We start from the raw sequence: 1,153,433 nt of genomic DNA on the forward strand, positions 1-1,153,433 counted from the left end.
AGCTCCGTGCGGTCCCTTTCCGCCTGAATTCCCAAAACCTGGAATTTCTCCGTTATGATTCGTGCCTGCTGTTCGACCACGACATTCAGTCTTAGCTGTTCATTTTCCACGTGCCCGGTATGTTGCTCCACAACACTGACCGCTTTCCCTATCTCTGTGGCTATTTCTTTACACGATGTAGTATGAAATTCCTTCAGATTATTCACAACATTATTTTCAAGTTTCTCAAATCGTTTCTGATTCGCCTCCAATAGCTTTTGTGTCTGTTGATAAGCCTCTATCGTAGATTCATAAATCTCGTCGATCTTGCCTGATTGCCCCATGATATTTTGTAAGAGCGCCCCCATGTCTACTCTCATACTATTAAACTGGTTATTGATGGGTTCATTACCTTCCTTCTCTATACTTGATTTATTCTAATTGCTATTTAGATCCTCCATGTCTTGTACTTGGTGACAATCTGGATTGACACGACTTTTTACTGCTTCCGTTTGTTCGACTGAGTTCAGCATCGTGTTTTCCATGTATTCTACGGGCCCATCATTCGCTTTCATTCTTTGCTACTGTCGTCCTGATTATCCCGACTATTTTTTACACGGCTCCGCGTATCCGTAGTTTTATAGTTCAAGAAAAAAAATCGACATAATACAAAAATAACATACGCGTCCCCTAATCACGAGAGCAAACGATTATGTGACTGAATAAGAATGCAAATTGGACGTGGCCGGCACTTAATTTCGTCACAAGAAAACTAATTACATATTAACAAATCCCACAATTCCCAAAAAAAAGAAAACACATATTAAATACAATAAACAACAACCAACACCCTTTACAACTTCGAAAGAAATACTCTCTCTCAAGCAACACAGAAGTTGTCTGAGCGCTGTGAAAAAAAATTGCATATATTAATACACTTTTAAATCTAACTTAATCTTTCAGAAGTTCGCAAGTCTAGCGCATCCTAGGCCAGGGTCGGCCATATGTAACGTATTACTATCTTTACGACGTTTCTCATCGAGCCATATACGTTATCTCGCATTTCTAGCTGCTTCTCTCACACAAATAATGATAAAAATTCAGAAATTCAGGGGCGCCACCAGCCCAAGCCCTTGCTAACCATTATAAAAACGGAGATGGAAAATTATTAGTTTAATTACTTTAATAATTTAATTACAAGTATGCCGATTTCTTTAAGAAGCCAGATAAATAGCACTCCATGTCGTGCATGAAGCAACTTGATTAATTCAGGATTGGAAATCGGAGTAAGTGGGTAAGATCAACACCACAGAATTTATCTTTCACGTAGATTATTTATTGTATCTAAGTATTAGGTTACACATCCTAACTACACATAACTGGAGCCTGACTAGAAATATTTAAGAATTACGTGAGAATGTAACAGAGCACAATTTAACTACAGCAAGAAGAAACACAGGAAACGGGGGTGGGAGACAATGATACTATCATCTCCTTTGCGTTAATACCATAAGTGAGATTCGCATTACGATTCTATGCATGCACTATTCTTGACAGAGGTTTAACCAGTGCACGAGGTTGTGCGATAATTATTCAACATACTGACTGCGTCTGCTGCTTGCAAACGGCCGAACTAGAGCACGTGGTGCATTCCGAATCAAACTGTTGTGCTGCTTTGTAGATAGCGCACTAAAGAACAGATATTCTTGCAGAAATTATAGCTCATTAAACAAGCAAACTGTTAAAATTTAGCCTATTGCGGTGCCGTCGTGGATCAGACGGGTTACTGATTACCAAACACGTGGCACAAAATCGACACACAAAGACAAAAGCAACTTCCATACAATATAAGATTAAAAATCATTAAAAATCATACTCGTTCCGACACAGTATTACACCCACGTTCGGTTGAAGTGACCCTAACCAGCTTTTCCTAATCAGATTTACCTTTTGAAATTCTACTTCATCGTTGTTCAAAATGAACAAAGTAACTTCCACACTTTTAACTAAAACACCCAAAACACGCCTACTTAAAGCAATATAATTATGGCACATTCGGAAAAATAACTCGCTTCACACGCTTCAGTTAAGCTGAAGTTCTTAAGTATTTCAACACCTGAAACCCCCTTAAAGAGCTACAATCCGTACCCACCAAGCGGTCTCCGAAGAGTGCCGCTTTGTCTTTCGAGATTACCTATCTCCCTGTGCTTTACCTAGCTCCCCGTGCAGCGGAAGCTATCAGAAGGGTAGCGCTCCGTCACCAACTTCACACACAAAAACAGCCTTCGACACAGCCTTCGACAAAGATGGGTAAACCTCTCTGTTCAGATACTGGAAACCTATGTTGGTCATCCTGTGGTCTCATTCGAACGAGAAGCAAAATCGTCTATTCCCAGCAGACGATGACCAACTCTGTGTTTGCCACAAAACAAAACCGAAACCCCACATTAAAACACACATATAATATTCAATAGGCCTTATTTGAGTGCTCAGTCTTTCTGGAAGAGTTCATGAATTGAGCTAAAATCAGGTAGTAATGTTTTACCGAATTCGACAAGCGTCTTATGAAACGACTTCACAGAGACGTTTCAAAGGTTTCTTGGGGCATGGCAGCCCATTCTTCACGGAGTGCTGCACTCAGGAGAGATATCGATGTCGGTCGGTGAGGCCTGGTACGAAGTCGGCGTTCCAAAACATTCCAAAGGTGTTCTATAGGATTCAGGTCAGGACTCTGCGCAGGCAAGCCCATTACAGGGATTTTATTGTCGTGTAACTACTCCGCCACAGGCCGTGCATTATGAACAGGGGCTCGACCGTGTTGTAAGATGCAATCGCCGTCCCTGAATTGCTCTTCAATAGTGGGGAGCAAGAAGGTGCTTAAAACATCAATGTAGGCCTGTGCTGTGACAGTGCCACGCAAAACAACAAGGGGTGCAAGCCCTTTCCGTGAAAAACACGACCACACCATAACAACACCGCCTCCAAATTTTACTGTTGGCACTACCCACGTTGGCAAATGATGTTCAATGGGCATTCACCATACCCACACCCTGCCAACGGATCGCCACATTGTGTACCGTGATTCGTCGCTCCACACAACGTTTTTCCACTGTGCAATCGTCCAATGTTTACTCTCCTTACACCAAGCGAGGCGTCTTTTTGGCATTTACCGGCATGATGTGCGGCTTATGAGCTCGACCATGAAATCCATGTTTTCTCACCTACCACCTAACTGTCATAGTACTTGCAGTGGATCCTGATGCAGTTTGAATTCCTGTGTGATGGTCTGGATAGATGTCTGTCTATTACACGTTACGACCCTCTTCAACTACCGGCAGTACCTGTCAGTCAACAGACGAGATCGGCCTGTACGCTTTTGTACTATAAGTGTCCCTTGACATTTCCACTTCACTATCATATCGGAAACAGTGGATCTAGGAATGTTTATGAGTGTGAAAATCTCGCGTACAGACGTATGACACAAGTGACACCCAATCACCTGACCACATTCGAAGTCCTTGAGTTTCGCGGAGTGCCCTATTCTGCTCTCTCATGATGTCTAATGACTATTGAGGTCGCTGATATGGAGTACCTGGCAGTAGGTGGCAGCAAAATGCACCCAATATGAGAAACGTATGTTTTTTGGGGGTGTCTGGATACATTTGATCGCGTAGTGTATGGGGCGATTCCGTGACGATTGAGAATGGTGAATGTATCAATCTGAGGTAAGGGACCCCGCTCCAGAAACGACCGTGTCGAAAGGTATAAGCGAAAATCTACACATGTTTCGCCTTAGCCTTGTGCAGCACTCAAACTAAGGGCACCAAATTCTGAACCCTGATCATGCCGTACAGAATTCCCCATGAATGAGCAACAATACCCTCAGATAATTTCTCCTTTGATGAACTAGTAACGACGCATGTACATCGACGTCAGAGGGACCGAAAATCTTAAGTTTATGGTACAGTAATAATGAATTTCATTTACTTGCACAGTTTCACAAGCTCTACATTTACAATAGTTGTTCAAAATGATGTCCCCTGACTCAGTGAAAGCATAGCATCGTCGCACAAAGTTCTGTCGTACCTGTCGTAAAACACATCTGTCTTGTGAACACAGTCACAGGCAGCAAGAATTCTTGCCAGGAGATCCTATTCAGTCTCGACAGGCGCCTTCTTCACAAGACTTTTCACTTGGCCTCACAAGAAGAAACCAAGGGGGGTGAGATCAGGTGAACGTGCTGATCACGAAGCAGGACCTCCTCTGCCTGTCTAGGTTTCAGGGGATGTCCGATCCCCGTGTTCAGGAACCCTCAGTTCAAAGTGAGGGGGGAGGGGGGGGGGGCTCCATCATGTTAAATCCGCAACCGTTGACGAATAACAAGTGGGCCAGGAACTGCCTACTCTTCAGTGTTAGCAATAACAGTACCGGTACACGTATTGTACTGTTGGAGGCATCAGGACATTTTCGCTTATATCTTTCGGCTCGGACGTTTCTGGACCGGAGTCCCTGACCTCAGATTGATACATTTATCATTCTCCATCATCCACGGCAGTCTGTGACATCATCCAGGAATCACCCTGGACAACAAGAACGGGAAGGGTCCCAGCACACTTACCTGGGCACACCTGAAGTTACGTGTATAATTGTCGACAACTTTCCATCCAAGATAACATGCTGCCTCCTCCCTACCAAAAGGTCCACAATGCAGCCAGAAATTTCGCTTGATACCCCATATAATCGTACTTTCATAATAGGCGTAGATGTAGTATGGGGTCAAATGCCTTTCGGAAAAGGAGAGACACTGCCTCTACCTGATTGCCTTGCTCTACAACTTTAAGTATTTCATGTGAGAAAAATGCGAGTTAGGTTTCACATGATCGTTGTTTTCGGAACCGAAGCTGTTTGGCGTGGAGGAGGTCAATGTGTATGAGTTACCTCATTATGTTTAAGCTAAAACTATGTAATGAGATTCTACAGCAAATGGATGTCAAGTATCTTGGACGGTAGTTTTGTATATTACTTTTGCCACCCTTTTTGTAGAGGAGTGTAACTTGTCCTGTCTTCCAATTATGTGGCACAGTTTTTCCGTTGTAGCATCTATGGTAGGTTATATGTTAAAAGAGAGGCTCACTCAGCCACAAATTCAGTATAGAATCTAACAGAGATTCCACCAGGCTCTGAAACTTTAATCAGTTTTAACGATTTCAGCTGTTTCTCAACACTACTGAAACCTGTATCTATTTCACTTATCTTTTCAGTGGTATGGGAATTAAACTGGGCTGCACTTCTGGCTTTTTCTTTTCAAAGGAACATTTGAAAACGCAATTATATATTTTTTGTTTTAGCTTCAATACCCTCAAATCAATTCATGTCTCATCCACGGGACACTAACAACCTTTATGTACGACCGGAATTTATTCGGGTTTCGTGAAAGATCTGTCGAAGAATTTCTTCTGCAGTAGTCATTGAAGGGTTCACGCATTGCTCTCTTGACAGCCAAATGCATTTCACTAAGTGTCTCTATGTTTACAGCTCCCTGCTTTCTTTTACACCTATTACGCTGGAGTCTGTTTCTTTAAAAGTTTCTCTACTGGGACTGTATACCAAGGACGATCCCTCCCACCATGAACTGTTCTAGTAGGTACCCATCTGTCCGGTGCATAGTAGACTCTTCTTTTAAACTTGGCCCATAGTTCCTCTACATGCTTCTACGCTGGGCTAAAAGTTTCAGCTTCTTCACTGAGATATGACACTACTGCTTCTTTATCTATTTTAGAGAACATGTAAATCTTTCTACTTATTTTAACTGCCTTTTGTACTTTGATAGTCATTGTTGCTACAACTTCTACGCTGGGCTAAAAGTTTCAGCTTCTTCACTGAGATATGACACTACTGCTTCTTTATCTATTTTAGAGAACATGTAAATCTTTCTACTTATTTTAACTGCCTTTTGTACTTTGATAGTCATTGTTGCTACAACTGCCTCACTATCATTGATACCAATTTCGATGTCGACATCCTCAGAGAGGTAAACTCTGTTTGTTGCCAATACATCTAATACACACATCAAAAAAAGTTTTGCATCATCTCGGTTCCAAGAGTTCCCAAACCTGTACAGAAAATTGGAATAGAGACCAACATAAACATCATTTCCACCCTTTTTACTGCTCATGAAAACCGCACATTGCATTTTGTACCACCATACAACGAGACATTCAGTGATGGTGGTCCAGACTGCTGTATATACCGATTCCTGTAATAACCAGTAGCACATTCTCTTGCATTGACGCATGCCTCTATTCGTCATGGCAAACTATTCACAAGTTCATCAAGGCGCTGTTGATCCAGATTGTCCCACTCCTCAACGGCGATTCGGCGTAATTCCCTCAGTCGGTTGTTGGGTCACGTCATCCATAAACAGCTCTTTTCAATCTATCCCAGGCATGTTCGATAGGGTTCATGTCTGGAGAACATACTGGCCACTCTAGTCGAGCTATGGCGCTATCCTGAAGGAAGTCATTCACAAGATGTGCACGATGGGGGCGCGAATTGTCGTCCATGAAGACGAGTGCCTCGCCAATATGCTGCCGATATGGTTGCATTATCGGTTGGAGGATGGCATTCACATATCGAACAGCCATTACGGCGCCTTGCATGACCACCTGTGGCATACATCGGCCCGATATAATGCCACCCCAAAACAGCAGGGAACCCCAACCTTGCTTCACTCGCTGGACAGTGTGTTTAATGCGTTCAGCCTGACCTGGTTGCCTCCAAACATGTCTCCGACAATTATCTGGTTGAAAGGATATGCGACACTCATCGGTGAAGCGAACTTATGCCAATTATGAGTGGTCCATTCGGCATATTGTTGGGTCCATCTGTACCATGATGCATGGTGTCGTGGTTTGCAAAGATGGACCTCGCCATGGACATCAGGAGTGAAGTTGCACATCATGCAGCCTATTGCGAACAGGTTGAGTCGTTACACAACGTCCTGTGGCTACACGAAAAGCATTATTCAACATGGTGGCGTTGCTGTCAGGGTTCCTTCGAGCCATAATCCATAGGTAACGGTCATCCACTGCAGTAGTAGCTCTTGGGCGGCCTGAGCGAGGCATGTCATCGACAGTTGCTGTCTCTCTGTATCTCCTCCATGTCCGAACAACATCACTTTGGTTCACTCTGAGACACCTGGACACTTCATTTGTTGGGAGACCTTCCTGGCACAAAGTAACAATACCGACAAGATCGAACCGCGGTATTGACCATCTAGGCATAGTTGAACTACAGATACCACGAGCCATGTACCTCCTTCCTGGTGTAATGACTGGAACTGATCAGCTGTCGGACCACCCTCCATCTAATAGGCGCTGCTCATGCATGGTTGTTTACACCTTTGGGCGGGTTTAGTGACATCTCTGAACAGTCAAAGGGACTGTGTCTGTGATACAATATCCACAGTCGATCTTCAGGAGTTCTGGGAACTGCGGTGATGCAAAACTTCTTTTGATGTGCACATTTACATCATGAATGGGATTCTGAACCACCTCTTCTAGATAGTTTTCAGTGTATTTCACAGGATCTGTTGTCATGTTCACCAGTAACAAAACTGTGACAGTCCAAATTGATTGTCAGATGAACTTACACTGATATAACCATTTATACAACAGCTGTTTTTATCTGGATTGGCTGGAGAGTCGCCTAATTTAAATAAACCTTGTGAGCGTCCAACACACAATCAGCTCCCTGGGTGGACATTCCATTTCGGAAATCGTTGGGGAATTCAATGTTCAGAGATCTACAGTGTCAACAGTGTACCAAGAATACTAAATTTTAGGCATTACCTCTCACCAAGGACAATGCAGTGGCCAATGGCCTTCCCTTAACCACCGAGTGCAGCTGTGATTGCATCGTGTTGTCAGTGCTAACAGACAAGAAACACTGTGTGAAATAACTACAGAAATCAATGTGTGACGTACAATGAACGTATCCATTAGGACAGTGCAGCTAAATCTGGCGTTAATGGGCTACGGCAGCAGACGACCGACACAAGCGCCTTTGCGAATAGCATGATGTCGCCTGAGACATGTCGTAAAAACTCAGTATATCACAGTACACAGGGGTATTGACAGGATCAGTGAAAGATTATGCGAAGATGACAGGAACGGTAGAATAGTGGTACCTAGAATTTCGAATCGGACCTACCTGGCACACATTAGTATTGGGACAAGACCTCTTCTACATCACTCTCCATTGTTGTCAGATGGATCCAAGATAGTGGTGATGACGTCACCCAAGATAGAGGTGTGTAGACCTGGCAACAACCCATGACATCCTCGAAGATGGCGGTCATGACGTCATTCAAGAAGGCGAATTTGGTGGGAAGTTTGAATTTTGATGGGAAGATAGGTCAATTGGGCTACCTCCCCTAACCTAACCACCTCCCCCACAAAATGGCAGGAAGTTCAAATTACATCAGGATAATGCAGCCTCTGCTAACGTAAGAAAAATGGCGGGAAAGAAAGGGCAGTTGGGCTACCTTCACTAACCTAAGTCTCCCAACCGCCACCTCATCCTAGGAAACAGCTGGGACAGGACTCAGCTTGTGCTGGGCTGCTGGAGAGAGGAAGGAGTGTATTTTATTTATTTTTGGAACAATTTACTTAGGGATGGATTTTGAAAGATAGTATATTTATCACAGTGATACACAACGCACATTCTGAGATGCTTGGGGTCATGCCACAAAGCCTACAGACATGCAAACCGACACATAAATAATGCAATACATTTATATTCAGAGAGCCAAACAACTCGTAAATTGTCATAATAATAATACATCGGAAAGACTCTGCAAACATTGTCAACTGTCGAAATCATGCAAGAGCCATTATTTAAACAATTTGAGGCACTACCACCATCCAGTGTGTTCGCCATGAGGTTCAGAGTCCAACTGACCTAGTACACAGTACCACCACCAGAGAGCGTTATCGTCCATTCTGTGATGTAACCCAAGACGGTGGGGGAAAATGGCGGGAAATGGTGTTGTTACCACGAGGTCTGAGCCTAGTACACCATAGGGTGATGTTGTCTGTTCCAAGACTTAACCCAAGATGACTGCCTGGAGGGGAAAATGACTCAGCCTGTGCTGGTCTGTTGGAGAGAAGGAGTGCACTTTTTTTATTATGGAACAATTTATTTAGGGATGGATTTTGCAAGATCGTATATTTATCACACTGCTACAAAGCGCACACTATGACATGCTTGGGGTCACACCACACAGCCCACGGACCTGTAAACTACTCCTAAATAACGCTCTGAAGACACACAAATAACTCCTAAATCACCCAAAATAATTTCAGTACAGACATGCAAAGTCCTCCTAAATAATGTAGTACACTGATGTGAAGACACAAAACCAACTAGTAAACTGTCCAAATAGCGCATAGCACAGCCTACAGACCTGCTCGCAAAACAATGCAACAGACACGCAAACAATGTGCGCATGCACTGCCGACTGCCCCCCTCTCCACTGGACTGCACAAGAGACTACCGCACATGCTCCCAGAAGTCGAGATGCACCAGCAGCTGTCAAACCATGCACAGGTGCCTGCACAATGAGGTGGCGACATCCCTTTCATACTTGACACCTGAGAAATTCCTCTCAAAGTACGTGATCATCTAGGCACCGTTGCTGACACGACCAGACGGGAGCGAAGACTTATTTGCAGAGCACAGACGCTCCAAGGGCGCGAGCCACCAATGTATGCAAGCCAGTGCGAGCCATCAACCTCACGCCACTGTCAACGGCATGTGAAAGTTTATCGAGAGTTATACTGACGTCACATGTCTATCTAAATAAGTGACATGTGATTCTCTGGACAGCGTGTGTGTGTTCGTGCTGCCGACATCATTCCCCTCTGGGGTCCATCGAAGACCTATTTGCGGAGCGACTCATCCTCGCAAACGCTGTAGAAAACTGTTCCACCACTCGCGTTTCCTAATGGAATTTGTGTTACGCGAGTACTCAAGTCGCAGATCGTGCTATAGAAAAACTGTTTCAATGATCCTGACATGTGTGTGATGTGCATACTGACCTCACAGATCGTGCTCTAGAAAAACTGGCTTATTGGCCAAGTATTATACTTAGTAGTGGTAGAGGATGCGTGATAGGTTCACCCTGAGCATCAGGCTTATTAAGTATGTGTTTGTGTTCTGACTTGTGCAATGGATACTGTGATAGCAAAGGGAAGAGTATGTCAAGTCATAAGAATGGCACCGATATTTTTATTTCCAGTCCCACAGCCCTCAGCATGGTGTATTTCCAATACTTTGGTCATTGTCGAATGTCATTCAACTGAAACGGATATCCTAACATTTAATTGTAAGGATAACAATCAAATATATATGTGACCGATTTCGTAGGATGATTCCGTCTATGTGTGGCCTGTGGTGAGAATGATTCACATTTCCAGTTAACAGCAGGAGCCGTCCGAATGCAAAGGTTTGTTGGAATGGAGGAATGTAGCTGAGTTAACTGTGTCGTCCTCTAGACGGCACAATAGCGAACTAATACTTAGTATGTGTTGTGGAACTTTCGTGATCGCATGGAAATTTGAGAAGATTGAATAGGGATGTGTGTTTGCGCTGGACCGTTATTCCCTCCCATTTAGATTCTTCGATTGGCTGCTTGTGCACATTTAGCGCCTTTATTTAGTTGAGAGAACATGGATTGTGGTGTGTGTATCTAGCAGGTGAAAATTTCGCGTCTTTATTTAGTTGGGGGTACGTCGATTGTGGTGTGTGCATCTATCAGGTGATAGACATGTTAAAACGTCCCCTTAGAAATATTATGAATGACAGTGCTGGAAAAACTCTTACGTTATTTGATACAGAAACAGCTGAGTAATACTAAACGTACTGAGACTGTTTTCTCTTTGCGTATTCTGATCATCACTAAATTGACACACAATATTTTTAGCGCAACGCAATCTGACTTTCAATAATCCCTACAAAAGGATGACACTGATTAACAATAACCACTACCTTTCATGAATCACTTACCTCACAAAAAAAAACTTCGTTACTCGAACTACTGCAATACAACGAACGCCAATACTGCCAGCTAAATAAAAGATTCTAACTACTGAAGGCACTAACTACTGATAGGCATAGTTAGCAAATGAAATATTTTGATAGAGAACAAACAATGTATTTACCTTAACAGCGTTCAAAAGACATAATAAATATATATAATTTTGTGACATCCAATTAAACAAATTTCCTTTTGCTGACAGACACATGTCCAGATCGTACGCTCAAAACTCTGGCATCTCTCTCCCCACATCCACCACTGCTGTCGGCTCACCTCCAGAACTGCCCAACGCTACGCACTGCTCACATCCAACCGTCCAACACTACACAAGCGAACATTCCAACAATAATTCCTACCAGCCACAGAATGCACACAGCGCAGTCAGCGATTTTCATACTCTACGTGGCGTTACCAACATAAAACCCTAAACAGCCTACTTACAACATTTGCCGGTTCTCTAGACATGAGAAATACCTTAGTTGTGTTTGTAAATTATTGGGATGATTTGGAATCTGTTACATCAACAACATAGGTATTCCCGAGTGGAACTATCATTATCCTCTATTTGTTTCGAGTTCTCACGTAAAGGTATTCACAGATGGGACAAGTTTCTAGTTACTTAGTGGTATAGAGCACTCTCCACCTCGCTAAAGTTTGGGGTTTGTAGAGAAATAATTTCCAGTCTATATCTTGGGAATTATGTCTCGCGAACGATCGGTAGGATGCTGCCGTGTGCTTGATATCGAGAAGTACCGCAAAAATGGTATAATATTATGGCAAACCATGTGAAAATACATGTGTTCTTATAATCCCCGAGTCTGGGGATGGGTGTAGAAAAGTGAGCAAGCAAACAGGTCCGCATCAGAAACAGTAACGCGTCTGTGGCGAGGGGAAACGAGCCCAAATTTGTAGAACAGTTCTGAGAATGACTTCGGACCGCTGAGGACGCTCTGGTCACCTGTTGGTGGTGGATGACCGACGATCTCGCATAGAAATATCTAGTGCTGTGGGGACTATATACGGTGCTGTCTGTCTTTGCGGTATATATACGAATGATGTAAAAGGGATCATTTTGTATGGCACAGGATAGCAAATGATTGTTTACTACATCGACACGGTATGCAGTGATATATTTCTGGGTTGGAGATAGGTTTCATGCTATAATATTCAAGCTCCTGTCATTAATGGGAGACCAGTGTAATTGAGTTAGAGTCTTCCCATCTTTGACGATATGTAGGTGCACATTGCAGTTTTTAATTGTCGGTGCAATATGGCGATCTGTGTAAAATAGTTTTTTCTGCCGCTGAAAGTCTCATCTGCAGAAAGAAAGAAAAGGTGGACAGAGCTTCCACACCAGCTGCATCAGTAATTTGGAGGATAAATTCGATAAGAGCCAATCATAATGCTTGATTCATTCACATGGCATCCTTTGTGCTGGGATATAGGAGTCTCTACGTAGCGGTGAGAACGTTTGCGTATGTTGAAAGCAGGAAGGGTAACATGTGATGGACGGGGTGCTACGTTAGGACCTTGAGGAAGAATGCATTTGAGGTTATTCTGAGCTATTTTTGTAAACATGTTCTGTTAGGGAAAGAATTTCTGTGCATACAAGTTGAGACATCAAGAAAGCGAGCATTAACTATTTCTTGGATACTACACAATTTCTGAGAGGTCGTCTCCGTTGTTAATTTACATAACCATGTGATATCAGTATAAGATTGTGAACCTTGTTAGATGTGCTTGCGGTGGTTTGTAGCTACATGCAGCGATGCGTCAGTATGTGCATCATGCATGTCACTAGAGGTTCAATGGTATTTCTAGAGCACGATCTGTGACGTCAGTATATGCATCACACACATGTCACGAGCAGTGGAACAGTTTTTCTACAGTATGATCTGCGACTTGAATAAGTGTGTAACACATTTTTCGTTAGAAATCGCGAATGTTGGAACAGTTTTCTATAGCATTTGTGAGGGTGAGTCGCTCTGCAGTTCTGCAGAGGGGGATGACGTCGGCAGCAGTGAACACACATGTGCATGACCCGGAGGATGATATGGCACTTACTTAGTCAGACATCTGACGTCAGTATAACTCTTGAAGAACTTTCATTTGCTGTCAGCAGTGGTGTGAGGGTGATGGCTCGTGCACTCCTGTGTCCGGCGGTGGCTCTCGCTCTTGGAGCTTCTGCACTCTGCAGATATGTCTTTGCTCCCATCCGGTTGCGTCAGCAATGGTGCCTCGCTGATCATGTGTTTTGAGAGGAATTTCTCAGGTGTCAAGTATGAAAGGAATGTCGCCACCTCATGCTTGTGTGTACCTGTGCGTGGTTAGACACCTGCTGGTGCATCTCGACTTCTGGGAGCATCTGCGGTAGTCTCCAGTGCAGTCCACTGGAGAGAGGGGTGGTGGGCAGTGCATGCACATGTTGTTTGCATGTCTGTTGCAGTATTTTGCAAGCAGGTCTGTAGGCTGTGCTATGTGGAATTTGGACGGTTTACCAGTTGGTTTCATGTCTGCACATCACTGTACTGCATTATTTAGGAGGACTTTGCATGTCTGTCCTGAAATTATTTCAGTGATTTAGGAGTTATTTGCGTGTTCTAGGAGTAGTTTACAGGTCTGTGGGCTGTGTGGTGTGACCCCAACAATGTCAGAGTGTGTGTTTTGTATTAGTATGATAAATATACTATCTTGGAAAATCCATCCCTAAATAAATTGTTCCAAAATAAAAAAAAACTACATGCCTTCCTCTCTCGAACATCCAGTGCAGACTGAGTCATTTTCCCCTCCAGACAGTCATCCTGGTTTATGTCACGGAACAGACGACAGCGCCCTCTGGTGACAGTATGATGTACTAGGTTCAAACCTTGTGGCGACCACACTGTTTCCCACCATTTCCCCCGATCGTCTTGGGTTACATCACGGAATGGACGACAGCACTCTCTGGTGGTGGTACTGTGTACTAGGTCAGTTGGACTCTGGACCTCATGGTGAACATATTGGACGGTGGTAGTGCCTCAAATTGTTTAAATAAATACTGGTGCATGATTTCAACAGTTGATGATTAGCAAGCAAGTATGCAGAGTCTTTCCGATGTGTTATTATTATGACAATTTACGAGTTGTTTGGATCTCTGGACATAAATGTATTGCATTATTTAGAAGTGATTTGTATGTCTGTAGCCTGTTTGGCATGATCCCAAGCATGTCAGAATGTGTGTTCTGTATCACTGTGATTAATATACTATCTTTCAAAATCCATCTCCAAATAAATTGTTCCAAAATAAATAAAGTACACTCCTTCCTCTCTCCAGAAGCCCAGCTCAAGCTGAGTCCTCTCCCTGCCATTTCCTAGGACAAGGTGACAGTCGGGTGACTTGGGTTAGTGGAGGTATCCAAACTGCCCTTTCGTTCCCGCCATTTTTCTTACATTAGTAGAGGCTGCATTATCCTAATGGAATTTGAACTTCCTGCCATTTTCTGGGGAAGGGTGTTAGGTTAGTGGAGGTAGCCCAATTGACCTATCTTCTCACCAAAATTAAAACTTCCTTTCAAAATCCGCCATCTTGAATGACATCATGACCGTCATCTTGGGTGACGTCATGCGATGTTGCCAATTCTACATGCCGCTATCTTGGATGACGTGATCCCTGCCATCTTGGATGCACATATACTCCCAAAGGGAAATTCGGAAGTCGGCTTGTATATGTAAAGAAACGTTCAAATTACTCTGATGTTTTACTTACTAAGCTTCCATAGAGCTGTTAATCACGATTTTGATGTGCCATATGGGGAAAAGGTCCAATCCAACATGTTGAAACTTACCCTGAAATTTTTCGCACAGGAAGAATACACCAAAACAAATGCAAGTATTTTTTTAACTGTTAAAGTTATTAATTTTTGCCCCACAAAAAACCTCTTATAAAAGCCATTTGTGTAGCACTAGCGCACGTGTCGACGAATGAGTGATCACAGCCGTGACAAAGAGGGTGTAGCGCCACGTCCAAAGTGCACACACATCAATTTTAAGCACTTGAACCATACTAAAAAGTCTCAAATCATGAATTTTTTGAATAGCTTTCAGGTCATATCGACAGATGAACTGTAGTAGACGCCATTTTTACACAAGTGGATATAAAAGGAAAGAAAATCAATGCATTGTATGATGTTGCATCACAGACGACTTCCGTCAATCCAGAATCTAATTTGTTCACATTAAATATTTTATAACTATTCCTGCAGCATAGTTCTTATGATAACTTTTGAATAATGTTTACTTTGATAACAATGCAACAGCTCCTTGTTTATTCGCCGTTGCCAGCCGCGGTGGTCTCGCGGTTAAGGCGTTCAGTCCGGAACCGCGTGACTGCTACGGTCGCAGGTTCGAATCCTGCCTTGGGCATGGATGTGTGTGATGTCCTTAGGTTAGTTAGATTTAAGTAGTTCTAAGTTCTAGGGGACTGATGACCACAGAAGTTAAGTCCCATGGTGCTCAGAGCCATTTCATTCGCTGTTGTAGTCACAAAAATGCAAAGTGTCTATTGGACGACGAAAACAAACAGTTTCCTTACACAAGAGACACCTCATAAAGGAAAAATTAATGAATTCTGGCATTTCACAGAAATTACTAGTTTTATTTAGACAGAACTACACTACTGGCCATGAAAATTGCTACACAAGGAAGAAATGCAGATGATAAACAGGTATTCATTGGACAAATATATTATACTAGAATTGACATGTGATTACATTTTCAGCAATTTGGGTGCACAGATCCTGAGCAATCAGTACCCAGAATAACCACCTCTGGCCGTAATAACGGTCTTGATATGCCTGGGCATTGAGTCAAACAGAGCTTGGATGGTGTGTACAGGTACAGCTGCCCACGCAGCTTCAACACGATACCACAGTTCATCAAGAGTAGTGACTGGCGTATTGTGACGAGCCAGTTGCTCGGCCACCATTGACCAGACGTTTTCAGTTGGTGAGAGATCTGGAGAATGTGCTGGCCAGGGCAGCAGTCGAACATTTTCTATATCCAGAAAGGCCCGTACAGGACCTGCAAAATGCGGTCGTGCATTATCCTGCTGAAATGTAGGGTTACACAGGGATCGAATGAAGGGTAGAGCCACGGGCGTAACACATCTGAAATGTAACGTCCAGCGTTCAATGTGCCGTCAGTGCGAAAAAGAGGTGACTGAGACGTGCAACCAATGGCACCCCATGCCGTCACGATAGGTGATACGCCAGTATGGCGATGGCGAATACACGCTTCCAGTGTGCGCTCACCGCGATGTCGCCAAACACGGATGCTGTAAACAGAACCTGGATTCATCCGAAAAAATGACGTTTTGCCATACGTGCACCCAGATTCGTCGTTGAGTACACCATCAGAGGCGCTCCTGTCCGTGACGCAGCGTCAAGGGAAACGGCAGCCATGGTCTCCGAGCTGATAGTCCATGCTGCCGCAAACGTCGTCGAACTGTTCGTGCAGATGGTTGCTGTATTGCAAACGTCCCCATCTGTTGACTCAGGGATCGAGACGTGGCTACACGATCCGTTACAGCCATGCGGATAAGATGCTTGTCGTCTCGACTGCTAGTGATACGATGCCGTTGGGATCCAGCAACGCGTCCCGTATTACCCTCCTGAATCCACCGATTCCGTATTCTGCTAACAGTAATTGGATCTCGACCAAAGCGAGCAGCAATGCCGCGATACGATAAACCGCAATCCTTGATGGGCTACAATCCGACCTTTATCAAAGTCGGAAACGTGATGGTACACATTTCTCCTCCTTACACGAGTCATCACAACAACGTTTCATCAGGCAACACCGGTCAACTGCTGTTTGTGTATGAGAGATCGGTTGGAAACTTACCTCATGTCAGCATGTTATAGGTGTCGCCACCGGCGCCAACCTCGTGTGAATGCTCTGAAAAGCTAATAATTTGCATATGATAGCATCTTCTTCCTGTCGGTTAAATTTCGCGTCTGTAGCACGTCATCTTCGTGGTGTAGCAATTATAATGGCCAATAGTGTAGAATGGAGTAAGAAATGATAGTGGTCGTTGTTCTGCATATTGTGCTGCATACCAGGTATACTTGATGAAGTTCGTAAAACGTGATGATGCAAATTGACGATGCAGGAATGAATGAAGTTTAACAGTGATCCGCTTATAAACCTGAAATGACAAAGAGCTATCGGAAATTATATTTTCCTACTATTTTCTGCACTGTTGAATTACTTTTACTGATAGGCTGAACCACACTGTTAGTTCCGGATGAATTTCGTATTATATTAATAGTCCTTTCGTTGTCCTCCTAAAGAGGTGTCGTTTTGTCCAGGCCATGAGTCCAACAAAAGCAATGGATTATTTTCTGCAGATGGTAAGAAGACGTAACAATGAAAATTGTTCTCTCCTATATTTGCAGATTTTGCTACATTGATTACATTACTTTTGCAGGTTCCTGTTGATGTTCCTGAAGACATCGATAAAGCTGTGGAGCAATAATCCACTGATAAGAATCACTGGCATTGTTGTATTCGATTATGTCATAGCATTCATTAGCTGCAACATTTGTCTCCGTATGTTTTTCGCTTGAAATGATCAACTGCGTTTTGCACTAAACCTGACTGACTGGCTTGATATACAGCTTTTATGGGACCACAAGAAGCTTCGTCGTAACGTCAGCTGCAAATTTCTCTACAGTACAGCCTGTTAATGACATGTCAACCCGTTTGCTTGAGGTAAACTTTGAAATTTTTCAACCTCCTTTTCTGTATCATTTCCTGAGTTTGTTTAATCAGGTTGAAGAAGCCAAGGTATCAATAATGTTCACCTCCCTTGGAATGGAGAGCTCCCAGTCTCGTAGATTTCCCTCTATAATGGTGATCTGACTCTCATGAGCAGTTCTAAATTTTTCGAAAAGTTTCCCTTTTTTACTTTCGCTTGTTTAATTTTTGCGCACGTTTCGTACTTCGTGCAAACCTTTCTTCTTTTATACAATTCATATTTAGATTTTACGAAACGAAACCGGCTTTGCACACTGGTTGTGCGTTTTCTCCCTAGGTCGTTTCATCAAAAAATTTACAGCCTTTTCTTTCTGACTGAAAGCTAATACTGTACGTTTTCTTCGGGCTTGGAAGATATTCTGTTTCTATTGTGGACTTTAATTAGTACAACAATCATCGCCGGCCTGTGTGGCCGTGCGGTTCTAGGCGCTTCAGTCTGGAACCGTGTGGCCGCTACGGTCGCAGGTTCGAATCCTGCCTCGGGCATGGATGTGTGTGATGTCCTTAGGTTAGTTAGGTTTAAGTAGTTCTAAGTTCTAGGGGACTGATGACCACAGATGTTAAGTACCATAGTACTCAGAGCCATTTGAACCATTACAATCATCGTTCGAACCGCAGTGCAGGGAATCGTCCGAGTTGTTTCTTATTTCTTGTTATGTTTGCACGATATCGTTAGAATGAATGTCCAAGAAATCAACTAATAAGTAACACATTAGAATGAATGTCCAAGAAATCAACTAATTAGTAACATATGCGTAGCTTTTCAGGAGAAGTAGGTGATTTCGATTGTATACCACGTTCATCGTTTTTCATCTTTTCAAGTGAAAATATTAATTTTATTCCACAGAAACAGATTTTGCATGTCAGGATTTGGCTGAGGTGGAAGTGGGGTCTAAAAAAGAACAAGTGTTAATTTTTCAACTCCGGTCGGCAAACTGCCTCCCGTTTATTGAGAAAACATTTACTGATTGACCTAGCCAGGGTACATTATGTGAGTTTAGCGGCCCTAAGGCGCAAACAGATTGAGCCGGGGCTCGAAAAGTGCACGGAGGCAACCGGCCAATGCGTCTGATCTCGTCGGGGGCCTGTCAGTAAAAGAGAGCGATCCACACGCCTCGTCCGCGCAGCTCGGCGCGGTGGGCGCTCACATGTGATCTCCTGGACCTTTCTGATTGGCTGCTGTAGGAGCTCTGCCTAGGCAAGCGACGCTTCCCTAAGCGTCTCCCCGTCAGCAGAAAGGCTGTTTGTTTGTAGAGCACGTGAACAAGCCGTGGGATAGTGGCACATACTGGAAAAATCTGATGTGTCGCCAACCCACGGCCTTATGAAGATCCATTGCCATCCATAGCTCACGCATTTAAAAAAAAAATTCCCTTTTATTGAAAATAAAGGACTCCAGTACTCAATCTGTCAGCACCTGTACATCTCCTTCCCCTTTCGCGGGAGCGGTGTTTTATGGTGAAAATTAGTTGTTGCTCGTTGATAAAAGAAAACAATTTGCTCCCTTGGTCAGGTGTGCTAATATTTGCAAAAATGGGGGTGGGGTGGATCTAAGTTTTACAAAAACATCTATGTATACTGGAGTCCCTTTTTTTTTTAAAAAAAAAACGATATTATACAGGAAGATTGTTGTGAGTTTGGTGATCAAAATCATAAAACATTTAGAGACATTGATTTTATCACACATAATTCAATGCGATAATTTCCCATAATCATTACTGTATCAGAATGCAAATATTAGCACAAAAAGTTAAAAGTATGTCAAACGTTTCATAACATTGGAATGAAGTATTACAGATTCTGTTAATCATATATACTTGCAACGTTAAACTTGGTGTAGCAGAAGTGTACATGCTGGCTGAACTGAATCAGCGCTGATCTTTTGCAGGTTACAGGTGCCTCTAGAAATGTGTAATTGTTTTGTGTTGTTTGGCAAACGTTAAACTCGTTGCTGCATAGTGGAATCAGTTTCAGAATATAAACTAAAATATGAAGGTAGTAATTGTAACAAATTAGTTAATTCCACAAAATAAAAATATTTAATTGACAAACATAGTTAACATAAACAGAATATGAAGATAGTAAATAATTAGATAAAACACTGAAATTCTCAAACTGAGAGGTAGTTTCTATGGTCAATAGCTTCAAAATAATAATTAAATACTTATGGAAACAACCTAAAAAATTGCTTCATATACAGATAATAGAAAGGTAAAACATGTTCATAATGTAACATAAAAGGCATTTGTTTCTGTGTAGGGACACTGATTGCAGTTGGTTAAACACAATAGAGTTAAAGTTCTAACTGTTGATGGTATATCTTCCACATATAATATAGACAATCATTGAAAAATAAACAGAGTGAGAATCTTTGGGTCAGATGCAGTGCTGTGATGGGGTGGTCCATCTGCCACTGGTGGAGAGCGAGGCAGCACAGGGCGCCGCGCAGCGTTGGATACACTGTCGTTCCCTCAGGTGGGGACGGCGGCAAGGAGGGACATGGTGGCAGCTGTTTATTGTGTACTGAAACACTCCCCCAGGGATTGTATCAGTAAAGTTTGCAGGGGTGGGCTTCAGTAGCAAATAAACTAAGGTTTCCTACATTCAGTAGTCATCTCTAGTATCTTTACCCAAAATATTAGACCCCAAAAGATAATTACACTACTCCCTGATAACAATGCTAGAACAGTAGCTATATTTCCCAACAGTTTACATGATTAGATACATTGATACATGATAACAATAGTAGTAAATGAACATTAGACAATACAAACTTTATTTCAGTTAAAGAGTGTATTTCACTATGGTAGACCATGCCTGACATTACTCTTGTCGAAATTCACCCTCGGGCTGTGCCTCAGGGACAGTTGGGTGTGTTGACTTATGTGTTTACAATATCCTTTCTTATACAGGCACCAGAGAACGGCTCCTGCGACAGTCAGGGTTGGAACAGTCAGGGCACTAGGCAGAGTAACCGTATACAATTGTTTCTGTGTCCGCCAGGCAGCTATGTGAGCAAATGCTCGATCCAGGGCGATTTGGCCCGTTTCGTGAGCTAGTAATTCGTCGATTGACTGCAGTAATCGAGCATCGGACTCGTTGGGTAGCCTGGGTACACTATCAGGTGATGGTAGTACCACTGGTACCTCAGGTAAATAAAGTAAAAGCGGTCCGAGGCTCAAACTTTTCACTTGTGTTAGGTGTGCTGACAGTTTGACAGTAGGTGTTATTAAATCACAGGTGAACATGTTGAACAGTAATCCACTGTTTTCTAGTGCGAAACGATACGTCTGAGACACTAAAACATGGTCATAGCATATTAAAGCAATTGTAGACGTTTGAGGTACAAAATATAATAAACTTTCCCCTACTGGTTTAAACCAAGGCTCACGCAAGGTCGATAGCATACGAGGACGGGGGGGGGGGGGGGGGGTTGTTTCCTCTAAAAACAAGGCCACCTCACAGTCCTTAGTTCCAGTATGAAGGGATAAGTTTGAACACATATAGTAATTAGTGTGAAGGCACTGATCTGATGGAGGTCAGTCAGCTGCATGACAGAATGTCTTTGGCGATCTCTGCTAATAGCTAAGATATCATTAGTTTGCCAAGTAACTTGTTTTCATAGGGCAATCCAAGTAACCGGAAAGGTGTGTAATCGGTAGCATTCAAACTAGCAGTTGGCGCATGTGATGGTTAGAGAAATCTGTGCGCACAGTCCTTGAGAAGTTCGCACAAGATGTACTGTAGATGCCGCATAATAATGGGTTAGCGAAGATTCCCAAACGGGGTAAAGCATTTACATTGGCGATGCCAGATGAAACGAAACATTAGCCAGAGTTTGCAGGAACATTTCTGCAGTCATTAACGTAGGGCTAAGCTTATGCTGTAGTCCTAGCAGAGTAATAGTATGGAAGGTGTTAATATGTAACTGAATGACATGGGTGTTGTGTAGTAAGATCTGTAGCGCTCTCGTTATCTCCAAAGTGTAGGTCACATTAGTTATGGTATGATGTAAAAACTCAAGGTCCTGTTGGATAACATTCCTGAATGTTTCGTACCGGTGTACTAGGTCAGTTTCCAAGACACGAATTTGCATAGTAGCAGCTAATAAACTGTCTTCAATATGGGTGAGGCGTAATTGCTGGTGGACCAGTTCGTCTCGATTTTGGTTAGTAGTAAAAGTTACTTGGCTAAGGTTTTGGTCCCAGCGGTTAGCGTCAGCATGGTCGGGGGTACCAAAGATAGTTTTGAGTATCGCACCTCTGGCATTGAACCAGGCTCTCTTAACCTGAGTTAGGGGCACAGTGTCGAAGATGCTTCGTAGTTGTTCTTGAGTGTTTAGCAGTGCTTGTTTTAAATCCCACAGAGTGTGTAAGGTGGAAGTCTGCCCTGATTGTTCAAGTAAAGCTTCAAAGGCCAATAGGCGATTGATAAGTTGTAAAGCTAGCTCTTCTTCCTTAATGGAGGTTAGTTGTATATCGGCACGTATTACCGCTTGATGGGGGGTATGTAGCAAGTTGTTCAAAAGTTCAAACATGATACCTGACGATGACGGATGATTACTAAAGGGTGGGAGACTGACAGCTCCAGTCAAAAGAATCAATAAAGCACAGCATCTCATGGGGTAATGTCTGGTCGCTATTCTCCTGGTAGTTATTCAACAACTCCAATAGATTATGAGTGACACCGCCGAAGTGGCCAATGAAAGGATAGAGTGTAGTAGTGTCCTGCATTCAGAAGAGAGAGAAGGCGTGAGAATATCTCTATGCGACTGTATTTAGTAATGACGACAAAATATATCACAGCAGTGCGTAATAATGTTTGGTTAATATTTACCGTGCAACGGAGTCGGAGAGTAGTATGTTCCGATGAGGCGGATGCAACTTCACTGTGTAACGTCCCCTTAGAAAAATTAATGAATTACTGTGCTGATAAACCTCTTACATTATTTTCTTTTCAAACAGCTGAGTAGAACTGAACGTACTCAGACATTTCTCACTTTACTTATTCTGATCATCACTAAATTGACACACAAAATTTTTAGCGCAACGCAATCTGACTTTTAATAATCCCTACAAAAATTTTTAAAAAAATAGCCTACTTAATAGTCCCCATACTCCCCACAAAAAAAAATTTTACAAATAGTTTTGGGCAGTGGCCAATACAGATTTGAAAAAATTTTTCATAATTACAATAACAAAGAAATCAAATGCACACACTTATTGATACAATGTTGGTCAAAAGCTAAAATTTTCTCACAGTCCATAAAGACAGTCCTGATCATTCATCACAGTAAAATTGCAATGTTTTTTTTCCAAAGTCTGAGCAGTAAAAGAAAATGCACATGGAAGTAGTGGAGTTCCATGCTGTCTTGAAGAAGTAGTGTTGTCCTTCCAACGGAAAGACAGTGCTGACTCTTGACATGCAGACAGGTAATGGGCCACAACAGAGCAAACCCACAGCAGAGTCAGTCGAAGTTTTGAAGAATATTGGTAGGTAGGTCATCAAAGAGCAGACCCACTGTAGTCCTGGTAGAGATTACGGTCTTGGTGGGCCACCACAGGTGCAGACCCACTGCAGTCCTTGTAGAAATAATGGTATTGGTGAGTCATCAAAGGTGTAGACCCACTGTACCCCTTGTAGAGATGGCTAGCAGTCATCCGTTGCGACTGTGCACGTGCACAGTCACCATCGAAGAGTCTTGTTGACAATATAGCAAGTCCATGAACCACCACTTGTGCACTCACAAAGTTTTTCGAGTTGTCCTTAGAACCAGCAATGCTGTTAACCAGTCCCTTGCTGAATTATTAACACATGTGCAAACACTAAAACTCCACTTTTTTTTCTCGCATATTCTGCGTATACTGTGACCAACAGAAATGTGTGCAGTGAAATGAATGCTTACAAGTAACTTAATTTGATGAACTGTTGTCAATTACAATTTTAAATTTACTACATGAGAATACAATTACAAAGGTACAAAATACATCATTAAAGACATAATAATACAGATAACATTTGTAGTAATATAGGCTTGACAAAAGAATAGAGATAAACAGTGTTACAGGAATTATGACATAAGTAAATATATAAAATAATGAGAATAGTTTTCGAAACATTAATTTCACATATGAGCATTGAAACAGAACAGAATAAATAATGTCTAAACATCTCTACAAAGTAAATAACATATTATCAGAAAACTTCTACAACGTGAATCTTATTAACTAAACACAAAGATGGAAGAAGACATATACACAAGAGTACACAAACACATAGCAGAATAACACAGGAGGAAAGGACAGGGTTTGTTTTCAGTGTAACATTTGGTACTGCAGTCCAACCCAAAACTTCATTCCATAGATCTTTTGTCTTATTTCAACATTTGTTTCCACCAAAAAAATCCTATCCAAGCATTCTTTCTGTATTTATATGTTCACATATTTCTTACCTCATTATTTATTTTCCATTATCTTACCTCATCATTTATTTCCAAGAAAATCCTACCTAAACCTGTTGTCCCTAAACCCTACTTTTTTGTTCATATCCTCTTTCAAAAATACTTTTTTTGGCCAAACCATTTTCTTATAGCTTCTCAGTGCATTTCTTCCAATTCATCATAGTTAGTTTCTTATATAGTCTACCCCTCTCTTAAGGTAACTTAAATCTACTGAGCTCAGATATATATACCAAGGGACGAGGCAATGCAGCAGCACATAACAAATCAACACAAACAGCAACGACAAAAAATGGAAATTGGCAAAGCAAGCAGCAGTATATATAAATTAGCAAAGCAATTGCAATATTACAACTAATATGAGGCAATGAGCAGCAACAAGAAAAATAAATCAGTAGTAAAACTAGCTTAATACACTGTAAAATTCAGTAGAACTATGCCTGGCAAAAAGCAGCAGCAAATGCAATAACTTATATCTAAACATGACAAAGTTCAAGCAGAAATAATATTACAGGAAAGATGGCCATGTCAAATACCTATGTCACATCTTAACACTAGAGTGATGCATCACCTTAACTTAACACTACTAAAAAGTTACCAGTCATTGACAAAAATTATGTATGCAATTCCTGTGAGGGGAAATGTCTTTTTGTGCTCCCTCGTTTTTTTTTGAAGTAGATCATAAATTTATTATTTACTGGATCTGTAGGCATAAAATATCTATATTAGTACATCTATTAAATTTTATTGTAACCAATGCTGCAGTGCAGCTAGAAACTAGATATTAAACAAAATAGGCAAATGTATATATAAAGCAACATATGAAACGTCATTAACTAGGCAAATGGCGTCTCGCAAGGCAAAAAAAAATCTCTCAACTAGAAAGACAATAGATGTAAAATGTTTCTCATCATTTCATTAGGCATTTTAGTAAATATCATAAATTAAGAGCTCCACAGAGTAATCATATGTTTTCAAGTTTGAGCGTGTCGTATTTGCGATGCTTTCGACAAGGAAATGTCAATAGCGAGGATAATGGCCCCTTTTTTTCTCCACCTAATGGCTTTCTTTTGTCAGACGACTATCTCTCAGCTGGACGCCCAAAACTCATTACGTCAAGATCACTTACCTTTCTTACCGAAATATTTACGACAGCAGTTTCCGCTACAGTGACAGTATCATAAAAATTTCACAGGTCGCGAATTTGCGTTACAAATGTGTAGAAACAAAATCCTATAAATATAACAGTGCCCAAAAAATTTTCGTCGGCATTGTGATACATTCACGCATTTACACACATTCCATAACTCTTAAAGTACTATTCTTGGTTTCCAACAACCTTTTTCACAAGTCAGAGTCCCTAACCACTACTCATTATTCCTTACCTTATTACACATATACATATTCGTCGACACTTCTTCAATATTTCATCATAATAAATACGTAGCATAATCAAATTCCTCATATAGCATCAGCTTATTGATCATAAACATACCTCAACAGCATAATACACATTGTCGTCATAATAATAACACCTCAGTCAAATCTCAGAATCGTCGTAGCTTTCTCCAATAATTTCAAAACTTAAAAATAATTCTCTGCTCATTTCAATAGTGTCATCTACCTCAAATGTACTTTAAAAATCATGATCCCATACCAAATACATCATTCAAAACTCTCATAGTATCACAATGGTTCCGAGAAATATATGAACAGTTCACAAAGTACATACAAAATACAATTTCATAAGTGTGAATTTATCCAACTATGTAATTAAGTAAACATCGGTCACTCATGTAGTAAAATAAATGTTTGTCTCTCTCAGTTAAATGATCAGATAGCTGTGTAATTTATGTGTTAGAGAAATATGGTACCGATGTGTAAAGTTGTATAAGCAAATACCATATTAGCTAGGGCTCCTTGTTCTTGCCAAACACATGGTACACAAAGTAAGCGTGTACACCCCCCTAAGGATTTATCATGGACTGCTATATATATATTATGACTTTTGAACACCATTAAGTGTTGGGCAGCTGGATGTGAACAGCGCATAGCGTTGCGCAGTTGGAGGTGAGCCGCCAGCAGTGGTGGATGTGGGGAGAGAGATGGCGGAATTTTGAGAGCGGACGATCTGGACGTGTGTCCATCAGAAAGACTAAATTTGTAATATTGGATATCATGGACTTATATATATAATGACTTTTGAACACTATTAAGGTAAATACATTGTTTGTCTTTTATCAAAATCTTTCATTTGTTAACTATGCCTATCAGTAGTTAGTGATTTCAGTAGTTAGAATCTTTTATTTAGCTGGCAGTATTGGTGCTCGCTGTATTGCAGTAGTTTGAGCGACGAAGATTTTTGTGAGGTAAGTGATTGACGAAAGGTATAGGTTATTGTCAGTCAGGGCCATTCTTTTTTTGGGATTATTAAAAGTCAGATTGCGTTGCGCTAAAAATATTGTGTGTCAATTTAGTGATGATCAGAATAAGTAAAGTCAGCGATCACGTGTAGAAGACTGACACGACAATTTCTCAATCTGACTGAGTGAATTAGTCAGCTTCTTTTTCTTTACTTTAGTCACTGTAGGTCCTGGCATAGTTGGTACACTACTAGGCGATGGATTAGGCAAAACTGTCGGAATATAAGATGCTTTTCCATAAAAGGGTTTCAGACGATCAAAATGAACTATCACTAACCGATCTGGCAACTGGATTTCAGCATTTACTGGAGAGGTTAACCGAATGATAGGGTATGGTCCTTCATATTGAGGTGCAAACTTCTTTGTTCTTCCTCGTCTTACTGTTGGGTTATGCAACAAGATTAAATCTCCAGGCTTGTAAAGGGGCATTACTGCATTCTCATTACTCCGCTGTAATTGTTTTTTGGTGGCTTTGGCATTATTGGCTTGAACTTGTTTCCAAAGTGACTTGAAACGGCGAGCTAACCTCTTGACTTCAGTTACGTCCACACCTGGGGGCAATTTGTCCAATTCAAAAGGTGAGTTCATAGGTTTGCCAAAAACTATCTCATAAGGACTATAGCCTGTTGACTCATGGACACGGCTATTATAGCCTGAAGCGACTATATTGATATAACGGTCCCAATCTGAATGCGTTCTGTTTACATAGTAACTTAACATTTTCTTAATTGTCCCGTGGACACGCTCCAGGCGGCCATTTGCCTTTGGATGAAAGGGGGTGGTTCTCCATTTTTTGATTCCTAGAAGCTTGCACACTTGAACGAATAAAGCTGACATAAAGTTCGTCCCTTGGTCTGTTAGAACAGCGTCAGGTCTGCCGAAAGGCAAAACTAAGTGATTGACAAATTCTCTAGCAACTGTCTCTGCTGTCATATCAGCGAGAGGTACCAAAACAAGGTACCGAGAAAAGTGGTCCATAATGGACAGGATATATTTATTGTTTTGATTGCTTTGTGGAAAAGGACCGACGATATCAAGGGCAATATTCTGGAATGTTCTCGTCGCCTCTGGAAGGCTTTGTAAAGGTATTTTGGTCCTAGGAGGGGGTGCTCTTTGAGCACAAGGTAAACAATTTTGAATATACTTTTGAACATCTTTCTTTCTGTTTTTCCACCAATACTGTGCAGCTATCCTTGCATTTGTTGCTCTTCGCCCATTATGGCATGCTTGCAAACTATCATGACATTGAGCTATTATTCTGGACTGCAATTCCATAGTAATTACAACTCTATTACCACCTGGAGTCTTTCGATATAAAATACCATCTTCAGTAATGAAATCTACACTGGTGACATACCTATGACATTCAACATCTCGGCTTTGCGCCTCTTTCAGTTCCTCAATCAAAACATCATTTGTTTGAACTACCCTTACTTTACGACTCAGGGAGTCAGCATTAGAATGCAATCTACCAGGTTTATGCTTAACCTCGTAGTCATATTCGGCAAGTTTTAAAGCCCATCTAGTTAAACGACTGCTAGGATTTTTCAGATTCAACATCCAAGTTAATGCCGCGTGATCTGTTATTACGGTGAACTTTCTACCATACAAATAACATTTAAAATAGTTTAGCCCGAACATAAGCGCAAGCAATTCCTTTTCAGTAGTACTATAATATATTTCAGCCTGATTCATCTGGTGGGAGGCATACCCAACAGGTCTTTCCTCTCCGTTATATTCTTGGCTAAGGCCTGCACCCAGAGCAAAATCTGAGGCATCGGTTGCAAGAATAAAAGGTTTTTCAAAATCTGGATAGACTAACAGAGGTGAGCTTGTTAGTACTTCTTTAATCTTCTTTACAGCTACTTCACATTCTTCTGACCACTCGAAAACTGCACCTTTTTTCAACAACTTGGTTAATGGCTTAGCTATGGTGGCATAATCTTTCACAAACCGGCGATAGTAATTATATAGGCCAAGCAGTGACTGTAACTCTTTTACATTGGTTGGGGTGGGAAAATCCCTCACAGCCTCAGTCAAGCGAGGATCTGGTTTGACACCTTCAGCACTAACGACATGTCCCAAGTATTGGACTTGTGACTGTGCAAATGAACATTTTTCTATCTTCAGACTTAAATGGGCACTCTGCAAACGTGACAAAACACACCTCAACATTTCTGCATGTTCTTCAATAGTTCTAGAAAATACAATAATATCGTCTAAATAAACTAAACATGTGGTGGGCTTTAAACCGCGTAACAATAAATCAGCAAATCTTTGAAAGGTTGCAGGAACATTCCTGAGACCAAATGGCATGCGTAAAAACTCATACAAACCCAAAGGCACAATAAAGGCGGTTTAAGGTCTGTCCTTGGGAGCTATAGGAATCTGATGATACCCTGATCGCATATCTAAAGTGGTGAAAAACTTGCAGTTTCCTAATTGATCTAGGGTTTCGTCAATACGAGGCAAAGGATAAGTATCAGGTGTTGTTACTTTACTCACCGCTCTCATATCAACACAGAGCCTATAACTCTTCTCGCCATTGATTGATTTCTTACGAACCAGAACGATTGGGGACGACCAGGGGCTGGCAGAGGGTTGAATAATCCCTGCTGCTGAACTGTGTCTTCCACTATTGGTTGTAAATGATAAGGGATCCTATATGCCTTTTGAGATATAGGTCTAGCATCCCCGGTGGGAATCTCGTGCTGTATGTCAGTAGCAGGCAAATATTGCCTTTCCTCAAACAACCACGCAAATTCTTCCAATATGGGCCATATTAACCTCTGCTCTGCTTTACTCAAATGCTCTAACTTTTCATTAAATTGATTTTGCTAAGAGGCTATCAGGGTACGCACACTTCTAATAGGGAACTGCTTCCTATTTTGACTCTTACCTTCATTTACCACTGAAAAATCATATTCTCCTATTTCCTGACCACTTGCTAAAACTGTTCCACGTGGAATCCCTATTTTTCTCAAACCAAAATTATCGACACATACTGGTACACAAAACTTCTTTCCTTTTCTATCTACAGCACATAAACCTCTCTTCACATGAACTTGTAACCTGTCCAACACATCGTTTTGACGGAGCGGATCCATCAAAACGATTGAACTAGTAGGCAATGGAGCTTTGATATCAATCCATAGAACCTTGCCTGTCCCACTCTCAATGGTAACTGGGCGTAACGATTTAATGGGCCATGTACGTGGTTCTGTCGGATCCTGTGAGAGTGGCCGTCCCTCACAGTTTCCTCGCGCGCTTTCGGTCCGAACGCCGCCGAAAAAGTGAGTTTCCTCAGCAAATCGGGCGGTGTGCGTCCTATAATCGATTACCCCTTGGTACTCATTGAGGAAATCATTGCCTAGAATGATATCAAAGTCCCTCCTACGTTTCCGTACAACATCCATATTAAAACCATATGTTTTTTTACTTAACTGAAAACTAACGAAAGATGACCTGGCAGGAATGATCAGTCCCTCACCCAATCCAGCAATGTGATAGCGGGGCGGTTTCAACCTCCGCTTATCGTGATAGGGGACAAACAGCACGCTAATTTGTGCTCCCGTATCTACTAACACTCTAATTGTTCTACCCCTGAGTTTACCCTCTAGCAAAACATTTGCCACCTCATCTTTCTGCTGTTTTTTATACACCGGTTTCATTACTTTTATCGGGGGCAAGGGACGGTTGGTAACTACCCCCTTGCCTGTTTGTCTGTGGAACATTTTGCTGCCTTTGTCTGGTTACATTGTTTTGGGGGCATGTGGAATTAGTATGCCCGATCTTGTGACATCTGCCACAGCACGGTGCACGGCAGCGCGCGGCAGTATGATTAAACTTCCCGCAGCACTGACATTTTGCATCATTAAGAAACACACGCCGCGACTCGTTACTTCGCGGTGGGTTAGAAACAAATCTCCCTGCTTCCTCACGTAGCAGTGCAATTCGCACAGCTTCGTGCAATATAGTAGGGGAAGCCATTTTCACTTCTGTCCCGGTTTGCGGGTTAATTCCTCGAGTGAAATCGTCTATAACCCTTGCTTTTGCTTCCTCTATTAAAACTTCATTACGGGCCTGGCAGTTGCTAAGCACATAAGTGCGACACGATACCGTGCGGATTCGATCAGCAAATACTTCTAAATCTTCATTGGTTTTCTGTCGTAAGGTAGACAGCAAATCCCGATAATAACTGAGACCTCTCTTATCGGAATAGCACTCTGCTAATCCTTTAGCCAAGCCTTCAAAAGTGATAGCATCTAGCAGAGCATCGACTGACTCAACATATGTTCTAGCGTCTCCTGCTAGTTTCAGCTTCAGCACACTCAAAAGGAAACTATCAGGCCAGCCACAAGTCCTACCTACATCTTTGACACACTGCAAAAATGTCGTTACATTTTCGTTAGTTTTACCCGCGAAATCCGGAATGAAATTTACGGCAGGGAAACTGCCAACAAGAGTGGACATAGGCGCAACTGGGCTAACTGTAGAGGCGCCTGCAGCTGCTTGTTCAATTGTGACTTTTTTGTTGCTTTCCGCCGCAAGCGCATTGCACTGCTCTTGCAATTCAGTCTTTTGCACGGTTAACTGTCTTATCTGTTCTTCTAACATAGTGACAGGGTCTGCGCTAGGAATTTCGGCAGCAGCTCCTGCTTGCTTATTTGAACGGGTGTCAGGCATGTTTACAAAATGTCTTCACAAACAACTCAAGGAATTGCTACAAAGATAGCGAGGCCAGGCTACTGCAATTGCTCGCGACTTACACTACTTCATTATGCTGGAGGCGGCGACGTTGGCGGCGGCGGCAAAGGCGGCGTAGGCAGACAAAGCAGCAGCCGGGCGTTGACTGCAGGCTGCGCAGCGACGCTACAGCGGCGGTGAGAAGTGCTGCCCCGGCAGCATCTGATGCAGTGGCATCCGGCTGACTGCGGCTCGGCTGGCGGCGTGATGGTCAATGCGAGGCGATGTCGCTGGATCGCGTGCGTTAATGCTGAAATAAAACGGCCCACCAGGGCCGACGCAACGGCAACAGGGACAGCTGCATGTAATAATACAGTGTCGTATCGGTACTTCCAGCACCACAAGAAATTAATTTACTGCATGGCCCCCAGATCAAAGAAAATGTCCCGGCATCTAGCTGTAATTTCAATACTTGTTAGACTGTATGGCGGGTCAGATCCCACTCCTGACACCATTTGTGCATGTCAGGATGTGGCTGAGGTGGAAGTGGAGTCTAAAAAAGAACAAGTGTTAATTTTTCAACTCCGGTCGGCAAACTGCCTCCCGTTTATTGAGAAAACATTTACTGATTGACCTAGCCAGGGTACATTATGTGAGTTTAGCGGCCCTAAGGCGCAAACAGATTGAGCCGGGGCTCCAAAAGTGCACGGAGGCAACCGGCCAATGCGTCTGATCTCGTCGGGGGCCTGTCAGTAAAAGAGAGCGATCCACACGCCTCGTCCGCGCAGCTCGGCGTGGTGAGCGCTCACATGTGATCTCCTGGACCTTTCTGATTGGCTGCTGTAGGAGCTCTGCCTAGGCAAGCGACGCTTCCCTAAGCATCTCCCCGTCAGCAGAAAGGCTGTTTGTTTGTAGAGCACGTGAACAAGCCGTAGGATAGCGGCACATACAGCTCACGCATTTAAAAAAAAAATTTCCCTTTTCTTTTATTGAAAATAAAGGACTCCCGTACTCAATCTGTCAGCACCTGTACAAGATGCTATTAGGAAGCATATACCAAGAAATCATAAAGAAAATTAATTAGGTAACTGATAATTATTATGGGTATTAAATGAGCTGCAGATTCGATGGAATAATAGCTGTGAACATTTGTGCCAGAGAAACTGTCAACGAAAACTGAAATTCGCGTTACAAGTTACGATCGTGTTGCGCCATGTTATCTGTTTATCGATGTGCCAAGAACATGAGCAGGTAAAATTTTGACATGTTGTTTCTCTCGGTGTATTTTTCCTATACAAAAAAATTTCAGGGCAGGTTTCGACATGTCGGAATGGACTGGTCTCTTTTTAGATATTTTGTAGAGGGACCTGTCCTCAGTACCTGTCTAGTGGCACTTCATGCGACGGCCCCTGGTGCCCGAGAAATTCGATGGTGAATTTTTATGCTTCACGTGAGTAGCGTAGCGCAGGGGCACGGTTACAACGCTGCCGGCACCGATTCACATCCCGTTTCTTTCTTTTCTTCAGTTTCATCGAACACATTGTCATTGAAATAAATAAAGTACATGTCACGGGAAACTAAAATGCTCATTTTTGCTCTAGTAATTTCATTAATAAATGAATCCTTACACCACACTTTCTTCAAATGTGTATCCAGTTTGCGGTTCGTAGCTAAAATCTAAAAATTTAGACAGTTCCAAAGAGTTCTCAACGATGAACGAAGTATTAGCAGCTGCAGAATGACTCTTTATACCGATGCAAGTACTGATCCACAATTTTGTCCTAGATTATGTAATTAATACTGATCAAAACAGCTGCCAGTACCAATCGACATTCAATAGATCCTTTGAGGTACAAGGAGTGAAAAGCAATTTGAACGGGATTAGTCATTCCTTCAAAGCACGGTATAACTCCGCCAGGAAAGAAATAGCCTTACGTTTTCTTACGTAGGCAAGAATCATCTGGAAAATTTGGTCGGAATGTAAATAAAAAACAAGAGTTGACGGGTTGATACATAAATTAAAAAAGATGCAATTGTGACCCGCACTAAATCAGGGAAGTTCACGAAAGTGCTGCTCGAATAGTTTTTAAAATCTTCTGACATTCTTCCATACGTGAGACAAGGAACATTTCTTTACATTATTTACTTGTGGGAAGGGCGTGCTGATGTCACTTACGAGCAAATTGTTGTAGGCGACAGGCAAGCCTTCACCTGCACAGTAGAAATTACTCCACACAAATGAACTCCACTTTGCGAAATCTGTTATGCTTATCTTTATAAGCAGGTCAAAATTTTCACCCAAAACTCAAAATGTTCCAGCCTTACTAAGGACTAACAGAGAAATCGCTTCAGGAGAATATTTCATAAAAATACGTTCTATAATTCTAAATCAAGTAAAGCTTAAGATTCCACTGAAATGAAAAGTAATGATCGCGTCGAAGTTGAGCGAAGGAATTTTTGTGCCGTCATTTTTAGTGGACACGCGTACAGCTGCAGCCCTAGGCACGGCGAAGCTGAAATCGTTATAGGTACAGAAAGCTGGCTGAAGCCAGAGATAAATTCTGCCGAAATTTTTACGAAGGCACAGAGGGTGTTTAGAAAGGATATATTGCATGCAACCGGTGGTGACGTGTTTGTCGCTGTTAGTAGTAGTTTATCCTGTAGTGAAGTAGAAGTAGATAGTTCCTGTGAATTATTATCGGTGGAGGTTACACTCAACAACCGAGCTAGGTTAATAGTTGGCTCCTTTTACCGACCTCCCGACTCAACAGCATTAGTGGAAGAACAACTGAGAGAAAATTTGGAATACATTTCGCATAAATTTTCTCAGCATGTATAGTCTTAGGTGGAGATTTCAATTTACCGAAAATTACCTCGAGCAATTAAACAGAGAACCGACTCGTGGAGATAACATCTTGGACCTACTGATAACAAACAGACCCGAACTTTTCGACTCTATAAGTACAGAAAAGGGAATCAGTGATCATAAGGCCGTTGCAGCATCCCTGAATATGGAAGTTAATAGGAATTTAAGAAAAGGGAGGAAGGTTTATCTGTTTAGCAAGGGTAATAGAAGGCAGATTTCAGACTACCTAACAGATCAAAACGAAAATTTCTGTTCCGGCACTGACAATGTTGAGTGTTTATGGAAAAAGTTCAAAGCAATCGTAAAATGCGTTTTAGACAGGTACGTGCCGAGTAAAACTGTGAGGGACGGGAAAAACCCACCGTGGTTCAACAATAAAGTTAGGAAACTACTGCGAAAGCAAAGAGAGCTTCACTGCAAATTTAAACGCAGCCAAAACCTCTCAGACAAACATAAGCTAAACGATGTCAAAGTTAGCCTAAGGAGGGCTATGCGTGAAGCGTTCAGTGAATTCGAAAGTAAAACTCTATGTACCGACTTGACAGAAAATCGTAGGAAGTTCTGGTCTTACGTTAAATCAGTAATTGGCTCGAAACAGCATATCCAGACACTCCGGGATAATGATGGCATTGAAACAGAGGATGACACGCGTAAAGCTGAAATACTAAACACCTTTTTCCAAAGCTGTTTCACAGAGGAAGGCCGCACTGCAGTTCCTTCTTTAAATCCTCGCACAAACGAAAAAATGGCTGACATCGAAATAAGTGTCCAAGGAATAGAAAAGCAACTGGAATCACTCAACAGAGGAAAGTCCACTGAACCTGACGGGATACCAATTCGATTCTACACAGAATACGCGAAAGAACTTCCCCCCCCCCCCATGCCCTCCCCCCCTTCTAACAGCCGTGTACCGCAAGTCTCTAGAGAAACGGAAGGTTCCAAATGATTGGAAAAGAGCACAGGAAGTCCCAGTCTTCAAGAAGGGTCGTCGAGCAGATGCGCAAAACTATAGACCTATATCTCTGACGTCGATCTGTTGTAGAATTTTAGAACATGTTTTTTGCTCGCGTATCATGTCGTTCTTGGAAACCCAGAATCTACTCTGTAGGAATCAACATGGATTCCGGAAACAGCGATCGTGTGAGACGCAACTCGCTTTATTTGTTCATGAGACCCAGAAAATATTAGATACAGGCTCCCAGGTAGATGCTAGTTTCCTTGACTTCCGGAAGGTGTTCGATACAGTTCCGCACTGTCGCCTGATAAGCAAAGTAAGAGCCTACGGAATATCAGACCAGCTGTGTGGTTGGATTGAAGAGCTTTTAGCAAACAGACCACAGCATGTTGTTATCAATGGAGAGACGTCTACAGACGTTGAGGTAACCTCTGGCGTGCCACAGGGGAGTGTTAGGGGACCATTGCTTTTCACAATATATATAAATGACCTAGTAGATAGTGTCGGAAGTTCCATGCGGCTTTTCGCGGATGATGCTGTAGTATACAGAGAAGTTGCAGCATTAGAAAATTGTAGCAAAATGCAGGAAGATCTGCAGCGGATAGGCACTTGGTGCAGGGAGTGGCAACTGACCCTTAACAAAGACAAATCTAATTTATTGCGAATACATAGAAAGAAGGATATTTTATTGTATGATTATATGATAGCGGAACAAACACTGGTAGCATTTACTTCTGTAAAATATCTGGGAGTATACGTGCGGAACGATTTGAAGTGGAATGATCACATAAAATTAATTGTTGGTAAGGCGGGTACCAGGTTGAGATTCTTTGGGAGAGTCCTTAGAAAATGTAGTCTATTAACAAAGGAGGTGGCTTACAAAACACTCGTTCGACCTATACTTGAGTATTGCTCATCAGTGTGGGATCCGTACCAGATCGGGTTGACGGAGGAGATAGAGAAGATCCAAAGGAGAGCGGCGCGTTTCGTCACAGGGTTATTTGGTAACCGGGATAGCGTTACGGAGATGTTTAGCAAACTCAAGTGGCAGACTCTGCAAGAGAGGCGCTCTGCATCGCGGTGTAGCTTGCTCGCCATGTTTCGAGAGGGTGCGTTTCTGGATGAGGTATCGAATATATTGCGTCCCCCTACTCATACCTCCCGAGGAGATCACGAATGTAAAATTAGAGAGATTCGAGCGCGCACGGAGGCTTTCAGACAGTCGTTCTTCCCGCGAAGCATACGCGACTGGAACAGAAAAGGGAGGTAATGACAGTGGCACGTAAAGTGCCCTCCGCCACACACCGTTGGGTGGCTTGCGGAGTATAAATGTAGATGTAGATGTAGGCTCCAGGGAGCTATTCCCAGGGCATTGGAGATGCAAGAAGCATAGAGATGACGCAATGTGGGTTGAGGTACCGGTGACAGATGTTAGATTCGGTACCATTCCCGTGAGAAAGACCGCCTGCATGATGCTGCTGCTCTGTGATTGGCTGTGGTGCTCGGAGGTAGGGCGCCAAAACGTTAAACTTTAGTTGCTATTATTAATTAAACCTGTCATCCAAATTACTTCATTTTTTAAAAATAAACATCTCTCAACAGCCAGCTATCAATCAGTCATTTCAAAATTATTAAAATCAACGTATTACTAAAACAAAAGACTGACGATATTACTGCCGATGCACTTCGATGGCGTTCGGTTAACGCCAGCTGGCTTGGCGCGCGAAGTGTCTCGGGCAGTCCGGCTCTCCAGTTCTGACCGTTCCAGTAGACAGACATTTTGTCTGTTATAGCAGTATTTGTTTCATGCAATTTTATTTACTACAGTTCCGACCGTCGCTAGGTACAGACATGTTGTCTGTAATAGTAGTATTTGATTCACGTAATTTTATTCTCCAGTTATGACGGTTCCAGTAGCCAGACATGTTGTCTGTGGCAGGATGTATTTCATGTTATTTTAGCCAGATATAATGACTGTGGAAAGATATGTTCAACACGTTGTGATCAAGAATAGTTTCTCGTGTCTATATCAATAAATACGCGAGTGGCATCCCAAATGAGTTATAGTTTATTCGTAGCAGGAGTTCCTTGCGAAGTTAATTTCAGCCTCAAGAAAAGGAATCCACGGCCTACGTGCTGTTTTCTGCGCTGGGGACATCATCATGATGAAGACACCAGGTTAGTTAAGTGTACAAGAACTTATGTATTCCACACAGGGCAGTGGAAACAACTAGGCACCTCACGTGTACTGCATGCACAGTACAAATGTGCTCAGTGACACGTCATCTGCATAATGCAGAGGAGGTAAAGACGGATGAAAGTATTAACATTATCTCACTTTATTCCTTTTTCTTGCCGTAGAGTCACAAAAAACCTGTGCTGTGATGCCCTGTCCTTCGTCGCCTGTGTCCCAATATGCGCCTGGCCAGACACTTTTGTGCGTCTGCACTGCTGTGTACTATGTGCTGTCGTCGTTTAGTTTAGAAAAATCAGTACGAGGACTGCCTTTCTTGGGTTTATTTTTGCCCCTGCCGCCTGTTCGAAGTTCTGCAGAGTTTCTCGTACCCTGTTAAGGTCTTCCTTCTCGCATGCAAAGAATTCTACGTCATCTTCTTACACTTTGCATTTTATGGTCGTGCCACGCAGCGTGATTCCACTGATGCTGCTGTGTATCTGGCGCAGTTTTAGGCCCAGTGCAATGGCAAATAGAGTCATAGAGAGCGAGCATACCAGCACAGAATGGCAGCGCGACAGAATGTGTTTTTGAATGTCTCGAGCCGCTCTTTCTGTCTAAATTTAACACTGTAGTGGTGCTTGGTTGGTGAAGTTACCCAGTGTTATCTCACTGTGCCTTGCTAAGTATCACATCGGTGCTTGAGTCTCTTTCCGCCCTGTTCCGACGCTTTGCGCATCAGCAGTTGCATGGGGGCTTAATTAAATAAATTTGATTGAAAATGATTTATGTAGCTGTATGTCCGATTACGTAAGTCTCGTAATCGGTTGGCCCTGACTAGTATTTTTACGCTATCTGACTGCAACAAACAATGTAAGAAAATTTTCGTAAACACAGTTAATTAATTAAGTCCCCAGCAACTATAAAACCTACAAAATCCAAGCACAAATGTAACTGTTCTGTATGTGGGAGTGTGACTCAACGTCCACATCTGGCACGGTTCTTTCCAACAAGACAAGAATTTTTAAATACCAACTATACTGACGCGACAAAAGAAATTTAGAAAAACTATAATTACGCAAGAAAACCAAAATTCACTCTAATACAAGAACACAAGCCAGATGCTTTGTTGACTGAACCTGTAGTGACGCATTATTTCAGACACACAATCAATAAAAGAACATTGTATTTTTTTTACCTTCATATATATTGACGAAATGCACACAATAACATCTGCTATCTCTCCCATCAAATAACTGCATAAAACATGGATCAACACTCTTTACTACAACATCTTACTCCAACTTCACGACAACCACGAGCTCTTAACACACATTGTCTTCAACGAGCTCTCAACAGGCACTGACTGCTATGAACTCTCAACAACCACTGTCTGCTACGAACTCTAAACACGCACTGACCTCCACGAGCTCTGTACTAGCACTGACTGCCATGAACTCTCAACAAGCACTGCCTGCTACGAACTCCCAACAAGCACTGTGGAGGCGGCTTAATAGTACTCTTTGGCGCACTCTCTGGCGCAGTGGCACAGTGTAGCCACCTTTCATATGCCCCTCCTCCACAGGCCAGAATTTGATGGTATTTTTGCCAGCATTGGTGGTGAAAATACCACCAAATTCGTCCACAAAAATACAGACAAAAATAAAAGATAATATTAATACCTAAATATCACATAATTAGTTAAAAATTTTGGCTTTGCACTGACCTTTTACTAACCTAATATATGAAATACAGTAAGCAATACAACTTCTTTTCATACATGTGACTTTACATAATAGTTTACACAATATACAAAAAATCAGTTTATACAAATGTTCACATAAAATGCTTTCAATGATTAGTTTATACAAACAAAAAAAAAAAAAAGACACTAACAGGTGACATCTTTTCAGTAGAAGCAGTTCATCAGTTGCACCCAGTAAAGTTTAGCAGGTACACCCAGCAACAAGTCACATTAGTTCAGTAGAAGCAGTTCATCAGTGGCACCCAGCAATGTTGAGTTGGTGCAGACAGCAACAAGTGACATCATTTCAGTAGGAGCAGTCCATCAGTTGCACCCAGCAATGTTGAGAGCAGGTGCAGACACCAACAAGTGACACAATTTCAGTAAAAACAGTCCATCAGTTGCGCCCAGCAACGTTGAGCAGGTGCAGACAGCAACAAGTGACATTATTTCAGTAGAAGCAGTCCATCAATGGCACCCAGCAATGTTGAGTTGGTGCCGACAGCAACCAGTGACTTCATTTCAGTAAAAACAGTTCATCAGTTGCACCCAGCAATGTTGAGTAGGTGCAGACAGCAACAAGTGACACCATTTCAGTAGAAGCAGTCCATCAGTTGCACCCAGCAATGTTGAGCAGGTGCAGACACCAACAAGTGACATCATTTCAGTAGAAGCAGTTCATAAGTAACATCATTTCAGTAGAAGCAGTCAATCAGTTGCACCCAGCAATGTTGAGCAGGTGCAAACACCAACAAGTGACAACATTTCAGTAAAAACAGTTCATCAGTTGCACCCACAGTTCATCAGTTGCACCCAGCAATGTTGAGCGCAGGTGCAGACACCAAAAAGTCACATTTCTCAGCAGAAGCAGTTCCACAAAATTCACTAACACTGATCACACTGTTCATCAGAGTTTATGAGCAGAAATTAAACATGTCCTAGTGGCACCAATCATGTAGAAAAGGTACAGGTAACAGTCCATGATTTTTTTTTTTACAATCACTGATCACACAGTTCATCAGCAGAAATTAAACACGACCAAATGTCACACATCATGTTGAAAAAGTGCAGGTAACAGTTCAGAATATTTATCTTCACTAATTAGACAGTTCAGGCATGAACAATAGTTTGAATGCACATACAAATGCTTTTACAGTAACATACAAATCATAACAAACACACAAATGATATCAGATAATTGTCCTATTAACTATTACAATACTCAAATACCAGTAAACCTATAATATTTATGGGTGTCAGTGCAAGCCACTACCAACAAATAAAATAATATTTAGGAGATAGGTGGGTAGGATTAGGAAAGGAAAACACACAAAACACACTCACTCATCTCTCATCCACATTAAGTACTACTGTGTAACTGAATAGTGTTAATTGTGTAAATGAAATTCTGTCTAAATCTGATGTTCATCATGTATATCAAGTAGTACTGGCAGCAATGTATAATAGTCAATAATAGTTAGGTCAACGTCATAGTCATCATGTCAAGACCAATGTTTGCGAAGCCAGATCAAATGTACTGTTGTTGAACAACTGTCAGTGAGCCAAGATATGCAAATACTTCCTCCCTTCAAAAAAGATATATACTGCTTAGTGATTTAACAAAGTGTGTGTATAGACTATCTTCCTTCTACTTTAATGTTCTAGTCTGGTATTTTCATCCTCTTTGTTCCATAAGACCAACCAAAAAAAAAAAAAAAAAAAAAAATATGCTCCTCACTTACTTTACCTCTTATACACCAAAACTCCAATAATCATCAGCTTCACACAATCTCAATACGTCACTAATACTTCTTCAATACGTCGATACATATAACTCTTATCATCAATATCATTTATCTTACCTCTTGTCCACAAAAACTCCAATAATCATCTACTTCACATACTCTCAATACCTCAATAATACGTCGATAAATATAAACCTCAGCACCAATATCATTTCACTTCAATAACAACTCTTTCCTCTAGTCAGTCTCCTCGAACAAGAACAGATAGAATCCTAATGCAACTTCAATTCAGCATCCCATACAATCCGAAGACACAGTGTCCACACACAACCTCTGTATAATCCATCTGACCCAAATTTTCTACTCATTATAAATTATAAGATACATTTTGGTTCCTTGTCCATCATTAAATAAAAGAAATGCATACCTGACCTCTAACAGACTTAGTTCGAATAACTCTCAGTAATTAAGTACGATTACGGAGTGTGAATAATCATAATGTTTCACAGTGTGTACACCACTTCAAGAATCATAGCAGAAGCAAACATGTGGAGTATTTTTGTGTCAAGTGTCACTTCCTATTTCAATTGCTCACGAAATGCAGTGTAATAACTGTCAATGGTCTAAACCTAGTTTCGGTCTGTCATGCCGTTAGCTTCCTTCCTATTAGCATAAAGTTATACAGCTTTCATAAAACCTCAGCTCATGTGACTTCTATGAAGTTTCTTGTACTAATGTCGTTCGTCGAATTATAGCAGTTCATTTTCTTATCTCAAAAATATAAGGCACTGAGCGTAAGCAAAACAAGCAATAGCGAGTAAATATACCAGTAGAGAACAGAATGTCAACAAGTGGATGCAGCACAATTCCTACAACGAGGCTCTGCCAAGCGAACAATCTATAATTAATACAGTAGTGTGACCTAAACTCTATGTTTATACACAGTATATCAGCATTTCTATATACCAAATTAAAGAGTAGTTATGGCAACAAAACAGAAATGTGTAAATATGCAATCCATACGCATAGCAGTAAACATGTCATTAGCATCATATCAGCATAAGCAAATAAATGTTCATATGTAATCTTAATAAGTAAACATGAAGGCGCAAGCAGATAAATCACAAAGTATAACTTACATACCTAACCACATCAGCACAATAAATCAGGTTACAATTATAATTTAAATAAATAAGCACAGCAGGCACATAATTAAAAAATATGACATCAGTGAAATAGCAGTGCAGCCAAGCGATGCATAATATATACAAGTCACAACCCAGTTCATTAATAATCATTGTCAAATTCAGTTAACGTACGCAAGCGCGTCGCTTCACACGTAAATTCATAGAACATGAAATTTAGCACAAAGTATGATTCACGTAATCGCAAGCAGCAAATTACGTCTAAAGTACGTACCTAAGTGAATTAATGTTACCTGAAAAATAAACTCAATTAATAGTTACCTTTTTTTTTTTTTTTTTAGTTAATTAGTTTCTTCTTCGAAATTACATTCTTCCTGAAAATTTCTCGATAGCAAGTCGTCTTAACGTCGGAGACACACAGAATCTACCTGAAGTTCTTAAATATTTTATACAACCGTATCCTGAAAAATACTGAGTGTTAATAACAGAATTCATCAAGTCACTATAGCTTTATACTGAATTTAGTCGGAGAAATTAGACTGTGTGTTTGTTTACGGCTGTCAGTGCATTCGCACTGAGCGCTCGATCAGCTGTAGGCGCGTGACGTAGGAAGCTATTGTTCGCGGTCAACGACCGCCTTGTGCGGCGCGCAGACTTCACTGTTGCTTTGAGTATGTGCCGCCGCCAAAACACAGCGCGGTATCCTTGTACTCTCCGCATGTTTACATCTAGCTGTTAGTTTCTCACAAGTATGTCATTCCACAAAAATTTTAACATTTGATATATGATGTATTCCTTTAGAGCGTCGTGATTTAAGAGTTTCTACTTCAACAGTGTTATCATGAATAATTTTACGAATTCTATATGGACCGTTATAAAGCAGAAAAAATTTGCGACATAAGCCTTTTCCTTTGTGAGACAAACGGTGGGACTTAATTAACACTTTTTGACCAACTGACAAGATTTTTAAACGACCAGGACGCTTAGCTGATTTCTCTCTTCTAGCAGCCGCAGATGCAATATTTCGCAGAGCCAGGTTGACAACTTCAGAATGACGCAGTTTCCGGGTAGGTGGAAAAGGAACGAATTCAGATATGCGATTTGTCGGTGCTTTGTTTTTTAATATCAATAGAGGCGGTAAAGAAGTTGAGTCATTAGGAAGTTCATTCAGAATGTTTTGAAAAATATGAAGATACTGATCCCAAGTTCTGTGATTCTGATGACAATAAAGACGGCACAATTTATTGATTTCCTTCATCCATCTCTCTGAAGCATTAGATTGAGGGTGAAAAAGTGAAATGAAAATTGGTTTGATTTTACGACGCTGTAGAGTACGAAGCCAAATTTTAGAACGAAACTGTGATCCATTATCTGATATAACCTTATCAACGTGACCGACTTCTTTAAGAAAATGTTTGATAAAAGCGTTAGATACTGAACGAGCTGTTGCTTTGCGTAAAGGTGTAAAACACACATATTTTGATGTCAGTTCCACTGCTACGAAAATGTACGCAAAACCATTAGTAGAACGAACCACTGGACCGAACAAATCGACTGCAGCCATCTCCTTTAATTTCGCTGGAATGACAGGAAACAACGGTGCTCTGTGAGAAATCGTTGGAGGCTTAGCCATTTGACATAATTTGCATTTGGCAAGAACAGATCGAATACGTTTTTCCATATTACCGAAGTAACAATTTTCTCGTAATTTATGAAAGCATTTTCGGGGACCAAAGTGTGCATAACTGAAATGCGTATACCAAATCAATTTATTGACCCACTCATCAGGAATACACACTAACCAAACAAAGTTGTCGAGCGATTTTCGTGTAAAAAGAATGTCATTGCGAACTGAATAGCATCTAATTTCTCTGGATCAGGAAGAATACCTTCTGTAGCAATAATGTGACCGAGAAATTTCACCTGAGAACGACCAAATTCAGATTTTTTTAAGTTCACTGTAATGCCAACTCTTGCAAAATACGTAATAATGAATCCAAAATTTTGTTGTGCTCACTTCAAGAACGTTTAGCGATAAGAATGTCGTCAACATAAGAAGTAATGTTGTCACGAAGATAAACAGGTAACATTTCGTTTAAACTACGAATGAATGCTGCAATAGGTACAGTAAGTCCAATCGGTAATTTCCAAAGTCACTTTTGGGTAAAACAGTCATATCCGGTTATTGTTCACTTACTGTCTAGATAGATTGATAGTCGAAGAGTTGTTTTGACAGATGCAAAGAATAGTAAAAGAGTAGGCAGCGGTACAGAAAACTAAAAGAGAAATAGCACCACTACAGCTCGGGGCCCTATGCTCGCTACGGCACATATTCACTTTAGAGTAGTGAATCCCCTGAGGACATTAATAACGGCACATAATTTCTAGTTTGTGACTTAATGGCAACTTTGGCGGAAGTGCATACATAAATTGATCTAGCCATGAACATGGATGTATGTCATTCTTAGAATTGCGGAAGATCTTAAATTTCCGGACAGTCAAAAAGTGTTTATAGTCAAAGTTTTCACCTCGTGGCGACAAAGACCTGCCGCGTCTGTCCCAGTCCGAATGTCGATTATTGTAAAGTTCGCGCGCCTGGCGCTCTCTTGTTGCATCCCGTAAATGAAACAAATTATTTTCTTCAAACCCCTCTGCTACCTGTGATTCTAAATTTCTTCTGCTATCCTTTCCTACAATTTCACCTTCGATCTGCTTGACTTGCTTCCGTAATGCCTCAAATTCCCTTTTCACGCGTTCATTAAATTTTCCCTGATTCTCAACATGCTTATTTATGTTCTGATACTCTTCGGTTTCTGCAAATGGTAATGGGGCTGTATCATCCGAATCTCTGTCCCCATGTAAACTAAGATTTGTCAATTTATCTGAAATTTCCTCAACTCTTTCCGATAAGTCACTTATTTTTTTCTTTCTGTTTGTTTACATCTTCCGTAAGTGTCGCGACTCGGGTTTCAGTATTGACACATTTGGTAGTTAACTGTTCATATTGTCGTGTTAGATTATTTATTCTGTCATTTGGTACGGATTCCTCGATTCTTTCAAATATTTCTTCCTTGTCTTGTGCACGTTGTAAATTTAACTCTGAAAATTTCTGTACTATCACGCGATCTCTTTCTTCCTGTTCTCTATCCTGTTCCCTTTGTCTGATTTCTACTGCAATTAATCTATTATTGTGAGAATTCAGAATCGGTTGTACTTCTTCCCTGATTTCTTTCTTTAATTCATCTTTCATATTTTTGAAACATGTCCCTATTCGTGAATCTATCCGTGTTTCCAAAGTTCCCATCTCTGTTTTAAATTCAGATCCTAACCGAGTTTCCATTGTTCCTATCTCTGTTTTAAATTCAGATCGAAACTGCTCCATTATTCCCCTATCTGTTTTTATTTCAGATCCCAAAGTTTCCATTCGTGTTTCCATTGTCCCCATTTGTGTTTTAATTGTTCCCATCTGTGATCCCAGTGAGTCTAACTTTGTTCCCATATCAGTTTTTAATTCAGATTGAAAATTTAATATTACACTCATCAACTGCTCCATATTAAATTGTTCAGAATTCTTTTCGCCCCTAACATCTCCCGCAAAACTAACTTCCTTCTGCATGGCTGTAAAGCTATCTGTGTTCGATACTATTCCAAAATCTTCTATCGTTACTCTCGTATTCTGTGAATTTTCTGATTGAGAAAAATTTCGAAATGGTTCTGGACTATTTTCCCGACTTATTACATTGTTTTCCACTTCATTATCCACCATACTGTTTTCCTCTGTTGGCGAGTTCGCCATGTCAACAGTTTCGTTATTCTCACTATTCATCATTTTTGCCTTTTTCATAGATCGCGTAATCATTTACAAAATACACAAAAAATTCGTCACTGTTCGAAAATCACACACAATGACTCCTTATCTCCAACAGTACTATTCACACTAGATGTTTCCCTCAAACACGATTAACGAACAATTGAAATAATTGCACAAAATTGTCAAACGCGTATATAAGGCAATAAAAATTAAATTTTGAAAAATACCATTAAAAGAATGCCAATTACCAAATCTACACATGCAAAATAGACTACAATTAATAAACTACAAATCACTACAACAATACTACAGTCTACAATTTTCACAATCAGAAGAATCCAAGGGACGATCCTGGCAGGGTCGCCACGTGCATGGGGGCTTAATTAAATAAATTTGATTGAAAATGATTTATGTAGCTGTATGTCCGATTACGTAAGTCTCGTAATCGGTTGGCCCTGACTAGTATTTTTACGCTATCTGACTGCAACAAACAATGTAAGAAAATTTTCGTAAACACAGTTAATTAATTAAGTCCCCAGCAACTATAAAACCTACAAAATCCAAGCACAAATGTAACTGTTCTGTATGTGGGAGTGTGACTCAACGTCCACATCTGGCACGGTTCTTTCCAACAAGACAAGAATTTTTAAATACCAACTATACTGACGCGACAAAAGAAATTTAGAAAAACTATAATTACGCAAGAAAACCAAAATTCACTCTAATACAAGAACACAAGCCAGATGCTTTGTTGACTGAACCTGTAGTGACGCATTATTTCAGACACACAATCAATAAAAGAACATTGTATTTTTTTTTTACCTTCATATATATTGACGAAATGCACACAATAACATCTGCTATCTCTCCCATCAAATAACTGCATAAAACATGGATCAACACTCTTTACTACAACATCTTACTCCAACTTCACGACAACCACGAGCTCTTAACACACATTGTCTTCAACGAGCTCTCAACAGGCACTGACTGCTATGAACTCTCAACAACCACTGTCTGCTACGAACTCTAAACACGCACTGACCTCCACGAGCTCTGTACTAGCACTGACTGCCATGAACTCTCAACAAGCACTGCCTGCTACGAACTCCCAACAAGCACTGTGGAGGCGGCTTAATAGTACTCTTTGGCGCACTCTCTGGCGCAGTGGCACAGTGTAGCCACCTTTCACAGTATGACGTGTTGACATGACGTTTGGCGCACCAGCCCAGCAGTAACTTACTCTGTTCCGAGCAACCCTGGGAGAGCTTCAACAAAATTTAAAGCCTCCACAAGAAAACTGTTCTGCTGCGCAACACTGCGTGTTACACATACGTGTTCCAGTCACTATGCTGGTGTTAACATAGTAACTCAACATTTTAGGGGTGGTCCTGTGAACTCGTTATGTTCTTCCATTACTTTGTGGATGGAACAGGCCTATCCGTTACTTCCAGATACAAAGAACGTGACAACTGCTTTATCAAGTTTGATACAAAATTCGTGTCCTGAGCCGTAACTAAGATATCAGGTACACCACAGTTAAATATTCAGCTGTTAACCAAAGTCTGTGCTACTATGCTAGTCTGCTGAGTAGGAATTGCCACCATTGCTAAGAACCTTGAAAAAATGATCTATAATTGACAGTACGTATTTATTTCCAGTGGATGTCCTGTCAGTGGTAATAAAATATCGAACCCAACGCTTCGAAAGGGTTTCAATGAGTCTGGTAGTCTTTGCAAAGCGATTTTTTGGTCCTAAGATCAGCTCTTTGTGTGCAGGGTATGCAGTCCTTAAGATGTTACTCGACATCACTTTCCCTTGTTTGCCTCCAGAACCTTTCCGCTACTTGTCTGTCCACTTTTTGGTGTCCTCTGTCACCTGACAGCACATGGTCATGCACTTGGTGCAACACTTTGTCCTTGATCGCTGCGCTCAGTCCGCATTTCGTCGTTCTGCAGGGCAAGCTCTCATGCGCAATCTGAATCTCTGTCGACCCCTTGTGCTCTCTGTCACTCCGATACACTTCTATCTAGCGCGTTCAGCACTGCTACCTTGCTACTCAATGTGTCTGCATTTTTGTACCTCTTACCTGGTTTATCGATCACCTCATAATTCAATTCGCTGAGTTTGAGTACCCTTCTCGTTAACCTACTTGATGGATCTTTCAGCCCAAACAGCCATTTTATTAATATGTGGGCTGCGACGACCTTAAACGTCAGTCCATATAAATAATAACGAAAGTATGCTATTTCATATATCGCCACCAGCATTACCTTTTCTGTACTGAATTAGTTACGCTCTGCTTTGTTTAGTTGCATTAGCATGCACTGCTGGATGATTCTGCCCACTGATGTCTACGCTAAGCGTCAGATGTGCAGATCGCACATTGCTAAGTACGTCTTTCAAGTGTTTCACATGCTGCGCCGTTGTTGTTGTGGTCTTCAGTTCGAATACTGGTTGATGCAGCTCTCCATGCTAATCCATTCTGTGTGAGCCTCTTCATCTCCAAATAACTGCTGCAACCTACATCCTTCTCAATTTGCTTATTGTATTCATCTCTTCGTCTCCCTCTACGAATTTAACCCCCACACTTCGATCCAATGCTAAATTTGTGATCCCTTGGTGTCTCAGAAAGTGTTTTTGCACTGCATTATTTTCGGCTGTTTAAATGTTTTGAGTGTATTTGCAGAGTGTTATACATGCATTATGTTTTGACACTTTTACTCGTAGTGAACGTGTCTGTGCATCAGTGTACTGCATTATTTTGTGAACATGTCTGCAGGCTGTGCAGTATGTTATTTCGACAGTTTATAATTAGTGAGAGTGTTTGCAGAGTGTTATACATGCATTATTTTGACAATTTACGAGTTGTTTGCGTGTCTGTACATCAGTGTACTGCATTATTTCGGTAATTTGCGAGCATTTGGAGATCTGTGGACTATGTATTGTAACCCCAAGGATATCAGGGCGAGTGTTTTGTATCAGCATAATAAATAAACAATGTAAAATCCATCTCTAAATAAATTGTTCCAACTTCCCACTGAAAATAAATAAATTACACTCCTTCCTCTCCAGCAGCTGGACACAGACTGCATCCTTTTCCTGCCAGTTCCTAGGAAGAAGTGGTGGTTCGATGAATAGGTTAGTGGATGTAGCCCAAGTGACTTTTCTCCCTGCCATTTTTCCCACAAAAATTTTCCCGCCATTTTCTTGGGGACTGAAGGGCTGAGGGGAGGGGGGGTAGGTGAGAGGAGGGTTTAGGTTAGTGGAAGTAGCTCAATCGACCTATTTTCCCGCCAACATTTGAACTTCCCGCCATGACGTCATTTCACTGTTGCCACATCTATCTCCGCCATTATGGATCCGCCATCTCGAGTAAATGTGCCAACAATGCAGGGTCCTTCATACAGTTCATATTTGTCACTTTTCTCCTAATTTTACTAGCCAGAATTTTATGATCCTTGTTACATTTTATTGCAACATGATCGACTTGGGCCTGTACTTAAGTCAAGACAGCACTTAACTGTTCATCTAGCTGTTTTCTGCCTTCAGAAACTTGCTTAATACGGTTAGTCAGTTCACCGTTTACTGTTACAGTATCCTTCTTACATTCGTGTTCTGCGTAGCAAAATTGTCCTTTCTCACTTTCGTTAGGCTGCAATATCTCATTTTTTACAGAATCACTTAAACCTGAAATCTGTGATCTATTTCCTCCTGAATTTCCTCTTAAAAATTTGTCAGTTTATTATCAAACTGTGCTGACTGTTTTACAAACCCCTGCTTAATTTCACAGACTAATCCACTTATTTTACTATCCATTTCATTATCCATTCCACTTATTTTATTATTAATACCTCCCATCTGTTTCATAATGTCTTGGAACATGGCTGCAATGCAAAGATTCTGGCTCTACTTTCACGTCAGTTGCAGTAAATGGTACTAATTTAACATTAGGACCAGGTGTCTGTTCCCGACTTATTTCTTGAACAGGAGTACTTATATTTTTCTCTTCAACTTCAAGACATGACACCCTTTTCATTTTCTTCACAAGACCGGATGCCACCATAACATTAGTTTCCACCGTGTTTTGCTTATTAATTGACCTGTAAGTATCACACACTGAATTTGGATAACCACTGTCATTAATTTGAGACACATCAAAACAAAAATTTTCTCTCATACCATCATCTGCAAGTACTCTGTCATCAAAACCTACATCCTCCTTCCTTTCAATTATTCAGGCTTATCACTTTTGTCCATGCTGACAAATTTTCTTTCCTTACCCACACACCATAGATGCAAAACACTACTTCGCTTTTGCTCCACGTTGACAACATGGCGAGATGCTACTGCGAGTCCTTCCGGCAAAGGCTGCCGGCTCCGCTCCAGTTTCTGGGATCCCACAGCACCGTCCACAGGTGCCAACTGCTCCTGCTGCCGATCTGCTGCGGACGCTGCTCCCATCTGCCGACGTCGGCGTCGTGAAATTCGGTGACCTTTTCGCCTGCTGTGTCCCGAACCTCCGCAAATACTGCTCACAGTTCTGCACTGGATTTAAGTTCTTCTTCTATCGCTTCAGTTCACAAGTTTATCTGCACACGTGTGGGTCTTTCTGCCATGGGCTTTACACTGCTACTTTTGAAGATCATTCCACACTGAACTTTACTTTTCTCGGCCGCTAAATGCACCAAATGCGGCGGGGCCGGTTGATCTCTCAATATCCTTTAACCAATCTGTCCATCTACCTGTATAGGCTTCAGGTTGTCTGCCCCTTCACTCTGCAATGGTAGATATTGGTTTAGCCGACAAAAGCAGCGTTGATGAAAATTCGACGGCATACCTACCACGCAAAGGCCACATAACACTAGTCTATGGGTAGTAGTCGAAAGTTAACTATCGAGCGTTGCACGAGCCGTTTTAAAAAATGTCAAAAATGTCCCTTTAGTTGCTTTATTGTCTTTAAAACAAGGAAAATTGCTACCAAATCCGTATTTGATATCCAGACATCAATTATGCAATGTTACTAACTGTCTCTCTAACAAGTTCACACCCAAAAACAGCCAGAAGATATTTAGTCCGAAATGATATTTTGAACATCCTAAACAGTCACTGACCCACAACTATTGGCGAGTTCATTCATTCAGTTGTCTTCTTGTACAGAAGCGCTCGCCATAATGTCTCGTAATTTGCACGAAACACACCTCGCGGAGTTTGTGTAAGGCTTGAAATATTCACAGGCAAAATCATCTAAAATAAATAATTCACAAAGTTCAAAGTTTCTCAGAATATTGAAAACTGAAGTCGCTTTTCATCAGCTACACAAAAACCAATCAAACGGGCAGATTTTTTCACTTGATCAGCGTGATTTAACACTGGTGTTTACCAGATGACGGCTTCCTGGCGATTTTTCAACTCATAGATCCGAGGCACCAAACCATACTTAAAAGCGCGAGTAATATTGAATTCCTATTGGCCAGGATGTTAAACAACCAATAAGATCAACTCGAGCATTTCTATATTCGCGGTATTTCTAATGTCAGCCGATCATATTACCACACGTAATTTAGACTAGAAATTCCGAAGCTAGATAAAATTTAATGAAAACAAAATACGATTCCTTTCCACAAAATATATTACTAATACATTTAATACTCAACACCCCGTCTGGCTCCCCTTTACAAAGTCAAGCTCACTCAGACATAAGTCACAAATTCCCCTATTACACAACAACTTTCCCACATAAATATTTACGTAGTCCTCTATTCACTCTCACAGTCTCTCCGAAACACTCACACAATCAAAATACAATGAAATAATAATTTTCCAGTGTACTGTTAATTGCATTACAAATCGGTGGTAATGAAACTAAAGAAAATTCCAGAAAATTATACACACATCAAAAAAAGTTTTGCATCACTTCAGTTTCCTAGAGTTCCGGAACCTGTACAGAAAATTGGAATAGAGATAATCATAAACACCATTTCCACGCTTTTTATTGCTTATGAAAACCACACACTGCATGTTGTACCTCCATACAGCGAGACCTTCAGAGGTGGTGGTCCAGATTGCTGTACCTCTAATACTCAGTAGCACGTCCTCTTGCATTGATGCATGCCCGTATTCGTCGTGGCATACTATCCATATGTTCAGCAAGGCACTGTTGGTCCAGATTGTCCCACTCCTCAACAGCGATTTGGCGTAGATCCCTCAGAGAGGCTGGTGGGTCACGTCATCCATAAACAGCTCTTTTCAGTCTATCCCAGGCTTGTTCAGTAGGGGTCATGTCTGGAGAACATGCTGGCCACTCTAGTCGAGCGATGTCATTATCCTGAAGGAAGTCATTCACAAGATGTGCACTATGGGGCCGCGAATAGTCGTCCATGAAGACAAATACCTCGCCAATATGCTGCCGATATGGTTGCACTATCGGTCGGAGAATGGCATTCACGTATCGTACAACCGTTACAGCGCCTTCCATAACCACCAGCGGTGTACGTCGTCCCCACATAATGTCACCCCAAAACAGCAGGGAACCACCACCTTGCTGCACTCGCTGGACAGTGTGTCTAAGGTGTTCAACCTGAGTGGCTTGCCTCCGAAGACGTCTCCGACGATTGTCTGGTTGAAGGCATATGCCACACTCATCGGTAAAGAGAACGTGATGCCAATTCTGAGCGGTCCTTTCGGCATTTTGTTGGGCCCATTTGTAACGTGCTGCATGGTGTCGTGGTTGCAAAGATGAACTGTATGGAGAGGCACTACAGATATCTTGAGCTGCCTTTACTTTTACAGTAATAAAAATAATCAAGGCACATGCAAATTTTAAGAAAGTTTTATTTAAACTGATTATACACATATACAAAACAATGCCGTCTTATGATACAAAAAAATACAATTGTGGTTCTCTTCCCTAAATGATGAATTCTATGCGCCTATTCTTCCTGCCAAATTGGTTAATTGCATCGCCAAATAGGACAATCAATGCCAGGGTGAGTGTTCAACAGAGCTAAGCCATTAAGTCGGTCCTCCTCCATCTACATATACCGGTATACTCCGCTAGCCACCAAACGGTGTGTGACGGAAGGCACTATTCACGCCACAGTACGAGCTCTAATTTCCATTATCTTTGAATGGTACTCATTGCGCAATTTGAAAGTTGGTGGTAATAATACGTGCCCTACATCCTCGACGAAGATCGGATTTTGGAATTTAGTGAGCAGCCCCTTCCCTTTAGCGCGTCGTCTATCTGCAAGTGTGTCCCACTTCAAACTTCCTATGAGATTTGTAACGCTCTCGCGATGACTAAATGTACCAGTCACGAATCTTGCCACTCTTCTTTGGATCTTCTCAATTTCTTGAATCAGACCCAACTCGTAAGGGTCCCATACAGGCGAACAATACTCTAAGACTGGACGACTAACGTATTGTAAGCAAGTTCCTTTGTTGAAGGACTGCATCGCTTCAGGATTCTACCAATAAACCACAATCTAGAGTTCGACTTGCTCGTTACTTGTGTGATCTGATCGTTCCATTTGCGATCATTTTGAATATTCACATCCAGATACTTGACGGATGTTACCGCTTCCAAAGACTGGGCATTTATTTTGTACTCGTACATTAATGGGGATTTTCGCTTTGTTATACGCAGAAGATTACACTTACTGATATTGAGAGATAATTGCCAGTCATTACACTACGCATTTATTTTCTGCAAATCCTCATTTTTGATACTACTTTCCTGTAGACTACAGCTTCATTGTCGACCTCAGCCATGTCTTTGTACGCCGAAATGTTGAAATACTTCTTTCTACTCTAGCAATAGATGCAGGCAGACAAGCAAATATTTTGTACAGCATTAGTCTCTTTTTAATCACTAAGACTGATTCTTCTTCAAAGAACGGTAGTTCAGTTAAGCACTGATTCAATTTATCTGATCATTACCGTCATGTTTCAGGAGATGTGAGGGGAAAGTATGTTGAATTTTAAATGATAAATATTTTCTTCAGCAAAACGTCCTCTCGTGTCAGTCTAGTGTTGGAATAAAAACAGTTCTTTTCCAATATGTCGTAGCATCAACATTACGATCGCAGCTTTCACTGTGTCTTTGTCTGTGTGTAACACGAGGAACACTCATCTCCACATCTAACTTTTCCATAACTGCCTTCGTCTCTTCAACAATACGAGCAAATTGGCTATCAGCATTAGCTCTCATGCCGACGTACACCTTAAGCGTCGAATCTAATTTTGCTTTTACCATCGCGACGTCCAAGCTACGGTCTTGTAAGAGTTTGCTGACTGGATATGTTATGCTCATAAGGTCACTCATTCTAAGAAGAGTGATAATAAACGCGCAATTACACTACTGGGCATTAAAATTGCTCCACCAAGAAGAAATGCAGATGATAAACGGGTATTCATTGGACAAATATATTATACTAGAACTGACATGTGATTACATTTTCACGCAAGTTGGGTGGATAGATCCTGAGAAATCAGTACCCAGAACAACCACATCTGGCCGTAATAACGGCCTTGATACGCCTGGGCATTGAGTCAAACAGAGCTTGGATGGCGTGTACAGGTACAGCTGCCCACGCAGCTTCAACGCGATACCATAGTTCATCAAGAGTAGTGACTGGCGTATTGTGACGAGCCAGTTGCTCGACCACCATTGACCAGACGTTTTCAGTTGGTGAGAGATCTGGAAAATGTGCTGGCCAGGGCAGCAGTCGAACATTTTCTGTATCCAGAAAGGCCCGTACAGGACCTGCAACATGCGGTCATGCATTATCCTGCTGAAATGTAGGGTCTCGCGATTTCGCAGGGATCGAATGAAGGGTAGAGCCACGGGTCGTAACACATCTGAAATGTAACGTCCACTGTTCAAAGTGCCGTCAGTGCGAACAAGAGGTGACCGAGACGTGAAACCAATGGCACCCCATAGCATCACGCCGGGTGGTACGCCAGTATGGCGATGGCGAATACACGCTTCCAATGTGCGCTCACCGCGATGTCGCCAGACACGGATGCGACCATCATGATGCTGTAAACAGAACCTGGATTCATCCGAAAAAATGACGTTTTGCCATACGTGCACCCAGATTCGTCGTTGTGTACACCATCGCAGGCGCTCCTGTCTGTGATGCAGCGTCAAGGATAACCGCAGCCATGGACTCCGAGCTGATAGTCCATGCTGCCGCAAACGTCGTGGAACTGTTCGTGCAGATGGTTGTTGTCTTGCAAACGTCCTCATCTGTTGACTCAGGGATCGAGACGTGGCTACACGATCCTTTACAGCCATGCGCCTGTCATCTCGACTGCTAGTGATACGAGGCCGTTGGGATCCAGCACGGCGTTCCGTATTACCCTCCTGAACCCACCGATTTCATATTCTGCTATCAGTCATTGGATCGCGAGCAGCAAAGTCGCGATACGATAAACCGGAAACGTGATGGTACGCATTTCTACTCCTTACACGAGGCATCACAACAACGTTTCACCAGGCAACGCCGGTCAACTGCTGTTTGTGTATGAGAAATCGGTTGGAAACTTTCCTAATGTCACCACGTTGTAGGTGTTGCCACCGGCGCCAACCTTGTGTGAATGCTCTGAAAAGGTAATGATTTGCATGTCACAGCATCTTCTTCCTATCGGTTAGATTTCGCGTCTGTAGCACGTCAACTTCGTGGTGTAGAAATTTTAATGGCCAGTAGTGTAGAGAGAGCTCGAAGGAGAATATTGGCTTTGGCAGCCGTTGTTCTATCACTCCAACACTATTTCTTTAAGAACTATGCAAATGGTTCCGAGATCAGCTGCGAATTGAATAACAGCATCATGTCGCTCAACCCATCTCGTTTGACAATGTGACTGCAGCGAGTATTTTAGGAGACTCTTCAATGTTGCGAACCGCTTGCTAGACGCTCTAAAGAACGCTACTACGTCTTCAATAGTAACAGGTTGAGTTTCTCACACTTGTAACTTTGCAACTGCGAGAGACAGCGAGGTTGAGGTGATGACTTCGACGTGGTGCTACTTGCGTGCTGATAGCTTTCTTTTTTATTGTAGCCACAGCTCCTCTCAATTCTGATATATTAACTGAGCAACCATCACAGCCTATACTCACACAGTTCTCCAGTGACAGAGAAGGATTTTCCTGTCTTCTTAGAATTGTAGTATAATACTATGCTCTTCATTGTGACTCTCTTGAGGTTCATCGTCAATGTTTCCACTACAATCATTCTCTTTATGGATGTCAACGAAACCCAAAAATCTTTCGTGTAATTTGCCGTCACCATCAACATAATTATCTTGTAGCTAAACTCAGTTGGGCGATGTGCGCTATGTCCGTAGTCTCATAGTATATTATGCTGTAAAATTTGATTTCTTCCAGTATTCTCGATAAGATCACTGTTTTACAGCATGAAATATGTTCGTTACACGTTATTTAACTTACGTAAGTGACGTTCGCTTAAGTGGTCTCAAGCTGAAGTTTTAGTTGCAAGTCTCCAACATCAATTCTAAATCTTAGAAGAGCTCTGAAGTTTCCCTCGTTACTCAGTATACTTTGGCGATCATTTTCGTTTTCTAATAGAATCCCATCATCTCTATGCCCCCACAGAGGAATACTTTACTTTCCATGAATATGATTGCTTTTATTATAGGTACAAGACGGTCTCTGTTTTCCCTAATGCTTTCCATTCTCTGTCTTGACAATTGATTTATGACCTAAAGTTCGCGGTTGTCTCGTGTCGCCAAAAATAGTTTTGCATCTGTTGACGCTGGTTCTCAAGGTCACCATCTTTATCAATAAGTTTGGCAAACTTTGTTAGTGGATCAGTCACAAGTTTCTTGGTGATAATGGATTTCTTTCCTGCAACCATTTTATTATTCACAAAAACTGAACAGTTAATGCAAATAAGTCCATTTTTAACTTGTGACAACACCAGCCATAGATACTGTTCAAAGTGATAATCGTGCGCTTCTCTGCATTCAACCCGTCTCCTCTTGTTGTGCTCGGAAGTAGGAAAGATATAACCTGTTTCCTTGGAGCTATGAAAAGCTTGCGTTTTATATCGTCACTAATATTTCCTGACACTAATATATCCAAATAATTGCCAATATCCGCGGGATTAAAGGAATCAGTCGATAAACTTTATTGTGGAATTTTTGGCTAAGTGCTGCGCTCCTGCCTGTACATCTGGTGGTGTTTTTGCGGCCGAATGGTGACCGAAATCTTGAGATATTTCTACTGTTCTTTTTCTTATTACATAATGATCCATTTCATTATATTATTACGACACAGGTAAAGTGGATGCCAATTATTCTCGAATAAACACTTTATTCGCACTGAAAAATGCAACACTAGTACTCTTAGCACTAAAACACACAGTCACACTCCGCGTATTTCTAATATCACTAGGCACAGCACTTACCGAAGTCCGTAGCAATAGCAAATAATCGCAGTTGTTCACCTTTCATAACTTCCAAGTTAGGGCGACGATTGTAGCTTTCAAACTGACTTCCTGGCAGCGACTCTGCTTCCCTTATATATGTGGCTCGGCTGCTTCGAGAACATTCGCTGCCAGAATGTTCGCTTTGAGACTTTTCTGGAGTGTGAACAAATACCTACTGTAAAAGCAACAAGCCAATATATACTTTACGACGTATAATACACTCCTGGAAATGGAAAAAAGAACACATTGACACCGGTGTGTCAGACCCACCATACTTGCTCCGGACACTGCGAGAGGGCTGTACAAGCAATGATCACACGCACGGCACAGCGGACACACCAGGAACCGCGGTGTTGGCCGTCGAATGGCGCTAGCTGCGCAGCATTTGTGCACCGCTGCCGTCAGTGTCAGCCAGTTTGCCGTGGCATACGGAGCTCCATCGCAGTCTTTAACACTGGTAGCATGCCGCGACAGCGTGGACGTGAACCGTATGTGCAGTTGACGGACTTTGAGCGAGGGCGTATAGTGGGCATGCGGGAGGCCGGGTGGACGTACCGCCGAATTGCTCAACACGTGGGGCGTGAGGTCTCCACAGTACATCGATGTTGTCGCCAGTGGTCGGCGGAAGGTGCACGTGCCCGTCGACCTGGGACCGGACCGCAGCGACGCACGGATGCACGCCAAGACCGTAGGATCCTACGCAGTGCCGTAGGGGACCGCACCGCCACTTCCCAGCAAATTAGGGACACTGTTGCTCCTGGGGTATCGGCGAGGACCATTCGCAACCGTCTCCATGAAGCTGGGCTACGGTCCCGCACACCGTTAGGCCGTCTTCCGCTCACGCCCCAATATCGTGCAGCCCGCCTCCAGTGGTGTCGCGACAGGCGTGAATGGAGGGACGAATGGAGACGTGTCGTCTTCAGCGATGAGAGTCGCTTCTGCCTTGGTGCCAATGATGGTCGTATGCGTGTTTGGCGCCGTGCAGGTGAGCGCCACAATCAGGACTGCATACGACCGAGGCACACAGGGCCAACACCCGGCATCATGGTGTGGGGAGCGATCTCCTACACTGGCCGTACACCATTGGTGATCGTCGAGGGGACACTGAATAGTGCACGGTACATCCAAACCGTCATCGAACCCATCGTTCTACCATTCCTAGACCGGCAAGGGAACTTGCTGTTCCAACAGGACAATGCACGTCCGCATGTATCCCGTGCCACCCAACGTGCTCTAGAAGGTGTAAGTCAACTACCCTGGCCAGCAAGATCTCCGGATCTGTCCCCCATTGAGCGTGTTTGGGACTGGATGAAGCGTCGTCTCACGCGGTCTGCACGTCCAGCACGAACGCTGGTCCAACTGAGGCGCCAGGTGGAAATGGCATGGCAAGCCGTTCCACAGGACTACATCCAGCATCTCTACTATCGTCTCCATGGGAGAATAGCAGCCTGCATTGCTGCGAAAGGTGGAAATGCACTGTACTAGTGCCGACATTGTGCATGCTCTGTTGCCTGTGTCTATGTGCCTGTGGTTCTGTCAGTGTGATCATGTGATGTATCTGACCCCAGGAATGTGTCAATAAAGTTTCCCCTTCCTGGGACAATGAATTCACGGTGTTCTTATTTCAATTTCCAGGAGTGTATAAGGGCGAGTTTCCAATGATTACGTCATCCGGCAATTTATGTGTGTGGAACTTTTATTGTCAATTCTGTTCCTTTCTATTGCATTCGATAGAGGGCCTATATAGTACCAGTGCGTTTTAGGAATATTCTCCCAAGTCACTATTACCGGAGATATATTGTAATATGAGTTAGGTATGAAAAACTATTGTTACGTTATTAGTAAAAATATTGCTACGAGTCTCGTAACAATATTTTTACTGAGAAATTACTATGAATTACTATTATTAATACTTCACAATCAACTCATCACTCTCACTCTTGCACTTGCTACCACTAGAACTTTTTACTTATTCATTCTTCAGTCTTAATATTTCTGCTTCTGAATGTAAACTAGCTTCCTATTCGGTAAATAGCCAGCATTTATAAAGCTGTATATCGAAGCTTCTCCGTACAATAAAACAATAGAATATTCGCGACTTTTCTCGAACAAATGCCAGACAGAATAACGTATCGAGATCACTAGAATGGCCGCAATTTTTCTCGTAGGTATGTGTTAGCTATCTATGTGCCAGACCGAAACGTATAAAATACGATGACGCGGACGCGCGTGCTTCATAGGAAAGTACAACTAGTGGATAACTCGATTCAGTCGACTGACGAAAGAAACGAACAGCGTGCGGGCTGACTGGCAAGGGCGACGCGGCTGGCAATGCGGCCGACCCCGCCAGGCGAGGGGCGCGCGCCCGCTATATGTATCGGCCACTGTATGGAACCGGACGTAAACCTCGAACAAACATCCAGAAAAGTACTGAACTGCGGGCGGCTCCACGTTCTTTGAGAATGTTCTTTTGCTCTAAGTATCAACTCTGGAGAATTTTCCCGTTTTTATTCATACAACCCAATATGTATCCGCCACTGGTCTGCCTTGATCCAAAGCTATGAGTATGTGATGTGAGAAAAGTGCGAGTTGGGTATCGCATATCAACGTTTTTGGAACCCATGCGGCTTGGCATTGAGGGAGTCAATCTGTTCAAGATACTTCATTATATTTGATCTCAAAATATATACTAAGGTTCTACAACAAATCGATGTCAGGGATATTAGATAGTAGTTTTGTGGATCACTTATTCTACCTTCTTGTAGTTGGGTGTGACCTGTGATTTTTCCCAAGAACTGGGCAAGGTTTTTTGTTCGAGAAATCTACAGTAGATTATACAGGTTGGTGCAAATAAAACTGACCCAGACGAGCGGATACTATTGGACATGAATGCATGCAAATAAACACACCTCGTAAAGCGCACGTTATAATCCGTTCATCATAAAAGTAAACCTAATGTAAACATTGCACAATGTATTCTTCCGCGTTTGCTGGAACCTCATTGGATTTCCGTTTCACATGGGGTTCCAGCCAATCTGTCTCGAGTACTGTCAAGTACGACAGTAGGGTACTTTTTGTGCTGTGCTTTACGCGCACATCGACTTAGCGATAATTCGGGGCTACAGCTTTACCGGCGCATGTAACTTGGACAGCACTGGCCGGTCAGCTGGTACAGCTAGGCTGCACTGACGTGGCCAGTTGCAGTCCACACGTAATATGAGACGAGCAGAGAAGAAATACAGTCCGAATGTCATGTAATTTTTAAGCAGAATGAAATAATACATTGCAAATCTCCCACAATACGCTCCTTAGACGACGAGTCGAAAACCGCAACACGTTATCGTTTTTAGCTAACGTACTATTGCAATTAAAAGCAAGAACGCTGAAAACTCTTGACTTAACCTCAGGTTAATTTTTCTGCATAAGCTGTGTGTAACGTAAGAGAATATTGAAGGATTTCACTGTATAGTTAAATATTGAAGCCACTGAAGGTATTACTTACAGTCAGTCGTCTGGTAATCTCTTAGCTACTTCCATATCCGAATCCGAGAAATACATTTCGGTTCCAGAAGTGTCACCGCTGCTACGTTGATAACGAGCCTATCAACAACAGAATCCACGAATCCAACCAGGCGCAGCATTTTTCTCTACTTCTTTCATGACGAGTCGTTCTGTATCCCGCCAGCGTTCGTCAGTGACGTGTGAAAAAGCTGCGTGCCAGTACGTCTGGCAGCTTAACATTCTTGTTACTTCTCTGGCCAAATCCCGCAGCTTGGCTCCAGATCAGTTAGGTTGGGCTCGTATTGTAATGGTACAGTAACATACGTAAAATGCAGCATTTGTATGTGCTCGATGCTGTGAAAATGATTTTTTTCATCTTTCTACGATACTTATCTACCTCTGTGGTATGAAACGATGGACAAAGTGCAAATAAACAGGACTTGGTTTTTCATTTTTGCCTTAAAAAATTAAATTGTTATGTTTTCTTACTTTAAACAACTTTTAGGAACAGTCTTTCACGAAACATCGATGAATAAGAATTTGTATTTGAAATGCAAACAGGAATTTCGCGCCCAGTACCTAATTCGAAACAAGAAGACGTGCATTTGATGATGAGTTTTATAATTACGAGATGCAGGTGTTTAAAACTGAAAGAGGAGAAAAAGTAACAGTAGAGAGATTTGAACTGCGCACAAATAATAGCACTTGTTTTGTATCATATTACGCTACTAACTGCGCTACACATTGAATGTTCAAATTGTCTAACAACTACAGTATATACAATATTGGGAAAACTTTGAAAGCCGATTGCCTACGTAAATGTATGAACAACATTAAAAACAGCCTATTTCTCGGCACTTTTTAACCGTGTTCCACACGCGTGTTTCCCTACGGAGCAGAAAGCAGCCTCAGCCATTTTCATACTGCGCATTAACAGCGCGACAACGCTGCAGAGGCTGTGACTAAACACGATTTTTGAAATAAAAACCACGGATCTAAAGCGTGATTAAGTAAAACGTAGATGGCCGTTAATATATTTGAACATCTTAAAGTTTCATGTAACGTAACTTATTAATAAGATACCTAATACATAAGTAGGATCTACTTCAAGAGCGTAAAAACACCACTGTTCATGTGCTACGGCTTCTGACTAATCATTGCGTTTGTGTTTGTTTACATCAGGTTTATTCTTATGATGAACGAATTATAGTGATCCATGTGATCCACACTAGTTCAGAGTGTAATGTGGGCTGTTTTAGTGTGAGTGGAGCAGTGTAAAGGGGACGATGGTACTTACAATGGAGCAGTGGATGTTTGTTGTGAAAAGTTATGTGACAACAAAGTCGTGGAAACAGTGTGATCAGTTGTTTGCTAATAAGTTTAATGGTGTCAAAGTACAAGGAAAGAGTGCCATGCAATGCTTAGTCTGAAAATGGCGTTATACAGGATCTGTTTTGCACAAGGAAAAAAAGACGAAATGCGGCTGCACACCTGCAAATGTAGCTGCAGTTTACCAAAACATGCTTCAGAGTCCTACCAAATCGGCCCAAGCTTATCACAACAGACAGGCATATCACGTCAATCATGCAGAAGAATACTCGATCTGCACTTGCATCCCTACTGAGTTCATGTATTAAAACCAGGAAATGCTCCTCAGCGCCTCCAGTTTTGAGAGTGGCTGTTCACTGAAATAACAGTGGATGACTTGGACAGGATGTGTTCTTTACATCTAATGAAGCCTGGCTTCGCCTAAGTGATTATGTCAACTCACAGAATCACAGGTTCTGGGCAGTGGAGAATCTTCATAACTTCCAAAAAATACCTTTGCATGTTCAGGGGGTTGGGGTTTCGTGTGGAGGGTGTGCACACCACATAGTTGGTCCCATCTTCTTTCACTATACACTAACTTCATTGTGTTAAATTGCCAACATTTTGAAATCATTTGTGGCAGCATTAATGGAGGAGGAAAAGACTTACAGTTACTTCCAACAGTATGGAGCAATTGCCCATACAGCTAGCTGAACATTGGACCACATTTACAAAATCTTCACGCCTTTCAGAGTTGTTAACAGAGATGTGGCCAACCAGGTCACCTGACCTGCATTGTGCGATTACTTCGTGTGGGGAGCTGTCAGGTGTAAGGTGCTTTGCAACAACCCTCATAGTCTACAAAAACTGCACAGAACATTTCGAATAAGACTGCAGTAATCCCAGCAGTCCGGCTTTATCTGCTTTCAGTAATTTGCTGGTCATGGCCCAAAAATTCCAAGAGGTGAATGGTGATCACTTTCAACGTCTGCTGTAGTCACGTTAGTACTGTATTTTCTTTCCTCTGTTGTGTTTCTATGTACCCATGAACTCTGTTCTCTGAGACACTTTTATTTGCCCCACCCTGTAGAAAGAATATGGGCTAACTCAGCCACAAATTCAGTATAGAATCTGACAGGGACTCCATCGGGCTCTGGAACTTTGTTCAGTTTTATCGATTTCAGCTGTTGCTTAGTACCACTGACACTAATAATTGTTTCATTCATATTTTTAGTGGCATAAGGATTAAATGGGGTTGTCTGCAAAAAGAACTAATTCTGCTTGTTGTATATTATATGGAAGATCGGTTAGATGAATGAAGAACAGTAGTGGACGTAAGGTTGAACTTTGGGGCACCCATCACACGAATTCACCCCAGTCAGAATTATGTCCCTGGACTATATTATTTGAATTACTAAGTACAACTTTCTGGATTCTTCTTGTTACATATGACATTGGTGGCTATACCACCAGTCCTATGAAATGTCAGGTTACCTAGAAGAATGCTGTGATTCACACCGTCAAATGCATTAGAAAGCTTGCAGAAAATATGAACTGGCACTGTTTTATTATTTAATACTTGTAAAATCTGGTGAGTGAACGTGTAAATGGAATTGTCAGTAGCGCAACCCTTTTGAAACCCAGATGTGATTTTCTAAGGATACTATTGTTGCTAAGGTGAGATACTGTTCTAGAATATGTACCTTCGTTTGGACAATGATGTCAGCACTGAAATAGGTCAATAACTATTGCACATCTCTCTTACCACCTTTCTTAAACAGAGGTTTAACAACAGTATATGTCAGTCTCTCTGGAAAAATGCCTTGAGTTAGTGATGCATTACAGATTTCGGATAAGACTGTGCTAATTACATGGGAACAAATCTTTAGTAATCTACTGAAAACACCATCAAAACGAGATAGGGTTTTATTTTTGAGAGGTTGTATAATTTTCTTAATTTCAGAAGGAGAAGTTGATGACACATTCACAAGAAGGAGTTTTGAGAGTTACATTTTCAATATACTGCTGTGGGTTTGCCCTTGAACTGTTCGTTTCTATGCTTTCTACTATACTTAAGAAATCATTATAAAATGTATTTTCTCACATCAAAAACCTTTTGCATCACTTCGTCTCCGAGAGTTCCGGAACCTGTGCAGAAATTTGGAAGAGAGATCAACATAAACACCATTTCCGCCCTTTTTATTGCTCATGAAAACCACACTTTCCACGTTGTATCACCATACAGCGAGACCTTTAGAGGTGGTGGTCCAGATTGCTGTACACACTGGTACCTCTAATACTCAGTAGCACGTCCTCTTGCGTTGATGCATGCCTGTATTCATTGTGACATACTATTCACAAGTTCAGCAAGGCACTGTTGGTCCAGATTGTCCCACTCCTCAACAGCGATTTGGCGTAGATCCCTCAGAGAGGCTGGTGGGTCACGTCATCCATAAACAGCTCTTTTCAGTCTATCCCAGGCTTGTTCAATAGGAGTCATGTCTGGAGAACATGCTGGCCACTGTAGTCGAGCGATGTCATTATCTTGAAGGAAGTCATTCACAAGATGTGCACGATGGGGCAGCGAATTGTCGTCCATGAAGACGAATGCCTCGCCAGTATGCTGCCAATATGGTTGCACTATCGGCCGGAGGATGGCATTCACGTATCGTACAGCCATTACAGCTCCTTCCATGACCACCAGTGGCGTACGTCGGCACCACATGATGCCACCCCCAAACAGCAGGGAACCTCCACCTTGCTGCACTCGCTGGACAGTGTGTCTAAGGCGTTCAGCCTGACTGGGTTGCCTCCAAAGACGTCTCCGACGATTGTCTGATTGAAGGAATATGTGACACTCATCGGTGTAGAGAACATGATGCCAATCCTGAGTGGTCCATTCGGCATGGTGTTGGGCCCATCTGTACTGCACTGTATGGTGTCGTGGTTGTAAAGATGGACCTCGCCATGGACGTCAGGAGAGAAGTTGCGCATCTTGCAGCCTATCGCGCACAGTTCGAGGCGTAACACGATGTCATATGGCTGCACGAAATGTATTATTCAACATGATGGCGCTGCAGTCAGGGTTCCTCCGAGCCATAATCGGTAGGTAGCGGTCATCCACTGCAGCAGTAGCCCTTGGGCGGTGTGAGCGAGGCACGTCATCGACAACTCTTGTCTCTCTGTATTTCCACAATGTCTAAACAACCTCGCTTTCGTTCACTCCAAGACGCCTGGACGCTTCCCTTGTTGAGAGCCCTTCCTGACACAAAGTAACAATGCGGGCGCGATCGAACCGCGTTGTTGACCGTCTAGGTATGGTTGAACTACAAACAGCATGAGCCGTGTACTTCCTTCCTGGTCGAATGACTGGAACTAATCGGCTGTTGGGCTCCCTCCATCTGATAGGTACTGCTCGTTCGTGGTTATTTACATCTTTGGCTGGGTTTAGTGGTATCCCTGAACAGTCAAAGGGGCTGTGTCTGTGATACAATATCCACAGTCAACGTCTATCTTCAGGAGTTCTGGAAACCGGGGTGATGCAAAACTTTCTTTGAATGTGTGAATTTTTTGTGACTCATCATTTATAGCGCTTCCAGTCAGTTCAGTAGTGACGTTGTCTTGTTCTGTGGCTCATTGCCCTGTTTCTCATTTCAGTGCATTCCATGTAGCTTTAAGTCTATTGTCTAAAGTACTGATTTCTTACATTATGTGCATGTTCCTTGCGTTTTTAATAACCTTTCTTAATAATTCTGAGTAGTTTTTGTAGTGTGTAACTACCACAGGATCCCTATTCGTTCTCCTCAAAAGATATATTTCCCTTTTCCTTTCCTAGGTGCTTTAATCCTTCTACTGATTCACGTTTTTTTACATGGCTCTTTAGTGTCCTTCCTGATTAGCGTATATGAAGAGCTATTTTCAGATAAACCTGGTGTGTAGGAATCACAAAGTCATGTTTGTATAATTAAAAAAAAACATGTAGCCATATTTACAAATTAATTTATGATATGAATATGATCTGAGGAACATGAAACTAACTAACAAACTTGTTATATTGCAATATCCTACCAACAGAGCTCTTATAGGAAATTGCAAGATAATTGGTTTTCTGATTTCTAAAAGACTAAAGATATTACATGCATCTCAAAAGCACCAAACTACATGAACAGAAAACATGGCACAACGAATCTAGTCTAAAGATGTCAGTACCTTGGAGAACTGATTCGAAAAAATAATGTTGAAAATATAGCCAATCAAATAAGATGCTTAGAAAAAAGAGAACTGCATTTCGTGATGCTCAAAGTACCTGCAGTAATGCTAGCCAATCAAGAAGTCAAACAGTATGCTATACAGATCATTAGAAAACTCGAATTACGTTTTATGGCGCTATTAAAGAATTTGACAAGACAATTACTACACTTTTATGAAACTGCAGTACAGAGACCATAAAATGACTTGGCAAAATAAAAAAAAATTGCTGTGATTCCACAAGAAGGTCCTGTTGATGGTATTGGTAGGCGGGACATCACAAGACTTGTTCTGCACCTCAATAGAAAAGGGAAGTGTAAACTGGCTGGGATGATAGAAAAATATTTACTCATGGGGTTACCTCTTTTTTAGGCTAAGATCAGTGACCAAAGATTCAACATTGAATGAAATTAAGCATAAGAGAAGCTCAGATAGCAAGGTACTAGAGATGCTAAAATATCACAATATTTGTATAAAAGTACAGTGAAAAATAATCTTAGTATGTTACAAGGTCATCATATACGCACAGTGAAAAGTAATATTACTGTATTGCATCAGAATATCAGGGGATTAAAAAACAAAGTAGATAACGTTCTTGTTTGTTTATAAGATTTAAAAACTGAGGGTGGAACAGACATTCAATGCCTGTTTGAACATAATATAGCCACAGATATGGAAAAGGTAAATGTAGGTGGATACAAGCTTTCAGCACATGTAAGTAGAGACATTACAGAGAGAGGAGAAGTTGCCATATATGTTAAAATCTGTCATAGTGTGAAAAATTTAGAAACTAAAAAAGTTTGTGTAAAGCAATATATAGAAGCATGTACATGTGAGCTTAAACTAAATAAAAGTACTTTTATAATCGTAGATGTGTGTAGGTCCCCCTTGGGAAATTTTCAGCTATTTTTGAAAAACTTGGATTCCTTGTTGTGCTGTCTGTCAGACAGAATGAAGCAAATTATTGTTTGTGGGGATTTCAATATAGATTTTCTGAAAGGATCTGATAGAAAGCTTGACCTTGAAATATTACTTTGTTATTTATATTTGATGTCAGTTACTGATGTTCCTACTTGAGTGGTACAGGAAAGCATGACACTGATATACAATGTTTTTACAGACCAAGATAAACTTAAACAAATAAAAATTTTTCCTGTGAGAATGGTCTTTCTGGTCATGATGCACAGCTAGTTACAGTATATGACGTAGCTCTATGCAGTAATGCAAAATAGTCCTACAAAATAATGTGTTCAATTAATGATTTAACAATTGAAAATTTTAGGGAAAGCTTGAAACGGCTAGACTGGGATGAGGTGTACAGGGAACCTGATGCTCATATAAAATTTAACCTATTTCATGATACGTTTGGGAGTGTATTTGAAATCAGTTTTCCTAAGAAAGCAGTGAAATATAATTGTAAGAAACCACCTATAAAGCCATGGCTTACTAAAGAGACAAAAATATCTTGTAAACAGATAAGGGAAACGTATGTTATAGCTAGGAGGTGTAATGAACCAGAAACAATGAAACTTTATAAAAACTATTGCACTGTATTAAAAAAGTTATTAAAAATCCAGAAGTATGTGCCTTATATCTGAGATTGACACATCTGATAACAAAAATAAAACAGTTTGAAATATTGTTAAAAGGGAAACAGGGTGACTGAGAGCACAGGAAGACTGTATTTGTATCAAACTCAATGAAAAGTTTATTAACGAAAAGTCAAAAATAGGAAACATTTTTAATAATAATTTTTTAAGTGTCAAAGAGAAAATAGGATCCAGTTATTCATTAGAAAATGAAACACAGAATATGGAAGAGGCAGTACCTATGCAACTGGATAAAACTGAAATTCAACCCATCTCTCCTACTGAAATTAGGAAAATAATAAATTCCATCAAAAGTAAAAGCTCACATGGAGTTGACGGCTTTTCCAACAGAGTACTAAAAGCTTGTTCCCAACAGATAAGTAGGATTCTCTGCCATATACGTAGTAGCTCACTGAAGCAGGGCATTTTTCCAGATAGACTGTAATACACTATTGTTAAACCATTGCATAAAAAAGGGGATTGGTCTGATGCTAACTACTTCCCAGTCTCACTTCTGACAACTTGATGCAAAATTCTTGAAAAAGTAATGTATTCAAGAGTAGCATCACATATCTGTAGCAATGAAGTATTAACGACATGTCAGTTTGGTTTTCAGAAAGGCTTTCCAACAGAAAATGCTATATATGTTTTCACTGATCAAATATTAAATGTTTTGAATGACTGAACGTCACCCATTGGGATATTTTGTGATCTCTCACAGGCTTCTGATTGTGTGAATCATGAAATTCTTCTAGATAAGCTTAAGTATTGTGGTATGAGTGGGACAGTGCACAAATGGTTTAATTCATATTTAACTGGAAGAATGGAGAAGATTGAAATAAATACTACAGATATTTCCAAAAATCAGCAGAGTCTGGAGGTATCAGGAATGGTGTCCTATAAGTTGCAATATAGGGTCTCTATTGCCCTTAATATATATTAATGATATGCCACTCTATTTTCATGAAGATGCAAAGCTAGTTCTTTTTGCTGATGAGACAAATATAGGAATCACACCCAACAGACAAGAATAAGCTGTGGAAATTGTAAATAATGTCTCTCAGATAATTATAAAGTGGTTCTCTGCAAATGGACTCTCACTAAATTTTGAGAAAACACAGTGTATACAATTCTGCACAGTAAATGGCGTAACATCATTGGTAAATATAGACTATGAACAGAAGTGTATTGCTAAGGCAGAATATTCAAAATTTCTGGGTTTGTGCATTGATGAGAAAATATTTATGATATGCTGAAATGGTTAGGTTCAGCTACTTATGCTATTAGGGTTATTGCAAATTTTGGTGTTAAACGTATCAGGAAATTAGCCTACTAAGCCTATTTTCATTCAGTGCTTTCATATGGCATCATATTTTGGGCTAATTCATCATTACGAGAAAAAGTTTTAATTGCAACAAAAGAATAATAACTGGAGCCCACCGAAGATCACCTTGCAGACATTTATTTAAAGAACCTGGGATATTCTCAGTACTATATATTCGCTTGTGAAATTTGTTATCAATAACCCATCCCAACTCAAATGTAGCAGTGAAGACAACACTAGAAGAATGGGCGATCTTCACTATTCTGGGTTAAATCTGACTTTGGTACAGAAAGGGGTGAATAATGCTGCCACAAAAATCTTTGATCATTTGCCAAATAGCTTTAAAAGTGTGACAGATAGCCAATGAGCATTTGGAAACAAATTAAAAGAATTTGTAAATGACGTCTCCTTCTACACAATAGATGAATTTTTGTAAAGGAAGTGGCAACTGTAAAATAATAATAACAATTATTCTTATTATACTGCTAAAGAAAACTTATGTTAAAGTGACACGTTCCACATAATTACGAAATATCGTATTCAGGATCTATGGAAGAACTATTAATGTAGTGTAATGATATCCAGAACAAAACTGACTTGACGTGATGGACAATGAGAATACACCTTGACGTGACATCGCCGTGACGGACAGTGTGAATTGGCCTTGACTTTAAGATCTAATGTTCAATTATGGCAAAGTGACAAGAGGAAAAGCTGACAAAGAAGTCTGGGACAAGTTGGTCTGAAGTGAGAAAACAAGTTTATATCAAAAGAATTACAGAAATATGGGCACACAGGAAAGACAATCAAGGTTTTAATTATTTTGTGCAGTCTGAAATAGCGCAATTCGAATAAATATAATAATAAAGTTATGTTTGTGCGCATTCTTTTTAAGATCTGGCTTTCTATGTCAGTAAAAATTCCTGCAAAAGCTTTTTCCTTTTGTAAGAACCTTATATTATTGTTGGTAAAAATTTTGCGGGAAATTACGAGCTCTAGCTTAATGCATATCTTTCGTGGATGATGTTTGGTAGCACATTGCGGCCGGCGTGTTGCATGTGTGGTGTTGGTGGTAAATATGAAAGTTGGGTGGGTACGTTCTGGGTTTTGAAATGTATAATGGTTGGTGGAACAGTGATCATAGTACTTATGTTCGTTCACATATAATGAACAAATAACGGGCAACGTCTTTTCAGTTTATGTCAGTTGTACTCTTGTAGTTTGCTTTGTGTAATAGTGCTGTGTTAAGAGCGAAAAATATTGAAATCTAATACTTAACATTTCCACAAAACCTGACTGTTACCTGCGGTGACCTCGAATAGAGACAGAATCTCTGTTTTATAGAGGGACCTTTTTACCAACTGAAACTTGCTGAGGTAATACACATGTTATAGTATGTATACATATTTTTGTTGTTATAGTTCACATAAATTTATCATTTTGTAATATTGAACTGTAAACAGTTTATGTAAAAGAAACAAACAACAAAAAGCTTGAATATTACTGGTAATTTTCGCAGTAGCTGCGTGACATTTGTTAGTAAACAGCAGCATTTTAATTTTGTGCTTAATCTTTACTTATACATAACAACGAGTGAACTATCTCTTGATATTTATATGGTACATGCACAGGGAAAAAAGTTACCATTTGCAATTTACTGTTAAGGTGTTCTTCATATTTACATGGATGTATGGATGCACAGTGGACAGGTTGCTGCTGATACATAAAAATAATCAACCATTTAAGTACGAAGATGTATTATAATAAGCACATAAGAACAAGAATTTAGTAGTAGTAGTAGTAGTAGTACTAGTAGATTATTAATCCAGGAATCACTGTGTGACAATAGAGTAACTGTGAGTGTAACATAAGGAAAATATATCAATATTTATTGCTAGGTCTGTGTTATTTACCTGTTAGGATTGGATGAACTGTTGCAGTATTACATTTGAATAAAACAACAGTGAAATAAGTCGGGTAATAGTAATTATTCTGCCAGTAGAAAGAATTGATCCACAATCACTCAATACTTTTTGCTTTAAATAGCTCCACTGGTAGAGGCTGAACACTGGTAGTGCACTACAGATTTTCATGGGCAGTATCAGCAAAATTTGACTGTTGCATAGTGTCTGACTGATCAGTGGTGCAGAATAGGACAAGGATGTGTATTCAGGTTGAAGGCTGATGCAAGGGTAATAGTCTTCTTCCTAAATTAAGAATTAGTTAAAAGGTGCTTTACGTAAGGCACCCCAGTATGATGATAAATTATTTATTTATTGAGACTTTCCTCTGTGGAGAGGTTTTTCCGCAACATAACAAATAAACAGAAATTATTACATGTTACATTGTTGTTGTTGTTGTTGTTGTTTGTTGTTGTGGTCTTCAGTCCTGAGACTGGTTTGATGCAGCTCTCCATGCTACTCTATCCTGTGCAAGCTTCTTCATCTCCCAGTACCTACTGGAACCTACATCCTTCTGAATCTGCTTAGTGTATTCATCTCTTGGTCTCCCTCTATGATTTTTACCCTCCACGCTGCCCTCCAATGCTAAATTGGTGATCCCTTGATGCCTCAGAACATGTCCTACCAACCGATCCCTTCTTCTAGTAAAGTTGTGCCACACTCTCCTCCTCTCCCCAATCCTATTCAGTACTTCCTCATTAGTTATGTGATCTACCCATCTAATATTCAGCATTCTTCTGTAGCACCACATTTCGAAAGCTTCTATTCTCTTCTTGTCCAAACTATTTATCATCCATGTTTCACTTCCATACATGGCTACACTCCATACAAATACTTTCAGAAACAACTTCCTGACACTTAAATCTATACTCAATGTTAACAAATTTTGTCTTCTTCAGAAACGCTTTCCTTGCCATTGCCAGTCTACATTTTATATCCTCTCTACTTTGACCATCATCAGTTATTTTGCTCCCCAAATAGCAAAACTCCTTTACTACTTTAAGTGTCTCATTTCCTAATCTAATTCCCTCAGCATCACCCGACTTAATTCGACTACATTCCATTATCCTCGTTTTCCTTTTGTTGATGTTCATCTTATATCCTCCTCTCAAGACTGTCCATTCCGTTCAACTGCTCTTCCAAGTAGCAGGATTACAATGTCATCAGCGAACTTCAAAGTTTTTAGGTCTTCTCCATGGATTTTAATACCTACTCCGAATTTTTCTTTTGTTTCCTTTACTGCTTGCTCAATATACAGATTCAATAGCATCTGGGAGAGGCTACAACCCTGTCTCACTCCCTTCCCAACCACTGCTTCCCTTTCGTGTCCCTCGACTCGTATAACTGACATCTGGTTTCTGTACAAATTGTAAATAGCCTTTCGCTCCCTGTATTTTACCCCTGCCGCTTTCAGAATTTGAAAGAGAGTATTCCAATAAACATTGTCAAAAGCTTTCTCTAAGTCTACAAATGCTAGAAATGTAGGTTTGCCTTCCCTTAATCTTTCTTCTAAGATAAGTCGTAAGGTCAGTATTGCCTCACGTGTTCCAACATTTCTACGGAATCCAAACTGATCATCCCCGAGGTCGACTTCTACCAGTTCTTCCATTAGTCTGTAAAGAATTTGTGTTAGTATTTTGCAGCTGTGACTTATTAAACTGATAGTTCGGTAATTTTCACATCTGTCAACACCTACTTTCTTTGGGATTGGAATTATTATATTATTCTTGAAGTCTGAGGGTATTTCACCTGTCTCATACATCTTGCTCACCAGATGGTAGAGTTTTGTCAGGACTGGCTCTCCCAAGGCTGCCAGTAGTTCTAATGGAATGTTGTCTACTCCCGGGGCCTTGTTTCGATTTAGGTTTTTCAGTGCTCTGTCAAACTCTTCACGCAGTATCATACCTCCCATTTCATCTTCATCTACATATTCTTCCATTTCCATAATATTGTCCACAAAAACATCGCCCCTGTATAGACCCTCTATATACTCCTTCCACCTTTCTGCTTTCCCTTCTTTGTTTAGAACTGGGTTTCCATCTGAGCTCTTGATATTCATGCAAGTGGTTCTCTTTTCTCCAAAGGTCTCTTTAATTTTCCTGTACGCAGTATCTATCTTAACCCTCGTGAGATAAGCCTCTACATCCTTACATTTGTCCTCTAGTCATGTCTGCTTAGCCATTTTGCACTTCCTGTCGATCTCATTTTTAAGACGTTTGTATTCCTTTTTGCCTGCTTCACTTACTGCATTTTTGTATTTTCTCCTTTCATCAGTTAAATTCAATATCTCTTCTGCTAACCAAGGATTTCTACTAGCCCTTGTCTTTTTACCTACTTGATCCTCTGCTGCCTTCACTATTTCATTCCTCAAAGCTACCCATTCTTCTTCTACTGTATTTCTTTCCCCCATTCCTGTCAATTGTTCCCTTATGCTCTCCCGCTCTCCCTGAAACTCTGTACAACCTCTGGTTCTTTCAGTTTATCCAGGTCCCATCTCCTTAAATTCCCACCTTTTTGTAGTGTCTTCAGTTTTAATCTACAGTTCATAACCAATAGATTGTGGTCAGAGTCCACATGTGCCCCTGGAAATGTCTTACAATTTAAAACCTGTTTCCTTAATCTCTGTCTTACCATTATATAATCTATCTGAAACATTATAGTATTTCCAAGGTTCTTCCATGTATACAACCTTCTTTCATGATTCTTGAACCAAGTGTTAGCTATGATTAAGTTATACTCTGTGCAGAATTCTACCAGGCGGCTTCCTCTTTCATTTCTTAGCCCCAATCCATATTCACCTACTATGTTTCCTTCTCTTCCTTTTCCTACTGTCGAATTCCAGTCACCCATGACTATTAAATTTTCGTCTCTCTTCACTACCTGAATAATTTCTTTTATCTCATCATACATTTCATCAATTTCTTGGTCATCTGCAGAGCTAGTTGGCATATAAACTTGTACTACTGTAGTAGGCATGGGCTTCGTGTCTATCTTGGCCACAATAATGCGTTAACAATGCTGTTTGTAGTAGCTTACCTGCACTCCTATTTTTTTATTCATTATTAAACCTACTCCTGCATTACCCCTATTTGATTTTGTATTTATAACCCTGTATTCACCTGACCAAAAGTCTTGTTCCTCCTGCCACCGAACTCCACTAATTCCCACTATATCTAACTTTCACCTATCCATTTCCCTTTTTAAATTTTCTAGCCTACCTGCCCGATTAAGGGATCTGACATTCAACGCTCCTGGGTAGTCCCCACCCGGAGATCCGAATGGGGGACTATTTTACCTCCGGAATAGTTTACCCAAGAGGATGCCATCGTTATTTATCCATACAGTAAAGCTGCATGCCCTCGAGAAAAATTACGGCCGTAGTTTCCCCTCGGTTTCAGCCATTCTCAGTACCAGCACAGCAAGGCCGTTTTGGTTAGTGTTACAAGGCCAGATCAGTCAATCATCCAGACTGTTGCCCCTGCATCTACTGAAAAGGCTGCTGCTCCTCTTCAGGAACCACTACAGTACGGCTATCTGTGTTGTTGAGGCACGCAAGTCTCCCCACCAGCAGCAAGGTCCATGGTTCGTGGTTCTTATGTGTTAGGGGCCTAGATAAGATCTTAATTTATCTCCTTACGATTTCTTTCCAGGTGTTTGTGTTGTAAGTCTTGCTCCTTTGCCTCAGGTCTTCTCATTGTTAATTGTACATTTTGGAACAAGGTGGTCATAGGGTGACCTCCTCTCTTCTTTCCCTCTGGTTCCCATTCCAGGATCATTTTTGGTATTCTGGTTTCCTCCGTTCTCCGTTCTTCTTACATGGCCATACCATTGTAACTTCCTTCTATCCATTGTGTCATGTATTCTTTCTCTTACTTCTATTGTCTTTACTATTTTGTTGTGTCCTTTTTTCTCACCTTCATCAGAAGTCTATTTCTACTGCTTGCAGTTTTCTTACATGTTTCAGATTATTATCCAAGTCTCCACTCCGTACATATCTATGCTCTCTAGTATCGATTTTTATGCGATTTTTTGGTTCAGTTTATTACATTTTCGCTTCAAGATTGAGCTGAACATCCCAATAACCTTACTTCCACTGTTCTAGCTCTGATTTTTCCTCCAGCTCTAAAATGGATCCCAAATAGCGGAAAGTAGTGACCTTCTTAATTTTCTCACCCTCTATGTCAAAGTCATCTGGATCATTAGTGAGGTATTCTGTTTTCTGGTACAGTAATTAATCTTCAATCACCAGTTTCTGTATTCCATTGCTAACTGGTTATATCTCTGTTTTCTGCTATAACTGCTAGATTACAGCAAACAGTAGATGATGTGAAGAAACTCCATCTCTGATTTCGAATCACATCTGTTGCATTTACAAGGCCATCTCTTAAGACTTATGCCTATAGAGATTTTAAATAATGTTGGTGAAATGGGCCAGTCTTGTAACAGACTCTTGCTTGTTCTAAATTTCTGTGGATGTGTACTACCAATTTTCCCTTGACATATGTTATCTGTATATATTTTGTGTGTTATTTTAATTAAAGGACCCTTTATGTTCAATGTATGTAACACTCTCCAAAGTAGTTTTCTCAGGACAGTATCATTTGCCTTTTTTATATCTACAAAAATTAATCTTTTGTTTTTTGATTTTTCCCTATGTTTCTCTAAGATATGTTGATGATGATGATGATGATGATGTCATCACAAGATATGTCATTACAAGATATGTTGTAATGTGAAAATATGGTCTACGCTTGATCTACCAGCTGTGAAACCACATTGTTCTTCCTGGGTTTTAAAATTTATTTCTTGCTTATTTTAATCATTTTCCCAAAAATTCTCGTTAACATGTTTATAACACAGATTCCTCGATAGTTTGAGCAACTTCTGAAATCTCCATTGTTAAATATAGTATTAATATCGCCCATCTTCATTTCCTTGGATACTGAATCTCCATGTAACATTTTATTTAAGAACCATCTTATTAATTTCACAATTTTGTCACCACCATATGTTCCAGGTGATATGCCACTCTTCCCTGTTGTTAATACCTTACTCATTTCACTTTCTAAAGTTTGGATCTCCTCCTCTTTCTGTTCCTTTTCTTCTACTGTTCCTTCCTCCATATACTCTAGCCTCATTTAATAATTTCCAGAAATATTCTTCGCATTCTTTTGGTGTTATTAGTTGAAGATTGGTTTAGGTTTTTGTCTCCTGTCCTTTTAATATTGACCACTGACCGCACTACTTTCGCTCTCCCAAATCCCAGTTTGTTTTAATATAGCCCATCTTCATTTCCTTGGATACTGAATCTCCATGTACACATGTGTACATATCCTTTCCCATGCTTCATTTTTTGCTATCATTATTTTTTTAATCACTTTATCCAATTTATCATTCAATGACTGGTTAAATGCAGTCCTCTTTTCTGTAACTGACACCTCGATTTCCTCTGACAACCGTTCTACTGTACAGCTGTGGTTGTTTCTTCTTATTCCCAGCACCTCTGTTGCTATATTTAGAACACTGGATTTTATGTATTAATATATTTCCTGTGTACTTCGTTGAAATGTTTCTCCCAATCTTATTTCCATTCTGGCAGCAAAGAATGTTCATATGCTTTCATTTTGTAGGCTGTCAGTATTGAAGTGTATGTTTTGAGCTTTCTGAGCACAGTTCGTTTTAATGTTTTTAGAATAATTCTTTGCATTCTTCCATGGCCAAAAGCTCTTCGTTTTTACTAGATAACTGTGTGATACACACTGGGCTCCCATATAAGATCTAGCATCTGCTGCCTTGAATCTGCTTGTCTGACTAATGATAGTACGATCTATTATAGAGCAAAGTTCTCTAGTATTCTGTTGCCAAGTATATTTATGGATAGCCTTCTATTTAAAAAATGTGTTGGTAATTTTCAGTCCAAACTGTTCACAAATTTCAATCAATCATTCTCCATTGTCATTACATTCTGTTCCTCCATCTTTCTCCACTGTTGGACATGATTATCTAATTCCTACTCTTCCATTCATATACCCTATGACAGTCAGTTCTTTCCTCCTTGGTATTTTTTCTGTAGTTTCCGTAGGTATCTTTCTCCTCGTCTCTTGCATCATTCGTGGGTGCATATACACCAATAATTATAACTTCCCAGGCAAATAGGAATTTTTACCACAATAGTACATTCATCAATAAATTTCCAATTGTTGATTCTCCTTTTCTGTTCTTTCTTTGTCATAATGGAGACTCCTACTTTGACTGTTACCACTTTGGATGCCTCATTCCAAGTATGTTCATAATTACCAAGTTCCTCTTCTTCACCTTTTCTCTTGGTCTCACAGACTATGACAACGTCCATTTTGAACCTGTAAAGTTCTGTTGGTAATATATTCAGTTTTGTGTAGATATCTTGCACATTTAGCATCCAAATGTCATTTCCTTTGTTTCTTCTCCAGTTTGTCATTCAAGATTTCGTTTTTTTTTCTGAGGCATAGTATTAGGTTTTTTTACATTTTAATTTTTTGAGACAACTGCCAACCTTAGGGACCAGGTAATTTATTTTCAAGGTTTTCTTCCTTTAGCCTTTAATAAGCCAATATCAAGGTACAAGGCAGCCATTAGTTTTGCTCCATCTCAGCATTTTATTTCCGGGATATCCACCGTATCTGGTGAGCATTCCCCTATCCGCACCTAGGTAGGTGCCCAATGGGAGACCAGCAACGCCACAAGGGATAAGGATAAATGCAAATCGTAGAAGTAACTGATGCGTAAGAAGAGTTATGTTACAATGTTTGCAGCTTATAATGAGAATTAATCACTTGAGGAGAGGGATATCAATCAATACTGGCATCAGCAGATAGTGTGCCTTTGTTTTCAATGCTAATTATAGAAAAGGATCCTGGGTTGTAGGAAGTTTTTAGAACTTTTAGTATCATTGTTCTGAAGCAATGCAAAAATAATTTGTCAGTGCTGCTTGCTACCTTGTACATTATGTCCTTAATCGTCCACTGGAACTGGCATGCTTATTATTTTGTAGTCCTCTAGTTCTCTTTGTTAATTTGTAAGAAGAGAGTTACTTTATTGCTGAAAACTTGAAAGTACTAAAACTAAAATTTCAGTGAGAGATTGATGCTAATTTAACCATGGTTTATTACTAGTTTGTAACTTAATTTAACACCTGGCTCAGGTATCTGAGTAACTTACTTTTTGTTCTTTTCTTTTCACTTCATTTTCCTTTAAAATAAGTGCTATTTTAAATGAACACTTTGTATCCTTCTTGTTTCACATTCCAGTATTTCTTCATGGGGTTCTTTTGCTGTCAGTGGTATTAAAATGTTGTCAAGTTTGTCTGGAAGCAATGTGGAAATAATGAACTAACAATTTGACCTATGTCTGCACTATCTTTCTTCTACATTTTGTGGGCCAGTTGTCTTCCCCTCCCTTTTCTTTTCATACTTCTGTGTTTAAATGTGGAAAACTGAAGTAACCTATATGTAGCTCAGATACACTGTAAAGCTTCTGCATGTTATACATTTTTATGTAAGCTGAAAATAATTGTGTGCTTGAGGACTAATTATAACAATATTGTTTCAGAGTTAACATGGAGAAGCGTAATATCATTGCTGAATTGCCATCGGATGCTAAGAAAGTAGTATTAGGTGACATGATTAGCAGTTCAGCATTTTGGGTCATGGACCCTAACGACATAAACATGTCTGAGCAGCGTAAAGAATTCCTTGTGAAGGAAGAAATACTGTCAATCCGCTGCAGTCAGGCAAAAGCATCTGATCATTTCCTACCAAAAGAAGCAGAGGTATGATTTGCTAAGCTGTGTTAGAAAATTGTAATATGCTTTATGCTTGATCTGACTTACATGTTAGGTATTTTCTTGCACTCCATAAAAAAAAGTCTAATTTGAGGTAAATCCTGACTCCTAGTTTCTCTATAAATGTCTGACTTTCAATACAGATCTTTTTATCTTTGTAGACCAGTAAACATCTCATTATGTAAAAGTAAACTCTAGTGTGATATATAGGAACTGATACTTTTGTAAGAAAGGCTTAGGGAGGAGGGCGGTGACTGAAAGAAGACATTTTAGGCACATTTACCTTAACTGGTCTGTACAGTATGGAGTATAATATTACAACTTTCTTGTTAATCAATGGGAAAGAGCATTCTGTAGATACTGAAACAGAGCAAAAGGTTACAAAATTTGATCACAAAGTTGTGAATAAATTGTAGAAAGCAGCAATTAGATGACTTACCAATTTGCCTCAAATTCATACATTTTGGGAAAGCCTTTGATCCAGTTTCAACAAAATTTGTACTATACATATAGTAGGGAGCTACGAAAGTGGCAGCTGGAAGGGTAAGTGGAGAAGGCACCCCCTCCACCTTTCATGCATGTTTCACCCACTTGTTTTCTCACTGCACACCTCAGTTGCCATGAGTTGGCAGCCTTTGGCCCACATGTCTAGCCGATCTAAGCGAACTATGCTGTCAGATAATGCTGTCTGTATGCTCAGTGCATTACAAGGCATTCATTTGAAAATGATGCCTGAAATCGCTAGGTAGCACATTTCAAGAATGATTTTATAATCAGAAGCTGTCAGTGACTTATTTTGAACACTTCATTATGGTATCAAATCCATACACCAAGAAAATGCTTTGAAAACACTGTAGTGAGATAGCAGCCCCTTCATATTAATGTATTCTTGTGTGTTTAGAAGGTATATTACAGCCATATACATTATTAATGTTCATCTGTTAAACTATAAAACTATTTCAGTTTTGATTATGTGATCATTCAAGTATTCCCTGAGGTTGCACATTAATTTTAACATCGCTACAAGACAAAAGACGCAAGTCTTCTGCAGGGGCGATTCTAGAAGTTGGTCAAGGGGGGAGGGGTTTTGGGAGAATGGGGGAATGGAATATGGCTTAACAAAAGGAGAGTTGGGGTCTTCTACCAACAAATTGGTAAAATTTGGTGTTGATTAATGTAGTTTTTGGTAACTGTTTTAGAGTTCAGGGTAAAAAATGTGCATTAATAAATAACAAGATGCCTGTTTTAAGTTAAATGATATTTATTGGTTTAGGCAGTAAACTATTTGACGCTCTTATTCTTTTGTTAAAATGTGTTTGGAATACATTGCAACCTATATTGCTATATAATTATATAAAAAATGATTGATTCTGTTGGAATAATATATTCACTGATTTCTGAAGTCATTTTATCCAGTGTAATTTGATACTGTGTGTGTGACTGCCCCTGGTCTTCTGGTCCCCACAAGTAACACTGAAGAACATGACAGCACAGTCAGGTTTGGCGGCTGTTCTGCTTTGTACTGATAATTGGGGAGGGGGAGGAAAGAGAAGAGGACAGCAAACGGAAGGGATGGGATTTATTGCTCTGAATACTGACTTACTGAGGAGTCATTTGAAGTAATGACAATACCTTCAGTGCACTTTCGTTGGATGCCTGCCTTCAGAAATTCTATTTTTTTTTTTTTTTTTAGTAGAATTTCAGCATGGTGTAAATTGTTAATCCAGTGGTACATTGTGACATCATCAATTGCTTCCTCATGTAGATTCTTCACATCTTTCATTCTTGATGTAACCTTTCTTTTTACTAGTGTCCATATATTTTCTATGGGTTTGTATTAGTAAACTTACAACGTCATGACCCATTTCTGCTGTTAGGCTATGAAATTCTATTGATTATTCATATTTTGGTGCCTGAATTCCACCACCATCTCTGCTTTTGTTTAGTGACCTGAAATGGAAATACTTTTCTCTTCTAGCCACTGTGTGATTTCTTCCTTCTCTGTGCTTCAGCTAGGAATTTTTTCTGTTGTTCTCAAATGATAACTGGAATTATCCATGACAATCACAGAACCCTCTTCTAAACCACATAATAAACGCAAAAACATAGTCTTTACCTATGTCACTATTCATTTCTTGAAGATAATCGGTGTATTTGCAGTAAGTAAATATTAGCTTTGCACCTTTGATAAAGCCGTAATTGAATGACCCTGCATGACAGACCATACATAAGCATGTTTCTTTTGCCAGTTGGCACTTTCAGCTGGCCATTCGCTTGCAGGTCCCACCAGATGTGCTTTCTTGCGTGATTTTGACCCAGCCAAGTTGCTGTGAGGTGAATAAGAAGGCAACAATGATTTTCTTTCCTGATGCTGTGCATACTTCACAGAAAATTAGCTCTAGCTGCTACTGTATCTACATATACATCATACTCCAGAAGCCACCTAATAGTGAGCAATGGAGGACACTTATGGTTGTCCCCCCCCCCCCCCCCCCTCCTCCTCAACCCCCTCCCCTGTTCCACTCGTGAAAGGCACATGGGGAAGAATGATTGTCAGTAAGCCTATTTATTGGCCCTAATTTCCTGAATTTTTTCATTGTGGTCATTACATGAGATATATGTGGGAGGAAGCAATATGTTGCTCAGCTCTTCCAAGAAAGTGCTCCCTCAAAATGTCAATTGGCGCAGTTTGAACATTGTTTGAATGTCGAGGCATGGGTGTCGTGTTACTAAAATGAACCACCACGCCGCTGCAGCATTCATTCCACAGTCCACGGGACAACAGAAGAGGCAACCTGTCTCTTGATGGAGTGCTCAATGCCGCTCTGCAACCAGGACCAGGCATGCGGCTCTGTGTAGGTTCAAGTGTCGACCAATTACAGAGAATCTTGCAGCCTTTCAGGTGGCGAGTGCAAAGAGTTGTCGAATTATTCGAGAGAGTAAGAGGAGGTCATGGCAACAGTTCCTGAACACCATTAATCATTCCACCAAAAGTTCCGTCGTTTGGGAGACCATCAGGAGTATTTCTGGGAGAGAAGGCAGATGCTCCATGGCTGCTGTAATGGGGAACGGCACTCTCCAAACCAATCCATGAGACATTGGCGAGACTATGCCAGCGTATTTTGCCACAGTTACTGCAACAGCCTCTCAGGATCCAGGTTTCCAGTGCCATAGAGGTTTAGTTTGGACTTCCGGTCCACCTCTGATGAAGATTACAATTGCCCATTTTCCATGTGGGAGCTGGATCCTGCAGTGCTACTCTTAAGGTTACATGGTTGCCACATCCCCTGGTCATGACAGACTGCATTACAGTATGCTGTGGCACCTTACAAGGCAAAACAAAGATATATTCCTCACACTTTTTAATGCCATCTGGGTGTCAGGTCACTTTCCCGACTCGTGGTATGAGGCAATTTTAGTTCCCCTTTTAAAGCCTGGGACAGACCGTACATGCCCAAGTAGTTACTGTAGTGTTGCCCTCACTAGCTGCATGGGGAAGACCTTGGAGTGGATGGTCAACTGCTGCCTTGTCTGGGCCTTAGAAGCCAGGTAACTCCTTAGTCGCTTTTAGTGTGGGTTCAGGAGGTATCACTCCACCTTCGATAACCTTATCCTCCTGGAGGCGGCTAAACAATAGTCTTTCCTATGCCGGCATCACCTTCGAGGTATATTTTTTGACATCGAGAAGGCCTGTAATAGTACTTGGAGGCAACTTATCCTGGGGCAGCTTCACAAATGGGGTTTTTGTGGTTGTCTTCCCATTTTTATTCAGTACTTCCTCTCACCACGATATTTTAGATACAGAGTTGGTGACGTCCTGTCTGATCACTTTGAGCAGGAGAACAGTGTCCCTCAAGGTAGCATATTAAGTGTGACTGTCTTTACATCCATAGTGAAAATTCCTGTCCAGTGTTCCTTGTTTGTCGATGATTTCTCTCTGTTTTCTTCTTCTTCAAGCCTCGCAATGACAACACATCAGTTACAACTAACGCTTTGACACTTGCATGAATGGGCGCAGAAGAGTGGTTTTGAGTTTTCCACCGAGAAGTCTGTATGTGTTCTTTTTAATTGTTCTTATTTCATTTTAAACTTTCCTGAGTTGAGGACGAGGGACACTATTTTTACTTCTAAAGACACAGTGAGGTTTCTGGGCCTCATATTTGACTCTTAAGGTTACATGGTTGCCACATCTCAAGGACCTGAAAAAATGGTTACTTAAGACTTTCAGTATTTTAAAATGCCTTAGCCACAGTACGTGGGGAGCAGACAGGACATGTGTGCTCCGGTTTTACAGGGCATTTGATGTATGGGTCTGCGAGACCATTTTATTTAAAGATGGTGGATGTAATGCACCGTGAAGGGATTTGGTTGGCCACTGGGGCATTCAGAACAAGCTCTGTACCAAGCTTCTGTGCGAAGGCTGGTGAACCGCCACCTCATGTCAGGCAATGGCTACTTATGGTGCGTCAGGCGTATGAAACTCTGTTCACACCATACACACTCGCCTACCATACTATTGCTCAGCCTCCACTGGAAAGGCTTTTTCGTAAGTGGCAACATGCAACGAGGCGCTATGGGATTCGTGCACAGGATTGCCTTCTAAAGATGGGTGTGGCCAGTCTTCATGTTTTACATCGTTGTGGAAGCAGATTTCCACCTCGGCTTCACCAGGGGCCCAGATGTACTTTAGACTTGACAAATTTTAAGAAAGATAACACGTCAGATTTTACATTTCAGTCTCTGTATTTTAACATTTTAGATATACATCATGGTTTCACAGTAAACAAGAGCATTCCCTTGGCTGCTCTGTCGTGTTCCCTGACCAGGATTCACCTTCCTCACGAGTATACCATTTTCTCAGTGGAGCTCCACGTGATCCTGGAGACACTGAAGTAGATGCATCATACTCGGGGCAAACAGTTTCTCATTTTCCAATTCCTTAGTGCCTTGCAATAATTACAGAACCTGTACCCAGCTGAGGAGTGGTCTGGCTGATATATGACTAACTGTACTTGCTCCAATGGCAGGGTAAGCAGGTGTCATTCTGCTGGGTGCCAGGTAATGTAGGAATATGGGGAAATGAAGAGGCTGATCAGTCTGCCAAGGAGGCCTGCAGAGGGCAGGATGTGGCTCAGTGTCGTATTCCCTTTCGGGCTGTTGTTTCTGCACTATACAGGAAGTGCATACAGTTGTGGGATGAGGAATGGCTGGCGGTGACAGCCAATAAGCTGCGGTTGGTGAAGTCAACAACCCAACCATGGCGTTTCCTCCTGCCAGTTGCTCAGGCAGCATGAAGTGACCCTCATGCGTCTTAGAATTGGGAACTGCCCTCTCACACATAGCTTTTTACTATGGCGAGAGAATCCTCCACTTTGTGATGCTTTGGTGTGCACATCTCTATAAGTCATATCTTTATGGAGTGTGATGCAAGGGCAGAAGCAAATATTGGTGGGGATCTGCCCTCTATTTCAGCTGATGATGAGACAAGTCTGACTAAGGTTTTAAAGTTTTGTGATGTGTCTGTACTCTGGCCTAAACTTGTAGGCTGGATGTTTTGGGGAGTCAAGAGTGGCTGGCTTCTCCTTGTTTTATTCTTGAGGTCAGCCAGCCATGTCCATCTGCTATATTGTTTTAGCTCCTTATAGCACTTTTTTCTTATGTCGGTAATGTTTTACTCCTGACGCAATACTTCCTTCCGTAGTTCTGTGCGGGTACGCACATAGTTTTCCAACTTTTGTTACCTATGTTGTACGTGCTGTTTTATTTTCCTGTTTTGTGTATTTTATCAACACTCATCGCAATCTGTTTTTGCGCAGGTGCTAAAGATCTTGCTATCGTGTACCCATACAAATATATTCATGTCTGTGTCCATGCCCATAGAAAGTAATTGATTTTTAGAATACTTAAGTTTGGATGTAGACTGATTAGGTCCTGCTTTTGTATGATTACATTAATTAATGACAGAACAGGTAAACTTCATTATTGATCTCAAATACGTGACGAAACTTATCACTGATTAAGAAATACTGTATGCTGGCGAAGTACAACTGTGATCAACAACTTGTACTCGAACAAAACTAGAACTGCATTGACTTGACAGACACATGATATAAATAAACCCAGAACAATACCAGTTTACAAAGCTTTATTAAAATGTTGACATAAAAAGTTTTAATTAAGAATTAAAAGATCACTGATGTTCAGGTGCAGCATTATCCTTCACAAAATACGTAGATTTTTTTGACAGATCTTTGCCCAAAATTAGTTTTCTCTATAAAATTTAACATAATTCCAGTCTGTTGACAGTTAGTTACAAAGAACTTTAGATAACTTTTTGACTGCATTAATATTTTAATTGATAATCTTTTCATGTGATCTCGTACAGAGGCTAAATAATTTAGGGTAGTTGGTTTTTCTTGACTGAGGAACTGATGACCTTGTTGTTTGGTCCTGTAACACCCCATCTCCAACCAACCATCTATCCCTAATAGTTAAAGGAAACAAATCTCCATCCTCTCTAACACTTTGCACATCTTCTGTTTACTTCTGCTGTTAACTGGTTGCCTGCTTATCTCATTGAATATACTGCGTAAAACATTGGAAAGCTATTAGTAGAAGCCTGGTTTTTCATTTTTGTGTATGTAAACTTTACTCTTGGCATTACTCTTATTTCAGCAGTGTTTATTTTCATATTTGACTGCAACATTCTCTAGGATTTTTATATATTCTGTCACAGATGGTCGCAGTGCAGCATCCACTAACCCGCAGATGGCACAGAGGAACTGTGGTTAGACTCTCGAAGCTGGACCGAGGCTACATTTATCGTGTTTTTCTAGTAGATTATGGTATCTCTATAGATGTCAGAAATGGAGCAATTAAGGAACTTCCACGTGAAATGATGAGGTTAAAACCTCAGGCCTATCAAATTGAGTTGTATGGTGTTGTACCTACAACTGTGGATTTAGATTATAATGTGATGAAAATGAAACGAATGTAAGTATAATGTCACTATTTGATATGTAACTTATATTTGAAAGGTTTCTGAAGTAAACTGTATGTCAATAAGAAAAACAAAACTTATATTAGACATAGAGACACACACAATGTGGGTGACTACATTTTGGAACACTAAATCTTGCTCATTAAACAACTTTTACATTATCTGAGGTGAAGTGGTAGTGAGCTAGGAGATGAGGTGCTGAGAGATGGAACACGTTGGCCAGACAATAATCTTGTTTCATAGTGGCCATTAAGTGCAGAAGTCCAAGGAAACAGAGAGAGAACACAGTGGCATGTTAATTAAAGTCCAACAGATCATTTTTCTGATCAGAGACACGAGGAACGAGGGAGGAGGAGTGAGAGAAAATCACTATGTGGACATAAGCAAGATAAGAAACTGGAAGAGGCACATGGCAATGTCCACGACTCAAGTGGAAAAAGATAAGTAAAGGGCAAGACAATAAATAATTGATAGCCGTAGAGAAGAGTGAATAGAAAGTATTAGAATCAAACTGAGAACCAAGCTAGCATGTGGCAACTAACAATAGTGATATTAATCACTTACTGCACATCAGATACATGGTTATTACAAATGATTGAAGCGATTTCACAGCTCTACAATAACTTTATTATTTGAGATATTTTCACAATGCTTTGCACACACATACAAAAACTCAAAAAGTTTTTTTAGGCATTCACAAATGTTCGATATGTGCCCCTTTAGTGATTCGGCAGACATCAAGCCGATAATCAAGTTCCTCCCACACTCGGCGCAGCAGGTCCCCATCAATGAGTTCGAAAGCATCGTTGATGCGAGCTCACAGTTCTGGCATGTTTCTTGGTAGAGGAGGTTTAAACACTGAATCTTTCACATAACCCCACAGAAAGAAATTGCATGGGGTTAAGTCGGGAGAGCGTGGAGCCCATGACATGAATTGCTGATCATGATCTCCACCACGACCGATCCATCGGTTTTCCAATCTCCTGTTTAAGAAATGCCGAACATCATGATGGAAGTGCGGTGCAGCACCATCCTGTTGAAAGATGAAGTCGGCGCTGTCGGTCCTCAGTTGTGGCATGAGCCAATTTTCCAACATGTCCAGATACACGTGTCCTGTAACGTTTTTTTCGCAGAAGAAAAAGGGGCCGTAAACTTTAAACCGTGAGATTGCACAAAACACGTTAACTTTTGGTGAATTGCGAATTTGCTGCACGAATGCGCGAGGATTCTCTACCGCCCAGATTCGCACATTGTGTCTGTTCACTTCACCATTAAGAAAAAATGTTGCTTCATCACTGAAAACAAGTTTCGCACTGAACGCATCCTCTTCCATGAGCTGTTGCAACCGCGCCAAAAATTCAAAGCGTTTGACTTTGTCATCGGGTGTCAGGGCTTGTAGCAATTGTAAACGGTAAGGCTTCTGCTTTAGCCTTTTCCGCAAGATTTTCCAAACCGTTGGCTGTGGTACATTTAGCTCCCTGCTTGCTTTATTCGTCGACTTCCGCGGGCTACGCGTGAAACTTGCCCGCACGCGTTCAACCGTTTCTTCGCTCACTGCAGGCCGACCCATTGATTTCCCCTTACAGAGGCATCCAGAAGCTTTAAACTGCGCATACCATCGCCGAATGGAGTTAGCAGTTGGTGGATCTTTGTTGAACTTCGTCCTGAAGTGTCGTTGCACTGTTATGACTGACTGATGTGAGTGCATTTCAAGCACGACATACGCTTTCTCAGCTCCTGTCGCCATTTTGTCTCACTGCGCTCTCGAGCGCTCTGGCGGCAGAAACCTGAAGTGCGGCTTCAGCCGAACAAAACTTTATGAGTTTTTCTACGTATCTGTAGTGTGTCGTGAGCATATGTCAATGAATGGAGCTACAGTGAATTTATGAAATCGCTTCAATCATTTGTAATAGCCCTGTACTTCCCCTTGTAGCTAACTCCAGGGGGCTCACAGCTCTTTTGTGAGTACAGGATTGCCTATCACAGGGCCCTAACTTTTGCAGCATTACTTCCTTTCTGTGCTGCAAGCTTATATTTCCACTATACCCTTCCTGTCTGCCTCTCCATCTGAAGGTTTTCTTGGTGCAAACCCTGCTTGGACCTGGTTTACAATTTGGTACTCGTTTTTCAACTTCCGGCCTTTTCTAAAAATGTTCGTTAAATAAACACATGGTCTCCATTGTTGGGTTTGATCTAACCACCAGTTTTCAAAATTCTCCAGAAGTGCAGATCATACAGGGAAGGTCACCTGGTGCAGTGTATGCTCCACCTGTGTGCCTTTCCATCTTTGCACCCTTCCCTTTAATGAAGTAATATATCCAAAACCCAGCACCGTAGCCATCGTGTTGTGCGGGAGGGGGCGGGGGGTTGTCAAGTACCTCAACGATGGTAGTCACTGACTTACGCAGGGGTCACACTGCTGGTGCCTGAGCTGAAACGTGTGTGTCTCCATGACAGGCATGGGGTCTCTAAGAGATGGATTACTGGCCTGGTAGCCATTGCTGAGGCTGGGTGGTGCCCATGGGGAGAGCCCCATTTGGAGTGGCTGGCACCATGGTGGATGAGCCACAAATGAAGCAGATGAAGTTATCTCTCGCTGGTAGCCATACATCACCAGCAGTCTCTGTGAATGGAAAATCCTCTTTTAATGCAGAGTTAAGACCCTAAAATGTTCCCTTCCCTAGCTATGTCATGGGAGGAATGTAGGGCTAAGCAGCAAGTAGAGAAGTACTCCGCACAACACTTATTTTGCACAAGGACTGATGGTGATTCCTTCATGCCCACAAAGCTCTATTTCTCTGTGAAGAATTTAAGACAAATTTGGGGACGTGGCAGCCATTTGTAAAATGAAAAGTGTGTCAGTTTTGATCAAAACAGTGTCCCCTGCCCAGTCATGGTCACTGCATGCTTGTGACATGCTGGGTAACGTACTGGTGACTGTCGCTCTCCATAACAGTTTAAATATGGTTCAGGGCATCATTTTCCACTGAGACTTGCTCTCGCAATCTGAAGATGAGATATATGCAAACGTGGAGTGACTGGGTGTAAACTTTGGCCTTCGTGTACATAGGGGGCCAAAGGATAATAGGGTCACTACTGGTGCCCTTGTCTCATTTTTTGAGGGCAATTCATTGCCTGAAAAGGTAAATGTGATGGTATACCGATGTGATCTGAAATTATATGTTCACACCCCACCCCACCCCATCCCACCCCACCCAACCCCACCCAACCCCACCCCACCCCACTCCACTCTACCCAACCCCTTCCCTTTTGGTGCTTCAAGTGTTTGAAATTCGGGCACATGTCTTTGCATTGAAAACGGCATCTGCAGGGATTGCATGTGAACACTCGTACCCCACGCCCCATTTGTGTGAGCTGTGGAAAATACCATTCTCCCTGCTCATGAGATTGTACTGTTTTCCAGAGAAAAGAGAAAATAAAGAATACAAGACTCTGGACAAACTAACTTACAAGAGGCCAAGAAAAAATACAAGCAGCTGCACCCAACATGTCGAACTGCATCATATACTACAGCTACTATGACTTCACCCCCTATGGTGATTGGTGATGGTACTTCCGCCCATTACACCTGCTACAGTGGGCCCACAGTACTGCTCAACAACCCCCCCCCATGAATGGGAGCTCCCCTCTTGCTGCTTCTCCCACACCTACTTTGGGATCAGTGGGTTCCCACCCACCAGGGACATTGGTCCTCACCTTGTTTCACCTGCTCTTGCCAGGAAGGAATCCTTCGGAACACTTCCTTCCAAGGTTTCCACTGGTCTACAACCAGACACTAATCAGTGACTAAAGGAGCTGCAGGCTACTGGTCGCAGGGCTTCACAGTCATCATCTTTAGGTGAAAATGATTCAGAGAAGCCATCACAGTCATCAAAATTCTCTAAGGAGAGAAAAGAAAAGAAAAAGTTCTCCAAGAAGAATATTCCCGTGGCGCCCACACCACCAGATCTTACCGAGGTAGAGAGTCTGGCCCCCCAGGGGGCTCACGGTTGTTTCGTGAGTACGTGCGTGGCGAGCAAGAGGCCCAGAGCTATTGCAGCCTTCCTTCTTTCCAGGGCTGCATTTCCTTGCCCTTTCCCTCCTTTCCTCTCCTTGCTCCTTCCCCTTCGCCCACTCCTCTCTCTGTCTTGGTGTCCTTGCTTATGTTGGCCCTGCTATCCTCCTGGTTATGTTGGTTTTGCAATTTAGTTTTGTTGCGTAATCACCTCATCCTTTTGGCATTCCCTAGTCCCCCTCTGGGGTTTGACCTCCATTACTAAATTTCTCTTCCATAGTGTGAGCCATTTGGGGAAGAGCACCTTACCTAGTGTCTCCGACGTGTGCCCTCCTAATTCATTCCACCTTTTCTTTCACGTCGTTGTCTGATGCTAGGGTGCATAGCCAGCACGGTAGCCAGCCCGTGTGGTGGGGTCGCTATGTACCCTTTTGGTTGAGCCCCCTGAACCCACGGGGATCACACTTCTGATACATGAGCTGTGACCACCTCATGTAAGCCTAGAAGTGTTGCTTGTCATCCTGGAGCATCGGAACTCCCGGCAATGGCCGCCGTGCCAGATGGCCCTTGCTGTGGCTGGGTGGCACCTGTGAGGAGAGCCCCTGATTGGAGTGGGTGGTATCAGGGCGGACGCTATGCAAATGAAACACATACGGGTCCAGAACTCTGGCCATTCTTCTGCAGCTATCTCTCTGCCTGGCACTGGTTCTTTTAGTACTGCTTCTCCTGCCCCTTCGGCCTTCCCTTCCATGGCTACCCCTGGGAGGAAGGTCAGGCCCGTCGGCTAGGGGCAAAACCTTTCCCCCGCTATCTGGTTTGCACCAGGACTGATGGGGATACTTTCACCAATAACCAATACCAGACCTTTATTCTTTGTGGAACACATTGAAGAAAAGTTCGGTGAAGTGGACTCTCTGAGCAAGTTGCAGTCGGGTTCGTTGTTGATTAAAACTGCTTCAACTGCCCAGTTTGCGGCCCTTTGTGCCTGTAAACATCTTGGCACAATTCCTGTGTCCATTACCCCCCACCTGTCTCTAAATGTGGTTCAAGGTGTGATTTTTCACAGGGACCTCATCCTTCAAACTGATGAGGAACTTCGGGACAATTTCGGACGGAGGTGTGTTCACTTTGTTCAGCGTGTTCAGAAGGGTCCAAAGGACAATCACATTGATACTGGTGCCTTTATCCTGACCTTTGAAGGGGCACCCTTCCTGAGAAAGTAAAGATTATGGTTTATTGATGTGATGTGAAGCCATACATCCCACCTCCTCTGAGGTGTTTTAAGTGCTTGCGTTTTGGACACATGTCTTTCCGCTGTTCGCAGGTCCCTCTCTGTGGTGTCTGTGGACGTCCACTCCATGAGGGGAGTTCCTGTGTTCCCCCTCCTGCATGTGTTAATTGTCATGGCAATCATTCTCCATGTTCACCAGATTGCCCAGTATATAAGAAGAAAAAGAAGATACAGGAGTATAAGTCCCTTGATCGTTTAACCTACACTGAGGCGCGTAAGAAGTATGCACGTCTTCACCCTGTGTCCATGACATCTAGTTATGCTTCACCCCTCCCCCCCCCCCAGACCCCTCTCCTCCCCCCCTCACCTGTGGCTCCCACACCTTCTCCTCCAGGCGGTGCTCCCCCTCCCCAGCTGGAGAAGTGTCCCACTTCTTCGGCGTCTGCCGATCAAGGACGTGCCTTCCTGGAACCTTCCAGGCCAAAGGTCTGCTGCCACGCGACGACCGCGAGTACCACGGTCTGTTGGTCCCCAGGTCGCCCGATCTTGTTGCAGCTGTCTCCTTTATGCCACACAGCCCTCCTCGATCTCAAACAGAAAAGAAGAAGAAACATAAGTCCTGGGGCAAGGAGCCTCTGGTGTCACCAGAGGTCCCATCCCTGGCTTCCCAACCCCCTCCTTGTCGGTGACGGGTGGTGACCTGGCAGCATGACTGGCTTTAGCCTGTTCAACCCCCATTTGAATCATCGTTCAGTGGTTATCCAATGGATTGTAATGGATATTACCGTCACCTTCCGGAGTTGAAATCCCTTATTTCGTCTTACTCTGCAGCTTGTGTGGTTCTACATTTTACTGATGATCACTCACCGACCCTCTGTGGGTTCCGTGTTTTCTGTCGAAATCGGGTCGGCCCCCTGTGGGCTTCTGGTGGCATTTGTACATTGGTCTGTACAGACGTTGCTAGCATGTGGATTCCTCTTCAAACTACATTGGAAGTGGTAGCTGTTAGGGTCCACCTGGACTCTGAGGTCACGGTTTGCAGTCTTTATCTCCCTCCTGACGGGACTCTTACACCTGCTGCCTTAACTGCCCTTCTTCAGCAACTTCCTCCTCCCTTCCTCCTTCTCGGGGATTTTAATGCTCATCATGCTCCCCTACTCATTTCAGTGCCGGTCAAGGTACCTTTTCTGCCCGTTGATCTTTCTCTTTCTTCTCCCTCCCTCCTCCCTTTATTACACTGGTCGCCACACGACGACCTTTGTGATAGTGACCATTTCCCGTTGATTCTCTCGCTCCCTTCCCGCTCCCCAATGGACTGGTGACCTCGTTGGTCTTTCCAATGCGCCGATTGGCCCCTATACACTGCACAGGTCATGTTTTCTCCCTCTTTGTTGGGTTGTATTGATGACATCCTACGTGATGCGATTGTTCGCGCTGCTAACCTTACTGTACCGCTCTCATGTGGACCATTTCGCCGCCAGCAAGTCCCATTGTGGAGTACGGCCATTGCCATAGCCATCCGTGATCGCCGTCGAGCTTTGCAACACCTTAAGAGGCACCCATCCGTTGCCAACCTTATTACCTTTAAACGCCTTTGCGCTAAAGCCCGTTATTTAATCAAACAGAGCATACAGATATGTTGGGAACGCTATGTTTCTTCCCTCGGTTCTACTGTCCCTATGTCATGGGTATAGGCTACACTTTGCTCTCTCCAAGGGTGCCATTGGCAGTCCACCCTCCCAGGCCTTCACCTCCCAGATGGCCTTTGTACGGACCTATTGATTCTTGCGGAACATCTTGCGACCCATTTTGCAACGGCATCAGCATCAGCCTCCTATCCGGCTGCTTTCCTTCACCGGAAACAGCGGGCCGAAGCTTCCGCCTTATGTTTTACCCCATGTCAGTCAGAATCTTACAATGAACCTTTTACTGAATGGGAATTTCTTTCCACACTTTCTTCTTCTCATGATATGGCACCTGGTCTAGACTCCATTCATAACCAACTGCTTCTACATCTCAGTGCTCCACAACAGTAACATCTTCTCCGGGTGTTCAACCGTATTTGGCTCCAGGGTGACTTCCCTTCTCAGTGGAGGGATAGTATCGTGGTGCCTGTCCTTAGGCCTGGTATAAACCCCCTATTTGTTGAAAGCTATTGGCCAATTAGTCTGACAAATGTTGTTTGCAAGTTATTTGAATGGGTGGTAGCCCATAGGCTCAATTGGGTCCTCGAATCTCGGGATCTATTGTCCCCTTACCACTGTGGCTTCCGAGAGGGACGGTCTCCGATCGATCGTTTGCTTCGCTTAGGATCCACAGTTCGGCAGGCTTTTTCCCAGCGTCACCATTCGGTTGCAGTATTTTTCGACCTTCGCAAGGCCTATGTCACGGCTTGGCACCATCACGTCTTACTTACACTTCATCAGTGGGGTCTTCAGGGCCCACTCCCGATTTTTATCCTCCAGTTCCTGTTCCATCGGTCGTTCAGGGTTCAGGTTGGTACTGTTTTTAGTTCTCCACGGATCCAGGAGACTGGCACCCTACAGGGTTCTGTATTGAGTTTATTTCTTTTCATCATTGCTATTGATTTGACTAGTGGCATCTGTCGGTCCTTTGGTCGCCCCTGCTCTGTATGTGGATGATTTCTGCATTTGGGTTAGTTCCTCTTCGATGGCCTCTGCAGAGCGGCAGCTCCAGGGAGCTATACGGCGTGCCTCTGTGTGGACCCTCTCACACGGGTTTCAATTCTCTCCTTTAAAATCGCGGGTGGTCCACTTCTGTCGCCGTACTATGATCCACCCCGATCCAGAGCTCTATCTCGATGCACGACGATTGCCTATGGTCCCACAGTTTCATCTCCTGGGTCTTCTTATCGACAACAAGCTCACTTGGCTGCCCCATATCCGACTTCTAAAGGTAGGATGTTTCCGTAAACTTAATGTTCTTCGCTTCCTTGCCCACACCTCTTGGGATGCGGACTGCTCCATCCTTCTCCGCCTTTATCGTGCTTTAGTTCTGTCTCGCTTGGGCTATGGTTGTCAAGTTTATGGTTCGACTGCTCCTTCCACACTGCACTTTCTGGATCCAGTCCACCATCGTGGTATCCGTTTGGCCACCGGTGCCTTCCCTACTAGCCCTGTTGATGGTCTCCTGGTTGAAGCTGGGATCACCCCCCCTTTCTGTTCGGTGGACCCAGCTTCTGGTGTCTTATGCAATCACTGTCTGTTCCTCTCCCACTCATCCTTCCTGTTCTATCCTGTTCCCAGACCATGGATGTCGCCCACCTGATTCCCGCCCTCAGGCGGGTTTACCTGTTGGGCTCCGCCTTGCGTCTCTTTGCTGTGATTTTCAGCTTCCTTCTTTGTCCTGTCTTCCACGCTCCCTCCGTACCATCTCCCCTTGGTTAGTTCCTCGTCCCCAAATTCGGATGGATCTCCACCGAGGTCCGAAAGATTCCATCCCCCCGAAGGTGTTCCATTCCTTTTTCTGCCGAATTTTATGGGAGTTTCGGGATGCTATTGTTTTTTACACCAATGGCTCTAAATCTGGTGATCGTGTCAGATATGCCTTCACGTCCTCTATTGGCACAGAAAATCATCTGCTGCGATCTACATGGGGGGTTTTTACTGCGGAATTGATGGCAATTTCCCAGGCCCTTACCGTTGTTAAACAGTCCCAACACAACTTCCTTATGTTATGTATGGACTCAATGAGTGGCCTTCTGGCTATTGACTGGTGTTTTTTGCACCATCGCTTGGTCTTGGCCATCCATGACCATCTCGCCGATTTTCACCGTGCTGCTTGTTCCGTCGACTTCCTTTGGGTCCCTGGCCATGTGGGTATCCCAGGCAATGAAATGAGCTTGCTGATCGTTTGGCTGGGGGAGCAGTCACTCCCCCCCCCCCCCCCCCCCCCCCCTTCCGTTCTCTGTAACCCCACCTGCAGCGGATTTACGGCTTCACATCAAATCCCACTTCGCACAATCATGGGCCAACTCTTGGGAGCCTACCTCCCTGTCTAATAAATTTCGTGCGATTAAGGTGACACCAGGCCCGTGGTGTTCTTCCTTTCACCTCTCCCGAAAGGACTCGACCACACTGTCATCTCCGCATCAGCCATACCAGGCTGACCTATGGTTTTCTTTTGCATAATGAGCCACCCCCACTTTGTGGTTGTGGAGCCTTCCAGTCAGTAGCCCACATTTTGGTGGAATGCCCCCTTCTTTTGGTTCTGCATACTAAGTACAGACTCCTCTGCACTTTACCTTTAATGTTGGTTGACAATGCCCGGATAGTCGAACAGGTTCTTAGTTTCCTCCGGGAAAGTGGTTTCTATTCTCAGTTTTAAGGTTTTTAGTCTCACTCTGGTGTTGGGGCAGGGCGGTGAGCGTTGGGGTATCTCCCACTGTAAGCTGTTTTTGGAGGTTCCCGACTCCCCTCCCTGGCCAAGATCCTCTTTTCTTCCTCTTTTACTCTGTTTCTATCGCTTTTTAGTATTGGTTAGTCTCCTTTTCCCATAAACACTTCTACATTCTAGCGGTTGAACGCTTTTAAGTCGCAAGTGGTCTTGCCTCTACTGCTTCAGAGGTGGGATATTTTCTGCCTCTATGGTAGCGTTGGGGTCGCTCTCTTGCTGTCTTACCTCATTTTGTTTTTACCATTGACGACATGACTGCTCTTTTAGCCTTTTCCCTTTTATCGTTCTGACTTTTCTGAGATGTCACACTATCTGAATGGACCACATTTGCAACAAGGGACTGATGACCTTGCTGTTTGGTCCCTTCAACCCCAATCAACCAACCAACCAGAGATTCCGGCGGCCCCTGAGGCTCCAGTGTGCACCACACAACAGAACCCGAAACCTATGTATAGTAATGCAATAACCCCTCAGCTAGCAGCAGCTGGTGACACCGGGCCATAACCTGTCTCCTTAGGCCCTTTACAACCTGACAGAACGTCAACAACATTATTCTCCAATTTAATTGTAATAGGTTTATTCCACGACTTGGCTGAACTATGGCATCTTGTAAGCAGTTCCTCTGCCTTCTGCATTGCTGTTCAGGAGACTTGGTTTCCAGCAATGCAGACCCTGGACCTTTGTGGGTACAGGGGATATTATAAGAATCATGCTACCTGTGACAGGGTGTCGGGTGGAGTTTGCAAATATGTTCTGGACACTCTGTATAGTGAACTTGTGCCTCTGAATATACCTTAGGAGGCTGTGGCTGTTCGGATAAGGGCATTTCAAGATATTATCATCTGCAGTGTTTACCCCTCTCCCGATGGTGAAGTCTCTATGAACAAATTGTTTGCATTGGTATCTCAGCTACCCTCACCTTTCCTAATCTTGGGTTATTTCAATGCTCATAATCTTTTTTGGACTAGTATTTGGGAGGAAGATGATTCAAACCCACATCTGCCCACCCTAATTTAGGTTTTCCATGATTTCTGTAAATCGCTTAAGGAAAATGCCAGTATGGTTCCTTTGAAAGAGCATGGTTGACTTCCTTCCTAATCTGATGGGACTAGTGACCTCACTGGTTGGTCCCCTTCCCCAAATCAACCAACCAACCAATCCTTTTTGGGGTGGAACTATGATCACTGGCTGCAATTAAAGGACTTGAAAACTTACTGGCAAAACTTAGCCTTTGCCTCTGGAATACTGGTGCCCCCACACACTTCAGTGTGGTGCACAGAAATTTCTCTGTCATTTACCTTTCCATCTGCAGCCTTTGTCTTTCCCCATCCATACACTGGAGAGTCTACAATGACCTGTGTGTCTGTGACCAGTTCCTGATTGTCCTTTCCCTCCCTCAGTGTTGCTCCCCGCGATGCGAGAGATGGACTCTCAACAGTGCTGACTGTGGTGCTTTCGCCTCGGGTATCGCCCTTGCAGGGTGTATATGTGGACAAAGAAAAAAAACTTCCCGGATTTCCCGGTTAAAAATACACTTTCTCCCGGATGAAAATACATTTTTTCCGTGTTAAGTAACAGTATACTTTTCCTCAGAACTGTAAAACTTATCAATCCTTTATATGGTTGTGGTTTTATACACCCGCTTAGAATTTCCCGGCACTTTAGAAAACGAAACTCGGGGGAAAAAACACGTTTTGGAAAGATGTCTGATATGTAGCAAAATGTACACTGCATATTTTTGTATTACGAAAATATAAATTCAAATTCCACCAAACACCGCATGTTACTTTCTGGATTGAAATCGAGATTGCAATGCGCTTTTGTAAGCCAGTCGTAGCTCATGTCAAGCGATCTCTGCAGCCAATGACAGCGGATATTCAGAGCATAGGATTTGTGATGTTGTCAGCTAATAGCAACATCACTGTTAAGTTGTGAGACCACACAAATAGGAAAAGGTAATGGTTTAAATTACTATACATAGTGTTGCTACAAGAAAAGAAAAGCTTTCACGTATAATAATGGTCTCTAAGATTAATAAGCTGCAAGAGAAGCTAAGCTTTCAGACATAATGTTGATCTTTTTTGCGCGTGTTACACTTTAAGATACATGACACAAATGTGCCAGTAAAATTTTTAAAAATGACATAAATGTTTGATCTTCTGGGCTCGAAAATATTCTAAATGGTCGTCCTCAAAGATTTGATTTTTGAATGAGAGTCAAACATTCTGTGATTTAAGAAATTCATTGGACAGTCACGCACAGAGTTCATCTTGTGTAAAAGGAAATTTACTTTACTTGAAAATAACGCTTTTGGAACAACCATTCAGAATATTTTCCCGCGACCTGTTACAAATGGATTTGTTTCAGCAGTTGCACCAGATGACAGGCGTCGCCGCACTTGGACAGCTATGATGATGCAGGAAGCCCGTATGTTCGTACGTGTAAACATTAAAAGATCTTACATTATGTCATAAAAGAAACAAGACATTAGAGGATACTCCAAGAGCATGGGAATTTTGTGAACCATACTAAAATGCATAATTCGGCTTAAAGTGCACATTCGTATGTCCAGAATCAGATGCCAATTTTCTTGGAGTACCAGTACCATCTCATGTTTGGTTCTTTATTACGGCATAATACCATACGTGCTAGAAGATGAAAATGTGAACTTGAAATGCAGCGAACAGGTGAAACTAGCCAATAGTGTGGAATTAAACACTTCGTTTCAATTAAATTGGCCTCAGCAGAAGAGATTAACAAAAGTCAAATTTCTTTAACAAACCGACAAAAATAACTTCATTGTTCTGCAAGGCGATGATCGCTTGACTGTCAGAAAGGTGGAAACAAAATAAAATCTGAAACTAATAATATATTTTAGCCTTCTGTAATTATGTGAATGTATTTTAATTCACTTGATAGCTCCCGGCCACAGAAATCCATTTTGTTTTCATTGTACATGAGAGCAATAAACGAAGAGGAAACAACAAAATCACTTCACGTAAACACAGGTCACGTGGAGACTACCAGCTCCCCACTACAACTCAGACTGCTCTGTGCATCAGGTCCGGATCTACGATATTTCCGAACTGGGACAATATTAGATAGTGGCGCTCCCCCTCCCTCGAGCGTTTGAGACAAATTTAAAAAATCGACTTTTCAAAAATATCTTCATTTTGTAGCGCATATCTTTCTGAAGAGTCTGATACATAAAACATATATGAGGGAACGTAAGACATGTTATTTGGCCTTACAGTGTTCCGGAGTGCAGTGCCAAGCCTCTTCACACAGCATTCTTCCATCGGACGTCTCGGCATATCGCTCTGTGGAATTCTAACGTGTAGTATTTTGTAATGGGTGCAATCGACCTATATTCCGGCCAGTGGAAATTAAAATGTCCTGTGGTGCCTCTCCTACTCCCAGTCGGTCGGTTTGACATCCTGCCCCTCTTAAAAAAATCTCTCAATTAATACTAGATGGGATTATTCGTAACTGGCAGAACAAGAACTCTTCTGAAAATTTGCAGTCTTTACTGCCTATTAGCTAATAACTTGTTGTTTTGTGTGGCATAAAATTAAATATATGATACATAAAATGAGCAAAGACAAGAGAGAAGCAAGACAGTACACATTTCTTCAGCCCAAAAGGCCTAGCTTTTTTTTCTCTCTAATCTTGCCACAGCTTTATATGGCGTACTTTCGTTTCTGGGAAAGAATCTATTAGCTTATCAAAGTTCGTCGACATTTTGCTATATGAAAAAACGAAATGTCGTTGTCTAATACTAGAAAAGCTGTTAATACAAATAAGTACCTAAGACTGGTGTGGTTTCTCGATCTGATTACGTGTATTTTGTCACTGTCTGTATCAAATGCCTATTAGGCCTACTATAAGCAAAAAGTTTTATGTTAGGAAATAGTTTCATATGTCATTCATACTCTCTAGCTTCTGAAGCATGAGATCGAAAAGTGGTAGTACGAAATTTTTATATAAATTTGGAATCGTCATGTTCTTCTGTAACTTGTGTGAGTCGGCATTTCTTCTCATTCCTCGTTCTAACAATCTTGTCATCACTAATTCTGTAACTATTCCTGCCAGTGTCAACATTTATTCTCTGGTTTACTTCACTAACCCTGCCACAATCGCCGGTGTAGTTATTCTGCATTTATTCTCCGGTTAGGCGTTATTACGTGTACGTACAACGTGTTTTCCGCGCTACTCCAAGAATAGAACTTCAGCGGCTGCCAGCCTTCCAGCTTTATTCGCTCAGCTTGTATAGACCCGTCCCCTTTTGTCTGCCGGAAAGCTTATCTCTAGATGCGACGGGGATTCCTCTGGCACAGACATCACGTACACTATGCACGCATTCAAAAATCAATTTACGATTCATTCAGAAATCAACTTAGAATTTGATCAAAAATATTCAAAAATCAACAGCAATGCATTCAAAATCGTGTGAGTAATCGATAGACCAACGTGCACTGGATGCTTGGTGCTTTGTGAACAGCACTCGCAGCTATTAGGGACATTCTTCCACCTACTCAGTTATAGTTGCCTATCACTATCAGTTAATATCCTTTAACTGAACAACACACCAGATTAATCTCAGGCCGTTCTGTCAATTAGGCACATAAAATAGCATGTCAGACAACATTTTGTTTGTGGTGATAATCTGGATATCATGTGAGAGACATGTTGCGCTGTCTTGAATGTATACAAATTTCAAAAACAGATTTGAAAATATTTTAAGAAACGTGAGGAAAGGCACCTGATGACAAGAGAAAAATATTTGGATGGAAAGGCTAGTAGTGAAGAAGAATGGAAAGGAAAGAGGATGGTGTCAGGATGGGAAAAGAAATGAAATTAAACATAAAATGGAGATTGCTTTGTTGTAAAGCATGTAGTTAAAACAGACAGAAAAAAATGGATAAATGGATTGGGAAATGGCTAAATTTTCATTATGGATTAATATGAGGGTGGTTTGAAAAGTTCTTGGAATCACCAGAGAGGTCAGCACTAGTGCAATGAGTTGTTCACATGATATTCATTGAACTGTTGCCTGTACACATGTGCCACATCAGTGCTCTTTGAAGAGAGGTGTGGCGGTGACGTGGCTCGGTTTTTGTTCCCACATAGTGATTTGCGAAGATGGAGAAAATCGAGATTCGAGCAGTGATTAAGTACTTTGTAAAGAAAGGAATGAAAGCAAAGGACATTCATGCCGATTTCCAGAATACACTGGGGTACTCTGCTCCTTCATATTCAACTGTTGCCAAGTGGGCAAATGAATTTAAATTTGGTCGGGAGAACTTAAATGATGACTCACGCAGTGGTCGGCCAAGATGTGTCATTATTCCAGAAATCATTGCAAAAGTGCACAAAATGGTCTACATCTACATCTACATCTACATTGATACTCCGCAAGCCACCCAACGGTGTGTGGCGGAGGGCACTTTACGTGCCACTGTCATTACCTTCCTTTCCTGTTCCAGTCGCGTATGGTTCGCGGGAAGAACGACTGTCTGAAAGCCTCCGTGCGCGCTCTAATCTCTCTAATTTTACATTCGTGATCTCCTCTGGAGGTATAAGTAGGGGGAAGCAATATATTCGATACCTCATCCAGAAACGCACCCTCTCGAAACCTGACGAGCAAGCTACACCGCGATGCAGAGCGCCTGTCTTGCAGAGTCTGCCACTTGAGTTTATTAAACATCTCCGTAACGCTATCACGGACGATCGCCAATTGAAAGTGCATGAAATTGCTCACGCTTGCCACATGTCATCTGAAGGGATATATTACATTTTAACTGAAGAATTAAAAATGAAAAAAATTATCTGCAAGGTGGGTGCTGCGACTCTTGAAGCTGGATCAAAAACGCATGACAATGGACATATCGGAATAATGTTTGGCCCGTTTTAGGAGAAACGAAAAAGATTTTTTGTGCCGGTTTGTGACCACAGATAAAACTTGGGTGCACTACTATACCCTATACCCTAGAGACAAAACAACAGTCAAAGCAGTGGAAACATGCTGATTCCCCGCCACCAAAGAAAGCAAGGACAATTCCTTTGGCGGGAAAGGTCATGGCATAAGTGTTCTGGGATGTGAAGGGGATTTTATTTGTAGATTATCTCCCCACTGGGCAAATAATTACTGGAGAGTACTATGCTAACCTCCTGGACATATTGCAACAGAAGAGGCAAAAAAAGGCCAGGTTTAGAAGGAAGAAAGTCATCTTCCATCAAGACAATGGGTTCCCGCACACGTGTTGTCGCCATGGCAGAATTACATGAACTAAGTATGAATTGTTGCCACACCTGCCTTATTCCCCTGATGTGGCTCCGTCAGACTTCCATCTCTTGCCAAAACTGAAAATTTTTCTTGGTAAACGAAGATTCACTTCAAATGAAGAATTGATAGCCAGAGTTTACAGCTATTTTGCAAGCCTGGAGGAAACCTTTTTGAGATGGGATCAAGGCACTGGAACATCATTGGACCAAGTGCATTAATCTACAATAAGACTACATTGAAAAATAAAAAAAAGTTTCAGTGATGTAAGTACTTTTTTTCTACTCCATTTCAAGAACTTATAGGGAGCTGAAAGAGATGGATTGATACTGAAGAATGACGTTTTCAGTTCATGAATCATGAGTCAGAACTCCGATGGTATTGTCATACAATTATTATTTCCTTCTGTTAGCCTGCCCTCTTCCTTATGTTGACCTCATAGTGAACGTGTGTCTTCCTCTATGAAACACTATTGCATACAGCAGCACCTGCATTTGTTTTCAGCATTTGTGTAAAATGCTCCAGTCTGCCCTTTATTTATGTGGCAGATGACTCCTTCTGTCATAAAATATATCCACGGATTATACACCATTTGAATGGAGCTTGCTTGTCTAGAGCCTCCCCCATATCATGTTTTTAGGGCACTTTCATCTTAGTGCATAATCTAATATAGTAATTTATTCATCCAGAAACCATTTTTACAATGATTTATAATTCATCAGCCCAGTACAAGGGGAAAAAACGTAAGATCCATATTCTGACATATAAATATTTACAGAACTGTTTAATGTGGATAGGTCAGGTGTTGGACCGTGACCTTTGTTAAGGAACTGTCCCAATATTTAACTGGAATGACTTAGGAAAACCTAAATCAGGATGGCCAGACAGAGCATGAACCTTCATCCTCCCAAATATTAAGCTATTGTGTTAACAAGTGCTCTACCTCATTCAGTTTATACCTGGTGTAAAATGTTAAGATGGAGAATAGTTACACACCACTCATTACATTTCCCATCACTTGTCACTGTGTGTGCGTTACATTCTCTACCTTCCCTTCAGCATTTTTGAGAAACTGAGTTTGCCTTATTTTGTATTGAGTGAGATGTTGAGCTCAGAAAGAAAGTGATACGTTGGTATTACGCAGTTCAGATTTTGGGCATATGATTTCTCTGTAAAAAAAAAAAAAAGCATAAGGCTGTGAAATTTGTTATTATGTGATGGGTGTTTAGTCGTGATTTATTTTTTGCTAACCTCTAATTTTAGTTTTCTAGGTAATCTTTGTATATACAGACTATAGTTTGTACAAAATTACTTTGGGATTGACCCTTGGTAGGAGCACGTGGAAGTCCAGAAGAGAGTTGCTATGTCCCGCAAACAGGCAAATGGTTCATTTTATAAATATGGAAATTACATTAAAGTGTTCTGGAAGGATTACATTAAATTTTGATCTTAGTCGTATCTGGGGAAATAAATTATTATTACGATATACGAACAGTTTACGAAAATGCATTTTCTCACGACATTATGGAATTTTCGACATGCCATGCAGGGAAACTTTTTTTTTTTTAATTGAAGTTAGGGGAATACATTATGGGAATCAAATCTTAGGAGTACGTCATATTTTCTTATGTTTGAAACCAGAACTTTGTCGGAGATCTCTGTTGTGAGATAATTTGAGTTGAATATGACACACAAGGATCTGTCTGCTCCGTCAGCTACTAATTGGGTGCCCGTACGGTTTCAACACGAGAAGTGAATTGTTACAGGTTTGTAATGAAACTGTTATTAAGTTTTCTGATCTGTCTACTTAGAGTTCTAACACAACAAAAAATAAGATTAAGGCTGAAACTTCCTGGCAGATTAAAACTGTGTGCCCCACCGAGACTCGAACTCGGGACCTTTGCCTTTCGCGGGCAAGTGCTCTACCAACTGAGCTACCGAAGCACGACTCATGCCCGGTACTCACAGCTTTACTTCTGCCAGTACCTCGTCTCCTACAGGGCCTCTTTTTTACAGTAGTTATATTGTAAACAGTGATATTTATTTTGTGTGGTACAGATTGAATTCGAGAGATGAACTTGCTGTGGAATTAGTTGCCATTAAGACCATCTTATTCAAATTTCAAAACTTCTTCCAATCTGCAGAGATGATATTCCTGACAGCTTCTCTTGTGAGTGCTTTGACTGCAGAGAGGGTAAATTTATTATTATTTCTGCCAATGTAAACTTTAATTTGGGCCCATATTAACTGTGTTGGGTTGAAATGGCAGTGGTAAGGTGGTAGCCTAATGACTTTATGTCTATGTTTCTTTGTCAGTTCATCGAATTCGTATAGAGAGAACTGTGGCTTAGAGGGAGATTTTTTTCCCCCATAAGTGCCACCTTTTTAAGGTCATCACTTACATCAACATTATGGCACTGAAACCAGTTAATGATTTCCTTCTTCTGGTTTGCCATGATAGGTGCATTGTCAACCTCAACTGAATGGTAAGGAGCATTACCTAGAACTATTGTTGATGGTTATTCAAGATTTGGTATTAGTGGATCTTTGAATAATTTTGTAAATGTAAAGTGGTTTGTTTCTTCTTGAGAATCTCCGGTTTTCTTTGATTTAAAAAGCAGGGGGCTATTTGTGAGAAAACCTGGCAACATGAAGAAGAATAAGTCTGCCCCTCTTGCTGGAAGGCAATCTGATTGTTTCTTTAGTTGTGTTGTCTGTCCAGCCCTCCTTCACAATGTGACCAGAACTGACCCATGTTTCGTCAAGTCACACTACTTTGTTGATGTTTATGCTATGAATATCACTTAAAAATCGAAATTGCCATGCAGCTATATTATCTCCCTCCATCAGTAGCTTGCGGCCACAGAAATCTCCATAGTAAAAGCATAGGTTGTGCAAAACTGTGGATGAGGGTATAACACTGCTTTGAAAAGCTTTGTTTCTTTAAGTGTCACCAGTAACTTCCTGAGTGTTGGATGTTCCTTCCTGCTCTAATCATCATAAACATGATGATGAATCGCATCCCCTGCAAATGAGTCGATGTTAGTAATACATCCATACAACATTTTTTCCCCCAGGAGTAAGTTTTGATGATTTTTCAGTTTCTTTTTATTTGTTGAACATTTCCTTCCCAATCTTCACAGTGGTGTTTTTGTTTATATTCAGAGCTGCAGCAGTTCTGTTGATTACTTTGTTAACACAGAACAGTGGACCCCCATAAGCTTCTCACTCCCAAAGCAAGCATGTAAAACTCAAACCATTTCTCTCAACTGCGCTCCTATGGCAATTCCTTGGCGAAGAGCACGACATCGAATTTTTTCATTTGCAATTTTCGACAAACTTCCCACTGATGTTGTTGAGTACCATACAATGAATGACTGTAACAACCAGTAACAGTAACAACCAGTAACAGTAACAATGAATAATAGTAAGAACAAATAAAAGAAAATAGCTCTTACAACTGTAAAGATGAACACACAGTAAATCACACAGTATGGTTGCCGGGAGGTCTCATCCATGATGTGGAAGAGGCCCTGCCGGTAGCTATTGAGTGCACTGGATGCAACCGGCTGCACATAGTGGCGCATGTCGGCATGAATGACACCTGCCGCTTGTTTTCTGAGGTCATCCTCGTCTCCTTTCAGTGGATGGCTGATTTGGTGGAGGCAACTAGCGTCACACACAGGGTGCAGGCTAAGCTGTCTTATTTGTAACATCATACCCAGGGTTGATCACAGTCCTGTGGTTTGGAGCATAGTGGAATGTCTAAAGCAGAGGCCCAGATGGCTCCGCAACTGTATTGGATGCGAATTTGTCAATCTCCACTATCAGGTACAGAAATGTAGGGTTCCGCTTGATAGGTCGGGCGTGCATTACACACAGACAGCAGCTACCAATGTTAGGAAGTACATGAGGTGTGCACATGGGCCTTTTTAAGTTAAAGTCTCCCTTGGGATCAAAGACGATTTGTTTGATAAATTGGACACAGTGCCCTCAGAGAATGTTTGTGTTGTTGCAAACCAGAGATAGGAAAGGTTAATATGATTTTAGTAAACTGCAAGGAAAGGTCCCAGAATTAGCACTGCTTATTGAAAGTAAGACAGTATTGGGAACAGGAAGTTCGTTAAAACTGGGCTTAAATGACAATGAAATCCTAAATTCAGATTGGAATATTTATCATAAGGATTGCTTAGTTCCCAGTAGTGGCAGCTTGTTTATTACAGTAAAGAATTCGATAAAATCTGGCGAGGTTGTCACGGATTCCGATTGTGACTTTATCTGGGTGATGTTAAGCATCAAAAATCAGTCAAAAATGGCAATTGGATGCTTTTATATACTGATTGGATCAGGAGAAATGTTCTCTAAGACTGTTTGCAGATGATGCGGTTGTCTATAACTAAGTAGCAATGCCAGAAGACAGTAACAATTTGCAGATGACCTCTAGAGAATTGATGAATGGTGCAGACTCTGGCAGTTGACTCTAAATGTAAATACATATAACATATTGTACATACATAGGAAATGAAATCTACTACTGTATAACACTATTGATCTACATCTACATCTACATAAATACTCTGTAAGTCACCGTACGGTGCGCGGCGAACGGTACCCTGTCATTTCCTTTCCTGTTCCACTCGCAAATAGAGGGAGGGAAAAACGACTATCATTGTGCCTCCATGTGAGTTCTAATTTCTTGTATCTTATCTTTGGGGTCCTCATACGCAATGTATGTTGGCGGCAATAGAACTGTTGGGCAGTCAGGTTCAGATGTCGGTTCTCTAAATTTTCTCGATAGTGTTTCTCGAAAAGAAAGTTGTCTTCCCTCCAGGGACTCCCATTTGAGTTCCCAAAGCATTTCTGTAACTCTTGCGTGTTTCTCGAACCTACCAGTAACAATTCTAGCTGCCCATCTCTGAATTGCTTCAATGTCTTCTTTCAATCTGACTTGGTACAGCTCCCAAACTCTCCAGCAGTACTCGAGAATAAGTGGCACAAGTGTCCTGTATTTGGCCTCCTTTTCAGGTGAACCACTCTTTCCTAAAATTCACCCATAAACCAAAGTCGACCATTCGCCTTCCCTTCCACAGTTCTCATATGCTCGTTCCACCTTATATCGCTTTGCAACATTATGCTCAGATATTTAAACGACTTGACTGTCAAGCAGGACATTAGTAATACTGTATCTGAACATTGCAGGTTTGACCTTCCTACTCAAACACATTATCTTACATTTTTCCACATTTAGGGCTAACTGCCATTCATCACACCAGCTGGAAATTTTGTCCATGTCATCCTGTATTTTCCTACAGTCACTCAACTTCGACACCTTACTGGACACCACGGCGTCATCAGAAAACAACCGCTGCCCAACCTGTGAGCCAAATCATTTACGTATATAGAGAAAAACTGTGGTCCTATCACACCTCCCTGTGGCACTCCTAACGATACCTTTGTCAACATCGAGGATAACATACTGGGTTCTATTATTTAAGAAGTCTTCGAGCCACTCACATATCTGTGAACATATTCCATATACTTGTACCTTCATTAAAAGCCTGCAATGGGGCACCATGCCAAATGCTTTCTGGAAATCTAGAAATATGGAATCTGCCTGTTGCTCTTCAACTATATTTCTCAGTATATCATGTGAGAAAAGGGCAAGCTGAGTTTAGGACAAGCGATGCTTTCAAAACCATGCTGATTCGTGGGCATAAGCTTCTCAGTCCCAAAAGGGTTTATTATATTCATATTGAGAATATGTTCAAGGATTCTGCAGCAAACTGAAGTTAGCTGCAATTTTGTGGGTCCATCCTTTTACCTTTCTTGTATATTGAAGTGACCTGCACATTTTTCCAGTTGCTTAGGACTTTCCACTGGGCGAAAGATTCATCATAAATGCAAGATAAGTAGGGGCCAATGACGTAGAGTACTCTTTATAAAATTAAACTGGGATTCCATCTGCACTTGTGATTTATTTGCTTTCAAATCTTTCAGTTGTTTCTCTACACAAGGTATGCTTATTACTGTGTCGTCCATACGGGAGTCTGCCTTATGGTCAAATGACAGGATGTTTGTATGATTCTCCTGTGCTGAACGACTTCTTGTATGTGAAATTTAAAACTTTGCTATCTTCATCTGCCACACCAGACTGGTCAATGAGGGACTGAATGGAAACCTTAGACCCACTTAATGAATTTGCATAGGACCAGAATTTTCTTGGGTTCTATGACAGATCTTTTGCTGCATTGTGATGGTAGTAGTTGATGTATGCTTTGCGCACAAATCTTTTCATATACACCAATGTCTACTAATCTTTATCGTAATTTATGCATTCCCTTTTGAACCAAGAGTGCAACATCCTCTGCTTCCTCAGCATCCACCAAATTTTGTTATTGAACCATTGTGGGTCTTTTCCACCCTTCATCCACTTACTAGGCACATAACTCCCCAGACCACGATTTACAATCTACTTAAACTTTTCTCCATAATTCCTGTACATCCATCATACTGGAACCAAGTGATGCCAATTCACTGTCTAAATGAGATGTTAATAACTGCTTATCTGCTCTATCTACTGGGAACACTCTCCTAGCCTTCTTGGCTGATATCAACTTTTGTAATCATAGTTTCTATAATGACATCATGATAGCTAATCCCTGTTTCTATACTGACATTATTGATAAAAGTCCAGCCTATTTGTAGCTACAAAGTCTAAGATATTTCCATTGCATGTTGGGTGCCGAGCTTGCTGCTCAAGACAATTTTCAGAAAACTTTTGTTTTTTGTATGTCTGTATCTCCCCAATGAATTCGTAGATATCCTAGTCAATACTCGGCAGGTTAAAGTCACCTCCAACCATTATTGCATGAGCTCGGTATTTACGCGCTGTTGACTGTAGATTTTCTTTGACCGATTGTAGAACCGTCACAGAAGAATAGGGTGGCCAGTAAAAATATTCAAAAATTAACTTGGTTTCACCTACACCTGTTATATGCAACCAGATGACTTCACTGTCACATTCAACCTTGACCTCAGTAGAGAGAACATTTGCATCAACTGCAATGAACACTCCCCATCCTATGGCCTCTAATCTGTCTCTCTGATATATGTTTCATGACTTGCTAAGTATGCCTTTGGGTTTCAGCCAGCTCTCAGTCACAAGAACAATTTGAACATGAGAACTTTCCTGGAGGGCAGTAAATTCAGGAACTTTATTATGAGTACTTCGACAGTTTACTGTTAAAATTGTGACAGTCTATTGTGAATGCCATTTGACTTCCCTTGCTGAATATCGACTGGTGAGTGTTCTTCATAGTAGCTCGAACTAATGCCTAGCCTAAAAAATCCTCATGTGCACTCCACAAGTACTCTGCTACACAAGTAGCTTCTTCCGAACAACTTTGGGAATGATGCTGCAAATTGCGATCTCTGCTTGTACCCCATGTGCGATGCCAGCAGCCTGGACGAACTGAGGATTGCCTCAGAACGTATGTGACAGGCATTGTTGGTGCTGATGTTAGTCACAACAATCAGATGACTGCACCGTGCAAAATCGATAGCCACAGGCCAGGCCACTTCCACATCTCGGATGAGGTCCCCCTGCCCCAGACATACCGAGCGCACATTGGCTTTCTGTCCAGCCCTGAATGCTATGAGCCTAACATTGGAGCTCCCAATGACTAGTAAACACCCCCCCCCCCCCCCCCCCCCCCCCCCCCCCCCCCCCCCCCCCCCCCCCCCCCCCCCCCCCCCCCCCGTGCCTGTTCGGACCCTGCTGAAAGAGCCACCTGTCCACTCACAGGGTGAATGAGCAAGACCAGGCGATCAGTCTCCACATCTCCACATTGGCCCCCCGCCTCGAGTGATGCGAACACATTACCAGCCACCACTGACCCTTCTGGAGGGTGGACCCACCACATTGGGTGCTGTACGAGGCGCCTCAGAAGCAGAGACTGTGGGCAAAACAAGTGACACATGAGGTGTCCCATGTGACGCGCTAGATTCTCCACAGCCGTTACACCCACAGGCAGCAGCCTGAACGTGACTGCTGTAGCCAAAAGTGCATTCAGCTAACACAAATTGCGGCCAGTTGGTCTTGCATTCGCAAACAGCATGCACACATCCTAACCATTCTAGCAAGACTAGCTGAAGAAGTGAACTATGAAAGAAGACAACTTTCTGCCCTCCTGATGTGTCACCAGTGGGTGCTGATGCGTTAATGAGCTATGTAGGTGGTTGTTCAGTGAGCAACTATTGTGCTACAGACTGAATGAATTTACACTTACAAAAACATGAGATTAAACCTCTTAAACAGGAATTTAATAAATATACTAAGTGAAAAACACAAGAAAAGATAAACACTTAACTTGCTGTGATGCAGATGTATATCACCTGAGAGCTAATGACAAGCCGCTGGATACAATATATGCCATAAAATATCTAGGAGTAACTATCCAGAGCGACCTTAAGTGGAATGACCACATAACACAAATAGTGGGGAAAGCAGATGCCAGATTCAGATTCATAGGAAGAATCTTAGAGAAATGTAACTCATTCATGAAGGAAGTGGCTTATATGCCACTAATTTGACTGATTCTTGAGTATTGCTCATCTGTGTAGGATCCCTACCAGATAGGGCTGGCAGAAGATATAGAGTAGGTCCAATGAAGAGCAGCACATTTTATCATGGGATCGTTTGGTCGGCATGAGAGCATTACGGAGTTGCTCAATAAAATCCATTGGCAGACAACAAACTCCATTGTCAGACATCAAAAGAGAGGCATTATGGACCACAGAGAGATTTACTATTGAAATTTCAAGATAGCCTTTCCGAGAACAGTCAGACAACATATTACTTTCTCTCACATGCATCTTGAATTACTTTCTCTCACATACATCTTGCGTAATGACCATGAGGAGAAAATTCGAGAAATTAGAGCCAATACTGAGGCTTACTGACAATCATTCTTCCCACGCACTATTTGCGATTGGAACAGGGTTGGAGGGCTCAGATAGTGGTACAAAAAGTACTGTCTGCCACACACTACTAGGTGGCTTGTGGAGTATGGTGTAGATATAGATGTAGATCACACAGGACAGCAAACTGTCTGCAGTTGAAAATCAGTGCAAGCAGGAAGTGTTGTGGTGTGGAATGAAGGTTTGACAGTTCGTGGGTTTGCTGCAGGTAGTGTGGTATTGGCAGAAAGTGGCCTGAGCCTGTTGCATAGAATTCTATTGTAATACTATTCTTTATAATAAGCCCAACTACCCGTTTTAGTGTTATTCTTACAGCTCATTTCTGTAAATTGAAAATTGTCCATGTTTTGTGCATTTGTGCAAGTAATCCCGTAGCTTCGAATTGAGTGTACATATAACAGCATGTCACCACAATTTACTGCCTGTTAAATATTGATAATTAATAGGACCCTAAGGATGTAACATGCTATGAAAGGCATAACATACTGAGGACATTCTCTTTGGCAGTATCTTTGTTGATTCCGTGTCAGTTGATAACCAATATTCATCCCTAAAATATTTGTATTTACTATACAGTCTATAGATTTATCATTTATATGTAATGTGACAGAATTGCTTCCCTTTTTGAGTCAATGTTTGTGCTGTTTGTTTTTTGTATGTTTAGTTTTAATTTACTATATTCTGCTCAATGGTTAATATCCTTAAAAATTTAATTTACCTTCTCTACTACGATTGTGGTGTTTTATTAAAGTTACTATAATATTGGTGTCATCACAAAAATGCATTCTTCTCCATGCACCGTATTTTCTGCAAAGTCACTGTTATTTATTAACATTATAATTTGTCTTAATATACTACCTGAAGGAATACCTATGTTAATATGTGCAGGGTATGGTAATTGTTTCACTAAAATAAAGGATTACCAGATTATAAATCATGTATTGTGCACAAAAAGTTTACATTTCATAACAACTGATAACGTATGTGATCACTGACAAGTACATTAGATTTACTTGTTAAAAGAACAGTTCATTTGATAAGTGAGCCACGTTTTTATTTTACAAATGTTTAAAGTATGGAGTTTTTCCAGATTTGCTCAAAATTTCAAAAGTTATCCCCATATACAAGAGGGGTGATGAACTACTACTCCAGAACTATCGACCAGTTTCTATTGTGCCACTATTCTCAAAAATATTTGAATCATTCTTGTACATTCAATTAAGTAATTACTTTGAAAAATATGCCCTTTTGCACAACAGTGAGTATGAGTATGGATTTCAGCCGGGTAAAAACATCACTGCAGCTGCTCTAGAAATTGTTGACCAGACTTTAACTGCTTTCGAAATTAAGATGATGGTGTCACCTGTATTATGTGATTTAAGTAAATCTTTCAACTGCATTCCTTTTAACATATTACTAACAAAATCGGAGTATTATGGTCTACAGAAATCTACATTGGGAGTAATCTCTTCCTACCTGACTAACAAGAGACAGTTTGTCTCAATTAAAAATAGACATTCCCCCTTAGTAGAAGTTAGCACAGGTGTACCACAGGGCTTGGTCCTTGGCCCCTTCTTTTTCACTGTGGCTATCAATGAGCTGCCCCATTGTGTATCATAGTCTGTAATCCGCTAAGGTGATGATACAATTTTACTTTCTTCACATCATGATGTCCCAAGCCTTAATAAGATCTCGCAAGAAACTGTCGACTGTGCATTGAACTGGTTTGCAGCCAGTAAACTTGTCTGTGATCCATATTAAACTCAAAAGCATATGTTAGGATTGATTAAGGAGGTAGAAAATAAATGTGTCAAACTTTTAGGAATAAATATTAATGCCAAACGCAGTTGGGAAGAACATATCAATCAAATATGTAAAAAGATCTCACGAGTGTCCTCCTCATATGGAAACTGAGAGATATGGTTTGTAATAATCATCTCCGTATGGCATATTTTGGACTCTCTCTGTCTCTCATCTCATATGGCCTTCTCTTATGAGGACATTCTCCTCATATCAGCAACATTTTAAAAGTCCAAAAAAAAGTTTTCCGCATATTATTCAAGGCTGGTTCTAAAGAGCACTGTCACCTCTTTTTATCAGGCTTAAGCTGCTAACAGTTGTGAAGCTGTACGTCTATGCGTCTGCACTCTGTCAAGAACAGCATTAAAGAATGTGTTTAAGGAAAACAATGCACCAACACGACACCAGAAATAAGGCAAACATTGACATTCCAAGACACAGGCTAACTATAACAGGAAACTCTCATAAAATAAAGACCCTCAAAATTTTTAACAAGCTGCCTCTTACTGCTCAATCCCTGCCATTCAAAAAATTCAAAACAAAATTGTATGACTTGCTGACAAAAAACCGATATTACAAAATGAAAGAGCCCTGCGAAATGGGCACTATTGACATTAATATTCAGGATTAGAGCTGTATATAGGATAGTTAATATGTACGTGGATTGTAAAGGTTAATTGTAATAATTTAAGTTCATCTCTAACTCAATATTATTAAGATATTACCTAATATTATTAAGAAAGCCTATTTTACTGTATGTGGTCAATGACAATGAAAGATTCTGACGTATGATTACTGACCAGCACATTAGATTTATGTGAAGTCTTTTACATTGCCATTTCAAATGTTATTTTGCAAAGAATAAACTATTCAGTTTTTTTAACTGAATAATTAATGCAAAGTTTTATGACAATGAGATGGGGATCTCCCTGTGTGTTTCGGCTGTTGAGGACAGCTCAGTGTCAGATGGCTTCACACTACTATGTATTATCTGTTCGTGGAGCAGAATTTAACTGCAGACTGGACTGAAACTTTGAGTCCACACTTTTCATTTACACTGCTTGACATTGCTGAGATATTACTTACGGATATTTACAATCTGCGTAGAAAGTAACTTCTTATAACACATGTAACAACAACATGCTTACTGCTTGTTAGCCAGATTCTGAAACAAAATCTTCCAGCTGAATGAATTATAATACTCTTAATGCATTTTAGTGCTTAGTGTGAGACAGAAACTGTAAACTGTATAAGCATTTTTCAACGGAGAAATTGCTGAAGTAGGCATGTTGAAGTAGAAGAAAAGTGATAGAGCATAGAAATAAAACTGGAAAAATAGGAAGTGGAAATGAAATAAATTACGGCTCAGCTTCCTCTTTTTAACAGTTGATGTACGCACAGAAAATCTATCTAACCTGTTAAATAGTCTGTAAGATGGAAACAGAAGAGGACAATATGAAGATGAGAAGTGAGATATGATACTGCGTGAAGAATTTGACAAAGCACTGAAAGACTTAATTGGAAACAAGGCCCCGGGAGAAGACAACATTCCATTAGAGCTCCTGAAAGCCTTGGGAAAGCCAACCATGACAAAAGTCTTCCATCTGATGAGCAAGATGTATGAGGCAGCTGAAGTACCCTCAGACTTCAAGAAGAATGTGCAAGCTGTACAACTTTGCTTCCGCCATTTTTTCCCCAGCATTTGAGTTTTTAATGAAACTAATTGGGTACACAGCTATCATTCAAAGTATTTTCCATCCCTGGCCACTACTTTCTCTCATCTTTCGGGCAGTGTACGAATCCCACGTCAAAAAAATTGTTCATCTTTTGAAGTGATCCATGGATTGATCCAATTTGTGACTTCTTCATGGGATTGGAAACGTTGGTCAGCCAGGCCATGCGCCAGTGATCTAAACAGGTGATAGTCAGAGGTAGCAATGTCAGGAGAATGTGGCGGGTGGGGTAGGACTTCCCATTTTAATGTTTCCAAGTACATGTTGACCCCTTTTGCAACGTGGGGTCGAGTGTTGTCGTGCTGCAAAATCACTTTATCTTGCCTCTAAATTTATTGTGTCCATTTGCCTTTTAATGCTCTACTCAGACGCTTGCGTTTGATAATGAGCACATGTGATTGTTTGACTTGATTTTAACACCTCATAGTAAAAGACGCCGAGCTGGTCCCACTAAATGCAGAGCATGGTCTTACAGCCGTGAATATTCGGTTTGGCCGTTGACGTGGAAGCATGTCCGGGATATCTCCATTGATTTTTTGCGTTTAGGGTCATTGTAATGAACCCATTTTTTGTCCCCGGTCACAATGCAATGCAGAAATCCCTTTCATTCTTGCCTCTGAAGCAACAGTTCGCAAATGCTGTTCAACTTCTCTTGGTTTCAGCTCACACAGGAGCCAAGTTCCTTCTTTCTGAATCATGCCCATGGTCTTGAGACATTTTGAAATGGCTTGCTGTGTCACTCCTACTAATTGTGCCAATTCTTCTTGAATTTGACGCGAGTCTTCACTCAGCATTGTCTCCAATTCTGCATATTCGGAAACATTCTCTCTTCCACCACTATGCCGGTCTACGGCGTTAAAAATCACCATTGTTGAAGCGTTGAAACCACTCACTGCACATTATTTAACTAATAGCGTCCTTACCAAATGTACTTGAGAGAATTTGATGAGACTCGGCCGCTGTTTTCTTGATATTGAAACAAAACAGTAACACCTCCAGCAAATGAAGAGAATTAGGCTCGTAAACTGACATTTTCAATCAAGAACAACACTATGATGCTGACACAAATCGACTAATGTTTGAATGAGGTTATGTTGACTGAGGTCCAAACTAACTGCCTGATGTATGCGATCTGTTTCTTTCGACCGCTACTTACTGTTGTTGCTACCTATCAGCAAATGGCGGAAGCAAAGTTGTACACCTTGTAATAATTGCAGTTTCATAGAAGCAGGTGCTGACAGGTGTGAAAATTACCGAACTATCAGTTTAATAAGTCATGGTTGCAAAATACTAACACAAATCCTTTACAGAAGAATGGAAAAACTGATAGAAGCAGACCTCGGGGAAGATCAGTTTGGATTCTGGAGAAATGTAGGAACAAGTGGAGCAATACTAACAGTACAACTTCTAATAGAAGATAGGTTAAGGAAAGGCAAAAAGGCAAACCTACTTTTACAGCATTTGTAGACTTAGAGAAAGCTTTTTACAGTGTTGATTGGAATACTCTCTTTCAAATTTTAAAGATGGCAGGAGTAAAATATAGGGGGGGAAAGGCTATTAACAATTTGTACAGAAACAAGATGTCAGTTATGAGTCAAGGGGCATGAAAGGGAAGCAATGGTTGAGAAGGGAGTGAGACAGCATTGTAGCCTATCTGCAATGTTATTCAATCTGTATATTGAGCAGACGGTAAAGGAAACAAAAGGAAAATTTGGAGTAGGAATTGAAGTGCAGGGATAAGAAATAAAAGCTTTGATGTTTGTCAATGGCATTGTAATTCTCTCAGAGACAGCAAAGGACTTGGAAGAGCAGTTTAATGGAATGCAGAGAAACTGTAAAGAGGATATAAGATGAATATCAACAAAAGTGAAATGAGGATGATGAAATGTAGTTAAATTAAATCAGGCGTTGCTGAGGAAATTAGATTAGGAAATGAGACACTTAAAGTAGAAGATGAGTTTTGCTATTGGGAGGCAAAATAACTGATGATAGTTGAAGTAGGGAGGATATAAAATGTAGAATGCAATGGAAAGAAAAGAGTTTCTGAAGAAGAGAAATTTGTTAACATCTAGTATAGATCTAAGTGTCAGGAAGTCAATTCTGAAAGTGTATGTATGGAGTGTAGCCATGTATGAAAATGAAACATGGATGATGAACAGTTTAGACAAGAAGAGAATAGAAGCTTTCGAAATGTGGTGCTACAGAAGAATGCTGAAGATTAGATGGGTAGATCATGTAACTAATGAAGAGGTACTGAATAGAATCGAGAAGAGAAATTTGTTGTACAGCCTGACTAGAAGAAGGGATCAGTTGGTAGGACACATTCTGAGGCATCAAGGGATCATCAATTTATTACTGTAGGGAATTATGGGAGGTAAAAATCATAGAAGGAGACCAAGTGACGAATACAGTAAGCAGATTCAGAAGGGTGTAGGTTGCAGTAGTTACTCAGAGATGAAGAGAGCTGCACAGGATAGAGTTGCATGTAGAGCTGCACCAAACCAATCTATGGACTGAGGACCACAATAAAAACAACAAGCACCTTCTAACCATTCACCCATTCTCATTATAATAAGTCAGTGGAGCTGCACCACTTTATCACAGAAGCAGCTACATAATACAACAACATTTTCCAGTTCATAGTGTAGGGAAATTATATATACTCAAATTCTTCAGAGATTGTCATTTCTTAACTAATTTGGCAATTGCCACTTTATAATGTGTGCCTTCAATTAATAACACACTGGAGCACTTTTCCTTCTGTCATGATGTAGTTTATATTTAACCATTGTGTCAACTGCTCTATCACAAAACATTCTTGGGTGTTTTTTTGCATGGGAAGAGCCAACACATCTGTGTTGGTGCCATGTTACTTTGCGCAAGCTCTACCTTCTCATCACACTATTTCCATTCCTTTTCTACGTATTCCCATTATTGCTACAAATGTGTGTGTGTGTGTGTGTGTGTGGGGGGGGGGGGGGGATGATTTTCATAGGTAACCAATTCTTTTCTATTAATGTTCAGTTTACGATGTGTGTTTTCATATACATAAAAATAATGGATTTCAGAAACTGTCATTAATCAGCAAACAGGTTTGTAATCCAACATAGTATGTCAAAACAATGCAAAATCTCTTTCATTCACAAATACTGTTTTAATTTTAAGCAGGCTGTATAGGATTTTTATTACGTTGTATGCTCTTATATGTTGCAATTATTTTTTCAGAATATCTGAAATGTGGTGTCCTGCATCTGCAATATTTGTGAGACATGTTCTGAGACAAAGTTCTGGGAGTTACATTGTACAAAAACAACAAAGCAAAAGTCGGAAGAGGCTGTATGTTGACCTCTACCTATCCGTTGATGAGGGTTTTATTAATCTTGGTGAAGAGCTTTGTGATAAGGAATATGCAGTATTTGAGACACAGATTTTCGAAGGTATGTATTAATGTAAATAACAAAAAATAAAATCGTTTTAGTAACATGTTTACACTTCCTAAGAAATAATATTTAATGTTACACTTATTTTATCTACAGGAGACCAACCTACACTGATTCAACAATACATAACTTATCACACCATCCATGCATGCATAAGTTTGCTGCACTCACATATGTGCTACATAGGGCACACAGACACTTCTGTTAAGCCAGAAACTGTACATACAAGAAATTAATACTGTAGCAGAAGTTGCAGTGAATACTGGATAATTGGCAGACTCAGCTGACAGATTCTCCAACAGAATGAAATCCAGTACTTGTAATACAGACACCACAGAAAGGCAAAAAACACCTCACAGACCTGCACAATTTATGGGATATTAAAAAAATTGGCAAACAATTTAAGAATATTAATGTAAAACCATCCTTCTCCACAAACAACAAATTTGGTTATCATTTAGCTCGCACAGTGAGCACTGAAATGTCATGGTTTTAATTAATAGTTCTAGTATGGCTCCACATTGGGCACCATTGAAAGATAATGATTTTTTGTTAGTTAGGCCACATGCTGAGACAATTGTAGTGTACCTACTACGAGCAGATTAGTAGACATGCATGTATTTTTAAGCAGTTGCCAATTATGTGCTAGTTATGAACCAAGTGTCAGATTCATTGGAATGGCTTGAATAAGCTGATCCTTCCTGGGCACACACTTGCATGCATCCAAATAGTAATGAAGGATAAATTGCTGTGGCAACAGTGATTTGCATACTCTGCTTGGGAAAGGAAAAAATGGTGCATCAGCTTTCTGAGTTTTCTCTAATTAATGTCCCATAAATTGTGAGACTGTATTGCTGGCCAGTACATACCTTCAGAAGGTGAAATATGTAGTATTGCTGATCAGTACATATAAAAATGACATACTATCCTAGCTTTCTAAAGTATTAGTTCCTTCCTCGGGGAGGGGAGAGGGATAGATTAGAGAAACTCAGTCTTTGTCATTCTGTTTCCTCTAGTTGTCTCTTGAAATATATTCTTGCCTGCCTTGCTCTGATTCTTAAGGATGGTTGGGACTCCAAGGAATTTTAGACCTCTTGCTTGCACCAATTTGTCGGCTTTGCGTAAACATTAATTTTGCACAGATTGTATTATAGTGCCTAAGTCATTATCTGCTTCTGTAATTGTAAAATAAATGAAATTATGGGCACTTGGTTCAAGTCCATCACAGACCCTGCACTTTGCAATGCCAACACTGACTTGAGAGTTTGCAAGGGTGATATCTATATTTGTTGCCTTACCTGTGAGATATTGGAAAGTAGGTGGGTTTAGAGTACTGTTCATGACATGAAGGCCAAGTTCTTGTATAGTGTCCAGAAAACAGTCTTCTTTCATCAGTTTTCATGGACTCCATCTGAACTTTACCTGTGATGTACAAGCAGTGTTTGGAGGTAGTACCTGGCTGACACTTGCTGTTGTATGGGGCAATCAAGCATATTATGGTGGCCTTGAAGCATTTCCATATGCTAACATTTTGGCTTGGAAGACGTGGAGTATTGCTAAGACTACAGGACTGTTGGCTAAACAGCCTTATGGTACTCTTGTTCCAAGCATGCCATTTGTTTTGACTACAAGAAGGAAGAAGAAGTTAAATGCTGATGAGTACCTCTTTTTATGGGCGAAAGTTGGCAATGGCAACACGGGCCCTAGTATTACTAGGCCCGTGTTGCAGAATAATTGACTTCCGGTCGGGCTGATAAGGCGCGCTGGCACTGTGCGAGCACGTGGCGACCGGAAGTTTTGGTTGCGATAAGCACTACTGGGGTCCAGCTGCGCCGCAGCACGGAGCGTCATTCGCTCTGCGAACGTCGAGGAGTGCGGACGCATAGCTCTGGGTGTCTCGCTGGGCGTTGGCTTGCTACGTTCACTTGTGTTAACGTGCCACAGCAATGCCTCTGCGATGTGGTTACCGTCATCGCTGGCGGCACAGTGTACCTGTGTATCGCAGTTTGAAGGCGATTGATATTGACTTGGCTGGGCAGTTTAATAAACAGAAATTGATTGGAGGTCCAAATGTTTTTCGTTGACTCCATCTGAACTTTACCTGTGATGTACAAGCAGTGTTTGTTGGTAGTACCTGGCTGACACTTGCTGTTGTATGGGGCAATCAAGCCGCCTAATGTGCAACCAAGAGCGGCACGGCCACCAAAACAAAAAGTGAGTACATTTTTTGAATAAAAAAAGGGAGGGAGATAAGGAAAGGTGAGGGTGAGGGCAGTACACTACACCTACCTACAGGTGGATCCCTCTCATCCTGGGGTTGAGTTACCTGCACTTGGGAGGTCTACTTACACCATTTTGTCCTTCATTGCAAGGCTAGTTGAATAACCGACTTCATTGACAGAATAATTGAATTGTTGGCATTCTGGCCCAAGCTACCAGGGATGTTGGTCATGTGTGCGTGAGGTGTGCTTGCTTGTGTGAATGAATGTGTGTGTATGTGTTAGTGTTTCTCTTTCTTTTTTCTGACAAAGCCTATGGTCGGAAACTAATGTGTAATTGTCTTTTAATTGTGCCTTTCTGCAGTGTAACATGCCATCTTTACGGTAAATAGCATTCTGTCTTTTCCTCATGTTGTTAATTGTTAGAATACTGTCCTACTATTTGTAAGAAATTGTATGAAGTGTGCTGACATTACAACAACGCTCTAAACTACATTATGTGATCAAAGGTATCAGGACTCCCCAAAAACATACGTTTTTCACATTAGGTGCACTGTGCTGCCAGGTATTCCATATCAGCGACCTCAGTAGTCATTAGACATCGTGAGAGAGCAGAATGGGGCTCAATGCGGAAAACGTGAACTTCGAATGTGGTCAGGTGATTGGGTGTCACTTGTGTCATACGTCGGTACGTGAGATTTCCACACTCCTAAACATGAGATTTCCACACTCCTAAACATCACTAGGTCCACTGTTTCTGATGTCATAGTGAAGTGGAAACGTGAAGGGACATGTACAGCACAAAAGTGTACAGGCCGACTTCGTCTGTTGACTGACAGAGACTGCCGGCAGTTGAAGAGGCTCATAATGTGTAATAGGCAGACATCTATCCAGACAATCACTCAGGAATTCCAAACTGCATCAGGATCCACTGCAAGTACTATGACAGTTTGGTGGGAGATGAGAAAACTTGGATTTCATGGTCGAGCGGCTGCTCATAAGCCACACATCACGCCGGTAAATGACAAACGACACCTTGCTTGGTGTAAGGAGCGTAAACATTGGATGATTGAACAGTGGAAAAACTTTGTGTGGAGTGACGAATCATGGTACACAGTGTGGTGATTTGATGGCAGGGTGTGGGTATGGCAAATGCCTGATGAACGTCATCTGCCAGCGTATGTAGTTTCAACAGTAAAATTTGGAGACGGTGGTGTTGTGGTGTGGTCATTTTTCTCATGGAGGGGGCTTGCACCCCTTGTGTTTTGCGTGGTACTATCACAGCACAGGCTTACATTGATGTTTTAGGCACCTTCTTGCTTCCCACTGTTGAAGAGCAATTTGGGGATGGCGATTGCATCTTTCAACGCGGTCAAGCCCCTGTTCATAATGCACGACCTGTGGCGGAGTGGTTACACGACAATAAGATCCCTGTAATGGACTGGCCTGCACAGAGTCCTGACATGAATCCTATAGAATATCTTTGGGATGTTTTGGAACACCGAATTCGTGTCAGGCCTCACCAACCGACCTCGATACCTTTCCTCAGTGCAGCACTCCGTGAAGAATGGGCTGCATTTCCCCAAGAAACCTTCCAGAACCTGATTGGACGTATGCCTGCGTGAGTGGAAGCTGTCATAAAGACCAAGGGTGGGCCAACACTGTACTGAATTCCAGCATTACCGATAGAGGGCGCCACAAACTTGTAAGTCATTTTCAGCTAGGTGTCTGGATACTTTTGATCACATAGTGTAAGTAGTTGAGTTTTTCTGGTGTTGGGGTTTTCTGTCTGACAGCTGTGGTCGCCAAACCCATACGATGGTGACTTGGTTCAAGTTGAGTGTGTTAAGCAACTTAACCAAACATGTGTAGCAGAACAAGCAGTTCTACAAGAACGACTTTTCATGTAACATTGTGGCACATCTGTTATATCTCAACCTGTGACATTATCTCGCATCTAGTACCAGATAAGGCAGTCAGTGCAAAGGAATGGAGCCATCTGATCCAGCATTAACTAATGTTCCAAAAATCACTGAAGCTCGTGAAATAACATTATGTATGATGGTAAAAGTAGTGTTGAATAGCTGTCGTGTTAGTCAGTCAACAAATGATAGTAGTGTAGAATTTTTTACTAGTAGTCATTTTTTTGTCCATCAATCAGCTTATGAGTCAGCATCATCACTGAACACACTTTCATTCACTGGTCTATAGAAGGGGGATACAGTGCTTAGAAAAGGAGTTGGTGATTCACTGTCCTCGTCATTTGTATATGTGCACAGCAAGAAACACTTATCAACCATTGTCCGCTCATTTAGTGAGCAAAAGTTCACAGAACGATTTGCTGCATGACTTTGCCCACAAATCTAAAGAAAGCTATCATGAATAAGATATATATATATGTGATTGCACCACCAGGCATGAAAAACATTATTACTCATTCCTTGAAGTCATATTTTGTATGCAAAAAGCTGGGGCACATAGCATGTATCTGCCATAGGGCACATATTGAGTAAAAGAACAGCCCTACTGGATTGTGTGGATGCAGTAAATAACAGTCCTGAAGAAGAACTTAAGAGTTGGACTTCTTCTACAGGAAAGTTAATTATTACAAGATGTGTACAGTACAGGTTGCCCCAATCTCATACCTGAGCAATGAACTAAGAAATGGTAAAATTCCTATGATTACAGGTATGAGAGGTAAACCTTTTTAAAGTGAAGTACTTCATTCAGATAAGCTGCTTGCTTACTGTAAGATGACATTTTGCGTTACAGACAGGCACAGTGAAAAAGACTGTTACATATAAGTTTCCATTCACACATGACCACTAACTGCAGCCACTCAGGCTGGACTGCAACAAATACACATTGAACAGGAGCAACAATCCAGAGGGGGTCCGGAAACGGGTAGGTATAACAAGATATTGGTGGGGGAAGAGGAAGTAATGCTGCCTGGTAGAGCATTCAGGGACTAGAGGTGACAGACAGGGCTGCCAGGCACAGTATCGGGAAGCTGTGGTGGTGGGAGAAGGGGAAAGATGAGAAGTGGGAAGGAGAGAAGCAGAGAAGGGGAAAAGACCATTGGGTGCACCAGCGGAGAGCAGAGCACAATGGGACTGAGGGGAAGTGAATTGTGAGGTGGTTTCAGGGTGGGTTAAGGTGTAGGAACAGTAGATTACTGTAGTTTCAGGCAGGGAAGACTTCGAGAGTGGAGAATGTGTTGTAAAGATAATCCCTGTCTGCCTAGTTCAGAAAAGCTGGTGGTGGATGGGAGGATCCATATGGCTCAGGTTGTGAAGCAACCATTGAAATCAAGCATATTAAGTTCTGTCCTGCCACCACTAGTCTCTGCACACACTACCAGGCAGTACTGATTCCTCTTCCCTCACGTAGATCCTGCTATTCCTGCCCCTTCTCCACCCCATGCCGAGTTTTGTCTCATTTGATGTATTTCAGCTGCATTCTGACCAGAGTGGCCAGAGATAGTGGTCACTTGTGTGTGTGAGGTGAGCTTGCTTGTGTGAAAGGTGTGTGCATTTTTCTTTTCTGATGAAGGCTTTGGTTGATATCTTTATGGGTAGCAGTGTTTTCATTGTGTCTGCCTTCTACTCAACATGTCATTTTTATGTTGAGTATCTATCTATCCTTTTCATATTATCATTGTTATTTCTACCTGGTCTTTCCATTGTATGAAGCACAGCTAGCCATACAGAATAACTTAACTAATTACAGTGTAGAGGTATCGTGGGAAACAGATTAATTAATGAACAGGCAGCAGGAAGCTGGCTGGAGGGATATGTATAATGCAAAAGACGACAATTCCAAATGGAATGTATTTGTAGGTGGGCTTTTATCAATCTTTAACAGCCGCTTTCCCAAGAAAATGTAAAGTATGACACTAATAAGATATCAGGAAATGCTGGTTTACAAAAGGAATAAAAAGTTTATGTGCAAGGAAAAAAGAATTTTTTGGAAATTGTTAGGAGAAACAGAGGTAGGACTGATTACATATTAAAAGAAGTATTGTTTCTTTCTTAAGAAAAAGATTACAAGTTTAAAATAAACATTGTATAATGTCTGACATTAGTGGGTCATATAGTAAAATTAAATCTGTATGGGCAGTAACTGAAAGAGACTCTTAGGAAACTAGTTAAGGACTTCACTGGTAAATAAAACAGCCACATAATAAGTGATAGCAGTCAGGTAGCCTATGTATTTAATTATCACTTCCTTGCAGTTCGGTAATGCAAAAGACTGGTATGGACAATTCAAGGATTAAAATGATGGAATAAATGCTAGAAGCAATGTCACATATGCGCAGGAAAATCACAATTATTCCTATTTCTGCAAAAGAAATTAAGAATTCAGCGAACTCTCTCAGAAGCATAGACTATCGTGGAGTTACAACATCTCAAGTAAAGTACTAAAATCCTGTCCTTCAGAAGCACAGATGAGCCAAACATTATGACCATTCGGAATACAAATGGGAAATGCACTGATATAAAAAGACTTTTACAAAGTGTTATTATATTATATATTATAGTTGTTATAGTTACACTCCTGGGAACAAGTGTCTTGTAAGTGGGTTGAAACTGGTCAGTTGTTCATGTGCTGCTGCCATGAGCATCTGTGGAAAGAGATTGAAGGAAGATGAAACCATGAATTGGCTACAAGGTCTTTGCCATTAATTCCTTTTTTCAGAATTTGGAGATCAAATGCTTACCCACTTTGTAAAGCAGGATAGCTGATGATCTGTGGCAGATATGATGACAGAGTTCAGTGCTGGTTCAGACACAAGTTTTACCAAGTACAACTTTCAGCACACATTGTTGAAGGTGGAGCTCACGGCAGATGATCTCTATGCGTTGCCATGTTGTCACAACAACACTATCAGTTAAGACCGTAGTAGGCATAAGATCATTAGGTTTGGTGCATGGATCATTGAACTTTTTTGTTACATCAGGTCAATAGTCATGTCCAGATACTTAGTCATCCAGGTGAACAGTTGTGTGGAACATGCACCACACCACAGATACAAGCCAACGGGGACAGTATTATGAATGGAGCACATTCACCTAGGCTTCCACAGGACCTGTGGTAGTAATTGAAGGCACGATGACATCTTTGGACTATGTGAACATTATTGTGAATCACCTACATCCCTTCACGCTTGGTGTCTCCGCAGACAGCAATGGCATCTTCCAGCAGGATAACTGTTAATGTCACAAGGCCATACTCGTGGTACTTGTGCAGCGTGTGATGTCTTAGCCACCAAATTTGCCTGATCTGAAGCCAGGGAAAGACAGCTGAGATGCTATTGGGTACCAAATCTGCACCTACAAATTACCAACCCATAATTTGCAAGAATTTTGTGAACTGTGTGTAGACAACTTTTCCCACATACATCCAGAAACTTATCAAGGGTTTATCAAAGCCATGCCATGCATAATCTCTGCTGTGTTGCGTTCTGTAGGCGGACCAACACACTGAAAAGCAGATGGTGATAATGCTTTGGGTCATCGATTTATGTACAGTGTTTTCAACGACATATGAAAGATATCACTGTCACAGAGGATATTGCCAGACGGTCCAAAATATGCCACTGTAAAAGATAGATAATAATAATTAGTGACTGCTCTCACTATCTGCCTCCTTGTCAAAGTTACTGGAAAAAATATGTATGCAAGAACCAGAACACACCTCTCACAAAATAAGATACTCAGTCTCAGTTTGATTTTCACAAGTGCCTCTTTACAGAACATACTATTTTTCAATTCACAAATGACTATACAAAATTTAAATGTCAGTATGTTGTCAACTGGTATTTTATGTGACTTGGTAGATGCAATTTATTTTATAGTTCACAGCACTGTCTTAGTAGCTCAAATATTATGGCATCAGAGACATTGCTAGTGACTGGTTCTCATCCTGACTAACCCAAAGGAAACAGTATGTAGCACTCAGGGAGTGCTCACAGTGAAATAGCATCTTCATACTGGGGAATAAGCACTGCAGGTGTGCCACAGGGATCAATAATGCGACTACTCTTGTTCTTGTTACATATTAATGATCTTCCATCATGTATTTAAGAAGCAGAAATGGTTCTCTTTGCTGATGATGCAAGTATTACCATAATATCTTATGATTAACTTTTAACACTTGAAAATATGGTATTTCTGTGAAAAGTGTTAATTGACTCTCTTCAAATGGATTGTCACTGACTTTATATAAAACACAATACATGCAATTCAGTATTGCAGAAGGCACGATCAGACCATTAGAAATAATACATGAGGGTAAAACTATAAATGGGAAAAGAATATTCAAAAATCTTATGTTCTTTTGTTGATAAGAACCTGAATCACAAGTCACATGTTACAGAATGTAAATGTTTAAGGCCTGCAACTTTTATATGCAGTATATCAGATTAAGGAGATGGAAATGTCAAATAGGTGACTTATTTTCCCTACTTTCATTCAGTAGGTAACTTGTCATTGAGGAAAAACTGTTTATTGTCTAGAAGTGTGTAATAAGGATAATATATGGTGTCCACTCAAGGACTTTGTACAGGCAGCTCTTTAACAACTGGACCTACTGACACTACCCTCATAGTACATTTACTCCCTTATGAGTGTTGTTGTTAACATCAGTCACAGTCTGCAGACCACAGCAGCATTCATAAATACAGGGTGTCCCAGGATTGATGGTCAGTACTCAGGGATTTGACAGGAACAATAATTGAAACAAAAAACATGTGCTCTAAAAAGTGTACTTTAAGAGCCATGTTCACTTCATCTTCGATACTGTGAAACAAAGCTTTTCTACTGCAAGCTCTTTGCTTTCCGTGTAGACCAAAACAAGGAAAAAATGTTCAATATACATGGACTCTGAAATGCATACTTTCACAACTACTAGCACTTTTTCACCTTCATTACTGTGAAACATGTCTCTTCTATTAAACAAGTGCTCATAGCTCTTAAGGTATGCATTTTAGAGTCCATGCTTACTAGACTTTTTTGCTTTGAATGATCATTCTTGCCATATCCCCGAATATTGACCATTGTTCTTAGCATATCCTGTACAATGCTAAAGAGAGAGAAGATTTACATCATCAGTCAGTTATACTGTGGCACAGGAAGGAATGAGGCATAAAAATCTTTGACAACCTACCCATCGATGTAAAGAATTTAATAGAAAATAAAATTAACTGTGTGTACTTGTGGCTGTGAGGCATTAAGAAGGGAGGGGGTGTAGTAAGGGTGGGGGAGGGGGGGGGGGGTGGCAGAGAGAGAGAGAGAGAGAGAGAGAGAGAGAGAGAGAGAGAGAGAGAGAGATATTGAACATAGTTAACTATAAATCACTATATGTGTTTGGCAACAAAAATGTAGCTTCAGAAATCATATAAATGGTCAACATGTTGCATTAATTTTTATTGAGGTAGTGTACTGTAATTGTAAAGATGACAAATTCAACATCATAATGAGAGGCCCCAATTATTATCATTCAAACATGCCAGTAATTAACTATCTGAAAAGGGGCTTAAATTTGGGTGCATGGAAGAATACCAGAAACCTCTCATGCAACATAAAAAATGCATTAAAACAGCCCCCCATCTACTAATGTGTCAGATTTTGGCTTCGGAGCACTATTGTATCGCAATATGCAGTCAACATGGAATAACCTATTGGATTCATGTAGAAAACATTAAAGGTGGTGTAAGGCAACTACTTGAAAATTGGGGAAGAGTAATTGGCAATCATATTTGATTCAAGAATTTTCACGTTTATTGTAACAGGACAAATTTCATTTGATTACCAGTGTTACACACATGATTTCATTGTTTGACCTCCACCCTGAGTTCCCTGATAAAAGAGCGAAACAGCAGCAAAAGTGGCCATTGTTTCTTGTTAATTACAATAATGAAGTCTATTGTCAGCCTACTGTGCATCATGTAAATGCGGATGTTCTTCCCTGTCTGCCTAGTAGATCAGGCACAGGCATGAGGCACTATGTTTTGCTTTATACACCAACCAGTGACTTTCTACAATTTTCCAATCACAGTACACAAAGCAGTGTCAGAAATAGACTATGACCCACTACTTCACAAGGTGTTGCCTGCTGTGTGGCAATATTGGCCAGAGCATTTATCAAAGGGAACAGACCTGGCATAGCAGACATTTTTCCATTGTGACATTGCTTCAGCTTAATCATCCATGTCCTCTTGTTACTTACAGGATTATCTCAATGATAGGTAGTGATCTGTCCTATGATCCTCCCCCCCACCCCCCGACGCACACACACACACATATTTAAGGGTGGGGTATGTGCTAGATTAAGGCACACTTAATGGTCTAGTGTTGTTGCTGCCATCAAACATATGGCAGGCCTGCATCCAGAACAAGGCAGCCATGGAGTAGTGTTTCAGTTCCTGTCTCTGCTCTGAGCATGCCTGGCAAAGCTACGTGTCCACCACGTTCGCAATAGAGGGACACCTACTATGATAGTGTCTAAAAATAAAAACAAACACCCCTCAATTTAAGGCTCCTGAGTTCCAAAAATCCTGCAAATGAACACCTCACCACTGCTCAGTTACAAACAGTGTTGAATTCTGAAGTGGAGCAGTTGGTCAAGACTTATAAACCATATCTATGAGAAGTTACGACTCCAACTAATTCTAGGAAAGCACGCACTAGATTTCTTGCAACATAAAGGTCTGGCCTTGTAAACTGACTTAGTCTGGCCAAGATATTACATGTATGCAGTCCACATACTGTCTTGGACATGCTGTAACAGTCCCAGCATGACCACTACCCACACAGACAGCCGTGTTATTAAATGGGCTCCTGTGTACAACAGATAGTCACAAAGTGATTATTACCTCTAAAAAAATAATGTTATGTTGTTAATTTTTTGTTTGTTTGCAGATACATGTCTGTAGTCCTGGTACTCATAGAAATCCCTGTATCACAGTCCTCTAGCATGCGTGCAGAGCAATCAGATGAAAATGGTGCAGCCTATGGATAAAATGAAGTACTGTGCAAAGGCAATGGAAACCAATGCATTAAATTAAGGTGTAGCCACAGAAAATGTGGGTTTTTAATTGAAAGGGTGTCTGATGATCTCTCCATTGGCAAGAAATCCCCCATTTGGATCTCTGGGAGGAGACTACCAAGGGGCTGGGGGTTGACCATGAGAAAAAGGTTAACCATCCAGTGGAAGGGTAACAATTTTTGAATTGTTGCATGGAATGTCAGGAGCTTCAGTGTGGTAGGAAAGCTAGAAAATCTGAATCGGGAAATGGAAAGTCTCAGTATAGATGTAGTCGGACTCAGTCAAGGGAACCGGAAGGAAGACGAGGATTTCTGGTCAGATGACTATAGAATAATATCAACAGCAGCAGAAAATGGTATAATTGGAATAAGATTTGTTATGAGTAGGAAGGTAGAACAGAAAGTGAGTTACATTGAGCAATTTAGTGCTAGGACTATTCTCATCAGAATCAACAGCCAACCAGTGCCAACAATAATAGTCGAAGAGTACATGCAGACATGTAATATTCATCTGCTAATAGAAATATACTGTTCAGAAATCACATGAGGGGGAGGTATATTTGGAAAAGGCTTGGGGACATGGAAAGATGGATTATATCATGGTCAGCCAGAGATTTTGAAATCAGATATTGGATTGTAGGGCCTACCCAGGAGCAATTATTGACTCAGATTACAGTTTAGGATTAATGGAAAGTAGGCTGAAGTTTAAGAGAATCCCCAAGAAGAAGCTATGTGGAAATGGGGGATACTGAAGTACTGTGGAATGATGATGTACATTTGAATTTCTCTAAGGCTGCTAAACAGGGATGGTGAAAAACTTTGCTCTTGTGTTGTACTTGTGCATGCATGCAGATCTCCCTTGCCCGAATGCGCACTTTCCCCTGTACCATGCCACACTGAGGGGCCGTGAGGGGGGAATCTGTTTAAGTGCCGCATGTGGCTTTGTTTCATATTTCTCAACAACATATATCACAGACAAAACATTTTTAAAATTACTTCTGGCATGCTAAAGACGTAACAAATTTATGTGGGTGCAAATTTGTCACTTTACAAAAAAACAGACGCAGACAGTTTCACAGATTGTCGTCACTCAGGCGGCTATGTAATCATGACTTATTTGGTTTTATAATAGAAAAATAAGTATTTCATGCTCACATGTTGATCAAAACATTGGTATCATGTTTGCAACCTCATTGTGAAAATGTGGAAGCTCTTCTTGAGACAAGCAGCATAGGACACCTGGATGGTTTTAACATAAATAAATTTGTCTTTTAAATGGGAATTACATCTGGAGACACATAGAGACCCTTTCAACTGAAATGGCATCCTGAAACATCTAGACAGCTATGCTTTAATTCCTTTAACACCACAGTGAATTGTTTTAAATTCACATTTTCATTAATGCTAGTGAGCTTAGGGAAGTGTACAATGCTCGTTGTCAGAAGTTGTCCCTTCGGCAATGTGATTTTCTTTTTAGGTACATCCACTTTCATTGTGAAAGCAAAGATAAGTTGCTTTATCACCTTGCAATATCTTGCTGAGGGCAGTCTGCAGTCAACTGTATTTAACATGTAAGGTTTGCAATCCATTCTTGATCTTATTATTTTTGTTCTTGTTTTCCTTTTGTCTTTAATAATTCAACAATAACCAATCTTAAATTGGAAACTTGTTTCAGGCATATCCTTTGACATAATCAACATACTTGCAGTAATGTATAATGTCTCCAAGCTCTTCATTCAATTCCATCAAAAGCTCTTGCAGCTAATGATGTAATAATGCGTGCAAGTTCAGAAAATTTTGCTATTCACACTACCGATTGCATCACATGATCCATGTCATGTTATTTGAATCCCATACAAATCGTCTGTCAAACATTATTTTTAGCTCTTTCAGCTTCACATAAATCTTTATATTATTCCTGCATGGTGTTGTAATGCAATTTCAGACCAAATTTCCAATTTCCATCAATTATACAGCTATATAATAGGTATTGAGAGATCTCGTCCCTCGCTTCTGTGATTTCCATTCATTTTAACACTTTGGAGATCAAACCTGAGCATGGCTCAGGCCACAACTTTGTGTTAAAAAGACCGCACCAAAGTATAGCTCAGGCCAAGATTTTCTTGACATGTGAGCCGAGTATCACTCAAAAACTGGACTAATTTTGTGTGAGAACAGTGTAGAGATATCTTGCTACCTGTCTCTTGACGGGTGCTGCCTTCAGTTGTCAATTTCTAGAATTATTTCGAAAGAAAAATTAGTGAACATAACAGCTGCTGTTCCAAATGTCTCAGCAAATATTTGATCACATTAACATGATTTTATGCATGTTCTCATTAGTTCTTGCAGTTTGTTATAATTCTGCTACAAATATGTCATTTTTGTTGAGTGAGCAAGAAATTTTGGAAGCTCAAGAGGAATAAATTGCTCATAAGTCACCTCACACTTTTTTGGGGGAAGATAATTATACTTTCTGTCATCATTTTAAAATTCATAAACTGTCAAAGAGCTAAAGAACATGTGAAAAATATATTTTGAATCTTGGTCCTTTTTTTAGTATGTGATATATCAATAACATGTGCCAGCAACACTTTAAATAATGGTATAAGTGGCCAGTTTCCTAGGCCTGATATTCTTATAAGGGACTGGTCTGCAAAGTGTTAAATGATTGTGAAGATAGATCGCTAGACGGCAATTATCTGGAAGGGAATAGTGCTGAGACAGGCTGAGCCTCGACCTGCATATGAGCATCACATTGTCCATGTGTGAAGGTTTGCATTCTGTGGCTGACCCTGCTGTGGACACTGTGATAGTGAATACCACAGTGGGCAGTTTAGTTGAAGGGGAGTGGAAATCCCTAAAAAGGGCAAACACAGAAACTGGACAGACAAACAGAAGATAACTATGGAGAAACTTTGGGTAATGGCAGAAACATGGAAACTGATCAACAAAAGAACGATGTACAAAAATGCACAGGAAAAGGCTGGAATACAGCAGTATAATTTACTTAGGAAATGAAATAAATAGGAAGTGCAGGGAAGCTAATAGGGAAGCAAATATGAAATGGCCACAGGAAAAATGTGAAGAAATATAAAGGGAAATGATTGTTGAAAGGACTGATTCATTATATAGAAAAATCAAAACAGCTTTTGGTTACATTTAAAGCAAAGGTCTCATCATTAAGAGTACAGGATGAAATCCACTGTTAACGCGAATAAGGGAGGTGATACGTAGAAAGACCACATTGGAGACCTCTGTGTGCAGAGGAATTGTTTGATGCTGTGATAGAAGAATATAGATGTCATAGGTGATCCAGTATTACGGTTCAAAGATAGCAAAGGAAGCTAAATGTGAAAATATTATAAAATCAGCTTAACAGCTCGCACATCAAAGTTGCTGACAAGAATAATACACAGAATTTAAAAGCCAGGGTGGTAGGAATCAGTTATAAAATTCACTGATGACATTGCTATCTTCAGTGAAAGTGAATTGTGGGAATACTAACAAAATGAACAATCTACTGAGAGCAGAATATAGACTGAGAGTAAAATTGAAAAAAAAGATGGAGATGATGAGTAGTAGTAGAAATGAGATAAGTGAGAATACAATGGAAAATCCAGAATGGAATGTAACAGTGTTATGAAAATGGTAGTTGCTACTCACCATATAACATCGACACTGAGTCGCAGAAAGGCACAACAAAAAGACTGTTGGAAAGTTAGCTTTCAGCCAACAAGGTCACACACACACACACACACACACACACACACACACACACACACACACACACACACACCCCTCATGCACACATGACCACAGTATCTGGCAGCTGGAGCAGGTGTGTGTGTGTGTTTTCGACAAAGGCCTTGTTGGCTGAAAGCTAACTTTCCAACAGTCTGTTTGTTGTGCCTTTCTGAGACTCAGCATCTCTGCTATATGTGCTATATGGTATCAACTATCCTTTTCATAATATTGTTATAACCGATAAAATTAACATAAAAACTGGGGACCAAGAAGTAGATCAAGGAAATGAATTCTTTTAAGTGAAAGAACTTGTGATGGATATACCAAGGAGCACTCAAAAAGCAGATTAGCTCAGGCAAAGAGAGCATTCCTAACCAAAAGAATTCTGCTAGTATCAAATCTTGGCTGTAATTTGAGGAGGAAATTTCTGAGAAAATTTGTCTGTTGTACCATGTTTTGTGGAAGGGAATCATGAACTGTGCGAGGAAGCTGAGAAGAAGAGAATCGAAGCATTTGAGACATGATACCAATAGAACAATGCAGAAAATTAGGTGAACTGATACAAAATGAAGAGATTCTCCACAGAATTGATGAGGATAAAAATATATGGGAAACATTGACAGTAAGAAGGGACAGGATGATAAGACACATGTTAAGACAACAAGGTGTAACTTCCATGTACTAGAGGTCAGCATAGAGGATAAAAAATGTAGGGGAAGACCAAGATTGGAATATACCTAACAAATGATTGAGGTCATTGATTATAAGTGCTAATCTGAGATGAAGAGGTTGGCACAGGAGAGGAAGTCAGGCAGTCTGCTTCTGGTAAGTGTGATGACTGATGGAAAGGGGGGGAAAAATATTTCTTTCCAATTGTAACATTTCTGCTGCTGCTGAAAATATTTACAGCATGATACTCCACTTTATCAATGAGCTGCACCATTTGGTTTTGGCTCCATTTGTGATGAGCTACATTGTTGTGGTGAGACAGTTTGAATGTGTACCAAGACTCCAGGCATACCTGCTAACAAACAAAAATAGAATTATGTATTTTTTTTTATTTATTGGGCCCACATTAATTTACAGAATCTCAGATGGGCCCCAAGGCATCGTTGTCAACAGGAGGAGGTGACAGCCTTGGCATTGTGGCTGTGACCATAAGCATCTGGTCTGACCTGAGGACCAGCTGCAGTGGCGACCTGAGAACCAGCCAAGTTGTGACAGTCCACAATGTGCTGACATGGACCCAAAACACAACCATCCTGTCAAAGGAGGTGAAACCACTGCCTCTCCCTGCACCACTTCTTTCACCCACCACCACCAACTTCCTCCACATGAGAAAAGGCAGCAGAAGGAAAGCATTAAGACAGTGAAGCATAGTTGAAGGCAGAACTGCTGCCACTCTGTGAACAGGTCTTGGCCCCTACTCCCCTACAGACGAGCTCAAGCAGCACTCTGGAGGCATATGACTGACTCATGGCATCACATTGATAATGGAACTGACATTATGGCACAGACATGTCATAGGACGTTTTGGTGGATGTTCTTGTTTTTGTGTGTGTGTGTGTGTGTGTGTGTGTGTGTGTGTGTGTGTGTGTGTGTGTGTGTGTGGAGGGGGGAGGGGGGGAGGGGGCAATATTGATGATAAATACTATGGCTGGAAGTGGCCCATGTGGCCTAATGTAATCCACAAAGCCTCAGTTATTGTGGCATTTGGATATTCAGTGTTTGATCTTGCTTGTTTACGTTTCTCAATTTGGATTGCATTTTGGACATGTTTATTGTGTTCAAAGTGTTTAACAGAGTAGAACCTGGTGACATCTTTGACAACTTCCAGGATTTTGACAGGTGAACACCCCATCATTTTCTAGGTACAAATGCAGTGAGAGAGTTCTATGAAGCAAATTTTTAACCTTCAGTATCCAGGGCTGTGCTGACCAAGAACCGAAATATGGCATATGCAGAAAGCCCCATCTGCTGAGAGGCTTTCCATGCACAGCACTTTCTTGTTATATTTGTCTCTTGAAAATAATGGAGTGTTCGCCTGTCAAGATATTGGTGGTTGTCAAAGACGTCACGGCACTGCATTCCCATAAGTTGTTTGAACCTTTTATATGTGTGTAGAAACTAAAGTTTCTTAGCATTTATCATGATTTGATAACCTGTGCTGTATTCTGTACTTTACCCCATGTCAGCCGTTACCATTTGAAACCTCTTGCTAGTGACCGTATGGAACTGCCTAGTTCAGGGCTTCACAACATACTTGCTTGCGGAGCAAGCTGTGAGCAGCAAGGCGCGAGCACAGAGCAGCGCGAGCACGCTACCCCCACTACCGGACCAGAGCGGAGAGTGGGGAGAGTCACGTGGGGCACACAACAGCTGCTGCCAGTCAATGTAAATCCGCGGCCACCAGCAGGGATATCACTCATGAATTATTACTGCGACAAATGAAACAAATAAAGGAGAATCTACACGTGCCACATAATTTTATTAGCTTAGTGTATGCCTCTACATTCGTATTAATTTGTGAACTGTTACACAATAAAAGGTGTCACTGAAGTGTGGGATTCTCGGTTATCTTGTACTTTTTTCCCTTTACAATTGCGTCTATGTTCGGAGTAATTGTTCTTGTGCATTGTAGGCGCAGCGTGCAGTTTAAATTTTGATCAGACAATGCGTTTCTCAGGCGCGTCTTGTTACATTTCATTGCAGAGAACAGTTGTTCACAAACATACGTGGAACCGAACATTGATATTATTGTAGCTTCCAGTTTGTGCAAACGAGGAAATCTATCCTGAGGGAAGTGTCTGTAGAATTCCAAAATGTTTTTCTTGTTCTGAAATTTGTCTCTGTATTCTCTGTCACACTGCAGGCCAATAATTTCTAGTTGCAGCTCAGGACGAATCTCTTCAATATTCGCTGAATATGGAGAGGAGAACAGATCAAAATCACTGTCTAGTGCTGTCAGGTCTTGAAAGCGTCGACCAAATTCTCCCTTAAGGGCAACTAAACTATGTGAATAACGTTCACAGTCTTTGTGAACATCATGCATGGATGATAATTTAGGAAAATAAGCTAGATTTCCTGTTTCCAGCTAGTGACCATATGGAACTGCCTAGTAACTAGGCCCTAGTTGGTCCACTGGCCCCCTAATGTTAATCTGTACAAGTGATCATGAACTTAGTTTCTGCTTATTCTCAAGTAAAATAGAAAACTATTGGTCTTCAAGCAAACTCTTGAACAGTATAGCTGAAAGTCAGTTATAAAACCAGAAATAATGATTGTAGCATAACCATCTGCATTCTGTTAAAAGCACCTGTTAAAATGCTTCTACTGTATAGTTTACTGCACATCACATTGAGCTGAATAATTCAGTAGGAGGTAACCCCTGAGAGACTTGCCATATACCAGATGTATTTGGCTTGCTCTGGTGCTAGGGTCTTTGTCTGAATAAAGTGCTGTTTCTGTGGACCATCGTGGAATCTGACTTATTACTTTCAACACACCTAGCAACTTTGGTGGATCATCAGTGACTAAATATCCAACCATCAAAGAGAATGTGAATGGTGAGCCTTTCTGAGAAACTTGAAATAAAAAGAACAAGTATGAAAAGTGACATAATGTGTACTGCTTGGTATAATGCATTTATAATTGTCCAAAATGTGGAAAGTAGTTCCAAGATGATGTCACCTTTCTACATCTAGAAAGCAGTGGAAGTAACCGTCTCTAATTAGAACCAGTGAAGCACTTGCAAAGTGGGCTTTGCTTTGTTGGATGATAGTGTGTGTTATGAAATCACACAGTACATTGAACTTAAGCAAAAATGTTGTTTTCTGTGAGGTTATAATGGAACTATAATGTAGATTGTACAGAGAGTGATAGGGAAGGGGGCAGGGGGGGAGGAGGAGGAGGAGGAGGAGAAGGAGGAGGAGGCGGCGGCGGCAACACTTCATCCATATTACTAACACTTGTATTGTGTTGCTGCATCTAACAAGGAACGAACCTGAATAACCCCCGAAGTAGGGTCACAGCACAGTCTGGAATAGGACAGTTATTGCTGTCCAGTGCTTCCAGTGCCTCTTGTGGCAAGCCATGTAGCGTGAAATTAAATATCGTCGACTGCTGCAGTTCTGTATCTCACCAGACCATCCAGGTGTTGGTTTTTCATGTTGTTGTTGTTGTTGTTGTTGTTGTGGTCTTCAGTCCTGAGACTGGTTTGATGCAGCTCTCCATGCTGCTCTATCCTGTGCAAGCTTCTTCATCTCCCAGTACGTACTGCAGCCTACATCCTTCTGAATCTGCTTAGTGTACTCATCTCTTGGTCTCCCTCTACGATTTTTACCCTCCACGCTGCCCTCCAATACTAAATTGGTGATCCCTTGATGCCTCAGAACATGTCCTACCAACCAATCCCTTCTTCTAGTCAAGTTGTGCCACACTCTCCTCCTCTCCCCAATCCTGTTCAGTGCCTCCTCATTAGTTATGTGATCTACCCATCTAATCTTCAGCATTCTTCTGTAGCACCACATTTTGAAAGCTGCTATTCTCTTTTTGTCCAAACTATTTATCGTCCATGTTTCACTTCCATACATGGCTACACTCCATACAAATAGTTTCAGAAACAACTTCCTGACACTTAAATCTTTACTCAATGTTAACAAATTTTGTCTTCTTCAGAAATGCTTTCCTTGACATTGTCAGTCTACATTTTATATCCTCTCTACTTCGACCATCATCAGTTATTTTGCTCCCCAAATAGCAAAACTCCTTTACTACTTTAAGTGTCTCATTTCCTAATCTAATTCCCTCAGCAGCACCTGACTTAATTCGACTACATTCCATTATCCTCGTTTTGCTTTTGTTGATGTTCATCTTATATCCTCCTTTCAAGACACTGTCCAATCCGTTCAACTGCTCTTCCAAGTTCTTTGCTGTCTCTGACAGAATTACAATGTCATCAGTGAACCTTAAAGTTTTTATTTCTTCTCCATGGATTTTAATACCTACTCCAAATTTTTCTTTTGTTTCCTTTACTGTTTGCTCAATATACAGACTGAATAACATCAGGGAGAGGGTACAACCCTGTCTCACGCCCTTCCCAACCACTGCTTCCCTTTCATGTCCCTCGACTCTTATAACTGCCATCTGGTTTCTGTACAAATTGTAAATAGCCTCTCGCTCCCTGTATTTTACCCTTGTCACCTTCAGAATTTGAAAGAGAGTATTCCAGTGAACATTGTCAAAAGCTTTCTCTATGTCTACAAATGCTAGAAACGTAGGTTTGCCTTTTCTTAATCTAGCTTCTAAAATAAGTTGTAGGGTCAGTATTGCCTCACGTGTTCCCATATTTCTACGGAATCCAAACTGATCTTCCCCAAGGTCGGCTTCTACCAGTTTTTCCATTCGTCTGTAAAGAATTCACATTAGTTTTTTTGCAGCAGTGATTTATTAAACTGATAGTTCAGTAATTTTCACATCTGTCAACACCTACTTTCTTTGGGATTGGAATTATTATATATATATATATATATATATATATATATATATATATATATATATATATATATATATATATATTTTTTTTTTTTTTTTTTTTTTTTTTTTGAAGTCTGAGGGTATTTCACCTGTCTCATACATTTTACTAACCAGATGGTAGAGTTTTGTCAGGACTGGATCTCCCAAGGCTGCCAGTAGTTCTAATGGAATGTTGTCTACTCCCGGGGCCTTGTTTCGACTTAGGTCTTTCAGTGCTCTATCAAACTCTTCACACAGTATAATATCTCACATTTCATCTTCATCTACAGCCTCTTCCATTTCTATAACATTGCCCTCAAGTACATTGCCCTTGTATAGACCCTCTATATATTCCTTACACCTATCTGCTTTCCCTTCTTTGCTTAGAACTGGATTTCCATCTGAGCTCTTGATATTCTTACAAGTGGTTCTCTTTTCTCCAAAGGTCTCTTCAATTTTCCTGTAGGCAGTACCTATCTTACCCCTAGTGAGATAAACCTCTACATCATACATTTGTCCTCTAGCCATGCCTGCTTAGCCATTTTGCACTTCCTGTCGATCTCATTTTTTAAACGTTTGTATTCCTTTTTGCCTGCTTCATTTACTGCATTTTTATATTTTCTCCTTTCGTCAATTAAATTCAATATTTCTTCTGTCACCCAAGGATTTCTACTAGCCCTCATCTTTTTACATACTTGATCCTCTGCTGCCTTCACTACTTCATCCCTCAAAGCTACTCATTCTTCTTCTACTGTATTTCTTTCCCCCATTCTTGTCAATTGTTCCCTTATGCTCTCCCTGAAACTCTGTACAACCTCTGGTGTAGTCAGTTTTTCCAGGTCCCATCTCCTTAAATTCCCACCTTTTTGCAGTTTCTTCAGTTTTAATCTACAGTTCATAACCAATAGATTGTGGCCAGAGTCCACATGTGCCCTTGGAAATGTCTTACAATTTAAAACCTGGTTACTAAATCTCTGTCTTACCATTATATAATCTATCTGAAACCTGTCAGTATCTCCAGGCTTCTTCCACGTATACAACCTTCTTTTATGATTCTTGAACCAAGTTTTGCTCTGTGTAAAATTCCACCAGGCAGCTTCCTCTTTCATTTCTTATCCCCAATCCATATTCACCTACTACGTTTCCTTCTCTTCCTTTTCCTACTATTGAATTCCAGTCACCCATGACTATTAAATTTTCGTCTCCCTTCACTATCTGAATAATTTCTTTTATCTCATCATATGTTTCTTCAATTTCTTCGCCATCTGCAGAGCTAGTTGGTATATAGACTTGTACTACTGTCGTAGGCGTGGGCTTCGTGTCTACCTTGGCCACAACAATGCGTTCGCTGTGCTGTTTGTAGTAGTTTACCTGCATTCCTATTGTTTTATTCATTATTAAACCTACTCCTGCATTACCCCTATTTGATTTTGTATTTATAACCCTGTATTCACCTGACCAAAAGTCTTGTTCCTCCTGCCGCCGAACTTCACTAATTCCCACTATATCCAACTTTAACCTATCCATTTCCCTTTTTAAACTTTCTAACCTACCTGCCCGATTAAGGGATCTGACATTCCACACTCTGATCTGTAGAACACCAGTTTTCTCTCTCCTGATAATGACGTCGTCCTGAGTAGTCCACGCTCGGAGATCCGAATGGGGACTATTTTACCTCCGGAATATTTTACTCAAGAGGACGCCATCATCATTTATCCATACAGTAAAGCTGAATGCCCTCAGGAAAAATTACGGGTGTAGTTTCCCCATGCTTTCAGCCGTTCGCAGTACCAGCACAGCAAGGCCGTTTTGGTTAGTGTTACAGGGCCAGATCAGTCAATCATCCAGACTGTTGCCCCTGCAACTACTGAAAAGGCTGCTGCCCCTCTTCAGGAACCATAAGTTTGTGTGGCCTTTCAACAGATACCCCTCCGTTGTGGTTGCACCTACGGTACTGCTATCTGTATCACTGAGGCACACAAGCCTCCCCACCAACGGCATGGTCTACGGTTCATGGGGGGGGGGGGGGGGAGGTGGTTTACAATGGTTTCCTTAAATTGTTTAATAGAATGCTCGATTTATGGCTGAATGTGTTCCTGATTCCTTTCCCAATCCAAAATCATACTCTATCTCTAAATACTCTGTCGATTGGATATTAGATCCAAATTTTCATTCTTCAGTTTCTCATTGACCACCATTGATTAGTAGATGTACAGAATAATTCAAACTAGCCTTTTTTTGATGTGACATGCACTTTAAATGCAACAAAGCTGTACTGCAATGGGAAATATATACTGATACCATAGTCAGAAGACATATGGAAAGTATGATCCACAACTTACGACAGCAGCCTTCATTTTAACATACAGCACTGCAATGCCAAGAGCATGGAACTTCAGGATTCATCAGCTTTAACTTCAGGCTGTTTATACCAAACTCGAAATGCTACTTAAAATGGCAGCAAGGTGGTTACCCAACATCACCATGCAAAGGGTGAGAATTAGACCAAAACTCTTCGTGAAGTACTGATTGCCAATCGCTCCTTTGTATTTTAGTTGCTCTGGTAATCATCCTATCTGAAGTAACGTGTGCCCTGCAAACATTCAAGAAGAAAAAATAGTAGTATTTCAAAGTTGCCCGCTGAGATTCATGTACTGAAGTGAAAGATAGCTACAAGGCACAATAATTTTCTACAGTTAAGAAATTTGAGGGCTTGGCTTAGGCTCAGATAAGCAGGGTAAGGTGAACCTATCTATGTTAAAGTACAGTTGCAGTGCTGAAATTGCAGTAAAACCTGCTGTCCTTCACAACTGTAAGTAAATTTTAAAGATACAAAATACGTGTGGCTTGCCATTGTATCTCATCATGCAGACATACAGGGTGGCGATTTTTTCTGGAAAAAATTCTCAGAAAATTACATTTTACCTGGAAAAATTAGGGAATTCTCAGGGAATTTCAGGAATTTCACAAGATCTCAAGGAATTTTTAACCTAGGATTGAAATAGAGTTTTATTGAGTTTTATGAATCACAAATTTTAAAATACTTAATATTTAGAAGTCAAACAATGAAAATCCAGGATGGAATGTAACATGTTATGAAAAGGATAGTTGCTACTCCCCATATATAGCAAGCATGCTGAGTTGCAGAGAGGCCCAACAAAAAGCTTTCGGCCAACAACGCCTTTGTGAAAAATAGACAAAACACACACACACACACACACACACACACACACACACACACACACACACAACCACAGTCTCTGGCAGCTGAAACCACACTATGAGCAGCAGCAGTAGTGCATGATTGGAGAGGCAGCTGGGTGGGTGTAAGGAGGAGCCTGGGGCAGTGAGGGGGAGGGACAGCAGTGTAGGGGTGGGGAACTGTGATGTGCTGCCGGGGAGCGTGCAGGGACGAGGTGGGGGGAGGGTAAAGCAGCTAAGTGCAGTTGGAAGGTTAGACAGAGGGCAGGGGAGAGGTGGGAGAGGGAAGGCGGAAAACGAGAGAAGTAAAAAGACTGGGAGCATTGGTGGATTAGTTACATTTCTATAACCCTCCTGGCTTCAACCTTTGTCAGTCATTATCCTCACTCATCTAGACCCTTCCCTGTTCCCGTTGCAGCACTACACGGCCTTCTATTCCACCAACGCGCCCAGTCTTGTTACATCTCTCTTTTTCCGCTAGCTCCCCCCCCCCCCCCCCCCCTCCCCTCCCCCTGCCCTCTGTCTAACCTCCCAACTGCACATAGCTACGCTACCCTCTCCCCACCTCGGCTGTGCATGCTCCCCAGCAACACATCACAGTCCCCCACCCCTACCCTGCTATCCCTCTCCTTCCCTGCCCCAGCCTCTTCACCCCCACCCAGTTGTGTTACCCATCATGCACTGCTGCTACTGTGTGTAGTGTAGCTTCAGCTGCCAGAGACTGTGGTCATGTGTGTGTGTGTGTGTGTGTGTGTGTGTGTGTGTGTGTGTGTGTGTGTGTGTGTGTGTGTGTGTGTGCCCTATTTTTGACAAAGGCCTTGTTGGCTAAGAGGCTATTTTGTGACAGTCTTTCTGTTGTGCCTATCTGCGAGTCAGCATCTCTGCCATACGGTGAGTAGCAACTATCCTTTTCACAGCGTTTTAATTATGTGAATATTATTCCACACAAATTATTGATGTTCAAAAACTGTGGTTAAACTGCTGCTTATGGCTGGTTTATAGCTCAGCTAGGAGGAAAGAAAAGCCCTTATTGTGGTATGCTGCTCCCTCCACTCAATTAATTTCCATTAATTTATCAGGAGCTTCTTGACACCATCTTCCTCCTCACACATGGGTTTCTAAGGGAATTTTTTTTCCAAGTTTGAGTATTCACCCTGACCTAATATCAATACCGCACTGAATATTCAGTTCTGCGACAAGTCAGCAATCACTGTAACTTAGTTTGTGTAGCAGTTCCAATGAAGATTGTGCTTCAGAATTATAGAGACAATGTATGGCTGAGGAAACTTGCCCATTATGTAATAATACTGATGTGTTTAAGGACCTTTAAACTAACTGTGTCACAGAATGATTTGTTAGTACTAATAAGCTCTCTATGTTTTACTTCCCTTTTAATTGCCAGTGAATGTGTTGACTCAGCTATAAAATGTGTCTCCACTGCAAGATGGGAGATGATTGCTTAATTACACCTTTGTGAGGTTTAATGGTCTCAGCCACACTAGATTTCGATCTCTAGATATTCGTTATGTTCTGTTCTTTGTACCCAAGGTTAACAATCTTGATGGATCCCTTATGTGACGGATGGACTGCTCAGCAACTAGCACTGCAGACAGCATGGTGACTGAAAATGTGGAACCATCTGATCTATATTATTATGGCTCAAACAATGATTGATTCAGCAGTAAATGACAACATGTCAATGAGATCCCTGTTGGCAGGTGATGATAATGTTAACTGGTTGTGTTGATACCAGTCTTTTCAATTTAGAAGCACTCGGGACCAGGCTGAGATTATGGATGTTATAGTTCTGCTGAGGTTTAACACTGGTCATGTGACTCAACTCTTAGACAATTGTAACATTGGTAGAGTAGTCAGAAGAAATTCTGCCATGTGTGAATTCCTGTCATTTTGGTATTCCAGCCTGGGTGAACAAATATTTATAGTAGTGGGCTGAGGGAACTTAAGCAACTGCTTTAGGTCAAAAGACCCAACCAGCTACTTCTTTGCCCTTACTGTGCTCCATGAAATTTTCTTAAACAGATTGTGCTTCTCTGCCCATATCTTGCTAAATGAAATTTGTTTAAATAGATGCTGCCTTAGGAAACTAATTGCTTCTGCTCTCTTTTATTTAGGCACAGTAAGTTGATTATCTGTAGGATTTGAAGATAGGTTAGTGGCTTTGCGACCGAAATTAACTATAACGGTATTATCAGCAGTGTGACAAATAAAAGTAGACTGAATAGAATTAAAATCATGACGTATGTTTCATTACAGAGAAATTGACCTGGGAGGAAATTCAGGTGGAGGTTTTAAAAATCTGCGAAAGAAACTTTGGGAAATCATCAAGTTTGTATACCAACATGTTCATAATCTGTCCTTATTTACAAAAAAAAAAAAAAAAAAAAAAAAAAAAATTACAGAAAATCTCACTATGTAATGGTGATGAGGGATTTTAATGCAAAACTAGAACAAAACTTAATAATGATTCTTCAGTGGAAGACTTGTGGTACGTTACCAGCAATAATAAGTACACTGCTGGCGCCGGTGATGAATTGCTGTGGTCACAGTTTCAGTTAATTTCATTTTTTCAAAGATTTTCGTTTATGTTTTCTTCCAAAATGAGTGCAGCATCTTCTACATAAACGCCAATTAAGAGACAAGGAATAATTTGTTCTTCTTGGACGGAAAGGCATGAGTCCAGTTTCCACAATTTAACAGCAGACACGAATGTACTTATGCTTGAAGATTGAATGTTGACTTAACCTTCAAGCATATGTGAGAGTTTTACTAATTCTAATCTCTCATTTTTTGCTGTTTTTGAACTTACACTTTTCGCCCAAAGAATAGTTAATTTCTATCGCCAAAAATTTTTACACATATTAAAAAAAAGGTTTTTATGTGATTTTCAAATTATTCGGCTTGAAATAAATTTACTCATGGCTGACAAATTATTGTAATATAGGTTAGTATTCCAATTGCTAAAAGATTGCATAGGAGATCATATGCAGCTGAACAACTATGTACAACGAAATGTTGAACAATCCTCTGTAATAAATTTGTGGCACTGAACTATGAACTATTCACGTATCATGTAAGGCTAAGAGACAAGGGGAGGAATACATGCCAAAATACTTACTTTGTTCTAATTCGGGCGAAGATTCCTTTTTGGCCACAAAGCCATTATTCTTTGTTGAACCCACTGAGGACAGGTTCGGGGGATTAGCAGCAATTTCATAAATGAAAAGTGGTTTGGTTCTGATTAAAACAGCATCCTCTGCTCAGTTGTGGGTACTACTTGCCTGTTACAAGTTGAGGACATTACTGTAGCTATTGCCCTTACCTTCCGGAACAGTCCCAACATGGTATAGGATATCACCTTCCGCTGCAACCTCCTTTTACAGACCAATGAAAAGTGCAAGTTTGTAGTGACAGGGTGTGTATTTTGTCCATCATATCCAGTAGGGCACAAAGGACAATAGGGTTGGTACGGGGCCCATCACCTTGCTCTTGAAGACTATATGTACCCCTCCCTTGTGGTGTTCCAAATGCATGAGATTCGGGCACATGTCTTCCCAGTGTAACACGAGCTCTGTCTGTAGGGATTGTGGATGTCATTTGTTCAGGGATGCTCCATGTGCCCCTGCTCCATCTGTGACAACTGTGTGAAGCACCTTTCATATAAGATTTGTGACCAACTCATGTATCAGGAGGCAAAGAAGAAATATCATCGTCTGCATCCTGTGTGTATGATGATGACATTTGCTATGGCTACAAAGACATCGTCCTCTCTAGTAACAGTACCCTCACCCTTTGTGCCTTCCAGGTCGAACCCTCAGGGCTGCTTGACTACACCCACTGCCCTGTTGGTTTGCCCCCCCCCCCTCCCCCTTCCTACTGTTTCCCACTCCCTGGGCACATTGATTTCCATCCTCACGCCAGGGAAGCAACACCCTCCTCGTGTCTCTCACCAGGAATATGACCCGTGGGACGCTTCCCTCCTGTATTCTGCTGACCTGCAACTGGGTACCAGCCAGTGGCTGAAGGAAAGGCAGGTTGCTGGTTGTAGGGCTTCATATTTCTCCCATGTCCCTGAAAATAGGGCAGACAAGCCCTTGCAAACATGCGAGGAGAAGATGGACTCTGCATGTTCTGCCTGTGTATACAAGGGAGAGTTCCTAGTGGTCCCTGTGCCACTAACCCCACACACAACCAGCTTCAGAACTGATGTGTATTGTTCTGCATCCTCACAACTGGTGGCAGCAGGTGATGCTAGTGTATGGCCTTCCTCCTTGGTCCCTTCACGCCACCACAGGATACCAATAGCAAGATCCTCCAGTGGAACTGTACTGGTTTTTTCCACCATGTGGCTGAGCTATGATATCTGTTCTTACATTTCCCCTTTTTCTGCATTGCCCTCAGGAAACTTGGTTCGCAGCATTGCAAACCTCCACCCTCTGCAGCATTTAGGACTATTTTAAGAATTGAGCTGACTATGATAGGGTGTTGTGCAGAGTATATACGTACATTCATAACTCTGTGTACAGCAAACACATACCACATGATACCCTGAGTCCCAGCATCTTTTGGCTATGTCCCAGGGTGGTATTGGCCAAGGCTGTTCTGTTGCTGACAGTTTTGTCTGCTTGGAGTCTGCTATCCAGTCATCTTTGGCCAGTGTCAACACTTCATTGCTGTCTTTTTCAACTTTCAAAAGCCTTATGACACCACATGACATCATTACATCTTCATTATCCTACATGAGTGGGGTCTCTGGGGCCTGCTCCTGATTTTTGTCTGGAACTTCACATTGCACCGTACTTTCTGGGTTCAAATTGATGCCCCCCCCCCCCCCCCCCTGCAGGGCTCTGTATTAAGTGTCTTCTTTTTCTGGTGGCTATCAATGATATAACTCTAGCTGTGAGATCTACAGTGTCACCCTCCCTGTATGCTGATGACTTTTACATTTAATATTGCTCCTCCTCTGTGGGTGTTACTGAATGCCAACTGCAGGGTACCATACGAAAGTGCCAGTAATGACCTCTCACCATGGCTTCCAGTTATCAGCCACCAAGACATGGGTCATGCACTTCTGTTGCCATCCTACTGTCCATCCACAATCAGAACTCCACCACAACAACAAGTTGCCCAAAGTGGTGAAGTCTTACTGCTTTCTGGGACAGACTTTTGTTGCCCAATTGATGTGGCTTCCTCATCTTCGCCAGCTCAAGTGAACATTCTGATCAACCCTTAATACACTTCTCTGGAGCACAGACCACTCTAAACATCTGCGTCTTTAAAAAGCTCTGATCCTGTCCTGTCTTGATTATGGGAGTCTGGTATAGGGCTCAGCTTCAACATGAGCATTGCAGACGCTGGACCCAATACTCCATTGTGGAGTCCGACTTGCAACAGGTGCATTTTGGACCATCCATATGAACAGCCTACTTGTGGTGGCTGGATCCCTCCACTACAGAAGAGATGCCAACTATTACTCAACTATGCGATACACATTCACTGCTATCCTGAGAATCCAAACTACCGTGTCCTTTTTCCTGTTAGGGAGGTCCATTTCCCACAACAGCGACCCTGGACTGGAGTAGCAATCACAGTTTGCATACTGTGTGAATACTCTGAACTCCAACTTGTCTCACTGTAGCCTCTTGTCAGGGAGCAATCGAATTTTCCCCCCATGATGTATACCCTGTCCTTGGATTGGTTTCAAGCTATCGTTTGGACCAAAACACTCTGTTGACCCTGTGATTTTTTTTGCCACCTTTTCTTGGACTCCTTGATGCGTTTGTGGGTTCAGAAGTGATATACATCGATGGATCTAGTCTACAGACAAATTGTTTTTGCATACACACATGCAAGGTGCAGTGAACTGTGTCAAATGGATGCTGTGTATTCACTGCAGAATTGATGGCCATTGCTTGAGTTCTCAGTAACCTTCATAAGCAGTGACTCCCTGAGTAGTCTTCTGGCTGTCAACCAGTGCTACTCTCACCACTCATCCAAGTTCTCCTTTCTGACCTTCATCAAGCTGGATGGTCAGTTGTCTTTGCCTGGGCCAGAGGTCACATTGGGGTCCAAGGGAACAAACATGCTGATCGGTTGGCCAAGTTGTCTATCAGGATGTAGACTTTGGAGATGTGGGTATTGGAAATGGATATTTGGTTAACTTTAGGCCCAAGCAATAAATGGGTCCATGACCATGTGGCAGTCTCACCCTTATGCTTTTCTCATAAAATATACTGATCTGTCTGCTTCACATTGGCCACACTTGACTGGATCCACCCACTGTCTGTGTGCTGCCCTTCTCATGGAGTCGTACCTCCTGCCAGATTGCACCAATTTGGCCACCTTACTGTGAAACCTTAAACTTGCTGACATGCTGCCTCTGTTGTTAAAGGGCAATGTCAGAGCGGCTGATCTGGTTTTACATTTTACCTGTGAAATTGGTTTCTACACCTCTCTGTGAGGTAGAGTTCATTGGTGTCATTGGTCATTTGAGGGATTGAAGGGTGCCCACTCACTTCCTCTGACCCAGAGGGCCCATGGCTGCCCTTTCTCGGTGGTCCGGCCTGGCTTCTGTCCTTCCCATCTTTTTAGTTCTTCTTATTGTTTTACATCTGTCATTGGTTTCTGAAGGTGAGAAAAGATTTGCCTTCTGTATCCTTTGTGTCTGAGGGCTCTTCCTGGCTCGCTGCGTATTGGATGGAGGGACTGATGATCTCATCGTTTTGTCTCTTTAGCCCTATCACTCCAGTCGGAACTGGAAGTTGATAACATTTTTACATTGTTCTGTCAATGTGTAAACTTAAGATCAGCTTCTGTTCTGAGCCTGGTATGAAAAAGTTCTTACCTATATTTGAAACTTGTCACTGACCCATCAGTTGAACAGCTGTTGTGGACTAATTGCAATGCCACCTCATTGTAAGCATGATTACAGTCCTTCGTGTACTGACATGGATGACTGTAGTTGTGGCAGATACAAAGTCACAGTATACTTATGAATTCTGATTACAATGGAACTGTGCATAGTGAGCATAATTTGTTCCAGAATCTTATTCATAGTGCACAACACTCATTAAGCAAAACAATTGATCCCTTATAAATTAATGTAAAATACGAAAAAGTGCTAAAAGTTTTATCTCATTCATGCCTTTAACTCAAAGAAAATTATATGTATAATATTATGTACTTTATTATTCACAATGCTAATGGCATTGCCACAGTAGTAACACCAGTTCCTGTCGGATCACTGAAGTTTGCTGTCGGACTGGGCTAGCACTTGGATGGGTGACCATGTGGTCTGCCATGCACTGTTGGCAAGTGGGGTGCACTCAGCCCTTGTGAGGCAAACTGATAAGCTACTTGATTTAGAAGTAGCGGCTCCAGTCTCGTAAAGTGACATATGGCCAGGAGAGCAGTGTGCTGACCACATGCTCCTTCATATCTGCATCCAGTGATGCCTGTGGTTTGAAGATGACACGGTGGTCAGATGGTACCGTTGGGACTGCATGGCCTGTTCGGACGGAGTTTAGTTTTTTTAGTTTAGCTTTGTTTTTCGCAATACATAAGTAATTCTTTTTTATTAGGAACCCATCTATAGCCATTTGTTTCTGGCGGCGCTTCAAAACATGGCAAAAATACGATGCAACATTATCGTCAAATAAATTTGTAGCATGCTTAACCACTGCTTTATTGGGGTGATGATTTTCACTGTAAGTTGCAACCGATTCCCATGCTTTCAGCATTTCTCGTACTGCGCCAGATGATTGTTGCTTTGCTGTTATGACCACCTCATCCTCCTCCTCCTCCTCCTCCTCCTCCTTTGAAGAACTCTCCACAACTTCCTGCTGTGAAGCACACTGCAATTCCATAATCTTTTTGGTGGTCATTTCTTGGCTATGATCTTTCACAAACTCATCAATATCAGTGTTATTCACTTCAGACACAATCTCAATGACTATAGGCTCCACAGCTGCTGACTCAAATACCTCAGAGTCACATTTGATAACACACTCCGGCCAAAGCTTCTTCCAAGCAGAGGTGAGAGTGCTCTTGGTAACCTTTTCTTTCCTCTTTTCGATCATCTTGACGCAGGTAACGATGTTCAAATGATATTTCCAAGTGTATAACTCTCAACAGTAACCACATTTGTTGTTACCAACAGTTTATTGTGTGGAGGACTGGGTGGAAAAGATGAGTTTAAAATGTTGTCAGCTGATAAATACCTTTGTATGTACACATGTTGACTTTGAAGATAGGGATTAAATATGACTGGGTCCTGTCTCTTATATTCACAGATCACAAGAGTGTAGAATGTATCAGTTTTTTTCTGTTCTGTTCCTTGAGCTTGTGGTACGATGTTTTATTCGTGTTACAGAATGGCCAGTGAATGATCTGCATGCTGGTTTTGTGTGTTTTAAATTTACGTAACAAAAAACAGTATTGTCATTCTTAATGGTAGTTCCAACATATTTAGGAAACAAACTATCTTAAATTGATATTCAACAATGTAGTCAGAATGTATCATTGTTTGAACCAACATAGCATTATTTACCTATAATTCTGATAATACATACCACTGCTGATTTCTTTGGTGTGGGAACCATCACCAGTGCATTTCTATACAACAATTGGACAAGGCTGTAGTTTTGGCTTTATTGGTCTGTTCTGTTTTTCTGTAAGCTTGTAATTTTGCAGCAATTTCTGTACAATGAAATAAATACATAATGGTATCCTCTGCAATTGGGAACATTCCTTCATAAATAAAGAGTATATGAGTCCATTTATTAATGCCTTTTATATTACCCTTTTGAGATATTGAGTAAATAATGGTTTGCATCGGTACCTGTGATTTGAGACGTACTGTTTGTGTGCTATAGGAACAAAAATGTGTAAAGTAATGTTTTCTATTCACCTGCAAGTGTTAGATTAAAGAGTGATAGTAGTTTACTGTAACTCTGACAATTATTACATTTCTAACCAACTAGCGAAAGTAGTAACAGTTCCCAATACTAACCATTGCTGTAGTGGAACAGGATGCACACTATCATTTTGAAAAGAGGCACTGTGTTCATAATTTGACACAGGAATACGGTACACTTTGTTTGTGCCCTAAGAGTGGATATTTTTGCCTTATTAGTTAGCTTGTGACAAGTGTAGTAATTACCTGCATTATAGTAAATTACTGCAGTTCTTGCACCTAGCAGTTTGTGTGCGTGTGTGTGTGTGTGTGTGTGTGTGTGTGTGTGTTTGTGGGTGGGTGGGTGGGTGGGTGGGGGGGGGAGGTGATAATGCTCATCTTATCAGAGACATTCGATAACCAATACATGCTTCTAAAGTCATGCCAAATGACAGCGCTTCAGGGAACTCGACTGCTTTTGACTGGATATGGATTTATTGAAATTGAAATTTCTGAATTGGGGTCTGGTGAGTGCCACCTGTTCCCTGTAACTGAAAGCTCTGTGTTTGTGTGAGTGTAAACTCTTGTGCTATATATTGTTTTGAAAAAGTCTCGGGTTTCAAGCCAGGTGACACTGTTAAAATACCATGACGTATCAAAGAATGCCATACTCATAATGTTCTAGTCAGTGTTGAGATATTGCATAAGTTGCAATATTTATACTAGTGGTGTACCGCCTCCAACTGGCTATGGATGACTGGGTGCTGTGTTGCTGGCAGGTGGGGAGGTGGCTGAGTTTGCAATGGTAGGGGTGACATGTCCCGTTCACATGTCTGTCTGGGCATTCTGGGTGCATCTTATGTGCTGGACAGTTTTGGTCACACTCTCGTTGTATTGCTGTTAACCCTTTGCCCCTATCAACCAGATTCTCACGAATTCATGTTTCAGTGGTTTCCTTTATATAGCTGTCCCAATAACCAATTGCTCAGAGTATTACTTTGGTGTTCTGAAATTCAAAGGTGTGTTCTACCTTATGCTATGCCCTGCTATCGCTGATTCTGTGTGTGTTCCGTTTGTACATACCTGATGTGCTCCTAAGTATTCTGCAAAAATGGGTACAATGAAGCACAGATTAGTGAGACGTTAAAGAAGAGAAAAGATACATTAATCTGGGAAGGGGAGGAAGAAGATGAGATGTGCTTTTCTTCTGTACTAGGGACCGATCTTAGCCAAAATTGTGAGGGTGCTTGAAAAATCCAACTTAAAAGCTGTCTTCTGACCACTGCATAAGATGAAAGAATACCTTGGCTTTCCCAAAGTCCCAGTAAAACTGAGTGTAGTGAGAATATACAGTGGTGCCTGTGAATGCAGCCACCAATACATTGGCCAAACAAATTGCAGTATTTCTAAACACTGTGAGGAGCACTTCAGGCATGTATGACTGGGACACACAGAGGAATCAGCAATAGCAGAGCTTAGCATCAGGGAACACCACACCTTAGACTTCCAAAACACCAAGAAGCTGTGACAGACAATAGACTGTTGAGGCAGCATTATTAAGGAATCCATTGTAATGAGTCACAAGAATCTTGTTAGTAAGGGCAGAGAATACCAACTGAATTTGGCATGGAATTCGGAGTTAGCGGCAGTACGACTTGAGTGCGCTCCGTACCATCCAGCACTGGAAATGCCCAGAGAGAGATGGAAATGATGCACCCACTACCCCTAACACTGCAACCTCTCTCTCTCTCTCTCTCTCTCTCTCTCTCTCTCTCACACACACACACACACACACACACACACACACACACACACACACATGCACAGAGGGTATAAGCTGGTAGTTGCTCACTTGGAACTTGAGTTAATTCCTTTAATTTTATGTGTTTTTTAATTCTTATTTTCAGTGTTTTGTTTTATTACAACATTATATTCTCAGTGGTTCTGTTAACATAACTTGTTACAGTATACATAATAAATATTGTATGTCACTATGATTATAGAATGTGTATCACCTGTTTAGAGTTTCCAGATAGTATGTCTAAAATTCGTGGCAATAAATTGAATTGAAATGAATTGAGTGAATACCAAAGTCACTGATGCTCCTTTGGGGCTGTACCTTCCACTGTTAGGGTCACCTTTATGGGGAATAGCCAAAAGTGGGGTAGCTGTGTTTGTAAATAACACATACCACTTTTCTACTATCCCTCTGGTTACAGGCATCCAAGCAGCTATTGACATTCATGTGGGACAAAGGATTACAGTGTGCTCCCTGTAATTACCACCCATTTCTCAAACCATGAAAGAACCAAACATGCATCAGTAGAGTTACTGTATTGGGTTGTCTGGGAAATTCCTTGGAATATATGGTCACACCTTGCTTATTTTGGGAGCTAAATACCAGGAATCTCCTTATACTCTCTCAGTACAGGTTTAGGAGGTATCACTCTGCTGTCAGAAACCTGATCCTGCTGGATTTGGCTATATTACAGGGTTGCTGTGCAGGCAGCTCTGTATTGTATAAGAATATTTTTTTTGACATAGAATTGATGCATGAGAGTACTTGTAAGAACAGGGAGTTTCTCCACCTGGAGACTGGGTGTTTGTGCTGCACTCATCATTTTCGTCATTATTTGTGGAAGTGGCGAGACAGGACAGTGAAAATATTGGGAATTTGTACAGGCACTGATACTCACGCAGTTGAGCATTCCACGAACCAAATATCATCATCATCATCATAAGTACTTGTAAGAAAAACTATTCTAGGGCAACTCCAAAGTGTCCTTCTACATATATTTATTCTGTGTTCTTCCTGTAATTTTAATTTTGTGATGTAAAGGAGAGGCTGTAATATGGCATAGGTTGTAATTCAAGATGCTACAAAATTTTAAATGAGCAATGAAACTGTATACCTGTATTCACAAGTGAGTATGAGCTGGGGTCTCTTGGCTGTTCTATGGTTGTCCCTGGTTGTGTCCTCTAGATAACTACCAAATGAATTTTCTGTATTTAATTCAGAGCTACGCGCAATTTTGAGGACACTGGAGCAGATTAGATGTATTCATGCTAAATGGTTTTCCATCTGCTCCAACTTAAAAAAAAATAAATAAAAATGTCCTCTTCAATCTCTACAATGCGTGTAGCTAACAGATGAAGTAATTTAGAATTCCAGGACTACCTTCACTGCCAACAAAGGTTGGTGATGACCTGTCATGTTGCTGGGTACCAGGGCACATGACAATCCAGGGAAATGTTTTAACAGATGTGCTAACCAAAGAGGCATGTGATAATCATTTGGTTCAGTGTGCTGTTCCCTTCACTTTTGAAGTAAGGAGTCTTGGATGGGAGAAAGAATGACTGGAAATGATGATAATAAGCTATGGCTAGTAAAATAACTGACGTGGCCATGATGAATCTCTTTCCAGTCACACAGGTGAGGTGACATACTTGTCACATGTCTACACATAGGTCATATTTTGATGATGCATGGCTTTTTGGTCCAAGCGAGAGGAGTGCATCAGTGTCTGGTGTACACCACATTAGCTGACTGTGGTTTATGTTCATTCTAGAGGCAGATGTATGCAATCTATTTACCTGACAGTATGAGAAAGTTACTACAAATGTTAAGATTGTGTAATGTCCAGTTCATTCCCTAGAACACTAGAGAGGTCCAACCATGTCTTTTGTGTAAGTAATTGGCCTACTGCACATCTCTGTGTTACTATTTTAGCCTTCCTATTACATTAATCATTTTTTGCAGGTAGGGATTAATGAGAATGAGAGAGAGCAAATTTGGTTGTTTGAGAGTGGGTGTAAGTTTTTAATATTTTTATTCCCCTTTCTCATAAATACCTCAAGACATGGATTTGTATTCAGACCAGTGTGAACCTACAGTAACATCCTTTAAAAGTATCTGCAGTTGGTAAGGAGATATTACAGAAACCTCAATATATGAATTATTCATGAAGTAATGTACCGTCTTGCGTATTACTGTTATTTGTATGATAGAGGAACAGTTATGAAAGGAAAAGCCATAGAGCAACAGGTTGAATCAACAACAATAATAATGATAACAAAACAAATTGTATCCTTGTTGAATTTTTGTGCTGAAGTATGTTGTATGTTTTGAAAAGCAATGATCTTGTCATATTCTTTTGACCGTCCCTGTGTTTATTATGTGCACACTTCTGTTGGTCAGAATTTGTGAACAGTAAAACCCTGTACTAAAGTTGAGACACACACATTTTACTGTACTGATAGCACAATAAAATAACATCTCCACGTAAGTGATTACTTATTTAATCATCCATAGTAACAAATATACATTTACAATACTCATCATTATTCTGTTTGTACAGATTGAGATATCACAATTGAAAGAGTTATTTATGCTGATGTGCCCTAACAACCTGTACAATCTATTTCAGTTGTATCAATAAAACATATTGAAATAGACCTGTTCACAAAAAAATACTATGTAAATTATCAAATTATATAACCAGATTGAAACTGCACTCATACAGTGTAATAGTGGAGAAATTTATGATCAGATAATGGGAATTACCATTTCATTATGTTCATCACCTCTATATAGTAATCAGCTACAGACTATTTGTCAATATGTCAATTAATTAAATGTATTTTCTTTGGCCATTAATTGATGGACTATAAGAAGCACTTCCATAAATTCTTAATTTTAAGGTGATTTTCTCTAATTCTTTGTAGCTGATGATTTGACCACTTAGGCATCAATGCTGTAAGTAACTGAGAATTTCCTACACCTCCCCTCAAAATTACTATTACCAAATGTAAAGTGTACAACAGCTGGTGTTTTCTTTTGTTTTCCAGTGTAGTTATATCTCTGCTTCCACAGTGATCTTCTAACAGAACTTTTGAAACATCTCACATTATTGTGGCACTTGCATGTCAGATCTTATTGTTGAAAGTGATACAGTTTTCTCAAATCGGGGCTTATGCTCACAAATGAATGTTAAGTAAATCCCTGAATAACTCACTGTTAGTACTTTCCATAGTTTCAAGTATTGCATGGTGTTTATCACTTTCATTGGCCTCTCGGTGACTGTTTATAATTAACAGAAAGGAAATTTTCATTGCCAGATTTTACACCATGAATGACACATCCAAAAAATTTTATTTCGGGTAGGTGGTGCTGTGGTCAAGATACTGGACTTGCATTTGGGAAAAGGAATGGAGTTCAGATCCCCATCCAGCCATTCATATTTAAGTTTTATGTGATTTCTTTAAACTGTAATTGAAATTTAGGGTGCATTTGGCTCACAGAAACCTTTCAAAAATATACCATCATCTTTCAGGTTTACCACGTTTGCTCTGTTAATGTTCTGTTGATGACATGGTCTTTAGAACTGAAGCAGAAGCTCAGGTACAGCAACTGTGAAGGAATTTAGCTGTGTCCTTTTCAAATGAACCATCTCAGCGTGCACAATAATACATTTAGGGCAGTCATGGAAAAAACTGAATTAGGATGGCTGGATGTGGATTAGAAAGCTACTTATAAATGCAAGTCAAGTGCCTTTACCTGTGTACACTCTGCTTTGTCATAACTTTTGACCAAGTATTGATTTCATTACCTTCCAAGGTTTCACAGACAATAGAAAATATGGTTTAAAAGATATAAGAAATTTATAGGTTGCATTAAGGACTTTTGTTCCCATTTTTGCAATGTGTCACTGCATTCTTAGGTTACTTGATAGCATTTACAACACTATTTGATAATTGTCAAGTTAATTAGCAAAGAAAGAGACAATGGAAATATTAGTGAGAAGAAAAACTTGATTTACATACAAAAAGAAATGCTGTGCTACTCGAATAAATGTAGTCTATATAATTTTTGCTTGTTTAGTAAGTTAGTTCTATTTTAGTTATTAACTTGGTATAGCTATGTTGTTGTAGCCTTAAACTGAATTTTCAGTAAAAATTGCTGTTGCGTTTCCTGATTCTATCATGTCTGGAAGAACTAAAGGCTATAATTTAATGAGAAGTATTTCCAAGATATATGGTTATTATATTTAAGCAGTCTGTTGCACATTGTGTTTTCAAATGTATTAAACTGGTTGTTCAGAGTATATCTTATGCAAATGAAGCACACAGTATCAGTTGAAAAGTACTTTCCTGTTGCAGATCTCCTTCAGTGTGGGCTGAATGACAGTTCGAGTGGTAGTGAGAGTGACTTTTATTCTGAGAGTTTGCCTTGTGATGCGTCTGAAGTGGTAAGCATGGCGAGGTTCGATGTAATTCAAAAGTTTTCAGAAAGTAAATGTTTCAGTGACATTCCTTGAAAAAGTGAGTACGTTGAAAAATTTGGCCAAATGATTTGCAGAGATTGTCCTAGAGCTGCCAAGAAAGAATATTTACAACTTTAATTTTTATTGTTGAGATCTGTGATTATAAATTATTGACTTATTTATGTTTAGTAGGCAGCAGTCTCAGTCTGTAGCATCACCTGCAAATTTTAAGAGTTGCGTTTGTATCTTTTGCTCTTCTTATCTCTATCACCTTTACTTGGTTTTTATTACTGCTGCTTGCTTATTCTATTGTCATCTCTTGTTTCACATCTTCTTACAGTTTATTTCATGAGCTTTTTCATGATTTTTTTATTTCACCAGTTCCTCTAAACAATAATAGGATTGAATGTAATATTTCGTCAATTACGGAACTTGGACGTAGGGAGATTTAATCAGTAAATTTGCATTGCACTCCTTTCTCTGTTGTATCTCTCAAAAGAAAATTCGTCCATATTTACAAAGAGAATTTTAATTTCTGAATTAAATGCAACCTAATGATCTCTCATAGTAATTCAGCCAATTTTCTTTTGATTTTTCTTTGTATTTGCTTTTGCTACTTCATCATTTTTAAACACTAATTGGATAGTTTTCTGAATGAGAACGTAATTCATAGTAAAAAACATTTTTGAAGGAGCAGTGACTGGTCAAATAGCTTGAAGAATATACATGCTGATAGGTGATATATAGATAAAATCATTTTATTCAGATTCATTTTGCTAAAATTTATCATATTTGGAAAAGGAAGCTAGAAAAGAGGGAGAGCTGGCTGATGCTCAGCTTCCTGTAGAGGTCATTTACATAAAGTACCCTGTAGTAAACAAGTAATACACAAAACCAATACAAGTAACACAAATATGGCCTTATTCAACAATGGAAATAAGCCTCTCGTGACTCCACACGAAATGAGACAAAAGAACCATATAGAAGATGCAACATAAGTGATACATCGAACAACTGTTGTGAGCAGTACAAACTAAAAGAACATAGTGAGGGTGAGTCAGTGCTGCTCCACGCATATATAGGCATGCGTCACGGATAGATGGTGCGGCGGAGACTGTGCCATGTGAATGCTTCCTGCAGGTGGCTTCTAGTGGCCGGCCCTCACAGAGTTGGCTGTTGATTTAAGTACACACACACACGTGGTGACACTACATTCAGCACACACACACACACACACATACACACAATAGCAGGATACAGCACGCCTCTCCCTTGCGCGGAAAGGTTTGCACAGGCAATGGATGAGACTCCAGCAGCCTGACTAGGGACGCATCCATTGCATCCGGAGCAGCAGCAGCCAGTGCTGACGGTGGTATTGGGATGAAGCACGCGGCGTGCATCGGATGTAGGGCCAGAATGTGCCAAGATGCAGGAACGCCCGAAGGCAGTGGGCACACATGGGATGACAGGGTTATGGTGCCATCGCCATATCCGCATCATCCTCAGCAGGCAGGTCCCGTTGCAGAAGAGATGGAGATGGACCCACTGGTGATAATGGCTGAAGCGATGATGGTGAGGGCGCTGGTGGAGGTAGCCCAATCAGAACAACAGGCTGCGACACCAGACCCAAGGCCAGAGATGGATCTGTGCCCAGAACGCGAGAGCTGGAACCCCAGGGTGTCGCATGTGAGTGAGGCAGCCAGTGAGACGGGGTTGGCTCTGCAGCAGATGATGACAGGCTCGAGGTGGAGGTGGCAGGACAGGCTGCGGCAACGGGAGCCTTACCCATGAACTGGTAGCCTCTGGCGGAGAGCCGGGGCATAACTGATCAGAGTGGTGCATCGCCAGCCTATCGGCCTTACAGGTATTACAAAGACTTTATCTCCAGCCAGACAACAGTGACCGGTATCCACTTGGACTGGCAATCAAAACCTCATGCCCACACTGGCAATCCCAGCACTAAGTGGCCAGATGAACCCAACTGTGGCAGGTGCAGTGCAGCCCACAGAAGGTGGAGGACTGTGCATGGCTGCCGGCTGTGAAGCGTGTCACCCAGGCACCACTCCCCCATAGATGTGAAGCACTGGCAATCCCAGCACTAAGCGGCCAGATGAACCCAACTGTGGCAGGTGCAGTGCAGCCCACAGAAGGTGGAGGACTGTGCATGGCTGCCGGCTGTGAAGTGTGTCACCCAGGCACCACTCCCCCATAGATGTGAAGTGATAGGTGCCCAGAAAACAGAGAAGAGTGTTGTCTGCTGAAGAATCCACAGGGAACTTTTTCATTTGGTACTTGAATGTATGCACTAGTCATTCTGCCTCGCCATTTGATTGAGTGGGGAATGGCAGAGCCATAACATGATGGATGCCATGACGGGAACATAACAGCTGAAAGGTGTGAGAAATGAATTGGGACCCATTATTGGAAACTTAAGGTACAAGGCGACCCATCAGTAGAAAAAGACCCTCAAAATCATGTGAATTGTGACCTCAGCTGACATCGACGTGCACTGGAGGATGTAAGAAAACTGGCAAAATGTGCATCCACAACCAAGAACCAATAGGAATTTAAGAAGGGACTTGCAGAGTCTATATGAATGAGTTCCCATGGCTGGTATGGATCAGGCCAGGGAGCAGAGACACCCTGGAAGCTGCCTGTTGTTGGGCACATTACTCACAAGCCACAACAAAATGGACAGTTTCGCCATTAATCCCTAGGTAAAAAAACATGTCTCCCCAATGGTCCTGATGGAGAAGGCGTAGAACCATGTGCCATAACATGGCGGGAATGACTACTCAGGGAGAGAGAGCTTCTGTGGACAACAGCAAAACACCGTCATAGACTGAGATGCAATCCAGTAGGAAAAATATTTGTGCAGGCGATCCTAAGACCGACCTGGCAGTTTATCTGGCCAGCCGTATTGAACAAACCGAACTACCTGTCAGAGAACTTGGTCTCTGGCAATGACAGCTACTATGCACGAGCTTGTAATTGGGAACGCCTTCACCACAGCCTGCATTTCAGTATCAAGATGGAAGCAAAGTAATTCTTCACAATCAAAGTCAAGATAAAGACCCACAGATAGGTGGGACAAGGCATCCACATTACCATGTTCAGACATAGGTCAAAAATAGATTTTTTTAAATGTAATGAGACAAGAACAGGGCCCAGCATTGTAGACAGTGTGCTGGTTTGTCAGGCAAGGAAGTGTGAGAGTTAAAAAAGGAAACCAATGGTTTATGGTCATTCATAAGCTGAAACTTGGAGCTGTACAAAAAAAAAACAAAAAAAAATCTGGAGAGCATAGACTCGGGAAGAACCTCTTTTTTTCCACGTAAGAGTAATGCTGCTGGACTTTAGTGAAAGATTTAGAGGTGCAAGCAACAGGTCATTCAGAGCTGTTGGCATATCGGTGTGCTAGGACTGTGCTGAGGTCTTACTGTGAGGTGTCCATAGCCAAAACTATGTGCTGGTCCAGAGCGAATGTAGCTAAACAAGGGGCTGAGAGTAGTTTGAAATTCTGCATTTGAAAAGCTTGTTCACAGTCTGGGCTCGAGCAAAAAGCTACGTTCTTGTATAATAAGGCATACATTGGGTGGGTCAATATGGCTGCTAGGTGTGGCAGGAATTTATGGTAGTAGGCTATCTACCCTAGGAAGGCGTGAAACTCCTTTGTGGACAAGGGGCAAGGCATAGACGTAACAGCAGAATGTGGTCTGGCAGATGGCAAACCCCATCCCTGGAGACCTCAAACACCAAATAAACAATAGAAGGTTGAAAAAACTGAGATTTTGTGAAGTTACATTATAAGCCTGCAGACTGTAAGACAGAGAACAAAATGTGCAAATTTTTCAAGTGATGGGCCATGGAGGAGCTCATGATAGTGTCATCCAAATCATTAATGCAACCTGGGACAGGCGTAGTCAGTTGCTCTAAAAACTGTTGGAAAATAGCAGGACCACTAGCCACACCAACAGGAAGGTGCAAATATTGATAAGGCTAAAAGTGGCATTGAAAACCAGAACTTGCCGAGACTCTTCGTTCATAGGGACCTGCAGATATGCTTCAGACAGATCAATTTTAGAGAATTACTGGTCACCCGGTATTTTTGCCAACAGTCTCTCCTGGCATGGAAGAGGATACATATCCACGATCAACTGCAAATTGACGGTAATACTGAAGTCGCCACAGAGGCGAAGGTTCCCCGACGGCATTTGGACTACAACCAGTGGACTAGCCATAACAGATTACTCCACCCCTGGAGATTGAAGTCTGTCCAATTCTGCTTTCAGTTGATCTTTCAAGGTGACAGGGATAGGACACACACAACAAAAAAACAGGAACAGAAAAATTCTTAGCACAACCTATAACTCCCAAAGAAGTCCAGAAGCTCCTCGCACAGTGTTTCCAATTGAGAACACGGTACCTGATCGGACACAAGATGAAAAATCCAAATGCCTGAAATATGTCCATCCTGAAAAAGTTCTCAACACCGGCATCAGCAGCCACAAAAAATGTAATAGAACGAATCACTGACTTGTAAGAGGCAGATATGTAAATTGTCTCAGCAGCACAATGTTCTGTTTGTTATGACTGAAAAGCTTCTGCCTGACCAGTGTTAAGCGGCTGTCAACTTAAACTCACATAGGTTTGAGTATTCTGTAATGTTGACTTGCAACCGGAGCACTTGGTGAAAAACACACAACGTGATAGACAACTTGGCAGAAGTCACAGGCATTGTAGTCACACAGTTTACATCCATATTCATATCCTGAGCAACCTTTGGTGTATGACACGTGGAGGCGATGCGGCCTTTCTTCTGGCAAGCATTACAAGTAGCCCGGTGCTCAGGCCACACCGAATGTTCGTGCAGGACACAATAGTAAGGACAAGACAGAAACAGAGAACGCTGATGCTGCCTCTGTGGCGGTCGCAGCTGCTTGGGCCAGTCTTGGTCTGCTAAGCACTGGGTCCACATTTTACCACCACCACTGCCGCCTCCTTGTGCAAGCTACCTGTCGTCCTACTGTGACATAACTACCATGTTGCCCCATGGTTCAATTTGGTTACCCGCTGCGCTGGAAATGTCAGAAGATTATGCTATTTGCAAAACTTCTGCCAAAGGGTGGTTTCCACAGAGTAAAGCCTTTTGATGTACTTGCTTGTTCAGATCTAAACAGATCATTGTCACACACCATAGTGTCTGCATAAGAGACGTTATGAGCATCAGTAAAAACTGGCACTTACGGCTAACGCCATTAAGTTCAGCTTCCCAGTATGACTGGTTTGGTTTCTTGTGGCATCATAGAATTCAACTCATGCCGCTATGACATGCATTCGTTTACGATGGTAGTTGGACAATAAACTGCACATGTGATCAAAAGAAAAAGCTGTCGATTCTTATGAAGGGGCAAGCTAACACAGTAATTGATACACGTTAGATGTAATCTATGAGAGGAATAAGGCTTTGCACAAATTCGAGTCTTTCACACCAAAAGCCAAAAAATGCTTCCCAAATCTTTTTTCACAAGCTTCCCAATCCTCAACTGGAAGGTCATATGGAGGAAAAATGGGTGTATGGATCGGTGGAGTGGTACCCTGTGTGTTAATGGAAGCTAACATAGTGGTCACTGCCTAAATAAGCTATTCAGTCAGGACCGGCAGCACGGCATCCATAATGACTAAACGTGACAAACTGTACTTAAAGACTGCATATGCAGTAACTGTTGCAAACTCATCACCAGTTATATAGTAACCAAGTAATACACGAAACTGATCCAAGTAACACAAATATGGCTTTATTCAAAAACCTCTGAACAATAATAGAAATAAGCCTATCATGACTCCACATGTACCAAGACAAGAATCGTATAAAAGGTGCAACACAAGTGATACGCAGAACAACTGATGTGAGCAGTACTACATAAAGAACATAGAGAGGGTGAGTCAGCATCACTCCGCGCATATATATAGGCGCAAGTCATTGGTAGACTGTGCAGTGGAGATCGTGTTGTGTGCATGCTTCCTACAGGTGGCCTTTTGTGGCTGGCCAATGCTGATACAGTTGTCAAGCGAGTTAAGTACACAGGTGTGACTACACTACACTTGGCGCACTCACACTCGCACACACTGGCAGAAGGACACAGCACACTCAAACCAATTATGTTAAACAATTTAAAAAGTCCAATTTCTTACTGTACAAGGTTGCAACGTTTGTAGGTTGTTGCCTTGCCACCAAATGGTTATTGGCAGGTAACAAACACCAGTGGGAACTCTGTATTCTGGTCTTTAAATGTTATGATTCCTAGGAACCTGATTCAGAATAATTGGATCAATGTAGAACTTGTTTCCACGTGACTTTGTGTTCAAAGTATTACTGATGTCTTGTCTACCTCTTTAGTGACTTTCTGCTTGGTTCTGTGATGAACAGGGTGGACCATAGGAAGTATGCCAGACAACAGTGGATCATTATTTTCTGATATAAAGGGAAAGCTGAATCTTCCAGTGAAGTATGCTGTTAGATTTTTGCAGGCAGTTGACAGCTACCATAGACTGAACTTTTTTAGTTACATCGCATTGCAGGTATAGGCCTAAGAATGTCCTAAGAAAGCACAAGTTAGAAGGTAAAGTACACTTTTGAAGTACAAAGCCATATGAGAAAAATATAAACAGAATTTAAAATGTCTTTGAGATTAACTGTTGTATAAGTACCTGAGAACTATCATCTGCAAGAGAATTTCTTTTGTGTCTGAATTCATTTTGCCAATGAAAGATCATGGCCAAAGAGAGAGAAGTATTCCCAAATAACAAACACACTTTTTCAGTGCACTGACTTGCCCTCTAATCCACTTCTCAGTGTGAAAAATCATCACAGAGAAATTTTACTCTTTCAGTTTCACAGTGATTAATGTTGGTGAGAGAAGTAAGTTACAAATCAATGTGTGAATCATGGTAGTTGAGACCCTTTCACAGTTTCTCAGACATTGACATTAACTTTTGATCAGTTGACTAGATTGCATATTGCTCTAGGATGCATTTCTTAGTATCACAATAATGGATCAGAATCTAATCATTCTTAGATTTTCAGATTGACAAACTGGGTTTTAAAATATCTGTTTCTTGTAATACTAATTTCGTTTCAGATTGACAGTAACAGTCTTACCATTGGCAGGAATCATTAATGATTAATATTATTGTCGTTGACAGGAATGTTTAGTTCTGCCTGTTTTTACCTGAAATAAGACTGAAATTGTATAATACCGAAAACTCATAACCAAACCCTGCAAACTCTGTTTCTGATCTCACATTTGGCAAACAGTTATGATCCCTTTGTAAAGTGTTTGAATTACTTAATACTGTGACACATTTTCTCAGTAGTTTTCTGCCAGCATACTGATCTTGATTGGGAACGATTCCTTGACTGTGTGCCATCCACTAATTTTTCATTAAGCCCATGAATGATGTCAGTAATGTCAAATATGATGTCAAAAGTAGAAATGATCCCACTTTAGCACTAAACTAGGTCATTTGTCCATGCTTATGACACGATGGAATGAATAAATAGGTCCCTAAAGTAATCAGAGTTACAAATGCACATGTGTTATTTCTAATCAGATGTAAATGTTCGGAGACTTTCATGACCTTATCAAGAGTGACTTGTGATTCACTTTGAGGTTCAGAGTTTTCTTTTGCACTGACATTTGTATTTCTCCCGCATGCTAGAAAATAAAGCAAAATGCCCAGAACATCACAAGACACTACGATTCAAAGCCGTGTACAATGACTGAGTAAAACATGCACAAAGTTTTTAAAGCATTAAAACTGGTACATGATACATCAGCCATTCTCAATTTAGGATGTGCAGTTTTCACATGTCTTTATCCATCTCATCCTGTTCCTTTTTTTCTTGTTTAAAAAACTAAGCTGAAGTATTCCAAAACAATAACTTCTCCCCAAGTCTGTAGAAGCACTTCATACATTCATCCAAACTAACTATTTTGTATGATGAAAGCAGAATTTCATTTCAGTGCATTATTTGTCTTATGTTCACTCTATTTTTGCTTTAGATAAATCAGTCTAGTCAACTTCCACAGCAGTCACAGGCAAAAGACTGAAGCCAAAGCAATGCAACTATTGCAATGTTTGTGACATACAACTTATTATTAAGTTCAGTCTTCGCATGAAAAATAGTAAGGAAAAAAATTAATTATCTTTGTAAACTGTCCTCACCCTCAATTACTAGTACAAGCATGAAAGAGTTGCTAACAAGTGATCCCTCTTTAATGTCATTAGAACCACTGCTGCTTATGTTGTCATCATCGGTATCCATCTTTGTAATGATTTAATTGGGTGGATCCCACATTATTTAAACAATAGAGCTAATATGTTTAGTACATAATGGCTTACAGGTTCCAATACATGTATTTTACTTTTATTTGTGAATATTTAAGAAAAATTAAATTTCCAACAAACCACCCTCTACAAATAATGCTCTTAATTACACTTGTAGTACATATTGAACTGTAACATTTTGTATACTTCAGATTGTTACCTAGTAGTGCAGAACACACACACTTTACACTGCAAAATTTAAAATTACTTCATCAGTGAGAAATGTTTCAGCTTTTGCAATGCAAACCTTTTGACGTATTATCGAAAGCAAATACAGGTCATACTACGACACCCAAAAATTGTACAGCAGTCCTTACTACATTTGAAAGAGCCAGACAGTCTTTAAAGAAGGTATTCTTATGATTATTGCAGCATTGAATGGTTTCCTAATGACAATACCGACCAGTAGGTCACCTATAAAAACAAATCATTTTATTGTTTTTCAAAGTATTCTGCTCTTTATGGATTCTAAACAGTTTTGGTAATCTCCGTGAAGCAACTTTTTTTTTGTTTTACGTAAAGGGAATTAAAAAATGGGCAGTGAGACATTAATTCAGTGTTTTTCTTTGTTGAATAATCAATTCTGAGCTACAGCTGGCATTGTTACTATGAAGAATGATGATATGTTTTCAGCTGTCTTTCCTACTTTCATCAGTACTAGTTGCAAAAGAATTGTGTACAGTTCAGCTTTAACTAGTGTTTTGATCTTTCATTGGCTGCAACATGTCTGTTGTAGCCAAGGAAACAAGCGATCATTTTCTTGGAAGTACTTTGTGAACAAACCCCCTTGTTGTTTTTGGTTCATATGACCCAAAGAGTTATCTGTTGCATAGTTTCCAGCTCAGACAGACATATCAAAGTTCTGTTATCTGTTATGACACATACGGCTTTTGCTTTTCCTAGATAGTATTTTTTGAGCATTTGCTTATACTAAACTGATACGAGTCTGTTCTTTAGTTTTGTTTGAATTATGGAGAATCCACCAGAACAGATATTTGTTACAGTCAAATGCTCATGCAAAATTGAACATACTGCAGTATTCAGTATGCCATAGGGTGCATCTGTTTCAATGTAATTCACGTGCCAGTTCTCTTGAACCGTGTTGCCCATAGTATTGGTACTTTTTTAGAAAAACGATTATGGTCCATCTTCCCAAAATTCTTCACTGGTGGGAGCACAGCCATGACAAAATTCTACATGTTTTTCATAGGTATATAGAGCACATGCACATGCATGCATGTCCACACATGCCTGCATACATGCAAACCAATTGAGGGCTGGATCTGGTAACGAGCCGCTGGTCGCCCACCAATGCTCTAGGCCATCCAGTCAGTCCTTGTAGAATGGTTGTGACAGAGCAGAGCAGCTACACCAAAGGTGCCACTAGAAAATAACAAGTCAGTAGGAATCTATCCTTCATAGAAGAGACTTTCCAGTGACAGAAGCACTGTTTACACAAAAATTCTGATTGCAACATATTTCTGAAGGATTTTTGTCTGATGGAGAAATGGACACCAAAACAATTTACTGGAACTCTCAAGTTTGTAATGTTACACCTCATTGGATGCAGAATGTGTGGTGGACTGATCAGCGAGAGTAAGCTGTGGGAAATGAAGTGCAAGGACAAGAGAACACCTTGTGAAACAGCGCTGTTCAGTTGCAGCATTAGAAGGGTCAAGATGCCCCTCTATCTGCTGCTGCTTGAAGATGGTAGCTTTGGCATTGCCTGTCACTACTGCCTGATCCATGCAGTATTGCTGAGAGTATTGCAGATCATCCCATTTTGATGATCCATAATCTGAGGGTGCAGTCATATATAGACTATACTGGTTGCCATGCTGAGTCTCTGGCTATTCGCCAGATGGCAATCTACCGTGACAGTTTTTGCCAGCTCGCCATCAACCTAGTCTTGGGAGCTATCCTCTGCTTTTCTTGAGCTTCGTACCATTATATACCAAAACTTGTAATTCTACAGAATGCACCTTCAGTGTTGCGTAGGGTAAATGCCATGAGAGAAGCTTGCTCCTTGAGCAGAGGGTATATATTTATTTTTTGTCAGTCAATCACCAATTATTAAGGTTTTTGTCATATACTGATACTCATTATCAGCATTTTAATACATAAGTACTTGTGAATATTGATATTTCATTGCTTGATATCCCATATCACCATGTTTATTTCCTAATATGTGTTTCAGATTTGTGCACGCTCTGTAGAATGCTTAAATTGGCTTGTAGTAACCAGTCTGGCACCTATCCTATTGAATTAATTTAATCCTTTAAGCGTAAAATAGAAATTAATTAGCATAAAAAGTGAAGCCGGGCTGCTCATTTTATTACAGTATAAATACATTATGTCTGTGTAGAGAGAAGCTGCAACAGGCACGTGATCATCATATTGGAGTATGGATACTAAACTGTTTAACTGCCTGTCCTGTGTGCAAGTCATTCTCCATCTGATTCATGGCAAATGGCACATTCAGAGAGGCAGATAAATTCAGTATTACTAACTGTCACACGTATGTCACATATTTGTAGCTAACATTAGTATTGTCAGAACAGTATCAAAATCGTTTCTTTTTGTAATCCATAAACATTCTTAATCACCACTATTGCAATTCAAGGCAATATCATTTTATAGTTGATAACATTGCCTTTTGAGACAGCTTTATCACACAAAACACACACCATGTGAGTAGTTCACTCTTTTTTATATAATTTTTCGAGAAAGGCGCCACAGTATTATTTTGGGGTGTAAAATACTGTGCCTACTGCATGAATTGGATATATATAAGTACCAGTCTATACGTACGTGATGACCACACTTAAAGTTCCGGTTTTAAAACACTGTAGACAAAGAACCACTGCTCAGAATGATGTCAAATTTGAACAGCATATTATTGATGGGGGAGGGGATGATGAAAATTTTACCAGTACATGGTGCTGTAAGTGTCTTAATTTAAATGGGGTCGGCTACAAATGACAGATGATGAATCGGGAATACTATGGCTGTGGTTTAAATTGCATATTACACCATCCATGTTGTTCAGTGTGCATGACTTCACAAGTTCAGCAGTCAACAGTTGTGGTACTGTTAATTAGGTAAGCCCATCCGTCGCAGCAAGGTCATACCACACGGGGTGGGAAAAATTGATTTTTAATTGTTCTGAGGCCAAACACCGTATAAAAAGCAAAACAACATTGGCTTTTAATTGTCCTGGGGCCAAGAACCATATAAAAAGCAAGATGACATTGATTTCTAATTGTTGTGAGACTGGCGCAAGGCATGTTCTATATACTGTTCACCCTTTTCTGCCACAAGTTGAAATCAAGGAACAGTGGGTTCCACAACAGATCAGAATGTCTTGAGGGTCATGTTCAGAATGTTTTACACAATGTGTGCCTTCAGTTCATCTGCATTTGTAATTGGAGCTCTGAACACAATATCTTTCAAATCACTCCACAGCCAGAAGCCCCATGGTTTAAGATCAGCTGATCTGGACAGCCAGGTTGTAGAGAAATGACAGCTGATAATTCTATAGTTCCAGAAATGAGTCTGCAGCAGCCAGTTCACTAGCTGTATAGTGTGTGGAGGAGCACCATCATGCATAAAAATGATCCTGTCTGTGCTGTTAAAGGGTTGGCATGACATACCATAAACGATGCCTTCAGCTCACACACAGTCACCTTTGCAGAACGAAGTGGTACCAGTTGTTGTGCATCTGGATTTTCCATTGCCCAAATTCTACAATTGTGTGTATTGGCAAGTCCTTGGAGATGGAAATGGGCTTCGTCTGTTCACATAATATTCCATGGCCAATCATTGTCCACTGCCATGCAAGCAAGACATTGCAGAGTGAACATTTGTCATGCTGGCAGGTCAGCAGGAAGAAGCAACTCCTGAACATGGGTGATTTTGTATGGATAGCAATTCAGAATATTATGTAGGATTTTATGCACCATGCTCACAGGCATTTCCAACATTCGGAAAATTCCCCGTACACTGCAGGTTTTCACACCATGGCTCGAACCCTCTTCAACAGATGTCAGATAAACTGCTTTCTTCCCTCTGCCACACTGCACCTCAAAAGAACCTGTCTTTTTGAATTTGTAATCATTTTCTCCAGGTCTGTAGCAGACATCGCACCAATGCCTTTTTCATACCCTTGAATGTGCAGAATTTCTGCGGGGCTGCTGGCGCACAGTCACTGTTCGTGTATAAGAGCTTTACTGGCAGTGTGTGATCCTTCATGGAGACAGTGATGTTGGGCATCTTGGAAGCAAACTGAGGAACAGCTGTGTGCCGTGCATCTGTTGGTATACCTATTCTGATGCTTACAATCCCATCTGTTGGTCAAATTGTCATTCAGATTTTTTTATTCCATGACATTTTCTCCTGTGGCAGTAATATGCTGTTCAAATTTGACACCATTCTGAGCAGTGGTTCTCTTTTTCTACAGCATTTAAAAACTGAAACTTTTATTGTGGACACCCTGTAAATCCATACTCCGTGCGATGGAGGGTACTTTCTGTACTGTGTAATTTCTCCCCTTTACTGTCACAGTCATGAAAGGCATGCAGGAAGAAAGATTGTTAATAAGTTTGTATATGGGTTTGAATTTCTCTTATATTACGTGTCATGGTCATTCCACCCTGTAAGTAAGAAAGAAATGTGTTCACAGAATTTTATCAGTAAATCTCTTCATTGATGCATTCAATGTGTATCTTGTAGGGTTTGACACATAAGTTGTGTGAGCATCCCTGTGTTGCACAGATACGTACTCAGTTAACATGTGATAGAACACAGCAATTTTCTTTGGCTCTCCCCCAGTAATTACATTTGGCTGGGCCATGGATGAATGAGAAATACTCAAAAATCGGTGGACTTAGAGCTTTCAAGTTACATCCTTTGTTGGTAAATTACATTTCCATAGGATTCTTTCAGTGAATTTGTGTGCCCTCTATCTTTGCTAAAACTGGTTTTATGTGGTTGTTACACTTCAGATACTTATGTATATTTGACAACTGCATTTGTTTCCAGTGATTGATTGCCAGTTATGTAATCAAATAGTAATGGGTCTTTCTACATATTTAGGTACAATGTATTATAGCAAGTCTTCTTTCTAGTCACAAAGTTGGTATAATATTTTATTCACATGACAAATGCCTTCTGAATATCAAGGAAAGTGACATCACTGTGGGTGCAGTTATCTGTGTCATAGACACTCTGAACAAGCTGAGTTTTTGAGGATTGCTGTTAATTAAAGCTATATTTATTCCTACAGAGGGTATTTGTGGTCTCCAAAATTGTCCTGATTTTTATTGTTCATTAATGTTTTCCATAATTTTCCAACTGATTGACACTATTGATAAATTCTTATACTTATTTGTCTGTGCATTTACCCTATTCAAAATGAATGTGACCTGTGTCCTATTAACAATAACTTGGAATGATTTTTTGCTCCAGTGAGCTCTCATAAACTGCTGCTAGCAACAGAGCACATTATTTTCCGTAATCTATAGGATAGCTATAATTAAACTTTCACAGCTTGAACCAGTGTAGATGGAAAACTATTTGCCATATAGGTACCCATCTTTATAGGAATGATGTTCAGACTGTATGTTACAGGATATGTATTATTAGTAATGCTAGTGTCATGATTTGCCTTTAGGTATTGGTTCTGGTAAGACGATGAAGGTCTGAAACACAAGCATCAGTGTGCATTACAGTTGCAGACAGGCAAAATAGGTCTGGACAAGGTGAGTGGGGCTGTACTCGTAAAGCTGTTTTTGTCAGAACAGCAGCAATAGTGCTGTTGCTCTTCAAAACTATCTGCACATTGAAGGAATCTGTAGAGGTCCAGAGGTCCTCATTCTGCACCAGTGTTGGTGAACATGATTCAGAAGTTTGAATTAACTGGCGATTTTGGAATTGCTTCAGGGAGAGCCGATGGCCGATTGTGCCAAGGATAGTTGACGAAGTTACTGTTGCTGTGGCTGAGAATGCTGAATGCCCTGTGCGACCCCTGAGCAATGCATAATCTGTGTCATGTCAACTGAAAATTCCATAGTCTGCCATTCGAAAACTGCTACAAACGGTTGTGGAATGTTATCTGTAGTGGAGTTCCAGGCTGTTGTGGATGCAGATGGTCATCACATTGAGGAACATTTGTAACCTGAGACGCAAACATGGTATGCAATTAACAAATGTTACCTTCTCACGTGGAAATTAAAATGTGTTGCTTTCAGTGGTTTATATGTTATTTCTCTTCCACATGTCGTTACAAATGCTTCCACAAAGTTCATGATCACTTGTTTTTCAAGGGGACACTCATAAGTAGCAAAAGTTAATATTACCACCCTATACTGTTCAGAAATCATCCCATCAGGACCAGCTAACTTTTCCTCTGTTAAGCTATTTTAGTAGATTTTTTTGGTCATAATCTCAGTATTTAATTTTGGTGTTCATGCATAGATACGGTGGAACGATTGTAGTATAATGTTTCTCAGTCTTGATGCATGATCACTGATTGACTGGCTAGATGATTTTGATCCATTTCGTGATGTTACGTAGAATCGGAACATTGTACTACATCTCATCAGATCAGTAGATAAAATTTTCTTTCCAAAGTCATTGAACAATTTTTGTGTTGTCTCCTTACCCACTTAGATGTCATTCAGATTTCGTTTATCAACTAGGTGGCCTCTTTTTACAAATGTATGGTACTACTTGAGGTGGTGCAGTGTAAGATACTGGACTTATATTTGGGGGAGATGATGGTTCAGATCTGTGGCAAGTGATCCGGCTTTATGTTTCCCATTGTTCCATAGTTCTTTAAGTTGATTGCTGGAATGGCTATTTTGGAAGAACAAGGTAGGTTTTATTCACCACTCTTCCCCAGTCCAAGCTTGTGGTCATTAAATCTTCTTTCCTTACTCCCTTCAAATCAGTGATGAACCTGTCTTTGCTTCTCTAACAACTTTCTAACCTTAATATTAATAAAGAGTGCTAGTGTGCAGCCTTCACAAGATGGTAATTCAAACTCTCGAATGTTATCCTCTGCTATTGAAGATTTCAACCTAGAGAGGAATGTTTCTTATTTACCGCTCAGGTAGTCTGTTTCTTTGTGCTTGTATGTGGCTTAACACTTCCGCTATGTGGTAAGTAGTAATCTATCCTTTCCATATTGTTATTCCATCCTGGACTTTCCATTGTTTGATTCAATCTGTATCCTGTCACACTTTCTAAGTGGAAATAGTTTTCTACTTTTAGTTACATTTCTGTTGCCACGTTTTGCCATTGATGCTACAACTACATGCTTATTGGTTCCCTTGTATACATTAAATGGGTCAGAAAATGCAAATCTTTCTTCGCCAAGAGATTAAGATGTTACCATAACAAGATTGTTCTGTAACTAACTGTACACAGTAATTTTTGCGTAAGTCATTTAATGCAATATCAAATAAATCCTTGTCCCTGTGACTTCTGGTCTACAAATTGATGAGTCAATTCTGCAATTTTTCCCTGAAGCTTTCTGCCACTACAGCTCTTGGAGGCAGATTGTTTATAAAAGCATCCAGGTATCATGTGTGACTGATCTTCAGAGATTACTTTCACTCAAATTATTTTCCTGTTTAAACTGAGTTAGCTATGACAATAAATACTTTTGTCACCACTGATGTGTGCATCTTATCACTTTTAAGTTGGAGGTACTTTAGCTTTTAATGGAAACAGCATTCCCCAAGAGACTGTATCAGATGTCACTTCGCCATGACTATGAACAAGATATTGACAATGAAAAAAATCCAATTCAGTTGTCACTTTTATTTGTGGGTGTCTCTCCTTCTCCAGCCTTTCAGTTGCAGCTCATTAGTTACAGCTATTTATGTGAGGTAGGACAGTTCTGCAGAAAAACCAAGTTTCATATATTAATCTGCAAAAAACTATTTGTGTTTGATCTAAGCGTGGATGTTAGTTTGTATTTTGTATGTAGTGCAGATGAGGGTCATTACTATTCATTTTATTTTATTGATGTTTTTCTTTGGCAACAAATTGAATATGAAAACTTACCTGGTTGTCGTATTTGAAAATTTTCGAGGGAAGAACTCTTTTCAGTATTTAATATCCTTAATAGCCCGACAGAGAGGATTTGAAGTGCATAGTGATTCTGTTTATTACCATTTTACAAAGGTTCAGTTGCATTTTTGTTAAATTATGCTCTACCGTTTAAGTGTCATAATCTTTCTTAAGAATCCTGTGTACTGTGCACTGCCATGGCAGTTGGGCTGGTGATCTGTTATGATTAAGCTAACACCAACCTCAGTGTCTACAATAAAGGGCATGATTATCTAACAATCAAATGATGGCTCATCAGTGTGGCACAGATGAAAACATTCATGTGATGATGATTTGCATTCAAGTGATACAACTCCATCTTCTTGAAACAGAAAGCTCAGCAATTGCGTTCATCAGCAGTTATTTTATAAATTTGGCTTGATTAGGTCAAAATCAGTTGGTAACTGGGAATGACATGTAACTGTACCATTTTGTCCTGAGAGGAAACAGCAGTAATGCTTCTGGGCTTTTCCAAATGCTGCTAATCAAACAGAAGTGAAAAATAAAACAGTGTTTAATAGAAGAATGAAGTGTACTTTCATTTCTGGAAATGGACAGAATACCATATTTGAAATGGAAGGTGGTAATTATGGATCATTAGCTGGTGTATTTTGTCTTAAACTTTGCAAAAGAATCCAGGCGAAGCAACCAAAGGTGATCCGAGTGAGATAATTATTCTGCCTCGATGCTGGCCCTGTGCACAGAGCAAGCAATCTCAGCCCAGATTTCGCCGCAATCAAAAGAAACCATCCACAGATATCATTGTAGGTCTCCAGAAGTAAGTTCCTACCTTTTAAATGCTCCTGAGCACTATGCTCAAGAAGCTATGTGAATGGATTCACCAGCTTCTGCAACTTGATGGTGCATATTTTGGAAGTAAGAATTTGTCTAACTTCCTCAAATTTCCATTGACACCACTGCAATAACATCTGATCTGAACAAGCCAAATGAGTGACATGACAGAGACTACATAACATGTCAGTGTTTTAGAAGCTAGAAGTTCTTTAATTTTAGTGTTGTAGTCATTATGTGAGTCATTGGTGGAAATAATGTTTCTTGGTTGGTCTTGTATGTCTACTAAGGGAATTTTGAGAGACCACCTCTCTGTAATGTAAACCTTCTTTCTTTCAGTGTCAAACATAATTTTTTTTTTTTTTTTAATTTTTTGATTCTCTTAAGGTATGTCCACAAAATGCCTCTTTCCTTGAGGACATTTGTAGAGACATGGGAATAAAAGTGCATGCACAGAAATTAGTGGAAAAAATGCGTTAATGCATGCTTATTCTCAAATTCGTATGTCACCTCATTGACAAGCAGTCTACTGTGCATCTCCTTTGCGATTTCTGAGTGTTTGGTTAGCCAGGAAGCTAAGAGCACAGCTTATATTGCGATTTCATGGTTTGTTACTTTTCGTGTTTTCGTAGTCAATATAGGCACTGATATTTTTTAGGATTTTAATTTTTGGAAATGTCATTGACTATTACAGATAATGAAGAACCTTGTAACAGGCAAGTAGATTTGGCCTGTATAGGTTAATTCTACTGGCTGCTTCTAAGCCAGTTACATTTGAGTTTTTTCAGTACGTGTCTCCAGTGTTTTCTTTCAGCATTACTACCTATTTGGTGTTGATTTCTGTACTATTGTGAGAAATAACAAATCTAGAATTCAGTAACTACAATTCACCTTTACAGGTCAATTCTAGTGCTTGATTCCAAGGTTTGCTATTTATTGTGTTTACGCAGTAGTACAGAGAGTGATAACATACATGAAAATTCTCAAAAAATGTATAGTAAACACCTACTGCAACAACTGTAATATAGAAAGCAACGTAAAAAATATAAATCCTATATAACAAACCACTGCACACATTTACTGTGAAAATGTGAAAAATAATGAACTGTGCAATGGGTAACTAGAACTGATTTATACGGTTTAATTCTAGTTACTGATACCAAGTTTTGCTATTTTCGCATTTTTGTAGTAGATGTGTACTGCTAATTCTTTCACAAGTTTCATATATGGTGTCACTCTGTCATTCCACAAGTAGTGACAACTATGCAGTGAAACAGCCTGTAAAACAATAAACACTTGTTTATTGACACCACAAGTACAAGCACTGGCTAACAGTTAATCTGACAGAGTGATCTCAAACAAAGTCCAGTAGTAGGTTCCAAGGTAGTTATAGTGCAGAGTACAAGAACACAGTCATTTACAGTGCAGCAAGTGGAGTAAGTGCTGTAGTTTAAATAGATGTCTTTGATGCACTATGAGCATTGGTGCTTACGTCAGTATGGCAGTCTTGCGATGGGGAAATAGGTACTGTTTCTGGTGGCCTGTCTAGAATGGTTGACAATGGCTAGCAGTCTAGCGTCAATGATGTGGCATGATGTGGTGTAAAGTGAAAATGGTGTGCCACTGTTTGAGTGGTAACGTCAATCGCACGTACTTCCAAGTGGTTTCTGGATGGATGGCGGCAGCATCTGCTGGAGGAGTTGCCACAGGAGATGGAGACACCCAGCAATGTGATAACATGTGGGCATTATCACATACCTCCCTCCTTGGGAGAGAGATGTCTTATTGGTGACTATAAAAACTGTGGGACTTGACATGCTGGTAGGCCCTCACAAATGCGATGTCCATGGTTCTTTTGGATCCCTGCTGCCTGCTTGCTGATTGCAACGGTTGCAGACTGTAGGGCTGGAAGTGATTCCGGTGGTGTTGGGCCCTTTGTGGATGGAGGCATGCGGGTTCAAAAATGGGTACCTGTTGAGTCACCGGATGTAGTGATGCCAGCTTTGTGTGCGGGAGCCGCACGGTGCTATGGAGTAGTTGGAGCACTGGTTCTACTGGGAGTGCTTCCACAGCATGGGAGCCAAGGTGCTGTGGCACCCTGTGTGGCAGCTGGAAACTGTATGGCGGGGATTTTGGGGGGGGGGGGGGGGCTGCTGGGTGACAACAGGTGGTCAACCATCATTTGAGAGGATGTGCAATTTACTAATCACATACCACCCCCAGCATGCGCGTGTCTTTGGGTCTAGGGTAGAATTTTATGAGTGTAAAAAACACCCTAATCAGACATACAGGGTGCAGGCGACAGAATAACACGGTCTTCGTCTAAAGTGTCATTTCATCATTTCCAAACATAAGGAATCAAATGCCAGCAGAATAGTTTGGGACGTCATTATCCATTCTGCCCCAGGTAAAGAAGTTAGACAGCAGGCTCTATAGTTTGATGGCCCATCACTTGAACAAGTTCCGGATCTCGCACAATCTTTCGAAGTTTCAAATGCAGTGAGCCAACAATTAGAAACGTGGGCATACACAGCAGCTGTCAGTATACCAGACGGTGGGCACCAGGCATCGGTGGTCTTGGATGGTGAAGCAGTAGTGGCTGTGTGGCCTGCCCGTGAACAGATCCAAGCCTCTATATGTGCCTCAGCAGGTAAACAATCTGGGTGCTGTCCACTTCCATCTTGCTCAGCATGTTTAGAAAACATTCCTGGGGAGACTGGTGCCTTTGCTTGGCAACTTGTCACAAGTGCAATAACTCAGGACACATAGCAGCCCTTCTTGACAACTGCAAGAAAAGCCTATGGACATAAAATTTATCATTGCCAGCAGTTCTGTACCCAACAAATTGTTCATCACAGTGCACGTCAATGTTCCACCAATACTACTGCAAGTAACTGCTGGAAAAATGGTGCACCTCTCCTGTCTCCAGCCATTTGGCACTTAGTAAACTACAAAAAGCAAACCATTCCTCTGAATGACCTAGTCGCAGTTGACACCAAATGCAAAAGTATTGCTCAGCAACTAACTTTCCTTGTAGTTGGTAGCAGCTCACCAGAAAATTTCTTTGGTCTGGATGCATTCAAGTCATTTGGTTTTACAGTTACGGATACTGTCAACTTAGTGTCAGGCGAAGTATCTTTTCAGGACTTATAGGCGTTATACAAAGAACACACTGACATCACCTCTCCTGGACTTGGTTATGCAAAGGGATTCGCGGACAACATCACACTTAAATCTTCCACTTGCACTCACTTTTGCAGAGTACCCCCTCTTTCACTAGCTGTTAACAAACAGATTAAAGAACAACTTGATCACCTAACAAAATTGGGTCTCACTGAACCAGTTGCTTCTAGTCAATGAGCAATGCAATTGGTAGTCATAAAAACACCATCCAGAAAATTGAGCCTTTGCAGCTACTTCAGTAAATGGACAGACTCATATTGATTCTTATCTGACACTATGGACAGTTGAATTAATGACCAAACTAGCTGGTGAGAAATATTTCTCAAAAACAGACTTAACCAAAGCCTACCTGCAGCTTCCGCTTGATGAAGAGTCACAGCAGCTCCTAGTAGTGAACATTTCCTTCAGTCTCTTTAAATACAAGTGCTTACTGTTCGGGATTCCAAGCACTCTCACCCTGTTTCAAAGATTTCTTGAGCAATTATTGCAAAATATGCCATGCTGTATAAATTATCCTGATGACATTGTAGTAACGGGAATGTCCACCAAGGCCCATCTCCAGAATCTGATTGAGCAAGATGGTGCAGTGGTTAGCACACTGGACTCGCATTCAGGAGGGCGGTGGTACAAACCCGCATCCAATAATCCTGATTTAGGTTTTCCATGATTTCCCTAAATCATTTCAGGCAAATGCCGGCATGGTTCCTTTGAAAGGGCATGGCCAGTTTCCTTTCCAATACTTCCCTAATCTGAGTTTGTGCTCTATCTCTAATGACCCCATTGTTGATGGGCCGTTAAACACTAATCTCCTCCTCCTCCTCCTCCAGAAACTGCATACGCTATTCTACACACTCCACAAAGCAGGTTTAATGTGTAACCTCAACAAATCTCAGTTCTTTCAGCCATCAACGGAATATTTGGGACCAGTAATTTTGTGCAAAGGTGTCCACCTCAATAGCTAAGTGGTCGGAGTGATGGAATGCCATGTTAAGGGGCCCATGTTCGATTCCCGGCTTTGTCGGAAATTTATCCACTCAGGGACTGGGTGTTGTGTTCTCTTTATAATCATCATCATCATTTCATCCTCTTCGACGCGCAAGTTGCTGAAGTGCTGTCAATTCAAAAAAGTGCACCAGGTGACCGGTCAACCTGACACGAGGCCCTAGCCACACGACATTTCATTTGATTTTATTGTGCAGAGGTATCAAACCAACAACCACTAACATGGAAATCATCACAGCACTATCTCACCTGAAGAGCGTCAAGGAACTGTTATATTTTCTCGAGGTGGCTTCCTACTGCAATAAGTTTCCTTCCTCAATGCTTAAAAGATCACTCACTCATTGAATCAATTACAAAAGAAGCATGCCCCATTTGCTTGGACATAGGATTGCGAGATTGCATTTCACACTATGAAAGCTTGTCTTCACTCGGCCTCAAGTTCAGTACATTCCAGTGTACTAAATAGCTAAAAGTGGCAGCTGACACTTTAGGCCTTCCTGGCACATCGCTATTCTGAGGGACTGAGCAGCCACTACCTTATGCTTCCAAGACTTGACAGAAGCTCTAAGGAATTATTCCCAAATTGAAAAAGAAGCTTTAGCCATCATATACGCACTCAAAAAATTTTGTCTTTTTGCATGGGGTGAAGTTTCATCTCACAATGGACCATAAATCACTACTTCATTGTTCAGTCTGTCGTAACAGCTCCCTAATAAAACAGTTAACCTGTTACAGTGCTGGGTGCTTTTCTTAAGCAGATACAATTATTAAATTCACTTCTGTACCGTGTATAAACATACAAATGCCCTCTCCTGGCTACTGATGGGTTCCAGTCAGTCATTCAGCGAAGAATGGAATCTGTGTTTCTATCTCCATGAGGAAGCACAGCTCACAGTCGACACATTCCCCACTATGGGCAAGCACATCGTGGCAGCCATGGGTGCAGATCCCAGCTTACAACATGTGCATCACAACATTCTGCAGCGGTGGACAGACCACTTGTTGCAAAGGAAAGCGGATCCTCTTTATCAATATTTTTAGCAATGGCAGCAGTTGCTTTTTGTTGATGGAGTTGCGCCCTAGGCTACGGCACGTTTCGCCGTGAGTAGTCATACCCCTCTCATTATGTCCTGTCATTCTGTGCTTGTATATTCCAACCACTGTAGGACATCCAGGGAAAAAATACTGGTGTGATGCCATGTATAATGGCCTGAAAGAAGCAAACAAATAGAACAGATGGTCCAGTAATGCAACAAGTGCACCAAACAGCAAGTAGCTCCCAAGATGACTCTCTCCATGGCTTACACCCGCGAGTGTGGCTGTGGGTCCACTTGAGCATTGTTGGCCCCTTTCTAAGAACAAACTGGCTCATTGTGATAGACGGATATTCCCGCTTCCCGTATATAGTCATCCTCAGGTTCACAGTGCAGGTAGGCACCATTATAGTCTCATTGAAAATCTCTTTCACTGAAGTTATCCTCAGACTTTGGTGATGGACAATAATCCCCAGTTTCTACCACAATCCTTTAGGGACTTCTGTGCAACAAATGGCAGCCAATACATTTGGGACCCATCTTTTCACTTGCAACGAAATGGTGAAGTTGAGTGCTTGGTGCGCACCTTTAAATCTCAAATGCACTGATGACAGTACCGTGGAAGGTGCATATTTTTTAAGTTCTTACACAGTCACGCCCATAGATATTAAGGGTCCTGCAGAGCTTCTGCATGGCTGCCATCTGCACACGTTATTTCACCTGCTGATGACAGCCCCATGCCCAAAGCTAGCACCGAAGTTTTGCCTGGGCACCTTGGTCTGGGTATGTACATTTGATTGTGGGGACAGATGGGGCCCAGAATCTTCCAGCAACAAAAGGAGTGCAAGGCATTTATGCTGAAAGTGGAGGACAGCTCCATCTGCACGTTCCCAGGCAGTAGCCACTGCCATCTCCTCTAGGCACTACAGTGCATCCACTGGTGGATGATTCCTCTCCTGCCATTTCTTAGTCACCTCTGGTCACATCCATCTGGGTAACCACTGTTTTTGCTTACCCTACAGTGTCCACACAATCTGAGCAGAGAGTCTTAGATGAAACATGTTTCAGGAATTGGGTGTCTCAGCTCAGTTCCGTCATCTCCATTTGTGTAGTGACTACTGCACAGTGAAACGACCTATAAAATGGTAAACACTTATTTATTGATACCACAAGTACAATAATTGCAAACTATTAATCTGTCAGAGTAATTCCAAACAAAATCCTTAGTGAAACTTCCTGGCAGATTAAAACTGTGTGCCAGACCGAGGCTCAAACTCAGTACCTTTGCCTTTTGCTTCTGTGTAGTTTGGAAGGTAGGAGATGAGGTACTGGTAGAACTGAAGCTGTGAGGACGGGTCGTGAGTCGTGCTTGGGTAGCTCAGTTGGTAGAGCACTTGCCAGCGAAAGGCAAAGGTCCCAAGTTCGAGTCTTGGTCCGGCACACAGTTTTAATCTGCCACGAAGTTTCATATCAGCGCACACTCCACCTCTGCTGGAGGAGTCACCACTGGAGATGGAGATGCATAGCAACATGATAATGTGTGGGTCTTACTGCGCCATGTTCCTTTATTATGCCATTTTCATTTTCCTGGATTTGTTGTTTATCACAGCAGTACTGGAAGCAACACCAAAAACTTAAATCCAATAACAAAAAGCTGCACACACCTACTGCAAAATTACTGAAAATAATGAAGCTTGGGAATCGTCAACTAGAATTGACTCTAGAAGGACTGGCATTAGCGAGCTATCGAGAAGGACCACTACTGGTCTTTTGACCGGTGTAGTTTTTCTTCTTTGTTTTCAGCTTTACTTCTTAAATTTCTTCAGTACAGTATCTTTATAGGTCAGTAGTGCATTATGCTTGTCGTACGATATTTAATTAAACAAAAAAGATTGAAGTAAAGACTATACTGTAAATACGAAATCAGTTTAAACTAAACTTACAAATGTAAATAAGTATATAATCATACAATAACATTTCTTATTTGTATGACTTGTACTTATTCAACGCCCCAAACAGGTCTTACACATCTATTTATTACGAAAAATAACAAAAATGGACACGAATTGCTGTAGCAACTATGAGAAAATAACTTTTTTCCCCTCCCTACATCATCTTTTCAATCTAAGCCACCATCTTTGTCAAAACACTTTGCACACACATACTGAACACTACCGGCACATGGACCTCATATGAATTTCGTGCTTTGCACGCACAGTTTTTTTGTTTTTTCCAAACTTTTTCGTTCTCCTACCTGGCATGTCTTCCACACGGTTATCTTATGTATTTCGGTGGCCGCACTGAATATATGAACAGTTCCTTTCCTTGATTGTACATACATAGGAAGAGTTCTGCTAAATTGAAAAGAAACATTTGCTGCGTAACTTTCTCTCCTGTTGTCTTTCTGTGAAGGATGCAGGCATTGATTTTGGCAAGCTCTGTGAAATTGAAAAACACGTGCATAGGCCATTTGAGGCAACCAAACTTGAGACATCTGGTCCAGAATATCAACTCTAAATTCAGTGGAACTGTAGAAGCTCACACTCTCAGGAAGATTTATTTTTCTGTGTTTGTTTGTCCACTGCAACTGACTGTAGAAACTCTCACTCTCAGGGAGATTTATTTTTCTGTGTTTGTTTGTCCACTGTGACTGACTGGTGTATTTAACTCTATAGAAAAACATTTTTCTTGGTCTTCCTCTAATCGGAAGTGGTTGTTGTGTCATCTGATTTGTATAAAATAGCATCATACAAAGATCCGGTAGTAAACTTTGCTGATGGAGGAAATTCTCTTCAGGTTTTCTTCATTGTACTTGCCATGGTTATGTTCTCGTGATTCAACTGTTCTGCAGGATGTTTGGCTGTTGAGAAATTGTCTGTGTTATATTTCTTCCTTTCAAAGTGTAAGGTTTCATGAGACGCGTAACAACTTGCTCTGCAACAGGTATGTTGTCGGTCTGTCACTTTGTTTACCGAGTAAGGAACTCCATTCATCATACATTTACTAATGGCATTTGCTGCAAGCCAGAAGTTCAGACCAAATTTGTCTGGTTTATTACTCATGTATTGTATGTAGCGGCAGTGAGCGTTGCATGGATGGAGCTGCTCATCTACGGTTATAAATGTAACTGGTTTATAGTTCTGGATACAGTTAGCTACAAATGAATCCCAGACTAGGGTAGCTGCTGCAAAGCCATTGGGCTTGAGCCTTTTGGCATGAGTGTACTTGTCATCAAATCTTGAAAATCGCATGAGTTCTATGAACTTATTTCTACCCATAGTGCGATAAAAAAATGCCGGCCCCTTACACTTGAGACCGTAGAAGTTTCAGGGGAGAAGATCTTTCCTCCATACACTCCCTGTGCATACATTATAGATATGGCAGCTTCTAATTGGGCAATATCAAGTACTCATGTATCATCCTGGAGATTCTCAGGCTCCAATTTTTGTAAAGCTTTTTTTATGTTTTGTAGAATATTATCATCTATCAACACTCGCCATGCACTCAAGTAACTGCCTTTGAGTATAAAAGTTTTTTAGCATTACACATTGGCATAGGAGTTTTTATCAACATGTTGTGATGCCCTAACCTTTCCATGTGCATGCCCTGGTGCAATTTGAGTCCACATTGTTTCGTCGGCAGCAGCCTCCGCACTTCAAGCTTCCAAATGCTGCTGGGGATGCGATTTTTCCCTGGCCACGAGAACTGATTTGTGATGCTACTGGAGTCGAATGTATGCACTGGGTTTTTCGTATGTTGTACAGGTTCTGAATAGTCATCTTCTGAAATGATGATTTACCTTGTTCTGTTTTGTTGGGCTGATATTCAGTGTCATCTTTATAATCTTTGTCATTTTTATCATCCAACTCATCACATTCAAAAATACCTTCTCCTTTAGAATCTTCTTCTGGTAAACTGTTCACATAAGTCAGTAATTCTTCATACGAACCAAGACACCGGCGTGCCATAGTACTGAGGAGGAGCACTAAACTTCTGCTGAACACAACAGCATATTGACAGAGAACAGCAGCTAAAGTATGTCCACTATTGCAATAAAGTAAAAATAAAGAGAGAGAGGAAATAAGACTGCATCAATGAAATAAAATCAGCTAAGTGGATGAAAAAATCCATCCAATGTAAAAAATATCTCACCTGTCAGAACGTCCGGCTGCAGTCCTTTAAGGTAAAAATGTTTACAATTCTTTAAGTTTTTGTAATAGCCTTATAAACCACAAAGGCAGATTAAAAGTCATGAAAAATACGCCTCATAAATTAAAATGTACACTGTTTATTAAATGTTCAACAACGCTCTCTGGTCAGATGGTCCTCCTAGTGTTAACCTATATAGCAGAATTCTAGTTGCCAATTCCAACAACTGTTTTTCTTTTGCGAGTTGTTGTTACTTGTGAGGTGCCTTTTCATTTAGGAGCTCTGTGTTGCTTTCTCCTTATTCCTGGTTTATGTCCTTTTTACATTTCTCATATTTTACTTTTTATTTCATTTTGCGGTTGTTGTGCTAGATTTCAGTTTGTCCACACCCAGAATCCCCCACTTTCCCACTATATTCCCCTTAAATTCAGTATTTATTATCATCATTATTCCCTAATATTACAAGCTTACAATGCCTGATATTGTGGTGGACTTTAAAGGTTGTCTGTGGCTCTTTCACCTGCTCATGTAAACTATGATGATAATTTATAGGAACTTGGATTTTACATTTTTTTGTGATTCTACACCCTAAATTCATAGCCTCTGTGAAAAACCCGTAAGATCAATGCTAAACATGCCCCGATTTTACATTTCTTTCTAGTAAGGTTTACCATGAATCTAAGTTCTTACTCAACGTCTCACTTTACTTTGTCCCATTTTCTTCTTAGTAACATTTGATGTGACTGAAAAAATGTGGCTCAAAAGACAGATGTTTTGCACTATGGGTGGTGGCAAAATTAAGGGAATATTTTAGGTCGTTGGGGAGAGGGGAGATGTGAGAGGGGAAATGCGTGACATAATGCATGATCAAGGTTGCCACCACAACTTGCAAAACTTAACTTCACGCACAATTATGATACAACTACTGCTAGGTTGCATCGGTAATGGAAAAACAGTACAGTCAACTTGAAGTGTTCTGGAGCGAGCCAATACGTAATGAACGGGCCCTTTTCTAGTGCCACTCATAACTCTGTCTCATCTTTTTGCATATATTTCCAATGTACTTTGTTCAACAACAATATCAATCGTCAACCTTTTAAATTCAAACACTGAGTCTCGTAGAATATGCTCGGTAATAATGGAGGAAATGTTGTTCATTTCTGGCTAGTGTACTTGTATTGGCTGATGTCTTGTTAAGTCACCCAATAGCCAGCACAGCTACCCCACCACCCTAACAAACGTAAAATAAGCTCACCTACTGGATATGTGGAGAGGGGGAGTGGCCCTTCAGCGACGGGAGTGCAGGTCGGGATGAAAACTGAAAATATACTTTTCGTGCAGATTATGTGCTAAGAGGGAGATGTCACACGGAAATAGAATAAGGATTCTGTGATAGAACATTTTAAAGACTTTTGTGTTCAAATCTGACATGATCAAGTTGCAGAACTACTCATGTATATACTTTGCACCAAACACACACACACACACACACACACACACACACACACACACACACACACACACACACCCCACACACTGTAGAGTGTAAAGATTGGCAGCAGTGGTTGAGGGTATAAGTGAAACTGTAGCACCTGAGCACACAGTGTACAGAAATTCACTGAACAGACTTCTAATAAGCTTGTAACATCAACTGGGGAATTAAGCTCTTCTTTCACATCTCTGTTTTTCTCATCAAGCCTAAAATAACTCTAACAGTAGTGAGCATATGAAATGCGGCTCATAAGAAAAACGTTAAACAAGAACAGCAATGGTGACAAAGTATGTCATTAAGCAGATGTCCGAATTTATGCTTATGGTTTAACCACTTAGCTGCTGTGATGTTTTTGGTCAATTCAGTATGCTCATTAGTTTTTGCTTGTTTCTGGGTGAGGACAAAAGATGACCTCTCAAAAACATATGTTTTCAACGTATAGTTTGTAGTCATAGCACGTCGGAGAACAGCGTGATTGCATTGTACCCAAATTCCAATTTTAATTTTTTCATTAGTTTCTACTTGTTGTTGCATATCTGTGATTCTGTAAGAACTGATGAAATTCATTACTGTAATTACTATATAAACATTGTATTGTACATTTAATTTCCTTCATGTAGACAGATTTTATACAAAGTATTGGAGGGGATTGTGATTTTTAATCATATATGCCAATTACATGTGTTTTTACTCATATTTTGGGGATTTTAACATTTTCCTCAATTCTGCATTTTCCTCAGTTTTGCATTTTGTGAATCTGGACTGCACAAAAACATAATATAGGGGTTTCACTGTATTGCCTTTTTTTCTGGTGTCTTTATTTTTATATATTTCATTTATCTTTATATAATTTGTCGCTGCATGATTTATCTCATGAACTGATTGTAATTTATCCCAAGCATTTGTACTGTCTTTCCTTTCTGTGATATAATTGTTTGTTTACAAGTAAGCCTCTTGCCTTAAAATATCACTACTATTTAGTATATTTGGCTTAGGTGTTATGTCATTGGTCAAAGCCAGTGGCTGGAATTGGTCACTATAATTTATCCAAGAGTTTAGTGGTTTTTGATAATGGTGAAACAGGCAAGTAAGCTACAGATGGAGGCTGCCATCTTGGTAGCATGTGCACAATGGAAGAGAAAAGACTCGATGATAAGGTCAAACATAAAGTCCTCAGAGTCCCTAAAGATGATTAATCTTCTTGGCTGTGTCCAGGCAAACAAGATTGCATGGCAGTAAGAGTGGATAGTGAAAGAGTTCATGAGCAGAAATCCCTCCTACTTTTTAACTTGAAAGTAATGTTCGTAGCCTATCAAAAGCAAAATAGCAGTGAATTGGGTTTCTCAAAATTTTGTGGAGTGGTGTATTACAGTAGATGCTGCTTATACACACTCAATTTATGTGTGGATAATACATCAAAATGCCAAACTACAAGGAATTAATTAAGAAAGCTGTATGCTGTTTGAAATCAAAAGACTGCTTGCTGCAACTCTGTGAACAACGTCCTGGAAAACCTCCACTGGAAACCTATTTGGTACAGACTTTCAAAGAATATGATCAAGAAGAAATAGAATACGAACAGTGGTTCATACTGACAGGGATACACTAGAGACACACCATACCACTGCAGAAGAATTTTTAGAGGAGTGGTTTCAAAAAAATTGAGATCTGACAGGACACCATTTCTTTTCAAAACACAAAAATTCATATCTGAGGCACCTGAAACAAAATATTGCAGATGGTGAAGAGATCATTTTGATGGATTTTTGTGAGAACTACTCATTTGTCATTCAAGATGCTTTTCAAGGGTTTCATTGGGAGAACAGCCAAGCCACATTGCATCCCTTTATGGTCTACTTTGGTGGTAAAGAACTTCAGAAAATAAGCGTCTATGTTATTAGTTACTGCATTCATCGTGATACCATTGCAATGAGGCTGATCAAATATTTCAATACAACAGTATGAAAATTCTAGCACATTCACTACTGTAGTGATGGATCTGCTGCCCAACACAAGGATTTCGAGAATTTTATCAGTTCCAAGTGTTGTTTCCTTGAAACCAGCCGTGGCAAATCTCCTTGTGATAGAACTAGCTAAAAGACTGGCAGCTCATTATAGTTTGCAGAGGCCTTTATATAAACAAATTTTGATACCTCTTCATCTGTTTAGGTTTTGCAGTGACAAAACTTCAGGCATTGTCTTCTTTATGTTAGACAGAAAGAAACTGAACTAATTCAATTTGATGAAAAAGGGTACTCTGGCAAAACTGACACAATTTCTGGAACAAGAGAAAATCACCAGTTCAAGCTGATTGGTTTAAACAAGATCAGCAGAGTTGCCAGTGATGGTGTGGAGCATTCACAGTTAAAGCATTTAAAGAAATTCCAACTGTTTAAATTACAACAGTACATCCCAGGCAGTATGTTGCTTGTATTTATGACAATGCTTGGGGTTGGGAAATGTATGTGGAGTTTTGTTAGAACAAAAAGACACATTTGCCAGCTTTATGCATCCATATTGTTTTGCTCATTCCTTCCACTTGCCATCTGCTAAAGGTACTTGCTGGAGTCCAGAGCAGCACATGTTTAAAATCATAAAAGCACCAGCAACAACATTGGGAAGCCAGTATATTTAATCAGAATCTGAACAAGACAGTATAGGCAATTTATTCAGTGTGAACTGGGAAAGAACTATTCCAGTTGTACAGTGTGTTTAAAATTCTAGCTTTCTGGATTTTCATTTGTGTTACTCCAGCGTATTGCCTGAAGTTGATTTTCACATATGCACTCTTGTATTTTTGCTGGCACAAAACCAGTTTTCATTAATTTTACTTTCTGTTTACTCATTCTCACATTGAAACATATTCACTGTGTATGGAAAGTAATATTTTTAAGTGATTATTTTGGGCCATAAGCAAGCTTGCATCAAAAATCAAACCACATCGCTTCTGAAGCTTAAAGAATCCTCTTTCAGGATGTAGCAAGCTAAAGTTGTGGCATGGGCCTCCAAGACTATGCAAAATTTGGCATCCAAAACTTTTTCACCAAATTTTCTGGTGCATGTACTTTGATAGAGGAGGACAGAGGCTATATTGTACAAAAATCACAAGAAGACTGCATGGCTGTGTGTCGTACTATAAATTCTTGGCTGAATCCATCCATTAAATTGTGATTTGTGGCTGGTTATAGATGATCTCTCCCAAGTTGCACAATGGGTTTATTATTATTATTATTATTATTTTGTTATTATTATTATGTGATGACTCAATTTCCACTTATACTCAGCTGGATATTAAGGAATATTGCACAGTGTGTTTCATTTGTTATATGACTCTTTAATGTTTTCTTTTGACGCTACCAATCCATTAATGTTTATTTGAAATTGCATAATATAAGTCTTCATTAGATTGACTGCACTGCTCCTTGGCCTAGTACAGGCTGTACCAAAGCTAGGAGCTGCACCAAAGCTGAGGCCTGAAATGAAAACTCAATACGAGACACCAAGAACAACATAAATACAGCCTCTGTTGTGTAATTTTTGCTTTGGCCTGCCTGCTTGTTGTATTAAGGTTAAAAAATATTTTAAATTATATATAATCAATTGTTGAAAGTATAATGTAATTGGATGGATGAAGAGACTACTCACCAGCAGCAGGAGGACACACATGTAAAGATATTTAAATCTGCTAGCTTTTGGAGCTCATGGCTCCTCCTGGCTGAAGGATTAGAGGGGAAGGAAAATGACTGGTGATGTTTAGAAAATGGGGAGAGTTTGGAAAAGTCACTTGGACCTTGGGTGATTGGAAACTTACCGGATGGGATGAAAAGGAAAGACTGAGTGGTGGGGGACTGCACTGGATGAGGTTTCAAAACCTGTGAGCTTAAAGCTGGAAGATAGGGTAATATACAAAGTAGGTATTACTGACAAAAAAGTGAGCAAGTTAATAAGAGTGAAAAGATAAGTGCATTGTATGTTGTAGAGGTGGGGGCAGGGAAAAATTGACACCTGTTTCCAAATCAATGACATCCTTCCTGCTCACCTTAATTAACTTTATACTTGCCAACAAATATTTTACCTTTGAGGGGCAGAAGTACAAACAGGCCAGCGGCACGACCATGGGAACTAGGTTGCCTTCTTCCTATGCCAACCTTTTCATGGGTCGCTTGGATGGGGCTTTCCTGTGATCCATAAGCCTTTGGCTCATGGCTTGGGCTGGCCGCTGTGGCTGAGTGGTTCTAGGCGCTTCAGTCCAGAACCACGCGGCTGCTACGGTCGCAGGTTCGAATCCTGCCTTAGGCATGGGTGTGTATGATGTCCTTAGGTTAGTTAGGTTTAAGTAGTTCGAAGTTTAGGGGACTGATAACCTCAGATGTTAAGTCCCATAGTGCTAGAGCCATGGCTTGGTTTAGATATCTAATGACACGTTTGCCATATGGAATCATGGTGAGGCTGACCTGTTAAAATTTTTGAAATCTCCTAATACATTATCTCAATTAAATTTCACTTGGTCCTATTTAGAATCCCATGCCACTTTCCTTGAAATTGATCCCTTCCTTATTGAAGCTCAGTTACACATTTCTGTTCACATTAAAACTGCTAACAAATAACAGTACATACATGTTGACATTTGCCATCCTTTCCATGTTAGATACAGCCTTGGCATTCAAGGCAAACATATTTGTTCAGCCGAGACTCCTTACGGCAGTACTCTCCACCATTCTCACTTTAGCCTTCACTGGATGTAATTACTCCTCCAGGCTCATTCAGAAGCAGATTTCCTGTGCCATCACATCCAATCCTAATACTGCTTATCCCCCCCGAAAAAAAAGAAAAAGAAACTTAGAGTTCACTTCTTGTCACTCAGTATTATCTTAGTCTTGAATGAATTAATTTACTACTTCTGCAAGGCTATGACTTTCTAAAAGCGTATCCTGAAATGAGCTCCATTCTTTCTGACATTTTGCCCACCAAACTTAGAACAGCTTTTCATGCCCTCCTAATCTCTGTAATATCCTTGTCAGACCCTACGCTCCTTCTGCACCCAATCTCCTACCCTGTGGTTCCTAGTCCTGTGACTGTCCCCACTGTAAGATTTGCCGTATGTGTCCTCCTACCACCACCTATATGAGCTTTGTAACTGGCAAAACACATACTATCAAACGGAGAGCCACATGTGAAACGACACGTCTTATATCAGCTGTTATGTAAACACTGTTCAGCCTTTTTCTTTGGCGTGACTACCATCAAATCGTCAATTATGGTGAATGGTTATCAGCAGATCAGCAGAGGGTGTACATTGGCAACACACAATATCCTCGTGGAGGTATGAACTGTCTATGCAACTAAATGAAGGCAGTTTGCTTATTGCCATATGCGTTTCGCTTATTTTATTTGGGAAGCATCAGCAGTGGCCTGAAATGTGTGTTTCCTTTTGTACATGCAGTAAACATATTATGTGGTGGATATAATACGTTGCTATATTACATTTTGTTGTGTTTTTCTCCACGAATTTAGAGCAACAAAGGGAAAGACAGAAAACAGGAAAAAAATTACACAATATCCTGTTGCAGAGCATACTGTGCAACATGACAGTCATTGCCTTGGTGCCTGTTTCTCCACAAGCACCGTATGGCTTCTTCCCCCAAACACCAGTTTCTCAGAACTGCGCAGGTGGGAATTGCTGTTACACAGGTCCGTGGTCCTTGCCACCCACCTGACCTTAATTTTTGTTAATTTCTTCGCTCTTAGTGTTTCTTCACAGAACTATTCCCTGCTTCAGTACTTCGTTCTGACGTGTGTATTCCTCCTCCCCACATTTACCACATACAGTGTTTTGGGTATTACCGTATTTCCAGCCTTAAGCTCTCTGTCCTTTCTTCTCATCCCGTACAGATAAGTCTCCCCTTACTCGGGGTTCTGGACAACATTTCTGAACTCTCCCCATTTCCTAAACCTTACCAGTCCTTTAACATCATCCCTCTTTCTTCCCTTTCAAACCCTGCCAGAAGAAGGAGCTACTGCCTCTGAAAGATTGCAAATTTAAATACCTTTATATGTGTGTTCTCGTGCTGCTGCTCAGTAAATAGATTTTTTTGTCTATTCAATTACATTATAAATTGTATTATGGCTGAAGGAGATCATCCCATCAAAACCTTTGTGCCACTTGTTTCCATGTTGCAGTAGAAAACAAAGTAACATGCACCATTTTGAAAGTTAAGAGTAGGTAATTGTTTCTCACAATAAACACCAGTAATCATAATCTTTGTTTAGCCATATTTATTTATGTGTAATATGGTATCATATTAATTATACCGACCCCACATGAAGTGGGGAAAAGGCTGAGATGATGATGATGATGATGATGATGATGATGATGATGGTATCATTTTTATTCTACTCTGTTTTCTTGAACCTACTTTGAATTTCTTGCACTTACTTAATTGAAAAAGGTGTTCATGTATGTGTGAGAACAGAGTTAGCAAATTGGATTGTCACCAGTGAGGTTGATGTTTTACTCATTAATTTTCTACTTAGGGTCACTTCTTATTTGATAGTAGTTGGAAACTTGTGTCAGAATTGTATTTGTCAGCGTTCACTTCAGCTTCTAGTCTAATTACTTACAAGATGTCAAAATTTAGATTAAGATATGAAATTTTGTAAAATATGTATTGGAGATGAGTTAAAAATACAGTCCTGGTTATGGAGGTTTTTATTTTCAAACATCAGTGCCATGTTTTGTCTGTGGTAGGCATCTTCAGGTTCTAGAAACTGATCATGGTGCAGTCTGTCCATAAAATGATTACACAATGTGAATACATCAGCAAAATGCGAGTGGGATATCAAAAAGTTGAAAATCCCCAGTGCCTGTCATATGGGTTCCTTACTCGTTGCCATGCGTAAAGGGCACTGCAAGAATTCGGAACAGATGCATAGCAGAGCTTCATGGAGCAGGAGCACAACGTGAACAAGTGACCCCGCTTATAAACATAGAATGCATAAAAGCATGGTGATTGGGCGTCGAGTGCAAGTAGTACAGTAGAATCAAATACATGGCATTGGCTATTCAATACATCATCCATTGTGCAGGACCATATTGATATTCAGAATACAAGTAACCCTATAAATCACAGTGTACATAATTTCTAAAATTATAGCCCTGAAAATAAGAGTAAAATTAACTGGCATCCATCCAGTAAGATAATTATGCCTTATGAAAAGGGTGTCATAAATATAAAAAACAAAAATTAAATTATGCCATAAAGCTAAGGTAGTCAACCAAATGCAAAAGAGATACTACCATACTTCACAGTAACAAGGTTAAACTACTTTAAAAAGGGATATCATTAAATCACAAAAGACTAATTTTTACTGATAAGCTCATCATTGAGCAGGGCCATCAACACAAAAAATGTGCATTTAGTGATCTCAAATTCCTCAGTTAAATTACATTTCCATCCCTTATGGGCAAAATGCAAATTTTCATATTATTGATAGTAGGCAGGCAATGGATAGATGCCTTTAGATGTTCTATGAATGGTGAGTGTTGTTTTATCTCCTGTCTTGTTGTAAGCAGGTGTTACTGAAACTTGGTTTTAAACATTCTTCCTTTTTGCCTGCAACCAAGACTGTATTTTTGTCTCGAATCCACACTGGCTGCTGTATGAGCTGCAGTGATGAAATGGAAGAAATTTTAAATTTTTACTGTATGGACTTTTTTAGAAACTTTTTTGTAGTAATTTTAATTTTCTGCACAAAATTTATTCCTCTCTATGAATAATAATTTAGATTTTACTGCTTCTGTTCTTTTGGAATCTGCTTTTTAAGTAAGCAAAGTAATTACTCATTAAACAGTGTATAATTATGTAATATGACAATTGATGTAATGTTTCACTTTGAATTTCACAGGAAGTACACACTAGTTCCAGTTCACAGTCTGTTACTGCAGAGTGCATGGAAGTTCATAAGCGAAAGAGGCAATTTTCCTCTGTTGGAAATGAAGCTTTCTGTTCTGTTTCTTCAAACAAAGAATTGGAGGAGGCGGCTTGTAAAAGGAAGCAACAAGTTTATTCAAATCTTTTAGATTTTTTGAAAGAATATTCACTGAACAAGAATCGGGAGAAGAAGGAACTGATTGTTTGTAAAAATAGAAAGCATAAAGCTTCTGATGAGCAATTAGGTGCATTGGATACATCAAGTTTAGGGAAGCATGATATTGAGGTTGAAAATGTAGGCAACAGTGTTAAAGTAAATAGCCCTCTACAACAGATCCCAAAGACTGTGAATCCTCCGGAATTCAGTACATTCATTCCAGTGGGTACCGAAACAAAGGTCAGTGAAACACCTTGTCTCGTTAGGAGTGTAAAAAACTTATCGCTTTCCTCTTCTGAAAAGTTAAATGCAGGTGTTACTTCAGTTGATCAGTTGCAACTTGTGAAACCGGTATCGGCCAATGGTAGAACAAAAATGGAAAATAACAGTTTACTTGATTTCTTTGAAAAAAATTATCAGAAGAAAAACAGCCTCTCCCAGAAAGCTGTCGATGCGACAGAAACTAAAGAAACTGATGCAACTCAACTGCCACAAAATATGAAAGACTTCAGTGATGACGAAAAAATAAATGAGACTGTTTCATCTGTTGCTACATCACAAACTGACTCAGTTAATTGCAATGATGAAGTATCATGTAGCCAAAAAAAAGCAGATCAAGTTGCTGCACATGTATTAATAACAGAGGTAGAAAATAGGGGCACTACTGACTGCTCATCAGATAAAATGAATGGTAAGAACATATCACTCTTAGATTTTCTGTTGAAGAACAAGAGCAGTAAACGTGGGCAACCAAACAATTCACAACAGTCAGCGTGTGTTGTGCACACTACTCAACGTGATCATCAAAGAGAGAGCCAAGCTTTGAATGATTTGCAAAATACTAGTCAGTTACCTGCTACCAACAACAGAAGTAAGCTGCCCAAAGGAAATGTGGAAATGTGAGTACCAAAACTGGAAGTGTGTCAACCAGTATTTCTTTCCCAGAAAACAGTATTTTTTTCTGAGCAAGTATGAGCTCATTTTTTAAGTTTATTTGGTTTATGGGTCCTTTGTGAAAATACTGATTGTAAATATTTTGAAGTGAATTCAGAGATATTAAGTGCAGGATTATGGTGCCTTTTTCACTTTAATATTATTTTTAAGAGGTTTTAAAAGTACTGAAAAGGGACTGCGCGAAAGCATCTTGTAACCTTTTTGTTTTCTGTTGTAAGATAGTTGCCACTGCGGTATTACAGAAGGGCTAAGATTACATCTTTAGAGTATAAACAACACAAGAGTTTCCATTGTTTTCCTTAGAGTATAAGGGACTTGTGATAGTGTCAATCATTAATGCATGCTCTTTTCTCAGTTATTTATTTTTATTATTTCCCGAAGGTGTATTCTTAAGACATTCTCTGAGAATTAATCTACATATTGGACAGGTATCTTTGGAGATTGCAATTTGTTTCTTATTTGTAATTTACCACCAGACATAACAGGTTTTCATGAGATAAATAGATTTGAATCTACAGAATGCACATGCAGTAGTCAATGCCAAACTGTGGGATGTGTAGCCAACAAATACCTTCATATTCTAAATATTTGAATGTATAACACTGTAGTCACTTCCAAGCTGTGTGTCATCTCAGATTATTCCCACAGAAATTATAGTCTTATGGTATTTTATAAGGCACGTAGGCAAAACAAGCGCATAAGCTCTAAGAGAAGGAATAGTATTTTCACAATGAGCGTCCTTTCTACTCCCTGCATCTTCTCAATGTCTAGCATTTGCAGCACTATTTATAGTCACTTAACTTACAACTATGTGCCTGCAGGCAACACTATTTCTTGTTAATCTTTCCTTATCTTTCCTTCAACAATATGAGCTCTCTCTCTCTCTCTCTCTCTCTCTCTCTCTCTCTCTCTCTCTCTCTCTCTGTGTGTGTGTGTGTGTGTGTGTGTGTGTGTGTGTGTGTGTGTGTGTGTGTGTGTCCTACTTTTTTTGCCTAACACATTTATGTACTTAACAGGAAAGGTCAGTTGAGAAAAGGGTTCCATATTTATTTTGATTCATTCCTATTTCCAGTCCTAGAGACTGGAGGTAGAAATACCAATCATCAGTTTACTGTCGAAAGATTTTCTCTGGGGATTCCTGCCCAGTGATATATTGTTTTCAAGTTTCATTAGTATTTTACAAGTTCTTAACAAGTTTAAATCTGTTTTCACGGGCATGTGAGTGACATAAGTGCAAGGGAATTAATGTGGTAATTTAATAACTTAAAGAAGTTGCAACATAAATTAACAGTATTTCTGTAATTACTGCAAGGATAGTCAGCACCACTGATGGAAATGTACTTGCTGGATCTGTGAACACTTAGTTCAAGAGAAGATTCCTGTCATCTGATGAGAGTGAAAAATGACTCTAGAAAATACTGGTGCTACCATTACTCATGACAATCACAAAAAATATGTTTACATTTGATTCTGTAGCTTAAGTGTAGATGAAATAAAATACAAACAATAGGACAACAAATAACTGATGGAGTGAATGTCAAGCTCACTGCACTGAACCAGTGTCTCAGTTGTAAGGGAGATGAGGGCTGGCGGGAGGGGGTTGGGGGGAGAAGGGAGCTTGCTTGCTATTCTTTGTATTGCATGTGTGACTCTTGGTGCATGATTGAGGTTGCTCCCACCACCAAATCACCCTCTTTCTGTTTCACTTGCAGTCTGCTACTATTTCTACTAATTTTGTTTACTAGCTTGTATGTAGCTCCTGGTAGAGGACTCTGATTTCTGTGAACTTATATTTGACCTTTTCATCTTATGACATGCTCTAACTGCCACACACTGTGCAATGCTTTTCAGTATATACCTTTTCTTTACTGTTAATATTATTTGGTGGTTCATGTGTGGTATGTAAGCAGTTGTTTTGTAGTCTGCTCTTTGTGAACCATTAATAATATACATTAATTAATATTGTTAAAAATGCAAACACTTATCATTGTTAAGGCATTACGTTTTTAGGTATTTAGGACTGACACCTTTGTATTTTTCATAGTATGGTTATCACTACACTTCAGTTTTGTTAGAAAGGTGTAGAACATCATCTGAAAATAGTTTCATTTGTCATAACTGGTTGAAACATCCTTGTAGAATGCTCATTTTCCTTTATGACAGGCTGTACTAACTCGAGTGCTGCCCGACAGGCAGCCAGGCACTCATGAAAACAGGCGGGCAGGGATGGGCAAGTAGCTGACATGTTAACAGTAGTGCATGTAGTCACACTGCCCTGGCCGAACACCCATGAGCAGTGGTGGCCAAGTGACTCGCACATGTGCAGAACCTGTGCAATAGGACCACTTGGCAGCTAGCCCATGAGCAAACTGACTAGTGTCCTGTGGCACTCCTGCTCTATGGGGCAGCACTGGAACAGCCAGCTTCTAATGTGTCATTTCATATTAGTGTATTTATCCCACGGTTTGTGGCTGACAACAGATCCTGCAATACGTGACCTGCTGTATTTTTAGATATTGAATATGATAAAAAGTGGCATTGTAATACAGGAATTTCCATGATGAATTTTTCTTTCTGCAGCAGAGTGTGTGCTGATACGAAACATCCTGGCAGATTAAAATTGTGCCGCACCGATAATTAAGCTCGGGATCTTTGCCCTTTGTGGGCAAGTTTTCTACCAACTGAGCTACCCAAGCACAACTCGTGACCTGTGCTCACAGCCTTACTTCGCCCAATACTTCATCTCCCATCTTCCAAACTTCACAGAAGTATGAATGAGGTACTAGCAGAAGTAAAGCTGTGAGGAGGGGTTGTGAGGCGTGCTTGGGTAGCTCAGTTATTAGAGCACTTGCTTGTGTAAGGTAAAGGTAAGTCTCAGTGCGGCACACAGTTTTGATCTGACAGAAAGTTTCATAGGAGTTTCCACATTTGTTGCTTTTATCTTAAAGAATATATGTTTTTATGATACTGTTTAGTATAGGGAGTTAAACAAAAAATAGAAATGTAAGCAATCTCAAAACTTTGAATGGTGTGTGATTGAAGTTTCTGCATCTGCCTTAACATCGTAAGAGCAGTTTGATTGAGGTAATTAAGTGTGCATTGGTACTCTGTTTCTATTGAGTGTGCCTAAAGTAACTTCCACATTTAGAGAGAATACTTTCTCATTTTGAAGGACAGCAAAAATCATACATAGCTGCTTGAAAAATTTAATTCACTTTTAGAGTCGAACGTGCACAATCCAATATTTGACAGTTAGTTTTGGAGATACCATCAAGTAGTGGCCATTGTGGATGACAAGCCTTGACAGGTGGGTTAGTAGTGACTATCTGTGCTCTTCATATGTGTTCTAATAAACAAATAGTATAGTTAATGGTGAACACCAGATGTACGGTGCATTTCTATGTAATTGTATGTTGCACTACAGCTGTGTTTGGTTTGTAATGCCCACGTGTATTTGATGATGATGTGACAGCAGTTGTGACCTCAGATGGATACTGTAACATGTTACTGAATGTTTGATGGTCAAAATTGTGTGAAACTGAAGAGAATATATTGTTTCAACTATATGGAGCCACAGCAAATATCTATTACTCGGTATTCCTAACTGTTGAAATCTTTTCCCTGGGTATCTGGTATATTTTTTAAAAAACCCACTGGGGAAAATTGATGTTCATATATCATCGGTGAACTAAGGAAGATGAAAGATTAAATTTTAAAGTCTTGCTGACAGTGAGGTTATTAGAGGCAGAGCATAAGCTAGGATTTACCAGATCATGAAGTAAATCTGCCTCTCATCTGAACATTTGTCTTAAACAGTTTAGGGATATCAAGGAAAGTCTATATCTGGACTGCTGGACAGAGATTTGTACACTGGTCTTGCTGAACATGAGACTAATGCTTTAACCACTGTGCCAGCTGACTCCTTGATTAGTAATTACAAAAATTATTTAACAATTACAGGAGACAATGTGATGAAAATTTGTCACCAGCCTGCCTGAATAATATACAGTTAAATAAATTTGCTGAATAAGGTCTGCAGTGTGTTCTCAAATAAAACTTCCACTTGAGAGATTTTATGTTTTAGAATTATGGATGAAGATTTTGTATTACCTTTCAGGAGTGATTTTATGGCCCTTCACATTTTGGTTTATTCCTCCACATGTGGAACTGACCTCTGCTGCCTCACATGGAGAGTTATTTTCCAGTCATAATATTAAAGTATAATGACGTGTTCATTCTGATCACCTTTCTTCCTTCCTTCTTTCCTTCTTCCCATTTAGAGTGCTGACTCTCACTTTTTATGTTGCACATGATTTGGAACAGATGACAAAGGAGGTAAAACCAGTGTTTGAGGTTTTATTTACTGGTTGTAAATATATTAAAGCCAAACATAAATTTTCAGGAATAAGGAAAAATAGCGATAAAAATCTCTATCTCATTGGAATATCAACAAAGTAGGAAAAGATAGGTAAATCAGTGCTTCAGCATTTCGGTGAGTGGTGTCCTTTAATCCAGAAATATTTACGTTGTACAAGACTACCCTGAAGCAAATACTAAAGTGCTTATGATTATGACCAAATATTCAATAGATGGCGGAAACTATGGGTAGCATACTTCATAATAATACTGAATCAGTTGCAGAACATGTTCTCTAGTTACTACCTTTAAGTGTGTGTATTTCATTTTGCATGAGGAGGCTGTAAAAGATACTGGAGATATGGGAACACTAATTTGGAAATACATTTTGAAAGATCAGTCCATGAAAACTATTCAGCCATGTCAGTAAACATAACCTGCTACTGGAGATTCCCCAGTTTGACCAACTTCGGTGATAATATGTTATGAAACAGTTTTACAAACCTGTAACTAGACTAACCAGCCATTCCTGTAACTGATCAACACAATGGAACATTGGCATGGTTTTGACGCTCTTCATGCAGATTATTGTTCTCTAGCCATTATGTGCAAATTTTTTGTATATAACTTTCTATAACAATTTTTAAAACACTTTCTGTTGGTCCCTCCTTTGTATGGCAGGTACATTGGGTATCCTGAACATGACATTGTTCATAATGTATCCATTAGTTTGTTACAGAACAGTGTGCTTGCATGTCAAGGGAGAAAAGTGTTTTATTTAATGAATACAGGTCTAGGTGGATCGAGTTGTTATACACAATTTGGTCATAGCTAGTGTTGGCTTTGCAGTAATTGAATACACTGAAGAAGGGCAGTGCGTTTAAATTTTCTTTAGCCTTATGATTAATTTGATCTGCTTAAGATTGTCTTTAAAACTTTCAGAAGTTTGTTTAATCTTTCCCATCCAAACACAAGCAGCACTTTGTTATTGAAATAATAAAGAAAAGTCTGTGTTGTACTACAGGGACTATTTTTGTGAGAGAGCTTCAGAGAGTTACTATAATAGATAAGCACAGAAAGATGTTGGACATATCACAGTGTTGTTCTTTCTTTAGTAATGCCGTTTTTGGACCAGATAAGAAAATTTGTAAATTCTGTAGAACAGCTGAACTCTTACCATTCTGTAAAGGATATGGGTGGTATGTTAGGATAAAATTTATGTGATTTATTTTACGAGCCAAATTGAATTGAATAAATATTAGCATGCAACTTGCATGCCATTTCAATTTCATATTTGTATAGAGAGTATTGGGAATATGGTTGGACCTGGAAACATTGTAAAGATAGGTTGTGGAAAGATACCAGTTTTGTGCTGGTGTTTGTGATGGTTCCCTGATGTGATCTGGTTTTATGTTTGGTGGAAATAAGGAGCTATCTCAGTAGGAGTTATAGTTTTTGATAGAGGTGCAAAGGCAATATATCCCTGCAACTTTTTAGAGATATGTTTGTGCCATGCTTCTTTTATTTTGATAATATATGTGTACAAGCCTGAACAGTCATTAAAGGTGGAAGTATTAGCTTTGTAGAATGACCAATTGGGCCTTCAAATGGCACCTCTGTGCAAGGATGTATAAGATATGTGAAACAGAAACTGCAGTCAAATTCCTTCAGTCTCTGAGAAGCTCAATACTCTCTCTGCACACAATTGAACAACAATGGTCTCTTCTATCAAATACAGTTTGGAGATGGAACAGGTCTGAACAGAAATCCACAGAAATGCATACTTAAATTCACATCTAGATGCTGTCCACCAAAATGACCTCAGTCAGTAGTGGACTATATGATTTTTACATGACATCAACACCATGAGCTTATGTTAATTAAGCCTGCAGTCTTGTTAATAGAAGACTGTTCTGTGTTCTGGTTGTTGTAGTTATTGTCACCAGTCCAATCACTACTTTTATGAAGCCACGTACAGCCATTTGAAGAAGAATCTGTGTATTATACGCAAGCCTTGGTCTTACCCAACCCTCCCCCTCATCCCAACCCTCCCCCCTCATCCCAACCCTCACCCTCACCCTCATCCCAACCCTCACACTCATCCCAACCCTCACCCTCATCCCAACCCTCACCCTCATCCCAACCCTCACCCTCACCCTCATCCCAACCCTCACCCTCATCCCAACCCTCACCCTCATCCCAACCCTCACCCTCATCCCAACCCTCACCCTCATCCCAACCCTCACCCTCATCCCAACCCTCACCCTCATCCCAACCCTCACCCTCATCCCAACCCTCACCCTCATCCCTCCCCTCCCCTCATCCCTCCCCTCATCCCTCCCCTCCCCTCAACCCTTCCCTCCCCTCCCCTCATCCCTTCCCTCCCCTCATCCCTTCCCTCCCCTCATCCCTTCCCTCCCCTCATCCCTCCCCTCCCCTCATCCCTCCCCTCCCCTTTCACTCCCCTCCCCTTTCACTCCCCTCCCCTTTCACTCCCCTCCCCTTTCACTCCCCTCCCCTCATCACTCCCCTCCCCTCATCACTCCCCTCCCCTCATCACTCCCCTCCCCTCATCACTCCCCTCCCCTCATCCCTCCCTCGCCTCATCCCTCCCCTCGTCCCTCCCCTCCCCCTCCCCTCCCCCCTCTCCTCCCCTCGTCCCTCTCCTCCCCTCATGGCCCTCCCATCCCCCTCATGGCCCTCCCATCCCCCTCATGGCCCTCCCATCCCCCTCATGGCCCTCCCATCCCCCTCATGGCCCTCCCATTCCCCTCATGTCCCTCCCCACCCCCTCTCCCCCACTCCCTCCCTCTCCCCCTGCCACCACTCCCTCCCTCTCCCCACTCCCTCCCTCTCCCCACTCCCTCCCTCTCCCACTCCCTCCCTCTCCCCACTCCCTCCCTCTCCCCACTCCCTCCCTCTCCCCACTCCCTCCCTCTCCCCCTGCCCCCACTCCCCCTCTTCCCACTCCCTCCATCTCCCCCTGTCCCCACTCCCCTCTCCCCACTCCCCTCTCCCCCTGCCCCCACTCCCCTCTCCCCACTCCCCTCTCCCCCTGCCCCCACACCCCTCTCCCCCTGCCTCCACTCCCCTCTCCCCCTGCCTCCACACCCCTCTCCCCCTGCCCCCACTCCCCTCCCCCTGCCCCCACTCCCCTCTCCCCCTGCCCCCACTCCCCTCTCCCCCTGCCCCCATTCCCCTCTCCCCCTGCGCCCATTCCCCTCTCCCCCTGCCCCCATTCCCCTCTCCCCCTGCCCCCATTCCCCTCTCCCCCTGCCCCCATTCCCCTCTCCCCCTGCCCCCATTCCCCCTCTCCCCCTGCCCCCACTCCCCCTCTCCCCCTGCCCCCACTCCCCCTCTCCCCCTGCCCCCACTCCCCCTCTCCCCCTGCCTGCACTCCCCCTCTCCCCCTTCCTGCACTCCCCCTCTCCCCCTTCCTGCACTCCCCCTCTCCCCCTTCCTGCACTCCCCCTCTCCCCCTGCCTCCACTCCCCCTCTCCCCTGCCTCCACTCCCCCTCTCCCCTGCCTCCACTCCCCCTCTCCCCTGCCTCCACTCCCCCTCTCCCCTGCCTCCACTCCCCCTCTCCCCCTGTCTCCACTCCCCCTCTCCCCCTTCCTGCACTCCCCCTCTCCCCCTGCCTCCACTCCCCCTCTCCCCTGCCTCCACTCCCCCTCTCCCCTGCCTCCACTCCCCCTCTCCCCTGCCTCCACTCCCCCTCTCCCCCTGTCTCCACTCCCCCTCACCCCCTGCCTCCACTCCCCCTCACCCCCTGCCTCCACTCCCCCTCTCCCCCTGCCTCCACTCCCCCTGCCTCCACTCCCCCTCGCCCCCTGCCCCCACTCTCCCTCGCCCCCTGCCCCCACTCTCCCTCGCCCCCTGCCCCCACTCTCCCTCGCCCCCTGCCCCCACTCTCCCTCGCCCCCTGCCCCCACTCTCCCTCGCCCCCTGCCCCCACTCTCCCTCGCCCCCTGCCCCCACTCTCCCTCGCCCCCTGCCCCCACTCTCCCTCGCCCCCTGCCCCCACTCTCCCTCGCCCCCTGCCCCCACTCTCCCTCGCCCCCTGCCCCCACTCTGCCCCTCCCCCTGTCCCCACTCCCCCCTCTCCCCCTCTTACCCCTACCCCTGCCCCTACCTTCAGAAAATACTTACAAAAACTTTAATTTGTATTCTGTGTCAACAGAGTTTCTTTTTCAGAAATTTTTTTTGCTGTTGCCAGTCTGTATTTTATATCCTCTTCACTTTGGCCATTATCAGTATTTTGCTGCCCAAATAGCGAGACTAACCTGTTATTTTTAGTGTCTCGTTTCTTAATTTGATTCAGCTACCATTGCCTACTGACTCAATCCACTAGCTGAACAAAGTTGTAGATGGGCTACAATGATGTCTCACTCTCTTCTCAATTGCTGGTAGTCTTCCTCAGCCTTCAACTCTTGTAATTGCAGTCTGGTTTCTGTAGAAATTGTAGGCAACCTTTTGCTCCTGGCATATTTTTCTTGCTACTTTCAGAATTTCTGGGAGTATATCGCAGTCAATATAGTCACAAGCTTAAAGTCCTAGGGTCAGTATTATACCACTTGTTTCTGCATTTCACCAGAATTGAAACTAATCGTCCCTGAGGTTAGCTTCTGCCAGTCTTTCCATTGTTCTGTAAGTAGTGTGTCAATGTTAAACAACTGCATCATATTATGGTTCAGTAATAGTCACATCTGTCAAGACCAGCCTTCTTTCAAATTGGAATTATTACATCCTTCTTGAGGAGTGAGTGTTCTTTTTGCAAGCCTCATATGTCCTGCACACTGGATGGAATATTTTTGTGATGGTCTGTTCTCTGAAGTGTCTTAATGATTCTGAGGCAATGTTATATACTCCAGGTGCTCTGTCAAGTTGTTCTTGTAGCGCATCATCTCTCTGCTATTCTCCATTCACTTCCTATTCCTGTTTTATAATATTGTCTGTAAGTTCACTTGTGTTTCCGTTCTATAGATACCTTCACCTTTCAGTTTTCCCTACTGTGCTTGGTACTGCCTTGCCATCTTAGCTCTTGATATTCATACAGCTGTTTCTCTTTTCTCCAAAGATTTCTTTAATTTTCATATAAGTGCCATATATCTATCAGATTAATAAGTCACAGCTGCAAAATACTAACGCGAATTCTTTACAGACGAATGGAAAAACTGGTAGAAGCCAACCTCGGGGGAGATCAGTTTGGATTCTGTAGAAATGTTGGAACATGTGAGGCAATATTGACCTTAAGACTTATCTTAGAAGAAAGATTAAGGAAAGGCAAACCTACGTTTCTAGCATTTGTAGACTTAGAGAAAGCTTTTGACAATGTTGACTGGCATACTCTCTTTCAAATTCTAAAGGTGGCAGGGATAAAATACAGGGAGCGAAGGCTATTTACAATTTGAACAGAAACCAGATGGCAGTTATAAGAGTCGAGGGGCATGAAAGGGAAACAGTGGTTGGGAAGGGAGTGAGACAGGGTTGTACCCTCTCCCCGATGTTATTCAATCTGTATATTGAGCAAGCAGTAAAGGAAACAAAAGAAAAATTCGGTGTAGGTATTAAAATCCATGGAGAAGAAATAAAAACATTGAGGTTCGCCGATTACATTGTAATTCTGTCAGAGAGAGCAAAGGACTTGGAAGAGCAGTTTAATGGAATGGACAGTGTCTTGAAAGGAGGATATAAGATGAACATTAACAAAAGCAAAACGAGGATAATGGAATGTGGTCGAATTAAGTTGGGTGATGCTGAGGGAATTAGATTAGGAAATGAGACACTTAAAGTAGTAAAGGAGTTTTGCTATTTGGGGAGCAAAGTAACTGATGATGGTCGAAGTAGAGAGAATATAAAATGTAGACTGGCAATGGCAAGGAAAGCGGTTCTGAAGAAGAGAAATTTGTTAACATCGAGTATAGATTTGTGTGTCAGGAAGTCGTTTCTGAAAGTGTTTGTATGGAGTGTAGCCACGTATGGAAGTGAAACATGGACGATAAATAGTTTGGACAAGAAGAGAATAGAAGCTTTCAAAATGTGGTGCCACAGAACAATGCTGAACATTAGATGGGTAGATCACATAACTAATGAGGAGGTATTGAACAGAATTGGGGAGAAGAGAAGTTTGTGACACAACTTGACAAGAAGAAGGGACCGGTTGGTAGGACATGTTCTGAGGCATCAAGGGATCACAAATTTAGCATTGGAGGGCAGTGTGGAGGGTAAAAATCGCAGAGGAAGACCAAGAGATGAATACACTAAGCAGATTCAGAAGGATGTAGGTAGCAGTAAGCATTGGGAGATGAAGAAGCTTGCAGAGGATAGAGTAGCATGGGGAGCTGCATCAAACCAATCTCAGGACTAAAGACCACAACAACAACAACAATAACAACAACAACAGTCATCTATCATTCCCATAGTAATGCGTGCTTCTACAGCTTCGCATTTCTGCTCTAGCTAGTCCTACCTTTTCATTTTTCACTCCCTGTCAGTCTGGTTTTTTAGACATTTATATTCTCTTTTCTCTGCTCTACACGGTGCTTTTTAAATTTTGCCCTTTCATCAGTTAAATTCCATATCTTGTGTGATATCTAAGAATTTTTACTGGGCCTTGTCTGTACACCTTGAATCTGTTTACATGTGGTTTACAGTTAGAAATTCTGGTATATAACCATAGTAAATATTTTGCTTACTCTACAGTTTGCAAGAATAGTTGTAATATTGTCTGAATGCTACTTGAGAAGCCATCCCAGCATTTGCACTGGCCTCCTAAATCAGAGTTGACTGACTTGGGAAGTATCTTTAGCTTTCTTGGTCTTCCATATGAAACAGCTTTTAAGAAATAGTTTCTAGTTCAGTCAATATTTCTTGTAATTAATTACACTTGCAGTACAAGTGCATGTGATGAATTGGATGTTATTTTACTGTAATTGTGATTTTATGATAATTGCTTCCAGCAAAGAAACCCAATTTAATTTAAGTACATGATGTGTTTGATTTTTCTTTTCCCAGTTGTCTTACTCTTCTCTGTGTGGTTTGTATTCTGCTGTGTTACCAAAATTTAATTAGTTCTGGTATTTATATTGTCCACAAATGATTTTGGCTGCTAATTTTCTAAGTGTAAACAGACATTATATAGGGGGCTTCTTTCAGTTTCCAGTAGCCAGTTGGCCATAACATTCATTGAGAGTACAAGGATGAAAATTTGTTTGGAGGGTATTTACTGCTGTTTGTCCTGAGAATGCCAGTGTAATGTTCATTTTCCTGATTTGTATTGAATAGCCTAAAACATTTTGTCAGGATTATTGTTTCTGGGTCTTTAGTTCTTTAATTGAAGGTTTCCGTATGTATTGTTGTAAGGTCTCAAGTTTTACCTTCTGGAATACTGATGTCTTACAAAAAATTTTCCATTTGATTCTGTAGGCTGTCTGTAAATAGTTCATGAATAAATGTCCCTCTTGATCATGTATACTATACAATTCAGAGTGACCAGTTTTGGTTTACTACCATCATCAGAGCTGCCAAAATCTAAATGGAAAAAAAAAAAAAAAAAAAAAAAAAATTGCTTGACAAAAATACTTTCAATTGGCTGAGGGTGAATTGTCTTATAAAGATTGGATGTTTTTGAATAAGTAGTTGAATTTAGGATTTTGAGATACACCAAATTTAGTCCTCATGACCATTCCATTGGCAGTTTGCAAGGAAATGCTTCTGTATATAGTTTTTGTATTTATTTATGTATTTTTTATAGTATGAGATATCAGAAATTGGATTTTAGGTTCTCACATTTTTTAATTACCACTCACTTTCCTTGTGTTTCACAATCATCAAATCATGAAATTGATTGGGAGTTTCGATTATGTGTCATCATCAGTTCGTATGTTACTATGTGCTCAGTATGCCCCGGTATCACTACTGGTGATAGCGGACAGCCCATCGCTACTCCATCTGTTTGTTCGTAGTAGTTCCCATCGAACAGAAAGTATGTTGACATAAGTACAAATTCGAAAACTTTCGTTACTGTTGGTCTGAATTTTTCTCCTATGAGGCTTAGGGAGTCTCTTAAAGGTAACCTAGTAAAGAGGGATACCAAGTCAAAGCTCACCGTGAGGTCTTCTTACAACAACTGGCAGATAAAACGCGCCTCAAGACCGAAGAGGCCGAGACCGCAGCCTTCCGAGGACAAAGACAAACTGGTTGTGACAGTGATCATTCCATATGTCGGGAACACATTGGCAAAGATCAGCAGAATACTCAGAAAATATAATGTCAAGTGCATGGTTCGCCCTCAATCCAGAACGAAAACATTATTAGGATCAGTCAAGGATGACTTAGGACCCCAGAAACCGGGAGTGTATAGCATCCCTTGCCAGTGCAGGAAAATTTATATAGGCCAGACCATCCGGACGGTACAGGAGAGATGTAGTGAACATAAACGCCACACAGACAACACACAGCCCACCAAGTCCGCCGTGGCAGAGCACTGCATCTCACATGGACATGACATGAACTACGATGGCACAAAGGTGTTACAGCAGTCAAACACCTTCTGGGATTGTCTCCTCTAAGAGGCAGTGGAGATCCGGCTGCATGACGAACTAATAAATAAAGACAGCAGTTTCCAGTTAAGCAAAGCGTGGGACCCGGCTTTGAGTATGATTAAAACACAATGGCAGTCCACACGGAAATCCACTCCTGTCAGGACACCTGAAGAAGAAGAAGAAGAAGAAGAAGAAGCATTGTCACGACGACGACAGAGTTCTGCAAGCGGCCGTAGCTGTGGAAGGACTGCGGCCCATAATCTGTCGCGTGGCGCCGCGATTCCCTCACAATCCAGCGCTGCCCTTCCCCCACCACCAGCTGTGGACCGCTCGGAAGCACCCAGACAGAGGCTGCGGGCGAGGGATGGAGATTATATAAAGTTGGCATCCATCAGAGATCAATCAGATCCCAAGAACGCCTAAAAATGGCAAGAAGTCGGCTTGCCGAAATACTGTGCCTTTTGGACGATGCTACCCTGCTGAATACCTGAGAAATTTTCAAGATTTCTGTCCGGCGGGAAAACCTCAGATCACGTCATCAAACTTACCACCTATGTAACAAGGTGCATGTTATGTGAACCAAATGTAAAAATCATCCATACATTTCTTGCACCCCATCTCTGACTGACATCTTCTGTATGAGATCTCCCTTTTTCGTGCTAACTCCCCCCCCCCCCCCCCCCCCCCCAACTGTGCACCCCACATGCATGTGTTAGAAGGGCATGCAGTAGCTCCTCTTCTTCCTCTTCTTCTTCTTTTTATATACGCCTCATCCAATTTCATTGTCATCTTTGTTTCCCCTTTTCCAGCATCAGGCCAGATTGGGACATTTGTGGTATGTCTCCACTTTGCTCTGTTTTTCCACCATTCTTTTATAACTGTTTTGTTCCAGTCCAGATTCCTTGTTCTTAAACTTGTGTTTATTGAATCAATCCATCTAGCTCGAGGGCCCTCTTGCTCAAGCTTGATCTCCGTCATTCATTTTGGTCTTCTTCTATCTTCCATAATGTTTAAGTGTCCAAACGATTTTAACCTGTTCTTCTCAATTCACCCATTTCACTTTTCCACTCCAACTTCATTCTTAACATCTTCATTTCTCACTCAGTCTCTCCTCATTTTCCCTAACATACTTCTTAGGAATTTCATTTCACTGGCTTGGATTCTCCTCTCATCTCTTTTTGTCAATGTCCAGGTCTCCAATGCATATGTCAGTATGGGTGTAAAGCACAGCTTGTACAGCACTTCCTTACACTTCATTGGCACCTCCTTTCTCTGTACTAAGCCATTCACACACTGATAACTTACGTTGCTTTGTTCTATCCTTTTCCTAACTTTTGCATCGGCATTTTCCATTATCACACTTGCTAGGTATTTAAAGTTATCCACAGTTTCAAAATGCTGCTCTTGAATATTAATTTGTCCCTTGGATTTTCCGTCACCTTTGGTTAGCACTATAGTCTTGCTTTTTCTCCGCATTGCATTTCATTAAATATCTCTCAATTTTTTTGTTTCCATTGTTTGATCTCTCAATTTTTTTCATTTAAGGTATCTGTTTTTTCTTGTACCTCCTTACTGTTGGTTCCCCACCTCATGAAATCAGTATCAAATAGCAATAACTTAATTTCCCTTCCTCTGTGAGCTTCTTTTCTCTCTCACACAACTTAATCCATCACCGTTCTAGATAATAATAGTGACATCACAGTTTCTTGTCCCAACCCTGTGACATTCCTAAACCAATCATTTCTGGACACAGCTGAAGTTTCTGTCGTACATTTCGTAAAGGATGTAAATTGTTTGATTTAAAACTTTGATTCTCTCCTTTTTCTGGAGACGCTATTGTCAGCCTTCACTAAGTCAAGAAGTGTCATCACCAGTTATTTACCATGCTCCTAATGACTTTCCCTCAACTGTCTCTTATTAAAGATTTGGTCCACTATTGATCTACCACATTAAAAGACATACTGCTTCTCTTCTAACTGACCTTCTACTTTTTCCCTCAATCTCTTTCCACTATCCACTCCATTATGTTTGCTACTTGTTATGCGAGTGCAATCCGTCGATAGTTATCATATACTTCTCTGTCTCCCTTCTTGACCACTGGAACTATTACTCCCTTTCCTTACTCTCCATGCACACATTTCTGAGTCCATATGCATCTTAGCAATCCATATAACCACTGCAGACCAGTAGATTCTGTTGCCTTTATTAACTGCACCCTTATTTTATCTGTACCAGGTGCCTCTCTCTCCTGTTTTCATTCTTCTCAGTGCTTGTTCTACTTCTAACATTGTAACTTCTTTCTCTTCTTCCAGGTCCAGGTCCCCGTGCTAGACTTTGTCTCTTTTCATTGCTGTTTTTTACTTTTGGTACTTTGTCGAAGTACTCTTTCCACCTTTTCCTTATTTCCTCTGGTTATGTTATTAGCTTTCTATTTTCCCCTTTCAACAGCTTTGTGTAAGTGCTTTCTTTCCTCTTATTCCTTGTGAATCCATACAGCATCCTTTTACCCCCAGTATCATCATTTTCCAGCTCTGTTGTGAATGCCTCCCAGGTACTCTTCTTTTCTTCCGCTACCACTTTCTTACCCTTCTATTTACTTTTACTGTCTTCTTTTTTATTTATGTTGCCTTCTTGCCATACTTTCTTCTTTTCTTTTAGTACCTGCTTTGCCTGATTCCATCATGGTGTATCTGTTTTCTTTGTGCTTCCGGACATTCTGCCACATGTGTTCTCTTCAGAGTTTACAAATGCCCTTTGAATTTATCCTATTCATCTTCCTAGCTTCCACATTCAGTCCTTGAGATTTTGAGCTTAAACAACTCCCTGAATTTTTGTTATATCATCCTACTCTCTTTTTATCTTTTCTCCCTGTCTGCCTTTATTCAATCTTTTTTACCCATCCTCATCTTTGCCACTATTAATCGATAGTCCTCATCAAAAGCTTCTCCTGGGAGTGCAGTTACATCCGTCAAATGTCTATGATTTCCCTTTTCCAAAAAAAGTAGTCTGTGACTATCTTTGTCCTACTCTCTCTCCACCTATATCTTATTATGTCTTACATCTTAATAATAAAGAACAAATGTGTTAAAACTTCATGCATGCTGCAGTATTTTTTGAAGCATCTTAGTGTTTATGATGTCATATCTTTTGAATTATTTGTCCTACAATAATATATTTGCGTAAGTGCATTCAGTAGCATTTGCAGATACTGTCTGTGAAATATGTTGTGAATAGAGTTAGTAGCAAAGAAGTAATAAATTTAAACATCATGCATGATGCGGCACTGTTTCGCACCTTTCAGTGTTTTATGACATGATACCTTCTAAACTATGTGCAGTACCATAATATAACATTTTATGTGCATTTAGTGGCATATGTGGATACTGTCTATAAAATTTACTGTGAATACAGTTTGTAGCACAAAAGTAACACATTTAAATGTCATGCATGATGTGGCAGATTTTCATGCATCTCATTGTTTGTCACATTGTGTTTCATGAATTGTAGTAGGTAGGTGGTTCTTATCTCATTGCTGCCTGATTGTAAGGGGTATGTGTATCAAGTTTGGTTGAAATTAATCCAATGGTTTAAGAGGAGATGTAGAACGTACATACATAAATTTTTATAATATGTATGCATTATGATAATAATAAATAATGATGATGATGATGATGATGATGATGTTACATTAGAGGATGTAATGATGATGAATCAAGAGTCTACTTAATTTTGTTAGATGTCAACGAACCGGAAGTAATTTCTGGATGGTTTAAGTCAAGGCAATTATTTGAAGACAGATATGATGAAGGCTTTCTTATATGAGATTGTTTTTGCACTATTAGTCTGTCATAAACACTGGGTCTTACATAGAGACATAGAGCCTCACAATATAAGAGTAGACAGAAATGGGAGATTAAAAACAGCAGACTTTGGTTTGGGCTGAGTGATTGGTTTACGTCTAGGGCATTTACTGATGAAATTGTAACAATGTGATACTGAGCTCCTGACAAGTTCCTTAGGGCAAACAAGTATTGTTGCCCAATACACATTAGTCAGTTGGTTGCATTAAAAAAACTAGGAGAAGAAATATGGTCAAGTGTTACCTAGTTACCGGATTACAAACCAACTTTTCTTAAGTGGGTATAATATAGTATAATATAGCTATGTAAAGATCATTCATGAAGATGGATTGGACTTACCATAAATGCCACTCCCATGCCCTGGGCCTAGTCTCGCAAGTAGTTACGAAGGAGGAGGGAGAGAAGTAAGAACCTCATCAAAAAAACCTGGATCCATCTGGCTCCGGATGGTAACACCCTGTAAGGCCCCATGCCAGGGTAAACGGTGAAGACAGTCAGTGGTTATGGAAGCAAAAGAGAATACAAACATCTCAATGATGGAAAAAGTGGAAGAATTGTCTTCGTACTGTATTATGTGTAGCGTCTGTTCTTCACAGGAGGGACTACAAAATGTGTCTGTTCTCCATGTTAACAGTGGCCTAAACCTGTGCTGGCAGTAGCTCTAAAGAGCCTTCGGGAATGGCGACCTGATAGTAGTAATAATAATATATATTTGGAATGGTACTTGAAAATCAGGCTCAGGAAAGATTGGTGCATACCCTGCAGGCAACATGCATTCTTGGAGTTTTGAGGGACCTATGAGAAGGGAGCGTTGGAGGTGGACATCATTAATGTGATGACAATGACTGAGAAGGCAGAAAGGCTGATAGATTTCATGGAGACTGAGAATGTAGAAATGTTAGGACTTTGTGAAGTCAGGTGGGAGGAAAGAGGAAAATGAGGACAGAATGCATTCTTTATTGGGGTGGCAGACAAGAGGCAAAAATGAAGTGGGTACAATAGTAAAACCAACCCTAGAACAATATGTGGAAGCAGTCGAATACACAAGTGACAGGATGAAGAAGATTCGGCTAAGGACATGTAATGGAGTGAATGACTTCATCCAAGTATAAGCATCACAAACAGGAAATGAGGAGGAGAACATGAGGAATTCCTAGAGAAATTAGGAAATAGAATTAAGGGTGTGGAAGCAATACTGAAGGTGACTTAAATGTACATATGGGAAAGGAAAGACTAGAGAACAAAGAGATAGTTGGTTCCATTTGTCTTCTTTTAATAGTGTTCTACTGCCACAATGAATCATTGATTTCCTGTAAAGCTACATAATTTTTTGTCCTCTGTGTCCATGTTATCTACAGCATTCACTTACAGCTTTACATGCTAAATGCCTAAACTCATTTTTTTCAGCTTTGCACAGAGTTCATGCATCATTCTCATCTTCCAAGGTATTCACTGGCCTTAAGCACCAATTTTATTTGAAGCAGTAAGGTCTTTTACTTTATAAAATGCTAATTTATTTTCGTATATTTGGCTTATAACTTTGCTTTCACCACTCACACCTGACGTAACTCTGCTTCCCAAGTAGCCTAATTCTTGGAGTTAAGCCATTTCCATGAGTTAAGATATGAGTCTTGATGTTGCATTTCTTCCCATACAAGATTATTTTTATTTATTTTTTTTATTCGTCTCCAAGAATGTAGGGTTTCCTAAAATCTCATGAAAACCTGCCTCAAAAATGGTAAGAATGTGAGCATGTTTTTTTTATTTTTATTTTTTAAAAAAAGGCTGGAATGTATGAATATTTGTACATCTCCTGTGTATTGTCCCTGTAGGAACAGTGACATTGAATAAGCTGGAATAGCTGAAGTAAGGGTCTGGAGATTGTCAGTTCTCGCACCTTTCCTGTTCCTGTTTGTAACTGTCATTGGTGGCTTTTCCGTCATCATGTGACAGTAAAGGTGTACTATTGTCACAGAGTAATTTCAAGTACAGATGCCATCCAGGTAACACCATAAAACACAACAATTACCAAACAAATGCCTCTCTCCAACACATCTGCTGTATACATACCCCACAAACCACCATATGGCAAATGGCGGGGAGGGTACATTTGTACCACTGCTAGTCATTCTCTTTCCTATTCCACTTGCAAAGGGAGTGAGTGAAGAAAACTGACTATACGGTTCTATATGAGGCCTTATTTCTCTTGTTTTGTATTTGCGGTCCTTGTTTAATATTTTTCTAAGGTGGGTGGATCTTTGAGGTGTTTGAAACGTTTTCAGAATTACTTGGCAGAAGACCAAAATTTATGTTACTATTTGCTTATTTTGGCGTATCTGAACATTTAAAATATCACCTGGATGCTTAATATTTTGAGAAAGCTTCTTTAAATGTTCTGTTGAAGTACCGGTATCATATATCTTAAAATTGTGTCTGGTTTGTGATAGTTATTGTGGAATTTTTATGTTTGGCTGCTTTTTTTTAAAAAAATTGTTTCTGAGTTTAAGTGAATGAATGCCACTGTTGATCATTTTTATGAATGTTTCTCGTAATCTTTCTTCCTAGGTGTGAGAAATGATCACAACCTTGTATATAACATGTGCCCTACTCTGACAACTGGAGAAGAGCCATGTCATTATTACTTTGTCTTAAAGTTTGGGCTGATTTCCTAAATTGTAGTGTTATGTTTATAATAGAAATTAATCTTATCTAACAAAAAGCTAGATCCATAATTCCTGTTATTGTACCACCTATACAAAGAAGACTCTTGATTAACTGTCTCTGGTACAATTGAGTAAGACACAGAACTTCCAAAATATTTGTGTAGTGTTACATAATATAGATATTAAATGTACTTATATTGTGTCAAATACCAGGGGAATAGGCAAATGAGGTGTCACTGAAAGGAGACACAAGAGTGCTCATTGTTGCAAGCATGCATTAACTGTCTAGAACAATAATTACTTTGGAGCAGAAAATGTCCTGTTTTCCTGGAAGAGACAGTTACGAATGTTACTAATTGTGTATAAATGAGAGTGATAGTTGTATGACTACATATGGGCTCCAAAACTCACATTATCACCTGAATATGTAAAGTGACTGTATTGAAGATCGACACACCATTGGAAGTACTTGGCAGTGGGTTCATATACTTGTTCCTCTTCTTATAAGTGTTAATATATAGCTTGCTTTCTGCAGTATCTAGAACTGCTGCCAAACTTTCTAAGATGCTACTGAAATTGCCAAATCTGAAGAATGGAATTATTGTCAGGTTAACCATGATATACCATAGAGCCATTGAACAAAAAATTGTGCTCATTGTTTGGAAGAAACCATAGCTCACATCCCTCTACAAGAAGGGCAGCAGAAGTGATCTGAATTATTGTTATAAATACTTAACACGTGGTCTTTTTACACACAAGTAATTTTTTAATTAATATAGATTAAATTAAATTTCCCACTGTTCATTTTGGACTGAGATCTTAGGTACTACAGCAACTTGCTACAAAGTTTAAAGGGAAGTCATAATGTTACACACATTGTCCAACATCATGTCTTTACTAACTGGTTTCTTGCAAAGTTGGATTGTTTTAGTGGAACACACTTCCAAGACCTTGGCTTTAGTACATTGTAGCTTGTTGCGTTAGAACTCAGTACCTTATAACATATGGCTAAGCAATTAAAATTAGTGTAATGTTTGATCATTGGAGTACATATATCAGCTTCCTAAATTTTCTTTTGACAAAAGAAATTCAATTAGTAATGGGTGAAGAGGGGAACTGGAATCAAAGTAGAATGCTGTATGAGGATCTCACTGTAAAAGTTTGTAGGCATAGGTGGAATCAAAGTCATGATGTTACTTTTGCAGATGTCAGGTGGTACCTCTTACAAGAGACCATTTCTTCCATTATTCAATTTCAGTTCCATTATTTAATGTGTTGTCTATGTTATCATCACAATGTAAAATGTGAAATTGATTGTGTGGTCTATTGTGAGTTATAGTTTTGTTGTAAGCTACACATTGCATGTGTAATTTTATCATTAAGAGAAATCTGAGTTATTTTCTCAGTTGAGGAATAAACAATTCTGGCAGGAAATTACTCAACCTTACTAGCAGAGATCATGCTGATGGTATAGGAGGAAAGGAAATACCGGTGATAAATGAGAGAGAAAAAAATGAAATAGCGCAATTGAGTTGCTAAAGACCACCACAAGGACTAAGTTTGACATGTGTTATATGATGAAAGATAGTGACACCCATAAACCAGAATTGTTGACTGTGTGAAGTATTCCATTGAAAGAAAAGATAATGCAGTAAGAAACCACCTATAAGCACAAAAATTTGCAGTTTCATTATCAGTTTTGTATTTTGACTGTGTAGGTAATTCTGTTCACAAGTGACTTGTAATATGTGGAGGATTTCAGGAGAGTATAATACTGTACAAATGTACTAAGAGAGACATGTGGGGCTCTAACTGGATTAAAAAAAGTTATGTACCATTTTGTCCTCTCTCTTTCTTAAATAATGCAGAAAATTTCGCAAAAAAGTTGTAAAATAATAATTTAAATTTTTTCTCTAAGTATCTGCCACACAGTGCTGTAAATTAATGCATAATGATATGTTGATTAATGCTTGTAAGCTAACTTCCAGAGCAAAAATAATTGCATGAGACAGAGTCAGTAAATAAGGTGAATGTAGACAAGTCATCAGAGTATGTTGTTTGAAAAACGGAAAGATGCTTAATTTTAAATAAGATTTGCTAGTTTTAAATTTTTTGCTCAAATGAAACTAAAAGTGTATGGCTCAACATGTACACTGTATGAAAGTATCTTTATCAACCATGGCTCATCTTTAAGACAACCAGACAGTAAGTTCTGTTTTCAGCCCATAATTGCTATTTTACTGCTTGATGGGGTTTTTTATTGCAACTTTCTACCTTTTTTTTATGATAGCATACTTTTCTCTAATAGTGCTATGAAGTAGTTTACAGTAAGGTAAATTTACCTAATAGCCTTGTCTTTGAGGGAATAGACAGGAGGAGAGCAACAGATTTAAAAGATGATTGTCATCATATAAACAGCTAATTAGATTGTGTGTGTGAATCAGTTTCATGGCCTGTTGCTTGGAAGGGGGACTGCAGTGACAAAAATTGTGTTTCTGTAAACTTAAACTACATCAGTACATTTTGACTGTTGTATTTAGCTTTTCTTTAAAACTCTTACACATACTTTGTGCAGTACCTGTGGGATTGGCATATGAATGGCAGTAAAAAGAATACTTTGTCTTGAAAGTAATGTGGTGGCATAATCAGAAACCAAATTTTGCACTTCTCTAGCTGTTGGCTTCTTTTTACACTTATAGCATGATATGTAAATGTTAAAAAGTATAATCTACAGTATGCAGTAATTATTTCTAGGTAATCTTGATAGTTTGTTTCAATTTTTTTTTAGAATGTCACTTCACCTTATTTATTGACCACTCTTCATAAAGAAAATATATTATTTAATTTAGCAGTGGAAAATGGAACAAAATGAAACACTGTGGCAGCTAAAACCACCTTTAAAGTCAAGACGCAGTTGAATCTGCCACAGAGACTTAGCCCTTGTATCTTTCCACTAGTTACTTAGAATTAAACAATTGGGTGTGCCATTTAATCCATGATATTATTTTATTTATAGGCTTTACATGTGATTATTACATTCAAAGCTTTAATAAAGTAATTTGTAGGTAAATGTTTTTATTGTCGTGGCAGTGAATAAAATGTCTAGCATAAACAAGTCAGTGTTATTGTTGACTGTGTTTATTTAGCACTGATTCAGAATTAAATAAAGTGGATGCTTTGCAACCATTTGTTATTTTTATGCTGACCATCTAGAGTCTGAATTTCAGCATTGTTCTGGGAAAATGGTTACACCAAGAGAGAAACTAGAAAAGCTTTCAGGTACCATCTATGATAGGTACATCAGGAATTGGCAGAAAGGGCCAAGCTAACTGCTTACCTTCCATGTTATGGAGCAACAAGTAGCAAGACAGTATGTGTGCTGGAGAGACATGAACTATGACCAGTGTTCCAGCCTGCCTCCAAGTTATGAGATACGTTACAGCCCGTTAAAGACAACATAGGTCTTTGGAGTTCCTGGTGCGTATGGTGTCCTCTGTGAAAGTGATTGTATTTACATAGGACAAGCTATTTGCACTGTGCTAAGTGTTGTGCAGAGCACCTACAACTTATTAAACAAAGAGAAATTGAGAAGTCGGTCATGGGTAAACATTGCCTATAAACTGGACATGGAATACAATTTGAAAAGATGACAGTTTAGAATTCTGTTATTAAAGTAGTAGCCAAAATTAGAATAAACAGTGACAATTTTAACAGAGACCAGGGATACACACCTAGAAGGTCAGGGGGACAGGCTTCGGCCATCAAGCGAAAGCAAATATGGAGGCCTGACGCTTGTAGGAAGGCAGAAGCAGCAGTTTTGAATGCGGCACCAGCCCCTTGCACCACTTGACGTGTAGGTCCCATGGCAGGATGGAGCTGCTACGAGCTGCCCAACTTGCCTTCTGCACATGTGTCACTTCGGCCCTTTCTGGAAGGTTCCAGATGCTGCTATTGCATCTATGTAAGCAGAACATTGTGCCAACGCGGACACTCAGTGGTTTTAACTCCGATGATGATGATGGTGAAGGCAACTATTGCAAGCTTGAGTATTTTATTCAGAGTAAATACTATACTTGTCTCTATTTGCAAAATTGACAGTTGTTGTGTACTTTGTGTTGCTGGAGCTTATATTTTAAAATGTGATGCAAAGTCACTGCCTAATCAGCTATGCCCAGTCATGGAGACCGAGCGAGATGGCACAGTGATTAGCACACTGGACTTGCATTCAGGACAACGGTTCAAACCCATGTCTGGCCATCCAGATGTAGGCTTCCTGTGATTTCCCTACATCACTTCAGGTAAATGCTTGGACAGTTCCTTTGAAAGGGCACGGCCAATTTCCTTCCCCATCCTCTGCACAATCTGAGCTTGTGCTTCATCTCTAATGACCTCGATGTTGACGGGATGTGAAACCCAATCTTCCTTCCTTCCTCCATCCAGTCATATTCCCAATAGAACAATCAGAAAGTTCCTATTTTTCTGTCCATCAGGTTGTACGAAACCTCACACTTCAAATGCTTGTGTATATGTTCATCCAGCACATCTACCAGAATACTCGGTTAGAACTTCTACTTCACATTTTAATTCCTTAATTACAGTGAAACTGTAATTCCATATTACTATGTGTAGGAAGACACTGAGTTGTACACAAGAAGCATTTGATGTAACTCAAAATTTGTTAACTTTCTTCATGCATCACCTTTTCACTTATAAGTATCTTTCAGCCTTGTTTAACACTATGTGTCTGCAGAGGTACCAATTTTGCACTTAACACAATTTGTATAGCAAAAACTGATATATGAAGGTGTTCTTACTGGTAAAATGAACCAGCTCCCAGTCTAATTTACCAGTATACTCTGTAAACTTTTTCAGCAGATGTATAATTTGATTTCTGATTACAGATCTCAGCGTAGAAGGTATTCATAGGAAAACAACAGTCATTAATAAATCTATGACAATAACTTCTACAGCTTCCATTGTAAAATACACAAGAATTTAATTGTTGCTTGTTTTTCACAAAATTTTATTTATGTGGTCAAAGTTTCTTGTTAAAGCCCATTTTCTAATGGTACTGCTGGAAAGATGTTAAACAAGTTCTTGGGGTCTACCTGTAAACAAAGAATGTAGTCTACCTCGAGACAAAGAATCTACAACCAACAAAAAATTAAGAGCTAATTAAAACTAAATGATGGTCTTGTAGTATACAAGGTGTCCCAGAAATATTCCGACAAACTTCTAGGGCAGGTGAGGTACATCATGATGATTGAGAATTGTGTAGCAACCCCTGGCCGCTAACATCCGGCGTAACTGATAGCGGAAGTTGAAGGTCGGAAAGGAAACGAGTGATTCATTTGCAACATTTGTTGGATATAATGAGTATACGTAATGTACGACATGAACACAGCTCTGATGTTGCAACAGATGCTCGATGTTTGCACCAGCAGACACAATGCATGCCTGAAACCGATGGAGCATTGACTGTTGTACATGATCGAACACACCAAGAGTTTGTTGATTGTAGCATGTGCGCATACAATTCTTGTGGTGTGATTCATTTCAGACTCCCCAGGATCACAATACATAAGAAATTTCATGGCTCCCCACAGAGAGAAATTGAGGTTTGATAAATTTGATGAGCTTGGGGGCCAGGGAACGGGTGTGCCACAGCCAGTCCATCGATGACCTGTTCACGTGCCTATGAACAGCCAATCCAAAATGAGCAGGACAGTTGCTGGTACATCTTCAAAATCAGGAAGAACCTTGTCCAGAAAGGTCTGATAATTCTTGATGGTCAAGCAGAATGGTAAAAACCCACAGCCTGTCTAAATAGTTGCCAGCCATACCTTCCTAATCATTAACTTTGAGGCGATGTTTTGCCGCATGGTGCTGCACACCATGGGGTTTTCTCATGCTCGCAATTGCTAATTGTAATGATTTAGTACACCATCCCTAGTGAATGTGGCCTCAACAGTGAACAATACATAAGTGGGGAAATGCACATCTCGGCCACTTTGTTTCAGAAACCACTGTGCAAAATGCACATGTGCAGGATGGTCATCGGTGTGCAATAACTGCACTCTTTGGAGACAAGAAGCATGTAAGGTGTTCAAAACACACTGGACACTGCTATGAGACATTCTAATGTCTGATGCTAAAGCACATATGCTGGTGCTTGGATAAGTCTCCACAGCACCATGCAGACTTCCTTCCCTAACAACTGAATGCACCGATCAAGGCCTGCGCCACTAAGTAGCCCCGTCACTTTCTAATGAACTGAACTCTCACAAATTTCAGTGCAAACACGCAGACAAACTGTGGTGTGGTTTTTGTCTGTCGAGGAAATGTTCTAGATAAATGTGCTCGGCACCTGCACTGCACTCAGTTATTCCATACATTAAGTGCATGTCTGCAAGCTCACCATTCGCATACATTTCCTTGCTCCTCGTATTCTGGCAGCACTCAGATGAGGATGTCCTCACATTCCCCTCCAGTACTCTCATGTACAGCACCACCTTGCAGCATACAACAATGTTTGTGGGCATGGGTAGCCATGCAATTATCAATCCTTATGATGTGCCCCACCTCTCCTAGAAGTTTTCTGCATGATTTCTGGGACACCTTGTATAAGAAAGAAATAAAGTGGTGTGAGATGTTGAGGGATAACTTCCAACTTACAGGATGAATATGGTGCTTCTCACAGCACAATCAATATTGGCAGTAGGGTCCTGTTTATTACACAACAGAGTATTTTACTAATATTCACAGTATTTAAAGATGGAGTTTTGTTGGCAGTTGCATAACTAAGCAACACAGACTGTTTGTGAGGTGGAAAGATAAAAATGTATAGAAGTAGGTGGTATCTGCACTATCTGATCAAAAGTATCTGTATACTTATTAGTGGACATTAAGATGTGGTGTGCTCATCTTTCACCTTTATGATGGCATGAACTCTGCTGGGGACATGTTGTTGCACCCCATCACAGGTCCAAACGATCAGTATAGTGTTTGTGTAGTCTACATGGGGCAGTCAGGATGTTGATGACAATATTGTTCTGTTGTGTTTTCCCATAATTAATCTCTATAATGGAGTTGAGAGGGAGTGGAACCTTCTTGGTTCTTGTAGGGTTGGTGCTGGGAACAGAGAAGGATCTTTGACAGGGCTGATCTGCCAAAGTGATATGATATGAACTATTTAAGCAAGTTTATTTACTGTTAAGCATATTTATATGTGAGATGTCTCACCAACAAATGGGCTTCCTATTATCAGTAGACAAGAGCCACTCGGCTTCTTGTTCTAATTGCTATTAAATGCAGTACCTGGGGTGTCTAACTCAGAGAAACGTGCAATAGTTGCCCCTTGATCTTCATCTGCTGAAAAAATTGCGATTGCGCCTAACTACTAACTTCCGTGGCCACATGGCCAAATTATTATAGCACTGGACTCAGAGATGAGTAGTATGCAACTACTTGCTACTAGCAAGTGAGACCTGCTACCCTGCTATCTGAGGCAGAGAGAGCCTGTCTCTGTTCAAAACTATTCAGTGGTACTTACGTCACTTATGTCAGACAGTTGTAAGTTTGCTGCATCTCTATCAGTTGTTGTTGTGCCCCCGGATTAATACTCAATGTCACTGGCTCCTGCCTCAGCTTCACAGGCTGATTACTGCATGTATATTTTGTTGGTACTCTCACAGTCTTATTTGATACTGGCTATGGCTGCTCTTTCATATGCTTATTGGGGGTCTGTTTCACTGAGTTATAATAGCACACAACTCTCTTCATTGTCTTTCTGGCATGCTAGGAATATTTTGTCTAATAGACAAGGCTCGTACCAGAATTTTTCCTATCATGAGTGCGGCCTCAGACCTTCACCTTCTTGGCCTTGTGAAAAGTGGTAGCCATGTGCTAGTGCATTGGCTGACCTTCATGTCATAACTTGGTGAGCAGCTGGTTCCAAACGCATTGTCTTTTCCAAATGTCCTACTCACCATTATGTCACCTCACAGTGCACCCAGGTGTGCCTGCCAATAACTTTTGTCTGAATCTCTTTCTTATAATATGACATGTAACTAAAATAATTTCCAGACACAACAGCTTTCATTGAGTTTTTTGTGGAGGAATGGCAGCCCATTCTTCCTAAAGAACCAAACTAGAGAAGATAGTGATGTTGGAAGCTGAGGTCTGGAGTGAAGTCACCATTCTGACTGACACCCTGGTTTTGCTGTGGTGGTTCCTTTGTGTTTACATTTCACAATGTCATCACCAATAGTCAACTTGGACAGCTTTGGAAGGGTTGAAAGGTTTGTGATGTATTTATTACTCAAATGATATCCAATGACTAGTCCATGTCCGAAGCCACTGAATTCTCGTGACCAACCCATTCCGCTATTACTGCTTCTGCCTCCTTTAATTGTGACAGTTCCACCTCTTGTGACATATAATGGTCAGTTCCACATTACATAACGGTACATGGATACTTTTGATCGGCTGTGAACTTTCTGGCCATACACACAGAAATCGAAGCAGGAACAGACCAGTTTGAAATATACAAGGATAACATGTTCAGACTTGGATTCTAATTACTTCACAGCATAAAGTTTCCAAAAAACATGCTGCATTCCACTTTATGCTACCCTGTGACCAGTCCACAATTCATTTAGACAAAGAATTATGTACCATCTAAACAGTACTCTAAACAATGGCTACCAACCCACCCTTATTCACAGCAAATTCCAGAGCAGGCTGGAGCACTAACACATACCACAGTGACACTTCATATTCTAGCTAAGAAAAGAACAGTAGCATCTATGACTGAAGGATCTTGTGGATGCTGAAAATTGCTGGAAACACACTCCACAGTTACACAACATTATTTAGATACAACCCACACATATTCTATAGATATTTACGAAGAGGGTAATTTCTTTGAAGGACTGAAATAATACAAATTGAAAAACATTGAAACGTCAGCCAGAACTGTTATTAAAACCAAACAACATTTGCTTTCTCACCACTTCTTGAAAGTGTCAGAATAGCATAGGAAATTTATATTGATTGCACCCTCTTTCCACACAAATTATGAAATTCTGTTGTGTACCAAAGACTAAAATTCTTTCTGTAAGTAAGTGAAAATGAGAGAAACGAACTGGATGCACTGTTGCATAGTAAATAGTGTCTTGATGTCGATATTGGTTGTGCTATGAGAATCTCTATATGCAATCTCTAGTACTGTAATATCTCATTTAATAACTTGGTTTCCTTGTTGTATATTGTGAGACATTTATAGATTTGAAATAACCACTTAATAATTGTTTTGCGCTTGTGGATTGTTTCGTAGTACACAACGTGATGCCAATAACATATTTGAAACAGGGACACTAATAAAGGAACTTGTTACACAGAATCTAGGTCATTCAATTTAACATTTTGTTAAACATTGGCAAAAAAGTGTGTTTTGCTGTGTAATTATATACAACTCACCAAGAACACAGTCAGTTCAATTAAAATAATCTATGCCTTTGAGCTTCCCGATGGGCCTGGATTGCCTGACAGTGACTCAGTCACTTTTCAGCCAATGATTAACTGCTCAGATTAAAATGCTTTCTACATGTGAACCACAGTGAATGCTGCACTGCACGTTTCCTTGAAACATAATGTGATTGAAACTTCTACCAGAAATAAGATGTTTCTTAACATGTAGACCCAGAAGAAGGCCGTTGTAACTACAGTTGAAAAGTTTCATCAATGACAGTCATTTACAGTATGACATGGTACTTTACCCAGAAAACTTTCATGTTAGTTGACTCTGGCCACGGAAGCCTGCACAATTTTATATAAGATGTTTCTATCTATTAACACAATTTTTTAAAAACCTATGGTATTGCTTGAGATATTCTGATCATTCTGAGGTGAATCCCCCTAGGAAATGTGCAACCACATAGGAGACGTGTCTTTGGAGAGGCCAAACTAAAAAATGGTTCCTGAAGAGGGTAGCAACCTTTTCAGTAGTTGCAGGAGAAGCAGTGTGGTCTATTAGCTGATCTTGCCTTGCCATATTAGCCAATATTGTCTTGCTGTGCTGAAAGCAATGAGAAGCTAAGGACAAAATGCACATGTACTGTATGACTTAATGTTACAAAATGTTTTTCGATTTGGACAATCCCTATATGGGATAGGAAGGTTAGAAAATTTAAAGAGGGAAATGGAAAGTTGAATCTATACATAGTGAGAGTAAGTGAAATGTGGTGGCAGATAGACCAGAGTTTCTGATCAAGTGAATATAGGGAGATCAACACAAAATGAAACATGAGCAATTCAGGGTTAACTGATAGTGCGAGAATAATTTGACAGAGTATGAAAAGACCCAAATAATTATAAAAAGGGCATTTAGGGTGTAAATCATTCCCTCAGAATTATAAGATCTTTATGATAGCAGCCACTGCAATACTATCCAACTTGTATTTCATCCTCAGACTTACAGAAGAATTTAATTATTCAAATTTCAAAGAATTCAGTTGATGCCACGTGTGTATTACCAAAACCTCAGTTAAGTCATGGTTTGCAAAATATTTACATTCGTTACCTACAGGGGATTGCAAAGACTGGTAGAAATGTACCTCAGGGAAAATCCGTTTGTGTTTTGGTGAAATGTAGGAAGAAACAAGGCATTACTGCCCCTATGACTTAGCTTAGGGGATAAGACTGAGTCTAGTTCCTCCCGTTGCGGAAGTTGAACACGTGCCAGAACAAATGGACGTGGCCAGCCCATAGAGGGCTCCACGTCCGCGGCGGTTCTTCTGCGCAGCGGGGGCGCCACCGCCACCACGTGCAGATCACGGTTTAGTATATAGGGACCCACTCTGCCCTAGTCCAGCAGTCTGGTACTCGCTCTGGATTGTGTCTCTATCTCGGCGGTACTGCGTTCTGGTCGTTGCTAGTTGTTGACATTTGCCTGGCTCTGGTTCCGAGTGGATTTACTGTTGGTGTTTGGTGTTGTGGTTTCTACAAGCCTCCGTTGTTTATCTCTTCTTTGTTGTGTCAGTCATAGTCGGTCGTTGTCGGTTGTCGTTGGTCTGTCGTCCGACTCGTTCTTGTGTTTACCCGGTGGTGCGTGCTCCACCGCCATCATCTTCCCCGCCTGGCGGCTCCAATCCACAGCCCAAGGCGTTCCCGCGGTTGGTTTTGGTTACTACACTGAGAAAAGCAAACCTACATTTGTAGCAGTTGTAGATGTAGAGAGAGCTTTGACAGTGTTGACTGTAATATTCTCTCTGAAATTCTGCAGGTATCAAGGATAAAGTCCAGGGCACAACAGGTTATCTACAACTTGTACAGGAACTAGAAAGCAGTTATAAGAGTTGACATGAAAGGGAAGTTATAACTGAGAAGAGATTGTGGCAGGATTGTAGTGCCTTCCCCCTCCCCTCCCTCTGCTCCTGTTAATCAATGTGTACATTGAACAAGATGAGAGGGAAACTAAGTAGAAATTTCAAAAAAGAATTTAAGTTCAAGCACTAGAAATAAAAACTTTTGAGATCTTCCAGCGACATTGTAGTGCAGTCAAAAATGGAAACGGATTAGGAAAAGCAGCTGATCTGAGCGGATAGTGTCTTGAAAAGTGGTTATAAGGCGAATATCAACAAAAGTAAAACAAGGGTAATGGGATGTAGTCATATTAAACCAGGTGAGGCTGAGGGGAATTAGGTTGAGAAATAAGACAGGAAGGTAGTACATGAGTGTTACTATTTGGGAAATAAATAACTGATGATGGCCAACATAAAGAGAATATAAAATGCAGACTGGCAATAACAAGAAAATTGTTTTTGAAAAAGAGAATTTTGTTAACATTGAATATAAATTTCTTTGTGAGGAAATGTTTCTTGACTGTATTGGGGTGTTGCTTTGTACAGAAGAGAAATGTGGAATATAAACAGTTCAGACAAGAAGAGAATAAAGGTTTCTGGAATGTGGTCGTACAGGAGAATACTGAAGAGTAGATGGGTAGAATGCTTAATTAATGGGGAGGTACTGAATAGAATTTTGGAAAAAAAACAGCTTGACACTATTTATAAAAGAAGGATCTATTGATAGGACACATTATAAGACATCAACGAATTGTCAGTTTGGTAATGATGGAGAGTGGGAGGGTGAAAATTGTAGAGCGAGACCAAGGCTTGAAGAGAATATACAGGTTCAGATGGAGTAGTAATAGGAGGAGATTAGTGTTTAACATCCTGTTGACAAAGAGGTCATTAAAGACAGAGCAAAAGCTCGGATTAGGGAAAGATGGGGAAGGAAATCCGCTGTCCCCTTTCAAAGGAACCATCCCGGCATTTGCCTCAAGCAATTTAGGGAAGTCATGGAAAACCTAAATCAGGGTGGCTGGGCATGGGTTTGAACCACCGTCCTCCTGAAAGCGAGTCCATTGTGCTAACCACTGCACCACCTTCCTTGGTGTGGGTTCAGATGGATGCAAGTGCAGAATTTATCCAGAGGTGAAGAGGCTAGCACAGATGAACTAGCATGGAGGGCTGTATCAGACAAGTCTTTTGACTGAAGATCAAAACAGCCCAATTAAGTGAATGTGTCTGGGGCAGCATTGAGTACATATGCTCATTCTTTTTTATAATGTATGACCACTAGATAAATGACAAGTAGGAAGGGTGTTGCTTAAATACTTGAACTTGTGGAATTTTTGGAAGTAACTTTTCTACACTTGCATTTTATTTATTTGTTTGATCACAGCTAGTTTCAATGCCAAAGCTTCATTATCAAGAACTCATGGTCTTAGAAGCCAGACACATGCTGTTACTGTACAGGTTGAATCACCTAAAACTTGCATGCAAATATATCAGGAATGGAAGGGGCTATAAGGCAGGGGCCCAACATTTGCAGCCTGTACACAAGTGTGTTTATTTACAAAAGTACAGATATTATGTAACAATGCCTATTGGTAGGACCACAATCAAAGTACAGTAAATTTGAATGTCAAGGTGCTTGTTGCATTAGTCTACTGCAAGGAGTCTATGAGATATCACGGTTTGAAAATTGTAAACATGGACAGTTGTTTATTACAAATGGTAGCACAAACGAATCTGAATTAGACATGAGTGTGTGTGTGCAGTCCACAGATGTTAATGTGTCTCCAGATGTGTCGTTTTGCTAAATGGGACATTGCCAAGGATAAACAAAAGACAAAGGTGAATAGAGTACCTCAGTGGGATCTGTCACGTAAATAACCAATGTACCCTGAAAGCCTGTGGTCAGAATGACCACCACCAGTGTCAGTATAAGCTTGCAGTGTACCATGCACATGTTTCTAGTATTCCAATGGGAACTGCAGAGCAAGCAGCAGCAATAGACCATTTTATACCATTTGGTGTTGTTGGTATGTCCCTGTACACAGTGTCTTTCAGCTTCCCCCACAGAAAAAAAATCCAATGGCGTCAGATGTGGAGAACGGACCGGCCATGGTACATGCCCTCTTCATCCAATGTATTGATTTGAAAACAATACCTGAAGACACACAGTCATAATTTGTGCACTGTGGGCTGAACAACCATCATGTTGATACCACAGGTTCCTGCTAGTCTGAAGTGGAATGTCTTCTAAAATCTGTGGAAGATGGTCCACTAGGAGTTTGAGATACTTGTGTACATTCAATGTTACTCTACAAACAACAATTTGAATTTATGATTCTGGGATGCAATACTTTGTTTCCATGATCTGAATCTATACTGATCAATGTATTTAACATCTCACCATCATGGCCCAATTAGTCACTGATATTGCTTTTTTATTTAGAGAAGTTAAGAACTAAAAATTGGCTGGTGCATCATGTCCTTCAGTTGCAATTGGGAACTTAACTGTTGGAGGTAACCCAAAGTATATACCACCAAAACTGTCCCCTCTTGATCAGTACCATCTGATAAAAAATTTATGTCCATGGCTCAACAATCAGTGATTCTCTTTTAACACTGCATAAATATATTAAGTTGTTTTCAGGCTGCATTACGAAGATTGAAATATTTGCCGCTGATGGTTTGTGAGCTGTCAGCAGTAAAAGCTTGTGTGTTTCCAGATGCATTGCTGTGGCACAAACACTATCCATTACCCTGAGGGTTCTTGGAGTTAACTCTATTTTTTGTAAGTATAACCAGCCCCCCCCCCCCCTTTTTCCTACTGGTTATGGAGTAGTGTGATATTAGTGTCTACGCATCCAGTGGTGCTCTGCCACTGCCTGCTTCTCCATTGGCTGAAGGCCATCCCCACCACATATACATTGTTCGTAAGATCTACAGACATGATTTGACTCAACTTCACCATTTGCCACACTAAATATATTATAACAATATTTAAATAAGAAATGTTATAAACATTCAGTCACACTCAGACCATGTACAATAAATAGATAAAGGTTTGTTCACAAATAAGTATGCCAGTATTCTTGCGCCAATGCGCTCACATTAATTGATAAGAAATTGCTGTTAAATGTGGCTTAAACAGTTATTTACATTTGTTTGATAGAAGCATTTTTTGGTTCTCGTTTCAGTAGTGGTGTCAGCTAACACATGGAACTGACCACTTCTTAAATTAATATGATTTTTAATAGCACATTTGATCAACATTTAAATAAAGTTACTGGCAAAATAGTAAACTATTCAGTACATAACTAAACAAGTATGACAAGGTATGAGGTATTCAAGTAGCATTCATTTGCTATGTTATTGTGGAGAATACAACATTCTGACAAAATTGATACAAATCACAAAAAATAACTTTTGTACAGCCTTTCTCACTTATAGATCTCTCTCAGTATTTGATATCCAAGTCACAGCTTCAGCTTCCAGGACATTCTCACATTTCCCAGAATGCCTTGTCTTGCAGCACTGCAGGACAATGTCCTCCACTATTCACATTGCTGCCACTCAGTCACATTCAGGGCTTTCAATTATGTTCCATCTCCGTTGGGTAGTCGTACTTCTAGCACAGCCTGTTGAGGTCCGGTTTAGGCGGCACTGACTTTCCTGGGTACCTTAGACTCTGGCGCTTGTATAGTGTAGTCCTTGTAGTTGTTACAACGAAAACCTATGCTATACTTCCATCTCTCTTTCCAGGCATCCTTCAGTTGTGTGGAACTTCAGTCAGGAGCATTATCCAGCACAGTGTGGATCGGAAGTACTCTTGGAGATACGGGAGCATGAAACTTGTTCCATTCCTTGATTGTGGCTTGTTGTCATATCATGTCTGGGAGAACAATGAAAGTGCATGCAACCAAGGTCTTAGTGTGGGTTTCGTTGGTTATACAAGGTTGAATAAAATATAAACTGAAATCTAGAATGAGATTTTCGCTCTATAGTGGAGTGTGCACTGATATGAAACTTCTGGCAGATTAAAACTGTGTGCCGGACAGAGACTCAAACTCGGGACCTTTGCCTTTCGCAGGCAAGTGCTCTACCAACTGAGCTACCCAAGCACTACTCACACCCTGTCCTCACAGCTTTAATTCCCCCAGTGCCTCGTCTCTTACCTTCCAAACTTGACAGAAGCTCTCCTGTGAACCTTGCAGAACTAGCACTCTTGGAAGAAAGGATGTTGCGGAGACATGGCTTAGCCACAGCCTGGGGGATGTTTCTAGAATGAGATTTTCACTCTACAGCGGAGTGCGTGCTGATATGAAACTTCCTGGCAGATGAAAACTGTGTGCCGGACCGGGCCATGTCTCTGCAATATCCTTTCTTCCAGGAGTGCTAGTTCTGCAAGGTTTGCAGGAGAGCTTCTGTGAAGTTTGGAAGGTAGGAGACAGGTACTGGTGGAATTAAAGCTGTGAGGATGGGGCGTGAGTCATGTTTGGGTAGCTCAGTTGGTAGAACACTTGCCCGCGAGAGGCAAAGGTCTCGAGTTCGAGTCTCGGTCCGGCACACAGTTTTAATCTGCCAGGAAGTTTCATAAACTGAAATTTTTGTCTTATGCAATTCTTTGTAAGCATAGAGCGATGCGATCACTTCCTGTTGTTGTTGCCATTTCCAGTGACAGTTCTCCACAGCTAGAACATTGTTATACTATTTCTTTAGGCAGAATTGCAATGTCTGAGCAAGAGGTACCGTCGTCTGTTGCACAACACATTATAATCAAGTTTCTCACAACGGAAGATGTAAAACGATTCCAAATTTTCAAAAGACTTGAGTAACAGTTTGGGGACAATATCCTGAGGAAATCTTAAGCATACGCATGATACATACTTTTTTGCAAAGGTTGGAAACAGCCGAGAATGCAGCTCCATGACATCGCCCGAGGACCTGCGTGACTGAGGAAAATATTCACATTCTTAGCCAGCTTATTAAAGATGATCACCAAATAAATGTTGCTGAAATTGCTACTGAGGTTGGTGTAAGCTACGGTAGTGATCAGGTGATCTTCAAAAAATGCGTTCACTGTGCTGTCTGCAATAACCTTTGTTTGCAACTTGTATCTGTTTTACACCATCATCGCAGCAGGAAAAATATTACAGATGTATTGTGTGTCGTACATATCTTGCCATGTAGATGTATGGACATGAGACAGATCAGTTTTAACAGATGTGTCTAAGCAGGAAAATAACATGAGGGTTGAGTGGAACAGTCTCAGTCCACTCAATCCTCATGTGAATTTCCTGTTTAGTCACATTTGTTAAAACTGATTTGTCTATGTGTGTACATTTAAAGGAAATTCATGTACACTGAAGCACCAAAAAACTGGTATAGGCATGTGTATTCAAATACAGAGATATGTAAACAGGCACAATACGGTGCTGGGGTAGGCAACCCCTATACGAGACAACAAGTGCCTGGCACAGTTGTTAGATCAGTTACTGCTGCAGTGGCAGGTTATAAAGATTTAAGTGAGTGTGACCGTGGTGTTATAGTTGGCGCATGAGTGATGGGAAACTGCATCTCCGAGGTAGCGATGAAATGGGGCCTTTCCCACATGACCATTTCACGAGTGTACTGTGAATATCAGGAATCTAGTAAAACATCAAATCTCTGACATTGCTGTGGCCGGAAAAAGTTACTGTAAGAACGGAACCAATGACGACTGAAGAGAATCATTCAACGTGACAGAAGTGCAACCCTTCTGCAAATTACTGCAGATTTCAATGCTGGACCATAAACAAGTGTCGGCGTGCAAACCATTCAGCAAAACATAATCGATATCGGCTTTCAGAGCCAAAGACCCACTCGTGTACCCTTGATGACTGCACGACACAAAGCTTTACGCCTTGCCTGGGCCCGTCAACACCAACATTGGACTGTTGATGACTGGAAACATGTTGCCTGGTTAGGCAAGTCACTTTTCAAATTGCATCGATCAGATGGATGAGTACGGGTATGCAGACACCCTCATGAATCCATGGACCCTGCATGTCAGCAATGGACTGTTCAAACTGGTGGAGGCTCCGTAATGGTGTGGGGCGCGTGCAGTGGGAGTGATAAGGGACCCCTGATATGTCTAGATATGACTCTGACAGGTGACATGTATGTAAGCATCCTGTCTGATCATCTGCACCCATTCATGTGCATTGTGCATTCTGACGGACTTGGGCAATTCCAGCAGGATAATATGACAGCCCACACATCCAAACTTGGTACAGAATTGCTCCAGGAACACTCTTCTGAGTTTAAACACTTCATCTGGCTACCAAACTCCTCAGACATGAACATTATTGAGCATGGCTGGGATACCTTGCAACATGCTGTTCAGAAGAGATCTCCACCCCTCCGTACTCATGAATTTATGGACAACCCTGCAGGATTCATGGTGTCAGTTCCCTCCAGCACTACTTCAGACATTAGTCAAGACCATGCGACGTCGTGTTGCGCCACTTCCGTGTACTCGCGGAGACCCTACACGGTACTAGACGGTGTACCAGTTTCTTTGGCTCTTCAGTGTGTTTATTGTAAACTTTATCTCAAGACATGTGTGACACATGATACTTCTGTAATATTTTTCCTGCCTTGTTAATGTTTTAAAACAGAAACCAGTTGCAAATAAATGCTATTATAGACAGAACAGTGTCATGCTTTTTTTGAAATTCATACATGCTCTCGATTTTTACCTAAACAAAATGCTTAGGTGATCATTACCGACAGCCATTTATTTCGGAAATTGTTCATTAGGTGGGTGCCAATGCTCAACCCCACATAGATGCCTAAACTCTACAAAAACTTCAGGAATTGTTTTCGACCACGCTAGAACATCCTCCCTTCAGTCTAGACTTATCGCCCTGTGATTTTCATTTGTTTGGACCTCTAAAGGAAGAAGTTGGAGGACATAGATTTGATGTTGATGGTGATGTTAAAGTGTTCATGTGCAATTGGCTGCTGTCACACCCATGTTCATTTTATGAAAATGGGGTCAAGAAACTGCCTGTCTGTTGGGAAAAATGTGTTTCCTATTCAGGAGACTACAATGAAAAATAGGTTCGTGTGCATGAATTCTTCTGAAGCTTAAATAAATGTGTATAAAAAAATTCTTGTGCATCTTTCATTCATCCTTGTAATATGCATTGACTCGTTTAGGTAGACGTATTTTTTGGTGTGCCGCCTCCTGCACCATACTAGAGCGCAACTCTACAGGACACTAGAGAGTATGCAGCAGTATAAGGGGCAGTCAGATTAAGAGAGGCAGATGGCAAAAAATAAGTACACTGTTGGTTATTTGAAAAGTAATTGCCAGAACTGTTGATACATTTATCCTATTGTGAGACAAAACAGTAAATGCCTTTATGGAAAAATATGTGCAGTTGCCTACATAACCGTGATTATACTGAGGCATGCACTTCTTTGTCTGATGGCCATGGGTGTCTTTATTCAGGGCTCCAGAAATATGGAAATAATTGCATGGGGGGAGATTAGGGCTGTCCCAGTGAAACTTCTGCAGTGTGCTCTAAACAACCTTTGTACCATACAGGCCTTATCTCTTCCCATGCAATTTTCGTATTTTTGGAGCCCTGAGAAAAGACATTCATGCCCATCAATTTGCTTTAGACAAAGAGGTGCACATCTGCTTACAATCATAGTTACATACGCAACTGAACACATTTCTCAGTTAAGGCATTGGCTGACTTCTCACTCAATGGGGTAAATATATCAACAGTTAACGGTGATTTGAAATAATAAACAATTTACTTACTTTTTCCCATTTGTCTCGTTTTCATTTTACTGCCCCTTGTACGTAAGATACCTGCTTGAACTCCTTAGGCTGTTTCCAACAGTATCCTTATCACATTATTTCTGATCCAGTTAACTGCAAGATTTATTTATTTATTTTTCATACTGCTAGGCAGTTACTGAGATAACATGTTCAATTTTTGTTTTGGCTGCATTTGGGCACAGTCACCACTTCTTATAATATTCATTCAATAGTTCCATATCTGCTCTCAGACTGTGTTCACCTTCTCCTATATATTTTTGGGTTCACTATTGCCATAACATCAGTGTAGCAGAATTATGAGAGATTGTTACTGGCGTATCAGAAGTATAAACATTAAGTAAAAGAGGAGAAAATACTAAACCTGGTGGTAGCCCACTTTTTACAGAATGACTTACTAGGTTTTTGTGACTCATTAAGTATTGATTTCTTATGTTTAAATGAGCTTGATAAAATTTGGGCATGGAATCATTTTCTTTAGCTTCAACTCGACTCCAGCTAGCCAGATGCCACACTGGTTATAAAGAAGGGTCAGGCCAATGAATACAGCCACTGTTTATAAACCTTTATGGAATCCTATTTGTAGCAATTGCAGCTTCCTCTAAAGCCAGATGGCTCATGAGGAATAACACTACTATTAACCTGTTTCTATATCCTATTACAGATGATCATCTTGAGCATATACTTAAGAATGCTGTTAGACTGTAATTTGGTGGGTATTTACTGGATTTCACTGACTGTAGTATGGCAATAGTTTCAGCTATTTTATACTGTCTTGATATGCTGAAGTTCTGTCATGAGTAAAATTAGTGAGACATAAACATAGTGCTTGCTATGCAGCAAATGGAGGAAGCAAGCTGTGCTTGTGAAGTGGACTGCTGTGGAGAGAGGAATGGTCCAGGGGCAACAAGCTCCACGTGTCTCGTTCAGAACCAGCACTACATGTGTGTTTTGTGCTTTATACCAACTACATGATATTCACTATGTAATGGCTGCAACTATGCCACGTATAACAATACTATAATTGTGAGATCTCTTACCCTTCAGGGACTTGTCTTTCGTTTGCTGTCTATGAGCTTGGCGACCCAGAGTTCCTGAGCTGGAAACTGGTAAGTGCCGCCAGTCCCCCGTCACCATAAGCTGTGGGCATGCTTCAGCAAACGCTGCATGGGACAGCAGTGGAACATTGTGTGTCAGAGGGAATTGGGGTCTTGGCTTGACCGCCCAGATCATGAGGATGGTAAAAACCTCTATAAAAAAATATTAAAAAAAAAACCTCAACTTCAAGGTGTGCTGCACGCTGATGAGACGCATGTCTGTTGAGATAGAACAATCATTAGTGGGCAACCTCTGGAGAACGTGCTGCACCTCGTTTGTATAAGGCTTATCTAGGTGCGCAGGGCTCTGTCTAGGTGGACTTTTATTTCCCTAACTGCTCATGGGACCAAGATGTATCCTTCAAAGTTTTCTCTTCCACCTCCCAGTGGAATGGGTAGCCCACTGGTAGGTACTAACATCCAGTCAAATAAGAAGGCTCGATAGCCATTCCTCTGGACTCGGGGATTGTCAAGAATTATAGTGTGTTTAGTAATAGAACACATGCTGCTGGCTAGAGTATGTTTTTATTGGTTAAAAAGAAAGAGGGAAATTTTGACAGTTTGTCATCTTGTTACATACAAAAAGTTTTAGAGGGGTTTGCAGGGAATTGCAGTTAAGTGGTTACAAAATGGGACACTGTTGGTGAAAACAAGTGGCGAACCTACAGAAGGCCAAAACGCTTGGGGAATATGCCATTGAGACTCCATGCCACATTGGACTATAGTAACGATATTATGACATGCAGAGACTTGGTGGGCATCCCCAAAGAAGACATGAAGGTTGAATGGGCCAAATAAGACATTGTAGATGTGCAGAATATTGTGAAAAGTGTGAAAGGTGATCTGATTAAATTCAACTCATCCATCCTCATTTTAATGTGCGGCCCTATATCCCTAACCCAATGCGCTGTTTAGGTGGTAGCACTTTAAGTCAGATGTTCATCTCTTCCAAAGTGTGTGGATTGCTCTCACCCTGTCTGGAGTAGGGACTGCTATGCCTTGCTTGAAAGGTGAAAGATACATGAGATTAAAACAACACGACGGATCCCCTGTGGTGAGGGCACGAAGATTTTTATAAGAACCATGCAATCTCCAGTATTCACTACCTCCATTGCTTCAGTTGTTAAACAGCCAGCACAGAAAAGTGATGCTGCTACACAAACAGAGGTAGCTAGTGTTAGTGCTAGTACCTGCATTTGTCAGTGTACTTGTGGTGCTGCTGCAGCTGCTTCACAGCCTTCACTTCCTCCCAACACATCTGAGAAGTCTGTGGTCATTAACGTTGTGGAGCACCCTGCTCCCCTTAAGGTTCAGTCCGGTCCACTGTCTAGCACTGCCACTACCACTGCTCTGGTGGTGACTCCGAAGCCTATCCAGGACAAAAAATCAAAGGCCAAGCGCCCCCCATCGATGGAGTCGTGAAGTAAACAGTTCGATGATGTCAACATCATACCATCTGACATCTCTCCTGACTCTTCAGTAGAACCAATGGAACTTGATGTTAGATTGGGGCAATCATCTCACCCCAAGACCGAGCCCCCCACCCCCCAGGCTCCCCTACCCAGTGGAAAGACAGGGTGATAGTACAACCCCTGTGATAGGTGGCTCCCATATTTTAGTGGAACATTAATGGGTTCAGGACACACGTGGAAGAATTAAACTGCTAGGGCAGGGACATCCCCTGTGCCTTTATTTACAAGAAACACATTTTAAAGCCCATCATGTCTTGTGGGGCTCAACCTCTACGTGGCAGTGGCCTTGTGGTCGGGTTTTGGAGAGCTTTGTGACGTCTCAAGAGCTGTGCATCCTCAACACTGACACACATTTCTACACTGCTACTGGGTCATTCTCACTGCTACTGGGTTGACCTCTCTTTCTGATCTCCAGCCCTCTCAGACTCTGTTCAATGGGAGGTAGTTGACGACCTTCATTCCAGTGACCTCTTCCCACTGACATTCACCTGTAGGATGGAACATTACCTGAAGAGAAGCTACCAACATAGATGTTCAGCAGCACTAACTGGCTGCTGTTCAGCCAGCTGGCTGTGTTTGAACATTATAACAGTGTCTGGGAATGGGTGGACTACATCGTGCAAGTGAGCCATCATGCCACTGACGTATTCATACTAAAGTTCTTAGGTCATCTTAGGAGGCGACATGTACCTTGCTGGACAGATGAATGCCATTCAGTAATCTGGAACAGGCATACCACTCTTCGCCAATTTAAATCCCACCCTACAGCAGACAACCTCATAGCCTTTCGAGTCTCGAGAGCCAAGGCTCAAGCGTAATTAAGGAGAACGAAAAAAAGTTAAGGCAAGTGTTCCTAGACTCTATCAACCATTCCACTTGTTCTAAGAAAGTATGGGTAACCATCAAGAAGATATCTGGTAAATGCAGTTGTTCACCAATAGTAGCAGTACTGAAACAGGGATGTCTTCAAACAGCGCCTGGAGACATCACTCAGACGCTGGCAGAGAATTTTGCATGAACTCTGCCAATGCCAGCCTGGATCCAGTTTTTCATCACTATCGGGAAAACTGCCTCAAGAGTTTACTGTCTGCGATACAGACGTATAAGCAATCTTGTGGGCACTGGAGCTGATGAGATGTTCTTCCAGTGCTATATTTCTTGTCTGTTTCCATTCTGTGAGTGCTCTTCACTCTCTCCAAAGTTTGTACCCAGCAGGTAAAGTAATTCAGAAAATCCAGGATGCCCTCCTCCAACTACGATGACTGGGGAAGGAGGTGTCTTTCTGCTGGGTATCATAGCACATTGGTATTGCAGGGAACAAAAGGGCGGATCTAGTAGCAAGGAGGCATGTTGTGATCCTCAGTTATTTCAGTGTGTTATCACCCAGCATGCTATCACCTCTCTGTTTGAGGTACAAAGTCATGTGTCAGTGAGAAGATGAGTGGCTGTAAATGACTGACAATAAGCTCCAGGTCCTCCTTACTCATCTTCAGTTGCCACAACCCTATGACACATGGGTTCTTACTCCTGTACGAGGACCCTCCAATGTGTGGTGCTTGTGGTGTAGAGATAACTGTGCGCCACATTTTATTGGACTGTGTTTTATTTCCGACCAGTGGACCATGGCAGATTTGCCAACCGGTCTGCCCTCTTATTTTAAATAACGTTCAAACTTGTGAATTGTCCAATATTTTTCCCAAGATTTTAGGGAACTGCTTTTAATGTGTTCACATGGTGACTGCTTGCCCATTGTTTCTTTTTTTGTAAGTGGGCAGCAAGTCACATTTCCCTGTGCCTGTTTTTCAGCTCCTCTGCCATTTTACTGTGCTTGAATCTCTTGTACAGCACATTTTAGTATTTCTTTGTCATGTCAGCGCGTATGCTAAAATCTTGCTATATTAACAACATTTGGTTTTTTTAATGTGTGTAAGGGCCCTGATAACCTCACTATTGAGTGCCCATAAGCTCCAAACACACAACACACACTTGTTAGATCTCTTAGGTTGGGCTTAGCTGGGCTTGGAGATAGGGATCCAAATGATGATGAAGTGTTCATAAATAGTAAGGATTCGCTAGATGGGAGGAGGAAGGCTTTTTCTATGCAAAGGATAATAAGACTTGAAGCTTTGAATGAAAATATTAGAGGAACACTGTGAAGTTACACTCATTTGTTCCAAACGAAATGACAAATAAGAGTTATCAATAACATTGATATAAATTAAAATGATATGCATCTAAAATATTTATTACTTCTAATCATTTTCTTCTGAAAACAGAGTTGTTCTGTAAGTGATACTACACTCCTACATTGAAGAGTGCATTGCATTAAATCAGATGCCTACAAGTTGTTTGTCTAGTGGTCTTAAATCTTAATTAAATAGCCATATTAAAATGTTAATTTGTGTGAACATTTGTTTCATCAACTTTGTTTTTCAAGAATACATTACGGAAGTCTCTTTTGTGGAACTGTTAAGCCACCATACATATTCTTACATAAATACTTTATGAACTCGCCAGAAAACTATGGGATGTATGAACTGTCACTATCTAGTTGGCAGGAAGAAGTGATAACTGTGCTCATAACAGGTAAACTGGATGTAGAAGTTATCGGATTATACAAAGTACGAGGGTAACCCATTAAGTAAGTTTCCCTATTTTATTTCTCTGCTGATAAGGATTGAAAACACTCGTAACAGCTTGTGATGTGTACAACAGCATCATGCCAGTATTCTGCCAATTAGCATGGAATTACCGCCACAAAATTTGTCCACTTGTGAGCTGTGCTCTGCCACTCATTTTTTCGTAGCAATGCAACTAACTGCTGTAGATATCCATCAAGAGTTAACAGCTGTCTGCGGGGAAGGCTGTATGAGCAAATGAGGTTGAGACCTAGGCCCATCATTCGAGTCACAAAACAAAACATCAGAGCAGGGTTTGGAAGAAACCAGGAAAAGGGCAACAAAAAAGATAAAGCTCAGACATGGAGCAGGGAGGGTTGTGGCAACCATCTTTTGGGACTGTTGGGATGTGTTAATTGTTCACTACATGCGTCAAAACACCAAAATGAATCCAGAGAAGTGCTGTAATGTCTTGAGGAACCTGCAAGCTACCACCTAAAGAAAATGCCCTTAACTTTTATCTCACAAAGTTCTCTTCCTTTATGACAATGATTAGTCTGACGCAGCTCAAATGATCCAGGCAGTGCTCGGAAGATTCAACTGGGAAGTGTTCCCACATTCTTCATATTCGCCAGATTTTGCCCTAAGTGATTTTCACATGTTACTGCAACTGAAAGGTCATTTAGGAGATAAGCACTTCAATACTGAGAATGAAGTCCCATCAACAGTGAACAGCTTGTTATGAGCACTGCACCTGACCTGATACTGTACTGGTTTGGGAAAACTTGTGTCATGTTACCAAAAGTGCCTGGAAAAGTTTGGCAACTATCTTTATAAGTAAAATAAGCATTTACAATGTGAATAAAATTATTTAAACATGGTAAATTGTGCATAAAAATTTCTTTATTTATTTTATAAAATATGCAAACTTACTTACTGGACACCTCTCCTGCTATTGTTAGCGTAAAAGCTATAAAAATAGTAGAAAAAATATCAGACTCGGCATATTTCTAAGTTTCTACTCATTCCTGGAAAACCTTTCCCGAATATTGCTGATTATTTCTATAGCTATTGTAGCAACTGTAGTTAACACTGCTCCTTAGATGTTGTTTCCCAATGAAGGGTGCTGCCCTCTGCCAGAATTTTTGTAGTTATCTAATTATCACCCGATAATTCCCATGATTCCGTGAGAGATACTTTACGCGTGCTGCTTCAACTATTGCATTCCTTTCCTGAACAGAATGTGACATTCTATAAAAACACTGCATGCTGCAAGGTACACACACTGAAATATGTTGGTGGCAATTGTATAAGCAGATGATGAGTACAAATCAAAAATGAGTAGTAAAAATGCTATGTTGTTAGATTGCTCTGTATGATTAAGTCCAAGTGATGTAGACTTATTGGAGTAATAATAAATATATGCTGAACTCAGCACTGTGAAATACACTGAAAACAATGGAGTAGTGTGTGTTTCACCATTGCACAGTTACCAAATGAGTTATTACAGAATGACTGCTTTCACTGGTGGCCCTGCCTCTCGTAGGGTAGGACATGACTGTACCAAAAATGGATAGTATGTTCTGGATGGCTGCATTGGTTTTTCATTATGTATTCCATAGATATATTAATGTTGCAGTGTATTAAAACAAAAAACAATTGTAGTTTTCTCTTCGTATTGCATATAAAGCAATACATAAGAGATAGTTTTTGTGGACTATTTGCATCTCTTGATGCTTGATGTCGTCCCTTCTGATAATGGTGTCCTACAACAGGATGACTGTATATGTCACAAGACCACAATCGTGCTACAGTGGTTTAAGAAGCATGACAGTGAACACATGTTGATGTCTTGGCCAACAAATTCACATAATCTGAACCTGACGGCACACACCTTGGATGCTATCGTGCTCACAAACCAGTAACCTGTAATTTTTGTGAATTGTATGACCTGTGCATAGTCATCAGCTGCCACAAGCCTCTGGAAACCAACCAAGGACTTGTCGAATCCATGTCTCACAGAATCATTGCTGTATTGCATTTCAGAGGTGGTCAGCACACTATTAAGCAAGTGGTTATAAAGTTTTGACCAATCATTGCTTTATAACTATTAAGATAATACTACTTTAGTTTCAAAAACACTTCTTTTTTTTAATGAAGAATTTTAATATTTGCAACTATACACTAATAGAGAAAAGGGTATTTAGAGGTAGTTGGTGTTTTTGTGTAGTGGGTGACAGTGTCACTACAGATATGTATTCAGTTTATGAGCACTGCTGTTGGCTCGGAGAGCGATGTTGTTTAGCGGTAGATTTGTTGTATTGAGGAATGGAATTGAAAGTACAGTGTTAGATACTTGTACTTCGGTTAATAATGTTTGGATCATAGAGGTACCGCGTAGGTCCTGTGTGCTATGGATGATGCATTTTATTTCTAATACACTTAACAGTGCGCTTAAAAAGGAATGGGCAGATGATCATGATCTTACTGCTTAAAACCATGTAAGTAGGTTAACAGCTTTCAGACAAACTCGTACCCAGCTAGTGTGTGGTACCTTGCACCTGTTGCCTCCAACACTGATTGCCCTTGCTGTGGGTGTGATTAGAAGTTTAGTATTTCCTATGCTATCTTCACAAAGGTTACTTATTTGGCTTTTCAGATATATACCTATTTGTGGGCCTTATGTGGGACCTTATTATTGAAACAGTTTGGCCCTTACAAGATTTTTCTGGGTTAGATTTACCTGATACATATCCCTTGATTTGTAAAAATGTGACAAGATAATTTGTTTCGTTTTTGTGAAATATGGAGGCCATGTCAAGGTGGCACAATCTGTTGTACAACAAATTTTTTGGAATCATACATTACATATTGGTAAATTCATTTTTTACATTGTAGTGAAGTCATTCTTGCACTTTCTGTTCTTTCTCATTTTCATATAATTAATAATGTTCCTACAGCCTCTGCTGCCATATTATTATTATGGAGGAGAGAAAGAATGCACATAAAGATATAAGAGGTGGAAAAGAAAGTCTACATGTATACTCTGCAAGCCACCTTACTGTGTGTGAGAGAGGGTACTTTCTGTATCGCCAACACTTTCCTTTTCCAGTGGCAAACTCTTTGTTGTAGAACTATTGTGATAAGCCTCCATGTGAATTCAGATCTCTCTAATTTTATGTTTATGATCTTTCCTCAAGGTATAAGTAGGAGTAAGCAATATACAAACTGACTCTTGTAGGAATGTGCACTCTCAGAATTTTAATAAGAAACTACACAATGATGCAGGATGCCCCTCTTACAGCTTCGGCCACTAGAGTTGCCTCAGCATCCCCGTGACACTTTTTTGCTTACTAAATTAACCCAGTAATGAAACACACTGATCTTCTTTGGGTCATCTCTGCTTCCTCTATCAACCTAATAAGGTACAGATCTCAGGTTGACAAGCAATATTCATTATTAGTCGAATGATGTTTTTGTAAGCTAATTCCTTTGAGGATTCTTCCAGTGGATCTGTTTGGTATCTGCCTTACCTGTGATTAGTGTTAAGTGGTCTTTCCAGTTTGTCACTCCATATCTGTATTCCTTTGTATTTCATGGATGTGGCTGCTTTCAGAGATTGTTCTGTGATTGTGTATCATACATCATTTGGCCTATTTAAGCACAATATGCTACATTTGTATATGTTGAGGGTCAGTTGCCAATCCCAGCACCAAGCATCGGTTGATACAATTTTGTAGTGTTGAGACTTCTCTGCATACAACAGCGTCAGCTGCAGCCCCAAAGAGCTTCCAACTTTATCCAATTGGTCATTTATATATTTTGTTAGAAGAACTGGTCCTATAACACTCCCTTGCGGTACACCTTGAGTTACTTTTGCATCCTAAGATTTCTCTCTGTTAAGAATGGCATGCTGTGTTTTGTTTGCTAGAAACTCACACAGTTGCTCTGATATATACCTATTTGTGGGGTTTGTGTGTGACCTTATTATTGAAACAGTTTGGCCTTTACAAGATTTTTGTGGGTTAGGTTTATCTGATATGCATCCTTTGATTTGCATGCTCATATTTTGTTCATTAGGCAGCAGTGCAGACTTGTATTAAACATTTCCTGGTAGTTAGGAACATGGCATCATTGTGGCCACCAGTATCTACTGCTTCCCAGATGTCTTGGATGAACATAGGGAGGCAGAGTTTCACACAGTTATTATATTTGGGTCTGATGTGGATTCATACAGGAGACATTTTTGGCAGCCTGAAATTTTATTATAAACAAGCATAAAATGTTACAGAATTGTACAACAGACTAATATCATAGATATAGGTCTAGTTTTGTGCTTCTGTTTGACAACCTTTCTTGAAAATGGGAATGTCTTGCACTTTTTTCCAATCACTAGAAATGCTCCACCCTCCTGCGACCTATATTACACTGCTGCTAGAAGAGGAGCAAGTTATTTTTTATACTCTTTATACAGCCATGTTGCTAATCCGTGAGGTCTATTGTGTTTTCCTCTGTTGAACGATTTCAGTTGCTTTTCTATTTTGTGGTCACATATTTCTATAATTTTCATTTTCACATTTGTTCCATGATTTAAAGGAGCAACCACAGTACTATCTTCCTTAGTGAAATCTTTTTTTTTCTGGGGGGGAGGGGGGGGGGGGGGAGGGGGCAGGAGCATCTAGTATTTTGGCCTTCTCTTTGTGATGTTTTGGTGCCATTGCGGTCACAGAATGTCTGGACTGATAGCTTAGATCAGTGCACTGATTCCACATAAGACAAACACTTCTTAGGATTTACTGTTGATTCAGTAGATAGATTTTTATTTTCAAATTCTGCTAATTTTGGTTTCATTCAATTTTTGTTTGTCTGTGAGGCTTTGACTACATTTAAATTTGCATTGAAGTTCTCTTTTCTTTTGTAGGAGCTTCCTGATATCAGAGCCCAGTTGTAGTTTGTCTTTCCCATCCTTCAAAGCTTTCCGCAAAATATAGCTGTATAAGATATATTGTACAATACTCTTGAACTTTATTTGTTGATGCTTGATGTTTTCAGGCCTGGAGATGAACCTGTCTCTTGTCACTCTAGCTAAACAGAAATATCTTTGTACTTTTCTTACTTTCCTATTTACAGCCATGTATTCTGTGATCCTATAATGGTCTTATGATCAAGTATTGTTTCTCAGCACAAAGCCAAAGTATGTCCACCATATATACTATGAAATGAATCCACTCCTTTTTTTCTTTTTTAATTCTACTCTATTTTAATAAGTGAATCATTTTAGTGAAAACAAGTAGTTTGTGTGCCTGAAATATAATGACATTTCAGTTTATTAACAAGTGTGATTTAGCTTTATGATCAGCTGCTTATTTTCCTCCAGAGTTAAATTAATTCTGTGTCATAAAATATATAAAGTATGAGATTGTTCATCCCTAGCAAAACAAACATACAACTCCATTTTCTAAAACAAGAAGTAAATTAATTACAAGTTGTTTATAAAATCATTAGCTTTCTGGCAATATCTTTTGTGTCAACTGTAAAGTTCATTGTAAAATGTCAATAAAACCTCTACTGTTGATAATTTGCCAAACATAAATTTTGTTATGTAGGTATAATACATGCAGACCTTCAAAAATTCTAAAAAATTTCAGATTGTACAACCTTATGAAACATTTACATTTCAATAAACAACACCCTTCTTTAAAAATCACAGTTTTATTATTATTATTATTATTATTATTATTATTATTATATCCAACACAGTTGCTGGAGAGTACAGAAGAATAGCCAACTTCAGGGAAGCATCTTCGCTCTGTTATCATTTAACATGTACAACAACAACCAACCACTTAGTAGAAATACAAGAGGCTTCTTGTATTCAGATGACCTGTTCTCACTGCCCAGAGCAGGACTTTCAAGTCTGTGGAGAGGAATCTTGGAATCTTACTACTGTTCTTAGAATTTATATCAGGTGCTAATCAAGACCAAATGCTTCAAAGACATAAATCTGTACTATTCAGTTGTGGAACAGAGTACCTCAGTGTGAATGACCCACTAACTCCAAAGTACGTGTGAGTAATGCCTGACAAAACACTTAAAATTCAAGAACCATTGTATGAACAACATCAAATCTCCAGTGAAACTGATCTGTGGGGCCTACATCCGTGCTTTAATGGTGGACCTGTGGTTGCCTATTGCTGTATGTACTTCCCCTGTCTAGTACAGATCATTTCATACCAAACTGACTTTTGTCAGTGGAAATTGTATGCTGAGTCCTCCAACATATAAACTATATTATTACAGACAGTAAAGTTTCTCTTAAATGATGCGATTTTTAGCACAATGTGTTAATTTTTTTTTTTTAATGTCACAAAATTTGAATTTTCCCTGTTTCCATCTAAAAATTTTGCAAATCTGAGGATGACAGTTTACTAGTATTGATAACTAACAAGTTATTGAATGCTGAAACTGGATTTTGACATTTTTCTCAATTCTGATAAATGTGTGTATTTTAAAATAAGAGTTTGTCTTATGGGTGGGAAAAAAAACCCTATAGTTCCAGATGTGATGTCAAAACAAACTAGATTCCAGTAACAGTTTTAGTCATCTACTTGAATTTCCCCCAAAATTTTACCACTATCATACAAAAAAGGCATTTTTTGGGAGATATTTAACATGATTTGTCAGTTAAACTAAGATATTTTCATAGTATGCAACTATAAATGTGAAAAACACCAAATAAAGCACTTCAGTTTTGCAGACATGTAAATCAAGGTGGCTTCTGATACCTTTCAACATAATGTGGTCCTCAGCCAATGCAGCTGATCATGCCATCACCATAAACTTCATTCATAAAACCATAAAAACAATATTGAATTCTCTTTTACTGACAGAACCCCATTTGTGTGATGTCGCATGGCCCCTGCTGTGATTGGCTGATGATTAGAATACTGAGCAGGTACAATGTTAATATGTGTGTTTGTGAACCTAAATTTGACGGTTTTCATATTTATAATCGTGTACTACAAAAATGTGTAGTTTAGTTGCTGCATCACATTAAAGATCTCACCAAACTGTGTACGTTTTGCTAGAGTTTGTTGCACAAAAATATGGAGGAATCTGATGTCGCTGTGTAAAAGATTATGGGTATTCCAAGTTAAAAGGAATATTCTTCCTTACTGTGGGAAAATGAATTTTTGATCATCGAATTAGTAATCTTCTGAGAAATATGAAGGGGTGAATACTTCAGGTAGAAGTGAAGCAAACACTGAAACTCATTGGGTTGCATCTTCAAGTTCGCTAACAACTCTTATGGCCACAGATCCATCTATTAATACTGCATTCACAGATCTAGGACCTTCTTTCAGCCATGGGATGATAGTGAACTGTATTAATGCTGACTTGTCAAAGAGTCTGTGAAGTGTATCTAGAATGGCAAGTCTCAGCCATGTAAGATCTTCTGGAGGGATACGAATACCTTAATAATTTAGTGGAAAATATACTTTTCCTGCCAGCAATATAGGTGAACATTGTCAGAGGTCTGGTGTTGGGTGATGGCAGTTTGTCTCCATTGTTCAAATTTAGACTTTGCAACTGTTTTCACACTATTGTGAAGTATTGACAGATTTGTGGCATAAAATATCAGAAGAAAATTTTGAAATTATGACAGTGCCCTCTTTTGGAAAACTTCCAGCTGTATATGGTTTCAAAAATAATTTTGTCTTTCATTGATTAGATTTAATGAGTGCAATATAAAAATAATGAAAGTAAGTATGATCTTTGATTTAAATAAACATAAATTATTATTGATGGGTATATTTTCATGTTTAATGTAAAGGGAAAACAGTGAAATAAGACAAAAATAGGAACATGTGGTATTTCATAAGTAAGCCATTAGAAACGAATACCAAAATTGGCAAAAAATAACTTCAAAATGATATTTTCCCTTTTCTTCCCATTACCTAATCGGGATAGCTTCACACTCTGTAAGCTAAGAAATGGCCGCTAGTAGGGAGAGGCTTAAAGAGGAGCTGCGTAGTGGGCCACCCACTGTCTATTCAAATCTTTCCCCAACAACATATGAGCTTCAAGAATAAATAATTGTCATATAGCAACCAGCCTAATGCAAGTCTTTCTGTATTATTCTCCTTCGTGTCAGTTTTGCTGCTTATTTTATCATATTGTTTCTCATTTGGCCTTGTGAGGCTGAGTAGACCCTGTTCCAGGCCTTCCCATCACAAAAAATATGATGTGGTTACTGGGAATCAAACCTCTGATCTCTGCATTAGCAGTCACTGGCACTACCTATTAGATCATGGAGTTGTTTTATTTACCTTCACGAGTGGTTAATGGCAGCTAAACAGCTGTGACACAGAGAAAGGTGGCTGATATGGAAGGTATTGACCAGGTTACTATTAGGATTGGGAAGATACAAGGAGGACATTAGTTAGTGAGGCTTTTGTGCTGGTAAAGTAAATAGTGAGTTTCATGGAAAGTCACATGATTTACTTCCTGTTGCTCCTGTGGGATCATAGGGCAACCAAAAGACCTTTCATCTGGTTCTGTTGGCAGCCAAACATTTCTCTTCACTCCAGTTTTTACTGGCTTTCAGAGCTGCCTCTTCCATCTTTCTTTTCATGGTCTTCTTCTGGTGGCCATGCTACGTGTTCTTGTGGGTTTCAATCCAGTGCCACCTCTTCAACAGTTATTTGTATATTGTGTGGCCAGTTCAGTTCCATTCCCTTTTCTTTATCTGCTCCTGGCTTGGCCACTGGTTTGCCATTTCCCACAATTCATCATTTGAGATTACATCTGGCCACCTCACATTTATAATTTGCTGAAGTTGCTGTTTAATGAAGACTTCTGGCTGGTTTACAATCATGTTTGTTACTTTCCATGTTTCATGACTGCACAGGAGTACCGACTGTACAGTGTTATTGAACAGTCACTGTCTGGATTGTCTTTAGATGTTCTTATTATGCCAGACAGGTTTTATCTGGACAAAGATGCTATTTGCCTTCTGTATCTCACTCTTTACATCTTCCTCCGTCCCTCCGTCTTTTGAAACGGGGCTTCCTAGACTTGCAAAGGAGTGTACTTGTTCCAGTTTCTCTCCATACACTGTTAGCTTTGCCTGTTTTTCAGATCAGACTCTTATTTCCTTAGTTTTCTGAACAGTTGCTTTTAGTCCTGCAATTTCTGCTTCCTCTTGCAGTCTTGCTTTTCTTCCATGTCACAGTATCTTCTTGAGAGCAGATATCATGAGCAGAATCAAAGCCTTCAAGTCCATCTTGCACTCCCCATTGAATACCTCTTTCCTACCAGCAACAACTGATTTCCATATGCTGTCCAGCACTAACAAGAACAAGGTAGGTGACAGAACACACCAGTGCCTCACCTCAGCATTTGTTTGGATACGATCAGTAAGTTTCGTGTTGTGCAGCACCATACATTCATATCCCTCATACATTGCTTTAATAACATTGATAGTCTGTGATGGTATTAGGGACAGTTAAATGAAAACCTACTACCTGCTGCAACAGGACCATGGAATGGTTCTATTTAAAAATAATTGAATGTTCAAATGTGTGTGAATTCCTAAGGGACCAAACTGCTGAGGTCATTGGTCCCCAGACTTACACACTACTTGAACTGACTTATGCTAAGAACAAAACACACACACACACACACACACACACACACACACACACACACACACACACACACACACAAAGGGAGGACTCGAACGCAATCCATGAAATGGTGCCTCAAACTGCGTGGCCACTCTGTGCTGCAAAAGTAATCACCATATGTGTTAAGACATTTATCTCACTGGGAGGGGAGATGATCAATTCCTCTGCCATACAACAGGGTCATCCGCTGACAGATCCACAACCACACTTACTTTTGCACCTCCTCAACTGACTGAAACTTAAGTGTATGCATGTCTTTCCTCAGGTCGCCAAAGATGTGAAAATCACACGATGAAAGATCCAGGCTGTACAGAGGATGTTGCAGTGTTCCCCAACCAAACCACTGATGCCTTTGTCTGATTGGCAGCATGGGGTTGGGCATTGTTGTGCAACAGGGTGAATCTGTCCAACAGTATTCTTACAGCCTCAGAATAAAAGGCAATGCCAATAGTGGAAACATCACTCATCTCTCTGCCAAAGTAATCCAGAGCTGTTCACATCAATTCTGTTAAGGTCATGATGACCACTTCCTTCATCTGCAGGGGCCCTCTGCTCATAGATTTCCTCACATATGGAACTGCAATCAGTGTGCAGTGCTATAAAGACACGTTGCAGAAACTACGACACACCATAAAGCCAAAACACTTAGAAATTCTGTCAGACACTATCATCCTGTTATGTTATATTGGGGAACACTACATCCTCTGTACAGCCCGTATCTTCCACCATGTGATTTTCGCATCTTTGGTCACTTGAAGAAACACATTCATGGATGCCAGTTTCAGTTGGATGAGGAAGTGCAAGAATAGATGCGATTGTGGATCGATCAACAACCGATCACATTCTATAGAACATGAACTGATCATCTTGTCTCCCAGTGGTATAAATGTCTTACACCTGTGATAATTACTTTGGAATGGAAACATTCCATTGTCTCAATGTGGCAGATGTTCGGTTTTCATTTGACTGTCCCTTATATTCCATATTCTTCCAAGATACCAAGATATACCATGTAACTTTCCTATTAAATGTGTCAGATGTCTTCTCAAAATCAATACATGTAAGGTAGTGTTTATTAGATCAACACAACACCGGTGTTCTCTAAACCCCACTTGCTCTTTTCTTAGCTGTGCCGCCACAGTGTCCTTAATGTGGTTTAGCATTAATCTAGAGTGTGCTTCGCTTGGTAGAGATAGGAGAATGATGCATCACTAATTATTACAGTTATTAGTATCCCCTTTCCTTGGCAGCTTAATTATCAGTACCTCTTTCCAATCCTTTGGTAGTTTCTCTTCTATCCATATCTTCGCAAACAATGGATGCATTAGATTTGTGGTGGTGTCAGCGTCTGCTTTAAGCACCTCAGTTGCAATATTATCCATTTCTGAAGCCTTTCCATTCTTTATCCTCTTGAAGACTGTTTGAATTTCAGCCTCATTTGGTATGTATAGGTTGATCCTCTCACTGGCAACTGTCGCATTCCATCATCTCACTCCCTCTTTGAGTTGATCTCTGTTCAGGACGTCTGAAAAATGTTCTCTACGCCTTCTAAGTTGATCCTCTTCTACCATCAACAATCTATCCTGCTTACTTTTCACAGGTCTATTTTTACTGAATCCTCTTTTTGACAACACTCTGGTGATATTGTATAGTTCTTTAACATAACCCCTCTCTGTGCTCTCTCTGCTTTCAGAGCTTGTTCATCCATCTACTTTCTCTTATCATTTTTCACACTCCTCTTTACTAGAGAGTCAGTCGCTGCATACTCAGCTTATATTTGAGTTTTATGTTATCTTGTTTTACTCATATTTATTTTTTTCTTAATCTGTTTTCTGCAACTGATCAAATTCCATGTACTCTCAGACATCCAATCTTTCTTCAAATGGCTTTGAAAGCCAATGACCTGTTCATTCACATTGCAATAGATATCCTTTACCTGTGTCCATGTATCATTGTTATTTTCATTATTTTCCTGTGCCATTTGGAATACCTCATAGTGGTTACTTAGCTCAGTACAGAATTCTTCTTGTTTTGCATACTTTTTGTTAAAACTCTATTCGTAGTCTTAATTTTCAGTCTAAAATTTTCAACAGTAAGGTGGCACATTAGCTTCATGTTTATTCCTCACACCCATCAATGACCTAAATTTTTTACTCAGTGCTATATGATTAATTTGATTTTCTGCTCTGTGATCAGGGCTATCCTTGTAACCTTATGGCAATGCATGTGTGGTAATACTGTACTTCGAATCACCAAATCGTCAGTGGCACAGGAATTTGAAAACATATTCCGATTTTCATCACATCTCCAATACCATGGACTCTCATTACATGCTCTAGGCCTTCGTTGTTGTTTACAACTTTTCCACTTAGATATCCAATAATAATCAAGATCTCTCTCTTGATATTTCTTCTGATGGTTCCATGTAAAGACAGGTAACTTTTTTTTTCTCTTTTCAACATCTTTGATTTCAAGAAGTACTTACTTCAATGTTATCTGCACCCAACATTTTGTGCAGAGGACATTGGTTTCCTTGTATATTGTAAAGCTCTGATCAAATGTGATGTGATGAGTAAAATTAAATCTTATGTTTGTATTTTTGTTTGTAAATATATTTCCAAATTGAGAGTGAAGTAAATAAGACTAATTTCGTTTACTTGCCACAGACCTCTTTTTGAATGTGGATATAATGGTGAAAATACAGTATTGGTCTCTTGAGCTATAGACATGCTGGATCAGATAAAAGAATGATGTCACAGTTGATTTGGGGTACAATGTAATAAGTTTTTGTTTTTCTTTTTACTGAGGTTGTAATTTATGATAGGTTTTTAGTGTGCTCTCAAGTAATACGTCTATAATGGTATTCTATGTCTTGCAGATTTGAGCCTGAGAAAGTGATATTGCCTGAAACGTACAGCAGTGGGCCCGCTTTTAAAGTGGATGACTCTGCTTCAGTTTCAGAAAGATTGGTGATGAGTACAGTTCTTGTACATGGTCAAAATAAAACATTTAAACCCATAGGAACAATAACAGAAGCAAATTTTCCCAAGGAGGTCCATGAGGTATGCACCCTATGTTATAGAACATATATATTAATGATATTCATACTAGGGATAGTCTACAGACTACATACCAGTCTTTTATAATAAGTGTAACAACAAATGCAATATATTGTAAATCTTTGTGTTATAAGAACCTATACCCAATGTGGAAAAGGTATGAGACTGCTGAAGAGGAGAGTATGTGGAAAGTGGGCAGCAAACAGTAGCCCAAGCTGAAATGAGGATATTGTTCTGGGAATGGGAATGTTGTGCCACAAACTCCTCTTCTCCCCAATTTTGTTCAATACTTCATCATTAGTTATGTGATCTACTCATCTAATCTTCAGCATTCTTCTGTAGCACCACATTTCGAAAGCTTCTATTCTCTTCTTGCCCAAACTATTTATCATCCATGTTTCACTTCCATACATGGCTACACTCCATACAAATACTTTCAGAAACGACTTCCTGACACATACATCTATACTCGATGTTAACAAATTTCTTTTCTTCAGAAACGCTTTCCTTGCCATTGCCAGTCTACATTTGATATCCTCTCTACTTCGACCATCATCAGTTATTTTTTAGACATAATAAAAGCATAAAATAGTTGCAGTGGATGGGACATCCAAGACAAGTGTAGAATTACAATGCGTCCAAGCTGCAGCATGCTAACAGTCTGTGTAGTTTCCTGTGGCTCAACATTTGCACAGTAGATGATGTAATTCTACACTTGACTTGGACTGCACTGCAACTACTTCACACTTTTATTAGATCTAAAAGACTAATTTCAGTCTTTTCTTCACAAAGCATGCAATTTGACATTTTTGAATATTGTAAAACATAAATCTTCTTCAATCCAAAGAATAGTTATAATATAATGAATGATACACTCCCTGTTTCATTGGGCTCATAACATTCTAAATCCACCTGGGTGTTGCTTCTCTACAGCATAGTTTTTTAGTCCATCTGTACTTTTAATGTAATAAGAGTATGAACCAGATATCAATTGGAATTTTGGTTTTACACACCTTTTTGTAAATGGAAAGTAGCATGATCTCTGCTCATCGGTGCTTTCATTTCCAGTTATTGTTCTCGACATCTAGAACATTGTCATACTGTTTCTGTAGTCAGAAAAACAGTGTCAGAGCAAGAGATGCACAACACCTTATAATGAAGTTTTTTCCCAACTAAGGGCATAAAATTGCCCGAAATTTTTGAAAGACCTGTGGCACAGTTCAGAGACCTCACCCTGAGAAAGACGTAAGTGTACACATGGAACAAACAGTTCCTATGCGGACGAGAAACAATTGAGAATGCAGATCACTGACATTGTCTTGCGACCAGCATGACTGAGGAACAAATTCGCATCGTTAGCTGGCTTATTGAAGATGGTCACCAAATAACAGTTGTTGAACTTGCTACTGAGGTTGGCATAAGTTGCGTTAGTGCTCAGGTGATCATTACTGACAATCTTTGATTTCAGTAAGTGTTCGCAAGGTGGATGCCTCATCTTCTCACCACACTGCACAAATTTCATTATCTGGAGATTTGTAAACGACTTACTGAAACACTACAGTTTCTGAGGCATCAAGGGATCACAAATTTAGCATTGGAGGGCAGCATGGAGGGTAAAAATCGTTGAGGGAGACAAAGAGATGAATACACTAAGCAGATTCCGAAGTATGTAGGTTGCAGTAAGTACTGGGAGATGAAGAAGCTTGCACAGGATAGAGCAGCATGGAGAGCTGCATCAAAGCAGTCTCGGGACTGAAGACCCCAACAACAACAAACCACACTGAAGTGGAACATTTTTTGCACTGGATTCTGACATGCAGGAAAATGTGGGTGCACCATTACACATTAGAATAAAAAAAGCAACATGGAATGGCACAAAAAGGACGAATTTGCACCAATCAAAGCCAAACACTATCTCTCCACGAGGAAGGCTCTGTCGCAAGACTAGTTGGTAGCCTTTCGAACCAAATGTTATAAGTGCTCATAAACTCAGGCAGGTACAAACATGAAACATTAGTTCCATTGTACTGTCATCAGAACATTTGTTTAGAACAAATCACAGAAACTTATACTACTCACTAAATAGTCATGACGAGCTGTTATCTGAACGTGAATTGAAACGAGGGCAGATACAAACGGTGTAGAAGTAAACTGGATCATCCAAGCTGGAACGATGACTAATTGAATTTCTGGGTGAGAAAAATCAACAGTCGTGGAGTGTCGCACTGCACCAAAGAGAGAATAATCACAGTGCTCCTGGTAGTCAGTGTGTGAACTCATTTGACAGCTGTGATGAACAACTCAGCTGAAAACTTGTTGACAATGTGTGCTGATGTATACCACTAAACCAGCCTGCTCGGGGAAAGTGGTGCATTGTCTGCGAATCAAGATGTGTTTGGTGCTCTCATTGAAGTTTTGCTTCCAGTGGAGGTTGACCTCAGGTGAAGGCTGCAGCTGATTACGTTGTGCATGCAGCACAAAGGCTGGCTTAACACTGTCAGTGGAGACGGTGTTGGTTTTTGCAGCTAATCAAAATCCTTGTGGTTCTTCCAGCTATGTCAATGACATGAAGATGGCCTGTGTATGGAAGTTTTGGTACTGATTTCATGCCATCTGTATGTAGCATAACGCATGCATGACTGTAGCTCATTGTGTACATAGGTGTGTGAATTCCTTGCCTTGATGCTTGATAAGGCCAGATTTGGGTCACCCATTCCCTCAGGTGAGAAATGAAATCAGCTTGATTGATGTCATCCATTGTGATTGCACTTGGATCAACAAATTTGCGAGGGAGTTGCAGCATTTCACCATGAACGAGCTTAGCCCACGAAGAGTCCAGGTTGGGTTTCTAAATGCTTCTCAGACTGAGGAAGACCAATGGAATTGCTTTTGTCCAATTTGAATCATGACTCATGAGTACACCTTTTAATGATTGGTGCCAGCATTCTGTCATGCCACTACTTGCTAGATGATAGCTTGTGGTCTTTGAGAATATGGCACCACAGAATTTGCTCAGCTTTACAAACAGTTCAGATTCAAATTGCCGGCCGCTGTCTGGAGTGATATGTAATGCATGGCAGCCACTGTGAAACAAAGATGGAGGCTATTGTTTCTGCTGAAATATTGTTGACTGGTATTACTTCAGGCCAGCAGATAAAATGGTTGATTGCTGTTAACAGGTGTTGTTGATCATTTGACAGAGGCAGTGGTCCTACGACGTCAGTATGGATATGTGCAAATCTTGCAGTTGTGTCTGTGAAATTTAGACACCTTACTACATTGACATTGAACACATGCATGAGTCCACACTCAGCAATCCTTCTGCATGCCATGCTATATGAAATGGTTAGCAGTCAGTTGATTTGTAGATCTAGTGCCAGGTTGGCATGAGACACGAAGGCTCTCAAAAGCGTGACTGCAGAATGAGGAAAGTAGTAACAGAGGAGATTTCCCATTTGAGACTTTGCAATAAAGCTGTACATTTGTGATGAGAACGGCAATCAGTTTCAGCTGAAGGTTGGAAGAAGCATCTTCCGGAATGTCTTGAAGCTTCTGGTCTGACACTTGTTCTTTAGCAAGTGGAGCAAAATCGATTGAATTAGCTATGCTGTGTACATGGAATAGGCAGTAAGATAATATGTTATCAACTCCTGATATGTGACATGCATCAGTACTGAATTGAGCGATAAATTCTAACTCATTGAACTGCTGTGGCAAGAACTTATTTGTCATTCTATTGGAAGCTATAGACGAATGGTTTGTGGTCAGTGAAAATTGTAAATTCTCTTGCCCCCAACTTGAGTGAAAGTATTTAATAGCTTTGTTCACAGCAAGTAGTTCGTGGTCATATGCAGTCCATTTTTGTTGTGATGGAGAGCTTGTGTGAATAAAATGCCAGATGCTACAATGCCCCACCTATGTGCTGCAATACGGCACCAATTGTGGTTTGTGCAAGGAATGCCACATTCACTATACTTTGTTTAGCTGTTTCAGAAGTGAAATCTGTCTCTGTATTGGTGTTTTCCCCTTGATGTGAGGACCAGAGAATGCAGTAAAAGTTCAGTATTTCTAGAAAGCGGTGCACTTCTATTGCGATTTCTGGCCATGAAATCCTGAACATTGCCACACCTTTTCATGCAAGATCAGCTTGTTTAAAAAAGTAATCTCAAGTTGGTGGAAAAACACACTTGGCCATATTTAATACAACCCCATTTTGGTTCAGGTGTTTAAAGATTTTGGCCAAGTTCTTTTGGTGCTGCTCTGCTGTTGCTGAAAAGACAAGGACGTCGTCAAAGTATGCAAAATCTATAAATCTATGCTGAATTGTGCAGCACTACATCAACCAAAGGTCATTAAGACTCAAGAGACCAAATGGTGTAATTATAACTGTATTTGATATAATTCTCATCAGCTACAAAAAATTTGTGTTTAGGCCTTGGCAGAGTCTAGCACACTTAATACAGTTGCGCCACATAAACCATAATTATAGTCTTTCGACATTGGTGCAGGATGATGATGTGGCACCATTCTAGCATTAAGGGTGCAGTAATCTCCACATGGCCCCCCACTTTTGGGCACTAAATGTAGAGACAATGATCATGGATTGATAAAAGGATGAATGATGCCTTCCTTCAGCACAATATTGTGTTCTGCCTTGGCAATAGCGTAACAGCCAGGGGCAAGGTGTCTTGGCATAGATGAAATTGGTGGGCCCATAGTAGTCTTCATATAGTGCACAGTGCAGGGATGTACCTCTTTCGAAGCACCTGGGGATCGTGTAATGGATGGGAGCTGCTACAACAGCATGGTGTATCTGCTGGCTGCCAGCTGGATAGCTGTGCATAGCTGTGCTGCTTCAAAACATGGCAGCAGCTGGGCCGGAGATGCTGAGACATGCATTGGCGATGTTCAGCGTCAGATGGTAGATCGCTTGCTCGTCAGCTCTGACATGGGTTCAGTCACTGCTGGTCGAGCTGTTGGCTACAGAGAGGTAGATCAAAGTCGGCCGCTGATACTTATGTAGCAGTGCCTGAGGGTAAATATATAAATCAGATCCTGTATCCACCAAAAGCTTCCGTCCTGTCTTCTGATCTGTTATGGAGAGGAGAGACGATGAGTGGCAATCAGGTGCATCTACATCCAATTTCCGTATTATACCAACAAATGTCGCGTGGTGACTGTACTGTGCCGCATGATGACAAGGGGTTCACAAAGGAAAAACTTTTTGATTTTCTATGAAAGCATCCATAGTGTTCTGGCAAGAGAGTAGCTCCCTGATTTGTTTTCTTAGGGCATCAACTTTGTTTGCAAAGCAGTCATAATCTTCGTGTGTCACTGTAGCTATCGATGTGCTATTATATGCTGTCACTGCTGTACTGCATGGGGATGGCACAATCATGTCCCAAATCCTATCTGCCAGGTCTGCTATGGCATCTGGTGGCAACTCTGTCTGGAACACTACAACAGCCTTACTCGAGTGGGCAGTCAGCTGCTCCAGAATGTATGCAGCAGAGTGCCTGGTACCGTGCCTGCATTGACCTTGCTGCATGGATGTCAGAAATACTGAGACGACTGTTGCCTCACACGCTCTTCCTGCAAGGTGGACACCCTGCATATCAATTCTGGCTTGAGCTTCTTGTATCACTCTTTCACAGAATATGTCGTTATTGTCCTCTATTTCTGCAGCATAACAGGTCAAGCTTGCTGACCACTAGAGCAAATTTGGAGAGTCTATGGTTACTCCAGCACAGAGAAAACTGTGTCTCACCTTGAGCAAACTATACTGTGGCATTGTGTTGTCAAAATGGGGTATTTGTACATTGCAAGTCTTGATACGGCACATATGTCTACTACCTCAGAAAATTTTGACTCTTGAGAAGTCTCTCATAATTCCCCTGGTATCGCAGGTTGACTCACAGTGGCTGATCATGTCGAGGTCACCACTGTCAACAAGACTAATTGATAATATTCTGAACCAAATGTTCATAAACTCAGCCAGATACATGCACAGGATATCACTTCCGGAGTATGGTGATCAAAACATTTATCTAAATGAACTACAGATACTTGTTCCGACTCGCTAAATAGTAATGTCAAGCTGTAATCTGAACTCATCATGAAACAGGGGCATATACAATTGCTACAGAAGTAAACTGGATCAACCAAGCTTGAATGGTAAGTAACTGAAGTTCTGTGTCGGAAAATCAACAGCCACGGAGCATCGCACTGCACCAGAGAGAGAATAATTAAAGCTCCTTGTGGCCAGCAAATGAACTCATTTGACAGCTATGATGAACAAATCAGCTGACAGCTTTTGATGATGTGTGTGAATGTAGGCTGCTACAAGTCTGTTTTAGTTTTAATGGAATTCTTCTCATTGATTTTCTTCATGAACATCGTACAGTAAATGCTGATCACTATTGCCAACATGCATATTGTCAGATAAGGCACACATTTCCAATTCAGGATGTAATTGTGCTTCATGACATTGCTTGACCCCACACACCTGTCTGAACACAAGGTTCTATTACATAAGAAATCTGTGAGCCACTTACATATCTGGGAACCTAATATGAATGCTCAGACTTTAGTTAACAGTCTGTAATGGGGCACCGTATCAAACACATTTTGGAAATCTAGGAATACGGTATCTACCTTTTGCCCTTCATCCATGGTTCACAGGATATCATATGAGAGAAGGGCAAGCTGAGTTTCACACAAGCAAATCTTTCTAAATTCATCCCCCCCCCCCCCCTTTCACACACACACACCCAATAGACCACTGTCTCTGGCCACTGAGGCTACTGTAGAAGGAGCCCTTTTGGTGAAAACCTCAAATGTATAGCAGTCATTTGTGCCTGTCTGTGACTCAACATCTCCTCTATATGGTGAGTAGCAATCAGTCATTTTCATAACACTATTGTTTTTCCATTCAGGATTTTCCATTTGTACTTCTCATGAATCCATATCTGCCCTCCTTGGGTCTCTCTCTCTCTCTCTCTCTCTCTCTCTCTCTCTCTCTCTCTCTCTCTATCTATCTATCTATCTGACTGTTGATTGCAGATAACTTCTGCAGTCTTTCCCCACCCAAATTTAGAACCCTTCCCTATATTTTTGCATATAGAACATTCCCTGTCCTATTTCACCTTAAGAAATGTCCCTGTACTTATGTCCATCATCTCACTTCTGATCCTTCCCCTGCTCTCTGCAAGCTTCTTCCTGTTTTACATCAGTGGTCAGTGATATTTCTTCTCATACGGTGACATAAGTGATTTATTTATTGAATTGTATGGCTAGGGCCTCCCCGTTGGGCAGACCATTCGCCGGGTGACGGTCTTTCAATTTGACACCACTTCGGCGACCTGCAGTTTGATGAGGGTGATAGGACGATGATGAGGACAGCACAACACCCAGTCCCTGGGCGGAGAAAATTCCCCGACCCAGCTGGGAATCGAACCCGGGCCCAGAGGATTGACAATCCCTCACGCTGACCATTCAGCTACTGGGTTCGGACTCATAAGTGATAAACAAATAGTAAAGAATAAAAATGTGATTTAATTTTTTTGCTACTTGGTTCAAATGCTTGTCAACATTTGGTTAATGTAAATATGTTGACTGTTGCCACATATGCTATTATTCTAGTTAAAATGTGGAAACATTCAAGTGACACACCCAAATTATCCTTACAAATGAGGATAACAAAAATTTAGAAAGCTGATCTACTCCCAGAACATTCGACCCCAGCCGTCATTCAGCCACTACATAACAAAGAGGGGGGAGGGGCTCAGAAGAGCAGTCTGGTCAACTACAGAGAAATCTCTCTCCTGTGTTGCATGTATGAGATTTTATTCAAGATCTGATGTGGGAGAATCAAGGAACAGCTAGAGCAAGAGTTAGGGGAATTGCAGGGAGGTTTCATACTACAAAGAAGCTGTGCAGAGCAGATCATTAGTTTAACTTTGATTATGGTACGTTACAGGAAACGGAAGAATCCGATGTCATTAACATTTGCAGAGCTTTAAAAGGCATATGATCGTCTCCATAGATCAACACTATTAAAATTTCTAAGGAATGTATCGAAAACCAACTTTAGAGGAGAAATTTCTGAACCATTTCTCGAAAAACAAGACTGATGACTGCCTGATATAATTACTGTTCACCTGTACACTGGAATGTGTAATGAGAGAATGGTATGAGGATAATCCATAGAACATAAGAATTGGAAGTGTTAAAATGATATGAGGTTAAAGTGATTCATTTACAATATACACTACTGGCCATTAAAACTGCTACACCACGAGAATGACATGCTACAGACGTGAAATTTAACTGACAGGAAGAAGATGCTGTGATATGCAAATGATTAGCTTTTCAGAGCATTCACATAAGGTTGGCACCGGTGGCGACACCTACAACGTGCTGACATGAGGAAAGTTTCCAACCTATTTCTCATACACAAACAGCAGTTGGCCGACGTTACCTGGTGAAACGTTGTTGTGATGCCTCGTGTGAGGAGGAGAAATGCGTACCATCACGTTTCCGACTTTGATAAAGGTCGGATTGTAGCCTATCGTGATTGCGATTTATCGTATCTCGACATTGCTGCTGCCGTTGTTCGAGATCCAATGACTGTTAGCAGAACATGGAATCGGTGGGTTCAGGAGAGTAATACGGAACGCCGTGCTGGATCCCAACGGCCTCATATCACTAGCAGTCGAGGTGACAGGCATCTCATCCGCATGGCTGTAACGGATCGTGCAGCCGCGTCTCGATCCCTGAGTCAACAGATGGTGACGTTTGCAAGACAACCATCTGCACGAACAGTTCGACCACGTTTGCAGCAACATGGACTATCAGCTCCGAGACCATGGGTGTGCTTACCCTTGACGCTGCATCACAGACAGGAGCGCCTGCGATGGTGTACTCAACGACGAACCTGGGTGCACGAATGGCAAAACGTCATTTTTTCGAATGAATCGAGGTTCTGTTTGCAGCATCATGATGTTCGCATCCGTGTTTGGCGACATTGCTGTGAACGCACATTGGAAGCGTGTATTCGTCATTGCCATACTGGTGTATCACCCGGCATGATGGTATGGGGTGCCATTGGTTACGCGTCTCGGTCACCTCTTATTCGCACTGACATTTCAGCAGGATAATGATCGACCGCATGTTGCAGGTCCTGTACAAGCCTTTCTCGATAGAGGGAATGTTCGACTGCTGCCCTGGCCAGCACATTCTCCAGATCTCTCACCAACTGAAAAGTCTGGTCAATGGTGGCCGAGCAACTGGCTCGTCACAATACGCCAGTCACTACTCTTGATGAACTGTGGTATCGTGTTGAAGCTGCATGGGCAGCTGTATCTGTACACGCCATCCAAGCTGTGTTTGACTCAATGCCCAGGCGTATCAAGGCCGTTATTACGGCCAGAGGTGGTTGTTCTGGGTATTGATTTCTCAGGATCTATGCACCCAGATTACGTAGAAATGTAATCACATTTCAGTTCTAGTATAATATATTTGTCCAATGAATACCCGTTTATCATCTGCATTTCTTCTTGGTGTAGCAATTTTAATGGCCAGTGGTGTATTAGATGTACTTCTCATCCGAATAGATACATAGCGAAAAGATCCTCCAGGATGTAGAACATACCAGAAAAATAAAAATACACAAGAGATATTTACAAAGAAAACAAATAAGCTGATGTTCTTTCGACAGATACCAAGTGAAATGGTCTTCATGGGCGTGGAAAAAGACAAAATATCTTAAACATATTTCCATTTAAATGATAATAAATAACTTGTCACAAAACATGTAAATGTCTTAGGCTGTATGTAGCCACGCATCATCAAATAGAAAAAGCATTTTACAACAGTTATCTACAGTTGTTGCATTACTGCACTGAATTAGTTTTGAAATCAGATTGTGTGATAATTCTGAATCAGATGAAGCAGACATTATTAGACTGGGATTTGCTGATGATCTTGCTCTCCCAGCCAACAATCTTCAAGAAACCAGACAAGAAGTTAAATCACTGCAAGTAATAGCACAGAAAATCTGTTTTAATTTTTTCCTGTTTGAAAGAAAAGAAAAGGAAAACCAGAGATTTTGTTGCTGGCTCCAGCAGTTGAAAAACAAAATTACAATAGTAAAATGAGCACTCAAAATCAATTGATAAATTTAAATATTTAGGTAAAATCATAACATAAATCCCAAAAGAGAAGCTGATACGTCAAAGAACAAAGCAAATTACAGACTGTACCAGAAACACATACAACAAAAGAAAGAATATTGATACTTGCAAAATTAATACATTGTAAAACAGTCACACAACCAGAAATAACATATGCATCTGCACCATCTTCAAAGCAAGTAATACAACAGAAATTGACAAAATACTCAAGATTGTAAGAAGAGTAAGTAAGACACCCATAAATAAACAAAATCGAATAATATGCATTGGAGAATAGCTTTAGGTGGAACGGTATATAAGAAAACAGAGCCAGTAATAACCACAATCAGAAAGAAACACATGTCATTCTTTGGAGATCTGATCAGAACACCAGAAAACAGAATTTATAAGTCAGGAAAGTTCTAGCAGAATGTAAATGATTGTGGAGTAAAGGAGACTACTTGTTGAATAGCACCAGTGTTCTTTCATTGACAGGCACATACAAAAGAATGAAAACTTGCTAGAGTTCAGAAAAAGTCCTGCAACTAGCAAGTTTTCATTATCTTTTGTGTGTAGCTTTCAATGACTCGACATCTCTGCTATTTGAAGAGTGGCTTCCTGAATTAATTACAGAAAACAGAATTAGTAAGTGAATAATAGAAAAATTGAAAAATAGTAAGACAAATATTAAAAGAAACACAGAAATTGAGAGTAATGTAAGAGAACCACATTAGATGACCTAAAAAATAAAAGAGACAAAACCAAAATAATGCAAGACACATAAACAAGACAACAAACAAAGATCAATAAAAGGACTGCAGGAAGGGTAGACAAAACAAATCTGAAAGAGTGAGGAGATATTGGGCAGATGGAGAGGATTAAACCCTTAACATGAAAATTATTTATAATTATCCTTTGTATAAGCATTGTATTATTGAATAATAATGTCATTTTGTAACCACACTGACTTCCAAATCCAAAAGCTTGGTCATCAATAAAATACAGCATTTAACACTTAAACCAGGTTTTAAGAATACCAACAAACAGGCAGAGCAGAACTGAACCTTCCAGAAATGGTAAATACTAAATAATAAATAATTGCTTGTGGTCCAGTTTGAGCCAGTGACAGGCAGCATGCCACCTATTGGAACTAATCAGTGCTCCACACTGATGGCACCAGAGCTCACAGCATTGTTTGAAAAACAGTGACATGCCATTTCAGAAGTCCTCTCTGGAGCTGACTACAGCAGCTAGTCAATTCTCACATTCTGCATGTGTCATTACATCCTCTTCACTTGATGAAAGTGAAAGGTAGCCTCTCCTGTAAAGTTTCACAATTGTAGAGTGGTTTTCAATTTCCTTGAATCTCCCGTCATCGATCGGCCCCTCTGGATTCTAACACAGCTTTATTTGGAAGTCATGGACAATGTCTCTACACTTTTTGATGAAGGGTCATAATCCTCTACTTCATATGTGCCATCCAACAAGAGACAAATGATATGATGTGTGCCCGAAGAAGCGCTTTAGTAATTTTTCCAATAGTTCCACTTACCACACAGGTGTAAATATATACAGGAACTCTCAAAGACTTTAGCTCCTGGCTGGTGCTTGGTGTTGCAGTGCTTTGTCTGAACTGTGTGAACCCTGTAGTGTCTTGCTTCACTACTTTGTATATGAATGCCATGACAAGCAGTATTGTATCCGTCTCTCTGTTTGACATCAACATACATCAATAGCATATCTGCCAACATCTTATTAAATTGTTCTGTGAGGCCAGTCATTTGTGGATGATAGACAGTTGGCGGCAGTCAGCAGAGCTTTGGTTAGTGTAGTGGGTAAGGTGGTCAGTGCAGAGTATTGTCCATCCATCCTTGTTTGTTAACTTTAGGAACCTCCACAAGAGGTAGATTCCAATTTAGTGAAACTATTCTGCTGCAGGCAGAATTGGTACCAGATGCCCCAGTGGTAATTGTGGTACATGGTGGCATTCCTTACAGTGGCTCGCATAATTTCTAACAGAATGGTAGAGACCTGGCCATTGATACATACGTCTAATTCAGTCTAGAATCTTTATAAATTCTAGATGTTGGAACTTCTTGAAAATACTCCAGGGTCACTGGCTGCAGATGAGCTCGGATGATGAGCAATCATTGCTGCCCCATCAAATCGTAGTTCCTCTTACAGAATGTTACATTTATTGATTGGAATCCTACTTTGGTTGGTTTCTCATTTTTCAAGGCTTATATGGTTTTCATCAGTGCTGGAGCTTCCCTCTGTTCGGCAGTAGGGTGTCATTTGATACAGTGAGGACTGAATTTTCATCCACACTGCGTTCCTCTAAAGAACAACTTGAAAGGCAGTCAGCATTCTTGTGTTTGCGTCCAAGGCGATGATGTACTCCTGTAGCCCAAGTTCTCATCTCATCAGTCGACCAGATGGATGCTTTAGGTGAGTCAGTTAGCGTAGATATGGTGGTCTGTCACAGTGAAGAATGGTTTGCCAAGTGAATATGGTCAGAACTTGTTGATGGTCCAAATAACTGCAAGGCACTTTTTATTGGTTGTAAAGTATTTTTATCTTTGGTTTGGAAAGTAGCCTGGGCTCATAATCTATCACCATTTCAGCACCTTCCTGAATTTCTGTTAGAATTGCCCCTATTCCAAAACCACTAGCATCAGTGTAAAGTTCTGTCCTGGCATTCTCATCATATAACTCTAGAACTGGAGGAGATGTTAGAGCCTCCTTAAGGACAAGGAAAGATATTTCTTGTGCGTCGCTCCAGGGAAATTTTGTCTCCCTGCAGTGTTTCATGCAAGGGACATGCATTGACACAGAAATCTTTTATCAACCGCTGGTACTACAAGCACATTAGGAGAAAACTGCTAACATCACAAATGTGCCGAGGAGTCAGTAGATCTGTAGCTACTCTTATTTTCTCCGGATTGGGTTGGACTCCACAACCATTGACTAGGTGCAACCATTGACTAGGTGCCCCAAGATTTTTGTTTCTTGGGTGACAAAGAGGAACATTTTCTTATTCGGTGTGAAAACTGCAGTTGGAAAACACTTCAACATGGCTGTCAGTAGGCTTAGGTGTTCTTCAAATGTCACTGCAGAACTATGATGTCATTCAGATACGAAAGACATGTCATCCATTTAAAGTGTAGAAGCAGGTTGTACATCATACGTTTTAATGCTAGTGAAGCACTACCCATTCCATACGACATAATTTTAAGATTGTAGAGGTCAGCCTCTTCAACCTCAATTTGCCAGTAGCCTGGCTACATGTCTATTGTTGAGAAATACTTTGCTCGTTTCAAGCAGTGAAATGTGTCTTCAATGTACTGCACTGGATACACATGTTTCTTCAAGGCCTTGTTCAGTCATTGGTACTCAGTGCAGAAATGCCATGTGCCATCCTCCTCCTTTACAAGGACCATTGGAGATGACCGAGGGCTCTCTGAATGTTCAGTGATGCTGTCTTGCTGTATCTTCTCCACTTCCTCCTGGATTGTCCATTGTTCAGCCAGCAATGTTCTATATGAGTGCTGACTGATTGTTGGTGATCTCCATTGTTGAGATGGCATTTTATCATGGGCTGCTGTCCTTTCTCCACTACGGGGGCTGAAAGCCTCCGAAAACTGATGAAGAACGGCTATTAGTCTCTGATGTTGTCCCTCAGTTAGGCCAGATCTTATTGGCAGTTCAAGTGTTCTACCTTGCCTGTAGCGATAGCAGAGTGTGATCCTTTGCTGATGACACCAAGCTGCCCTTCCTAAATTGGTTTGGCTATCACTATGCATGTATGTTTAGGGTTGAGTTGTGGTTTCCTGTGACAATTAGTGGTCCAAAATTCTCCTTGACCATACTCAATGTTTGTGACTGTTGCTGGTATGTAGATTTCTTTTGTGAACTTGAGTAGCTTCTTCCAGCCAACAGAAGCTTCATAGTTTCACTGTGCAACTCGATTCACAACCGGAACTCTTCTTGTTTATGATGGTGGAGCAACAATGTCTTCAAATTGAACAATGCCCAGAGCAATCTTTGTCATGTGTGCTTGCTGGAACATCTTCATCGATCTGGAGCTATCTTTCACAGTCTATGCATCTTGTGATACCTGAAACAAGTTCAGTCCAAGAATAACATCATGGCTACATTCTGTTATGACAACAAATTGGATGGACTTTGTCCTACCGTTCCTAGTTATTCTTGTCATCCATGTTTCTGTGGCCTGGATGTGTTTCCCATTTGTGACCCTCTGCACAATTGTTTTTGTATCTCAGAACATAATCTTCTTTAGTTGGTGATGATAAACATTCAACATTGCAGAAAAAGAAACTCCTGATTCGACTAGCTCTGGGACTGGTTGGCCATTGATGATGATGTCAGTGAAATTTCCTATCATCATGGTAACTGTCATCCATGGAGGATTTACAGCTGACAGCCTCATCTCCATAGGTGGTCACCTTGCTTAGTTTTCTTGAATTTGATAGCTAGGCGAGCAATAGGCATGTTTGTACAGTTATGGGAAACAGCTGTGGTGTGTTGGGGAATGACGTCATTCAGGATACAGTGATCAGTTTTGGCTCACAGGTAGACTTCAGTTGTCCATAGATGACTGGTGTAAAGAAGGCTGTTTTGATGGTTGATGTCTTGTGGCATAGTTGCCAAACATTTATCTTTTTTCTCTAGTGTAGTGCACAATTTTTCCATGGTGTTTACGATGAAAACAAACTATTGTTTTACTTGATGAAGGAATTTGTTGTACCTGCTTTGGTCGCATACTGGGTTGTTATTTGAGGGCAGTGGTGTAAGTTCCAAGTTGGTAGAGTCCATTCTTCATGGCGCATTCAACTGGTCATGATTGGCGCTATAGACTGCCTCATCCTCAGCACACTCTGTTACTTCCTGGCATATCGGGTCACATTCGTGACTGTCTCTTGTGTACTTGGCCCGACATTTCTGATTCCCATACATTGCTGTATCTCTTCTCTTACCATCTGCTGTATGAGAAAAGTACATTAATGGTGGTCTTCCACAAGGGACTATGTAGGGATTACATTCGGCAGTCAGTCATTCCTCATTTCTCAACTCTTTTCTGTTCCATTTCCTCGATTTGCTGGCACCACTGAATGAATTCCTGTATTACTTTGACTTCCTTTGTCTGGAGAGCTAGGTACATGTCTTCTGCTACCCTTTTTTGAGTGTATGGTATTTTCAGCTTTTGTCACGTTAGAATTCACAATGTGGCTTAGGGCCAAAACTTGATATATGTGCTACTGTGTCATATTTTCATAACATTGGGCTCTGTTCTTCAATTGTTCTCCTACTAAATGGACTTACTGCTGATTATCGCTGAACATTTTCTTCAATTCAGACTGGGATTTGTCCCAGGTATTGGGCATCTTTTTATTATTGTGGAACCACTGCTTGTCTGTGCCGTCTGAGTAGAAGCACACATTTGCCAAACACATCAGGTCGTCTCCCCTGTCGAATTTTGCGACTCGATCAAATCCTTTCAGTCATTTCATTGGTTCCTCACCAGAATCTCTGGAGAACACTGATGGATGTCTGATGTGCAGCTGACTTACTGCTGACTTGGAATCCATTGGTCTGTTGAATATAGGGACCATAGGAACAATGTACTGCTTGCCTGCATTGTGGTTCCTGTCTGTGTAGGTGACGGTTTTTGTGTTGCCTGTTTGGAGAATTTTTGAAGTACCTAACAACGTCATGTCGAAACCGTAATCAAGTCCGAATCGAAAGGCAGGATCATCAGTGAAGCAGGATGAGGCTGCTAAGTGCTGCACATTTGTTACTGATACCAATGTACAGACAGAACATAATTGATCTCCTGGATGGAACAGTGAATTTATTTATACAAACATTGAATATTCCAGAGTGCTAGTATCTATAGAACCATTGAATATTCCAGATATACAGACATAAGATATTTCAAGAATGATAATTATGAAAAACAAATAATTACTGTTTGTTGAGTTTTGAACTGGTGACCCCAGCACACCAGCCAGTGATGCTTACCACTACATGACATTGCCTGTATCAGTGATTGCAGCAGTAACAAATACCAGTATAAATCTTGGTATATTTGAACAGAGTGGTCCAAGGAAGCCCAGATATAAAATAAAACACTGGTAGGTCCAGGCTGGAATAAGAGATAATGACAATATGGAAAGGAACACACACACACACACACACACACACACACACACACACACACACACACACAAATGTGATTGTGTCTGAAGTGATCAGCAGTCTACTGGGGTGGATGTTGTGGGTAAGGTGGAGCATGGGACAAATAGTGATTGTGGGGGAGGATGCTAGAGCTGCATATGGGACTGTGCAGGAACTTGGTGGGGGACAGGAAAGTGCAGGAACTTGGGGGGGCAAATTGGGTCTGCTAGGTGCTGCATTGGGTGGTTGTTGGGAGGAAAGGTGGGAGCAGGAAGTGGGGAGGGGGGAGGAGAGAAGTAGAGAAGAGGATAAGATTGTTAGTGAACTGGGGAGATAAAAGGCATGTGTGTACTTTGGTAGGAACAGGGAAGGGTACAGCTAGGTGGAGGACAGTGGCTAGTGACATTTGAGGCTGGGGGGGTGTGGTTGGGGGTGGGGGGGTTGTTTACAGGAATGAAGGTTGTGCTGTAGGCAGAGTTCTCACCAGTGCAATTCAGAAAATCAGGTGTTTGTGGATAGTGTGGTGTCACCGCCAGACACCACACTTGCTAGGTGGTAGCCTTTAAATCGGCCGCGGTCCGGTAGTGTACGTCGGACCCGCGTGTCGCCACTATCAGTGATTGCAGACTGAGCGCCCCCACATGGCAGGTCTAGAGAGACGGCCTAGCACTCGCCCCAGTTGTACAGCCGACTTTGCTAGCGATGGTTCACTGACAAATTACGCTCTCATTTGCCGAGACGATAGTTAGCATAGCCTTCAGCTACGCCATTTGCTACGACCTAGCAAGGCGCCATTATCATTTGCTATTTATCTTGTGATGCATGTACCGTCAGACCGATGTTTACCAATTATGGATTAAAGTTAAGTATTCCAGAAGCTATGTACTTTTTTTACTAGACTCAACTCCTTTAACTGTTCCAGACCTCACGCCAGCCTGCGTGAGCTTAAACATGTGCCTTTCGGCTACCTCATAGTGGCTTGGCTGTCTTGCCAAGTCACAACAGATAGAATTCTGATGGTACAGGGTGTGAAGCAGTCATTGGGTAGCACTTTCAGCAATTGGCTGGTCCAGCTATCTCTTAGCCATAGTCTGACAGTGGCCATTCATGTAGACAGGCAGATTGTTGGTAGTCATGCCCACTTAGAATGCGGGACAGTGATTGCAGCTAAGTTTGTACATCACTTGGCAGCTTTCACAGGTGTCCCTGTCTCTGATAGGGTAGGAGATTGCTGTGACATGACAGGAGAAGGTGATAGTGGGAGGATGTAGGGCACAGGTCTTGCATCTGGGTCTGTTCCAGGGATATGAGCCATGCGGCAAGGGGTTTGGAGCAGGGCTGGAATGGAGATAGACAAGGATATTACTTAGGTTGGATGGCCAGCAAAATACAATTGCAGTGGGGATAACAGGTGGTAATTACTAGAGTAAGTGAATCAATCACATTCTGTGCCACAGTTTCAACTCTCTGTCATCCTGCACTTGAATGAGAAATATCCCCCCTCCCCTCACAGTGGTATTTTGCTGCCCACCCAACCTAAGCAATATTCTTATTTCACTCTGCTCCACCTCTGCTCCAAAGCCCTTATCTCATGGCTTGGATCACTGCCATAGACCTACATAGTAGATGTGTGCCATATATCCTCCCACTACCATCTACTCCAGTCTTTTCAGTCATCTGCTACCAAAACAGAGGCAAGCCCATCTGTGAAAGCAGCCATGTGATCTACAAAGTAAGCCCCGCGTGTGTGTGTGTGTGTGTGTGTGTGTGTTTTCTATTTGTGAGGAAAGACTTTAGCTGAAAGCTAAATTTTTTTATTATTCATTTCACTGTGCCTGTTAGTGACTCAATGCTGCCTCTGTGGAGTGAGTAGTAGTCTGTGGTTTCCATATTGTTGTTAAAGTGAAGTAAAATAAAATAAAAATCTAATGTTTAAGTAATATTAGATGTGTATCTTTTCTCTTTGTCAGTGGATTGGTATAAGGATACCATAGACAAATCGTCAAATATGTTTAAGAATGGGAGAATTGCATGCTAGCCCACAGTGGAAAAAAATATGTTTTTATTAATGATCTTTGTGTAGATTGAGCAATTTCTGTTTGGGAACAAAGTAGAAAAAGAAGGGAAAGGAATTGGAGTGGATTGGAAGAAATATATATAAAAAAGGTACACAGTTAAAGCTGAAGAATGGACCTATCACTCTTCACTCAAGATTTCACTGTTAATTCTTACTTTTTACCAGAGTAACCTTTGTACATCTTTGATATATGTTATTTTTCTTGTATATGTACTGCAAAAAACAAGTATGTGGTTTCAAATGATTCCAATTACAGAATTCATATTTTCCTCCATGTACATTAATGGTTTTTGTTCAGTATCCTGTCAAATCAGATATTTTGTTGTTCATTTGTGCACTTTGTTAAGTCACTGCAGTAATTTTCGTAATTTTCAAGGTTTCACTACAATTTTGTGAGTATCCTGTTCTTTATTTTTACAGACACTTTATAGACTGGGCATAATTGAACCAATGCGTATTCAAACTTATATGTGGCCAGCAATTTTACGTGGTTACAGTGTTGTAATGGTGAATCCAGCTAAATCTGGAAAGACACTTTCATATATTGTCCCATTGATATCATTTCTTTTTCGGAAGAACTTGTATGATGATGTAAGTACAAACCTTTATTATTTATTTTTCTAGATAATCTAGGAACATACTTTTAGAATAATCTTGTTGTTATTTTTTATTTCAGTATTACATTGTTAAGCTTCATAATGGTATACTATTAGCAATGAAAAATGTGTTTTGTTGGAAACAGTAATTTGCATCATTAATGTTGTTACGTGAAGAAATCTTAGTCAGTTATGAAGATTTGATCAGATGTTTTAGTGTCTCCAACATGATGAAGTCTCACCAAGATTTCCATAACTATATTTAAAATTGTTTTATTTGAAGAAAGATTTCAGGTCTTTTAAATATCTTCCTATGATGTAGAAAGCCAGTAAATCCAGGCATGTTTCTTGCTTTGTCATTACTGGGTGAATCAGAAACAATTCCATGCCTAGAAATGCTAACTGTTTATTTTGTGCCATAAAATTTAATTATATTGAATATAGAAAATCTTATGACGCAATTCCATATATGATGATTGTGTTCATTTGTAAACTACATGTTTTGACTTGAAAATGTCATGAGTAACATCAGGAATGGAATGAGCAGAAGCACTAACAATTGGTACTAGGTTAAGTGCCTTCTGCCAGGCACTTAACAGTGGTTTTCAGTGTGTCAATGTAAATTTAGATATGAGACATTGCACAGTATTGTAATATGTTTCATTTCTTTAGAGTGTTACCTGCCTGTTTCCTTATTCTGCCAGTATCTCTCATCTGTGGTCATAAACCAAGTGTTGTTTCCATCAGTTCGTTGTGCACTATATTATTAGACTCCTTTCATTAATCCTTAACTATGTATGTACAAACAGAGAATTTTTTTTTTTATTGTGTGACAGTCATGAATAAATACAGGGGTAGTACAAATCAGAGGAAAAATAAATACATAAACAATTCCCTTCATTTTTACAAATAGACAACATTGTTTATTCTCATAGAAATTTATGTCATTGGTAAGAAGAAACTTAGCTCTATTTTTCTACAAAATTGTCATTTTTTTTCTATGCATTTTTGTAGACGGTACTCCAGTTTCTGTATCCCCATGTTGTAGAATTCCACCACCAACCCACTGAGGAAGCATTTCTCCTCTTCTTTGACTTCGTTGTCACTCTGGAAGTGTTGGCCACCCAAGTGTCTCTTTAACTTGAGGAACAAGTGATAATCACTAGGCGCAAGTTCCAGACTGTAAGGTGGGTGGGGCATGACAGTCCAACCAAAGTTTATGAAAAGTTTCTGGGTTTGGTGGGAGACATGAGGTCAGGATTTATCATGAAGCAGCGTTACACCTTCTGCCAGTCATCCGCTCCAGCGATTCGGGATAGCTTGCCTGAGTTTTCGTAGTGTTACACAATAACTGTCCGAGTTGATTGTCGTCCCTGGTTCCATGAAATCGATCACCAGTATCTCCTTACTATCCCATAACATAGTGGCCAATGACTTTGCCAGCTGAAAGAGTTTGTTTGAACTTCTTTGCAACTGGTGACCCTGGATGATGCCATTGTTTGGATTTTTCTTTCATTTTGGGAGTGGAATGAAACACACACACACATTTCGCCTCCCGTAACAACGGAGACCAACAACCTACCTTATCTTCTTGACACTTTTGAAGAAACTGGTGAACACATGAAGGCATTTCTCCTCATGTTCTGCAGTCTGCACACACAGTACCCATCAACTGCAACACTTGTGACACCCCAATTTTTCCATCACAGCTCTTCCAACTGTACCATAAGAACTCCCAGGAATATGAGCAACAAGTTCACAGACAGTGATCCTTCTGTTTTGAAACACTTCGCGCTGGATCATCTCAATAACTGCCTCTGCAACTGAAGGTATTCCACTCTGCTCTTAATCGTGGACCTCCCCCTGATCGGCACTAAACTCCCTGCGAATGTGTTTCTAAGGTGCACCTGTCTAGCAGTACAATCTGCTGTCAGTGGTCATTGCTTGCGGAAGCCAATCAACAGCGTGCCTGAATTAATGCTAAAACAGAAGTTATTTGTTGGCTTGGAAATGGAGTAGCAAGACATTTATTTGGCAAGAACATTTTATATATTACCACTGTTGGAACTAGTGTATGTTGTGTGGTACACAGAACTGACATTTCATCCCATAATTATTTGCCAGCTATTTAAAGAGATTGTAACTTCTTTTGGCGTTTCCTCTAACTTATGACAAACTCCTACCTTTTCTTCCTGTGGAATCCAAAACGTGGAGCCTTTCTTCACATTCAGTCATTGTGAACAGCTGAGTGCATGGTTGTTTGGCCAAAGACACACTCTCACTCACTGCATTAAAGGTTAGTCACTTTGTTGGCCATAGTCAGTTTCTGCATCAAACGAGTTGAATGACTTGTTTTGAGATAAAGGCATATGTGTTGTACATGTTTTAAATTTCATCTACCACATAAAATCCAAAGGTTATGGGATTTGGAACTTCAAATTTTTCTATCACAGGTGATTTTATTAAAATAAAATTACTGTAAATTACAGGTAGTAATCAACTTTTGCTGCAAATCAGTGTTAATGATGTTTTGTCTTCAGGCTGAAAGGAAGAAACATGAGCTTTTCTGCAGTGAATATCTGGATGCTGTCTGTGCAGCATATTCTCCTGATCTGAATGTTCAATAGTTCCTATTCTCCATATGCCTTTACCCCACTTGTTCCCATCCCATTCCGCATTTCTGCACATACCAGCTTTACACTGCTCCCCTTTCCTTTATATGCCACCATATCTCACTTGTATTTTTCTTTCCTTATTTTCACCATATCTCATCTATATCTTTTCCTTTTCATATTACATATTACACCTCAGCGGTTTTACTAGTAGACCCCTACACTCCCCCTGCCTGAGGTGCCAGTCACCTCTCTTAAATACATCTGGATGTTATACATTATTATGATCCTTTTTAGCCTTCCTCCTGAAGTTTTTTTTTTGCACCCATTACATACTTTCCCTGTCCCCACACACATTTGAGAACTTGCATTTTTATTGTAAACAATAGAGTAATGGTGATGGGTGCTCACCCAATTCAGGCTGCAGCAGTGGGAGAGAACCACTTGGACACGTGTATGTGCATATGTATATGAGTGTGAGCACTCTGAAAAAGAACTTTATCTTAGCGCTGTAGCAGATTATCCCCCCCTTACATTTGTGCTAGGTACATATCTACTTCTTCCTCCTCATCCTCTGCTTATCCATTAATGGATGTTGTTAGCCACTCAGTGCATCTTTATTGTGTTAACTGTGATAAGTAGTATGTTCCATAAAATTTCAGGCATGCAGCCACATAAATTCAGTTTCTTCTTCTAGTATTTTGGCTGAATACCATCCAGCCAACTTCAGAGTGAGCAAAGGTGACTAAAGCTCTAGCACTTGCTCCGTCCTTTTAAACCCAAGGACCGAACCACTGCGTATGTGGCCAAAGATATCTTTGGCCGCATACACAGTGCTTCAATCCTTGGGTTTAAAAGGATGAAGCAAGTGCTGGAGTGTTAGTCACCTCGGCTCACTCTGAAGATGGCTGGATGTTATTCAGCTGAAATATTAGAAGGAGAAGCTGAATTTATGTGGCTGCACTCCTGAAATTTTATGGGACAGTCTTTGCGCCTTGGAAACGTGAAGTTGTAAGTAGTAGTTGATATGCTATATAACTAAGGTAATCTTTTTGCCCTTTTCTTCTTTATCATCAGTGTTCCCATATATTACCAACTATAGAAGTATATATTTGATGTTCTGTAACATACATTCTAGACCCACACTTTTTTTCTTCTTTCAGACATTGTTAACATTTCTTGCTGTCCACAGTATTTTGAGCATTCTGTAATAAATCCTCATTCCAAAGACCAAGATTTTCTTTTTTGTGTCATATTTAGTGTCCATCCACCAGAACTGATAGAAATACAGACCAGATGTAGTATACTACAAGTCAAACTCTGAGATTTAGGTCTCAGTCTGCACTTCTGAGATATTTCTTGAATTTTATGAAAGCATTATGAGCATTCAATGTGCAGCATTTTATTTTCTTGTACCTTCTTCAGTCCTCACAGAGCCACATTCTGAGGCCCTTAAACTTGTCTAGTATTTGTGTCAAGGAGCTGTAGAATCATGGATTTTCGCTCGTAAATGAGTCGTGCTGTTGTGTTACAGTCATAGCAAGTGTCTTCTTGGTGTTGATATTCAGACTTTAGATATCTGCTGTAATCTCCTACTCTTTTGATGAAGGTCATCTAAAATCATCAACAATCAATACTGTATCAACAGAAAAGTAAAATGTTATTGATAATGAAGATTCTATTAGCCTGTATGTCTTTTTCTATATCTCCAGGTGCTTCCTGAAAGATACTCACTGAGTACAAATTAAATAACAGAACGTATCCATGTCAGGCTTCTTTACACCTATTAATAGGGGTCGATAACACCATTATCAAACTTAACCAATGCTCATTCCATGTAGGCTTTCACGGCCGGCATCTTTATCAGTAAACTCTTCCGGGCTAAGTTGCTGTCTGATTCCGATATAAATTCTCTGTATAGCAGATGTCTTACTGACCTATACCTATTCTTCTGAGAATTTCTATTAGTTTGTGACTTTATACTCTGTGAAAAGGTTTTTCATAATCAATAAAACATAAGTGTAAATTTTTATCTTGATCGTAGCAGTTTGGCACTAGAATTTGTAGTGTAATTAAATCTTTGAAGCATACCTAAAGCTTTCTTAAATCCAAATTACAAATCACATATGGATTTTTCGCATATTTCATATAATCTTTGATGGATGATTTTTGGAAATATTTTCAAGGAATGATTCATAAGACTAATGAGTCTAAGGTCCTCAAATTTTCACAAATTCCTCTTTTTTGCCAAGGAAATGAAAGTTGATAACCATTGGGGAGAGTAATGACCTGTACCATAAATTACATTAAAAAGTTTTTGTCAGACATTATACATTCTTCGTCAAGAAATTAAATGAGTTTTATGGGAATTTCATGAGGCCTATAGCTTTATTGGTATTTGAGGTCATAATTGGAGGTCCTGTTAGATTATCATTTCTACAAATCTCAAAATTTGCTCTGCCATGTGTAAAGAGGCTCCTAATATAGTCTTTCTAGACCTTTTTTTTCTCCGTAATATCAAGAACTATTTTATTAACTTTGTTGACTGTCAAGATATGTTTATTCTTCTGTAAATCCCAGTAATTTCTTTTAACATTTTATATAAGTTTAAATCATCATGTGAAGCATTGCAGGCTTTCAATTTCTTCACATTCTTGTTGTAATGATTCATTTTTTGCTACTCTAATCTTTGACCTTAGAAGTTTCTGAATATTATTGTCATTAGTTAGATCTTCTTGGGTTCTGTGCTTTCAACATTCATTCATCAATGAAAGTTATTCATTTCTTTTTTTGATACCCATTTCTTAAATATCATAGCTTATCTGCAGCAGTGGTTATCATAATGTTATTCATCTCTTCCCGGACTTAGAACAGTTTTCTTGATCAGTCAGAGGTGTCACGGTTGTCACTATTTTACTGTTGATATCCATCCCCACTTCACTTTTCAGTTCAGGTCGTTTGAGTTTTTTTATTAGCTGTCTTCTTATGTGGAGTTGTGTTTTACGAATTTTGTTTTTAGAGGGGCTATGAATAGTCTGTGCTCAAATCATAAGTCTGTGTCAGGATAAGTGGATGCTCTTGTGACTGATGTTCCAAAACACTTATTGATTAAATTACGTACTTTCTGGTTGTGAACTATATTTTCTTTGTTGTCTACTAGAGATATCCATGTAAATAGTTATTGAGGTAGTAATCTGAACCAAGTGTAAGTGACTGTGCCAGTGTTGTAGTGGTCACACTGGTTATCATCAGATCGCTGAAGTTAAATACTGTTGGACTTGGCTAATACTTGTTTGGGTTATTGTTGGGGTGTGCCAAGTGCTCTTCACAAGGAGGTTGCACTCAGCCTTTGTGAGGACAATCGAGGAGGTATGTAATTGAGATGTAGTGGCTCTGGTCCCAAAAACTGACAACATTCAGGAGAGAGGGGTGCTGTCCAATGCCTCTTCATATCTGCATCCAGTGACGCCTATGGGCTGAGGATGATTGGTACCATTGTGCCTTCAAGGCCAATTTGGATCAAAGTTTGTTTGGGCAATCACCTCTCTCATTTCATGCTCGTGAACCAAAATGTCCTGCCAGAGCTTCAAATCTGCTATTTCCCAGTTTAGTGTTAAAGTTTCTCATTATTAATTTCATATAGTTTTATGAGTTTAAGTACTACCTTGATTTGGTCACAGAAAGAGAATAGGAAACCATGTTTCTCACATGTTTTTGAAAACATTTTGGGAAAACAGTGATCAATTTAACAATTGTGCTTAGAAAAACAGTCTAGATCACACACATCACATTTACTGGTGACCAGCTTCAGTTCCAAGGCAGACCATCTTCAGACCATACTTCGCAGTATAGCATACTATAAATGTAGAGGGACATCAAGTTAAAATATATACAGTGTAATGAAAAAACATGAAGTGGCATTCAAAGTTGATGTGTGGAGATGGATCCATGGAGCAGGCAGAAGTCTCCAGATGCTGTCAACTGCTGGAGAAATGATGATGTGATATGGTTAAATAGCAGCAGATCCAGCCCTAGTAATCTCCACACGTCATTTGTAAGCAATAGAATGAATGCTTATTCAATACATGACAAAAACTTTGGTTATTAACTTAAAATATCTATTTATAGTATTGGCTGTAAGATTAACCACAATTATATTTGTGATGCAAAAAATAACAACATAAAGTAGCATACAGTAAAAAGCTGATAACTTATACTTCTCTCTATGGGACAGTACATACACTTAGGGTGTAATTGGTTACTTAGTAACAAGTATAACATGTATGCAGAACTTTTTTCACCAGCTAACTTATGGTATCTAATTACAACATTGGCCTAATTTCATTATTGGAAGTTTACACCATAAAATATAACATATTAAAATGAAAATTAACGTAAAATAAGAAGCTAAAACATAGCTATTGTACTGCCCTCTACAGGACCATCTGCATGTACAGGATGCTGCCAGTTATTTAGCAAGGTGCAACTTATCGATAACTGTCAAAGATGTTGCAATGTAATGAAGAATATCTAGCTGGTTGCTAGTAGACATAGAAAACCTCTGAGTATTGTTTGCAAGTTTACTGGCACACAAGATAGTTGTAAAAGCTTGTTTAGCTGTTACATAACTCTATTCGCTACTCAGTTTACATGAAAAAGGGGTCAAAACAGCTGTGAATTAGCCCAACAAATCTCTCGCATTGACATACCACAAGATGCAGATTTTGCATGTTTTGATATGAAAAAATTATACTCTAATATGTCTGCTTTTCAAACTAATGAAATCACACTAGCCTTCAACTAGTTCTCTTTTAATTGGAAAATATACATCAGAAAGATGGTCTGGCAAGTGGAACAGTGCTTGATATCTTTATGAATTTCATCGGAACTAAATTTTTTGAAAGTAATTCTGAAATTGCAGAGAAAATCATATAGTATAAAACTTTGGAGATGATAGTATTATTTAATATAAGGGCCCAAAGACGATACTGATGCTGTGTTACATAACTTGAACAATATTCACTGCAATCTGGTTTTTACAGTAGAGGATGAAAAAGACAATAGTATAAATTTTGTAGACTTAACCATTTCAAAATGTGCAGGTAAACATCAATTTGCAATATCACAGTTGCCACAGGTTCTGAAAATCAGAGAATATCAGGGAATTTCAAACACATCAGGGAAATATCAGGGAAATTTGAAAAGAAACACCGGAAAAATCTTGTTTTTATCTCTGTATATGAAATGGTTTGTTTACTGAGGAGTAGTGTATCGTTGCTGACTGGGTGCAACTGAGTATATGTGTCGCTTCCTTACTCTCTCATTACTACTGCTTTTCCTCTTCCTACCACACCTCTCATCTTGCAGTCAGTGCTGCTACCACTTCTTGTTGCTAGCTCAGCAGCTGCCGACAAGAGACAGGGATGCATGGGGAGTGGTTTGTTTGGATTGGATTCTCAGAGACTGTAGATGCAGCGCCTAGAGATGGCACTCGTGTGCATGAGTTGTGTCTGAGTGATTGTGTGAATGTGCATGAGAGTGTGATTGTATTTTCTATATGCCTGTCTGCGGCTATCCTCACTATTATTGATTCTCTGAGTATTTGAACAAATTATCTATTGCGCGAATTGATCACCATGGTCTCATTTCATCAGCATGCTGTCTGTGGCTTGTGAATAGCTGGCCACATGAGTGGATTTAGCTGCAAAAGGCTGTTTCTGTGCTTTCTGTATTTGATCAGGCCTGCCCATATGAAGCCATTCATTTTCCACTAATGTGCAGGCCCTGCCCATCAGATGTAGTCTCACAGATGTAGTCTCACTGACCTGCCTGTGGGCTGGGTCTGTTTGTGTGTGACATAATGCAGTGTATTTTCATGGTTTATCCATGAACCCAGGACTGCAGTGCTCCCCAGCAGGCCAGAGGCCATGGGCGAAGGTTTTCAGGAATTGCAGCTGTCTCACCACAAGTATGCTGTACAGTGTGGCATTTTATAGACATTTTATTTGTTCTAGTACGTTTTGATACTTCAAAAGTAATTTATATGGTAGAAAGTATGGACAATAAGAAAAAGAAAATTGTGTCAGTTGCTGGCGTTTTGTACACTATGTACTCATACATTTCTCGAAAGAAAAATCACATAATACCTGTAAAATAATAGATATAACACAGTGAGTAATTACTGACAGTAACAAACATAGGAGAACCAACATTTTATTGGTGGTCGCCTACAGTGTTGGTTTACATAATTCTTCCCCACCTTTCAAGAGGCCTTCTTTTCCTAAGGTTATTTCTGAAATCAGTGAAGGTATTTTAAATCTGTCTTGCAACTCCAAGGAAATGTGCTTCTCTGTCACCAATATGTTTTGTTTTATTGAAATAAAATAACATTGTTGGTCTTAATGAAAAACACATACCATTTGGCTTGCTTCCTACATCTAAAAACAGTTCATTACAAAAGATGTTGATCTTCGATCTTAAGATTTTTGCTCACATCAGGCCCACAGGGGCTCATACCCAGCATTCATTTGCTGGGTATGAACTTGGCGAACCCAGGGTTCCTGAGTGGGGGACTGGAAAGTGCCTCCAGTCCCCTGTCACCTAAGCTCTGGGCATGCTTCAGCTACCACCACGTGGTGTGGTGGTGGAACATTGTGTGTCTCAGGGAATGGGGATCTTGGCTTGACTGCCCAGATTGCAAGTAGTGTTTTTATGGGATGCATGGTTGTTGAGGTGGAACAGTGGCTAGCGAGCAACCTGTGGGGAATATGACGCACCTCAGTTGTATAAGGCTTACTAAGGCACGTGGGGCTCTGTCTGAGTGGATCATTATTTCCCTAGCAGCTCGTGGGACCGAAATGAATCATCCAAACTTTTTTCCCCTCTCCCTGCAGAAAGGGTGGACCACTGGAATGTACCAACACCCAATCTAATAAGAGGGCTCATGTAGCCAGTCCTCCTGATTCAGTCCATAGTAACAGAATGCGTGCTGTTTCGCGGAAAGTGTTTCTTATAGTTTAAAGAAGAGAGGGTAGTTGTGAGAGAGTTTCACCATTTTACGTACAGAAAGGCTTAGAAGGCATTGCTGGCAGCTTAAAACGTGTTAAGCGCTTGCGCAATGGTGCTCTTTTGGTTGAAACATCTAGCTCCTAAAAAGTAAAAAACATTCAGAAAGCTCCTTGCCATGGGGAATATGCGATAGAACTAAAATTGCACAACATCTTGAACTACAGCAGAGGTTTTGTGACTTGCAGGTATCTAGTTGACATTCCCTGAGAAGAACTGAAAGCTGAATGGTCCCAGCTAGGTATTGCTGATGCACAAAATGTTATGAAAAGGGTGGATGGTGAACTTGTAAAATCAGATTACCTTTAACAACACCAAACTGCCAGAGCATGTCAATGCAGGTTTCCTATGCCTAAGTATATGACCTTATTTCCCAAATCCAATGCAGTGTTTTAAATGCCAGCACTTTGTACACTCTCTTCTTGGCTGGAAAGGGAAAGGCACTTGTGGGAAATGTGGTAAAGCCATCCATGATGGAGTTGGCTGCTCCTCCAAAGTGTGGAGCCGGGACTGCAAAGTTTTCTTCAAGGAACAAAAGATTCAGAAGGTCAAAATGACAAAGTGCATCCTGCATGGTGAAGCCAAGAAGCTATACTAGTCCATGCAGCCACCCACGTTCGTTGCCTCCTTTTATTCCATTCTGAAACAGCCAGTCCTGAAAACTGATGCTGCTACACAAACAGAGGTTGTTAGTGTCAGCACTAGCACCTGCGTTTGCTGTGCTGCTGCAGTTACACTGAAGCCTGCCCCTCTCCCCAGGACTTCAGAAAAGGCTGTGGTTGCTGACATCTTGAAATTTCCTGCCCTTCCACAGATCAAGTCTTGTGCACTGCCCAGCACTGCTACCACCACTACCACTTCCAAGGTTCTGGCTTCAAAGCCACCTCAGACCAAAAAATCGAAATTGAAGGCAAAGCATCACCCATTGAAGGATAAGGGTGTACACAGTCGGAAGACATCATCATCCTATCTGACAGCTCTCTCTAATCTTCTTCAGAGGTAATGGAACTTGATATCGCTTGATATCGGACTGGAGCAATCTTCTCACCACATGGCTGAGCCTCCACTCATTGTGGGCTCACTCCCCGGCAGAAAGTCAGGGTGAATGTATTCCCCCCACCCCACCCGATAGATGGCTCCCGTTATACAGTGGAACGTTAATGGGTTCAAGACACATTTGGAGGGACTGGGGACTGAAACTTCTGGCAGAGCAATGCCCCCTGTGCATATGTTTACAGGAAACACATTTTAAAGCCTCTGATGCCCCTGTACTACAGGGCTATACACTATATCGCAAGGATGACCTGACTGGGGAAAGGGCTAAAGGAGCAGTTGCCGTGTTTGTCAATAATGTGCACCACTCCTCCGTTCTCCCCATGGCTACTGGCCTGCAAGCAGTTGCAGTTGAAATTAGTGCATGTCGCAGGATTACAATTTTCTCTCTTTATTTACCTCCAATGGATGCAGTAGACGCTGAGGCTCTCACAGATCTTATGGAACAAATCCCCTGACCATTTCTCATCCTGGGAGACTTCAATGTTCATCACATCCTGTGGGGCTCGACCTCTACTTGCCCTCGGGCTTGAGTTTTGGAGAGTCTCCTGATGTCTCAAGAGCTGTACATCCTAAACACTGGTCCTCCAACTCATTTCTGTGCTGTTACTGTGTCATTCTCGGCAAACTGCATCATTCTTGGCCATCAACCTATCTCTTTGCTCTCCAGCCCTTGCTGACTGTTCAGTGGGAGGTCATTGATGAACTTCATTCCAGTGAGCACTTCCGAATCCATTTTCACCTACTGGATGGTGCACTACATGATGAGAAAACTACTTCCCAATCTGTATTCACATACTGGATGGAGCACTACATGAAGAGAAACCGCCGACATGGATGGTCAGCAGGGCTAACTGAACGCTGTTCAGCCAGCTAGCTGTGTTTGAACATTGCAACAGCGTCCAGGAATGTGTGGACCATATCACATAAGTGATCCCTCGTGCTGCTGACTTATCCATCCCAAAGTCCTGAAGTCATCTTCAGAGGTGACGTGTGCCTTGGTGGATGGAACAGGCGCATGGCTCTTCGATGATCTAAAAGCCACCCTATGGCAGGCAGCCTTACAACCTTTCAAGTCGCGAGAGCAAAAGCACGACATGTGGCTAAGGAGAGCAAAGAAAGGTCATGGCAAGCAGCCTTGGACTCCATCAACCATTCCAGTTGTTCTACAAAAGTATGGGAAGCCATCAGAAGGATTTCTGGTAAACACAGTCCTTCACCAGTAGCAGCAGTGCTGACACAGGGATGTCTCCAAATGGCGTGTGGAGACATTGCGCAGACATTAGCGCAGAATTTTGCACAAACTACTGCCAATGCCAGCCAGGATCTGGCATTTCGTCACTACCGTGCAGTTGTCAAGAGGAGCAAGATGGACTTGGATCCAATTGTTCTGAGGCCTACACGCTGTAGACAAGGGCCCCTCACTTGTCTTCACATAGGCCACAGCCCTATGATGCTGGGATTCTTGCTCCTGCAAGAGGACCCTCCAGTGTGTGGCCCTTCTCCATCTGGGAGCTGAAATCAGCACTGTCTTGAGATTCGTGATACTGCACTCAGTCATGATGAAATCTGATACTGCTTGCTTTGCCATTTGCCAGCAGCATCAAAGGAAATCCTCCTCAAATGGTTTAATCTTATATGGCAGACAGGCAGCTTCCCGAACTCCACCATGAGGAGATTCAGCTGGCCACAGGTGCTTGTTGGACCAGTCCCATACACAGCCTCTGTGCTGAGGCCAGGGAACTGACACTTATTATCCGGCGGCAGCTCCTGCTTGTGCATCAGGCGTGTAAGTTCCTCGCATCTCCGACTTCACTCACACACCATACTGTCGCTTATCTGCCTCTGGAACATCTTTTTTCCAACCGTCCATGTGCTACAATGTCATAGGGATCTGCCTACAATGTGTGCTGGAGTTCTTCGGTGTGGAGCCAGTATGGCCCCAAATCCAGGGTTTTAACAGCCTGGTGCAGTACAAGAGAGATTGCACTCCTGCTTCCATTTTTAATGCAATATTTTCTGACATTTTATCTGAGCACCACTACTATGTAGCTGTTTTTACAGATGGATTGAAATGGGGATTCTGTTGGTTGCTCTGTTGTTTTCCCAGATCGTGTCCTGAAGGTTCGACTGTCTCAAGCGTTTACTGCCTTTGGTGCAGAATTGTCTGTGATCTAGTGGGAACTGTAGCAGATAACACATTTTTGCAGTGCTAAACTTCTTGGCTGCTCTAATTCTCTAAGTGTTCTTCACTCATTGAAACATTCGTACTCAGCAGTTATAGTAGTCCAGACCATTCAGGATGCACTCCTCCAACTAAGGCGACTGGGGAAAGAGTAGACCTTCTGCTGGGTACCAGGGTACATTGGCATTGCTAGGAACAAAAGGGGCAGATCTAGCAACCAAGGTGACATGTCTTGATCCGCAGGTATTTCCGTGTGCCACCTCCCTGCATGCTATCACCTCACTGTTGAGCTCAAGAGTCTTGCGTCGGTGGGAGGATGAATGGTTGGGAGTGACTGACAATAAACTCAGTTTAGTGAAGCCCATAATGCGGGTGTGGTGTACTTCCTTCCAGCCATGTAGATGGGATGAGGTCCCCCTTACTTGTCTTTGCGTAGGCCACAGCCCTATGATGCTTGGATTCTTGCTCCGGTAAGAGGACTCTCCAGTGTGAGGCACTTGTGCCGTACAGATCACTGTGCAACACATTTTATTGGATTGTGTTTTATTTTCCAACCAGTGGGCCTTGGCTGATTTGCTGATGGATCAGCAATCTCTTTTAGGTAATAATCAAATGAATGTGGTTAGGGTTTAAAAGTTTTGTGAACTGTCCAACGTTTTACCAAGATTTTAAGGAGAAGGTTGTAATTCTTTCACAGGGTGCCTGGTTCGTCCATATATTATGCAAGTGGCCAGCCAGTGACAATTTCCTGTGGTGTCATTTTAGCTCCTTCCTTGTTTTACTTATGTTTTAGTCTCTTGTATGGCATCTTTAGTCTTTTTCCGCTGTCTTTGCATGTATGACCACATTTTACTAAGTTTCTCCACATTCATTTCTTTTAATGTGTGTAAGGGTAATGTGTGTAAGGGTGCCGATAACCTCAGAATTGAGTGCCCGCAAGTACCAACACACACACACACACACACACACACACACACACACACACACACACACACTGCTCATATCAGGAAATGCTATCTGCTTGCAAGATTTTTTAGATATTTCCTCATTTGCCTCATTTGCACTATTGTTTCTTGTACCTAAACTGTAAAGACAGATTGCCATCTTACATCTTAACTTACCCTTGAGATCTCAACATTTGTCAGGGAAAAATGCTAAAACTTGTCAGAAAATCAGGGAAATATCAGGGAATTTCACTTAGCAAAACTTGTGGCAACCATGAATATACAGGGTGTTACAAAAAGGTACGGCCAAAATTTCAGGAAACATTCCTCACACACAGAGAAAGAAATTATGTTATGTGGGCATGTGTCCGGAAACGCTTACTTTCCATGTTAGAGCTCATTTTATTACTTCTCTTCAAATCACATTAATCATGGAATGGAAACACACAGCAACAGAACATGCCAGCGTGACTTCAAACACTTTGTTACAGGAAATGTTCGAAATGTCCTCCATTAGCGAGGATACGTGCATCCACCCTCCGTCGCATGGAATCCCTGATGCGCTGATGCAGCCCTGGAGAATGGCGTATTGTATTACAGCTGTCCACAATATGAGCACAAAGAGTCTCTACATTTGGTACCGGGGTTGCGCAGACAAGAGCTTTCAAATGCCCCCATAAATGAAAGTCAAGAGGGTTGAGGTCAGGAGAGCGTGGAGGCCATGGAATTGGTCCGCCTCTACCAATCCATTGGTTAACGAATCTGTTGTTGAGAAGCATACGAACACTTCAACTGAAATGTGTAGGAGCTCCATCGTGCATGAACCACATGTTGTGTCGTACTGTTCTAGCAGCACAGGTAGAGTATCCCATATGAAATCATGATAACGTGCTCCATTGAGCGTAGGTGGAAGAACATGGGGCCCAGTCAAGACATCACCAACAATGCCTGCCCAAATGTTCACAGAAAATCTGTGTTGATGACGTGATTGCACAATTGCCTGCGGATTCTTGTCAGCCCACACATGTTGATTGTGAAAATCTACAATTTGATCATGTTCAAATGAAGCCTCATCCCTAAAGAGAACATTTGCACTGAAATGAGGATTGACACATTGTTGGATGAACCATTCGCAGATTGTGTACGCGTGGAGGCCAATCAGCTGCTGATAGTGCCTGCACACGCTCTACATGGTACGGAAACAACTGGTTCTCCCGTAGCACTCTCCATACAGTGACATGGTCAACGTTACCATGTGCAGCAGCAACTTCTCTGACGCTGACATTAGGGTTATCATCATCTGCACAAAGAATTGCCTCGTCCATTGCAGGTGTCCTCGTCGATCTACGTCTTCCCCAGTTGCGAGTCTTAGGCTGGAACGTTCCGTGCTCCCTAAGTCGCCGATCAATTGCTTCGAATGTCTTCCTGTCGGGACACCTTCGTTCTGGAAATCTGTCTCGATACAAACGTACTGCGCCACGGCTATTGCCCCGTGCTAATCCATACATCAAATGGGCATCTGCCAACTCCGCATTTGTAAACATTGCACTGACTGCAAAACCACGTTCGTGATGAACACTAACGTGTTGATTCTACATACTGATGTGCTTGATGCTAGTACTGTAGAGCAATGAGTCGCATATCAACACAAGCACCGAAGTTAGCATTACCTTCCTTCAATTGGTCCAACTGGCGGTGAATCGAAGAAGTACAGTACATACTGACGAAACTAAAATGAGCTCTAACATGGAAATTAAGCGTTTCCGGACACGTGTCCACATAACATCTTTTCTTTATTTGTGTGTGTGGAATGTTTCCTGAAAGTTTGGCCGTACCTTTTTGTAACACCCTGTATAGCAAGACCACAAATTCTGATGTTATAATAAATGCAGACTCCTGTCATCCAAATGGATATAAGAAAGCTTTCTTCTTAGCAATGATTCACAGAATCCTCAAACTCCCATTACAGGCCACTGAAATTTTGGGCCCTTGCCCCAGTTGATCGGAGTAAAAAGAAAGGAAAGATTTAACATGACCTCCAAAAGAAATACATCTGGTAAAGTATCTAGATTATTTAGCCATCCAGACGTTACTGTGGCCTTTTCAGTTAACAATACTTTATGCCTCAGTCTACTTGGTAAAGTAAAAAAGCATTACAATAGATTTTTAAGTTCGGGTTTCTATAAAGTATCATGTGATGCTTGAGGGAACTGCTATGTAGGACAGACAGGATGTAATTTTCAAATAAGTTATCATGGAGTTACTGGAGGTGTTGCTGGTAGCATTTTTTTTTCTTTTTTTTTTTTAGCAGTATTTAATAGAAAGCAAACATTCCCATGGAACAACTGAATATAATTTAAATGTTCTACACACAGCCCCAAAGAGTTTGTGCCTCAGTTTATTGGAGGGAACTAGATTACAATATAAAAGATTACAATATAAAAAGATTCTTCTCAGTTAGTGAATGAACAGATTGATTTTAAAAAGAAAAATTATTTCAATTTATTTTAATATGAATATTTACTCCTGTGTTCTATCTTTTCACTGTTAACTGGCAAACATGTATAGCATGTATAAGGTTTTTAGTAATACAATACAGTAAAACACATATTGTTTTTCTTACGACTAGCAGATAGCTAGTGATTACTTATTACATTGTTATTAATAGCTGTAGTTATGCTGCATATGTTGCTAGGTAACCTTCAGTGTTAAGTCATTTATTTTTTGTATCTGTTTTTAGTAAAATGCTACTCATTTTTATCTCCTTTATTGAGTAATGAATATTGTTGCGTAAGAGTTAAGTAGGTTTTTATAACTATTCTTGTGTGCCCGTTAACTTACAAACAATACTCAGAGTTTGCATTGCTAAGTAGCCAACAATGTCTTGCTTGCGTACATGCTTGCATACATACATACACATACATATTCCATACAGCGCAGTGTAATAGTGATTTTACTGGCTTCTCATTGCATGTTAATTCACTTTTTCTTATATTATGTTTTACAATGTAAACTCAAAATAAGCAGCTCAATAGCATTACATAACAGCTAAATAGGCTTTTACAATTATTTCTTTGTGTATGTTAACTTACAAGCAATATTTCAGGACAACCAGCTAGGCATAATTCTTTGGATCGTAACAGCTTTGACAGTTATTGATAAGCTGCACCTTGCTAAATAACTGGCAACATCATGTTCATGCAGAGGACAGTCAACAATGATGCTACTGGCTTCTGACTTCATGTTAATTTTTAATTTAATGTGTTATATTTTACTGTGTAAGCTTAAAATAAGCAGCTTAAGCCAATATTATAATTAGATACAATAAACAAACTGGTAATTTTTTTTTTTTTTATGAATTTGATCTGCAAGTCACTTTGGTGTTTCATTACGTATTCTGCTCCTTCCCCTCTTGCTAGCAGCAGTTTGTGTCAAAAGGCTTCTTTTCCCATATACACTTGGAATTCTGCAGTATTTCTTGTGCTGTATTATTTATGGTTCACTTTCTTAAGCTGTTTCTCATTCTGCGGTTCACAGTGTTTGTCTGTTCATTCGTTTTCATTGACACTGTGAGTGTTGCCAACCTGTGTGTGTATGAAATTGTCTTGTACATAGGTAGCGGCATGAGAGGAGTGGGGGTGGATTGGCTTTTTTTTTTTTCGGGGGGGGGGGGGGGGGGGGGGCAGGGATGGGCTTGGACGGTGATTATAGGACAGAATGTGGGAGGAGATGGTAGTGGTCAGTGGAGCCTGTGGTTATATGTGTACATGTAGTATTACATTAAGTGGTCAACTAGTGTAAAGAGTGTGTGGTTTGCTAAGTTGATCTTATCATTTATGAGTTGTTTCTCTTCTGTTATGGTATTTTGGATGTGGTAATTTTCTTGTAAGGTGAGGTGTTTTTTGGTGCTGTTTTTCCTTATTATTTACATGTCTGTGTCTCTGGTTGTAATTTTATGTTGGTGTTGATGTAAGTGTTCTGCAAAAGTTGAGTGATTTGCCCTGTACTTCCATGCTCTTACATGCTCTTTGTACCTGGTATCAAATGTCCTCCTGGTTTGACCTATGTATCTTCCATCACATTTATTGCATTTCGGTTGGTATATTTATCAGTTTTTCCTATTGTTTTTGGGAAGTATTTCTGAATTGAGTTGCTGGTTTGGTGTGCTATTTTCATGTCTTGTTTTTTGAAAATATTGGATATTCTGTGTGTGCATTTGTGATTGTATGTCATTGTATACCATCTTATTCTTTCTGTTTCTTTCACACTTTGTGTTGTTTCTATTCTTGTATTTTGTGTATTTATTTGTGTGTGATTTTGTCCTTGTATTGATGATAACTGAGTGTTGGTTCTTTCTGTTTCTTGATTTTCCTGTTCGACTTTGTTACTAAGTTCTTTTTGTGTCCTTCATTTGCGGCTATTTGCATTATGGTATTCGTTTCTTTTTTTGTAATTGTCTGTATCTAATGGTACTGTGTTTAGTCTGTGGAGCATGTATCTAAGTGCTGCCTGCTTTTGCGAACTGGGGTGTTGTGATGTCTTATCTATAATTGTGTGTGTTGTTGGTTTTCGGTATATGTCAAGTGTGTGTTGCTTGTTTTGAATATTTATGGTGAGGTCCGAGAAATTTAACTGTCTATTTTGCTCTTTCTCTATTGTAAAATGTATCTTATCATGATCAGAATTTATGTGTATGTGTAACTCGTCAATTTTATTGTTTGGTTCATCTATCAGGCACAAGATGTCATCCATATATCTAATGCAGTATAGGCTGTTGTTGTTATTTGGCAGTATTTTGTCAACTATAATCTGTTCTATGAGGTTAATAGAAATGAAACCTGGTCTGTGCGTCTGCCTTTGTAACACATGCTAGGTGGCACCATGTAGTTGTGGGTATGATGGCACCATCTATTGGTAGAGAGACTGATGCTTGCACGCCTTTTGATGTTGCATAGCACCAATGTGGTTTCACACCGAAGAGAAGGTGGTCACAACAGTTATCGTCCACTAACGAACATGCAGGCAAGTAAGCAGGAACAACGAGGAGTGATTCAATTTTTGACAGTGGAAGGAGTTGGAGGCCGTGGTATGTATCGTAGGATGAAGGCTGTGTACGGTGAGTACAGTCTGAGTCGTTCAAGTGTTGTGGAATGGCGCAAATGATTCCTTGAGGGGTGCGAGTCACTGGAAGACGGTGCTTGTCCTGGACAGGCTCATTGTGTCATCGCACCGGAAATGGTTGTGGAAGTGAATGCTTTAGTCTTGGACAACTGCAGAATCACCATAGACAAGATCCATCAATTATTGTGTATTAGCGTGGGCACCGCCCACACCATAATGCATCAACACTTGAAGTTTCGAAAAATCTGTGCACAGTGGGTTCTCCACCAACTGTTCGCCGAATAGCGTAATACTCAAATGGTACTGTCTTTGAGTCATCTGCTATGTTATCATGAGGAGGACTATGGATTTCTGTCCCATATTGTCACAGGTGATGAAACATTTTGTCACCATTTTGAACCGGAAAGCAAGCTTCAGAGCAAGCAGTGCAAGCATGCGACTTCACCACCTCCAAAGAAATCAAAGGACATGCATGCCAGTTCTGGTAAGGTCATGATGTCTTTTTTTTTTACCACAAGGGCCCTGGAACGGGAACCACCATCAATGCCCAGTGTTATCAGGCCACTTTACAGAACCTTAGACAAGCCATCAAATCGAAACGCCAAGACATGTTGTCCAATGGCGTTATCCTCCTGCATGATAATGCTCACCCACACAATGTGATGAAGAGGACATTGCAGCAGTTTCGGTAAGAAATGCAGGAACATCCATCGTGTATTCCCAACTTTTCACTGTGTGACTTTCATGTGTTTGGACCTCTGAAACAATCTGTTCACGGACATCGATTCACAATAGACGATGAAGTGTGTGACTGGGCCCAGGCCTGGATCTGACAGCAGCCTACTAGCTTCTTCAAGGATGGATTAACCGGCTAGTGTTGCAGTGGGACAAATGTGCCAACAGTTTTGGCAACTATTTTTGAGCATGTGTACTGTGTCTAACTACATAAATCTTTACCGTTACTTTACACTAGTGACTGGGTTTCATTTGAATGCCCCTTATACATAGTTCATAAATATGTTTGCTATGGTTCCAGACACTGGGGATCGCATTGGTAATCCTTCACTTTGTAAATAGAATTCATTATTGAACTGAAAGTAATTCTTTTCTGTTATTAGCTCTAGAAGCCTGACTGCTTCTTTGATGTATTCATGTGGAAGTGTACTGTGTGTTTGAAGATTTTGTTCTACAATGTTTATTGTTTCAGTTATTGGTATATTGAATACATTTTCTCTACATCAAATGACAGGAGGGTGGCTGTGTCTGGAACTTGTATGTCTTTTATGTACTGAATCAATTTGACGTATTTCTTATGGTCCTGTCCTCATGTAATTTGTACTTTTCTGGTAAGATTTCCAACAGGTATCTTGCAAGTGGGTAAGTGGGAGCATTTCTATAATTTACAGTAACTCTGACGGGGAGATCTTGCTTGTGTAGCTTTGGTTGGCATTGGAGGGAAGGTGCAGTGGGATTTGTTTGTACCAGTTTTCCTATTCCATTGTTTTCTAATGTATGTCCAATGTCTATCAGAGTTGTTTCTTAACTTTGTTTGAAATCTATTAATTGAATCTGATTTTAGTTTTATGATTTTCTTGTTTGTGGTGAACTCTTGTGTCTTTCTGATGTATTGCTCTTTATCCATGAGAACCACTGTGTTTCATTTATCTGCCCTTGTGATGATAGTGTTGTGTTCCTGTAGTTTCTTTCTAAGTTTTGTCAGTGTTATGGGATCTGTATTGTTTCAGTTTCCTCTGTTTTCTTTCATCTATGGTGTTATGTTTTTGATGTCATTACTGAGTAGCTCTCTCGTCAGACCACTGTTTACTTCACTTGTTTCTGTTTTTCTGTGTGAGATTGCTTTCTGGTTCAACTATAAGTTTTTATATGTATTTTTCACCTATCTGTGTGCTGACGTGTTTCAGACCTTTTTTGAGTAGTTTTACTCCTCCTGTATGCGAAACAGTGTCAGTGAGGTTGACCAGTCGTGGATAGAAGTTATGTTTCTTGTTAGACTGTGTGTAATTTTTGGCTGTGTCGGGTGTTTGTTTAGCTTTTAAATTTGCAATCTTCCTTTGTGAGAATTTTTTGTTTTTATATCACTGCATATGTACGATTTTCAACCTCGCTTACAATATGAGAGAAAACAGCAGTATTATTCAGAAAACTTGTAAGATTAAGATGTGCTTTATATAGTTCCCAATGTAGGACTTGTTTTCTTGTCATAAAGAAACTTGATTTCATTGTTTAGCCAAATTTTTGAGCTATTTGTTTCATTTTCTCTGCACTGGCAGAAATGTTTTTAACTGTACATTAATATATTTAGGTATAATTTTTATTCCATGGTTATTCTGTAAATTTGATACATACATTTGTACATTTTTGATTGTTTTAGGTTAAAAACAGCGTATTCTGCTACTTCTCTCCTTCCTAGCAGCAGTTGGTGTTGAAAGGCTTCATTTCACATTTGCACTTTGCACTCTGCAGTATTTCCTGTGCTGCATTATGTACACTTCACTTTTTCACTTTCTTAAACTGTTTCTCACTCTGCACTGCCACAGTGTTCATCTCTGTTCGTTTGTTTTTGTTGACGTTTTAAGTATTGCCAACCTGTGAAACTGTGTGTGTGTGTGTGTGTGTGTGTGTGTGTGTGTGTGTGACAGAGAGAGAGAGAGAGAGAGAGAGAGAGAGAGAGAGAGAGAGAGAGAGAGAGAGAGACTTTTCACTAACTCACATAGTGCATAGAAAACCCCGTAGTTGAATCAGAAAGCATTCTCACACAGGAAAACAGAAGTGAAACTGTTGTGGCGTAACAAGCTTGCTACGCCACACTGGGAAGGGAGCCGAAAGAAAGGCACGCGTACACACACGCCGACTGGCGTCAAGTCTGGAACAGGATAACTATTGAATGGTAGCAAGAAAAGTACGTAGCTGCTTTATACTTAACTTTTATTCTTTGATGAATACAGCGTTCTTCTTGAGACATTTATACGATAACTCTCAAACTAGGTAAGGCTAATGGCGCCTTGCTAGGTCGTAGCCATGGACTTAGCAGAAGGCTATTCTAACTGTCTCTCGGCAAATGAAAGGGAGGCTTTGTCCGTATTGTCGCTAGCAATGTCGTCGTACAACTGGGGCGAGTGCTATCTCGTATCTCGAGACCTGCCTTGTGGTGGCGCTAGGTCTGCGATCACACAGTGGCGACACGCGGGTCCGACATGTACTAAATGGACCGCGGCCGATTTAAGCTACCACCTAGCAAGTGTGGTGTCTGGCGGTGACACCACAGAAACAAGTGAGGTAAACATTAGTCTGACAAGAGAGCTAGTCAGTTATAAAATTGAAAACATAATAACACAGATGAATGAAAGCAGAGGAAACTGAAATGATACAGATTCCATTACACCAACAAAACTTAGAAAGAAACTACAGGAACACAACACAAGGGCAGATAACTGAAACACAGTGGTTCTAATGGATAAAGAGCAATACATCAGAAAGACACAAGAGTTCATCACACAAAATAAAATCATAAAACTAAAATCAGATTCAACTAATAGGTTCAAAACAAAGTTGAGAAACACTCTGAAAGACAGTGGACATACATTAGAAAACAATGGAAAAGAAAAACTGGTACAAACAAATCCCAGTGCACCTTCCCTCCAATGCCAACCAAAGCTGCACAAGAAACATCTCCCTGTCAGAGCTACTGTAAATTATAGAAATGCTCCCACTTATCCACTTGAAAGATACTTGTTGAAAATCTTATCAGAAAACTACAAACTACAAGAGGACAGGACCATAAGAAACACGCCACAATTGATTCAGTACATAAAAGACATACAAGTTCCAGACACAGCCATCCTCCTATCATTTGATGTAGAGAATATGTATTCAATACACCAATAACTGAAATAATAAACATTATAGAACAAATTTTAAAACACGCAGAACACTTCCACATGAATACATCAAAGAAACAGTCAGGCTTGCAGAGCTGATAACAGAACAGAACTACTTTCAGTTCAATAATGAATTCCATTACCAATGGGATCCACGGTGTCTGGAACCATAGCAAACATATTTATGAGCCATGTAGAACAGCTTATATTTAACAAAATACTGCCAAATAACAACATCCTATACTGCATTAGATATATGGATGACATCTTTTGCCTGATAGATGAACCAAACAATAAAATTGACGAGTTACACATACACATAAATTCTGATCATGATAAGATACTTTTTACAATAGAGAAAGAGCAAAACAGACAGTTAAATTTCTTGGACCTCACCATAAATATTCAAAACAACCAACACACACTTGACATATACCGAAAACCAACAACACACATAATTATACATAAGACATCACAACACCCCAGTTCGCAAAAGCAGGCAGCCCTTAGATACATGCTCCACAGACTAAACACAGTACCATTAGATACAGACAATTCCAAAAAATAAATGAATACCATAATGCAAATAGCCGCAAATGAAGGACACAAAAGAACTTAGCAACAAAATTGAACAAGAAAATCAAGAAACAGAAAGAACCAACACTCAGCTGTCATCAATACAAGGACAAAATCACACATAAACAAATACACAAAATACAAGAATAGAAACAATACAAAGTGTGAAAGAAACAGAAAGAATAAGATCACAAATACACACACAGAATATCCAATATTTTCAAAAAGGAATACATGAAAATAGCACACCAAACCAGCAACTCAATTCAGAAATACTTTCCAAAAACAATAGGAAAAACTGATACGTATCAGAAATATACCAACCGAAATGCAATAAATGTGATGGAAGATACATAGGTTAAACCAGGAGGACATGTGATACCAGGTACTGTAAGAGCATGGAAGTATAGGACAAATCACTCAACTTTTGCAGAACACTTACATCAACACCAACATAAAATTACAACCAGAGACACAGACATGTAAATAATAAGGAAAAACAGCAACAAAATACACCTCACCTTACAAGAAAATTACCACATCCAAAAAACCATAACAGAAAAGAAACAACTCATAGATGATAAGATCAACTTGGCACTCCACACGCTCTTTAAACTCGTTGACCACTTAATATAACATTACGTGTACACATATAACCACAAGCTCCACTGACCACTATCATCTCCTCCCAGTTTCTGTCCTATAATCACCGTCCAAGCCCCCCCCCCCCCTTTCCCCCCGCCCGAAAAAGATTACATATTTACCTACGCACAAGACAATTTCACTATCTCTCTCTCTCTCTCTCTCTCTCTCTCTCTCTCTCTCTCTCTCTCTCTCTCACACACACACACACACACACACACACACACACACACACACACACACACACAGGGTGGCAACACTCACAGTGTCAATGAAAATGATTGAACAGACATAAACACTGTGGAGTCTAGAATGACAAACAGTTTAAGAAAGTGAATTGTAAATAATGCAGCACAGGAAATACTGCAGAATTCCAAGTGCAAATGGGAAATGAAGCCTTTTGGCATCAACTGCTGCTAGAAAGGTGGGAACTAGCAAAATATGTGAAGAAACACCTCAAGTAACTTGCAGTCCAATTTTATAAAGAAAATTCTGTTTTTAATTGAAAACAATCAAAAATATACAAACATATGTATCCAAGTTACAGAATAACCATGAAAAGATGCTTTATAAAAAAAAAACGAAACGTGTCTGGTGTAATTCTTTTTAATTAGATTGCAGTCAGCTCTGATGGATAACTAATAGTTATAGACTACTTTGGGTTTAAGTTCTATGTGTGTGTGTGTGTGTGTGTGTGTGTGTGTGTGTGTGTGTGTCAGAGAGAGAGAGAGAGAGAGAGAGAGAGAGATAGACCATTCAAATCGAGGTAGAGAGAGAGAGAGAGACCATTCAAATCAAGGTGTATACTTGCAGAGTAAAAATGAAAATATACAGAATTTTTTGTGTTGTAAGCTTGCAGTTAATTATTACATGTGACACTGAAAGTGTTATAAAGATGTATTTTGTGTAACTATAGTGCTTAATTGATACCTTACATTCACCAAGAAATTTATGGAACAAACTATATAGAGACACCCTGACCATTTTTCCAGCTACCTTTGGGTAATGGTCCTGTGAGCCTAATACTCTGCTCAAGCAGTGCAAGTGCCCAGTGGATAGGCAATGCTTGTACTCTGCTTCTTTCCAAGAAAAGCCCATACAAAGTTGTTGTCACGTATGGTGGGGGAGCTGACAGCACAAAAGTGGTATGATGATTATATGTCAAACAATATTTCATTCATGTAGAATTATTTCATTTTTTAAAGTGTTGTGAAAGACTGTACATGATCTTAATGAAATTTTATTTGAGACTGTGCCTAAACTTTATAAATGTGATTAAAATGTATGTTGTAAGTTTCTGATTATCAGGATGCAGAGTATCCAGTTTGCATATTATCTGCATCTGCACATAGTTTGGCAAGATTTGATTAAGTAAAAAATGAAACCTGGAGCATTCTGTTGCAATTATAATAAATATTTTCATTTAAGATAAACTGTTATGCATGTAATCCAGGTCTTACTACCTGAAGATGAAGATGATGGGCCCCCAACCCCACTGTCAGACATCCCTGAAATATTTTTCCATTGTTTCCCATGTTTTCTTTAAATAAATGCAGGCACACTATCTTGTAACGTATTCATGGCTGATTTCCTGTCAGTATGTTGGCCTACTCCTTTCCATATGAAATTAAGGTTGATAAGTTTCAACTCGACTAAAGCTGAAAGTAACAGAAAATTATTTTTGTTTTCTAATGGGGTGGTTTCCTTCACAATTCTATCTCTGTGTTATTATGAAATGAAAGCTTACTGTTAAACTGTGCCAGGAGCAATACATTATTGACTGTACTTTTGCAGCCACTCACAGATCCCAGTAATACCATAGCTTTTAAAACTGATAATTGACAATGAGTTTTAATCTCATTCACTTATCACATTTCTGTTGCTGAAATAACTAATGGTTGTGTGTGCTAAGGTGATACATACACTCAGATGTGTTGTTCCAACAGTCAAAAGAAAATTGTGTAATGTAAATGGATAGATAAGAAATCTACTCATCAAGTGGTGGCAGGCGAACACACACCCAAAACAGTTTAACTTTTTCAAGCTTTTGGAACCAGAGGCTCGTTCTTTTAACAGAAGAGTTGAAGGGGGAGGAAGACGGGTGAAGGAAAAGGACTGGAGAGGCTTAGGGAAAGGTGTACAGCACAGAAAAGTCACCCAGAACACCGAGTCAGAGGACACTTACCAGACGGGATGAGAAGGAAAGACCTGTCTGGTAAGTCTCCCCTGACCCATGGTTCTGGGTGACTTTTCTGTACTGTACCCCTTTCCCTAAACCTCTCCGGTCCTTTTCCTTTACCCCTCTTCTTTCCCCTTCAACTCGTCTGCCAGAAGAAGGAGCTACTGGCTATGAAAGCTTGTAAATGTTAAACCTTTTTGTGTGTGTGTTCCCCTGATGCCGCTTGGTGAGTAGATTTTTTTTTAATCTATTCATTTATGTTATATTGTGAATAATTGATTATTTTCATTATCACAAAAGAAATTATAAGTTATAGAAAAGTTAGGAAAAGGTTAATCTACGGTAAAACTTGGGATGGACATAAAACCAATGAGAGATTTAAAAGATAACTTAAGAATATTTGTCAAATTTTGCAATCAAAGCTGAGAACTGACCTGGTCAGTTACAGCATAAGTCACTGGAAATTTCAACATTTGTGAAACAAAATGAAGTGCTGCTTTCGTGGTTCCATTAGAAGAGTGGACAGTTAGTTTCCCCATCAGGTTCGAGGTTAATAGATAAGACAGGAGACTTCCATGAAACCCTAAAGTTTGAAGAAATATTTAATGCTTTGTCAAGATGGCCTACTTGGTTTAAACATTGCTACACAGTTTGAAAAATTCCTGTTCAGGGTGAGAAAGTTAATGCTATAAAGATGCAGCATATCCTTTATGTGAGAAATTCTTCAGTTACATCAAAGAGAACAGTTTTCTCCCACAAAAAGGTTGCAATAGCGATAAAACTTGACAGTACTGGTTGTGCTAGGAGGACAAGGCCACATGAACCTTAGCCTTTCACAATGGAGCTCATTCTACCAGATGTGACCGTTGTAAGGAAAGGCTGATTGTTGTTTGTGTGCAAATTCAATGGTGACCACAGATTGAAGCCATTTGTTATAGAGCACTCAAAAGCACCATGCACTCAAAAAAAAAAAAAAAAAAAAAAACTTACTGATTTATTATATGCTTAAAAATGAGCATAAATCAACAGCACTGCATTCAGAGACTGGTTCCATTCTGTGTTTGTTCCTGCTGTCAATAAATATTTGGAGGAGAAACAATTACCTGAAGGAGCTGTCCTTTTGCGATGTACTTTCCACTGATACAGGAAATGGGCCAAGGTCTGATTGCAGCTGTAAAACATTATTACCAGTCGAATCTCATGAAACAGCTTGTGCAAAAATGTTCAGATATTCCCAGTTCCTGTGAATCCCCTGAACATGCCCAGTGCAATCCACAGTTTTTGTAATGCTGGGGACAATGTGATATCAACAGTAGCTCACCCATGGAAGTAAATTGCAACACCCTCTCCTGTATGTTGCTTTGAAGGTAATGATAGTGAGGAATATAATACTGCCACTTGTTTGATTTGTCTTGAAGAACAAAGTTCTGGTTGCAAAGATGTAGGTAAAAAAAAATCTATGAGTGGTTAAACAATGATGTCTGCTAAATGGTGTGAGTATAGGGAACAAAGAATGTTCGATAGTGGGAGAGAGTGAAGGTGTTATTTTTCACACTGAGGCCCCGAATTATGTTCAGCTACTATAAGAGTATGCAGACAAACTGCCTGTTCACTTCTGTCTTGGGTTCTTCAGGCGACATACATCTGATGATTTTTTTGATGTTTTACCAGCATGAGTGGTTGGAATTTTCAGAGTTTGACCGTTTATTCCTGGTGGTGGATTGGAGCCAAACTTGCAGCTGCAGACTATATGTGCCTGGCGCACTAATGTCCAAGGGCTTCTCTGCGGTTGTTTCTGGTGTGATTCTCTTGCTACCTGCTACAGCCGTTTGCTGCAGCACAGGAAACCAGGATCAATTTAACTTGAGGCTTTCCTGTTTCTTGTTGAAGCTGTTCTTGTGTTTGTGTATTTCTACAGCTTCTCTGAACAAGTGGGTGCGATAGATCTTCTTTACAGCCAGAACTTCCGTGTCAGTGAATTTTACTACATGGTCAGTCTCTCACATTGTGTGCTCTGACATAGCTGATTTCTCCACCTACCAACCTGCAATGTCATTTCTTCTGTAATCCTGGTGTTGATCGAACGTCCGGTCATTCCAACATAAACTTGTGCATGGTATGCAATATATTCCCAGCATTGCAAGTTGGTCCCTTTTCTCCTTTGCTGGTCTCAGACACTATTTGATCTTCTTTGTCAGTTTGTAAATAATCTTTATGCCATGTTTGTGTAATATACGGCCAATTCTATGTCTCACTCTGGGAATGTATGGCAGAAAGGCCGTACCCGACATTTTTTTTCTGATTTGTTACTTCGCCAAGTGTTTGGCTCTGTTATACTTCCAATATCACTTGTGGAATACCCATTGCAGCTCAAAATGCTTTCCAAGTGTTGTATTTTGCATCTGATGTGCTGTGGCTCACATATTTGTCTTGCCAGCATTATGAGCATATTAATCATCCTTCTCTTCTGGCTCTGGTGGTGATTTGATAGTTTGTGCAGGTATCGGTCCGTGTGTGTTGGTTTTGGATACACACTGTGCCCCAGGTTTTCACCATCCCTTGTGACCAGCACATCTGGAAATGGTAGTTTTTTGTCCTTTTGTACTTCCACACTAAATTTTATGTTGGAGCTATTCTTCACCATGACTCCACACAACGAAGGTATCATCAACGTATCTGAACTACACCTTAGGTTTACAAGGTGCCAAGTCCAGTGCCTGTGCTTTGAAGTGTTCCATGAAGAAGTCGGCCACCACTGGATTAAGAGGGCTAACCATGGTGATGCCTTCCAGCTGCTCATAGTAGTTGCCATTCCATGTGAAATGGCTCATGTCCAGACATACACTCCTGGAAATGGAAAAAAGAACACATTGACACCGGTGTGTCAGACCCACCATACTTGCTCCGGACACTGCGAGAGGGCTGTACAAGCAATGATCACACGCACGGCACAGTGGACACACCAGGAACCGCGGTGTTGGCCGTCGAATGGCGCTAGCTGCGCAGCATTTGTGCACCGCCGCCGTCAGTGTCAGCCAGTTTGCCGTGGCATACGGAGCTCCATCGCAGTCTTTAACACTGGTAGCATGCCGCGACAGCGTGGACGTGAACCGTATGTGCAGTTGACGGACTTTGAGCGAGGGCGTATAGTGGGCATGCGGGAGGCCGGGTGGACGTACCGCCGAATTGCTCAACACGTGGGGCGTGAGGTCTCCACAGTACATCGATGTTGTCGCCAGTGGTCGGCGGAAGGTGCACGTGCCCGTCGACCTGGGACCGGACCGCAGCGACGCACGGATGCACGCCAAGACCGTAGGATGCTACACAGTGCCGTAGGGGACCGCACCGCCACTTCCCAGCAAATTAGGGACACTGTTGCTCCTGGGGTATCGGCGAGGACCATTCGCAACCGTCTCCATGAAGCTGGGCTACGGTCCCGCACACCGTTAGGCCGTCTTCCGCTCACGCCCCAACATCGTGCAGCCCGCCTCCAGTGGTGTCGCGACAGGCGTGAATGGTGGGACGAATGGAGACGTGTCGTCTTCAGCGATGAGAGTCTCTTCTGCCTTGGTGCCAATGATGGTCGTATGCGTGTTTGGCGCTGTGCAGGTGAGCGCCACAATCAGGAGTGCATACGACCGAGGCACACAGGGCCAACACCCGGCATCATGGTGTGGGGAGCGATCTCCTACACTGGCCGTACACCACTGGTGATCGTCGAGGGGACACTGAATAGCGCGCGGTACATCCAAACCGTCATCGAACCCATCGTTCTACCATTCCTAGACCGGCAAGGGGACTTGCTGTTTCAACAGGACAATGCACGTCCGCATGTATCCCGTGCCACCCAACGTGCTCTAGAAGGTGTAAGTCAACTACCCTGGCCAGCAAGATCTCCGGATCTGTCCCCCATTGAGCATGTTTAGGACTGGATGAAGCGTCGTCTCACGCGGTCTGCACGTCCAGCACGAACGCTGGTCCAACTGAGGCGCCAGGTGGAAATGGCATGGCAAGCCGTTCCACAGGACTACATCCAGCATCTCTACGATCGTCTCCATGGGAGAATAGCAGCCTGCATTGCTGCGAAAGGTGGATATGCACTGTACTAGTGCCGACATTGTGCATGCTCTGTTGCCTGTGTCTATGTGCCTGTGGTTCTGTCAGTGTGATCATGTGATGTATCTGACCCCAGGAATGTATCAATAAAGTTTCCCCTTCCTGGGACAATGAATTCACGGTGTTCTTATTTCAATTTCCAGGAGTGTACATGAAAGAGCTTTGTGATGTCTTGCAGGAAGGTGGAACCGATGTGCTCCAGATAGTCCCTGAGTGGCACTTCTGCAAACAAAGAAACAACATCAAAGCTGACCAGGATGTCATTTGGCACAACTTTTAGTTTCTTGACCTTCTCAATGAAATGTTGAGTTGTTTATGTATGCCTCAGTCTTCCCCCACGTGTGGCTGGAGCAAAGGGGCCAAATGTTTCGCCAGTTTATTCGTCGATGAGCCAGGATTGCTATCGGTTTTAGTGGACCGTTATTCTTATGTATCTTAGGTAATCCATACAGCCGAAGTGGTAGGGCTTCTGTATTGCGCATGTTCCTCTGTAAGTCCATCAGCAGAGAAGGTGCCCTGATTAACCAATTCATATCCCGTGTGATACGATGTGTGGGATCTGCGCTTAGTTTCCGGTACATCATCGGATCTAATAGGTCCCAGATCATCTGCTTATAATATTCGGTCTTCATTATGACAATCTCATTTCCCTCGTTGGCAGGTGCTACCAATACACTGTTGTCAGCGTTAAGGTTTTTAATGGCCTTCTTCAGGTTGCAAGCTGGTGGTTTTGCTCGGTGCAGTAGCCTGGCTTGTTTCAGTGCATATTTCCTCTGGCCTTTCACATGGAAGGGTCTGAATGGCCACTTCAGTATTAGCAATGATGTCCTCCATAGATATAGCTCTCAGGATGATAACAAAATTTCCTCCTTTTTGAAGGACGGTCACTTCCTCTTCAGTCAGTTGTTCAGTGATGGTGACCACTGTGCGTGACATGTTGGGAATCGCCTCGTCAGTCTGCTTTCCAGCATCTTGCAAACTTTTACTTCTGTTGCTCAGTGCAGCACTCAAGTTTGTTCTGCATGCTCCTGTGGGTGATGCTGTCGATCTTGTCCCAGTCGTCTCAATGCATTCTGCTACATAATTGATAGAAAATGTCCAAAAGTTCCTCATCCGTTCTTGCTAAGTCCCTCCATGTTGTATCAATTCACCCACGAAAAAAAGCTCGTTCCATTCTGTCATAGATACGATGTGCTTGGTGGTGGTGAATAGGTGCTTACATTTCAAGAAAATTGGTTAGCACCTTCATACTGGCTCCGCAACAGAAAGGCGAGAGAGGACATCAATCGCACTTTCTTCTTCCATCGTTGATCAAGGCGTCAGTACAATCTGCAAATCTCCTCTCCGTAGAGGTGTAATACAAAATTGTTAATGCCAGAAAAGAGGCATGATTAATATGCTCCTAATGCGGGCTAGAGGATATGTGAGCCACAGCACCTCAGACGTGAAATACAACACTTGGAAAGTGTTCTGAGGAGCAACGGGTACTCCACAAGTGATATTAGAAGTATAACAGAGCCAAACACTTGACAAAGTGACAAATAAGAAATAGAAAGATCAGGTACAGCCTTTCTGCCTTACATTCCCATAGTGACGGACAGAATCAGCCGTATATTGTGCAAACTTGGCGTAAAGACTATTTACAAACCGTCAAAGAAGATCAAAGAGTGCCTAAGATCACCAGAGAAGAAAAGGGACCAACTTGCAATGCCAGAAATATACCACTCGGAAAAGTTTATGTTGGGAATGAGTGGATGATCGATCAACACCAGCATTACAGAACATAAATGACATTGCAGGTTGAAGCAGGTGGAGAAACTGGCTGTGGCAGAGCATGTGCTGTGCGAGACCAACCTTGTAGTAAAATTCACCGACACGGAAGTTCTGGCTGAAGAGCAGAACTATCACACCTACTTGTTCAGAGAAGCTGTAGAAGTACATGAACACAAGAATAGCTTCAACAAGAAACAGGAAAGCCTCAAGGTAAATGGATCCTGGTTTCCAGTGCTGCAACGAACGAACAATGCAGGTAGCAAGAGAACTACACTGGAAATGACCATGTAGAAGATCTCTGACATTGGCACGCGAGGTACATATAATCTGCAGCCGCGAGTTCGGCTCCAATCCACCGCCTCTGAAAATGCCAACCACTCATGATGGTGAAACGTCAGAAAAATCATCAGACGAATCTCGGCCAAAGAATCCGAGACAGAAGCCAACAGGCAGTTTGTCAAGAAAGCCATAACAGTTTTGTAGACCATAATTTGTCTGACTGTATAAATATTTTTGAGAACCATCATCAAGGGAAAAGTGAATGAAAAACAGTAACAGAAAAAACTGGATGATTATTTTCTAAGAGTGATCTGGAAGCAAGTGATATGAAGTACAATGTGTTTTAAGTGCAGTACTGTAAAGACATAGTCAGTTTCCAGTAACACATAAATTATCTAGTGATGAAAAGAACCTGATTCCATTCATCCTGGTTCCACTCTAATGCTCACTTGCTCACTTTGTTTGCACACAATGATGCTGGTGGTTTGTACAGTTGTTTGTAATGACTGCCTAGGGGTGGATGGATTGTCTATAGGTGGTTGTGTACTTTTTGGGTTGACAAAGCTCTCCCAGTTACTTCCAAGAAAGGCTGTATGCATTCTCCTCGCAGTGCCTTCTTAGGTATAATCTGTAGCATGGTGTTGTTAATTGTAGGTGTCTACTATGGGATAGCTCCTTAATATTTTGTGTCTCAAAGTAACAGGTGAATGTTCAAATGATATTACTGCAGTGTATGCCAGTTTGGCAGACAACTTCACATGCTAACAAGTAAGTAATAATGCACACATGGTGATTGCTTAAAATTTCCCTTCAGTGTTGTCACATTGGACAGATTACATAAGCCACATTGTGCTGTTTGCTGCTGGAGATACAATGCACTCCATGCATTAATAATACAGGTTCACTTTTACCTTCATTAAACAGATGACTTTACATAGTGAGTTCCTGTAATCAGTAGAGTATTTAGAAAAAAGTTTCAGATCACAATAACAACAGCAATAACAGTAGTAATAATAATAATAATAATAATAATAGGAGCACTCACTACACTAAATATACACACTAGGCAGAGATTAGAACAAACCAACACACAGAAGAAACCCACAAAACCAGCATGGCAACACAGGCTACAGAGCAGAATAGAAAAACTGAGAAAAGACATCGGACAGCTGACACAATTTATAAGAAATGAAATATCGGACAAAAAACGAAAAAGGTTAGGTAAAATCCCACAACAAGAAGCGATAGAGCAATTAGATGAAAAGAAGCAGAAATTACAAGCATTGGCCAAACGACTCAGAAGATACAAAAAAAAAAGTGAAAATAGAAGGAAACAAAACCAAACATTCAACACAAACCAAAAGAAATTTTATCAGACAATAGATAACACACACATTAAAATAGACAACCCACCAAACATAACAGACATGGAACACTTCTGGAGCAACATATGGTCAAACCCGGTACAACATAACAGGCATGCACAGTGGATACAAGCAGAAACAGACACACACAAGATGATACCACAAATGCCCAAAGTGATAATTTTGCAACATGAAGTCACCTGAGCAATTAATTCTACACACAATTGGAAAGCCCCTGGAAAAGATAAAATAGCAAATTTCTGGCTAAAGAAGTTCACCTCAACACATGCACATCTAACTAAATTATTTAACAGTTACATTGCAGACCCATACACATTCCCTGATACACTTACACATGGAATAACTTATCTGAAACCTAAAGATCAAGCAGACGCAGCAAACCCAGCTAAATATCGCCCCATAACATGCCTACCAACAATATACGAAATATTAACTTCAGTCATTACACAGAAATTAATGACACATACAACACAAAACAAAATTATAAATGAAGAACAAAAGGCTGTTGCAAAGGAGCACGAGGATGTAAAGAGCAACTGATAATAGATGCAGAGGTGACATATCAAGCTAAAACTAAGCAAAGGTTGCTACACTACGCATACATTGATTACCAAAAAGCTTTTGATAGTGTACCCCACTCATGGTTACTACAGTTATTGGAAATATACAAAGTAGATCCTAAATTGACACAGTTCCTAAACATAGTAATGAAAAACTGGAAAACCACACTTAATATCCAAACAAATTCAAATAATATCACATCACAGCCACTACAGATTAAGCATGGAATATACCAAGGAGACTCATTAAGTCCTTTCTGGTTCTGCCTTGCTCTGAACCCACTATCCAACATGCTAAATAATACAAATTATGGAGACAATATTACTGGAACATACCAACACAAAATCACACATTTGCTATACATGGATGATCTAAAACTACTGGCAGCAACAAATCAACAACTTAACGAATTACTAAAGATAACAGAAGTATTCAGCAATGATATAAATATGACTTTTGGGACAGACAAATGTAAGAAAAATAGCATAGTCAAGGGAAAACACACTAAACAAGAAGATTACTTATTGGATAACCACAGTGACTGCATAGAAGCGATGGAAAGAACAGATGCCTATAAATATCTAGGATACAGACAAAAAATAGGAATAGATAATACAAATATTAAAGAAGAACTAAAAGAAAAATATAGACAAAGGCTAACAAAAATACTGAAAACAGAATTGACAGCAAGAAACAAGACAAAAGCTATAAATACCTATGCTATACCAATATTGACCTACTCATTTGGAGTAGTGAAATGGAGTAACACAGACCTAGAAGCACTCAATACACTTACACGATCACAATGCCACAAATATAGAATACATCACATACATTCAGCAACAGAAAGATTCACATTAAGCAGAAAGGAAGGAGGAAGTGGATTTATTGACATAAAAAACCTACGTTATGGACAGGTAGACAGTTTAAGAAAATTCTTTCTAGAACGAGCAGAAACTAGCAAAATACACAAAGCAATCACTCATATAAATACATCTGCTACACCACTGCAATTTCATAACCACTTCTACAACCCTTTAGATCACATAACATCAACAAATACAAAGAAAGTAAATTGGAAAAAGAAAACACTACATGGCAAGCACCCGTATCGTCTAACACAGACACACATCGATCAAGACGCATCCAACACATGGCTAAGAAAAGGCAATATATACAGTGAGACGGAAGGATTCGTGATTGCAATACAGGATCAAACAATAAACACCAGATATTATAGCGAGCATATTATTAAAGATCCCAGTACCACAACAGATAAATGCAGACTTTGCAAACAACAAATAGAAACAGTAGATCACAACACAAGCGGATGTACAATACTAGCAAATACAGAATACCCCAGAAGACATGACAATGTAGTGAAAATAATACATCAACAACTTGCCATACAACATAAACTAACAAAACAACACGTTCCCACATACAAGTATGCACCACAAAATGTACTGGAGAATGATGACTACAAATTATACTGGAACAGAACCATTATAACAGATAAAACAACACCACATAACAAACTTGACATCATACTCACCAATAAAAAGATGAAATTAACACAACTGATCGAAATATCCATACCCAATACAACAAATATACAAAAGAAAACAGGAGAAAAAATTGAAAAATACATTCAACTGGCTGAGGAAGTCGAGGACATGTGGCATCAGGATAAAGTTGACATTATACCAATTATACTATCAACTACAGGAGTCATGCCACGCAATGTACACCAGTACATCAACACAATACAGCTACATCCAAACTTATATATACAACTACAGAAATCTGTGATTATTGACACTTGTTGAATTACCCGAAAGTTCCTAAATGCAATGTAACATATACCGTACAGTTAAAAGGAAGTCACGCTTGATCAAGGTCTGCGTCACTTTCCATTTTTAGCCAGACATAAAGTCTGAGAAAGGAAAGAAATAATAATAATAATAAATATTTGTGAGTGATGAGGGTAAAGAAAAACTTTTCTGAGTAGTTTATGCATATTTTTCTCTCTGTCAGGTCATTTCCCCCTTTTTTTTTGTGGCCACGGGAGTGTGCGTTTGGTGTCTGTGTGACTGTGTGTAAATGTGTTCATTATTGCTGGACAAAGAGCTAGTGCCCGAAAGCTAGTGTGAATGCTGTTTTGTATTGCTGTGCTGCATGCATGATCCACTATAGGTGAGTGGTTGCCTTCCCTTATTTTACATGTTGCTCCAACCAGGAATTTCCATTACTGTTATTCATTTTCACTTTATATATTCATACATTCTCAGTGCTGTCTGCTGCTGAGAACAGTAGTGATAGCAGTGTGACAATGAGTAGAATAGTGCACACTATTTTAAAAACATTTTTGTGAATGCAATCACATTGACTGGCATGATGAGATTTGAGTGGCAGAAATATATAAAATTGTCATTGTACCAGATTCATTTGTGTCTCAGTAACTACTGTATAAATAGTTTATCACTAATACTGGTGCCCTACTGAAATGTGGTTTTCATCACAGTACAGTGGAACCTTCCACAGCAAGCATGATTTGTTCCAGAATCTCATTCTTAAGTGTGAAACACCCATTAAGCGAAACATTTTAGCCCATATAAATTAATGTAAAATATGATAATGCATTCCATGCGGAAAAAGTACTAAAAAGTTTTATCTTCGTCATGACATTTATTCAAAGAAAGTCATATGTGCAGTATTACAGTGTAGCGTCTATTTTAAGTTCTCCGATTTTACATTTTTCGCCATTCACACTATAAACTCGTTGCCTTGTGAAAAACCCATAAGATCTATACTAGAAATTCCCCAATTTTTATGTTTCTTCCTAATAAGATTTATCTCAATTCTAAGTTCTTACTCGAAATCTTGCTTGACTTCATCCTGTTTTCTTCCTATTGACATTTGATGTTACTGAATGAGTTACAAGTGGCACAAAAGACAGATGGTTCGTTCCGTGGGTGATGGTGGAGTTGAGAGAATATTTAAGGCTGTTGCGGGAAGGGGAGACATGAGAGAGGAAATGCTGATGAATCCTTGATCGACGTTGCCAGCACAACTTGCAACGTTTATGATACAATTACTGCCAGATTGCAGCAGCAATGGAAAACCAAGACAGTCAATGCAAAGTGCTTAGGACAAAGCCAATATGTGAGAAAGGGGACCAGGTGTGAGCTTATATTGGCTGACAACTTGTTAAGTCATACAATAGCCAGCACACCCGCCACACCACACCAACACAAGTAAAATGAGCTTGCCTGCTGGTTGTGTGGAGAAGGGGAGTGGCCCTTCAATGACAGGAGTACAGGTAGGGGTGAAAGCATTTTGTGAAGTGCTGAAAACATTCTTTTCATGCAGATGATGTGCTGTGGTGCAGGTGTCACATGGAAACAAAACAAGGGTTTTGCGATAGCACATTTTAGATTTTTGTTTTCAAATCTGACACAAAACAGTTGCAACAACTATGTCGACTACTCACACATATACTTTGCACCGCATAGTGTAGATCATAAAGATTGGTAGCAGTGATAGAGGGCATGAAGTGAAATTGCAGTGCCTGCACTTTCTTTCAAATTTACAGTTTACACAGTATGCAGAAATTCACTGAGTCAACTTCTAATAAGCTTGTAATGTCAGTTGGGGAAGTAAACTCATTTTTTCACATCTCTGTTCCTCTCATCGAGCCTAAAGTAACACTTTAACAATGGTGAACATCTAAAGTGTGGCTTGTAAGAGAAGCATTAAACAGTAACAGCAATTGTGACAAATTTTTGCCATTAAGCAGATGTCCACATTTATGCTTATGGTTTAACAATTTAGTTGCTGTGGTATTTTCATTTTAATTCACCATGTTAATCAATTTTTACTTTTTTCTGGGTGCGCACAAAGGAACGATCTCTCGAAAATGCATGTTTTGATGTATAATTTGTGGTTGTGGCATGTCGGAAAAGAGCTCAATTACCTTGTACTCGAATATCAATTTCAATTTTTTGATGAGTTTTTACTTGCTGTTACACACTCTTGAAATTCATTACCACAAATTATTGTATAAAAATGGTATTGTATAGTTAATTTCCTTCACTTATACAGATTTTATACAATGTATTGGAGAGGATTGTGGTTTTTAATTATATATGCTAGTTCCAGGTGTTTTTGCTTGTATTTATGGGGTTTTAATGTTTTCCTCAATTCCACATTTTCCTCAGTTTTGCGTTTTTTGAGTCTGGACCAATCAAACATGTAAAATAGGGGTTTTACTGTATGTACTTAATTATTCACACTACATAACTAATTCTTTTTTACTAGGAAGCTATATCTATTCATTTGTTTCTGCCGACACTGCAACACTTAGTGAAATGAGACGCAACATTATCATCAAATAAATTTGTAGCACTCGTAGCCACTGCTTTATTGGGGTAATGATTTTCAATGTACAATGCAAACTATTCCCGTGCTTTCTCTCATTGTGCCAGAAGGTTGTTGATTTGCTGTTACCGTCGTCTCCTCCTCCTCCTCCTTCTCTGAAGAACTCCTCTCCACATCTTCCTGCTTTGAAATACACTGCAACTTCATAAGCCTTTTGGTGGTCATTTTTGGCTATGATCTTCCAGAAGCTCATCGATATCATTGTTGTCCACTTCTAGTCCCATGCTCTTGGCCAAAGACACAATCTCATTGACTATAAGCTCCATAGGTACTGACTCAAATGCCTCAGAGTCACATTTGGCAATGCACTCTGGCCAAAGATTCTTCCAAGCAGAAGTGAGAGCTCTCTTGGTAACCCCTTCCCACGTCTTTGTGATCATCTTGATGCAGGCAATGATGTTGAAGTGATATTTCCAAAACTCTCTGGGAGTGAGATTGGTAGCTTCAGTCAACTAAAAAGCAATTCTTGATGAGTGCTTCGTGTAGATCATCTTAATATTAGAAATAATCTAGTGGTCCATAGGCAGAAGTAACAGAGTGGTGTCAGGAGGCAGAAATTGGATCTTGATAAATTGAAATTCTTTAAGGAGTTGGTCTTGTAGACCTGGAGAATGGGCAGGAGCATTGTCCATTACAAGCAAGGCATGGGGTGGCAGATTCATTTCAAGCAAATATTTTTTCATTGAAGAACAAAACACTTCATTGATCCAATCACAAAAAAAGATCATGTGTCACCCAAGACTTGTTGTTGGACTTCTGCATCACATTTAACCTTCTCTTATGGACTTTACACTTACTGAAGGCTTGTGGAGTTTCTGAATGGTAAACAAGCAGCAGTCTGATTTTCAAATTGCCACTTGCATTGGCACAGAATTGCAGTGTGAGATGGTCTTTCATTGGCTTGTGACTGGGCAAGGCATTCTCTTCTGCTGTTATAAAGGTACGCTTCAGCATCTTTTTCCAGAATAGACCCATCTTGTCTCAATTAAGAACCTGTCATGGCAGATAACACTCAGAATCTACGAGCATCTTGAAGTTGCTAATGAAGTTCTCTGTTGCCTTTTGTGTTGGAGCTGACTGCTTCGCCATACCTCACAATGCTGTGGATCCCATTTCTTCTCTTAAACCACCCACGGCTTCCATTAAATACTTCTTTGGACACTGATGATCCTGGCGTCATCTTAACGAGGATGGCAAAAATCATTTTTGTCTTCTCAGAAATGATGTTCTCGTTAACAGTGTCATGTTGCAATTGCTTTTCTTTTATCCATACAAGAAACAATCTTTCGACATTGTCCAGAATATGAAACCATTGTTTAGGTACTCTTGTCACTCTCTCTGAAGCATCTATCTCCTTAACCTTGTTCTTGAATATAGTGTAAATCGTTGATATAGACTGATTGTATGTGCGTACTAAATCAGCTATGCTCACACCACATTCACAGTTCTCAGTGATTTTATGTTTCATTTCTAAGGTCATTTTCTTTCTCTTATGGTCATTGTCTTGCGGCTTTATCTTCAGGGACATTCCTGCAGAGGTTATTAATATTTGGAAAAAAAAAAAAAAAAAAAGTGTGTGAACAGAAGCTTAGAAAAATGTGTGATCACAAGCTGCACTAAGATGGTAGCAGAAAGAGCACGAAACCCAGACTGCAGTAAATACTAAAGTCATTGTTCATATGTTACTGCCGACAGTGAAAGGTGTTCATATTGTTGAATGTTTCCCTTGCCGCATGCAAATGGCTGGTGGCATCATACTAAATTGTCATCACTCATTATGTGAAATATCGCTTGTTAAGCAAATATTTTTTTTAGAATTTGTTTTGCTCGTTATGCCAATTGCACATTATGGGAGGTGCTTGTTAAGTGAGGTTCCACTGTACTCATTTGTTTTTATTCTGTTCAGACAGATTCAGAGATAAAGTTTTTTGTCTGCCTCTTGCTTACAATAGGGTTGTGATACCTGCACCCACATTTTACAGCAATTTTCTGTTTTGGAACTGGTATTGTAAATAAAAATTAAAACTGGAGAACATACACAGGGAAATGCGGAGCAAAGCTGACAGTGAAGTCATCTTCTAAGGCAATATTTTTCAGATGGCAAATGGTACAGACTGTAGTCAGTCGCAAGTTGGAAAGTACCAAGGCAGAGGACTGTTACTCCACTCCTTGCATCAACTCTCACTGGCTTTCCTCCAAGCTGCTTACAATAAATGTTTGCCTTGCTTTGGAGGAACATTTTTTGTCTCACATTTCTGTCATTTTGATGTCTTGTACACACTTTTTTTGGGTCATGTTGTTGTATTCATCTGTATTGAGAAGACCATGACTGTGTACACAAATGAACACCTACTCAATAACTTGTTTGTCCATCTTGGAATGAAATACATCACTGATTCTGCATATCACAGATCTGACAGTTTGTTGGTAGCTTTGCGGAGATATGTGACAAGAGATGTCTAGGCACAGGTCATGTAATTCACATAAATAATGGATCGCTGATTTGCGTACGTGGTGATGATGCCCGATAGAGACCTAGATGGGTTCCATAGGATTTACATCATCCGAATTTGGTCACAAAGACATCAACATGAGCTCACTATAAAGCTTGTCAAACTACTGTAGCACAGTTGTGACTCCGAGACATGGATATTTATACTGCTGAAAGACGACGTAGCCATCAGGGAAGAGATCAAACATGAAGGAATGAAGGTGGTTTGCAGCTGTCAGCATGTCTTTGATTGCTACCAGATGTCCTGTGCAAGTGCAGGAAAATGTCTTCTGTAGCATAATGCTGTTCCCGCCAGCCTGTGTCCATTGCGCACTGCTCGTTTTGTTCCACTGTTAGCATCGATGATGGCGTTTGTGGAGACCATCAACCTAGTGCAGAAGAAATGTGATTTACTCAAAGAACCGACATGTTTCCATTGATCAACATTCGAATCCCGATGGTCCCATGCCCACTGCAATCATAATTTACGGTGTTGTTGGGTTAGATGTGAACATGTAGGGGTGATCTTCTGCAGTGCTCCATGTCCAACAATGTTCAATGTATGGTGTGCACCGAAATACTTGTGCGTGCACCATCATTGTGCTCTTTCAGCAGAGATGCAACAGATCACCATCTATCCTACTTTAAAGAGCAGACAAGCCTCCAAACCCCACATTCTGTGAATAGTCTTGGATGTCCAACCATTTAGTGCCTAGTGGTAGTTTCACTGACCTCCTACCTCTTTCTGTAGATGCTTAAAACAGTAACATGTGAACGTTTGATCAGCTTGACCGTTTTTAAGATACTCATTCACTGGCTTTGCATAATAATAATCTGTCCTCTGACAAAGTCACTTATTGCAGTGGATTTCCCCATTTTCAGCCCATATCTTCGCTAGGGTGACTCCTCATCCGTCTCTGCTGCACTTACATGCCTTCCATAGCGTGTTAAGTCATTAGGCGGCATCCAACCTCATGATGTGCAGTGGTCGTAATGTTTTGGCTTAGCAGAGTGTATAATTGGAGAGGGAAAAAAACAACAACAACAACAACATCATCATTATTGTGGCTTTTCCTGCATCAGTCAGTTTGACTCCCAAGTATATGATTTTCTTTACCAAGAGTTTGAGGTGTAAGATGACGTGCCTATCTAATCTCTGGCTAGTCTCATTTCCTCTCTTTTGCAGTGCTTATGCTTAAGAGTCCACTTGTGTGACTTTTAATTGCAGCTAGCACTTCATAGGTAGAGTTTTTTTCTATCTGTATATGAGGTTGTAGTAGTACTTTAATTATTCTGTGTAAATCATTTTTTCAGACAGAGAAAGAATTGTGTTGTTACACTGTTCTGACAACAAGATACCTTCATACATGTAAAGTGTTGTAAGGGTACAGTTGACTAATTTTGTGTTATGTTGAAATATGTGGGTTTCCTCCTCAGTCTGTACAGTATGCTTATGAATAATAATTAGTCTACTGACAGTTCTACAAATAGAACTTTTTTCTTTCTTTTTTAAATTCAGGGATTTGATCATTGTATATAGATCAGTTTTCTTTCTTTGTGATGTACTATTACAGATATTTCCTATTTCTCTGAAACAGAATGATTTGGTAAATGGCTGCCATATTTTGGTTTCTACACCAAAATGTTTGTGGAGGCTTCTACAGAAGGGTCCTCTTGTTGTCAACTTCAGTAGGTTGTGCCACCTTGTTTTGGATGAAGTGGATGTTTTATCATTCAGATTTCTTTCAGAGGTAAGATAGTAATTGATAGTTTCTGTTTATACCTTTATCATAAAGCCACATTCATGTATTGTCAGTTAACTTGTTTTATATCTGTAATGCTTTTAACCATACTAGCGTCATAGAAATGCATGTAAACAAACTGAAGCATATTTGTATGTTACTCATAATTTAACAGTATAAGGAAAAGAATAGCTTACTAATCGGACCAGAATGTTTCAGCTGCTGGAGATGGTGATCGCGCGCGCGTCTCTCTCTCTCTCTCTCTCTCTCTCTGTGTGTGTGTGTGTGTATGTGTGTGTGTGTGTGTGTGTGTGTGTGTGTGAGGGGGGGGGGGGGGGTTCTTTTCTGAAGAAAGCTTTGGCTGAAAGCTAAATGTGTAACAGTCTTCTTGTGTGCCTGTCTGCAAACCAACGTGTAAGCTTTACAGTGAGCAGCCATCTATCCTTTTCCTTATATTGTTGATATTCCAGTCTGGAGCGTCCATTGTTTGATTTTACTCATAATTTAAATTTACGATTACTCCCCATTGACTAATTTGCATCATAGTGAAGTGGCAATGGAGAGTTTATTTTATTGAAAGATAATGTGTTCAGAATTTTTTTTAAAGAAAGAGAAAGCAAAATGAATAATCAAAGGTCAGACTGCCAAATATAACTTTTAGAAATTGTAACACTGGTGTGAAAAAGCTATTGCATAGTATGTTAGTAGAAGTTTCTTCTTCAGTAGATGACTGATTAGGAAAGATTTGGCTAAATGTTGGATATGTTTTTAAGGACAAAGAACAGCTGAATGAAAATAGCAAGGACGGGTATAAATAACTGATCCTTTTCTTTCAGCCTGTCTTGGATAGCTATTCATTGTTTTAAATTTACAGTGTAAACCGCTGGCATTGGGCACTTTGCACGAAACCATTTGGGCCTCGTAAATCAAAAGGGCAAAGGTCGAGTTTAATATATTTTATGAATACCTATTCTCACTCACTCGCTCTCTTCTTAGAAGGTACCAAATAGTTCATTACACTTTCTTACTGTCAAGGTAGAGAGAATGTTTAAATATTAAATCAGATATTCAATATGTAATCTAAAATAACAACCCCCCCCCCCTCCCCGTTCCCTCTATCCTTATCAAATTTGGCTTTTTGGAAACTGCCTCATTGTTTCTTGTTTTATGCTCTAAGCATGTCTTTCCAGTGAACATAACATTTTAGACTTCTCATTAAGCAAGTGAAAATTTTCAAACAACAGTAATTCACAATTCATTGTGAGTTACTTTTGAGTTCTCTCAGAATTCTGCTAATGAAATTAAATGACACATTGATTATTTGTGATTTTAATTGCTGAATTCTCAGAGGTGACAGTGGCCATGTATTTGTGAATTGTGTGTATATGATAGTGAGCATGTGCACGTGTGTGTGTGTTTGTATATCGTGAAGGTTCTCTCTGTCTGATAGCTTACTTTACCTTTAAATTTGTCTGCTGCTCAGCGCCTCTTTAATGTGGTGAATAAGAGCCTGTCCTATTTCGTATTATTATTAACAATATTTGTGATGTAAACTTGGTATACGTTTATCAGCCACTGAAACTAACACATTTATTAAAGAACATAGCTATGTGTGCAGCTTTCAGAATTTGTTTCTCTTCCCAAGTTATTCATATATGTATTTCAATACCATGGAGTGTTACTACAAAGCAACATGGAACAGAAGAAACATGTAGTTCCTTTGGCAAATGTAAAAAGATAGGGAATGGCTAACACGGGCATTATGTACCCTCTCCCATGCACTTTCCAGTGACGTGGAACACGTATTTTGATGTAAATGATTACTTAAAGCAAGTTATTAATATCACAGAGGAGTTTTAATATCAGCTATTAATTCATAATAACATTCTCATGGGCTTCGTGGGGAGGCATTACACGCAGATAAATCATTTTTGTGAGGCCTTGCAGAAGAAAGCCTGATCCTGCAAGGTGGTTGTCAAAATTCCCTGATTACACATTGAGACTGAACTGGTACTGATGGCTCATGATCATTGTGCTGTAGAATCACAAGAGCTGACAGATGTGTGTTGTGGAGGTCCAGTGTTGCCCACTTTGCTGTAAAGGATTTTGCATTGTATGACTAAAATGAGCTCCTGTTAGACCTTACTTGTTACTTCTCCTCTCAGGTATTAATTTGTTCCTTTTATTGAGAAACATCACGTATTACACAGATTATTTTGGCGTAGTAAATAACAGTGGATTATTTCCATACAGTGTATGAGATGAGATGAGATGGGGTTAGTGATTGTGATGGCGGTGGTGATAGTGGAAAATGTTCTCTAATTAGGATGAATGTTATGTACTTTTATTTCATTCATTTAGAGAGGTTTTTTTGTAATTCAATTTCCAGGTGAAACTTATTCTTGCAGAATGCAAACAAGCGTTAAAGAAAAGAGCAGCAGGACTATCTGTATCTTTACAAGTGATAGCTTCATCTGAGAAGTGGTGCTCACCTCTTGAATCTTTTGCTCACAATATTATATCAAATCCAGTAATTTGTATTGGATCTTATTTGGAGGCAGCTGTGTATGCTAAATTGAAGCCAAATCTGTATTTTGTCAAGAGAGCTGACAGAAAGTCCAAACTTCTTGGTAAGTACAGAAATTTTTTTAAGGTGTGCTTTGTGGAAGTGAAATTATGTTGCTTTCCATGTGGCTGTGTTGTCCTCGCAAACATAATGTGTATACATAACAGTATTTTTAAATAACTGCCTGCCAAATAAGAACATTCAGTAAATTTCTTTCCATCTAGATGGTTTATACATTCAAAACAGCACATCAAGATCATATACGCAACCTGATCATAAGTATGTGAACACCTATTAATATGGGATATGTCCACCCTTCACTTTTATCATGGCTTGAACTCTGCTGGGACACTTTCAGTGAAGTGTCTGGAGGAGGAATGGGGAAATGGCAGCTCATTCTCCCACAGGATCAAGAACCAGAGAAGGTAGTGACATTGGACGCTGGGGTGTAGAGCGAAATTGATATTCTGACTCATCCCAGATGATGTCTGTTTCATTCAAATAAGGGCAATGAACAGGCCAGCACATTTCAGGAATGTCATTGCCTACAACTTCTTGCTTCTCATGTGCTGCTTTATGACAGGATACATTGCCATGTTGGTAAAATGCTCATCATCTCTGAACTGTTCCTCTACTGTATGTAGTACACAATGCTGCAAAATCCATTGGTACCCTTCCTCATTTAGTGTTTTCATAACTGCAATAAGGCGACTACACTCTAATCAAGAAAAATACCCCTACAGTGTAACACTACCTCCTCTGTACTTCACTGCTTGCATTATGCACGATGGCAGGTAACATTCTCCAGCCAGTTGCTAAACCCAAACCCATCCATCAGATTGCCACAAAGTAGAATGTGATTCATCACTTCAGATCTATCACTTCCAGTCATCCTCTGTCCGGTGGCATTGATCTTTATGCTGCCTCAAGCGTTGCTTAGCATTGACTGCAGAAATATGTGGCTTACAAGGAGCCGCTCAACCATTGTAGCACTTCCTTTTTTTAACTCTCTATGCACAGTCATTGTGCTAGCAGGAATGCTGGTAGCACTTTGGAACCCACAGGTGATTCGGTCCTCTGTTTTTACGTGATTTTTCTGTACAACCACCTTCCACAGAGCTAGATGGTCTGTGTCTGTCAGTACATTATGTTTGCCTTGTATTGGTTTAGCTGTGGTTGTTCTTTCACATTTCCACTTCGTGATAACATCACAAACAGTTGACTTGGGCATCTTTAGAAGGGTTGAAATGTCCCTGATGGACTTGTTACTCAGGTGACATCCAATGACTAATTCACATGTGAAGTCACAGAGCTGTCCTGACTGACTCATTTTGCTGTTACTGCTCCTCTACGGATAGCAGAGGACTCTCCTCCTCTTTTTATACTGGTGGGTCCACTTCTCATGACATCTCATTGCGTTACATGAGTGCGACTGGATACTTTTGATCAATGTACTGCACAGAATATTTTGATGAATTTTGTGTGATTCACATTGAAGTAAACCCTAATTACATAGTGATTATGGCAGAAGGTAAGTGTCCACATAACTGCCGGAATATCAATGACTGAAACAAAACAGCCCGCATACAAATGAAAAATTGTAGTTGAGTTCGATCTTCATGACTTTTTAAAAATTCTCTCATCAGGAGGAAGGGAAAGTGTTGTAACCTTGTAGTGTGAGTGCGAGTAATCAAACAGTGTGTGATACAGGTGCCTCTGTGGCCAGCTTTGAGCACAGCAAATGCTGTGCTGTGCACGACAGCCCAGTATAAAGTCCAGCACACCGGGCCCTCAGATCATTTATGTTTACTTGCTTATTGTATGCTCCCCTATAAGACTGTATTTTGATGTGTTCTTCAGTTATGAGACCTTCTACCGTTCTGTACTTCGTTCAGTATTGTTGTTGCTCTCTTCATGTGGAAGCAGAATAAAACTTGGCTGGTGTTACTTCTGAGACTGTGTCTGTATAACATTACAACATACTTGGCAATGAGTTTGCTTTTCTATTCTGCGTGTTTTGTTTCTTTGATTCAATATACAGTCAACATATCATTAAAGGAAGTTCTTCAGTTTCTTGCTGAATTTGAGTTCTCAACAATCAGCAGCAGATTCTCCCTTTGGCACTAAACAATTTGGCAACCTCGTTGACACACTAGGTTCCACCACCATTGATGCAACATCCACCGTTACCTCCAGTGGATGAGTTTGCAGAAGATTGGGATGCATATGAGAAACTCCATCAAAAACATTTTCAAGTTTTTAGATTCATTGATCCCAATTTGTGTAAGCCTTAATTTCTGTCATGGATATCTCCTCATGTTGATCACCTTTTCCGTCAGCTAGCTTCTCTTCAGGAACCTGCCAGTCTCTATTTTGATGAAACTCTAATTGTCATTGCAAATGTACTCATGTTATCACTGCTCATGTTGAGTTCTACCATTTTCAAAAGTGGCTACGTCAGTCTTACAGAGCTTGGGCAGCAGAACTTCATGGGCTTAGCCATTGGTACCAGTTTTGTTAGTGAGGCCGACCGTGACTCATATGCTGATTTGATGGTTTGTTAACCTATTATATGCCTGGCTTCTGATAGGAAAGTTCATGAACATGCTTTACAATGTGAAATCCCTCTCTCACAGATGTTCTGAATATTGCTCAGTCTTTTGAAGTATCTAGGGCAGTAGGAAATCGATAGAAGCATGATGTGAAGCAGCCGTCATTGTTTCCTCTCCTTCGCCACCATCGGTTAGCTCATGGGCAAGGAGATGACATAGCAACTATGGCCACCGTGCCGCATGGGGCAGCTCCATGCTAAGCAGCAGCAATCTGTGCCACAACAGGAGCCATGTACTCCTCTTCCAAAGTGCCCTCATTGCTTTGCTCAACATGAGTGGACCACGTGCCCAAATCACTGAGTGATGTGCAACCATTGTAAAAATAAAAAAAGGGAGAGAGAGGGACATATTGTGACTGTGTGTGCGTGCGTGTGCGTGTGCATGTGCGCGTGCGCGTGCGCGCAACTCTCCCTCCTTCACCATACATGAACATGGATGTGAATAGTATTTCCCAAGTAATGGTAGCCCCAAACAAACTTTACATTGAAGTAAAGTAATTGTGATGGACAAGATTTTAAAAATGCAATTAGTGATGTTGTTAAATTCTTAAACCTACGTTGATCTTGGATCACAAGGGTTGGCCCCTACATCTCATCAGTTAGTGAGTTACAACAAATAGCAATATTGGGATAGTTTTCAACTTCTGTAGTGTACATAACAGTTGCTTGGCCTTTAATCTTTCTAGTAGTGGATGATGCCAAACTGGAAACTTATTTGGGTTAAGTGCCTTCAAAATTTTTGGGTACTCTCTTTCTGGAGAAGTGCATCTGGAATCGGTTCAGCTCCTGTACCAGTAACTGCACATGCTCGGCTTGGAACATACCTCCCTGTTTTCTGGGAGGTTAGGGTGTGCTACCGATTTTAAGACTCACATCACAATGAAGCTGAAGGTGTGCTTCCATTTTTTTCGTGCCCACTCAGACCAGATAGCTTCATGGGAGCAAGTTAGATTGGAACTAGACCAACTTACGTTTTTGGATGTTATGATGCCTCTCTCCTGTAGTGAATGGTTACTCTGTTGGCAATTGTCAAAAAACCTAAGACAGCATTTGGCTCTGTGGTGACTTTAAAGTGTCTGTAAATTTACATTCTGTTATTGATACCTGTCTCTTACTCTGTTCAGATGAACTCTTAGTATGGCTTTCCAGGGGCCAATATTTTTCCAAAATAGATTTGTCAGAATCCTACTTACAACTGCCTCTAGATAAAGATTCCGAATATGTTCTAGTAGTGAATACCCCCTTCGAGTTATATCAATACCAGCAGCTGCCATCCTACATCGCTAGCACCCCTGCCATTTTGCAATGATTTTTGGAGCAACTTTTTGCCTCTGTGCCCAGGTGCATTTACCAACTGTATGGTATTGTGTGGTCTGAGGTTCCTCAATAGATGAACATTTGTGGATCTGTCATACCTTGTTCACAGTGCCACAGGCTGCTGCTTTGAAATGTAACTTGGACAAATCACAATTTTTTCAGCCATCTATCATCTATCTCGGTTATGAAGTCTCACTTGCTGGTTCAGGCCTTTATGCCAACAAGGCGATGCCATTACAGCTTTGCTGCATCCTACCAATGTCAGAGAGTTGCAAGCCTTTCTCAGAAAGATTATGTACTAACATAAATTTGTTCCTGATGCAACCACATTGGCCCAATCACTTCATGCTTTTTTACTTTTTTACATGAAGATGTCCCTTTTCACTGGTTGCCCACCTGTGAGCACGCTTTTGTCCTATTAAGTAAAAATTGTACTTTGCACCTTGCTTTGTTACCTAACCAACATCTTGTTTTGGCCTTGGTCACCTCCCTGCATGGCCTTGGGGCCATTCTCATGCATAAATATGCAGACGGTTCCAAAGGCTCTATTATGTACACTTCCAAAACTACAACAGCACTACTCACAGGTGGAAAAAAGAAGCCTTTGCTGTTGTGTACATGTTCAAAAAATTTCATGTTTTCCCATACATTTCTAAGTTTTGCTGATCACAGACCTCTGGTTTCTCTTTTCAGTCCTTCTGCAACTTTACTGGACAAAGTGGCCTATCGCCTGCAACACTTTGCTCTGTTTTTGTCACACTGTAACTATGAGGTTCATACAATACTGTATGTACTCGAATCTAAGCCGCATTTGAATCTAAGCCGCACCTGAAAAATGAGACTTGAAATCAAGGAAAAATATTTTCCCGAATCTAAGCCGCACCTGAAATTTGAGACTCTTAAATTCAAGGGGACAGAAATGATTTAGACCGCACCTCCAAATTGAAACAAAGTTGGTCCATTGTAACAATTTAGGTCGAGTGGATGAAGATACAGACACAGTAGTTTGGTTCGAGTCGTAAGCTTAGCAGTTAAACTTTACCGAGTAGCCATTGCTATGTGTCAGGCGCTCCATCCGTATTTATAAGGGTACCCTTCCTTTTTCCTGTGCTTCAGCTGGTTTGAATCGATTGCTTATTTTGCTTTGATCTGATAAGTGCTGTTCTCTTTGTTGTAGGTGTTTACATCACCCCTAAGCTGGAAATGCAACATTGTACTGTGTCATGCATTGTTTGTCGCGTTCTGATAATGAGTGTTTACGACATGTCGTCGCTCGCGGCATGGCTTGCTTTTGTGCACCCTACCACCGTTACAATAAAAAAAAAAGAGAGGAATTGTCTCATATGCGAAACAATGGCAAGAGACTGTTATTTGTTGTTACTTACACTGCTGCTTTCTTTGATAATGATGAATAAGAACCAAATAATAGACGGCGTGTGATAGAAGAAGTTCTAACGAGAGGTTAGCGAAAATTTTTCTCCGTTTGAAAATCTTTGCAGACACCTCGTTAGTACATTACATTCTGCACAGAAATTAGGGTTATCTTAGATTTAAAAATCTAGTCAGCTGTTGTGCTTCATTTCTGACTGTATTACTATTCAGCATAAGAATAATACATAAACATGACATGATATGTATATTCTTCCACGTTCACTGTTGTCTTACTCTACTTTCCTAGTTTATTAGGCAGACAGGATTTAAATGAGATAGCAGCAAACACGAAAGAATACATGGCATCATGTTTACATTCTTCTACCTTTTCTTTTAATTGATTTACTGATGCTGAGGTTTTGGCACCAGTATTTATCTTTGTGCCTGCAAAGCATGCCTGTGTAGTGCTACATATATTCGATGGCAGAAGTAAGTTGTGGCGGCACCTACAAACATTTTTCAGAACTTCCGCTTACTTTGCACTTGATTCTAAGCCGCAGGCAGTTTTTTGGATTACAAAAACTGGAAAAAAAGTGCGGCTTATATTCGAGTAAATGCGGTACATTTTCACTTTATTGACAATATTTATTACCTGCGATTAACAGTTTTCTCTCTGCTGGTGAAATTCTCATGGAAGTAACACTTCCTCTGAATTAAACAATATCAAGACAAAGTTTTTGAATATGTGTGTTTGAAAAGTAGCAGTAATTTTCAACTCATTTTCCCATGTCACGATAAGACAAGTAGCTGTAAGATTCACAAATCATGTATATGACAGTTGAGAAGTTTGTGAATACATAGTATTTGCCATAATGCAAGTACAGCTGATGACCAAAACATGTGGGTCCCTCTCATTCTGAGGTCTGAGTCACTTGTCCTTCCATTCCAACATTTCCCAATCTATCCTCCTTTTCTTCCCATGGAATGAACTATTTTTCTTTTACAGTTAAATTCTGGCCAGCAGTTCAACCATGAAGAATGCCACTGTCTTCACAAATTTGAAATTTACTCTTATATAGAACAGAAAAGCAGTGAGAATAACACTATGACATCAATCCTGACAAATCATTGTACACACAGCTGATTGAAAATGAGGCAAAAAGATGAAAAAAGAAGTAAAACAACAAATTCAGTTGTACATTTCAATGAAGTTGCTTGGAATTTGAGCAGATACTGATAGATTTGGATCAAAATTCAGCTGAGCTTGTTATCATATGCACAGCACACACATTCTTGAGTGGCACCATATCTGAACACGTTCACATTATGTTAGCCCCACTGCTTTTTAGAAGCATCTCAAACTCCAACTTCATCTTCAGCAGTTGATCTTTAGCATTTTAATTTTTGTATCTGCAGAGGAAATTTCTTTAGGTCTTAATATTTCAGGGTCTCCTACAGCAATGATTGTCTGAACTGGATGGAAAGTCACATAATCTGCAAGCACACACTTGTGCACTAACTGTATAGCAACCTTTAATGTGTAGAACCCCCTGAACCATTTTTAAGATCCTGTATTTCTCAATTTAATTTCTAACCTTAAGGAAATTGCAGAATATTTTAAGTGTCTGGTTCAATCGTTCCACTCGATACAAAACTTAATAACAACCAGTTCTGGACGTGATGAAGTTGATTGTGATCTTTGTTAAAATCACTTGAGCAAGGCCATTTGTCACAATCTAGTATCTGTCAGGCATCAAAATAATCCAAGTTTGTCCTCAGAACCCAGGTGACAGGTATCATTCATTCCAGCATCTCCATCAAAATCTGTACTCTGCAAAACCTCTGTGAAATGCATGGCAAAAGAAACTTCCCTTCGATGCTCTTAGTAGGGTTGCTTAGTGTATAGAACAAGGGGGGAATTATTGCTTAAATGCCTCTTTGTTTACTTTAACTATTCTGAGCTTGTCTTTGCAGTTTATGTACAAGAGATACATAGGAATTTTAGTATATTCTAAGGTACTGGTCCTTGAAACATGGTATGTACACTTTTGTAAGATAATTGGTGTATCTTAAAGTGTCTGCTAGTTTCAAGTATTTTGATATCTCTGTATTTCTCTCCCATGGGCTAAGCAAACCTGTGACCTTCTTTTTTATGTATTCAGTATTCCCTGGCAGACCTGTTTGGTTTGTGCCCCACATACTTTGGCAATTTTTGAGAACTGGTTACAAAAATTCTTTGTAAGTGGTGTGTTTTGTACAATGATTTCATTTTCCCTGTATCCTACCAATGAACTAAAGTCTGCCACCTGACACGCTGTAACAGAGCCTTTGTGATCATTTCACTTCACATCCCTGTAAATAAATACACCCAAATATCTATATATGTTGTAACTGAATAATATCATAGACTTAAGATACTACATTTTTTTCATTTTATGAAATTCACGGTTGTAAATTTCTGAGCATTTAATGCAAGTTACTAACCTTTGTATCAATTTGAAATCATACCAAGATTTTATTGAATATTTTGGCAACCTTTTCCCAGACAGTGCTTCACTATAGGTAACAGCATCATTTTCAAAAAGTCTAAGGTTACTGTTAACGGTGTTTGCAAGTTCATTAATATGTCACATGATCAACAAGGTTCCCGTGACACTTACCTACAGCATGTCTGAAATTACTGCCGCATGTGTCGATGACTCTTCAGCCAAGATAACATACTCCCTCTTCCATACCAAAAAGTTCTCACTCCACTTACAAACTTTGCTCGATATCACATACGATCTTACTTTCGATTATAAATGTAGGTGTGGTACTGAGTCAAATGCTTTTTGAAGTCAAGAAATATTGCATTCACCTGGCAGCTTTGTTGCATGGCTTTCAGAATGTCATGTTGGAAAACATGAATTGCTGTTTTGCATGACCAATGTTTCTCGAATTCATTCTCTTTGAGATGCCACATTATGTTTGAGCTCAGAATAAGTTCTATGATTGTACAAGAGATTGATGTCAAAGATATTGTATGGTAGCTTAATAGATAACTTATGCTACCCTTCTTTTAGATTGATATGCTTGTGTGTTCTCTGAATCTTTGGATACAGTTTTTCATTTGAGGGATCAGTGGTTTCTTATAGTTAAGGGGCTAACTTGGACACAAATTCTGTGAACAATCTAATATGGAATCCACTGGGCTCTGGCGGTTTGTTCGATTTTAACAATTTCAGCTGTTTCATATGCACTGACACTGTCATATCCATATCACACACCTTTGCAGTGGTGCAAGGATTGAGCTGGGGCTATCCTCCTGAATTTTCCTTTGTAAAGGGACATTTCAAAGTGGAGTTAAATGTTTTTGCTTTTGCTTTACTACTCTGTTTTAATTCCTGTGTTATCTATTCATCTGTGAGTGTCAGGGAGCTAACTTTCAACTTTTACATTTTACCAGATTTTCTGTGGGTTTCGTGAAAGGTCACTGGATAACATTCTTCTACAGCAGTCATTGAAGGCTTCACAAATTGTCCTTTAGACAGCGAAACAAGTGTCATTTAGCATATCTCTATCTGTATCTCTATGCTTTGTTTTATACACATCGTGCAGTAGTTGTGGTTTCTTTAGAAATTTCCTTATAGAGGCTGTATATATGTTGGGTTCCTTCCATAATGAATTTATCCACTGCTTGGTCCAACTATTCTTCTAAATCTGAACCCACTTTCCTCTGTATGCTCCTGCTTAGAGCTAAATGTTTCAAATTCCTCATTGAGGAATTTGCCAAGCATGCAAATCTTGCTATTTGTTTTGATAATATAATGTAATTGGATAGATTAAAAAAAATCTACTCACCAACTACACTGACAGGAGAACACACATATAAAAAAAGTTTTTTTTTATTTTTTTTTATTTATTTATTTTTTATATGCATGCTTTCGGAGACAGTGACTCCTTCTTCTGGCAGAAGGGTTGATGGAGAAGGAAGAGGGGTTTTGTTTTGATCGATTTTTGTATTATTGTTAATCATTGTTGCTGCCATCATATCACAGTCATGGATACCAGTTCAGTATGGACACTATCAAAGAGGTCTGGTCAGTTTCTTGTCATTAGATCCAGTATATTTCCTTTGTTAATGTGCTTCTGATCTATCTGTTCCATGTAGCCTTCAGAGAAGGTTTTAGTAATGTTTTGCAAGTTGTCATACCATCCCCACTATTTGTAAAACTACAGTTATCCAGATCAAGAATTGGATGATTAAAGTGTCCTCTAATGGTGTCTGTATGATTGGAGAACAAAAGTACTAGAGCACTGAAGATATCTCTCACAATTTTCGGTTACATCTGGAGATACGCCTGTGGTCAGTAGAAATATCCAACTACAAGCTTATGCCCATACTTTATATTGAGGTTTGCCCAAACATTCTCATGTGGAACTTCAGTTCTTATCTCTGTGGATTCTACTGCTGGTTGCATCCCTTCCCCCAGTGGTTGGCAGAACAGCCATATCATATACTGAATGAAGACCCCAGATGTACAGTGTTAAGTACACAGTGTGATCCTTCCTGACCCTTGGATATTTCATTAAGGGGTGCCATTTCTCACTGTGCATTCAAAATTATGATAATTAACAAACCCTTACTCTTTTGGACTTGCTTCCCTCTGACAGACATTCCAAAAGGTGTAGCATATCACAGTCTTGGTGTTTTAGTTTCATTGTGAGATAGCACCTCAGATTTGTTGTTTGAGAGGATGGTGTAGCTCTTTTTTGTCTCTATTTTAGCTGTACAGGATCTTCAAACCTATTAGTAATATGTCATAGTTAAGTCAACAAAATGTGATATGTCTTGTATTTCTTGCAGAAGAGGGAGTGTCCAAGAGAGAGGATAGTACTTGAAGTAGATTTGGTATCTCTAGTATGTGTGTCTCAGTAGCCTATCCCACACATACATTTTGAGCAATTTCCAATTGCTTGACAAAAATCAGAATGACTTCTGGCTGGTCATGAACAGCAACTAACTCATCCCATGGCAGAGAGCAACATTGAGTGTTCTATGTTGAGGTTGAATGCAATGTTTTCTGAATTGTAAACAAATAACTTTAAACTAAACTTGTCAGATCTCTTTCAATTTCTGAATCTGTGATGCTACGTGGACTACATGTTCATTAATAACTGTGGTGATCAACACTCAAGAAAATGATTTTCCCTTATAGTAAGAGAAAAAGCGAGATAAAATTTACTGGAGTTACATGGAAATTTGATTCTTCAACTTTTATTTAGTCAGTGTTATAGTCACTAACAATCTTGCTGTCAAAACATCATCTACATAAATTGTTTATTTTTCTAATGAGTAGTAGCAACCTGCTATTTTTCATAAATTCAGTCCAAACAGCAAGATACAAAATTGGTGTGATTCGTGCTTGAACAGAAAAGCAGTATTTAGTCATGGCTTTGGGTCTACAGTATCTCTCCAAAACCGTAGGGTCAGGTCTGTTGCACTTATATAGTGGATCACTTAAAACTGGTTTAAGTGTCATCTTTGGTAACTCTCTCAATTTTGATGATCTGGTGTAGTGTCCTTGCATCATGTCCACACTGCTTTCTTTATCATTTAGTGTATGGGCTGCACAGTCTTTTGGTTATGCCCCTGCCAAGTTTATTTTAAATTTCTCTTGTCACAGTGTCTTTTAGTGCAATTGCTATAGGTTACGATTTTTCAAAAAAAAAAAAAAAAAAAAAAAATTGTAACATTTTAATAACTTTCCTAGGTTGTTTTTTAGAACTGACCTGCACACATTTCTGCTCTACAAGCTCTTCAGATCATGAATTACATCACCTTCCATTGTCACTTCTGTATCATTTTGAGCTAAATTCATTCCAGCTATTGTCTGGGGTGAAGCAATTCATCCTCTATTTCCACCATATGGCTTTAAATCTGACTCTTATTTGTCTTAACACATATAAAAGAATAACGTGCTGGCTCTTAAGTCCACAACTCTCTCTTTCATTAAACATTCCCATGAAAAGAATTAACTACTGTGATACAATCAGAAAAGTGTGTACAAATTCACTATCGTCTGGAGTGGAGAGCAGCTATTAAGGCGTGTGTGGCGTGCATTCTGCAAAGGGAGAGAGGGAAGATCTGATGCAATGCTGCCAATATTCTTCACTCAGTTCATGCACTGTGAATGCTAACAGCACACTAGCATACACAATACACGTTGTTCCACAGTGAACTGCATTCTTAGTAATGTGAAGAGCGACACACACACACACACACACACACACACACACACACACACACAATTTTGTCAGTAATAATGATGTGTCTTCTTCCTTTAAATACTGTCAATGTTCATTGTTTTGTCTTTAAAACAATAACGATATGTTCTTTAAGTAAATGAATTTTTGTGTTGTGTACATTACATGTCAGCAGTGATCAAGTATATTTAAAGCATTTTCAAGCTTTAAAAATGTGTGACCTTAATGATATGAGAAATTGGTTGTTCAAAAGGCTGCTGAAAGTTAATTTTCTTGCCTTCTGCAACCTACTACTGTATTACGATAAATTTATTTAATTGAATGAAATATGTATTATGAAGAAAACTGCATTATTATGAGGCAGAGATGAATACTTGAGGTGTCAGTAATTTTTAATGCAACTGCTGACACAATCATACATTTACAAATTCATAAGTAGCAGTAATTAATGCTTACGTACTTCACACTAAGAAATGCATGCCATCGCTTTCACTGTCTGGCATAGATGATGTGCTTTCAGCAAGATCTGTAACAAAGGATTCCATGGTTGTGTCCCTGCCAACTCCTCTGCTGTAGTCTTCATCCTGCAGTTTTTCTGCATGTCTTACACAAGTTGCCCATGCAGATCTTGAGATGCTTTCTATTGCCTTGTGTGTAAGCCTCTCAACATTTACAATTTTAAATGTATTTTTTTTTTTTCCTCGCAATATATGCTTTCACCCAAGCCCATACCAGCTTGACCGGGCTGTAATTGCAGAGGTATGGGGGTAACCCAAGAGCACAGTGTCCATGCTGCTTTACAGCATTGTCTACCACATAAACTGTGTATGCAAGCTTGTAGACATTGATAAGAACCAGCAGTTGTGCTCATATATATGACAAACTCTAAAGCCATTGGTACATGGGCAGTGTGTTTGAACGTTGAGCATTGAGTATGCCAAGTTTCTGGCATCACACTATGGAAAAACCACATTGGGAAGTCTTTCCAGAAGTACAGAGCAACAGGTAACATGACAGATATTTGGAACGTGTGTTTAAACATTTACCAATGAGGTGGACGAATGCCACCTACGTCATATGCACGCCATCTCTTCTCAGCACAGATTCTGTAATGGGACACCCTCCTCCAACATTACCTCTCTTTAATAGAAATAGCCGATACCAGGAATATTTTTGAAACTTGTATATGAGAACATTATCTCAGCTGTTTAACTAAATGAATTTCATTTGATTTTTGTGTACAATTTATTATATTTTGGGCTAAAATGTACAAAAAGAAATTAATTACAGTTGATATGTATTAACTTTGTATGTACATTTAAAATTACTCTTCTTTTAAAAACATTTGAAATTATGAAATATCTAGCATACTTACAATTCCTATTATTAAACTGCACACTCTGACGATATTTATTAAATTTATTTCTGGACTCATTTATAAAATAATGATATAACTTGGTGATGATTCTTCTTTTGACAAGAAAGTTCATGAACTCTTTTGTTTCATAAACTCTTTGGAACATTGTTAGTACTGCAGAATGTGTTAGGAGTAGTGGGCATGCCTGTGATGGAATCGGACATGTTTTGTTTGGCAGGAACAATGTAAATTTCTGTTTTTAAAGTGGAGATTGTAAAGATAGTGTGACATAAAAGAATGGGATAAAATAAAGAGAGTCATAGAAACAGAGAGAATGCAACAGCATTACTTAATATTTATCATATCACCTGGAACTCATAAAGTTAAAAAATTTCAGTCTCAAGAATCTACCCCTAGATGTGATGAACTACAGCCAACAATGAGAAAATGAAGATAAGTTAAAAAGTTAAACGTCTCGAAGCTTTAGAAAAGAATTAATCTTTATGAAGTGACTGAAAATAGACTGGTATTGTGTGGGAGGGTAAGATTACAACTTGCAAGATGCCATGTTGGCTTTCAGTTGAAGCCCATATGTATTGCCATTTCTAAGCATCAGAAAATAGAGGATCTCTCAAAAAACCATCACTAATTGTATGATTTGTTGTAATAAAATAACGGGAAATGTCATATTAGCAGTTAAAGAATTATTGTAACCTACATATTATTAACATATGCCATTTCAAGGCAATGTCTCACTGAGGATCCTTAAGAAATGCAATGTTCTTAATACAGTTTGTTATAATTAAATGTCTGCTCAGAACTTACCTATGATGAAAGCTTTCTGTAGCCAGTAGGATAAAAAGTAGAGTGACTGGACAGTCATGGTTGGTGTGGTGCAATGAGCAGCCTTGCAGACTGGTAAGAACAGATGATGTGTTGCTGGTTCGCACCACACTAAGTCCAAATATTTTTATTACTGGCATTCATGCTTTCTAATAGGTTACGATATTTTCTGATTAGTTTAAGTAAAGTATGTTCTATAATATTTGATGTTACGGAAATATAATTGTGTCTTTCTGAGGAGTGAGTTTGTTTGGTTTGCTTAATCTACAAAACAGCTTGCACTGATTGCAGTACGATATTTCACACTTTTTTTTGTTAAGTTTCTTATTTAACATGCTGTAAAGATTTTGCTGCTGAACAGGAACAGTGATCAAGTAAGAATTTGTATTGCACTGTGTGTGATGATCTTTTATAAGATATGTCCTTATAAACTGGACATGGTACTTTTCTTTTTGCCATGTAACATGTCCATGGAGATTGAAGTTTTATTTATATATACTACAGACCTAACAACATAACTAGCATGTGGACAAGGGAGCAAATGTGTGTTTTAATAGAGCTAACACAGAACTTTTGTGCCAGTCCATTTCGTAAACAGTGTAATGTGCAAACCAGATATAGCCAACAACTGGCATTGAAGCACACTGTGGTCGCATATACCGTGCCGAGATCACAGACTGTAGAGACAAGTTGCATTGTTTCTGAGTGTTCAGCAACCCACTGAATTCTGCACGCTCAATGTTGTGTTTGACTGCATAAGATATTCCATTACATTACAACCATGCAATAATGTCTGCCTTTTTTATATTCGTAGTTGGAGCTTTGTTCACTTGCACTGAGTGGATCCTCACATTATCCATGACAATAACCGAACACACCCAAATATTGAGCAAGAGTTGTTCTTTAAACCACTGATAGAACACACTGTATGTCATTTCATAATGGTAATCTAAGAAATCTTGGCCTTTAATGTCTTTAAAATCAGTGTACTTTTAGTATCCTGCCTGGAAGGCAGCGCATGGGTCTGCTCATGTAAACTGAAGGTTAGGCCGAATGTAGAAGTGAGTAGGAGTAGAAAAAGGTGAAATGCTTCGGTACTGCAAATAAGTTGAAACTCTTTTACTGAGGTATGAACATACACAACTGATAATACTGAACTTTGTGTACAGGTGAGCACGTAGATGGGAAGCCGTACAGCTAGCTGCTACTAGTAGTTGGACCTACTGTCATTGAAGTAACTGAAGTAATAATGTCTGTAATGGCTAGTCCCCTATGAAGTAGAAACAATGTTGCTAGGTCGTCTCCTCGGAATCAAATAGGTAGAATCTGGAGCGGCACTTGTAGAGCTGCACAGCACCGGCTAGAGGGCACTGTCGTCGGTGTCGGTGTCATAGTGCCAACCTAGCAGAGTGCACCTACATTGTGGCATCGTAGCTATCGATACCATATTACTCTTGGGAATATAGCCCGTGTCTGCTGATCTGACATGGAGCATTGCAGTTCTATTACCCTTACTAACTGAAACTGTTAATCCATCATACCCATTTGCTGTCTTCCAGCCCTTAGTCCTTGGATGGTTTTTAATTTGTGAAAGTTTCATCTGTGTAATAAATTTGAGATGGCGTTGTTCATTTTCTGAGATCTGAACCACATGTCTTTCGGCATCATCAATACAGTCCATTTTCTTCTGTTAAAATTTTTGTCTTCTTTCATGTGCAAAACTAATTTTTCTGCTATCGGATATTCGCCTTTACTATACTTGCTGAATACTGTGAACCCAAAATGATTTTTTGCAAAATCGTCAAGCTCATCTGCTTCTTTTTTGCAGTTGTGTTGCTTACCTGGTGACTTGAAAACAGGTGAGCTGCAGGCTTGCGTGGACGTTGTAGCTTCATTGTATATCCTCTGAATGGTCATCAAACTAGCACTATAGGCTTCAGCTGTCTGCTTCTGGCATTTGGCAATGGCCATCTGATGCACAACTGGCCATGAGTTGCCTGGTACACTTCTATTTGCTTCTTTGCATCTGACCTTGACCCACCTTCATAGCTGCTGTCCACTCTAATAATGAAAGGAAAGAAGAATAGGAGTTGAGATCTAGTTAATGATGAGGTCGTTTGAGATGAGACCCAGACTTCAGTCATACAAATGTGATGAAGGAAATCAGTCATTCTTTTTCAAGAGTACCACTCTGGGATTCACTTTGAGAAAATCACAGAAAATCTAAGTTTATTGGGCCAGACAGGTGTTTGTATCCTGCTCCTCTTGCATGTGACTCCAATGTTTTAACCACTGTTCATTCTTCCTCACTACTGCCTGATGGAAATGATTAAAGAACCTCTCGTTAACAGCTTTCCATTTACCTCCAATAATCCTTCTTGTTCTAAGGTCCTTAATTGGTGATACTGGACAAACCCATCTGGATCTCTGCTTTTCCAAATATTCTTAAGATATAACACTTATCTCACTCCGTAAGTCTGTTATAATCCTAACTTCTTTGTTCATGAGTTTTTACATCAGAGCTTGCTTCTTCATATCCATTTGCCTTCATATAATAGATGCACGTATCCTCTCAGTCATGTGAATTAAGAGTCTTGTAATTCTACCTGAACAGCCCTACCTCATCGTATCTAATATATTTCATTGCTTCAAAAATTGTATCAATAACTTTGGTTCCACCTCTCGGGATCTCTAAATTCTATCCCATTTATCTTCTCTTCCCTGAGCAGCTAGTACTTTTATTTCAATGCCCTCTCAGATTTCTCCCAGATAAGTAATTGCTCCAAACGGAGTATACCTCTTTAATCAACATCTCCATCCAAATAACTCATTGCAAACTTTTCTACATAGTTTGTCATCCCATGATCTTGACAGAGTATTTTGAAAATTAAAAAAAGAAAATTGGCTGTATCTCATATTTTGACTGGTGATGTGGGAATTTATTGTTGAGTTGTCTGTTGCCCTGGAAATGAAATTCTTTTTACCAAATGATTAATGGAAAATCTCATATAAAGATGTGAAACAAATACTAACAAAGATATAGAGGGGCTGGCCAGTACTTACTTCAGCTCAGTACAACCGATACATACACAAAACAGAATCCTCTCAGCCATTCACGCATCTTTTCATCCTACATAGTTGTGTTTATCTTTACTTCTGTTTGCATCCTCTTTGGTTTGAGGCTGGCACAGTACTTAAAGTGGAATATCTTTGGCTTCCCTCTGACAACCATGCCTCCATCTTTGCTACCCTCGCTGTTTACATTTCCCCTGTTGCTTCATAACCTGGGTTGTGAGTAAGTGAATCTACGTTCCCTTCTTCCCCTTTTTTCCCCTCTCTTCTCCCTGACGAAGGAATAAAGTTCTGAAAGCTAGGATACGTAAATTTTCTGTTCTGTTTTGTGTATCTATTGGCTGTACTGAGCTAAGTACTGGCCAGCCCCTCTATCTCTTTGTTAGTATTTATTCTTCTTACCAACCTAGACAAACCTTATTCTGTTTTGTTAATTAGTTATTTTTATTATACAGTTGTTCTTGATTAATTTTTTTATTTCCTTATCCAGTATTGACTTTCCACCATTAACAAATGACAATGCTTTGTCTGGCTCACAATTCCAGTCAGTCCATCCTCGTACTCCCCCCTTTACACTATTTAATACTAGTAGCTGAGTTTTTTTTTATCCTAACCTATTTAGTATACTCATGTTATTGTTAATCTTTGATTGATTAGTAGTTTCATATTTAAACTTACATTTTCTGGTTACAAACCATTATACTCCTTATGCAAACACTGAAATGTTTATTTTTTTCTCTATCAGTTCATACCGGAATTCATTTATACTCTCTTTTCATGTTGGCTCTGTGGTTACTGCTCAATGAGTTGGAAAGGTGTTTGAAACAAACATAGTTGACTAATAGCCAAAATACATAAAGTAAAAAATGTTTTTAATAAAATATTTTAATAGTCAAGATTGCATATGAATGACATTAAATGACAAGTTGCAGCTGATTATGCCGCCATCTTCAGATCTGGTATAATAGAAAATTGCAGTGAGGTAAAGTACCAGAAGGGATTACACAAACTGTAATAATAAAAGCAAAAATTCAATTAAATATGAGTTATAAAAACACATGTTGTGTATGCTTGTGAAATGAGGCTAAGATGCAACATCTGCATCACAATGGACACTTATGTAAGAGATGGATCTCATTAAAATAATGATGTGTACTATTGAGATAAAATGTTAACTGTTCAAAACCTAAGAAATAAACAGACACATCATCAGTATAAAATAAAATCCAAAAATGCAATAAACAAATCCAAATTATGCAAATTACAAACCCACATAACAGGCTGCAGTGATGTGCAAATAAATAAATCGAAATTTTGCAGAGGACAAACCCACCATATTGATATACAATATTTTGCATGCAATATTGTTACACCAGTAACTTGTCAACCAATCCACATTATATACAGCAGTGCTAAGTGGATCTATTTGTACATGGCCCATTTAGAATTGTAAGCAGACTAATCGACTATGTGTGCTCGTGCTGGCCCAGAAGGAAATTGCAAGTTGCCAATAGATGGTGCACAACTACACCTACTTACAATAAGAACATGTAATTTACAAAATAAAATACAACAAATAGACAGAGGATAAAGGAATTAATTAAATAATATCTAGCTAACATCATAGCAAAAAATAAAAATTAAGAAAAATGTGTACAAAAATATATGCATATAAGGTGAAAATGCATTTAAGGTGAGCACAGATACCAGGCTGTGACATGTTTACCTGTGGAGGGTTGGCACTGCACTCATTTTGCAGTGTAGTCTACATTGTCTTCTACTTAATTGTTTGTAGTATACCCCTTTGCTTCCTACTTGATTTCATACTGATGGTCAAAAGAATTTTTTTGCTTGTTCACATTATATGTGTATATTTTTGTATACTTTTTTCTTAACTTTTATATTGTGTTGTGACTGCTGCTTAAATTCCACGTAAGTCCTATGCTGTTATGTTTAGCAGTGTTCTTACAATACTACTAACAACAAGACTGTCTGTACATCAGAACATAATTTTATGCCCTTGTTATTACTATAAAAACACTTTTTTCCCAAATGTCATGGACAAAAATAGAAAAATTATAAATCCACAACAAACCCATACACATGTCATCATTGAAACTTGTCATGGTGCGGAATGACATAATGGTACACATAAAGATTTATCTGGCTTCTCCACCAATGAATTTAACCTCATTCAAAAATTATTACTTTGACAGCTGTTTCTTTACAATACATATATTTATTAATGCACTTTTTGTTACAGATATTTCTGTTTTCTTTAGTACTTATCAAATGATATTAACTATATTGTGAGTAATTGTATGGAGTTTAAGAGTGAATTAAGGTTCTTTCTGTCAGGTAATTCCTTCTACAATATTGAAAGATATCTTCACAGAAACTGTTAAAGTTAATGATATAAAATTATGACTAATATTTGCACTATAATGCTTAATAATTCATTGAAATAAAATATTCATCGTTGGCATCTTGCAGAGACCCACAGACTTGCAATGTGACTCATATAATGTATTAGGAATAATTAAGTAAATATACCCTTCTCCCAGATATGAAATGTTTTACTGAAAACATGACAACTGACTTACACAGTAAATTCCATCAAGTGAAAGATGTATATTGATGCAAAAAAGTTACAGCTTTGTTAACATTTATGGTGTTGTGTCAAGCATATGACCCCAAAAGAGCATGGCCAAGAACCATGTATTGTTTTTATTTAAATTCCAGCCACCCAACTGCGTTACAACAATGTGTGAACAATGCATGTTTTGACTGTCTAACAGGTTATACCATACATTTAAAATGGTTACACAGCCATAGTGTGCAGCAGTGGAAAAGACAAATTAAAGGGATATTCTAATCTTTGTTTCAAACGCTAGTGTAGCGGAGCATTGTCATCCAAAAAACTTTACAACTTGTTTCACATTAGTGATTCAGAAATAAAAGGTCACCTACTTTTTATTTATTTATTTTTCTCCCATCTTCTTGTTGTAATATTTGTTTTCTGATTGGTTTCAGATCTTCTGAACAGTAACTTTGGTTTGTATAAAATGGTAGTTGTTTCTGAATCTGTAGAGGATGTTGCTGAACTAGGCCTTGCATTGAAATCAGCATATGAACATGTTCTGATTGCTCATGAAAATATGCTACATTTTGACATTGAAGGTGAGTTTATGAGTGTCTCAGGCATTTAGAAAAATGAATTTTTCTATGTCATGATGGTTATGCATGGTTTTATTTTATTCTTTTGAATGTTACTTGGTTACTCTCCAATTGTCGTGATCACCTGACTGTCTCTTCACAGATGTGTACAGGAAGTGGAATCTCATGAAAATATCAGGTTCATATCCCATTCTTGTTTGCTCAGATGCAATATTATATGACTTAAAGATAACAGATTCTCTATGGCTGATACATTATGGTCTTCCCAGTGAATCAAAATCAGCATTTGGATTTCGTTTTTCATGTCTCATGAGTAATTACAGGGATATGTTCTCAGAAAATGACGTGAGTTTGGCATTATAATATTTGTGTACATTAGAGATTTAGCATTAGTTATTATAATGCATGTCTATTTTGATAGTCATTACATATGTTTCTTTGTACTTTACTAAGAATACTCCTTGTTTCAAACTAACAGTGGGTGGTGGTATTTTTGAACCAAATCCCATTTCTTATGATAAATAATATAAACTACTAGGGTGGTACAGTGGTTGATTTAGACTTTGGAAAAGGATGACATTGGTACTGTAATTGATGCAAAAGGTGAAGTAATGTACTTGTAACTTCTGGCTAATATTACTTGGAAGTGAACAGTCTTGAGCATAATTGTGTGTACAAGCTGTTGCTGCTAAAGTAATTTTGGAAGTGAAACAGAAATATCATCCTTGAATATGAACAAATGTCCCAGACATAGACAATGGATATATTTTTACATTTTAAAAGTCACATACTTTCTTTTTTTCAGTACTGCTAGTCCTCTCTTGCTGTGTAGTGTTCACCTAACCCTTCACAAAAACTACTGCCTCAGCATTCTGCTTCTCCACATATGTCAGGGAAGAATTAGAAAGGAAACAACAGCCTATAGAAAGAGAATCAAGTTGTCTGCCTCTATATTAAGAATCAAGTTATCTGCTTCTATATTACATCTGTTCCATGGTCTGTTGATCTCTACTCAATGCTTAAGGTCTAGGCATGATTTTGAATTTTACTTTAGCTGCTCAAGAAGTAAGTAACTTCTTGATTAGAGACTTGGATAAATTAGAGGGACCAACAAAATGTCCCACCTTCAGAATAGCTGGAGACAAATACAGAATGTATGGACGCACAAAGATTAATGAATGTCTTTGAACTGATGTTGCTATTTGCAATAAAAACCTGGAGGATCAGTGTATGATGTCCCTGAGATGGATTATAGACAAATGCAGACATGCAGTCCTCTCTTTGATGCACAATGCAGTATTTCTGGGAATCTCTCATACCCATGCACCATAGCGGATTACTCTTGGCGCAATTCTGTTAATATTTGTTATCTTTTATTGCATCTTGAATGTATTGTGTGCTTTAGATTTGTGTCAATGTATTTGTTTATCAAATAATAATTCTCAAGATTGATTTTCACTCCATTTTTCTGAGTGTTTAATTTTTATCTGTGTAGTAATTTTTTTAAATCACCGATTGGAAACTTCCTTTACTGTTATGTTGTTACAATACGTAATTACAACCTGTACTTTGAATGAATTCTGACATGATCCTAGGTGATATTTATTTTCTTTCGCCACTTCTCATCTATTTTACCCACCACTGCCTTAATGCAGCAGAGTTCAGACTGGTGAAAAAAAAATATAAAAAACTTATTGTTTAAACAATCACGCTAGACTCAAAACTAACACGGGCCAAATTAATGCTGTGTGTGAGTATGTGAACCGAAGGGAGGTACAAAAGGAACAAGAAACGTGCCCTTGAAATGTTGTTTAATTTGAATAAACAGTACAGTGGAGGTGGACAACAATGTACTATTAATTTTTTCTGCCTGGCACTTAACATCTATACTCTGATACTACTGTTCCTACTTTGGGGAAATTTTGTTTGGATTGATTACTTCTGGTACGATCTCGAGATGAAAGTCAGTAATTCTGGATCTGACAGGAGATTTAATTTTCTAAATTATTGTAAATAATTACGCACTCTGAAAAGTACTTCTAAACATGGATATAATTTCATGTGTGAATTCTCTGGTGTTTGCAAACCTGGCAGGTTTTGCAAAATCAAGGCATATCCACTTCACCCAATTTTGTAATTTTGCTTTTCAATTTGAATCACACTGCATCTCAATTACCTCCATTTGCTTTTGATTAGCCACTGATCAAATATCTAAAAAAGAGGAAGAGGAGAAGGGGAAGAAGAAGAAGAAGGAAAAACAAAAAAATATTGTATTCCAAAATTTTAAAATCTTCATAAATTGCTTCATATTAAGTTTTTCTGCAGGTTTCTGATATGATACAATTTAGCTTGATCTGGCCTTGTTCACATTGGATGTCAGAAACTGCTTTAAATTGCCATTCTTTAACTGCTTTTCACGTTTTCCTCTGCAGCTGAAAGCTCAGCGTGCTCTGACTGCTGTGTTGAAGGACCCAGTTTCAGTTCCTGGTACTGCCAGGAATTTTTCCTTGATGGGATGACTAGAATGGGGTCCTTTCACCCATCTGATACCAATTGATGAGCTACTTCAATGAGAAGTAGCAGCCTCCAAGGTTTGGAAATCCACCAACAGCTGCGAGAGTTGTGTGCTGACCTCATGCCCTGCTGTACCGCAGTTGCATGAGACTAAATGGCACAAGATGACATACCAGCCAATCAGCATTGCATGGTCCTCTGGAACTGAGAGCAGAGTTACTTACTTACTGAACTGCTTTCCCAAAAACTAGTTTACCACAGAACGTTTTAACTTTGTATTACATGTTTATAATGACTCAGTTGTTTCTATGCAGTTTAAATTTAAATTGTGCAACTGTTGTCTTACATTAACAGTGATAAAGTTTTGTAAACACCCTCCAGAGGCTCATAGTTCTTTTGTGAGAATGTGACTGAGTAATGCAGGATCCGAAGCCCTTGCGATTCTGCTTCATTTGCTGGGCTGCAATCCTATTCTCTGACTCCATCTTGTCTCTGACTTGGTCTGTAGGATAACTTTCATTTTGTTGTTGTTATTCTCATAGTCATCATCAACGTCATCATCCCCCCCCCCCCCCCCCTCCAAAAACAACAAAAGAAGAAGAAGAAAAAAAAAGTTAGAGTAGTGCGAGAATGTCACCCATTGTGGTACACATTCAACCACTTTGCAATTCTATCTTAAGCACCTTTTGTGCGAGTGATTGAATTAGATCTGTGAAACTTCTCATTGTAGCCAGTCCATTGAGTTCTTTGTAGGGGGTCCTCAGGTACCTACACAGTCATAGCCCCCTAATGACTTAGCGAACTCACTTTTGTTACCAGAGCTGCATTCTCCCCAAGCATGGCCAGGAATATGTACCCATCGAGTTTCAAGGCAGCCATTGTTGTGACAGGGTGGTGCCTATGGGGACAGCCTCTAGTCAGAGTGGAAGACACAATGGCAGATGTCCGCAGTGAAGAGGATCAAACGTCACTTGCTGGTGACTGCAGGGCCCTAGCTGTCTCTCCAGGCAGAACTAATTGGTTCACTGTGGAAAAATGTGACCCACAGGCTTTCCCTCCCTGGCCACATCTTAAGAGAAAGTAGATTTGATGGAAATAGTGAGAAATATTCCCCTCACTATTTACTTTTTGCAACCACCTATATCGTCGTGTAGGTTAAGAACCCAGGTATCACACTCTGAAGCCATTCACCCTGGTGGGCCCTCATTTACGAGTAAAAGCTAGAAAAAATTAAGCCTGTTCCTCTAGAACATTAAATTAACATTTCAACTGATGCTGTAGCGTAATGGATAGCGTAAAGGGATGGAAAACTGAATGTGGCAGGTTCGAATTCCATCATATTCTGTAATTTTTTTTTTTTTCCTTCTTCAGTTATTTTCTTCAGTTGTAATGTAATGTAATTTTCTAAGCCTTTGCCAAGTCATTTTAACCTTTATGTTAACTTGTTTCATTTGCTCCCATTTCTTCACTGAGCTCAAAATCATTGGTGGATTTGCAGTTACCAATCACAAATCAGTTCTCTCTCTCTCTCTCTCTCTCTCTCTCTCTCTCTCTCTCTCTCTCTCTCTCTCTCTCTCCCTCCCTCCCTCCCTCCCTCCCTCCCTCCCTCCCTCCCTCCCTCCCTCCTTTTCTTAAATGTGTGACAACGCAGATTCATCAATCAGCAAATGTCATGATGAGAGAATGGAGCAATTTGATGAAGACATGAGAGGAACTTTCATGAATGTCTTACGCTATGCATTGTCTGTTTACAAAGAGAGATATCTCCTTTCTGAACAACCCCCCACCTCCACCCACCCACCCCACCCTCCATCGACATACATTCCATTACAATACTAATCAAAAGCAGTTGCCTTTGCTGAATATCATCCTAATTACCCATTGAAAAAAATTCAACAAAGTGGTTTCTCTCATTTATGCAGAAAAGGATACTTGAGGAAATGGAAACAAGATGTCAAACAACAAGGAACTAAATTCAGTATTCTGTGTCTGATTGATACCGAAACATTTGAAACGTATAAAGATGCTCAATTATGCCAGGAACAAGTGACGACGCGTACACTGCAACAATGGGCAGTTGATATCGCTGTTCTGTATCAGAAATCTTTTCTTTCTTCGCAAGTGGGAAGTGGACAAAAAAATTTAAAATAAAACATGGAATATGTCAGAGAAAATTGACTAAATTCGTTAGTGCAAATGACGTTGCAACACTTCAAGAAACTGTAGCAGCAGCAGAACGATTCAGGAAACGTGTAGTGCTGATTAATGGGTGATTACAATCCAAGCCTTGTTATTAATACTGATCAAATGGGTTGCAATTACAAATCAATGTGTCATAGTTCACTGAAGTCTCAGGGATCAAAAGCAGTTTTGGTGCAAAACAGAAATTTGGCAAAAGCTATACATTCGTATACAGCACAATATGCTTTGACAGTCACCAATGAATTTCTTCCAGACATGTTCTTAAGTGTGCAGGAGGTCAGAGTCAAATTCGGACCTAGAATTGCTAAAGAAACTGAACATTTGGAGTCAGAATACGGAAATATGGTCGTGACCTGCTCAAAATCAAGAAAATTAACAAAAGAGCTGTACAGACAATATTTGCAGTCTGTAATGAAACCTTACATTAAAGAAAATGATTTTTTGTTACTTTTTAATTCATGGAGTGGTCAGATGAACAACATGTTATATGACGAAATATTTGTGAACAGTGCTGGAAAAGCTACATACACTGTGAAAATTATTCCTACAAAGTTTACGCCTCTGTGTCAGCCATGTGCTGTATGTTTTTATTGGCATGGGAAAAATATTATTAAAAAACTCCAGAGAGAACCTGAATTTCTTCAAGATACATGCAAAATGGCTAAAAATGAAAATGTAATCAAAATACGTTAAGCCCTTCTTCGGATTCTGTATGCACCAGCCTTCCAAAATATGGTAAGGTATGTCTGGTGTGGATTGAAGTTAGGTAATGAAAAAACAGTATTTCTTAACGTGGATGAAGTGTGCTTCCCTTTGAATTTGGTGAAGAAACTATATGAATGTAAAAAGATTGCTTTTATAGTTTGTCCATTGTGTGAGAACAATTCGTGTTTCAAATGTTTGTATGACAATTACCACCCAAAAGACTGTACACCTCACAACGAAAAATAAATTTTTGTGACTGTTGCACAATCAGTATTAATACTAATAACTATTACATTTTTTTAGTTGTTTGATTGGTATTTTTAAATTATTAGGTATTACAACATACAAATAAAAGAGAATTAAAACCATATGGACAAGTATTCCAAATGAAAAAAGAATGACAGGAAGACAATATGAGAACAAATAAAAAAGTTAATGAAATGGTTAAAATTACTTGGCAAGGATTAGACAATTTTAAAACATTACCTGAATAGTTTTTTAATTAATTAATTTATTTATTTATTTTTTACCGGTACCTGACAGAATTCGAACCCGCCACCTATGTCTTTCTAGTCTTTTACACTATCCATTGCACAAAGGCAGCAGCCTTAATTATTTTGTTAATTTATTGCTCTAGAGGAACAGGCTGAATTGTTTTTCGGCTTTTACTCTTAAACGATGGTTCACTAGGGTGAATGGCTTCGAGGTGTGATAATTGGGTCCTTAATCTACACCACCACATAGGTGGTTGCAAAATGTTGATTGTACTACTGGGGACCTGTCCTTGTTAGTTTGTTCCCAGAGTGATGGAAGAGGCCTTTTTGAGTACAAAATCATTGTTCTTAATTGAATGTATTGAAGAAAAATTTGAGGAAGTAATATCCAGTATTAAAAAGATGAAGTGACTGCTTTATCCTCATTCAAACAGAGATATTTACTCAGTCGCAATCATGGCTCTCTTGCAAGAAACTCGGTGACATTCCAATCACCATCACTCTCCTCTCCACCCCACTCACTTCCACCATCTTCCACAAGAACCTCAACATGAACAAGGGTGTTATTTTTCATTGACCCTCATGTTACAGAGAGATGAGAAACTGTGTACACATTTGGAAAAACCGATGTTTATTTTGTTCACCATACCCAACAGCAGGCAAAGGATAATTGAGTGGTTATTGGAGGCTTTGTTTTACCACTCTGATGCAGAACTGCACTTTTCATCCCCAATGCAGTGTTTTACATGAATTTGTTTTGGGTACAGGAATAAAAATCTGTATATAAAGATGAGTGGACCCACTTTCTCTCTTGTTTCCACTACACCTGTATTGGGAAACTTACTTTTCCACCTACTTATCCAGCATCCCCCAGTAGAGGATCATCTTCCTCTGGACCTTTTCAGCAGACTAACTCTGCCTACTGGGCCACCATCAGACACGGGCTATGGGCCCCAGGACAGCTCGTTCATACCCCCTTTCTGATATCACAAACAAAAAGGTCCCCACCTGGAGTTAAAATGCCACAAGGAGAATAAAGATAAACAGCAGAAAGAGGACAAGAAAAAATGAAAAGTGAAGATGGACCAGGTGGTCTCAGCTATACATAAACCTCCTGCCTCCCTCTCTTTCCAACTCAACAGGTGATATAGGCAGAGGCTGAAATATGATTAATCTTCTCGCTTTCTTCCCACCATCCCTGGGTACTCCCACAGCCTTCATCAAGTGGAATTGTAATAGTTTTCTTCGCCATCTAGTGGCACTTTGGATACCTACTTTCCTTTTATATAGCTGTATGTACAGAGTCCTTCAAGAAACTCCATTCTGTGAAACATATGCTCCTACCTTACATAACAATCATGCCAATTTCAAAAATAGTTTTGATCTTGAAAGGGCATCAGGTGGTGTCTGCATACTGATGCTTGCAGGCACTTTTGGTGTTCAAATTCCACTCAGTACCGCATTAGAGGCTGTGGCTGTTTGCTTACGGACAACTATGTGTTTTTCTCTCTGTAATACATATCTCTTTTGAGTCAGGGAGCTGACTTATCGGTTGATAGTTGACCTGATCCATCAGCTACCTCCACCCTTCCTCCTGCTAGGCGATTTCAGTGCCCAGAACTCTTGTGAGGCATCAGTAGAACATCTAACAGATTTACACTATGGAACAATTAATCACAGACCTTTACTTACATTCACTAAACAGTGGCACACCAACTTATTTTAATCTGGCAGATGGAATGTATGCAGCCATTGATCTCCTGATCTGTAACTCTAGCCTTCTCCACTCAATCTAGTGGAGGGTACATAGTGATCTCTATAAGATTTATCATTTTCAGATTGTTATGGCCCTCCCACTTTGTCACCCAACTGAGTGCCATCGATAGTGGAAACTTAAGAAATACAGTTGATATTCTTTCAGTAATGCCCTACCATTCAATGCTACTCTACAAGGGAATATTGACAACTTAATATATGACACTAGTACTGACAATTCCCCATTCTGTGGGAACCACTCCTATAACAGAAACAGGAAATCTCTCAGGCAATGTAAGACTGCTGGTGGGGACCCCAATGACATACACATCATCCATTAGTTCAAAATCTTAGTGTCTTTCAAGTTTTCATGTCCAGGCACACTAGCTTATGAAACACCAGAAGGGAAAAATTTGGGAAAAGAATGTTGCTGAAACAGGAACTCATATATCTTCCTCACAGGTGTGGGCCACAATGCATTTCACAGGTGTATTGTATTTATGATCACCAGCTAGCAACTAGCATTCCCATTATTCTCTTAGATGACAGTATTCATTCTGACCCTACTGTTAATCCAGAACACTTTGCTCAAGTATGTGCATTTGACAACTACTCCTCAGCCTTTCGGCTACACACAAGACAGGTAGAGGATAAGAACCCACTCTTCACTATTCAATGTCTGGAACCATATAACACTCCTTTCAGTGAATGGTAACTCCTCATGCTCTGGTCGTAAGTCATGACACAAAGCTGAGACCTGATGAAATCCCCAATCAAATGCTACATCCAACTGTGGATTACCAACACCACATATTTTGGTCTTCAGTGGTATCTGATGTGGAGGTTTGTTTCCAACACTGGGGAATGGAAGTCACAATTGTCCAGTTTTTGAAACCAGGTAAAATCTCATATAAAATGGACAGCTGCACACCGATCAGCCTTACGAATGTTGTGTGAAAGTTGCATGAATGAATAGTGAATCAAAAGCTATGTTGGACTCTTGAGACGACAGCCCTTGTCCAACATCAAGTGTGGATTTAGGGAGTGCAGATCCTCAACTAAGCATTTAATTTCTATGGAATGTGTGTAAGAATGTCACAAACATATCTCTGCTGTCTGGTTTGACTTAAGAAAGGCGTGTGACATATTATGGTGATACTACATCCTTACCACATTGTACATATGAAGTTTTGGAAGCCTTTCTCGATTGTTTTAATTTATTTTATTTTCTGTCTCTCCAGTTGTTTCATGTCCAAGTTGGGATGTCCTGTAGCACCTTCCATATACTGGAGAATGGAGTCCCACAGGGATTCGTGCTGAGTGTGGCCCTTTCCGTGATAGCAATTAATGGGCTTGTAGATGCTTTAGGGCCTATGGTCTCACTGTCCCACTGTCCCTGTATGTAGATGTCTTTTGTATTTGCCACAGTTCTTCAGGAATGTTGCTGAATACCAGCTGCAAGATGTCATCAGGAAAGCACAGTCCTGGGCTCGCAACTGTGGTTTCCTGTTTTCCACTGCAAAGACATGTAGTATGCACTTCTGCCAGTGTAGAACTGTTCATTCAGATCCGGAACTCTACTTTCATAATGAAATGCCCAGTGTTGTAGAGTTATATAGTTGTTCTGTGACTTTTATTTGATGCTCGATTGACATGACTACCACATATTTACCACCTTAAAAAGAAAGGCCAGTTGAAAGTCAGCACACACCACTGCCCCACTTACATCTCTTGTGATCTGGAATGCTCTACTCTCTTGCACCTAAACAAAGCACTAGTTCTATCCCAACTAGATTACGGGCATCTTGCTTATGGATCAGCAGTCCCTTCGTCTTTACAGCTATTGTACCTGGTTTACCACTGCAGTACCTGGCCGTTCCAGCAGCAGAAATTTGTCTGGAATCTCTTTGCACTGACATCTGTCTTCCTCCTTTGAACCATCTTGGCAGGTTTCTTCACAACACCCCCCTCCCCAAACAACACAGTGTGTACCTCATCCAGAGACATAGCTGAACATTTTCAACAGAAATGATAGGACTCTCTACTTTTTGGCTTGTTTCTCTCACTTCGTGGTGAATTTCGTACTTCTACAACTAATATTCTACAGTGAATGGGGAACCACTGGAAGAGTGTGGAAGTGGAACTCCCAACATAGTACTGGGTCTGGAGGTCCTCCAGAACCTTCTGGCCAGCGCACCTCCTCCACTCTGTTGCATTTTATTACATTAACCTTTTTTTAACTTTTGGTATTATTTTGCCTTTTTTAATTATGAATGAAAACACATGTTTCACTTACTTGAGAATTAACCCTGTATTCTATAGTGATTGGGAGACTGCTGGAGTGTGCAAGTTTCTCCTGCTATGGAATAGACCAGTTGCAGGGAGGGTCTGGCGATTTCAGATTGGCACACCTTTCTTACCTCATTGCAGTTTCTTACTTTTTGATGTTTTATTTCCTTCCCACTGATTTTACCTCACTCTTTACTTCAGATGATGCAGCAAACATCAGATTGGTAGTACATTCTGTTCTTCTACTGGAAACCTTTAGGTTTTGATTCTTAATGGTAAAAAGGGACTAATGAACTCAGTGTTTAGCCCATAATAAACCTCAAAAAATTCGTTTATTCTTGCAGCCATATGGTGTCAAGCAACAGGCTTGTGTCTTGACTAGGAAGGACAAATTTCTTCTTACAATCCTAGAATTGTTTACAATCTTTGAGCTTGGTAGTCAGCATACCTCAAATATACTAAGGCGAACAAGAACATTCACTTTCTAATTTGCTTAAGAAACTAGGGAGGTATTGCTGAATTAAGTCTTGAGAGTCAGTACAATTAGCTATTTCTCTGACAGGTGTTAACATATTTTCCATGTTTATTATTTTATACATCTTGGAATGTTATACGATGCATATGATAAATGTTGGCTCCTTCACAGATTTCATGACTCAAATGTGATACATATTTTAAGCTTTTGTGAAATCTCCTGCTTGTTCCCTAAAAACTGCCACCACCACAGCTTAATCCACCTGCTGAAATACAGTACTGGCACTTTCTGCCCAGTCTTCATCATGTAGGGGCATAGCAGTATGTGTGTGTGTGTGTGTGTGTGTGTGTGTGTGTGTGTGTGTGTGTGTGTGTGACGTTCAGTTTTAGCCCATTTTGATGGAACCGAGGTTCAAGTTATTCTCAAATGTTTTCAGCAGCTGTAGAATTTTTTCAAGTGCCTCTTTTCCAGTTACAACTAATAACATTTTAGAAAGGACTGATTGCTACTCACCTCATAGAGAAGGCACTGAATAGCAGACAAGCACAATGAGAAAGACTGCTAGAATCTTAGGTTTTTGTACACAGCCTGTCTTCCAAAGTAGGCAATACATACACAAACTTACACACACACACACACACACACACACACACACACACACAAGAACAGCTCACACAAACATGGCTACTGTCTCTGAGCTCTGGGTCCCAGCTATGGCTGCATCTGATTTGAGCTGCAATCTGCTAGGGTGGGTCACAGAAATCAGAGGCAGCATAGGGCAGGATGGGGGAACATGCTGTGCTCCCTGTAAAAATATGTAGGGACATTTTTGGGACAGGATAGGGCTGCTAGGTGCAGTGTTGGAAAACTGTGCTGGGGGCAGGAGAGTAGTAGGTATGTTGGTGGGATAGAAAGTAAGTATGTGTGTGTGTGTGTGTGTGTGTGTGTGTGTGTGTGTGTGTGTGTTTGTTTTTGTGTGTGTGTGTAATGGGGGCAGGGAAAGGGATAGGGTTTGGAATACGGATAGGGAGAGGTAGGTGGGAAATAGGGACTAGCATAGGATTAGGTCAGGTTGCTTACGGGAATGAAGGATTTCTTGCAGGGAGTGTTCCCACCTGTACAATTCAGAAAATCAGATGTTGGTAAGAATAATCCAGATAGTGCAGGGAGTGAAGCAGTCATTAAAGTGAAACACATCATCCTGGGCAGGGCATTCAGCAACTGGGTGGCCCAGCTGTCTGTTGGCCACAGTTTGGCAATGGCCATTCATACAGATGGACAGCTTGCTAGTTGTCGTACCCATATAGAAAGCAGCAAAGTGGTTGCAGCTTAGTTTGCAGTTCACATGGCTGTTGTCATAGGTGGCTCTGCTTTTGAAACTATGGTGGAGAATGTAATTCAGTTTCCAGTCCTTGGTGGTACTGAGAGGAATGTTACTGCATTGATGGAATGTAGATATGCGGAAGGTGATAGGTGACTAGAGAGACAAAGAACAGGAGCTCTGTTTCTGGACAAGGTTGGGTGAGTAATTTCAGTCTGTGAGGCCACAGGGAGAAGCTTGACAGATTTGGAGAGGGACTGCTTATCGCTGTAGATGCAGTGACCATTGGTGGTTAGGCTGTGTGGAAGGAATGGGTGGCAGCTGTCGAAGTGGAGGTATGTTGGTGGTTAGTAGGTTTGGTGTGAACATAGGTCCTGATGTAGCCACCTTCAAGGTGGATGTATATAATGAGGATTGTGGCTTGTTGGGTTGAAAAGGACGAGGTAACATGAATGGGGAAGAATGTGTGGAGTGTCAGGAGGAATGGGGATAGCATGTTCACTCCCTTGGTCCAGATCAGGAAGATGTCATCAGTGAATCAGAAGCTGATGAGGGATTTGGGATTCTGGGTCAATACGAAGGATTCCTCTTGAAGGCCAATGAGTAGAGTGGCATAAGATGGTGCTCTATGTTGTACCATGGAGTTGCTTGTAGATGAAGATATAGTTGGTCACAGTGATCAGGTAGGAGGTTGTAGGTCTGGAGTCAGGCTTTATGAAAGGTAATGTTCAGTAGCAGCAAGGCTATGGGCAGTGAGGGTATTAGTGTAGAGGGAGGTAGCATCGACAGTGACAAGCAGAGAGCCAGGTGATAAAGAAACAGGAAGTATGGAGAGTTGGTTGATGTCATTTATATTGGAAGTTATGTTATGAATAATAGGCTGAAGGTATTGATAAATGAAAAAGAGACTCTCTCAGAGGGGCCACAGTAACTGGCCACAGAGGGTTGTCTTGAGTGGTTGGATCCATGAACTTTAGGAAGCATGCAGAATGTAGGAGCACAGGGAGTAATGGGGGTGAGGAGGGAGGTAGACTCAGAGGAGAGGTTCATGGATGCAACCATGGATTTTGTGAGGTACTGGAGTTGCTTCTGGATTTCTGGAAGGGGTTCACTGTGGCACAGTTTGTAGGTGGATGTATCTGACAGCCAACAGGGTCCCTCCAATAGGTAATACCTCCTACCTTCTACTTGCTTCCTAAAGTCCATAAACCAAACCACCCAGGACACCCCATTGTGGCTGGTTACTCTGCCCCCACTTAAAGAATCTCTGCTGATGTAGATCAACACCTTCTGCCTATTACCTGCAACCTACCCTTCTACATAAAAGACTCCAACCATTTCCTTCACTGACTCTCCACATTTCCTGTTCTGGCACCACCTGGCTCCCTACTCATCACTGTACATTCTACCTCCCTCTACAGTAACATTCTCACTGCCCATGGCCTTTCTGCTATTGAACACTACCTTTCCCAGCATCTGACTGACTACAAACCTACAAGCTCCTTCCTCATCGCTATGAATAACTCTATTCTCATCCACATTTATTATCACTGTGGTCATTTATGTCCTCATCTATGATTACTTCTCCTTTGAAGACATCTCCTACAAACAAATCCATGGTAAAGCAATGGGCAGACTACATTGCACCATTCTATGCTAGCCTGTTCAGGGGCCTTCTAGAGGAATCCTTCCTAACCACCCAGAATCCACAATCCCTCACCTGGTGTAGATTCATTAATGACATCTTCATGATCTGGACTGGGGGTAATGAGACTCTTCCACATTGCTCTTAAGCCTCAACACCTTCATCCCATTTTGCTTCATCTGATCGTCCTTAATCGATTAAGCCACCTTCCCCATTGTTGACATCTGTCTAATTGCTACATCAGTACCTCGGTCCACATTGAACCTATCAACCACCAACAATACCTCCACTTGGACAGCTGCCATCCATTCCATACCAAGAAGTCCCTTCCATACAGCCTAGCCATCTGTGGTTGTCGCATCTGTAGTGACAAGCAATCCCTCTCCAAATATGCCAAGAGTCTCACTAAGGTCTTCATGGACCGCAATTACCGTCCCAACCCTGTCCAAAGATATATCTTGCATGCTTTGTTTCTCTAGTCACCTACCACCTCCCACACATCCACTGTCCAGCCACAAAGGAGCACTTGTCTTGTGGCTCAGTACCACTCAGAACTGGTGCAACTGAATTACATTCCCTGCATGGGTTTTGACTACCTCCCATTGTGACCTGAAATGAGGAATTCCTCCTCACTATTGTCCCTGTCCCTCCCACAGTGGTACTCTTTCACACACCTAACCTACCCAGTATCCATGTCCATCTCTGCTTCCAAAGCATTGCCTCATGGCAGAGACCTAGATGCAAAACCTGCCCCATATGCCTCCCACTATCAACTGCTCCAGTCCTGCAATCCACAGACTAAGCTGAAAGCACTGTGCTACTTTTTCAGTGTGCATGACAACCAACAAGATGTCTGTCCACGTCCACATGAATGGCCAGCGCCAAATGATGGCCAAGAGACAGTAGTGCCACTCAGTTGCTGAATGTGCTGCCCACATTGTGCTTTACTTGAATGACTGCTTCACATCCTGTGCCTTTTGGACCCTTGCTACCAACACCAGCTTTTCTGGACTGCATAGGTGGGAACTCCCCCTACAACAAATCCTTTGCTTTCGTAACCACTGTGGTCTCACTGTTCATTAGTCCCTTTCCTCCATGTATCTGTTCCTTCACTGCTCCCACTCCAGCACTGCACATGCCTTGTACCCCACCAGTGCAGTCACCCCCTCACACCTCCCCTCTGTAGCACAGCATCAAGCATCTAGCAGTCCTGCAGTATCTCCACCACATCCCAGTGCACTCCCACAGGCAGTGCATCATCTTCCCTCACTCCCACTCTGCTATCCCTCTCCAAACCCATCGCAACAGATTGCTGCTGTCATCAGCTGTATCACAGTCAGTCTACAGAGTTAACTGAGTCATATGCCTTTTCTATGTCCATAAAAACCATTATCACCCTTTTGTTATACTCCCATTTTTTTCCATCAGTTGACGGATAGAAAATATCAGGTCGATTGTGCTTCTTCCTTTCCTAAACCCATGCTGTTCTTCACCCAGCTCCTATTCTACCTTTTCACTTATTTGATTTAGTAAAATTCTTTCAAAAATCTTGGCTCTGTGACTCATAAGGGTTATTCCTCTGTAGTTTTTACATAGTCTTTTATTGCCTTTTTTGAAGATGGGAACAATGTCTCCTCTTCTCCCATCGTCAGGTATTGTACTATTTCTCCACACACTTGATAGTACTCTATACAGCCACTGCATTCCCACTGGACCTGCGCTCTTATCATGTCCACTGATACTTCATCAGGTGCTGGGGCTTTGCCCCCATTCATCTTCTTCACAGCTATTTCCATTTCTTCCCATATAATTTGTCCTAATTCTGCTTCCCAGCTGCTCTCAGTTTCTCCATTATTTGTTGTTTCCTCGTGTTCCTGCTCCTCAGCATTTAACAGTTTCTTAAAATGTTCTTTCCAGAGATCTTTTATATTCCTTGGATCTTCAATCACAGTACCATCCTCTGTTTCCATCTTTACTGGTACTTCAAAAGCCTTCCTTTTATTTTTCATCTTTTTATAGAACATTTTCTTATTGCTCTTCACCTCTTCTGCGAGTTTTTTGTAAACTCTTCCCATGCCTTTTTCTTTGTTGTTTCCACTATTTCTATGCACTTCTTCTTTTTCTCTATATATCTTTTATGATCCTTGTCGTTTTTAGTTATCCACCACTTTCTTCATGCTCTATTTTTTCTTCTAACTTCTTGGATTGTGGTATCATCCCACCAACTTGTCTGTCTTACTTTCTCTTTTCCACATACTTTTTGTGGTGCTTTGACTAAAGTGTCTTTTAATAAACTCCATTCTTCATGCTCTATTTTTTCTTCTAACTTCTTGAGGGGAGATTTTAATGCCAGGTAGGCAAAGACGAAAGTGATTTGAGCAAGTGTTGGGATGTTTTGGATATGGAGGCAGAAATGAAGAAGGGGAAAGACTCCTGGATTTGTGCCAGAGGAATGGAATGAAGATAGCAAATAGCTGGCTTACGAAGAGTTGGATGTTTTTGTGTGATTAATTCTTTATACTTCTCAACTCTTTCACTCTCCTTTAGTTTCCAATCCCGTATCCAATTCTCTATACTTCTCAACACCCCTTTCACTCACCTTTAGTTTCCAATCCCATATCCTCATCACTTTCTGCTGGTTTCTATTTTTCACACACTGACTCATTTTCCAGTGTCCCACCAGTAATCTATGGTCTCCATCTGCACTCACACTTGGAATTACCTTCATATTTGTTACTTTCTCTCCCCATTCCCTACATTACACTCTTGGTTCTTCCATCCAAACTGCATCTGCTGATAACATGACTTCTCTCTTCATAAGCCAGCTATTTGCTATCTTCATTCCATTCCTCTGGCACAAATCCAGGAGTCTTTCCCCTTCTTCATTTCTGCCTCCATATCCAAAACATCCCAACACTTGCTCAAATCACTTTCGTCTTTGCCTACCTGGCATTAAAATCTCCCCTCAGTATATAGCACTCTCTATATGTTTCTCTAAGTCATTTTCAAAGTCCATCTTCTCTTCTTCGCTACATCCCTCTTGAGGTGCATAAATCTGAATAACTTTTAGTGTTTCTTTTTGGAATCTCAGGTTTAAGATTATGATCCTGTCTGATAACATATCTCACACTTTCAATACAGCTTTGTACTTTCTTATTGACCACCTTGTACTTTCTTATTGCCACACCACTTCTTCCGAACCTGCTATTCCCACTCCAGTACAGTTTTCCTCCTCCTCTCAAATTCTTCTCAACCTTTCCCTCCACTTCGTTTTGCTTAATCCCAAAATATCTAACTTTCTCTCTGTTAGTACATCTGTCATTTCTTCTATTTTTCCATTGAGGGTTAATATATTAAGGGTGCCAATATTTAGGTTAGTTTTTAGTCCATTTGGTTTCATCTTCTTGTGCTGATGAATATCATCATGTCTCCCATCATTCACACCTGTACCTGAAGAAGCAGTGGAGTCAAATCCTGAGTGGTTCGTTCCGAGGCTCGTCTGTGTTTTGAAAGCAATATATGAAGACTTTCCTACTGGGTTGCTAGGTCTAACGCATGGAAGGATTTTCTGTTGGGGTTGTCTCCCTTAGCCATTGCAGTTTCTCCTCCACCACAAGGCAGTGGTTCCCTTCTCATTTAATCCTCAGAAAAGAGGGTTGCCTCATCTGCCAGCTACGCCGTTCTGAAGTCTTTCTTCTCGATCGTCGCTGCCATTAAAGTCTTCACCCGTAACGCTGGGCATGGGTTCCGTGTTATATCCCACGGGATTGGGTCCCTGCCCGAACTCAGCCATCCTATCACTCCGGCCTACTGAAGTGTGGGATGCCCACCCCCGCGACATGGATGCGCCAGACAGGAATTACCCCAGTGGAGGAATAGGGAAGGGGACCCTACCTCCCTGGAGCCGGGTTAATGATTGTGCATGGTGCCACAATCAAAGGCACTATAATCTATCATAAAGTTAAATTATTTGATTGCACATAAAAATGATGTACATCCTGTATTCCTTTCCACATTCCTGAGATCACTCTTCACAGGATCCAAGCAATACAATTCACGTAATGTAAAAATGTAATACAAAAGAGTATTTTAACTGGAAAAAAGTTCTTTGTGCCATAGTAATTATTCATACTATTGGAAACTCAATTACAACAGTGCATTGAGCAAAAGTGAAGGAAACCAAGAAGAAATTTTGGGAAGAAATTAAAGTTCAGGAAGAAGAAATAAAAATGTTGAGGTTTGCAGATGACTATAATTTTGTCAGATATAGCAAAGGCCTTGGAATAGCTGCTGAATGGAATGGATAGCGTCTTGAAAAGAGTTTGTAAGAGGAACATCAGCAAATGTAGAGAGTAATGGAATGTAGTTGAATGAAATCAGGCGATGCTGAAGGAACTAGACTGGGAAGTGAGAAAGTAAAAGTAGTAGATAAAGGTTGCTATTAAAGCTGCAGAATAAGTTCGCTGAAGTAGAGAGGATATAAAATGCAGACTGGCTAAGTGCAATAAGCGTTTCTGAAAAAGAGAAAATTTTTAGTGTCTAATTTAAATTCGAACTATGGAAAATCCAGGATGGAATAATGACAATATTATGAAAAGGATAAATTGCTGTTCACCATATAGAGATGTTGAACTGCAGAAAGATGCAACTAAAAGACAGCTAAACGTGTGAGCTTTCAGCCTCATCTCTGACTTCTAAACTAGACAACACACATACATTCATGCAATCAAAACTTGCACACATATGACTGCTGTGTCTGGCCACTGAGGCAAGCAACTGAGCATGATGGAGAAGCAGTCTGGGTGGTGAGGGTAAGGAGGAGGCTAGGGTGGGGAGGGTAAGGGATAGCAGGGTAGGGATGGGAGATGGTAAAGTGCTGCTTATAGCAGAATTCAGGGACATGGTGTGGGCAGGATAGGGCATCTAGATGCAATCGGGAGGGTAGAAGGGGGGAGCAGAAAAGGGGAGAATTAGAGTAGGGGAAAAGGAGACTGTTGATGGATTGATGGGTTAGAAGGCTGAGTATTGCTGGAATGGGAGCAGTGAAGGGAATAGGTGGGGTAAAAGAACATATCGTTTACTGCAGGGAAAGTTCCCACGTGCACAGTTCAGAAAATCTGGTGCTGTCATGAAGGAACCACATAATACAGGCTATGAAGCAGTCATTGAAGTGAACAACATTGTATTGGGCAGTATGCTAAGCAGCTGAGTGTCTCTTAGCCACAGTTTGTCTGCATGAATGCTCACCAACAAAGGGTGGCCAAGAGACAGCTCTGTGACCACTGACTTGTTGGGATATGTTATTCAAGTGTGCTGGTGGTGTGCCTGGCATCTATCTCCAACAGTGTACACTGTTTGCCTAACATGTGTCTTGCCACATTGGCACAGAATTTGATGTACACTAGCCTGCCACAAACTAAGGTCATGTTTGATGCTCCCCAATAATGCCTGTTTTTTATTGAGTGGGCATTTTCTTAGTTTGTGTTTTTTCAGTCTTTCCCTGTAGTGCACCAGTGTATGATAAAAAGGCAGTGGCTGCTTCTTCCTATGCAACCTCATCCATCTCCATAGTTTACATTGTAGTGGAGGGGTGCAGAGCGCACCTAATCTGTCACTTTAAGCAACTGTTTTTTCGGAATACAGTTCTGAGGTATTCTAGTACATGGTGAAGACACTCTGTATCTGAGATAATGTGCCCTATTTGTGCTAGTGTTTTCAAGACTCCATTCCTCTGCATAGGGTAGTGGTAACCTCTTTGTGCAAGTACAGGCCAGCTTGTGTTTCCTTCCAATAAACACTGTGACCCTTCTTCACTTGACCATAATGGTAAGGAATGGTAATCTTCCTTCCACCTCAGTCCCTGTAGTGAATTTGATGTTGAGATTAATGGAGTTAAGATGTGTGAGGAAGTCATGGAGTTTGTACCTTCCATGGGGCCAGATGACAAACATGTCATCCACATAGCAGAAAAAGCAAGTGAGTTTCCATTCGGATGATTTCAGGGGGTGAGTGTGGGCTGCCCATTGCAACTCCCTCCATTTGTTCATAGTATTCTACATTAAATAGAAAATATGTGGAGGTCAGGGCATGACTGAAAATGTCAGTGGTCTTACCATCAAATTTATGATCAATGATTTTAAGTGACTCTTATAGAGGAACTCTGGTAAAAAGCAAAACAGTGTCAAAGCTGACCAATATACCTAAGTCTTTTAGCCTGAAGTGGTTGAGATGTTTCACAAAATCCGCAGACTTGAGAATGTGATGTGGACATTTAATGACGTAATGGCTTGGCAAGTCTTTCAGATATTTTGCCAGCAGTGTGTGGGAGATCCAATGTTGCTGACGATGGAGCATAAGAAGACACCATTTTTGTGGCCCTTAGGGAGTCCATAAAGACTTGGTGGTACAGATTCTTGTGGTAACAATTTCTTGATGATCCCATGTGGTAAATACAAGTCTCTGAGAATTGCAGACCACATAGAGAACTGCTTGCAGTGGAGAGGGCATGTAAGTTGACATGTGCCTGCAGGGGGTAAGTTCGTCAGGGCACCTGATGATGGCAACATGTCTAATGGCCGAAATATTGTGCATGTTGGACACTAGGAAGCGGCAAGACACTTGTGGATTGTTCAGTCATCGGGTACACTGGAAGAAACTGATGAATCACAGACCAATCATTTCTAAACTGAGGTTTGGCACTTTCTTCCACTGACTGCTCTAGGTCTTTTCCACAGGTTACTCCCTTAAACCCATTGAAGTGTCACAGACTGCAAGGTTTTGCATAAAGACCATTTTGACTAATAAGGAGTGTTGCAACATGTCTTACCAACCTTTCCATGACTAACCCTAATTACATCACCACTTTTGACATCTTAGTTAGAATTTTTTTTTTTGGTAGTACTCATTGTGAAACTATCTTGAGGTTACAAGACAGAAACATTACTTCTCATTCAATCTCTCATTGGGCGGCATGGAACTGAGGTAGTTTAATTAACTCTAAGCCCGTGAGCGTTTTGTAATATAATATGTCTTTTCATCCACCTTGTAACTCGTTTGACAGTAATTTTATAAAATTTAAAGCCAAATTGAGTGTTAAATACTGCCTGTTGTGCTGTGTAGCTGCTTGTATCACAGCAGAAGCAATTTTATCTATTGTTATCACAGAGAGGTTAATATTTAAGTACAATGAAGACTGTTTTAGCTACACTTGGTATTTTCAGGCATTGCATCAAGAGTGTGTTGTTCATATTTTAATGGGAGAAGAAAATGCTAAACAGCTGCCAACAATTGTACATTTAATGAAACGACTGGGAGCTACAGTCTCCCCTGACCTTGAGGCAGTTTCCGCAGTAAGTATCTTCAGAATTTTGTTTTTCAGTTTTCAGTAAGCCAGAAGAAGAAATGTAAAAAATTCGTTTTCAGTTATTATGTTGAACATTGTAAATGACAAGATTACAAGTACAACTACTTTTAATATCTACAGTAAAACCAATTTCTTGCAACTTCCAACCCCCCCCCCCCCCCCACCCCCCCCCCAACACGCGCCCACCCACCCAACCTTCTGTTGCACTGGATCAAATAACACTTGTCGGTACTGTGCTGGGCCATTACTTGAGTGTGTTACATTTTTCATTTTTTTAAATCAGTTTGAAACTTAATATTCAGATGGTGCAACATATCTCTAGTAGTATGTGTTGTGTACACCATAACACTGCAGTTTTCAGAAACATTTTATCATGGTTTGTCAGCTTAGAGAGCCTGCAGGTGAACACAGAGAAATTTAATGGTAAATGAGAGTTTTACTCTGTATACATTGTAACAAAAGGAAAATTAAATTGAGAAAACGATTATGTTATGTGATAGGGTTGCTGGCCAACATTTACTGCCTGTAGGCAAAATATTTGCTGTTGATAAATACGAAAGGCAAAGTATGTGAGTCCTTACTACAGGTGAGTCTCTAATCCTGGGGTCTGAGTAACCTACCCTTATATTGTAACCTTCCCCAATCTATATTCCTCTCCTCCCTGAGAAAGGCATCAAAAGCCCATAAAGCTAAGTGTCATGTTTTGAACCTCTCCTCTCCCCTCTCCCCTCCCCTCCCCCCTCTCCCCCTCACCCCCCTCTCCCCCTCCCCTCCCTCTCCCCCTCCCCTCCCCTCTCCCCCTCCCCTCCACCTGGGCCCCCGGGCCCCGCCCCTCTCCTCTCCTACCCCTTCTCCTCGAGGAAGGCATTAATAACCCCAAAAGTAAGCTAGTGATGTGTACTTTTACTTTTATACATGTCTATTGGCAATACTAATTATTTCCACTCCTAAGGGCCCCCGGGCCCCGCCCCTCTCCTCTCCTACCACTTCTCCTCGAGGAAGGCATTAATAACCCCAAAAGTAAGCTAGTGATGTGTACTTTTACTTTTATACATGTCTATTGGCAATACTAATCATTTCCCCTCCTAAAGTTGAGTATGCCATCAAATTGGTAGTTGCTGAATCTCTCCTCACGTAAGATCATATGTGTGTTAATTTATCATTTTTGCTGCATATAATTCCAACACCTTTTTCCAGTCTATACTAAATAAGAAAGATGAAGAAAAAGTGGACTTGCCATTATGTTACAATATAAAAGCTTTTGGTGCATGTTGGGACAGATCACAGTGCCTATATAGACATGTGATTATTCCAGAAGAGGACGTTGTTGGGAATCTCCCTGTGTATGTACTCTATTTTGTAAACTTTGAGAACTTATAAGCAGTTCTTTTCTTTCTTTGTTCATCATTTTCTCATGTTACTTATGTTCCACAGCAATGGTAAAATCAAATTCAAAGTACTTCATGTGCATGATGTGACACACTTTTCTGTCAGACTTCTGGAACATTTTGATCTAAGTGGAAAGAAGAATATTTTACATAGTGAATATGTAAAGATTGAGATGTGCCTCAGTGCTTTTTTCCTCAACGAGAACAACAGGTAAGTCTGTCAGAACATATTTAGTACAACTATCTCCAGAAATCTTACATGTTAGAACTGGAAATATAATTGTATTGTATTGCAATGAATGTGGTGAACTTGTTTTCACCAGTACGGTAAAAATCTGTTTCCTTTATAAAGTAAAAGAAAGTGTTTCAGATGGAGGTTTTCAAGTGCTAAAATATAATTATAATAAATATAGTGAAAAAATGTTAATGGATATTTAACACTGTTAAAGAGATGAACCATGGACCTTACCGTTGGTGGGGAGGCTTGCGTGCCTCAGCGATATAGGTTGCCGTTCTGTAGGTGCAACCACAACTGAGGGGTATCTGTTGAGAGGCCAGACAAACGTGTGGTTCCTGAAGAGGGGCAGCAGCCTTTTCAGTAGTTGCAGGGGCAACAGTCTGGATGATTGACTGATCTGGCCTTGCAACACTAACCAAAACGGCCTTGCTGTGCTGGTACTGCGAACGGCTGAAAGCAAGGGGAAACTACAGCCGTAATTTTTTCCGAGGGCATGCAGCTTTACTGTATGGTTAAATGATGATGGCGTCCTCTTGGGTAAAATATTCCGGAGGTAAAATAGTCCCCCATTCGGATCTCCGGGTGGGGACTACTCAGGAAGGACGTCGTTATTAGGAGGAAGAAAACTGGCGTTCTACAGATCGGAGTTTGGAATGTCAGATCCCTTAATCAGGCAGGTAGGTTAGAAAATTTCAAAAGGGAAATGGATAGGTTAAAGCTAGATATAGTTGGAGTTAGTGAAGTTTGGTGGCAGGAGGAACAAGACTTTTGGTCAGGTGACTACAGGGTTATAAACACAAAATCAAATAGGGGTAATGCAGGAGTAGGTTTAATAATGAATAGGAAAACAGGAATGCGGGTAAGCTACTACAAAAAACATAGTGAACCATTATTGTGGCCAAGATAGATACGAAGCCCACGCCTACTGCAGTAGTACAAGTTTATATGCCAACTAGCTCTGCAGATGATGAAGAAATTGAAGAAATGTATGATGAAATAAAAGAAATTATTCAGATAGTGAAGGGTGACAAAAATTTAATAGTCATGGGTGACTGGAACTCGGTAGTAGGAAAAGGGAGAGAAGGAAATGTAGTAGGTGAATATGGATTGGGGCTAAGAAATGAAACAGGAAGCCGTCTGGTAGAATTTTGGACAGAGCATAAGTTAATCATAGCTAACACTTGGTTCAAGAATCATGAAAGACAGTTGTATACATGGAAGAACCACGGAGATACTAAAAGGTATCAGATAGATTATATAATGGTAAGACAGAGATTTAGGGACCAGGTTTTAAATTGTAAGACATTTCCACGGGCAGATGTGGACTCTGACCACAATCTATTGGTTATGATCTGTAGATTAAAACAGAAGAAACTGCAAAAAGGTTGGAATTTAAGGAGATGGGACTTGGATAAACTGACTAAACCAGAGGTTGTACAGAGTTTCAGGGAGAGCATAAGGGAAAAATTGACAGGGATGGGGGAAAGAAATACAGTAGAAGAAGAATGGGTAGCTCTGAGGGATGAAGTAGTGAAGGCAGCAGAGGATCAAGTAGGTAAAAAGACGAGGGCTAGTAGAAATCCTTGGATAACAGAAGATATATTGAATTTAATTGATGAAAGGTGAAAATATAAAAATGCAGTAAATGAAGCAGGCAAAAAGGAATACAAACGTCTCAAAAATGAGATCGACAGGAAGTGCAAAATTGCTAAGCAGGGATGGCTAGAGGACAAATGTAAGGATGTAGAAGCGAGTATCACTAGGGGTAAGATAGATACTGCCTAGAGGAAAATTAAAGAGACCTTTAGAGATAAGAGAACCACTTGCAAGAACATCAAGAGCTCAGATGGAAACCCAGCTCTAAGCAAAGAAGGGAAAGCAGAAAGGTGGAAGGAGTATATAGAGGGTCTATACAAGGGTGATGTACCTGAGGACAATATTATGGAAATGGAAGAGGATGTAGATGAAGATGAAATGGGAGATATGATATTGCATGAAGAGTTTGACAGAGCACTGAAAGACCTGAGTCGAACCAAGGCCCCCGGAATAGACAACATTCCATTAGAACTACTAACGGTCTTGGGAGAGCCAGTCCTGACAAAACTCTACCATCTGGTGAGCAAGATGTATGAAACAGGCGAAATACCCTCAGACTTCAAGAAGAATATAATAATTCCAATCCCAAAGAAAGCAGGTGTTGACAGATGTGAAAATTACCGAACAATCAGTTTAATAAGTCACAGCTGCAAAATACTAACGCGAATTCTTTACAGATGAATGGAAAAACTAGTAGAAGCTGACCTCGGGGAAGATCAGTTTGGATTCCGTAGAAATGTTGGAACATGTGTGGCAATACTGACCCTACGACTTATCTTAGAAGCTAGATTAAGGAAGGGCAAACCTACGTTTCTAGCATTTGTAGACTTAGAGAAAGTTTTTGACAATGTTGACTGGAATACTCTCTTTCAAATTCTGAAGGTGGCAGGGGTAAAATACAGGGAGCGAAAGGCTATTTACAATTTGTACAGAAACCAGATGGCAGTTGTAAGAGTTGAGGGGCATGAAAGGGAAGCAGCAGTTGGGAAGGGAGTGAGACAGGGTTGTAGCCTCTCCCCGATGTTATTCAATCTGTATATTGAGCAAGCAGTAAAGGAAACAAAAGAAAAATTCGGAGTAGGTATTAAAGTCCATGGAGAAGAAATAAAAACATTGAGGTTCGCCAATGACATTGTAATTCTGTCAGAGACAGCAAAGGACTTGGAAGAGCAGTTGAACGGAATGGATAGTGTCTTGAAAGGAGGATATAAGATGAACATCAACAAAAGCAAAACGAGGATAATGGAATGTAGTCGAATTAAGTCGGGTGATGCTGAAGGAATTAGATTAGGAAATGAGACTCTTACAGTAGTAAAGGAGTTTTGCTAATTGGGGAGCCAAATAACTGATGATGGTCGAAGTAGAGAGGATATAAAATGTAGACTGGCAATGGCAAGGAAAGCGTTTCTGAAGAAGAGAAATTTGTTAACATCGAGTGTAGATTTAAGTGTCAGGAAGTCATTTTTGAAAGTATTTGTATGGAGTGTAGCCATGTATGGAAGTGAAAGATGGACGATAACTAGTGTGGACAAGAAGAGAGTAGAAGCTTTTGAAATGTGGTGCTACAGAAGAATGCTAAAGATAAGATGGGTAGATCACATAACTAATAAGGAAGTATTGAATAGGATTGGGGAGAAGAGAAGTTTGTGGCACAATTTGACTAGAAGAAGGTATAGGTTGGTAGGACATGTTCTGAGGCATCAGGGGATCACCAATTTAGTATTGGGGGGGGCAGTGTGGAGGGTAAAAATCGTAGAGGGAGACCAAGAGATGAATGCACTAAGCAGATTCGGAAGGATGTAGGTTGCGGTAGGTGCTGGGAGATGAAGAAGTTTGCACGGGATAGAGTAGCATGGAGAGCTGCATCAAACCAGTGTCAGGACTGATGACCACAATAACAACAACAACAACAACAACAACAAAGAGATTCTAAAGTATAGTGTGAAAAATGCTTGCCATATTATGATCATCACCATCTACAGTTTCCAGCTCCTGGCTGGGCCTGCCCTGAACATAAACATCTCCATATTGTCCTCTACTTCTGCATCTCGGTCTTCCTCTAAGTCTCTTGTCTTTTGTGATTTCATGAGTGTCTCTCAGTGTGCTGTCAGCTTTCATTCTATTAAAATGTTCATATTTCCTTAATATTGTCTTTTCTGTTGTATCTTGCTGAGTTGGGATAGGCACAATGAAAAGATTCACACAATAAGAGCTTTCGGCCATTAAGGCCTTTGTCAGCAGTAGACACACATTCACGCAAATGCAACTTGCTCATTTTTCTGTTCAACCTAGTTTGTCTCCTCTCCCTGTACTCTTACACAACTCTCACTTCTTTAATCCGCTGTATGGTGAGTGGCAACATCTCTGCTATATGGTGAGTAGCAACTTTTCTTCTCTGGTATTGTTACATTCCATCCTGGATTTTCCATTGTTTGTCATTTGCTTTATGATCGTAAATCCTTACTAAAGACCAGGCTTCTTACAGTCTGCAGGAAACCATGGCCTCACCTTCCCCTTCCACTGATCTCATTATCATTCCTCCTGCTGTCATGTATTATACTACCAAGGTACTTGAGACTTTCCACCTCCTGTAGCACTTGTGATCTAATACTTATGTCCATTGTTGCTCTCCTACTATTGCTTGTTGCCACCATCTATGCACACTACTTTGCATAAAATTTCTGTCCATACTTTCCCACCACTTCCTCCAATACATTTAGCCTTTGTTGTACCTCTTCTTCTCCATTTCCCCACATCATTAAATCGATTGTAATCACCATTGCTTTCATATTTTCATCACCTATTTGCATTGTCACTCTTGTCATTATCTCATCCTTAATGGTGCCGAAAAGAGAGTGGATAGTGCACCTGGCTTCAGCTCATTTTTCTGTTCAACCTAGTCTGTCTCCTCTCCCCGTACTTTTACACAACTCTCACTTCTTTAATACATCTCTTTTATTATTCTCATAGTCAGCCATCCAGTTCCTTTTTCTGGTTGGTTGGTTGTTTTGGAGGAAGAGACCATACTACGAGGTCATCGGCCTCATCGTATTAGGGAAGGACAGGGAAGGAATTCGGCGGTGCCCTTTCAAAGGAACCATCCCGGCATTTGCCTGGAGCGATTAAGGAAAATCACAGAAAACCTAAATCAGGATGGCCGGACGCGGGATTGAACCACCGTCCTCCCGAATGCGAGTCCAGTGTCCTTTCGCTGAAGGGTTTCCAAGATCCTACTTTTTGTTATGCTATCATATGCCATCTCAGTATTCTGGAACGCCATTACTAAATCCCTATCATATTCATAGTGTCTCTCTTCCACATAGTTTCCTGCAACCATTCTTAAAAATTGGCACAGTGATTCCTTTTTTCAGTCTTAAGGTGTTCTTTTTTCTTTCTATACTGTTCTTATGATGTGTGAGAGCCACGGCAGTCCCACAATATGTGAAAAACATGACTGATGTTTGGGGGAAGGAGGTGGGGTTACGCATAACATAAATTACTTTTAATGAAAAGTTTATTTCTTTAATTGCGGTATGGGATTTATGTACTGACACAAAAGTGTTCATTTATGTACTGACAAAAAAGTGTTCATCAAGCTGCAATTATCCAGAATGAATCTTTCACTCTGATGTGGAGTGTGTGCTGTTTTGAAGCTTGCTGACGCATTAAAACTGTGCATTGGAGGATTAGATCTTGAACACATAGCCTTCCCTTTCATTGCCGGTGATCTTCCTGACTGAGCGATACAAGTGAGACTCAAGACATCGCCCCCAAGCCTCATTTCTGGAACATCTTTCATATTTTCCAAACTTCGCAGGAATTATCATGCATACCTTGCAGGATTAGCACTCTGGGAAGGAAGAACATAACGCGGAAATGTATTAGCTACAATCTTGGGGACTATTTCCAAAATGGGGGGAGGAGAAACAAGTTGTTGTTATTGTGCTAATTGTGTAGAAATCAAGAAATCATACTGTGTCAGTCAATTTGTTGATTCCAATTTGTAGGAAAAAAATTATCAAACGTAATTACTAGAAACAGAAGTACAGTTATTGCGCTTTTGTAAAAAAGGAAACAAACTATCTGCAGTCACTAGTCATGATTTTTATTTCAATATGCAATGCATGTCAACACCAGGGGGGCTCAGTTCTGTGCTTGATCAGTTTTCATCATTTTCTGAAAACAGATTACTGCTGGTCAGTTTGTAGCATCGGTTCCATTGGTTTTAGGTACAGCATATGTAAACATTTATAAATTTGCACCAACAGTTCTAGTCTCTCTCCCTCCCTCCCCCCCCCCCCTCTCCCTCTCCCTCTCCCTCCCTCCCTCCCCCCCCCCCTCTCCTTTTGTATTAAGGAATTTATGTTTTGCATACTCTCTACCACATTTATAGTGCCTCATGTTCTTATGTTCTGAAACATTGACTTCACCAATTTTTAGAGTTTGTCAAAAGACATTCTTGAGTTATAACAGAAACTGAAAAATAAATTCTCTGTATCTGCTTGAGTTACTCTAAGAAGTCAATGAAAAAGCTGTGGAACTTGTTGAGAAATAGGTATTATTCATGTGCACATTGTTTTCTGTAAATCCAGTAATGGAGGAGATACTGTAGGGATGTTGAATATGTCAAGTTATACATTGACATGCAGAAGTAGCTGCTGCGGGCTACCGTTGTAAAGTATGCTGGTAGCAAATCATTGATTAGTGCTGATCTACTTATGCAGAATTAATTATGAGAACTACTTCTAAATTACATTATATATGATTAAGGGAACAATAACTACTTTGAAAACCCACTGCTTCTCTTGTTCTCCACAGCCACTGTTTTCAACTGATTCTTCAAACAAAGCATTTACATGACTACACAGAGGCTACTATGAGATGCTATATACTGGCAACATTAACAACAGTTTATATTAAAAGTTAGAGTTTGACTTCAAAGAGTTAATCTACATTTTAAAACACTTCTGGTATCTGTGAGCCATTTTATTTCGGCAGTTAGATTGTCAAAGAGTTTTATGGTTGCATCTTTCACCCCTTTCTGTGCCAAAATTATATTCATTAAATGGTAGCACAGACTTTTTTCTTCTAGTGTTGTCCTTTTGACCCTTTCAGACCTGATTATTTTATGGTGCATGGAAAATATTTCTTTATATGGTAATGCTCTTAGGTGATTTTTTAAATAAGTTTAGATACATGATTTATACAAAAATATGTAGCCGTTTCCAAAACATGCTTTGTACACTAGGATGTATTTTATGAACTAAAATAACTAATTACGAAATATTCTCTACTATAATAATAGTAGTTTCTATTCTCTTCTTGTCCAAACTATTTATCGTACATGTTTCACTTCCATACATGGCTACACTCCATACAAATACTTTCAAAAATGACTTCCTGACACTTAAATCTATACTCGATGTTAACAAATTTCTCTTCTTCAGAAACGCTTTCCTTGCCATTGCCAGTCTACATTTTATATCTTCTCTACTTCAACCATCATCAGTTATTTGGCTCCCCAAATAGCAAAACTCCTTTACTACTGTAAGAGTCTCATTTCCTAATCTAATTCCTTCAGCATCACCCAACTTAATTCGACTACATTCCATTATCCTCGTTTTGCTTTTGTTGATGTTCATCTTATATCCTCCTTTCAAGACACTATCCATTCCATTCAACTGCTCTTACAAGTCCTTTGCTGTCCCTGACAGAATTACAATGTCATCGGTGAATCTCAACATTTTTATTTCTTCTCCATGGATTTTAATACCTACTCCAAATTTTTCTTTTGTTTCCTTTACTGCTTGCTCAATATACAGATTGAATAACATCGGAGACCGGCTACAACCCTGTCTCACTCCCTTCCCAACCACTGCTTCCCTTTCATGCCCCTCAACTCTTACAACTGTCATCTGGTTTCTGTACAAATTGTAAATAGCCTTTCACTCCAATTTAGCATTGGAGGGGAGCGTGGAGGGTAAAAATCGTAGAGGGAGACCAAGAGATGACTACACTAAGCAGATTCAGAAGGATGTACGTTGCAGTAAGTGCTGGGAGATGAAGAAGTTTGCATAGGATAGAGTAGCATGGAGAGCTGCATCAAACCAGTCTCAGGACTGAAGACAACAACAACAACATAATAATAGTAAAATTATTAGTCAATAATTACCATGCAAAATAGCAGTATTCGATTATATTATGGAGTATAGCAAACCCAGGTATATCCGTATATTCCGGTGGTCATGAGCTGCTGTGAACTACTAAATTGACTTGCTGATATTTTTATAGTGATGTCCAACAGTTAGCAGCACTTGCTCATGATGAAAAGGTTAATTGGTTGGTTGATTTGCGGGAGGGTACCAAACAATGAGGTCATCGGTCCCAGTGGATTAGGGAAGGATGGAGAAGGAAATCGGCCTTGTTGTTTTAAAGGAACCATCCCAGAATTTCCGTGAAGTGATTTAGGTAAATCTCAGGAAACCTAAAGCAGGATGGCCGGATGCGGGTTTGAACCAACGTTCTCCTGAATGTGAGTCCAGTGTGCTAACCAATGCGCCACCTCCCTTGGTGAAAAGGCTGAACATTCACAAATGTGCACCTCAGATTTGTATTCGGGAAAAATACTTCTGTTGCAGCTAAGACACAGTAAAAGTTAATGTACACAATTGTAGCCAGAGGGTCTGAAAGGGTTAAATATTTCTGTTAGTCTCAAACTCAGATGAAGTGTTGATGACAAATTTCATAAGTGAATAAATGTAATACGCAACTGTAGTTACTATTGCTACTATTGCTTGAAGACCTGCCTGCATGGTGTACATGTATGAACCCCACGCGTAATTCTAATTACTTTCTTATGTGCAATGATACTTCACAACAGTACTTGTTTATTCTCCAAACAAGACTAATTGTGCTTCTTGATTCAAATGAAATGGTAGATTCTTAACATAAAGCAAAACAATACTTAGCCAATGATTGAACCCTGTGGAATTCCAATTGTAATTTTTCCCCAGGCAGATAATGTGGCATCCCTCTGTATTACTAGAACAGTCCACAGTAAATTTCTGCATTCTTCTTCTTAAATAAGAATTAAACCAGGCTTGTACTTGTAAAATATTATGATTGATACAATCAAATGCCTTCAATAGGTCAAGTGAAATGATGACTGGTTACATTTTCTCATTTCAAGATTTTTTCATGTGATCACCAAATGTATGAATAGCTGCCTTAGTAGGGTGGCACTATTGAAATCAAAACTGTGATCAGTTAAATATTCCATTACTACACAAGTGGGCGAGAACCTTGGAGTTAATTATCCGTGTTATATTAATGATCCACATGTGTGGATGGATATGTGTGTGTGTGCGAGTGTATACCCGTCCTTTTTTCCCCCTAAGGTAAGTCTTTCCGCTCCCAGGATTGGAATGACTCTTTACCCTCTCCCTTAAAACCCACATCCTTTTGTCTTTCCCTCTCCTTCCCTCTTTCCTGATGAGGCAACAGTTTGTTGCGAAAGCTTGAATTTTGTGTGTATGTTTGTGTTCGTTTGTGTGTCTGTCGACCTGCCAGCACTTTCATTTGGTAAGTCACATCATCTTTGTTTTTAGATATATTTTTCCTACGTGGAATGTTTCCCTCTATTATAACCTTATATTAATTTTTATTTCACTAAATGTTCTCTGTATCACCTCTTTGGTGCTCTGTTTTGCTTTCTGTTTGCAACTATTCGTGCCAATTTTCTCTGCTGTTTTTAAAAATTAATTACTGTAAATATTTGCTACAAATGAACTATCTTCTGCAATGCTCCCGTTCTCTTTACCTGAAAGTGTCATTTTCTGTGGCTTCTTTCCCTTTCTCTCTTTAAACAATATTCAATATTGATTTTATGTTATTGTCTGATCTGTCAATCTCAGACTTGATGTGCATACTTCCAGAATGTTTTACAGCTTTACTTAATACACCATCGGATTAGAAATATCCAGACACCTATTTGTGGGGTGTGTCCATCCTTCACCCTTATGGTGACTTGAACTCTGCTGGGAACATTTTAAGTGAGGTGTCTGAATGGCTGTGGAGGAATGGCAGCCCGTTCTTCCTCAGGAGCCAAAACGAGAAAAGGTAATGATGTTAGATACTGAGGTATGGATTGAAGTTTCATGTTCTATCTCACCCCCAGGTGTTCCATTGAGTTCAGCTTAGGATTCTGGGCAAGCCAGGCCTTTTCAGGGATGTTATTGTCGACAAACCATTGCCACCCAGATGCTGCTTCCACTACTGTATGCAATGCATAGTGCTGCAAAATGTGTTCATATCCTTCTGAATTCAGCATTTTCTTGAGCTCAATAAGGAGTCCACACCCAATCCACAAAAAACACCCCCATATCATTACACCACCTCCCCCATACTTCACTTTTGGCACTATACATGGTGGCAGGTAATGTTTCCCAGGCATTCGTCAAAACCAGACCCTTCCACCAGATTGTCACAGGGTTTAGCATGAGTCATCACTTGTTTTCTATCGTCCGCTGTCCAGCAGTCTAAGTGTTGCTAAGCATTGACTACAGAAATGTGTGGCTTCTGAGATGCTGCTCAACCATCGTAGCCTTTTCTTTTTAACTCGTTATGTTCAGTCATTGTGCTAGATGGATTGCAGGTAGCACGTTGGAACTCATGAGCAACTCTTTCAGCTGATTTCCTACGGTATTCTACACCTACTCTCCACAATGCTAGATGGTCCCTGTCTGACAGTAAACGAGGTCTGACTGATGTTGGTTTAGCTAGCTGTTTGTTCCTTCACTTATCCACTTCATAATCACACTGTTAAGCTTTAGGAGGTCTGATATGTTCCTTATGGATTTGTTACTCAGGTGGCATGCAATGGCTAGTCCATGTTTGATGTCAGTGAGTTATGCTGACCAGACCATACTGTTGTTGCAGCTTCCCTACTGACAACTCAATACTCCCTGCCTCCTTTTATATTGGCAGTTCCACCTTTTGTGATACATGGTGGTCAATTCCACATTACATAGGGGTGTAATTTGGATCATATAGTGTACGTTACAATAGAATAAAAGCAGTTTTGGATCTTTAAAATGTGGGATAGAATAATGACAATAATACAGAAAGAGTAGATTGCTACACACCATATAGAGGAGACTCTGAATTACAATCAGGCACAACAAAAATGCTGAGATACATCTTGAGTTTTTGCTCACAAGGCCTTCATATGAAGTAGTAAAACATACACATCGACACAAATACAATCGCACACATATGACCACTGACTCTGGGTGCAGGGGCCAGACTGCATAGAGCAATTGCAACAGAATGGAAAAGTAATCTAAGGGTGGTGGGGGGAGGGAGGGGTAGGAATAGCTGAGTAAGGGTGGGGGAGGTATAGTGGTGCTTGTGGGAGCATGCGTGCAAGGATATGGTGGATGCAGGGTGCAGTCAGGATATTTTGGGGGGGGGGGGGGGGGGGGAGAAGAAGAGCAGGAAAGGAGAGGAAGAGGAAAAATGACTAGTGGGCCCATTGGTCAAATAGAAGGCTGCTTAGTACTGCAGTGGGAGCAGGGAAGGGGATATGTAAGTGAAGGATAGGGACTAGGAAGGTTGAGGTCAGGCAAGTTACAGGATCTAGGATATATTTCAGGGAGAGTTTCCTGCTGTGCTTTTCAGAAAAGGTGGTGTTGGTAGGATGTGAAGCATGTTGTGTTAGGTAGCATGTTCAGCAATTGAGTGGTCCAGCTGTCTCAGGGCCACAGTTTGTCGGTGGCCATTCATGCGGACAGGCTGCTTGTTGGTTGTCATGCCCACATAGAAAGCAGCACAGTGGTTGCAGCTCAGTATGTGGATCACATGACTCCATTCGTAGGTGGTCCTGTCTTTGATGGGATAAGAGATGCCTGTGACCAGACTGAAATAGGTGATGATTGGAGAATGTGTGGGACAGGTCTTGCATTTAGGTGTATTTCAGGTATCTAAGCCATGAGACAAGGAGTTGGGAGCAAGGGTTGAGGAAGGACGGATAAGGATATTGCGTAGATTTGGTGGACGGTGGAGTACCGCTGCAGGAGGAGTGGGGAGGATAGTGGGTGATATTCCTTATTTCAAAGCACAATGGGAGTTAGTCAAATCCCTGTTGGAGAATGTGATTCAGTTGCTCCAGTGCTGGGTGATACTGTGTCACAAGGGTAGTGCTCCTTCATGGCTGAATGGTGAGTATTTGGGAAGTGGTAGGGGGCTGCAGAGAGAAGGCATGGGAGGCCTGTTTCTGTACAAGGCTGAGTGGGTAATTTCATTCTGTCTCATTGAGACCCTTGGTATCTTTGCAGAGGGGCTGCTTGTAACTACAGATGTGATGGCCAAGGATGGCTAGGATGTGTGGAAAGGACTTCTTTGTATTGAATGGTTGACAACTGCCAAAGTGGAGGAAAGCTGACAGTCCACATGAATGGCCACCCAGTTGCTGAACATGCTGCCCATAACAACATGCTTCCCTTCAATGATTCACAGCCTGCGTCATCAAAGTCCTTCTTACCAACATAAGCTTTTCTGAATTGTGCATATATCCTACATTTCCTTAACCCCCCTAGCCTCAACCTACGATAGTACCCGTTTTTCACCCATCTGTCCCCTTCTTTCACCCACTCCAGCACTACACAGTCTCCTTTTCCCCCAGCACCCCCACAGTCTCCTTTTCCCCCAGCACCCCCCACAGTCTTCTTTTCCTGTCCTCTACTCCTCGCATTTTCTGCTTCCCTCCCCCAAACCTCCTGACCTAGCAGTCCTGATCTGTCCCCACTGCATCCCTGCAAGCAGCACTACACTTCGCATCATTTTCTGGCAATCCATTCACTACAGGATATTCATGCATTTCTTTAACTTTCGCTTGTTGTATGGCGTATGTTATCTTTAAGGGTAGTTCTAACTTCTTTACCTGGGATTGGGTAATTTGTGACTAGTACTAAATTATAAGCAACTAACAAGACCTACAGATTAGTTTTACTATCAGATTTCTTCAAGAAATTTACATTAAAATTACCACAGACTAGAAATACATAGGTTGAAGGCAGACAAAGCTCGTGGGAACAGGAGGAAGGTAACAAGTATTGTGTGAAAGCTCTTAACTTTTTCAACTAGGTTTGAGCGTACAGGACAAATTACAAATGGAGTACCAGGTTCCAAGTATTGTGAAGCCAAGTACTAGCCTTAGCCCAGGAAAGGATTTTGATAAAGGGGATCACGCGATTATCTTCGGAAATCACATCATTGAATGTGACCTGTATGGAGTAGGAGCAGCAGCTTCACAGACAAGGGTGAGCGTTGTAGAGCTCCTGCAGTGGCAGGGCCAGCCTTGGATAAACACTGCTGTGATCTTCATGAACACAGAGTTGAGTGGGCTGCTACTGACTGACTCTCATATGAGAGCAGTGCTTGTTGCTACAGTTGGGAGATGGGGACATACTAAACACTGCCAACACCTGAATAAGAGAAGAAAGATAGGTTCGCCGAACTTCTTGCAGAAAACACATGGGGATGGGTGATCCCATGGTTACTGGAGTCACAGGGATACCTTTTTTAGGGTAAAGTCAGGTTATAGGCACCCTGTTGTAAAATAAGCTACAACAACAGAAGAGCCTCACAAAATGCTTAAGAATGTACAGAAAAGTAAGGCTATCTTATTTCATCAGAATATTAGAGGATTGAGTTATAATATAAGTAAAGCTTATTGTCTGTTTGGAAAGTTTAGAGAGTTCTGAAAAGATAGATGACCTGTGGAACCACGCAATGGCAGGGATGGAGAAGCTAAATATGAAAGATTATACTCTAGCATGTAGAACTATGACGAGGGAGGGGGGGGGGGGGGGGGGGGGGTTGAAAAGTTCTCAGAATCACCACGAGAGGTCAGTGCTAGTGCAACAAGTTATTCACGTAATATTCATTGGACTGTTGCCTTGCCACATCAGTGCTCTTTGAAAAGAGCTGTGGCGGTGACGTGGCTCTGTTGTTGTTCCCACATAGTGATTTGCGAAGATGGAAAAAATCAAGATTCGAGCAGTGATTAAGTACTTCGTAAAGAAAGGTATGAAAGCAAAGGACATTCATGCCGATTTCCAGAATGCAGTAGGGGACTCTGCTCCTTCATATTCAACTGTTTCCAAGTGTACAAATGAATTTAAATTTGGTTGGGAGAGCTTAGATGATGATCTGTACAGTGGTCAGTGAAGATGTGTCGCTACTCCAGAAATCATTGCAAAAGTGCACAAAATGGTCATGGAGGATCGCCAATTGAAAGTGCATGAAATTCCTTTCCAGATGTCAACTGAAGGGGTATACCACATTTTAACTGAAGAATTAGAAATGAAAAAAATATCTGCAAGATGGATACCAAAACTCTTGACGCTGGATGAAAAACGCATGAGACGGACATATCGGAACAATGTTTGTCCCATTTTAGGAGAAACGAACAAGATTTTTTGTGCCGGTATGTGACCGCAGATGAAACTTGGGTGCACTACTATATCCCAGAGACAAAAAACAGTCAAAGCAGTGGAAACATGCTGATTCTCTGCCACCAAAGAAAGCAAAGACAATTCCTTCAGTGGGAAAGGTTATGGCATCAGTGTTCTGGGATGCGAAGGGGATTCTGTCTGTAGATTATCTTCCCATTGGGCAAACAAGTACTGGAGAATACTACGCTAACCTCCTGGATAAATTGCAACAAAAGGTACACGAAAAAAAGGCCAGGTTTAGCAAGAAAGAAAGCCATCTTCTATCAGGGCATTGCGTGCCCACACACAAGTGCCATTGCCATGGCAAAATTACACGAACTAAGGTAACACCTGCCTTATTCACCTGATATGGCTCTGTCAGACTTCCATCTCTTCCCAAAATTGAAAATTTTTCTTGGTGGACAAAGATTCACTTCAAACGAAGAATTGACAGCTGGAGTTAACAACTATTTTGCAAGCCTGGGGGAAACTCATTTTTGAGATGGGATCAAGGCACTGAAACACCATTGGACCAAGTGCATTAATGAACAACGAGACAACATTGAAAAATAAAGAATAGTTTCAGTGATGTAAGTGCTTTTTTCCTATTCCGTTCTAAGAACTTTTCAAACCATGCTTGTTAACAAGGGAAAAAGAGGACTTTTACATATGAGTGCTGTTTTCTCAAAACTCACTTTCTACAAAAATGAACAAAATGAGTATTTTGTGGATTGTGATATGAGAGATAGCCACCTTCCTTTTTCAGAAAACAGTTTTTTCAAAACCCAGTTACTTCCGTGGTTAGGAGCTATCGAGTGCCCCCAAAACTCAGTTTCTGCCACAAGACTGCTCTACCAAAACTTGTTTTCTGAAGCTAATTTTTCTAGGTTGAATAGCCTTTCGATTTCTATAAAACCATTTTCATTGTGCAGGTTGGTAACATTTGCAGAAGTAGCAGTAGGCCTCATAATACTTGCTTTCTGTCCATTTACTGTCAGTTGCAAAAAAGGCGACAAGGATGTGGTATGTAACAATGTTATGAAAAGAAGAATGGTCACTACTCATCATGTAGCAGAGAGTTGCAGATAGTGACAACAAAAAGAATGTCACAAAATACGTTTTGGCCAACAAGGCCATTGTCAAACATAGACAACACACACACACAAGATTCTTGGAAAAGTCAATTTTCACTTTCCAATACAGGGGCACAGCTATATACCTCCTGATCAGGCATTCGGGAATGTGGGAAAAAATACAGAAAGAAAGAAGAAATGACATCATCTAAGAAGTATCATAACATCCTGAGTAACAGTGGTGATGTCAAAGCAATGGAAGATGACTGCAATGTATATGATCTCAAACAGAAGTTTAGCAGTATTTTAAAGTCCAAATTGCCTTTTTGTATTGCCAAAACCTAAATTACTCAGTACAGAAAAGTTGTGATTTCAAGGTTGAGACTTCCATTAGATATATATATTGTAGGGAGTCAACTGCAGTGGAGATCCTCAAGAAAGGACAGAAATTCTTCAGAGTCATGGACACAGCTGAAAAAACTAAAGCAATGAACCATTTCAGTAAAGAAAAGAGCCAGGATGTGGCAAAGTTGAAGAAGTTCATTGAAATACCCAATGGAACCACAGAGTTCTGTGCTGTTGATAGTGCAGATATAAGTGATGTGACAGAAAATGTAGATGTTGGGGGAATTGAGTGAGACAATGGACTATAAACATGTTCTTCGGTTGACTTAAAATTTTTAAATGTTTGTCTTACTGTAATTACTGCATTCTACTTCAGTAATACTTTTAAAAAAGTTACATGTAATATACTTGTTTATTGTGTTTCTCTTGTAAATGAATGACCAAAAAAAAGTTGTTCATCAAAATGTTATGTAGAAAGCAAATTTTAAATTTTTCATTGCCTTTTTTAAATATATGTATGCAGATTGTTCTTTTGATTCATGGGTATATCAATTGCTGTTTAGAAATTAATACATTACATGTGAAGTTTACAAAAATTTGCTTCCACCCACATATCCCTAAAACAAGTCTTTTGTGTTTCCTGAAAAATTACAGTTTTGGAGGAGGTGAATTTTGAAAAAGGAGACTTCATACATTAAGGCAGATCACAAGTTCAAAAACATCGAAACAAGTAGATTTTGCAGTGAGCGTATCTCATAGAAATGTGTGCTAATGAATTAATATTGAAAATAGTTCACTTGTAATTTTATATAGATCCCCACTGGGAATTTTGAACTGTTTATCATGAATATGGATTCCCTATTATGCTATCTGTCACACAACAGCAAGCAGTTAATAGCCTGTTTTGATTACAGAGTAGATTTTTCAAAGGATTCTGATAGGAAACAAACTCTGGAAACCTTATTTGGATCTCGGTAATTAACTTTCCAACACAAGTGGATAAAGCCAGTAGGACTCTAATTGATAATATTTCCTTTGATGAAGCCCAAAGCAAGAAAATAACTGTGTATCAAGTAGCAAACACACTCTCTGATCGTGATAAACAGCTAGTTAGGATAATTAAGATAGTGATTTGCAGCATAGATACTTCTTAGTGGAAATCCGTTAGAGTAATTAATAATTCCAGACAAACGTTTTTAAGAACAGTTTACAAGAGGTGATGTGGGATGAAATGTATAATGAACCAGATGCTGATGTAAAATGTAATCTGCTCCATGACAAATTAATATCATCATTTGAAAATAGTTTTCTGCATAAGCTAATCACAAAGGGCAATAAGCAGCCATGTAAAAAACCATGGCTCACTAAGAGCATTAAAGTATCTAGTAAAAGAAAAAGGGAAATGTATCATTTGGCAAGAACAAGTAAAAATCTAGCATTAGTAGCACACTACAGAAACTACTTGAAAGGAATATACTCAAAGGAATATGTTGAACAAGTGACTTACCACAACTTAAAATTCAATCTAGTGGGTAAGAAAATTATATATCCACTAAAAAATGGCTCGTCTTGATTTGATGGTGTTTCCAACAGAATGCCAAAGTCTTGTTCCCGATTAATAAGCACTGTCTGTCCTGAAATATGTACTGCATCACTAAGAAAAGTCATTTAAAAAATCAAGGAACCTGCACATTATGTCAGAAATTAATATTGTGACAATAGAGTTAAGGACTATATGGTAAAATGAGAAACAGGACAACAAGGCACAGAACAAGATAACGTCACTATTGATTTAAATGAAAGGGCTATATGTGATCTGTCACAGATAGCAGATATGTTTAATAATCATGTCTTGAATATAGAAGAAAACATGGGGACTAACAGTTCAAGAGAAAAATGAAAGGAGGATGTTGAACAAATGACTTATTTTTACTTAAAATTCAATCTAATGGAAATCTCACCCACTTCTCCTTCTAAAATGAAGAAAATTATACATCCTTTCAAAAATAGCTCATCTTGATTTTATGCAGTTTCCAACAGAGTACTGAAGTTTTGTTCCCATTTAATAAGCACTGTCTTTGCTGAAATATGTAATGCATCACTACTAGTCGAGCTCATTGTAAAGATCTGTTCAAAACACTGGGTATTTTAATTGCTCCAAGTGAATACATTTACCAGTCAGCTATACACATCAAAATAAAATTGGTAATTACTGCACAAACAGCTCTGTCCATGACTATACAACAAGAGATAGACTCAACTTACATTTACCAAAAAAAAAAAAATAAGCATAAAACTCGAAACAGCATTTTCTACTAAGGAATAAAACTGTACAATAAATTACCAAAAGAGATTAAAGAAATTGTAAAAATACACTTACTTAAAAAGGCAGCTAAAAAGAACCTGTTGTGCAATACATTTTATACATTATTATTATTATAATAAGGCATCCATCATTCCACATAATACCTTCACTTTATGCTTTTTCCTTCTTTTTTTCCTTTCTAGAAAAACTTATCCCAAGCTATGCATAGCACAATACTAACACCTCTTTCTCACTCATTATGGATGGATGCTGACTCAGTTTTTCAGGATAGCAAATGGGAAGTTGCAGTACAGAAAATGGCCCAGAGATCAGCAGAGTGTGTGTGTGTGTGTGTGTGTGTGTGTGTGTGTGTGTGTGTGTGTGTGTGTGTGTGTGTGTGTGTGTGTGTAGTGAAGTGTGCAGTGACTGATAGTGAGATATGAGTGAACGGTGTGGCATTACATTATTTTAATAATTTATTTACAAAAAAAGTATTGTATACCAGGAGTAAATCTAATGATTATGTCTAACTAGAAGTCTATAAATATACGTGTATATGAATTAGATTATTTTAAATTGATCTAAACTTGCCCTTCAGTATATCCTCTCTTCTCGTTATCCGCCAGGCCTCAACCTCCGCTAATTTCAAGTTGCCGCCACTCATACCTCACCTGTCTTTCAACAACATCTTTGCCTCTTTACTTCCGCCTTGACTGACATCTCTGCCCAAACTCTTGGCCTTTACAAATGTCTGCTTGTGTCTGTGTATGTGCGGATGGATATGTATGTGTGTGCGAGTGTATACCTGTCCTTTTTTCCCCCTAAGGTCAGTCTTTCCACTCCCGGGATTGGAATGACTCCTTACCCTCTCCCTTAAAACCCACATCCTTTCGTCTTTCTCTCTCTTTCCTTCTTTCCTGATGAAGCAACCGTTTGTTGCGAAAGCTTGAATTTTGTATGTATGTTGGTGTTTGTTTGTGTGTCTATCGACCTGCCAGCGCTTTTGTTTCGTAAGTCTCATCATCTTTGTTTTTAGATATAAACTTGTAAATACTTTGACATGTCCTATATTCTTGTAAAAAGAGATCTGTGGATGAATAAAGCTACTAATACTACTACTAACTCGGGCCATTATCCACAGAGATTGAAATATGCCATTGCTAAACCCCTGTATAAGAAACATGATGGGAGAGAGATCTATAACTAATTACCTATTTTGCCACTGATATCACTTTCCAAAATTCTAAGGCATTTCACAGTGTGTGTCCCAACAGTTTCCTGAATAAATTGAGATTTTATGGAATTGATGGTATAGTCAACCAGTGGATAATGTCGTATATAATTAAAAGAATACACAAATTTACACTTAATAATCCAACCACTGTAAGCAGGGGAGATTCTTGTGACTGGGAGAAACCACTTATGGGATTTCATAAGGCTTCACTGTTGTTTCTTGTGTCTGCGAATGACCCTCCGCCTAATGTACAACAAGCAGAATTAGTCCCTTTTTGTGGGTGGCACTAGCATTGTAGTCAGTCCAAACATACATACAGCTACAGAAGTAAAGGTAACTAAATTTCTTTGAAGTAAAATTGAATGGTTTTCTGTGAGCAGTCTCACTCTGTTTCAAAAAGACACAACATATTCAGTTCTACGCATCTGGAGCTACTACACAAGTGATAAATGTAACACATGATGAGGAAATAATAGCTAGGGTGAAAAAAATCAAAAATTTTATGTGTTTATATCGATTAGAATGCCAACTGGAAAAAAATACATTTTGGAACTCCCAAAAGGGCTAAGTTCAGCCAGATTTGCACCTTGATCATTGCAAATCTTGGTGAGAGACATATTAGCAAGTTGACATGCTGTGCTCATTTTCATTCTGTAATATAGTGTGGAATAATGTTGTGAGAAAACTCATCTTTAAGAAAGTCTTTGTTACTCTCAAACTTTCTGTAAGAATAACATGTGGTGGTCAGTATTTTGACTATGCCTCGCACTATATTTATTCTCTCATCGTGTTTGTTGTTAATAATTCACTGCAGTTCAAAGCAAACAGTGATTTCCATAACTACAATACTAGAAGAAAAAATTACATTCATTACTCCACATTACAGTAAGGTGCACAATGCTGCCAGCAAAATTTTTTACCACTTACCCAATGGTACAAAAACTGTGACACACAGCAAATTTAAATTTGGAACTCAACTGAAAATGTTTCACATTGCCAACTCCTATTCTGTAGAATTTCTACTTTGTAATGTGTAAAAGATGGTGTATAAGAATGTCTTACAACTGCATTAAAAAAGTAATGGTCAGCATGCAGCTGTATTTATATATGGGTGTCTGTTGTGAATGCAAAATGATTTATTCTACATCATTACAAATAATAGTATGAATGATCCGTAGAGCGTGAAACTAGCTAACTAATTAACTACTAGCAATATTATGAAAAGATTAGATTGCTACTCACCATACAATGGAGAAGATGAGTCACAGACTGGCACAACAAAAAGACTACTAAACAAATAAGCTTTTGTCCAAGAAGCTCTCTTTTAAAATAGACAACATACTAACACAGATGTTTACACAAACATCGCTTGCACACATGACCACCGTCCCTCGCTGCTGGGATCGGGGTGCAAACAACTGTCCGTGAGGGGAGAAGCAGTCTGGGTGGTGGGAGGAAGGAAGAGGCTGGGGCTGGTAGGGGTGAGGAGAGCAGGGTACGAGTGAGTGACAGTAAAGTGTTCTTTGGGGGAGCATACAAGGACAAGGTGGAGAGAGGGTAGGGCAGCTAAGTGCAGTTGGGAGGTTAGATGTTGGGCAAAGGGGGGCAGTGAGGGGGGGGGGGGGGGTGAGGAGAGAAGTAATTACTGTCGATTGAGGCCAGGAGGGTTACAGAAACATAGGATATATTGCAGGGAGAGTTCCCATCTGCGCAATTCAGAAAAACTGATGTTGATAGGAAGCATCCAGATGACACGGGCTATGAAGCAGTCATTAAAATGAAGAAAGTTGTGTTGGGCAGCATGCTCAGCATCTGGTTGGTCCAGCTGTTTCTTGGCCACAATTTGTTGGTGGCCATTCATGCGGACAGAAAGCTTGTTGGTTGTCAGGCCCACTTATAATGAAGCACAGTGGTTGCAGCTTAGCTTGTAGTTCACATGACTGGTTTCACATGTAGCCCTGCCATTGACAGGATGGGAAAGATGAATGGGAAAGAAGGTGCTGAGGTTCTGGAGGAATGTGGATAGTGTGTCCTCGCCCTCAGTCCAGGTAATGAAGATGTCATCAGTGAATCTCTAACAGGTGAGGGGTTTGGGATTGTGGGTGGTTAGGAAGGATTCCTCTAAATGTCCTATGAATAGATCGGCAAAGGATGGTGCCATGTGGGTGCCTGTAGCCACACCCCGGATTTGTTTATAGTTGATGCCTTCAAAAAGAGAAGTAACTGTGGGTGAGGATGTGGTTGGCCATGTTAACCAGGAAGCAGGTTGTAGGTTTGGAATCCATCAGGCACTGGGAAAGGCAGGGTTCAATAGGGGCTAGGCCATGGGCATTAGGGATGTTAGTGTATAGGGAGGTGGCATCAGTAGCGACGATCATGGCACCTTGTGGTAAATGGAGAGGAACTGTGGAGAGCTGGGGGAGGAAGTGGTTGATATTATTTATGTAGGAGGGTAAGTTGCAGGTAATAGACTGAAGGAATTAGTCTACAAGAACAGAGATTCTCTCGCTGGGGGGTATAGTTACTGGTGACAATGGGGTGTCCTGGATGTTTGGGTCTATGGACTTAAGTAGGCATGTAGAAGGCAGGCATTCGGCTAGTGATAGGGTTGAGGAGAGAGACAGCCAAGGGGGAGAGGTTATGGCTTTGGCCTAAGGATTTGAAGAGACACTAAAGATCCTGCTGGATCGCTAGGATGAGGTCACCGTGGCAGAGGTTGTAGGTTGACAAATCTGACAACAGTGGTGGAGCCTTTGTTAGCCATATAGTGAGTAGCATCTACCATTTTATTTTATTGCCATTATTTCATTCTGGATTTTCCATTGTTTGATTTTAACTAACTACTAATTCCTCTCTCTCTCTCTCTCTCTCTCTCTCTCTCTCTCTCTCTCTCTCTCTCTCTTTTACAGACAGCACAATAAACCATCAAAATGTTTAATGAAAACTACCTAATCACCTGTGTACTGTGACAGTCACAAGTATTACATTCCCCATTCCAATATTGACTCGCAACACATGCTTCTGTGTCCTGGTATATATTGAATTTATTTTGTTTTTGTATTTATATTCCTCTGAGCATTTTTCCAGAAAGATGGAAATACTTGCCATTGTTAAACTCCTTTATAAGAAACATGATTGGAGAGATGTAATAACTATCAACCTGTATTGCCATTGACATCATTTTCCAAAATTTTTGGAAGTCTGTGTGTTATAGAATAGTACTCCACCTGAGCAACAACAATATCTTCAGTAAATCACAGCTTGTGTTTCAAAAGTATTGCTCAACTGAGAATGCTATGTACACATTCACTCACCAAATTTTACAAGCACTAAATAACAAAATAGCAACACTGATATTTTTGTGACCTATCTAAGGTATTTGACTGTGGATCACAATATTCTCCTGGATAAACTGAGGCTTTATGGAGTTGATGATGAAGCCAAGCAATGGACAATGTCATTTGTAACTAAAAGAACGCACTAAGTCATACTTAATAATTCAGCCAGTGCAATCAGGAGAGATTCTTCTAATTGGGGAGAGATAATTTATGGGAGTCCACAATGCTCAGTCTCAACTCCACTGTTTCCCATATACAGGTTGTTACAAAAAGGTACGGCCAAACTTTGAGGAAACATTCCTCACACACAAAGAAAGAAAATATGTTATGTGGACATGTGTCTGGAAACGCTTACTGTCCATGTCAGAGCTCATTTTATTACTTCTCTTCAAATCACATTAATCATGGAATGGAAACACACAGCAACAGAACATACCAGCATGACTTCAAACACTTTGTTACAGGAAATGTTCAAAATGTCCTCCGTTAGCGAGGATACGTGCATCCACCCTCCATCGCATGGAATCCCTGATGCGCTGATGCAGCCCTGGAGAATGGCGTATTGTATCACAGCCATCCACAATACGAGCACGAAGAGTCTCTACATTTGGTACCGGGGTTACGTAGACAAGAGTTTTCAAATGCCCCCATAAATGAAAATCAAGAGGGTTGAGGTCAGGAGAGCGTGGAGACCATGGAATTGGTCCACCTCTACCAATCCATTGGTCACTGAATCTGTTGTTGAGAAGCGTACGAACACTTCGACTGAAATGTGCAGGAACTCCATCGTGCATGAACCACATGTTGTGTCGTACTTGTAAAAGCACATGTTCTAGCAGCACAGGTAGAGTATCCCATATGAAATCATGATAACGTGCTCCATTGAGCGTAGGTGAAAGAACATGGGGCCCAATCAAGACACCACCAACAATGCCTGCCCAAACGTTCACAGAAAATCTGTGATGACGACGTGATTGCACAATAGCGTGCGGATTCTCGTCAGCCCACACATGTTGATTGTGAAAATTTACAATTTGATCACGTTGGAATGAAGCCTCATCCGTAAAGAGAACATTTGCACTGAAATGAGGATTGACACATTATTGGATGAACCATTCGCAGAAGTGTACCCGTGGAGGCCAATCAGCTGCTGATAGTGCCAGCACACGCTGTACATGGTACAGAAACAACTGGTTCTCCCGTAGCTCTCTCCATACAGTGAGGTGGTCAATGTTCCTTGTACAGCAGCAACTTCTCTGACACTGACATTAGGGTTATCGTCAACTGCACGAAGAATTGCCTCGTCCATTGCAGGTGTTCTCGTCGATCTAGGTCTTCCCCAGTCGCGAGTCATAGGCTGGAATGTTCCGTGCTCCCTAAATCGCCGATCAATTGCTTCAAATGTCTTCCTGTCGGGACACCTTCGTTCTGGAAATCTGTCTCGATACAAACGTACCACGCCATGGCTATTGCCCGGTGCTAATCCATACGTCAAATGGGCATCTTCCAACTCCGCATTTGTAAACATTGCTCTGACTGCAAAACCACATTCATGATGAACACTAACCTGTTGATGCTACGTACTGATGTGCTTGATGCTATTACTGTAGAGCAATGAGTTACATGTCAACACAAGCACCGAAGTCAACATTACCTTGCTTCAATTGGTCCAACTGGCGGTGAATCGAGGAAGTACAGTACATACTGACGAAACTAAAATGAGCTTTAACGTGGAAATTAAGCTTTTCCGGACACATGTCCACATAACATCTTTTCTTTATTTGTGTGTGAGGAATGTTTCCTGAAAGCTTGGCCGTACCTTTTTGTAACACCCTGTATGTAAGTTATCTTTCATCTAATACGCAACAAGCAGAATTAGTCATTACACATTTGTTGTGTTACAACCATTTCGTTCTTTGAACATCTTTAGGTTACTGAGTTGTGCTAAAATCATGCCATAATGGTCCGGTGGAAGTGTGGCGAGCAGACACAAATTGCTATGAACATTAAACTCCCATGGAGCATTCTGTGTCTACTCACCATACTTCCACCAGGTGATTGGCAGGATGTTTATGATCAGTGTTTTTGTATCTGGTTTTTAACATTCCATACAACAAACAGCTCATGGTCTTGCGGTTGCGTTCTCGCTTCCCGAGCACGGGGTCCCAGGTTCGATTCCCGGCGGGGTCAGGGATTTTCACCTGCCTCGAGATGACTGAGTGTTGTTGTGTCGTCGTCGTCGTCGTCGTCGTCATCATCATCATCATCATCATCATTGTCGTCATTCATCCCCATTACGGTCAGAGGAAGGCAATGGCAAACCACTTCTGCTAGGACCTTGCATAGTACGGCGGTGTGGGTCTCCCGCATCGTCCCCTACGCTCTGTCAAGGAGTATGGGACCTCATCATCATCATCATCATCATCATCATCATCATCATCATCGTCGTCGTCATCGCAACAGCCATACCATTTATGGCAAGACATTAGAACAACTCCAGAACCTGAGAATAGTAAAAGAATGAAGCCAGTTGCAACACAATATGTGTAATGGTACAGCTGAAGTAGTTTTTCTTACTTATCAATGTTGTCAGCTGTGGTGCTCAGCATCCTCAAAAGATTTAGTTCTTTTTGTGGATTACATTAGTTTTGTAATCAGTCAAAGCATATATATTGCAATAGAATAAATGGTAAATAATATTCTTGAAAATGACAGTGACTGGTTTTCTGTGAGTAATTTTGCTCTCGATTTTAAAAAGACACAACATATTCAGTTCTCCAAATCTGTAGGTACTACACCAGTGATAAGTGTAATACAAGATGAGGAAATAAAAGCTAGAGTGCAGACTTCAAAAATTGTAGTTATTTCTATTGTTGAGAATTCAAACTGGAAGAAAAAAACACTTTTTGGACCTACTATAACAGCTTGGTTCAACCAGATTTGAACTTCAAATAATTGTAAATCTTGGGTGGAATCAAATCAGCAAGCTGATATATTTTGTGTATTTTCATTTAATAGTGCCATATGGAATAATGTTGTTGTGTAACTCATCCTTTAGAAACAATATTATGAAAAGGAAAGTTGCCACTCACCTTATAGTGGAGATGCTGAGTGCAGATAGGCACAACAAAAAGATTGTCACATACAAAGCTTTCAGCCAGTAAGGCCTTCATCAGAAATAAATGCCAGACACAAACACACACACTCATGCAGAGACAACACACACACATGACTGCAGTCTCAGGCGGAGCCACACTTGACAAAAATTCTACTGTCTCCACCTAGCAGCTTTAAAATATACCTTTGCTTCTGTTGTGTCCTTTCCTCCTCCTCCTCCTCCCTCTTTGCCTCCATCATGCCCCCTTCCCTTTGCTCCTCCCTGGCAGTTTCCATTCTCTCCTTGTACAGACGTGCTCCTTCTCTGGTACACACTGGGGTGGGACTTCCTCTCGGAGCCCCTATCCATGGCATCTACAGGACAAGAAGCCTGGTACTTTGAGTCAGAAGTGGGACCCACACTCTGTGGGCTCAAGGTCACTCGTTCTCATTGGATCCTGATATTTTTGTGGCTTGATCTCTTCTCAGCCACACCACCTCTCACCCTCCAAAGGAGGAAAAGAAGATGGTAAGCCCTGTGATGAGTGCCCCCCTGTCCACTGACATCCCAAGAGGTGTCGCCCACCTCCCTCTCAATATGGGTCCAACCTTACATTCATGGTTGTCACTCCGCATTACTAGTGATGGACACTACTTGGCCCAATGAACGATTCAAGCCCATTTGATGTCTGTCTGCAGCCCATTTGATGTCCGTGTGCACTCTGCCACGATGTGGCTCCTGGACTGGACGGGGTACACAACCAAATATTTCAACACTTGTCAGTGGCTAGCCAATGTCATATACTTGCCGTTTTCAACCATTTCTGTTTTGAGGGGGAATTCCCTTCCCAGTTGCGAGAAAGTGCCTTTATTCCAGTCTTCTTGAATGGCTTTTGCCCAGCATCAACACATTGTTGCAGTCTTCTTTGACCAGCATAAAGCTTACAGTACCACATGACACTATCACATCCTTTCCACCTTACATGAGTGGGGCCTTTGTGGTCCGTTCCTGATTTTTATCCAGAACTTACTTTTGTGTCGCACTTTTCAGGTACAGTTTAGCACCTCCTGTAGCATCTCCCATCTATAGGAGAATGGGGTTCTGTTTTGAGCATCCCTCTCTTTTTAGTGGCTATCAATGGTTGCTGTGCAACCTACAGTGTTCCACTTTTTGTATGCTGATGACTTTAGCATTTATTTCTGTTCGTCTGCAATGGGTGTCGCTGAATGCAGACTGCAGGGAGCAATACACCAAGCAAAATCTTGGGCTCCGACACAAAGCTTTCAATTTTCAGCTGCCAAGACCTACGTTATGCATTTCTGTCATCGCCATACTGCGCATACCAACCGGATCTGTACTTTCATGGCTATACCTCAGAGTGATGGATTCGCTTTGCTTTTTGGATCTGGTCTTTGATGCCTAGTTGACATGTCTTCCCCATCTTTGTCCATTAAAGCAGACATGTTGGACACACCTCAGTTCCCTTTGATGCCTCAACAATACCAACTGGGGCATCGACTGCTCTACTCTGCTACAGCTTTACAAGCTTTGGTGCAGTCCTGACTGGATCATGCGAGCCTTGCATATAGTTCAGCATCCCCTTCAACGTTGCAGATGTTGGACCCAATACACCATTTTGGGGTCTGACTGGCCTTTCGGATTACCTTCATGATTAGCTTCCAAGCAGAGCCAGCGGTTCCACTATTGCGGGTTTTGTGCCAACAACAGTTGATCGCATATGCTTTGCACATCTGCTGCTCCCCAGAGCACCCAAATTAATGCCTTCTCTTTCCAGATATAGATATCCACCTCCTGCAACAGTGCCCTAGGTATGGGGCTACAATTGCCATCCTCATCCAGTCCCATTTTTTTGGAACTCCAGCTCTCACTTCTACAACCTCTTATCCAGGCCCACTCGCATACACCTCTGTGCTAAATCCCCCATCCACAGCTCTGTCTTGACCTATCACATGGTTTGAAAGACTCGGCTCCACTTGAAGCCCTCTGCTGCCAGTTCTTCTCCATTCTTGGCACATTTTGATTTTCAGCAGTAGACTATGCTCATGGCTTGGTTGCCGGTCACACTGGCTTTGGTTATGGTCATATGGGATGTAATGTACGCCGCTCCTTGCCATATTGCTGCAGTGTTTTCACTGCAGCATTGGTACCCATATCTCATGCTCTTGAGCATATCCATCCCTGCACCGGTTAGTCCTTCATCATGTGTAGTGATTCTTTGAGCAGTTTAAAATCTCTTGACTAGTGTTACCCTCGCCATCCCTTGGCCCTGACTGTCCAGGACTCCCTTTTTCCATCAAACATTGTGGGTGCTTGGTGGTCTTTGTGTGGACCCTGGGTCCCATTGGGATCCTGGGGGAATAAACTCACTGACAGACTGGCCAAACGGACTACTGGCAAGCCGCCTCTTGGGATCAGTGTTCTGGCAGCAGACCTTCAATTAGTATTATGCTGTCGGGGTCTAAGGATTTGGTACACGGAATGCCTTTGAGGGCCTCTGGCTGCTTCCTGGATGGGGCACTTCACCCACCTTTCCTCCTTTTCCCCTTTTCTTCTTCTGTGTTCCATTGTCTAGGTTTTATTGACTTTTGGTAGACCCCGGGGTTATCTTTCCTCGGGTTTTACGCACACCATCCTTCTTTGGTGTGTAGTTTTGTTTACTTGCCTGTTCCAGCTAGGAATGACTGATTACCACATGGTTTGGTCCCTTTAATCATGAAACTAACAAAGGTGTTCAAACAAGTTAACAACTTCCCACTCCCATCCCTGAATATTCTGATAAAACAAGTTGATTTCATTTTTTCATGTATTTTTACTAGATGAACTGGGAGACTGTATTTAAATTCCTGTAAAACTTTCCGTCTGAACTCTGAATTTCACCTAGTGCTGTAATTATGCCGTAAAGATCCAGTAACCAAAAGTATTTGCCTTTTTGTGCTGACGGAACCCCTTACATTTCCTCATTTGTCCTTAGTCTTCCCATTCAAGCATAGGCAATGAGAAGTATGGTATATCACCATCATCCTTTAGTAACTATTGGAACAGCACCGATATGAGATTTCTTTGACTATCTGAGAAGAGAAATTTCACATTCATTGAGACACAGTTGGATGATTGCTCAAAATTTCTAACCAACAGCTGTTTGTGCTGATGCAGTGTGCCAGAACTTGTTGTTTAATTTCTTTCTGAAACTGGACATTTGTTTCAGTAGTAACCACTCTGAAAACTTCATTTCTTTCTTTCCTTCCTATTATAAAAATGTCCTGTTCTGACACTTAGAACCTCTGGTACTTTACTGTATTTTACTGCTCATGACAGCACCTCTTCTTCCCCTCCCTCCCTCCCCCCCTCCCCGTCCACCTCCCACCCTTAAATTTTCTGCTATTAGCCCAGCCTGTTTACTCATCCCTTTCCAGTTGAAGTGGAGGCCATACTTTGTATGATCCCATCTACTGACAAAATCAAGGGGAAGCATGTCAACATGTGACTCTGCACATGACATACACAGCCGTTCCAACTCCAGATTAACTCTCCTGAGAGAAGAGTTCCAATTATGGTCTTTTTCTGTGCAAGAGTTTTCTTCTGGTGTATTTTTTTCTGAGGAGTCTTATTCTGACCACCTTTCCATGTGCTGTTTCAACCACCAATGAAAAATTTTTCTTGTAAGATATGTTGCAAAGAAAATGTTAAAATTTTCTTAATGAGTTATAGCAACAGGTCAATAGTCTGAATTGCTGTTAAAGAAGAAAATAGGAAATGAACCTATGAATAGTATAACCCTCCCCCCCTCGAAAAAAAAAGAAGAAAGAAAGAAAGAAAGAGAGGAAAAAAAACAAAGCCACCAGAACAAGTGGTCAGATGTGACTGTAACACCTACAAACTCTGCAATTCTCTGCGACAGCTAGAACAGCTACCAGAGAGCATTGGTGTTATTCATGTTCAGTATTGTTATTATACATGGTAAGATAGGAGATGCAAACAGTGTCAGACATTGACTGTTCATTGTGAAGAACATAGACATGCCGTGTATTCATATAACACCGCATTATCAACACTTGTTAAGAGTTTGAAAAGGACCTGATTATGAGTTTCCATTTGGCCAGCAGGCTGAATTGCTCACTACCCAGATTTTTTGGTTATTCAGATGTGACAATGGCCCAGTGTTGGATAGAATGGAAATGTGAAGGCAAGCATACTCGTCAAGGTTCTAGTTGGCCCTGTGTGATCACCACAAGGGAAGATTGCCACATAATGCACAAGACACATCATAACCACTTCTCATCTGTGCGACCCTTGTAGTGGACTCTGTGTGACATTCTTTGTCACACCTCACCATTGGTTGGTGACTGGCAGTGCCCAATGAGGAAATCACCATCCCATGCATTGGCTGCTGTTGATACCACATCACAAATTAATATGTTTTGAATGGTATCTTGACCAGGAAGCAGCTGGCAAATGGTTCCCTATTGAATGATGACGAATTTTAGTCCTGCTCTAGCCTGGATGACCATTGTTGGCGAGTGTGGTGGTGACTGGTGGAGAGTTAACCTTCTTCCAATATTTTGGAGATGTACGATGGTGTTACCCCTGGTGTAGTTTGGGGAGGCATCTTGTATGACTTCAGATCATGGTTGATAGTGACTGAGACACTCTGGTGGCACAATTGTATGTCACAGACAACCTGCATCCTCATGTTACCCTCTCGTGTGACAGTATTGTACTGACATTTTTGAATAGGACAATGCTTGTCCATACGTGCCATGTCTCTCTGAACTGTCAATATGACATTGTGATACTCTCATCCCCAGCAAGATGCCAAGATCTGTCACCGATCGAACATGTGCGAGACTAGTTAAGACTTCAACTCAGTCCCAGTGCCAATGGCAAAGACATCAAGTACCAGTTACAACAGATGTGAGCCAGCTTGCACCAGGAGAGGATACAATGATTTTAACAGCCTTTAGCTGTCCCAACTGAATCAATGCTTGTGTCCAGGCCAGAGGGGTGCAAGATCATATTGATAAGTGGGCTCATACTACCATTTTACTCAATTTTCTTATCACTTAAATGGCATTGTATACCCTCTCACGCCATGAAGTTTCATTTTGTTTGCTCCAGCCCATCTGGATGCTTAACTTTTTTTATCAATCAGAGTATAGAATTCACTGATTGAGCAGCATTGTTAACTCTTTCAGCTTGGCCATTCTGAAAGTTTAGTGCTGTGTGTCTTTTACTTTTTTCTGTTTCTATCAGTGGGATATATATTTTGAGAAAACTAAGTTGGAAGTTTCCTCAGTGTTCCAAAATTATTTCCAATACTAATCTTTCCTTTCGCAGGTTGTCTCATGGAATTCCACAGGTGAACGACATCTGTGCCATAGAAGCAGATAAAAATTTATATAAACGAGTGCAGGTACTTTCTATTCTGAAGTATGATGCTCACAAAAATCCCACAGATGTTAAAGTAAAATTTTTGGATAATGGCCAGTACGAAGCTTGTAAGGTAACCAATACACTTAATATTACATTAATGATTACATTGTATTTTGCTTTTATGTCTAAGATTTCATTGTCCCTCTATTTTTCCCTGTTTTGAAGTCATGAGAAAGTATTGACCTCAATAATAACTTGCATATATTTCTTCTTATGAGTTTTAGTGAAAGCAAAATGCATTTAAACGAAAAATAAATTCTCAAAAATTTAGTAAAGCACTGTTGGAGAGGAACACTCAGAGAACAGTGATGAGAGTGAAGACAAGCTAACTAATGGATAAATGGATTAAGAGATCAGTTATAGCCGTCATATTTGATATAAAATTGTATAAAATTTTGTTACCTAAATCAATGTATTCGCCCTTCAGTGTGACACATTTTTCCCAATGATTGATGACTTAGCAGAGACCCTGTTTGTGTAAAACTACATATTGACTGTTCAGAAAACATCCCACCACTAAAATAAGCTTGTTCTCATTCTGAAAATGTCTGCCACAGTATGATTTCTTCATACATGGAAAGTAGAAAAAGTCACTGGGCATTGTGTCAAGAGATTATGGGCGTGAGGCAAAATTTGATAGCTCACAGAAGCCGCGCGTGTAAATGTATTCATGCGGAGTGGGCTGGGATGTTATCATGGAGCAAAAACACTTCCTGTTAATGCTTCGTCTTGATTGCGCTCTGAAAGCCCATCCTGATATTTCAGTAGCATGCTCCTCCTGTGATGATTTTCCCCTTGCAAACATATGTTAGTCCCGCAACATGCAGTTCCAAAAAAATACTCAGCATCATCTTTCTCAATGATGGTCAGGGCTACACCTCTTTCAGTAGGATAATTCTACATGTTTCCGCTGCTCGCTTTGTCCTTTTTCTCAAGATCATAATGACGCAACCACTCATCCATGGTACTTGGTAGCTGAAGAAACCATCTGGATTAGACTAACATAGCTGCAGTATTTCTGCTGCTGCATCATTTTGGCGCACTTTTTGAATTATTGTGGCCGTTGTGAGCAGTTGTGGAATCCAGCGTGTGCTGACCATCGTCCTGTTCAAAAAGTCATGCAAAATGTTAAAAACTAATCAATAACTACTTTTCACTTTTCCAATATCACTTCAATTTGCGATACATCAGTCTTTGAGCACCATGATCTCCTCATCTCTAGTCTTTCCCATTTTTTCACTTAGAAATGGTGTGCCATTTTACTCATCATCATTTAGAGTTGTTTGACCATACGGGAAACATCGGCATACCTACATGTTATGTCATATGATGGTTCACTGTTGCCATACATTTCTATCCGGTCAGCATGGATTGTTGCAGCAGTTTTGCCCTTCAAATGCAGGAACTGAATTACTGCATGACCCTGCACTTTGTCTGTGGGCGCCATCATTTTGTTTACATGTTCTAGCAACATACTATGGTACAGGAATTTCAATGCATATCAAACTAGAGACATGTACATGCAGAGAAACAAAAAATTAATCATGTTATTTTATATTTTCTTAGGTGGTAATTGTAACTTCATAGCTAATTGTAATATTATGGCTAGAGTAAGAAGTGTGTGTATTTTTGTGCCTGTGTGTGCGCATAATAGTCAGTGCATGTAGAGAGACATACTACTTTGTGAAATATACGTTAGGGGTAAAATTGTCCCAGCTGTGTATTCCATTGTGTAGACCACAAAGATATGCTAATAGCAGGAATGCACAGGACTCTATTTTAATTGGTGTGTTATTCCTTATGAATGCTTCCACATATTTATGGAAGGAATTGTATATTAATACATTTGAGTGTTGTAATGTGTATTTAAAATATTACATGTTTTTTGTATTGGTGTTGTTGAGGTTTTTCGTGATGTGCATGTTAACAATATACCACAAATTCTCCAATTTCTTTTTTTGCTTTTAGGTGTTTAGGTTGCTTCACATTCCAGAAGAATTCAGACACATCCCACCTCAAGCTGTTGATGTATTTTTGTGTCATTTAGTTCCTTGTGATCTTGACTGGAACTGGAGCCATGCAGCTAGCATGAAGGTGTATGAATGGTTAAACAGTGTAGATGACAATGAAGAACAAGGAAAGTTCATGATAGGGAAGGTCAGTGCAAGAAAATACAATATACAGTATATGCAAAATATGTGAATGGTATGTTTCATTTCTGTAGCTGATACATTTCACCTACTCTTCTTCAGTAACGTTGTTCATGTGGTCATCACACTGAAGACTTGTTTGATACACCTCTTCATGCTAGTCTAGTCTGTACAAGCCTGTACATCTCAAAATAATTACTACAATCTATAACCATCTGAATCTGCTTACAGTATTCATACCTAGGTCTCCTCCTAACCCCCCCCCACACACACACTTCCCTCCAGTACAAAATTTACTGTTCCTTAATACCTAATGATGTGTCCTATTAGTCAGGCCTTTCTTTTAATCAAGTTGTGTCATAAATTTATTTTCCCCCAATTTATTTTGTACCTCCTTAGTAGTTATTTGATCTACCCATCTAATCTTCAGCATTCTTTTGTAGAACCGCATTTCAAAAGGTTCTATTGTCTTCTTGTGTCAACTACATACCGCCCACATTTCACTTCCGTATGTCTGTACTCCAGCCAAATATCTTCAGAAAATACTTAATTTTATTTCAGTGCTAACAAATTTCTCTTCTACAGAAGCACTTTTCTTAACATTGCTAGTCTACAACACCAGAGAAGGAAAGTTACTACTCACCATATAGCGGAGATGCTGAGTCGCGATAGGCACAACAAAAAGATTCACACAAATAAAGCTTTTGGCCATTAAGGCAATTGTCAGCAGTAGACACACACACACACACACACACACACACACACACACACACACACACACACAAACGCAATTTGTTTGCACACACACCTGCAGTCTCAGAGAGCTGAGACCCCACTGCGAACAGCAGCACCAGTGCATGATGGGAGTGGCGACTGGGTGGGGGTAAGGAGGAGGCTGGGGTGGGAAGGGGGAGGGATAGTATGGTGGGAGTGGCGGACAGTCCTGTGTTTCAGTTTAGACGGAGGGTAGGAGAGAAGGTGTGTGTGTGGGGGGGAAGTAGCGGAAAGGAGAGAAATAAAAGAAATTAAAAGACGGTGTGGTAGTGAAATGACGGCTGTATAGTGCTGGAATGGGAACAGGGAGGGGGCTGGATGGATGAGGACGGTGACTAATGGAGGTTGAAGCCAGGAAGGTTACGGGAATGTAGGATGTATTGCAGGGAAAGTTACCACTTGCGCAATTCAGAAAAGCTGGTGTTGGTGGGATGGATCCATATGGCACAGGCTGTGAAGCAGTCATTAAGATTAGGGATATCATGTTTGGTAGCGTGTTCAGCAACAGGGTGGTCCACTTGTTTCTTGGCCACAGTTTGTCGGTGGCCATTCATGCGGACAGACAGCTTGTTGGTTGTCATGCCTACATAGAATGCAGCACAGAGGTTGCAGCTTAGCTTGTAAATTGTTTGATTTCTATTGTTTGATAATTGCTAGTCTACATTTTATATCCTCTCTATTTTGCCTTCCATTAGTTATTTTACTGCCCAAATAGCAAAACTCATCTACTACAATTAGTGTTTCATTTTTTAACCTAATTCCTTCAGCATTCCCTGATTTAATTTGACTTCATTCCATAACATTTGTCTTACTTTCGTTAATATTCATCTTATAATCTCTTTTTAAAACTCCATCCACTCTATTCAGCTGTTTTTCTAAGTCCTTACCTTTCCAAATTTCTCCTTGGATTCTTTTACTGCATACTGGGTATACAGATTGACTAATATTGGGGATAGGTTACAACCTTGTCTATCTTTCTTCTCAACCACTGTTTACCTTATATGTCCTTCAACTCTCCTAACTGCTGTCTTCTCTCTGTACAAGTTCTAAATAACCTTTTGCTCCCAGTATTTTGTCCCTGCCACCTTCAAAATTTCAAAGAATGTAGTCCACAGAACAATGTCAAAAGTAACTTGTGAGTCACATCAGCATACTGCATACTAAAGACACAGACCACCTGCTTTGTGTGTAAATAAATTTGTCATTAAAAAGTCAAATAGTAAATTGGGACATGGATTCAAATTTTCTTCATTTATTATTGCAGATCTTTGTAAGAGATTGTCTTTTATTTTCTATATGCAGCTGTTGCTGATACAGCATCATTTTCTCATGAAAATGTATTTTGTTTACAATTATTATGTATTCTTGCATAACTCTCATCATTCCAGATGTGACCATCGCTTTATTTTTATTTAATTGTGAGGATCATACAGGCACACAGAAAAGTCAGGAAGTAGCTGCCTTTCAAAGCCCTCCTCCCTAGGATCAGAAAACACCCTCCCTCCACCCCTCCGAAAGCTTTCGGGCTTTAATAACCATGTGTGTTCTCCTGCTATGAGTATATTTTTTATCTATATAATTACATTATATTTTCAAAAAATCGATTATTTTTGTTGATTTATTGTTGGAAGTGGTGAAGTGAGAAAGGGGTTTGTCAGGGAGACCCAACTAAAATCCTGGGTTAAATCTGCAAAAGGACATTACTATGGTCAAATCAATTCTGAAAACTTTGAAAAGTGATTTGCAATTATGGGTCTCCAAGTCTTTCTACAGTGTCAGTCATTGTGATCGACAGTGATGCATACCATAACCGACAGATGGGAAAAACACCCCACAAGGTATGATAACACAGGAAGGATGTTCGAATGATTGCAAAAGAGGTGTGTTGCCTGTAATGAGAGCATGAGGTAGCAGGGTCTGTTTCCTTTAATTCAAGAACATAGACCTGCTAGAAAACATATATGATCGACAAAACGGCAAAAGAGAAAGGCCACATAGTTATCTGCTTGACACTCTCTAATTGTGATTTGAGTGCTGAAAAACTGGCATGGACAAAAGTAAAACGGCTGTTTAGGGATCACAACATTTCAGGCAACATGTCCAAAGACAATCTATTTAAGATTGCAGGGAATTACTTCTGTCAGTTACTGCTGATGACTAGGTGGGGTACTTAAGGAAGGTCCAACAACTGGAAGAAGATTATGGGAGGCGCAATGGTATCATTTAACTCTGAATAGACAAAATCAGTATTAATACTGCTGAATCAGACAGTAGCAACAATAACCATATGCAAAGATGAGAAATGTAATGAGACTTATTCTGAGTGATTTATGTGTACATACAGTTCAGCGTTACATATGTGGATAAATGTTCCAGATCTCACTCATTCTTTCTGTATTGTCCAGAGTGCAAATTTTACTACTGGTTCTTTTTAATTTCAAGTTGTCTATGAGAACTGAACAGGAATTTGTAGCAACAAGACCATCATTGAACATGAAACTGTCAATTCTGCTTTCCTGAATCCTGCAAAATGATTTTACACCCATGTCTCAATTTGTAGACGTGCAATACCTAGCAGTTGATAGCTGTTGCAGTGGGTGGCTAATAGAGGGCACTTACACTGCCACTTGGGAACAAATTATGTGTGAGCACAACTGTGTTGCCAGCACTGCGTGACATTAGCTCAGTCCCCCCCCCCCCCCCCCCTCCCTCCCCCTCTCCCTGTGCTGTTCCAATCCCCTCCACAGCCTGTGTGCTGGGATTCAGTGATCAGAGCTTGCTTCTTTCACTCTCTGCACCCCTGTCAGAATTTGCTCTTTTTCTTGTGAGCAGACTGTATGCTACTCACTGCATCCTTTATTTAGCTAGGAGATAACTGTCCTCTCATACAGTTAGTTTTCTATTCTATAAACAACTCTGTGTGTGATGAAGTTAATTCCAAGCCATGTGTTGTAACTTAATTTTGGTGTACCTAAAGAGTATAAATAAGCAAGATCGTGTATGTTTATACACAACAGCTGTGTTGACTGCCTGTACAGAAGCACATGAGAAAAACTCACACTTTTATCTTCCTCCACTGTATTTATGATAAAATGTGAATTGCAGATACTATTGAGCCTTTCTGCTACCTTATGGCTTGATCCTATTGAATGCCATCAACTACTTCCTGCTTTGAAGACAACTGCTGTAGTTCTTTCATTGAGGCAAAAGATATTAGAAAATGACCTTGGTGTAGAAAACCCACATCATATGTCAAGGTTGTATACATTATGTGAAGAAGCTGGGTTGGTTTTGCCGGAATACTGTTCAGGTAAGCATTTTTTATTCAAATTTCATTTATGTAAGTACAACATATTTAAAGCAGTAAAATGCATATGTATTTTTCTTTAATGGTTAGCTTACCTCCCTGTGTTGTAACAGTAATTGCCTTGATTGTCATTTCCATTTCTTATCTATTAGGTGAACCAATAGATGCTTAAATAAATTTAAATAATCAGCTTGATACTGTCAAAGTTAATGTTTAATCAGATCACATTGATTGTCTTGGCATATTTTCCTGATGATCAGCTTGCAGATGACAAGTTCCATTATATCACAGAACCAGTTAATAACGTACAGAGGCTGAAAAAAGTATTTTGCCTGAGGGTTTGGAGGGGGAGGGGAGGAAATCTTTCTGAATATAGGCTGCTAATATTGTGTAACTATACTCTTGTATGACTCAAAGTTAACTGACCAGATGGACATTATGCAAGACTTCATCCATTTAACTGTACTCTACTGTAGCTCAGCAGTGGCTGATTGTGCTGTTGTCCACTGCATCTGTTTAAAAGAGTCCTGTAGGAAGGGTTCTATAAAATCATAAAATACGAAGATATTACATACTCAGTCAAGACATAAAAAATGTGAGTAATGTATACACTTGGCAGTGAAGTGATTTCATTTAACTCAAAATCATATTACACTTCAATTAAAACAGCTTTGTGATAGAAATTTGAGTTAGTCAATTTGTAGAGGCCCGCCACCAGCCAATCTTACTTCTCTCTCAAGCATCACATGCTACCTGTGTTGCCTGTTTTGTAGGTACATGCAGAGCTTGTCTAACATGGCTGGCTGCATGCCAGCAACATTGTCCTCTGTCTCTGCAGTCTGTCAGCCACAAAGTTATTTTATTGAAGCTATAATACCAAGTTCTGTTTCCTGGAGCAGATTTTTAGAATCACTGTTTTCTTCCTGTTTTCTAGCAAAGCTTGTCAAGCTTTTTATAGAAACTCAGATTTTATGTTTTGTATATTTCATTGACTAACATATTACAAAGTTTAGGTGTACTCCAGAATGAAATTTTCTCTCTGCAGCAAGGTGTGCACTCATATGAAATTTCCTGACAAATTAAAACTGTATGCAGGGCTGAGATTTGGAACTTGGGACCTTGTCTTCTATCTTCCAAACTTCACAGAAGCTCTCCTGCAGACCTTGCAGAACTAGCACTCCTGGAAGAAAGACTATTGCAGAGACATGGCTTAGCCATAGCCTGTGGGATGTTTCCAGAATGAAATTTTCACTCTACAGTGGAGTGTGTGCTAATATGAAACTTCCTGGCAGATTAAAACTTTGTGACGGACCGAGATTCAAACTTGGGACATTTGCCTTTTGCCTTTTGCATGCAAGTGCTCTACCATCTGAGCTACCCAAGCATGATTCACGACCCATCTCCACAGTTTTAATTCCGCCAGTACCTCATCCTTTTCATTCTGCAAACAGTGCCCAGGCTGTGCCTAAGCCATGTCTCCACAATGTCTTTTTTCCAGGAGTGCTAGTTCTGCAAGGTCTGCAGGAGAGCTTCTGTGAAGTTTGGATATTATAAGATGAGGTGCTGGCGAGCTGTGGGACGGGTTGTGAGTCATGCTTGGATAGCTCAGATGGTAGATCACTTACCCGTGAAAGGCAAAGGACCCGAGTTTGATTCTCGGTCCAGCACGCAGTTTTAATCTGCCAGGAAGTTTAGGTACACTACTTCTTTTCACTATGCCTTTTAGAAGGGACAATCAAATGAAAACAAGACAGATGGAAAAAATAAGGAATCTGTTTACAATTTCATAGGTAATCCCATAACTGTTCATACATTTATCCCACTGTGAGACAAAACTGTGAGTGCGTTTATGGAAAAATGTTTGCAGTTGATTGTGGAACCGTGGTTGTGATGAGGCGTGCACCTCTTCATGTGAAGCAAATCGTCTGTCTTCAGGGCTCAAAAAGGAAATGGCACGGGGAGAGATTGGGATTCTATAGAGGATGTGTAAGGGCTTCCTAGCGAAACATCTGTAATGTACTTGAAACAACTTTGGCAGCATGTGAGTGGACACTATTCTGCAGCAGAACAATGCTGTCTGTCAACATTCTTGGGTGTTTTGACTAAATGGCATGCTTCTGTTTTTGCAAAGAGTCCACATACTGCAGTGTGTTAATTGTTGTGCTGGGTTCCAGAAAGTCAATGATCAGCGGGCCCTTGCAATCAAAGGAAAAGGTCATCATGACTTTCCTGGAACCTGCATGCCTGTTGTTTTGACTACGCTGCAGAAGTTTCCCTGGGAAAACCTGAAAACCTTACACGTCTTTCATACAGTCCCGATATTTCCCCATGCAATTTCCATATTTTTGGAGCCCTGAAGAGAATATTGTGGCTGTTGGTTGGCTTCAGACAAAGAGGTGCATGCGTGGGTACAAACGTAGACCTGTAGACAACCGCAAACATTTCTCCATGAGGGCACTGACTGTCTTTTCTCTCTGTGGGATTAATGTGTTAATGTTATGGTGATTACTTTTTAAATAATAAGCAGTTTACTCTTTTTTCCACCGTACCAGATTGGGTTGACGGAGGAGATAGAGAAGATCCAAAGAAGAGCGGCACGTTTTGTCACAGGGTTATTTGGTAACCGTGATAGCGTTACGGAGATGTTTAGCAAACTCAAGTGGCAGACTCTGCAAGAGAGGCGCTCTGCATCGCGGTGTAGCTTGCTGTCCAGGTTTCGAGAGGGTGCATTTCTGGATGAGGTATCGAATATATTGCTTCCCCCTACTTATACCTCCCGAGGAGATCACGAATGTAAAATTAGAGAGATTCAAGCACGTACGGAGGCTTTCAGACAGTCGTTCTTCCCGCGAACCATACGCGACTGGAACAGAAAAGGGAGGTAATGACCGTGGCACGTAAAGTGCCCTCCGCCACACACCGTTGGGTGGCTTGCGGAGTATAAATGTAGATGTAGATGTTTCATTTTCATTTGGCTGCCACTTATATCCCATCTAGTATGGGATCTGCTTGTTTGGGATTTGGTAAATCTTATTTTATTATTTAACCTTGCAGCTGGGTGTCTTTCCTGACACCTCAGTCATCAAAATACCTAAAGGAAGGGCAGTCTTGTACACTATCTGCCTGTGAATCGTCTAAACTTTGTGCCATGTGTTTTCATATTTTATCCCTTAATTGGTATCATACGTCTGTGAGATGGCTGTCAAGCTTTCTGGTGGACATCCCTGCCCTTTCCGGGGTCGTTGTGCATTTTCCCTCCATGTCCCTTTAAGCTGTGGTGCTGGCTACTTGCTGTGAAGATGGGGTGCCAGTAGCACTTCTGACCTTCAGTAAATGCACAAATTTATAGTAAAGTTGCTGTGACGGCTCTCAGAGTATGATACCAGTTGCAGGATTCTTATTTATCAGATGTATTTACTAACATTTCATGTCTATTGTGATAATTATTGTGCAATATATTATGGTTGTTATGACAGTGCCTCATAATTAATACGTACAGTATGGAACCTCCGTTAGGTCTATCTCATAATTCAAAACAGCCTGAACAGACTGATTATACCCAATGAGTTCTGAGAGTAAATAAACCAAACTTCAAAATGCCTTTGGAAGAAATGATTTGGTTGGAATCAGATGTGAAAAAAGTATGGGGTCTCCTTTTTAATCATGATGTTTTGGATGAGATTCTACAGTGGTCAAAAGATAAAATTGGTAAAACAAAAGTTATCTCAAAAAAACATATCTTTTGCACGTGATATTGATGTTCCTTGTATTCATAGCAACTTCCAAATATTGCGATCAATCCACAGATCATCTCTTCTCACTTGGTGGAACCAGACATATTATTTTTCACAGCATTATATGAAAACATTTTTGTTTGTATCAACAGCTCTTCTATTTGAGAGTCCAGTTGACAGAGCACAAAGGAAAAAAGGTGTAACTGCTGCAATGTCAAACTTTTTTAAAAGATTGATTGTGAACTGTCAGCAGTATTACTCTCCAGGCACTGCTATGCGTATTGATAAAATTCTTGTTTCTTTCCGTGGTCAGAATAGATTTCAGATGCACCTGTCAAGAAAATCAGCAAAATATGGATTAAATATGGTGTATATGACAGACACCAGGAACCAGTACCCATATGATGCCTGTACTGTGATCTCCAAAAATTGTGGAAGCTAACATAAAAATGTAAATTCATCCTAGAAATTTTCCAGCAATTTTGTTTCTATTCCTGATTCTTGGTCTTTTAAGAAACAGTGGCGTAGTGTAGGATTAATAACAAGAGGTTTTATTTGTTGATTTTGAGAAAAGTAGGAAAGTCCACTTTTTCAGAACATAACTTGCATATTTTCAGTATTTTCCTATTAATAATTATTTTGCTTTCATATGTTTGAAAATACGAGTTGTAACTAGTTGCTGTTAATAAACAATTAATAAGTAAAGACAGTATTGTATAAATCAACAGCAAACTTTTAAAATCTGACAGACTCCACAATACCAATTATGTTACAAAGTTATACAATACTAGTTAAGCATTAACTGTTTTTTTATCATATTCTCTGATGTGGAATTTTGGGACCAGCCCAGCATTTGAATTCCTTAAACAAACCATAATTAGGGGCATCAGATCTTTAAGTGCACATGGTTCTTATGAATTTTCAGTTATGAATATTTCCTTAAAGAAAATGTTTCTATACAAAATGTCAGTAGTGTTATCATCAGCCTCATGTACATTATATTCTCAACAATAAGATTTATAAAATTGCAGCTTAACAAAGAATTTAGAAATTTTAAGTACATGTAGTATACGTGCAAGCTGTGTGAAAAGGAAGAAAATACTTATGTTGGGAATGGTTTTAGAGCAAGTGGAACTGTTTGACCTCACTTCGTTTCAATGTGTGAGTACACATACAGATATGTTACTAACTGATGAATAAGAGGACAGTGGTTAAAACACTGACATTGTTTGTGGCAGGAGTTTGTTTCAAATTTGATACAGCCAGGAGCTGTTTTCAAATACCATTCAGCCAACTTGTTTTAAGCTATATGTGGTTTCTTAAAACACATTTACTGACTGCTGGTACACCCTCTTTAATGATTGCCCAGTTCTTACTCATTCTTGTTCAACTGAGATAGTGCTCCATCTCTGATAATCTTGGTGATGGAAAGCTGTTGTTGATGTGACACTGGATGGAAATTTCAATCTAAAGAGGAAATTAAGATAAAATTGTTTTTCAGCATTGATTTCCCTACAATACATAGTGTTTCTGGAGCAGACGAAGTGGAGACATATTAAGAAATTCTCTTTGTGATCAGACGTTCTTTGTTATGTTCAGATCCTCTGTAATTGTATTTGTAACTGAGAGACAAGATGTCCCAGAATGACTAGAACATGCTCTCCAACTAGAATAGCAAGTAAAGATGTTATAATTCTGGAGAAGGCCATATGTTATTTCAAGATGATGAAATAGGTAATATCATCTAAAAAGGCTCTTGTATAATCATACAATGCCTCTTTCCTTGTGTGCAAGCACAACCTCACAAGAAAGCACAACCTCACGAGAACAAAAGCATATACACAAAAATTAACAAACAGAATGTACTGTTCAAAAGTATGCTTTCATGTCCATATGTTACCTCATTATTCAAGTAGTCTGTTATGCGTCCACCCCCAAACTTTATTGCAAAGAAAGGTAACATAAAGAAAAAACACAGAGGTAGCTGTGGTTAAAACAGTACCTAAATAACGGGATTACTGTGAGTGAGAATATGAAATGATAGTGACTTTTGTTCACAAAAATTCAGAAAAATATTGCAGCAAGATCTTTATATTCTGCTTGTGAAACTGAGAACTTGTATCTCTAATCAACACACTATTATACACACTGCAATTTCTGCAGTGATCAGGCTGACAATAACATTTTATTATCTGGCAACACATATACAAGTTTGAGATATTTATTTCGCATTTACAAACTCTTAATGGTTATGTAAAGATTAGTTGGCTTACATTACATCATTTGTATTTCATTTTATAAAAATCATAATTTATACAACTTTGCTCAGTAACGATTATAGATCAAAGTCCTTGAATGCTGAAAATTCAAAAATATCATTGTTCCTAGAATGCACCACAGCAGAGGTTGTGTTTTCCAAATGTATATTTACATTATCAGTGTCCTCATCAGTTTCTAGTAATTTGTTGAGGATCTCCACCTGTGCCATGTTTTTCAGTTGTTTAGGTGGCTGACTCATTAGTTTATGTACTATTAAGTTACCAAAGTAAGAAGTTTTGTCCGCAGTTTTCATATGCAGTTTTTGTAAATATGTAGCCTACTTCCTTCTCTGTTTTCCTACTTCAAGACTTATCACATTCTGTACAGTAATATGACCATAGGCTTTGTACCACATTTTTATTTCTATCAAGTCAAGCCCATGCTACTGAGGGTACTGAAATATTTATTCAAATAAATTTTAAAAGTGGAGTTCCACATGACTTCTCTTTGTGTGCAATCATCTGTAAATTTCAGCATGCTTTCTTTAAAGTTTAGAGACATCATTGCACATAAATCACCTGGAAGCACAAGCACAACACAGTACACAACAGAACACACAGGTGTACCAGCTGATAAACTGTACGGGAGATTCCTACCCAACCTAGGAAGCAGTGTGCTATGACACATGCTCATCATTTCCAGCAAATGGATGCATGAAGTTGAAGAGGAAAAGAACGATATGCAGATGCACTTATATGGAGATTCAATGAGTAACATTGCATCTTCTCTTGCAAGATGCTACTTCATTCTTCATCTACATCCACATCCATACTCTACAAACCACTGTGAAGCCTACAGCCATTATTAGGGCTTTTACCCATTTCATTCATTTATGGGGAACGGGAAGTAGGAATACTTTTAAGCACCTGTGTGATTTCTGTAATTAATTTGATCTTGTCTTTGTAATTAATTTGATCTTGTCTTTGTGGTTATTGTGAGAGCAATACATAAGAGGTTGTAATATATTCCTGAATTCATCACTTAAAATTGTTTCCCTTTCGCAGGATAGTTTGTATCTATCTTCAAATGTTTGCCACTTCATTTTCTCCAGAATCTCTGTGATGTATTCCCATGTGTCACACAGACTTGTGACCACCCATGTCGCTCTTCTCTGTATATATTCAATATTCCGTGTTAGTCCTATTTGGTACAATTTTCTCACACTGTAACAATATTCTAGGATGGGTCACAGGAGTATTTTGTAAGCACTCTCCTCTGTAGACTGATTGCATTTACCCGGTGTTTATCAATGAAATGAAGTCTGTTACCTTCTTTACCTATGGCTGAGTCTATGTGATCATGCCATTTCATATCACTACAAAGTTGTTCACCTGAGTGTTTGTATTAGTTGACCTCTTCCACCCGTGACTCACTGATTTTGTAGTCTTTGGATACTACATTTTTGTGAAGTGTAAAGTTTGACTGTCTGGATATTTAAAGCAAGTTGCCAAACTGTGCACCACTTTGAATCTTCTCAAGACTTGACAGTATTCGTTCAACTTTTCTGTGACAGTGCTTTATTTTAGATAACTGATGATCTGTGAAAACTCCGAGGTTAGTATAAATATTGTCTGCAAGGTCATTAATGTACAACATGAACAGCAAGAGTCCCAGCACATTTCTCCAGGGCATACCTGAAGTTACGTCTACATCTGTCGACGATTCTCCATCCAAGAAACCTATTGTGTCCTCCCACCAATGAAACCTCAACCCAGTCATACATGTCACTTGATACACCATACTATCGTAATTTTGATAGTAAGTTTAGGTGTATTACTGAGTCGAATGCTTTCTAGAAGTCAAGAGATACTGCACATTCCTGACTGCCTTGGTCCACGTGGTTGATGTTTTCAGAATCCATGATGGTTGGCATGAGAGAGATCATTCTGTTTGAGATACCTCTTTATATTTGAACTCAGAAAATGTTCTGAGATTCCACAACACACAGATGTCATGGGTACTGGATACAGACTAAATTTAGTGTGACCTAAATCGTACACATTGTGTACTTTTTATCCCTCATTTAAAGATTTCAACTTTAGAACTACTTTGCTTATTGTCCCATTCTGGTTTCAAACAGAAGATTTTTACCAACAGAATCAGGAAATTTACAAGGTATGTTTCAACCTTGTAAACAGCATACCTAACCAAAGATTGGGTTAATATAGCTTGAAATTTGCAATGCAGCATTAAATATGGAAGTTATAAGATGAAAGCTCACTGTTTGTCTTTCAGTTTACATTGCTTTAAACTAAAATAGATTAAGTTTCAACATTGGAAGGATTAATCTTTACTGATGCTTCTGATTGTTGCAAGTGTAGGTCATACCACGTATGTGGTTTTATACACAGTGAAGAGTGCCAATTACTGCACTGTAATTATGGTGTACAGTTGGATTTATGACTTTTTATTTAATTGTATTTTCTTTTTACCCTAAAATATTTGAAATATATGGTGATGTAAATCTGAACTAAGAATCAGAACAAGATGTTAGATAGCGAAGTCTAATGGGTCATAGAAAATAATAATAAAAACAAGTTTAATGAACATGATGTAATTCCAGCAAACTTGTGCAAAGTCACTGGAAAAATGTGGTGAAAGTGTTGCAATAAATATGTCAAACTAAATGGGTCAAGATTGGGGAATGAGTATTAAAGGCTGTATATTTCACCTTATTTATGCAGTCTATATGCAGAGTAGAGTAAGAGAACTGATGGGTGTAAAATAGCTGAGATAATATAAATTATAATAAATATAAAATTATAATAAAAATTATAATAAATATAAAAATTATAATAAATTATAATAAATATATAAAAAGATAATATAAAAGGCTATTTACAATTTGTACAGAAACCAGATGGCAGTTATAAGAGTCGAGGGACATGAAAGGGAAGCAGTGGTTGGGAAGGGAGTAAGACAGGGTTGTAGCCTCTCCCCGATGTTATTCAATCTCTATATTGAGCAAGCAGTAAAGGAAACAAAAGAAAAATTTGGAGTAGGTATTAAAATCCATGGAGAAGAAATAAAAACTTTGAGGTTCGCCGATGACATTGTAATTCTGGCAGAGACAGCAAAGGACTTGGAAGAGCAGTTGAACGGAATGGATGGTGTCTTGAAGGGAGGATATAAGATGAACATCAACAAAAGCAAAACGAGGATAATGGAATGTAGTCGAGTTAAGTCGGGTGATGCTGAGGGTATTAGATTAGGAAATGAGACACTTAAAGTAGTAAAGGAGTTTTGCTATTTGGGGAGCAAAATAACTGATGATGGACGAAGTAGAGAGGATATAAAATGTAGACTGGCAATGGCAAGGAAAGCGTTTCTGAAGAAGAGAAATTTGTTAACATCGAGTATAGATTTAAGTGTCAGGAAGTTATTTCTGAAAGTATTTGTATGGAGTGTAGCCATGTATGGAAGTGAAACATGGACGGTAAATAATTTGGACAAGAAGAGAATAGAAGCTTTTGAAATGTGGTGCTACAGAAGAATGCTGAAGATTAGATGGGTAGATCACATAACTAATGAGGAAGTATTGAATAGGATTGGGGAGAAGAGAAGTTTGTGGCACAACTTGACCAGAAGAAGGGATCGGTTGGTAGGACATGTTCTGAGGCATCAAGGGATCACCAATTTAGTATTAGAGGGCAGCGTGGATGGTAAAAATCATAGGGGGAGACCAAGAGATGAATACACTAAGCAGATTCAGAAGGATGTAGGTTGCAGTAGGTACTGGGAGATGAAGAAGCTTGCACAGGATAGAGTAGCATGGAGAGCTGCATCAAACCAGTCTCAGGACTGAAGACCACAACAACACAACAACAATATAAATAACCTTAGATATCCAGATGATACCATATTGATGGTAGAAAGTGAAGAATAGTTAAAGATTCTCATACTGAAAGTTAAAGAAGAAAGTGCAGTGGTTGGGCTTGTACTGAATGTCAAAGGGAATAAGAAAACGAGTATTACAGTAACTGAAACCAGTTTGCTCCAGGTTACGCATAATACTGGAACAAAAACTGCTCTACTTCAGGTGTATACGATTCCCTGACATGCTTTTTGCAGCAGTACACACACACACACACACACACACACACACACACACACACACACTCTCTCTCTCTCTCTCTCTCTCTCTCTCTCTCTCTCTCTCTCTCTCTTCAGACATAGTAGGACAGGAAGGAAATACAATCAAGTAAAAAGTTATAAATACCGCAGTAGACCAGTACACATTGCCAGGCCAAGACTGCAATTCTGTAGTCAAGCTGTAGAACTGCAGTCCCAGCATTGTGTAGTCAGTTGGCATAGTGTACTCGACAGATGTGTGTGTGCTGTAACTCAAAAAAGAATTTGTCGAAAAGATAGCAAATTGTCATAGATATTTTAACAAGCCTTATTAGTTAAGAATAGAGATAAATTTTATAATTTTTGCCTGCTAATGACTTGATTGTTTTTAGAAGCTCAGCAGTGCCAAAATGAAAAGGAGGGTAGTCTGGAACCCCAATGGGCATTTCTTTCAGAGCAAGACGACACTGAAATTGCATTCTTTACTGCTGATAGCCCTAGTCAGTTCTTCATAAGAAATGCCAAATGGGAAGAAAGGTGAGTAAATGTAGTTCCAAATTACAAAGTGTGTGTGTGTGTGTGTGTGTGTGTGTGTGTGTGTGTGTGTGTGTGTGTGTGTTTTGCATCAGACAGAGGTAATTTTGTTCTTCTTAACCAAAATTTTCATGTGCTAAAAATTGTTTCTGATGTAACATAAAAGGCACTTTTGGCTAAAGCATAAAATTGCTTGAAAGTATGTTTGCCTCTCTGCACCACATTTTACTTGTACAAGGGCTGTCCAGAAAGTATCAAGAGTTTTATTTATAAAATCAGTGTTTATTTAGATACAGCCGTTTTGTCACTAGTCACCCTGAAATAGTCCCCTTCAGCTTCTACACATCACTCCCAGCGCTGCTGCCCAGGGGCGCCGACTTATAAAAAATATTGGGGGGGGGGGGGGGGGGGGGCATACTGGGGTCTTGCGCTGGGAAATTTTTTAAATTTTAGATGAAAAATAGTGAGTTTTAAAGTTTTTTTTTAAGCATTTTAGAGTCATATGATGAACATTAGAATCCCGGAAACTGGACTCTCGCTAACTCAACACTCTGGGAAACACCACAAGCCTGACACATTTTTGACTTTCAAAAAAGAAACAAAACATAAACTCACACGGTATTTTCATAAAAAGATAATTTAATTTACAGTAATAATCATGCTTATAGACTATTATAGAGCAGTGAATATATAGCTCTGAAAAGACTGAAATTATATTTAAATAAATCCTAAACTATCATTAAAAGAACAAAACATAAAATATTGCTGTTGCAACAGTAATAGCACTTTGAGTAAGGCTCAAGGTTCATTAAATAAAAACAGTATCTCAAAATTAATGCTTTAATACAGTTAATAAAGTTAATACAGTATGCCAAATACTTTCAGTCAAAAAGTATGTAAATAGAGAGTTTTTTGGGTCTTACACCTTAAAAATATTTATGTATTTGAAAATAGCTAATACAGTAGTATAGTAATACAGTAATAAACTAGTACTAATATTTTCAAACTGAAAATTTAACACTATGTATGTATTTAATTCTCTATTTTGTAAAGATTTTTAATATTGCCCTAAATGCCATTATTAGGGCTAGAGTGTCTTTAGAAAGGTGCAAATGCTGACCGTCTGACTGGATTACTGAATATGAAGTCATTGATGACGGGTTGGATATCCGATTCATCCAAAACATGTCGGTGGGCATGAAGAACAGCCAAGCTGTTCAATTGCTTCTGTCCTATTGTTGATCGGAGATATGACTTCAGGCATCTAAGGGCGCTAAATGACCATTCTGCTGTTTTTGTCGTGATTGGAGCTACTTGGAGAAGCTTAATGCACTTCACTACTTCACATAACATTTCTCCAACTGCAGGCTCTTGTGTAATGTACTTTCTTACATCACACATGTTTCTTAAGACCAGATGTTTTTTATTAGCAATATCGGCTAACATATTCAAGTGTAAGCGCAGTCTCTCAATGTCTAGGTCATTTTTGGATAACTCAGTTGATTTTTTCCAAATTTGTTTCACCTCTGTTTACTAAAAGCAAACACCTTTGTTCAACTGCATTGACCTGTGTGTGTCCAGTTGAAGCAAAGCACTCAGTAATGCAAATTGAACAGTTTCACAAACTTCAATGTAAATAGGTTTGTAGTATTCCTTTGGGGTTTTGAAAGTGTGCTGTGAGCTGGCTTTGTTGTTTTCATATTTCTTTGGTATACTTCAGTTCCAAGGAAGGGAAGGATCATCAACTTGTGATGGTTTTTCTTTTAAACAAAATTCCCAAAAGTGTTCAAAACTATCATGCTTTCCATTCAATATGCAAATCAAGCCCTCATATATTTTTTCCAGGTCAGCAATACTTAGATGAGGGCATTGAATTTTTTCATTAACATCCGCTACTGGGATCCATTGCATGGCAATAAAGGCGTAAAAAGAAATAAGTCTTGAATTGTACCATTGACTCAAGGTAGCCTGCACATTTGTAACCTGCCTCTGTTTTGTCCTCTGCAAAAAATGTTTCAAATATCTGTAGAAGGTCTTCAAAGTTCTTCAATATTCTCAAGATACTAGAAGTTTACATAGTCCATCGAGTCGGGCACAGGGGTCGTTGACCAGCGTGGTCGTATGCTTCTGTAAAGTCCCATCCTTTTGTTGGATTTCCTTACGGTGTTTATTAAGTCCTTGGTTAAAGCCATATTACCCCTCATAGATGTAAGATGGTGGAGACTGTCTACAACTGCCAAGTCTAAACTGTGAGCAGTGCAGTGAACATAACGTGCTTTTCGTTGTATATCCAAAACTAACTTTTTTAGCCCTTTGAACTTACCTCTCATATTCGAGGCAAAGTCGCAGCACTGTCCTCTTAACTTATCCATTGACAAATCAAGACGAACAAAAACTTTTAAAATACTAAACAGAGTTTGTGATTCAGTGTTGGGGGTCTCATATAAGCCAATACAGTCTTCATTGATGATTAAGGAGTCATCAACAGTACGTGTACAAAATGACACTTGTTCGTGAATCGAAGAATCACTTGTTTCATCGACCATAATAGAAAAAAGTTCAGTCTTTTTGATTGAAGCCAATACCTGTCTCAACACAGACTTTCCTAGTAGATCAATGATCTTGTTTTGAATATCATGGGAACTGTTCATTCATTTGGGAGGCCACACTTCAGTTAGTGATAGAATTTAGTTTCAGAACACCTTTATGCATAAACGTGTTTTCATGAAGACGGAATTTTTCAAGCCTTTTTCCTGTTAGGGAACCCTATAGAAGTAAATGCATATTCTCTCTCTCTCTCTCTCTCTCTCTCTTTCTCTCTCTCTTTTTTTTTTAAGAAAATTGTAATAGTTTTTTGGCATCTGCTTCTTTGCAGGTTTTGCAAAAGCTTTTTCAGTAGATGCTTCGTATTCTAGCCATGTATATTTGATCAACCAAGACTTCGGAAATGATCTTCCCTTACCGTATTGTCTAGGTTTTGGCTGTGAACGGTTCTCGCCTGGAGATGACGAAGCAATTGACAACACAGTAATTGTTGGAGGTTGATTTGAAGTATCATCAACTTCCAATCGCGCCTTTTTGGTAACAATTTTATCCATTGCAAACTTAATTCACAATACACTAAGAGACTAAAGTAAACGAATAAAATATAGTCATATAAAATAGTCCACTGGACACTAAAGTTGGAACACTAAACACGTTTGCAGCATGCACTGAACAAAGCTATCCACACTGAATGACTGCGACAGCAGGTTGGGCTTTATATAACCGCAGCACCGTAATGTCTTGAAGCATCTAGGTGACACGAGGCGGAGGTTTCCAGGTGCTTCTGCTCCAGTTCTTTTGATGTCACCATGGCCGCAGTGCTGGCCAGCCAGCGCCAGACTTTACCTGAAGGATCATGCACTGGGAAAAATTCTAAGTGTGCCCGCAGTACCGTAACACTATCGTGATTCACACTTGTTAACCTGCTTACTACCATAATAATTATTTGTTTTAACTCATTACTGAATGTATTTTAAAAGGCAGCTATCGTCAAACAAGGAAAATTCCATCATAATTTTGTGATTTTACAAGGGGGCTCGGGCCCCCTCAAGCCCCATGGAGTTGGTGCCTGTGCTGCTGCCACTGCTGGAAGCATCACTGGAAAGCCTCTTTTGCCATTGTGTGCTGCTGCTCTGTTGAATTCTGCGTAATGTCTCCCTATTCTGAAATATGGTCCCTTTCAGAGTCTTTTTCAGTTTAGGAAAAAGCCAGAAGTCACTTGGCGCCAAGTCAGGGAAGCAGGGAGGCTGAAAAACCTCAGCCATGTTGTGTTTGATCGAAAAGCTATGAACTGAGAACAATGAGCAGATGCATTATCGTGGTGAAGGTGCCCACTGCCTACTGACCACACGTCCAGCCATTTGCACCTTACTGCTTCACAAAGATGAGGCAGAACCTCTTGGTAGTACTCTGTATTGACACTAATGCTTTCTGAGCCGTACTTCTGATGGGCCACACCATTGGAGTCAAAAAAGATAGTCAGCACAGCACAACTTTCACATTTCTGCAGATTTGCTTTGCTTTTTTAACTCTTGGAAATGATGGATGCTTTCATTTTGATAAATGGAATCCTGTTTCTGATCAATAACAACCTCATTCACAGATGTTTGAGAGCCTGCCTTTCTTCGTTGATGCTCAGCCATCTTTGAAGTGGCTCTACCACTCCTTTATTTGTGTGGTACCCATTGCTTCATTCCCAAATACTTGTCGAATCATGTGAATTGTTTAAATGTGAGAATTGCCAATTCTAAAACAAAATTTGATCCAGTAACATTGTTCCAATTTTTCAGTCATTTTGCCCACAACACAAAATCCGACAACTATCACTTACAAATGTTCTCTAGTCAATAAGTAGCCAGCAACCACTTGTTTCCATAGTCACGAAAAAAATCATGCATCTGCGCTACGTATCCCTACAAACACAGAGCGCCCTGATACCATTGTTAGTTTCAACAATAAAAAATGTCAGAACAGCCCACGTATTTACTCTGTCAGCTCCCATTGTGTGACTGAAGTTTTTGTTTTTTGAAATTATTACCAGTATCTGTTGGAAGTCAGAAGCACCTCCTTTTCACAGTGGCATAATAAGTTATGTGCAAATAGTTTTCATGAAATAATCCCAAAAAGTCTGATGCAAGATCACTGTTCAGCTTACTTCTTGACACTTTCTTTAAAAATAGTTGGAAAACAACCAACATAAGGCAGGCAAAGTATGATGGCAAAATGTCTTGATTGAGATAACTAGTTTCATCTAAATGATAACACTATATTAGCAATTATTAATTAAACAGTCTTAAAACATTTTAATAACTTTCATTTTATAAGATTTGGTTTCTGGTTTATTCTGCTCTGATCAAACAAAATCATTTTATATGCATACAAGAATGTCCTGTTAAATTTTTACTGTAGCCCTTTATAGTGATTTTGTTTTGCATGTTTTTAGCATTCCCCACTCCTGTTTTCTATGTTGTCCTGGCTAAATCACCATACTACAAACATGATTTTCATGCGAACAGAACTAGCACTGCACTGGGGCACCACAATTTTTATTTTGCTGCAGTGAATCTTCCATAAAGTTGGTCTTGAACACAATTCAAAATTATTAAATAGATTACTTGATTAAAAAAATATTTCATCATTAGGACATCAGAGGCTGCCATTACTAAAGAAACTGCCTCAGCTGAAATGGCACTTACTGGCAAAGTAGCAGCAGAGTGAGGGAGGTTCTCAGTTTGACAGTTACAAATGTGTAACACTTCCGATGGTATTTTCAACCATTTTGGAGTGTATCGGTACACATTTTTGTTGTATTTTGCTGTTAATAATAAACACACATCCTATAAAGTTTTGTTTCGTTATTTATATCTCGCTCTCACCTCAGAAAGCAAATGAAACCATATAATTGCAGCCGTAATCGAAATGACGACTACTGTAGTAGTGTGCACACAAGGTGGGTCACGGGGCAAAATGCAGTGACAGAAAGTGTAATAAGTTATGCTCCAAGCAGTAACATCACTTTTCAAGGTCCCTCTATAACATGTGTTTCAATATGTGCACAGAACATTTATCATTGATTTTCATGTTAGTTTATTATGAAAGTCTTATCAGTGTACTGTCCATTAAGAGTGGCAAATGCAAACATAAGTATTACTTTAAGAAGTGATGGTGATGGTTATCAAAGGAAATAAATAGGGAGATTCAGAAATACAATGGCCAAATGTTCTGCTTACCCCACTGTTACTTTACTAGGTTTGGCAACACAAAGACAGGAGCACACTGATGACACCACAAAGTCTGCCTCTATCCATAATGCATCTTGCACCCATGTTTTTTCTTGTGCAACAGAAGTTATAGCCATGAGTATCTGCTAAGGGGGGCTTGATTAACTGCCAGAAAATAAACATAGATAGATCTCAGCATCTCTCTGGTAGACCATTCATTTTGTACATATTTTATCTTATGTCTTACAGTTATCAAAAACTGGAGAAGGAACTGCAGAATGCCGCTGAAATCAAAGCAGGAACACCTAATCTTAGCATAGGAGATTACTGCATTGGGCGATATCCACCGGAAGACATGTGAGTTTCTCCTTAACAATGTGTACCGTGACAGCAGAAATATAAATATTTCATTGATTCTTGTGCTGTCTCTCTCTCTCTCTCTCTCTCTCTCTCTCTCTCTCTCTCCTGGCATTTATCTCATCATATGGGGTGTGCTGTCTTCATGATTTGACAAATTTATTTTGTTTTAACTTTGTGGCCAAATGCTCTTCCTGTCACCAATTTTTTACTGTTTGTGCAACTATAGTTCAATTCTTTTATCTTGGCAGCTTGCGCATGCCCGCCTAGATGCGGGAGATTGCTGCGTTGCCAGTTGCACACGACGCACGCGCCAATAGAAGCAGCGCCGTAGTATAGCATAGTTCGCAAGCCTACGTTTAGGGGGGAGTGCGCAGTTCATGAAGTAAAGCCACCACGACCGCATTAACCCTTTCGCTGCTACAAAGACGTGCTCCCTGCATTCCGCGCTGTGGGCGGTTTTGTCATTGCACTGCTCGCCTGTGCAGACACATTGTGTTCCGACTGCTTTGACACTCTTTATCATTCGATTCCACAAAAACTATTTGGCTCAAAAATTAGATTTTTACCTATCTTCTTGACTGATACCTTCCCCCCATAAATGACTTAATTTTGTTTCGATGTTCAACGCAGTTATTATGCAGCATTAAATATAGTAAACCATTGCACGAAATTTTGAAGAGTTTGCAGAGGTAAAAGTCCATAGAGTATACTTTCTGGATGGTCGATTTTAGTTGCCACAATGTTGAGAATGAAATGTGGACAAGATACCTATAAATTTCATTTAATTTAAGTACCACATAAGTGTCGTATGTAATATTGAGAAATATTCCACCTTTCGCGACTGTAACAAAAGTTTTACTACTGGGCACATTTGGCTTTATTTTAAAGCACTTCAATTAATCAAAAGGAAGTAGACAAAATACATTAAACAAAACTGTGGACTTACAAAAACATTAGGACTTGAATATACCGTCTGTCAGTGAAGTGCTCAGAGCTATGTCAAATAAAATTTTGTGTGTGGCACATGCAAACAGCATTTATTTGCTGAAACACTGATGAGCCAACACAAACGTTGAATATTGTGCTACCGCAGCACAAAACTACGAAAGGTGACTTGGCAGTGGAGGACACAAAATACATGATGCTTCAAAAGAGAGAAATGCGTCTGGTCTAAATAAGTCGCTTATTACAGTTGCAGAAGAGGGATATATTTCAATACCATTGGTAAAACTGCGACTGTGGAACAAAAACAAGAAATAGAACATGAATACCATTGTGTATGTGCCATACCTTTCACCGATGGAAGTGCTTTAAAATAAAGCCAAACGCGCCGTGTGTAAATAAAACTTTTATTACAGTCGCGAAAGACGGAATATTTCTCAATATTACATACGACACCTATGTGGTACTTAAATTAAATGAGATATTGTTATACAGTAAATATTATATGAAATTTAGGTATCTTGTCCACATTTCATTCTCAACATTGTGGCAACTAAAATCGACCATACGGAAAGTATACGCTATGGACTTTTACCTCTGCAAACTCTTCAAAATTTCGTGCAATGGTTTACTATATTTAATGCTGCACATCAAAACAAAATTAAGTCATTTATGGGGGGAACGTATCAGTCAAGAAGACGTGTAAAAATCAAATTTTTTGGCTAAATAGTTTTTGGAAATCGAATGATAATGTGTCAAAGCAGTGGGAACACCATGTGTCTGCACAGGCGAGAAGTGCAGTGATGACAAAATCGCGCACAGCGCAGAATGCGGGGAGCGCGTGTCTGCAGCAGCGAAAAAGTTAATGAAGAGGCAAAGCACTAGAAATTTCATTCAAACGAATAAAATTCGTGAAGTAAGGCACTCCAATATTGTTTTTAAATAAAGAAAATATTGAGCACTGCACAAGGTTTGAACTCATAACCTTTCACTTGGCGGCCCAACACCTTATCCGTTCCGCTACCTCAGCTCATAGAACAGTGTAACTCTATAATGACTCTAACACCTCACGCAACTACTTATAAACACTGTTGGTATGACTATGAATTACTCACGCTTCGTCGAAGTACAATAGGAAATAAACAATTACCGCTGTTCTTTATTGCGAAAAAGCAGTTCGTGGGATTGAAACAAACACCTTTCCTTGCTATCGCTTGAATTAGGAGTCTTATTGGTTGTTTGGTTTAATTAATTAATAGAATATGAAGCAATTGGTATAAAGAATGCTTTTTCCAAACTTTCTGTAAAAGAAAGTCTGCTATCAAGACATTGCTTTTGTTCTATTACTTTATTTATGACTGAACGTTTCTAAAACTGAAGACACTCGTCTGTGCTCTGCACTGCAGTCGAGATATGGCAACGTCGTTCTCTGTTCATTGGCTGACTGTGTTTTATGACGTCAGATGCGCAGAACGAACCTAAACTCGGCCGCCAAGATATATGACGCGCACTTTAGTAAATATTTTCTTGTCACCACACAACTTTTCTTTTACTTGTATAAAACATTGATAGTAGTCTGAAAATGACACGAAACACAATAATGTGATTTCATAGTTATCATAATGATTGTATTTTTTATTGAATGTACACATTTAGAGGTGTGTGTGAAATATTTGATGTCTTAGTCATTTATTTTATGGAATTTTGTGTGAGTTCAGTGACAGTTGTCCAAAGCAATTTAAGAAAACTATGGAACAGTTAAATCTAGGTAGCAACATGTGGATTTAATTTGCAATTCTCCTGATTATGAGTCAATGGATTAATTAATCACTCACCATGCTTGACACAGTAAATGATGTACTGGTATTTCAGTGCAGAAGGACCTTGACCAGCCTGACTGGCAGGCATGCTCAGGGCTATGTCAGTGCTGTATTATCAGATATGCCAGATTGTCAACGTCATTGTTTAAAAATGGATATAAGCAAAATTTTACTTTATTTTAAAGAGATCCACTTCAATTGTACTTATTATTTATTCAGACCACGGCTTACCTGCTTCTTTCTTCCTTCCTTCCTTTCTTTCTTTCTGCCCCCCCCCCTCCCCCTCTCCCCCCCCCCCCTCCCCCCTCACATGTCTGTGACTCAACATCTCCTCTATATATGGTGAGTAGCAGTCTGTCCTTTCATAATATTGTCATTATTCCATCCTGGATTTTGCATTGTTTCATTTTGTACAGAAATTTTTACAAAGGAGAGGAGAGAAGAAATATAATGCAACACATCTGTAAAAACCAGAAGACCAGACTACTGAAACAAGCCAACTCATTTCTTGTATTTGGTAACACATAACATGAGGTTGGGCCAGTCAGTGCAAGGGCTCCAGATCACTACATATTGGTGAAACTAGAAAAAAGAAAGGAGAGGGCCACATGATCAAACAGACCTAAAAATGTAACATCCGGATGGGTAGGACGAAGAAAAAGAAACCGAAAATGAACATAGTGCTCACACTGCCTGACATCCGGCAGCCACACAGTATGAATGCCAACCATGACTGAGTACATGAAGGATGAGAAATGCACAAAAAAGTATCCTCAGGCTCTGTTAAGAGACCCAAATGAACAAGAATGGATATCTGTCGTACAGATGCAGAGCACCCGAGGAGGAGGGACATACGATTACAATTAAACTGAAAATTACCGCGCAAGAGATAGTGGACAAACAGCTGATTGGTTCCTTAATTACTGCTCCTTTTTAAAAGTTTTAAATCACACATTAATATGGAGATTTGTAACTTGCTTCAGGCAATGGAATACATTTGCAAGTACATAGAAAAGGTAATGACCAGGTGATATGTATTATGCAGCAGTGAGCTACACTAATACTGAAACAAGAGATGAAGTGTAGTTGTCTATTGTGGTCAATATGTGAGCAGAAACGAAGTGGCATGGATGAAATTGGGTTACCATGTCACGAGAAGCACCTGATAGTGATTCATCTTAAGGTGCACCTTCCCTATGGTGTGCGTGTGTACTTCACAGAGTCCAATTTATGCGATCGGGTAGCTACACCACCCATTACCATTGTGGCTGCATTTTTCCATCTGTGTCAGTTGGATGACTTTGCCCAAATTTTGCTGTACTTGGAAGTACCAAAATATAACATACGGAATGCATCATGGAAAGAATGAAAGCATCATGTGAAAAATGCCCCTTTAAAAGGCATTAGATGTACTGGGCAGAATTACACAGTGCAATATTGACCCATGTATGGGACCCCCATCAGTTCTCAGATCCTCAAATAGATGATGGACAGAAAAAAGCCACATACCAGCAAGTATGTGGGACATTGGGACTTTTGGAAGATGATGGCCATTGGGACACTTATGATGGAGGACACTGATTGAGCCAGTCATCAGCTATGTTGAGAGAGTTCTTCACTATCATTTTGAGCATGTGGACTTTTGAATCCTATGACACTTTGGAACAAATAAAAAACCACATTACTCGAAGAGATTACATACTGGTATCAAGGGGCAGCACGTGCCAGCAGTGACATGTATCTCAACAAAGGACTCGATATTTTGAGACGAAGTTTTCTCAATGATGGCAAAAAGGGCTATCTGGTTTCGGCATGTCCACCCCACAACAAGTGGGTGAGTTGACAACTGACTCACTTATTACACTGCAACTTTGGGGGCTCAAGTTACCCAAACTTGGCCCCAGCTGTCACCAAAGCAAAGTCACATTTTTATTACAATTTTGATTCACATGGTGAATGGAGAATCGGGTTTTTGTTTAAGTGTTGAAGCCATTAGAGAGTGGAATGGTGGAGAAATAGTCTGAAGGTGGTTCAATAAACCCTCTGCCAGGCACTTAAGTGTGAACTGCAGAGTGGTGATGTAGATGCAGATGCCAAAAATATTTTCTGAATTTCAAACAATGGAAAGTTTAGGTTGGAATTTGAACAATTATGGGAAGGCTAGAAATCGACAGGAAGTGCAAAATGGCTAAGCAGGGATGGCTAGAGAACAAATGTAAGGATGTAGAGACTTATCTCACTAGGGGTTAGATGGATATTGCTTACAGGAAAATTGAACGAGACCTTTGGAGAAAAGAGAACCACTTGTATGAATATCAAGAGCTCAGATGGAAACCCAGTTCTAAGCAAAGAAGGGAAAGCAGAAAGGTGGAAGGAGTATATAGAGGGTCTATACAAGGGCGATGCACTTGAGGACAATATTATCGAAATGGAAGAGGATGTAGATGAAGATGAAATGGGAGATACGATATTGCATGAAGAGTTTGATAGAGCACTGAAAGACCTGAGTCGAAACAAGGCCCGGGAGTAGACAACATTCCATGAGAACTACTGACGGCCTTGGGAGAGCCAGTCCTGACAAAACTCTACCATCTGGTGAGTAAGATGTATGAGACAGGCGAAATACCCTTCGACTTCAAGAAGAATATAATAATTCCAATCCCAAAGAAAACAAGTGCTGACAGATGTGAAAATTACCGAACAATCAGTTTAATAAGTCACGGATGCAAAATACTAACGCGAATTCTTTACAGACGAATAGAAAAACTGGTGGAAGCCGACCTTGGGGAAGATCAGTTTGGATTCCGTAGAAATATTGGAACACGTGAGGCAATACTGACCCTACTACTTATCTTAGGAGAAAGATTAAGGAAAGGCAAACCTACGTTTTTAGCATTTGTAGACTTAGAGAAAGCTTTTGACAATGTTGATTGGAATACTCTCTTTCTAATTCTGAATTGCCAGGGGTAAAATACAGGGAGCGAAAGGCTATTTACAGTTTGTACAGAAACCAGATGGCAGTTATAAGAGTTGAGGGACATGAAAGGGAAGCAGTGGTTGGGAAGTCAGTCAGACAGGGTTGTAGCCTCTCCCCCAATGTTATTCAATCCGTATATTGAGTATGCAGTGAAGGAAACAAAAGAAAAATTCAGAGTAGGTATTAAAATCCGTGGAGAAGAAAAAAAAAAACTTTGAGGTTCGCCAATGACATTGTAATTCTGTCAGAGACAGCAAAGGACTTGGAAGAGCAGTTGAACGGAATGGACAGTGTCTTGAAAGGAGGATATAAGATGAACATCAACAAAAGCAAAACGAGGATAATGGAATGAAGTCGAATTAAGTCGGGTGACTGAGGGAATTAGATTAGGAAATGAGACACTTAAAGTAGTAAAGGAGTTTTGCTATTTGGGGAGAAAAATAACTGCTGATGGTTGAAGTAGAGAGAATATAAAATGTAGACTGGCAATGGCAAGGAAAGCGTTTCTGAAGAAGAGAAATTTGTTAACATTGAGTATAGATTTTAGTGTCAGGAAGTCATTTCTGAAAGTATTTGTATGGAGTGTAGCCATGTATGGAAGTGAAACATGGACGATAACTAGTTTGGACAAGAAGAGAATAGAAGCTTTTGAAATGTGATGCTACAGAAGAATGCTGAAGATTAGATGGGTAGATCACATAACTAATGAGGAAGTATTGAATAGGATTGGGGAGAAGAGAAGTTTGTGGCACAACTTGACTAGAAGAAGGGATCGGTTGGTAGGACATGTTCTGAGGCATCGAGGGATCACGAATTTGGTATTGGAGGGCAGCGTGAGGGGGAAAAATCGTAGAGAGAGACCAAGAGATGAATATCCTAAACAGATACAGAAGGATGTTGGTTGCAGTAGGTACTGGGAGATGATGAAGCTTGTACAGGATAGAGTAGCTTGGATAGTTGCATCAAACCAGTCTCAGGACTGAAGACCACAACAACAACAACAGATTCCTATTCACTATAAAGATGACACATGGAGTTGTAGACAGATATAACAAAAAGATTGTTACGTTACACATTAATCTTTCAGCAGAACCTTCATCAGGAAACAGAAACACACATGCATTCATGCAAGCAAGCACACCTGACACACACTTGAACGCTGTCTCTTGTTCCTCAGGGCAGACTGAAACTGAAATTCATCAAGTGGGTGCAACAGTCCATATTGGAGAGGGGAAGGGGAATAGACAGTAGGATGTGTGTGGGGGAAGAACAGACAGTGGTGTTTGGCTGAGTGTGCAGGTGCTAGAGGTGTCAGACAAGGCTACCAGGTGCAGCATTGGGTGGCTGTGGGGCAGAGGAAGGGAGGGAATAAAAGGGAGTGGTAAAGAGAGGAGGGAAAAGATTATGGCTCCATGCAGAGAGCACTGCACAGTGATGGTGAGGGGCATGAGTGGGGAGGGGGTGATAGGACAGAGGTGGTGGAAACTGTCGGGTGGAGGGTGGTAAGGACAGTATGTTGCCATAGGTTGAGGGTGGAATAATTTCAGGAGTGGAGAATTAGTTGAAAGGATAACTAACATCTGCTTAGTTCAGAAAAGCTGATAGTGGAGGGGAGGATCCAGATGGTCCAGGTTGCGAAGCAGCCATTGAAGTCATTATGCTCTGCTGCATGTTGTGCAACAAGATGGTCCACTTTGCTCTTGGCCACAGTTTGGTTTCTTGATATTTATATCAGCGTTGGTAGCTGAGTGGTCAGCATGATGGAATGTCATACCTAATGGCCTGGTTTCGAATCCCGGCTAGGTCGGAGATTTTCACTGCTCAGGGATTGGGGTTGTGTTGTTCTTACCACCATCATTTCATCCCAATTGACATGCAAGTCGCCGAAGTGGCGCAACTCAAAAGACGTCACCGGGCAAACGGTCTATCCGACGGGAGGCCCTAGCCATACAACATTTCCATATCAACGTAAAAGGCTGTGCAGTGATTGCAGCTGCTACACGATATGGCGGCTTTCACAGGTGGCCTCTAATGGAGTAGAATAATCATGTGACAAGGACGAATAGGAAGTGCTGGGTAGGTTGATTGAGCAGGTCTTGCACCTTGGTCTTACACGGGGATATGATCCCTATGGCATGGGGTTGGGATTGGAAATGGCATAGTGATGGACTAGGATGTTGTGGAGGTTGGATGGGTGACAGAACACTACTTTCGGAGAGTGGAAATGATCCTGGGTAGGATGTCCCTCATTTTGGGGCATGGTGACAGATAATCAAAGCCCTGATGAAGAATGGGTTCTAATTGTTCCAGTCCAGGATGGTATTGGGTGATGAAGGGGGCACTCCTGTGTAGGTGGTTCTTGGGGGTAGTGGGAAGATTGGGGGTATGTAGGGATATGGTGTGGAAAATCTGTTTGTGAACTAGGACTGGGGCATAGCACCTGCCTTTGTGTCTGTCCAAGGGAGGCCTTGTTACTGCAGATATCCCATCCGCAGGTGGCTAGGCTGTATGGAAGGGATTTTTTGATGTGGAAGGGATGAGAATTGTCAAAATGCAGGTACTGTTGGATCTGGATCCTCCCCTCCACAACCAGCGTTTCTGGACTGCGCAGATGGCAGTTAAGCCGGCCACAGTGGCCGAGCGGTTCTACGCACTTCAGTCCGGAACCACGCAACTGCTACGGTTGCAGGTTTGAATCTTACCTTGGGCATGGGTGTGTGTGATGTCCTTAGGTTATGTAGGTTTAAGAAGTTCTAAGTTCTAGGGGGGACCGATGACCTCAGATGTTAAGTTCCATAGTGCTCAGAGCCATTTTGCAAATGGCAGTTACCCTTACAACACATTCTCTGCTCCTGATGTCATCCTGGCCTCAGTCTACGGTAACCTGCCGTCCTCACACGTTCCATCCAACAGTTTCCACCCACTCTGTCCTATCACCTCCTCCCAACCCACATCCCTTCACCCCCATACAACAGTGCTCTCTGCCAATGCATCCATTGATCTTTTCCTTTTCTCTGCTCCTCTCCTTTCCACTCCCTTTCTTTTTCTCTTCCTCCCTCCCCTACAGCCTCTGACACTGCACCAGGCAGCCTTGCCTGCCACCTCTGGTTGCAGCACATTTCGCGAGGCAGTACTTTTCTAGGTATGTGTAGCCTTGGTCTGTTCCTCTTTCGACTACTATCATCAGATATTTTAAGGCACATGAAATTCAAAGTACCCAGATCTCTTACTGCAGTGAATCAATGAGGACTGGCTGACACAATGTTCTACGCAGGGCAAATGTTTTACACAGGGCAGTGAAGCGGAAGTGGCAACATGGTGGGAACCGACAGTGCTAGGCACTACTTGGTGTATTGATGGGAGGAGTAGTCCAGCCCACTACCTGTCAAGTGTCTACTAGTTTAAGTTGGGCTATAAATATATTCAACACCTGATTTTCTTCATGATTACATAATTGGAACGTGTGCACTTTAACCTTACAAAGTTTAGGCTTTAGAAAGTGCTCTATCAAACTTGTGTAGTTAGAGACGGATATAACCACTTTTCTGCATTTGATAAACAATGTGATCATTTAATGTATGTAATTCATGATTAGCTGCAGCTGTTAGCCATTTTGAAGTTGGCACACATTTAATGTAATGAAATGTCTTGTGAGCATGATATTCATCACATTTTTATCACTGTTTATGTCAGACACAAGTGACAAAGCATTTATATCTTTGTTATCAAGTCAGGTCTACTGGCATTTGTGTGGTGCTTATACTAATATTTGAACTGAAGCATGTTTGCATCACATAGGCATAGGATTACGATAGGCTTGCCTACTAGTCTCATATACATCAGAGGACGATATTGTGCAGCCAAGGTAGAGCAATGATTATACATTCTCAACATATGGCACCTGTGGAACCTGGAATCAGTAACATGTGACAGGGTACCCAGAAGAAACTGAACTAGTTTTTTTGGTGGGCAGAGTTTTTGTAGTACCGCATTTTGCCACTAGGAACACATAGAGTGAACATAGTCAGTAAGCTGAGTACTCTCATTGAAGGAGGTCAGGACTAGTTTCGGCAGAATTTATATTGACAGCTGTTTTGTGTGATTATCATTTTTGCAATGGCTGATTTTCATGAACAGCAGGTGGTGGTGAAAATCTTCTTTTGGCTCAGAAAAAGTGGAACAGAAACTCCTGAAATGTTAAAAACAGCATACAAGGGTGATGCTATGGGGAAAATTCAAATGTTTGAGTGGTTTCCCAATTTCAGACATGGTGAAACGTCAGTTGATGAAAAACCTTGTTCTGATTGTCCATCCTCAGCCTGAACACATGAAAATGTTGAAAACGTTTGTGCAATCCTTAATAAAGATTACTGACGGGCTAGATGGGCTATAGAAGAAATTGTGGAGTTGTCAGGAGTGACTTGGAGTTCGGTGCAGTGAATTGTGACAGAAGGTTTGGGAATGAAAATGGTGGCTGCCAGATTTGTGCCATGACTGCTGAATGAAAACAAGATTGTGTGGAATCATGCTGTGCTTTGAAAAGAAACATCCTGAAATGATACAAACTTTCTTTCAAAAATTACCGCAGGTGACGAAGCTTGGTGCTACAGTTACAATCCTGAATCAAAGCAACAGTCAAGCCAGTGGAAGATTTCAAATTTACCTTGCCTGAAGAAAGCTTGTCAGGCGAAATCAAACATTAAAACAAGGCTCTTTTTTTTTTTTTAAATGTGACAGGTGTGGACCGTTCAGAGTGTGTGCCAGTGTCAGGCTTGCTATTTGGAAGTTCTGAAAAGATTGTGCAACCTGTGCAGCATAATCAGCCTGATTTGTGGCTGTCAGGTGACTTGTTTTTCCACCGTGACATTTCCCCTGCTTTCACAGCCCCCACCCCCCCTGTTTTACCTAGAATGAAAAGTGACATGAAAGAAAAGCATTTTGCTGATGTTGCTGAGAAGAAGAAGAAAATAATGGAAGCGCTGTCAAGTAACACAAAACATGAATTTAAACATTGTTTTGAGAAACGGAGTAAAAGATTAGACAAGTGTATTAGTGCAAGTGGAGAATACTTTGAAGGAGATTGAAGGTTTGTGCTTTAAATGTGAATAAATAAAAAAAAATAGTTTGGTTTCTTTTTGGTACTCCTTGTATATGTGGCAGTATAGTATGCATTAATTGGTTGATTATTTGTGTGGGTGTTACATAAGACCGGAGCAAGAACATTCTGTAATATTCATTATTTCTCCTAAGAATTTCAGTTTATGAAGAAAAACTTCAGTAACAGATGTAAGGCAGAAAAACAAATGGGTGAAATATCTCTCTCTCTCTCTCTCTCTCTCTCTCTCTCTCTCTCTCTCTCTCTCTCTCTCTCTCACACACACACACACACACACACACACACACACACACACACCATACGTTAGTGCATTTAAGTAAGTAATTTCAGTACGTGGAGGAATGTCTGAAGTATTGCAAAGACCTAGAGCTGGTGATGTAAAGTGTCAGTTTCTATTTTTCGTGTGCTTTCCAGTTCTGCTGTTCCTTCCTGCTGCCTCAATTTTACTATCGTTTTATCAGCTGCATTAGTCTGGTATTGTCTCTGGCTTTTACATAGCCTCAATCTGCATATTTTTGGGTGATCTGTTCGTTCATAAATTTCCTGGTTTTTATAAAAGAAATTGTAAATTTTTTGCAGTTTCTACTGTAACAAATCGTTTTGTTTGATGCACAATGCCGTATAGTTGCATTAATTCCAGCTTGTAATTTACTATGGCTCTGCTGGTTGTGGAAGATAGTTGACTAGTACCTAGATTTATTATTTTTCTTTCCTTAAGCAGGAGAAATGTTTTCTCCTCGCAAGTGACATTTTTGTTGAATTTTTATTTTTTTTCTTAGGTGGTACAGGGCTAAAGTCCTTAAAATTGTTGAAGGAAAATATGAATTATTCTTCGTTGATTGTGGAGATCGTGCGACAGTCAACCAAGAAGATGTTGCACCCTTAAGCAAGACATGGATTGATCGACTTCCATTCCAGGTATGCACTGTTGGTTTGAAGTCCACATAGTTTGCTAGATACTTATGTGATTGGGTCTGGCCATTTGTAACAGCACTTTTACATTAAAGTGACAATCTATAATAACTTTACATTGAAACAATAATTTCAAAAGGAAAACTCACTTGACAAAACTGTAAAATTATGTGACAGAATTGTTGGCCAGTTTAATATCCCTGCTGATGGCTGACATTGATAACTGCTCATATTCACTACAGGTCAAATATGTTGATCACCACCATGGACATGAGTGGCATGTCACATGGGCTGAGCAGCTCACAGCTATGGGGCTGGGCAGTAAGCCGTGACTCAGTCTAGTACAGTCCGTTGCCTGTGACACTGTCAACCACACTGTTCTGTTAACTGGATTTCAAACCTGCATTATACTTACACTTTCTCACTCTCATTATTGGCTTTCATTCAGTTGCCATTGATTACAGATTATGTGTTTGTGTCAGGAGTGGACAGAAAAGCCGGTGATTACTTTCCGGAGGGGAAATACTTACTACTGCTGATAGACAAATATAAAAGTACACAACACTGTCATAGCTTTCAGAATTATTAGTTCTTTCCTCTGGGATGAGAAAGGGATAGGTTGAGGAAGGTTAAAAGGAGGACAGGTTATTCAGACTCCAGGATGAGAAATATCCACCTGTTGCTCTCTCTCATCCTGCAGTCTGAGTGACCTGCCCATCTTTCTAGCCTCCCCCAACCAATCCCTTGCTCATCCCAGAGGAAAGAACTAATAGTTCTGAAAGCTATGATGGCGTCAAATAATTTTACATTTGTGTGTCAGCGGTCCTAAAAATTTCACCTCCTGTGGTTAATACTGCCCATTAAACAACCAGTATGAAAACAGTGAGTACTTGTAATGTAAATTTTGCTACCACTCTCAATATGAATTTTATTAACCATAGCAGAGTACACAAAACTGGAATGGTAGAGTTAATAAAGCAAAGACCAGTCCAGCTAGTTTGGCAATGTGACTATCACAGGCCAACCATTGAGATAAGCAATCTCCGAGTCCGATATGAAAGGAGTTCAGAGATTACCAGATGACTGAGTGTAATACCTTTAGTGGCTTAAATATTTAACCATGTGGTAAAATCCCATCAGTGTGCTTTTGCACCGCACATATCTCATACAGAAAAATTACCATTGTTAAAGTCAGGAATTCATATCACTCTTGTTTTTAATTACAATACCATGTTAGCTAAGATCAAGAGCGAGTTATGTTTTCCATCCAGTCTCCTAAGAAGCATAACATTTGAGTTTTATCATGTATTATCTCCTTTTGTTTCAAAACTAAATGACATTCAAAGGTATATTGTTCTCAGCTTGTCACTTTTTATGTCGTTGTTGTTGTTGTGGTCTTCAGTCCTGAGACTGGTTTGATGCAGCTCTCCATGCTACTCTATCCTGTGCAAGCTTCCTCATCTCCCAGTACTTACTGCAACCTACATCCTTCTGAATCTGCTTAGTGTATTCATCTCTTGGTCTCCCTCTACGATTTTTACCCTCCACACTGCCCTCCAATACTAAATTGGTGATCCCTTGATGCCTCAGAACATGTCCTACCAACCGATCCCTTCTTCTGGTCAAGTTGTGCCACAAACTTCTCTTCTCCCCAATCCTATTCAATACTTCCTCATTAGTTATGTGATCTACCCATCTAATCTACAGCATTCTTCTGTAGCGCCACATTTTGAAAGCTTCTATTCTCTTCTTGTCCAAACTATTTATCGTCCATGTTTCACTTCCATACATGGCTACACTCCATACAAATACTTTCAGAAATGACTTCCTGACACTTAAATCTATACTCGATGTTAACAAATTTCTCTTCTTCAGAAACGCTTTCCTTGCCATTGCCAGTCTACATTTCATATCCTCTCTAATTCGACCATCATCAGTTATTTTGCTCCCCAAATAACAAAACTCCTTTACTACTTTAAGTGTCTCATTTCCTAATCTAATTCCCTCAGCATCACCCAACTTAATTCGACTACATTCCAATATCCTCGTTTTGCTTTTGTTGATGTTCATCTTATATCCTCCTTTCAAGACGCTATCCATTTCGTTCAACTGCTCTTCCAAGTCCTTTGCTGTCTCTGACAGAATTACAATGTCATTGGCGAACCTCAAAGTTTTTATTTCTTCTCCGTGGATTTTAATACCTACTCCGAATTTTTCTTTTGTTTCCTTTACTGCTTGCTCAATATACAGATTGAATAACATCGGGGAGAGGCTACAACCCTGTTTGACTGACTTCCCAACCACTGCTTCCCTTTCATGTCCCTCGACTCTTATAACTGCCATCTGGTTTCTGTGCAAATTGTAAATAGCCTTTCGCTCTCTGTATTTTACCCCTGCCACCTTCAGAATTTGAAACAGTATATTCCAGTCAACATTGTCAAAAGCTTTCTCTAAGTCTACAAATGCTAGAAACGTAGGTTTGCTTTTCCTTGATCTTTCTTCTAAGATAAGTCGTAAGGTCAGTATTGCCTCACGTGTTCCAGTATTTCTACGGAATCCAAACTGATCTTCCCCGAGGTCGGCTTCTACTAGTTTTTCCATTCGTCTGTAAAGAATTCGTGTTAGTATTTTGCAGCTGTGGCTTATTAAACTGACTGTACGGTAATTTTCACATCTGTCAACACCTGCTTTCTTTGGGATTGGAATTATTATATTCTTCTTGAAGTCTGAGGGTATTTCGCCTGTTACATACATCTTGCTCACCAGATGGTAGAGTTTTGTCAGGACTGGCTCTCCCAAGGCCGTCAGTAGTTCCAATGTAATGTTGTCTACTCCCGGGACTTGTTTCGACTCAGGTCTTTCAGTGCTCTGTCAAACTCTTCACGCAGTATCGTATCTCCCATTTCATCTTCATCTACATCCTCTTCCATTTCGATAATATTGTCCTCAAGTACATCGCCCTTGTATAGACCCTCTATATACTCCTTCCACCTTTCTGCTTTCCCTTCTTTGCTTAGAACTGGGTTTCCATCTGAGCTCTTGATGTTCATACAAGTGGTTCTCTTATCTCCAAAGGTCTCTTTAATTTTCCTGTAGGCAGTATCTATCATACCCCTAGTGAGATAAGCCTCTACATCCTTACATTTGTCCTCTAGCCATCCCTGCTTAACCATTTTGCACTTCCTGTCAATCTCATTTTTGAGACGTTTGTATTCCTTTTTGCGTGCTTCATTTACTGCATTTTTATATTTTCTCCTTTCATCAATTAAATTCAACATTTCTTCTGTTACCCGAGGATTTCTACTAGCCCTCGTCTTTTTACCTACTTGATCCTCTGCTGCCTTCACTACTTCATCCCTCAAAACTACCCATTCTTCTTCTACTGTATTTCTTTCCCCCATTCCTGTCAATTGTTCCCTTATGCTCTCCCTGAAACTCTCTACAACCTCTGGTTCTTTCAGTTTATCCAGGTCCCATCTCCTTAAGTTCCCACCTTTTTGCAGTTTCTTCAGTTTTAATCTACAGGTCATAACCAGTGGATTGTGGTCAGAGTCCACATCTGCCCCTTGAAATGTCTTACAATTTAAAACCTGGTTCCTAAATCTCTGTCTTACCATTATATAATCTATCTGATACCTTTTAGTATCTCTAGGGTTCTTCCATGTATACAACCTTCTTTCATGATTCGTAAACCAAGTGTTAGCTATGATTAAGTTATGCTCTGTGCAAAATTCTACCAGACGGCTTCCTCTTTCATTTCTCTCCCCCAATCCATATTCACCCACTACGTTTCCTTCTCTCCCTTTACCTACTCTCGAGTTCCAGTCACCCATGACTATTAAATTTTCGTCGCCCTTCACTATCTGAATAATTTCTTTTATTTCATCATACATTTCTTCAATTTCTTCGTCATCTGCAGAGCGAGTTGGCATATAAACTTGTACTACTGTGGAAGGTGTGGGTTCGTATCTATCTTGGTCACAATAATGTGTTTTCACTATGCTGATTGTAGTAGCTTACCCGCATTCCTGTTTTCCTATTCATTATTAAACCTACTCCTGCATTACCCCTATTTGATTTTGTGTTTATAACCCTGTAGTCACCTGACCAGAAGTCTTGTTCCTCCTGCCACCGAACTTCACTAATTCCCACTATATCTAACTTTAACCTACCCATTTCCCTTTTTACATTTTCTAACCTACCTGCCCGATTAAGTGATCTGACATTCCACTCTCCGATCCGTAGAATGCCAGTTTTCTTTCTGCTTCTCTTTCTTTATGTCGTTACTGCAACTATTTACACCACTGCAGTTGAGTTGGATCACTTGCCTGGCCAGTGCTGTCGAAGTTAAATACATCAGTAAAGCGGTTGCTCCATATTATCTCTGAGTCAATGTTTGCATAACGCACAGCATAAAACTTATTCTTATTGTCGTACTTGACTGTACTCGATACAGCTTCAGTCCCATGTGAAACGAAATCCAATGAAGTTTCAGCAAATGCGGAAGAATATGTTGATGTTGTGTAATGTTTACATCAGGTTTATTCTTATGATGAACGGAGTATATGTAGCAGTACCATCCGGAGGCTGGCCAACAAATTCTCGTCTAACATCAGTGTGTCTGTCAAACATACAAGACAAACAACATTATCTTTGAAATAATATGTGTTTGCTTCTTAATTGTTTTGTTATTATGAACTTGCTTTCTAACATTTTGCAACCAATAAATAAGTCAAATGTAGTGGAAGCCTATTGATTTCTTGCCATCTTTGGCTTCTTGTGTGACAAATGCACTGCTCTTATATTGAAGTAGCTTCTCACTTGACCTCATGATGATCTATGCACCCCATTCCAGATCTTCTCACATCAAGAAATTAGAGGTGATCACCGAAAATTGAATGTAGGGTATTTTGCAAATTGAGACTAACTATTAAAATGACTAACTATTAAAATAAGACTCACTTTGAATATATTGGAATAGAATACTATGTATTACAACTGATTTGTAGGTTGACCTTGTTGGAGGGTCCACATAATTAACTGGCATTGTCATACGCAGAAGTGTAGGCAAAAAATCCACATACTATAATTATGTTTTGTACTGCAGTGTGTGGTAGAGAGCATAAACTGTAACTGTGGGTTGATAAAGATATTTATATTAGTAAGCCATTGACAACAGCAATGTTCACACCTCATTTATTGTGAAAATGTTCTCAGTGTGACTGTGAAATATACTTTTCGGGATAAAAGTGTACTAATTCTTTAGTGTAATACTCATCTGAATCAGTGCCCTCTGCTAACTTTTTTATTTCTTCTTTTTAATTTATTTTTATTATTTATGATTAGACTTCACCCATGATTTCTGGAAGGCTTGCAAAATACGTGGGTGCAAACCAATATCTCAGTCAAAACATCTTCCAAACACAATTAAAAAGAAAGAAAGAAAGAAAGAGGAAACAGGTGGAAGTCAGAGTGCACTTAAATCTGGTGAACAGGGTGAACTTTCTACAATTGATGTTCTCATCCTTCAGTTTTCTACTTGGCAAAACTCCTTAATGATGGGCAAGTACATCCGTATCCAGACCTGTTCTTAATGTATTTTTTCATCTATATGGCCCAGAAGACTTGCCCATTATTATTCTACTCTAACAGTAACAACAACAACAACAACTACTACTACTACTACTACTACTACTACTACAACACAACAGGCTTATTTGCATCATTGCAAACATTGCCTATAACATTTCTAGTAGATGTAATTGACTTAGCCTTTCGTGTCTGGAGCACCAGCTTCCTCCAACTGCATTATTTGCTGTGACTGATAATCATGCCTGAAATTCATGAGCTGACAACCGAGTACTCCTTGCTTGTCTGCAAGTGCCATGTGACAACGGGCGAAGAGTACACAGTTGAAAGCTCCTGGATTTTAAATAATTTAGCAGGGCTGGAAACACAAGAGAATTTTTTTTGTGCATATTGCTGCAAAACACGGTTAAGTACTTCCATTAATTGTTGAAGTTTATCTCCAGTCTAGACAAAAGAGACTTTTCTAAAATTGCCATGTTAAAAAAGTTTTTTCCCCTGTATTAATTCTCCAGCATATTCATTATTAGTTGAAGTTATAAAACAGTTGCTATACAGAACACAGATAATAGGTGTGGTAATTCGCCAAGTAACTGCTTTGACTGTTGTCTAAATACATTTAGACCTTATGCGTTTCCTTTTTGTCAGCATTCAACAAATGTTCTAACCACCTAGCATATCAAAAGATGAAAGTAACATATAGTATTAAAGTGCACAGTCACACATGATACACCAGTTATGAGAGAACGACAATTTATGTGAGCAGGGCTTGGTAGGGAATGCTGTTTTGAAGGTCATATGCCAACAGCACACTTCATATTTACAACAATGATTAAGTACCTTTATATCTGTCTAGTAACATGCATATTGGGCTAGAACCAATGGGTTAATTTTAATAACAAAACACCTACAGCAGTGTACATACTACCAGTTATAGTAAAATAATAAAACACACAGTAATATTGGACAATAATATAAATTCTTGAGTGGAGCAGTATATGAAATAAGAGAAAGGCAACCACTCATCTGTAGCAGGTGGATGTGCAGAGGACAGAAACATTTAACAGAAAACAGCATTCACACTAGCTTTTGAGCAGTTGCTCTTTTTCTATCAAAAGTATACATGTTAAAACACACACACACACACACACGCACACACACATATGATTATGGCTAGAAAAACTGTGAATGCTCAAAAGCTAGCACAAATACTTTTTTCTGTTAATGTCCTCCACACATCGACCTGCTATTGGTGAGTAGTTGCCTTCCCTTATTTTACATAGTTAATATCTTGTACATGTTAAACCCACACAGCCTTAGCATTGAGGCAGCTTCATAATCATCTGTACTGTCTCGTCGTCTGTCTTGTCATTATGATACTGCTTGTGAGCAGTAAGGCACCATGAAAATGAGAGCTCAATATATCAGGCATTTTTTCTAAAGATGAAGATACAGGCTTTGCAAAAGGAACTGGTTTAAGTGATAAAGGAAAAATTTCAGTAACTATCCAAGAATTCAAAATGTCTTTCTGACTTTGTAGGCCAGTTACCAGAAATGTTTCAAAACTCTGCTGCAGGTAAGTGATATATGAAGCTCAATCTTCCTAAACTCATGAAATGATACAAGTACTGAATATGTTGTTTATAATATTTTCCAAATATGTCCATTTTCTTGTAATTTATTATTTACTATTATTGCTCATGACATGGAAGATGTAAATTTAACAAATTTAAATCATGTATATCATGTAATTAATTGTAATTGAATTTTTTGTTATTATATAGGTATGGTTTCGTATACTTTGTTGCCAGTTCCCTGATTTATTTGCTTTTATTATATTGATCACATTCTTTGAATTGTACAATATATAAATAATTGTTTTTAATTTGTTGTTGGTGCATATTACAGGCTATATAATTGTTTTTAATTTGTTGTTGGTGTATATTACAGGCTGTAGAATGTGAACTGGCTGGTGTGCTCCAAATCTCAGAAAGCAACTGGGGAACTGCAACTACTGATACATTTTATGATATGATGTACTTGGATGACAGTGGTTTACTAAGATATGTTCATGCAAAGGTCAGGCTTGCCCTCAATTACATTATCATTACTATCATTTTTATGATTGATATTCTTACTGTAACTTTTAATTGAAAGGCAGCTTTGGATTAAATATATCACTATTTGTATATGAATATTATATTTTTATTTGTATATCAATCTAGCTATTCACAAGCAGAATCCATTGTATTAAAATTCTTTTGTGTGTGTGTGACCCTGCCATTGTCAAATAAAACTACTGGCATTATTAATATCTCAAGAAGAGCTGCCCATAACTGTAGGCAAAATGTTGATAGTTTTGTTTGCATAATATTTTGTTCACATACTTTAAAGAACTGCTATAAAATATGTTTGTGCCACACCAGGATCTGATCCTAGATCCGTGCCTTAAGCAGGCAGTGCACTCCCAGATATCGCATATAGTTACACCTCCTAAACCAACCCACAGCTTCAATTTGTCATAGGCTCATCCACTTTCCTTCCAAACTCTTGATATTAACTTTGCTAGATAGTAGTAAAATTGTAATGAACCAGAGCATTAGTGGAGTGATCTGGCACATCATCTTAAGAACATTAGGATTTTTTTATTTAAAAAAAGAAAGTTGAGGCTCAGATGAGTTTCTCAATCCAGAAATCCTTCCATTCTTCTCCTAACAGTTTTACTGACTCTTATAACTTATTCATGTGGCATTTTTAATACAAAACCCCTTTAAAAATTTGCCTATAGAAGGAATGAAGGTATTTTTCACTGTCTCTAATTCAATATATGATATTAATAGTAAGATTAATATTACAGTAAAGAGTGTTTACAATGAACTACAAAGCTGACGTTGGATGTAGTGTTAAAAATCTTTATTTGGCAGATTCTTTGAAGACAGAAATGGAACTCGACAGCTCCATGCCTCAGAACATGTCCTACGAACCAATCCCTTCTTCTAGTCAAGTTGTGCCACCAATTTCTCTTCTCCCCAATTCTATTCAATACCTCCTCACTAGTTATGTGATCTACCCATCTAATCTCCAGCATTCTTCTGTAGCACCACATTTTGAAAGCTTCTATTCTCTTCTTGTCCAAACTATTTATTGTCCATGTTTCACTTCCATACATGGCTACACTCCATACAAGTACTTTCAGAAATGACTTCCTGACACTTAAATCTGTACTCGATGTTAACAAATTTCTTTTCTTCAGAAACGCTTTCCTTCCCATTGCCAGTCTACATTTTATATCCTCTCTACTTCGCCCATCATCAGTTATTTTGCTCCCCAAATAGCAAAACTCCTTTACTACTTTAAGTGTCTCATTTCCTAATCTAATTCCCACAGCATCACCCGACTTAATTCGACACATTCCATTATCCTCGTTTTGATTTTGTTGATGTTCATCTTATATCCTCCTTTCAAGACACTGTCCATTCCGTTCAACTGCTCTTCCCGGGCCCTTGCTGTCTCTGATAGAATTACAATGTCATTGGTGAACCTCAAAGTTTTTCTTTCATCTCCATGGATTTTAATTCCTACTCCAAATTTTTCTTTTGTTTCCTTTACTGCTTGCTCAATATACAGATTGAATAACATCAGGGATAGGCTACAACCCTGTCTCACTCCCTTCCCAACCACTGCTTCCCTTTCATGTCCCTCGACTCTTATAACTGCCATCTGGTTTCTGTAAAAATTGTAAATGCCTTTCGCTCCCTGTATTTTACCCCTGCCACCTTTAGAATTTGAAAGAGAGTATTCCAGTCAACATTGTCAAAAGCTTTCTCTAAGTCTACAAATGCTAGAAATGTAGGTTTACCTTTCCTTAATCTATCTTCTAAGAAAAGTCTTCGGGTCAGTATTCCCTCATGTGTTCCAACATTTCTACGGAATCCAAACTGATCTTCCCCGTCCTCAGCTTCTACCAGTTTTTCCATTCATCTGTAAAGAATTTGCATTAGTATTTTGCAGGCATGACTTATTGAACTGATAGGTTGGTAATTTTCACATCTGTCAACACCTGCTTTCTTTGGGATTGGAATTATTATATTCTTCTTGAAGTGTGAGGGCATTTCGCCCGTCTCATACATCTTGCTCACCAGATAGTATAGTTTTGTCAGGGCTGGCTCTCCCAAGGCTGTCAATAATTCTAATATAATGTTGTCTACTCCTGGGGTCTTGTTTCGACTTAGGTCTTTCTGTGCTCTGTCAAACTCCTCACGCAGTATCATATCTCCCATTTCATCTTCATCGACATCCTCTTCCATTTCCATAATATTTTCGTCAAGTACATTGCCCTTGCATAGACTGTCTATATATTCCTTCCATCTTTCTGCTTTCCCTTCTTCGCTTAGAAGTGGGTTTCCATCTGAGCTCTTGATATTCTTGCAAATGGTTCTGTTTTCTCCAAAGGTCTCTTTAATTTTCCTGTAAGCAGTATCTATCTTAACCCTAGTAAGATATGCCTCTACATGCTTACATTTGACCTCTAGCCATCCCTGCTTAGCCATTTTGTACTTCCTGTCTATCTCATTTTTGAGACGTTGGTATTCATTTTTGAGACGTTGGTATTCCTTTTTGCCTGCTTCATTTACTGCATTCTTATATTTTCCCCTTTCATCAGTTAACATCATATTGTTTTATGTCAAGTTAACAGTGAAGTAATAGAAGCATAAAAATTGTGTAACAGGGTCTGAAAGTGTGTTGCCTTCTTCTATAATTATTTATTTAGTTATATATAAAAACAAAGATGAGGTGACTTACCGAACAAAAGCGCTGGCAGGTCGATAGACACACAAACAAACACAAACATACACACAAAATTCAAGCTTTCGCAACAAACTGTTGCCTCATCAGGAAAGAGGGAAGGAGTGGGGAAGACGAAAGGAAGTGGGTTTTAAGGGAGAGGGTAAGGAGTCATTCCAATCCCAGGAGCGGAAAGACTTACCTTAGGGGGAAAAAAGGACAGGTATACACTCGCACACACGCACATATCCATCCACACATACAGACACAAGCAGACATATTTATTTAGTTAGTTACGTGTTCCATTGATCAATAGCATGGAAAACCGTTATGATGTGGAACGTGTCAAATGCACAAGAAATTCGCACAGGAAATAAAATATATATCTGTTATCTGTCCCATTTCCTTAAATGGCACAAAATGCCTCCAGATTTATTTACTCATATTCAAGAATTCATCTATGGTATAGGAGGAGTTGTCAAGGAGTTTGATCTCAATTTGTTTTTGAAACTATTACTGCTGTCTGTCAGGCATTTTATTTCATCTGGTAATTTATCAAAATGTTTTATAGCAGCATATTTTATACCTTTCTGTGCCAAAGATAGTTTACTTAAAGGATAGTGTAGGTCTTTCTTTTTTCTGGTATTGTAATCATGAATGTCGCTGTTGATTTTAAACTGGTCCATGTTGTTGAGAAAAAATTTCATTTCTGAGTAAATGTACTGTGAAGCAGTTGTAAGAATTCCTACTCTCTTAAACAGATGCCTACAAGTTGTGTGACTATGAACCCAACACATTCTTCTAACTACTTTCTTTTGAGCAGTGAATACCTTTTGCCTAAGTGTTGAGTTGCCCCAGAATATTATTCCGTATGACATCAGAGAGTGGAAGTATGCAAAGTATGTTAGCTTACTAATTTCTGCATCCTCAAAATTGGCAATTATTCTGATTGCAAAAGTTGCTGAATCTAGTTGCTTTAGGAGGTCCAAAATATGAATTTTCCAATTAAAATTCTCATCTATATGTACACCCAAAACCTTAATATGCTCGACTGTGGGTACTGACTTCTTTTGATGTGTTATGTTTATTGAAGGAATTATACTTTTTGCAGCGGAAAATTGGATGTACTGTGTTTTTTCAAAGTTCAGAGCAAGCCCATTCACAGAAAACCAATTAATAACTTATCCAAAGAACTTATTTGTATAATTTTCTGTCAGACTTTCTTTTACTGGATTAATAATTATGCTTGTATCATCAGCAAACAGTGTCAGTTCAGCATCTTGTTTCACATAAGAAGGGAGGTCATTCACACACATCAAGAACAGGAGGGGACTCATGATCGAACCTTGTGGAACACCTAATGTAATTTCACCCCAGTTGGATGAAGTGGCAAACTCCTTTGTATCTTTAGCACCCGAAAACCTGAAACCAACCCCACACACACACACACACACACACACACACACACACACACACACACACACACACACACACACACACACACACTCTCCTTTGTATCACTTGAAGCATATAAAGAGACTTTTTGCTTCCTGTTCTGTATATGTGACTTAAACCACTCATATGCTGTTCCATTTATACCATAGAATTATAATTTCTCTAACATAATGTCATGGTTTACACAATCAAATGCTTTGAATAAGTCACAGAATATTCCTACTATTGACATTTTACTATTTAAAGACTCTATTATGTGGACAGTGAAATTATATATTGCTGTCTAAGTGGAACAGCGTTTCTGAAATTCGAACTGTGATTTACTAAGTATCCCATTACTGTTGAGATGGCTAACCACTCTTGAGTACATTACTTTCTCAAAGATTTTTGAAAATGCTGTAAGCAAGGATACTGGCCGGTAATTATTGACATCTGTGGTTTCCCCCTTTTTGTAGAGGGACCTGACAATGGCATATTTTAACCTGTCTGGAAAAATACCCTGAGTCAGTGATGCACTACATATGTAACTCAAAACATCAGCTGTAATTGCTCCACATTGTTTTAATAACTTTTTACAGATGTCATCTACTCCAACAGAACATTTATTTTTCAAAGATTTAATAATTTTCCTTATTTCACAAGAGGTTGTTAGAAGAAACTTAATCTGACTAAAATTTTTCAAAACTGACTCTTCCATGCAATGCTTGGCTTTTTCTTTTGAACTATTCTCACCAATTTTTTCTCATACACTTAAGAAGTGATTGTTAAATACATTGGCTACCTGTCTACTGTTGGTTAATATGGTCTCATTCTCTTTAACAGTAATACTACCTACCCCAGTGGTTACTTTTCCTGTCTCCCTTCTAACAACATTCCATATTGATTTGATTTTATTTTATTGCTGGAGTTGTTATTTCTTCTCTAACATACATATTTCTTGATTTCCGTACAACTTTTCTCAGTATGTTACAGTAATTTTTATAGTGTAGAATTACTTCTGGATCTTTACTAGTTCTTGCTGTCTCGTACAGTTTTCTTTTTCTTTCTGAAGACACTTAATACCTGTATTAATCCAAGGTTTCTTTGAAAGGTGTGTGTGGTGTTACATTTAGTAATTTTCTTTGGAAAACAATGTTCAAAAAGGGATATAAATTTATCAAGAAATATGCTGCATTTATCATTAGCATTTGGCTCATTATATACATCTTCCCAGTTTACATTTCCTAAACTTTCTCTGAAGTGATCTATAGATACTGGATTGAGCATGCTCACACTTTTACTTAATGGTTTCTGAAGTGTACACCCTGTTAGGTTTTGTAAGTTAATCAGTTGTGCATCATGGTCAGATAATCCATTTACCACAGGCAAAGCATGTGTTTGTTCTACATCCTCTTGCTGTACAAATACATTATCTATTGGAGTACTACTGTCCTGAGCTATACATGTAGGGAAATTGATCACTGATTCTAAGTTATATGTTGTTAACAACACTTATAGTTCACTTTTCGTATCAGAATTGCTTAGAAAGTTAACATTGAAATCACCACAGACTAATAACTTCTTCTTTTTGTCTGACATACAGCATAATAGGGAGGCAACTTTTTTTGAATAGTTCCCAATCTCCTAGTGGAGACCTGTACACTGTTGCGAAATTCAACACAACATTTTCTAGCTGAAGTTCACGTGCTTAAACCTCAAAGTGCTGATCAACACAAAATTTGCTTGCTTCGACAGTTCTGTATTTATACCCTTGTTTTATGAAAATGGCAACTCCTCCTTTATCCATACTAGATATAAAAGTGTAAGATACTAAATTATACCCATTTATACTGACATTTTTCATCCCCACAGTTACATGGTGCTCAGACAGACGAAGTATATCAATCTCATTCTTATTTTTGAGATCATCTAAACACATTATTAGCTCATCTACTTTATTTTTTTACTCCCCTGATATTTTGGTGAAGTAGGTTGATACCACCCTTAGCTTTATCCCTATTTGCTGTGCTTGAAGTTTCTTTTCTTCTATTTTCCTTGGTTGTTGTCTGTCTGGAATTTGGCTTTAACCTAAAAAAACCTGTCTGCCTGGTCCCAATAACCACAGGGATTACCCCTTGTGTGACCGTGGCCCCCCTTACAGTATCTGCTAATAGAGAAGCTAACTTATCTTTCCCCTTCCTATTAAGGTGCAGGCCATGTGTAGTGTAACCCCACCTACCAATAGCATCAACTGGAACAACACTCATGTGAGACTTTGCCGGTGTCTGGAGCATCCCGTTCAGCTCAGTGTTAACATGCCTTACAGCAGTGTTTACCCAGGGCTGATCATGGCGCTGAAAGACTTCCACAAACCCCACATTCGTGTGCCCAGTTTCTGCTCCTATTTTGTCCAGGTCACTCCTAATACTATATCTTGGATTCATAGCCAGGCTGTTTCCTGCTCCCCCAACTATAATTACCTGATCTTCCTTCTCAAAATCCTTGCATAGCTGACCTAAGTTTTCTGTCACCTGGCTAAGGCTAGCACGTGGTTTCACAAAACTTGTGATTTGCTACTCTGTCCCTAATTTCTCCTAAAGCTGTTGGCCCACACCCCTCCCTTGACTGCTACTATAAGCAAAATTCTTCTTTTCCTATTCTGGTTTGATCCTGACCTGTCTTTTTTCTTTAAACTAGTATTCTGCTTCAACCTACATTCAACTACACCTGAATGAGCCCTTCCTCCACTACTTCAGATAGCAAGCCAAACTGATTTGCTAACTGAATTTCAGAAGTTTTATCAATTGTTTCTCTTTTTCGCCTTTGCTTGCTACCGTTTCCCAGTGCCCAGAGTCCTTTTCCTCCCTTAGCTAACATCATTCGAAATTTGCGATTTCTAATTCAGCCTTAAGGGCACAAATCTTTGCCTCCTGTTCTGCGATTTTTCTGTCTTTTCTACATAACCTACACTGCCGTGGAAGAGCCTCATTATCTACCCTCATTTCCTCTCCGCTGCACTCGCCCCAATCAAACCACAACCTACAGTCTATACAGAACACCTCCTCTTTCAAGTTTCTGTGGCAACCACCACACTTGTCACACATGGTTTGATAGTAAAACGTAACACAAAAGCAGAAAATAACTTCAAAAACACAGTAGTTTCATAACCTGTACTGATATATAACTAAACACTAACGTAAACAAACTTATAAACTTGCTTCAGAAACTTTTAATTAATCACACAAATTCTGGACGAGAGATATGAAATAATTTAACTTTGAAGCGCTAAGTCTAGTCAAAAACAGATATCTACGCTCGTACGAAATTTGCGTCTAAGTATGTAAACAAACTCGCAGCTGCCGGCCTTTATGAAATACTTCCTTTTTGATGTAATTACGTTTAGAAAATCGAAGCCTTCAATAGATAAATTAGATAAGAAGTAAATGCAATAGTCTAAAATATAATATTAACTACATTAGCTCTTATTTCAATATTAATTGCTTGCCTACCCCCATGAACCATGGACCTTGCCGTTGGTGGGGAGGCTTGCGTGCCTCAGCGATATAGGTTGCCGTTCTGTAGGTGCAACCACAACTGAGGGGTATCTGTTGAGAGGCCAGACAAACGTGTGGTTCCTGAAGAGGGGCAGCAGCCTTTTCAGTAGTTGCAGGGGCAACAGTCTGGATGATTGACTGATCTGGCCTTGCAACACTAACCAAAACGGCCTTGCTGTGCTGGTACTGCGAATGGCTGAAAGCAAGGGGAAACTACAGCCGTAATTTTTCCCGAGGGCATGCAGCTTTACTGTATGGTTAAATGATGATGGCGTCCTCTTGGGTAAAATATTCCGGAGGTAAAATAGTCCCCCATTCGGATCTCCGGGTGGGGACTACTCAAGAGGACGTCGTTATCAGGAGAAAGAAAACTGGCATTCTACGGATCGGAGCGTGGAATGTCAAATCCCTTAATCGGGCAGGTAGGTTAGAAAATTTAAAAAGGGAAATGGATAGGTTGAAGTTAGATATAGTGGGAATTAGTGAAGTTCGGTGACAGGAGGATGAAGACTTTTGGTCAGGTGAATACAGGGTTATAAATACAAAATCAATTAGGGGTAATGCAGGAGTAGGTTTAATAATGAATAAAAAAATAGGAGTGCGGGTAAGCTAATACCAACAGCATAGTGAACGCATTATTGTGGCCAAGAAGGTTGTGTACATGGGAGAATCCTGGAGATACTAGAAAGTATCAGATAGATTATATAATAGTAAGGCAGAGATTTAGGAATCAGGTTTTAAATTGTAAGACATTTCAAGGGGCAGATGTGGACTCTGACCACAATCCATTGGTTATGAACTGTAGATTAAAACTGAAGAAACTGCAAAAAGGTGGGAATTTAAGGAGATGGGACCTGGATAAACTGAAAGAACCAGAGGTTGTAGAGAGTTTCAGGGAGAGCATAAGGGAAGAATTGTCAGGAATGGGGGAAAGAAATACAGTAGAAGAAGAATGGGTAGCTCTGAGGGATGAAGTAGTGAAGGCAGCAGAGGATCAAGTAGGTAAAAAGACGAGGGCTAGTAGAAATCCTTGGGTAACAGAAGAAATATCGAATTTAATTGATGAAAGGAGAAAATATAAAAACGCAGTAAATGAAGCAGGCAAAAAGGAATACAAACGTCTCAAAAATGAGATCAACAGGAAGTGCAAAATGGCTAAGCAGGGATGGCTAGAGGACAAATGTAAGGATGTAGAGGCTTATCTCACTAGAGTTAAGATAGATACTGCCTACAGGAAAATTAAAGAGACCTTTGGAGAAAAGAGAACCACTTGTATGAGTATCAAGAGCTCAGATGGAAACCCAGTTCTAAGCAACGAAGGGAAAGCAGAAAGATGGAAGGAGTATATAGAGGGTCTATACAAGGGCGATGTACTTGAGGACAATATTATCGAAATGGCAGAGGATGTAGATGAAGATGAAATGGGAGATACGATACTGCGTGAAGAGTTTGACAGAGCACTGAAAGACCTGAGTCGAAACAAGCCCCGGGAGTAGACAACATTCGATTGGAACTACTGACGGCCTTGGGAGAGCCAGTCCTGACAAAACTGTACCATCTGGTGAGTGAGATGTATGAGACAGGCGAAATACCCTCAGACTTCAAGAAGAATATAATAATTCCAATCCCAAAGAAAGCAGGTGTTGACAGATGTGAAAATTACCGAACTATCAGTTTAATAAGTCACAGCTGCAAAATACTAAAGCAAATTCTTTACCAACGAATGGAAAGAAGCTGACCTTGGCGAAGATCAGTTTGGATTCCGCAGAAATGTTTGAACACGTGAGGCAATACTGATCCTACGACTTACCTTAGAAAACAGATTAAGGAAAGGCAAACCTACATTTCTAGCATTTGTAGACTTAGAGAAAGCTTTTGACAATGTTGACTGGAATACTCTCTTTCTAATTCTAAAGGTGGCAGGGGTAAAATACAGGGAGCAAAAGGCTATTTACTATTTGTACAGAAACCAGATGGCAGTTGTAAGAGTTGAGGGGCATGAAAGGGAAGCAGCGGTTGGGAAGGGAGTGAGACAGGGTTGTAGCCTCTCCCCGATGTTATTCAATCTGTATATTGAGCAAGCAGTAAAGGAAACAAAAGAAAAATTCAGAGTAGGTATTAAAGTCCATGGAGAAGAAGTAAAAACATTGAGGTTCGCCAATGACATTGTAATTCTGTCAGAGACAGCAAAGGATTTGGAAGAGTAGTTGAACGGAATGGATAGTGTCTTGAAAGGAGGATATAAGATGAACATCAGCAAAAGCAAAACGAGGATAGTGGAATGTAGTCGAATTAAGTCGGGTGATGCTGAGGGAATTAGATTAGGAAATGAGACACTTAAAGTAGTAAAGGAGTTTTGCTATTTGGGGAGCAAAATAACTGATGATGGTCGAAGTAGAGAGGATATAAAATGTAGACTGGCAATGGCAAGGAAAGCGTTTCTGAAGAAGAGAAATTTGTTAACATTGAGTATAGATTTAAGTGTCAGGAAGTCATTTCTGAAAGTATTTGTATGGAGTGTAGCCATGTATGGAAGTGAAACATGGACGATAAATGGTTTGGACAAGAAGAGAATAGAAGCTTTCAAAATGTGGTGCTACGGAAGAATGCTGAAGATTAGATGGGTAGATCATATAACTAATGAGGAGGTATTGAATAGAGTTGGGGAGAAGAGAAGTTTGTGGCACAACTTGACAAGAAGAAGGGACCAGTTGGTAGGACATGTTCTGAGGCATCAAGGGATCACAAATTTAGCGTTGGAGGGCAGCGTGGAGGGTAAAAATTGTAGAGAGAGACCAAGATATGAATACACTAAGCAGATTCAAAAGGATGTAGGTTGCAGTAAGTACTGGGAGATGAAGAAGCTTGCACAGGATAGAGTAGCACGGAGAGCTGCATCAAACCAGTCTCAGGACTGAAGACAACAACAACAACAACAACAATTGCTTAACTTAGTGAGAGCTTCGTACATGCGCATCTGCCTGGCTCCAGGGCTGCCATCCAATCTAATATGCTCCAATTCCTTTGACAGTGTAAAAATGACATGTGATCTGATTTATCTGTCGAAATAAATTGTGGTGATGATACAATTATGATGATGATGATGATGATGATGATATTTAAAATGATGATGGTTATGGCACATGACATTTGGAGCAGGAGTGATGCTATGAGGATGCATGAGTGATGAAATTTTTATAAAAATATGCTATCTTGTGCAATTAGTTTATGATCAAATCAGTTGGGTGATGAGTGTGAGGCTTTTTATTCCCATCAAGTAGTACAATAAATGAGTTTTTGCTATGCCACTGTGTTGAAAATGACTGAGTATCTCAATTTCATAATTATACTACTGTTGCTAGTACATGTTGCTATTGTACATGTTATTGATGACAGGAGTTTCCCTCAGTTCTGTTTATAACAGAAATAGAAAGACCACAGTTCAACAGACCTAGCTATGGTTACAGAAGCCTCCACCTTACAAGGATGTATGTTAAATACATGTTGAGAGGCACAGGAGCATGAGTGCAGGAACACTGCCATTCACTCTTCAAAGTACGAAAAACTGTGTCTGAACTGGTGACTTGACATGATTAAGTGATTCAAGTTCATTAATGACCATTTGAAGTGATGAATCTTTGTTTCAGCCAGCATACAGCTGAAACTGATTATACAACCACATAATTGTTTACATGTGATAAAATGGGACCTATAGTACACCTGTCATCATCTGTCCTCATCTCTCAGATGTGTATAACACATGAGCGTATTGAAAAATTACATGCACCTGTTTCTTCATCTGTAGCACTCTGTCCGAGACACCTGTGAACAGCAAGTTAACATGTAGCTTCACTGTCCCGAAAATTACATAAAATATTTTTTCTTTTGTTTTTTCCTTTTAATTAGTTATAATCCGAAAAGAATACTTGCCTGCTTCTCAGGTTCATGTGATCTCATTCCTGATGACAACACCTGGAGTGCTCTTGTCAGCTCTGGCCATATTGTGATCAACATTTGCTGCCCATAAGTAGCGGGCAACATGGTTTCATGACTCTTCTATCGCAATCAGTATCATGGCATGTTGTTTCTGGCTTCAAGGCAAAATGATAGTCACACACATGAGATTTATCTTCATCTGTTTTGTAAATATCTGCTGCTATATCCATGTTGACACACATTATGTTTATTAGGTTGTAGTTTTACTTTAGAGATCCTTTTTTGCATACATACACACAAAATTCTAGCTTTCGCAACCAACGGTTGCTTCGTCAGGAAAGAGGGAAGGAGAGGGAAAGACGAAAGGATGTGGGTTTTAATGGAGAGGGTAAGGAGTCATTCCAATCCCGGGAGCGGAAAAACTTACCTTAGGGGGAAAAAAGGATGGGTATACACTCGCGCACACACACACATATCCATCCGCACATACACAGACACAAGCAGACATTTGTAAAGGCAAAGAGTTTGGGCAGAGATGTCAGTCGAGGCGGAAGTAAAGAGGCAAAGATGTTGTTGAAAGACAGGTGAGGTATGAGCGGCGGCAACTTGAAATTAGCGGAGGTTGAGGCCTGGCGGATAACGAGAAGAGAGGATGTACTGAAGGGCAAGTTCCCATCTCCGGAGTTCTGACAGGTTGGTGTTAGTGGGAAGTATCCAGATAACCCGGACAGTGTAACACTGTGCCAAGATGTGCTGGCCGTGCACCAAGGCATGTTTAGCCACAGGGTGATCCTCATTACCAACAAACACTGTCTGCCTGTGTCCATTCATGCGAATAGACAGTTTGTTGCTGGTCATTCCCACATAGAAAGCTTCACAGTGTAGGCAGGTTAGTTGGTAAATCACATGGGTGCTTTCACACGTGGCTCTGCCTTTGATCGTGTACACCTTCCGGGTTACAGGACTGGAGTAGGTGGTGGTGGGAGGGTGCCTGGGACAGGTTTTACGGGGATTTCGTAGGGATGAACTAAGAGGTTACGAAGGTTAGGTGGACGGCGCAAAGACACTCTTGGTGGAGTGGGGAGGATTTCATGAAGGATGGATCTCATTTCAGGGCAGGATTTGAGGAAGTCGTATCCCTGCTGGAGAGCCACATTCAGAGTCTGATCCAGTCCCGGAAAGTATCCTGTCACAAGTGGGGCACTTTTGTGGTTCTTCTGTGGGAGGTTCTGGGTTTGAGGGGATGAGGAAGTGGCTCTGGTTATTTGCTTCTTTACCAGGTCAGGAGGGTAGTTGCGGGATGCGAAAGCTGTTTTCAGGTTGTTGGTGTAATGGTTCAGGGATTCCGGACTGGAGCAGATTCGTTTGCCACGAAGACCTAGGCTGTAGGGAAGGGACAGTTTGATGTGGAATGGGTGGCAGCTGTCATAATGGAGGTACTGTTGCTTGTTGGTGGGTTTGATGTGGACGGACATCTGAAGCTGGCCATTGGACAGATGGAGGTCAACGTCAAGGAAAGTGGCATGGGATTTGGAGTAGGACCAGGTGAATCTGATGGAACCAAATCCCATGCCACTTTCCTTGACATTGACCTCCATCTGTCCAATGGCCAGCTTCAGACGTCTGTCCACATCAAACCCACCAACAAGCAACAGTACCTCCATTATGACAGCTGCCACCCATTCCACATCAAACTGTCCCTTCCCTACAGCCTAGGTCTTCGTGGCAAACGAATCTGCTCCAGTCCGGAATCCCTGAACCATTACATCAACAACCTGAAAACAGCTTTCGCATCCCGCAACTACCCTCCCGACCTGGTACAGAAGCAAATAACCAGAGCCACTTCCTCATCCCCTCAAACCCAGAACCTCCCACAGAAGAACCACAAAAGTGCCCCACTTGTGACAGGATACTTTCCGGGACTGGATCAGAGTCTGAATGTGGCTCTCCAACAGGGATACGACTTCCTCAAATCCTGCCCTGAAATGAGATCCATCCTTCATGAAATCCTCCCCACTCCACCAAGAGTGTCTTTGCACCGTCCACCTAACCTTCGTAACCTCTTATTTCATCCCTACGAAATCCCCAAACCACCTTCCCTACCCTCTGGCTCCTACCCTTGTAACCGCCCCCAGTGTAAAACCTGTCCCATGCACCCTCCCACCACCACCTACTCCAGTCCTGTAACCCGGAAGGTGTACACGATCAAAGGCAGAGCCATGTGTGAAAGCACCCACGTGATTTACCAACTAACCTGCCTACACTGTGAAGCTTTCTATGTGGGAATGACTAGCAACAAACTGTCTATTCGCATTAATGGACACAGGCAGGCAGTGTTTGTTGGTAATGAGCATCACCCTGTGGCTAAACATGCCTTGGTGCACGGCCAGCACATCTTGGCACAGTGTTACACTGTCCGGGTTATCTGGATACTTCCCACTAACACCAACCTGTCAGAACTCCGGAGATGGGAACTTGCCCTTCAGTATATCCTCTCTTCTCGTTATCCGCCAGGCCTCAACCTCCGCTAATTTCAAGTTGCCGCTGCTCATACCTCACCTGTCTTTCAACAACATCTTTGCCTCTTTACTTCCACCTCGACTGACGTCTCTGCCCAACCTCTTTGCCTTTACAAATGTCTGCTTGTGTCTGTGTATGTGCGGATGGATATGTGTGTGTGTGCAAGTGTATACCCGTCCTTTTTTCCCCATAAGGTAAGTCTTTCCGCTCCCGGGATTGGAATGACTCCTTACCCTCTCCATTAAAACCCACATCCTTTCATCTTTCCCTCTCCTTCCCTCTTTCCTGACGAAGCAACCGTTGGTTGCGAAAGCTAGAATTTTGTGTGTATGTTTGTGTTTGTTTGTGTGTATGTTTGTGTTTGTTTGTGTGTCTATCGACCTGCCAGCGCTTTTGTTTCCTAAGTCCCATCATCTTTGTTTTTAGATATATTTTTCCCACGTGGAATGTTTCCCTCTATTATATTCATATATATATGAAGGGATGAATTTTGTGTGTTTGTTTGTGTGTCTATCGACCTTCTAGCGCTTTTGTTTGGTCGATAGACACACAAACATACACACAAAATTCTAGCTTTCGCAACAAACGGTTGCTTCATCAGGAAAGAGGAAAGGAGAGGGAAAGACGAAAGGATGTGGGTTTTGAGGGAGAGGGTAAGGAGTCATTCCAATCCCGGGAGCGGAAAGACTTACCTTAGGGGGCAAAAAGGACAGGTATACACTCGCGCGCACACACACACACACACACATATCCATCCGCACATACACAGACACAAGCTGCTTGTTCAATAATAATTATGTTGTACAATACAACAAGATATTGGTTTAGTAAAGGATTGTTATAATTTAATATTATATAAAGGGATTTTTGCTCTTCTGTCTGCTCAATATTTCTTTTTTCTTTCAGATATTTTTTGTTTGTTTCTTTCTTTCTTTCTTTCTATCTTTGTTTGATATCAGTCTTCCTGTAGTCATTTAGTTGAACTTCATTTATAGTCTAGTTTGTATGTCTTGTGCTGTTTTGGTTTTCTGTGTTTTGTTTTTTAATTCATCTACTATAATTTGGAATTCTCTAATATATTTCTAGCATACTTGTTCATTGTACCTGACTGAGACTCAACTCCATGTCTTTGCGGTGAGTAGCAGTCTATCCTTTCCATATTGTTGTTATTCCATTCTGCACTTTACATCATTTAGACATACAAAATCCATTGTTGAAAAAACTTTTATTTCAGGGGATTTGCCGTGTGACCTTTTCTTGAATATTTTCTGAGTATTGGAGATTCTCTTCAGGTGAAGCTAAAGAAAGATTCGTAACTCTGAGTCCCTTCTAATTTCTTATTTATAGATATTAGGGGACTTCAGAATGTAGTTATACTTTATTATGGCAGGCCAGGTAGCCTTTCAGTGTTGCAATACGCTTCAAAGTGAAATAGATGCATGACATTACTTTTTAACTGAGTCTCTGTTAACAGAAAATTCTGCTAACCCCAGGAATCCTCAATGATAGAAATCCGCTCCTTGATTATGTAACCATCCAACCACTGTGTAAATTTCATCATCAGCTTCCTGACAAGATGCAAAATGCATGGTGCAAGATCTGGACCTCCTGATCATCATCATCATCATCATCATCATCATCATCATCCATGTCTGTGTAGTCTTCATCAACTTGTTGGCATCACTTCACTATGAAAGAGTTCACGGTGAATATGTATGCAGATGTAGTTTAGATGTGTGGTTTTTTTTCCCCCTCCCCATCTACAAGAATCATACTGTCCTGTGAGAATTTTATGGTGAATCTGTTTGCAGTTTATACGTTTTGTCCACAAGAATCATAGACTCCCATACTTAAGCATTGGAGAACGTTTCCAGTTGCTGTGTCATTTCACTCTCACACTATGATGCCCCTGTTATTCATATTGCAGCAGAACTGTGTCCGCAGGAAATAGTGAACACGCGCCCTCTTCTGAAAAAGCACCACTCTTGTTGTGCAATGATCTTAGCGTAGGATACCATGTGTATTTTACTTTCGAAGTCCCTATGTAATGTAATTATGTCCTTCCATTTGTCACAATCTCACACATCATGTACTTTATTTTTGTCCCTGGAAGCATAAGAATTATTAAAGCAACAATGTAAATAATTAGTGAAACTATAATGTGTACTATATCGACCCCTTTCCCCCATTTACAACCAGCACAAATATGAAAGCCAAGACACATTCTTCAGTTCTTATTGTTCTATCACATAGTTTTTGATGTCACTATTTATCTTCTAACAAATCTTATTTATTCAATAGTGAAAGGCAAAAACCTACTGAAATTGGTGTGAAGTCACAATGAGCTCAAATGAAAATTAAAAATATTTGTAATGTGGGTTGCAGGTCTGTGGGTGGATAAGTGTCAAAAGAGAGAGGTCAAAAATAACTAGACTAGGTGAAACTAGTAGGTGCGAACTGGAATAGAGAGGATAGGGAGTGGGGGGTGGGGAAATGTTGGTAGGATGAGATACAAGTTCATGTGGCACAGTAAAGGTGCGGAAAATACAAGAGGGTGACGCAGGGGGAGTGATCAATATGAAGGTATAGGATTAATGATATCGGCAGGTGTAACGTGGGACGTAAGATGCTGCACCAGCAGTGTGGTCTTGTAGCTGTCTATTGTGCACAGCCGAGACGGTTGATACAGGGTGGCTCGTAAGTAGAGTATGCAGTGCAGTTTGTAAGGCGACAAGAGAAACATGGGGAAGAAGGACGGACGCTAAGTATAGTAAAGCTTTGGAAAATAGTAACAAAGGAAGACAGCACTAGGTTAGGATGGAAAGAAAGCCATCTGGCAAAATCAAACAATGGAAAATCCGGGATGGAATGTAACATTATAATGAAAAGGCTAGTTGCTGCTCACCATAAAATGGAGACGCTGTGTTGCAGAAGGGCACAACAAAAAGACTCTCAGAAAGTTAATTTTTGGCCAACTAGGCCCTTGTCAAAAATAGACGAAACACACACACACACACACACACACACACACACACACACACACACACACACACACAAATGCAATTAACACATACATTACCACAGTTTCTGGCAGCTGGAGCCAGACTGCAAGCAACCTGGCATTATTTCAGAGGAAAGCAGGTGGGAGTAAGGAGGAGGCAGAGATGAGGATGGGGAGGGATAGCAGGGTAGAAGTGGAGGATGGTAAAGTGCTGCTGGGGGCATGCAGGGACAAGGTGGAGAATAGAGCAGCTAGGCGCAATCAGAAGGTTAGATGAAGGGTGGTGGAGAGAGAGAGGGGGGGATTAGCACAAATGGAGAGAAGTAAAAAGACTGGGTATGTTGCTGGAATAGAGGGCTGTGTAGCCCCACCCCTAATTCAGTCATGCAGGACTTGTTAAAGAACTTCTCTCTTTCTCCTGGTCCCTGCAACTAAAACACTTTTTTGCCACCAACCCTATCAATCAGACTCAACCAAAGACCAATGGTGAATCCTGTGTGGCTCAGTTCACTCCTCCATCCAACCGTGATCCGTCCCCACTGCCCCCAAATCACCATGTTAACTTTCCAGAATTTGTTATCATTGAATCTTGCCTCACCATCTTTCCCCAAAACCCTCTACATGCAAACTAATCTTGCACTGAAAGAAAGATCCGTAATCCATCACCTAAAAACTGATACCGACCTTATAATCCTATATGCTGACAAAGGATCCACCACTGTTGTTTTGAACCACAAGGATTATCTGGCAGAAGGTATCTGCCAGCTGTTAGATTCATCTTCCTACAAACCTTGCCACAGTGACCCCATTTCAGAAATCAAGTAGGATCTCCAGTCTCTCCTCAAAATCTTAGGCCCATCCCAGAACCTCTCTCCAGAGTTCATCTCTCTCCTCACCCCTATCATTCTCCGCACTCCTACCTTCCTCATGCTTCCTAAAGTCTATAAACCCAACCAACCAGGATGCCCCATAGTGGCCGGTTACTGTGCCCCCACTGAGAGAATCTCTGCTCTTGTAGATCAGCACCTTCAGCATATCACCCACAACCTACCCTCCTGTATAAAATAAACCAACCATTTCCTCCACCGACTCTCCACAGTTCCTTTTCCTTTACCACATGGATCCCTGCTCATCACTATTGATGCCACATCCCTTTACACTAACATCCCTAATGCTCATGGCCTTACCGCTACTGAATAGTATTTCTCTCTGTGCCCAATAGATTACAAACCAATCACCTCCTTCCTAGTCTCCGCGACCAACTGCATATATCCTAACCCACAATTATTTATGCTTTGAAGGCATTACCTACAAACTAATTCTAGGAGGAATGCTTCCTAAAGACTGAGAATCCCAAACCCCTCACCTGATTCAAATTCATAGATTACATCTTCGCAATCAGGATCGAGTTGAGGACACCCTGTCCACATATGTCCAGAACAACACCACCATCTCTCCCATTTGCTTCACTTGGTCCTGCTCAACCCATCAAGCCACCTTCCTCGATGTCAACCTCCACCTCAAAGATAGCTGTAAGAGTACCTCTGTCCATATTATACATACCAACCACTAGCAGTATCTCCACTTCGACAGCTGCCATCCATTACATACCAAGAAGTCCCTTCCATACAGACTAGCCACCCATGGCCGTAGCATCTGTAATGATGAGTGGTCCCTCTAGAAATATACCGTGGCCTTTACAGATTGTAATTACTCTCCCGACCTCGAAAAAAAGGGATCTCCTGTGCCTTATCTTTCCAGTCACCCAACATCTCACAGAGCCCCACCATCCAGCCACAGAGGAGAATTCCCCTTGTGACTCAGTACCACCCAGGACTGGAGCAACTGAATTACATTCTCCACCAGGGTTTCGACTACCCCTCGTTGTGCCTGAGATGATAAATGTCGTATCCACTATCCTTCCCACTTTTCCCACATTGGTATTCTGCTGCCCACTGAACATACACAATATCATCGTCCATCCCTACACAAACCATGCTCCCAACCCCTTGCCTCATAGCTCATATCCCCGCAATAGACCAAGATGCCAGACCTGTCCCGTACATCCTCCCACCACCACCTACTCCAGTCCTGTCACAAACATCACCTATCCCACCAAAGGCCGGGCTATCTGTGAAACCAGCCATGTGATCTACAAGTTAAGCTGCAACCATTGTGGTGCATTCTATGTGTGCGTGACAACCAGCAAGCTGTCTGTCTGCATGAATCGCCACTGAAACACTGTGATCAAGAAACAACTCTACCACACTGTTGCTGAGCGTGCTACCCAACACAACATCCTTTATTTTAATGACTGCTTCACAGCCTGCACCATCTGGAGCCTTCCCACCACCACCAGCTTTTCCGAACAGCACAGGTGCTAATGCTCCCTGCAGTATATCCTACGTTCCTGTAACGCTCTTGCCCTCAACCTTCATTAGTCATTGTCTTTGACCATTTAGCCCTACCCTGTGCCCATTCCAGCATTACAGAGCCCTTGATTCCATCAACATACCCAGTCTTTTTACTTCTCTCATTTTCCGGTAACACTTCCCCCTCTCTTGCCTGCCCTCCAAGTAACCTCCCGAATGCACCTAGCTGCCCCACTCTCCACCTCGTCCCTGCTGCTCCCAGCAGCACTTTACTGTCTCCTACCACTACCTTGCTATCTGTCCCCCTCCCTACCTCAGCCCTCTCCTTACCCTCACCCAGTTGCCCCTCTCATAATGCCCTGCTGCTCGCAGTCTGGCTTCAGCTGCCAGAGACTGTGGTCGTGTGTGTGTGTGCGTGTGCGTGTGAGTGAGTGAGTGAGTGAGTGCGTGCGTGCGTTCGTGCGTGCGCGAGCGTGCATGTGCACACGTGCGCATGTGCTTTCTATGTTTGGCAAAGGCCTTGTTGGCCAAAAGCTAACTTTGCGACAAACTTTTTCTTGTGTTTTTCTGCAAATCTTAATTGTTTTGTGTCATGGTTTTTCTAATATATTGCTACTCTCCACATAGAGGAGGTGTTTTGTCACAGACAGGCACCATTAAAAATGAATGGGAGAAATATTTCAGCTTTGGGACAAAATCCTTCTTCAGAAGTAGACAAATTCACACCACTGCCAACACGACCACAACAACAACTACTACTACTACAACTACACTCTCTCTCTCTCTCACACACACACACACACACACACACACACACACACACACACACACACACACAAAATGTCCACTGTGTCCGGGCGCTAAGACTCAATTGCGTCAGATGTGAGCATCCAGGGCTGCGACAAGTTCTGGAAAGTGGAATATCAGGGAATTTCAAATGTGTCAGGGAAATCGGGCAAATATGGGGGGGGGGGGGGGGGGGGGGGGAAGAATGATTTTGTTTTTGTCTCAGTAGATGAAATGGTTTTTTTACTCAGATGTTGTGCATCGTCGCTGGCTGGACGCAGCTGAGTACGTACGCCAGTTCCCTAATCCTTCACTCTTACTGTTTCTCCCCTTTCTACCATTCTCCTCAGCTTGCAGTCAGTGCTGCCACCTTGTGGCTAGTCAGAGGCAGTGAGAAGTGGTTTGTTTGGATCTGATTCTCAGAGATTGTTGATGCAGTGGCCAGAGACAGCCATCACGTGTGCATGAGTTGCATCTGAGTGTTTGTGTTTGTGTGTGTGTGTGTGTGTGTGTGTGTGTGTGTGTGTGTGTGAGAGAGAGAGAGAGAGAGAGAGAGAGAGAGAGAGATAGAGAGAGAGAGAGAGCGCTCTCATTTTCTGATGAAAAGCTATAGCCGAAAATTTAGTTTTGATAGTGTGATTGTCTTTTCTACGTGCCTGTCTGCAGCTCAGCAATCTTCTTTACAGTGAGTTGCTATACATCCTCATTAGTATTGATTCACAGAGTATTTGCGCAAGTTATCTGTTACATGGATTGAGCACTACTGTCTCATTTCATCAACATGGTGTCTATGACATGTGACTAGCTCGACACACGTGGACTTTCATGACGGGCCAAAACTGCTGGCCATTTCTGAAGCCCAACGTTTCCCACTAATGTGCAAGCCCTACCCATCAGATCTAGTATCACCGATCTACCCACAGGCCAGGTCTGTTTGTGTGTGGCATAATGCAGTGGACTTTTGTGGTTTATCCAAAGACCCAGGACTACGGTCCTTCTCGGCAGGCCAGAGGCTGTGGGCGATGGATTTCAGGATTTGTGACTGTCTCACCACAAGTACATTGTGCAGTGTGGCCTTTTATAGACATTTTATTTATTCTAGCACATTTTGGCATTTAAAAAGGATGGATGATAATACAGGGTGTATACGACCCGGGACATCCGGGAAAAACCCGGGAATTTTTTCATCCGGGAGAAAACTGGGATAAACCCGGGAATTTTTCGGAATTCCAGGAATTTTTCATTGTTTTAGTAGTACATTGAAATGCTGCTACATTCGAAGATGAACAATATGGAATTTGTATTTACTTCGTTGGATAATATATGAAAATACAGTGGTCGAAACTCGGGGCGGAGGAAAAAAAAGCTCGTCTTCCACTTTTTTTTTAAATTTATTTACTGACGCAGAGGTCTAGGCGCCAGTATTTATCTTTGTGCCTACAAACCATGCCTGTGTAGCGCTACATATATTCGACGGCAGAAGTTAGTTGTGGCGGCACCCACCAACATTTTTCAGAACTTCCTCTTGCTTTGCACTCGATTCTAAGCCGCAGGCGGTTTTTTGGATTACAAAAACTGGAAAAAAAGTGCGGCTTAGATTTGAGTAAATACGGTAACTCATGAGGATTTTCAAAGCTCCAACATCAATTGTTCTGAGAATTAATGTATCCTGAGAAATGTAGCCATGCTTCATCAGAAAAAAAAGCATCAACTTACCCATTGTGCACAGACTGTAACAGCTGGTGTCAATAACAGTGTCAAGCAACAGTATTTGAGATTCTCAGTTGATGCACTACCATTATTTCATGTGGTTTCAGTTTCGGTTTGTGCACAACACTGTGAGCTGATGCTCTTGACACACCAGTCTGAAGTGCCAAATGGTGCAGACATTTTCTCGGACTTCTTTTCAAGGCCTCCCCTGTCTCATCTAATTTATTTTTGGTTAAAGCATTATGTTCTCTAGGCCTTCATTTGTGTAATACAGACCCAGTCTTTTGAAATTTCTTCACTAATCTGCATATCATCAAATAATTGGGAACGTGGACACTGGGAAATTTTCATATCAATTCAAGCTGACATTCCACATATGATTCTGTTTCTGCATGTGCGACCTGTGGACCCCTCCTGGACATCTTTCGTGAGACGCCCTCTACATCTTGCCCAGAGAACATATGACAACACACTGACAATTTATATAACTTCTTAAGTATTTTATTATTATTATTATTATTATTATTATTATTATTATCATCATCATCATCATCATCTTGCATTCATAGAGTGATTTATACATGCTTAAGTTCATTATCTCTCTCAATCCCTTTCTTAAAAAAACACACACACACACACACAGAGAGAGAGAGAGAGTCTCACTCTTCTCTATGCCACACTAAGGCTGATTGATGGATATTGTAAATCATTTCTCCTTCTAGTATCATATTTAGGGCTAGTATTACATTTCGGGATGTCAATGTTGTTTTGAAACTGTGCTTGATTGTTGACACCAAGATTCATTAGGGAGCAAGTGTACTGTGAGGTGGTTGTCAGTATGCCCAACTGTTTAAAGAGCTGCCTGTAAGAAGTTCTGGAGTGGACAACAAACACTACACTCTTCTGTGCAGCAAACACTTGTTTTCTTCAAAGATCAGTTGTCCCAGAAGACAATGTCATTAGACATTAATGAATGAAAATAGTAAAAATTATAATTTTATATATATATATATATATATTGCATCTCCAAGGTCTGATATTATCTGTAATGCAAAAGTTGCTGAAATAGATGATGAGTATAATGTGTGACTTTCATTTCAGATTCTTATCAATACAGGGTGTCCCAGGAGGAAAGGTCAATATTCAGGGACTTGACAGAAACAACAACTTGTAGCAAAAAATTTTAGTGAGCATTGGCTCTAAAATGCGTACCTGAAGAGTTTGAGCATTTCTTGATTGTCAGTACTGCAAAACAAATATCTTCTGCTGCAGTCTCTTTGCTACCCATGTTCTACAAGGAGGTAGTATGGACCAATACAAGAAAAATTTTAAGGAAAAATGGGCTCTAAAATGCATACCTTAAAAGCTATAAGCGTTTGTTCAGGAGAGGAGATGTGTCTCACAGTAACGAAGATGAACAAGTGCTAATAACTCTTAAGGTACACATGTAGATGTTTTTCACTTAGGATTATCTTCCATGTTATATCCATGAATATTGGCCATTCCTCCAGGGAAACCATATATAAATGTCTAAAAATTTAAACTGTTCTGTTTCATGTATTGATTTACCCTCGTGCATTATTTCTAGTGGTGTGGTTCGGGCCTTGTGCAGTGCTGACTTGTATGTTATGCGTTTAACAGGAATTAAGTGGCAGTCTACTTGCAGAGAACCAGTTATTGATTTTCAAGAAAATGTTATTTACCTTTCAGGTGTTGAAGTTACTCCTTTAGCCATGATTATAACACTTGCATTTTCAGCATAGAGAAGTATGGCTGCTTTTTAGATTTATGATAGAAGATTGTTCAGTATAAGACCAGCAAATTTGGACCCAGTGTAGATCCCTGTGGTACTGGTACACCTGTTTTGATTATTCCCCATTCCAGAAGATGCTGTTTCATTGTGAACACTCTCTGAATTTCTTAGCGCAACATTCTGAATCCTTTCACATAGGTAGGATGGAAAACCAGTTACCAGCAAAGATCTTTAATATCATAAAATTTGAACTTCTGTTGGAGAACACTGTGAACTGCACAGTCAAAAGCTTTTGAAAAGTCACTGAAGATGCCAATTGCCAATATTTTGACATTAAAAATTTTGTATTATCTGATTTAAAAAATAGCATGTTTTGTGAAGAGATCATTTTGAAATCCATGTTGAGAATGCATAAGTATCATTTTTTTTGGTGAGATCTGTATTATGTTTATTTATACATAATTTTTCCAGTACTTTTGGTGAGGAGGTAAATAGTGTGACTAGTCAGTAATTACTAGTATCTGTCTTACTACTGTCCTAGTAAATGAGTCTGACAACAGCATACTTGTATTACAGTCTGTCTGGAAATATCCCCTGTGATACTGATGTATAGCATATACAACTGAAAACATATATATGAAGAAAAGATTTTTAGTACTTCATGTGACATACGAGGGCTATCCACAAAGTACATTACGTTTTGGAATTAAAAATAAATAAAGTATTGGATTTTTTTTTTATTATATACAGATGAAAGCCACACTTAAATACTACTCTTCTACATAGTTGCCATTTAAATTAATGCACTTATCGTAGCGATGGACGAGCTTGGAAATTCCTTCGTCATAAAATTCGGCCGCCTGCGCCTTCAACCGCGTGGTTGCCTCTTCTTGAAGCTGTGCGTTGTCATCAAAACGCTGCATAGCCAACCACTTCTTCATTGTTGGGAATAAGTGGAAGTTGCTCGGTGCCAAGTCGGGACTGTACGGCGAATGAGGAAACATCTCCCACTTAAAAGATTCGAGAACTTCACGAGTGGCATTTGCTGTGTGGGCCCGGGCGTTGTCGTGAATCAGCAAGATCTTTTAGCCCAACTTTCCCCTGCGCCTGTTTTGTATTGCTCTTCTGAGGTTGTGCAGAGTTTGGCAATACCTTTGAGAGTTTATTGTAGTGCCTCTTTCCAGGAAATCCACAAAAATCACACCTTTTCTGTCCCAAAAGACAGTCATTACATGGTTGAAGGCGCAGGCGGCCGAATTTTACAACGAAGGAATTTCCAAGCTCGTTCATCGCTACAATAAGTGCCTTAATTTAAATGGCAACTATGTAGAAAAGTAGTATTTATGTGTGGCTTTCATCTGTATGTAATAAAAAAAATTTCCAATACTTTATTTATTTTTAATTCCAAAACATAATGTACTTTGTGGATAGCCCTCGTATTATCAACTTCATAAGATATTTTGGTTAAATGAAGTCTTAATTTCTTTTGCAGAGCATGGAATAATTGTAGTTTGCCTGTGTATATGTAGAATTTCTTGTTGCATGTATTCTATTACTTATCCCATTAGCTGTCTATGCTATGCACATCTGTTTTTGACCTTCGTTCACTAGTTTTGTGTTCATCTCTGTATCTCATTTCTGTGTTTCAACATCTCTGTTGAGCTGTTTGATTTTCTGTATGTTCTTCCTCACCTATTCCCGTTTCTCTATGGCATCAGCATTGTTATATGGATTGTGCCAATGTTAGGACAGTTCGTGGCTAGATGCTCTTTCTAACACAACCACTACTCCCCGCGACATATGAAAATGGTTATCTGAGAAGGTAATTTTATCTTCTATATTATCTTTCAAAGATAATTCAAGTTTTTCCTCTATTTTCACATCAAATATCAGCATATATTTTGTTAATGGCTTCACTTGGGTGGGTGTGGTACACCTCCATAACAAACTATTGACAGGTTTACCAGTCACCTGTGGGGCAAACTGAATTGTGTAAGGGGGCATGAATATTAGCTGTCATTTTTAACTAAGCATTGAATTAAAATTCATTTTCAAAATAGGGCAGCACAGATATTTAAACTGTCACACTTCCCTGATTATGTGCAGTAAATTTCTTGGATATTCATCCCTTGGTTATAAGCACCAAGCCAGAATATCCATATTCATTCTGGGGGGGGGGGGAGTGCTGTTTTCGATGTGACAGGTCTGAACAGTCCCTTCCCACCCCCCTGTGGGTCCAGGGGCTAGAATATGCCCGAGGTATTCCTGCGTGTCGTAAGAGGTGACTAAAAGGAGTCTCACATGTTTCAGCCTTTAGATGATGGTCTCCTGTGGGGTTTGACCTCCATTTTTCAAAATTTTCCCGAAGAGCAAACCAATTGGAGAAGGTGCATCGTGTCCATCGTGCATTGAGATCTTTAGCCCACTTTCTCAGCGTCGCGTTGCAGTCCTGCCCATTCTCCGTCTCTTGGGCGAGGAGACCTTCCTGGGTGTGTTTTCCACCGTGCACTATGCAGTGTCACTTTCTTTGCCGACGATGACCATGGACTTCTTTGCACCTCATATCCTGCATGGTAGCCAGTCCATTGTGGTGGGGCCGCCATGTACCCTGTTGGTTGTAGCGCCCTGAAACACAGGGATCGTTCTGCTGATGTCTAAACCGTTAACTCCCCACGTATGCCAAGGAGTAGATGCTCATCACCCTGGGGCTTCGGGACTCCCGGCAATGGCCATCCTGCCACGTGACCTTTGCTGCGGCTGGGTGGCACCCGTGGGGAGGGCCTCTGGTTGGAGTGGGTGGCATTAGTGCAGATGACACGCCATGAAGCTTAGTACATTATCACTTGCTGGAGGTCAAACACCAGCAGTCTAAGCGCTCAAGGGCTCAATTCAATGCACGGAAGTATGACCCCCAATTGCTCCCCTCCGTGGCCCCACCACAGGAGGAATGCCAGGCTAAGGATGCCAGTGAAGCTTATTTGCCCCCATACCCCGTATGTACAAGAATTGATGGTGAATCTTTCGTGCCCATGAAGCCTCAGTTTTTTGTGGAGCATTTGGAGGACAAATTTGGGGAGGTGGAGGGCTTGTCCAGAATGCACTCTGGGTCAGTTTTGATAAAAACAGCACCCTCTGCCCAGTCATGGGCATTACTCGCTTGTGGCTAGTTGGGGGATGTTTCTGTTACCATCACGCCTCATAAGAGCTTAAATACGGTCCAGGGTATTGTATTCCACAGCGACCTTCTTTTGCAGTCTGACGACAATGTTCATTTCGTCCAGCGCATCCATCGTGGTCCGAGGGATAATCAGGGTACCTTCATCTTGGCCTTTGAGGGTGACGCATTACCCAAGAAGGCCGAGGTGATGGTCTACTGCTGTGACGTCAAACATCAAGCCATATATCTCTCCCCCGATGCGGTCCTTTAAGTGCTGGAAGCTCGGCCATATGTCTTCCCGCTGTAGTTCCAGCCCCCCTGTTGAGATTGTGGACGTCCATCGCATCCCAATAGCCCATGTGCTCCTCCTCCCATCTGTGTCAACTGCGGAGAGCATCATTCACCTTGCCTCACCAGACTGCAGGATTTTACAGAAAGAGAGGAACATCTTCGAATATAAAACTGTGGACCGACTGGCCTACACTGAGGCTAAGAGGAAATTTGAACGCCTACATCCTGTGGCTATGACCTCCTTATATGCTACCGCTACGGGAACAGTGTTGCCCCATCAGTTCCTCGAATTCCTGTCACCTCTCAGAATCTGGAGACCACACCTGCCCCCTTGATGGTGGGGGGCACTTCCCTACCTGTTGCTCCCACACCACCTACTTCAACAGCAACACCTCCCCCCCCCCCCCCCCCCCCCCCCCCCCACCTCCCAAACCATTGGGGATTTCAGTCCCCACTTCTGAGCCAGAGAAGCGTAAGGCTTCTGCTAGTGGGAAAGATGACACCCAGCAGTGGCTGAAGAGCCCAAAAGCAGCTGGTTGTAGGACTTCATGCACATCCTCAGTCCTGGAGAGTGATTCAGTAAATTCCTCCCAGCCAGGGAAACCCAAGGAACAGCACAAGAAATTGAAAAAGAAGACCCCCAAGAACAAGGACTTGCGGTGCCACCCGCACCACTGCTACCTACAAGCTCTGCATCTGAGGATGGGGTGGAGATTCTGGTGTCCGCTGAGGACCTGGATCTCGCCAGACCGTCAGACACCATGGATATGGACTACTCAGGTAAAACGTCGGTGGCAGCAGGTGACCCTGAACCGTAAACTGCCTCATTGAATATTCCATGCCATCCCAGTCTCACGATGATGTCATCCTCTAGTGGAATTGCGGCAGTTTTCTTTTTCTTTTCTTTTTTTTCTACCGCCTGGCTGATCTACGGCACCTGTTAAGCTTTACACCTGCTTTCTGCATTGCCCTCCAGGAAACCTGGTTCCTGGTAATGCGACCCCTGCCCTCCACGGCTATAAGGGATATTACAGGGATCGAAGTGACTATAATAGAGTGTCAGGGGAAGTTTGCGTTTATGTCCTAAACTCAGTCTGTAGTGAAACTGTGCACCTTCAAACCCCTCTTGAAGCTGTGGCTGTCAGAATATGGACAACACAGGAAATAACTGTCTGCAATGTGTATCTTCCTCCAGATGGTGCAGTACCCCTGAATGTATTAGCTGCACTGATTGATCAACTCCCTAAACCTTTCCTACTTATGGGAGATTTTAATGCCCATAACCCCATGTGGCATGACACCGTGCTTACTGGCAGAGGCAGAGACAGAGATGTCGAAACTTTACTGTCTCAGTTCAACCTCTTCCTCTTAAATACTGGGGCCGCCACACGTTTCAGTGTGGCTTGAGGTAGTTGCTCGACCATTGATTTATCAATTTGCAGCCCAGGACTTCTCCCATCTATCCACTGGAGAGTGCATGACAACCTGTGTGGTAGTGACCACTTCCCTATCTTTATGTCACTGCCCCGGCATCAGGCTCACAGGCTCATGGATGCATGCCCAAATGGGCTTTAAACAAGACGGACTGGGAAACTTTCACCTCTGATGTCACCGTTGACTCTTCCCCACATTGTAATATCTATGTGATGGTTGAGCAGGTGACTACCACAATCGTTTCTGCAGCAGAAAATGCGATCCCTTGCTCTTTAGGGTGCCCCCGGCGAAAGACAGTCCCTTGGTGATCACTGGAAGTCGCTGAGGCAATTACAGAGCATTGGCGAGCTCTACAGCGACATAAGCGGCACCCTTCCCTAGAGCATCTGATAGCCTTTAAGCGGCTCTGTGCCCTTGTACACCAGCTTATCAAACAACAGAGACAGGAGTGTTGGGAGAGGTACTTACCAACCATTGGGTGCTATACATCACCTTCTCAAGTCTGGATGGAGATCAGATGTCTTTCTGGATACCAGACCCCAACAGGTTTCTCTGACATTACCATCAATGGCGTGCTATTTACCAATGCAAATGCGATTGCTGAGCACTTTGTGAGCACAATGCTCGAGCCTCTGCATCGGAGAACTATTCCCCAGCCTTCCACACCCTCAAATGGTGGATGGAAAGGAAAGTCCTCTCATTCACTACACACCACACACATTGTGCCGACACAGCTCCTGGGCCAGACCTGATCCATAGTCAGATGATTAAACATCTCTTGTTCGACTACAAGCGCCATCTCCTAATCATCTTCAGCTGAATCTGGTGCGATGGCATCTTTCCATCGCAATGGCGGGAGAGCACAATCGTTCCTGTGCTTAAAACCTGGTAAAAACCCGCTTGATGTGGATAACTATTGGCCCATCAGCCTCACCAACATTCTTTGTAAGCTGCTGGAACGTATAATGTGTCAGCGGTTGGGTTGAGTCCTGGAGTCACGTGGCCTACTGGCTCCATGTCAGGATGGCTTCTGCCAGGGGCACTCTACCACTGTTAATCTCGTGTTCCTTGAGTCTGCCATCTGAATAGCCTTTTCCAGATGCCAACACCTTGTTGCCGTCTTTATTGATCTTCGCAAAGCGTATGACACCACCTAGCGACATCATATCCTTGCCACATTATACGGGTGGAGTCTCTGAGGCCTGCTCCCGGTTTTTATCCAGAATTTCCTGTTGCTCCATACTTTCCGTGTCCAAGTTGGTGCCTCCCATAGTTCCATCCATATCCAGGAGACCATTAATGGTCTAGCAACAGCTGTAGGGCCATCTGTCCCGCCTTCTCTGTATGCAGACGACTTCTGCATTTCATACTGCTCCACCAGTACTGGTGTTGCTGAGCGGCGACTACAGAGCCATCCGCAAGGCGCAGTCTGGGGCTCTAACCCACATTTCCATGGCTCAATGGCTGATGGTCACGTTGGCTTTGCTTATGTTCATGGAGGACATATAGAACAGCACTCCTTACCAGATGGCTGCAGTGTTTTCACTGCAGAGTTGGCGGCCATATCTAGTGCTCTTGAGCACATTTTCCCATGCCCAGGTGAGTCATTTCTCCTGTGTACTGACTCCTTTAGCAGTCTACAAGTTATCGATCAGTGTTACCCTCGTCATCCTTTGGTAGCGTCCATCCACTAGTCCATTATGCCCTGGAACGGTCCAGTCATTCAGTTGTGTTTGTGTGGACCCCAGGTCACTTCGGAATCCCAGACAATGAACCTGCCAATAGGCTGGCCAAACAGGCTATGCGGAGAAACTGCTTCTGGAGATGGGCATCTCTGAACCGACCAGTGTTCTGACTTAACGCCGTAGAGTTTTTCGGCTTTGGGAGACAGAATGGCTTAACAGTACACACAACAAACTGCTTATCATTAAGGAGACTGTAAATGTGTGGAAGACTTCCATGCGGGCCTCTCACAGGGAATCAGTTGTCCTCTGTTGGTTTCGCATTGGCCACACTTGGGCGACCCACGGTTACCTCCTGCGCGGTGAAGACCCACCTGAATGTCGGTGTGGCGCCCAGTTGACAGTGGCCCATATTCTGGTGCACTGTCACACTTTGACTGCCCAGCGACGAAATCTTGGGTAACCGCACTTGTTGCCACTAATTTTATCTGACAACGCCTCATCGGCTGATTTAGTTTTACGTTTTATTCTTGAGGGTGGGTTTTATCACTTGATCTAAGTTTTAGCACATGTCCTTTGTCCCTCTGTGTCCTCCACCCTAGTGCTTCTTGAGTGGAGGTTTTAATATGTTACAGAGTGGCTGGCTTCTCCTTTCTTATTCTCATGGTCAGTCAGCCATGGTAATCTGCTTTGTTGTTTTAATCTCTTCATTCCATTTGTTGCATTTCTGTTGTTTTCTTGTCGCCTTTTGTCCATTTATATGTTTATTGCCCCTCATCATTCTTGTGGTTTTTCCTTTCATTCTGTTCTGATTTGTCAGTCTTGGTTGTTTTATTCCCACACTTGTGGCTTGTTTTATTCGGAACATGGCACTGATCACCTCATCGTTTCGTCCCATTCTCCCTCTTTTAATCCAACCAACAAACCAACCAACCCCTTCCCATATTAGTGTAATGTGCGTATTAGTGTTATTGTGCTGTCCAAGTCATGTGAGGAGCATACCTAAATTTTACTTTTCCTTGATGTTAAAGTATTGTTATTAATTGGTTGCTAACTGCTTTAGCCAAAACAATATTTTCTCCATCTATGTTAAGATTATTGAAGTTCAGCAAACTATTCACTGTATCTTGAACCAGCAGCTCAAATTTGCTCTGTTAAAATAGGTGTGTGAGAAGAAAGAAAATGGAGCGACAGTAACAGGAGGTCATAAATACAGAGTGATTTTGATTGATGACGAAGATACTGAAGAACCAATAATCAATAAAAAATTAGTTCAACGTGGACTTGCTCAACTTAGTGAAAGTGAGAAGCACTTGTTTGATAGTTGTGTTCTTACAAAGCAGCAGTCATCTAGTGTGGAAAGTAGAAAAAAAGCTAAAAATAAAGGACTAAATAAAGATCATGGTACTGATATAAACAGCCAGTATGTTGCTGCTGCTGCTTCTGATGATGATGATGATGATGATGATAATTTGGATAAGTTGATAAATAAGCCAGGTGATGTACTGGTAGGACTTCAAAACAATCAGCTAGTACCATACGGTGCAAAAATTCAGGATGACATGAAGACACCATTATTTGATTTTAATGAATTTGAAATGGATGATGAGGATTTCTACGCCTTCATGGATTGTCTACTGAAGGTTAGTGAACCAGCATTTTATATTTTTATGAAAACATTAAATTTTGAAACAGTTTTTAGAAAAATGAAATTAAATTAGAATTTAATTTTTCAATCACAGTTATTATATGTGTATTTTTGTCATATTTCTGTTAGTCATTTCTCATAACAAAATACAGGTCTATCACATTGCAAAAATGTTGTATTGTTTGATCTGTTTCTGGCTGGGCTGTAAGACAGTAGTGTGACTTTTTGATTTAATTGAGCTATAGTCCATTGTCCGCAACTGATCTATACTTCAAGTAAAATAACTTTGTGATTTGCATGTCAGTGAGTCTGGTGACAGAGATCAGTCGCCATCTAGTGGGTCGCTGCCCCCCCCCCCCCCCCCCCCCCCTCCCACCCCCCTCCTAAGCCCTACATGCTCACTGTGTAGCCTGTTTTTCAGGATTCTCTGCATGACTGCTCACCAGGAAACTTTCTGCTCACCACTTCAACTATCAATTCCAAAGTTTTGTTATTTGAGGTGTAATATCTTATCACATGTTCAACAATGTTCATATACTACAAACTGTGGAAATCCTCCAGTTATCAAGTTCTGTATGGCATATTGTCATTGATGACATTGCAGTTGAAGTGTACATTTCCGTGACTTCTTAGTTGAATCAAGGCCTTTAACCACTGCATGTGGCTTATCCTTCCATGGACATTGTAATTAACTGATTCAATGATTCAAACAAGAAAGAAATTTCCTTGTAGATGAAAGTAATTACGGGTGTCCAGCAGTAGCCATTATTTAATAAAATGTGTGTCATGGTCTCAGAATGATTGGAAATTACACACACTGCACCTTCCTTCAATTCCTTGGGTGTTGGGGGCAGGGGGGGGGGGGGGGGGGGGGGGGAAGAGGCCACTGCCATTCATAAACATAGTGCAAAGTTCTCCTACTAGATGAGGTTAATATAGATCTCCAGAAAACAAAGGTACAGATCAGATGGTGTCAATGTGTGGGTGAATATAGTGTTGTGTTTCTCTGCTTGTTGGACGTGTTCTGGTTGCCAAGTTGTCATGGCAACTTTAAAAGAATAAAGAATGTCAGTGAAGTTTTGTTTCTTGTGTAAAAGATCAGCAACGGAGTGTCACCAAATGCTTCCAAGAGACTTCCCAGAAGAATTCTATGGGCTGCACACAAGTTTTTGACTGCTTTTGGTGCTTTCAACATGGTGGGATGAGTGTTGAAGACCAATCTCATTCGGAAACCTTGCAACATAATGAAACTAGAAAAACACTGAGAAAAATCTACCAAAAATTCAACCAGGATCATCGTTTCATGATCCTCCAAATTTCAGCAGAGGCAAGCATGCCAGCAGATTTTGAGTGAGGATTTGCACTTGAGACATGTTGCTGCTAAATTTGTTCTGCGCCTTCTCACACAGGGCCAAAAACTGATGTGTTCCAGGACTTGAAAATGGAGTCTGAAAGTAATCCATACTTTTTGAACAAAGTCATTACAGGTGATGAGAGTTTTTACTACGGGTAAACCAAAAAAGCATCAAGCCTGGGGAGGACTCCCAACCGAGAAAAGCAAAGCAAGTGAGGTTGAATGTGAAGATGATGACCATTGTCTTTTTGGAATTGGTAATTTGTACCCCCTGGCCAGATTGCTACCCAGCAGTATTATTTTGGAGTTTTAAGACATCTGCGAGAAGGTGTGTGGAGGAAATGCTCAGATTATGGCAGTCAGTTGACTGGTTGATTCATCACAACAATGCTCCTGCATACACGGCCTTAAGAGTGACCCACTATTTGGCTTCTCAGGGATGGACTGTCATTCCCCACCCTCCATATTTGCCAGACCTAGCCCCATGCAACTTTTTCCTATTCCTGCGAATGAAAAAAAAATGTTCAAAGGGAAGCATTATGATGACGTGGGGGCAGTAAAAACAGCTTTGCAAAGAGCAATGGACAATATAACAATTGAAGGGTTCCAGGCATGCTTCAAACAGTGGGAAAAAAGACTTTACAAGTGCATCACATCTAATGTAGAGTACTTTGAAGGTGACTGCTGAAGGAATTTTGTAAAAAGGTCCATTAATAAATTCTTATAACAAAGATCTGCTCTTTCTTTTTTTGGGGGGGGGGGGGGGGGGTGTCGTGTCTCAATATAATTGTAGGTTCACAGCTATTAGATAGCACTTTCAGGGACAAAAGGAGTAGAGTTTGAGTTCTTGTATGGACCTCCAGATTCGATTTTCCTAGGCTTCCCTAAATCAATTTAGGTTATGCCAGAAAAATTCCTGTGTAAGTGAAATGACTGAGCTCCTTCCCTTATTGAGTTAGTGCTCCATTTCTGATTATCTCATTGTTAAATGTTATAAAACACTCATGCCTCTCATCCGAGCATATTTCTCATGTGATACTGGAAAATGCAGTCCATCTACAAATGACATTGCTTACAAAACAATTGCGCACCCTATCTTAGAATGTTCCAGAAGTGTGTGTGGGCCCCATATCAATGGCGTCATCAGAGATATTGAATGTGTATATAGATATTAACAAGTTAGTGTGATCCAGTTTTAGAGCCCACTGATCTACTGATCTATAGTTGGAGAGTGAATATGGATCATGGCCGTATGCACCTTAACAGCCAATATGAAGTGTTACGTTTCTGACAGTACAACTAAACCAGCATAAGCCTCCTAACATCTTGGGACAATGGCCATTCTTTCTGCAAGTTCTAGACTTGTGTTGCTGAAGAAGTTACTCATTATTGAGAGCTCCTCAGGGAAAAAGAAGCTAGGTCATCAGAAAGTAAGTCCATTTTGGACTGTCTGTGTTTGTCAGCAAGTCCTTTTCGAAATGTGGTGGAGGTTCTTCTGACTGCTGTTGAATGCATTGTGTGCAGCCAACTACAGATTGTGTCTCTTGTCATCACCAGTGATACCAGTCACCTGAATTGAGAGGCCATCCATAAGACCAATAGCCTTATTCAAGCTGAACAAAATGAAAAATAGCATAACAGCATGCTGTAAAGCAGTTTCCAACTGCAGAAGAGGTTGTCCACACATAGTGCACCCTTTCCTTCAGTATGGCCACTCCAGACCACACACAAGCACTATGACAACTACAACAATCCAACGCCCCGCATTCACTGTGATTAATCATCCTCCATACAGACCTGACTTTGCCCCATCTAATTTTCATCTATTTCCAAAACTTATAAAACACCTTCAAAAAATTCATTTCGACAGTGATGAAGCAGTGCAAGGACAGATGAGGGTGTGGCTTCAACAACAGATTCTACAGTGATAGCAACAGCAAATTGTGTCCCATTGAGAGAAACATGTTTGTTGCCAGGGTGATTATGTTAAGATATAAATTTGTACCCATGGATAATAAATATGTAGAATGTTAATAATGTTTGCTTTGCTTAGAAAGCTATAAAGGCTTTCACATGAAAAATTCTGAGGCATTACTTTTTAGCACATCTTCTAACAACTGCTTAGTAGTAGAAAGGCTTGTGGACTGTGTGAGATACCTGTGAGATTCTAGTGACATTATGTGAAAGAATTTGCTCCCCTTCTTGCAGCAGTGTATCATAGGTCGCTTGAGCAGTAAATGGGGCATGGCAACTGGAAAAAAAGTGCATACCATTCCTGTTTTCAAGAAGGGTCATCAGACAGGTGCACATATTTAAGGCTTATATTGGTGGCATCAGTCTTTTATAGAATTATGGAACATGTTTTATGTTCACGTATTATGAAGTTTTTGGAGAGCAAGAATCACCTCTATAAAAATCATCAAGGACTCTGTAAACAGATATCTAGCAAAACTCTGCTGTCTCTGTTTCTCCATCAGATCTGTAGCACTGTAGACATCACCACCCAGGTTGGTGCCATGTTCGTTAACTTCACGAAAGCATTTGAAACAGTCCTAAACTGTGATTTAGTGAAAAAAAATATGAGCGTCTTGAGTATCAGATCAGATTTCGACTGGATTCAAGACTTCCTTGCTGCAGATATAACTCAACAAGCCACCCTTAATGGAACAAAATTTCTGGAATATCCAAAGGACGTGTGATAGGACCATTAGTGTTATATAAAGGGTCTAGGAGAAAACATCAGAAGCTCCATAAAGTTGTTTGCAGATGATTCAGTTATCTATAAGAAGGTAGCAATGTCAGAAGGCTGTAGCAATATGCAAAACAAAATGTAGAGAATTGCTGAAGGGACTAGCAGTTGACCCAGAATGTAAATAAATGAAACCTATTGCACTTACATAGAAAAAAAAATCCAGTATTTCAGAACTAAACTGTCGATGATCGATTGCTGGAAACAGTTTCTAATGTATTATATCTAAGAGTAACTATCCAGTGCAACCTTAAGTGGAATAGCTGTATAAAACAAATAGTAGGAAGAGCATATGCTAGACTGAGAGTCATAGCAAAAATCTCAAAGAAAATATACATCATCTACAAAAGAACTGGCTTACAGAACACTTGCTCCACAGATTCTTGAATATTGCTCATCAGTCTGGGACCTTTTCTGGTAGGATTAACAGAAGAGGTAAAGAAGATCCAATGTGAAGGGGCATGTTTCATCACAGGATCATTTACATCATGGAGACATTTACTGTGAAACTGTGAGAGAGAACATTCTGAGAAGAATGGGAAAGCATAGTACTGTCCCACATATGTCTTGCAAAATGACTACAGTGAGAAGACTCAAGAAATTAGAGCTAATACAAAGGTTTACCTGTCGTCGTTATCCTCTTGGGCTATATGCAGATGGAAAAAGGAAGGGGTTAGTGGTAAAGGTACAATTATCAAGACAAATACAGAATCAGAATGGAAGATCATCTGAGTGAAGATACTTATTTAAGGTATGCCTAAAATAGTAATTGAATGTTTCTGTTGTACACCCACATCAAGTAATGGTGAAATTCTTCAGAGAAAGATGAGAAGGTATCACATGTAAACAACCAGTGTCTCAAAATGTAAATTTGCAAGATATTGGACAACTGCATCTTTCCTAAACATATATGTTCTGTAGTCTAGGGGGTAGCATCTTTGATTAGTAATCAAAACATCCTCAGTCCCGGGTTCAAAACCCACCACTGCTTAAATTTTGATTAATAATTAGCATTAGAAGTTGAAGACTTCCAGCATAAGAAGTCACCATCATTCTACCAACAGCCTTGTCAAAGAGGGTGGAGGAGCGGACAGAGGTTCAGACTATCTTGTCCTTGGGGTGGGAAACTGGCCCTAAAGGCAGAAGAATCAGCAATGATCAGTGGCATGAGGATGCAGAAGTCAATGGAAAACACTGCATTATAGACACACAATGTGCATTCACAGGACATGTGGCCTGTAATTGAAAATGTATCATGATGATCTCTCCATTGGCAAAAGATTCCAGAATGGTCCCCCATTCGGATCTCTAGGTGGGGACTGCCAAGGGGGAGGTGACCATGATAGAAAGTATGAATAACCAACAAAAGGAAAACATTCTACGAGTTGGGGGGGGGGGGGGTTAGAATATCAAAAGCTTGAATATGGTAGGGGAGCTATAAAATCTGAAAAGGGAAATGCAAAGGCTCAGTCTAGATATAGTAGGGGTCAGTGAAGTGAAACAGAAAGAAGGCAAGGATTTCTGGTCAGGTGAGTATAGAATAATATCAGCAGCAGCAAAAAATGGTATAACGGGACTAGAATTTGTTATGAATAGGAGGGTAGAGTAGAGAGTGCGTTGCTGTGAACAGTTCAGTGATATGGTTGTTCTTATCAGAATCGACAGCGAACCAACACTGACAATGATAGTTCAGGTATACATGCCGATATCACAAGCTGAAGATGAAGAGGTAGAGAAAATATAAGGGGATATTGAAGGGTAATACAGTACGTAAAGGGAGATGATAATCTAATAGTCATGGGGGGACTGGAAATGCAGTTTTAAGAGGAGTAGAAGAAAGAGAGGAGAAAGACTAATTGAGTTCTGTAATAAATTTCAGCTAGTAACAGTGATTACTCTGATCAAGAATCATCAGAGGAGGAGGTATTCTTGTAAAAGGCCAGGTGATACGGGAAGATTTCAGTTAGATTACATCGTGGTCAGACAGAGATTTCAAAATCAGATACTAAATTATGAGGCCTACACAGGAGCAGATATAGACTCAGATCACAATATAGTAGTGATGAAGAGTAGGTTGAAGTTTAAGAGATCAGTCAAGAAGAATCAGTGTGCAAAGAAGTGGGATACGGAAGTACTAAGGAATGACGAGATGTGCTTGAAGTTAGTTCTCTAAGGCTGTAGATACAGCAATAAAAATTGCTCAGTAGGCAGTACAGTTGAAGAGGAATGGACATCTCTAAAAAGAGCAGTCACAGAAGTTGGAAAGAAAGACATAGATGCAAAGAAGATCACTGTGAAGAAGCCATGGCTAACAGAAGTAATACTTCAGTTGATCAAAGAAAGAAGAAAGTACAAAAATATTCAGGGAAATTCAGGGATACATAAATACAAGTCGCTGAGGAATGAAATAAATAAGAAGTGCAGGGAAGCTAAGATGAAATGGCTGCATGAAAAATGTGAAGAAATTGAAAAAGAAATTATTGTCGGAAGGATTGACTCAGCACATAGGAAAGTCATAAGCAACCTTCGGTGAAAATAAAAGTCAGGGTGGTAATGTGAACTCCACTGTTAAATGCAGAGGAGAGAGCGAATAGGTTGAAAGAGTACATTGAAGGCCTGTATGAAGGGGAAGATTTTTCTGGCGTAATAGAAGAAGAAACAGGACTCAATTTAGAAGAGAGAGGGGATCCAGTATTAGAATCAGAATTTAAGAGAGCTTTGGAGGACTTAAGATCAAATAAGGCAGAAGGGATAGATAACTTTCCATCGGACTTTCTAAAAACAAGTGACAACAAAACGACTGTTCACATTGATTTGTAGATTGAGTCTGGCAACATACCATCTGACTTTCGGTAGAATGTCATCCACACAATTCTGAAGACTGTGAGAAATGACTAGTGCAAGAATTATCGCACAATCGGCTTAACAGCTCAAGAATCCAAGTTGCTTACAAGAATAATATACAGAAGAATGGAAAAGAAAATTGAAGATGTGTTAGATGATAATAAGTTTGGCTTTAGGTAAGTTTTAGCCATCAGAGAGACAATTCTGATGATGTGCTTGATAATGGGAGCAAGACTAAAAGAAATTCAAGGACTTGTGAACCTGAAAAAAGCGTTTGACAATGTAAAAGAGAGATGGGTAATATACAATATGTACAAGAGCTGGGAGGGAATAATAAGAGTGGACGACCAAGAAGGAAGTGCTCAGGTTAAAAAGGGATGTAGTCTTTTGCCCCCACTGTTCAATCTGTATATCAAAGAAGCAATGATGGAAATAAAAGAAAGATTCAGGAGTGGAAATAAAAGAAAGATTCAGGAGTGGAATTAAAATTCAAGGTCAAAGGATATTAATGATATGATTCACTGATGGCATTGCTATCCTGAGTGAAAATGAAGAACTACATGATCTGTTATGGAATGAGCAGTCTAATGATTTCAGAATGTGGATTAATAGTAAATTGGAGAAAGATGAAAGTAATGAAAAGTAGCAGAAATGAGAATTCTACTACGTAGGTAGCAAAGTAACCAAAGATGGACAGAACAAGGAGGACATCAAAAGACTAACACTGGCAAATAGGGCATTATTGGTCAAAAGAAGTTTACTAGTATCAAAGATAGATGAGGAAGAAATTTCTGAGAACGTACATTTGCAACGCAACAGTGTATGGTAGTGAAACATGGACTGTGGGGAAACAGAATCGAAGCATTTGAGATGTGGAGCTATAGATGAATGTTAAAAATTATGTGAACTGATAAGGCAAAGAATGAGGAGGTTCTGCACAGAATCGGAGAGGAAAGGAAAATGTGGAAAACACTGACAAGGCGAAGTGACAGGTTGACAGCACATCAGTTAAAACATCGGGGAATGACTTCCGTGGTATTATAGGGAGCTGTGGAGAGCAAAAACTGTAGAGGAAGGCAGAGATTGGAATGCTTCCAGCAAATAATTTAGGACATAGGTTGCAAGTGCTTCTCTGAGATAGGAGAGGAATTCGTGGCAGTCCACATCAAACCAGTCAGAAGACTGATGACTAAAGCAAACCATGTTCATCCACACATGGGTGTGAAAATTAAGAAATTTTCAGATCAAGAGACCTTTCCAGTTGTTGATTATCCTGGTATGAGTGTCAGCATTTTGTCTTAGCAACATGCTAATGAAGTCAACTCTCACTATCATTCATAACTTGATTCAATAATTTCTTCTGTTATTGACACAGCTTTCTTATTTTGTGGATTACACATAATATACAGAAAGATAAAACATTTCTTTAACAATGATCAAAAAACTAAGTCCTATGGCAGAACAACTGAAATTTTAAAGAAGTGGTGATGACCTTAATCTTTTAGAACCAAAATTTGGTTCTTTGGGAGCTCAAAGCAGGAGAGGTGTGATAAAGAACTACTGAAAAGGTAGCATTGTGAGGAAAATGCTACTCAGAACCCAAAGTTAGAAACAGTACAGATGTTAACCTGGTCGAATAATCACAATGTCAGTGTAGTAGTAAGAAGATGCTTTTTGCCTATCCATATGTACAAATGGTTACTAAATTACGTAAACACTGATTCTCTAGAAAAACTGGTCTACAATGTTATGTGTAACTATTCTTAACATGCAAGATTTGTGTGTTACTGCAATGCATTAAGTTAGTATGCAGTTCTAAGGCATCTGTTTTCCTATGAGTCAACAAATGTGGACAAAAATTGTGGTTAGATTGTAAGACTACAAATAGCTAAAGTAAATGTGTTGAAGACTGACATTGTGCCACCTGTATCAAGATCTACATGTGCAAGCATGTCAGCTCATCACCAAATAAGGTGGCACGGTGGATAAGTCACTGGACTAACATTCGAGGAGAGTAGGATGCAAAACCCCATTTGGTATCCAGATTAATGCTTTTATGGTGTTCATAAATCGCTAAAGAAAAAAGGAAAAACGGTTCCATTGAAAAGAGCATGGCTTATTTTCTTCCCCATGCATTTCATGCTTTAGTAGTCTCTCTAGTGACCTTGATTTTGATAGGATGTTACGTCCTTACATTACTTCACTTCTTTCTTCTCATGTTTTGGTAACATTAGCTTAATCCGCTCAAAATAAAATCTTCAGTTATACTGTCTAAACAGTTTAAGGGTATGGCCACACAAGCAATTTCTCCAATAGAAGTAGAGCTGGAAAAATTGCAGTCAGGATCTGAGCAAGTATGCCGGCCACACACAGCAGGAAAAAGTGCCAGGCGTTAGCAGTCAGATGTACAATACACATGCTGGAGAAGCAACTTCTCGAGAACACCAATGAACAGTGTTTCATTGAATAGCAATTCAGGTTTTACACTGTGTTTATTACTCGCTTGTTTCTGTTGAAGTCAAAGCCAGCAGAGGAAATGATTAATCTACCCTGTAACATGTCAACAAAGGGAAAGTTCATTTTTCTACATTAGGAATATACCGATGTATTTTGTGAGTATTATCATAGTAGATAATTCATTTGAAAAACTGCTATCTGTAGTGAAAACTGACATATCTAAAACAAACACAGTGGTCAGAACTTTTTCATTGTTCTAGTAGCTTGGAAGATAGCAATTACTGTTACAGATATGTTGATGTGGGGGGTTGAGACCACGAATTTTGTTCAAAGCAAATGATCTGGATAAAAAAATTTACACACAAGATATGAAATTTGCCTCAGCCGAAACCACTTGCAAACGGACCTACTTGTACATCTTTTCCACTTGTATTTGTGGCTGATAAGGAATTTGACCTCTGTGAAAACCTCCTAAGATCTTTCCCAGAAAAATACTAGACAACTAAAACCCCCACCAACAGCTTCTCAAGAGCTAGACTTTTTCTTTAATGCCTTTTAGCTGGTAAATTGTAGATTTTGCATCAGGTGATAGATGTGAGTGTTAAATTTGTTGACATTATACTTACAACATATTGTGTGCTTCACAGTTGTGTGAGGATTGTGGATGACTACAACTCCGAGGACACACTGACATGTCTATTAAACAAGTCGCCTATGGGACTGGAGGTAACACAAATAGAAAGTTTTCCAGACACCATTTCTCAGACTATTTCTGTCATGATCATGGATCAGTGCCTTGGCAGAACTGCTGTAAGGAGTAAATCATAAATGGTTGTCCTAACCAAAATATGAAGAAGAAACTTCTTGCAAATATAGTTTTGTATAGTTTTGTACCTATCAGCTTTATTTCTTTGTTTCAGTTCAATTTTCTCCCTTTCTGTTCAATAACTGCTAGCCGTGACCCAACCTTCATTATGGTCTGCACACTTTATATCATAAATACATGGATATTTTTGTACCTCCAGAATTAACAGCTCACTGTCCACATAACTCATGTTGCTCATCAACACTGAAACGTTCTGGTTGGGAGCGCACAATGGACAGAATGCCACATGAAAAACTGCATATGTGGCCACTCAGGCTGCTGGAATTCCTGCTGTGAGATAGGCTGGGGCACATTTTGATGCATGCAACACTTGAAGATGTGCCCCACCTGTGTACCAGCGGTGTGAGTTCCAGTATCGTGTGGCCACACGCACTGAGATGCCCAGCTCAAATGCCCCTGGAAAAATCGCATTTGTTGTCTTAGCCTAAAGCAGTGTGCCAAATCTGAACTTGAACTTGAACTTGGACTTTTGTCTTGTTGCTAGGGAAGGTTTGGGTCCAAGTCACATTGTGAAACCAGGTTTTTGGTCATTCAGAAGCATCATAGCAGCAAGCATTCTGTTGCAGTGTGTTAAATTCATTTTGACTTCTCAAACAATCAGGATCACTGAACATATAGGGTGTTCCAACTAACTGTATCACCTGCAAGAATATAGTTCAGAGTTTGCTGACTTCCAAAACAGCTGTCTGACTGAAAAGTCATGTGGATGACATGCTATAAAAATGCAGTGGTCGTTAGCATTTTTTTAAAAGGGGCAATTGTGGCACCTGCCCAACCTCTTTCACTCCCAGAATTGCAGATTCATACAAGAAAAGCCAGTGACATAATTCTTTTGTCTATTGGAAGAGAAATTATGGAGTGAAAGTATGACGAATATTGGGATTATTGTGCTATTGTTGCAACCATGTGAAATGTGCAGTATACAGAAGCTTTTTCCACACTCTGTGTAGATTGACCTAGACATGATGTGCTGCTTGCCTCGGCATGGAGAGTGGTCTAAACACCCAAGTTGGTACATCGTTCAAATGGCCACAACATCAACACAAAGATCCCCACATTTAATGTATTATTCATCCATAATGTCTTGTCAGATCTACACAAAAGTTATATTGCTGAAGTGTGACTCATACAGGTATTCTATTCTCATGCGAAAAATACTGGAGACCTATATTCAGAAATGCTAGTGGTCATTGTAGTTTTCTTAAGGAATATGTAATTTAAATGTAATAAAGTGTAAGCTTTTGGAGCCAAAAAACCTTTTTCTATGCTGTTTTCGTAACATCAAAGTTAACATAGTTCTTACAGATATTAGAGCTAGGCACCTTGTATATAAATGATTAATGGAAAATCTCATATAAAGATGTGAAACAAATACTGACAAAGAGGTAGAGGGGCTGGCCAGTATTTACCTCAGCTCAGTACAGCCGATAGATACACATAAAACAGAACTGAAAATTTACGTTTCTAGCTTTCGGAACAAATGTTCCTTCATCGGGGAGGAGAGAGGGGAAAGAAAGGGAAGAAGGGAAAGAAGATTCAGTTACTCACAACTCAGGTTATGAAGCAAAAGGGAAAGGAAAATAGGGAGGGTAGCAAGGATGGAGGCATGGTTGTCAGAGGGAAGCCAAAGATATTCTACTGTAAGTACTGTGCCAGCTTCAAACCAAAGAGGATGCATACAGAAGTAAAGAGGTATATAGTATAAAGATATCTGAGGTAAGTACTGGCCAGCTCCTCTATCTCTTTGTTAGTATTTGTTTCGCACCTTGTATATAGGCAGACAGTCAGACAGACATACATACATATAAATACATTATTAATGAAAAGATAGGTTGCTAGTCACTGTAAAGATGACACATTGAGTTGTAGACAGGAACAACAAAAAGATTGAGACGTGCTTGCTTGTGTGAATGTTTGTGTGTTTCCGTTCCGAAGAAGGCTTTGGCCAAAAGCTCAGTGTGTGACAGTCTTTTCACTGTGCCTGTCTGCAACTCATTCGTCATCTGTATGGTAAATACCACTATATCCTTTTCATAATATTGTTGATATTCCAATCTGAAATTTGTTAGAAAGATATATTAATGGAAAAGAAGAAAGATTAGGTTGGAAAACTTATATTTCGATGATTTGGCAGGCTGCTTAACTGTGCTTCTCCCAAATACAAATTCAGTGCCTTAAAACTGTGCCATCACACTTGTTATTTTGTTTATGTATAGAGGCACCTATGTATGTCATACATTTACCTGAATAAAACAGAAATAATGTAGGCACAAATAAATTAAATAAACAATTGCATCACAGCTACACTGAAACCTGACTCTATTTCAGCATTCAAATACAGACACACATGGCCTCCCAACACCATAAATTCACCGATAAAACTTATATTTCTATTTATTTCCAGTAATTAAGATGGTGGGTGTAGGGGGACTATGTGACACTGTGTGTGCATTTCCTTGGTATTTTGTTGGTCCTTTCCGTGCTGTAAGAATTAGTTACAGACAGGAATTATGTGTACATTTTAGGTGACCAAAAACCACCTTTGATATTACATTTGTTGTTATTTAGTACAAATGCTGTCTTCAAAGCTGAGCTGACAATGCACCAATTCATATATATAACTGATTCTGTTCAAAAAAGGTTTGACAGACGTGCACAAGGCTCAAGACTTCCGTTGTTTTTTCATGTCACCCTTACAGAAACATATTAGCAATATTGATCAAGATAAACTAACACTGCATTCTTCTTCTTTGACATACTAGTGTTGAAGTATGCACAGAATCAGCCAAGTGAAAAATGTGTGCAATATGAACACTTATTTATATCTAAAAAATGACTTTGGAATTTTCCTTTGTGTGAGACCACGTGTACAACATCGTGTGCCAATTTAAATTTCTAGATTCAAATATTTTACTGTTTGCATCATTCCTGTGAAATGTTTCACTGATTGTATCTGTACCTGTTTGTATTGTGATCTGTTGTGAAATTTCAAAAGTTCGTGAGTACCATGATAAATTCGTACTGTTATCATCAATTGAAGGCTTAAATTTAATTCTGCTCTTTTAAAAATTTTTAGAACAGTAGGCCTATTCTTGTTCAAAACAGTCATTCTCTAATCTGATGGTAGGTTATTTTGAGAATTTTCAAACGCTTACAAAACTATATTTTCCTAAGTTACCAGTAAGAGTGTTTGGAAACTTAATTTATTTCAAAGCAAATCAGTGTTTGTGGTTCACAGTTCTGCCAATGATTACATCAACCCTGAACTGCTTTGTAAATCAACAAAGATAAAAATGCATTTTTGAGAATTTTCAGAAGCTATAACTGTTCTTTGCATAATCTATGCGCAATTTGTAGGAAATCAGTGTTTGTGATTTAGTTACTGTAGCAGATTTTTTGGCTAACGTACTGTGTCACATTTAGTTTTTCCTTAAAGAAGATATAATCTGCATTTATCATAAATTAACTCTGTTTTCAAGTTTGTAACAACCATAATTAACCTCAAAATGTTTTAGTAAACTAGTAGTTTTTGCCTTAATAGAAATCTTGTTTTGTGTGTTTGCTTCAATCCTCATAGGGAATTAGAAACTTTTTAGTTCAAAAGATTAAAAGATAATCTGTAGGCTTAATTTAAAGTTATTTGTTCACTGCCTTGTAAAACATTGCACCAGCCAAAATGCAGCTCCACTGTGAATGCCATCCTCGAACACGGGCTGAGTTGGTTGACGTAGTAAGCAGCTGGAAATTGCCCTAACTGCTGCCAAATGATTGGCAGCTGCTGCAAATTGGTGTGTTGAAAGAGTTCCTGAGAGTTGTGATCTGCAGTACCTGTACCAGACATACCTCAAGTACTGTCTTCTCCCATGAATCATGCCTCCCCTGCAGAAAATACAAGATCTGTCATTAATTGTCCACTTGACTGCAAGTGGTGTGTCAATGGTAGATGTACTGGGTGGGCGGGGACCAGTAAGGCTCAAGGTGTTGTACCAATCTTCCTAATCAATAAGTTTGAGGGGCCGTCTTTCACTGAAACTGAGCCAGTGGGACTCACTTTACCTGTTTTGAGGAAACCTGTTTTGTCTGGTGTCAGGAGGAGGCAATTGCAAAAGGGTAGGAGTGTATTAATTGTCAGCAGTTCATACGTACAGCGAATGATGGTACCCCTTAGGGAAATGGTAGCAAGGGACAGGAAAGGACACTAGTTGCTCTCCGTATGAATGCCCAGGGCATCATTAAACATGTTGAAGAGGCTATTCCACCAGCCATTGAGGGAACAGGGTACAACCAACTGCAGATTGTGGTGCACCAGCATCATGATGCCTGTCTTGTGGGCTCTGAAGTAATTCGTGGATCATTTCAGTGACTGGCAGAGAAGGTCAAGAAGACCAGCCTTGCTCATGGAGTTTCAGCAAAGCTCACAATTTACATCATTGTCCCCAGAACTGATCATGGCCCTTTGGTTCTGAGCCGAGTGGAAGGACAGAACCAGAGACTTCAAATGTTCTGTGACAAGCTAGGCTGTGACTTCCTGGACTTGTGCCATAGCATTGAGAACTGTAGGGTCCCTGTAAATGAGACACATGTGCACTACACATCAGATCCTGCTGTTCAGGTAGCTGACTGTGTGTGGAGTGCACACAAGGGCTTTTTAGATTCAGCAACTCTCCATCCAATCCAGATAACGGTAGCTGTAGGAAACCCAGAAGTATCAGTGTAAAATTGAAAGAAATGCCTCCCAAAGGTGAGAGTATTAAAATCCTAATGGTAAACTGCCGAAGCATTTGCAACAAAGTTCCAGAGTTTGAAGTGCTCATGAAAAGCAGTGAAGCTTACATAATATTAGGTACAGACAATTGGTTGAAACCTGAAATTGATAGCAGTGAGATTTTTGGGGAAAATTAAACTGTATATCGAAAGGATAGGCAGATGGGAAATGGAGATGGTGTATTTGTTGCAGTAGACAAGAAACTTAGATCGACCAACGTAGAAATTGAAGCTGATTGTGAGAGTTTTTGGGCACAACTCAGTATCACCCACCAGATTCATCTCCTGATGTAACTGAAAACTTTAGAGAAAACCTCACTTCACTTGTACGGAAGTTCCCTAATAACATTGTAATCATTGGTGGAGACTTTAATCATCCAACATTTGAAAAAATTACAGTTTTGTTAGTGATGGGTTTGATAAGACATCCTGTGAAACTTTATTAAATGCCTTCTCTGAAAACTACATGGAATAGATAGATAGAAACCCCATCCATGATGGAAATATATTGGATTAATGGCAACTTAGAGACCTGACCTCTTTGATGATGTCCTCATCAAAACTGGTATTACTGACCAAGACAGAGCTGTGGCAACACTGGTTACCAAAGTACAAAGGAGAACTAAAACAAGCAGAAAGATATATATGTTCACTAAATTAGATAAAAGTCAATAGTGTCATATCACAATGAGGAACTTGAAACTTTCGGCACAGGGCAGGAGCATGGCTCAAGTTTGAAAGAACATTTGACCATGCACTGGATAGATATGTACCCAGTAGAATAGTCCATAATGGGAGGGAACCTCCATGGTATACAGTCACTGTAAAGAAACTTCTAAAGAAACAGAGGTTACCACGTAATAGGTATAAAACAAAACATAGTGCTGTAGAGAGAGAGATGCTGAATGAAACGCATTTGGCTGTCAAGAGAACAATTAAAAATGCATTCAATGACTTCTGTAACAGAATATTGTCAAGTGATCTTTCACAGAACCCAAAGAAATTCTGGTCATATGTAAAGGTTGTTAGTGGCACCAAAGTTAGTGTCCAGTCCCTAGTAAATGAGACAGGGACTGAAATTGAGGGTAGCAAAGCAAATGCTGAAATAATCTTCGACTGTTTCTTTACAAAGGAAAACCAAGGAGAATTGCACAAATGTAATTCTTGTACCATCCAAAAGATGAATGAAATAACTATTAGTGTCGGTGCTGTTAAGAAACAGCTGAAATAATTAAAACTGAACAAAGCTCCAGGGCCCGATGGAATCCCTGTCAGATTGTGTACTTAATTTGTAGCTGAGTTAGCCCCTCTTATAACTGTAATCTATTGTGCATCCCTGAAACAAAAAAACCCTCCCCAGCTCTTGGAAAAAGGCACAGGTCACAAGAAGGGTAGTAGATGTGATCCACAAAACTACCGTCCAGTACCCTTGACATTGGTCTATTATAGAATCTTAGAACATATTCTGAGCTCAAACATAATGAGGTATCATGAACAGAATGACCTCCTCAGTGCCAGCCAGCATGGATTTTGAAAGCACAAATCATGTCAATCCCCATTGTCACTTTCCTCACACGACATACTGAAAGCTTGGAATCAAGGCAACAAGGTAGATGTATGTTTCTTTACTCCCAAAAAGCATTTGACTCAATACCATACCTGCAATTATTGTTAAGAGTATGATCGTATGGGATATCAAGTTAAAATTGTGACTGAATTGAGGACTTTTTGGTAGGGAGAAATGCAGCATGTTATCTTGGATGGAGAGTTATTGCCAGATGTAGAAGTAACTTCAGTTGTGCCCTAAGGAAGTGTGTTGGGACCCTTGTTGTTCATGTTGTACGTTAATGACTTTGCGGACATATTAATAGTAAGATCAGGCTTTTTGAAGGTGATGCAGTTATCTATAATGAAGTTCTCTCTAAAAGAAGCTGCATAAATATTCAGTAAGATGTTGGAAATATTTTAACATGGTGCAGAAATTAGCAGTTTGCTCTAAATGTTCAGAAATGTGGAGTTTTACACTTCATGAAAGAAAAATATGTAGTATCTTACGGCTATAATATCACTGAGCCACTGTTAGAGGATTGTTTGAGGGAGGAGACCAGACAGCTAGGTCATCGGTCTCATCAGATTAGGGAAGGATGGGGAAGGAAGTCTGGGGTGCCCTTTCAAAGGAACCATCTCAACATTTCCCTGGAGCGATTTAGGGAAATCACGGAAAATCTAAATCAGGATGGCCGGACGTGGGATTGGACCATCGTCCTCCCGAATGCGAGTCTGGTGTGCTAGCCACTGTGCCACCTCTCTCGGTCCGCTGTTAGAATTGGCTAACTTAAACAAATACCTGAGTGTAACACTTTGTAGGGATATGAAGTAGAATGATCACTTAGGTTCAGTTGTGGGTAAAACAGGTGGTAGACATCGGTTTAATGGTAGAATACTGGGGAAGTTCAATGAGTCTATGAAAGAGATTGCACACAAATCACTTGCGCAACTGGTTCTAGAATATTGCTCAAATGTGTGGGACCCTCACCAGACAAGACTATCGGGGGACATTGAACATATACAAAGAAGGGCAGCACAAATGGTCACAGATTTCTTTAATCCATGGAAGAATGTGACAGAGATACTGAAGGAAGTGAACTGGAAGACTCTTGAAGACATACGCAAACTATTCCAAGAAGGTCTATTAACAAAGTTCCAAGAACCTGCTTTAAATGTTTACTCTAGGAATATACCACAACCCGCTATGTATTGCTCACATAGGGATCATGAGGATAACATCCGAATAATTACTACACACACACAGGCATTCAAGCAGTCATCCTTCCTGCACCCCATATTTGAATGGAACAGGAAGAAACCCTAATAATTGGTACAATCGGACATACCCTCTGCTATGCACTCATGGTGGTTTCCAGAGTATAGATGTTGATATTGTTGTAGATTATTGAGCTGCTGGACTCTATTTTAAAGCAAATAATGCTGATTTCCATGCCTGTCATTGCTCCATGAATTAAGTAGTTCTCTGCACAAAAAATGATACAAAATTGTACTGAAAACAGTTCAGTTGCATCCATAAAATTTTAGCTATACAACTACACTATTTTCATTATAATAATTTAGTTGGTTCCATTCTTTTTATGAGTGAGTGCTTTGGTACTTTTTATTTTTAGTCACAATCAAAAAGTCAAACATAATCTATAATTTCAATAACTTATTCCAAACAATTTTTATGTGATCCTTTTTCAGAGGTTGTGAAATCTGAACAACTATAGTGTGCATAAATGTTATGGAATATTTCTGGAGTGTACTCATAAAACTTGTGGTAGTGTTTTTCAGTAACATATACCTTTTATCCCTTAGGAGAATAAGCTGTCAGATGACAGTGAGTCACTGGAATGTGATTCTAAGGACAGTGTTTTGATTGAAGAAGTGAAAGATAACAGCTGTATCAATGGTAGCAGTGACATTCACCTATCTTCAGAGATCACATCTGAAAGATCACCACACAGTGTACAGGATACAATGCCAACACTAAGAACTGAAGCAAAAATACCTCAAGTTCATTGGCGACAGAATGCGTCACATGTTTGGATCAAAATTGCTTTGGTGGGAGTTGAAAAATATTATTTGTCATGCACAGGAACCACAGTTGAATTCAGGTAAGTGTGTTTAGTTGCCCTGTGAATTCATTGTGTTAGTTCAATAGACAAAGTAATGTGGTGCAATTAGTCTCTCTGTTTAAAGTTTTGGAATATTTTTTGGCACCAAGTTTTGAGTTACAGGTTCTGTAATGTCGCTGCATCATCATTCTCAGCTGGTTATGTTTAAGTGGTTTCTTTGTGCCTGGCTCAGATTATTTCTTGTTTCTTATGTAAGAAAATTGGAAAATTCATTTGCTTTATTTGGCAGTTGGATTTTATGACTGTATAATAACTTACTGATGTGGAAATAGGAAGCAGATATTAAAACTAAGTCAAACTGGGTAGAAATATGCAATGTCAATTTTGATATACTATTGCTAATTAAAAACTTCAATATACATAAAGTACTTCTGTAAAAATGCCATTCCATTGAGTGATATTTACATATATTCAGATTTTGACTTTTTCAGCATTTTTACTGCTTCATTTTGTAGAAAAATGCTAATAACTATCTTACATTGCAGCTAAGAACACAGGAAATTAATGTATGAAAAATATGACATTCATTTCACACGGTTATCAAAAACTGAGAGAGATTTTATGTACATACGAAGCCATGTAATATTTTCAGCCACATATTATTAAAATGGCGTGCAGCTGTCAAACTGTTTTCAAACACCTACTTTCCATGAGTATAACTCACCAAAGAAGATGAAGTAAATATTCTGGAATTCGAATCGAGAACAGCTGACAACCTGAGTAACGTAGAAGTAGATATCCTTGGAGTAGTGAAGCAACTTAAATCATATAACAAAAGCAAATCTTCCAGTCCAGCTTGTATACTAGTTAGGTTCCTTTCAGAGTATGCTGATACAATAGTTCCTCTAACAATCATATCCAGCCATTCGCTCGACAAAAGATCCGTACCCAAAGACTGGAAAGTCGTGCATGTCGCACCAATATTCAAGAAAGATAGTAGGAGTAATCTACTAAATTACAGGTCCATATCATTAACATTGATATGCAGCAGGATTTTGGAACATACAGAGTGTCCCATTTATTTTGACCACCCTAAATAACTGTTTGTCCAGATGCAAATTACAAAATGTTTCAAGCAAATGTTCTTTAGCCGTCAGGGGGACATCAATCAGCATGATTGCCTTCGTTGTAGCTTTGTTTTTTACAAAGATATTAACAGCGGTATGACTTTTTTAAGTGGCACCCTTTATTTTTTATTTGGTAATTCATTTCCTCTCATAAAGACCTATTCAAAAATGTATCACAGTGTAACATTCACTGAAACACAACATTATTAATTACATAACACAACATTAACATTGACACTTCCAGTGCTTAGTGCAGTTACTCGAGGTAATGGAACACATCCACGTGCTGATGTTGACAGAGGACAAATGCAAACATAAGCAGAATGCACACCTGTCATTCCATCAACCATCGTCAGTTGAAGAGTTGTGTGAGTAGAATGTACACCAACTAAGAGAAGGTAGAAATGCTAGTCATCTATGGGGAATGTAAGTTAGCAGAACATTAATTCCAATACTGGTTTCTTAAGCACGAGTACATTCAATACAGTAGTTTAGTCCTTTTAAATACTGTTGTGTAGAGTAGGCATACAGTAAAGGCTGTCCTTCCTTAAAACTGCATCGGCATAATGTTTCTTTTATTGTAGTTGTTGTTGTTGAAGGTAGGAAAAATGTTCGCAGGCAGTGGAACTGTACAGAGAGTGATATCCTGACAAGCACCCACCTTCCCGATGGATGTTTTCTTGTCTTGTTGTGACACTTCAGGAAACGGGAAGTTTCAATCCACCACAACGCAATTATCATAGCACTTGCACAGTCGAAGCTGCCAAAGTTACTGTTCTTTCTTCTGTTGCTATGAATCCACTTGTGAGCACACGACAGCTTTAACACAAGACTGGCATTCCTAAACCCAGTGTACATCAAATTCTTACACGTCACCGGTTCCCTCCTTACCATGTACACCTACATCAAGAATTGCATGGGAATGATTTCCAGAATCGTGTACAGTTCTGTCAGTGGGCACAGCAGCAAATCCTCACCAACCCAAACTTCTTCTCCAATGTTCTATTTACTGATGAATGTTCCTTCTCAAACAAAGGACAGGTAAATACAAGGAACATGCATTATTGGTCCAACGACAACCCATGATGGCTTAGACAGGTGGAACATCAGCACAATGGAGAGCTAATGTCTGGTATGGGATGCTTGGTACTACAATTATTGGCCCTTATTTCATCAATGGTAGTCTAAATGGCACAGCATATGCCAACTTACTCAGACAAGTTCTTCCTCCTCTTCTGGATGAAGTGCCGCTAAGAACCAGAATGCTTATGTGGTATCAACACAATGGATGTCCAACACATAATGCCTTGCGTGCACGCCATGTTCTGAACCGAAAGTATCCTGCCAGATAGAGTGGTCGAGGAGGAACAGTTACTTGGCCTGCTAGGTCTCCTGATTTAAATCCTCTGGACTTTCTTTGTTGGAGATGCATTAAGGCATTGTCTATCGTGATATTCCAACAACTCCAGAAGACATGCAGGAACATATCATGCTTACTTGTAATTCTCTTCAGCAGGCAACACTGGAAGCGGTAGATAATTCTTTCATTCAACACGTGCACCAGTGTTTCGGTGTCCAGGGTCACCACTTTGAGCACCTTTGAATGTTCTACTCCAGGGCAATGGGTGCAGGAGAGTCAAAGTCAATTTTGTGTTATGTTTTTACTTGATTTTCATTTGTTTTCTGATAACTCCACCAAGTGGACAAGTTTGTGATCCTGGGCTCAAAGTCAGTGTCGTTTTATGTAATTAATAAAGTTATCCTGGGCTCAAAATCAGTGTCGTTTTATGTAATTAATAAAGTTGTGTTTCAGTGAATGGTACACTGTGATATATTTTTGAATAGGCCTCTAGGAGAGGAAATGAATTACCAAATAAAAAATGTGGGGTGCCATTTCAAAAAGTCATACCACTGTTCATATCTTTGTAAGAAACAAAGCTGCGATGAAGGCAGTCGTGCTGATTGATGTCCCCCTGACAGCTAAAGAACATTTACTTGAAACATTTTTTAATTTACATCTGGACAAACAGTTATTTAGGGTGGTCAAGATAAATGGGACACCCTGTATATTGTGTTCAAACATTATGAATTACCTCATAGAAAACAGTCTATTGATACACAGTCAACATAGATTTATAAAATGTCATTCTTGTGAAACACAACTAGCTCTTTACTTGCACGAAGTGTTGAGTGCTATTGACAAGGGATTTCAAATTGATTCCATAATTGTGGATTTGTGGAAGGCTTTTGACACTGTACCACACAAGCGGCTTGTAGAGAAATTGCATGCCTATGGAATATCATTCCAGTTAGTGAGTGTATTCATGATTTCCTGTCAGAGAGGTCACATTTCATAGTAACTGACGGAAAGTCATCGAGTAAAACACAAGTGATTTCTGGCATTCCCCAAGATAGTGTTATAGGCCCTTTGCTGTTCCTTATCTGTATAAACAATTTGGGAGATAATCTGAGCAGCTGTCTTAGATTGTTTGCAGATGACGCTGTCGTTTATTGACTAGTAAAGTCATCAGTAGATAAAAAAAAAATCGCAAAATGATTTAGGAAAGATATCTGTATGGTGCGAAAATTGCAATTGGACCTAAATAACGAAAAGTGTGAGGTCATCCACATGAGTGCCAAAAGGAATCCATTAAACTTAGATTACACAATAAATCAGTCAAATCTAAAGGCCGTAAATTCAACTAAATACCTAAGAATTACAATGAAGAACAACTTAAATTGGAAGAAACACACAGAAAATGTTGTGGGGAAGGCTAACCCAAGACTGTGTTTCATTGGCAGGACACTTAGAAAATGTAACAGATCTACTAGACTGCCTACACTACACTTGTCCGTTGTCTTTTACAATACTGCTGCGTGGTGTGGGATCATTACCAGATAGGATTGTCAGAGTACATCAAAAAAGTTCTAAGAAGGGCAACATGTTCTGTATTATCGTGAAATAGAGGAGAGAGTGTCACTGAAATGATACAGGATTTAGGGTGGACATCATTAAAACAAATGCGCTTTTCATTGCGGCGGAATCTTCTCACGAAATTTCAATCACTTGGCGGTAATATTTTGTTAACACTGACCTACACTGGGAGAAACAATTACCATAATAAAATAAGGGAAATCAGAGCTCACATGAAAAGATATAGGTGTTCATTTTTCCGCACGCTATATGAGATTGGAATAATAGAGAATTGTGAGGGTGGTTCGATGAACCCTCTGCCAGGCAGTTAAATGTGATTTGCATAGTATCCATGTAGTAGATGTAGATTTGTGTGTAACTGTTTGTCCTCTCACCTCTGGCTCCTCCTCCTCTTAAAACAAAATTGATGAAGAATGGCTTTAGCATAGTTTAGCATTATAAAGTGTAACAGTACATATTTAGTTTGTTTAATATACTACTGCTAAATGACAAGATTGATTTTACAGCTCTGCTGACAATCAGCATGATGAACTGGTTGTGTTGATTTGAGGCTCTGAAATTCAGGAGCCCTCAGGTCTGGTCTGAGAATGCTGTGAGCGTAGCTCTGACAAGTTTTCACTTTTGTCACTAAGCTCTGGAAGGATAATGTTCCATGGACAGTGTTGTTTGAGGTCCTGCTGTCGCATATGACTTCCTGAAATGTTATTCCACACTAGGTGAAAGAATACTGGGACTAATAGAGCGAGGGAATTCATACAATCGCTTCATGCCATAGAGCATGCCCAGTTAATTCAGCATTTTTGTTTACTGCAGCAGATTTTGGAATCCTAAGACAGTTGGGGGGGAGGGGGGGGGAGGGGAGAGAGAGAGAGAGAGAGAGAGAGAGAGAGAGAGAGAGAGAGAGAGAGAGAGAGAGAGAGAGATTAGTGGAGTTTGGCAAGAACAACAACATATTTGTCCTTAACAGAGTCTTTCAGAAACACAAATAGAAGAGGACAAAATGGCACAAAAATTTATCTTGACTATATTTCAGCAGGCAACGAATAAATTGGGCAGAATTAATGGTTCTGGACCTCTTTCCAAATAAAAGTTGTTATAGTCTAGTAAGATGCAGTGTAAAAATAAATTAAAAACTAATCACAGAACTGAAGATTATGGAAATGTAAATAAGAATAAGTAGTTATGCAACATTGAATTAAGAAACAGTTTCGGCATCTTAAGATTTGGAGCTGATGCAGGCAGGCAATAGAGGCAGATGTTTATAAAGGTAATTTAGACAAGCAGAAATAGATGACACAAGTATGAAGAAAGCAAATCTAAAGAAAATCTCAAAACGAACAATTGTTAGAGAAAAAGTAAGAATTTTAAGTAAATAATGATAAACACATGATAAAACATGCAGAATTAAATTAAAAAAATATGGAATTATCAGTGAGAGGATGTAAGAAGGTGTGATGAAAATCTGACAAGATAAAGCAATTGAAAGCCCCAGGGATATGGAGAAAATCTGAATCTTATGATGGACAGACATCACTTTATATCAGTTAAGGTGGCACTGTAACAAAAAACAGAGTGAAAATTGTATAAGTGTTCAAATATTTGTTTAAATATTTATAAGTTAAAGTGATTAAGCTGAAACACAGGTAGTTAATAATGAAAGGAAGCAAGAAGTGTCATATGGGCCCTATAAAACCATTTGAAATATAGAGTATATTAATTATAGAGTATAGTAAGTATAGACTATAGTATTCTGTTAAAAAAGTAATAAAAACAGTACAGTAGAGGAAGAGAACCTGTCAAAACTGTAACAATTCTGTAACTGTTCCACTCACAAGGAAGGGGACCAATAAAGATGTAAAAACTATAGACCCATAAAATATGTATGAAATATTCATTAAAATTATCACGGACTACACAGGGAGAAAAAGTATAGTTTCCAAGTCACTGTAGTGAAAGCTGTAAATGATTTTTGGATCTTGAGAAAGCTTTTGACTTGTTTTCAACAAAATATGTACTAATAGTGCTTAAAAAATGGTACTGATTCTATTAGTGCTATTGAAGAATATATCTCAATACTAGATCCTCAGATATTGTCAGGATTGTGGGAAATTCAGAATGGGGTGAAAAGTGGGGTAAGGAGATTTCGTGTCACAAAAATGTTTCTCAGCTTTCCTAGGGGTGTTTTTGTATATTGTCCATGGAACATACTGAACCAGCTTTGATTAACCAGTGGCATTGTACTGCTTGCCTCCAGTGCAGAAAAACTTCCAACGAAGAATGGAAGAACATAATAGAGCAAGTTTGAAAATACACCTGCAAATTAATTATACTAAAACTAAAATAATGTGTTATCAACACAAGAGTAAAAATTGACTGGAATTAATTAGTAACACAGATATAGTTTTCAAAACTAAGCTTTTGATTACTCTATTAAGCAGAGAATACAATCAAGCAATCAGTGCGAGTGACCAGTTTTGATCTGTAACAATGAGACATGAGCTTTTGGCATGAGAACCTTTCATGAACTTGGGGTTGCTTGTGAATTAGTGGGGTGGGTTAGAAATTACTAGAAGAAAATAATTGGGTTAGAGAACAAATTGCAGTGAAAGATCTTACTTGGATTGCAATGAAAATGAAATGGAGTTTGGTTGGACATGTAGCAGTCTCCTGTTGTGATGTTGCCATGGATCTTACCAGCTACTATTTTAGACAACATAATCCACAGAGAATTCCAGTCTGGCAATAAGCTATTACCTGATGGTGGCTTGCCAGATGTGTTCAAATGTAGAGCTGTTTCATTAGGAAGATATTATGTGGCTAATGGCTGAAAGATTATCTCATCCTCTAACAAGTAGGTTTGAGGCATTGTCTCCTACTCATAGTGAGACAGAGCCAGCGGTCTCTGCTTCTCCTCCTCATGCAGCACTCTCTGGTCTGTCTGCGGCCCAGGTACCCAGAGAGGGCAAAGAAGAGGCAGTTCCAGTGTTAAATGCAAAAAGGCCTTTATTAGAAAATAGTGTCACTGGAAGGAAACAAACTGGATGTGCCCTCAGTGTGTAACCAGTGAAGAATCATGCACCCTGTAGAAGAGCCAACCCTGGTAACAATTGAAAGCCTCAGCAACAACCAAACCTCAGCTTTGAGACGATTCTCAGTTCTTTCCAGAGACTGATGGACGTGATGAAGGCAGCTAGCCTTACTCATGAGGTCTCTGCACAGTTGCCTGGGGACCGATTGGGGTGCTCAGGTCTGTAGCTGAGTGTAGGGTGTGAAGCAAAGGCTTTGTTGGCACAGTGACCAGGTTGGCTGTAGATTATTTTACCTATGCTACACTGTAAAAACTGGTAATGTTGCCCTACAGAAACAGCTACCTGGGTGATAGAGTATACACTTTGTTTTAGCTGAAACTCGAAGATCACCAACAGAAAACCAGCATTGTAGAACGCAATAATTCGACTTCCCAGATATCAAATACAGATACTGAGAATCTTAAAATAGTTGTTGTTAACTGACGGTGTATTCACAACAGAGTTCCAGGGCTCATGCATCCCATAGAAAGCAGCTACCCCCACTTTATGCTAGGCACTGGAAATTCTTTGACAGTTTAAGTAGAGAGAAGGGAAATTATTGGCAATAGTGGAAAGTATATCAGAAATACAGGTAAGACTCTCCAGGAGGCAGAGTGTTTGTAGTGACAATCAGAAATTGAGTGAGTGACAATCAGAAATTGAGTGTGGTCCAAAATGACTCCAACTGCAAAATAATATGAACAAGAATAACTATGTTCAGGGGGTGTACATCAATAATCAGATATTTCTACTGACCACTAGATTCAGACACATTGGTCATGGAGTCATTCAAAAATAGCATACAGTAGTTGTAGGTGGTGACTAATCTGTCCAGTATCATGTGAAAAAAATAATGAATCTGTTTTCAGCAGTAAGGACAGCCAGTCCTGCAAAGTGATACTGGATATGTTGTCTGACAACTGTCTCAAACAAGTAATCCAACAATACACACACACAAGAAATATTTTAGACCTCCTGGCTGCAGACCAACCCATGACCAAAACTTACTTCAGTCTCCTGTGGATCCATCTGAGCTGAAAATGAAGACTACAGACAGAAAACTGAAATATTAAGTTCTGCTTTTGAAAATGCATTTATACACAAGTAAACTGCTGGACCAGCATTTGACTACAGCTTGGACTCCTGGATGGCGTTTGATATTGATTTTAATATTTGTGGTATGGTAAAACAATTAAGACTACTTAAAAGAAACAATGCACCAGGCCCTCACAAAATTCCAGTTAGATTTTACAGTGAATGGTCTGCAGAAACTTTTTTTCCTTGCTTCTATTTATTAAGAGTCTCTTGCACAGGTCTCTCCTGTTTATGGAAAGGATAAAAGATCAGATGCACCAAATTACAGACTAACATTGCTGTCATCTGTCTGTTACAGGATCATAGAGCATATTGTAAGCTCAGACATGTGTCATTCCTTTAGTAACTGGAGTTAGATTTCCAGAAGGCATTCAACACTGTACTCCATTGTCAGATACCAAACAGGATAGAAGCATACTGAGTATCTTAATGTATATGTGATTGGCTCAATGAATATGTGACTAATAGAACCCAGTATGTTACATTGGATGACAAAATTTCTACAGAAACTAAAGTAGTATCATGCCCCAAAGGAAACATAATAGCTCTAATGTTCTCAGTATATATAAATGATTTATCTGATGATAAGAATAATACCACTTTAAGATTGTCTGTTGCTGATGCTGTTGTCTACAGGAAAATACTGTCATTAGTTGATTGTAAGGAAATGCAGGAAGACTTGGACCAAAGTACCACTAGATGTAATGAACGGCATCTCTCTTTAAATTTGGATTAACACAAGATAATGCCTGCCACAAAGAGAAAGCACCGGGTGGTATCCGGTTACGAGATTAGTATTGAGCACATTGTATAAGTATTTAGTGATAGTACTAAAAATCAGTATGAAATAATCACCCAGATAGGAGTGCACATTAAACTGCCACACCTAGCAATGGGAGGTGCTCAGCCCTGGATTGAACTGCCCTGTGGATTAACGTAGAGGTTCGGTGTGCTGACCAGCCAGGATATGGTTTTTAGGCTTTTCTCCACATCTATCTAGATGGATACTGGGTTGCTACCCAATTCCCACCTTAGTTACACTGTCCACATATGTTTGGAAAGCTTTTGCGAACTTTCACAGGAACAACACTCCACGCAGACTGGGGTGCCATAATTCTGCCCCAGGGATGTGACAGGGTGGCGACAAGAAGGGCATCTGGCCACCCCTTAAATTAACCGTGCCAAATCCGTTAATAACCATGCCAACCCTGAGCAGATGCAGGACAGAGGCACAAGAAGAAGAAGAAGAAGAAGAAGAAGAAGCAATATGAAATGGGACAAATGCTTAAGATTAATATTAGGAAAGGCAAATAGGAGACTGAAATTTGTTGGAAGGGTTCTGGGTAAGCGCAGTGCATCAATAAAAAAAACTGCTATGGAAATGAATCATCTCTCCAAATTCCATCATGAAGGTGAATGGCAGCTAGATACATGCACTGCGCCGTGGGGCAGTGGGAGCAGTGTTACGCTATGTGAGTTATTCTCCTGTGCTTGCAATAGGACCTGTGGTAGTAATCAAAGACAAACTGACAGCTGCAAATCACCTGCATCTCGTCATGCTTGATGTCTTCCCCAGTGGTGATGTTATCTTTCAGCATTATAACTGTATGTGTCTAGGAGCCAAAACCATACTACAGTGGTTTGAGGAGCCTTATAGTGGACTCATGTTGCTGTCTTGATGACCAAATTTGCCTGATGTAAATCCTATGAAATCTATCTGGATTGCTATTGGGCACCTTCACCACATATGCAAATCAGCAGCCTATTATTTACGTAAATTACATGACCTCTATGTAGACATCTAATCCCACATTCCTCCACAAACCTAGCAACAAACTGTCAGAACCCTGATATGCAGAATCAATGATATGTTTTGTTTCAAAGGTAAGTGGTTGGTTGATTTTTTGGGGGGGGGGGGGGGGGGGGGTGGTTCAGCTCTCTGAGACTGCAGACATGTGTGCAAGTTGTGTGTGTGTGTGTGTGTGTGTGTGTGTGTGTGTGTCTACTGCTGACAAAGGCCTTAATGGCCGAAAGCTATGATTGTGTGAATCTTTTTATTGTGCCTGTCGCGACTCAGCATCTATGCTATATGGTGAGTAGCAACTTTCTTTCTCTGGTATTTTTACAGTTTGTTACTCATGTATGTAGGCAAAATTAGTGATTCATGATAAAGACTTATTTTCAATACTCAAAATATTCTCTGCTGAGCAGTATTTTGCTTGGATATGTTGCCAATTATAGTTTAAATGGTTGACTTACATATTATGAATATATGTGCTGTGAATATTATAGATTAAGATAATTTTTATTTGATATTCCATAATTTTTAGTTTATTTTGTTACAGCACAAACAATGATGGTCTTTATCACTTCATTTTAGAGACATATGGGCAATTTCATCCAGACAATATTAACCACTCTGCCAAAGGACTGTATGTGCAAATCAGGCTACAAAAAGTTTTGACAGGTAAATATCTCGTATTGCTTAAGGTAGAAAGGAAAAATCATAATTTATGTAAATGCTGACGGAAAAAGAGTGAAAGTACTCTCTCTTGATAAGAGGCTGCAATGCATTACAAATCAGTTGTCAGGAGGTGAAGATGGTGAAAGTAAGATTGGACTAAATGAAAAAAAAAAAATTAAGAGAGATGGTGCGGTGGTGAAATAATAGATCCACTATATGCCGCAACAGTTTCCATCTTAGTTGGAACTTCCCAGTTGTCAGTCTCTGTTTACTGTTATTGTTGTTTAGCATTTGGAAGCACATTTGTTAATGTCAGTTTCATTTGAAGGGGCCAGAAAATAATACTAACTGGTTACTCTCAGTTATGTAATGTTCATAATCTATTATGGGTTTTATTACACTCATTGTTGGTATCAAGATTCTCAAAAATTTTAGACAATGGTATCATTAAAAAACTTGTTAGTAATTACAGGGTGTTGATATCTTTTCTGTTATTTTTCTTTTATAATGTTACTCTAATTGCGTTAAAAGAATTATCTGTACTTACGATGCATTAGGAACATTGGTTTTGTGAAAACAATTTCTGAATGTTCTAGTGGAATCTTTGTCAACATCAAGTGATCTTTTACTGTTGCAAGACTTTTGTCTTGACTTCAGAAGGACTAGTTGCCGAACTTGCCAGTTGGTTAAACTTGATAGATGTTTTCTCTCTGTTGCTTTGTACTATTTTTTCTCTATTAGATTTAAGAAATGATCATTAAAACTGCTTGCCAGTTGTAAATTGTAATTTTACATTTCTTAATGTAAATGAATGCAAAAATGTAAAAGCAAGCTCACACGGCTATGTGGAACATAAATGCTGCCTATAGAAAAATTAGAGATACCTCTGGAGGAAAGAGAAGCAGCTGTATGAACATTAAATGTTCAGATGGCAGATTCGTACTAAGCACAGAAGATTAAGACACCTGGAGTAGATGCCAGCCCTTCAGAATTATTGTGATCCTTGAGAAAACCAACATTTGCAAAACTATTCCAATCCTGTTATGTGGTATGTATGAGATAGGCCATATAAACTCAGACTTCAAGAAAAAGTATTATTATCCCCACACCAAAGAAGGCAAGTGATGAGATGTGTGAATATTTACCAAACCAACAGATTAATAATTCATAGCTACAATAGTATCTACAGAAGAAAGTAATGATTAGTAGATGTCTAGCTAGAGGAAGATCAGATTTGTTTCTGAAAAAAATAATCATGAACACTGAATCAACTGACTGTACAACTTATCTTAGAAGATACATGGAAGAAGTCAAACCTGTACTTATAACATTTGTAGATTTTGAAATGGCAGTATTGAATCACATGTGATTGTGAAGTTGTCAGGGATACAGAGAGCAGAAGGTTATCTACAACTTCTACAGAAATGAGACTACAGTTAATAAGAGTCAAAGGACATCAGTGGGAAGCACCAGTTTAAAAGTAAATGATAAAGTGTTCTTACCCTTCTATCTGTACATGATGCATGCAATAAAGGATACCAAGGAGAAACCTGGCAAAGGAATTCCAGCATAGACATCAAAGAACACGACAGATCAGATGAACTGAATGGGTAGTCTCTTGAGAAAAGGTCGTTGTTGTTGTTATAATCATCTTTGGTCCAAATACTTCAGTCTATATCCAGTGTTAACAAATTTAGTTTTTTGAGAAATGCTTTCCTTGCCAATCTACATTTTATATCGTCTCTACTTTGGCCATCCTCAGCTATTTTAATAGCCAGATACCACATACATCTACTGCTTTAAGTGTCTCATTTCCTAACCTAATTCCTACAGCATCACCTGCTTTAATTATGCTGCATTCGATAACCCTTGTTTTGCTTTTGTTGTCAATATTATACCCTTCTTTAAAGGTACTGTCCACTCCATCAAACTGCTCTTCCAAGTTCTTTGCTGACAGAATTACAATGTCATTGGCAAACCTAAAAGTTTTTTATTTATTTATTTTTCCAAATTTTTCTTTGGTTTCCTTTACTCCAACAATCCCTTCTCTCCACTGCTCCCTTTTCATGCCCATCAAGTCTTACAACAGCCATCTTGTTTTTGTACAAGTTGTACGTAATGTTTCGCTCCCTGTATTTTCCCGCTGTTACCTTCAGAACTAAAAAGAGTGTATTCCAGTTGACATTGTCAAAAGCTTTCTCCAAACATCCAAAATTTGTAAACATAGGTTTGCCTTCTCCTGGTCCATCTTCTAAGATGTTTTAGAGCCAGTATTGCCGTATATGTTCTTACATTTTTGTGGAATCCACCCTGATCTTCCCTGAGATTAGCTTCTACCAGTTTTTCCTTTCTTCTGTAAATAATTTGTGTTAGTGTTTGCAACAATGATTTATTAAACTGATAGTTTGATAGTAATCACACCTGTCAGCACTTGCTTTCTTTGGAATTGAAATTATTACATTCTTCTTGAAGTCTGAGGGTATTTTACCTGTCTCGTGCATCTTACACACCAAGTGGAATAGTTTTGTTATAGCTGTCTCCCCCTAGAATTTCCATAGTTCTGAGGGAATGGCGTCCACTTCAGGGGCCTTGTTTCGGCTTTCAGCACTCTGTGAAATTCTTCTCACAGTGTCGTACCTCCCATCTCAGTTTTATCTACTTCCTCTTCCCTTTCTATAATATTGCCTTCAAGTTCATTTACCTGTATGGTTCTTCTATATAATCCTTCCACATTTCCCTTCTTTGCTTAGTAGTGGCTTTCCATCTGAGCTCTTGATATACAATTTTTTCTCTTTTCTCCAAACGACTCAATTTCCTGTAGGCAGTGTCTATCTTTCCCCTAACGATACATGCTTCTAAATCCCTACATTTATCCTCTAGACATTTTGCACTTTCTAGCAATCACATTTTTTAGACATGTGTGTATTTTGTATTCCCTACATCTGCTACCTTTGCTGCATATTTATATTATCTAATTTTATTAAATAAATTCAATATCTCCTGTGATACCTGTTTCATTTTCTTATGCCTTCACTATTTCTTCTCTCAAAGCTACCCACTCATCTTCTCCTGTATTTCTTTTCCCCTGTTTCTCAGTTATTGCCTAACAGTCCCACAGAAACTATCAACAATCTCTGGTTCTTTCAACTTATCCAGGTCCCATCTCCATAATTTCATGTCTTTTTGTGATTTCTGCTGTTTGTCTGCATTTCATAACTATTAAATTATGGCTAGAGTCCACATCTGCCCCTGGAAATGTTCTACTATAAGTTGGTTACGAAATATCTCTTTTACCACTACATAATCAGTCTAATACTTTCCGGTATCTCCATGTCTCTTCCACATATACAACCTTTTTTCATGATTCTTAAACCAAGTATTAGCAATAATTAAATTAGGCTCTGTGCAAAATTCTACCTGGTGGCTTCCTCTTTCATTCCTTTTCCCCAATCCATATTCTCTTTCTACTACTGAATATACATTTCTTCAATCTCTTCATCATTTACGGAGCCGTTGGCATATCAACTTGTACTACTGTCTCGTTTTGACTTCACATCTATCTTGACTGCAATAATGGCTTCACTATGCTGTTTGTATTAGCTTACTCGCATTCCTATTTTCGTATTCATTATTAGATCTTCTGTATTACACCTATTTGATTTAGTATTTGTAATCGTGTATTCACCTAACCAGAAGTCCTGTTAATCATGCCACTGAATTGACTGATCCCATTTATATCTAGCTTCAACCTATCGATTTGTATTTTAAAATTTTCTAATCGATCTGCCCGGTTAATGGATCTAACATTCCACTCTCTGACCCATAAATTGCCAGATTTGTTTTTCCCGACGACAACATCCTTCTGACTAGCCCTGTCTGGGGATCCACGGCAGGGGGGGGGGGGGGGGGGTTGATTTACCTCTGGAATATTTTACCCAAGGGTAATGCCATCATCATTAATCATCATTTGTAGAGCAAGGCTGAATGCTCTCAGGGAAATAACACTGTAGTTTCCCCTTTGTTTCCAGCCGTTCACTACACCAGCACGGAAAGGCTATGCTGGTTACAAGGTCAGAGAAATCAGTCATCCAGACTCTTGCCCCTGTGACTGCTGAAAAGGCTGCTGCCTACCTTAAGAAACCGCACATATGTCTTTCTTCTCAACAGATACTGCTCTGTGTTTGTTGCATCTACAGTATGTCTATGTGTGTCATTGAGGGACCCAAGCTACCCCACCATAGCAATGTCCATGAGGCATGAGATAGATATCAACCAAAGTATAACAAGGTTTGCGGATTATTGGCAGGTTAACTCTGGCAATGCTGATCTAATTAGATTACAAAATGCAATGCTAGAAGTTGTTTTAGAGTTTTGCTATCTTAGGAGAAAAATAACTGTTGAAATATCATAAATTCGGGAGTCTTGTACAGTACCTAAATACTTTCAGGAAAAAATACTTCTTGGTGTTAGCTGTGATGGTAATTCATGCATAGATACATGCAGACTATCCAAAGTAGAGGGGATATAAATTTACGGACTGGCAATAGCAACAAATATTTTTGGAAAAAGAGAAATGTATTAACATCAAAAATAAATTTCTGTTTTAGGAAATATTTACAGATGATGTTTGTCTGTATGGTATCCTCATATAGCAGAATGTAAATGATAAACAGCACAAGCAACATGGCAATATGGGAATAGAAGCTTTTGAAATATGCTTTAAAAAAAAAAAAAAAAAAAAAAAAAAAAAAAAAAAAAAAAAAAAAAAGGGGAGATATGATAATTAACAAAGAGATACTGAATCAAATCATGGAAAGGAGAGCTTTTAAGGCAGTATTCAACTAAAACAAGAGACATTTTGAAGTATCAAGGAATAGTTAAGTTGGTAATAGAAGAGAGAGACTACAGTAATCAGGTTCAAGTTGATGTATCTGCATTAATTACGTAGAGCTGAAGAAGCATATAAAAGTTAGACTAGTAGCAAGAACTGCCTCAAATCAGTCTCTGGATGAAGATCTTACAAACAGCAGTGTAATTTCATAATTATATGAACTATGTTTTGACATTTTGCCCTGTTTCTTGTTTATTAAAATTTCTACAATAATTTAAAAAATATTAAGAAGTTTGTAAATCTGGATGTTATGTCAGAAATAAGCAGTTAATTTTTGAGATAATATCCAAGCTTGTAGACTTTTTAATGAATTTTCTTAATACCCTCCACCACCATCAACACCTTTTTTTTTTAATTTTTTTTATTTATTTATTTATTTTTTTTTTTTTTCTACTGACTGGTTTGATGTGGCCCGCCACGAATTCCTTTCCTGTGCTAACCTCTTCATCTCAGAGTAGCACTTGCAACCTACGTCCTCAATTATTTGCTTGACGTATTCCAGTCTCTGTCTTCCTCTATAGTTTTTGCCCTCTACAGCTCCCTCTAGTATCATGGAAGTCATTCCCTCATGTCTTAGCAGATGTCCTATCATCCTGACCCTTCTCCTTATTAGCATTTTCCACTTATTCCTTTCCTCTCCGATTCTGCATAGAACCTCCTCATTCCTTACCTTATCAGTCCACCTAATTTTCAACATTCGTCTATAGCACCACATCTCAAATGCTTCGATTCTCTTCTGTTCCGGTTTTCCCACAGTCCATGTTTCACTACCATATAATGCTGTACTCCAGACGTACATCCTCAGAAATTTCTTCCTCAAATTAAGGCCGGTATTTGATATTAGTAGACTTCTCTTGGCCAGAAATGCCTTTTTTGCCATAGCGAGCCTGCTTTTGATGTCCTCCTTGATCCGTCCGTCATTGGTTATTTTACTGCCTAGGTAGCAGAGTTCCTTAAATTCATTGACTTCGTGACCATCAATCCTGATGTATAGTTTCTCGCTCTTCTCATTTCTACTACCTCTCATTACCTTCGTCTTTCTCCGATTTACTCTCAAACCATACTATGTACTCATTAGACTGTTCATTCCGTTCAGCAGATCATTTAATTCTTCTTCACTTTCACTCAGGATAGCAATGTCATCAGCGAATCGTATCATTGATATCCTTCCAACTTGTATTTTAATTCCACTCCTGTACCTTTCTTTTATTTCCATCATTGCTTCCTCGATGTACAGATTGAAGAGTAGGGGCGAAAGGCTATGGCCTTGTCTTACACCCTTCTTAATACGAGCACTTCGTTCTTGATCGTCCACTCTTGTTATTCCCTCTTGGTTGTTGTACATATTGTATATGACCCGTCTCTCCCTGCAGCTTACCCCTACTTTTTTCAGAATCTCGAACAGCTTGCGCCGTTTTATATTGTCGAACGCTTTTTCCAGGTCGACAAATCCTATGAAAGTGTCTTTATTTTTCTTTAGCCTTGCTTCCATTATTTGCCGTAACATCAGAATTGCCTCTCTCGTCCCTTTACTTTTCCTAAAGCCAAACTGATCGTCACCTAGCGCATTCTCAATTTTCTTTTCCATTCTTCTGTATATTATTCTTGTAAGCAGCTTCGATGCATGAGCTGTTAAGCTGATTGTGCGATAATTCTCGCATTTGTCAGCTCTTGCCGTCTTCGGAATTGTGTGGATGATGCTTTTCCGAAAGTCAGATGGTATATCGCCAGACTCATATATTCTACACACCAATGTGAGTAGTCGTTTTGTTGCCACTTCCCCCAATGATTTTAGAAATTCTGATGGAATGTCATCTATCCCTTCTGCCTTATTTGACCGTAAGTCCTCCAAAGCTCTTTTAAATTCCGATTCTAATACTGGATCCCCTATCTCTTCTAAATCGACTCCTGTTTCTTCTTCTATCACATCAGACAAATCTTCACCCTCATAGAGGCTTTCAATGTATTCTTTCCACCTGTCTGCTCTCTCCTCTGCATTTAACAGTGGAATTCCCGTTGCACTCTTAATGTTACCACCATTGCTTTTAATGTCACCATAGGTTGTTTTGACTTTCCTGTATGCTGAGTCTGTCCTTCCGACAATCATATCTTTTTCGATGTCTTCACATTTTTCCTGCAGCCATTTCGTCTTAGCTTCCCTGCACTTCCTATTTATTTCATTCCTCAGCGACTTGTATTTCTGTATTCCTGATTTTCCCGGAACATGTTTGTACTTCCTCCTTTCATCAATCAACTGAAGTATTTCTTCTGTTACCCATGGTTTCTTCGCAGCTACCTTCTTTGTACCTATGTTTTCCTTCCCAACTTCTGTGATGGCCCTTTTTAGAGATGTCCATTCCTCTTCAACTGTACTGCCTACTGTGCTATTCCTTATTGCTGTATCTAAAGCGTTAGAGAACTTCAAACGTATCTCGTCTTTCCTTAGTACTTCCGTATCCCACTTCTTTGCGTATTGATTCTTCCTGACTAATGTCTTGAACTTCAGCCTACTCTTCATCACTACTATATTGTGATCTGAGTCTATATCTGCTCCTGGGTACGCCTTACAATCCAGTATCTGATTTCGGAATCTGTGTCTGACCATGATGTAATCTAATTGAAATCTCCCCTTATCTCCCAGCCTTTTCCAAGTATACCTCCTCCTCTTGTGATTCTTGAACAGGGTATTCGCTATTACTAGCTGAAACTTGTTACAGAACTCAATTAGTCTTTCTCCTCTTTCATTCCTTGTCCCAAGCCCATATTCTCCTGTAACCTTTTCTTCTACTCCTTCCCCTACAACTGCATTCCAGTCGCCCATGACTATTAGATTTTCGTCCCCCTTTACATACTGCATTACCCTTTCAATATACTCATACACTTTCTCTATCTGTTCATCTTCAGCTTGCGACGTCGGTATGTATACCTGAACTATCGTTGTCGGTGTTGGTCTGCTGTCGATTCTGATTAGAACAACCCGGTCACTGAACTGTTCACAGTAACACACCCTCTGCCCTACCTTCCTATTCATAACGAATCCTACACTTGTTATACCATTTTCTGCTGCTGTTGATATTACCCGATACTCATCTGACCAGAAACCCTTGTCTTCCTTCCACTTCACTTCACTGACCCCTACTATATCTTTTGCCTTTGCATTTCCCTTTTCAGATTTTCTAGTTTCCCTACCACGTTCAAGCTTCTGACATTCCACGCCCCGACTCGTAGAATGTTATCCTTTCGTTGATTATTCAATCTTTTTCTCATGGTAACCTCCCCCTCGGCAGTGCCCTCCCAGAGATCCGAATGGGGCACTATTCCGGCATCTTTTGCCAATGGAGAGATCATCATGACACTTCTTCAATTACAGGCCACATGTCCTGTGGATACACGTTACGTGTCTTTAATGCATTGGTTTCCATTGCCTTCTGCATCCTCATGTCGTTGATCATTGCTGATTCTTCCGCCTTTAGGGGCAATTTCCCACCCCTAGGACAAGAGAGTGCCCTGAACCTCTATCCGCTCCTCCGCCCTCTTTGACAAGGCCGTTGGCAGAATGAGGCTGACTTCTTATGCCGGAAGTCTTCGGCCGCCAATGCTGATTATTTATCAAAATTTAGGCAGTGGCGGGGATCGAACCCGGGGCCGAAGACGTTTTGATTATGAATCAAAGACGCTACCCCTAGACCACGGGTACCCCATCAGCACTACCCATTTTATTGTCTCTAATACCTTCTCCTACTTAATGTGTTATGGTATTCCAGTTTACACATCTATAACCATCCTTCTAGTTTACTAGTGTCAGCTACCTTCCTTCCATTACATAGACTGCTGAGCTTTTAGTTCCTTCCCTCAGGGAGGAAAGATGCATAGGTTGGTGAAGGTTAGAAAGGAGGGTTAGGTCACTCAGATACCAGGATGAGAGGGACCCACCTGTTGTGAAGACAATATTAACAAACTTTTCTTTTTGAAAAACAATTATATTGCTATTGTCAAATTGTATTTTATACCCTCGCAACTTCTGCCAATCTCAGTTATTTTACTGTTTCCGTGTCTCAGTTCCTACTCTAATTCTGCCAAAATCACCTGACTTAATTTGCCTATATTTTGTCTTCCTTATTTTACCTTTGGTGATAAACCCTTTTCAAGACACTATCCATTCTATTCAACTGTTCCTCAAAAAGGATTATAATGTCCTTGGAAACCTCAAAAGTTTTTATTTCTTCTCCCTGAACCTTAACTCCCTTCCCAAAATTTCTCCTTGGTTCCTTCTAATGCTTGCTCAGTGTACAGATTGAATAACATTATAGGTAGGGTGCAACCTGACTCACTCCCTTCCCAACTATGTCTTCCCTTTCGTGTCCAATTTTTATTACTTCAGTCTGGTTTCTGTACAAGTTATGGATAACATTTTCCTTCCTTTATTTTACCGTGCTATCAGATTTTCAAAGTGTGAATTCCAGTTAACGTTGTCAAAGGCTTTCTCTAAACCTACAAACACTATAAGCATAGGTTTGCCTTTATTCACTCTGAAAAAGATTTTTTTGGGCAATAAAGAATATTATTATTATTATTATTACTATTACTATCGTTGCTTCCAGTTGCCTCAAGAATATACCTGGTGACTTAAGCGATCCCACAATACTTTATGCAAGATGTAGGTGGTTTCAGACATTACTGTATCTTGTACTTCACTATCATTATAACGTACTGTATTCTGGACAGAGTGGTCTTCAAGTCATCTAATTTTAATTTCAGGGCACTAATGATAACAGGGATGACATCAGTTTTAACATTCCAATTTGACTAACCTCTATGCTCACCCTTATATTTCAGTTTCTTCAGGTTTCTGTACAGTTAATGTTCCCATCACACAGGACTGACAAGGAGAGGTCCCCAGCGGTGGGATCAATGCTTGAAAGCATCTATATGGTAAAGTCCCAGGTATCACAGTCTGCAACCATTCCCACTGGTGGGCCCTCATTTGCAAGTAATCTACAAAAAAAATTTCGCATGCCGCTCTACAACTTTAAAAAAGAAATCTCATACAAGCTGGTTGTGTAGCATACAAAATGTTCAGGGCACAAACCTTATTAGCTGCTTTCAAATTTTTTTATTTTTAAATTTTTGCTAAACTGACTTTGATCATTATTTTTATTCAGTTACTTATAATTGATTTAAAGGTAATTTTTTTTTATTTCTGTTCCTTTGTCACAACATTTTAATTACCATATTAACCACATTTTAATTACCATATTAACTTTTTCAATTGCTCTATTTTTGTTCTTTCAATCATTCTTTTTCCATTTGGAATCTTTGTGCCTGTGAATTTAATTAACATGTGAAAATATTGATCTATTGGTTAAAACACAAAGATGAAATAAACTATTTATTTTGAATGTACAGTGATATAAGAAATGTCCTTTTCATTACAATATGTTCATTTTTGGGTGGTAAATATCTTGCAAAAATTTAAAATATAAATTCCTATTGCACTATGAACAAAATAATACAAATAAAGGTTTAAAGAAAAGATGGGATCATAAGTTAAATGAAAATCAAGTAAAATGAGGTATAGAAATAATGAATGTAAGAACTTGAATGAAAATATAGGATGGTATAATGGACTAAGTTAAATTGAAGTTAATATGTAAAAATACTTAAAATCTCATAACAAAGATTCCAAATGGAAAAAGAATGATAGGAAGAAAAAATGATAGTAATTGAAAAAGTTAATAAAATGATTAAAATGATGTGACAAAGGAAGACAAATACAAAAAATCACAGATAAACCAATCAACTGAATAAAAATAATAATCAGAGTCCTTTCAATAAAGATTTAGAAAAAAAAATTCACCTTTTGCTTTTGGGGATTCTGTCTTAACCATAACACTATGCAACCAATGTATATAACATTTCTTTTTTATAGCAGTAGAGCAGGCATGAGTAACATTCTTGACCCACAGGCCTGATTCACATACTTACTCAAGCTCGTGGGCTTCAACAGCAGCGCTCTTAGTGCCTAAAGTCAAAACTATAGTGTCCTTGACATTAACGTTTATGGGGTAAATGCATTAATATGATGGCACCTGCTTCCAGCACTCCATACCAACAAATTATGCCTCAAAACACGTTTTCACCACAGCTTCAGAAGTTTGCATTTATTTATGCATCATGAACATTGTTTCTTTACTTACAACATTTTAAAAGAGCTGTCTTAATAAAGCTGTGTTGCAAAATTCCACAACACTTCTAAAAAGACACAACCTTCACGACATGTAAATAAATGTAAACATCTGAAGATGGAATGCCAGACATCTTGAAGTGTCATCATGGAAAAATAAAACCATATGAAAGCAACTGATTGCAGTTAATTCATTATAAGTTACCTTCAATTTCAACATGTCCACAACAGAAAAAAAATGTGCAAATGTTAAGCCTAGAAAGGCTTGAAAAACAAAATGTAGCAATGAGGTAAACAATCCCAACTGACAATCAATTAGGAGTATCTAAGCAGTTTTTGGCCACAGGCAGGTCATTAAAGTGTTTGAAATTTAGTGTGCTAATATTCACAAGAATTTTTTAAATATTTGTCCAAAAATAGTTTTACTAACTGACAACATAGGCATGGTTTGTTGTCAGCATCAATCCGAAGACAAAAATACTTCTCACCTCATCTCTTCAAGATAGTGAGCTGTTTCCCCTCTCACTGCAGACACATGAGCACATTGGCCGTTACTTCATGCTCAGTCTTGTAAGCTTCTCTTTGTTGTTCAAAGCCAGCAGCGGCAAAATTGCATTGCACGTGCATGGAGTAAACAAAACTTCAACTATTTTGCATCATGATCAGAAAACCTGAGATGAGCCGAGTGTCCATAGAAATATCCAAAAATGTGTCGCAAAGTACAATGCGAGTGCTTCCTTGTCTCCCACAAATTTTTTTCAGCAGGCTGGATTGAAAACAATCCCCGGCTGAATCCAGCCCACAGGCCACCCATGCAGAGAAGCATCACACAAAATTCTAAAAATCTTTTTCGTCAACTATTCATAAATGAGGGCCCACCAGTGGAATGAGTGCAGAGCTTGAAATTTGGGAGTTTAACCTACATCACTGTGTAGATGGTTCAAAAATTCAATCTCACTGCGGGAGATGTCTCCTTGTGACACATCTGTTAAGAAGGAGGCTTTTATCTGGCTGTTGTATAACATTGTCAGTCTTGTTAGCTTTTGCCATTCAGTTGGTATAGATTTTTCGATCATACAGAATTGTGTTACATCATGACTGCTTTAGGTGTGTCGTCATACCATCTGGCCGATTGTTTGACTACTTGAGGACGTGAGGGCAGGCATACTCTTTGTCAGTGCTCCGGTCAGTCACATCTGACCACCACAAGGGAGGACCACCGTATTGTGCAAGCACACCATAACCTGCAACATCTGTACTTGCCATCCTAGAACAAATAATCGATTCCCTGCAACATTCTTTGTCATCCTTCTCCATTGGTCGGAGACTAGCAGCAGCTGGATTAGGGAATTACCACACCATATGTAGGCTACCAGTAACAGTGTCTGTATTTGGAATGATGCTGTGACTGGGAAACATGGGCTGCTGACGTATGGTGATGCATTCTGTTCAGCAGTGAATCACAGTTCTGCACTACACCAGATGACCACAGCTGGCAGCATCATAAGAAGAGATCCCATTCTTCCACTGTAACAACACAGCAGTACATCAGGGATATCCTGTGTCCCTACATGCAACAATATCATGATGTCATTTTTCAGCAGGATAGTGCTCATCCACCAATGGTACATGTCACTAAAAACTGTCTGCATGATGTTTTGATTCTCCTTTGGTTTGTATGCAATAGAAGACATGTGGGCAAGCCCAGAAATCAACTCAGTCCCAGTATGTCAAGGACCAGTTACAACTTTTGTGGCTCAGGTTGCCTCAAGAGAGGATTCAGTGGCTTTATGTCACTCTTCCCGACCAAATCAGTGCATGCATCCAAGCCAGAGTGGGCACATTATGTGACGTTCTTAGTAAATTTTACTCGATTTTGTAATCACTGAAATAACATCATTGTGTACACTCTCAATCCATGAAGTTACATTTCGTTTTCTCCTCCTTTTCTGAATGCTTCGTATTTTTGTCAGATAGTAGCAGTAAGTAGCTTTTTAATAGAACTATAAAGTTTTAAGTCCATGTATTTTAAAAACATTTTTGATGCAAATTTCCAAAAACAGCATTTACTGAAATTGTATATTGTTTCTGTTGTGAGATTTTTTACAATTTAACTGTCTATAATAATTAAGTTTCAGACCAAAGCAAGTTTATTTTTCAGGTTTCAAATGGCCTCGACTGCTGAAATCAGAGAAGAAGAAATCCTGGTTAAAAATTGATCATGATTATGAAGAGACTGAATCCGAAGCATGTTTCACTATGATAGAACAAGGTAAGCAACATACTGGGACCAACATTCTGGATTATTAACTCTATTGATATGTTGTTTGTTGTGGTCTTCAGTCTTAAGACTGGTTTGATGCAGCTCTCCATGCTACTCTATCCTGTGCAAGCTGCTTCATCTACCAGTACCTACTGCAACCTACATCCTTCTGAATCTGCTTAGTGTATTCATCTCTTGGTCTCCCTCTACGATTTTTACACTCCACGCTGCCCTCCAATACTAAACTGGTGATCCCTTGATGTCTCAGAACATGTCCTACCAACTGATCCCTTCTTCTAGTCAAGTTGTGCCATAAACTCCTATTCTCCCCAATTCTATTCAATAGTTATGTGATCTACCCATCTAATCTTCAGCATTCTTCTGTAGCGCTACATTTCAAAAGCTTCTATTTTCTTCTTGTCCAAACTATTTATCGTCCATGTTTCACTTCCATACATGGCTACACTCCATACAAATACTTTCAGAAATGACTTCCTGACACTTAAATCTATACTCAATATTAACAAATTTCTCTTCTTCAGAAGTACTTTCCTTGCCATTGCCAGTCTACATTTTATATCCTCTCTACTTCGACCATCATCAGTTATTTTACTCCCTAAATAGCAAAACTCCTTTACTACTTTAAGTGTCTCATTTCCTAATCTAATTCCCTCAGCATCACCCAACTTAATTCGACTACATTCCATTATCCTCGTTTTGCTTTTGTTGATATTCATCTTATGTCGTCCTTTCAAGACACTGTCCATTCCGTTCAACTGCTCTTCCAAGTCTTTTGTTGTCTCTGACAGAGTTACAATCTCATCGGTGAACCTCAAAGTTTTTATTTCTTCTCCATGGATTTTAATACCTACTCTGAATTTTTCTTTTGTTTCCTTTACTGCTTGCTCAATATACAGATTGAATAACATCAAGGAGAGGCTACAACCCTGTCTCACTCCTTTCCCAACCACTGCTTCCCTTTCATGTCCCTTGACTCTTATAACTGCCATCTGGTTTCTGTACAAATTGTAAATAGCCTTTCGTTCCCTGTATTTTACCCTTGCCACCTTCAGAATTTGAAAGAGAGTATTCCAGTCAACATTGTCAAAAGCTTTCTCTAAGTCTACAAACGCTAGAAACATAGGTTTGCCTTTCCTTAATCTATCTTCTAAGATAAGTCGTAGGGTCAGTATTGCCTCACGTGTTTCAATGTTTCTACGGAATCCAAACTGATCTTCCCCGAGGTCGGCTACTACCAGTTTTTCCATTCGTCTGTAAAGAATTCACATTAGTATTTTGCAGCTGTGACTTATTAAACTGATAGTTCCATAATTTTCACATCTGTCAACACCTGCTGTCTTTGGGATTGGGATTACTATATTCTTCTTGAAGTCTGAGGGTATATCACCTGTCTCACACATTTTGCTCACCAGATGGTAGAGTTTTGTCAGGACTGGCTGTCCCAAGGCTGTTAGTAGTTCTAATGGAATGTTGTCTACTTCCGGGGCCTTGTTTAGACTCAGTTCTTTCAGTGCTCTGTCAAACTCTTCACGCAGTATCACATCTCCCATTTCATCTTCATCTACATCCTCTTCCATTTCCATAATATTGTCCTCAAGTACATCGCCCTTGTATAGACACTCTATATACTCCTTCCACCTTTCTGCTTTCCCTTCTTTGCTTAGAACTGGGATCCATCTGAGCTCTTTATATCCATACAAGTGGTTCTCTTTTCTCCATAGGTCTCTTTAATTTTCCTGTAGGCAGTATCTATCTTACCCTTTGTGAGATAAGCCTCTACATCCTTACATTTCTCCTCTAGCCATCGCTGCTTAGCCATTTTGCATTTCCTGTCAATCTCATTTTTGATATGTTTGTATTCCTTTTTGCATGCTTCATTGACTGCATTTTTATATTTTTTCTTTTCATCAATTAAATTCAATATTTCTTCTGTTACCCAAGGATTTCTACTAGCCCTCGTCTTTTTACCTACTTGATCCTCTGCTGCCTTCACTACTTCATACCTCAAAGCTACCCATTATTCTTCTACTGTATTTCTTTTTCCCATTCCTGACAATTCTTCCCTTATGCTCTCCCTGAAACTCTCTACAACCTCTGGTTTAGTCAGTTTATCCAGGTCCCATCTCCTTAAATTCCCACCTTTTTGCAGTTTCTTCAGTTTTAATCTACAGCTCATAACCAATAAATTGTGGTTAGAGTCCACATCTGCCCCTGGAAATGTCTTACAATTTAAAATTTGGTTCCTAAATCTGTCTTATCATTATATAATCTATCTGACACCTTCTAGTATCTCCAGGGTTCTTCCATGTATACAACCTTCTTTCATGATTCTTGAACCAAGTGTTAGCTATGATTAAGTTATGCTCTGTGCAAAATTCTACCGGGCGGCTTCCTCTTTCACTTCTTACCCCCAATCCATATTCACCTACTATGTTTCCTTCTCTCCCTTTTCCTACTATCGATTTCCGGTCACCCATGACTATTAAATTTTCGTCTCCCTTCACTATCTAAATAATTTCTTTTATCTCATCATACATTTCATCAATTTCTTCGTCATCTGCAGAGCTAGTTGGCATATAAACTTGTACTACTACTGTAGTAGGCGTGGGCTTCGTATCTATCTCGGCCACAATAATGCGTTCACTATGCTGTTTGTAGTAGCTTACCCGCATTCCTATTTTTTTATCCATTATTAAACCTACTCCTGCATTACCCCTATTTGATTTTGTGTTTATAACCCTGTATTCACATGACCAAAAGTCTTGTTCCTCCTGCCACTGAACTTCACCAATTCCCACTATATCTAACTTTAACCTATCCATTTCCCTTTTTTAAATTTTCGAACCTACCTGCCCCAATAAGGGCCTTGACATTCCATGCTCCGATCCATAGAACGTCAGTTTTCTTTCTCCTGATAATGACGTCGTCTTGAGTAGTCCCCTCCCAGAGATCCGAATGGGGGACTATTTTATCTCCGAAATATTTTGCCCAAGAGGACGCCATCATCATCATTTAACCATAAAGTAAAGCTGCATGCCCTCGGGAAAAATTACGGCTGTAGTTTCCCCTTGCTTTCAGCCGTTTGCAGTACCAGCACAGCAAGGTTTTTTTGGTTAGTGTTACAAGACCAGATCAGTCAACCATCCAGACTGTTGCCCCTGCAGCTACTGAAAAGGCTGCTGCCCCTCTTCAGGAACCACATGTTTGTCTGGCCTCTCATCAGATACCCCTCCGTTGCGGTTGCACCTACGGTACGGCTATCTGTATCGCTGAGGCACGCAAACCTCCCCACCAACGGCAAGGTCCATGGTTCATGGGGGGGGGGGGGGGGGGGGGGTGGTCTATTGATATAAGGAACATAAATCTCTATAACCAATTAAATCCATCCAAACAAATTTTAAAGGCCAAGAGTCCTTATTTATCAAAGTTAATTCTTCTGTTCTGTTGTAAGTCTTATTTCTTTGCTAATTTGATAATTTATGTTAACCAAAACAAGATTTGCAGGACAAGCAAATTTTAACTAAGGGGATGTGTTTTTCAGACACACAGATTCACAGAACAGAAGGTGACAGTTCCTGTTGTAAAGTGCTGCAGACTCGTGAACCAGTATGTAGTACTGAAGGTAAGTGTATTGCAAAATAGTACTTTAAAATAAAATATATTTTCTCTTCCCTTTCGCTCCACCTTTTTTCCCCCAAGAGGCTCTTTACAGATGAATCATGGATTTTGAAATAACAGCACAAGGTGATGTACTATGTGACTTCTGGTACAACAATGTCAAATTTTTGTGTAGATCAAAGTTAATATCGTTTAATGGAGGATGGCATTTTGATGTCAAAATAGTTCAGAACCTAAAGATTGTTCAGAGATAAATGTAAATACCCATCTTGGGAATTATTAAGAGATACAGGCAAACGAACAAATGGAGTATGTAAAGTGCTGGAGTATAAGACCTAATTAAGACTGTAATGAAAGTGAAGTGAAGGTGGGTGGAACATGTGGCCAAGCAAAAGGAATGCAGATGGAGCATAAATCTTTGCTGGATTCCAGGAAACATGCAAGATCAAAATGAATAGATGACATTAAAAATCCATACAGGATTGGTTAGATATGTATGAAGACTAACATGCATAAGGAAGCATGTAGGAGGTCTTCATCTATTAGTTAATGTCAGGTAGCTATTGAGGACATGTATATGCAGTGCATGATTCGTGATGGTACATAATGGTACTCTGTACCAGTACCTGTGACGAAAAAAAATCAAAACCACAGATTTTGAGACGTGCTACTACAGGACTATTTTTAACCAGTATAAATGTTGTACTCACACTTTTAAAATGCACAGGAAAGCATTAAAATATTGTTTTAAGAAATCTAATAAATTTCAAAAACACCCCCCTGGAAGACCATTTTTACCAGTTAAGTACTGTGTATATGTGTAGGAAAGATCCTTGAGAAGCCCTGCCAGTGTGTGCAGTTACCTACTTTACACAATATTTTTCTCACTTCCCGCCTAACTGTGATAGTACTTGCAGTGGATCCTGCTGCAGTTTGGAATTCCTGTGTGATGGTCTGGATGGATGTCTGCCTATTGCACATTACGACCCTCTTCAACTGTCGGCGGTCTCTGTCAGTCAACAGATGAGGTCGACCTGTATGCTTTTGTGCTGTATGTGTCCCTTCACGTTTCCACTTCACTATCACATCGGAAACAGTGGATCTAGGGATGTTTAGGAGTGTGGAAATCTTGCGTACAGACATATGACACAAGTGACACCCAACCACCTGACCACGTTGGAAGTCCGTGAGTTCCGCGGAGCGCCACACTCTGAGATCGCTGATATGGACTACCTGGCAGTAGGTGGCAGCACAATGCACCTAATATGAAAAATGTATGTTTTTGGGGGTGTTGGGATACTTTTGATATGGACTACCTGGCAGTAGTCCATATACTGTGAAAATGTACATAATTCATTGCACAATAAGTTACACACTAATATTATATTCTGTGGTATAACAAAGGAGTTTCACTGCATAAATCACTGTACCCTTTCAAGTAAATTAGAATATTGCAGTTTCATAGGAAATCCTATGAAATGGTTCAAGTGATATCTATTCAACTTTCTGGTGGCAAAATTGTGGCACTGCTAATACACACACACACACACACACACACACACACACACACGTGGTGCCCTGAACAAATGCCGAGTGTCAACGTAACCCACAAGGAGTGACCCTGAAAGTGCGGTCATGTATAAACATGGAAGTAAGAAAGTGCAATAACTCAAAGGATTCACACGAGATGTTGCCGTGCCGTTCTAGGCGCTTCAGTCTGGAACCGCGTGACTGCTACGGTCGCAGGTTTGAATCCTGCCTCGGGCATGGATGTGTGTGATGTCCTTAGGTTAGTTAGGTTAGGGGTTCGCTGCCCTGGTGCCTTTGGGCACACTCTGGCAGAATGTCAAGGGCCATGCTGGAAATGGTGAAGGGTTGAAGCTTCATCCAATGGTAGTGGATGAGGGGACTGTGGGGTGCAACCTGTGCCTGCTGCTAGGAAGATGGAGAGTGTAACACCAATGCCATCGAATATTCCCCCTTCCACTCCTTAAATTCCTACCACAACGTCTTACAATTAGCCTAAACCTTGCTGATAACTGTGGCACAGCTCTTGGACCACGGGCCTGTGGCGCCGCACGCAATAGGTCAAAGAGATCACAAGGCTGACAACTGTGCACCACCTCAATAGGACTGCATCCATTGATTGGAGTTGCTTGGTAAGAACACTGCTAAGTTACTCCGACACTAACTGGCAACCACTGTCTGACACAAAATGTGCAGCGCATATTCAATAGTGAAAATGGCAGCTAAGGCATGAACTGTAGAATGTAACACTGTGGAGAACAACCTAGTAGCACAAGAGGGAATCAGAAAAGGTGTCTACCACTAACATCAGAAAATTTTGTGGGGGGGAGCCTGGTTGTGGGGGCACATTGAACAGGCTAACACCGCATGCTCTACTGCAGAATTAATTGTTGGCCAATAGACGTTTCAGTGACCAGTGCCCAAGAAGATGCATGTAACAGCAGCAGGATGTGTTGTCACAATGATGGTGGAATAATACTGTGGTAATTCTAACAATGAAAGTCCAGGTTGAAGTATAAACAATATTATGAAAAGGGTAGGTTGCTACTCACCGTAAAGATGGCAGAAGATGGGGGAGATTAGTCTGCACTGGTTGGTGGAGTGTGCAGGGACTAGATGGCAGCAGGACAAGACTGGTAGGTGCGTTGGCAGAGAGTGGTGCATATTGAGGGTGAGAGCACATGTACTGGGAGGAAATCAAGGACAGAGTGGTTGGAAACTGTTGGATTGGTTGGTTTGGGGAGATGAGGTTACTGTAGTTTAAGGCCGGGATAATTTTGGGAGTGGAAAATATGCTGTAGAGACAATGCCCATCTGCATAGTTAAGAAAAACTGGTGATGGAAGGGAGGATCCAGATGGCCCAGATTGTGAAGCAGCCACTGAAATCAAGCGTGTTATGTTCAGAGTTGCATTTTGTGCCACAAGGTGGTCCAAATTGCTGTTGGCCATAGTTTGGCAATGACCATTCATCCTGATGGACAGCTGGTTTGTAGTCATACCAATACAAAAAGCTGTGCAATGTTTTCAGCAGAGCTAGTATATAACATAGCTGCTTGCACAGTTCACCTGGCCTGTGATGGGGTAGGATAAGTCTGTGACAGGACTGGAATAGGAAGTGCTGGGTAGGTGGATTGGACAGATTTTGTACCAGGTCTTCCACAGTGATATGATCATTGTGAATGTTAGGTGGGTGACAGAACAGTACTGGAAGGATCTTGGATAGGATGGCCCTCATATCAGGGCATGATGATCGATAATCAAAGCCCTGATGAAGAAGGGAGTTGAGTTGTTTCAGTCCAGGGTGGTACTGGGTGATAAGGGTGGCATTCTTGAGGGTGATGGGAAGATTGGGGATATGTGGGGATATGGTATGGGAAATCTGCTTGTGGACTAGGACTCAGGTATAGTATCTGTATTTGAAGGCCTTTGTGAGACCTTCTGCATACTGGGCAAGGGGGTTTTTGTCACTGCTGATGTGCCGTCCCGTGGCAAGGTTCCTTCCTGATTCCTGCATCTGGCAGCCTAGTCCTGCCGCCATCTATTTCATGCACGCCATACCACAGCTGATTCCTGTCCCCCCCCCCCCCCCCCTCCTCCTCCCCACGCAACAGTTGCATTCTGGCCGGAGATAGCAGTCATATATGCATAAGGTGTCTCCATTGTACATGTTCTGCAATTCAATGTGTCATCTTTACGGTAAGTAACAACCTATCCTCTTCATAATATTTTTAATGTGGCAATCGTGATCTTCTGTAACAAGCAGTAGGGCACCATGCTGGGTCTGATCTGCAGGAAATTGGTCCGGCCATCCCGGCTGGACTGCTGTAATGACTCTGCGCAAGAGTGGATCCTCACGTGTAGCTGCCGCAGCTTCCTGCACTGTCAATGGAAATTTGTTAAGAGCACCCTAAGGTTGTGGTCCAGTGAAAACAGATTGCATTCTGCTTGTCAAAGTTTACTTCGGAGCCAACCAATAACTGTGACTAAGCGTCTGTATTTGCATGCTGGGAGGTGGGTTGGTAGTGAATCTCGTGAGACTAATTACTCAGAAACACAACACAATGCTGTACTGTTCTGTCTGGGGACCCAACAGGGGGACTAGCCACTTATAGTCTGTAAGGGGTGAAATTTAGTGCTGTACAAGAACATGGGGAACTTTTTAACACCATATAAGATCATAAGTGACACCTTCTCAATTTGGGAATGATTTCTCTATAGTAGAGATTGCTCCAAGCCATCAGGTTGTCTGTGAGAGAGTACAACACCAGTGCCATATTGTGGTGCATCAGCAGCCAGAGTCAGAGGCTTATCAGGAGTAAATGTGGACAAACATGATCTGGGCGGAGGTGTTGCTTCAATTTATGGAATGCCAATTGACATGACTCTGACCACACAGACTTCACCCCTTTCCCATGAAGCTTATTGAACAAATGATAAAGATGAGCAGCGTATGGCATGAACTTTGCACAGTAACTTACCCTCCCTAAACATGACTGTGGCTCTGATATTCTTAGTAACGGGCAGTTTGTCGATTGCTGCAATGTGGTTTGCTGTTGGTACTATATTGCCGTAAGTACTGCACTCTTGGGGGCAAAATATCTACATTTCTCAAGCTTGCAAGGCAGCCCATTGGCTAACAGTGACTGAAAAATTTCCTGCAAATTTTGCAAATGTCTTTGATAAGTTGCCCAAGAAAATGCTGGAATATTGCTGAAGCTGAAGCTACCCTGAAAAGCAACCAGTTAAACTCGTACGTCCCAGAGTGAGTATTTAATACTAAAATCCCCACGGCAACTGCAGGTATGCATCATGGAGGTAAATATTGGAAAAATACTGACTACTGGCTAACTTCGCCAACAATTCTTCAGGACATGGTATGGGATAAACATCTATTTCACTTTGTGCATTGATCGTGCACTTGAAATTGTCAAAAACTGTTTCACCATTGGCTTTCTGTACTACGACCATCAAAGGCTTGCTACAGCTGATAACACTGCCCTGAGATTCTGACACCTCTTGGGTTCTCCTTCATTTTATCTCATGTAGCAAAGGGGATTGGGAGGGCTTGACAGAAATTAGAAACTGCCAACAGTTTCCATCTAATGCAGGCCTCAAAATTGACGGCTCCACTCAGATACTTTCCAAAAAATTGATTGAATGACTGCAGCAATGTCTGTAATTTATCTGAGACCAGATTAACTTGGTCGACTGCTTCAAATCCAAAAGTACTGAAAGCATCGAGACCGAAAATATTTTCTGCCAACTGAGAATTCAGAACTAAAAGTCGGAGGTGGTGTTGCACACTTTGTATTTGGCTGCAACTAGCAGTCAGCCCGGAAAGGAAGTCACTGCCCAATGTACAGTATTATTTGGTTCTGAGAGTGTTAAAACATGGAGCAGCTCCCTTCCCCCTTTGTGATAAGTATCCAAATGGATTAGATAGACGAAGGCCCATTTGACCTTTGTGCAAAACCCAGCTATCTTCAAATCAGCCATAATACAGCATGGCTGTAGGTGTGCTAATTTGTTTGTGGACTCGGTGCAAATACAGGGACATTGTCCTGTGGCGCAGATTGCTGACATTTTCCACTCACAGCTACAAAGTGGCCTGACATACGGTAGGTGTGACAAGTTGCAATTTATAGGGGCATTGTCTCCTCTCGTGTAATGACCAACAATCTAAGCAAGACTTTTTCGCCTGCGGGATGAGGCCAGTGCTGTGTAAGTACAGCACTCCATGAGCGCTGTGGAAGTACAGCACTCCATGCCTGCTGTGAAGTCAGCAGAAGACTTGCACAGCAGAGACCAAGATCAGTTTGTAGAAGACCTGCACTGGGACATCAGAGTACCCATTCCAGTACTACACCTGTCCAGCTGACTTGACAATGCAATTGCTATAGCCTCAGTATCTTCCACTGGGGACCCATCTCGCTGGTATGACTGATGTTTTTTTCACCTGTCAGTCTCATCTGAAAACAGTTTCCTCTTCAATTTGTGCATTGTCTGATGTTGCATCTGAATCTGCTAAAGTTTTGGTCTGCACAGACTTGAATGGTGCCAGCTGCTCCAGTATATCATGAACAAGGAATTACTACAATGTGTACACTCAAAATGACATCTGCATGCTAAAGTCTGCCATCCACACTGCATACAACTGCCCAGGACACTTCTAATATTGATTAAACTGCAAATGGCCAGCTACCATGTGCATCTGGTGTCCATATAAGTGTATTAGTAATTGACACAGTTGTGTAAATTCAGCTTTTTCAGGCTCCATAAAGGGCCACAATTTCTGCGCTACCACATACAAACTAATGCAACAAGACAGCAACAGGTTTGGTGACACACTTTACCTGGCAGTAGAGCTTCAAATTTATAAAATAGAGCTTCAAATGTGTAAATAACTTTCCTCCCTTTCTGGTTTCATCAAAACTTGAAAAAGGAGCTGGTGACAACAGCAAAGGCTGTGCCACATGCACTCGCATTGCTGCTGCTGCTGCTATTGCTCCTCCTGCAGCTGCATTTGTTGCTTCCAACACTCCAAACCTGCTGGGTCCATTATGGCCACAATAAAAACACTGACACAAAAATAAATGTACACGAGAACAAGTTCTTGTCACCAGCTGTTATGTGTCACATAGGAAGATGCTCAAAAATGTGTGTAGAGTACCATTACATGAGCAAACACTGTGAACAAACACAGTGTGTCAACCTAATCCACAAGCAGAGAATCAAAAGTGCAGCCAGGGACAAACACAACTAAGAGAGCATAACAGCTCAAAGAATTCACACACAAAAGCCAGCGGGTGTAAGCCGTCTGAACAAGAACACAGGCTGAAGCTGGCAAGCAACTGGCTCTGGACTCAGTGTGGCTGAACCAGGAAAATTGAAATTCCACAGACACTACCCAATGTTTATGACACTCACGCTGCTAATGGGAAGTCATGGATCACTCTGACTCTCAGTCATGAACAACATGTTATCTCGCCTGCCTGCATCTGCCTGGGATACCAAGTATAAAAAGATATCCTAACTTTTAACACTATTATGAAAAGTACCAAACTATCAGTTTAATAAGTCACAGCTGCAAAATACTAACACGAATTCTTTACAGACGAATGGAAAAACTAGTAGACGCCAACCTCGGGGAAGATCAGTTTGGATTCCGTAGAAACACTGGAACACGTGGGGCAATACTGACCTTACGACTTATCTTAGAAGAAAGATTTAGCATTTGTAGACTTAGAGAAAGCTTTTGAAAATGTTGACTGGAATACTCTCTTTCAAATTCTAAAGGTGGCAGGGGTAAAATACAGGTAGCGAAAGGCTATTTACAATTTGTACAGAAACCAGATGGCAGTTATAAGAGTCGAGGGACATGAAAGGGAAGCAGTGGTTGGGAAGGGAGTGAGACAGGGTTGTAGCCTCTCCCCGATGTTGTTCAATCTGTATATTGAGCAAGCAGTAAAGGAAACAAAAGAAAAATTCGGAGTAGGTATTAAAATCCAGGGAGAAGAAATTAAAACTTTGAGGTTTGCCGATGACATTGTAATTCTGTCAGAGACAGCAAAGGACTTGGAAGAGCAGTTGAATGGAATGGACAGTGTCTTGAAAGGAGGATATAAGATGAACATCAACAAAAGCAAAACGAGGATAATGGAATGTAGTCGAATTAAGTCGGGTGATGCTGAGGGAATTAGATTAGGAAATGAGACACTTAAAGTAGTAAAGGAGTTTTGCTATTTGGGGAGCAAAATAACTGATGATGGTCGAAGTAGAGAGGATATAAAATGTAGACTTGCAACGGCAAGGAAAGCGTTTCTGAAGAAGAGAAATTTGTTAACATCGAGTATAGAATTAAGTGTCAGGAAGTCATTTCTGAAAGTATTTGTATGGAGTGTAGCCATGTATGGAAGTGAAACATGGACGATAAATAGTTTGGACAAGAAGAGAATAGAAGCTTTCGAAATGTGGTGCTACAGAAGAATGCTGAAGATTAGATGGGTAGATCACATAACTAATGAGGAAGTATTGAATAGGATTGGGGAGAAGAGAAGTTTGTGGCACAACTTGACCAGAAGAAGGGATCGGTTGTTAGGACATGTTCTGAGGCATCAAGGGATCACCAATTTAGTGTTGGAGGGCAGCGTGGAGGGTAAAAATTGTAGAGGGAGACCAAGAGATGAATACACTAAGCAGATTCAGAAGGATGTAGGTTGCAGTAGGTACTGGGAGATGAAGAAGCTTGCACAGGATAGAGTAGCATGGAGAGCTGCATCAAACCAGTCTCAGGACTGAAGACCACAACAACAACATGAAAAGGAAAGTTGCTACTCACCATATAGCGGAGATGCTGAGTCGCAGATAGGCACAACAAAAGGACTGTCACAAATATAGCTTTCGGCCAGTAATTTTATTATTTGTGACAGGCACAACAAAAAGCTACCTGCGCCTCAGCATCTCCACTCTGTGGTGAGTAGCAACTTTCCTTTTCACAATATTGTTACATTCCATGCTGGATTTTCCATGGTTTGATTTATCCTAACTTTTAGAACCATTAGTTCCTTTTTTAGGAAAGGACGATGGATAGTTTGGGGATGGCTGGAAAGGAGGGGCAGGTCATTCAGACCCCAGAACGAGATGGGTGCACATGTTGTGTACAAACAGATGGATCCCTCTCATCGTGGGATCTCAGACATTTGCCCATACTTTCTAAGCTTATCAACATATCCTTCTTTCTTCATGAGGAAGGCGCTAATAGTAATAAAGTTAGGATAATTTTTAGTCCTATTATATGTGTCTGTCTATAGTTATGGAATTTTGTGACTGCTGCATGCTTAGTGATTGAAGTTTCACCACCAGGCCAGGCACATAGCATGTGGCCGCACAGCATTCAATGGTAACATTACCAGATGCCAAATTTGTTTTGTCTGAAGATAATGTAGCACATTAAACCTAGTTTTAAAAATAGCAGGTCATGGACATGGCCCCCATCCAGTTTTCTCCCATTAAAATCTGAAAATCACACTATAGGTTAGCATCTAACAATGCATAATATATGAGAACATGTACAAGAGCTTGACAGTGTTAGTCTTGGGACTACAACTTGATAAAATAAACTCAGTTGGGAGGAGCACACAACACAGTTGAAATACACAAACAATTCATTGTTTGCAATGTGACATAGGTGATGATGTAAAAATTAGAAAAAAAAGAGGTGGTGTACATTGTTACTTTCATTCCATATCATCATATGGTATCATATTTTGGGGTAACCAATCAAGCCGAGCTAAGATTTTCCAAGTACAAAAGTGTGTGACATGAATTATTTATGGTGTGACTTCAAGAACGTGAGAAAATCTGTACAAATAACTGACTCTTCTATACATTCATTCATAATGCAATTTGCAGCATTCTATGTATATCTCTACCAAGGCAGCAGCTCAATTCTCCTTAATAGAACCAATTGATTTACATAAATTATCATCATCAACAACTACAGCAGGTCACAGCTGAATTTGAAACAGCTTTATTGCACTATTATGATCAGTGAAAGCTTGTCTCATAAATTGTTTTCAACTTGATAATACTTGGCTATAATAGGTTATGCATTATCTTATGTATATTGGTATCATGAAAATTTAATGTTTGTGGCAAGCTTTTTAGTGCATGTGTGAATCCCACTGGATTTAATCAAAACTTCTCTTGTATTACAGATCATGCTCCAGTACCACTTTACGATTCTCAGGACAGTGATGAAACAGACTTTTCAGATAATTCAAGTGAGAAAGAAAACCCTGAAATGCATTTTAATCCATATGATCCTTGGGGATATGACATATAAAAGCTTTAAGGCACAGAATTGTTTTACACACAGACTGACTGTACATAACAATTTTATTTATTTTTATATACTTTTTATAATGACAATGTAAATAATAAAAAATAAGTTTGGTTTTTTATAGTAAATTATCAAATCATATAAGAAAACCATTTAATTTCTGCAGTGATGGCACTGCTTCTTTTGCTATTTTTGACAAATTGTTATCATCATTTTCCATTATAGGATTTCCTGATAAATCAACACTATTAAGCTTCCTGCACTTCTTAAGATATTTTAATTCCTCTGAACCAGTTATTTCATTGTTTTGCAGGGAGAGTTCCTTCAGCTGCCGTAGCTCAGGAAAGGCAGCTAATGTATTAATACAATTGTTGTCAAGTTTAAGTACCTGTAATTTCATAAACTTATGTTAGAAGGACAATCACAAATAATTGTGACTATATACATTTTAATATCAGTGTTTACACACCTGGCAATTTTGCAGTAAATGCAGCTTAGCCAAAGATAATTTAAGCATATTGCAACTTAAATCCACATTTCTGAATAAGCTTAAATGATGTACATGGTAAAGAGCAGTAAGAGAGCTGTTTGACAAGTTAATTTCTTTTGGCAGTGCAGATTTTACTGCAGTCTGGTTAGCATCAACTGCGTACTCCATCAGGTATCTGCTTCCTAAAAACAATGGAAAAAATTGCACCAATTACAGCAAAAAACTCTTTCAATCTTGGATTATGAATATAAAGCATTTAGTATTTATTTATATTACAGGTTGGTGCTAGCCTTTAAGAGAAAGTGCTGAGTGGCAATAAACTCATATCTATTGGAGTCGTAAGGTGTAGCGGAGACTTAAGATAAAATCAAATGAGATGGTTTGAGAAATTACGATGGGCAAAGTTGGTTTTTGTGTAGTCTATGTGAACTGGTGTTGATACTATTTCATAAATCAATCATGTTGTGCATTTTCTGAGAAGTAATTTTTTTTTTATATTTGTTTGTCGGTATGTCTCTACGGTCGTGGTACAAATTGAAATTCCTGCACCACAGTCTTGTAGCACACGGATAGAGGAGTGAAAACAAAATGGTGCAGCAATTCATTTTCTGTGTTTGACCGGGAACAATGTTGAACAATCTATCATTGTACAAGAGGTTGCTGATAAGTCCTTGACTATAATGAAAAAATGCTGTTATGGGTTTGAAAAATTTTATTCACTCAACATATCTCCCCTTGAGCTCAACATATTTATGGTATCAAATCAATTGTGCAGCAAACCACTCATCTGGAGCCTTTCTGGTGTCCTCAGTTTTCAGAAATTCTTACCTTAGATGTTTCTGAGGTTTGGGAACAGATAATAGTCTGAGGGAAACAGGATAGCACAATAAGGTGGATGTTTGAGGATTAAGATCTGCCAATAGTCACTTTATGATGAGAGGAATTCTCTCACAGACACAAATTTCCTTTTCTCAGCTTTCCTCTATGTTTGGATACTAACTATTGCTTCAGTTTGTCTAGAAATTCAACACAGTACTTTGCTGTGATGGTTTCATCATGTGGTAGGTAGTCAATAACTAAGATACCTTCATTATCCCAAAAGACAGATATGAGAAACATGTCTGCTGATTTTTGAACATCTTTGAATGTGGAGAATCACCGAGTCTCCTTTCTTTGGATTGTTCTTTGATCTCTGGATCATAAGTGTACACCCATATTTTATCCATAGTGACAAGACGATCCAAAAATCCTGCAGATCCCAGTGAAATTAGACCAAAATGAACTGTGAAGCACCCACACATTCATGCTTTTGGTCTGCATTGAGACATTTGGCAACCCACTTGACTGAGAGCTTCTCAGGCTCAAAATCTCATGAGTAAAATGCCGCACATATTCTGATTTATGCCCAGGGTCTCTGTTATCTTTTTATCAATTATTCGTGATCATGGAACAAACAGCATCCACTGTTTCTGAAACTGACAAGGACCATCCTAGAAGGACAACCCATCTCTTAGTGCTGAATGTCCTGTTTTAAATGCAGCAACCAAATTCTTGATATGGAGTAGGAAGAGCAGTTATCACCCAATGTACCACACACATCAATAATTTTGTCAGCATGATTATCTTTCAATGTGAATTCTCCATTTTCTTGTGCCATGTTCACTTTGAACTGGCACAGCAAAATAAAAAACAATGTTACTGCTTCCAGAATGAGATTTTCACTCTGCAGCGGAGTGTGCGCTGATATGAAACTTCCTGGCAGATTAAAACTGTGTGCCCGACCGAGACTCGAACTCGGGACCTTTGCCTTTCGCGAGCAAGTGCTCTACCACTTGAGAGCACTTGCCCGCGAAAGGTAAAGGTCCCGAGTTCGAGTCTCGGTCGGGCACACAGTTTTAATCTGCCAGGAAGTTTCAATGTTACTGCTATGCAATTACTATTGCATATAATGTAAAGAACAAGTTTTAATGCAACATCAGGATTAATCTACATCAACTTTAACTAGGAAAATCTAAGGAACTGTCAACTCCCCCTCGTATGGCACAGAGACTTCCATTGGTGTCAAACAAGAAGCAGACTGCGTCTCCTGAATAATCATGAATCACATGATAAGTGGAAGCCCTGGTGTTCAAGGACGAGAGTATCACAATGAGGCAACAGTGGAAAAAATGAAAATCACTCATGAGCAGTTTTCAACATCATGCACGACATTCTGAGCAAGCTGGTTGGAAAATCATTGACAAGAGATGCACGTGAGTAAATTGAATAAGGATAAATGTAGTGGGAAAGGTAAACTGTGTGTTTTCCTTTCTTGTATGCAGTGAATGTGGAGCAGTGGTGGAGCCGGCAAGAAAGGGACCAGTAAAAATGGTATTTCAACCACTGGTTGTCCGGGAGTCATTTGTGCCATGGTGCAGCAAATGCCTGAATCCAAGAGTCATGGAATAAACGACGCACCAACAAGGGCGTAATGAACAACTGAAGAGCAGTAGTTGTTGTTCTGGATTTTCTCTCATGTCCTACAGTATACATGTATGGGCGTTTGAATGTACTCAAGAGAGTTGTATTACTGTAGCAATTATTAGTTGTGTTGTGAAAAGTAATAGTGAAAATGTTGGGAAAATATACCCCTGTTTGTGAGACGTGTGACTATTTATTTAGCAGCAAAATAGAGAGAACTTGCGGGAGCATTACAGGGATCTTCACCGCAGTTGGATTGACAGGGAGGTGGCACACAAGGATCCAGACTCTGAGAAGAGAATATAAGGTAATACTACTTTCATCTGGCAGTGTATCAGGGTTGACAAAATATTACCCTGTTATATCTGCCTGGGACAAACTTCCTGCTAGTGCTGGTACAAGACCCATCACAAATCTTACAAAATAAACAACAGCAGGAAAAGAAGGAAAAATACACCCCAACCACTACACAAAAAAGTGAGGACTCAGTTGTGATAGTTCAAGGTGATGCTAAAATATTTTAGTTGAGGTTACAATTGGCTGTCAAGACAAAGCATCACTGGAATCTGTCCAAGATGGTTTTGCTTCAAGAGGACAACCTACTTTGTTCTAGTCACAACACACACGGTACTTCTTTGCATTTCCCACATTCTCCTGGTGAGGCACCAATGACTGCTACTACCTTCCTAGGATGAAGAAATTATTGCTTGGCACACATTTTCAGAATGAGTGAGGTGGTGGAACTTTTTCATGAACAGCCAAAATGGAAACTCCATAATCAAGGTCTCCACCAAGTCATGTCGCACTGAAGAATATGTAGAAAGCCAAGTACCAGCATCAAACTTCATGGTTGAAATATATATTTTTTTAATACATAATAATTAAAACTTTTGACTATGCCTTGTCCTCTGTCCATAATTTGGTATGATACCTCATCAAATACATGATGGGTGTAAAATTCACAGAGGTTGTGTGACACAGGTTTCAGAATAGCAGTGAGAGATATTGCACTTTCCAGAGGATGACAAAATGTGAGTTGCTCAAATCTGACACTGTATGGCTGAAGTGACATTTCTCAAAAGGTGACAAGCATACATCCTTGGAAAAACTCTCATATTTAACATCCGTGGATTCCAGTTCCATAAAGAACAGACTGTTGACATGAAAGTAATCTGAACTTTATTAGCTTTGAAGTTAGCATTGAACAGTACTTTATTAAATGGTCCATTATTACCTCCCATGGTAAAATAATTGGGTTTGTGAATAAGCGAGCAACAGACAAAATGCACAATCAATGATTGTGCATTATGAGTGGTATTTAGGAATGCATATGTATGTAGTCATCAATGAAATACATATTAGACATGCTCTATGAAGTATATATGTGTGTAATAAGAGTTAAAAGTAAAATGGTTACTTAGATCATTATAATATCCGCTACGTAATGGGTCAACTCTGCTCAGTAGCTGTAACTTTTCCATTGTAGCCTCTCTGTATTTATGCCGGTCAATGGCCTGCATCAACAATATTGATGTCAACAGCGTCCCTGGAAAGAAATTTAACACAGGCTATCTGATTACAACACTTCTTAAACACCAACACAACAGTAGCTACAACTACCAACAATGCGCATCTGCAAGCAAATAAAACTCACATTTACTGTCTGGTTCCAGCTCTAGCAGCTGGGCACAAGAATCTAGCTCTTCTTCCAAAACTGATGTCAACCCTTCACTAAACTGAAGTCCAAACTGACTTTCTGTGCTTGTCCAAGCTAAATCCCCATCAATAACAAGGGGAACGTGTATAGAATGTGTTGTATTTTTTTCCATCACTTGTACAGCAACTTCGGATAAAATGACGTCACCATGATACATGTCTGATGATGGTGAAAATATCTTTTGTCTTGTTAAGGTTAAGAGTTCTACAACTCTTTCAGTACCACAAGATTTATGGTTGTTACACAGCTGGACATGTCTGCTCTTTGAAGTTGGAATAAATGCATCTCAAATATGATAGAGCAATATTACATAAATAATCTTAAGGACTACGTAATGTACCAAACATTAGCACTAAAAAAGAGCAACCTTTTGCAGTGTCACTGCAGCATACGTGATAAAACTACCAATGGTTCAGCTACTATTGCGGGCAGCTTTAAATCTTTATGATCTGGTGGGACTTCTGAATCACACTTTTAAAAAAAAGGGAAAAAATATTCTCATCGTTAGAAGACTAACGGAACTGCAGTGCACTGTTTATTCCTGGTGTGGTACACTTTTAACATACTGCAGAACTTAGAGCACACATACTTCACACTATCTGGTTGCTTATAGTTGCAAGGTGGCCATTCTGTGCTTGATTTTGAGTGTTTGCTGTGATAATCTGATCTGGTATTCTTTCTGCAATTTTGTGGTAAGTCTATTTATGCCAGTAACTGTTTCGAAGCACAAAATATTTAAGAATTTTGGAAAATTTTTGTATAAAATATTCTGTACTTGTGAGTCCCATTAGGTCTTTAGCTTCATGTGTTTGCATAACAGTAACCACATTTGAAAATGATTCGAAATCAACAATTTATGGGCAAAACAAATGAAAAATGACACCACGCCACATGTCAAGATCAACAGTATATTTACACTTATTCTCCAGAAGCTGAAGACAGCACTATAATATGAAATCTCTCTCAACTCTTTCTAGAACAAAAGAAGAAAGAAGAGAATTTCACTTTCTATGAAGTTCAAATCCAAATCTTGGAGCAGAGTGAAAACTATGCTATCTACGATATAGAGTAAAAAAACTCGTTCAAAGTGTTCCAAATGTAAGGTGTTTTTATGTGTAAATGATAGAGCAAATTGTTTTTACCAAAAACAGTTTCATGAAGTAATGCTTGTCAATGACTATACCATTATGACTTTATGGGACTCTCAAATCCCATTTAAAAGAAAAAAAAGTAAAGGACGAAAAAAGATACATTTTTCTGGTTTTCTTTCAACTATAGCAGTTTCTAACCTATTGTAATGACATAAAAAATTGATAATTGTCGACAGCAAAGACCAAAAATTCATGCTATAAAGGATTAATCCGAATGACTAATTGTGGTCCATGACTACTTGTTTATATGTATTATTTGAAAATGTTGGCCATTCTGACATGATTACTGCAGGCAATTTTTTAAGCTGTTATCATAATATGGTTCTGCTCACAGCATATTGGTGCTTGAGGCATATCAGTGCTTCCCCATTATCTGCTGTCAGGTGCTTATGGTATGCAGTGGGGAAGCTCTGAAAGCACAAACAGCCCATTTGTCTGCTACAACTGCCGAAGAAGACAACAACAGCCTGTGGCCTTCATCACAGCTCATAGTGGAAGACCACCCTTGATTTTTTTTCCTTAGTTGTAAGAGGCTTCCTAGCTAAAACATGGGCTAGTTTAAATTGTGTGGATCTGCCACACTTGTCTTCACAGCCTCTTAACTCCGACTTCTCAGCCATTTCCAAACAACATATACAAAGCAGTAACCACAAACTACAAACAGTCACCCTGAAGAAGACTGCCCGCAATAGCAGCCGAAATGCCAGTACGAATGGCGAATTGAAAGTAGGCATAAAAAAGTTCCAGCCCCCCCTCCCCCTCCAGAATCTGGGCATGGGATCTGTTGGTATGAATTTGGGAGGACTGATTGCACCTTACATGACGGTGCAGTCACACAACCATTAGTATTTTGTCAAACTGCAAAACAATAATAATAACATTATGCTACTACAAAATCTACAAAAAGAAGAACGAAAGATCATTAGGAAAATCCCTGGACCACGAAAAACTGCAGCTGGATATGGACTACAAACCAACAAAACTACAAAGGAAATTTCAAATATTGCTGCAGACATTCGAAAAAGACGCCTTAAATTCTATGGACACATACACAACTCCCTGAGTATAGACTCACATGCCAGATACTCACAGCCACTGAAAACCTTACAGGTATGACATGGCCAAACAAGTACGAAGAGACCTTACTGATCCTCAACTCACCATTCAGGACACTGGAGACTGTAACATCTACAGAAGCAAAATAGGAAGTCCAGCCAGAGACAAGAACTGAAAAGACCGGTACACAGTGGACGGATGAAACAAAGAAAGCCATGAGTGAGAAAACGTAGGTCTCATGGAAAAACTGCAGGAAGAACTGTAGAAGCTTCACATGATCCACAAACGGTCTACTATGTGTATAATAATAATAATAATAATAATAAAACCTCACTCATGAATGACTGAAATATGCATCAGTAAATCTTGGTGCTACTTACTGTGTTGTTTGGTAGAGTAAGGCTGTACTCTAAAGCTTCCAACCATTCTTTTGCCAAAGTCCTTGTGAATTTTTTCCAAACTTTAAATAAATCTGTGCATCAATTAACAACTTACTTGTAACTTCAGGTTTTCACTCTCACTTGCCTCTTTCATCAAACTGCTCAATTTTTGCTCATGTGTAAACAAATGATTTTAACAACAATTCTAACTAGTCTATGCTTTGATGTTGGTATTATGAGAATTTTATTTCAGTCTAAGACTGCAGTGACAATGGCACCTCGCCAGGGAGTTCCTCAGACTACTGGCGTCAGCTGAAAACAACTGATGTTTTCAAAGCATTATGCCAGTATGTGATCAGTCTCAGTGCAGCCAACTGCTTGAATGTACAAATTCAGAGAGACAGTAGGTGTGAAATTCAAATCTGTTTGTTTTCTTCAGTCAAACTGACTGACAATCACACAAGTAAAATATGGATTGTGAAAAATTTTTAAGTTTAATACAGGAAAGTAGAAGTTTTATGCATCCTGAGGATAAAGAATTTAGCAACAGGGGCATGTCTTGGAATCCACAGTTTAAAATCACTCCTTTATTGGAAAAGACAAGTTTTGAACAACTTAAAAATTTAATAATTACTAGATTGTTACCTCAAATTACAATATTCATGCTATGTGGCTGGCTAGCCTTTCAACCTTATGCCTGTAATTAATGCAGTATATCATCTGTAACACATGCAATACCTGTATCAGAAATTTCAAGCTTCAAAACGTTATGTTTTCAAGTGAAAAGTTGGCATACGTTAATTTTGATGCTTAAAGTTGCTGTAGTGGCTGTTTTTTGGGTTGTGGTTGGTGAGCATTAGCTGTCTAGAAATTATTATTACTGTTTACTGGTACTTTTATGACAGTGGTGTGGTGATTCTGTTATAAGGTGGTTTGCAAATGTGATATATGTATTCCCATTTTCAGTACTTTAGGTCTACAGAGAATCTTTTTCTAAAATTTGTTTGTCTTTCACACATCTTCTGAATGACAGTCATTGACAGTTAACTGACATTTGTCTGTTTTGCTGAATTTATTTGAAGTGGAAGAGCAATATTACAAACACTCTGCACAATGTCACCACAAATGAACTTGATTAAGTAATAGAACATTTCTCTCTTCATCTTGCATATTCGTAAAACTTGTCTGGTTATTTCTGTAACAGAGGAAAGAGTGTATAATACTTACCAAATTCTTTTCGTAACACATATAGCTCATTCAAACGTGTTCAGCATTTTTATAACAGCAAAGGCCACAAGTGAGCACTTGGCTCCCAGCACTGCCATCCATCCCACCAAAGGAGGTTGAAATACATTCTAACCTCCTTGACAGAGTAGATCCTAATGTAATCCCCTTGATCCCACCAAAAACTAATCAAAGAGATCGGACACATTATCACCAAGTAGTAAGCCATTGTAATCTGGTGACCGTCGTCGGTGCCAATGCAAATGCAGCCTTGGTGTAAATTATGATCCAATGGCAACATCCACTACACTCACTGGATCATTTCTGCAGATCATGACACCATAAAACAATTGTAAAATACATTTTCTTTGCAGTCATAACTGCTTACCAATTTTGAAGTACAACCAACAGGAAATAAACAGGTATACACGAGGGGAAAATCTAAAATATTTCCATCAAATTACCTGACTGTTACACTAGTGAGAATAGTCTAAAGCAGAATGTCTTATATGTCAGCATCATTAATTTGCCAACAATGTGAATGTAACTTCTGCTGATAAAAAGGAGAAATAAAATATATTAATGATTTATATATGTACCTTAATACATGCCCCTGCAAGTGTACCTTTTTTTTCTTTTATTTGGTTGGCTGCACTGACCTATTGCATGACTGTAATGTAAAAGAGTATGGCAAAGTTCTTATCATGCAACAACAAATGTTGAATCGTTAAATACAATTAGAGTAAGTGTGTTGCTGAGTGTGTATAAAACAAGCAAAAATTCGTAAGAAGTACATATGACTTGATTGGCAGACAGACTCTTTGTGAAGATCCTGTAGGGATTAGGACTAGGCCAGAAGCCCCTTAATCTAATACAGCACATTTTAAACAAAACCATGAGTATTGTTCACAAGACCACTTTCGAGAAGTTTTGAAATGATGACAGGATTAAGTCATGGAGATATTCTCTCCCCTTTCCTTGTATGGACCTGTCTACAGGATGCATCCCAGCAGGTTGACTTGTCAGCTTCCCATACACCATCAAAAGAAGCAGCCCATGTAGATGGAAATGATAAAAGATAAGCAGGATCTTGGAGGTACAGAACTTAAAAAGGCTTGACATCTCTCAGGAGACTGCTTAAGCGAATGTGGTTCCAGAACAAACCAACAGCAAAGACGATAGGTGCCATCTGCAGAATGGAGAGGAAAGAAAACACAACCAGAGGATGTGCGACCACTGAGCAAGCATCAAACCCTACTCCAAACACAATAGTCGAATGTTGTGGTCCTTAGTTGGCCTATATGAAACAGGAAAAAGAAAACGGTTTGAATATTTGCAATAGCAAGATAAAAATTTATTAAGAAATTACACTCACAACAAACCATGCAGCCAGTCCTGACTAAGGACTGAAATTTCTGCAGGACTATTATACAGGAACAAGTAGAGAGCACATAAGACCAATGATGAACAGTTAAATACAATACAAACTAAAACATACAAATAAACGACGTTTGAGAGAGAGAGCTGTGACAGTTAAATTATATACACGAATAAATGTAAGACGGACAATGACAATTAGCTGTTATTAAACTGAAGTGAGAATACATTACCAAGCCATGATCACACTCTATAGCAACATCATTTTATTCCATTTACAGAAATCTTATGTAGATTTAGAAGTAAAGAGAAGAAAAAACTTTTACACAACTGTTAGGAGCATACAGATACATCAATAGCGGACACTAAAACTAGTTTTCAGAAGCATATGTTCATTCTTACATGTAATAAGTAAAGCTTAGAAGAAATAAGACTGTCCAGAGATAAAGTGATGATAATCCATCCAGGACTCTGTTTCACATGAGAAACTAAATGACATTGTGAGGCAGAGACCAACAATGGAAAGCATTACTTTGTTTTTTTCCCCTCCTACTACATAAAAGAATTTCTGCTTCCAGAAGACTGCATTTACATTTTTTTAACTTTCCTGTTGCTGTGCTAAAGTAATAGTGAAAGTTACGGAAAGCAAATACTATTCATATAAATATTGGATATTTGCGAAGTGATGTAAATACGAACTTCAGAAAGTAAGTTACACATGTCATCACACACTAACACCATTATGTAACAAGGGTGGAACATTGTCAGCAGAGAGTACATGTTCCGAGTGTCCTGCAGACATAGTTCTGCTGTGGTACAGATAATATGCGCATCACAATGTCCAAATGAAATTGTGTGGCAACTGAAAGCATATTCCAAAGTCGAAGCACACAAGACAGTACAATTCCCGTGTGGAAAATATCCAAATGCTGTATATATTGGCACCATGTAACTTCCATCTTTTCACAAAGCTGCAAGAGTATCTGGGTCGAAAAAGATTTTTCCATCATGAGAACATTCACACAATAGTTCTCGAATGGCTCCATGATCAAAGAATGGACTTCTATTCTAGAGGTACTGAACGATTGGTAAAATATCCTGACCATTCTTTATGGAGACTTGGTAACTATGTAGAAAAACAGTGTCGTGTATCATTTTGAAATGTATTGCAGGATTAAACAAAAGTTACTTGGGCTGCTATGGTAAAGTGTAACTTATTTCTTGAAGTCCCCTCTTGAAAGATACAACTTCATGTAATATGACTGCAAAAGCACTGTCATTTTGGTTAGGAAGTTCTCCCAAAACTAAAATGATTACAGACGGAGCACTAATACCAAGGAACTCAACTCAGCTTTGTTGAGGAAACTGTTCTTTTGTCCTCCTGAAAGGACGCAGGAAATCTGCAGAAAACATATATGGAAAGGCAGAATTAGACCTCCTCTTCTTCCAAATATGAGTCCCATTTCACTGTGGGGACTCCATGTGCACCAACAAAACAATAATTACAGTCTATAATTAACTACTAAGAAACATGTTTCCTCTAGTCACCTATGTGACTTGACAGCATTTCACAAATATTCCAAAATTTTTCATACAGTGCCGCATTAATACATATTCCAGAGAACTACTGTTTACACTTTTAAAGAAGTAGTTACTTGTTTGGATAAATTACACAAGCCTCAACCTGTATTACATAATGTCAGTTTGTTAAAGTAGAAGTTATAATCTCTTATCACTAACAGTTCTTTTAATCCTATATGTAAAAGGATACCCATAAATGTGAGTAAACATTTCCGTCGCTGCTGTGCCATGCACCTTGTGCTGTAGTGCCATTTATAATGAGCTTCAATTCAACATCTGCTAAACTCACTTCCTGACTCATTGTAATAAATATGATGTCACGTGAAACAAAAGCATTCTGCACAATAAATGGTTGTTTTCCACGACCCAACAGCCAGCGCTGATAGAACCAAGCACTCTGATCATTTGGGTCAGTGAAGGCTGCATTCTGTACCAGTTCTAGTTCTGTAAACAAATTTAGAAATAAATAACATATCTCCTCAAAATCAAACAAAAATTAAATGCACAAGTACTATAAGGCAAAAAGAACACATTATTTTATGCTATGCATTGCACTAATTATGTAGCATTTATTCACTACTATAAGAAAAGATCATTGTATAAAATGATCATCTTGTGTTTTCTAGCAAGTGATTTGGTATTATATATCACATTTGAGATCTTATCTTGCAGTTCCAAAGTGAATTTTCACTGTACATCAAAGTGTGCAGTGATGTGATTTGAGCTTTCTTGCAGATTAAAATTGTATGCTGGCACAGACTCGAACCTGGGGCCTTTGCCTTTTGCAGATAAGTTCTCTACTGACTGAACTCTCAAAGCACGACTTGCAACCTGCCCTCACAGCCTTGCTTACACAATATTCTTTCTTCCAGGAGTGCTAGTCCTCCCGAGGTATACTGGAGGACTTTTGGGAAGTTTGCAAGATACAAGATAAGGTACTGGTGGAAGTAACACTGTGAGGGCAATCATGAGTCATGCTTGGGTAGCTCAGTCAGTAGAGCACTTTCCTGCAGGAGGCAGACAGTTTTAATTTACCTTGTGGCTATAATAATTTATAGCTAAATATATTCAAAATGAAAGTCAAAACTGATAGCTAACAATATTTTTAACAAAAGAGAAGTTCCTACTTATCAACTGCCAAAACACAAACAACTGGGCTCATAGACACTGAATTTGAAATTAGAGTTGAATCTTGAGTACTAGGAATTTTATGGGATATGCACAGATGCTGAAGGACAACAAAAGTAACACCATGTACAAGATGCAGCGAAGAAAATGTAACAAATGAGACTAGTGCCATGAGCTGAAGAATATGTCCTTTCATATCCAAACCTAAAGCTACATGATAGATGTACAGTCTTCGATGTCTTCTTGCAAATGTAGTACTCAGCAATATAGTGTCTTAGATTACTCTTAATATTCCACAGAGGCACTACTTCCCTGAAACATATTCCAAAAGTCCATAACTCCTTACAGCACTGTCTATTAATACAACAAACCCAAAAGTGCAAATACTACTTAGTGATTGAGAGCTGGATATTGTAAGCTGAAGCTTCATAATTAGTGATTCTTGTGACACCAAATAATAATGATGAGGATGAATGAATAAATGACAAAGTCTTCAGAGCAAAGGGGAATGGAGAAGAAATCATTGTAGGGAAAAGAAAGGGGGAAGGGTGGCACATGGGACTAGTGCATCAATGAGTCATTCGCAGTCAGGTGCAAGGAAGACAAATTGTAACTATCAAATTGTACAACACTAATATCACGGAAATAATAAGATGAATTAATAAGCCTTACAATACTCTTCTTTCTACTGTGCTTGACTATATACAATATCATTCAAAATATGATACTCTACATAATTTTGCTATCCCAAGTTTCCAGATTTTCTTGGGGGTCTGGTGGTGAGGGATGCTATAACTCATTTATCATCTGATTAATATCACTTTTGTACAGAATATATAAACACAAGGAAGTTAATAAATTACATGATTTTTAACATATTACTTAATGGTGCTACTTAAATTTTGTACAAGCTGTGCACTCCAGTTTAAATAAATTATTTATGTAAGTCAAGTGCTGTCTCAGATCAGTTATGCTTTCATATACAAACTATTAGTGAAGTAATTCTACCAAAATGCAAAAACTGGCAAATTGGAGTCTTGTCAAATTTTAGGCCATCCAACTTCAACACGTATTATGTGGTGGTAGCACAAAGCATCCTGTCGCTAACTAGAATTTCATGCTGTTTAATACTTGTTAATCATTGTCTAGGGTCTTTTGGACTACAAGGCTCTTTTAATTCAAAGAAACAGTTTTAACGTGAACATAGGCTTCTCACCCTCTAGATATGCTCTTTATGGACCTTTTATTATAACTAGGCAAAATTTTATCGTTATATCCCAGTTCACCATAAAATAATTTGAAACTGTTGCAATGGAGTCAGAAAATTCCTCAGGCACACAATATGTCATTTCAAATGTTATATTTCAATTTTATTACAAAAATAAAAAAACTTGGCAATAATGCTTCTTCTCAACTGTTGTTGCCAATTTCTGTAAAATACAAACCTGTGCACTGTTGTAAAAAATTCACAGTAACCAATTGGATATTGTCAAAGTAAGATGTAGTATTATGTTTTACTAATAATTGATGATGATATACACTTTGAAAGGGGCTACAGTCTCAAGCACACTTCAGCAGATATATGTACTAGTGACAGGTATAACGAATCAGTTTTGGAAATGAGGATGGGAATAATGCTGATTTAGATGTAACAGAGGAAGATATACAGGTCAGGGATGAAGGGGATCTGAATGAATGTGAAGATGATAATAGCACTCAGGAAACTAGTGCATTTAATTTTGTGTCTTGAAGTAGACAAATAACATAACTCATGACATAGTACTATCTGATGTGTGCAAGCAGGCTTCCAATAATACAATACAAGAAACTGCGCATATTCTACATCACCTCAGACCACAATTCCAGACAAGAGCAGACTGCCTCAGACTTTTTATCACTAATCACATGCCAAGTGTAATAGTAATGCTTGACAATAATTGTGCAGTAGATAGTAAAATTCTACACACATATCTTGAATGCTGGATTGAACTTGACTCTACAGAACTACAGGCATTCTTTGGTCAACTCATAGTAGCTGGTTTATAAAAAGCCTTGTGGGGAAACCTTTGAGTGAATTTTGGTAAGATGAGTATGGCTTACAGATTTTTCATGACACAATGAGCTTTCAAGAATGTAAGGTAATCTTACACGCCTCAGGTTTGATAATATATAAGGGACGTTCAAAAAGAAATAAGTCAGAGTCCGAAATGCGCAAGCTGGCGACAGTATGGTAATATTGTGACGTGTGAAACGAGGTGTGGTTCCAATCAGAGCGTGGAAGTTCACAGTCCGTCGCTAGAGGGCAAGCGTGCACGTCATGTGACTACACAGAGCTAACAGCAGCCAGCATGCATAAATTGTCCAACTGTGCCAGTCACATTGCAAAAACAGTGACTTGGAGGCATCAACAAAAGAGCAAAGAGGTGTTGTTCATTTTCTGACAGCAGAAGGAGTAGGAGGAACAGGCATTCTTTGACGAATGTCACAAGTGTACGGCATACACTGCATGTCCCTTGCATGGGTCAAGGCGTGGCACAAACACTTCAGGGAAGGATGGGTGTCGGCAGCCGATTATGCACGGTCTGGAGCACCACACTGCACGTCCAGCTGGTGGATGCACTCATTACCCAGGATCGCGGAGTGACAGTGAAAGCCATAGCCACCATAATCAGATTGAGCATTGGAAGTGTTCACACCGTCCTGAAGGAACGACTGCACATGCGCAAAGTTTGTGCCCAATGGGTGCCCCACAGTCTTCAACCACATCAGGAATCATATCAAATGGCCCACTGCCTTGCTTATCTGGAGCGCTATGCTCGGGAAGGGAATCAGTTCCTAACACGAGTGGTAGCTGGAGATGAGTCATGGTGTCATCACTTCGAACCAGAATCCAGTGGAAGCATCCAGGGTCACCACCACCAAAAAGCCAAGGCCATCCGTACGAGTGCAGAAAAGGTTATGCTGAAATTCTTCTTTGACCAAGGTGCCCCCCTTCTGCTTCCCTTCTTGCAGCGTGGGACAACAGTGAATGCCCAGCATTACTCACAAACCTTGACAACCCTTCGCCAAGTGATCAAATCAAAATGACCAGCCAATCTCACCCGAGTGGTCATTCTGCTCCACAACAATGCAAAGCCTCACACAGCCAACACAGTCACCGTGCTCTTGCATAAATTCAAATGGGAGGTTCTCGGCCACCCTCCATACAATCTGTACCTCTCTCTCTGTGATTATGCCATTTTTGGTCCCCTTAAAAGGGTCTGAGGGGCAAATGATTCACCTTGGATGATGACATCCAGCTCTACAAGCGGAACAGGTTAACATCGCAGCCCCAGGAATTTTATGAGACGGCCATTCACCGCCTTGTGTCACAGTGGGACAAGTGTCTCAACAGCCATGGTCAATACTCCTAACATGCAGGTACTGGTTTCTGTAATTATCCCTCTGGCTTGTTTCTTTTTGAACGCCCCTTATACTAACAAAAGAAGAAAGAAAAGCTGGTTTTGGATCAAAAGCTGAACAGACACACACTGCTGAAATGTTTGTTGGTGCACGCCTTTTGTCTTACATCCCAGGGCCTTACACTACAGTAGATGAGTACCTGTGTACCTTCAGGCAACGGTGTCCATTCAAAGTGTACATTCCTTAAAAACTTGGAAGCTATGGCATAAAAGTGTGGGATGCTGTAGATTATGAGACCAATTATCTCATAAATGCACAACTATATACAAGGTCATCTGCTGAAGTAAGGGAAATAAATCAAGGGAAATGAGTGGTGCATGATGTACTTGATTGCCAAGGGGAAGTGGTACTGATTTTGGACAGGAACTTCTTGCTAACTGACACTGTTGGGAACTCTTCAGGCCACCCAGAAAAAGATACCAAAAGAGAAGTTGCCATCATAACAAAGGTCTCCATTATCGAACACTTCTGGGTACTGTTTTAGCTTTTTACGTGCCTACACAAAACAAATCAGTTATTCTGTTGTCTACTTTACACCAAACATTTGATGTAAGTGAGCATGAACACAAAAAACTTGAAATAATAATGTTCTAAAGCTCAATAAGGTCAGTAGTTGATAAAATTTATAAGATGGCTAGACATTATTCAGTGATACTTGGAACAAGAATTTTTATTAAAAATAAAATTCCTCCAGCTGTATTTAAGATTTTTTATTTACTTTGCTACTAGTTTCGGAGTTACGTCAACACCATCTTCAGGCCCGTACACTTTGCTGAAATCAGTTGTGTGTGGCTCAGTCTAGAAGACCGCGGTTAGATCACTAGTTACTGCCCGCCATCCACGTGGAACACTTTTCTGCATGTATTTTAGATCTTTATATCCCCGACATTGCACATTAGGGTTTTTTTTTTACTCCTGAGTGTATTGGCTATCCTTGGAATGCAACGGTCGGTATTCTTTTGTTTCTGCTGTTTGTAAACAACAAGCTTTCAAAGACGCGGTTAGTTTCGTTCAAGTGTGATTGCGAGCAGTTGTTATAGAAAACTTGCAGGTATACTATGGGCAGGTAATCAGGAGAAATAAAGAAAATCTGGAGGCAATGAAGAGAGATGTTTGGGCCATATTCTTCCATAAGTCCTGTACTGATGATAAGCCATGTAGCCATGTCATGGATTGTGTCCATCAGGAGAATATTCGTGGTGCAAATACAATACAGCTCAGGCAGCTGGAGAATCTTATTCTCATCAGCATTCTCTTCCTGCTGCTGTTATTACAGCAATTAACCCTATTTTCAGAGACTTGGCTCATCCTGACCTTCTAAGGAAATGTCTGCATGGGCAGAGGCAGAACCCAAATGAATGTTTCAACAGCATAATTTGGAACCGCCTTCCTAAAACTGTATTCGAAGGCATACATACAATGAAACTAGGAGTTCATGATGCTGTTATTACATTCAATTGTGGTAAAATTGGAAAGTGCTGGGTACTGAAAAAGCTGGGAATTAATCCTGGTGAAAAAATGATCACTGGGCTGCAACAATGTGATAACATGAGGATAGCCGATGCAGACAGGTCTGCATCTAATATGGCCAAGAAAGCAAGACAAACATCCAGGAAGGTGAAAAAGAATCTGGAAGACCTGTTAGAGGCCAAAGAAGGGTCATCATATCCAGCAGGACAGTTTTAATCAACTGTAATTAACAAATTTCAAAACTTTTTTCTTTAAAGTCAGTTTCCCGCAAACTAAAATTTTCAGTACATATGCCCCATTATATCAGAAACTATCAGAGATAAATGAGTGAAATTTTCAGAGACTTTGCATACCATAAAAAGCCACCTCTGGTACTACATTCATCAATATTCCCCCATTAGGAAGCACACAAAAAATATTTTCTGTAGAAAAAACTTAATACTTCTTGTTAATAAATTTAAAAAAGTATTTCTTAAAAACTATAATATGGATAAAGTAGATTTTTAGTACAGTTGACTCTTATTATCATCATGTAACATACAGTAAAAATATTAAGGTCGTGCATCAAATAGTTTTTTCAGAAATGGGTCAAATACTTGCATAAATTAACATGGGTTAGATAAGCAGGGTGTCGTCCCCTTAAACGGACAAAAGGGGACAAGAAAACCATAGAAACTCAAGAAACAGGTGGAAGAGATTGAAACGAGAAAGCAGATTACCATGGCTGGCTGACCACGAGAAAAATGGCTCTGAGCACTATGGGACTCAACTGCTGTGGTCATAAGTCCCCTAGAACTTAGAACTACTTAAACCTAACTAACCTAAGGACATCACACACATCCATGCCCAAGGCAGGATTCGAACCTGCAACCGTAGCGGTCGTGCGGTTCCAGACTGTAGCGCCTTAAACCGCTCGGCCACTTCGGCCGGCGGCTGACCACGAGAATAAAAAAGGAGAAGCCAGCAACTCTGCAATACGGTAAAACGTCCACCCTGAAAGCATTAGAGTGAAGGACACAGAGGGACAAAGGACATGCGCCAAAACTTAGATCAAATGGTAAAACCCACCCTCATATATAAAACGTAAAACCAAATCAACCAATGAGGTGTTGTCAGCTAAAATTAATGATAACAAGTCTGGTAACCAAAGATGATGTCCCAGGGCAGCCAAACTAGGACAGTGCAAAAGAATATGGGCCACTGTCAACCGGGTGCCGCACCAACACTGAGGTGGGTGTTCACAGCGCAGGAGGTAGCCATGGGTTGCCCAAGCATGGCCAATGCGGAGCCAGCAGAGAACCACAGAGACCCTGTGAGAGGCCCGCATGGAGGACTTCTACACATTCATAGTCTCCTTAATGGCACACAGTTTGTTGTGCATACTGAGACTATGCCATTACGCCCCCCAAAGCCAAAAAATCTTGCTGCATAATAATTAACACAGGTGAGTTATTGGAAAGCCAATCTCCATAAGTGGTTTCTGTGTAGCCTGTGGGCAAGTTCATTGCCTGGGATTATGACATGAGCTGGGGTCCAAACAAACACCACTGAACGACTGGTCCGTTCCCGGGCACAAATGGACTCCTGGATGGTCGCTACCAAAGGATGACGAGGGTAGCACTGGTCAACAGCTTGTAGGCTACTGAAGGAGTCAGTACACAAAAGAAACAACTCCCCAGTGCATGAATGGATGTGCTCAAGAGCACGAGATACAGCCACCAGTTCTGCAGTTAAGACACTGCAGACATTGGGTAAGGAATGCTGTTCAACATGGTCTCTGTGAATGTAGGCGAAACCAACATGACCATCAGCCATCGAGGCATCGGTGTAAATCACTTCAGAGCCCCGGAACATGTCAAGAATCAAGAGGCAGTGGCAGCGAAGAGCCGCGAGAGTAACTGAGTCCTATAGGGCCATGTGAAAGGTCCAGGTGAAGCTTCGGCAGAGGTTTACACCTTGGAGGTGTACGTAAAGTACGTAAATGGATCTCGAGTAGAGATGGTAAAAGGAAGGACTCCAGTTCAGACAGAATCGCAATCATGAGCCCTGACCTGGGCCGCCGATATGGGAGACGAACCACAGTGGTTGGGAAAATGAGACAGTAATTCAGATGCATAGGAGTCGAAGGTGTGCCACATAACTGGCGAGCAGTTGTGCATGCCTAACCTTCAACAGAGGGACTCCTTTGGTCACTGGTCACCGGTCACCATACTCGTCCTAAAAGCTCCCATCGCTAGTCAAATGCCACAATGGCACACTGAGTCAAGTAAATGCAACGCTGAGGGTGCCGACGAACTATAAACCAGACTATCATTGTCAAGGCGGGATTGAGCAAGGGCTCTGTAGAGCTGCAGCAGCGTAGAGTGATCTGCACCCCAGGTGGTGTTACTCAGGTAGCAGAGGGCACTGAGGAGCTGCCAGCACTTCCACTTAAGCTGAGGAAGCCAAGTCAATCCGGCATCGAAAACCAGCCCTAAGAATCGATATGTCTCCACTACAGTGAGTGGATTGTCATTAAGGTAAAGTTCTGGTTCCAGATGAACAGTACAACGCTGACAGAAGTGTATGACACACGACTTTGCGGCTGAAAACTGGAAGCCTTGGACTAGAGCCCATGACTGCATCTTGTGGATGGCTCCCTATAGGCACTGCTCAGCAACACCAGTACTGGAGCAGCAGTACGAAATGCAGAAGTCGTCTGCATACAGAGAAGGTGAGAAGGATGGCCCTACAGCTGCTGCTAGGCCATTAATGGCCACTAAAAATAGAGATGGACTCAATACAGAGCCCTGCGGGACCCCATTCTTCTGGATATGGGGAGAACTATGGGAGGCACCAACTTTGACATGGAAAGTACAGAGCAACAGGAAATTTTGGATAAAAATCGGAAGTGGGCCCCAGAGACCCCATTCATACAATATGGCAAGTTTATGATGTCGCCAGGTCGTGCCCTAAGCTTTTCGTAAATCAAAACAGATGGCAACAAGGCGTTGGCATCTGGAAAAGGCTGTTCAGATGGCAGACTCAAGGGACACAAGATTATCAGTGGTAGAGCAACCCTGGCAGAAACCGCCCTGTCATGGAGCCAGTAGACCACGTGACTCCATGACCCAACCCAACGGCCGACATACCATATGTTCTAGCAGCTTACAAAGAACATTGGTGGGCTGATGGGCCGACAGCTATCCACATCAAGCGGGTTTTTACCGGGTTTGGGCACTGGAATGATTGTGCTCTCCTGCAATTGCGCCATCGCACTACATCCGGTTGAAGATGATGAGGAGATGTTGCTTGTAGTCGGACGAGAGATTTTTAACTATCTGACTGTGGATCCGATCTGGCCCAGGAACTGTGTTGGGGCAATGTGCAATGGCGCTCAGGAGCTCCCACTCTGTAAATGGGGCGTTATAGGGTTCACTGTTGCATTAGTGAATGAGAGGACTTTCCCTTCCATCCGCAGTCTGAGAGTGCAAAAGACTGGGGGTAATTCTCCGAAGCAGAGGCTTGGTCATAGTGCTCAGCAAAGTGCTCGGCAATCGCATTTGTGTCGGTAGATAACATACCATTGATGGTAATGCCAGGGACACCTGTTGGGGGTCTGGTACCCAATAACATGTATGATCTTCGTCCAGACTTGGGAAGATGACATACGGCACCCAATAGTTGAGACGTACCTCTCTCAACATTCCTGTTTCCATCTTTTTATAAGCTGGTGAATGCGAGCACGGAGCCGTTCAAAATCTATTAGGTGCTTCAGAGATGGGTGCCGCTTATTCCACAGTAGAGCCTGCACTTCAGCAATTTCCGGTGGCCACCAAGGTACTGTCTTTCGCCGGGGGCACCCTAAGGAACAAGGGATCGCATATTCCGCCACAGAAATGAACGTTGTAGTGACCCACTCAACTACCATATCGATGGTACCATGTGGGGGAGGTTCAATGGTGACAGCAGAGGTGAAAGCTTCCCAGTCTACCACACCATCTGGAGGAAGATATACATTGTAGACCATTATTTCCTGCATCAGCCTTATCCTGACAGCCACAGCTTCAAGAGGAGTGTGAAGGGGCACAGGTTCACTACATACAGAGTTCAGAACAGAGACGCAAACTCCACCTGACATACTATTATATTCACTACATTCTTGTAATGTCCCTTACATGCACGGAGGGCTGGGGCCCGCATCGGCAGGAACCAGGTTCCCTGGAGGGTAATGCAGAAAGCAGGTGTAAAGCTTAACAGCTGCCATAGCTCAGCCAGGTGGTGGAAAAAATCACAGCAATTCCACTGGGGGATGACGTTATTGTGAGACTGGAAAGGCATGAAGCACTCAATGAGGCAGCCTACGCCTCAGGGTCACCTGCTGCCACCAGATGAGTACCTGTGCAATCAACATTCATTGTGCCTGGAGGCCCAGTGAGGTCTAGGTCCTCAGCGGATGCCAGAATCTCCACTTCAGCCTCAAACACAGAGCTTGTAGGTAGAGGTGGTATGGGTGCCACCACAGTGCCTTGGTTCTTGGGGGTCTTTTTCTTTTTTGGTTTCTCTCGCTGCTCCTTACGTTTTCCTGGCTAGGAGGTCTTCACTGATTCAGTTTCAGGGACTGAGGAGGACCGTGAAGCCTTATGACCAGCTACCTGTGGGTGCTTCAGCCACTGGCAGGTGCCCACTTTGCCACTGGTAGGAACCTGGGAAGGGAGTGACGCAAGGGACCTCTTCCTAGCGAGAGGAGCCGAAGAAGACTTATGCTTCTCCAGCTGAGAAGGTGGGACTGATGTCATCAATGGTTTGGGGGGGGGGGGGGGGGGGGTGCTGCTCCAGAAATTCTGGTTTCATACTTCTACATCTGGTATGTGAGAGTGCGGGAGCAACAGGGAGGGAAGTGCCCCCTACCATCAAGGGGGCAGGTGTAGTTTTATGGCTCTGAGAGCTGACTGGAATTGGCGGAATGATGGGGCTATAGCTGTTCTCGTAGCAGTGGCATAAGAAGATGTTATAGGCACAGGATGTACGTGTTCAAATTTCTTCTTAGCTTCAATGTAGGTCAGTCAGCCAAGAGTCTTGTATTCCATGATTTTCCGTTCTTCCAGGAGAATCCTGCAGTCTGGTGAGCAAGGTGAATGGTGCTCTTTGCAGTTGACACAGATGAGAGGCAGGGCACGTGAAGTATTGGGATGTGATGGACATCCACAGTCGCGACATATGATGCTGGAAGAATAGCGGGAAGGCATATGCCCAAACTTCCAGCACGTAAAGCACCGCATTGGGGGAGGGATATATGGCTTGACATCACACTGGTATACCATCACCTTGACCTTCTCGGGTAATATATCACCGTCGAAGGCCAAGATGAAGGCACCGGTGGCCACCTGATTATCCTTGGGACCTCTATGTAAGCACTGGGCGAAATGAACACCTTGTTGCTCTAAGTTGGCGCGCAGGTCGTCATCAGACTGCAAAAGAAGATCCCTGTGAAATACAATACCCTGGACCATATTTAAGTTCTTACGGGGTGCGATGGAAACAGAAACATCCCCCAGCTTGTCACAGGCGAATAGTGCCCTTGACTGGGCAGAGGATGCTGTTTTGATCAAGACTGACCCAGAGTGCATTTTGGACAATTCCTCCACCTCCCCAAACTTGTCCTCTAAATACTCCATGAAAAACTGAGGTTTCATTGACATGAAGGATTCCCCATCAGCTCTCGTACAGACAAGGTACCGGGACAAATAAGAGTCACTGCCATCCTTAGAATGGCGTTCCTCCCACGGTGTGGCCAGGGAGGGGAACGACTTGGGCTCATACTTCCGTGCATTGAATTGAGCCCTTGAGCGCTTAGAGACTGGTGTTTGACCACCAGCAAGTGATGATGTACTAAGCTTCATGGCATGTCATCCACCCTGATGCCACCCACTCTGACCAGGGGGCCTCCCCACAGGCACCACCCGGCCGCAGCAAAGGTCACCTGGCAGGATGGCCATTGCCGGAAGTCCCAATGCCCCCAGATGGCAGGCATCTACTCCTTGGCATAAGTGGGGAGTTAACGGCACAGGCGTCAGCAGAGCAATCCCTGTGTTTCAGGGGGCTACAACCAACAGGTTACATGGTGGCCCCACCACAACGAACTGGCTACCGTGCTGGATATTAGGTGCAAACAAGTCCATTATCACATCAGTGCAGAAAACAATACTGTGTAGTGGATGGAGGAAAATGCACCTAGCAGGGTGACCTCACCCAACAGCTAGAGAATGAGGGGAAGTGCAGATCCATGTCGACGAATGATACGAAAGGTCTCAGCACACAATGGACCATGTAACGCACCCTTCCCCAACTGGCTCGCTCTTTGGGAGAATTTAGAAGAATGGATGTAAAACCCTACAGGGGACCATCACATAAAAGCCGAAATGTGTGAGACTCCTTTTAGTCACCTCTTGCAACAGGCAGGAATACCTCGAGCCTATTCTATCCCCCGGACCTGCAGGGGGGCCAAATTCCGGTTTCATACTTCTACACCTGGTATGTGAGAGTGCATGCACGTTTTCTAAATATTTATGAATTGTGTAACTGAGGTGGGATGTAGGTACCAGACTGTAGTCACCTAGTCTGTTTCGATCTGTGGCCGATGTGCCTTTCTGAATCTCAGAAGTGGCGTGCTAACACTCATGGTTAGATTTTTGTAGAGCATGCTCCATGAATTCATTGTTTCTCAAGCAATTTGTACAATGAAAAATGTTAATTTAAGTGACTTGTAAGAAATTGCTAAAATAAAATCACAGGGCCATTATGCTACAGAATGTAAAACTACTGTTTCAAAATACAAGATTTTATTCATAGTATCATTCCAAAAGTCCAATACTTTCATATTATTAAATAAAGTTATGATTAGAAGCAGACTATTGCACAATTTATTTCCATATCCAGATATATATCTTTATTAAAATGTTTTTGCTAATCTTTTGATCATTTATGAGAAAAAAAGTACTTTTGAAGTTTTATCTCACCTTCCTTGTGCTTGTTCTCTTGAATAGGACGCCTACTTGTAGGGTCTGGATAAAGCAATGGTAACAAACGACTTCGATAATGCCACGATGAATAATTTGAAAAGTTCGTGGTAATTTTTGCAGACGTGAATTCAAATTCCTTGGTTGGAGAAATGTTTGCTCTCGAAACAACAAATTGCCGGTAATGCCAAGTGTGAACTAGGAACAGGATGAAAATTTATGTAAAAGCTATTTATATCAAGTCCTAATTGTTAATTGTATATTTTAGCACATTAGCCGAACATTACAATGACGTAATAACAAGAACTGTACTGAAATTAAAAAATGCAGGAACCAGTAGCAAGACTTCAGTTAGCTTCATTATTTAGGATATCAGCGTCTGTAATTTTTTTTCCTAACACAATCCTTTACCTAAATGCAATACTACCTACAGTTTTGGTCTAATCTTATTTCCTTTATGTGACACGACTATGAAATCACTTGACATTGTTGAATTATTGGTAACTAGTCCTAGACATATCATACAAAAAAGGAAAATAAATGAAAATGGCTGGCACATACAAGACATCTAAAAGATGTTCAGTTGTCTCAATAAATTTTAAAATGACAATGAAATGAAAAGACTGCTACTCACCAAATAGATGAAGCACTGAGCCGCAGACAAGTACTTTTAAAAATAGATTACACTATAAGACAAAATCTCTTCACAGATGTAGAAAAACACAGACACCTCACCCATGCACATGGCTACTGCCACCTCTGTTCACTACGTCTGAATCGTCGTTACTCCATCCTCAGTTCTTCCTAGCTTCATTTTTAAACACAAACACTCATAGCACGAGTCTGAGCTACATACAGTATTGTCAAATCAGGTGTTTGCTCCTTTAGCTGTGATAAATGTCCAGTTTGTATAATTACTTTTATAGAATAACTCTAACTACTATAGATGTACAAGGTGAACAAATGATAGTAATAAAAACTACAAGATGACCCAAAAAGTCCATAAACATTCAAAAATTAGGAAGTAATGTAGTTAGGGAGGTAAAACTTTGCACACATTCCTGAAATGACATAGGTTTTTATTGAAACCAAAACTGAGCACCAAAACTGGTCAACAGTTGGCGTTTGACACTAACAAGCCAATTAAGCTGGATAAGAATCGGACATAAAATGACTGTAGTGAGAGAGGGAGCCAGATGCACCCCTTTTGCAGTGTGGGCACTTGAACAAATGGAGGAAGATGATGACTGGTTGCCTAAAGTGTTGTGGACTGACAAAGCCCATTTCACACTGTGAGGATCTGTCAACACCCACAACTGCATGATATGGGCTACTAAAAATCCTACAACTGTTGTGGAAACTCCACTGCATGATGAGAAAGCCACCGTCATGACTGGGCCCTTTTCCTACAAGGAAACGAGGTGCGCTGCTCTTCAAACTGTCAGTGTGACAGGTGCGAGGTACACCGATATATTACAGAGTCATATCAGTCCTAGCCTGCCTGATATACACCTACTGGAAGGTACAGCTTTTATGCAGGACAGTGCTCCATGCCATATTGCTACATGTGCTTGGTCTGCTAGGTCCCTACACCTCAATTCATGTGATTATTGGTTGTGGTGTTACGTAACGTCGCCTGCTAGGTCCCCAGACCTCAATCTGTGTGATTATTGGTTGTGGTGTTACCTGAAGTCGCAAGTCCGCCATGATCATCCAACCTCATTAAGCATGTTAAAAGACAACATCCAATAGCTTTCTTCCTACACTTACTGATATGCCATACAATGCTGTTCACAATATTGTCCCTGACTACAGGTGTTGTTGTTGAATGATGGCCAACATGTGGAGCAATTGTTGTAAAGAACATTGTCTTTGCTAAATGTCGATTGTTGTGTTAATTATTGCTTTTTATCATATGTAGTGCCATCTGTTGATCATTTTGTGCACTTTTTTGTTTCACTAAAATCCCAGTCATTTCAAGCACGTGTTTCAATTTTTACCTACACTATTCAATGAAGTATTGAATTTTCAAATGTTATAGGACTTTTGGGTAACCCTGTACATCAAATAGGTGTGTTCATATGAGAGAAGGATTAAATTATTGCTTTAATAGTGGTTCACTGCTGTGGTAACCCAAGAGCTACCACCCCCTTCAGCAGGCAACAAACACCATCGATGCCACCACAGTCAGCCTGTTGCAGTTATGACCTGCCAGCTTATTGCACTCCCCACTACAATGGGGCTCGACCACCAGAGAGAGGCACTGCTGCAAATCTGCCATGCAGGTGACCCCCTAGTGCCACCTGTGCTAGGTTTCACTATGGCTGTCCACTTATGTGGCTGCTGCAAACCGCTCAGGCTTTTTCTTCTTCACTTGAAGTACTGTGCACTTATTGTTCTCTATATACAAAACTATTTGCTGTTATACTGGATTATTCTTGTGGCTTCCTCTTTTGAACTGTGTACTATGCATGTGACATTTGTAAAGAACTGTGACTTAAAATACATCATCTGACTGACATGCCATACTATGATTTATGTTCTTAGTAGCAAGATAAATGACGATAATAGTGGTTGAAACTCATGCATCATTGGGTAAACTTGGAACCAGCACAGCATCGGCCGCCACCAGACTTCACCACATAGATCATTTTTCAACAATTCTTTAAACATCGCTTCGAAGGACAAAAGTGCCAGGAGGCTCTCTTAGCCCAATTGTTTTCAAATCATACGGCTACATATCTGCCGCTGTTCTCACCATTCAGTGAAACATATGAAAATTGGGATGCATACAAGATGCAGCTCCGACAAAATTTTGGCTGTATTTAAGGTTACAGATCCTGCAACCATTAAATCACTCTTTTTGCCTTGGATTCCACCTCAAACATATTAGCTGCTTTGTAAGTTTGCCTCTCCCACTAAAGTGGACAACTTGATTTTGATCAAATGTGTACTCTCTTAATTGCCTATTTTCACTGACACTGTCATGTTATATCATCATGAGCAGAATTCTAACAGTGTTGCAAAAAGCCCAACCAGTTGCACCATGCCTAGGCGGTGGAACTACAGGTGCCCAGTAAAGTGCCGTTTCATTACTCGCGACACTAAGGAATTGTAAGTGGAGGTTACGATTTAGGATTATATTAATTCCAAGGCCCCAGAAAAGAAAGTATGTCAAAAAGCTTTGCAATTCAGTGACCATACCTTGCAGGAGGTTTTGAAACTGGCTCAATCTTTTGAAGTCTCCCATAGAGCTGGCGCCATTTATAATCTTGAGCAGACATGACGACCATTGCTTCTGACCCAGGTAGTGCATACAGCTTAGCCAATATGGAGGAAGCAGCAGGTCAAATGTAATCATCATCATACTGTTGGCTCAGCCTGTGAATAAGGGATTAACTCTCAGCCACTCTACAGGCGTCAACTCTTGTCATGCCCGGACTGTTTTCACAACCATTCCTGGGGTGACTGCCCAGACAAGTGGGCACAATGCGAAAAATGCAATAGCGAAGGCCGTTTTGCCTTCCCTAAGTTGAGCCTCCTTGTTCCGTCACTCCCCTTGTAGGAACACATGGACGGAATCACCACGAACTTTCAAAATGCAACTGTGGCACCAGATAAAAAGTCCAAAGTATTGGATAGACAAAGAATCTATTTACTAAGCAGCAGCAGGAGAACACACATATAAAAAGTATTATGTATGCAAGCTTTTGGAGCCAGTGGCTCCTTCTTTCGGCAGAAATATTGAAGGGGAAGGAAGAGCAGTGAAGGAAATGGACTGGTGAGGTTGAGGAAAAGGGGCAGAGTTTGGAAAAGTCACCCAGCACTCTGGGCCAGGGGAGACATACCAGACAGGATGAGAAGGAAAGACTGATTGTTGAGGACTGCACGTATGAGATTTGAATACCTGAGAGCTTAAAGAAGAAAGACAGGGTAATATGTGAGACCGAGATTACGCTAAAACAATGTGCATCAGTTAACAGGAGTGAAAAGTTATGTGGATTGTATGTGGTAGAGGTGGGAGGGGGACGGCAATAAATACACAGGTCAGAAAATGAAAGATGTGCAGAAAACTAAAATAGAGTGAAGAAAGGAATAATTACTATGAAAAATGCTGATACCACAGGAATTAACATAAATTAAGAACAGATGGATGGCAAGAACAAAGAACATGATGTAGCACCAGTTCTCACCTGCAGAGTTCTGAGAAACTGATGTCTGGGAGAAGAATTCAGATGGCATGTGTGGTGAAACAGGCACTGAGGTCACAACTGTCAAGTTGTAGTGCATGGTCCGCAACAGAATATTGTGTATTGCCAGTATACACCCTCTACCTATGCCCATTTGTCCTTTTGATAATTTGTTGGTAGTTATGCCAATCTAAACAGCTGTTACAAGATATGACAGTCACAGGGCTAGTATAGGTGGTGTAAGAGGGTGCATAGGGCAAGTCTCGTAGTGGGGACAGTCACAGAGGTAGAAGCCACAGGGTAGAGAACAGAAAGAGTGTAGGGTCTGACAAGGATATTGCACAGATTGGGATGGCAGCAAAAAGCTTCTTGTGGCTTGCTCTTTTGGACCGAGTATTCCACTTGTGACATTTGTAAGGAACTTTGACCGTAAAATATATCAGCTGACTGACATGTCACGCTATTATTTATGTTGTGAGTCACAATAACTGCAATTATTCCTTTAGATAATACAAACACGATACATCCTTCGACAAATGTCTGCACTGCTTTTACAGCACATAAGAAGGCATGTAATGGAGTGAAGCACAACAGCAAGACAATGCTGCTTGTGACAATTGAGCCAATAGTGACATTCTGTGACATCTGTCAGCTCCATGGGCTGCAGGCTAAGCAATGAACATCTGTTATTGATTTTTCAAATCAGTGTGTCATTTTATCACTGTATTTATTGTGGATGATATAAAATGAAAACAACAAATATTACTTGAACAAGTATGAGAAACAGCATTCCCTGTACATTAGTTTCTCGAGTATATGTTACCAGAATGCAGCTTTGAGTTACAATATCTACAGTCATGTAAACACCAAAAATTGACCCCCTTCCTCACTTCAATCTGAATTATAAATTACTTTGCTTCAGTTAAATATCATAGTGAATGCTTCTTCCAATTCTTTTATTTTCTTACTAATAATAATAATAACAATAATAGAGAGGCCAATGAAGGCGTTATACGAATTTCATTCGGTATTTATAATATCAGCACTATTTACAGCTCACTCCAGTGCACATTTACCTTAAGTAATTCAAGGAATCTCCATAAGATCAAATCTGCACAGCCAGACAGAGCTCTTAACCTATCTCCTACAGTCTGTGTGTTACTTACTTTAAATCACCACCAAACTCAGTTTTTGATAACTGAAGCTAAATCTATAACCCTAAATTATATTAAAAAAAACTCTGCAAATGTCAGTTCTGCAAAAAATTCAGGAATTAAAAGCATGAAGAATTAGCCAATAGATATGGAGATCAGATAATGTTTCAAGGTCTTGCTGGTTAATTGCAAATAAAATCAGAACAGTTCAATACAAACTAAAAGTAATAACATAGAACTGACTGTGAAAGATGACGACATTTCTGATGCCTTTCTATTTAGCAATATTTTTTAACGATTTTTTCGAAGATATTGTTGAGAGTGATGTTTGCTCGAAACCGCATGCACAATGTACATTGTGTCAAGTAATTAACAGACCAGCAATACACTACCTGCTGTATACACCAATAACATTCTGCAGCTTATTAATGACAACGAATAAATAAATCAGCAGTATTAGATTAAAATTCTCCACTTCTATTGAAGAAATATTAACTAGAGCTAGTGAAAGCATCGCTTCATCTAATAAGCTGTATTTCTCAAAATGGTTCATTCCCTGACAAGATGAAACTGTCTGTAATCAAACCTTTCACAAAAAAGGGACGTTAAAACATGTTCAGAACTACACAGACCTATTGCCTTAATGTAAATATTTGGCAAACTGACTGAGAAAATAATGTTAACAAGCCTCTTGGAATATTATGAGGGGCAACCAAATGAAAACTGAACACCCAACACAACCGAACTATATAATGATTCCATTCAAAAGTAAACAGCACATGCCTTTTTTATCCCAGTCGGAGATGAAACAATCAATTTCTGTTTTGTACAATGTAGCTGGCTGCAGACGAATCCACAACTACTTCCACTCTCACATTTCCTCGTCCAACTGAAACCAACACCTATGCTTGTCTTTCATCAGGTCGACAAAGATGTGAAAATCACATGGTGAAAGATCCAGGCTGTACGGAGGATGCTGCAGTGTTTCCCACTCAAATTCCTGAAGCATAGCCTTCATCCTATTGGCAGTGTGGAGACGGGTGTTATTGTGCAACAGGATGATTCCATCTGACAGCATTCCTGGGTGCTTTGATTTTATGGCACATCACAGTTTTTGCAGAGTGTCTATACAGTACTGTACACTGATTGTGGTTCCATGCTCAAGGAACTTGACAAGCAGATACTCCTTCATTCGAAGAAAAAAGTCATCATGAACTTACTGGATCTTGTGTGAACAGCTTTGGATTTTTTTTTTTTGGCAGGCGAGATGTGGGATGTTTCCCCTGTTGGCTTTGCCATTGGGCTGTCGTAATGCTGTCAGATGGAATCATCCTGCTGCATGATAATTCCTGCCCGCATACTGCCAATCAGACAAAGGCTACACGTCAGCGATTTGGGTAGAAAGCATTGCAACATCCTCCGTATAGCACAGATCTTTCATCGAGTGATTTTCAAATCTTTAGAAAGATAGACATGTACATCAGTTTCAGTTGGACAAGGAATTGCAGAAGAGGGTGCAGTTGTGGATCCATCAGCAGCACTTTGTATGAAATAGTAATTAATTGTCTCATTTCCTAGAGCAATAAATGGCTTACAACACGTGGTGATCACTTTTGAATGGAAACATTCCACAGTCCCATCACAGCAGGAGATTGATTTTCATTTGACTACCCCTTATACAATGGTGTTAACGTATTAGGTAATTTCTAGCATGGTTTCAGGAGAAGTCAGTACTACACCGCAGCAGGAAAATTGACCCATTATGCTCTTGAAAAAAATAAATGAAAAATCCCAAGCAGCAGGAGTTTTACTGGGACTTTCCAAAGCTTTCAACACAGTACGTCATCGCGGACACCTATTGAAAATTGCAATGAGTGGTGTCACTGAAAATCTCACACAGTTATTAGGAGCATATTTCAAAGGCAGACTACAGAGTACAGAGTACTACCAAGGAGACATTCAAGAATAAGAAATGTACACTTCAGTGTCTGTTCGTATATAATGGAAATGTGTTCCCAAGTTCTCTCGATAATAAGCATCTGATCACTGTGTACAACAATGCAACCTCTGATGTCTTTTGCACAGACTGTGAGCCCAGCTTTGTTGAATAGAAAAGCTACAGTTTACTTTGAAAGAGACGACTTAATAGTTAACATAGAAAAAGCAACTAATATTCACTTTAAACAGAGTGGACCACGTAAACAAAATATTGGGAGTGATGAGATTCTGTCAAAAATCCTATTGGTGGAGGAGATTATCACCATACCTTAATTCTGAAACCCTGAGAACTGCACGTTCTGCAGATTAGTGTATCCTTCCTTGTCTTATGGAAAAGTATTGTGGGGTGGAACCTGCCAGATGACTATGGAAAAGATTTTCAGGTAGCAGGAGACAGCCTTGGCGATTGTAGCGAAAGTAAAACAAAAAACATCTTGTGGAAGCTTATTTTAGTTTAGCATTCTCAGAGTTTGTACCATGATAGGTATGACAGAAAGCATACAACACATTTCTATATGGTTAATAGCAGATCACCTTTAACACAAAAAAACTGTGTCAAAGGAGCTGTTTTTCATCATTTGTTAGCTAACAATCTTCAGATGTTACATAATATACCTTTAAAAACCAACATCAGTGGTGGGTTATGCATAAATGCCTGTATAACTTCGTGTACCATTAATAATATTGACGATGCCCATGCATGTAAAATTGCGTGTTATGAGCAGCAAAATAAATTTAAAATTCTCTAGTAAATCATTAATATTAATGACAGAAATTTTCTAAACAGCATTTATCTTCTTTCAAAAGCATGGAGAACAGTGGAAAGAGTGAAAGTGGTACCAACCAGAACTATGGAGCAACTAAACTAATTGAAATATAACCATATGCTTGACGTATTTACCCTGCTACTCAAAATGAAGAATCTCCCAGTTAAAAAATTTTTTTAAAAAGTATTGACACAGACAGTTATAATCAATATTACACTGAACATATAGTGACATTAGACACTGTGTGCACAGCTGGAGCAAGAGACATAGAAAGGATCTTTCGGTGCAGCAAAGAATGTTTATTAGCACTGTAGAAATTATACATTATTCTCTGAATGTCTAGCAGTTACCAACGGAGTTTCAATAAAGAGATCTATGGATTGCCTGCACGTGTGAGTTACATGGTAAATATATTATTCACAGCATAATTACCCATTTCCTTTACTGTCCAAAAACTCAGCTCTATTCCAGAGTTTAAGCAGTAACATAGCTCATTTTTTGCAGATTAGCATTTGAACAGACATAAATAAAGTAGGACACAAGATAAACTTTAGCTGCTTTCTTGTGATGCCTTTCTTTTACAAAGTGACAGCAGATAAGTGAACAAAAGAACAATACTTGCAATTTCTCTCATCCATATCCAGATACTTATTGCACAGTGCCAATTCTCTTGACCAATTAGATTCAGGCATATTATCAAGAACCCAAGCACGGTGATGCCATGCTCCATATGATTTTGGATTAACATGTAATGTACGTTCTGTCAACTGCAATTCTGTCTCCATGAGTTGTTGCATTTGGTCTTTGGACCTAAATTAAAAACACAATGTAGTAATCATTCTTTTGTAGAAGCAGTTATGACAATAGTCATTATTACAATAATTATAAATATATTTAAAAATAACATCAATAATTAATATCATCATCTCTGGTTGAGGGAAAACTTATCTAATGAAGTAGAAAGGAAAAAAAGCAACCTTTCACTACATCTTTGTCATGACAAATTAATGTAGCAGGTGAAATGAATATAGTACTACACAGGACATCTGAGTATTTACTATATTAAGCTAGTAAAAACAATACCAATTTGTGGAGGCTACGAAAGGAATGGAAGGTTCATCTGAAACAGGGGACAACAAACAATTGTATGCAAATGAATCCAGTATGCAGCGGAGTTTGCACCGAGACGAAACTTCCTGGCAGATTGAAACCTTGTACCAGACGGGGACTCGAACTTGGAACATTGGCTTTCTCAAGCAAGTGCTCTACCAACTGACCTACCTGAGCACAACTCATGTCCAGTCCTCATAGCTGTACATCTGCCAGTACCTCACTTCCTCCCTTACAAACTTACAGTTTTCCTCCAAACACCCCAGGCTGAGGCTAAGCCACATCTCTGTGATATCCTTTCTTTGAAGTGTGCTAGTCCTACAAGTTATACAGGAGAACTTCTGTGAAATTTGGCAGGTAAGAGATGAGGTACTGGTGGAAGTAAAGCTGTGAGGACAATTTGTGAGCCTTGCTTGGGTAGCTCAATTGGTAAAGCACTTGCCTGTGAAAGGCTAAGGTCACAAATTCGAAATCTGTTTGAGGACACAGTTTTACTCTGCCAGGAAGTTTCAATTGTATGTACACTGATATCCACAAACTGACAACGGTATACACAGCAGCAGAAAAAAGCCTACTTTCATCATGAATTTCTATATCAATGACATGGTCCTCAGTTACAAATTCTTTGTGGTGTCCAACTTGACGTTCATCTGGAAAGCAAACAACCATGTGGATATCTAGAACCCAATTATAACCATGTTTACGTTAATACATTAGGATAGGTAATCCATCCTACCTCATAAGCACATTGTTGTGTATGGTACTAATGTGACTTCTTAGGCAGTGACATTTCTTCGTCACATTTGACATATATGTCAAATAATGTAAATGTGGAACTCACGGGTACATTTAGTTACTTCTGAGGTCTTATTTGTACGCATCTGAGATATGCATTCATGTGTGTAAAAAACCATACTTGGACAATTAGTATGCACAGGTAGAATAATATATATATATATAATAGAAGGAAACATTCCACGTGGGAAAAATTATATATAAAAACAAAGATGAGGTGACTTACCGAACGAAAGCGCTGGCAGGTCGATAGACACACAAACAAACACAAACATACACACAAAATTCAAGCTTTCGCAATTCAAGCTTTTAGGCCCCCTGCAAAACCTTTCACCTGACTCCATCAACCTCCTGACCCCACCGACACCCCGCACCCCTACCTTCTACCTTCTACCTAAAATCCACAAACCCAATCATCCCGGCCGCCCCATTGTAGCTGGTTACCAAGCCCCCACAGAACATCTCTCTGCCTACGTAGATCAACACCTTCAACCCATTACATGCAGTCTCCCATCCTTCATCAAAGACACCAACCACTTCCTTGAACGCCTGGAATCCTTACCCAATCTGTTACCCCCGGAAACCATCCTTGTAACCATTGATGCCACGTCCTTATACACAAATATTCCGCACGTCCAGGGCCTCGCTGCGATGGAGCATTTCCTTTCACGCCGATCACCTGCCACCCTACCTAAAACCTCTTTCCTCATTACCTTAGCCAGCTTCATCCTGACTCACAACTTCTTCACTTTTGAAGGCCAGACATACCAACAATTAAAGGGAACAGCCATGGGTACCAGGATGGCCCCCTCATACGCCAACCTATTCATGGGTCGCTTAGAGGAAGCCTTCTTGGTTACCCAAGTCTGCCAACCCAAAGTTTGGTACAGATTTATTGATGACATCTTCATGATCTGGACTCACAGTGAAGAAGAACTCCAGAATTTCCTCTCCAACCTCAACTCCTTTGGTTCCATCAGATTCACCTGGTCCTACTCCAAATCCCATGCCACTTTCCTTGACGTTGACCTCCACCTGTCCAATGGCCAACTTCACACGTCCGTCCACATCAAACCCACCAACAAGCAACAGTACCTCCATTATGACAGCTGCCACCCATTCCACATCAAACGGTCCCTTCCCTACAGCCTAGGTCTTCGTGGCAAACGAATCTGCTCCAGTCCGGAATCCCTGAATCATTACACCAACAACCTGAAAACAGCTTTCGCATCCCGCAACTACCCTCCCGACCTGGTACAGAAGCTAATAACCAGAGCCACTTCCTCGTCCCCTCAAACCCAGAATCCCCCACAGAAGAACCACAAAAGTGCCCCACTTGTGATAGGATACTTTCCGGGACTGGACCAGACTCTGAATGTGGCCCTCCAGCAGGGATACGACTTCCTCAAATCCTGCCCTGAAATGAGATCCATCCTTCATGAAATCCTCCCCACTCCGCCAAGAGTGTCTTTCCGCCGTCCACCTAACCTTCGTAACCTGTTAGTTCATCCCTATGAAATCCCCAAACCACCTTCCCTACCCTCTGGCTCCTATCCTTGTAACCGCCCCCGATGCAAAACCTGTCCCATGCACCCTCCCACCACCACCTACTCCAGTCCTGTAACCCGGAAGGTGTACACGATCAAAGGCAGAGCCACGTGTGAAAGCACCCACGTGATTTACCAACTGACCTGCCTACACTGTGATGCATTCTAATGACCAGCAACAAACTGTCCATTCGCATGAATGGACACAGGCAGACAGTGTTTGTTGGTAATGAGGATCACCCTGTGGCTAAACATGCCTTGGTGCACAGCCAGCACATCTTGGCACAGTGTTACACCGTCCGGGTTATCTGGATACTTCCCACCAACACCAACCTATCCGAACTCTGGAGATGGGAACTTGCCCTTCAGTATATCCTCTCTTCTCGTCATCCGCCAGGCCTCAATCTCCGCTAATTTCAAGTTGCCGCCACTCATACCTCACCTGTCTTTCAACAACTTCTTTGCCTCTACACGTTGCCTCGACTGACATCTCTGCCCAAACTCTTTGTCTTTAAATATGTCTGCTTGTGTCTGTATGTGTGGATGGATATGTGCGTGTGTGCGAGTGTATACCTGTCCTTTTTTCCCCCTAAGGTAAGTCTATCCGCTCCCGGGATTGGAATGACTCCTTACCCTCTCCCTTAAAACCCACTTCCTTTCGTCTTCCCCTCTCCTTCCCTCTTTCCTGATGAGGCAACCGTTGGTTGCGAAAGCTTGAATTTTGTGTGTATGTTTGTGTTTGTTTGTGTGTCTATCGACCTGCCAGCGCTTTCGTTCGGTAAGTCACATCATCTTTGTTTTTATTTATATATATATATATATATATATATATATATATATATATATATATATATATATATATATATATATATATATATATATATATATAAAAAAAGAAAGATGATGAAACTTACCAAACAAAAGCGCTGGCAGGTCGATAGACACACAAACAAACACAAACATACACACAAAATTCTAGCTTTCGCAACCAATGGTTGCCTCGTCAGGAAAGAGGGAAGGAGAAGGAAAGACAAAAGGATATGGGTTTTAAGGGAGAGGGTAAGGAGTCATTCCAATCCCGGGAGCGGAAAGACTTACCTTAGGGGGAAAAAAGGACAGGTATACACTCGCACACACACACATATCCATCCACACATACACAGACACAAGCAGACATTTGTAAAGGCAAAGAGTTTGGGCATTTTTTGGGCAGAGATGTCAGTCGGGGCGGATGTACAGAGGCAAAGATGAAGTTGAAAGACAGGTGAGGTATGAGCGGCGGCAAATTGAAATTAGAAATTAGCGGAGATTGAGGCCTGGCGGATAGCGAGAAGAAAGGATATGCTGAAGGGCAAGTTCCCATCTCCGGAGTTCTGACAGGTTGGTGTTTGTGGGAAGTATCCAGATAACCCGGACGGTGTAACACTGTGCCAAGATGTGCTGGCCGTGCACCAAGGCATGTTTAGCCACAGGGTGATCCTCATTACCAACAAACACTGTCTGCCTGTGTCCATTCATGCGAATGGACAGTTTGTTGCTGGTCATTCCCACATAGAACGCTTCACAGTGTAGGCAGGTCAGTTGGTAAATCACGTGGGTGCTTTCACACGTGGCTCTGCCTTTGATCGTGTACACCTTCCTGGTTACAGGACTGGAATAGGTGGTGGTGGGAGGGTTACAGGGGTAGGAGCCAGAGGGTAGGGAAGGTGGTTTGGGGATTTCATAGGGATGAACTAAGAGGTTGCGAAGGTTAGGTGGACGGCGGAAAGACACTCTTGGTGGAGTGGGGAGGATTTCATGAAGGATGGATCTCATTTCAGGGCAGGATTTGAGGAAGTCGTATCCCTGCTGGAGAGCCACATTCAGAATCTGATCCAGTCCCGGAAAGTATCCCGTCACAAGTGGGGCACTTTTGGGGTTCTTCTGTGGAAGGTTCCGGGTTTGAGGAGATGAGGATGTGGCTCTGGTTATTTGCTTCTGTACCAGGTCGGGAGGGTAGTTACGGGATGCAAAAGCTGTTTTCAGGTTGTTGGTGTAATGGTTCAAGGATTCCGGACTGGAGCAGATTCGTTTGCCACGAAGACCTAGGCTGTAGGGAAGGGACCGTTTGATGTGGAATGGTTGGCAGCTGTCATAATGGAGGTACTGTTGCTTGTTGGTGGGTTTAATGTGGACGGACGTGTGAAGCTGGCCATTGGACAGGTGGAGGTCAACGTCAAGGAAAGTGGCATGGGATTTGGAGTAGGACCAGGTGAATCTGATGGAACCAAAGGAGTTGAGGTTGGAGAGGAAATTCTGGAGTTCTTCTTCACTGTGAGTCCAGATCACGAAAATGTCATCAATAAATCTGTTCCAAACTTCGGGTTGGCAGGCCTGGGTAACCAGGAAGGCTTCCTCTAAGCGACCCATGAATAGGTTGGCATACGAGGGGGCCATCCTGGTACCCATGGCTGTTCCCTTTAATTGTTGGTATGTCTGGCCTTCAAAAGTGAAGAAGTTGTGGGTCAGGATGAAGCTGGCTAAGGTAATGAGGAAAGAGGTTTTAGGTAGGGCGGCAGGTGATCGGCGTGAAAGGAAGTGCTCCATCGCAGCGAGGCCCTGGACATGCGGAATATTTGTGTATAAGGAAGTGGCATCAATGGTTACAAGGATGGTTTCCGGGGGTAACAGACTGGGTAGGGATTCCAGGCGTTTGAGAAAGTGGTTGGTGTCTTTGATGAAGGATGGGAGACTGCATGTAATGGGTTGAAGGTGTTGATCTACGTAGGCAGAGATGCGTTCGGTGGGGGCTTGGTAACCAGCTACAATGGGACGGCCGGGATGATTGGGTTTGTGAATTTTGGGAAGAAGGTAGAAGGTAGGGGTGCGGGGTGTTGGTGGGGTCAGGAGGTTGATGGAGTCGGGTGAAAGGTTTTGTAGGGGGCCTAAGGTTCTGAGGATTCCTTGAAGCTCCGCCTGGACATCAGGAATGGGATTGCCTTGGCAAACTTTGTAAGTAGTGTTGTCTGAAAGCTGACGCAGTCCCTCAGCCACATTCTCCCGACGATCAAGTACCACAGTTGTGGAACCCTTGTCTGCCGGAAGAATGACGATGGATTGGTCAGCCTTCAGATCACGGATAGCCTGGGCTTCAGCAGTGGTGATGTTGGGAGTAGGATTAAGGTTTTTTAAAAAGGATTGAGAGGCAAGGCTGGAAGTCAGAAATTCCTGGAAGGTTAGGAGAGGGTGATTTTGAGGAAGAGGAGGTGGGTCCCGCTGTGACGGAGGACGGAACTGTTCCAGGCATGGTTCAATTTGGATAGTGTCTTGGGGAGTTGGATCCTTAGGAGTAGGATTAGGATCATTTTTCTTCGTGGCAAAGTGATACTTCCAGCAGAGAGTACGGGTGTAGGACAGTAAATCTTTGACGAGGGCTGTTTGGTTAAATCTGGGAGTGGGGCTGAAGGTGAGGCCTTTGGATAGGACAGAGGTTTCGGATTGGGAGAGAGGTTTGGAGGAAAGGTTAACTACTGAATTGGGGTGTTGTGGTTCCAGATTGCGTTGATTGGAATTTTGAGGTTTTGGAGGGAGTGGAGCTGGAAGTGGGAGATTGAGTAGATGGGAGAGACTGGGTTTGTGTGCAATGAGAGGAGGTTGAGGTTTGCTGGAAAGGTTGTGAAGGGTGAGTGAGTTGCCTTTCCGGAGGTGGGAAACCAGGAGATTGGATAGTTTTTTAAGGTGGAGGGTGGCATGCTGCTCTAATTTGCGGTTGGCCTGTAGGAGGATGCTCTGAACAACAGGTGTGGATGTGGGAGAGGAAAGATTGAGGATTTTTATAAAGGATAGGAGTTGATGGGCGTGTTGATTGGCTGAGTGGATGTGTAGGTGAAGGATTAGGTGGGTGAGGGCAATGGATTGTTTGGTTTGGAACTGGTATAGGGACTGATGGAAAGAAGGGTTGCAGCCAGAGATGGGAACTTTAAGTGTGAGGCCTTTGGGGGTGATGCCAAATGTCAGACAAGCCTGAGAAAATATATATATATATATATAAATATAATAGAGGGAAACATTCCACGTGGGAAAAATATGTCTAAAAAGAAAGATGATGAAACTTACCAAACAAAAGCGCTGGCAGGTCGATAGACACACAAACAAACACAAACATACACACAAAATTCTAGCTTTCGCAACCAATGGTTGCCTCGTCAGGAAAGAGGGAAGGAGAAGGAAAGACAAAAGGATATGGGTTTTAAGGGAGAGGGTAAGGAGTCATTCCAATCCCGGGAGCGGAAAGACTTACCTTAGGGGGAAAAAAGGACAGGTATACACTCGCACACACACACATCTCCATCCACACATACACAGACACAAGCAGACATTTGTAAAGGCAAAGAGTTTGGGCAGAGATGTCAGTTGGGGCAGATGTACAGAGGCAAAGATGAAGTTGAAAGACAGGTGAGGTATGAGCGGCGGCAAATTGAAATTATAAATTAGCGGAGATTGAGGCCTGGCGGATAGCGAGAAGAAAGGATATGCTGAAGGGCAAGTTCCCATCTCCGGAGTTCTGACAGGTTGGTGTTAGTGGGAAGTATCCAGATAACCCGGACGGTGTAACACTGTGCCAAGATGTGCTGGCCGTGCACCAAGGCATGTTTAGCCACAGGGTGATCCTCATTACCAACAAACACTGTCTGCCTGTGTCCATTCATGCGAATGGACAGTTTGTTGCTGGTCATTCCCACATAGAACGCTTCACAGTGTAGGCAGGTCAGTTGGTAAATCACGTGGGTGCTTTCACACGTGGCTCTGCCTTTGATCGTGTACACCTTCCGGGTTACAGGACTGGAATAGGTGGTGGTGGGAGGGTGCATGGGACAGGTTTTACACCGGGGGCGGTTACAGGGGTAGGAGCCAGAGGGTAGGGAAGGTGGTTTGGGGATTTCATAGGGATGAACTAAGAGGTTGCGAAGGTTAGGTGGACGGCGGAAAGACACTCTTGGTGGAGTGGGGAGGATTTCATGAAGGATGGATCTCATTTCAGGGCAGGATTTGAGGAAGTCGTATCCCTGCTGGAGGGCCACATTCAGAATCTGATCCAGTCCCGGAAAGTATCCTATCACAAGTGGGGCACTTTTGGGGTTCTTCTGTGGAAGGTTCCGGGTTTGAGGAGATGAGGATGTGGCTCTGGTTATTTGCTTCTGTACCAGGTCGGGAGGGTAGTTACGGGATGCAAAAGCTGTTTTCAGGTTGTTGGTGTAATGGTTCAAGGATTCCGGACTGGAGCAGATTCGTTTGCCACGAAGACCAAGGCTGTAGGGAAGGGACCGTTTGATGTGGAATGGGTCGCAGCTGTCATAATGGAGGTACTGTTGCTTGTTGGTGGGTTTAATGTGGACGGACGTGTGAAGCTGGCCATTGGACAGGTGGAGGTCAACGTCAAGGAAAGTGGCATGGGATTTGGAGTAGGACCAGGTGAATCTGATGGAACCAAAGGAGTTAAGGTTGGAGAGGAAATTCTGGAGTTCTTCTTCACTGTGAGTCCAGATCACGAAAATGTCATCAATAAATCTGTACCAAACTTCGGGTTGGCAGGCCTGGGTAACCAGGAAGGCTTCCTCTAAGCGACCCATGAATAGGTTGGCATACGAGGGGGCCATCCTGGTGCCCATGGCTGTTCCCTTTAATTGTTGGTATGTCTGGCCTTCAAAAGTGAAGAAGTTGTGGGTCAGGATGAAGCTGGCTAAGGTAATGAGGAAAGAGGTTTTAGGTAGGGCGGCAGGTGATCGGTGTGAAAGGAAGTGCTCCATCGCAGCGAGGCCCTGGACATGCGGAATATTTGTGTATAAGGAAGTGGCATCAATGGTTACAAGGATGGTTTCCGGGGGTAACAGACTGGGTAGGGATTCCAGGCGTTTGAGAAAGTGGTTGGTGTCTTTGATGAAGGATGGAAGGTACAGAAGCAAATAACCAGAGCCACATCCTCATCTCCTCAAACCCGGAACCTTCCACAGAAGAACCCCAAAAGTGCCCCACTTGTGACGGGATACTTTCCGGGACTGGATCAGATTCTGAATGTGGCTCTCCAGCAGGGATACGACTTCCTCAAATCCTGCCCTGAAATGAGATCCATCCTTCATGAAATCCTCCCCACTCCACCAAGAGTGTCTTTCCGCCGTCCACCTAACCTTCGCAACCTCTTAGTTCATCCCTATGAAATCCCCAAACCACCTTCCCTACCCTCTGGCTCCTACCCCTGTAACCGCCCCCGGTGTAAAACCTGTCCCATGCACCCTCCCACCACCACCTATTCCAGTCCTGTAACCCGGAAGGTGTACACGATCAAAGGCAGAGCCACGTGTGAAAGCACCCACGTGATTTACCAACTGACCTGCCTACACTGTGAAGCGTTCTATGTGGGAATGACCAGCAACAAACTGTCCATTCGCATGAATGGACACAGGCAGACAGTGTTTGTTGGTAATGAGGATCACCCTGTGGCTAAACATGCCTTGGTGCACGGCCAGCACATCTTGGCACAGTGTTACACCGTCCGGGTTATCTGGATACTTCCCACTAACACCAACCTGTCAGAACTCCGGAGATGGGAACTTGCCCTTCAGCATATCCTTTCTTCTCGCTATCCGCCAGGCCTCAATCTCCGCTAATTTATAATTTCAATTTGCCGCCGCTCATACCTCACCTGTCTTTCAACTTCATCTTTGCCTCTGTACATCTGCCCTGACTGACATCTCTGCCCAAACTCTTTGCCTTTACAAATGTCTGCTTGTGTCTGTGTATGTGTGGATGGAGATGTGTGTGTGTGCGAGTGTATACCTGTCCTTTTTTCCCCCTAAGGTAAGTCTTTCCGCTCCCGGGATTGGAATGACTCCTTACCCTCTCCCTTAAAACCCATATCCTTTTGTCTTTCCTTCTCCTTCCCTCTTTCCTGACGAGGCAACCATTGGTTGCGAAAGCTAGAATTTTGTGTGTATGTTTGTGTTTGTTTGTGTGTCTATCGACCTGCCAGCGCTTTTGTTTGGTAAGTTTCATCATCTTTCTTTTTAGACATATATATATATATATATATACACACACACACACACACACACACACACACACACACACACACACACACACACACTGAACAAGTTGGTCTTAATGCAAAACCTATGTGTATCATACAATAAGATAGTAAATTTAGACTTAGATTCAATGATGACCAACAGATCATGTGAAATTTTAAGATTTTTTTCGTGCAGGAGATGAAGAGCCTTCAAACTGAGATTATTCAATTTGTTGTCCTTGTATCAAATGCCACTGGCAATATGTTATACAGCCAAATATGGGTTTAGCTAATAAACATTTTAAGTGCAGCTCATAAGGTACAGAAGAAGTTCTTTAAGAAACAGTCTACTCTTTTTTCTGTGTTCAAAGTACAAGATGACTAGAAATGGATACTGTTATAAAGAGTGTTACTATCATTAGTAAGCACAAGTCAAGCTCAGTAATTAATGGATCCATTACTCGATCTTGCTTTTTTGCTTGTATGGCACCACAGTGGATTGTGGACAATGAACACCCAAGACCTCACTAACAAAAATAGTGGAGACAGACATATTCACACATAATTTTAATGGGAAATCAATGGTGCATACAAGCATCAGTACACAAAACGCAAATGCTTTTGGTTATTTGTCTGACAGCAGTTGTTTACTAAAGAGATCTGAGTGTACCAGTGTAAAGACATTTCTCAACATACTGATACTATTAACATGGTTCTTATATGAGACTTGATTGGCTTTAAAGGAAGAATTGTGATCTTTTGTGGGCATTCGTCTCTTTTGAAGCAACAAAGACTTCAGAATATGTTGCAACAACACAGACTTCATAATAGGTTGCAGTCAGATGTCAGAACTTGGCCACGTTCTGATAGTAGCTTCTGCAGCTCCACAGCAGCAGGGCCACTGGAGGGTTTTTTGTTGTGAAAGAGATTCATATTCATCACACAAGTGGCTGACAAAATAAACAACAATGCAGATTCCTCAGACAATCTTATGGCCTTGTAAGGTGGCAAGGGTGAAATGTTCATGAAGCAGTGTCACTCATTTGCTTCCTGAAAGCAGCATGACACAATTACAGAATGGGCTGTTTCCACAGTTGTCCTGAAGATTGTGGGAACGTGCTTCAGTAGCATGGTAATATGATTTACACATTGCTGGACACTGACTACAAATCAGGTCGCGGCACTCAAAATGTTACAGAACACGTAACTAACATCCTGACTAAAGCTTATACACTTTTCAGTTTTAATGGTATAGCTGCAAAATTTATAAGTGAAGGTCAATCATATTACCATCATGTTGTATAACATTTTGAGTGATGTTATCTGACTTAGAAAATTTTTTCCTGAAAATTATAGATTACAATGTATTTTTCAGAAATTTCACTTTAAATTCTGGAGAAGCCAGGTTAAAACTCTATGGCACAGATTTAATAGTTTTCCAAGCCTCATTTCAGAATCATTAGTACTGAAATGGATGGTGATAAATGAGTCTGCATATACCATCTGATCAACCAAAGTACCTAATGGCAGTAATAAATTTTCTTGGTAAGTACCAGTAATGAGAAAAATTAGCTGATTTACATAAAAATGTGGCAGACAACTTAGCAAGTTAATTACTAGAATATTCTATTGTTTTCAAATAACCTACTGCTGAAGCAATGAGCAGTGGCAAAGGAACTGATGATTCTGGATGAAGGCATTCACCAAATGTTTAGATAGCTGTTACAATATTTCTTTGAATGTAACAAGCATTAAGAATGGAAACATGCAGTTATCACATTATTGGGTCGTTGAATGACTGAACACCGTGAAGGTCTCAATTAAGTCAAGAAGAAACTATGTGCTTGACACATTTTATGTCACCCTAATCTGACAATGTCAAATACGGGAGAGAAAAGGGGAGATGGTGTTAGGGGAAATATTATACAAGCTATTCAAAAGAATCAAAAACTCAGCCACCACTTTCTAGTGAGATCTAACACAGGAGTTCCTTAGAGTACCATACTAAGATCAGACCTGTTCCTAGTATAAATCAGCAACTTTCCCAATAAAGTTAGTATGAGAAATATTATAATTACTGAAAACTCCTTGCAGAGAAAGTAAATCAAACCCTCAAATAAGTTTACAACTGGTGAGTTCGCAATCATGTTATGTCATCCATGTTGTGTTGTCTAAGAAATTGTGACTGTTTATGACAATAAAAGATAAATTACAACAATTATATGTGCCAGTCACTTTTTATTTACTCTCTCAACATGTTTCGAGGACTTATACCCTCTATTCAGGTGGATCAGTGCCTTACATTATGTTTTGAGTTTCATTTCACTACAAATAAGCTATAATCAGCACTTATTACTGTAATATGGCACTAAGATTACAAATTTTAAACAATAGTAAAGCTACTTATAAGCTCCAGCAGAATAACCCTGAGGTTCATCACAAATACGGATTTTCATCTTTAGATGCCACACAGTTCATGGTTTAGGGGCTAGCGTTGCTGCATCTGGATCACAGGGTCCCAGGTTTGATTCTCAGCCAGGTTGGGGGTTTTCTCTGACCGGGGACTGGGTGTTTGTGTTGTCATCATCTCATCATCATCATCATCATCATCATCATCAAAATTGGGTTTAATAACTTCCACTGCTTCATCTAGGGGGATGTTTCTGAATAAATTGGTGACAACTAGTGATAACTTCTGGCAACTGTTAGGACCAGGAGTATTTTGCAGCTCATGTTTTCTACAGAGTAGTTTTCTTCAAATGTGGAATTGTTCCTCAGAATCACGTTCATGTGTCAGTCTAAGGTGATGTACTGTTTCTAGAGTTATCTGTTGGTCTGACAAGACTGTTTTCCTTGCAAAATTTTAATTGTGACCTCAGTTATAGTGCTTTTGCATTCTCTTCCCCCTCCCCCCCCCCCCCCCCACACCCCTCCAACCTCCACCCTCCCAGCCAGCTGAATGATAAGTGAGCCCACCTCCGGAGATTGTGGAGATCCAGTCATTACCGTTTATGCAATCCAGATGAAGTTTCTCTAAGACAAAACCCAAGAAACTATCAATGTGTTTTCATTTAAATGCTGTGTAACCTGCAATATATTTCAGTCATCACTGATTACTGGTTTAGCACCAAGAAACTGCAACAGGTCTACTTCTTGCTCACTGAAATTAGTGCAGTCCAAATCAGCTATCATATTTCCAGTTATTTTAATACACAACTCATTTGTGATGAACTTTATGAAGTCCTGTTCAGTTTCTTCTGTTAGACAAATATGTGACGGCACCTCACTAGTCTATCTATAACAGATACGGTAGCCAACAAGCGGACGTCTCTGTATTTCCAGGCAGTATTAGAAGCCAAATTCTATTTTTCACTTTGAAAGTTGTTGAGTTGCTGTAAAATATGCCATGACCATGAATTTTAGAAAAAAATTCTCAAAACAGTCTTGGTTTAACCTGGAAGGCAACATGTATGAAGCTCTCATACTCTCAATGGCACTGTAAAGTTCACAGAGAGAGTTTACTGAGATTATGAATCCCTTCTACTTCTATGTCAAGCTCTGTAATGTTATATATGACGCTTAAATCCCTGTTCTGCATTGCTAAATGATTTTCAAAAAGCTTCTTGTTCAAGACTGTGACGTTGGGCAGAGTTACTCCATCATCTATAACATGGTTTCTAAGTAATTTAAGCAAATGTAGGCCATCACAGGAGACCCATACACTTCTCCCTGGGTCCATTGGGTTTGGAAAGCACGTTTTTGCTGTGGAAACATCAAGCTCCTTCTAGAGCTTCGAGTTGTTGGTTCCCGAATCACAAATCACTGCTGCAATTTGGGTTTCAACTACTTCCAACTGCTTTATGTTCAGGAGTAACTCACACTAATCATGTCCTATTGATGTCAAAATATACAGGCTGTCTCCATGATGACAACAAACCATGCACCATTACCACTGTAATGTTTTTCGTTGGTTCTAAAATTACATTGTCTAATGAATCCTAGAAGACGCAACCATCTATATTCATCTCGTCAAAACATAGGACTCCTATTTTCTCTCTGCCGCACAGGGTAGCCGCACGGTCTGGGGCATCTTGCCACGGTCCTTGCATTATTCACATTAACCAGGTCAGCACTTTTGCACCATGACACCTATTTGCACTGTAGTTCACTAGCTTTTGGAAATCAATGATGAATGGCATCCATAGTTTTATATGAAGCACTTTTGCATTCAGCAATAGCACAATGATTTCTACTTTTGCTCATAGTATTACAAAACAGCCAGCAACAAGAACAGCTAACAAGCAACTGCATTTTATTTACTTCAACAGAGAGATTTGGGTATTACTTGCATTAACAATGCAAATCTAACATTGTCACTTCCTGCTTCTTGCTTCCCATACCCTCATGCTATTTCACCAACAGCTTATACAGGATGCCAATATAACACGCTCTGGGTAGGCATGGCAGTATCACTGCCAGCTGATGTGCTCAGTTCATTCTGGTAACTACACTTTCCTCCATTCACTCCCCTACCGAACTATCAAAAGTAACAACTTGTTTTAAACACCTTTCAAATGTGCTGCATTTTCTGCCACTGATTTCTCTTTCTAACAGTCTACTTACTGAGCCACCCTCAATCACACAAATTAGCAGCATATAGTTCTATGTTGCACAGAGCACACAGAATGCCACTGAGCAATTAAATGCTTCAAAATGAAAATGGAGTAATTAAACAAATAGCAGCTGCAAATGGTTTTCAATCTGCACTCATACCCACAATGAATGAGAATGTACGGAAATGAATACACAGAAACAAAAATAAGAACATCAATCAGGCAGAGACTAGGACAGTACGCCTTCCCTATCATAGTGCCAGTCCACAGAAAATTGCTAATGTACTGAAGCCATGTAATGTAAGAGTTCCTTTCTTCACCACCAATAAATTATATAATAGGCTGCCACACAACATAAAATCCAAGACGACAAATTTTCCTACTCAGGGTAAAGTGCAATGAATGTCCAGTACAGTATGTGACTCAGACTGGACAAAGCTTCCGAACTACACTTTAAGAACACATAAACACATTTAGGTACAGCACCCTCAGTAAATCTGCCATAACTATTCACATTAATGATACAGGACACACTTTTGAAACACAGATAAATAATCTAATACCACTTCAAAGAAAAAAGAAAGGACACAAGCAGAACCTTTATGAACAACTTGAAAATTTTATCCCCAACGCAAAACAGAGACAAGATCAGAGACACGACACACTCAATGGCAAATCTGATACAGTGGCAGGTAAGTTTTTTAGAGCTTCCTCACAGATACAAGATGGTATACCATGACTTTTGCTACTACCTATTTTTGAATAACCAAAATCATAAAACAACACGTAAAACACCAACCCAAAATATAACAAACTAAATTGAGGTGACAAAAGTCATGGGATACCTCCTAATACCGTGTCAGACCTATTTTTTCCCAGAGTAGTGCAGCAACTTAATGTGGCATGGATTCAACAAGTTGTTGGAAGTCCCCTCCAGATATATTGAGCCATGCTGCCTCTAAACTGTCCATAATTGTGAAAGTGTTGCCGCTGCCGAATTCTGTGCGTGAAATGACCTCTTGATTGTGTCCCATAAATGTTTGATGGTATTCATATTGGGAGATCTGGGTGGCCAAATCAATTGCTCAAGTTGTCCAGAATGTTCTTCAAACCAATTGTAAACAACCGCGGTGTGTTGACACAGCGCATTGTCATCCATAAAAATTCAATTGTTATCTCCAAGTAGCCAAAAATAGCCATTTGCAGTCAATTATCCACGTAAACACAGCCCATACCATTTTGGAGTTACCACCAGCTTACACAGTGCCTTGTTGATAACTTGGGTCCATGGCCTCATGAAGTCTGTGCCATACTCTAATCCCATCATCAGCTCTTACCAATTGAAATTGGAGCTCATCTGACCAGGCCAAGGTTTCCCAGTTGTCCAAGGTCCAACCAACATGATGAAGAGTCCAAGAAAGCCACTGCTGGCGATGTCATGCTGTGTTAGCAAAGCACTCGCATCAGTCGTATGCTGCCACAGCCCAATTACATCAAATTTTGCCAAACTGTCCTGATGGATATGTTTGTCACTCATCCCACATTGCTTTCTGCAGTTAATTCACACAGTGTTTCTTGTCTGTTAGTACTGACAGCTCTATGCAAATGCTGTTGCCCTTGGTCATTAAGTGAAGGCCATTGTGCACTGTGTTGTCCATGGTGAAAGGTAATGGCTGAAACTTGGTATTCTCAGCACACTCTTGACACTGTGGATCTTGGAAAATTTAGTTCCCCAATGATTTCTGAAATGGAATGTCCTGTGCGTCAAGGTCCAACTACCAGTCCACATTCAAAGTCTGTTAATTCCCAATGTGCACCCACAGTCACGTCAGAAACCACTTCACATGAATCACTTGAGTATAAATGACAGCTCTGCCAACGCAGTGCCCTTTTATACCTTGTGTATGTGATACTGCTGCCCTCCATCTATGTGCATATCACTATCCCATAACTATTGTCACTTCAGTGTAATATGATCAAATTAGGTTTGTAAGTTTTTCATTTTTTAACTTTCAGATTTTCGTTTTTTGCAATAATTATATGCATAAGTAAAAAGATTGTAAAGAACTAAACAATTATATATTTGTTACCTATAAATTTGAAATGCCATGTTAGCTAATAATGAATGTTCTTTGACTTGCAAGACACTGTATCTCTACATCCGTACAGTCTCTAGACTGTTTATGTTATTGGTTCATGTTTATGTGACATGTGAAAATGAAAATGTGTATTTATGAGAAACCTAAGGGTTATTTTCGTTGGATAATACTGTATGTAGCTTTGTTAATGTTTAAAATTTGTAGTCCTTGTGCCATATTACATTAACAGGTGTTGATTATACCTTATTTGTAGTTAAATGAAGCTCAAAGCAGACAAGTGACTACATCCATTAATCAAAAATGTACTGTAATCCACTGATCCACCTGAAAGTGGGGTTATAAGCCCTTGACATGCATCAAGGGAATAAATACGAAGTGACTGACACAGATAATTCTTTTAATTTATCTTTTAAAGTGATAGTGAATATAAAGAAAATGAATATAATGAGTTTCGGTTTGAAGAGTGAAAATGACACTGTGAAATTAAATTTAGACTGTACTATAATAGACTGTGTTATAAACACAAAATTTCTAGGAATGAATACCGATCCTCAGTTGAAGTGGTGTGGACACACAAAGATATTTGTAAACAAAATGTCATGCACTTACAGTTCTGTCATCAGTGTTTAACAGCCATTGCCTTTGAGTTGCGTACTTTTCATACGTACACTCAGTTTTCAGCAGTGAAATTCATTGTTGGTGAAAAGTTTCATGTAATATGGACACAGTTTTCACACTACAGAAAATGGCAATAAGAATAATAACCAAAAATGGTTATCAAGCTCATTATAAAGATCTGTTCAAAACACTGTAGCTTTTAACTACACTTTATGAGTCTATTTACCAATCAGTTATGCGCATCAAAAATAACACTGATAAATTACTGCACTAATAACTCTTTACATAACTATGGAACAAGATCTAGACTGAACCTAAATTTACCAAGAATGAATAAACTTAAAACTCACAGCAGCATCTTCTACCAAGGAATAAAACTGTACAATAAATTTTCCACAGAGATTATTAAAATAAAGATAGTTACAAAGTACCTGTTAAGGAATACGTTCTATACAGAGAAGGATTGCTTAGGCAAAAGAATGCAACAAATAAGTAAATAATAATAAAACATTTACCATTTCACACTACACTTATACAATATAATTTTCTCTTCTGTTTTCTTTATTTTTATTCTGGACAATATTAGTCTCAAAACTATGCAATGTACAATACTAATACCTTATCCTCTTTGTGAGCTCATCATCTTATTCATTATAGAGGTATGCTGACTCAAACTTTCCAGACTACCAACAGGGAAAGTGTGGTGCATGAAATGGAAACCAAGCATCATCACAGTGGTCCTGATGTCAACTGATAGTATGTAGTGTAACTAGTGACTGGAAGTGAGAAACTAATGAGCAGTGTATCATTAGCCTTTTGCATTATTAAATAACTTGTCTGTAAACAATATCGTGCACTAGGGATAAACTGAACAAGGTAGCAGTAGTTACCCTTGTATTCAGAAAAGGCCATGGCCAATTACCTATCAATCATTGTCAAAATAAACCTATAGGTATGTAAATGCCTATATTTATGTATTATGTCATTTTTGTTGTTCTTTAAGGCAGTAAACAGAATTTATGACACAGGAATTTGGCTCAAAAGCTACTAAAGATCATTCCAGTATCTTTAGCCTAAAAACTGCAATGCAAAAGAATTCAAAGACCACAGAACAATTAGTTTTATCAGTCATGTTACAAAGGCTGTAATAAAGTCTTTCCCTTCTCAACCCATCCAGTAAGTCTACCCAGACCTGGGGTTGTGGGTGACTTTTCCAACCTCTGCCCTTTTACCTAAACCTCTCCAGTCATTTCCCTTCACCCTTCTTCTTTCCCCTTCAACCCTTCTGCTGGAAAAAAGAGCAACTGGTTCCCAAAGCTTGATACATAAAACCTTTTTTTATGTGTGTGTTCTCCTGCCACCACTTGGTGAGTGGATTTTTTTATCTATCCAATTACATTACATTGTCAAAAAAGTGATTATTTTCTTATTTTTGTTGTTATTAAGGCTGTAATAAGTGTCATATTAAGGAGTAGTTTGGGTTCAAAAAGGAGCAAGAGATGTTATAGACTGTCTGAGGGAAATTGGAGACAGAATGACAGAAGTTAACAAAAAGGTGTACATTTGTTTTACAGACTGGGAGAAGGCATTTGATAGAATCAACTGGACTCTATTGCTAAGAATTTTAAAAAATGCTGATATAGAATGGAATGATAGAAGGTTGATAAAGGAGATGACACAAAGCAAAAAGTGATGAGTAGGGAGTAAGGAGACGAACACGATGAGCATTAGAAGGGGTGTAAGGCAAGAATGCTAACTTCTACTGAAGTAATGCAAAATATATGGAAAAGAACTGATAGGTAAGGATACACAGGATGCAAGACACACTGTAATTGACTATAAAATTTGGGAATGATCACCCAGTATTGACAGACTCTGAGGAGGCACAGTAGATGTTGAAGAGTATTGAAAGAAGGGGCAAGGAGCACTGAATGAAGACAAATGTAGGAAAAACAAAAGTGATGAGAAAGAGCATGACGAAAGTGCCAGTTAACATATTCTTAGAAGGAAAAAAGAAAGGACAAATAAAGTCATCTTTGTATATGAAAGTTTACTGACACGGAACAGAAGCTGTACAGAAGAAATAAGGACAAATTACCTATGGGAAAAAGATCCTCTGAAAATGTGAATCAGTTACTAACAGTGAGAAGATTTCCAATGGAGATGGTGAAAATATTTGCTAAATGTTATATTTGGAAAAAAGGTGGGAATTTAAGGAGATGGGACCTGGATAAACTGAAAGAACCAGAGGTTGTAGAGAGTTTCACGGAGAGCATAAGGGAACAATTGACAGGAATGGGGGAAAGAAATACAGTAGAAGAAGAATGGGTAGCTCTGAGGGATGAAGTAGTGAAGGCAGCAGAGGATCAAGTAGGTAAAAAGATGAGGGCTAATAGAAATTCTTGGGTAACAGAAGAAATATTGAATTTAATTGATGAAAGGAGAAAATATAAAAATGCAGTAAATGAAGCAGGCAAAAAGGAATACAAACGTCTCAAAAATGAGATCGACAGGAAGTGCAAAATGGCTAGGCAGGGATGGCTAGAGGACAAATGTAAGGATGTAGAGGCTTGTCTCACTAGGGGTAAGATAGATACTGCCTACAGGAAAATTAGAGACCTTTGGAGAGAAGAGAACCACTTGTATGAATATCAAGAGCACAGATGGAAACCCAGTTCTAAGCAAAGAAGGAAAGGCAGAAAGGTGGAAGGAGTATATAGAGGGTTTATAAGATGAAGATGAAATGGGAGATAAGATACTGTGTGAAGAGTTTGACAGAGCACTGAAAGACCTGAGTCGAAACAAGACCCCGGGAGTAGACAACATTCCATTAGAACTACTGATGGCCTTGGGAGAGCCAGTCATGACAAAACTCTACCATCTGGTGAGCAAGATGTATGAGACAGGCGACTCAGACTTCAAGAATATAATAATTCCAATCCCAAAGAAAGCAGGTGTTGACAGATGTGAAAATTACTGAACTATCAGTTTAATAAGTCACAGCTGCAAAATACTAACGCGAATTCTTTACAGACGAATGGAAAAGCTGGTAGAAGCCGACCTCGGGGAAGATCAGTTTGGATTCCGTAGAAATGTTGGAACACGTGAGGCAATACTAACCTTACGACTTATCTTAGAAGAAAGATTAAGAAAAGGCAAACCCACGTTTCTAGCATTTGTAGACTTAGAGAAAGCTTTTGACAACATTAACTGGAATACTCTCTTTCAGATTCTGAAGGTGGCAGGGGTAAAATACAGGGAGCGAAAGGCTATTTACAATTTGTACAGAAACCAGATGGCAGTTATAAGAGTCGAGGGGCATGAAAGGGAATCAGTGGTTGGGAAAGGAGTGAGACAGAGTTGTAGCCTCTCCCCGATGTTATTCAATCTGTATATTGAGCAAGCAGTAAAGGAAACAAAAGAAAAATTTGGAGTAGGTATTAAAATTCATGGAGAAGAAGTAAAAACTTTGAGGTTCGCCGATGACATTTTAATTCTGTGAGAGACAGCAAAGGACTTGGTACAGCAGTTGAATGGAATGGACAGTGTCTTGAAAGGAGGATATAAGATGAACATCAACAAAAGCAAAACGAGGATAATGGAATGTAGTCAAATTAAATCGGGTGATGCTGAGGGGATTAGATTAGGAAATGAGACACTTAAAGTAGTAAAGGAGTTTTGCTATTTGGGGAGTAAAATAACTGATGATGGTCGAAGTAGAGAGGATATAAAATGTAGACTGGCAATGGCAAGGAAATCGTTTCTGAAGAAGAGAAATTTGTTAACATCGAGTATAGATTTAAGTGTCAGGAAGTCGTTTCTGAAAGTATTTGTATGGAGTGTAGCCATGTATGGAAGTGAAACATGGACGATAACCAGTTTGGACAAGAAGAGAATAGAAGCTTTCGAAATGTGGTGCTACAGAAGAATGCTGAAGATAAGGTGGGTAGATCACGTAACTACTGAGGAGGTATTGAATAGGATTGGGGAGAAGAGAAGTTTGTGGCACAACTTGACTAGAAGAAGGGATCGGTTGGTAGGACATGTTTTGAGACATCAAGGGATCACAAATTTAGCATTGGAGGGTAGCGTGGAGGGTAAAAATCGTAGAGGGAGACCAAGAGATCAATACAGTAAGCAGATTCAGAAGGATGTAGGTTGCAGTAGGTACTGGGAGATGAAGAAGCTTGCACAGGATAGAGTAACATGGAGAGCTGCATCAAACCAGTCTCATGACTGAAGACCACAACAACAACAACATATTTGGATTGTAGTGCTGTATAGCAGTGCAACACTGACAGTTAAAAAGAAAGAAAAGAGATGTTTACAAAGTTTTGAAAGATGGAAGTGGAGAAGAATGCTTAAGGTGAAGTGAACTGACAAACTTAAGAATGGAGAAGTAATGACAAAAATAGTAGAAAAGAGGAGATTATTGAAAGTGATCAGCAAAAGGAAAGAGATATTGCCTGGGACACATACCATTGAAAAATTGTCTACGGAAAGAATTATAGAGGGAAATGCAGAAGGAACCAGAACCACAGAAAGAGAATTGGAACTTGAAATGGATGAACATACAAACGGATAAAGGAAGATGCTTAGAACAGGGTGCAATGGAATGCCTTCAATTAAAATCTGTTGTAAGACAGATACACTAAAGAAAAAACGAAGAGATTGCAATACCAAGATAGGGTCAATATCCTTGTAAAAATTATTTACAGGCAAATAAAGCTACTACTATTACTAGTAGTAAACATGTGAGAGTGCCTTGAAAAAGTCAATCATATCTATCACCAGGGCTAGGGCTTCAACTCCATCTTCCCGAACACTAAGATGGGGAATTTCCAGCCCCAAAAACGACTTTCATCACTCATTTCAGTATTCTATCCCACAATTTCATGGGTTAAGATGTTGGATATCCTGCCTAAAAACTTATCATCATCATCATCCAGTGCAGCATTCCATCATTCACCCTACAAAATATTCTAGTCCATCCTTGTGTTAACCCTATACCCAACACCGTGCCATATGGGTCAGTCCCTTGTGGACAAATCATGTGTAAAATCTGTCATACAGTCCCACTTACAGTCTCCTACCATAATCCAGTCTCAGGTATTTCCTCTCCTATAAAATCTAGGGTCACTCACAAAAACAGCAACCTTATACACCACATGAGCTGCAATTAGTGTGCAGCATTCCACATGGCACGTTAACTAATCATCTATCCATCTGCATGAATTACGACAGCCAAACTGTAGCTAAATGCAAATTCATGTTCCCTTCATAACATTTTCGTTTTGCATGTTGGTATTCTGGTTGCTATGGGTTTATTTATTGATTGTTATTTTTTATTTGTAGTTCCCTGTTGCTATCTGAGTTGTCATTTGGAGATAGTGAGTGGAGCTATGGACACTAGTAAATGGAATGCCAAGCGGAGAAATCAAAACATTTCCAACGTATTCATCTGTATGAGTTCAGCAGATGGGTGACTGTAGCAAAGGCAGCCAGAAACATTTGCACCCTGTATGGGGATAATGCCACTGAACAAAGTACGGCAAGAAAATGGTGTTCACATTTTAAGGAGGATTTTTTTGACATTAATGACTCCATGTTCAGGAAGACCTTCAGAGTTTGATGATCTAAATACATTTATCCACAATGATTCATGTCGGTGTACTCGAGAACTGGTAAATGTGATGAACTGTGATCATTATGGGAAATGATGCCTTTGTGCTAATGTAAGAGAAAGAAAGGAATGGATGAGCCCAAAAAAGCAGCATTCACAAAAGATAATTTTATGTATCTCATGGAACAGCGATGGTGTGGTGTACTACAAATTGCTTCCCTAAGGTGTAACATCATTGGTGGTATTTACAGTCAACAACTGAGACTTCCTGCAGAAGCAATCCAAGAAAACTGACCAGAAAGACTGCATGAAGTGTTGTTACTCCTTGACAATGTGCACCTGCATTCTGCTAGACTGACAGAAAACACTATAGAGAAGTTGTGTTGGGAAGTCTTACTGCACCGACCTTATTCACCTGACCTTGTGCCCTCAGATTCTCACCTTTTCTGCTCTCTATCAAACAACCTTCAAGGAACTTCCTTTTCGCATGAAATTGTACTCCAAACATGACTCGGCAAGTTCTCCGCTTCAAAACCATGTGATTTCTACAGTTGGGGAATTGAAAAGTGGTGGCAGATGGTTGTAAATAGTGAAGGAGACTATATTATTGATGACTAAAGTCTGTGCCATGTGTATCTGTTGTGTTTATTAAACTTTTAGAAAAATGCTACAAACTTATGCACCAAACTAATAGTAATACATAAAGTAAAATTGTTTCCTTAAGATAAAATGTGAAATCTATATGAGGAATCCACACTGCTACCTGGCTTGATCTGGTCATCTTTATGGTTATTTCAATAATAGCTGTAGTGTTCCCAGCCCATCATTTTTGACATGAGGACACAAATTATATTATTTGTTGTGTGAAACTGTGGTTAGTTCAGCCATCAGTGAGTGTTGCAAGTGACTAGGGGCACATAAACTTGCTCTCATTAAATCAGCAATTAAAAGTGCTTAAAGCTGGATACCATTTCTATTCATTTCATGAACTGGATGTTAATATGAGACCTTCATTCATCAAATGGAACACTGACTGCTCCACTAAACGCATGGAATATCTTTATGCAACCTTTAATTCTGGTGTAACACCCCACTCACTTGTCCAGTCTCCACATTTTACAGCAAGAACATCTTAAAAGAGATCTGGGAAGGAGTTCACACAGCAAAATTCTGCTGTCTGAGTAAAAGTAAGTATAAGTAAATAGAATATGCAAAAGGTTGCATTGCACTGTGAGTCCTGTGATGCCCATTTATACCTTCACCCTCACTTTTCCATTCCGATATTTTCTCCACCACTCCATCTTGCACTTATTACGCTTCCTCCCACAATCCTACTTCTCCTACAAATCTAACCCTTTTCAGTTCTCATTTTGTGACTTCCACAGACAGAGGACCACTTGTCTCTCCCTCTACTGTGCCACTCATTAACTCCTCATCATCTCTTTGTTCCCCACAGCTTAAAGCCTTTCAGCTATTACTTCTTCCCTCTACTTACACTGGATAAATAATGGTAGCTCAAAAGCCAGATAAGTCTCTGCAATTTTGTGTGTTTCTTGCATATGTGAATGATATATTTCTTTATCGCTTCCACACTGAAAATTCCATTAATAATTAGGGAAAAGCAAAACTGTTTTAAAAAAGATGCAGTGTATCACTGTTTCAGAAAAGAAGTGCTGAATCTATGGGACTATACACACTAAAAAGCTAAACAATGTCATAACAAGAATTTAATTGTTGTCACAATTTAAACTTGAATTCACATCATGATTCCTTGATGTGCTGGTTTAGGGCTGATAGGTGCAAACCATGCTATGTTTCCGTATCAGTTGCTGCTAAACTGATGCGGTGATACTTGATTCAGAGTTTCTGGTCTGGACCCTAAGCTACATTAGTGGCCTGGATTAAATTCCAGGTGTGTCTATACAATCTTTTGTGGACTGGTGAATGGGGTAATTGTTGCAGATTTTTGAAAAGAACAGACTGTTTGCCAGCACCAGACACTATGCTCTCTTTTCCTTTTATCTCCACAAACACAAACAAAGCAGTCTACTTTCCTTCCATTTATTACAAAAAATAATCATTCACGTACTCGAACATTTTACTTTAAAATTTAAATGTAAAATGAATATTTCTTAAGAGCACAATGAATCCAAGAAATCAGTTTTACATTTTTGTTTGATAGCAGCAAGAGCTGATAGCTACAAATAATTAATATTTCTTAAAAGACATCATAGTCGCCGTTGACTGTTTATACAGTCAACGGCGACTATGACATCTTTTAAGAAATATTATATGACTGTGAATCCCAATCATGAGAAGTTAAACAAATAATTAAGTTTACTGTCAAGTCACAATAATAGACTAGTTAAACTACCTTTAGGCTGAGAGCAAATACTCAGTAACTTGTAAATGGGCATATATAAAACCATTGTTGAAGAATTAATCAGGCAAAGCATTCTTAGATTTTTATGTATTTGTGCTGTTCCACGGCTAACTACGGCTTTAAATTACACAGTTTATGAGCAGGTTACTGACAAGCATAATGCAGTCTCCAGTCTCCATTTTATGCACAAAAATGGCTTCCTCTCATGTTAAATCAGTGTCTGGAGGTAAAATAGTCCCCCATTTGGATCTCCGGGGGGAGGGGGGGGGGGGGGGGGGCACAACTCAAAAGGAGGCAAAAAATCAAAACGAGAATTGGTACCTGGAATGTTAGAACTCTGCCACAAGCAGGAAAACTAGAAAACCTTAAAAGAGAGATGGAAAAGAATCATATGGACCTTGTAGGAGTTGCTGAGGTAAGATGGAATGGACATGGAGAGTTGCAGTCAGATGAATATGTGTTGTACTACTCAGGAGGAGAAGTAAAAGGAATGAATGGAGTAGGAATGATTATGACAAAGGAATTGGCTAAATGTGTGGAATATGTAGACTATGCAAATGACTGGGTTATTGGAGTAAGGCTGAAAGGAGCACGAAAAGATTTACTGATTGTCCAGGTGTATATGCCAACTTCAGAACATGATGACCAAATTGTAGAGGAAACATATAATGTAATAGAGAGAATAATGGACGAAAATAAAAAATGCTGCAAAAGAGTAATGGGAGACTGGAACACCATTGTGGGAAAAGGGAAAGAGGGAAACATAGTAGGCAGTCATGGTCTTGGAAAGAGAAATGATAGAGGTGAATGGCTAATTGACTTCTGCAGGGAAAGGTAGCTGATAGCGGCAAACACATGGTTCAAGAACCACAAGAGGAGGCTCTACACTTGGAAATCACCAGGGGATAAATACAGAAACCAAATCGATTTTATACTGGTAGAAGAAAGATACAGGAATGGAATCAAGAAGGTACACACATTACCAGGTGCAGATATTAATAGCGACCACAACATACTTATGGCAGAAATAGAAATAAGAATGAAAAAACTTAAGAAGGCAGCCATGGTGAAGAAGTGGGATCTAGAGAAGATAAGATCCAACAAAGAACAAATTACAGAAATGCTGTCTCGGGAGTTCCTCAACACATTACGACACAAAGAACCACCTCATAATGCCAACGAGTACTGGAATATGCTGAAAGAAGGAATCATTAAAGCAGGACAGCAAAATATAGGATATGTAAAAGGGAAAAGGCCAAAAAAACCATGGGTCACACAAGAAATGATTTCCAAGATGGAGGAGAGAAGAAAATTGAAAAACAAGTGCACTGAAGATGCAAGAAAGACATACCGAAGGTTAAATAATGAACTGCGAAGAGAAACAGAGCAGGCTAGGAAAAAATGGCTAAAAGAGGAATGTGATAAAATTGAAGAACTGGACAGGAAGGGAAGATACGACCTACTATACAACAGAGTAAAGACTATGACATGGGAACAAAACAGAGCAGGAATTGCTACTATGGAAATTTTGAGTAAAGACGAAGAGGTAGTGTACAAAGATCGTGACGATGTCCTCCAGAGATGGGAAGAATATCTAAAAGAGCCATATGACACAAATAGCAAACAAGAAACTCTGGAACTTGAATCACACAACATGTAAGTGATGACGAGAAAGGACCAACCATCATAATGGTAGAAGTAGAGTCTGCCATAGCTGCAATGAAAAATGGCAAAGCGGTAGGTATAGATACGATACTGGGAGAAATATTAAAATGCTTCAACCAATATGGAATAAGAGAAATATTGAGATTATGTAATAAAATACATGATAGTGGCGAATGGCCTGAGCACTATCCGACAATAGTAATGATTCCATTACCGAAAAAACAAGGAACTAAGAAATGCAGCGAGCACAGGACAATCAGCCTCATTTCACATGCACCGAAAGTGATGTTAAGCATAATTAATACAAGACTTGAAAAAGTAATGGAGGAGAATCTCGGCGAGGAGCAGTTTGGCTTTAGACGGAATACGGGCACCGAAGATGCAATAGGGTTCCTACGAATCTTGGGAGAAAGGTTTATTGAAAAAGGAAGAGACCTATGTATGTGCTTCATCGATCTAGAAAAGGCATCTGACAATGTGGTTTGGGACAAGCTGGTGACTATAATGAGGGAAAAGAGAGTGGACTGGAAAACCAGAATACTTGTAAACTCATTATATCTTAATCAAAAAGTTTCAGTTAAAGTGAGAGGAGAAAGTACAAACTGGATTGGACTAGGAAAAGGAGTAAGACAATGATGCTCTTTTCAACCTCTACTTGGAAAATATGATTGACCAATGCCCATTAGATGACAAAGGCGTAGAAAATGGAGGAAGAAGAGTAGGGTGTTTGAGGTTTGCTGGTGACATGGTCCTTCTAGCCACAGAGGAAAAAGAATTACAGGATTTGGTGGACACCATTGAAACTAACGGAAAACAATATGGAATGAAAATTAACACAAATAAAACAAACGTATTGGCACTAGGAGGAAATAAGGAAATAAAAATTATGCTGAGTGAGGAAATACTGGAACAGGTGCAAAATTCTAATTATCTTGGAAGCAGGATAGACACCGACTGGAAGTGCAGCACAGAAATTAAAACAAGGATAGCAATGGAAAAAGAGGCGTTTTATAAGAAAAGCAGAATTTTCTGCAGCGGTCTGGACAGAGAACTCAGGAAGAGACTCATAAAATGTCTTGTGTGGAGTGTTCTTCTATATGGCACTGAAACATGGACTATGAGGAAGAAAGACAGAGAAAGGCTGGAGGCTTTTGAGATCTGGACATGGCGGAGGATGGAAAGAGTAAGTTGGATGGACAGAGTAAAAAATGAAGAGATATTGAGAAGAGTGGGAGAGAAAAGACAGTTACTAGATGTAATAAAGAGAAGAAAAAGAAATTGGATTGGGCATATATTAAGAAAGAATGACGGACTGATCAAAACAGTTTTAGAAGGTTATGTAGAAGGGAAAAGGAAGCGAGGAAGGAAGAGATTCCAGATACTGGATGACATGATGGACGATACAACATACAGCAGCCTTAAGAAGGAAGCAATGGATCACAGAAAATGGAGAGGCAAAGGACCTGCTAATATAGCAGATAACTGATGATGATGACTGACAAGTTAATTACAAATAACCTTCTATGCGAATATCTGACATGTAACTGTAGGTATCACATTACTCTCACTGTTCTCATAAAAATGTCAGACAATCTGAAAGTATCACATACTGACAAAAAGGGAAGAATTCATGCTTTTCAGATATTAGAACAGCTTTTACAGATTTTAATAACCTTCTTGGCAAACTCATAAATCTGTTTTTCTCTCTATTGTGAGCTCTCTCAAGGTGATGTGCAACTGATCCTGTTGTATTAGACAAGATGCCAACTTCTTGTAAATTTCAGAACAACCATGGCACAATATGATAACATTATCAGTGCTAAGGCAATAATTAGTTTCTGTTGTATGCATTAATGCAACGTCTACCATTTTGTCTCACATTATTTGGATGAAATACTGAAAGACACAGAAACTGGTACCTCAAAATCACTAGTAAATCGCACATTATAAAGCAAAAGTGGTTATGAAATAAAAGTACCGGCTACAAAAAGTCTAATTTAAATACCTAGACACTAATAATACAAAACTGATCAAAAATAGGCTAATTATTTGTAAAATAATGATCATCAGAACCTTTGTCTGATGTCCCAGCAGTTGTAAGGATGTTACAAGTGGAAGCACTACATCACTTTGGATAACCATGTGTGCAAAAAGCAACAGATGCTTGGAGTGATAAAAGAAAACACAAAATATATATTACATGATTACACACAGTATCTGTCATATGTGACACAAGTATTTTAGAATTGTTCTCAATCTTCAATGCATTCAGGAGAGCAAAGAACATGAAATGACACCTATATCAAACATCGGACTTAATTTGAGGAAGAAGTTTCTGAAACTGTACGTCTGGAGCACAGCACTGTGTGGTAGTGAAACATGGAGTGTGGGAAAACTGGAACAGAAGAGGATCGAAGCATTTGGGATGTGATGATACAGACAAATGTTGAAAATTAGGAGGACTGATAAGCTAACAAATGGGGAGGTTCTGCATGGAATTAGAGAGGACTGAGATATGTGGAAAACACTGACAAGGAGAAGGGACAGGATGACAGGACATCTGTTAAGACATCAGGAATGACTTCCAGGGTACTGGAGGGAGCTGTAGAGGGCAAATACTGTAGAGGAAGACAGAGACTGGAATACATTCAGCAAATAATTTAAGACATAGGTTGCATGTGCTATTCTGAGATGAAGAGGTTGGCACAGGAGAGGAATCTGCGGTGGACCGCATCAAACCAGTCAGAAGACTGATTACTCAAAGAAGAGGTGTCAAAAGACAGAACAATCTTAGAGAAATGTATACTTGAATGTGAGAAATCAAATTCCACTTGTCAAGATAGAAACCAGTATATGACCAACAGTAAACATCAGAATAGCATCAATTGTATGGTATTAACTGTAGACACCATGATGAAATGTGCTGAAGGCTGTAACAAAACAGATTCTGGTGGCAACATGTTAACGTCTTAAGACACTTAATGTTACTCACAATGTACCTGAATTCCTGGAAATGTAGTAGTGTCTCTCTCCTTATATTCCATAGTGTATATATATCTGGGTTAGCTGTTAGAAGCTGTCCAATTGCTTCAAGAAGTTCCTCATCCAATTCATCATTCTTGCGCTAAAAAATAAATTAATCAGTTAAAAGTTCTTACTATATTCAAATTAATTATGTCAATAGAAGGTAATGTGATATTCTAACAAACGTTTTTTTTTCCATTTCAGTAATACCAAAAACTTTATAAGAATACAGGTATTTACTTTGTTAGTATAGGTATATACTAATGTTAACTTTACTTTTAATAACTTTAATACAGAGGTACACACCACCTCAGACAACATAACTTTCTATGCAATAAATAGAATTTTAAAATCATACACAAAACACTGAATCAATGTGACAAGGCTACCAGAAGCTATACAAAGAGACTGCTCTGTGCCTTTCATAGCAACTAAATTACATTATTTGCTTTAATGATGTACCAGATTATAAGTTTTATGTGCTACCCAAGTCATATTATCTGAGGGATTACAACATTAAGTACCCTAAAAAGAAATTACTAATGTTGCAGATGCCCTTCAAACAGGTGCCTGTTGCATACTAATGTAAATACATTTCCTGTCTACAACTGTATAAGGAGTGTTCTGCCATTTTTGAGTCAGGCACTCACTATCAATATTTCCTCTTCCAATATTTCAACTGAATAAATCCCAGTCATTGTCAAGAAAGTCAACAACTGTCACTGTTTGGACTTGTCAATGGATTGATGGTTTTCAACCAAAATATCTGAAAAGAAAGTAATGCTGAAATTTCCCCACAGATTAAAATTGTGTAGCAGACCAGGATTCAACCATGGAACTATTGCCTTTCATGCCCAAGTGCTCTACTGGTCAAGTTATTCAATCACGATCCACAGACTACCCTTATAGACTCATCTATTATCTTTCAAACTACACAGAAGTTCACCTGTACATCTTGCGGGACTAGCACTCCTTTCTTCCAGGAATTACACTACCAAATGAGGTTTTCAGGAATCTGTACTGAAAAAGGGAACTAGTGTTTTTAGAATTTTTGTGTGTCCATTGTTAAACCACTTATATTCCCATTATCAGCTATTACAATATTGATGACATTGGGGAGGACTGGAATGTAAGGTAGGAAACGAAGTTCAAGATTAGGATACCACACAATGTGTTTGAATACATCCCTAATTTCTGCTTCAATTACTTTTTCGAAAATCAAGAAAAAATTTCATAAAGAAATGCTACATCATAATTCGGTGATTCACAGACACTTCCACTCATTTGTCTTAGAAACCTGCAAGCTACTCTCATTATGATTACTTCAAATTCACAGTCACTCAGTGCATTGTCATGAAACTATTTGTGTGTAGGACGATGACTGCTGATCACACAGATTCGTACTACAGCTATTAAGCAGCCCTCTCATGCTCAATATTATTGACAATAATATTGTGCCCATATACTGCACTGAACTGCAAGGCCAAGAACAGCACAACAATATTGCAAAATATATTGGCAGTAACGTAATCTTGCAGAGTAACCATGTAGCCAATGGATTACCACATTACAGGTGCCCAAATCATTATTAAGCCCCACCACATTTTACTTTTGGTACATAAACTTGGCTAGAAGTTGGGAACAAAACAAGATTCATCTGACCAAATTACATTCGTCCATTGCTCCATAGCCCAAGTTTTATGGCTTTGGCACTTTTTTTTTCCTCTTATGGAAAATTGCATCACTGATGAGTGGTTTTGGAAATCCAGTTTTCCCTGCAATTCCCTTCTTATAGAGCTCCCTGTGTGTGTGGTTTTTTGACAGAGCTTGCAAGTGCAACATTCAGTTCTGTAGTGACTTTTGCAGCTCTCATCCTCCATCCTCTTATTTTTCGCCACAATCCTCTTCAAGTACCCACGGTCATGATCACTCAGCACAAACTTTTGTCCACACTGTGATACAGCGGATGATGTTTTTCTGGTGTTCCTGTATGTGGTATATAAATCTGTGGTACGGTGCCTCTTGAAACGCCATGGTTCACGAAGCATCCACCATAAGAGCACCAAAAATTTGCCCATCTTCAAATTCTCATGGGTCATTCCATGTCAGTTCAACCAGGGGCTCCAGCTCATAGTCTCATATTTGACTGAAATTCAGTACACTAATTCTACCATGTGTGGAACACTCATGTACAAAGTATTAGTTTCCCCTGTCAATTAGTTCCAGAATTATGACTTGTGAAAGAAGGTGGCGTGACCCGGAAATTGCAACCTGCATCTGGCAATCTATCTTCAGGCCCAACTTCAGGTCTTAATAACTTTGGAACTATTCCACACAGTCAAGTGATATTTTTACAACCCAGTAACATCCATTTAGAGAACACACTCCATGAATCAAACCACCAACAACGTATTTCTGAGGGAAAACAAAAAATTCCAAAATATGATTAAAAAAAATGTAATACATTAAAAGGTACATATTGTAGGTGCCCTCTATGCCAAATACAATTCACTGAAAAAGGGTATAAATTTTTTTGTGGTAAGCTTAATGTGGCCTAAACACACACAGAACTCATCATGCCCATATCAGTCACAAAAACTGAGTTACACGCACACGAATATACAAAACTTTGAAAAATTACCTGAAAAACATGGATTTTCAAAGTGTGGTAGCACAAAAGGGACAAGTGGTATCCAAGCCAAAGTTCACACACTGCATAAGTAGACCATAATATAATATGTGGCAAAATTTCAACTTATTATTGCAAGGCATTTGTGTACAATAAAAGTTGACAGAGATGTATTTGGTTACATTTCTTTTAACACGATTTAGCAAGTAATAGTGATGATGCAGACAGCTTGTTTCAGATAAAGCTGCAGCAATTGTTGGGAATCATTAGGCAACAGTAAGTTAAAGAATGGTAGTTTTCAGGGACAGAATGAGTCATTGTTGGGCAGTAACAACAAAGGAAACAAGCAACAATTACACATTACTCATGTTTTTAAGATTCTAGTTCAGACTGGTCATTACTGTTGTGGAAAGTCAGTATGGAGGCAGAAGAGTGTACTAGTGGTGCTTTTGTTCAAACAAGTTGCAGTATTGGTAGAGCACAAGCATCATATGGAACATATGGAACAAAATGTGGCATTCGCTTTGTACTGTACGATCTGGATGAATCGGACCAAGATTTGTTGCTATGGAGATCCGAGATACACCCTGTGGGCACAAGAAGTACAGTTTCAGGAAACTTAAATGTTTGTTTTCATCATATGAAAGTGTTTCTGAATAAGTATTCTTTCCTACAAGAAGTTGTTTTGATCCATTTCGGATTCATAAGAAGATGGTGAAGTGTAGCCTCAGAGAAATTGATATACTGTTCCAGAGCTCCCCACTCCCAAATTCACTCTCTCTTACCCATAGGTGATCTCTACAAGGTTATTATTACTAATTTAAAACTGTCAGTGACTATACCAGCAGCCTCAAAGTTCTGTTCTTCATACAAAAAATCTGCATCCAGTTTAAGGGGCTCCGGAAAGGCTCAAAATCATGAAAAGTTCAATTTTTACTTTTTTGCGGTTTCTGAATCTGCAGACTATTACCTTTTAATAGATATATAATTTATTCAATTCCGAAGACTACAACTATTTTTAAATTTTTTTTGAAATGTGTTCTACATGGGCGTGACCCACTGTGGCGCTGTTAAACTGCTGTCAAATGGTGTTATTATTAACGTCGGTGTTCATCAGGTACATTTTAGTGATGTGAGATAAAGTATGTGTTGTGGCTAACCTGTGATGGTTCAATATATATCGCTGGTGTGATTGTCGATTGTTTCATGTTTATTTACTCTGTCGTTATCTCGAAAATATTTGTAATTAATTCTGTTTCTTGAGTCTCTGTTTTGTTGAAGTATAATAATGAGTAAAAGTAAAGTTATTAGAAATCCTCTGAAGGCTTTTAAGAAAAGGAGAAATGTTGGAAAGCCAAAGGTATGTGTTATTACTGTAAACAATAAAGACGATAACCAAGTGAGTGAACCTAACCTCTCAAGTACACCTGCCCATAGCAGTCAAAGTGGGAAAGAAAATACTTCACAGAAGAAGCTTGGTTCAATGAGTGAAAACTATGAATGTTTTATGGGCAAATCGGATGTGAATGAAATATTTGATATGTCGGTTCTCAAAGGATTTTTTTCAAACTGTGTAAGATGTATTCATTGTAGTGAAGTTGGTCTGGAATTGTCCATAATAAAGCACGTAGGACTTGCTAGTGAAATACAACTGAAATGTGATAAGTGTTCATACATGACCACCTTTTGGAACAGTGTTGCAGTAACTGCAACTGAAGAAAATGGTAGCAAAATATACGAACACAACAACGAGCGATGCTTGCTTTAGACAAGGAACGCCTTTGGGCTGCAGACAGTGCTGTAAAGAGTCTAGAAATACAAGCAAGAGTAAACAGGAGGAGGAACAAGAGGAAGCTGGAGGAGGAGTTTGCAGAGGATGAAGATAATCCATCCTATGGACCTGGAATGCACTAAAAAGTTAATCCAATCTTTGTCGCTCGATTCCCAAAACTTTTATTTTCTCATACTAATTACATGTTTTCTAACGATCTTCCAAACATATTTGTTTCAAACTTTCAGTAAATGTTACACAGTACCTTCTGCATAATTTAACACAGCCTTTTTCCAAAAAACTGTATATTTTTGAATATATAAATAAAAAATTGCAAAAAAATGTTGTGAATTTTCACTACAATTGAAAAAAAATCATCTTTAATAACTGAACTAAAATTTTGTAAAATCCCTGTATTAAGCTGTAGCCCATATTCCAATAAATAATCTGTAAAAAGTTCAACTTCCTACCTCAAATACTTTGTGAGGAAAGATGTAATTTATAAGCGTTATTTTAACATTGCAAGTATAGGGCGTTCCGGAGCCCCTTAATAACAGAGCAACTGAGTGACTGGTTAACATACGAGGGGCATTCAATAAGAAAGACAACTCATTCAGGATTCCAATACACCATATTATTCCCCACTCTTCTGGCTACAAAGCTCAATTTTTCAAAATAATTCCTATCTATTCAATGCAATGGCCTTAGTGGGAAGGCCTACATGCCCGCACGGTACAACTCTATTGGGCAACGTTGGAGCCAACATCTTGCTGCAACAATAATCTCCCCATGTACTGTTTCCCGTGAAGTGTATCTTTCATTGAGCCAAACAGATGAAAGTCAGAAGTGAGAGTTACGGGCTGTAGGGTGGATGAGGAAGAGCAGTCCAATGAAGTTCTGTGAGCTCCTCTTGGGTGTGTGGACTTGTGTGAGGCCTTGCGTTGTCATTGAGAAGGAGAAGTTCATTAGCATTTTTGTGGTGACAAACACACTGAAGCCACTTCTTCAATTTCCTGGTGGTCGAACAAGACACCTTTGAATCCCTCAACCTTTGGAATGAGTGTGTCTTCAGCATCAATGTATTTGTTTGTGATCCATCAATCACCTCAAATTAGAGAGTCTGTACAGTCCAACATTGCGGGAGTCACAGCTGTATGCAGGTGGCTGTCACACAGGAGATCGAACAGGTTTCTGTGACCTTGTTGCGATGATGACAGATGTTTCGCTCAATGACTTATTATGAATTTGTTCCCTGTCCAGTCTCTTAGTCATTCAACAAGCACCTATGAATATCTAGGGTGCTCTGGTTTTCCACCAAAAGAAACTCAATGACAGGTTTTGGCTTGAAATGCAGCTCCATTACAGATGCCATTTTGAAGGTTATGTATAGCGCCACCAGCTGTCCGAACTTCATGAAACTATCAGGGCTGAAGTGGGAATATTCTACAATGTGCCACAGCAAACTCTGCATTTTTTCAATTGAAACTGGCCAAGAAAAAAAAGGTGTAGCATTACTGATTGAATGCCCCTCACAGATTACCACATCACCTCTTATGTACAAATTTTCTGTACTAACTATTTGCTGTATTGCATTTAAATAATTTAACAACTGCAAATTCACCCTCTGTAGCCCAATGTTCACACAAACAAGAAATATCAAACTTACTCTTTAGTCCAAAATGATTTACCATATATTATTAATCATTTACTCATTGAGTGTTCAGACAGCAGACGTTCAGATTGCAACTGTTATTCCCTTAAGACTGTACATTATGTTGAGGTGCTAAACAACCTTTTACACTGCTGTTACTTATCTCACAGGCTTCTTCCTCCCACTGACTTCAATTAAAAAGTCATTTAGATATAGAGGACGCACTGCTTTTAACTCACACATGACATTTGACACTGTTTCTCTTACCTTCTACCTCCTGCCATGCAACGCCAAAACATACCAAAACACTGGTTATTGGCTCATTTCCTGGGTTGTAGTTGCAAAACTGCTGGCAAGGTGTAAATGCTGAGCCAATGGGTGTCTGGGTGTTGGCAAGCACCTGGTTTTCCATAGCAGGTCTTGCATCTCCACAATTTCTTAATGGGGTTTGTTTGCTGTGATGCACGCCTTCAGAAAATAAACTTTAACCTCCTTTATGCCTACTGAATTCTCACTTTTTAATTTTAGTATTGTCTTCCTCAGTTCATGCTATGTTATGGGAAACAGTGTCACTGTGCTTGCTGTTTAAGTCGCTGTGGGTGTTACGTGTGTTTTAGGAAGATTTTGTTGCAACACATGATCCTCCACCTTTAAGGAAATTCTACAGTAGCATCTTGCACATTCATATGATGATAGCTCTATGCAGTGCATTTCAATCTTTTCACACCATTGATCTGTACTGAATACCACCGAGTTGTTCAGTGGCTATAATTCAACTTCAAGCTGATGCACTTTATTTTTAACATACTGCACATTTTTTCTACCTTTCAGGTACACAATGAAGAAAACTCTGAACCAGTTGAGATACTTTTGAGGGACATGAGCCTGTTGCTACAATTTATCCTAAAAGAGGCCTGGTGCTCATACACATGACAATAGGTATTTGACCTTGTGTGGCCCTACACTCACATGCCGTACTCTCACTAATCAACTCCACCAACCTCCCTTTCCCCGTCCGGTTGAGGTACAGACCTCGCGCTTAGTGTACACACACACACACACACACACACACACACACACACACACACACACACACACACACACAAAAATGCAACTCACACACGACTGCAGTCTCAGGCAACTAAAACCAGACTCATTTTACACACACACACTCGTGCAAATGCAAGTCACACACACGACTGCAGTCTTGGGCAACTGAAACCACAATCAGTTTCAGTTGCCTGAGACTGCAGTCATGTGCGTGAGCCGTGTGTGTGTGTGTCATCTATTTTTGACGAAGGCCTTACAGGCCGAAAGCTTTATTTGTGACAGTCTCTTTTTGTTGTGCCTATCTGCGACTCAGTATCCCATCTCCCAATAGTCATTCAAGAACTTCATATAGGCGACATGATGCCATGAATAAAAGCCAGTTTTAACTGACCTCTAAAATACATTTCCTCCAACTCCATGTTATATGCTGGCATTATACCTCTTGTTGTTGCTACAGTCTTCTATATTGCTAAATAAAAATTACATCCTGTGATCTTCTCTGTTTTATCACGTCAAAATAAAATGAATCTTCAGGGAACAAGAGAAAGAAACCAACTCTAAACTCTATTAATTGCTGAAAAGTTTATTTCCCATTTATTACTTCCATTTCTATTTTTGTTGTAGTGTCTACTTTGAGGTAGAAACCTTCATGGTGGGCACATCTTAATCACATTTTATAGCCTGCTTGGATGAATCGTTTAGGATGGGGTGAAATTTTGTCTTTATTATGAACATAGACATCTGTTGCCGTTTCCAGTTCCAATTAAAGGCTTCTGAATGTGTGACTGTGTTATGCTTCAAAGTACATCACTGTAAATACAAGAGGAAATTATCAAGGGTTATAACAGACACTACCCTCACATTTTTGTAAGTTCAACACACATGCAAAGAGAGAGGGAAAAATAAGGTTTTTTAGTCAAAAGTGTGAGGAATGATATGGCCTAATGACAATATCATTATCACTATTATTACTAATCAGTTGCAACTAGACTTGTGTATTCAAGCTGACTGTCCAGTCATGCTGCGCATGTTGTGTTGGCCCTGGGCAACAGCTGACTACCACCAGGGCCCCACACTGCCTCAGTGCATTGTACTGGCTTCAATTACAAGAGGAGGTGCACTTCTGCTTGACACAACACCAAGGCAGTACAATGCACTGCTGAGCAAGGTTGCTGTCACGCCTTATTGATGAAAAGCGTTGGCTTCAGCACACCATTGCCAGCCCATCCTAGCCAGATGCTACTGGCCCCCCCTCCCCCCACCTACTGTAGATGTAATAAATATTTGTCATCACTGGTTGCCTTCATCTTCTGCATTGGCTGCTTTCATCTTCTGCGCCTACTCCCCCATCCATCAGAGAACCACTTGCCTGCACTCAGTCCACACATTTAGACAACATAATAAATGAGTCCTTTAGTTCATGTATTTTCCCAAAGTATTTAAAGCACAGGAGTTGTGCCCTTACTACAGAAATATAATGTGGACAGCAATGAAAACCACAGGCCAGTTTCATTAAAGTCTGATTTTCTCAAAAAAAATCTGAATCAATCACAAAAGACAGTTACACTAATAAATACAACCTGTTTAGCGAAGCACACTCTGGTTTCCGAAGTGGGAGAGGTACGATATCAGCCATAACTGAATTCACAAATGTGCCACTTGAAGGTCTTGACAAAGATGACTGTGTTACGAGCACGTTCTTAAACTTGTGTATGGATCTGACACTGCTGACCACCAAATACTAAACAAGTTACAAGCACTAGGTGTAAGAGCAACAGCAAACGAGTAGTTCCAGGAAAACAGAGTGAAAAAAGATGGTGAAAAAGATAGTTCACGTGTCTGCGTATGACAATTGTGCAGTAAAATAACTATCAGACAAGAAACATATGAGCATAGGCCATCCTCGGGGTAGTGCATTGGATCCAATTAAGTTTTCAATATTTATGAAAGACATGTAGCACAGTATAACACATGAAAAAAAAAATTCTCTTTGCTGATGACAGCAACACAATCACTGATTAAACACCAGAACTCTTATCAAAGAAAGCAACTGAAACCCTCAAGAAAGTTCATAACATGGCAGCATGTAATAAGTTAATAGTGAATATTAAGAAAACAAAGAGTGTGCACTTCAGCAAAAAGAGGGAAAATAATTCGGTCACATTAACCCTTTGCACTCCGTTATTCAGACACATGGCACCTCTGTGCACTCTTACTTAAATTGCAGCCACCTAGATGGCAAGCATACCACAGAGAACAGAGTGAGTCTCTTCGTGAATACAATGAAGCTACTGGTCAAATATTTGGGAATACATTAAAACAAACAGTGCTCCTTCATTTAAACATAATTACATAAGCATTACAAGGCTGATATTTCTTGAAACTCTCCAGGGTGGTCTGTTTCCATCATCATCTCACTCAAATGAATCACTGTCATCATCAAAATCACTGTCACTCTCTTTTTCACTCGGACATTCCTCTAAAAGATCTACACTCTCTTCCTCAGAAAAGACTGAGCGTGAAGAACTAGCCATTTTGCACCTATTAACTTGAAAATAACAATTACAGCTTTTCGCTAAACACAACTGCTACAATTTGACACCAAGTTAACACAAGTTTCCCTAGACGGCAGTACTATGCAGCATGGATGCTTAGTGTCATATGAGGCTTGACACCAGAGTGGAAACCAAATTTGCAATGATATGAGCGCCACTCACTGTTGGACTGGAATAGATCAAGCAGTTTGAGAGAGAGACTGTATGGCATTATTGTCTGGAAGATCCTGGTTGGGGTTGTTCAGCTGCCTGGTGCAAGTCTCTCCATCTGACATCACATTAGAAACTTTCATAAATTTGTGATGAAGGTGAAATGAAATTATTAGGACAACACAGACACCCCATACCTGTGCAAAGACAATCTCCAGCCTGGCTGGGAATTGATACCAGGACCCCATGACCCAAGTGGCAGCGACACCATTAGACCATGCGCCATATGATGTGAACACATTAAGCATCAAATGGTTCCCAGTATTTGATCACAATATAAAATCCTTAAACAATGACTGGGATGAGAATAAGATTAGAATAATTACTGCACGCACAGAGGCATTCAAACAATCACTCTACCCATGCTCCTTACGTGAATAGAACAGGAAGAAATCTTAATAACTGGTAAAATGGGACATACACTCTGCCATGCACCTCATGGTGATTTGCAGAGTATAGATATAGAAGCAAATATATTGACATCATCTGTGTGTTATGGAAAGGCAGATAATTAACTCGAGGTAGGTGTTAAGAGTTATCATTATTTTAAACTTGATGTGGGTTCAGAATAGCTCATCTCATATCTGAAGAAAGTTGCTGTTACCAGCTGAACATAAGGTTTGCAGAAGCCTTGGTAGATATGTGACTGGCAAAATCAAAATTTACTTCAAAAGAGAAAAAGAAAAATATACAATACATTGGGTAAAATTGCTTAAGAACCTGCATGGAGTATTTCACAAAGACTAAAAGGTGCTGGACTGTTTTTATATGCTGTTAATTCAATTGACTTTCACCCATAATTTACAACTTTCCAGGAGTGCAGTGATGCATTAAACATGAAAACGGCATCCGGCCAATATTCACAGGTGCATGTCATTCAGTTTAACATGTCAAACAATAAAAAAGCCATGATGTAATTTAACAATATCGTGAAAAGGATGGTTGCAACTCACCATACAATGGATATGCTGAGTCACAGACAGGCACAACAAAAACACTGTCAGAAGATGAGCTTTCGGCAGAAAGCTCGTTTTCTGAACGTGTCTTCATTGTACCTATCTGCGACTCAGCATCTCCACTATATGGTAACAACTGTCCTTTTCAGTCCAACATGTAATAGGTACATGAACTGGTTTAGTGTCAATATGTGACCGTACCGTGGATAAAACATACAAATATGTTAGAAATAATGGTAGGCATGGAATCATTGATGGGCAGTTGTCATAATCAATACAACATTGCATATCTTCAAATCAGCACCAGTAGTGTGTCATGATAGCAAAGAGAGAATTTCAAATTCACTGTGGAGTAGTGGTTCATGCAGAATGAAGGTTATTTCCACTGAACCACCAGCATGACCATTACAGTAAAGACTGAACAAATTGTACAAACGGGATCACCTGGCCCAAAACAGATTTCTCTAAGATGGGTTGTACTCATAATGGTCAACACTTTAATCCCTTCCGGTCTTGCAAACATATTCAGAAGATCTGCATACCCCTTTGAGATAGGAAAGCCTGATTAGTATTTAATGTCATGTAAACACAGATTATATGCCAGAAATAATGGCAAAGCAAATAACATACTATGAAACTATTCACAGAATACAATATTAGGAACCAAAAAGTACACATGTAATAATGTTTTATAATGTTTACATCAGTGCTATTTGTGGGGAGTTTTAGAATGAAGAAGAAGAAGATGATTACGATGATGATGATGAAGAAGAGAAGAAACACTGATGAAAGCAATATAGTCAGTGAAACAAGTTTGGGAAAAATAAAATAAACAAAAACACAAGTGTTTTGCGTCAAGGTGGACCCACAATATCAAGTTGTTAAGCAATGAGCTATTGGAGTAACACAAAGTTGCACTGGGAATGACGAGGGAAGGAAACTGGCCATTTCCTTTTCAAACAAACCACTTCACAATATGCCTTAATCAGAATTAGAAAAACCACAGCAAACCTAAATCTGGATAGAAGAATGGGCACTAGAAACCCATTCGTCCCAAGAGAGAGTCCAGTGTCTTGAACATTGCATCCCCTCTCTCAGTTCAACCCCTTACTGACATGCAGTCACAGATAATACAGTAACATTTCTTGTAATTATGTCGTTCACAATGTTGCTCTGTATTCAGTTCAGTTTTTTACTATATCATGTAAACGAAAATTTACGCATATACTCCGTATTTTCTACACAGATGAACTGTATTTTCTATGTGGAGCGCATGACTTGGACCACAGCTTTACTATCAGTTGGTTCCTGTCTTATATACTGCAGTAACTGCACGCAGGTAAATCTGATATAAATTATTAGTGTTCACAGATGGCCGTATTTCTTGCTCAAATATTTATGTCACAGCTTAAGTGGCAGAGTGCTCACCTTCCCTAATATCAATATCAAAGCGGCAAATAAATATTTAATTGCTACAGAGACGACATGAAAATGGAAAATTCAGTAACGTTACCTTCCTGAAAACTTTCTCCATTCCAGCACGGTAAAGTTTAACTTTTTTTTCTCGTTCCTTCCGCTTTATTTCTTGCTGTTCTGCAGTTGTTCGCGTCTTGACGCGGCCGTGCTACAATTAAATTTAGATGTCAAAAACCCTTATTTCTATCACAAGTGGGGAGAAAAGAAAAACAGCAAAATCAGTTTACCATTCTGTATGATGATAATTCTACGGTGTTCCTTAAATTCAGACTTCTGCTGCTAACCCATATACACGTTTTCCGATTACGGCTTCAAACACCACACCCCCTTAACTTTGTTGTTCTATTGTTGTTTTGCCCAGCATCCCTATCAAGCACCTGGCACTAAACGCCTAAAAGTCGAATATTACACGATTCGCATCGAAGTGGGGTATCGATTTGCAGAAATATCAAATAAACGACGGTCGAGATTGTACTCCGGAAACACATTCGACTGTATCGGGCCTGTCGGCTATATAATAACGAGCTGAACACACACCCACGTACACACACCCACATATTCCCCACACCCCCAACCACTTCGTATATCTTCCCCCCATCTACCCTTGGCTGTGGTTTGACATCTCCGAGCCAACTTTTTAGTGCACTGTTTTAAGTGAGTGTTCAGTGTTGTTCGTCTTTTCCGAAGTGTTGCGAACATCTCTCGCGAACAGAAACCAGACTGTGGACGTGTTTTTTTAATTGTCTGTCTAACTATTCTACTTGTCTGCTTCCTGTGTATTTTATTAACATCGCCCCTTTGTTTTATGTTTTACCTTCCACAATTTTCCGCCATTTTACACTTTAAGTCACCGTTTTTATCGCCTGCTTTTATTGTTATTGTCTTCTTCTTCTTTAAAAATTCTGTAGGCTGAAGAGCGGCGTATCAAGCTGCTGCCACCTCGCTCCCTTTGGGGGGAATCAAAATTCAATAAAGGGGAAAAAACACAAGCGAAGAGTCGCAGCAATCCATCGCATGCGACATCACCTGCAATGTGTCACTCGCCACGAAACTCAAATACGAGCAATTTGCCAAGTAATTTCAATCAGTATGACGAACGCTACTGTGTCGAGAGGTCCCGCTGTGGAAAATTAACTGCCTTATTTAGCAGCAGCTGCAATTGATTTCCGTTTCCTCAAGAACGCGCGCAAAAAATAAATTTAAAATAAAAGTAAATTATAATTCATTGAATCTTTTTTTCAACGCTTTCTTGAATTCTTTTAGGTTACTATACACATTATATTAAATTTTTCACTGTCAATAAGTGGCTTGTGTACATCTTTCCAGTGAGGTAATACAACTCGTATTACATTTATTAACCCTCAATTCCTTTTTTATTCGTTACTTTATGGTCAAATTGCAAGTATTTACACATTTGTTTGTAATTTTGATGTGCCTAGAGAGATGATGTCGATAACAGCACTACCGATAACAGTAACGTTTGTTATATTCGCGCGAGGTGGCGCAGTGAGTAGCACACAGGACTCGCATTCGGGAGGACCATGGTTCAAACCCGCCTCCATCCATCTCGAATTAGGTTTTACATGATTTCCCTAAATCGCTCCAGGCAAATGTCGGGATGGTTCCTTTGAAAGGAAACGGTCGATTTCCTTCCCCATTCCTGACACAAACCGACCTTGTGCTCCATCTCTAATGATCCCGACGTCGGCGGGACGTTAAACCCAACCTTCCTTCATTTCCTTCCTGTTATAAATTGTATAACGGCGAGTTAACCCACAGTTTGTGGCTTTCTGTTGTGGCACTATGAGTTACCGTTCACAAAGGACCCCACAAGTTTTACATAGTTGCACGGCTTTTACATGGCATCAACTGAAACCATATGCGGGTATTAATGTTAGAATGTAGATTATGGCATTAGAGCTGTGACAAGAGTTAAATAAAATGAAGGCGAAACCTAAATGTTGGATGCGAAAATAGATTTCGCTCAGGGATAAATCAGGGGCCACAAACAGATTTACGAAATAAATAACGCTCGAAGACGAAAATGCGGTATGCTATGGCAAACCCAGCAACCGCTGGAATGTACGAGGGCGGTTCAGAAAGTAACCTCCGATTGGTCACAGTGCGGGTTGTGGGGGGAGTAGCGACGCCATCTGTGCGTTCACGCACTCAACAGGTCAGTCGGCATCAAGCCGTGGTCGAGTGAACGTAGTACCTGCGCTAGTTTAGTTTTTGTGGCAGTTTGAAATGTGTGCTGCAATAGAAAACCCCGCCAAATGTGAAGTGCGTGCTGTCATAAAGTTTTTTACAGCCAAAGGATATTCTGCAGCAGCTATTCATCGTGAGATTTGTGCCGTGTACGGACCAAGAGTTATGAGTGAAGGAGTTGTCCGTGAATGGGTACGTTTATTTAAAAGTGGATGAGAAAACGTTCATGATGAAGAGAGGAGTGGTAGACCATCATTGGTGACTGACGAACTCGTTCAGACAGTTGATGCAAAAGTTCGTGAAAATCGACGTTTCTCAATGTCGGAGTTGTCTACTGGTTTTCCACAGATTTCTAAGACTCTCTTGTACGAGATAGTGACAGCAAGATTGGGTTACCGTAAGTTCTGTGCACGATGGGTGCCCAAAATTCTTACCGACCACCACAAAACTCAAAGAATGGCCTCTGCATTAGACTTTCTGTCACGTTATGAGGACGAAGGAGAACCATTGTTAAACAGAATCGTGACCGGTGACGAAACCTGGATTAAGTACGTGAACCCTGAGAAAAAAGAACAATCAAAGATGTGGGCACATTCAAATTCGCCTACCAAACCAAGAAAAGCCTCGAAAGATTTTTCTGCCAGAAAACTAATGGCAACGGTGTTTTGGGATGCCAAAGGGGTGTTGTTGGTTGAATTCATGGAACGTGGTACGACCATTAATCAAGACGTGTACTGTGAAACAATAAAAAAGTTACGACGGGCTATACAGAACAAACGCCGTGGTATGCTGACTTCCGGTATCGTTTTTTTGCACGATAACGCCCGTCCTCACTCTGCTCGCAGAACAACGGCCCTTCTTGAGTCCTTCAAGTGGGACGTTATCAACCATCCACCTTACAGCCCAGACCTGGCGCCAAGTGATTATCACCTCTTCATGCATTTGAAGAAATGGCTCGGGTCACAGCGGTTTGATGACGACGAAGAGCTCAAAGATGCGGTCACAGGCTGGCTCCAGGCACAAGCGGGTGATTTTTATGCAGAAGGAATTTCAAAGCTTGTGAAGAGATACGATAAGTGCCTCAATCGCTATGGAGACTATGTAGAAAAATAGTGCAAAGATGTAGTTGTAAGATGTTGTAACTTCCCCACCGAAATTTTAAGTATGACAAAGTTAATTAAAAATGGAGCCACGAAGCAATATCGTCCCCACATAAATATTTAAATAAAAAAAATAATAAATGGGAGCCAAGTGTAACCTCCCGCAATGAAATCTATTGACAATGACAATTAAACAAAAATTAGCAATCTGACCCAAGTATAAGTTCCTCACAAAAAAATGAAAGTCAATTCAGTGATAAGAAAATCTCAGTGATAATGATAACTCAATTAAACCGAAATATCGGTCTTTGGCCCTGTTCATTAATTAAACTGAAATTCTTACCTTATTAAAGCTGCATCTGCTCTTATTATTTTTGCCATAGCTTGGAGGAAACTGATTGCAAAAATTTTGAATTTAAGGGAAGCTTTTCTTTAAGGAATATCAAGGGAATATTTCTTTCATTAAAGAATTCTTTGTTAAAAAATTGCTTTGAAAGCCAAAATTATTATTGGGGCGATTGTTGCACAAATTAGTTACAGTTAATTTACATTATTAGCTGAGCGCATTTAAAAATAATATACCTCGTCCTGAATCTTGACCAGAGTGCCATGTCGACGCCCGCCGACTCCTCACACACAACTGTACTGCACGACTACTACTGACATACTGCTCTGCCCTACTGCTACTGACAGACTGCACTGCTCACAGACTACCCACTGACTACTGCTCGCAACTGTACTGCACGACTACTACTGACAGAGTACCGCTCGCAACTTTCGCGCGGTCAAGCGCAGACTAGCCACGATAAATGACTTTCTGGTCAGAGACTCTGCAATGCCTCGCCATCGCCGCCACACAACATACGTGTTTCATAACCCTCCACTGGGGGGGCAAAAATTTGGCAGCGATGGTGAGTCATTTGGACTTGCCAAGCGCGGCAAAATTTTTTCTTTAATTAATCAACTTGTACAATTTACAGAATATTTAGATACATGAATTAAATGTTGGGCACATGCACCGAGTACAAAACATTTCAGACAAAGACAAGATATGAGTACAAAACATATTCGCAGATCAGAAAAATGTATATACAAATTATTTGACAGATAACAAAGTGCACACACACTGAAAAAATTCTTTAGCATTTTCAGAACAAATAAACAGAATGGCAAAAAATCATGTTGACAAGTGACATGAGTGCACATGCACTGCAGTTGAGAACATACCAGCAAATGACGAAATGTATATACAATGAGTAACAAATGACATAAGTGCATACGCCCTGAAGTATTGAACATACAGAATGAGTACAAATCATATTGAAAAATGAGAAAAGTGCACAGGCACTGAAGTTCAGTAGAAAACATATTAACACATAACATAAGTGCACATGCACTGTAGTTCAGAACATATCATCAAAATAAAAATGTATATACAATATAAAAGACAAGAGTGCACATATACTGTACTTCAGAACAAACCGAAAAAATGTCTTTAGCATTTTCACAACAAATAAACATAATGGCAAAAAAATCATGTCGACAAGTGACATAAGTGTACTCGCACTGCAGTTCAGCAAATCGAAAAAAAAATGTATATCCCATGAACATAAATGATGTTAGCAAAAAAATGATTTTCACTATTAGGATAGGAAAGGGAAGGATTGCAACATGGTTGTAGCACTTTAGGTTACACGAAGCTGCACTAAAAGTCCATATCTTTCCACAGAAGTACAACACCAAGTGACACAATTTGAAGTTCTTTCCCCATCAGAATTTATCAGCGTAGCCAAGACACTGAACTGTCGTAGTAATGTTCCATGTTTTCATTTTGGCAGTACATTAGGTACACCAAACAATGGGACCATAATAACGTCTTCATCGCTCACGGTGGTGGACAGCATGTCGTGTCAACACCACGCTCTTACAAGGCGCACCAACGTAGAATTAGTGCAAAAACCAAATATAGTGCTCCATGATCATGAGGATGGACAGGACAAATGGATATTGCAGTAATTCAGGGTAGTTAGCTCATAAGGTGAAGGACATTAAGTCACATAATAGGCTTCATTGAGAATTACAGTAGTAGTTTGCGGCATTCATAGCCCAGTTATTGAACATTTCTGTACCAAGTATGTAGTATTACAGAATAATGTTCATAAAATTAAATTATTGGCATCATGGGTAATCGTATTACAATAAACAGTGGCAGTCCTTGGCCAGTTACAAAGCATATTTAGTATGACAGAATAATGTTCATCAGAAGTCTTAATTGAAAAGGAGATTCAATTATTGGCCTAGCATTAACATAATACATTGAGTGATACAAATTATTGGCGCTCATTGGCCATTTACCAAAACATGAAAAGTCAACATTGAAAACAAGAGCTAATTAATGGCATAATTAATAACATAATTCATTTAGTGACATTAATTATTGGCACTCATTGGCCAGTTACCAAAACATGAAAGGTCATAATTCATTTAATTAGACTAATTATTGGCACTTAGTGGCCAGTAAGTACTGAATAGTATAAAACATTGTTCATCATTCAGTATTATTCAGAACTTTCTTAAATGAGTAGCATTATTTGAAACTGGTGATACACACCATTAAGAAGTCATGATTAAAAATCAGTTAATTACAGTCATAGCATTAATAATCATGGGCATTATAAGTAGTCTCATTAAAATAAACAGTGGCAGTTATTTGCCCGTTACAAAGCATTATTTTATATATTTTTTTGTATCATTAAGAAGTCATTACTGAAGTGACATACTATTCAGAGCTGATCAGTATTATTCAGAATTCTCTTAAACTAGTAACATTATTTGGGACTGGTAATACATTTTTTTGTTAGCAATGCATTCTTAGGGTAATTACAGGGGAAAGCAAGAGAGAAGAATTTGCTTCTGGGTTATTGGTATAAATGAAAAACGTGTAACGTCATTCGTCATAAGTCAGCTGTGGCAAGATTATGAAACAAGTAGAGTATATGTAACCACATTCATAGATTTAATGAACAAATGCTTATAGCACATTAATCTCATAAATAATTTCTCCTGCAAAAAATATATAAAAATGGATTATTAAGCTGAAAAGAGAAATGCATTTTATGCTTAAAAGTAGTGAACTTCGAATTAACAGGTAGTGAAATGTGTATAAAAAAAGTGTTCCATAGCTGTCCTTTCCAAAACCTTCAGTCATTATACTGTGCAATGTAACACCTGCTGTCAAAACGAACTGCAACAAATACTTAAATAACTACATAGCCTAAATATAACTTCAACATTATCCTCATCTGCAAAGAAAACTTCATTATCCATATCATCAAAACTCCATTATCATCATCACCTGTTAAAGAAAAACTTCATTATTCATAGCAGCATATTCTTCATCATTATTCATCAGCATTCATTATCATCTGCAAAAAATCACTTCATTACTCATTACACAACTATTCCTTATCTCTAGCATATTTCATCACTAAAACTAAGATGTGTAGTTCTGTCTGACAGTCTGCATCAATCACCTTGTATTCTGAAAGAAAAAATTAGTTAAGACTGCTATTCTACGATGAGTATAGTATATTCTTGTTAATTCTTGTTAATCCTGATCCATTTACTCTTCCTCATAAAGTTATTGCATCTTCTTTCGTTTATTCCGTAGGTGAAATTCCCATTTCTGTTGAATTTATTTCTTACACGCATCATTTCTTTCTGAAATTGATGAACAAAGATTAATGTCTTGCATTTAAATCATATACCCACTAAGTAATGACTGGTTTATGGTGACATAATTAACCATACAGCATAACATGACAGAAAACGTAATATGTCAAAGACATTGACAGTGTTCAGATGCAAAAATGTACACAGAATAATACAATGCAGCAGCAAAAAACGTAAAACAGTCACGATCTTGAGATGTCATAGGGCAAGAAGAATGTCAAAATCAACTGGTGTGTTATACCTTAACTAATTCACAGTGCATATAAACAAAACATGAACACAATCGTACATAAAAAGACAAAATGTGACGTTCGTTGTGTTCAGCTTGTATGTAGTGTAGTTAATAGAGGCGAGAATTAAAGACTTTAATGGAGAGAGAATTTGATAAAATTAATACGCCATTACATAGAATTGCATAATTATTCATAAAATACGTAAGTTCATCTGGAAAAATATGCACGGTCTGATGTGTAACGACAAGAAAAGCGACCTGCTAACCTTACCTTGCCGGGCACTTGCCAAGAAAAATACGATAATCATCAATAATTAGTCATGTGAATATAATTGCATTAGTAAATGGCATCATAGTGTGTTGAATCATACAGTGTCTTCATTCAATAAAGGGTTTAATATTTGACCAATGGTGGTTGCCTTTCGATTTTCTGGTTCTCAAAGTTTCGACGTGTACCACATTGGGATGAGGAATGCTGCGAATCCGATATGGTCCTGCGTATAGAAGTTCAAATTTACTGCACTTACCTTTTATTCTGCTGGATAAATAGTGTGTACGCACTAATATCTTCTGTCCAACGTGAAAGTCGCGGCGTGTACAAACCTGTTTTTGCTGTCTTCTCCGGCGCTCTGCGGCACGTTTGATGTTGTTCAGCGCAATGTCAATTATTTCGTGGTGTCTTAGTCGACGACAGGTAGGGAAGTTTACTAATTCTTTAATTTTGTTTGGTGGTTCAACGTTTTTCAGTATAACAGACGAAGATAGCATAGTGGATTCATTTGGAATGGAATTAATTACATCTTGGAATGAGAATATGTGTGTGTCCCAATCAATGTGTCTTTTGTGGCAATATATTCTACACAGTTTACCAATTTCTTTCATTAATCGTTCACAGGGGTTCGAAGAAGCATGGTACTTGAATATATAAATCGGAGAAATGTTTCTAGCTCGTAACATACGTGTCCATGTAGCAGAACGAAATTGTGATTCATTGTCAGAAATTACTTTCATCACATGCCCTACATGAAATAGAAAATGTTTTACAAATGCTTTCGAAACAGTTTTAGCAGTAGCTTTGCGTAACGGAGTGAAAGTAACAAATTTTGAAGTTAGCTCAACAGCGACAAATATGTAGCAAAAACCTCTGTTAGTTCTCAGAATTGGACCAAAAATGTCTACTGCGGCCATATGTCTTAATTTAACAGGTACAATGGGATATAAAGGAGGGACATGTGAAGTGGTGTCTGACTTAGCTTTCTGGCAAATTTTACAAGACGCTAAAACTCGTCGTATACGTTTTTCCATGTTGGTAAAATAACAGTTCTGTCTCAGTATAAGAAAACATTTTCGTGCTCCGTAATGTGCATAACTTAAATGAGTGTACCAGATTAATTTGTTAACCAGTTCGTCAGGAATGCATAATAACCAATTGTTGCTGTCAGGATGAGAGCGGCGAAACAGAATGTCATTGCGTACAGTGTAGTGGTTCCTAATCGTAACATTATTCCTATCTTGCCAAAGGTATTTAATTTCTTTCCACACGTTGTCTTTATTTTGTTCTAGTGCTATGTCCTGTAATGACGACGAAATAAAGTTTTCAAATGCAACTTGTTGAATGTACATGACACTGAAATTTGCTTTGCAGAAGTTGGTTGCTACGTCTTGCTGATTGTTGCTCAGAGAACGCGATAATGCGTCTGCTATAACATTTTGTGTGCCGGGAATGTGAACTATTGTAAAATTAAATTCCTGTAAATAAAGTTTCCATCTGCTTAATCTGTCGTGAGTGAATTTAGCCGAAAGTAAAAATTGTATCGCTCTGTGGTCTGTGTAGACGGTGGTATGTCTGCCATAAAGAAAGTGCCTAAATCTCGTGAAAGCCCATACAACAAATAATGTTTCCAGTTCTGTAACGGAGTAATTTCGTTCAGCAGGTGACAGAATGCGACTTGCAAATGCGATGTTTTTGATTACTGTAGAGCCATCTTCTTCAATTTCCTGGAAAATATGTACGCCTAAAGCGGCGTTGGAACTGTCGGTGGCAATGGAAAAATTTCTGGTAAGATCTGGGTGCGATAAAAGTGGTGCATTCAACAAAGCATGTTTCAGGTTCACAAATTCAGAATGTGCTTGCTTATCCCATGACCAAATAGTGTTTTTACCTGTTAATTGGCATAATCTAGGTGTGTCTAAAGCAGAGTGATGAATAAATTTACGAAAAAAATTAATTAAACCCAAAAAACTACGTAATTGTTTCTTCGTTGTAGGAATAGTTCTGTCACGTAGAGCTTGAAGTTTTTCCGGATCTGGCGCAATGCCTTCTGCTGAATTTACGTGTCCAAGAAATTTTATAGAAGTTTTGCCAAAGTGCGATTTACTAAGATTAACTGTAAGTCCTTGTGCACGAAAAGTTTGTAACAGTTGTTCAAGAATCAGATTGTGTTCAGACCAGTTAGCTTCTGCGATAAGAATGTCGTCTACATACGTCGTAATTCTGTCCTTAAGTTCTGTCGGAAGTATTGTGTTCAAACCGCGAATAAAAGCTGCAGAAGAAATAGTTAACCCGAATGGTAATTTACAAAATTGATAACAGTCGCCAAAACAGAGAAAAGCTGTATATTATCTGCAATTCGGATGAAGTTGAATTTGCCAAAATCCCGATTTCAAATCTAGTGTAGAATAAATAGCAGTACCATGAAATTTCTGTAAAAGTTTCTCTAATGTCTGTGGTCGATCTGTTTCATTAATAATAATGTCATTAATGTGACGTGAATCAAGTACAAGGCGAAGTGAGCCATCTTTTTTCTTAACAATATGTAGCGGGTTTATGTACGGACTAACTGCTGGTTCAATAATTCCTTGGTCAAGCATATCCTGCAATTCTTTTTTAACCTGTTCTCTGTGGATATATGGAATGGGATAATGCTTTGCTTTAAATGTGTCGTGCTGTTTCACTTGAAATTCATACATAAAGCCGGACATAGTAACAGGAATGTTGTCGAAAACTGGAGCTTGCTGTAAAAGAATTTTGCGTAGTTGCGTGCGTTCGTCGTCTGTATTTGCACTGCTCTCTTTAACCTTATCAGAAATCATCTGTATTACATCGTAGTCAGCTTCGTCTGGAGTGTTATAGTTATGTACGTACGTATCCGTGAACAATGCAGAATTACAGTCCATGTTACGTGTTGCGGAAATGACCTCTGTGCGGTTAATTGTTTGTTCTTCCGCGGACAATGAATGCTGAAACTCTAAAGCCAATTGTACATTTTCGTCCTTTAGCATTAAATAAGAATTTTGAAAATCAACCACTGTATCGTGTTGTACGAGAAAATTAGTACCTAAAATTACGTCTGTTGTCAATAAAGGAACAATCCAAAAATTTGAGTGGAAAGTATGACCTCCAATACAGAATGATAAATGCGTCTGTAATTTAACGTCTACTCCTTTACTCGGTACCGCTCCTTTCACTTTTGTTTTGCCTAAAGGTAATGTCGGATAGGTATTCTCTTTGTTACACTCGTTAAAAGTTTCTTCATTTATTACTGACATAGGTGAACCAGAGTCAATTACTGCTGAAAATTTCGATGAACCAATTTTAATTTCGATGACAGGATGTGAAATAGTTTTCTGAACAAATGGTCTTTCCTGCAAAAGAGTATCTCTGATATCATCAAAAGTAATTACATTTTCATGAACTACATTTTGCGTGTCAAAGGTAGTGCTTGTGTTACTGGAAGATGCGACTTGTACAGTATCTAGTCAGATTCTATCTGATGTGATACTATTTTCAGCTGGATGTTGTGGCATTTCTACTATTTGAACTGTTCTATTACTTCTTCCAGACGTATTACGTTCTGGATGGTACCTACTGTCGGGTTCATTCATGAGAATATGTTCTTGCGCATGATTTTGCTGTTGGTAAGACCGACTGTTATTATATGTACGCTGATAATTGTGCTCATCGTTTTTACGTCTGTCGTGATAGTCATTCATATACGGTGCATTGCGATAGGAATTGAAATACTGAGTTTTCTGTACGTAGTTATTTCCTTGCTGCCGTGCGTTACTATTTGTTGGATCTGGGACTATACGTGCACGCGGCGGAACATTAAAGCCTGGTTGACCTTGTGCATTACATTGTTGGTTAGGTATGCTAACCGGCTGGTTTTGATGTTGGTGTCGTGAAACACCTCTATTGTTACTAAAATGCATTCGCTGTTACTGCTAATTTTACACATACTGATGATTAAAATTTTATCTGTTATTAAAGTTCTCGTGGTTGTCATTTCTGGAGTGCCTAATGAAAATTGTCACATTCTGTAAAAATTTGTCTTATCGGGTTTTCATTACATATTCTTAGTTCTAGATAGAGCAATAGTTAAAGAGCAGTTTTGATAGATATAAAGGATAGTAGAAGAGAAGGCAGCAGTGCAGAAAACTAAAGATGAAACAGCACTACTACAGCTCGGGGCCCTATGCACGCTACGGCACATATTCATTAAAGCGTAATGAATCCCCTGAGGTCAATTACGCATTGCAAATCAATTTTAGCTTTTGCGTTGCAGGCAATGGCGGTAAAATTCCAAAAGTAAATCGCTGTATTCTTGCTAATTCCAGTTTCTGCATAATAGGTAATGCTGATGAAAATACAATATCAAATTGTCGCCTCAGGTTCAAAGCTAGTTTCTCCATTACAGGTAATAGCGGTGAAAGTACAAAAATAAATTATCGTATACAGTGCAAATCGTGTATCTGTGTTCTGCCATTATTGAATTCCTTACATTTTCTTACAAATGCAAATTGCTTATAATCAACTTTCTCGTCACTGAATTTGATAACACGTTCAGGTTTGTGTGTGAATCTGTTCGTCTGTGTCATTTCGGATTTCAAGTTGCGTAGCTTTTCAGATTTTAAGTCGCGTGGCTTTTCGGATTTTAAGTCGCGTAGTTGCTGTAAATTGCTCAAATTATACGCACTGCGTAAGTCTGACAAATGTTCGTAAAGTGGCGTCTGCTGTGAAATACTTTTCATCTCTGTTACTTCTTGTTGTAAACTTGACAATTTTCTACGCAGCGTGTTATTAGACGAATCGATCTCATTAATTGTCTGTTGTAAATTTTGAAATTCAGGTGTTTGGTTAAATGAAATCGGTGCAGTATCGTCTGATTTATTATCATTATTACTTTCAATAGCATCAATACGACTGGCTAATTCATCATATTTTTCAGTCAGTATTTTTGCCTGATCATCGGTTTTAAAATCGGACGCATTAATCTGTTTTTGCAACTTACGTGTAGTTTCGTTCAGTTTTTTAACGTCAGCTTTGACGACATCTGAATCCTGTGTTAGTTCTAATTGTTCGAGTCTGTCGGTCACTGTTTGAAAATCGGTTGTGTATGTGTCTGTTTTCGATTTAAGATCCGAAATTTCGTCACATAATTCTGTGTTCGACTGTTTGATGGATTTAATTTCGTCGCGCACTGTAGCAATATTGTTATCTACATACGTTTTTGCCTTCGCAAACATTTTACGTTTGTCTTCTTGTCTCTGAGCAGTGATTGTTTCCATGACTTGACGTTTGACTTTATTTTGATCCTGAATAAATTTGCGGAAACGCGTATCACTGTTTTGTATGTGAAGATTAAAGCGTTCGTCAATCTGAGTGTTCTGCTGTTCGAATTTCGCGTCTATCTTTGCGTCCATTGTGCGCGAAAGTTCTACCGTCATTGCTTTAAACTCGTCCCGTAATTGTGTAGCTTTTTCAGAGCATTGTTTAGCGACTGTACTAATTTCCGCTCTAAGTGTTTCTGTTGCGGCTGTTTGCATTTCCCTTAATTCTTGAGCAACAGATCTAATTTCTTCGCTATTTTTCTTTGAACAAACCTCAATTTCCACGCGCAACTGTTCCTTAGTGTCATGGCACTGCGCGGCAACGGCTCTAATTTGTTCACTAAGCTGTCTGGAATTGTCGTCTAATTTTTCATTTAACTGTCTGGTATTGTCATCTAATTTTTCATTAAGTTGTTTGTTACCCTCACTAAGGTTGTCTTGTTTTTCAATAATTTGGTTAACTCGTTGCAGCAATAGTGCCAAAATTAGCATTTCTATTCTCAGTGCTGTTTAGTGGTGTACCTGTAATTGTCGCGCTTTGTGTGACCATTTGGTCATTCTGCAATTTACAAAAAGGATTATCAGTCGGATGTACACTGTCAGACACTATTTCGGAATTAAATAAATCCGTCGTACTTTGTGTATCCTGTTCATTTTCATTAGACAAATTTGTGTGTTCATCACGTAAATTTAGTAAACCGGTTGTGTTAGGCTGGGCAGCGCTCATTACAATAGAGCGTCCCGCGTCATCGATTGTCGTCAAATCAACACAAGACACAATCGAGTTCGTTTGATCATCATTAAAGTCTACATCATTATTAATGGTTGGAACGCACTGATTGTTAGTGAACGCAGGATTGTCATCATTACACTGCGTGTCACAATTACTATCGGTCACGTTGTTTAAGTCGGTAATTTCGTTCATAATACCTCGCTATACACTATTCACAGTCTTTCGCGGCATTTTTACAATAGTCAAAATTATTCACAAAATAAATAAGCACAATGCAAAAGCAACACACAAATACAACAGAGCAACGAATTGCCGTTGACCTGTAGAAAGAAAGTCACAAGATTAGTAAAAGCGTTGCGCCAAATTCTAATTATATCTAAGCAAATAAGAGCAGATATCTGACTGTTTTTCAAAAGATTCTCAACGAAATACGATCCTGGACTGGGTGTCGCCAAGTGTAACCTCCCCACCGAAATTTTAAGTATGACAAAATTAAATAAAAATGGAGCCACGAAGCAATATCGTTCCCACATAAATATTTAAATAAAAAAAATAATAAATGGGAGCCAAGTGTAACCTCCCGCAATGAAATCTACTGACAATGACAATTAAACAAAAATTAGCAATCTGACCCAAGTATAAGTTCCTCACAAAAAAATGAAAGTCAATTCAGTGATAAGAAAATCTCAGTGATAATGATAACTCAATTAAACCGAAATATCGGTCTTTGGCCCTGTTCATTAATTAAACTGAAATTCTTACCTTATTAAAGCTGCATCTGCTCTTATTATTTTTGCCATAGCTTGGAGGAAACTGATTGCAAAAATTTTGAATTTAAGGGAAGCTTTTCTTTAAGGAATATCAAGGGAATATTTCTTTCATTAAAGAATTCTTTGTTAAAAAATTGCTTTGAAAGCCAAAATTATTATTGGGGCGATTGTTGCACAAATTAGTTACAGTTAATTTACATTATTAGCTGAGCGCATTTAAAAATAATATACCTCGTCCTGAATCTCGACCAGAGTGCCATGTCGACGCCCGCCGACTCCTCACACACAACTGTACTGCACGACTACTACTGACATACTGCTCTGCCCTACTGCTACTGACAGACTGCACTGCTCACAGACTGCCCATTGACTACTGCTCGCAACTGTACTGCACAACTACTACTGACAGAGTACCGCTCGCAACTCTCGCGCGGTCAAGCGCAGACTAGCCACGATAAATGGCTCTCTGGTCAGAGACTCTGCAATGCCTCGCCATCGCCGCCACACAACATACGTGTTTCAATGTATATATTAAAATATTTTTATTTAACTTGGTGTATTTTTTTAAATCAACCGCAGGTTACTTTCTGAACGGCCCTCGTAATTATCATCTGCAGACAAGCCACTCCTCCGAGATTTTAGTGTCTTGCTGCCACAATACACTTGGGGACCATTTACCGCATATAATCCATTATTTCTATATTGCTTGGTTTCAGAAAACACGACGTTTTATTTACCAAGGAAACTCGCTGAACATCCATATGGTTTGAGTAGTTATTTTATTTATAAAACCAGTTGCAGCATCTTAATAATGCCATCTTCAGGCCTCTATGCACTTCATGTAAAGACAATCAGATATATCGGTACTTGCATACTGGAGATGTCAACATCTTGATTCTGTGAAAGCGTTTTTGGAATGTGTCCTTCAAATAGTTGGCAGTCCAAATTTCTCAAATAAAGCCTCTCATATGATTCTTCCTACTTATTATAGTCTAGTCTACTTTAATTTTATTGTAAAAAAATATTTCCTCTTTTAAACCAAACTTTTCTAAAAGATTAGAAATGGGGCAACTGAAATAAGAAACCTAGTCTGAAAGTGATGGCAATTTTATTCTCAGAATTGGACCCATAAATTAACTTCTTTCGTTTAACATTAATTTGAACTAGAAAATTTCTAGGACTACTGTTAATCTCTTCATTAATTTGACCTGCACCACCACAGACTAATATTATCGAAAATAAATTAAATTTAATATTATGCAATGAATTTAAAACTCTATCAGGATCAAAATCACTTAAGAGGAACTAGAACAATCCATCTCCTCCATGTTAATTTTAGCAAATAGAAGGAATATTTTTCCTAAAACCATTAAACATATTGCCCTGAAATTTGGACTACATGTTCAGTGAATATTTCTCTACAAAGTTATAATGCCTCGTTAAGAAATATTTATTGGGTTTTGTTTTACAATTTTTTTTAAACAGATGCTTATTTTTTCTCTAAAATTTTGCTCTTTTTCTTCTATAACTCTTGAATTATACAATTTTTTTCAGTTTGTTATAAAAATGATGGAAAAGAAGTAAACAATATTGTGGATAAATTTCATTGATATACTGTTAGCAGTTGTTGAGAAAATGTTCCTCAAAGATGAAAATTTTAAAGTTACGGGAAATGGCTTCCGAACTTTTTTAATATATTTCTACCCCATATGACGGATTAACAGCATCCTCTTCTTTTTCCACTGTTAGTTTCCTTTTCACTGGTCTTTTTCTCCCTTTTGCTGCATGTTGTAGGGTTTTGTCTCTTCTTCCTGCACCTCTTAGTCTTTCTTCAACAAGTAGGCGCATTGTGGAAATGGTATTGTGTACTGGTTGGAAACTTAAACGTTTCAGCACATCACATTTGATAATGTTTCCTTCATTGTATGTTGCCACTGAATCATACACTCCAAAATGCAATGTATTTATCTGTACAAACACTCTTTTGGGAATCCTAATCCAAATTAAATTATTTACACTTTCATTTGGATTTTGTGTTTTCCCATGTAAACACTTTTCCAATAAACTTGGCTGTGATAAATCTCTGAATATGGGCTTATTACATCAATTACAGCATTTGGCAAACTGTTTTTATGGGCATATTCCTTTCCTGATTGGTACTTAACACCATGAGTCACCACCTGTGGGGCACAGTGCATGTTGTGTGTGCTCATTTGTTCATGCAGTATGAAAAAATTATGCCCACACTGCTCTCCTCATATGCTCAATGCTTCTTATATTTTGCCTAATTGCACACCCATAATACCCTTGAAATCTATCAATTGCTTCATCTGACAACTCCCTCTTCCTCTTACCATCACTAAGCTTCTGTTTTAGTTTGTGCAAGCAAGCCCCCTACATGCGTCATTTTATTGCCATAAGGTTTGAATTCCTCTAAAGCTTTACATCCCTTAGAATCACCATCTCCTAGATAGTTAGTGTATCGTACACTCCTGTGATGTGGAAAAAATTGCTTTCACTCTCTCTGCTTCCATCGCTCCAAGTTAGCGTGACATACATTCTACCACTCCGGTGATGTGGAAAAAATTGCTTTCACTCTCTCTGCTTCCATCACTCCACTCATGCTGTGAAAATTTGCTTCACAACTTTCACTATGTTCGTCCTTGGTATTGCCCTTACATCTACAAAGTTTTGAGAGAATAGCAACATCAATTACTTTGCAACTGTCTCCAATGGTAGCTGTAACAACTCCATTTAAAGATTTATGACCTCTACGTTAATGTGATCCATCTACAGCAACAGTTAAATCTCTACAATTCCCATTATCTGTCACAGCTTCTTCAACTGCTTTCTTCAGTGTTGCTTGAGCAGTATCTTCAGCAGAAGATTCCACCAATTCATTATCAAATCCAAACTTGGTGGTTTTGGCAAGTTCAAAATTCCACACAACATTGTCCCTGCAGCACTGCCCTTGCCAATGCAACGCAAGCCATACACTAGCCTAACATTTATATCATTCACCTTCTTTCCACTATTACCACTATGAGGAATATGGTTAGAATTAGAAAACGAAACTTCTGCACCACATTTGTTACACTTCAATAACATTTTAGATGCCAAACCAATGTGTGAAGTTATTTTCAATCCCAGTCCTCTTTCTTTGCAAACTTGGCTTAATATGTTATTTTTCAAAATATTAGAGAGGAAGGAAATGTTAATTATTTCATTCACATCATTACTGTCACTTTCGTAGTTTTCAAAATTTTCTTAGCTGTTACAAAATTTCTTGCTGGAAGAAGTTCTATCACATTCATTTGGAGTAGTCGGTGAAGCAGTCTGATCAGCATCTCCCTTCAAAACAACAAAAGATTTCTTCTTCCACTCATTGTGCGTTTTCTTAAAACACTCGATTGCTGAAACGGGGAATATTGATATCCACAAACCAAATACGTAAAACAGGTACCAGCAAACTTCGTGAAATACGCAAAATTGAACAGCTAAACAACACAAAGCAAACTCTACAAGTCAACACACAGTCACACACAGCATAGCGTTAATGTTTACCGATATGAACAGTCACTTGTCACTTGACCATCCACTGCCCCATATCCACAATGAATCAGTATAGAACGAAGTTTATGTGTCTCGATTTTTTGGTTACATATTCAATTTATTTATTTATTCATCCAAAAATCTTTCAAGATTGTGTGCTACATCATTGATTCGAAACACACACACACACACATACACACACACACACACACACACACACACACACACACACACACACACACACACATGCGCGAGTGCGCCCGCTCGCATGCGCCACTGCCACTGAAAATTACCATAGGTAATTATTCTTGTAGTTCCATAAGTTGTGAAAGTGTACCTGCCGACCACAATTCTGACTTTTGCAATAATAAAATGAAGACACACTGTAATAGACTGGAGTACAGAAGCAATTACTCCGTGATTAACTGAGTTTCGAAATACAGCTATCATGGAGCAGTGGAGGAAGGAAGGATAAATTCTAGTGTCTGATTCCACTCATCGGCTTTGAGCCATGATGTCATACCTAAAGCAAAGACGCTACATGTAGGCAATCTATTAAAGCAATGGCGTTGATCATACTCGCAAACAAACGAATGTAGAATACGATAAAATTACGATCACACTCACGCAGTTATTTACTTAGTAATGAGTTATATCGAAATGAAATGAAGATAACAAAAATAATTACAAACAAGAATGAAAAACAAATTTTCATGTCTGGTAAGAAGTAATTTTGTAATTTATGTGACTAGAAAAGAACAGGGAACCTTTAAATTGCATTACAGTAAAGTGCATGGTGAAGTCATACTGTTATAAAATAGTGTTAATTTTATAGTAATTATTGAAACTAGTAGGAGAAGTGGCAGAGAGTGGAAGTTTTGGGCTGGGAGAAACTAAAATGTATCAGAAAAATTGGAAAATTAAATGGATAGCAACAAATGCGAAACTGCAAGATAAAATGTGGAGAAACCGACACACTAAATGCTAAAAGAAAAGCCAGTGCATGGCAAACGGATATCCACAAAAATAAAGAATATTGGAATCGATAACTATAATTAACCTATGTAGGTAAATCCTAGTTACAAATTCCAACCGCTCCATGATTCATATGTGAATTATTTTTGCATTTCTAAGTAATAAAACGTAATACCATTTCTACATTTGTAATTGCTCTCTAAAACTACTGCATTGTTTAGCAAAAATTGGAATCGGTAACTAGAACTGACCTTCTATATAGGTCAATTCTAGTTACCCATTCCAACATTAGTAACTTTTTTGGAGTAATTAAAAGAGCAATTACAAATGCAGAAATCATATTAGGCTGCATTTTGGTGCACACACTTGCTGAAAAAACGATTTAATTAATGACTCATCCAATGGCAGGAATCATAAACTAGAATTGACGTATAGAGGAGGTCAGTTCTAGTTATGGATTCCAACTTTCCGATGGTTCATAATTTTGGATATTTTTGCAGTAAATTTCTTATTGATCTCAGAGCCACCATGAAAAATTTTATAAATATTGTAGTTACAGCTTCCAAATTTTTCTCTTTTTCATGGCAATGAAGACAGTAATACCATGTGTAGAAATCTTGTAACACTTCAATGCACACACTTGTTGTTAAAACGATCTAAATAACGAACTGTCGAATCGATGGAATTGGTAACCAGAATTAATCTATATAGGTCAGTTCCAGCTACCGAATAAAGTATTTGTTATGTCCTACTTTTTGTCAATTTTCGTTACTTGTGCACTTGTCCCATTAGATTCACAATCAGTATTAAAAGTTAATTCTGATTCATAATGTTATGACTTCACCAAGCGCTATACTGTACTGGATTTAAAGGTTCTCTGTGCTTCTCTTACTCACATAAATTACAATAATAATTTATTTTGGACATGTATACTTATCTTTTTCTGTTCTTATTTATTTTCGTTATCTTTAATTCATGACGGTATAACATCTGAATATGATCATTAGCTTTCAAAGATTGCCTCTATGTAGCGCCTCTGCCTTAGGTATGACATTATTTCTCAAAGCCGACGAGTGGAATCGGACACTAGAATTGACCCAAATTCTTTGCATTTAAAGTTATGAGGTTAGACTCGTGAGGTAGCAGTAAAATAATCCTTGAGCAAACATCATGGTAGTTACTTGCAAGAAATATTACTTGCATTTCATTTTATTTCTAGATTTGGAGAAATTTCGAAATGCCACGAAAGTGTAGTGTCTTTGGGTGCAGATCCATTTACAAAACGGAAACAGAAAGAACAACAATATTTTCATTGCCATCAGATGAAAATCGTCTTAATGTTTCGCTTAGACACATTCCAACAGACTTTTCCAAAGTGAAACAACCAGGTGTTTGCATAAAACATTTTGATGAGCCATATCTAATTACAGTGGAGAAAATTATGGACAAGGGAGAATTAAAAGCTTTTCCAAGAGTAATTACTAAACTAACAGATGTTGTTCTTCCCACAATATTTCCAAACACACCATCATACTGTTCAAAATATGTGTCTGAAGTAAAATGTCTTGTAGCTATAGAAGAAGAAAACATGCAAAACGCTATTTGGGGAGTACTGAAACCCATAAGTGTTATTTTGAGCAGGATTCATTGGAAAGTCTAGGGGACATAACTTCACTTTTAGAAAACAGGAATATTAACGACAGTATGTGGTCTGTGATGGAAGAAGATGATAAAATGCACATTTGTCTCTTGGGACATGATAATGGAGTTCCTTGTATCACTTCCTTCATCACAATAAATTATGATTTGAGTTACAGTATAAATATAAATGTTGGCACCAATAAACTTGTTGTCAAGTCCTTTTCAGATAATCTAAAGATACTTAACTCTGCAAACACTTTAGAAACTGTTATATTACAAATGGAGAAAAAAAGGAATAATTCCAAATATAAAAAATAATTTAGAATGTGTCGTCCAGTGTCTGCAAAGTACATCAAATTAGGGAGAAAATGAATATTTAAAATTTTGTATAGAACAACTTAATGTGTCACAAATACCAAAAAAACAACAGACATTATGGAAACAAAACCATGATACTTGCTTGCTGTTTATTTGTTCATTCAGTTTCTGCTTATAATACTCCCTGGAAATGTGATGTTATTTTTCTTTCACGCCCACATACCCTTCAGAAACTTATTTGCGATTATCAGCTAGTCAACTCATGGTTAGAAAGTTCTCAGTATCTGAAAAACAGAGTTAGTTATTTAAATCCACATGATATATTAGTTTCTCTGTTAATGGATGATACTTATGTTCAGCTACAGATTCCCTTTAAATGTGGTGAAATATATGGAAGCAGTGTTTCGGATACTGAAACACATGTCAAGACAGCTCAAGTATTTATGGTTTCCTGACTGTTGTAGCTATTGTATCAGTTGCCAATATGACAGCAAAACAGTTGTAGTCCTTAACAGGAAAAGTATTGACCATGGCAGAAAGTACAGGATTCATAGTTGTCAGCCTCATAGCAGATAATAAGCAAATAATAATGATGTGAACAGAAAAGCTTATGAAATCTTCACTCCAAATAAAATCTTGCAACCTAGCATTGTACATCCTCTGGATGCTTCCAGGAAGCTGGTTTTATGTTTGACTCTGTGCACCGACTGAAATCTATCATAAATAACTGGAAAAGAAATAGAAATGTGAACAAGACACTGCATTTTCCTGATATGACTAACAATTCTGTCATGTTGTCAGCACAGTACAAGCACATGGAACTTCTGTATGAGAAACAGAAAAAACTAATTGGTCAGGTATGGCCACATACTTTCGACCTATGTTTTGTGTTCTTCATCTATATAAAAGCAAAATGTCAAAATATCTCTGAGATTATTCAATGATATTAATGTAGTGACAAACTTGCAATGAGAGACCTCCCTAACATTTCTGAAGAGAGAAATCAGACTGCTATTTTCATTCAAATTACTGTAAACTGGTGGAAAATTTGTAACTTTAAAAGTGTATTTAAAGACCAGAGGTTCAAAGAGAAGCTATAAGAATCACCTCTGTTAAGCAGTTGAAGTTTTTAAATGCTATGCTGCACTGGCTTAAAATTTGGAGGAAGTCTGTCCCATCAAATGTTGCTTTAACTGTACAAACATTTCAATCTTTAATTTTGGCTACAGAATCCTTACTGGGAGTAATTCCCTACTTATTTGACAAATATCAGATGGCTTGTATTCTGCTATTCAAATTTCAGTCTGATAATTTAGATAGTCGATTTGGATCCTACCAGCAACTAAGTTGTGCCAATTATTATATTAGCTATGTTCAGGTTTCAGAAAATGATCAGAAACTTAGATTTAACAATGATGTACTGTTTGCTGCCAACAGTGGAAATGTACATCTGAAAACCTTAATTCCTGTTCAGCAATGTAAAGATGAAAATGTTGATTTTTTTCCGATCTCATGAATTTAAGCTTTACACTAGATGATATACCCTCTGATACTTTGCCCATTTCAATTTACATATGAGGTTATGCTGTTGTGAAAGATTGACAGAGTGTGATACATGCACTGCATGATTACAGTTAGATGAAGAAATCGCAGTTGATTTTCTTATGATTTTGTAAAAGAGTTGAACAGAGGTCGACTAAACTTATCATCTGAGGAGGCAGTCTTTACTGTAGTGATGGAATGGCACACAGTATCTTTTCTACTGGAAAAGTACCTACAGCGGTTCATTGTGTGTGGAAAGCAGCTGTCACTTGCCCACAATCTAAGTTTCAGAAGGCTGATTAACACTGCAGTCATTGATGCTAAGTGTAAATGTTTGCTGTATAACACTCTATTGTGTAAATTACAATACGTATCTGTATGTACGAGGTGCATTCAAGTTCTAAGGCCTCCGATTTTTTCTCCGGACTGGAAAGAGATAGAAACATGCGCATTGTTTTAAAATGAGGCCGCGTTCACTGTCAATACGTCCCAGAGATGGCACCACCGTACGGCAGATGGAATTTTACCGCCAGCGGCGAGAATGAGAACTGTTTTAAATACTTAAAATGGCGACGTTCTCCTTACTTGGATAGCGTGCAATCATTCGTTTTCTGAATTTGCGTGGTGTGAAACCAATTGAAATTCATCGATAGTTGAAGGAGACATGTGGTGATAGAGTTATGGATGTGTCGAAAGTGCGTTCGTGGGTGTGACAGTTTAATGAAGGCAGAACATCGTGTGACAACAAACCGAAACAACCTCGGGCTCGCACAAGCCGGTCTGACGACATGATCGAGAAAGTGGAGAGAATTGTTTTAGGGGATCGCCGAATGACTGCTGAACAGATAGCCTCCAGAGTTGGCATTTCCGTGGGTTCTGTGCACGCAATCCTGCATTACTACCTGAAAATGCGAAAAGTGTCATCCAGGTGGGTGCCACGAATGCTGACGGACGACCACATGGCTGCCCGTGTGGCATGTTGCCATGCAATGTTGGCGCGCAACGACAGCATGAATGGGACTTTCTTTTCGTCGGTTGTGACAATGGATGAGACGTGGATGCCATTTTTCAATCCAGAAACAAAGCGCCAGGCAGCTCAATGGAAGCACACAGATTCACCGCCACCAAAAAAATTTCGGGTAACCGCCAGTGCTGAAAAAATGATGGTGTCCATGTTCTGCGACAGCGAGGGCGTAATCCTTACCCATTGCGTTCCAAAGGGCACTACGGTAACGCAGGTGCATCCTACGAAAATGTTTTGAAGAACAAATTCCTTCCTGCACTGCAACAAAAACATCCGGGAAGGGCTGCGCGTGTGCTGTTTCATCAAGACAACGCACCCGCACATCGAGCTAACGTTACGCAACAGTTTCTTCGTGATAACAACTTTGAAGTGATTCCTCATTCTCCCTACTCAACTGACCTGGCTCCTAGTGACTTTTGGCTTTTTCCAACAATGAGAGACACTCTCCGTGGCCGCACATTCACCAGCCGTGCAGCTATTGCCTCAGCGATTTTCCAGTGGTCAAAACAGACTCCTAAAGAAGCCTTCGCCGCTGCCATGGAATCATGGCGTCAGCGTTGTGAAAAATGTGTACGTCTGCAGGGCGATTACGTTGAGAAGTAACGCCAGTTTCACCGATTTTGGGTGAGTAGTTAATTAGAAAAAAAATCGGAGGCCTTAGAACTTGAATGCACCTCATACATCCAAAATTCACTTAAACAATTTTGAGAAAAAGAGCAAGGACAAAGACACAGATATTCAAGGCAAATCAGGAAAAGTGAAGAAATGTAAGTGTGCATCCACATAGGCAGATATGAAATTGTTTACTGTATGCTTGTACCTAACTGACATACAGTGTTTCGAGAATAAATTGATACTGTATGTATATCCAATCCAAAATATGACTACTTTCAATTATATATTTTTAGAGTGAAGTGAAATTAAGTTTGGTAACTTTGTTATATTGCGTTTTGTAGAACTGTTGCTATAGTTGAATTCTTTTATCTTGGCGGCTCGCGCATGCCCGCCCAAACGCTGGAGATTGCTGCATTGCCAATAGAACGCACGCGCCAATAGAAGCAGCGCCATAGTATAGCATAGTTCGCAAGCTTACGTGTAGGGGGGAGCGCGCAGTTCATGAAGTAAAGCCACCACGGCCGCATTAACCCTTTCGCTGCTACAAAGACGTGCTCCCTGCATTCCGCGCTGTGGGCGATTTTGTCACTACACTGCTCGCCTGTGCAGACACATTGTGTTCCGACTGCTTTGACACTCTTTATCATTCGATTCCACAAAAACTATTTGGCTCAAAAACTAGATTTTTACCTATCTTCTTGACTGATACCTTCCCCCCATAAATGACTTAATTTTGTTTCGATGTTCAACGCAGTTATTATGCAGCATTAAATATAGTAAACCTTTGCACGAAATTTTGAAGAGTTTGCAGAGGTAAAATTCCATAGAGTATACTTTCCGTATGGTCGATTTTAGTTGCCACAATGTTGAGAATGAAATGTGGACAAGATACCTATATATTTCATTTAATTTAAGTACCACATAAGTGTCGTATGTAATATTGAGAAATATTCCACCTTTGCGACTGTAACAAAAGTTTTACTTACACTGGGCACGTTTGGCTTTATTTTAAAGCACTTCAATCAATCAAAAGGAAGTAGACAAAATACATTAAACAAAACTGTGGACTTACAAAAACATTAGGACTTGAATATACCGTCTGTCAGTGAAGTGCTCAGAGCTATGTCAAATATAATTTTGTGTGTGGCACACACAAACAGCATTTATTTGCTAAAACACTGATGAGCCAACACAAACGTTGAATATTGTGCTACCGTAGCACAAAACTACGAAAGGTGACTTGGCAATGGAGGACACAAAATACAGTCCTCTTATGATGCTTCAAAAGATAGAAACGCGTCTGGTCTAAATAAGTCGCTTATTACAGTTGCAGAAGAGGGATATATTTCAATACCATTGGTAAAACTGCGACTGTGGAACAAAAACAAGAAATAGAACATGAATACCATTGTGTATGTGCCATACCTTTCACCGATGGAAGTGCTTTAAAATAAAGCCAAACGCGCCGTGTGTATATAAAACTTTTATTACAGTCGCGAAAGACGGAATATTTCTCAATATTACATACGACACCTATGTGGCACTTAAATTAAATGAGATATTGTTATACAGTAAATATTATATGAAATTTAGGTATCTTGTCCACATTTCATTCTCAACATTGTGGCAACTAAAAGCGACCATACGGAAAGTATACGCTATGGACTTTTACCTCTGCAAACTCTTCAAAATTTCGTGCAATGGTTACTATATTTAATGCTGCACATCAAAACAAAATTAAGTCATTTATGGGGAGGGGGGGGGAAGGTATCAGGCAAGAAGACGTGTAAAAATCAAATTTTTCGGCCAAATAGTTTTTGTGAAATCGAATGATAAGTGTGTCAAAGCAGTGGGAACACCATGTGTCTGCACAGGCGAGAAGTGCAGTGATGACAAAATCGCGCACAGCGCGGAATGCGGGGAGCACGTGTCTGCAGCAGTGAAAAAGTTAATGAAGAGGCAAAGCACTAGAAATTTCATTCAAACGAATAAAATTCGTGAAGTAAGGCACTCCAATATTGTTTTTAAATAAAGAAAATATTGAGCACTGCACAAGGTTTGAACTCATAACCTTTCACTTGGCAGCCCAACACCTTATCCGTTCCGCTACCTCAGCTCATAGAACAGTGTAACTCTATAATGACTCTAACACCTCACACAACTACTTATAAACACTGTTGGTATGACTATGAATTACTCACGCTTCGTGGAAGTACAATAGGAAATAAACAATTACCGCTGTTCTTTATTGCGAAAAAGCAGTTTGTGGGATTGAAACAAACACCTTTCCTTGCTATCGCCTGAATTAGGAGTCTTATTGCTTGTTTGGTTTAATTAATTAATAGAATATGAAGCAATTGGTATAAAGAATGCTTTTTCCAAACTTTCTGTAAAAGAAAGTCTGCTATCAAGACATTGCTTTTGTTCTATTACTTTATTTATGACTGAACGTTTCTAAAACTGAAGACACTCGTCCGTGCTCTGCACTGCTGTCGAGATCTGGCAACGTCGTTCTCTGTTCATTGGCTGACTGTTTTTTGTGGCGTCAGATGCGCAGAACGAACCTAAACTCGGCCGCCAAGATATATGACGCGCACTTTAATGGTCTACCATGTTACGCTAAAAGAGCTACAATACTGTCAGAGGTTCACCCAGTCAGTAACAGGATAGGTGCAAACCACATAAAATATTTTATACCCAGCCCGAAATTCGAGAAAGTAGACAATTATGCAGATGTCTGGTTCTTATATCTGTTCCTTACTGATTAGGAAGATGAATATCCACATAAGAAATTATGTATAGTTCTTGTTAATCAGGTGTAAATAACAACTGTGATGTCGTGCTCAGGACACTGTTGGAGGCTGAGCTGCCAAGTTACAAACAACTACTCTTCTCGTGACTATCAGTGTACTGATCATTCATTCCATTTGGTAGTTATTGTTGCTCATGAATTTGATTAAGTTTATTTAATGCTCTGTTTCTGCAGTAATGTGTTAACCAACAGAAATTCTCTCTGCATTTCTAGTTAGCTTGATTTGTTTTGACTGTCAACTAAGCGCTCTCTCTCCAAGTGTGTGTGTGTGTGTGTGTGTGTGTGTGTGTGTGTGTGTGCGATGAGAAAGAGAAAGAGAAGGTGGAGTTGCTATTTTGTTGTGGTTGTGGGAGGTGTTACAGTGAACTTTTTTATCACATTCTTTGTCTAGAATTAATTTCATGACATGGGACAATTAATTTACCTCGTTTGTGGCTTAAATAGTAAATGGTAAAAGTGAAACTCACATAAATGCAATGTATTTGTCACATAATAAATATCTTAAATGAGAATGAGCAAAAAGTAACATGAAAATCGTCGTACAATTGAGGATCTTGTACGTAATAAAAGACTGTGTAGAACAAAAGTTCCTCTTCCAACTGAAGCCCAAGTAAAATGTGCGTTTATCGACCTTTTTCTCCCAACTTTAGCCTGTTCAAAATGTTCAAATGCGTGTGAATTCCCTCGTACGTAATAAAAGACCGTGAAGAACAAAAGTTCCTCTCCCAACTAAAGCCCAAGTAAAATGTGCATTCATCTGACCATTTTCTCCCAACTTAAGTCTGTTCAAAATGTTCAAATGTGTGTGAATTACTAAGGGACCAAACTGCTAAGGTCATCGGTCCCTAGAGTTACACACTACTTAAACTAACTTAAACTAACCTACGCTAAGAACATCACACACAGCCATGCCCGAGGGAGGACTCGAACCTCCGGCGGGAGGGGCCGCGCAATCCGCGACATGTCGCCACAAACCATGCGGACATTACGCGCGGGAACTTTAGTCTGTAATACCGGTCTAATCATAAGCTATTTTAAAGTATTATTCATTTGAAAACTATCTTGCAACAAATTTGCGCATTCTAGCAAATGATGCAGTTCGTAAACCTGTATTAATAGATAACAAAATGTTGACTCAGCCGAAATGCACTCTGTCCTGTAGATGGTTCGTAGGTAAGACACACTGACGCAGTTCTGTAGCTCGGCCTTTCCTGGTCGGCCTCGTGTTCTTGTGTGTAGTCTAACGACGTCAACACACGGGACGCGTTACCTAACGGCGATGTGGTGCTCTACGAGTTTTCTGGTGTTCCTTACCGCGAAGCATAAAAAAAAGATATGCGATATTTCGGCGCTGTGTCACATAAGGTACAACCAATAGGAAGCAAGAACGCTCCCTACATCACAAGCAGAAAGCTTGAAGCCGATACTTGGCTTGTTCAGTAGACCCCATACTCGGTGGATTTTCTGTTACACGTTACGCCCCATACACATAAAACACTGAATGCCTTGAGAACGAATCGTTATTGGTTTTATTTTTTAATAATAATATGGGGAAAAGTCGTATTGATGGCAAAATAATTTTCGTATTTAGTTATTAACACTGTTGGAATTAGCACGATTTGGGTTAATCGACATTTGCTTAACGTGAATAAAACTGAGTCTAGATGTTTCATAGAACAAAATCCTATATTTTGGTAACAATGTCTGCTGAACAGATTGGACAAGCGATGATTCTCTAAGCTGAGTATGGATCTGAACATTTAGCTAGCAGGTGAAACATTGTGAACGTATGAACAACTCAGGAAGAGGTAAAACAGACAAATGGTCGGTGACACTGTATTCATGAGAGACTGATACTCAACAAAACGATTCTCATGTCAAAGAATAAACAGTACAAAAGAACATACAGCATTTTATGAAACACAGCACCCCTGATCGTTGGTGCAGAAGCTGTTTGACAGCTGCATCTTATTTGTTAAAACACACACAAAAAACACACACACAAAAACACAAGCACACAACACCGCACAACTGAACCCAACACCGCCAGCTGGCACAAATTTCGTAGTAGACACTATATCAGCCCCCACAGTGGAAGTGGAGTGTCGTCATGGAACTGGACTGGGAAGTGTACACGATGGCTGGAATGAGTTGTGCCCAATTGTTGGTCGACGTTGGCTGATCATTGCTCATGTGGTAGGGTTTATGGCACCAGTACTGAAGGCTGCTTTAATCTCAGTCCTGCAGGTGACAGCTCTTCTTTGTACATGCATTCAAGTTTGACATGGTTAATGGCAACAGTCATAGGCTTACCCTTTACCACAATATCAAAAGTCTGCGTACTTTGTCATGGGGCATAGAATGGCCAGTGTACAGCAGTTGCAGTGGTGGCTTAACACTGTCCATTTGGAGCATTGGGTGTGTGTAGCTTTCCAAGTTGCAGTACATGTAAGTGGTTGGTATACTGTGTCTCGAAGCTGTAGGGGGGTTATAAGTGCATGATGTGGTCTCTTAATTGTTGAAGGAATTCCGATTGGTTTTGAGTTGGTAACTGTAGGAAGCTGGCCTCGACATATTTCTCGGGAAAAAAAGTGGTTCGCCATCGACTAATTCCACAGCCAAGGAGTCCAAATCTTGTCTATATGTCGTTCTTAGGCCCAGCAGAACAATCGGAAGGGTGGAAGTTCAGGATATACCATGACACATGAGCTCTGCCATTAGGGAACACTGCCATCTCTCGATCATGTTGTTACTAGTGGGATGGTAACTAGTGGTTTTATGATGTATATACCTGTAGAATATAGCCAGATAGGCGAACACTTCTAATTCAGACTGCCTGCTTAGGTCGCTAGTTATGTGGAGTACGCAGCCAAACCTGCTAGCCAAGTTGACCTGATGGCAGAGGTTAAGGCTTCTGCAGTGATGTTGTCTATAGGTGTCGCCTCTGGCCTGCACACAAATTGGTCAATGATTGTAAGGAGACATCGCTGGCCATTCGATGGGGAAAATGATCCCACAACATCAAGATGTATTTCAGTGCAATAAGAGTTTGTGTCTGGATAGCTTCCCACTGGCGTGTGCATTTGACGGGACACTTTGCAATGCTGTCATTGAAGGCATGTCCACATCCACTCTCGGCAGTACCTCCCCATAACCAGCCAAATAAAGCTGAGTGACATGAGGAAAAAGGTGCGAAGGGGTTCCAGGGTGGCTTAGGTTGTGGACACTGTCAAATGCTGTCATTGGAAATCTAATGGGAGAAAACGTCTTCCTTGGAAGACGTTACAATATAGTCTAGCTTCTTCCCCCGGAATGTCGACAAGTTTCAATGCTGGCACGGCATCGTCAACAACGTTCAGAGCTCTTAGTCGTCCTATTGCGCATGTGTCAGTTCCGAAAAGTCAATGGGCTCGCCACGCTGCTGACACGTGAGATACAGACAGCCACTACATTATCGATGCTGGAAATTTGTCATAAGTCCCAACAAAATTGTCTTATAAGCTCTAGATGGTTGAACTGGCGGGGAGACCAGTTGATGCTATTCCTTTTTTGAAGGTACAGATCAGTGGTTTGTGATCCATATATGACACTAACGTCCTTACTTTTGTTTGTGGACAGAAGTATTTGAATGCCTCGTACATGGCGAGGAGTTCATGGTCATATTGATCATATGCACTCCACTTTAGCTGAGATGGCGACAATCTGCAGGAGATATATGCGAGTAGTAGACACGAATCTTCTGACCATTGTTGCAGTATCACACTGACAGCCATTTGGCTCGCGTTTATCACTAATGCCAATGGTGCATTCAGCTTAGGGTGAGCAAGCAGTACTGCATTTGCTGTGCTGTTTTTTGTGGTCTCAAAAGCGGAGCACATTGTTTTGGTCCACTGCACTGGAATACCACCTCGAACTCTAGGGCCAGAAAGTGCTGCATTCAATAGGTCATACAATTCTGTTGTGTGGAGTAAATGTCAGCAGTAATAGTTTAGCATGCCTAAAAAATCTGTGCAACTCTTTGCCTGTCAACAGTTGTAGTATCTGCAAAGTTTCTTCAACCTTCTCACTTAGAGGTAGGGAGCCTGTAGATTAAATGTGATAGCCTAGGGACCCAGTAACTCTGGACTGTCTAGTCACACACTTGGCCACATTCAACACCATGCCAAATTATTCTAATTGCTTACATTACTATGTGAAGCAAAATGGCAGTCCTCATATAACAGAGTCAATAAACCTCTGCCAGCTTTGTGCATTGTTCTTTAACCTGAACATCATAAATTTGCTCTCAAAGAGTCTAAATAGAGTGATTATTGCTATCTTGTGAATGTCCTCTTCTTCCAAAGGTATGTGTGTATGTGCCTTGGTGCAGTTCAAAGCACTGAATACTGTTGTGCAGTGCAGGTCATAATTGTAGACAGTCACAGTTCTTGCACTGAGCGCACGGCAGCCACCACATGGGGGCCAGGCTCCTCCTTTCTTTGGAACAAGGTGCAACTTGGACAACCAAGGGTACTTGATGGCCAGATTATGCCTTCTTTAAGCACTGCACTGAATTCTGCTTTAGTGACGGCCAGACAATCGGATGCCAATGTCTTCGGTCTAGAAGACACCGGTGGACCATCTGTGGTTTCTATATAGCATAGTGTGTTGCATGCCACATGCTTAGGTGCACATGGTGGCCTGGACAAGGTCAGATATTGCACCAGCACTGCAGCACACTCTTTGTCGCATGACTTTACTATCTCGGCACTATGCAGCAATGTTTTGTGGTGAAAACCCGCTGCTGTCAGTCCAGTAACGCGGTCGACCAGTTTGGCGTTGGCTACATCTGGTAAAAGAGGGTAATGTGCCAGAAGATCAGCCCCTATTATTGGCTCCACAATGTTGGAGACAGTAAAGTCCCATGTAAACGGGAGCAAATAAAAGGAACACAGCCAGCGGCCTACAGCGATAGGCTGAAGTTTTTGGCAGAATGCTTCAGTCTAAGCCAGTCTCTATTGTATAATACTGACCAGATCTCCTGTCACAAACAAATAGGCGCTGTGGCTTTATTGAGCAGCTGGTTGTGCTTGCTTCCAGCTGCCACTAGCATTAAGGATGTGAACACAGTGCTGTACATTTACATGCATGTTCACTGAACTTACGGTGGTATGGACATATAGGATGTTCTATGTTCGACAACACGGCATTGGTTGATGGTCAGCCTCCAGGTCTCTGGTGACTATGTCCTCTACCATTTCTGGCACCGCCCTGAGACAGTGGTATGCCGAACTGTGTTTGTATGATGTCTACTTTCGCCAACAACAAGTCAAATTGGTACACTTGACTTTGTGCCAGGGTTCACTACAGTGTGTCACTGCGGTAACCTATGTTCAAGGCTTCCTGATTCTGATCCACAAGCTCCACCACTATGTCCAACGACATTTTCATCTGCAATGCCACAATCGCTTTGACTCATGGGGATAATCTGCTGCTCCACAGGCTGCATAGCAAGTTTTCAGGATGGTAATTGTTTATACTTTGCTCGGTACATGAGTCAGATATTCCGAAGGCTTATGGTCACTGATGTCTTCCTGCATCAGTGCCTGTCTGGTCTGTTCATATGACACAGCGATGTTCTCGATTAATTCCGTTTTGAGCTTTTCATATGAATATTTGTGCAGCGGCGCCGTGATCACATCTTGCATCTCTGCAACATAGTAATGGTCAAGTTGGCTCATGATGAGGGCGAATTTTATTGAGTCAACTGTAATTCCTGCATAGCTAAAACAAGCTTCAACTTGAGCAAATTATAAGAGGGCCAGAACGCAGGTAAACGGACCACTAGTATGGACACTGTTGGGGTGTCTGTATCTTTCACGACGTTTAAATTCCGTGATAGTCCCTCAACCTTCTTCTTCAGCACAGATCACGTCAGGGTCATCATTGTCAGGATAGCAATCGATCTTTGCTTGGTGTGAACAAAACTGTGTCTGGAGGTTTCACACAATAAAATCCTTTATCTCACTGTATCCCTGAGTGACTGATACTCAATGAAACATAAAAACACGGAACAAACAAAAGCATATAAAAATTCACTTGTCAATGAATACCCAGTACAAAACAACATAAAACGTATAATGAAACACAGTACGGAAGCCAAGATGAAATCCAAAGCCTCTTAAAACGGAGATACTGCCTACAATCTGTTCATCATAAGAACAAGCCTGACGTAAACATTGCACTACGTGTTCTTCCGCGTTTGCTGGAACCTCATTGGATTTCAGTTTCACGTGGGACTGCAGCCAAGCTGTCGCGAGTACTGTCAAGTACGATAAAAATAAGGGTACGGTTTGAGCTGTGGGTTACGCGCACACCGACTTAGCGATGATACGGGACAATAGCTTTACCGGCGTATTTAACTTAGCACTGGCCGGTCTGCTGATACAGCTTCCCCTGCAGTGACGTTGCCAGCTGCAGTTCACAAGTAAAACGAGACGAGCAGAGAAGCAATACAGCTTCGAATGTCATTAATTTTTAAGCGGCATGAAATAATATACTGCAAATCTCCCACAATACGCTCCTTAGACGACTAGACGAAAACCGCAAAACGTTATCGTTTTTAGCTAACGTATTATTGTAACTAAAAACAAGAATGATAAAAATTCCTGACGTAACCACAGGGTAATTTTTCTGCATACGCTGTGTGTAACATAAGAGAGCATTTAAGGATTTCGCCATATAGCTAAATATTGAAGCCACTGAAGCTGTTACTAACAGTCAGTCGTCTCTTTCCTTACCCGAATCCGAGAATTAAATTTCAGCTCTGGAAATGTCACCTGCTACGTGTATAATGAGCCTATCAAAAACAGAATCCTCGAAGCCAACCAAGCGCAGCATTTTCTCTTCTTCTTTTATGACGATCTGTTCTTTATGCCGCCTACATTCGGGAGTGACGTGTGAAAAAGCTGCATGCGTTAGTTCGAATACGTCTGGCAACTTAACAGTCTTGTTACTGCTTGGGCCGAATCCCGCACCTGGGCTCCAGATCACTTCTGTTGGATTCATATTGAACTGGTACAGTAGCAAATGTAAAAATCCAGTATTTGTATGATGTGCTCCATGCTGTGAAAATTATTGTTTTTCATGTTTCTACGATACTTATCTAACTCTGTGTTATAAAACGGTGGACATAGTACAAATAAAGAGGATTTAGTTTTTGATTTTTGCCTTAAAAATTAAATTGTTATGTTTTCTTAATTTAAACAACTTTTATGAACAGTTAATTATGAATTTGTATTTGAAATGGAAAAAGGAATTTCGTGTCCAATATGTAAATAGAAATAAAAAGACGTGCATTATTCATAAAAAATGATGATGAGTTTCATAATTACGAGATGTAGATATTTCAACGAGAAGAAAAAAATTATACTGGGGAAATTTGAACAAACGCACGAATAACTGCATTTGCTTTACATTCCATTACACTACCGACTACACAACACGTTCAATGTGAGTGTGTTTATAAACTGCGTTATATAAAACGCTGGGAAAACTTCAAAGCCGATTGTGAAAAACATTAAGAACAGTCCATTTCTCGGCACTTTTTAACCGTGTTCAACGCGCTTGTTTCACTACGGAACAGAAAGCAGCTTCAACCAATTACTGCGCATTAATAGCGAGACAATCAGAGCACAACGCCACAGAGGTTATGACTGTACACGATTTTTGAAATAAAAACTATGTGGCTAAAGCGTGATTAAGAAAAACTTTGAGGGCTGTTAATACATTTGAATAGCTTAAAGTTTTATTTAACATAGCTTTGTAATAAGAGATGTAATACATAAGTAAGGCCTACTTCCTACGTGAAACCAATACCTTTTTGGCTAGCCATGATATTTTCGGTATACTGAGTGACAATAGTGACGTGTTTTAAAATATCGATATATCGGCTACCCGTTATTTTTAAGAATATCAACAGCCCAATCTGTCACTGAACCTGAAACTGACCCAGTGGGACTCAGTTAACCTGTTTTGAGTAAACTTGTTACGTCCGATGCCAAAAGGAAGCAAAACAAAAGTGTAGGGGCCCATTAATGGTTAGCAGTTCAAAAATATGGTGAATGATGGTACCCATTAGGGAAATGGCATCAAGGACACGAAAGGACACCAGGTGCACTCAGTGTGCATGCCTGGAGGCCTCATTCAAGAAGTTCAATAGGCTATTCCACCTACCAATGAGGGACCAGGGTGCAATCAACTGCAGATTGTGGCACACATTGGAACAAATAATGCCTCTCGTCTGGGCTCTGAAGTCATACTTTGGTCATTCCAGTGGCTGGCAGAGAAGGTTGAGAAGACCAGCCTTGCACTTGGAGTTTCAACGAAGCTCACAATTTGCAGCATTGTCTCCAGAACTGATGTTGCCCTTTGGTTCTAAGTCGAGTGGAAGGACTGAACCAGAGACTTCGAAAGTTCTGTGACAAATTAGGCTGTGACTTCCTGGACTTGCGCCATAGGGTTGAGAACTACAGGGTCCCTCTAAGTAAGTCAGGTGTGCACTACACTTCAGAGTCTGCTAATCAGACAGGTGACTGTGTGTGTGATGCACACAGGGATTTTTTTTTAGATTACGAGACTCTTCGTCCAATCCAGATAACGATGGCTATAGGAAACCCAGAAGTATCAATATAAGATCGAAAGAAATGCCTCCTACAGTTGAAAGTATTAAAATCGTAATGGTAAACTGCCAAAGCATTTGTAATAAAGTGCCTGAGCTTGAAGCACTCATCAAAAGCAGTGAATCTCACGTAACACTAGGCACTGAAGGCTGACTGAAACCTGATGTTGATAGCAGCGAGATTTTTGGGGAAAATTTAAGTGTGGTAGTGGTAGTGGTGGTAAGTTTCTATGGGACCAAACTGCTGAGGTCATCGGTCCCTAGGTTTACACACTACTTAGACTAACTTACGCTAAAGACAACACAGAGACCGATGCCCGAGGGCGGACTTGAACCTCCGACAGGGCTAGCTGCGCGAACCGTGGCAAGGCACTTCAAACCACACAGCTCCTCCACGTGGCAAATTTAAGTGTATATTGAAAGGATAGGGAAATGGGAAATGGGGCTGGTATGTTTGATGCAATATTCAAAAAACGCAAATCCACTGAGATAGAGATTGAAACTGCATGTGGGATTTTTTTGGTCAAGACTCAGTAGCACGGGTGGGCATAAAATGATAACTGGATCCTTCTGTCACCCACCAGCCTCAACTCCTGATGTAACCGAATACTTCGGGAAAAACCTCAATTCCTTTGTACATAAGTTCCCCAGTCATCGGTGGAGACTTTAATCATCCAACAATTATTTGGCAAAATTACAATTAGTGATGGGTGTGATAAAACATCCTGTGAAACTTTACTAAATGCTTTCTCTGAAACTTACACACAAGATACCTGGTTAGTAACCCCACTCATGATGGAAATATATTGGATCAAAAGGCAATGAACAGACCTGACCTCTTTGAGGATGTCCACATCGAAACTGTTATCGGCCGGCCGGGGTGGCCTAGCGGTTCTAGGCGCTACAGTCTGGAACCGCGCTACCGCTACGGTCACAGATTCGAATCCGGCTTCAAACATGGATGTGCGTGATGTCTTTAGGGTAGTTAGGTTTAAGTAGTTCTAAGTTCTAGGGGACTGATGACCTCAGCAGTTAAGTCCCATAGTGCTCAGAGCCATTTGAACCATTTTTTTGAAACTGTTATCAGTGACCATGACACAGTTGTGGCAACAATGATTACCAAAGTAAAAAAGGAACTTAAACCAAGCAGTAACATATATACGTTCAGTTAACCAGATAAAGTATGTCATATCTCAATGAAGAACTTAAAATTTTCAGCACAGGACAGGGCCAGTTTGAGGAACTCTGGCTCAAGTTTAAAAGAATAGTTGACCACTGACTGGTTAGATATGTACCCAGTAGAATAGTTCATAATTTGAGGGAACCTCCATAGTATACAGTCACTGTAAAAAAAAGTTGTAAAGAAACAGAGATTACTGCACAATAGGTGTAAAACAAAGTGTACAGCTTTAGATAGAGAGACGCTGAGTGAAATGTGTTAGGCTATCAAGAGAGCAACGTCTGATGCCTTCAGTGACTAGCATAGCAGAATACTGTCAAGTGATATTTCACAGAAACCAAAGAAATTCTGGTCGTAGTTAGTGTCCTGTCCCTAGTGAATCAGACAGAAACTGAAATTTAGGGTAGGAAGCAAAGGCTAAAAGGCTTAACTCCACTTTCACATGTTCCTTTATAAAGAAAAACCAGGAGAATTACCTGAGTTTAATCATTGTATCACTGAAAAGATGAATGAAATAAGAATTAGTGGCACTGGTGATGAGAAACAGCTGATATCGTTAAAACTGAACAAAGCTCCAGACCCCAATGGAATTCCTGTCAGATTCTATAGTGAGTTTGCAGCTTAGTTAGCCCTTTTTCTTGCCATATTCTATCGTAGAAAACCGTGACCAGTTCTTGGAGAAATCCAGAGGTCACACTTGTCTGTAAGAAGGGTAGTAGAAGTGATCCAAAAAGCTACCGTCCAGTTTCTGTGACATCGATTTGTTGTAGAGTCTTAGAACATATTCTGAGCTCAAACATAATGAGGTATTTCGAACAGAATAACCTCTTCAATGCCAGCCAGTATGGCTTTCGAAAACATCGATCATGTGAAACCCCTTGCACTTTTCAAAAATGGCCCTGAGCACTATGGGACTTAACTGCTGAGGTCATCAGTCCCCTAGAACTTAGAACTACTTAAATCTAACTAACCTAAGGACATCACACACATCCATGCCCGAGGCAGGATTCGAACCTGCGACCGTAGCGGTCGCGCGGTTCCAGACTGTAGCGCCTAGAACCGCTCGGCCACTCAAGCCAGCTTGCACTTTTCCCACATGACATACTTAAAGCTTTGGGTCAAGGCAACCAGGTAGCTGCAATGTTTCTTGATTTCCAAAAAGCATTTGACTCAGTACCACACCTACACTTATTGTCAAAAGTATGATAATATGGGGCATCAAGTGAAATTTGTGACTGGATTGAGGTCTTTTTGGCAGGGAGGATGTTATGTTGGATGGAAAGTTATAGTCAGAAGTAGAAGTAACTTTTGGTGTGACCCAGTGAAGGCTGTTGAGATCCTTGCTGTATATTAATGACCTTGCTGACAATATTAATGGTAAAATTAGTTTTTTTGCAGATGATGCAGTTATATATCATGAAGTACTATCAGAAGATGCTGCATAAATACTCAGTCAGATCTTGATATGAGTTTAACATAGTGCAGAGATTGGCAACTTGCTCAAAATGTTCAGAAATGTAAAACTGTGCACTTCACAAAACGAAAAAACGTAGTATTCTGTGAGTATAACATCAATAAGTCACTGTTGGAATCGGCCATCTCATAGAAATACCTTAATGTAACTCTTCATACGGATATGAAATGGAACAATCATATACGTTCAATCGTGGCTAAAGCTGGTGGTAGACTACGGTTTATTGGCAGAATACTGGGGAAGTCCAATCAGTCTACAAAGGATATTGCTTAAAAATCACTCATGTGACTGGTTCTAGAGTATTGCTCATGTGTGTGGGACCTGTACCAGATAGGAATAACAGAGGATATTGAACATATACCAGGAAGGGCAGCACGAATGAACACAGGTATATTTAATCCATGGATGTGTGTGTCCAGAGTTACTGAAGGAAATGAAATAGTAGACTCTTGAAGATAGACGTAAAATACCTCAAGAAAGCTATTAAAAAAGTTTCAAAAAAAGCTTTAAATGATTACGCTAAGGATATACTGCAACCTCCGACGTATCACTCACATAGGGGTCGTGAGGATAAGATTATATAGTTACTGTATGCACAGAGGCATTCAAACAGTCATTCTTCCTGCACTGCATATGTGAATGGAAAGGAATAAACCGTAATAACTGGTAGAATGGGAAGTACACTCTGCCATGCTTCACACAGTGGTTTGCATCGTGTAGATATGTTCAGAATATATCTGCCTACGGCTATAAGGAGTTACTCGCACAGAAGTAGTGTATTATCACAGGAGAAGCGTTCTTCACCACAATACCATTAGCGATACAGTCTATCCATCACGATTTGGTACTCTGTCACACACAGCTCGTTTCATTTATCATTAAATTATCCCTCACATTATTATTCGCTGCCCTTTTTTTGCAGAATATGCTATGACATCATTAATTTATACACAGTGCACTTGGGATTTACATACAATTCTATCTCACGAAACTACACTATAAACCTACATTAGTGGAACTAGCTTGCTTTGGTAGTTCTAAGAAATTTTTTCCAAGGTGGAGCGTAATGTTCACTTGGAGGCGACATCTTGCATGTACAATAATTCCCAAGGCTAGATACTGAGTCCACACAAAAAAGCGGCAAGTGTAGTGCAGTCTCCAACTGTATATTCTGAACAAAGGATAATATGTTTAACACAATAGGGCAACTCAGACTATCCCTCAGGAAACAGTGATTTCAAATTAATCAAATTATTATCATTTCTGACGTTTTATAAGACAAGTGGGATTGACTATAAAATCACAAGCCCAGGAGTGGGCAACGTTATTCATACCCACCTTATAGATTTAGAAAGTAACCAGACATGTGACTACAAGAAACTTTTTACATCTTCCTTGGCTGAAGAACATGTACTAACTGGCTGGAGACCTCTACAGATTGGATCATGTGTTTGCTCCCCCTGCAAGACTGTAGAGATATTTATATGATGACTTGTATCTTTCTTTTCACTATTCTGTTATGGATCATATTATGTCACTTCGGCACTTACTGGTAATGCCTCACTGCTGGTGCTGCTGTAATTACATTATTTCGTTGCATTAAGACATTGACACCTTCGCATCTGCAAACCCACACTGTGATACTGGAACACTGACATGTTGAGGTACCATACCTCATTGTATTGAGAGCCATTTTGTTTAATCTTTGCTTATTGGAGTCCGAAAGTGAATCATATAGTTAAGGACTTGATATTAATGGTATATTTCAGCTGATGCAGTCTTATGGATAAGTAGAGTCTCTAGCGTCATCGTCATTTCCGGTTGTGATTCAGAAGATTTTTTTTTTATTTTTTTTTTTTGTTATCGTTTAGACACGCAACAAAAGTGCCTCCACAGCTAGTGACCCACTGCTGTTGCAAGTGCGAACTCCTGGTTTTTAGTGGTGCAACTTAAGAGATGAAACTTTAGTCATGCCACAAAAAGTTCAACTTGGTTGTACTTTGTTGCGCCACTTTCCTTCCACCATTAATCCCTGGTGAAAGTATTTCGAAAACCGGGGATTCTGTCGCAATTATCATGGAGCAATTGCTGCTGTGCTCCATTCGATTTCATTGTGTTTTCATTTTATTACTGAAAAAAGTGAAAACAGTGGCCGCAGGCACATTAGCAGCTTCTGGAACTACCAGCACAGCAACCTGTGTTTGAATTTCTATAGCAATTTGTCTGTTTGTATGTCTGTGTGTGTGTGATATTTACAAACCAATGACGAATCCCAAAATCTTAAAAAAATTTCCATTAATAAACAAATAAACTTAATGTAACTAACCAAAAAAGTGAGTCGTATAAACTTCATGATTCGTGAGACAAAGCATTGTATAAATTTTGGATTATATGCAGGAAATAGTGCCCAAGTGTAACGTGGCAGCTATTAAACTGAAAATTAGTTATTCGAAATGCCTTTACCAATGAACACAGTAAAATTCTAAAAATCAAAAACCGTGTCTGTAGATGATATTTACATACCAGGTGTTGGTTAGTTTGAAATTGCAGACAGCACTTTCGTCTCCGACTGCTATTTCTTGTATAAGTATGTTTGTGGCCCATGACTTACCCCTATGTGCAACCTATTTAAGGATCCAGCATTTGTGTTTCGTCTTCCGTGTACTTAACTCTTGTCACAGCTTTAATGCCATAGCCTGCACTTTAACATTCATCCCCACCCAAATGATTTCAGTTAACGGCATATTAAAAGCTGAGTAACTACGTAGAATTTGCGACGTCCTGTTTGAATGCCAGCTCATGATTCCACTACAGAAAGCCACAAGCTGAGGCGCCATATTAGTTGTGTGTGTGAACCCTGCTTTGCGCGTATTATGATGGCACTTTGTGACTGCAAGGCCTACGAAATCGAATTTTCGTAGGGATTTTGCTTATGTTAGAATAAATATTTATGTTACTGAGTTCTTCAAACAATTTAGATGCGGCAGAATTTAATTAGTACTTGCAAAGTGTGAGATATCTCACAATATATGCTAAGTCGTTTTTCCAAATATCAACTCTAACATTGTCTTTGGAACTTGTGACTAAGAACTTGCTAGGGGCAGAAAATCTTGGTGTCGATTGGTTGCGATCGGCTGGATTCAAATCTGCAGCTCGTAGCACTTCCAGGTGGCAGACGCCAGAAAATGAAAGGTTATATTCACAAAGGAGAAGGGGGTGTTTCATTTATTCCCCTGCAGTTCAATTGTACGGTAACTGCCTAGGTCGCTTATGTAGTTTTTATGACCTAGTTTATGGTAATGAAAGACATTACAAAAAATTTCTTCGAAAATTTATCTCAAAATTACCTACAAGTAATTTTTTAATTTTTTACAAGAAAAGTGCACCAGTTCTTATTATCTTAACTGACTAATACTACACGTTTCTGGTTGCAGAGGCCTACACAGATAGATTGGTCTGAATCCGGTGTTTCTCGCCAATGGCTGTACTAACGTCATGGTCACTAGTTTTCTTCTTTGATAGAGCTGAATTATATCCTTAAGTAGTGGAAATTTATGTGGTTCTCTCGGGTATTTCGTATCCAACTGACGCAGTCTACGAGTAGCTTCGTATTTGCATGTAATGTTCCTTACAGAACATTGAATCTGCCAATGACACAAAGACTGGAGGTGCTGAACGTATTGCAATGGAGTGGGGAATCGGAAACAGCTGGCAGTCTTTGTGATATAAGCTATTTAGCTTAATGTGTCTATTATTAGAGTAATATCTATAAAATTTTCATGCTAAAGATGTTTCGGATGAAGAAATTGCCACTGAAGTGCGAACTGTGTTGCAGGAAACCTTGCCACTAGGGCTGCATATGTGATATATATATATATATATATATATATATATATATATATATATATATATATATATATATATATAAGATCAATACAATGCTATGGACTACAAATATCTACATTAATACAACGTTACATGTACAACTAGTACACTTTAATAAACAAATAATTGACATAAATTGTTTATTACTTCAACATTATAAAAATTCTGTTTCATTCTGAGAGGTATTCATTTACAGAGTAGAAACTGTGGTCCATCAGAAATGACATCAGCTTTTTCTTAACAAACTGTCTTGCTTTACCAACTTGATGTTGTTAGGAAGGTGGTTATATAATTTTGTGCCTCTATGAAGGACACTGTTCTGGTAGGTTGATGTTCTGGCATATGAGACATGAATGTTATTGCCATTTCTTGTTGTGTAATTGTGCACAGAGCTGTTCAGCTGATAGCCATTGGAGGTTCTTAAATATTCTCTTACAAAGACTATTGTTTCAAATATATATAGGCATGGAAGTTTCAGTATCTTTAGAGTAGGAAAATGAGAACGACATGAACCTCGCCTCTTTATTTTGCAGATGATTCTGATAGCTCGTTTCTTGGTTTTGAAAACAGATTGACTACATGGTGCATTCCCCCAAAATATTACTCCGTATCGGATTGCTGACTGGAAATGTGCGTGATAAGCCTGTATTACTATTTCTCTATTACAGCTTGTGCTTAGTATCTGTAACATGTAACAGATTGATGATAGCTTGGTGGTGAGAGCTTTAATGTATGTATTCCACTTGAGTCACTCTGCAGATATATTCCTAGCAACTTAAGATCAACAACTAATTTTACTATTTTGTTGTTTATTTTCAATGCGTGTTCATTTTGTTGTTTGTAGTGGGATATATGGAAGTTCAAGGCCACCGTTTTCCCAGTGTTAATTCTAAGTTTATTTTTTATTTCAAACCAAAGTGTTAGCTCCAGCAATGATGTATCTGTAGTTAACTGAAGCTCTTTTTGGTCTGACACTGTAATTAAAATACTTGTATCATCTGCAAATAAAGTTTTCTGTTTGGCATGGACAGTGTCAATCAGGTCATCAATATACAAAAGGAAGAGGATAGGACATAATGTTGATCCCTGTGGCACACCATATTTGATGGTAGTTTTTTTGGATGTGTATGTTGTTCTTCTTGAAATGTTTTCAGTTATTGTGTCTTGTTTTTTTGTTGCCCACTAGTAAGATATGATCTATTCCATTCATTTGGAATACCTCTAATTCCCTTTCTTTCCAACTTACTTAGTACAATACCATGATCTAAAATGTCAAATGCTTTGGATAGGTCCAAGAATATTCCAGTAGCCATTTCCTTTTCATCTACATTTTTAACCTTGGAGTGCAAATATTCATAGACTGCTGTCTTTGTGGTTCTAGGTTGCCTGAAGCCATGCTGCTGATTTGACAGCAATGCGTTTTTGTTAACGAACTCTAGTAACCTATTATAAAAGAGCTTTTCAAAGATTTGGGAAACCACTAAGCTGTGCTACAGGTCTGTAATTGTTAACATTGTCTGTGGCCCCCTTTTTGTGCAAGGGCGTTACTTTTGCAATCTTTAGAAGATTTGGAAAGGTACCTGTGGAAAAGGAGTGATCAACAATATGCTTAAGAGGTTCTACAATATGATATCTTGTTTGGTTTATAATGCAATCTGGAATCTCATCAAAACCACATGAAAGTTTCTTTAATGAGCTCATTGCCAGTATGAACTCAGTCTGTGTGACCTGCTTGAGAAACATAGACCCCATCGGAGGATTTATAGTTCTCAATGTACTGCATATTAGTATTCTGAAAGTTGCTTTGGATAAGATCATTTGCAGCTTTTCCAAAGTACTCATTGAAGACATTAGCTACAGAGGTAGCATCAGATACGTCTTTGTTTTCCAGCTTTAAGTTAATATTTTTTGCCAGTGGTTTTTGTGTGATTCTGATCTGATGATGTTCCATGCAGCCCGGGTTTTGTTTTTTGATTTGCGGATATATTCATCATTTCCCCTTTTCTTTTCCTCTTTAATAACTTTGTGGTAGATCTTACTGTATTCTTTGATATAATTTTGCATTTCTAATGATATATTATTTTGTTTTTTATATGAATGTAGAAATCTTTTCCTTGCACTGGAGATTTCTATGCCCTTTTGTTTCTGGTTGGTTTTAATTTACGTTGCTTTAGTGGGAAGACTACATCAAAATAGTACTTATATGATCCATGAAAGTTATCAAACATTCTATTTACTTCTGTTTCATCCCATGTTTCTCCACTAAATATGTTGCAAAAGTTTGCTATATTGCTATCACTGAAATCCCTGCACTCAGTTATTTTAATGGGAGATATTTCGTCTGAACATAATTCCTCTGATAACAAAACAGCCTCATGATCACTGTATCCCATCTTAACTGCTTCACTACGTATGGAGAAAAGGTTTCTTGAATAAAAATTTGGTCTAGTGCAGTTTTACTATGCCTAGTGATTTTTGCTGGTGTATTTACTGTAGGGATTAAGTTGGAACTCTTTGTCATATGTAGTAATTCATCTTTGTAATTTGAGGGTTTCAAAAAGTCTATGTTGAGGTCTCTACAAATGATTTTCTTTTTCTTCAGTTCTACAATATTTAACACCAGTTCAAATTTACACAGGAATTCTTCTATGTCAGTATCAGGGAATCTGTATATAGTTATAATAACTAGCTGAATTTCAGTAAGTTCAATAGCCGCCATTTCAAAGATTTTTCTTTATTCAGTTCAGGATATGTTTGGATTGCTTGTACCTTAAATCCTGCTTTGCAAAGGTAGCTATCACTTCATGTTTATAATAAGACCTGAAAAATGAACTGACTAGGGAAAAATCAGGGATCTTTAGTGTTTCTATTTGCAGTTCTTCTAGCCAATGTTCTGTTATGCAGATAACATCAACATTTTTTTAGATTAGATTAGATTAGATTAATTATTCATTCCGTAAACCCATAAAAGAGGGAATCCTCCGGGTGTGGAACATGTCAGATAAACACATTACAAAAATGTAATTAGAAAAACTTGAGTTTCATTAATTTTAATGATCCTCAGTCAATAAACAGTAAAATTATGTACATGAATTAAATTTAAACTTCTAATATTTACAGGTTTAATACTTACATCTGCTTTCATTAAATCCATCATTCAGACATTTGCTAGTTTCTTGGCAATTACAAACAAGTATTGTCAAAAATTAAAGTAAATTATTCATTTCAGTGATCATCAGTTAAGAACAGTCATATTATGCACAAGATTTAAAATTAAACTTCCACTATTTACAGACTTCAGACTTACATCTGATTTCCATGCATCCATCATTCACACTGTAGGTAGTTACTTGGCTGTTACAACCTAGTATTGTCAAAAATTGAAGTATAATAACTTTTCATTAAAATGGTCTACTGCACTTGTTGAGAAACTCATGGATGGTATAGAAGGAGTTGGCCACCAAAAATTCATTTAAATTGAGCCTTGTCTGAAACTAAACTCTTAATGGTTGCTGGTAACTTTTTGAAAATATGTGTTGCTGAATACTGGACTCCTTTGTGGGCAAGAGTAAGTGATTTTAATCTTTATGTATATTGTTCTTATTCGTAGTATTGATACTGTGTACTAAGCAGTTAGTTGGAAAAAGAGATGTATTATTTGCAACAAACTTCATTAAGGAATAAATATACTGAGAAGCTGTGGTTAATATGACCAATTCTTTGAATAGGTTTCGACATGATTTTCTTGGATTTACACTACTCATTACTCTTATTATACACTTCTGTACTCTAAAAATTTTTTGTCTGTTTGTGGAGTTAGTCTAAAATATGATACCATATGACATAATGGAGTGAAAATAAGCAAAATATGCCAGTTTTTTTATATTTATATCTCCTATGTCTGACATCATTCACATTGCAAACACAGACTTGTTTAGGTGCTTTAGCAGTTCGGTAGTATGTTGCTCCCAACTGAATTTATTATCAAGTTGTAATCCCAAGAGTTTTACAGTCTCAACTTCTCCTATTTCCATGTCATTATATTTTATACACATGCCAGAAGGAAATCTCTTGGAAGTTCTGAACTACATATAGTGGGTTTTTTCAAAGTTTATTGACAGTGAATTGGCTATGAACCACTTATTAATGTCAATAAAAATTTGATTAGTTGCCCTTTCTAAATGTATAATTGATTTACTATTTATTGCAAAGTTTATATCATCTGCAAATAAGAAAAACTTGGCATCTGGTAATGTAACAGATGACAGGTCACTAATATTTACAAGATGCAGTAGTGGACCTAGTATGGAACCTTGGGGAACACCGCATGTAATTTCTTCCCAGTCAGATGATATCTGATTGCCTACTGCTGAAGTGTTACGTAATGAAATCCTTTGTTTTCTATTGGTAAGACATGACTGAAACCACTTTGCAGCACCACCAGTGACACCATAATATTTTAATTTACTTAAAAGAATGCTATGATTCACACAGTCAAAGGCCTTTGACAGGTACAGAATATGCCAGTTTCCTCTAATTTGTTGTCCAATGAATTAAGGACATTTTCGCTGTAAGTGTAAATAGCTTTCTCAATATCAGAACTCTTAAGAAACCCAAACTGTGACTTTGATAGTATGTTATTTTCACTAAGGTGCTTAATTAGATGCTTGAACATAACCTATCCAAAGATTTTTGAAAAAGCTGGCAAAAGTGAGATCGGTCAGTAATTTGACGGCATTTCTTTGTCCCCTTTCTTGTGGAGAGGCATAACTTCAGCATATTTAAGCCAGTCCGGGAATGTTCCTGTGACAAGTGATTGATTACACAAATAACTTAAGATATGACTAAGCTCACATGAACACTCTTTTAGTAACTTTGTTTATATGTTATCATAACCACTACACTGCTTTAATTTCAAAGGCTTTATGGTGGATTCTATTTCTTTGGGTGAAGTAGGTGTAAATTTCATTTTACTGAGATTGCTTGTGTGCACTGTCTCAGATATTCCATTGCATTATTTACTGAACCTGACAACCCCATGGTATCAGTAACAGAGACAAAATACTTGTTCAAATGGTTTGCAACACAACATGCGTTTGTTACCAAGTTTTCATTTATTTTTAGAGCTATTTGTTCCTCCTCATGTCTCGTCCTACCTGTGTCTGACATAACTATATCCCATATTGTTTTTATTTTATTGTTCAATGTATTTATCTTCTTCTCATAATGCAGGTGTTTAGGTTTCTGGATAACCTTCTTCAATATTTTGCAGTAATTTTTGTAAAGAGCTATAATGCTAGTATCAAAGGTGTCCCTACGTATCAGATAGAATTTCCTTTTTGTCCACGTGATATCTTTATCCCTTGTGTGATCTATGGTTTCTTATTAGACTTCTGCTTAATTTGAGTTACCTTCGGGGGAGAACACAGTATTATTTCTAGTTCTTGCAATTTGTTAGTCAGAGACTGAACATTATGATACATTATATTAAATGGCAGAAGGTTGGATTTAATTTGCTTACTGCAGCTACTGCTTTTAGTCATTTCTGATAAACCACTCACCTCAAATAAAGTCCTGACCCTGTTTAGCTTGTGTTGTTCTTCTTTGCTCGGTTTGCTACTAAAGAATCATTCAGGTGGGAAGGTAGTACTCTTTTCCTTCTGCCCTGCTCAATGGACACTGCTGTTCATGTTGTTTCTTCTGTATTTATAACAAAAGCTGGGACTTCTGCACCTGTATTCACAATGCTAGCATAACTTTTTCTTGGGTATCTTCCTTGAGAGGTATCTGGTGTTGACACTGATTGTGTAGGCCTACTGTCAGTGTGGGAGCAATCTTCTGATGCTGTTCCTGTGGTTTGGGGCACTTCACTGCACTTTGATTGACTATGATTAGCATTTGTGAAACTGTTAGTACTGTCTGAGGTAGAGGAATGGTTGTTAAATCAGGTGTGCAATGAGCACTTCTCAAAATTTCCACGATTTTTTTACTGAGAAATGATTTTCCCCTCGTATTGAAGTACATGCCACGTCTGGTAAAGAATTCAACGTCCATGTCCCCTGTAGGGAGAAATAATGCGTTCTGAAAGGCTTGGCAGATTTTCTAGACCGGCGATTTAAGGTGTTTCACTACTCTGAGGATATCTACTTCTATGTTACTCATGTTGGCAGCTGATCTTGACTCGAATTCTCGAATATTTACTTCGTCTTCTTTGGTGAAGGAATTTCTAAAGGCTATGTTTAGTACCTCTGCTTTGACAGCACTGTCTTCGATTGCATCTCGATTGCTATTACTCAGAAAAGGCATTGATTGTGTCTTGCTGCTAGCATACTTTACATACGACTAGAATCTCTTTGGATTTTCTGCCAGGTTTCGACACAAAGTTTCGTTGTGGAACCTATTATAAGCATCTCGCATTGAAGTCCGCGGTAAGTTTCGAGTTTCTGTACGAGATGGCCAATCTTGGAGATTTTGCGTCCGTTTAAAGTTGCCAAGTTTTTTTCGTTGCTTCTACAGCAGTGTTCTGACCCATTTTGTGTACCAAAGAGGATCAGTTCCGTCGTTTGTTAATTTGTTTGGTATAATCTCTCAATTGCTGCCAAATCTGGTCTACACTTACATTGTTAATTTAGAAGGTTTGGAGATTGTCTCTCAGTATGGCGTCAAGTGTTATCTGCTTTTTTGAATAGGTATATTTTTCGTTTATTTTTGGAGAATTTGGGAGTTACAATATTCAATCTCATTATGACAACCTTGTGTTCACTAATCACTGTATCGATTTTTATGCTCGTTATTAGTTCAGGTTATTTGTTGCTGAAAGGTCAAGTGTGTTTTCACTACCATTTACTATTTGCATGGACCCATGAACTAACTGTTCAAAATAATTTTCAGAGAATGTGTTTAGCACAATTTCAGATGATTTTTTATGCGTACTTCTGGAACTGAACATGTATTTTCACGAACATATCAAGGGGAAATTAAAGTCACCACCAACTATAATTGTATGAGTTGTGCAGATGTATGAAATCGAACTCAAGTTCTCTTTGAACCTTTCAGCAATTGTATCATCTGAATTGGGAGATCGGTAAAAGGACTCAATTATTAATTTATCCCGATTGCCAAGAATGACCTCTCTCCATACTAACTCACAGGAAGTATCTACTTCAATTTCGTTACAAGTTAAACTACTTCTAACAGTCGCTGACTCACCTCAGAAGATGTTGCCCACAGTAGGCAACGAAACGTCGGGAAGGAGAAGAAGTTTTATATATGCACCACGGCAAATCAGCCCGGAAGTTTTAATTAATGAAGACGCCGGCCGTGAAAGCTTACATGTATGATTCGAAGATTAGTAATTTGTTTGAGTAGTTTAAAGAGCAATTACAAATTCAGAAATCATATTAGCCTACATTTCAGTGCACACACGTGCTGAGAAAACGTTCTAATTAATCAATCATTCAATGGCTGTAATCGGTAACTAGAATTTACCTGTATAGGAGGTCAGTTCTAGTTACGGATTCCAATTTTTCGATGGGTCATAATTTTGGTCATTTTTGAAATAAATCTGTCGACTACGTTTGTGTAGGATTTCTAGATTTCTTATTGATCTAGCACGAAAAGCTAATAAATATTGTACACACAGCATCAAAATTCTTCCCTTTTTTGTGGTGTAGAAATCGTGCAACACTTCAGTGCACACACTCGTTAAAACGATCTAAATAACGAACTATGGAATCGTTGTAAGAGGTTAACTAGAATTAACCTAAATGGGTCAGTTCCAGCTACCGAGTACAGTATTTGTTAGGTCCTACTTTTTGTCAATTTTCATTACTTGTGCACTTGTCCCATTAGATTCACCAATTAGTATTAAAAGTTAATGCTGATTCATAATGTTATGACTTTACCAAGCGTTATACTGTACTGTATTTAAAGGTCCTCTGTGCTTTTCTTACTCACGTAAATTACAATAATAAATTATTTTGGACATGTATACTTATCTTTTTCTGATCTTACTTATTTTCCATACCTGTAATTATTGTCTGTATAATTTCTGAATATGATCAGTTGTTTTCAAAGATTGCATCTATGTAGCGTCTCTGCCTTAGGTATGATGTCATTGTTTAAAGCCGATGAGTGGAATTGGACACTAGAATTGACCAGAAAGGAAAGTAGCATAATACCAGTCACAAATGCAACAAACGTTTCACCATATATAGTGGCATACTGCAGTTGCAATGCAGCCGCAAGTGTGAATTGCCACTTTTTATTGGCGAAATTTAAGATACCCTGCTTTTGTCATGCAACACCAAATTCAACATGGTTGTACTTCGTCGCACCACTTTCCTTCCACCACTGCTCCCTGGTGGCAGTATTTCAAAACACGAGCATTCTGTCACACTTATTGTGTAGTAATTCCCACTGTGTTCCATTCGATTTCAAGGTGTTTCCATTTTATTACAGAAATAAGTGAAAATACTGGCCAGCATGTACACTTCTGCACCTTTCGCAACAACAAGGACAGCAACCTATGTATGACTTTCTTCAGTGTGTGTGTGTGTGTGTGTGTGTGTGTGTGTGTGTGTGTGTGAGGGTGTGTGTGTGTGTGTGTGTGTGTGTGTGTGTGTGTGTGTGTGTGTGTGCGTGTGTGCATAGGCACAATATTTACAAAGAATTGACATATCCCACAGCCTTAACAGATTCTTGGATGAATAAATAAACAAACGTAACACATGTAAATAAAACAAGCAAGTCATATACACTTCATGATTTGTGAGACCAAGAATTGCATAAGTTATGGATTATATGCATATATCCTGGATGTGTCACAGCAGCTGTTAAACTAAATATTAGCTATTCGAAATGCCTACAAATACAACAAGATTTTAAACTCTTGGAAGAGTCACTGTCTGCAGATGACATTTGCGTCCCAGTTAATGGTTAGTTTGCCAATGCAGGCACCGTTTGTTTGTCTGAGGGTTATTTCTTTTATAAATGTGTTTGTGACGTCTGATTTATCCCTGTGCGAAATCCACTTACAGATCCAGCATTTCGGTTTCGTCTTCCTTGTATTGAACTCTCGTCACATCGCTAATGCCATAACCTATACTATAACATTTATACCCACCCACATCGTTTCAATTGACACCATATTGAAAGCTGTACAACTACGTAGAATTTGTGGCATCCTATGTGAATGATAGCTCATGATGCCACTACTGAAAGCCACAAGTTTTGGCGCCACATTAGTTGCACATGTGCACCCTGCTTAACAAAGTAAGACTTAGTTAGCCTTTTTAAGGCATGACAAAAGTTGCATCCCTTGAGCTGCACCACTGAAAATTGCAACTGCAGAACGCAGCAAGCTATGACAACACTTTTGGTGTGTGTGTGAAGGTGACATTAGATTATATGAAATGACAAGGGACTTCAGTATAGCTACATCAAAGATTTACCATGAACAAATTAAAATATTCTCTTAAAATAATGGTATGTATGCCATTCTGTTTAGAAGTTAGAAACCTTAATAGTTTAATCAGCACACTGAGCCCATTGTATCACAACTACACTCCTGGAAATTGAAATAAGAACACCGTGAATTCATTGTCCCAGGAAGGGGAAACTTTATTGACACACTCCTGGGGTCAGATACATCACATGATCACATTGACAGAACCACAGGCACATAGACACAGGCAACAGAGCATGCACAATGTCGGCACTAGTACAGTGTATATCCACCTTTCGCAGCAATGAAGGCTGCTATTCTCCCATGGAGACGATCGTAGAGATGCTGGATGTAGTCCTGTGGAACGGCTTGCCATGCCATTTCCACCTGGCGCCTCGGTTGGACCAGTGTTCGTGCTGGACGTGCAGACCGCGTGAGACGACGCTTCATCCAATCCCGAACATGCTCAATGGGGGACAGATCCGGAGATCTTTCTGGCCAGGGTAGTTGACTTACACCTTCTAGAGCACGTTGGGTGGCACGGGATACATGCGGACGTGCATTGTCCTGTTGGAACAGCAAGTTCCCTTGCCGGTCTAGGAATGGTAGAACGATGGGTTCGATGACGGTTTGGATGTACCGTGCACTATTCAGTGTCCCCTCGACGATCACCAGTGATGTACGGCCAGTGTAGGAGATCGCTCCCCACACCATGATGCCGGGTGTTGGCCCTGTGTGCCTCGGTCGTATGCAGTCCTGATTGTGGCGCTCACCTGCACGGCGCCAAACACGCATATGACCATCATTGGCACCAAGGCAGAAGCGACTCTCATCGCTGAAGACTACACGTCTCCATTCGTCCCTCCATTCACGCCTGTCGCGACACCACTGAAGGCGGGCTGCACGATGTTGGGGCGTGAGCGGAAGACGGCCAAACGGTGTGCGAAACCGTAGCCCAGCTTCATGGAGACGGTTGCGAATGGTCCTCGCCGATACCCCAGGAGCAACAGTGTCCCTAATTTGCTGGGAAGTGGCGGTGCGGTCCCCTACGGCACTGCGTAGGATCCTACTGTCTTGGCGTGCATCCGTGCGTCGCTGCGGTCCGGTCCCAGGTCGACGGGCACGTGCACCTTCCGCCGACCACTGGCGACAACATCGATGTACTGTGGAGACCTCACGCCCCACGTGTTGAGCAATTCGGCGGTACGTCCACCCGGCCTCCCGCATGCCCACTATACGCCCTCGCTCAAAGTCCGTCAACTGCACATACGGTTCACGTCCACGCTGTCGCGGCATGCTACCAGTGTTATAGACTGCGATGGAGCTCCGTATGCCACGGCAAACTGGCTGACACTGACGGCGGCGGTGCACAAATGCTGCGCAGCTAGCGCCATTCGACGGCCAACACCGCGGTTCCTGGTGTGTCCGCTGTGCCGTGCGTGTGATCATTGCTTGTACAGCCCTCTCGCAGTGTCCGGAGCAAGTATGGTGGGTCTGACACACCGGTGTCAATGTGTTCTTTTTTCCATTTCCAGGAGTGTATTATTATGAACCTTCCATCAATTAAACTTCTACAGCACAAGCTTCAAAATGCTAATCAATGCAAATTTGGAGGGTGCATTTTGTATTACTTCTTAATATAAATAGCAACTCTGGCCTACACTTCTCAGAGTAGTGTGTGGTCTGTGAATTATAACACAAAGTTCTTACTCATCATGGGTGAAACGAAACAAAACTGCACAACCACATTTAATAACTAGAGATACGAATCACAGAATTCATCGCTGAGACATAGAAGAGTCAACACTGCAGTGAGCTTAGTGCACAGCAGTACACTTTTCCTGGTGCATCAATAGTGTGTTTTTCAGTGGTGTGTTTAGGTTCACATTTAGGTTCAGTATTCTTTCTTGCAGGTAACACAACGTCCATAACAGGTGTTTATGGAGGTCGCTGGGAAATGGCTCTCAGCAGCTATAGTTAAAATGGTAACTAATAAAGTGACCCCAGCTGATACCCGTCAGAGGTATGGGCACAGCCGGCTCTGTAATTGAGATGGTCACGATACAGGCCATACCACCGCTAACAGTGCAAGTTACAGACCAGCATCGGTTGGATAATGTTGAAATTTGCTTTCACGATCGCTATTCACAAAATTAACAGATGTGGATGAAACATCATTTATGGCACACAATTGTCCTGTTGCCATCTGCAACAGACAACGCTCAAAGACGAAAGTCAGGAAATCATTCACCATGGCACAACAGGAACCAGAATCTGCCGCAAATGTGCCAAAGAACGCAAAGCCAAGTGACACACACTGTACTAATGTTGTATGGGACACTGACATGGCTGATCATGCACATGTCACCTACACTGCGGATGTCACAGCCAGTAACTTGTGTGCTAATTCCGAAAATAGTATTGCAATGGACAGCTTATTCTACAAAAGTCAGGTTGTAACGACCTGGACGTCTCAGTGCCACTAGTATTCGCTCCTGCAGGATGCAACGCATCATTAACGGCAAGAAATATGTCGGTAGGGATGACACACATCAGTCAATAGATATGGGTCCATATGTTGCATTTGTGGAAGGCGAAAGTGGTAATGTGTAATACTTGCATCTGATTGTCAAGGGCTCTATGTTGATTAAAGAAAGTAACAGTTCCAGACATGATATTCTTAAAACCTCTGCTACCAGAAGAAATAGGTTTAAAATTGCAACCAAAACTGGGCAGTCAGCACAGCTATGGTTGCTTGATGTCTTTCAGCAGAAACGTATGGGGGTTTAAATCCATAATTTTCTCATAAAGAGGTGGGGCGTTATCTGAGATGTTGAAATTGAGTTATCTAATGAAGACATCCTTGCAGAAATAGATCTGACTTTTTAGTCACCAATGTGAGAAGGTTTACCAAGAAAGTCATTGAAGATGGAGAGGTGAAGTACCTTCCCACGCCTAAATGTCTCTTAACATTTGAATCTCAATAACTTCTACAATATTTATACTTGTGGTGTATGCACTGCCAGGTTGCACATTATGTTTAGTCACTTTTGCAATGCCATAACTGCCTCCGATATTTCCATTTAGGTATACTATGTCGTAGAAGTACTCGTTGTGCTAAATGCACTGGAGCCCATGAGACTACGTAGTGCTCACATAGTAGAGCGCATTGCAATGGAAATCTGCCGCAACCTATCTCTGTTGCCGTGTTTACCAGCAGGACATGGAACCCAAGTGCAGCGAAGCCTATGACACTTGTTACGCGTTTGATGCCTCTTCAAAGCATCCATAATTGTACAAGTTACTGCTGACATTTTTTTATCTCGAGTGCGATTCACTAGTGTCTGGCCTACAATATGCAGGATACTGGAGGGCTTGCAAATGACAGAAAACTTATTCTAACTGGGATCTAAGCATGCAATTATTTAGGTTTCAACGCCTAGGGCTTACAAAAATAAAACATTCACTTACAGTCTGTACAAGCATGTCTATTCTCACATGTTATACGAAACAATCTGTATCAATCCACTCCTCTGTTTACCTCTCAGCCAAATCGAAAAGTTGCTATTAAACAACATTTGTACTTTAATACTGCAGAGATTTCCTATCCTAAAAATGAAACAGAAATGGTAATAACAAGGCATTTACACAGAATGCTGTTGAATACTTCTGTAAATCTGTCAATGGCTTTTAAAGTGTGGAATGCACAATCGGTTATTTCAAACAGAGAAAGTATTTGTAGAAAACTTAGCAGCAACCACAAATCGATACCTTCTATTTATGAAACTTTGTTTAACCTTTCCCAGCGACAAAGTCTATGCAAAACCTAGACAAACAAAGGGGATGGAAAAGGAAGTGTCGTCATTTTACTGAAGGATATAATTCAGTCAAAAAGATTTGATTTCTATTATCAATCTTAGGATGACCGACTGCCAAGCATTGGCCACTGTAATTTACTCTGCTCAAGGAGCATTTACCACTATCACCATACGCAAACCTTCTCAGTGTAAATTACGAAACCTTATTCTGGATAAGATTATTGGCCAGCTTGAAACACAATTCCCTTTTATGCAGACTTCAACATAGACTGCTCTGTATAGGGTTGTGAAACAGACCATGTAGATGACAGAGGGTTGCTTACAATTCTCGAAAGGTCAATAAAGTACTTCTCAATGATGGTGCTCCTACCACGCTACATAACCCATACAGTTGACCGTCAGATGATGATTTGGCATTGTGCTCTGTTGACTTTACCCAGGCAAGGGAATACACAGTTAAAAAAGATTCTCTTGGGTTGGATAATCTCAGTCTGGAAATTGTGATAGGTTTCCCCATAAATCCAGTTAATGTTATATATCCAACCAGTAACTGGTATATCAAGGATACTGGTCAGGGTTTGTCTATCACTGTGTGCAAGCAGCACCATCTGTATAATTGAGGCAGTAATGACACGGACAGTACCACCACCAACAATGCAAGTTATAGGCCACTAGCCACTGTACATTGCTAAAGGCATGGAGAAGTTTTACTCCTTTAGCAGTCTGTTATGTCCAAAAGACGTCTATCAATAGCTCAATTCAATTATTGAAGAATTTGCAACAGCTTCCATTCAAAGGCAAAAAAAAAGCCATCGTTTTGAAGCAACCGGCCCCTGTCTGGTGGACGCCACAGTGCTCTAGAGCTAGAGCACAGCACTTTTCGGAAACATTAGACTGCAGAAAGCTTCATTACAGATCAGAAAATAGCTGCATGATTTTGATGACAGCTAAAAGACATAAAAACAGCTGGAAACCATTTTGTGAATCTTTAATTAACAATGTCTGTCTTGCTGATGTATGGAAAAAATTAAAGTTTTGGAAACAGATGGACTGAGCTAATCATCAGCTATTAATTAACTAATGTTTGGTTTGAAGATTTTGTGTACTCAACATCAGCAGCTTCTGCAGGCAAGCAGCTGTTTCGTTCCTCAGAACAAAGGGGTCACAGCCATACTCTTTAGGTATCACTTTTGTATGAATGTAGGACACTGCAGATACAAGATAACTTTGACCCAAAAATAGAGGTCATTCCGGGAATCTTTCCATTTGCAGGCAATTGTGCTTACTATACTTCACTGACATCAGCATCAGTACTTCCTTATCTCCAAGGCCATTCCTGCAATCATGACATCCTGCCATGTGTCAGGTTCAAGGAGGGTTGTTGAGGAGAGGGGAGGGGAGAGGCCTCTTGTGAGGATCCTCCCACAACCCTTGCAAATCTGCTCTGCAAATTTTGCATGAAACCACCCCCTGCCCACTCCCCCATCAAAGTAACTGAGGGGTGGCTGTCAGTTGTACAGGTAACTCGCTCCTCAGCCAACTGACAATACAAAATTAAATGAGATGAGAAAAAAGAAAGACATAGTGGAGGTATTTACATTGAATGTAAAACTATTTAAAGGTAAAAAATAAAATGGAAGTTTTTAGACATATGATAATCACTTCTTGCACTGGTAGTTACAACAGTAATAATAAAATGTAAAAGAAAACACAATAGGAGCAAATTTAAAACATATAAAACATGCTGCTGAAACCCTGATATTCAAACGAAACACTTCCCTGTCACTAGAAACTTGAAGGACCTCCCATGGGCTAGGGAGGTGGTTGGTGAGGGGATAAGGTTGGCCAGTGGGGAGGGTAGGAATGTGGTGGTATAGGAATGGAAGACTAGTGCATAACAGCGATGGTGTTGGAGTGACCGTTGGGACACAAGAGGGGGTGCAGTAGATGGGGAGCAGCTGAAGCTAATACTCGCTTGGAAAAGCGGAAAAGGGGGTAAGGAGATGTGGGGGAGGGAAGGAAGAGGAAGTCCTGATAAGGCAGATTGGGTGGAGTGTCCCTGTAGCTAGTAGGATGGGTAAATGTTGAGATGCAGTTCATGAACTGAGAGGGGTAGATGGTTGGAAGAACAAGTGTAGTGTGTGTAGGTGGAGGGTTGGTGGGATAATTTGGTAAATGTGTGGTGGTATATGGTGATTGGAAAGTAAAGGGGAAACTATATGATTATTGAAGTCGAGTTTGCGGATGGTGTAGATTGTTTGTAGGTATTCAATGTGAGTGAAGAGAGATGGGAATTTGATGCATTGGTAAAGGATACTTCAGGGGACAAGGTAAATTGAGGGTGGAGGTGAGGTGAAGTGCACAGCGTTTTGGGATCAGTAGGGACTGATAGATCTTAGTTGGGGCAGAGATCTATGCAACATTTGCATAACAAAGGATGGGACAGATCAAGGAATTATAGGTGTGGAGGTCAGTGGAAGGGTTCAATCCCCAAGTTCATCCAGTTAGTAATTTTGTTCTATTGTAGGCATTCTTTTGGATTGTTAATAGGTGAGCTTTCCACATTGGTTGCCAATCGAATGTTAGTCCAAGATATTTTAGTGTACTAGTTAGCTGGAGCGGACAGTCATAAAAGATAAGGTAGAAGTCATGGAGATGGGAGGTGTGGGTGATGCATCGTGTAATTATTGCCTGTGTTTTTGGAGGGCTGATCTTGAGGAGCCATTGGTTATACCAGGAAGTAAACTGATTGAGGTGGGTTTGGAGGTCGTTGAGATTGGGTAGATAACGAGGAATGTGATGTCACCAGCATACTGAAGTAGTTGGACAGGTGGAGGTAGTTGGAACATATCAGACCTGTAGAGGAGATGGAGGAGAGGTGAGAGGACAGAGCCTTGGGGCACATCTGCAGAGGAATATAATGCGTTACTATCCAATAACTATGTTTTAAAACTGAAATTTCTGAGATTTGATACAAATTGGAAAATAATTTATAATTGGGGCAGGCAAAGTTGTGCACTTATTGTCGTCTGCAATACGTATGACACGTATGACTCAGAGACAAAAAAAAAAGTGAGTCAACACTTTGTGCCGAAGCAGAAAGCATGATATTTTAAAACTACCATCAAACTCAATTAATCTTGGGGGCCTATGAATAACTGTTGTAGGCAGTACAACATCATTGTAAGAGGACAAATGACCAAATCATTGAAGATTTGGCTTCCAAGAAAAATTTCAAAACCTACAAGGAATTACCAATAGAGATATCTCAGGGACATACTGTGTAACATGTAATGAAAAACATTGGCGGAGGACTATGACTGTTCAGTCATTAACATCCACTAACAATGTGCTGTTGACTCCTCTGTTCCGGCCATGCTTCTCTGAGGACACATCATATGAATTAAAACACATAGGGAATTGAAGAGGTTTAAAATATAATTGAAAGGCAGAACAATCTTGACATTGTACTACACTCCTGGAAATTGAAATAAGAACACCGTGAATTCATTGTCCCAGGAAGGGGAAACTTTATTGACACATTCCTGGGGTCAGATACATCACATGATCACACTGACAGAACCACAGGCACATAGACACAGGCAACAGAGCATGCACAATGTCGGCACTAGTACAGTGTATATCCACCTTTCGCAGCAATGCAGGCTGCTATTCTCCCATGGAGACGATCGTAAAGATGCTGGATGTAGTCCTGTGGAACGGCTTGCCATGCCATTTCCACCTGGTGCCTCAGTTGGACCAGCGTTCGTGCTGGACGTGCAGACCGCGTGAGACGACGCTTCATCCAGTCCCAAACATGCTCAATGGGGGACAGATCCGGAGATCTTGCTGGCCAGGGTAGTTGACTTACACCTTCTAGAGCACGTTGGGTGGTACGGGATACATGCGGACGTGCATTGTCCTGTTGGAACAGCAAGTTCCCTTGCCGGTCTAGGAATGGTAGAACGATGGGTTCGATGACGGTTTGGATGTACCGTGCACTATTCAGTGTCCCCTCGACGATCACCAGTGGTGTACGGCCAGTGTAGGAGATCGCTCCCCACACCATGATGCCGGGTGTTGGCCCTGTGTGCCTCGGTCGTATGCAGTCCTGATTGTGGCGCTCACCTGCACGGCGCCAAACACGCATATGACCATCATTGGCACCAAGGCAGAAGCGACTCTCATCGCTGAAGACTACACGTCTCCATTCGTCCCTCCATTCACGCCTGTCGCGACACCACTGAAGGCGGGCTGCACGATGTTGGGGCGTGAGCGGAAGACGGCCAAACGGTGTGCGAAACCGTAGCCCAGCTTCATGGAGACGGTTGCGAATGGTCCTCGCCGATACCCCAGGAGCAACAGTGTCCCTAATTTGCTGGGAAGTGGCGGTGCGGTCCCCTACGGCACTGCGTAGGATCCTACGGTCTTGGCGTGCATCCGTGCGTCACTGCGGTCCGGTCCCAGGTCGACGGGCACGTGCACCTTCCGCCGACCACTGGCGACAACATCGATGTACTGTGGAGACCTCACGCCCCACGTGTTGAGCAATTCGGCGGTACGTCCACCCGGCCTCCCGCATGCCCACTATACGCCCTCGCTCAAAGTCCGTCAACTGCACATACGGTTCACGTCCACACTGTCATGGCATGCTACCAGTGTTAAAGACTGCGATGGAGCTCCGTATGCCACGGCAAACTGGCTGACACTGACGGCGGCGGTGCACAAGTGCTGCGCAGCTAGCGCCATTCGACGGCCAACACCGCGGTTCCTGGTGTGTCCGCTGTGCCGTGCGTGTGATCATTGCTTGTACAGCCCTCTCGCAGTGTCCGGAGCAAGTATGGTGGGTCTGACACACCGGTGTCAATGTGTTCTTTTTTCCATTTCCAGGAGTGTATTTTAAGAAAAACTCATATATGATTTTCATACGAATCCTCACAAAAGCACAGTAGAATGGCAATGGTATCTTACTAAGATAATACATGAAAGACGACTCTATCAAGATTACTCGAAACACCAGAAGAACAAAAACAGCGAATGAAGGAAATTAGACCAGCGTTTACATTTATCTTGTACACATCAGGTTTTAAGGATCGATACATCAAAATAAGTTTGTAAATTCAGAGTAAGTACACAGGTACATCGTTTGTATGAAGAATTCATACATGCAAGTTATGATAGACAGTATGTAACAGTGTAGAAGGACAATGTGGGAGATGGTGTTGTTAATAGAGACAAAGGATGGGAGATTAGAGAGGAAGTACACAATAAGGTGGACATAATTAATTCTAAGTGTGTAAGTCTTGAGTTTAAAAAAGGAGACTGAAATGCCATACATAGCAGAAGGCTCTCTCTACGTTGAGGGGGAAAAACAGTGGATTTATGGGCTGGAGAGCCAGTGAGATAGGAGATGGGTGAGCTGCAGGAGCTGCTCATCAGAAGAGGAGGTGGGTTGGAAGGCGCACTGGTTAATGGGAATGAGGTGGTGTTGGTTCAGATGTTGATGGACACACTGGGAGAGGATGGAATCGATACCTGTCAGAGGTTCTGCGATATATCCACTGGATTACAGGTGATGGTTGGTTGAGAAGGACCACAAACAGTAGATAGTGTGGTGATTGACATCGTACGAAATGTGCACAGGCTTCTCAGATCTCTAGTGTTACGCTATCCGCTAGAAATGATGTCTATGATTTGGAATCAATTCTTTCCATACAACCACATACCTGCGTTGGATCCTATGGAGAAATTCTTTAATGATTACAGCCATACTGAATCATTTTTCTGGCACTCTCATATCTCGAAACGAGTCACCTTTCTCGAGCATGTCTGGTACAGTAAAATTCCAATGTGGTTTGAGATAGTCCCTTCGCATCTTGTAACTGCTACGATTTCTGCAGCTTTGTGCATTTGATCATTCCAGTTCAAGTCGGAACTGAGCATAATTCGTAGAGAGCCATATCCATCACCTTCTGCAACCCATGTAGAAACCGAGTGACCTGAATTAGTGCGACAGGTTCGGTTTTGACCATTCGATGGAAATGGGAACAAGCTGTTGTAGCTCTGTCAACAGTGTATCACGTGTAAGGTCAACACCAAACGAAGCCTGCTCCTGCAGCACTAGATAGCATAAAAGACAATACGAGAACTGGGAGAAGGACGAGGATTTTGCTTCTGCATTTTGGTGCGATCCACGTCCCTCAGTGTCCATTCACTTCTGCCAGCCCAACATGCTATTTTCATTACTCTGAACCATCCAACAGAAAAATTACGAACTATAAAAGCTCCACTAACTTCATCCGATAGAGAACTCGATAAGATTTTTACCACATCTCTTGTCTCCCACATATTGAAAACAAATACAATCTGCATGCCGGCATCGAGCACATGTGACGATCCTATTAAATATACAGGTATTGATCCACTGCACAGACCAGTTTAAAGTTTCATCACATGTACTGTAGGAGGATTACCTTCCCTGTGAAGCTGTATCGATGTTTGAAATATTGTTTTTTCTCTGCTGTAACACGCTTTGTACGCTGCCATACATTTTGTTTTTCCACCATGACTTCGAGGTCTGTGTCAGATTCTGATTTGACAATAAACTTGTTCTGATCCAATACTTCTCACAGAAAACTAGACGTCGCATGGTATAAGTCACGTTGTTACTGCTGCTATCATAACACTGGATGATTTTACATAAAAGACAGTTACAACTTAAGGAAGCTGAAGAGTTTGGTGGCGTTGTGGAGAGTTTCCGACCTATCAGTTGTGTGAAATGCAGGGCTGTTAATATTCCAGTGTAAGAAATATATTTCCAGTTCATGACATACATCCTTCTTGCAGTTTGCACTACGATAAACTACGGTAACAAGCTGTAAAACTAACAAACTACTCCTTAAAACAGTGGATCTGTGTTACACATGCACAATATAGCTTTCTTGAGATGTCCAGCGTCCACTATTCACATCCAATCATGGTTCAGAAATTATACTATGCCCACATCAGTCCTATACAAAATGATCGTTAGTAACGGAGAATATCTCTTACAAGGAAACAGATAAATACATAGCAGCAGTGTTCGACATATGAAATTACAAGTCATGCCATCACTAACACTGTAAACAGCACATCTGTCAAGCAGATGTATACATGGGGTTTGTAGTGTCTCATAAACATGTATCGCTAACTTAGTTGTGAAACTGAAGTATCGATTTTACACCCAAGATGCGACAGGGGAATGGAGTACATTGCATAAATCTTCTTTCGTTTAGAGGAATGTCTCATGCTTCATCACACATGAGACGGAAGTCCTCTCATGACCAATAGGTTTACTGTTAACGATCGCAAGTAGACACGGACCTAAGACCCACACAGAACAAGCGGTTGTATACGAGTCGAATGCAGGCTATGTCACACAACTGATGCAACGTGACAGAACATCAGGAAAAAATGGTCAAATGACTGTAACAACTTCTCCCTCTCTCTCTCTCTAGAATGCATCATCAATCTTACATTAAATCGTACCTTGTTACAACTCCATCTCAACTGACCACTCCATCCACTCTATGTCATCCTTTAACACAGATGCAAGTAAGTTTAGAGGCAGATGGTTCTCTGTCTTCCTGATAAGCGCCAAATACAGTAGACAACTTGCGTGTAGCACTGTTACCTCAATAGACATACAGTAGAATGCTGCCTCAATGGAAAAAAACTATTTCCCTGGTTCCCTTCGCTTACATGTCGACGTTTCCTCGGATTCCTCTTGCTGTAGCATACTTGTTCCCATGTACAAATTGTTCTGTGCCAACCAGAAGACATGCAAGTACTTCCTCAATTTCCCCATATTTTTTGTGTATATTCCTTCAATTTATATGTATTTTTCGCAATTTTATCGATTTTATGTCAGTTCTACCCATGCGATCACGATATAACCTCTCGTTCCATGTTCTGAAATAGCTTGTAATAGCTCCAACACCTAGCACAAACGCACTGATTGGGAGGCATAGTATAGCACTGTACTCGACTGTATCCAGTCACCTCCACACCACATATTTCACATTTGCAGAGTGTCTACTCTATTTTCTGTCTGTGTGTGTGTGTGTGTGTGTGTGTGTGTGTGTGTGCGTGTGTGTGCGTGCATGTATCTTGGATGGCTCCCCCGAGCCACAGTAGACTCGAGTTAGTGTAGATCCCCCACGCATTATATCCGGAGCGACTTTTGGACTCAGATCCACAATGTGCCACATCCAGGATAGGGTTTGATAGCGGATACGCCATGCACAGTGTAAGGAGCGATGTTGGAATGCAGATCCACAATATACCACATCTGATTTAGCATTTGAGTGTGGTTCTGCCGCACACTATATATCCAGAACGATGTTCAGAGGTGGATCCACCACACGTCGCTTTTGGGTTAAGGCTCGCTGGTGGACCCAACTTCGAACACAGAACACATCTTTGGAAGCAACGCGTGTGATCACAACACTTTCAAATGTGTTACTATACATCGATAAGGAGTGCTAAACTCCTCGGCATGGGCACATCTGGAGAAATCTTGCGCACTTGGATGGGCGAGGACTTGGCAAACTCCATTCATTCACGAGACATGGAATGTAGTGGTCAACTTCTGGTTGGCTGCAGATTATATCGGTAATGGTGCTGCAGGGCAGGCTGGTCAAAGACTGTGAGAGGGGGTCTTTCAGTCTCTAATTTTATCCTAAGACTACAAGAATGCTCTGTGACTCCCATCTGCATAGAGAGAGATCATAAATTATGCACTATGCTCGAGGTATCAGAAATATGTAGAGCGCTGTCTGGTATACATTGATGATGTATGTCTTCGGGAATTTACAATGATGGACGTACTGCACAGTCATATATCTACATTCGCAATGATACTCACAAGGTAGAGAAGGTTAGGTTTAGCTATGATACTGAAATTGGGGAACATGCTGTCACATCATTGGTCGGTGTTAAAATTGCTGTAAAATTGGTAAAATTTTTCACACTATCAACTGTGATGCTTATTATTACACATTGATGGTGTTTTTCCATCCCATCTGTAAGCTGGTATACCTTTTGGTTCCCATATAATGACTGACTGAAATCGCTTGTTTCAGTTGGAGAAAGAGTTTTGGTGGAGAGGCAATACCTTCTGGGGATTGCTAGCACTGACACAGTGTAAGCGTACATGAGTGTAATATGAGGAATCAGTCCAAATGGAAAGCAGAGCCATCAGCTATTCCATCACTGTGACAGATAAATTTAAATGTAGAGGTTGTCAATCACCTTCAGATTGCAGTTTGGAAACTCTCCACAACGGCGCCAAACTCTTCCAGTTTCCTTAAGTTGTAACTGTCTTTTATGTAAAATCATCCAGTTTATGATAGCAGCAGTAACAACGTGACTTATACCATGTGATGTCTAGTTTTCTGTGAGAAGAAATGGATCAGAACATGTATACTGTCAAATTAGAATCTGACACAGACTTCGAAGTCATGGTGGAAAAAACAAAATGTATGGCAGCGCACAAAGCGTGTTACACCAAAAAAAAAAAAAAAAAAAAAAAAAAAAAACAATATTTCAAACATCGATACAGCTTCACAGGGAAGGTCTCTTCGACTTATAGTTTGTGGGATTCGGTAATCCTCCTATAGTATATGTGATGAAACTTTAAACTGCTCTGTGCAGTGGATCAATACCTGTATATTTAATAGGATCATCACATGTGCTCGATGCCGGCATGCAGATTGTATTTGTTTTCAATATATTGGAGAAAACAGATGTGGTAAGACTCTTATCGAGTTCTCTATCGGATGAAGTTAGTGGAGCTTTTGTAGTTCGTAATTTTTCTGTTGGATGGTTCAGAATAATGGAAATAGCACGTTGGGCTGATAGAAGTGAAAGGAAACTGAGGGACGCGGATCTGCTTTGGACTGTAGCATCTATATGTAGTTTTGGGACACACCAAAATGCAGTAGCAAAATCCTCGTCCTTCTCCCAATTCCTCTACTGTCTTTTATACTATCTAGTGCTGCAGGAGCAGGCTTCGTTTGGTGCTGACCTTACACGTCATACACTGCTGACAGAGCTACAACAACTTGTTCCCATTTCCATCGAACGGTCGAAACACGAACCTGTCGCACTAACTCAGGTCACTCAGTTTCTACACGGGTTGCAGAAGGTGATGGATATGGCTCTCTCCGAATTATGCTCAGTTCTGACTTAAACTGGAACGATCAAATGCACAAAGCTGCAGAAATCGTAGCAGTTACAAGATGCGAAGGGACTATCTCAAACCACAATGGAATTTTACTGTAGCAGACAGGTTCGAGAAAGGTGACTTGTTTCGAGATATGAGAGTGCCGGAAAAATGATTCAGTATGGCTGTAATCATTAAAGGATTTCTCCATAGGCTCCAGTGCAGGTATGTGGTTGTATGGAAAGAATTGATTCCAAATCATAGACATCATTTCTAGCGGATAGCGTAACACTAGAGATCTGAGAAGCCTGTGCACATTTCGTATGACCTCAATCACCACACCATCTGTTGTTTCTGATTCTTCTCAGTCAACTATTACCTATAATCCAGTGGATGTATCGCAGAACCTCTGACATGGTATCAAGACAGAATATGTTACAAATACTGGAGTAATATCCAGTGGCAGCATGAGGGAGTTGCAAATAACGGTTTCATACTACGTCCCTTAGCCGAATCACTTTCAAAATTTAGCGATTTCATCACGAGGTTGCATTGTGGGCTACGTGTAACTGCACTGCTCGTCTGATATACACTCCTACGATCACTGTCTATATTCAGTGTCGCGGTATTTGTCTGGTAAAACCAATTCATTCGAAGGTAATGCCATACCAATGATTTATAAAGCCCGTATAGCTTTTAATATGGATATTTGTGTGCACCTCTAGAACCATGACCGCCTGTCATAGAAATATGGTCGTGTATTTTATCATCTGGCGGTTTGTAAGACGAATAAGTCTCTCTTTCGAAGACACAGTGGTACCACTCGCAAGTAAAACTTATGAGACATGTCCACCCACTGTTGATTTTCGTTAAGTATTATATCATATCGCCAGCAATCAGTTATTGGTGAAGTATTATACTTACAAGGGAACCTCCCCATCGCACTCCCCTCAGATTTAGTTATAATTTGGCACAGTGGATAGGTCTTGAAAAACTGAACACAGATGAATCGAGAAAACATAATTTCTAAAATATGCGCCATCCTCTAGCGTTAATTCGCGAGAAACTCTCTGTGCCACCATCTACGCTTCCTCCGCCTTTTCTTCTTATCATCTTCCAAAAGAGCAAGTGTATCAGCACATAAAAATGTGAAAACTTCCAAATCGTCGTCGGAAGCTATCGCACAGTGATACATATCAACCAGTGTAAACGCACGCTCATACATGTATGAGGTTGATACTTGTCAACTCATACAAGTCGCGATACATGTCGCAAAGACGCATATACATGTATCTCATACATGTGCCGATACAAATCGCAGTGTAAACGCACCTTAAGATCAACAACAGAACAACTGTATATTTTTTAAAAAATTCTTCACAGATCTCTAATACAAAGAACAAATACATCAAACATTAACTTTGGATCAAAGATACCTGCAAACATATAACGAGAAACAAATATGAACTTGTAATATTATTTACAATCCATTAATATGGACATTATTGCAGTAAATTTCTGGACTACGTTTTTTGTAGGATTTCTAGATTTCTTATTGATCTCAGAACTACCATGAAAAGCTAAGAAATATTGTAGGTACAACTCCCAATTTTTTTCTCTTTTTCATGATTATCAAGATAGCAATACCATATATAGAAATCCTGTAACACTTCAGTACCCACACTTGTTGTTAAAACTATCTAAATAACGAACTGTGAAATCGTTGGAATAGCTAACTAGAACTAACCTATATAGGTCATTCCGGTTACTGATTAAAGTATTTCTTAGGTCCTACTTTTTGTCTATTTTCTTTACTTGTGCAATCGTCCCGTTAGATTCAACAATTAGTATTAAAAGTTAACAGTGATTCATAAAGTTATGACTTTACCATATACTATACTGTACTGGATTTAAAGGTTGTCTGTGCTTTTCTTACTCTCACAAATTACGATAATAATTTATTTCGGACATGTATACTTCTCTTTTTCTGTTCTTATTTATTTTCGTTAACTTAAATTTTTGTTGGTATAATTTCTGAATATGATCAGTAGCTTTCAAACATTGCCTCTATGTAGCGTCTTTTCCTTAGGTATGATGTCATTCCTCAAAGCCAAAGAGTGGTATCAGACCCCACAGATAAATTCTAGTGTACAAATCTTCGAGAAGCGTCTCGCGGGCCCCGAGGAATCATGACGTCATATCATGAGACATGACGTCAACTATGACTGCGCTGCGGATTATTATGTCACCTTAATCGAGATTTTGCGCATTCGACCGTTGTATAATAGCTGACGTGCGTCTCGCGGGCCCCGAGGGATCGCTTCATAACGTCATCAGTAAGGCTGAAAGCGTTACAGCGCTGCCTGGTGACTAGACCTGTAAACAACTCTGTTGACGTAAGTGACGTCACACGTTGGCCACAGCGTTTTAATAGATTTGCCATCAGCTATTGTTTTGGAACGTCAAATCAATCCAGATTGTTTGAATGAAGCTTCCATTAACAGAATTAAATGTAGAAAGAAGGTTTGAATGCGAATAATCTGGATTAATAATAATCCGCAGCGTAGTCAAAGTTACACATTAGAGTCTTACGTGATTGATTGAAGCCAACTGATAACAAATTATTGGTCGAAAGGCAGAGTGATTTATAGCATAACACATATTACGCATTGACGACAATGTGTATAAATGTTTTTAACGCATTAACTGCAGCTTACCAATGTAGGCTAACTACCACTGAGACGTTTGCAGCACGAATTTGTCTTTGAACCCATACCAGCAGTAGCAAATGCGGAAAAACAAATCAAATATGGTAAAGGATACGTAGTGGAACGCCCATTGCATTTTTCCAGTTTGTGTACGATATCTGCAAGTAATATGCATCAATACACGTCGGATGATTGTTCATTTTCTAATATATGTTTTTTGGGGATGACCCAGTAGTTTTATTTTTTTTATTATGAGAAATGCATTAAATGTGGGAAAGTGCATTTAAATACGCCGCAAACAAATATTAGGCAAAGCCACACGTCTGTCTGTTATCACAACCGTTATTTCTCATTCGCTGTGTTCCACAACTGTCTACGAAATTATCGCTTTTCAAACTAATGTAGACCTCAGACTATGCTACAAATAAAGTTACTACTCCAGCCAAGGTTTCTAGGGAAAGGGGGGGAGGGGGGCGAAATCCAGTATAGTGCTCTAGCCCAGATATGTGCTCTTGCCCAGTGTGTGTTACCGATATGCTTAAATTCTGATCGCTGTTTTTCTGTAAACAAACCATGCCAATCACATCTTCCTGTATGTAGTTTCTCAAAAACCCAGTTTATGTGATCTTAAGATAAAAAGAGATCAATGAGGGAATATTAATAGATCTAAGCAGTAAGCGTACTGACATCTCCAAATTGTAAGACTGCTACAGATGCAAGTCACTGATTGTCAGAGTGTATCAGTGGGACAAAACATTTGAAGTAAATCACAAGGCTTAGGTTAGTTCAACTATTACTTCTTAATGTAGTAGGCAGTCACAATTTTCTTCCGTATTTTGATGTACATACATACTACACAAGCAACCAAATGGTACCTGGTGGAGGGTACCTTGTTACCACTACAAATCATTTTCTTTCCTGTTCCACTCGCAAACAGAGAGAGGGAAGAAAGGCTATCTACCATCCGAGCCCAGATTTCTCATGCCTTCTAAAAGAACATTATTTTCTCTCCAGGGATTCTCACATGAGTTTGCCAAGTATCTTCATTGTGAAAAGACTGCACCTAAACACTTATTCAGATTTCCACCAGTACAATACTAGAAATAAAGAAAGATTTTACATTGGCAGCCACAGAACAGCACTTTACGAAAAGGGGCCTCAGTATGCAGGTATAAAATTAGCTAATGCACTGCCTAGAGCAGTCATGGCTCTTCCTACAATTAAACTGAAACATCAGCTTAAGAAATTTTTAGTAAAACAGCCTTTCTACACATTAGAAGAGTGCCATACTTATATGAAGAACATTAAATGCTCTGTGAAATTATGTGAATAGAAATAAGTAAAAACCTTATTGTAATTTTGTAGTAAATTAATGATGTATTCAGAAGAATGTGTCTTGTTTATTGTACAAATAACTTTAATCATTACTGTTTCTTTGTACATGTGCAGTGTACCATTCGATGTTGAATAAAGCTATTATTATTATTTCCTTCACTTTCTCAGACGTTAAGTCCGGTTAAAAATGGAGTGACACGGACCTTGATCAAGCGTCACTTCCTTTTAACTGTACGGTATGTGTTATATTGCATTTAGGAACTTTCGGGTAATTGAACATGTATCAATAATTACGGATTTCTGTACCTGTATATATATGTTTGGATGTAGCTGTATTGCATTGATGTACTGGTGGATATTGTGTGGTATGACTCCTGTAGTTGACAGTATGATTGGTATGATGTCAACTTTATCCTGATGCCACATGTCTTTGACTTCCTCAGCCAGTTGGATGTATTTTTCAATTTTTTCTCCTGTTTTCTTTTGTATATTTGTTGTATTGGGTATAGATATTTCGATTAGTTGTGTTAATTTCTTCTTTTTATTGGTGAGTATGATGTCAGGTTTGTTATGTGGCGTTGTTTTATCTGTTATAATGGTTCTGTTCCAGTATAATTTGTATTCATCATTCTCCAGTACATTTTGTGGTGTATACTTGTATGTAGGAACGTGTTGTTTTAAAATTTTTTGTTGTAAGGCAAGCTGTTGATGTATTATTTTTGCGACATTGTCATGTCTTCTGGGGTATTCTGTATTTGCTAGTATTGTACATCCGCTTGTGATGTGATCTACTGTTTCTATTTGTTGTTTACAAAGTCTGCATTTATCCGTTGTGGTATTGGGATCTTTAATAATATGCTTGCTGTAATACCTGGTGTTTATTGTTTGATCCTGTATTGCAATCATGAATCCTTCTGTCTCACTGTTTATATTGCCTTTTCTTAGCCATGTGTTGGATGCGTCTTGATCGATGTGTGGCTGTGTTAGATGATACGGGTGCTTGCCATGCAGTGTTTTCTTTTTCCAATTTACTTTCATCATGTCTGTTGATGTTATGTGATCTAAAGGGTTGTAGAAGTGGTTATGAAATTGCAGTGGTGTAGCCGATGTATTTATATGAGTGATTGCCTTGTGTATTTTGCTAGTTTCTGCTCGTTCTAGAAAGAATTTCCTTAAATTGTCTACCTGTCCATAATGTAGGTTTTTTATGTCGATAAATCCCCTTCCTCCTTCCTTTCTGCTTAATGTGAATCTTTCTGTTGCTGAATGTATGTGATGTATTCTATATTTGTGGCATTGTGATCGTGTAAGTGTATTGAGTGCTTCTAGGTCTGTGTTACTCCATTTCACTACTCCAAATGAGTAGGTCAATATTGGTATGGCATAGGTATTTATAGCTTTTGTCTTGTTTCTTGCTGTCAATTCTGTTTTCAGTATTTTTGTTAGTCTTTGTCTATATTTTTCTTTTAGTTCTTCTTTGATATTTGTATTATCTATTCCTATTTTTTGCCTGATCCTAGATATTTATAGGCATCCGTTTTTTACATCGCTTCTATGCAGTCGCTGTGGTTATCCAATATGTAATCTTCTTGTTTAGTATGTTTTCCCTTGACTATGCTATTTTTCTTACATTTGTCTGTTCCAAAAGCCATACTTATATCATTGCTGAATCCTTCTGTTATCTTTAGTAATTGGTTGAGTTGTTGATTTGTTGCTGTCAGTAGTTTTAGATCATCCATGTATAGCAAATGTGTGATTTTGTGTGGGTATGTTCCAGTAATATTGTATCCATAATTTGTATTATTTAGCATGTTGGATAGTGGGTTCAGAGCAAGGCAGAACCAGAAAGGACTTAATGAGTCTCCTTGGTATATTCCACGCTTAATCTGTATTGGCTGTGATGTGATATTATTTGAATTTGTTTGGATATTAAGTGTGGTTTTCCAGTTTTTCATTACTATGTTTAGGAACTGTATCAATTTAGGATCTACTTTGTATATTTCCAATATTTGTAGTAACCATGAGTGGGGTACACTATCAAAAGCTTTTTGGTAATCAATGTATGCGTAGTGTAGCGACCTTTGTTTAGTTTTAGCTTGATATGTCACCTCTGCATCTATTATCAGTTGCTTTTTACATCCTCGTGCTCCTTTGCAACAGCCTTTTTGTTCTTCATTTATAATTTTGTTTTGTGTTGTATGTGTCATTAATTTCTGTTTAATGACTGAAGTTAATATTTTGTATATTGTTGGTAGGCATGTTATGGGGCGATATTTAGCTGGGTTCGCTGTGTCTGCTTGATCTTTAGGTTTCAGATATGTTATTCTGTGTGTAAGTGTATCAGGGAATGTGTATGGGTCTGCAATGTAACTGTTAAATAGTTTAGTTAGATGTGAATGTGTTGAGGTGAACTTCTTTAACCAGAAATTTGCTATTTTATCATTTCCAGGGGCTTTCCAATTGTGAGTAGAATTAATTGCTTGGGTGACTTCATGTTGCAAAATTATCACTTCAGGCATTTGTGGTATCATCTTGTATGTGTCTGTTTCTGCTTGTATCCACCGTGCATGCCTGTTATGTTGTACCGGGTTTGACCATATGTTGCTCCAGAAGTGTTCCATGTCTGTTATGTTTGGTGGATTGTTTATTTTAACGTGTGTGTTATCTATTGTCTGGTAAAATTTCTTTTGGTTTGTGTTGAATGTTTGGTTTTGTTTCCTTCGATTTTCACTTTTTTTGTATCTTCTGAGTCGTTTGGCTAATGCTTGTAATTTCTGCTTCTTTTCATCTAATTGGTCTGTCGCTTCTTGTTGTGAGATTTTACCTAACTTTTTTCGTTTTTTTTCCGAGATTTCATTTCTTATAAATTGTGTTAGCTGTCCGATGTCTTTTCTCAGTTTTTCTATTTTGATCTGTAGCCTGTGTTGCCATGCTGGTTTTGTGGGTTTCTTCTGTGTGTTGGTTGGTTCTGATCTCTGCCTAGTGTGTATATTTAGTGTAGTGAGTGCTCCTATATAAACCAGTAGTTGTAACTCTTCCATGGTTGTGTTTTCATTTATTTTGTTGTGTATGATTGTGTTGATAGTTTTTATTGTTGTTTCGACTTGTGGGTTATTTGGTGGTCTACGCAAGAATGGTCTAATGTCTGTATTTGTGTCTTTGTATTCTATATATGTTAGCTGAAATTTTTCTTGTATATCTAACATCTGTATCACTTCGTGTTCTATTTGTGCTTGTTCTGGTGCCTGTCTTAAGATTTCGTTTTCCTCTGATTGTTTAATTGGTGCATGTTGTTTTTTGTTTGTTTGCTCTGGGATGTTTGAGTCCATTACTGTATTTTCTTCTTCTTCTGATTGCACATTATTTTGTTCCAATATTTGTTGTACTTGTTGTTTGATGTTTTCTAATTCTGACTGGGGTATCCTGTTATTTTTTATTATTACACGGATCTGATCAGCTAATCGTTGTTCTGTTAAAAATTTTAATTCTGGGTATCTGGTAATAAATGTTGTGTATACTTGTGATCTGTATCCAGTTGTGTTGGTTCCTAGGTTTGTTGCTTGGTAATAACAGAACATGAGGTGTCGATTAACTTCATCTGACCATCTCATCCTCTGTCTTTGTTTTCCTTCTAGGGTGGTTGCAGGAAGCATATCCTGCAAAACACCTCTATTTGGATTTAAGTCATTTTCCAGTTGGCTAGCAGTGTCGTTACCATTGTGGGCGGGCATAGGGTTCAAGTGTCGTCCCCGACCATGACGGCGCTTGTCCGAGGCTTCTTTAGTTCTGTCCTGAACCAAGTAATCACACTAAAAGGGGGGTTAGCCCTATTAGTGGTTTGTTCTTTTCGTCGCCTTTTACGACTGGCAGAACATACCGGGGGCCGATTCTTTTCCCGGGCCTCCACGGGGTGATTATTATTATTATTTCTTTACTTTCTCAGACGTTAAGTCTGGTTAAAAATGGGACGTGACGCGGACCTTGATCAAGCGTCACTTCCTTTTAACTGTACGGTATATGTTATATTGCATTTAGGAACTTTCGGGTAATTGAACATGTATCAATAATTATGGATTTCTGTAATTGTATATATAAGTTTGGATGTAGCTGTATTGTATTGATGTAATGGTGGATATTGTGTGGTATGACTCCTGTAGTTGACAGTATGATTGGTATGATGTCAACTTTATTCTGATGCCACATGTCCTTGACTTCCTCAGCCAGTTGGATGTATTTTTCAATTTTTTCTCCTGTTTTCTTTTGTATATTTGTTGTATTGGGTATGGATATTTCGATTAGTTGTGTTAATTTCTTCTTTTTATTGGTGAGTATGATGTCAGGTTTGTTATGTGGTGTTGTTTTATCTGTTATAATGGTTCTGTTCCAGTATAATTTGTATTCATCATTCTCCAGTACATTTTGTGGTGCATACTTGTATGTGGGAACATGTTGTTTTATTAGTTCATGTTGTATGGCAAGTTGTTGATGTATTATTTTTGCTACATTGTCATGTCTTCTGGGGTATTCTGTATTTGTTAGTATTGTACATCCGCTTGTTATGTGATCTACTGTTTCTATTTGTTGTTTGCAAAGTCTGCATTTATCTGTTGTGGTATTGGGATCTTTAATAATATGCTTGCTGTAATATCTGGTGTTTATTTTTTGATCCTGTATTGCAATCATGAATCCTTCTGTCTCACTGTATATATTGCCTTTTCTTAGCCATGTGTTGGATGTGTCTTGATCGATGTGTGGCTGTGTTAGATGATACGGGTGCTTGCCATGTAGTGTTTTCTTTTTCCAATTTACTTTCTTCGTATCTGCTGATGTTACATGATCTAAAGGGTTGTAAAGGTGGTTATGAAATTGCAGTGGTGTAGCCGATGTATTGATATGAGTGATTGCTTTGCGTATTTTGCTAGTTTCTGCTTGTTCTAGAAAGAATTTTCTTAAATTGTCTACCTGTCCATAATGTAGGTTTTTTATGTCGATGAATCCCCGTCCTCCTTCCTTTCTGCATAATGTGAATCTTTCTGTTGCTGAATGTATGTGATGTATTCTATATTTGTGGCATTGTGAACGTGTAAGTGTATTGAGTGCTTCTAGGTCTGTGTTACTCCATTTCACTACTCCAAATGAGTAGGTCAATATTGGTATAGCATAAGTATTTATAGCTTTTGTCTTGTTTCTTGCTGTCAATTCTGTTTTCAGTATTTTTGTTAGCCTTTGTCTATATTTTTCTTTTAGTTCTTCTTTAATATTTGTATTATCTATTCCTATTTTTTGTATGTATCCTAGATGTTTATAGGCATCTGTTTTTTCCATCGCTTCTATGGAGTCACTGTGGTTATTCAATATGTAATCTTCTTGTTTAGTGTGTTTTCCCTTGACTATGCAAATTTTCTTACATTTGTCTGTTCCAAAAGCCATATTTATATCATTGCTGAATACTTCTGTTATCTTTAGTAATTGGTTGAGTTGTTGATTGGTTGCTGTCAGTAGTTTTAGATCATCCATATATAGCAAATGTGTGATTTTGTGTGGGTATGTTCCAGTAATATTATATCCATAATTTGTATTATTTAGCATGTTGGATAGTGGGTTCAGAGCAAGACAGAACCAGAAAGGACTTAATGAGTCTCCTTGGTATATTCCACACTTAATCTGTATTGGCAGTGATGTGATGTTATCTGAATTTGTTTGAATATTAAGTGTGGTTTTCCAGTTTTTCATTACTATGTTTAGAAACTGTATCAATTTAGGATCTACTTTGTATATTTCCAATATCTGTAGTAACCATGAGTGGGGTACACTATCAAAGGCTTTTTGGTAATCAATGTATGCATAGTGTAGCGACCTTTGTTTAGTTTTAGCTTGATATGTCACCTCTGCATCTATTATCAGTTGCTCTTTACATCCTCGTGCTCCTTTGCAACAGCCTTTTTGTTCTTCATTTATAATTTTGTTTTGTGTTGTATGTGTCATTAATTTCTGTGTAATGACTGAAGTTAATATTTTGTATATTGTTGGTAGGCATGTTATGGGGCGATATTTAGCTGGGTTCGCTGTGTCTGCTTGATCTTTAGGTTTCAGATATGTTATTCCATGTGTAAGTGTATCAGGGAATGTGTATGGGTCTGCAATGTAACTGTTAAATAATTTAGTTAGATGTGAATGTGTTGAGGTGAACTTCTTTAACCAGAAATTTACTATTTTATCATTTCCAGGGGCTTTCCAATTGTGAGTAGAATTAATTGCTTGGGTGACTTCATGTTGCAAAATTATCACTTCAGGCATTTGTGGTATCATCTTGTATGTGTCTGTTTCTGCTTGTATCCACCGTGCATGCCTGTTATGATGTACCGGGTTTGACCATATGTTGCTCCAGAAGTGTTCCATGTCTGTTATGTTTGGTGGATTGTTTATTTTAATGTGTGTGTTATCTATTGTCTGGTAAAATTTCTTTTGGTTTGTGTTGAATGTTTGGTTTTGTTTACTTCTATTTTCACTTTTTTTGTATCTTCTGAGTCGTTTGGCTAATGCTTGTAATTTCTGCTTCTTTTCGTCTAATTGGTCTGTCGCTTCTTGTTGTGAGATTTTACCTAACTTTTTTCGTTTTTTTTCCGAGATTTCATTTCTTATAAATTGTGTTAGCTGTCCGATGTCTTTTCTCAGTTTTTCTATTTTGATCTGTAGCCTGTGTTGCCATGCTGGTTTTGTGGGTTTCTTCTGTGTGTTGGTTGGTTCTGATCTCTGCCTAGTGTGTATATTTAGTGTAGTGAGTGCTCCTATATAAACCAGTAGTTGTAACTCTTCCATAGTTGTGTTTTCATTTATTTTGTTGTGTATGATTGTGTTGATAGTTTTTATTGTTGTTTCGACTTGTGGGTTATTTGGTGGTCTACGCAAGAATGGTCTAATGTCTGTATTTGTGTCTTTGTATTCTATATATGTTAGCTGAAATTTTTCTTGTATATCTAACATCTGTGTCACTTCGTGTTCTATTTGTGCTTGTTCTGGTGCCTGTCTTGAGATTTCGTTTTCCTCTGATTGTTTAATTGGTGCATGTTGTTCTTTGTTTGTTTGCTCTGGGATGTTTGAGTCCACTACTGTATTTTCTTCTTCTTCTGATTGCACATTATTTTGTTCCAGTATTTGTTGTTCTTGTTGTTTGATGTTTTCTAATTCTGACTGGGGTATCCTGTTATTTTTTATTATTACACGGATCTGATCAGCTAATCATTGTTCTGTTAAAAATTTTAATTCTTGGTATCTGGTAATAAATGTTGTGTATACTTGTGATCTGTATCCAGTTGTGTTGGTTCCTAGGTTTGTTGCTTGGTAATAACAGAACATGAGGTGTCGATTAACTTCATCTGACCATCTCATCCTCTGTCTTTGTTTTCCTTCTAGGGTGGTTGCAGGAAGCATATCCTGCAAAACACCTCTATTTGGATTTAAATCATTTTCCAGTTGGCTAGCAGTGTCGTTACCATTGTGGGCGGGCATAGGGTTCAAGCGTCGTCCCCGACCATGACGGCGCTTGTCCGAGGCTTCTTTAGTTCTGTCCTGAACCAACTAATCACACTAAAAGGGGGGTTAGCCCTATTAGTGGTTTGTTCTTTTCGTCGCCTTTTACGACTGGCAGAACATACCGGAGGCCGATTCTTTTCCCGGGCCTCCACGGGGTTTATTATTATTATTATTATTATTATTATTATTATTACTCGCACGTAGTTTGAAACTACTGGTAACCTATATAGCATCCAGACTCTGAGTTGCTTCAATGTGTTGCTTAAATCTGACCTGGATCTCAAACATTGGAGCAGTACTCATGAATGTGTCACATAATTGTTCTATACGGATGGTGTAAGTGATCTTCCCCTCATTTCCAGTCACAAACTATATTCATCTTCCCAGAGGAAGGAAGTAACAACCCTGAAAGCTAGAAAGGTTTTTTTTTTAATTCAAGTGCTGTTTTTCTCTCATACTTTGTACAAGTCATTTCATAATTTTACAATGAGTACTGTCAGCTGTACATATAATGGTAACATTAAAATCCTGTTAATTTGAACCTTAGTGTTAACATTAACTAGCAATTGCATTCGTGAGTCGAAACATTATGTTTAATTATAATTATAGAAGGATAAGCTAATAAAATATTTTTTTAATACCTTAGGATTTTCAGTTTTCTGCCTGATGTCTAGCAGCAACCTGTTAAAGACTTTCGATCAGAATGTGATATTCCATTCTGAATCGTAGGCAGGGATGTATAGTCTACATGGACATTGTTTTTACTTCCAGTATTTTGCAAGTTCATTTCACTCAACAGAGTAAAATTACCCGTATTATGAACAACAAATACTATTAGGGAGTAAATATGTTGACATGTAAGTGAAAGACTCTGAAGGGCCCTGAAAAGACTTCTGTAAGAAGCTGCACTATCAATTTTACACAATAATTTTACTCACATGGATAAAAAGTTTTGTTAACTTGCCACATCAGATTTGAATAAAATCGCAAGCTTTTCATAGCAGCCTTCATCACCGTCACCAGTAATGGTACTGGTGTGGTGTACTGTAGCAGCACATTAAAAGTGAAACTTCCTGGCAGATTAAAACTGTGTGCCCGACCGAGACTCGAACTCGGGATCTTTGCCTTTCGCGAGCAAGTGCTCTACCATCTGAGCTACCGAAGCACGAGTCACGCTCGGTACTCACAGCTTTACTTCTGCCAGTATCTCGTCTCCTACCTTCCAAACTTTAGAGAAGCTCTCCTGCGAACCTTGCAGAACTAGCACTCCTGAAAGAAAGGATTTTACAGTGTAAAATTGCTGATACGTGGTTGTTATCATGAGATCAGTGCTGGCCCCAGCAGAGCAATCTGCTGTGATCACCCGCACCTTCATGCCAGCCAGCGGGTTAATACACAAAACAGGGCAGTGCAAGACTTGGTCCGTAATTGTCATTGGTTGAAGCAACTAAAATTAAATTTCTGAGGTATGCTGGAACTGTGTTATTGGTATATTCCCCAGCATGATACAAAATCTTTGCATTGAAATGGCACTGACAGTGTGTAATATATTTTGCAACTGAGAATAGATACTTAAAAATTTATGTGGGAATATATTTCAAGAAACCCTTTCAAACCAAACCTGACAATTATATTGACACACCAGTGTAACCCACCTGAATGGCACACTGGGTTACACAAGCATTAGCTGTAGGTGTAGAATAGGTAATTTACACAGAAAACTTTTCATACAGATTTTATTGTAAAGCACACTGAAGTTAAGGGAAAGATGCAATGCCTACATGAGATAAACATGGACACACAATAACTCGTTTTCCTCAGATATATGGAAAATTAACTGTAGTATTATATGATGTATAACATATATATGACATATAACGCATCTGAGTTGCAAATTTGTGGAGAGGAGAGATTGCATTGAACCTGTTGTGTATGGTGCATATTTTGTTACAGTGCTGGGATGATGTCATCCAGATTTCAAAATTAGGTGTCTTGTAATGAAACTCCCATCAGTTTTAATATTTAAAAATAAACAAGCCTGAAAAAGGAAGCTGAATAGGACTTTAAATTAAATTGCAAAAATTTTCTTGTTTTGCACTTTCATTGCGGCTAACACTTAAAAGCTCGTGGCTAGTAGGTCTTATTGACCTTTGTGTCAGCCACAGTGAACATGTTGAAGATTTTAAAGTAACAAAGTAGTTGTTGACATTCTGGTATTAATGGATGGCAGCAGGAAACATAGCAATGAAATAATGTGAATGACTTAAACCAGGAATTAAACAAGTCTACATAGCTATGAACACAGTCAAAAAATGGTTGGTTCAAATGGCTCTGAGCACTATGGGATTTAACTTCTGAGGTCATCAGTCCCCTAGAACTTAGAACTACGTAAACCTAACTAACCTAAGGACATCACACACATACATGCCCAAGGCGGGATTCAAACCTGCAACCGTAGTGGTAGCGCGGTTCCAGACTGTAGCGCCTAGAACCGCTCAGCCACCCCGGCCGGTGAACGCAGTCATTTCACACTTCTTATTCACTGCAAATTTGTGTGCTATGTATAATACAGTAACCTTTTATTTTCTCATCTTTGATCTGGAACACATGTCACATCTTACTTGTTTTCCTAGAGCAACTCTAGGTTTACAAGATCCACATTTCAGAATTCTGGTAATTGCTAGTCCTACCTCATGCTGAAAGTGTGGGTTAATAGCTGTCTCTTCAGATATGATCTCATCAACTGCCATTTCAGAAACTTGAAGCAAAAATGTGATTATTCAATTTTCTGTCAGTGATGAATATATCACTAATGTATAGGTATGTTCATGATGGTATAGAACAGTGCAGGGCCATCTTCTGGAACACCTGCTGGGTAGACTAAACTGTGCACTTCACATCCAGTGCATCAATTTCTTCATAGATCTAACATTACTGATAGGTAATACAGGGTTCCCAGGACTTTGTACTGGGATAATTTCTGTTGTTGATTTGTGTAAATGACAAAATACTGCTCCTCATATTCAAGGATCATTCTGTATGCTGATGCTGCATCCATTGCATGCAAGTGTAAAGATCATGAGCAACTACAAAAACTATGAAACTGTATTACAAATGAAATAATTCAGTATTTCTATGAAAGTCATCTCATTGTCAGCACAAGATAGCAGCAGTAACAGATTTTCACCCCACAAGAGAGATTTTGAAATTCAGCTGTGCACTGGAACTGATATTGTCATCAAAGAAAACTACTGCTTGGTTACAGTTAAACTTTCTATATTTAACATGTTATGACATGGAAACTAATTACCATACAAGAACGTAATTTGGTAGCATTAATGACAAGGACATGTGGAAGAGAAATAATGCAGAATCAATTCAATTGAAACACTTTTAATGGGCTGCTACAGTACACCATACCATTACATACCAGTACCATTACTGGTGACGGTGATGGAGGCTGTTATGAAAAGCTAGCGATATCATTCAAATCTGATATGGCAAGTTAACAGAACTTTTGATCCATGTGAGTAAAATTATTGTGTAAAATCGATAGTGCAGATTCTTACAGAAGTCTCTTCAGGGCCTTCGGAGTCTTTCATTTACATGTCAACATATTTACTCCCTAATAGTATTTGTTGTTCATAATAGGGGTAATTTTACTCTGTTCAGTGAAATGAACTGGCAAAATACTGGAAGGAAAAACAATGTCCATGTAGACTATACATCCCTGCCTATGATTCAGAATGGAATTTCAAATTCTGATCGAAAGTCTTTAACAGGTTGCTGCTAGACATCAAGCAGAAAACTGAAAATCCTAAGATATTAAAAAAATACAGAGTAAAATAATTATTTTATTAGCCTCTCCTCAAGCATGCATATCCTCCTGAGACCTGATGTCCATTATAATGTACATCGAGTTTCCTGTCCTGCTGTCAGAGATTCTGCATTTTCCGTTGTAATACCTGTGGCACATTTGAATGGATTGTATGCTGCAGCCATCTGGCGGGAGAAACAGTCACTACGATCACTTGGCGCCAAGTAACAGCTTTGTTTACGACGTGTTACGATGGCAGGTGAGTTCCCCGTCATTATTGTGTATTTTTCGAAACTTATTTGATGAAAAAAAGGACCTATTGTAGACAGCATCTATAAGTGGTGCTTATACGACCTTTCTGTGCAATAAGGTTTGGTAGTACTGTGTATTTCCATAAGTTATTGTTGCAAAACAGTAATGTCCACTATAGTGGACGCTGGGACTTGCGGCCACATTTCTGAGCACTATTTCGTAGGAATTAGTGCTGATTACCTTCGCTAATTTCCAATACATTTCGTGTTGTGACTGTTGCTCAATAACATTATGTGATGCACTACTATCATTATTTCCTGTAAGGAAAGTAGGCACTATGTTAAAACAATCATTTTCTTAACGGATACACATCAAAGCTCAGTTCAGAAGAAATTTTAGAACTTCTTTTGAATGGAGACGTGTCAGATCTTGAGATTAGTGAGGAGGAGGATGGTGATTTTGATCTGGCAGGTGATGCTGTGCAGCAATCGAATGTTCCTTCCCCAAGTGAACAGAGTAGCAGCTGCACTGATAATTCTGAAGATGACGAGAGTTCTTCGCAGAATCACAGGATGTTTTGGGAGAAATGCGAAAGGTAAGTGAGATACCTTCTTGTAAACAATTTTCTATTATTCCTGATATTTTCGATCTTTCCTTGATGCTTTGTTTCCAAATTTCAGGTTTGAGGGACTCCAGGTTACCTTCTCGCCCACGGAAGTTGCAGAACATAATGAGAAGCAGATCATGGACTACTTTCAGCAATACTTTGACTTGGCCTTTTTTAAGGATACTTCTGAACTTACCAATATGAGATATTTACAGCAGACTGGAAGGTCTTTAAAGCTGTCTGCCAAGGAATTGCGGGTATTTATTGGAGCAACAATACTAATGTCTTGTTTGAGATACCCTAGAGTTAGGATGTACTGGGGTAAAACAACAAGAGTTATTAGCATTACTGAAATTATGACTCGAGACCAACACTTCACTATTAGAAGTAATTTGAAGGTGATAGACGATAATGCTGTAACAGAGGAAACTAGAAGGAAGGATAAGTTGTGGAAGATAAGGCCACTTTTAGAACGTGTAAAGAGAGCATGCCTCAGTTTACCTCGATCTCCTGAAGTGGCAGTGGATGAACAAATGATCCCGTTTACTGGAGCATGTGCAATAAAACAATTTGTCAGGGGAAAGCCAAATCCTGAAGGGCTTAAAAATTTTGTGTTGGCTGCTCCTTCAGGACTAGTCCTTGACTTTGAGATTTATCAGGGTAAAGAAACATTCCCAGAAGCTATTGGTCAACAATTAAAACAAGGAATAGGGGCCCCAGCAGTCCTCAGGCTTTGCCAGAGCCTTCCAGAAGGAACACATGTGTTCTTTGATAGGTATTTTACCTCTGTTCCGTTACTGGAATCATTGGCTGAAAAAAACTTGCCTGCCACTGGAACAATCATGAAGTCAAGAATACCCAGAGCAGTCCATCTGACAGCAGACAAGATTCTTGCAAATCAAGGACGTGGGTCTGTTGACCAGACAGTGAGAAAAGACAAACTCATTTCTATTGTAAAATGGTATGACCAAAAGCCAGTCATAACTGCATCGACGAAGGTTGGGAAGAACCCTATGGATCAATGTAAAAGGTGGTCGAAAAAAGATCGGAGATACATTCAGGTTCGCCGTCCAGCAGTAATCAGCTGCTACAATAAAAATATGGGTGGCACAGACCTGATTGACAGAATGATGAGTTTTTACAGGGTCTGCACCAGAACCAAAAAGTGGACCGTAAAAACTATTTTTCACTTCATAGATCTGGGAATTGCAAATAGCTGGATTCAGTACAGAAGTGACAGAATTAAGAACGATGAGCCAAAGAAGAATATCCTGCAGTACCTTGATTTCAAAATTAGAATTCCTGAGCATTTGTTAAGGGGCCAAGAGGAACAACATTCTGATGAAGATGATGAGGAGTCAACTCCTAAAAGGCGAAGATTACTGCCGCCACAATCACCTTCACCTTCTGTAACCCATTTACCAGAAATGACAGGGTTGAAAAATAGCATGAGGTGTAAGAACAGTGGCTGCACAAAGAAAATCAAAATAAGGTGCAAAGGTTGTTCAGTTTTCCTCTGTCTGACATCACAGAAAAACTGTTTCTCTGAGTATCATCAGAAATAAAACTGTCAAAATTTGTCATTTATTTTACTTTTTAAATTTATATTAATTATTTTAAATTAATAATCAGTGTGTGATTCAAGTAATATCTGCATAATAAGACTGTATTTTGTTCAATAAACTAAAAATAAAGTACTTTTTTTACATTTTCAACTTTCTTTCTAATGTTTACTTATACGTCTCCAAGACCCAGTGTCCATTGTAATGGCCACTTTACTTCTTTTCTAATGTTTACTTACATGTCTCCAAGACCCAGTGTCCATTGTAATGGACACTTCAGAAAAACCATGAATTTAAAAGAAGAAAAGAAAAATTTTTGTGAATCTTATTTCACTACCTTCTGTTTAACAGGTACAGAATATCTGTTTCCAAAAAAAATCATGACAATTGTCGCCAGGTCTCAGGAGGATATGCTAGTTAACACTAAGGTTCAAATTAACATTATATGTCGGGCTGTCAGTACTCATTGTAAAATTCTGAAATGCTTTGCACGAAGTATGAGAGAAAAACAGCACTTGAATAAAAAAACCATTTCTAGCTTTCAGGGTCATTACTTCCTTCCTCTGGGAAGATGAATATGTTTTGTGACTGGAAATGAGGGGAAGATCACTTAGACCACCCGTATAGAACACTTATGTGACACATTCATGAGTACTGCTCCAAAAATTTGAGATCCAGGTCAGATTTAAGCAACACATTGAAGCAACTCAGAGGCTGGATGCTAGATAGGGTACCAGTAGTTTCAAACTGTGTGCGAGTATTATTTGGTATTACACTATTGAGAAAATTTAGAAGGCATGAGAAATCAGGGCTCGGATGATAGACAGCCTTTCTTCCCTCTCTCTATATGCGAGTGGAACGGGAAAGAAAATGATTTGTAGTGGTACAAGTTACTCTCCACCAGGTACCATTTGGTTGCTTGTGTAGTATGTATATACACAAAAATACGGAAGAAAATTGTGACTGCCTACTACATTAAGAAGTAATAGTTGAACTAACCTAAAGCTTCATGATTTACTTCAAATGTTTTATCCCACTGGCACACTCTGACAATCAGTGACTTGCATCTATAGCAGTCTTACAATTTGGAGATGTCAGTATTGCTTCAATCTATTAATATTCCCTCATTGAGCTCTTTTTATCTTAAGATCACATAAACTGGATTTTTGAGAAACTACATACAGGAAGATGTGATTGGCATATAGCTGTTTGTTTACAGGAAAACAACGATAAAAATTAAGCATATCAGTAACACACACATGGCAAGAGCACATATCTGGGCTAGAGCACTATACTGGATTTTGCCCCCTCCCTCCTTTTTCCCTAGAAACCTTGACCGGAGTAATAACTTTATTTGTAGCATAGTCTGAGGTCTACATTAGGTTGAAAAGCGATAATTTCGTTGGCAGTTGTGGAACACAGCGAATGAGAAATAAAGGTTGTGGTAACAGACAGACGTGTGTCTTTGCCTAATATTTGTTTGCGGCATATTTAAATGCACTTTCCCACATTTAACGCATTTCTCATAATAAAAAAAAATAAAACTACTAGGTCATCCCCAAAAAACATATATTAGAAAATGAACAAGCATCCGACGTGTTTTGATGCATATTACGTACAGATATCGTACACAAACTGGAAAAATGCAATGGGCGTTCCACTAAGCATCCTTTACCATATTTGATTCGTTTTTCTGCATTTGCTACTGCTGGTATGGGTTCAAAGACAAATTCGTGCTCAAACATCTCAGTGGTAGTTAGTCTACATTAGTAAGCTGCAGTTAATGCGTTAAAAACATTTAGGCACATTGTCCGCAATGCGTAATATGTGTTATGCTATAAATCATTCTGTCTTTTGACCAATAATTTGTAATCAGTTGGCTTCAATCAATTACGTACGACTCTAATATGTAACTTTGACAACGCTGCAGATTTATCATGTCACCATAATCCAGATTATTCGCATTTAAACCTTCTTTCTACATTTTATTCTGTTAACGGGAGCTTCATTCAAACAATCTGGATTGCTTTGACATTCCAAAACAACAGCTGAAGGCAGGTCTGTTTAAACCCTGTAGCCAACATGTGACGTCACTTACGTCAACAGAGTTGTTTACAGGTTTAGTCACCAGGCAGCGCTGTCACGCTTTCAGCCTTTCTGATGACGTCATGAAGCGATTCCTCGGGGCCCGCGAGACCAACGAGTTAAAATTTCATACAGTGGCTGAGATATTAGTTACAGCACTCCTAGCGGCAACCAACGCTAACTCGGCCGCCATGTTCTCCTTAGTCAAAACATTAGGAAAGCGTTACTGTTGTTTGTGTTGGAAGTGTGTCAGATGTTGTGATATTACTGCAATATTTAACTTTTCTAGTTGACTTTTTTGTTACAAAATATGAAGTCAACATACCTGCAGTGTGTTCAGCGTTCAACTGCACAAATCGCAGCGATAAAACAACAAATATTTCATATTATAAGTAAGTATATTAGTACCGAAATTCGACACACGTTTTTTAATGTTTATTAAAGAGTCATTTGCATTGGAACTGTAATTATGCTTAAGACAAATGGAGGAAGTAATTTATTTATCGTTGATTACAGATTTCCTTTAAAAGATAAGAAAATCACAAAAAGATTGGTTATAAATATGAAGCGAGAAAACTGGTTTCCTACTACAGCCAGTTACCTCTGTTCAGCTCATTTTGAAGAGAAATATATGTACCACACAAATGTCCAGAGGCGCCTTTTGTCAAAACCAGTACCTACTATCTTTAACTTTCCACCACATTTACAAAAGCAAGATAAAGTATTACGACCACAACCCAGAAAGCGATCTTTCGACAATTTGCAAGATAGTGCTATTACAGTGACATCATTAGCACCAAGTAAGTCAATAATTTAATTTTACTCCATGTTCTTATTACTTTGAATTACATACTTTCTATGTAACCATGAACCATGGACCTTGCCGTTGGTGGGGAGGCTTGCGTGCCTCAGCGATACAGATAGCCGTACCGTAGGTGCAACCACAACGGAGGGGTATCTGTTGAGAGGCCAGACAAACGTGTGGTTCCTGAAGAGGGGCAGTAGCCTTTTCAGTAGTTGCAAGGGCAACAGTCTGGATGATTGACTGATCTGGCCTTGTAACAATAACCAAAACGGCCTTGCTGTGCTGGTACTGCGAACGGCTGAAAGCAAGGGGAAACTACAGCTGTAATTTTTCCCGAGGGCATGCAGCTTTACTGTATGATTACATGATGATGGCGTCCTCTTGGGTAAAATATTCCGGAGGTAAAATAGTCCCCCATTCGGATCTCCGGGCGGGGACTACTCAAGAGGATGTCGTTATCAGGAGAAAGAAAACTGGCATTCTACGGATCGGAGCGTGGAATGTCAGATCCCTTAATCGGGCAGGTAGGTTAGAAAATTTAAAAAGGGAAATGGATAGGTTAAAGTTAGATATAGTGGGAATTAGTGAAGTTCGGTGGCAGGAGGAACAAGACTTCTGGTCAGGTGACTACAGGGTTATAAACACAAAATCAAATAGGGGTAATGCAGGAGTAGGTTTAATAATGAATAGGAAAATAGGAATGCGGGTAAGCTACTACAAACAGCATAGTGAACGCATTATTGTGGCCAAGATAGATACGAAGCCCACGCCTACTACAGTAGTACAAGTTTATATGCCAACTAGCTCTGCAGATGACGAAGAAATTGAAGAAATGTATGATGAAATAAAAGAAATTATTCAGATTGTGAAGGGAGACGAAAATTTAATAGTCATGGGTGACTGGAATTCGAGTGTAGGAAAAGGGAGAGAAGGAAACATAGTAGGTGACTATGGATTGGGGGACAGAAATGAAAGAGGAAGCCGCCTGGTCGAATTTTGCACAGAGCACAACATAATCATAACTAACACTTGGTTTAAGAATCATGAAAGAAGGTTGTATACATGGAAGAACCCTGGAGATACTAAAAGGTATCAGATAGATTATATAATGGTAAGACAGAGATTTAGGAACCAGGTTTTAAATTGTAAGACATTTCCAGGGGCAGATGTGGACTCTGACCACAATCTATTGGTTATGACCTGTAGATTAAAACTGAAGAAACTGCAAAAAGGTGGGAATTTAAGGAGATGGGACCTGGATAAACTAAAAGAACCAGAGGTTGTACAGAGATTCAGGGAGAGCATAAGGGAGCAATTGACAGGAATGGGGGAAAAAAATACAGTAGAAGAAGAATGGGTAGCTTTGAGGGATGAAGTAGTGAAGGCAGCAGAGGATCAAGTAGGTAAAAAGACGAGGGCTAGTAGAAATCCTTGGGTAACAGAAGAAATATTGAATTTAATTGATGAAAGGAGAAAATATAAAAATGCAGTAAGTGAAACAGGCAAAAAGGAATACAAACGTCTCAAAAATGAGATCGACAGGAAGTGCAAAATGGCTAAGCAGGGATGGCTAGAGGACAAATGTAAGGATGTAGAGGCCTAACTCACTAGGGGTAAGATAGATACCGCCTACAGGAAAATTAAAGAGGCCTTTAGAGATAAGAGAACGACTTGTATGAATATCAAGAGCTCAGATGGAAACCCAGTTCTAAGCAAAGAAGGGAAAGCAGAAAGGTGGAAGGAGTATATAGAGGGTCTATACAAGGGCGATGTACTTGAGGACAATATTATGGAAATGGAAGAGGATGTAGATGAAGATGAAATGGGAGATATGATACTGCGCGAAGAGTTTGACAGAGCACTGAAAGACCTGAGTCGAAACAAGGCCCCCGGAGTAGACAATATTCCATTGGAACTACTAACGGCCGTGGGAGAGCCAGTCCTGACAAAACTCTACGATCTGGTGAGCAAGATGTATGAAACAGGCGAAATACCCTCAGACTTCAAGAAGAATATAATAATTCCAATCCCAAAGAAAGCAGGTGTTGACAGATGTGAAAATTACCGAACTATCAGCTTAATAAGTCACAGCTGCAAAATACTAACACGAATTCTTTACAGACGAATGGAAAAACTAGTAGAAGCCAACCTCGGGGAAGATCAGTTTGGATTCCGTAGAAACACTGGAACACGTGAGGCAATACTGACCTTACGACTTATCTTAGAAGAAAGATTAAGGAAAGGCAAACCTACGTTTCTAGCATTTGTAGACTTAGAGAAAGCTTTTGACAATGTTGACTGGAATACTTTCTTTCAAATTCTAAAGGTGGCAGGGGTAAAATACAGGGAGCGAAAGGCTATTTACAATTTGTACAGAAACCAGATGGCAGTTATAAGACTCGAGGGACATGAAAGGGAAGCAGTGGTTGGGAAGGGAGTAAGACAGGGTTGTAGCCTCTCCCCGATGTTGTTCAATCTGTATATTGAGCAAGCAGTAAAGGAAACAAAAGAAAAATTTGGAGTAGGTATTAAAATTCATGGAGAAGAAATAAAAACTTTGAGGTTCGCCGATGACATTGTAATTCTGTCAGAGACAGCAAAGGACTTGGAAGAGCACTTGAATGGAATGGACAGTGTCTTGAAAGGAGGATATAAGATGAACATCAACAAAAGCAAAACAAGGATAATGGAATGTAGTCTAATTAAGTCGGGTGATGCTGAGGGAATTAGATTAGGAAATGAGGCACTTAAAGTAGTAAAGAAGTTTTGCTATTTGGGGAGCAAAATAACTGATGATGGTCGAAGTAGAGAGGATATAAAATGTAGGCTGGCAATGGCAAGGAAAGCGTTTCTGAAGAAGAGAAATTTGTTAACATCCAGTATTGATTTAAGTGTCAGGAAGTCATTTCTGAAAGTATTCGTATGGAGTGTAGCCATGTATGGAAGTGAAACATGGACGATAAATAGTTTGGACAAGAAGAGAATAGAAGCTTTCGAAATGTGGTGCTACAGAAGAATGCTGAAGATTAGATGGGTAGATCACATAACTAATGAGGAAGTATTGAATAGGATTGGGGAGAAGAGAAGTTTGTGGCACAACTTGACCAGAAGAAGGGATCGGTTGGTAGGACATGTTCTGAGGCATCAAGGGATCACCAATTTAGTATTGGAGGGGAGCGTGGAGGGTAAAAATCATAGAGGGAGACCAAGAGATGAATACACTAAGCAGATTCAGAAGGATGTAGGTTGCAGTAGGTACTGGGAGATGAAAAAGCTTGCACAGGATAGAGTAGCATGGAGAGCTGCATCAAACCAGTCTCAGGACTGAAGACCACAACAACAACATATTCCAAGATAATCATATCATGAACATTTGTTTAGCTACTGTGGCACCCTACGTCAGTCTTGTTGCAATATCCCCCCTCCCAAAGACTGAGAGTAATGAAATCTACAATTTCACTCATCTTGGGAAGAAAGGATGAAATAAAATTATGTTGGGGCCATTTCAGGGGCAGGCATTGTTAACAAAATGTTACTTCATGTGTGAACTGCGACAATATTTGTTTACTGATCCTTTCATTGTAGGAAGGGATATCACCACCAAAATTGCCATTTATTTAGGCAGTCACCAGTATCATTTCAGTCTCACTGGATGAAACAATGGAAAATCCAGGACAGACTAATGACAGTATAATGAAAGGCATAGATTGCTACTCACAATATAGAGAAGATGTTGAGTTTTACTAAGTGTTATTTTGCAACATTAGCCTCACTTTTTTATGACATTAACTTTTCTGTTTTGGAAAAAATGCTCCTCACATATGACAAATTTGCTCATATTTGTACAGATTCATAACAAATTGCAATACTTTCTGCTTGAATAAGGAAACGTTATGGAGCTTTAACATTCACTATCAGAGTTCTCTTCCAGATTGGTTTATTAGTGACTTGCAGCAGAGGAGAATTAAAAATGACTGATAATTGCTATCACAAAAATATCAGGGCTAGTGACAGTCTTAATATCATTTGTATCTCTTCCCATGATAAAGATAGAATTTTTATTTGCTCAGATTGTGTGAAAGTTCTTGAGGAAACAACTACTGTAGTGCGCTCTCAGAGCATCCATGTGAAATAACTACAAGATGAAGCATCATCCAAGCATGTTGACTTGTTTGGACCATCAATCCTTTGTGTAGTTTCATTCAGTCAGCCACAGTTTCCACTCCTGTGCCAGTATCTCCATCTCAGAGGACTACTTAAACACATGTCCACAATTATTTTTTGTATATATTTTAGTCTCTGTTTTCCCTTGCTCCCTACCATGACAGCTATTCCCTGATGTCTTAATACATGTCCTACCATCCTGTGTACGACACAAAAGAAGAATAGTGCAGTTACAGACTTTAGTTGCTGGTTTGAGAAGAAGGCTATGTAGTTCAGTTTCTGATATGTTAAACAGTGAACACGTAGTTGGTTTGTTGAAGGAGCTATTGGAACTTCAGTGCAGTGCTAAAGTATGCCATTATTCTCAGCAAATAAGGAAATGGGCCCTGACCCTACACTTTTATTCTGCCAAAGCATACAGCTACTTACGAAAATTTGTGAAATTACCCCACCCAAGAATGCTTCGACTTTGTTATTGAATTACTATGCTTGTGTTAACTACTTGTAACACATATTTCAAATAAATTCTCGTTCACAGTGTACTGGTTTTTGAGGCTTTGACTGTTTATTTTGAAATAGCGCCTGTTACTGTTTCTAATAGTTAACCACAGCATGTTTAGAAGTTTCACCGTAATATTCTGGTGGTACCTGCTCTAATTGCATTAATTTATGGGCAACAAGTAACGTTATAGTGGATGGACAGACTTATTTGAGTTGTCTTGTAGTGTTATCTACATCGAAAAGTTTAGCCATATTTCGACAAAACATCCCTTTTTGCTGTCAGTGTACACTGAAATCGCTGCTGTCTATTGCTTGTTTTAGAAAAAATAAAGCTAGTATGGGCTGTTTCAAGTAAGTCAAACGCAGTTACAAGGGGGCGGGACACAGCAGACGAATGCCTTGACTAAAGAAAATATGGCGGCCAGAACTTCAATTTGCTTCAAACATGGCGGACTTATAGCCACTCTATGAAATTTTAACTCGTTGCGCGAGACGCACGTTTCCTCGGGGCCCGCGAGACGCTTCTAAATCTTCGACCATAGATATATTAGTATCTATGGTTGAAGGTCCAAATCCACTCATCAGCTTCGAGCAATGACGTCATACCTAAGGCAAATACGCTACGTATAGAAGCGTCTCGCGGGCCCCGAGGAATCATGACGTCATATCATGGCATGACGTCGTCTCTCATGCAAGCCAATATCGCTGGTAGTTTTCGAAACGCGGATATTCTTTCAACATGGCATGCTGATGCCTTGTGGATTTGTGTATGATGGCGGGATTTGTGTGCGTTAAAGCTTTTCAATCACGGAAAAAAATTGATAATACTTGCTGCAAAAGCACGCGTTTGCAGACGAGAAAGGATAGTTTATATTCCAGACAATGGACGGTAAGTAACTTCCGTTAGTAATCTTATCATGCGCAAGAAAAGTAAAATGTATGGTAAATCTACAGAAATTTCATTCTTTGTGCCTATAGTATTCTGATGCATTATGTTATTCAGTAAAGTTTCTTTCAATGCATCTATGAGGATTATTTGTGGTAACGGCGTATTCTCATAACAAATGGCTTCGGTATTTAAGTTGCAATCATCGTAACTTTTTCCTGATCAAAAATTGTGTAGTAACTGTATTCTAACAGTAACCTGCACATTTGAAAACTTTTGAATGTTCACAATTAATCATTGATCATAGTCAGTATTTTTGACAGTAAAATAGATATGAATTGCAGTGACTGAATCCAGGTTTGTGAGTGGTGTAATGTGTTTTTGTAATGGCTGTTTCAGAGTTTCTGAAGTGAAAGTCCAAGGAAGAGAAGACAACGAGAAGCAGCTTTTTTGTCTGTTTCATGGTTTATAGGCCTACTGGGGAAACTCGCCATGTAAAAAAATGAGTAACGCATCCAGCTTGGTACCTCCATGGTGATGTGGAAATCCGAGCATTGTTAATAAAGAAATTAAATCTGTGTGTGTCTTTCTTTTGATTCCTTTATCATGTTGCTTATAGTAGACCAAATTTAATTAAAATACCCAGGTGATAATTTCAACATAAATTGGACTATGTGCATAGCTGCTTCTCACAGGCAAAGTATAAATATTCACCATCCTATGGCATGCGTGTTCACTAGTCAGTTATGGCAAAAGAAATCACTGACTCAAAGCATAATTTGCTTGGTAGACATAATTGGAAATGGCCTTTTTAGTTATAAGTTTACATTATTAGATTATAGTACTCCCTGAGAGATTATCTTCTGCATTTCTAGGCCCTGACATGATTAGGTCTGGAATACAGCATTAAGTGTGCTGCTCTGCTGTCAGCAGCATGGTAGTCAATGTGTTAAGCAGTCTTTTAGGAACTAGTGTGAAGTATATACACCTGTACAGCCTTGGCTAAAAAGATACAGCTAGAATGCTAATTACTGTTTCAGGAATTATCCTTTACACAGTTAAATATATTATGTTAAATATGTATCTAAAACTGAATTCATGAATAACTTTGTAGTCATTTAAATAAAAATACCGCAAACCGAAAAATTGTCTTGAAATGGTAAGGGATATCAAATATAAGTAAATATTTTTCCTCGGTAAGATTAAAGTGTAAAATTGCTGATACCTGGTTGTTACCATGAGATCAGTGCTGGCCCCAGCAGAGCAATCTGCTGTGACCACCGGCACCTTCATGCCAGCCAACGGGTTAATACACAAAACAGGGCAGTGCAAGACTTGGTCCGTAATTATCATTGGTTGAAGCAACTAAAATTAAATTTCTGAGGTATGCTGCAACTGTGTTATTGGTATATTCCCCAGCATTATTTAAAATCTTTGCATTGAAATGGCACTGACAGTGTGTAATATATTTTGCAACTGAGAATAGATAAAAATTTATGTGGGAATATATTTCAAGAACCCCTTTCAAACCAAACCTGACAATTATATTGACACACCAGTAAACCCACCTGAATGGCACACTGGGTTACACAAGCATTAGCTGTAGAATAGGTAATTTACACAGAAAACTTTTCATACAAATTTTATTGTAAAGCACACTAAAGTTAAGGGAAAGATGCAATGCCTAGATGAGATAAACATGGACACACAACAACTCGTTTTGCTCAGATATATGGAAAATTAACTGTAGTATTATATGATGTATAACATATATATGACATATAACACATCTGAGGTGCAAATTTGTGGAGAGGAGAGATTGCATTGAACCTGTTGTGTATGTATGGTGCACATTCTGTTGCAGTGCTGGGATGATGTCATCCATTTTTCAAAATTAGGTGTCTTGTAATGAAACTCTCATCAGTTTTAATATTTAAAAATAAACACACCTGAAAAAGGAAGCTGAATAGGACTTTAAATTAAATTGCAAAAATTTTCTTGTTTTGCACATTCACTGCAGCTGACACTAGTAGCTCTTATTGACCTTTGTGTCAGCCACAGTGAACATGTTGAAGATTTTAAAGTAACATTGACATTCTGGTATTAATGGATGGCAGCAGGAAACACAGCAATGAAATAATGTGAATGACTTAAACCAGGAATTAAACAAGTCTACATAGCTTTGAACACAATAATTTCACACTTCTTAGTCACTGCATATTTGTGTGCTATAACTAATACAGCAACCTTTCATTTTCTCATCTTTGATCTGGGACACATGTCACATCTTACTTATTTTCCTAGAGCAACTCTAGGTTTACTAGATCCACATTTCAGAATTCTGGTAATTGTAGTCCTACTTCATGCTGAAAGTTTGGGTTGATAGCTGTCTCTTCAGATATGATCTCATCAACTGCCATTTCAGAAACTTGAAGCAAAAATGTGATTATTAAATTTTCTGTCAGTGATGAATATATCACTAATGTATATACCACACAAATATTCTTGATGCTATAGAATAGTGCAGGGCCATCTTCTGGAACACCTGCTGGGTAGACTAAACAGTGCACTTCACATCCAGTGCATCAATTTCTTCATAGGTAGTATCATAGTACACTACTATCTCAGGCTTGATTGTTGCGATGCTCAATGAAACAGCATTATGCCTTGAAGACACTAAACTAACAGCCTTCTTAAGTTTTTGAATGACGGATAGAAGTAAGTAATATATCCAAAAACAATTAAGTTTTACATTTTGCTGTAAGAAACTCATTTGGAATCTTTCCTTTTATTATTATTTTGTACATGTGTGACCTTTTTGTGTCCTCATCCCAGTTTGACAAGTACATCTGATTTACTTAATGAGGCTATTTATGGTTACAAGAAAAAACATGTGGTGACAATGCAACCTGCGAACAAAGATCATCTTCCAAAACTTTACGAGCCTCGGAAGTAAGCACAATGATTTGGACATAATAGCATGTTTTAATAAACCAGATGTTTCAGTTATTACTGAGCACTGGTATACCAAAAAAGAACCTTATTATGCACCAATTAACAAAAAATTTCTGCTCGTCTTTCAGTAGGGATATCAAACCTTATGGTGATGTTGCAAAAGTGCCAATAGTTGGTGCTCAATTCCTTACATGTTGAAGGTGTTACTGAACTTTCTGCGATAAGCTATAGATGGGAAAGCTAATCTCTATCAATTGCTTGTAGAGAGAGATAGTAAATACTCTGGAAAAACGGCTGGGTAATAATGCTGATAATTGTTCACAGTTTAATAAAACCTTATCTAACACAAATCAGTTTTCACTCTTAAGAATGGCGAGTGGCATACACTGATCTAAAATTACTGATATGTAATACAGGGTACCCAGGACTTTGTACTGGGATACTTTCTTTTGTCAATTTATGTAAATGACAGAATACTGCTCCCCAAATTCAAGGATAGTTCTGTATGCTGATGCTACATCCATTGCATGCAAGTGTAAAGGTCATGAGCAACTACAAAAACTATGAAACTGTATTACAAATGAAATAATTCAGTATTTCTATGAAAGTCATCTCATTGTCAGCACAAGATAGCAGCAGTAATGGATTTTCACCCCACAAGACAGATTTTGAAATTCAGTTGTGCACTGGAACTGATATTGTCATAAAAGAAAACTACTGCTTGGTTACAGTTAAACTTTCTATATTTAACATGGAAACTAATTACTGTACAAGAACACAACCTGGTAGCATTAATGTCAAGGACATGAGCAAGAGAAATAATGCAGAATCAATTCAATTGAAACACTTTTAATGTTTCCAGAATGAGAAACAACCCCCAGGCTGTGGCTAAGCCATGTCTCCGCTATATCCTTTCTTTCAGGAGTGCTAGTTCTGCAAGGTTCGCAGGAGAGCTTCTGTAAAGTTTGGAAGGCAGGAGACGAGATACTGGCAGAAGTAAAGCTGTGAGTACCGAGCGTGAGTCGTTCTTCGGTAGCTCAGATGGTAGAGCACTTGCTCGCGAAAGGCAAAGGTCCCGAGTTCGAGTCTCGGTCGGGCACACAGTTTTAATCTGCCAGGAAGTTTCACTTTTAATGTGCTGCTACAGTACACTACACCAGTACCATTACTGGTGACGGTGATGGAGGCTGCTATGAAAAGCTTGCGATTTTATTCAAATCTGATGTGGCAAGTTAACAAAACATTTTATCCATGTGAGTAAAATTATTGTGTAAAATTGATAGCGCAGCTTCTTACAGAAGTCTTTTCAGAGCCCTTCGGAGTCTTTCACTTACATGTTGACATATTTACTCCCTAATAGTATTTGTTGTTCATAATAGGGGTAATTTTACTCTGTTCAGTGAAATGAACTTGCAAAATACTGGAAGTAAAAACAATGTCCATGTAGGCTATACATCCCTGCCTACGATTCAGAATGGAATATCACATCCTGATTGAAAGTCTTTAACAGGTTGCTGCTAGACATCAGGCAGAAAACTGAAAATCGTAAGGTAATAAAAAAATACAAAGTAAAAAAAATATTTTATTAGCTTCTCTTTCTGTAACTATAATTAAACATAATGTTTCGACTCACGAATGCAATTGCTAGTTAATGTTGACACTAAGTTTCAAATTAACAGGATTTTAATGTTACCATTATATGAACAGCTGACAGTACTCATTGTAAAATTATGAAATGACTTGTACAAAGTATGAGAGAAAAACAGCACTTAAAAAAAAATACCTTTCTAGCTTTCAGGGTTGTTACTTCCTTCCTCTGGGAAGATGAATATAGTTTGTGACTGGAAATGAGGAGAAGATCACTTACACCACCCGTATAGAACAATTATGTGACACATTCATGAGTACTGCTCCAATGTTTGAGATCCAGGTGAGATTTAAGCAACACATTGAAGCAACTCAGAGTCTGGATGCTATATAGGTTACCAGTAGTTTCAAACTACGTGCGAGTAATAATAATAATAATAATAATAATAATAATTGGCATATAGCTGTTTGTTTACAGAAAAACAGCGATCAAAATTTAAGCATATCGGTAACACACACTGGGCAAGAGCACATATCTGGGCTAGAGCACTATACTGGATTTCGCCCCCTTTCCCTAGAAACCTTGGCTGGAGTAATAACTATTTGTAGCATAGTCTGAGGTCTACATTAGGTTGAAAAGCGATAATTTCGTAGACAGTTGTGGAACACAGCGAATGAGAAATAACGGTTGTGATAACACACAGACGTGTGGCTTTGCCTAATATTTGTTTGCGACTTATTTAAATGCACTTTCCCACATTTAATGCATTTCTCATAATAAAAAAATAAAACTACTGGGTCATCCCCAAAAAACATATATTAGAAAATGAATAATCATCCGACGTGTTTTGATGCATATTATTTACAGATATCGTACACAAACTGGAAAAATGCCATGGGCGTTCCACTACGTATCCTTTACCATATTTGATTTGTTTTTCCGCATTTGCTACTGCTGATATGGGTTCAAAGACAAATTCGTGCTGCAAACGTCTCAGTGGTAGTTAGCCTACATTGGTAAGCTGCAGTTAATGCGTTAAAAACATTTATACACATTGTCCTCAATGCGTAATATGTGTTATGCTATAAATCGCTCTGCCTTTCGAGCAATAATTTATTATCAATTGGCTTCAATCAATCACGTAAGACTCTAATGTGTAACTTTGACTACGCTGCGGATTATTATGTCACCATAATCCAGATTATTCGCATTCAAACCTTCTTTCTACATTTAATTCTGTTAATGGAAGCTTCATTCAAATAATCTGGATTGATTTGACATTCCAAAACAATAGCTGATGGCAAGTCTGCACAAACGCTGTGGCCAACGTGTGACGTCACTTACGTCAACAGAGTTGTTTACAGGTCTAGTCACCAGGCAGCGCTGTCACGCTTTCAGCCTTACTGATGACGTCATGAAGCGATTCCTCGGGGCCCGCGAGACGCACGTCGCTACGTATAGGCAATCTATGAAAGCAAAAGATCATACTCGTAAACAAACGAATGTAACATACAATAAAATAACAATCACATTCACGCAGTTATTTACTTAGTGATGAATTATGTGGAAACGAACTGAAGATAAGTAAAATAATTAAGAACAAGAATTAAAAACAAACTTTCATATCTGGTAAGAAGTATTCTCGTAATTTATGCGACTAGAAAAGCACAGAGTACCCTTAAATTGCATTCAGAAAAGTGCATGGTGATGTCATACTGTTATAAAATATCTTTAAATTTACATTAATTATTGAATCAAATGGGAGAAGCGCAAGAAAGTGGGGGCTTCGGGCGGAGAGAACCTTAAATGTATCAGAAAAACGTGAAAATTAAATGAATGACAAGTACAAAAGAGCAGCATAAAATGTGGTGAAACTGATACATTAAATCCTAAAAGAAAAGCTACTAAATTAAAAACGGATATCTACAAAAAAAGGATATTGTTACTGATAACTAGAATTAACCTATGTAGGTAAATCCCAGTTACACAGTCCAACCACTCCATGATTCACACGTAAATTATTTTTGCAGTTGTAAGCACTGAAACGTAATACAATTTCTGCATTTGTAATTGCTCTCTAAAACTACTGCAGTGTGTAACAAAAACTGGAATTGGTAACTAGAACTGACCTTCTATATAGGTCAATTCCTGTTACCACTTCCAACATTAGTAACTTTTTTGTAGTAGTTCAAAGAGCAATTACAAATGCAGAAATCATGTTAGCCTACATTTTAGTGCACACACGTGGTGAAAAAACGATGTAATTAATGAATCAGCAAATGGCTGGAATCGGTAACTAGAATAGACCTATATAGGAGGTAAGTTCTAGTTACCAATACCAACTTTTCCATGGTTCACAATTTTGGACATTTTTGCAGTAAATCTGTGAACTGCTTTTTTGTAGCATTTCTAGATTTTTATTTGATCTGAGAACTACTATGAATGAAGATAGTAATATTGTAAGTAGAAATCCCTTAACACTTAAGTGCACGCACTTGTTGTTTGTACGATCTAAATAAAGAGCCCTGGAATGGTTAGAATCGGTAACTAGAAATAACCTGTTTCCAATATTTGTTAGAGCCTATTTTTTGTCAGTTTTCATTACTTGTGTACTTGTGCTGGTAGATTCAACAATTGGTATAAAAATTAACACTGATTCATAATATTTTGACTTCACTGTACTGGATTTAAAGGTTCTTTATGGTTTTCTTACACGTATAAATTACGATAATAATCTATTTTGGACATGTATACTTGTCTTTTTCTGTCATTATTTATTTTCGTTACATTTAATTCTTGTCGGTATAATTTGTGGCTAAGTAATTAATCACGTGAACTGTGTTTGTAATTATAGGAGGATGCTAAGTTCACCGGACTTGGATACGATGTGACGTCATTATGACGTATACACGCTACATCGAAAACGATAGAAACCGTATATCGACTATTCGACTTTTGTGAACTTTCGAGAGGTTGTGACAGGGTAGCGCTGTGCTCTGCACCATTCGTTGACATGTGTTTTGCGTTCCTTGCGTTTAAATCGTGTATTGTACTGTGTTTATGTCCTGTGCGTTGTTTTTCGTTTGCTCGTCTCTAATTATGTGTTCAGCATTCGAGAGGCTAACGAGAGAAAATCTGAAAGAGTTCAGCATCGATGACGACAGGCAATTGCGTGGTTATTGTGAATCTCAAGCAGAAATTGATGTACTTCTAACCCAGCTGAAGTGCGTCGGTTATTTGTACTCGGAGAGAAGAAGCACTCAGCAGCCAAAATCTTTAGATGCGTCAAGACACTAACCTTTCGTTAAGATTACATTGAGAAATCCACTTCCCCTCGTATTTCATCTTCGGTCGACGATTTTTCTTCAACAATGCCTCATATTTTTCATTTTAAGTTCGCTATTCAATCATTCTACACACCAGTCATTACTGGACACTAAGGTACCTGTCTCTGCGGTCCGAGTGTAAAATTACTTGGAATTATGGTTGATAAAAGACTATCTTGGGATGGACATATAAAGTACTTAGCTAACAAACTTGCACGAGTTCTCTTTCAGCTATATAAATTAAGAAAAAAAAGTCAGCAAGAGTATGCTGCTACAATCTAATATGTACTGACAAGACCAATTGTATGAAACCATACTAAAATATTGATAATAAATAAATATTATTTTCGACGTAAGCATTCAATACAACAATCACACAATCTAATCTGGTCAGGACACAAGAAGACCACTTTTTTACGAAACGTGTTGTCCGTGGTGTTTTCAAGGCCACGGTCAGGAATATTTCTATTAATATCCAGCTCTTCTACTTTTATTTTTGCGAAATACATATACGCTGCCATACTGAGCTGTTATCAGAATCGCACGTGTCAAAACAAACCACTAGCTGACGACAGTTTAGAATCTCGAACGTTCGTAAAAGTCGATAGGTGTGTTAATCAACTAAAGCGTGTTACGTCATAATGACGTCACATCATATCTAGGTTGGGTGAACTTAGCATCCTCCGTAATTATATTGTATGCTACATTCGCTTGTTTACGAATATCATCGGTTGCTTTCAAAGACTGACTCCATATAGCGTCTCTGCCTTAGGTATGACGTCATTGCTCAAAGTCGATGAGTGGAATCGGACACTAGAATTGACCCGCCCTCACTATAGAGTGCAATTCACTGAAAATTAACACAGGAAAACAGTTACCGGCCACCATGAATCACAACCACAATAACAAACCTCGACATGGCCGATCACGTGAGCCCCGAGGTAGGCCCGTGTTACTGATGTCACGAAAACGGTCTGCAGCCTTTCTTTCTCGTGGGCCTCGAGAAGAACATATACTACGTATAAACACAGGACCAAAGATGGTACGAGCGAGACAAGTGACATTTCCAAAGAATTCGTGAAATGAAAAATGTGTTGCAGGAATTTAGGATTACTGGTTATGAAGAGTATTTTAGCACTGATGTTCAAATCGTTATAGGCACTGAAAGCTGACTAAAGCTGGAGAGAAGTTAAGCCGAAATTTTTGCGAAAAACCTAACGGAGTTCCGAAAGGAAAGCACAGTTGGCGGTGGCAATTTTGTTGCTGTTAGAAGTAGTTTACCTTGTAACGAAATTGAAGTAGATACTTCCTGTGAGTTAGTATGGGTAGTGGTCACTCTTGGCAATCGGAATGAAATAATAATTGAAACCTTTTACCGACCTCCCAATTCAGAAGATACAATTGCTGAAAGGTTCAAAGATAACTTCAGTTTGATTTCAAACATGTGCCCATCTCATACAATTACAGTTGGTGGTGACTTTAATTTACCCTCGATATGTTGGTAAAAATACATGTTCAGTTCCATAGGTACGCATAAAACATCATCTGAAGTTGTGCTAAATTCATTCTTTGAAAATTATTTCGAACAGTTTGTTCATGGGTCCATGCGATTAGTAAACGGTTGTGAAAACATACTTGACCTTTCAGCAACAAATAATCCTGAGTTAATAACGAGCATGACAACAGATACAGTGATTAGTCATACAGAGACTGGATATTGTAACTCCCAAATCCTCCAAAAATAAACGAAAAATATACCTGTTCAAAAAAGCGGGTAACATTTGACGCCTTCCTAGAGACAATCTCACTCCTTCCAAATTAACAATGTAATGGTAGACCAGATGTGACTTGAATTCAGAGAAGTAGTATCGGCAGCAATTGAGAGATTTATACCAAACAAATTAACAAACGACGGAACTGATCCTCTTTGGTACACAAAATGGGACAGAACATTGTTGCAGAAGCAACGAAAAAACTTGGCAAATTCAAACGGACGCAAGATCTCCAAAATTGGCCATCTCTTGCAGAAACCCGAAATTTACCGCAGACTTCAATGCGAGATGCTTATAATAGGTCCCACAACGAAACTTTGTGTCGAAACCTGGCAGAAAATCCAAAGAGATTCTGGTCGTATGTAAAGTATTCTAGCGGCAAGACACAATCAATGCCTTTTCTGAGCAATAGCAATGGAGATGCTATCGAAAACGGTGCTGCCAAAGCAGAGTTACTAAACATAGCCTTCCGAAATTCCTTCACCAAAGAAACGAAATAAATATTCGAGAATTCGAATCAAGGACAGCTGCCAACATGAGTAACATAGAAGTAGACATCCTCAGAGTAGTGAAGCACCTTAAATCACCGGTGTAGATTGTATAGCAGTTAGGTTCCTTTCAGAGTATGCTGATACAATAGCTCCATGATTTTCAATCATATACAACCGCTCGCTCGCGAAAGATCCGTGTCTAAAGACTGGAATGTTACGCAGGTCACACCAATATTCACTTAAGGTAGTAGGAGTAATCCACAAAATACAGGCCCATATCATTCACGTCGATATGCAGAAGGATTTTGGAACATATATTGTGTTCGACCATCATGAATTACCTCGAAGTAAACGGTCTATTGACACACAGTCAGCACGGATTTAGAAAACATCATTCTTGTGAAACACAACTAGCTCCTTACTTGCACGAAGTGTTGAGCGCTATTGACAAGGGATTTCAAATTGGTTCCGTATTTTTGAAATTCCAGAAGGCTTTTGACATTGTACCAAACAATGGGTTTGTAGCGAAATTGCGCGCTTATGGAATATCCTCTCAGTTATGTGACTGGATTCGTGATTTCCTATCAGAAAGGTCACAGTTCGTAGTAACTGATGGAAAGTCATCGAGTACAACAGAAGTGATTTCTGGCGTTCCGCAAGGTAGTATTATAGGTTCTCTGCTGTTTCCTATCTATATAAACGATTTGGGAGACAATCTGAGCAGCCCTCTTAGGTTGTTTGGAGATGATACTGTTGTTTGTGGACTAATAAAGGCATCAGAAGATCAAAACAAATTGCAGAACGATATAAAAAAGATATCTGTATGGTGCGAAAATTGGAAATTGATCCTAAATAACGAAAAGTGTGGGGTCATCGACATGAATGCTAAAAGGAATCCGTTAAACTTCGGTTACACAATAAACCAGTCAAATCTAAAGGCCGTAAATCAACTAAATACCTAGGAATTGCAATTACAAACAACTTAAATTCGAAAGAACAAAAAGAAAATATTGTGGAGAAGGCTAACCAAAGATTGCATTTCATTGGCAGGATACTTAGAAAATGTAACAGATCTACTAAATAGACTGCCTATACTACACTTGTGCGTCCTCTTTTAGAATACTGCTGCACCGTGCGGGATCCTTACCTGATAGGACTGGAGTACATTGAAATAGGTCAAAGAAGGGCAGTACCTTTTATTTTATCGCTAAATAGGGGAGAGCGTGTCACTGTGATGATAAAGGATTTGGGGTGGACATCATTAAAATTTTCTCACGAAATTTCAATCACTAACTTTCTCCTTCAAATGCAACCCACATTGTTGACGCCGACGTACATAGGAAGAAACGATCTCCATAATAAAATAAGGGAAATCAGAGCTCACACGCGGAGATATAGGTGTTTGTTTTTACCGAACGTTATACGAGATTTTTAGTAATAGCGAACTGTGAAGGTGGTTCGATAAACACTCTGCCAGCCACTTAAATGTAATTTGCAGAGTATCGATGTAGATGTAGATTAGCGCTGCACAATGGTGTGGTGATTTTCTCTGCCTCGTGATGACTGGGTGTTGTGTGATGTCCTTAGGTTAGTTAGGTTTAAGTAGTTCTAAGTTCTAGGGGCCTGATGACCATAGATGTTAAGACCCGTAGTGCTCAGAGCCATTTGAACCATTTTGAACAACGGTGTGAGTTCTGATTGCCATTAGTGTTTTTGCTGATAAATAAAAAGAAAATGAAAATTCTCATTGGTAATGACGATCTTAGTTGGCAAATTGTCAAACCACATTTTTTAAAGGTGAAAACCAACACAAAAGAGGTGACAGTGTCTTAATGTGATTTGTAAATTTTATGTAGGCTATGTCTCAGAAATGAGACATTTAAATTGGACATATATCAAATGAGACATTCTATATCAGACTGTTGAAATAAATAAATTAATTATTTCATCAGTTTCAGTTTTGAGAAACTTTGGTATAAATCCAATATAAGAAAAGCCTAATATTTGATATGAGAGTAGAAGAATGTTGTGGTAACATCGTTCTACTCATAATTTTCTCGGATAGCAATGGCTGAGGCGTTTGAGATTAAAAGTAAGGGAGAACAATGTAGAAATGTACAAGGTTTGCAGGTTAAATAGTGAGCGTTATTTCTTAACTCGTCAGTAGGGTTTTCATTCCTCTGAAGCAAACAAATAAGTAATGGCCATGAGTAAGTGTTGTTAATTATAATGGAAATTTTGATCATCATGCCTTTATCCTCGACAATTTGGCGATGTAAGCTTTTATTACTGTCACATGTTGCCAAGCACATAATGCAAGTGTGGGTTTGCGGATGCGAAGGTTTCAACGTCGTAATGCAACGAAAAAAAAGAGACGAAATAATGTAATTACAGCAGCACCAGCAATGAGGCATTACTAGTAAGTGTCGAAGTGACATAATATGCTCCATAACAGAATAGTTGAAAAGAAAGATACAAGTCATCATATAAATATCTCTACACTCTTGCAGGGGGAACAAACACATGATCCAATCTGTAGAGGTCTCCAGCCAGTTAGTACATGTTCTTCAGCCAAGGAAGATGTAAAAAGTTTCTTGTAGTCACATGTCTGGTTACTTTCTAAATCTATAAGGTGGGTACGAATAACGTTGCCCACTCCTGGGCTTGTGATTTTATAGTCAATCCTAATTGTCTTATAAAACGTCAGAAATGATAATAATTTGATTAATTTGAAATCACTATTTCCTGAGGGATAGTCTGAGTTGCCCTATTGTGTTAAACATATTATCCTTTGTTCAGAATATACAGTTGGAGACTGCACTACACTTGCCGCTTTTTTGTGTGGGCACAGTATCTAGCCTTGGGAATTATTGTACATGCAAGATGTCGCCTCCAAGTGAACATTACGCTCCACCTTGGAAAAAATTTCTTAGAACTACCAAAGCAAGCTAGTTCCACTAATGTAGATTTATAGTGTAGTTTCGTGAGATAGAATTGTATGTAAATCCCAAGTGCACTGTGTATAAATTAATGATGTCATAGCATGTTCTGCAAAAAAAGGGCAGCGAATAATAATGTGAGGGATAATTTAATGATAAATGAAACGAGCTGTGTGTGACAGAGTACCAAATCGTGATGGATAGACTGTACCACTAATGGTATTGTGGTGAAGAATGCTTCTCCTGTGATAATACACTACTTCTGTGCGAGTAGCTCCTTATAGATATATGCACATATGTTCTAAAAGTTGTACATTATTTGACACCATATGGAGCACATTTGTACAGAGTAGTGGTACTTCTAGTCAGGACTCTCTGCCATCACCTACATCAACATCTACACTCTGCAAATCACTGTGAGGTGCACAGCAGAGAGTACGTCCCATTGTACCAGTCATTAGGGTTTCTTCCTTTCCATTCACGTATGCAGTGCAGGAAGAATGACTGTTTGAATGCCTCTGTGCATACAGTAATTATTATAATCTTATCTTCACGATCCCTGTGCGAGTGATATGTGTGGGGTTGTACACACATCAAAAAAAGTTTTCCTGCACCCCAGTTCCCAGAACTCCTGATGATAGATGTTGACTGTGGATATTGTATCACAGACACAGTCCCTTTGATTGTTCAGAGATGTCACTAAACCCAACCAAAGATGTAAACAACCATGCATGAGCAGTGTCTATTAGACGGAGGGGGTCCGGCAGCCGATCAGTTCCAGACATTCCACCAGGAAGGAGGTACATGGTTCGTGTTGTCTGTAGTTCAACCATGCCTAGAAGGTCAATACCGCGGTTCGGTTGCTTCTGCATTGTTACTTTGTGCCAGGAAGGGTTCTCAACAAGGGAAGCGTCCAGGTGTCTCAGAGTGAACCAAAGCGATGTTGTTTGGACATTGTGGAAATACAGGCCGCCCAAGGGTAGTAGATGACAGCTACCTATTTATTATGGCTCGGAGGAACCCTGACAGCAACGCCAACATGTTGAATAATGCTTTTCATGCAGCCACAGGACGTCGTGTTAAGACTCAAACTGTGCGCAATAGGCTGCATGATACGCAACTTCACACCCCCAGTTCTATCTTTGCAACCACGACACCATTCAGCGCGGTACAGATAGGCCCAACAACATGCTGAATGGACCACTCAGGATTGGCATCACGATCTCTTCACCAGTGAGTGTCGCATATGCCTTCAACCAGACAATCGTCGGACGCGTGTTTGGAGGCAATCCAGTCAGGCTGAACGCCTTAGACACCCTGTCCAGCGAGTGCAGCAAGGTGGAGGTTCCCTGTTGTTTTGGGGTGGCATTATGTGGGGCTGTCGTACGCAGCTGGTGGTCATGGATGGCGCTGTAACGGCTGTATGATACGTGAATGCCATCCTCCGACCGATAGTGCAACCATATCGGGCAGCATATTGGTGAGGCATTCCTCTTCATTGACGACAATTCGCGCCCACATCAAGCACATCTTGTGAATTTCTTCCTCCAGGATAATGACATCGCTTGACTAGAGTGGCCAGCATGTTCCCCAGATATGAACCCTATTGAACATGCATGGGATAGATTAAAAAGGGCTTTTTATGGACGATGTGACCCACCAACCACTCTGTAGGATCTACGCCATATCACCATTGAGTAGTGGGACAATCTGGACCAAAGTGCCTTGATGAACTTGTGAATAGTATGCCACGACGAATACAGCCATGCATCAATGCAAGAGGACATGCTACTGGGTATTGGAGGTACCAGTGTGTACAGCAAGTCGGGCCTCCACCTCTGAAGGTCTCTTTGTATGGTGGTACAACATGCACTGTGTGGTTTTCATGAGCCATAAAAAGGGCGGAAATGATGTTTATGTTGATCTCTATTACAATTTTCTGTATAGGTTCCGGAACTCTCGGAACCAAAGTGATGCAAAACTTTTTTTGATGCGTGTAGTATATCCCTAGAGTAACCATTTAAAGCTGGTTTTTGAAACTTTGTTAATAGCTTTCTCGAGATACTTTACGTCTGTCTTCAAAAGTCTGCCATTTCAGTTCCTTCAGTAACTCTGGGACACACATCCATGGATTAAATAAACTTTTGTTCATTCATGCTACCCTTCCCTGTATACGTTCAATATCATCTGTTATTCCTATCTGGTAAGGGTCTCACACACTTGAGCAATACTCTAGAACCAGTCGCATGAGTGATTTGTAAGCAGTATCCTTTGTAAACTGATTGCACTTCCCCTGAATTCTACCAATAAACCGAAGTCTACCACCTGCTTTACCCACGACTGAACCTATGTGATCGTTCCATTTGATATCCCTACAAAGTGTTACATCCAGGTATTTCTATGAGATGGTCGATTCCAACAGTGACTGATTGATGTTGTAGTCACAGAATATTACGTTTTCAGCTTCTTCTGATAGTACTTCATTATAGATAACTGCATCATCTGCAAAAACCTAATATTACCATTAATATTGTCGGTAACATCATTAATATACAACATGAACAGCAAGGATCTCAACACACTTCCCTGGGGCACACCAAAAGTTACTTCTACCTCTGCCAATAACTTTCCATCCAAGATAACATGCTGCATCCTCACGGCCAAAAAGACCTCAATCCAGTCATATTTTTGACAATAAGCATAGGTGGGTTACTGACTCAAATGCTTTTTGGAAATCAAGAAACACTTTATCTACCTGGTTGCCTTGATCCAAAGCTTTCAGTATGTCATGTGAGAAAAGTGCAAGTTAGATTTCACATGATCGATGTTTCCGAAAACCATGCTGGTTGGCATTGAAGAGGTTATTCTGTTCGAAATACCTCATTATGTGTGAGCTCAGAACGTGTTCTAAGATTCTACAACCAATCGATGTCACAGACACTGGATGGTAGTTTTGTAGATTACTTCTACTACCCTTCTTGTAGACGGCTGTGACCTCTGCCCTTCTCCAGGAACTGGTCACCGTTTTTCGTCCGAGGGACCTATGATAGATTATAGTGAGAAAAGGGGCTAACTCAGCTGATAACTCACTATAGAATTTGACAGGGATTCCGTCGGGGTCTGGAGCTTTGTTCCGTTTTAACGATTTCAGCTGTTTCTCATCGCCAGTGCCACTAATTCTTATTTCATTCATCTTTTCAATGATACCATGATTAATCTGAGTCAAGTCTCCTGGTTTTTCTTTATAAAGGAACATGTGAAAGTGGAGTTAAGCCTTTTAGCCTTTGCTTCACTACACTGAATTTAAGTTCCTGTCTTATTCACTAGGGACAGGACACTAACTACGACCAGAATTTTTTTGGTTTCTGTGAAATATCACTTGACAGTATTCTGCTATGGTAGTCACTGAAGGCATCAGCCGTTGCTCTCTTGACAACCTAAGGTATTTCACTCAGCGTCTCTCTATCTAAAGCTGTACACTTTGTTTTACACCTATTCTGCAGCAATCTCTGTTTCTTTACAAGTTTCTTCACAGTGACTGTATACTATGGAGGTTCCCTCCCATTATGAACTGTACTACTGGGTACTTGAGCCAGAGTTCCTCTACACGCTCCTGTCCCGCGCTGAAAATTTCAAGTTCCTCATTGAGATATGACACTACTTCATCTGGTTTACTGAACACATATATCTTTCTGCTTGTTTTATTTTCCTTTTGTACTTTGGTAATCATTGTTGCCACAACTGTGTCATAGTCACTGATGTGGACATCCTCAAAGAGGTCAGGACTGTTCATTGCCTTTAGATCCAATATGTATCCATCATGAGTGGGGTTACTAACTATTTCTTCTATGTAGTTTTCTGAGAAAGCATTTAGTAAAGTTTCACAGGATGTTGTGTCACACCCACCACTAACAAAATTGTAATTTTGCCAAATAATTGTTGGATGATTAAAGTCTCCACCGATGGTTACAGTATGATTGGGGAACTTATGTACAGGTGAACTGAGGTTTTCCCTGAAATATTGGGTTACATCAGGAGATGAGTCTGGTGAGTGACAGAAGGATCCAGTTATTTTATGCCCACCCCTGCTACTGAGTCTTGCCCAAACAATCTCGCATGCAGTTTCAATGTCTATCTCAGTGGCTTTGAGTTTTTTTGTCTATTGCGTCAAATATACCAGCTCCATTTCCCTAGCCTTTCAATATACACTTACATTTGCCGCACAGGGTAGCCGTGCTGTCTGAGGCACCTTGCCATGGTTCGCTCAGCTAGCCCTGTCGGAGGTTCAAATCCACCCTCCGACATGGGTCTGTGTGTTGTCCTTAGTGTAAGTTAGTTTAAGTAGTGTGTAAGCCTTGGGACCGATGACCTCAGCAGTTTGGTCCCATAGAAACTTACAACCACTACCACTACCACACTTAAATTTTCCCCAAAAATCTCGCTGCTATCAACATCAGGTTTCAGTCAGCCTTCAGTGCCTAGTGTTACGTGAGATTCACTGCTTTTCATGAGTGCTTCAAGCTCAGGCACTTTATTACAAATGCTTTGGCAGTTTACCATTACGATTTTAATACTTTCAACTGTAAGAGGCATTTCTTTCGAACTTATATTGATACTTCTGGGTTTCCTATAGGCATCGTTATCTGGATTGGACAAAGACTCTTAAAAAAAAAAAAAAAAAAAAAAAAAAAAAAAAAAAAAAAAAAAAAAAACCCTGTGTGCACCACACACACAGTCACCTATCTGATTAGCAGACTTGTGTGTAGTGCACACCTGACTTACTTAGAGGGACCCTGTAGTTCTCAACCCTATGGCGCAAGTCCAGGAAGTCACAGCCTAATTTGTCACAGAACTTTCGAAGCCTCTGGTTCAGTCCTTCCACTCGACTCAGAACCAAAGGGCAACATCAGTTCTGGGGACAATGCTGCAAATTGTGAGCTTCGTTGAAACTCCACATGCAAGGCTGGTCTTCTCTACCTTCTCTGCCAGCCACTGGAATGACCAAAGTGTGACTTCAGAGCAGAGACGAGAGGCATCATTTGTTCCAATGTGTGCCACAATCTGCTGTTGGTTGCACCGTGGTCCGTCAGTGGCTGGTGGACTAGCCTGTTCAACTTGTTGAAAGAGACCCCCAGGCATGTACACTGTGTGCATCTGGCGTCCTTTCCTGTCCCTTGCTGCCATTTCCCGTATTACAGAACTAATAATCAGCATCATTCACCATGCATTTGAACTTCCGACTATTAATAAACCCATCCCGTTTAGCGTTTCCCTTCTGACACCGCACGAAACAGGTTTCTCCAAAACAGGTGAAGTGATTCCCACGGTCTCAGTTTCAGTTTCAGTGAAAGACAGCATCTCAAACTTGTTGGTTAGGGGAATCGGTACAACAATCTTGAGTCCTCCCTGGTCCCCATAAACCCTGTACAGGACGCCTAGATTTACCATTGACACGCCACTCGCAGTCATGTAGAGGGCTAAAGACAGATCCTGTAATTTATTCGCGCAAACAAAGTTGACATTTGGGGCGGTGGCTGGTGCGAGCAACTGCAAATGGGAGATGCCTTTACGGTCGCTCCCGTCATCCACTGTGCCGAGTGTCAACTTTGCGCATGTGGTACTTTCTGCTGAGGACAGGTTCAACAGGAGAGGATAATACTTAAGGTATCACAGGTACACGATTCTCGGGAGCTCTTCCGACACACTGATTCGCAGCAGCTGCCAATCGCTTGACAGTAGTCAGGGCGACATCTAGCTGTTTACGAACTTCAACCAACTCATACCGTGTTCGAAAACAGCATTCTGGCTGATGCAACATATTGCAAGTCAGTGAACGAATAACATTAAATCAAGCCCACTGATTATCTTTTAACCTGTCGATCCAAAAATTTGATAATTTTGTATAAGAACTGAAGCAAGTATACAAAATGAGATTTCTATAAATACAACACAAAAAAAAAAAAAAAACTGTAGTAGAAACTACTAGTTTCCTAAAACGTTTTCATATCAGTTATAGTTAAGAGCAAACTGAAAAACCGAGTTAATTTATGATAAATGTATATAATTTATAGGGCTATTCTCCTCTTTAAGGGGAAACTAGACATAACCCAAAATGTTCGAAAATCGGCTACAGCAAAAATCACAAACCCCGATTGCTCGCAAGCTATGCAAAGGACAATGGTTCTTTCGAACATTTTAAAAAACTCACGTTTATTTGCGTTAATACAATCAAATTCAGGGGTGATGTATACTTTGGCTGATCTGTGAACCACAAGCGCTGATTTGCTACGAATTAAATGATATATCCAAAACATTCGTACCACTAACTTGTGAAAGTACAGTTCTGTAAGCGTCCGAAAATTCAGAAACTAACCTGTTTCACACAAAATTTGAGAAAGATCGTTTTGAACGAGGAGAGGCCAACTGTCCTTAAAAAAATTTTAGAGCGCAGTTGACGATAACAATACTGTACTAGTTGTGATGCATAAGAAGACTGCTTTTTGCAGTAAAGACGCGAATAACTGGCAGAAACCCGATCAATCAAAATGACAACGCCTGAAGAATTACACAATACTAGTTTATCACGGCACTTGCGAATTTTCGAAATATTACAATACAAATGGGTATTGATACAATCAATGAAATATTACGCAGAAGAAGCGCCGCAGTATTAAAATATGCGAATATATAACTTTCAATCGACACACGATCTTGTACAAGCTGTCTCACACAAGGGAAAATTCCTGAGTTGGCTTCTGTATGTAGATAAACATGTGTACTGCACGGATTTTTCACGTAGCTGATTCTGTGCACACTGCTACCTACACTGGTGTGCCGAAGAAGAACACTGCAGCGTAAGTTTATCTCAATAAAAATCGTTAAAATGTACAGCACCAACTAAGCACGTCTTCTGCCTGCAAGTCGCTACATGGTACTGTCCGAACCATCGCAGCCCAAGAGGCTTACAATCCAATGCTGGCAGAACTTAAGTAGTCACAGCATACAAGTTTAGGAGACGTTACCATATCGGGTTCTCAACCACAATGATTGTAACCTACTATGATTGTGTGATAGTAAACTGTCATCTGCCGTCCAATTCTCATGTGTTGTATGCCATTTGACTTTAGCATGAAGGTGGAGCTGCAGTAGTGCTAGGTCCACAACAGGACGATACTGCCTACTCGGTGCACTCAAACCACATCATTCAATGTATAATACATCATAAAGTTCATGTGGATGGTTTTCACATCACAATAGAAGCATATACCAGTGCTGATTATACTGTTTGCTAACATGAATTCCCAAATAGGGTCTGCACCCCAAATTCTGAATGTTTCTCGATATGATTCAGACATTCACGAATAGCACTGTTTAATAGATATATATAACAAATCATAAATCCTGTGGGTGGAGTTACGAATTACAAATAGTTACATACAGAACTTTCTTAAAAAGAAGACATGTATTGTGCTTTACAACAGAGACATATAAATTTGTGAACTGTAGAATTTTACATGTTGCAAAGGGAAAAATTACATTATTTGCTGATCTACCTTAATTACATTGAATGAATAACTGTAGGTACTGTAGGCTTGCAACACGTGACAAAATGGAGAGTTCACATTTAATGCTGGTAGTAATGTCTCTACATGGATGGAACGTTGCACTCACCTTCTCCTGGCAGCGAATTTTACACAGATGAGTACCCTCAACCACATGCTGTTCAGATGACACTGCTTTGAATGGAATATCTGACTCATGTTCGATATCCGACACATTGTTTGCTGTAATTACTGCCTTTTTTGTTTGACAGATAGTACCCACAAAGTCAGTGCCCTCTGTACGAATCAGAAACACAGATTTGGATAACTAAGTGTGTGCTACCCATTGATCATCATTCTCATACCAATACTTTGAACCAGCATCACATAGGAAACTCATTGTTTCATCACCATTACTGGTGTAAAACTACCCCACTTCACTTAGCCCATCTGGTCATTGCTTAGTGGACAGAAGCCACTCATTGAATGGTGTGAATCTAGCCTCCCACATACTGTATTTTGGCCAGAGTGGTCCTGGCAGGATATCAGCTGGACTGTATTGAGGCACTGCTTCTGGAAACGTATTTGCACATATTTCCATTCTGCACAGGTCAGTCTCCTTCACCTATATCCACATACCATGCAGCTGCTTTGGAATCAGAGATCTAACAACTCCGCATAATAATACCAGGCCCTGCGGCAACATTCTGGTGCAACATGAGAGACAGGTCATGTTCACAGGGCTTTTGTTGGTATTGGCTGACGTTGAGAACCTGAGAATCAATGACTTGGCATCATGCCTGTTGAGACCTACAGGAACAACTGGAGAACAGTTGGGTCTTCCAATTAGCAGCAACAATTCTGATGCGTCTGCTGGAGACATGAATGCCAGGAAGCGAGATTACTTTCCAGATCCTGCGTGTGTATCGATTTACATGCTGAATGATTGGGATTTTACAATATACAGAGAGGCTCACAAGGACCATGGATGAAAGTAGCAGTCAACACTGGCACTTTGATCATTATATTCATGAATTCCCCAAAATTATTTCTACCATTCTTCAAGAGGAGTGGAGACTGCGAATGTTAAACACCCCAAGTGAGGAGGTGGAAAATAGAAAGTGAATAAATAAATACAAAGGTCTCATAATTAAAAAAGATATTTATTGGTGGACTATGTGATCGTAATTTACAGAAGCAACCATTCTAGTACATATGTTCATACCACAGCCACCCACATGCAGTTTAGAGCGATAGCTGCCCCAGACAGCCCTCAGCACTCCCACTAAGCACAATGCAATAGATCGCCTAATGCCAATGCCTGTAACCCCATCACTTGACACCTGCTGCCTAATGCAATAGTTAAACATTAAAACCGTAAGATGCTAACAGATGCTTGCTGGCCACTAGATAAAATTATATATATTACTTATGTAGTCGTCTACACAGAGCTTCAGTAGTTAGGTTCTTCTCAAAATAGTGTTTGGTTGACATTAGTGAAGATCACTATGTGGTGGGGGTGTACACAGCTAATCATTTACTTGTTCACAATAATATTCTGAGAAGAAAAGTTGCTACTCACCATATAGCAGATATGCTGAGTCGCAGATAGGTGCAACAAAAAGATTTTCCCACTTAAAGCCTTCGGCCAATGGCCTTTGTCATCAATAGACACACACACACACACACACACACACACACACACACACACACGCAAATACAACTCACACACACGACTGCAGTCTTAGGCAACTGAAACCACACTGCGAGCAGCAGCACCAGTGCATGTTGGATGTGGCGATTGGGTGGGGGGGAGGAGGAGGCTGGGGCAGGGAGGGGGAGGGATAGTATGGTGGGGATGGGGGACAGTGAAGTGCTGCAGGTTGGACGGTGGGCATGGGAGAAGTGGGGAGGGGGGAGGGGAGTAGTGGAAAAGGAGAGAAATAGAGTGAAATAAATAACAAAATGTCCTGCCCACTATCTTTCCCACTCCTCTCACAGCGGTATTCCGCTGTCCACAAACCTACACAATATACTCGTCCATCCTTACACAACCCCTGCTCGCAATCCCTTACCTCACGGCTCATACTCCTGTAATAGACCTAGATGCAAGACCTGTTCCATACATCCTCCCACCAACACCTACTCCAGTCCAGTCACTAACGTCACCTATTCCCTCAAAGCCAGGGCTACCTGTGAAACCAATCATGTGGTCTAAAAGCTAAGCTGCAACCACCATGCTGCATTCTATGTAGGCATGACAGCCAACAACCTGTCTGTTCACATGACTGGTCACCGACAAACTGACCGACAGAAACAAGTGGACCACCCTGTTGCTGAACACGCTGCCAAATATTATATCCTTCATTTCAATGACTGCTTCACAGCCTGTACCACATGCATCCTTCCCACCAACACCGACTTTTCTGAATTGCGCAGGTGGGAACTTTCCCTGCAATACATCCTATGTTCCTACAACTCTCCTGGCCTCAACCTTTGTTAGTTGCTGTCCTCAACCATTCAGTCCCTTCCCTACTCCCATTCCAGCACTACACAGCCATCATTCCACCTCCACATCTAGTCTTTTTTGTTATTTATTTCTCTCTATTTCTCTCCTTTTTCCGCTCCCCCCCATCTCTCCCATGCCTGCCGCCCAACTTGCAGCACTTCACTGTCTGCCAATCCCCACCATCCTACCGCCACCCCCCCCCCCCCCCATATCCAGCCTCCTCCTTTCCCCACCCAGAGGCACCACTCCCAACATGCTCTGGTGCTGCTGCTCATAGTATGGTTTCAGTTGGCTGAGACTGTAGTCGTGTGTGTGTGTGTGTGTGTGTGTGTGTGTGTGTGTGTGTGTGTGTGTGTCTATTGTTGGCAAAGGCCATTGGCTGAAAGCTTTAAGCGTGAAAATCTTTTTGTCGTGCCTATCTGCGACTCTGCTTCTCCGCTATGTGGTGAATAGCAACTTTCCTTCTCAGAATATTGTTACATTCCATCCTGGATTTTCCATTGTTTGACTTTTTCACAATAGTATTACTAACCCAGATGGCTGGAATGGGATGGCGGTGTACTATTAATGATAGATAGTAAGGCAACACCTCATCCTGAAGTGCAGGCACAACACATTGTAATCAGTGATGCAGTGACATAGACGTACAGTAGGCAGAGAAGCAAGACATCCAATGTCACTCCAGAGAGGCAGAACCATCTAGGGAATTTCATGTTAATGATTGTGTAATCTGCAGTTTCTAAGGCTCAAGGTATAGATGCAGGCATCTAACTGTAATGTATTTTTATACCATGATACCCATGCAGTCTGTGGTTTCCTTGATGAGTATGGAGGTAGGGCTGGTACATAAGGCATGTATTCTGCATAAGTGTCCTATTATTAAATATACACTGAAGTGACAAAATTCACGGGATAGTGATATGTACAGCATATGAGAGAGAGAGAGAGAGAGAGAGAGAGAGAGAGAGAGAGATATTTACTGCACCATTTGTGGGACTTTTTTTCCTGACATAGGCCAGTGTTTGTTGCACTGTTATCTTGTCACTATTTAATCAACTTATCAAGTTCCGCACATGTTATCCTTCTGAAATCCTTTTTGAAGCCTCTGGCCACTACCACCGAAAAAAGTATATAATTGTATAAGAAGATCAGCACCATAACTCAACAGCTATAGAAATTAAAAATTACTTGTATGTATCAACAAATTCATCACATATCTGCTATAACCAGCAAAAATTGCACCTCAGTATATAGCCTGTCTTAGCTTTCCCACTCTGTACAATGAGTTATCTTAAGATAGTCCACAGAATACACAGGGATGTAAAATGGGTCTAATTATAACACCACTATTACAGATTACAGGATAAAAAAAAAAAAAACAGAGCTGGGTTCAATATGTGAAAACTCATAAAATTATTCTGCATTTTTATATTGTTCACTGTTTCTTACATAAACTGAGATATTATCTTTCTCATCACAAATGTGAAAAATATGTGAATGAAGAGTGTCATAATTTCAAAATATTAAAAGCAATGTGAGGAGAGATGGAAAGGAGGAACAGGTCATACGGACTCTATATTGTGAGGGACCCACAAGAGACGAAGATGGGAGGAGACAAAACTGTTACTTCTTATTTGCAATATTAGGAATTTCATCTCTCTGAGGTAGTAACAAATGCCAAGCAACTTTATGTCTCTTTTTGTAATTCAACTTTTTTCTCAACAGAAATCTTTTACTGATTAAAAAAAATGCATTCCGCATCAATATTTATATTTTGCAATGTACAATGCAATACTTACAATTTCATCATGTTCCTAAATATGACATTAATTTATCACATGCATTTTTTCTTTCTGCTGGGTTTACACATTATTTCAGTAATTGTTGTGTAAGTATTATTAATTAGGTTACATATGTTTACTTACTTTGTGGTAATTTTTAACGAAAGGTAACATTCAGTGATGAGCCAAAACACATGACCACCTGCGTAATAAAGTGTTAGTCTACTTCTGGAATGCAATAGAGCAGCAATTCTCTGTGGCTAGGATTTGACAAGTCCTCAGTATGTTTCCAGAAGCATGTAGCACTAGATCTCTTCAAGCAGGTCAAGTAATTACTGGCTGGTGGTTTGTAGGCCCAGAGTTGACACCTGACATCATCTCATAGGTTTTCTGTAGGGTTCAGATCAAGCAGCCAAATGCTATCAAGCTACTTAAACCAACGTAACATGATTCTGGCCTTGTGACATGGACAGTTACCCAGCTGGAAGATGACATCACCATCAGAAAAGACATCAAATATGAACCGATGCAGGCTGTCTCATTACCATATATGTATGTGATCTGAGGCTTTCCTGGAGTATATGCTGCTCCCATGGTTCTCAGGTGTACTGCTGTATAGGTGGTAATCCCTGTCAGGTCTGGTGACAGAAGACAGTTCTGGTGCTGGCACAAATGTTTCGGAGCACACCATACAGTGCATATTGTTGAGCATGGGGGCTTCCTTATTGACCTGAGGACATCATCAATTATGATTGCAGTGGGGTGGGCATGGGATCATCAAGATTGGATGGTGGATCAACGGAAACATGTTTCCTGGTTGGATGAATCACATTTGCTGTTACACCAGATGATGGTTGTGTACAAATGTGATATCATCCAGGTGAATAGCTGCTCCAAAACGTGCACTGCACCATCAACACATGCTAATGGGGTCTGTACTAAGGTACAGACTGTGGACTATGTATATACACTGCTATCATGCTTTCTTGGTTTTCACTCAAGTTTACTTGGAAGACTGCATAAAACTGATCAGTGAGAAGTTCAGCCATGGGCTGACAAAGGTTTTTAAACATGTTATGAAATTGACTTACTTTGTTTGCAATGGGCAATCTTATGAGCAGACCGAGGCATAGCCAACGGCAGCCCCCTCTTGCAAGCTGTAGCAAATCTGTTCATAGATTACCTGAGGACTGAGCACTGGGAACTGCTGAACTAAAACCTGTGTGTTTCTTTTCATATGGTGTCAATTGGTTACATGGACCTGAAATACTAAAGAATTTCTTAGAACATCCTAGTTCAATCCATGAAAACCTCCAGTTTACCATGGAAATACAAAAAGATGGTGAACTTCCTTTTCTCTACACCCTAGTTTGGTGTAAGGCCGATGGTTTACTCGCCCACAGTGTATACTGCAATCCAAAGCTAAAGATTTATTTCTCCATGCTTCCAGTTGCCTCCATCCCTCACAATAGAACAGTGTCCTCAACACTGTAGTACACACAGCATGGTCCCCCTTAGATGAACAGAGCCTAATGGCAGAGCTGCAACACCTGGAATCTATTTTCCATGAGAATGGATACAGCAACTGGTAGATTCAGACGGCTCTGTAACATAAGATCTCTGAGAACGACATGGAAGATGAAAACACATAAGAAGAAGAGATAGAGAGAAAAGAAAACAAGCTTTCATACCATTTACTGGTAACGTAACATCAAAAATGGGCAGCCTACTGCTAAAACATTACCTAATACAAGTTTTCTGTCCACCAGCTGAAACAAAAGCATTATTAGGGGAAATGAAAGATGGCCTGTTTCTTAAAAATGTGGGGGGTGTACCAAGTCATGTGTGAATGCGGAAAGACTTATATTGGACAAACGATCCACACTACTGCAAATCAATGCATAGAACATAGGCACCATGCCTGCTTATTGCAGTCCAGCAAGTCTGCAATAGCAGAACACCACATTAAATATGGACATAAAAAGAATGATCTGGAAACGAAAATCCTGGCTAACACCAATAAAAAATTTTGGGACTGCATTTTCAAAGAAGCAATTTAAATTCATGCAACTGATAATGTAATCAACAGGGACACTGGCTTCCGACTGAGCATGGCATGGGAGCCAATACTAAGATCCATTAAAGCAAAATGTGTCACTTGTGATGTCAGATGTGACAGGGATGGGGCGGAAGGCAACTGAGACTCTCCCGTCCACTGTTGCAGCCAGACACATTGCCACCACTGAGCAAGGCACAGAGCTGGCAAGGCCTGAATTCTGGACTGGGAGGTATAGACACCAGAAACCCACAGCACACGCTTCTTTCCATCAGCACCACCTGATGATGGTGGTACAATTGTCCATCAAAATATCATAGGTCTTCAATGATTGGGTCCGGCAGTACACCTGAGATTAGTTTTATGGAGTCTTCCAAAGGGACTTGAGTGAAAAGCAAGATGATCGGATCTGGTGGTACACACAAGAACCACAGAAACAGCATATATGCCAGAAAAGCTTCTGATCAAACACACTATGCGATCAAAAGTATCCAAACACCTGGCTGAAAATGACTTACAAGTTCGTGGCGCCCTCCATTGGTAATGCTGGAATTCAACATGGTGTTGGCCCACCCTTGGCCTTGATGACAGCTTCCACTCTCACAGCCATACGTTCAATCAGGTGCTGGAAGGTTTCTTGGGAAATGGCAACCCATTCATCAGAGTGCTGCACGGAGGAGAGGTATCGAAGTCGGTCAGTGAGCCTGGCACAAAGTCGGCATTACAAAACATCCCAAGGGTGTTCTATAGGATTCAGGTCACAACTCTGTGCAGGACAGTCCATTACAGGGAAGTTATTGTCATGTACACTACGCCACAGGTGCTCGATCATGTTGAAAGATGCAGTCACCATCCCAAAATTGCTCTTCAACAATGGGAAGCAAGAAGGTGCCTAAAACACCAATTTAGGCCTATGATATGCAAAATAACAAGGGGTGAAAGCCCCCTCCATGAAAAACATGACCACACCATAACACTACCACCTCCGAATTTTACTGTTAGCACTACACATGCTGGCAGAGGACATTCACCAGGCATTCACCACACCCACACCCTGCCATCGGATCGCCACATTGTGTACCGTGAGTCATCATTGCACACAACACTTTTCCACTGTTCAATTGTCCAATGTTCACAGTCCTTACACCAAGCAAGGCACTATTTGGCATTTGCTGGCATGATGTGTGGCTAATGAGCAGCCGCTCGACCATGAAATCCAAGTTTTCTTACCTCCCGCCTATCTGTCATAGTATTTGCAATGGATCCTGATGCGGATTGGAATTCTTGTGTGGTGGTCTGAATAGATGTCTGCCTATTACACATTACAACCCTCTTCAACTGTCGGCAGTCTCTGTCAGTCAACAGACGAGGTGCTGTACGTGTCCCTAGGGATGTTTAGGACTGTGGAAATCTTGTGTACAGACGTATGGCACAAGTGACACCCAATCACCTGACCACTTTCGAAGTCCATGAGTTCCGTGGAGCACTCCTTTTGCTCTCTCACGGCAACTAATGACTACTGAGATCACTGATATAGAATACCTGGCACCAGGCGATAGCACAATGCAGCTAATATGAAAAACATATGTTTTTAGGGGTGTCCAGATACTGTTGATCACATAGTGTACATATACATTATTGCTGATCACCTGCATCCCTGCACGTTTGATACCATCCCTGGTGGTGAAGTCACCTTCCAGCAGGATATATGTCCATGTCACAAGGCCATAATTATGCTACACTGGTTTGAGTAGCATGATGGCAATGTATACATAGTTCGTAGCTGTCGTGTTCCCTTCTATTTCTACCACAGGTGAATGTTTCCCATAGTGTAATACAAATGGCATTGGCCTGTGCCTGTGGCATGGTGCATGTTTTGAGCAGCTGTTCACCTGGTTGGTGGCATATTCGTCCACGACTGTGGTTATGGTGTAACGACTAACATGATTCACCTAACCAAGCAACATCTTTCCATTGATCCACTGTCCAATCTTGATGATCCCATGCCCATTGCAACTATAACTGATGATGTCCTTGGGTCAATATGGAAACACACTTATCGTCTACTGCAGAGCCTCATATTCAACAATATGCACTGAACGGTGTGCTCCAAACACTTGCACCTGCACTAGAACACTACTCTTTCATCAGATCTGCCAAAGATCACTACCTACAGAATGGGACACCTCCAATTCCCACACTCTTTGATGAGGCAGGGATGTTCAATATCTTGTCACCTTCTCATGCATGGTTCACCATCCTTCAACGACTGTCCCTAGATGTTTACAACAGTATCACATGAGCAGCCAATCAAATTCACAATTTCTAAGAGGTTCATTCCCTAGTGCAGGATGACTTTTTAAAGTCAGTGAGTGGATTTTCCCATTTGCAGTCCATATTGCCACTTTTCTCCATTTGATGCTGCTTTGCTTTCCTTGCATCATGTGTCCGCAACACCACCAAACGGCATTCAGTATCATGGTGGGCATTAATCATAAACCTTTGGCTCATCAGCTTATGTGGTTGGTTTTGAACTATTTTGTCTAGAAAACAAAAGATATGATTTTCGAACTAATGGAGTTTACACATTCAGTACACCATGCTGGAATACAGCATAAGGGAGAAACGACACAACATGACGAGAGGGAAATCAATTTAACAATGTTTATTTCCACTGTAAAAAGTCTTGTTATATCTTCATTAATCTGGGGTTTGACTTACTATCTAACTTAATAATTGAGAGGATTTGTTTCCTCCCACACTTCATTTACTTTTGTTACATAACTTATTCTCTGGTTAACTAACATTTTCCTCACATTCTCCTTATATCTGCCACCAGTTAAATGGAAAGGCTCTTCTGCCTTCATTTTAAAATAGTTTCATTTTGGGGTGATTTTTTGTTTGTAAGTACCATGAAGTTTGTTGTACTGTATACTATACTTTGCAATAAGTTTTACTGAAGCAAAGTGATTGGTACAAATATATTCGGCATCTTCAGCTGGATTACAAATTAGCACTTTCTTTTTGTTCTTAATGATTTTAACACAATTAACAGTAGTTTTGATAGTGTATACCTCACAAGCGTTACGGTTTTCTAGATGTGTAATATGATTAGGTAGTTCCTTTCATCAGTCACCAACATTAGAAACTTACTTTTTATTCAAAAACAAGCGATAAGCTCTCCAACTGTACTTTCTCACATCTACCATTCAGGAAAAAAACAGATATTTCATTGGGTTGGCTCCAGAGAACATCAGAAACTTATGTTTTTCCAAAGAAGGACAATAAAACATGCAACAAAAATAATTTTGAAAGTACTTTATTTACCATTCACTTATCAATAATATCATTCTGCACACTAAAATTATGTTTTATTTTGCATTCTGATGTACTTATAACTTCAATCTTTTAATGTCATCACTTCGAAAATCAGACCTGCAAGAGGGAGGAAAAAAAAAAGTTAATGATCTGTAACTGGAAAATCAACTGGTGTCTGCATTGGTTTGCAGAGATTTGCACATGGGAAAGCAATGGCACATTAATTGAAAGTAATGGATATAAATGTTCACATTCCATCACATGGAGTGCACAATACGTTAATGAATAATGGAAGAACCTCTCTAGATTTTCAAGGTTGCTGATGAGTTCATATCATTTTCTACTACACTTTGATGGCTTTCTTAGCTCTTTCTCTCAGATGCTTTGAGCAAAGATCTCAGTTACTCACTGCATGCACTCCAACCAAAGTGTGATTGGTGTTAGATAGTAACTGAGATCAGACCTTAGATACTAACTGAGATCAGTGCTTAACCCATCTGAAAAAAACATCTTAGAAAGCTGTATTAATTTGATGGAAGTCAAAAAATTGTCACAACTGCAACTTACAATGTCTACAAATTATTGGCTTTGCCAAGAAAGCCCGAGATGATTCATTAGTATACTGAGATTGACTGAGTTCTTAACATGATGACTACAGTGTTCCATAAGGCATTTTAGAAGCATCACCAGATATCTGGCCAGCCCATAATTGTGTGAATTGATGGTACCTAGTACTGGACACACAGGCACCTTTCCTTGTGGATTTTTAGCAGTCCATAAAGGCTTGGTGTCGCTGATAAAGCTGCTTCTTCAGTGCTTCTGCTAGATCCGAGTTATTCGACAGAGCCACTGTTTGTCTGCTTATTGTTGGGGTTGGAGCCACCTTGATCTTACTGTAGGCTGTGTCCTGTAGCAACGAGACAAGTTTATGATGGTAATCATCAGTGCACATCACCAAAATTGCATTCTCTTTGTCGCTGGAAGAACTGTAGTGCCAGTATCATCTCTCAGTGATCAGACAGCCTGCTGCAGTCATGTTCGTTTTCAGAAGTTAAGACTTACTGATGACCCTGCAGATGTCCTGATAGATCTCCTGTGCTCATTCCTTCGGTGAGCCTCAGATGGCTTCCTCCATGCTGCTAATAATGTACGATTTCTATGTGGGCCTTGCGACAGGTGCAAAGTTCAGCTATTTCTCAAGGGCTGAAACTGTAGTTGAATCCAAAATTGTATCTGTCAAATTTACAATAACTCTGATATTATTAACCTCATTGTTTGTTGTTCGAGCTCCTGACAGTTGGTCAAATTTGATGAACATTTCAGTTTTTTGCCCCACTGTCAGTGTAAGAGCTGCAGTCTGCATACTCCCAGGTGTGTGCTGATAGTGCTTTTGCCATATGCAGGTGGCATGCAAATAGGGATGTGCATTCCTATCCAGATCTTTTAGAATAAAGTGAATGCACTTTCCTTGGTATGGCCATGCCTGCTTGTTGTAAAATCCAATCAGTTTTCTTTGATTTCACTGGGTGTTGTACTTCCACACACTGTGGTAGGATGTTCTCATCTTAACATAGTTGATGGGAAGCTAATGTGTTGAGCAGTTTTGCTTTCCTGGTCCATTGTTTCTGCAGCTGTTTGAAGCTGCAGAGCATCTCCTTCCCTTAGAGGTGACGCATGCTCTCCTGGCATATACTGTGGGAAGAAAGCTCTCAGGTTTATTCGTCATCATCTACTGATGTGTCAAGATACGTGGCTGTTGAAGTATTTTTACTGGTCAATACAAATGAAGGATACCAACAAAGTGCTGCATGGAATCCCACATTAGCGGCAATACAACAAGAGTTTGACCAATGCCGTCCAACGCAAGGCGCGGCCAAAATGCCAACACAGAAATGCAAACAGCGAACCTGCTACCCCCCTGCATTGCAGCCTGACCCTGTCCCCACCTGCTGGCTAGACAGTACCCGGCCTGCCTGTAGCCAGAAGGAAGGGGGCACACTGCTCATAAAAATATTACAGCAACCACATATCTCGACACTTCGCTCGTCGAAATTTCGTGGTATTTCGCAATGCCACCTGGCTGGAAAACTGGGAACTTTTGACCAACAGATGTTAATTCTTTCACCATATGAGTATTCCAGTGCATCAATAAATATTTGCACTTCCTATGTAGCTATAGCAGGCTAAGAAGACTTAGGATACCTCTTTTATAACCTTAATCTGCTTCATAAAACTTTTTGTTACTCATAGAAGTGAAGATAAAGCCAAATTCTGCAGCTGTAGTGTAGTAATTATGCATAGGTGCATTCTATGTGAGAAACTGGGTTGATGTATTGTTCTGAAGGATCAAGGGAGGCACCAAATGTAGTGAAAATTATTTTGATAAAATGAACCAAATGAAATTGTCTTGCCAAACTTTTCTAGTATATATTGCACATATAAGATAAAGTTTATAGTGAAAGTAATTATAGATAATGTTTTTATACTTCCATCTGAATGTGAACAAATGTAATTAATGATATCTCACAACTGTATTTAAGAATCAGAACCTCTTCTATTACAATTACCTCTAAAACTACTTCTTTGACCTCTGATACTGCTGATGGGGTAGGGATGGAAACAGGAGGTGTCGCATCCTCAGGGCACTGAGAACTTTTTGAGCATCAAATTTACTACGCAACTTTTGGGCATCACTGGAACAGCACTTGTTTCTCAAGCAATGTCTCAGTCATGGGACTGGAAAATTATCACAGCATTGATTGAGCTGCTTTTAAGCTTTCTCACTTTATTAAAAAAGATCTGCATTTGCCTTTGCCTTGTTGTTTCCATCTGTTACAATGCATAAATAAAACAATGGAAAATCCTGGTTTGAATTTCAACAATATTATGAAAAGGATAGATTGCTACTCACCATAAAGATGGCAAGCTGAGCTGCAGACAGGCACAATGAAAAGACTGTTGTGTCGTGTGTGTGTGTGTGTGTGTGTGTGTGTGTGTGTGTGTGTGTGTGTGTGTGAGAGAGAGAGAGAGAGAGAGAGAGAGAGAGAGAGAGAGAGAGAGAGAGAGAGAGAGAGAGAGATGGGCCTGATTGTGTGAATGTGTGTGCACTTTCTTTTCTGAAGAACGCTTTCGCTAACAGCTCAGTGTGTAACTGTCTTTTCATCGTGCCTATCTGAAACTCAATGTGTCATCTTTATGGTGTAGCAGTCTATCCTTTTCATAATATTTTGCATAAATAAAAGTATTTTGGTGGACTTAAATTCAGGAATTCCAACCGCAATATTGAATATACAGAAACAAAAATGATCAGTTTGGTAATATTTCATGGAGGTGATGTTTATTGCAACATTTGCACTAGACACTCCAAAATCTTGCTAAAACAAAACAGGGATAACAATTATAGAATGTACTGAGTATCAAAATGCTGATATGTGTACATATAGGTGCAAATTTGTCTAACAATGCAGCTTAAGCAAACTATCCAAATGAGTACTTTAAGATGAATTTTTATTTAAGGCATGTTTCTATTCTAAGAAGGAAACAAACAGCATTAAGACAGGACACAATAGTCATGTCCATGCTCAAGATCTTAGATGGATCCTTGTCCAGTATATAATAATTCAGAAGCTACAATTGAGAATATTTCACCATATGTATGCAATTCTCACAGATATATTTGAAGGGTAAAAGCATAGCAAACTCAATTTTTGTTGAGTCGCAACTCAGTTTGCAATTCACATTAAGTTACAAAAGTAGTTTGATTTACATACTTAAAGCCAATCCTTAAAATTTGTATTTACGGAACCATAGTTCAACTAATGATACAGATACAAATACATAATTCAATGGCTGTTGTAGAAGGATGTTGGAAATTAGTTGGACTAATAAGAAATGAGAGTGTTGTTCATGGAATTAGTGAAGAGGAGAATATGTGGGAAACACTAACTGAAAGAAGGGTCAGGATGGTAGGACATGTATTAAGACATCAGGGAATAGCTGTCATGGTAGGGAGCAAGGGAAAACAGAGACTAAAATATATACAAAAAATAATTGTGGACATGTGTTTAAGTAGTCCTCTGAGATGGAGATACTGGCACAGGAGTGGAAACTGTGGCTGACTGAATGAAACTACACAAAGGATTGATGGTCCAAACAAGTCAACATGCTTGGATGATGCTTCATCTTGTAGTTATTTCACATGGATGCTCTGAGAGCGCACTACAGTAGTTGTTTCCTCAAGAACTTTCACACAATCTGAGCAAATAAAAATTCTATCTTTATCATGGGAAGAGATACAAATGATATTAAGACTGTCACTAGCCCTGATATTTTTGTGATAGCAATTATCAGTCATTTTTAATTCTCCTCTGCTGCAAGTCACTAATAAACCAATCTGGAAGAGAACTCTGATAGTGAATGTTAAAGCTCCATAACGTTTCCTTATTCAAGCAGAAAGTATTGCAATTTGTTATGAATCTGTACAAATATGAGCAAATTTGTCATATGTGAGGAGCATTTTTTCCAAAACAGAAAAGTTAATGTCATAAAAAAGTGAGGCTAATGTTGCAAAATAACACTTAGTAAAACTCAACATCTTCTCTATATTGTGAGTAGCAATCTATGCCTTTCATTATACTGTCATTAGTCTGTCCTGGATTTTCCATTGTTTCATCCAGTGAGACTGAAATGATACTGGTGACTGCCTAAATAAATGGCAATTTTGGTGGTGATATCCCTTCCTACAATGAAAGGATCAGTAAACAAATATTGTCGCAGTTCACACATGAAGTAACATTTTGTTAACAATGCCTGCCCCTGAAATGGCCCCAACATAATTTTATTTCATCCTTTCTTCCCAAGATGAGTGAAATTGTAGATTTCATTACTCTCAGTCTTTGGGAGGGGGGATATTGCAACAAGACTGACGTAGGGTGCCACAGTAGCTAAACAAATGTTCATGATATGATTATCTTGGAATATGTTGTTGTTGTGGTCTTCAGTCCTGAGACTGGTTTGATGCAGCTCTCCATGCTACTCTATCCTGTGCAAGCTTTTTCATCTCCCAGTACCTACTGCAACCTACATCCTTCTGAATCTGCTTAGTGTATTCATCTCTTGGTCTCCCTCTATGATTTTTACCCTCCACGCTCCCCTCCAATACTAAATTGGTGATCCCTTGATGCCTCAGAACATGTCCTACCAACCGATCCCTTCTTCTGGTCAAGTTGTGCCACAAACTTCTCTTCTCCCCAATCCTATTCAATACTTCCTCATTAGTTATGTGATCTACCCATCTAATCTTCAGCATTCTTCTGTAGCACCACATTTCGAAAGCTTCTATTCTCTTCTTGTCCAAACTATTTATCGTCCATGTTTCACTTCCATACATGGCTACACTCCATACGAATACTTTCAGAAATGACTTCCTGACACTTAAATCAATACTGGATGTTAACAAATTTCTCTTCTTCAGAAACGCTTTCCTTGCCATTGCCAGCCTACATTTTATATCCTCTCTACTTCGACCATCATCAGTTATTTTGCTCCCCAAATAGCAAAACTCCTTTACTACTGTAAGTGCCTCATTTCCTAATCTAATTCCCTCAGCATCACCCGACTTAATTAGACTACATTCCATTATCCTTGTTTTGCTTTTGTTGATGTTCATCTTATATCCTCCTTTCAAGACACTGTCCATTCCATTCAAGTGCTCTTCCAAGTCCTTTGCTGTCTCTGACAGAATTACAATGTCATCAGCGAACCTCAAAGTTTTTATTTCTACTCCATGAATTTTAATACCTACTCCGAATTTTTCTTTTGTTTCCTTTACTGCTTGCTCAATATACAGATTGAACAACATCGGGGAGAGGCTACAACCCTGTCTTACTCCCTTCCCAACCACTGCTTCCCTTTCATGTCCCTCGACTCTTATAACTGCCATCTGGTTTCTGTACAAATTGTAAATTGCCTTTCGCTCCCTGTATTTTACCCCTGCCACCTTTAGAATTTGAAAGAGAGTATTCCAGTCAACATTGTCAAAAGCTTTCTCTAAGTCTACAAATGCTAGAAACGTAGGTTTGCCTTTCCTTAATCTTTCTTCTAAGATAAGTCGTAAGGTCAGTATTGCCTCACGTGTTCCAGTGTTTCTACGGAATCCAAACTGATCTTCCCCGAGGTTGGCTTCTACTAGTTTTTCCATTCGTCTGTAAAGGATTCGAGTTAGTATTTTGCAGCTGTGACTTATTAAGCTGATAGTTCGGTAATTTTCACATCTGTCAACACCTGCTTTCTTTGGGATTGGAATTATTATATTCTTCTTGAAGTCTATGGGTATTTCGCCTGTTTCATACATCTTGCTCACCAGAAGGTAGAGTTTTGTCAGGACTGGCTCTCCCACGGCCGTCAGTAGTTCCAATGGAATATTGTCTATTCCGGGGGCCTTGTTTCGACTCAGGTCCTTCAGTGCTCTGTCAAACTCTTCACGCAGTATCATATCTCCCATTTCATCTTCATCTACATCCTCTTCCATTTCCATAATATTGTCCTCAAGTACATCGCCCTTGTATAGACCCTCTATATACTCCTTCCACCTTTCTGCTTTCCCTTCTTTGCTTAGAACTGGATTTCCATCTGAGCTATTGATATTCATACAAGTCGTTCTCTGATCTCCAAAGGTCTCTTTAATTTTCCTGTAGGCGGTATCTATCTTACCACTAGTGAGATAGGCCTCTACATCCTTACATTTGTCCTCTAGCCATCCCTGCTTAGCCATTTTGCACTTCCTGTCGATCTCATTTTTGAGACGTTTGTATTCCTTTTTGCCTGTTTCACTTACTGCATTTTTATATTTTCTCCTTTCATCAATTAAATTCAATATTTCTTCTGTTACCCAAGGATTTCTACTAGCCCTCGTCTTTTTACCTACTTGATCCACTGCTGCCTTCACTACTTCATCCCTCAAAGCTACCCATTCTTCTTCTACTGTATTTATTTCCCCCATTCCTGTCAATTGCTCCCTTATGCTCTCCATGAATCTCTGTACAACCTCTGGTTCTTTTAGTTTATCCAGGTCCCATCTCCTTAAATTCCCACCTTTTTGCAGTTTCTTCAGTTTTAATCTACAGGTCATAACCAATAGATTGTGGTCAGAGTCCACATCTGCCCCTGGAAATGTCTTACAATTTAAAACCTGGTTCCTAAATCTCTGTCTTACCATTATATAATCTATCTGATACCTTTTAGTATCTCCAGGGTTCTTCCATGTATACAACCTTCTTTCATGATTCTTAAACCAAGTGTTAGTTATGATTATGTTGTGCTCTGTGCAAAATTCTACCAGGCGGCTTCCTCTTTCATTTTTGTCCCCCAATCCATATTCACCTACTATGTTTCCTTCTCTCCCTTTTCCTACACTCGAATTCCAGTCACCCATGACTATTAAATTTTCGTCTCCCTTCACAATCTGAATAATTTCTTTTATTTCATCATACATTTCTTCAATTTCTTCGTCATCTGCAGAGCTAGTTGGCATATAGACTTGTACTACTGTAGTAGGTGTGGGCTTCGTATCTATCTTGGCCACAATAATGCGTTCACTATGCTGTTTGTAGTAGCTTACCCGATTCCTATTTTCCTATTCATTATTAAACCTACCCCTGCATTACCCCTATTTGATTTTGTGTTTATAACCCTGTAGTCACCTGACCAGAAGTCTTGTTCCTCCTGCCACCGAACTTCACTAATTCCCACTATATCTAACTTCAACCTATCCATTTCCCTTTTTAAATTTTCTAACCTACCTGCCCGATTAAGGCATCTGACATTCCACGCTCCGATCCGTAGAACGCCAGTTTTCTTTCTCCTGATAACGACTTCCTCTTGAGTAGTCCCCGCCCGGAGATCCGAATGGGGGACTATTTTACCTCCGGAATATTTTACCCAAGAGGACGCCATCATCATGTAATCATACATTAAAGCTGCATGCCCTCGGGAAAAATTACGGCTGTAGTTTCCCCTTGCTTTCAGCCGTTCGCAGTACCAGCACAGCAAGGCCGTTTTGGTTAATGTTACAAGGCCAGATCAGTCAATCATCCAGACTGTTGCCCTTGCAACTACTGAAAAGGCTGCTGCCCCTCTTCAGGAACCACACGTTTGTCTGGCCTCTCAACAGATACCCCTCCGTTGTGGTTGCACCTACGGTACGGCTATCTGTATTGCTGAGGCACGCAAGCCTCCCCACCAACGGCAAGGTCCATGGTTCATGGGGGGGGATCTTGGAATATAAGACAATCATATTAATGATCTAAAATATTTGGACCTACCTGAGACTTAGTATCTGCCGAACTTCTGTAGGAGTCAATCTCCAGGTCAGGGGACCTGAGTTACTCCCCCAATAATCCAAGATTTCTGAAACTCGCTCAAGATTTAACACTGTTGCTATTTGGGTAAGACGTGCAAACCTGTCTCGGATAGACCAAGATGTAGTACTTGTAAGGTAGCTAACAAGAGTGCGAACTTCTTTGTCAAACACCAGACCTCCCAACTAAAAAAGAACAAAGAGAGTAAAAGTTAACAACTTTCTTACAATGACAATTTTTCTCTTCATTTGTCTATGGTAAAACAACAATTTATAGATTTTCCACAGTTGCAATGTTTATAGATTATGAGACTATGATAATAAGAATACAGAGCTGTTTTACTAAAATAAAAATTGAGTACTAGGCCAAACATGCGAAAAATTAACTCTTGACCTCATTGGTAGCATCTGTTATCCATATATCCATAACAGCAAACACGTGATACCTTAAAACTCTTACCAGTATTTCTCCTGAGACATGAGAGTGCTATAAAGACTTTTGCAATGCTTCATTCTGTTATTTTAACTCAGTTATCAATTCGTGATTCATATCTGTGAAACAACAGAATAATATTTATTCTTTTTAAACATTCATGTAACTCATGTCTCAGTAGAAATATTGATAAGAGTTTTAATGTACCTTTTGATTAAGATTCATTTTAACAGATGCTACCATGAAGTAAACAGTTCATTTTTCCTATGTCTCGCACAAAAATTAATGTAATTAATTTAGGGGTAAGGGAGACCCCTCACCAAATAGCAAAAGCATTCATTTGTCAAAAGCTTTAGGAATAAATTCTTCCTTGAGCTAGAGCTAGAGCATGCACCCTCCCCCCCCCCCCCCCCCCTGCCCCGCCCCCCATCCTGGATGGGTGTACAAAGCTGGGTACACCACACAGGCACTGTGGAACCAGCTGGCACTATGTAGGGGCACAGGTGTGTGTGGTATGTGTGTTTGTTGAACACGCCTACAATATAGTATGGCAAAGGTTTTCAGTGTCTACTACAATCATTCTGCTGTGTAAGACAAAATACAGTCTTAGAAAGCCTTGATGGGTCTTCTTTGTCTACAGGCAAATAGTAAACTACTGTTATGATTAAGCTGTGCAGCAGGGGAAGATGATGTGTCCTTTTGGGAATTGGAGATGGCTGTCTAGCAGGTATACTGCTGCCACTACTACTTTCTACTTGTCGTTGGAATGGTTTTTTCGTGCAGCCTGATGAAAGGCTCTAAGAGAAAGTGACAGAGGAAAGATTGGGGACTCTATATTAGTTATGTCATCCATAGACTTGCATCCATCACAATTGCTAGACAGTGAAAAAACAGCCACTATGCGAAGGAAGCCATATGAATTGCTGTGAATGGTCTGATAAGTACTGCTTGCTAAAGTAACAGCTAGTGATTCACAAATATTCAGGACAATGAGGCAGGCTGCTTGGACACCTCAGCACTTGGTAGTGGCTGAACACAATGTATTCAGCACAGGTATCTGGACTTGCTGCTAATGATTTAGCACTCAACATAATATGTAGAAATCACATCTGCAACAATCAAAGAGTTAAGAGCTGAAGGTTTATATTCAATAAGAATTTAAAAAAAAAAAACACTATGCAAAACTGTGTCACATAATTTATAGCCTAATTTATAGCCATGCAGGATGCAATTGTGGAATTAAAATGGGGCTGTTCATTTTGCCCACAATTGATGACACCTGAGTAATTAATTAAAAATAGTTAGCAATGCCTGCTTAAATTATCAAGCTAAACTTTCTGAATGAATATATTAATAACATCTTAGCAGATTAGTCTTACATACTCTGGAACTGTAACTCATGACAGCGGCCAGCGTGAAACATTTTGTGCATGTTCTTGAAAAAAATTTGAATATTTCCAGTAAAAATGAAATGTGTGCAAATTGTAAGGTTGGGATCTTGAAACTAAATGTGCATGTATCACATCTACATCTTATTACCAGCAAGTTAAAAATGGATATAAATAAACTTCAAGCAGAAAAATGTTAATCACCAATGAAGCAAAATATGCTGAAAATTCCGCCAGAAACATAATCCTTTTCTGAAAACTGGATACACAAGGATGAAGTTATAAATGTACAGCAAGAAGAAAACAGTGTCACGTTGCTTAAAATAAGAGTTTCAAACACAGCTAAGTCACCATGAACAAGCTGTACTGGAAAATTTGAATTATTATGTAAGTGATGTGTTAGGCCCAAATTAACTACTATTAAAGGTACTGGCAAACAAATTGCAGTGCACAATAAATTTGAAGTGCAAAATAATTTATGTGATGATTCTGAACTAAATCATTCGGACTACTGGAAAACAAAAGAGTAGTGCACTGACAACAATCAATGAGACATAATTCTTATCATAAGTGGTAGTCAAGGAAGAAATTGTGGGAAATTACTGCAGGACAAATTAGGAAATCAGCTCATTCTACAAAGTATTATAAAACCTGGTGCACCAATGAAGGTAGCTGTTAAATATGTGAAAAAATTAACTGAGAACTTCTCACTGAGTGATTCATTAATCTTTTTTGTTGCCTCAAACGACATTCAAGAACCTCTGGAAGAATTTCAGAGGAACATTATGGATTCTCTGTAATACACACTGAAACGAACACACAAAATGAACGTAACTTAAATCCAGGACCCCTTAGACAAAATGACACCCAAAGCCTGAACAGAAAAGTCAGCTCTGTAAATCACTTTGTGATAGCAAAAAATCAATACTGATACATATGTATGGAGGAAGAAACATCTGTGAATTTTAAAATTGAATGACTAGAAAGAAATGAATATACAGCTCACGGTCTACCCTTCAACAGATGAGGAAAGAGTAACATTTACCCACAGGAATGCCCCTTTTATAAATATAATGAAAACAAAAACCACTTACAGTAATAAAGCATACAGAAATAGACCAACAGGTAAAAAAGACTGTCCTGAAGTGAAATAACAGGTAAAAAATGTAAAAAGTGGTTATCTCAAAGTGAAAGTACCAAACAAGAACATAGAGACAATTATGTACCTGTATGTGCCCCGAAACAAGCAAAAAGGAAGAAACAGTAACAGACCGCCACTGCACTGAATTTAAAACCAAGAAATACAGTAACAAGGCAGTCATTACTGGACAGAGGGGTAAAAACTGACAGTAATAGAATGGAAATTGGAGACATCTCAACAAGGGAAAGGCAGAATCCTAACAGCCGGTGAACCAACGCACCAAAATTCCAACACCAAGAATCCTACCCCTGGAAATAATGATTTTTTTCCACTGAAGGAATTAGTGCTAAAAGTGGGGTAAGTGGTCAAGCAAGAAATAGTATATTCTGTTTACATAATTTTAAGTAGCTCCATAAGAATGTTCAGTCACTGTCCAATAAACTTAATGACACAGAAGTAATGTTACGTGATCTGAATGATATTTCTGTCTTATGTTTTACGAAAGGATGGCTTAATCAAGATACATTAGAGATGACACACCTCCCTAGCTAAAATTTTCAACCTTCTTGTAGGAAAATGTAGTCATGGGGTTAGCTGTGTGCATGTTAGAGAAAATACTGAATTCAACATTATAACCAAACTTTTGACAGGAGAATTACCAAGGTAAAATACAATTATTGTTTGCATGTCCAGGTAACCAGATGCAGAAAGAAAATGTTTTGTTACCACATGGAGGAACTTCTGGACGAAATTAATTCTCACAAGTAAAATAGAAACATATGTTGGAATTTCAATACTGATTTCTCAAAATCCAATAAATTTAAAAGATGAAATTATAAATTTACTACAGTCATTCAATGTAAGCCCATCTGTAACTAACCATATTGGAAAACAGCAACTTCTGAATCTATCACTGAGCAGGGTTTGACAACTACATGAAGATATGCCTATAAATATGCCTATAACACATAAGTGGCACACAGATATTATTGATCATTGTGCTTAAATTCTTACAATGAATACTGCAGAAGACTCAAATTTCCATAGAATAAGACGCACTTAAGGAATCTGAATACTGAAAATGTGAAATATTTCTGTTTTCTCCTAAAGGTGGAAAACTGGAATGATAAAAAGGATACATTTATGGCACATTTAAGCATTTTTCTGAAATAGCATTTTCCCACAAAACAACTATACCTAACTCTGTTCAAAAAATAAACAAACAGTACCCCAGCAAAGAACAGGAAGTTATTTACATTTATTGATGTGCCCATTCACAAAACACTATCTGGATATGGAAACGAGTGCCGTGATGTTCTTGATGGAGTGACATGTGGTATGAATGATACTTATGACAATGCAGCATTGTGACAATACGGACATAACGGAATCGCAGTGTAATCGCCAGTTGCTTATCTCTGGGTTGTGGTGCACTGCTGCCTATATAGCTATTTCCATTAGCTTCTCCAGTAACATGTTTGCTTCATTTCTTTTTGCTGGGCTGTACACCACCATCAGACATAAAAGTGTGCATAACTGTGTAAAAGAACAAATCAGAACGAGCTTTCTCTGGAAAACGCTCAGCATGCAAGGCAACAGCAGCCTCAAAATTTATCCTACATTCTCCGTAAATCAGGAGCAAGTAACATTGTGTGAAATAATTGCAGAAATCTATGTACAATGTATGATGAATGTATCCATTAGGACAGTGCAGCAAAATTTAGTGTTAATGGCCTATGGCGGCAGATGACCAATTTGAGAGCCTTTGCTAACAGCACATCCCCTTCAGTGCCTCTCCTGGGCTGATGACTGTATCGGTTGGATCCTAGATGACTGGAAATCCGTGACCTCCTAGGATGAGTCCTGATCTCAATTGGTAAGAGTAGATGGTAGGGTTTGAATGTGGCACAGACCTCACAAAGCCACAGACCCAAGTTGTCAACAAGGCACTGTGCAGGCTGGTGGCAGTTCCATAATGGTGAGAGCAGTGTTTGCATGGAATGGAATGGATCCTCTGGTCAAACTGAACTGATCATTGACTGAAAATGGTTGTGTTTGGCTACTTGGAGACCATCTGAAGCCATTCATGGATTTCATGTTTCCAAACAATGATGGGATTTTTATGGCTGACAATGCACCATGTCATTGTGTCACAATTGTTTGTGATTGGTTTGAAGAACATTCTGGACAATTTTAGCAAGTGATTTGGCCACCAACATCACCCGACTTGAATCCCGTAGAACATTTATGGGACATAATCGAGAGGTCAGTCTGTGCACAAAATCCTGCTCCGGCAACATTTTCGCAATTATGGATGGCCAAAGAGACAACATGGACCAATATTTTCTAGAGGGGATTTTCAATTACTTGTTGTTTAGTCCATGCAATGTCAAGTTGCTGTACTACACCAGGGAAATGGAGGTCCAACACAATATTAGGAATATCCCCTGACTTTTGTCACCTTGGTGATCTGTGAAAATTACATTAAGTGCAATGCATGATGCAATTGCAAATTATGAATTTTAAACTCATTTGGGTAAATATTTCTCAAGTGCTTGTATTTGGCTGAAATCAGTGTAACCAGTTTTCCTGCAATCAATCTTGTCTACATGTCCAATATCAAAGAACACTTGTAAGAGGTTGAAAATTTTCAGGGAAAGAAATATCAAAAACACTGATGCAAACAGTGTAATCAGGGTTGCCACAGGTTCTGAAAATCAGGGAATTTCAAACACATCAGGGAAATCAGGGAAATACCAGGGAAATTTGAAAAAAAAAACCACTGAAAAAACCTCATTTTTGTCTTAATAGATGAAATGGTTTGTTTACTGAGGTGTGATGCCTTGTTACTCGCTGGGTGCATCTGAGAACATGGGCTGCGTCCCTGCTCCCTAATTCCTACTGCTTCTCCCCTTCCTACCACTCCCCTCAGCTTGCAGTCAGTGGTGCCACAACTTCTTGTGACTAGTGTGGCAGCTGCTGATGACAGGCAAGGAGGCATGAGGAGTGGTTTGCCTGGATCTGATTATCAGAAACTGTAGATGCAGTGGCTGGAGACGGCAGTCAGGTGTGCACGAGTTGTGTCTGAATGATTGTGTAAATATGTGTGTGCTCCCATTTTCTGACAAAAGCTGTGGCTGAAAATTTAGTTGTGAGTGTGATTGTCTTTTCTGCATGCCTGTCTGCAGCTCAGCAACCATCTTTATGGTGAGTTGCCACCTATCCTCATTATTATTCATTCTCACAGTATTTGAACACATTATCTATTGCATGGATTGATCACTACGGCCTCATTTCATCAACATGCTGTTTGTGGCTCTTGAGTAGCTGGCCACATGAGTATTCCCACAATGGGCCAAAACTGGAGGCCATTTCTGCAGGTATCTATAATGGATTGGGCCTGCTGATCTGAAGCCATTTGGTTCCCACTAATGTGCACACCCTGCCCGTTGGATCTAGTCTCACCGATTTGCCCGCAGGTCGGGTCTGTTTGTGTCTGGTGTACTGCAATGGATTTTCATGGTTTATCTATGGACCCAGGACTGCGGTGCTCCTCAGCAGGCCAGAGACCATGGACGATGGATTTCAGGAATTGAGACTGTCTCACCGCAAGCATGCTGTACAGCGTGTTGTTTTATAGACAGTTTATTTGTTCTAGTACATTTTGGCACTTCAAATATAGTTTGTGTGTTAGAAAGTATGGATTATAAGAAGAAGAAAACTGTCAGTCACTGACAGTTTGTATGCTATGTACTCATATATTTCACGAAGGAAAAATCACACATACCTTTAAAATAATAGATATAACACAGTGGGTAATAACCAACAATAACGAACATAGTAGAACCAATATTTTTTGGGCAGACAGTGTTCGTTTCCCCCCCATGAACCATGAACCTTGCCGTTGGTGGGGAGGCTTGCGTGCCTCAGCGATACAGATAGCCGTACTGTAGGTACAACCACAACGGAGGGGTATCTGTTGAGAGGCCAGACAAACGTGTGGTTCCTGAAGAGGGGCAGCAGCCTTTTCAGTAGTTGCAAGGGCAACAGTCTGGATGATTGACTGATCTGGCCTTGTAACAATAACCAAAACGGCCTTGCTGTGCTGGTACTGTGAATGGCTGAAAGCAAGGGGAAACTATGGCCGTAATTTTTCCCGAGGGCATGCAGCTTTACTGTATGATTAAATGATGATGGCGTCCTCTTGGGTAAAATATTCTGGAGGTAAAATAGTCCCCCATTCGGATCTCCGGGCGGGGACTACTCAAGAGGATGTCGTTATCAGGAGAATGAAAACTGGCGTTCTACGGATCGGAGCGTGGAATGTCAGATGCCTTAATCGGGCAGGTAGGTTAGAAAATTTAAAAAGGGAAATGGATAGGTTGAAGTTAGATATTGTGGGAATTAGTGAAGTTCGGTGGCAGGAGGAACAAGACTTTTGGTCAGGTGACTACAGGGTTATAAACACAAAGTCAAATAGGGGTAATGCAGGAGTAGGTTTAATAATGAATAGGAAAATAGGAATGCGGGTAAGCTACTACAAACAGCATAGTGAACGCATTATTGTGGCCAAGATAGATATGAAGCCCACACTTACTACAGTAGTACAAGTTTATATGCCAACTAGCTCTGCAGATGACGAAGAAATTGAAGAAATGTATGATGAAATAAAAGAAATTATTCAGATAGTGAAGGGAGACGAAAATTTAATAGTCATGGGTGACTGGAATTCGAGTGTAGGAAAAGAGAGAGAAGGAAACATAGTAGGTGAATATGGATTGGTACTAAGAAATGAAAGAGGAAGCCGCCTGATAGAATTTTGCACAGAGCACAACTTAATCATAGCTAACACTTGGTTTAAGAATCATGATAGAAGGTTGTATACATGGAAGAACCCTGGAGATACTAAAAGGTATCAGATAGATTATATAATGGTAAGACAGAGATTTAGGAACCAGGTTTTAAATTGTAAGACATTTCCAGGGGCAGATGTGGACTCTGACCACAATCTATTGGTTATGACCTGTAGATTAAAACTGAAGAAACTGCAAAAAGGTGGGAATTTAAGGAGATGGGACCTGGATAAACTGAAAGAACCAGAGGTTGTACAGAGTTTCAGGGAGAGCATAAGGGAACAATTGACAGGAATGGGGGAAAGAAATACAGTAGAAGAAGAATGGGTAGTTTTTGAGGGATGAAGTAGTGAAGGCAGCAGAGGATCAAGTAGGTAAAAAGAAGAGGGTTAGTAGAAATCCTTGGGTAACAGAAGAAATATTGAATTTAATTGATGAAAGGAGAAAATATAAAAATGCAGTAAATGAAGCAGGCAAAAAGGAATACAAACGTCTCAAAAATGAAATCGACAGGAAGTGCAAAATGGCTAAGCAGGGATGGCTAGAGGACAAATGTAAGGATGTAGAGGCTTATCTCACTAGGGGTAAGATAGATACTGCCTACAGGAAAATTAAAGAGACCTTTGGAGATAAGAGAACCACATGTATGAACATCAAGAGCTCAGATGGAAACCCAGTTCTAAGCAAAGAAGGGAAAGCAGAAAGGTGGAAGGAGTATATAGAGAGTCTATACAAGGGCGATGCACTTGAGGACAATATTATGGAAATGGAAGAGGATGTAGATGAAGATGAAATGGGAGATACGATACTGCGTGAAGAGTTTGACAGAGCACTGAAGGACCTGAGTCGAAACAAGGCCCCCGGAGTAGACAACATTCCATTGGAACTACTGACGGCCTTGGGAGAGCCAGTCCTGACAAAACTCTACCATCTGGTGAGCAAGATGTATGAAACAGGCGAAATACCCTCAGACTTCAAGAAGAATATAATAATTCCAATCCCAAAGAAAGCAGGTGTTGACAGATGTGAAAATTACCGAACAATCTGTTTAATAAGCCACAGCTGCAAAGTACAAACACGAATACTTTACAGACGAATGGAAAGACTAGTAGAAGCCGACCTCGGGGAAGATCAGTTTGGATTCCGAAGAAATACTGGAACATGTGAGGCACTACCGACCTTACGACTTATCTTAGAAGAAAGATTAAGGAAAGGCAAACCTACGTTTCTAGCATTTGTAGACTTAGAGAAAGCTTTTGACAATGTTGACTGGAATACTCTCTTTCAAATTCTAAAGGTGGCAGGGGTAAAATACAGGGAGCGACAGGCTATTTACAACTTGTACAGAAACCAGATGGCAGTTATAAGAGTTGAGGGACATGAAAGGGAAGCAGTGGTTGGGAAGGGAGTAAGACAGGGTTGCAGCCTCTCCCCGATGTTATTCAATCTCTATATTGAGCAAGCAGTAAAGGAAACAAAAGAAAAATTTGGAGTAGGTATTAAAATCCATGGAGAAGAAGTAAAAACTTTGAGGTTCGCCGATGACATTGTAATTCTGTCAGAGACAGCAAAGGACTTGGAAGAGTAGTTGAACGGAATGGATGGTGTCTTGAAGGGAGGATATAAGATGAACATCAACAAAAGCAAAACAAGGATAATGGAATGTAGTCGAGTTAAGTTGGGTGATGCTAAGGGTATTAGATTAGGAAATGAGACACTTAAAGTAGTAAAGGAGTTTTGCTATTTGGGGAGCAAAATAACTGATGATGGACAAAGTAGAGAGGATATAAAATGTAGACTGGCAATAGCAAGGAAAGCGTTTCTGAAGAAGAGAAATTTGTTAACATCGAGTATAGATTTAAGTGTCAGAAAGTTATTTCTGAAAGTATTTGTATGGAGTGTAACCATGTATGGAAGTGAAACATAGACGGTAAATAGTTTGGACAAGAAGAGAATAGAAGCTTTTGAAATGTGGTGCTACAGAAGAATGCTGAAGATTAGATGGGTAGATCACATAACTAATGAGGAAGTATTGAATAGGATTGGGGAGAAGAGAAGTTTGTGGCACAACTTGACCAGAAGAAGGGATCGGTTGGTAGGACATGTTCTGAGGCATCAAGGGATCACCAATTTAGTATTGGAGGGCAGCGTGGAGGGTAAAAATCATAGGGGGAGACCAAGAGATGAATACACTAAGCAGATTCAGAAGGATGTAGGTTGCAGTAGGTACTGGGAGATGAAAAAGCTTGAACAGGATAGAGTAGCATGGAGAGCTGCATCAAACTAGTCTCAGGACTGAAGACCACAACAACAACAACAACACTGTTCATTTACACACTTCTTCCCCACTTTATACACTTCTTTCAAGAGGTGTACTTTTTTCTGAGCTTATTTCTGAAATCGGCAAAGATAATTTAAATCGGTCTTGTGTCTCCAAGGAAATGCGTATTTCTGTCACCAAATGTATTTCATTTTATTGAAATAAAATAACATCAGTGGTCTTAATGAACACACATACCATTTGGCTTGCTTTCTCCATCTAAAGACAGTTTGTTACAAAAGATGTTGATGTTAGTACTTAAGATTTTTGCTCAAATCAGAAAATGCCATCTGCTTGCAAGATTTTTCTTTAGATATTTCCTTGTTTGCGCTATTGTTTCTTGTACCATAGTTGCAAAGACAGATTGTCAAAAATCGTCTTAACTTACCCTTGATATCTCAGAATTTGTGAGGGAAAGATGCTAAAACTTGTCTGGAAATCAGGGAAATATCAGGGAATTTCACTTTGGGAAACTTATGGCAACCCTGGTAATGCAACTTGTAAAAATTGAGATACATGGTTTTGATTTTTCTGTCTTAACATTTAGGGTGTGGTCAACATAATATTACAGTGACTGCAGGAAACTAGGATATGCAGCGGACTTAATATTATGTCACGCCAGTTATGATGATCTTACGCGGTGTTGAACATATATTTACGACTCCTGAATATGCCTGTGAGGCTTGCATACTTTATAGTTTCCCTTGTGACCACTGAATGGCTGTAGCAGCATCACTTGAAAAATTTGTCATTTTGAAACCTTTTTTTATTGTCTTTTGCTTGATTTCAGAGCTCTCTTTGTTTTGTGCGTTTCATGTTGATTTTGTGTTCAGAAAGTGCAGTGAATAGAAGAAATGTTTGGAACAATTAATTTAAAAAAGTCCTTGTAGATTCTACAGATGATAAAATCATAGTATTTGATGATTATTCAGATTACACATCATCTGTAAATAGTAGTAATTCTAGATTTGCTGTATAGATGGTTGCTGTATACGTTTCTTGAATTATTTTCACAGATCACATTGTTATGAATGATTCTCCTGCAGGTACATCGGGAAATGAACCTATGTATGTGAATCCTGTGAATGTAAAGTTGAACTGTGTATCTCTCCATGTTTCAAATTGTATCACTGTATTCCACTATGAACACTAAATTTTGTATTATCTTGTTTTTCATGTGTTTCTTTGTGATGTAAAAAGCTGTAAAAGAAATTTAAACAGAATGATCACATGTTTGCATATATACGAGGTGTGGCTAGAAAAAAACCGGACTAGTACTGGTGAAACAATGAAACGAATGCAATAAGGCTGAAAGTCGCGTGGCCTGTCATGTGACTCTCGCTCCGCCTACTGCTCGAGTTGCATCTGCCTCCTGCACTCAGTCTGCCCGTGGCGTCTGTTTTAAGTAGTTGACGTTTTGTCTGTGCGTCGGAAAATGTTGAGTGTACAGAAAGAACAGCGTGTTAACATCAAATTTTGTTTCAAACTAGGAAAATCTGCAAGTGAAACGTTTGTAATGTTACAACAAGTGTACGGCGATGATTGTTTATCGCGAACACAAGTGTTTGAGTGGTTTAAACGATTTAAAGATGGCCGCGAAGACACCAGTGATGACACTCGCACTGGCAGACCAATGTCAGCAAAAACTGATGCAAACATTGAAAAAATCGGTAAACTTGTTCGACAAGATCCCCGTTTAACAATCAGAGCAGTGTCTGAGTTAACAGGAGTTGACAAGGAAAGTGTTAGGCAGATTCTTCATGAAAGTTTCAACATGAACAAAGTGTGTTCAAAAATGGTTCCAAAGTGTGTCACAACTGAACAGAAGGAACACCGAAGAATGATTTGTTCTGACATCCTGGAAAACATTGAAAGTGATCCCACCTTCTTACAAAATCGATGCATTGGAAAACTCCTGGTTCTCCACGACAAAAAAAGCACGAATGTCAAAATCGTAATTCAAGGCAATGATGATTGTTTTTTTTGACATCAAAGGGATTGTGCACATTGATTGGGTACCAGAGGGACAAACAGTGAATCAGCATTACTACATTAGCATCCTGGCTACCCTACGTGAGCGAGTACGGAGAAAACGGAACGATTTGTGGAGAAAAAAGTCATGGATCCTTCACCAAGACAATGCCCCAGCTCACAGTGCGTTGTCAGTGAAGACGTTTTTGGCAAAACACAACATTCCCATCTTAGATCATCCACCCTACTCACCTGATTTGGCCCCCTGTGACTTTTTTCTTTTCCCTAAAGTAAAGTCAGCTTTGAAAGGAACTAGATTTGAGACTGTTGAAGCAGTAAAAGAAAAAGCGATGGAAGTAATGTATGGACTTACCGAAAATGATCTGCAGCATTGCTATGAACAGTGGAAAATTCGTATGGAGCGGTGTAGAGACCGAGGAGGAGAGTACATTGAAGGAGATAACATGAAATTGTAAATAATTGTAAATAAATGTTTTTTCCAGCATCAGTCCGGTTTTTTTCTAGCCGCACCTCGTATTTGAATACAAGAATTCCTTCACAATTTTTTTCTGCAATAAACACTATTTAATCACAGTTTTGTTTGTGTATTCAGATTTAATACCAGCAATACAAAGATAAGTGTATTGAAAGCAGAAAGTTCAATAAATCTACAACATTTTGAGAGTCAAACTACATATCTGAACATACAAGTTATAATTTCCTGGCCACAGGTAATGGCAGCTATGTAGGAAACCAGCACCAAATTTTTTAGATAAACTGAATTCTCTTTCAGAAGAACTAAGCTGACACATCCAAGAGATTGCTTTCTTTGGTGAACACGGTGTCCCCCCCCCCCCCTCCCCTCCCCTTCCCACCCATACTTTATACATTGCACCATAGTTTTTTTATGTATTTCCAGTTTATATGTTCATCTCTCATGTACTTCTGTCAACCCCCAAAAGACTAGCTAATACAGTTTGTTACATGTCTCAATCCATGTACATTATCATAACTTCCATAAAAGTAAAATTTAATAGAGAACAGTTTGTAAGTCCAATATACGTACCCTGTTGAATGTTGATTTCAGCACAACTTTTTCTAAGTGAGAAGTCACTTCAGTTGTTAGAATGCTGACGAGAACATCATAGTTATTTTGGGTAAGGCTGGATTTAAAAGACTTTAAGAAGCCATCTAAATTCATTATTAAGTTTTGGATGAAAGGTTCATTAGCATCATAGGTAGAAAATTCTTCCTGAAATTTAAGATACAATGAATGTGAATAATTTCACAATGAAACAAATGCTTGGTCATACATATCCTCATACTGCTCAACAGATATATTAAGTTAAATTACTAAAATATGATCTATCCAATTATTTCCACAGTAAAAAATTATAACTTTATCTGCTGGAGGGATAAAAAAGAAATCTTACAAATATAATGACACTATTATCAGTTTTAATCAAGTGAATAAAATATTTCAGCAAACATTGCATTACACAGTAATCTTTCAAATTTTGTATGGGGGGAGGGAGGGGGGAGAGGGAGGGGGAGGGAGGGAGGGAGGGGGGAGAGGGAGGGGGGAGAGAGGGAGGGGGGAGAGAGGGAGGGGGGAGAGAGGGAGGGGGGAGAGAGGGAGGGGGGAGAGAGGGAGGGTGGGAGAGGGAGAGAGAGAGAGAGGGAGAGAGAGAGAGAGAGAGAGAGATGGATCAAAATTAAACAGTATGCATTAAAAGCCCTCCAAGAATGTACACTTGTGCCAAGTGAAAACTGAGCACTCTTAAGTAATGGCCTCCTAAGAGTGAAGTTTTATTGAGATGTATGACTGTCAGTACGTAGCCGTATATCTATGGACAGATTGTTTGAGACTAAAGCTCTCCTACACACAGCTCTCAGCATTTACAACACTGTCCTGCTATCATGCAGAAAGGCACTCATAGAGATGCAGGATTCCATCTTCACCTCTTCAGTCCCACTAGTAGGAAAATATGTTTATCCATCTAATATTTCTATTATGTGTAACTGACGACACAGAGTGATGAAACTTGTTGCAGTAGGTAATGATACCTTGTGGAGGGTTAGCAAAGTATTGGTGCATGTATCTTTGCTGTTACTTGTGTTCTGTATGCAGAGAAAAATCACCAGTCCCAAGTGTGGTACATGACATGCAGGAGGTGAAGAGGTTCAGAGTTAGTACTCTATGTAACTTCTGCATGTTGCCGCAACTGGTCAAGGGATATAGTTGGTAATGCAGATCAGGTGAGATGCAATCTACCATAGCTCACATGTGCACTACAGGAGACGAGTCATGAAATAATTCTGGTCAGGGAGTTCCTGAACATTTGGCGCTCCTCAGGTAACTCGAGGAGTGTGTGTGGGTATTGCTATATTGGAAGAATACATCTACCTGACACTGTATGACGGACAGCGGAATGCCACACCATGATGGCTGTATATGCTGCCTGATACAGTCTGGTAACCGCTGCTATCTTAGTTAGCATTAAGGACCATCACTGATGGCATGACAGAATCTACACTGATCACTACGCACAACCTCGCACAATTCATTCATCTACTTGAGCTGTTTGCTACACAAGTGGTGGGAGGCTGCTTTCCTAGCAGCAATCCTACTTGTTCCAATTTTCAGCATTAGCTAGCTGACATATTGAAAACAACATTAGTCCTAATCTGGGCTGCAGCAGTGAATGATTGTATCAAGAAATGGATCAATCATAAAAATTTATATAATTGTCATTGAAAAATCAGGGTGCCAAGAATGTGGACATTCCTAAGACCATGAGGATCAACACTGAAACATTGTTGACACATTGCATCCAACACATTGAAAAACTCCTCAACAGATTTCTTCAGCTTTCTACATCCCCCCTTACAGAAATTCACTTAACTGCATGAACTGCACAAATATACATCATCTGGCATCTTTAAAATACTTACTAATCTGGTATCATACATTAAAACACAAATAACTTTTCCATTGAGTCAAATACTGTTGCCTTTACTGTCCTCTACCTGTGCAAATCTGTTTGCGTGTAACATCCATAGAAATATTCATTTTCCCTTTTCTTCCAATAATCTAGTTTCCACCAATAAATGCACTGCTATATGTGGATCAATTCTGCTATGAACAACATCACATCTGCACTTAATTTCTTGAAATATCTTTACTGACATAGAGAGCAAGAGCCTAACAAGTATTCTCATAGAATACATTTCTTCCATTTTCAATTTTTTCCACATTGTTTCATGCAGCAACCAGATTGAAAGGGGGGGGGGGGGGGAGGGAGGGAGGGCAGAGGTTAGTAGGTTTTCGAGATTAATGGCTATCACCACCGAATGAGTCCATCACATTTAAGCCAGGAACTCAATATTTGTCATTTAAGAACTTTTGAACAGATCTTGTTGTGAAGAGTAAAATACCAATGAGTGCGTCTGACAGGTTGAAGATCCAATGTCTGGTGGTATACAAATTGCTCCAATACATTAAATATACACTACAGCAGTAACTAGTTTTCAACAAGGTTGGTGGGTTGGTTTGTGGGGATTGAAGGGACCAGACTGCTACGGTCATCGGTCCCTTTCAACAAGGGAATGGACAAATGTCTTTATTTCACTAGCCCACATTAGACATATTGTTTTGTGCTATCATGAATATTTTAAGACTGTGTATGTACATTGTGTATCCCAAATTAGGATACAATTCCGATAGATACTAAGGGTCTTCTGCAGAAAACAAAATGTTTCCACAGAAGTCTGAAATTTTTTGAGTATGATGCAGCATACCAACAATGGGATTCCTCTCATCAGTATCTTCTTCTTCTTCTTTCGCCTTTATTCCAAATCTACACAGAGTTGGCGTGTACCCCAACTGCAATTTGAGATGGGTTGTGGGTACTAGCCCAGTATTCACCTAGTCAGATATGGGAAACTGCCTAAAATCCTCATCCAGGCTGGCTGGCACACTGGCCCTCACTGTTAATCCATCAGACAGGTTCAATCCTGGGTGGGCACTTTTTTGCCTGAAAGTGGTGTGCTAACATGAATGGTTATCCAAGAAGTGTCTTATTAAGACTGTCAGGGGGCCTTCAACTAATCCTCAGAGGAAGCACTGCATGGGGTAAATGGAGTTTTCCCGATAGACCTCATGGTAAGACACAGAGCAGCGATGTACTTGCTTAAGATGGGGAGACCAGACCAGACCAGGTTCAAGAGAGCAACAGAGTACCCATACAAACAAGACATCAGCTAAAAACTTGGCATTTGGATACCTGCCAAGGTCAATGGGACTACAGCTACAAAGGTTTAAAGGTTAGAGACTGTGCACCTTCTTCCCTGACCTCAGGGAAAGACTAAACTAAAACATAGCGATCCCAGCAGCGGTAAGGTACAATTCCTCACTTGATCAGTGTGTCTGCAACAGACATCCAGATGCACATGTGGGGAAGAAGGTTCCCTAGAACCATAGTCATCTTCTGCAGACAGCTCACAAACATAACACACACTGCACATTGACCCAAACAACACAGAGCAATAATCTATACACAAAAAATGGTTCAAATGGCTCTGAGCACTATGGGACTTAACATCTATGGTCATCAGTCCCCTAGAACTTAGAACTACTTAAACCTAACTAACCTAAGGACATCACGAGGCAGAGAAAATCCCTGACCCCGGCAGGAATCGAACCCGGGAACCCATCTATAAACACACTGATAAGATATGAACAGCAATGGTCAGAAGTTAACTCACAAACAAACGATGTATCATATTCTATCTATGCAGAATATTGAAGTACAAGACAGTACAGAAGGCTAGCCGAAATGCATCGACAACAAGGAGTACACAGAGCAGAGTTAAATGTGAAGTGTTCAACGTAACGTGTAACACAATTCAAACAAATGGCAATGTAAATAGTTAATAATCTGCACCAGGTATTAAAACAGAGTATAGCAATTAAAAATTGTGAATGGCAGTCACTGTCTTGAAGTCAAATCCCAAAACTCTCACCACCACTCGCAACTCTGAAGTGACTCTCTCTCTCTCTCTCTCTCTCTCTCTCTCTCTCTCTCTCTCTCTCTCGTCTTTTTTTTCTCTACCATACATTCAACTTTTCCTTTTTCCAAATTATTAACTCCATTTAAGTACATTTATATTTCTATCTTACCTATTTAACTGTGAAATTTTGTTAATTGCAAAAGTTTTCCAAACATGCTGCATCATTAACAGAAAAGAACAAAACAAAATAGATTACAAAATGGCCCACCTCCACGTGGCGGGGCACAGGCAACAGTGTGGGTGGAGATGGGGGCCAGGGTGATGTATCACATGCCACCTCAGGTCCTGAACCCAGTCACAGCAGCCAAGAGGCCAAATACAGACCCATCATAAGAAATTAGAAGGTGGGTCGTAAAACACACAGCTGCAAGTGGAGGAAACAATTGTATTCAGGAGGGTCTTCCTGTCAAGAGGATCTAGTTCTTAAATGTCTTCAGTTGTATACACATAAAGGCAGTGTCTTATGTGCTATGTGATGTAATTTTGTTTGTGATAGATTAAACTGCCTTGGTGTTCCGCATATGTCCTTACAAGAACTTATGATACATTCTTGCCATGTTTCTTCTGGAACCTCCTTTTTTAAACAGACTTCAGTAGCAGGAAACTTTACTGAACCACACTTTCACACCAAGTTTGTCAACTCCACCAGTTGTTACCTCAGCTCAGTACAGCTGATAGATACACAAAAAACAGAATCGAAAATTTACGTTCCTAGCTTTCGGAATAAATGTTTCTTCATTAGGGAGGAGAGAGGGGAAAGAAAGGGAAGAAGGGAAAGGAGATTCAGTTACTCACAACCCAGGTTATGAAGCAACAGGGAAAGGAAAATAGGGAGGGTAGCAAGGATGGAGGCATGGTTGTCAGAGGGAAGCCAAAGATATTCTACTGTAAGTACTGTGCCAGCTTCAAACCAAAGAGGATGCATACAGAAGTAAAGAGGTATATAGTATAAAGATAAACACAACTATGTAGGATGAAAAGATGCGTGAATGGCTAAAGAGGAAAGAGAAAGAGGAGAAGACTGAAGAGTAAATGGGAGTGAGGTTTGTTTAACGTAGGTTCAGTCCAGGGGGATAGCGGGATGAAAGGATGTGTTGGAGTGCAAGTTCCCATCTCCGCAGTTCAGAGGGACTGGTGTTGGATGGGAGAAGCCAAATGGCACATACGGTGTAGCAGGTTCCTAGGTCCCTAGAATTATGCTGGAGGGCATGCTCCGCTACTGGGTATTGGACATCTCCTAGGCGGACAGTCCGTCTGTGTCCGTTTGTGCGCTCAGCCAGTTTAGTTGTTGTCATACCAATGTAAAAGGCTGTGCAGTGCTGGCATGTCAGTTGATAAATGACATGTGTAGTTTCACACGTGACCCTGCCTTGAATTGTGTATGTTTTACCAGTAGCGAGGCTGGAGTAGGTGGTTGTGGGGGGATGCATGGGGCAGGTTTTGCAGCGGGGTAGGAACCGCTGGGTAGAGAAGGTAGTCTGGGAATATTGTAGGGTTTAACAAGGATGTTACGGAGGTTAGGGGGGCGACGAAAGGCAACTCTGGGTGGTGTGGGGAGAATTTTGTCAAGGGATGATCTCATTTCAGGGGTTGACTTGAGAAAGTCATATCCCTGGCGGAGTAATTTGTTGATGTATTCGAGGCCAGGATAATATTGGGTGACAAGGGGGAAGCTTCTGTGTGGTCTAGGGGTAGGAACATTGTTGTTGGATGGGGAGGAATGTATTGCTCGGGAGATCTGTTTGTGGACAAGGTCTGCAGGATAGTTGCGGGAGAGGAAAGCACTGGTCAGGTTATTGGTGTAATTGTTAAGGGATTCGTCACTGGAGCAGATATGTTTGCCACGAATACCTAGGCTGTAGGGAAGGGAGTGTTTGAGTGGAATGGATGGCAGCTATCAAAGTGAAGGTACTGTTGTTTGTTTGTGGGTTTGATATGGACAGAGGTGTGGATGTGAGCTTCAACAAGATGGAGGTCAACATCCAGGAAGGTGGCTTGGGTTTTGGAGAAGGACCAGGTGAAATTCAGATTCGAAAAGGAGTTGAGGTTATGGAGGAAATTAAGGAGTGTTTCTTCACCATGAGTCCAGACCACAAAGATGTCATCTATAAACCTATACCAGGCCAGGGGAAGCAGCTGTTGGGTCTTCAGGAAAGCCGTCTCCATGCAGCCTATGAAGAGGTTGGCATAGGACGGAGCCATCCTGGTTCCCATGGGTGTTCCCCTGATTTGTTTGTAGGTCTGGCCTTCAAAAGTGAAGTAATTATGGGTGAGGATGAAGTTGGTAAGTGTGATAAGGAACGAGGTTTTTGGAAGATCTTCGGGTGGGCGTTGGGGGAGGTAGTGCTCAAGGGCAGAGAGACCATGGGTATGTGGGATGTTTGTGTAAAGGGATGTAGCATCTATGGTGACAAGAAAGGTTTCAGGTGGGAGAGGAGTGGGAATGGATTTGAGGGGTTCTAGGAAGTGGTTTGTGTCTTTGATGTAGGATGGGAGTCTGTGGGTGATAGGTTGGAGGTGTTGGTCTACCTGAGCTGAGATACGTTCTTTTGGGGCTTTGAAGCCTGCTACAATGGAACGGCCAGGATGGTTCTCTTTGTGGATTTTGGGTAATAGGTAGAAGGTAGGGGTACGTGGCTCAGGTGGAGTGAGTAAGCCGTTGTGAGGCCTTGTGAGGGACCTTGGATTTTTAGGATTCTCTGCAGCTCGGTCTGGATGGAGGGAATGGGATCCTGGGTAACAGCTTTGTAGGTTGAGGTCTCGGAGAGTTGACGCAGTCCTTCTGCCACATACTCCACATGGTCAAGTACCACAGTTGTGGAGCCTTTATCTGGCGGGAGGATGATAATAGAGCTGGGGCGATGTTGGGGGTTGTCAGGATGTTCTTCAAGGAGGACTGGGAGGCAACACTGGATGTGAGGATTTCCTGAAATGTCTGCAAGGGATGGTTTTGGGGGAGGGGAGGAGGATCCCTTTGAGAAGGCGGTCGGAACTGTTCTAGACAGGATTCAACATTGGGTCTAGTATTTGGGGGCTGTGTTTGGGTAGTGAAGTGATATTTCCAGTTGAGGTTCCGGGTGAATGAGAAGAGATCTTTAACCAGGGCAGTGTGGTTGAATTTAGGCGTGGGGCTAAAGGTTAAGCCTTTTGATGGAACAGATGTCTCTGGAGGAGAGAGGGATCTGGATGAGAGGTTTAGAACTGAATTGGGACTGGTGATATGTGGCATTTGACTGTGGTTATAGTTGAGATTTGGTCTGTGTGGGGTATGTGCTGGGATGGGGAGATTGAGTAGGGTGGCTAGGCTAGGTTTGTTGGCTATGAGGGGGGTTTGTTGAAGGTTCTGTTGTGGTTGGTGTTTGTGAGGGATAGGGAGAGGGACCTCACTTCTTAGGTGTTGCACTAGCACTGTGGATAGTTTTTTCAGGTGGTGTGTGGCATGGAACTCAAGTTTGGAGCTGGCTTCTAGGATGATGTTCCTGAGTGTGTTCTCCAAGCAGGGGTTTGAGAGGTGGAGGACTTTGAAGAGAGATAGGAGCTGTTGGGACTGCAGACTTTGTCCACAAACAGATCTCCCGAGCAATACATTCCTCCCTGCCCAACAACAATGTTCATACCCCCAGACCACACAGAAGCTTCCCCCTTGTCACCCAATATTATCCTGGCCTCGAATACATCAACAAATTACTGCACCAGGGATATGACTTTCTCAAGTCAACCCCTGAAATGAGATCATACCTTGACAAAATTCTCCCCACACCACCCAGAGTTGCCTTTCGTCGCCCCCCTAACCTCCATAACATCCTTGTTAAACCCTACAATATTCCCAGACTACCTTCTCTACTCAGCGGTTCCTACCCCTGTAACCGACCCTGCTGCAAAACCTGCCCCATGCATCCCCCAACAACCACCTACTCCAGCCCCGCTACTGGTAAAACATACACAATTCTAGGCAGGGCCACGTGTGAAACTACACACGTCATTTATCAGCTGACATGCCAGCACTGCACAGCCTTTTACATTGGTATGACAACAACTAAACTGGCTGAGCGCACAAACGGACACAGACGAACTGTCCGCCTAGGAGATGTCCAATACCCAGTAGCGGAGCATGCCCTCCAGCATAATTCTAGGAACCTAGGAACCTGCTACACCGTATGTGCCATTTGGCTTCTCCCACCCAACACCAGTCCCTCTGAACTGCGGAGATGGGAACTTGCACTCCAACACATCCTTTCATCCCGCTATCCCCCTGGACTGAACCTACGTTAAACAACCTCACTCCCATTTACTCTTCAGTCTTCTCCTCTTTCTCTTTCCTCTTTAGCCATTCACGCATCTTTTCATCCTACATAGTTGTGTTTATCTTTATACTATATACCTCTTTACTTCTGTATGCATCCTCTTTGGTTTGAAGCTGGCACAATACTTACAGTAGAATATCTTTGGCTTCCCTCTGACAACCATGCCTCCATCCTTGCTACCCTCCTTGTTTTCCTTTCCCTGTTGCTTCATAACCTGGGTTGTGAGTAACTGAATCCACTTTCCCTTCTTCCCTTTCTTTCCCCTCTCTCCTCCCGATGAAGGAACATTTGTTCCGAAAGCTAGGAACGTAAATTTTCGGTTCTGTTTTTTGTGTATCTATCGACTGTACTGAGCTGAGGTAAGTACTGGCCAGCCCCTCTATCTCTTTGTTAGTATTTGTTTCACATCTTTATATGAGATTTTCCATTAATCATTGAACTCCACCAGTTGATAATTTATTTTCACTGAAATGGTAGATCTTGATTCCACACAACAGCTTACATACTTTGCTGGGGAGTACCGTATTTACTCGAATCTAAGCCGCACTTTTTTTCCGGTTTTTGTAATCCAAAAAACAGCCTGCGGCTTAGTATCGAGTGCAAAGCAAGCAGAAGTTCTGAAAAATGTTGGTAGGTGCCACCACAACTAACTTCTGCCGTCGAATATATGTAGCGCTACACAGGCATGCTTTGTAGGCACAAAGATAAATACTGGCGCCAAAACCAATGAGTCAGTAAATAAATTTAAAGAAAAAAAAGATGGAAGACGAGATTTTTTTCTCCGCCCCGAGTTTCGACCACTGCATTTTCATACATTATCCAACGAAATAATACAAATTCCGAATTGTTCATCTTCGAATGTAGCAGAATTTCAATGTACTACGAAAATCCGACTGGCAAGACTGTTTGAGATGTTTGTCAATATGGCCAACTCTAAGTTCTGAATTTTTTCCTACCTGTGAGAAGAGATGGTTGCTAATAGGAACCTGATGAAATGTGAATCACATGCAGTATTCTCTTCACCATAAGAGTAATACGAATATAAACATTTTACCATGTATTCTTTCGTGTTTCCTGCTATCTCATTTAAATCCTGTCTGCCTAATAAACTACGAAACTAGAGACAACAGCAAATGCGGAAAAATATACGTATCGTGTCATGTTTATATGTTATTCTTATGCCCAATAGTGATACAGTCAGAAATGAAGCACGGCAACTGACTAGATTTTTAAATCTAAGACGACTAATTTCTGTGCAGAATTTGACGTACTAAAGAAGCGGCCGCAAAGATTTTCAAACGGGGAAAAATTTTCGCCTAACTCTCGTTCAGAACATGTTCTACCATACGCAGTCTATTATTTGGTTCTTGTTGATCATTATCAAAGAAAGCAGCAGTGTAAGTAACAACAAATAGTCTCTTGCCATTGTTTCACTAATGAGACGATTCCTCTCTCTTGTTTTTTAATTGTAAGCGGCGGTAGCGCGCACAAAAGCAAGCCATGCTGCGAGCGGCGACAGGGCGTAAACACGCACTATCAGAATGCGACAAACAATGTATGACACAGCACAGTAATGCATTTTCAGCTTAGAGTGACATAAACACCTATAACAAAGAAAACGGCAATTATCAGATCAAAGCAAAATAAGCAATCGATCCAAACCAGACGAAGCACGTGAAAAAGGAAGGGTACCCGTATAAATACGGACGGAGCGCCTGACGCATAGCAATGGCTACGTGGTAAAGCTTAACTGCTAAGCTTACGACTCGAACCAAACTACTGTAGCTGTATCGTCATTCATTATACCTAAATTGTGTCTCATATTAGAATGGACCAACTTAGTTTCGATTTGGAGGTGCGGCCTAAAACTTTTCTCTCCCCTTGAATTTCGAGTCTCAGATTTCAGGTGCGGCTTAAATTCGGGAAATTTTGTTTTCCTTTATTTCGAGTCTCATTTTTCAGGTGCGGCTTAGATTCGAGTGCGGCTTAGATTCGAGTAAATATGGTAGGTACTTTACGTCAATGGACGGCAGCACTGTCTGATAAATAATAGCACAATTTTTTCTATGTGAATAAAAATTCTTCAAAATGCAGATTTATTATGAATCAACAATGATCAGTCAATTATCATCTTTACACTCTACAATTTTTATTGGAAAATAGGAAGTTTGGATGCAATACCATGTAGTATTTGCAGTCCAGTTACATTTAATTTGAATTCTTTTCAGATTTATCTATATAAATAAACGCACGGGCTTCTGTTGCTGGCATTCCTTATGATGAATCACATACCATCTAATGATTGGTACAAACATAGCTAGGAGTACTTGCATCTGATTCTGTCTAGAGAGTTCACGAATTCCAGGTGACCAGACATTGGAGCATCACGGAAAAACTTTAGGACAGCTGGCTGGTGATGGGCTGGGATGATGAGCAACCACTTCTGCCTCAGCGAATCATAGTTACTCATAAAATGTCCTGTTTACTAGTTTGAATTTGCCTTTCATTGGTTCTCCATTCCTCCTGTAGTTTTCATCAATGCTGTATTTTCCTTCATTTAGCAGCAATGTCATTTAATGCAGTGATGATTCCTTGAAAGACATTTGGCATCTTTGTGTCTGCATCTATTTTTGTATACCTTTGTGATGTCATACACCTGAAGCCTCAGTGTCTGTCTTGCCAGTTGATGCAATGGATCCTTCAGGCTACTCGTGCAACACAGAGAATGGTGGTCCATTACAACGATGAATCAATTGGCAAATAAATATGGTTGGAACATGATGATGGCAAAAAAAAAATGCGAGACACTCATTCTCGTATGTAGAATAGTTCTTTTTATACTTGACGAGTAGTCTAGAAACATAAGCTATCACGTTTTCAGCACCTTCCTGAATTTGTACTAGAATTGCACCTATCCATATCTACAAGTATCATGTGAACTTTTGCCTCGGCATTCTTGTCACACTGTGTTGGGACTGGAGAAGATATTTTCTCTGGATTGGGACGGACTCCATCGTCATTCAGATTTTTGGGCGGTGAAGACATGCATTTTCAGATTCAGTTGGAGGCTTACAGTGTGGACACAATTCAACATGGTTATCAAGCAGCTCAGATATTCTTAAAAGACATCAACTGAAGATGTCAAAGAAGGCTGAACATCACATGTGGCTGGAGTGTTAGTCCAAATGACATAACCCTGAAATCAAAAAGACTGTCGTCCTCAGACAGGCTGTCACCCTTGTCATTCTCGATTTGCCATTAGCCTGTTCGCATGTCAAGAACTGAGAAGCAATTTTCTCCTAACAAGTAGTGTAGCATGTCATCAATGTACAGCAATGGGTAGACATATTTTTGTGTGATTTTGTTCATTTGTAGGTAGTCAATAGAGAGATGCCATAGGCTATCCTTCTCCTTCACTCAGATCACAGGAGAGGAACAAGGTCTCTGAAGGTTAAATGATGTCATCATGCAGCATATTTTCCACTTCCTCCCAGATTATCCATGATTCGGCCAGTGACATCCCATACAAGTGCTAGCTAATTGATGGGCGATCTCCATTGCTGGTATGGGTTATTACCATGGCCCACTTAGTCTATTGTTTTCCCTTTCCAGATCTGAAAACATCCAAAACTTGCTGCAAAACAGCTAACACTTGCTGGCATTATCCCTCAGCCATGCCAGATCCCACTGGCAGCTTCCTCCCCTACATTTTCTGTAGTGGTAACGCAGCATGAACCTTCACTGATGCCAATAAGCTGTCTTTTCTGGACTGGTTCAGTTGTCCTTACACACATATCTTTAGGAATCAATTGTTACTGCTTGTGACAATTAGTGATTCAAAGTTGCCCTTGACCACCTACAATCGTATGATCCTTGCTGGCAGTTTCCTTCTTTGAGTCTGAGTAGCTTTTTACAATAACAAATGCTTCACAGTTTAATTGAGCATCTCGACTGAATACTGGAACTTGTCTTGTTGATGATGGTGAGATAACATCTACAATAACAAACAATCACCCAGGGCAAATTGTGTTATGTGCACTCGTTGGAATTCATCAATCTGGAGTTCTTATCTAACACAGTCTATAAGTGCTTGTGATGCCTGCAGAAGTACCATCTGAGAATAACATTATGACTATTTTCTGATAAAGTTACAAAATTTTGAATCAGGATTTTCCACAGTTGTTCGTCTGTACCTGATGAAAAGGCTCCAAGAATTTGACCGGTTTGCCAAATATGAGGCACGTCTGAAAAGTAAGTACCATTTCATTCTACCACCACTGCAGCACTAGTGTCACACTTCTGCACATCCTCACTCATCTCTCTGGTTCATTGTCTTTCAACTGACACCATTACAGCTGGACTGCATTATGTTTACATTTGTCAGTGATTGGTAAAAATTTTAAAGACAATCTCTGAGCTTGCCAACTGTGAAGGGCATTCTGTAATGATGTTTTTGAATGCAAAGAATGTTAAACCAGCTAAAATTCATCATCAATTTGCAGAGATTTCTGGTGAAAATGTAAAGACTGATGGAACTGTGAGAAAGTGGGTGAGACAATTCAATGATGGACAGGCCAATGTTCAAGATGACGCTGGAGCATGCGACCTTCTGTTGTCGATGATTTGGTTGAGAAAGTGAATGATAAAACTTGTGAAAACAGACGGTTCACAATATAAAAGCTTTTTGTTAGGTTCCCACAAATTTCAAAATTTGAGATTGTCACAAGTCACTCAAATTTTAAAAATTGTCTTCGCACTGGATTCTGAAAACGCTTAAAGAAGTACACAAAATGGAGTGACTTGTCAGTACTTTGACTAGAAATCCACTCTGTAGGAATCAGCATGGGTTTTGAAAAAGACGATTGTGTGAAACCCAGCTCGCGCTACTCGTCCACGAGACTCAGAGGCCATAGACACGGGTTCACAGGTAGATGCCGTGTTTCTTGACTTCCGCAAGGCGTTCGATACAGTTCCCCAGTCGTTTAATTAACAAAGTAAGAGCATATGGACTATCAGACCAATTGTGTGATTGGATTGAGGAGTTCCTAGATAACAGAACGCAGCATGTCATTCTCAATGGAGAGAAGTCTTCCGAAGTAAGAGTGATTTCAGGTGTGCCGCAGGGGAGTGTCATAGGACCGTTGCTATTCACAATATACATAAATGACCTGGTGGATGACATCAGAAGTTCACTGAGGCTTTTTGCAGATGATGCTGTGGTGTATCAAGAGGTTGTAACAATGGAAAATTGTACTGAAATGCAGGAGGATCTGCAGCGAATTGACGCATGGTGCGGGGAATGGCAATTGAATCTCAATGTAGACAAGTGTAATGTGCTGTGAATACATAGAAAGATAGATCCCTTATCATTTAGCTACAAAATAGCAGGTCAGCAACTGGAAGCAGTTAATTCCATAAATCATCTGGGAGTACGCATTAGGAGTGATTTAAAATGGAATGATCATATAAAGTTGATCATCGGTAAAGCAGATGCCAGACTGAGATTCATTGGAAGAATCCTAAGGAAATGCAATCCGAAAACAAAGGAAGTAGGTTACAGTACGCTTGTTCACCCACTGCTTGAATACTGCTCAGCAGTGTGGGATCAGTACCAGATAGGGTTGATAGAAGAGATAGAGAAGATCCAATGGAGAGCAGCGCGCTTCGTTACAGGATCATTTAGTAATTGCGAAAGCGTTACGGAGATGATAGATAAACTCCAGTGGAAGACTCTGCAGGAGAGACGCTCAGTAGCTCGGTATGGGCTTTTGTTAAAGTTTCGAGAAAATACCTTCACCGAAGAGTCAAGCAGTATATTGCTCCCTCCTACGTATATCTCGCGAAGAGACCATGAGGATAAAATCATAGAGATTAGAGCCCACACAGAAGCATACCGACAATCCTTCTTTCCACGAACAATACAAGACTGGAATAGAAGGGAGAACCGATAGAGGTACTCAGGGTACCCTCCGCCACACACCGTCAGGTGGCTTGCGGAGTATGGATGTAGATGTAGATGTAGATGTAGACATTTCTTTCCTGATACAGTGATGAGGGAGATGAATTCTTAAACACAATTGTGACTAATTATGTAAATGGCTTTGTCATGGAACTCCAGAATAAAAGAAACACTCGATGGAGAGGAGGCACTCATGATCTCCCAAAAAGCAAAAATTCAAAACAACATTCTCAGCACAAAAAATCATGTGCATTGTGTTCTGGGACAGAAAGGGCATTCTGTGTGTCGAGTTCCTTCCCATATATGAAACCATCAATGCAGTACAATACTGTGAAACACTGAGAAAACTTTGGACCACAATTCAAAACTAAATCCATGGAATGCTCAGCCAAGGCACTGTGTTGCTTCATGGCAACATACATCCACATAATGCTGATGTCACTCGAAACCTTATTCAACAATTTGGTTGGGAACAGTTTGGTCTCCTGCCATACAGCCCCAATATCGCACCTTGTGACTACAACTTATTCTTGAACTTGAAGTGTGATTTTAGAGGACAGTACTTTTGACAATGAGGATGGCACAAAAAATGGTGTTCAGCAGTGGCTGTCTTCACTGGTGGCATCTTTTTAAGAAGAGGGCTTAGAAACATTGGTTTCTTGCTATGACAAATATATTAACAATGGTGACATCTCCAGAGAAAAATAGTTTAAGAAATGGTCTTTTTTGTAACAATACATTTTGGTTTGAAAAATGTTTTAATATGGTTTTTGCTAAAATGGTAATTACTTTTTGGACATGCCTCGTACAATAGGTAGGATGACAAGATGTGTGTGGCGAATGTGTACTTTTACTTGGACAGCACAGTCCTGTAGTGGTTTGAAAACCACTAAGAGAAGCTTGATAGCAGGGACAGGAGTGTTTTGATCCTATGCAACATTGTAAATCCAAGTATAACACAAGCTGACCAAAACTGATACTTCTGGTAAAGGATGCCACAACAACCAATAACTTCATTGAATGGTGGCAATGCACTGAGAAAATGCAACAGAAAACAGACGGATGAGCTTCTCCTGAATGTGGTCACTATGGCAGTTGTTAAGATCACCATGACCTCGCCTCTCTCATACACCAGGTAGTAAGAGAAGAGATACAGCATTTTATGACGTCCAGAACTGTCAGACTGAGTAAGCAAGAGAGAGTAGCTGTGAACATCAACCACATACATCAGGAGGTAATAGAGAATTCTGAAGAAAAGGGGTATCAGTCTTTAGCACCAGTCACTGTCACCAATCAAACATGCCAGTGAGAACTGACTTGGCAAACTCAGACTTGTGCCACATCCATCAAATGACAACCCAATATCTGACCAAAGCAGGTAGAGCCAACTGTTCTGCCAAGTATAATACTCCACAGAAGAACAGATTGCTGAAGACAGAGAATAACAAACCTGTATGTTTCCACTGTCGATTCCATGAACACATTGTACACTGCTGCAAAGGTAGAAGACAAGTTTTAGATACTACTATGCTGCCAAAAATCAATCATCACAATAGTTTCACTTACACCAGTCAACTGCAGGTGATTACAATCGACCTGTGGGATGAAGCCTATTGTCGTACCCTAAATGACGTCACTCCACAACACACCAGAGCCATTTGCTGTTGCCATACAGAGGTGCGTGCTAGTCAGCTAGCAGCCCAATTCAGGGAAACTTATGAGACAGCAACCTACGGAGGTGAAGTTGCCACAGATAAAAATCCTTCGAGGGTGTCAGTCACGAAGATGTCATGAAATCCCACACTGATGGTCAACCTGCATGGGCACTAGTCAAGTCACAGGCTTCATTTTCCATAATGTCAAATGCTTAGCATCACCAGCTAAGGAAGACTATGTTTCATGATCTGAAACCAATAATACTGGAAGTTGCAAGTGGGAAATATGTACAGCTGACAGGAAGAGATATTGCAAGAATAACTGACAGAACACAGGCCTTGGGAACATGGGTATTACATTTCTTTTTCAATTTAGCATTTTTGAACTGTATTTTGTGTAGAAGAATATTGCACTTGAAGAGAAGTGGCAAAGAAAGCAAATAATGTGATACTATTTCTTCAATATGGACATTGCCAAAAATTTACACACACAAAAATTCACTGAAAAAGGAAAGATTTTCCTAATAAACACAGATATTAATGAAGACGAAAGTAATGAAAGAAAGAAAGAAGAGAACAAAATGAAGAGAAAATCAAATGACCTACTACCTCCAATGGCCAAAACTGATTCCTTCATGGCTGAAAAATGTGAAGCATTCTGAAAGTAATGTGTTCTTTTGCCTTACTTCAGTGAGGAATTGTTTCAACAAGTTTCACACGTAATAAAATATAAAACAATGGAAACTCCAGGTAGGAATATCAACAATGTATGAAAATACGGATTGCTACTTACCATAAAGAAGATACGTCAACTTGCAGACAGGCACAATTAAAAGACACTCACATATAGCTTTTGGCCACAGCCTTTGTCAGTAAAGCACGTGCACGTGCACACGTGCACACACACACACACACACACACACACACAAAAGCAAACATACCTCGCGCTCACATGACTACCAACTCCAGCATCTTGGGCCGAAATGTAACATCACGTGGGATGCAAGCAGCAATCTGGAAGGGAAGGGATAGTAGTGTACGAGTGAGGAGAGAGACAAATGCTGTCTGTTGAAGTGTGCAGGGACTAGATTGCCAACAGGTGCAACTTCAGGAGGTTGTGAGCACGGACATGGGGGGGGGGGGGGGGGGGGGGGGGGGGGGGGGGGACAGCGTGGGAAATGAGATGATAGGAGGGAGAGAGTGAAAAATGTTTTGGTGGTGGGTGTGGGGACAGTATATTACTGTAGATTGAGACCAGAATAATTATGGAAGCAGAGAATGTGTTGCAAGAATAACTACTCCCATCTGTGCAGTTCAGAAAAGCTAGTGGTGGAGGGAATGATCCAAATGGTTTGGGTAGTGAAGCAGCCATTGAAATCAAGTGTGTCATGTTCAGTTACGTGCTGTGCCACAGGCTGGGCTACTTTACTCTTGGCTGTAGTTTGGCGATGGCTGTTCATGCTGGTGGACAGCTGTTTGGTAGTCATACCAATATGGAAAACTGTGCAATGATTGCAGCAGAGCTGGTAAATAACATGGCTGCTTTCACAGGTGGCCCAACCCCTGATGGGGTAGGATAAACCTGTGATTGGACTGGAATAGGAAGTGCTGGATGGATGTATTGTGCAGGTTTTGCACCTGGGTCTTCCACAGTAATATAAATAATGATCAGTGTACACTTACAGACAATTGCAGGCTATATACCTCATGAGGCCAAAAAGTTTTAAGACTTGATTAACAAAAAATAGAGAAGAGTTAAGAGGATGGTTTTAATGCTTCAGGTTTCTAGATAGTCTACCCCCTACTTGAGGACAATACACTGAACATTCATACAACTGTGTTGAAGTGTCAGAAAAGTCCTTTATTGGGGTGTTGTCTCATTGCCTTGAATGTCTGTTATGTCATCAAAACATTGACTCTTTATGTCAGTTTTCGCACTTTGTCATTTTGTGGTTCATTCATACTGCTAACATTATGCCTCATTACCCATACTGATTTTTTCCCAGAAATAAGTGTCTGCATTTCTCATTAATCAAGTCATGGCAGTTGTTCAGGTGTTGCTTTTTTTTCATTGGGGGGGGGGGGGGGGGAGGGGGGGTCACTGTGTGTGGGACTAACTTTTCTTTTCTTCAAAACATTCTGGAGAATGTCCTGAAACTTGATTTGGACATGTTCCTCCATTGTGATTTGTGAGACAACAAAATCGACACACTGGAGCCATACATCCACTTCTTAACACCGACTGCTCACAACTGATTAGTCAAATGTATATTTTCTATCACATTACAGCACTGATTCTTGTACACTAGGAATAAAATCAATTTTGAACCTTTATAGACAAATGGCGTACATAATACGCCATGCTACTAACAAGCAGAATGACATGGATAAAAATAAATACTACTTTATTGTAGTTTGCTAATGTAATGCAAACTTATTTTCATACTGCAAAGTACACAGGATTGTTGAGTATTGTCTTCCAGTGTTATTGAATGCAATAATAAAGCTAATAAACATTCTAAAATGAAGAAAGTCACACAAAAATTACACGACAGATTTAAATCAATACAAAGGTATTTTAGTAACAATGTATGAAAAGACAGACTGCTACTTACCATAAAGAAGACCCTTCAAGTTCAGACAGGCACAATTGAAAGACACTCACATAAAGCTTTCAGCCACAGCCTTCGTCAGTAAAGGACGGAGACACAGACACACACATACACACACGCAAGCAAGCACACTTCGTGCACACACAACCACAATCTCCAGCATCTCGAACTGGAATGCAACATCATGTGGGATGCATGCAGCAAGCTGGAAGGGGAAAGGGAAGGGACAGTAGTGTAAAGGTGGGGAGAGGGAGATGAACGCTGTCTGATGGCGTGTGCAAGAACAAGACTAGATACAGATGCAGCATGAGGAGGTGGGGGTGGGGGGGGGGGGTGGGGGGGGAGGAACATGGACAGACAAGCAGATGCATTGGCAGTGGGCTGAGGATAAACAGGATGGGAGATTTGATGACAGGACAGAGGGGGTGGAAACTTTTGGGTGGATGGTGTGGAGACAGTATATTACCGTAGGTTGAGGCCGGGACAATTACGGGAGCAGAGAATGTGTTGTAAGGATAACTACTCCCATCTGTACAGTTCAGAAAAGCTGGTGGTGGAGGGAAGGATCCAGATGGCTTGAGTAGTGAAACAGCCATTGAAATCGAATGTGTCACGTTCAAATACATGCTGTAATACAGGGTGGTCTACTTTTCTCTTGACGACAGTTTGGCGGTGGCTGTTCATCCTGGTGGACAGCTGTGTGGTAGTCATACCAATATAAAAAAACTGTGCAATGATTGCAGCAGAGCTGGTAAATGACATGGCTGCTTTCACAGGTGGCCCGGCCTCTGATGGTGTACGATAAACATGTGACAGGACTGGAATAGGAATTGCTGGGTGGGTGGATTGGGCAGGTTTTGCACCTGGGTCTTCCATAGTAATATCACCTGTGTGGCAAGGGGTCGGGATTGGGAGTGGCATAGGGATGGACTAAAATGTTGTGGAGGTTGGGTGGCCGACGGAACATGACTTTAGAAGTGGTTGAGAAGTATCCCAGGAAGGATGTCCCTCATTTCAGGCCACGATGACAGGTAATCAAAGTCCTGGTGAAGGATGTGGTTCTGTTGTTCCATTCTGGGGTGGTATTGGGTGATGAAGGGGACACTCCTTTGTGGTGGGTTATCAGGGGCGGTGTGAGGGGAAATACCATGATGATCTGTTTGCGGACTAGGTCTGGGGGATAGTGCCTGTCTGTTAAGGAAATGGCAAGAACATCCATATACTAAGCAAGAGAGTTGTTGTCACTGCAGATACACTGTCCCTGGGTGGCCAGGCTATATGGAAGGGATTTTTTAGTGTGAAAGGGATGAAAGCTGTCAAATTGGGGATGGATTTTTTTAGTGTGAAAGGGATGAAAGCTGTCAAAATGCAGGTGCTGCTAGTAATTGGTGGGTTTAATGTGAACAGAAGTGTGGATGAATCCATCAAAGAGGAGGAAGTCAACATGTAGGAAAGTGGCACACTGGGTTGAGGAAGGCCATGTAAATCGGATCGAAGTTGTTGAGGTTGTGAAGGAATGAAGATAGGGTATCTTGGCCCTGAGTCCAGATAGTGAAGATATCTTCAATGAACCTGAACCAGACAAGGGATTTGGTGTTTTGGGGGGGTTAGGAAAGTCTCCTCTAGATGGCTGATAAAAAGTTTGGCATAGGAGGGTGCCATGGCTGTGCCACAATTTTGTTTGTATGCCTTCCCTTCAAATGAGAAGTAGTTGTGGGCTAGGATAAAGTTAGTAAGGCATATGAGGAATGAGTTAGAGGGTTTGGAGTCTGAAGGATGTTGGGAATAGTAGTGTTCAATAGTGATAGGAAGATGGGCATGAGGGATGTTAGTGTATGGGAAGGGGGTGTCAACAGTGACAGGTAGGTATCCGGGAGGCAAAAGGGGTTGGGATGCTGGAGAGTAGACTATCTAGAAACTTGAAGCATTATAATCATCATCTTAACTCTTCTCTATTTTTTGTTAGTGAATTTTTAAAACATTTTAGACTGATGGGGTATATTGCCTGCAATTATCTGTAAGTGTACACTGAATATATCAACACTGGCACCAGTCAACACATTAAGGTTCTTAGCTTGAATTTTTCAAATTACTAAGAAATTTTATCTTTAAATATCTAGTAGATAGAGACTTAAACAGCAGGGATGGTTGCTTGTGTAAAGTTCTACATTTCTGCTCTTCTAAATTTTAGATAAATATATGTCCCTTCCCATCCAGGACTTTAGTACTGTACTGATTGGAATATTTACTGTTACCACATAATCACTGTACTATTGTTCTCTTATTAGCATCTTTATATCAAATTTACCATAAAAATAGTGAAAAGAAGTTGTCACTGGCTGTTATTACATCTTTCTATCTTCATCAGGTATGTTATTCTTTGGGACAAATCAAGGGTGAATCTCAGTAACTCTTTAAGCTATCAGTCAAACCTATCTGTGATAAATTAAAGATCCTTCACAAAACAGTTATCCAATTATTTACATCAATTCTCTTTGCAGCAGATTGAGAAAATTAAGAATATATTTACTGGTGGTGGCTTCTATATTATCAGAATTAGTTTTGTGGTTCCTTCTCCAACCCACTGATGCAGTATGAAATAATGGAATATTCATTAAAGTCTCTGGCATAGTATTTTCAATTGTTATGATTTTTGTACACAACCAATTCTTTCTGGTCATTCAAAAACATTGACTTAACTAGTCCCAATAAACATGTATCAGTTTTTCTTTGGTATTCAAGTGCTGCTTTGATATGCATAACACATCTGGAAATGAACATTCCTGCAAGCAGCACTATAACACAGTTCCAAAATCTTGCCTTTCACAGGCAGTGGACACAATTGAATGAAAACTTGTCATGGAGAACATGTTGGTTGTAGCCCACAGATAGCTTCAGAATGGAACATGCATTCTGCAGCAGAGGACATGTTATGTATTTCTATATCAGATTAAAACTGCCTACAGTTTCACTCTAAATTGGGTACACAATTGTCTGTTGGCAGCATTTGTCTCATATCACACACCACTTATAGAAGTGGGCTCATTCTAAATAAGCTTTTGGTGTTCTAGCAAAGTTAATGATTCTCTTTTGAACAGAACACTTCACTTCACTGAGTGACCTATGCATCTTATTTAGATATTCTGGTAAAATACATTGCCTGCCAAAAACATTCAAGCACCTACAAGTGGAGGAGGAAACGAAATGAATCTTCAAAGCTTGAGATGGCATGTGATGTTTCAATGATTACACAATTGAGTTAAATGTACAAAGACGTCGTACCACCTTGGACCTTGACGTATCGTCTAAATTGGTTGGGAATGGTGTCATAAAGCCATTGTATTCTGCCCAGAGGCAAGCTGCCCACAACTGTTCAACTGGGCCCCCGATATCCTGGTTTCTGGTGTAGAGACAGAGCTGACTCCAAAGCTGCTTCTACACATGTTCTGCCAGGCACACATCTGGGGATCTCGCTGCCAATTGGTGTACTTCAATATCATGCAGCATGTCTTGTTGAAAAATGGCACCATGATAATGCTGCACAAGAGGTACGACATGAGGATGCAGAGTGTGTGTGATGTACCGTTTTGCCATCAAGAATTGCTTGTGACATTACCAGCCATAACCTGATGCGATACTCTCAGCTCCCCACATCATCATGCCAGGAGTAACAGTGTTGTGCCTCTCCAAAACAATGGAATACTTGGGCCTCTCCTCAAGCTGCCCCCCCCTCCCTTTACTTCTACCTGACCATGATGGTAATCCATTATAGGGCAAAATTGCAATTCATAGGTGAACAGGAGAAAGAAACTGGCGTTCTACGGATCGGAGCGTGGAATGTCAGATCCCTTAATCGGGCAGGTAGGTTAGAAAATTTAAAAAGGGAAATGGATAGGTTAAAGTTAGATATAGTGGGAATTAGTGAAGTTCGGTGGCAGGAGGAACAAGACTTTTGGTCTGGTGATTACATGGTTATAAATTCAAAATCAAATAGGAGTAATGCAGGAGTAGGTTTAATAATGAATAAAAAAATAGGAGTCCGGGTTAGCTACTACAAACAGCATAGTGAACGCATTATTGTGGCCAAGATAGACACGAAGCCCACGCCCACTACAGTAGTACAAGTTTATATGCCAACTAGCTCTGCAGATGATGACGAAATAGATGAAATGTATGACGAGATAAAAGAAATTATTCAGGTAGTGAAGGGAGACGAAAATTTAATAGTCATGGGTGACTGGAATTCGTCAGTAGGAAAAGGGAGAGAAGGAAACATAGTAGGTGAATATGGATTGGGGGGAAGAAATGAAAGGGGAAGCCGCCTTGTAGAATTTTGCACAGAGCATAACTTAATCATAGCTAACACTTGCTTCAAGAATCGAAAAGAAGGTTGTACACATGGAAGAATCCTGATGATACTAAAAGGTATCAGATAGATTATATAATGGTAAGACAGAGATTTAGGAACGAGGTTTTAAATTGTAAGACATTTCCAGGGGCAGATGTGGATTCTGACCGCAATTTATTGGTTATGAACTGCAGATTGAAACTGAAGAAACTGCAGATTGAAACTGAAGAAACTGCAAAAAGGTGGGAATTTAAGGAGATGGGACCTGGATAAACTGAAAGAACCAGAGGTTGTACAGAGTTTCAGGGAGAGCATAAGGGAACAATTGACAGGAATGGGGGAAAGAAATACAGTAGAAGAAGAATGGGTAGCTCTGAGGGATGAAGTAGTGAAGGCAGCAGACGATCAAGTAGGTAAAAAGACGAGGGCTAATAGAAATCCTTGGGTAACAGAAGAAATATTGAATTTAATTGATGAAAGGAGAAAATATAAAAATGCAGTAAATGAAGACGGCAAAAAGGAATACAAACATCTCAAAAATGAGATCGACAGGAAGTGCAAAATGGCTAAGCAGGGATGGCTAGAGGACAAATGTAAGGATGTAGAGGCTTGTCTCACTAGGGGTAAGATAGATACTGCCTACAGGAAAATTAAAGAGACCTTTGGAGAAAAGAGAACCACTTACATGAATATCAAGAGCTCAGATGGAAACCCAGTTCTAAGCAAAGAAGGGAAGACAGAAAGGTGGAAGGAGTATATAGAGGGTTTATACAAGGGCAATGTACTTGAGGACAATATTATGGAAATGGAAGAGGATGTAGATGAAGACGAAATGGGAGATAAGATACTGCATGAAGAGTTTGACAGAGCACTGAAAGATCTGAGTCGAAACAAGGCCCCGGGAGTAGACAACATTCCATTAGAACTACTGATGGCCTTGGGAGAGCCAGTCATGACAAAACTCTACCATCTGGTGAGCAAGATGTATGAGACAGGCGACTCAGACTTCAAGAATATAATAATTCCAATCCCAAAGAAAGCAGGTGTTGACAGATGTGAAAATTACTGAACTATCAGTTTAATAAGTCACAGCTGCAAAATACTAACGCGAATTCTTTACAGACGAATGGAAAAGCTGGTAGAAGCCGACCTCGGGGAAGATCAGTTTGGATTCCGTAGAAATGTTGGAACACGTGAGGCAATACTAACCTTACGACTTATCTTAGAAGAAAGATTAAGAAAAGGCAAACCTACGTTTCTAGCATTTGTAGACTTAGAGAAAGCTTTTGACAATGTTAACTGGAATACTCTCTTTCAAATTCTGAAGGTGGCAGGGGTAAAATACAGGGAGCGAAACGCTATTTACAATTTGTACAGGAACCAGATGGCAGTTATAAGAGTCGAGGGGCATGAAAGGGAAGCAGTGGTTGGGAAAGGAGTGAGACAGGGTTGTAGCCTCTCCCCGATGTTATTCAATCTGTATATTGAGCAAGCAGTAAAGGAAACAAAAGAAAAATTCGGAGTAGGTATTAAAATTCATGGAGAAGAAGTAAAAACTTTGAGGTTCGCCAATGACATTGTAATTCTGTCAGAGACAGCAAAGGACTTGGAAGAGCTGTTGAACGGAATGGACAGTGTCTTGAAAAGAGGATATAAGATGAACATCAACAAAAGCAAAACGAGGATAATGGAATGTAGTCAAATTAAATCGGGTGATGCTGAGGGAATTAGATTAGGAAATGAGACACTTAAAGTAGTAAAGGAGTTTTGCTATTTAGGGAGTAAAATAACTGATGATGGTCGAAGTAGAGAGGATATAAAATGTAGACTGGCAATGCAAGGAAATCGTTTCTGAAGAAGAAAAATTTGTTAACATCGAGTATAGATTTGAGTGTCAGGAAGTCGTTTCTTCAAGTGTTTGTATGGAGTGTAGCCATGTATGGAAGTGAAACATGGACGATAAATAGTTCGGACAGGAGGAGAATAGAAGCTTTCGAAATGTGGTGCTACAGAAGAATGCTGAAGATTAGATGGGTAGATCACATAACTAATGAGGAGGTATTGAATAGAATTGGGGAGAAGAGGAGTTTGTGGCACACCTTGACGAGAAGAAGGGACCAGTTGGTAGGACATGTTCTGAGGCATCAAGGGATCACAAATTTAGCATTGGAGGGCAGCGTGGAGGGTAAAAATCGTAGAGGGAGATCAAGAGATGAATACACTAAGCAGATTCAGAAGGATGTAGGTTGCAGTAGGTACTGGGAGATGAAGAAGCTTGCACAGGATAGAGTAGCATGGAGAGCTGCATCAAACCAGTCTCAGGACTGAAGACCACAACAACAGGTGAACACTATGCAATGCCATTCATCAGCAGTCCACGCTTCCTCGTCACAGCACCACTCCAAATGCAGCTGTTCATGTTGTGGTATGGGCAGCTCACTGCTAGCCTCTGAATAATGGTGTGGGATGACACAGAGTGCTGCAGGCAGCCCATTACTTATTCTTGGATAGCAGGCACAGATACAGTGATCCTCCATTGTGGTGGTCAGATGTGGTTGACCAGAATCTTGACAATTAATGTGCCTGCCCTCACATTGCCATGCAGTCCAACATTGAGCCACTTTCACGCCTGAATGCCCCACAAATCTGGATACTGCATAACTCGATGAGCCAGCCTAATGGAGACCATGGTGAGGCCCCTTGCCAACTTTGTCAGGTATTGATAAAGGTGTCGCATAGAAGTATGCAGCATCTTCATGTCATTTACAGTGCTCACTCAACATCCGTTGCTTTTCAAGCCCCTTATACACCATACAAAGCCTGACAACAACAGTACACACAAGCAACATAATGCATTCTGCTGGTCATTCCACTTATGACAGAGAATTGCAATGATGGCGTGTATGTGTATAAAGTCACATCAGCATCCCACTATGTGTTCTGGGTGCTTTACTTTTATTTCAAGCAGTGTGTAAGCTCACTGCCTGGACTCCAACCGGACTTTGCGGCACTACTGGTGTCACACTATCATTTATAGATAGCCGAGACCAACTTCCAGTAAGCATGCTGTGCAAGTCAATATTCCAAGAAACACTCAAATTGTCAGACATGAAGCTGAATGGCAAGATCTTTAACAACTGAGTAGTGAATCCTATTCCTCCCTTCGCCCTCCACTGTTTATAAGGTTTTCAACAGACTCATTAATCATGGTGTCTCTTTAAAAGTAGTCATTCATTGAGGACAGTTTCACAGTCTGAACACATGGATTGTATTACATGTATTATTTTATGTACGTATGTAGCTGTAACTTAGAAATGCAAAATATAATGTAAACTTATTTATTTCTCTTAAAAAAGAGAAAAAAAGTTTCTTTTTGTAAACCTTGACATGTCTCTTGTACATCAAATCAAATAATTTGAATATAGTACGTAATGAGATGAATAAATCACATATCACAAATCTAGCATTCATTTCACATAATTAAGGAAACAGAAAATATACATCTGGATGGTCTAGTGGAGATTTGTGACCTAACCATCTCAATTAGTGGTAATTACAGATTCTATATCAAACAGAACAAAGAAGAGTCAAGTTCTGCAATAAAAACACATATGAATGAAATGAGAGAGGAGGAATTTTGTCGAGTCATACACACAATAAACAACACTTATATTATGAATCTATTTCACATACCTCAGACAGCTGGTGACTGACAGAGAGAAATGAGTCAATCCAAGGATTTATGCGAGGTTTTATAGCACTCGCCTTTAGTTGTTGCATTCCATATTCTATTACTGATCTCAGACTTCCATTGACTGAAGACAGTCCAGAAAGACAGCTCTCAAGTTTTGCAAATTCATTTTCAGTCATATTTAACATTCCCGGTATCTCCTCAGTCAAACTCTGACGCAAGGTATCGATGTATTCTGTACTGACATCTGCATTATTCAGGTAAGCCTAAATAAAGACAACATGTCGTCAGTAACGAACTTCACAAACAAGATGAAAATGACAGCCTTCTGAGTATAACATTATAATAACATGAGGGTTGCCTTTTAAGTTTTTGCTGAAACAATGAAAGAAAGAAAAGGTACAAATCATTTTACTGTTATTCAAAATATTTTCCTGTAAAATTTATATGCTTATGTACACTACTGGCCATTAAAATTGCTACACCACGAACATGATGTGCTACAGACGCGAAATTTAACCAACAGGAAGATGATGCTGCGATATGCAAATGATTATCTTTTCAGAGCATTCACACAAGGCTGGCACCGGTGGCGACACCTACAACGTGCTGACATGAGGAAAGTTTCCAACCGATTTCTCATACACAAATAGCAGATGACCAGCGTTGCCTGGTGAAACGTTGTTGTGATGCCTCGTGTAAGGAGGAGAAATGCGTACCATCACATTTCCGACTTTGATAAAGGTCAGAGTGTAGCCTATCGCGATTGCGACATTGCTGCTCGTGGTGGTCGAGATCCAATGACTGTTAACAGAATATGTAGATGTAGATGTAGAATATGGAATCAGTTGGTTCAGGAGGGTAATATGGAATGCCGTGCTGGATCCCAATGGCTGGATCCCAATGGCCTCGTATCACTAGCAGTCGAGATGACTGCCATCTTATCCACATGGCTGTAATGGATCGTGCAGCTACGTCTCGATCCCTGAGTCAACAGATGGGGACGTTTGCAAGACAACAACCATCTGCATGAACAGTTTGATGATGTTTGCAGCAGCATGGACTATTAGCTCGGAGACCATGGCTGCGGTTACCCTTGATGCTGCATCACAGACAGGAGCGCCTGCGATGGTGTACTCAATGACGGACCTGGGTGAACGAATGGCAAAACATCATTTTTTCGGATGAATCCAGGTCCTGTTTACAGCATCATGATGGTCGCATCCGTGTTTGGCGACATCGCGGTGAATGCACATTGGAAGCGTGCATTTGTCATCGCCATACTGGCATATCACCCAGAGTGATGGTATGGGGTTCCATTGGTTACACGTCTTGGTGACCTCTTGTTTGCATTGACGGCACTTTAAACAGTGGACGTTACATTTCAGATGTGTTACAACTCGTGGGTCTATCCTTCATTTGATCCCTGCGAAACCGTACATTTCAGCAGGACAATGCACGACCGCATGTTGCAGGTCCTGTACGGGCCTTTCTGGATACAGAAAATGCCCAGGCGTATCAAGGCCGTTATTATGGCCAGAGGTCTTTGTTCTGGGTACCGATTTCTTGGGATCTGTGCAGCCAAATTGCATGAAAATGTAATCACATGTCAGTTCTAGTATAATATATTTGTCCAATGAATACCCATTTATCAGCTGCATTTATTCTTGGTGTAGCAATTTTAAAGGCCAGTAGTGTATGTGTCTGAACTAATACTGAACAAATTTTTCCACTTGGATGCTGGTACCTCAAGAATTGGGTTCTGAAAGGGTGCTACTGTTTCTTGAGGTCACAAAAATCATACACATATTCTGTTTCACATAAGGCAACAAAAAAATTTCTTAGCAATGAGATACGAGTTTGCTGTTTTCTTCTGTCATACAATCAATCATTTGATGCACTGTGTAGCTAACACTGTCATTACAAAGAATTTTGTGACATTTTTGATTGTTTTTCCTGATGACATCACTGACTTGTGGGTAACGATATCTTCAGTCTTCTACACCAGGGTCAGCCACAACACGCAAAACTTCATATGCGTACAACGTGTGAAGTCACAGTATGCAAAACTTCACATGTGCACAATGTGTGCCGTCTGGAACTCAAACTGTCTCGGCAAGACTTTGTGTCTTGGCTTTCCTTGGTCCTTCTCGGAACTACTCAGTACAGTGTGCCATTCCATTTAGCAGTGCAATGCAACACGATGTCTTCTGCCATTTGGTGTTGGATTTTTCTCTCGGCATGGCTTTCATCAGTTCAGCAGAATTATAGTGCCAGTGCTGTTTATCCTATGCTATTTGCACATGATATAAAAGAAGTTCAATGGTCCACTGGCTGTTTGCACAGAAAGAGGCAGTCAAGCTACCTTTTGTTATAAGCCTTTAGAAATGAATGAGAATCATGGTTATTTTTCCAAGAAAGAATAAAAAATCTCAACATTTATTCTGCAGCCAAATAAATGACATGTACTGCAAATTTACTATAATGGCATTAGAACATTATGCACAAAGAATTCGAAGATTAAGTTGCTGATGAACCAGCAAAAATTTGCAATGAATGACAGATGACTTGTATAAGATTCACTGTTTGTACATCAAGAAGAACTGTGTGCCAAATTTTCAGGCAAGGAGCACGTAATGAAACCGGTGGGACGAACAGGAAATGTTCTGAGGTCTCATGCAGTATTACACTGTGTTTTTGGCGGAACTGAAATAAGAGTATGGAGACATTATACAGGATGGTCAGAAAGGGTGTTGCCGGGCAGGTTGTCCTGAGAAATAGCTGTTAAGAAAAAAATTCGATACATTGTGCAGTTTCCAAGTTACTTACCACTGAAGTTAGCCAATCAGGTCATTGCACACATAAATTCAAGCACAACATGCATGTTCTAAGCTGTGGGAATGCACAGACATCTGTGGGTCTATGAGTTACCATTTGTTCAAATGCTCATTACAAGTTAAAATGTGCCTTTTTCGGAAGTGTTAACTTTCAGCTAGGTGATCAAAAGATAGGTTTGTTTGGCCAGAGTAAACCTAACAAAGAATATGTTGTGGGTTGGCAGGAAAGCCAACACCGGGTTACAAGAGGAAGCCGAAAGGCACGTGTTTTAGCTCACGCAGGCTGGCGTGAGGTCTGGAACAGGGCAAGGAAATTAGAATTTAGAAAAAACGGACGTAGCTGGTGGAATACTTAACTTTAATCCATAAATGGTGAATGTCACTCTTGACGGTACATTATTCATAATATCAATAGTAACTGGTAATGGCGCCTTGCTAGGTCGTAGCAAATGACGTAGCTGAAGGCTATGCTAACTATCGTCTCGGCAAATGAGAGCGTATTTTGTCAGTGAACCATCGCTAGCAAAGTCAGTTGTACAACTGGGGCGAGTGCTAGGAAGTCTCTCTAGACCTGCCGTGTGGCGGCGCTCGGTCTGCAATCACTGATAGTGGCGACACGCGGGTCCGACGTATACTAACGGACCGTGGCCGATTTAAAGGCTACCACCTAGCAAGTGTGGTGTCTGGCGGTGACACCACAGAATACTATCCCTGGCAGGCTGCTTGAATTTGTATCCATGACAGCCTAAATAGGTAACTTAAATGCTAAATAACTCTGAAATGGTGCAAAATGTCAATTTTTTTCTTAATGATGCCTACATAAGACAACAGGTGTCAGGCACAGTTGTTAGATCAGTTACTGCTGCTACAATGGCAGGGTATCAAGGTTCAAGTGAGTTTGAATGTGGTATTTAAGTAGGCATATGGGGAATGGGACACAGCATCTCTGATGTAGTGATGAAGTGGAGATTTTCCCATATGACCATTCCATGAGTGTACTTTGAATATCAGGAATCTGGTAAAACATCAAATCTATGACATATATGTGGCTGGAAAAACATCCTGCAAGAATAGGACCAATGATGACTGAAGAGAATTGTTCAATGTGACAGAAGTGAAACCCTGCTGTAAATTTTTTCAGATTTCAATGCTGGGCCATCAACGAGTGTCAGCATGCAAACCATTCAATGAAACGTCATCAATATGGGCTTTTAAAGCCAAAGGCCCACTCGTGTACCCTTGATGACTGCACGACACAAAGCTTTACACCACACCTGAACTCATCAACACCGACATTGGACTGTTGATGACTGGAAACATGTTGCCTGGTCAGACAAGTTTTGTTTAGAATTGTATCGAGTGGAAGAGCATGTACGAATATGGAGACAACCTCATGAATCCATGGACCCTGCATGTCAGCAGGGGACTGTTAAAGCTGGGAGGGGCTCTGTAATGGTGTGGGACATGTGCAGGTGGAGTGATATGGGACCCCTGATATGTCTAGATATGGTGACAGGTGACATGCACGTAACCATCCTGTCTGATCACCTGCATCCATTCATGCCCATTGTGCATTCCGATGGAATTAAGCAATTCCAGCAGGACAATGCAACACCCCACATGTCCAGAATTGTTACAGGCAGGACTCATGGTGTCAATTTCCTCCAGCACTACTTCAGACATTAGCTGAGTCCTTACCATGCCATGCTGCAGCACTTCTGCGTGCTTGTGGGGGCCCTACACGATATTACACAGGTGTACCAGTTTCTTTGGCTCTTCAGTGTAGTAAACAGTCTATTCTGAAAGTGATCGATTAGTAAAAATTGAATGAAGCAATTTGAGGCACTACTGTCAAGTAATGTACTTACAGAAATCACAAAAAATCTTACAAATAAAATGTTCAAGTGAAATTTCCAATTTTTACAATGCTGTTTCTTAAAATGCACACTGTAAACGAACTATTGGATCAATATCTCAGCTGCCATTGTCTTAACAATAAAAACTTGATAAATTTTGGAACATCAGTAATGTCACATCTCAATAGTGCCATTTCATGGCTATTCATAAAAAATTTAAAGGGTGACCCTCATACTAAGCATAAGTCTGAACTTCAGTAATTGTAGTAACTGTCCAAAAAAATCTCAACATAGATTAAAATTTGAACCATTAGTACATGATCTGTTCATCTATCAACACAGAGAAATGTATGCATTGAATGATGCATTTAAGTTAAAACCTAGAAAAATAACTAATTCATAGGCATTGTCCACACACTAAATTTTTTACTTTAATTCTGATTAATACTGCAAACAGAATTAAGCATTTTGAAATATAACTAGTCTTAGATTATATTACTTATGACTTTTATCTGGTAAATTACATAGCAAAAAAGATAAAATTATGCAGTGAAACCTAAGATGTACATTACAATAAGAGAAGAAGTCACATACACAGTTGAGTAAATGGTAGAGGGATCAGGTAATTTCTTTGCTGGACACTTAAAGACCAAGACAATGACCTAAAGGAAAGAATGTAGATGCTAAAAAATATGAAGAAGAAACATGGTTATGTATAGCTGAAGACTTAATAACATAAAGAAGAGTCCAGGAGACCTTTGTTCAACAGCGGACATCAAGTGGCTGACGATGATAACAGGCTAGTAACTATTCATAATCTCTCTGGGGGACACCACCTTCTCAAAGTACGTACTGTGGAGGTGAAGAAGCTTATGTGTTCACATGAAGCTGAAGGCTATAGTAGTGTAGCTACTGGCAGGGTCTCCCATGCTGGACAGGTCTCCAGGGTATCCCACAATGCCCCATCCCTCCATAGTTTTTCCCCAATTCCCAATCCAAGGTGTGACACTGTTCATGCTGAAGGATGCTTGGTACATGGGAAGATATGTCATTGATGGGGCATCAGGGACACCGTGTCAGCTTGAGTAATTAGCCTTGCACTACAGGGGGTTCCGTGATGTTGACCGAATAAATCACCAAATCTCGTGAGACCAGAATGGAGAAAAAAGAGAACAAAACAAAAACTGAGGGACTTTATGAGACCTCAAATACCTAAGCATTGGGGTTGGAACTGCAGGAAGCAGTTTCCACAATTGACTCAGCTGACAGACAAGTCCATGAAGTGGAAACTGTTACTGAGAATTTGGACCAGATGAAGATCAAATCTTTATCTGGACCTCAGAGGAGGAAACTGCTCTAAGAACAAAAAGAAATGGAAGATGTAGAATGGCTTCTTAAAAATAAATGGAGGGAACTAAATAGTCTTCTTCCCCAGAAAAGAGTGAAAAGGGTAATCAGGTCCCTTCTACTTACTAAGTCAGGGAAAAAGATAACAAGGGAGGAGTTTCGTACTTTCATTCCAGGATAAACAGATCCAGAAAAGTCAAAGCAGGAAATAGAAAAACTGGCTTATAATACTGCAGTCTTGGTTTACAGGATGGCAGTTATCTAACAGGGACATCTACTGATCAACATCACCTTGCAGCAGATGGAGCTTGTCTCCAGACGGCTGTCTTTGAGAAGATTGGAGGGAGTGGGGGGGTGGGGGGGGGGGGGGGGAGGGAGGGTGGAGTGAGGAGTGGCTTATGGAGATGGTGCCTAAGATATTTCTGTGGCAGGACGCATAGCTGCTAGTTAAAACAGTGGCTCAGTGGCTGAGCTTCTCAAGACTGAGAAGGTATCAATTTGGATAGCAAAACTTCTTAAGGGTATACCTCCAAAGACTCTGTTCAAGGAAATAATGGTACAGAACCCGAAGGTCTCAACAGAGGGTTAGAGAGCAATCAACCAAAAGTTTGTTCCAGGCAGCTAAACCCTTGTGAAGGAAATTGGCAAAAAATCCCAGACAGCAATGTGATAACAGGACGTGAAACTGTACTTGGGATTCTTGCAGGCTGCAGTTGGGACAATCAAAGACATTAGAAGTGAACATGGCGGCAAGATAAACCTGCAACACAGTAAAGGGGCAACTGCTGAGCTCAGTTGTCTTTTGGGAAGACAGGAGGTGGATGACACACTGATCCAGGAATCCTATCTACATAAAGGGGCCATTTCAGATCTCGGAGGAACTGGCGTTAAATTTATTTATGCTAGAAATCTGGAGAACTCCAGACCATACATTTATGTTAAGAATGGAATTTCATTCATGATGATAGAGGACTTCTGTTTCAGGGACCTCATGACTATCAGGGTGAAACAACCTGAAGGAGGAGATATTGCACTGACATCAGCTTACCTTCCTTAAGAGGGAAGTGAGGAGACTGGTAGATAGCTGCTCACAGCAGAATGAACTGATGGTTGGTTGTCATGACAATGTCAACAACCTGGTGCAGGGAAGCAGTGACATCAACAACAGAGGCGAGCAACTATTCGAATTTCTACAAGAAAATGATCTGGAAATTTGAATAGGGATATGGAACCTACCTTTAAGAAGAGAAGGGAAGAAGTAATTGACGTAACTTTTGTATCCATTCTAATGGATAGTTATGTCAAACAATAGCATGTGTCAATGGAACCATCCTTATCTGATCACTTGCACAAGTTTGAGGCTGAAATAGGTGTTAAACAGACCATGGCCTATAGGAATCACTGGAAAACAGATTGCAGCTTATATAGGAAAGACCTAAATTACGTTTATCTGAAGTCAGAACTTTGATAAGGAAACCAGTAGACTTTGAGGAAATGGCAGATGCAGGGACATCTGCTATTATGACCTCATCTTTAGAAACCTGCTTATCACCAAGAAGTGCAAAAACAGAAATGTACCTTGGTGGAACAACAACCTGGAAATTCAAAGGAAGAAAGTAAGAAGACTGTCAACCTTGCATGGAAGAAAGGACAACGAGCAAAATGACAGAAAGCCCTTGCCAAATATAACCTAATGACCAGGTAAGCAAACCTACTTTTCAGGACAGTGTACTGTGAGAATTGGATGGTACAGCTACTTACGCTAGACTTAATAAAGTCCTCACTACAATACCAACTAATATAAGAGGTACTCTAAGGAAGGAGGATGATGGATACACAATGCAGACAGTTTAATCAAAGTAAAACTTGGCAAAGTTGGCAGTATTGTTAGAACAATGGCACAATGTGTACTGGAAATTGTGGAAAATTGGAATCTCAAGCTCCTCAATGAAACTCTACCAGCAGAGGGGGTAGTGATGTATCTAGGTGTAAACCTGAGTAGGAAACTCTCATGGGGCCCTCATCTAAGGAATAAGTAAAAAGTACTCTTATGAGTACTAGAAGGGCCACCACTAAAAACTGTGGTCTAATCCCAGGAGTATGCACTGTAAAAAGATCTATGATAATTTAGTGGGCTACAGTATGGTGAAATAAAGTACAACAGAATGTGGCTTCTGAGAAGCCTGGCAAAGGACAGAGATTGGCTGATTAGCCATAACAGGACAAATTAGCAGCACACCCACTACTGGGTTGGAGATCTTGCTGGGCATGCCTCCATTGCACCTTCGGGTTACAATAGAGGCAGCAGCAGGGCATACAGGTTCAAAACTGGACATAAGTGGATTCCTTTAAGATATCCAGAACCTCACATCAATATAGTGTGTAGTAAATATAGGAATAGTAGGGCAAATGCTCAATGACTATACAATAATTCCAGCTGCTTCAATAAAGCCTTCAGTATAACAAATGGAAGAATGGAGCTGTCCTGACATACACCTTTGCCAGCACACTGGTTGGCACTAGAAAACATTGTATAGCAAGTGCTGATCTAAGCACTCCTATGACAAAAGAAGACCAAGACACGCTCCCAGGCTACGAGCCAATAACAACTCTTGGGCAGCATGCATATAGACCACCACTGCCGACCAAGCTATCTCAATCTCTGTACCTTGGTATGTCACATCAGTACTCAGTTTGCTTTCTCCCAGGTGAAAATACACTTTTTCTGTGTTAAGTGACAGTATACTTTTCCTCGGAACTGCAAAACTTATCAATCCTTTGAATGTTTATGGTTTTATACACCGGAGTAGAATTTTCCGCCCTTTAGAAAACAAAACTCAGTAAAAAAATAAATAAAATAAGTAAAAAAAATATGTATTGCAAAGATCTTTGATGAGCAGCAACGGGTATGCTGCATATTTTCGTATTATGAAAGTATAAATTCGAATTCCCACCAAACACCGCATGTTACTTTCCGAAGTGTTGAAATCGAGATTGCGATGCACTTTTGTAAGCCAGTCCTAGCTCATTCACATGATGTGCCAGCCGATGACAGAGGATATTCAGAGCATAGGACAGGTGATGTAGTCAGCAAATAGCAATATTACTGTTCAGTAGTGTGTACACACAAATATCTGAAAAGTGAATGGTTTAAATTAATATACATAGTGTCGCTACAAGAAAAGCAAAGCTTTCACTATAATATTGGTCTCTAAGATTAATAAGATGAAAGAGAAGCTAAGCTTTCACACAATGTTGATCTTTCTTGCACGTGTTACACTTTAAGATACATCATACAAATGTGTCAGTAAAATTTTTAATAACGACATGAATGTCTGATCTGGTCTCAAAATTTTTCTTAATGGTCATCCTCAAAGAGTTGATTTTAAGTGAGAGTCAAATGCTCTGTGATTTAAGAAATTCATTGTACATTCTTGCACATAGTTCATCTTGTGTAAAAGGAAATTTACTTTGAATGTAACACTTTTCAAACAGCCATTCGCAATATTTTCCCGCAACCTGTTAGAAATAGGTTCATTTCAGCAGTTGGCAGAGAGCACCAGATAACAGGCATCACCGCGCTTGCGCAGCTACGATGACACAGGAAGCCCGTATGTTTGTACATGTAAAACATTACAAGATCTTACATTATGTCGTAAGAGAAACAAGACACCAGAGGACACTCCAAGAGCATCAGAGTTTTGTGAACCATACTACAATTCATAATTCAGCTTAAAGCGCACATTCGGGTATCCAGATTTGGATATAAATTTTCTTCGAGTATCAGTACTGTACTGTGTTTGGTTCCTTATTATGGCATTATGCCACATGTGCTAAGATGAAAACATGCACTTTTGATATGCAGCGAACAGTGGAAACTAACCAATAGTGTGGAATTAAACACTTTGTTTCAAATAAATTGACTCTCTCAGCGGAAAAGATTAATAAAAGCCAAATTTCTTTAGAAAACCGACAAAAATAACTTCATTGTTCTGCAAGGCGATTAATGCTCGACTGTCAGATTGGTGGAAATAAAAACTGAAACTAATAACATATTTTAGCCTTCCATAATTATGTGAATATATTTTAATTCACTTGATAGCTCCCGACCACCGAAATATCACTAAACATAAACACGAGGCACGTGGAGACTATCCACCTTTCCACAACTCAGGCTGCTCTGTGCACCCTGGATCAATGATATTTCCCAACCGCGGCAATACTCCCCCCCTGTAATTACCGCCCAGGGCAGATACCTCAGTTTGGCCCCCCCCCCCCCCCCCCCACCCCCCAGACAACCTAGCAGCTTGGGCGTGCCAGTAAATTTTTTCCAAGTAGCATTTGCTCACATACGTGACTCAACTACGCATACGCATGAGCCTGCTCGCAACTGCTCAAACGAATCTAATGTAAACAGTTGTGACGTCATGCTCATCAGAGGCAATTTGTTGTTATGAAGCATTGATAGTCTTCCTAAAGCCTTTGAAACATTTTGCTGTTGGCAGACGCTTGTATGAGCACTGTGTTTTGTTGTTGTATATGGCGCATTTCATTTGCAACCTAAGTTTTATTTTCATTTTTTTTTCTCTTGTTCATTTTTTATTGCTGCAATATTATTCTGCAGTAGTGGGGTACAGTAATATCCTTTGTTAGAGTATTGTTTCTTACCAGTCAAAATTACAAAAATTTAACTGAAAACTAAAACAAAAAAATTCCTGGAATTCTACAAAAATTCCAAATTTTTCCCAATTTTCTCCTGGATGAAAAATTCCCATATTATTCCCAGTTTTCTCCCGGATGAAAAATTCCCAGATTTTTCCCGGATCTCCCGGGTCGTGTACACACTGTGTGAGGGAACATTAGCCATTGTATGTAGTTGCCACATGCACACTGACAAGATTCAAGAATTAATACATGTTAGTTGACTGCTGTTAATCACAAAACTTCAGATTGGACATCTCTGAAATTAGGTACTCAATTGGTTCCTGTAATAAAGTATATCTTAAGTCACTTGTGCATTTTGTGTTGTAGTGAGAGGAAACTGGCCACCCACCTTTCATACTACCCTCTCCTCATCCAGCCAGGAACCGCAAAACGTTACAAGATGGCACAGCCACAACAAGTGGTCATGCATCTGATCAATATGTTTTGTTTGCTTTTCATGTACTCTAGGTTGCTGCAGGCGGAGCTGTTGTTACAGTGATTCTATTTGCTAATTTGTTCTTGTTGTTGCATGAATTATAGTAGTGGAGCTGCAGAACTATCTATTTCTCTTTTCAGAGGCTTTACACATTGCTTTTCTGTTTGTCTTTTCATATTTAGTTGTAATTTATTAGCATTGCAATGGTTACCCCACCCCGTCCACCTCCTGCCACTGCGTCTCAGCCGCAGACTGCTCTTGCTCTTGAACTAAATCAGATTTTTCAGTTTCAGAAACAGCAAATCACCACATTGCTGTCTACTATACAGCAATCGACTGCCACACAAGCTGCATCGGCTGCACAACCGACTAATCAGCCAATCCAAGTCCCACCGAACAACATTTCCCCGCTTCAGCACTTCGATGAAAAAGAGGAGGAACATCTCACCCAGTTCCAGGCCCACTGTCAAGTCCATTGAATTCAAGGTACTGTGAAATCTCATTATTTTCTGTCCATCGTGTGAACCCCTGTGTTTTGCTTAATTCAAAAACTCTTCTCTATGTTGTCTCTCGATGCACTGTCCTATGGCGTAGTAGTAGGTGCATTAAGTCAGTATTACAAACAGTAGATTAAGATTGCAGCAGCCGGATTTCAGTTCTTTTACCTTAAGAAAAAGACAGAACAGATGAACCATCAGTGGTGTACTGACTTACAGGGTCTCACTACGAAGTGTCAATTCTAACTGTAGTTGTGGCAACTTTTATTGTGACATGATGATTCATGATGCGATCACATACAATGTCGCGATAGCGAAATTAGAGAACATATTCTCAAGTACTCATATCCTTCCCTCCATCAAGTGTTGCAAATATTATAACAATTCGATTCCGGTGCTATAGCTGCTGATAAATTTTGTCAAGTCAATTATGTCAGGTCAAGTCTCCTCTTGCCCTCAACAGCCCCCACTTAGCTGCCTCAACAAGTGCACACACGGACACGCTGATAGCCTAGTCAGCACATAGCCAGGTCTGTAAATCTAGCAAAGTCTCGCCCTCGCTGTTTTGCTCACCATAAGCACTAAGACTGCTCGTTGCACAATGCGACATGCTTCTCATGTGGAAAGAAAGGCCATTTCCAGGCAGTTTGCTTGCCACGGCAAAAGAACACAATTCTGCCTGCTCTTGCAATAACAGGTTTCATGCACATTCTGTGGATGCAGTGCTTTCAAATCCGACTATAGGTTGTAGCAGTAATTCAAGTAAGGTTGTGCCCTCATCTCGCGCCAGTGCAGTGCGATGCCATTCCAACAATCTATTTGTAACATTACAAATTGCTGGACATTGTGTTGCCTTTGAATTGGACACATGTGGTTCTGCAACTTTGCTTAACTGTGCCACATACAAATAGTTAGGCTCACCATGCACCTCACTGCATACAACAGGAAATTCCTTTACTTGGACAGTATAGTTTGCTTGCCACTTACAAACCTCACACTATGACAGTTGCATTTACTGTGTTGGAATAGAGAGACAGTGAAAATATTTTTGACATAGATTCATTTGACTTGTTTGGCCTTAGCATCCAAGACAATGTATTTTCAGTGACTGCTTTTAACCCAACAGACAGTGTAGCTTGTTTGCTTAAGGAATTACCTGAACTCTTTTCTGATGGACTTCTGAATTTTGTAATGCACATTACCCCAAAAGACAACACACAGCCTAAGTTTTTCTGGGCTTGTCCTGTTCCCACTGCTTTACGAGACAAAGTAGCCAGTGAATTAAAAAAATTGCAAGACAATTGTGTGATTGCTCCAATAGTTGCCAGTCAGTGGGCAAGTCCATTGGTTTTGATGCCCAAGCCTTCTGGTCGCATTCACATTTGTGTTGACTTCAAAACTACAGTCAATCCACAGATAATAATTGACACTTATCCATTGCCTTCGCCCGAGGAACTTATGGACAGGCTTGGTGCGAACTGTTTCTTTTCTAAGACAGATGTGTGTGATGCTTATTTGCAAATACCACTATATGAAGAAGTGTTTGCTGTTAATACTCACTTAGGGTTGTTCATGTATTTGCATTTGTCCTTTGGCAGTGCCTTTGCACCTGCCTTTTTCAAGATTACTCGGAATAGCTGGTTGCTCAAGTGTCGTTCTGTTCGAACTACCTTGACAATGCTTCCGTCTCAGTTCGTACGCCAGAGGAACACATTGCCAATCTGCGTACTCTTTTTCGAGTGTTGTCAGATGCAGGACTCAACTCGCATGTCATCTCAAAAAGTGTGACTTTTTCGAGACAGAACTACAGTACTTGGGTCATGTGATAAACAGTCAGGGTGTGTACACAATCCAGTCTCATTTGCAAAGAGTGTCACGACGTATTTCAGAAACTCAAAAATGCCTTGCTCAGTGATAGATATTAGTACATTGATTTTGCAAGTAGACACTTCCTCTTACGGACAGAATTGGTGCACAAGACAGACCTATCGCTTTTGTCTGAAAGTTGTTAACTCAAACTCAGTGCAGTTGTTCACAAATTGAAAAAGAAGCTCTCACTATTGTGTATGGTGTGACAAAATTCCATCACTATCTGTTTGGTTGCAGGCCTTTGCAGTCCTTGTTTCATCCATCAAAGATGGTTCCTACAAATGTTGCTCAAAAATTACGTTGGGCTTTGCTTCTATTCCAGTAGCAGACCAAAACTGTGAACAGACCTACACAAAACATGGCAATGCTGATACTTTTTCTCGCCTTCTGATTGGCCCCGACTCTGATTTTGATTCCTCTGACGCATCTTGTTAACAGATTGATGCATGGGGCTCTAAATTGCTGCAATCTTTTCCATTGAATTACAGAAAAAAGGTGCTGTCCACAAAAGCAGCCCCTGATCTGAAGATTTTGTTGCATTACATTCACAAGTTTTGCCCTCACTCTTTGAACAGTATTCAGAACTCAGTAGTGCACTGTTACTTTGCTCATCAGCATAACCTTTCAGTACAACAAAGTGTGATCCTAGTACAATCTGACAGTGGACAATAGTGCGTGCTCTTTCCCACAGTTTTAAAACAGGATGTTTTACGACTGCTTCACCAAGGACATTGGGGACTTGTTCACACTAAACAGTTAGCATGCCAGCACTGAACTTGGCAGGGCATGGACACCCACAATGAACAGATGATGTCAGTGCTACACTTGCACAGATAACCAATCAGACATTTGCAACTTGGCCTAATACTCAATCACCATGGCACCAAGTGCACATAGACTTTGCGGGACCATTTTGGAACACTCTTTGGCTCATAGTGGTAGACTCTTTCAGCAAGTTCCCATTTGCGGTGCCTATGAACTCTGCTAAGTCACGTAGCACCATTCAAGTGTTGTACTAATTTTTTTGCGTTGAAGGATTGCCTGAAGTCATTGTTACGGACAATGGACCTCAGTTCACATCACATGACTTTGAACAGTTTTGTGGACAAAATGGCATTTGTCATCTAACTAGTGCTCAGTTTCACTCCCAGCCCAATGGAGAAGCAGAATGCTTCGTACGCACTTTTAAACAACAGATGGCCAAGCTTCACACCTCCCACACATGGGAACAGGTATTGCAACTCTTTCTCGCCTCCTATTGCTCCCACCCACACGACAGACCATCACTGGTGGAACTTCTGCATGGCTGCCACCATCAGACGCTGCTTCACTTGCTCCACCCACCACAGCATACGGCACTGCCGATGGTCCGCAAGTATTGATTTGCACTGTGTGATCTTGTACTTTATAAAGTTTTTGGCCAATGTCAGTGCTGGAAGCAAGGTGAGATCCAGAAACACATTGGCACATATATGTATCCAATTACAGGTCCCGATGGTTTGCAGCGCCATCACCAGAATCAAATTCGCATTTGTTGTTTGCCCCATGATTCTGCTGCTTTTCTTCCCCCAGATTCACAGCCTCATGGGACCACACGGCCTTGGCAGCTGCCTGCTCGTATCGTTATGGCATCCCAGGACAAGCCAATAGACATCACACCTTTGCCTCTGCCGTCGCAGCTCACTGACCCACTGGACCTGGACCCGCCATCACCGTCATCGCCCCAGGGGACACCCTAAGGACTCGATATGTATCCTAAACAGTGTTCTCGGGAGGACAATCCTCTGTTCTTGCAAGCCTGATGGTGGGGTACAGCTGGGAATATGCCATCCTCCACAGCTACAGCCCCCCGGTTCATCTCTATGTCCAGCTTCCTGCCTCCCCCCCCCCCCTCGCCTCCCACTGCATCTCCTGTACACGACAACAGTGCGCTAGCACACCAGTTGGCACTAGGAAACATTGTATAGCAGGTGCTGAGCTATGTGTGCCTATGACAAGAGAAGACCAAGCCATGTCCCCAGGCTACTAGAACTTATATCTGCAGCCAGAAGCAAATGGGCTAGTTTTGTTTAACTTGTGGACAGTGGTTTGTCAGAGAGGTTCTCAATGAATGCAGAATGTTTGCAGACTTCATTTAGAGGGAAATAATAATAATAATAATATGAGAATTCCTGCCAGAATAAAATGGTTCAAATGGCTCTGAGCACTATGGGACTCAACTGCTGAGGTCATTAGTCCCCTAGAACTTAGAACTAGTTAAACCTAACTAACCTAAGGACATCACAAACATCCATGCCCGAGGCAGGACTCGAACCTGCGACCGTAGCGGTCTTGCGGTTCCAGACTGCAGCGCCTTTTAACCGCACGGCCACTTCGGCCGGCCCCTGCCAGAATACACCAGTTACTAGAGAAGCACTATTTGTGGGAGGAAAAGGATGGTAAATGAGAATAGCAAAACAGTTAAGTCACTAACAGTGATTGATAAAATTATTTTTTCAGCACAGAAAGTTTGCAAGAATTCACAAATGCTTACCTAGTGTGTGTGTATGGTACTTTGATCAGTTATGCAGAATTCTTATATGCATGTGCTGTGGCCTAGTGCATGATTAGTCAGTGGAGGCCTTTTATCAGTTTATGGAGCCATTAGCTACCTAGAGGTTATATTTATTGGAGAGATAGTCTTGGCAAGGTTTAAGTAGTGTTAATAAATTGTATTTCTTTCTGTGGAAACTAGAAATGTTTTGATCTGGCATGATTCTCGAATTACTCCGCTTTAAACCGATATCCTCATTTAGTCTTTTTTAATATTTCTGTTTTAAGTGGTACATCAATTGGTAAAGGTGAACATTTCTCAGTCCAATGGTCTGAAAGTGGAATCTTTTTTGGTGCACTTAAGATTACTGATTACTGTAGAGCCTTTATCATTGGTATTGGACTATCTTAACTCTGTCCCATCAGCCCAAAGCTAGGAAGGTGACAGTTACTTAATACAGTAGCAGTGCAGAGAACTGAAATGAGCCCACTGATGCAGTTCATTGTAACTATGTGAAGTGTTTCACTTTATGTGTGAGATTATGTAGGGATTAATTTTTTTCTCACATCCATTTTAGATATGAGCTACACAGTCTCTTCAATGTGTTAAAACTTGAATACCACTAAAGACGCAAATTTCAAGCAATTTTAAAACGTAAGCAAGACATATCATGGAATTAGCAAATGAGGTAAAAAAAAGTAATTTATATTTTTTTCATATTGCTTTCCATTCAGATGATGTTGATGAGAAGTTGGTCTGATAAAGATTAACAAGACGATAAATGACTTGAATATATCTTCAAATCAGGTGTTGGCGGGTCAGTTGAACATATACATATATGTAATTATACTCGGGAATTATGCATCTTGACTATCATGACGACTCAGCTGTCATGTCTGAGTGAATAACAAGGGGTTTTGAATTCAAAATGAAAAGAGGACTACAGATTTTTCATAAAATATATAGCAGGGAGAACTTTACCAGGAACAGAACTCTTGCTTGTTCTGAGTCAGAAGCTTGAAGTCGGCCATGCTGTATGCTTGTGTGCAAAACATTATATGCCTGTGTAAGATCTAGGTAGCCTGAAGGGTAGCCTTGCCGTAGCTGCTGCCTTAGTACAGAACAGTAGTCCATTTCCAGCAGTCCACATGCATTATTTATAACTGCACATACACCATCTATGCTCGAGCTGGAGCTGGCTCGCCTTGAAAAATAAAATGAACAACTTTTCAGTGTATTTTAAGGCAATTGGAAAGAGCTATTACAACTAGTGCTGAATATTAAAATTTTCTGACAAGAATTATTTATCATCATCTGTCGAATGAGCCATAAGACAGTAATTAATAAAACATATAAATCAGTTTGGTAATTGCATGTAGCCATTTTTAAGATATGGTCTTAATAGTGAATTTAATTAACAATGACAACTGCTGAAAGTGAAGGCCATACTGCATAACCACACCTGACCCAACTGCCACGTAAAGCCACATCTACCCATCATAATTGCCTCAATTTGGTGTGGAAGAAAGTACAAAAGTTTCATTTACAAATATATTTCATATGGCACCATATGTTGCGCCACTATTAGGCATCCCCCTTTCTGTTCCACTGATAAATAGACTGAAGGAAGATGGCTGTCTATATACCTCTGTACAAGCCCTGATTTCTCTTATTTTGGCTATATGGTCCTTACAGGTCATTTGCAAATGTCAGTTCTCTAAACTTTATCAACAGTGTTTCACAAAAAGAATGTTGTTTTCACTACAAGAATTCCCATTTGAGTTCATGTTGCATTTCTGTCACACTTGTAGGATGACAGAACATCCCAGTACCAAATCTAGCAGCATGACTCTGAATTGCTTCGATGTCTTCCTTTAATTCAACCCGATGGGGATCTCAAACATTCAAGCAATATCTAAGAATGGGCTGCACAAGCGTTCTACATGTGATTGCCTTTACAGGTGAGCTACATTTTCCTAGAATTCTCCCAATAAACCAAAGCTGGCCACTCATAGATGAGCTACACTTTCCTAAAATTCTCTCAATAAACCTAAGTTGACCATTCACCTTCCCTACCACTGTCCTTATTGCCTTGACTGGCTTGGATATTTAATTGAAGTATAAGTATCAAGCAGCACACCACTAATACTGCATTCAAACATTACACCGTTGTTTTTGCTACTCATCTGCATTAACTTACATTTTGCTACATTTAGAGCAGGTGCCATTCATCACACCACATATATGCTCTAATTTATTGTGTATCCTCTTACATTCCCTCAATGATGACACTTTCCCATACACTATGGTGTCATCAGCAATCACAGATTGCTGCTCATTCAGTCAGTCAGATCATTTAAGTACCTGTATATAGAGAACAAGAGCAGTCCTATTGCACTTCCCTGAGGCACTTGTGATTACAGCTTTGTCTCTGATGAACACTCGCTGTCCAGGACAATGTACTGGTTTCTACTACTTAAAAGTCTTCAAGCCACTCTCACATCTGAGAAAGTATTCCGTAAGCTTGGACCTTTGTTAACAGTCTGCAGTGGCACACTGTGTTCAAGACTTTTAGAAATCTAGGAATATGTAATTTGTTTGTTGTCTTTCATCCATGGTTCCTGTGATATCATCCGAGAAAAGAGAAAACTCAGTTCTGAAAGAGCAATGCTTTCCATATCATTGCTGATTTGTGGACTTAAGTTTTTCTGCCTCAAATTTTTACCGTGATCTCTCAGTTTCTCTTGGAGTAACTGATTAATGGTGTGCTTCTGGGTGTTCTCCCAATCTGTTGTTAGTACAGTTCCAACAGCTTTACAATCAGTATCGGAGGTACACTGTAGTTAATGGTGATTACTTTGAAGGTTAGTAAAGGTATTTTGTTTGTAACTCCTGCTTCCTTTATTTTCTGGGACCATTCACCAAACTTTTCAGACACAATTTGTCTGTTATCATTTCAAGAGTGTTTGGGGTCTAATATATAGTCACTTTATAATAGCAGCAACTAAAAAGGTACGGGAGGAAAAAGGTTCATGAGTATATGGTATTGAAAACTGCACTGCTAGCTAAACACGATTTGAAGATGGTGAATGTCTGATCTGATGCCACACATTTTGAACTATGCCTGTTCATAGGGATTTGACCCTTCGCTTGTAACCCTGGTATTAGACAACACACTCAATGCAATGACAAGAATTTCTTCCTCCTCCTCCTCTCCCCCCCCCCCCTCCCTCCCTCCCTCCCAAATATCTGACAACCTCTGAATATCTGAACAGCACACTTTTAAATCAGAGCTGTGGGCATTTGGGTGATGATACAAAAGCATGATAAATAAAAAATCCTGGTGGTATGTCATTCATCATTTTTGGGAAAATGCTCTGTGGCAATGTATCCATTGTTTAGCCCTCTAAAGTACACTGCAAAAGCCTAAGCACATACTGTGACTAGTCTATCTCACACTAAAATTGATAAATGACAAAGTGTTTAATCACAAAGTCAGAAAAATAATTTATATTAGTAAATGCAATTCCTTAACTTATTACTTAATGATTTCAGAAGGTATATGTACTGTATTAATTATAAAGAAAAATGAATCCACTGTGAAGTACTAACCTTATGCATTTTCTTACTATGAAGAAAACATCATCCACCATACTGGATGTTATTGAACCATCCTCTACAATGTCCATAGCAACTGCTTTCTTAACACTTTCCTCCATAAAATATCTTTCTAACAGCAAGTAGTTGCCAAGCAGCTCTTGCATGCGGTGTGAAAGTTCACTTCCTTTCAGCATTGCTTCAAGTTCTCCAACCATTGCAACACGAGACTCTGGTTTTTGGAGCCCAACCTCCAAATCATTCTAGAATATTGACAAGTGAACAAAAGGGAAAAATTAATATGGTGTGCATAGGGTACATACAGTCAGCCTACTCTTCCCTTGAACCCTTCCTCCCTTCCCCTTGCTTCCTTTCTCCACTCGCCAATTCCACCTGACACATATGTCCCACCCTAGTACACCTGCAGACCCGTAAAATGCAGTTGGCCAGGAAATGTACCTGTGCAGATGTATTTGTATTTTGTACTATTTAGCTCTTATACAGGATATTGTCCAAAAGCATAACAATGTTTTCAGTCTTGTTTACATGCCAATCAACTGCTCAGTACTTTCTAACTATATGACAAATTGTTGCCTTAATTCCTTCCATTATCTATCGCCATACAAGCGTAGTGTGATAGAAGTCTCGGTTCTCAGATTTAAAACCTTTTCTAACCATGTTTCCAAGCATTTACAAGAATTGTAAGCATGCATTTAAATCACAACACCCCTATTTTCCAAGAATTCTCATACACCATTAAAACTGCAATATCTTGGGAGATAAAAATGTTATGACAAATACCTGTGCTTCAACGTATTACAACTTATCAAACCCCTTTCTTCAATATTGCGAATTATTTATGAGAGATTAAGAATGTACAAAAAACGTACCTATATCACTATCATATATAAATCATTGTGTATTCAGAAAGCATAATGTAGCTTTACAGTGTGTGTGTGTGTGTGTGTGTGTGTGTGTGTGTGTGTGTGTGTGTGTGTGTGTGATTCTAGCTCAGAAAAGGATTTGTCCAAAAGGTAGCAAAGTTTTTAGTTTGGCTTATATGCCTGCTTATGATTCAATGCTTCTACTATTCAGTCTTTATCTTTACTGCTAAATTATTTGCCTTCTGCCAGACTGTGGCGGCCACACCATTCAAACATGCAAAGGGCTGAACTATGGCACAGCCAAAACAAGTAAGCGACACCCGGCATTCACGAGTGCAGCTATACCGTTACGCCAAATTTTGGCAACAGTGCATCATGCACCGGACCGCACAGGACTAAGCAGGCAGACAGAGCGAGCTGGTCAATGCGACGGGTCACACGTCTCCTACTTCTCCCGCAACTGACTATGTGCGTCAAGTTAATGTGACTCCCCCGCAAATGCATACGTGCAGTCTTAAATGCAGTTGCCTGTTTTGCGGTGTGCACCCTTCCATTTGGCAGTGCCTTTCTCCCTTTCACGGACATCATGGCACTTCCAGACTTCTGGTCACGCCAGGAGCTGAACATTTGGTGACGCGGCTTTTGTCTCGCTCGGTCCATGCGGTCACGCCACGGCTCTTCACTGGAGAGTATACCCTCTGGGATCGGTGATCGAGCCGTACTGCTAGTGCAATGCGCCTGTACGGACGGCCATTAGTGATGAATTGTATTTGTAACTTAGTGTAAGACATGTGAAGAATAAATGTGTCACGACAAAAATTGCTCTAGTCGTTTCTGTCACCAAGCCTTTCCACTGAACATAACGTGTAGGCATGGCAATGTAGCCAGTTCACTGCGCGTTAATGACTGTAAGCGGTCATACCACACATCCACGCTTCAAGACTTTCCATATCAAATTTACATACAGGATTACACCAAGGAAGTACACTACATCATGCAACTTGCAGATAGAGGTAACCCCCCCCCCTCTCCAGACACCATAATTTATAAATGCGGGCGTGCTGGAAAATAATGCCTCAGAATTTTTCCATGTGAAAACTCTTAAAGATTTTTAAATAAAACAAATGTAATAAGCATAAGCATTCTACATCTTTACTGTTCATGACTTTGTACTTGCAGGTCTCTGCCGTGAGAGGGCTCCGAATTGTAGCATGTAACATGGTGATGTGTAATGTACAGTAACTATGGTGGTGCACGAGAAACAGCATGCAGTAACTGTGTTTTGAATTGAAAGACATATTCACACATGGGGCACACTTTCCTTCATCATGTCAATGCCATACCACACGAGCACTACGGCACCTGCAACAATATGATGTCTTGGGTTCACTGTCATCAATCATCCACCGTACAGTGCCAACTTGGCCCCACTCAATTTTCATCCATTTCCAAAACTTAAAGAACACTTTGAGGGCTTCACTTTGATAGCGATGCAGTAATACGAGCAGAGGTGAGATTGTGGCTCTGTCAACAATATCACATATTCTACAGTGGCAGTATCAACAAATTGGTCTCTCATTGGGATAAATGAGTTTGTTGCCATGGCGATCATGTTGAAAAATAAATATGTAGAGATGAAGAATAAAACTGTAGGATGTTAATAACATTTGTTTTACTTAAAAAGCTTCAAGAGTTTTCACATAAAAATATTTGGAGACACTACTTTTTGGCATGCACTTGTAATTTTCAGGCTATAATTTCATACTACTGGAAAAAGAAAGGGAATTTCCAGTCACCAATTACTGAAACAGTACTAGAACTAATAAGCACATACGAATGAAGAAGATACATAATCTGCAACTCCTACAATTTAAAATCTTTTCTTCATAAAGGTAGAACCACGCATACAGAATAGCAAAAAATGTAATTCATGTAATAGTTGGAGGAAATGCAAGGTGCTGAAAATAGTAAGAAGTTAGTCCACTCTTATTTTCAACTCCTCACAAGTTACAACAGAAAATAAAATTCTATTCCCATTAGCTCCAAAACAGCCAGCTCCCTATTTTAGGAACTGATAAAGGAACACCCCTCTTCTGTATTATTTTTAATTGTTATGCTCTAAAGAAAGTTATAATTTGTTTCAAGTCCACTGTACTTTCTATGCAAAATGCATACATGTTAAAAAATGTTCGGATATGTACTTCATGTTGCAGATATTTAATCAGCATTATACAAGATAAGTTTTTAAAATTATTTCAAACCTTTGGAGCTGAGTATTTAGAACTTTTATTGACCCCCAGACAATCGTAGCTATAGTGCAATAGCAGTAACAGGAATGTACGTCTTCAGTAGTCATGTAACACATGCTATTATAACAGAAAATATTTCAGTGCCACATATCTCTGACAGAAAATATACTCTTCAGTTTTCTGATGCAAAATACAGACAATTTCACTTTATAGTTAAAGAGTGGTGAAAAAACTAGGTTAACAAAAATAAAGAAGCCATACCATATGATAAATTGTTTTGATGGGACCCATTAACAAACCTCTCACAAGATGCATTTTAGATAAAGCTGCTGGGTCAAGAGTCATGTACTGTGCAGAGTTGTTCTTAATACTTTGTATTCTAAATAAATATTTCAATAGTGTTATGTAAATGGAGATATAAAAAAAATCTACTCACCAAGCAGCAGCAGGAGAACACACACACAAAAGATTTGACTTTTACAAGCTTTTGGAGCCAGTGGCCCCTTCATCTGGTAGAAGAGTTGAAGGGAAAGGAAGAGGGGAGAAAGAAAAGGACTGGATTGGTTTAATGAAATGAGTACAGTTCTGGAATGTCACCCAGAACCTCGGGTCAGGGGAGACTTACCAGATGGGATGAGAAGGAAAGACTGAATCTTTCCTTCTCATCCTGTCCGACAAGTCTCCCTTGACCCCAGGTTCTGGGTGACTTTCCTGAACTGTACCCCTTTCCCTAAACTGATCCTTTTCCTTCATCCCCTTTTCTTCCCCTTCAACTCTTCTACTAGATGAAGGAGCCATTGGCTTCGAAAGCTTGTAAGAGTTAAATCACATTATATTATCAATAACTGATTATTTTTGTTTCAACAGTGTTATGTATTTGCAAATTCTCTCTCAGTAATACATCATGACAAATATAGAGAATAATACAATCTGAAGTGTTTCGAATGGTTTTAACCCATTAAGTCCCAAATTATTTTTTTTTAATTGAATTTTTTATTCCTTAATTATAATGTACATAGTGTATGAACCACAATAAGTACAAAAATAGATGATGAATATTTATACATGCTGATATAATGGCTGTCATCAAAATAGGACGCTGGGATCTAACAGTATCGTATAGCATACTAAACTGTATTCAAGTCTTAACTATTTATTTCCTGTGAAATGGTACAAAACACTTCACACACAGTGTTACACGGCATTTAACACAACATGTTTTTGGTTTCCCGTTGCATTTAGCTCTTAACACATCATCTTTGCGTGCTTCTTTTTTCAATCATATGACCAATTCCATCAAACCTGATGTCTGGTATCACTCTCAACTGACTTGATGGGTATTCCATTGGACGTCCAATATTCGATCTTCCAGTGTCCAATTTCAGGTATGTAACTGTAACAGCACGTCTGAAATCCAGTAAATCCAGTGCATTTTTCCCATGTACTAGTCTGTAGAAGAGCCAGGCATTTACGAGGGCCATTTCCAGCATACGTGTAAATAGGATCCAGTACCATTTTTTCCCTCTAATTACTGACTCATATTTTCCAACTAACCAGTCATGGTGGTCAACACCTCCCATGTATGCGTTATAAGACTTCAAAACGGCAGGTTTTGCACTTGTGTCTTCTTACTTGCTTCTCTGCTGTACCGCGTAGCTGCTCCCAAAGGTTCAACTTTGTCAAAATTTGTACCAATTGTAACGCATCTGTTGTTGTGCCATCGAACAAATAAGACTTCACCATTCCTGCCGAAATGGTAGTCATAATTTCCTCGAACTGTCTTTTTCAGTTCGTTGCTGCTCAGTAGCGGACAGTCATCAACTCGATTCTCTGACAGTCCCAGTTGCTCGAAAACCCAAATTTCTCAGATGAATCAGAATATCTCTACTAGTGAAAGAATTGTCAAAGTAGACACAATGATTCTTGGGTTTTTCAAAGCAGTCCAGCATGTTTAGGACTACTCTTGATCCCAATAGTAGGTCATCCTTTGCAGTATCTTCTGGGTCGTTTCCACAGTATAAATCACATTTGAAACAGTAGGCACCTGCTCCACAAAGAGACCCCAACTTATAGCCAAATCTAATAGGCTTGCCTCGGATAAACTGTTTCAGCCCACTTCGTCGATAGTATTTGACTATCATTTCGTCAATTGACAAATTTTCCTCAAATATTCTAAATTTTTGAAAAGATTCATTTATCATTTTCAAGAGAGGTCTAATTTTGAATCCGCGATCATGTTTGTTTTCATTGTCTAAGTCATTATCTTGAAAATGAAGCGATGTTTTCAACTTCTGCTATTTATTCCTTGACATAGCTGTCTTTATAATTGGTATGTCAATATCTTCAACTTCAGACCAGTACAGCTTCTCAGCAGGGAGCTTATGGTAGCCAGCAAACAGAAGAATTCCGACGAAGACCTTCACTTCTTCAACTGTGAGGAAAATACCTGCATATTCTTCATATTTACTGCATATCTCTCAGTTTCTTTCACTATGAACTCGTATATGTTTTCGTTCATCAGTTCTTCAAACATCTCCTTCGGAGTCAAGGAAGGAAGTTGTTCCTTCAATTCCTCTGACAATACAGCAGCAGTAGCAGAGTTTCATATTCAAATGTGCAGCAATACAAATAACTGAAACGATAACACCAAATCCCAGTGTCCTATTTCGAGTACACCAAATTTTATAACAATGGAAAACAATGAATATAACTCCAATTGAGCTAACAATGCAAATAATTTAAAAGACACATTGTTGACTATAAATAATCAAAAAAAGATCTTTGCCATACATTTCAAATATTACTAAATTGTCGATAAAGTAAATACCTGTAATAATGAAAAGTGTTCCTTACAAGGGAACCTCCCCATCGCACCCCCCTCAGATTTAGTTATAAGTTGGCACAGTGGATAGGCCTTGAAGAACTGAACACAGATCAATTGAGAAAACAGGAAGAAGTTGTGTGGAACTGTAAAAAAATAAGCAAAATATACAAACTGAGTAGTTCATGGGAAGATAGGCAACATCAAGGACACTAGGAACACAGGAGCGCCGTGGTCTCGTGGTAACGTGAGCAGCTGCGGAACGAGAGGTCCTTGGTTCAAATCTTCCATCGAGTGAAAAGTTTAATTTTTTTATTTTCAGTTTATGTGACAAACTCTTATGTTTTCATCACTTTTTTGGGAGTGATTATCACATCCACAAGAAAACCTAAATCGGGCAAGGTACAAGTTAGGTGGTTCAACAACATACTCCTGTCATGTGACGCACATGCCGTTACCAGTGTCGTATAGAATATATCAGATGTGTTTTCCTGTGGAGGAATCGGTTGACCTATGACCTTGTGATCAAATGTTTTCGGTTCCCATTGGAGAGGCACGTCCTTTCGTCTACTAATCGCACGGTTTTGCGATGCGGTCGCAAAACACAGACACTAAACTTATTACAGTGAACAGAGACGTCAATGAACAAACGGACAGATAATAACTATGCAAAAATAAAGAAAGTAAAATTCTCACAAGAGGGAAGACTTGAACCAAGGACCTCTCGTTCTGCAGCTGCTCACGCTACCATGAGACCACGGCGCTCCTGAGCTCACATTGTCCATGATGTTGCCTATGTGGCCCATGGACTACTCAGTTTGTATATTTTGCTTATTTTTTCACAGTTCCACACAACTTCTTCCTGTTTTCTCAATTGATCTGTGTTCAGTTTATCAAGGCCTATCCACTGTGCCAACTTATAACTAAATCTGAGGGGGGTGCGCTGGGAAGGTTCCCTTGTTAGTACTCAATAACCAATTAATGGTAGGATTTATTGCTTTTAATTTCCTGTAAGCATACATTTTTTATAAAAAGCATCAACAAGTGACGTAGAATAGTAATAGTTGCAAATTAATAATTAATTGTGTATTTATAAATGAATATGTGCTCTGTCCTCAAAATAGGACACTGGTACTTAATGGGTTAATACACTTACAAGAACTCTCCGTCTTATGAAACGAACATAAAGTTCTGCTCTTGAATGCATGATGGTCAGTTCTCCCAATAAGAGATCCAAATCTTTCGGATCTAATTTCTCTGGTGATTTACTGTATATATTGCTGCTGGTGCCACCAATGCTACTCCTCATGAGGTCATTTACTTGCTGTATTTTCCTTTCTAAATGACGAGATCTGCTGAACTCAGTTATCACATGTTTAGTTTGCCTGTCACATTCACGCTGCAGGTATGTCACCACAGTGAGAAGTTTTCCTGGACCTAAAAGAGAACAAACGAAAATTAAATATACACGCAAACAATATTTTAATTAAAAAAGTAGTTATAATAGTTGTATGTTGTACGTTAACCAGGGACCTAGAAATGATGGAGAGGCTCCGTACCCGCCACAGCTGCAGTGGTCCACAACTCCACGATGACTACTGCAGTCCACTTCACCACTCCGCCGCCCCACACTGAACCCAGGATTATTGTGCAATTCAGCCCCCGGTAGACCCCTCAGGGAAGGTCTCACACCAGATGAGTGTAACTCCTATGTTTGCGTGATAGAATAATGGTGGTGTACGCGTACATGGAGAACTTGTTTGTGCAACAATTGCCGACATAGCGTAGCTGAGGCGGAATAAGGGGAACCAGTCCGCATTTGCCGAGGCAGATGGAAAACTGCCTAAAAACCATTCACAGACTGGCCGGCTCACCGGACCTTGACACAAGTCTGCTGGGCGCATTCATGCCATGGACCGGGCGCTCCTTCCCACTCTGGAAAGCCGTGCGTTAGAGTTACAATAGTTACTTATTGCCAAACACACATTACAAGTTTTCTGTCTGATCTTACGTCAATAGATTTTACTACACCAGATACTCGCTGACCTGTCCCAAGATGCTGGCTCATCAAATGTGTCAGCAATGCTGAGTGGAAGGATCTGGAAGCTCCAAAGAAGTACAGAGAGATGTCCACAGTAGTTCAACAACTCTCTAAGAATGAACTTACCCTAATCCATCTAGTGCAGTAACCCACAATGAAAAACGTGGTAGGGTGAAACACACACTACAAAAGTCCCCTACAGGTAACAAAAACTGACAGATCTTGTCCAAAGTGTTTGAATAAAACACAGGTGAAAGAAACAGAAATCGACAGTTTGAAACATGAAGTACTGGGTGGTTATAATTAAACATTCCCTATTTAACACATTTTAACATAGAAGCTAATTACCATACAAGTACCAAACATAGTAGCATCGATGTCCAGAGTACGGGGTGCACGATTTCCATGTGTCACAACACCACAGTCCATTTCCAACTATGGCCACCAGGTGCCGTGATCAGTCATTGTGATTCATAGTCTCACACACCTGACAGGTCGCAGTGCACTTGTTGATGTGTCAGCACGAGCTTGGACAAAAGGAGGAAGGCATTATTGGTGAAGCTCTATTATCAAAAATACAGTAATGCTGGAGCTGCACTTTGAGAATGTTTCCAGCTGAAAGGATTACGGAAGGGTCCTCTTTCTCCAGCTGCTGTGTGAAGCATGATAATGAAGTCTGAATCAACTGGAGAACTGGGCATTGCTCTGGGAAGAGAGGCCAACAACTGGTTGCACCACAGGTGGTTAATGAATTTGCTGTTGCTATGGCAGACAATGCTGTGTGCAATTCCCAATGTCCTGTGTCACGACAGTTGAACATCCTGTGGTCCACTGTACGGATGGTGCTTCAAACCATTCTCAGATGAAACTCATTTTTCTCTGACTGGTGAGGTGAACACACAGAATTGCCAAGTGTGGGGATCTTCACCTCCAGTCACTGTGCATGAAGTTTCTCTGTATGATGAACATGTCACTGTATGGCGTGGCATTACGGCTACATTCATCATTGGCTCATTCTTTTTTGAGCAGGTTGGCACTCAAGGAACAAAGATGTGAAGTGTGACTGGCCAGTGTTACTGTGATATGCTTCGTCAGCATGTCATACCCGCCCTACAGGAAAGAGACGTATTGAACTCAACATTTTCGTGCGAGATGGGGCCCCACCGCACATTGCGCATGAAGTTCACCTGCTCCTTCGAAGCACATTTGGAAACAATCAAATTATCAGGTGATCGTTTCCAAATGCCTGGCCGGCATGATCACCTGATCTCACTCTCTCTGATTTCTGGTTGTGGGAATACCTGAAGGACAGGGTTTACCAGGGGAACATTCACACATGTGCTGATCTGAAGCACAGCACATAAAGAGAGGTAGCCAGCATACCTACGGACAAGCTTCGTTCTACCGTGCAGAATGCAATTCTGCACATTCAGACTTTCCGGACACTGATGGGTGCTGTATTGGGCCCCTTTCGTAGCAGTACTGGCATGTAATGGTATGATGCAGCACATTAAAAGTGTTTCGACTGAACTGATTCTGTGTTATTTCTCTTCTCCATGTCCTTGACATTAATGCTACCAAGTTCGGTACTTGTATGGTAATTAGTTTCCATATTATAACATGCTGAATACAGAAAGTTTAATTACAACAACCCGGTAATAAGTATGGGGCTTGTACATGTGTGAACTCTTCAAGTACAATAAGAGAGAGAATGGCTATCAGACCTGTATCTGACAATAGTAATAAACAAGAAACAACAGTAAATAAAGTAAGTAACAAGTAATCACATTATTATAACAGCTGAGAGACTGCTAGAGGGAGCACGAGCAGTGATTATGCAGAACAAGAACTTAGCAGGCATGAGAAAAAATTGGAAGGATCCTTATGGACAGAAACATGGCTGATTGCATTAAAGTATATTCAAAGCAGAATCTATTACTTTTATGCCAGTGAACAATACTAGTGAAGATGTGGGAAAAAAGGATTAAACATGAAGCTTGCCAAGCGCTTCAGGTGAGAGGAAACATTTCAGAATACTTTAATGGCAGATCTGGAAATCAGCGGCAAAGCAGACTGGAGGGGATCTGGAGGAGGAGGAATAGTCAGCAGATATGGAGATGGTGTAGAGATGAAGCCTGGCAGTCATGTGGTCATCCAACGCTGATGTAAAGCGTTGCAATGAAGTAGTGTGAATGTGCCAGCCAGTTATATGGAGTCAGCACAGGAAGACTGTCAACATGAAGGTGTGACAGAACACTAGGAAGAACTATAATGTTCCAATGTGCCCATAATGAAACTGTAAATGAAGTCGCTCAGTTAGCTGGTGGATAAACACTGACTGTACCATGCATAGCCAGTAACACAGTGTAAGATTAGCGAGTGTGAAAAGATCCTAACCGAAAGGAGCTGGAGACAAGTGTGACCTCTTGTCAATGACAGTCTGTTTCAAACCTGACTGGAATTGCTGCTATCAGTGGATGCAGGTCCCCTAGAGCTGATCCTGAGTGAAAACTGTGAAGGAAACTGCTTGCAAAGGATATTAGGGGCTGAGTATCTTGCAAAAACTTATTGCTCTAAGTGACAGATAAAACTGCATATCTTCAGTGGGTCAAAAAACACAGAAACTGGACATTAGGTGACTGGGAACATGCAATGTGGCCAAACAAGTTGCAATTTTACCTGTTTTCAAATGATGCCAAGTGCTGAAAGTACAATAAAGTGTTGAGCCCACAGTGTGTAGTTGCTGTGGTTCAGGCTGGAGGTGGTTATGAGAAGTTTCTGGGCTGTTTCTCATATCATGCTTAGACCCACTCAGTCATGTACCATGAACAAAAAGCTGGGTATTTATCTCAACATTACTGTTTTCTGTCACACAAGCTCCCAAATAGAGGATGTACAGGCATCCCTGGCAAAGAAAAGTAACTTAAAGAACTGAAAACAAATAAGTCACCACGTGCAGTGGAATACCAGTTTGGTTTTACAGGTTGCAGTATTGCACCCTCACATAACTTGCATTTACCACTACTCTCTCACCCAGAGCAAAGTTCCAAGTGATTGGAAAAATGCATAACTGACTTCTGTTTAGAAGAAGCGTAAAAGAACGATCCGCATAATTACAGACCAATATCCTTAACACTGGTTTTCTGCACAACAGTTGAAAGTATTCCGAGTTCAAATGTAATAAATTTCCTTGACACAAAAAAACTACTGTCTACAAATCACCACAGATTTAGAAAGCATCACTCATGCAGAACTCAACTTGACCTTTTCTCACATGACATTCTGCAAACAGTAGATGAGGGGCATTATGTAGAGTCCCTATTCGTAGATTTTCAGAAAGTATTTGACACAGTGCTCCACTGCAGACTGGTAACATGGGTATGAGCATACAGAATAATACGGAATAGATTACCACAATCTATTGGTTATAAACTGTAGACTAAAACTGAAGAAACTGCAAAAAGGTGGGAATTCAAGGAGATGGGACCTGGATAAACTGAAAGAACCAGAGGTTGTACAGAGTTTCAGGGAGAGCATAAGGGAACAATTGACGGGAATGGGGGAAAGAATTATAGTGGAAGAAGAATGGGTAGCTTTGAGGGGTGAAATAGTGAAGGCAGCAGAGGATCAAGTAGGTAAAAAGACGAGGGCTAGTAGAAATCCTTGGGTAACAGAAGAGATACTGAATTTAATTGATGAAAGGAGAAAATACAAAATGCAGTAAATGAAGCAGGCAAAAAGGAATACAAACGTCTCAAAAATGAGAGTGACAGGAAGTGCAAAATGGCTAAGCAGGGATGGCTAGAGGACAAATGCAAGGATGTGGAGACTTATCTCACGAGGGGTAAGATAGATACTTCCTACACGAAATTAAAGAGACCTTTGGAGAAAAGAGAACCACTTGCATGATTATCAAAAGCTCTGATGGAAACCCAGTTCTAAGCAAAGAAGAGAAAGCAGAAAGGTGGAAGGAGTATATAGAGGGTCTATACAGGGGCGATGTTCTTGAGGACAATATTACGGAAATGGAAGAGGAAATAGATGAAGATGAAATGGGAGATATGATACTGTGTGAAGAGTTTGACAGAGCACTGAAAGACCTAAGTCGAAACAAGGCTCCGGGAGTAGACAACATTCCATTAGAACTACTGACGGCCTTGGGAGAGCCAGTCCCGACAAAACTCTACCATCTGGTGAGCAAGATATATGAAACAGGTGAAATTCCCTCAGGCTTCAAGAAGAATATAATAATTCCAAACCCAAAGAAAGCAGGTGTTGACAGATGTGAAAATTACTGAACTATCAGTTTAATAAGTCACAGCTGCAAAATACTAACGCGAATTCTTTACAGACGAATGGAAAAACTGATAGAAGCCAACATCAGGGAAGATCAGTTTGGATTCCGTAGAAATGTTGGAACACGTGAGGCAATACTGACCCTACGACTTATCTTAGAAGAAAGATTAAGGAAAGGCAAACCTATGTTTCTAGCATTTGTAGACTTAGAGAAATCTTTTGGCAATGTTGACTGGAATACTCTCTTTCAAATTCTGAAGGTGGGAAGGGTAAAATACAGGGAACAAAGGCTATTTACAATTTGTACAGAAACCAGATGGCAGTTATAAGAGTTGAGGGACATGAAAGGGAAGCAGTGGTTGGGAATGGAGTAAGACAGGGTTGCAGCCTCTCCCCGATGTTATTCAATCTCTATATTGAGCAAGCAGTAAAGGAAACAAAAGAAAAATTCGGAGTAGGTATTAAAATCCACAGAGAAAAAATAAAAACTTTGAGGTTTGCCGATGACATTGTTATTCTGTCAGAGACAGCAAAGGACTTGGAAGATCAGTTGAACGGAATGGACAGTGTCTTGAAAGGAGGGTATAAGATGAACATCAATAAAAGCAAAACGAGGACAATGGAATGTTGTCGAATTAAGTCAGGTGATGCTGAGGGAATTAGATTAGGAAATGAGACACTTAAAGTAGTAAAGGAGTTTTGCTATTTGGGGAGCAAAATAACTGATGATGGTCGAAGTAGAGAGGATATAAAATGTAGACTGGCAATGGCAAGTAAAGCATTTCTGAAGAAGAGAAATTTGTTAACATCGAGTATAGATTTAAGAGTCAGGAAGTCATTTCTGAAAGTATTTGTATGGAGTGTAGCCATGTATGGAAGTGAAATATTGACGATAAATAGTTTGGACAAGAAGAGAATTGAAGCTTTCGAAATGTGGTGCAACAGAAGAATTCTGAAGATTAGATGGGTAGATCACATAACTAATGAGGAGGTATTGAACAGAATTGGGGAGAATAGGTGTTTGTGGCACAACTTGACTAGAAGAAGGGATCTGTTGGTAGGATGTAATCTGAGGCGTCAAGGGATCACCAATTTAGTACTGGAGGGCAGGGTGGAGGGTAAAAATTGCAGAGGGAGACCAAGAGATGAATACACTAAGCAGATTCAGAAGGATGTAGGTTGCAGTAGGTACTGGGAGATGAAGAAGCTTGCACAGGATAGAGTAGCATGGAGAGCTGCATCAAACCAGTCTCAGGACTGAAGACCACAACAACAACAGATTACCAGATATGTGATTGGCTCAAAGACTTCTTAAGTAATAGAACCTAGTATGTTGTCCTTGACAGCGAGTGTTCATCAGAGAAAAGGGTATCATCTGGAGTGACCTAGGGAATTGCAGTAGGACCACTCTTACTTTGTACATACATAAATGATTTGATGGACAGGGTGAGCTGCAATCTGCAGCTGCTTGCTGATGATGCTGTGGTATACAGGAAGGTACCATTGCTGAGTGACTGTGGAAGGATACATGACGACTTAGACAGAATTTCTAGTTGGTGTGATAAGCAGCTAGATCTAGATGTAGAAAAATGTAAGTTGATGTGCATGAATTGGAAAAATAAAACGATAATGTTTGAATACAACATTATTGATGTACTGCTTGATGCAGCTGTGTCGATTAAATATCTAGGTACAGCATTGCCGAGTGACCAAAATGGAACAGGCATATAAGGACAGTAGTACAGAAGGCAAATGGTCAACTTCTGTTTATTGGAGGAATTTTGGGAAACTGTAGCTCATCTATAAAGGAGACAGTCTACAGGCCACTAGTGCAACCCACTCTTGAGGGCTGCTTGAGATTATGGGGTCCCACTAGGTCAGAATAAAGGAAGATACTGAAACAATTCAAAGGCATGTTTCTATATTTGTAATCAACATGCAAGTATTACACAATGCTTCGTGAACTCAATGTGAATACTCGAAGAGAAGATGATGTTTTCTTTGTGTGGTACTACTGAAAAAATTTAGAGTACTGGCCTTTGAGGCTGACTGCAGAACAATTCTATTGCCGCCAAAGTATATTTAGCGTAAGGAACAGGGTTTGTATGGAGGCATTTAGACCGTTGTTTTTCCCTTACTCCATTTGTGAGATGAGCAGGAAAGGAAATGGCTATTAGTAATACAAGGACCCTTCACAGTGCATTGTGCGGTGGCTTGCAGATTGTATATGTAGACTTCTCCATTTTGTGATGAGTATGCTGTGGACACTTCCATCTTCTAAGATGACAAGGTGCATATGTCCGTGGTTTGGCAAATACTCAGGCACCCTGTCACATCTTGACTGGTCTGCTAAGCCACTAGAACTTAATGAGACAGAAAATGTTGGAGACTATTCAGAATAGTGGGCGAAATGCAGCAATCAACATAGTTGCAATCTGGCACTCTATGGGATCTAATCGTCAGTAAGTGGCTTCATCTGGATATGGTTTACCTGAAGAAACTTGTGGACACTCTTCCTCACCAAACTGAGGTCATTATTATCAAGGCTGGAAGCAAAGTTGCATAGTATTAGTGTGATGTGTTCAGACGGACAAACTTTTTTGTCTGGTGTGTTATTTCACAACTAGCGGTGGTACCAACACCTTTCACTGAAATTAGTACAATTACAAAAATTCTAAAAAATAAAAGTTGTCGCAGGGTTGATGGAATTTCAAACAAAATTCTGAAATGTTGTTCCAACTTAATAAGTAATATCCTTAGTGATATAAGCAATGTGTATCTGGCATAGGGAATTTTTCTAATCTGATTATAATATGCAATTATTAAAACACTTCATAAGAAAGGTGACCAGACAGACTTAAACAGTTATCATCCAATTTCCTTACTGACATCTTTTTCCAAAATATTCGAAAAAGTAATGTACTCACGAGTAGTCACACAAGTAAGTGGAAACAATTTACTTAGCATTTCACAATTTGAATTCCAGATAGGTTGCTAGACTGAGAATGCTATTATACCTTCATTCACCAAACAGCAGAGGATTTAAATAATAATATATCACTAGTTGACATTTTTTGTGATCTCTCTGTGGCCTTTGAACGTGTAAACTGTAGAGCAGGAACTCTTGGTTTTACGAGTAGGTAGTTTTTGTCATAATTGGCAAACAGAAAGCAAAAGGTTGTGATGAATAACTCAGACAATGTTGGAAAGGTAGACTGGGGTAAAATCACAATGGGAGTCCAACAGGGTTCAATTCTGAGTTCACTTATATTCCTTATACATGTGAATGACCTTTCACTTAACATTTAACAAGCAAAATTGGTACTTTTTGCACACAATACTAGTGTTATAATAAATACCATGAGAGAGAAGGCAGCATAAGAGTTAGTAAATGATATTTCAAAAGACTTATTAGGTATTAAAAATGGACTCTCCCTAAATCCTGAGAAAACACTATACAAACAGTTCTGTACATCAAACAGAACCATACCAACAACTGTTGTATCACATGAGCAGGAGCCAGTAAGTAGAGTAGATTCTTGGGTATACATGCTGATGAAAACTTAAATTGGACAAAGTGTATCACTGAGCTTTGCAAGCAATCAAGTTCAGCCACTTTTGCTCTTTGTCAATTGCTAATCTTGGAAACAAATATATCAGTCTCCTGACATATTTTGCATATTTCCACACAACAATGTCATACGGAATAATTTTTTGGGGTAACTCATCACTTACAAGAAAGTATTTAGAGCACAAAAGCAAGAAGCAAGAATAATGTGTGGTGTTCACCCATGGACGTCATGTAGGCACCTTGTCAAGGAGCTAGGCGTTTTAACTGTGCTGTCACAATACGTATGAATTTCATCATAAATACTCTATCACAGTTTGAAAAGAACAGTGATGTACATACCTACAACACTAATCATAAAATGAGCTTTATTAGCCACTGTTAAAGCTATCTGTTGCTCAGCGAGGAGCTCAGTATGCAGAAATAAAAATTTTTGATCATTTGCCTGATAACATATCTGACACAGAGGAAAGCAAGTTTTAAACCTCAAGCGGACGCGTCTGTCCATAAAATGCGTCAATCACAAATAACATTGCTTACTACCATTCCACTGTTGTTTTACACTTGCAAGCTGTGCCTATTCCTTCATTATTGCTTCAGCTGACACAGTAGTAAGTTGTGCTGTCAGACGTCTAAGTGAGCAGCAGTAAAACAAAATAAAATAAAATTAACAGCAAGTTAGGTGAGAAAAAATTTATGATCTGCGCAAGAAAATGACCCCAATACCAAGCTAGCAGCACAGTCCCACACTGAGACCGTTAGCTACGAGATAATTAGTAATCAAATAAGCAGTTGGCAGGGATACATGTTTACCTTGGTAACATAAAGACAGCTCTTTACATGTGTACAAAGTGCACCGTGCGCCTGCTCATTTTACGAAAAATGGTACGTCTGTTAGAGGGTTAAATCTAATTTAAAACTATTTCTTCTGGACAACTGCTTCTATTCCACTGAAGAATTGCTACTAAAAACTGACAGCCAGTAAAAAAGACAGGTGTTTTTAAGTGTAATTGTATGACCAGTAATAAAATGATAATTTGTTCATTAATGTTAGCACTAATCATGTACACATATTCTGTAAATTGGCTTGTTCCACATCATTTTGATAAAAGAATTGTTCAAACAATCTATGGGACATGTAACTAACAAAGACAAAAATAGATTAAGAATGCATGCAACAATTTACAATGTCTGTAGAAACTTCATGGAAGTGATCATTACTTTTTTATATGATCAGAGAAAAAAACATTAATAATAATAAAAAAATTACACGAATGTATGAGATGTTTACACAGTTTGTAGATGATAAAGAAAAGAATATATAGGATGATCTAGGAGGGAATGGAATATATTTAGGAAGATATTCCTGGAAATAGCAAGTAGATTCTAATAATCACCTGAAGTGATTTAGAAATACTAATGAGAACTAAGCTAGAATTTGAACCTCATTCTTTTCAAACATGAACCCTATGTCTCAGTCATTATGTCACTGTAGTCAGGGGAGTACAGGAACACTTCTGCAAGTGATTCTTGCTCTCTTCAACAATATATTTGATTTCTGATTTAGCAATGGAAAGTGTCCAGGTTTGCAGGGAGACATCTGCAGTGCTACCTACCTGCACCTGATTTCGATGCATTTGTGAAATTCAAACATATCTCACTGACTATAAATGCCCAGTTAAATGTCACTGAGAATCCAGCTGGGCAATTGTATTTCTTAATAAATGAAAGGTCCATTCAACTTGTTAATATATTCTTTATTTAAGTCCATAATAAGTTTTGGCTTTGACACAGTATTTGATGGCTGAAACTGATTGTGAATTTAAATAAAGACTGTATCAACAACTGGAGTGGCCTTTCACTAACTGAGTATATAGCTGCAGAATAACAGCAATCTCTAAACATGGAGAAACTAATAATTCTCTTTGTCCTACTGCTATCTTCATCGGATATATCTATGAACAGAAGTTGTCACTGGAGAGTACATAGATGGCTACAAAGTATTTGTGTGAGAGTCAGAGAGCGGGAAGAGGTACTGAGCCGAGAGGACACCTTTACAGATTGCACAAAGACATAGGTCATCGTTAAGTAAGCAACTATGTCCTGATAAAGAAAGGGACAGGTGTAAGAAGGATACTGAGACTGTTACAGTGCTAAAGTTTCCCATCAGATAAAGTGCATTGGGAGTTCTTGATCAGTTCTGTGATAGTCTTTCTGTTAAGTAGTTGATGAAATGACAGATACACGATATAGACCAAAATTCTGTATAGTCTGTGATTAGAGAAACTGTTGTAGATTGATAACAGCCCCTTTGTAGTAAGGGTACTGTTGGTGTGGCAAATATGGACTGCTTGATGGTGATCCATTTGGAGTAGCCAAATTCAAGTTGCAATGCTCCACTTGATACCCAGCCTACTAGCCTTGGAAATGGAAGGTAGGTTAGAATTTGAAGCCTATGAACATTGAGCACTAGCTCAATTGAATAAGCATGAGGAAGGAAGTGGTTATGTCCTTTTTTTAAAATCACACCAACATTTGCTGTAATTAATGTCCTCTCAACAACAAAGTGATAGATGTAACACTGTCTTACAGAAACAAAGAGGAGGATTTGGTTGTGCACTTATCAAAGGAACCTTACCAGTACTGGTATGAAGTGCTTCAGAAAAATAATAATTGTAAATGTGGTATTCGTATGGATTTCTATTACCTACACTGGCACTTTTACATTAATCATTTTGAGAGTATTCTCCGATGTAAACATTGGAGGCTGCTTTTCAATAAATTTTTTCTATCAAACTGGCAATTCTTGAATGAAACAGCATAACTGGCTCATGCAATTAGTAGTAACATTCATTTCAAGATTTATAAAAATCTGGGCCACTTTTTCACATAGTCACATTTTCTGACAACCTAAGTATTGCATTCAGTCTGGGATGTAAGGTCTCACACTGAGACAGATGAATCCAATCTATGTTTCAACAACTGGGTGAGTTTTAGGCAAGAACAAGAACTGAACTTTTTTTGTAGTTCATCATTGGCTACCTCTCTGATACTTTGCCACATTTAGCCTTTCAATTTCCCACTATTTTTGCAGTTCTAATCATAAATGCATTAGGTTAGACTAAAACAACACTAAAACTTAATAACTTATGCAATACTGCCACTATTGCATTTTCATGAGGACATTTTAAATTTACAATCACAGTCTCCAATGAAACTGTCCAATTACACAGATGTTCAACAGGTTTGGGATATTGAGCAATTTGTCATACAGCTTTCTGAATATAAAAAGAAGGTAAGCTGTACCAGCTGTTCTCCCACCATCATGTAATTCAAACTCATTTTCACACATCTTGTAACTTGTTACCTACTAAGCAACTTTTATTCCATATGGAACCATTGTGCACAATGACTAAAGGGAGGGCAGGAACATGGCAATGAGTTGCAATACCATTAGTTTTTTATTATTATTGTATATCCAAATTTCCGCTATAAAAAGCCATCTTCAATGCATTTGAGTGAGTTACAATCCAACAAATTCACAGTAGTACATGCCATCATAAGACTTTAGAGGTATATAGGCAGAAGGAAACAACCTATTACAACATTTTATTCAGGAGAAACGTCATTGGAAGGACAAACTGCCTGCATTCTCTTCAGATGCAATTGTGACTGGGCACCAGTGGTGCACAGAATCAAATGGAAGTTTTTAAAAAATAAATTGAAAAATAATTGTTTTGATTTCACAAAAATTTGAAGGAACACACAATCCACCTAAGCAGAGTCTCAAATGCCCTAATACGAGTAATACAAATAAACTATGTCTGATGTTGAAGATTCAACTTACTAATGACTATTTTGTCTTACATCCATTTAATTCCTAAGTAGACGACTCACTAAGAAGTTGACTGGATGTTAAAGAAGTTTTTCCTTGTGGCCCAGAAAGTTAAGCCACCAGTTCCATTCTCTGAAATGCAAAACAATCCACTGCTGCATCTAATGGTTGGTACTCATACACGCATAGAGCTTAGAGTAAGAGAGATCTAGTAGCACTACGCAAACCCACCGAAGACTTAAAATACAAAGACATTTCGCATACTTGTTTTGAGGTCAAAGTAATCACAACAAAGAATGCTTCAGATTATTTAGTTCCCCAAAGCATAAGTCACAGTTCTTCACATTAAAATTTCAGCTATCTGGAATGAGTTCACTTTTACTTACAATGTCCATTTGTCTGTCTTTTTTCTCAGGAATGGTTAGAGGCATCATTTTGAAATTTATGTCAAATACTAAAGTCTACAGTTCCTTGGTGATGTAAAAGCTTTAAGCTTCTATGTCAGTTGAGTCAAAAGATATGGCCATTCATGTCTCTATTCTGACACTCTTAAACTCATTCATTACAACCAATAGAGCACTCCCAGTTGACACAGATCATGAAATTTTGCAAGAAACAATATTTCTCAGTACAAGTAACGGAAAAAATCCAAAAATTTGTTAATTTGTAATTATATTACATACAAACAATTTTTTGCCATTTGTTGTCCATCTGTTAAAACTCCTTTTCCCCTGGAATGGATAAACGTATCAAGATGAATTTATGCCAAATACCAAGTTCTATTATCCCTTGTCAGTGCAAAAAATAAAGCTTCTAAGTCAGTGCAATCAAAAGATATACTATTTATGTCACATGTTTTGATATTAACTCATCAGAACTTATAGATGATCTACCTATATACATAACTGAGTTTGTATGGAACCCTCAGAGTGCAATTTATACTAGCACTTGTCTGGTCTTTTATTTAGTATATTTTTTTCTCATTTGTAGCTATTTAAAGTTTCTTAATAACTCATGTTAAGAGGTGGAATACAATCTGTTTACATTTTTATGGTTACTCACCATAATATGTTTCCACCAAAGGTTGGTGAATTTCAATAACACGTGCTATGCCTTCAAATAAAAGAGTCAAAGTGTCTGCATATATAACATTAGCTCTCTTGTCAGATACTGCCGTTTCAAGAGCTGCTCTTAAATTCTTCTGTGCTGTCTCCTGCAACTGAAGAATAAAAGAGCTTTCAGTAATGAAACCACCCAAGAGCACATATGAATAATCACTCTTAAAAACTCTACACAATGTTGCAGAACATATCACATTCATTCTAAATATATAAACACTACATCTTCAAATATCTCCCCCCCCCCCCCCCCCCACCCTCTCTCTTTCTCACTGGAAATAACCAGGTTGTCACTCATTTCCAGCACATTCAGTTTCAAAACAAGGCCAACACTATTCACAAGAAGAAATTCTCCTTTCTCATACAACTTCATGTTTTCCTAACAGATGGGATGGTAAAGAGCATTGGAATTTTTATACAAACAAGCAGTGCCTGTGGAGCTATAATCTTCTTTAAGGAACCATCATCACACCTACACAACAAAAGAATACTCTCAAACAACTCCATCACATTAATCAAAAAACAAGGTTAAAAATGGGAAGTTAAAATACAATAAAAGCACTTTCAAACATAGTCCTTAATTTATATCTAAAAACAAAGATGATGTGACTTACCAAACGAAAGCGCTGGCAGGTCGATAGACACACAAACAAACACAAACATACACACAAAATTCAAGCTTTCGCAACCAACGGTTGCTACATCAGGAAAGAGGGAAGGAGAGGGAAAGACGAAAGGATGTGGGTTTTAAGGGAGAGGGTAAGGAGTCATTCCAGTCCCAGGCGGAAAGACTTACCTTAGGGGGAGAAAAGGACAGGTCTGCTTGTGTCTGTGTATGTGCGGATGGATAAGTGTGTGTGTGCGCGAGTGTATACCTGTCCTTTTCTCCCCCTAAGGTAAGTCTTTCCGCCCGGGACTGGAATGACTCCTTACCCTCTCCCTTAAAACCCACATCCTTTCGTCTTTCCCTCTCCTTCCCTCTTTCCTGACGAAGCAACCGTTGGTTGCGAAAGCTTGAATTTTGTGTGTATGTTTGTGTGTCTATCGACCTGCCAGCACTTTCATTTGGTAAGTCACATCATCTTTGTTTTTAGATATATTTTTCCCATGTGGAATGTTTCTCTCTATTATATTCACATCATATTCCTTAATTTGATATATGAGACATCCCACCAAAATATATTCAAGAAAGAACATACATGACCTACCTTTGAACACAAGTAAAGTGAAAATTTCCCTAATCCCTCTTCATGCATTCCCAGTAATGGAAATATCTTGAAAAATCTTTCAACAGATGCTAAATCTTCTGATCTTACCGATTCATCAAATTTTTGGGTTACAATTACTCTCAATTTAGAGGCTGCTTCTTGCAGTAATTTGAAAGAATTTGTGACATTGGTGCAATCTGTTGAAATGGAATACACACAACATTAGGTCTCAAATTTTTTGGCAGAATGATAAGCTAAATTAAAACAAAATTGTCAAAAATTCACAGGAACTGGGGACTCAACCTTCAGCAACATCATCAGCTGTTTGCTGCACCAAAGTTTCATCCATGGAAAGAAATCTGTGTATATGAGCTGCAGCCTTTTCATAGTCTTCATTGTGAAGAGCTGCTTGCACACCATTGCTACATAATTGCAGGTCCAACAAATCATGCACCCTTTGCTGGCACTCTGATGCCCGGCTCTAAAAGTAAAACAGTAATAAAAACAGAAACATTCAATAGAAGAGCGAATATCCTCAACCTGCAAAACACACTTATTTGTAGAACTACAAAGTAAAAAATGGACTCAACAATTTTTGGAATGTTTAATGTGTTCTAGTTACTGCTTAGTTAGAAGACATATGAGCAATATATCAAACTGACAAATACAATAGAGAAAAAACTGATTTAGAGGAAACTGTACATTTAAGTCATAACCTCTATGGAAAATTCAGGATGGAATAATGACAGTATTGTGAAAAGGATATACTGCTTCTCACCATATAGCAGAGACGCTGAGACACAGATAGGCAAAGATGTCAAACAAATAAGCTTTCAGCCAGAAAGGCCTTCATCGGAATTAGACAAAACACACACACACACACACACACACACACACACACACACACACACACACACGACCACAGTCTCTGGCTGCCAAGGCCAGACTGCAAGCAGCAGTGCACAATGGAAGAAGCAGTCTGGGTGGTGGGGGTAAGGAGAAAGCTGGGGGTAAGGAGAAAACTGGAGGTAAGGAGCAAGCTGGGGCAGGGAGGGGGAGAGATATTAGGGTAGGGGTGGGGGACAGTAAAGTGCTGCTTGTGGGAGCATTGCTCTACACCCACCTACCCCCTTCTGTTCCCACTTCAGAACTACATAGATCTTTATTCCACCAATGCACCCACAGTCTTTTTACTTCCCTCCTTTTCCATCCCCCACCCACCCACCAGACTGCAACCTAGCTGCCCTACCCTCTACCCATCTTGTCCCTGCATCTTGGTCTACTATAGGGATATGAGCCATGAGGCAAGGGGTTGGGAGCAAGTGTTGTGCAGGGACAAACAAGGATATTGTGTAGGCTTGGTGGGTGGTGGAATACCACTGCAGGAATTCCTCATTTGAGGGCATGACGAGTGGTAGGTGAAACCCATGCAGTTGCTCCAGTTCTCGGTGGTAAAGTCACATCTGACGCAGAAAGAAATGAACCTTTCACAGTATGTTTTCAGACCTCTGTGGAGGTGAAATGAGCAGGAGAATGTAAACATCATTTCTGAATAGCTGAAGCCCAATTAACTGTACAGTCTTACTTGGACATTACAAAAAGCAGGGTAGAGTTGGGGGATTGTAAAGTGCTGCTTGTGGGAGCATTTCCTACACCCACCTACCCCCTTCCCTGTTTCCACTTCAGCACTACACAGATATCTATTCCACAAACACACCTAGAGTCTCTTTACTTCCCTCCTATACCCCCCCCCCCTCCCTCCCCACCTTCAGACTTCGACCTAGCTGCCCTATCCTCTTCCCACCTCATCCCTGCATGCTCCTGCAGCTAGGTCTATTACAGGGATACGAGCCATGATGCACAGGGTTGGGAGAAAGTGTTGTGTAGATATGAGGATATAACAACTTGATCCACCACCACTACTACCCCACAATCATTCCTTCCAAGCCTTCCAAGAATTCCTCACATCCAGCATTGGTTCACAACTATTCCTCAGGTCCTTATAACATGACCCTAACCTGTCCTCTGCAGAACTCCATGCTCTACATCTCGCAAAAGCTGATGACTCCATCATTATCCCCCCAGCAGACAAAGGATCTACCATTGTGGTACTTGACCGACAGGAATATGTTAGTGAAGGTCTACGCTGTCTGAGACCTCTACATGCAGCATCTGCCATCGAGATCCCATCCCTGTCATTCAAACTGACCTGTAGTCTGCCTTACAAACCTTGGGCCCCTTACAAAGACTTACACCTCAATTCAGGGAACTTCTTATCCCACCCAAACCAGACACCCATACCTTTTATCTTCTTCCTAAGATCCAAAAAGCCAATCATCCTCACCATCCAAGAGTTCCTGGCTTCAAGATACCAACCATTTCCTAGATCATCTGAAATCCATGCCCATTCCACTCCCACCACACACTTTGCTAGTCACCGCTGATACCATTCCCTCTGTACCAGCACCCCCCACATACATGGTTTGTCTGCTGCTGAACATTTCCTCAGTCAACCCTCACCTGGTTCCAAACCTATGACATCCTTTTTGCTCACATACAAACAGATCAGGGTACAGCCATGGGAACCAGGATGGCTCCTTCCTATGCCAAACTTCTCATGGGGCACTTGGAAGGGGGGCTTTTCTGGGATCCATAAGCCTTCAGCCCCTGGTTTGGTTTAGATACATTAATGACATCTTTGCTGTATGGACTCATGGTGAGGCTGACCTGTTAAATAAAATTTCTGGAACCTCTAAATAACTTCTCCCAATTAAATTTCACATGGTCCTATTCTGAATCCCATGCCACTTTCCTTGATGTTGGTCTCATTCTCACCAAAGGCCAATTACTTACTTCTGTCCATATTAAATTTACTAACAAACATTTTGACAGTTGCCATCCTTTCCATGTCAAATGTCCCCCCCCCCCCCCCCCCCCCCCAATACAGCCTTGGTATTCGAGAGGCAAATATATTTGTTCTGATACAGACTCTTTACAGCAATACACCAGTTCAGAAGCAGATTTCCCAGGCTATCACATCCAATCCTGGTACTGCTGATCCCTTCAAAAAACAACTTCAGAGCACATCACTTGACACCCTGTATTATCCTGGTCTTGACTGCATTTATCAGCTACTACGACAACACCATGACTTCCTAAAATCATGCCCTGAAGTGAGATCTATTCTGTCTGAGATTTTTGTCCACCACACCTAGAACAGCTTTTCATTGTCCTCCCAATCTCCTCAATATCCTTGTCAGACCCTATGCTCCTTCTGTTCCCATCTCCCTACCCTATGGCTCCTAGCCCTCTGACCACCCTGCTGCAAGACTTGCCCTATGCACCCTCCTACCACCACCTATTCCAGCATTGTAACTGGCAAAACATACACTATCAAAGGGAGAGCCACATTTGAAATGACACATCTTACATCAGCTGTTATGTAAACACTGCTCGGCCTTTTACATCAGAATGGGTACCACCAAGTTATCAGTTATTTTGAATGGTCACACACAGAGGGTGAGTACTGGCAACACACAGTATCCTGCTGTGGAGCATGCTCTACAACATGACAGTCATTACCTCAGTGCCTGTTCCATCACACATGCCATCTGGCTTCTCCCCCCAGACAGCAGTTTCTCTGAACTTTGCAGGTGGGAACTGCTGTTTCACATGTCCTTGGTTCTTGACACACACCTGGCCTTAATTTATTATGCCTCAGTGTTTCTTCATAATAACTTATCTTTTCTTTTTTCTGCCCATTATATTACCCCTCCCCCCCCCCCCCCCCTCCCAACCCTCGTCCTCCACCAACCTTTACCACATACAGTGTTTTGTTACTAATCTCTGCCATGCGTATTACCCTATCTTCCACTTTAAACTCTTAGTCCTTCCTTCTCATCCCATCCAGTAAGTCTCCTGTGACCCGAGGTTCTGGGTGACTTTTCTGAACTGTACCCCTCTCTAATCCTTTTCCTTCACACTGTATTGACAAAAATTACTTTGCAACATAATGGTTATTTTTCTTCTGCTTCATTCCCAAACACTTTTCCTTCTTTAGTGAGGGCACATCAGGGGCAGCATGCACAAAGGTCTGCTGCTTATTTTAGACGTGTGCATGTGTGTGGGTGTGTGTGTGGGTGTGTGGGTGTGTGTGGGGGGGGGGGGGGGGGGGGGGGAAGCACGTGCATGTACGACTGTTTCCCTATCTCAGACTATCTGGATGTGAAAACATGTGTACTAACGTCTTTGCCTACCTTCCTTCTGGTTGCTAGTGAAGCCAGAGGCAACATTAAAGGAGAAACTTTACTGTTAATAGAACATCTGTCGATCAGGCTAGCTTGTCACAAGTGGTTGGAAGACTATTTGCAGCAGACATCTATGGAGAAAACTACCTTCTTGAACTTTTGGTGGTCTGAATATTTTTGTTTGCAGGTGCCACATCTGACTATGAGATTCCTCTCTGTTTTCACGATCAGAGAGCCAAATACACAGTTCATGCAAATAAATCCCCACATGAGCAATATGCATCAGCTGCCGTGGAATTGCAGAACATTAACACCAACATCTAAATCCACATAAAATTCACACTTAAGTGCTTGGAGGTGGGTTCATACAACCACTTTCAGGTTATTTTTCAAGTATTGGACTATAGCATAGCTTATGTGAAAAATGAACACCTAAATCTTCCTGTGCAAGTTCTGATTTTTTAACTTTATTATGTTGGTCATTTCTTCCAATAGAGATGTGAGTAAAAAATATTTAGCATTTGGAGGAGAAAGTTGAGAGAAGGTTGGTGATTGAAATTTCATGAAAAGTTATCACTACAACAAAAAATGCCATTGTTTAATACTAGCACTCCAAATTGTATATCTTATCCATGACACTATCTCCTACATTTTGTGGCAATACAAAATGAGCAGTGCTTCTTTCAGTTTTACAATATCCTCCATCAATCCTGTCTATTAAGGATGCCATACCACACAGTAGTACTCCAGATGAGTTAAGACAGGTATAGTGGAGGAAGGTTCTTTAGTAGCTATGTTGCATCTTCTAATTGCTCTGACTTTAAAATGCAGTGTTTGGTTGATCTTTCCCACAATATTCTCTCTGTGATGGTTCCACTTTAAATTTTTCATCACAGTAATCTATAGGTATTCAGTTGAATCAATAACCTTCATATTTATGTGATTGTATGATGGAAATTTAACAGATATTTTTTAGTAAGCATGTGGAGCACCTCACACTTTTTATTGTTAAAAGTGAATTTCCACTCTTTGCACCAAACAGATATCTTGTCTAAATCATTTTACAGCTCCTTCTGATGACTTAACTGGACGGTAAATGACAGCATCATCTGCAAACAATCTAATAGGGCTGCTCAGATTGTCTCCTAAGTCATTTATATAGATCAGGAACAGTAGGGGGACTGTAACGCTTCACTGGGGAATGCCAGATACCACTTCTATTTTACTTCATGACTTCTGGCCAATTATTATAAATTGTAACCTTTCTGACAGAAAACCAAGATTCCAGTACTTCAAACACATCAAACAATGGAAAATTCAGGATGGAATAATGACAATATTATGGAAAGGATAGACTGCCACTCACCATATACAGGAGACACTGAGTCACAAACAGGAACAACAAAAAGACTGCTATATATTTAAGCTTTTGCCAACAGACCTCCCTCTGAGGTAGAAGACACACACACATTCATGGAAGCACAACTCGTGCACACATGACCACTGACTCTGGCCACTGAGAATGTGGGCCACAGGGCCTGATGGGAGTAGCATCTATGATGGTGGGGGTAAGGAAGTGGCTGGTGCATGGAGGGATGGCAGAGCAGGGTAGGGTTGGAAGGGTGGGGGGGTAGTGCTGCTTGTGGGAGCATGCAGGGACATTGTGGGGACAGAGTAAAGTTGTCAGGTGCTGTCAGGAGGTTTGGGGTGGGGAGAGGAAGGGGTGCAGAAAGGAGATAAGTAGAGGAAGGGAAAAAGACTAGTGGGTGTGTTGGTGGAATAAAAGGATGTGTAGAACTGGAAGCAAGGGAGGAGATAGGTGGGTGAAAGAAAGGGAGTAGCAAAGGTTGAGACCAAGAGTGATTACAGGGATGTTAGATTTACTGCACAGATAGTTACCACCTGTGCAATTCAGAAAAGCTGGTATTATTAGGAAGGACCCAGATTGTTAAGTAATCATTGAAGTGAAGCATGTTATATTGGGCAGGACATTTAGCATCTGGGTGGCCCAGCCTTCTCTTGGCTGCTGTTTCTTGGTGGCCATTCATGCAGACAGACAGATTGTTGGTTGTCATGTCCAAATAGGAAGCAGAGCTTAGTTCATAGACCACTTGACTGCTTTCACAAGTAGCCTGCCTTGGATGATATAGGTGATGACTGTGAATGATCTGGAATAGGTGGTAGTGGGAGGATATATGGGACAGGTCTTGCACCTAGATCTATTGCAGTGATGTGAGCCACAAGGCAAAGTGTTGCTTTCTATGTGGGCTTGACAACCAGCAAGCTGTCTGTCCGCACGAATGGCCACCAACAAACTGTGACGAAGGGACAGCTGGACCACACAGCTGCTGAATATGTTCCCCAACACAACATGCTTCACTTCAATGACTGCTTCACTGCCTGCACCACCTGGATCCTTCCTACCACCATCAGCTTTTCTGAAATGCAAAGGTGGAAACCCTCCCTTCTTCAATACATTCTATGTTCCCATAACCTTCCTCACTTCGACCTTTGCCAGTCTCTGTCCTTCACCCACCTATCCCCTTCCTGGCTCCCACTCCTACATAGCCTTCTATTCCATAAACACACCCACTAGTCTTTTTGCCTCCTCTACTTACCTTCTTTCCCACTGTTCCCTCCTACCCCAAACCGCCCGAAAGCACCAAGCAGCCTTACCTTGTCCCCACCACAACACACCACTATGCCGATGCTCCCACAAGCAGCACTACATTCCCCCCCCCCCCCCCCCCCCCCCAGGCTCCCCACTCCAGCCTCCTCCTTACCACCAGCACCTACTGACTGATTCTCCCATCAGGACCAGTTGCTCGCCCAGAGACAGTTGTCGTGTGTGTGAGTTGTGCCTGTATGAATCTTTGTGTGTGTTTTCTACCGAAGAAGAAGGCCTTTCAGCTGAAAGCTCAAATGTACAGCAGTTTTCTTGTTGTAACTGTCTGGGACTCAATTTCAAACATATCGTTTGTGTAGTTTTACACAGAAAACTATGAACTGTCTATATACTGGTAAAGTGGAGATCTGTCTAATATAAACAATATTAGGAAAAGGACAGATTGCTACTCACCATAAAGATGGCCCACTGAATTGCAGACAGTCACAACAAAAAGGCTGTGACACATTATAATTTTTGGCCCAAGACTTCTTCAGCAAAGAAACACACACACACACACACACACACACACACACACACACACACACACACACACACACACACACACACACACATATATATATATATATATATATTCACTCAAGCAAGCACACCTCACTGCTCAGAGCTGCTGGTGTTAGTGGTCACGTCTGTGTGAGGTGTGCTTGCTTGTGTGTGTGTGTGTTTTCTTGGTTGAAGAAAGTTTTGGCTGAAAGTGTGTAACAGCCTTTTTGTTGTGCCTGTCTGCAACTCAGTGGGTCATCTTTATGGTGAGTAGCAATCTATCATTTTACTAATACTGTTGATATTTCAATCTGGAGTTTCCATTGTCTGATTTTGTCTAATATGAGTATTAGAGTTAAGTAGAATTTACATCCCTGAAACAAAATACTGTGATACACTATGTGATCAGAAGTATCTGGACACCCCCAAAAACATATGTTTATCATATTAGGCCCATTGTGCTGCCACCTACTGTCAGGTACTCCATATCAGTGGCCTCATTAGTCATTAGACATCATGAGGGAGCAAAATGGGGCACTCTGCGGAACTCAAAGACTTTGAACGTGGTCAGGTGATTGCATGTCACTTGTGTCATAAGTCTGTACGCAAGATTTTCACACTCCTAAACATCCCTAGGTCCACTATTTCTAATGTGATAGTGAAGTGGAAATATGAAGGGATGTGTACACCACAAAAGCATACAGGCCAACCTTGTCTGCTGATTGATAGAAACCGCCAACAGCTGAAGCGGTTCGTAATGTGTAATAGGCAGACATCTATCAATACCATCACACAGGAATTCCAAACTGCATCAGGATCCACTGCAAGTACTATCACAGTTACGCAGGGGGTGAGAAAACTTGGATTTCATGGTCAAGCTGCTGCTCATGCCAGTAAATGCCAAATGACGCCTTGCTTGGTGTAAGGAGAGTGAACATTGGATGATTGAATAGTGGAAAAACTGTTGTGTGGAGTGACGAATCACAGTACACAATGTGGCGATCCGATAGCAGGATGTGGGTATGGCGAATGCCCGGTGAACATCATCTGCCAACAGTAAAAATCGGAGGTGGTGGTGTTATGGGTCGTCGTGTTTTTCCATGGAGAGGGCTTGCACCCCTTGTTGATTTTGCATGGCACTATCACAGCACAGGCCTACGTCGATGTTTTAAGTACCTTCTTGCTTCCCACTGTTGAAGAGCAATTCGGAAATGGCAATTGCATCTTTCAACATGATCAAGCATCTGTTCATAATGCATGGCCTGTGGCGAAGTGGTTACACGACAATAACATCCCTGTAATGAACTGGCCTGCACAACGTCCTGACCTGAATCCTATAGAACTAGGTCTCAGGATATTTTTGTACATAGTGTATATTGCATAATAAGGTAGCCTTTTACTTGATTTTTTGCTATTTGGGGATTTTCAGTTTCCTGTTTGATGTCCAGTAATAATTTGATATAGCATCAGAACATAAAACGTAAATCTGAACACTAGATATGGAAGCAAAATCTACATGGAAATTACTGGCATGTCTAGTATTGTTGCTGTGAATTGCACAATTCATTCTAAATTCTCTTTTGTTATCAACCACAAATAGTATTAGGAAGAATGTGTCATGACAAGGAAATGTATGAATCTCTAGGTCCCTGAAGAAATTTCTGCAGGTTGTTTAGTTATCAACTTTACACAATATCCGTACTGCATGTTGCTGAGGAATAAATACCTTTAACCATAGTTGCTTTGGCCTGTAAGATTATGCCTTACAACAGTATTGTATTAAAGTATCCTAGCAAGTCTGCCTGCGTGCCAACATAACTAGTCTATGTATAAAGCATATGGCTCTGAATTTTTTGATTGATTTATCCACTTGCTGGTGCCATCTCAAGTTTATTAGCTCCCCCTGGTGCCTAGAAACTTCCATCCAGGAGCCTAGCAACTGCATAGATTGAGCCTCATCCAGTGCATGCGAACTTATTCTATTTCTGGTACTTTTAAATAATTTTTGTTTGTTTAGAAGTCTGTGTAAGGTTAAGGATTACACTGTCTGTTGTTGGCCAGTTGTATGCCTGTTTCATTATTCTCTTAGCTGTACCTTGCATAGGCATGTTTGGACACTTATCAGTCCACTTGTGACATCAGCCAACATGACAGGTTTTGCAGACTTCTCAAACGTTTAGGGTAAATCATTTATCCCAGGCTAGAACAGGAGAGGGTCAAGCTCCATATTTTATGTTTTCTCTCTCCAAATTTAATCTTATTCTTATTGCATCATTTGTTAATGTGACATCTGTTTTCTACTGTTAAGATACAACTCTATTCATGTAAAGGGAATACCCATCACATCATACTACTCTACATGGTGCAACTTATGATCTGCACAATTAAAGGCATTGGCAAGACGGCAGAAAATGTCAACACAGCAATTTCTGTGGTTTAGTTCTACAAGTTGTGTTTGGCAAGGTCATACCTAGCAAATACTGAATCGGATCTCTGGTGGGAATTTACCAGCAACTAGAATACAAACACAGCATCTCTCCATTCAAATGAAACAACCAAGAGCAGCAATTCGATTGACATATTGTCAAATTCTCTATTTTACACCCAGTTTTCATGTAACATGTCTAAAATCACAGTAAACACTTACCCTTGCTAAGTCCAACTGGCGGACTTTGGCACTCACATTCTCTGCAAGTGTTGAAGTAAAGCTTATCATCTCCACTAACTGCTTAGCATCAGAATGAACTATCTGAAGGTTTGGTAGTGCTTTTGAAATTCCTCTCAGTTTTGCTTCAAGGTGGCATTGCCTGCCTAGAAGTGTTCCCAACTGATCATTAATTTTTTCCTGAAATATTAGAATTGTCAAAGTGAATTTGTATCTACAATAACAAAGTGATGCTGGAATACATACTATAGCGGCCAGTTAACTGGAAGACAATAGGAAATAAATTTCCTTGAGACGGCAGTAGTCTCTTTACTTCTTGTTACAAAGAATGAGGCATTCACAAAAACGGTCACAGGTCCCAGTTTGAAATAGGCGAGTCTGTATGATAATGCCCTAAATTCATACTATGGTGGTTTTAAATGTTTCCCAATAACAAATACACTATGTGCCTGGCCAATGGGTGAAATTAAATCACAATACTTCACAGCAACCTTCTCAAACAGAAATGCTAGAAACATGGAACGAATACATGAAACGTTTAGACAAATAATACTAGATACATCAGTGATTAGGTATATTATTAAATTTGATACTTTTTTCACTATAGAACTTCTACTATTAGGCAGCGACATAAGAAATACAAAATGAGGAAAATAAAAATTGGAATTCCACAACAAAAATTTATGAAAATATGGAAAAAGAAATTTACATAATTTGTCCCATGTCCAAATGAAAAGAGCTAGAAATTGGCAGAAACAGGAATACAGAGTATTCCTCAAGCTATTGTACACTGCATTGCCCTATTTCACTCTGAGTAATGGATTCTTAGAATCCTTACAAATAATTTTCAAATTTAAAAGCAGCTCACACAAAATAGTAATAATAATAATTCCGTTGGCTCAATGACCTGCCATGTCCTTCATTTGAATGCCACTTTGGTGACCCTAACCTACCCCAGTAATCCTACTGGGAAAAGGGGACCTACAGTTTAAGATGGAATCCAAACCACATGTCATTCCTGGTGAATCTTCACATCATTGGGAGGAGGAGTATAGGTTAAAGGTAGAATGAAATATGGATTGGTGTTGGAATATGAGCTCACATTTTGATATTTTGTGATTCTTTAAGCAATTTCAAAATATAAACGATTTCCTTCAAGATGTGTTACAAATTCCACAGCTTAATGTACATTTACAAAGATGCTGCTGCTCTTACAGAGAAGAACACGCTGCAACAAAATTTTTGGAAAATTATAAATTATTTAAAGAGGTGACAATGTAGTTACCAGCAGCTAAAATGATAGTAGAATTACATTGGTCTGGCCAGTACTGAAGAATTCCACTGTGCAATAGCTGCTTTAAAGACTCTTGAAAATAGCCATTCAACATATAGTTCTTGGAACTTAATCTAGTTCCTCAGTCATTGAATTTGGTAATGGTTTTAGACAGATAAATAATGTTAGGTTATCTGGCAGTCCTGCATTTGCTTACAACCTCAAAAGATACTTGATAAGACACAGTCATTAACATTGAGCAATAGGACTGCCGCAGTGGTTAGTTGTGGGTAATGTAATAATGGGCAGCAAGCTCTTCAGTTGATACACTGATAATGAGATGGATTCCAGTTACTTATTGCTGACACGGAAATTTCAAGTATTTGTGAGTTTTATGTTTCCAGACTCAGTCTATCAATCTGAAAATGCTATAATGGCAAACTAAAAGCTTTGAGCTGGTCTATAAGGTATGGCTGGAAACTTCAATTGGTAAGAACATGTTGCAACATCGTATGTTTATACCTCATATTTGAGTGTGGGATACACAGCTTTTAATATATTACTCAATATATAGCTTTCAATGTATACATGGTATTGAGTATTACAATTTCTTATGACCAAATTTCACATTTATTATTAGTTATTTAATGTTGCACTGAAGAATTTTAGATTATATACCAACTGATGCAAAGTACATGTGTCATCACAAAAATAACACACTTTAATAATTTGTAACAATGTATTTTCAAGTTTACAATTAGTTATAACAGAAGTGTCAGATCTAAGGGAATATTAAATCGATTTTGCATTACAAAAATCGAACAACAGAAAATCCAGGATGGAGTGCAAGTTGCGTTTACGTGAGTGTGTGTGTATGTGTGTCTACTGTTGGTAAAGGCCTTAATGGCCAAAAGCTTTAATTGTGTGAATCTTTTCGTTGTGCCTATCGCGACTCAGCATCTTCGCTATATGGTGAGTAGCAACTTTCCTTCTCTGGTAGTGTTGATTTTGCAGTACAGTTATTTTCATACAAAATTATAGTTTTCAAAGTTCCACATCAGCATAAAAAATATCAAGACTGTTTAACAACATATATTACAAAGTGCAAAGTAACTTGCTGAACTAAAAAACGTAATGCTTCAACAATAACATTTGTAAATGTTAGTAATTGAAATACTTATGTTATTTAACAGAAAATTAAAGTTTTTACAACTAATTGTTTAAATCCATATTATTATGAAATTTTACCTGAAAACAAAATATTTAAGAGTACTAACTGTATCACATATTTTCCTAATTTTTCCTGAGGGCATGCAGCTCTACTGTATGGTTAAATGATAATGGCATCCTCTTGGATAAAATATTCCAGGGGTAAAATAGTCCCCCCATTCGGATCTCCGGGGGGGGGGGGGGGGGGGGCTACTCACAAGGACATCATCATCAGGATAAACAAAACTGACATTCTACAGATTGGAGTGTGAAATGTTAAATCCCTTAATCAAGCATTTAAATTAGAAAATTTAAAAAGGGAAATGGATAAGCTGAAGTTACATATAATGGGAATCAGCGAAGTTTGGTGGCAGGAGGAACAGGACTCCTGATCATGTGAATACAAGGCTAATTATACAAAATCACACAGGGGTAATGCAGGAGTAGATTTAATAATGAATTAGAAAAATAGGAATGAGGGTAAGCTACTATGAACAGCAGAGTGAATGCACTATTGCAGCCAAACCAGACATGAAACCCACACCCACCACAGTAGCACAAGTTTATATGCCAACTAGTTCTGCAGATGATGGAGAGACTGAAGAAATGTATGATCAGATAAAAGAAATCTTTCAGATAGTCACAGGAGACAAAAATTTTATTGTGACTGGGGACAGGAATTCAATAGTAGGAAAAGGAAGAGAAAGTAAAATAGTAGTTGAATATGGACTGGGGGAAAAGAATGAAAGAGAAAGCCACCTGGTAGAATTTTGTACAGAGCAAATTTAATGATAGCTAACACTTGGTTTAAAAATCATGAAACAGGCTGTATACATGGAAGCTACCTGGAGAGACCAGAAGGTCTCAAACTGATTATTTAATGGTAAGACAGAGATTTAGGTACCAGATTTTAAATTGTAAGACATTTTTAGTGGCAGACATGGACTGACCACAACTTATTGTTTATGAACTGTGCTTTAAAAAACTGAAGACATTGTACAAAGATAGAAAATCAAGGAGATGGGACGGGACCTGGATAAGTTTAAAGAACCAGAGGTTGTTGAGAGTTTCAGAAGGTGCATTAAAGAATGGTTGACTAGAACAGGGGAAAGCAATACAGTAGAAGACGAATGGGTAGCTTTGAGAGATGACATAGTGAAGCCAGCAGAGGATCAAATAGATAAAAAGGCAAGCATAGCACATATCGCATTTAATTAATGAAAGGATAAAATACAAAACTGCAGCAAATTAAGCAGGTAAAAGGGAACACAAATGTATATAAAATTAGACTTGCAGGAAATGCAAAATGGCTAAGCAGGAATGGCTAGAGGACAAATGTAAGGGTGTAGAAGTATATATCACTAGCGGAAAGGTAGATACCAACTAAAGGAAAATTACAGAGTCTTTTGGAGGAAAGAGAAGCAGCTATATGAATATCAAGAGCAAAGATGGAAAAACTGTCCTAATCAAAGAAGGGAAAGCAGAAAGGTGGAAGGAGTATATAGAGGGTCTATACAAGGGAGATGTACTTGAGGGCAATATTATGGAAATGGAAGAGGACATAGATGAGATAAGCGGTATGATATTGTGGGGACAATCTGAGAGAGCACTGAAAGACCCAAGCTGAAACAAAGAGAAAACTTTTGACAATGTTAACTGGAATGAACTCTTTGAAATTCCGTAGGTAGCACGATAAAACACAAGGAGCAAAAGCCTATTTACAACTTGTACAGAATCCACACAGCAATTACAAGGCATGGCAAGGAAGCACTGTTTAAGAGGGGAGTGAGACAAGGTTGTAGCTTATCCCTGATGTTGTCAACCTGTACACTGAGCAAGCAGTAAAGGAAACCAAAGAAAAATCTGGAGCAGGAACTGAAATTCAGGGAGAAGAAACAAGAACTTTGAGGTTTGTCGATGACGACATAATTCTATCAGAGACAGCAAAGGATGTGTAAGAGCACTTAAACAGTATGGACAGTGGTTTGAAAGGAGGCTATAATATGAACGTGTAACATGGACTTCAACAAAAGCAAAACAAGGATAATGGAATGTGGTTGAATTAAATCAGGTGATGCTGAAAAAATTTGATTATGAAATGAGGCATTGAAAGAAACAGATTAGATTCGCTATTTGGGCAGCAAAGTAACTGATGATGGTCGAAGTAGAGAGGATATAAAATGTAGAATGGCAACAGCAAGAAAACCATTTCTGAAGAAGAGAAATTTGTTAACACTGAATACAGATTTTTGTGTTACGAAGTCATTTCTGAACACATTTTTGTGGAGAGTAACCATGTATGGCAGAGAAACATGAACAATAAACAGTTTGGATGAGAAGAGAATATATATGTCTGCTTATGTCTGTATATGTGTGGATGGATATGTGTGTGTGTGTGTGTGCGCGAGTGTATACCCGTCCTTTTTTCCCCCTAAGGTAAGTCTTTCCGCTCCCGGGATTGGAATGACTCCTTACCCTCTCCCTTAAAACCCACATCCTTTCGTCTTTCCCTCTCCTTCCCTCTTTCCTGATGAGGCAACAGTTTGTTGCGAAAGCTTGAATTTTGTGTGTATGTTAGTGTTTGTTTGTGTGTCTGTCGACCTGCCAGCACTTTCATTTGGTAAGTCACATCATCTTTGTTTTTAGATATATAAACAAACTTCTTCTGTATTTTAGTAACTTTAGTTACTCACTAGATGGCATATCAAGTCTTTGGTGCGGCCGGCGCAGCGGCTATTGAAGTTGGTGGGGGAAGCGGTGCCTGGATCTGAACTGGGATCTGCAGTCTACCTGCTGCCACCGTCCGGGGTGATGAAGATGATGGACGGTGACAGCAAGGAAGGACAGCGACTCAACAATGATTGGCAGCAGGCGGCTCAGGCAGGCAGCTGACCAGTGATGTGCAGTGGTGGTGGGCAGTAGCAGCAGCGACAGGGACAGATAGCAGCGATGGTGACAGCCGTAGCGGCGGTGACAGTGATGGGCAACAAGATGGTGCAGGGTAAGGGCACTGAGAGCTCTTCCAATTGGCGAATATGTTCTGAGGGTAGCTCATACTACAAATTCTTCTGTGTGGAAGGAGGGATTCCAAACCTCTGGATGTCCACGCCGACTGCGCCGAACCTTTTTCCTTGGTTTTGTGCAGCACAGCATGTTGGATGCACTTAATGAAAACAATGAACCAGCACTAGCACATGCGCCATCTTGGAATATGCCGTAGAGTCGGTGTTGAGCTTCCTTTTAGAGAGGGCACATGCTGCGGATAAGTAATGTGCAGAACTTGATAGAAATTGGATTTAACAGTTAAAAGTGTTATGCGTGTGATTGGCAGTTACCTGTTTACTTAATGTGGTAACACAATGTAGCAATGGTTGCTTTAGTGTGAATGTGAAACAAAAATAATTGTTAACAAGACTGGATGAGTGTAGGCTTTGTTAGGGAAGTGTGTTACATGCTAAAGGAACAACAAATCAAAGTAATTTGACTTGTGCTGTTATTATTTCAGTGTCATTTTTATTCTTTGATTAAGTAACTTTAATGTTAGGTTATTTTCATAATGAAGAGTTTTCTCTCAGCAAAGCCATCACACTCGAGTCTAATGGCTGCGAAATATAGCCTATCAAAACTAAAGGGACAGGGACAGACCTATTACACTTGTCTTTGCAACATGACATATTTTATCATCACAAAACCATAGATATATTTTTAAAATAAATAAATACATAACTAAATCCCATTACATGCCTCTAAAGGTTTTCCAGGAATATATAGTTTGTTCATAAAATGAATTGGTTTCAAGAGTGAATTTGATACACTTGTCGCCTACAAAATGCATGCTAACTCTGATAGAAGACCAAGATGAGAGCAAAAACATTTGTTCTTTTTGGATATAAAGTATTTTCCACAATTCTATAGCAAAGGGTCACCCCTGGTGCTTTACCCTTATACTTTTGAGAACCACTTGGATGTTTCACATAATCTTGAAATTTGTACACAACATGTCTTATTGTCAGCTAAAACAGATGGCCAATGAACAGATAAATTAATCCACCCTTTTGACTGAATATTAAAAAAGACGCTGTAAATTAAAATGTGGCACATGGCGATTTGCATGCCACAACCACCACACACCAGAGCAAGACGCCATGCATAGATGAGTGAAAAGGAGCACTGAGCAGGGCTCCTTACAGTGGACTCTGCTATGGTAAAGAGACTTTACACTTAAAATACTCCCTTCAAGGAAACCAATTTGCAACTCAAAACACTCAGACAGAACATTATCAACACAGTAGCTAAAAAGCCTTGTGATAAAAGGAAGAAAATGAATACAGGTTGATAGGCATAAAAACTCTTTGGTGGAGCTGTCCTAGAATACTATGCCCCCAAGTAGTAATGTACATCTGGTCTATACTGAAGAGCCAAAGAAACTGGTACAACTGCCTAATAGCGTGAAGGGCCACTGTGTGTACGCAGAAATGCTGCAGTACGATGTGGCATGGACTCAACTAATGTCTGAAGTAGTGCTAGAGGGAACTGACACCATGAATTCCGCAGGGCTGTCCATAAATCCTTAAAAGTATCCTTGAACAGTATGTTGCAAGACATCCCAGATATGCTCATGTCTGGGGATTTTAGTGGCACTGGAAGAGTTTAAACTCAGAAGAGTCACTTTGTAGCAGTTCTGGATGTGTGGGGTGTCGCACTGTCCTGCTGGAATGCACAATGGACCTGAATTGATACACGTCATCAGACAAAGTGCTTACAAACATGTCACCTGTCAGAGTCATATCTAGATGTATCAGGGGTCCCATATCACAAGCAGGCTCCATGGATTCATGAGGTTGTCTCCATATCTGTACACGTCCATCCACTTAATACAATTTGATATGAGACTCGTCCGACCAGGCAACATGTTTTCCAGTCCAACATGTTTCAACAGTTCAATGCTGGTGTTGGTGGGCCATGCGAGTCATAAAGCTTTGTGTTGTACAGTCATCAAGGGTACACGAGTGGGCCTTCAGCTCCTAATGTCCATATAGATGATGTTTCATTAAATGGCTCACATGCTGACTCTTGTTGATAGCTCAGCATTGAAATCTGCAGCAATTTGCAGAAGGGTTGCACTTCTATCACATTGAACAATTCTCTTCAGTCATCGTTGGTCCCGTACTTGCAGGATCTTTTTTCGGCTGCAGCAATGTCGGAGATTTGATGTTTTACTGAATTCCTGATATTCACGGTACACTCGTAAAATGGTTGTACGGAAAAATCCCCACTTCTTCACTACCTCGGAGATGCTCTGTCCCATTGCTCGAGTGCCGACTAGAACACCATGTTCAAACTCACTTAAATATTGATAAACTGCCGTTGTAGCAGCAATAATCAATCTAACAACTGCGCCAGACACTTTTTGTCTTATATAGGCATAGCCAACAGCAGTGCTGTAGTCTGCCTGTTTACATATCTCTGTATTTGAATACGCAAGCCTATACCAGTTTCTTCAGTGCTTCGGTGTATGACTAAAAATTTTCCATCAATCGCGGATCAACAACTCCTTAACTCACATTGAGAGTGGCTAAGTGTACAGATCAGATCAGTTGATCAATCATTTCACTCCAAATCTTTTCTACATAGCTCATTAATGGGACTGTGTGTTACTGCTCGGGCGTATTCAGTCCTTTCCTGTGTCGAGGAGACATTTCAAACTTTCCTCCCTCCGCAAGCTGAGAAATTATCCCGCCCGCTGTGCTGAATTAAACAATTCTAGAGTAGTTAATTTGATTTACTTGAAAGTTCACAGCATGCTGTACTAGATGAGCCTCAGATAGTGGCAGAGTAGAGCCAGCGGTTATCTGAATCACAGTTGTTGGATCTGAAGTCAGACTCACCCAGAGCTGCCTAGAGAACAAGGCTTTACAGCTCAGGCATGACAACTTGTACTAAATCTTAAGCTATTAGCAGCAACTAAGCCTCCATCAAAGTCATGAGACTAATTTCGATTTGGTGAACAACAAATACTTGGCATTAAAGTAACTGAGAATTATATTTTTCTACCACAGATAAAAAGGGCGAGTAATTATATTTTTCTATATATGTATCAGGCATAAAATAGTGAGCATCATTATACCAAAGTTTTTTTGGGATGATTTTGTTTTATCATTATAAACTTTTATATAGCACTGTAGAAACCAACAATACAAAACTTACATCTTGCAGATAATTACAAAAATCATTTAAAAACTTTTAACACGTATGAGACTATGGTGATAAGAGATTTACAAAACAATTTTTGAAGTACTATACATGCTGCTGCATGATACCATAAAACAGAACCACATACCAATAAACTACAGTTGTTAAAAATATGAAATCAACTGAACAAGCCACAAATATCTGAATTCCATGAACTATTTACCTGCTACAAAGGAAATAGCTACAGCATTATTTTGCCATTACACTTTTGGAAACAACAAGATGCAGCTAACTTCGTAAGGACTGTAAAATCTCAAATGGAGTGCCTTCATCTTGTCCAATAATTATTCTTATCAAAGGTGTACTTACTGCTGACAATTCTTTTAATATATGACACACAGATGTACAGAACAATTACCACCAAAATTTCAAATTTACATCGTTATCTGGATAGGTTTATTGCACAAAAAAGTCTTAAACATGAACAAGAGAACGTCCATTTCTGCTAATGAGCAAAGCACAGTATATAGAGGAAATGTGGTTTCCATTGCTAAAAACAACATTTAGGCAGATCTCTATTTTATGTCACATAAAAAAAAGCCACTCCCATTCAGCAGCACTACCGACATTTATTATTGAGGGCAAATACGATATACCTATAAGAAACTATACTGTCCTTGAAAGACAGCTCAAGAATACACAGTTAACAGACAAGGTTACACTAACAGCAGACAGCATTAATAACGAAGCAGTTATAGAAACAACTTTTTTGAAATCTATATGAAGACCATATACAAAGAGGGGCCTACTAACTTTTTTCCCAGCGTTCAGGAGAATGAGAAGCAGGAGTATCAATATGACAACTCCAAAAGCTTGTAACCAAAACAGCTATACATTAACAAAATGCAACAGACAGGAGCTACAACAGTAAACCAGGAATCACCAACAAGACACGCTAAAACAACCAAGAACACCAAACAGACAAAGTAGGTCATGTAATGAGAATATGAGGTATTGACATAGGTTACAAAACTAGAAGCAGCATGAACCTAAACTTAGGCATCAGGTATCTACCAACGAAGCTCTTAGAATTGTGAAAGATATTAAGACCAGCAGGGCTCTTGAGGTAATACACAATGAACACATCAGAATGTGGAAGTACAATGCCACCCATTTGGCTCTAGTGGAACTTTTTAATTGAATAAATCACCCACCAATGACAAAATTAAATGGAAAGAATCAGAGGTGATAACAGCAGACACCTCACTCTTCTGGAACACTAAACCCATAAACACTAATAGCAAAAATCAAACTTTTTTCAAACACACTAATTAAATTTAAATCAAATAAGTCTCACACACACATACAGGCATAAAACGTTAGCCCCCCGCCACCACCTACCTCCAAACTTTAACTCTAAAATGCACTATTCACTTCCTTCTCTCTATTCAGTCTTCACTTCATACTCTGTCATTTTCTGATCTCTAGGGAGAGATCATAGTGGAGGGGAAGGGGGGGGGGGGTTAGGGATAGTGTCTGGTGGGAGCATCCAAATAGTCTGTGTGGTGTAGCAAGCACTCAAGTCCCTTGAGACATGTTATGGAGCAACTGGGTACTAGATATCCTCAAGGTGGATAGTTCTTGTATGCCCTTTCTTGCACTCAGCCAATTTAGTAGTCGAAATGTTTACATACAATGTTGCGCAGTAGACCCAAGTTGTGTGACGAGCAACTTGCACGATTTTGGAAGTTGCTCCTGCTTTGATATTGTCAGATTTACCAGTGGTTGGGCTGGAGGACGTGGCAGAAGGTGTGTCCATGGGACAGATTTTACAGCAGGGACATTTGCGTGTGTAGTAACCTTGGGATAGGGATAACTGTTTGGAATGTCATAAGGTTTGAGTAGGATGTTTTGGAGGTTAGGATGTTTTGGAGGTTAGGATGTTTTGGAGGTTAGGAGGATAACACAAAGCAATGAGGAGAAAATTAGAGAAAGAGAGACTCTCATTTCAGGGCTTGACTTGAGAAAATCATAGCCTTGGCAGAAGAAAGTAATGAGGCATTCAAGGCCCGGGTCATACTGGATGACAAGGGTGGATGGTTCCGAATTTCCAGATTTCTCGAAGTGGGAACTATATTAGTTAAAGACATTGAATGGAGGATACTGACCAGATTTGTTTGTGAATAAGATTTGTGGGGTAGCTGCAGCAGAGGAAAATCTAGGAAACACTGTTGGTGTAGATGTTGAGAGATACCGCCATTTGCTGTGGATACCTGAACTGTAGGGAAGGGAGTGTTTGATATGGAAGGGGTGGCAGCTCTCAGCACTTATGTATCACTGCCTATTGGAAGGTTTTATATGGACTGGGTTTGAATGTTGGCTTCAGAGAGGTGGAAATCAATGTCAAGCCAGATGCCTTGGAAAAGGACCAAGTGAATCTGAGTTGGAAAAAGGATTTAAGTTCTCACACCCAGAAGCTCAGGAGTTGTTCTTCCCCACGAGTCCACTACAAATATATATCCGGTAAACCTCCTTTGCTTCCTGTTTGGATTTTGCTGTTGAATGTGAAGGTTTTACAACCATACCATGGTATGTTGTGCAATACTTGTAACCACTAGCTTAATTAGCTGCTTTCAGGTTGTAACCTGTTTTTTTGTTACTGCATTTGTTTCCACATGTACTTTGTTCTATTAACTATCTCAGTCCACGTTGCTGTGGTAACTTTCTGTGCCAGCTTTTTCACTGTGGTCAAAGTGGATGTTGTGAAGAAAGTTAGGTGTTTTACCTTATAAGTCACTTTCAGTTTACTACATGGTCCTCACTCCATCACTTTTAAGTCTTGACTCCATGGAGCAAGGATCTCACCACATTTAATTAATGAGGGAGGAGATATATGCAGTGCTAGGTCCATGGGCAGTTTCGCAACAATAAACATCTGTTAGCAGAACCTTAAACGTCAGTGTACTGTGCGTGATATGCTAATGTTTAAATAACGCAAAACAATTTTGTACGTACAGCTGAATTATAGCACACAGAGTTTGCTTCATTATTTTCAGGAAGAATAGGCATACCAGAAGTCAAAACAAAAGCAGCTGTCTTTTGCTGTCCTCAGTTGATTTTTCTTGTGAAGTTATGTACATCAGTCACTTCATCAGCCTCCCATACTTCCTTTAATTCACTTGCGTCAAGGGCTATTATGTACCTGAAAGTCACAACAGCTAAACTGAAATTTGGTCCACTGTGCAACTTCATCATGATTGACTATTCACCAAGAGATTTTGCAGTCTGCAGCAGTGATGCTTGACATATAGCGGCAGTTTCTGTTCTGCTAGCAGTGACTGATTTCAGAGGTGTTTAACTGATTTGAGGGATCCTGCTGTCCCACACAAGCTTCCTGAATACAGAAACGTTCTAGCATATATTCTTCTCTCTTAATTATTGGAAAAAATTGTGACAGCTGATTTGTGTTCTGCTACTGTTGTCTGGTCACATCACAGTTTGTGTATGTTTATATGGCTTAAATATTCACTTCTCTTAAGGTGCTTGTACCATTTGGGTGTGGCTGGGGCTTCACAAATTGCCCACTAATGTCCGTTTTGATTCGACATCCATCCTCCACCCTATCAGCAAGCAACTCATCTTCAGGTTTCTTCCAAGAGTTTGTACTATCCATGTGATCAAGGCAATCAAGTCAAACATTCCCCGTAACATACAATATTTCCCTGCAGTGTCACACAGTGGTCAGAAAAGCATGTACAGAGCTTATTGTTACATAGGCGGATGGCACACATCAGATCTGAGACAATGGGTTCATCAATTCCATACCCAGCAAAAAAACCAGTGGAGTTCCCAGTGCTGCTGCCATTTACTATGGCATATATCGTTTATCACATGACTTGGATGTGGTGAGCACCCCTACCTAGAGTTACAGAACAGTCTTGTCTCCAATTTTAAGTTAAAAAAGCCAATGAGGACTTCTTTAGAATTCACTGTGATGTGCCGCAACATCCAGTAATCAACTTTTTTTTTGAGCTACCTCTCCTGGCAAGTTCATAGCAGTAGTAGCATTTTGGATCCCGGCTGATGATGCCAATGATTTGAGCAAATGGCTCCACTATGGGCAATGTCTCCTTGGTGGGTCAGGAGAGTCTTGATGCTTATCACAGCATTGTAGAATGTATTAACAGTGCACTTCCCATTCCTTCCACAAATCATCCTAGTGGCTACAGATACATACACAATATTTTTGGACTGGGTGGTTGAGTGGACTCTGAGCTGTTCATGAGATGGTCTGTGCTTTAATCTCTGCTCAGCCTAGTTGCTACATTGTAAAACAGGGACTCAATGTCCATCAGAAAATGAGTTGTCTTCTAAGATTCAGCACAAACTTTGACACAGATGCATCAATGGTGTAGTGAATCAAGCTGATAATATGTCTGTATGCAGTTTTACATGCACTGTGAGTTGTCTGTACAGTGTCAATTTAGCATACTGAGTACTTGACTTGGTGGCTTTATTTTGCAGCACTGCTTTGTCAGACATTTGCACTCACATTGTGAAGTAGTCACTGTAGTGCAGGCCACTGAGAACTTGTCATAGAGCAGAATGTGTTAATGTTTGAGTGTATAACAAAAGACTGATGGCTAACAATAGGCCTGTAAGTATTGCTAAATATGACAAACATCTCTAGATAACAGAGATATCCTCTTCAGCCTGACATTTGGAGCAGATGATTGCATATTCACATACAAGGGAAAACACAAAAATAACCAGAATTTTTGTTATTTTGAATTTTAATAAACTCTACATTTATAGTACAGGGTGATTCAAAAAGAATACCACAACTTTAGGAATTTAAAACTCTGCAACGACAAAAGGCAGAGCTAAGCACTATATGTCGGCGAATTAAGGGAGCTATAAAGTTTCATTTAGTTGTACATTTGTTCGCTTGAGGCGATGTTGACTAGGCGTCAGCGTCAGTTGATGCTAAGATAGCGACCACTCAACAGAAAGCTTTTTGTGTTATTGAGTATGGCAGAAGTGAATCGACGACAGTTGTTCAGCGTGCACTTCGAACGAAGTATGGTGTTAAACCTCCTGATAGGTGGTGTATTAAACGTTGGTATAAACAGTTTACAGAGATTGGGTGTTTGTGCAAAGGGAAAAGTTCTGGACGGCCGAGAACGAGTGATGAAAATGTAGCACGCATCCAACAAGCATTTATTCGCAGCCCAGGAAAATCGACTCGCAGAGCTAGCAGAGAGCTGCAAATTCCACAATCAACTGTATGGAGAGTCCTACGAAAAAGGTTAGTTATGAAACCTTATCGTCTGAAATTGGTTCAAGCACTGTCTGCAGCTGATAAGATTAAAAGAATCGATTTCTGTGATTTTATCCTTGCTCAAATGGAAACAGATGAATCTTTCGTTTCAAAGATTGTGTTTAGTGATGAAGCAACTTTCCACACAAACGGGAAAGTCAACCGTCACAATGTCTGTATATGGGGCACTGAGAATGCGCGGGAAACAACTCAGTATGAACTTAACTCGCCTAAGGTGAACGTTTTCTGTGCCATTTCAGCCAATAAAGTTTTTGGTCCCTTTTTCTTCGAAGGTGCTACTGTAACTGGACTACAGTATCTGGAGATGTTAGAGAATTGGCTGTTCCCTCAGCTCGAACAAGAAGCACAACAATTCATATTTCAGCAGGATGGAGCGCCACCACATTGGCACTTATCTGTCCGTAACTACCTGAACGTCAACTACCCAAGGCGATGGATCAGCCGCCAGGCAGCCCGTGACAGAGCACTTCATCACTGGCCTCCAAGAAGCCCTGATCTTACTCCCTGCGATTTTTCCTAATGGGGGTATGTTAAGGATATGGTGTTTCGGCCACCTCTCCCAGCCACCATTGATGATTTGAAACGAGAAATAACAGCAGCTATCCAAACTGTTACGCCTGATATGCTACAGAGAGTGTGGAACGAGTTGGAGTATCAGGTTGATATTGCTCGAGTGTCTGGAGGGGGCCATATTGAACATCTCTGAACTTGTTTTTGAGTGAAAAAAAAAAACCTTTTTAAATACTCTTTGTAATGATGTATAACAAAAGGTTATATTATGTTTCTTTCATTAAATACACATTTTTAAAGTTGTGGTATTCTTTTTGAATCACCCTGTACTTTAGTCTGCTTCAGAGTAGTGTCCATATGCATCAATGCACTTGTCACAATGCTTTTGCCACAACTGAAAACAGTTCTGGAACTCATGAGGCAGGTTATTCTTCAAAGACGTTAGTGTGTTTTCTTTGACATTATCCACATCACTTAATCATTTTCCTTTCAGAATTTCTTCACCTGTGGATAACAAAAGCGCAAGCAGCACATTTTTTTTTTTATATACAATGAACTGTCAGAGCCATGCGGGCTGGAGCACTGTCGTGGTGGAGCAACCAGTTCCCATTTCCTCCACATTTCTGTCCTTTTTGTTGTACACTGTCACTAAGTAGCACATCCAGATAAAAATGTTGGTTCACTGTTTGTCCTGGAGGAATGAACTACTTGTGCACAATGCTACTGATATAAAAAAAAGGATCAACACTGTTTTCACAGTGTATCGCACTTGAAGGGCTTCCTTGGGTCATTGTGACGTAGCTAGTTTTCCACTGGCTCAACACTTGCTTTGACTCTGGATTGTACCCTTAGTACCAACTCTCACCCCCAGTCACAATTATTTTAAGAAAATTTGGATCATTCTGCATTTTACTCTTCAAGTTGCAGCAAACATTCACACACTTTTCTCTTCAGTCATCTGCGAGCAAGCAAGGAAAAAATTTTGCAGCACCCATCTCACATGCAAATCTTCGGTTAAAATTCGCTGGACTGTGCTCCGTGACACTTTCATTTCTTCATAAACTTGGTCAATGGTCCTTCAATGATCTTCACCAAGTGCACATTTCATTGTGGCAATGTTTTCAACGTATTTTACTGTCGAAGGACAATCTTAGCGTGGCATGTCTTCAGTTGACACACTGCCAGATTTGAAATGAGAAAACCACTTGCAGACCTGTGATTTCCCCACAGCATCATCATAAAGGCTTCTTGAAGCATCCCGATAGTCTCTGCTGCAGTTTTCCCTAAAAGAAAACAAATTTTCATTCTTGTTCCTTCTTGTCAGCCATGTCATTAATCACCAAAGGGTTGAAATAAGAACACAAACAACAGAGCATCACAAACAAACAATTTAACTCCAACTGATTCCAGCCGAGTGATGTGGGAGACCGCAAACTAACACCACTTAACAGCAAAATGCGTAACTAAAAAGAACGTATGTGCAACATTTCGATTCTAGCTATTTTTGGGTCTCACCTTGTAGCGCACTATGTGCAATTAGGTGCAGAGGAGGAGCATGTGGCAGTATCAGAGAGCAATCACATGATGACAGACAGTAAACCCACTAGGTGCACTGGTGATGTCATTCCTGTGGAGAGCATCAGTCTTTAGAGCGAAGAACGTCAGAGTTTTTAAAATGAGCCTCCTGGGTGCACAAACACAAGAGTCTATCCTCCACTAAGTGTCTCAATTCCTGCACATGTTACTTGAGCCTATTTCTGTTGCAGTGGAATAAGAGTCATATTACAAGTGTGGCTTTTCACTTTCTTTTGTCTTTCATCGAGCCTGACAATTTGAGCTGGGTCCTTAGCCAAGAGATTTATTGGTTCCATGATGCTAACCATCAAGTCCATGGACAATGCTAGTGGGTTATCATCTCATCCATTAGACAGAACAAATGTAGTGTGGTCTGAGGTTTTTATGCAAAATTTTTGAATGGTTGTCTTTGTGAATGTTTATCATTCATAGATTAAGGTACAGGCTCAACAATTTGGGTTTTAATATTTAATTTTTTCTTACATACTGAGATGAATGATAGACTTTGAGCATGGTCTGGTGTCCTGAGAGACAACTGACTTAGCAGTAGTAGATCTGCAGGATCACATGCAGGTATGTGTGTCTGCTCAAGCTTCCATTGCTCAATTTTCTGTCAAAGACATATTAGTATTCACAGCTCTTTTGCTTGCCCATCTTCATAGCTGGGCAGTTAGCACACTTGACTGCCATACAGAGGACCCACATTCAATTCCTGGTACCAACAGGGATTTTTTCCTTGGAGAGGGGTGTGGAATTGGGTACACTGAGCCTTGTGAGACCTAGCAAGCTACTAGTTGAATGAGAGGTAGTGGTTCCTGGAAAGCTGATAAAGACTGGTATCACACTGTGCTGACCTCTTGCCCGTCCATGTTACACTCAAATGACGGCACACAGGTGAATGTAGAAATGACACTGCAGCCACTCAGCATTGCACACCCTCTCTGCCTGATCACTGAGTTTCTTGTTTCATCATAATTATTCAAATGATGATGTAAATATTGTTGACTTAACAGTCTGCTAGACCTTTTTCTACCTTTGCAATAACAAATTTATTTCACTACCTCTAATGAAGTATTTCATTAGAGGTTTGTTTCTTACTCACAGCCTGGTTGGTTTAGCCAAGATCTCTGTCCCCTGACAGACATATTAGCCTGTTGTCAAACTGCACAGTTGCTGAAGCCTATCCAGAAGTTACACTGATGGAAAACTAATTGTGGTCACAGAACCCAGAATGGAATTATTGGTTTCACCAACCACAAAGTCAGTTATTATTGACAGAGCCTTTTAGGAGGTACATGTAGCTTAATAAATTCTACCGACATAGTAAGCAGTGTATAAGAAGAGGAACCAAGGACCATGTAAAACTGCTCTTAAATTCCAATACCTGTTTACACAATAATTTTATAAACATAATACCTTTCATCATATACTGAAAAACAAAACTGATAAAATTTTTGAAATTATGGCACATATAGAAAGCACAGACAATTGTCCATCCAGTGAAGCATCCATGAATGGAATAATATGATAGACAAATAACATCAGTATGAAGTATGCTTTGCTATAATAAGTGTGACAGTTTGTGGAGAATAAATGTACCATAAAGTAACACAAAAAGAATACAATAATACTGGTACCATAAGTTCTCTGCTATAAACTGGTTTGTAGGGTGAACAGTCAGAAAAGACCCATCAGCAAGTCAAGGTCAGTTCTGTTATCACCCAAAACTGATTATAAGTCTAAAATTTTTATAGCTAGTGGAACTACAAGTCCAACTGTTAGAAAGCTGAAGAATGTTGAGAGGGTATGACATTGTCCTGGTGCAAGATTACTCTACAAAAATCACTCATCATGTGTTATGGCAAATTTAATAAACAGTTGTGAATGTTACATAACCAAATTAACACCAGTGTGCATAATGTGAATTGCTGTAATGAGTTACACAAGTATGTACTGAGCTGCTTAAAGGTCTTAAATTGCCTTATCTCTAACAGCTAGGCCCAAGGGAATTGACAGTGCTGAAGAAACAGAATAATGTAATAGGAAGGGGTTATTCATACTATATGAATTTCACATCACATCTCTGGCTCATGTTTGTTTGCCTGTAAGTTTTGCACACAGAATATTGGGTAAAATCCTCAAAATGGATCTCGTTGTTCTTCTTGTTGTTGTACAATACACGTACATGTTGCTGTTGTTGTCATGGATTGATGCAGCTCTCTGTCCTAGTCTATCCTATGGAAGCCTTTTCATCACAGCATCCATTTGAACCTACTTACTGTATTCAAGCCTTAGCCTCTATCTATAATTCCCACCTCCCCCACAATTCCTCCCATCAGTTAATAATCAACAATTCCTCTTTGCCTCAGAATGTGTATTATTAACTGATCTCTTCTTTCAGTCAAGTTATCACAAATATTTACTTTTTCCCCCCTTATTTGATTCAGTATGTCTTCAGCTGCTATTCAGTCTACCCAGCTAAACCTCAGCATTCTACTATACCACCAAACTTTAAAACTTCTATTCTTTTCTTGTCTGAACTGCTCATCGTCCACATTTCACTTCCATACAAGACTGCACTCTAGACAAACACCTTTAGAAAAGCCTCCCTAACACTTAATTTGGTATTAGGTGTTAACAATTTCATTTTTTTTTTTTTCAGCAATGCTTTTCTGGCTGCAGCCATTCTGCATTTTGGATCCTTTCTAGTTCGGCCATTATCATTTATTTTGTTGCTCAATTAGCAAAACTCATCTACTACTTTTAGTGTCTCATTTCCTAATCTAATTTCCTCAGCATAACCCAATTTAACTGCATTCTATTACCCTTGTTTTACTTTTGATAATGTTTATCTTATATGTTCAAGTGTCATTCCAAGCCTTTTGCCATCTCTAACAGAATTACAAGTCACCAGAAAACTTAAAGTATTTTTTTTCTTTTTTTTCTGAAGTTTAATTTCCTTTCAAATTTCCCCTTCGTTTTCTTCACTGCTCCTTCAATGTGTAGACTGAACAGCTTCGCAGATAAGTTACAACCATGTCTCAAACCTTCTCAGCTACAGCTGCCCTTTCAAGTCTTACGACTCATTTTTAACTGCTGTCTGCTTCTGTACAAGCTGTAAGTAACATTTCACTCACTACATTTTATTCGGGCTATCTTCAAAATTTCACAGTGTAGTCCAGTGAACATTCTTAAAAACTGTATCTGAATGTACAAATGCTGTAAATGTAGGTTTGCCTTTTTTCAACCTATCTTCCTCGCATGTTCCTGCATTTTTACAGAACCCACACTGATCTACCTGATGTTTGGTTTTAGCAATTTTTCCATTTTTCTGTAAATAAATATTTTGCATCCATGAATTATAAACTGGAAGTTTGGTACTATCCTGACTTATCAGCACCTACCTTCTTTGAAATTAGAATTGTTACATTCTTCCTGAACTCTGCGGGTATTTTTCCTGTATCATATGCCTCGCACACCAGATTCAATGTTTTTGTCATTGCTGTCTCTCCCTCAAACCTTCCAGTGTCACAATGTGTCTTCCATGTATACAGCTTTCTTTCATGATTCTTAAACAAAGTGTTTAAATGATTAAATTATGCTTCATGCAAAATTTTACCAGATGGTGTCCTTTTTCATTCATTTACTCTTGCCCATGTTCTCCTATCATATTTCCTTCTCTTCCTTTTTGCACTACCAAATTTCAGTCACGCATCTCAATTAATTTTCATCTCACTTAGCTATCTGAATAATTTCCTTTGTTACATCATACATTTATTTAATCTCTTTATCATCTGCAGAATTATTCTGCATATACGGTAAACTTGTATTACTGTGGTGGGTGTTGTCTTCGTGTCTATCTTGGCTGTGATGGCATGTTAACCTTGCTACTCACAGTAGCTTACCTGCATTCTCTTTTCTTAGTCATTACTAGCCTGCTTCTACATCACCCCTATTTTATTTTGTATTGATAACTCTGTACTCACCTCACCAAAGTCCTGTTCTTCCTGCCACCACACTTCATAAATTTCCAGTAGCTCAAACTCCTACCAATTCATTTCCCTTTTTAAATCCTCTAACTTACCTACCCCATTAAGGGATCTAATATTCCACACTCCAACCTGTAGAATGCAAGGTCTTTTTTAAGATTATGATATCCTCCCGAGTACTTCCCTCTCATAGATCCAAACTGGGGCTATTTATCTCCAGAACATTGTACCCATGACGATGCCATCTTCATTAAGCTGCACAGTAAAGCTGTGTGTCATTGGGAAAAGTAACAACTATAGTTCCCACTTGTTTGCAGCCAACTGCAGTACCACAATAGCAAAGCCATTTTGGCTAACGTTACAATACCATATCAGTCACACATCCAGACTGCTGCCCCTGGATGTGTTGAAAGTACTGCTGCCCCTCTTCAGGAACTATAGGTTGGTTTGACCTCTCCACAGATACCCTTTTAAGGGTCGACAGAAGCGTCCGATCCAACGCATCGGCTTTGACCCATGATGTAAGGGTGTTGTCGTGTGTGACGTCATGACGGCGCGGAGTTTGGTTTGAGTGTGGCTGTCTCCAGTTCTGTTTTATCTTATTTTATTTACTTTTCTGATCTGTTTGTTCTATCTCGTGAGATTTTTTTTTTTTTAATTTAAAAACACTTATTACTTATTTTAATTATCTGTTTCCTCGAATTTCTGTTTTAGTTTATTATATTTATCTTTCTGATCTGTTTGTTCTATCCCGTGAGATTTTTTTTTTTTTTAAAAAAAGACAAAAAACACTAATTAGCTACTGAAGCATCTTTATCTTCTATGGGTTGCAGGGGTTATGACCCCTGGGGAGGTGGGTGGGTATTCATGCATGGCTGTCTTCACTTACATGTTGTAGCTACGCAAGGCATCTAAATTTGTTTATATTTAGTTTGCCCCCTACCCAAAACATCCCATTTCCCGCGCTTGTCCCGTTAGTGTCATTAGGCTTCTTGTGGAAAGTGTGTGTGTTTCTTTTTGTTTCCGCCATATTTGTGACGTCATGGGTCAAAGCAGACGGGTAGGATCGGACGCTTCTGTATTTCCCCCTTTTATTGTAATTGCACCAATGATATCGTTATCTGTATTGTTGATGCACACTAGCCACCCGATCTCAGCAAAGCTCACAGTTCACAGGGAACATGTAAACAATCAGAATACTCACAGAGGACATCTCTATATTCTAAAATAGGTTTTATGAATGTATTTTGCAGTTTTAATTTTTGTAACAAAAACTGTATTTAAAATACCAAAGTGCAATAAGCATTGGACAAATCTAGGCATCAGGTTATGCTACAGATTAATCTGTTACCACTACTTGCCTTACCAATCAGTTTCAATGTCATCTCCCACTCACAACTATGTAATGTAATCTAGACCTCACCCTAAGCCATGATCAGCCTGTCACTCTAACCTAACATTGTAACGAAGTGACATACACCAGCTTCTTTAACTTAAATACAATCAACATTACAGTACGAACCAGTCCAGAAGTCTTGCAGAGCCTGAACACAGTGTTGTGGTTGCTTTCTGTCATTTTATGCCTTTACTTTTATCACCTTTCTTTTCAGAAAACTGCATGTTTAAGGTTATGTCCACATATCATACAGGTCACTATTAAGGAGGAGGAAGGCTTTAACCCCCTTAAGACCATTATGATATAGGTTTCCCTAAATTACCGCCCCAAATGGTGGGGTGGTATCTACCACTAGGCCTTGGACGAGAAACTGTACTATCACCGAGAGAGATGGCGCAGTGGTTAGCACACTGGACTCACATTCGGGAGGACGGCGGTTTAATCCCACATCCGGCCATCCTGATTTAGGTTTTCCGTGATTTCCCTAAATCGCTTCTGGCAAATACCGGGATGGCTGACTTCCTTCCCATCCTTCCCTAATCCAATGGGGCCGATGATGTCGCTGTTTGGTCCCTTCCTCCAAATCAACCAATCAACCTCTACTATCCCTGTCAAACTAAACCTTTAAGTAAGTAAATGTTAAAACAACAGCTGATTCCTCAAAACTGGGGGGCTATTAAGTACGGGGTCCCACAGGGTTCGGTCTTAGGTCCTTTACTGTTCTTGATATACATTAATGACTTACCATTCCACATTGATGAAGATGCAAAGTTACTTCTTTTTGCTGATGATACAAGTATAGTAATAACATCCAAAAACCAAGAACTAAGTGATGTAATTGTAAATGATGTTTTTCACAATATTATTAAGTGGTTCTCAGCAAACGGACTCTTTAAATTTTGATAAAACACAGTATACACAACTCCAGTAATAAATATAGACTTTGAACAGAAGTCTGTAGCTAAGGTAGAATTTTCAAAATTTTTAGGTGTGTCCATTGATGAGAGGCTAAACTGGAAGCAACACATTGATGGTCTGCTGAAACGTCTGAGTTCAGCTACGTATGCTATTAGGGTTATTGCAAATTTTGGTGATAAGAATCTCAGTAAATTAGCTTACTGTGCCTACTTTCATTCACTGCTTTCATATGGCATCACATTCTGGGGTAATTCAATGTTGATTAGAAAAGTATTTGTTGCTCAAAAATGTGTAATCAGAATAATTGCTGGAGCCCTCCACAGTCATCCTGCAGACATCTATTTAAGGATCTAGAGATCCTCACAGTATATATATATATTCACTTATGAAATTTGTTGTTAATGATCCAACCCAGTTCAAAAGTAATAGCAGTGTGCATAGCTATAACACCAGGAGAAAGGATGATCTTCACTATGCAGGGTTAAATCTGACTTTGGCACAGAAAGGGGTAAATTATGCTGCCACAAAAGTCTTTGGTCACCTACCAAACAGCATCAAAAGCCTGACAGACAGCCAACTAATATTTTAAAATAAATTAAAAGAATTTCTAGATGACAACTCCTTCTACTCATTGGCTGAATTTTTAGATATAAATTAAGGGAAAAAAACTTAAACATTTGTGTCATGCAATATTTTGTGTAATGTAATATCTTGTACAGACATGTTTTATTAACCTGACACGTTCCACATCATTACGAAGTGTCGTATTCATGATCTATGGAACATGTGTTAATCTAATCTAATCTAAATGACTATGTATATGAATTGTGTTATTTTCCGTCGTAAAACTGCAATACTTTGTAAAAAGTTATCCATGGATGTATAAAACAACAGCAACAACAACAATACTAATCTCTATTGTATTGAATAATTTTGACAACTGAGGGGACTGTAACAGCAATTCCCATCTGCAACATTACAACTACTGTTACAAACACTTTCAGACTGGCGAATTTTTACACATGAGCACTTACTTCCTCTTTCTGCAGTTCATTATAAGCAGACCGTATCTGTTCCTCGGTATAGTGTCCCGATTCCTTCGTGGCCAACTGTAGAGACATTGTCTAAGTTCAAGTGCTACAAACAGCAATAAGTACTTTCCAAACCAACAATGCGGGTTCATTCATATTTCACACAAAAAATACACACTTCTCAACCATCAACAACTAATCCTCAACAACACAACACTAGCAAGACTTCGGCTGCTAACTGCCGTCTGCCAACACTTATAAACAAACCAAAGATTTTATCCCAAACATACGAGATGTCATTTTTTATTCCCCTTTGGGCATGAACTGTGTGAAATAGCCAAAGCTTTAGTCCAAAGGTAGTTATAGAACGAGATGTAGTTTTTATTTCACTTTGCGCATGTACTTAAAAAACGTCAAGTCACACCTGACGGAATAGAACGCCAAAACCCACCATGCGTTTCAAAAGGCTGCATTTTTACGCATGACGTCAACAGAACGAAACACTAACGTCAAGAAGTCTCAGGAAGATAGTTTTGACGTTGACGTTGTTAGGGGACGATGGTGTCGTCTGCTAATATCAGAAGTTAAACCTATTCTTGCTAAGAAGCGTACACACTGAAGTTTTTGTTAAAAACATGTTTCCAGCGTTGTTCGGCAACCTTGTTTCTTGTGTCTGGTCAACGCTGCTGCTATGTCTATAGTGCGTTTAAAATTACTTGACAGCACAATCATATATTATGTCTGTGCTTGACGGTTCACCTCTGTCACTTGTCGCTTCAGAATTGCCACATCGACTGCTGGCTACCGCTCGGTTTTAAATGACCGTTATAGGTGACACACGGACACGGCGGTACACTTCACAAGTGCTGTTAATGTATAACGCAGAGCAACGTAGAAAGCGGCCGCCGCGAAGTATGGCTGAAATGCAAGATGCTCTGTCGATCGTTGATTTCAAGTGACCAGTGAGTGAACTGTGGCAGATGACACAGAGCTAAAATCACGATCGCTTTGTCCACGGCGATTGAAGGTAACCTCTACAAATAAACCCAAGGCAAAAAAAAAAAAAAAAAAAAAAAAAAATGCAGTATCAGTGCTAAAAGCAAACTATAATTTCCCGCTGTCATTACTTGCCTGAAACTACCCTCACACTGGCTTCACGAGCTGCTTCGTTACCAACCGATGAGCAGTCGTGATTGGCATTTGGTTGCAGATTATAAGTGACACAGGCAGATTCCAAACGAAATAAGAATGATAGGAAAAACTAGCAAATAAAAAAGTCAATACGATGATGAAAGAGGTGCCACAAAGTATTTCCAGTAAAAAATTGCATTTAAGTAAATAAATTGAATAAAAATAACAATAAAAGTATTTCGATTAGATTTGGAAATTTAAGAATGTCACAGCATTTGACGAGTTTCGAACTTATTAGCTTCTACACATCAGGTTTATACATCAATCACTAGACAACTCCATTATGCTAAGTTAGGGTGCTATAGTTATGACTCTGATGTCACAGTCACAGTTAGTGATGGACTAAACTGCGATTTTCCGATATCAGTGATTTCTGTGAATGCTACTTTTCAGTATCTGTTATTCTTAACTGTGATTTGTCGCAGTTAAGGAACATAGGTCGTGTATCTCCCCGCCACTACTATTTCTGCGATTTCTGCTACGTCCGCGATTTCTGCTACTTCTGCGATTTCTGTGACTTCTGCGATTTCTGTGACTCCTGCGATTTCTGCGACTTACCACCGTATGAAAAAGTTACATCTGTCAACACAGAAAATTGCATCTCAACAAACCTGTCATTGGCAAGTATGTTTTACGTTTTTTCTTCCTGTGAAAATATTTATAGTGTAATTAATATGTAAGTAGCCGTACAGTACCGTAATAGTTCGTGTTTAGAAAATGAATTGTAATATATTGTTATGTTCACAGGTACCTGAACTACATTTCAGTCAATCAGTAAAGTGATAACTCAAAATATCATTGTCAACAGATCTGAAGAAATTGCCGCTGCGTCTTTAGACCGTTTTCGTCAGACGAGAGGTTAGTTTCTAAGCGTTTCGATGGACTTAATTACTTCAGTGAGATCGTTCTTGCAAATGTGCTATTCACTATAGCAAATATTAGCAATCTACTCTGTCAATTATATTGCTAGTAATTAGTGACAGCAAAAATTGTTTAATAATCCTTGTGTTTTTGCAGATGCAGTTCTGACTCTGATTACTGGTTGCTGTACGTATCTATCTGCATCAAGGCAGTTGAGAGAGAGACTCGTGAAGATTCAAGACAGCTCTTAGAGGATTTGCAGTTTAAAAGTGAAATAGTTGTGAAATAAGTGTGTGAATGATTAAACTGTGTTTTATTGAAGTTGTTGGGCGATTTTAAAGGAATAATAAATGTTAAATACAGTGAGTGAATAATAAAAATCTCATTTTCCACATGTTAAGCTTCCAATACCCGTAATTTTCCCCCACTTACTTATTGGTATACACTTGTTGGAGAGTGACATGCCGCCCCCCCCCCCCCCCTTTCTCCACAATATTGGTGTGACACTGACCTGTAACATATCCCGAAATCTACAATATGCATTTTGAGGCTGTTGATATGAAAGTGGGAAGTACAGATCTTCCAGTTAAATCAGGAATAGCTTAAGTGCATTACTTGAAAGTAACACAGGAAAATCGTACTTATGTAGGTGGTAGTAGTGTCGGCAAAAAGTTCTTGTGTGTAAAGTTGCCATGTAGAATACCAGGTGTAAAACTTTTCTCCCGAGTCTTAAACTGTGTTGGAACAAAAGTGAGGCATTCATGTGACTGTTTTCATTTCACTACACTTATACAGATGTCTGAGTTCTGCTGTGTTAACATTGCAAAGTCCTGTAGGCATGTGGAGTATTAACCAAAACTGTCATATTGGAAGCAGAATCAAACACATTTGTTACGTTACTTGATATTTTCAGGAGAAAAAGACAATGTTGCTTCTTATTAATATAATACATTCAGAGTCACAGCAGTATTTGACCAATCATAACTGATGCTGAATGTGTATGTCGTCATATAATATGAAGGGCTTATTTCAATAGTGGTACAAGTCCATTACCTCCACTTTCCTGTCTATAATGCTTCTGAAATTAATGATCCAAACAAACATAAATAAAGGTTCATCTCTAGCAAGAAGCCATATGCTTGAATATTTCTGGTATCTCAACTGCAGATTTTTCAGCGCTCATTTAACTTTACGACTCTGTATCTCAAAATGAACAAAAATGTACTTGTACCACTATCGAAATAAGCCCTTCATATGCACACACAGCACATCGATCTCGTGAGGCACAAGGCTCTCATAACGAAGTACGTACGTCGGTCAACAGATGGCACTAGGAAAAGTATGTTAACTGCGCTTTTTAGTTGCTACTTGCGACTCTTAGTTGCGATTTGTCACAGAAATCGCAGTTTGACTCGGTAGCGAACAGCGTAGCATGAACTTTGCTCGACAGATGGCAGTGCTAACTGCGCTTTTTAGTTGCTACTTACGACTCTTAGTTGCGACTTGTCACGGAAATCGCAGTTTGACTCGATAGCGTGTCGCAGACATGAGCGTAGTACGAACTTTGGCCTACAGATGGCACTGTTAAGTGCGCTTTTTAGTTGCTACTTGCGACTCTTAGTTGCGACTTGTCACAGAAATCGCAGTTGGACCTTCGACCATAGATGTTGGTAGACTGGTCATGACGTATATTTCGTGGCACTAACATCTCTACTGCTATACCACGTGACTATTGGCAAAACAATGGTGGTATCCTGTTGTGCTTATGGTTGTACCGAGCGTTTTGTGAAGGGAAGTAACATTAAATTTCACGTGTAAGTATTATTAGTTTAATTTAGCGGCATTTCTTGAATACTGATAAGCTGTTGTGTGTATCATATCCTTACCCAGAACGCCACAGTTACGTAAATTGGCGGTTTGAAGTGCTGTGTGTGTTTCCAGGCGCACATTGCAATCGTATATATTTCTTGAAATGAAATGGTAAGCTACAAAGCTGCTTTTTCTCTTTCGTATAGGTTTCCAAAGGATGAAGGGCGCAGGCAGATGTGGATACAGGCAGTGAAACGAAAAGATTTCAAGCCTACTGCGCACACACGCACCTGTTCGAAGCACTTTGAAGAATATATATAAACAAAGATGATGTGACTTACCAAACGAATGCGCTGGCATGTCGATAGACACACAAACATACACACAAAATTCAAGCTTTCGCAACCAACGGTTGCTTCGTCACGAAAGAGGGAAAGAGAGGAAAAGACGAAAGGACGTAAGTTTTAAGGGAGAGGGTAAGGAGTCATTCCAATCCCGGGAGCGGAAAGACTTATCTTAGGGGGGAAAAAAGGACAGGTATGCGCGCGCGCGCGCGCACACACACACACACACACACACACACACACACACATCCATCCGCACATACACAGACACACCTATATATATATATATATATATATATATATATATATATATATATATATATATATATATTGTGTGTGTGTGTGTGTGAGAGAGAGAGAGAGATATATATATTTATTACCAATAACCCTTCCCACTCCAAAAGCAATGGCAATGTGCATTGCTACTACATAAGAAGAAAGGATGATTTTTACTATCCTGGATTAAATCTGACTTTGGTACAAAAAGGGGTGAATTATGCTGGTATTATTTTAAAGAACAATTTGCAAAAACAAGTTAGGGGTTTGATTTCTCATCAGGGGTTTAGTTTTATTTTGTACTTCCCAGTTACAAAACATACGAATATCAGAAACAGATACTGAATACCATTTGCAAAAAGGTAGTTGTATGGCCTAATGTTAGTTTCCAGATAATAAGCTGTAATGTATGGGATAAATAATATGCTGCTACAAAAATCTTTGGTCATTTACCAAAAAGCATTAAAAGCCTGACAGATAGCCAACCAGCATTTAAAATCAAACTAAAATAATCTATGAATGGCAGCTCCTACTCAGTAGACGATTTTTTAGGTATAAATAAGTGATTGGAAGAATTGTCATGTAATGATAGGTCTACCTTTCATTAAACTGACACATCATTGCGAAGTATCGTATTCGTGATCTGTGGAACAAGTATTCATGTAAGTAGGTACTGATTTTGTAGATATCTTATTTGATACATCTACGAAACAAACTGTTTAAACAAAAAAAAGATCTTTTAAATGAAACTGCTTTACGTTTTGTGGGTGAACGACACAATTGAATTCGTTACATTCGATGTGAACACGTGTGTTTACGTTACAGGTTTCGTTGTTTATGCCGATTTATGAAGTCTATAACACTTTCTACAACCAAGGCACTAAAACACACGCACGCAATATTTACATTTTATGCAGTGCATAACGCGTATTGTTAGTAGAGAATGCATCTCATAATTGGTAACACTGAAATATTCGCGGCGAATATATTGCCGAACATCGGAAGTGTTTCAGCAGCTCACAAAGTTCATTGTGAAGTAATGGCTGTAAAACTAAATTTGTACAGTGGTTACGCAATAATTTATCACTTCTAGCTGTGTTTACATAAGCTACATTTAATGTGGTGAAGTTAGCAGGAAATCCACTGAGAAATACTGGAAGTGAAATCAGGAATCAGAATGCTGCCTTGAACTCCCGCCGAGGTTCTGCCAACAGTCACGTGATCCTATGTTGCAGCCACGGCAGATGTAAAGCCGCTGCACTGCTTGCCCAGTCTATTAGTATCTATGGTCGAAGAGTTGGACTCGACAGCGTGTCGCAGAGATGAGCGTAGTACGAACGTTGGCCAACAGATGGCACTGTTAACTGCGCTTTTTAGTTGCTACTTGCGACTCTTAGTTGCGACTTGTCACGGAAATCGCAGTTGGACTCGATAGCGTGTCGCAGAGATGAGCGTGGTACGAGCTTTGGCCAACAGGTGGCACTGTCAACTGCGCTTTTTAGTTGCTACTTGCGACTTCTAGCCGCGACTTGTCACTGAAATCGCAGAAAGGAGTATGGAATTCGGTCCACGGATGGCTCACGGCGTTGAATGTGAAATGCTACTTCCGACTGCTAACTGTGACTTCAATCGCAGTTAGATTTTGTAAAGTTGTTATTGTGATATCCGTGACTTCTCAATCACTGTGATTTCTAACAGATACGCGATTTCCTGCCCACCACTAGTCACAGTGGTGAATTGCAGAGTTAAAAAGTTCAGCATCACACAAGACCATGTGCAGCTTATCTAACGCAAGCTGACCTTTGTGATTATAATACACTATCTGATTCAAAGTATCTGGACACCTGGCTGAAAATGACTTATTACGTTCGTAGCGCTTTCCATCGGTAGTGCTGGAATTCAATGTGGTGTTCGCCCACCCTTAGACTTGATGACAGCTTCCACTCTTTCAGGCATAGTTCAATCAGGTGCTGGAAGGTTTCTTGTGGAATGGCAGCCCATTCTTCACATAGTGCTGCATTGAGGAGAGGTATCGATATTGGTCGGTGAGGCCTGTCACGAAGTCGGCGTTCCAAAACATATCAAAGGTGTTCTATAGGATTCAGGTCAGTACTCTGTGCAGGCTGGTCCGTTACAGAGATGTTATTGTCGTGTAACATTCCGCCACAGGCTGTGAATTATGAACAGGTGCTCGACCATTTAGAACGATGCAGTCGCCATCCCTGAATTGATCTTCAACAGTGGGAAGCAATAAGGTGCTTAAAACATCAATGTAGGCCTGCACTGTGATAGTACCACGCAAAACAACAAGTAGTGCAAGCCCCCTCCATGAAAAACACGACCACACCTTAACACCACCGCCTCCGAATTTTACTGTTCGCACTAGACACGCTGGCAGGTGACGTTCACTGGGCATTCGCCATATGCACACCCCGCCTTCGGATCACCACATTGTGTACTGTGATTCCGTTTTTCCACTGTTCAATCGTCCAATGTTTACGCTCCTTACACGAAGTGAGGCGCCGTTTGGCATTTACTGGCGTGATGTGTGGCTTATGAGTAGCTGCTCAACCATGCAATCCAAGTTTTCCCAACTCCCGCCTAACTGTCAAAGTACTTGCAATGTATCCTGATGCAGTTTGGAATTCCTGTGTGGTTGTCTGGATAGAGGTCTGCCAATTACACATTACGACCCTCGTCAACTGTCAGTGGTCTCTGTCAGTCAACAGACGAGGTCAGCCTGTACGCTTTTGTGTTGTATGTGTCCCTTCACGTTTCCACTTCATTATCACATTGGAAACAGTGGACCTAGGGATGTTTAGGAGTGTGAAATCTCGCGTACAGACGTATGACACAATTGACAACCAATCACCTGACCACGTTCGAAGTCCGTGAGTTCCATAGAGTGGCCCATTATACTCTCTCACGATGTCTAATGACTACTGAGGTCGCAGATATGGAGCACCTGGCAGTAGGTGGCAGCAAAATGCACCTAGTACGAAAAACGTATTTTTGTGGGGATGATCAGATACTGTTGGTGACATAGTGTAACTGTATAAGCAACGCTGAATCACATCTTGCGCAGAAAGATCCTGTAGCGTCTGGTTAGTGCTGTGTATGAAACATGTGTGTATTTCGTTAGCACTGTCGTGTGTGTGTGTGTGTGTGTGTGTGTGTGTGTGTGTGTGTGTGTTTTGTTTTTTAGTGTGGTTACCATATTTGGTGAAATACAAAATAGAAGGAACAGTCCCAGGACTCATGAGGCAAGCACATCAAGAAAGAAAGGGCAAGGAATTAAAAGTGAAATGACCAATTCCTGTGGCAGCTTGTAAACAGCGATCAGTTTGGGCATGATATGATAAACTGTGGGAGCATTCGCAGCAAAGAGTCAGAGTTTGAAGCGCTCATGAAAAGCAGTGAAGCTCATATAGTACTAGATACAAAAAGCTGATTGAAACCTGAAATTGATAGCAGTGAGATTATTGGGGGAAATTTAACTTTATAATGAAAGAATAGATAAATCGGAAATGGAAGTGATATATTTGTTGTTGTAGACAAGAAACTCAAACACATCAAGATAGAAATGTGATATTCTTTAGGCAGGACTCAGTATCAGGGATGGCCATAAAATAATAATTGGATTCTTCTATCGCCCATCCGACTCATCTCCTGATATAACCGAAAACTTTAGAGCAAACCTCAGTTCTCTTGTATGTAGGTTCCCCAGTCGCACTGTAATCATTGGCGGAGACTCAAATCATTCAACAATTAATTAGGAAAATTATAATCTTGTTAGTGGTGGGCGTGATAAGACCTACTGTGAAACTTTACTAAATGCCTTCTCTCAAAAATACCTAGAACAGATCGGTAGGAACACTACTCATGATGCAAATATATTGGGCATAAGGTAACAAATAAACCTAACTTTTTGAGAATGTCCACATAGGAACTGGTATCACTGACCATGACATGGTTGTGGCAACAATGATTACCAAAGTACTAAGGACCACTAAACTTGAAACTTTCAGCACAGGTCAGGAGCATGTACTGGAACTCTGGCTCAAATTTAAAAGAATAGTTGATCACACACTGGATAGATATGTACCTAGTAGAACAGTTCATAATGGGAGAGAACCCCCATTGTATAAAGTCACTGTAAAGAGATTTCTAAATAGATAGAGATTACTGCATAATAGGTCAAAGAAAGTGTAGGGCTACAGATAGAGAGATACTGAATAAAACGTGTTTCGCAGTCATGAGAGTGATGCATGATGCCTTCAATGACTAACAGTGCTGAATATTGTCCACTGACATTTCACAAAACCCAAAGAAATTCTGGTCGCATGTAAAGGCTGTTAGTGGTATCAAAGCTAGTGTCCAGTCCCTAGCGAATGAAACAGGAAATGAAACTGAGGGCAGCAAAGCAAAAGCTAAAATACTTAACTCAGTTTTCAAATGTTCATTTACAGAGGAAAACTCAGGATAATTGCTCCAATTTAATCCTTGTGCCAATGAAACTATGAATGAAATAAGTATTACTGTCAGTGCTATTGAGAAACAGCTGATATCGTTAAAATTGAACAAAGCTCCAGGCCCTGGGGCGATCCCTGTGAGATTCTACACTGAGTTTGTGGCTGAGTTAGCCCATCTTATGACTATAATCTATTGGAGATCCCTTGAACAGAAAACGTTGTATAGTTCTTAGAAATAGGCACTGATCACATCCATCTACAAGAAGGGCTCTAGAAGTGAACCACAAAACTGCCATTTAATATCAACATCAGTTTGTTGCAGAAACTTAGAATATGTTCTGAGCTAAACTGTAATGAGGTACTTGACCTCCACAATGCCAGCCAGCATGGATTTCGAAAGCTTCTGTCATGTGAAGTGCAATTCGCACTTTTCTCACATGATATGCTGAAAGCTTTGGATCAAGGCAACCAGGTAAATCCAGTGTTTCTTGATTTTCAAACGCATTTGACTCAGTGCTGCACCTATCCTAATTGTCAAAATTATGATCATACAGGATATCAAGTGAAATTTCTGACTGGGTTGAGGACTTTGGTAATGAGGTCACATCATGTTATCTTGGATGGTTGTTATTGTGCCTCATGGAAGTGTGTTGAGACCCTTGTTGCCCATGTTGCGTATTAATGAACTTGGGGACAATATTAACAGTAAAATCAGACTTTTTGCAGATGATGCAGTTATCTATAATGAAGTACTATCTGAGAGAACCTGCATAAATATTTAGTGAGACCTTGATAAGATTTTAGTGTGGTACAGAGATTGGCAACTTGCTCTAAATGTTCAGCAATGTGAAATTTTACACTTCACAAAACGAAAAAAGCAGTATCCTATGACTATTGATATTAGAGTCACTGCTGGAATCGCCCAGCTCTTACAAATACCTAGGTGTTACGCTTTGCAGGGATATGAAGTGGAATGATCACATGGGCTCAGTCATGGGTAAAGCTGAGGGTAGACTTCAGTTTATTGGTAGAAAACTGGGGAGGTGGAATCAGCCTACAAAAGAAATTACTTACAAATCACTTGTGTGACCAATTCTAGAATATTGTTCAAGTGTTTATACCCATACCATATAGTACTAACAGGGGGTTTAGTCCATGGGAGAGTGTCACAGAGATACAGAACGAAATGAACTGGCAGACTCTGAAGACAGACTTAAACTATTCCAAGAAAGTCTACTAACCAAGTTTCAAGAAATGACTTTAAACCATTACTCCCTGGATATTCTACAATCCCCTATGTATTGCTCACATAGGGATCATGAGGTTAAGATAAGAATAATTACTGCATGCACAGAGGCATTCAAACAATTATTCTTCTCAAGTTCCATACATGAATGTAACAGGGAGAAATCCTAATAACTGGTACAGTCGGATATACCCTCTGTCATGCACATCATGGCGGTTTGCAGAGTATCGAGTAGATGTAGATATTGAGCGCTTTGGTTGGAGGAAGCAAGGCTCCAATGTGAGAAGTGTCAACTGTTAAGTATTTTTAATTTTGATACTGTGACAAGTTCATATTTATATGTGGCTTTGTGCTGTTACCCCTCACAGTATTAAAGACTAGAGGAGAGAGGACTTTCTGCTCATCTTTTGAAAGTGTTGTACTCTAGTCGGGTACTTTGTATCGTAATTTTCAAAATTATATATATTGGTTTTCATGAAGCCTTCTACCAGATTTTATACATATTTTAAAACTTTCAATTAAATGTAACCCAAAAATTCAAGCCTTAACAGTAGATGTGACTTTTCACAATGAATATTATTATTTTTAGTATTTTCAGGTACTATACCGTACATACACCTCAATATCTCATTAAAACTATGCCATTAATATAAGTCAACAGCAAATTGAGAAATTTTGGTTTTTTAATTTTTATAGGGAGGTAATACACATTATTCAAAATGCGTTGGTATCACTAGGATTAATGCTAAAAATTTAAGCAAGTGGAGAGAAAGGTGTGGTTGTGTTTGACACACAAGAACATTTGATAGAAAAAGTGGTATGAGTTGAATTTGGAAGAGGTGCAAGTGCTACACAACTTCTAATGTCATTTTCCAATTCTGAAATTGTGATTCGTATGCTACGACTATTTGTATCAAATAAAGACAAATATCAGGAAAGGAATTACAGTGAACCAAACATTTCATTACTCTTCATTCATTTAACAGCCTAGCATATTTATTTTACATTTTGAAGCGATCCATATGTTAACTAATATGTGAAGTTTTTGGAGCACTTGCTGAAAACATGAAGAGTTTTATAAACTTAATGGTGACTGAATTTAAAAAAAAAATCTTTAAATACATACAGATACTTTATTAATGTTGTCATCTTTAGAACATATATTATCTGGCACAACACCCTCTATTTCTTCGCTGTTACTTAATGTGAATGTCCCAGATAATCGGTACTATTCAACTCCTCTGCTGCATTCACACTCACTGAAACAATTTTTTCCTGTAGTTCTGCTCCTAAAACCACTTGATTTATTCTGTACACCGTTATTGCCTCATGGAGTGATGCCAGCCCCATAATTTGCATGCCACACATGGCATAGGCACCACACTCGTCTGTCTCTTTGACTTCTTGTTTCTTCAGTATTTCATTAATAAATCACAAGCACTCTGAACGCCATCTGGCCTTCCGCCTACCTTCCATTGTTTGGGCAGTGGGAGGAGGGGGGGGGGAGCGAGGAGGACGAGAAGATGGCATACTAACGGACATGGACCTTCAATTTCTACTACTTCCGTTCCATTAATGACAAAATCTTCCGAAACATGGAATCAATATATATCTTTTAGATATCAGTAACTGGAAATACAAATATAGATAAATAAAGATAGCATAAAGTTACAACCATCTTTGTACATTGTATTACCTGTTTCGTTTGGTTCATATATACCTTCTGGCAAACCCATTGGTGTGTAACCGAATCATGTCAGTGTATAAATTCCTTCAGGGGTACTGCTCGACCTCATACTTTCCTAAACCTTCGTTTTTAGCCTTCAGTAGTGCACAAAGTGGTAGGGAAAACTTGTTTTGAAAGCGAGAAAATTTGTGTTTTTTAAGCTACACAACTGCTGAATTTCGTTTCGAAACAGTGCCTGGCATGTGCTCGAGATGTAAGTGCATGCATACATCTCGACAATAGATTGAAGTTTGGAGGATGGTTTTTTACATACATATACTCTCTAACTACGGTGTGTTTTATACGCAGTGATGTATTTGCTTGCTTGTGCAATAAAGCTTGTTTCATCCAAGTTCTCCTAGCGCTGTACCTTAAAGCAAATGATATTCTGAGAATTTTTTGATCATGGAGAATCCTGATGAAAGGCTTAATTTGTAATATTTCCAAAGTGTCAGGAACATAATCTCACACTTCTTGTTATGAATAAAAATGAGTTGCTTTATGGATGATCTGGTGAATTACATCTTTTGTGAAGAGTATTATAAAGTAACTAATTCAGATTTTGACTGTTCCAACAGCATTACTCCAATAATGGTTTTCACTGCTTTCTGGAACTTTAGAATTAAGTATGTTTTCAAATTACTAAGTATGTATTAAAACTAAAAGGGTCTGTAATTTCCTCTGAGCAGATAGTTACTTTTTAAATTATAACTTCAAATTATAATAGGAAACCTTTGTATGCTAAGTAAAAAGTGCAAACTACTCTATGAAACAATCTTGATATCCATCTGTACAAGGATATTAATTTTGCAACGTTTGCATCTATGTAATGGGCAGATGATAAACTAATCAGGGAGAAAACCAGGTAGTTATTAATTTCGTAAATTTACTACGCACACTAAAGTGACTGTCTGTGTTATTCCACTCAGACGCAACATTCCTGACAGGAACAACAAAATTTCTGTACTGTATAGTAACTTAGTGAGAACTGTTTCAAAATGTAACCACACTTCTATAGTGGACACCATCATCTTCCTCAAATGAAGTGACTACACATAACAGGGACTTCATTTATTGTTTAAAGAAAAAGAAAAATATCGCAATAATTCACAATATGCATTATTGGTACGCTCCAGTAAATCATGATTAATAACAATCCAGCCTCAACCAACTTCAGTAGAAAAACATCTGATGAGAACTGATGAGTGAATAATAACAACACAACCAGAAGTGAACAGAAAATCATCAGCAGATATATTGCTACCAAGGACAGTATAGGAAGCAGCAACAGAATAAAATAAATCAAACTGGATAGCTTCTTTGCTGACCTCCACCAGAGTAGAACAGATTCTGCACTGAAACCTGATCTCAAAGAGGCACCATCAAGAGGAGCAACAGAAGCAGTACTGCAAAAGAAACCAGAAAGGACAGCAAAATTAGAGTTTTCTGCAATTACTGCAACAACACCATGAGCAGAAACAGCTCCAAAAGCTCCACCATGGCAAAGGTACCAGCAATAGCAGCAATAATTACAGCAACACCTTAAGCAGCAATGACTCCAATAGCTCCATCATCAGCAGGGACACCTTCAACAGCAGTGACACCAATAACATCAGGCACAATAAGTGCTAACTTAAGGCCAAAGCGGCTTGTAACAAGGAAGGTGGAATTTTTCTACCATCCCCTCTAAGAATAGATCAGACTTAACAACTTCAGTTAAGGTGCATACAAACAGTAATGCTACAAATAAATCCTAACGTTCAGTTGTAACTAATGAAAAGGTGACAGAATTTTCTCAAGGAAATGCATTGATTGGTGTGAAACAGTGCTCTGTCAAAAAATCTATTCTCATAACATACAGCGATTAAAGTATAAACTAAATGAGTTATAACTTTTAACGAGTATTTATAGTGAACTGTCAGATATCCAAATACTCTCTGTTACTGAACACTTCATGAAGTATCTTGAAAGAGAATCAGTTGTGTTATCACAATTCAAACTAGTGCATCACTTTAAAAGGGAAGTCTCCTGAGATGAAGGAAGCTGCATATTTGCAAAAGACAGTGTTGCAGCTACTTCAATGGACATATCCAACTCTCACTTTACAGATAAAGACATAGAATTGTCTGATATTGGAATAAAAGATACAGGTATTTATGTAATATCAGTTAATACACTCCTGGAAATGGAAAAAAGAACACATCGACACCGGTGTGTCAGACCCACCATACTTGCTCCGGACACTGCGAGAGGGCTGTACAAGCAATGATCACACGCACGGCACAGCGGACACACCAGGAACCGCGGTGTTGGCCGTCGAATGGCGCTAGCAGCGCAGCATTTGTGCACCGCCGCCGTCAGTGTCAGCCAGTTTGCCGTGGCATACGGAGCTCCATCGCAGTCTTTAACACCGGTAGCATGCCGCGACAGCGTGGACGTGAACCGTATGTGCAGTTAACGGACTTTGAGCGAGGGCGTATAGTGGGCATGCGGGAGGCCGGGTGGACGTACCGCCGAATTGCTCAACACGTGGGGCGTGAGGTCTCCACAGTACATCGATGTTGTCCCCAGTGGTCGGCGGAAGGTGCACGTGCCCGTCGACCTGGGACCGGACCGCAGCGACGCACGGATGCACGCCAAGACCGTAGGATCCTACGCAGTGCCGTAGGGGACCGCACCGCCACTTCCCAGCAAATTAGGGACACTGTTGCTCCTGGGGTATCGGCGAGGACCATTCGCAACCGCCTCCATGAAGCTGGGCTACGGTTCCGCACACCGTTAGGCCGTCTTCCACTCACGCCCCAACATCGTGCAGCCCGCCTCCAGTGGTGTCGCGACAGGCGTGAATGGAGGGACGAATGGAGACGTGTCGTCTTCAGCGATGAGAGTCGCTTCTGCCTTGGTGCCAATGATGGTCGTATGTGTGTTTGGCGCCGTGCAGGTGAGCGCCACAATCAGGACTGCATACGACCGAGGCACACAGGGCCAACACCCGGCATCATGGTGTGGGGAGCGATCTCCTACACTGGCCGTACACCACTGGTGATCGTCGAGGGGACACTGAATAGTGCACGGTACATTCAAACCATCATCGAACCCTTCGTTCTACCATTCCTAGACCGGCAAGGGAACTTGCTGTTCCAACAGGACAATGCACGTCCGCATGTATCCCGTGCCACCCAACGTGCTCTAGAAGGTGTAAGTCAACTACCCTGGCCAGCAAGATCTCCGGATCTGTCCCCCATTGAGCATGTTTGGGACTGGATGAAGCGTCGTCTCACGCGGTCTGCACGTCCAGCACCGGCAAGGGAACTTGCTGTTCCAACAGGACAATGCACGTCCGCATGTATCCCGTGCCACCCAACGTGCTCTACAAGGTGTAAGTCAACTACCCTGGCCAGCAAGATCTCCGGATCTGTCCCCCATTGAGCATGTTTGGGACTGGATGAAGCGTCGTCTCACGCGGTCTGCACGTCCAGCACGAACGCTGGTCCAACTGAGGCGCCAGGTGGAAATGGCATGGCAAGCCGTTCCACAGGACTACATCCAGCATCTCTACGATCGTCTCCATGGGAGAATAGCAGCCTGCATTGCTGCGAAAGGTGGATATACACTGTACTAGTGCCAACATTGTGCATGCTCTGTTGCCTGTGTCTATGTGCCTGTGGTTCTGTCAGTGTGATCATGTGATGTATCTGACCCCAGGAATGTGTCAATAAAGTTTCCCCTTCCTGGGACAATGAATTCACGGTGTTCTTATTTCAATTTCCAGGAGTGTAGATTTCCCTTGCGCAGATTGTGCTCCTTCTGCAGAAATATCTCACCAGTATTATAAAAAGTGATAAAAAGAAAACAACCAAGGATCGTAATTTGTGGTGATTTTAACATTAATTTTCTTACAGAAGGTGATGATCAGTCTAATTTTAAAAATCTTATCAAGTGGTATAACCTTGATATCAAGGGTGTATACCAAGCTAGGGTAACTAACCAAAGTGTAAGCGCTACTGACCAAATAATTAGCAACATGGATTGCTCTTTTAGGTAGATCTCGAATTTTCTGACCATAAGGCTGCATGCTCACTGTGCATGGGGCTGAGCTGGGATGGGATGCACAGGCATGGCCCATGCCTAGGCAGCTCAAGCCGCCAACTGGGGTGTTCACATTGTACACTGGGCCAGGCTAGTAAAATATGTAAAAATTCCCTTCTCTGACTTTCGCACTGTGGAAACTCTGGGCAGTGCATAAGGCTATGCCACATCGTTTTACGTACACATTTTTTTAAAAAGCTTTCCTTTTTTGTAAAAAAAACAGTTACTTTTAGTTCTGTAAAGTTTCTCAATCGTTTTAGGAATAAAATATGCTGTTAAAAAATCTGATTTTTGCATACATGATAGTGTAGTGTCTAAAGTTATCCGTGAAATATTTACCTTTTCATAATTGTGAAATGAAGCTGTTTCTCAACCAAGTGCACCTGTAGTGAAACTGTTTGATAGTGGATAGCTTACTGTTAGATACTTTATCGACAATACATTACTGCAAGTGAAGTATAGCTAAAAAAGTCCAAAAACGTTTTTTAAATTGTAGTGACACTGATGCCCATCTCTATTCACAAGTAAATGCGAGTTATTGAGTGGCGTTAATGCGGCGATCGCAAGTCTATGGAGTTTGAATGGGTTTAGCTTGGTTTAATGTAATATCAAACACTGCAGGACAAAAAAAACAATTAGTAGCAAGCCTTGTGCCAGTCCCTCATGTTATTCTAATGATCCACGTCTAGAAAAATGCAAATACACACGAATTTTTACCTTGACATTGTCCAATTATTCTGGACAGTCATCTGCCATGGTTTTACAATGGGCCATAATTTACAATTTAACAGTGAAACAATTATTTGTAGTCCACATCCTACAATTAAAAGAATGTACATTTGGTATTTGGAAGTATAAGAGAAGAATAAATTAATCTTATCTGAGACCATTGTGGGTGGATTGTAATAAAAGCTTGCAACATTCTACTTAATTTCTTTCTAGTTGGATAGTAAAAAAACAGCAGATGCCACAAAATATTGTTACTTATGTAGATGTTTCTATGTCTAAGTTTTAGTAATATGTAAGACGTTCACTTCTGGTATTTCCCCTTTTGTACAGTGGGTAAATGTAGTACCACAGGGTGTAAATAATTACATACTTTACATTGAACCTATCTTCACTGTAAATAACTGTACATGATTTGTGAAAGAAACTTTCGACTTTTGCTGCAATGAGGCATCGAGAGAACTCTGTGGCGACAAATGAAAATTAGTGCCGGGCATGCATGTCTGAAAGAACAGACACCATATCTATATGATATATACACCTATGGCATAACAGTCTTTCATCGCAGTTGCACAAAATGTCCGACTTTTGGCAGGAATACAGTTAAGATTGTGAGCGAAGAAGAATAATGATCCGGGGACACTATACTGTAGTGTGAGGCGTTTGGAGGTATGGGTCGGCCAGGTGACATGTCTCAATAGCCAAAGTCGTAAAGGCGGCCGCTCACCTAAAATCTAGGTTTTAATCCCAGTCAAGCAGAAATTTTCATATGTCGCCACTGGGTTCTCTCAATGCACCATTGCAGCAAAAGGCGAAAATTTCTTTCATGAAATATTAATATACGGCTGTAAATCGATACAATGGTGTCTATTCTTTAGGACATGCTTGTCCGAAAGAATGCACACCATTCCTATAAAACTGTGCATAGCACTTATGAATAGGATTTATTTTAGGAAATTAATGTAAAGAAACTAAGGCTAGGTGGAACTGTGTTACGGTGGACATTTTGCTCGATTAGTTGAGGACAAATGTGCTTCCATTTCGGTTTTTTTTATCTTAAGTCAGCATAGCCCCAAACACTGCAGGACAGGTAAATAGTACTACCGATTGATGTGTTGGATCCCCATGCAGTTCACGCCAGTTTAAAGGATGAGATGTGTCATTGTCTGTTTCCGGGTCCTTGAAGATAACACGTGATCAGCCAGAAGTTTTTCACCACTATGCAACAAGAGCAATCTTACATGCATAACAATGATTTCATTGTTCGGTTTGTTTTGTTTTCACATTATAGTGACTCGTCGAATTTTGAAGCACACAAGATATGAATGGTCGTGGACTCACCCCATGAATATTGACTGATGCTTGGAGAGTTTTTCTTTAGATGAAGAACCAAAACACTTCTTGAAAATCTGTTATTGATATTGAATATCGAGAAATAATACATTTCGATAAAAGATTTCAAAGAGAGTATTTGTAGTACCCGAGAATTTCGACGCAAATTCTATAGACCCACCGCTTTCCACCGTCTCGAACTCCCGAGACTTTACGTACGAACGTGAGAAACGGGAGAGTGTCTAACTCGCGCCTGTTTTCTGTGTGCGCAGGGTGGACGTGTGTCAAGAGAATACGGCAATAGTGACGGTCGATCGGCGCGGGCAAGTGGTTGCCTCGCTCGTCACAGAAGTTACATGACCAGCACTAGGAACAAGCGCGCCTTACTCCGTGACGGTGCTACGTCAGTCATTATTGTGAACAGTTGAATTGTGTAAAAGAAAAGAAAAGACACTTACTTTTTCTTACTTACTTACTTCCTCTCTAGAGTCGCCGATTTTGGGTCTCGGGAAAGCCAAATCACATGTTTACGATTTTGTGGGAAGAGGAATGGTTATTAAACCAACTCTGTCATAAATGTTGTTGAATGGGGCTCTCGAAGTTATATATTTAAGTGAACATAAAGGAACTTACTGTATTTCGAGTCGACTACATCGCTAATCGACAAGTACGTTGAGAGTGAAGTTTGTATATGTGATCATCAGTTTACGGAAAATAAAAAGATATTATTTTTTGCCACCCATCTGACGAACCGCCAGAACGTGGCGACCGACGTGATCAGGACTCGAAAAGGAGGAATTTTATGACAGAAATCGAGATAAGAATACATTGAGTTGCCATACCAGCTGAGAGTAACAAGACAAAGAAAAAGGGGTGAAAAAGTTAATAAGCACCGAACAAAGGAAGACCCTGAGAATAGTACGACTAAGAAGATTTCGTGTGGGGAAGTAAGCAGTCGTCACACATACGTCGACCCAGCCGACGCCGACACAGTAACCAGGCCCCGACGTCGACGCAGCATCCTGCCAACGATGCCGACGCGGTAACCACCGTTCGATGCTGCCAGCGCCCGTGCTGTTCACTGGTGCCGATTCTACACCTGCTCACCGACGCAGCATAGAGCTCTACGGCGAGAGAGCGAAAACCAACAACTGTTTGGCACAGTTGAATGGATTGCATGACAATAAACTGTGGATGTAATTACTGTACACAATATTGTATTTTAGGTCAGATGATTATGAGGTCAAGGAAAAGTAGAGGCATGAATATTATTCAGAAAGTTGGGGAAACTTCAGAGCCAACCATGGCAATGAGTGTAACAAAGGAAATGCCTGGACAGAGACAGAAAATTTAATTAAAGCAATAAGCCTTATATCAGATAACCAGAGACAAGAACTGAATGCTAGATTAGATGACCAGAAGGCCAATACAGCCACTCAAAGTGAACAGTTAGAAGCTCAGAGTGTAGCTTCAACTGCTCAAATTGCCTCTTTGAGAAATGAAATAAATACAACTTTAAATGAAAAACTGGAGGCCCAGGGAGAAGCTTTAAATTCTAAGTTTCTCGTATTAAATGATACAGTGGAAAATTTACGAGTATATTTAAAGAACGAATTAAGCACTTCTTTAACAGTCCAAATGAATAAAATGTTTACGGATTTTAGCCATAAGCAGGATGATCAGTTTTAGAAGTTGACCCAGAAATTAGAATTAGATATTGAAGATAAATGTAACAATAAAGAACCTGATCTTAATGAAAAATTAGGATCTTGTGAAAATATATACAATGTTAAATGTAATGCCGTAAGACAGGAAATGAATAACTTGAAAGAGAGCACAGATCGAATTAAGAAAGTAATATCGATTATTCAATCGAAAATTCCAGGTGTTAGCACACGGTCGATTATTCAGTTGCAAATGGCAGAGGTTAATACATGAGTTGATAGTACACACATTGTCAGTCTGCATGTAAATAATGAAGGACGGACTGCCAGGGAAAAAATAGTCAACATTGACATTATAAATGTAAGTAGTCTGGCTGAACCTTTTGAGCTAATTATAGATCGAGAAATTTCTGAGAGTATAATATCCAGAAACGTTGCAACAGTTGCTTTTTCCAAACCTAATGATACTGACAAGGTTATGGATGAAGAAATCAAACTTGTCCATGATAAAGTAGAAAATAGAATAACTTTATCTAATGTTGTGTTACCTAGTAAAGTGGTGATTGTTTTGTTGTGGGGAGACTTTCACACAAAATTTAACAAGAGGTACTGGTATGCACTTGCTCAAGTGAGGTTAATATCAAATCCATAGGATCCGGGCAGAGTCACATCTGTTCCCCAGGGTTGTTAACATTAAGTGTTAACGGGTGGAGTGACGACTGTCGGTGACTGAGTTGTTTTTGGTGTTACTTCCACATTAGTTTTCCTACATCCAATTCCCTTCAAATTTTCGACTATTCTGTAATCTATTCAGAATCTCTTAAACTATCCTATCATGTTCACATTTAAGTGACCGAATAAGACTACAAGATAATGACTAATGTAAGAGAATCATGAATGAACAGCATCTCTAAACATGAATGAAACGAATAGAAAACGGTACTAGTATAAAGGTAATATCATAGTACTATTCAAGCAAAGTAATAGCTAGATGTGAAAAACTGAACGAAGTACTTTATGTGTGTATGGAAAATAGTATAAACTGAATGACTAAACAATTATGTTATCGTAGTGTATAATTTTCTATTTCTACAGAATAATTTTATACCTTTTGTGAGATATAAGATAAATGGGAGGGTTTGTATCACTTTTGGAAAGGGTGTGTAGTGTAGGTACAAACATGACTAACACTACGCACACATCACACCTTTCAGATGACCCTCACCGGACAAGTGCAACTGTTTCTTCATCATTTGCCATTCCATAGGAGTTGCCAAGATCTTTTCTTGGGGACTTCAAAGGTGAAGATGAGAATGTCCATTCTGTAGGAGACATTTAACATCACACCTCTTGCAGCTTCTCAAGTACCAGCGAAGTAGGGATCCTGGGGAAGGGGGGTGGGAAGTGTTTCCTGTCTTTGGGGCTATCTTCTTTTTCTCCTTCGATCTTAGCAAGCATCTCTATTTTATCCTTTCTTACTTCTCATCTGAGTACTGGTCTATCTTTCCCTCTTTCCATATGCATATACTTCTAATGCTGAAGTCCTTCTCATTCTCCAAGGTTTCCTATAACCTCCAATTTATTTCAAATAAGTGGGCTGAAGAATCAGGCTGCACGGGCACACATCGACATACACACAAAGAAACACAAAGACACAAACAGGAAAAGTACAGTTTGAGAGCTTGTAAGAACCATCAAGTGTTGTAGGGGGGAAGTACGTGCACATGGGAAAGCATGAGCACATGGTATTATAGGTGATGGTTCTACATTGACTAATTCTAAAAATGTACATTTATATAAATGACTTGACAACTTGTTGAATAGTGGGGCTCTCTGATAACCTAAGTAAAGATGGTATACCTTTTCGTAACGTAAGTACACATAAGAAGAAGCGAATGGTATATAGAGGTATGGTAGAGAGGTTGAAAAGTAAAAGAGGAGTCTAGGATATGAAATGAAGTAGTAATGAGCAATATTGGAGATTGAAGTAGATATTTACCAGAAAATATTTAGTGATAGTATACATGAAGATGTATACTATGGCGATGAGCCATGGGGTCTACCCACAAAGGATAAAGGGTGGGGGGGGGGGCGCACCCAGCTTTTAGTGAATGAAAAAGAAAGGGCAGCTTGGCAGGCCAAAGAGAGGTTGACATATATTGTGCGGGCAGGGGCAGCAAGAAGGGGATTGACATTTACCATAGAATATAGGAAGAATAAAGGGGTGTACCTATGACTTACGACATTACCTCTGAATGAGGTAGTTTTCCCAGACAAATACCGAGACTGTGATCGTAGGAATGTGTATTATCAGACCAGAACTCAGTTTACACATAGCCCACGATGCAACGTCATGATAAAATCGCTGAATTTTGAATGTGATTCGGTTAAGGAACGTGGTATGTAAGCGGTATTTGAGACTCCCTCACACCGCCCCAGCTAGATATTTCTATTAGTACTAGTAACGTATTCTGTCTCGATACCAAGTCAGAGGTTCTGCGATATGTACACTGAGTTATAGGCGATGACTGATTGAGAAGAATCACAAACAGTAGTAGTAGCTGATGTGCTGATTGAGGTCATAAGAAAATGTACACTAGCTTTTCAGATCTCTAGTGTTACGGTATCCGCTAGAAATGATGTCCATGATTTGGAATCAGGTCTTGCCATTGAAGCACATACCTGCATTGGATCCTATTGACAAGTCCTTTAATGCTTACAACCACTACTCAATCATGTTTCTTTCACTCTCATATCTCAATATGAGTCACCTTTCTCGAACTTGTCTGCTACAGTAAAGTTCCAACCTGGTTTTAGTTAGTCTCTGATGACCCACAAGTTTACCCTTAAAGATCGCAAGTAGACAGTGCTTTAAATCACATACAGAACACGTTTCTGTATACGAGTCGAACGCAAGCTATGTCACGCGACTGATGCATCCTGACAGAACAGTGGAAAAGTTGACCTGCAGCAACTTCCCCCTCCCTAGAATGCATCATCAGTCTACCATTAAATCGTACCTTGTTACTGCTCGATCTCAATCGATCACCCCGTCCACTCCCTGTTATCCTTTAACGCAGATGTAAGTAAGTTTAGAGGCAGATGGTTCTCTGTCTTCCTGAAAAGCGTCAAATACTGTAGTCAACTCGCGTGTATCACTCATACCTCAATAGACATATAGAAAAATGGTACCTCGACGGAAAAAGATTGACTGCTTCCCTGATTCCCTTTGCTTCCATGTCGAGGATTTCTCAGATTCCTATTGCTACTGCATACTTGTCCCCATGTACAAATTGTTCCGTGCGAACCAGAAGATACGCAAGTACTTCCTAATTTCCCCGCATTTTGGTGTATATTCGGTCAATTTGTACATATTCCCCATAATTTTTCGCAATTCTATCGATTTTTCTATGTCAGTTCCATCCACGCGATCATGACATAACCTCTCGTTCTGTGTTCTAAAATTGCTTGTAAATGTAGCACAGCTGCCAACACCTAGCCTAAATACACAGATCAGGAAGTGTAGTAAAGTACTGTACTCGTGTGTCCAGTCACGTCCTCATTTGGAGAGTGTTTGCTCTGTTTTCTGTATGTCTGTGTATGCGTCATCATACCAACATGTTGGGTTGATAGATGTGAAAGGGCGCGTATCTACTTCGGGCTGTAGTATCTGTATCTGCTTTGGAGGCGCACCAAATGCGTGCATTTCCACCGAATGGTCAAAACCTGGTCCTGTGGCATTAACTCAGGTCGTTCTGTTTCAACATGGGTTGCAGAAGGTGAGGGATATGGCTATATCCTACATCTGTTCAGTTCTGACTTCAATTAGATCGATCACATGCTCAAAGCTGTAGAAATGGAAATAGTTGCAAGATGAGTAGGGGCTGACTATAACTAGGTTGGAATTTTATTGTAGCAGACAGGTTCGAGAAGGTGACTCGTTTCGAGATGTGAGAGTGTCAGAAATGTGATTGAGTAGTGGTTGTAATCATTAAAGGACTTGTCAATAGGATCCAATGCACGTATGTACTTGAATGGAAAGACCTGATTCCAAATCATGGACATCATTTCTAGCAGATAGCGTAACACTGGAGATCTGAAAAGCTAGTGTACATTTTCTTACGACCTCAATCTAGGGATGTAGATGAATTAAACGTGTTGTCCTCTAGACGACCGAATAGCGAACTAATACTTAATATGTGTTGGACGGCTTTGGAATCAAGTGGAAATTTGCGAAGATTGGATACGGAGGTGGGTTTGCGTTGGACCGTTATTCCCCCCATGTAAATTGTTGCCAGTTCTCTAGACCTTAGTTGACCTTGTAAATTGTAGGGATGATTTGGAATCTGTTACATCACTGATTTCGGTATTCGAGAGTGGAAATACCAGTTTCGTCTATTTGTTTCGAGTTCTCACATAAAGGTCCTCGCAGATGGCCAGTTAAGCACAGTTAGGCACGTCTCTCATGTCGTGCTAGGAACAATGTGTCCTGTACTATTCAGTCACGTCAGTAGCCCCTGGTATCGCATCAGCAATGGTGAAACACACATGATGCCTAGAGGTGTCTCGCATATGGGACTGGCGTGAGCAGGCATTGGAGTTCTGTGACGTTAGTATAACACTTGGAGAATTCTAACTGTATACTCGAAAATAGAAAGAACTTTCAACTGGTTGCTGTAGGCAGCAACAGTGTGAGAGCAAATGGTCGCACTGACTTGTGTTTTGGGTGGTGCCTCAAGATGGTGTTGGCGTGATCTGCAAATATGACTTCGCTCCTGCCCGGTCTTGTCAGCAATAGTGCCTAGGTGAACACGTATTTCTATAGTAATTTCTCAGGTACCAAGTATGAAAGTTATGTCACCACCTCATGCTTGCGGGACCCAAAAGGGCAACTGTGCATGGTTTGACAGCCAATGGTCACCTTACTTCACGGGGCTGCAGGTAGCCTCCTGTACGGTCTACTGGACAGGGGGCGGCGGACAGGGCTTGTGCATGTTGATTGTGTGTCTGTTGCATTATTTTGCGAGCAGGTCTGCAGGCTGTGCTATGTGCTATTTGGACAGTTTAAGAGCTGTCTACTGTATTATTTAGCAGGAGATTCCATGTCTGTAATGAAATTATTTTGGTAACTTAGGAATTGTTTGCGTGTATGCAGAGCGTTATTTAGGAGTAGTTTACAGGTCTGTGGGCTGTGTGGCGAGAGCCCAAGCATGTCAGAATGTGTGTCCTGTATCAGAGTGATAAACATTCTCCATCCCTAAATAAATTGTTCCAAAATTAATGAAGTACACTCTATCGTTACTCTCTCCAGCAGTCCAACACAGGCTAAGTCATTTTCAGACCATTTTCCCCCTCCAGACCACCATCTTGGATTACATCACAGGAGGGATGACAGCACACTCTGGTGGCAGTACTGTATACTAGGTCAGTTGGACTCTAGATCTCGTGGTGGAGATACTGCCTGCAAAATAAAGACTTATGTCCAGCACAGGCAGAGTCCTTTTCTTGCCATTTCCTCCACCCCAGACCATCATCTAGTATTACGTCGTGGAATGGATGACAGCAGTCATCTTGGATAATGGTACTTGCATCATCTACTGACGTCATGGGGGCCACCTTGGATTACATCACAGATGTGAGCGCCCTCTGGCTGTGGTACTGTGTAATAGGTCAGTTGGAGTCCAGACCCCATGGCGACCACACTGGATGGTGGTAATGTCTCTATTTGTTTAAATAAAATAGTTCATGCAAAATAATAATGAGTTATGTCAATCACAGATTGAGTCCGCTCCCCACCAATACCTAGAAAGAGGTGGCGGTCTGATGACTTAGGTTTGTGGAGGTGACCTTTCTTTCCCGCCATTTTGTTAGGTTGGTGGAGATACACCAATTGACCTATCTTCCCACCAAAATTCAAACTTGGCGCCAATTCCTAGGATTAGGTGGCAGCTGGATTATTTAGGTTAGTAGGGGTAGCCCAACTGCCCTTTCTTTCCCACCATTTTCTTAGGTTAGTAGAGAAAGCTCAAGTGACCTTTCTTTACCGCCAAAATTCAAACTTGGCGCCTGTTCCTAGGAGGTGTCGGTCAGATGACTTAGGTTAGTGGGGGTATCCCAATTGAAGTATTTTCCCACCATTTTCTTAGGTTAGTAGAGGTAACCGTGGTGTGATGCATTATCCTGTTGGAATTTGAACTTCCCACCATTTTTCTGGGGGGAGGAGGGGGTTAGGTTAGTGGAGGTAGCCCAATTGACCTATCTTCCCTCCAAAATTCAAACTTCCCACAAAAATCCGTTATCTTTGATGACATCACAACTGCCATCTTGGATGACGCCATCGCCGCCATCTTGGATAACGATACTTCGGCGTAGGACCCGCCTTGCCCCAATACTCGTATGCTGCCAGCACACCAGACTAGGTGTCGCACACAGCATACCCACAATGTTGGTACCACGTTACATTGGGAATGCCGTGCCTTCTTGTCACTCGCCCTGGAACTACCCAAACGTGAAGCACTGTTCTGAATAGGCTCCACACTTCGCACCGACACTTCAGGGCGCCAATCACATCCTTGGCCAACCATTCTTGCTGCCCATCAGGCCGGTAGACTGTACACCTGTGACAGGATTAGCATGCTCTGATTTCTTGTAGACATGGATGCTAACTCTAGTGTCATTTCCTAGTCGAGCGCTCCTGCTGCATTCTTGTCATCTGTCTGCTATACCCCTCTGGGCAGCCAACAACTCCACAATTTGTATCCATGGCTCAGCCAAACTTCCACTGCAGCTCTTATCCACCTTACACTGCACCTGGACATTCTGTGCCACGGATTTCTACCGCCCCATTACCAGCATGGATTTCTTACACAAATTCAGGTTCTCGCTGGGCCTCAAAGCAGCAGCCCTCCTACACCATTCTACCGGCAACCCGATACCAGGGGTCTTCGCTACATCCGACTGCCTTCCATCACACGCTGTGGCAGCCTGTCTGCTGCTACAACCAAATGTACCCATGTCACTACAGAGCTCACAGCCACCCTGGCCCGCTCAACAACTCAGTGCCACAAGACCACCAACCTACATCAGTTGAACGCCATTGAGTCAGCAGACCTGACATGTCCATTCAAGGCAGCAGAGGATGCAGTGCACCATGGGGACACGACCACACCAATACCGCCGTGGCACAGATGCCATAGACACCCTCATAGTGATGCCTACTCCCACAGGTCGGTGACATTCCAGCCTCTAGTGCCGCTAGTGTCCCTACACCTGCCCACACTGTTGTTGCTCAGGGAAGTCCATTGGTGGTAGGCGCGATCACTAACAGTACTTGTCACTGACTGAACATGATGGATGCCCCCCCCCCCCCCCCCCAGTACGCCACAACGGTCGGCAGCTTGACGCCACAAAATTCTAGGACGCAAAAGCTCCAGTACAAGAGCTGCTAGACTCTGGTATTGTTCCCCTGTACAACAGTAATTGATCCGTACTGATCCACTTAGTTCCTAAGAAGGGTGTATCATTTCGTTCTTGTGGTGATTACCGACAACTGAGTGCCCAGACAATCTTAGATAATTATCCCATACCGCACATACAGGATTTCGTCCAACAGCTCCAGAGTGCATGGGTTTTCAGATTCTCGAAAAGTGTACCACCAGATCCCAGTACATAAGGACGACGTCCCTAATACTGCAGTAATCACCCCTCTTGGACTCTGTGAGTACTGCCGCATGTCATATGACCTAAAAACCGCCACACAGACCTGGCAATGTTTTATCAATTCCATGCTATTATCGCTACCGTACTGTTATGCATGCCTAGACGATATTCTTACTTCGTCAGCTACTTCTGAAGGTTACCAACATCATCTGTCTGGAGTCATTAATATACTCGCTGAGAATGGGGTTGCGATCAATGAAGACAAATTGCAGTTGCCAGCTTCTAGTGTCACCTTCCTAGGCTATACTGTCTCTGCGGGAGGAATCCGCCCCATGTCGGAATGAGTCGCTTTTAGCCAGGACCTTCCTTTGCCCGAGATTTACCGTGATCCATGTCGTTTCCTAGGCATGGTAAACTTTTTCGACGACACATCTCAAATGCTGCGTCCCTGAGAGCACCATTGACTGATGCACCTATGGGAAAGAACACTACTGGACTTCACAAGGTCCTATGGTAAGACGACATGCAACTTGCATTCGACCCATTAAAAACTATACTTAGGAACGCTGTCACTCTGACACACCTGGTCTCCAACACTCCGATATCGATCATGGCGGACGTGAGTGACTCAGCCATCGGCGCCATGCTTCTTCAGCAGATTGAGGGCCCACGCGACCACATTGTTTCTTCACACGGAAGTTGTCTGCCTCCCTACGCAAAATAATTCACTTTCGACTGAGACCTTTTTGCCATTTACGAAGCAGTTCGACATTTCCGTGAAGACATCAAGGGTGGGTCAGTGACAATATTTAAGGACCACAAGCCATTGGCTGATGCAATGCATAATCCTACAGCGGGCCTCCCTCCCCGATGCTTCTTACATATCGACCTAATATGTCAAATCACACTGATGTCCGTTACATTAGGGGCGCACACAGCATCGTCGCCTACTACATGTCATGAGTTGGTACAATCTCGTTCACTTAAGATTTCGACGATCTAGCTGCCCAGCAACAAACAGATGATGACATATAGCAGTTACTACACAGTGAGTCTACCTCCCTCTCATTGAGCCTCGCGGAATTCTGGAGTCTTCCCTACAAATCTTCTGTGACGTATCCATAGGCATGGCCCACCCTCTAGTTCTGGATGTCTCACGCCTAAAGATATTTGTGGTTATTCATGACCTCTAGCATCTAGTATTTGGGCCACCACGAGCCTAACAACAGAGCGTTTTGTATGGACAGGGTTAGGGCAGACTGCAAAAACTGGAACCGCGCTTGCATAACCTGCCAATGCTCCAAGGTTCGTCACCATGCATACCCACCATTGGCTCATTTAATATTCATAAAGGCAGGTTCTGTCACGTATATCTCAACCTGGTCGGCCTGCTGCCCCCTTCAGAGGGTTTTCCATACAACCTGTCTGTCATCAATCATATCAGTCGGTGGGTCAAGGTCATCCTGATTACAGATATAACAGCTGACCCTGTCGTAAGTGCCTTTAGTGCCTCCTGGATAGCACAGTTCTGCTGCCCGTTTTTGGTCTTGCCAGCCCAGGGACAATAATATGTGGCTGTTCTTTTCTCCTAGCTGTGTGATTTGTGCGGTGCAAACAAATTACGTACAGCAGCCTATCACTCGCAGAGCGACGGGTTGGTCAAGCATTGGCACTGCACTTTAAATGATGCAGTGATGTTCCACAACACATCTTGGTCAGAAGCTCTGTACAGCCTACAAAGACGATGTAAAAGCCTCCCTAGCTGACTTATGGTATGGGGAACCTCTCGTCCATTCTGCGCAATTCGTTGCGGATTCCAACTCTCCTGCACAGTCCGGACTTCCAAGGTTAGTAGAACGCATCCGACACTTCACCGCTCAGGCAAGCCCCCCACCGCCACAGGCACACATTGGCCCTCACTTCTTCGTGCACAAAGACCTACATGTTTGTGACTATGTGACGTTGCGTGACGACTTAGTGTGACCTGCACTGCGCCCGACCTACTTGGTCCCACATAAAGTATTCTGGTGCTCGCCACAGATCTTTGACATCTGCTCCACAGAAAAAGACAAAGTGTGTCCACCTCGCATCTCAAACCTGCTTGGCAGCTTGACGAAGATGCAATTTTGCAGGACGACTCCCCCTCCCCCATAATCCCCACTTCTGGGCAACTTCTCCCTCCCAGTGCTTCTGATGAGCTGACCCTGTGACGCTAGTGCTTCATGTCTTCCACCCAGCTCGGAGATTGCATGTGATGTTGGGTATGAAGGATTCTCTTCACCTCCCCCCCCCCCCCCCCCCCCAGTGATTCCACTGACCTGCCGACGTGGTCCGAGGATACCTGCATTGCCGTCTCCCACATCGACTTGTCTTCCTTGCCTGTCGAGAACCTTACTCTGCAGCTATGCGACAGCACACTGTTCATCCTGCACACTCCTCCAAGCACAATGGACGATTCTAACGCCCATATCACCCTGATTCGCGTGTTTGCGATCCCCAGAGATACAAATGAGAACGCCATCACCTCTTCAGTCGACAAGGCGGCCAACTCTTTATTTCTGTGCCACTCACAGATTGCCAAGACCCCACATCGCTGGGCTGCTCGATTCTGGTTTCCCTTTTTGGCCAGCCACTCTGCCAACTGATGTGGCAGTGCAACATTGTCATTAATGCCATCTACACCCACAAGCCCTGCAGGTACATCTTTAGACACGACCACAGACTGAGCGCCATGCCAACCTACATCACCACCTCTCCCTGCGCTTCACACTAGAAGTGGGGGGGGGGGGGGGGGGGGGGACGGCTCTGTGGCGGTAATCGACTACCAGAATCGAGTGTCAACTCAATGTGCTCTTTGCACTAACAAAACATCTGACTTTTTCAAATGTGTGCTGCCACTGCATATTGTTCTTGGTCTTGTTCTGGCACTTGGCATATGATGATGTATAGTGCACAGTGTTCTTAATAAATGCAGAGTTTCTATATAAACTGGTGTTCAGGTTTTTAATATGATGATTGTACACTCCTGGAAATGGAAAAAAGAACACATTGACACAGGTGTGTCAGACCCACCATACTTGCTCCGGACACTGCGAGAGGGCTGTACAAGCAATGATCACACGCACGGCACAGCGGACACACCAGGAACCGCGGGGTTGGCCGTCGAATGGCGCTAGCTGCGCAGCATTTGTGCACTGCCGCCGTCAGTGTCAGCCAGTTTGCCGTGGCATACGGAGCTCCATCGCAGTCTTTAACACTGGTAGCATGCCTCGACAGCGTGGACGTGAACCGTATGTGCAGTTGATGGACTTTGAGCGAGGGCGTATAGTGGGCATGCGGGAGGCCGGGTGGACGTACCGCCGAATTGCTCAACACGTGGGGCGTGAGGTCTCCACAGTACATCGATGTTGTCGCCAGTGGTCGGCGGAAGGTGCACGTGCCCGTCGACCTGGGACCGGACCGCAGCGACGCACGGATGCACGCCAAGACCGTAGGATCCTACGCAGTGTCGTAGGGGACCGCACCGCCACTTCCCAGCAAATTAGGGACACTGTTGCTCCTGGGGTATCGGCGAGGACCATTCGCAACCGTCTCCATGAAGCTGGGCTACGGTCCCGCACACCGTTAGGCCGTCTTCCGCTCACGCCCCAACATCGTGCAGCCCGCCTCCAGTGGTGTCGCGACAGGCGTGAATGGAGGGACGAATGGAGATGTGTCGTCTTCAGCGATGAGAGTCGCTTCCGCCTTGGTGCCAATGATGGTCGTATGCGTGTTTGGCGCCGTGCAGGTGAGCGCCACAATCAGGACTGCATACGACCGAGGCACACAGGGCCAACACCCGGCATCATGGTGTGGGGAGCGATCTCCTACACTGGCCGTACACCACTGGTGATCGTCGAGGGGACACTGAATAGTGCACGGTACATCCAAACCGTCATCGAACCCATCGTTCTACCATTCCTAGACCGGCAAGGGAACTTGCTGTTCCAACAGGACAATGCACGTCCGCATGTATCCCGTGCCACCCAACGTGCTCTAGAAGGTGTAAGTCAACTATCCTGGCCAGCAAAATCTCCGGATCTGTCCCCCATTGAGCATGTTTGGGACTGGATGAAGCGTCGTCTCACGCGGTCTGCACGTCCAGCACGAACGCTGGTCCAACTGAGGCGCCAGGTGGAAATGGCATGGCAAGCCGTTCCACAGGACTACATCGAGCATCTCTACGATCGTCTCCATGGGAGAATAGCAGCCTGCATTGCTGCGAAAGGTGGATATACACTGTACTAGTGCCGACATTGTGCATGCTCTGTTGCCTGTGTCTATGTGCCTGTGGTTCTGTCAGTGTGATCATGTGATGTATCTGACCCCAGGAATGTGTCAATAAAGTTTCCCCTTCCTGGGACAATGAATTCACGGTGTTCTTATTTCAATTTCCAGGAGTGTATGACCTGTTCTCCTTAAAATTTTATTTTCTTTCTGTTTGCATCTGCATCAAACTCCATCATTCTGTTCTTTATAAAAATGTTATAATCATATTTGTACAAGAGATCCAGGCCCAAAATTACGTTCAGTGCCAAGACCTTGATCACACAGCAACTTACATTAACACAGTGATCATTAACCTTGAATTTCAATGATACTTCTTTGTTGATGGGCTCACTACATGTCCCAGATGCTGTCTTAATTTTGACTCCTGTAACTGTTAATTGTACTAACCCTAAACATTTAACATGCTGCCAGAAAGATTCAGAAATTGCAGACAAAATTTATGCAGAGTAATAATGCTACAACTCTAATTCGCCCCACACTGACCTCAATTATTGGCTCTTATCACTACTGCTTCAGGTCTGTTCAGTTCTGATTAATAGATAATGTTCTATTTCACTTCTGCTTTCTTCCTGTAAAATACAAATAGCTTTACATATTTATCCAAAATCCCCTTCAAGGAGATCCTTAATGGCAACTCAACACTTTCTTCTCCACTTAATTTGCCAATTTCCTGGAAATTTTAGTACACCCTATTCTTCAGGAAAGAAAGTTTTGTGTAATTTTGCTTATCATACCTAATCACTCAAATCATAATTAGTCTCCCCCTTTCCTAAAAAAACTAAAACTTGCATTCAGACTTGCATGCTCGCCATTTGAGAAAACATTGATTTCAGGACAACACACAACAACATTCTCCATATCATTACACATTTCCATACCCACATTTAACTCGTTACCTCTACAACAGTCATTATCATCTACAACCATAGGCACGTCAACATTATCAACATATAATTCTCCAGCATCTGCTACATTATCACAGACACTACTCATTTTACCCTTTACTTAACACTGAATGATCTCCTTCTCACTTTCTGCGTAACTCACCACACTATTCACTAGAGACATTACTTCTGCTTCTTCTTCATGACATGCATTATTACTCTGGTTCCATATCAACTTTTTTTTCCCTTTGTTGTCCAAACTACAAAATCTGTCTCTGATATATCAATGAATTTTGTTGTACACAAACCTATATTATCCTTATCTGCCTCTGATTCCTCTGCTCTTTTAAACATCTCACCAGTGCTAAAATCATACTATTCATTACTGGTATTAGCCATTTCCCATTTTGTTCTCTTTTATGTTGTATTTTTATCCCCATAACTGTTGAAACCTCCTCAGATTTTTTCATTACCTAGGACAGCATCCACATGACATATGCCAATTTCTTTATTTTCCTTGCTAATTTTAGTTCTCATCCCATTATGTCTTTATCTGGCCCTATTCACATTAGAATTACCAGTCCCTCTGCAGACCTCCAGTGAGGCATCGACTAGTTTTTTGACTGCCTATCTTGTCCATTTGCATGTGACAATTCCTCTATCCTCATACTTTCCGTATCACACTTCTGATCAAAATTGTTGCTTCTCCCTCCAAAATTTATGTTATCCCTTTGTGGCCTGCTTCTCCACTCTGTCTCCCGATCATTCTGACCAGTTCTATCCCCTCTTCATCTGTTATTGTGATTATTACTGTACTCATACTGCTCATTCTCCCGCTGTTCCATACGTATTGGTCTATGACACTGTGCCCTGTCCATTTTCTCCACAAAATTCAGAAATTTCTCCACTGAGTCTGTTGCACTGTGAATCAAATTTCATTGCAAATGCTCTGATAATTTTCTCCTTAGAGTTGAAATATCTATTAATACATCCAGTGGCCTGTCCAAATGATTTAATTTATTCATTTCTCTAATACAAAAGTATTTCATACTCACATTCCCACTTTTGTTATGAGGTCCATTCAAAAAATGATTCTGCAGTCTTCGTTTTTTTGCCTGACTCCAGAATTTATTCAAGAACGAATTTTCAAATGTTTTAAAATCACAAAATTTATCTGCATTTTGGTTAGCCTTTGTTTGAGCATCCCGTTCCAACTGTCTCTTAACAAGTTTGATTTTTGCCACATCATTCATCCCTGTCATGAAGCTGTCATTGCATGCAGCCAAAAACACAATTGCATGGTATTTACTTTCCCCAATAAAAAGTTTTGTCTCATATCCACATCGCATAGGATACCCCAACAACAAATTTCCGTTATCTGCCTCTACACTCTTAATTTTTTCCAGCAAAACATTCATTTTCCAATTTAGTTCCCCTTTATTACCATTGATCCACTAACAACAATCAGAAATTCCTACTTTGATTGATTTAATTTCTGCCTCTGTCTGTCTTTCAAGTAATGTGCATTTTTCTTCCTGTGCAAGATTATTTTGTACAGCCTCCATTTTTTCTGATAACATTTTTCCCACCTCCTTTACTCTGACAGGGGTTGAACCCATCTAACATTACTAACATTTATTTCTGTAAATTTGTTTTCCATCTGAGCAATTTTATTGTACACAGCAGAGATTTTATTTCCCAGTTCCTCACTATTCTTACCAATTTCAATTTTTATTTCTTCATATTTATGATCAAAACCAGATTTTATTTCCCCAAGTAGTCTCTCACTTAATGTCTTTAAGAATGAATTAATTCACTTCCTGGAACATATCCTATTCCTTTTCTCTGTGTATTGCGATTTTTTACATCATTTCCAACATCTGACACTCACTGGCCACTTTTTCAATTTCGTTGGCCATGGCTGGCGATTCGAAACACAAATACCGAAAATGTGACTACTGATGTACTTATCTTTCGATTTCAGTCTAGGTCTGCAATTATGGGCTATACAACAGCAACATATCGAATGTGAGCTGCATCAAGGAGACACTGTGTGGACTCCTGGCAGCATGTGGATGAGTCGGTTGGAAGCATGGGCAATGGCGTGGTCCCTCAGCAGCGCGTGGACATAGCGTGGACCTTAAGTAGAACTTGGACATGGTGTAGAAGATGGCTTAACCTGTGACAAAGCGTGGACACAGCATGGTGCCTCACATGATAGCACATGGTACGACTCACCTGGCAGCATGAATGGGCAGCATTGTAGCCATAATGGTCCTATGATATTGCTGTAAACACATGACAGGTCATAGCTTGTCCTAACTCCATCACAAACACGTGGAGAATCTGATCTGGCATGGACACACAACAGCGCCAGCAATGCCTAATATTTCGCTACTGATTCTACTGCACAGACTTAGCTCAGAGCCCCCAAATAAATTATCTTCTGTGGATACCATGCATAACTATAGGGATGCCAGATCCTGAAGCAGTAACGAATATGGTGCACAATCCTAGATTAGCCAAATCCAATTCGAGCTCACTGGCTGCTTCCTGACAAGTGAACCACCTGCATGTTCTCTGTGTTGCTGTCAATGGCTAGCTGTATTGATTGGGCAAGCACACAACATACAATAATTTTGGCTTGATTTCATCCAAGGGTGGGTATGTGCTGCTTCCTTTTGGCCCAAATAATTATGCATTGAGATAGCTGAAAATATTAATCAGCGAAATTTTATAGAATTATGTAAATATTTTCAACTTTGTTAATCAGATTGTTGCAAATTAAATGAGATGGATCCCAAAGGACAATGAGCTGACAGCAGATTGGTTTTTGTTGTAACTTAATTTACAAGTAAAAATCGATGGAAACAAGTGAAAAAAATGGCCATACTTTTTTAACTGAACTTACAGCACATAAATGAATCACTGTGCAGTGCAGAGCAATGCAAGCAAAGCATAGAATGGAATTTCCAGAGATTAACATAGGTCAGAGTTTATAGCATATATAAATTTTCAACACCTTGCAATGTTTTGTACATTCCACTGAAACTCATTTAAAAGTATCTCCACTGCTCCAGTGCCAAAGATCAGAAGCCCATCTTCACTCCTCCAGTGACAGCGACGAAAGATGATGAAGTACCCCTGCCTTCCCCCTCCAGAGTGTGGTCACATGACGCTCTACTGTAGTCAAATTTGTTACTTTCTTGGCCCACTTATTAGAATACATTATTTTGTATGCATTATAAAAGTTTAATAGACATATTCTTAAATCTACTTATGTATACATCTTGTTCCATAAGCAATATTTATATTTTGTCCTTTCAATTTATAATTTTTACTTGTGTTTCAAATGGCAATCTATGAAGCTAGTCAAATACATGTCTGTATTGTATTTTTTGCTGCAGCAGTACAAGATTTAAAGCACATTTCTTAATATTTTTATGAATATAACAATTACTATTTACATAAATTATTACATCTTTTCACTACTGCAATGTCAAAATGCTGACATCAAATAAGTGTGTGTGTGCCAAATTCTGTTTTATAACAGTTTAATAAAAATCATAAGTAATTTAACAATATGTTTTCATACATCATAAATAAATGGACATTTAAACGTAAATGATCACTAAACATTAATTTGTGTTCATGGCTTCCGCTAATTCAATAAACCTCCACGTGTTTGCTGTATGTGAGCAGTAGGCAATCTTGGCAATTATAGCGGATATACAGCGCCTTTGACACACTCATTTGCTAGGCCACTTTGGCGTTTACCTCCTTATAGTATTCAATAGATTGGCCATGCTGCTTGTTTTGTCACATACCCCCACTTTGTGTAAGTTTTGCCTGTTACATTTGACACAAAGTGGCACCAAGGATATCCCTCAGTTAAATTTACAATTTATTACAAATTAATTGGGTAAAAAAGGTGTGTACTAGTTTTGTTGCTGTGTATTAGCCTGCATACTCACCACCTTTTATCTAATTCAGCAACTAAATTTAAACTAGTCAAGTACAGTCGTGCTCAAAAGTATCCGAACGACCTGAATTGCATTTCGCCTGATTTGCATGCAACCCACATAACGCAGCTGTCTAGCAGGTCCTCTAATCGCTCCTTGGTACAGTCGTTTGACCATTGAAAATGGTTCCAACAAGTCACCAGTAGAAAACATTGCTCTGTATCGCAACAACTCAAGATGTAAAGTAATACTACGATACTACAAATATCACGGAACACCTTATCACAGACTGTCCTTAAGGCTTGTAAGCTCACATTTATTACAATAAATGACATACCTGAAATATTACCACTCTCATTATTATGTCAGATAGGTAATGCACCTAGTAAGTTCGTCGTATTCATGATTTCCTCTTCAAAGTAACATACCGTACTTATTATTTAACACAAAATGATATTAGAAATTTAAGTTATTCACGAGCAGCTAGTTGAGAATATGTATGAACTTCAAATGACACGACGAACCGTCTCGTTCTGCATATGGATTCAAACTCAGGTCATGCAGGCTAAGCAAAGATTTAGTGACTGACGGAAACTAACAGTAATTCCCGATTAGGCGTACAGAGAGTGATATACCTCGATTTTAGATAGTATCAGTTAGCAAATACCAACTTTAAATTACATAAAGTAAACGCGAATTCCTACCCAGCACCTATTGTCCTTGTTAGCGAACTACGAGAGATGTTAAATATTGCTTCTTAACATGTAACTTATTTGAAATGCCGTGAGGTAAAGCTTTGTGTTGGGCGGGGATTCGAACCCAGAACCTAATAAGATAGATATCGAAGCACAATCAACTGTGACATATCGGATTTTCTCGGCAGTAGCTATATGTTTTAACTGAAATGACGAGACGAAACATTAATTTTTTCCTTCCCAGGATTCCAACACGGCACCTATCGCTGTTATATTCTAGAGAAAACGTACGATAAATATGGGTTTGTTGCACCAGCAGCGACATGTGAGCATGTTTGAACTAGAAATAATATGACGAAATGTTCAGTGCTGACTGGGAATAGAGCTCCATGCATATCGTTGTTGACTATACACAAAGAGACGTCAGCTACCGAATTTTTCTCCACCAGCAGCTTGGAATAACATCTTGAACTTACAGTGATCTCGCAAATAGTTCTGTGTCTCACTGGGAGTCAAGAACGTCAAATATCGTTAGGGTTGACAACGAATGAAAATACCTGAAAAATCGAAATTATTATCCACCAGCAGATAGGTGTTCTCATGCTAGAGCTTGATAATACGTAATGAAATCCTTAGTGCCAGGCCAGGATTCGAACCCATTCACGCACAATATGTGGAGATGTTGAAGAATCTGGAGTTTTGAACAAACTACAAACTGTAGCTGAGCTGTATTGTCACGAAGGGATCAAATTCCGCGTTAAGGGCGGTCTGAGTTGCATTCCCAGTTCAGAACCAATTTTATCGACATACAGAAGCTCAGATAAAAGGTGGAATAAGTGTCCTGTGAGCCTACATAGCGTTTGTTTCATCACTAGAAATAAATAACTAGTATAAGAAAGGTTACTGGTGATAGAGTTTCTACATGTCGCCACTCCAGACTTTATTGTGGCTCAACCTAACGTCTACTTGGTAGAGAAGGAATATCATTTTTAATGTGAATTTCAGACGACAATGCCATTATATCTTCTTCACTTGGTGTAGCCAGAAGAGAATGGAATCTGTCTCTCCCTATCTAAAATCATTGACCGAAGTTGGAATCGAACCCAGGCCATAGATATATGAACCTATCATCAGCCCAACAGACCTCAATCCTCTTCTGAGAGGCTCATTTTTCTATCGTAACGCTGTTGTACCACACTGGCTGAGAATTCTGACACACAAGCTCCCTGTATCAATTTGCAGCGTGTTCAGTAAATTCATTTACTTGGTTGACCGAATCACCATGAACTAGCTGCCTTGGCTACCCAGTGCATGCATTCATCTTTTATTTTGTAATCACCAAAATAGAATCACGTAACTGCCACCAACACCGAACTGCCAACAGTGTAGGATGCAGAAATTAAAATAGGAATGTTCCTTTCCGCTTGAACTACTCTATTGCGCTATTGGTTTGTTGAAAACTTCGTGCAGTACAACAGAAAAGGTATAACTGTTTGTCTCTCATAAGTATTGATCTGGCGATATGCATTATCCCACAGCGCTGTGGAATGCAGAAGTTCTGGAGGAATTGTTGTTGACTTCTGGAGCTGTTAGCTAGTGGCATAATGGTAAGTATCGCGCACGGTACATAAGATGTCGCGAGTTCGAGTACATTCACTGCTAATGGGACTTGTAACATAATTTCCTTCAGTTCTCAACCCATAATAGTCGTATGTGAGGAAAGGTCTAACTTCTGCGACATTTTGTTCATTTCAGGCTTAATAGACAGTCAGACAGTAGATGCATCTCGAAACTTTTGTATTATGTATGGGTAGAGCGCATCGTGCCAAAATAAGTCGAAAAAGTATTTTCTACATTAGCTGTCGTCTGGTAGTGGCATTTTATTCTTCTTCAAACCTTGTTTGACAGCTTTAACTCAGAATAAGTTTTCTACATACATGTAATCAATAAACTGCATGTGCATTTTCAGACTGTTATGGATGACATCAGAGAATTTGCATATATCGTTGATGATTAATTCCTCTCTCATGTTTACTATTGTTTTTACAACATTAAAGGAAACCTTACGAAAGTTGTGAACTGTATTATAAAAAATGAAATAAAACTACCCACGATAACCTTATTATGAAAGACTGTTTTATTAAAACTGAGTATCTGTACACAATTGTGCCTGTATCGTCACAAACTGGTAAAATACTACTCACTTAGATATTGATTGGGTCTGTGTTTAATTGGTATGCTGTGTCATACTCAAGAGGTATGCAAATGTGGCATTTCATAAATAAAGTTATGTATTCCTAGAAACCCAAAATTTGCTTGTCAGCAGCGGAAAGAGGCGTTACCTGTTGTGCAGCATTGTAAGTTTTTCACCATTACACTATGAGCCGAAAGTATTTTCTTGCGATTTCCTTATCGATGTTTGATCTGACGGCTTGTAGCTCTTTCACAGAAGGGATAAAAACACTACACTCAGTGAGACTGGAAGTGCGAACCATGTCAGACGCCTTTTCACACGTCAGAACTTTACCACAGAGCTGGCGAAGAAGTATGTGTGTTATTTTCCTCTTACGAGACCAATAGTGTCTAGAACTCGTAAACCGCTATTTGAAGAACGAAATTAGTTGCGATTTCCACGTGCAACGACTTTCCTCGGTTAAAAACCGTAAATTTACAATCTTTTGTTACACCTCAAGCGATAATAACTCATATTATTCAATTGAAATGACAGGTAAAATCAAGTGAACTTTGAGGGTTAATTCCGTGCACACCAGGAAGTAACTCGTCGATCACAGAGTTGCCAAACATACATTGCCTTGTTGCCAAATCTCAGTTACAATACCAGCATGAAGAAGACGAACCGATGTGATCTTACAGCGGGCTGGGAAGTGACTATAGCTGGTGTCTCCAAGTCGCGGCTGCTACGACCTGGAATACGTAATGCGTCTGATTCGCATTTCTGTAACTAGGTTTAGGGACTGGAGCGTAGTTTCTAATAATACTCAGAACTGACTGCAAACTAAGCATTATAAATCAGTAACTCTCATAGCTGTTTTTATATTTCTTTCGTAAGTGTACTCAAAACTAAGACATTCATTCACAGACGTTTTCGTGCGTCGCCGATAGTAGGGCACAACAAACAAATAAAAATTAAAAAAAGAATGTGTGTCTGTGTTGCCAAAAGGCAAAGAGATCTTACTGCCTTCCGATATACATGTACGTCGCTGTCAGTTCTTCCGTATGATTTGGTCGACATGACCTGTTTCAAGTTGTGTATGACAGACAATGTTATAGAAAATCAATTGTTTTCCTTTGCAATAAACAGAAAGATTTTCATTCTAAGCTATCCAAGTCCAAATTTTCGCAATATTATTTCAAATTTAATATTCGCTTCTATAATATAGGAAAGTATTTAACAGTTGCAAAACTCGCATCCGACTCATTGACCTTACACTTAGTCACTGACCATAAATTCTAGCTCAGAGTGACACTAGTTTAAGTAACGTAATGTAGCGAAGACTGTATGCCAGTGATCTTTCTCACTGGGAAATACGCAATTCACTCACTGGGCTCCATAAGTACACTGTAACAGTAATTTCTGTGTGCATGCAATGCATATGGATTAGAGCACTAAATTCTAATCCATATGCATTGCATACACACAGAAATTACTGTTACAGTGTACATATGGAGCCCAGTGAGTGAATTGCGTATTTTCCGGTGAGAAAGAGCACTGGCAAACAGTCTTCGTTACATTAGGTTACTTAATCTGGTGTCACTCTGAGCTAGAATTTATGGTCAGCGACTAAGTATAAGGTCAATGAGCCCGATGCGAGTTTTGCAACTGTGAAATACTTTCCTACATTATAGAAGCGAATACTAAATTTGAACTAATATTGTGAAAATTTGGACTTGGATAGCTTAGAATGAAAATCTTTCTGTTTATTGCAAAGGAAAACAATTGATATTCTAAAACATTGTCTGTCATACACAACTTGAAACAGGTCATGTCGACCAAATCATATGGAAGAACTGACTGCGACGTATATCGGAAGGCAGTAAGATCTCTTGTTTTTTGGTTTGGCAGTACTCGATAGCTATTTCTAGGCGCAAGTAAATGAAGAAAGGCAGCGCGTTTTTGTTATCAAGTAACGTCATCATCAATTACTTTAGTTTTAATGTAATCTACGAGTTATTACTGATGTTTGATATTAACATGAAAAGGATTCCGTAGACAGGGAAAGAACCTGTTCTTGGGAAACTGCTTCTATAATGACCGAAAGGCATCAAATGATCAAGTACAATGTTCCAGCAGCGGCATGAAGAAAATGATAGTAATAATGACGGTAATAATCGAATTATACGATAACTTCACACTTCCCAGTGGATTTTCTCGAACTAAGAAATTTGCTGAATTTGTGAAAATTTCAAAATGGCTTCACATCGAGCCTATGATGCCTAGAAGAGTCTTTACATCCTGCTCACATGAGAATAGCATAATCTCCGCTTCAGAAGCTTGCTTTCTGCGTAACCATTTAATAGTCTCATGTTTTTTCACCGTGACTAATTTTGTAAGCTAAGCACATCACCTGTTACAGCACACTCCTGGGGCTGGGAAATGTGGCCACAATGGTCTGGCGGAACGAACTATCACAGGTGCAATGCATGGGTTCAGGCATTTACTTTTAAGAGGCACAAACAGATTTACTTTACCCCCTGGTTACATCAAGAGAAAGACGTTATAATCCAGAATCCGCATTAAACATCACGTTCCTTCATTACCAACTGGGCAGAGCCGGTTTATGTTGGGAAATGACACAGCGGAAGTCATGGTAAACAGAAATACTGTCGCCAGTAAACTTACTTACATTAGAAAATTTTATTTTATTTGATGAACCGATAGCCATTTAAAGGAACGGGGCTCTTACTTTACTTGTACTTGATTGAACTAGAGACGTTGAAAAATTTGGTTCTGGACTGTGATTCGAATTCGTATCTCCTCTTTCGAGGATCTGAATCTCTCGGAACAGTATAGTTCAATCATTTTGTTCCTTTTCTCAAGACTGCAGTCTTCTCTAGGTCTCCTCCAAGTGTAAATATATGGTTACGATCCCGATCCAGTATAAAATTATTCATAATTTCATTTCAAGCCCTATCACGTGCACACCGGCCTGTTAGTGAAAATTAACGTGCATTTTTAATGTCTGTTCATTTGTTGCCAACAATAGGTGTCGTTATTTCTGGTCAAACACACACACATCTTACTATTGGTGAGCAAGAAAGTGATACTTAAGCTATATTCGTGGATGCACAGTAGGTAAGCAGTTCGATTGTCGCTTGGGCAGAAAAGTTTGTATCCTTATTTTAGAGTGAAGCACCTAGCAGCTGGAAAGAGAAACGGATATGTAACATTTGATTTTACTTACTTAACAATCCGATTACGTGTTGGGTTCGTATCTCCGTCAGAGAACTTCACATCATGCACTTCATCTTTAAATGCATGCACACTTTGTTGCTTCAGAATAGAGGTATATCAGACATCTTTCGTGGTTAGTTAACAGGGACGAAAGGGTCTTGATAGAAGTCCAGGTTTATTGCAAAAACTGTCGTCTTTTATTTTCAAGTTTAGATTTGGTTACTGGTATTGGCAAAAGCTTCGGTAATTCATGACCTTTCATGGCTAGTCATCAATATGATATAATTAGATTAGACTACATTAGATTAATGCTTGTTTCATAGATCATGAATACGATATTTCGTAATGATGTGGAACGTGTCATTTTAATGAAAGATTTCTTTACATACTATGATTCAATTTCTTTACAATTTTTTACTCTCTCTCTCTCTCTCTCATTCTTTTTGATTTTTATCTCTCTCTCTCTCTCTCTCTCTCTCTGTCACACACACACACACACACACACACACACACACACACACACACATTCTTTTTTTATTTTTATTTGTTTGTTGTGCCCTACTATCGGCGACGCACGAAAACGTCTGTGAATGAATGTCTTAGTTTTGAGTACATTTACGAAAGAAATATAAAAACAGCTATGAGAGTTACTGATTTATAATGCTTAGTTTGCAGTCAGTTCTGAGTATTATTAGAAACTACGCTCCAGTCCCTAAACCTAGTTACAGAAATGCGAATCAGATGCATTACGTATTCCAGGCCACAGCAGCCGCGACTTGGAGACACCAGCTATGGTCACCCAGCCCGCTGTAAGATCACATCAGTTCGTCTTCTTCATGCTGGTATTGTAACTGAGATTTGGCAACAAGGCAATGTATGTTTGGCAACTCTGTGATCGACGAGTTACTTCCTGGTGTGCACGGAATTAACCCTCAAAGTTCACTTGATTTTACCTGTCATTTCAATTGAATAATCTGAGTTATTATCGCTTGAGGTGTAACGAAAGATTGTAAATTTACGGTTTTCAGCCGAGGAAAGTCGTTGCACGTGGAAATCGCAACTAATCTCGTTCTTCAAATAGCGGTTTACGAGTTCTAGACACTATTGGTCTCGTAAGAGGAAAATAACACACATACTTCTTCGCCAGCTCTGTGGTAACGTTCTGACGTGTGAAAAGGCGTCTGACATGGTTCGCACTTCCAGTCTCACTGAGTGTAGCGTTTTTATCCCTTCTGTGAAAGAGCTACAAGCCGTCAGATCAAACATCGATAAGGAAATCGCAAGAAAATACTTTCGGCTCATAGTGTAATGGTGAAAAACTTACAATGCTGCACAACAGGTAACGCCTCTTTCCGCTGCTGACAAGCAAATTTTGGGTTTCTAGGAATACATAACTTTATTTATGAAATGCCGCATTTGCATACCTCTTGAGTATGACACAGCATACCAATTAAACACAGACCCAATCAATATCTAAGTGAGTAGTATTTTACCAGTTTGTGACGATACAGGCACGCTTGCGTACAGATACTCAGTTTAAATAAAACAGTCTTTCGTAGTAAGGTTATCGTGGGTAGTTTTATTTCATTTTTTATAATACAGTTCACAATTTTCGTAAGGTTTGCTTTAATGTTGTAAAAACAATAGTAAACATGAGAGAGAAATTAATCATCAACGATATATGCAAATTCTCTGATGTCATCTATAACAGTCTGAAAATGCACATGCAGTTTATTGATTACATGCATGTAGAAAACTTATTCTGAGTTAAAGCTGTCAAGCAAGGTTTGAAGAAGAATAAAATGCCACTACCAGACGACAGCTAATGTAGAAAATCCTTTTTCGACCTATTTTGGCACGATGCGCTCTACCCATACATAATACAGAAGTTTCGAGATGCATCTACTGTCTGACTGTCTATTAAGCCTAAAATGAACAAAATGTCACAGAAGTTAGACCTTTTTCCACATACGACTATTTTGGGTTGAGAACTGAAGGAAATTACGTTACAAGTCCCATTAGCTTGATAATTTTAGCAGACAGCAGAATTGCTTTTTAAAAAGTATAGCAGTGATTGTACTCGAACTCGCGACATCTTATGTACCGTGCGCGATACTTACCATTACGCCACTAGCTAACAGCTCCAGAAGTCAACAACAATTCCTCCAGAACTTCTGCATTCCACAGCGCTGTGGGATAATGCATATCGCCAGGTCAATACTTATGAGAGACAAACAGTTATACCTTTTCTGTTGTACTGCACGAAGTTTTCAACAAACCAATAGTGCAATAGAGTAGCTCAAGTGGAAAGGAACATTCCTATTTTAATTTCTGCATCCTACACTGTTGGCAGTTCGGTGTTGGTGGCAGTTACGTGATTCTATTTTGGTGATTACAAAATAAAAGATGAATGCATGCACTGGGTAGCCGAGGCAGCTAGTTCATGGTGATTCGGTCAACCAAGTAAATGAATTTACTGAACACGCTGCAAATTGATACAGGGAGCTTGTGTGTCAGAATTCTCAGCCAGTGTGGTACAACGGCATTACGATAGAAAAGTGAGCCTCGCAGAAGAGGATTTGGTGGTCTGTTGGGCTGATGATAGGTTCATATATCTATGGCCTGGGTTCGATTCCAACTTCGGTCAATGATTTTAGATAGGGAGAGACAGATTCCATTCTCTTCTGGCTACACCAAGTGAAGAAGATATAATGGCATTGTCGTCTGAAATTCACATTAAAATGATATTCCTTCTCTACCAAGTAGATGTTAGGTTGAGCCACAATAAAGTCTGGAGTGGCGACATGTAGAAACTCTATCACCAGTAACCTTTCTTATACTAGTTATTTATTTCTAGTGATGAAACAAACGCTATGTAGGCTCACAGGACACTTATTCCATCTTTAATCTGAGCTTCTGTATGTCGATAAAATTGGTTCTGAACTGGGAATGCAACTCAGACCGCCCTTAACGCGGAATTTGATCCCTCTGTGACAATACAGCTCACCTACGGTTTGTAGTTTGTTCAAAACTCTAGATCCCTCAACATCTCCACATATTGTGCGTGAATGGGTTCGAATCCTGGCCTGGCACTAAAGATTTCATTATATATTATCAAGCTCTAGCATGAGAACACCTATCTGCTGGTGGATAATAATTTCGATTTTTCAGGTATTTTCATTCGTTGTCAACCCTAACGATATTTGACGTTTTTGACTCCCAGCGAGACACAGAACTATTTGCGAGATCACTGTAAGTTCAAGATGTTATTCCGAGCTGCTGGTGGAGAAAAATTCGGTAGCTGACGTCTCTTTGTGTATAGTCAACAACGATATGCATGGAGCTCTATTCCCAGTCAGCACTGAACATTTCGTCATATTATTTCTAGTTCAAACATGCTCACATGTCGCTGCTGGTGCAACAAACCCATATTTATCGTACGTTTTCTCTAGAATATAACAGCGATAGGTGCCGTGTTGGAATCCTGGGAAGGAAAAAATTAATGTTTCGTCTCGTCATTTCAGTTAAAACATATAGCTACTGCCGAGAAAATCCGATATGTCACATTTGATTGTGCTTCGATATCTATCTTATTAGGTTCTGGGTTCGAATCCCTGCCCAACACAAAGCTTTACCTCACGGCATTTCAAATAAGTTACATGTTAAGAAGCAATATTTAACATCTCTCGTAGTTCGTTAACAGGGACAATAGGTGCTGGGTAGGAATTCGCGTTTACTTTATGTAATTTAAAGTTGGTATTTGCTAACTGATACTATCTAAAATCGAGGTATATCACTCTCTGTACGCCTAATCAGGAATTACTGTTAGTTTCCGTCAGTCACTAAATCTTTGCTTAGCCTGCATGACCTGAGTTTGAATCCATATGCAGAACGAGACGGTTCGTCGTGTCATTTGAAGTTCATACATATTCTCAACTAGCTGCTCGTGAATAACTTAAATTTCTAATATCATTTTGTGTTAAATAATAAGTACGGTATGTTACTTTGAAGAGGAAATCATGAATACGACGAACTTACTAGGTGCATTACCTATCTGACATAATAATGAGAGTGGTAATATTTCAGGTATGTCATTTATTGTAATAAATGTGAGCTTACAAGCCTTAAGGACAGTCTGTGATAAGGTGTTCCGTGATATTTGTAGTATCGTAGTATTACTTTACATCTTGAGTTGTTGCGATACAGAGCAATGTTTTCTACTGGTGATTTGTTGGAACCATTTTCAATGGTCAAACGACTGTACCAAGGAGCGATTAGAGGACCTGCTAGACAGCTCTGTTATGTGGGTTGCATGCGAATCAGGCGAAATGCAATTCCGGTCGTTCGGATACTTTTGAGCATGACTGTGTGTGTCGATACTCTTCTTGTTGCTGTGGCATTACTAGATTGAAAGCGCATTTCGTAATATTTTTATGAACTTAACAAATAATATTTACATAAGTTATTACTTCTTAATCTGTACTGCAATGACAACATGCTGATATTAAATAAGTGTTAGTGTGCCAAATTCTGTTTCATCACAGTTTAATCAAAATCATAAATAATTTAACAATTGGTTTTCATGCATCATAAATAAATGGACATTTAAAGTTAAATGATGACATATAAATATGTTAATTTGTGATCAGGGCTTCTGCTAATTTCAGAAATGTCCTTATATTTGTCGTACCTCAACAGCAGAGAGTCTCGGCAATTTTAGAAGATACACAATACTTCTGGCAGACTCATTTCTAGGACATTTTTGCGTTTACCTCCTTATAGCATCCAAAATATCAATCATGCTGCTCGTTTTGTCACAATATACAACTGATGAGCCGCACTGTAAATATAATAGATCTGAAGATGTTCTGAAATTGAATTGAACCAGTAATCATTATAAGCACAACTCAACTATAGACTCAAGTTTAAAAAAATGTCAAATTAATTGTTGTTGCTTATATATATCTCCATTTGACATCACGTTCATGTGTCATAAAATTGTTTGGTTATATAACACAGTTGTATCAAATTTAATTTATTAACAGTAAATTAAGAAATGAATTCCTTTACATGTTACCAAAATATTTTTTTTTAATTTAATAGAAGGAGTGGTATTGTAGATTTATTCTTACATGTTTTCGAACTTTTTACACCAGTGATAAATTTAATAGTACTTGGAAGTTTGTTGTTTAGTTTTATTCCTCTATCATGGATTCCTTTTTGACATTGATAGTTTTTGTATGCATAACATGAAGGTTATCTTGTTCAGTGAATGTGAATGTTTGAATTTTTTGTGTTTAAAATTATTATTACATATTTCTTGAAGAATAGTAGTGTTTCGTAAATGTATATTCCGAATAATGAATGTAAGTATGATTTTTTAATACCAGCATAACCAGAGATAAGTAGAAAAGCCATTAATGAACTAAAAATTAAAAAAGCAGCTAGCAATGGTAGTATAACTAGTCTAAAATAAGGAAAATGTTTACAAAATTCAATAAAACCTCTAATTTATCCATGTGACTGGTCTTCCAGTTAGAAATTTTTTTGGTAGTGCAGAAAACATCTAAAATCATAACCATTAACAAAGTGGAAGAGTAACATAATATATGTAAGTTCTGTACAATTACTTTAACATCTAGTTTTTCAAAGATATTCTAGAACATCAAGTATAATAGGTTGACTGTATTTATTTGCAAAAATCGCATTAACTCACCCACAGCATGGCTTTAGCAGCCAGAAACTGAAAGAGATTGCTACATGTCTCAATATACATAGTGTTCTAAAATTAAAGATGATAAAATAACAAGTAACAGAAATATTCAGACATAAAAAATTATTTTATTTTGTTGACTTCGTGATTTTCATTAAAGAACCAAAAAACTGTGACATAGATCCCTTATGAAACGAATCGATTTTGTTGTTTCCAGTTAACTGCACAAAAAGTATTATGGTTAGATTTACAGATAACAAAATGAAACTAATTTCTGAGTGCTTATCAATTAAAGTTCCATTCACCTGTTGTATTCCACAAGGGTCTGCACTAGAACCGCTAACCTTTTATCTTCATTGTAATGATCTGATCTTGAATATTGATGTCCATGAAATGGTGTTATTTGAAGATGATATAATAATAGTTATACTAAAAGTAGAAAAAATTGGTATCTTCAAGAAAAAATATATACAGCAGTGTCATAAACGAGCCAAGTGAGTAAGGTAAAATGGTACATACATGTAGTACACATGAACTCAAATCTGACGAATGGTTGTTATGGCCTAAGGATCCTAAATAGATGCATAAACCACGCAGTTACGAGTGTTTATAATGTTTATTTTCATTCACATCCCAAATATGAAATGTTCTAGGGTAACTACTGAAGCAAAGAATACTTTCAGAGTACAAAAGACAGCTGTCAAAAGTGGCAAGGAGAGGTCCCCAGCTGTGGACTCTATCTTTTGGAACGATCTATATGGTTAAGTAGGTTAAGGTCCCAGATATCACACACTGCAGACATTCAGTCCGGTGGGCCGTCATTTGCGAGTGACGGACGAAAAAAAAATTCGGAACAAGTAGTTTGATTGCGTGGTGTAAGGGATAGAAGAGTAGCATCATATGTAGCAGGTTGTGGGTTCCAATTCGGCAATGTGCAGCAAGTTTCTTCTATTTTTTAAATCTTTATCAAAATGACTTTCATAATTTTTGTCCAGTTAATTGATTTAAATCTAATTTTTTATTTCTATTTCTTTGTCACATCATTTTCATCATAATATCAACTTCTTCATTTGCTCTCATTGTTCTTCCTATCATTCTTTTTCCACTCAAAACCTTAGTTCATGTGTTTTTAATTAATTTTATGTATTAATTTTGATTTGATTTCTTTTGTTTTACCAAACTGTCTTTTCGTCCACATTATTGTGTTGATTATATTTATTTCGTATTTTGTTTGAATTTCGTTACAAGCCCTTCTTTGATTTATATCTTCATCTGCATTGTTTTATCCATAGTGTAATGGTTGTGTTTGTATGGTGATTACCTTTAAAAACATTGCACATCTGATAACGAAAAATACATGTTTCACATTGCTGCACAGTCGATATAACTAGATTATTTGATATTTTGTTTTTTAACTGGTAGCTCGGAATTTTCACATAACTGAGTATAGTGATAGACGAATCGAAATCATTTCGATAAAGATTTTAAAATAGGAAAAACTTTCTACACTTCATGTGTTTTTCTGCAATTTTTCGGTTATGTTTTTAAAATAATTCAGTTCTTAGATTTTTGTTTTTTACTTTTGTTTATTTTTAAATACATAAACTCAGTATATGTGAGTCAAACTAATAAGCCTAAGGTGGGTGACTTCAATAGTGAGAAAAAAGGCAGAGAAAACTTGTAAAAAAAAAAAGTCTCCCATGTTCCTCCAGCATAAAATAATAATTATAAAAAAGTAAAGGCATTAATACCAAAGTAACTTCTGTAAAGACAATTCTCTCCAGATGACAGTACACGTGGAAGAGTCATTGAGAAAGTAGATACCCTTTACACGATTTTCATTTGGTGTCTAATGTTTTTGTATCATTTTTCTTTCTTTTCGTTCCTTCTTTTCTTCTGTATTCTCATTGTGATAACAAATCTGGTGATAAAACATGTTCACCTGGAAGGTTTCATATACACTACAAACAGATAACAGTTTGGAAATCTGTCGTCTGATGTAAGTAAAATTAGGTGCAAGGGTAGAAAACTTAGTGGTGAATTCCTAATTGGTACTTTTTCAATTTAGAAATCTTTTACATAATAGGTGGTGTTTTAAATCAATTTCAGAGTATTTTGTTGTATCCATTTTCTAAACCCACAGACAGATTGTTCTGGGATAAATGTCTGTAGCTGTTTACTGCTCTTATTATAAGGTGTAGTATCTATAAAGAAGAGAGATACGAAACAGCATAGCTACGTTTATGGTCTATTAAGACAAAGGCTGTGTGGCTTAAAAGCCGCACCAGTGTGTTGTGTTTTGGCTTTGGAAAAGTTCTAAAATCAGGCTCCAGGATGCAACTGACAGTCAGGCTAGCAGGTGTGGTCCGATTGAGAATTTCCATTCATATGAGACCAGCCCTGTCATGTATTGTGGGGCATATGTCGAGGGGGTAGCGATTTCGACACCCCTACTTGTCGACATCGACAACAACCGGCTGCCCAGAGGTTACATGAAGATTCTGTTCCCTTTCAAGCATCTCCATGAACTAGACTGAACTCTCCAATGGATGATATCAGCCATTCGTTTGCGGTCGCTAGGGGCTAATCTGGAATACGCCCTGAAGAGAAGAAGATTGAGATGTCAGAACAGGAGCCCTCCAATTTTCCCAGCACCAAAAATAAACGGTAAAGTGAGGTTAGTCTGGAATTAAGAAATCCAAAAATCTTTATTGCAGTAGCTAACCAAGCATCATTTCCCTCCATTGTTTCAAAAGTCTTTGGCCTCCATGTAAACGCAATTTCCGCTTCTGGTCCTTGTCAAAAAAAAATCTTAGGAACAGTCTCCCTCTAGAGTATGTAGAGTCTGTACCAACTCAGAGGTCCTCTAACTGCCACAGACAAATAGACAATGGTCCATATATAGTATATATGGAAAGTCTGGATAAATACACAGGTTGAATACACCCTATGGCTCTAGTGCCTGAACTGAAGATTTCTACAATTAATATATCTCCTGTCATGAAAACCAAAGTGAAGGTTGAATTAAAAACGCCAGAAAAGGCCAGTCTCTTAGTAAACAGTGAAGTATTCAAATCTAAAAATTTAGAAGCTTACATTGCTTCTTTCATTGTTCACAAATAGAGAGTAATAAGAAAACCATATACAAATCTTGAAGAAGCCGAGATTTTGGAAGTTGTGCAATCTATATTCCCCATTATAAGTATTAGGAGCTTTACTAAGCAATATGTAATGGGTGGTAAATATCAAATTGTGAACCTGCAGACCTTCTTGGTGATCCATGACTCTCGAACTTTACCAGGCGCTGTGTTATTCATGGAACTAAATTTCCTGCAGATCCTTATACGCCAGCTGTCAGGCAGTGCTTTAAATGTCTCCGATATGGCCTCATGAGCAAACATTGTCGATCTCAGATGAGATGCAGCAACTGTAGTGGGCCTCATTCTGTAGACTCCTGCGCCTCCCTTGTTGTTATTTGTGCTCACTGTGATGGTCAACACCCACCCGCGGATCGATCCTGTCCTGAATATCATAGAAGACGAAGTGCTCAGGAACTAGCTACCGTTCAATGACATAGACTTCAGGGATGCGCTGCACATTACTCGTAAGGCAACCGTCGCTTCATTTGCATGGGGGACGTTAGTTTATGTTCAAACAAACAATAGCATGACAGGTCACCATACCAAAGAACTTTTCCCACCGCTGTCCGCTACAACTTTAGATGGTTATCAGTGCATGAGTGAGATTGGTGCTGGAAATGTGGATGAGCCTCTTCTGACACACATTGCTCACAGACCTTAAAGCGACAAGTGGAATCTGGCGAGTACCCTAAAGCACATGAGTGGTTTCAGTATCAAAACCTGCCATACCCCACGAGACATGCAGTCACTCCTATAAGTCAGAATCTTTATGTGCTAGTGTTCACAAGTACTTCACAAGTATCAAATCAACGACAGCCTCTACTTCACAATGAACTAATTGACAAGATAATAAATGTTATCAACATTGTTATTCAAATAAGCGACGAGACAGTACTATGAACGATAACGATGTCAGGCTTCTTGTACAGGTATCTTTGACTCTCTCCCATCCTAAATTATGAAGCCTTTAGTATTGCAGTGGAACGCAAGATCAGTCAATTCCAACAGAGAAAGCTTACAAAGAGAACTGTTCATCAGTCAACTTGACATTGTCCTGTTATGGGAAACATGGTTCACGTCTCAGTAGAATGTTCCTTTTTAAAATTATTTCTTAGTAAGAGAGGACCATATCGATGGGAAAGATGGCGTCGCTATGTTAGCAAAAAAATTCGATGCCGCACAAAAAATTCCCACTCGATGCGAGAAACAATGAAATTGAATTATTTGCTGTGCAAATACAAGCTGCTCACATAACCTTTACATTAGTCACTGTGTATGAAGCTCCCCAATATAGAATCTTGGAAGATGACTTGAGGCTCCTAACAAAGCAGCTTCGGTCTCCATTTGTAATAGGTGAAGACCTGAATTCCCATCATGTTGCATGAGGAGGAGACATGATTGTATGGGAATGGCAGGGGTTTGATGGACATTATCAAAAACAATAGCTTTGTGATAGTCAATGATGGACTCCCATTGTGATGTCTACTCTCTTCCGTAGGAGTTCTGCAATAGATACGACACTTTGTACCCCTTGTTTTACTGAACATCCTAACTGGCACATTAAAATTTACCCTGGGGGATCAGATCGTCTCCCAATAGAATTCAATAACATAAAAGTTGACACTAAACAAATATTTTATGCAAATACTAAGTGGAAATTGCAGAAGCCAAGTGGGATAAATATAAAGACACAATTCGAAGAAACTTCGAAACTATTGTTACGTTGGTGCCATTTGTTACATTACATATATATAAAAATTATATATATATATATATATATATATATATATATATATACACTCCTGGAAATGGAAAAAAGAACACATTGACACCGGTGTGTCAGACCCACCATACTTGCTCCGGACACTGCGAGAGGGCTGTACAAGCAATGATCACATGCACGGCACAGCGGACACACCAGGAACCGCGGTGTTGGCCGTCGAATGGCGCTAGCTGCGCAGCATTTGTGCACCGCCGCCGTCAGTGTCAGCCAGTTTGCCGTGGCATACGGAGCTCCATCGCAGTCTTTAACACTGGTAGCATGCCGCGACAGCATGGACGTGAACCGTATGTGCAGTTGACGGACTTTGAGCGAGGGTGCGTAGTGGGCATGCGGGAGGCCGGGTGGACGTACCGCCGAATTGCTCAACACGTGGGGCGTGAGGCCTCCACAGTACATAGATGTTGTCGCCAGTGGTCGGCGGAAGGTGCACGTGCCCGTCGACCTGGGACCGGACCGCAGCGACGCACGGATGCACGCCAAGACCGTAGGATCCTACGCAGTGCCGTAGGGGACCGCACCGCCACTTCCCAGCAAATTAGGGACACTGTTGCTCCTGGGGTATCGGCGAGGACCATTCGCAACCGTCTCCATGAAGCTGGGCTACGGTCCCGCACACCGTTAGGCCGTCTTCCGCTCACGCCCCAACATCGTGCAGCCCGCCTCCAGTGGTGTCGCGACAGGCATGAATGGAGGGACGAATGGAGATGTGTCGTCTTCAGCGATGAGAGTCGCTTCTGCCTTGGTGCCAATGATGGTCGTATGCGTGTTTGGCGCCGTGCAGGTGAGCGCCACAATCAGGACTGCATACGACCGAGGCACACAGGGCCAACACCCGGCATCATGGTGTGGGGAGCGATCTCCTACACTGGCCGTACACCACTGGTGATCGTCGAGGGGACACTGAATAGTGCACGGTACATCCAAACCGTCATCGAACCCATCGTTCTACCATTCCTAGACCGGCAAGGGAACTTGCTGTTCCAACAGGACAATGCACGTCCGCATGTATCCCATGCCACCCAACATGCTCTAGAAGGTGTAAGTCAACTACCCTGGCCAGCAAGATCTCCGGATCTGTCCCCCATTGAGCATGTTTGGGACTGGATGAAGCGTCGTCTCACGCGGTCTGCACGTCCAGCACGAACACTGGTCCAACTGAGGCGCCAGGTGGAAATGGCATGGCAAGCCGTTCCACAGGACTACATCCAGCATCTCTACGATCGTCTCCATGGGAGAATAGCAGCCTGCATTGCTGCGAAAGGTGGATATACACTGTACTAGTGCCGACATTGTGCATGCTCTGTTGCCTGTGTCTATGTGCTTGTGGTTCTGTCAGTGTGATCATGTGATGTATCTGACCCCAGGAATGTGTCAATAAAGTTTCTCCTTCCTGGGACAATGAATTCACGGTGTTCTTATTTCAATTTCCAGGAGTGTATATATATATATATATAATATTTTTTTATTTTTAATTAATTGATTTTTCTTTTGTTTGAGCATGATTCTTTCTCTCAGGGGTATTATCTTTTTTATCACTTTTACATACGTGCATAAGTAAATATGAAATGGGTTCTTGAAGGGCTGCTTTTATTCATGTACCAACTTTAGATTTTGAACATGGTGACTAAAATATAGTTGCCGTTAACTGAATTGAATGTAATTTTGTTAATTTCTATTTATTGATTGCAAAGCAATGCTCGAGAGAATTCCGATTGTTGCTGTGGAGCGGCCAAGATAAAACTTACTGAACTCATGGAATTTGTATAATTTTAAAAAAATGGGCTTTAATGTAAATTAATTACCTGTTGCAATTTCAATAGGTTCTTACAACGAAATCTCTCGCATTTACGTATAATGTTAACACTCTGAAAAATAAATTAATACTTCGGCGCGTAATGGCCGACCAGCGGCTGCATCCGAAGATGATCTTCTCGCAGCACAAATTACTGAAAAAATGCTTATTAAAAATTATTAGCCACTGCGGGCATTTGAGGTGACAACTATTACAAAGAAATTCATTTATGATAATAATAGTTAGTTTATTTTAGTAGAATACAGAATAACTTACATAAAATATGTGTAGCCTCTCAATGGCTGCCTTCCGTAACGCGAAACAAAACAGTGTGTTTTCCATAAAATACGTCCTTCCTCCTCGACCGTACAATCGCGTCTCTTTCGATCCTTTTTTATTTTCGTAGACATTAAATAAAGATGCTACTCTTAAATTATCGCTGCATATCAGTTGTTTCAAGAACATTAACTATATCTTTTACACTAATTATATTCAGAAAATACTTTAACTGCCGTTTACAACCGATAAAAATATCAATATTTATGTGACGTACCGTCACACTATACAGAGCAACGTAGAGGAAAAAGAAGCATACCAGCTTTTTATAAACGCTATAGAAGCCACAGCGGATATAAGCAGTCCTAATAAAAATGTGTTTACTGTTATGAAGCAATATTCCCCTCCTTAGTGCAATCCCGGTTGCTCTAGAGAAGTTGAAAACGTTTTCTTACTCTGAAAACATATCGCCAGAATCATAACTTCGATAATTACATGGAAGTGAGAAAAGTAAATGCGCATGTAAACAAATTCCTAAAAAAAAACAAAAAAGGAAAACTGTATTAAATTTTGTTCTTGCCTCAATAAAGCATCCAGTAAGTCCAACATTTGGTATAAAACAAAAGCTTTTACAAACAGCTGTGTGCCGTTCACTCTTCTTGCTACAACCTCTTGGATAGAAAGATCTATTGATACACTCGCTCCTCCAACGGTCCCATTCCAACATCATGCACCTCCAGTTAAAGATGACTATCATCATATGTTCCTTCGTCCATTCTCTAAAGAAGAACTAAACGATGCACTAAAACATTGTGAGGTAGGTGTCCTGGTATTGACTCTACACATCATCCTATGCTTGAGAATACGTCCATTTTTAATCTGCATTGGATGAAACAAGACCTATTGGATACTTGGAAGACGCAAGTTATAATTACAGTTCTGAAAAATTGGAAAGATGCAGATATTTCCTCTAAATAACGGCCGACTACGTTGTCGTCTTGTGTAGCAAAAACACTGGTACGAACTGTCAAAACGAGTTTGGAATGGTGGTTTGACAAGTGTAATTTAATGCCTCGGGGTCAAAACGGATTTAGAAAAAGCAGAGGGACTATGGACAACTGTAGTCACTTGCTATGGACATCATCTAAGTCTTTCCCTTTCATACGAAAAAGAAACGGTAGTTGCCGCATTTCTTGACGTTAAGGGAACTTACGATCACGTGCAGATACCGATTCTCTTGAACAGCCTGACGGATCTAGGTATATTTTCGAGAATGACATATGGCTTTAGTTGTTTGGTCTCTCAAAAAACAATCTATATCAGATTTAAAGGACACATGCTCGGTCCGTTTCTTGTCTCTCAGGTCTTGCCCCAGGGTGCAGTTGTAAGCCGCCTCTTGTATACTCTGTATACTCATGATTTGGAAAGAATACTCAGTTGACAAAAATTTTGCAATATGCAGGCGATGTTTGTGTTTATTCAACTGCAGACTCATATATACATGCTAACACTGAGTTACTCACTGTTGTAGAACACGTCGATGAAGGTTGTCTTACAACATGTTGGAGATCTCGGTTGAAAAATCGGTGATCGTACCTTTTCATAAATCGAGCACTGCTTGCATTGTTGACCACGCCACATGCCAAAAGTATACTCTACAGATAAAATCTCATGCTCGATTCCTCGGTATGATATTTGACTTTCGGCTCAGCTGGCGCCTCACATACAATCTTCTGCTGATAAATGCTAAAAAGGACTAAATCCAGGTGAGATGCTCTTAAGCATTAGACGACAAATTCTGTCAGATAAATTTTTCATTTAAGGAATGGCCTTCATGGAAAGTGGTAAAAGCTACAGTACAGATTTCCATTCCATTTTTTGTATTTTCGTTGTATGATTATATATTCTGTGTAAACATGTGTTCTCAATTGCTAAACAGAGTACAAACTCTGGAGGCCAAATAAAACAAAACAAAGCAACAAACAAACAAACATTGACTGTCGTATGTGATATTATATCTCTATACAGTGGTGACTGTTGTATAACACCACAAGTGCACGTAAACACCCTAACTTTTGACAACTTTTGGAGCTAATGTTTAGTTTTCTTTGAATGCTGTTAGACGTAACGCAGATGTAGTAATCTGAAATATACAGCACTAAATCTGCTGTGCTATGCTATATTGCTACTCCTCGTGACTCCACAAAACTTTGGCATCAGAGTTGTGAGCACACCTGCAGTTGTGCACGTTTCAAGGAGCTCTTGCACATGCACAACCGGTGTGTTGTAATTGCCTTACAGACCAAATAGGGACAGATTTGATAAACAACATGCATGGTTCATGGTGTGCACAGTTAGCCTAACCACTCAACTACAAGTTTACCTTCAACGTCGCTAGGTGGCAGCAGACTTTTATCCTCATTCGCTTCGCTTGGGTCCTGCTAGACCATAGTACACTCCTCAGGTATGTCAATTCACACACTTTATAGTAAAATTAGATCAAACATCAATACATTTTATAGTCATCCTGACACTAAAACCTGTATTATGAGATTATGAATGAGATATAATATATTAAGTTTTGGGTTTTAAGATACACTAATCATTTTGAGGCACAGAGAACCATAAAGTACGTCATTGTCAATTAAGAGACTGTAGCATTTATTCACGCTTCTGATATCTGTTGATCTCATGATGGGTCAGGTCTGTCTCTGCTGTAGGCCAACATTGTATATATGAATATTCATGAAACGCTGTCTCACTGTTTTCTTTGATATTCAGTTAAATGTAGGATCGGTAAAGGTGTGCTTTTGGTCCTTATTGTTTTCAGTGCCACATTTCTATTCTAGTCAAGTGATCATCTTGGTAGACAGTACTACCTGAATTTAATCAGTTCCACGAATGGCAGTTTGTGTATGGAGTTGGTTGTTTACTTTGCTGGATTATGCTTTCATGGTTCAAATGGTTCAAATGACTCTGAGCACTATGGGACTTAACATCTATGGTCATCAGTCCCCTAGAACTTAGAACTACTTAAACCGAACTAACCTAAGGACAGCACACAACACCCAGCCATCACGAGGCAGAGAAAATCCCTGACCCCGCCGGAAATCGAACCCGGGAACCCGGGCGTGGGAAGCGAGAACGCTACCGCACGACCACGGGATGCGGGCATGCTTTCATGTGTTGTGTCAATGTGAACTCCGTTGAATTTGTTTTAAGTGCTGAGTGAAAAGAAAATTACCAGGAAAGGCTAGCTACAAAGGAATTAGGTCCTCCCAGACCAGATCCATTCACCCAGGAAGTGAAAAATTAAATAAGCGCGACTACAAGCGAACAAAGAAATGTATAATAAGCGTAAGTTGTTGTCTGAGTGCAATGTAAGAATGTCTGATTTTCAGCCTGCAAGTTAATTCATTAACTAGGACTCGTGTGAGGGATCTTGTACATTTGTCCTAAAAAATAAAAAAGCAGGAAAACTCCCACTTCCACAAAAATACTACACTAGTGTCCATTAAAATTGCTGCACCACGAAGATGACGTTCTACAGACGCGACATTTAACCGACAGGAAGAAGATGCTGTGATATGCAAATGATTAGCTTTTCAGAGCATTCACACAAGGTTGGCGCCGGTGGCGACACCTACAACGTGCTGACGTGAGGAAAGTTTCCAATCGATTTCTATTACACAAACAGCAGTTGACCGGCGTTGCCTGGTGAAACGTTGTTGTGATGCCTCGTGTAAGAAGGAGAAATGCGTATCATCACGTTTCCGACTTTGATTAAGGTCGGATTGTAGCCTATCGCGATTGCGGTTTATCGTATCGCGACAGTGCTGCTAGCTTTGGTCGAGATCCAATGACTGTTAAGCAGAATATGGAATCGGTGGGTTCAGGAGGGTAATACGGAATGCCGTGCTGGATCCCAATGGCCTCGTATCACTAGCAGTCGAGATGACAGGCATCTTATCCGCATGGCTGTAATGGATCATGCAGCCACGTCTCGATCCCTGAGTCAACAGATGGGGACGTTTGCAAGACAACAACCATCTGCACGAACAGTTGGACGACGTTTGCAGCAGCATGGACTATCAGCTCGGAGACCATGGCTGTGGTTACCCTTGACGCTGCATCACAGACAGGAACGCCTGCGATGGTGTACTCGACGACGAACCTGGGTGCACGAATGGCAAAACGTCATTTTTTCGGATGAATCCAGATTCTGTTTAAAGCATCATTATGGTCGCATCCGTGTTTGGCGACATCGCGGTGAACGCACATTGGAAGCGCGTATTCGTCATCGCCATACTGGCGTATCACCTGGGGTGATGGTATGGGATGCCATTGGTGACACGATTCGGTCACCTCTTGTTCGGATTGACAGCACTTTGAACAGTGGATGTAACATTTCAGATGTGTTACGACCCGTGGCTCTACCCTCCATTCGATCCCTGCGAAACCCTACATTTCAGCAGGATAATGCACGACCTCATGTTGCAGGTCCTGTACGGGCCTTTCTGGGTACAGAAAATGTTCGACTGCTGCCCTGGCCTGGCCGTTATTACGGCTGGAGGTAGTTGTTCTGGGTACTGATTTCTCAGGATCTATGCACCCAAATTGCGTGAATATGTAATCACATGTCAGTTCTAGTATAATATATTTGTCCAATGAATACCAGTTTGTCATCTGCATTTCTTCTTGGTGCAGCAATACATTCTTGCCCTAAACTGTACTTAATAATGTACAAAATAACGAAATTAACCAAAAACAATTTTTTTCTGACAAGTTATGCATATTATTAATATTCCCATTTTTATCACTATTGCTATTATTATTATTATTGACAGTCGCTGTAGTAATGTAAATATTTTAATAAGCATAACTGTTATACAGGAGATGCTATTAGTTTCACACTCTCATATATCTAAATCTAAAAATTTGTGAATACCCAAAATGTATGCTCACAAGCTGCCACTATCTCTATATACAGATGCTGCATGGAAGATATTGCGATGTGTGATTCCATATGTGTGATGGGGGCTGATGGCTTTGTCCATGATTGATTTCATCCTCATTGTGAGACAACTTGTGGCATAGTCATAATCAGTGTTCACAAGGGTGAGAGGTCGGTAATTCGGAAATCTGGAACACGGCACATGTGTTGTATTTTCAGTACAAGCACAACTCGGCCTTCAAGAAATTTAGCAGTGACTTTGATGCCAAGAATTATTTCGTTGGTAATGTCCGTAAATTCGTCTCCAAAGATGTCCCAGAATACCTGATAAAACTCTGCTGGAAGTCTATCAGGTCCTGGGGACTCCCTTTAGGGCAGTTTTATAAACTGCTTTCATTTCATGTACCGATACCTCTGCTCCCAATTTCTCGCAGTCAGTGTCCAAAATGTCGCACTCCATGTCATGTAACAGGTTATTTAGTGCTGCGTCATCGCCCTCAACATCTAGGGATAAGGTCTTATAATAGGCTGTAACGTGTTTGGCGATCTCGATTTCTGTGAGAGATGCTCGCCAGTTGCCATTATAATCGGTGCTACATGTTTTCTTTGCGCTCGTCTTTATTCAAGTGCGAGGTGATACGACAGCAGTCCTCTGTCGTCTATGGTGCACAAGGGCGACTTCAGACCAAGATTGCTTTTGCTCTTTCACTATGAATTTGCAGGATCTTGGATTTGATTCGATATAAACGTAGGCGAAGGTTGTCATTTAGTCCCACAGGAGCGTTAAGAGCATCCTTCAGGCATTGCTGGTAAAATTACAGCATGCATCATGTCCAGGAAGATACCTCATGACTGTAATATTGAGCGACCATTCTTATCTGCGGCTTTGCATAAAGCTGGGTCCACACATAATGAAAGTGTCGCCACAGCTAATGGCGTACTGCAATTGTATTGCAATTGCATGTGTGAATTCCCAGTTTTTAGAGGCGCTACTTACGAGACGCAACTATTGTTACAGCCGTAGAAAGCTACGTCACTGCTCCCTCGTGGCAGTATTTCGAAACACTGGCATTCTATTGCAGTAACCGTGGTGTAATTGCTGCTGTACGCCATTCGATTTCAGTGTCTTTTTATTTTATTTATGAGAAAAGTGAAAACAAAGTTCGACAGATACACTTTCACAACTTCTATAACTACAAGAAGAGCAACCCATGTTTGATTTTCTGCAGCAGTGTGTGCGTGTGTGTGTGTGATATTTAACCAAAAAAGCGAGTGGTATAATCTTCGTAGTTTGTGAGACCAAGCATTGTATAAATTGTGCATTATACTCAGGAAATAGTTCCAGAGTGTGATGTTACAGCTGTTAAACTAAAAATTAGTTATTCGAAATGTCTGTACCAACAAATATAATTAGATTCTAAAATCTCGGAAGCGTGGCGTCTCTGCTGATGAGATTTGTATGCCAGCTGTTGGTTACTTTGCCATTACAGACAGTATTTTCATCTCTGAGTGTTATTTCTTTTATAAACGTGTTTGTTTCTCCTAATTTATCCCTGTGTGAAATCTATCTTCGGATCCATCATTCGGTTTTCGTCTTCCTAGTACTCAACTCTTGTCACAGCTCCAAGGCCATAATCGGCACTACAACATTCCTAACCACCCATATGATTTCAATTGACCCCATATTGAACTGAGCTGTGCAACTACGTACAATTTGCGAGGTACTGTGTGAACGGTAGCTCACATTGCCACTACAGCAAGCCAAAAGCTGTGGCGGCACATAAGATGCGAGAGTGAACCCGACTTCCCGGCTTAAGCAGTCCACCATTCCAGTGTTGAACTGTAGGTGTTCTCCTGCTGCTGGCAAAGCAGCTTGCACTTCCAAGCAGAAGTCTGCGTCGCAAGATGTCATGTATTAAGCTTCCAAACTCTGGGAGCTGGAGCAGCACAGCCATTCTGCAGATGTGTAACGACCACATAACCGCAACGATCGCTAACTGCGACTGGGACAATCTCAATGATTTTTAGCGCATCTGAGACCTACTGGGAGACATAAATACGACCTATTCTGCTAGTAACGCTATTGTATACATATGTATATTGCGTTGTAGTTGGGGGCGCCACGTGTCCCGCAGTTCTTTAGTGGGTAGCACTCCGTCTTCAGGCCACGACGGGACCATTCGACCGCCGTGTCATCCTCAATGGAGGATGCGGATAGGAGGGGCGTGGGGTCAGCACACCGCTCTCCCGGTCGTTATGATGGTATTCTTGACCGAAGCCGCTACTATTCGGTCGAGTAGCTCCTCAATTGGCATCACGAGGCTGAGTGCACCCCGAAAAATGGCAACAGCGCATGGCGGCCTGGATGGTCACCCATCCAAGTGCCGACCACGCCCGACACCGCGGCAAGGCCGTTGCCTTTTGTGGGTAGGAGATTCATAATTTCTGAACATTTGTGGCCTTAGGGTGATGATCGGCAGAGGGTCAAGTCATTACCAAGAATGAAGGGACAGGTCGTAGCCGGAAGGGGAACGACTTCAGGATTGAAGAACGCAGCGTGCGTCCATGTGTTATCTGTCCCCTAGGGAGCTTAAATGTTGATAAATTTTACACCTATATTTCACGGGCTGTCGCGCGCCCGTTTGGCAATATCTGAATAGTGTCAGGCGCTAGCGTATTCTTGTGTTACATAGCAGTGTGAAATTTGACATTGTTGTTGATGTTACAGATGACGTTATATCCATTTACACTGTTAAAATCATTTGCAGTTACTTCCTGAGGGGAAAATTGTGTCATAATGATCACACTGAAGGAAGTCAATGAAGGACAATACCTTGCGAAACGCCGAAATACCGTTAGTATTAGAGTTAGAACAGATAAAGGTTTTAGCTGTTCATGACAGGTAAGCACTGCAAGCAGAGAAGAAAGATAGACAAAAGACAGTAGAAAAGCGGGAATACAATTCACATTTTGAACAGTTCTCGGGTATCCGACCGGGTAGCGTCGTAATTTATCCACAATATTTCGCTAGACATACACGCTACCATCTTCAGGTGGTTCCTGACGAATGCTGTACTGTCCCTCTCAGCGCCCTATATATACTAGCCGTTACCCCCTCCACCGTTCCTCTCCTGGTGTCATCGGTGCGGCCGGCGCGCTGGCTACTGGAGGTGGTGGGGGAAGCGGCACCTGGGTATGAACTGGGGTCAGCGGTCTCCCTGCTGCCGCCGTCGGGGGCGGTCCTTGATCTCTGGGACCGCATCTTTCTCTCCAGGCTGAGTGCAGGGCTCCAAGCCTAAGTTGAAGGCCACTGTCTTTATTAATTAGATCGTCCTGTAGTCGGATTTCGATGGGCTCTTTAGTAACGCAGTCCCAGAAGTAGGACGATTGACAAAGTATTTTTGTTTTTTCACAGTCCATAGTATGGCCAGTCTTTATACAATGGTCAACCACAGCTGATTTAGTGGCCTGGCGTAATTCGGTAAGGCGCTTGTGTTCGCGGCACCTCTCTTCTACAGTGCAGACTGTCTCCCCAATGTATGATTTTCCGCACTTACATGGAATTTAATAAACGCCTGGTTTTCGAAGGACTTCGAAGTATGGCCAGTCTTTATACAATGGTCAGCCACGGCTGATTTAGTGGCCTGTGGCCTTCGAAAACTAGGCGTTTATCAAATTCCCTGTCAGTGTGGAAAATCATACATTAGGGAGACAGTCTGCACTGTAGAAGAGAGGTGCCGCGAACACAAGCGCCATACCGACTTACGCCAGGCCACTAAATCAGCCATGGCTCACCATTATATAAAGGCTGGCCATACTCTGTCAATCGTCCTACTTCTGGGACTGCGTTACTAAAGAGGCCATCGAAATCCGACTACAGGACGATCTAATTAACAAAGACAGTGGCCTTCAACTTAGTCAGGCTCAGAACCCTGCACTCAGCCTGGAGAGAAAGATGCGGTCCCAGAGATCGAGGACCGCCTCCGACGGCGGCAGCGGGGGGGCTGCAAACCACAGTTCAGACCCAGGCGCCGCTTCCCCCACCACCTCCAGTAGCCGCCAAGCCGGCCGCACCGAAGACACCAAGAGAGGAACGGTGGAGGGGGTAACGGCTAGTATATATAGGGCGCTGAGAGGAACAGCACAGCTATCGTCAGGAACCACCTGAAGATGGTAGCGTGTACATCTGCTGAAATATTGTGGAGAAATTACAATGCTACCAGGTCGGATACCCGAGAATTGTTCAATTTGGAAATACACCGGGAAAACTTCAGATCACAATTTACATTGATTTAACACTCCATTCTCTTTGAAATGGAGAATTTGGATTGCAGTTCAGACTGAAGTGTTGTATTATGACTAATTAAAAGCCAGATTAAAAACTGACCAATCATGTAACTGTTGGTGACCTGATTTTTTTTCTGGGGGGGGGGGGGGTCAGTACAACGTGGGACGAGTCCACCTGCATTGCGTAATCTGCATGGGTGTCATCTCCTGAGACCTGGGCTATGGGGCGAGCACAGTGTTCGTGCAGCTACCCTGCTTTTCTTTTTATTGGCATGGGTATCAGGGCCTCAGTTACAAGCGAATGTGCCCTCAATTCTTTCTATTGTTTGCTAAGAATTTCTCGTAGATGCTGCACTGTTGTGTAATGCTGGTGTTTTGCTTCTGTGTCGGCAAAAGGAACTGAAGTTACAGGGGCAGCTGCCAAGGGACATTGTTACTCTGACTTAGCATTCACATTACCACCACCACGTTGGTGTTTGCTCTTGGAGCTCTTGCTCGGGAAACTACTTTTAGACAACTGGCCTGGAGATAGATTATGGTCTTTTTGGGAAGCTTGAGTCACTGATGAAGCAGCCGTACTGCGCCCGCAATCCGAATTTCGTGAAGTGTCAGGTGTAATATCAACATGATTACATGGCACTGGGTAAATATCAACCACAACAATATCGCTAGTTACAGTGTCGCGTTTTGCCACTGCATTACACGGTGGAGCATTCGGAATACTTGCGGGAATGCGTTTCAGTAACCTATAGGACAGGGCTTCCCCACCTTCTTCAGTCGAAAATCCATGGTGGACTCCTAGTCAGTCAAGAGCACATTAACTTTAAATTTCAGAGCGAAACCCATGGGAACTGAAAACTTCTTAATACAAGTACCATGTTCCCAATGAGCCCGCCTCCTCCCCCCCCCCCCCCCCTCCTCAGAAGTATCAATAGTCTTTGGTTTATAGATGAATGAAAACAACTTGAAATTAACGATCCAATTTGAATTCCCACTGTATCCAGACACCTACTAGTGGATTTATTCCCTTTGTTCAACACACTATAGCCTGATTAAAATTACTTGGTAATTGACATTTCACACATTGGAGCTGCCTTTCTCCAAGAGCAATCAACGTCACATCCAAGCTGTTTGCTGTTGACAGGCTGTCGCTTGTGGTTGTTCACTTCCACTGTATGGCTACTGTTGTGTAAGGAGCATAGGTATTTTGTAGCATTCATGTGTGTGTGTGTGTGTGTGTGTAAGAGAGAGAGAGAGAGAGAGAGAGAGAGAGAGAGAGAGTGGTTTTTCTTGAAATCCGAAGAAAAATGTTCAAATGTATGTAAAGTCTAAGGGACTTAACTGCTGAGGTCATCATTCCCTAGTTTTACACATTATTAACCTAAGTTTAACTTCCGCTAAAGACAACAAACAAACAAACACACACACACACACACATGTCTGAGGGAGGACCCGAACCTCCGGTGGGAGCGGCCGCGAAATCCACGACGACATGGCGCCCTAGACTGCGCGGCCATTCCGCGCGGCTGTGAAGAAAAGAGGCAGACCCATGATTCAGGATACAAACACATCACGAAAGAAAAGAGGCCAAGGAATTGCCTTGAAAGGACTATTGTGACATCTGTTGTGCAATGTGGGAATACATTCACCCAGTTTACATGCGTTTCCAAATCCGGATTTCGTAAGCTGATGTCTCAGCTCCACTTCTGGTTGGTCAGGTAAACACTTCAAAATCGATTCTGGAAATCCACTTTTAAGCCGTTTTCCAGTTCCACAATCGATTTTCGTGCCAATGTAAATGGCTCTGAAAGTCTAGTTATTTAACGTCTTTGCGTATCTACTGAATGGCAGCTGTCGGTCCATAGCCGGAAGCTAGCAGGCGGTGTTGCAACAGTGTACTGTCAGTTGGCAACTGGCAGGCAGCGTGGCAACAGTTTAGCCACAGCTGACAACTTCAACTACTACCTGGACACTAAATCGTGGCAGTCAGCCTCGACTGTAAACAAATTAGGAAAACAAACAAACAGACTCTCTTATTTCTATATAAGACAAAGAATTTCACGGAACATAAGACTTTTTTTCTCAAAGGAAACAATTCTGGCAGAGGAGGTTTACCTTTTACAAGGTGGCACGTGAAAAGTCCTCATTTGTTTACGCTCACAGCCAGTTGCCACAATATAGTGTCAGAGTAGTAGCAATTAATTGTAATTGAAGTATAGGCAGGCCATATTTTTAACTGAGAGGACGGAATATATTATAAAGAAAAGAAATAAGCTTTAGAGATCATTTTAATTTTCGTAACAAAAATATCAATGCCAATAGAATTCAATTAATAATGATTTTGTAAATGATAGAAGACAGAAACAAAATTCCTACAGAGTTATAGTTCAGGTATGTTCACTGAGCATCTACGAAGAAAAATGCTTTCTTCTTTACTATAGATGAGTCTGCAGGAATAATAATGGAGTCCTGATGTGATGATTGAGCGTGCTTCTGCCGACACAATTGTGAAAACTTGTTCAATTTTTGACAACTGGAGACGGATGTCTGGTTCTGCATCTAGACAGCTTCGGTACTTAGTTTTGTGGGCAGCATAGATCGAGAAACCAGATTCACACATGTATGTTGTGGCAACAGAAGAATTACACGTTATGCCTTTTCAGCAAGGGGGCAGTATTTCTTGTTATCCAAATGGATCCAAAAGTGTGAGTAACCGTCAATGTCAAAACCTGATTTCAGAGTAGGGTCTGTGACAATTTCTATCAACAACTCATATTCATTTGAGGATAGAGTGTTCGGATTTTTGGACACAGTGAATGGGTTAACCACCCATTCGTATTTCTGCAGCTTCTCATCTTCAGCTGTTGGGAAATAATGCTCCAACAATGACATCAAGCTTCGGAGATGTTTCAGGATTTGATGAAACAAATTCTTCCCAAGCGCCAATGTTTTGTTTTTCAAAAACTCCTTGAAAAGAGAAAAATACTCGACCTCCCCCTCCTCGACACTCTCTGCCCAAAAAATAATGTTCCTCTTGAATGCTCGAACTTTGTCGATAGCAATGACCTTTGTTTCACTTTGCCCTTGGAGTGAAATATTCATTTCATTCATTTTGGAGAAAATATCTGACAAATAGGCAAGTATACACTGCCAATTTTCGTCATTAATAATAAGGTCTGCTAATTTGGTGTTATGCTCCAAAAGGAAAGCTAAGACTTCCAATCTTAATTCATACAACCAAGAGAGTGCATTCCCACGTGAGAGCCATCTCACTTCTGCGTGGAGAAGCAGGGAACGATGAAGGCTTCCCATATCTTCACACAGAATTGTGAAAAGTCTGGTCTTCAACGGCCTTGATTTAATGTATATAATGATTCGAAAGGATTCACCTAAAACTTTCTTGAACGAAACAGGCATTTGTTTCGTAGCTAAAGCGTATCTGAGGAGAGCACAATGACTACTGCTGCAATTCTTGGCGTTTTCTTTTATTTTCGTTATTACTCCGACTGTAGGACCCGTCATAGCTTTTGCACCACCTGTGCACACATCTATGCAATTAGACCATGAAACTTCGTTAGTCCTTAAAAAATCATCCACCAGACGGAATATTTCAGCACCTGTTGTGTTGGCAGGTAGTGGTCTGCACAATAAGAGGTCCTCCTCAAAACATCCAGAATATTCCTAACGGACAAAAGCCAATAATATCGCTAATCCTGCAACATCGGTGGATTCATCTATCTGCAGAGAAAATGAATTTTGTGGGATGCGAGAAACAAGAGTGTCTTTCACATCATTTGACATGTCTACAATGCATCTCTTGACAGTATTGTTTGATAATGGCACCGAAGATACAAGTTTTACGGCCTTTTCGTCTAGCATGCAAGAAACAATATCATTAACACACGGCTTTCTGAGATTTTCTGCAATGGTATGAGCTTGGCCAGTTTTTGCCACTCAATAACTAACCAAGAAAGAAGCTTCTAATGAATTTTCATTAATTGTTTTTGCATGAGTTTTCATTTAATGCTGGGAAGCAGCTAGTTCAGCACTCTTACTTTTGAAAAAATCGATGTCTTTAGCCTGGAAATCCGGGTGAGTACCTTCAAAATGACGGCGCAGTTTAACTGGAAACATTGTAGTGTTTGGAAGGGCTTTCGCACAAATTACACACTAAGCTTTACCCTCCTTTGTCTCCATAAAGCCCATTTCTAAATAGCTTTCGTTGTACTTATGCTTCTTGGTTATTCCACTTCCACAGGATATTGCAACCAATGGAGTACTTGCAGCGTTTTCACATAATAAATCTGGCTGTGGAGCTTCTTGTGTTTATTCTTCCTTAGGTCGTCCTCCCTCCTCATTCATTTCAACTGGAAACTTCCCTTGTTGTGAAGGCAATGGAGAAACTGCACTCTTCTAAAATGATCCTGACTTCAGCCACCGATCCATGTTAGAAGTAATAAACTGATCAAGAATCGACCAATGAAATAGTGCACTGACAAAGTAAGTTTAACATTTAATGGTGCTTGGGGCCGCAACGTGCCAGCGAGCGCTGTGATTGGTCGATAAAGCTCGCTCCGCGCATGCGTAAAAGGTTTCAGGGCACCTAGCGCCGTGAGCCGGCGCACAAACGACTCCCGTATTGTTGCGAAACAGTCGATCAGAGAAGCCGCATTCTCCGGCACTAAACTGTGTATACGTTCTCGCTTAGGAACCGCAAAGGCTGCTAGGGAATACGACCTATAGTAAAAGTACACACTTTTTCACACGAAAAAAAAAAAATTAGTGATGAATTTGATTTTCACATTTTTAGCCGGCCGAAGTGGCTGTGCGGTTAAAGGCGCTGCAGTCTGGAACCGCAAGACCGCTACGGTCGCAGGTTCGAATCTTGCCTCGGGCATGGATGTTTGTGATGTCCTTAGGTTAGTTAGGTTTAACTAGTTCTAAGTTCTAGGGGACTAATGACCTCAGCAGTTGAGTCCCATAGTGCTCAGAGCCATTTGAACCATTTTTTCACATTTTTATTCAATAATTTTACTCATTTTTTTACGCGATTTGGTGAAAGGTGACCGCGGACCTCATAGAAAAAGCCGGCGGACCCCTAAGGGGTCCACACGTTGGGAAACCGTTCTACAGGCAATACATGCCCTGTATCCGCCTATGACGAGGAATCACGAGATATGCAGTTTTAATTCGATATGGACGCAACTCCTTTGCAAACTTGTAGCCGAAAGTAACTACCCCAGTTTTCATTTGTCGCCAAATACACTGTCCCATATGATATGCATGCAATGCATTGGGATTGTGAACGGGAGACTGAATACATGGACCTTTTAACACTTCTACTTAATTATTAGCTACTCGTCGGTAAGGTTATCCTCAAAACTTCGAAGACAGATGAACTGACTTATCAAAAGTGCATGTCGTCTGATGTTATCTAGAATCATAAGTAGAAGGTTAAAAAGCGAAATTTTTCTCCACATAACTGAAATATTCGTAGATTGCCTGGATCTTCATGAAGTGTGTAGTTTACAGTGAAAGTGATCGGTCCCAGTTTTTAAAGATTTATTCATCCGTTCGTAACAGCTGATCAAATCCATAATGACACATTGCAAAGAGGCCGAGTTGTACAGTATGCCTTCGTAAAACAGCAGACTGGTTCACAAATCAAGAAACATACTTTTTTACGACTTTAAATCTTAGTGCAATAGTATTCAAGTAATTAACACAGGTTACACTTTGAGATGTCAGCTCAAAACTGCCTGTCCCAGCAGCCTCGCTGCTTCCCTATATATATATTCTAAATAATTGATGGTCACTTGGACCATTATTACTTAATAACGACAGTATATTTTTAATCGTATTTACCGTTAAAAGTTCCAAAGCTAAGATGTTCTGATTACACAGAATAATACGTCTAAAATTACAGAATTGAATAATATGTGAAATTTATAATGTAAAAATGTTTTTAAATGTGAAAATTCCATCTAAATATGAGTACAATAATGAACTTAACAAAATTAATTAATACACGCTAATTACACAACGACTCACATTCCTAACAATAATTGAAACTAAGAGGGTAAAACGAAACAGGTTTTGATTGACAGAATTTGTAACAGATGCCTAGAATTTTATAATTAGGCTAATATCTGGTTACAACAATACGAGTTTAATTAATAAAGTCATTAAGATGGAATGTTCTTAAAAAGCTTTCATCTTAAAGTTACGTTTTACAATATGTACCTTCATTTACAAGCGACAGAATAACTTCTTGAATGAGTAAACTACATTTGTAGAATCCAATTATTTGAATAATTACAGTTGGTGATTAATACCGTATATTTTATTCCTACCATTTTCACTAATTCAAATCTTTCCCATTACTACAATGAATGCCACAGTTTGTTAAAATACATCGTCGAGGAAGTCATCCAGATAAGCAAAGCAAAACTCGAACTGTCGCAAGATAGAGTCAATGAAACGTTGCCACGTTTGCGCCGCGTTCTTTAGGCCGAACGGCATGAAGTGGTATCGGAACAAACAAAGCAGCGTGATAATATCCATCTTAGGAATGTCTTCCGGCGCCACAGGAATCTGGTGGTAGGTGCGTTTACAGTCAATTACACTGAAAATTGTGGCGCCCGATAACATATGAGTGAAGTCATTGATGTTCGGCATTGGGTAATTGTCCATGACAGTACGAGCGTTTAAGCGTCTGTAATCACCGCACTTTCGAAAAGATCCGTCGTGTTTGGGGATGAGACCAATTGCTGTCTGAAGGTTGCAGAACACCTGCCACCAAAAGTTCATTAATCTGCTGCCGGGCCGTGCGCAACTTGATAGGGTTGAGGCATTGGACCTTATGCCTAATAGGAGGGCTGGCCGTGGTAATTATGTTGTGCGTCATTCCATCAGGGACGGAAGAAACTGAGAACTGCACATGAGAATGGTTAATTTCCAGGCGCCAAGTCTTCGGACGAGTAGGGCGCGACGAGGCGTAGCCGTCAGCTCGAGTGGGGAAAGGTAGCACAAAAGTCACATGTCTCTTACAGGAGTGCGGCGTGTGCTTGTGTGGAGGTGGTGGCAGTGCTGAGCAAAGGGGAACGGGCGACGACTGTCCGCTGTTAACCTTGCACTGGACAACCAGTGCAGGCAAGAGCAGCGCTGGCGCCGCACGTGGGGTCACAATGGACGCTGGGTCATGTGGCCAGTGAGCGAGAGAGGGGGAATGTTTATCAACACGCGCAGTAGCTGTCCAAGAGGTGGGCATGGTCGCAACATGTGCATGACTGTCATTAGCAGCACTGTTTGAAACACACGGCACTGGATGAGGTGAGTGCGACAGGGGGTCTGAACATCACACGCAAGTAATGTTTGTGGACTAACATGGTGAGAGTTCGAGCTAGGCTCGGCCGACCAATATTGTTTAGTTGGCGGCGCCGTGGACTGCAGTTGCAGAAGTGAGGTATGAGCCAAGACGAGCTCGCTGTAAGTGGATGTGATGCGGTGTTTCAACTTCTCGTTGTCCTGGTGGAGTTGCATCGCCGAGTCATATTCTGACAGTAGATCGGTAACGCAGGTCACAATGTTGCCCGCTAGGGCGGAGCAATCGCGTATTATATGGTATGTTGCTGTGGAAGCAGAGTGTTGAACATGGGTGTGGGTGCATGGTATGTGAGTGTTCGTAGGATGTTGGAGCACTGAACCCTGTACGACGTTCGTAGATAGTTCGTAATGAGACAAAAAATCCATACCGAGGATCGGTTCATCGATGTTGACAATATAGAATCTCCACGGAAAACGTAGAGAAGAATCTGGGGTCACCGTAACTTTTACTGAGCCTGAGGTAGGTAACGTCGACGCGTTGACAGCTCATAGAAGTGACTTCATCTGTGAAGAAGTGGGTGGAGCCATTGAATTAGGTATGATCAACACGTAATCACCAGTGTCAACCAGAAAAGCTAGACCTGACGCAATGTCAGTCACATAAAGACGACCACTTGGCCGGGTGGGTGAGTGAACAGAGTGTAATGTAAGAGGACGCCTGTTAGGTTTCCCGCAGGACTCGGCGTCTCTTAGTTCCTACGGTCAGTGTTTGGGTGTTGGCATGGCAACCTGTGTTGTTGCCGAACACTTTGTGGTACCAGTAGAATAGGTGAGCAGTGTGAGGAGGAGGTGGAGACTGTGACAGCAGGGGCTGCTTGTCCTCGTTGATTTGTTTTGCTAAATAGACCGGTACATAAGGGGCGTGGGCGATCCTGGAGTGCTCCGACAGCGGAGAGAGTGAGCCGATGCTGCCAGGAGAAGTAGACGAGGTGATGGTGGAGCGAGCCCTGCGTCTACCGGCTGAAGGTTGGTATGCGGGGTCGGCTGTGCCGATGAACGGTGTGGAATGAACCGATTGATGTTGCCGCAGCAGCGAATCAGCGAATACAACTGGTCAGTGATGCGTAGGCGGGAGCCGATGGATTCGAATAAGAGTGGTGACAGATAGCTCTGTAGATCGGTAGGTAGTTTGGCAGACCACACAGCCCATAGCGTGGTGTCAGGCATGGTATGTTCGTTCATGAGAAATTGAAGGCGGCGCCAGAGTTGTGAGGGAGTGCATTCCCCCAGGTGCTCCTCGTAGAGAATCTTGATTATTAACTTTTGTGGCGAGCAGGCAAGTCGTTCCACTATAGTCTTCTTTGCAAACTCGTATTTTGGTGCAGGCAGGTAGGTAGTTTGGCAGACCACACAGCCCATAGTGTGGTGTCAGGCATAGTATGTTCGTTCATGAGCAATTGAAGGCGGCGCCAGAGTTGTGAGGGAGTGCATTCCCCCAGGTGCTCCTCGTAGAGAATCTTGATTATTAACTCTTGTGGCGAGCAGGCAAGTCGTTCCACTATAGTCGTCTTTGCAAACTCGTATTTTGGTGCAGGTAGGTAGGTAGTTTGGCAGACCACACAGCCCATAGTGTGGTGTCAGGCATAGTATGTTCGTTCATGAGCAATTGAAGGCGGCGCCAGAGTTGTGAGGGAGTGCATTCCCCCAGGTGCTCCTCGTAGAGAATCTTGATTATTAACTCTTGTGGCGAGCAGGCAAGTCGTTCCACTATAGTCTTCTTTGCAAACTCGTATTTTGGTGCAGGCGGCAGCGAAAGGGGCAGATCACAAATCAAATCCGAGTGGTTGTGGAGGCGTGTGACGAGGCAAAGAAACTTTGAGTTATTGTCAGACACATGATGTAATTCGAACAGATGCTCGATGAGCGTGAACCACGATGCTGGGTTGTCCTCATATAAGGGCATTAGCTTCGGCAGGCAGCCAGGAGGGGGTGACGACGGCAGCTTCAGTGTCTCCTGGGGTAGCAGCTGGACTGAGGTTAAGTTAAAGACCGGCACAGTAGGCCCGGATTTAAACCAGGTGAGCGAATCTGTAGTAGCGGCAGCTGGCATAGTTGACTGTGTTGCACGAAAAGATGGCATGGCAGGCACAGACTGTACCGTGGAAAGGGGCAGACGGATGGCACACGAAGGGGGCCCCGGAACTGGACCATGAGTGACGATTGCTCAATGGAAACGACTTGCTTCCGGACGAGAGACCGGTGCGGCAGACACAGGTGGTGCTGTGGGAGTGGCAGGCAGTTGAGCGACTGGAAATGGGGAGCCCCACAAGTGAGGGTGGGTGGGTGGGAGGGGGAGGGGTTGAGAATGCCATCCGTTTGGAAACTATCTGCTGCATAACATGCCCGTAGTGCATGTTGCGGTCCACTGAGGTAAGGTAAGGGGTCCATGTTATGCGAAACACTGAATTATGCATTTAAATTGGACACAACTGGAACACCACGTGATCAGAACAGATCCAGCGCGTTTTGTAGTAATTGCGGCATTGCACACTGCCTGACAGTAACTGATGTAGCATGCCGGTGGGTGGCTAAATACGTGTTTGAAAGGAGATCACTTTGTTCTTGAAACACTCGATCTGAAGAGACGCAATTTGAAATATTGTTCAGTTCACATTTCACTGTCAGATGGATATAATCCAGTGACGTGAAGCCTGAGTCCATTTTCACTATAACAGCACAGTTGTCTACCATTGAAAACTAATGAGGTTAGCACACGGCATTGGTTGAGAACGTGAATCACTGTGTGTAAATGATGAATACACCGTTGGTGAAGAAACGACAAAAGTCGGTGAGCAGAGTTGTGCTTCCACATCTTCAAACAAGGCATTGTTTGGCATGGTCATTGTGTAGTGCATATAACCTGTTGCATAAACACCGGCTCAGAAGACGTGAAACACGAACGAACTGCGGGGTCACCACTATGGAAAGGGATCGGTAATCGGGATATGGAAAACTTAATTCCCATATATGTTGTAGCTCATATATATTTACTTGACACTGCGTCCATACAGAATGAAGTATAACAAAGCACTGACTGACGTAAAGTTAAGATGGAGACTTGACAGAGCACTTAGAGTTCACAGATATTAAATTTCGTGGTCGATACGAACTATCGACGCCACAAATTTAATTTTACACATAATTTCCCATTTTAGCAAGAAGGAAGGTTTTTTATCATAGCATTCTGGAAAGTAGCTGATTGCATCAGGAACAAGCTGCACACGAATTTCTCTGTGCCCTGTCATCTTTAAATCGTGCCTTCCTATAGGTTCTTTAAGCAGTCCAAACAAATTGAGATTGTAGGGTGATAGGTCCAGGTTGTCAGGAGAATGATGCGTTTCCTGTAGTTTGTAGAGCTGCAGTATTTGGGGCTGCCATTATTGTGGAGGAGGTGACCTGTCGATTCGGTTGGTCTCATCTTTTGCAGTGATATGCATCCCTCACCTTCCTCAACATCTCAGAGTAGTATGTAGCAGTGGCCATGCAGTGCTCAAGCAAAAACTCAATGAGAAGAATGCCTCAATGGTCAGAAAAAATGGTTGAAAGAAACTTGGCTCACTGACAGTGAAGTCTTAGCTTTCACTGGAGCTTCCTGCCCTTTCCTCCATGACTCCTTACTGGCTTGTTTGGTTTTAGAACTGTATTGGTGGACCCATGTTTCTTCACAGGTGATGATCCAACTCAAAAATATATCACTTTCTTTCTCAAACCCTGCTGTAAACCTCTGACAGACCTCCAGATGTCTCAACTTCCAATTTTTCATCAAAAGGCAACACACCCATCTAGAACACACTTTACAGAAATTAGATCATTTATGAAGATCTCCTGACTTATTCCAACCTCATCTGCAATTTCCCATATTCTCACACATTGATTGCCTTCTAGAATGCTAAAATATCATGAATGTTTTCATCTGTAATGCTGGTCTGGGGATGACAGTCATGCTGCTGATTTTCCACATTTCTTATCCTGCCTTGAACTCTTTATGGCAGATACAGAAACATCTCCCTAACAATGTTTGATCACCAAACTGTGCAGCCAATCCTGGAAAACTCTGTTGCTTGAACTCCTTCACAAGCAAGAAATTTTATAATTATGTGTTGTGCAGTGGAGGGGTGCTATTGCTCCAACATTGTGAGCATTACTGAAAAAACTCTTGGAAGTATGTAATGGCTGGCTCTCCCCACTCCTAACAGTCCCACTCAACAATACTAGAAGAGTGGATCCAGTCCTACCAACTGTTGATGCTTAGGAACAAAAATTACATTTATGTTTGATTCACTCTCATAGTAATCTTGACACATTCTGTCCAGCAAAGGATTGTGAAGGATGCAGAATTGGTAATAAATTGGTAATATGATTCTAGTACATACAGATACTATGACTGTAGATAATAAGTGTTCATTGTGTTTAACAATGTGCACTTATGTCTCTTTTTCTTTGTATCACCACATATTCATTGCATTTACTTTGTCTAAGAATTCCATATTCTTGACAGTACTCATCTATGTCAGAAGCTATTGCACATAAAATGTTCATATGTGGATATTTATTTTGTTATGAAAACTGAGGTAAAACTATGATGTTGATTTGGAAAGAATAAGAAGGCAACAATAAGCGTTTCAATACTGAAAAATATACAATGACATGGACATAAGATGTAATGTCACTCAGATAGCTCCAACAGATTTCCTGAGACAAAATGAATATACTTTACACTTTGACAGGAGACATTTAAATTCTTACTGCAATTTATAATCACTAAGAATTTATATGAGATAATGTTCGAAATTGTTTGTTTCTAACATATAAATTCTGTACTGTTTCAATGATGTTGTTAATACATATGGCACAAATGTTTCAGTTTTCATGACTGTATAACATAACACTAGAATTCTGAATTCTATTTACTGAGTTTTTATACAGTTGCATGCATAATAATTTTTCTTACCACCAAAGGGCATACTACCTAGACATAGTAAGGTTAATCTTCACATTCATTTTGACATTCCAATTTCGAAATTGTCTTGGGGTTCCATACCATATCCATATTTGTTCCATGCTGAAAAAAATGTTCTGAATATAAGATTTTCATTTGTCATAAGAAATTTAGGTGTCTGAGCAAACTGTCACATGATACCATGTTTAGCAAAAATAAGTAACACTTTGGTTGATTTTATACTGAAATAATGTCAAACACAAAATTAAATACCTAGAAAATGAAGACATTTGAGAGCTATTTGATATTTTCATGCAAAGATAAAAAGTTTAATATCTTTATAAGGAGTCATAAAAGCTGTTAAACAAAAGTAAGTAATGTATAGGATCATAATGAGTGACTTCAATAAAGAAGGAGAGATAAATAAGAGAATAAAATTTTCTGCAGGAATTGTACAGGAGACACTACTAAAATTTTCTGAAAAGTAAAGAAAAGTATGTCACACATACATTCTCCAGGAAAAATATGTACAATATGTACAGCAAATGAAGTTGGAACCATAACTATAGGCTATATTTTATTATAAAAAAATAATCTTTGAACATTGTGTAAGTCTTAAAATATTACAATACTCTAATCTCTTAACTGGAATACAAACAGTCAAAAGAATTTTTTATTTTGTGTTCTGTAGATCCATATGAGAATATATCTCTGGATATAGAATGAGTGAAATTTTTACAAATTATTGTTTAGTGCACAAGTACATTGTTCTCACCATATAAATAACAGGAACAAATAAGCTAACATATAATCTTACTTATGAGTTATCATACATGACATCTGAACGAATATACTGTTATGCATACAGATATACATGCATTTCAATTTTAAACTACACAATAGCTAGACAAAAAATGATGATTAGGCCATAAAGGCCACAAAAATAGATTTAAGCATACTTAGCATTTTGGCTTAGAAATTCATCTGTACTATAATATGATCCATCTAGAAGGAACTGCCTCAGCTTTTCTTTAAACCTGTGTATATTTCCAACCAGTTCTTTAATTATTGGTGGAAGAGCATTAAAAATCTGGGTGCCACTGTATAAAACTCCCTACTGCACCATGCTCTTTGTGCTTAGATCATAAAGAATATCAAGTTTTCTTCTGGTGTTACAATTATGGGACAAACTATTGGTTTGTTGTTGTAAAGATTTGAAGATCTCTAAATAGATTCCTGCATGAGTGCCTAGGACATAATCCACACATAATTCTTAAGGCTCACTTCTGTGCATGGAACACTTTTCTTGCTATTGGTTGATTTCCCCAGAATATTACACCGTAGGCCATAAGATGATGGAAATAGCCAAAGTGTGCTGTTTTTATTGTGGCCATCTCCCTATTGTCTGATTTGATTCTCATGGAAAATGTTGCTGAGCTTAACCCTTTGGACAGCTCTTGAATATGGTAGTGCCACTTAAGTTTGCTGTCTATTTGCAGACACAAGAACTTGGAGGACTCAACCTTTAGAATCTCATGTTCACCCATTTAGGATAAAAGAACTAATTTGTATTTTTTAGATTGCTGGAAAGACCATTAGTTTGAACCATTTTGTCATATCTGCAAAAGCCTTATTTACTATTTCATTTGATGCATTCCCTTATGGATTATTAACTGCTGTGGTAGTGTCATAAGTGAACATGATGATTTTCCCATGTTCTGTGCTGAGTGGCAGATCATTTATAAATGTTAGAGAAAGAAGTGGGCCCAATACTGAGCCTTGAGCTACTCCAGTGGCAATGTTCCACTCATTTCTAGGTTGTTGGCTCAACCATTCAGTTGTGCATCAGTTTCTCTAGTACCTTAGAAAAAACTGAGAGTAATGTAATGGGTCAATAATTTGAAGCATCAGTCTATTCTCCCTTTGTATAAATTGGTTGTATAAATCCACATTTTAGCCTGTCAGGGAATACGTCTTCCTCCAGGGACATATTATAAATATGGTTGAGGACTGTACTTATTTCTCTACAACAATATTTCAATAATTTGCTGGAAATGTTATCAACTCCAGCAAAGCTTTTACTTTTTAAGGACAGAATTACTTTTTCAATTTCTTTCACTGCCATTTTCCGAACACGCATCTCATCTATTTTGTTAGTTAAGGGGTTAAGCACAAATTCTGTAGCTTTCTTTACCAAACCCAAGCACCCCATTTGATTTGTGACTGTTAAGAAATGAATGTTGAAAATATTAGCCACTATTTCAGGATCATCCACTGTAGTGCACCATTTCTTCGGCAAATGACTCAGCAGCAGCACAAAGGACAGCCTGAGAGGCAGTCCTAGCACCCAACCAGTAAGGCAGTACGTATAGTGCCCAAGAGTGGTGGTACAACCACTCTGCTCCCTAGATAAACAACTCACCGACGGGGAGATCGGTTCTTCATTCATGGAAAATTGAACTACTCTCATCTTCAGGTGGTCACGGGTGTGATTGGCAGGAATGCAGCTTGCAGAGTTGAAGTTTCCTACACAGGCAAATGGCTGTGGACTCATAACAGTAGACTCCATCAGCCAATGGTTGGTAACACTTCATTATATTCACTGGGCCATCCATGCATTAGTGATGCAGATGGAGTGGCCAAACTCTGAGAATAAGTGGAAGGAAGTTGACAGTTCTATAGAAGTCGATGATGTGATGCCCTGTATTGGTGACTGAATGTGCTCCCATTTTTTGAGCTTGTCAGTGCTCCTGGCTAGTCTAGTGTTCAGTTTCAGAGCATCAGAGCATCTCTTTATGCAAAGTTTGCAGCATGAAAAGGTATTGTTTCATTGTCATTAGGTGTGATTAAAATGCATAGCCCCATTACAAAAGAGCTTTGTGCTGCATTGTTATCAAAGTATTGAATCAGGTGTTCCTGACATTTCCTTCACATATTCTGAGGCAATAAACTCCCTGCTTGTTTGTTCTTCACCTCTTCCAAGTATTGACATTGTTTGCACCATCAATGCATACTCAATATGTGTACTCCACTTAGCTTCATCCCAGTCAGTTTCAACAAAATTTTATCCATTGCTTAATTGCTATCCTGATGTACCACATAAACTTGGTAGATAATTTCTTCAAAATGACTATACCTGTTCTGACAATCATTCCCAAAGAAGACACTGAAGCCAATGTAAAACCAGCTAAGTAGCTGATCCTACAATTTATTAATATGGTCATCACTACTTTCAGTTTTATTCACACTGACAGATATCTGTAAAGGTGATACATCATTGAAAATCTAATCCTTTACAGAATGCAGATGACACTCGGTGCGGTGAGTGGTGGAGCGATGAGCTTTAGGGCCCAGTGACACACCAGTAGTTGAGAGACATTTTTTATTCAAATCCAAATACACATCAAGTTTTAACAATGTGAGGTTCACATGACCCACTCTGGTGACTCTGGTTAGCATCAACTCACAGGTGGCTTGCTTCAACCTTGGTGAGGTGTGTTGTCATGTATTGTTGACGGCTGGCTGAGCAACGGCTGGAGACCTGACAATAGGCTATGGTCCTTAGGTCAGTGGCATTATCCTGTTTCTGCTATGATTGTGTCCCACTGTGGAATGACCACACCTGGTGACTCAGTACCCATGTGCATCCACTGTGGGGGCGGACAGGTGAAGACTACTGTGCACGGGACATGATCTGTGCCACATAGCAGGTTTCTGGTGACAGCAGATGTGGATTGTAGGTTGGTGGCACTGTGGTACCAAGTCTCACAAGGAGCTCAGTGCAGGAGGTGGCTGACCTAACCCAGTCTGAAGCCATGGAAGCAGCTGATGGTGGCCATTCACCTCATAATGTAGCATGGATATCGCATCATAGCAGTGCTGCTGGACTTTAAATGAACCTGCCTCAAAATGCACACCTCTGAGGCACATTTTTTGCAGTGTTGCCCAGCCTCTGGTTAAGTAGCGTACAACATGGGTCTTGTCCTGGTGTGGTGCATCGTCCACCTACTCTGGCTATTACTACTGTGTGATGTATGTTTCACCAAGTATGGCTAGTCCACCTGACAATACTTTTGCATATGTGTTAACTGACCCACACATTTCAACACTCCAGTTACCAGCCCATGGATGCTACTACAACACTTTTAGGTGGGTTCCTTACAAACTCCCATAAATTTCACAAAAACTAGGTAGTGACATTATATTGTCCCCTTCCATGGGAAAGACCCGGTCCCTTGGGTCTTGTTCAGGACACATTCTCCACCGTGACTATATCACCCTTGATCTATAAAATGTGTACAAGCTCCCAAGATTATACCAGACTGGCATTTTTAAACTCTATTGCTAACTATACTACATTACACATTACAGTATTTACTACATTAAATTTTATGGCTGCTTCCCCTCTTTCGAAGCTCTACAAATTCATTCTCCATTGCTTGCTCAGGGAATCCAGTCCACTGGAACCTGGGCTACTCATAGGTTGGGTTTCTGAATGGTTAGTTATCTCTGATAAGTAAGAGCTATGAGGAGCAAAATCAGAGTCAGTATGTCACTAGAAACTGTGACCCTCAAGTTTGTGGTTACATGATGCCTATCATCCTGATACAGCATTAATTGTTCCACCAAGATTCACCCATCCTGTGCAGCTATCATGTAACTTATTGAATGAATTAGGCTTGGCTCCCAGGTATCATTCAAGAAGATAAAGTTTTGTCCAGGAAACATCTCTAAGGGCTTATCCAGGTAATACAGCTGTGGCTGTATTATATTTAAAGAGTAACTCCTGTACTGTAGCTGGTAACTGAAGTACTGGTCCCATAGTACCACAAAGAGTTCCAGTAACTAACAGCCCAATGCTTCTTAATTATAAGTGACTTTCTAAATGGGAAAGGGAGCCATGCAAATATATGCTGCCTCCCTTCTCATTCTGATGTTTAAATAATAATAATAATAATAATAATAATAATAATAATTTATTACAGCAAGCATATTATTAAAGATCCCAATACCACAATGGATAAATGCAGACTTTGTAAACAACAAATAGAAACAGTAGATCACATCACAAGCGGATGTACAATACTAGCAAATACAGAATACCCCAGAAGACATGACAATGTCGCAAAAATAATACATCAACAGCTTGCCTTACAACATAAACTTTTAAAACAACACATTCCTACATACAAGTATACACCACAAAATGTACTGGAGAATGATGAATACAAATTATACTGGAACAGAACCATTATAACAGATAAAACAACGCCACATAACAAACCTGACATCATACTCACCAATAAAAAGAAGAAATTAACACAACTAATCGAAATATCCATACCCAATACAACAAACATACAAAAGAAAACAGGAGAAAAAATTGAAAAATACATCCAACTGGCTGAGGAAGTCAAAGACATGTGGCATCAGGATAAAGTTGACATCATACCAATTATACTATCAACTACAGGAGTCATACCACACAATATCCACCAGTACATCAATGCAATACAGCTACATCCAAACATATATATACAGCTACAGAAATCCGTAATTATTGATACATGTTCAATTACCCGAAAGTTCCTAAATGCAATATAACACATACCGTACAGTTAAAAGTAAGTGACGCTTGATCAAGGTCCGCGTCACTCCATTTTTAACCGGACTTAACGTCTGAGAAAGTGAAGATAATAATAATAATATTTTCTTACATCAGAAGTGCCTGATGAACAGCCTCCTTCAAACTGGTCAACTTGACTCTTGCATGCCAGATGCTATTTCCCAGTGACTCCAACAGTCCTCTTACTCTTATTTTGCATTGATACTTGCATCCATGCTTGAACTACCTCTAAATACCAGTTTAGTCTGTTAGCTGATGCTCTGCTATAATTAATTACCTCTCTAGTTAGCTGCTGAGGTATGTGTGTGTTGTTGAACATGCTGTTCTCGAAACTCACAAAGCACGTGGAATGCAAATATACAGTCACCCTATTCCCTTCTGACAATTCTCTAGGGCTTCAGATGTCCTGTTCAGCTCATTTACGTTGTTTGCATCTGCTGACCCAAATAGTGTTTTGAGTATCTTGAGTATGCCTCCATCCCCTTTTTACCCTTCCTTAGTACTCCATTACTACACACTAATTGTTGTAAAGCCGAAAATACCTCTTCAAACTTCTTACCTCCATCCATAGTTCTCATATGCTGAAATCAAACTTAATGAGCATTTGTGACTAGATCATACCACATATTGCTGCCTGAAAAATGTAGCTCCTCTGTCCAAGCTATGACCTGGCAGCACCCATATTCCAACAAAGATGAAAGTGTACAGCATGGGCAAAACTAGTCTTCTCCTTCACTTGCCTTCTCCTAATGGCAACCAGAGGACAGCTCCCTTCTCCCCAGCAGCCAGCTGTCTCCAATCAGCAGCTCTCATCAATTAATTAAAGGTACACATATGATCCTACCTAAAATCACCTTAACAACCTATGTAATACACAAAAAAAGAAAATTATAACCAAACGCAAAACATGTTGATTACCTTGAAGGCCTTAACACATACAGTATACAAGGTATATGGACCTCCTTTCCTGCTGCTCATTCTTCTGCTTGTTACGTTTCCCTTTCTTCCTTGGTTCCACTAATATAATGCCTGGGCTTGCTTCTGGCTCACCCCTGAATGGCTGTAAATGTCTTATATATACAATCGTTGACCTTGTAGGCAACTGCAGCTTTACATTTGCAAGTGATGTGTTTTCAATCACACGTTATGGATCCTGATACTGCGTCATAAACTTGCCTTCCCTTTCAGAGTATATGGACTTGACATCACTCACTGTCCCACCTTGTCTTGAGGTAAAGTTCCCGTACCCCTAACTGCATTCTCTTGGCTTTCAATGCCTTGCTGTTCACCTGTTGGACCTTCTTCCAAACCTCCCTAACTGTTCTCACAAGTTCTTGGACTGACTCTCCATTCCTGCCCCCTTTCTGCTTAATCATATCGAATGGTGATGGCATCTTCTTCTTATCATAAAACATTTTGAATGACAACAGCTCAGTGCTGGTGTGTACCTTCAAATTATATACATTTACCACAAAAGATAAATATGTGTGCCAGTCTGTATGGTGGGGGTTAACATAATAAATAAGCATCCTACCAAATGCCTGATGCCATTTGATTAAGGACAAAGTGAACTAGTTCTCAGTTTTGTCTTTTTTCACTTTCAATGCTGGCACAATTCCTTCAACAGGTCTGACCTGAAGTTCACCCCTTGATCCATAATTATTGTCTCTGGCACCACAAACTTCAACATCTATCTATTCTCTGACACTTAAGGAACTCTAAGTGCTTGTTGGTCAAGCATCAGCAGTCAGCACCACCTCAGTGTAACAAGAAATGTGGTCTGTTATAATCAGCACAAAATGATTCCCTGCTGGAGATCAGCTGAACAGACCCAACATAACCATTCCAATAAAACAATAAGGCAACATCTGAAATAGTACTTCTTTCCAAATCCAATATGCATGCTGCACACATTGACACATTTCCTGATGTACATATCAACATTGCTTTTCCCTCCTCTCCACCAGTATTTCTCTGCCACCTTCTGAGTCCTCACTCTGCACCCTCCATGACCTAACAAAACATGATCACACATCTGTCTTAGCACCTCTTCCCTTAACTTTGCTGGTACAAGCAGCTGTGGTCCTAATCAAATCTCCCTACACAATAATCCATCACACATGCTGAACTGCTGCTGCTTACAGTACTGCTTACACTGTCTGTCTGCACTCTGTGCTGCTTAACACTAAGCAAGGTCTTAAACTAGTGCTTGTATTACTGCTACCTTCTTGCTTAGTGCATCTGCATTTCCGTGTTCCATCCCTGATTTGTTGATTACTTCATACTCAAATTCACTGAGTCTGAATGCCCATCTTGTCTGTCTGTCAGATGAGTCCTTCAAACATAGTAACAACTTCAAAGTAGCATGGTCAGTCTCCACTTTAAACTTCTTCTCATTCAAGTAACACCAGAAGACTCTCACTCTGTACAACAGGCTAAGCATCTCTCTCTCTGTCGTAGAATAATTCCTCTCCGCTCCATTAAATTGTCTTGCAAAAGTGATAGTGAGTTCTCCTGCATTGACCTCCAGGCTCAAAATGCACCAAATGCATCACAAAATAAAATAAATTCCTTTGGAAAATGTGGAAACACTAACTCTGCACTTGACATGAAAACTTCATTTAATGCAGCAAATGCTTTCTGAAAATCCTCAGGCCACACAAATTTGGTACCTTTCCATAGTAATTGTATAAAGGGTCATGCTCTATCTGCAGACTGCCTCATGAATTTTCTACAACTTACGAGGTCCAGGGAAGACAATTACTCCTTGCTTGTTCCTGGGACTGGAAAATCCCACACTCCCTGTGTCAATCTCAGATCAGTTCTCACATCATACTTATTAATTAAATGACCTAAGTAATTTACTTCTTCCAACTCTAAAATGAAATTTTTCAGTACTCAGTGTTAAATGTCAGCCTGTAATTTCTTGAGTACATCCCTCAGGTGTTGACTATGGTCCTGCGCATCTCTTAAAAACACATGTATGTCATCCAGATACACTGAAGATTGATGGGGCTTCAATTCTTTTAACACTCCATCCAATGAACACTGAATTGTTACTGGTGCACTCTTTAAATGAAACAGCATTCTTCTGTACTGATAATGTCCCCAAGATACTCTAAACACAGTCTTCTCTCTGTCCTCTGTGTCCATCTCTAATTTATTGCACTAATTCTCAAGTCAATCACTGTGATTATCAATGGTTTCTGTGGTGTTTGGATGGGGTAAGCATTTGGTAGGTCACATGGCTGTTCAAATGCAAGTAACACCAACAGAACCGATACTTCCTCCCTTTGTCCACAGACTCCTTTGGTACAATAACAATTCTTGCCCCCCCCCTATTCGTATTGTGCTATCAGCCAATCAGCCAACTTTTGATTGACAAACCCCTCCAAAATTGGCTGCAGAGACTGTGGCATATTTTACAACCTTCTGTACACCAGTGCTTCATTCCTTGTAGGAATCTTGTGTTGCATAATGTTCATTACAGGCAATGGTCCTCATAGAAAGAGCAAGTCCTGAAACTATAATAACAGTTCTTCCATCTGGTAAGTCAGACTCCACATTCACACAAAGTGACTTCCCAGTGCCACTCGCCACATGATCATGCAAGCCTTAATGTCATTGCTTGCAGTTTAACTGGACTGTCTTGTAAAAGAGATGCTCCTCAAGGCAAATCAATGTTGATGACAGCTTCCCCCAGAAGGAATGTCCTCCCACAAAGCTCCATCACACATTACTGAAGGTCAATTATGGCATGATGTTAATGCATAAAGTCTAGCTCAAGGATCATACTGCAGCCCTCATTCACATGAGATACCAGTTCCACACACTGCTTAAACTTGGTTTCCTCTAATTTAAAATTCACCATCACTGACCCCAGTGGTCATATCTCACTATCCTACACCACACACAAATCAAAACATGGTGGAGCACATTGCCTCTTACCCACTAAATCTCTAGAGGCCACCAACACATACACTCCTCTGTCCAACAAAAACGTACCCTTCTTACCATCTATTATCCCTGCTATGGCACATTCCACCTCTGTATTCATATCCACTGCATTCAATTGTACTGAGAACACCTTTCAGCAGGTCTGGGGCTCCCTTCTGAGTTTAACGGATGCTTATTAACACCCAGAGCACCCCTGAAATTATTCCTATAATACTGCTGCTGTTTCATACCCTAACTATTGTTATTCCCACAGAATGACTGATAGTTCATACAACCCCCATCACTCTGTGAGTGACAGCACTTCCTCCAAACATGCACCATATGTCCACAATTAAAATACCTCATATCTGCTCAAACACATTTCTCTGATCTCTTACCCCTCTCGCACCATCAATCTCCTTGAGTTCCACTGTTAGCTTCACTGCCAAGTAGAGATCCCTAGGTGCACCAGTGTATGCAGTCCTGATATTGCCAGTACTAAACCTCTTAGGAAAGCAGTGACAGCCCATTGCTTTGCTTCCTAGCAACGCCTTGTTTGCCTCATCACTCTGTGTCAGCTCATATGTATGCACATTAAGTTTCCTAATCCTGTCCACAAAATCCTCCATGGCTTCATTAGGCCTTGACAATAGGTCTTCCACATTTGATAACACAGCCTCAGAGGACCTACTGGAAAAGGGAGAAAAAAGGTTCACTTAGCCAGATCCAGCCCCTAGATTCTGCAACTTCAAAAACCCCAAGTCGCCTTTCTCTGCTAATTTATTGTTTACAAGTATATTCTCTACCCTTAACTGAGCTACCTGATCAATTAATGATTGCATAGCTTCCTCACTGGTGACATCTTGAGTCTCTGATTATGCCATTGCATCACTCTTACTCATATTTACAATTTCAGTAATAATAACTCAAAAATAACAGGGACTGAACACTCTTCAGTTACCAACAATGTCACATTTATTTATTCTATCTAAGCACAAACCATCTGAACTCCCTATAGTGTCTTGCCATATGGCCAAAATGATGATGTAAAACAAACAAATGCCACAGATTTGGCACAAAGGACAGAATTCCCAAGTAAATTACACCGTTCACATGACATGGGCTCCAGCCATCCCTAGAATTACCCCTAAACTAAGAGAGTTTCCATGGCTCCTCCAGCCTCAAAAAAGTAACTCTGCAGCTACGCTGCCATCAAGCTCTCAACCCCATGATGATCACCAAAACACAAACTATAGCCTCAGTCATCTCACAATGATGATATCACAACTTTGATTTGGATGTTGCATTGCAGGGAGTGATACACCCTCTGCTGCCCACAGTAGTGACATCAGTTCTCCTCACATCACCTTGTAGAGTAGACAGCACTTGGGGTGAGGGATGGAGTGACAGGCCAATGGGCCCAAAGACTCACTGGTGGTCAAGAGGAATGTTTTGAACAATTCCATCACAGTAACATGAGACCAACACACCACACTCTGGCGATGCTGGCCAGCATAGACTCGAAGGTAGCCGGCTTCTGTCATGGTGAGGAGTCACATGCATAGGCACCCTGCATTGCTGATGTCAGGCCAAACAATGGCTAGTGGCCTGTCTCAATCCTTGTGACAGTGTTTGACAATTCTGATTTTTCTTTTTTTTTTTTTAAAAAAAAACAGTAATTTTGGTTTTTCTCTTATTTTTCTACTTATAATTATTAACTCAGTAATTTGAAAACTAGGGCTACCTATCAAGGTGATAGATTTATCTGCTTACAACATACTTGATAGTTTATTTGTAAGAGTAGAAGTGCTTCAAATACACTGTAAACTATTTCGTTGACATGCTGTATCTTTGTTCATGCCAAGTAGCCAAGTCAGTCTCTCTCTGGTACTAGAAATATTCACTTCTTGTACAGTGCACAAGTTAATGTCATGTGCATCTTTACCAAGCCCTGATTAAATGTGGTTCTAGTTCAGCATTTCTATATGTATGTTATTTATTGCGGCTAGCATAAACACAGTAACAGCACCAACAGTGTCATCACCATTATCATGATCATCATTATCAACAACAACAACAAAAAAGAAATGCCATGTATAAGCAGTGCTAAAACATATTAAACTAAATTTATTATATGGATCATCAAGACAACAGCTTAGTTTTTGCAAAAATTGCATGACTACCTATGAAACTTAGGGATGTTAATTGCTAGAAACAGAATTCTGAACCATCTTGTATAAGTTGATTAATATCAAACTAAGAATACATTACCTTTGATCATATTTTCATTTTGTTGTAGTTTGTGTCTGAATGAATTGAAGTTGAAATCAGGTACCATTCCTCCTAACTGTTTTGGTAGTATCTCATAAGGCACATATTCATGCAAAGAAGACATGTTTCTACCATGAACATGAATCTGAAAAATTCAGTTATCAAAAACAAGTCTAATGTTTCCCTGTTCATAGTGCATATTAAAAACATGACATTATATTGGCACTACATTAGAATACAGAAAGAAGGAAAGAAGCTGTTTCAAAGTACACCAATACCATTTCAATACGATACTCACTCTTTGTCTCATCTTCTCTTTCAAAAATGGTTTAGAAATTGCAAACACAGCAGCAAAAAGTGATGGTGCATTTACAATATGGACACCCTTCAGCCTCAAAGGAAAGCTGTCCTGTAAAATCATATTTTCATAGATGAAATGTGATTACTCAAACATATCTCTTTTGCAGACATACATGACTGACAATTAATATTAGTTGCAAAAACAGAATGCTGATTTTTACCTGGAACATTTTAATGAAAAGTGATAAGTTTGATGGTGTTGCAACTAGGAAATGTTGAAGTCCATACCCTTTCATATCCACAATAAATACTGCACCAGAGATATGAACGTGAGGATCTTCACAACAAAACGAAAGCACTGTTGCTATTGTCTGGAAGCATTCTTCTACTACGATCTTTTTGTAATCCAGTTTTTCTGAAAGAATCATTTAATTAACCTTAGTAATAAAATAATAATTCCATTACACACAATCTGAACAGTTAATAATACAGTCATGCTCATAAATTAAGAATGACGTTGATACAGGGTGAAACAACGCTCTGGTGGGCAGTTTGCGGGTTTAAATCGCCTCGAGATATGACCATGCGGTGCATTTGACCTGCGGTTATCACGTGGTGGCACTGGCAGCAGTCCACATATGCAGAGGTGTGTTGGTGCATGTCAGCAAGTAAGTGTGCAGACGTTTTCAGACGTGGTAATGGTGACTGTGTGTTGAAAATGGCTCAAAGAACACATATTGATGACGTTATGAGAGGTAGAATACTATGGCAAATGGAGGCTGGTCAAACAGAGCAGGTCGTATAATGGGTCCTCCATGTGCCACAAAGTGTGATCTCAAGATTATGGCAACAATTCCAGCAGACAGGAAATGTGTCCAGGCGTTACAGTACAGAATGTCCACAGCATACAACACCATAAGAAGACTGACATCTCACCATCAGTGCCCACAGATGGCCATGGAGTACTGCAGGTAGCCTTGCTCAGGACCTTACTGCAGCCACTGGAACAGTTGTCTCCAGACACACAGTCTACAGACAACTGAAAAGACATGGTTTATTTGCCCAGAGATTTGCAAGGTGCATACCACTGATCCCTGGTCACAGGAGAGCCTGTAAAGCCTGGTGTCAAGAACACAGTAAATGGTCACTGGAACAGTGGTCCCAGGTTATGTTCAAGTATGAGTTCAGGTATAGTCTGAACAGTGATTCTTGTTGGGTTTTCATCTGGTGTGAACCAGGAACCAGATACCAGCCCCTTAATGTCCTTGAAAGGGACCTGTATGGAGGTCGTGGTTTGATGGTGTGGTGTGGGATTATGATTGGTGCATGTACACCCCTGCACGTCTTTGACAAAGGAACTGTAACAGGTCAGGTGTATCGGGATGTCATTTTGCACCAGTATGTCTGCCTTTTCAGGGGTGCAGTGGGTCCCCCTTCCTACTGACGGATGATAATGCACGGCCCCTCTGAGCTGCCATTGTTGAGGAGTACCTTGAAACAGAAGATATCAGGTGAATGGAGTGGCCTACCTGTTCTCCAGACCTAAACCCCATTGAGCACATCTGGGATGCTCTCGGTCGATGTATCGCTGCACATCTTCAAACCCCTACGAGACTTCAGGAGCTCCGACAGGCACTGGTGCAAGAATGGGAGGATATACCCCAGCAGCTGCTCAACGACCTGATCCACATTATGCCAACCCATTGTGCGGCCTGTGTACATGTGCATGGTGATCATATCCCATACTGATGTCAGGGTACATGTGCAAGAAACAGTGGCATTTTGTAGCACATGTGTTTTGGGATGGTTTTCTCAACTTATCACCAATACTGTGGACTTACAGCTCTGTGTCATGTATGTTCCCTATGTGCCTATGCCATCAGCACCAGTTTTGTGTAGTGCCACATTGTGCACATTCTGCAATTATCCTTAATTTATGAGCATGAGTGTAGTTGTACTAAAGAAAAAATTATAGTGAGACAACCAAGGTGTTACATTATGTGAAAAATATCTGTCATTGAAGAATGTAAATGTTCATACTCAATCTGAAGATTCAAAATCAATAAAGAATTAAATTTTCAATATCAAAATATTTAGGTGCAAGTATATGGACACTATTCATATGCAGTTCTTAGTATTTAAGAATGACACTTACCAAACCGCATGATCACTACAATCCTCCCATCATTATCTTTTTGGTCTAGAACTGTCATTATGTCCATGTCATAAACATATCCTTTTTCTGATGGAAGGCAACATTCAAGTTGTTTTGGATAAGCCTTCTTAACTTTGTAAAAGTTCTTGAGCTGAAGAAAAAGTGAAAGGGTATTTTAACATAATGTTGCAGTAGGAAAACTCAGTTAAGCACTCTCAAATGTTAATTTACTTCCCTGATCATAACTACTCACAAGATCCAAGAAATTGAGATTCATAAGAAGGATTAGAAATGGCAATGATTTCATGTGATATGTTGAGGTGTAAGTTTCTTTATGGAAGCAGAAAACAACTTTTATGAAAAGAAAAATTTTTGAAACTAGCATCACTAATTCAGTTAAATGTAGTGATGAGACGAATATTTGACCTGTCAATGAAATGGAATGCTGTTACACATATATAGATGAAAGGTTCATTTATGCACCACAATCTGCTGCTTTAAATAAACCAAATTTCTTCACAGTTCAAATACTGAATCTGATTCTATACCTACAGGAGATTGACAAAAATAAGGAAATACCATGAAAAAGGCATCCTTGAACATAACTGGAGATGCTGGCCAAACCAGCAAGCCAGAAAGTTCCACTGTATTATCTGACCACGGATAGTATTTGTACAATGTCCTCAATACACTGCAGGTGTCAGTTGTGATCAGAGTGGTGTTCTGTGTAGTAGTGCATGGATTATATCATTGCTGAGTGCATTCGATTGTGTACACATTGTTAGTGCTCATATGGTGGATCCTACTATACACAAATTACCAAAGTGTTCGACATATCAAGAGCCACCATATCAAAGATTTGTCCCACATACAGGGAAAGCAGAAGAATAAAATCTGCTAAGTCATATCTTGAATGGAAGTGGGTGTTGAGTGATTGTGACAGATGGTCATTGAAGAGGATTATGACAGAGAAAAAAGGTGACGGCAGCTACAAAACTCACTGCAGAACTGAATGTCTCACTCACAAACTCTGTTAGCACCAAAACAACATGGAGGGAGCTCTAAAGCAGGGAATTCCAAAACCATGCCTCAGTGATGCAAAAGGCTGTATCAGGAAAATGGAGTGCTTTAGCCACAATGCCTGGACTGTGGAGCAACAGAAGATAATCATGTGGTCAGATGAGTCTTGTTTCATACCATTTTCAACTTCTGTCTGAGTTTATGTTTCAAGAGTAAAACATGGTGGGAGTTCAGTGATGATTTGAACAGCCATTTCATGGCATTTCATGGACCCTGCAGTTATTCTGCAAAACTGCATTATTAACAAGGATTATGTGATAGTTGTGGCTGATCAGGTAAATCCCATGGTAAAATGCTTGTTCCCCAATGGTGATTATTTGTTCTAAGTTGACAGGACCTCTGTTCACACAGCTCGTGTCCTCCAGTACTTGTTTTGAGTGCACATGGATGAACTGTTGCATCTCTGCCGACTACCACATTCACCAGGTCTCAATAATGTTGTTCTTTTGTGAACTACTTTGGAGGGAAGGGTGCACAATCACTATCTACTTCCATCATGATTACCTTTCTTATAGATTAACCAAAGTTTTATGGCATTGATGGTGTAGCCAGCCCACGTATATTGTCATATTTAACCATAAGTATGCAGAAAGCTGTACGTAGTAATTCAACCAATGTAGTCTGGGGACATTATTGTGAATGAGGAGAAATCACATATGGGATTCCCCAAGGCTCAGTCTTAGGTCCTTATATATGTAAATGATCTTCTGTCTAATATAAAACAGGGAGAATTAATTCTTCTTTCAAATGACATTTGTACTGTAATCAATCCAAGCACACATACACCAACAGTTGAAATGCTTAACAATGTTCTTAGAAATGTTATTGACTTGTTTTCTGTGAATGGACTCACTCTTAGTTTTAAAAAGACAGAAAATAATCAGTTTTGCACATCTAGGGGTACTACACCAAATATAAGTGTAACACATTGTGAGAAAATAATAACTAGCATGGAAACATCAAAATTTTTGAGTATCCATAGTGATGAGAATTTAAAATGGAAAAAGGACAGTTCAGAACTCTTCAAACAACTTATTTCAGCCACATTTGCACTTAAAATCACGGCAAATCTTGGAGAGAGACAAATCAGGAAGGTGACATATTTTACATATTTACATTCAATAATGTCATATCAAATAACGTTCTAGGGAAACTCATCTTTAACAAACACTTGCTGTAAGAATGAGATATGGTCTTTACACATGATCATCCTGTAGACATGTGTTTAAGGAGCTGGGAATTCTGACAATTGCTTCACAATGTATTTATTCCCTCATGAATTTTGTTGTTCAAATGGAGCAATGATGTACATAACAGCAAATCCAGAAGGAAAAATGACATTCATTACTCCACATTAATGCCGCCTTTGGCAAAAAAGGGGCACACAATGCCATGAGTAAAATTTCTGATAACTTACTCAGCAACATAAACTGCCTGATAGACACCAAAGTAAAATTTTAAAACAAACTGAAAAAGTTTGTTCTTAACAACTCCTTCCTTTCTGTAGAAGAATTTATATCACAGTAATGTTTACTTTTATTTGTGTACTTATTTTAATTAGTCTTTTGATCATATGTAGTAAAATGAACATGATGATACTGAGTTTAACTGTAGTCATTACAGAGAACAGTTTTCAAGATTATATATAGTTCTAATTGTTATGTGTTACAAAAGTTACAGATCTATCCTTTATTGTAGTTCAAGTACTCAATTAATGAATAGAAACAGTAATACTACAGATATTCTTTAACGGATCTTTCAAAAGCATTAGCTTTTAGTATACATTTTATATCATTTGGCAACTTATTGAATTTTTCTATTTGATTGACTGGTAGTAAATGCAAGTTACATTTTAATTTAGTGTTATGATTACGTCAGTCACATATTTTTCTAATACATGATCATTTCCAATAACATTTTATAAAAATATATATTAGTGAGCCAAGAGTACACAGTATGACAGAGGTAGCACTTTCATGTTTTAAATATTGGTTTACATGTCTATCTCAGCTCCCTGTAATAATCCTATTGACCCTTTTTGGATTCTGCAGGTCTCCAAAGCTGCTCTTGAGTTTCCCCAGAATATGAGTCTGCATTTTAGATGAGCATTAAAATATGTGTAACAGACAATTACTTGAGAGTGTTCATTCATGCATCCTTATAGAGCCCTTAAAACGGCAGCTAGTACTCAACTTGGCATTAATGTTTTCAATATGTTTGTCTTGTTTTAGGTCACTTTGAATTTAAATGCCAAAAATTTTGTCTCATCTTTATTCACAATAGGTTGTTGGATGACCATGCTGTCTGTTTTAATGTTATGAAAAGGGTAGTTGCTAATCACCAATCACCATATAGTGGAGAAGCTGCGTTGCAGATAGGCACAACAAAAAGAGTCTGTGTGTGTGTGTGTGTGTGTGTGTGTGTGTGTGTGTGTGTGTGTGTGCTATTTTTGACGAAGGCCTTGAAGCTAACTGTCCAACAGTCTTTTTGTTCTGCCTGTCTACGACTCAGCACCTCCACTGTATGGTGTGTAGCAACTATCCTTTTCATAATATTGTTACATTCCAACCTAGATTTTCCAAGATATTGTTTTGACTGTTATGGAAATTAAATCCTACTGTTTTCTTTTTGTTTATTATAAGATGATTTGTTGCTTATCCTTTACTTCGTTGATTTGTAACAGAGTTTACTTCATGTTGGATATCATCATTTTTTTGCTGCTTTCACTAATACTGTTGTGTGTCATGACCCATCATGTATATCTAGATCAGTGATGTATATCAGCAAGAGAAGAGGTCCCTTTATTGATTCCTGAGGTACCCTACAGGTGATTGGGTGTTCTTCTGGGGTGATTGGGTGTTCTTCTGACAGGTATTCTGAGACTTTTTCTGCTTTTTAATCTACATGTCTAATGCACACTTTTTGCTTGTGGTCACTGAGAAATGAACAGATCCATTCATTTACTAATCCCCTAATGCATAGTACTCTAACTTGTTTAGAAGTGTTCTGTGGTTTACCATGTTGAAAACTTTAGAAATCTAAAAATATACCTGAAATTTGCTGTTTTTCATCAACGGCTTTTAAAACAGCGGTTATACATTCATGGATTGTTGTCTCAGTTGATTTCTTACTTTGGAAACCATGTTGAGAACTGGCTAATGTTCCATTTTTATTAATAATCGTTATTAACTTATTACACATCACTTTATCCAATACTTTTGTAAAACAGCATGTTAATGTAATGTGTCAGTAATTTGGCACAATGTATTTATTAACAGCATTGAATATCAGAAAAACTTATAATATTTTTAGCTAATCAGGGAAGATGCTCATCTCTAATGAGAAGTTACATATATGAATGAGGAGGTCAATAACATTTTGGAGCAGTACCTGGTAAGATTCTACTGGGTCTGTTATCAATTCCTGCTGAGTATGTTGTTTTTAGATCTTTAACACGACTGACTGTTTCCTCCCTGCCTTCATGATCTGCAAACATTGATAGTTTACAGCTGATTATCTTATTTTCTGCCGATTTCCAACAAAACTAGTTTTTGTTAAATTCTCAGTTACTACAGTGAAGCAGCTGTTGAATACATTTGCTATTTCAGTTGGTTCTGTAATCTTTTTATTGTAATGTAACAATAGCTTCAATTTTATTTGTAGATTAAAAAAAAAATTCTATACCTATCACTGTGCATTCTTTTTGCCTGTTTTATGACCTTTTGTAAAATTTTTGTGCATGTTTTGTTGTGAAAGTGCATATATGCTGTGACATTATTTCCCTTGCAGATTTGGTGTTTTCTTTTCCTCTGGCAAGAAGTTCTAATTCCTTTAGTAATCTAGCCATTGCCTATTGCATTAGTTCTGATATTTACCATTTTCAGAGGGAAGGCAGTATCAAAATGTTGTATCAGTTTTTCTAGAAATATGTTACATTTTGTATCCATACTTTGCACTTCATAGAAGATGATGAGTAGGAATTACTAATTTATAAAGAAGACTTTTTAATGTTCAGCATGGAGAAATATTAAAAATTAATTTGCAGCATGAATGTGAAATGACTGATTCCACATCATAACAATTTATCACAAAAATGATCCACAGAACATGAAAGTAACTAATTAACTAGAACTTGCTATTATTTTGCAGGAAGAACAGTATAAAATACCCTTGCAAAACAAATGGGATTTGTATTTATCTATTCAAGAAGACTGGCAGCTGTTTTGAATCCCAGTGGTTTTCTAACACCATTCTTAGGCATGTTAATGTGTTGTGTTTTTAGTGTTTCCATATTTTTGTCCACCCTCTCATATGTACCTATGAATACAGGTAAAACAAATGTCTGTGGTGATACAGTTCCACAATCTTACCAGTCTGAAGGCTTCATTCACATTGTGCTTCCTCGCTCTTAAAAAAGCTAAGAGGAATGTGTCATCAGTTCTTGAATAGAGCCCTTTTTCACCTGAAAATCACCAAACATTTTTTTAAAAATGTTTTCATCATGTAGTTGTAACCATTCAAAAGAAGAACTTTGTAATTTCTTGACTGTATTTTTATAAGAAATAACTCCAAAATGTGGATGCTCAAAAAGCACTGTCACAAAAGGTGGAAAAGTTGCAAAACTTTTATATCCTTACAATAACTTTTTAGAGTACAACTTTTTTGTGGAATTATACCAATTAACAGGTGGCCCTTTCATAATAGCTGTTGACTGTTGTAAGGTACATATAGTCACCCAGAAATACTTATGGTGTGGTAGAGCGTCATAAATCTATAAACTGACAAGTGTGATCTTTTTAATGAAACCAGCAAGGATGATTAGATGATGAATGTGGGTGGAGTTCCTGGAATGAATTCACATCTTGCGGTGGAGCATTAGTTAAGGTGTTGAACTCACATTCAAAAGGAGCAGTTTTCTAATCCCTATCTGGCCATCCAATTTTTTTATTTCTTAGTCTCCCATCCTTGTTCTATATGAGCTGGTGCACAAGCTCAAATGATGATCTAATCAACTGGCTGTCAAACCAGAACCTTCCTTTTTGGAGATACATTGAGACAACTTAAAATAATGGGTAAACAAATGACTGCACAAGAAGTCTTGAGAATGTTTCAGTCATACCCTTTAGGCATTAGCAATGGTGCATGTTAGAGGTGAAAAACCAGGCAGCAATGATGGGAGTACATTATGTCAAATCAAAATGCAATGCAATACTAAATTAAATTAAATGGAACAAATGCTACAATCTCCAAAGAAGTCAAGATATTGGGTTAAAGATTGTGAACAAAATGGAGGGCTTTGCTCAATAGTTGACTATGATTAATGAAACTGATAAAAAAAGTAACCTGAAAACTGGTAGCTAGCATGATCCGAGGGCATGATATCTGAAATGGCCAATGGGCAACTGCCATAACTTAACCTTTTCAGACTGTGTAATATGATAATTTTGTTACTGGAGACAATTTTGATAATATTAATGGCAGCACAAGTATTGAAGTTAGCTACAGATCTCAATTGAAATTAAACTTATTAAGCATGCTTTGAAAACATTCCAATCATTATATGTTTCCTGATGTAAGACTCAATTTGAAAAAAATTCATTCTATTGTTTATGCAACACTTAAGTGCAAAATTCTTGTTTTATTTTCATTTGACTAAACTGCATGGCACCATATCAGTATTATGTAGCCTCCAATAAACAAGTAAATTAAATAAATAAATCCCAAATTATAATACTACACTACTGCCAAATTTTTGACAATCAATGCCTGTTGTAATAAATTTGTCAAGCTGTGTATGAGAGATTAATAGTAACCACAAAATACAAGTAGTAAGTGTACGACACTTTATTTTGCACAATGACAATAAAATATAGATAGTTGCCACAGAGCCCCCCCCCCCCCCCCCCCCCCCCAGCAGTGCAGAGCATGGGAAGGATGAAGGAGTGTCAAAATTGCAGAGCCATCAATGAGGACATACGGGATGACCCACTCTGGTGATGGACATAATGTGTGGTCATAATCGAGTGTGCTGCTGAAGGAGTTGGTTGATTATGGTAAGGCATCTGTTTGTGTTGATGAATGCAGGGATAGTGTCTTCATCTGTGTCAGATGGAGTGTGGAAGGTGCAAAGTAGCACTACAGAAGTGGTGGGAGGATTCTCCACAGAACGCAGGTGAGTGAGGAGGACAATCAGCAGCCCATCTCACAGTTAAGAGAGAGATCATTGATGGGATACATTGAAATGTCAACAACAAACCTCATGCTGCCCAAGTGGGCAGAAGAGGGTGACAGTTCCTCAGACATGGCAGTAGTCACAGACAAGGAGATAAGAATTGAGTGGGTTTCCTCATCAAAATGGGTGAACATGCATCACTGCGAGGGGAAGCATATGGTGTCTGTTGGGTGATACTATGGGATAGAAAGTCCACACTGGACAAAGGCTGAGTAGAAGGTGAAGGGAAGGGAATGGAATTGTTCAAGATCCATCCTGGTTTCACATGGTCAAGTGATACCACATAGTGCTTGCCTTAGAGACAAATGTCAGTAGCATTCACAGAACAGGCAATGACCTTACAGGGAACTGAATATGGGGGCCAAAGGGCAGGCTGAAGAGAATTGTCTTGAAGCATCATGTACTCACAATGTGGCAACTCTTTGCATAGGAACACTCAAGGCATAGAGTGACAACAAGGAGGAGCCAGTCTTATGTGGGTCATGTGTGAGCGTAGATGCTAGACAAAGGTACGCAGCTCGGTCAAAGAAGGAGGAGCATCATCCTCAGCAAATTTGGCTGTAAGAACAAGAGGTTCACTGTACAAGACCTTGGCCAAAGATGCATGTAGATCATCCTTGAAAGCAGTGTGGCCCATGGTGCAGCCTCTGACCAGGAGGCATCTGGCACATAAGAGCAGTTCTTAAAGTCCTGAGCCAACACTCCAACAAGCTATTATTCTGATGATGATGAAATGCCTTAGTGTGGAATTTGTTAGAGACACACACATTGCACAGTGTAGTGAAAATTGATTTCTCAAATTGCCACCCTGGTTGGAGGTGATGGAGAAGGGGCACCCGAAGCATGTGAGCCAGTCACTGACCAAAATTTGTGCTACAGATTCAGCCATAATATCAGATAAAAGAACTGCTTTGACCCACCTGGTGCTGCAATAATTAATGGATAGTATGTACTGACAACCACCTGAAGGGGGTAAAGACCTAATGAGGTTGAGATGAACATGATAAAATAAGCCCTTAGGATGTCAAACTGGCATGCCAACCAGTTTTGCTATAATTGCAAGGAGAGGCAGCCCCAAGACCAAGCATGGTAGTCCTTGTTAAAGCACCACCACATGAAATGCTCCATGACCAACCTAACAGTAGCCGTAATGCCAGGGTGGCCTAGGTTATGTAAGGTCAAAAAAACTTGAAAGCAAAGAGCTATTGGGACCAGAGATCTGGGAGTACCCATGAGAACATCACAAAAAATTGGAGGTGTTGAGCCAGGTAGATGACAGGACTGTATGATCAGGGATGATGAAGGGTCGTTGATTGAGAACTGTACATCTGCATCCAGAGGCTGTTGTCTCATGAGTACATTCAGGTCAATGACAGAAGAGGCAGCATACATACACAACATGTAGTCTGTCAATGACAGGAAGAGACAGCATACCCACATGACATGCAGAGTGCCATGATATTACCGGGCCCTTTAATGTAACAGATAGCAGTCATATATTGACATACGAGGTCCATATGGCAAAAGTAGCAAGGATATACACCAGGTTAGAGGTTGTGAAGGGCATTAGCCAGCAATCAGTGGTCTGTAAAAACAAGGACTTCTTGTCCCTCAGTGTCCTCTCAGAAGTAACATGTAGCCTCATAAATGGCCAGAAGCTTCCTGTCGATGGCTGACAGGCTGGAATTTTTTTGGAGAAGAAATGCAAAGGGTGAGAGAGATCACTGACTTGTTGCTGTAAGGCAACTCTGATGGGGGTTTCACTCACATCAGTAGTGATGGACAGGTGAGCATCAGTGATAGGATGTGCCAATGTGGTTGCATTTGTAACGTCTGTCTTGAGATCATGGAAAGAGCAATTAATGTCTTCAGACCACTGAACCTTATAAGACCCAGAAGTGTTTTCTCTAGCCAAAGCATTGGTTTACAGAGGCCTGAAGAGAGATGGCATGGGGAATATGATGTCAAAAAAAGTTCACCACCCTGGGAAACCATCTCAGTTCTCAATAGGTTTCAGGAGAGGGAGATTATTGATGAGATCAATGCAATCAGACATTAGGCAGATACCCTCAGATGAGACAGAATGCAGAATTACCAAGAAATGGGATGTGAGAGCATCGAAGTTGTGATTTTGTGGTCAATTTCCACGCCATGGTCAGAAACGGCTTGTAGGACCTGTTGAAGAAGACATTTATGTTCCTCAATGGAGGGAGAAAAGATAAGGATGTCATTGAGGTATGCAAAGCAAAAACAGTATAGAGTCAACAAAATGCTGCCAAGTTTGTGCAGCATTTTTTAGATCATATGGCATGAAGCAGCATTTGAACAGTCCAAAGGGGTAGTGATCACTGATTTTGGAATGTCATTCTTAAAAGTCAGAATCTGATGGTATCCTTTGCAGCAGTCAGTCATGCTGAAGACTTGCATGCTGTGAAGCTGCTTGGCAACGTCCTGAATGTGGGGAATAGGGTAATTGTCCAAAGATGTACAAGTGTTCAGTTTGTGGAAGTCCCTGCAGAGGTGGAAAGAACAGTCTTTTTTGGCAACAAGTGAATAGGGGACAACGAGGTGCTATCAGAGGGGTGTACAGTACCTGCATTTAACAGTTCCTGTGCCACAGCCTTAATATTATTGAACTTGGTAGCATAAAGGTATGTTGCGAACCAGTGGTCTGTCCATGAGATGTAATCTATGGCACATACTGTTAGTGATCATCATAACATTACATATATTTAGATGAGCTAATTAGCTGCCTAGTACTGGTATGAGGAAAGATGAATTTGTTGCACAGCTGGCAGGCCTAGGGTTCAGGGTGCGCCACGGACAGCCTGGCTTGCTGACAGTTTCTGGTCAGCCACATGCAAAGATGAGCAGTGTCAAAGGAAATGGGTAAATCTGAACAATGGTAAGTTGGACAGTTGCCACAGCACGCCCTCTGTACAATAGACAATGCTCCAGGAAATGGTGGACTGTCAGACAATCTTAAAGATAGTTAAGTTTCAGATCTCTGAACTTTGATAATAAGTCATAGTTACACCTTAAAGTGAATTTGAATACATCTGTGATCTCAGAAAAATAAGACACATACAATGACATAACAACATTTCAGTATCTTTAAAACAACAGACTTCAATATCTCACAGTGAATTTAAACATTTACACAATGAACCTGTGTACTGACAACTTTTAATTGCTTCATGTGATTTCAGCAAACAGTGTCTCAGATGATAGCACTGCACTATAGCTATCATCTCTTAAATCTATATAATCTGTATCTGTTTTATTTATTGATTTATGACATCTTTTCTCTCTTTTACATTATTCAGATGTTTGTCAAAACATTGTCTTCTCCACATTTACACAGCAAATGAATTCAGCATGAATACCTCAGATTTTGGCATACTTGTGTTTGTATTTAATGAACAGTTTACTATTTTGCCAGTAACTTTATTTAAATGTTGATTTCAAGTGTTATTACAAAAGTATGCTAATTTAAAAGTGGTCAGTCACATGTTTTAGAGGACACCACCATTAAAAAGTGCCAAAAGATGCTTCTGTCAAGCAGGCATAAATAATTGCTTAAACAATATTTAACAACAATTTGTTGCCATTTATCATGAGCACACCTGTGCAAGAATTCTGTCTTATTTATTAATGGAAAACCTTTATTTATGATTGTGGGGAATGCTCTGAGTATGGCTAAATGTTTATAACTTTTCCTTTGTTTAAGTGTTGTAGTAATGCATTAGTTCAGTGTGGGAAAGTAGTCTAATTAATCAAATCACGTCTGTAGAGCTTGAGGATCACATGTTTTTGGTGGGGATGGCCTTCAGCCAATGAGAGTTGGGCAGTGAGATAACACTGCTGGAGTAAAGTGGAGACTGGAACTATTCAAGTGAAGTGCTCATTGGAGCAATTCTGGACATCATGTCAAGATCTTGAAGAAGGCAGACCTACCTGAAGTAACTGATTCAGCCATATAGGTGATTGGTTCTTGGTGGTGAATATCTCAGGTTCTGAAGGGACTACATTCTCTGAGAGGTCTGAATGTGTTCCAGAATAGGTCTCTAACTTCAACCACTTGATTTACATAACTGAGAATAGACAGAGCATGGATTACTATTCTTGATATCATATATGTAATTTGTGGATCATCATATTGAACCTTGGACTGTTTTGAGCAGATGAATCTTTCATGTATTCTGATCACAAAATGGACTTAGCTTCTGCGAGGCTTTGATGACTACTTAATTTGGGGACATTGCTTCCATTCTTGTATCATTACTTATGTAACTTTACTGCATTTGGTGAGGGTATTTTCTGTCTGTATTTTAACTGAATATTGTAGGACCACTTCCATGTATTTCAGATGTCCTTTCTTGAACAAAATTTACCCAACATATTTCTCTGCTGTCTGCAACAATTACAAACCTTAGAATAGGACTATTGTTATTAAATTATTCCTTTATCTTTTATTATCTATTTCTGTGTATTTTAGTAATTAGCAATTGTAGCCAATGCATAGACTATCTGACTGCACGATAAGAGTTACAGTTTATAACACACATCAAAAAAAGTTTTGCATCACCCTGGTTCCCAGAACTCCTGAAGAGAGACATTGACTGTGGATATTGTATCACAGACACAGTCCCTTTGACTGTTCAGAGACACTAAACCCAACCAAAGATGTAAACAACCATGCATGAGCAGCGCCTATTAGATGGAGGGAGTCTGACAGCAGATCAGTTCCAGTCATTCCACCAGGAAGGAGGTACATGGCTCGTGTTGTCTGTAGTTCAACCATTCCTAGACAGTCAATACTGTAGTTTGAATGTGTGCACATTGTTACTTTGTGCCAGGAAGGGCTCTCAACAAGGGAAGAGTCCAGGCATCTCAGCGTGAACCAAAGCGACTGTTTGGACATAGAGGAGATACAGAGAGACAGGAACTGTTGATGACGTGCCTCACTCAGGTTGCCCAAGGGCTACTACTGCAGTGGATGACCACTACCTACGGATTATGGCTCGGAGAAACCCTGACAGCAATGCCACCATGTTGAATAATGCTTTTCATGCAGCCACAGGATGTCATGTTACAACTCAAAACTGTGTGCAGTGGGCTGCATGATGCGCAGCTTCACTACCGACGTCCATCATGAGATCCATCTTTGAAACCACAACACCACACAGCAATGGTAAAAAGAGAAAAGACGAATTTAAGTAGGCAGGTGGCAAAAGAAGAGGGGAAGTAAAAATATCCCAGCTTGCTTTGTCACATCACCCTCTCATTGGATTGACCAGATAGATATTGCAAATAGCTAACTGGGCAATTCATTGAGCACAAATGGGCTCAGAAATTGGGTTTAATGACCTACACACAAAAAATTATATAAGAAATCTTATCAGAACTACAGTACAGGTCTGCTTCTGGATGGGCACCTCAGGTAGCTGATAGTTGTACTTTGTGGCATAGTTTTGAGAAAGCATTTTTAGATGAATATTGGACCAAAGAGAAGCAGCAGAGAATTTTGAGTGAATTTTGGGGAGGAGAGAGATTGACTCTAGGAAGGGTACTGTGAAAGGTTTCTGTCAGCTTTGGATAAACAAACTGAAATATTTAGACAAAGAGCTAAGTAGTGAATTAATAATTATGGGCTTAGAAACTAAGTTGCCTCAGAAAGTTAGAGAACTGCTTGTACCTGCCCATGGGGGTAATATTAGTGATTTCTTGAATTATGTTGATAAACTGGAGAGAGTGAAGCCCTCAGTGGAAGATTGTAGGAGGAATTTGGATGACAACAGTCAATCAGGGAGAGAATTTCAGGAAAATAGGATGAACAGGACTAATTACAGTAGAAATTCAGTTCAGTGGAGGATAGCCAGAATGGGTACAGAAATGGTAGGAGAAATTCAAATAACAGAAATGCAGGAGATGATTTTAATTCTGGATCAAACCATTTAAACTAGATAATGCTCCAGTTTTGGCTCCCACTAGAGCAGGTGGTGATAAAGAGCCACTTGTATAAAAATGTACTGTAATCACAGGTAAGAGTAATGTAAATGATAGTAGTGAGACAAGTGTCCCCCCTATGAACCATGGACCTTGCCGTTGGTGGGGAGGCTTGTGTGTCTCAGTGATACAGATGGCCATACCGAAGGTGCAACCACAATGGAGGGGTATCTGTTGAGAGGCCAGACAAATGTGTGGTTCCTGAAGAGGAGCAGCAGCCTTTACAGTAGTTGCAGGGGCAACAGTCTGGATGATTGACTGATCTGGCCTTGTAACACTAAACAAAATGGCCTTGCTGTGCTGGTACTGCAAACGGCTGAAAGCAAGGGGAAACTACAGCCGTAATTTTTCCCGACGCCATGCAGCTTTACTGTATGGTTAAATGATGATGGCGTCCTCTTGGGTAAAATATTCTGGAGGTAAAATAGTCCCCCATTCGGATCTCCGGGTGCGGACTACTCAAGAGGACATCGTTATCAGGAGAAAGAAAACTGGCGTCCTACGGATCGGAGTGTGGAATGTCAGATCCCTTAATCGGGCAGGTAGGTTAGAAAATTTAAAAAGAGAAATGGGTAGGTTAAAGTTAGATATAGTAGGAATCAGTGAAGTTTGGTGGCAGGAGGAACAAGACTTTCAGTCAGGTGAATACAGGGTTATAAATACAAAATCAAATAGGGGTAATGCAGGAGTAGGTTTAATAATGAATAAAAAAGTAGGAGTGTGGGTAAACTACTACAAACAGCATAGTGAATGCATTATTGTGGCCAAGATAGACATGAAGCCCATGTCTGCTACAGTAGTACAAGTTTATATGCCAACTAGCTCTGCAGATGATGAAGAAATTGATGAAATGTATGATGAGATAAAAGAAATTATTCAGGTAGTGAAGGGAGTTGAAAATTTAATAGTCATGGGTGACTGGAATTTGAGAGTAGGAAAAGGGAGAGAAGGAAACAGAGTAGGTGAATATGGATTGGGGGTAAGAAATGAAAGAGGAAGCCATCTGGTAGAATTTTGCACAGAGCATAACTTAATCATAGCTAACACTTGGTACAAGAATCATAAAAGAAGGTTGTATACATGGAAGAATCCTGGAGATGCTAGAAGGTATCAGATAGATTATACAGGGTGTTAAAAAAAGGTATGGTCAAACTTTCAGGAAACATTCCTCACAGACAAATAAAGAAAAGATGTTATGTGGTCATGTATCCGGAAATGCTTAATTTCCATGTTAGAGCTCTTTTTAGTTTCGTCAGTATGTACTGTTCTTCCTCGATTCACCGCCAGTTGGCCCAATTGAAGGAAGGTAATGTTGACTTCGGTGCTTGTGTTGACATGCGACCCGTTGCTCTACAGTACTAGCATCAAGCACATCAGTACGCAGCATCAACAGGTTAGTGTTCATCACGAACGTGGTTTTGCAGTCAGTGCAATGTTTACAAATGCGGAGTTGGCAGATGCCCATTTGATGTATGGATTAGCACGGGGCAATAGCTGTGGCGCGGTACGTTTGTATCCAGAACGAAGGTGTCCCGACACGAAGACGTTCGAAGCAATTGATCGTCGTCTTAGGGAGCACGGAACATTCCAGCCTATGACTCGTGACTGGGGAAGACCTAGAACGACGAGGACACCTGCAATGGACGAGGCAATTCTTTGTGCAGTTGTCGATAACCCTAATGTCAGCGTCAGAGAAGTTGCTGCTGTACAAGGTAACGTTGACCACGTCACTGTATGGAGAGTGCTACGGGAGAACCAGTTGTTTCCGTACCATGTACAGCGTGTGCAGGCACTATCAGCAGCTGATTGGCCTCCACGGGTACACTTCTGCGAATGGTTCATCCAACAATGTGTCAATCCTCATTTCAGTGCAAATGTTCTCTTTATGGATGAGGCTTCATTTCTACGTGATCAAATTGTAAATTTTCACGATCAACATGTGTGGGCTGACGAGAATCCGCACGCAATTGTGCAATCACGTCATCAACACAGATTTTCTGTGAATGTTTGGCACACATTGTTGGTGATGTCTTGATTGGGTCCCATGTTCTTCCACCTACACTCAATGGAGCATGTTATCATGATTTCATACGGGATACTCTACCTGTGCTGCTAGAACATGTGCCTTTACAAGTACGACACAACATGTGGTTCATGCGCGAAGGAGCTCCTGCACATTTCAGTCGAAGTGTTCGTACGCTTCTCAACAACAGATTCGGTGACCGATGGATTGGTAGAGGCGGACCAATTCCATGGCCTCCACGCTCTCCTGACCTCAACCCTCTTGACTTTCATTTATGGGGGCATTTGAAAGCTCTTGTCTACGCAACCCCGGTACCAAATGTAGAGACTCTTCGTGCTCGTATTGTGGACGGCTTTGATACAATATGCCATTCTCCAGGGTTGCATCAGCTCATCAGGGATTCCATGCGACGGAGGGTGGATGCATGTATCCTCACTAACGGAGGACATTTTGAACATTTCCTGTAACAAAGTGTTTGAAGTCACGCTGGTATGTTCTGTTGCTGTGTGTTTCCATTCCATGATTAATGTGATTTGAAGAGAAGTAATAAAATGAGCTCTAACATGGAAAGTAAGCGTTTCCGGACACATGTCCACATAACATTTTTCTTTCTTTGTGGGTGAGGAATGTTTCCTGAAAGTTTGGCTGTACCTTTTTGTAACACCCTGTATAATGGTAAGACAGAGATTTAGGAACCAGGTTTTAAATTGTAAGACATTTCCAGGGGCAGATGTGGACTCTGACCACAATCTATTGGTTATGAACTGTAGATTAAAACTGAAGAAACTGCAAAAAGGTGTGAATTTAAGCAGATGGGACCTGACTAAACCAGAGGTTGTACAGAGTTTCAGGGAGAGCTTAAGGGAACAATTGACAGGATTGGGGTAAAGAAATACAGTAGATGAAGAATGGGTAGCTTTGAGGGATGAAGTAGTGAAGGCAGCAGAGGATCAAGTAGGTAAAAATACGAGGGCTAGTAGAAATCCCTGGGTAAGAGAAGATATATTGAATTTAATTGATGACAGGAGAAAATATAAAAATGCAGTAAATGAAGCAGGCAAAAAGGATACAAACGTCTCAAAAATGAGATCGACAGGAAGTGCAAAATGGTTAAGCAGGGATTGCTAGAGGACAAATGTAAGGATGTAGAGGCTTATCTCACTAGGGGTAAGATAGATACTACCTACAGGAAAATTAAAGAGACCATTGGAGAAAAGAGAACCACTTGTATGAATATCAAGAGCTCAGATGGAAACCCAGTTCTAAGCAAAGAAGGGAAAGCACAAATGTGGCAGGAGTATATAGAGGGTATATCCAAGGGCGATGTACTTGAAGACAATATTATGGAAATGGAAGAGGATGTAGATGAAGCTGAAATGGGAGAAGAAGAGTTTGACAGAGCACTGAAAGACCTGAGTCAAAAGAAGGCCCCGGGAGTAGACAACCTTCCATTGGAACTACTGACGGGCTTGGGAGAGCCAGTCCTGACAAAATTCTACCATCTGGTGAGCAAGATCTATGAGACAGGCGAAATACCCTCAGACTTCAAGAAGAATATAATAATTCCAATCCCAAAGAAAGCAGGTGTTGACAGATGTGAAAATTACCGAACTATCAGTTTAATAAGTCATGGCTGCAAAATACTAACACGAATTCTTTACAGGCGAATGGAAAAACTGGTAGAAGCCAACCTCGAGGAAAATCAGTTTGGATTCTGTAGAAATGTTGGAACATGTGAGGCAATACTGACCCTACAACTTATCTTAGGAAATAGATTAAGGAAGGCAAACATACATTTCTAGCATTTGTAGACTTGGAGAAAGCTTTTGACAATGTTGACTGGAATACTCTCTTTCAAATTCTGAAGGTGGCAGGGGTAAAATACAGGGAGCGAAAGGCTATTTACAATTTATACAGAAAGCAGATGGCAGTTATAAGAGTCGAGGGGCATAAAAGGGAAGCAGTGGTTGGGAACGGAGTAAGACAGGGTTGTAGCCTCTCCCTGATGTTATTCAATCTGTATATTGAGCAAGCAGTAAAGGAAACAAAAGAAAAATTCGGAGTAGGTATTAAAATCCATGGAGAAGAAATAAAAACTTTGAGGTTTGCCGATAATATTGTAATTCTGTCAGAGACAGCAACGGACTTAGAAGAGCAGTTGAACGGAATGGACAGTGTCTTGAAAGGAGGATATAAGATGAACATCAACAAAGGCAAAACGAGGATAATGGAATGTAGTTGAATTCAGTCGGTTGATGCTGAGGGAATTAGATTAGGAAATGAGGCACTTAAAGTAGTAAAGGAGTTTTGCTATTTGGGGAGCAAAATAACTGATGATGGTCGAAGTAGAGAGGATATAAAATGTAGGCTGGCAATGGCAAGGAAAGCGTTTCTGAAGAAGAGAAATCTGTTAACATCGAGCATAGATTTAAGTGTCAGGAAGTCGTTTCTGAAAGTATTTGTATGGAGTGGAGCCATGTATGAAAGCAAAACATGGACGATAAATAGTTTGGACAAGAAGAGAATAGAAGCTTTAGAAATGTGGTGCTACAGAAGAATGCTGAAGATTAGATGGATGGATCACATAACTAATGAGGAGGTATTGAATAGAATTGGGGAGAAGAGAAGTTTGTGGCACAACTTGACTAGAAGAAGGGATCGGTTGGTAGGAAATGTTCTGAGGCATCAAGGGATAACCACTTTAGTATTGGAGGGCAGCGTGGAGGGTAATAATCATAGAGGGAGACCAAGGGATGAATACACTAAGCAGATTCAGAAGGATGTAGGTTGCAGTACGTACTGGGAGATGAAGCAGCTCGCACAGGATAAAGTAGCATGGAGAGCTGCATCAAACCAGTCTCAGGGCTGAAGACCACAACAACAACAACAACAAGATAAGTGTAATTTCTAACTTTAGTGAGATGTTAAATGATGGTGTGGGTAGCAATGTTTATTCCATAAAAGGAGAGGAGGAACTTACTATAAGTGCATTGAACCAAAAGTAAGACCTACAAGCAAGTAGGGGGTTCAACATTCTGTGTTGGATTCATTATGTGGCGATAATGCTTATCTCTCTACTCCTATCCTAGCTGTAGTTTATAAGTGAATCAGAAACATTCTATCTTCTACTTTCAAGTGTGTGTGTGCGTGTGTATGTGGTTGAGTGTGTGTGTGTGTGTGTGTGTGTGTGTGTGTGTGTGTGTGTTGTTAGTTACAAAGTAAGGGAATCATAAGAGGATGAAAGAAAGTAAATTGGTACTAGGGTTAAAGAATTTCTATCAAGGGAGCGAGGTAAACAGAAAATAAAAGGTGTCAGCATGTGTGGCAGACATGGTGTAGGTTATCTAAAAACTATAATTAACATCTGATGTAATCAGCTCACGTGTGCAATTAGTAGAATTTGATATAGCAGCAGAGACAATATGCAGTAAGAACCATTTTGAATATTAGGTCTTGATATTAATTGTGGTATAGTAGAAGTGTTTGTGCTTGGTGCAATCAGTATATGTGAGATAACTGTCTATCTGTGTCATGGTACAGCCTTTTCTAACATTAAGGAATTACAAATTTAAACATAGTTGCCTGGAGTAATGTGTATGGAAAGAATAAGCAAGATGTGTGTATATATCATCCTTCAGGCTAGAATCTCAACCAATTTGATGAAATACAGTAAATAGTAGTTTTTCTAAGTGATAATTTTGTCTGATTGGTAATGAGAGTTACGTTTGCCTTAGCATAAGGATCTGCTACTGTGGAGTGTTTTTCAGTAGTATCAATTTTGCATTGGATAAGCAGAGCAGGTGTTTATTTATTAGATAATGAAATAATAAAATAATGGATAATGTTAGTGTCTTTATGGTTAGGTAGCCTGTCTCTGCAGTAGGGATATTTTTTGAGAATGCACTCAACTAGTTAATGAGGTAAGAAATTTATGGAGCTGACAGACATGATTAATGACAAAGATAACCGTATACAAACAAATGTGGTGTAACTATATTGATGATCTATTTTTGATCTAGGCAACATTTAGCACTATTATACTGTACAATCCATGACACTGCAGCTGGGAAATGAGAGCTTAACAAAAAGAGCAATATTTTAGTGAGGTACAAGACATATAATGCTGCTTCATTGGATCTATAGGTTATCTGAAAACTTCTATTTGTGTTGGTAATACTGGAATGAAGAACAGTAATTTTGTTGATCAACTGATAGCTGTCGTGCTAGACTGATGTGAATATTTGGACAGGTCAACTACTTGGTAACATTTTGTAGTTTTGTGAGGATTTAATTTTCTGGTTGAATTAGAGTAGTGCTCAGAGTTGAGTAGAGAAGTGGGGCAATGATTTGGTACAACTTCCATCCCCTTAATTTTGATTTGAGAAGTAAGTAAGTTACGTGAAGATGACAAATTTTTTTATAACGTAACAATTAGTAAATCTATGCTACTTCACATCTTGTCTTTTTGCTATTTTGCAAGTGGGAAGGAAACAAAACTCTTTCAAGTTTAACCAGTTTCAGACAGAGTTATGACTCAGATTAATGTTTTGTGGTGTAATGTGTACTTGATTTTCAAATTTTTTCTGGTACCCACCTTTCATACTATAGTCAATTTTAGTGCTAATTATTGTCATGTTATGAGAACTATATAAGGTATTTATTTATGAAATAATGACTATCATTTTCAGTGAGAAACATTTTTTTATTATACTTCGTTAGAAGGAAAAGTAGCTGTACTAAAGTAGGGTATTTTGTCTCAATTTTTCATGTACTGTGGCGGAGGAGAACCACCTCCAAGGGAACTGATAACAGTGCATTTCCTTACTAACTGCCACTTGGACCTGTTGAAGGTGTGGACAACTTGGTCAGAAAGTGTGTTAAAGCTCATTAAAAGTCTGAAAGTGCTTGTGAAAAATGCTTAACATTGAACAAGTGAAATTTATTGTCTAAAAAGTGAATTGCAATGTGCAGTGTAATTTAACTTTTTGCAACCCATGAGGATTTATTTTGTTTAGCAAGACAGGACTTGTATAAAGTGATATGTATCTTAGAATGGGATCCTTGTTTAAACAAAAAGGACATCACTTATGATGAAGATGCCTAATTTTTAATAACTGTATAACTTGTGAATATTTTGTGCCATCGTACAATACACTGTATGTAAATATTTTGTATGGGGATTTTCATATGGCCAGTTCATATATGTATAAATCTGAAAAAATATACCAGTAATCATGACGGTGAAAAAAGGTTCACGAAAATCGAGTTCCGCGAAAAACGTAAAAAAGAATGAGTCTTTATGTATTCAGTGCAAAAAAAGTATCGTTGTTCGACCTGGAAAATGTTACTGCTGCGAAGTTAAAGCAAAAAACGCAAACGAAATCATTACAAGATCAAAATCTAGTGAAAAAACCGTAGCAAATGCAAATTCAGTGACATCAACATGTAAACATTGCGATGATTTTCGTCTCGTTTTAACTGCAAAAAACAGTGAAATCAGTGAACTTAAAAGGACTGTAGCCTTATTGGAGAAACAGCTGCAACATCTTGGCTGTAAAACTCAACAAACAGAGCATGGTCTGTATCTGGAAGAAATATCGGCTACGAGTGATGTAATCAAAGGAAGAACTACTGTGGAAACCAGTACAAAACTTGGAAATAATAAAGTAAGTGCATCAAATAGTTATAATGACAAACGTGATTCCACAAACAATGTCAATCAGGAACATATGAGTCCAGATAATAATTACAAACAACAACAGCCGTGCACTGTAAATTTTTCGCGCATGTCGCATCCTAAACAAAGAAATGTGATTAAAAAATCAGTCGACTGGCCTCAAGTGTGCAAAAAAGAACGAAAAGTGTTGATTTTTGCCGATAATCATGGACGTCAGATAGCAGAAAAGGTAGCAGATACACAAACTAACGCAAGTGTCCAAGCCTTTGTCAAACCAGGAGCAGGCATTGCAGAAGTGACAAAAACAGTGGTAAAATCGTGTGAAAACCTTAACCCAAAAGACTGTGTCGTAATTTTTGCAGGTGCGAATGATGTTGCCAGAGATAAAGGTAGTGAACTCATCACTGTTCTTGAAAGTGTGCTACCCAAATTAGGCAACACAAATGTAGCTGTTGTAAATCAACCACACAGATACGACCTCCCTCCTTGGTCATGTGTAAATAAGTTAATAGAAAGAGTAAACAAAGAGATAGATACTGTATGCAAAAAGTTTCTGTACGTGAACTTAATAAATGTAAGCACGTTAGACAGGTCCATGCACACCAGCCATGGCCTTCACTTAAATCACATTGGGAAACAATTTTTGGTTGAAGAAATCTGTCGTCTAGCAAATTGGAATCACAATAGGCCTAATATAGAAGCAGTCCAAAGTACTTTGGACAAATGGGTCATAAAGAAAGATGCAATGTCTTATAAAAAGGGTGAAAGGCATTTTTTAGGGAAGTAGACTGTATCACAAATAAATGTGATGCAGAATTAAATTGCAAATATAGACTGAAGATTGTACACCAGAATGTACAGTCATTAACAAACAAAGTTGATGAAATAAATATACTCCTCAATAGTGAATGGAAAGATGTTTCAGTGTTATGTTTTTGTGAGCATTGGTTACAAAATGAGTATTTTCAGTACTTAAAAATATTACATTTTAACCTTGCAAACTGCTTTTGTAGAATGGAATCAAAACATGGGGGAACTTGTATATATGTAAAAGAAAATGTAGATTATAAGAGTATAACATCTGTCTGCAAACTTGGTTGTGAAAAAGACTTTGAAATCTCAGCTGTAGAGTTAATGTCTGAAAATACTATTATTTTATGTGTGTATAGATCTCCTGTTAGCAACATAAGTTTTTTTTCAAAAAATTGGACCTTGCTTTAGGCAAACTTAAGACAACTGGGAAAATAGTGGTACTATGTGGTGATTTTAATATTGACTTTCTGAGCTATAGCCCTCACAGGGAAACGTTTTTAAATATTATAAAAGCCTACAATCTTTGTCTTACTGTTAGCTCTCCAACACATGTAACTAAAACTAGTGTCACTCTCCTTGATCAGGTATGTGTAAACATGGACAAGTGTACATCAGAAAACTTTGATACCGGCTATAGTGACCACCTTTCACAATTACTGACCATACCTGTAAATCACATTTCGACCAGTATAGAAAATGTTATCCATAAAAGGATTTATAGTGGGAAAAATATTGAATGCTTCCAGTACCTAATCAGTGAACAATCTTGGAGAGAAGTATACGATACCTCTAATACTAACGAAAAGATGGAACATTTTTTGAACATTTTCAAGCATAACTTTGACATAGCTTTTCCACAAAGGAAAGTTATTTCCAAGAGCACAGATAGATTCAGAAACTGGATTACATCAGGCATCAGAGTATCTTGTAAAAGGAAGCGGGAACTTTTTCTGCAGTCAAAAACTAACAGCAGTCCAGAATTTATTAATTATTTCAAAAAATACAAGCTAGTTTTGAAACGCATCATAAAGGAGGCAAAAATTAAGGAAAATGACAAATATATTATGAAGTCATCCAATAAAACTAAGTCCATGTGGAAAGCTGTGCAGGATCTTACTGGGAAGAAGACAACTCACAAAAATATTGTGATATCACATGATGGCAAGAATGTCACTGACCCTAGGGAAGTTGCAAATAGTTTCAATTCTTACTATGCAACTGTTGCTGGGAAATTAGTGAAGGAAAAATTTGGAAATCCACCTAAGACAACATGGAAAGAACTTTCATCTATTGAAATAAATAAGATATCCATGTTCCTCAGTCCAGTAAGCCCAACAGAGCTCCTAAATACCATTAATTCACTGAAGAGTACGTACTCAACTGGTATTGATGATATTCCAGATTATATTATAAAAATAACAGCAAGACAAATACTTTCACCTTTATTGGACATATGCAATTCATCCTTATCATGTGGTGTCTTCCCTCAGCAACTGAAAATGGCAAAAGTAATACCCCTATATAAAAAAGGTGATCATCAATGTATGGGTAACTATAGGCCTGTGTCTCTATTGTCAGGGTTTTCGAAAATTATTGAAAAAGTGTTCCTTTCAAAACTAATTACATTCTTCAACAAGAATAATATTATTTCTGGATGTCAACATGGCTTCAGACCACAGAGATCAATTGAAACTGCCACTTTCAATCTGATAAACCATGTCGTAAATGCAGTGGACAACCACAGAAATATCTCAGGTTTATTCTTGGACCTAACAAAAGCTTTTGATGTGATTGATCATTCTATACTCCTGAGGAAGCTCGAATGGTATGGTGTAAGAGGTGTGCCAAATCAGTGGATCAAATCATATTTGGAATATCGTTCTCAGGTAACTGAAATTAAGTACACAGAAGGAAATGAACTCCAGGTACACGTTTCAAAACCATGTGGACTAACTCATGGTGTTCCACAGGGCTCCATTTTAGGTCCCTTTGTTTTTTTGGTCTACATTAACGATTTCCCATCACACGTTAGAGATTCTGAACCAGTACTGTTTGCAGATGACACCAGTCTATTGATTGAAGGGAATAATGAAGAAAATCTTACTGCATCTGCAAAAGATATTACAAAAGGAGTGTCTGAATGGTTTACCAGAAACAGGCTAATAGTTAATCCCCAAAAAACTGTACTAATGAATTTCCACACTGATCAAAATAAAAATCCGGCACAACCTGTAATATGTATAGATAACCAAAACATTAGTTCTGTCAATGAAACTAAATTTCTTGGGATTCATATCCAGGAAAATCTTAAATGGAACACTCATATCACAGCCACAAATTCAAAACTAGCAAAAATGAGCTATGTGGTAAGAATTCTCTGCAACAGTACTAGTGCAGAAACAGTTAGGGCTGTATACTTTGCTCGTGTACATTCAATACTGAAGTACGGTATCATTTTCTGGGGAAATGTACATCAGGCCATAACAGTTTTCAGGAAACAACAGGCAATTATAAGAATAATGAAACAAGTGAGCAGCAGAAAATCATGCAAACCTTTCTTTAAAGATCTAAAGATCCTACCCCTTCCCTGCATTTATATACTGGAAATAGCCACGCATGTCAAAAAAAGCATACTGAGAAAAGAAAACCTTTTTCCTCAAAACAAAAGTGTCCATGATTACAGTACCAGGTCAGACAGTGACATACATGTCAATCATTGTAACACCACATTATGCCAAAAAGGTGTATATCATGCAGGAACAAAACTTTACAACAGATTACCAAGACATATAAAATCTCTTACTGAACTACAAAGCTTTAAAAAGTCTGTGACATCCTACCTTCTGAAAAACTGTTACTATTCAGTCTCACAGTATCTAATGCAAGAAAAAATGTAATTTGTATCTTTAATTGTAGAAATAAGTTATAAATATACAGTATTTCAAAAATTTGTAATTATTAACTGTATAGATCCAATCTGTCATAAAAATTTATAAAATTTATGTTTGATATTTGAAAACCCAATAGCCAAAAAATGTTTTCTGTCCAATATCCTGTGTACAATATATGTACTTAAAAAGAGATTTATATGGACAAATAAATAAATAAATAAATAAAAAAGATAAGATTTCTTGTGTAATTTTTTGTGTGTAGATCATTAAACCCAATTTCTGGGCCCATTTGTACTCAATGAATTGCCCAGTTAGCTATTTGCAATATCTATCTGGTTAATCCAATGAGAGGGTGATGTGACAAAGCAAGCTGGGATATTTTTACTTCCCCTCTTCTTTTGCCACCTGCCTACTTAAATTTGTTTTTTCTCTTTTAACTAATTACCATTAACATAAGTTAGTGTAATCTGCATTTTCATAAAAGAGAAAGGCTGGTCCTCAGTTTTAAAGAATATAATGCCAGATCTAATTAAGTGCTTAGTTTTATGTATATAATTGATTTTCTAATTTATTTTGACTATTCCTAGTTAGTATCTTTTGTTATAGGGTGAAATCAGTAATTGTTTCGTAACTTAAATGCTATTGTTGACTTATAAACAAATATAAATTCAGTATTAATTATAAACATTCGAAGTAACAACTAATAGCATTCTTTAAAGTATTCATTTGGCTCTATTCAAAAACATGTTAGCAAAGCTAGCCCTTAATTCCAAAGTAATTACCAGTTTTGTCAAAAGAATTGTTTGCGTATCTATATCTGTTAATTTCATGATTTAAAGAAATAATACGCCTTAACCCTTGTAGTAGAAGAAACTGTTAAAAAGACACTATTTTTTGATGTATGCAGTTAATTGAAGCAATTAAGTTTTAATTGCAATTTCTGTAAATTAAACATTGAACAATGTGTAGTTTCAATCTCTATTATTGTGGTGATATACAAGGGCCGATGTTTGGTTCAGAGACAGTCAGTCGATGGCCGAGTTTCTGACAAGAAACCTGTGTTGTATATATGACGATGGTATCTGTTCTTTCGGACATGTCCGAAAGAACAGTTATCATCAGTGATCATGCAGCTCATTAGAATGAAATTACAATGAAATGAATACCCCTAGGTGCATACAGGCATTGATATAAGTCAACGGGGACAGTTGAAAATGTGTGCCCCAACCGGGACTCGAACCCAGAATCTCCTGCTTACATGGCCGACACTTTATCCAGCTGAGCAGGGGCACTGTGAATATAGTGCAGGATACTAAGTTGGGAATGTGGGTCTCACGGGAGGTGTGCCAGAGATAAGTCCTTGCAGTCGCACTATCCTCTGTGTCCTCAGTCGCTCAGTTGGACAGAGCATCTGCCATGTTAGCAGGAGATCCCGGGTTTGACTCCCGGTCGGGGCACACATTTTCAACTGTCCCCGTTGACTTATATCAATGGGTGTATGCTATTCATTTCATTGTAATTTAAATCTGTGTTGATTAGAACAACAACAACAATGCATGAACTTAACTGTGAAATAAATGTAACACAATTGTGTCGTGTGTTAAAACAAGGACAGTGTGTGTTCAATACGTACTATTTTAAGTGGGCTAACTGTGAAATAAATGTAACACAATTATGCTGTGTGTTAAAACAAGGACAGTGTGTGTTCAATATGTACTGTATTAAGTGGCAAGAGCTGTGTGGTTAGGTTTTTACTGCTCATAGATGTTCAACAGTAAAGTATTGTACCAGTATGTGGATGTTTGCCTGCAACCTATTAATGAAACTTATTGAAAGTTAAACAATAGTACCTGTAACTTACATTGTATAGGTCCTAGTCTACCCAAAGATAATTTTCAACTACAGAAAATGAAAGTTACATTAATTGCTTGTTTTATGGACAAGTGTATAGACATATCAGATCTGTACATATCTGCTTATACTTAAAAATACAATTATGCCAGTAAAAATTAAAAAATATTTCAAAATACATTATAAAAATACATATTAAAAATGTTTATACATAAATGCATTCAAAATTACAATTTTTAAAAATATTTCTTTTAGGATGATATGGCAGGTATTATATTTTGGTTGCTTATCTACAGCACTTCATCAAATAACTGGAAGAAACCATGTACATTAAATTCGTTTTGTTTGTTTGATAAATTTATAGTACATTATTTTAGATATAGGCATATTTCACTGACGTACAAAGGTCCTATAATACACCATTTCATGAGATGTTTCCCAAACAGAAAGTGAAAGTGGAGTTTTGAACTAGCAACTCCCTTAGATACACACTAATACACAAGGAGAATGTTCATATGGACAAATATGGTAATTCAGGAGTATATAAAATGAAGTGCCAAAATTGTCAGATCATGTACATTGGCCAAATTTGAATAGCATTTGAAACACATTATAAGCAACAATGCAATTTAAATTCAAATCCTACAGCATTCGATGAACATTTGAGAACAACTTAACATACATTAGGTGAGATACAAGACAGTAAGAAAATTATCTGTACTGCAGATAAAGCTCTGCTGTTAAATGTTTTGGCAGAATGGGAAATTTTTGTGGAAAAAAGAAAACCCTCAAAATTTATTAAATGAACAAAATGAATTTAATCTACATGGGTTCTCCCAGTTATCTTATGAAGTGCTGTAGATAAGCAACCAAAATATAATTTTTAAGTACTATAGTACAGCCAAATTAATGTTTACAGCTGTCAGCCAACTCTAAAGGCAATCTTTAATGCTATCAGCCAACTTTAAACAGAAGTCACCACACTGGAATCAGAATACGTACTTTATGTAATTGCAATATTAGTTTTCCATATTATCGTAATTTGTATCTTTTACAGAGTATATTCTGATGATGCTCATGTGCGTTTGAAGAGCAAAACTGATCAATAAAAGATACTAACTGTGACTTGTGGCTGTGTTTCACAACTTAGTTTTAATAGTCGCTCTCCCTGTAGACAATGCCTGCTCTTGGTAAATTTGTCTCGCTATGTCCTCTTACCCACTCATACTCGTCTTCATTGTGCACCATACCTCACCATCTCTGGTATCCATGTATCACATGCTAAGCCTGTGCTCATGCGACACCTAACCTCCTCCATTCCTAGCTAGCACACATGCTGCCTCCCACTGAGCTGTTAGCTACCCATTTCCAACAGCTAGCAAAGTTTTATTTTCCTCTGTGTATGCCTGCTGCTGTTGTACTGCTAAATTATTTACATTTTGCCAGAACATTCATCCTGTATTTCTTTAGATTTAGCTATTTATTGTAGGATACAATGTTTGCTGACTCTGTGCAACAGTAAACATTAAATTTAATGGCCAATGATGTGACCATTTTTGCAACAAAAATTATTTATGACCATTTTTAGAACATCAGTTGTTTTGAATCTCTGTTTTAGTCATCCCTACATTTGATTTTCTCTTTTGTTTCACACTTACTAACATTTCAGATTCATTCTGTTTTATTCTTGGAATGCTTCTCTTTCTTGTGTGATGTACATTTGTTTCATCTTTTTAATAACAGACTGGGGGAATTCACAGTGCTTGTGGTATTTGAGTTTGAATTCTAGAGTTCAATAAACCCTCAGAAGCACGTGGTGGCCTCTTTTACTCATATTAGATACTTAAGTACCACAAATGATCTGTTCCAAGTAGCTACCCATGTTTGTTGTAGAAAGAAACAGCATCCAGCTGCTACAGAATATGTTCAAGAAAGAATTAAAATTGTATCTACATTTTCTAATTTGCAAGTTACTTCCAAGTGTCCTTCCAGTTATTTTTCTTTAACACTGTGACTGAGTTGGTTTTATTTTTTTAGACAGTATTTTTTTAAATGTAAAGCTAATTGGTTACAATATTTTGTCAAGTAAGTTTGAACACCATGGCCAAATGAAAAATCTGATATTATTTTTGTATCAATAAAGTGTGATGGTAACTGAGCCTACAAAGAAATTGTCAATGGAAGTGTCTTCTACATTTCAACTCCTGTAAGTAAATTTCCTGTGCAAAATAAAATAAAGCAGTATGTCAATTACTCTAGGTCCTTCAATCAGTAGCCATTGTTAGGGTACATATATTAAAACCTAGACCAATAGTGAGTCACCATAAATTCTGCATACTTTCTTACCATTTGATAAATGTGAGATTCATTTCCAAAATGTGAAGGCAGTAGAAGTAATAGAGAATATCACTTAATAGGGAATATCACTTAACTTAAAAATATTCCCACCAAGCCCCCTTTCATTATCTGAATCCCCCTATATTACCCTTAACTTTTCTCTAATGATATCGTACTGCATACAATAACAGGATGTAAATTATGACTTACGTATGCTATCATCAACTGTGCAGGATTCATGCTCTTTTATCCAAGTATCTGAAACTTTTTTAAACTTGGGTAAAAGAGTCAAGTGGGCTGTTTCCATTAACTTGTTGAAGAATTTCAAGCTTGTGTGCTAGTAATCGTGTTGTGCAAATGAACATTATTTCTCTGCTTAAGTTGATTTAAATTTTTATGGCATAAATTAGAAAATTGCAAATGACTGTCAATATCTTAAGAGATCTGAAGTGACATCTACAAGTCTCCTGAGGGTAGGAAGGGGTTAAACCTAGAATATGTGCATTTACTTTCTCCTGTGATCAGAAAATGTAAGCCAGCTGTGATGCATGATCCCATAACAGTATTCCATATTGTAGGTATGAATGAAATAATGTGTAATGTGACTACAGTAGCAGATTTTTTCTGACTTTTTATCTTGATGTATGTAACAGAAATAGTATTCTTGATAGTTCACTTCTTAAGTAATTTGTCCACCTCAAAAGAATCTTTTATTGACCACAGGTCCAAGTAATTTGACATTATTACCTTCAGACTTTGCTGTCCAGAGACTGAAATGAAGTTATTCTATCTTTGTTTTGTTAGTGGACAGCTGGACAGCCTCCAGTGATCAGTAATTTTTATTATTATTTCTCTGTTGTAATTTTGAACACATTGCGTTTTCACCTGTTGTTGTTAGTGTGATGTCATCAGCATAGAGTATATTCTCAAATGGCATGTCACTTGAGAAATCATTGATATAAGCAGTGAAGAGAAAAGGTCCAAGAAGCAACACATGTGGCATTCCAAGACTTATTTTCAAAAACTGTGATGTCTGATTATTTGCATTTGTTGGTTGCAGTCTGCCCAGATGGACAGGTTTTAAATAACCTTAATGACTCATCTCTTACGCCACAGTGTGTTGATTTTATTATTACAGTCTTGTGTGACATTGAGTCAAAGGCTTTGTTCAAGTCTATAAGTGTAGAATGTGTAGTTTGTCTCTTTTCAGCACCATCAAGTACAATATCTAACAGATTGTGTCATGGTAGTGTGCATTTGTGTATCTGTGTGAGAATGTGTGTACTTTTTTGCCAAAGTTGAGTTAGAACTTGAGAGCTAGTTGTTAATATAGTGAACCATTATTAATGTACATGTGCCACAAATCACTTTGATAAAAATGAGTTATTATCTTTCCTTTACTTTATGCAGATTTCCTATGGCTTTTACTGTTCACATATTTGATATAAAATCATATTTGATATGTATTTTATATATACATTCAGTATATTGTTATTTTCAAAATAGTCATATATTTGTTTGTGTATACAGCTTTCGATTATTTTTGATGCAGTTTTAACAATTGCGGTTGGTATATAGTTACTAGGGAAGTGTGTGTCTCTTTTCTTAAAGGCTGGAAGTGTTCCTGTGAATTTAAAAGTTTCAGGGAGAACACATCTGCCACAATTCTATTGTATAAGTAATGTAATGATATTTCAATTTTTTTGCTATCCTCTTTATGATACAATTACTATTTCCATAATAGTTCTCTGTTTTAGAATTGCCAAGCTTGCTAACTGCTTTTTTAATATTGTTAGGGAATAGTTTTAAACCATGAGAACATAACTGTATTTATTATTGGAACAGAAGTATCTCAGCATCCAAGCTGTTGTTGCAGCTTGAATGATGACAGTCTGTAAAGTTTATAAAGTATTCACTTAACATCTGTAGGAATGTTATTATCTTTTTATTTTGGTTTCCTTCCCTTTGAAGGCATTCCACACTTACTTACAACTATTTTTTTTTATTTCAAAATTTAGCTATAATGTGCTTAATTTCAATTTTATAGACTTTTTTGAGTTTTGTGTATAATTTATTAATGTCACCACTTTTAATAGGCCTCTCTTTAGCTATTAGAAGCAGAATTCTTACTTTATATACATATACATAAGTATCCTGGTTTCCTAGATTGCTTCATGTAGCCATAAGTAATGGTAAACTGTAAATGTATGCACCCAGTATGTAAATATATGTGACTAATATGTAAATCCATGTAATTAATACTTCATTATAGTTAAACATTGATATACCTATAAACAAGTCTTTCAGTAACATACATATAGGCTATGGGTTAATAATATACTAGTTATCTCCATTGTCCCCTACTTATACAAACTTATATATTTTATTCATAAAGTTGTACTATTAAATGTATCTTACATTTTGATAGGGCCAATTGTATCAAAATATATTGAACACCAGATAATAAATATTCTAATAATTCTAAATCTAATTATTCAAATAATTTATACATACATTATGTGAAAAATCATGTCTCAAAAGTAAAATATATCATACCTTGAACAAGTGTTCTCAAGGCAAATATATTGTCTTCAACCTTTGTTGGATCTTCCAACACCTCATGCTGTGCACGCTGCTTCCAACACTGATCTAATGATTCATGAGAAGTGGACATATCCAGCCAATGTTTCCAGTCCTTTACGTAAGTTCATACACTACCATAAATGACTGATGTTAGTTGTATGTTAAAAACATCTATGTAAGTTATCATAAAATGATGACAAATGTTTTGTTACATTTAATAAAAATTAACAAACAGTCTTGATTGCGTAAACACATTTATTTAAAAATGGTGACTGTTTTCAATCTGGTTTAGTCCATCATCAGACCATACTACAAAGGTGACAACTAGAGACAGTCACAGACCAGGAACCATATGTATAAGATAAGGATGAACAGTTAACAACCATGTCTTGTATCTATGATTTCTGTCCCATGACACTGTTTTTGCCTGCCACCTTTGGAGTATGTTCTGATGATGATCTAAAACAGATTGTAATCAGTCACCATTTTTAAATAAATGTGTTTATGCTATCAAGACTTCTCTTTTATTTTTATTAAATACTGATTGTAGATTGCTGCTTTTGCAATTATGATTACAAAAATAATGTTTTCTTACAGCCATTATAAAATAAGGGATTTGACACATAATTATGCAGTAACAATAACCTAGTTTTAAGGATGATAGTATAAAATGAGAACTTGGGTTGCTTCAAAGCATTCTGTAAAAAATCACAAAAAATTCAGGACTTATTTTTTTTACACCACTAAATAAAATGAAATAAACAGCTGCTACAAACAGAAATGTCAATTTTGACTGGAGCCCAGTAAATAAAGAAAGAAATGTTAATGTTAAATCCAACCTATTTGCAGATGAATTCACGTTCCTTTTTGAAGCAGTATTTCACAAAAAAAAACTGTAAAAATAAATCTCCAGGCCTGCAAAATGAAACCCTGGATTACAAAAGAAATAAAAATTTAATTCAAGACAAAATGAGTATTATATACATCACAAAGATGTTCTGATGAGCCTGCTGTAAAAGAACATTATAGATCATATTCTACAATACTGAAAAGAGTTATAAAGTGCTGTAAAACATTACATATTAAATCTGAAATAGACAACTCATACAGTAAAATAAAAACCATCTAGAGTACTATCAAAAGGGAGCTGGGGAAAAATGATGATAGTGTTTCCTACATAGAAATAAGACATTGTGGTAGTTTGATTAAAAAAACTGATGCAGCTGCAAGTGTCCTTAATGAATACTTTCTATCAGCTTCCAAGAAATGTGGTTATGGACCTCCTGAAAGAGTCTGGATTGTGAAAAATAAGTCAAATGCATATAGCCCCATTTACTGTCAGTGAGGTGAAAAGGATCATCACTAAAAAGAAAACCAAAAAGTCATCTGGCTTTGATAATATTTCCTCTAAGCTATTTAAACATCCTCATAATGTCATCTGTGTAATACTTTGCCATATATTTAATGAATCTCTTTATGAATGAATCATCCCAGACAGAAAAAAAGTATGCAGATGTGAAACCACTATTTAAGTAAGGATTTGTCAACTGATGACTCTATATTTTCACTTATGAATAATGTTTTAGAAGCACTGAACAATAGATAGCTCCAGTTGGAACATTTTGTGATTTAACTAAGGTCTTCAACTGTGTGAACCATGAAATGCTCCTTTCAAAAGCTGTCTATTATGGATTAAGTAGCACAAGGGGAATGTGCCTTTAATCATACCTAACTGACAGAAACCAGAGGGTATCGCTTAATCGGAAGATGGCACAATAACCTCACCTGGTTGGGGAACAGTAAGCGCAGGAGTGCCGCAAGGTTCTGTGCTGGCCTCTCACTCCTTCTTATTTTTACTAATGACCTTCCACTTTGTACGAAAGCTACTACCAAATTTACTCTCTTTGCAGATGATACATCTCTTTTAGTTGAAAAAACATCTGATAGTGACATTGCAACATCTGCCAAATTTGTGTTCAATAATCTCTATAAATGGTTCACTTGGAATGGACAGACTTTGAATTTTAAAAAACCCAGTACTTTTTTTTTTTTTTTTTTTTTTTGGGGGGGGGGGGGGGGGGGCTCATAAAGTGCAGGAAAACATAAGTCTAAGCTGTAATGATCAAGAGGTACATCAAGTTCAACATTATGAAAAGGAAAGTTGCTTCTCATCATATAGCGATGATGCTGAGTTGCAGAGAGGCAGAACAAAAGAACTGTCACAAATAAAGCTTTCAGCCACACACACACACAAAGGCAACTCACACACATGACTGCAGTCTCAGGCAACTGAGGCCACACTGCGAGCAGCAGCACTAGTGTGTGATGGAAGTGGGAGTAAGGAGGAGGCTGGGGTGGGGAAGGGGAGGAATAGTAGGTTAGGGATGACAGACAATGAAGTGCTGCAGGTTAGATTGAGGGAAGGAAAGAGGTGGGGGGTTAACGGAAAAGGAGAGAAGTAAACACACTGAGTGTGATGGTGGATTGAGGGCTGTGTAGTGCTGTAATGGGAACGGGGAAGGAGCTGGATGGGTGAGGAAAAGTGAAGGTTGAGGTCAGGCAGGTTGCTGGAACATAGAGTATATTGCAGGGAAAGTCCCCACTTGTGCAATTCAGAATAGCTGGTGTTGGTGGGAAGGATCCATATGGCACAGGCTGTTAAGCAGTCATTGAAATGAAGGATTCATGTGTGGCAGTGTGCTCAGCAACAGGATGGTCCACCCGTTTCTTGGCCACAGTTTGTTGGTGGCCATTCATGTGGGCAGACAGCTTGTTGGTTGTCATGCCCACATACAATGCAGCACAGTGGTTGCAGCTTAGCTTGTTGATCATATGACTAGTTTCACAGGTAGCCCTGCCTTTGATGGGATAGGTAATGTTTGTGACCGGACTGGAGCAGGTGATGGTTGGAGGATATATGGGACAGGTCTTGGATCTCAAGCTATTACAGATGTATGAGCCATGAGGTAAGGGGTTGGGAGCAGGGGTTGTGTAGGGATGGACGACTATATTGTGTAAGTACAGTGGACAGCAGAATACCGCTGTGGGAGCGGTGGGAAAGATAGTGTGCAGGACATTTCTCATTTCAGGCCATGGTGAGAGGTAGTTGAAACCCTGGTGGAGAATGTCGTTCAGTTGCTCCAGTCCTGGCTGCTACTGAGTAACAAGGGGAATGCTTCTCTGTGGCTTGACTGTGGGGCTTTGGGAGTTGGTGGGAGATTGGAAAGATAAGGCATGGGAGATTTGTTTTTGTTCAAGGTTGGAAGGATAATTATGGTCTGTGAAGGCTCAGTGTATTTCAAGAGGGACTGTTCATCACTGCAGATGTGATGACCACAGGGGGCTAGGGTGTATGGAAGGGACTTCTTGGTGTGGAAAGGGTGGCAGCTGTTGAAGTGGAGGTATTGCTGGTGCAGGGTGTATATGACCCGGGACAACTGGGAGATTTGGGAAAAACCTGGGAATTTTTTTAATCTTGGAGAAAACTGGGAAAGACCCGGGATTTTAGAATTCCAGGAATTTTTTATTGTTTTAGTTTTCTGTTACATTTTTGTAACATTGACTGCTAAGAAACAATACTCCAACAAAGTATATTACTGTATCTTGCTACTGCAGAATAATAATTGCAGCAATAAAACATGAACAAGAGAGAGAGAGAGAGAGAGAGAGAGAGAGAGAGAGAGAGAGAGAGAGAGAGAGAGAGAGAGAGAGAGAACGAAAATAAAACTAAGTTGCCAAGGAAATGTGCCATATACAGCAACAAACTACAGTGCTCAAACAAGCGTCTGCTAACAGCAAAATGTGTCAACAGCTTTAGGAAGACTATGTAATGCTTCATAACAGCAAATTACCTCCGATGAGCGTGATGTGACAACTACTTGCATTAGATTTGTTTGACCAGTTGAGAGCAAGCTTATGCGTGTGCGCAGTTGAGTCATGTGTAAGTAGTACCAGTATCTTCTCCCACTTCTGGCTACAGAAGTGTGGCAGTTAGCTGTATAAGCAATGGCAGCAAGCAGCCAGATGCTACCCGGAAAAATTTTACTGGCATGCCTAAGCTGTCAGATACACGCATGGACGACAGGCCTGCATGTAGGGGGCAGGGTGCAAACTGGAGTATCTGCCCTGGGTGGCAATTTCTGGGGGGGGGGGAGGGGGAGGAAGAATTTGTTTCACAAAGTGCCTAGTATCCGAACATGTAATAAAGCCTAACTGGAGAATAAATGCGGGATAACTAAAATGGTGATTGTGGCAGGATTAGTCAAGTTAACCAGAGTATAAGTTTTATCCTGACAGGAATAGTTACAGAATTAATGATGACAAGATTGTTTGTTAGAGTGAGGAAGGGGAAGAAATGGGGACATCCCACAAATTATAGGAAGACTCAGACGATTCCAAATTTATATAAAAATTTTGCACTACTACTTTTCAATCTCATGCTTCAGAAGCTAGAGCATATGATGAAATGTAAAACTATTTCATAACATGAAACATTTTGCTTGTAGTAGGACTAATAAGCATTTGATATTGCTACTTCATCATTATATTCTGTCGTGTTATAAAAATGACCATTTGTGCCAAAACAGTGTCGTTTATTTGGTGTGTGTTACAATTGCTGCAATATTAGGCATATCTATTTCATGTTATCTAGCAGAAAGTGACAAAATACAGATAATCAGATCAAGAAACCACACCAGCCTTGGGTACTATTCATATTAATAGCTTTTTCAGTATTAGACAACGACATTACATTTTTTCATGTAGTAAAATGTATCCTATATGTAATTTTATGTCACACAAAACATCAAGTTGTTAGCTAACAAGCAATAAAGAATGCAAATTTTCTGAAGAGTTCCTGTTCTCCCAGGTACAAATAATCCCATCCAGTATATATTGTATTTTTTTTTAAACAGGGGTAGGTTGTCAAACCAGCCCACTGGGAGCAGAAGAGGCACCACAGGACATTTTAATTTCCACTGTCCTGAATATAGTTTGATGGCACCCATTACAAAATATTACACATTTGAGTTTAACAAAGTGAAATATAGTGATGTGCTATAGAAGAATGCTGTGTGAATATACAGGGCTATTACAAATGATTGAAGCGATTTCATAAATTCACTGTAGCTCCATTCATTGACATATGGTCACGACACACTACAGATACGTAGAAAAAGTCATAAAGTTTTGTTCGGCTGAAGCCGCACTTCAGGTTTCTGCCACCAGAGCGCTCGAGAGCGCAGTGAGACAAAATGGTGACAGGAACCGAGAAAGCGTATGTCGTGCTTGAAATGCACTCACATCAGTCAGTCATAACAGTGCAACGACACTTCAGGATGAAGTTCAACAAAGATCCATCAACTGCTAACTCCATTCAGTGACGGTATGCGCATTTTAAAGCTTCTGGATGCCTCTGTAAGGGGAAATCAACGGGTCAGCCTGCAGTGAGCAAAGAAACGGTTGAACGCGTGCGGGCAAGTTACACGCGTAGCCCGTGGAAGTCGACGAATAAAGCAAGCAGGGAGCTAAACGTACCACAGCCAACGATTTGGAAAATCTTACGGAAAAGGCTAAAGCAGAAGCCTTACCGTTTACAATTGCTACAAGCCCTGACACCCGATGACAAAGTCAAACGCTTTGAATTTTCGGCGCCGTTGCAACAGCTCATGGAAGAAGATGTGTTCAGTGCAAAACTTGTTTTCAGTGATGAAGCAACATTTTTTGTTAATGGTGAAGTGAACAGACACAATGTGCGAATCTGGGTGGTAGAGAATCCTCACGCATTTGTGCAGCAAATTCGCAATTCACCAAAAGTTAACGTGTTTTGTGCAATCTCACGGTTTAAAGTTTACGGCCCCTTTTTCTTCTGCGAAAAAAACGTTACAGGACACGTGTATCTGGACATGCTGGAAAATTGGCTCATGCCACAACTGGAGACCGACAGCGCCAACTTCATCTTTCAACAGGATGGTGCTCCACCACACTTCCATCATGATGTTCGGCATTTCTTAAACAGGAGATTGGAAAACTGATGGATCGGTCGTGGTGGAGATCATGATCAGCAGTTCATGTCATGGCCTCCATGCTCTCCCGACTTCACCCCATGCGATTTCTTTATGTGGGGTTATTTGAAAGATTCAGTGTTTAAACCTCCTCTACCAAGAAACGTGCCAGAACTGCGAACTCGCATCAACGATGCTTTCGAACTCATTGATGGGGACATGCTGTGCCAAGTGTGGGAGGAACTTCATTATCAGCTTGATGTCTGCCAAATCACTAAAGGGGCACATATCGAACATTTGTGAATGCCTAAAAAAACTTTTTGAGTTTTTGTATGAGTGTGCAAAGCATTGTGAAAATATCTCAAATAATAAAGTTATTGTAGAGTTGTGAAATCGCTTCAATCATTTGTAATAACCCTGTATATATTTAAGTACAATATAATTTCTGCACAATTTCAGTGCAGTAATGTGTTCATTGTAAATAAGTATTATAGTAGTTCTATTACATGTTTATTGCCTTATAAATAAAAAAACTTTTTTAAATTCTGTGCATTAGTGTTTGTAAAATGATTCTTTCATATAGTGTCCATTAAAAAAATGACGATCATTCCACTTGGGACCTGTGGAAGGTACATTAGCTTATTTGTTTCAGTTGTAAATATTTTTCATGTATTATTGTTTTTCTGACATGTTCTACATCCTGGAGGACCTCCTCACTACAGATCAATTGGAAGGAAGGTAAATCAAATCAAATCTAATCTAATCTAATCTACCTATTGGACATAAAAAATCTTACTAGTGTAATACCATAATTTAAAAGTAAATTAAAATAATATCTTCTGGAACCCTCGTTTTACTCTCTTGATGAGTTCTTTGAGATAAACACTTCTATACTGTAAGTTAAATATTGCACATTGACTTGTAATATTTGCTGTTACCATTTTCTAACTGAACATGATGACCTATGTCAGAATAACAATGTACTTCACTTCTAGAAAAGTTATGACTTAATATGGAATAATTGTAATTTATTATTGTATTGATTTATATCTCTCTTTTAGTTTGAGAAGTGCGTAAGCTTGTAAATGTTAACATATTTTGTTCCTTTACACATATTGCAATTTGTATCCACTACCATCTATAAGTAGGCTACTGTTCTCATGTATAATTATGACTCGTTACACATCCATACAGTTCTCTTGTATACTGGATCTATGGAACCCGAACAAACAAACAAATAAATAAATATAAATAAAACAGATGTGTTAATTTTGTGGATAAAATGAGAGAAAGATACATAAATGATAAAATATTGGTGAAACATATTTGTCACTTTGGAAAATCTCAAAATTTTTTCCATTCATGTGTATGATTGCATTCAGTACAAAATGATGCAGTATTTTTGGCAAAAAGTTTTAAATTCACTTATCAAACTAACTACATATCCCACAAAGACATAAGTGTTTTAAAATGCTTTAGTGCCATGGTAAATCATAAGCTACCAAAATTATAGAAACAAGTTCCACTGATTCCACTAGGCAATCTCTATCCCTGGCTCTAAAGACATCATCTATGAAGAATATTTGTTGGGTTTTAACAAACTGGTTTTGTCAAAAAAACATGCTGATTATGATGAAATTCATTTTAGTAAAACAGTTGTTTTTGTTTGAATTTTAAAAATGTTCTGGGATTCAGAGACAAATATATGTATACTCATCTATAGATATTATTTGTGCCTTTTTTGTACAGATACAGAACAAGAGCAGTAGAAATGGAGCAGTAGCTAAATTGATTAAAGAGGCTTTATATTGGAAAGTATGGTCATGGACTTTCTCATTGGTCTAGTACACCCACTTGACAAGGCAGTTTGTCACATTCATTTAAGCAAATGCCACACTATTTTGCTTCCACATATCATAAACATGGCACAAAAACAGTACAAAGAATCATAATGTAGGCTGTATATTCCACACAAAATGGGAAATGTAAAATATGTCTCCTTAAAAAAAAGTGACCTCTTTGATGAGGTCATTTGGTCTCTGAAACAAATGCTAACACATGCTGAAAATTCAACAGTTACAACTGCAAGAACAAAGACTGACTGATAAACAGTCAACTGTAGAAAAGGCATTAGTCCTTAATGATCATGACTGTTGTTGTTGTGGTCTTCAGTCCTGAGACTGGTTTGATGCAGCTCTCCATGCTACTCTATCCTGTGCAAGCTGCTTCATCTTCCAGTACGTACTGCAACCTACATCCTTCTGAATCTGCTTAGTGTATTCATCCCTTGGTCTCCCTCTACAATTTTTACCCTCCACGCTGCCCTCCAATACTAAATTGGTGATCCCTTGATGCCTCAGAACATGTCCTACCAACCGATGTCCTACCAACCGATCCCTTCTTCTAGTCAAGTTGTACCACAAACTCCTCTTCTCCCCAATTTTATTAAATACCTCCTCATTAGTTATGTGATCTACCCAGCTAATCTTGAGCATTCTTCTGTAGCACCCCATTTCAAAAGCTTCTATTCTCTTATTGTCCGAACTATTTATCGTCCATGTTTCACTTCCATACATGGCTCCACTCCATACAAATACTTTCAGAAACGACTTCTGGACACTTAAATCTATACTCGATGTTAACAAATTTCTCTTCTTCAGAAACGCTTTCCTTGCCATTGCCAGTCTACATTTTATGTCCTCTCTACTTCAACCATCATCAGTTATTTTGCTCCCCATATAGCAAAACTCCTTTACTATTTTAAGTGTCTCATTTCCTAATCTAATTCCCTCAGCATCAACTGACTTAATTCGACTACATTCCATTATCCTCATTTTTGCCTTTGTTGATGTTCATCTCATATCCTCCTTTTAAGACAATGTCTATTCCATTCAACTGCTCTTCCAAGTCCGTTGCTGTCTCTGACAGAATTACAATGTCATCGGCAAACCTCAAAGTTTTTATTTCTTCTCCATAGATTTTAATACCTACTCCCAATTTTTCTTTTGTTTCCTTTATTACTTGCTCAATATACAGATTGAATAACATTGGGGAGAGGCTACAACCCTGTCTCACTCCCTTCCCAACCACTGCTTCCCTTTCATGTCCCTCGACTCTTATAACTGCCATCTGGTTTCTGCACAAATTTTAAATAGCATTTCGCTCCATGTATTTTACCCCTGCCACCTTCAGAATTTGAAAGAGAGTATTCCAGTCAACGTTGTCAAAAGCTTTCTCTAAGACTGCAAATGCTAGAAATGTAGGTTTGCCTTTTCTTAATCTAGCTTCTAAGATAAGCTGTAGGGTCAGTATTGCCTCACGTGTTCCAACATTTCTATAGAATCCAAACTGATCTTCCCCGAGATCGGCTTCTACCAGTTTTTCCATTTGTCTATAAAGAATTCACATTAGTATTTTGCAGCCATGACTTATTAAACTGATAGTTCGGTAATTTTCACATCTATCAACACTTGCTTTCTTTGGGATTGGAATTATCATATTATTTTTGAAGTCTGAGGGTATTTTGCTCACCAGATGGTAGAGTTTTGTCAGGACTGGCTCTCCGAAGACTGTCAGTAGTTCTAATGGAATGTTGTCTACTCCTGGGGCCTTGTTTCAACTTAGGTCTTTCAGTGCTCTGTCAAACTCTTCATGCAGTATCGTATCTCCCATTTTATCTTCATCTACATCCTCTTCCATTTCCATAATACTGCTCTCAAGTACATTGCCCTTGTATAGACCCTCTAAATACTCCTTCCACCTTTCTGCTTTTCCTTCTTTGCTTAAAACTGGGTTTCCATCTGAGCTCTTGATATTCATACAAGTGGTTCTCTTTTCTCCAAAGGTCTCTTTCATTTTTCTGTAGGCAGTATCTATCTTAGCCCTAGTGAGATAAGCCTCTACATCCTTTCATTTGTCCTCTAGCCATCCCTTCCTGTTGACCTCATTTTTGAGATGTTTGTATTCCTTTTTGCCTGCTTCATTTACTGCATTTTTATATTTTCTCCTTTCATCAATTAAATTCAATATTTCTTCTGTTACCCAAGGATTTCTACTAGCCCTCGTCTTTTTACCTACTCGATCCTCTGCTGCCTTCACTACTTCATCCCTCAGAGCTACCCATTCTTCTTCCACTGTATTTCTTTCCCCCATTCTTGTGAATTGTTCCCTTATGCTCTCCCTGAAACTCCTTAAATTCACATCTTTTTGCAGTTTCTTTAGTTTTAATCTACAGCTCATAACCATTAGATTGTGGTCAGAGTCCACATCTGCCCCTGGCAATGTCTTACAATTTAAAACCTGGTTCCTAAATCTCTGTCTTACCATTATATAATCTATCTGAAACCTGTCAGTATCTCCAGGTTTCTTCCATGTATACAACCTTCTTTTATGATTCTTGAACCAAGTGTTAGCTATGATTAAGTAATGCTCTATGCAGAATTCTACCAGGCAGCTTCCTCTTTCATTTCTTACCCCCAACTCATATTCACGTACTACATTTCCTTCTCTCCCTTTTCCTACTCTCAAATTCCAGTTACCCATGACTATTAAATTTTTGTCTCCCTTCACTATCTGAATAATTTCTTTTATTTCATCACACATTTCTTCAATTTCTTCATCATCTGCAGAGTTAGTTGGCATATAAACTTGTACTACTGTAGTAGGCATGGGCTTCATGTCTATCTTGGCCACAATAATGTGTTCACTGTGTGTTTGTAGTAGCTCACCCACACTCCTATTTTTTTATTCATTATTAAACCTACTCCTACATTACCCCTACTTGATTTTGTATTTATAACCCTATGTTCACCTGACCAGAAGTCTTGTTCCTCCTGCCATCGAACTTCACTAACTCCCACTATAACTTTAACCTATCCATTTCTCTTTTTAAATTTTCTAACCTACCTGCCTGATTAAGGGATCAGGCATTCCACGCTCCGATCCGTAGAACGCAGTTTCCTTCTTCTGATAACGACATCCTCCTGAGTGGTCCCCACCTGGAGATCTGAATGGGGGACTATTTTACCTCTGGAATATTTTACCCAAGAGGACGCCATCATCATTTAACAATACAGTAAAGCTGCATGCCTTCGGGAAAAATTACGACAGTAGTTTCCCCTTGCTTCAGCCGTTTTCAGTACCAGCACAGCAAGGCCGTTTTTGTTAGTGTTACAAGGCCAGATCAGTCAATCATCCAGACTGTTGCCCCTGCAGCTACTGAAAAGGCTGCTGCCTCTCTTCAAGAACCACACATTTTTCTGGCCTCTCAACAGATACCCCTCCGTTGTGGTTGCACCTACGGTACGGCTATCTGTATCATTGAGGCACGCAAGCCTCCCCACCAACGGCAAGGTCTATGGTTCGTGGGGGGAATGATCATGATAAGGTTTTGAAATGTTGTTTCTTTGTGCACAAACTAATCATGCAGTTTCATGATCACAGATATCCATGAAACTTTACACACCCATATGGTGCAGATACCCTTCACATTCAACCATATTTTGACAGATCAAACAGATTAACAAAAATCTTCACTTCATAACAGATCAGTCCAGATTCTAATAAGCATTGGTGTTGACATTTTATGGAAGCCCTCAGAATAATACTGGATGTCAGACAAGTGTGCTGAACATCTCCACCACTGGCCTGACCACCACATTTCCAAATCACTGATCCATTCAACATGCCTATGATACTGAACTTGCTAGAGCTTCAGGGACTTTTATATGAAACATCATGAGTTCTCATTTCCATGCACATGTACGTCTACCCTGTAAAAACCACAGAAGTGTATTACAGAGGGTACTTCTCATTTTACCCCATATCTGGATTCCTTCCCATTCTGTTTTTATAGGAAGCATAGGAAGAATGACTCTCTAAATGCCTCTATCCAGTTTGCAGTCAGTCTAATCTTGCCTTCACTATTATACAGAAGTGATACCTAGGGGCTGCATTGTATTTCTAGATTTATCATTTGTTACTGGTTCTTCAAACTTTATAAGTAGGTTTTCGCTGGTAGGTGGCTGCTAGTTCAGGTTTTTCAGAATCTGGTAATGTTATTGTGCGAGTCAAGGAACCCTGTCACCATTTGTACCATCCTTCTTTGCGTGCATTCATTATCCTCTGTTAGATCTATCTGGTGTGAATATTTAGATCTGGCTTTATAACGTCAAAGATATAAGTATTGTATGCATGCTATTTCAAAGGAGTGTTCAGTTTACATAATAAGCATCGAAAGTTATTCCTTTATGTCACTGATTAATCAACATATTGTTCCATGACTTATAATGCCCTCTAGCACCAAATATAAATTTTGGACCTGCTGTCTGGAACCACCAGAAAAAAGAAACTTGAACTGCTTTCATCTTCTGGGCAGCTACACTATAGCTATGGTAGATCTGATACTGACAACAATGCTATACACTGTTTTTTTGTAAGATCACTGAATGCATGCATCATTGCTGACACAGCTTGCCCTGTTCAATTGCTTGCTAACACCAAATAAGGTAAACGTTTTTTCACTTGTAAGGCAGCTACAAACTACACTCCTGGAAATGAAAAAAAGAACACATTGACACCGGTGTGTCAGACCTACCATACTTGCTCCGGACACTGCGAGAGGGCTGTACAAGCAATGATCACACGCACGGCACAGCGGACACACCAGGAACCGCGGTGTTGGCCGTCGAATGGCGCTAGCTGCTTAACACTGGTAGCATGCCGCGACAGCGTGGACGTGAACCGTATGTGCAGTTGATGGACTTTGAGCGAGGGCGTATAGTGGGCATGCGGGAGGCTGGGTGGACGTACCGCCGAATTGCTCAACACGTGGGGCGTGAGGTCTCCACAGTACATCGATGTTGTCGCCAGTGGTCGGCGGAAGGTGCACATGCCCGTCGACCTGGGACCGGACCGCAGCGACACACGGATGCACGCCAAGACCGTAGGATCCTACGCAGTGCCGTAGGGGTCCGCACCGCCACTTCCCAGCAAATTAGGGACACTGTTGCTCCTGGGGTATCGGCGAGGACCATTCGCAACCGTCTCCATGAAGCTGGGCTACAGTCCCGCACACCGTTAGGCCGTCTTCCGCTCACGCCCCAACATCGTGCAGCCCGCCTCCAGTGGTGTCGCGACAGGCGTGAATGGAGGGACGAATGGAGACGTGTCGTCTTCAGCGATGAGAGTCGCTTCTGCTTTGGTGCCAATGATGGTCGTATGCGTGTTTGGCGCCGTGCAGGTGAGCGCCACAATCAGGACTGCATACGACCGAGGCACACAGGGCCAACACCCGGCATCATGGTGTGGGGAGCGATCTCCTACACTGGCCGTACACCACTGGTGATCGTCGAGGGGACACTGAATAGTGCACGGTACATCCAAACCGTCATCGAACCCATCGTTCTACCATTCCTAGACCGGCAAGGGAACTTGCTGTTCCAACAGGACAATGCACGTCCGCATGTATCCCGTGCCACCCAACGTGCTCTAGAAGGTGTAAGTCAACTACCCTGGCCAGCAAGATCTCCGGATCTGTCCCCCATTGAGCATGTTTGGGACTGGATGAAGCGTCGTCTCACGCGGTCTGCACGTCCAGCACGAACGCTGGTCCAACTGAGGCGCCAGGTGGAAATGGCATGGCAAGCCGTTCCACAGGACTACATCCAGCATCTCTACGATCGTCTCCATGGGAGAATAGCAGCCTGCATTGCTGCAAAAGGTGGATATACACTGTACTAGTGCCGACATTGTGCATGCTCTGTTGCCTGTCTCTATGTGCCTGTGGTTCTGTCAGTGTGATCATGTGATGTATCTGACCCCAGGAATGTGTCAATAAAGTTTCCCCTTCCTGGGACAATGAATTCACGGTGTTCTTATTTTAATTTCCAGGAGTGTATTTCTTCCATCATGTCAGTGACTTATTATAGCTTAGAATGATAAGAGCAAATTACAAACCACCCCAAAGACCCTGACTACACAAAGCTCTTGCATCATATGCATCATATCACATCACATTAATAGCGGCATCAAGATGGGATGCTGTCAGCAAGAACACCTATTCTGTACATGAACAGACAGATGGTAACCATATTTTACTATGAGATGCATTAAATTGAGCCACTCATCAGTCTTTTTGTTGTGAACTGACATGGAAATGGAGCCATCAACCATGAAGACAGCTGACCACTTGTGCTTTGTCATTCCACCAGATGGATCAGTAAATACAAGGCAGTAGCTAGAGGATGCAATATATGAATTGAGCTGAATTGTTAAGATACTTTAGAACCATCTGTAGCCAGCAAGTTCTGATCCAGCAGTGCTATGAAGTATTCAGAGACTACTGTCTGCGATGATACAAAAAGCTAGTATTTCCAACTGCGATTGCTTCTTTGCATTGCCAGCATCTCACCTCTGAGAACATTTTTCCACATGGGTGGCTTATCATTTAGTGGTCCCCCTCCCCTCTTTTCCCTCATACATTTTCACCAGTATGAATTTTCTTACTAATTGTGACACAGCACACACAAATCTACTTGGGTACCCTTGGTGTTCCTCTCAGCTTGGTGATCCAAGCAGCCTCTACTAATTCTGACTTGTCATATATAGAAGTATTATAGTTGTGGCCCCTCTGCCACTCCTCTTAGCTCGGTGCCTCAAGCGGTGGCTTCCATCGCTTGGGCCTTAAACCAGCCCTGACCTTGCCTTATGTAATGGCACATGACCTATCAGTGGAAAAATTGACTATATCACAAGACATTTAGGATTATTTATGGAATATAACTAGTCTGACAGGACCATCTGTGTTAGTGTTTTTTGATTCCTACAATGTTCAAAGAATGAAACACTACCTAATGGTAAGTCTGCTGGGGTTTATCCTATGATGCAGCAAATTGTGTAGATGAGTGTGAAACACATAATAAATTATTTCCTTAGTTACTTTGATTGACGACCTTTTGAAACAAACAGTTTTGAAGCTCTCTGAGGCAAAACAACAGTATGCCATTCTTTCATGAGCAACAAGAGTTACGAATGTTATACCACTAGAGGAGCTTGGAATGGCTGCTTCCATCTCATCAGCTCAGGCACAACCTGCATTTGCTCTTATTTTGTCAGTCCATAGTGGCCAAGAAAAATAGGTCATTTACATAGCATATCTTCACTAGCATCTCCTTCTGGGATGTATTACTGGCTCTGCTAACTGCTGTGACTACTTTGCAGTTCTGAGGTTCCTGTGTTGCTATGAGAGGTTGTATCATGGCAGGAACCACAGGTCAATCATTTTAAGTGGGCTACCAAGCTACACAGTCTGTGTCAACACTGCAAATTTGTCTGGATTATCTCTGAGTGATTCAAATTTTATTCTGAAGCCAAGGCCAGACTGAACCATGTGGAGACCTCTCCCTTATTCCCTGGGACCATCAGTTTTCTGACTGGTTGGATGCAGCCCACTATGACTTCCTGTCCTGCATCAGCACCTTATTCTCAGAGCACATCTACAGTTATCATCTTCAATTATTTCTAGGGTATATCTATCTTTCCCAACAGTGTTGGCTCTCTGCAGCTCCATTTAGTGCAGAGATTCCCAAACCTTTCCCTGTGATGAAACACTCTGGGAATCCTGGTACTTTGATGGAACAGGTTGTTTGTTTAAAAGGTTAATAAAATTTTTAAAATATGAGATAAACTTGTTTTATTTGATGATAGCTTTGATTTTTAAATCATAATGAAAACAGAGAACTCATAATAAAATTTTTAAAAGGTAATTAATCAAAATTTCAAGAAAAAAAAATAAAAAATAAAACAATAAGAAATTCCATGTTATTAATAGTTTTTTGTAGAGCACTAATTCACTTCCTGTGTTCCACAGGCCACAGTTTCGAAAACCCTGCTGTAGTGAGTTGTAAGTTACTTCCTGACATAATAACGCATGTCCCATCATCATGTTCCTTCTTCCAGTCAATGTTTTCCACATATTTGTTCCCTTACTGAGGCCTTGTACATTTCTTATCATGTCAGTCCATTTAACTTTCAGCATTCTTCCACAACAAATCTCCCCTAACCACTTGAAATCATGGGGGCCCCTTCAAAAATTAACCACTAAAGTGCTCTCAATTTTTCTCAAGATGTAAGTTTATTAAATAAATTTCACTGAACATAAGCAATGTCAATAATTAATCAACATGAGCAGAATCTCACATACAGAACTGAGAAGTATTCTCTGTTAAACATAACTTCTAATTTCTAGAATCTACATCTACATCTATGTACATACTCAGCAAGCCTCCATACGGTGCTTGATGGAGAGTACCTATACAACTACTAGTCATTTCATTTGCTGTTCCACTCACAAACAGAGTAAGGGAAAAAATGAATGTCTATATGCCTCCTTCTGAGCTCTAATTTCTCATGTATTTGTGGTCCTTATACAAAATATATGTTGGTGGCAATAGAATCATTCTGCTGTCAGCTTCAAATGCTGGTTCTCTAAACTTCGTCAATAACACTCCTCAAGAAGAATGTCATCTTCCTTCATTCACATTTGAGTTCCTGAAGCATCTCCATAATACTGTTTATAACTACTGGTAATGAATCGAGCATCCTATCTCTGAGTTGTTTTGACGTCTTCCTTCAATCTGATCAGGTGCGGATCCCAAACACTCAAGCAATACTCAAAGATAGGTCCTATATGTGGTCTCCTTTACAGATGAACCATACTTTCCCAAAATTATCTCAGTAAACTGAAGTCAACCATTCTCCTTCCCTACCTCAATCATCACATGCTCATTCCATTTCATATTTCTTTGCAGCGATACACTGAGATATCTGTGGTAACATAGAACCACTGGTTCCCCCTGCCCCCCCCCCCCCCCCCCCCATCGACTCATAAAATACCACTGCCCTACCACAGCAAGAAAAACTGTATCTTTGCCAGATCAGTTCTCTGCAGTATGTGTTCTATGCCACAAGCATTGTGTATGCCCTGTAAGAATAAAAGTATTCCTAGTAAGTGACAGGAGTGCAAGTGTTTATTTATCATTGTAATTACTACACCCACTCCCCACTACCTACAATGATGACCCTGTTATTTTCTTTTCATCTGCACTGTGAAATACTGAGTTATACTTGCACCGGCATGCTGTCAATTACCATGGGATGCAAACTTCACGCCATGAAGAATACACCCCATGATGGTGCTTTGATGCCTGGCATCACTGCAGATAATTTATTTGTGCATCTGTTTGGTGTTCTCACTGATTCCCAGATGATATAACCAGTGTAACTGTGGTTCATGAACAGTCAACAATGTTCCCACTGTTTCAACAACTGCCAAACCAGGGCATCATTACTACTCACCAAATGGGCGAACACACTAAATAGCAAATCAAGTATAATGTTATCAGTGAGGATGGCGAGATGATGCCTGCTACTCCCTTAATTAACTGTGCTACATCAGCAGTGACCATACATGGTGAACAATGGCTACCTGCCACCATCCCCACCTCTCACATAACCGGTGCTAGTAATATACAGGGCTATTACAAATGATTGAAGCGATTTCATAAATTCACTGTAGCTCCATTCATTGACATATGGTCACGACACACTACAGATACGTAGAAAAACTCATAAAGTTTTGTTCGGCTGAAGCCACACTTCAGGTTTCTGGTGCCAGAGCACTCAAGAGCGCAGTGAGACAAAATGGCGACAGGAGCCGAGAAAGCGTATGTCGTGCTTGAAATGCACTCACATCAGTCAGACATAACAGTGCAACGACACTTCAGGACGAAGTTCAACAAAGATCCACCAACTGCTAACTCCATTCAGTGATGGTATGCGCAGTTTAAAGCTTCTGGATGCCTCTGTAAGGGGAAATCAACGGGTCAGCCTGCAGTGAGCGGAGAAACGGTTGAACGCGTGCGGGTAAGTTTCACGCGTAGCCCATGGAAGTCGCCGAATAAAGCAAGCAGGGAGCTAAACGTACCACAGCCGACGGTTTGGAAAATCTTACGGAAAAGACTAAAGCAGAAGCCTTACCGTTTACAATTGCTACAAGCCCTGACACCCGATGACAAAGTCAAACGCTTTGAATTTTCGGCGCCGTTGCAACAGCTCATGGAAGAAGATGTGTTCAGTGCGAAACTTGTTTTCAGTGATGAAGCAACATTTTTTGTTAATGGTGAAGTGAACAGACACAATGTGTGAATCTGGGCGGTAGAGAATCCTCACGCATTCGTGCAGCAAATTCGCAATTCACCAAAAGTTAACGTGTTTTGTGCAATCTCATGGTTTAAAGTTTACGGCCCCTTTTTCTTCTGCAAAAAAAAAACGTTACAGGACACGTGTATCTGGACATGCTGGAAAATTGGCTCATGCCACAACTGGAGACCGACAGCGCCGACTTCATCTTTCAACAGGATGGTGCTCCACCACACTTCCATCATGATGTTCGGCATTTCTTAAACAGGAGATTGGAAAACCGATGGATCGGTCGTGGTGGAGTTCATGATCAGCAATTCATGTCATGGCCTCCACACTCTCCCGACTTAACCCCATGCGATTTCTATCTGTGGGGTTATGTGAAAGATTCAGTGTTTAAACCTCCTCTACCAAGAAACGTGCCAGAACTGCGAACTCGCACCAATGATGCTTTTGAACTCATTGATGGGGACATGCTGCGCCAAGTGTGGGAGGAACTTCATTATCGGCTTGATGTCTGCCGAATCACTAAAGGGGCACATATCAAACATTTGTGAATGCCTAAAAAAACTTTTTGAGTTTTTGTATGTGTGTGCAAAGCACTGTGAAAATATCTCAAATAATAAAGTTATTGTAGAGCTGTGAAATCGCTTCAATCATTTGTAATGACCCTGTATTGTTCAGTGACAGTGTTAATGAACTACACCACACTCATTTTCATTCTAATGACTCAGCATGTATTGACATTCTGTGTGCAATGTTCCAAATTAGGGACATCCCCCAGAGTACTGCAATTGTTGACAAACAATTGCCACCATATACGACCGCCTTCCATTGCAGAGAACTGATATTTATGGGTTTTTGTGGACGAATCCATCCTACAAGTGACCTTCCTGTGCCAGACCATGTTTTCTCAAGGCGTACACCTGAACATCATGTTCCATGTGATACCGCATGACACCAGGGTGATGTCACGCTTGTTACGGCCATGCTGTGACCCACGTCATGTCATCACAATGACTCACACCGACAATAGCCATGCTGTGCTCCAGGCTGTACCTGCCACATGATGTTAGTCAACAAGCAGGCACACTGTGTCTACCTGCAACCAAGCAGGGTTTTCACACCTCATGACCACAGAATATCAATATGGTGAGCCTGACTGCAGCTGCGACCCACATTCTCTGGGAACACAAGGAGTACCTACAACAGCCGCCGCATTGGGTGACCTACACCAATGCACCATCTACCATAATACTGATTAAGTAGGATCCGTCCATTTCACAGTGTTCCTTGGCACCCCACTACAATGTTGTCCTCCATAATACCGATGCACCAGCTGTGAGACCTGCGCCAAGTCCTGTGATAATTCGTCATGACACCTGCATTACTGACACACCTACTGCAACTACTGTGCTGTGTCACCAGCTGCCATCTCTATCAGTGCCACCAGATGGTGTTCACGAACCCACATTGTGTACTTTGCACGATTACAATGACTTCATACTGGTCCCAGCCCCTACCATCAGGCAGATTACCACCAGCCACACACCAAGCTACATCTGCTACTGCTACTAGTTGATTCTCTGCAAGTAAGGTTCACATTCTGTGAGTGCATGATGCAGCCAGCCAGGATCACAGACAACCATGACAAGTTTTTGGTGCTTTTGAACTACCTCCACACCAACACCGATCTTATCAGTGACCTCCTATTGCATGCACCGACCACTGACAGATATGAGACAGTGACGACACACATACAACAGTGCCTGTCTCATTCACCTGAACATCAATTCCAACTAGCCATTGTTGAGACGTTGCTGGGCCACGATACCCTGTCAGCATTCTGGTGCAAGTTACACCTCTGAATCAACACAAACCTCTTACCAGATTGTGCTCTCTTGACACAATGGCTTCTCAAGCTGCCTGAAAACATACAGATGGCCATGCTGATGCATGAGGACAAACCAGTGGAAACCCGGTTATGCCTCGCTGACCAAATGCTTGCCCTCACGACCATCACACCTTGATAAACGCTTGCATTGGCTCCGGCACCGATGTCAACATTGGTTGTATCTGCAGCCAGCCTGGGTCAGCCTGCACACCATTCACGCCCACTGAGGCCATCATGCAGTACTCACTGCACAGCACCTGGGCTACTGACAGTTGCCGAGCTGCTCCGACTTCAGCCAAGCTCTTCCACTCCCCACAAGCAGCAGCCTCGTAAGAATCCTCAGCAGTTAGGCACCAACAGTCAGATACTGTGACAGACCCAGATGCCGTGTTTGTAGCAGAATGTAAATAACCACCTGCTGCATTCACGCCCAGCTATTGACCCATGCCTAACCATCACAACAACTCACCCAGTCAGGATGCTGTGCCTAATCAGCCGCACCACCCCTGCTGTTTCCATACACGCTTTGGTGATGATGCACATCACTGTCACCCACCCTGCTGCTACCCAAACTAGTACAGAGGCCTGACACTAACCCAACAGGTTGCTCCCATGGTTCAAGCTGCCTCACTACAAAATATGACAACACTTATCATACCCTGTGTCTACATTCTAATGGTGCACGGGTCTTCATCTATGACAACCATCGTAGAGCATACTTCCTAGTTGTCACAGGCACCAACGTTAGCACACTGGCACCTCAGATGGCACCTGGGAAATGTGCATCAACCGCTATACAACTACACATTGTGAACGATTCGGTGATTCCTGTGATAGGCACAGCCTCTATCACAGTTCAACTGGACAACCACACCCCTCGCCCATGCACATTTTTTGTGGATGATGCCACAGAGCGAGTGTTGGGTGCAGATTTTTGAGGCATTGTAATCTTCTGCGGGACATGGGTAGGGCCTTACTACTACATCATGACAGCCACATGCCAATCAGTGGAGTAAACAGTGACCACCCACTCACGGACAAGACTCTGTCGCCTCCTCCTGCTACTTCTGAAACAGTACTGGACCTCACACTAAATTGCCAGGCATTGTTAGAGGAGCTTAAAATTGTGACTACCATTTTCACCAACATCTGTCACACCAATGCCAACTCACAAGCATCTAATGAACACCTCCACAACTGCCGATCTGAGCTCACAGCAGCAACAGTGAGAGCCACCTGCCCGAGATGCTGCCAGGCCTCCAGAACCACAGGTCAGTCCAGTGCCTCTTACTTTTGGTGATGATGCTCCCATGAGTGAGCCACCTGGAGACAGTGATATTGCTCTCACGATTGGGCCAAGTGTAAACAGCGATATCGCCTCCACAAGCAGATCATGTTCTTCACATGCTACTCCACATCAGCCCCATAAAAAGATTAACGTCGTATGCAATGGTACTGTACATAGAATTAATGCTACCCCAGGCCCACCAGTCTGATGCTGGCCGCACTGCTTCACTCCTCACAAAATAAAGGCGGCCAAAGCCACGATCAAGGAACTGTTACATGAGGGCACCATCAGGCCATCAGACAGTGCATGGACTACACCAATTACCATGAGAATGAAAAAAATAAAATAAAATGGCCCCTGTGCAGGAACTATAGACATTTGAACATGTGCAGTGTCATTGACAATTATCCCGTGTCCAGTATTCAGGACTTCTCCCAGGAACTGGCTGACACAACAACCTTCAGCATGATGAACTGCAAAAGAGCTTATTCACAGATCCCAGTGTCCATGGAGGACTGACAAAGACGGCAACAATTACAATGTTTAACCTATTTGAATTCTTTTTTATGCCCCTCAGACTACAGAATGCAGCCCAGACTTGGCAACGGTTCATTGATGGCTTGTTTTTTACCATGCCCTTTTTGCTGTTGTTACTTGGACTTCTCATAAACAACTCAAGATCATGAGGAACACCTCCAAGCAGTATTCGACAAACTATCAGAGCATGGTGTTGAGGTCAATGAGGACAAATGCCAACTCTAGCTAAAATGTGTTACATTTCTAGGCCACCTCGTTGATGCTTTGGGCATCCACCCCACCCTGGAATAGATGGACCAAACCTGCAATCTACCACCCCCGATGGACTATCAAGAGTTGTGCCATTTTTTAGGGGTAATTAATTTGTACTGGCAACACCTCCCCCATGCTGCAGAACACTTCTGCCACTCACAGAGCCACTCCATGGCAAGAGAATGGCAGGCAACAGTAAGTTCACTTGGACTCCTGATATGCAAGCAGCTTTCAAGAACATCAAAACCGAACTCACTCAGACCACCACCCTGGCACCCCCGTTGCTGGACGCCCATATGGCTATGATGGTTGACACCAGTGACCGGGTGATTGGGAGTGCTACAACAGTAAGTCGCCCATACAACCCAGCATATACAGTTTTTCTTGTGGAAACCTACCGACTACCAGAAAATGTGGCCAGCCTTCTACCATGAGCTGTTGGCGACATAAGATGCAATTAGGTAAAACTGAGATGACATCAAGGGCTGCCCACTTACTATCTACACAGACCACCACCCTCTGGTTGATGCTATTAAAAACCCACAAGCCAATACCTCACCTCGATGATTTTGCTACCTGGATTTGATTTCACTCCGCTATGTATGGGGAGCAGAAAACACAGTGGCTGACTACCTCTCATAACTCACCACCACATTGGCACACCTTGACTTTGACCAATTAGCAGAGGCACGAGCAACTGACACTGACCTTCAAAACCTGCTATCTGGACACACAATGGGCCTCAAGCTCAAGCAGTGCACCATTGCAGGCATAACCAAACTAGTTTAGTGTTACGTATTCCATGGTAGGAAATGACCAATCGTCCCACAGAACTTCAGGAAGACAGTTTTTGACCCCCTCCACAACTTGTCTCACCCTAGAGTATGCCCGACACTGAAACTTATGACAGAACATTTTGTTTGGACTAACACTAAACAGGTCTGCGCTGCTAGGATGAGAGCCTGTATCCAGTGTCAATGGGGTAAGACAGGATTTCATGCCCAACTTCCCTTTGGGAAATTCCTCATCCTGAAGGGCCATTTCCAACATGTACACAGAGCGTTGGTGGGGCCACTCCCAGATTCCAACAGGTATGAGTACATCATGTCACCCATACACAGGATAACTCGATAGGCGGAGGTCTCACTTGTGACTGATATCTCAGCCGACATCGTTGCCCGAGCTTTCGTCACACTGTGGATTGCACATTTCAGTTGCTCAGAGTCCCTGACAACTGACCAGGGCCAGCAGTTCAAGTCGGCCCTGTTCTCAGAGCTCTGCCACCTCTGCGGGTGCCACACAATGGCCACCTACCCTCAATCCAGCAGACTTGTGGAACGGTGACACCACAACCTCAAGACAGCACTCATATGTCATGACTAGGAGAGGATGGAGGCCGTCCTCTGGGTGCTGCTGTGCATACAAGCTGCCTACAAAGAAGATCTGGATGCCTCACTGGCAGAGGTGCTCTACTGGGAACCGATCACCCTCCCAGCAGAGTTTGTATCATAAACCACTGATCCTATGGACATCAACCTGCCAGACCTAGTGAAACATGTCAGGGACCACATCCAATGCATCCCAATCTCACTGCCATCTCACCATGCCAAACTGACCATCTCTGTGCTCAAGGATCTCCAATTGTGTACACACATCATGTTCAGGACTGACGCTGTCAAACCCGCCCTCCACCCCATGTACAGAGCTGATACAAGGTGCTGAAATGATGACCAAACACTTATGATATCTTGCAAGCTGGAAAAATACAATGGTGTCAGTGAACCACTTAAAACTGGCATGGACTTCATCGAACACATCTGGTGTTTACCCCCCACTGGCCCCAGCTCTAGGACCCCCAAGCCAATTTACCTGTGAGGCTACTTCCTAGAAGACATTTCTGTAACACTACAGGACTCACTACTTGTGGTTAGGGCCAAATTTGCCAATAGACAGTCAGGCTACAGTACGGCCTCGAAGTCATTAGAGTACTCTATGCCCCTTCCGCCTATGATCGACACAGGAGGTTGCACTTGACCAATAGATTGACTCCATGCAAATTCCAACACACAAAATGATGTATTTTGTGGTGTAGTTGCCATGTTACTACAAACAGACAATAGTGCCTCTGTGTCAAAACTTTGAATGTTCCTCCATCAAGTGATATGTGCAATGTGTTTCTATGTTTTATAGTTCATCTGTAATAAACAACTGAAATCTGTTCTTTCTTTTTTAATCACCTGGTATGTGGGTTTCAAGCAATCTTATAATATAAGTCACAGAGTCATTATTGTCAAACTGATCTCCCCAATGCCAGTTTTTATTGGTCATTCCATTATTAAGTACTTGATGTGTGATACCAATAGTATTTTGCAACCATGACTTACAAAAATTAAGATCTGGAAACACACACATTTCCAGTGCTTGCCTTCTTGGTGTTGAGGTTATTGTGTTCTTCCTTAAGTCTAAAGTCTTATCTTTTTTCTAAACATGATGGGGTTTTACTCCACATGAAAAGTCTTGACTTAATCCATAACTGTGCATTATGTTATGGTACTGGAGTAGATTAGTAAGGCTGATAAATTTCTATGAAAGTGCAGAAAAGTGTGTTAAAGTGCATCAGTGTTGGCACTTATAATTCTGCAAAGCATTGTTGAAAATCTCAAGTGTACATAGCATGTGCAATAGCAACTTCTGACACCGAATGTAACAGCAACACCAAATGTAGTGGGAATAGGTAGAAGGCACCGTATTAAGATTCGTCCAAGCTTTCCAACTGATTTATTATTTCCAACTGATTTATTATTACAGTGCCCCCGTTTCTCTCGGTCTGCGTCACTGGGTCCCACAATGCTGAGGACACCACTTCACCGTCTGCGAAACGGCTTGGCGCGGAATGACTGCCTCAGCGACCCACGCAATGCCCTTTGGTGTGTTGGCCTTGTATGGCCACAGAGTTGTGTTGATGTCAGGATGCACCGGCAGTCAACTCAGCGGTCTCCAGCCCCACTGCATCAGTGCTGCTCACTGCGACCCACTGTGTGTTTCTTTGCCGGCATGGCTAAGATTACGGCAACAAAAAGCGCCCACAATCTGGCGTCTGAATCTGCGGCCCTCATCTCGGAATGCCTCCAGTGTATGTTGGAAGCCAACAAGACTGCCCGCAGTAGCGAGCTGTGGCATGACCTACCACTGGCTGGCTGCAGACCCCATGTTGGCCTCAGAGGGTCGAACCAGCAACCTGCTGTGGACTGGAATGGTGGTGCCCCATCTGCTGCTGCCTGTAGCCGGTGGTGTGACAGGCCGTGCCATCCAGGAGAGCTGTCACACTTGAATGCTTTGTTAGTGAACCGGCACCTACTTATAAGTGGCTGTGCGCCTCTATTTTGCTAAATGCACCACTCCACATCACGTACTCATAACATTTAGGTTGGCCAGTGGGCCCCTTCTGCCTATGACTTGTGCCATGCAAACTGCTGCATGTACTTTCTCTGGCAGTTCTATGCCCCTGTGGCCTCTATTTTACTTTGCAACTGCTGGTGAGCATAACTCACTGTAAACAGGCCCATGCCTGGCTGTAACTTGTGTGCTCAGAAATATTGCAGCAAAACTGACTTTTCCTATCCAAATGGTAGTGCTGCTACATTATTCCCCCCTTTGGAAACACCCAGTCCCCGGGTCGACCTTTAACTAACTCCTAACTTGTTTGAGTCTGCACTTATGATATATTTCCTTACTTTTAGAAAACTTAAATGAGGTCTAGTGCTGCTTAAAACACATGACATGAAACAAAACGTAAAAATTCCTTACTGGACGACCACTGCTCAATCAATCTCTTACCTACTCATCTCACGCCCTTGGTATCTAATCCACTGGAACTTGGACTACCCTTGGTTCGCTCTTGGAATTGGCTCTCTGCCTGATCAGAATGAAAACAACACATAACAAAGTTAAGGCTGCGAAGACACTTGGCACAATGATCATTATTTGCTGTTGCCTTTCCCTATACTGAGCAACATGTTGCATAAGCTGTTCTGCTGATATGCACCCCTTTTGCTCTAAAATGAACTGGTTTCCAATCTCAACAGACCTGGCTCCAGATTTTGATTTAACAAGGTCAGATTCTGCCTTGGCAAAAACTCTAAAGTGGCTTCTGGCCAGTACAGTTGTGGCTGCATAACATTCAATTGTGTGACTTCTGAAATTGATGCTGACAGGTGGAAGATTGGTCCAATTATGTTACGTTTAGTTCCATTGATTAAAATTCTGCTCCCCTTTAGCTCTATACATTTTGCTTCAGAAAATACTCCCTGCTCAAAACAACTTGCTACTGCTATTAAATTTTTGTAGGTTGAGAAGATCCACTGCATCCCAACCCATTGCAAGCTCAATTTTGGCTTCATGATGTCCCTTGGACAGTCTATTTCTTTCCTCCTGACTAAAAATAACTGCACTGTGCATGTGTCCGGATTGGTGCTTATCATCCTGGCTAGATGTACCATTACCTTCCCTCTATGGCAGCTTCGTAATTCCTCCCTTGTCATCTTGGTGTACCAGTTGCTAGCTGCTGAAATCAGCAATACCTCCTCAGTTTTTACTTCTACAAACTTGCTCAGTGCTCCCCTTTTCAGTGACCTGAGGACAGTGATCACCATCACCCTTCCTCCCTCTACAAAAAATACTGCTGTCCCTAGCAGGCTCACAATACTCAAAAACACATACAACATATGAAAATATAATACCTAATTAATCTATGCAAAATCAATGACACATAACAAGAAAACACAAAAAAACTACAAATACTCTACTACTTTCTGGATCACAAAGCATACAGTACATCATGCTGTACTCTATCTTCCTGGTTTTCTCTGTGCTTAACACCTCTCTTCACTCTCTCTTTCTTTCCTGTGACACGCCTGGAATCACATCCAGGTCCAATGTGTACTATCATTGTTCTAGTTGGCAGCTGAAGCTTAACATTAATGGGGGATGTGGTTTGAACTACTTGGGATGGCCCTTGATACCTCGTGAGGAACTTCTTCATTTTCCCTCTTGGCATATAGGGGCTGGATAGCATTACCCATTGCTCTACTCTGTACTGTGGTAAACTTCCTTTCCACTTCACTGCATCTTCCTGCCTTTCCAAAGCCTTCATATTCATCTTTTGTACCCGTTTCCTAACATCCTGAATTCTTCTTGCAAACTGACGTACAGATGCACTGGTCCTTTCTTTCTGTAGCCTCACCAAATCAAACAATGACAACATTTTTTACCCGTACACTACCTCATATGGTGACAAACCAGTATTTGTATGGATTTTTGCATTATATGCATGTACAATAAGCTTCAAATACTCATCCCACTGATGGTGATGAGAATCCACATAAAAACTCAGACTTTTCCCGATAGTTCTGTGTACCCATTATGCCCTTCTGTTGGCCTGTGGATGCAACGTGCTCATCCTTAACTTCTTTATGTTCAACAATTTACACAGTTCCTTCAATAAATCCGACATGAAGTAGGTCCCTTGGTCAGTAATTATTGTCTCTGGTACACCAAACTTCAAAATCCAGTTGTTTACTAACACTTGCTGCCTATTGATTTGGCATAGCCACCATCTCCACATACCTCAAAAAATGGTCTATTATTGTCAGAACGAATCTGTCCCCCAATGGTGTTCGCCTGAAAGGTCCTAAGACATCAGCCCCCAAAATAGAGAATGGTCATGTAGCTTCCAGCAATTGTTGTAGATGTATCTGTTTCCGACTCAAATCTGCTCTCTGCGCACATGGTATACAATCCTTGACATACTGATCCACATCTACTTTACTATCTCTCCACCAATACCTCTCCGCCACTCTCCTATTCATTGCTCTACACCCTCCATGACCAGATAACACATGATCATGTGCTTCCTTTAAAACCTCATCCCTCAGTTTCACTGGCACTACTACCCTTGGTCCTAACTTCATTTCCCTGCGCAGAAGACTGTTGTACATATTACATTGTGGTTGTGTTGGATACAATTGACAATCATTTTCCACGTCCTGTAATTTTTTCCATACTGTTAGGTCATAACCTATGACTTCTATTTTTGCCACTTTCCTACTTAGTGCATCCACATTACCATGCTTTTTCCAAGGCTTGAACACCACCTCATAGTCGAAATCACTAAACCTCACAGCCCACCTAGCGAGTCTAGTGGATGGATCCTTCAACTCCAACAACCACTTCAATCCAGCATGATCTGTCACTACCTGAAATCTTCTCCCATATAAATAACATTTAAAATATGTGATTCCATAGATTACACTAAGCATCTCCCTCTCTGTTGTTGAGTAATTCCTCTCTGCTGCATTCAACTGCCTAGACGCATAGGCTACAGGATGTTCTTTCCCATCAACTTCCTGACTAAGAACACACCCTAATGCTTGATTTGATGCATAGCATGCTAGTATTAACTCCTTTTCAAAATCTGGAAACACAAGAACCGGACTTGATGTTAACACTTCTTTCAGTTTGTCAAACACTTTCTGACACTCTTCTGTCCACTCAAATTTCACACCCTTCTGTAACAATCGCGCCAACAGCTGTGCTAACTCTGCAAACCCCTTCACAAACTTTCGATAGAAATTGCAAATCCTGATGAATGACTGCATTTCCTTAACTGTTTTTTGTTCCCAAAAATCCCTTACAGCCTGTACCAATCTCAGATCTGTTCACACTATGTCCTTACTGACAATATGACCCAAATATTTTACTTCTTCTAATGTAAAATGACACTTCTCCAGGCTCAATGTCGAACGAGCTGCTCTTAACCTCATAAAGACTTCCCTTAACCACTGTCTATGTTGCTCCATACTACTTGAAAACACTATAATGTCATTCAAATAGATAAGACACTGCTGTGGTTTCAAACCCCTCAAGACACTGTCTAGCAACCTCTGAAACATTGCTGGAGCATTTTTCAAACCGAATGGCATTCTAATGTACTGGTAATGGCCTCCAGGAGTAGAGAAAGCAGTTTTTGGATGATCCTCTGGAGCCACCTCTAACTGACAATAATGACTTGTCAAATCCATGGTGGAAAAGTACTGGCACTGTCCTAAGTGATCCAGCATCTCCGATATGTTTGGAATGAGGTATGCGTCCATTACTGTCTCATTATTGAGGTACCAGTAGTCACAACAGAACCTGTATTTCTTAGTTCCATCCATAGATTTTTTGGGCACAACAACAATGCTCGCTCCCCAGTGACTATTACTATGCTCTATAATACCATCCGCAAGCTGCTAATCAATGAAATCCTCCACAATTGGCTGGAAATTCCTCAGAATTCTGTATGGTTTATGGCAAACAGGTGCTTCATTCCCTGTTGGTATCCTGTGTTGAACTAAAGGAGTTGCTGGCAACGGCCCTTGCGGAAAAAAACAAATCCTTAAATTCCCACAATAATTCTTCCATATGCTCTCTTTCTCCTCCTTTCAAATGCTTAATTTTGTCAAGCAATGCAGTTCTATCAGCAGTTAGTGGTTGATCTCTTCGCCTACCTCTTGAACACCAGTCTTCATCATCTGGCACATCCAAACTTGCTACTAAAACTCCTTTTCTCAAATTCGCATCTACAGCACTAAAATTATCCACGTTCATGGGAACTACTCACCATTCATTCCCCTCCTGTACACTTACAATACTACATTTCACAAAACAACCTAATGAACCCAAAACATCATTATCCTCCAATGGTTCAATAACACATAGTGTACCCACAGGTAGATTCGACTCCACACTTACCCAAAGCAACTTCCAGGTCCCACCAGACACACACTTATGTAAATTAAGCCTTAATGCTAATGTATGCGGTTCAATTGGTTTGTTCATTACATTGAATGCCCCTCACAACAGCTTTGCATCAACAAGAGTTTCCCCTAGCTGAAATAACATTCCACCAAGTTCCACAGTTTGTTGTCCAAGGTCAATTTGGCATGATGTTGATGCAAGAAATCTACTCCTAGTATCATGTCATAGCCCTCACTTACCTAAGGTACTACCTCCATACATGCAACAAATCGGACTTTCCCTATGCGAAAGTCAACTGTCACTGACCCCAAAGGTGTGACCTCCTTATCCCCTACTCCACACACCCTATAACGTGGTGGGTCTAACTTCCTTCATCCCATTAAACTCTTAGTAGCTACTGACAGTTGCGCTCCTGAGTCCAACAAAATCTTAAATGTTTTAGTTCCTATGGATCCTACCACCGAACATGCCATTTTCTAATATTACTTTGATTAAATTTTAGAATACTCTCTGTGTTTAAGTGGAATTGCAAAAGTTCAGAAGTGTAAATGCAGTGCAGTCGATCAGTTGTTGTTAAGACACGTGAAACCATCAAAACTATTCATGATATGGCAATAAAAGATTGCAAAATGAATGCACTTGTGATAGCTAACATTAGCAACATCTCAGGTGAATGATTATTCTTTTCTGCAAGTATTCTTCATGAAAAAATCTATTTGAGAAAGCACTGTGTACTTGAGATGCCACAATTTTAGTTTCGACCAAACAGTAATGTACGGCTACATTTATGCATAGCACATAGGATCTGTATGTGTGTGTGTGTGTGTGTGTGTGTGTGTGTGTGTGGGTGAATGGAATCTTGGAGTCATCATTATATTATTGAACCCAAATAACAAATTAACCCACAAATAAAGCCTTAATAGGATTTCCCATAGAAGATGAGTATCTGAGTACCATTTTAATGGTGAAAGGGGTGGGCAGGAGGAGGGGTTGGGGTATGGTCGGGGCAGGGGGGGGGGGTGTGTTTGCAGAATGAGTTAGTAAGTGCTTTTGGAGACCCAGAATGTAGACATGTCATGTCATGATAGATTATTTGGACAAATACAGAAGCCTAAGTGAACAAAATTGTCCTTTATTACTGCAGTGTTTGTAATTAGAGTTGATTCAAAGTGGCAAAGACAGGCATACTAGAAAAATTTTTCTCTGGGACATCACTACATTTGATGAAGCAACAATCACAATAATGAATTGCAATAGTTGAGATTGGAGTTGGTTCCACCTAATTTTCATGGTGTAGATCCATTTCACAACTTGACAATTTGGTACAGTAGAAGGAATTTTTATCAAACATGGAAGTGGCTGCCATCAAAGGAGTGTTTCTGGAGTATGTCAAAAATAGGAATCTTGCTGCTTTAACTAGATAATCACATAAGGACACTATATTAACATTTTTTTAAATAACCTAAATCTGAATATTTTTTTAGTAGGTTTAACAACCAGCCCCCATAGTTGTGGATGTTGCAACTGAAATTTTATGTTAGAATTCCAAAATGTATCATACTTTTATAAAAGATAATTTCCATTAAAAGTATAAAAGAGGAAATTAATAGTAGTATTTTAGACTGTTCACCATTTCCAAATTTGGAAACCACAGACTCATGGACATGTTTGACATTGGCCTGAACATTTGATGCCATCAATTTTGGTGACCTATGAAGGACTTACAGAATCCATTCTATGAGTAAATGTCATCTTGCTTTTCGAAGCAGAACCAATAGATAATTAGTTGGGAGGCTGAAAAATGTATAAAATCGGTTACAGCTGAAGCATGAACACCCTGATTAGAGGCTAACTGTCTTAACTAACTGGAGGAAAAAGATAGTATAGCTGAAGTTTATATGAATGTTATTAATTACAAGGGACATATGTATAGGTACTTATTTAAAGACAAGTGCAGCACCATATGAAAATTCATTGAAATTTTAAAAGTCTTTCTAAGTAATTTTGGCTAGTGTGCACTGGAACACCATTCCTACATCTCATAGGTATTTTTTTTTCAACTCACTGGAACAAGTCAGTGCTAGACATTTAAAATAGTACATGCGTATTAAATTGCAATGTAACTATAATTCACCGTTGCACTGGCACCAGTGAATATTCTTGAAGTTTTAAAAAATTGAAACTTGTGATTTTTATGAGCTGGGCAGCATAGGGAAAAGGGGGGGGGGGTTATTGAAGAGATGCATTTGGGCTCCTAAAATTTTAGAAATTACATACTGGGCCACAATACAAGAAACTGGAGCTTGGCTGTAGAACAATAATTGGTGTGACACACATTGTAGAGTGTTCTCAGAAAATCAGGAAGCCTCACTCCATATTTTCAAGACTGTTCTGCAAGAATCTCATTGCAGTCAAGAATATCCCAGAGGTCAATCATGTCTAGTCATGCTGGTCATCCACTGGAACTGCATGCAGCCATTTAACAGATCATATGATTGCAGCTTAGTGTGTAACATCATTTATTGCAGCCCAATAATATCCAAAATGGTGCCAGTTTCCAGTCAGTTATCAGGTAACTGAAAAAAATTAGTTTCTAGGAAATCCACAGCTCTTGGGGCAACAAAACTAGTGAAAATGAAGAGAGCACTGCATTAGTCTTTACCAGACAAAGCAGACTTGGAAAATTGCAAAACCAGGATTTAGAACTGAAAAGGGATGTGAGAAAATTGCAAGTTGTGGTCTGTCATGAACTGTTCAGCTTTCTGAGCTTATTTTAAGTTTGAAAGATTAACAACATTGTTATAGCTCAGAAACATGCCTTACATTAAGACCTAGTTCCCATTTAATAAAAAGTTACCAAGGATATAAATACCAGTTGTGGAAGCCTGCACTATAAGAAAATTTTAAGTGTACTACAGAGTGACTGTAGAGACGTTAAAGTACATCCTTAGAGCTATTCAGCATCAGCCTGTACTTATGCAATCTTATCATGTTGTCCATAGCTTTCTTTGTACATTGTGGTGGTAGCATCTCTTGTACAAGTATGCCCACATTGGCTTACCTGCATCCATGAAAATTATAAGATTGTCTGTATCATCAGTAACACAAGCAGAAACAAGTACCCTCTTAGATATATATTCCCCAAACAGTCCCATTTTAATGGGACCATTCTGGTTGGTCCATAGGCATTCTCAGAAATTTTTCCAAGAGGGAGCAAGATTCAAAACTTGTCAGTTCTTATGTTACAGATTCTATAAGTGAAAACTTGTCATGTCCCAAGGACAAACTTTGGCAAGAACTAAACAAAACTTATTGTATCACAAAAGATTGACAGTTATGTGCTTAATATTTTTAAAGTAGACTGCTTTGGCACTAGTACCTAATTTGTAAGAATATTTTAACAATAGGGGAGAGTGCTGTACACTGAGGATAGTGCGCTTGGGAACACATGTTTTCTGGTCATTGTTTCAGTCTGGTGGCTGATTTTAGAATTGCATGAAGGAATGCACACTATAGGCTACCACAAACAGTTTTTGGCATTTTCTAGTGTGTGTTGTGAGACATGAGGTTGTGTTCTGTGCACTGTTTGTAAATATTATGAGTTCTACATATTTAAGTGCTGTATAATGTATTCAAACTGCTTGGAGGAATTGTTAATTCTTCAGTTAAAGAGTTTTGTGATAGTACAATTCTATATATTTTTAAAACCTGTTACATAATGTGTAGATGGTTACCATGAAACATGTGGTATTTTGCAAATGAACAGAGTTTCTTCAATTTGTTAGTAATTTTCTCATCCTGTAAATGAAAATTTGTGTTAGTTGCCAATAGCTTCTATTTCAAAATTTCTAAGTTGTCCTGTTTTTTTCTAATATTTGTTCTTAATCTGATTTCACCTATTAATTATTGGTGTGTAGCAGAGCAACAGTGTAACACAGACCATTAAATCACTGTTGACAAAATTTTCTCAGTTGCAACACTTTTAAATTTGAATAGAATACTTGTACCTTGGAACAATTTTTCACATTCACAAAAACATTACTTTTGTGGAATAATTTTTGTAATTTCAAAAAAATACTGCCACACACATAAAGTTAATGATTTCATTTCAAAGTGGAATACAAAAAGGTGTATTTTAAAATTCTACTAGAGGGCTTGCTAGGGGTGAAAATCTGAAAAGGTTTCCTATGTACAGCAGTCACCCTTATTTACAAAATACATCCTTTCATGTTCTTACTACGAATATGATTACCACCTTTTTGATTCAGGTATAGCATCTGAAATTACATCTTCAGGCTTTCCAATGAGTTATGAAGTAAAGCTAGAAAATATTTATAAAAATAATGTTTTCTTGAAACAGAGAAGATTAAAAATCTAAAATATGAAAGAAAGAATTATTGAGAAAATCCTGCTGGATATCAACCTCGACGAGAGAAACGGGGAATAAAGTTTAAAAAAGTCTTATGCAGCCTTGTTGGCATCTATATCATTTTGTTTTCTAATGAACTTCGCATCTGTTCATGTTAATGGATTTATTGTCTTAATTTGGTGATTTCTATTTCTTATTGTTGACTGTCATTATTGAAGGTGAACAAAATGTGTTTTTGAAATTACTTTGTTTTGGTTCTCATGTAAAGTGTAGCCCATGGCCAATAAACAACTCGACAAATGTGGGAAACTTCTCAAACCAATCCTCAAAGTGGTCAATAGAATCAACTTTTAGTGGTCTAGGATTGCAACAAGATAATCTTCATCTCTCCTCTTTATCACATTATAGTTGACAAACCTGACATTTCCCAAGAATTCATTTTGGCAACCTCTGTTAGAAATGAAACCTTAATATTGTGCTCCTGCAATAGACTATGTGAGATGATCCTGGACAGCTTCCATACACTGGGCGCAGCTGCTTTGCATGTCTACAATGCAGCTTTGTAAATGTTTCTATGGCAACGCCTCTTCATAGCTCTATTGTCAGCTATTGTTTTCACTTACAACCATTCATGCTTCGCAGGTGAAGACTGTCAAAAGCATTGCCAGGTGTCAAGGCTAAGCTGACTCAAATGTAGGAGTGTCTTAGTAGTATGGTGACCATCAATTGCCAATGACTCTGGAATGAGAAGTGCATATCTTCAGATCCAATGAGCTTTGGAAAACGTTTAGAATTTGGTTGTTTTTGCATGCTTTGATATTTTCATGTGATTGTGTGAGAATAAAGAGTGTTCGAGTATAAGTTTGATTGTTTCTAACCAGAGACTCATCAGCTTCGATACAAAATCTGCATCGATGAAGTGAGTTACGTGAATACGCTTCAATTTGTGCATCACTTGTTAGTGGTTTCCCACCAGCTCAAACAATGACTCAACTTTCAACCTTCCTAACAGTGCAGGATGTTATTATTGCAGAATTGACTTCCAAATCTGAAGCCAGAACAGACGACTCTAACCTCCTTTGTCATGCCACACTGGGTGCTGCACACACTTGCACCTGCATTGACTCCTGATACTGGATTCCAAGTTTGCCGGGAGGTCACTTCTGCATGAGATTCTGGTTTCTTCTCTCTGCTTTGCTGTTTATTGTGCCCATTTCTGCACCAGTCAATGGGCACTTGAGTCAACTGCATGTGGATATCCTCAATTTACTCAACCTGCTGCACTGCACAGACCTGGAGCTTGAGCAATGTACCAGCCATGGTTCCACTCCGCTACTCCAGACTCAATCACGATTTCGCACCTTCCTTCTGGAATCCATTGTTGATGCTTTTGCATTGCATTTCATTTGTGGTCATGTGCTGCCCCCTCCTACACAGACCTCATATAACAGGTCACCAGCAGCACACCTTGACACCACTTCTTTCATTTCACCCCTCACCCCTCTTGCTTCACGATTCTTCTGTGCTGGCCATGCTGTGTTCATCATGTGACATACAGGCTCCTTCTTCACACAACCTATGAGTGCTGGGAATTGTATCATGCCAACATAAGTGCTGGACTTTCATTAGAACATCAAACTTATCACCACTGCACGGTGAATGTGTGAGGCTGCTACCTCTCTGGACCCTTGTGTGGTCTGCACCCTATCAACCCAGCCACAGGTTCTGAATCCACATCATTTTCCAAAGGTGCTGATAATACATATGGACAAGCTCATGATGTGGTTTACCTTGTTGGACAAGTTGTTGGACATACATGGTATCATAGATGAGGGCACTCATTTTGCTAGTTTGGTGAACCACTTGCATTACCATCTCAATATTATTAGTGACTTGTTGCTAAACCCACCTGAGCATAACAAATACACTTCTGCTCATGCACTCTTTATCTAGCTTCTTTCACATATGACAGCAAATGCAATCCACAGCATCATTTATGACGAGAGATTATGTGAAAGAACCCCTTTCCAGCTGGGTCAACACCTCTGTACTCAGGTCACAAAAGAGGTCATGCCAGACTTAGCACTCTAGGCATTGTGGTTAGTTAAACTGCCACAGGAATTACAATTACAATTGCTTCCTCATATCTCATCATCACATGAGGATAAACCATGTTTGGCTGACCAGGTGTACGCTGTTATTCGACACAACTGCCTATTTCCATTGTTAGTGCAGCATCTGCTGCTGAGGTTGGTATGCCAGCAGCTATACTTCCTCCATCAGCTGGTAGAGGTCAGGCGCAGGCTTACCTTGAGCAATGCAATGAACTGCAGGCACCTAACAGTCAGCAAAGGGAACCACCGGTTGCTTCTCACTGAACTTCACTGACAACAGCCAAACCAACATAGCCCCCACTCTGCTCCCCTCTCCTGCCACCATGGAAGGCATAGTGATCCCAATAGACCCAAGTGCAGCCCCCCAACCAGCATATCCAGTCTGTTGGTTCCATACAACTTTTGCAGATGCCGCCCACAACTGCCAGCCATCCTGCGTGTTCCCAAATGCTTCACACATGCTTCAGTAGGCACCATGGCTTGCAAGGATGGTGAACATCACCTAAAGACATTGCACTTTTTTTTTGTTCCTCTACTCCATGAGGTAGTCCATATGCCTTTGATTTATGCTCATGTCAACACTTCCTTGTCGACAGTGGAGCTGACATCAGTGTTGTATCACTATCATACATTGTAGCAGATGTGATACATACCAAACTTTTCCTTTGAGCAGCAGATAAATCAATGCTTCACGCTGACTTCATGGTCTGTTACCTATTAAACTCATCCCTGGTGAACTGCTCACATGATCTTTCCATATGGCTGACGTAAAAGACACTTCTACAGTTGAATCAACTTGGAATCGATTCCCTGATTCATTTTGACCTGTCACCTGACCTCCTGTTGTCTGCTTTATTGCACCATGCTTTGGCTACACATATTGCATGTTTAGTCTCTCTCTCTCTCTCTCTCTCTCTCTCTCTCTCTCTCTCAACTTCCCTTTCCCCTTAACCCTCTGATGATACTGGCACAGCATTCATTGAATGCTCTTCTCTGGCATATTGCCTCACTGCTTCTATCACTCAGCTCCGTTCTGAAAGCTCTGTGGTCGAAGACCTTTGCATTCACAATGAAGAAGTGAACCGCACCATCTCAACAGCTAAGCAGGCCCTTGCTGATGTGCAATGCCTCATACACTGACTAACTATGCCACTATACCTCAATACCAATGATGCAGTTTGTAACGGAACTGAAATGATGGTGGGCTGACAGTAACTTGGAGCCCGCGCGTCGGAAACGGGCGCGCTGGTGTGAGACTGCCAGGGAGTGCACCCTGATGCCATCTATTGGCGAAACTGGGAATTAGCGCTGTCTCAGACAATGCAATAAGATATCGGAGTCAAATGTATTCTTTTTCTTGGTATTTATAAGCTATTACTGTATGATTTAATGTTATAAAGCGCTAGTAGTAAATTATTATGACTGGTATGAACTCCAGGGTAATAAATATAAATATTCTTAAATACTAAATGATTTCGGTGAAAAGGTGGTAGGGGAACGCCCCCACTCTTGGTGATACGAGCGTAGCTAGAGGTAGCTGGAGACACAGGGACTGAACAATGGTATGGCCTGGGGAGGCTTGACGGGAACGGACGTGCGTAACTGTGCTCACGCAAAAGTGACTGTGCAACAGCGAAGAGGCGAATATCGTCGCCGTTTGTGGAGTGGAACGCGACGAATGGTTGTCGAAGCCGTCTCTATGCCACTGGGGCTGAGTGTAAGAGTTCCTGCGCCCAGATTTTATGGCGGACGCGCAGTAGCTTATACGAGTGCTACAGCTCGTAGTTCCAGCCGCCATTAAGGGCACGAGGCGTGAAGAGGAAGAGCTGCGTTAGCCACATGCATATCACCACCAGCACCGACACGTCTACCCAAGGCAAGACTGCTTGAAATTGTTAAGTCGAACTTTGTATACATGTAAAAGGAGAATACCAGTTTTCTTTTGTGCAAGTGCAGAAGACAGAATATAGTAATGAGCAAAATTACGACGCATGTTGTTCCTTGTAAAGTGTAGTAACCTGAAACATAGTGTAGTGAAATCAGACTGAGGCCACCATCGCCTCTTTCATTTACAATTCTTTTGGTTGTAGAATAATTTAGCGTATAAGAATGTTGAGAAGAGCAATGGTCACATCAGAATGAGTCGCCTATTTTTAGTTACTTAAATTTTTCTGAGTAACCTTTCAAGTAAAGTCACTTAACTTAATATCCAAAATCATTAAATAAGTTGATTGATAGAATTTTGTTAACCTAAGTTGCATAAATTGTCTTGGTGGTAATTACCAAACCAACTCACAGAAATTGAGAGAGTATTTGCTTTGTAGAATCACCTAGAATGATCAGAAATAGTAATATTCAGAATTAAGTTTAAAATTCAACTCAAGCCGTTTCACTTTGAAACGAGCCAAAAAATTGATTTATTCTTTTGCTCCTTCAGAGCTGGCGACCGTAGTTATAAGTATTTTCAGGAGGATTCGACGGTAAGTCTGCTGCTCTCGTCGTGCTGATAGGATTATCTACTGCTGCTAGCAGTGGTGATTGGATACATAAGCTCACTACCAAGTTAAGTGGGTCAGGTAGGCAGTGTTACCGTGTGAACTGTAGGGCACTGTAGGCCGTGGATCGAACCCGTTCAATCATCACAGCTCTTTGAGAAATAGTCCAGTTAGGAGTGTACTAATCCAATAGGTAAATACTGGCGAGTAACGGTCAGAAATGTATACGCAAGTGAATTTAGCAAGGTCTATGTAGCACCTAGTTAATGTGGTGTAATGGCGAGGGTAGGAGTGGAGTAAAAGTGAGCTGAGCTTGTGGCAGCTGTGCTGTCTTCAAAGATTAATAACGCCAGAATTCACTACTAACTCTTACCATTAGGGCTGAGCTATTTACGGTTAAAATACGTAGCAGTAAGCGCAAAGGCGTGACAGCTACAAGTCCGTATTGGCTTTATACATACGGAAGTAGGAAGCGGGTCATTCTGTCAGTGGAGGGGTTAAAACAACGGAGTCACTTGAGAACATACCCCATTTACTGATGGAAAGATTCGGCGGTTCGGTCGCAAGTTCTTACGACTCTGGTGTGCCTGCCTTCGCCTGCAGCAATGGCATGTCATGTTAGTGACTCTTGTGTGCTACTGATTCCTGCTCGAGATGTTCCCCTTGTCATGTTTGTCAGTTCAAATGAATGCAATTATGAACAGGATGACACATAAAATTGTGATGACTAGTGCCTGGATTTTAATGACAAGTCATATTTTTTTCTGAACTATAGGGTGAATTTTAGAACAATTTATACACAAATCTAGGCATTTTAGTGTCAAAAAATGTATTTAGATTGTGCATATAAAGTCATATTTCAACGAATTTTAGTAATACATCATATTGTGGCTAACTTTTAAGATAATAGGTCATATTTCTGTCAACTTTTGCCAGAAATGCATATACCATTTTTCTCGTATCTTACGGGACACACGAATAAGAAAATGAATATGTTGCTCACCAGACAATAGTTAACATGCTACTATGAAAGATAAACAGATAAATTAGTACACAGCTTTATTTCTCAGGACTGTAGCTGAAAATCAGTGAACCACAACAGTCGTTTCATAAACGTAAAACATTGTTGCGCAGAGTTGACAATACGCTCTCAGAGCCAACAAAGGCAGCTTCTGCCGTAATAATCATCGCAGTCGCACAGGTGCTTCCAGTAACCAGTTTGAATACAGCCTTTGCCTTGTTCAACATACCTAAAGCAAAGTGCTCTGACAGTGTGAAGTTGCGAGGATATGTTCGAGAATTTGGAGAGAAGTTCTTTAATACTGATGGGAAAATATTATTTTGTAAACTGTGTGAAGTTAAAGTTAGTGCAGAAAAGCACTTTAATGTGCAACAACACTGTAATACCACTAAACACAGCAGCTGTGTGAAATGAAGTGCTGAAAATAACAGCAGGCAAATGCTGTTATCTGAACAGACAGGTCAATCATCAACCGTGCAATCATTCTGAAAGGATTTGTGTGAGATGACGGTGTACTGTAACATCCCATTGGAAAAGCTGAAGAATCCACACTTCAGACGGTTCTCGGAGAAGTACACAACACATCCAGTTCCAGATGAATCTACACTGAGAAAGAACTATTTATCTGTATGCTACAATGATGTGCTCAACAAAATACAAATTACTATTGCTGAGCAAAAGATCTGGCTGTCAATAGATGAAACTACGGATATTAGTGGGCAATATATTGCAAATGTTGTTGTTGGTGTTCTAAAAGTTGATGGCCCTGGAGATATTTTCCTACTAACATGTGAAGCTCTCGATAGAGTAAACAATTCAACAATTGCTATTTTGTTTGACAAGTCTCTGAAGCTACTGTGGGCAGATGGTGTGAAAAGAGACAATGTTTTGCTGCTTGTAACGGATGGTGCTTCATATATGGCTAAAGCAGCCAAAGGACTTCATAATCTCCACCCCACCTTTGGTGTACGCTACTTGCCTTGCACATGCATAGCACAGAGTTGCCGAAGAGGTACAATCAAATTACCCTGATGTGGACAAATTAATTTCCTGTGGCAAGAAAATCTATGTGAAGGTTCTGCTACGGGTGCAGAAATTCAAGGAACAAGCACCTTCGACACCCCTCTCACCTAAACCTGTTCTTACACGATGGGGTTCTTGGCTTAATGCTGCTGAGTATTTCTGCACCAACTACACCCAAATAAAGACAATCTTCTGTGAGCTTGACAGCAATTAATCAAGTACTATCAAAATTGTGAAAGAAGTTTTTACAGATACATTGCCTTGAAACTTGGCATACATCAATGCCAATTTTTCAGTGATATCAAAAGCCGTCAAATGACTGGAAGCTGTTGACACTCAGCTTTGTGAGGCCCTGAGTATTGTACAACATGTGCAGAGTGAGTTGGGTTGAGTTCATAGTCATGTGGCTGAAAAAGTGAAAACCAAATTGCAAAGTGTTTTCCAATGGAATCTTGGATATTCTACACAGTGCAAAATTAGTGACGTCTTTCAGGGAATGCTGCTACATTTGAAGATACTGAAACAAAGCTGAACTCCAGTGACCTGGCTGCCTTCAAATATGTTCCAGTGATGTCTTGTGAAGTGGAGAGGAGCTTTTACAGGTATAAAACTATCCTCAGCAACAACCGTAGATCTTTGACAATGGAAAAGCTGAAAATGCACCTTGTTATCCAGTGCAACTTTGCAGATACTGAGAATTGACATACGGTATTAAATAATGTGAAACACTTTGAATACTATGTAGAAAAAAAACATTGTTTTACTGTTTCCATAGATACTTTGCGTTTAGAAAATAAAACATTCAGACATTCAAAAAATAGGTGCAAATTAGCCACAAACCCTACAGAAAGAAAGAACTGTACTCACAATATTTTGAGAAGTGAATTTTGTATTATTTTATGGTGAATAAAAAATTAAATAAACAATCAAGAATGCTTTAAATAAATTTCTATTAAGTCATATTTTATTTTTAAGGTCATATTTATGTAAGTTTTAGGTCATAAATGCTTGCATATTTCACTGTTTTTAGGTAAAGCACATGCCACCTCCCTCCACACAAACTATGCCCAACTAAGACTGCAGTGGATGAGCTTCTGCTTGCAGGTATTGTTCAGCCATTGGACAGTAATTGGTCTTCCCCCATACATTTAGTCCCCTAGGGCAGCACAGTGCACCTCTGTGGTGACTGTCATTGTCTCAATGCGTACCATAATAGGTGATTATCTTGTCCCGCATATTCAAGACTTCGCACAGCTACTTATCAGAGTATGCACTTTCAACGTTTGGACTGCCAAAAGGCATATTTACAAATACCAATGGAACAGAGTGATGTACTAAAAACAGCCTTGATCACCTCCTTTGGCCTTTACAAATTTTGTTATGTGCCTTATGGTCTCAGAAATGGTGCTCAAATTTGGCAATGTCTCACAGACTCACTTCCCTTTAACTTCTCTTATTGCTGGCCATGGTACAGGACTTACTGTCATGTAATGGAGTCAAGATTAATAATGATAAATCAAAACTTTGATGCACTCCCATGATATTTCTTGTGTACATCATCTCTTGTGAGGGTATACACCCTCCACAAGATCAGGTCGACAGCATTCACAATCTACCCCTCTGAGTGACTTTTTGCAAATTGTGCAGGTTTTTAGGGACCATAAATTTTTATAGGTGCAACCTGTTGAAGGCAGCAACTATCCAATCCCTCTTAACAACACATTAGCTGGCAAATAAACTTCCAGTAACAACTGGGTACAGTGGTCTGACGATATGATGAAAGCTTTCAAGGATCTCAAAACAGCTTTAGAGCATGACATAACGTTCCCCCACCCCTTGCCAGATGCACATCTCTATTATGGTGGATGCAGGTGATTTTGCAATAGGTGTGTTTCTTCAGTAGCATATTGGTGCCACATCTCAGCCACTTCTTTTTTTTTCCAAAAACTATCTACGGCTCAACGTAAGTGGTCGGCTTTCAACAGGAAACTTCTTGCAATGTACGATGTTGTCAAATATTTCCACTCATACATTGAAGGAAGGAACATAGCAATTTTCATGGATCATTGACCCCTCACAGATGCTCTTCACAGTTATACTATTGACTTTTCCCCATGCAGGCTTCAGCAGATGGAACTCATCTATCAGTACATGAAGGATGTCCAGTATATCCATGGTTCTGAAAATGTGGCAGCTGATTGTCAGTCACATGTCAATGCCATTTTCTCCTATTAATTTTGATGAACTGGCTTGCTTACAGGACAGTGATTTCAAACATCAGGTGCTACATCAGGTTTCTTCCACTTCTCTATGGGGCTTCTTGCAAACTACTGCCTTGGTCAGTCCGTTATGGTGTGATAAATCCATAGGTGTCACTCAGCCTATTGTCCTGGCTGCTTTACAACCCAAAGTTTTTGCCACTTTCCATAATCTTTTACATCCTGGCACTAAGGCTACTTTGCGGCTCATCAAAGAACAGTTTGTGTGGCTAGGTGTGAAAAGGGACTGCTGTGTGCTGGCTCCCACCTGTGTGCCATGTCAGTGCAGCAAAATCAGCAGACAGATGCAACCCCCTTAGGCAAATTTGACATCCCAAGAGGCAGTTTCTGACACATGCAACTAGATCTCACCCGGTCGTTACCCATGTATGATGATTTCAGATAGATCTTGTCCATCATTAACCTGTTACATGGTGGGCGTTGGTGATCCCCCTTGTAAACATTATGGCAGATTTTGTAGCTTCAACATTTGTATCTTCCTGGATAGCTAGATTTGGGTGGCCAACATCCATCAACACTAATCAGGGAAGGCAGTTTGAATCACCTGTTATTTGACAAACTCTGCATGCTCTGTGGTGTTGATAAATTTCGCACTACAACAAACCACTCTCAGAGCAATGGACTCGAACATTGGCACAGGTCTCTGAAAGCGGCCCCCATGTGTAATGATGGTTAGTTGTTTGATGCCCTTCCCTGGGTTATGTAGGATTGCACACAGCTTATAAGGCAGACCTCCAAGCATCATTTGCTGAGATCCTATATGGTGAGACATAAGTCTTTGAAGTTGATTTTGTCAATGATGCTGCAACTGTCAATCTATCTGACCTCCACACTTTCATTGGGCATGTTTAGTCATACATAGCTGCTATCCATATGCCTTCTCCATAACTGCATACCTGCCCCCTTGTTTTCTTGCATTTAGCCCTGGACTCATGCAAGTCTATCATGTAACAGAATGATACAGCAATCCAGCACTACTGCTGCATAGAGTATTGGCGTGCACGGCTAATACTATTGACATCCTCATCGACGACCAGCATCAGACAGTTTCACGTCATAGTGTTTAACCAGCTTGGATGATCAAGGAACATATCCCACCACAACATCTCAAGTGAAGTTCTCCATCATCGTGCACTGGCCTTGAACCTGCACATACCAAACCTCTCCTGTGCATCAACCAGATCTTGTGTGTGTTGAGCCTATGCCCATCAGTCTATCAGTGACTGCATGTGACGATTCTCCCCCCATTTCCCACAGTGGCCCCTATAACTTCCATTGGCAAGACTACTTTCCTACTAACACTTCTGGGTGCCCATGTGATGAGCTTTCCTTACAGCTCCAATATGGATCAGTCTTCTCTTCACAGTTCCTCTGACACTGCCACCTTCCATGCCAGTTCAGTTCACACATGCAGGTCAACCAGTCTGTCCTCCTTACTGGATCGTGGGTTGTCATGCTATCTTGCATAATCAACCAACACACGTCGAGTGACCTACAACACCCCTGTATTTGGCAATGCCCATTTCCTCTCCCCAGTCCTCCATATTCCAGAGTAGGGATGACCATTGCTTGCCTATGAGACAGTAATGAGGAGTGCTCTAGCTTTGGATCCAGTGAGCTCTGGAAACATTTAGTCTTGGGTTGTTTTTGCTTGTGTTATTTTCATGTGACTGCATGCAAATAAAGAGTGTTTGATTTTAAATATTGGTTATATCTATCTGGAGACTTGTCAGTGTTGACAGAAAATTCACTGTAGTAAAGAATAAATGTATAGAAACTTCATGCATAATGTAGCATTTTTTCATGCACCTCAGTCTTTATGATGTCATATGTCCTGAACTATGTGTGGTACCATTATATAATTTTGTGGGTGCATTTACTGGCTCATGTGGATACTGTCTGTGAAATGTATTGCAAATGGGGTTCGTACCGCAGAAGTAATAAATTTAGATGTCAGACATTATGTGGCAGTTTTTCACACATCTCATTGTTTGTGATGGCATATCTCCTCAACTATCATAGGTAGGTTGTTGTTATCCACAGTGACTGTTGCCTGATAGTAAGGGTATGTGTGCCAAGTTTGGTTGAAATCACTCGAGTGGTTTAGGATGCAAACAAATTTGTGTGCACGCATGCGCGCGCGCCCACACACACACACACACACACACACACACACACACACACTCTTCACACTTTTTTGTAATATGTATGGATTATGCAGCATGCCAAATGGAATACAGAATCTACATATTTGTGACTCTGTGGTGTACTGATTTATATCTATAGACTTTGAGAGCTTCCAAATCCCAGACAGCACATTTTTTCCACCTTAAAAAAATACATTGTTCTTCCCCTCTCTGTTAGTGAAGAAAAAGTCATGGAATTTTCATTTTTCATTTCATGTGTTTGGAATTAAGTATAGAAGAGCTAATCTACAAAATAACATGGCTGTTTTCTTACAACTGTTCTACACTACTGTGCCATCTAAATCTGAATACAGGATCAGCAAGCCAACATTAGGACTATCATACATCTGAATGTTCCCAGACATGCCCTCTTCTCAGATCCTGAAATTTGCATGCAGAAGGAATTTTAAAACTTGTTAAAATATCCAGAATTATGATTTGTCTTAGTTCAGAGATAAAATATGCAACAAATTTTGAGTGCAGCACCTGACTTTTCAAAACCAAACGATGTATAAGCGACTGTTAAAGTCTTCTGTGCAACGTTATTTGCCCTGCCTACATTGATATGGTGGGTATGGGTTTGCAAACTTTGTGCTATAGCTGGAACCACAAATAAATATCACATTTCAACATAAAAGTTTCTACACTAGAATTTCTCAAAACCTTGTTACTATTGTGTGTAATTTGTGCCACAGTAGGTGATCATTAAGAAGTCAGAACCAGGCCTGTATTGTCAGTGCTGATCAAGATGGTGGAAATTCCTTCCCCCACACCATTCCTCTCCCAGCAACAATCCACGTGCAGTTTTTCCTGCTCTCTCTGCACCCCCAGAGGCGTTGCACACAGATGTACCCAATCATTGTTTGGTAATGGTTCTATGAGTAAGTTGGTCTTTAATATAGTATTAAATTAATGAAAATTATGAGTAAAAGTGCATGCAACTTTACTACACAACTGTAAGAAGGTATCATTGCTTTAGATGTGGCAGGAATGAATTCAAATGTAGGTGGTGTTTTTGTTGTTGTTGTTGTGGTGGTGGTTGTGGTGGTGATGGTCTTCAGTCTGAAGACTGTTCCAATGTAGCTCTATCCTGTGCAAATCTCTTCTTTTCTGAATGACTACTGCAACCTACTTTATTCTGAATCTGTCTACTATATTCACTATCTCATCTCCCTCTATGACTTTTAGCTCCCGCATTTCCCTACATTACTAAATTCACAATCCCTTTACATCTCGGAATGTCTCATATCAACTGATCCCTCCTTTTAGTCAAGTTGCGCCACAAGTTACTTTTCTCCCAAATTCTAATCTGCACCTCCTCATTAGTTATGCAATCTACCCATCTAGTCTTCAATATTCTTCTGTAGCACCACGTTTCAAAAGCTTCTGTTCTGTTCTTGTCTAAATTGTTTATCGTCCATGCCTCAATTCCATACATTGTTACACACCAGAAAAAAACATTCACAAAATACTTCCTGACACTCAAATCTATGTTTGATGTTAACGAATTTCTCTCCTTTGGAACTGTTTTTCTTGTGTTTCCATTCTACATTTTATATCCACTCTGCTTCAGCCATCATCAGTTATTGTACTGCCCAAGCAGCAACACTCGCCTACTAGTTTTAGTGTCTCATTTCCTGTTTACCTGACCTAATTTCCTCAACATCAGCTGATTTAATTTGACTGTGTTCCCTCACCCTTCTGTTTCTTTTGTTGGTGTTCATCTTATATCCTCCTTGCAAGACACTGTCCACTCCATTCAACTGCTCTTCCAAGACCTTTGCTCTCTGACAGTTTTGCAATGTCATCAGCAAACCTTAAAGTTTTTATTTTTTCTCTCTGAACTTTAATTCCTTCTCCAAATTTTTCTTCAGTTTCCTTCCCTTCTTGCTCAAAGTACAGATTGAATAACATTGGGGGTAGAATACTACCTTGCCTTACTCCCTCCTCAACCACTGCTACCCCTTTCACGCTCCACAACTCATATAGTTTGTGCACAAGTTTTAACTAGCCCGTCACTCCTCGTATTTTACCCCTGCTACCTTCAGAATTTCACAGAGTGTATTCCAGTCAACATTGTCAGAAGCTTTCTCTAAGTCTACTAATGTTACAAAGGTAGATTTGCCTTTCCTTAAGCTAGCTTCTAAGATACAGTTAGTTGGAGAATCAGTGTTGACTCACATGTTCCTACATTTCTCTTGAATCCAAACTGGTCTTCCCTAAGGTAGGCTTCTACCATTTTGTCCATTTTTCTGTAAAGAATTCATTACAGTATTTTGCAACTGTGACTTATCAAACTGACGGTTAAGTAATATTCACAACTCTCATCATCTGCTTTGTTTGAAATTGGAATTATTATATTCTTCTCGACGTTTGAGGGCATTTTACCTCTCTCATGTATCTTTCACACCAGGTGGAATAGTTTTGTCAAGGCTGTCTCTCCCAAGGATATCAGTAGTTCTGATGGAATGTTGTCTACTCAAGGGATCTTGTTTTGACTTAGGTGTTTCAGATCTCTGCCAAATTCTTCTCGCAGTATCATATCTCCCATCCCATCTTCATCAACATCCTGTTCCCTTTCTATAATATTGTGACCAAGTTCATTTCTCTTGTATAGCCCTTCTATATACTCTTTTCACATAACAGATTTCCCTTCATTACTTACTACTGGTTTTCCATCTGAGCTCTTGATATTCATACAGCCACTTCTCTTTCCTGCAAAGGCCTTTTCAATTTTTTTTATCTATGTAATCCATCTTTCCCCTAATCATATGTGATTCTACATCCTTATACTTGTCCTCTAGCTATTCGTGCTTTGCCATTTTGCACTCCCCCCTGACAGTCTCATTTTCAGATGTTTGTATCCCCTTTCGCCTGCATCAGTTGCTACATTTATATAATTTCTCCTTCCATCAGTTAAATTCAATTATCCTGTTATATCCATAGATTTTTTCTAGGCCTTGTCTATTTACCTATTTGATCCTCTGCTGCCTTCACTGTTTCATCTCTCAAAGCTCTTTTTCTGGTATGTCTTGTACTGTATTCCTTTCCCCTGTTGCAATCAATTGTTGCCTAATGCTTCCTTTGAAACTTTCAACCTCTGGTTGTTTCAACTTATCCAGGTGTCACCTCCTTCATTTCCCATTTTTTTTTTTTTTTTTTTTTTACAATTTTTCAGTTTTAAGAACAGTTCATAATCAATAAAGTGTGATCAGAGTCCATATCTGTCACTGGAAATGCCTTAGAGTTTAAAATATGTTTCTGAAAGTTCTGTCTCACCATTATATAATCAGTCTGAAAGTTTTTATATAATGAGACCCATCACAATTAAATTTTCGTCTCCCTTAACTATCTGAATAATTTCTTTTATCTCATCGCAGATTTTTTTTAAATCTCTTCCTCATCTATGAAACTAGTTTCATATAAACTTGTACTATTGTGGTGGGTGTTGGCTTCTTGTTTATCTTGGTTATGATAATGGCTGCACTATGCCGTTCATAGTAGCTTACTCACATTACTGTTTTTTTATTCATTATTAGACCTACTCCTGCATTATCTTTTTTGATTTTGTATTTATAAACCTGTATTTCTTGATCAGAAGTCCTGTTCCTCTTGTCACTGAGTTTCACGAATTGCTATTATATCTAATTTCAACATATATCTAACATTCAGTACTCTGATAGCTGTATAATGCCAGTTTTGCCTTTTCTGCTGACGACTTCCTGCTAAGTAGTCCCTCTTGGAGATCCAAATGGGAGCAATTTTACCTCCAGAATATTTTACCCAAAGGGATACCAAGATCATTATTTTAACCATACAGCAGAGTTGCGTGCCCTAGGAAAAAACAGCTACAATTTCCCCTTACTTTCAGCTGTTCACAGTACCAGCACAGCAAGGCCATTTTGGTTTTATGTTAAAGGCCAGAGAAGTCAGTCATCCAGAATGTTGTTCATGCAACTGCTGAAAAGGCTGCTCACTTCTTCAGAAATGACATGTTTCTCAGGTCTATCAAACGATACCCCTCACAAGCCACCCCACCAACAGCAAGGTCCATGGTTCATGGGTTTGTAAATCTGGCACATACATGTCTGTGGGAAATAAATGAGGGCAAAATTTACAAACTCATTTGGAGTCTGAAAAGCACAAAAGAACTATCAGAGGGGAAGCATCATTTCAAAATTAACTTAGTTTTTTGTGAAAGAAGAAGACAATGTGTGTGTGTGTGTGTGTGTGTGTGTGTGTGCCACTAAAAATATTTCTGCGTTTCATATTGTGAAGCACCATAACAGCTGTAAAGTGATGGACTGCACAAGTAGTCTGACAAAATCCTTATTTCCAGATTCCAGCAGCGCAAAAAAGTTTTCAAATGCAAGAATGAAAGCAGAAGTAATAATAAACTCAGTGTTTTGTCCTCATTCTGTTGAAAGTATTATGAAGATTTGTGAAGATAATTATGTAGCTTACTGTGGTATTTCCACTGATAGCAGTGACCATGTGTCCATGAAAATAGTCCAAATCATTATTCAGTATTTTGAATGCAAAGTTGGGGGTTTGCAATCCAAATAAACTAAATTAGATAAATAACCTAATTGGATGGCAGATACTGTCCATTTGTGTTCAGAGTGATCTTCAGAAAAGGTGGCTTCTTGATAAATATATAACATTTGTGGGAGATAATTGTAACACAATAACACAATGCTTGGAGAATTGCACAGGATTTAGAAGGGAAATACATTTTTTTCAAAGCTTAAAAAAGGATGTTAGGGTGAGAACTTTTGACTGACATTGAATGTCCAGCTCATATCCTAAATATCTGTATCCATCAAGCTGTGGACACATTGGAAACTTATATCAAAAGTACAATTTTCAAATTAATTCATTACTTCCAGAACTATACAGTTCAGACTATTAAACTTTAAGAGTTTTTAGAATTTGTTGATATTTAATACAAAGAATTATTATCCCACAACAAGAAAAGGTGGTTATCATGACTTCCATGGATAAGCAAACGTATCCAAGTGTTCCTTGCTCAGAAACAATACCTATTCTCAGAGTGTAACCTACCTACAATCATTAAGATGTTCTCTGAAAATGAATATAGCAAGAATTATTTGTGCCATACCATCTACATACACTAGTTGGCATATTTAATTCACACACAGCAGTGCTTGAAAAAGAAACTAATTCCCTTGTTGAAGTCCTTGGAATAATACTGTCCATTAATAACATACCAACTATTGAGAAGCCAATAAATTTATGTGCAAAAAAAAACTATATTGGAAAAGAAAAGTACCAATGGACTACATGCTGAATGTGACAAATTCACTGCAGCAGTACCTGGATTCTACTTATGTACAGAATATCTTCAGAAATGGTTGGCCCCCCTGCAGGAGTTCATGTGTGTTAGATGGATGTCTCTTCAAGAATTGTCTGAGTGGAAGGACATGGAATCAAACTCTAAATGCATTTAGGATAGAGGTGTATCTCTGGTTGTTGCATCCTGAAGAAGTTTGTGAATGAAGAACATGATCATAGCTATGGATTCATTCACAAAAAGTGGGCCATGTTTTTTCGATAAATTTAGATGTTATTTCCCACTATTCAGAAGTGATAAAAACTGCTCAGTTTCTTACCACTCCATCTTACAATGCAAATGCAGAAAGGCTTTCCCCCCTGCCACAAAGTCAGTGGATAAAAGAAAGGAATCATGTTGTTAAGATTATTTATTGCAGAGAGACGAGAAAAGATTTACTGAACGTGGGTCAGTATTAGTACGCTCATAACAATATAACTCAAAAACACTTGCAGATTCACCAGTCCACAGATTCAACTGCACTTGCATTACAAGGATATAAAAGTAACATTACACAGATATTACATTACACATGTGTTTGTTTGCCTATGCACTACAAGAGCTGCTGTGACTGCACACCTTTCAAAGATATTTTGGCTGAAGCTTCCAGGTGAGGTCATATTGAATTTCGTCAAGCTCATATTTGGTATATTTTCTATTATAGTCACATTATAACTTACATCATATAAATAAATGCTAGAAAATTGAGGATCTCTCAAAAAGGTACAATTTATTGATATTAAATGTCAGATAATGAGTTATTGGTGTTTAATGTTTCAGGAGATGTATTACAACAAGACTTTAGCAACAGCAAAATGTGGAAGTGACAAAGTTCACAGAAGTTACCACATCCAGTTGAAGACATTGTGAGTATTATCAGATCAGTGGACCAGATAAGTCAGAGGTGTCTGCGGAACTAGCTAGCGATTGTGGCCCATCGTGGATATCTGCTCATGTATGGCCAGCTGCAACTGCTGACTAATTGGTGGACGATTCCCAATGTTGATACAATATTTTACCATGGGATTCTTGGTCTGCCTTTCCCACACTCAGGGTCTGAAAGCATCCAAAATTTAAGGCAGAATGGCCATAATTTACCACCAGCATTGCAGTGAACAGGAAACAGGAGTTCACTGCAATTCCGACCACACCTCTTTACATGATGTGTATTACAAATCTTATATTACTTATTCGCTATACTGGTTGTCAGCTGCAATACTGTTTCATAGACCATGTTGTAATAATGTACTCATGATGATTTCTGCTATGATTTGACAAATACTACTGAATGTGTCAGTTATCTAGCTATAACAATATGATATCTTAGTTGCGTACCTCAGCAATACCGATAACAGTACTGTAGGTGCAATCCCAACAGACAGGTATCTGTTGAGATGCCAGACAAACATGTGGTTCCTGAAGAGGGGCAGCGGCCTTTTCAGTAGTTGCAGGGGCAACAGTCTGGATGATTGACTGATCTGGCCTTGTAACATTAACCAAAACGGCCTTGCTGTGCTGGTACTATGAACGGTTGAAAGCAAGGGGAAACTCCAGCTGTAATCTTTCCCAATGGCATGCAGCGTTACTGTATGGTTAAATGATGATGCCGTGTTCTTGGGTAAAATATTCCAGAGGTAAAATAGTCCCTCATTCGGATCTCTGGGCTGGAACTACTCAGGGGGACGTCATTATCAGAAGTACCAAATCTCTGACATCGCTGCGGCCAGAAAAAGATCCTGCAAGAATGGAAGAATGGGACCAATGATGACAGAACTCCAACTCTTCCATAAATTGCTGCATATTTCAGGGACATCAAAAAGTGTCAGCGTGCGAACCATTCAACGAAACATCATCGATATGGGCTTTCGGAGCTGAAGGCAAACTCGTGTACCCTTGATGACTGCACAACACAAAGCTTTACAGCTCACCTGGGCCTGTTAACACCAACATTGGACTGTTGATGATTGGAAACATGTTGCCTGGTCAGACGAGTCTCGTTTCAAATTGTACCGAGCGGATGGATGTCTATGGGTATGGAAACAATCTCATGAAACCATGGACCCTGCATGTCAGCAGGGGACTGTTCAAGCTCATGGAGGCTGTGTAATGGTGTGGTGTGTGTGCAGCTGCAGTAATATGGGACCCCTGATACGTCTAGATATGACTCTTGACAGTGACATGTACGTAAGCATCCTGTCTGATCACCTGCATCCATTCATGTCCAGTGTGCATACCGATGGACTTGGGCAGTTCCAGCAGAACAATGAGGCACCCCATACATTCAGATTTGCCACAGAGTGGCTCCAGGAACATTCTTCTGAGTTTAAACTCTTCCACTGGCCACCAAACTCCCCAGACATGACATTATTGGCAATATCTGGGATCTGTTGCAACATGCTGTGCAGAAGAGACTGCACACTCTCATAGTCTTACAGATTTATGAACAGCTCTGCAGGATTCATGGTGGCAGTTCCCTCCAGCACTATTTCAGACATTAGTCAAGTCCATGCCACGTCATGTTGCGGCACTTCGGCAAGTGTGCCAGTTTCTTTGGCTCTTTAGTGTATTAAGCCACTGTTGAAAATTGGGATTAATTTGAAAATTTAAAATGAATGAAGAGTTGAAAGATGAAGATTTTTAAGTTTTTATTCAGTTCCAGAAAGAAAATCCATGTCTCAAAGAGAGTTTAATCAGTCTTGTACAACATTTTAACTGCACAGAAATAAGGAACAAAGCCACTTCAGCAGTCCTGAGATAAACTAACAGAGGAAATTGGAACATGTAGTGAATCTTGAGGGTCACATTCCGTGTGTATTGTATTTGGCACATTATCATCAGAAATTAGGTACCTCATATTTTCAGTTGGGTGGTCGTGATCGTCTTTAGTAGTAGCAGTTGCATTCTATTCATACAAAATATTTTTATCCAATTCGTTTACGGCCATTTCTGGGCCTATGTCAAGTTCTGCCATTAACAGATCGTTTTCAGCAGGAACATATGAATCGCTTGGTCAACTTAAGAGTTAGACTCTTCAGAAAAATATCTCTTCCATCATTTGCATAGCCTGCTTCTGTTAGACACATTTCCGGGTATTTTTCCAGCCATTGCTAGATAAACGGCATGAGTTGGGAATCATAACGCGCTAGAACTTTCCTCTTAACTGTATTGAAAAGAGATGCAAAACGAGCAGTTACCTACCATCACAAATTAGCAAACAAACAAGAAACAATAGAAAATGAGTGAGCCATACAAAATCAAATCAAAACTGATTCTGTTTAAAGTACATATCAATGCACAGAAAATATTTCAAACAAGTAAAACTGTCGCTCATAAACAAAGATAACCATACTGACACGAACTGAAACTTTACTTAAAAACAAGTAAGTTCGTGGTTGTGATTTTATGAACAATGTTATTTACTCCAAATTCTTCTAAGCAGACGCACTGAAACATTAGGTAAGCTGCAGCGCTCTAAGGTAACTAAACATGTCATGTGAAAGAACTGAAAGAATAAGCTGGGTTATCCGCCTGTGAGGCACAATTGGGAGAGTTCAGGAACGTTAGTTTGTGGGGCTGGTAAATATTTCCCTTACCTGGATCGTCCGCCCATGGGGCGGAGAGATCCTGGAATGAAAGCAAATTTTGGTAGACAAATTGGCATGCTGAGGCATGTGACCTTCAGTGCAGTGTGACTAAATACCAGATGCTCGTAGCTGGCTAATTTTTTGTAGCGAGTGACAGAGCTTTTGCCCAGATTGAAAGACGTAAGAAGCTGAAAAAATGTCAGAGTGCCAAGTACCTAAGCAGATTGTAAAACTTATGGAGAATGCGATGCCTAATAATCTATTTGCGACAGTCGATACATATATTAACACAACGAAAATAAATATTTCCAAATGTTGTTGGATTCGAGTGAAAAAAAATGCACCTGGTGTCGTCAAGATGAGAACTGTGTTTAACGAATTTGAAGACTGGAGCACCTACAAGATTCTCAAAAAAAGGATTACCACTGACATAATGAAGAATTTATTTTAGCGACACAACAATGTAAAAACAAATAGTCAGGTGAAAAGAAAAGGGATTCGCAACAGATGCTGCCGTGTTTGAAACTAGCTAATAGAACATTTTTCGGCCAGTTAATCGATTAAAATTGCTTTGTGCTCTATAAAAAACGGAAGAGTTAAAAATAATTTCATCACAGGATACTCTATCTGTATAATGTTTATTATTAACAAAACTAATAAATGTTTGAAATTTCTTTCATTCGCACTTACCTCGTTTTTGCCGATACCTGTACGGCATTTAGCGATTTATGCGTTTTTCACAATAAAATATTTATTTTCATTGATAAAACGAAGGGAACTTAAAACATTTTTACAGTAGTGTGATTCTTACTGTAGACAATAAATAAAAAATATTGTTGAGATTTTTTCATCGAAATACTTTTGCCCAAAAAAAAAGATACTGAATAATTCGGAATGATTCTTTTGACGCTTAGACAGTTATTGATTTTCACTCTACATATAGTACCACTTACAACAGCCGTAGCTAATTCTGTGTCTATGTCGTATAAAGTAGGGACAAGATCAAATACGTTTCTTCTTAGTAGCAAGGCTACACATAATGACGGAGTCGATTAGGAACGCCATACCGTTCAACTTTAGCACATTTCTTTGATACTTTTGCAGGAATTTGACGGTCCTAGATTTTATATCTTTACATACTCCGCGAGAAAAAGTACATCTTACGAGCACAAAGCTTCGTTTGATCGTCGTAATGCTCCATTATGAAGCATGACCGAAGAAGTTATGGATGCAACTTTCTTTCCTTTTATATCAGACACAGTGTAATTAGGCAAATACATTGTGATCCTAATTTTAAACTGAAACTCACTCAAATCGCTTTAGTGCTTAGCTATTTCGAGTGGCATTCAATTTTGCAACTATTGATAGAAAAATTCGTGATAAGGTCTTATGGGTCCAAACTGCTGAGGTCATCGGTCCCTAAGCCTACACACTACTTAATCTAACTTAAACTAACTTACGCTATGGACAAGACACACCCATGCCCGAGGGAGGACTCGAACCTCCGACGGGGGGAGCCGCACGGACCGTGAAAATGCGCCCCAGACCGCGCGGCTACCCCGCGCGGCTGTTGATAGACATAGTACAATTCAGTATCCACTCTTATTAATCAAATGAGCTATGAGACTCGAAAAAATAGAAGTTAATACCTGAGAGTAGTATGTTAGCAGGGGAGGCCTAGGTAACATTGTCGGATACTGTAATTTTAATACGATTTCGTAGCCAGTACTATAAGTTTATGGCAGATGGTAATTTCGACATGAAGCAAGTATACGACAAGTGCAGTAAGAATCGAAATGTAAAAATATGTGTGAATTCCTGAGGGACCAAACTGCTGCGGTTATCGGTCCCTAGACTTACACACTACTTAAACTAACTTACGCTAAGGACAACACACATATCCATGCCCGAGGGAGGATTCGAACCTCCGGCGGGAGGTGCCGCAATAAGAATCAAGCTGTGCTTTTCTTAGGAGTTATAGTTAAAATTTACCTCGAGAACTTCGATAAATCTATCTAAAAAAGAAAGACAAACAAACACACGCACACACACAAGTCGGACGTACCTGTTAACAGACTGTCGTGCTATCAGTAAGAGAAGCAACACTGACCACGGCGACACAAATTATCTCCAATGCTGCTGAGGCAGCAGTTTACGCATGCGCAGAATGACGCGTTCAGTAGGCAGCCGTCCGCTGGAATACTGATGAGCTATACGTAGCCGTCTTTGAATTATGGCCTCATTGTACGAGCAGTTTATCTCAAGCAACGGCGTCGTTTCGTGATTTCCATTTGGTATACACTTAACGAATCTGTGTGTCTTCTCTCAGGCTCTCCCTGCGCGAACTCACTGAACTGATTCTATGAAAGCAACAGCGAGATAGAGAGGACGTCGTCAGATAAACTATTGTAGATGTCGGGCATTACATATAGTAATATATACACATACACACTTTAGGCTTTAAAATTTTTACCTACTATGTATTGTAGCAGATACATATTTAAAATTAGCTTCAGTCCCCCGATTGCAACCAACTTTTTCTTCGATTGCAAAGCAAATGGAGGAACTGGTAATCCAAATCCATATATTACCACTTAAGAGAGTCGTTCAATAAGTAATGAAACACATTCTTTTCTCGGGCAATTTCTGTTCAAAAAATTCGGAATTTGTTGTGGGACGTTGTGGAATATTCCCGTTTCATGGAGTTCCGATAGGTGGCTGCGCTAAGCGTTACTTTCAAAGTAGCGGCTATAACGGAGGTGCAATCCAAGCAGAGAGCTGTTATTCAGTTTCTTTTGGCGGAAAACTAAAGCATCGCAGATGTTCATAGGCCCTTGGAGAATGTCTAAGGAGACACCGCTGTGAACGAAAGCACGGTGAGTCGTTGAGCGAGCCTTCTGCTATTATCGCAACAAGGCCACGCTAACATGTCCGATCTCCCACGTGCCGGCCGGTTGCCCACAGCTGTGACTCCTGCAATGTAGCAATGTGCGAACACTCTCATTTGAGGTGACAGCTGAATCACAAACAAACACCTCGCAGCACGACTGCACGTCTCTGCTGGTAGTGCAGATACACTCGTCCACCAGTCGGAGCGTATAGCGTCCCCATTGAAATAATACGAAAAGACTTAAAAATCAGTATTTATAAAGAAGAGACATTTAAAAATTGAATAATATTCATTTTTCTCATGTACCCGTAAAATAATAATTTCTCTGTGTAAGTTTCGAGGGCAAAGAAATATAACAAAATGATATAAAGAGACGTCAAGATACGCTCATTTGTTAATTTTTTAGTCGTCTTCACTTCTTCCCTTGTCTTGGTTGCGTGTAGATGGACATCTTGCGAGTGCTGGCAAATGTAGGCATATTTGTACCAATTAAGCAGGGGCATGAAAGGGAAGCAGTGGTTGGGAAGGGAGTGAGACAGGGTTGTAGCCTATCCCCGATGTTATTCAATCTGTATATTGAGCAAGCAATAAAGGAAACAAAGGAAAAGTTCGGAGTAGGTATTAAAATCCATGGAGAAGAAATAAAAACTTTGAGGTTCGCCGATGACGTAATTCTGTCAGAGAGAGAGACTTGGAAGAGCAGTTGAACGGAATGGACAGTGTCTTGAAAGGAGGGTATAAGATGAACATCAACAAAAGCAAAACGAGGATAATGGATTGTAGTCGAATTAAATCGGGTGATGCTGAGGGAATTAGATTAGGAAATGAGACACTTAAAATAGTAAAGGAGTTTTGCTATTTGGGGAGCAAAATAACTGATGATGGTCGAAGTAGAGAGGTTATCAAATGTAGACTGGCAATGGCAAGGAAAGCGTTTCTGAAGAAGAGAAATTTGTTAACATCGAATATTGATTTAAGTGTCAGGAAGTCGTTTCTGAAAGTATTTGTATGGAGTGTAGCCATGTATAGAAGTGAAACATGTACGATAAATAGTTTGGACAAGAAGAGAATAGAAGCTTTCGAAATGCGGTGCTACAGAAGAATGCTGAAGATTAGATTGTTACATCACATAACTAATGAGGAGGTATTGAATAGAATTGGGGAGAAGAGGACTTTGTGGCACAACTTGACTAGAAGAAGGGATCAGTTGGTAGGACATGTTCTGAGGCATCAAGGGATCACCAATTTGGTACTGGAGGGCAGCGTGGAGGGTAAAAATGTTAGAGGGAGATCAAGAGATGAATACACTAAACAGAATCAGAAGGATGTAAGCTGCAGTAGATACTGGGAGATGAAGAAGCTTGCACAGGATAGAGTAGCATGGAGAGCTGCATCAAACCAGTCTCAGGACTGAAGACCACAACAACAATAACATACTGATTTAATATTATTGTTCACTTTTAATTTGTAAGAGGTGATCCAGATTTCGTGTCCGCCCTCCTTGAATTAACCTGCATTCGAGTAATTTACAGTGCAACGATCGCAGCGGCCGACGCAGCCAACGACGCCATTACGTGGCGATATTAACTTATAAAAATTAGTGGAAGCGAAAAACTCGCCCGCTATTAACATAATATACAATTTTCTCCACAGCCACCCTAAGTTGCAGGAAATACGTAGCTTTAAGATTCTTATTTTCAGTACAACAGCCGAGAGCCAGAGCCAGGACTCCGACTACAATGCAATGGTTAACGGAGGTAAGAAAAAATACTCTCGCGCGTGTGTGGGCAGCAATTGTAATTAATAACTAAAGATTTTTTGCTTTAAAGTGAACTGACTAGCTGAGGAAATTAATATGAAAAATTTATTCCATTGTTCAACTTGTGTGCTCATGTTTTAAGATTCAGCGAGTCTAACATTCATTAACGTAAAAAATAATTTGTACTGAAGATTAATATTGTTAAAAATAGGGAGAACTTCACAAAAGCGTTTAATTGCAAATCAAAATAAAATGAAATAGGGTAAACCATCCAATTATTGGCACTTTAAGAACATGTTTGTAGGGTAAATTATGTATCCTCAATACTTTCCTTGCTTGATGTATAATTCTAACATAAAACATACTAGAATATTAAAGTAACATTATACCACAATTACGAAAGTTTTATACTTTATTTTCCATGTGAAATAAGTTGCTTAAAAATGTGTAAAATTTTACCAGTTATTGGCACAATTTTCCAGTAGTTGGCATGCACATTACCAGTCATTGGCACCCCCAATTTATAACGACTTTACTTATTATTAATAATATTATTACTAACAACTAGCTATCACAAGCTGTTTCTAATACTTGGTAATGCAATAGAAGTTGAAAATTAAGAAAATAAAGAAAAACTGAGAATCAATTTATTAATTCAGTAAAATTACATAACACTCTATACAAATAGAACAAATGAATTACAGAAACACCAAACTGAGTTTGTTCTCAGTCCTTTCCTTTGTGTGAGTACTATTCCTGAATAACTGCTATTCACAGGCCTTTGTGTGATGCAAGCAGTAAGAATTTATTCCACCGATTCTGAGAAATCACTTTCATCATCAAAGGCATCAGTATTGTCACTATCATGTACCACGTAACAATTATGGCATGCAAAGAAATCATCATCTGAATCATCTGGGATATGTATTTGATGTCCACTGGGTATGCATGTAGAGTGGAAAAGTTTTTTACAGCTATTACATTCATATCCCTTCTTGGAAGAAACACTTCTTGTACATTTGAAGCACATTCCATGAAACTCTTTTTCTTTAGTCCTCATGCAACCACTTGTAGAAGCTGGAGCGTTCTCAACCTCTGAATGCTTAGCTTGGGATGTCAGCTCTGTCCGAATGCTGGTATCTCTCTTCATTTTCTTCTTTTTATTAATTTGTTGAGTAGCTTGCTTTTTCATTTTCTTCTCTTCTCTTCCCTGCTTTCGTTTTTCTTTCTGTTTCATGGCATCCTCCCTCATTTTCACCTTTTCTTCGTGCAGGTTATTCCACTTTCTTGAGGTTAAAACAAATGGGACTCGTTCCACTTGTCGCTTTCCTTTCCTTTTTGGCGTTTCTGACCAAAGAAGCACTTCGTTTATACATTTGGTTGGAGTTTTATTTACTATAGGCGTATTTTCTGTGGCATCTCTTCCTGATGAACTCTGGCTAGCTTCTTCACTCGAGGCATGTTGTGGATTTGAAATGTTCAGATTTTCATCAGAAAGGGACACGTTGGCATCCGGCGTGATTTGAGTAGCTTTCTGTTCCTGTTTTTGTTTTTCATTTTGATAACATTTCCATAGCCGATATAGAAGAAAGAAATCTCCATGAGCGTTTTCTGTCACATTCTGTATAGTCTCAAATTCATTTATTTTATCTTCTCCAACAACCTGAACGAAAGTGTCGTATGGAAGAGGCAGGATTTCTGACTTCCTGCTGTTGCTGGTAATATTATTACGGTCAGAAACATTACTACCCAAGCACTTTGAGAAATCAATGTTATTTGGGTTCCATGGGTACAACCTGGTAGCTCTGAAACCATTTTTAATTGTGTTTTCAAGGTCCATTTTTTCAATCATTTCTTTCAAGATTGGTGCAAAGTCCTCTTTAGTTATAGCTTTTCCACCGTTGTCTGTTTGCAATGTGAATGCAGCATTCTTCCATTCACTTTTGAGAGGTCTGAAGACAGCAACATCAGCAGGCTGTAATATTCATGTAGAATTGGGATACAAAGATGTCAGAATAATTTTAAGATCTTTACACAGCTCGCTCAAGTGGTACGTTAAATGGGTTTTATGACCATAAACAAACAGAATTACTGGTTGTAGGAGATATGAACTCGAAGAAAACTTCAGATATCATCGATCCATTGTCGCTTCTCCCGATGCCCCACTTTTCAGGAACCTTGCTGATAACTTTGGTAGGAATTCTCTGATAGGGGTAAATTATCATTGGAGGGCACATCTTTCCATCTGCTGAGAATGTGCACATGACAGTGAGAGTAGCTTTGGCTGGACCTTTCTCTACTTCATAGATATTTTTAAAGCCCAAGGGTGCAAGTACAATATCTTTCTTAGGGCATAGAACAAAATTAGTTTCATCGCCATTGAAAATACGGCTTGGACATGACAGCACATCAAATACATTCTCCTCCTTAAGGAGGTCTTCTCTGGACGTAAACCATCCTCTCACGTCTTGTTTACTAACACAAGCACTTGCAGCAGTTACACCCTCAGGTGTTCTTTCAGAAACTTCCGGATGCCTTTTTAAAAAGGCAGAATACCATTTGTTACCAGGGGTGTCATCCTTAAAAGGATTAGGACGTTTACTGTTATGAAGAAATTCTCGCACGCTTGCCTGAATATCTTGTTTTCGCCGTGGGAATCCCTTCTGAGCACATTCAAAGATCCACCTGAAAAGATAATTAAGAATATTGTCAGATATAATGAATTAGCTTGTAATTTGTCAATGAGTCAATCTACAGGGGTAGCAATACTCACCAAACAAGGGTGTTTTCCTCCTCTGTGGTCAGTATAGGCGCTGGCCCATGGGATGTTTTGGTATATTTATTACTCAGCTGGAATTGTAATGTTGATCTGGGAATCCCGTACATTCTGGATGCTGCTTTGAATGAGATGCCTTTCTTTACTTCTTGGATTGCTTCCTGAAGGCTTTCTTCACTGTATGAATCTTTCGCCTAGGACCCATATTTCATTCAGTTTACTTCTATAATGAAAGAGATGCAGAAAAATGTTAAAATCAATGCCAATTATTGCTTAATAATTTTCCAGTCATTGGTACATAATTTTCCAGTTATTGGCACACAATTTTCTAGTTGTTGGCACGGTGCCATTTACTGGTTACAGTTATCATTGGAAGTTTCTGTTTTTACAGCTACATTTATTTCCCATTCTTATCAAGATTAAAATGAATTTCACTATGAAAGTGAATCAATGCAAAATACCAGTTGTCGGCACCTGGTGCCAATAGTTAGAATTACAGGCTTTTCAAAATCCAGTTATTGGCACAGCTTAAACTTCTACACTTTTGAGGTTAGAATGTTTCAATTTATTCCAGTAACTCCATACTGATTGTATTTGATAACCATGGTATCATAATTTTGAAATATGAGATGTCCACACAATTACAGCACTTAATATACGGCAGTATTTCTTAACTTATCTCTTAGAAAATCCTTTCTTGCTCAGGGAACTTCACAACAATCGACTTCAGGTCAGCTTCCCGCCAAACCAGTTCCCAGAAGGCGTTGAAACAAATGCAGCGCAACAAGCGGAAACAGAGGTCTTCTCCTGTTTCTATAACAGCACTACCATCTTAAAACTTTCTTTATTACAAAATGTTTCTTAGCAGGGTGCCAATTACTGGTGGGGTGCCAATAATAGGATCGTTTACCCTACCATTTTTATTAAGGCCCACCACGTAAGTCGGCAACAATCAACATAATAATAATATATTAAATTACGACGGACGCGAGAATGGCGCCGCAACTTTGGGGCCCGATCAATATGATTCTATTGTAATTAATGTAATTATGTATGTGTCTAATGGGTGTAAAATATTAATGCCTATATGAATTCTTTTACATGTACAATAACAAAACCATACCCTGAGGAGATCTGGAGAAGAAAAAGTGTAGAAAAGAAAAAGGATTACGAGAAAGAGAAGTAACAAAGGTAAGGCCTAATGTGCAAGCATCCTGTGTAGCTCTGTGCGGAATATCGAACCCATATGCACATGAGATACCTTCGGTGAAAAAATAGTAAGTAAAGTGCAAATTAAATTGTGTGTATTTGTTTATTTATATGTTTATTTTAGGAGGGGATAATTATTCGTTTGTGTATCAGTGTTAAAGATTTGTCAGTGGCTTAAAGTGAATTTATCATGGGTAGGATAGGACAACCTAAAGCATCCGTACCAGACGAACAAAATTCTGTTAACATGAAAGTGGGGATCAATTGCAAAACGTAAACGAATCCCAAGCTACCGCCTCGGATAACATAATTTCTGGAGCGGGGGCCGAGGATCGGTGGACGGTAAATGATGCTCCACAGCAGAATGGGAATATAATAACAACTCCACTGCCTGGGCAGGGGGGCCAATCGAGTGCTAGATTAAGCAGGGCACCAGTATGCTCACCGATTGCAGACCCATTTGCAGGATTTCTGCGCAGGTTAGAAGAAAGAGATAGGGAGAGAGATCAGAAATTTGTTCAGATGCTCTTTGAGCAAGAACAACAAAGAGAACAGAAAGAAAGGGAAGAAGAAAGGATGTCAGAACAGAGTGAAACGAAAGAGACGAAAAACTGGCTCAGATGCTACATGAGCAGGAGAAAAAATTAACACAAAAGCTCCATGAGCAAGGGCAACAAAGAGACGAAAAACTGGCTCAAATGTTACATGAGCAAGGGAAAGAATTTACGCAAAAGCTCAGTGAGCAAGGGAAAGAAATTACGCAAAAGCTCGGAGAGCAAGAGCAGCAAAGTGAAACGAAACTAGGCAGTATCGAAAACGAACTTGCCGAGATGCGGGACGCTTGTAAAGAAATATCCGAAATTGTGTATAGTTTAGCAGGCGAGATGCAAAAAAAGGCGAGATGCAAAAAATTACAGATATCGCAGGCTAGGCTTGAAGACAATGTCCAGACTTTAACCAACCGCGTGGATAATGTGGAGATAGATGCACGAAAAGTATTGATACATATTTGGAAGTGCAAGCTCAAAAAGTCGAAAAAGAATTTTATGAATGGCTAGAAGTGAAGGATCGCGAGATATCTGCAAAGATTGAAAGCGACGTAAAAACAGCTGTAGAATAAGCGACTGCGGCCGCGAGTGTAAATATTGACGCTAGCGCTGCCGCACTACATGCCGAATTAACACTGATCATATCCCGTGTGACAACGGAGTTGCCGAATTGGCAACAGGAGGTCGCGCGGAGACTGTGTTGGAAAGCAATGTAAACAGTGGCGGACAGATAATGAATCCGACTCCGCGTACTGATTACTATAATAACGCTGACGGTATGCAGGGTGCGAGTGCGCAACCGCAACCTAATGTGAATTATGGGCACGAACAATATGCGATACCGTGCAGCGCACATCATGAAGTAATGAATGCCACAGAAGGTAGGAATCAAATGTGCAAAAAGGAGGACAATGTGATAAAACACAGGACATTCCAACGTTTCAATAGCGAAAAACAAAATGTCCACCCTGTGGTATTCATTAAGAGCTTCAGGAATGTGTTTCCCAGGACGTGGACGGAAAGACAAAGTATACAGTTCGTGGTCTCCTTTATTCAAGGTGACGCGGCACTGTGGGCCACCGACATGTCCGAAAAATGTCTAACGATGAAACAGTTTGAAGGCGCATTCTTGCAAAAATTCTGGTCCGATAGCGTCCAAGAAAGACTACGCAAGCAGTTGTACAGTCCAGAAATGTACAATCCTAAGGTGGGAACGTTATGCAAATATTTTGAAAAATATATAAACAAAACCAGGTACTGGGACGAGCCCATGTCCGATCGTAACATAATCAGATTAATTAAAATGAAGTTGCCCACTGAAATTAAAAGATATTTCATCAATGTGCCGGAATATGATATAGAACAATTCATGGAAATAGTGGATTCTGTTGACTTATTTATCGAAGACATGAAAACCGAAAACAAGTGGAACCGTGAAAGCTGTAATCAACAAAAAGCCGATTACAATGGCAGCAACAGAAACGGTAGTAACTTAGTACCAAATGGTAACGGGAATAAGCAAGAGCACAGGCAACAGAATCGAGGCACGAACAATGGGAATGGTTATAACGGCAACGGTTATAATCGTCAAAATCGGAAGAGACATCATGATGGACGCGTGTCTAATGGATATAATGGTAACGGCAATCCGCAATGGCGGAACAACCGAAACCAGTGGCGTGGTTGTAATGAACCGACACCACAGTGGCAACAAAACACAGCGCCACAATGGAACGCCAACCCAGGTCCATCACAGAACATGTCAGGAAGTTACAACCGACCACCGCAAGACCAGAGCCATACACAGTATCAAAATTCACCATCGAGGAGGCAGGGCGGCCAACCCAACAGTAGCAACAACAACAACCAGAACCATAATGTGAGGTTAGTGGAAGAGACAGACGACTGTCAACCCACTAATGCTCATACGTTAAACTAAAGATAGCCAAAATACGCTCTCCATTGTTGGCTGCAGGATGGTGTAGTGAGGGCACATTCACGGATGACAGCCATAAACTTTGTATGCTGAGATACAATGAGGGAATAAAAATAGAAAAGGAACTTGTAGACATGCCGCAGAAATGTAACCGAACCGACAAAAGTGTTGTGCAGGCTATATTGCAAGCAGATATATACATACAGATAATAGTCGATACCAGTGGGTCAACCAATGTCATGAGTGCAAATTTTTATAAGTACTTGAGTCAAAATAATATATTACCAGTATTGCCAGCGAAGAATTGTCGTGTAACAGGTGCAGTAGGTGTACAATCTCATATCATAAAGCACCAGGTGCAATTCGAGTTCACGGTAGGCAATGAAGCAATGAAAAGCTCATTCCTATTCGTGTGTTGCTTGCAACCTGGGGATGGAATTTTTACGCCAGAGGGACGCAAAAATCGACCTCTTGTGCGGTGAAGTTGTTGTTGTTGTGGTCTTCAGTCCTGAGACTGGTTTGATGCAGCTCTCCATGCTACTCTATCCTGTGCAAGCTTCTTCATCTCCCAGTACCTACTGCAACCTACATCCTTCTGAAGTAACCCGTATGAATGAGGGTAGACGTGTAATTTTGCCATTGTTGAGGACACGGGAAGTGCACGGTAAATATTGCCGGAGCTTTCAGTCGATATTCGAAGGAATACAGGTAATGAATTTATATTCTGACTTAAATTCAAGACAAGCATATTATAAAGAGTTAATTACTGAAGACAAAGAGAAAAAAGGGAAACTGATAGCCATGAAAGTCAGTGAGTCAGAACGTTTGACTGATGCACAACAAAACGAATTGACTCAGCTACTTACAGATTATGAGAACGTGTTTTCGGAAAAACCCGGTGTTATCGAGGGCTACACATATAACATAGAAGTGGTACCTCACGATACTTTCTGTCACGAAAACTACACCATCCCGTGGTCAAAGAAGGAGGCAGTTACGAAGGAAATAAGAAAAATACTTACAAAGACATAAAGTCGTTCGCTCATTAGAGCAACTTTTCATACGCGAGTAGTAGGTTAAGTTTATAGTGTATTTTTTTCTGTGTTTAAATGTTCAGATTTTTGTGTAACTGGTAAAGATAATGAGGCACACAGGATTAGTACTATTCAATTTTGTAGATGTTATGGAATAACAGTATTTTTAAGCAATTGCATTTTAAAGAAAAATGAACTTAGGTTAAAGAATATTTTACAAATTTCATTTTTAAAAATGCTTTAAAAATATTTGAAAAAAATTCAACAGCATGTAATGATGAAAGAATTTTACATTAGTGTGTCATGAATATTTTTGAACTGTAGTAGTAATGAAACTTATTAAATTCAATATTATAGTGTATATGTTATTCCATGTATTTATGTCTATACCGATCCTGAAATATGATCAATCATAATTTACTAAACAACATTAGTGCAGGGTGTACATCACCCAAGGTACCTCATGTGTTGTGGACAAGGTACAAAGCAAATCAGTAAACGCGACTAACGCAAAGCACTGTTAAAATATATTGCCATCTGCTAAGCAGAGATTTGCACGAATTTATCGTGTAAACAAAAGTCACAAATCTAACACTAATCTAGGAACTTGCACGCTAGGCCTAGATTACAAAACGTGTAAAATAATGCGAGAGGTAAAGTTTTGTTAAGTCGAGCCTGGCTCTGGAGGGCAAGTACACAGTGAATAGGCAGACATGACATGGGGACTTACCTCAGATAAGACGGAAATACAATCGTATAGTCAAAAGTCTGAAGGCAAGTACGACTCTGTTAGTGGAAAATGGACGAGGTAATTAGTGCGAGAGACTGGTAAAATACAGCACGATCCAAAATCCAGTTCAGGCCGAATGAAATGCATTAGCGTTTGTGAATTAATCGGAACAGTTACTTTAAGCAGTGTGAAAAACTGTGAAGGTGAAACTGTGATACGGAAAGTGAAGTGCTAGTATTGAACGTTCAACAGCAGTAAAGACGCCAAACGCCAATATTACGCACGAAAAACTGTGAATTTGCTTATAAATGTGAACTGTTAACGTGAAGTGAACCCACAGTCAACATTTTTGGGACAGACTAATTTCAGTGAGTACAATAACGCGAGATAGAAATGCGATGCGTGGACTGTTGCAAAACCGCAGAAACGGCGAGTGTTTGTGCTAAGCTCGTATTGGGACACTCACCAGTACCTGCGAGTGCGGCGAAAACAAACAATTTTACCAAAAAAAAAAAAAAAACTGACGTGTAATAGAAACAGTATCGCATCAAAACTGCATTCAAGGGAGAAGATCCATGTTATGTATTCTGCAAGACAATGCTGGCTTGACACTCGGAAACTGGCGAAAACTTAACAACAACTGCCGCACTAATAAATGCTTCTTTCCCACTAGCGCAACCATCTGCAGCGGGATGGAAAAATTACGTTGGTTGCGTTTATGTTTCATGTACTACGTCGGAGATGCGTAGCAGAGCTGACTCCTGCCAACAAGCGTGGGGGGCGGATATCATCCCACTCCGCCACGCCCGGCCGAGACAGAAACGCATCGCCAACCGTGCAACCGATCAGCTGATTCTGGCGTTCCACGACGGCGAGAGATATGCTGGCGTCGAGCGGGCGTTGACCTCTCCGCAGCCGCCGCGAACGCCGAGCACCCAACACACCAAACGGAGCCGTCGCGAGCTAGACGTCGCGACGCAGATCATCAACGACACCGCAATCAATAACGACGATATATTAATTGTTATAATGATCTCATTTCTTTGCATAGTGCAACAAAAAAATTGTTCGTAACGTATGCACATCCTGTACTCCAATGACATCCCAGAAAGAATTAAGTGAAAGTAACCACAGCAGTTAGTCTGTCGCTCCGCCGAAGTTTTTCCCAGGGTTTCCCTACGGCCGCGCCAGATGGAGAGCGAACGGTTGACACCCCTGGGACTTCAAGAATTACATACTAACTCGTGATTGTATACCTTTGAACTCTGCAAAAACTGCAACCCCAAAAAGAAGCAGCCAAAATGAATGTACCAATGTAAAAGGTCATAACATAACTGTCAAACCAATTGTATTCTATGTCCTTTTCTTTTGTACATGATTATATTCGTAACCAATTGTATATTATATTGTTATGTAAATAACTTCATCTGTATTACTTTGTGTGCAACAAACATTATTAAGTACAATGACTAAAACATACGATGTGACATACGTGGACTGTGAAAGAAAAAAATCTGCGTGTGGACACTGTGGACATGAAACAGGAAATATTTATGTCAAAAAACACGAACATTTTTTAAGACATAAACATTTCGGGGGGCAATATAGCGTCCCCAGTGAAATAATAGGAAAAGACTTAAAAACAGTATCTATAAAGAAGAGACATTTAAAAATTGAATAATATACATTTTCTCATGTACCTGTAAAATAATAATTTCTCTGTGTAAGTTTCGAGGGCAAAGAAAATATAACAAAATCATATAAAGAGACGATAAGATACGCTCTTTTGTTTATTTTTTAGTCGTCTTCACTTCTTCTCTTGTCTTGGTTGTGTGTAGACGGACATCTTGCGAGTGCTGGCAAATGTAAGCATATTTGTACTAATTAAGCATATCGTGTACTGATTTAATATTATTGTTAACTTTTAATTTGTAAGAGGTAATCCCGATTTCATGTCCGCCCTCCTTGAATTAACCTGCATTCGAGTAATTTACAGTGCAACAATCGCAGCGGCCGATGCAGCCAACGACGCCATTATGTGGCGATATTAACTTATAAAAAGTAGCGGAAGCGAGAAACTCCCGCGCTATTAACATAATATACAATTTTCTCCACAGCCGCCCTAAGTTGCAGGAAATACGTAGCTTTAAGAATGAGATTTTCACCCTGCAGCGGAGTGTGCACTGATATGAAACTTCCAGGCAGATTAAAACTGTGTGCCGAACCGAGACTCGAACTCGGGACCTTTGCCTTTCTGGAAACATCCCACAGGCTGTGGCTAAGCCATGTCTGCGCAATATCCTTTCTTTCAGGAGTGCTAGTTCTGCAAGATTCGCAGGAGAGCTTCTGTAAAGTTTGGAAGGTAGGAGACGAGGTACTGGCAGAAGTAAAGCTGTAAGGACGGGGCGTGAGTCGTGCTTGGGTAGCTCAGTTTGTAGAGCACTTGCCCGCGAAAGGCAAAGGTCCCGACTTCGACTCTCGGTCCGGCACATAGTTTTAATCTACCAGGAAGTTTCTTACGTAGCTTTAAGATTCTTACTTTCAGTACAACAGCCGAGAGCCAGAGCCAGGACTCCGACTACAATGCAATGGTCAACGGAGGTAAGAAAAAAATACTCTCGCGCGTATGTGCGCCGCAATTGTCATTAATAACTAAAGATTTTTTGCTTTAAAGTGAGCTGACTAGCCGAGGAAATTAATATGAAAAGTTTATTCGATTGTTCAACTTACGTGCTCCTGTTTTAAGATTCAGCGAGTCTTACATTCATTAACGTAAAAAATAATTTATACTGAAGATTAATATTGTTAAAAAAAGGGAGAACTTCACAAAAGCGTTTAATTGTTAATCAAAATAAAATGAAATATCATTTTTATTAAGGCCCACCACGTAAGTCGGCAACAATCAACATAATAATAATATATTAAATTACGACGGCCGACGGACGCGAGAATCACTCAAAGGTGCGCGCTCGCTGTGTTCTTCGCAGTCTAGCAGAAGACTAAAGATCAACGAAGGACCATCTGTGCGGTACAATTTGCGCGTTACGAGGCTGATCGTGACAATTTTTTGTCGAATATCGTCATATGCGATGAAATACGGGTTCATCTCTTCGAGCCGGAAACGAAACGGCAACCCATGGAGCGGCGTCGTACCAACTCTCTTCCGCAGAAACAGTTCCAAGCCGTATCATTAGCCGGTCAAGTCACGACGAAGGTGGTACTCTGAAGGAGTTAATCTGTTTGATGTCCTCCCTCATGGTCCAACTATCAACTCTGAAGCGATTGTGCTACCCTCGCCGGCTGCTGTGACCGAACGCTTCTAAGCGCGTCAGTCCGGAACCGCGCTACTGCTACGGCCGCAGGTTCGAATCCTGCCTCGGGCATGGATGTGTGTGATGTTCTTAGGTTTGCTAGGTTTACGTAGTTCTAAGTATAGGGGACTGATGACCCCAGATGTTCTTAGAGCTATTTGAACCATTTTTGGTGCTGTTTTTGTTGTTGTGGTCTTCAATCCTGAGACTGGTTTGATGCAGTTCTCCATGCTACTCTATCCTGTGCAAGCTTCTTCATCTCCCAGTATCTACTGCAGCTTACATCCTTCTGAATCTGTTTAGTGTATTCATCTCTTGATCTCCCTCTAACATTTTTACCCTCCACGCTGCCCTCCAGTACCAAATTGGTGATCCCTTGATGTCCTACCAACTGATCCCTTCTTCTAATCAAGTTGTGCCACAAAGTCCTCTTCTCCCCAATTCTATTCAATACCTCCTCATTAGTTATGTGATGTAACAATCTAATCTTCAGCATTCTTCTGTAGCACCGCATTTCGAAAGCTTCTATTCTCTTCTTGTCCAAACTATTTATCGTACATGTTTCCCTTCCATACATGGCTACACTCCATACAAATACTTTCAGAAACGACTTCCTGACACTTAAATCAATATTCGATGTTAACAAATTTCTCTTCTTCAGAAATGCTTTCCTTGCCATTGCCAGTCTACATTTGATAACCTCTCTACTTCGACCATGATCAGTTATTTTGCTCCCCAAATAGCAAAACTCCTTTACTCCTTTAAGTGTCTCATTTCCTAATCTAATTCCCTCAGCATCACCCGATTTAATTCGACTACAATCCATTATCCTCGTTTTGCTTTTGTTGATGTTCATCTGATACCCTCCTTTCAAGACACTGTCCATTCCGTTCAACTGCTCTTCCAAGTCCTTTGCTGTCTCTGACAGAATTACAATGTCATCGGCAAACCTCAAAGTTTTTATTTCTTCTCCATGGATTTTAATACCTACTCCGAACTTTTCCTTTGTGTCCTTTATTGCTTGCTCAATATACAGATTGAATAGCGTCGGGGAGAGGCTGCTACAACCCTGTCTCACTCCCTTCCCAACCACTGCTTCCCTTTCATGTCCCTCGACTCTTATAACTGCCATCTGGTTTCTGTACAAATCGTAAATAGCCTTTCGCTCCCTGTATTTTACCCCTGCCACCTTCAGAATTTGAAAGAGAGTATTCCAGTCAACATTGTCAAAAGCTTTCTCTAAGTCTACAAATGCTAGAAACGTAGGTTTTGCCTTTTCTTAATCTTTCTTCTAAGATAAGTCGTAGGGTCAGTATTGCCTCACGTGTTCCAACATTTCTACGGAATCCAAACTGATCTTCCCCGAGGTCAGCTTCTACCAGTTCTTCCATTCGTCTGTAAAGAATTCGCGTTATTATTTTGCAGCTGTGGCTTATTAAACTGACAGATCGGTAATTTTCACATCTGTCAACACCTGCTTTCTTTGGGATTGGAATTACTATATTCTTCTTGAAGTCTGAGGGAATTTCGCCTGTCTCATACATCTTGCTCACCAGATGGTAGAGTTTTGTTAGGCCTGGCTCTCCCAAAGCTACGCTCAGGAAATTGAAGAAACGACCTCAGAAATGCAAACGAACTCCTCCTTCTGCGTGAAAATGCAAGGTGTCACCCAACAGGAGCTCACAAAACTGCATTGGACAGTTCTTCCTCACCACCCTGCAGCCCGAATCTCGCAGCTTCCGGTTTCCACCTGTTTGGCCCAATGAAGGATGCACTCCACAGGAAGCAGTACGTGGATGATGGGAAGGTTATTGATGCAGCAAGACGATGGCTCGAACGTCGACCACTAGGGTAGTACCATGCAGGCCTACAGGTCTTTCCAGGAAGGTGGTGTTGTAATACATGTATATTTCTATTCTCTTTTGTCAAACCACAATTTATGAAATATGTTTATATTTTATGAATAGGATTAAGTAGGAATAATTAATATTTGTCATGAAACTTCCTGGCAGATTAAAACTGTGTGCCGGACCGAGACTCGAACTCGGGACCTTTGCCTTTCACGGGCAAGTGCTCTACCAACTGAGCTACCCAAGCAGCCAGAAAGTTTCATATCAGCGCACACTCCGCTGCAGAGTGAAAATCTCATTCCGGAAACATCGCCCAGGCTGTGGCTAAGCCATGTCTCCGCAGTATCCTTTCTTTCAGGAGTGCTAGTTCTGCAAGGTTCGCAGGAGAGCTTCTGTAAAGTTTGGAAGGTAGGAGACGAGGTACTGGCAGTAGTAAAGCTGCGAGGACGGGGCGTGAGTCGTGCTTGGGTACCTCAGTTGGTAGAGCACTTGCCCGTGAAAGGCAAAGCTCCCGAGTTCGAGTCTCGGTCCAACACACAGTTTTAATCTGCCAGGAAGTTTCATATCAGCGCACACTCCGCTGCAGAGTGAAAATCTCATTCTGGAATATTTGTCATGTTGGAAGTAATTGTGGTAGCCGGGAATGTCTGCACCAAAGTATTGTTGGTAGGAGAGACTGCTCATTGATAGAATTTTAAAAAGGGCGGGAGAGACCTCGTATGGATACATTTTAAGAAAAGAGCGGGAAACACCGCGCATTGATACATTTTGTAATGGTAGCAGGGATTGTCTGCACCAGAAAGCATTGATGGCGGGAGAGACCGCACTTTAGCTTTCGTAGGAAGTCAGTAGTAAGCGAGATGTGAAGCGAGTCAGTAGCAGGTCTGAAGCGAGAGGTTGAGAGGAGCGGTGTGCCTGCCAGCCACCAGTTATGATTTACAAGAGATTATAAACGGATGTACAGAGATATCAGCAAACTATTATCACAAGAGGAACTAACATTATTGAACTACTTTTTTGAGAAACTGAAGACTACTGAAGGTATGTTTGCGCAATGCTAGTTGTAAGATTATTGTATGAAGTAAGACCCATTTGAACGTTTTTAAAATCATTTCATTCAGAATATAATTAATTTTTGCCAGAAATTTTGCATTACTGGTTATAACCCATTCCAAAAACCATCAACGTAAAACTTTGCAAAATTTTATTGATGTGAAGAAAAAGTTTAACTATGAATTACGTAACTTCAGTCAAATTAATTAAAGAATAATGTCAACTTTGCTATTAAAGAACAAGGTCAGCTTTGGTAATAAATGCAGCCACTTATTATGACAGTCCACCAGCAGCTAATAGAGTGTAATAAAACAGAGTAAGTATATTCATGTCGCAGTTCGATGTAGCAGTCAGATGGCGATCCAGTAACAGTACAAAAGGTAAGGAACAGTTTTGGGTTATTGCAGATAACCATTGAGGGCCACGACGACGACACATTCTATATTTCCTCGAAATAATCAGAAAATCACTTTTAATAAGCAGCAATTAAATTTGTATGCGAAGATTGAGAAAGAGAATAAATTTCAAAGGGAAGATTTCATTTGTTATTATTAAGCAAGAGATAGAAATCCCAAGGGAAGATTTCATAGGTTGTTATAGAAGGGAAGGTTGCGTAACAAAAGAGATATAGAGGAGACGGGAAGGTTTCAGTGTAATGCCGTCGCATTGAACATTGAAAATGGGGTTTTGTAGCAAAAAGAGTGGGGAATAATAAGGTATAATGGAATCCTCAATAAAACCAACCTGCTTTCATAAAAGTTTTGTTGCATTACTTATTAAAGGCCACTTGTATCTTTTGTGAAGCCATAATGTAAGTGTATCATGATATCAATATGGATATAATGACGCAATAGTTGCCGAAATTTGTGATTCTTTATTTAAAAAACACAACATATTTCTTGAAGATATGATCCCATTATCAACTCCTAAAAATATTATCACATCAGGCACGGTAAAAAAAACATGCATACACGCCGTCGCATTGAACAGAGCTTATATTGAAAACTAGGATTTTTTAGCCAAAAGGTTGGAGAATAATATGGAGTATTGGAATCCTGAATAAAACCAACCTGCTTTCAAAAAAATTTTGTTGCATTACTTACTGAACGTTCCTCGTATCTTTTGTGAAGCCACAGTGTAAATGTATCACGACATCAGTAAGGAGATAATGACGCTCCAGTTGTCGAAATGTGCCATTTTTTATTTAAAAACACAACATGTTTGCGCGGGGTAGCCGAGCGGTCAGGGGCGTCTTGTCACGGTCCGCGCGGCTTTCCCCGCCGAAGGTTCTTGTCCTCCCTCGGGCATGGGTGTGTGTGTCATCCTCAACGTGAACTAGTGAATTAGTTTTAAGTTAGATTAAGTTGTGTGTAAACTTAGGGACCGTGGACCTCAGCAGTTTGGTCCCACAAGACCTTACCACAAATTTCCAATTTTCCACAACATGTTTATTTAAGACATGATCCCACTATCAACTCCTAAAAAATAGTATGACATCAGGCACAGTTAAAAATATGCAAACTGTAAAAATGTATTTCCACGCTTATAAGCAACATGGTATAATGGTAGTAATTACTGGAAACGTTTAGCTCCCTCACAAATCTCTGTTCACTCACACGGCTAAGACATTGTAAAATGTTCTTATGAAAAAGGGTTATATAACAAATATGAATAAAGTAACACAAGACAAATGGAGCGTTGGTGCAATTAAATCAGCCGATGCTGAGGAAATTAGATTAGGAAATGAGACATTAAAAACAGAAGACGAGTTTTAATGTTTAAATAACAGAAGAAATAACTGTGACAGAAGTGAAGAGATACAAAATGAAGACTGGCAGTATCAAGAAACCCTTTTCTTGAAATGAGAAATGCATTGACATGAGATCCAGGTCAGTGTCTGCAAGCCATTTCTCAATGTATTTGTCTGCAATAGAGCCATATACCGAAGTGAAACTTCTGCAATAAACAGTACAGACAAGAAGCTTACTTTTGAAATGTGATGTTCCACGAATGCTGGAGACTAGGTGGATAAATCGGACAAGCAATGGAGAGGTGCAGAATCGGATTTCGAAGAAAATGGATTTATGGCACAACATTACTATAAGACAGATACGGGTGACAGGACACATTCGGAGGCATCAGTCAATAGTTAATTAGGTAATTCATTGAGGCGCAGTGAGTAAAATGATAGAGGGAGTCCAGTAAGCAGATGTAGGTTGCAATAGTTATGTAGAGACGGAGGGACATGTACGGCATGGACTATAGCGGTGACGTGCACGAAACCACAAGTTCGGTGTGGCGGGGGGAGAGGGGGGGGGGGTTATTCCGGCAGACATGCTTGCTACTGACCGTAGCCCCCTGACGTGTGACGGAGAGGCTGCGTAGCATAGAGCAGCTGTGTGAATGTATGGCGAATGCGCCGCACAACGGACGCTGTGGCATGTTACTTGTTCATTTTCTTTCGGTTTGGTTCAATACATTGTTGGACAAATCAAATCAAGTGCCATGATAGATGTATTACACATGAGGACCAAATAAATGATAGTTAAGATGAAAAGTAACTCATTCGTTTGATCAAGAAGCATATGTCAATGTAGCCTCCTCCAGATTTCAGTTCCTGTTTACCAGATGAAGTTGCACTCCATAGCTACTTTTCCTTATGGCACATTTCTTCATGACTTTAAACTTTGATTCAGATATCTCGTCCTTGTACTGAACTGCGTCATGAACCTCAAGGAACTTTTGTTTCAAAATAGAGCATAAAGACTTTAGCTTTTTTGCCAACACTATTTCCATGTAAAGCAGCAAATTATTCTTCAGACTCCACTACTTTCTTTGTCCACGTAGAATAACTTCCACCAAGAAATATAACTGATGTCCATTCTGCATTAGACTCTCCTACTTCACTTTTTTTCGCTGGAAAACCTAATGGTTCATCAATGATTTTGCGTTATGCAATATACTCTGAAGCGCCGAAGAAATTGATACAGGCATGCGTATTCAAATACAGACAGAATACGGCGCTGCAGTCGGCAACGCCTATATAAGACAAGTGTCTGGCGCAATTGCTAGATCGGTTACTGCTTCTACAGAGGCAGGTTATCAAGAATTAAGTGAGTTTGAACGCGGTGTTATAGTCGGTGCACGAGTGATGGGGCACAGCAACTCCGAGGTAGCGATAAAGTGGGGGCTTTCCCGTACGACCATCGCTGCGACCGAAAAAAGATCCAGCAAGAACGGGACCAACGATGACTGGAGAGAATCGTTCAACGTGACAGAAGTGCATCCCTTCCCTAAATTGCTGCTGATTTCAATGCCGGGTCATCAACAAGTGTCAGCATGTGAATTATTCAACGAAACATATTCGATACGGGCTTCCGGAGCCAAAGGCCCTCTCGTGTGCCCTTGATGACTGTGTCCGTCAACACCGACGTTGGACCGTTGATGACTGGAAACATGGTGCCTGGTCGGACGAGTTTCGTTTCAAATTGTATCGAGCAGATGGACTTGTACGGGTATGGAGACAACCTCATTCATCCCTGGATCCTGCATGTCACCAGGGGACTGTTCAAGCTGGTGGAGGCTCTGTAACGGTGTGGGGCGTGTGCAGTTGGAGCGAGATGGGACCACCAGATACGTCTAGATACGACTGTGACAGGTATGCATCCTGTCCGATCACCTACATCCATTGATATCCATTATGCATTCCGACTGACTTGGGCAATTCCAGCAGGACAATGCGACAACCCACACATCCAGAATTGTTACAGTGTGGCTCCAGGAACGCTCTTCTGAGTTTAAACACTTCCGCTCGCAACCAAACTCCCCAGATGTTTTGGACCCAATAGGTAGCGAAATGCCTTTATCTATAAAATGGTTCCTCAATAACTTTAACTGATGTTGTACATCGAAGAAAACCCAAGTATACCTAAAACCGATTGCTAGATTTGCGAAATATGTTTTATCTGTATCGGCACAAATTCCTTCCAAACTTTCACAGCCGTCTGAACGACGCTCTGAAGAAAAAAAAGAAACAAGTCGTAATTGTGTCGAAGTCATAATAAACTTGTTGCTTCCACTGCTTACACAACCCACGCATCACACAAACCTGAACAGTTGAATGTGGACCGACCATTGTCTCCTCCGACGAATGCTAACTTATACGATCAATAAACATTCACTCTTGAGCAGTAAAACTGTTTCACTTAGCGTTCAATAAGCACAGTACAAACTCGAGAGTACCCGGTGTGCGTTTATATTCCTTTATCCTTTCTTGCACAGCAATGGCATTTTTCGTTTTCACAAATAAGCGTATGCTTCTGGCGACAGAGCTCTTAAAACCAATGCTTGGGCAATGTCCTCTGAATTCCACTTTGCACTTTTGCTTTCATTCAACAGTTACCGTATTTGCGACAGTGTGAAATTTTTTGACAACACTTTGCTTACTCTTCTGTGTAATTTGATGTTTACTTCGCGTCAGATGACCTTTTTGTCCGCCGTAACAAAAGAACACGGCGACGAGCATTTGTTTTGCTCCATAAGGCTACAACACATCTCTTTGGTGCTGCTCCTTTCTGTGTATTTAGCTTTATTAAAAGTTCAATCTCTATCCTCAGTTCTTTAATTTCTAAATCCTTCTGCTTCAACGACCTCATGAAGGGATCCTTAGCTGTAGTCTGGTAGAATTTCTTTTATTTTTCGGTTGCAGTTTCTGAAGCCCTCAAAGTTCGTTTTTGCAAATGTATTGCTTCGCAGCGATGTACACGACTTCATGATCTCTAAGGAATTAATTTATTTTTATTATTCTTGAATGTATTTACAAAGTGCTATACAAAAACACTACTTTCTCATTATTGACCAAATAAATAACAGACAAAAGAGATAAAACATAAGTAACGTAAATAGCTACATTAGCTTATTCCGATAAAAGGATCCGAACTCTCAACCTTCAGCGTTACCAACAGATGTTCTCAACAGAGATATGCACGCACTGCGACAGACATCGTTATTGTTAAGACTTACGACCAGCACGCTATATGTGCAGGCATAAGAGTTCAATAGCAGTCTTGAGACTAGAAAAAAATATCGGCTATATCCATGAGAAATAATATCCTACAGAAAGTAGCGAGTCGTTCACTGTCTCATAGTAATCCTGTATAGCATGAAACAAAGCTTTAAGTTTATGCGAATTATTTTACTTTAAAGTAATTTTTGAGTTATATTTATATTTTCAATATTATTTATCGACTAACTTCTTACCTTTTCGCTTGCACGCCTGGTTTCTGTAATTTCTTTCCCATGCCAGTCTGGAATGTTTACGCTGTGAGTTGCTGAGGGTAGTAGATTCTTTCTTGAAGATAACCCTAAAAGTTTGTTTCTCATATTAGTTCATAATCTTCAGCCGCAAATGTACTTAACACACACTTTTAGTTTTCGTATTCGGTTAGTCCGCGCGTTTGCACTGAGCTATCTATTTATGTAGCGAATGCTTGTCTTTGGGAAAACCATGATAAATAATGTTTGTCGTATTCTGAGCAGTATTAATGTGTGCCACAGTGCAATTACAGTGATCCTTGCTAACGAATGACACATATTTGGGTGCGCAATACAACATCCATGTTCTGCGGAATGCACAGCCACGACAGTCCTCCAAGTGACTCAAAGCGCGCAAGAACATCTGAGAAGTTATTGCTCACCAGGGGCCAGAATGGCCTACCTCGTTTTTCTATATACCTTGCATGAAACCAGTCTTCACATTAAAGATCACAACATCAACACATTATACACAGATACTTAGATTTTTAAGACTAGTATATTGTAATGTACAATGTAAAGTTCCTTAATAAGGAACATTACTATACATTGTACATTACAATATACTAGTCTTAAACATTGACATTGTAATTCTGTCAGAGACAGCAAAGGACTTGGAAGAGCAGTTGAACGGAATGGACAGTGTCTTGAAAGAAGGATATAAGATGAACATCAACAAAAGCAAAACGAGGATTGTGGAATATAGTCGAATTAAGTGGGGTGATGCTGAGGGAATTAGATTAGGAAATGAGACACTTAAAGTAGTAAAGGAGTTTTGCTATTTGGGGAGCAAAATAACTGATCATGGTCGAAGTAAAGAGGATATAAAATGTAGACTGGCAATGGCAAGGAAATGGTTTTTGAAGAAGCGAAATTTGTTAACATCGAGTATAGATTTAAGTGTCAGGAAGTCGTTTCTGAAAGTATTTGTATGGAGTGTAGCCATGTATGGAAGTGAAACATGGACGATAAATAGTTTGGACAAGAAAAGAATAGAAGCTTTTGAAATTGGTGCTACAGAAGAATGCTGAAGATTAGATGGGTAGATCACGTAACTAATGAGGAGGTATTGAATAGAATTGTGGAGAAGAGGAGTACAGGATAGAGTAGCATGGAGAGCTGCATCAAACCAGTCCCAGGACTTAAGACAACAACAACAACAACAACAACAACAATAGTAAAGTAAACGTGCGATGTGTGTAGTATTGTCTTTACAGTAACTTGTTGGTTTGCAGCCAAACTGATCTAATCAGACTAATCTATGTTCTTCATCGTGGGTACCACAGCCGTAAATTTATTAGTCTCTTCAGGTCCCCACAGCCTCGACGAAAACTCTGAATGTTAAAACTATCGTTTCGGCCAATCCATTTTCAAATACCGGTAATAACAACATCAACAAACTAAAAAGGTAAAACACTTCTTTGGTATTATTACTCTTTGCATGTTGTAATTGCTGTTATCTTACAGCTGTTTTGCTTGTGCGTCATATTTAGCGAAGCAACTTTAAGAAGTGTAGGAACAGTCATAATATGCAACGTATAGCGACGTCAAAAATGTGTTTTACCTTTTTATTTTGTTGATATTGTTATTACAGGCTTTTGAAAATGTCTACAGGCTGAAACTGGCCAATAGTGTAGTGTAATACATGTTCAATATAGGTCATCTTGTATCAAGCATCTAGCAGCCTACGCTGGATGTTCCAAATGGTTTTAGAGTTCAGAAACAAATCTACGAAACAAATTCGCCATTTCCCACGTAGATTGTATTTTCATTAATGTTCCAAAACTATTTTTAGTCTTTGTGGATGTGTGTTCGTTGTTTATGAGACACAGATCGAATGCACTTCGATTATATTCTTTACATTTCGTGTGTTCCTGCAGTCTAATAGGAAAATTTGATGCAACATCTTGTTTATTTTGAAGGATATGAAAATTTTAAAAGTGAGGAAAAATTTATTTATTCAGTGATTACTTAAATTTTTAATCATAAGTAATAACAGCGATACTTTAAATTAAAAAAAATAGTTAGTATCGTCAAAATACTGGAAAAAACACTGTGTTTTTAGGAGTTTTTCGTTGAGCACAGTTTGAGAAACTCTGCTCTAGAGTAATGTAGTTGTTGGCTCACTTTTGTTTAATTTTCAACATCGTTTTGTACATTTCTTTAATAATTTATGGTTCAAAATCTGAAGCTTTAGCTAAATTTCCAAGGTTTGCTATTTCTTTGTGAAAGGAGCATACTGGGGCACACTTGTATGTGGCACCAGAATAAGATAAGAATCTTAATAAATTCAAATGAAACTAGTGTACTATAAACAATGAATGTCTCTGATAGGCTCGATAATGTGGATCGCTGATTGTACGCGACCACAGAGCCAAAGATACTGTACTGTTTTGTTGGAGTAAGAGTGCGCTGGGCGCTCAGTCGTAGAAGCTGTGTGTGAGTGAAAGACGATGGAGTAGGCAGTTTCTGTGGTGTGCTGTGTGACGCCACCAAGAGTTAGATTAATGTAGGTATGTCAATATTGCTGAACATGGAAGCAAAAGTCTTCAGGCAAATAAGGTAAAGATTTAAATAATGATGATTTTTGTTTTAGCCAGCCTGTTGGTATAGATGAGTTGGTTGATAATTCGTAATTGTTGAGTAAACCGAGAATGTACGTAAACTGTATTGAGAAAAAGACTAGTTAAATATTTCCTTTTTGAAATGCTTTTAAGATTTGTTCACAGAACTATGTGTAATTTGAGGATTAGCATTTATGTTGCATTAATGAAGTCAGATAATACTTGCTGTTTAAATCTCATTGTTTGTGAATCAGTTGTAATGTAGCTTCAATAGTCAGATGTTTTTGAAAAGCCAAACTTAACTTGCAATATAATTTTACTAGAAAGCTGAGTGTTAGGAATTCACCATAATCAGTACCGCTTCCCAGTCCAGGCTATATAATTTTCAAAGAAGTTGAATTTTCTTAAATGTTCTCGATTATCAGCCAAAAGAATTTCATGTGCATTTCAAGTGTTATGGACAGCATTGCACGCTGTTGAGCCTGTAATTAGAACATTCTTCTTTTTTATGAGAGACTAGAATGTATCGCGTTACTCTGTTGCTGCTTTAGCGGTAAGAAACTTTATTTATTTGTTATGTGCACAGGGAGCAAAGTTATTAGTTTTGAACAGGGTCAGATGATTCAGTGCGTAAGGGACTGAATGTATTTTGCAGTGGCTATATTTCTTTATTGGTATTGGGAGTTGCATTGCCCAATCGATTCGTAAAGTTTTGCTAACAATAACACAGATTAAGCACACCACTTGCAGTTACAACACGCAACACGACAAATCGAGTTCTGTATCCATTCCAAAGTTAACACTTCATTCAACGTAATCGTGAAGTTTATTATTTCATTATATTAAGGAACGTTATACTTGGAGACAGCTCTGCCAGGATGTTCGGTTTGTGAATTCTTTGATATTAAAATAGTCAGATAAATATATTCTGTCCTCTCAACCACTCTGTAGCGATAATAGTAGTTAGATTTTTTGGTGCAACGCAGTTTACTGACTTGCACGAAATTTTCCCACAGTTCACCGGCATTCTTATGTTCCGCCTTGTTTCTTTTCTTTGAGCTGAGTGTTGAATTTTTGTCTTTGGATTTGCACCCTGTGCGTGATGTACGATGCCGCGCAAAACTGCTAAGGTTCCGGCGCGTAATCTCACACTTACAGATACCGAAATAGACGATTTTCCTATTATTAACAACAATGTTTAGATTGATAGTGACCACTGCAGCGCGACAGTGCGAAGCACCACAGAAAACATGAGTTCCGTTTCCAAAAGTAATGTACAGTTTCCTGACACCATAATTTCACGCACTAATTTGACTAGTAATCAGACGGTAGATTCCGGTATTGCGGACGCCGCAGATCTGCACATGGCTGACGTGCACAATTCGAAACTTGACTGTTTACCGAGTGAGGTCGGTGATTTGCCTACTTTTCACACAATTGGTCACATCGCCAGTAGTATGTCAGAGGAAAAACTAGTGCAAAGTGCTCAGTCTGTTATTGGAAATCCGTCGGATTTTATTAACGACAATTTTGCAGATAAAGCAACAAACGGAAACGTCCATGGCTGTATATGATGTCTCCACGTCACAAAGGACAATGTTGGTGACACTCGATGCATCAATTCAAAGCAATATGGAAGCAATATTTCAAAATCTCATGCACATATTCAATGAAAGATTTAATAAAAATGATGAACAGTTTTTCCACAACCTTCCAGGTTAGCCGAGAGCGCTAATGCGCTGCTTCCTGGACTCGAGTAGGCGCGCCGGCCCGTGGGCGGATTCACGACGAGGGCCGTGTGCCAACCAGCCTGGATGTGGCTTTTAGGCGGTTTTACACATTCCCCTAGGTGAATACTGGGCTGGTCCCCACGTTCCGCCTCAGTTAAACGACTCGCAGACATTTGCAACACATTAACACTATTTCAACACATTCACACTATTTCATGATTTACACTAGACGCAGACAGTTGGGGTACACTGTTTCTGTCCCGGGGGGTACGAGGTGGCGGCAGGAAGGACATTCGGCCACCATTTCCACGTCAAATCCGATTGAAACAACGCCGACTCTGCCGAAATTGTGGGACAAAAGGCGTAAGCGAAAGAAGAAAATGAACAGTTTTCTGTAATACGAGAAAAACTTGATGACACCACCACTCAGTTTAATAAACAACTTTCCAGCATACGAGAAAAACAAGATGACAACACCACTCAATTCAATGAACGATTTTCCAGCATTGACGAGCTTAAATCATATACAGAAACGAGTGATAACCGTTTCAAACAGGTAGATGCAGACCTTAAGGCCAGTGAAAAACATCTTTGCGATAAAATTGAAGCCATATCTAGGCAATGCGCAAACAGTACCAAATCTTTGAGAGATGACATTAATGCTTTAAGATGGCATGTAGTGAAACCTATAAAAAGCTTACAGATGGAATATAGTCAGTTAACGAAAGAATAGATCAACAAGACATCCGATTAGATGCACGTCTTAAAAGTTCACACTGAGACCTCACAAAAACGATACAAAGACAGAGGAAAACAATCAGTTTTTCCAGTCATTAGCAGAACAAAGACAGGAAGTACAACAGCAGTTGTTCACTAGTCTTACAACCCGTGTTGACGCTAGTATAACTTCCGTCACAGATGAGTTTAACACAATAAAGCAATCACAGAACCAAATACAGGCAGACGTAACTGATTTCAAAACCACTGTTGACACACAAATCCAGAAAGTTGAAGAAAAGTGCACAAATGTCACTGAGTCGTTAAACTTCCATCTTGAACAATTGGAGCTGGTGCAGGACCCTGACACAATTAAAGCCGAATTGAAAAAGAGGAACAAAACTACACGTAAGCTACAGAAGCAAGTCGACGCTGTCACACGGGATTTGCCGGCCCTTGTGGCCGAGCGGTTCTAGACACTTCAGTCCAGAACCGCGCTGCTGCTACGGCCGCAGGTTCGAATCCTGCCTCGGGCATGGATGTGTGTGATGTCCTCAGGTTAGTTAGGTTTTAGTAGTTCTAAGTTCAAGGGGACTGATGACCTCAGATATTAAGTCCCATAGTGCTCAGAGCCATTTGAACCATTTTTCGCACGGGATTTGATCTGTGTTAATTCGGCGTGTAGTGCGGCAGCGCTAGCATCAATATTTACGCTCGCGGCCGCAGTCGCTTCTTCTACAGCTGTTTTTACATCGCTTTCAATCTTTGCAGATATCTCGCGATCCTTTACTTCTAGCCAATCATTAAATTCTCTTTCGACTTTTTAAGCTTGCACTTCCAAATAATTATTAATACTTTTCCGTGCATCTACCTCCACATCACCCATGAACATTGTCTTCTAGTCTGGCCTGCGATATCTTTAGTTTTTGCATCTTGCCGGCTGGGCTTTGCACAAGATCAGGTATTTCTTTGCAAGCGTCCCGCATCTCGGCAAGTTCGCTTTGGATACTGTCTAGTTTCGCTTCACAGCGCTGCTCTTGCTCACTGAGCTTTTGAGTAAATTCTTTCCCTTGCTCATTTAGCATTTGAGCCAGTTTTTCGTCTCTTTGTTGTCCTTGATCATGGAGCTTTTGCGTTAATTTTTCTCCTGCTCATGTAGCATCTGAGCCAATTTTTCGTCCCTTTCTCTGTCTCTTTGTTCGAGCGAACGCAGAAATTCAGCAAAAGGGTCTGCAAACGGGTAGCATAGTGATGCCCCACCTAATCTAGCACTCGTTTGGCCCCCCTGCCCATGCAATGGAGTTGTTACTCTATTCCAAAGACCCTCGCCCCCCCCCCCCCCCCCATCCCACCCAACCCTCGCTCCGGAAATTATGTTATCCGGGGCGGTGGCTTGGGACTTAGGATTCGTTTACGTTTTGCAAATGATCCTCACTTTCCATGTTAACAGAATTTTGTTCGTCTGGTACGGATGCTTTAGGTTGTCCTATCTTACCCATGATAAATTCACTTTAAGCCACTGACTAACCCTTAACACTGATACACACACGAATAATTATCCCCTCCAAAAATAAAAACATAAATACACAAGTACACACAATTTAATTTGCACTCTACTTACTATTTTTTCACCGAAGGTATCTCATGTGCATATGCGTTTGATATTCCCCACAGAGCTACACAGGAGGCTTGCACAATAGGCCTTACCTTTGTTAATTCTCTTCTTCTTAATGAACCTAATGTTGGTTTCCATCCACTGCGGCATTCTACAGATCAAAACAACTGTGCAATTCATATAACTGAACCAACACAGCAATCTTCTGTCACCAATCAACCCACTAGTAATGCATGACTAGAAACTACCGACGCTGTTCAATGGCAAACGTACAATGCAATTCTTCTACCCATAATATCTCGCGTCCGTCGGCCGTCGTAATTTAATTTATTATTTACTACAGAAGTTGATTGGTAATGGTGGGCCTTAATCAAAATGATATTTCATTCAATTTTGATTTACAATTAAATGTTATTGTGAAGTTCTCTTTTTAACAATATTAATCTTCAGTGAAATTATTTGTTACGTTAATGAACGTTAGACTAGCTTAATATTAAAACATGAGCATATAAGTTGAACAATGGAATAAACTTTTCATATTAATTTCCTAGGCTAGACAGTTCACTTTAAAGCAAAAAATCCTAAGATATTAATTACAATTGCGGCCAACACACGCGTGAGAGGTTTTTTTTTTTTTTTTTTTTAACTATTGCATTGTAGAGTCCTGGCTCTGGCTCTCGGCTGTTGTACTGAAAATAAGAATCTTAAAGCTACGTATTTTCTGCGCCGTCGGGCGGCTGTGGAGAAATATGTTGTGTTAATAGCGGGCGAGTTTTTCGCTTCCGCTAATTTTTGTAAGTTAATATCGCCACGTAATGGCGTCGTTGGCTGCATCGGCCGCTGCGATAGTTGCACAGTAAATTATTCGAATGCAGGTTAATTCAAGGAAGGCGGACATGGAAATCGGGATCATCTCTTACAAATTAAAAGTGAACAATAACATTAAATCAATATATTATATGCTTAATTAATACAAATATGCTTACATTTGCCAGCACTCGCAAGATGTCCGTCTACACGCAACCAAGACAAGAGAAGAAGTAGAAGACGACCTTCGACCATAGATACTAATAGACTGGGCAAACAGTGCAGCGGCTATACATCTGGCGTGGCTGCAACATAGAATCACGTGACTGTTGGCAGAACGTCGGCGGGAGTTCAAGGCAGCATTCTGATTCCTGATTTCACTTCCAGTATTTCTCAGTGGATTTCTTGCTAACTTCACCACATTAAATGTAGCTTATGTAAACACAGCTAGAAGTGATAAATTACTGCTTAACCACGGTAAAAATTTGGTTTTATAGCCATTACTTCACAATGAACTTTGTGAACTGCTGAAACACTTTCGATGTTCGGCAATATATTCGCCGCGAATATTTCAGTGTTACCAATTATGAGATGCATTCTCTACTAACAATATGCGTTATGCACTGCATAAAATGTAAATATTGCGTGTGTGTGTTTTAGTGCCTTGGTTGTAGAAAGTGTTATAGACTTCATAAATCGGCATAAACAACGAAACCTGTAACGTAAACACACGTGTTCACATCGAATGTAACGAACTCAATTGTGTCGTTCACCCACAAAACGTAAAGCAGTTTCATTTGAAAGGTCTTTTTTGGTTTAAACAGTTTGTTTCGTAGATGTATCAAATAAGATATCTACAAAATCAGTACCTACTTACATGAATACTTGTTCCACAGATCATGAATACGATACTTCACAGTGTCAGTTTAATGAAAGGTAGACCTATCATTACATGACAATTCTTCCAATCACTTATTTATACCTAAAAAATCGTCTACTGAGTAGGAGCTGTCATTCATAGATTCTTTTAGTTTGATTTTAAATGCTGGTTGGCTATCTGTCAGGCTTTTAATGCTTTTTGGTAAATGACCAAAGATTTTTGTAGCAGCATATTATTTATCCCATACATTACAGCTTATTATCTGGAAACTAACATAGGTCATACAACTACCTTTTTGCAAATGGTATTCAGTATTTGTTTCTGATATTCGTATGTTTTGTAACTGGGAAGTACAAAATAAAACTAAACCTTGATGAGAAATCAAACCCCTAACTTGTTTTTGCAAATTGTTCTTTAAAATAATACCAGCATAATTCACCCCTTTTTGTACCAAAGTCAGATTTAATCCAGGATAGTAAAAATCATCCTTTCTTTGTATGTAGTAACAATGCACATTGCCATCGCTTTTGGAGTGGGAAGGGTTATTGGTAATAAATACCTCTCTCTCTCTCTCTCACACACACACAATATATATATATATATATATATATATATATATATATATATATATATATATATATATGGTGTGTATGTGCAGATGGATATGTGTGTGTGTGTGCGAGTGTATACCTGTCCTTTTTTCCCCCCTAAGGTAAGTCTTTCCGCTCCCGGGATTGGAATGACTCCTTATCCTTACCCTTAAAACCCACATCCTTTCGTCTTTTCCTCTCTTTCCCTCTTTCGTGATGAAGCAGCCGTTGGTTGCGGAAGCTTGAATTTTGTGTGTATGTTTGTGTTTGTTTGTGTGTCTATCGACATGCCAGCGCTTTCGTTTGGTAAGTCACATCATCTTTGTTTATATATATATATATATATATATATATATATATATATATATATATATATATATATATATATCTTCTTCAAAGTACTTCGAACAGATGCGTGTGTGCGCAGTAGGCTTGAAATCTTTTCGTTTCACTGCCTGTATCCACATCTGCCTGCACCCTTCATCCTTTGGAAACCTATACGAAAGAGAAAAAGGGCTTTGTAGCTTACCATTTCAAGAAATATATACGATTGCAATGTGCGCCTGGAAACACACACAGCACTTCAAACCGCCAATTTACGTAACTGTGGCGTTCTGGGTAAGGATATGATACACACAATAGTTTATCAGTATTCAAGAAATGCCGCTAAATTGTACTAATAATACTTACAGGCGACGTTTAATGTTACTTCCCTTCACAAAACGCTCGGTACAACCATAAGCACAACAGGATACCACCAGTGTTTTGCCAATAGTCACGTGGTATAGCAGTAGAGATGTTGGTGCCACGAAATATACGTCATGACCAGTCTACCAATATCTATGGTCGAAGAAGACGACTAAAAAATTAACAGAAGAGCGCATCTTGTCGTCTCAAAGACCTTGTAAAAAATAACTAGACTCACTGATGGCGCTGCAGTCGCGGGATAATTTGAACCTTCGGCTGGACGCCATTATAGTGGTGGTAGTCTGATGTGTTGTGTAGTACTGTTGTTTATGAAGACCCTGATTCAACGTTGTATATTTGTTGGGGCGTACATACAGTATTTGTTACACGTAATTCTACTGTCTGTACGTTCCAATCAAAAGAAGTACAATGGTGAAGAGTTGTGCAGCGATTAATTGTACAAATAAATTCGAGAAAGGAACGAATATTACATTTCACAGGTATGTGGATATTTTAAGTTGTTTTGTATGTCAGTGCACTTGCTTAGTAAATGTTTTTGTAACACGGTATTAGCATAATGTCTGTGCATATATTTGCAGGTTTCCTTTCTCAAAACCACAGCTGTTACAAAAATGGTTACACGCTGTCAGGAGGCAAGATTTCCGACCGACAGAATACCATTTTATATGTTCCGATCATTTTGAAGAAAGTTGTTTCCTTGAAAATCACGTAAATCGCGGAAAGCTGAAAGATGATGCTGTTCCATCCATCTTTCGTTTTCCAGACCATATACAGCAGAACATAAATTTTTCTTTGTGAACCACATTTTATTTTAACTATAAAAGTTGAGTTGCAAGCAACACGAAATTTGAGTTAGCAGGTTTTTTATCGTTATAAAATGCAACTGAATGTGTGTAATTGTAATCTGATTTCACAACTTCTCTTGATGGAACAGTTGTTGAGTTTTATTTATTATATGAAAAAACCACACATATAAACTGAAGTGTACATCTTCGAAAGTAAATATTGTGACTAATGCGATACTGGATGCCTGCCTGAAGTCTTGTTTGTTGTAGCTGTCTGATCGGTAGTGTTTTCATCGTCTAGGTTAGGTTGAAACTTGATAATTTGGTCGTGAGTTGCCAAAGCACTACGCCATATGTAACGCACTTTTCGTCATAAAATCTAATGCAAGGTAGAGTCAGAAAATATCTATTGACATAGTGGGCAAATCTTGCCCAATTTTGATGCATTTTGAGTACATCTATCGTAAATGAACTACGAAAAATGCTAGGGGTCCAGTGCATAACTTTTAGCTACGGCTGATTCCATGTACTACGTAATATAAATTCATAAACAGTGACTAGTTGCTGTTTGTTCATAAATTAAAAACTATATTGTAGTAACGTATTTAAATGAGGCATTATGTTTGTGACCTAACTGTAGGGAAGGCATTTTATAACCAAAAGCGATGTATAAACATTGAAAATCCGCGCGTCAGTTTACCACTCTAATGGCCGCCGGCCAGCTATTCAATTTGTCCGCTCTTCACAGTCGACCACTAGTGCGGTTGTGGGGGCCTGTGTCGTCTTTAGATCATTTTGTTATATTTCTTTGCCCTCGAAACTTACACAGAGAAATTATTATAATACGGATACATGAGAAAAATGTATGTACGTCTGAGCTGCTAGTGTCCGCTTATTATTCAATTTTTAAATGTCTCTTCTTTATAACTTCTGTTTTTATGTCTTTTCTTAGTATTTCACTGGGGACGGTATAAATACCGTTCAGCAAAACGACGACATGAGGGACATATTATTACAAGAGAGACACCAAACTCAGAAGAATATTTCTCATCCCGTTGTTGAAATTAAAATTGGTTTGTATTTATTTTCTGCAGTGATTGACTCTGGTTCACCAGTAACAGTGTTAAATGAATCAAAATTCCTCGGGAGGACGACGGTTCAATCCCGCGTCCGGCCATTCTGATTTAGGTTTTCCGTGATTTCCCTAAATCGCTCCAGGCAAATGCCGGGATGGTTCCTTTCAAAGGGCACGACCGACTTCCTTCCCCATCCTTCCCTAATCCGATGAGACCGATGACCTCGCTGTCTGGTCTCCTTCCCCAAAAACAACAACAACAACAATCAAAATTCCAAGAATGTAACGCTGACAATACCTGCCCTACCTTTCCACTTGGTAAGACGAAAGTTAGAGGCGCAATTTCAAATAAGGGAGTAGATGTGAAACTGGAAACCCACCTACCTTTTATACTTGCTGATCACACATTTCATGCTAATTTCTGGATCGTTCCTCTCGTAACAACCGACGTCATACTTGGTATGGATTTCCTTGTCGAACATGATGCTGTTACCAACTTTAAGAAGTTGTTGCTTATAAGCAACAAATATCTGTCACTTTTCAGAGTACTTTGTCAGCTGAGGAGCAAGACATTAACAGAGTAGAGATCATTTCAGCATCTAAGAATACTAATTGGCATTCTACATCCTTTATAGACACGTATTTCCGTAGAAACAATATCCCTGAGGAAGTATATTATGACATTATGCAGACGATCAACAATAAGATGAATGAATGTAAAGCTTCGACCGACGAAGAGCGCCAAAAGTTACAAGATATTCTTCTACAGCACTCTGAAGTATTTGAAATGTACCAGGAACTATGTCCAGTTTTGTTCACGAATTTCAAGTAAAACCGCATGATACATTCAAGTCAAAACATTATTCAAAAAATTGTTTAAATGGCTCTAAGCATTACGGGACTTAACATCAGAGGTCATCACTCCCGTAGACTTAGAACTACTTACACCTAACTAACCTAAGGACATCAAACACATCGATGCCCGAGGCAGGATTCGAACCTGCGACCGTACCAGCAGCGCGGTTCAGGACTGAGGCGCTTAGAACCGCTCGTCCACAGTGGCCAAAACATTATTCCATTCTGTTCATCTACCGAGATCAAGTCAAGCAAGAACTTCAGGCTTTGTTAGACCAAGGTATCATTGAACCAGCCATTAGTCAATATATTAACTCTCTTCACGTTGTTAACAAGAAGGATGGCACATTTCATCTTGTGTTGGGCTCACGTCAGATCATTATTACGGAAACCGACCGTCCGCAAACGCTGGAAGAGCTCTTACAAAAATTTCATGGAACCTCAGTCTAATCTACTCAGGACCTAAAATCTAGATTCTGGCAAGTTCAACTGCAGCCTAATTGCAGAAAATACACTTCTTTCCTTTGTTTCGGTAACTGCTATCAATTTTGTAAATTGCCTTTTGGTTTAACAATTAGCTCCGGTGCTTTCATCTGTGCGATGGATACCATTCTTCCAAATGAATTAAAAGACAGAATCGCCACTTACATTGGCGACATTTTACTTGCAGAACCTTCTTGGTCGGAACATAATTCTGTTCTTCGCATGCTATTGCAAACTTTTCTTATAGAAGGTGTTACCGTGAACCTCAGTAAATCTTATTTTGGCAAAATTTCCGTTAAATTTCTAGGTCACGTAATTTCCGCTGACGGCATTACGCCATATCCCGACAAACTACAAGCCATCCGTGACATTACAATCCCGTCTACCAACAAAGAACATCGCAGCTTCCTTGGTTTCATCATTTTTTTTCGCCGTTTCATACACCGCTCTGCACTAGATACCCCTAGATTGTGTAATCTTACTAGTAAAAATACTATCTGTTCGTGGGACGATCAAACTCGATCCGAGTTTCTCAATGTAAAAAATGCTTTACTTAACGCTCCCCTTCTATCACATCCTGACCAGACAAAGAATTTTTGGATTGCTACAGACAGTTCAAAGACTGCTCTTTGTGTCCATGTATTTCAGGAAATAGAGGAAAATGGCACAACTGTTAAAAAGAACATTGCGTTTGGTAGTCGCATCCTGACATCGGCCGAAAGAAATTATTCTATCACCGAACTCAAAGCATTATGTGTTGTGTGGGCTTTCACTAAATTTCGTCACTTTCTGCCATCGTCCACATCCCAAGACCCCAGAAAACTTAGCAGATGCTCTTTCTCGCTTGCTGTGCAGTAACCGTCCAGAAAGCGCCGCTAATTTCTATCAAACTAATTTCAGCCTTCTCTACATTAAACAAGTAGCTTTTGAAAATTTTATTCCAGCATCGTCAAAAGACATTGCCAGAGAGCAGAGCAAAGATCAAACTTCTGTGGTGCGACACGAGCCAGGCAACAATCAGAAATTACTATACCGTGCAAATAATATTCTGTTCCGCCGCGTTCGCCGTGACAGCGATAACTGGACTCTGCATATCTGAAGAACTTGTCAATAAATTAATCTGGTATACACACTTGAGTTACGCCCATTATAATGCTCGCAAATGCTTTTTGATATTACGACAGAACTGTTATTTCACAAACATGGAAAAGCGTATTCGAAGAGTCTTGGCGACTTCCAAAATTTCTCAAAAAGCAAAATCTTCTACAATATCTCACATTGCCCCTCTGCACCCCATTGTACCCTTGAAATTAAGACATATACCAGCTGTTGATCTATTTGGAACCATTCCACGAAATAATAAAGATTTCTGTTACATATTCGTTGCTGTAGAGCTAACTTAAATTTATATCTTTCACTCCGTTATGAAAAGCCACTGCTACAACTGTTTCTCATGCTTTTACTAAACATTTTTTGTCTCATTTTGGACACGTTCAGAATCTAATCTCCGACAATGGACCGCAATTTCGATCAGTAAGATGGAAACGCAAATTTCAAGCTAAAAATATTACACCCATTTTTATTTCCAGATACCATGCTTCTTCCAACCCATCAGCGCGCATCATGAAAGAGATTAGAAAACTTTGTCGTATCTACTGTCACAAAAACATATTGATTGGGAGAAGCACATTTCAGATTTTCAGGATGTCATCAATTCAATACCAGAAGAGTCCACCATGCTTTCCCCGCATCTTGTGTTGAAAAATATAGATCCTACTAATAAAATTTGTGAAACTGTTTCTTTTCCTTTCAAGAAGGTTACGTCACCATGAAATTATACACATCGCACTTAACAATATAAAGCGTGCAGCACAGCGCCGCAAACATCAACAAAAACAGTTGAGTAACCTCCAGGAACTTCGCATAGGACAACAAGTATTGGTACTTACTCACTACCTATCCAACAGAGGAAAGCGTCGTTGCAGTAAATTTGAACTTTTATATTCTGGACCTATTTGGATACGTAATATTCCCCATCCCAGCATGGTTCACATTGAAACTTTACGAACGAGAAAATTGCGAGGTAATCATCACATCAGCAACGTCAAGCACTTTATAAAATAACTTTTGCTTTTGTTTATTTTACGTAGCTAGATGGAATTTTGATGATCACATACCATAACTGTTTATTTTTTCGTCGTTTAGCTTTGTGTAAATCTTTTTTTCCTATTTTCCAGGAACTCTGGGTACTGCCAAAATTTTTTACTGATGTGCTCATTTGTATTGCCAGCTTTCATATATGCTTATTCTGATTTACGTATAAGTATACACAATAATATGACACAACACAGATCTTTTTACCTGATGCATTTCTCATGCTTATACAAATTCTATTGGTACCTTGTTTTCAGGATTCCTTGATTACTACCTTGTTTTCAGGATTCCTTGATTGTTCAACAGTTCATTAGGTGGCGACGTGCCCGGTGGGGAGAATCTTGCACGTCGGTTCTCTTACTGTAAGTTTAGGCCTTGCACCTTTTTCTGTTTTCATATGGATGTGCATGGAAACAACTGAAAGAGACACCATTTATTTTGACATGTGTCCAGCATATCGCATCCCTTGGGTGGTCTGACCGCTGCAAACTGTAACCCAAACATTTTTTATATAATAAGAATTTGTGTCCTTTTGTACTGGGCGATCAAGAAGTCAGTATAAATTTGAAAACTTAATAAACCACGGAATAATGTGGATAGAGAGGTAAAAATTGACACACATGCTCAGAATGACATGGGGTTTTATTAGAAACAAAAAAAACAAAGTTCACAAAATGTCCGACACATGGCTATGGACAGGAAAACGGCAGTGACTGCGAATGACAATCGTGTATAAAAGGAGCTGTAATGAGAGAGAGAATCCCCCTTCTCCATAACGATCGCCCCCTTCCTGACAACCTCAGTAAGGTCAACCCCTTCGCTTCCCACCTCTCCGAAGTCTTCTCCATAACAAACCCCCTTCTGCCGCCTCTTCCTATCGTCCCATCTGCCTCACCTCCGTCTTCAGTAAGGTCTTCGAATCCATCCTCTCCCTCCGTATCCATCAGCATCTTACTCAACACCACCTCCTCTCCCTTACCCAGTGTGGCTTCCGACTCTTCTTCTCCGTTGAAGACCAACTCCTTAACCTCGTTCACCTTCTATCTCTCCAGCTCAACTCCCGTCGCTCCGCCATTTTCGTTTCCCGTGACCACCAAAATGCCTATGACTGTGTATGGCATCCCGATCTCCTCTTTAAACTCTAAACCTACGCCCTGCCTATCAATTTTGTCCATCTGGTCGCTTCCTTCCTCTCGCACCATACTTCCTATGTCATCCTCCACAACACCAACTCCTGTATCTTTCATCCGACTGCTGGCATCCCCCAGGGCTCTGTCCTCTCCCCTCTCCTTTATCTCTTGTATATAGCTGATATGCCCAAGCCACCCTCACCTGTCCACCTTCTCCAGTATGCTGATGACACCGCCTTTCTGGCTCTCTATCCTACCCTTCAACGGTCCCAACATACCCTCCAAACCCACCTTAACCAGTTTACAACTTGGTGTAACCAGTGGTTCCTCCATCTCAACCCCTCCAAAACCCAGGCAATCATCATAGTCCGCACCACCCGCTCCTTTCATCTCCATGATTTCTACCTCACCCTTTATGGTTGTCCCATGCAGCTCACCCCCACCCTGAGATACCTTGGCCTCACCCTCGACCATCACCTCACCTGGACCCCTCACCTCCTGACCATCCAGCAGAAAGCCCATTCCCGCCTCCATCTTCTGAAACTCCTGTCTGGCCATACGTGGTGATTGCATCCTTGTACCATCCTCCACACCTACAAATCCCTCATCTGTCCTATCCTCTGTTATGCCAGCATTGCCTGGATCTCCTCACCCACCCGCTTTTCATGGCCCTTCAAGTCCTCGAACACCATGCACTCCACTTTGCCTTCCATATCCGCCTTCCTTCTCCCACACGGCTCCTATGTGAACTCATTCCCTTCCCCCACCTCCTCCTGTTCCTCAAACATCTCCGCATCCTTTACATTGTCTGCAGGCTTGATTCCCCCCACCCTCTGGTTTCCTCCTTCCTCTCCGCCCCCTGCCCGTTGCCACGCCTCTATCACTGTATCCCTCCCTCTCTCCTCCTCCACACCCTCCATCTCCTTCAGCAGGGCAATTTCCAGCGCCTCCCCCTCCCGGATGATGATGAACTTCGCCGTGACATCTACCCTTCCTTCCAACCTTACAACTATAACCTGGCCTTGTTCCCCCCCTTCCCCAGGGCCCCCTTTTTCCTCTCCGCTCCTTCTCCCAGAGCGGATTTTCCTCCTTCCCCCACTGAGACCCTACACCCCATCCTTGCCTCTTTCCTTCCCACATCCCTCCCTAACTGGCCCTCTTCGATGGGCCCCCCACCCATCTCCCCTCTCTCTTCCCCTCCTCTCCGTTCTTCTGGTCTCCCTCATCTCCTTGTGCCTGGCAGATCCTCCGTTTTGATCATCATCAGTGTGCCACGTCAGTGTTTAGTGCTGTTTCTTCTGTGTGTCGAGAGGTGTGATTTTAATTGTGTGCTGGCCTTGTACTTAGTGTCACTGTCAGTGTTTGTTATGTGCTATGCCATCCGTCAATACTTTTATGCTCCGGTCAGACTTTGCCTTGTGTTGTTTTAACTGTCCCAGTGTGTGGTTTTTTTGTGTGTGCTACTTTTTTACGGTTTTTATCTCCATTTTACAGTAGCCCCTTTTTTGTCTATTGTCTTCCATGATGTTCCCCCTTTTTTATATCTATGTTCACCATGTTTTCTCCTTTGTATATTTTTAAATGTCTTCTATTGTTTGTTCTATGTCTTTCAGCTGAAGAGCAGGGCATATGCTGCTGCCTGCCCGCCCCAATGGGGAACTGAAATACAATAAAGGAAAAAAAGAAAAAGAGAGAGAATCAGATGCGCCAGCAGTCGCAGCATGTTGATGTTACCTGAAAAGGCGCTTTTAGTGAAGCTGTATTATCAGAATGGGGAATGTACTAGTTCAGCGTTATGATCCTATCGCCATAGGAAGAGGATTCGAACGGGTAAAGGTCAATTGACAAATGCAGCTGTGGCGAGAATGATTTCGAAGTTCGAAGCCACGGGTTATTTAGACGATAGACCCTGTAGTGGCCGACCGAGCACAAGGCCTAATGCTGCTGAGACAGTTCAGGAAGAAATGCAGACTATAGCGGGTTCATCTATGCACGGGGAAGTCAGAGCTCGTGCAGTCACACGTCGCACCAGCATTCCATACACTACTGTTTGGTTGGCACTGAGGTGTACCCTCCGATGCTATCCGTACAAAATCCATCTGCATCATGAACTGTTCCCTGGTGATTTAGTGAAGCGGAGGGCATTTGTGGTGTGGGCGTTTCAAAAGATGGCGGAATATGACGATTGGTTGAGTAACGTGTTGTGGACCGACGAAGCTCATTTCACACTCCGAGGGTCTGTCAACGCTCACAATTGCGGAATTTGGGCTACCGAAAATCCCAGAACTGTCGTGGAAACTCCATTGCACGACGAGAAAGTTACGGTATGGGTTGGATTTACCACATCTACCGTTATCGGGCCTTTTTTCTTCGAGAAATGCGTGATTCTGGTTTTGTAACTGCTACCGTGACGGGTAAGAGGTATGCCAATATGTTACAGACTCGCATCATCCCCAGCCTGGCTGATAAACACCTGCTGGAACGTACGATGTTTATGCAGGATGGCACTCCACCCCATATTGCTAGATGCGTGAAAGATCTCTTGCGAACATCGTTTGGTGATGATCATGTGCTCAGCCGCCACTTTCGTCATGCTTGGCCTCCCAGGTCCCCAGACCTCAGTCCGCGCGATTATTGGCTTTGGGGTTACCTGAAATCGTGATCGACCGACATCTCTAGGGATACTGAAAGACAACATCCGACGCCAGTGCCTCACCATAACTCTGGACATGCTTTACAGTGCTGTTCACAACATTATTCCTCGACTACAGCTATTGTTGAGGAATGATGGTGGACATATTGAGCATTTCCTGTAAAGAACATCATCTTTGCTTTGTCTTTCTTTGTTATGCTAATTATTGCTGTTCTGATCAGATGAAGCACCATCTGTCAGACATTGTTTGAACTTTCGTATTTTTTTGGTCCTAATAAAACCCCATGTCATTCCAAGCATGTGTGTCAATTTGTACTTCTCTATCTACATTATTCCGTGATTTATTCAGTTTTCAAAGCTATACTGACTTTTTGATCACCTGGTATATAGCCTCCATATATCTTATGTTCATTTATTTCTGATGCTATTTTGTCTTTTACTGATACTATGAAACGTGCCGTTTTTTGTGATGATATGCTACTCCACTTTACCACTATTGCACACCCAGCATGTTGCCATGTTTTATTTATGCCCCGTTTTGTGCTCTAATATGTGCTATACACGAAGCACATGAAAGTGCAGGCAATGCAGTACACAGAACGCACGAAATAAGCAGCTTATATGGAATACTAAACACCATTGACACTACTCACACTATTTCCCGGCAGGCTTTTATAACTAGGTAAATTAGGCAGATTGCCTATAAAGATTTAGGATTAAGGACATTTTTTTTTGCAATTTGTTTGAGATATAAGAGTATTGTTAGATTATTTACTGAGTGTTCATGCCACATACCGCGCCAAAGTTTTTGGAATAATGAGGGAATATTTATGTTTAATGAGTGTTCATTCCCTGAGCTACAATCCAATAATGAGGATTATATTGATATATTGATGATTTTTCTAAAATGACAGTCTATGATGATAATATGTATTTTGTGTAAGCTGTGTTCTTTCTAGGAAAATCTGTCTAGTGTTGTGCCACATAATTGGAGATGTTTATGGGAGACTGTCGCAGAAGCTTTACACCTAAAAACAATTTTTTCGCCATTTCTTATGAGATTGGTCATGATACTGCCTTCTTATGTTAGTATGCATGACTGCTTCTCTTTTTTTCAGTTACTTTTACAGGTTCCACTATTGCTGCAGTTTACCCTCATCCTTGTATTTTTTATCTCTTTATTTACAATGGTGTGGTACATTTATCTAGTGACTAATGTATATTGATATTGGTACTCCAGTCTTTATGCTTGCATATACTATAATCACAATTTTTCTTTACTTTGGTCATAGCAGTTCTTGACCCAAGACAAATGACGATTGACTGTTAATCATTTTCTTTACAGGTAAAGTGCACTACCCTTATCAATCATTCCCATATCCTTCCCTGTGGAGATGCACATTGTTAGTGATATTGGTTATTTAATAGATAGTTTTATGAAGTGCCGAGGGTGCTACACAACCTATAAACATTATGTCTTTACTCAAATGGTACCATACTTTGATTCTATGTTTCTATTTGTCTAATAGTTATTCATACAAGCCATACAGAGTCGTACTTACATATAATACAGCTATTTATGCACTTTTTTCTTGTAAAAGCCATCTCAACTTATGTATTCTTATTATGAATTATGCATAGGCCTCTGAGTGCGTATGAAGTTATAAGTAAAGGATATTATGATACTTTCTAAGCTTTGATGTTTATTCTTTGTAAAATTTGGCCACTTTGAGCCACAAATATTATGTCTTTAACATTTTATAGCTACTAAGATCAGCATTCATGTATGTAGAAAGGCCTCTTGGCACCTCTGATTGACTTTTTTCTATTCGACTGTTTTAGTTAGTAAGATTTGCATGTATTCTAAGTACTAGGCCACCTGGAGCCATCCAGTTCTTGATTGTCCTGTTACGTTTCTCATGTAACTATAGCACAATATTGCATATACAAGGCCACTGAAGGCCACAGTATAATGTTATTAACCAGTGATGTTCTGGGTAACGTTTGGTTATTCTATGTCTAATTGGCAGCCTGATGCCACACTTATTGATATTGTTGTATTCAGAGTTCACTTTCCCTTTTGCCTGTTCACTCTGAAGTAAAGCATGGTTGCTTCATCCAGTCTGTAATTTCATTAGGATACTGTACTTATTCTGACCAGATTACTCAATGTTGTCGTAGGTAGAAAGGGTCATGGTCCACTACATTACGTCCACTACATTACCTTTGCTGCTTTTTTTTTATCTTCCATTATCCAGTCTCCTACCTCTATTAATGGTACTGGAGCAATTTACTACTGGTATTCATATTTCAACATAAGTGACTATGTATGTTGTTTGTATCTCAGAAGAATCTCTACTATTAAGAGCAGTGACCATGATGGTCATCATGTTATTGATATGGTAATCGCCAACTACGGTTGTCGGCAATATGTTGCTGAGCACGTAATTGAGGAAAATAATACGAATTTCAGATGTGTTGGTACACTGAATGCAACCCACATTTGTCACTATTAGTTGGTGAACCTGTTCAAAACAAAAGGATATGGACTTTATTATGCAGTGACTGCAACATGCTCATAGGCTTCAGCCATGACTTTTCCCTTCACTTGCTCAATCCTATACCATTATCTTGACGATTAGGATTGTATACTGATTCTGCTTTACATGATTTATTTGCTAGCAACCTCGTTTACAAGAAAATTTACTCAGATTATGATTTACACTAGTCTACCTGAGCACTATCAATTCTTTCGAGTTTAATGATGTTATAGAATTAGATAAATTACCACACGTTTGTTGTACAAGGTACTTCCAAATAAATGCCAAATTTGTTAAAGCCTGCTGGAGGGTTGCGAAAGGAGCTTACTGGGGCACACTTGTATGTGGCACCAGAATAAGATATCAATAAATTAAAATGAAACTAGTGTACTATAAACAATGAATGTCTCTGATAGGCTCGATAATGTGGATCGCTGACTGTGCGCGACCACAGAGCCAACGATACTGTACTGTTTTGTTGGAGTAAGAGTGCGCTGGGCGCTCAGCGTGTGAGTGAAAGACGATGCAGTAGGTAGTTTCTGTGGTGTGCTGTGTGAAGCCACCAAGAGTTAGATTAATGTAGGTATGTCAATATTGCTGAACATGAAAGCAGAAGTCTTCAGGTAAATAAGGTAAAGATTTAAATAATTATGATTTTGGTTTTTGCCAGCGTGTTGGTATAGATGAGTTGGTTGATAATTTGTAATTGTTGAGTAAACCGAGAATGTAAGTAAACTGTATTGAGAAAAAGACTAGTTAAATACTTCATTTTTGTAATGCTTTAAAGATTTGTTAACAGAACTATGTGTAATTTGATAATTTGCATTTATGTTGGATTAATGATGTCAGATAATACTTGCTGTTTAAATCTCATTGTTTGTGAATGAATTGTAATGTAGCTTTAATTGTCAGATGTTTTTGAAAAGCTAAACTTAACTTGCAATATAATTTTGCTAAAAAAATTGAGTGTTAGTAATTCACCATAGTCAGTACCGACTCCCAGTCCAGGTCATATAATTTTCAAAGAAGTTGAGTTTTCTTAAATGTTCTCGTTTATCAGCCAAAAGAATTTCAAATGCATTTCAAGTATTATGGACAGCATTGCACACTGCTGAACATGTATTTTTTATGAGAGTCCAGAATATATCGCATTACTCCGTTTGCCACTTTAGAAGTAAGACAATTTAATTTATTTGTTATGTGCACAGGCAACAAAGTTATTTGTTTTGGACAGGGCCAGATTATTTAGTGCGTAAGGGGCTGAATGTATTTTGCAGTGACTGTATTTCTTTATTGGTATTGGGAGTTGCATTGCCCACTCGATTTGTAAAGTGTTGCTAACAATAACACAGATTAAGTACACCACTTGCAATTACAACACGACAAAGCGAGTTCTGTATCCACTCCAAAGTTAATACTTCATTCAACGTAATCGTGAAGTTTATTATTTCATTATATTAAGGAACGTTATACTTGGCGATAGGTCTGCCAGGATGTTCGCTTTCTGAATTCTTTGATATTAAAATTGCAGGACGACTTGTGCCCCTACGTTGTTCTCCGTATTAATAGAAATATTGTCTATTGCTTTATAAACTGTAAGGCGGGTACGCCTTCTCCTCCTATAATATCGTACCATCTTCTGTGTGAGGGGTCCAATGCTGTTGCTCGAGCGGCCGCACCAAGATTGACGCCTTCTTACCAGATTCATTATTACTATAGACAAAACTGTTGCATCCTTGAGCCCCTGGTTCTCGATGTACGTCTACAGGTTCTCGGCTGACGCTGTGGATTAGGAATGTATTATCCCACACGTGTGCTGTAGTCTTTCTAGCAGCACGCGCGTCCCGTCTTCTGTAAACACAGAGCGATACGTGGTTGCGTAATCGCTGAGGTCACACAGAGTGTTTCCCATGCGGCTGATGCAATATGCTCATTAATTAAGTAAGCGATTTGTAGTTTTTTTAATAAGGATCAGGGAAAAGGAATAATTTATTTACTTTCTATAATAATAGGTGAGATCATCGACGACTTTAATTTTTTTACAATTGTCGATACCTTTAACCCAGACCGACACAGATTCAGATTCATTTATTTTATTATTATTTATTATTTCATATTTATAAAAGATCGTTAAATTTTTTGATCTCGGCCTCTTAGAGCTAAAAATTTATCATTCTACATATCACTGCCCCAAAGTGCGTTTTTTTTTTTTTAATGTGTTACTGGATGGTGCGATTAATTGCTGATTAATGCTCTGTGGTTGTCAGTTTTCAAAAAATTCCGAATTTGTGCACTGAATCCGTTTTCTTTATTCTAACGTCTGAAAAGATAACGCAGATATTTCCTTCGATTTCACTGGTGAATTTGATCTTATGAATCAAACTACACTACTGGCCATTAAAATTGCTACACCACGAAGATGACGTGCTACAGACGCGAAATTTAACCGACAGGAAGAAGATGCTGTGATACGCAAATGATATAGCTTTTCAGAGCATTCACACAAGGTTGGCGCCGGAGGCGACACCTACAACGTGCTGACATGAGGAAAGTTTCCAAGCGATTTCTCGTACACAAACAGCAGTTGACCGGCGTTGCATGGTTAAACGTTGTTGTGATGCCTCGTGTTAGGAGGAGAAATGCGCACCATCACGTTTCCGACTTTGATTAAGGTCGGATTGTAGCCTATCGCGATTGCGGTTTATCGTATCGCGACATTGCTGCTCGCGTTGGTCAAGAGCCAATGACTGTTAGCAGAATATGGAATCGGTGGGTTCAGGCGGGTAATACGGAACGCCGTGCTGGATGCCAACGGCCTCGTATCACTAGCAGTCGAGATGACAGGCATCTTATCCGCATGGCTCGTCTCGATCCCTGAGTCAACAGATGGGGACGTTTGCAAGACAACAACCATCTGCACGAACAGTTCGACGACGGTTTGCAGCAGCATGGACTATCAGCTCGGAGACCACGGTTGCGGTTACCCTTGACGCTGCATCACAGACAGGAAGCGCCTGCGATGGTGTACTCATCGACGAACCTGGGTGCTCGAATGGCAAAACGTCATTTTTTCGGATGAATCCAGGTTCTGTTTACAGCATCATGATGGTCGCATCCGTGTTTGGTGACATCGCGGTGAACGCACATTGGAAGCGTGTATTCGCCATCGCCATACTGGCGTATCACCCCGCTTGATGGTATGGGGTGCCATTGATTACACGTCTCGGTCACCTCTTGTTCGCATTGACGGCACTCTGAATAGTGGACGTTACATTTCAGATGTGTTACGACCCGTGGTTCTACCCTTCATTCGATTCCTGCGAAACCCTACATTTCAGCAGGATAATGCACGACCGCATATTGTAGGTCATGTACGGGCCTTTCTGGCCTGGCCAGCACATTCTCCAGATCTCTCACCAATTGAAAACGTTTGGTCAATGGTGTCCGAGCAGTGACGCCAGTCACTACTCTTGATGAACTGTGGTATCGTGTTGAAGCTACATGGGCAGCTGTACCTGTGCACGCCATCCAAGCTCTGTTTGACTCAATGCCCAGGCGTGTCAAGGCCGTCATTACGGCCAGAGGTGGTTGTTCTAGGTACTGATTTCTCAGGATCTATGCACCCAAATTTCGTGAAAATGTAATCACATGTCAGTTCTAGTATAATATATTTCTCCAATGAATACCCGTTTATGATCTGAATTTCTCCTTGGTGTAGCAATTTTAATGGCCAGTAGTGTAGCTGTGAATGCATATTAGCAATGTTCTTCTGTCACTGGAACTAAGGTGTCATCAACGCATCGTTTGTAATAAACGACTTTGTCGGTTGGTGGTTAATGAGTATGTCGACCGAGATCCCAGTCTATGGCTGACGCTACGGTCACGAGAAGGCGTTGCTATACAAACACGAGTGGAGCGCACGGAGACCGTCGCACTCGCGCCGTGGAAGCGTTGGAGCACCCGTACCGCGAAACGGCTGAGATGCATTTGATTTATGGCATAACCAAATGCAATGGGTGAGAAACAGTGCGATTGTCTCGTTGGAAATATTCCGATAGAAAGGTGCCTTGCAACACATTATTCGCCACCCTGCATCGACGATTGTGTGAAACCGGCTCATTCTATGTGCACAAGACGGATGGTGGTTGCCAGCACGGAAAAATGCGGCGGAAGAAAGCGTTCTCGAACGGGTGCAGTGCACGTCGTCTACAAGTGCACGAGGCGTATCCTACGACAATGATATCCCCCAATCCTCCATCTGGTGCATTATACACGAGGAATGACTGTATCTGTTTCATATCCGACAAGTCCAGGCATTGCAAACAGGGGACTGACAAGCGCATGGGAATTGCGCAGTGGTTTGTGCAGAAATCCTCTGCAGACCAAAGCTGCACAAAGTGTGTCCTCCTCACCGACAAGGCTGCGTTCTCACTCGATGGTGTGATGAACGTTCACAATCTGGACACGTATGCGGATGTGAACCCACGTGGTACACGTATGCATGCCTCACGACGCAAATTTACCATTAAAGTGTGGGCTGACATCATCGGAGACTGTTTAATTGAGCCGCACATTCTTCCGGACCGACTTGATGGTCGCACGTCTCTCGTATTCCTTCAAGAGGTTCTGCTGGGAATGCCGAATGAAGTTCCCACGCTTATTCGTCGCCGTATTCGATTTCAGCACGACGGAGACCCGCGCATTTCAGCAGACAACTGAGGGCACGTCTGCATACAACGTTTCCCGGCCACTGGATTGGTCGCGGTCGGCCAGTCGCATGGCCACCACGATCGCTCGCTCCGTCACCAATCGAATTTTTCCTGCGGGAGTATCTGAAGGGCTTTGTGTATGAAACATGTGTTACATTGCTCGAGGACCTAAAGGGCAGTATTGTTTAGTGAGCAGCGTGTCTTCGAAATACACCAGGTGTCTTTGAGAGGGTGCACGGATCAATGCAGCATAGATGTCAGGCATGTCTTGATGCATCTGGACAAAATCCTTAAACATCTTCCGTAGTGGGCGCCGATACGTAGCAGGTGACTAAATAACTGCAATGCTATTTAGTAGTCCCGGATGGCCTTTGAGACCCCCAGTTCCTATGTGATAACTGATCCTTGTTGTATACACGATGTACCATGTAGGTTTTTAAAAGTTTTTTTTTAATCACCGTATATATCCATCTCCTGCCCCCCGCTGACCGCCGGCCAGTGTAGCCGAGCGGTTCTAGGCGCTTCAGCCTGGAAACGCGCGACCGCTACCGTCGCAGTTTCGAATCCTGCCTCGGCCATGGATGTGTGTGATGTCCTTAGGTTAGTTAGATTTAAGTCGTTCTAAGTTCTAGGGGACTGATGACCTCAGATATTAAGTCCCATAGTGCTCAGAGCCATTTGAACCATTTTTGAACCTGCTGCCCATCTCCTCTGTATCCTTCTACCTAACCTTGAACTTTGTTTGTTGTTATTGCTAACGAAACCTTGATTGGGAATTGAAGTTTGCTGAAATGAATGGGTAAATCGCTTGGGATCATTGGTATACAGGCAAGGGAGAGACCCCTCCAGGCACTGGAGACGATAGTAGCTTCAATGACAGTGTTTGGCATAGTTTTAATTTGCAAACACGGGAAGGATTACAAACTTTCGGACGATTCAGATTCCTTAGTAGTACTTTAATTATAAGCCGTTAAGCTACCAATGCGACTTCCCTTTTTTCTGTGAAAACCGGCTGCGAGGAATAAAACAAAACAGCACATTTTTGTGCGTAAAATTGAAGACTGGAAACGAGAAATGCTGAAAGTGCCATAATTGTGCAAAGTCAGATTTTTCATGGAGACAATTGTTTGTGCCAAGACAAATAATATAGGAAAGGTTGGAAGTACCGCAAGGGTTTCCTTTTAGTTCGCAAGACATCCGATGGATGTAGGAGAATGGATGTTCCATCGACAACAGGACGGTGAACGATGAATGTGCAATGCGCCTAAAGAAAGTGACTGTTGTAACCTATGTCTGCTGTGAGCTCCTACCGTTGTAATACTTTGAAAATTGGGTATTTGTTTTGATACTGTTTATTGCTATGACGGAAAGGAAACGAAAGGTCACTGACTTACAAAGAAACTCAGAGCTAACAATTCATGGAAGAACATATTCAACGTGTAAAGGGACACCTGTTGCTCCTAAGCAGCCACCAACATGCGATGTAAGTTCGAAGCATAGGTATTGCTGTGTGTTTTGCATTATAATAAAATTGCTACTCCCATTGCTATTATACAAGGTGGTCCATTGATCGTGACCGGGCCAAATATCTCACGAAATAAGCGTCAAACGAAAAAACTAAGAACAACGAAACTTGTCTAGCTTGAAGGGGGAAACCAGATGGCGCTATGGTTGGCCCGCTAGATGGCGCTGCCATAGTTCAAACGGATATCAACTGCGTTTTTTTAAATAGGCACCCCCCCATTTTTTATTACATATTCGTGTATTACGTAAAGAAAAATGAATGTTTTAGTGGGGCCACTTTCTTCGCTTTGTGATAGATGGCGCTGTAATACAAACATATGGCTCACAATTTTAGACGAACAGTTGGTAACAGGTAGGTTTTTTTAAATTAAAATATAGAACGTAGGTACATTTCAACATTTTATTTCGGTTGTTCCAATGTGATACATGTACCTTTGTGACCTTATCATTTCTGAGAACGCATGCTGTTACAGCGTGATTACTTGTAAATACCACGTTAATGCAATAAATGCTCAAAATGATGTCCGCCACCCTCAATGCATTTGGCAATACGTGTAACGACATTCCTTTCAACAGCGAGTAGTTCGCCTTCCGTAATGTTCGCACATGCATTGACAATGCGCTGACGCATGTTGTCAAGCATTATCGATGGATCACGAGAGCAAATATCCATCAACTTTCCCCACAGAAAGAAATCGGGGAAGGCAGATCCGGTGAACGTGCGGGCCATGGTATGGTGCTTCGACGACCAATCCACCTGTCATGATATATGCTATTCAATACCGCTTCAACCGCACGCGAGCTATATGCCGGATATCCATCATGTTGGAAGTAGAATGAAATTTTCACTCTATAGCGGAGTGTGCGCTGATACTTCCTCGCAGATTAAAACTGTGTGCCGGACCGAGACTCGGACTCGGAACTTCTGCCTTTCGCGGGCAAGTGCTCTACCACTGAGCTACCAAAGCACGACTCACGCCCCGTCTTCACAGCTTTAATTCCGACAGTACCTCGTCTCCTACTGTCCAAACCTTGCAGAACTAGCACTCCTGGAAGAAAAGACATTGCGGAGACATGGCTTAGCCACAGCCTGGGGGATGTTTCTAGAATGAAATTTTCACTCTACAGCGGAGTGTGCACTGAAATGAAACTTCTTCCAGGAGTGCTAGTTCTGCAAGGTTCGCAGGAGAGCTACTGCGAAGTTTGGAACGTAGGAGACGAGGTACTGGTGGAGTTAAAGTTGTTAGGACGGGGCGTGAGTCGTGCTTGGGTAGCTCAGTGGACAGTGGGGCGAGGACGTCCACTGCGCCCCACCGTGCGCGACCGTGAGCGCTTGCTTGTGTTTAACTTCTCGCGGCGCGAGTTGTATTTGTTCCAAGTTCGGTGCGACTATGACACACACATGGCGCCACGATACGATCAAAATTTCCTTCCAACCAGATCACGCGCGTCCTCGAACCTATGAAATAGAACAATTCATTCGTGACGATCTACGTTTAGATCGGGCGACTGTCGTCGGAATACATTTTTCTATAACGGCGAGAGTGGTTTATGTTAAAATGACCAGTGCATATGTCTGCGCGACAGTGGTGTCTAAATACGCGAACTCACTCAGATTCAAACATTCTGACGGGCATATCGGTCCAGTGTCAGTGGATCATACAGGCATGTGCCTAAGGATTATAAGAGTTTTTGAGCTTCCCTTCGAGGTCCCAGAGGAAGTTGTCAAGGACGCCTTCCGACCACATGGCAATGCCATCAGCCACATTGCAGAAAAGTGGGAAACTTTTTCGAAGTATAAGGTCTATAATGGTGTGCGCCAAATTAAACTTGAGCTCAAGAAACATGTGCCGTCCTATCTGAACATCGGTGGCTGTCGTGCAATCATAATGTAAGACGGTCAACCGCGTACCTGTTCCGGATGTGGCCAGGAAGGCCATGTTCGATCGAGCTGCTTACAACGTAGAATTATGCAGATACCAGTGGGAGACTCCGTTTCCCCGACGGGGACGACAATCCTTCCCCTCACGTACGCTCAGACGACGATGCGCACCATAGATGAGGACGAAACGGGCGATCGGGCACATCCATCGACGGCAGAAGGACCAAGGGAGGAAGAGGACGGACCCTCGATGCCAACCCAGATGGCGCCCCTCCACAGCAACAACAGCAGCAACAGTCCCACAGAATCCAGACGCAACATAACATTCAGGACGAGATGGACATGGACGCGAACATTGTCCCGACCGCGGCTTTCCCAGCGGAAGGTGATACGACGCTGGATTGCCTCCCACATTCGGATGCGGATGTCCACGTTCGAAAGCAACGCTCGCCTCGACGACACAATCGACGTCGACGGACCCCTTCTGACGATTGCCTCCTACACACGGCCCGTCAAGAAGGTGACATCTCGTCAGACGGCATGGATGCTGCACCTACTGAGGATCTAAGTGGTCTAGACGGGTCGTTTGCCCATATTACGAGTACCCAGTTACTTCTTGCACCACAGATCCAGCAGGTCGCTTCGATGGCTGGCGCTCCGTCCACCTCTACCAAAGACGACGTGGGTGAGAGAGATTTAGGTGCCGATCAGCTACACAGCATCGTGTTGCACCCACTGTGGTCGGACGATGTTGAGGAACTTCCTGGAGAGGGCACGGGTGGCAGGGGAGGGGGTGGCATTGGGGATGCCACTCCTAGCGTGAAAGACTCATAATCCGTGACGGGTTCGGTGGGTCCGGCATCTCTTCCGGTTATCTTCGATTGCCATGGCGTCTACCCTAGGTGAAGAGGCTAGGCAGCACACCATTCGCCTTGCCACAATCAATATCAATGCGATAAGGGCACCACACAAACTGACAATGTTACAACACATGCTCGATGCGGCGGACATCGACGTGGCCCTCTTACAGGAAGTATGTGTCGCTAGTTTCCCTGACTTCTACGGATATACCGCCCACATCTTCCACGCCTCTTCTACCGTTCTACCGATTACGGTGTGGCTGTCCTGCTACGGGAAGGCTTGGCGGCTACGGACGTACTGTACTTACCGAGTGCAAGAGCCATGACCATAACTATCAACGGTGTACGACTCATCAATGTATATGCCCCTCCAGGATCAGGGAGACGGAGAGATTGGGCCCGCTTTTTTTCGGAAGATATTACGTCTATTTACGGGTCGCATAGACGATGTGGTGATCGGAGGAGATTTTAACTATACTTTATCTCCGTCTGATCAGCAGCCTCATCACGTCCCGTGTGAGGAATTGGAAATGCGTGCGTGATCTCCACCTGCTCGACACGTGGCGCCACATCCATGGCCCAGCTCCTGGTTACAGTCATTATACGAATCTTTCGTCAAGTCGGTTAGATAGGATTTACGTCACAAGCATCCTTTCGACGGCGACGAGAGGAGCAGAGCTCTGGCCCACTGCATTCACCGACCACACAGCCTATATTTGCACCGTTGTCCTCCAACCTGCACGTGTGTGGCGCAGTAGGCCCCCCTGGAAGCTGAACGTTGCCTATCTGGACGAGCCGGCATATAAGGTGCTATCGTAGAGTCGTGGAACGCGTCCTTACAGCGTCGTGGTCGTTACCGATCGACCCTCAGTTGGTGGATTGAATGTGCGAAGCCTGCTCTTACGCGCACCTTCATGGCTTACGGCCGGGAAGCGGCGGCGTGGAGGAGGAGCACGGAAAACTTTTATTACACTGTCCTACGGGAATGTCTTGCTATGGAGCCCTCATCTGACAGGCAGATCATAGTCAATCGCGCGAAAGCGCAGCTCGTCTCCTTAGCACGCCATCATTTACAGGGCGCTGTTATACGGTCGTGTGCTCCAGACATGATACAATCAGAAAGGCCATCTATGCACCACGTGCTCCTGGAGCGCAGGAGGCTCCATAGGGCACTGGTCACCGACATGATAACGGACGTCGGTCGACACGTGATAGAACAAGCAGATATAGCAGAAGTCTTCTATGGGCATTACGCTCACCTTTATTCAGCAGTGCCGGCCTTGGTGGTCGAGCGGTTCTAGGCGCTACAGTCTGGAACCGCGCGACCGCTACGGTCGCAGGTTCGAATCCTGCCTCGGGCATGGATGTATGTGATGTCCTTAGGTTAGTTACGTTTAATTAGTTCTAAGTTAGAAGTTAAGTCCTATAGTGCTCAGAGCCATATTCAGCAGTGCTCCATGATAAGGCGGCGGTATACGCCGTTTCAGCTCATGTCCCAGGTACAGTTCCACCAGACATGAGATCGACTTTACTGGGAGTAGTGACAGAAGAGGAAGTGCTCGACACCATTGGTAAAGGTGCTCCCCATAAATCACCAGGAATCGATGGATTACCATTAGAGTTCTATCGAGCATTTAAACAACTGTTGGTACTGTGTTGGGTTGAAATTTGTCAGGAATTGATGTCCCCGGGTATACCGTTGCCTGCACCGTTCTTGGAAGGACTGATTGTCCCCATCCATAAGCCGAAGGGACGGAACCATGTCCGCGATTATCACCCCTTAACGTTATTAAACAGCGACTTCAATATCTTTTCGAGGCTGCTATCAGAACGTATTCGCGGCACACTATTGCACGTTCTGTCCAGCGATCAGACGTCCTTGGTAGGAGGGGGGGGGGGGGGGGGGACCCAACAACATCAGAACTGCGTTATGTCGTTACAGAGATCTCATCTCCCTTGCACGTTTGCCGGCAGCCCTGGCGTCTATCGACTTTAGCCAGGCTTTTGACCGTGTGGGCCACACATTCCTCACGGCCATTCTCCGGCGCATGGAATACCCCGACCCCTTTATCACAGTTTGACACGCCTTCTGCATGGTGCTACTTCTCGAGTTCTTGTTAATGGAAGACTGATGGCACCCATGCCGATCCACCGATCAGTACGACAGGGTTGTCCATTATCAACATTGTTATTTGCCCTGGCCTTAGAACCTTTGTTGTGTGGTCTCCGAGGCAGGCTCCCTGGGATACAGTTTGGCGGCTCCATCTATTGCTGCACCGCATATGCGGATTATTTGATGATCGTCATACGTGGAGCTGACGATATGGCGGCTGCTTTGGACTGGATTGCAACCTACGGTACAGCTTGTGGTAGCCAAATCAACTCTGACAAGTCCGTCGCCTTGAGCATCGGGATTGGGCTACCGCAGGAACACATTGCCCCCTTACGCTTCAGTGATACTGTCCGCTGCTTGGGCTTAGATTTCATGAACGACATGCGACGCGCGACGACGGTCAATTATCGACGCCTTCTTAACCAAATTAGGGCCGGAATTGCAAATCAGCGCTTGTGATCCCTCAACATCGTTCAGTGGGCGCATTATGCCAATGTATACCTTGCGTCCCGCATACCGCATGTCGCCAAAACGCTACCCATTCCGAACTTCTTGGCGCATAGCGTTATGGCAGCGCTGGGATACTTCGTCAGCGCTGGTAAGGAAAATGGTGGTCTCGGCCTAGTTAACGTCCAAGACAGTGCCAATGCCCTCTATGTCAGCTCACATTTATGTCTGCTGCGCCGTTGTCCTACAAGCCTCACGAGTTTGCTTCTGATGGCGCTACGACCTTCTTCACTAAGAGCGCCGGTGCCACTGCAGGAAACCCCAGCGCCCCTCTTTTATATAAGACGCTTCTATTTAGAACAAAATTATTCCACCACGAATGGCCACAACTCGACGCCTACATCACGACATGCTGCAACGCCGCCCCCTAAATGTGGTCGAACTAAAATATCCTGATGTACGGTGGCGCTTGGTGTGGAAGACTGTACACGATGCCATGCTTGATTCCGATATTGTTTCCCAATGGTACGTAGTCGTTAATGGGAAGCTGGTGACGCAAGAACGTCTCTACAATATCCACATGGCAGAATCTCCCAATTGTGTGGGTTGTAATACAGTACATTCTGACGAACACCGCCTCTGCTGTGGAGAGGCGGAACCGGTTTGGCACCTAGTGCGGCAGATGCTGGCTTATCTCTTGCGAGTTACGCCGGAGCATGTATCTACACGCACGCTATTGTTTCCGTATGAGACATTTTACCCCAAGACTCGGACCAACTCCGTCACCTGGATACGTGGACATGCGGTCCATTACCTCTATCGTGACGGACACAAGAATTTACTTGACTTCTGGCTCTATTTGCAAGAAAGACATCAATCATGCTATTTCCGAGCATACCAGATATCGAAAATGCTTCGCAAACTACCTATGGAGTGCCTTTCATAACGCGCCGTGTAGCTGGAACGTTCCAGGCAGTACGTGAGGTCAGAACGAACTGCAAACGATCATATATTGAACTAACTGGGAAACCTAACTACGAAGTGGTAGCTTTCTTTTCATGTTATTTATGTTTACTATCTTCGATGGTGTCTTCATTCTGTTTTAGTTTTCCAGGCTTGATAAACTATGACTGCTCGCACATTGACATGTAAAAAAAAAAAAAAAAATCGAAGTGGTAGAGCACTTTGCCTCGAATCTCGGTCCGACACACAGTTTTAATCTGCCAGGAAGTCTCATGTTGGAAGTACATCGCCATTCTGTCATGCAGTGAAACATCTTGTGGTAACATCGGTAGAACATTACGTAGGAAATCAGCATACATTGCACCATTTAGATTGCCATCGATAAAATGGGGGCCAATTATCCTTCCTCCCATAATGCCGCACCATACATTAACCCGCCAAGGTCGCTGATGTTCCACTTGTCGCAGCCATCGTGGATTTTCCGTTGCCCAATCGTGCATATTATGCCGGTTTACGTTACCGCTGTTGCTGAATGACGCTCCGTCGCTAAATAGAACGCGTGCAAAAAATCTGTCATCGTCCCGTAATTTCTCTTGTGACCAGTGGCAGAACTGAACACGACGTTCAAAGTCGTCGCCATGCAATTCCTGGTGCATTGAAATATGATACGGGTGCAATCGATGTTGATGTAGCATTCTCAACACCGACGTTTTTGAGATTCCCGATTCTCGCGCAATTTGTCAGCTACTGATGTGCGGATTAGCCGTGACAGCAGCTAAAACACCTACTTGGGCATCATCATTTGTTGCAGGTCGTGGTTGACGTTTCACATGTGGCTGAACACTTCCTGTTTCCATAACTAACGTAACTATCCGGCGAACAGTCCGTACACTTGGATGACGTCGTCCACGATACCGAGCAGCATACATAGCACACGCCTGTTCGGCATTTTGATCACAATAGCCATACAACATAACGGTATCGACCTTTTCCGCAATTGGTAAACGGTCCATTTTAACACGGGTAATGTATCACGAAGCAAATACCGTCCGCACTGGCGGAATGTTACGTGATACTGATACCACGTACTTACACGTTTGTGACTATTACAGCGCCATCTATCAGATAGCGAAAAAATGGTCCAACTAAAACATTCAGATTTCTTTACGTACTACACGAATATGTAATAAAAATGGGGGTTTCTATTTTTTTTAAAAAAAGTTGTTGATATCCGTTTGACCTATGGCAGCCCCATCTAGCGGGCTAACCACAGCGCCATCTGGTTTCCCCCTTCAAGCTAGATGAGTTTCGTTCTTTTTAGTTTTTTCGTTTGATGCTTATTTCGTGAGATATTTGGCCCGGTCACTATCAATGGACCACCCTGTATAGGTTTGTTTTCAGGTGCTGTGTAAATCCTGATATTCCTACAAATCATAATCATACGAAGACAGATAGCTTCTGTTTGTGCAGTTCTATCAGCTCTCTGAAGAATAACTGGGTGCATACTTAATGGGGTGTATTCAAGCAATTCCTATTGCCAGAAGACGTCATGGTACATATGATCAGTCTTGTGATAGCAGAAGGCAAGTAGGATGCATTACACAGTACCTAATGGTTCCAGAGGGTGCATGCAAGTACATAGTAAAATGTTCTAGATATTTTTGAAATTTAGTCCCGACGGCTACAGACTCTTCAACAGAAACTTCAAAACGGGAAAACAACGTACAAGGACTGTAGAGTACGCACTGCTAGTTCTCATGCTGGTAAAACAAAGTTCAACGATGAAGACGTGAATCGAATCAAAGCACACATTAATAGTTTTCCCAGAGAAGAAAGTCACTACAGCAGAAGAAAGTCAAGCAAAGAATTTATCAGCCCACACAAGCCATCTTTATACTTCCTTTAAAGAAAAACACGTGGCTTCTTCAGTGGCTTACAAATATTGTTCTACCGTCTTCAAGAAATTCACGAGATAAGCCGAGTATGCAGGCTAAAATTACCTCTGATAAATCTGCCAAGTTTACATTGCAAACTCATCATGAAAATGCCGAGAAAGCTTAGAACTTGACAAAAATACATTTTCCAAATTCAGTGATGCCTGTAGGTGAGACATGCACCGTGCCTACAGATTCGCAGCAAGTTATGTTTACTTCTACACTGACACACAGCGGCATGTTTTACTCACGGCAGCTCTCAAATTATAATTTGGAATTACAAGTTGATTCAGGAAAATCATTCGCACCCATGTGACACGAGGGTCTTGCTCGACGAGCAGATAATGAAGTGGCATCCTTTGTATTTGTGGTGTCACCGCCAGACACCACACTTGCTAGGTGGTAGCTTTTAAATCGGCCGCGGTCCGTTAGTATACGTCGGACCCGCGTGCCGCCACTATCAGTGATCAGACCGAGCGCCGCCACACGGCAGGTCTAGAGAGACTTTCTAGCACTCGCCCCAGTTGTACAGCCGACTTTGCTAGCGATGGTTCACTAACAAATTACGCTCTCATTTGCCGAGACGATAGTTAGCATAGCCTTCAGCTACGTCATTTGCAACGACCTAGCAAGGCGCCATTACCAGTTACTATTGATGCTGTAAAACATGTACCGTCAAGAGCGATGTTCACCAATTATGGATTAAAGTTAAGTATTCCAGCAGCTACGTACGTTTTTGGCTATTCTCATTTCCGTGTCCTGTTCCAGACCTCACGCCAGCCTGCGTGAGCTTAAACGCGTGCCTTTCGGCTTCCTCGCAGTGGGTTGGCTGTCTTGCCAATCCACAACAGTATTAAAGGTTATGGCTTCGAGATTCACACTCTAAAACTCATTTTGTGGTGTGACAAACGTGTCGGATATAGGTAAAACAAAATTCATTTTGATGAAGCAGACTGGATTGAGTTCTGTGTGCAGAAAGCGACAGAACTTCAATGATCTGCCGTCCTTAGGAAATGTGCCCCAACGTCAACTGTCAAGCAAATTAAATGAAGAGAAAACGAAGGGCCAACTCGCTATGATTCCGTTTCTTTATGTGAAATATAGGGCATTTAGTGAATCTTTGCGCAAGTGATGCTCAAGTGTAAGAACTTGAAAAGACTTTCAGCGTTTCCTTGGTTAAGTATCATGGCACATTCAGCGTTATCGAAATGTTAAGTTTTATGGGAGTCTGTACTCAACATCAAACGTTCCTTTTTAAAATGTGTTTAGGTGAAATTTTAACAGCGATATCTAATATCAGAATTTGTATTTCATTAAATACAAGTTGTTTGAAATATAGCTTCATGAGGTTTTTTCCCTAAATACTCATTTTTGGCACATACGGCGTTTCCTATTTCCAGTGTACACTTCTAGTTTAGAATTGTTTATAAGGAGAAAGACAATAGTATACGGGAGAAACAATTTGTCTCGTGATTTAAAAGCCCTACTATCAGAGTTAAAACTGACTGCGAAAAAGAAAACAAAACTACATTTTCACAGCAGAGCCCGGCAAAACATTCCTTTCTCGCAGTCGGTTTTAATACATTGCATGTACATTGTGGTTTAAAAAATAGCGTATGTCCGTCTGATTGTTTATTGGTTTGTTGTCCACCTAGCATGCTCCAAAACGCTGCGCGAGAAAATACGATTTTTCAGGGGATCATATCACTAAAATAGGGGTCAAGGGTTCTGAACAGCGCTTGGCCTGGCGACCATTCGTGTACTAGTCGGAAGAATGGACGTACTGCAATTATCCTACAGTACAGTTTCAAAATTAAAACATTACACACTTTCTCCAACACACGTAAATTGAGGAAATCGTTTGATTCTTTTGCATTAGATGCGGTCTAGAGTGAACCTTAGGCGGATTATAAAAGCATCGTTTGTTCATCGGCGAAGTACCAACTGTGAGGATGGCCACTTCTATAATTTCTGTTCATTACAGATTGTCGAAATTTTTACCATATGTTCTTAAAATGATGTTCTCGGGGAGCTTCGAACCTTTTTTCGATATCATATCCGTTACAGAGATCCAGAGCTCAAAGTTGCCGTAGTTATGCAGAAAACCGTACAACTAGTTTTTAGGCGTCTTCACACTGTGGACGTAGTTATCAAAATTTTAATTGTACATTCTTTTGACATTTATGTAGAAACGGCATTTTTCTGTTTTGGAAAACCTGTTTCCGTTATCAAGATACACCCGGAAAACCATGATTTTTGGGTACTAAAACTACCAGTTGGGAACTGCGCGAGAAAATACGATTTTTCAGGGGATCATGTCACTAAAATAGGGGTCAAGGGTTCTGAATAGCGCTTGGCCTGGCGGCCATTCGTGTACTAGTCGGAAGAATGGACGTACTGCAACTATCCTACAGTACAGTTTCAAAATTAAAACATTACACACTTTCTCCAACACACGTAAATTGAGGAAATCGTTTGATTCTTTTGCATTAGATGCGGTCTAGAGTGAACCTTAGGCGGATTATAAAAGCATCGTTTGTTCATCAGCGGTTCTTAAGAAAACTCCGAGAAGTACCAATTGTGACGATGGCCACTTCTATAATTTCTGTTCATTACAGATTGTCGAAATTTTTACCATATGTTCTTAAAATGATGTTCTCGGGGAGCTTCGAACCTTTTTTCGATATCATATCCGTTACAGAGATCCAGAGCTCAAAGTTGCCGTAGTTATGCAGAAAACCGTACAACTAGTTTTTAGGCGTCTTCACACTGTGGACGTAGTTATCAAAATTTTAACTGTACATTCTTTTGACATTTATGTAGAAACGGCATTTTTTTGTTTTGGAAAACCTGTTTCCGTTATCAAGATACACCCGGAAAACCATGATTTTTGGGTACTAAAACTACCAGTTGGGAGGACATCACTTCTATAATTTCAGTTCATGATAAATCGTCGAAATTTTAGTCATATGTTCTTAAGATGATGTTCTTGTGGAACTTTATTCGATGTCACCAATAAAACGTTATGACGCACTATCTCTCTATAATGGGCACTTCACACCTACACAAATATGCCCGAAGTGGTACTACAGTGAGAAAAAATGGGCTAAAAAGGATCTTAACATGTCTGAAAATAATTTGAAATGACTGCCAAGTTTTATGTAATACTGGAAAGACTGCAAATTCAGTTAAAAATTTGTAACAACATTTTTGCTCTTTTTAGATTAAATCATAAGCCAGGCGTTCTCGGTAAACTGGGATCGATGAGCAAAATAGCCAGATAAAAATGTAAAGCAACTGATTTTGAGTTAACCTTATATTAGCCATACTTATTTTTTGTTTATATGTGTCAAAGTATATGTGTATGTCGAAGTATACAAATCAACTATCAAGACTTTACTGACCTATAGATATCGTTTTACTTAAGTAGCACACCATGCTGTAGCAGGGAAACGGAACCAGTGGAAAAATGCTTCTGTCTGAGCACAAAAAAGGCGAAAAAGACTGAAAGAAAAGTGAGCCGCGAGGTCGTAGGTACCTTGTCACAGTTCGCGCGGCTCCCCTTGTCGGAGGTTCGAGTCCTCCCTCGGGCATGGGTGTGTGTGTTGTCCTTAACGTAAGTTATTTTAAGTTAGATTAAGTAGTGTGTAAGCTTAGGGACCGATGACCTTAGCAATTTGGTCCCATAGAGACTTACCACAAATCTTTCCAGAAAAGTAGGGAACCAGCTGCCTCAATCCTCATTCTTCCTTCCTCACCAAAAATGTTGATGTGCGAACGTTTTTCATTTGCTGAAAGAGAGTAGCCAAGAGACAGAGTAGGTGATAGGTAGAGGAGACAGCGCCAGTAGGAGAAAAAGAGCGAAGAGACAGTGACGGTGGGAGAGAAAAAATGTAGCGACAGGAAAAGAGTGATGGATGAAGACAATATCAGTGGGAGCCAAAGAGAGCCGATATATTGGTGGTTAGTGAGAGACAGTAGCAGCAAGAGAGAAAGAGAAATGGATGGAGGTAGAAGCAGTGGGACCGAAGGAGAGAGGGAGACAGTAGAAATGAGAAATGCAGATGAAGAGAAGGGAGACTGGGTAAAAGGATTTAGAATGTTCTGTGTGCTGGAAGAGCGCGAATATGTTTGTAAACCAAAAATTTTTGTGAGGAAGGCCGAATGAGGCACCTGGTTCCCCACTTATCTGTCAGAGCGACGTATTCGGCTTTTTTGTGGTCCTACAGAAACATTTTTCTGCTAGTTAGCATCAGGCATGAAATTTTAATTTATTACTTCTTTACTGCCAACTCTATTCGCAACGCAGTTTGCAGACAGTATCCACATATAGCCCTGAACGTATCTGCAGAATTTACGACACATGGTTCAGGAGATATGACGTCATAAACATTTAGATGCTTGGCGATCTAGCTTTTGCTTAAAATGGAGCGCAAATCACCCAGTTTATACTCAGCCAGTGTTTCATAACGAGAATACTTAGCGACTCCAACACACTTTAATCATGATTCCAAATCCTTTTAAACTTATTTTCATTTATATGCTTAAAGGCAAATATTTGACATATCAACGCATCTGTAAAGTAATCTGACTTTTGAATGTGTTTTATACGTGGGAATTCTATTCTTTTAGGGATGAGGGCTCTGCTGGTAATACCCAGAAAGCTGAAGCAGTTACAAAAATGCTAATTTACAATAACTGAGTGAGCTCATTAATTGCACCTGAACATAGTTTCTTGTGCTTCACAAAGTCTTTCTTTTAGTAATCTCTATGATCTCTATGATTTCTTTAATGGAAATATTTGTATAAATATCAATAATATCGATAGATTTCAGTTTACAGTTGTCAATAATACATACAGGAAGGAAATACCAAAGGCTTATGACACAGTTGATGACAGAATCTATTACATAAACTAAAAATATTGGGAATATGAGATGTAGGAAATAAGTACTTTTAAGTCTTATCTAGAAAACAGGGTGTGACAAGATGAAATTTCAAGTACTTCAAGAAGATTACTAGTAATACATTTATCAGACTCAATTTACATTAATCGAGACGTACCCCAGAGGAATGTATTGGACTCAGTTCCTTTTCTGATCTATATTAATGATTTCCTCCATTTTGTAAAAACTAGAGAACAATAATGTTTGCAGACAAGAGTGTAATATATGACATAACTAGAAATGCTATAGGACTAAATATAATAACTGTAAAAATATAAGAAATTTATGTCACGTAAAAAGAACTATTGTATCAATCACTGATGACATCTGTACTGCACCTTGGATGAATCGATCAGACAGTCACTAGTACTCGTATTTTTGGATTGATCAATTAATTCTCGGGTATTCTTTATTGTGTGTTTATTCTTAAATGCATGGTGGAAACCATGTCAGTCATAGTCATTAACTATACTGATTTGATTTTTTTGAGAAATTTAAACAGACAAAATAGATTACTACAAATGTTACGTTGACAACATTGTCATTCTTTTCTGCTTCCGATGTACATAAATCCGTAACAGTACACATATAAGTAATCGATATATCTCTGTGTACCTAAGATTGAGCTGAGTAGAGATTTACAGAACTTTCTACCTTTTCTCACTCAGTTCTAAGATGGAGACGACACAAGAAAAGTGCGGTTCCAGTTTATCATTATTAGCAAAAATGCACTTTCTGTAGTCATTTCTGCCAATATCTAAGACATGTCATTATGTGACGTGTAATGATAACGAAAAACAATTTGGCGTATTTATATATAATATAACCGAAAAAACATGTAGGACTACACATTCAAAATATTATTATTATACTCCAGTATGAATAAACCAGCAAAAGGTAATAACAAAATTAATTTTTGTGTTCTGAGTTTTTTTTAAACAAGGAAGTTCCATTCTGTTACCAGAATGAACCGAAGCAATAATATTAAATTTATAATATTTTTGATACCACAGACAGTTAATGATGAAGTAATTTTATATGGGAGAAAAGCAAATATTAAAGACTAAATTTTTAATCAGAAAATTTATGATGTGGATTATTACAACACCATAGTCCTGTTGAAGGGTACAGAGATGGACATTGCTAACATGCATTCACCACCAAATAGTTTGCATGATATGATGAGATTGTTCAGTGACTCAGAAGCAAAAAACTATTAACTTTTTAGATATCACAATAAAGAAAATGGAATCCATATATTAGGTTGGTGCATAAGTTCGTAGCGTTTCTTTTGCAAGTTCATATTCCGGTTTTTAGGGTTTTATTTATTGATTGTCAGTTTTTACTTGTAGTTCACTGTCGCTGTCCGAATTAACATATTGTGATTTTGTCGTTTGGAGATAGTGAGTGGAGTGCAAAGTGCAGAAATCAGAACAGGTCCGACATACTCTTCTGTTTCAGTTCAATAGAAGGGTGACAACACCAGAGCCAGCCAGAAACATTCGCCCCGTGTATGGGAATAATGTCATTGGAAAGAGCATGATAAAAAATTGGTTCTCTCGTTTTAAGGAGGGCTGTTTTGACATTAATGACTCTTCACATTCAGGGCATTCGGGGGTTGATGAAGATCGCTTAGACGCATTAACCCAGGATGATCCTCGCCAGTATACTCGAGCACTGGCAGCTGTGATTAACAGTGATCATTTCACCATTGTGCGACATTTGCGTGCAGAGGAGAAGGTTCAAAAATCCGGTGTATGTGTACCGCATGCTCTGTGTCAAAATGACAAAAATCAGCGGTTGGGCTACGTGCATCTCTCCTTATTCGTCATCAATTGGCCCGTGAAGTACAGCGACCATTCTAATCCTGTATCGTTACTGATGATGAGAAATGGTGTATTTACGCTAACGTAAGGAAAAGAAAGGAACGATTGAGCCAAAACAAAGCAGGAACTCCTGTGCAAGGGCCTACCCACATAAAAGATATTGTTATGCATCAGGTAGAACAACAGCAGTGCGGTGTACAAAGAATTGCTTCTCCGAGATATAACCATCACTGCAGACATTTATTGTCAACAACTGAGACGTTTTGCAGACGCAGTCCAAGAACAAAGACCAGGAAGAATACGTGAAGTGATGCTGCGCCACGATGACACCCGCCTGCATTCTGCCAAACTGACAAAAAACAGTATACATGAGTTGTGTTGAAAAGTCATTCCACACCCACTTTATTCACTCCATCTTGGTCCCCCAGATTTTCATCTTTTCCACTCTCTGCCGGAGAACCTTCAAGGAAATTCCTTTCCGGACGGAACTGCATTCCGAACACGGCTCGACGAGTTCTTCGAGTCAAAACCAAGTGATTTCTACAGTCTTGAAAAGATACCCCAGCGTTGGCGGACTATTGTAATCAGTGAAGGAGATTATTGTTGATGACTGAAGTCTCTGTTATGTGTATACGTTGTGTTTAATGGAGTTACGGAAAAACGCTACGAACTTCTGCACCAACCCAATACAAATTCGGAATTTATAGGAAACCGGCAACTACAGACTCATTATTCTGTAACGGATAATGACCCCAACACTCCTTAAAATGTACTTTTACTCAGTGATATGGACGCGTATGACGAACATCTACAGAACAAGTTGAGAAATTTACTAATGCACTGGACTGGTGAGTAAAACTGGCAGCCGGCCGCGGTGGTCTCGCGATTCTAGGCGCTCAGTCCGGAGCCGCGCGACCGCTACGGTCGCAGGTTCGAATCCTGCCTCGGGCATGGATGTGTGTGATGTCCTTAGGTTAGTTAGGTTTAAGTAGTTCTAAGTTCTAGGGGACTGATGACCACAGATGTTAAGTCCCATAGTGCTCAGAGCCATAAAACTGGCAATTCCAGGGATTAGAAGTTTTTAATATGCCGTTCAAGCTACAAAACGAGGGAACACCAAAGCACGTGAAAATTCTATTTCTCTTGTCTCGTTAATAGCTTATATACACATGCAGTATGAGAGGAAGTATTAATAAGGTTAAGGCTAACATTTTACATGTTAAATTGCAACAGCTGGTTGGGCTGAAAGCAAGAGCCAAAGAACAGACGAAACCGAGCAAGAACTAAAATCTCTATACTATCTTCCACGACACAACCATAGGAGGAATTGGGAAGTGAAAGAAATACAAATGGAAGAAGGAAATGTGGTGTCACTATGTAGCCACTTCATGAAGGAAAACATTCTCAAATCAGTAAAAGAAACAGCAAAATGGAAGTCATCAGCCTCAGATGGAATATCTGAGTTTTATTACGAAATTTTGGAAGTCGATTTAACATCATTTCCATGATGCCATGAACTGTGTTTGGACACATGACGATAGTCTGCGTGATTTTAAATAGACGAAGTTCAGGTCAATATCCATTTGAACTTTGATTGTAAGTTCCAAGACAAAGCATTGAAGATTAGACTGAAACATGTGATGAAAACAATCATATCAGACAACCAGACAAGTACTGCTCCAGCCTAATCTACAGTACCAGCCGTATCTGGTTACAAAACTGTGATAGGGGCAATGTCAATAACAGAAGTGAGTGCTGCCTTGTTATCAGCTGACAGTCTGAAAGCTTTTGACAGAATTAAGTGGCAAGTACCTTCATAGTGTAAAAGGCTGTAAAAGGGTTTAGTCAAGAATTCGTAAACGATACTGAAAGACTATACAGATCGTCAGTAGAGGGACAAAGTTCGTTGAGCGCATTTTGTCAGTGCAGGCTGCTTACATCAGGGGCAGGTATACACTCAGGGGCAAACCTGTTGTTCACCTTTGATTGAGTCAATTGGGCTTAACACCCTCCCCTCCCTCCCCCCTTATCACTCCAAGAAAATGGCGGGAAAAAGTTCAATTGGGCTACCCCCACTAACCTAAGAAATTGATGGGAAAATTTTGGAGGGAAAATACGTCAACTGGACTACCTCCAATAACCTAAATCATCCCACCATCACTTCTTCCTTGGAATTGGTGGGAAAAGGACTCAGTCTGTTCTTTGCTGATGGATATGATAGGCATAAGTTTTTATTTTGCATGCATTGTTTATTTAAACAATTTGAGTTGTCGTAGGCAGCAGGTCCATCCAGTGTGGTCACCATGAGGTCTGGAGCCCAACTGACCTAGTACACAGCACCACCACCTGTCATGCTGTCGTCCCTCCCGTGACGTAATCCAAGATGGAGGTGCAGAAAAAAAATGCGGGAACAGGACTCAGTCTGTGTCGAGCTGCTGGAGAGGAAAGAGTGTACTTCCCTTATTTTCAGTGGGAAGTTGAAAAATTTATTTAGGGAAGAATTTCACATAGTTTGTTTATTATGCTGATACAAAACACTCACCATGTCATTCTTTGGATCACAATAAATAGCCTACAAACCTGCAAACTGCTCGTAAATTACTGAAATAATGCAGTACACTGATGTACAGACGCGTTCACTATGTGTAAAATTGTCAAAATAATCCATGTATAACGCTCTGCAAACATTCTCACAACGCTTAAACATTCGAAATAATGCACTGCACAAACACTCATTGCCTGTCAAAACACTTTCAAACTATCGTTAAGAAATTCGGCCGCAATGTATCAATGGACTGTGTAACCTCCCCACAAAAATTTTACATGACAATAATTTAAATGTTCCCCGCAAATAATGTAAATCAAAAACCACCCCGCAAAATGTAAAAAGACTATATTTGAATGTTAATTGAAATAGAACCAAATGTTGTTGAGCTCCCACAAAACATCGTTAAATTGAAATAAAAGCATATATACCTTCGCTACAAAAATATTGAAAAATAATGGCCCAATGTACAGTCGACACAAAATATTAAGAAATGAAGATTAATTATTAAACCCACAATAATAGGGCAGCACCGCTGACCTTAGGCCCTGTGCAATAATTAACCTGATAAATTGATTCTGTGAGGAAAAGCATAGGAAATATTGCTTCAATTGGAATGATTCTTTTCTTAAAAACGATTGCTTTGAAAACAAAATTATTATTGGGGCATTTCTTGAACAAATTAATTACAATTAACATACATTACATTATCAGATGTGCGCAATGCTGCTTCATTACCTTATTTAACAATATACCTCGTCCCGAACCTTGACCACAGACCCATGTCGACGCCCGCCGACTCCTCACACATCCTACTCGCAACTGACAACTCGCAACTGAGTTCAACTCGCAACTGAACTCTCGCGCGGACAAGCGCAGACTAGCAACGATAAACAACTCTCTGGTCAGAGATTCTGTCATGCCTCGCCATCGCTGGTACTGAATACATACGCGTTTCATAACCCTCCACTGGGGGGGCAAAAATTTGGCAGCGATGGTGAGTCATTTGGACTTGCCATGAGCAACAAATTTTTTCTTAACTAATTAACTTTACAATCACAGAATATTCAGATGTAGCACATGAAGTAAATGTGGTGCACATGCACCGAGTACAAAACATATTAGACAATGACAAAATGTGAGTGCAAAACATATTAACAAATGACATAAGTGCACATGCACTGAAAAATTCTTCAACGTTTTCACAACAAATAAACATAATGAGTACAAATCTCATTGACAAATGACATAAGTGCACATGTACTGTAGTTCAGAACATACCAGCAAATCAAAATGCACATACAATGAGTAGAAATCATGTTAGAAAAATGACAAAAGTGCACACGCACTGAAAAACTCTTTAGCATTTTCACAACAAATAAACGTAATGGCAAAAAAATCATGTTGACAAGTGACATAAGTGCACATGTACTATAGTTCAAAACATATCGGCAAATCAATAAGTAGAAATCATGTTAGAAAAATGATAAAAGTGCACACGCACTGTAGTTCAGAATATATCGAAAAAATGTATAGGCCATGAATATAAATCATGTTAGCAAAAATGATTTTCACTACGTTACAAGAATTAGGATAGGAAAGGGAAGGATTGCATCATGGTTGTAGCACTTTAGGTTACACGCAGCTGCACTGAAAGTCCATATCTTTCCACAGAAGTACAACACCAAGTGAGACAATCTGAAGTTATTTTCCCAGAAGTGTTTATCAGCGTAGCCAAGACACTGAAATGTCGTAGTAATATTCCATGTTATCATTTTGGCAGTACATCAGGTACACCAAACAGTGGGACCATAATAACTTCTCCATCGCTCACGGTGGTGGACAGCATGTTGTGCCAACACAACGCTCTTACAAGGCACACCAACGTAGAATTAGTGCAAAAACCAAATATAGTGCTCCATGATCAAGAGGATATACAGGACAAATGGATATTGCAGTAATTCAGGGTAGTTAGGTCAGAAGGTGAAGGACATTAAGTCACATACTAGTCTTCATTGGGAATTACATTAGTAGTTTGCGGCATTCATAGCCCAGTTATTGAACATTTCTGTACCATGTATTTAGTATTACAGAAAATTGTTCATTAATTGTTTTACAGAGAACATTGGCACTCACTGCCTAATTACAAATCATCAGTAGTCATTCGTTTTACAGAGAACATTGAAATTCATTGCCTAATTACAAATCATCAGAAGTCATTTGTTTTACAGAGAACATTGAAATTCGTTGCCTAATTACAAATCATCAGAAGTCACTCGTTTTAAAGAGAACATTGAAATTCATTGCCTAATTACAAATCATCAGAAGTCATTAGTTTTACAGAGAACATTGAAATTCGTTGCCTAATTACAAATCATCAGAAGTCATTAGTTTTACAGAGAACATTGAAATTCGTTGCCTAATTACAAATCATCAGAAGTCACTCGTTTAACAGAGAACATTGAAATTCATTGCCTAATTACAATTCATCAGAAGTCATTAGTTTTACAGAGAACATTGAAATTCGTTGCCTAATTACAAATCATCAGAAGTCATTAGTTTTACAGAGAACATTGAAATTCGTTACCTAATTACAAATCATCAGAAGTCATCAGTTTTACAGAGAACATTGAAATTCGTTGCCTAATTACAAATCATCAGAAGTCATTACTTAAAACAGGAGGTAGTCAGTAACATAGTACTACAGAATAATGTTGATAATTAATCATTGGTCATCCCAATACAGTAATCAGTAGCATTCATTTCCCAGTTACAAAGCATTATTAATTAATCATTGGTCATCTCAATACAGTAATCAGTAGCATTCATTTCCCAGTTACAAAGCATTATTAATTAATCATTGGTCATCCCAATACATTTTTTTGTTAGCAATGCATTGCTTTGGGTAATTATGGGGGAAAGCAAGAAGAGAAAAAAAAATTTGCTTCTGGGTTGTTCCTGTAAATGAAAATGCGTAACGTCATTCGTCATGAGTCAGCTGTAGCAAGGTTATGAAACAAGTAGAGTATATGTAATCACATTCATAAATGACATAGATTTAATGAACAACTGCTTATAGCAAATTAATTTCATAAACAATTTCTCCTGCAAAATATATAAAAAAATGGATTAATAAGCTGAAAGAAGAAACGCATTTTATGCTGAAAAGTAGTGAACTTCGAATTAACAGGTAGTGAAATGTGTATAAAAATGTGTTCCATAGCTGTCCTTTCCAAAACCTTCAGTCATTTTACTGTGCAATATAACACCTGCTGTCAAAGCCAACTGCAACAAATACTTAAATAACTACATAGCATGAATACATAACTTCCACATTATCCTCATCTGTAAAGAAAAAACTTCATTATCCATCACTTCATTATCTATATTAATAAAATTAATATGTGACTAGATAACATTGCATAATTATTCATACGATACGTAAGTTTATCTGGAAAAATGTGCACACTGATATGTAACGACAAGAAGAGCAACCTGCTAACCTTACCTTGCCGGGCATTTGCCAAGAAAAAATACGATAATCATCAGTAATTAATCATGTGAATAAATAGCAGAAATAGTCATAAAATGTGTAACTTCATCTGGAAAAATATGCACGGTCTGATGTGTAACGACAAGAAGAGCGACCTGCTAACCTTACCTTGCCGGGCACTTGCTGAGAAAAAATACGATAATCATCAGTAATTAGTCATGTGAATATAATTGTATAAGTGATCATAAATCTAGCAAAATGGCATTATAGCATATTAAATCATAAAGCGTCTTCATTCAATAAAAGGTTTGATGTTTGACCAATGGTGGTTGCCTTTGGATTTTCTGGTTCTCAAAGTTTCGATGTGTACAACATTGGGGTGAGGAATGCTGCGAATCCGATATGGACCTGCGTATAGAAGTTCAAATTTACTGCACCTACCTTTTCCTTTGTTGGATAAATAGTGTGTACGTACTAATATTTTCTGTCCAATGTGAAAGTCACAGCGTGTACAAACCTGTTTTTGCTGTCTTCTCCGGCGCTCTGCGGCACGTTTGATGTTGTTCAGCGCAATGTCGATTATTTCGTGGTGTTGTAATCGACGACATGTAGGAAAGTTTACTAATTCTGTAATTTTGTTAGGTGGTTCAACATTTTTCAGTATAACAGACGGAGATAGCATAGTGGATTCATTTGGAATGGAATTAATTACATCTTGGAATGAGAATATGTGTGTGTCCCAATCAATATGTCTTTTGTGGCAGTATATTCTACACAGTTTACCAATTTCTTTCATTAATCGTTCACAAGGGTTTGAAGAAGCATGGTACTTGGATATATAGATCGGAGAAATGTTTCTAGCTCGTAACATGCGTGTCCATATGGCAGAACGAAATTGTGATCCATTATCGGAAATTACTTTCAACACATGCCCTACATGAAATAGAAAATGTTTTACAAATGTTTTCGAAACAGTTTTAGCAGTAGCTTTGCGTAACGGAGTGAAGGTAACAAATTTTGAAGTGAGTTCAACAGCGACAAAGATGTAGCAAAAACCTCTATTAGTTCTCGGAATCGGACCAAAAATGTCTACAGCGGCCATATGTCTTAATTTAACAGGTACAATTGGATATAATGGAGGAATATGTGAAGTTGTGTCTGACTTAGCTTTCTGGCAGATTTTACATGACGCTAAAACTCGTCGTATACGTTTTTCCATGTTGGTAAAATAACAGTTCTGTCTCAGTATAAGAAAACATTTTCTGGCTCCGTAATGTGCGTAACTTAAATGAGTATACCAGATTAATTTGTTAACAAGCTCGTCAGGAATGCATAATAACCAATTGTTGCTGTCAGGATGAGAGCGACGAAATAGAATGTCATTGCGTACAGTGTAATGGTTTCTAATCGTAACATTATTCCTATCTTGCCAAAGGTGTTTAATCTCTTTCCACACGTTGTCTTTATTTTGCTCTTTTGCTATGTCCTGTAACGACGACGAAATAAAATTTTTTAAATGCAACTTGTTGAATGTACATAACGCTGAAATTTGCTTTGCAGAAGTTGGTTGCGATTTCTTGCTCATTGTTGCTGAGAGAACGAGATAGTGCGTCTGCTATAATATTTTGCGTGCCGGGAATGTGAACAATTGTGAAATTATATTCCTGTAAGTAAAGTTTCCATCTGCTTAATCTATCGTGAGTAAATTTAGCTGAAAGTAAAAATTGTATAGCTCTATGGTCTGTGTAAACGGTGGTGTGTCTTCCATGAAGAAAGTGCCGAAATCTCGTAAAAGCCCATAAAACACATAATGTTTCCAGTTCTGTAACGGGATAATTTCGTTCAGCAGGTGACAGAATGCGGATTGCAAATGCGATGTTTGTAATTATTGTAGATCCATCTTCTTCAATTTCCTGGAAAATATGTACGCCTAAAGCGGTGTTAGAACTATCGGTGGCAATGGAAAATATCTGTTAAGATCTGTGTGCGATAAGAGAGGTGCATTCAACAAAGCATGTTTCAAATAACATTCTCGTGAACAAGATTCTGCGTGTCAAAAGTATTGCTTACGTTACTGGAATATGCAACCTGTACTGTATCTGGTCAAATTCTATTGTACGTGCTGTTATTATTGTCAGGACGATTCTGTGGCATTTCGACTATTTGAACTGTTCTGTTATTTCTTCCTGACGTATTACGCTATGGATGACACCTATTGTCTGGTTCATTCATGATAATATATTGTTGCTGATGTTCTTGCTGCTGAAAAGATCGACTGTTATTAAATGTACGCTGAAAATTGTGCTCATTATTTTTACGTCTGTCATGATAGTCATTTCTATACGGCGCAGTGCGATACGAGTTGAAATAGTGTGTTTTCTGTACATACTCATTTCTTTGCTGGCGTGCGTTACTATTTGTTGTAGCTGAGACTATACGTGCACGCGGCGAAACATTAAACTTTGGTTGACCTTGTAGACTGCATTGTTGGTTACGTATGCTAAGCGGCTGACTTTCATGCTGTTGTGGTGAAAAACATGTATTGTTACCAAAAGTGTGGTTGCGACTGCTGAAATTTTGTACATACTGATGATTAAAATTTTATCAGTTATTAAAGTTCTGATGATTGTTGTGGCGAAATAAATAAAAAACATTTTACATTTTAAATTCCACGTCATTGTTGATTTAATCAGAGTTCTCACCTTAGATGTAGAATTAGTCCTTCTGCCACAATATTAATTCATTAGTCGCCATCGATGTTCTTCTCTTTGTTGACCGTGTGTACCATCATGAGTCGGCATCGGTTCACTTCACGAAGACGGTGGAAACCAAGGAATACTATGCTACGTCGCTATAAATAATTTTCGTAATACTTCGATACTTTTCACTATTTTTTATTCACAACACAATAAGACTTGCTGTGCTCGTCGCACAAACCATAATTACCAACCATATGGCTGCCTTTCCGCACAGTCCAAAAATCACGTCCATCCTCCACAAGGCAACAATCGAAAATGTCCCTTAGCTCCTTGGAGTATCAAACAAAAGAGAATCCAATGTGAACTTTACAAAGATTATAATATACATGCCTCTCAATTTATCTTTGGCGCAGCTTTTAAGATATTGTATGTCTCTGCATAGGAATGTGTCATTACATTGTCTTCCTGGAGCGTCTAATGAAAAATTGTCACTTTCGGTAAAAAACTTGTCTTATCGGGTTTTCTTTAGTCATTTTTCTTAATTCTAGGTAGAGCAATATTTAAAGAGCTGTTTTGATAGATATAAAGGATAGTAGAAGAGAAGGCAGCAGTGTAGAAAACTAAAGATGAAACAGCACTACTACAGCTCGGGGCCCTATGCACGCTACGGCACATATTCATTAAAGCGTAATGAATCCCCTGAGGTTAATTACGCACTCCAAATAAATTTTAGCTTTTGCGTTACAGGCAATGGCGGTAAAAATCCAAATGAAAATTGTAGTATCCAGTTCAAAGCTAGTTTCTGCATTACAGGTAATAGCGGTGAAAGTACAAAAATAAATAGTCGTATATGGTGCAAATCGTGTATCTGTGCTCTGTCATTATTAAATACTTTAAATTTTCTCACTGATAGAAAATATTTGTAATCGAAATTATCATATCTGTATGACGGAACAGGTTCTCGATTGTAAGAGAATCTATTTGTCTGTGTCTGTTCGGAATCTAAGTCCCGTACTCTTTGTAGATTACCCAAATTATACACGCTGCGTGAGTCTGACAAATGTTCGCAAAGTGGTGTCTGCTGTGATGTGTTATTAACTGAAATATTTTTCATCTCTGTTACTTCTTGCTGTAAACTTGACAATTTTCTACGCAATGTGTTATTAGACGAATCGATCTCATTGATTGTTTGCTGTAAATTTTGGAATTCACGTGTTTGGTTAAACGAAATCAGTGCAGTATCGTCTGACTTGCTGTCGTTATTACTTTCAATAACGTCAATACGACTGGCTAATTCATCACATTTTTCAGTCAGTATTTTTACCTGATCATTGTTTTTAGTGTCAGAAATATTAATCTGTTTTTGTAATTTACGTGTGGTTTCGTTCAGTTTTTTAACGCCAGCTTTGATGTCATTGGAATCCTGTGTTAATTCCAGTTGTTCGAGTCTGTCTGTCACTGTCTGAAAGTCTGTTGTGTATGTGTCTGTTTTCGATTTAAGATCGGAAATTTCGTCACGTAATTCTGTGTTCGACTGTTTGATGGTATTAATTTCATCGGACACTGAAGCAATATTGTTGTCTACGTATGTTTTAGCTTTCGCAAACAATTTACGTTTATCTTCTTGTCTCTGTGCGGTGATTGTTTACATGACTTTTTGTTTTACTTTATTCTGATCCTGTATAAATTTAGGGAAACGCGTATCACTGTTTTGTAGGTGAAGATTAAAACGCTCATCAATTTGACTGTTCTGTTGCTCAAATTTCGTGTCAATCTTTGCATCCATTGTGCGCGAAAGTTCTGCTGTCATTGCTTTAATCTCGTCGCGTAACTGTGTAACTCTTTCAGAGCATTGTTTACTGACTGTACTAATTTCCTCTCTAAGTGTTTCTGTTGTAGCTGTTTGCATATCCCTTAATTCTTGAGCAACAGATCTAATTTCTTCGCTACTTTTCCTAGCACAAGCCTCAACTTCCTCGCATAATTGTTCCTTAGTGTCATGACACTGCGCGACAATGGCTGTAATCTGCTCGCTAAGCTGTCTGGAATTATTGTCTAATTTTTATTAAGGCTGTCATGTTTTTCATTAAGCTGTTTGATCTGTTCACTAAGCTGTCTAGAATTGTTGTCTAATTTTTCATTTAACTGTCTGGAATTGTTGCCTAATTTTTCATTTAATTGTCTGGAATTGTTGTCTAATTTTTCATTAAGTTGTTTGTTATCTTCTTTAAGGTCGTCTTGTTTTTTACTCTGTTGTAGCAATATTGCCATAATTTGTTCCAAGGTAACATTACCTACTCTATTCTCTGTACTGTTTGATGGTGTATCTGCAATTATCGCGTTTTGTGTGACCATTTGGTCATTCTGTAATTTACAAAAAGGTTTGCCAGTTGGATGTACACTGTCAGTCACTATTTCGGAATTAAACAAATCTGTCCTACTTTGAGTATCCTGTTCATTTTCATTAGAAAAATTCGTCTGTTCGTTATGTGAATTTTGTTAACCGGGTGTGTTAAGCTGGGCAGCGCTCATTACAATAGAGCGCCCCACGTCATCAATTGTCGTCAAATTAACAGAGGACACAATTGAATTCGTCTGTTCATCACTACGATCGAAATCAACATTGGTGGTCAGTACATATTGATTGTCAGTAAACGGAGGATTGTCATCATTACACTGCATGTCACAATTACTATCGGTCAAGTTGTTTACTTCGGTTATTTCACTCATTATACCTCACGATGTACTATTAATAGTCTTTCGCGGCATTTTTACACTAGTCACAATTATTCACAAATGAGACAAAGACGATGCAAAATCCAACAAATACAAATACAACAAACAGCAACAAATTGCCGATGATCTGAGGAAAGAAAGTCACAAAATTAGTAAAAGCGTTGCGCCAAATGCTAATTATATTTTAGTAAATAAGAGCAGATATCTGGCTACTTTTCAGAAGATTCTCAAAGAAATACGATCCTGGCCGGATGTCGCCAAGTGTAACCTCCCCGTGGAATTTTGTAATGACAATAATTAAATGTTAATGGGCATCGTGCTAAACATAAACTCCCAGCAGAAATAAAAGAAAAGTCTATGATAATGAAAACGAGCCAAATGTTTGGTCCCCACAAAAATTATAGAATAATAATGACCCAAATGTAAACTTGACACAAAAATTAAGAAATCAAGATTAATCATTAAACCCACAATAATAGGGCAGCACCGCTGACCTTAGGCCCTGTGCAATAATTAAACTGATGAATTGATTCTGTGAGGAAAAGCATAGGAAATATTGTTTCAATTGGAATGATTCTTTTCTTAAAAACGATTGCTTTGAAAACAAAATTATTATTGGGGCATTTCTTGAACAAATTAATTACAATTAACATACATTACATTATCAGATGTGCGCAATGCTGCTTCATTATCTTATTTAACAATATACCTCGTCCCGAACCGTCCAATCTCCCTTCTAACAGCTTTATCCAAAATTTTTGAGAAAGTAATGTATTCAAGAGTAGCTTCACATATCTGTAAAAATGAAGTACTAACAAAATGTCAGTTTGGTTTCCAGAAAGGTTTTTCAACAGAAAATGCCATATATGCTTTCACCAGTCAAATTTTGAATGATCTGAATAACTGAACACCACCCATTGGGATTTTTTGTGATCTCTCAAAGGCCTTTGATTGTGTAAATCATGAAATTCTGCTAGACAAGCTCAAGTATTGTGGCATGAGTGGGACAGTGCACAAATGGTTTAATTCGTACCTAACTGGAAGAGTGCAGAAAGTTGAAATAAGTAGTTCTCGTAACATGCAAAGATCAGCACATTCCTCAAACTGGGGAACTATCAAGAATGGGGTTCCACAAGGGTCAGTCTTGGGTCCTTTGTTGTTCTTATTATATATTAATGACTTGCCATTCTATATTCATGAAGAGGCAAAGTTAGTTCTCTTTGCTTATGATACCAGTATAGTAATCACACCTGACAAACAAGAATTAACTGATGAAATTGTCAATACTGTCTTTCAGAAAATTACTAAGTGGTTCCTTGTAAACGGACTCTCACTGAATTTTGATAAGACACAGTACATACAGTTCCGTACAGTGAATGGTATGAGGCCATTAATAAATATAGACCTTAATCAGAAGCATATAGCTATGGTAGAATATTCCAAATTTTTAGGTGTGTCCATTGATGAGAGATTAAATTGGAAGAAACACATTGATGATCTGCTGAAACGTTTGAGTTCAGCTACTTATGCAATAAGGGTCATTGCAAATTTTGGTGATAAACATCTTAGTAAATTAGCTTACTACGCCTATTTTCACTCATTGCTTTCATATGGCATCATATTTTGGGGGAATTCATCACTGAGGAATAAAGTATTTATTGCACAAAAGCGTGTAATCAGAATAATAGCTAGAGTCCACCCAAGATCATCCTGCAGACATTTATTTAAGGATCTAGGGATATTCACAGTAGCTTCTCAGTATATATACTCTCTTATGAAATTTGTTATTAACAACCAAACTCAATTCAAAAGTAATAGCAGTGTGCATAACTACAATACTAGGAGAAAGGATGATCTTCACTATTCAAGATTAAATCTAACTTTGGCACAGAAAGGGGTGAATTATACTGGCACTAAAGTCTTTGGTCACTTACCAAATAGTATCAAAAGTCTGACAGATAACCAACAAGTATTTAAGATGAAATTAAAAGAATTTCTGAATGACAACTCCTTCTACTCCATAGAGGAATTTTTAGATATAAATTAAGAAAAACAGAAAAAAATATTTAAAAAATAAAAAAAATAAAAATAAAAATAAAAAATAAAGAAAAACAAAAAACACAAAAAAATAAAGTTGTTATATTAACTTAAGTATGTTGTTAAATTAACCTAATTATGTCATGTATTAGAAAATTTGACTCGTTCCACATCATTACGAAATATCGTATTCATGATTCGTGGAACTAGTATTAATCTAATCTAATCTAATCTGACCAGAGACCCATGTCGACGCCCGCCGACTCCTCAAAACAACATCCTACTCGCAACTGACAACTCGCAACTGAGTCCAACTCGCAACTGAACTCTCGCGCGGACAAGCGCAGACTAGCAACGATAAACAACTCTCTGGTCAGAGATTCTGTCATGCCTCGCCATCGCTGGTACTGAATACATACGCGTTTCAAATGTTCCCTACAGAGGTAAAAGGTGCGACGCTGGGGCTGTGTGTGCACGCCGGTCCAGCCTGCCCCACATGCGAGATGCCTCCGGCCGCGCATGTGCTTAGCTAACCATTGTGGCTGATGCATCGCCTTTGTACCTGCAGGTCCAGCGAGATATCTGCCTAGCAACTCACCCTCGCAGGCGCAGCTAAAAGGTTTGTCAGTGTTATACTGACGTCTCATGTTTACGTAGCCGGCCGGAGTGGCCGTGCGGTTCTAGGCGCTACAGTCTGGAACTGAGCCACCGCTACGGTCGCAGGTTCGAATCCTGCCTCGGGCATGGATGTGTGTGATGTCCTTAGGTTAGTTAGGTTTAATTAGTTCTAAGTTGTAGGCGACTGATGACCTCAGAAGTTAGTCACATAGTGCTCAGAGCCTTTGTCTACGTAAATAATGGCCAAATATCCCGCTGGACACACTGAAGAAATGTTTTGCAGTGCATTCAGAAACTCTTTACGAAAATATCCTAGAATAACACAGGATGCATTCTTCCTAGTGATCCTAACGGGACAGCCTGTCCATTACATACCAAACATTCCCGTAAATTGTAAAGTATTACAGAAATGGTTAACGGTCGCTTTTGTTGTTGTAGGAGCTTTCGTGATGTCTCAGCTTGTATGCATGGAAATTCTTGTACTAACAGGACCTGTTTATGAAAATAGCACAGAATAACAACGAAGGCACTCTTCCTAATGGTCCTAATCAGGCACCCCATCAATCACATGCTTCCCTTCCTGGAAATCGTAACGTCTTGCTTTCAACATAGTCTCAGAAACGCTAAACGTTTGCTCAAGTTCTCATCGCTAAAAGCCTTCATCATGTCTGTGCATGTTTGAGGAAACACTGTTAATCATGAAAGCATTTTTGTTGTTTGGAAAGAGAGCACTGTCTAAGCACATATGGGATAATCTGAACAATTACGCAACAGAATTCGATGCACTGGTGTCCTACAGAAGACAAAAATGGCTGGAATTTTCTGTGTCCTACAGCTACTGCTCTTTAGATTTCCTAATGCCACAATGGCGGATGAGGGACAGCATCACGCCAAAGATGGATGGTCTGCTTCAACTTGTCTTTGAACACTTTAACAAAGAAGACATCACGCGACTCTCAGAACCAGTCGGTAGAGGACCCTATGCCCCAACACAGAGGATGTCTTGTAACTGAATGGAGTGTTCTGATTGGCTCTTACTAATTTACCCACCAAACTGCTGCTGCTGCTGCTAGTGTGAGAGCACTGTCCGCCATTTTTTCTACAGTCTATACTTCAGCAGCAAAACTATTTTGTACAGATCGCCATATTGCGCTGACACTTAAGAGTTGTATAAGTGGTCTACACACCGACAAATGCGGAAAAACACTTCCTCAGTTACACTGCTCTGCTATTGTTGAGCTAAGATTGAATTTTTTGGTGTGACACCCGAAAAACTACTGCTGCTGGTGTGGAAGCACTGTCGGCCATCTTCTGCAGACAAGACTTTCAGCAGTAGAAATATTTAGTGCAGATCGCGCTATCACACTGACAGTTAACCCCTGCAAAAATGATCTACAGATCATGAAGTACAGAAATACACTTTCTCACATACACTGCTCTGCCAGTCTACATCTATCTACATCTACATCCATACTCCGCAAGTCACCTGACGGTGTGTGGCGGAGGGTACCCTGAGTACCTCTATCGGTTCTCCCTTCTATTCCAGTCTCGTATCGTTCGTGGAAAGAAGGATTGTCGGTATGCTTCTGTGTGGGCTCTAATCTCTCTGATTTTATCCTCATGGTCTCTTCGCGAGATATACGTAGGAGGGAGCAATATACTGCTTAACTCTTCGGTGAAGGTATGTTCGCCAAACTTTAACAAAAGCCCGTACCGAGCTACTGAGCGTCTCTCCCGCAGAGTCTTCCACTGGAGTTTATCTATCATCTCCGTAACGCTTTCGCGATTACTAAATGATCCTGTAACGAAGCGCGCTGCTCTCCGTTGGATCTTCTCTATCTCTTCTATCAACCCTATCTGGTACGGATTCCACACTGCTGAGCAGTATTCAAGCAGTGGGCGAACAAGCGTACTGTAACCTACTTCCTTTGTTTTCGGATTGCATTTCCTTAGGATTCTTCCAATGAATCTCAGTCTGGCATCTGCTTTACCGACGATCAACTTTATATGATCATTCCATTTTAAATCACTCCTAATGCGTACTCCCAGATAATTTATGGAATTAACTGCTTCCAGTTGCTGACCTGCTATTTTGTAGCTAAATGATAAGGGATCTATCTTTCTATGTATTAGCAGCACATTACACTTGTCTACATTGAGATTCAATTGCCATTCCCTGCACCATGCGTCAATTCGCTGCAGATCCTCCTGCATTTTAGTACAATTTTCCATTGTTACAACCTCTCGATACACCACAGCATTATCTGAAAAAAGCCTTAGTGAACTTCCGGTGTCATCCACAAGGTCATTTATGTTATTGTGAATAGCAACGGTCCTATGACACTACCCTGCGGCACACCTGAAATCACTCTTACTTCGGAAGGTTTCTCTCCATTGAGAATGACATGCTGCGTTCTGTCATCTAGGAACTCTTCAATCCAATCACACAATTGGTCTGATAGTCCATATGATCTTACTTTGTTCATTAAACGACTGTGGGGAACTGTATCGAACGCCTTGCGGAAGTCAAGAAACACAGCATCTACCTGTGAACCCGTGTCAATGGCCCTCTGAGTCTCGTGGACGAATAGCGCGAGCTGGGTTTCGTACGACCGTCTTTTTCGAAACCCATGCTGATTCCTACAGAGTAGATTTCTAGTCTCCAGAAAAGTCATTATACTCGAACATAATACGTGTTCCAAAATTCTACAACTGATCGACGTTAGAGATATAGGTCTATAGTTCTGCACATCTGTTCGACGTCCCTTCTTGAAAATTGGGATGACCTGTGCCCTTTTCCAATCCTTTGGAACGCTACGCTCTTCTAGAGACCTACGGTACACCGCTGCAAGAAGGGGGGCAAGTTCCTTCGCCACTGACGACGAAAGCTTGAATACTTTAGTGTGAAACCAATCTCCAACCCGGCTATATCACCACATACCATATCGATATAGTAAACACGCAATTCGTATCCTGCGCCATACAAAATCGCCATTTCTGCATCCCTCGTATAAGTGTCGGCCACCAGACACTCATACATATACCAAAAAGACAGATAGCATAAGCACATGCTCTCTTGTAATCATTGCAGCAATAGATATTTCCTACGAGCTCAGTAGGTCATCCACCTCAGCCACCAGTCACAAGTCATCTGCCCCCACACACACACTGGCCTGACGCATGACTAGAGCGCCCTCAGTGGACCAGTATGACTCTCCAAACTCTTATACAAAGGCTGGGTCGGTTCCCCTCGTTACTGATTCTGACCCCAACCTGCTTGCTTGCTTGCTTTCTACAATCATCTCCAGACTCTGGAATTACAAGAACGCGAAACTTCAGCGAAGTGCAGCGAGGTGGAGCATGCTGTAAACCACTGAGAACTAGCAAATTATTTTGTCTGTAAAGACCGTCACCCGAAAACTCGAAAAAAAATGAGGAAATTGATAATTCTACTCTCGAATACCGATGTCGATGATATAACAGATTCCAAATCATCCTTATAATTTACAAAGCCAATTAAGGTGTTCTCATGTCTAGAGACCCAGCAAACGTGTCTTCTACCCGTCTTTCACCTGCTTCTTGCACACAATTCACACCACAATCTATGTTTTCTCAACCAAATAAAGACAGGAAATGTACAGATACAGTCAATCAGACAATCTACACTGGAGGAAATAACGCTCCAACGCAAACACTCGTCCGTATTGAATTTTCTCAAATTTCCATGCAGAACTCGAAGGCTGTACAACACATTAGTTCACTATTCGGTTATCTAGAGGACGACACAGTTAGGTCAGCTACATTCCTGTACCCCAGCCGGCCTTTCATTTGGACGGCCCCTGCCGTTAGAAGGAAACGTGAATCGTTTCCGCCACAGGCCACAGGCAACATGTACTCCTCTCATACGAGGCAGAATCGTCCTAGGAAACCGGTCACATATTTTATATCATTGAACTTACAAATAAATATTACGATTGCGGTCTCAACTGGACAATATTCGACAGTGAGTGAAGTATCAGAAATACCCCATGCCGATGGCTGTGGCTCTGGAAATAGAAATATCTGTACCATTCTTATGACCGGACATAATTTTTCAAGTACAAAAAATCTTTCATTCCCTTTGCAGCTATTGCAGTTTTCCACGTCAAATCCATACCTGCCTCACAACAGGACATATCCGTTTCCTTTGCTCATGCCAGAACCCACACACATACTTCATAACACCGCTGCTCAAGGCGAATCTATAACGCATCCCCTACTATTAAGTATAATACTTCTACAGTAACTGAATGGTGGCGATACGAAACAATACTGACTGAAAATGAGCGATTGTGGATATGTCTTATAAAATTTTCTTGTTCATGGTACCACTGTGTCTTAGAGAGACGTAATCGTCGTATAAGCCAGCTCGACATGAGTTCATCTCGAGAAATCTTGTGTACTTTGATGGGTGCGGTACAGTAGTTATGGACTCAGTACGCTCCATTCTTTCACGAGACATGGAATGTAGCGATCTACTTGTCTACTGCACATTACATCGGTGCTGCAGTGCAGGTTGGTCAAAAACAGTGTGAGGAGATCTTTCAGTCTCTAACTTTATCCTAAGAATGCGAGAATACCTAGTGACTCTCATCCACATAGAGAAAGACATAAATTGCGCACTATGCTCGAAGTGCTAGAAATATGTAGATCGCTGTCTGCATACTTTGATGTATATGTTCGGCAATTAGCAATGAATGGACCTACTGCACAGTTATCTATCTACGTTCACAATGGTACTCGCAAAGTAGAGGAAGGACAGTTTAGCGATGAGACAGAATCTGGGAAGCATGCTGCCTCGTCATTGGTTGGTGTTGAAATTACTATAAAATTGGTAAAATTGTTCACACTATCAGCTGTAATGCTTATTATTACAGTACATCAACGGCATCTTTTACCGTCCCATTCATTCACTGGTACACTCTTCATTACCACATAATGATTGACTGAGATGGCTTGTTTGAGGTGGAGAAAGAGTCCTGGTGGAGGGGCAATACCTTTTAGGAATGGTTCACACCGAAACACTGATCATGTGCATGACTGCAATATGAGGAATCAATCGAAGCGGAACACTGATCCATCAGCTATTATGTCACCATGACAGCTGAGTTTAAATGTAGAGCCCGTCAATCACCTTTGGACAGCAGTTTTGAAACGCTCCACAACGTCGCAAAATTCTTCCAGCTTCTTTATGCTGTGAATGTCTTTTATTTAAAATCATCCAATGTGTGTGGTTGTGGTAGGAGCAGCAACAACATGATTTACACCATGCAACATGTAAGAAGCAATGGATGAAAACGTGTTAATGTCAGTTTAGAACCTGCTACAGACCTGGAAGTTGTGGTGGAAACAACAAAATGTATGGCAGTGAAGAAAGAGTTTTACAGGAGAAAAAACATGTATCAAGCAACAAAACAGGGTCCCACTCTTGCGACTGATAGTCTGTGGAATATGGTCCTCCTCCTCCTACAGTACGGGCATTGACACTTTACACTGCTCTGTGCAATGGATCAATAGGAGTATATTTAATAGGATCACTGCATTTGCTTGATGCCGGTACACATACGGTATTTTGTTTCGATATATCAGAAGAGACAGATGTGGTAAAAATCTTATTGAGTCCTCTATCAGATCAAGTTAGCGGAGCTTTTATAGTTCATAATTTTCTTTGTTGGATGGTACAGAATAACGATGATAGAATGTTGGGGTCATGGATGTGAATGGACCATGAGGGATGCGGATCTGCTTCGGACTGCAGTACCTGTATGATATTGTGTCTTCCTAATTTGCCCGATAGAAAACACCACCGTAACTGTTCTTACTGTCTTTATGCTACCTCGTGTTGCAGGAGCGGGCTTCATTTGTCGATGACCTTACATATCGTACACGGCTGGTGGAGCTATGACAGCACGTTCCCATTTCCACTGAGTGGTCAAAACACGGTCCTGTTGCACTAACTCAACTTAGCCTGTTTCTACACGGGTTCAGAATGTGATAGATACAACTCTCTCCAACTTCTGCTCAGTTCCAATCTAAATTGGTGGTGGTAGATGTGGTATCCTGCTTAATCTAACTTAAACTAACGCTATGGACAACGCACAAACCCATGCTTGAGGGTGGACTCAAACCTCCAACGGGGGGAGCTGCGCAAACTGTGACAAGGCGCCTTAGAGTCCCGGATAGCCCATACGGCACCTAAATTGCAACAATCACTTGCGCAAAGCTGCTGGGCTGGAAGGGTAGAGTCTGAGGAGCAATTACAAGATGCATAGTGACTATCTAAAACCATGTTGTAACTGTGTTGTAACAGATAATTTCGAAAAAGGTGATTCGTTTCGAGACATGAGAGTGCCATGATTATGATTCACTACTGGCTGTAATCGTTAAAGGACTTCTTAATAGGATCAAACGCAGGTATGTGGTTGAATGGAAAAACTTGATTCCAAATCGCAGACAGCATTTCTAGTGGAAAGAATAACACTAGAGATCTGAAAAGTCTGTGCACATTTCTTACGACATCTATCAGCACACCATCTACATCTACATTTATACTCCGCAAGCCACCCAACGGTGCGTGGCGGAGGGCACTTTACGTGCCACTGTCATTACCTCCCTTTCCTGTTCCAGTCGCGTATGGTTCACGGGAGCAACGACTGTCTGAAAGCCTCCGTGCGCGCTCTAATCTCTCTAATTTTACATTCGTGATCTCCTCGGGAGGTATAAGTAGGGGGAAGCAATATATTCGATACCTCATCCAGAAACGCACCCTCTCGAAACCTGGCGAGCAAGCTACACCGCGATGCAGAGCGCCTTTCTTGCAGAGTCTGCCACTTGAGTTTATTAAACATCTCCGTAACGCTATCACGGTTACCAAATAACGCTGTGACGAAACGCTCCGCTCTTCTTTGGATCTTCTCTATCTCCTCCGTCAACCCGATCTGGTACGGATCCCACACTGATGAGCAATACTCAAGTATAGGTCGAACGAGTGTTTTGTAAGCCACCTCCTTTGTTGATGGACTACATTTTCTAAGCACTCTCCCAATGAATCTCTCACACGATCGCTGTTTCCCGAATCCATGTTGATTCCTACATAGTAGATTCTGGGTTTCCAAAAACGACATGATACTCGAGCAAATAACATGTTCTAAAATTCTACAACAGATCGACGTCAGAGATATAGGTCTATAGTTTTGCGCATCTGCTCGACGACCCTTCTTGAAGACTGGGACTACCTGTGCTCTTTTCCAATCATTTGGAACCTTCCGTTCCTCTAGAGACTTGCGGTACACGGCTGTTAGAAGGTGGGCAAGTTCTTTCGCGTACTCTGTGTAGAATCGAATTGGTACCCGTCAGGTCCAGTGGTCTTTCCTCTGTTGAGTGATTCCAGTTGCTTTTCTATTCCTTGGACACTTATTTCGATGTCAGCCATTTTTTCGTTTGTGCGAGGATTTAGAGAAGGAACTGCAGTGCGGTCTTCCTCTGCGAAACAGCTTTGGAAAAACGTGTTTAGTATTTCAGCTTTACGCGTGTCATCCTCTGTTTCAATGCCATCATCGTCCCAGAGTGTCTGGATATGCTGTTTCGAGCCACTTACTGATTTAACGTAAGACCAGAACTTCCTAGGATTTTCTGTCAAGTCGGTACATAGAATTTTACTTTCGAATACTGTATGTGATCATTCTCAATCAATAACCCAGTGAATATATCGCAGAACCTCTGAAGTTACATCGAGATAGTATGCGTTACTGGAGAAATATCTAGGTGGCATGAGGGAGTTGCAAATACCGGTTTAATACCACATTCCTTAGCCGAATCACTTTCTAACTGTTGACGACGTGTAACCACACGATTGGTCTGTTAATACACACTCAGGCGATCGCCATCTATATTAAGTGTTGCGGTATTTGTATGGAAAAACCACTTCATTCGGAGGTAATGCCATATGTCGATTTATAAGGCTTGTATACTTTTTAACATGGATATCGTTAGCGATACTTGTGAGCACCTGTGGAACCAAGACCGCTTGTGTCAGTAACATAGCCATTGCGATCGTGTTTTTAACATCTGGTTGCTTGTAAGACGATTACACCTCTCCTTCTAAGACACAGTGGTACCATGAACAAGAAAATTTTATAAGACATGTCCACAATCGCTCATTTTCAGTCAGTATTGTTTCGTATCGCGACCATTCAGTTACTGAAGAAGTATTATACTTAATAGTAGGGGATGCGTTATAGATTCGCCTTGAGCAGCGGTGTTATGAAGTATGTGTGTGTGTTCTGGCATGAGCAAAGGAAACGGATATGTCCTGTTGTGAGGCAGGTATGGATTAGACGTGGAAAGCTGCAATAGCTGCAAAGGGAATGAAAGATTTTTTTGAACTTGAAAAATTATGTCCGGTCATAAGAATGGTACAGATATTTCTATTTCCAGAGCCACAGCCATCGGCATGGGATGTGTCTGATACTTCACTCACTGTCGAATATTGTCCAGTTGAGACCGCAATCGTAATATTTAATTGTAGATACAATGATAAAAAATATGTGACCGGTTTCCTAGGACGATTCTGCCTCGTATGAGAGGAGTACATGGTGCCTGTGGCCTGTGTTGGGAACGATTCACGTTTCCGTCTAATGGCGGGGGCCGTCCAAATGGAATCAGCTGCTGGGGTCCAGGTATGTAGCTGGCCTAACCGTGTCGCCCTCTAGACGGCTGAATTGTGAACTAATACTGAATATGTGTTGGTCAGCCTTCGGAATCGCGGTGTTCTGCTTGGGAATTTGAGAAGATTCATTACGGACCTGTGTTTGCGCTGGAGCGTTATTCCCTCCCATGTCTGCAGTCTGGTTGACTGCACCTGCACATTTCCCAACTTTATTTGGTTGAGAAAACATGGATTGTGGCGTATATTGTTTGCATGTAGCAGGAGAATGACGGGTAGAGAACACGTTTGCTGGTTCTCTACACATCAGAAACACCTTAGTTGACTTTGTAAATTATAAGGATGATTTGGAATCTGTTTTATCATCGACATCGGTATTCGAGACTGTAATTATCAGTTTCCTCTATTTTTCTTTCGAGTTTTCCCATAAAGGTCGTCATAGACGAGATAAATTTCTAGTTCTCAGTGGTTTACAGCATGCCCCACCTCGCTGCACCTCGCTAAAGTTTCGCGTTTGTAGGGAAATAATTTCCAGTATTTATCTTCGGAATTATACTGTGCAAGCAATACTGCTATGTAAGGGATATTGCTATGTGCTTGATATCGAGAAGTATCGCGTAAATGGTATGATATTCTAGTAAACCATGTGAAGATACTCATGTTCTTGTAATTCCGAGTCTGGAGATGATTGTAGAAAGCAAGCAAGCAAGCAGGTTGGGGTCAGAATCAGTAACGAGGGGAACCGACCCAGCCTTTGTATAAGAGTTTGGAGAGTCACACTGGTCCACTGAGGGCGCTCTAGTCATACGTCAGGCCAGTGTGTGTGTGGGGGCAGATGGCTTGTGACTGGTGGCTGAGGTGGATGACCTACTGAGCTCGTAGGAAATATCTATTGCTGTAATGACTACATAGAGAGCATGTGCTTATGCTATCTGTCTTTTTGGTATATGTATGAGTACTGGTGGCCGACACTTATATGAGGGATGCAGAAATGGCGATTTTGTATGGCGCAGGATACGAATTGCGTGTTTACTACATCGATATGGTATGTGGTGATATGACCGGGTTGGAGATTGGTTTCACACTAAAGTATTCAAGCTTTCGTCGTCAGTGGCGAAGGAACTTGCCCCCCTTCTTGCAGCGGTGTACCGTAGGTCTCTAGAAGAGCGTAGCGTTCCAAAGGATTGGAAAAGGGCACAGGTCATCCCAATTTTCAAGAAGGGACGTCGAACAGATGTGCAGAACTATAGACCTATATCTCTAACGTCGATCAGTTGTAGAATTTTGGAACACGTATTATGTTCGAGTATAATGACTTTTCTGGAGACTAGAAATCTACTCTGTAGGAATCAGCATGGGTTTCGAAAAAGACGGTCGTGCGAAACCCAGCTCGCGCTATTCGTCCACGAGACTCAGAGGGCCATTGACACGGGTTCACAGGTAGATGCTGTGTTTCTTGACTTCCGCAAGGCGTTCGATACAGTTCCCCACAGTCGTTTAATGAACAAAGTAAGATCATATGGACTATCAGACCAATTGTGTGATTGGATTGAAGAGTTCCTAGATGACAGAACGCAGCATGTCATTCTCAATGGAGAGAAACCTTCCGAAGTAAGAGTGATTTCAGGTGTGCCGCAGGGTAGTGTCATAGGACCGTTGCTATTCACAATAACATAAATGACCTTGTGGATGACACCGGAAGTTCACTGAGGCTTTTTTCAGATAATGCTGTGGTGTATCGAGAGGTTGTAACAATGGAAAATTGTACTAAAATGCAGGAGGATCTGCAGCGAATTGACGCATGGTGCAGGGAATGGCAATTGAATCTCAATGTAGACAAGTGTAATGTGCTGCTAATACATAGAAAGATAGATCCCTTATCATTTAGCTACAAAATAGCAGGTCAGCAACTGGAAGCAGTTAATTCCATAAATTATCTGGGAGTACGCATTAGGAGTGATTTAAAATGGAATGATCATATAAAGTTGATCGTCGGTAAAGCAGATGCCAGACTGAGATTCATTGGAAGAATCCTAAGGAAATGCAATCCGAAAACAAAGGAAGTAGGTTACAGTACGCTTGTTCGCCCACTGCTTGAATACTGCTCAGCAGTGTGGAATCCGTACCAGATAGGGTTGATAGAAGAGATAGAGAAGATCCAACGGAGAGCAGCGCGCTTCGTTACAGGATCATTTAGTAATCGCGAAAGCGTTACGGAGATGATAGATAAACTCCAGTGGAAGACTCTGCGGGAGAGACGCTCAGTAGCTCGGTACGGGCTTTTGTTAAAGTTTGGCGAACATACCTTCACCGAAGAGTTAAGCAGTATATTGCTCCCTCCTACGTATATCTCGCGAAGAGACCATGAGGATAAAATCAGAGAGATTAGAGCCCACACAGAAGCATACCGACAATCCTTCTTTCCACGAACGATACGAGACTGGAATAGAAGGGAGAACCGATAGAGGTACTCAGGGTACCCTCCGCCACACACCGTCAGGTGACTTGCGGAGTATGGATGTAGATGTAGATAGATGTAGACTGGCAGAGCAGTGTATGTGAGAAAGTGTATTTCTGTACTTCATGATCTGTAGATCATTTTTGCAGGGGTTAACTGTCAGTGTGATAGCGCGATCTGCACTAAATATTTCTACTGCTGAAAGTCTTGTCTGCAGAAGATGGCCGACAGTGCTTCCACACCAGCAGCAGTAGTTTTTCGGGTGTCACACCAAAAAATTCAATCTTAGCTCAACAATAGCAGAGCAGTGTAACTGAGGAAGTGTTTTTCCGCATTTGTCGGTGTGTAGACCACTTATACAACTCTTAAGTGTCAGCGCAATATGGCGATCTGTACAAAATAGTTTTGCTGCTGAAGTATAGACTGTAGAAAAAATGGCGGACAGTGCTCTCACACTAGCAGCAGCAGCAGCAATTTGGTGGGTAAATTAGTAAGAGCCAATCAGAACACTCCATTCATTCACAAGACATCCTTTGTGCTGGGGCATAGGAGCCTCTACAGACTGGTTTGAACAAGATGGAGGCAAAGTATCTATGCAAAGATCTGAGAGCAGCGTGATGTCTTCTTTGTTCAAGTGTTCAAAGACAAGCCGGCCGGAGTGGCCGTGCGGTTCTAGGCGCTACAGTCTGGAACCGAGCGACTGCTACGGTCGCAGGTTCGAATTCAGCCTCGGACATGGATGTGTGTGATGTCCTTAGGTTAGTTAGACTTAATTAGTCCTAAGTTCTAGGCGACTGATGACCTCAGAAGTTAAGTCGCATAGTGCTCAGAGCCATTTGAACCATTTTGTTCAAAGACAAGTTGAAGCAGACCATCCATCTCTGGCGTGATGCTGTCCCTCATCCGCCATTGTGGCATTAGGAAATCTAAAGAGCAGTAGCTGTAGGACACCGAAAATTCCAGCCATTTTTGTCTTCTGTAGGACACCAGTGCTTCGAATTCTGTTGCGTAATTGTTCAGATTATCCCATATGTGCTTAGACAGTGCTCTCTTTCCAAACAACAAAAATGCTTTCATGATTAACAGTGTTTCCACAAGCATGCACAGACGTGATGAAGGCTTTTAGCGGTGAGAACTTGAGCTAACGTTTACCGTTTCTGAGACTATGTTGAAAGCAAGACGTTACGATTTCCAGGAAGGGAAACATGTGATTGATGGGGTGCCTAATTAGGACCATTAGGAAGAGTGCCTTCGTTGTTATCCTGGGCTATTTTCATAAACAGGTCCTGTTAGTACAAGAATTTCCATGCAGACTAGCTGAGACATCACGAAAGCCCCTGCAACAAAAAAAAGCGACCGTTAACCATTTCTGAAATATTTTACAATTTACAGGAAGGTTTGATATGTAATGGGCACACTGTCCCGTTAGGATCAGTAGGAAGATGTAAAAGATTTCTACAGTGTGTCTAGTGGGATATTTGGCCATTATTTACGTAGACATGAGACGTCAGTATAACACTGACAAACTATTGAGCTGCACCTGCGAGGGTGAGTTGCTAGGCTGATATCTCGCTCGCTGGACCTGCAAGTACAAAGGAGATGCATCAGCCACAATGGTTAGCTAAGCACGTGCGCGGTCGGAAGCATGGGGACAGGCTGGACCGGCGTGCACAGACGACCCCGGCGTGCGCACCTTTTACCTCTGTAGGGAGCAGTGCATTGATACATTGCTGTCGAATCTCTTAACGATAGTTCGTAAGCTTTTTTACATGCAATGAGTGTTTGTGCACTGCATTATTTCGGCTGTTTAAGCGGTGTGAGCATTTTGCCGAGCGTTATACATGGATTATTTTGACAATTTTACACATAGTGAACGTGTCTGTACGTCAGTGTACTGCATTATTTCGGTAATTTACGAGCAGTTTCCAGGTCTGAAGGCTATTTATTGTGTCCCGAAGCATGTAAGGGCGAGTGTTTTGTGTCAGCATAATAAATAAACTACATGAAAAACATCCCTAAATAAATTGTTCCAACTTCCCACTGGAAATAAGTAAAGTAAACTGTTTCTTCTCCAGCAGCTGGACACAGACTGAGTCCTTTTCCCACCTTTTTTTTTCCGGACCACTATCTATGGAGCTACTGTCTAAGACAACTCAAACTTTTTAAATAAAAAAAGCATGCAAAATATAGACTTATGCCCGTCCTATCCAGCAGCCCAGCACAGACTGAGTCCCTTTCCGTCGAATTTCAAGGCAGAGGTGGTGGTTGAATGACTTAGGTTCCTGGAAGTTGCCCATTTGACCTATTTTCCGGTAAAAATTTTCTCGCCATTTTCTTAGGTTAGTGGAGATAGCACACTTGACCTTCTTTCCCGCCATTTTCTTGGGGAGGAGTGGGGAGTTGGGAAGGGGAGGGTGCTAGGTTACTGAAGGTAGCCCAATTGTAGAATTGTTTAAGGAGAGACAACGTAATAGTGGTTCAGCAAACAGTATGAGGATCGGATAGGCCTTAATGATGAATAAGGTGGGCAGAAGGAAGAGAAGGAATTACGTCAATTAGCAGACAGACGCTGACAGATACGCGACGAGCATGTGCTGCCATCTGCAAGTGTACAATCAGTTGTGCTCATAGCAACAGGTTATCAGGACATGAAAGAGGACCAAGTAGAAAATATTTTCGCACAGAAGTATGCACTGTTCCCAAATTTATCAAGCAGTTTGCATCCAAAAATTTAGATCAAACAGTTCTAGGATGGACTCCCGAGGTCATGGTCCGCCAGTTATAAAATCTAATTTGTTTTGTGCTCATCTCTGGAAGAGGTAGCTGTCTCGATGCAAGTGACAGTAGCAAACTGCAGGACTTAACAAGGAACTTAAAGAGGTATTTTTGCACGAATTTTGGGTGCAAGGGATGTAGGAGACTGTCAAACTAGGCATGTTGATTGCGGAGCCTCATGTAGTATCGCAATTTCGTAGTCCAACTCAGTATTTTAAAGAAATGGTCAAAAGAAACCAGTTCTTGGATGCAATGTTTGAGCAGAAAGTGTTAACTCGTATCTGCCAAACATAATTATCTAATAGAATTCACAAAGATATTACATTGGCCGGTCACGGTATAACACTGTAGGCACACTTTTACATCTACTAGACGAGCTTTATTATGACTGTGATGTTGATGTCAGAGAATCCATGCACTTTGTGCAAATGCAATACTGGCTGCCACATCTTAGACCTCGAGGCATCCTCCCTGTAAAAATGTTAATAGAGGGAACTGGAACAATCTTCGCGGTATATGGACGCAGCCATATTGGCAATCGAGAGACGAAATTATGGGAGATGAGATACCAGAGACGAGAGGGTGCAGAAACTGTAGAAAAACGTCTTTCAGAACTGTGAAGGGGCCCACGAGGAAATGATGAAGAGAGAAATATTATAGTGTCCCCTCTTCTTATCGGAAATAACCATTTAGCGTGTGTGTGAGGACTTGTTAATTGTGGTAAATATGTGCATTGGTCGAAAGTAGTCGACCAACGATTGTATACCTATTGTAAACATACTGTATGCTCTGTGCACGTGGGTTACTACATGAATGCTGAATCGGATTGTGTACATGTATGGAATGTACTCGATACCGAATTGTGAAGAGAAAGAATCATAAAATTCAAAGTCATCATCACGAGATCGCTGGTGAGACTCCAATTCAATTACATCATCTACTCATTTTATTAATCATGAAGTCAATTTTCAGGTGGCACAGATTCTATAGAAAGTTGGATGCTGCGGTCGAGCCTGCAACACAATCGACGCTATTTCATGCCTCTACTACAAGAGCTGTCCAGCTTCACTGTTTGGGCCAGCATTCAATATTGCGGTGTCCTTCTGACCGTAAATCAGTCTTTGTTTACATGTTCTGCTGATGCACCTGCAGATTCTGTGGAGCATTATAAACTTGATTAGACACTAAATCTAATATAACACACTTCGCTCTCAGCTCCAGCCTCTGATGGTTTCGGTTACACAGCTTGAAGCTGCAGTGGATGGGCACCACTGTTGTGAGCCAGCCGTGGGGATCCAACAGAGTCCAGCACCTCCTAGTCCCAATCGGTCCTCACCGGTGGTGAACCCAGTTGCTGCTCGCATTGAGATTGGCCCATATTCAACATATCGCAATCTGTCAGAGACAGAAGAAGAAGAGGACGTTACGATGACAGAAACTGTGTGCCACCACATGAGACATCCTTCCGGGTTCTCTGGTGACGATGGCCAAAATCCAAACAAGTGGCTGAAGGTATATGAGCATATAGCCAAATTTAACAAATGGGATGACACCGTGTGTTTGGCTAACGTATTTTTCTACTTGAAGGGCACTGCCAAGCAATGATATGAGAACAACGAGGAGAAGTTCACAAGCTGGGAGGTATTTCAGGTGGAACTGCGTAAGTATTTCGACGACACACAACGACAGAAGTGCAAGGCTGAAGATAAATTAAAGTGCAGGGCACAGTGTCCAGGAGAAACTACAGCATCTTGCATTCAAGAAGTCTTGGAGCTGTGTAAAATAGTGAATCCTAGAATGAAGGAGGAAGATAAGGTTGCACATCTCATGAAGGGTGTTGTTGAGGACATGTGTCAAGCCCTGCTCCTGAAAGAGGTTTCGGCAGCAGACGATTTCATAAAATGCTGCCAGTATATCGAGACAACGCATCAAAAAAGAATTACACACAAGAAGTTTGAATGGCTTCCAAACGTCGTATCGATGTCTGTGATAGGAGGAAGAAACTGCTTTCACAAGTGTTCTTCCTCGGATAGTGAGAGAGTAAGTTCAGAAGGCACTTGGATTGCACGACAAGCAAAAAACCGAGACGCTTCAATAGATCATAAGGGAGGAAGTGCAACAGACATTGAACCCAATCTCTCGTCCTTCATTTCCTTTTAAAACGGTGAAAAAGTCGAGACTCAGGCGAAGTTACATTCCTACGATGCCGTATGAGGAACCTGTTTGGGCACCAAGGAAGATGGTTCAAATGGTTCAAATGGCTCGGAGCACTATGGGACTTAACAAATGGCTCTGAGCACTATGCGACTTAACTTCTGAGGTCATCAGTCGCCTAGAACTTAGAACTAATTAAACCTAACTAACCTAAGGACATCACACACATCCATGCCCGAGGCAGGATTCGAACCTGCGACCGTAGCGGTCGCTCGGTTCCAGACTGTAGCGCCCAGAACCGCACGGCCACTCCGGTCGGCGGGGACTTAACATCTGAGGTCATCAGTCCTCTAGAACTTAGAACTACTTAAACTTAACTAACCTAAGGACATCACACACATCCATGCCCGAGGCAGGATTCGAACCTGCGACCGTAGCAGTCGCGCGGTTCCGGACTGAAGCGCCTAGAACCGCATGGCCACCGCGGCCGGCACCAAGGAAGACTGACGTCTGGAGGACACAGGATAACCAACCCGTATGTTTGCATTGCGGACGACCGGGACATGTGGTGCACTATTGTCGAGAAAGGCAGCGGGTATTTGATGATGCCCGCGCCAGAAGACAGTAGACCGGTCTTAGCCGACGCCAACACTGGGACGACAAAGATGAGCAAGAGGATGCGGGTGCAGGACAACGTAGGTTACCATCGCCGCTAGCTAGCCGCTGGAGAGGACGCTCCCCAACACACCGGTTAAGGTCTCCATCGCTGTTTAAAAGCTCCAGCCGATCATCTAGCGGCTCAACCTGGAAAACGAAAGGGTGAGAGTTTCTTTGGAGGTGAGGCCGTAGAAGAGAACAAACCTCCGCCGTCTATCACTACAAAAATGATATGAAACTACGTCGATATCATCATGGATGGCCGACACGCCCAAGCTCTTGTGGACTGTGGAGCATCATATTCAGTCATTTTGGAGAAGTACCGTCGCCAGTTGCAGAAAACTGTATTCATCAACAACAAAACATCTCTACTGATGGTGGCTAATGCAAAATATGTAAAACCTATAGGAAGATGTGCCATTCGTGTTGGTATAAGTGGCCATACACAGTCCTTAGATTTCATCGTCTTACAAGAGTAGTGTAGTGAAGACGTCATTTTCGGATGGGACTTTTTGAAAGCTTCTCAGGCAATTATAGATTGTGGTCGCTCAAAGATTATGTTAGACAAGATAAGATACTGTGGACAGGAAGCTGCGCATCCGAGTGTGTGGAGACTATGTGTGCTGGATGAAGTGATCGTTCCTGCAGTCAGCGCTAGAATGGTAACTGTCATGTGTCATGCCATGCATCAACCCATAGATCTTGTAGTGGAATGTAAGAGAAGCATACCACTCAAAAATAACTTGGTCATTCCATCCTCTGTCGTCTCGTTTAAGAATGGATTCGGTGAATTGTGGATAGTTAACTGTCACCAAGAACTGCAGATCCTTCCAAGATACATGTGCGTAGCAAACGCTGAGCTGGTAATTGCAGAACAGCTGAGTGTAATATAACCTTCCATACCGAGTCTGTGGGTGAAATTAGCGCTAAAACTACGAGACAAGATCTTCAAGCTCGACTATCACCAGATCTCACTAAAAAACAACAGAAGAAGCTACTTGCCATTCTTCAAGATTTCTCTGAATGCTTCAATCCACAGGTGAAGAGCAAATTAGACAAATCGATGGTGAAACACCGGACTAGCACTGGAGACCATCAACCAATAAGCCAGAGAGCATACCATGTGTCAGCAACGGAAGGTCGAATAATTCGCGACGAGGTAGAGAAAATGATGAAGAATGACTTCATTCAGCCTTCGCAGAGCCCATGGTTGCCACCAGTGGTTCTCGTCAGGAAGAAGGATGGCAGTTGACGCTTCTGTGTTAATTACAGGAAGCTTAATAAGATAACTAAAAAGGACGTCTACCCTCTTCCACGAACTGACGATACACTAGGTTGTCTGAAGGGGGCTAAGTTTTTCTCAACCAGGGACATGTACTCGGGATACTGGCAAATCGAAGTAGATGAGGCCGATTGTGAGAAAACTGTATTCATCACGACTGAGGGCCTGTATGAGTTTAAGGTAATGCCGTTTGGTTTGAGTAATCCACCAGCAACTTTTGAACGGATGATGGATAATCTTCTAAGTCACCTGAAGTGGACGATGTGTCTTTGCTATTTATATGATATTATAGTGTTCTCAGAGTCACTTGATGAACACATAAAGAGACTGAGGGCCATTCTTAAGTGTCTCCAACAAGGCGGACTGAAACTTAATCCAAGAAAGTGTCTGTTTGGAGCAAAAGAGATAAAAATACTTGGACACCTTGTGTCAAGCGAAGGTGTGCAGCCAGACCCAGAAAAGGTGAGCTCTATAGCGGAATTTCCCATTCCTAAAAGTATTAGAGATGTGAGAAGCTTCCTCGGAATATGTTCTTGTTACCATTGTTTATCAAAGACTTTTGTATCAAAGCCAGGCAAATTCTAAGTGTTTTTAAAAGCCGATGCTAAATTTATATGGGGTGGTGCTCAACAAGATTCTTTCGATGTGTTGAGAAAAGCTCTGACGACTGACCCTGTACTTGGGCTGTATGATGAGAGATCACGTACAGAACTACCTACACACGGATGCCAGTGGGTATGGGATCGGTGCTGTTCTGGTGCAAATTTCGGATGGAAAAGAGAAGGTTATTGCCTATGCTTCTAGGACACTTACAAAAGCCGAGAGAAACTACTCAACTACAGAAAGGGAATGTCATGCTGTGATCTGGGCCATGTGCAGATTTCGACAGTATCTCTATGGAAGACCATTCACACTTGTTACAGACCATCATTCACTTTGTTGGTTGATGGGTCTTAAGGATCCAACAGGACGACTCGCCAGGTGGGCACTATGTCTTCAGGAGTATGACTTTACCATAGTGTACAAAAGCGGAAGAAAACGCCAAGATGCCGACTGTCTCTCAAGAAAGCCTGTGCAAGACCACCAAGACTTTGATGAAGATAGTGACTGTCTCCAGGATCTCTCTGCTGAGCAGAAGAAGGACGCCAAGATATCTCAAATTATGCTTGCCTTAAATCGGTCAGAGGATGTGAAAGGACAATTTCAGGTAGTTAATGGATTACTTTGCAAGAAAAACTTTGATCCGCTTGGAAAGAGGTGGCTACCTGTGATTCCTTAACACATGCGCTTAAATGTTCTACAGACATTCCATGACACACCTGAGGCCGGACATTTAGGATGTATTAAGAGATACGATAGGATCCGCAAGAGATTTTTCTGGCCAGGTTTATTTAGGAGTGTCCCTCACTATGTGTCGCCCTGTTGAGAGTTCCAGAGGAGAAAGGCAGTTCCTCAGAAACAACCTGACCAACTCATACCAATTCCACCAGCCGAAACGCCTTTCCAGCATGTTGGGATTGACCTCCTTGGATGATTTACAATGTCTGCTAGTGGTAATAGATGGATTATTGTTTGCACTGATTATCTGATGCGCTATGCCATTACAAAAGCCGTGAAAACAACCGAAGCATCCTAGGTAGACAAATTCATCGTGGAAGACATTGTATTAAAACACGGTGCCCCAAGGTCGTTAATTACGGATCGAGGGAAAGTTTTTGAATCGAATCTTGTGACAGAGGTAAACTGTCGGTGCAGCATTACTCATCACATGATGATTGCCTACCATCCGCAAACTAACGGGCTTACTGAACACCTTAATAAGATATTAAAAAACTAGAAACCCTAGTGTTAACCTAGGTTTCGGCGTAGATAAGTACACCTTCTTCAGAACAATAAAACCCATAAGTGCCTAAGAAGACCTTTGTCAATGATTAAAAGAACACCATAGCTATATATTTATAAACGAAAAAAAGGAAAACACAAACAGTACTTACGTACAAAGTCTAAACCACTACTTAACTTAATGGTGTAACCTCCACCTCACACCGGCTTATGTTCGATGGGCCATGACCCGCCATAAACTGCAGCTACAAATGATCGCTCACTTACACGCCCGACACGCTGCCTATGCACATGCGCAAGATAAGGGAAGGTACTTGAATGCGCATGCGCATACGAATATGTGAAAGTTCATACATGGGTCGTGACTAAATAGCCTTTATATTTCCAACCGTGGATCAATGTATATCAGAAAATAGAATGGATAGAATAAGTGACGAGCTAAATAGGAGAAGATGCTTAAAATAACCGCACACAGTTGCTTATGCTAGGAAAGAAACATATATGAAGCTCCCTATGACAACAGGAGGAACTCTTAAAAACTATTCAACTATTCCTAAAGCCAATAGTTAGCCAGGGGGGGGGGGGGCAGGGGGGGGTGGCTGAGGGGACGTAATCTAAAGACGTCGTGATAATAAAGATATAGGGATAAAACGTGAGGTGTTCAACGGGCTAAAATCACCTACATCGTATAAACTTTCACATATTCGTATGCACATGCGCATTCAAGTACCTTCCCTTGTCTTGCGCATATGCATAGGTAGCGGGTCGGGCGTGTAAGTGAGCGACCATTTGTAGCTGCAGTTTATGGCGGGTCATGGCCCATCGAACATAGGCCGGTGTGAGGTGGAGGTTACACCATTAAGTTAAGTAGTGGTTTAGACTTTGTACATATGTACTGTTTGTGTTTTCCTTTTTTTCGTTTATAAATGTATAGCTGTGGTGTTCTTTTAATCATTGAAAAAGGTCTTCTTAGGAACTTGTGGGTTTTATTGTTCTGAAGAAAGTGTAGTTATCTACGCCGAAACCTAGGTTAACACTAGGTGCTTTTTCCGCAATCGAGGCGGGTTTCTAGTTTTTTAATATATTAACCAACGATTGCTGACGCGCTGCGATGTTGAAGGACCTTAATAAGACGTTGGCCGACATGCTATCAGTGTTCGTCAATGTTGAGCAGAACAACTTGGATGAGGTGCTACCTTTCGTGACGTTTGCCTACAACACCGTCGAACAAGACAGCACATGATTTACGCCATTTTTCCAGGTGCATGGGCGTGAGGCGACTACGACGATGGAGACTGTGTTTCCGTTACATCCTGATGACATCTACGACGACTACATCAGCCAGTGTTAACCAGAGCTGAGGAAGCTCCGCACGCTGCAGGCTCAAGAAAAAGATCGCTGAAGATATGACGCGAGCCACCCCCCTGTTGTCTACCAGCCTGGTGACCTCGTCTGGATCTTCACTCATGTTCGGAAGGTTGATCTCTCTGAGAAGGCGCTCTTTGGACCTTATAAGGTTGTAAGACAGTTGTCTGATGTTACTTATCGAGTTGAAGATTTCGACCCCGGCACAAGACGACGAAAGGTCAGAGATACAGTCCACGTCCTTTGAATGTAGCCCTATAAGGATCCTGCAACCCAGGGTAAATTCGAAACTCTAGCGACAGGCAACAAGCGGAAAGGTGATGAAGAGCGCAGTGGCAAAGGAAATTCTAAGAAGGTCACCTCCAGGGCGAACATCAGTCATTGGGAGTCGGAGTATGCAGGACCGATGACTCGCTCCCGCAATAGGAGGACGTAACACCGAGACGCTGTACTCTTAAGTAGGGAGCGATGTCGCAGAATCCTTGGTGTAGTGGTTATGATACCAGACTGCTGCATGGAGGATCGTTAGTTCGAAAATCACTTGAATTGTAAAATTTTAATTTCTATATTCGGTTCGAGTACATTCTAGAAGTATCCACAAATGACAAGAATCATTGTACTGGAATGTTCTGCAACTGTATATATACCGTATGTGTTCTGGTCGGAGGCAGTTCGCTCCGCGCTCTTTCAAGTGCAAGTGCTGAATAAACCTTCTTTAAATGAAATTAGTGTGCATCATTCGTCTAATTACACCTTCTTCCACGTGACAATATTATTTTTCTAGCATACGACGTATTCTGTAGGAAATGGTCCCTAAATACGTTATTGAAAAGAATTCTTGCTCTTGTCATTGTCATTTTAGCAATATTGCCTAAAGTAGTGACTCTGCTGTTACTTTTTGCTTGGTAAATATTATCAACTCCTACAGAAGGTTCGTAACCATTATTCACTACTATAGTTTTTGTGAATTTCATTTCAACTTTAGATTTTTCAGCAGTTAAAGGTGCTGAAACAGCCTGATGAATCGCTGAATGGAGAAAGGCTTCTTTTATGAGATCTGAAAAGTGTTGAGCCGCAGGGTACAATTTGGTACTAGTTCTTTTTCGAAAAATGTCGAAAGAGATCTAATTATTAATTATAGTTAGAGTAAGATCCAAGCAATTTAGTTGACGGATCTCGTTTTGTAGTGCACAGGTGAAGTTAATTTTTCCATGAAGTTCATTAAGAATCTCAAAATACACGATCAGTTCCATTATTTGGTTGGCTCTAAAGATCAGAGATTCATCTATATACCTAGAATAGACTGCATACTTAGATTAACTGCTGGTTTTTTTTCGTATTTGAAAAATTTCTGTTTCATTTAAATAAAATATTACAACTTCTTTAAAACGGTGCAAATTTTTACAGGATATGGCATTACTTCCAAAATGAATGAGGATGTTTGCTAGAATTCCTAGCAATGTGTTGCCTATTGAGAGGTTGTCGGGTTGTTGGCACTTTTTCCCCATTAAATTCAATGTAGTTGTATCTCACTACTGTCTCAAGCAAGTTTCAGTGAGTTGTTCATCAGAAATAGTTTTTTTAAAGACACGTAGGTAGCTTTCTATGATGTTGACGGTTGTCTGAACTTTTACATTGATGTAAAATTTGGTAATATCGAATGAAAATAATTTTATTTACTGGATTCTGACTGTTGGTGACTGAGTAATTATTCTGAAAAACGAAAGACATTTTTTTAATTTTTCATGAAGAAATTTTGCCAAATCATGATAAGCATTGTACTGTTTAAATTGGATAACTGAAACAAGCAATTTATGCACCCTGAACTATGAGCCGAATTATGGGGCCTGTGGATTCACATTAACTAGTTTTTTTTATGGAATGGTCTGAGCAAGTGCTTAGCATCACCAATAGCAGACCTAATTTCTTTTTGCAGTACAGGTGTTGGGTCTCCAATCAGTTCTGAAATACTGTTTTCTCCAAAAACTTTAAACTTTTTGTTACACATTCATGCTTATTGGCAATAACTAAAGCATTACCATTGTCTGATTTCGTTATAGGGGCTTCATTTTCTGTAAATTTGGCATTAATGCTTGTAATCAATTTTTTATCATTATTAAATGAATAGTGACTTTTAATTAAGTTTCTGTTGAAAATGTTACATATGTCATGGGCTACCCTCATTTTGCATTTTAATACTGCCAAGACCAATCCAAAGATCTGCAATTATATTTTCAACCACATTTTGGTCTGACATGTTTGTTGTTAATGGTATACCGTATATTAACTTTTTTTTCTAAAAGGGATGTTTCTTCCTGCATAAAATGCATCTCAGTCTTATTTAAAATTCTATTAAAAATTTATGATCCGACTTTTGAAAGCTATGGGTAACAAAGGATTTTTTCATAGATAAAACACGTTGTAGCTTATCCAGTTTCGTTCCATCCCTACTGCAAATCAAATTTTTACAATTATCTAATATGTAATGAGGAGGTATTGAATAGGATTGGGGAGATGAGAAGTTTGTGGCACAACTTGACTAGAAGAAGGGATCGGTTGGTAGGACATGTTTAGAGGCATCAAGGGATCACAAATTTAGCATTGGAGGGCAGCGTGGAGGGTAAAAATCGTAGAGGGAGACCAAGAGATCAATACACTAAGCAGATTCAGAAGGATGTAGGTTGCAGCAGGTACTGGGAGATGAAGAAGCTTGCACATGATAGAGTAGCATGGAGAGCTGCATCAAACCAGTCTCAGGACTGAAGACCACAACAACAACAACATCTAATATGTCAGTAACAAAATACCAAAAGAAATTAACCTGATAATTAAAATGCACACAAAGAATTTTTGTGAGCTCTAAGTACCAAATGTAAACTTTTTCATTTCGACTGTCTTTCTTTTCGTAAAGAGCACTCATTTTTTGAGAAATAATCTTTTTAGAATTAATATTTATTTAAGACTTTTCGTGAACTTCACAAAAAAAATTAACTTCACCTGCAGTTTACAAGACGAGATTCGTCAACTTTAATTGCTTGCATCTTATTCTAACAGGAATTAATGATTAGATCTCTTTGACGTTTTTCGAATAAGAAGTAGAACAAAATTGTACCTCCAGCTCAACGCATTTAAGATTTCATGAAAAAGCCTTTTTCCATTCAGCGCTTCATCAGGCTGTTTCAGCACCTTTATCTCCTGAAAAATTTAAAGTTGAAATGAAATTAATGAAAGTTATAGCAGTGAATAATGGTTATGAACCTTCTTTAGGAGTCGATAATATTTTACAGACAAGAATTAACAGCTGAGTCACTACTTTAGGCAATATTGCTAAAATGACAGTGACAAGAGCAAGAATTCTTTTCAGTACCGCATTGAGGGACCATTTCCTACAGAAAACATTGCCTGCTAGAAAAGTAATATGGATTCAAAGTTGCTTTTTCCACTAATAACAGTTTGAAGAAAAATATAATTCAGAATTTGAAATCTATGATGGCTCCTTTGCATAATTCAGGGTTCTATAATAACATAACCTGCAACATTTGTCCAGTTTATTACACTGAAGAGCCAAAGAAACTGGTACACCTAACTAATATCGTGCAGGGCCCCCACATGCAGAAGTGCCACAACACGACGTGGACTGGACTCGACTAATGTCTGAAGTAGTGCGGGAGGGAACTGACACTATGAATCCTGCAGGGCTGTCATAAGTCCGTAAGAATACAAGGGAGCAGAGATTTCTACTGAACAGCACGTTGCAAGGCGTCCCAGATATGCTCAGTAATGTTCATGTCTGGGGAGTTTGGTTGCCAGCGGAAGTACTTAAACACAGCAGAGTGTTCGTATAGCCACTCTGTAGCAATTCAGGACGTATAGGGTGTGGCATTGTCCTGCTAAACTTGCACAAGTCCGTCGGAATGCACAATGGACATGGATGGATGCAGGTGACCAGGCAGGATGCTCAGGTACGTGCCACCTATCAGAGTCGTATCTAGAGGTATCAAGGGTCCCATATCACTCCAACTGCACAAGCCCCACACCATCACAGAGCCTCCACCAGCTTGAACAGTCCCCTCCTAACATGCAGAGTCCATGGGTTCATGAGGTTGTCCCCATACCCGTACTCATCCATCCACTCGATACAATTTGAAACGAGACTCGTCCGACCAGGCAACATGTTTCCAATCATCAACGGTCCAATGTCAGTGTTGACGGGTGTAGGTGAGGTGTACAGCTTTGTGTCATGCAGTCAGCAAGGGTACAAGAGTGGGTCTTCAGCTCTGAAAGCCCATATTGACGATGTTTTGTTGAATATTTCGCACGCTGACACTTGTTGATGGCCCAGCACTGAAATCTGCAGCAATTGGCGGAAGGATTGCACTTCTGTCACGTTGAACGATTATCTTCAGTCGTCATTTGTTTCGCAAGGATAGCGCTAAGAATTAACCCCTTAATACCTGAATAACTTTCTGAATGAAAGATAAAAATAAAAAATCGTGGCGAAACACTCAGGATAATGCAGCACTTGTCAATAGCGCTGGTAGCTTCATGAGGAATCAGCACCTACCGGCAATGGCGATCAGAAACGGTTAACTTTCCAATTATTAGCACAGCACTGGCATAATGCGAATTCGCTACATTCGGCATTAAGGGGTTAATATCTATGCTTAGATGTTTATAATGTGTAGTCTTTACATTACAAAGGGAAGTGCTTGATAATTATCTGTGACCCCCATATTAACGTTTCGAATTTCGTGTGCATTCCACGCAATGGCTAACGATTGCTTTTCTTTGACCTTGTAATTTAATTCGTTCCTATTTAGGCACTTGCTAGCGAAAGCTATTGCATCTTGACTGCCTTCTTGTGGGTTCCATTCTACCTGGGACAGCTCACAGGCCATCCCGTATTCCAATGCTTCCGTGGCGAGTTTGAAAGGCTGACGCAATTTCGGATGTTGTAGAATTTCTGTATTTACTTACACTTGGTTTATGTTGTTAAAATCTTCTGCAGCACCTTAATCCCACATAAGTTTAGTTCACTGTTTCAATTGGGACAAGAGACGTGGAACATTCGTTGGTTGTCCTCTTACATATCGCCTATAAAAACCAGGCAACCCTAATAAGGAGCTAAACTGGTTTATGTTTTGAGCTTCTGGACAGTATTTTCTGCTTGAATCCATTCAGGGTTAGGGCTCAATCCCTTTATACTCACTATGTATCCCAAAAATTGTAACTCGTATCTTCTGAAATGGGATTTTGTAAGTTTTATTGTAATACTTTCCTTTCTTAATTATGAAGAAGGTTCTTTCTAAGTGTTAGATAATACAAGGGGATAAAGTTATAAATGAGTCTTGAAACCAGCAGAAGTGCGACATTACGAAACCAAGGCACCGGCAAGTTGGTCACAGGCAGTGAAGGGGTTACATAGTTAGTGGCTTCGCAACACTAGAGTGGCGACAGCCAACACTTGCCACCGGTTTATGACGCAGCCTGCAGGAGTACTGCAACTTAATTACAACAGGCGGGAGTCACCAATACATTCCAGATGGTTCGGCATGGCACACTAACCACAGTAAACAGCAGAAATCAGCATGGGGAATTATTATTTAAGGACGCTCTAACGAGTCAGTCATAATCAAACAGCTGAGCAGTGATGTGTCTTCGAGTCTGCACCAGTCCATACTGCAACAATGATGCAGACGCTTCTGCCTCAGTCGTCAGATGAACCACTGCCTGCCGCCTATGCTTCTGCACACAAGGATGTAGCTCAAAACTCTACCGCTGTCCCAAGAGTACCATTCCAGGTTCCAGACACCGGTGCCCTTATTGGGGTACCAATAGAAGACCCCTATGTTCTGAGCCTGGGAGTGTGATGCAGCCTGACGTACCTGTGGTCACTACCTCCAGCCATGCTCACGTTGGTTGCGATACACAGGAACCTGGTGACACAGCACCAGCTGCCCAGCAGTGGAACATACAGTTAGGAGCCAGAGGCCGTCGTTTCAGTGGAGATACTATCGCATTCTCTGAACGCCCAGCGACAATACTAATCAAGCCTCAATAAAGAAGTTGTTGTAACCACCATTGAGCCTTTTTCAGCTGCCCAAAATCCTCCCTCTGCAGAGAATTCTAGCCCACACTAAATTATCAGACACATCCTGTTATGATTGCTGTCAGGACAACTGGTGCAGATGATCATAAAGAAGAAGATGGACATTCAAAAGACAGCAACCAGAACCTTCTGCAACAGGAACGCCGTATGCAACAATACGATTAGGTGCCAAATTCAAAGTTTTGTGTGGTTGTTTTACTAACCTATCTTCGTTCTTTTATTGTTTGGCTATAAGGATACTTGGGTTGGTAGTAAGTAGGTATAGGGAGAAACAGTACGTTATTCAGCGGTTAATAAATCAAGTAAATCAGCGACAGGGAGAATTAGGGCATCTAAAGGAGGGAAGGAGGGAACAGACGCTTCCTAGTACACCTATCCTGGGTACCGAAACTGCTTCACTGGTTACACCACTTTCAGGTGAATATGGGGAGGCTATATTTGTATTATTCGATAGTTTGTACATAGCCACTAGGTTAGAAAATTGGAATAATGAGCAGTTGTTGAGTGTAGCCAAGCTAAAACTTGCAGGGGATGCTAAGATATATGTGATGTGCCATAAAACGTTAAGGGAAAAACAGTCACTCATTGTCTTCATGGAAGGGATGGTAGACAGATATACATTATGTGATCAAAAGAATCCGGACACCTGGCCGAATATGAGTTACAAGTTCGTGGAGCCCTCCATCGGTAATGCTGGAATTCAATATTGTGTTGGCCCACCCTTAACCTTGGTGACAGCTTCCACTCTTGCAGGCATACGTTCAATCAGGTGTTGGAAGGTTTCTTGGTGAATGGCGACCCACTCTTCATGGAGAGCTGCACTGAGAAGAGGGATCCATGTCGGTCGGTAAGGCCTGGTGTTCTATAGGATCCAGGTCAGGACTGTGTGCAGGCTAGTCCATTACAGGAATGTTATTGCCGTGTAACCACTCCGCCACAGGCCGTGCATTATGAACAGGTGCTCAATCATGTTGAAAGAGGCAATCATCCCCGAATTGTTCTTCAACAGTGGGAAGCAAGAAGGTGCTTAAAACATCATTGTAGGCGTGTGCTGTGATAGTGTCACGCAAAACAACAAGGGATGCAAGCCCCCTCCATGAAAAACACGACCGCACCATAACACCACTGCCTCCGTATTTTGCTGTTGGCACTACACATGCTGGCAGATGACGCTCACCAGCCATTTGCCATACTCACTCGCACCATGCCATCGGATCGCCACATTGTGTACCGTGATTTGTCACTCCACACAACGTTTTCCACTGTTGAATCGTCCAATGTTTACGCTCCTTACACCAAGCGAGGCGTCGTTTGGCATTTACCAGTGAGCAGCTGCTCGACCATGAAATCCACGTTTTCTCACCTCCCGCCTAACTGTCATAGTACTTGCAGTGGATCCTGATGCAGTTTCGAATTCCTGTGTGATGGTCTGGATAGATGTCTGTCTATTACGCATTACAACCCCTTCAACTGTCGGCGGTCTCTGTCGGTCAACAGCCCAGGTCGGTCTGTATGCTTTTGTGCTGTACGTGTCCCTTCACGTTTCCACTTCACTATCACATCGGAAACAGTGGACCTAGGGGTGTTTAGGAGTATGGAAATCTCGCATACAGATGAATGACACAAGTGACACCCAGTCACCAGATCACGTTTGAAGTCCATGAGTTCTGTGGAGCGCGCCACTCTGTTCTCTCACGATGTCTAATGACTACTGAGGTCACTGACATGGAGTACCTAGGAGGTGGTGGCAGCACAATGCACCTAACATGAAAAACGTATGTTTTCGGGAGTGTCCAGATACTTTTGATCACGTAGTGTAGGAGGAAGAATACATTGAGATATTACCGTGAGCAACTTATCAGTGTGTTTAAAAAGCATGAGGAATCAGCGGAGGGTTTTGTAGACCGTATTCACAAAATTAATGTCAGTTCATATGAACTAACGGAAAATGATAATGCTAATGAAGCCATCTTGCATTAAGCTGTGCAGAGAGCACTCGTCGACTATTTTCGGTCGTTGCAGCCAGGAATGTCTCGAAGAGTTTGGATGGAATTTCCAAAACCTCTAAACGAAGCAATAGAAACAGCACAGGTGCTAGTCAAAACTGATGTGGTATCGAAGCCTCAGGAAAGGAGGTTGTATTTAATACAAATGTTAAATGTTTTAGACTTAGACATACAGGGCACATGAGTCATAAGTGAAAAGAACAGCAATGCCAGATATGCAGACAGTTTGGACATTCTGAGCAGAATTGTAGAGACAGAAATTCACAGAAACGTGGGAGATAGCCACAGGGCAGACTTCACTCCTCACAGTTAAATGAGGCAGGGGATCGAGTGTCCACTGTACAATGCTCCCACTAAGAGCTAGCACCTTTAGGAAATCAGTGGTAGAAGATCGCAGGTATCTGTGGAACGTAGGGGTATACTTGGGAAATTGAAATTACATCCGCCCTGCTTGGCACCAAGTGGCGTAGGTGGGGGTCACGAAGCTTAATTTGGTTGCATAGAAATAAGTCTCTGAGTGGCAAAAGGTAACTTCCGGGCTGATGTACAAATTCTTCCTGCACTCGGCAGGTGCTATGAATTCATTCGTGGTTTAGTTTTCCTGGTTGCACATAACGCCATAGTTTACTTGGAATGACATATAGTAGAAATGGACGGCACATTGCTTCATCTTGGCTTTATGGTCGGAGTACTGTTACTGTTGCAAAGTTCACCCAATGGCCAGGGGCGACCAACGACCATCTAAACTGCGTACAAGGTCCCTTAAAATCCTCTTGAAGGCTATCATACCAATGTGTAATGCAAAAATAATCTTGGCTGGTGTTGGATCTGATCTGCCAATGAATTCTTTGTACATTGTTGAATCTTTATCTGAAAATGAAGAACTGGACAAAGTGACGTGTTCTGTTCTGTGTAGTTTATCCTACATATGGTAAACTGAAGAAAGCAAAGTCTTTCAGTATAGATAAATTTAGCCCTGAAGAGATAAACTGTCAAACATTACCCCAATAGCTAATTTAGAGGCACTAGATGAAGACAGATTGGACAACAACGGGACAGTGTGCTGGCTTAACTGCACTGAGAAATAAAGTAGCACATCTGGAGGGCAAGGAGGTCATGTAAAGACTTTTAGAAGAATACACTGGGTTTTTTGATACTTCTCCCCCATTACTTGCCATGTTACTAACTCAACACCATATTCCCACTGGAAATGAAGCACCTGTTCATAAGAAGTCACATTGTGTTCCTAAAACCTTACAGACTGCTATGGAAGTCTTTACAAGTCAACAGCTTCAAGCTGGGCACTACTCACCGTTGTATAGAAAGGGTCACCAGATGACAACAAAGTATACCGGTTCTGTTCGGACCATCATTACTTACATCAGAAAACAGTGTCAGATGTCTACCCGATGCCAAATATAACTGAAACATTAGAAAATCTGCACGTGTTGATATTTTAAAATATGGATCTATGAAGTGGACACCATCAATTGGAGTTAGCACCTGAAGACTGCCCTATGACAGCATTCTTAACCCCTTCTGGTCTTAATATTCTTGGCATGCACTTTGGTTTGAAAGATGATTCAGCTACTTTCCAGCGATTATTATATAGTGTATTGCGAGGATTAAAATCGAACCAATGCATGGTGCATTTAGGTGATATAATTGTATATTCCAGTTACATCCAGGAGCATATAGTGAATTTACACAGAGTTTTCAATTTGTCTACATGCAGCACAGTTTTACAAGAAGTGCATCACTTGAGCCACATTATCAGCTGAAACGAGATTTGCATCAATCCACGACTTCATGTTATCAAAAATTTGTGACATCCACTACAGTAAATGAATTGCAATCATGTTTAGGGCTCCCAAATTTTGATTGAAATTAGTATGTACAAACATTTGCTGAAATTTCAAGACACTTAGCACAATTGTTACGGAAAGGGTTAAAGTTTCATTGGTCACCAGATTGTGCATCAGAATTATTAAGACTAAGAGGATTGTTAACACTATTCCAGTTCTTGCCTTTACAGATTTTTAGAAACAGTCCATACTAACCTGCAATTCCAGCAATTGCCTGAGGCTGTGTCTTGAGTTAGGAAATAGATACGCAGGAACACCACATAGCATATAAACCAATGGACCAAAACATTACGATAACCTGTATAATAGTGTGTTGTTCCACTTTTAAACACAGTACAACAGAGATTCTGCTTGGCATGGATTCTACAAGTCCTTGACAGAATTTCAGAATTATGTGGCAGCAGATGCCTATGCACAGGTCAAGCAATTCCCACAAAATACTGGATGGTGGTTTGCGAGCATGCACCTGGCACCCGATATGTGTTCGAGTGGGTACAGGTCAGGCACATTTACTGGCCATCACATCAATGTCAGTCCACTACAAAGCCCCTCGACCACTTTGACATGATTACATCCTTGCAACACAGACAGTTCTCCAGCTGGAAAATGTCATCACTGTAGGGGGAGACTTCAAGTACAAAGGTCCTTAATAATGTTCACGTAATAATGTTCACATAGTTCACTGCTATCATGATGCCTACAATTACCAGCACAGATCTCATGAAAGCCCAACTCATTGTAGCCCATGGCATAATTATCTCCTCACCAGCCTTCATCTACAGTGTGGTGCATGTTTTGTGCAGCCATTTGCCTGGATGACAGCATGTAAGGACCCAACCATCGACCTGATGTAGGATAAAATGCGATTCATTCGACAGGCGACACGTTTCTATTGATCCACAGTGAAAAATCAGCGATGCTGTGCTCATTGCAATCATAGCTGATGATGCCGTTGAGTCAACACAACATATAGGGATTATGTGATGTGGAGCTCCATGTTCAACAATGGCCTTTGAATGATATGTTCTGAAACAAATGTGCCTGCAACAGCATTGTACTCTGTCATCAGATCTGCCATAGATCACTGCCTATCCCGGATTCTGTGAAAAACACAATATCCTATGTAGCAATCAATTTGGTTTTTGCAAAGGGAAAAACACAGCAGGGACCATCTTGGGAATCATTGACCAAACTTTAACAGCTTTTGAGAACAATAACATGGTATCACTGGTATCATGTGACCTAAGCAAAGCTTTTGATTGCATTCCTGTTGACACACTATTGGGGAAACTAGAGCCTTATGGGGTGAGAGGGAGCACTTTAGCTGTGATAAATTCTTATTTAAGCATCCAAAAACAATTCGTTTCAGTCAGAAATGTAAATTCGTGCATAATGGAAATCAGCACAGGTGTAGCGTAAGGGTGTATCCTTGGACCCTTCTTCTTCATTGTAGCTATTAATGATTTACCTAAAAACACAGCCCTCCCTGTCATGTGTTATGCTGATGATACAACATTACTTACCACACATCAGAACATTTCAGATCTGAATAAACTAACAAAAGAAACACTTGATAAGGCCCTGGACTGCTTTGCAGCCAATAAGCTCCTGTGTAATCCTGATAAAGCCCAACAACTTTTAATGGGAACATCAAATGAAGTAGGCAATAAGTCGGTAAAATCTTAGGTATTCACATTGACTCTAAACTCTATTGGGAGGAACATGTCAATCACGTATGTGAAAAAAATATCTCGGGAGGCATACGTTATCTTGAAACTAAGGGAGGTAGTGAGCTTAGTGTACCTTAGGGTGACATACTTTGGGCTATTCCAGTCACATATTTCATATGGTCTGATTATATGGGGGCACTCCCCTCACATCAAGAACATCTTGAAATTACAAAAAAAGTCTTACACATAATATGTAAAAGAGGTCATGGGGAGGACTGTTGTCCTCTTTTTTCCAGTCTCAGAATACTCACAATTATAAATTTTGTACATCTATGAGTCCATACTCTATATTAAAAATAATATTTCAGAATTTATTGGCAGAGGGGAAATACATAAACACAACACCAGGACTAAGGGTAATTTAGGTATACCATGCCACAGATTAGCAAAAACAGGAAATTCCCACAAAGTGAACCCACTCAAAATGTTCAATAAACTGTCAATTCATGTTCAGTCTATGGATATAGATTTTTTTTAAAATTAAGTGGTACAGCTGGCTGTCAGATCATCCATTCTATGACATTAAAGAATTCTTTGAGATGCCTGAGGAGGATATTAACATTTAAAAGTTGTCAGTAGTTAAACATATTATTGTGTGCTGTGGTTAATTGTGTGTAATTACATAGTGTATAAAATAACAATACAATAGTATATTATATTAGATTATAGCATAGCTTATTGCATTAACTTTTAGAAGCTATCCTGGTGTAATTTGGTACAATACCATGCTTGAAATGTATTCTATAATGTACTGACACTTGTTTATTTTATTATTCTGTATGTACTAGCACATCCTGTATGGCGAAGCCAATATCATTGTAAAATTATCCATGGTGAATAAAATTCTTGATTCTTGATTGCACAATGGGCGATCCTCTGACCTCTACGTTTTGTGATGAGGCATGGTCATCTAGTACCATACGGTGTAATTGTTCTTTCACCATCCTTCAACCACTTTTCATAAGTACACCAAATAGCGACCAACTTCACCATTTCTTGTTTTCAGTTGCAGCGTCACAACAATGTGCCCTTTGTCAAATCTGGATTATATCAGTGGATTTCCGCATGTTTGGACCATACCTTTGCTATAAAGACAGCCCATTCATCTATCTTCCTTTTACATTCTTTCCTTACTGTGCCATGTGGCTGTAACATCACCAGGAGGCATTGAGCCTCACGATGGGCAGTGGTCATAATGTTTTGGCTCATCATTGTACATCCAGACAGCTTAATCGAGCAGAAATAAATAATTCAGCAACTGAGAAAAAAATGCTGACATTATTATTCAGAATACCATACTTTATATCCAGTGTTACTTATACAGATGTCATTTTAAAATAACAGCCGATCATGTAGCAATCAAATGGTTATTATGAATTGAAGATTAAAGTAGCGGGTTAAATAGATGGGCATTGCATCTCAGTGAGTTTGATTGCGAAGTAATGCATAATTCGGGAAGGTAACACATGAATACAGATGATCTGAGTCACAAACTATGCACCGTGGAGTGTGCTGGCATACAGAAAAATGAACCAATCAAGACACAAAGCAATGATATAGATTGTCAGCAGTTTTCCAGGAGGTCTCATTTCAGCATGGAGGATCGTGTATTGTACAGGAAGATGAGATACGGGCTAAACACTATAGCATCAGAGTGATTACGAAACAAGGTGTTGATTCAGTTTTAGTGGGACACACTGATCGCAGAGCAACAGAACGCAGAGTAGCCAAAATTACTGGTGGGTCGCAAGCAGACAGGACATCAATCATTACGTAAAGAATTGCATACCATTTGCCCAAAGGGCGGAGTTCAGTGACCAGAAGATTATTCTACAAAGGTTTGGGTTTGAAGTCCTTGAACCTCATGTGAAAACACCCACAGGAACGTGGTATGTTTTGATAATAATAATCATTTTTCACGTTTTGTTTCTATCATGGCTATATTAAACCAGAAGGCCAAAACCGTAACATATGCAATGGTAAACCAATGGGTACTCAAGTTTGTAATGCCTAAAGCAATAAAAACTGACAAACTTTATATTTGATTTAATGAAGCAGTTATGCCAGTTATTACACATTAAAAAACTATGGACTAGTGTGTAACATCCACAGGCAAACAGTCAAGCAGAAAGGGCTCATCAGCTGACTGCAAAGTTGTTAAGCTATTACGTTAAGCCACAGCTTGTTAACTGAGTCATTTCTCTTGCATATGTCATGGTAGCATACAGATCAAAAATCAACAAGAGCACAGGGTTGGCCTACTATGAGGTTGTGTTTGGTCAACGTTTTGGAAGACCAGGAAGTGACATTTTGACAGTGAAAAATTTCTCCACATGGCTGAAAGGTATTTGGCCATAGATGAAAAATATGAACATCAAAGCATTGGAATGACAAGACAGGACACATAATAAGAAACTAGTGTTACCTAAGTATCGCATAGGTCAATGGGTTATGATGAGAAACTCATATGTATGAAAAGGAAAAACCAAGAAGTGTGTGACACATTATTACGGCCCCATTTGGTTACAGAAATGACATCGCCTGATAATGTTAAGCTAAAACTGCTTATTTGTCCCTTGAGAGTCCATATCTGTCAGATTCGTCCTCTTAAGTGAACCATACAGGTCTGCCACCACTGTCGGTAGCACATTCAAAAAAGGGGAGAAGAATCTGTAGAAAAGAGAAAGTTGTATAGTTAAACCAACACATCACACTGCACTTAGACTGTGGAAGGAATAATAAAGTAATTAGAAAACAGCAGGATAGCTGTGAATACAGTGTGTTTACAAATTTTATGTGTTTTCTTATCAGTTATTCAGGTTATGTGTTTTATAGTTATATTTATGTTTTACGAAAGACTAGATTGTAGAGGATGTAATGTTTATTTACACAAGTGTAAATAAACCAAAAATATTTAGTGTTCAAGTTCTTGTTTGAAGGAATTTTGGGTGAATCTATATTTTCAATAATACTAGTGCCAGTGGAACGTTAGCACTTGGGTTGACAGAAAAACATTGATATACCTGGTATAAGTTGATTGCACTCTAAGATAAAAAAAAGACGCATCACGAAGGAATTATCCCAATGGAATGGGAATCGGTAGCTGTGATGTACATATACAGACAATCAAATTATTACAATTTCAGAAAAAAACTGGTTGATTACAAACTGAACAAGTCTATAAGGTGTTGTTCCAGCTCTGGTCCTTATGCACGCAGTTATTTGCCTTGGCATTGATTGACAGAGTTGTTGATTGTCCTCCTGAGGGATATCGTGACAGATTCTGTCCAATTGGCATGTTAGTTCATCAAAATATGGAGATGGTTGGAGGACCCTGCCCATAATGCACCTAACGTCCTCTGTAGGGGAGAGATCTGGCGACCTTACTGGCCAAGGTATGGTTTGGCAAGCACAAAGACTCTTGCCGTGTGTGGGCGGACATTATCTAGCTGAAATATAAGTACAGCATGGCTTATCATAAAGGATTGCAAAATAGGACGTAGAACATTGTTGAGTACCGCTATACTGTAAGGGTGCCACAGATGACAATCAAAAGGGCCCTTTTATGAAAAGAAGTGGCCCCCCAGAACATTATTCCTTGTTTCCAGGCTGTATGGTTGGTATACCATCACTGTCTGGGGTGTCTCCAGACACGTCTTCAGCCTGGAATCTCATTGACTGGAGTAGAACAACCTTTAGTGAAGAGTCCTATATCAAACTGAGCCCTGATGTCCAGTAAAGATGTGCCTGGAGATGCCCTGAACAACAGGGGGATACCAACTTGACTGTCACCTGCCACACGCACTGACATCCACAGCTGATCTTTTCATAGCATGACCCACTTAGTTGGATTCCATGGTACACTTATAGCACAGCGGGACATCAATAATGTTCTACGTCCTGTTTTGTTGTGCTTCATGACATGCCATCCTGGACTTACTTTTCAAAAGACAATGTTCACCCACACACTGAGAGATTTACTACTTGTCTTCGTGCTTAAAAAACGATACCTTGGCCAACAACATCGCTGTGTCTCTCCTCAATTGAGAACATTTGGAATATTATGGGCAGGACCCTCCAGCCATCTCGAGATTTTGATGATATAACATGGAAACTGGGCAGAATTTGGCACAATATACCTCAAGATGACATCCAGCAACGCTATCAGTCAATGCCAAGCTTTCTCTTGAGTAAGTCATCCAATTTTTCTGAAACTGTAATCAATCTACTGATTTCTGTCCCATTTGGACACCTCCATGGTGGTGCATCATTGTTTTTTTTACCTCAAGCAAAACACTATCCATTGTAAGCAGATTTTTCCAGGTCAGGAATTGTGATTGTTTTTCACATTTATACAGATTCAGGTACACTCATTTGAAGCCAAAAACTTGGACTGGTGCCTTATTCCAAATGGTTTTTGAGAGAGAACACATTTAATGTACATTTGTATTTGGGCTGCTGGTGCATGTGCTATATTCATTGGATTGATCATGGTAGCACATTTAACTGGCAGTTAAGTTTATTAGACCATATGCCATTATATTTTTGTTTCTGAGGTTGGACAAGGTCCAAGATATATAAATGAAAGATGAATATGCAAGATAAACTGCTTGATTGCAATATGGATGCTGCTGATCTCATTAGTGAATGTCTAGAAGCACTCAGACAACCAACACAACTTGTTCTCCCAAGAGTAGAGAAATGCATTGAAGTTGATGGCTGAGGTATTCAAAAGTTTATTGTGAACTGTGCAAAAGCTGTAATGTGATGTGTATGATAATGCTTAGAGGTGAATATGTTAAGAACACATATTTTTCAATTGATACTTTGTAAAGCTTACATTGTAATGTTTATCCATGTCATGTGTAAACCTGGCAACACAGTTAATAATACAGAAAATAAATAACAATGTATATTAAATATGTTCGACCTTAGAAACCATTTGGGATAAGGCCTATGTCCATATTAGGTTTTTTTGTTTCAAATGATCATTCCTGTCACATCCCGGAAAATTGACCATTTCTCCTGGGACACCCTCTATATTCAACTGCCTCGTTCACACAAAGATAAATCATGAGTCCTATAGAAAGTCAAATGAAGAGCACCAACACAGCCACTATACAAGCAGTATACAAAGAGCAAGACATTAATTATCAAAGACACAAAACAGTTTCGCAATATTGGCCTGAAATTATTTAAGGCACTACAGAAAGATATTCACTTATTATCAAAGGAGCAACATAGAAGTAAAATTTTTTGTAAATTAAAAGTGCAACCCCTGTACAATACTGAAGAATTTTTCTCTGGTAACAGAATAGTAGCCAACTCAGTCAAAACTTTGTGCCATGACCACAACAGTAACTTTGCTGTTTAACTACTCTATGTTCTAGTACTGATTTTATAGTTGTGTCATTATTGTAAAGTATGCTGTAACCTAGTTCTTAAAATTAATATGTTTTTTTAGCATCTATTTTGGTATCATAGTTTAAACTGCAGTGTTATATTCATTTTATTGTGGTAATATCATTCTAGTCTTGACACAGTTTATCCAGCCATCCATGGTGAACAGCATAAAATTGGTGATAAATTGGGAATATGATTCTAGTTGGAACATCTACTATTGTTTCTTGCTAACATGTGTTATTAACTCTTATTATTTGTACTTATGTCTCTTCTCAGTGGGGAATTCTATGTTTATATCACCACATATTCATTGTGTTTACTGTGTCTAAGAATTCCATATTATGGAAAGTACTCATCCATGTTGGAAGACACTGAACATAAATTGTGCATATGTGGACATTATTAAAACTGTCAGAAAATTAGGATGGTAGTTTGGAATAAAATAATGATATAGGCAATACTAAGCAAAGTAAGCAGACTTAAAAAATATATGATAACACAGACAGCTGGTGTACATGGTCTCTCAGATTAATTCTAATAGATTATCTGAGACAAAATGAATATACTTTATACTCTCTGGCATGAGACATTCAGTTTATTATTCTATTATGAAATGACTAAGAATCTGTAATAGAATAATGTTCAAGATACTTTGTTTGAGAATAATGTTCAATATACTTTGTTCAAGAATAATGTTCAAGTTACTTTGTTTCTAGAATATACACTTCTGCATTATTTCAGTAATATTATTGATACTCACTGCAAAAATGTTTCTGTTTCTTTGTGATGGAATAACACAGTACTAGAATTCTGTATTGTATTTTACTGACTTTTTATACAATTGTTTACATAACAACTTCTCTTACCATCTAAGGACATACATGTTAGAAATAGTCAGCAAAACCTTGACATTCATTTTCAAATTCCACTTTTGAAACTGTCTTGAGGTTTCATACCATATCCATATTTGTTCCATGCTGAAAAAAAAAGTTCTGAACATCAGTTTTTCATTATTCGTAAAACATTTAGATGTCTGAGCAAATTGACACATAATACAATGTTCAGGAAAATTAAATAATATTTTAAATGATTTGAGTCTGAAATAATGTTAAAAATATTAAATACTTAAAAAATGAAGATGTTAGACAACTAAATTACACTTTTGCATATAGACAAAAAGTTGAATATCTTTATGAGGAGCCAAAAAAACTATTAAACAAAAGTAAATACCATGGTGGACCATAAAGGCCAACTTTAATCCAGAAGTATAAATAAATTTGAGAATAATTTTTTCTGCAGGAATGATACAGGTGTCACACTAAAGCATGCTACTAGGACTAATATGCTGAACTGTGGAGCCATTTCATGAACGAAAGTATCTGAATCCTCCCCTATAATTCTATCTTCTCTAAACTGCATAGTTGAGGAATCTCATTACAACAGATCCTTCAATCTCTCAATCCATGTGGCATCACTCTCTGTTTACTTATTTGTTTCTTTTAATTATTTATTTAGCACTTTTACTTTTTCATCTACATTCTCCTCCATTATCTCGTCCTTATTTTTAGCCCACTGTGTACTTAAGGAATCTATTTATCTCCCTTTCAATCTATCTTTACTTCTCATTCCATCCTCTCTGGACTGAGTCTGGTACTGTACTAACTGATCTACTCTCACTGATGACTCCCCAATCACATCTGTCCATCCTTATCCTCACTGTAGATGGGCCACTTCAGCCTCTGGTATGAGTGTTCTACCCTTTCTTCTCACTCTTCCGCAATCTATCCACCTCTCCTCCTCAAGAAATGAACTGATAGTTCACAATGCTAGGACTGTGTTGTTTACTTTTACTTTTATATCTGTCTATTGTAGTATTAACTGTAAACTAGCAACTATAATTGTTACACCATAATCACCAGAGGTACAGAGATCTAAAAATAATGATCATGGGTGTATCACTAAAAATAATCATCATGGGTGTATCAGTTACTGGCAACTTAATTGAGGCAAATAATCCAAAACTGGACACTGACAACTTTAGAAGTGCTCAGTCAGATCAATATTACTGCAAATGGACATAAAAATCTCCACAAATAATAAGTCTTGAGTTAAATCTGCATAACCTTATTAAAACTATCTCTATCAGTTTTATGAAGCTTAAAGTACGTCCTGGTGGTGACCTGTAAATGTCAGTACAGCAAGTTTGTATGTTTCCTGATTCATTAGTGAGTCACCACATTTGAAGATCTGTTCAACAAATAATGATGAACCACACAACTGGTGACTTAGTCTTTTCCTTCTCCCTTTTTTGTACCTGTAACAATTACCCCTTTCCCTTTGCTTGTTTCACCACATTACAATATTAGCTTGTTTTAATCAACACAAACTGTTCAATTTCAGTGCTGTTCTGATAAATGCAACATATTTGGAGATATTCCATCTGCCTTTTCTCATTTCAGTATATTAGTTATAGGAGTTAATTCTGTTTATTAATGGGGCTTTGAGGTTTTGTGTAAGTTAGTAAATGAACGTTTCTGAAGTTCCAGGGCTTTGTAAAAGCAGCAGAATTTTATTTTTCTAGTAGCTGTTTCAACTGCAGCTGCATTTATTCAATAGATCTATCTTTTGGGTCTCTTTTGAGAGAATTTATGCTAAAAAAGATCTAAAAATGTGTAAAGAAAACATTGAAAATCACTGGGATGGACACCACTTTAATTTGAATGGATGCTTCCAACAGCTTCTTACCAGAAGCATTCAGATTCAAATTATGGTGTCTATGATATATAAAGCCCCTACTGTTTTAAGGAATTTTCCAAACTCTGCAATCACACAATGCACAGAATGCCTTCTGTAGAGCTTAACGTACCTCTCAGAGTGACAACAAAAAACTCTGCTAAAAAGGACCTCAATTCACATATTAAAAACAAAGATGTACCAGTAGGTAACCCTAAAAAATTAGCTGATTTTGTAAACTCATGTTTCAGTGGCATTGCAAAAAAATTACAGCAGAAATTTCCAGATACGTATGATTTACCTACTCAGAACCAGCCAACAAACTCAATGGTGCTCTTGCCAACTACAGAAAGGGAAGTGGCACTAGTAGTACACCAGCTAAAAAATAAAACTTCAGTAGGACTTGATGAAATCCCAATCTGCATAATTAAAGATTGTATAGACTCCATAAAGGGCCCATTAACAGACATAATTAATGAATCTTTCGAGTCTGGATACTTTCCGGAGTACCTAAATCAAGCAAAAGTTATACCTACCCTTAAAAACGGAGATGTGGAAAATGTAGAGAACTACAGGTCGATCTCTATACTGTCTATCATTTCTAAAATAATAGAAATACTAGTCAAAAAGAGACTGCTAAATTACCTGAATGAATATAATCTTCTTTCCAATGACCAATTTGGTTTTAGGCCCGGAAAAGGCACACAATATGCTATAGCACAGTTCACTAAAGTAATTTTAGAAGCACTGGACAAAGGTGAAAATGTAAGTGGTATCTTTTTAGACTTGTCCAAGGCCTTTGATACAGTTGACCACAAAATCTTACTTCATAAATTAGGGCAAATAGGAATAAGAGGTGTGACAAAGAAGTGGTTCAAATCATACTTGGAAAACAGAGTTCAACGAGTTGAGATATCACAAGTTTCAAGCAATTCCCTTATAAAACACCTGTCTGACCCAGAAAATGTGAATATAGGAGTCCCACAGGGAAGTGTATTAGGCCCAATATTGTTTCTTATATACATTAACGACTTCCCACAAAGTATCAGACATGGCGAAAAAAATACTTTTTGCTGATGATAGCAACATAGTAATAACAGGTGAAAATCCAACACAACTGTCAGAAAGAGCAAACGAGGCTCTCAATGATGTCCACAACTGGTCATTAAAAAATAAAGTAACCCTAAATGTAAAGAAAACTAACTATATTAACTTCCAATTGAACAAAAAACACAATGCCACTAAAATAAAAGTTAATAATAATGAATTAGAATGTGTAACAAGTACCAAATTCTTAGGGAAGAATGTAGACAGCCAACTGAAATGGACAAACCATGTCAACATTTTGGCAAAGAAATTATCCACAGCATGCTATGCTCTTAGAATCCTTGCACCGGTATGCAATAATACCTGTCTTAAAATAACATATTACGGATATCTACACTCAGTCCTCAGCTATAGGATCATGTTTTGGGGAACAAGTGCCAGTAACATACAAACTGTGTTCAAAGTACAAAAAAGAGCCATAAGGATAATAACAAATAGCAACAACAGGGCCCACTGTCTACAATTATTTAGAAAGCTAGGAATTCTAACTGTTTCTTGTGAGTATATCTTTCAGAACATAACGTTCATTAAGAAAAATCTTAACATGTACAACACAAACAGCCTAATACATGACCATGAAACAAGAGCTTGTCACCACATCCATCTAGATAGAAAGAACAAGGCAAAGACACAAAAAAGTATATTTTACAATGGGATGAAACTGTACAACAAATTACCACAAGAAATTAAAGAAATAAATGAGCCCCTCACTTTCAGACAAAAGCTTAAAACCTTTTTAGTAAGTAAAAGTTGTTATACTGTAAAAGAATATTTAACATAGATGTAGATTATTAGCAACATATGACATTATCACCCAAATATTATGTAATTATAAATATGTGTATGACTAGTTATAAAAACTACACAAAATATGAGAAACCTGTTTAATTGTAAATGTAAATGTGTGCTCATGTGTTGTAATCTGACGACATCCATACAATATTTATTGTTCCACGGCCGAATAAATAAATAAATAAAAAATAAAAAACAATTTCACACTAGTGTCAGGAGCATTCTCAGCAATGTGCCTGATGCCATCATCAATTGTGTGAATGAAGTTTCAGCCCAAACTGTTGCCTACACCTCCTATTATATGATCTTCTTTTCCAAATCATTCTCCAAAAACCGCAATCACAGGTGGTATGATTGACTCCAGCAAGTGGCTTCACAATAGTAGTGACCTGGCAACCATTTATTGAAGGGTTTTGTACCAATTCCGATAGTCTCCTCTACTGCAATAAGACCTTCTTGATCTTATTAACACTTTCCTTTCTAGCCTTACCTTGCACCACCTACATCTACCTGTATATGTTGGATATTGTCAGACTGCTTCTAAAGTTGTTAAGTTGTCTTTATGTTTTATCCACATTTTCCAGAGTACTGAAGCTATTTAAAGTGCTAGACTGAAACTTTCAGATTCACACTATTTGCTGAATATTTTAACTGATTTGGACAGCTGAAATGCCTTCTCATCTATTCCTAAAATTACTTCTGTGAACTGAAGTTTCCAGTCCTGTTTAAGTTTAAATATTAACTGTTCTTTTTTTAGTATTATATAGTGGTAGGAATAGTATTTGCATCCAGTCAGAAGTGAGGAGCATCATATTCATGGAGATTGTATCACAACATCCAGTATGAAAATAATCCTTTTTGTCGATATAATGTAGTTGGATACTTAAAAAAAATCTGCTCACCAAGCGGTGACAGGAGAACTCACACATAAAAAATGGTTTTATTTATGCAAGCTATCAGAGCCAGTGGCTCCTTCTGGCAGAAGGGTTGAAAGGGAAGGGCGAGGGGTGGAGGAAAAGTAGCAGAAAGATTTAGGAGAAGAGGTAGAGTTCAGAAAAGTCATCCAGAACCCTGGGTCATGGGAGACTTACCAGACAGGGTAAGAAGGAAAGACTGATTGTTGGGGACTGCACTGGATGAGATTTTAAAACCTGGGAGATTAAAGGTGGCAGATAGAGTAATATCCAAGGCAAAGATTACTGCTAAAACGTCATGGATGAGTTAATAAGAGTGAAGAAACTAGGTGCATTGTATGTAACAGAGGTGGGAGATGGATGGCTAAAAATAGACAGGTCAGAAAATGAAAAATTTAGAAAACTAAACTGGAATGAAGAAAGGAGTAATTATTGTGAAGAAATGCTGAGACAGAAGAAATTAATGTAAATTAAGGCCAAGTGGGTGGTGAGAAGAAAGGACATGTTGTATACTAGGTCCCAACTGCGGAGTTCTGAGAAACTGCTGTCTGGGGGAAGAATCCAGATGGCATATGTGATGAAACATGCACTGAGGTCACAACTGTCATGTTGTAAATCATGCTCTGCAACAGGATATTATGTGTTGCCAGTATATATCTGCTGCTTATGCCTATTCATCCTAATTTATAGCTTGGTGGTAGTTATGCTGACGTAAAAGGCCGAACATTGTTTACAGAGCAGTTGGTATATGATATGTGTAATTTCACAGGTGGCTCTCCCTTTGATAGCTTATGTTTTGCCAGTTACAGGAGTGGTATAGTTGGTAGTAGGATGGTGCGTAGGCCAAGTCTTGCACAGGGACAGTCACAGGAGTAGGAGCCATAGGTTAGGGAGACGGGTGCAGAAGGAGCATAGGGTCTGACAAGGATATTTTGGAGACTGGGAGGGCGACAAAAAAGCTATTCTAGTTGCAGCCATCTCGCTACCCTATGGCTCCCATCCCTGTGACTGTCCATGCTGCAAGACTTACTCTACGCATCCTTCTACCACCATTCATGCCACCCCTGTAATCCCTGTAACATATACCATCAAAGGGAGAGCCACCTGCAAAATGACAAGTCATATACCACAATATCCTGTTGTAGAACATGCTCTACAACATGACAGTCATGATTTCAGTGCCTGTTTCACCACATGCAGCATCTGGATTCTTCCCCCCAAAAACCAGTTTCTCAGAACTACACAGGTGGGAACTGTCACTACACCACGTTCTTGGTTCTTGGCACCCACTTGGCCTTAATTTACATTAATTTCTCCTGTCTCAGCATTTCTTCACAATAACTACTCCTTTCTTCATTCCAGTTTAGTTTTCTATATCTTTCATTTTCTGACCTGTCAATTTTTTTCTACCCCCCTCCCCCCCTGTTACATACAATGCACTTAGGTTTTTCACTCTTATTAACTAATGCACAATGTTTTTGCAGTAATCTCTGTCTTGGATATTACCCCATCATCCACCTTTAAGCTCTCAGGTTTTAAAATATTGTCTAGACAGTCCCCAACAATCAGTCTTTCCTTCTCATCCTGTTTGGTAAGTCTTCCCTGACCAGGTGTTCTGGGTGATTTTTCCAAACTGTACCCTTTTTCCTAAACCTCTCCAGTCCTCATCGTTCACCTCTCCCCCCTCACTGTCAACCCTTCTGCTGGAAGAAGGAGCCACTGGCTCAGAGAAGTTGCATAAGTAAAACCTTTTTTTTATGTGTTTGTTCTCCTGCCGCTGCTTGGTCAGTAGATGTTTTTATCTATCCAATTACATTATATTATGAAAATAAGACTGACATTCCTCACAGTGGTGTTCTTTCTCTATGATTCTGTGGTAGTTTGCACACTTGAGCATTTTAACAGTAGAACCTTAAGCCAGGTATCTGACTAAAAACCTTTGTTCAGTGAAAGGCAGCAACCAAGGAACTACTAAATCAGATTTCTGTAGATTATTGTCTAACAATTTTTCATGTGATTTCGTCTATCTGCTATGCTAAATAACTTGAGTGGTGAAGTTTGTTTGTGGGAGAAAATCAAAATGATTCATGAAAGATAATATAGTTTTTGAAAATGAAAAACATAATTTATGAAAGATAATGCTCACATAATTTGTAGAGGCAGATAGTATGAGGTAAAGAATTGATTGATGTAGATTGTTTGATACGTGAGAACATTCACTACCATAGAAACAATCAAAATAAATCATAATAATTCATTAGGTTACACACAAACATTAGCTTTATCATAACTGATGATTTAACGTCCTAGGTACATGTATGATAATACTATTATAACTGCAAATGCACTAATATTATAGTTTTGTAACTATGAAATTGTAAACAACAGTGTCTACATTGTTGGTTTAGGGAATCAACAATTGCCAGTGAAGGATCACACCCGAGGGCACAAAATTGCACAGTCAATCTATGTATTGTGTTTCTGTGTGAAATTTGTGGGTTAGAGCAATAGATGACTTATCACTCAATGAATTGTACTCATGTAACAATGTTACAGATGTGCTGCAATCAGTTTTTACAGCAATTAAGCATGGTTTTATTGTTTTATTTTGTGTTGCTATGACCATATGACATAATGACTTCATATTACAGTTTATACTGTTATTCAGGAACCATGAACCACTCCAAAGAGTGTAGTTAAATCAGAAATGATCACGTACATTAACTGGAAATAGAAATATAAAAACACTCATACTCCTACAATTGTAAGATTTTGCCATGATCAGCTTGTGTAATAAAAGTGGAAATGTATAGAAGTTAATAGTAATAGTTAAAACAAACAGGGCTACAGCTAATGATTTTCAGCTATTCATTAAACAACCTGACACATTATTTAAGTTTTTAACTTTGAAACAGAATTAGACAATGTTAAGCAGAAACTTTCTAGAAAATACCTGTTTTAGAGCTATCATTTAGTCCTTTCCCATTTTGTATAATCTACTTCTCTCTCATAGAATTTGGTCTATTGTTGAAAACAGTTTTGTAGATGCATCAAAACTACAACATCATAGTTTGAATGTCAGGATGCAACTTTCTTTTAAATGAACTGAAATCTATTTTTTACAATTAATTAAAGGTGGACTGCATTAATGGTGATGACATCAAGATGCATACTACTAACAAGTGAGTCTCTGATTTGGTGAAGTCACTTGCCTCTGACCTAGTAATTGCAGATTCTTATGAGGAGGCATATTAGGCCTTGCCATCAGGGAAGCATTTCCAAATTGCCTCATTGTCAAAGTGGGTGATGTGGTATTGGGGTAACAGTGCAAGGCTACCACCTTATTTACTGGTGATAAACTCTACAGAGACCACCAGAAATCCAAGATAATACTCCAGCTCAGAACATTCCTGGACTATTGCCTCCAGATCTTTAGCTGCCACTGAACTAACTGCTGTAGACACTGAGGCTTTTCTGACAGTCTTTTTGTTGTGCCTATCTGTGCCGCAGCATCTCCAGTAAATGGTGAGTAGCAACTAGCCTTTTCACAATATTATTACACTTCCTGCTTGATTTTCCACTGTTGAATTTTGCCTAAAACATATTAAGTTAGATTTCCAGTCAATGGCTTAGTTTTTGCAAAATTTTCTTGGTTACCTTGCTGTATGCATGCTTCATGAGAAATTTAAATATGATAGTTCTTAGAAACAGCACTGATTAACACCAAACTATGAATATATTACCTTTGATCATGTTTTCATTATGTTGAATTTTGGATCTGAATGAACTGAAGTTGAAATCAGGAAGCATTCCTCCTAACTGCTTTGGCAGTATCTCAAAAGGCACATATTCATGCAGGGAAGACATGTTTCTACCATGAATATGAATCTGAAAAATTTAATCATTAGAAACAGGCTAACATTTACATCTTCATATACATATTACAACCATAATGTAGTCTTATTATAAACATTGTAGAAAAGTTCTTGTGGAATCTAAATACTTGAGGATTAAGGGAGGCTGCTCACCAAAAAGTAGAGGTGTGGAGTTGTCTGTAGACATACACAAATGAAAGAAAACTTGCTGGCTTTTGAAGTTATCATTTGATAAACTCTCTCTCTCTCTCTCTCTCTCTCTCTCTCTCTCTCTCTCTCTCTCTCTCTCGCACACGCGCGCGCGCACACACACACACACACACACACACACACACACACACACACACACACACACACACACACCATAATCAATCCACCTACCAAACAATAGCACTGGTACTGCAAGTCTAGCTGGCACCACATAGGGGCATAGGCATGTGTATGCCATTCATGTGCAAAGGAAAACTTCAAAAGCTAGCAAGTTTTATTTCTTTTGTGTGTGCCTATTGACAACATAGGATTTCAGTGAGTGGTCTCCTTTAATCCTAAAGTATTTATGGTCTTATTATAATATGTTGCTACACTAGAATAAAGAAGGTCTCTAAGAAAGGTAGCTGTTTCAAATTATACCCATATTATCTTGATACAATACTCACTCTTCTTCTCAGCTTTTCTTTCAAAAACGGTTTACAAAGTGCAAACACTGCACTAAAAAGTGATGGTGCATTTACAACATGGATACCCTTGAGCCTCAAAGGGAAGCTATCCTGCAAATCCATATTTTCATACATAAAATATTACTACACACAAACATATTTCTTTCATAAGCATACATGGCATAATATTAGTTGCAGTAATGGAATGCTGATTTTTACCTGGAACATTTTAACAAAAAGTGATAAGTTTGATGGTGTTGCAACTAGGAAATGTTGAAGTCCGTACCCTGTCATATCCACAATAAATACTGCACCAGAAATCTGAACATGAGGATCTTCACAGCAAAATGAAAGCACTGTTGCTGTCAACCGGAAGCATTCTTCTACGACAATCTTTTTGAAATCCACTTTTTCTGAAAGGCTGTCATTTAATTAATCTTGGTAGTAAAAAAACAATTCTATTACACCTAATCTGAAGAGTTAATAGTATGTGTACTTAAGAAACTATTATAATCAGTCACATAATGAGTTATGTTATGTGAAAAATACTTACCTTGAAAGACTTTAAATAAATGTCTTTACTCATGCAGGAGATTCAAAATCAGTAAATAATTGAATTTTCAGTGTGTCAAAATATTTGAGTGCAACTATATCAACAATACATAAATGCAGTTACTGATCTTTAAAAATGACACTTACCAAATCTCATGATAACTACAATCCTTCCATCATTATCTTTTTGGTCTAGCACTGTCATTACATCCATGTCATAAACATACCCTTTTTCTGATGGGAGACAGCATTCAAGTTGTTTTGGATGTGCCTTTTTAATTTTGTAAAAGTTTTTGAGCTGAAGGCAGATCAGAAACATTGTTAAAACAAGGGTGTAACAGGAAAGATCAGTTCAGACAATCTCAAATATTTATTTACTTCCTTCATCATAATTACTCACAAGATCCAAGTGAATTGAGATTCACAAGAAAATCAAAAACACACAATGTTTCATGTGAATATTAAGGTGCTAGATTTTTCAGTACAAGTAGAAGAAAAATTTCAAGAAAAGAAAAAGTTTCAAAACTAGCATCACTAATTGAATGAAAAGAGGTGATGCGATGAATACATAACACGCCAGCGAAATGGAATGCTATTACACATATATAGAAAAATGCTTCATTCATGCACAGTATCCCACTGTTGTAAAAAAGCCAAATATCAATGCCGTTTCAATACTACATCTGCTGTTAGACCTTACTGGGCTATATACAAATCCTTTACTTATGTACAGAGGTAAAGAGAACTTCAGTATTTTGTTGAGACTTACAAATGGAAGAAAATTAGCATGCTGGTACAATTCCACAATCTTACCAATTTGAACGCTTCATTCACATTGTGTTTCCTTGCTCTTAAGAAAGCTAAGAGGAATATGTCATCAGTTCTTGAATATAGCCCTTTTTCACCTGAAAATTGCCAAAACACTTTCTTTATTTTTTGAAATGAATAGATCTTGTAATTTTAGCACACAAAAACACAAATTTATAATTTCATGACTATATTTTGATAAGAAATAATATGTCCAAGAAGTGGGTCCTGAAAGTGCACTGTCATAAAATGTAAACAAGTCACAAACCATTTTTCCTTTCAATAACTTTTGAGAGTGCCCATATTTTGCAAAATTATGCCAACAAACAAATGAAACTTTCATGATGACTGACTGATTTTTTAATATACAATTGTCACCCAGAATCTTTGTTACATATTACAAAATCATGAAGCCATAAACTACCAAAGGTTGTCCCTCTAATGGAGTAGACAATGTTTATCAGATGATAAATGGCAAGTAGAATTCCTGTTATGTATCCATAGAGTGAGGTGGAGTGTTGGCCAAGGCACTGAAATCACATTCAGAAAGGGCAGTCTAATAATCGCTATGTGGCTATACAACATTTGGTTTTCCATGATTTCCCTCGAAGATTACGATAAATGATAGGATGCATACTTTGCAAAGGTCACAGCCAATATCCTTTCCCATCCTTGTTCTATCTGATCTTGAGCACAACCTCTAATGGCATTGTTATCTACTGGCTGTGAAAACATGATCTTCCTTTTTTGGGGATGTATTAAAAAACACAAAATTACAGCGAAAACAGCCGACTGCAATGGAAGTCTTGAGAATGTTTCATTGCTTCCCTGTAGGCTTTAGGAGTGATGCAAGTTAGAGGCAGAAAGCTAGTGAACAATGATGGTAATGGTGTCAATTGATAGCTGGCTCACTGGCTCAGCCACACCTCACCTGTACGGACTATGAGATATCACAATGTATTGCAGAAAGGGAAACTGTGGTAGAGAAGAGAATGAAACAGGGTTGTATCCGATATTCACTGATAGAAAAAAAAGCCACAACATCAAGAAGTAATTAAGTCAGAGTAATGAAATTCTGGGAATAGATTTGCCTATGTAACAAATTTAAGTGGTTAATATTGCACAATCATAGGTTAACATAAGCATGAGATAAGCCATTGCAAATGTGAAATGCTGGTACATTAATAACTGGTGTAACCACCAAAATGTTGAATGCAAGCATGAAAACATGTATGCATTGTTTTGTAGAGGTAGGTGCAGGATGTCAGTTTGTTTGATGGAGTTCCATGCCCATGCCCATGCCCATTTGATCGGTCAATACAGGGATGTGTAATGCTGGTTGTGGATGACACTGGAGTTGTCCTCCGATGATGTCCCATATGTACTCAGTTGGAGACAGATCTGGTGATTGAGAAAGCCAAGGGAACATGTCAACATTCTGCAGAACTTGTTGGGTTACAACAGCAGCATGTGGGCAAGTGTTATCCTGTTGAAAAGCAGCCCCTGAAATGCTATTCATGAATGGCATCACAAGTCGAATCACCAGATTGACAAACATATTTGCAGTCAGGCTCTGTGGGATAGAGAAGAAAGTGTTCCTATTGTTACACAAAATTGGACTGCGGACCATAACTCCAAGTGTAAGTCCAGTGTGTCTAGCATGCAGACAGTTTGTTGCAGGTCCCCAACTGGCCTCCTTCTAAGCAAACCACTGCTGTCATTGGTACAAAGGCAGGACAGCTTTCATCAGAAAACACAACAGACCTCCACTCTGCCCTCCAATGAGCTCTTGCATGACACCACTGAAGTCGCAAATGGCAGTGGTTTGGGGTCAGTGGAATATGTTCTACAGGGTGTCTGGCTTGGAGCTTCCTTGAAGTAATCGATTTGTAACAGTTCATTGTGTCACTGTACTGCCAACTGCTGCTCATATTGCTGCTGCAGATGCATTTTGATGCACAAGAGTCATATACTGAACTCTATAGTAGTATCACATGGCAGTCTGGAGCCCTGTGTTCTTGTGACTGTACAGTCCCATGGCCACTGCTGTCAGCAGTCATACATGACACAGTGGCTACATTCTACATCTACATCTACATCTACATCTACATTTATACTCCGCAAGCCACCCAACGTGTGTGGTGGAGGGCACTTTACATGCCACTGTCATTACCTCCCTTTCCTGTTCCAGTCGCGTATGGTTCGCGGGGAAGAACAACTACCAGAAAGCCTCCGGGCACACTCGAATCTCTATAATTTTACATTTGTGATCTCCTTGGGAGGTATAAGCAGGGGGAAGCAATATATTTGTTACCTCATCCAGAAACGCACCCTCTCGAAACCTGGACAGCAAGCTACACCACGTTGCAGAGCACCTCTCTTGCAGAGTCTGCCACTTGAGTCTGCTATACATCTCTATAATGCTATCACGCTTACCAAATAACCCTGTGACGAAACATGCTGCTCTTTGTTGGATCTTCTCTATCTCCTCTGTCAATCTGACTTGGTACGGATCCCACACTGGTGAGCAATACTCAAGTATAGGTCGAACGAGTGTATTGCAAGCCACCTTCTTTGTTGATGGACTACATTTTCTAAGGACTCTCCCAATGAATCTCAGCCTGGCACCTGCTTTACAAACAACTAATTTTATATGATCATTCCACTTCAAATCGTTCTGTAGGCATGCTCCCAGATATTTTACAGAAGTAACTGCTACCAGTGTTTTTTCCGCTATCATATAATCATACAATAAAGGATCCTTCTTTCTATGTATTCGCAATACATTACATTTGTCTATGTTAAGGGTCAGTTCCCACTCCCTGCACCAAGTGCCTATCTGCTGCAGATCTTCTTGCATTTCACTGCAATTTTCTAATGCTGCAACTTCTCTGTTGCTGCAAATTCTTTCTACAGTATCACAGAAGGAACATTCTACTTCTTGCAATCCTATTACATGATTTTGTTCAAACTCTATGAGTTGTTGATAATGGCATCTTTGTTACTTTAAAGGCATTCTTGATTATCATCAACTCATCACACCCAGTCTGAAAGGTGACTACCATGACTGTTACCACACGTATTTAAAGCAAACCTGATTTGCATCCTCATAGAGGCATTGCTAGCACCACTAACACTACTAGCATGATATTTGAACAGACAGCATCTTTCAGATGTAGAAATAGGCCTACCAATGTTTGTTTATGTCGCACAACTCATTCTTGGTGCTGCAACCTTTTTTTCATCAGTGTACATGTAAATAAGTATATTGATATCCTACATTGCTTCAAGTAGCCATAAGTGCTGGTAAACTTAAAGGTACATAAATGCATGTAATTAATATACTGTTGTAATTAAGAAGTTGTACATGTGTATAAAAGTGTTCCAGTGATCTACATACAGGTGTCAATAAGTGTGCTAGTAACCTTTATGGTCCTTTAATTATACAAAATTTTATTTACTCATAAGCTATACTTATATTTACCTTAGATGTTGACAAGGCCAGTTGTATCAAAATATACTGAATGACTGAAGTAAACATTCTAATAATTCTAAGTCTATTAATTCTAGTAATTCGACAGTATTATGAAAAGGTTAGATAGCCACTGACCACATAGAGAAAACACTGAGTCACAATGAAAAGAATGCTGAACATTTAAGCTTTCAGATATAAATTCCCTTCTTCAGAAATAGAAATAAACCACACAGTCACACAAACATAATTCAAATACACATGGCCACAGTCTTTGGACACTGTGGCCCAACTGCAGAGTGTGACTGTGTCTGACATAAGCAGCAATCTGGGATGAGTGATGGGGTAAGGAGGAGGTGTAGGGTGGGGAGGGAGTGGGATAGTGTGTTAGGGGTGGTGGAAAAGGTGATGCCATCAGAGCATGCAGGAATGTAGTTAACACAGGATAGGGCTGCTATGTGCTGAGTTGGGAGGCTGTGCTGTAGTGAACATGTATGTGGGAATGCGTGTGTTTTCTGTTTCCAATGAAGGACTTTTTTGTCCAAAAGCTTAAATGTTTGCAACCCAACACTTCTTTATATGGTGAGCAGCAGTCTGTTCTTTTTTTCTTTTCCTAATGTTGTTGTTATTCTATCATGGACTTTATATTGTTTAAATTCGGATAATTCATTTGCATATCTGAAAAATAATACCCAAAAAGTAAGATACATCATACCTTGAACAAGTGTTCGCAAGGCATATATGTTGTCTTCAATCTTTGTTGGATCTTCCAACACCTCATGCTGTGCACGTTGCTTCCAGCTCTCATCTAATGATTTGTGAAAACTGGACATATCCAGGCAATGCTTTCAGTTCTTTGTCTAAGTTCATACACTGTCATGAAAGAGTGATATTAGTTGCATATTAAAAATATTATTGAGTATTTTATAAACTGTAGCTTTTTACATCATATAAGTTATCACAAGACAATAATGACAATTTTTGTTAAAACTGTAGAAAAATAAAGGCTTTACCACGCAATCATACAGTAACAAGCACTTAGTTTTAAGTATGATACTGTAAACTGAGAACATGGTATGCTCTATAGCATTTGTAATAAATCGCAAAAAATCCAGACTACATTTGATTAGACAACTAAATAATGTGAAATATAAACATGGGCTGCAAACAGACATGTTAGTTTGACAGATGTGCTAATTTTGTGGACAGTGTGAGAGCAAGACACATACATGATAAAACACTTCTGAAACATTTTCTTCTTTGACAATTTTCAGAATTGTTTCTAATTACATTGATGATTTCATCCTGTATAATGCAATGCAGCATTTTTTTTTTTTTTTTTTTTTTTCAAAAAGTTTTAAATCCATCTATCAAACTTATTATATATCCCATAAAGGTTAATGTGCTTTATAATATTTTAGTGTCACACTAAATCATAAGCTACCAAAATTCTAGAAATGAGTTTCACAGATTCCACTTGGTGATCTCTACTCATGACTACAAGGATATCACATGTGAAGAGAATGAGTCAGGTTTAACAAATGGTTACTGACAAAAACCATGCAAAATCATTTTCCCTGATGTAGGTTTTTTTATTTGATTTCTGAAAATACTCTAGGATACAGAGACACGCAGGTGAATACTCATTTGTAGACCATATTTGTGATGAATCAGGTCATTAGCTCATTTGGTTAGGGATGGGAACTAGGTAGCAAATTAGGATGGTAAACCTTCTTATTGATCTAGTATTCGTGATATTCTATACAGTTGGTCACATCCATTTAAGCAATTGTCATGCATTTTTGTGTGCCCATATCATAAATATTGCACAAAAGTAACCCAAGCAAATAGAATAGAGATTACATGATTCATACAAAACAAGTAATATGAAATGCCGCTCCTTACTCTCCTTACCTAAAGGTGACCTTTTGGCATCAGACCATTAGATCTCAGAAACAAGTACAAACTCT

At 40.2% G+C, this 1,153,433-nt stretch overlaps 6 protein-coding genes, 1 long non-coding RNA gene and 1 other non-coding gene across 22 annotated transcripts; 3 read left to right on the forward strand and 5 right to left on the reverse strand.

The window, feature by feature from the left end:
* Nucleotides 1–70,351: 70,351 nt before the first annotated feature.
* LOC126457495 (putative ATP-dependent RNA helicase TDRD12) lies at nt 70,352–519,402 on the forward strand. The gene is made up of 29 exons (XM_050093799.1): nt 70,352–70,676; nt 78,849–79,068; nt 85,817–86,073; nt 117,763–117,974; nt 156,773–156,861; nt 192,940–194,021; nt 250,443–250,626; nt 269,491–269,661; nt 294,756–294,908; nt 312,562–312,738; nt 315,119–315,359; nt 335,146–335,292; nt 335,432–335,634; nt 355,910–356,038; nt 357,250–357,395; nt 357,487–357,651; nt 388,516–388,681; nt 390,580–390,768; nt 394,641–394,845; nt 405,359–405,503; nt 411,515–411,622; nt 423,260–423,398; nt 430,929–431,057; nt 462,557–463,036; nt 481,465–481,763; nt 492,295–492,416; nt 505,650–505,760; nt 509,314–509,394; nt 519,135–519,402. The coding sequence occupies exons 2-29, from the start codon at nt 78,856–78,858 to the stop codon at nt 519,260–519,262; spliced, it is 5,871 nt and encodes a 1,956-aa protein (XP_049949756.1). The 5' UTR covers nt 70,352–70,676; nt 78,849–78,855; the 3' UTR covers nt 519,263–519,402.
* On the reverse strand, nt 519,298–595,096 carry LOC126457498 (geranylgeranyl transferase type-2 subunit alpha). Its single transcript, XM_050093804.1, has 10 exons — nt 594,907–595,096; nt 594,717–594,827; nt 582,357–582,481; nt 552,485–552,672; nt 543,754–543,951; nt 530,886–531,139; nt 523,864–524,104; nt 523,627–523,755; nt 519,729–519,931; nt 519,298–519,647 (listed from the first exon to the last, which is right to left on the reverse strand). Exons 1-10 carry the CDS (start codon nt 594,907–594,909, stop codon nt 519,396–519,398), a joined length of 1,704 nt encoding a protein of 567 aa, XP_049949761.1. The 5' UTR covers nt 594,910–595,096; the 3' UTR covers nt 519,298–519,395.
* Nucleotides 595,097–635,940: 40,844 nt separating this feature from the next.
* Nucleotides 635,941–636,662, forward strand: LOC126457499 (uncharacterized). Its single transcript, XR_007585479.1, has 2 exons — nt 635,941–636,107; nt 636,291–636,662. It is a non-coding gene; the product is annotated as an uncharacterized LOC126457499 (long non-coding RNA).
* Nucleotides 636,663–675,853: 39,191 nt separating this feature from the next.
* On the forward strand, nt 675,854–678,025 carry LOC126456175 (piggyBac transposable element-derived protein 3-like). Its single transcript, XM_050091929.1, has 3 exons — nt 675,854–675,860; nt 676,280–676,448; nt 676,534–678,025. The coding sequence occupies exons 1-3, from the start codon at nt 675,854–675,856 to the stop codon at nt 678,023–678,025; spliced, it is 1,668 nt and encodes a 555-aa protein (XP_049947886.1).
* Nucleotides 678,026–716,724: 38,699 nt separating this feature from the next.
* LOC126457496 (conserved oligomeric Golgi complex subunit 4) lies at nt 716,725–840,332 on the reverse strand. 4 transcript variants are annotated; one of them, XM_050093803.1, is made up of 13 exons: nt 840,233–840,310; nt 840,058–840,132; nt 816,603–816,800; nt 806,843–807,020; nt 806,540–806,736; nt 805,276–805,432; nt 791,630–791,910; nt 784,535–784,782; nt 781,904–782,126; nt 764,846–765,109; nt 738,268–738,453; nt 725,061–725,281; nt 716,725–716,856 (listed from the first exon to the last, which is right to left on the reverse strand). In XM_050093803.1, exons 3-13 carry the CDS (start codon nt 816,669–816,671, stop codon nt 716,814–716,816), a joined length of 2,067 nt encoding a protein of 688 aa, XP_049949760.1. In that variant the 5' UTR covers nt 816,672–816,800; nt 840,058–840,132; nt 840,233–840,310; the 3' UTR covers nt 716,725–716,813. The 4 variants fall into 4 exon arrangements, with proteins under 4 accessions (XP_049949760.1, XP_049949757.1, XP_049949758.1 ...); XM_050093800.1 differs by having other exon boundaries at nt 840,058–840,330; XM_050093801.1 differs by lacking the exon at nt 738,268–738,453 and having other exon boundaries at nt 840,058–840,332.
* Nucleotides 840,333–916,656: 76,324 nt separating this feature from the next.
* LOC126457500 (clavesin-2-like) lies at nt 916,657–1,049,300 on the reverse strand. 12 transcript variants are annotated; one of them, XM_050093810.1, is made up of 10 exons: nt 1,049,200–1,049,285; nt 1,041,534–1,041,637; nt 1,014,441–1,014,650; nt 962,760–962,917; nt 936,741–936,832; nt 931,291–931,441; nt 929,357–929,550; nt 929,134–929,244; nt 928,836–928,980; nt 916,657–917,125 (listed from the first exon to the last, which is right to left on the reverse strand). In XM_050093810.1, the coding sequence occupies exons 4-10, from the start codon at nt 962,875–962,877 to the stop codon at nt 917,061–917,063; spliced, it is 876 nt and encodes a 291-aa protein (XP_049949767.1). In that variant the 5' UTR covers nt 962,878–962,917; nt 1,014,441–1,014,650; nt 1,041,534–1,041,637; nt 1,049,200–1,049,285; the 3' UTR covers nt 916,657–917,060. The 12 variants fall into 11 exon arrangements, with proteins under 12 accessions (XP_049949767.1, XP_049949768.1, XP_049949769.1 ...); XM_050093811.1 differs by lacking the exons at nt 1,041,534–1,041,637; nt 1,049,200–1,049,285 and adding an exon at nt 1,019,244–1,019,456; XM_050093812.1 differs by lacking the exons at nt 1,041,534–1,041,637; nt 1,049,200–1,049,285 and adding an exon at nt 1,017,188–1,017,321.
* On the reverse strand, nt 1,035,395–1,035,469 carry Trnas-uga (transfer RNA serine (anticodon UGA)). The gene has a single exon. It is a non-coding gene; the product is annotated as a tRNA-Ser (tRNA).
* An 88,072-nt stretch (nt 1,049,301–1,137,372) lies between the features above and the next one.
* On the reverse strand, nt 1,137,373–1,152,296 carry LOC126456177 (clavesin-2-like). Its single transcript, XM_050091931.1, has 7 exons — nt 1,152,179–1,152,296; nt 1,147,998–1,148,089; nt 1,147,332–1,147,482; nt 1,146,852–1,147,045; nt 1,146,633–1,146,743; nt 1,145,845–1,145,989; nt 1,137,373–1,137,532 (listed from the first exon to the last, which is right to left on the reverse strand). Exons 1-7 carry the CDS (start codon nt 1,152,294–1,152,296, stop codon nt 1,137,474–1,137,476), a joined length of 870 nt encoding a protein of 289 aa, XP_049947888.1. The 3' UTR covers nt 1,137,373–1,137,473.
* Nucleotides 1,152,297–1,153,433: the final 1,137 nt, after the last annotated feature.

This window comes from Schistocerca serialis, chromosome 2 (genome assembly GCF_023864345.2).
Source record: "Schistocerca serialis cubense isolate TAMUIC-IGC-003099 chromosome 2, iqSchSeri2.2, whole genome shotgun sequence".
NCBI classification, from domain to species: domain Eukaryota; kingdom Metazoa; phylum Arthropoda; class Insecta; order Orthoptera; family Acrididae; genus Schistocerca; species Schistocerca serialis.

Bases quoted from the DNA above. Each gene is read 5' to 3' on its own strand.
- LOC126457495 (XM_050093799.1), top strand. From the start codon at position 78,856: ATGGAGAAGCGTAATATCATTGCTGAATTGCCATCGGATGCTAAGAAA. The intron at 117,975-156,772 runs GTATGTATTAAT...TTCCTGTTGCAG, and splicing joins TGAGACACAGATTTTCGAAG to ATCTCCTTCAGTGTGGGCTG. The intron at 357,396-357,486 runs GTATGTACTCTA...TATGTTCCACAG, and splicing joins GTTGTTGGGAATCTCCCTGT to CAATGGTAAAATCAAATTCA.
- LOC126457498 (XM_050093804.1), bottom strand. The intron at 531,140-543,753 runs GTGAGATAAAAC...ATTTGTTTACAG, and splicing joins AGAGAACAAGCACAAGGAAG to AACTAGAACTGGTACAGAAT. The intron at 519,932-523,626 runs GTAACCATTTTA...CATTGTTTTTAG, and splicing joins CGGATATTATAATGATCTAA to GAAGCAGATACCTGATGGAG.
- LOC126456175 (XM_050091929.1), top strand. The intron at 676,449-676,533 runs GTAAGTGAGATA...TCCAAATTTCAG, and splicing joins TTTTGGGAGAAATGCGAAAG to GTTTGAGGGACTCCAGGTTA.
- LOC126457496 (XM_050093800.1), bottom strand. From the start codon at position 840,144: ATGTCTCTACAGTTGGCCACGAAGGAATCGGGACACTATACCGAGGAA. The intron at 805,433-806,539 runs GTAGGTCATGTA...TTTATTCTTCAG, and splicing joins CACTTTACTTGTGTTCAAAG to TTGCAGGAGACAGCACAGAA. The intron at 725,282-738,267 runs GTACGTATATTG...GTTCTTTTTTAG, and splicing joins TGAAATCAACATTCAACAGG to TTGGGAGGTCTGGTGTTTGA.
- LOC126457500 (XM_050093805.1), bottom strand. From the start codon at position 1,023,679: ATGATTGAAAAAATGGACCTTGAAAACACAATTAAAAATGGTTTCAGA.
- LOC126456177 (XM_050091931.1), bottom strand. From the start codon at position 1,152,296: ATGTCCAGTTTTCACAAATCATTAGATGAGAGCTGGAAGCAACGTGCA. The intron at 1,147,046-1,147,331 runs GTAAGTGTCATT...ACAGCCTTTCAG, and splicing joins TGTAGTTATCATGAGATTTG to AAAAAGTGGATTTCAAAAAG. The intron at 1,146,744-1,146,851 runs GTAAAAATCAGC...ATGGATTTGCAG, and splicing joins TTTTTGTTAAAATGTTCCAG to GATAGCTTCCCTTTGAGGCT.